General features: G+C 45.2%; 1 protein-coding gene and 1 long non-coding RNA gene across 2 annotated transcripts; both read right to left on the reverse strand.

Annotated features, from left to right (window-relative positions):
* Positions 1-32,148: 32,148 nt before the first annotated feature.
* On the reverse strand, positions 32,149-75,557 carry LOC138280786 (uncharacterized). Its single transcript, XR_011200882.1, has 3 exons — positions 75,424-75,557; positions 66,864-66,968; positions 32,149-32,689 (listed from the first exon to the last, which is right to left on the reverse strand). It is a non-coding gene; the product is annotated as an uncharacterized lncRNA (long non-coding RNA).
* Positions 75,558-106,204: 30,647 nt separating this feature from the next.
* On the reverse strand, positions 106,205-672,473 carry LOC138280770 (molybdenum cofactor sulfurase-like). Its single transcript, XM_069219519.1, has 12 exons — positions 672,284-672,473; positions 500,458-500,547; positions 497,720-497,786; positions 460,511-461,149; positions 450,408-450,484; positions 346,194-346,393; positions 327,991-328,107; positions 299,791-300,249; positions 293,884-294,046; positions 179,316-179,397; positions 175,160-175,284; positions 106,205-108,043 (listed from the first exon to the last, which is right to left on the reverse strand). The coding sequence occupies exons 1-12, from the start codon at positions 672,435-672,437 to the stop codon at positions 108,015-108,017; spliced, it is 2,202 nt and encodes a 733-aa protein (XP_069075620.1). The 5' UTR covers positions 672,438-672,473; the 3' UTR covers positions 106,205-108,014.
* Between the last annotated feature and the right edge of the window lie 180,496 nt (positions 672,474-852,969).

The raw sequence follows: 852,969 nt of genomic DNA on the forward strand, positions 1-852,969 counted from the left end.
AATTGTCACACACCATGACCTTTCAGTCATGAATAACCAAACCTTTTAGTAAAAGTTTGAATATTTATTTCCCTATACTTACAATGCTAGGGTCATGTGGATCAATCTCAAATTCAAATGAAACACACACAGAATCAATACTGGCTGTCCAAAGCGGCGGAAGAAACGTAATCTAATCAAAGATTGAACTACAACACATTATAAGCTTATGGTGCAAATCAATAACAAAGTCAACTGCATCAATGTAATTACATACATTCGAGTTCAGTAAAGAAACTTTATCAAGCATTACTCCCTATTAGCACAATTTCATTAGAGAGGATCCTTAACTAACATCAGATTACAATCAGCATGTTGGGCTTCATGCAAAACAATTTAGTAACAAAAATTTTGAAAAACAGATAATCTAACTATGGCTGTAACAAAACAGTGCAGGTAGTACCTAGAAGGAAAAAGCAAATATACATAATAATCAACAGTCTAATTCATAATACCTACCCTCAGTGTGGATCAGCAAGCTGAGTCAGTCTTCTGCCTCAGGACATCAGTCGATCAGCAAGGCATCAGGATTCAGCATCAAAGTTCAGAAAATGCAAAGTCTTTAAGCATTAAAGTTAAGCAGGTCTCTTGTCAGGACGCACAAGAAAATATTGACCTTTCGGCCAGCAAGAAAATGGGCAATGACGGTGTCTTCTCTCAGTGCAGTGTAATTAAATCAAAACCAGTAAACCTATTTCCCAAATCCCTATTGGTCAATTAATTGCATGTTCACACTTTGTCCACTAAAACTAAAATTCCAAATCTATGAATTCTACTATTACTCAGTTCACATGTCATTGATAGGTTGTCCTGCAATGCCATCATCCGGCTCATCAGGTAACAATATTGTTGCAGCTTCTTCTCCAGTCAGTATCTCCATTGTTCTTCTCCTGAGAAAGTCAGTCTTACACACATTACACACGAAGGCCCATATTTATACTTTTTTAGCGCTGCATTTGTGTCATTTTTTGACGCAGAAACGGCGCAAACTTGCAAAATACAATTGTATTTTGTAAGTTTGCGTTGTTTTTGCGTCAAAAAGCAGCGCAACTGCGGCGCTAAAAAAGTATAAATATGGGCCAAAATGTTAGCAAGAATAGCATCTTCTAGCAGTCAGTTCTCATGAGAAACTTTCAGTTATGAGCACATTTAAACAATGCAAATGGAAAATCACAGTTTAACTTTCTAGGACAGCTATTCATTTAACGTTAAGAAATACAGCTTTGACATGAGGCCTGGCAAGTAGGCCAAGAAATTTGCTAAGTTAAGGCCTAGAATTAATAAAGCTAGGACGTAATGCATAACCTTTAATATGACATATTACTACATTAGTCAAACATATATTCAACTTTTCACAGTATTAGACTATTAATATGTACACTTCATGAAAATTGGCGGCCACTCATCGTAATCACATTTTCAAAAGCGTGCATACATTTTCTACATTATTATTTTCTACACAAACCCATTATTCAGAATACATGAACACTCATTAATAATTTTTATTAATGTACCTGCGCTAGCATTAGCAAGGCACCCTGAGGAGGAATACTTTTATTCCTCCTCGTTTTTTTTATTTTTCTATGCATGCTGCATTCTGCAGCATGCATAGAAAGAGCAAAATGAGAGAAATGATTATTTATGTGCGGGAAGGTATCTCTTCCAGCACATAAACAATCACTAATGGCGCTTTGGCACTTCTGAAGTGCCAAAACACCATTAGTGATTGTTTATGTGCGGGAAGGGACAACTTCCTGCACATAAACAATCACACCCTTCAACGCAGACACTCTTGCATGATGGTGCAAGGCTGCCTGCGTTGGTGCTGGCAGCTAAATTTAACTCCAGCACAGGGGACAACAAAGGGGTGTGTCATTTTCACTTTAAAACAGTGCATCCCTGCATTGTGAAAATGACAGCGCGCCACTTCCAATTTTGGCGCAGTGTTGTATTCTGTCATTTTCCCATAAATATGGGCCTCAGTGTGTAAAAAATACAAAACAACCTTGGGTGTTTCCAACATTTTTTTTGACAAAATGTAGCGCATGAAAGTCGGGACCTGAGTGCCTTCTCATTTGGCTCACAAAAATGGTTTAACTGTTTGCCCTAGGGCTATAAGAACAGCCCAGGGTTGTTTTCTGCCTGTGTAACATCAATATTGCATTATATTGACTTCAAGACGTTGTCTAATGTGGTTGACATCGATCTCACAAAAGATGACCTCAATATTTATCTTGCCAGGGTTGATCAGATCATTCTAAGGTTCACAGTCCTTGGCTACAAATTCAATTTTATGAAAATTAGAATAGCCCTTCTCAGTGTACTGTCCCTGGAATGCGAGCTATCAAATAATGGTAATAGCCTGGCCCCACACTTTTTAGAAAAATGTGCTCAACTCCAACCACGAAACACTATCAAGAAATGTCAGTCTTTACTTTACCAAATTATGCACAACGCATCAAACCACTCAATGTTATAATCCACCCAAATTTCTCAAGCAGACACTGGACAGTTAAACACAGGCGTATCCTTAGAGGATTGCAGGAAGACATGCTAAAAGCAAAACACTCACACACATGTGACAATAAAATAAATTTGGTCAATAGAATAATTGCTGGTGCCATTGGATTCACCTATGTCTTCTTTAATGTGGGTGACACAGTGCCCATAGCATATACACAACGCTTTGCACCCACAGAAACAATTCTGACTGCCTTACAGATGGCTGTCATTAAGGAGAGGCCACTTGCCCAAGGGAAATGCATTATTGTCATTATCCCGTGCCGGCTTTAGAGGCCGTCACCAAAGCAAGCGTTCCAGACCCTCAAGCATTACATCAATGCTGGATTCAATGGGCAACTTCTGTGACTGCTGCTGATGTTGACTACATCTTTGACCCAAAACTTCAAATACAAGAATTTCTCCAATACAAACAGGAATACCCAGCACCTCCTAACATCTTGCCACTTGACAGACTCCACTCCGTCATTTACACTGATGGTTTAGCACAACCAGCTGTAGGTACCAAACATCAATACTCAGCTGCTTGTGAAGCTGTGAGTGGAGTGATGAAGGATGGTGTATTCCACCCTCCAAATACCTACAAGCAGACCCTAGGGGATTGCACAGCACAGTTAGCTGAGCTCAAAGCTCTCATCCTGGTACTGGAACATACAGGTCCAAGACACCTCACATTGATTGTGTGTCATTTGTACTACCGTGTCCAGTCCCACAATGATTATCTCAATCATTGATGGTTCAATGGGTTTAGAGGCTGAAAGGGGAACACCATAAAATACCGAACCCTGTGGGGGAGTGTGGCTGATCTTAAGGATAAGCTACCAGATGCTCATGTAATACATACATTGGGCCACCAACGTGGAGGAGTATACGTTATTGGAAACACTTTGGTTGATGAAGTAGCCAAATCCGCAGTAGCTACGGCTTCTGTTTCTGCAGTGGCTCATTCTCACACTAGATTGGATAATGAAATTGAACTGCAGCTGAGGGCAAGTCTCTTCCAAAAGCATACCCTACTAAATATTCCTACCATATCAGAGGACAGAATGTTGCCAATTCGACAACTCCTGGGGTGGGAGATTGAATGATACCAAATCAGAGATTAGATCTCATCAAAGCAGTGCATGAGGGTGTTGCATCTGCTCATGCTGGTGTCCCAGCCACAATATCACTATTACAGAAATGTCAATACAGGCAGACCAAGCAATATGTCCACTGCTGTGACATATGCCAGCAAAATAAGGGCCCAAACATTAAACTTACTGCAGACATCCCTCTCAGTGTGCAACAGGACACTACAATTCATGCACTCGGACCATTGTGGTCCATTACAACCTGATGGGGCATACAAATACATCTTAATTGCTGTTGATTCCTGCTCTAGATTCCTGTGGGTAATGCCAAAGTGGTTGGCTGATGCTCGAACTGTTATAAAAGACTTGCTGGTCTTTCTCGCTACATATGCAGTTGCAGCATTCCACTAAGACCATTCAGGGCCACCATGAGGACAATAGGTGTTGAGCTCCTTTACTCTTCTCTGTATCTTTCATAGGATAATTCTGCTGTAGAGAGGTGTAATCGTGAACTTAAACAGTCCTTAACAGCTAGAGTATAAGGTGCAGGCCGCAGTTGGCTTCATCACCAAATGGGTCCAGAGAGCACTGAATATTCTGCCAAGGTGGTCCATGGGAGGAGGAACTACTTACAAGGTCCTCTGTGGGATAACTATGTATGTCCCAGATCTAGATGGCCCTGGAATGGTGCCAGCATGCACACCTTTTGACATAAATGAACATCTCACTGTCTTACAGGAGCTTCAGCAATTTTGTGATGGTAACTCATCTGCCAATGCTGCCACCTTAGGAATAAGGAATTTTCCAACAACTTCTGCAGGTTGGATTCCTACAGTTGGAGATCTGGTTTGTGAGAAGATTGCTGTGAAGGTCCATCTTACAGAGCACTGATTCCAGTCCTGAGAAAATAAGGCACCAGAACTGCCATCCTACCACCACTGCCAGGTTCAAAAGCTAACAAATTTGTTTCTACAGTATTGACAACATCAAATTGCACCATTTGGCCGATCCTGCACAGTAGACCCATATGTCCCTTAGTAGTCCATGGTCCTCTCTCACTACTCAACAGAATATACCTCTTCAAAGTAGAAACAACAACATTTCTGCATATACCAGCATGTACAACAATGCTACAAATGCCTCCTCGATCATGGAGAGGGTGGAGAATGAGATTCTGATAATTCCTGTTACCAATTCACTTACAAGAACTGTCCAAGATGTGACTGTCTTTTACTCCAATGCAACAGAAACTGACAACACCGTCTACTATGAACATCCACACAAAGTGAATCCATCCATCAGTGATGCACCGCTCCTGTGTTTGCAGAGACGGCTTCTGGTTATTTCATTGACATTGATGACTTTTCTTCAGCTCATCTGCACCTGCAAACGAAACTGTTTCAAAGACACAAAAGGTCTATATATGACTTAAAAATAACTATTTGCTTTTTGAATGGAATTATCTGTGGATATTTCTAACATTGCTCACCTTTCTGTTTTGGATTGGTTTTGTGACTGTTTTTTTCTCTTGATAAATTGTCATTATCTTCCTGAAAACTCCTCTGTCGAGCCAGTGGATAAAGTTTTAACACTCTACCTTTCCTCACATAAGTTCAGAAGAGACTTTTCCCTTGTGAACATTTCAGCAGTATGAATTCCAGATGGGATTGTTTGGGATAAAGTTCCTTTTGATATATATGAGGATACTGAGGTTATTCAAATTCCATATGTATTCAACATTTCAATGGCTGATGTAATTACACCTGGTGTTGTTTCTGGGAATTAGGGTGTTAAAACAGTTGATTCTTTGCTTGCTGAGCTGCAGGATTACACTGTATTTGAAAATGATGATGCATATATCAACACAGCAAATTATGGGGATTATATTTTAATAATCATTGGGTATATTATTATCAGCACCAAGCAACTAGACATATATCATTATTTAATTTCTCACAGTGAGAACACTGTTCCACTCCATCGGTGGGGAGCCCTAAGAAATACATAGACACATTTTTATACTTTTCAGGACATGACACTACAAATGCACAGCCATTTTATTTAAAATTAGCACCTTCCAAAATTTGAAAGCTTTTGCTAACTGACATCAAATTGATCTATTCAGATTCCTTTGTTTCCCAATTTGCTGTTGAAGGGTAGGATAAATGGAAGAGCAGTATTGATGTGAAAAGTGTACGGGGAACACAAGATTGGCAAATCCAGGGTAGGGAAGTTTTGTTTAGAGCTTGCCTTCTTCCTGTCCAAATTATATTTTTGAATGACATGGTTCAACAAACATCCTACATGGGGTCAGCAAAAACAAAGGAAATGAATGCACCCAGTATCCCTACATCAGCTAAATTCACCAATTGGCAATCATTCCTTAATGTCAACACTCGGGTATAGTTACCACATACAGGGTGGGAAAACTGTGACAACAATGGTTACCCACTAACACCTTAGCAGCAGTAAAGGAACATCTAAGTCTCCTATTGGAGGAAGTAGACTTGCAAGATGTCCTGCTAGGTCCAAGAAAGCCCAGCTGAAAACGATTCTCATATGCCATATAGCATGAAATTTGGAAGCTTTCTCAAACAGAAGTAGCTGCATATTAAAGATAGATAAAGAAAATCTGGTAGGCTTTAGCTGTTGTCAATAATGGCATGAATACTCTGTCCAACAGAATATACACCCTTAATAACATAGTGGTCATTTTGATGTTGGTGGTAATGACTTCACCACCGGCGGTGGTGGTAATTACCACTGACTGCATGGCGGTGGAGCCCAGATCCCATTTCCACCAGGGATGTCCTGGCAGGATACCCGCCAGGTAAAGCATACTGGTGACAAGAATACTCATTCCTGTCACCAGTATGTGACATGCTAGCCCACCCCACTGCCACAACCTCCATTTAACCTCCAAGCCCCTGGACATCCCCCACCACCCACCCCAAACCCTGAAATACTCTACCTTACCCATCCTCCCCCTGATCACCCTGTAGGCCCATCCCCCAGCCCTCACCTCCCTTTAGGCCCCTCAACCCCAAATACACATGCATGCATACATAGACATACACACATGCATTCATACACGCTGACACACATCCCCCTTCACATACATGCACGCACACCCCCATGCACACACTCACTCACTCAGCACACACCCGCCTCCCCCTTCCCCCTCGGGCAGCACTTACCTGTTCCGTGGCGCTGCTCTGGGGGGGAACAGGCTCCTAGGATGCTGCTCTGCCGGCATCGCTGCACCTCCATATACTGCCACACCTCTGATTGCATCATTATAAGCTTGGCAGTGTCTGGAATGACATGGAGGTGAGGGTGGAGCAGCATCCACCCCGCCACTGACCACCAGCATGGCGCATGCCGGCCCTCACCACCATCAATGGCAGTGAGGCACCAGGTGACATCATATGGCGGGGTGTCTACTGCCGCCACTGGCAGTCTTACGTCAACTGTCAGCATGGTTGTCAGCTGGGCATCCTGCCGTTATCGTAATGACCGCCATAGTGTAATCTGTGATTGATACCTTTCAGAATGAAATGTCCCTCTTACAACACAAGCAAAATCAGCTGCGTTTCATCATGCAGTTGGGTTGGACTTTACAGATCCCGAAAAATGGCAATGTCCCATGGAAATACATTATCAGTGGTGTCTTGTTTACTGCTTTTAACTTGTCCAGGGAACAACAGATAATGGCTAAAAATGCAGCGAGTTACACCATGCTTAACATAGAAAAGTTAGAAAAGCTGCCTTTTAATGTAGCAGAGACGCCATCAACAGTATGGCTCGTACATGGTGTTATAAATCTGACAATTTCCAACTTGAATTTTACAAAATGTTTGAAACATTTTGCTGTGGGCAGATACGAGTGGCTAGGAGACAGCTATATTAAGGAAGAGTGGGAGTTGGCTTTCGAGTTCAATTGTCTGAATGGCAAAACAAAGGTATTTCTGAACAAAGCTTCGCCATGCACATCTAATTACTCCATTGATTACATCTTCTATCCCATCTTTCATATTATCGCTGCAACTTTTGCAATAAAATTATTGATGTGACAACTGTGCATTGTGAAGGCGCAGGTGATAGTAACTTAGGGCGCAAGTTATAGTTACTTGAAAGAACACTATGACTAATTTCTGAATTTCTATGGTTTTGTAAGTGTAAACTCAGAACATAACTATAATGTCCCTGTAACCTTTGGCTTTCTTAAGTGAATTGCTACATTTTTTTTATTCTTTTGCCTAACTATAACATCTGTGTAACCTTTGTTTTTTTCAGTGAATTTCCACTGTTTTGTTTTAACATAAATCAATTTTCATTACAGAATTTCCGAATGTTTCTTCTTATACTATGTATAACACCTTATAGGGAACCATGTATTCTGTAAAGGAGCCTTGAGAGTCACTTCTCACAACAGAGTATTGTTCCACAGGCAACATTTTTTTTAATCAGTATATAAAAATTGCATATATCAAACATAATTGCATATCACAAACAAGCATTTGCAATGCAATAGGTCTCACATTTGCGAGAGTTAGAGCTATTGGCATAGTAAATGACAGTCTTTTATTTAAGTGTGTGCAGAGGGTAAGAGGGCAGAACTAAGAGTGTCAGAGCCAGGTGTGCACTGACTGCAGAGCCGGGTTGCACACGGAGGTAAAGGTAAAGGTTAGGCGTACCAAGAATATAATGGGTTAGATCTATAGGCAGCAGAGCTTAGTGCCCACTTGGAGGTGAGGGATTAAGGCTTCATGCAGCAGAGGGCAGGAACGATCTAGGGCATGCTCAGGGACTGGCAGTTAGTGGCTCAGAATCAATGGTTGCAGAGCCTGGTGTGTGCAAGGCGGTAAGGGGGTACAAGTAAGGGTGGCATAGCTGGGTGTGCACAGGGCGGTAAGGGGGTATAACTAAGCCAGGTGTGCACAGACTGCAGAGTCGTTAGGTATAGGCGAGGAGCCTCGTTTGCCGAGAAGCCCTTACCTGCTTTTCTCAGCTCTGTCTGCTGTTGTTGCCCTGCTGCTGGGGCTGGTTGTGGAAGTTGTTTTTCATGTCATGGGACGAGTAGAGGGAGTAGGGTGCCAGGAAGAGATGCACTCTGTGTGTAGCAGAATGCCAGCACATACCAGGGGAGAAATGCGCACAAGGCATGCTGGGAAAGGGAGCACATCAGCAAACAGAAAGTGATGGACGGACGACCAGGAGGAACCCCGAGTGAAAAGCAAAAGCTTTCACAAAACAATAAATTGGCGGCAGTAAAAGTGGGTCAGAGGTGAGAGCATGGTGGTGGTGAGCAGTTTCTGTTAGTGGCAACCAAGGCCGTCGGGCCTGCCATTGATCGGTAAAATCATTGATCAATAAAATCAGCACGACTCAAAAAGAACACTACATGCTACCTCCTCCAAAATAAATAAATCGATGAAACATGAAGCGCGGCGCTGTGCTCATTAAACAAAAGCTGCATGTGCTGCGCAATGCAAAAAAAAATAAAAAATATGAAGCATGCCGCCCATGTAGCCAGGCACCGTGCTGATCAAACAAAAGACACGCGTGCTGAACAAACCAAAGTCGGTTGGGCTACAGAAGCATATTAGAAACATTTTCTTTCCACACGCAACTCGACCTGGATAATAAAACGTAACTGATACTCATGCAAAGCACTGCATTACCTCTGATCTAGTTTGCACTATTTGAAACTTCAAAGCGCCATCGAGCACGAAGGGGAGAGACTAAAGAAAACAAGCATTTAGAATGCAATAGTCTCGAGTTTGCTCGAGTTAGAGCTCATAGCGTTGTAAATTACTGACTGGACTTTTATTTCCACACAGACTGAAAACAAAACAAACATTTGAACTGCAATAGCTCTCCTGTTCGCTCGAGTTTCAGCTATTAGCGTTTTCTTGCCACAAACTGAAAATAAAAAGTAAAACAGTTGACATAAGCAGCCGGTTCAAAGCGCTCCTAAGGTCGCAAAAACAGACAAAAGGAAAAAGCATTTTTAATGCAAGAACAGAAAATATGCCAGGGAGAGTAATGAATGGAATAAACAAAGTCACACATCACTGCAGATGAAAAGTAAGTAATAGACTAGAGCCCTGTTAACAGAAACAGACTGGGGCCAATGAAGCATCCAGCGCTCTGGTCAAATGCTATTAGCCTTTGAACAAAGTAATCCCTAAGCACATGCTTCATAGGCACAAGTGGAAGGGTACAAGTACCACGGCCATGCTCCAGGGGAGTGTACAACTGTGGAAAAGGTGGGACAAAGAGCAAGGATTGACCACTAGCAAGCAAGGATTTTTTAAGGACACTGAAACAAACCAGTGAAAAAGCAGAGACCCCACAAAGAAGTATAGAAGTATATACTAAAGTATATACAAGAGGCCTTGAATGCTCGACCTAAAAAGGAATAAATCCAAATAAGATAAAGTAGTTTGAGATGCATTACATAATTATATAAATGCATTTCATATTTATATATATATCTGTTCAAAAATCTTAAGTAGCAATGAAGATGAAGCCACAACCATGTAAAAACCATAAATCACAATGCACAGTACATGCAAATTCAAAAACAACACATACATAAAATGTCATGCCGGTTGGACTGCAGGACATACAATCAAATTAAAAGCAATTTAAATTGAAATAGTTTAAGGCAAGTCAAGTTTCAGTCCACTTCTAGTATTGGACCATCCTCAGGACAAAAAGTGTTCTATTAACCTCTTGGGTGCCCGGGAAGTAATGGTTACGTCCTCGGCCTTGGTACTCAGGTGCCAAGGACGTAACCATTACGTCCTGCACCTGGCCCGTGGGGGGGCGCTAATGCTCTCCCCATGGGCCTCGCACCCCCTCCCCTGGGCAGCGATGGAAGGGGAATTGTTTCCCCTTCCACCCTGACCCCTCCCCATTAACAACTGATTTGTTTCTCCTCAGACAGGGGAAGGGGGCAGGTCAGAAAGCCATCAAAGGAAATGAAATGCTTTTCCTTTCCTTTGATGTCTTTCTGAGAATTCCTGCAGCATGATTGCATAGCGATCATGCTGCAGGAATGCCCACCAGACACCAGGGTTTTTTATTTACTTTTGTAAGCAAATAAAGGGAGCGGCCCTGTGGGCAAGGGTCGATCCCCAAAGGGGGACATTCTTTTTTAAGGCCTTTTCTGACCCCCTAGGGGGCAGATCAGACATTGATAATTAGGCCCATTTGTACCCAATGGGTGCAGAAACCTCTAGGCACCAGGGATATATATTTTTTTTTTTTCCAGGGGGGAGTGGCCTCTTAGGCTCGAGTCGCTCCCCTGGGGGCCAAATTTATTTTAGGCCATTTCTGTCCCCCTTGGGGGCAGATCAGCCTATTTTAATTGGCCGATCTGCCCCCAAGGGGGGCAGAAATCACTCGGCACCAGGGATCTTTTATTTTAATTTTTTACAGCTGTGGAGTGACCCCTTAGACAAGGGTTGCTCCTCTGGGGGGCAATTTTATTTTAGGCCATTTCTGCCCACCTTGGGGGCAGATCAGCCTATATTTATTAGGCCAAGGAGGGCAGAAACCAATAGACACAAGGGATTTTTTTTGCACCAATTTCAGGCAAGGGTCGCTCCCCTGAGGGAAATTTTATTTTAGACCATTTCTGCCTCCCTTGATGGCAGATCAGCCTACTTTTATTAGGCCTATATGTCCCCAAGGGGGGCACAAACCACTTAGGCACCAGGGATTAATGTGTGTTTGTGTGTGTGTTTTCTTTCAGAGGGGCAGCCCATTGGGCAAGGGTAGCTCTCCATAGGGGCACATTACTGTTGGGCATTTCTGTCCCCCCCAGGGGGCAGATTGGCCTATTTATGTAAGGCCTATCTGCCCCCAAGGGAGGCAGAATGCCCAGCAGACACCAGGGAAGAATTTGTTTAATAAAAAGAGGTTGGGGGAATGGCCATGCCCCCACTCTAAATAAATGGGGGCAAAGTTGTTCTGCCCACCGATGGGCAGATGAGGCAATTACCCCTGATTCACTCTCCAGGGAGGCAGAAAGCCTACTAGATGCCAGGGAATTAAAAAATATTGATATATTGGGGTGGTGGCTACCAACTAGTATGGGCATGGTTATACCCCCACCCCAATTGAAGGGGTGAACAGTCTTTCAGCTCACCCCCGCACACTAAAAGATATTATCCCATCGGCAAGCTAGAGGACATTTGATTAGTTTGGGTTTTGATTTTACATTTGGGCAATAAGAGCTTTGCTAACTCACAAAATCGTCCCACTTGGAATGGTGAGTGCTGCATTTTTTGGACTTTGGGACGCTGTGATCTAGAAACATCCAGAAGACCTAGACACATCTGAAAACTAAACATCTGGCTGAGTCCAGGGTGGTGTGCTTCACATGCACCTGCACCGTTTTCTTACCCACAATGCCCTGCAAACCTCCATTTTTGCTTGAAATCACACATTTTCCCCACATTTTTGTGATGGAACCTTCCAGAATCTGCAGGAATCCACAAAATTCCTACCATCCAGCATTGTTGCATCTATACCAATAAAGATTCTGCCCCACTTGTCAGCCTAAAAATGTTGTTTTTCAAATTGCCATCTTAGACCCGTGTTGGTTCCTCCTCAATTTCAACATGTTTTTGGCTCTTCCCTATCACTGCCACTTGGCCCAAAGCGGTATCATTTTTATCAGGAGACTGAGGTGAACATTGGGTGGTAGGAAATTTGTGCCGGTGTTGTGATCCTACACAGAGATGTGGGGAAAATGTGTTTTTTTAGCTATATTTGAGATTTGCTGAGGATTCTGGGTAAGAAAACACTGGGGGATTCATGCAAGTCAAAATTCCCTGGACTCCCTTGCGAGTCTAGTTTTCAGAAATGTCTGGGTTTGGTAGGTTTCCCTAGATGGCTGTTGATCAGAGGACCAAAAACGCAGGTGCCTCACCCAAGCAAAAACAGGTAGTTTTCTAATTGATAATTTAGATGAGTCCATGTATTGTTTTGGGGCATTTTCTGTTGCGGGCTCTAGGCCTACTCATACAAGTGAGGTACCATTTTGATCAGGAGATGTGGGGGAATGCTGAGTAGAAGGAAGTTTGTGGGTCCCCTCAGATTCAAGAACTTTGCATCACCAAAATTTGAAGAAAAAGTGTTTTTTTTGGCCAAATTGTGAGGTTTGCAAAGAATTCTTGGTAACTGAACCTGGTGAGAGCCCCACAAGTCACCCCATTCTGGATTCCCTAAGTGTCTAGTTTTAAAAAATAAATAGGTGTGCTAAGTTTCCCTACGTGCTGGCTGAGCTAGAGGCCAAAATCCACAGCTAGGCACTTTGCAAAAAACAGGTCAGTTTTCTTTGGGAAAATGTGATGTGTCCACATTGTGTTTGGGGCATTTCCTGTCATAGGCATTAGGCCTACCCATACAAGTGAAGTACCACTTTTATTGGTAGGCTTGAGGGATTGCTGGGTGGGAGGAAGTTTGTGGTCCCTCTCAGATTCCAGAACTTTGCAGCACCGAAATGCGAGGGAAGAGTGTTTTTTGCCAAATGTTGAGGTTTGCAAAGGACTCTGGGTAACAGAACCTGGTGAGAGCCCCACATGTCACCCCATCCTGGATTCCCCTAAGTGTCTAATTTAAAAAAATGCACAGGTTTTGTAGGTTTCCCTGGTGCCGGGTGAGTTAGAGGCCAAAATCCACAACTAGGCACTTTCCAAAAAACACGTCCCAAATGTATTTTTCACTACTGTGAGCCCTCCCCCTCCCTCATAAGATAACACTGAGGATTCTTTATTACATTTAATACGCTGTAATTCCAATGAGAGGAGGTAGATGGGTCATGTTTGGTACTTATGGAATCGTAATGATAAACCCTCTTCAATGGTAAAATCGGATTTGTCATTGATATTTTGAAAATGGCGCTTTTAGAAAGTTGTCATTTTCCTGCCTAGAGCCCTTCGTGCCTAAATTATTACTATATGCCGTTGTATTCATGTAAGTCTTAAAAATATATCTGGTTCTTCCTCCCTGCTATGCCTCACCAGATGTTGACATGTTGATGTCAAGACAAATGTGAACTGAGACCTCAAGATCAGTTTATCTTACTCTTTAGAGAACTATCAAGTTCCACATATACATTTTATAATGAAATCTATAATCTGGTTCACCTGGCGACCCCATCCCTATTGAAATGTTGCAGAGGAATATTCCAGAATTGAATAGGTGAATTTTTCAAATTGTTTCCTTATCTCTTAATGTTGGTATTATACTGAATGACATATATCAGGGAGTTGTTAAGCCTTTGTTAAGAAAGCCAACTTCGATCCAGCAGGTGTTGTCATTTATTGTCTTATCACTCTCTGGCTGGCTCAAGCCATTGTCGCCAAACAACTCTCCTCATATATGGAAGACTGTTGGGTATTAAATGATAACCGTTATTCAGAAACTGTTAAGTTAGCAGTTTTAAAAGACCTTCAAATGACAACGGACAAATCATCTTGTCTGCTCTGATTCTATTAGTTCTGTGTACTGACTTTAACTCTATAGATCATACCATCTTAAATGTTAAATTGAAAGTTTACAGTGTCAAAAGCTTCCCTTTAAAGTGATTTGCTTTATTTTTCAATGGAAGATCCCAAAACTGTTTTTATCATATTTTCCTCACCAGTTGTTGCTACTAACACTGGAGTCCAACAGGGTTCATCTTATCACCCCAGATTTTTAGTGTCTATGTTCTTCTGGCAAGGTTAACAAGAACATTTGGGTGCTCTATTTACACCCATGCTGACAAGAAACAGATGATTTTTAACTTAGTGAGGCTGGTTCTCATATTGACACTCATAAACTGCCTTTGTAATCTCAAATAATGGATAAATCAGAATTTGTTAGATATCAACCTTGACGAAACAGAAGTTAGTAACAAACCCCTGGTCTGGTCACCATCCCTTGGCCCTTTTTTCCAATCACAAGACAGTGGTCAAAACATTAGGAGTAAAATTGGTAGTCATCTCAAATTATGTGGTCAAATTTCTGTTGTAGTTTTTGCCTGCACAATATTTTTCATAAGAAATGGTCAACTTTCTGACAGGAAAAGGTAGACATGTCATAGTCATGGCCCTGATAGGGTTGAGGCGGGACTAATCCAATTCTTTATCATGGGATCTTCAAGTTTCAAATCCATATTTAATCTTTGGAGAAAGACTCAAACTCATCTTTTCACATAGTAATGTCATCTATCACTCTTAACTGCTTACACCAAGAGACGTGCAGGTGGTTGTCACACTCTACAAATTCAATCTAACATAACACAGCATAACATAACATACCATAATATAACATGATGTTATAATGGCATAAACATTAATATCATTGGTAACATCACATATCACCTCATGATTAATATCATAAGTATCATAAGTATCAGGAGCTTTGTATTGTGACAGCATAAAAAGGATGACACCGTAAAAGAGGTATTTCCATGGAGTAATCAGTAGATATTCTATCCAGCATGGTGTTGGAATTTCTGGTGAAAGATTTGATCACTGAAGCTATGGCCATGCCTGAACCCAATGCATGTGCCAAAATGTATTTGTAATTGCATTTATATAGCACTTGGTATCTCTGACAAGGTGTTGAAGTGTTTTTCAGTGAGTAGCACACTACTCTGGAACCCAAATGATTAGTGGTGGATTAGTATATGGAAATATAAGGTGGTAATTTGAGCGGTGAACCTGTGAGTCTATTGGTATGATTGAATGGGATAAAGGAGGGATAGAGATGAGTAGAGTCTAGAAAGTGTTGCTTTGGAGATTATAGTAGTAAGGTTTGGGTTGAGTCAAATGAGGGATACGAGGAGGGAAGAGTCTAGGAAGTTTTAAATATATTTATATGTCTATATATTTGATAGATAGATAGATAGCTAGATAGGTAGATAGATAGATAGATAGATAGATAGATAGATAGATAGATAGATAGATAGATAGATAGATAGATAGATAGATAGATAGATAGATAGATAGATAGATAGATAGATAGATAGATAGATAGATAGATAGATAGATAGATCTGTCGGTACACTGATTTGGGGTGTTTGGTAAATCTGTTTGGAAGTTACTGAAATATTAAAGGGAAAATAATTTTGTATGTCTGAGGTTGCGAATAATTCCTGAATATTCACAATTTTTTTTTTAATGCACACATGAATATAATTGGCTGGCCACAACCTGAACAGAAAGTTGTGCCCGACAATTTAAGGTCTTGGGACATGGTCCCTGGAGCTGAAAAACAAAATGAAAGGTAGCATAAGGAGCCAGGGCGGAGGTACCCTGGCCCCCAAGAGTGTGACATAGGAGTGTTTGAGGTTCAAATTATGGGTTTAAAAGGATTTTTCTTCACCATGTGCAATATTAACAAGTAATCGATATTTATCAAGATTAATCACAAATAAGTAAATAAAAAATGTTTTAATTCACACTTACTTATACAATAATTCAATCACTCATACCGGCACTCAGAGGCTCATGCTCCCACTCACAGACCCACCACTCAGACCTTCATGCACCAACTCACAGACCCACACAGACACTCATGCACCCATTCACAAACCCACTCACAATCTCATTCACCCACTCACAGACCCACTCAGACACTGACACAGCCAATCACAGACCCACTAAGACACTGTCGTACCCATTTACATACCCGCTCAGGCCCTCATGCACCCACTAACAGACCCATTCAGGTACACATGCACCCACTCACAAACCCATTCAGACCCTCATGCACCCACTCACTGACCCCCCTCAGACAATGATGCACCCACTCACAGACCTAATCAGATACTCATGCACCAATTCACAGACCTAATCAGAGACCCACAAACCCTCTCACAGACCCACTCAGAGACCCATGCACCAACTCACATGCCCAATCAGAGACTCATGCACCCACTCACAGACCCACTCAGACTTTCACACACAGACTCACAGACTCATTCAGAGACTCACGCACTGACTCACAGACCCACTCATGGAGCCACGGATGGCCCTGGGGACCGCCACCTCCCCAGGGCCAGCTCTGGCTCTGTCCCGTTGGGTCCAAACCCAGGACATAGGTGTTTACTATGACTTGGCGGCAGCTTTGAAACTACCTCCAAGTCCAGCAGGAGAAGTTGGCCAGCGTGGGTGTCAAAGCCACGGAGGGCACTCTTGGTGTTTTTCAGAGGTCAAGGGCGGACAGAGAAATCACCAAAGGAAAGCAACCCAGAATTGGGGTGGGACACTGCAAGTAGATGGGTGACGGTGGCAGATTGCCTAAAGGTACGAAGGAATGGTGGTATGTATGGAACAAAGGGAAAATTGCAGCCACCAAAAAGGTTTGCATATCAGTCAGTGTGGGTGAAGGGGTGATCGACAATACGGAGCGCAGGGAACAGGGACACAGTCAGAATGGCTGTCAGCACAAGAGCAAGGGAAGCAATAAGAGTACAGGATACAGTGACAGATGAATACAACTCAGTGACGGACCAGGAGGGGTAAGAAGGCAAGGATGGAGCACAGCTCTAGAAGAAGCTCAAATACATAAGTTGTCAAAGCCCTTGGACTCCCATATTTGTCAGAAAAGACAAAAAACAGGAATTGGTACCACAAATGTGTTGATGTATTTACTACATAGGGATATTCAGTCTAAGGAGGGCTCTAAAGAGGAGAAATGAAAACTGGCTTGATGGCCCAGGGTGCCCATCAATATGGAAAACTGAACATCTGCACACTTAATATATACCAGTATCTAGTGTGAGAAGCACTTGGAAAGGACAATAGCCCTCTATAAGTACATGGTTTTTATCCGTAAAGCACAGATGTATTTGGGGGGGGGGGAAGGGTGCATGGCTCAGCTATGATGAGGTATTCAGGGACTGAGTCAGCCTAAATACTGATAAGCTATGACGGGGTGTGGATTCAGAACTGGGTTTGCACCCAACTGCCGGCTACTACGCACACAGTAAGCGACCTTCCAGTCACTTACCAGTCTTTTCAGCACCATCCTGCTCAACCAGGGGCAGGGTACTGTTAGAAAAGTACAGAACCCAATGTGGGAGCATTCTGGAATGTTCATAAATGTTTCTTCTCAATACAGTTGTTAGAAATTAAGGCCCTCATTATGACATTGGCAGTAAATTCCACTTACCATCATGCTGACGGCCGCCAACTTACCGCGGCGGCGGCTGATATCCGTTTACCATATTATGACACACACACACTGATCCATCAGTATACAGCCACATACACAAATCCGCCAGCCCAAAGGTCAGTGATAAACTGGCGGTATGAAAACCCAAACCGTTACGCCAACAGAACAATGCCCACCACATTATGACCAACGAATCACCATGGCGGACATTCAACGGCGGTAAACCATTGGTGGTACATACCACCGTGCTCACAATGGACACCCACATACAAAACAACACCAGATTGGACAATTCAATTAACACACACGTGACACCCATACACACACCACACCCACACACTCACACCACTAAAAAACACACACCCATATTACCCACAACCTTTTACTATTACAAACCATTGCCAGCAGAGAGACACCAAGACCACTGACACAAGTAGAGCCACACACTATTCACACCTATACACCACTCACGCACCCCACATCACACACCTCAACACATTACCCAACACACCCTCACCAACACACCTCACACAACACCCATGGCATCACAGAGGAGGAGCTAAGGGTCATGGTGGAGGAAATTATCACGGTAGAGCCACCGTTTTTTGGAGAACAGGTGCAGCAGATATCAATAGCTAGGAAGATGGAGCTATGGTGGAGATTCAAGGACAGGGTCAATGCCATGGGACAGCACCCAAGAACTAGGGATGACATCAGGAAGAAGTGGAATGACCTACGGGGGAAGGTACGTTCCATTGCAGCAAGGTTCCAGCTCGCTGTACAGAGGACTGGCGGTGGACCCCCAACTCCTCCCCCACAACTAACAGCATAGGAGGAGCAAGTCTTGGCAATCCTGCATCCTGAGGGACTGGCCAGAGTAGGAGGACTGGACTTTGGTAAGTCAACTCTCTACTACTACTACCCCCGTACCCGCATGCCATCACATACCCCCACCCTCACTCCCATCCCTCCACCACTTCCCACGCACCCCACCATCACATCTTACTCATCCCAATGCCAAGCCCTGCATGCTGTACCAATGCATGGACAACCCTCACAGCCCTGCATGGGCACTCATCACTAAAACATGCACACTATAGAGAACTAACTATCTAACCATACACCAACGTACACAAATCCAGGGCAAATCCAACCAAAGAGGGCAAGACAGGGATGTACAATATGTCAGACACAGAAACCATAACACATCATTTACATCCCCACAGGTACCCCAGACAATGTCCCCCAACTGAAGAAGCCCACAGTGATGACAGCAACTCTGTTCTTCAGGATCTGGATCTGGCCCATCAGGGACCACTGGATAGCCGATTACCCAGACCTAGTCACACACCACCCATCAGGAAACACCACCACAGAACCCACTCATTGTACCCATACCTATGTCCCCAGGACACGTCAATCAGCAGTGTGTCCACCTCTACAGGTACCCCAGGGGACACCTCAAATCCCAAGACACTCAGGGACCTGGGGGTCAGTGGCAATGGGCACGTGGTTCAGGGGACAGAGGCACAGGCCAACAGGGAAACTGGGAGGAGTGTTGTGCGCCAGGGGGAGGACAGGCCCAGGGAACCAACTCTCCATGAGGCACTTGCAGAGATCCTGGGAGCCTATCAACATTCCCAGGACATCCCAGGAGATCAGGGAGGACTTGCAGGCCATCAACAAAATCCTGATCTCCACAGCTGGGGTGCTGGCAGACATGGCCAACATTATGAGGGAGGCAGTCTCACACCAGCGGACCCCTGCCACTAGTCAGACATCTGAACAGCCTTCCACTTCCTCTTTAGCTAGTGGCAAGGAGGCCACACCACAGGACTCACAGGCCACCAGCACCCCTCCCCCTGCAGAAGGTGAACCATCACGCAAACATCCCTGCGATCCAGACAGAAGCCAGAGACACTTGCCAAGACCACTGCCAGGAAATGAGACTCTCCTTATTGTCACCCTTGTGTCCCACACTGCCACCCTGTCCACCTTGAACTGCCATTGCTCCCCTTGTTATGTCCCTATGGACAATGCACCTGTCCTACCAACAGACTGGAACAATACCCTGGAGTTTCCTCCATCATCACCCCATCCCATTGCACTTACCCGTCCATATTTTAGCACTTCAATAAACACCCTTGGAAAAAAATAGTTTGGGAGTATGTCATGTATATCAAATATGTATTCATTGAAACAGGTAGAAACATTGCAAATCAACTTTACAGAAAATGAGCATAGATTAATGACCTGTAGCTGGCTGCAGTGAACACACCAGGAGTATATGTCAGGTCACCAACATTTGCAAAATGAATTGCCAGAGGGAACAGTAAGTGGGTATAGAAGTGGGAAATATCAGCATGTCATTGCCAGACAAATTCAAACAAATGTCATTGAAATGTGAAGTAACATTGTCCTACCTGTGTGTCATTGGAAGTATTGTCGGATCACAAATGTTTTGTTGTCCTCATTCTCATCCTCTGCCTCATCATTCTCACTGTCCACAGAGTCTACTGCTGCCACATGGGCATCTCCAGCCTCCTCATCCTCCTGCAGAAATGGGACATGGTGTCTGAGGGCCAGGTTATGCAACATGCAGCATGCCACCACTTTCTGGTAGACCTTCTTTGGTGAGTAGCACAGGGATCCACCTGTTAGATGGAGGCACCAGAACCTGGCCTTTAGGAGGCCAAAGGTCCTTTCAATGATACTTCTGGTTCTCCCATGGGCATCATTATAACGTTCTTTTGCCCTTGTCCTGGCATTCCTCACTAGGGTCAGCAGCCATGATAGGTTTGGGTAACCAGAGTCACCTGCAAATATTGAGGGACAACATTTAGCCACAAACTATCCCAAATGGCCCACACCATACCTATACACCAACATATACTGGGTGGGAACCAGGGCTTACCTATTAGCCACACCCTGTACCTCTGTAGTTGGTCCATCACATTTGGGATGCTGCTATTCCTCAGGACAAAGGCATTATGCACCGAACCAGGATACTTAGCATTGACGTGGGAGATATACTGGTCTGCAAGGCACACCATCTGTACATTCATAGAGTGGAAACTCTTATGATTCCTGAATACCTGTTCATTCTGGGTGGGGGGGGGAGGAGAATGCAATATGTGTTCCATCAATCGCCCTAATTATGTTGGCGATATGCACCATTGTATAGAACTCGACCTTCACTGTGGCCAAATCTTCAAACTGGTGGAAAACAATGTAGCTGCACATGAGTTTAATCAGGGCAGACAACACACTTGTCAGCACTATTGAGAACATTGGCTGTGACATTCCTGCTGCCAAGCCAATTGTCACTTGGAAAGAACCAGTTGCCAGGAAATGGAGTAGAGATAGCACTTGCACAAGAGGGGGGATCCCAGTGGGGTGACGGATAGCAGATATCAGGTCAGGCTCCAATTGGCCACACTGCTCTGTGATTGTGGCCCTGTCAAGTCTGTAGGTGAGGAAAATGTGCCTGTCCTCCAGTGTTGCAAAGTCCACAAGTGGTCTGTACATGGGAGTATGTCTCCATCTCCTATTCATCCGCAGCGGTAGCAATATAAGGGACACAAGAGTGAGGAGACTGTCACTAACTGAACAATGGAGCTACAACAGAACTTTGCACCCTGTAAACATGTAATGGGTCATTGTGATTTGTCCAGTATGTCCTAATATATCATGTGATGCAGCATTTTTCCAGGGCCTGCCCCCCCCCGAAATAGTGTCCGCCTGTTCTGTGTGGAGGGACAGGTGTAAGTGAGGTAATTCCGCTTACATTGTGCGCCCTTGGGGGAGGCGGTCGGGAACTGCCATGCAATTCCTCATTAGTTAACACTGGGCCCTATGGGGTACAGTGGCCAATGGTGATCTACGCCGGTGGTGACGTAATGCACCGCCGCACATGTGACTGCGATTTTCTTTCATATTCCTCACTTGCTAACTAACCTTCCATAGAAGAGGACCTACACTGCATGTGCCGCTGTGACCTGTGTCTGGAACCTACCATGGCCTGTGTGACCAGGGAAAGGGCCCCAGCCTTCACTTCAGAGGAGTTGGAGAGACTGTTGGATGGGGTCTTACCCCAGTACGGACTGCTGCATGGGCTTCCAGACCAACAGGTGAGTACACCGTGAGCACGATGCATGTGGCATGAATGCATGGAGTTGTGTGTGGCCTTGTGTAAGGGGGGGTGAGTGGATGTCCTCTGGGTGGCGTACAGGTTGTGTGCTGGGCCATGTGTGTGTAAATGGTGATGGAAACGGGTATGGTGGGCCTTATGTGTAACAGGCAGGACTATTTGTCTAAATCTATTTTCTTGTGTCTATTGCCTCTGCAGGTCAGCGCCCATCAAAAGAAGGATATATGGCGTGCCATCGCCAACGAGGTGCGGACCCTGGGGGTCTATGACAGATGGAGCACCCACTGTTGGAAACGGTGGGAGGACCTGAGATGATGGGCACGGAAGACTGCGGAGGCCCAGCTGGCGATGGCCTCCCAACGAGGAAGGGGTGCCGCGAACCCTGACCCCCCCTGATGGCCCGCATACTGGCGGTGGCCTATCCTGAGCTGGATGGGTGCTTGAGGTCATCACAGCAGCCATAAGGCCCATCATTACAACTTACACATGGTAGGGTGGTATCTGGGTGGGAGATGTATGTCAGTGGGTGCCCTTAGGCAAGGCCTGACATTGCAGCGTAGGTCCCCTGGTGGCTATGGTTCAGAAGGGAAAATCTTGCAACCTAGATCGTAGGTTCTGGTCAGGGCCACATGGGTCCCAGGTGTGCTGCATTTGGCAGTGTGTGACCCTCCCCATGCCCTGGCCGCTAACAATTTCTCTGGTAGTACAATGCATATTACATAGGCCTGTTCCCTGTGTGAGGGTGGTGTGTATGCCAACTGTGGTGTTGGTGCAGCCATTGACCAAGTGTATCCTTTGTCTCTTCCCCCCATTTTTGTTTTGTCATCCTGTCCTTATGTGCATTAGCATCATCTGGTGGAGAAGAAGAGGCACCTGCAACGGAGGGAGCTGCATCCCACAGGATCCAGGAGACAGGGTCCACTGATGGTGAGGGCACCAGTGGGATGGAGGGTGAGGGGAGCACCATGGCAGAGACTGGAGGGGACAGTTCGGACATGGATACCTCCTCCAATGGAAGCTCCCTGGTGGTGGCGGACAACACTGTGACCACCCCTGCTACAGGTATAGCCACCACCCCATACCAGCAGTTCCCTCCCAGCAGCCCCTCATCGAGTTGCCCGTGCCCACTCACCCAGGATGGTGGGCATCTTCTTCGCCCCAAGCACCTCAGGCCTTGCCCCGGTTAGCCCTGCTGCCCTGAGTGAGGAGGCTGTTGACCTCCTAAGATCCATCTCTGTAGGGCAGTCAGCCATTGTGAATGCCATCCAGTGGCTGGCAGCCCAGATGCAATAATCTAATGCATTCCTGGAGGCCATTCACACTGGCTTGGCGGCCCAACAGAGATTGATTCCTCTCTGATGGCAGCCATTGTCCCTGTTTCTACTGTCCCCCTCCAACCTCCACTGCCCAGTCCCATTCCTCTAAACCCCAACCTATCCCAAAAACACATACAGACAAGTGTGCACACAAGACAACACCCAAACGTATCACAGGCAAACACAAGCACCACACTCCATCCCACAGGCACTCACACAAACACCATCCAGTTGCATACACAACAACATCTACTATTTCCACTGTCTCCCCCTCCTCCTCCTTCTCCACCTGAAACCCAGCTACGTCCACACTCACACCTGCATGCACTACATCATCATCCACTACCAGCATCACCACACCAAGCAGAACAGACACCTCCACCACAGCCATACACACATCCCCTGTGTCCTCTCCCACTGTGTCTGTCCCCCCAAAGTACAGAAACGCAAGCACTCAGACACCCAATAGCCATCCACCTCACAACAGTGTACAGCCCATGCACCTGCACCCAAAAGCAGCAGAAAGACACCTCCAACAACCACTCCCTCATCCTCCACTCCCATTCCTTCTCCCTCTTCCTGCCCCAATATCCCTAAAAAAAGTTTCCTATCCACCATTGACCTCTTCCCTACCCCTCTCCCCCATCCTCCACATACGGCCAGTGTAGGAAGAGCCCAGCCAAGCACCTCAGCCACACAGTCCACAGGCCCAGTACTCACCGCACCCACTCATGGTGGAAAGAGATCAAGGGCTCATGTTGTGAAGGGGAAGGAGCCTTCACCAGCCAGCCTAAATGGGGAGGAGACTGCTCATCAGGCAAGTAGGGAAAGGGGCCTGCACCCCGAAAGGCCAAGGAGCCTTCACCAGCAGGCAGGAAGAGAAAGTAGGCTACACCAGCAGGCAGGAAGAGCAAGGGGCACGGACCAGGAACTGTGATGGAGCCCCCACCACCAACCATGGTTGTGCAGCCATCCGAGGTTGCAATGGATGTGCAGGAGCCTCCCCCACCAGCAGCACCACCACTATGCATCCATCTGAGGTTGCAGGAGCATGAGCAGGAGCCTCCCACTACCAGCAGCACCACCACTGTGCAGCCATCACCTCCGGCAGACGGTATGTAATCCTACCTCCATGGGCTGCTGTGTGGCCTGCCCCATCAAGCACAGGGCATGTTGCCCCCTCCAGAACCAGTGGGTATGACACCCACCTGAGAGACTGTGGCCCATCTCTCCCCAGGATCAAGCACAGGGCATGTTGCCCCCTCCAGAACCAGTGGGTATGACACCCACCTGAGAGACTGTGAGCCATCACTCACCAGAATCAAGCACAGGGCATGTTTCCCCCTTCAGAACCAGTAGGTATGACACCCACCTGAGAGACTGTGGCCCATCACTCCACAGGATAAAGCACAGGGCAGGTTGCCCCTCCAGAACCAGTGGTCTTGTTACATTTCCCGGCTGAGGTGCCCTCCTGTTCCCCCATCGCGCTGAGGTGTCTACCTATTGACCAACTGATGCCCCTGCAGTGTTCTCTCCATGTTGAAGCAGGCAACATGTGTGGCCTTGGACTTTGGCCTGTGGCCATGTGGCCTATGCGAATTGAGGACTGGATGTGTCCCTTTTTCTGAACATATGTGTATACCTATTATCTTGCCTAACTTATTTTTCATACTGTGTTGATCTCATGGCATTCACTTTTACAAAATCGTTTTGTCCTTGCATTATTCAGCCCGAGTTACGGGGTAAAATTATTTTTGTAATGCATGTGGTTGTATGTATGGGGTGCGTGTTGTGCGTGTGTGTGTCACTGTCATTTTCCTCTCCCCTTTCCTTGTGTGCTAGGCGGCTATACTCATGTTGTCGTCTTCGCCGGCGTTGGTGTTCGTGGTGGAGCAGAATGAAGAATATGATCGGGAAGACATGCAGTTCAGGTTCCCTGGCGGCGTGGTTCTTCTCTGTGTCTCCATTGGTGAGTCATTTCCCTTCTGAGCTCAGTTTCCGCCAGGCTTTTGCTGTTCATTGACTTTCACCTGGCTGTAGGTGGCTACCGCCGTGGTTGCTGTTTTTCCTGCCCTGGCCGTCGGTGTGGTACATTGGCTGTCTATCGGAGATCTTTCCGCCAGGGTTGTAATGAGGGCCTAAGGGGGTCATTCTGAGCTTGGTGGGCGGCGGGAGCCGCCCGCCAAGCGGGAACCGTCAGAATACCACTGCGCGGTCAAAAGACCGCCGCGGTTATTCTGAGTTTCCCGCTGGGCGGGCGGGCGACCGCCAGAAGGCCACCCGCCCGCCCAGCGGGAAACCCCTTCCCACGAGGATGCAGGCTCCGAATTGAGCCGGCGGAGTGGGAAGGGTGCGACGGGTGCAGTTGCACCCGTCGCGATTTTCAGTGTCTGCTATGCAGACACTGAAAATCTTAGTGGGGCCCTGTTAGGGGGCCCCTGCAGTGCCCATGCCATTGGCATGGGCACTGCAGGGGCCCCCAGGGGCCCCACGACACCCGTTACCGCCATCCTGTTCCTGGCGGTGAAAACCGCAAGGAACAGGATGGCGGTAAGGGGGTCGGAATCCCCATGGCGGCGCTGCTTGCAGCGCCGCCGTGGAGGATTCCCTAGGGCAGCGGGAAACCGGCGGGACACCGCCGGTTTCCCGTTTCTGACCGCGGCTGTACCGCCGCGGTCAGAATGCCCATGGGAGCACCGCCAGCCTGTTGGCGGTGCTCCCGTCATTTTAGCCCTGGCGGTCGTCGACCGCCAGGGTTAGAATGACCCCCTAAGTCTCTAATTGACAGAGGTATGCACCCTGTCAAAGTAATGACAGCAATACTAGTCAGGACAAGTCAGTTACACACCATAAGTCAACCTGTGGTCACTCTCTGGAAGTTTGGAAAAGAGCAGGCAGGTGTAACTTAGAAATCAATGAGTAAAGTATTGTTGTGCAGTAAATCAGTGAAAAAAACACACACAGAAATAATCCACACCAGTTTATAAAGATAGAGCTTGATTTAATGGTAAAAACAAGACCAAACAACAAAAATCCAATAAGTAGAAGTCGAGGTATGATTTTTTTCAAATATAGTGCTTAAAAGCATAAATCAGGAACTGGGGCTATCTGGTTGCACTAGACTGAGTGAAACCTGAAAAGTCAAGCCAACCATTCAGGAGTGTGGGTCAGATACAGAGATCATCCCCGTCCTGCTGAAAAAGTACCTTGTGTTGAGGGTTGTGTCAACATCAAAGCCCCAATGTGAGGAGCAGAGGAGGTGATGCGTTGATCCCCTCTGATGCAGGCAATGTGTCAGTTCTTATCTATGCAGTTGGAGATGGAGCATCATCATGCCACGCAACTGTTGACGCAATGTACTCGAACAGTGTTGTATCGACGAATCCTTAGCGATGAAGGAAATGAATAGCCATCTAGCCATGCTGCCAATGATGCAATGTCTTTGTCTTCAGCTGTGGTGGCAATGCATCAGAGTTGAGAGGAGATGAATCAGTTTTGACTGGTGCAACAAGGGTGATGCATAGATTTGACAGTTGCAGCACTTTATACCCAGTTCAATAGGCCCAGGACTAGAGTGGCACAAATTAACGGAGCGAGACTTGAAGCAAGCAAAGGTAATGCGCTGTTGGATGGAGTGAAGTCTTTGATGTCCCCAAGACCTCAGAACAGGAGGCAAGCCAGCAAGCCCTTGTAGTCACTTTGGTGCTGGGGATGAAGGGAGGTACAGGTCCATTCTTTCCCACTCCCAGACAAGGAGGGCAGCAGGCAGCAGGGCAGCCACAACAGAGCAGGAGTCCAACAAAATCCAGCAGAGTGGCAGTTCCTTCAGCAGCATAGCAGTCCTTCATCCTGAAAGAATGTCCTCAAGTCCAGAAGTGTACTGATTTGGTGGGGTCACAAGTCCAGTTCTTATATGCAGTGGGGGAGACTTCAAAGAGAATTATTTGAAGTGCACAGATTCCCTGCCCTTCCTTCCCTGACTCAAGGTACATAACAGGTAGTTATACAGCCCGTTGTCTGGGCTCAAGACACAGCTCATTCAGGTGTGTTAGCTTCTCCCTCCCAGCCTGCCCAGGATGTCCTATCAACATGTAGATGGCTACTCAGTCCCACAAAGCCCCCTTTGTGTGTGGCTGTCTGGAGAGAATGCACAAGAACCTAACTGTCACCCACGTTATATGCACTTTAGCACTGGTCAGCAGGGGTAAAGTGCCCAGAGTCCTAAAGGCAGCAAAAACAAGGTCAGTAAAACAGGAGGTCAGAGGGCAGAGAGTTAGGGAAAACACTCCTAGGATACTGGGTCTAACAACAGCTTTGTAAGTTGAAGCATGAATGCTGTAAGTGTGGTGGGAGGCATCCCATCACATAGTGTTTCACTTTTGCGACCCCCACAGAACAATGACGGGGCCAAGAAGGAGGGACATGAGGCTGCGGCTCCTAAACCATTTAGGATGAAGAAGCTGGCCCCATATCTGCAGTCCTACCCAGGCAGGGAGACTGCATTGAGAGTAGAGTGGGATTTCACAGATGGTTTATGTTTCGATACCAAGGACCACGGGGACACAGATGGGCAGATAATTTACAATCAGCAAAGACTTTGCCACAAGTGGTGCTAGCTAGGCCAAAAAAAGAAATTGAAAAGGAGAGGATAGGATAGTGAGTGCCTTTCATGACTGGCCTACGCCAGATTTAATTATATCCCCTCTGTGCGGGGTTCACAAGAAAGCAACGGGTGAGTTCAGGATGATACCTCACTTGCCCTGGACTGACGGGAGAAATGTATTTCCCATTGGGTACACAAGGGTGGTGTATGCCTCTGTGGACGATGCTGTGTGGCTGGTGCGCTAGGATGGGCATGGGGTGGATTTAGCAAAATGTGACATTAAATCTCCTTTTTGACTCCTGCCAATTCATTCAGTGAAATTCTCTTTTTTGGGCAGGCAATTTGATAGGGCTAGCTATGTGGATAGGGTTCTGCACATAGGTTGCACAATATTCTGTGCACTGTTTTAGGTGTTGATTACTTTCTTGCAGCGTTTTTTTTCAAGGAGAAGTGGTCACAAAGCGGTGTCTGAGAGCAGTTTGAGGACTTCACAAGGGAAGTCAATGTTCCTTTTGCACCAGAGAAGACTGAGGAACTGAGTATGGTTTTGACATTTCTGGGCATTGAGCAGGATACACAGGAATTGTTGGCAAATTGTGGGAAATGCAGTAATTTTTGGATGACGTGACTGGTGTGGGACGTTTTGAGTTGCGGAACATACAGAAGCTACTGCTTTTCTTGAACTTCACATGCAGAGTGGCCATAGATGGTAGAATGTTTTGCAGAAGGCTGGGCATGGCTATGCCTGGGAGGGTGTTTGCCCCATATGTGGTGCAGATTCAGATTTCACTCAGTCTAGTGCAACCAGATAGCCCCGGAATTTCATAGGCAGTACGAGCCAATCTATGTATTTGGAGGACATTTTTGGAGGATTTCAGTGGTGTGTCCTTGTTGTTTCTGGAAGACAACACAATTTGGAGGTGCAAAGTGTTAGGAATGTTACTGAAGTGCATGGTTTGGGTCTCTTGGGACTGGAGATGGTGTGTAGAGAAATAGCCCAAGCATTGACTGAGGCAGAGGAGAAGCATTTCCTTTTTGGATTTCTTCTTCTTGGTAGTGGTGCTGGTGGTGTAAGGTGGGGAGTTGGCCAAAAGAACAGTGATGTTTAAAGTGGACAACCTGACTGTGGAACTGGTGCACTTATTGCAATAGTTTATTTGAAATGCTTACATCTGAACATTGTTTTTCGGGTGAGGCATGTGACAGGGGTGCACAATGATGTAGCAGACTCATTATCTTGTTCACAGTGGCAAAGAGTTTGACAGCTGGCTCTGAAAGCAGAGGACTGGAGGACACAAATCCTACATGAAATTGGTGTGTGGGGGGAGTGAGAGTGTTGGACTGTTGACAAACTCACTAGCAGATTCAACAAGGAGGAGTTATCAGCTGACATGGAGGGGGTTTAGAAGTTTTGTGAAGAATTTGCCGAAGACAATGGCTCAGGAACAAGGAAGCATGGAAGGGAGAATATTCAGTTTCATTCTGTATTTGATTGTTTATCTCCCAGGACCATAAGAGGAAAATTGGCTGGTATTTATTTTTATGGGAAGCTGTACTGGTGAGTTGACACAGCTCAGGGCAAGATTCTGAATGGGTGGGGGAAAGAGGGGCCATAGGGACTACAATGAGGGAGGCCATAATGTTTGATTTGTTGCAGCCATATTGGCAGTATTGCCAGTTTGTTGTTATGACCGTATTGAAGTTAATATTTTCAGGTTTCTGTGGATGTTCTTTGTTGCCCTTAGGGTTTCTGAGTTGCTTAGATCGGCACAGAATGCATGAGTCTTGCAGTGAGATTTGTCTAGAGCAGATATAGTTGAGGATTTGGTTATTTGGTTGCAAAGTTCAAAGACGGATCATGCAGGGAAGGGTAGATGGGTATAGCTCTGGAAGGGGGCTAGGCAAGTCTCATACCCAGTGAGGGAGTGGTGACAATGAGTTTTGGCCAGGGCACAGGCAGGATTACAATTTCTGCTATGAAGTGGGAGGAGGGTTACAGCTTTCCATCTGTTGGCAGTATTGTGCATGGTGCTGCGCAAAGTGGGTGTGGACCCTGCCAAGTATTCATTTAGGATTGGTGCAGCCACAGATGCAGCACAGTTGTGGTGGGATTGGGACCAAATCAGGAGGATAGGCCATTGGAGAGCTAGGTGCTGTGAGTGCTATGTGCAGAAATAAGGGTTTTTTGTGGGTCTATGGGGTGGTCATGGGGCTCAGCACTCTAATAATGATTTGTTTCTTTAATGTAGCATGTGTAAGCAATCCAGGGATGAGTAAATTGGTGATATGGTTAGTAAGGCACTCTTTTGTGCAGGGGGCAGCTAAGTACAAGATCAGCAAATTTGTGGACAAAGCCTTGGACTACCTGGTAACAGGCATGAGGTGATATGGTGAGGGTAGGAGCGGGTTGAGATGTGCAACCTTCGGCCTTTCTTTGCAAGCCTGGTTCACTAAAGGGGGCATATGGACATGCTACTTATACACCTGGGGGAGAATTATTTGGTTAAGTTGTCTGGCTTGTGCAGGACATGAAGTAGGGTTTGCAACTAATTAAGAGGAAATTTGCATGCCTGCTATGGATGGAGTTTGTGCCTAGGAGACAATGGAAAGGGGCTTTGAAACACTCTGCCACTGACAATGCCAAGATGAAGTTCAAAAGAGAAATGATGGTTTCTGTATGGCAATGGACATTAAGGTACTATCTCATTGTGGCATTGAGGAAAATTATCATTTTTTGTTTTGTAATGATGGGATGCATTTGTCTCAGTTTGGGAATGCTTATTACCTGATGGAACTGCAGGACATGGTGGGGAAACTTTGGAATAAGAACATTTGGTGCAAAGGTGTCTACGAGTAAGGAGGCAAATGATGTGTGATTGGGGGAGGAGGTTGGGGCAAGAAAACATCCAAAGCATTTTTTCCTTGCTGGAGTCACTTTGGGGGACGGAGAGTCAGATACAGTGGCATCTACATCTCATGGGGGGGAAGAGGAGCACATGAGAGGGAAAGATGGTGTGGAGGGCTTTGGAATAGGAAAAGGGGGCTGCATTGGAGGATGTTTGGTAGAGTAAGTGAGCGAGAGACCGGTTTGAATGCAAGGAAGATGGTGAATAACGAGTGAAAGAATGATTGGGGTATGGAGACTTAGGGTTGTGAACGGTTGGTACACATTCAGAACTTTGATGTATTGAAGAGGTTGACATTATGTTAAAGGTGCATTGAAGTTGACATGAATATTGCAAAACCTGGCCTAATAAAGTGGACTTTGACATCCGTCTTGGGATGGTGTGTGATTATTTCACAATTATCTGCAGCCTCTGTGCTTGCTTATCGTTAACGGTGTGAAATGGAGTTACTTTTCTGTAAAAACAAAGATTATTTGTAGAATATATGTTAAGAATGTTCTTGCTGTTTTTGGTAGCTCTATCTTCTATGCATGAAAAAATAATATTGAATGAGATTCTGTTTTTTTTGTGGTGCTGGTGGGATAGGGAACGTTGTGCCGATAAACCCACCCACCCTTCATGTTCCTTTTGTCCACTTATACCACAGAAGAATATGGTTTGGAAACAGTACATTGAGGTAGTTTGGAGGGATGGAGAGTCTGACGTCGGTGTATCCACTCCTTATGGAGAATATAGGTTCGCAGGGGAGGGGAAGACGGTTTGTGGGGCTTTGTAACAGAGCAAGGAGGATGCACTAGAGGATGTTTGGTAGAGTAAGTGAGAGAGAGAGACTGGGGGAATGCAAGGAAGATAGTGAATGACACGAGAGAAAGAATGAGGGCAGGGTATGGAGACTTAGTGGTGTGAATGTTTGGTACACATTGAAATTTTTGATGTACTGAAGCAGTTGACGTTCTGTTAAAGTTGTATTGAAGTTAACAAGGATACTGCAAAACCTAGCCTAATAAAGTGGCCTTTGACACGCCATCAGGGATGGTGTGTGATTATTTTACAATCATCTGAGGCCTCTATGCTTGCATATCATTAAATGCGTGACCTGGCGATACTTTTATGTTTAGCAAAGATTACTTGTAGAATACATGTTCAAATGTTTTTTGCTGTTTTTAGTAGCTCTATCTTCTATGCATGAAAAGAGAATGTTGAATGTGATTCTGTTTGCTCTTGGACCCGGTGTAGGCTTTGTAAATGAGCTGCATGGGGTTCATATTTCTTCAGGATAAAAATCAGTCTCCCAGTCGTAGTTTGCACATTCTTGAGTCATTTATTTTGATGAGCTCATAACTGTGGTATAACGCATTCCAAAAGTCTATTCTTGAGTAGTTCAATACCCAAACATTAATAGGCTGATAATTAGGAGAAGTATTCTTCTAAAACACAATTGTTTATAGATATTTGTACCTCTTTGCACCAATGTAATGGCCTGATTTAGAATTTAGGGCACAGGTACTCCATCTAAAAAATGTTGGATATACTGTCCTCCTTGTAGAGCATACAATGCACTTGTAATAAGGTGCATAGGCTACCCTTCATGTGTTTTGATGGAATACTGCATCTGCCAAACTCTAAATCAGACTCTAATCCTATTTAACTCTAGTCTCTCAATGTATAAATATATAATTATGATAACAAATTATCATCCGGCTATTTTCTGGATTTTGAGTCAAAACCAATGTCTCACTAACAGGAAACTATACAGGCTTGTTCAGATGATTGATAGATGCATATTGTATTTTGTTATCCATCTTCTTTGCAGGAATTACTTTGGATCCCACAGATAGCACTGCAGACTGGGAAGAGTCGATAGCCTGGTTCTGTAGGTACATTCCGAAACTATCCTGTGAAAGAAAAAATACATATTACTCCATTGGCTGATATAGAGTTGGGGAACAATGGGTATTGCTTTGATATGTGGAAGACGTTGTACATCCTCTTTTCAAATGCATGCATTCTCCCAAGGTCAGTAGATTGCCATCTTGCAAGGGTCAGTAGATCACAATCTTTGTGACTGCATGTAAAAAAATAAATGTTCTTTTTAGAGCAACCCAATTTCCTTTCATTTTGGATTGGAGTTATGATCCCAACTTGGCAGACGGTAACTGTTCAATGGTTTGTAGCCTGAATTAGTGTCACGAAACATTGATACATTGACAGATTCAGGATTTAGAAGGTTCACCTAAAACATATCCCTTCCAAATACCAAATCAGTATCCAGTCTCAGTCATACTTCACCAGTCAGCAAAATATTACTGACTTGTAAAAAGGGATTCATACTCAGGAAAACCCTTTTTTTATAGTCACAAACACTACCATCAATGTTTCTGATTTCCCACACACATAAAAAACTATTTAGATTATCTGTCAAAGGACAAGACATAAATGTACCAGTGTCTATATTTATAGAAATTTCTAAAAAAGCAAACCTAGCTGGACTACAGGAGAAAAGTACACAGCGATAGGGTAATTAATGATTATGTCAAAAGTGTAAGAATACTACAGGAGGGTTCTTGTTGGTGTGCTGTGGTCAGAGGACCAATGGGAATCCTCATGAATAGCATGGCCGCTGAGATGTTACTCTCAGAGTTTAGTTGCTGCTTTGTGTGTGTGTGTGTGTGTGTGTTGTTGTTGTTTGTGTTACTATCCTTGTAGGGACCAAGACGTGATAGCATATTCATGCTGTGGGGCTTGGTTGTACTGTTTGGACTTGGACCCATGTCTCCACAAAGCAAAGTCCTTGAAACAATAAAAATTGACTTTAAGATCATCAGTTTTTTCAACTTCTTTAAAAAACTTGACCTCGTGGGGGATCGTGTTTCATAATGTGTGTGCATGTTTCTGCTTAGCTCTGCCGCAACAGACCAAAGGTAAAACTGCAGTCTTTTCACACCGTAGAATGTAAACACGCTTCAGCAATTTAATTCCCAGTTCAGTAGCAGACATAAAAAACACAAAAACAATAGCACATCTGTCATCTGATAGTTTTAAATAATTCAACCACTTTCTCTTTTAATGATTTTTTTTTTAAAACTGATTAAGTGACGTGCCTGGAAGTCTGAAAGGGACTACATATCCCAGACTACTTTGTGGCCCCTGGAGGCCTGGATCTTACCAGCACGTGCATCTACTTGACCAGACCAACGAGCGCTATATAGCACATGGGGGCACTTTGCGGCACAGGACGCGCCTGGAACTCTGAAAGGGAATACATATCCCAGACTGCTTTGTGGCCCCAGGAGGCGGCCATCTTACCAGCACCTGCATCCACTTGACCAGACCAACGAGCGCTATATAGCACGTAGGGGCACTTCACGGCGCGGGATGCACCTGGAACTCTGAAAGGGACTACATATCCCAGTCTGCTTCATGGCTCCAGGAGGCGGCCATTTTACCAGCACCTGCATCTACTTGACCAGACCAACGAGCGTTATATAGCGCATGGGGGCACTTTGCAGCATGGGACACGCCTGGAACTCTGAAAGGGACTACATACCCCAGACTGCTTTGTGACCCCAGGAGGCGGCCATCTTACCCGCACCTGCATTAACTTGACCAGACCAACGAGCGCTATATAGTGCGTGGGGGCACGCCCGTCGTAGCCCGGAGGAGCTTGGGCTGGGCCACCTCCCTAACATTTTTTCTAAGCAGGCACCATTGACTCTAGCCCCTATTGTATCTTCTTGTAGGTTATCATTGAACTAACACTTATCCATCAATTATAGCTTTAATTGGTAAAAGGAAAGCAATAGAGGGTGGGGCAGGGGCAGTGTTAAAAACCAAGCGGAAAAGACATAAGCATGCAGCTAACAACTGTGTTATGGACAGAATTGACAACCTTCTTGATGAATGCGAAGGAATTTTAACTTCCTCCCCGGACAGCGGCCCCAACAGAACTGGGGGCGAGTGCTACCCAGTCAGGAAAGGGGCTGGTCACAAGAAAATGGCTGACATATTTGTAAAACGTGGCCAACAGGTTATAGCCTCCACAGGGAAGAGGGAGGGTAGGAATGTCATCACCCATGCTCCCCAAAAATCAGCAGACAAGCCTCCAACTGATCCCAGCGATCCTATTCAGTGTATCAACCGCTTCATCCCTTTAATAAACATCTCAGACTCACATGACAACCCCGACCCAGGCATTAGGGTGGGAGGGTCAGTAGACGTAAATGAGCACTCAGCCCAGTCAAATGCACAGCACATGTTATGCATACAAGATTTAAAGAGGGAGGTGTCAGAACTCAAGTCTATGGTTAATTCATTAATTTCAATAGTCAAGTAGCTAATTTCTCCAGACATCATGACCTCCATAAATCATAACCGCAGCCGAACGCCAAACCAATCAGGTACCATGATGAAATTGCCCACAACGTGAGCAAACAGTTGTGCTGACCAACCTCTAGCTGGTGCTAAGATAAGATTTCCGACCAACCCCCCCTCACACAATAGCTTAGGCGTAGGGAAGGCATTCGATGACTGCTATCAAATCACAAAATCACAAGCAACACAGTCCCTACATACACTGCACAACCCGTCATTTACCGATTCCAATCTAAAAGCACTGTTCTAATGGTCAATGTTCCCAAGCTACACCAACTGGCACAAAGAGAAGGGGGAGATTCTATTAGAAATAAGGCAATTCATTGGATTTGCCACGTAAGAGGCTGTTACTCTGTAATACGTGAGGATATAATCTATGCAGTCAGAAGGCCTGACCTAGTCACACACTTTGACATTCTACAGTTGACATTTAGGGATAGGAGTATGGTGGACAACCTGGTGGCCCTAGACGCAAGGACAAGTGTTCCAGGGCAATCCTGTATCCAGTTCAAATACCCTAGTCAACCGGTACACTATAGGGTTAGTTCCATCCACTGCGCAACAGGTATTCCATCTGCTCTCAGTAAGAATGATTGACTTGAAGTTCCTTCTGAAATACATGTTGAACTTCCCCCTGACTTACATGAAACAACTGTCCCTGGTCTGGCTGTGGTCCCCAATATTGCCACTATAATCACTCACGCTTCTTCTCCTTACAGATTCCACCAGACCGCCTGTGACCCAATGCTTAGCCGTGATAACATTGTACATTTCCTCCCCGTGAACCTCACTTACAAATCCAGGAACAGATAGCAAAGCATGAGAATACCTTACCTAGGACCAGGTCAGGTCCCTCAGATGGTTATCATCACTCGATACAGGGTTTGCGGGCAATAGTGATAAAGACCCCTCCCCTCTCAAGCAACCCCACCTGTGTAACCAACCTCTGGTAACTAAACTTTCAAATATGTCAGTGGATAGGGCGGTCCATCCAACCACCGGGGTACGAATTGTCTCATGGAATGTGGCAGGTCTGAGATCTATCCTCCCCATCCTGTCCTTTACCTCATTTATTGAGGAACACAACATATGTCTTTTTCAAGAGACATGGTCGACCGACCCACTCTTTCAAACTGGCTATTCAAACTTTTATATCCCTGCTCTGCACAGTACCAGGGGCAGGCCCTCCGGGGGTCTAGCCATATGGACTAGAACATCACTAAACTGCCATATATCACAGCTATCCATTGATTCCCCTGACCTGCTAGGTCTTCGTCTGTCATTCGGGGTTGATGCAGTTGTGATTATTTTTAACATCTACACCAGAGGGGTTGGGGGTCGAGTTTCCAAAACCGTATGCATGATGGAGGCATTTTTGCAAAACTGTCCCCGGCATCACAAAATCATTGTGGCAAGTGACTTCAATGTCACATTTGAACCTCTTGACTGGGATGATCTTGGGTCCACCCACAAGGAGGATCAGGTATGGTCTATCCCTGCCCTGGATATCCCACCCATTAAAAGGTGGTCACAGGCTGCTGTCCAAGTAAAATCATTGACTGTGGAATTTGGACTTAGGGCACTTAATGGCAGGACCAAATCAGACACAAAGGGTTGTCACACATATAACAAAGTCAAACATACTAGTAGAATTGATTATTGTTTAGTCGACATAAGATTATAGTCTCTAGTCATTGACATGATGGTTATTGAGGGAACTGAAAGTGACCATAATCCTCTCTCAGTTCATATGTCAGTTTTGTGCAACCACCTGTCCATGATCAACACCTCAGTAAAAGCACCAAAGGGAATTAGTCTGGTTAATGACAAATGCCATCTAAAGTGGAACAAGGTTCTGGCTCGACCTACACTTATCGACGCCGCTAACAACACCTTGAGGACCACATTGATGGGCTTAGAGGTGGGCTTTGCAATCTCCGACGAGGAAACAAGCTTAACTCACACCTCATGTTTCAAGAGTATTGCAGCCCTCTTCTCGGCTGACATAGCCTCTCATAGTAAGAGGCTCAAGGGTAGGCATTGCTGGTTTAACAAAGAGTGCCGTTCCTCAAGCAAGCGTTTAATCAAATCTAAGGATGTTATGCAATTCACTCAGCCAGAAATTCTTACAAACCAGCTATCGACATAATCATTAAAAACCAGCCATCGACAAAGCTAAGCGTGAATAAGACGACAAGTGGTGGGCAGCACTTAGTGACGCCGCACAAGAGAGGAACTGCAGTACATTTTGGTCCCTGGCAGCGCGTGGCCCAGCAAACAGCGAATTGAACATTACAACTAATATTGCACCAAAGGACTGGGTAGACCACTTTAGTGGCTTGTACTCTTACGACCATGATAGCTCAACCTCTGGACATAAGGACATTTGCTCAAATATTACCCTAACACCCACCCCTCCAGCGCTGCAACTATTTTGCCAAGTGGACATAGCATATTCTTTAGGTGCTCTAAAGCGCGCTAGAGAACCTGGTTCAGATAGTGTTCCATCAGACCTATTCTTAACGGATATAGCAATCTGGTCAAGATATATTACCATCATAGTGAATGCAATAGCATCTGGGGCACCAATCCCTGAGTCCTGGAAGGGGCCCATTGTTGTCCCGATCTTTCAAAAAGGGCGACAGAAGCATCCCCAGGAACTATAGGCCAATTAGCATAATAGATTTTGTGCAGAAAGTGCTCTGTCACTGCCTTCTAGGCAAGATTCAAGACTGGATAACGGAACACAACATCCTTAGTTCCCACCAGGCAGGTTTTCGCAAAAAAAATCTGCCATCGAGCAAGCCCTCAGGTTCCTGCTTTTGTATTGGAAAACCATTTTTATTGGCAAAGGGAACCTGTATGTTGTTTTTGTGTAACAAGTTGTTGGAAGTTCTTTCCCTAATGGGAATCCCCAAGCAAATTCTTGTATTACTAACTCGGCTCCATGAGGGTAACTATGCACGTGTCAGGTGGGACGACAAGGGGCATCTAACTGACAGAATTAATGTGTCAAGGGGTGTGCGGCAAGGGTGTGTCCTTGCCCCCAACCTGTTATCCCTGTACATTAATGATATCGTCCCCTCTTTACTCAGACTGGAGGCTGACACACCATCGCTAGGCACACAGAAAATTTGGTCTTGCACTTTGCAGACACACTCCTGATATTCAAGACCCCAAGTGGATTACGTAAACTCCTTGTGTGTTTTGAGGAATTTTGCTCCACAAGGGGACTTGAAATCAATGCTTCTAAAATGAAATTGATGAAGCTTAATCCACACAGATCCTTTAGAGGAATGTTCATTCTCAAGGGAACCCCACTTGAAAAGGTTGGCACTTTTAGTTACCTGGGCATAATGTTAACTGAAAAAATGTCTTGGAAATCACATATTGCAAAGCAAGCACTAGAGTTAAAGCAAACAACGAGGGTCTTAATAAAGGACTTTAACCTCTCACATACTAAACCAATACTCCCTGAAAACAGGTTCACCCGAAAATACATTTGTAGTATAAACTATAAATAAAAGGTTAATTGTGTAATATAATTATGTATTGCTATCTCAGTGTTTTGGTGACATTTACCAACCATTCAGCCTTCGGGTCTGTGGTTTGTAATATCCAGAGATGGACAGGGACAGAAATAGGCCTGGGCACCAAATTAAAAGTGGCCCCAATTAGTGAATCAGATAGATAAAAATGAGGTTCACATTTGCACCACAGGATGGTATTAAACATCTAAAGACAGGCTGCATGGGTGTTTTACAGTATATTGTAGAAATAATGCATTTGTGCTTTCTGCAGGCAATGTGTGTGGCAATATCAGAACACCCCAAAACAAATTACGGGCTGTGCAGTGGTGCTGTAGAGCATGGGCTAACCCTCCTCTGACACAGAACTCCACACAATCTATAGAAGCAACTGCATTGGATCAATCTAAGAACCCTCCTATCAACCTAACTAGAAAAAAACCTTTTGCTTTAAAGAATGCTCACCCACCGGGGGTCCCCCTTGGTGGTGTGCATCATCATAGAGTTTCTTACAGTTCAATTGTCTATTAAAGCATGCTACAACCTGAGAGATGCACTCAAACCCTTTGTTGGAAAAGGACGAGGGTAGTGAGTGGGGGAAGGATTACTCTTTAAAACTATCTGTGTTGTAGCCTTAACATTTTAATCTGGGTGTCAGCCAGTATGATTAAAAATGGAAAAAGTTTGGAAGTGTTGGTGCTCTAGTTACCCCTACTTCCTCTTATTGTTAACATGTTTCTGCCACTTATGTTCCCAAATGCTCGTGGCTTTCGTCAGGACCGATTATACTCCCACATCCCACATCTATTCCATACTGTTGCTGTGAATGTGCAATACATGCATCAAGTACACATGAGCCACCTACTTGGTGTCTATAAATGGGTATCTGAAAAAAGAGAGAATAAACAGCATTGTTCAAGGATTATGCACACATGTGGAAGACTGTGTTCTGACCTTGACACAATTCCTTTTCTTAAAAAAAAAACACTTCCGGGTGTTGGACCTGACAGCCTTAAGGTGGATTTCCCTCAAACTTTTTAACTTCTATCTCCATTTTTTCTCATCTTGTTTTTTTGCTCTTTGGACTCTGCACACTTTACTTCCGTTAAGCAGTGTTAAATGCTCTCTCTTTAAAACATGGTAAGATTAGTTCATACCCATTTGGCAAATTTAATTTACTTGTAAGTCCCTAGTAAATTGGCACTATCTTTGTCCAGGACCTGTAAATTGAATGCTACTGGTGTGCATGCAGCACTGATTGTGCCACCCACGTAAGTAACACTTTAAACATATCTCAGGCCTGCCATTGCAGTCTCTGTATGCAGTTTTAAACTGCCATGTCGACTTGGCAAAATAAACAATTTTGCAGGCTCAATCCTTCCCTTTTTAATACCTATAGGACTCCCTTGGGTCAGCCCTTGGCAGTCCACAGGGCAGGGTGCAATGTATTTTAAAAAGCTGGACATGTCATTTTAGGTTTTTAATATCTTGATAGTGAAAAATCCATAAAGTCATTTCTCACTACTGCAATGCCCCCCTCTCTTGTTGGATAATATTGGAGCTATCTTATTACATTTTTTAAGTGTACGTTCCAAATGGGAACAGGTAATATGTTTATGTTTGTGTCTTAGGAATTGTAAACAAAAAATCTAATTTATGGTGAAGTCAACGTTTTTATTACAATTTTGAAAATGCCACTTTTAAAAAGTTGGAATTTTCCTGACCTAGCCATTTAGTGCTGCAGTCTCACCTGGCCTGGGTCACATGATTGGGTGTAGTTAACAGTGGGCCTTTCTGAATTCCTCCTAGACAGCCACACACAGGGAGCTTAGATGTGCCACCACTGGCAGAATGGGAGGGAGGAGGTGGCCCAGCGTCTCTTACACTTGTATAGGCCATGTCCTGACTTCACATAAAGGCCTGCATACTCCCTGCAGTTAGTATGCAGCCAGGGTCAGGAAGCAGGGAACTTGTACACTTCAAAGGCATGGCTCTAGAGGCTTGCCTCTAGAAGCTTCTCCTCACTTCAAAGGCACAACTGGGTACAAATCCTGAATCTCAGATACCACCACTTCAGTACACATTTGGACTTGTTTATACTCTGCCTGGAAAAAAGACTGCTATGCTGTTGAACGGACTATCACTCTGTTGGACTTCTGATCTAAAGGACTGCTGCCATGCTGTGCTGACCTGCTGTCTGCTGCCCTCTTGCCTTGTTAAGAAGGAATGAAACTCCATCTCTTGAACCCAGAGTAACTCCAAGGGCTCCTTGGCGGGCCTCCTGATCTGATGCCTCAGGGGTACAACAGGCTTCCAACAACCTTGCATGTGCACTAGGACTCTGCCGTCTGGGAGTTTACTCGCTCCAGGGATGCCACCCCAGTCCTGGACCCTTGGAGGTTGGCTTAAGACGCTCTGCCAGCCTCTGTGGATTCACCTGAATTGACGCATATCCTCAGCTGCGCAGCACAAAACCAAGCAGAACTGATGCCTCTCTTCTGCTGTATGAATTGGACCCTTCACAAGGACCCTCACTGCCTCCACAGCCCACAACGCCACAGGAACCACTACTGTGTGTCATATCCTTAGCACAGACACTCCATTCCTCGTTGATGGCAACCTTGACGGCAACTTCAGACTCTGCATCACATCTCCACTGTTTCTTGGAACCAACACATTTCCTTGACTGCAAAACGTATCCTTGAATATGATTCAGGAGCTCAAACGTCACCCTCATGGCATCTCAAAACTAATGCATTGCTTCAGCTGCATGACACATCTTTGCAATGCTTCCCAAACCAGAATTTGAAGTAATTTGCTCAGGAAGCCTACATGAGTCCCTGTAGCTGGCTTGCGCTCCACTGTGGTTGGCTTGAACTTGTGACTTCTTCCTTGTCCTGTGCAACCACATACCCAGAGTTGACTCTTCGTGCTTTTTTATGCTATTTTCTCTACTATTTAAAAATACATCTCTCCAGTTCTGCTGATTGGATGTCTGTTGTTTTGGTCCTGTTTTACTTATTAAAGAAAGTTTTAATTTTCTAACTTGGTGTGGGATCCTTTATGTGTGCTGTTCTGACAAATACTTTACATGTTGTCTCTACGTTAAGCCTGCTTGCTCTTTGCCAAGCAATCACAGGGTTGACCACATGTTAATTTAGGGTTGGCTTGTACCTCACCTTGACATGATTGTGGTTGGTGCTTGACCAGAGCTCACACTCCAGTTAATCAGCACCGCAATTTCTTACAGTGTGCAATAGACTTACTCCACAGCTGGGCTAGAGTGTATTTAATAATGTGCAGTTACTTTCTTTTAGTATAGTAGTAACTTTTAAAGTCCTGTTTCTGAATAGCAATGTTCTTACTCTTTTGTGGGAGGGTGGACCATTGTAGTAGCCTGTCCCTACTCAAATTTCCATTAACCCCTTTCCTTTAATAGTAAGTATTTCCAATAACCAGATACTACCCTGTGTTCCTTAGAGATATATTACTAAATTGTAGGCTTATTCTCATGGAGACTTTTGGCACTGGGGCAGAGATCTCCACACACAAAATATACAAGAGGCAGAAATAGAGATCTCCCCACAGGTTATCAAATTGCATTTTGCAGTACATAAGTAGTACTTCTGTAGTACTACTTACCTGCTACACAATGCAGTTTGTGAATAGGGTCCTGAGATTTCACACCATTCATGAAGAAAAAATAAGGTTTAGTGACTAAAATGAAACTAAATAATCTTTCTCTGGCTTTCAAATTGACATTATATGATCCTTGGCACATTGTTTGTTTTCTTATGTGGCAGTTCCTTTAGCACCACACCTTTTGACCACTTAGTAAGTTAAATATTGGTATCAAGTACCTTCCTGTGAGGAAGACATAACATACTTTTTAATTTGAAAATAGCTCAGTAACAAAATTTAAGTTAAAGAAAATTGTCATAGATATTGGTAATCTATTTATGCATAAATTGGGGGATGATTTTTAGTGATGGTCATCCATAAAGATGTCATTATGGTGGTGAGTTCAAATTTCAAATATGAACACAAAACTCAGCATTAATTATGTATTAGAGAAGGTGACCATGGACAGCAAAATTTGAGGGACATAGATAACATTTAAGAAACATTTTCAGGGACATAGATGCTATTTTAAAAATAAAAATGATGTAGAACTATAAGTAACTAAAGCTCAAAATATCCATTGTCCATTATGCCCTCCCTGAAATTTGCAGGATTAAGAATGCCACATATGTATTCATACTACCTAACATAGGGTTTTTGCCCTTGCTCATGAATTCCAACAACAGGAAGTAGTACATGCATTGGTTTCAATACTAACAAACCTAAAATCTGTACAACAACAATATGCATACACAAAACACATCCTTGACTGTTAACCCAATATTCAATTCTACCAGACAAAGGTATTGAGCAATAAACTACTTAAGATATGTTTAAATTAATACATTCATTGCACTGTACTCCAAGGTAATTGCATTGGTTTAATCTGTTCCCTAATATTAAATGTTGGAGGTGTAAACAGGAAGAAAAAGATAGCGTAAATAGTTGATGACATTTCCATAATTGGCAAGAATTTGTAATGAAGTCCACACAGAAATGGATTTCCTGAAGGAACATCATCCATGATTATGCTGCATGATCTTTCGGGAGTCCAGGAATTAACTACCTAGTTGTGTAGATGTTTTACCAGGGCACTGGTATGGCAAAGATGTACTTATTTAGGAAATGGAAAAATGATAATCTTCCTAAAAGAGGTGAAAGGTATAAAAAATGGTTTTGATGACAGGTCATTAAAGATGTATATATTACAAACATTTAGGATTTTTTTTTGAGTAGGGTCACAAGGAAAGGGATGTGAGAAGTTACTGAAGTAGAACAGTTACATCAGACTGTTATCTAAAGATTACAGTGGTATGAGAGAGGCAACAGTAATAGATACTCATAAGGAGAATAAGTGGAATTGGTACCTGCAACAATTTATACAATTTATAATTAAACCTAGGTTGAGATCCTCCATTCCAGCCAAAGTAATACTCAAGATAGAAATGTTGTATAATGACGAGAGCTAGCTCATAGTGTCAGAAGTAAACTTTAGTAAACTATGACAAGATGGAAACTTTATGTGTTTCACTGATTAGCCTAAATATGTTATAGGTACTTAAGGAAATATGATCAGTAAAGTGAATTCTTTGACTTCACTGAATTTTATTGGAGCGCCTTGCTGAAAGACTGATTGTCTATGCCTGATGTATGAATTGCTCCAAGGTTTACCTAGGATAGATTTAAGCACGTTCAGTCAGTAACACTATTTGAGTAGATGTGGGTGTAACTTTGGTGAATAGCAAGTAATTAACACCTTTGTGGGTGTGTTTTTCTAACTGCAAAAACCTTCCTATTCCCAGCCTTAATTGTACCTTAACTACACAAATTTATATCCAGATACTCCCCATTTTCAAAACACTTCTCCTTACCCCTAGCACATAAACCAAAAATAAATAGCAACCACATGAAGTTCTCCACACTTTGGCAGAGGTCTCTGCACCTTAAAGATAGGGTAGACATATGTGAAAAATAGTGAATAGTAACTGTTGGTATGTAAAGTAAGATTATAGGAGTACTATTTTATGTACTCAAAACGTATATATAGGCCCTCATTACAACCGTGGCGGTTGGTGTTAAAGTGGCGGTAATACCTCTCAGTCTCTCAAGTGGGTGCTTTGCCCACTGGTTGCTCCTGGGGAGTGCAAAGCTACAGTCTCTCATATGGGTGCTTTGCCCACTGCTTGGTCCTGGGGAGTGCAAAGCCACAGTCTCTCTAGTAGATGGCTTCTCCACTGGTTCTGGAGAGGGCCTTGTGCCCAGTGTGCTTCATCCTGGGAAGGAGGGGGTGAGTGGATGCATATCTCCACTGGTTCTGGAGGGGGCATTGTGCCCAGTGTGCTTCATCCTGCCAAGGAGGGGGTGAGTGGATGCATATCTCCACTGGTTCTGGAGGGGGCCTTGTGTCCAGTGTGCTTTACCCTGCCAAGGAGGGGATGAGTGGATGCATATCTCCACTGGTTTTGGAGGAGGCCTTGTGCCCAGTGTGCTTCATCCTGCCAAGGAGGGGGTGAGTGGATGCATATCTCCATGGGGTCTGGAGGGGGTCTTGTGCCTAGTGTGCTTCACCCTGCCAAGGAGGGGGTGAGTGGATGCATATCTCCACTGTTTCTGGAGGGGGCCTTGTGTCCAGTGTGCTTTACCCTGTCAAGGAGGGGGTGAGTGGATGCATATCTCCACTGGTTCTGGAGGGGGCCTTGTGCCCAGTGATGCAGCACTTGGGGTGTGGCCATTCACATTAACTCACCTGGGTGTTTGAGGCACGAGATTTGCAGGGACCCGGTTGCATGATAGTTCATGGAGGCAGAGCTACACCTCATCCTGCCGTGGCTAAGGCTGCAAACTGGTGGTAGTGCCGGTGCTGGTGAAGGTGCTGCCAGTGGTGGTGGGAGGCTCCAGTCCATCTCCTGCAGCCTCGGACGGCTGCCCACTGAGGCTGCTGCTGCTGGTAGTGGTCCTACTGTCAGCGGTGCAGGTGGCGGTGCTTGCTGCTGGGGGTGCTGGCCGTGGTGCAGGTGCCGGTGCTGCCATTGGTGGAGGGAGGCTCCAACCCTTCTCCTTCAGCCTCTGACGGCTGCCCCCTGTGGATGCCGCTGCTGACAGTAGTGATGCTAGAGGCGGTGCAGGTGGTGGTGCTTGCAGCGGTGCTGCGGAGGGGCTGCTGGCAGTTCTGCCCGTGGTGCAGGTGGTGGGGCTGGCAGTTGTGCTGGTGGGCACCCAGCCTTCACCTGCAGCTTCCAACGGCTGACGTGCCTTGCCTGGTGTTTTCTGCCCCTTCCTCACCTTGGCAGATGCTGTTGTGACCTTGGCTCTGGCAGCTGGAGTTTTGGAGGAGGCCTAGCTGGGTGGTTCGTGCTTGTAGTGCTTTCCTCTTAGCTAGTTTCTAAGCACTAACATAACACACCAGAAATGCACTTCTGGGGTCAAAGAAGACTTTTATTGTTGTTAATTCTTCCCCAACCACAATTTTTATGTTGACGAATTAGTAGCTTTCAAGCCCGCGTTAATCAAACAAAATATATCAGTTTGCAATATACACAGCAGGTTATATTTATAAGATATTGAATGCAAAGCAAAACAAATACTTCACCGTGTGGGAAACTATTTACAGCTTCATCTTTCTAAGGTCTGCAAGCTGATGACCCCCTGTCAGCCGCGAGAAAGAGATTCATCTACCCACACGGGATTGCTGGCAGCTGGCGCCAAGCTCCAGCACGAGGTCCGGCAGATTCGAATCTGAATCTCTGCAGCCTGTGTCATTCGTTACAAAGGTGTGCCCCCTCCTCTCAGACCTGGGAAACTGAGCAAGCCTTTTGGAGACTGGCCAGGTCTCCAAGACTACTCCTGTTCCCAAGCTCAAGCGAAGAAAAACAACACCCATGTACTCTCTCTTATCATGTCTAGTCTACTGTGAGAAAAACATCTTGTGCAAAAACACAGCTTGGAAAAATACAGCTTGGATTCTCAACTGCAATGTCTAACTCCACGTTAAAGGCAATGGGCAGCTAACCTAAATATCAAATGCAATGTCTAGTGTCATGTCAAAGCCAATAAGCATCTAAGCTGAATACAAAATGCAATGTCTTATATCATGTCAAAGCCCATAGGCAGCTGAGCTGAATACAAAATGCAATGTATAATATCATGTCAAAGCCAATAGGCAGCTGAGCTGAATATAAAATGCAATGTATAATATCATGTCAAAGCCAATAGGCAGCGGAGCTGAATACAAAATGCAATATATAATATCATGTCAAAGCCCATAGGCAGAATATCTAATAGCATGTCAAAGTCAATAGGCAGCTAAATTGAATACATTATGTCAAAGCCAATAGGAATGCAATGTCAAAGCCAATAGGCGGCTAGACTGGATACAGCATGTCAAAGCCAATAGGCAGAATACAGAATGTAATGGCTAATGCAATGTCAAAGCCCATAGGCGGCTAAACTGAACAAAACATACCATGTGCTACTGGTGAACATTGAGCAACTAATATGTGCAGTGGTGAAACACAAAGTCATTGGTCAAAACAAACTTCATCAAATGGCAGTACAGTGCTCCGTGCCCTTGCTGCGTGCTGTCCCTTTCTTCACCTTGGCAGGTGGCAGAATGGTTTTGTCCTTTTCAGGGGTTGGTGGCACACTGGCTGGGCTGACAGTTGTCCCCTTTGAGCCTCTGTGAGTTGCAGGTACCACAGCGGACACCGACTTGGTGGCTGACGTGCTGGCCTGGGTTCTGGACACCCTGGCCCGAGGGGAAGGACGGGGAGGGGTGGGTATATGTGTCAGGTGTATGTAGTTTGACTTGTCCAATGTGGTGGTGTTTTGTAAATGTGTGTGTATTATGAGTGCAGCGGTATGTACCGCAAATGGTTTACTGCAGTTGAAAGACCGCCGCGGTGATTCGTGGGTCGAGATACTGTGGGCATATTCCTGTTGGCGTAACGGTGTGGATTCTGCTATCGCCAGCTTATCACTGACCTTTGGTGTGGCGGACTTGTTTGGGTGTCTGTATAGTGGCGGTATTCTCAGTGTGGGTCATAATACCCGTAGCGGAATACTTCTGCGGTCATGGTATGTTGGTGGCCATCAGCACGGCGGTAAGCGGCATTTACCGCCAGGGTTGTAATGAGGGCCATAGTGATTAGGCCCCTAAGTATTTAACTCTGTATTGAATCTGTGGTTGTTTGCTGGGATTCTGAGTGTTTGTTCAGCTCGCACTATCATTGATAGATTCACAGGGTTCTTCAACTATGTTTTATAGAGCCCATTGTTTGTTGGGTTATTGTGGGACACCTGCTAGAACATAAGGCCTGGCCAAAAAAGGCCTTTTGCAGACTCATCTTACAAGCAGTTGCCTTGCCAGTTACCTGAGAAAATAGATTCACAATAGTCGCCTTTCTAAATTTATAAGGTGGAATTTGGTTAGCTTTCTAAGGGCCTGAGTTGGAGTTTTGTGGAAAGATTACTCCATCAAAAAAGCTAATGATATCCCGCCCACCATATGTCAAGTGGCATTTATAATAAGGTGGACAGAATTTGTGATAGATTACCCATCTGCCAAACTCTAAATCAGGCCTTTACACATTTATAATGCTTTTATACATGATGCTGCAATCTATGTATATTGAGGGTAGCACGGGTATGCAGCTTAAAGCTAACAGTCCATGTGTCAGCCCATAGTCTTTAAGGTTTGAAAGTGATAACCTTGTGTTTGTCAAGCAAATACCGAATTCTTGTTGATATAGCTTACTGCTCACTAGCACATCATTGTGATTAGACAATATGTCCTTATTTCATGCAACTGACTCTGTGCACACGCCTTCTGACACCAATGCACCCAGCTATCAACCCACGTTGATTTGTCTATACATCCTGTGAATCCCACTTATTCGCCAATGCCCTCATATGTTTGTCATTTTATCCACAGCTATACTACCCCCTAGCATCCGTCATTCACACTCACTCAAGCACATATCCACCCAACCACTGCCATCGATCTAAATGTATGTGCCTGCAGCCATCCGATCATCCCCTTATTCTCTTATCCAATCATACAGCCATTCTATCCATGTATGCAATCAACATTCACCTGTGTCGGCATGTGCTGGTACATGTTTTTTTCTAAATTCAAGTATTTAGGTACACGTTTATGCATATGTGCATCTAGTTACTGTCTGTATGATTATAGGAAATGGTGTGGCTTCTGAATATCGAGTCCAGGATATTGTTGGACACTAATATCATGGGCAAAATATCGAGGTTCAAAATATTAAAAAGTTAGTACATGTAAATGTCTATACCTAACTCCACATATATGTTGCTTGACCCCCTCTGTAAACATTATAGTTTGAAAATAAAATTAAAAAACCTCAGAAATTCACTGAAAAAAACAAAGGTTACAAGGATGATTTAGTTAGGCACACATTTCACTGATCCAAAACCAGTGGAATTCAGCAGTTATGCTCACCTGAGCTAACTATAACTTACACACTGCTTATGACCTCACATATTAGCTCACTCGTGACATGGTCATCACTGATGATATCATCAAGTGAGTGTGACACTTTTTTAAACAGTTTATGAGTGTTAAGCATATGTACCAAGGTATTACAACAGATAAAATAGTATACATTCTGTACTACTAATTTGTGATACTATTTCTAACATAAATTATGTGAGTGGTTGTTTGTGTGTGAGTGTGTGACTGAGTGCCTTTATGGGTGAGTGAGTAGGTGTGTGAGAGCCTGTATGGGTGTATAAGTAGGTATGAAAGTATCTGTGTTGTTGAGTCAGTGGCTATGTGAACGACTATATAGGTGAGTGGGTGTCAGTGGTTGTATGGGTGAGTAAGTGGCTGTGTGAGTGACTGTATGGGTAGGTGTGTGGGTGTGTGAGTGGCTGCATGGGTGAGTGAGTCTGAACGGCTGTATGCGTGAATAACTGGCTGTGTAAGTGGCTGTATGGGTGAGTGAGTTGCTGTTGAGTGGCTGTTTGGTTAAGTGAGTTGCTATGTGTGTGGCATCTTTGTAGAGTATATTTCTGTGTGAATGATGTGTGGGTGAGTGAGCAAACGTGTGAGTGATTGTATGGATGTGTGAATGGGTATATAAGTGGTTGTGTGAATGAGTTTGTGAGTGCTTGTATGAGTGAGTGAGTCTGTGTTGAGAGGCTGTATAGGTGAGTGTGTGGGTGTGCAAGTGGCTGTTTAGGAGAGTAAGTCGGTGTGTAAGTTGCAGTAGGGGTGAGTGTGTGGCTCTTAGTGGCTGTATGGATAAGTTACTGGTTGTATGAGTAGCTATAAGGGTGAGTGAGTAGTTGTCTGATTGCCTGAATGAGTCTCTGAGTGGGTCTGTGAGTGGCTGTGTGAGCCTGGGTGGGTCTGTGAGTGGGTGGGTGCATGAATGTCTGAGAGGGTCTGTGAGTGGGTGTGTGAGTGTATAAGTGGGTATGTGAATGGGTGTGTGAGTGAGTGGGTCTGTGTTTGAATACATGATTCTCTGAGTGGGTCTGTGAGTGGGTGCATGAGAGACTGAGTAAGTGTCTGAGTGTATCTGTGAGTGGGTGTATGAGTGTCTGTGTGGGTGTATCAGTAGCTGCCTGAGTGACTCGGCCACAAAGGATCCGCACCTGCCCATTTATCCAACAAGAGTCCACAGTTTTGCACAAAATGCCTACCCAACTGAAATACTTCCTACCGGTTAGTTACCAAGTGCTACCTCCTTGAGTAACTGCCCCATGTAAATTCTGCACTACAGCTTCATAATGGACCACAAGGAAATGTCTGCACTTACCTTGTGTGCATTTGGTAATGTGATTGTTCCTAGTCCGTCTTTCTACAGAATTCTGTGATAACATAAATCCTCTGATAGAGAGGTCAATAAGACTACAAAGACGTAAATCTCCACCAAGCTAGGGTCCTTCCTCTTAGCTATATGACATAAGTGCTTCTTTGTTTGGTGGGGATATCCTCATATTCCTTGTCATCAAGAATGCACCACCAAAATCAGCGGGAAACTCACTGGGGGGCCCTTAGGTAAGCTGTCCATCATTCCAGCAAAAGTCGGGAAGACCTTTCGATAATACTAAGGTGATGGGGTGGGAAAAGCAGATGGAGGTTCCAGGTGATTTTCACATTTGCATACTTGTTACAATTTAGAGGGAGAACCATGGACTCCGCTCTCACCAGGAGAGGACAAGAAAGAACCCACTTGTCACAGTCACATACAGATTGCCCTCCAATAGATGAAAGATGCATCCACCTCCACAAAAGAGTTCAGATATGTTTTCCGTAAAGAATCACTGAAGAAAACACTCTCGCTAAGTCCTGGAGTTAGGATCATATGTCCTGGGGCACCAGCTACATGTATATTTGTAAGTGCTTCCTGTTGGCGTTTAATTTCTGTGAAATGAGCATCATGGTCACAGCAGAAGCTCATCTGCTCCTTTATACAACAAGAGTCCACAGTTTAGCACAAAATATCTACCCAACTAGCGTACTTTCAACTGATTAGCTAGTTTAAGTGCTACCTCTTTGAGTTAATGCCAGTGACCAGGAAGGAGGGGTGATTTTCACCCTGGGCACCCCATCCACAGGGGCACACTACAAGCCAATTTCAGCCCCAGAAGCCCCATATCCTGGGACCCACCACTATTCAATGGGGGAGGTGGGCATGCAGCCCCCATCCTGGGCTGACCATATCCCTAGGGCACGCAGTGTGCAGTGGGACCACAGGGTGTGCCTCAAGGCACCCATGGTCCCAGCCAGCTCCCAACCTCCTGCGGAGTCGACACTGCTGTTGCACACAGAGAGCTGCTAAACAAGCAGCGCCCTGTTTGCAAGAATAATTCTTTCTTCTTTTTCCCTGATCGCATTGCTGCAGTCAGGGAAAGAGATGAAACCTCTGCTTCCAGCAGATGAGAGCATTTTGACAGTTCTTGCTCACTAGAAGCAGAGTTTGCTGTGACTTAACGGGACCTGTCAACGCTCCCAGCAAGTCAGAGCAAACAGGTATGTCCTGGGGTTGGGCACCCCAGGGCATAGCAGGAGCCGACCCTGGGAGGTGTCAGTTCCTAGGGCCCATATTGGCTCCACAAGGGGGGGTGGGCTGCATGGCCACCCCCACTCCAATGTTCAATTGAAACCCTGGGGAGGTGATGGTCCCTGGAACTGAGGTTCCGTGACAAACCCCCTTCATTATTTTATTTTGTAGCCTCAGGGAGGTGGCAGTCTCTTAGGCCCAGGGGTCCACAGGACCCTCCTTTATAGCTTTATAGTTCTACTATTTTGTCCCAGGGAGATTGTGGTACCAGGTGTGTGAGGGGTCAACCAGCTCCCTTCATACTTTTATCTTTAAGCCCTAGCGAGGTGGTGGTCTCTGGGCATTGGGGGGGGGGGGAGGGTAGCAGCCACCCATTATAACTAATGTTTTCTATCACTAGGAGGTGGTAGACCCCAGGCTGCGGGAAGCCATGTGGCTGCCCAGCCTAATATTTACACTAACCCCAAGGGAGATGGCCCTCCCTTGGGCATAAATAAGCCCTTGGAGGGGGGCCCGTGAACCCCCTCTCTGTTTTTGAAAAAAGCACAGCATGCGCCCAGGAGCTGACCTAATTAAAACAAGCGAGGGAGATCGAGCTTGCATTTTATTTTGTCACCAAAAATGCTTTTTTACACTACCGGGGTTCCTCTGGGACCCCAAGAACAAGGCTTGAGGGTCAGTGTATTCCTACCCTGCTTCCTTTTCTTTTGTCTTTACATTTTTTTGGGGGACTCGGTTTCAGCCAAGTCCCAAGATGGCTGCCAATACTTCCTGACTGAAGTTACATTCCATAATGACCAGTTCCGAGTGTGCTTTTGTTGAGGACAACTGTTTTATATATATATATATATATATATTTATATATTTATATGGTTAGACTTTTCATCCTTGGCGTGGTCTCCCTTAAATCTTTGCCTCTGTTTTCCAGGTTGTTGATGTGTGCTGGACTCTGTTTTTACTGTTTTTGTTACTCTGGGCACTTTACCACTGCTAACCGGTGCTCAAGTGTTCCTTTACAAAATGTGTATGTATTTGGTTTATCCATGATTGGTGTTAGAAATGGGGTTTTTGGTTGGCAGTCAGGTTACCCCCTGTCCAAGCAAAAGCCCTCACTCTAGTCAGGGTAAGTCACAGACAATCCAAGATTATCCTGTGCCCACCCTCTGGTAGCTTGGCACGAGCAGTCAGGCTTAACTTAGAAGGCAATGTGTAAAGTATTTGTGCAATAAATCATACAATACCACCATATAGCACCACAAAAATGCACCACACAGTGTTTAGAAAAATATATAATATTTATCAGGATAATTGTAGGTCAAAAGTAATAAAGATGCAATGTGAAATTGTAGAAATATCAATGAAAAGTGATATAAAGGCCCTCATTCTGATTCTGGCGGGCGGCGGAGGCCGCCCGCCAGAATTCCGCCCTCCAAAATACCGCGCCGCGGTCAAAAGACCGCGGCGGGTATTTCAAGTTTTCCCCTGGGCTGGCGGGCGGCCGCCAAAAGGCCGCCCGCCAGCCCAGGGGAAAACGACCTTCCCACGAGGATGCCGGCTCGTAATCGAGCCGGCGGAGTGGGAAGGTGCGACGGGTGCATTTGCACCCGTCGCGTATTTCACTGTCTGCCAAGCAGACAGTGAAATACTTGTAGGGGCCCTCTTACGGGGGCCCCTGCAGTGCCCATGCCATTGGCATGGGCACTGCAGGGGCCCCCAGGGGCCCCGAGACTCCCCCTCCCGCCATCCGGTTCCCGGCGGGAGAACCGCCAGGAACTGGATGGCGGGAGGGGGAGTCGGAATCCCCAAGCCGGCGCAGCAAGCTGCGCCGGCTTGGAGGATTCCTGGGGGCAGCGGGAAACCGGCGGGAGACCGCCGGTTTCCCTTTACTGACCGCGGCTAAGCCGCCGCGGTCAGAATGCCCCGCGGGGCACCGCCGGCCTGTCGGCGGTGCCACCGCGTCCCGCGGCCCTGGCGGTTCTATACCGCCAGGGTCGTAATGAGGGCCAAAGTGTCTTAAGTCTTTAAAAAGCAAACAAAGGGGGTCATTCTGACCCTGGCGGTCATGGACCGCCAGGGCCAACGACCGCGGGAGCACCGCCAACAGGCTGGCGGTGCTCCCATGGCATTCTGACCGCGGCGGTACAGCCGCGGTCAGATACGGGAAACCGGCGGTGTACGGCCGGTTTCCCGCTGCCCAAGGGAATCCTCCATGGCGGCGCTGCAAGCAGCGCCGCCATGGAGATTCCGACCCCCTTACCGCCAGCCTTGTTCTGGCGGTTTTGACCGCCAGAACCTGGCTGGCGGTAACGGGTGTCGTGGGGCCCCTGGGGGCCCCTGCAGTGCCCATGCCAATGGCATGGGCACTGCAGGGGCCCCCTAACAGGGCCCCACCAAGATTTTCAGTGTCTGCCATGCAGACACTGAAAATCGCGACGGGTGCAACTGCACCCGTCGCACCCCTTCCACTCCGCCGGCTCCATTCAGAGCCGGCATCCTCATGGAAGGGGGTTTCCCGCTGGGCTGGCGGGTGGCCTTCTGGCGGTCGCCCGCCAGCCCAGCGGGAAACTCAGAATTACCGCAGCGGTCTTTTGACCGCGCAGCGGTATTCTGCCGGCGGGACTTTGGCGGGCGGCCTCCGCCGCCCGCCAAAGTCAGAATGACCCCCAAAGTCTCTTTCAAGCACAAAGTACCTGGTTTGGAGTGGAAAATCTCCTCAGAGGGCCACAGAAGAAGAGATACGTGGAAAAAGGGTGTGTGCGTCGATTTCTCCCCAGTACACATGGACTTGCGTTGTTATTTTTCACGCGGGGATGTCGTGCGTCGTTTTCCAGCGCGCGGACAGTCTCTTTCTGTGGATCGCGGGGATTACCAGATGTCCCGGGTCTGTGCGTGGATTCTCCTGCTTGTTTACCGGCTGCGCGTCGTTCTGCGGGACTGTGCGTCGAAGTTTCGCTCTCATGGCAGGCATTGCGTCGATTTCTCCTCTGGAGGTCGGGCGGCGTTGTCCTTGCGAGGCCATGCGTCGAAGTTCCGGTCGTCCCGAAGGCGTCGCGTCAATCAGCGTCGGTGTGCGGCATTTTTCTCGCCACGGAACAAGCTGTGCGTCGAAAATTTCGGCGCACGAAGCGTCCAAGTGAAAAAGAGAAGTCTTTTTGGTCCTGAGACTTCAGGGAACAGGAGGCAAGCTCTTTCCAAGCCCTTGGAGAGCACTTTTACAGCCAGACAAGAGTTCAGCAAGGCAGCAGGGCAACAGCAAAGCAGCAGTCCTTTGTAGAAAGCAGTCAGGTGAGTCCTTTAGGCAGCCAGGCAGTTCTTCTTGGCAGGATGCAGGTTCTGGTTCAGGTTTCTTCTCCAGCAAGTGTCTGATGAGGTAGGGCAGAGGGCCTGTTTTATACCCAAATGTGCCTTTGAAGTGGGGGAGACTTCAAAGAGTGGCTAAGAAGTGCACCAGGTCCCCTTTCAGTTCAATCCTGTCTGCCAGGGTCCCAGTAGGGGGTGTGGCAGTCCTTTGTGTGAGAGCAGGCCCTCCACCCTCCCAGCCCAGGAAGACCCATTCAAAATGCAGATGTATGCAAGTGAGGCTGAGTACCCTGTGTTTGGGATGTGTCTGAGTGAATGCACAAGGAGATGTCAACTAAGCCCAGCCAGACGTGGATTGTAAGGCACAGAAAGATTTAAGTGCAAAGAAATGCTCACTTTCTAAAAGTGGCATTTCTAGAATAGTAATATCAAATCCAACTTCACCAGTCAGCAGGATTTTATATTACCATTCTGGCCATACTAAATATGACCTTCCTACTCCTTTCAGATCAGCAGCTACCACTTCAATACTGTATGAGGGCAGCCCCAATGTTAGCCTATGAAGGGAGCAGGCCTCACAGTAGTGCAAAAACGAATTTAGGAGTTTTACACTACAAAGACATGTAAACTACACAGGTACATGTCCTGCCTTTCACCCACACAGCACCCTGCTCTAGGGGTTACCTAGGGCACACATTAGAGGTGACTTATATGTGGAGAAAGGAGAGGTTTAGGCTTGGCAAGTACTTTTAAATGCCAAGTCGAGGTGACAGTGAAACTGCACACACAGGCCTTGCAATGGCAGGCCTGAGACAAGGAAAAGGGGCTACTTAAGTGGGTGGCACAACCAGTGCTGCAGGCCCACTAGTAGCATTTAATCTACAGGCCCTAGGCACATAGAGTGCACATTACTAGGGACTTATAAGTAAATTAAATAGTCCAATCAGGTATGATTCAAGGTAACCATGTTTTAAGGGAGAGAGCATATGCACTTTAGCACTGGTTAGCAGTGTTAAAGTGCGCAGAGTCTAAAAACCAGCAAAAACAGTGTCCAAAAAGTGGAGGGAGGCAGGCAAAAAGTTAGGGGTGACCACCCTAAGCCTGTCCGGTCTAACATGTGTCCCCCCCAGCTGAAAGTGGGGAGAGCTACCCGACCTCCTGGGAGCTCTCATCGCTAAGGCGGAAGTATCTGGAGAGACCATCAGCATTGGCGTGGTCAACCCGGGGCGATGTTCCACCATAAAGTCCATCCCCTGTAAGGAAATGGACCACCTCAAGAGTTTTGGATTCTCACCCCTCATCTGCATGAGCCATCTGAGGGGCCTGTGGTCTGTCTGAACCCGGAAGTGAGTCCCAAACAGGTAGGGTCTTAGCTTCTTCAGTGCCCAGACCACAGCAAAAGCTTCTCTTTCAATAGCACTCCACCTCTGTTCCCGTGGTAATAGCCTTCTGCTAATAAAGACTACTGGTTGGTCTAGGCCCTCCTCATTTAGCTGTGCTAGGACCGCCCCTATGCCATGCTCTGAAGCGTCTGTCTGCACGATAAATTCCTGGGAGTAGTCAGGGGCCTTGAGCACAGGGGCCGTGCACATGGCTTCCTTCAGGGAGTCAAAGGCTTTCTGACAAGCCTCTGTCCAATTCACCAACCTAGCTTGTTTCTTGGAAGTGAGTTCTGTCAAGGGTGACACAATGGTACCATAGCCCTTGACAAATTTGCGGTAGTATCCTGTGAGGCCTAAAAAGGCTCTCACCTCAGTCTGAGTTCTAGGTGGTTGCCAGACCTTGATAGTTTCAATCGTGGCCTGGAGTGGCTGCACCTTGCCACCACCCACTAGGTGTCCCAAGTACACCACGGAACCCTGCCCAATCTGGCACTTACTAGCCTTGATGGTCAGGCCTGCCTGTTGCATGGCCTGAAGCACCTCTTCGAGGTGGAGCAGGTGTTCCTCCCAGCTGGGACTGTAGACAGCTATGTCATCTAGGTAGGCTGCACAGAAGGCGTCCTTGCCAGCTAAGACCCCGTTAACCAACCGTTGGAAGGTAGCGGGGCATTTTTCAATCCAAATGGCATCACCCGGAACTGGTAATGGCCATCAGGGGTTGAAAATGCGGATCTCTCTTTAGCCCCCTCAGTCAGGGCGATCTGCCAGTACCCTGAAGTAAGATCAAACGTACTCAGGAACTTGGCAGCGCCCAGCGTGTCAACTAGCTCATCAGCTCAGGGGATGGGGTGAGCATCAGTCCGTGTGACTGAGTTTAGACCCCGGTAGTCCACACAGAACCGGAGTTCTGGCTTCGCACCTGGGGCAGTAGCCTTAGGGACCAACACCACTGGGCTGGCCCAGGGACTACTGGATTTCTCAATAACCCTTAAAGCTAACATCTTGGAGACCTCCTCCTTGACGCTGGCTTTCACCTTATCCGATAACCTGTAAATTTTGATCTTCACAGGGAGACTGTCACCGGTGTCAATGTCATGAACACAGAGGTGGGTCAGTCCAGGAGTAAGGGAGAACAGGGGGGAAAACTGCTCCAAAAGCACATAGCAGTCTCCTTTCTGGTTTAGAGTCAGGGAGTCAGAGAGAATGTCCCCTTTCACTGACCCATCACCTTCTTGGGCAGAGAGGAGGTCGGGGAGAGGTTCACTCTCTTCTTCCATTCCTTCATCTGTGACCAGAAGCATGTTGACCTCAGACCTCTCAAAATGAGCTTTTAGTCTGTTGACATGGAGCACCCTTAGGGGGTTCCTAGGGGTTTGGAGGTCCACTAGGTAAGTGGCCTCCCCTTTTCGCTCCTTTACTTCAAATGGGCCAGACCAGCGGTCCTGGAGAGCTCTAGGCTCTACTGGCTCCATTACCCACACTTTGTCTCCAGGTTGAAACTCTACCAGGGTGGCCTTCTGGTCATACCAGCGTTTCATTACCTCTTGACTGGCCTCAAGGTTACTTTGGGCCTCTTTCCAGAAGCGGGTCATCTGGTTGCGGAGGGCCAACATGTAGCTGACCACATCCTGAGGGGGTGCCTTTGGAGCTTTCTCCAACCCCTCCTTGACAATGCTTAAGGGTCCCCTGACAGGGTACCCATAGAGAAGCTCAAAGGGACTGAACCCCACCCCCCTCTGGGGGACCTCTCTGTAAGCAAAGAGAAGGCATGGTAAGAGGACGTCCCACTTACACCTCATGGCCTCAGGGTGGCCACCAATTATGCCTTTCAAGGTCTTGTTGAATCTCTCCACAAGACCATTAGATTGGGGGTGATAGGGTGTGGTGAACTTGTAGGTTACACCACACGCATCCCACAGAGACTTCATATATGCAGACATGACGTTAGTGCCTCTGTCAGACACTATCTCCTTCGGGAATCCCACACGGGTAAATATCCCCATCAAAGTTCTGGTCACCACCGGTGCAGTTACGGTCCTCAGAGGGATTGCCTCTGGGTAACGGGTGGCATGGTCCACCAAAACCAGGATGAACCTGTTGCCTGAGGCAGTTTTGGGGTCCAATGGACCAACAATTTCTATGCCCACCATTTCAAAGGGGGTGTCAATGACAGGAAGTGGGATCAGGGGGGTTTTAACCCTTTTTCCTACTTTACCACTGGCCTGGCAGGTAGGACAAGATCTACAGAACTTATCTGAGTTTGTCCTCATTCTGGGCCAATAAAAGTGGGTGACAAGCCTGTCAAAGGTCTTGCCTTGCCCCAAATGTCCTGCCAGGGGAATGTCGTGAGCCAGACCCAGTAGGAAGGTTCGGTAACACTGGTGGACCACCAGCGCATGCGCTGCCCCAAAGGCCGGAACCTTAGGCTCACAGTAGAGGAGATCATTCTCCCAATATATGTGGTGATCGCCAGAGGCTTCACCTGCTGCCTGGTTTGAGGCTTGCTTCCTCAGACCCTCTAGAGTGGGACATTCTTTAAGCGCCTTGCAGAATACCTCCCTGGTGGGTCCACCCTCAACTTGCCAACCAGCAAGCTCAGGTAGGTCACCTAGGGTGGCAATGTCTTCCCCTGTTGGTTCGGGAGCTTCCTCCTCAGGAGCCCCGTCAACCACTGTGGGAATTTCTGGGACCAGTTTCCCTTGCACCTTGCCTCTCCTCTTGGCAGTTCTCTGGGCCATTGTTCCAGGCTCCAGACGCCCTTGACTTCCCTGTCGGTCAGCCATGGACCACGTGCTCATGCAGACCCACTCAGGTAACCCTAACATCTCCAGGTGAGATCTGAGCTCCACTTCTTTCCAAGCAGTATGCTCAAGATCATTGCCTAACAGACAATCTACAGACATGGCAGGACTCACAGCTACTTTCAGAGTACCAGAGACCCCCCCACTCAAAGGGAACCAGAGCCACCGGTAGGGTACTCTCACGATTGTCAGCGACTATGACCTGGTGGAATGTATTAGGGACTATCTGCTCTGTTGACACCAGCTGACTCTTGATAGTAGTCATACTGGCTCCTGTGTCACGCAGAGCCTCCACCTTCTGCCCATCAATGGTGACCCACTGCCTGTACTTGGAAGTATTTTGGGGCATGTGGGCTTTGGGCACCATTTCTCCTTCTCCCAGGGACACTAGGGAAATCTCTACCTGTTCCCCAAAGCTATCTGGGTCCATCTCCCCCCCGAGCGCTACACTAGTCAACCCAGGTGTCTGTCCGGTAGTGGACGGTGCTCTCTTGGAGCACTGGGGGTCGCCTTTATAGTGACCATACTGGTAACACTCCATGCATTTGGGGTTGGACTTCCCTGACCTATCATATGTCCCTGGCTTTTTACCAAATCTGGAAAAGGAATTGTTGCCACCCCCTCCCTGGGAATTCTTTTGGGGGCCTTTGGAGAGTTCCTTATCTGTAAGTTTATCTCCCCCCTCTTTATTCTGTTGGGAACCCTGACCACCTTTGTGGGTGTCCCCCCTCAGGTACCTTCTTGGACACTCTGGTGCTAACCCAGAGGTCCGCATCTTCAGCAAGCTTCCTGGGATCAGTCAGCTTACTATCCACTAAGTGCTGGCGCAACTCTGTAAAAGTAGTATTAAGCATATGTTCTCTCAGAATCAAGTCATATAACCCTTTATAATCATCTACTTTGTTGCCCCGCACCCATCCATTCAGTGCCTTACTGGAAAAGTCAAAGAAATCTACCCATGTTTGTGTGGTTTGTTTGGTGCTGTCCCTGAACCTCTGACGGTATCCCTCAGGGGTCAGCCCAAACTTGGCAAGTAAAGTGGCTTTCTGAAGTGGGTATGTGTTTTGATCAGGTTGATCCAATGTGAGAAGTGTGTCCCTCCCCAATGGCGGCACATAGCCCCACATAGCTACCCCCCATAGTCCTTCAGGAACCTCATGAGCCCTTAGTGCAACTTCATAAGCAGCTAACCATTTATCTATGTCATCTCCCATCACAAAACTGGGCACCACATTTTTGGGTATACGAACCTTCTTTTCTCCAGCAGGTCCTGTGAGTATGCTGCCACCATTATTGCCGGATTCAGACAGCTTTGCCTTGAGATCCAGCTCCTTGAGACTCAGTTCATGAGCCAATAACAGTTTCTTTTCAGCCAAGGCTCTCTCAGCTGCAGTTTCAGCTCTTTCAGCTTCAATTTGTTTGGCTGCTTTTTCAGCCTCAGCTTGCTTGGCTTCTCTCTCTGCCCTTCTTTCCTCCTGTTGAGCCTCAATTTTCAGTTTTGCCATTTGCAATTGGAACTCCCTTTCCTCTCTCCTTTCCTCTGTGGTCAGGCTTTGCACAAAGACACTGTTCCCTGGTCTGGAAGGGGGCACAATTGCAGTGGTAACACCATCCACAGATAGCAACAAATCCTCTGAGGGGCCATTTTCTGGCTCCTCTTCCTCATCATCCTCTTCTAAATGGGCTTCTGCCCAGGCCCTCAGCGCCACTTGAAAGTCCTCCTTTTTGGAGGCCCCTTGGGTGGGTACCCTCATTGCCCTGCAGAATCCTTTTAGTTATTTGACCGTATATGTATCCAACAGGACTAGGTCAAAGTCTCCTATCTGAGACCCAGTCAGAGACATGTTGAGTGAGGATTTAGTTTTTGAAAATTGTCAGGAAAAAACGAATTTGCAAAAAGAGATAGAAATCAAGTTGACCTTCAACTGTGGGTAGGTAGTGAAATACTTAGCTATTGTATGTCACTGCACAAATACAAGTCCTATCCTCACCGCTGATCAACAATGTTAGAAATGGGGTTTTTGGTTGGCAGTCAGGTTACCCCCTGTCCAAGCAAAAGCCCTCACTCTAGTCAGGGTAAATCACACACAATCCAAGATTATCCTGTGCCCACCTCTGGTAGCTTGGCACGAGCAGTCAGGCTTAACTTAGAAGGCAATGTGTAAAGTATTTGTGCAATAAATCATACAATACCACCATATAGCACCACAAAAATGCACCACACAGTGTTTAGAAAAATATATAATATTTATCAGGATAATTGTAGGTCAAAACGAATAAAGATGCAGTGTGAAATTGTAGAAATATCAATGAAAAGTGATATAAAGTGTCTTAAGTCTTTAAAAAGCAAAGAAAGTCTCTTTCAAGCACAAAGTACCTGGTTTGGAGTGGAAAATCTCCTCAGAGGGCCACAGAAGAAGAGATATGTGGAAAAAGGGTGTGTGTGTCGATTTCAACCCAGGACACACGGACTTGCGTCGTTATTTTTCATGCGGGGAAGTCGTGCGTCGTTTTCCGGCGCGCGGACAGTCTCTTTCTGTGGATCGCAGGGATTACCAGATGTCCTGGGTCTGTGCGTGGATTCTCCTGCTTGTTTACCGGCTGCGCGTCGTTCTGCGGGGCAGTGCATCGAAGTTTTGCTCTCACAGCAGGCGTCGCGTCGATTTCTCCTCTGGAGGTCGGGCGGCGTTGTCCTTGCGAGGCCGTGCGTCAAAGTTCCGGTCGTCCCGAAGGCATCGCGTCGATCAGTTTCGGTGTGCGGCATTTTTCTCGCCGCGGAACAAGCTGTGCGTCGAAAATGTCGGCGCACGAAGCGTTCAAGTGAAAAAGATAAGTCTTTTGGGTCCTGAGACTTCAGGGAACAGGAGGCAAGCTCTATCCAAGCCCTTGGAGAGCACTTTTACAGCCAGACAAGAGTTCAGCAAGGCAGCAGGGCAACAGCAAGGCAGCAGTCCTTTGTAGAAAGCAGTCAGGTGAGTCCTTTAGGCAGCCAGGCAGTTCTTCTTGGCAGGATGCAGGTTCTGGTTCAGGTTTCTTCTCCAGCAAGTATCTGATGAGGTAGGGCAGAGGCCCTGTTTTATACCCAAATGTGCCTTTGAAGTGGGGGAGACTTCAAAGAGTGGCTAAGAAGTGCACCAGGTCCCCTTTCAGTTCAATCTTGTCTGCCAGCGTCCCAGTAGGGGGTGTGGCAGTCCTTTGTGTGAGAGCAGGCCCTCCACCCTCCCAGCCCAGGAAGACCCATTCAAAATGCAGATGTATGCAAGTGAGGCTGAGGACCCTGTGTTTGGGGTGTGTCTGAGTGAATGCACAAGGAGCTGTCAACTAAGCCCAGCCAGACGTGGATTGTAAGGCACAGAAAGATTTAAGTGCAAAGAAATGCTCACTTTCTAAAAGTGGCATTTCTAGAATAGTAATATCAAATCCAACTTCACCAGTCAGCAGGATTTTATATTACCATTCTGGCCATACTAAATATGACCTTCCTACTCCTTTCAGATCAGCAGCTACTACTTCAATACTGTATGAGGGCAGCCCCAATGTTAGCCTGTGAAGGGAGCAGGCCTCACAGTAGTGCAAAAACGAATGTAGGAGTTTTATACTACCAGGACATGTAAATCACACAGGTACATGTCCTGCCTTTCACCCACACAGCACCCTGCTCTAGGGGTTACCTAGGGCACACATTAGAGGTGACTTATATGTGGAGAAAGGAGAGGTTTAGGCTTGGCAAGAACTTTTAAATGCCAAGTCGAGGTGACAGTGAAACTGCACACACAGGCCTTGCAATGGCAAGCCTGAGACAAGGAAAAGAGGCTACTTAAGTGGGTGGCACAACCAGTGCTGCAGGCCCACTAGTAGCATTTAATCTACAGGCCCTGTGCACATAGAGTGCACATTACTAGGGACTTATAAGTAAATTAAATAGTCCAATCAGGTATGATTCAAGGTTACCATGTTTTAAGGGAGAGAGCATATGCACTTTAGCACTGGTTAGCAGTGGTAAAGTGCGCAGAGTCTAAAAACCAGCAAAAACAGTGTCCAAAAAGTGGAGGGAGGCAGGCAAAAAGTTAGGGGTGACCACCCTAAGGCTGTCTGGTCTAACAATTGGCATATTTGATTTACTATTAAGTCCTTAGTAAAGTGCACTGGAGGTGCCCAGGGCCTGTAAACCAAATGCTGCTAGTGGGCATGCAGCACTGGTTGGCCACCCACATAAGTAGCTCTGTAAACATGTGTGTGCAGTTTTTAACTGTGTAAGTTCGACTTGGCAAGTGTACCCACTTGCCAGGCCTACACCTTCACTTTTCTTACATGTAGGACACACCTAAGGTAGGCACTGGGTAGCCCTAAGGGCAGGGTGCAGTGTATGGTTAACGTAGGCCATATAGTAATGTGTTTTATATGTCCTGACAGTGAAATACTGCTAAATTCGTTTTTCACTGTTGCAAGGCCTGTCCCTCTCAGAGGTTAACATGGGGGCTACCTTTAAATATGATAAAAGTGTAGATTCCCTTTTGGAGTGGGAGGACATGTGAAGTTTGGGGTCTCTGAGCTCACAATTTAAAAATACATCTTTTAGTAATGTTGATTTTAAGATTGTGTCTTTGAAAATGCCACTTTTAGAAAGTGAGCATTTTCTTGCTTATACCATTTCTGTGACTCTGCCTGTTTGTGGATTCCCTCTCTGGGTCAGTTTGACAGTTGGGCTGGTTGCACCTCACACTAGACAGTGACACAAAGGGAGCTGGGGTGTAGTCTGCATTTCCTGATGAGCCATCTGTGCTAGGAGGGAGGGGAGGAGTGGTCACTCACACCTGAAAGGGATGTGCCTGCCCTCATACACTGCAGTCTCCAATCCGCTATTGAGCGTCTGGGGCCTGGCCTGGGCAAGGCAGGATTTCATAATCAAGAGACACTTTGCTTTGAAGTAGGCCTACTTCAAAGGAGAAAATGGGTATAAGAAGGGCACCCAAACGCACAGACTATAGAACACTTCTGGAAACCAAGAGGAACCTCTGCCTGGAGAAGAGCTGAAGAGCTGAGGAAGAAGACCTGCCCTGCCTGTGACTGTGTTTTGTGGAGCTATCCTGCAGTTGCTACTTCTGCCAGAGTAAGAGGGCAAAGACTGGACTTTCTGTGCCTTCCATCTTGTGAAGGTCTCCAAGGGCCTGATTTAGAGCTTGCCTCCTGTTGTTTGAAGTCTCAGGGACAGCAAAGGCTTCTCTTTGCTAGCACCTGGAGTCTCTGGAGCGACTCCTACTTTGCCTAGTGGTGCCCATCCAGTTCCTGAGACCCTGAAAAGAGAAGATTGCAGCCCAAGAGTGAGAAATCCATGCACAGAATGCTGTGTGGGGAAAAGATTGACGCGACTCCGATCTGCAGCTGAAAAATCGACACACCGCCGACTTTGCGGCTGAAAACCGAGGCTCGCCTGCAACGCAACCCAAAGATCGACACCCGGGGCTGGAGAAACAACGCTCAGCATCACTGACGGAGGCTGGTGAGATCGCAACCCGCGGTGTGTGGTTTTTGGATCATCGTGCGTCTGGATTTCCAACGCACACACCGCTGGACGTGTAAAAACAATGCAGGGCCTGCCCGGACCCGCGAGTGCTCACCGGATCAACGCATTGCTCTCCTGTTGAGCGAAGAAACGACGCATGCCGACCCGACTAATAGAGAAACGATGCAAGGTCTCGCTAGTGAGTGCAATTGACGCATCACAAGCCCTTTTTGACGCACACTCACCCGTGTGGGGTTATTTTTGATGCACCCAAGGTACATTTTCATGCTAACAGTGTTAGTGTGTGTTTAAAATTACATGAAGACTTTTTACATTTTTAGTGATAACTTGACTTGCGTATTGTGGATTTTTGTCGTTTTGGTCTTGTTCAGTTTAGATAAATATTCTTTATTTTTCTTAATTTGTGTTGTGTCATTTTGTAGTGTTTTCATTAAGTGACTGTGTGTGTTGTTAAAAATACTTTACACCTAGCACTCTGAAGTTAAGCCTACTGCTCGTGCCAAGCTACCAAGGGGGTTAGCTGAGGGTGATTCTCCTTTACCCTGACTAGAGTGAGTGTCCTAGCTTGGACAGGGGGTAACCTGGCTGCCAACCAAAGACCCCATTTCTAATATATATATATATATATATATATATATATATATATATATATATATATATATATATATATATATATTACCCAGTGGCAGTAGCCACTAGGTAGTTATAGTTCGGACCATGTTCACATAGGAAAAGTATTTTTTTACTTGCCTAAATCTTTGCACCATTTGACAAATCTTCACAAAATTATCCAAAAAAGTGCCCTTATGATTCCTGTTGCATTTCGAAAATATTGGGGTGATCCCTCAAGCAGGGGCCGAGGAAAGTGGGTGAAAAAAGGTGTGTTGTGTTTCCCATGTTAATTATCATAGGACCTTTAGACATGACTATAGCCCAAAGCACTGGACTGAAATACACCACATTTGGCAGAAAGATAACTTCCAGTATGCAGATTATGCTTTCACTTATTTCGTGTAAGTCCATATAGTAGTTTATGAGAAATTAAACAAAATCCAAATTTGCGTATCTGGGCTCGCGAATAATTCGTGAAAATTCATAAATGTTCACAAATGCGCATGCGAAAAGAAGAGTTGGAATTGGATGACCGCAACCTGACTAGAAAGTTGCAGCTGCAATTTTATTTCATGGGACACTGTCCCCAGGGGTGAAAATCCAAATTGAAAGTGACATACAGGGTCAGGGTAAAGGTACCCTGACCCCAGGGTTGGGATATAGATGTGCAAATTATATTTTGTCATCTTGCGTGGTAATTTCTGAATTTTCATCATTTTCACAAATTATTTGCAAAATATTCATAAGTATGGAAATCTTTGAAAGAAAAAACAGACTCATTCATATGCTAATTCATTCATTCATACCTGCACTCAAGCGCCTACTCACACACACACTCATGCACCCACTCAGACACACTCATAGACTCACACACCCACTTTAAGACCCATTCAGACACTCACGCACCAACTCACAGAGACAGGTCCTGTGGCCAACCTGCGCTGTGCATGGCCAAAGGCCATGCGTGGCATAGGGTATCGTTGTTATACGTGCTGGCCAGGCATTGCACCTTCGGCGGTGGGGGCGGGGTTGGAATAATGTATAGTAATTTAAATTACTTTACGTTAATAAAAGATAGAAATTCTCTGAAAAAAAGAAAGGTTACAGGGGCGTCATGGGCATGTTCTGAATTTACTCATACAAAACCATTGAAATTCAACAGTTATAGTTAGAGTTCTTTCAAATAATTATAAGTTGTGCCCTATGATAACTATAACTCACGCCTTCAACATGCACAGCTAATTACTCCACATATTATATAATTGATGAGATCTTGTATGGCATCTTTAATATTATCACATCAACATTTCCAATCAAATTATTAATACAAAAACTGTGCATGGCAAGGGTGTGAGTTATAGTTACTAGGAAGAATTCTAACTATAACTGCTGAATTTCGATGTTTTTGTATGAGAAAATTCAGAACCTGACTATAACGTCCCTGTATCATTTTTTTTAAGTGAATATATAAATACATATATTTTGCCCATGATATTATGTCCACGATATTTGTGTGCCAGAATACTCTTGCATTCGATATTCAATAGCACAGTCTTGTAGAATGTATTTGTGTTTTCTGGTTGTGTAGCCAAATATACCACAATAGAACACGGACAATGATTACAAAGAACAAATGTAACAATGTCAAGTTTTAATAAATTATCTCTAAATCTTTGATTTAAAGATTAAAAATGGGTGTGTCCGTTTAACCACAAGCTTGTGTTCAACCATAATTACTGTAAGGGAATAAATAATAAGTATGCTCTGATTAATGACTCTTTCAGGGCCATATGGATAGGTGAACTGAAAATGGCGCACCTGTATCACTGCACTCTGTAAGACATATTTTAGGGATTTGCAAAACTCCTAACAACAAGCATCTATACTGACCTTTACATCTTTACAAGAATCCAGCACCTGCAAAAATGTACTGTTTTGCTCCCCAGTCTGTTGAGCAGTACACATTATTTGACGTCGGGTATGCTTACTTAGAACCTGAAAAGTATAAAAGTGAGAGAATGATTCTAACAATTTTAAATCTGACCATTTAAAACCAATAGCAAACTTCTCTGCAAAATATACATTGATTTCAAAACTATATAACATGAAGCTTACGGATGCTTTATATCATTTAGAAAATGAAAACTGCTGTATCCCAAACTTCAGAACTATCCACTGCTGTTCTGTTTTTGCTGATGTGACTCCTCTACAAATGGGATTTCTCTGATGCTTCCTATTTGCACGGGATAGGTAGTGGTCTGCGAACTCAAGTGCATACTGAACACCAGCAATTAGCATTTACAGCATAAAACATTACAGAAACGATATGATCGGAGCAAATTGCCTTTGCTATCAATAATACTTTTGTTCAACTTTCCAGCTGGCTCTGAGGTGCTATTTTGGAAATATCAAGCAGCCTGTACTACGCATGCGCACTTTACTTCGCTAGTCTCTTCAGGAAAGCAGGCAAACACCATTTGGTTACAGGGCCCAGAAGAGCCTCTATTCACCTAGACTCTAAATACTGGAGCCTCAAAGCAGACCGCATTCAGACGAAGAATTTCAAAGTCAGTATTTTAATATATAACCCCGCAGGTCAGCAATATCTATTTCCAAACGATTTGTGAATTAATGAATAATATACAGCTACCTGGAGAGTTAAAGAACCTGGTCCAAGGAGGGGAACGGAAATCCTTCTCTGCTGATATTTGTTTTAAATTCTAGGCATTTCCTTACCGCTTTTGATATTGAGGGTACCGTGGGGGAAGACCTCAACCTTCATAATTACCCGAATTTTGTATCTTGGAAAAACAGGTAATGCTTAGTGAATGATTTTCAAGTGATGATCTACACTTTGCCTATGTATCAGCAATGCAAACATGGCAATGTCAAACACATACAATCTGCCCTGGCCTTTTAAGACAACAGAACTTTGCAAGCTGCGACCAAAATTCTGAGTGGCAGATTGCAAAGCACTATAACTTAAGAAGTCATGGCTAGCTTATAGGACCACATTTGGAGGGGCCAATGTGTCAGCTATGTGCTTATATACGTCTCCATTGTTTGGTCCTTCCCTGATTAACTATGCATCCATTACATCAAAGCACTTCCGTTTTACTTCCTCCTTTCAAATTTTGGCCATTGAATTAATACATTTGATCAATCAGTGGCATCCTGATGTTAAAAAGCTTGATGAAAATATTTATAATTTACCTCAAAAGCAGCTTTGAAGCAATGCTGTATTACAAAGAGAATTGGCCGAAATACTGGAATTCTTTCATTCTTGTGAAATTTAACTGACAGCAATAATTCCCTGGAGATTTCAGTAACCTGGCAAGTGATTTGATGTAAACATTAAAAAGGATTCAATATAATAGTGCTTTACAAAATTATAAAACAAGAAAAGCTAACATCTGGTTTGTCCAAGAGGGCATTAGTACCTAAGTTGCATAATTGCAAGTTGTTTTAAATATTCCAGATTGATGATTGGAGGTGTGAGTTGCGACTAGTAATTGTTTTTACAAGAAAATAGGAAAGAGTGGATCAGGTATTGGAATGAGTTTGAAGTCAGTCACTCAATTAGGGGACATTATTCGCTATTAGCATTTAAAAAACTACATTCAGCCATATGAGAGGATAAGAGTGTCAGGCTCTTCCATGGTATGGACCCAGATCATCACCCAAAAACTGGATATTAGTGCAATGGCACTCAGGCCCTCATTACAACCATGGTGGTCAAAGACTGCCAGGGCTGTTTTGAAGGTTGCACCACCAACAGGATGGCGGTGCAAAGTCGGGTATTATGACCGCGGCGCACCACCGAGACCGGTGGTTTTCCGTTTTCCGCCACAGTGGTCCCGGCGGATTTAATCCGCCAGGGCAGCACTGCTTGCAGTGCTGCCTAGGGTATTACGAGTCCCCTTTCCGCCAGCCTGTTCATGGCGGTAGGAACCGCCATGGAAAGGCTGGCGGAAAGGGGAGTTATGGGGCCCCCTGGCACAGCCCCACACAGCTTTTCACTGTCTGCACAACAGACAGTGAAAAGCGCGCCGGGTGCAACTGCACCCGTCGCATGGCCGTAACACCGCCGGCTCCATTTGGAGCCGGCTCCCATGTTGCGGCCGACATCCCCGCTGGGCCGACGGGCGGAAACTTGGTCTCATAATGGCCACTGTGGGAGTGCGGCCGCATGGCGGTTACAACTTGGCGGGTGGCGGTTGCCGCCTGCCAAAGTTGTAATGAGGACCTCAGTCTTTTATTTTGTCTAAGGCTGTGCTAACAATAAAGGCATAGACATACAACAAGTAACGTTTTGACTTGGGTGCTAGGACATGTGGGCAAAAAGTTCACAATACCGCAGCTTAGTTTTTGATTCTTACCTGGCAACTGTTCTACCCCTAGTGCTCACTGTTAATTAGGAGTGTAAGCAGGGTGGAGACTACTTGACTTTCAGTAGAATACAGTTTTATGTTTCAACCTGTAATAACTGTTTAAAGCCCATTAATATGGAAAACAGCCCTCAGAAGAGCAAAAATATAAATACCGATAAACTTCTGAACAACCACAAACTAAAAAGCCATTTAAAAAAGGGGAGGTGAGAATGAGTCTTTTTTATTTATTTTTGAAGGAGACAAAACATTGCAACTTTGTTATACAAGGTAGCAGCAAGGAAGACTGGTCTAAGATTATTCTCATCAAGTTTTGTTGTTTAGGGATGTCACTAAAACACAGTTTCTTGTTCATTTTATTTCCTTCAGTTTTATGTTCTTGGATTACAGGTGCAGGGCTTAGAAGCACGGTTTAGGTCTGATCTAATTATTTTATAGACTGTAGTGAACCTGGAAATATTATAACCATAATTGATCTCTCAGCAGTGTTTAATTTGTTGACTGATTGGTAAAAGCTTGACATATAACAATCTTGGCCAATATACATTTATGCACAGGCATGGATTGGTAAAACCCGTTGATACATTAGGCCCCTTTTTAACAACACTGAGGGCCTTATTAAGAGTTTGGCTGGCGGTGGAGGCTTTCCACCTGGTGGCCCTATTATGAGTTTCCCGCTGGCCCAGCGAGAAAGTGCCCACAACATTGTTGCTGGCTCATAATCGTGCCGGCGGCAATGTTGCAGTACGCTGGGTGCGACAACACCCGTCACGCTTTTCACTGCCTGTAATTCAAGCAGTGGAAAGCGTAACAGGGCTGTCCATGGAGACCCCTGCACTGCCCATGCCAAGTGCATGGGCAGTGCAGGGGACCCCATTGGGTCTCGGCACCCTGTCTCTGCCAGCCTTTGCATGGCGGTGGAACTGCCAGGCAAAAGACAGCAGAGAGGGGACTTGTAGTCCCCAGAGCAGCGCTGCTTGCAGTGCTGCCCTGGTGGATTAAGACTGCTGCCACCACCAGGCTGTCGACTGGAGGCAACCTGGTGGTGCTGGTGGTCCGACCATGGCGGCTTCGCTACGGTTATAATATGGCAGTTGGACCTCCAACTTGGCTGTTGTCCGACCGCCATCGCGAGTGTGGAGGTCTCAAGACTGCCGCACTCATAGTAAGGGCCTGAATGTTGTTATCAGGTCACCTACCCAACACACCAAGCATTAAACATTTAATGCAAGGTGTAGTAAAATGTACTTATGAAAATGGTGATGTCACCATGCACATGGGGTAGTGGCGAAAGCATGACAAAAGACTTTCCACATACCAACAAAATTCATAGTTGCCAGGTGCCCCATTTTTTTGTGAGATAGCTTCAGTTAATCCTAATTTTTTATCCAACTGCACTTTGCTACTTGGGTTTTTGAGCCCATAGTTACAATATTAAAAGAAAAAAAATCAAGTCCCAGAATATAATGTGATGTCTGTTGAAAGGTCAGGGCTGATTTAAAGTGACACTTTTGCCATGGGGACATTTGACAGCTACGACCGACCACACAAAAGCAGCATTACCATAATGTGGTGCAGAAAAGCATTGGGGTCATGCTTAAGGTATTACATTTCAGGTGTCTTATTATGCAGGGCTGCAGATTAATTTTGATATAATTCAATTTTTTGAAGGTTTTTAAATGTGAGGCAGGGTAATGAAATATGATTGTTAGTAATAGTGCAACGGAATGGCTTTCTGTTCATATTACAGTCTAACATAATAATTGGACATACCTTCAACAGAAAGGCACTACATGCCCTGCATTGCTTCTCTTTTGAATTAAATATGTGCTTTATAACACTCACTGTAAAAATATCATGTTGACTGGAGAAACACAGTTTGTGTCTATTTTGGGGGAGAGGCACCGAAACAACCACTTATAAGCACTGATTTCACAAGGTTTGGCAAACACTGAGAAAATGGCACTAAAAGCACAAAAAATAAACAGTGAAAAGAAGACAGTTTAACTTTATCTAAAAGCTTCAAAATATATGCGCCCAGTATTCTTTCACGGTCTTAGCCTGTTAATGATGCTCAAGGTTATTGGAGTTTGAGTATGTTAGTGAGGAAGCACAATATCTGTCCCCATGCATGGTACTACGTTATTTAGTTTTAAATATACAAAATACTTTCCTGTGTTTCCCTTTCTGTGTAGCTGAAGTTTTAGATAAAGTGGTGACTTAACAAAGTCTTGAACTCAGGAGCATTTCCCACTACACAGCACAAACTTACATGTACGTGCCTCACGTAAACAAACCTGACTCATACTCCTCGGCTCTCACCTGCCGTTCAGCACTGTGTTTCTTCCCAGCAAGATTTACATCACATACTTACTGTTCGATGCACCAACGTAGTGCTTTGTTTGCAGTGGTCCAATGTTTTTCTTAGGCACATGTAACCAGTGCTGCTGATTGCTGGAGTTGCCAAATACTAAGGCTACCTAGTTTTGTTTGCAGTTCATATCTCTTTCTTCCACCACCCTACACTACCTGTCTCTTTATCTCACTTGTTCAGGTTCTCTTTCATCCCTATTGTCTTCCTGTCACTGTTTTTTGTCTTTCTCTTTCTTTCTCCCTTTGTTACTTTTCTCTCTCATGCTCAAGCTCAAAGTCCTTTGAAGCAAATTAAGGGGGTAATTTTGACCCCGGCGGTCAGTGGCAATGTGGCAGTGGTACCACCAACAGGATGGCAGTACATACCGCCACATTATGATATTGGCAGGTTGGCTGAAGCCAACCCGACAATGTACCACTCCAACCGCTACGGCGGTAGCAGCCACCGGGCTAGAGATAAGAATCTCCAGCCCGGTGGCCGCTATTGTACCACCTCAGGCATTTTGACCCTGCCTACCGCCATGGTTTTCATGCGTTCATAATGCCACAAAAACCATGTCGTTAGGCCCTATCAGTGACAGGGAATTCCTTCCCTGTCACTGATAGGAGGCCCCCTCCTCCCCAGACACCCCTCCATCCATGCTCCCCTTTGCAACCCTCCACCCCCCTAAACACACACACACAGACACGCACCACGCAGACACACACTCACTCACACAGGCCTACACACATTCACACACTCATTCATCCATTCTTCCATGCACACATCCGTGCCACATTCACACTGACACGCAGACATGCATTCACATATCCATTCATACACGCATTCTCCCACATGCATACACGCACTCAAACAACACTACACATACATTTGCATTCACCACACACTCACACACTCATGCACACACTCCCATACACACACACACAACACCCTCCATCCCACTCCCCTGTCTGAAAACCAACTTCCCTGGATCTAGGGGGTATTCCGGCAGAATACGGTACGGGCGCTGCTACCGGCAGCATTGCCCGCCTGCAGAACACCGCCAGGCCATAATATTTTTCATAATCAGGCTGGCAGTGGTCTACTGCCGTGGTGCTGCTGGTTGTAGCAGCGCCACCTTAACGCCATCCACCAGCATGGCTACATCCATATATCTGCCCTTCTTGTGGCAGAAATCTGGCTGTGGTCATTATATGGTGGATGGATGTTAGCCGCAGTGACGGTCTTTTGGGGGCCATTGCCACGGTGGTAGGCGGTAATTACTGGCAAAGTCATAATGTAGACCTAAGTCTTTTTCCCCACAATTGAGTGCCAGTGCTCACTACCTGCAACCACCTAAAACCACATGCCCAAAATTGGCAATGCATAAATGCATTCACCACCAGAACCCTATATTATCTCTCTAGACTTATCTCCACGTCTCAATAGTGTTAAGAGGGAAGCTGGCTTTCTGCCAAAAAGAGGATACTTTACAAATTTGCCAGAAACGTCTAACCTCACCCCAGCCACCGTACATGGCATCTACATTCTGGTCCTCTAAACTATTAGCATCCCTCCGCCTGGAACTCATTTCCTCTTACTATCAGGACCAGAACCTCTCTATAGCAGTTGAAAACCGATCAAAATAATCTCCTGATATTATTATATACAATACCTTTTTCAAAAGAGTGTTTGCAACAGACAGTTCAAATATGCTAATATGTAGATAAACTAATATGCTTTACTTGTAAATGTGTTATAACAACAATTACCATCACCACCATCATAATTATGGACCCCGATGGGATCAAATTTCAAATATCTGTGTGAAAGTCCAGTACACAGCCAAGCATTACCAGGTAAAATGCATCCACCATAACTGATTCTCCAAATAACTACTAATTTCTTAGTGGACCCTCAATGGCTAACTTGTAATCGGCCAGATTCTCCCCACCACCCTGAATTATCACTACTGATGACGCAGAAAAGAGGGTCCAACGTATATTCATACATATCACGTAATCAAAAGCGTATAATGTAGCGTGATTTTAGTAAAGAAAATAATGTACAAGGGAAATTGTGCCCTTGGGGTAGTTCGCCATCATTATAAACGAGCTTTATTAATCATGAAGAATTGAAAATGTAGTAATCCGTCATAATTGCAAATGTAGGCCATGATTTCTTATTTGAAACTGTTTTGCTTAGCTTAAATTTAGTAGAGGCTTTGGCCTAGTTGCCTGGTCTCAAATTCTAACTGCGTGGCTTTTCCTTGAACTAATGAAACATATATTCTTGCTTGAAGTTGTATTTTTCCAGCAGAGATGACTAATACACTTATCTCCAAGGTTTCGTACTAGGCCGGTTTCATCCCCTTTGATACAAGTTCAGTCTGCAGGTGCGGACAATGAAGGTACAGATAGTAAAATAATTGGCAAACCATGTTACAACTTGTGTTCCAAGGCTCCAAGGACAATGTATGCATAAATGAGAGCTAGTAAAAAGACAATTTTCATTGGACAAATTTGAAGCCAACCTATGAACCCTCCAATGGAAGACCCTGCAGAATTTGGAATGTTTCTTACTTAAACCCACTGGACAAAGAGAAGTCAACCATTTTCCTTGATGCCAATTTGAAGCCAGGCGCCAGACTCCATTTTGAACGACACCCTGATGCCCTTCTCTCTAGCGGAGAGAAAGAGACTTTAAGAATTCTCACCCTAGAGACTTTAACTTTGATTTGCCCCGTCTTGCCCATGAAGTAACTTTGCCCCATTCTTCTTGCCGCTGCAAGGAAGCTTGCCCTTAATTTTGCCCCTTTGAAATCTGCCCCATGCTGATCGAACCGGTACCTGAGGGACGAAGTCTTTTCTTGAATGCTGTTTGTATTTGGTAAATATGAAAGGATAAATGTATTATGCATTGTGTTTTTCCTTTTAGGTACCAACGGCTATTTTGATAGGGCCCAAGTTAGAAGTTTCCAAATTTGTGTTGACTAAATTCGTTTTGCATGAAATCCCACATGCCAATGCTAATTAGAGGTTAGTTGAGGTATTCATTCGATGCACCATGTTAATTTGAAATCTTGTTATGCTGACCAATGTATGAAATTAGTCAAATACAGTTAGTCATATTAGTGATTTGCATTGCCATAACTGAGTGTATCATTATTCGGATTTTGCGTAGATTACGTTTCTTCCGCCGCTATGGACAGCTAGCAATGTTCATCTACATATATCATTTGGTTTTGAGACTTATATACATTGTGTTAGCTTTGTTAATATAGGGAAATAAATTCACTAACTTTTAATAAACTGGTGTGATTATTCATGACTGAAAGGTCATGGTGCGCCGAAATACCAACTGTTATTGATTTCTGATGTGCTATAATGATCTATTAATTGAGTATTGATTACCGATTGCAATAGTTATTGATTATTGATCTGAGTGACCCGACTATTCTAGGATGAGGAGAGCCCGACTTGGTTAAAAGATTCACCGACCTCCAACGTGTCCAGGTACAGGTAATTTATAAGGGCTGGACGCGTTATCACTACCTTTGGCATCTATAGGTCCAAGGTAGGAAAACACACACACATATCCCAGGCCACATGTAAGGAGAACCTCATTATCTTTGTATGTAATGGGCAGAGAACGAGTTTTGGGACTATTACATTAATTTGTGAAAAATACTTTGTGGTGAAGTCCATACCTGGAAATGTAGTGCCCCAATGGAAATATCAGACCATCCCTCCTCTTCAAAAGGTCTGCTACTGCTTATTACTAGGTTTGCCCGGAAAAGCGGAACCAATGCTTTCAGCGGAAACCGGTCTTCCAGTCCAGTCATATTAATGCTGAAATTGTTCATAATTCAGAAAAAAAGTACATTTTTGATAATAGCAAGGTAAAGAAAGACACAGACTTTAAATATCAATCAATGTTAGGGTTGCAGAGGTCAGACTTGTCAACAACTTGTTGTTAATGATTGTTACATTTTAATGTGCTTGTTTTCTGGTTACTTTGTATTGTTTATGTTAAGCTTCAAAGGCGTGTCAATATATTATATTGATCATGCACGCAGTATTAATATATCACTTACAATCTACTGACTTCTGGGTGAGTGGAATTACTTTCTTTCAGAATATTGACCAATGATTTTCATTAGTTAAAATAATTCACAATTCTGGTGGATTCAATATCAGCTTCATAAATAAAAATCTACAGGCTATCGTAAAGAAATTAAAGGACGTTGTGCCATCACAACGGAACAAATTAAGTTAAATAAAGTGTTCCACAATCTTAATCAAACTATCTATTTTGCAAAACAATTTCTCTTCCATTTAAACAAATCAAGCCCCAGAAAATGACAATAAGAGCACCCTCGAAAGAGATCTCTCATCCTCTGTCGTACTTTTTTTGTAAGTATGGCAGCGAGGCAGAGAGAGAGAGAAGTGCGCGGCAGAAAGAGGGGGGAATAAATTAGAGTGAAGGGAGACAATGAAGCAGAGAGAGCATTACGGAGATAAGTGGGAGAGACAGGAGGAAGCAGTGTGAGGTAGGTGGGAGAGCATTGTAAAGCCAAGAGAAAGGAGACTGAAGCTCAGATAAATAAGGATGAGGCACAGACCATAAGTGATAAAGTACATATGAACAAACCCTCAGAAATACAGTTATAGTTAGTAGGCACGACATCAGCGGTAGGTAGAGTAGGAAGCTCATCCCCCTACAAGCCCATCCAGCATGCCCTGACCCAGGTCTCTGCCACCTAAGAGACACTGGGAAACGCCATTATTCTTTTTGGCCCATCCATGCTTCTTCATGGCTCTCCTAGATTCTCAATCCTGGAGCGGGCCAGACTTATGTGCCGAATGTCTTGCCTCTGGGTAAGAATTCCGCTAAGAATATTTGCTTTTGGATATTTGGGATTTCAATTTTACCTTGTAGAGGGTCCGATGCCTACAATAACCACGTATCAATCACTGTTTGCTCTTTAAAAGGATGCTCCACTCACTCCCAGTGCCGCTCTCGTCCTCATTCAAATGGCTTATCACTTCAGGGGGTTGCCATGCGGACACTCTAAAGCGACACCTAAGAAGGGTCTGAAATGTATTTTGTCTAGTCCTTTAGCTAATTTCTCTGGGCTAGTGGCAGCCAAAGAACAGGACTATAAATATTGCACCATATATAATCATTTTTTAATCAAATGTAAGTTCTCTATGTAGTGGTAAACTATGAGAGGTATGCATTTTGTAATTTTATCCACCTAGTGAATAATTCAACCCCTTGGCAGGAGAGGTATTCCAATCAGGAAATTCAGTTGAGTTACCAAGGAATCATCCGTTCTCCTTTGTTTTAAAGTAATTCCACAAAGTACAAAGTACAGGGAATTACTACAAGGGCTCTGCCAGGACTATTCCAAGTAAGTGAAACTCGCTCTCTTATTTATCCCTTTGTTCTCTGGGAAAATCTTTGGACACTGTGGCAATATTAGTGCCTGGGGTATTCGTTTTGTTGTTTCTCTGAGAGGGGCCTTTTTATTCTTTGTTATCCGCGGAGTGTGAATTTACTGCGCAAGGCTCAGAATTAAGGAGCACTAGCATCACATTAGTGTCATTTATTTGACGCTAATGTGGCATTAGGCTTAAAAAATCGCCACACGTTTTCAAAGTGGCGCAATGCATGCATTGAGCCACTTTGTCTCCATTTGCAGCACATTATGCATGCACCATGCTTAATGTCTGCAATGGGGGTGTTCCCCCATTAAGAAGTCCACAAAAATGGCGCAGTGGAATCTAAGAGATTCCATTGCATAATTTTTTCTGGCTTCTTTTAACACCTGCTCAGAGCGAAGTCACACCAAAAATTAAGGATTAGGAAAGGAAACAGGTCTAGCTTTGAAGTGGTAATGTCCACAAAATGTAATTCAGAAATGCAGTTTGCTGCAGTTTACTACATTAAAGACAGACTTATTTGATTTTCAATATATTTAGTAATCCTCATCGCACGCACACACACACACACACAATGGCTCTCACGAACGTGCCCACATCTCCTTTTCTTACATGCTTTAAAAACACTCGGATAATCAATGCTTGCACACACAAAAATGCATGCAAATATTGGCAAGGTGGTAGTGGTAGTACTATTGTGGTGATGAAAGAGGTGGCAACAATAACGATGTTGATAGTTCTGGTAACATTGGTGGTTATAGTAGTGATGGTAGGACGGGTGATGATAAAGGTGATAGCAGTAATAGTGGTGTTTACAATAGTGGTGGTAATAATGGGGATAATGGTGGTAGTGGTAATGTAACCAAAATATTTTCTATATTCAATGCATGAATGAAAAAAATAATTCAATGAGTGACAATAGAGTTTACTTTTCAGATGTAATCTGGGGCCAGATGTATCATTCTTCACAATAGCGATTGTCTAATTGAGATTTTTGGCGAATTGCAATTAAGTAATCGCTATTGGAATCTCTGAAACTCCAGGGGTTTCATACTGTGATTCACAAGGGCTCGCAAATAGACCTCCCTAATGAATATTTATGAGGTAGGTCGCAATTTGTGAGCCATTGCGAAATGCTACAATCACAGGGATGGTGGCCTGCTGGGCTCAGCAGACCACCATGTCTGTGATTGCTTTTCCACAAAGCAATCTTTTTTTTTTTTAAATGACAGGATGCGTTTAATAATGAAAAATTAAATGTTTTCTTTACATTTTTTAAGAGTAGTCAGTAGTCCGTGGGACCACTGCATGCTCTTAAAAAAAGGTTTTTGCATACATTCACAAAGGGGAAGGGGTCCATTGGGGACCCCTTCCTCTTTGCGAATGGGTTACCACCAATTTGAAATTGGTACTAACTGTGATTGTTTTGCGACCGCATTCACAATTACAAAACAATCATACATACCTCTGTGATTCGGTATTAGGAAGGGACGCCCTCGACACACCCCTTCCTAATACCGAATCGGTATGGAGTCACAAATCCAATTTGCGATTCGGTAACAAGTTATTGAATCATAAATTGGACTTGTTACATACCAAAATGCATTTTTGCGATTGCTAAAATGTTTGATACATCTTGCCCATAGTCTGTTAGAAATGGGGTCACTACTTGGCAGTTTGCATTCAAGTAGGGACCCTCACTCTAGTTAGGGTAAGAGAGTCACACTCCTGTGTTAACTCCTGCTCACCCCCTTGGTAGCTTGGTAGCTTGGCAAAAACAGTCAGGCTTATCTCAGAGGCAATGTGTTAAGTATTTATACCCACACACAGTAGCACAGTAAAACACTACAAATGAACACCACACCAGTTTAGAAGCAAGAAAAAAAAGAAAAAAAATCCAACATACACAGACAAAGATATGAATTTTTTAAGATTAATTCCCAATAAAGCACTTAGAAACACAGTAGATCCAACTATTGCTATGACTGCATTGTGACAGAGTAATTCCCAACAATCTGATGCCACTTGAGAGGGAGTGCAGTGCCAGTCATGGAGTTGCACTGACCCAAGGTGCAGTACCTTAGAAACGAGGCAGAGTCAAAGACGTGGCGTGGAGTCAGGGAGGTGAGGCGTTGCTGGAGCTGGTGTGGCATTGGTTCCGTACTGCTGCTTAGAAGGTGAAGTGTGGGCTCCTTATGCTACGCAAGGGAGGCGAGGCATTGGTTCCTAATGGGGGCAGTGAAGATTTGGCAGTGTGAGCATCGGTTCCTTATGATCCAGCAGGGTCTATGAGTCCAGCGGGTCAAGCAAGATGAGGTGACTTTGCATTGTTGCAGTCATACCGTAAGGCCCCAGATGCTGCAGCGGAGTCAGGTGTCACAGACTTTGATGACACAGCACTCAGGACCCATGACGTTGTAGGACTTCAGAGGCACTGCAGCAGCATTGGGCCTGCGGTATTGGTCGTGGTCGTCGCATTTTAGCACGGTCCACAGCCTTGGGTGCAGGCAGCGGAGTGGAGTCAGGCAGCGGCACCGGTTCTGCAGTCGTCCGAAGTCGATGTACCTGTTTCTTCTTGTTTTATGCCAGATTTCACTCCCAAGGGCTCAGGAACTGGAGTGTGTACCTCTCGGCAAGTTAGAGTCCTCAGCAAGAGAGCCCAGGGCTTGGCAGGTGAAGTCTTTGATATCCCTGAGACTTCTTAACAGGAGGCAAGCTCAGTCCAAACCCTTGGAAAAACTTTACATGCAGGATAAACAGAAAAGTCTAGTTTTTGTCTACTCCAAAGCAGAAGCAGCAACTGCACACCAACCCAGCAAAGCAAACACAGCAAAGGGGCACTGCTTCTCCGCACATCTCTTCAGCTCTTCTCCATGGCCGAGCCTCCTCTTGATCCAGAAGTGTTCTAAAAGTCTGGGGTTTTGAGTCTAATACTAATATTCATTTCTGCCTTTGAAGTAGGAAAACTTCAAAGGAAAGTTGTTGTAATGCACAAGACTCTGCCTTTCCTTACCTGGTCCCATACAAACTCTAGGTTGGAGACTGCATTGTGTAAGGACAGGCACAGCACTATTCAGGTGCAAGTGACAGCTCTTCCCACCACTCTAGCCCAAGGAAGACTCATTAGGATATGCAGGGGGGTCACCTCATCTCCCTTTGGGTGACTGTCTAGAGTGAATTCACAAGCAGCCCAACTGTCCTCCTGACTTAGACGTGTAATCCACAGCCAGGCGGAGGCACAGAATGGTTAAGGAAGAAAATACCCACTTTCTAAAAGTGGCATTTCCAAACATGCAATTTAAAAACCACCTCCTTTAAGAGATGTATTTTTATATTGTGAGTTCAGAGACCCCAAACTCCAAATCTCTATCTGCTCCCAATGGGAAATTATACTTAACAGACAGTTCAAGGCAATCCCCATGTTAACCCATGAGAGAGATAGCCCATGTAATAGTGAAAACTGAATTCTGTAGTATTTCAGTATCAGAAAATGTAAATCACACCAGTACATGTTCTACCTTTTGAATACACTGCACCATGCCAAAGGGGCTACCTTCGGTCTACCTTGGGGGGAGACTTACATGTACTAAAAGAGAAGGTTTGGGCCTGTCAAGTGGGTGCACTTGCCAGGTTGACATGGCAGCTTAAAGCTGCACACGCAGACACTGCAATGGAAGGTCTAAGACATGTTTACAGGATTACTAATGTGGTTAGTGTTAGAAATGGGGTCTTTGGTTGGCAGTCAGTTTACTCCAAGCAAGGACCCTCACTCTAGTCAGGGTAAGTCACACACAATCCAAATTATCCTGTGCCCACCATCTGGTAGCTTGGCACTGAGCAGCCAGGCTTAGCTTAGAAGGCAATGTGTAAAGTATTTTTGCAATAAATCATGAAATAACACAGTATAAATACCACAAAAATACACCAGACAGGTTTAGTAAAATATAGAATATATATCTAATTAAATGCAGGTCAAAACAATCAAGATTTGATAAGTACACGTTGAAATATCACTTTAGAAAATGATAAAAAGAGTCTTCAGTTCTTAAAAAGCAATGAGTGTCTCTTGCAAGAACAAAGAACCTGGTTTTCATATAAAATATCCACAAGGGGCCGTGAAGTAGGAGATGTGGTGAAAACGGGGAGGTATGCGCCGGTTTCTCCGGGAACACACAGACAATGCGTTCATATTTTTCATGCAGCCAGGGCCATGTGTTGATTTCCGGTGCGCTGACTTGGATCCTCTTGCTGGGTATTTGGATGCCCCAGGGATGATGTGGAGAAATCCTAGGCGTGTAGGAGCTGCGTCAATCCAGTGGGCAATGCGGGTAAATTTCTGTAGCACAGCAGGCGCTGCATCGATTCTTCTCACAGGAAGTCGGGCTGTGTTGTTCCAGCTCGGCTATGCATCGATCCAGTGGGCCGTACGTCATAGTTCTGGTCACAGCACTGGCACTGCATCGATCTCCTCTCTGGGAACTGGGCTGCTTCGTTCCGGTTCGGCATGCCGTGATTTTCTCACGGCGATGCAGGCTGTGCATCGATTCTGGTAGGCTGTGCATCAAAATTTTGCCACACTAGAGTTCTTTGCAGAGATTATGGCCCTCATTCCAACCCTGGCGGTCGCACCCCTGCAACTCCGCCGGCTCCATTCGGAGCCGGCTTCCTCGTTGCAGGGGCTTTCCGGCTGGGCCGGCGGGCGGCCTTTTGGCGGTCGCCCGCCGGCCCAGCGGGAAAGCCAGAATGGCATCCGCGGTCTCCTGACCGCGGAGCGGCCATTCGGCGGTAACCGCATGTCGGGCGGCGACCGCCGCCCGCCGCGGTCAGAATGACCGCCTATGTCTTTTTAATCCTGAGACTTCAGAAACAGGAGGCAAGCTCAATCCAAGCCCTTAGAGAGCACTTCTCAACAGGCCCAGAGGCCAGCAAGGCAGCCGGGCAACAGCAAGGCAGCAGTCCTTTTCAGCAAAGCAGTCAGGTGAGTCCTTTCGGCAGCCAGGCAGCTTCTCTTGGCAGATTGCAGTTTCTGGTTCAGAGTTTCTTCACCAGTGGTATCTTGTCTAGAAGTGTCTGAGTTGGTAGGGGATGAGGCCCTGTTTACATACCCAAATGTGCCTTTGATGGGGGGAGACTTCAAAGAGTGGCGTAAAAGTGCACAAGATCCCCTTTCAGTTCCATCCTGTCAGCCAGGGTTCCAGTAGGGAATGTGGTAATCCACTGTGTAGGGGGAAGGCCACTGTCCTTTGACATGAGAGTGTCAGGCCCTCCACCGTCCCAGCCCAGGAAGATCCATTCAGTATGCAGATGTGTGCAGGTGTGACTGAGCATCCTGTGCTTGGGGTTGTCTGAGTGAAATGGACAAGGGAGCTGTCAACTAACCCAGCCAAACATGGATTGTAAGGCACAGAAGGACTTAAGTGCAGAGGAATGCTCACTTTCTAAAAGTGGCATTTCTAAAATAGTAATATTAAATCCAACTTCATCAGTCAGAAGGAATTTGTATTACCATTCTGGCCATACTAAAGGCTACCATCATATACTCAAACAGTATATGAGGGTAGCCCTAATGTTAGCCTATGAAAGGAGCAGGCCACACAGAAGGGTAAAATGAATTTAGGAGTTTTACTAGGGTGACCACCTGGCAATGATGCAAATTCTGGGCAGGACTGTAAAAAATTCAGGACAAAAGGGTAAAATTCAGGACAAAAATTCAGGACAAAGGGTCAAAATTCAGGACAAAAATTCCAGAACAAATGTCAGTTTTATAGACACATGCAAGAGAGGCCATGCCTCACTATGTTGTCAGTAAATTTTATTTACTCTTTTCTAACAGAGCACTATTTATTCACTGTAGTCTTTTTGTGATTCCTCCTGGTATGCTACATTCAGGTGTCACATTACATCCTTGTTCAGTAGTAAATTAATGCCCTTCAGCACTGTGTCAAGGCCATCACCCCAACCCATATCTACCGAATCTTTCTTGAAGAGAAAGTAACAGCAACATTTTGATTATGTTTCAGAACATTTTAAAACCCCTGGCAAACAGTTTGGGAAACATTAAGGTAATTAACCTTATGCTAGTTTACACATATTGAACAAAAACATCTGGCTTACCTTAACCGTCCATTGACTTTCAACCGAAAACATTTTTAATGAGGCAGGGCAGATGGTGTGGGCGACAGTCTCACACCTAATGTCAGGATGTGAGGTACCCACAACTTGCCTACAGTCTCACTGCACTAGAGTGTATGTCTGGGACTCTACATTTATCTCACATGAGTCTACTCTGCACTCTGAATGGCACCACTCTGCATTACTGCACTCTCTGCCACTCTACTGTATGTCACTTAACTCCACTGCACTCTATGCTATTCTACCCCATGCCAATCTATGCCACTGCACTCTGCGCCAATGCACTCTAAAAATTGCACTGTACGCCACTGCCCTCTACTCTGCACCACTGAACTCTACGCCACTGCTCTCTGTGCCACTCTACATCACTGCACTGACACTCTACTCTGCAACATTGCACTCTCCGCCACTGTACTGTACACCAATCTACTCTGTACCACTGCATTCTAGCCAATGCACTCTATGCCACTCTACTCTGCATCACTCCACTCTACGTGACTGCACTCTACAGCATTATACTCTACTCTGCACTGCACCATTCTACACTATGCCACTGCACTCTCTGCCACACAAGTCTACTCCGCACTCTATGCCACTGCACCACTCTACACTACTGCACTCTCTGCCATTCTAATGCATGCCACTCTACTCCACTGCACTTTATACCACTCTACTCTGTCCAACGCCACTCCATGCCACTGCTCTCTAAACCACTGGACTTTACGCCTATGTACTCTAAACAACTGCACTGTACCCTGCACCACTGGGCTCTCTGCCACTGCTCCTAGGCCTCTGTACTCCACTCCACACCACTATGCCACTAACTTTCAGCCATGAACAGCAGCCACTCTGGTGTATTACATGGCTAAAACATATTGGCAAAGCCAATAACTCTTGCGTTGACTAGACCTATTGGCTTTGCCAGTGTTTGTTAGTACTATGAGGTACCGAGGCCCTTGAAAGAACTGTCAATGTGTAAGTCCTTATTTTAAACATGCATTTGATGCCTAGTCAGGGATAGTGAGTGCTATATAAATACAATTACATCATATATAGGCTGCTACAAAATGCACGAATACATTTGTGTTAAATTAAAAACGTGGTTCTCAAATACAGATTTGAATAATAAACAATGTATACCTAGTACTAACATTTTTTATAACACTCCATTAAAACCACACACTCCACAGCTCACCTTGGAACACAATTACAGTACCTCTCTAAAAGAAAATATCTTTGCCATTAGAAAACTTCAAGTGACTCCTTTGGTTAAAGTGGATGCAGATTTTCAAGCCCCTTTACATTTGCAGATTTACCAGTTGCCCACATTTGTATTTCTTTAGGGGACGGAGACAACCTGGCAAGAAGGTCTGTTTCTGTTCTGTCTGCCCCTTCCTCCCTCCCTCTGAGCACAGGAGACTCCCTGCCTTCCACTCCCGCTGGCAAAACTAATCTGCCTATAATTTCGCCCTGCACTCCTTTGTCCTTTTGGTGAAAGGCTAAAATTACGGACAAATGCCGTCTGTTAAGCCTTCCATCACAGACAACGGACGGCAGGGTGAAATTACAGGCAGTTCGTGAAATTTACGGACGGGTGGTCACCCTAAGTTTTACACTACCAGGACATATAAACTGCACAGGTATATGTCCTGCCTTTTCCCTACATAGCACCCTGCTCTATAGGTTACCTACGGCCTACCTTAGGGGTGACTGTGTAAGGAAAAGGGAGTATAAGGCTTGGCAAGTACTTTTAAATGCCAAGTCGAATTGGCAGTGAAACTGCACACACAGGCCTTGCAATGGCAGGCCTGAGATATGGTTAAGGGGCTACTTATGTAGGTGGCACAACAAGTGATGCTGGTCCTCTAGTAGCATTTAATCTACAAGCCCTGGGCACGTGTAGTCCACTTTACTATGGACTTATAAGTAAATTAAATAAGCCAATTGGGTATGAGCCAATGTCACCATGTTTTAAGGTGGTGAGCATATGCACTTTTGCACTGGTTAGCAGTGGTAAAGTGCGGAGAGTCCTAAAAACAGCAAAAACAGTGTCCAAAAAGTGGAGGGAGGCAGGCAAAAAGTTAGGGGTGACCACCCTAAGGCTGTCTGGTCTAACATGTGGCACAATCAGTGCTGCAGGCCCACTAGTAGCATTTGATTTCCAGGCCCTCGGCACACATGGTGCACTAAGCCAGAGTCTTAATAGTAAATTAAATATGCCAATCATGGATAACCAATCATGATCACAATTTACACAGGGAGCACTTGAATTTTATCACTGATCCGCAGTGGTAAAGTGCCCAGGGTACTAAAACCATCAAATATGAAATCCAGCACACAGCCAAAAATACCAGAGGCAGGGGCAAAAAAACAGGAGAAAGCACACCAAGGATGGCAAGTCTAACATAGTCCATCCTATTTTGCAATCGAAGCACTCACTAAAAAAGTGAAAACAATACACTAAACACCCGTTAAGCATGAAGTGAGAGATGCATACTCCATTGAGCAGATCCAAGATGTGATTGACAACGTTTCTAAGCAATGGTTGAAGGGTGCTTGCTAAACCAAAGCCCACTCTCTACATATTTAAGCAATATGTCATTCAGATAACTGCACTATCAAGCCAGACTTAAGTAGGTGGTTCAGAATTGATATGGTAAACATGTTTATCACGGGGACAGTATGTGAAGACTAAGCTGAAATACTCAAATGTTTACCTCCCAGGTACATATATTTAATTTATATAATTAATCAGAAAAATCCTCGAAAACCTCACACATCCTCACTCTCCATTCCGACGTCTTTCAGATAACATGTCATCTTACCTTTGTGATATCTGCTGTCGAAGCTGCAAAATGCTTGCTGTGTTTATTAGGAGACACTGCCCTTTATTCGCCACCGAACGTGCTGCTGTAGTGCGTCCTAAAGACAAAAAAATGACCACTGATAAGAATGTTTTTGAGGATTTTAAAATTATTGGAAAATATTTGCATTTTTAAGGCAGCAAGGATGTTTTTTTATTCCATTGATCTCAAACATCAATAACGAACTGAGAAACATTCTGCTTTTTGCATGCCAGTATATTACAGATCCTGTTCCTGGTAGCTTTGCCAATTCAAAAGCAAGAGTCATCAGTTTGTTATTATAACCTCTTTGTAAATTATATAACAACAAACATTACATCATGCAATGAAAACGTACCTCTAATAATGCATTTAGGGAATCATTGAAGAATAGACAGGCATTGCAAAGTTCAAATGTCTAAGACCATGAGGAATGCATTCGAAAAGAGGAAGATTAGGAGCCCAGTTTACAAAGGTATATTGTCATGTGTACATCTCCTGCAACACCAACGTGTAAATCTCCTCTTTTTAGCTATTCACCATTTCTGATTTGAGATTGAACTCTAGATGTAGATTTAAGAATTTCCATCCCCTAAAATTAAAAGAGGGAGAATCCTCCGGCTGAATGTACAAGTATAAAGTTACAATAAATAAATGTCTACCTTTTGGGGAGATCTACTAAGCCACAGCAGGGATCTCCCTATAGGAAAATATAGGGAAATGTAATAAAGTTGATTATTTATTTATTTAATAATTAATATTAATTTAATGTATAATACAAACGTAAACTAGTTAAAAAAAAAAAATATGAACCTATCATATCCAACAGTGCTAGGATAACACAATCCAAAGCAATGGCCTTATAAGTGCCACTTTTGCAATGTCACGTGGGTTACAAGAGTGTAATGAAAGAGGCAAGTTAGACAGCCCAAGTAAGCCAACGTTTAAAAAAGAACCCTGGATGTGATATTTAAGATATGGTAATTTTGGAGATGCCAGCGAGTTATTAGGAGCCCCTAATAATTACAGTCCAAGGTGAATGGTTCAGAAAACCTATGACTGATCATACAGTCGGTTGAGAAAGGAGGTTAGTCAATGAATGAACTGAATACGGGGCTGAATTTTGTAAAATGCTCTTGAAATGCAAGGAGATCGGGAAGACGAAGAGTGTGCTTTAATTGAGTCCTGCTAGGGAAGTTTAATAAGGTAATGGTCCGACCAAATCTGAGGGATGGAATCTTCTGTTTGCAGACTAATATTGGAAAACACTTGCTCCAACATATGACCGCTTGGTAAGTTGGTTTAAAAATGTATTGGCCAAGTTCAAAAGACGACATAATTTCTCTTAGTTGGCTATTTTGAAAGTAGCACTATTACAAGCTATAAATCATGATATTGTACCACTTTTAGAAGTAATAATGGATTGTCTACAAGGCAAAACGTCCCTAGTAGATATCCATGCTTAAGTGTTTACTGTATTTGCCAAGTAGTTTCCGAAAATATGTGCATAGAAAATGAGTAATAAACCTACACTGGCAGGAAGGAAAGAGCTAAATCATGTAGGCAATATAAAAAATGAATAAAGGAATAAAGATCAGGAGGTCCAGGGTCAATGTTTATCATGGCTTAGTGCCTTGAAGACTAAAAATTCTCGACCATTCTAGTAGCTATGTTGCATGGCTCTATCCACCATTCTATTAAGACTGAAATACACATAACGCGTCCATTACGTCAAGTATTGGCATTACTCCTAGTCCTACTCCCTCGCCTTCCTTTCCTAAATAATGAGGCTCCCTGCCTCCCCCTAGACCCCTCCCTTCCCCTTTGAAACCCCCCCACCCCCACCACCTCCTGTACAGAAACAAGCTCAAACAGCAACTCAGGCAATCCATACCAGGAGGGCGGGAGGGAACGGAAAGGAAGGCGAGGGAGTAGGACTAGGAGTAATGCCATTACCTGAAGTAATGGATGCATTACCTCCCGTCCCTCCCTCGCCTTCCTTTCCTAACCAATGAGACATAGAAAGAGAAAAAGTTGCAACATGTTTAATCACAACCAAAAAGGACACCGGACAACAACCCACCTATTACACCTTAGAGGACAAGACACGGTGACCCAATACCGACTCCAAACCCCCCAAGTCCGCCAGCCTGTAATGACGGACAAACGTAGAAGGAGAGGCCCAAGTAGATGCCCTGCAAATTTCCACCACAGAAGCGCCCTGCAGCTCAGCCACCATAGCAGCCATACCCCTGATAGAACGGCCCTGTATCCCCTGAGGAGGCACAACCCCTTGCAAAGAATAAGCCATCAAAATTAGAGAGTGGACCCAACGACTCAAGGAAGCAGTGGACGGCTTCTCCCCCTTCCGAGCCGGACCAAAATGAACAAACAGGGAATCACCCTTCCGGAAAGGAGCAACCACCCGTAGATATTCCAACAAAGCCCTACGTACATCCAAAGAATGCAACCGAACTTCCTCAGCCAGGGTAGGATCGGGACAAAAAGCAGGCAGGATAACCTCCTGCCGAGCATGGAAAGCCAAATTCACTTTGGGAACAGACGAGGGAACCTGTACAAGCACAACCCGATCAGGAAAAACCTTACAAAAAGGAAAAGAGCAGGCCAAAGCCCCCAACTCCCCCAAACGACGGGCTGAAGTAATGACCACCAGAAAAAACGTTTTCAAAGTTATATGACGCAAGTCACATGATTCCAGAGGTTCAAAGAGAGGAACAGTCAAGGCTTCCAACACCAAAGAAAGATCCCAGGCAGGAAAGGACTGCACTGGACGAGGAAACAAGTTAAGAAGGCCCTGAAAAAATCGAGGCATCAAATGACTTCATCAGACAGATTATGCCACGGACCCCTAAAAGCCTGAATCGCAGCCCACTGCACATGCAGCGAAGCCACAGACAAACCCAACTGGGCCCCATCTTGCAGAAACTGCATCACCTCAAACAGAGAAGCTGCCGTAGGATCCAACCGATGCCGCAAACACCAGGTAGAAAAAACTTTCCACTGCTGACCATAAGACAGCAACGTGGAATGATGCCGTGAAGCCAGCAAAGTGGAACACAAAGTGACCGGAACCCCTAAGCTCGTTAATCCCCTCCGTTCAACTTCCAAGCCATCAAGTGTAACCGCCGCAACGACCCCAGAGGGAGGCAAGGAAACTCCAGAGGTGAGGGACAGAGAGGGAGAGTCCACATGTGACCGGATGCCATCAACCGAAGCAACGGAAACCAATTCGCCCCTGGCCAATGGGGTGCGATCAAGAGAACCCTGGCCTTCAGAAGACGTACCCTCACCAGAAACACACAGAGCAACTGGAAGGGCGGGAATGCGTACAGAAGATCCTCAGGCCAAGGACACGACATCCCGTCCACCGCCCAAGCCTGATGACAACGAAACTGGGAGTAAAAGCGCCTCACTTTTGCATTCTCTGGGGAGGCAAACACATCCAACACCAGAAGACCCCACAGGCGAACCAGTCGACGGAACAGAGACAACAGGAGGGAGAAAATCTGGGACGAATGAATGACCCAGCTCAGAAGATCCACCCGAACATTGACCACCCCCTGAATGTAGGTGGCTCGCAGAGACAGAACCCACTCCTGAGCCCAAACAAAAATGTCCTTTGCAATGCGAAACAGTGACCGTGACCTGGTCCCCCCCTACCTGTTCATGTAAGACTTGGTCACCAAGTTGTCTGTCCGGATAAGAACATCCAATCCCTTCAGGGATTCCTGAAAATGAACCAGAGCAAGAAGAACCGTCTTCAACTCCCACCAATTCGAGGAGCGTCTGGCCTCCAGGGGCGACCAAAACCCCTGGACCTGAGCCGACCCCAGCCAAGCCCCCCAACCAGAGAAGCTGGCATCGGTTGTCACTACCACCGGCCGAAGAGGAGATAAAGACACCGCCAATCGAAGATGAGCTGGCACCAGCCACCAACCCAACTCCCTGCTAACAAACCCCGACACAGGAATCTTTGTCCGAAGAGAATCCGACACCGGAGACCAACGAACGAGAAACCAGTTAATTAGGCAAAGAAGATGAAACCGTGCCCAAGGTACCAGAAAAACCACCGACGCCAAATGACCCTGCAGACGCAACCACTGAAGGGCTCTGGGAGCAGTCTGTGACAAGATTGACAACACCTGTGCCTGGAGGCACAACAACTGTTTCTCCGACACAGTCACCAATCCTTGAAGAGTCAGAAATCGGGCCCCGAGAAAAACCAGATGTTGGGAAGGGACCAAATCTGACTTCGCCCAGTTGACCAAAAAAACGTGATTTTGCAGTACCAACAGTACTCAGGCCACATGACTCCTTAACAGAACCTGAGTGGGAGCTTGAATCAGAATATCATCCAAATAAGGATGGACAAACACACCCTCAGAATGTAGAAGAGCTACCAGAGGAGCCAGCACCTTGGTGAAAATCCGGGGAGAGGATTTGAGGCCAAACGGCAGAACACAAAACTGAAAATGGTCCTGGCCTACAGCAAAGCTGAGGTACCTTTGAGAAGACAGAGCCACTGGAACATGCAGGTAAGCATCCTGCAGATCCAGTGACCCCAGGAAATCCCCTGGACCGACCAGAGGAAAAATTTACTGAATGGAAAGCATACGGAAGTGTACCGTCTTGATCCAGGAATTCACACCCTTGAGATTGAGGACAGGACGAAAGCCCCCTGACACCTTTGGAACCAGGAACAAGATGGAATAAGTGCCCAGACCTCTCTCCCCCACAGGAACATGGGAGATGGCCCCCTTGATGAGCAAGTCCGAGACCCCCTCCAACAATGCCCGCCTCTGGGCACCGTTCGCAGGTAGTGGAGTAGGACGAACCCCTGTATCTGGACGAACCACGTCGAAGTCTATGGCGTAGCCATTGTTCACAATGTCCAGCACCCAGCGATCGTTGACATCCTCCTGCCAAACGTGAAGAAAGTGCCTCAGCCAACCCCCAACCGGCCTGCTGCCAGGCCCACAGTGATTGTCAGGAACCATTCTTGAGGCCTCCCCGACCCGAAAGAGCAGACTTTTTAGGAGAAAAACAGGGCTGAAAACGACGCTTCCTGGAAGAAAAAGACTTAAAATCAAACTTGGGAGAAGAACGAGAATGCTTCCGCCAACCCTTGCCAGAAGAAGAACCACCTTTGTAAGGCAAGGCGTGCTTCCTCTCCTTAAAAGCTTTCACAAGCATGGAAGGCAACTGATCCCCTGGATCCACCTTCCACATCCTTAACCAGAGGGACCTACGAGCCCCAATCAAAGCCCCCGAAGCCAGAGCCCGAGTGCGGACAACATCAGACGACATGTCAGCCAGCAACCTGGCCTGTTGTTCCATAACCGCCAGCAGCTTCGAACACTCCGAACCCTCCTGAACAGCCACCGCCAGTTTGTCAAAATCCTGCACCAAGGATTGGGCAGAATAAGCAGAAAAAATACCAGCTCTGAGGGCTACATTTTCAGCTGCAAATGCCCTCTTCAGACCTGAATCCACCTTCCTGTCAGTGGCATCATCAGGAACGCAGTCCTCCGGATTGTCCGCCATCTTGCCAATCAAAGTTGCCAAAATGGAATCAAGTTTAACAGAAGGGGGCAACACCTCCTCCCCCTCCAGTAAGTACAGTTTCTGAAGGAAGCGCTGAACCTGAGACTTGTCCACATCCTTCCACTCCCGGAACACCCTATCCTTAACAGGGCCCTGGAAAGGCATAGCAAACCGCGAAGGCGTTTGATATTGAGGGAACAAGTGGGAATCAGTCCCCGAAGGCTGAAAAACAGGAAACCCCAAATTGTCCTGAACATGCGTCAGAACCTCCCACATCTCCTCCCTGGAGACATACTTTCCACCAGAAGAAGTAGAAGGGGCGTCATCATCCAATGAAGAGGACCCCTCTGCAGCCCCCAAAGGACGGGAGGCAGGAGAACGTCCAGGTCTAGGCGCTCCAGCCTGAAGAGCACGAGACACAGCCTCCTCAATCATGTCCTGAACCTCCTCCCTGGACATGAGAGGCGCAGGAACCCCTAGCGCAACCTGGTGTCCACCAGGAGTGGGAAGGGGAACCGCAACATCCTCCCCCGAAGAAGAAGAAGAGACAATCCTGCACCGCTTGGAAGGAACCTGCTTCGACATAATCCCAACAAGAAATGTACCCAAGAGGCCAACAGCATCCAGTAAAATAAAGAAGCAAGCCCCCCCCATCCACAGCAGCAAATGAGAAAAGCGCAGTAATTAACCCCCAAATAATAAAAAACGCCTGTCCTATCGCCAATATGCAAATTGCCACAACCGGCACATCAGCCCAGCATACACGAGGCTAAGATCCGGAAGCACAGCCCCAGCCACAAGAGAGCCGACCGACTCCGTCAGCTGACTCCAAAGACACATCTCTAAGGCAGCGCCGCCCACCACAGGAAGAAGCGACCACCAGGGAACTCACCGCGAGGAGCACTGCGCTCGCCGAGAGTCAACACGAGGCCCCCCCAGGCCCCACCGTGGAGGAGAAGAAAAAGGTAAGTCTAGCGGGCTAGACAAAAAGAACAGGAGGTGGTGGGGGGGCTTTTCAAAGAGAGGGGTCTAGCGGGAGGCAGGGAGCGTCATTGGTTAGGAAAGAAAGGCGAGGGAGGGACGGGAGGTAATGCCAAGATTGTTGACTGAATCCTTATCAACACTCTATGTGATGGTTGACAAGGGGAAAGCCCTTCTTTATCTAGTTGTATGACTAAAAGTGACAATGATACTGAATTCAGTATTCATGTTGTCAACACCACACTGAGCAGTTTAAAAAGTGGTAAAGCCCAGATAAAATCCTGGGATAGTTGTATGAATCATGATCCAGATATGTGAAGGCCATACATTCTGGCCACAAATCCCAACAGCAGACTATTCACAGTCATGTGACCCCAGGACACTTGCAATAAGGCACAAATGGTTAGGACAAGAAAATTGCAACTTTCTAAAAGTGGCATTTTCAGAACTGTGACTTAAATTTCAGCTTTACCATTAATGAGGATTTTAAATGACAATCCATTTGAGTCTAAACAGCCTAATCTGCTCCCATCCCAAAGCTAGCACTTATTAGTTGTATTTAATTTACAGGATCTGGATACATATAGTACCATTCACTAGGGACTTACAAGTAAATTAAATGTGCCAATCAGGTGTAGACCAATTCTACCATGCTTTAGGGAAGAGAGCCCAAGCACTTTAGTACTGCTTAGCAGTTGTGAAGTGTGCAGAGTCATACAGCCAACAAAAACAACTTCAGCAAAACAGGAGTGGTGAAAGCAAAATGTTTGGGGGAATACCACACCAAGGATGTCAGGTCTAACACCTGCCGTTCAACAGAAATAATGCCTATCTGAAAAAATGTTCTTGATTAGACCCATTAAATTATCACCATATTAGTTTAGTAGATATTTCCCAAAAGACTTTTTGTAAAATTATTATAATAAAATTAAAATGACAGTCAACTGAGTTTGACACAGTTTCATCCTTGTGCTCTTGGTAAATAATATGGGTATTTGCAATTAAAAAGTTGCTTAGCACAAATTAATATCGAATTGCACCAGAAAGAACGTTTTTGCTGTTTCTTGTAATTTGCTAATGACCACCGAAATATGATCTACTTTTTAAGGCCTATACTAACCATATGCCCACATTTTGTGTTTGTTGCATTCTGACAATATACTTTTTTAGAATGCCTAAAAAGAGAACATTTCAAAAGTCAAGCCCATACTATTGAGACTAGTACTTTTTTAGAAATCAAGTTGTTTACTTTCCTTAGACATACTTTTTTTGTTGGTATTACATAAAGATCGAGTCATCGACAACACATAAGCCCTGATTTATACTTTTTGGTGCAAAACTGCATTAACGCAGTTTTGCACCAAAAAGTTTAGCACTGGCTTGCACCACTTCTGTGCACCAGCTGGGCACCATATTTATGGAATGGTGCTAGCCGGTGCAATGGGTGGGCTAGCGTAAAAAAAAAAAATGCTGTTAGTCGGGTGGGGCTGATGGTATGGAAGAAGGGTGTTTTGCACCGAAAAATGACGTTAAGCAGGTTAGAGTAAAAAAATGACTCTAACCTGCTTAGAGTCATTTTCTGATGCAAAACCATCCATACCACGACTGCTGTCTTAGAAAAGACAGGACTCATGCCCACCACCCCAGTGCCCAGCAGAGGGGACCAGGGTCGCCTGGGCATGGCCATTTCAACCAGTGCCATGTAGGGGGGACCCACTTCAGGGCCCTCTATGGCACTTTAACAAATACAATAAAATACTTACCTGTACTTACTTGGGATGGGGTCCCGCATCCTCTGCTGTCCCTCTGGTGTGGGTGGGGGTGTCTCTGGGGCCTAGGGAATACACCTGTGGGCTTATTCTATGGTGCTCCACCATGGAAATAGGCCTACAGGTCCCCTAACACCTGCCCTGACCCAGCCATTAAAACATTTTTTGACCCCTCCTCCATCCCATGTACCATTTTTGCACGAGAGTATAAATATGGCGTTAAGGCCATAGAGTCATTTTTTGCATGGGAACGCCTACCTTGCATCTCATTAAGGCAAGGTAGGTTTCCACGTCCAAAAAATGACTTTAACTCCATAAATTTGGCGCTAGGCGGGTCTAGTGCCAAAGTATAAATATGGAGTTCGTTTTGCACCGAATTAGAGTTAAAAAAATGATGCTAATTCAGTCCAAACAGAGTATAAATATGCCCCTCAGAGATTTTATTCAGGATTTAGAAGCCACCTAAAGATTTAGGATGTAAATGGGATGGCATGTGTTTGCGATTCAAACAAAGTGATTGTAGCCCTAGTATGTATTTAAATGGACACAGTTTACCCCATTAATCTAAACCTAGAATTAACTCATCCATAGTCTTCATGCACGCCTGACATAAATCATGATTTGAGGATGCTCCATCCTTTCTCACCTCAGTGTCATCAGGGAAGGGCTGAAAGAAGAGTTGATGATTCTCAACAATATCTACCAGGGATCTAATGAAAAGGTTTAAGAGAACTATAGACATCAGGACCCTTGTGAAATTCCACAAGCATCCTTTGAATAGGGTGACACATAGGAAGGCATCTTGAGGTCTTGGTTTTTCCTTGATAAAAACGTTTAATCCACTTCAGGGGAATGGTAGCTACCTCAGGTGCTACATGTGCATTGAAAAAGAGTTCTGTGATCCTCTGTATCAAGCACAGTGGAAATATCTAATAAGATGAGCATATTAATACACACTTGAACAGAAGTTCGGAGAATAGTGGTGGCCACATCCAGCAATGATGATATTGCCTTATGGCTAATAAATATTTTGTACATATAAAACAAACCTGGAGTTCCTGTGATGCTAATTTCTCTATAACATTACAGGTGATGAGCAGCTCTACAGTGGAGATATATGCCTGAGGGCTGAAGCCATCCATACAAGGAATTATTCATAATTTGACAATCAATAGTGGCTTCTAGGGTGGTGGTGCGTTACAATTCATAAATAATACATTAGCAAAACAAAGATCAATAGGCCAAATTATTACAGAAATGGCAAAGCTGGCACACTGATGTGCATTCAGGCCCTAATTCAGTATTATGTTAGTTTCCAAACAATTACACAGATTTCGCCATGGTGGAACATGACAAGCTGAGCAACTGTTCTATCCTCAATTAGGATGGGTAGAGTGGCTTCAATCAGCCACTTTAAATGGATGCCTATTGGGGACTGTATTACTGAGGCTGGAGACATAGAGCCAGATGTACGAAGCATTTTTCTAGTCACAAAGGGGCGAATTGACAGAATCGGCCCGCATGCAACGAGAAAAATGCCTTTTGGGATGTACAAAGCCCAAACTGCGATTCAGTAACTTGTTACCGATTCGCAGTTTGGGTTTTGCGATACGGTATTAGGAAGGGGCGTGTCAAGGGCATCCCTTCCTAATACCGAATCTACATTGTATGTATGACTGTTGTGTGACCGCGAATGGGGTCGCAAAACAATCCCAGTTAGCACCAATTTCAAATTGGTGCTAACCCATTCGCAAAAGAGAAGGGGTCCCTATGGGACCTCTTTCCCTTTGTGAATGCATGACCACTGCCTCATCTGAAAAAATGAAAAGAAAACTTTTCATTTTTGTTTTTGAAATGCATTCCGTTTTCCTTTAAGGAAAACGGCCTACAATTAAAAAAACAAATACTCCTTTATTTAAAAGCAGTCACAGACATGGTGGTCTGCTGACCCCAGCAGGCCACCATCCCTGTGAGTGTCGCCATTCCCAATGGGGTCACAAATTGTGATCTACCTCATGAATATATTTATGAGGTAGGTCATTTGCATCCCCATTGCGAATTGCAGACAGTGTCATTGACACTGTTGTACATTCGGTTTTGCGACTCGCAAATTAGTTTGAGAGTCGCAAAACTGGATCTTCGTACATGTGGCCCCTTAGTGCTCTATTTACAAGCTCCTTGCGCCGCCAGTGCATCACTTTTTATATGGGAGAAATTGAAGCACTGGTGGTGCAAGGGACTTGTAAATAAGCCCCTAAGAGACAAGTTGAGAGTTAGCCATCACCTTAAACCAGGGCCACTGGAAATATGCAGTGGGGAAGAACCAAATAAAGTGGGGCGCTTGACTAAATGATGTGGCAAGAAAAGGCAAATCATGAGGCAAACTGCAGCACATATTTTTCTTGTATTCTTTTGTCATTTATACACATGTTAACACTGTCTTGTTAAAAAGATTCAACTCATTACTCCCAGGCTAACAACTAAAAACAGCAATAAGCAACTGAAAGGTGCTTTTCATTGTGTGGCAAGATTATACATCTGATGATGTATTATGAGGCAGATCCATAATTATGTAGAAAATACAGAAGCTGCAGAATCACATAAATCCAGTGCCTCTTCCTTAAGCTTATCTAAGTATTTTTGTTTTGTTTAAAAGAAGGAGGCAATTGTTTTCTAGTTCTTCTAAGAGCATTTAAAAATTAAAACTGAGTTATCTGGGAGCCACACGTTGGAACACCTTGAAATAATTCATGGGGTTTACCTGGATTGGGATGATTGTGCTATGGCAATATGTCTCATACTTTTCACCTGTCTTTGATGGGTTGTGTGATCTTTATAGACCTCTCGAGCATGAAAAACTGTTTCAAACTCTTTTACTTCCTTCAACATTTCTTTGAGCTTGAAATATCTGATTTCCACTTGCTGAAGCTCTAAAGAAGTGCTGATGTTATATCACCCTCTCAGTCAGTTTGAAATGGATTTGGGACCGATTCTGCTTACAAGGGCAAGTTTTTGGAAATATGAATTACAAAGATTTGGCCTTTGCCCAGATCATAGGCCAGATCTCGAGAGATTGAAATCGTAGATTGTTGACAAATATGAAATTGTGAATGTGCCTAGATACTAAGTGAGAGCATGTATGATCTGGGAGAGCTGTATTAAAGTCCTTATTACAAATTCAGATCTCAGTTCTGATCTCCGTTTAAACAGGAGTTTGCACATCGATCAAAATCATGAATTGTATGCTCATTATAACACCCTTACAGCTTTCCAGATAGATTCCAGGTGAAAACTGCCAAAATGTAACAGGGGGGATGGTGAAGAAGAAAGGCAAAATATGAGGAGCCAAGTTAATTACTTTTTCATGCAGTGCACAGACCAGATTTGTAGAGCTGCGTTGCTCAAGGTGGAACTTAGATCATAGAGCCATTTCTAGTAAGATTGGACTGCTGCTGATGTCAGTCTCACCTCTGGTGCTCGAAATAGGCTGCTTTGCACAACACACAGCCTCACACAATGGCGCAGAAGGGAGTGTGTGCTGTCTACCATTGCACTTGTATTGGAAGCATACCCTTCTAATGGAAATTGCTATCACTAGACACACTCACAAATATCCTACGCATTGGATATGTGAAGCACACAAGCAATGCGTGAGTGTGTTTGAGAAATAAAGACTCTTGTTAGCAGCTGCAACAAGGAGGTGTTAGTTTACTGTTCAGTCTATCATAGTAGATCAGGCTCCTCATCATCATCTATAAACATTTGTGCTGATCTGCCCAAGTAATGCTCCAGTAGCTAACCCTGAACACAAAGCAACACGAGGTAGCACAAAGCAGCTCAAAATGCTTTTTGTGCCTCGAAAATGTCAGCTTTCCAGTGCAAAATACCTTCTGAGCAGAAAAGTGCATACTTTGTGTCACTTTGCAAATGGCACAAACCGACAGTGTGCTAGAAAGGCTTCTGCACGTTATGTCTCATTTCCATGTTAAAAACAAGGAATAGAAGATATTTATCACATGCGGCAAATACCTCATGCTGGTGTTATGGTGTTTACCAATTACGGTTAATACCCCACAATATTCTGCCCAAGACACACCTTGTGGACTTCATTTTGTGAACTCTTTGGGCCATATTTATACTTTTTGACGCACAACTGCACCAACGCAGTTGTGCGTAAAATTTTTTAACGCCGGCTAACGCCATTCCAAAGCGCCATGCGGGCGCCTTATTTATTGAATGACGTTAGCCGGCGCAGCTGACTGGTGTGCGTAAAAAAAAATTACTCACACCAGGCAGCGCCGGCGTAGTGGAAAATGGAGCTTGGGGGTCAAAAAATGGGGCAAGTCAGGTCTGAGGCAAAATATTGGCCTCAACCCGATTTGCGCCATTTTTTTTTACTCCCAACCCCCATTGAAATGACTCCTGTCTTAGCACAGACAGGAGTCATGCCCCCTTGCCCAATGGCCATGCCCAGGGGACTTATGTCCCCTGGGCATGGTCATTGGGCATAGTGGCATGTAGGGGGGCACAAATCAGGCCCCCCTATGCCACAAAAAAAAAAAAAATAATACTTACCTGAACTTACCTTAAGTTCCCTGGGATGGGTCCCTCCATCCTTGGGCGTCCTCCTGGGGTGGGCAAGGGTGGCAGGGGGTGTCCCTGGGGGCATGGGAGGGCACCTCTGGGCTCCTTCCGAGCCCACAGGTCCCTTAACGCCTGCCCTGACCAGGCGTTAAAAAATGCTGCAAAAGCGGCTGGACGTCATTTTTTAAGGCCCGCCCACTCCCGTGCGTCATTTTTGCACGGGAGTTTAAATAAGGCGCACATGCCTTAGAGTCATTTTTTAGAAGGGAACGCCTACCTTGCATATCATTAACGCAAGGTAGGTGTCCACGCTAAAAAATGACGCAAACTCCAAGATCTTTGGCGCTAGACGGGTCTAACGCCAAAGTATAAATATGGAGTTAGCTTTGCGTCGGATTTGCGTAAAAAAAAACAACGCAAATCCGGCGCAAACAGAGTATAAATATGCCCCTTTGTTTGAGTATATGGCTGTGGCCTCTTTCTGAGGCTGTCCCCTGTTGCGGCACTGCTCCCTGCTAAAGGGCGTGTCCTGTCCATAGCTCCCTAGAGGAGTGAGCCGTGGAGGAAAAAAAACTAAGGCCCATATTTATACTTTTTTAGTGCCGTATTTGCGTCATTTTTTGATGAAAAAGCGGCGCAAACTTTATACAATTGTATTTTGTAAGTTTGCGCCACGTTTGCGTCAAAATGAGGTGCAAATGCGGCGCCAAAAAAAGTATAAATATGGGCCTAAACCTCCAGTCACTTCAGTTTTCCCATGAGTCAGCTTAAAGGAGATCCCCAAATCTGAAGAGCCCTAAGTGAGCATGCATGCTGGGAGGCAACCAGTCAATCCACAGAGTGAAGTTCAGCAGCAGTGGTAAACTACATACTTTAGTCCATCTTTGAGATCATTGTTGAGTTGGTGGAGGGATCTGAATGGCCATTAGAAGCAGCAATAGGTCTTCAGGGAACAGAAAACGGCAGCATGGACTATAGTAGATATTCCCCTAGTTGAATTAAAAGCAATAATGATTTTTGGCTTGGCACACTCTTGGAGTACAACGAGATGCTCTAAATCAGTGGTTCCCAACCTTTTGACTCCTGAGGACCCCCAATGAATCATTACTGGAAGCCGGGGACCCCCAGCAATTTGTACAATTTAATTTTCAAACATTAAAACAGTAATTCGCAAAAAATATAACAAGTACACATCAAACAAGTACTCAAATTACTAAAGATAAAATTCTTTTATATTAAAAAAATATGCAAAATATACTGGAAAGGTTGACGCTGCATCTCGGCAACTACCTTTTCAATGTTTGGTTTTTATTTAGGAAAGGTGAATCCTCAGGTCAGATTCTACATTTCCGGAGCGATTTGTTTTTATTTTTTAGGTATGCAAGATCTGAGAAAGCTTTTTCACATAAACTAGTGAAGGGGAAAAGGAAGTAAACCATAAGGGCCTCTCATCTCTCCCTAACCTCTCTGTCACATATATTTCATTTGTTTTATAGCACCTCTCATACCACTGTAGGGTGTCAGGGCACTGTACAGGGGACTTACAAGGTGTAGGATTCACATGTCATCCACTCTGGTAGGCATTTTCTAAAAGTGCTTGGTCCCTAGAAGTACAAATTTAGGATTCAGAACACAGCACAGTGATTATCAATGACTTTGGCAAGAAGAACGTATTTCTACACAAGCAAACCTTTTTTAGCAGCATAAGGAAAATGAAAGACTAGGAAAAAAAAAAATCTAATTTGTGTCATGCTTTTTGTCGTTAATGGCAGTTCGCAGCTCATTGTGCTAGATTAAGATTATGAACTGCACTGTAACAAAAGAATCTCTGTGACAAAAGCAGTAACCCACTGTGCCATGCTCATAAAATACTGTTTTTTCCAATATACACATTCTTTGCAGCAGGCATATTAACCACCTGTGCTATCTTTGAGTCACAACTGCAACTAGACAAAGCTCCCATCTCTCTTCAGCAGATACATTAATCACTTGAGTTAGCTTGACGTTTTAATTGTTGCTGTACAAGGAGCTTTGCAGTGGGTTTAAAACTGCTCAGCAAATGAAGTAATAAAAATGAAAACACGCACGCAGAGAAGTGCCTTTCTCCTAGCCCAGGCCTGCGGACCCCCTGGGAATGTGTCACGGACCCCTTGGGGTCCGCGGAACACAGGTTGGGAACCACTGCTCTAAATGTTCCATAAATTGGACTCTAGACTACAGGTGCCTGGCTTGGCTTAGCCAAAAAATGCATAGGCTGTATGTCATTGAACCACTGTCTGCAGAGTTTTGATCATATTGGTATATGATTATATTTATCTTTGTTTGTAATTTAGGTATTCATTTTGCATTTTTTCTGAAAGCATTTGGGTGATACGACACAATCACTTTAATTGGGTTCCTTGATTGGCTTTCTATTTTGGTACTGTCCTTTAATCTGGCATGGATTTGTCCACCGAAAATTGTGATGAGCTTCAAACCTGGTCATAGGTGAAATGCTTTTGAGCATGCGGTCAGTGATCGTTGGGGTTTACTTACTGGATTTCACTCTCTTATCCACTGTAGGTTGGCTATTGATCGTCCCTACAGCTGGTTTACTGTTTTCGACCGCTGGTTGTGCAATTCGGGTATTGTTTATTATCAATTTCTACTTTTGAATTGATGACTCATTTATATAAAGAGCAAGCTATTTTCTGCTTTACCTTTACATTTCCGGTGGAGCATTACTCTGAGAAAGGCTTCTGCAGGGCTCAGTATGAAATGCATTATTGTCTGAACTGCCTTTTCTAAATTCATAGTATTTAGGAAAATGTGTCCACACTAGTCACCCCAAAGTGCTGCTATCTTTCCATGCATGCTTGTGTGGATTGAAAACGTGCTGATTGTTGAACCTTACCAGTGGACTGTTGTTGGTCAACGATTCAGAACATGAGTTTCAGTTGTATTTTAGGAGGAACAAGTGGGGGAGAACCTATACATGTTCACAACATAGTGGTGTTACTGTAGGGATTCGGCCACTAATTGGTGTGTGAATGCACTAGTAGGGTAGGGTGTGTGTTGGTGTGTGTGTGTGAGAGAGGGAACTGTGACATGCAGCAGTCCAGTTTGTTACTTCGAATGTTCTTGCTGTGGACTGGTGAGAACAGAACTGGACCTGAATCTTCTGTTTCCTGTGGTCCACATCATAACATAACTCACACAGTGCCTATGGTCTTGGTTATTAGGATTGTAGCACCACATTACACAGATGCACAAGAAATACATATTTTCAGGGCCTTTTTAAATGAAGGCAAGTTGCTTGTGGATACCTCTTTTCGAACAGACATCAAGTTATAGAGGCCAGTCTGGCATCTGGCACAGGGGAGATTTCTTTTTAATTAGTATACCACTTCAGATGGGTTCTGTTCATCCAGTTGAATATAAGACAGGGGCAAGATCGGAGTGCAGAACAGTCATAGTAGGTTCCATTAGCTGAACATGAGTGTCATCTGCTTAGTTGTAGCAGGTAAGGCCTAAACATCTAATGAAATGCATTGTACTGGGTTAAATGCTTTACAAACTGAGAGCAATCATTCAGCTTTGTGTATTCCATGTTTTTTTGAGCAAGGAGATTAAGTGAAAGGTAGTATTATGCTCATTTATTTGCATTTTTTGAGGAAGGGGAGATCTGTCTAAGGCCTTTTCCCAATTTCAAGGGTGCGTTCAATCAGAATGGTCTGTTGAACTGTGGTAAATGTGGCAGAGAGGTTTAGAAATATGAGAGGATCACACCATTCTTGGCTAGCTGTGGCTTGGGAAGATAACTTGCTGCTATGTTAGAGGATCTTGCCCAAGGGCAAGGACTCAAGCCCACTCAAGCACAGGTCACTCATGCTCCTGAATGCTTTGGCTGAATAGAGTGAAAGCTGTATTCTTCCAGAAATAAATCATATGTTGTTGCTCTAGAGCTGCCTCTGTTGTCTGGACTAAATGTGGGGTTCTTCAAGAGTGGTTCATTTTTAAATCTTCATACTGTAGCCTCCAGAGAAAATAGAAGTTCAGAAAGATATTTAGCACAGAGTTGACACAATAGTAACTGAGAGGATATTCTGGGTTATGACTGATATTTTGTTTTGCCTAGTGTCCAAGTGTGCTTCTGATTTGTGGCTGTACTTGACAACTTCTCAAGAAGTTAGTGTCTAATATTTTGGAAAAAAGAGCTAAACACAGAAACTGTGGACTGGGACAGAGAGCTAAAGTGTAAGGTTGGAAGTTGTGGAGTCTGATCAAAGTTTCAGCAAGTTTGGATTCAAGATCAGCAGTTTTTTGTTGAATTGGTCCGTCAACCTATTGTAGAATTGATATAATATGATGGAATAATCAGTGTTTAATTCTGTAATTCTGTCATGATTGTAAATAACTGCTTGAAGGTACAGTTGAACTTTGCACAATGTGTGGTATTTCATTTACTTTTCACCTTCTTTATAAAGTTATGTCTAGTTTTAGTTTTCTCAGACTTCGAAGCTCTTCTACTTTCTACTTCCCTTAGTATTTTTTTAAAGTTTTGAGCAGATTGGTTTTTGGTAAACTTTTTCACAATTTGACAATGGAAACCGTTTCTGTAATACTTGAGTGGTACCAAAGAGTCAAGAGTGTTTACTTTCCAGTGGCTGAAGAAAGTTATTGAGTGACCAAACAAAGATATTTATAGTAATGGTGCTGGGGACACCAGGATGGCTTCTCATCTGGAGTAGTCTAATATGCTCCAACTGCTGTTCAGGCTTATTGTGTGAATGTGCATGTTTTAAGGCTTTATGGAAAATGTATTGATGGCTTAGTAATCAGTCTACATGAGTAGGTATGGTGGTGGAGTTTACGACGTCCATCTTGAAAAACACAGGTTCTCATTTGTGTTACGCAGTGTATACAGGATGAAAAGCTATTGGGGCGGTCAAGGGATTTCAACAAAAAGGAAAAACTGTATTGTGCAGCTACAGTAAGGAAAGTCACAGCAGATACTGAAGACTTTGGAAAGGACTCAGGTAAGCTCTATTGATACAATTATGCTGTGTACAATTTGGAAGGTGGAGTAGGCATATTAGTAGGAAAGAAAGTGTGCACTGAGGTGAGAAGTTGCTCCGTTTAAGGAGGTATTCACATTCAGGGAGGCTAATCATTGACAGTGTGAATTAGTGGATGTTGACAGCTTTTCTCCATGGTTGAATTGAGGGAATACATTTGCAGCCTTGTAAGACTGCTGTATAAATAATGGGTCAAGGACTGTCCTGAAGTCAGGTCTTCATAATGAAAAACAGTTTGAGATTGTAATCAGTGGGGCGATTGGGGCGATTGTGTGTGTTTTTTTGTTTCCAAAACATAGGTCCAGCATTGATCAAAATGTAGATGTTTGAAGTAATGGTAAAGGTAGATGTTTGAGAGAGGTAGACCAGACTTTAGTGATCAGATCAGAATAAAGTAGAGATGGAACTGTAGAAGGAGAGGGTAATAAGAAGAATGGGTGAAAGGATGAGAAGGGATAGTTATGTCAAGTTTCAAGAGATTTGAAATGGTGAGATGATGGTAAGGTGTGTGGGGGCGGGGAGACAGAGTGAGAGCGAGTTTAGGAGCTTCCATTGTTTTCATCAGTGTGTGAGGATGTATCAGGGTGGTAGCGCACCAAAGTCTGAAGTCATGAAGTGACAGTAGGTGAAAAGGAAGATCAGGTTGGAGGAGATGTCAGGCCTAGTGATTGATACTAGCAGTCAGGTAAAAGCATTTAGTAATGGTTATTAAGAGGGAAGAGGTTAGATGAGAGCACTACTAGGGGATTAAAGAAGGAGAATGAACACACTGATTACTGGCATCAAAAGCCAAAACAGATAACAGACAAATTAATTCCAGTCACTGACTTACCCAGTCAGTTATGTAAGGACTGAAGACAGAGAGCATATTTTCTTATTTCCTGCCTATCTGCCTGGAAGATTGCACTCCACATAGAATTATGATCATAAAGTGGCTAGAAAGCCTCAATACCAATATATATTTTACCACACCAAGAGGAGAAGGAAGAGCCTATTTCTGAAGCAGAGACACCTTATAAAAACTTAAGAGTAGTGAAGCCATGAGCCCAGATGGCCTACACCTGGAGATTGCTAAGGCTATTATCTATGAAGTGTGTGCCTTTTATTGCTGATCTCTGTAATAATATACTTGTTGGTGCAATGACCAAGAATCTGGAATCCCTTACCTCTGGGCATACACAACGCTAGCCCACTGAAAATCTTTCAGTCCAAACTAAAATCAACTAAACAGTCACTTTCTGAAATGATATGGGGCCCACACAGGCAGACAATGGCACTCTCCATTCTAAAGTGACCGCTGACCAAAGGGGGCCTGGGAGCCCCAGCTATGAATTATACTAAGCTGTGGTGAAGCTACAATGGCTGAGTGATACCGACTGTCCTGAAAAGAGGACAGTGCTCAAGGTGTTGGGACTACCCCGATATACACTTCGCTATCAAACCTTTGGAACCAACCTTGAACTCAGACACACCAGATGAGGGTGGCGCACCTTAGTTGGCAGAGGTTTGGATATACACAGAGGTCCCATCCAATGGACTCTCTACTGATGCATGTGTGTGTGTGTGCACCCAGCATTCCAAGAGGTGCACATCGATTTGATCTGGCACCCTGGAAAGAGGTGGGTGTAAACTGCATGGGAGACTTTTATGACATGGCACCCTTATGTCCTTACAAGACACAATGGACACATATGGGCTAACAGCAAGGCAATTCCTGCTATATCATGCAATACATAAAAAGATACATACCGTTTGGAGACCAGACGTGACTGAACATCCCCAATCTCTTGTCCTACATACAATCCTGACACCCAGAAGAGCACACCTTGCTATCACTGTGTTTTACCCCACTCTAAACTCCACTCTGACTGGACCCCAAGAAAAGGTTAGGACCAAATGGACTGTAGTCCTCCAAGAAGCACTGTCGGACAAAGTGTGGGTGAGGGCCCTTCAACAGGTCAAAGCTGCATCTCGAAACCCCCGATTCTACTTTACTAATTTAACTACCTCCACCAAACATGCCTGACACCGCACTGACTTCACTGTACGTTCCCTGGTGTAGTGCTTTCCTCTTATCTAGTTTCTAAGCACTAACATAACACAACAGAAATGCACTTGTGAGGTCAAAGAAGACTTTTATTGTTGTTAATTCTTCCCCAACCACAATATTTTATGTATGACGAATTAGTAGCTTTCAAGTCCGCGTTAATCAAACAAAATATATCAGTTTGCAATATACACAGCAGGTTATATTTATAAGATATTGAATGCAAAGCAAAACAAATACTTCACCGTGTGACAACTATTTACAGCTACATCTTTCTAAGGTCTGCAAGCTGATGACCCCTGTCAGCCGCGAGAAAGAGTTTCATCTACCCGCACGGGATTGCTGGCAGCTGGCGCCAAGCTCCAGCACGAGGTCCGGCAGATTCGAATCTAACTCTCTGCAGCCTGTTACATTCGTTACAAAGGTGTGCCCCCTCCTCTCAGACCTGGGAAACTGAGCAAGCCTTTTGGAGACTGGCCAGGTCTCCAAGACTACTCCTGTTCCCAAGCTCAAGCGAAGAGAAAAACAACACCCATGTACTCTCTCTTATCATGTCTAGTCTACTGTGAGAAAAACATCTTGGTTCTCTGGTGCAAAAACACAGCTTGGAAAAATACAGCTTGGATTCTCAACTGCAATGTCTAACTCCACGTTAAAGGCAATGGGCAGCTAACCTAAATATCCAATGCAATGTCATGTTAAAGGCAATAGGCAGCTAACCTAAATATCAAATGCAATGTCTAGTGTCATGTCAAAGCCAATAAGCATCTAAGCTGAATACAAAATGCAATGTCTTATATCATGTCAAAGCCCATAGGCAGCTGAGCTGAATACAAAATGCAATGTATAATATCATGTCAAAGCCAATAGGCAGTTAAGCTGAATACAAAATGCAATATATAATATCATGTCAAAGCCAATAGGCAGAATATCTAATAGCATGTCAAAGTCAATAGGCAGCTAAACTGAATACATCATGTCAAAGTCAATAGGCATGCAATGTCAAAGCCAATAGGCGGCTAGACTGGATACAGCATGTCAAAGCCAATAGGTAGAATACAGAATGTAATGGCTAATGCAATGTCAAAGCCCATAGGCGGCTCAACTGAATACAGAAAGTAATGGCTAATGCCATGTCAAAGCCAATAGGCAGAATACAGAATGTAATGACTAATGCAATGTCAAAGCCCATAGGCGGCTAAACTGAATACAGAAAGTAATGGCTAATGCCATGTCAAAGCCCATAGGCGGCTCAACTGAACAAAACATACCATGTGCTACTGGTGAACATTGAGCAACTAATATGCGCAGTGGTGAAACACAAAGTCATTGGTCAAAACAAAACTTATCAAATGGCAGTACATTCCGCCCTTTGACCAATGAATTTTTGTTTCACATATCTCTTGTTTCAAACAAAAACAAAAAACATCAGCACAAACAAAAAAACATTATGATCAAAGCAATCCCTGTAAAGCAATAGAAGTGAATTAACACATTGATTTCATAACCTTTCACATCAGATACATCTACATAGAGAAGACTGGGCAATTTTTATACTCTGAATGAGTCTCTAATTCAACAGTGTTAGCAATTTGATGTGGCATGAGTTCTGCTCATGTAAAGGGGCACGGTCCACCTGAAAGGTTTGCTGGAAGATAAGCAAAAGTCAGAGTTCCATACGAGAAGGGAAAAAAAAAAACACAACTTAATTCCAGTGGAAGAATGCAATCAAACAAGTTGAACTTGAACTGAAGGTGCAGTTTGCGCAAAATGGATCCATGGTGCTGGCACTTTACTCAGCCAGGTTCAGGTTGGGGATTCGGTCCCTTCCCCGACCCCACACGCACACACCGGAAGGGGGACCACACAGCACACTCAGGGACAGTGGCGAAACGTGGTAGGATCTGCAAAAGAAACAAGTATGACTTTTCTTGCAAATAACATTTTTCATTTAAACTGCACCCTTCCTCTTTCTTTCCCTGTTTTATAATCAGCAGGACGTTTTTGGGGCCCTTTGTTATATTCACTGCAGGTTCTGGAGGATCACTTGGGGCTTCTGCCCACACATCAGCACTGAGGTTTTTATCTGCTGCACCACAACTTCCCTTTTCTTGCACTGTCAGAAGGGCTGGGGCAGACTCCTTCTTTAACAAACCTCCATTCACTGCATTTTTGTCAATTTGGGCCATTCTGTCTCCAATTTGTATGAATGAATCAGATTATTTTCTAGGTATCAGCATAATTTCGATTTTTCCTTGGTAATTTGCAGCAATCACTCTCCCTAAAACCTGATCACTTTGCCATTTCTGTCCTGGTAACTTTCCTCTCCCCAACTGCTCTGTGACTGCTTGCATGACAGATTGCTTTTGTGCGTGCTGCACAGTTTTTATCAAATCTAGGGGAATGTGCATCTCTCTCATCTCTGCCCACCTGTAAGTGGCTTTTTCTCTCAGCTGTTCACATTTCTGGGGCACCCACTTAGCCATCCCCACTAAGGCATTGTTCTGGGTGTACACTTCTCTCTCTGAATTTTTCTCATTAACATCTGCAAGGTAATTGAACCAGTTAGGTACAAGCCATGTGGCTAAAACATTATCAAAGAACCAAAAATCTGCGTAAAAATGACACATCTCACGTAGCTCTTGCTTTAAAATCTGACACACATTATACAACGCTGTTCCTTCTACTGTGCCAGAAAACAACATTTCAGTCAATGAATCATTAGTAAAACAAACATGCTTTTTATCTTCAGTAGACACGAATTCAAATGGTGCACACAATTTCACCGGTAATTCTTTTACCTGTGGTACTCTAGCCCTGTCTTGCAAGTACCAGATCCAGTGTATGATTCTAGCTAGGGGCACTATTTTCTTTCCTTGTTCATCATTTAAATGTACATAAGTATTTCCTTCTTGCACTGCGCAGAAACCTAAAGTCTGCATTATTTCATTTGCCAAATCACAAGCGCGCAACTGCATATAATTTTTCACAGTGACCATATACAAAAGTGTTAAGATTTCACTCAAAGGAGGGCTATTCTTTTTCCAAAAATCAAACAAGCTAATGAAACTCGGGGTGTCTTGCTCTAAAATCTTTCGTTTTACTTGTGCATTTTGCAACGGTAACTCGTAAATCACATTCTGGTCTCTCTCGTCCGTGTTATCAGTTAAGGAATGCATTTTGTCTGCCAAAAACCCTGGCTCACACGAAAACTCAGTGCAGCTCGGAGCTGTCTTAACCCCCTCATTACTGGAATGGGACAAGAAAGATTCTTCAAAAACAGCCCTTTTATAACTTTCAGTCTTATTTTGAATTATTGTATCCTGGCTAATTTGCTCACGTAAATTCCTATTTTCATGTTCCAACTTCCTACATTTCTCCTGCATTTCTCTGTAAGCAGATAAAGGTATCCAGACCTTTCTGTCATCATTACTTCCAAAACACACGTTTTCTACACATGCATTTTCTTCTGTAATTCCCCAAACAGAAAACAATTCACAGTTTTTCTTAGCACCATCAGGCAGTTTAACAACACATGACATGGTCTGCCGTGCTACTGTGATTCTCCAAACAACAAACAATTCACAGTTTTTCGTAGCACCATCAGGCAGTTTAACAACACATGACATGGTCTGCCGTGCTACTGTGATTCTCCAAACAACAAAAAACAATTTCTGTAACTCTCCAAACAACAAAAAAAACAATTACACTTTTAAAGTGTGCACTTAGAAATCTACTAACTCGTCAAACCCCTTCTTAATCACCTCTTAATGACCGACACCCCACGACCTCTGGTCCCAATTGTAGTGCTTTCCTCTTATCTATTTTCTAAGCACTAACATAACACAACAGAAATGCACTTGTGAGGTCAAAGAAGACTTTTATTGTTGTTAATTCTTCCCCAACCACAATATTTTATGTATGACGAATTAGTAGCTTTCAAGTCCGCGTTAATCAAACAAAATATATCAGTTTGCAATATACACAGCAGGTTATATTTATAAGATATTGAATGCAAAGCAAAACAAATACTTCACCGTGTGGGAACTATTTACAGCTACATCTTTCTAAGGTCTGCAAGCTGATGACCCCTGTCAGCCGCGAGAAAGAGTTTCATCTACCCGCACGGGATTGCTGGCAGCTGGCGCCAAGCTCCAGCACGAGGTCCGGCAGATTCGAATCTAACTCTCTGCAGCCTGTTACATTTGTTACAAAGGTGTGCCCCCTCCTCTCAGACCTGGGAAACTGAGCAAGCCTTTTGGAGACTGGCCAGGTCTCCAAGACTACTCCTGTTCCCAAGCTCAAGCGAAGAGAAAAACAACACCCATGTACTCTCTCTTATCATGTCTAGTCTACTGTGAGAAAAACATCTTGGTTCTCTGGTGCAAAAACACAGCTTGGAAAAATATAGCTTGGATTCTCAACTGCAATGTCTAACTCCACGTTAAAGGCAATGGGCAGCTAACCTAAATATCAAATGCAATGTCATGTTAAAGGCAATAGGCAGCTAACCTAAATATCAAATGCAATGTCTAGTGTCATGTCAAAGCCAATAAGCATCTAAGCTGAATACAAAATGCAATGTCTTATATCATGTCAAAGCACATAGGCAGCTGAGCTGAATACAAAATGCAATGTATAATATCATGTCAAAGCCAATAGGCAGTTAAGCTGAATACAAAATGCAATATATAATATCATGTCAAAGCCAATAGGCAGAATATCTAATAGCATGTCAAAGTCAATAGGCAGCTAAACTGAATACATCATGTCAAAGTCAATAGGCAAGCAATGTCAAAGCCAATAGGCGGCTAGACTGGATACAGCATGTCAAAGCCAATAGGTAGAATACAGAATGTAATGGCTAATGCAATGTCAAAGCCCATAGGCGGCTCAACTGAATACAGAAAGTAATGGCTAATGCCATGTCAAAGCCAATAGGCAGAATACAGAATGTAATGACTAATGCAATGTCAAAGCCCATAGGCGGCTAAACTGAATACAGAAAGTAATGGCTAATGCCATGTCAAAGCCCATAGGCGGCTCAACTGAACAAAACATACCATGTGCTACTGGTGAACATTGAGCAACTAATATGCGCAGTGGTGAAACACAAAGTCATTGGTCAAAACAAAACTTATCAAATGGCAGTACACCTGGTGTACCCCATACCTGTCTTAGGTGCAACACAACCGAAGCTAGACTCTACCACATGGGATGGGATTGCACAGCGATCCACAGTGTGTGGGAGAAAGTCATGTGGGTGTAAAGGTGATCACAGATCACACGCTCCCCAGAATCATGGCTGCTTGTTCTTCGCTCTCGGGCCATGGGAGACAAATAACTACACAAGTTTATAGATCAGGATTTTGTATTATTTAAATGCAATGTAGCAATAGCCGTGAAAGTGCCTACTGCTCCCAATATTAAGAGCTGGCTGGCTATGCTGATGAAATGGGTAAGAGCAGAGTCCGAAACCATGGGGCTATCAAGGGCACAAGGGAGGGGCCCTGTGAACAGAGGGAATTGGAAGATGTACAGCTTGAATCTCAAGGCCAAAAACATCAACAGACCAGCCTGAAAGTGTCTGAGGAACCCCTTGCACTCACGGGGTTGACCTTCTCCCAACCTACTGTCATGCTTCTGGGGACGAGTTGCTCTATGTCCGGGGAAGTGAATATTGTGTTGCATATTGTAGGCCTGGCACGCCAGTACCCATCGGGCGCTAGCCTACATGTTGCAAGGGAAATTTTCCCCCGACTCCTCCCCGTGCTGTTTACCTGTGTACGACATTATACTGATATGATTGATATCTCCAATGTTGAAGTTTTGCTTTGCTGCTTTTTTCTTGCCATTGACTATATGACTGGATTGATGTGTATATTACTGTGTGCACTCAACCATGTACACTGTGCACATGACTGATCTCTTACAGTACTTGATGATGAGAATGTTTCTAGCCGACTAGGCGATTTGTTACTACTGATAAAAAATTAATTAAAAAAAATCTAAACTGAAAAACGTCTATTAGGAAGGCATTTAAGTTAATTCCTTATCTCCCCACAACCCTCTTCGATTTAGATTTTGCATTGAGCCATGCCATGCATTGTAACTTATCCCACTACCTCAAAGCTGTATAATACTTCATCTCATCTTGTACCTGCTTACATCTTGTTACTCAATATTTATTACTGGTGTAATTTGTGATTTGTATGTAATGTTCTATTTCTAATGTAAAATGCTCCAGTGTATTTTTGAGTAATGTTTGCACTGTGCCTGTTGTCTATGAGCAGAAAGCGGGGAGTGGTGAAGGAAGCTGTAATATTAAGGGCCCATTGAAGCATACATCTATGAATTCCCTCACATAAACACTAGAAGTTCACTGTCTTCCCCCAGCCTACTCCCATAAGTTAGGGTTCTTAGTTACTCCTCTGGTTATGCTGTTTAATTGCAAATTGACCATTTTGTCCTGTTACAAATACTGTGCAATGTACTTGGTTGTCAAAAAAATGTTAAGAGATTACAAGGCATGTGCTAGAAAAGAGCTTTGAGCCTGATTTAGAACTTGGTGGTTAGGTTACTCCATCACAATGGTAATAGATATACCGTCCTCTGAAATCTAGATCCCATTGAATATAATGGGTTTTAGAGTTCGGCGGACGGGATATCCATCACCGTTGTGACAGAGAAACCCATCCGCTGACTTCTAAATCAGGCTCTCTGGGTCTGATTCAGGTCTAGACAGAGGGGAATACTCCATCACAAATTTGATGGATATCTCGTCTGCTGTATTACAATCCCATTACCTCCTGTGGAGTTCATAATACGGCGGATGGGATATCCGTCACATTTGTGATGGAGTACCTTCTCCTTCAAGACCTAAACTTGGCACAGGGAAATACTCCGCCAAAAGTGTGATGGATATCCTGTCCACCGTATTGCGATCCCATTTTATTCTGTGTAGTTCGTGATATGGCTGACGGGATATCCATTATGTTTGTGACGGAGTATTCCATCTGCCAAGTTCTAAATCAGACCCTCATTCTCTATCAATCTGCTCTGCTATTGACATGCATACCAACCCTCCTGATACAGACGTGAGACTACAATTTCAAGGCTAGTCTCCCGCCACCCGATTTTTGCATGCAATCTGATTCCTCTGCAGGCTTCAGCTGACAGAGTTTGGGCTATATTCGTCATAGCAGGCACTGCCAGAAACCAGCTCCTGCAGGCCAATGCACAAAAGTTTTATCACGCTTTCTTTGGCTGCCATTGTGCTTTTTCTGTGCTCCCGGCAGCTAGAAAAAAAAAGATGCTTTTTTATTTCTAATATCGGATCCTGCAGCAGCATACTTGCAAGTCCCATACATGACACAATGAGAAATGAGTGCGGGCACCTGCTTCAAGTAGTTATGGAAAAATACTCTGGGAGAAACCTGTGTATATCAGGGATGTGACACTCTCCCATGTACAGCCTACCAAGTACCACCATCTCGCATTAGAATAGTGAAGTTTTGGTCATTTTCCTGCATTACCACAATGCCTGAGATTGTCACACAAAAGAACCGTGTCCTGAGGGGTGGTAAATCCAGCTAATTCTTTCTAGTTTCTCACTTTGCTAGGTAAGCTCCGAGTAGTGTTCATCAAAGGCCACAAGGTGGCACTGGTGTACAATGGGATTCAAGTACAATAGGATTCTCGATATATTATGATAGTTAGAGGGTTCCCTCATCTGCAAGTGTTATCCACAGTCTTTGAAATGTCACTCATAACCATTGAAATTATGAAAATATCACACATAGCATTATGAAACCGTGGCAGCTGTGCCTGTACTATCCAAGGAGTCCTCAGACAGCCCAAAGCCTACGAATATCTGTGAGATGTGGATGACTGAGCGGCCTACACCACATTCTGCAGGGATGCATTCTGTATCCCAGGGTTTTCACATTTTATTTGAACTATCTTGGTTTATCTGTTGTCATTTTGTGTTATACGAATGCGAATTGAAGTCTAATAAACGAAAACTGTTGAAAAAGACTAGAGACGCAGCATTTTTAAAGCAACGCTGCCATCTTGTGACAGTTAAGAAAAATTAAACCTTGACGAAATGGCAGTAATGTACAGTTTTGAAAAGGGCATGGCAAAGCAATTGGCACAATTCGGTGCATTTAAAAATATCTGGCAATTTAGAGGCGATAGCAATAAAGTCCACAGAGGCGATAGCAATAAAATCCACACGAGACTTTCTGTGTACGACCTGGAACAACCGTTCCTAGTGATCACAGCCAGGAACCGACAAGGATTACTTGTTACATTGCCTGGTATGATGGCCTCATAGCGAATCTATCTACCAAGACTTACACACTTGTCTGCTCATTTAAAAAGAATATTATGGGTGCAACTTTCCACAACTTTGTAGTGATAAATTTGTCACAAAAACCAACCTCCTGCCTGACATTATTTTGTGCACCAAAGACACAAAAACACACATCCTTAACATGTTTAAATAATAAGGGGCATATTTAGAAGCCACTAGCATCACCTTGCGTCACATTAGCATTGTTTTTTTTACTCTAATGTAGCCCAATAAGGCAAAGTCATTGTGCCACATTTACAAAGTGGCACAATGCATTAATTGCGCCACTTTGTAATCCTTTGCGCTACATTATGCCTGCGCCAGGCATAATGCACCTATATTCTTTAGGTGTTTTTTTTTTATCCATTCAAATTCAAAAATAGCATATTTGGAATTTAAATCTTACAAATAATGTTAATAATTATTATTTAAGGTAAAGGTACAGTAGCCCTTATGTTAATGTATTCTAAATAGAATTAAATATATAAAAATATGTAACATTACCTTTTAAAATATTTATACTTTTTAAATTAACTTTAATAAACGTTAAAGCTTTTCCATTTACTTTACGATGAGTGTGTGATTCAAAGCATGTGGAACATCAAATATGGTAATAAATTCACTACTAGTAGTACAGTTACAGTCATAGATGATGTTTTTTACTGAGGAATGGGGATGAGTAAATGTACACCCTTTAAGTAATTTTACACTGATATTCTGTGAATAGCCCAAATTAGTAAATTTACCTTAAAGTGTAAGAGTAAATTAACTGCTAGTAAACCTCAACATGTAGAATTACCTTTGTGAATAGACTCTCTGTGCCTTTCTCTCAAGCATCTTAATGCCACACTTTATCCAGTAGTCTTGCATTAGTCTTCATTATCTCTAGAAGGCCTTGGTGGGCAACTTTAATCACCTAATTTCTCATGGATATGGGAATCACAGTTTTGTTCCCTTTAGGAACTAGCCCATCAGTATGGGACTCAATTCATTTCAGATCCTCCACAGAGCTACTGGTTTATGTTGGCTTGCCACGACTTAAGCCCATATTTATACTTTCTGACGCAAACCTGCGTTAGCACAGGTTTGCATCAAAAAGTATAGTGCCGGCTAGCACTTTTCCAGGACGCCAGCCGGGCACCATATTTAAGGAATGGTGCAAGCCAGCGCTAAGGACCGGTTAGCGTCAAAATACGTGATGCTAACCGGGTAAGGGAGGCATAGGGAAAACTGGAGGTTGTGCGGGAAAGAATGGCGCTAGTCAGGTTAGAGTAAAACAAATGACTCTAAACTGACTAGCGTCATTTTTTTGGCGCCCAACCCCCATCAGCAGAACTCCTGTATAAGTAAAGACAGGAGTCATGCCCCCCAGCCCTATGGCAATGCCCAGGGGACTTATGACCCCAAATCTTGTGAGATTTTGGGTCAGCAATTACTGTAAATTTCTGAAGGTACAGGTACAAGTGAAAATGAATGCAGGCCTAATAGATGACAAGAGCTTCTTTGTTTTGAAAGAAGACAGTCTCTGTGTCTGACAGAGTCCTGTTGCAGTTTTTATGCCTTCAAACCAATGAGTCCAAAGGTCAGCTTTGAGCTGGTGGAAAATACTTCAAAGCATTTTACTATTGTGTAAAAGGTCTCTTTGATTTTCACGAACTGCTGCTGATGATCTTCTCTCCATGCTCCCTGCCCCAAGCTGTCGTCAGCTGCGTCAGTAGCTCTCTGAAGATGGCCAAATTCGGTATATACTTTCCACTGTAACTGAAAATCCCGAGGAGCTTCTGACATTTGAGGCTTTCTGTCAGGTCTTAATGCTCTTGGGGGCGGATTTATGGAAAGTGGCGCTACACTGAGCGCATCGTCATTTTCCCTGCACCACTTAGCACCCCCTACCGCCACCATGTGTGCGCCTATTTAAAATACGGCGCACCATGGCGCAGGGTAGGGGGCAATAGTGTCATTTCACATGACGTATTGATGTAGTCTGCAGGAGTAGCGCCCAAATATTGGTGCTCCTCCTGCAGAGTACATAAGGCACTATTTTAAAGAATGGAAGCCCCCTTTTAAGGAATATTAAGGAAAAGCACCATACAAAATGGCACAAGGAAATCTCATAGATTTCCTTACGCCATTTTTCCAGCTCCCCTAATGCGGGAATGCCTCCTTTGCACACATTATGGCTGGAGCAGGCATAATGTAGCGCAAAGGGTTACAGGTTGGTGAAATGCATGCATTACACCTTCCTGTAAATACAGCTGCGAGATTTCAGCCTCATTGGGCCACATTAACGACAAAAATGATGACGTTAATGTGGCATAAGGTGGCACTGGGGCATTATAAATATGACCCTTGATATCTTAGGTGTTCTTCAGATTCGGAGTAACCTCAGGTTGTGAAAAGACATGTCCATAAAAGTTGTTTCCATTGGGCAGAGTTACTAATTTTTCACAAAACACAGCAACCAAATTTGTTGTGCTGCACTGCTCAACAGATTAAACAGCAAAGAGTCAAATTTCTTGTAATTGACCTGCTGCTGTTGACACCCTCTATGCTATCATTCTAGGTAAGTTGTTTTGTGGGTGCACCAATGTACAGAGGTGAATGTACACTGTCTAGCATATGATTTGAACTGGAAGCATACTTTTTCAGTACAATTCCTATTGCTAAATATCTTTTAGAAGGGCCCCACTTATTAGATGGGTACTGTGCACTTCAGCACCCATGCATGGGTTTTCCTGAGAATTACAAATATTCCCTTTTGTTACCACCTGCTTCAAGGAAGAGTTAGTTTTTGATCCAAAGCCTGGTCTGGATAGCTGAATGGGCATTGAGTCAAAACCTATAGGGCAAATTTAAGAAAAGTGCCACTGCATCAAATGCAGCGCCACTTTTCTTGTGCCCCTTAGCGCCCCCGCTAACGTCACCGTGTGTGCGTCGTAATTAAGATACAGCACACCATGGCGTTAGTTAGGGAACTAGTGTAAACATTTTGATGCTAGCTTGGTGCTTTGCAGGGTTAGCATCAAATCCTTCAAATCACATTGAGACCTATTATAAATGATTGATTGCTCCTTTTAATGCCTGCCCCCAGATTTACAAGAATTTGTACATCTGTAGCAGTGCCAAAAACTCACACCACCCCAGAGGTGGCATCAGCATGTTTTTGCTATATCGATGTGTGTTGCATTCTGCAGCACACATAGAAAGAGCAAAATGCTATGAATGATATGTGCAGGAAGGTATTGAATAAAGAATAATGACAATGTGCTACTTCTATGTGTGCTGCATTCGGCAGCACACATAGAAGTAAAACATCACCACTGTAGATTGTTTATGAGCAGGAGGGGACACCTTCCTGCACATAAACAATCATTTCTTCGTAGCAGACACCCTTGCACTATGGTGTAAGGTTGCTTGCGTTGGTGCTGGCAGCTAAATTTAGCGTCAGCGCTAGGTGAAACACAGTGGTGCACCATATTTATGTAATATGGTGCACCCTGCGTTTCAGAAGTGACGTATCTCAGCACTGCCAAATTTGGCACAGCACCGCACTGTGCTACTTCTGTGTAAATCAGCTCCATAGTCCCTCACATTTAGTACACTCTCTAGTCATGTTACGCTATATTAAATGTTTTGTAAACCACATGATCACGAAAAGGCATCCTGCCACTAAGACTGCCGTTCTAAAATTTGTATTTGATTTAACCAGAGAATTTGTGCTTTTTTTAATGCATTTTCTTAAAAACACTATAATCATCTATGAGGTGTAAACAAGAAGGTAAGGCATGCCACATTAAAGAGGCTACATAAAAGAATCGTTATCCTCTTAATTTTGCTTTATGAATCCTTCGGGATTTTTCAATAAACGAGCTGCAGTTCAAGATTAATGACAGCATATGGAGCACCACTAAAGGGCATATTTACAAGGAAGTGGAGCATCGGTCCCTATGCGTTACTTTTCTTGCATCGCCCCTGCCCCCCTAATGACACAATTTTTGCACCATATTTACAATACAGTACATCATGGTGGTTGTTAGGACAATAGCGTCAACATTTTTTACTCTATTGTGGCACTTTGCTGCACTAGCATCAAAAATGTTGACGCAAGTGCAGCAAAGCACAGGGAGGCCCATTGATTAAAATGAGTGCTTCATTTTGACGCTTGCTCTGAGCAGGCGTTAGAAATGATGGAACAAATGGTGCAGTGAAATGTTGTAAATTTCACTGTCCAATTTTTTCAGGTCTCCTTGCTTCGGAACGCCCCCTTTCATACATTATGCGTGACACAGGCATAATGTGGCGCAAGGGTTTACGTAGTGGCACAATGCAAGCATTTCGCCCATTCATAAATACAGTGCAGAAGAAAGACCTCCTTAGCACTGCCTTAGCTTAAAAAGAAAAATATGCTATGGTGGTGCAAGGTGGCGCTAGGGGCTCGTAAATATGCCCCTAAATCCTTTATAAGCAAAGGGGTTCTCCCACTAACAGCTTTGTGACATATACAAAGTCCATTAAATTTGATCTGTCTCTTATGTGTTGAAATTCACTAAGATGACTGTAAACCAAAACTCTACGCGGTAAATTCAGCATTACTCTGATTGTAATGTTTTGGATAGTTTGACATTTTTTTCAGTGAATATTTAGGGAGTGCCACTGTGAATTGCAATAGTTGAAGCTGAGCCTAAAATGTCTCAAATCACTTCGAATTTATGAGCTACAGACTGAAGGGGGCACATCTTGTAAAATGTAAAAAAACGGGATGATATAAACTGATATGTGCTGAACAGTTCAATACAGTGTCGAAAATGAATCCTAAACTGAGGAATGAATTAACTGGAATTCGATGGCCCAAAGCACTTAAGGAAACCATGCTTGTATCCAAATAGACTTGCGTCCCCCTAAAATGAGGACCTCTGTTTTTTTCTGAATTGATTTTCAAGTAGTTCTTCTCACATCCATGCAGCTATGTCCTTCATACAATCCAGAAAGTTAGACTGTGCTAGGGAGGTGTCCCCATTCATGTATTATTTGAGCGTCATCTGCTTAAGTCATAAGGGACGATCCATAAGATCTAATTAAGCGGTCCATGTAAATAATAAACAGGGTTGGACACAAAGATGACCCCTGTGGGACACCACACTGCTCTAGAATATTATGAAATATAGGGAAAAAGCATTGCTGCCTGATCATAGTTCTCCCAAAAAGATACAAGCCAGCCAATATCTGCTTCTTTTATCTCTGTTTCAACAAGGTGGGAAACAGGTATATGACGTGAGATACTGTTTCGAAGGCTGCCAATAAATCCCACAGGATGAGAGCCTCCACTCTATCCCCGTCTTTGGTCACTCTTTCTATCCATCATGGTTGTAAGTGCTGATTATGGACCATGACGACCCCAACAATCCTAACTGAAAATCATCCAAAAGGGCATTCCCACTTATTAATCTAGAAAGATGTTTTTTCACCAGCTTTTCTGCCACTTCGGATATAAAGGGCAACAAGGAGTTTGGCCTGTGAATGCCGTGCTCCCTGGAATCAGTTAACCAGATTTACAAGGCCCTAGCGCCTCCTTGTGCCACATTAGCATCATTTTGTTTTACGCTAATGTGGGTCAACGAGGCAAAAATCGCAGTGTCATATTGACAAAGTGGCGCAATGCGTGCATTGCGCCATTTGCGACCATGCACACGCATATGGAGGCCCAAACAAAATGGTGCTATGAAATCTACAAGATTTCATTGCATCATTTTTAACGCCTCAATCAGGCATTAAAAGGATGTATCCATTTAAATTAATGGGTCTCTTTGTACTTTGCTGCACTAGCGTCAACATTTTTTTATTCTAGTGCAGCAAAACACCACAATAGCACCAAGAAATTCGATGCTATTGGCCTAAAGTGTGCCATGGTGCACCATATTGTATATATGGCACACCCATTGTGTTGCTTGGTGGCGATGGAGGGTGGGGTACAAGAAATGTGGTGCATCAGTACTGATGCTCCAGATTCTAGTAAATCTGGGCCAGTGGTGTTCTTTAATAAGGGCCTATAAATTGTATTTTTCAGTTTTCTGGCAAAACTGCCATGTTGACAGGCACATTTAGTACATTTTGTAGCATCGAAGCTATTGAGTCCATTGCTAAATGAATAATTTTAGCTGGGCGCTGATGTAGTGGTGAGGCAGACTTTATCGTTAAGGCTAACTGTTCCATCTTATTTCACGAAACTGTAACAAAGAGTGCCAAGAAAGCCTTCGGCTGGTGTGATTTTGAATGTGATTTATAATCGAATGCCTGATTGTAGTTGAGTGGCAGTTTATAAAATGTTTTGATCTTATTAGAAAAATGATGAGCTAGTGACTATCATAGCTCTGGCGTGACCGGGGTTGTTGTAGCTAGGGTTAGATAATTCCTTGACAATATTTAAAAAACCTCTTTCACTCTACAGTATTGTTCACTGCGGTGATTTGCATAAAATGATGCTTCTGTTTCCTTTAGCGATTTTCTTTACATTTCTTGAGGCCCTTGGCATAGTTAGCCATACATTCTGCATGATAATCCTGTTGACAAACTCCCTCCTAACCCTTTCCAGCCCTAAGAGCATCTCTAATTGTGGGTACTGAAAAGATTCCAGTTTGAGCAGTGCTTAATTTGTAAATAAAAAGGTGCCGGTGTCCAAAGCCCTCCTCTTAAACACGCGGCTGCTGCGATTAAGGGGCATATTTATACTCCGTTTGCGCCGAATTTGCGTCGTTTTTTTCGATGCAAATTCGGCGCAAAACTAACGCCATATTTATACTTTGGCGTTAGACGCGTCTAGCGCCAAAGTATGGGCAAATAGCGTAATTTTTTAGCGTGAACGCCTTCCTTGCGTTAATGAGATGCAAGGAAGGCGTTCCCGTCTAAAAACAGACGCACATAGCGGTGCGTGGTATTTATGCTCCAGGGCAAAAATCACTCCCGCGCGGCAGGCGGCGCAAAAAAATGGCGCAAAGCACGAATAGCGTGAAATTTTAACGCCTGGGTCAGGGCAGGCGTTAAAATGGGGCAAACACACCTGTACTTAATCAGAACACACAGAACAAACAACAGAGCAGCAGAGCAGCAGAGCAGCAACAGGGAGACATGGAGGTGCTTTTTCTTCAACGTGCACGTAGACGCAGAGCCCTGCAGCAACAACAGCAGCCACAACAACAACAGCAGGGACCCCAAAGACAGCGCAGAAGGCAGGAGAGGATATTCCGCCCACGAACAACCCTGCATGGCCTCAGGGAACGAGACATCATCCAGAGGTACCGGTTGAACTGGCAGGCCATTCAGCAGCTGCTGACAAATATTGAACAGCAATTGGCCCCCAGTGACTCCACGCACTATCCCAACCGAAACAAAGCTGCTTGCCGTACTTCACCTGCTGGCAAGTGGCTCGTTTCAGACAACTGGTGCCCTGGTTGGTGGAATCTCACAACCATCTTTCTCCGCATTCCTGCCTAAAGTACTGGATGCCATCATTGGACTGACACCCCGCCACATCTGCTTCCCTAACACAGTGCAGAAGCAGCAGGAAACAAAACAGGGGTTCTACGCCATCAGTGGCTTTCCGCACGTCCTTGGTGCAATCGACTGCACACACGTACGCCTTGTGCCACCTGCTGCGAGTGAACACCTCTACCGCAACAGGAAGCACACACATTCCATCAACGTGCAGGCCATAGTCGATCACCAAGGACTGATCAGCAACATTGTGGCTAAATATCCTGGGAGTGTACATGACGCATTCATCTTCCGTCACTGCACCATCAACCAACACTTCCAGGATGGACGGTATGGCAATGGACTACTTGTTGGTAAGGACAAAAATCTACTTATATACTCACTGCACAGAAACCCTCTAGGATAAACAACACATACACCACAATAGCAACACCTAGACAGGAACACACTGAGGTACTCACATCACTAGCCATGTGTCACAAGTCACCATTGAACCTCTCACACATTTGAATTTACTCCACAGCTTAGTGTGAAGACATTCATGACTGTGGTTGCCTAAATGTCACCTTGCAAATTGGAAGTCTCACAATAACCTGTACACTAATACAATGCATAACTTTTAAGGGATGGGATGGCCTGGCTATGTTCATATGAACGTTTCTAATACCCTTTCATGTTTCAACTCTGCATGGAACTATCATCACACCCCCAGTGAGGACACACGGACACCTGTGTCACAAGTCACAATGCAAGGGAGGGCACACTGTACTTGAGAAACCAATTCATCCTGCTGACAAACAGTTAGACAACAAACACTTGCTCAGCCAAGGAAAAAAAACAATGCCAAAGTTTCCACCAACAACCATAGGTTGTCACATTAGTACACAAAATAGTCACAGACAACACAACACAACTACTGCCATCAAAGATACGTACAACAGTGCCTCCTACATCTAATTGATACCATTCTGTGTTTCTCTTTCAGCTGATCAGGGGTATGGCATCCAGCCTTGAATAATGACACCATATGGGTACCCAAATACTGCTGCTGAGCGGGCATACAATGACGCCCACAAGAGGACCTGCAGCATTGTGGAGAGGACCTTTGGGATCCTAAAGTCAAGGTTCCGCTGCCTTGACATCACTGGCGGAAGCCTACTATACTCCCCAGAGATGGTATGCAAAATCATACTCACTTGTGCCATATTACACAATATTTGTGTACAAAGGAACATTCCCCTCCTTGAACCGGACCCAGACATGCCTGAGGATGATGATGAGGAGGATGCTGGCCTGCAACAGGAGGGGGAACAACCTAACACCGCAGCAGGAGTGCGTAGGCGCCAACAGCTTGTGAACAATTTTTTTACTTAACTTATTATAATCACTTGTATTCCACACTTGTAAATAAACACAGATCACAAACACCACATCATGCTTTGGCCTATTCATTTCTGACCACCTTTAGTTTGAAATAGCTGAAGATGAATGTCGTCTCATTGATCAAGAATGCCATTAAAATTCATCACACCAAAAATAAACATCACAACTGTATGCAGAGAGGGTAGGATGTGACATGTTACATTACCATACACAGAGCCCAACAAGAGTACAAATGTGACAATTACACATGCCGGATCCAAACAACTGAAACAGTCTCTCATCCAGCCCAAAATTGGAGATCATTTGAAAGTCACATCACACGTGTTCAGAGACAGGGTGGGACCATCCATGTGTACGTGAACATGTCATCAATGGCTTCTCTCAAGTGTATGATGTGAGAAATACACAATTGCAACAACATCAGCTGCCACTAACTCAGGAGGAGACCTTGAAGTTACAGTGACAACATACACACAGACAGGTCATACTGGATCCACATTCCCACACACATGTACACATATGTCATACAACCAACCTAATATTTGAAAGTAGACCATCACAGTTGTGTCCCAGTTTGAACCTAGCAGGAAGATTGTAACATGACACTAAACCAGTTTATGCAGAAAGGGACACAGACAAGCAAAACAATCTTCGCATTATCACATCGTGAACGCTGAGAGTCTTGCAAACTTAGGGGGTCATTCTGACCCTGGCGGTAATTACCGCCATGGCGGAGGTCGGCGGTAGCACCGCCAACAGGCTGGCGGTGCACCGATGGGCATTCTGACCGCGGCGGTTCAGCCGCGGCCAGAAACGGGAAGTCGGCGGTGTACCGCCGACTTCCCGCTGCCCTTGAGAATCCGCCATGGCGGCGGAGCGCGCTCCGCCGCCATGGGGATTCTGACACCCCCTACCGCCATCCTGTTCCTGGCGGGTCTCCCGCCAGGAACAGGATGGCGGTAGGGGGTGCCGCGGGGCCCCCGTAAGAGGGCCCCACAAAGAATTTCAGTGTCTGCTTTGCAGACACTGAAATTCGCGACGGGTGCAACTGCACCCGTCGCACCTCCCCACTCCGCCGGCTCCATTCTGAGCCGGCGTCCTCGTGGGAAGGGTGTTTCCCGCTGGGCTGGCGGGCGGACTTTTGGCGGTCGCCCGCCAGCCCAGTGGGAAAGCCAGAATGACCGCCGCGGTCTTTCGGCGGGAACCGCTTGGCGGGCGGCGACCGCCGACCGCCGCGGTCAGAATGACCCCCTTAGTCATATGAAAATGGTATGCAACTTAGCTCCAAATCATCATTACTGCAAACGTCAAATGGGCTAATGAGATTAATGAATGGTCAACAGTCATTCATACCATATGGCCTTACATTCGCCCGCTGCTGCAGGTTTGCCAGGATATGATAAAAATACTCCATGGATACAGTAGCTATTCTGGATGGTCAAATCCTAGGGTGCTGGGGGCCTAACTCCACCTCTACCACCCCCAAAACATACAAGAATCATGTACTTGTGAACTAAACACATGCATAAGGCACATGTGTGGCCTCCATGTCACAAGTCCTACACAAATATGAAACACAAAATCATAATGGGACATGGTCAGCCTCATAAAAACTGAAAGTGACTCTCCCACTCCCTGTTAGGACTACAGATAAAAGCATCCCCATCATAAAGGTGGGGACATTTTGGAGACGGAATACATAATGGTATCAAAAACATAATTTCAAAATAGCCATCAGCAATTACACCAAATATGTTGTCAAATATGGTCAATACATTAGTTAACGTATCCCAAACATCACAGTGTGAAGGCCGTCTATACATAAAAGTACAGACATTTGTCATATAGAAACACAAATGTGTCTCACATCGCACCGTTTTACCATGACAAATCACCTTTCCAAAGCTAAACACATGAAGACATTTGGATAAATTTGCTCCATATTCTACGCATACAGCATGGCCGTCATAATTTGTTCACGTACATGAGTGCACACAATGCAGAGTCAGATACAAATGTATCCAAAAGTGTCTTGATATTTCACCTTCAAATTATTATTTACATCCACAATATTTTTGACTCTGCATCATGTGCACTACTGTACGTGTAAAAAAAAACACGCCCATGATGTATGCGTCGTGAAATTGACGCTACATGCACAATATATTGGTCATTTCATGTACAGTATTAATTATTAATATTCATATCATATTTTTTCACTCCGCATCATGTGCACCACTGTACGTGTAAAGAAAATGACGCCCATGATGTATGCGTGCTAAAAATGACGCTACATGGACAATATGTTGGTCATTTCATGTACAGTATTAATTATTAATATTCATATCATATTTTTTCACTCAGCATCATGTGCACCACTGTACGTGTAAAAAAAATGACGCCCATGATGTATGCGTGCTAAAAATGACGCTACATGGACAATATGTTGGTCATTTCATGTACAGTATTAATTATTAATATTCATATCATATTTTTTCACTCCGCATCATGTGCACCACTGTACGTGTAAAAAAAACGACGCCCATGATGTATGCGTGGTGAAATTGACGCTACATGCACAATATATTGGTCATTTCATGTACAATTTGAAATATTAATATTCATATCATTTTTTTTCACTCCGCATCATGTGCACTACTGTACGTGTAAAAAAAATGACGCCCATGATGTATGCGTGGTAAAAATGACGCTACATGGACAATATGTTGGTCATCTCATGTACAATTTGAAATATTGATATTCATATCATATTTTTACACTCCGCATCATGTGCACTGTAATGCGTCAAAAAAATATGACGCACATCTGTGTATGCGTGAAAATATGACGCATTACGCGAAAATAAAAACGGCGGCCATTTTATGCAGGAAGTGATGTAATAGGATATCCTGTTTACAAAATCTGTACTGGGAGTTGACTTTCACTTTCACTTTGCAGTCTCAGAGTTATCTAGACTGTGTGGTTGTGTGAAAGGTGTTGTCCTGTGTTTTACTGCTTTAGTGTCCTGTGTGCCTTGTATTTTGTCTTTGTGTCAATCTTTTATTGTTGTCTAACATTGTCTCAGTCTGTTTAGTGTTATTTTGTCTATACCTGTGATAGTTTGTATTGTCTGTGGGAGTCTGTTGTGGGTAGCATAGTTTGGTGGGTTAGTTGGGCTATTTTTCTCCTTCTTCTTTTTCTTTCACACCTTACCTTTCCCCATTTCCCACTTTTTCTTTCATTTTTCTTTTGTACTTTTTTACACCTCTCATCATGTCAGGTAGGCCTCGCCTGTCCAGGATGGGTGAGGACGAATTGGGGGGCTTCATATGGCTCGTAAGCCATTTCCTCCCACTGATGCTGGAGGCTGGGGGCCGTGTGATACAGGGGTATCACACGGAGGCGAGGAAAATCCGTTGGGAGAAGGTGCGCCATCACCTGGTCCGGGTCTACGGGAGTCTGAGGAATATCCATCAACTCAAGCACCGCTGGGCAGATCTGATCAGCAGGGAACAGGACCTGCTGGACCACCTGGGACTCCGGATTGGTGGCTATGTTGGTGAGTACTAATCAATTACATGGGAATAATAGGAATGTGTGCGTGAACATGTGATGATTGGTAGCCAATCTGCAAAATAAGTAGCTGACTGCGTGTTATGCTAGGGAAACCTAGGCCCATGGGTATACACATAAATGCCCATTTTTGCTACACATGTACACCCAATAACAGCAGTAAAATGCAACATCTATTTGTATTTTGCTAAGTAGCCCCCTCTCTGCGTCACAAAATGATGCAAATGCTGCGCTACAAAGGTATACATATGTGTCCAAATGTGTATTTGTTGCAGGATGTGTATGAAGACCTATGCTACCAGGCCGATGCCTCATTTTTGCAACACATACCAGATGGCTGTAGCTGCATGGAATGTACTGTTGCATTTGTGTCTGAAAAGCAACACGTGAACTGCTCTATTTGTACTCTACTGGTCATAATGGCCAGTGAGTACGTCATGTAGAAACAACATACCTACATATGTAGACGCCATAGCTAGACCGAAAATTGCAAACACATGATGATGCTACACATGTGTGTTGCCTTCACGTCACATGAAGTTAGTCATGTTGTCCACACATATGTCACATGTGTGTCTGGTTGCTGTGTGTTGAACCTGTCCACATAGCCTGTTTGATTGTGAGTGGTCATGCAGTTCTCATGGAACCAGTTGTGGAATGTTTCTCTCTGGGATGCACATGCTGAGATGTATGGATCACATGATTGTTGGGGCCTACTAATGGAGGATTAACTTGGACGACACATGACTGTCCTGGCCACTGCATGAGTGTAGTAGGGTGTGTCACTGGAGCAGGAGACTCATCCAATGATAATCTAGAATACAAAGTCAGCCAGGCAGGATGAGCATGTGTGAAAGTGTATCATTACCATGTAATATTCACACACTGTCATTGTAACAGAAATTATTTGTCTGTTCACCCAGTCTGAGTATAATCTTCCTTTCATGCTTTACAGGTGGACCAGCCCCGTACACCGTTGGTGAGGTGGCCCATTTTGACGACCCCGATACCTACAGTGAGTGTTGCCTAAGTGCTATTTACATTGTTTGGAAATGAAGCATGATGAATTACTGTGTGTTCAGGATAATTCATGATTTGATGTGCTAGCCGTTCATTGGCTTTGTTGTTTTGGTGTGATATCAAATTGGAATAATGTTTCTGTAAAGCAATACCTAGTCATCTCTCAGATTGAGGGGCAGTAGGTCATTCAATTAGTGCGACAATTGGGAATGGCATGACTCATTTTGAATACACTGGTCAATGTTAGACTTGGTCAGGAACTTGCCATTAACTGAGTCAGCATATCAGACTGACAGTCTCCCAGATAGCTTAGGCACATGGCTTCGATGACAAGTGCTTCTTCCTAGTTGAGGATGGACTGTGTACACTGTAGGTCGGATCTTCCGGGGGCATGTACTTCCACAAGGTGACCTCGAAGTGTGTGTGACTTGAGTGCAATGGCCTAGGTGTTCTGTTGAATCATGTGAATGGGTGTTCTACCTCCTCTGTGTGTGTTGTAAAACATGCCTCACTAATAGTATGTTATGTTGGGCTAAGTCATATCATTTTGACATGTGTGGACCTGGGATGTGACAAGGTTGGGCTGACTCCAACGTGTTGCTAGCCCTTCATAGGTGTTGTGTGTGAAGGCACATGCTTGTTGAACTTTCTGTACACTCCTGGTTGTGCATTGATCATGGGATTGTTGTTTGTTCTTCCCACACCACCCACAAAGACTGGGATGTTACTGTGAAACAGGGTACCTAGGACTGTAGCAACCAGTATGTTACACGTACTTAACACCTTTTGTGACTTGAGTTTGTACCTAGGTCCAGATGTAGCAAAATGTCTACACATTGCAAACAGCATAATTTGATGTTAGTGAGTTGCAAACGTCTGTTTCCTAATCCGAAATGTTTTTGATGGTCATGTACATATTCGCAAAATGCTTTTCTAAATGAAAAAAATAAAGGAGTTTACCAGCCCTACTTGCAAATCACAGTGGTAGGCAATCCCATTTGCTAACGAGTACGTGGTTGCAAAGTGAGTAGCTGTTATCATCCACTTGAAGTGGATGCTAACCAACTTGCTGACTGGAAGGGGTCCTCATTGTGAACCTTCACCTTTGTGAGTGGACCAAAATACTCCTGCACAAAACAGCCAGTGGTCTAGGGGAGCAATAATTATTGTGTAAATTACGAAAAATCTATTGTTGTGAATTTAAACAAATCGCAGCTCATTTTCCTTTCAGATAAAGGGCCTACACTTGGTGAAAAATAACTTGCTTCATTTATAAGCAGTCACGTCTATGGAGTTCTGCTGTTCCCAGCAGGCCTCCATCCCCGTGAGTGCCCATAGTTGCTAAGGTGGTGCAAGTTGGAACCCACATCATTGATGTTCATGAGGTGGGATTTAGGGATCCCATAGTGACTCGCAGACGGTGTCAGAGACACCGTTCAGCTTTGCAATTTGCTAGTTGATTTCCCATCAATTCCTACATCTGGCCCATAGTGTCGATATATGATTCATGGCCAGGGGTTCAATCTTAGCACACAACTATTTCGAAATGCCATTGAGTGAGGAGTGTGATTCTTATCACATAGAATGACATATGTAGTGAAGTCAGTATGCGGACGAGCTGGTGCCATAATGTATAATGCCTTAGGTATGAATTGTATGAGTAGTTTAGGGTGATGTCATCCATCATGTAGAGACATGGATATGCTATATGTGATATGCCCTTCAGTATGCATGATTCACATGTACTTCCTCTGAGCCTTCCCGTGAACTATGTTGTAACAATTGCTGCAACCAATACATTGCTAGTAATGGACAAATTACCCATTGTGGTATTCAACCCACTGTAAATTCTATGCTCAATATTTGCCTTTTCTCTTCACAGCTGCAAACCTGAGTGCCGCAGCTCGCAACCAGTTTGAGCTCCGGGCAATGAGGTACAGCCACATCCTGCAGGTGCAGTGTGGGTATCGGAGGATGGCCCGCAGATACAATTCGGAACGGGCCTCCGGGGCGTGGTATGCCACACCACAGGCTCCCCCAACGGTGCCCCCAACAACCCCCGCCACTACATCCACCAGGTCTGGCCAAGTGGACCCAGCAACGGACCAGGCATCCTCATCCAGACCTGGACCCAGCCGTGTGGTGGGAGCAGGGCAGTCCCGTGCCCACACCACTCCACCAACACAATCCACCTCCACCGGCACCCAGACCTGCACTGACCCTCCGATCAACCCAGCGGACTTCCACGCATTGTCAAGGAAATTGGACAGGTTGATTGCAAAAGTTGACACCCTGACGGAGGACATGGCTGAGGTGAAGAGGAAGGTGCGCTCCATCCGGCGAACACTACGGAGGCCAAATCAGTAGACATTTTGCCCTCCAGAACTTTTACCCCTCCCCTCTCACCTCTTTCCTATTTCATACTGTTAGTTGGGTTTGGGGGGTTAGTTATAGGATAAGTGTAGGAAATTAGCTTAGTTAGTGTTAGGTAAGAGGGTGGGGGGTCCTTCTTCTTTATATCTTATCTTTTTGTGTGGGTGGGTGGGTGGGGGGCGTATGTTGGGATTCCTGTTTTAAAAAAAAAAAAAAAAAAAAAAAAAGAAATCTATAAAAAAAAAATATATATATATATATGTTTGTTTAGGATAGTGTAGTATGTGTGTAGGTTAGTAAGTGTTGTCCTGCATGTGTCTTGTCTCATAATGGTGGGTGGGGGGTTGATGTTTAGATCGTTTCGTTACATGTGTAGAGTAAGTTTAGCTTAGGTTAGTTAGGGACAGTTGTGGGTTAGTAGTAGTCAGGTTAGATTAGTGTAGGTTTATCTTTCCCTTAGTTGCCTCTTTTATTACTTATTGGAAATAAAAATTTTGTTAACCCTTTACCTGATGCGTTAGGTGCTACCTTTTCATGGCCTTGACATCAGTGTAGCAGAAAGTTTTAGTATGACATTTGTGTCCTATGCTCGCTATCCCCAGGCTATTGAGGTTTAACATGCCAGCTACCCGTGTGCTAACTTGGTAAGTATCCACCATGTGGGAGAGCCACCATTGGTAGTGTGCATAGATCATCAAGATTTGGGGTTGGTATGTATCCTACTTCACAAAGAGTGCTTCCAGAGTTGATTTTGTAGGTAAATAGATAGGTCGGACAGCATTGTGAAGTTCAGGGAGAGCTTTGTAGATGAGTATTTGTTCACACTCTTGTCTTGTTGCTGTCATTGCTGACCTACATCATGTGTGTACTGCTTGAGCATGACTTTCCTTCATGGTAGAATACGCTGTAAGGGTGATTGATGCAGTGTAATTTGGTTATCATTCCTTTCATTTTACAGCATAATTTCTTGTTTTAGTATTGCAAGGTGCCTACATTTCTCAGCCACCATTAGTTGTCTAGAATAGCTATGGATGGGGCCTCATTCTGTCCAACACAGCATGATTGTGTGTGCTTAGTCCCTACATCAGTTATTTTCCTCAGTCTAGTAAAGCTATGATGCAATCCTGGCCACTGCACAGATGTTTCAGTATACATGAAATCAGGACAGTAGTATAGAGAATCGACATGGTTGCCACACAGCCACTTTGGAGTTATGTACTGCACAGTTGAAGTGTGAAATGACACAGAGACACAATAGGTGTGCAAGTGATATTTATTTTTAGGTGGAGTAGTGCAAAAAGTCCATTAACAATGTTAGGTGAGTCCGTTCTGGTGCATTCTTAAATGGTGATCCTATTTACAGGGTGTGGATGATGCTCCTGACATGCTGGGGTGATGTCACAGACGGTGCAGAGGAACAGGAATTGCCAGATGGTAGGAGAGAAACATTTACAGCCAATGTGGACAAGTTAAACAGTGGATTGCCGAACAGTCATTGAGGGTAGTTGGAGTGAGGCTGGCATGTGTCAAAACGTAGGACCTTGGTCAGAGTAGGGCATGGTGCAGGGACTAGGGCTTCCGGGTACTCTTGCGAGTGAATTTTAATCTGTTCCATGTCTTCTTCTTCTGAGGTGTGTTGCCTGGTGTGTCCTTGTTGTTGTTGGTTGTGAAGGGGCAACACACACCTCAGTGTCAGAAGACATGGAGGCAGACATCCCGGGGGCTGATCCCTGTCCAGTTATGAAGGGCAGTACTGCAGCAAGGAGGGCGTGCTGGTTTTTCAGAATGGCAGCCACATCCCGATGGTAGGCAGCCAGGTCGGCTCTGAGGGGTTCGATGTTGCATTCGTGCACACGCTGACTGGCTTGCTGTTGGAGTTGTTTGGTCAACTGGATGACAGCTGTGCAGATTGCCTTCTGTGTTACTAAAAGTTCCTCCAACAGCGATGTTCTGGCTTGCATTGCAGCTGCCTGATCAGCAGTTGACAGCATGCACGAACGCACCCCCTCAAGGCTGGCTGCCATAGTTTGCATCCCCACCCGCACCTCCTTGGCCAGCTCCCGCTGGACCCCAACGACTGTTCTTTCGAAGCTGGTGCCAGTGTCGTCAGAGTCCTCAGCTGTGTTGGAGCTGGCAGGTCTTACAATTGGGGTGGCGGGTGGTTCTACTGTGGTGGCTGCTTCTTCTTGGCTCCTCATTGTTACTGAAGGGGGGGTTTGGAGGCTTTCGAGGACCATGTCAATGGTCTCTTGTGTGAGGTTGATAGTCTCGTCATCCATGTCATCAGGGAACTCATGGACAGGGATATCGGCAGGAGATCCGTGTTCCTCTGCAAAGAAACAGGGTACAATTAGTGTGTCTGTGTTGAGATCATTTTGCACTAAGATACAAGCCTTTGGATGCCTTAACTTTGTACTCTGATTTTGTCTTGGTATCTGCTGTCCGTCATAGGGCATTGTTGTAGGCCTATGGCCCACCTGTGTGTCACATGTATGATATGGAGCTATCAGACATGCCTGCCAGGTCATCTCTAGGTGTTGATTTGTAATTATTTCAGAATATGCATTTTTTTGTCCTACTCCTCCCTCGGTGTTTCACTATTGTTATGGAGGGACATTTGTTTGGGTGGGCTCTCATTATCCTACATGTGATTCTTGGCTTTCTAGGCAGCAGGATAGCTAATGGTGTGGGGGACTAAGTTTGACCCACGTGTAAATAACTCTGTCACCCAGATATTCTATTTAGCTCAGACAGACTAGCAGTGCCTCTGGTCTCCCACAACAGAGGAATGTTTAGAAGTCCAAGCCCATGACATCTTTGGGACTTCTCAGGGGAGTGGTGGTCACTCAGGTCCTACACATTTCTATCTTTTCCGGTATGTTCCCATACACAAATGACACAGACAGTATTTGTTTGATATGAAGTTTCATTGTACAACTGACTTGTAGGAATTTAGGTGTGAGCCCCAATAACCAAAACAATACACACAGTTAGAACTGAAATAGTCCGCAGGAGAGTAATACATTGGTACACAGCTATCATGGTGCCTAACAGTTTCTACTCTCCCTCTGCTTGTTCTATATATAGCACAGCATGTTAAGTTTGGAGCTTGGCTGTCTGAATCACAGGGGAGACATCATCCCTCATATCAGAGGAATGGGCTGGGATCTGGTTGTGCATCAGCAGCAAGGCAGGCAGCATCTAGATGTGATTTTCTGTTTGTAAACTCCCCCATGCGTGTCTTGGGACGAGGAAGTGAATTTAAAAGACATATGTCATTGTGATGACAAAGTTTCCCTACGCAGGAATGGCAAACCTTAACCCCTAACACATCTATCATCAACGAACCAGACGGTATCCTTGACTGGGGCACAGAGTGAATATGTTCTGGCAAACTCCAGTGCAGAAGTAGGCAAAACAGGGTGATTTGACTAATTGCCAACACCTTAGGACTGACTATTTGCTACATTAACTGATAGGAAGGGCAATGAGATTCATTTAGTGCAAAGTGCTCTGAGGCACTTAGATGTCAGCAAATGAGTATAAGTACATTCAGGGTAAGATGCACAAAGGCCTCCAGCCTGAGGCTATTGCGCAAAGTATACGTTTCACTTGCCACGCTACACTTTGACTGACTGTGGGTGTTGTGACTGCCCTGCCAGCACACTTGCCTCACAGGCCCTGCACCATACACTTTTTATTCACATTGCATGATCTGTACATGTTAGGTGGCATGACCTATGTATGTCAATGTTAGGATGTGGTATGGATGTAAACATTGTTGATGTTTGTATCTGATGGGGTCTCATGTGTGTCTTACTGGATTGGCCTGTTTATCGTATGAATGTCCTATTTTTTGGTTAGACTGTGCAGATGTGTTTCATTGACCAGTTGCCTGTGTCCCCTCGTCAATGTTGTTGTCTGAGCAGTATGACATTTGTGATGTAGCATTGTTAGGCAGGCACGTGAGGGACCCTGACGTATGCAGCATGTGTGTGTCATTAGTGCTGTGTGGCTCCTATTGCTGTTTACTTAGGCTTATGTATGTGTCAGTTATGGACATTCGGCATTTAAGTGTACTGGTACATTTGTCTTATTTCTAGGAGTAGTTGCAGATGTCATCCTCACCCCCTAATTTAGGTATGTATGTTCCAGGGTGGGGTTCCTGCCATTTGGTACTATAGCTGCCCAGAGATGAGAGGTGTTATTGTCAACTGTGGTGGCAGTTAAGTTGCAGTTGTTGTATTTGCTACTGCATTACAGGTAGGGACCTAGTTGATGGGGAATAGTTTGTGCAAAACAAGTGCCTGGATGTGGATTCAGGGTAGTGTCCTTCCCACCTGTCACTGGTTTCCCTTGGCTCTCTTGTTGTAATTACAGGATGTCCCCGTGGGACTGTAGTGGTGGCAGTATTTTGTCGTGCCCCGGCTATGGTCAGTACTGGCCATTCCCCCCTGCCGTGCCCCTTTCCCCATGCCACTTCATATATGTGCTAAGTTACATGCATTGTGCAGTAGGTATCCCCCCCCCTGCTTACAGTCCCCATTATTGCATTGTAATTCCCCATGCGACTTACCCTGCATGTGCGTAGTGTCGTGGTAGTCTGCGCTGTCCAGTCCTTGTATCCCTGTGACGATCTCCTCCGGGATGACGGCTGCGACCATCTCCTCCATGTGGTCCAGGGCCTCCTGTTGTGCTGGACTCCCCCCTCCAGTCTGCATTGCTGCCTTCCTGTTCCTGGCCATTTTCTCTTTGGTCCTACGTTTACAGTCATGCCAGCATTTCTTACACTCGGTGACTGTCCGGCGTTCTTCAGCCACACTGTTTATCTTGTCCACAATTTGTTTCCATATGGCCTCTCTCCTACTGAGTGGCAATTTTGAGGATATGAAAAGTTGGTGCTGGTGTTCCGTCACCTCTTTCACCAGGATTTCCTGCTCCTCTGCACTGAAGCGACACTTTCTTTTTTTCTTTAACATGTCCTGGTTCCTGTATGCTTCCTCCTGGCTGGTTCCTGGTCTGCTCTCATCCTCCTGGGGTCTGTTGGGGCATCTAGGATCCATTTTGGGTCTCCTCTCCTGTAAGTGCAGTTTTCGCGCAAAAATGTCACGCAATAGCGTGAAAAAAAACGGCGTTTTCACGATTGCGCTGTCGTAAATCGACCCACAGTGATTTGCGTCACTTTTACGTGGGTTTCCCTTACGACAGACTGACGCTGTGTGCGTCACGAAATAATGACTCCCACCTGTTGGTTGCGCCGCCGTACGTCAAAGTATAAATTTGACGCCCGAATGGCGCATCCAAATGGCGTTAGACAGCGCAAATTCTTTTGACGCAAAACTGCGATAGCGCAGTTTTGCGTCAAAAAGTATAAATATGGCCCTGAATGTGGTAACAGAATACTGAGGCGGCGTAATCCTGAAGCCATCTCGGGCCTCTTCAATCCATAAAAGCCACTCTCTGCCCCTTCAACTCACTCTATAACAGCTTTCTACTTTCTCCCTTTGGGACGTTTTTTCATTTTTCCCTTCCTCTGTCTTTCCCGTATTGACGCAGAAGAATACGCCCGGCCCTCAAAAATAAGTGCCGGTGTTCAGCACTGGAAACAACAAGCACAAATTAAGCGCTGAGCTTGAGGCTCCTGTACCTTCACAGCCCGGCACATGGTGAAGTGTCAGCTTTCCTTATCTAGTTGTAGCTAGTAGTGGCACGGATTTAAGTTCAGCATTGAGAACCGCTTCACTCTGTTTAAGACTGTCTAATTGTCATTGATGGTGTAGGTAAGATCGCTTTCTCTTCAGATGGCCTTGCTGGGAAGGCTCATGCTGATATGCACTACCTCGAGCTGCATGGGTTTTGTAATGACAATTAACTATGCTAAAGAGGGGAGGTAAAAAGGTATACAGTGGTGCATCAGATTTACTGGTAGGATTGTTTCATCAGCACAGACAGATAGGTTTTGCTCTTGAACAAGATTAATTTCACTGCTTCGACTGTGAAAAGCTTATGAGTGGCCGATTACCTGTTTCAGTGACTAAGAATTTCACCTTGTTGATGATGCATATATGTGATATGTCTGTAGTAAAGGTACCAGGCAAGAACTTGGGTGCCTCACTGTCAAAGGTGTGAAAACACAATTTTTCTGTGACAATTTGGGTGAGGATTTAGATCCTCGTATATTTTAGTCAATTCCTCTCATTGAGGGCCCCATGATGACAAGGGCACTTATGGTGAACCTGTGCACTTGTATTAGGCATGTTGGCTTCAAAGATTTCTCCATGCAGGGGTGGTCTGTAAATGAAATGGTAAGTAATTTAAGCTTGTCAGAGTCATATTGTGTTATGTAATTTGGTTGGTGCGCTTCTATTTTTCAATCTAAAGATACTCTGTGTGGTGCTTGAGGTCTCAACATTGTACATTGTGAATTTTTACTTCTGTGGTCTCTACAGCATAAACTCGAAAAATGGGTTCGCTTGCCACAGTTAGAGCAGGTCTTGTCCTTGGCAGGGTGTTGGGCAGCTACATGTTAGTAGTCTCCACAGTTCACAGAGTTCCTATGGTGAGTCTCCTTTTAGCTCTGAGGCTGGACATTTCCTCTGCCTTCCTGGTTTTAGTCTTGCTAATTCTTCAGGTTCCTCTTTGGCAGATACGTTGGCCTGAGCACATTCTTTTTATTTGGCTCTGGTGTTGGACAGTTCATGCCATTTTCTAAGCATGATCATGGCATCTAGTGTTATGCCCAGCTGTTTTAGAATTAGCCTGTACAGCATATGTGACTGGCACCATTGTTTATTACGTGTGCACTCACTTCTTTAATCTGGTCATCTTCGGTAGGAGCTATTGATGGTTTCTCCTTGCTGCATGGCTTGTTGCAGCTTGTTACAGCTTGAATCCCTCAAGGTCTGAGCTCAGTTGTGGGTTGAAAATTGTAATCACCTCTTCACCCACATAGGGCCATATTTATACTTTTTGACGCAAAACTGCGCTAACGCAGTTTTGCGTCAAAAAAATTAGCGCCGGCTAACGCCATTCTGAAGCGCCATGCGGGCGCCGTATTTAATCAATGACGTTAGCCGGCGTTAGCCGCCGGCGCTGCCTTGTGTGCGTGGAAAAAAACGACATACACCAGGCAGCGCCGGCGTAGGGGGATATGGAGCTTGGGCGCCAAAAAATGGGGCAAGTCAGGCTGAGGCAAATTTTTCGCCTCAACCCGATTTGCGCCATTTTTTCCGACTCCCAACCCCCTTAGAAATGACTCCTGTCTTAGCAAAGACAGGAGTCATGCCCCCTTGCCCAATGGCCATGCCCAGGGGACTTCTGTCCCCTGGGCATGGTCATTGGGCATAGTGGCATGTAGGGGGGCACAAATCAGGCCCCCCTATGCCACAAAAAAAAATATATATATACTTACCGGAACTTACCTTAATGTCCCTGGGATGGGTCCCTCCAGCCTTGGGTGTCCTCCTGGGGTGGGCAAGGGTGACAGGGGGTGTCCCTGGGGGCATGGGAGGGCACCTCTGGGCTCCTTCCGAGCCCACAGGTCCCTTAACGCCTGCCTTGTCCAGGCACTAAAAAATGGCGCAAAAGCGGCCGTACGTCACTTTTTTTGACCCGCCCACTCCCGGGCGTGAATTTTGCCCGGGAGTGTAAATACAGCGCACATGCCTCGGAGTCAATTTTTTAGACGGGAACGCCTACCTTGCATATCATTAACGCAAAGTAGGTGTCCACGCAAAAAAATTACGCAAACTCCATGGACTTTGGCGCTAGACGCGTCTAACGCCAAGTATAAATATGGAGTTAGTTTTGCGTCGGAATTGCGTAAAAAAAAACAAAGCAATTCCGGCGCAAACAGAGTATAAATATGCCCCATAGTGCATCAGGAATTTCTCCATGTCAGTATGAGTTTATTTTGTTACTTTAAAGTAGTTGTCGAGTCATGCCATCCAGACATGCCACCGTGGTGAAGATGTCTAAGATACAGCTAGACAACTGAAAGGCAAAAGGGGTTGACACAGTCGTGTCTCGCAGGGCTTACAGGGGGAGGGGCTGCGCAGGGGGAAGATGAATAAAATTAAATAAATAATTTTTTTAAGAAACTTACCACCGCTCCACGCAGCCGATCCTCGTTGTCTCAGCAGCAGGCAGGTACAGGCTCCCAGCCAGGCCTGCGGCCAATCCTGACGCTGCTCAAAGCTTCATTAGGATTGGCTAGGAGTGCCCAGCCAAGGTGCTCCCAGACAGACTGGGAGCCTGTGCCTGCTCTTACCAGGCCAACAACACAGTCCCAGGCTGGAGAGAGCATAGTGTGCATGTGTGTTTGGACGGCCAGAGATGGCCGGCCAAACAGACATGCACACTGAGGGTAGTACACAGAGCACTCCCCTCAGTGCTTGTCATCCCCAATGCCCTGCCACTTTAACAATGAAATGTGCTCTCCAGTTCGGTCCCACTGTGGGGGCTTTGCCTGTGATTAAACTTACTTATTTTATTTGTACATATCATTTTACAATTTTCCTAGTAGTTCTACTGGTATTCAGTGGCTTACTTGGTATTTAGTAGGTTTCTTTCCTGTATTTCTTCCTCAGTTCCTCTGTTGTTTGTGCTGATGCTGTTACTGCTTTTTACATGCCCATTTTCCCCACTTCCCACCCTTCCGCCTCCCTGCCAGCCCCTCCTACCTTCCAGGACCACATAATGAAACCACTGTGCTTCTCCTGCGAGCAGGCCTTGACCTCCTGGTCTATTTCTCCACTCCCCTGCTGCTGCTGCTTAGCTGCCAGGCTCCCCTGGTCGGGTGACTGCTCCGCTGTCCCCAAGCCCTCCAGTTTGGTTCCACTGCAGGTACATTGCCTGTGATTGTATTTCCTTTATTTAGTTTGTACTTTTAATTTCACAGTTTCGCTAATAGTTCTACTGGTATGAAGTGGCTTAGCAGTTATTTTGTGGGTATGCTTTTAGTATTAGTTCCTCCTTTTGTGCTGACGCCTTTGCTTCTGTTTTTCCTGCCTGTTCTCCCCACTTTCCACTCCCCGCCCTCCCACCTCCCTGCCGGTCCCTCCCACCTCCTAGGTCTACTTATGGAGGCTGCTGTGTGGCCACGCCATGGGCACACCAAAGTCAAGACAAAGGCAAGCCCATGTGCACCCGCTGCACTTGGACCTCACCCAATTCCAGGCACCCTGTTTCTCTTGTCATCCACTGCTGCTCCAGAGCTGCACTCCAGACCCTGTAGCAAGAACTGCTGCTATACCTCTCTTCACTCCCCAGCAGGACCATTCACTTGGTGTCACTGCAGTTTCACCTGCAACACCAACACAGCAGCGCACCCTACCTCCACCAACCCTCCGGCTACGACTTTCCCCCACCTACTCCACTGCCTCCTGCTCAACGTTCAATCCCTCTGCAAGTATACAACTGAGATATGGGACACAATGCCCCCCTCACCCTGAAATCGTCTTCCCTCATGGAAAACTGGCCCAATGTCGCCTCCGCATCCGACATCCACCAGACAAAAGATCATTCACCAAAACCACATCCACAAATACAGAGGTGGAATCGCCATCATCTACAAAGAATGCATCCACTGCTCTACCATAGTGGACGAATAAACAGTTATCATGGAATGGCAAAAACACCATCAAAGGCACCCTTGTTTACAGACTCCCAGGACCCCATCCCAATTTCTGCAATGCCATCCCTTACTTTGTCGACCCCCCCCACCCATCGAGCCTGAACCCTACATCTTCCTTGCAGACCTCAATTTACACCTTAATCACACCAAAACCGCCAGCCTGATCGAAAGCATAAACAACATCAGCATAACACAGATAGTCACAGACCTAATGCACATCGCAGTTCACACACTAGACCCCATTTTCACAGCCAGCACAGAATCAAATACAGCCACCCGACTGAGCTCACCTGGTCAGACCACACCACCGTCCACTTCACCCAGACACTAGCCCCTAGATGAACCACCAGGCCAACCAGCACTACTCACTAAATCTGGAACAGTAGATCTGAAAGCCAATATACCAGCCCCTTAACTCCTCCCCACCCAATACCTTCTCGGACATCCATCAAGCTGTCAAAAACTTCACCTCCTGGATCTCTGACAGCCCTGTCAGGGTCTCCCCCAGCAGAACCTACACACCCAATAGACCCACTAAAAAAAAGCTAGCTGATACACCCCGGAACTAAGGACCTTGAAACACAACTGCAAACAAACAGAAAAAAGATGGCACACCACCAAGGAGCCCAATGACTGAATTGCTTTCAAGAATTCACTCAACCAGTACCACAGACTCCTGAAAGACACCAAAAGGAATACTTTAGACAACTGCATCCAGGCCAGCTCCAACCACAGCAAGGAATTCGTCAGCATCGTTAAAGAATTCTCCAATCCATCAGCTTCATAAAACAGCATCAGCCACTCCAAAGTCATCTGCAAAGCCCTTGCCGGCTACTTCCATGACAAGATATCTACCATCTACAGGAACTTCGCACCCCGACCTGCCACTGCTGACACCCTCAGCCTCCTAGACTCCACAGGCACCCCTGGCAGCCACAAGATCACCAGATGGAATCAGCTCAGCACCCAAAACACCACAAACATCTTTGTCACACTCAGGATCTTCCGTGGACACATGCCGTCACTACCTGTTCAACCTCAGAATCAACACCATCAGCAGCAAACTTACCAACATCTTCAACACATCTGTCACTTTAGCCACCTACACAAATCATTGTAAACATGTCAGAATCAAACTCCCCCTCAAGAAACTTTCTGCTGACCCCAACAAGTTTAAAATCTACAAACCAAACCACAGCACAGAAATTGCCCCCATAGCAAACACAGACAACATCAGAACCCTCCTGGACCAAGGAGAGTCAGCTGCCCTCATCCTCCTCGACCTCTTAGGAGCTTTTGACACCGTCTCCCACCACACCCTAATCAAGAGGCTCCACAAGATCGGCATCCAAGAAGATGGCCTCAAATGGATCACATCCTTCTTATCCAACAGAACACAAAGAGTCTTCCTTCCTCCCTTCTCATCAAAACCCAAGAACTTCATCTGTAGTGTCCCAAATGTCTCATTCCTCAGCCCTGTGAGCGTGTACATTTTGTACTAATATTTTCCTCATATGTAGTTATACTTAAATTTTGATATATTGGTCATTATATATTAATTTTATATTAACTTGTAAATTGTGACATACTTAGTGGCCGTCATCGAGTAAAAGGCCTGCATATAGTTTCTAATACTAGGTTAACACTATGATGAAAACATTTTGTCTCTTTAAGAGCATGTTCTCTGCTAAAATAAATGCTGAAATAAAATGTGTATTTTGTGGTCTCTGCTGAGTCTGAAGCAGAAGCAAGACCACGGTGTAATGTTATCTGTATGCAATGTTTCTAGTGTATTACCATATCTCCGCTGCCTAACAGACGTCATTCATTGAGCTTGCATAATTGTCTGTAGTTATGTTTCTAATCCATGTGTTTTCCCTCGAAGAAATGGTACATCAAGAAATGTTTGCATATTTTGTAATCATTGTCCTGTAACAGCGTTTTCCGAAGGTGCCAGACAATGGGTCTACAGATGCAGCTGGAGAAGAGGATGTTTGAGACACAAATTGTACTAGTTTGAGTTTTGTCAGTGAAGCAATCACCAATTTCAAGTTTTAGAACTAAAACTTTATATAATTTTTATATCTGTTAACTTCCTTATGGGGTAATATTTTTTCACCTCATGTTTAAGCCAATCACAAGTGTTCAGTCACCATTCGATAGGGGCAGACTTTCTTCTGTCATTATTTGATCCGTGTTCCAGGTTCATGGGTTCCAGAGACTATGTGATCTGTCACTTTTACATTTCATGCTTTACCAGGCAGTCTACTAACATTCTGTTGAAATGTAAGAACGGGGTGTGATACGAGGAAATATGGCGCTCATGGTACCAGTAAGACAAAGTAAATGCCGGGGAACCACACAAGGGAAACACCCAACCCCACAGAGGTCAGAAACCTCAAATTACAAAAAAATGCACAATGGGGTAACCCCAAAGAGAAATATAAAGAACACCAGGTGTATAATTCACATACAATGGTTGTACAATTCAGTCCATGATGCAACCAGTATTTCTTCAGATTAATGAACTCAGTACAATTTGACTGGTCCAAAGTTTATTGCGCATGAGTAATCAGCAATCCACAGAATAATGAATTCCAGGTTTCAAGCCAATTTCTGATTCAAGCCAACACGTGTTTCGTCTTTGGGAATAATTTACATCCCTACACGACTTCTTCAGGGCTAGAAATCACAAACAACACACATGAGTAATGACCAATATGCTCAATCGTCATATTTACACCAAATTTGTGTCCACAAACCCAAAGGAAGGTAGATATTTGAAAGTGCACCCCAAGCATAGTAAGATAAAATTGAATAGAATAAGGCTACCCTCACAAAGAATCCACATGCCTATGTCCACAATCTTTAAACAGATAGAGGGAACTTATGTGTAACAGATACAAAACCACACATTAAGCCCATTGCTTAGATCAACAAACATACAAACCACATTGCTACCCCAAAAGGGAGGAAAAAGAAAAAAGCACAAAAAACAAACAACAAACTATACACATTATAAAACACAATACCTTACCAATCCAATATTGTTCAACACACTAAATAGTAGTGTCAGGATAATCCAAGACCAACATATTATAATATGGGATTTCTCCGAATAAAAAATCCAATACACTGTCAATAAGAAAAAGGTAAATATCACTAATAAGTAGGGGTACCACATGTTCACCCCCAAGTTAAAGCAACTTATCCTCATATATGTCTTCACCACATTCGAAGTAGCCTTGTACACATAAGTACCATAACCAAATAAATGTAAGAACATTCATGCCTTTCAAAGTGATTATTGATCCTAACTCTGTCCCCCACAATAGTATTCGTTGGAATATAAAAAGTTACAAACAAACAGGGTAACATGCCTGCACCCACAAAGCCTCACTCACCGGTTATTATTATGTTTTAGTCCCAGAAAACAGTCTGTTGTTTTATTATTTTCTGAGTTTATTATGTCTGTTCAATACTGAACTAATGATTTGATGGTTTAGTAATTGTATAGTCCAAACTCTAAACCATTACCCCTACCCTTGTTCCTGGTGCTGATATGGCTGTCCCCCTGACGAAGTAGACGTTGTTGCTGATTACCATAGAGATTGGGTAAATGTATGAGCTGTGTATTGTTATTTGTCTTTTGTTCTTCAGGTCCCAACTGCCTATTTTTGATAGCGCCTTAGCTAGATGTTTTCTAAATTTATGTTACTAAGGGCCACATGTAGCAAGTTCCGAATCGCAAATTTGGATGCAGAACGGTGTCTCAGACACCGTCTGCAATTCGCTATGGGGTCGCAAAGATCCACCTCAATAATATTAATGAGGTGGGTCACATTTTGCTACCCCATAACGAGTCCCTACAGTCACAGGGATGGTGGCCTGCTGAAGCCCTCCATGTCTGTGACTGCTTTTTAAATAAAGCAGTAATTTATTTATTTATTTTGCAGCCCGTTTTCCTTAAAGGAAAATAAGTTGCAAAACAAAAAAAATAACGAAACCATTTGGTTTCGTTTTTTAGAGTAGGCAGTGGTCCATTGGACCACTGCCTGGTCTGAAAAAACCTTTTTGGCAACATTCACAAAGGGGAAGGGGTCCAATGGGGACCCCTTCCCTTTTGCGAATGGGTTTGCGTTCGCGGTCACAAAGCAATTTGGCATCACGGTGCGAGTCGCAAATAGGAAGGGGACACCCCTTCCTATTTGCGAGTCGCATTCACATTTTGCGAGTCGGTACCGACTCGCAAAATCTGAATGAGCATCACGATGAGCATTTTGCATGGCGCAAACTGCGATTTTAGCAGTTTGCAACATGCAAAATGCTTCCTACATCTGGCCCGAAATCTTTTACATAAAGTCCAACATGTTAATGCTAATTAAAGGTTAGTGAGATGATACTCTCATACACATTGATGGTTATTGACTCTTTTCTTTGTTAGCTCAATGTATTCAATCTCTGTTGCTCAGATCTTATTACTATGGTTCTGTGTATTATCCATTGAGGCATTGTTTCTAATTTCAATGATTAAGCTTAGGTACATTCATCATTTTAATCAGCCTTTATTGTTTCTTTACATGTATCACTTGTGTTTGAGAATAATATTTGTGACTTTAGCATTGTTAATATGGGGCAATACACCTTTTAACTTTTAATAAACTGGTGTGGTTATTGATGATCAAATTGGTCATAGTGTGCTTAATCTGATGTTTTATGGCATATTACCTATGACATTTTCTTTAAAGCAGATCGGGTTCGGTTCATCAATCTAAAGTATGAAATCCGCTATCTAGTCAGTTGTGATTAAAATATAGCCAAGATTTCTGCTTTAACAACCCCACCTTCTTCAAACCGTACACGACCTCCTTGGCCAATATTATCAGGAACCATGGACTCAACATCATCTCATGCGTCGACAACACCCAGCTCATCTTCTTGCTATCTGAATACCTCTCCACTGCAAAGACGAACTTCCACCTCAACATGACCAGAATAACCAACTGGATGCAAGACAGCTACCTCAGACTCAACGCAGACAAAACTGAAGTCATGATCTTTGAAAGCTCCACATCACCATGAGACGACTCCTTGTGGCCTTCCATCCTGCCCCCTCCACCCCGACTGCCATGGTCCAAGCACAAAACCTCATAATTGTTCTGGACAACAACCTCATAATGAAGAGCCAGATCAACTCTATGTCCTCTGCCTGCTTCCTCACACACCACATGCTACGCAAGATCTTCAAGTTACTCCCCAGTTTCCACCAGATGAACCTTCAAACAAGTCCTTGTTACCAGTCACCTGGATTAGAGCAATGCTCTGTATGGAGGAATCACATCAAACCTCACAAACAGACCACAAATCATACAGACCTCAGTGGCTAGACTCATCATGAACCCCCCAGCTGAAGAAACTCCACTGACTTCCAGTTCACAAGAGGTGCCAAATCAAAATGCTGACCCACACCTATAAAGCCCTTTACAACCAAGGACCAGCATACCTCAACCACAGCCTCTGCTTCTACCTCCCCTCTAAACCCCTGCGCTCCGCCTCTCTCACCCAAACCCTCCATGTCCATTGCTGCAATAATGGAGGGCATTCCTTCTCCTTCCTCACAGCGAAAACAGGGAACAGCCTCCCTACCAACCTCAGAGCAGCACCCTCCCACCAGGATTTCAGAAGGGGGCTCAAGACTTGGCTCTTTGACTAAATCACCAAGCAGCTAAACCCAGCACTTGGATACCCTCACAGTTGATTAGAGTGTTATACAAATCCTGATTGATTGATTGATTGAAACAGCTCCAAGTATGTTCAGACTGTTAGATATGACTTACTTTCCAATGGCTGATTTGGAAAGGGTTGGTACTCATTATTTGCCAAAAGGGGATACATTGCCTCTCATTTGCTCACAGGGGCTGTGAGTTGGACCAGCAGCTGGGACCGTTGGTTTATGGCTGGTGTAGATGCACACAGTGCTCACATAAGCAGCAAGTAATTCAGGGGCATTGCATAATGCCTGCCACCTCATCAACAATGTGTTCACCAACGTAGTGAGGGAGATTTTAGGCCCTAACATGACCTTGGCACAATCTGAGTGCTCCATAGAAGGACTCCACACAGATCCAAGACTTACACTGGGACTGATGCAGGAGCACTCCAGCCCCCTTTCGTTGTATCCGCTGGCCACTCCCGGAGTGGCAAACTACAGAAACTACACCCTTAGCTGTAACATTATTTCATGTCTTCAACCTCCTCATATTTCCTGTGATGTTTCTTATGGTGTGGCAACAATATGAGGCACTATATGAAGTGACTCCAATAGGGTGGGTCTTTTCTTCTGACACTGAGTTTAATATTAGCAAATAAAAAATTGAAAATTATACTTTTTATTTAAAAAAAATATTTGTCCATTTAGTTTTTTTTTTTCTATGTGTTGTTAGTGTTGTTCTTTGCCACCATGATTTTTATAAGAATGTGTTAGGTAAAAAGTGATTGGCCTTGGGTAGTACTTGACTGACTCCAAGCTTTGGTTGGAATAAACGTGTGCCTGTTTTGTCCATACTACTACTGAAGTAGACTTAAGTTTAACTTTTGTGAGTGCCAATTGTTTCACTCTTTTGCAGATTTGTTTTATTATTTAAATGTTCCACCCTAAACCCTTCTTTAAATTTTCCTAAACTCTTCCCACTTAGTAAAAAACGTTCTGCATTTTAAAGCCACTTTGCGTTGTCCTAGAAAAACATATATAGTTAAGCTCTCCACACTCGTGCCAGAGATATTCAAAAATAAGAGATAGGAGAGTTGGAGACGTGGATATTCAGCCAAAGATTAGTGAGAGTACAGGTAGTAGTATTAATGGAGTATTACTCCTGACTATATTTGTGGCATAATAGTCCTATTCTGGCTATGCCTGACTTAATCATAGTTTGTCTTCGAAGTAGTAAGGGCACCCTCAGTGCATTAACGCAGTTCCTGATATAATAATGGCCTAGTCTTAATATATTGTATATATTGTGGGAGCTCTAGCAACATTTTGGCCATTCATGGCATAAACAGTTTGAGTCCTTGAAATATTATGGAGAATCCTATTGACATTTTGGTTATCCCCTGCACATCATTGTTATTCTGGTTATATGTAACATTATAGTGGCTGACTCAGACATATTGTGAACACTCTTGACAATATGTTGGCCATTGTAAGCATAGTAGTCACAGTAGTTGCCTCATTATGGACATTCCTGCTGATGTTTAGGCTATTTCATGACTTATTACCCATTTTTGACATACTGTGTGCATTATTGAAATAGTCGAGGCTTATTTATTGCATAATGGTGGCCATTGCACAGCGGTGCCCAACATTCTTTTATTGTGGCAAAATATGTCAGAATTCTGGCATAATGTTGTTAAAAACCCCTGCATTTCAATGGACACAATGCTATTTGATAATGGTGACAAAGGGGCAGAAAAAGCTAAATCTATTCATGTGTCACATATAATACTTGTAACTGTTTGGTGAAAGTGACAAGTAGGTCTGGACCTAAATATGGTTCCTTGAAATTAAAATGACAAGCTTCATTTTGATGAGATTAAACGTATATCAACATACTGATATTTTTTTATATTATGGAAAAGTGTCAGTATTTTCAGAAACTGACTAGATAAGGTTTCCTGCAAGATCGATGCATTTCAGATTTGTATTTACAACTCGCATTTAAGGGATTTGAAGGAGTCATGCTACACTTGAGAGGGTTATTGGTGATTTTGGCTTCTTGGTACAGGGGCCTGCTATTTCTGTAACCACACTGATTGTGTGAATGCATATTTCCCTTTCCCTTTTCCTCAGCCTAGATTGGTGTAGACTTTCTGCTGTCTGATACTGAAAGGTCTGTGTAATAGAGCATAAGTACTGTATGAGTACGTGGGCTTAAATTTTCTCTGCTGGCTACAGCCTGTGATTGTGAGATTCATAGAACCAGGGGCCTTATTTAGAAGCCCCTTGCGCTGCTGATGCATAATTTCTTTTTGACGTAGTGGTAGCGCTAGCAGTGCACTACACTGCTCCATATTTACAAACCGACGTATTGTGCCCAATGTGTCACATTACACCTGCACCAGGTATACTGTATGCAGACTAGGCGTTCCCACAGAAAAAGGCATGTAGAACTGATGAAGTGAAATTTACAACTTTTCACTGTGTCACTCTGCAACTTCACTGTGTCAAAATGTTACTGCCTGCTAAGACCAGGCGTAAAATTGACGCATGGCCTTTTCTGATGGGACTGTCCTCGCATTGGTGGAGTTGGTTAGTTTAACAATGCAACTCCAGCAATCCATCACTTTAGTGCAAACAGATGCATCAGAATTTCTGATGCATCTGTGAAAACATGCACCATGGAGCTCTGCATTGTAAAAGGAGTGCATCCATGGCGTCATTAGGAGATGTGCGCAGGCGTAAGAAATCTGACACAGTGATGATGATATGTCAGTTTCTTGTAAATGTGGCCCTAGATTTTTACACCAATTCCCTTCCAAAAGGATTGTTAGCACAAGGTGTAAGTAGGAATCTTCCTGGAAGAGGTTGGGTGAAGAATAATGTAAAGAAAAATGCTATATACATTCTGAAAAATGATAAGCCTGGGAATTTGTATTTAGCTACCTTTGATATGTATATCTCTTTTGCCACTATTTACAGACTTTGTAGTAATGTATATGAAAATTGAAAGTGCACTATGCAGCCCTATTTCATTCAGAAATTGCTCAGGTGGAATAAATTCCCTTAAAGGAGATCGTACTGCTTGCTAGGTTTGACGTGAGTCAGTGGTTCTTTAATGTTAACCAGCCACCAATTGTGACATCCGGCACACACACACAATTTATGTTGTACAAGCAGACTGTTAGAAATGGGGTCTTTGGTTAACAGTCAGGTTACCCCCTGTTCAAGCAAAGACACTCACTCTAGTCAGGGTAAAAGAGAATCACCCTCAGGCAACCCCTGCTTATCCCCTTGGTAGCTTGACACAAGCAGTAGGCTTAACTTTAGAGTGCTAGGTGTGAAGTATTTGTACCAACACACACAGTAACTTAATGAAAACACTACAAAATGACACAACACAGGTTTAGAAAAATAGGAAATATTTAACAAAACAAGACCAAAATGACAAAAATCCACAATACACAAGTCAAGTTATCAATTAAAAACCAAAAAGAGTCTTCATGTAGTTTTAAACCCACACTATCACTAACAATGTGAACATGTACCTTGGGTGCGTTAAAAATAACCCTGCACAACGGGTGGGTGTGTGTCAAAAAGGGCTTACGATGCATCGATTTCCCTCACAAGCAAGACCTTGCGTCATTTCTCCTTTCGTCTGGTCAGTGCGTGTAGCATTTGATTTACAGGCCCTGGGCACCTCTAGTGCACTGTACTAGGGACTTACTAATAAATCAAATATGCCAATCATGGATAAACCAATTACATACATATTTTGTAAAGGAGCACTTGCACTTTAGCACTGGCTAGCTGTGGTAAAGTGCCCAGAGTCACAAAAACTGAGTCCAGCACACATCAACAACCTGGGAAACAGGCAAAAAGTTAAGGGAGACCACGCCAAGGATGAAAATCTAACACAGACCCTTTTATTACTGTGCATTCAGAGTTTTCAAAAGAAGGGTTATGTGACAAAATGTATCATTATGGTGCAACTCCACATGTGGTTTGATATTTGTTTACATAGCTATCTAATATTACAAAACAGACTGAGACATGGGTCTGATTTATCAAAATGCAGTGCAACACATCTCAGCCAGGCAACTTGCTGCGCTTCACTACTCTGCATGACAGACGGAGAGCTCTGTTTCAAAACAAAAATGTATCAAACATGGAGTTGCAAGGGTCACATTATGAATCCCAAAATACACTGACATTGACATTGTGTAATTATGATACAATTAAAATCTTCTCCACCATATGTCAAGGTATTTCCATGTTCGAAACCTTTTTGTTTAGAAATACAAGTTTGACTATCCTACACCTGCTTGTCCTTGCTTGACTTATTTTTCTTGAGTTAGGTAATTACTGAATTCAGTCCGTATGTGACTTTTGAACATCTTAAATATTAAATGAATTGATCTAAAAATGCATGTTTGAAAAATCCCTTCTTGTCACTTTTACGTCCTTTAGATTAGGTATCCAAGCCTACAAGGGTATATTGGGTTGTCCTTTTACATGTTTTAACATTCTAAAGTGGCATTTACAGAATTCTGACATAAAACCCATTTTCACCTTAAAAAAGAGTTTTCAAGTACAATTCCTTAGACACCAAACATTACATTTCTTCCTGCTACCAAAACACATTTATCACTTATTAAATGCAATAACTTAGCCCAATGTTATCCTAAGGAAGATATATGCCTTCCAGTGGCAAAAAAAAACAATTTGTGAGTTTTTCACTACCAGGACATGGAAAACTTAAAACTACATATTGAACTTTTGAAATAAGATGCACTCTGACTTATGGACTGTTTTATGGTGGATCTTAGATGTAACATATATATTAGAAAAGGAGTTTTAGGCTTGCAAGGTTATTTCCCTAAGTTGTACTGGCAGTTTAAAACTGCACACAGTGTGCTATGGCAGGCCTGAATCCTATTTTGAGGGTAAGTAGGGGGAACAATAAATGCTACATGCAAATTAGTGACATTTAATTCACCAGCCCTGGCTATATGGTGTACCACGTTTCTGGGAAATTACAGTATATTAGATATGCCAACCATGTGTAAGCCAATTTTGCCATCTTTTAGGGAGTGAGCACACGCATTATAGCACTGGTTAGCAGTGGTAAAGTGCACAGAGTCCTTAGGCCTAAGCATTAATTCTGCCAACTGTGAGGGGAGAATGCAAGAAGTTTGAGGGAAGACCACCCTAGGGCTGACACACAGAGATGAAAGAAGCCTATATTTACAGAAAGAATTTAATCTAACAATCTAATAGATGTAGAGATGTAAAGGGGAGTGGGGGTCGGTCAGTGAGATAAGAACCAAGAAATATTTTGGACTGTTGTTCTTGTGTCAATACTTATTCAAGCTCCAGAACTGAAATTTGGCATTGCTCAAACTGTGAATGTTTTTTAATGTATCAGTTTGAAGACATGCAACACCCAAGACCATTGTTGCGCATCACTCTATCAAAGCATGTTTTCCTGGCAGAGGCATTTCTTTCTATCAGACATATGCCTGGGAGGACATGCACACATCATTAAGGAACATTTCTCTGCAGCAGACCCAGTGATCATTGCAGCTTCTCTTTGGATGACATGAATAATCATCCAAGATGTATACACCACTCACCCACTACCTCTCTGCTGCCCAACCATGTTCCCAGAGCTGGTCTCCTAATTCCATACTGCATTATTTTCAGTCACCACTATGAAGATAAGTAAGATGGGTACACAGGTGAAAACCAGTCAGACTCGTTACAGGATATGACACAGTTGCATCTAGATGTGGGTGTGCATTGTGCAACAAAAGGATCTATTTTCGTTGACCCAGATAAATTCAAAAATTGCTAAATGTAATAATTACAAATAAAGGTGTTGAAACCTGTAAGAAATATTACCACTTAACCTTTAGCTAGGTGAAAAAAACAGCTGAGATTGCTGTTTAAACATTTATGCTCAGAAAAATTGAGAAAAGTGATTATCATATTTTTTTTTAGGAATGCAAGTTAATGAAACGAGGAGCAATGGGGCCAAGCAAGCATGGATGGAGAACAGGGTGTTGGGAAAGCCTTTGGAAGACTCTTTAGATAGTCCCGTTTTTATTCAATAAGAGATAGTGAGTAAAATAAGGAACATTTACTGATGAGAAAAATGTGTTTGGTCCATCTGAAGAGATGGATTTGGGGAATGCTAGTTCGTTGTGAACTTGCAAATGATTTATGTAATGAAAGTTGCCTCCCTGTGGAGCTTAAAATGATACATCCTTTATAATCCACCTACTTGTTGGCGTGACTCAAAATCCCATGAAGGGTCAGGTATAAAAATTGTCTCGGGTGTTTCTTTGACTGTTTTAATTCAAATTCTAAAAAAGAGGAGCAGGGTATTTTTCTTGCCTAGCAACCTTACATTTATATTAAAAGATTAAGGGCTGATCTAGATCTTGGAAGTGTTCCCACCAAGCCGCGTCGACGGCGGACCCAAAAAGACCATCAAGCCAACTGTTTTCTGCCTGCCTAGATGTTACAGTTCTGCAAGCAAATTGACTGGTGACGGAGTGCTGACGAAGGGAGACAGCAGCAGATCCCAATGGATTTTGCAGAATGGCAGGGGATCTGGAATAGAGATAAGTGACACACGCACACTGTCCCTTAGCCACATGTGTACCTCTGCCTACACAACACCTCAAATGCAGAAAATAACCCATTGGGATTCCAAAACAACACAGCCCGTAAATGCAGAAAACATACATTGACATACATCCATGACACAACATACATACACTCACCATTGACACTGCACCCACAGACGACACAACTACACACTCAGCTACACAAATACACTCTCACACAAGGACAACTACGCACAGCACGACAACGCCCACCACAGAACAACAACACTCACCTGTATATGCCACATGGCAACACAACATACACAACATTGGCCTCAAATACAAGTGACATGCATACAGACACAACCACACCACCAACTCTGAAGCGGTCCACTTCAAACAGCCAATCCACACACACAATGCATACAGACACATTTACACAACAGATAGCACAAACCCACCTGTACATGTCCCCTTGCAATGTGCATGCATGGACACCGTTGTTCAGTGTCAGTGTACTGTCATTGTGGTGTTAGCATTCATTTTGCAATTCATAATGACACCACAATGACAGTTGTGTGCGTGTGTGATATGTGTGTTGTCCCAGTGTGTCCCCATACATGTATGACACCATCATGTACCCCACATATGCGTCACCATGATTAAAATAATCATTACTGTGAAATATGTATGCCTGCAGTGGCCCGACCTCCTGTCCAGTGCCCATTCAACGTACCCTGGCAATGCGCCATCCCTACCTTGGAGTCCAGCAAGGGGGGCCATGTTTTCTCTGTGGGTCGGTGGCTGTAGTGACAGTAGGTATTGCCCAGTCATGTCCAGTCAAAGATGGGGTTGAATGGGGGGAAAAGATGATATTTCACTCCTCTCCCCCCACAGTCTGCCAACTCAAACATGGAGATGGGACTCCCACTTTTTTCTTGGCGGTAAGGCACATCCAAATCTGCATGGCAGGAAAGGTGTCTGGGGTGCATCTGTGAGATACTTTTCCGTCTCCTGCTGTCGACACAGGCAGTGTTTCTTGGCAGAGATGGTGGTTCGAATGCTGGATTTCATTTATGGGACCACCAGCATCTAAATACGGTGGGCAGACATCACATGGGTGGACAGGTTTTCCCCTAAAGGTCTGAGGATGTGGACAACTACACCTATTAATGGAATCAAAGTAAGCATTACCACTTTAAATGCTCCCTATATTAATGAATGTCACTGTTTCACCAATTTTTGAATATTTACAATCCAATTACCTGAAAGGAAATCATATTGTGTGGCACCATAAACTTGATCTTGAATAGCTGATTAGATAGATCTTCTGCAATTAGCTTGTCAGCCTGCAAGGCTTCAGGGGAGGAATTAATTTCCTTGAGCATACAGGATCACTGGGTCTTCTTAAACAGTAAAAGGTGATACATGGTTTTCTTCACACACATAAATATATCACCTATCAGATAAGGTTACGACTTTATATGTTTGTCTTAGAAAGAGTTCTTGCATCCTTCTAGAATATTCAAAGCCTCATTTAAATGAAAGCAGTCAGTTGTTTTGTGAAGTCTATCAAACAGTCTATTAGACAGAAACTTGCAGAACATTTCCATAATCACTATTTTAAAAAATGTAAACTCTAAATTAATATTAGGTGAACACAAATGTTAATTAGGATGCTTCAAAACTTATGTGGTATGCATATGAAGTATATTTGTAGGATTAAGTATCATAGCCATTATCTATAGCAACATCAAGTGAGATGCTCAACAACATCCCGTGCCAACCTGCCTGAAGAATGAAAAAACAAGTTCTAAAAATATTTCCTTTAAGTTGATTTAGGTGGCAACTACTTGCCAAATGCTTGTGGATATTGTAAAAAAGGTTTCCACTTACTTCAAAGCAACCAGTTTTTGTTTTTAAATGGGACCAGAACAAACTTGAATTCAACCTAAAGATTAAAAGTAAAGTAGAACCATTCTGTGCTCTCCCAGTTAAATGTGGAAATCTAGGGCCTCATTTACGAGGTCCTATCCGCATACTGCGCCATCTGAGCGTCATTTTTTTATGCTCTGCTGGGTCAGTGAGCCATCCCATATTTACAAGGCCATGCAAAGCCACCTTGCGTGGCTTTTCATGGCCTTGTAAATATGGGCCCCTTTCACGCATAAAACTGCATGGAAGGAGTGTTCCATGGGCGTTGCTGTGGGTGTTCCCATGCAACACCCATGGAATGCTAAGGAATCGCATTCCCAGATTTACAAGTCTGGGAATGAGTCAGATTCCTACGCCATCTCAGGGGAGGTGTAGACGTGATGCAACAGGAGGAAATATATTTATTTCTCCCCATTTCTTCCTCTTTCTACATATGCTGCATTCTGCAGCACACATAGAAAAGGAAAAACACCTTGTGATTGCTTTTGTGCAAGAAGGGGTCCCTTCTAGCACAAAAACAATTATCCCCACAATGCAGGCATCTTTGCAGCATGTTGACAGAAATGTGTTGTATCTTGTATATACGGTGCATTTCTGACATTTCCCGGTAGCACAGGGCAGCGAAGCAAGTCACCTGCTGCACCGCCCTGGGCCACGGGGCTTGTAAATAAATACCCTAGTCTCTACAGGGGGTGAATATGTTTGATTTTATAACAACCTCCACTCACGCAACATAGTATTCCTGGCAAAAGAAAATATGTATGCTTATTTGCTAAACACACCAAGTTACCTTTCGTATAAACAGAAAAGATGAAGGATCCCATTAGCAAAAAGTAAATTCTATAAAGATTTGGACTTCTATACGTTTGCATTCCCTAGTCCTACTGTAAGAACACGTGTCACACAACAGAGCCATTAGCATGAATATGTATTTATTTTTTGATATTTACTTGCTGATATATGTATAGCACAATATACACTATGAGGTACCTTGGTGCTAGCGGAAACCTCTATATTGAACCTTTCAAGGCTACGGAGTTAATGTATGAAAGGTCTTCGGCAATTTGAGTTCGTGCCAGAAAACTATTTTGGATAAAGGGTTGGATTTTTTATCAAAGATAACTTTATGTACCAAACAAAGAAAGTTAAACTGGACATTTTTTCACAGGAAAACCAATGAAGTTCCAACAGCCCTTATTACGTTAAATCATATTTTAATGTTCAACAACACTCTCACTGCAACATTTTGAAAATGCTGGAGTTTGTTTAAAGATCAGACTGGTAGATGATCTGGTCTGGATGAAACACATGCACTCACAATCTGCATTGTTTGATTATTGGAAGATGAATCGTATGGTTTATCAGCTGTAGTTGAAAGAAACAAGATTGCACCACTAAGTTCATTTATTTGGTTAATATAAGCTTAATATCCAACTTAATGCCAAGATTCTTTACTAATCTCACAGAGGTGGACTTTTGCCCTTACACAGATGGCCAAAAGAATATCCTGCAAACTGAAGTCTCTTGAAAAGGCAAGAGAATCTCAATTTACGGCCATTTAGCACAAAATGGTTTGCTGTCATCCACTGTGGAAACTGACATATACGAGCTGAAATGTATTGCTTTAGTATAGGAGTCCACATCAATGGTAAAAAGGAGGTGTGTCATCCGCATACATCAAAGCTGTGAGACCACATGATTCTATTAGATGTGCTAGTGGGATTATGTATGGACTAACCAGTAGCAGTGATAGAAGAGACCCTTGGGGGACAGCACAGGGTATAGTTTTCCTCTCTAAGACAATTGGTTCCATGTCAATCTGAATCTTTTTATCTTTGACAAAACTCTGAAACCAATGACGGTCTGCTCCTTCTACACCCAATTCATCTAGTCAGTTCAACAGCATCTGATGGTTCATGATGTCGAGCACAGCCCAGTATGGCTGGGATATCCTTATCGGCTAGCTGTTGAAGGTCATCCAGGATAGCTGTCTCCACATGGTTAATGCTGCATCCGGCCCAAAACCTGCTTGCATCTGGTGTAAAAGGTTATTATATTCAATTAAGCTTAACAGTTAGTTAAAAACTAAGGGCCCAATTTACACGGCCCTTGCACTGCCGCAGCGTCATTCTCTTTTATGCTGCAGCAGTTCTAAAACATCTCCAAATCTACAAAGTGATGATAGAGGCCTCTAGCCTCACTTTTCACTCCTGGAAACCAACTGATATGCAAGGTAGGCGTTCACAGGCAAAAAGCTGCTGATTTACATTTCACTGCTTCATTCTGCACCTTCACTGCATCAGACTTTTACCACCGGCTCACAGCAGATGTTACAAGTGACACAGGGTTTTCGTCTATGGAGGTCTCCTCACATTTCTGAGTATCGTCATTTTTTTTACACTTGTCCAAAAATGCTTGACTTTCGGGCCACGGATGGGTCAGAATTTCTGAAGCATCTGTGAAAACCTGTGCTAGGGAGCTCTATGTTGTTAATGCATCACATCCATGGTTAGGGGGTCCCAGGGCAGTGCAAGGAATCTAAAGCATCAGATTATTTTAAATGAGGCCTTAGATTTTCAAACAATTTTGCTAGTTAAGGTAGTTGTGAGACCGACTGAAATTTTCTAGAACATTGTTGGCTAATATAAGTTTCTTAATTAGGGGTCTGATTCGTGCCTTTTTCAACTGTCTTGGACTTTTTCCGAGCTCAAAGAAGCATTAATAATGCTTAAAACAGTCAAGTGATTGACCACCAACACTTCATTGTGCAATCTCGCAGGTTGAAAGGCATTTCCAGAGCCTGACCCTTTACTCCTACTTATTAATTGTTTGCATTGCCCATCATCTATCAATCTCAGGTAAGCAAGTTTTGAGGGATAATTTTGACCCCGTTTTGTAGTCTCTAGTATTTGTTAAAGTACCTGATGCTAAATGAGCTTTAACCTTATTAATTCTATCGATAAAAAATTAAAAAATGATTGCATCTTGTCATTCCCCAAAATTCTGTTCCTGGATGTCACTGAGTTCACTTACTGCCTGAAATTGCAGTGTCTGTGTACTGGTCCCTCGAGCGCCACAACGAACCCACACTAGCAAGAAGGCCCTTCTTTCCCGACTGAAGAGTCCAGGGGAAGAGGGCAGCACGGGTAGTTGGGACGGGTGCTGGCTCCAGGGGAAGTGCTGGTATGGGGGACGGGGGTTTGTGTGCCTGGGGCCAGGCATCACATGGGGAAACAGAGGCTAGTGACTTAAACAACAATAAGCCAAGCCATAGAGCTCCCTTTCCTTTCAGGCTCCCTGCCCTACCTCGCCTCACTGCAGAGAACGCATCCGTCACAGGATTAGTGCTTAATTACTTTCAAAATCTATAAACAAATCCTTCACAAAAGTATACAATACAGTCTTCAGAAAAGCATTTACCAAACTTTAACTGCTTGACCGTTTATCTACATACACTGCATAAATATTAACCAAAGTATTCCGATTATTGGCGTGCAAAAACAATCAACAAATACCTAAAATACTTATATAACTACACGACCAGAAGAAGCATACACTTAATGGGTTTGAAAAATGTTTTCTAAAAATACAGGGTTAAAAAAAGTGTATCGAATAGGAAACCAAGCTCACAGATCTATTAGCAACGAGACCCCCACACCAGTACTACTAGTCACAGACACCTTCACAGCCTCAGCTCCAATAAAAATAGAATAAGTGGGGAACAATTCACCTCAGAAAAGTACGTGGTGGAGATACCCTTCAAATTCCTACAAACCATTGAAATCGTCCCTTCTGACTATACCATCTCCCACTATGTGTCCCTAGGGACCTACAGATCAAGACCAAAAAGAGGACAGACAAGAAAAAAATCATGCAACCAACTGGGCCAAAGTAAACCAACTTGCTTCCAAAACTACAGTTATAAAAAAAAATAAGCTTAGGAAACTTAACAAGAAATTGGTCAAAGATGAGAAACTTGAGCAATAAAAAATGGAATGTAGCTATTTTTTACCGATATTCAGCCAAGAAGTGAAATTTGGAAGGGAACAGGAATTAGTTAAAGATGGTGCAGGACCTAACTTGGATCAAGGGTCCCCAGAAGTAACAAATACAGATCAGCAAACCACTCTTATTTCTACCAACAATAATTCTGGCAAACTGTCACACGACCTGAGATGTGCAACTACTAAAGTTCAGTAACAAATAATACAAACACAAGAGCCAATAGTAATAAGCGACCAAAGACATTCAATCTAAATATTAGGGGAAATCATCACTGATTGGCATTCCAGTATCAGAACTCTCTGATTTCTTCACAAAGTGAAATAACATTAAAAGTCTTTGAGCTTTCAAGGGGGTGTGGCTTGGCAGCCAGAGATGGCGGTTGCAGGTTAAAAGAGCTCTGTACCACTGACTTAAATCCTTCATCTATCCTGCCCGTCCTGCTTTATTTTGCCTCTACAGATAGCTAGCCCCCTTCTCTGAAACTGGGGGACAGTTGGTGACACAGAGGAGGCTGTGAGAACAGTGCGGGCTCCGTCAGGCGAGGACCGATGGAGTAGTTGCTTTAACCTGCAAAACTGCAGCACAAAGTCGAGGCTCAGATCACCTTGGGCCCCGTGGCAAAAATCCAAGGGGGGCTAGCGGAGTTGCTGGCCCAATAATGGCCCCCAAGGGAGGACTATTGAGAGGTGGTAGTGGTGGTCAGAGAGCTGCTTGGGCCTGCTGGTGATGGTGTTCCCAAATGCATGAATTAAGAAGCTGCATAGACGGGGATGCTCCTTGAGGGCAGGTGGCCTGCTTGCTCCAATGCAACTCCGTGGTGAAACTGAACTGCTTGCTCAGATCAGGGACAGATTCGATGGCTGTTGGATGGGTATTTGGGGGGATCACATGCTCACCCTCAGGACTCTAAGATGCAAGACCTTCTCCCAGATCCGCACACACACATATCCTTTGAAATCTGAGAGAGGACAACATGCTAGGATAAATGCTCAGGCCGTCGCCTGGCAGAAGGGTGTGAGGGATGCATGCACCATAGTACTCCCGGCTGGTGGGCACACCTCTTGAACAAACTAAATAGACAACTGTGCCTGCAGCAATATTGACTTGCGAGGGACGTGTGTTTCATCATAACTCTGTGATAAGTGTGCTGGAGCTGCTGGGGTTAAGTGGGCTCACCCAGCGCTGGATACAAACAAGAAGTGTCTGTAAGGTGAAAGAAATTCCTGGACACTCTCTTGCTCAGTCTGACTCTTCGATATGATGAAGGACAAGGTGAGAGTCAGCGACTGGATAGGCAAAAATGGACAGATTGACTAAGTGTGTCCCGGCTGCAGCCAGTTCTGGTAGGGTAGCAGAGCCAGTGGACCCAGCCCATCCTGGAGATACCATCATTCAGACCCTGATCCTGCCAGCCATTGCAGACTCCCACAAATACTTAAATGAAGAGATTGGGGGAATGGGTACCGAGCTCTCACTACCTAGGTAAGACCTGAAGCACCTTTCTACATGCAAAGCAGAGGCAGAGCACCGCATCTCTATTCTCATCGGCAAAGCCTGCGCTTAAGGAATTTGGCCTCATAGATCAGCAACTTGCTTTGAAGGTGACTTTTTGAAAGTATTGCTGAGCAATAAAAGGATCAGAATGCCAAATAGAGATGTCTTATTTCTGAACTTACTGCAGAATAAGACACTTACATTAACCCTGAGAACAGCCACTTCCACTCTGCAAAGAAAACTTTACATGCAGAAGATGTGTGGGACAAAGAACTTGCACATCCAGTTCAGCAGTTATAAATAAAACCACGAACCATCTCACGATGCTAAATGATAAAATGGCCTTGGCTCATTATGAATGTCTAAAAATACTTAGGTGAGACCCAGCCAGCATTCAATAAGCTTTAGTTAAGGCAGTTGCATTTTGGGCATATTCAATATTAGATCTTCTCTTATCTTAAATCGAAACCAAGCACAAACAAACACAGGCTCTGCAGCAGCAAAATGCAGTCATTGAAGCATATAGGGGCATATTTATAATGCCCAGGCGCCACCTTGCACCACATTGACATAATTATTTTTTACATTACTGTGGCCCAACAAGGCCGAAATCCCAGCGCCGTTTTTATCGAGTGGCGCAATGCATGCATTGCGCCACTCTGTAACCCATTCCGCTACATTGTGCTGGTGCCAGGCATAATATATGCAGAGGGGGCATTTCGCCATTAGAGGAGCTGGAAAAATGGAATAAGGAAATCTACGGTACTTTTATCGCCTGCTCAAGAGCAAGCATTAAAATGGGGCTTCCATTCTTTAGAATGGGGCCCTATGTACTCTGCAGGAGTAGCTCCAATATTTGGTTTAACTCCTGCAGAGTACATCAATAGCTTCATGAGAAATTACACTATTGCACTCTATCCCGCACCATGGTGCGCCGTATTTTAAGAGGTGCAGGGAAAGTGGTGCTACACTCCACTTTCCATAAATATGCCCCATAGTCTGTACTTGCCCAGAGCTGTAAGGAAAATGCAGATTTTGGCTACGACCTCTGTTCAATCTGCATGATGTACGTACATGCTGCCACACAGTCATTTTAAGGTTTTGCCTGCACAGTGCTTACACTGTGGTTGTGAATCCTTAAGTATTCAAAATACATTTTATAAGGGGCTTACATCCCACGCTTTGTTTTCATTGGTCCCTGTGCTTGCATTACTTTTCCTTTGTTTCGTTTGGCTATAGCATACTATTTCCTGCCTTTACCACTGCTTCTTCCTTGTTTCCTCTTATCAGTGTCCCGAGGCTCAAGTACTCTTCTCATCTGCTTTTGGGGAACTTTTTGTATTTTATGTTTTTGCACTTACGCTGTGTTACGGACTTTTAACGCATGCACGGTATCAGTTCCTTATCTGAAACTCTCCCACTTTCCCCTCTAATGATGCAGTGTGTTGATACTCCACACACTGGTGGACAAGCTTCTCCTTCTTCCAGCAGACCAAAAAAGAGGTAATCTCTCTCTCTCTCCACAACAATAATACATTTATTATGACCATTTCATTTTGCAAGTCTCTAATTGCGGCTTTATGCGATTCGCAATTAGAGACTCGCAAAATGAAATGTACAAATGTGTCTCAGACTAATTTAGTGATTCCCAATGGGGTCATAAAGCCCTAACTCATCAATATTTATGAGGTAGGTTGCAATTTGCGATCTCGTTGGGAATGGCTGCACTCACAGGGATGATGGGCTGCTGGGGACAGAGGACCACCATACCTGGGACTGCTTTTTAAATAAAGCAGTTTTTTTTTTTTATGCAGACGGTTTTCCTTAAAGGAAAATAGGATGCATTGCAAACAAAAAAACAAAAAGTTTTCTTTTCATTTTTTCAGAGTAGGCAATGGACTGTGGGACCACTACCTGCTCGGAAAAAATATTTTCAATTCCATTCAAAAACGAGAAGGGGTCCTGTAGTATTTGCTATTGTTTTGCGGTCACATTCAAGGTCACATGACAATCTTACATCCCCCTGTGGCTCTCTATGAGAAAGGGACACCCTTGGCATGCCCCATTCTAAGAGCGACTTGCAAAACTATTCTGCAAGTCGTGAAAAGGTTACTGACTTACAGAATAGGTTTGTTTCATGGGGGAAAGTATTTTCCCGGTCACAAATGGCCGGATGGGCTTTCAAACATCTGGCCCCAAGTGAACCCGAGGCATGCCTGAGTTAATTAGGTGACCTGTCAGCTGTACGACAGGTAAGTAGTCAGTAATCCATTTTTAACCAAGGTGAGTGAAAAGTACACCTCCTCCCACCCCTTTTACCAGCATAAACATTCCTGCTCATTTGGGGAAAAGGCTGCTTTGCCCTTTTTCCACCCCGTGTCTTTTGCCACCGTTATATAAAGAACACCACTGTTAGAAATGGGGATTCTGATTGGCTAGGGTATGCAGCTAAGCTAGGCAGAACCCACCCAGTCTAGTCAGGGAAAGGGAGTTACACGTCCAAGATAACCCCTGCTCACCCCCTTGGTAGCTTGGCACGGGGAGTCAGGCCTAACCCGGATGCAATGTGTAAAGCGTTTGCTCAACACACACAACACACATGACGCAAGATGTACACCACAAAGTAAACACAACACTGAGCTATGTAAAAATAAACTGTATTGCACAAGACATAATTAGATCAAACATTACACGTGTAATACCCTGCTACCTTAGCAGTTGTCAGAATGTTACCCAAGTTATTAATACTCTGCAAGAATAAGCAGTTGTCACAATGGAACACGTACGTACTCAGGATTCTGCAACATAAGCAGTAGTCAGGAATCACAGTAAATAAATGCACTTGTCATAGAAAATATCATAAAGGCCTACATCAGGACCATTATAAAATTATATGGCAAGTCATGAGAAAGTAGACATTCAACAGCCTAGCATGCCCATAACAGGAACATATAGCCAATATATATCATTAGAACCTAAACCTGGAACCTACCACCCTCCCAGTGTCCCAGAAACAACCTTAATCTGTAGAACAAGGCACTCCTAGTGCCTGAAAGATTGATGTAGGGGCCCCCGGTGCTCCAATGCGCTCAACGGGGGCTACGCTTGGCTCCTAGGACAGAGGGGCGGTCAGCACCCTCTCTGATGCACTGAATGGGCCCCACCTGGGGCCCGCAATCTCTGGGGGCCCCACTGCTTCCACTGACCCTACCACCAAGGAGGGGGGCACCAGAAATACCCCAAGTGAAGTTCCTCCGCGGCCCGGGGAGCCTCCAATGAGGCTTCCACCCCGCACGCTCTTCCTACTTAAGTGTTTGTACTTTCGGGCCGCGTCCTCTGGGTAGGCCTCCCCCTGGGCCTTGAACAGCTCTTCCTCGAGAGTGGGGGGGGGCAACAGGGCCCCAAATGATACGGAGGACCGGGTGGGGTGGGGGGAGCCTCTGATGAGGCTTCCGTCCTCTCGCCTGGCTTGGAATTTTCACAGTGAGCCGGTCCAGCACACTGCAGCGTGCAGGCACCCAAAGCAGGTGCCTGCTTGTGCCCCAGGGACGCTCCTGAGAGAGAGCTCACCCCGGGGGCACGATAGGAGTGCTCTCACTCCTATTCCTTTGCTTTGAGGTGACCCGGGGGCACTGAGGACAGCGCAGCTCCGGCACGCTGAAGCACACCAAAAGCTGGGGCACGGGGGTGATTTAGGAGCCTAGGTCACATCAGTGAGGTCGTTCAGAAGAGCACATAGGAGCACTCCAGGGCCCCACAGACAGCGTGCTTCACAGCGCTATGCCCGGGCTGCGGCAGTGAATTGGGCCCTCACTACAACAAAAAGGATTTTCCAGCACCAGGGGCTCGTCCACACAGCGCTGTTTTTGTGCTTTGGAGGAAAAAGGAGCGCGTCTCCCAGCCCTTGAGTAGGAAAGGGGTCAGGGGAACAGGGGCAACAGCCCCCAGCCCCTGGGGACAATAAAGGGAGGTACAGGCGGCAGGGCGCAGCAACAGGCCAGCACAAGAAAAATGCAGTTAGTGGCAAGTCCTCCTGGTGACCCAGCAGGTCACAGGTCACCCCGACAGTAGCAGTCCATGGCGGTCCCTGGTGAGTCCTCTCAGCAGCCTTTTGTCCAGTTCTAAGAATGTCTCAAGAATGTCCAAACTGTGGGGAAAATTCCCATGTACTTATACTAAGTTTGCAGTGTCTCTTACAATAAGGAGGAGAGGGGGTTCCAACCAGTTACAACTGGTTCTGGAAGTGCCCCTTCTCTCTTCCAGCACAGGCTCCAAACATCAGTGGGGGTTAACAACCCTATTGTGCGAGGCCAGGGCACAGCCTTTACAAATGCAGGTGTGCCCAGCCTCTCCCTTCTCTCAACCCAGGAAGACCAAACAATATGTAGATGCACCTCTGTGACACCTCCACCCACCCTGTGTACAGGCTGTCTGAAAAGTATGCACAAATCCGCAACTGTCAGTCTGCCAAGACATGGATTGGAGGCAAGCTGCAAAACCACCAGTGTCATAATCACAGATAAATGCGCACTTTCTAGAAGTGGCATTTCTGTAATAGTAATAAAAAATACACCTACACCAGTAAGCAGCATTTCTTATCATTATCACAACCATACCAAACATGCCTACTCTACCCCTCATAAATCATACAATACCCCTCACACATAAGGCAGAGCATTTCTAATGCAATCCTATGAGAAGGCAGCACTCACAGCAGTGAGACACCTAGTTAGGTTGTTTGTCACTACCATGACAGGCCACGCAACCTGGCACCCTGCCCATAGGGCTAGCTAGGGCGTACCTTAGGGGTGCCTTAAATGTAGTAAAAGGTAAGTTCTGGGCCTAGCAAGTAAATTTAGATGCCAGGTCCCTGTGGCTGAAAACTGTGCACAAAGGCCTGCCCTAACAGGCCTGAGATACGTTTGAAAGGCTAATTCAGTGGGAGGCGCAAGCAGCGCTGCAGGCCCACTAGTAGCATTTAATTTACAGGCCCTGGATATAGGGATACCACTTTACAAGGGACTTATAGGTAAATTAAATATTAGGTATAAGCCAATCATACCTATTTTACAAGGGAGAGCACATGCACTTTAGCACTGGTTAGCAGTGAAAAAGTGCTCAGAGTCATACTGTCAGCCAACAAAGGTCAGAAAAATAAGGAGGCAAAAGGCAAAAAAAGTCTGGGGAATGACCCTGTAAAAGGGCCAGGTCCACCAACCACTAAGTATGTTTTCTATTCACAAGTCACTCGGATTCCTTCTTTTAAAACAGTCTCATAACATAAAGATTTTCCCACACTTTATTTCATGATTATATGAAATATGCTACAAACTGCACTGAAAAACAAATCTAAAGCAGAAATATAGTTTTAGACTGCTTTAACTTCTCATGGAAAAAAAACCCATAGAAATGGTGTGTGAACGTTATGTATTTTTCTCATGCACCATCTTTTTATCTCTGTTCTCTGTTCTCAGTCCATAAAGTAATCAAACAGACTAATTGAAAGGCTATTTGTGTGTGAAAGGGTATCCAGTATTTTTGACTTGCATTGCATGTTTTATTCACAGAAACTAATTAATTTTCCAGTATGAGAAAACATCACAGGTCCTAAGGTTAAGGCCTTAGCACAGTTGACGTATGATGCAATTAAATTAGAATCAGCAACTCAGAAGTAAACATTTCTGGATCCTGGAGGAGTGTGCTCATATACATGAGGGAACTTTCAGAATGAGTCCCTATTGCCTTTTACACTGCTTCTGAAATGCGATCTGTGAATATTTTATAGATTATATTCTCACATCGGTGCATTGCATACAAACACACTGTTTCACATATTTTTTGCCTTATTACGTACTAGGTCCAGGTGAATTTTACACTGAGCAGAACTAGCAAAGCACAAATGAAGCACATTTTTTGTTAATTCTGAGATGTTAATTCTGAGATCAAAACAAATCAGTACATTAGGTGATGGCATTTCCACACCTTAACATGTGTGAGCTGTATAGTTTTATTAGTAAAGCTGTATGACTGTGCAAATTCAATAGTCATTTCAATTGAAAATGTGATGTCTGTAATGGCAGTGTCCTACCACACCATGCATACTCCACTCTATGCCACTCCACTCTGAACCACTCCACTTTACACCATGCCATTGCACTCTACACCACTTCTCTCTACTCCACTCTGCAACACTCCAATCTATGACACTTCACCATGACATTTCACTCTGTGCCTTTCTACTCTACACTGCACCACTCTACTCTGAAACGATCAACTATACGCCACTGCACTATATGCCTGTGTACTCTACCCCACTCTATGTCACTGCACTCTATGCCACTGCACTACACCACTACATTCTATGCCTATGCACGCCACACTACCTTACACTATTGCACTCTGCAACACTGCGCTCCCTGCCACTGAACTCTATACCACTCTACTCTGCACCACTACACTCTCTGCCACTGAACTCTATGTCACCGTATCTTCACTACTGAACTCTATGCCATCAATCCCCATGCATTAGGGCACTTTCACCCTGCACTCACACACTTATTAAACTTCATTCATGCACCACTCACCCTGCCCAGAGCGCACTCACACCATCCTCCCTACACCCATTCACTACTCCAAACATAATGCATTTACTAATGTTTGTTTTCTTAGTGGTGAGCGCACTCCAATTGTTCCAGGTTCATCAAATATTTGTCTGGTGTGGAACGGCTTTTTTTTTTTTTTCTTTCTTTTTTTTTGTCCTCATTCAGCCCTGCTTACTGAGACCCCTCTTCGTTTCTATAACCTTTTCGCCCTCTTGTCTACGAAGAGAGACTCAAGTCAGGGGGTGCACCTTTGTAGCTCCTGGTCCGCCTGAACAGACCCGCCGAGGCGTCAAACGGTGCTTAATCATTGGACTAAAGCAGAGAGAAGTTCATTAGGACATTTTCACATAAGTACCCCGCAGTAAACTTTAGCAGGGGGGGCAAATTTAGTCAATTCCCTGCCAATTTAATAATGGTGACCATATTTCTACGCTTTTCTTTGAGCCCTGCGTATTTAAGTCCATATTTGCCGCACGGCGAGCCGCGTTCAACCAGTCTGTATAGCTCGGCGAGTGCTCCTTCAACCATTTTTTGCAGATTTCATTTCGTCCCAACACAATTACATAGAACAAAAATGAACGATTAGTTTTGTTCACCCTTTTCCATATCCCCTCGTCCTGGAGCTGCCCGAATATAATTAATGGGAGTGGTACATTAATTTTCCAACCTAACATCGATGATACTACCCTAAAAACCTCCTCCCAGAACAACCGAACAGAGGGGCAGTCCCAGAACATGTGTACATCCGTTGCTCCCAGCCCACCACATTTCGGACACTTGATCATCTCCCCCTTCTTAAATTTGGACAATTTTGCCGGAGATATGTATGCTCTATGTAGAGTATAAAGATGATTTTTCCTTAATGGCGCCGGTTTCACTACTTCATACAATGTCATGCACGACTTCCTCCACCATAACCCAATCTTGTCGCCTAACATCGCCTTGCCCCATAGCTTGCTTGGTAGGTCAAAGTTCTCATCCAGGGTTTCTAATATTTCCCAATACCAAACCGCCACCCTCTTCCCCGAAGCCGAGACCGCCAGGTCTAAAAAAGAGTCCTCCAGGCCATTTACCACTCCTAATCCCCCCTTAGTTTCTTTTTCCCACTGTCTTATCTGTAAATATTTTAACCTGGACAGAGAACCGTCCGTTATTCTTACCAGTTCCTCCCAAGAAAGTAAGGTGCCATCTCGCGCAATCTCCCCCCACCTTTCCACACCTGCTCTTAAGTGGTAATGCGAGAATATCCTGGCAACATTCTGGGGTGCCCGGGGAATCCCAGATAGGGGCCTGATAGCTGTAATAATGTGCACCTAACCGCCTCCTCAACTGATACCAGCTCCTTGCCATTCCTTGCAGCACTTTTAGTTTAATTTTTTTGAAGAATTTAGGGTCGCCAAATTTAAATAGAAAAGACTGTCAGCCCCCTTTTTCCGACAAAACCATAGCCTTGTACATTCTGCCTACTGCTGAGCCGTCTGGAGATATAAACAGCATCCTAGAGTTTTTAAACAAAAAAGCCCACGCATAATATGTCAAATCAGGGAGAGTCAGTCTACCTTTTTCCCTCCTTCTGCGTAGCTTTTTCCATGATATCCTCGGCCCCTTTGAGTTCCAAATGAAACTACTTATAGCTTGTTGCATTTTATCTAGATGCCCCTTGTGCATTGCCAAGGGTATAGCTGAAAACACAAAGTTCCATTTGGGCAAGATAAACATCTTAATTAAATTTATCCTCCCAAGAATCGTCAAGGGGAGACATGCCCATTTTTGTAGCATAATTTTGCATTCCACTAATAACTTTCGAGCATTCCTCTCTGCTAAGTCCTTCAAATTTTGAGTCACTAAAATGCCCAAGTACCGTATTTCCTGCTTATTTGTTATCGACCCTCCTTCCATATTCCACTGCATAATATCTGTTTTCCCCACATTAATCCGGTACCCTGATATCCTTCCAAATTGATCAGCCAAATCTTTGACTGTGTTAAAGGCCAGGGACAGGTTATTTGTATATATTAGTACGTCGTCTGCATATAAGGACATTTTCTTCTCCCAACCATTACAGCAGAAGGGTGCGATAAGAGGGTTTTGTCTGATTTTTCTAGCAAATGGCTCAATATATAGATTGAACAATACCGGCGACAGGGGGCAGCCCTGCCTCGTACCTCTTGAAATAGTAATAGGACCCGTAAGTTTACCGTTCACCAGAATCTTCGCAGAAGGGGATGTATAAATCCGGTCAATTACACCACAAAACTTGAAGCCTAAATTGGCCCGCCTCAAAACCGATTTAAAAAAATTCCAATTAACTTGGTCGAAAGCCTTCATTGCGTCTAACATAATAACTGCCAAAGGCGAACCAAACGTTGTGGCCATATCTATTGCCCCGATCAGTTTGAAGGTTAATTCCTGCAAATATCTGCCTTTAGAAAAGCCTTTCTGGTCGGGGTGCACTAGATTATTCGCTATCCTAGTCAGCCTATCCGCTAGAAGCTTAGCTAGCAGTTTATAATCACTGTTCAGCAACGATATCGGCCTATATGAGGCACAATTCGCTGGGTTTTTATCCGGTTTCAAAATTAAGGAGATCACCGCTTCATTCCATGAAAGAGGAATATCATTGCCAAACTCCAGGATCCCTCCAAACAATTCTGTCAATACTGGGATAACTGAATCTCCTAATACCTTATAAACTTCCACTGGAATACCATCCGGGCCAGGCGCAGTTCCTGACTTACTACTAGTCAGAGTTCTCCTAATTTCCTCAGCCGTTATTGGGGCGTTCAATGCTTCCTTCTCCTGCAATGATAAACCTAAAAGTCTATCAGCCCCTATCCAGTCCGTTACCATACCTTCATCCACCACTAACCTTTCCGAATACAATTGCGTAAAAAAGCTTCGGAAGGCCGATTCTATTGCCGCCTCATCTGATCTTTTTTCACCTGTATACTCCACTTCAACCTCCTTAATGTAGTTCCTAACCCGGTCAGCTTTACCTTTCCAGGCTAACAACTTCCCCGCATTTTCCCCATATTCGAAATGGGCCAGTTTACTTGCTTCCCATTTACTTTGAATTCTTCCCTGTAGTATATTTTCCAACTGACTTCTCAACCCATCCCAGCTAGACCTCAAAGCCTCCGTCTCACCTGCTTCAATTATTTTGGCTTTATATTTTCGCATTTCCTGCTCCAACGCAGAAATCTCTTCTTTCTGACGTTTATGTTTCTGAATGGCACAACTCCTTAACTCCCCGCGGATGACTGCTTTAAACGTGTCCCATACTACAGATAAATGAGCGGAGCCCAACTTTACACTAAAAAAGAATTCGGCTTCCTTGCGCAGCTTTAACAACACCTCTTGATCTAATAATAATGTCCGATCAATCGTCCACCGGGCACTACAACTTATCTGACGAAAGCACATATATAATACCACCGCAGAATGATCTGATAAATGCGAGGGCAGATACACAATATTCTTCACCTCATCTCTCAAACGCATATCTAATAGAAAATAATCAATTCGCGACGCATGTCTGTATTTCTTATTAAAAAAAGAAAAATCCCTGCTCTTCCCTGCCCTTTGCCTCCAAATATCACCCAAACCAAATTCCTTCATCATTCTCCTTAATAACTGTTGTGACTTAGGTGTACCTCGTGATTTACAGTTCTGCCTATCCAACTCGTTGTCTAATACCACATTAAAGTCGCCCATCACAATGACCAGGTCCGAGAATTCCAGAAGCTGAGAAAAAAGCTGTTTTAAGGGTTCTATATCGTCGCAGTTGGGCCCATAGTAGCCTGCTAAAACCAGATTACGACCCCCAAATTGTATTTTAGCTATCACCCATCGCCCTGCTAAGTCTGATCTAGACTCCAGGATTCCCACACCCCCCAACTGTGCATGCTTAACTAAAATAGCCACCCCTTTATTATGATAGTTGTGTTCTGTACATGTAAATGTTCGCACCCATCTTAGTTTTTGTATTATGTTAGTACACTCCACCTTTGTGAGGTGCGTTTCCTGCAAGACTAAAATTTGTGCCGTAGAATCCTGCAGATACTGTAATATTCGTTCCCTCCTTCCTCGCACCATTAAGCCATTAACATTCCATGAAAGAATTTGTAGAGGTATATTCTGCACCCTCTGGCTTCCCTCCCTACTAGCCATCTATTAATCTTGAATAACCAATAGTTGGGCTGAACAAGGCACTGCTTTTTACTTCCTTCCAACTCCCCCTTCCCCACCCTAAACCTCTCTCCCCCTCCCCACCCCCTTCACCCCCACCCCCACCTGTGGAGAACCCCCCCCAACTAAGGACCATAATGATCCAAATATTAGAGCGCCCCCCGGTTCCTGGGAGAATTTCACCATTACCCATTGCACGCAGCCTTACTCAGTAGCCTGCCCATTTTTGACCGCCACCAATAACTCATCCGCTTCACTAATATCTCTGATATTATACATTTTGTTGTTATACATGACCCTAAGGAAGGCTGGAAATTTCAACTGGGCTGAGACCCCCAAAGATTAGAAAATCTCCAACCGTTTTCCCAGTTCCCACTGCCTATCCATAGTCTCCCTGGATAGGTCCGATCTAATCTCAAACACAATATCCTTCACTCTTAAGGACTTCAGTTTCAATGCTCTAGATAAAATCTTTTCCTTCATCTGGTACGACAGAAAGTTTATCAAAATTTTCCGAGGTCTACTACTGTTTGTTCGTAGCTTAAAGGGGTCTCGATGAATTCTCTGAATATCCTTCCCAATTTCATCCTCGGTCTCCTCTAGATCCACCGCTGATTTAATTAATGATACTACGAAGGCTTTAAGATCGCTCCCTTCCGTGCCTTCCGGCACTTTCAGCAGTTTTAGATTATTTCTTCTGGAATAGTTTTCCATCTGCTTCACCCTATTTTTTAGAGCCTGTTCACTCCTCTTCAATGTATCGATCTCACCCTTATGCTGAATCAGCTCCTCCTTCATACCCCCCATCGCTTCTTCCAGGGCCTGCGTTCTTACCATTACGCCATCAATTTTCTTTTCTAAATTAGCACAAACCTTGATTTACTTCTGAATTCGCAAAGCCCTTTTTTACATCCTCAGAAATGGACAAGATTAACGCCTCCAACGAGGAATTCAGTAAGGGGGGGATCACCGAGGCAGCCTGAGGAGTCTCCAGCACTACCGAGTTAAATGCGAAGTCCTGAACCTCTGCTGGGTTATCGTTTGGGGACTGAACTAGCACTGGGGCCGTCAGATCTTCTCCTGGCCGTGGCGGGGGGGACCTCGACCCCTCTCTGCCCTCATCCGTACCATTTTCCACCTGCCTGGTGGTAACCTCCATTGCAACTCTAGGCTGCCCAAGGGTAAGTGTAACTACCTCAGGTCTCACTTTAAAAAAAGACCTTAGAGAGGGCGTCAATTTGTCTCTACCCTTCAGCTTGCTCTCCCCCGCTTTCCTCCCCGCACTCCTGCCTCCTTCCCCCGGTTTAGGTCTCAGGATTTTTTTTTTTGCTGATCCTCCCTTGTCCCCCTTTTCCTCTGTAGTCACAGCCGAGTTGTCCTGGGGCGACTGAGCCGTCCCCTCCACACTTGTTAAGCGGAACGGGGGGGGCAGGAAAAACGCCCCCCACCCCACGCTGCCTCACCGTCTTCTTCCTGGCGTCCTTCTCTGGATTCTCTTTGGGTTGCTCACCCGGCCGCCACTTTTCGGGAGCGGCTCCGCCCGTTCTGCTGCTGCAGCTACCGCTGCCGCTATTCCCCCGGAGGGGAATTCGCGCCACACTTTTACGGGTCCGGCGCAGCTCCAGCACGGCCCGGTGCCACCAGACAGCCCCCGCTGTCCTCCAGATTGCCTCAGGTCTCAATAGCTGCGGCGTGCACATCCGTGTGCTCGAAGCTGCCGCCCGCTCGGCCGCCGCGACCTGCCACGCCCCCAGGAACCGGAACCGGAAAGCGCCCTAGCGCGCTACGTGACCTCCGTAGCCCGCCATGTTCTCCCCGAGTAGTGTTTCAGGAATGTGGAACGGCTTTTAACTAACTCAGACCAGCAGCCATTTTGCCATTGACTGGTGCAGATGTTTTACAGTATTGAAGAATTAAGCAGCCTCCCGTTGACTATACAAATCCTGACTGAATAGGTGCATGGGTTGGAATTCGGATTCCAGTATGATCCATCTAATACGTAGGAAAAGAAAAACATTCAGCCCCTAAACTTTCACTCTTAACATCAATGGACTGAAATTGAGCTGGGGTGGCAGATCTAGTACCGTAACCCCTCTTTGCACATGATGTTCTTCGGGGCACGGTTTCAGATACTTATGTTGACAGAAGAATGTTTTTGAACTTGAAGAGATTGTGAATGTTAGGTGTAAGATTTTAAGTGATAGTCAGGATCAAATGTGATTTTTAATTGAAGCCTGGATATTTAGGGGCATATTTATACTCTGTTTGCACTGAATTAGCGTCATTTTATTTTACTCTAATTCGGGGCAAAACTAACTCCATATTTATACTTTGACGCTAGACCCGTCTTGTGTCAAATTTATGGAGTTAAAGTCATTTTTTGGACGTGGAAACCTACCTTGCCTTAATGAGATGCAAGGTAGGCGTTCCTGTGCAAAAGTGACTCTATAGCCTCAATGCCATATTTATACTCCCGTGCAAAAATGGTGCACGGAAGGGAGGAGGAGTCAAAAAATGGTGCAAAGCTTGCTTTGCCCCATTTTTTAATGCCTGGGTCAGGGCAGGCGTTAGGGGACCTGTGGGCCTATTTCCATGGTGGAACACCCTGGAATAAGCCCACAGGTGCCCTCCCAGGCCCCAGGGACACCCTCACCCACACCAGACGGACAGCGGAGGATGGGGACCCTATCCCAGGTAAGTGTAGGTAAGTACAGGTAAGTATTTTTTTTTAAGTGCCATTGGGGGCCCTGAAATGCCCCCCCCACATGGCACTGGGTGCCATGACAGGAGTCATGTGGTATGGATGGTTTTGCGTCAGAAAATGACTCTCGGCAGGTTAGAGTCTTTTTTTTTTTTTTACTCTAACCTGCCTAACGTCATATTTTGATGCAAAACCCCCTTCTTCCATACAGCCAGCCCCAGTCGACTAATGTCATTTTTTTTTACTCTACCCTTTGCACTGGCTTGCACCATTCCATAAATATGGTGCACGGCTGCTGCAAAGAAATGGTGCAAGCCGGTGCTAAACTTTTTGATGCCTTGTTCCAGTCACTGCTGAAGCCTCATATTGGTTGATCGTTACAGATGGTTGCTGTTGTCTTGCAAGTCTTGCATTTCCGGTTCACTGTTGGAATGAAGAGCAGGTCTTATTGGAGCTTAGCATTGGTGGTCATCACGGGCAGCAGAGATTTGGGACGAATGGGCTCAAACATCAGAGTTTCACCTTTTTCTTCAGGAGGGCCTCTCGTTAATGCAAAACACATCAAGGACCGAGGGAGACACCTCTTGGGGATCAAAACTCACTCCAACAGAGGCCAGCAGCAAGGTGCAGGCAGGTCCTTCCACGTCTAGTTGCAGCTGGTCAGCTGGCAGTTGTAGGGAGGCTTCTGGAAGCTTGGTTTGTCACTGTTACTAACACAGGAAGTCAGCCATCTGACCCTTGGAGTCAATATGTGTAGCCTGGGATCAAGGCAAGTATGTCCAATCTTCCAAGCATGTCTTTAAGCAGTACACAGCCCACAACAGGAGAACCATTCACAGTCATGTTACTCAGGACACTGGCAGGAAGGCATGTTTGGTTTGGGCAGGAAAATGCTAACTTTCTAAGAGGGGCATTTTCAAAATTGTACCCTAAAATCTGACTTTTCTTTTAAAGAAGATTTTAAATTACAACCAATTTGATATAAACAACATTTGTCTATTGACTCCAATCTGAATTTAGCATTTATTAAGTGTAATAAGGTAACCCAGTGTTAGTCTATGGAAGAGATATGTTTTACAACAGTGGAAAACTACTTTAGAATGTTTTCACTGTTAGGATATATAAAACTTAAATCCACATGTCGCACTTTTTAAATACCACGCACCCTACCCTATGAGCCTTTAGGGTCTCCCCTACGTGTGACTTGTAAGTATTAAAAAGGAATGTTTATGTCTGGCAAAAGGTTTAGTTTCCATTCCAAATCAAATTAGTATGGCTTTACTATGTGTTTGTTCAGCTTTGTCTTAGTCATACAAGGACATGAATACAAAGTGGTGTCATCTTGAGCCTTTAGAAGAGTACTTCGCTAACCTCCAACAACTGCAAATGACATCCGCCCATATTCACTTCCATTAATCTGTTTTTTTCTGCAGCCACAGATGCATTCTGGACTCTTCACTGTCTGTGTGAGAGTGTAGTTCAGTCAAAAGAACCAGATGATCTTTACCTGGCAGGATGGTCATGATGCTGTATGAGCATACATTGGTGGTGTAGATTTGTTGAAGTGTAACACACATATGAGTGTGCCTTCGGCTAACAGCACTCTTCATAAATTGCATTATCAGTCAATCAACAGGCTGAAAAACAGAATTGGCAAGGATATTTGGCAGTGTAGAGAACTGTGCATGTGAACTTTTGAGACACTTTGCCAAGCTGATGAGGCTTCAATGGGTGCCAAGAATAAGAGACATAATGCAGGTGAGCTGTGTATGTGCAAGATTTAGTAGGTGCAGAAGGAAAGGATGCATTTCAGTAAGTGACCATGATTTAGACCAACAAACATTCCATTCTATCAACATGTTCATTACCTTTGAAATAACAAATGAATCAATCACTGGGGATTTTCTTTATCCATTTAAAAAAAAATCCATTGTTAAGTACCTTTTTTCTCCTTGGTTATGAAATTTCTTTGGCAGTTTGATGTCTGCCTGATTAACCTACACGGACGGTCAAGGAACAGAGACATCCAGTCTCCAATTCTATCCCCACAATCATGGGTTTGAGTCCTATGAAAAAGAGAAGCACTGTAAGACACTGTTAGACAATGTAGGACAACATAAGACAATGTCACAAAATGATCAGCACGAGGAAAAGGTGGTATTGGAAATGTATCTGAATTTTCTGCTGATTAGTAATGGGCAACACAACTTATTTTTAAACTATTTGGCTTGGACCACAATTCTGCTAAAATGTATGTTCTTATGCAAGCTTTAAACTCCATCTCCCACAAAAACAAAATAGAAAATGTTTCTTATTGTTTTTCCACAGTCAAACATCCGGACTGTCAGCAGGGATGAGGCAATCCTTTTTTTCGAAATTGCCACACCTATCACAAGATTCCATTGGAAAATAAAATGGTTTAAACTTCAGTTATCCTTTGATACTGTCAACTGAAGTGGAGAGTGGTCTGCTTAAGGAGTTGTTGTTGAGATTTTACTAAGGTCACATTACGGGTCCTGAATGCCACATTTCTCATTAATTATGGTCATAAACGCAAAGAAAACACTCTATTTGTCATGGACCCTATTTAGGCATTTGTGTTTTGTATAACACTGCACATATCACAAAGGAAAGGTCAGAGTGCATTGAAATGAAGTCAAGGAGCATAGCAAGTCAGTAGGCGTTGGTGAAGTTGTGATTTTTTCCCTCAGTTTCTGAAAGGTCATATGTTCGGAGATAGAGAAATGGATAACTAAGAGATTGTTCCAGTGGTGGGAATAAGTCATGAAAGGGGAAGAGACACTATTTTAGTAGGTCCAAAAATGTTGTGGGTTCATGAGAGTTTGTAATGGGGACGTTAGCTCTTGACTGGAGTGATAAAAGTTTGTTTTTGAGATATGTTTGGCAATCTCTTTGCATGGGTAGAGTATGAGACAGAGGATGTTAATTTGAGATCTATCTTGCAACAAATGTAGGAATATCAGACTAGTACCACTGTCATCTTGATGGTCCAAATAAAATAGTGTGTGGCACATGGATTTTGACACTCTCCTGTTTGTTGATGACTGGTTTAAAAACAAGTAAGAGCTTTTGTTGTAGTGGGTGAGTATGACACTGTTAGTTCACATTTTTGGGAGGCTAAATGAAGACTTTTAATGTCTCATGTGGCCCGAAACGGCAAAAGAGGCAGCTTTGGCAACAATATTGGAGATGCCTCCTAGGTGTTTGACATTGCTACTTGCAACAGGTAAGTCTAAAGTGGCAACAGGAGGTTGTTTTCAGTGAATAGAAATATTTTAGATTTTTGTCCACTTCGTCAGAATCAGTTGTTTTATACAATTGGGCTTTTGGTATGGCTGCATTCTGTGACAATATAGGGACCCACTTTTGTGCCATTGATTTGTAAGTGGAGTTGAGTGTCAACAGTATAAATTTGAAGGCTAAGTTGATATTTTCTAAAAGTTAGTCCAAGGTTGTCAGGTACAAAATAATGAGACTCCCGAAATCGATCTATTTAACTCAGAGGGAAACAGGTGATATCAACATTAAAATATAGTACACTGCCTTCACTTACATAAACTTTTTTTTTTGAAGTCTTATTTCAGCTTGATTTAACATGCTATACGAGTATTTATTTAATCAAGATGTAGTGCCTCAAAGAATTAAAGATGCAAAATACGTGCTCACACAATTGATGTTCCTATAAGGAGTGGAACCAGAGAGTCATTCTTGGTCCTGAAGAAGAGACTAGGGATAAGGCTCTGAATTATGGGGCGCAGGAAGATAGGTCCATTCCACATGAGCCCCCTTTTTAGGGTCGAGCCTGCGTCGCATGCGCTTGTGCATGCGTTTTGCTAAGCGAGACGCTTTAGTTACTAAAAAGGGCTCGGATCCCTGTCCACCTCACGTAATTGGTTCATGGGCTTGCCTGTTAGAATCTGCTTGATTTCATTAGTGAAAGGCATGCATACGTCATGCCTTTTTCGGTGGAAAGCCCTCCTAGAGCACATCGACCAAGTACAGAAAACATGCGAGGCTCGCTGTTTTCCGTCCGGCCCGTGGACTCCTTTTTCTCTCTTTTACCAGCGCCATCTCGCTTGGCAGAAGTTGAGCGCTTTCCATAATATCAACCCTGTGACACAGTTAATTGCACTTTTCCGTTTAGTACATAAATGCACTTTTGCTGATAGGTTTCATTACCAGTGAAAAGTCGGGTTAGGAGTTTACAACGCTGTCAGCTCTAACACGAGCAAGCGCGAGACCCGTTGCATTGCAAATGCTTGTTTAATCATGCCACCACCAGGAGATCGAATAAATATTGGAACCGCTAGGAGGCAGGTATTTTTAATTTTTACGAGACCCCACCACTCCTATCCCTTACCTGAATCACATTGACATGACAACATCAGTGCTCTCACGTATTACGTAGGTCGCAGCACACCTCGTTCCATAGAGGAACGGGAGGGACCCAATGGTGAAGCATGCCATCAAGAGATAACCCCGGTGGGCGAAGGTTTTTCAAAAGGAAAATCCATTTTTCTCGTCCATCCTGTGGGGACTCCCATCCTGTTGGGTCTTTATCTAATGCTACATGGTTCATAAGGGAGGTAGACCCAGCAAGGCATCTTCCTACTCCCATCTTTGTTTTTGATTGCTCTTTGTGGCCCCTGGCCTCAGAAGAGGCAAAATCAGTGGCAGGGACACAAGGGAAGCTCCAATTTACTTGTTTTCAGTCAATATTTTTATTACGCAAATAGTTAATTATATTGTATTAATTACTATTAATTTAATAACAAAAAAATTACATTTTGCAGGAATATGACCGTCGCTAGAAGCTGAGGTAAGTAAAAAATGATTTTAAATGTATTTTGTTGCATGCTAGTGTGTGAGAGTGTTTAAGTGAGAGCGAGTATGAGTATGTGTAAATGTGTGTGTATGTGTGAGCATGCATGTGTGAGTGAAATAAAAGGATAAATGGCATGTGAGGTAATTTCCACTAACCCTGGCATATTGGTGCCTTGACGTTCACATATGTACTTAGCGGCTGATTTAAGAGCCCCTAGCACCTTCTTACTCCTCATTAGCGTTATTTTTTTTCTCGCTAATGTGGCCCAACAAGGTCAAAATTGCTGTGCCAAATTTACAGTGGTGCAAGGCATGCATTGTGCCACTTTGTAACCTTTTGCGCTACATCATACCTGCACCAGGCATAATGTATGAAAAGTGGGCATGCCCCTGTTAGAGCGGCCAAAGAAATGGCACAAAGAAATCTAAGAGATTTCTTTGCATCATTTTTTTCAGCACTTTTAACGCCTTCTCAGAGCAGGCATCAAAAGGAAGCACACCATTGTTTTCAATAGACCTCAATGGGCTTATTGCAGGATTAGCGTAAAAAATTGTTCACGCTAATCCTGTAAAATTCTGAACTAGCCTCAAAACCTTTGAGGCTAGTTCCCTAACTACCGCCATGGTGCGCCATGTCTTGGATATGGTGCACACATAGTGGCTTTAGGGGGTGCTAAGGGGTGCAAGAAAAGTGGCGCTGGACTGGGTGCAGATCCTCTTTCCATAGATATGGCCCTTAGAATTATTTTTATATAATGTTTGTTGCACCATTTATATCCTAAATACGTTGATGGCACGGTTCATGTTATGACGATTAGAGTCGAGCCAGATCGTTCGTTCAGGCATGCTCTATCCATTAATTTTCCAGCACACTCACCTCTTTTTTTAGTGTATAAAAATATGATTGGGGCTCCCAGTACTTGTTTGCTTATTTTTACAGCTTTAGGGAGCACTCCTTCTATTCACAATGGTCCATAAGTTTGTTTATTTTTTTTAATGCAATGGGTGCCTTCATTACAGAAAACGCAGCACAACCATAACCTATTGTTGTCCTATTTTGCAGTTTATATAGAGCATTTCTAAGCGCGGGGAGATTCAGTGAATTGCCCAGAATCACAAGATGTTGAGCCGATGCCGAGAGTCGAACTAGATTTGCCATTTCCAAAGTCAGCTGCTCTGTCTGTAGCGCGACATCCTTAATATAATCAATTAACATGTTAACATTAATATCTCTTCTGATTTATTAACTCACGTGTCTTCACAAACTCTGCTTGGAGAGAGTTTATTCTGTGTCCCTCTTGCTTCATGTAAAGGTATTTCAACGGCGTCCATCCCTACAAGGAAAATTAAAATCGACATAATTACTATAAAATACAGTTTATAGTTAATTTACTATGACCAAAAACGTTTTTCGGAAGTGAAAAAAGAACTTAATTTGTCAGAATTTGTTTGTAAATGCCCATGTTCTACCATCCATATACTGTGAAAATCCATATTTGAAATCATTTTTATTAACCAAATGGTGATTTTGCAGTTTTCTCCTCTCAATTTATTGCTGTCATGGAATGTGGTCCTAATAGTATATATGAGTTTAGCTTTTACCTTTGAAAGTCTGCAAAACAGTGCAATAGAAGCGGTTACCATGGATGTCGGATACATATAATCTGCAATAGCAGCCCTCACCCTGGGTGTATTCCTGGCTGCCATTTGGTTAAAAGGATAATGTTTACTTTGCGCGAAGTCCATTCATTACTCTTCTACTACCACCTTCAATAGAAAAATGGAGGCTATTGTTGGGATGATGGGTGGATTTGAGGTCAAGTTTGCGATGTCATCAAAGGTAAAATGGTATGTGACAACGCTTCTGTTATCCCTGCCATTTAATTGAATGAGAACTATGTGAGAAAGTAGCCTCTTTCTAGCCTTGTTACCCCCACTTTTGGCCTGTTTGTGAGTGTATGTCAGGGTGTTTTCACTGTCTCACTGGGATCCTGCTAGCCAGGGCCCAGTGCTCATAGTGAAAACCCCATGTTTTCAGTATGTTTGTTATGTGTCACTGGGACCCTGCTAGCCAGGAACCAGTGCTCATAAGTTTGTGGCCTATATGTATGTGTTCCCTGTGTGATGCCTAACTGTCTCACTGAGGCTCTGCTAACCAGAACCTCAGTGGTTATGCTCTCTCATTTCTTTCAAATTGTCACTAACAGGCTAGTGACCAATTTTACCAATTTACATTGGCTTACTGGAACACCCTTATAATTCCCTAGTATATGGTACTGAGGTACCCAGGGTATTGGGGTTCCAGGAGATCCCTATGGGCTGCAGCATTTCTTTTGCCACCCATAGGGAGCTCTGACAATTCCTACACAGGCCTGCAACTGCAGCCTGAGTGAAATAACGTCCACGTTATTTCACAGCCATTTTACACTGCACTTAAGTAACTTATAAGTCACCTATATGTCTAACCTTTACCTGGTAAAGGTTGGGTGCTAAGTTACTTAGTGTGTGGGCACCCTGGCACTAGCCAAGGTGCCCCCTCATTGTTCAGGGCCAATTCCCCGGACTTTGTGAGTGCGGGGACACCATTACACGCGTGCACTACATATAGGTCACTACCTATGTGTAGCTTCACAATGGTAACTTCGAATATGGCCATATAACATGTCTAAGATCATGGAATTGCCCCCTCTATGCCATCCTGGCATTGTTGGTGCAATCCCATAATCCCACGGGTCTCTAGCACAGACCCTGGCACTGCCAAACTGCCTTTCCCAGGGTTTCACTGCAGCTGCTGCTGCTGCCAACCCCTCAGACAGGTTTCTGCCCTCCTGGGGTCCAGCCAGGCTTGGCCCAGGATGGCAGAACAAAGGACTTCCTCTGAGAGAGGGTGTTACACCCTCTCCCTTTGGAAAATGGTGTGAAGGCAAGGGAGGAGTAGCCTCCCCCAGCCTCTGGAAATGCTTTCATGGGCACACATGGTGCCCATTTCTGCATAAGCCAGTCTACACCGGTTCAGGGACCCCTCAGCCCTGCTCTGGCGCGAAACTGGACAAAGGGAAGGGGAGTGACCACTCCCCTGACCTGCACCTCCCCTGGGAGGTGCCCAGAGCTCCTCCAGTGTGCTCCAGACCTCTGCCATCTTGGAAACAGAGGTGCTGCTGGCACACTGGACTGCTCTGAGTGGCCAGGGCCAGCAGGTGACGTCAGAGACTCCTTCTGATAGGCTCCTTCAGGTTTTGCTAGCCCATCTTCTCTCCTAAGTAGCCAAACCCTCTTTTCTGGCTATTTAGGGTCTCTGCTTTGGGGATTTCCTTAGATAACGAATGCAAGAGCTCATCCGAGTTCCTCTGCATCTCTCTCTTCACCTTCTGCCAAGGAATCGACTGCTGACCGCGCTGGAAGCCTGCAAAACTGCAACAAAGTAGCGAAGACGACTACTGCAACTCTGTAACGCTGATCCTGCCGCCTTCTCGACTGCTTTCCTGGTGGTGCATGCTGTGGGGGTAGTCTGCCTCCTCTCTGCACTAGAAGCTCCGAAGAAATCTCCTGTGGGTCGACGGAATCGTCCCCCTGCTACCGCAGGCACCAAAGAACTGCATCACCGGTACCCTGGGTCTCCTCTCAGCACGACGAGCGAGGTCCCTTGAATCCAGCAACTCTGTCCAAGTGACTCCCACAGTCCAGTGACTCTTCAGTCCAAGTTTGTGGAGGTAAGTCCTTGCCTCCCCACGCCAGACTGCATTGCTGGGAACCACAACTTTTGCAGCTACTCCGGCCTCTGTGCACTTCCGGCAGAAATCCTTTGTGCACAGCCAAGCCTGGGTCCACATCACTCTAACCTGCATTGCACAACTTTCTAAGTTGTCCTCCGGTGACGTGGGACTCCTTTGAGCGACTTCAGGTGAGCACCATTTCACTCCTCTTTGTAGTGCCTGTTCTGGCACTTCTGCGGGTGCTGCCTGCTTCTGAGAGGGCTCCTTGTCTTGCTCGACGCCCCCTCTATCCCCAGACGCAATTGGCGACATCCTGGTCCCTCCTGGGCCACAGCAGCATCCAAAAACGCTAACCGCATGACTTGCAGCTAGCAAGGCTTGTTGGCAGTCTTTCTTCAGGAAAACACTTCTGCACGACTCTCCACGGCGTGGAGGATTCGTCCTCTAAAGGGGAAGTTCCTAGCCCTTGTCGTTCCTGCAGAAACCTCAGCTTCTACTGTCCAGTAGCAGCTTCTTTGCACCCACAGCTGGCATTTCCTGGGCATCTGCCCATCTCTGACTTGCTTGTGACTTCTGGACTTGGTCCCCTTGTTCCACAGGTACCCTCGACTGGAAATCCATTGTTATTGCATTGCTGGTTTGTGTCTTTCCTGCAGAATTCCCCTATCACGACTTCTATGTCCTTTGGGGAACTTTAGTGCACTTTGCACTCACTTTTCAGGGCCTTGGGGTGGGCTATTTTTCTAACCCTCACTGTTTTCTTACAGTCCCAGCGACCCTCTACAAGTTCACATAGGTTTGGGGTCCATTCGTGGTTCGCATTCCACTTTTGGAGTATATGGTTTGTGTTGCCCCTATCCCTATTTGTCCCCATTGCATCCTATTGTAACTATACATTGTTTGCACTGTTTTCTAATACTATACTGCATATTTTTGGCATTGTATACATATATCTTGTGTATATTTGCTATCCTCATACTGAGGGTACTCACTGAGATACTTTTGGCATATTGTCATAAAACTAAAGTACCTTTATTTTTAGTATATCTGTGTATTGTGTTTTCTTATGATATTGTGCATATGACACTAGTGTTACTGTATGAGCTTCACACATCTCCTAGTTCAGCCTAAGCTGCTCTGCTAAGCTACCATTATCTATCAGCCTAAGCTGCTAGACACCCTATACACTAATAAGGGATAACTGGGCCTGGTGCAAGGTGTAAGTACCCCTAGGTACTCACTACAAGCCAGTCCAGCCTCCTACATTGGTTGTGCAGTGGTGAGGATAAGTGCTTGCAACTACTTACCACTTTTGTCATGGTACTTTTCATAAGAAAAAAATATACAAAACAAGTTCAGTGTATGTACACCTAACCAAAGAGTTTTGCATTTCTTTTCTCACTTTTTTTCTAAAGTGCTGAAAAGTACTTCTTAACTTTCAAAAAGTTCTTAAAAAGTTTTAAAAGTTTTTTTTTCTGTCTTTCTAAAAGTTCTGACAAAGTTTTTGTTCCTTTTTCTATCACTTTAACTCTTTCTAAAATGGCTGGCACAGGCCAAACTGTTGATCTGTCCAAACTTGCTTATGATCACCTTAGCTGGAAAGGAGCAAGGAGTCTCTGCATAGAAAGAAGTATAAGTGTAGGGAAGAATCCCCCCAGAGAACTGTTCGTTAACATGCTTATAGAACAGGATAAGGCCAGAGGTGTCCCTTCTGTTGAAAAAGTAGCTAATGGTTCCCAATCTGATCCAGGGACTCCCCTAGAAAAAGATTCAGGAAAGAAACTTCCTAGCCTGCCCATTACAAGACAGCCTAGCATAGTTGGTACTGATGTAGAGTCACACCATACTGATAGTGTTGTCTCACATCATAGCAAGAGTATTCCTTCACATCATAGTAGAAGTGATGTTTCTATTAACCAAGCTGTTAGGATGCCCTCTGTAAGGGATGGCTCTCCTTCTGTACATTCTCACCATACTTCTGTTTCAAGGAATGTCCCACCCACCCACCCTGATGACAGAGGGTTAGAAAGGGAGCTCAATAGATTGAGAGTGGAACAAACCAGACTGAAGCTCAAGAAGCAACAGCTGGATTTGGATAGACAGTCCTTAGAAGTGGAAAGGGAAAGACAGAAATTGGGTTTAGAAACCCATGGTGGCAGCAGCAGTATTCCCCATAGTCATCCTGCATAAGATAGTTCCCCCTTATAAGGAGGGGGATGACATTAACAAGTGGTTTGCTGCACTTGAGAGGGCCTGTGTTGTACAGGATGTCCCTCAAAGGCAGTGGGCTGCTATCCTATGGCTATCATTTAGTGGAAAGGGTAGGGATAGGCTCCTTACTGTGAAAGAAAGTGATGCCAATAATTTTACAGTTCTTAAGAATGCACTTCTGGATGGTTATGGCTTAACCACTGAACAGTACAGGATGAAGTTCAGAGAGACCAAAAAGGAGTCTTCACAAGACTGGGTTGATTTTGTTGACCATTCAGTGAAGGCCTTGGAGGGGTGGTTACATGGCAGTAAAGTGACTGACTATGAAAGCCTATATAACATAATCCTGAGAGAGCATATACTTAATAATTGTGTGTCTGATTTGTTGCACCAGCACCTGGTGGACTCTGATCTGACCTCTCCCCAAGAATTGGCAAAGAAGGCAGACAAATGGGTCAGAACAAGGGTGAACAGAAAAGTTCATACAGGTGGTGACAAGGATGGCAAGAAGAAAGATGGTGAAAAATCTCAAGATAAGCATGGGGATAAGGGTAAAACCAAAGATCCCACTTCAAATCTTAAACACTCTTCAGAGGGTGGGGATAAAACAAATTCTTCCTCTTCTTCTCAACCTGCACACATTAAAAAGCCTTGGTGCTTTGTGTGTAAAAACAGAGGCCATAGGCCAGGGGATAAGTCCTGTCCAGGTAAACCCCCTGAGCCTACCACCACTAATACATCAAACTCTAGTGCCCCTAGCAGTAGTGGTACTAGTGGTGGGACTGCTGGCAACAGTCAAGTTAAGGGTGTAGTTGGGTTCACTTATGGGTCCATAATAGAAACTGGGGTAGTCAGTCCCAAGACAGTTTTTGTCACACCTAGTGGCATTGGCCTTGCCACACTGGCTGCTTGTCCCCTTACAATGGATATGTACAGACAGTTAAGGCAGACAGTTTCAATAAATGGTGTTGAGGCCTTGGCCTACAGGGACACAGGTGCCAGTATCACTTTGGTGACTGAAAACCTAGTGCATCCTGAACAACACATCATTGGACAACAGTATAAGATTATTGATGTCCATAACTCCACTAAGTTTCTCCCCTTAGCTATAATTCAGTTTAGTTGGGGTGGAGTTACTGGCCCTAAGCAGGTAGTAGTATCACCTAGCTTACCTGTAGACTGTCTCTGAGGTAATGACCTAGAGGCCTCAGGTTGGGCTGATGTAGAGTTTTATGCCCATGCAGCCATGCTGGGCATCCCAGAGGAATTGTTCCCTCTCATTTCTACTGAGATGAAAAAGCAAAGGAGAGAAGGCCTGCAAACTCAGGATCCCTCTCCATCAACAGGTAAAAAGGGTATCACAGTATCCCCTAACCACCCTGCCATTCAGGATACCATTCCTGTGGTGGGAGAAACCTCTCCTAGGGTGGCACCTGTTCCAAGGGAAGCATCAGCTGGCAAAGCTGTACTCCCTGAGGTAGAAGTACCTCTCTGTGGGATAACTAACAATGGTGAGAAAAAGAGCACCATTTTAGTTAACATGGAGCATCCCTCCAACCCTCCCAGAGAAACTTTAGTGCAGAAACTCTGCACTGCCTCACAACACTTAGGACAGCATCCCTGCCCTAGTGTGGAGCTCATAGGACAGCATCCCTGCCCTGCTCCAACTCAAGAGAAACAGCATCCCTGTTTTCTCTTCCAGCCATATGGACAAAGCTTTTGCCCAGCTATGGCTTTTCTGAGACAGCATCCCTGTCTGGTATTTCCATCACTACAAATAGGTTCAGTGGACAATTCCCACTGCTCTAAACTAAAACTTACTGATAGAAACTCTGAAAATATATCTTCACATTGTTGCTTTGCTAAAAAACTTCAAACAGGGTGGTTTACATCCCCACAGGGAAGTAACCATATAGTGGATGATAAACGGAGTAACCAGTCTATTGCAGAGCTACTCTCTACTTATCACCACTTAGACAATAAAGTCTCAACTGGCCAAGGTTAGCCTTATTGTCCTTCGTTTGGGGGGGGGTTGTGTTAGAAAGTAGCCTCTTTCTAGCCTTGTTACCCCCACTTTTGGCCTGTTTGTGAGTGTATGTCAGGGTGTTTTCACTGTCTCACTGGGATCCTGCTAGCCAGGGCCCAGTGCTCATAGTGAAAATCCCATGTTTTCAGTATGTTTGTTATGTGTCACTGGGACCCTGCTAGCCAGGACCCCAGTGCTCATAAGTTTGTGGCCTATATGTATGTGTTCCCTGTGTGATGCCTAACTGTCTCACTGAGGCTCTGCTAACCAGAAACTCAGTGGTTATGCTCTCTCATTTCTTTCAAATTTCTTTCATTTCTTTCAAATTGTCACTAACAGGCTAGTGACCAATTTTACCAATTTACATTGGCTTACTGGAACACCATTATAATTCCCTAGTATATGGTACTGAGGTACCCAGGGTATTGGGGTTCCAGGAGATCCCTATGGGCTGCAGCATTTCTTTTGCCACCCATAGGGAGCTCTGACAATTCTTACACAGGCCTGCCACTGCAGCCTGAGTGAAATAACGTCCACGTTATTTCACAGCCATTTTACACTGCACTTAAGTAACTTATAAGTCACCTATATCTCTAACCTTTACGTAGTAAAGGTTGGGTGCTAAGTTACTTAGTGTGTGGGCACCCTGGCACTAGGCAAGGTGCCCCCACATTGTTCAGGGCCAATTCCCCGGACTTTGTGAGTGCGGGGACACCATTACACGCGTGCACTACATATAGGTCACTACCTATGTGTAGCTTCACAATGGTAACTCCGAATATGGCCATGTAGCATGTCTAAGATCATGGAATTGCCCCCTCTATGCCATCCTGGCATTGTTGGTGCAATCCCATAATCCCACGGGTCTCTAGCACAGACCCTGGCACTGCCAAACTGCCTTTCCCGGGGTTTCACTGCAGCTGCTGCCAACCCCTCAGACAGGTTTCTGCCCTCCTGGGGTCCAGCCAGGCTTGGCCCATGATGGCAGAACAAAGGACTTCCTCTGAGAGAGGGTGTTACACCCTCTCCCTTTGGAAAATGGTGTGAAGGCAAGGGAGGAGTAGCCTCCCCCAGCCTCTGGAAATGCTTTCATGGGCACACATGGTACCCATTTCTGCATAAGCCAGTCTACACCGGTTCAGGGACCCCTCAGCCCTGCTCTGGCGCGAAACTGGACAAAGGGAAGGGGAGTGACCCCTCCCCTGACCTGCACCTCCCCTGGGAGGTGCCCAGAGCTCCTCCAGTGTGCTCCAGACCTCTGCCATCTTGGAAACAGAGGTGCTGCTGGCACACTGGACTGCTCTGAGTGGCCAGGGCCAGCAGGTGACGTCAGAGACTCCTTCTGATAGGCTCCTTCAGGTGTTGCTAGCCTATCTTCTCTCCTAAGTAGCCAAACCCTCTTTTCTGGCTATTTAGGGTCTCTGCTTTGGGGATTCCCTTAGATAACGAATGCAAGAGCTCATCCGAGTTCCTCTGCATCTCTCTCTTCACCTTCTGCCAAGGAATCGACTGCTGACCGCGCTTGAAGCCTGCAAAACTGCAACAAAGTAGCGAAGACGACTACTGCAACTCTGTAACGCTGATCCTGCCGCCTTCTCGACTGCTTTCCTGGTGGTGCATGCTGTGGGGGTAGTTTGCCTCCTCTCTGCACTAGAAGCTCTGAAGAAATCTCCAGTGGGTCGACGGAATCGTCCCCCTGCTACCGCAGGCACCAAAGAACTGCATCACCGGTACCCTGGGTCTCCTCTCAGCATGACGAGCGAGGTCCCTTGAATCCAGCAACTCTGTCCAAGTGACTCCCACAGTCCAGTGACTCTTCAGTCCAAGTTTGGTGGAGGTAAGTCCTTGCCTCCCCACGCCAGACTGCATTGCTGGGAACCGTGACTTTTGCAGCTACTCCGGCCTCTGTGCACTTCCGGCAGAAATCCTTTGATCACAGCCAAGCCTGGGTCCACGGCACTCTAACCTGCATTGCACGACATTCTAAGTTGTCCTCCGGCCACGTGGGACTCCTTTGTGCGACTTCAGGTGAGCACCGTTTCACTCCTCTTTGTAGTGCCTGTTCTGGCACTTCTGCGGGTGCTGCCTGCTTCTGAGAGGGCTCCTTGTCTTGCTCGACGCCCCCTCTGTCCCCAGACGCAATTGGCGACATCCTGGTCCCTCCTGGGCCACAGCAGCATCCAAAAACGCTAACCGCACGACTTGCAGCTAGCAAGGCTTGTTGGCGGTCTTTCTTCAAGAAAACACTTCTGCACGACTCTCCACGGCGTGAGGGATCCGTCCTCCAAAGGGGAAGTCCCTAGCCCTTGTTGTTCCTGCAGAAACCTCAGCTTCTACTGTCCAGTAGCAGCTTCTTTGCACCCACAGCTGGCATTTCCTGGGCATCTGCCCGTCTCCGACTTGCTTGTGACTTTTGGACTTAGTCCCCTTGTTCCACAGGTACCCTCGACTGGAAATCCATTGTTATTGCATTGCTGGTTTGTGTCTTTCCTGCAGAATTCCCCTATCACGACTTCTATGTCCTTTGGGGAACTTTAGTGCACTTTGCACTCACTTTTCAGGGTCTTGGGGTGGGCTATTTTTCTAACCCTCACTGTTTTCTTACAGTCCCAGCGACCCTCTACAAGGTCACATAGGTTTGGGGTCCATTTGTGGTTCGCATTCCACTTTTGGAGTATATGGTTTGTGTTGCCCCTATCCCTATGTGTCCCCATTGCATCCTATTGTAACCATACATTGTTTGCACTGTTTTCTAATACTATACTGCATATTTTTGGTATTGTGTACATATATCTTGTGTATATTTGCTATCCTCATACTGAGGGTACTCACTGAGATACTTTTGGCATATTGTCATAAAAATAAAGTACCTTTATTTTTAGTATATCTGTGTATTGTGTTTTCTTATGATATTGTGCATATGACACTAGTGGTACTGTATGAGCTTCACACGTCTCCTAGTTCAGCCTAAGCATCTCTGCTAAGCTACCATTATCTATCAGCCTAAGCTGCTAGACACCCTATACACTAATAAGGGATAACTGGGCCTGGTGCAAGGTGTAAGTACCCCTAGGTACTCACAACAAGCCAGTCCAGCCTCCTACAAACTGTCACCAGGGAGGGCCCTATTACAGGCTCGGTGCGAGGATGCCGAAAATAAGTTAGGGGAAGCCAACTCAAGCATCCTGTCCTGACCTATGACCAGAAAGACCAGAGGTGAAGGGTGACCTTTTGACAACAGTGATCCTGCATTGGCCAGCTGAAATTAAATCTCCCTAAAAAACAGACATACACATCTGCATACAATACACGCACAGCTACAGTCTTAAACAATGGTATTAGAACTTAAGGTCTCATATACAGCAGGTGGGAGCCTAACATTCTCTAATTTTACAAGGAAACTCTTCACGGGTTAAATTCCCTCCACAATCAAGGGTGTAGCATGGGGGGGGGGGGGTGACGGGGCCAGGGGGTGTTTGAGGTGTTACACCCCCCAATAAATGTATTTTCTAAAGAATAATTGGGTGCAGTTGCTTTCAGTTGGATATAGTGAGGTGTCAGATGGATTTCACCTGGCATTTTCACTGACAAAAACCACACACTCTCTCTCATCTCTGTTTTGAAAGCTATAAAAATGTTCATTATTATACAGAATATTATGTTTCTCCCACTTAATACTCCTACCCTGTCATGCACCCTGCTTGCCATATAATGCATTTTAACATTGTGTGCCAGCGTTATTGTCGGAAAATCTGAAGCTCACCCCCCAATCTTATTTACTAAGCTACGCCCCTGTCAACAATACTGTCCCTGGGAAATTAGAGGAATTTAACTTCCCTGCAAACTCTAAATTCTAAACTCTAAAATCAAATAAAGTATAATTTAGTTTTAGAGGCAAGCCACCAGGGCCAGCTCCTCCACAATGGTGGAAAAGCGTCGCCCCACTGGCTAAGAGCCAGCAGCAGAAAAATAAAACAATATTTCAGCCAGGATGTGAAGAGAGAGGCAGGGCTGGGCCATGGGAGGAGGGAGGGGGAGGAGGAGGGGAGTACACTAGTTGTGCAAGTGTGTTTGGCCTGCTGTCTTAAGCTGGCCAAACAGACTTTTTCCAACCCAGCTGTGTTGCACAGCCGGGCTGGAGAAACTGCACAGACCCCAGTGCATTGTCTGCGCGGCATACCAAGCTGCTCAGACCAATCCTGATGCTGCTCTCATAGTAGGCACAGCATGAGAGCAACACTAAAATTGCTGGGGAGCCTGTGCTCCAGTGAATGATGGGAAATCAGAGAGAAGAGGAGCGAGGCAGCAGGAGGGGGGTGGTAAGTGTTTTTTTTTTCTTATTTGTTATGCCCCGTCCCTGACGTCCCCTCTTCCCATCTTTGACATTTGTGGCTGCCACCTTTGCAAGTCACTATCTTAAATTGGTATGTAATGTACTCTTAAGAAATTGCTCAACAACAAGTTAGTGTGCCTGCCCCTCCTTTTTAATCCCACAAGCCCCCTTGGGCGTATTCCAGTGGACCTTGTAATTTAACAGAATGTTAAAAATAATTTTGTCTGTTATAACTATTTGTCATCTATGCCTGTACCCGGTGTATTTATGTCTGATATATTTTGAATCATAGTTCCTTTTTAGAAATAAGACACTAAAGGGGTCATTACAACATTGGCGGTAAAAGCCGCTTACCGCCGTGCAGAAGACCGCCAATACACCGCTGCAGCCACGGAATTCCGCCACAGCTATTATGACACACATCTCGGAATCCGCCGTAATACAGACACCCACACAACTCCGCCACACCAAAGGTCAGTGTAAAACTGGCGAAAACAAAAACTCCACCTCCACGCCAACATAAACACGCCCATGCTATTACGACCCGCGCTCAAAATACACACACATCTCCAAAACACCGCCACATTGGACAATTCGAAATACACACACCTGATACACATACACACACCACTCCCACACACCCAACACAATATAAAACACACACCCACATTACCCACAAACCCCTACAACCACAAGTCACGACCGAAGACCACAGAGACAGAGAGCACAGCAACTGAGAACCCCACCACACAGAGGCACACAACACCATCACCCATACACCATTACACGCACAATACACCACACACCACTACACATCACCACACACATCAACACTGACACCACCCCACACATCACCCACACCACCCCATGTCACGCCAAGACACCCCCGGTTGTCCGAGGAGGAGCTCCGGGTCATGGTGGAGGAAATCCTACGGGTAGAGCCACAGCTATTTGGCTCACAGGTGCAGCACACATCCATAGCCAGGAAGATGGAGCTATGGCGCAGAATAGTGGACAGGGTCAACGCTGTGGGACAGCATCCAAGAAATCGGGAGGACATCAGGAAGACCTGCCCTGCATGACACAACTAAGCATGGTCACCCCTCACTAAAGCATGCTCACTGCACATACCCCTAACCATCATCAAACCAACTCACACACAGGAATGCTTGCACTGGGGTACACAAACACCCACCCATTGCACACCATTACAAACACAGATGCAATAATCATGCTCTTATGTTCCTGCAGGACCACGAAGGAACGTCACCACACCGGAGGGTCCAGACAACTCCATCCACCCACAGAAGAGGCCCACAGTGACGATAGCAGCTCTGCCCTACTGGATCCTGATGACCAGCCCGGACCATTGTGGGCCTCAGGACAGTTGGTTCCCCTTGCACAGGCACAGCCCAACACTGACCTTCCACCCTCTGGTAACACCAGCACAGCACCCACCCAGCGGGCCCATACCTCCGTACCCAGGAAACGTCAATCAGCGTTGTGTCCACCACTACAGGGAACCCAGGAGAACCCACCACCCCACGAAAATCAGGGACCTGGGGGCAGTGGTAGTGAGCACACGGTCCAGGGGACGGAGGCACAGGAACACAGGGGAACTGGGAGGGCTGCTGTGTGACAGGGGGCGGACAGGCCAAGGGAACCCACTCTCCACGAGGCCCTATCCTCCATCATGGGAGCATACCACCACTCCCAGGAGACGATGGCGTTGGTCCTGGCCAAGTTTCAGGAGACCCAGCGCCTGCAGGAGGAGCAGTATTTGGGGTTCAGGGAGGAGCTCAGGACCATCAGCTCCGCCCTGGGCACCATCGTAGGGGTGCTGAAGGACATACAGCAGACCTTGAGGGACACCGTGGCACTCCAAGGGGCCCCTGACACTAGCCTGGACGATGAACTGCCGACCACCTCCACCGGCGCTAGTGGACAGGACGCACCGCCACAGGACCACCACACCAGCACCCCACCCCCTGCAGACGGACAACCACCACGCAAGCGGTCCCTGAGATCTAGGAACAGGACAGAGCAAGATGGCAAGACCCCCGCCAGGAAATGAGACCACCCTGAATGTCCTCCCACTGTCCCACTTTGTTACCCTGTCCATACTTTAACTGCCCCAGCTCCACTTCCTTTGCCCATATGGGCAGTGCACCTGTGTGACCAATGGACTGGACTCTGCCATGGACATTCCTCCACCGTCCCCCATCACCATATTACAACCCCCCTCCATTTTTTAGCAGTTCAATAAACACCCTTGAACCACAAAACAATCTGGAGTCAGTCTGTGATTTGGTAAATATGTATTATCAATGACAGTGTCATAATGCGTTTCCAATAGTAAAGCCAACATACCTATGTCACACATCACAAGTCCTTGAAGGATGCAAGCAGATGACACACTTTGGTAACCACACCTGTGAAACCGTAATGGAAAGGTACAACTCAGTGACCAAATACTGCTATGAAATGACACACAGGATAGAGGAAGACGTGTGAAAGTGAATGTAATGGTAAAAATGAAAATGTTCTCACCTGTGTGTCACTGGAAATATTGCTGTATGACTGACTCCCTGTTGTCTATGTCTTCTTCCTCAGCTTCCTCCTCATCACTGTCCACAGAGTCCACAGGCTCCACAGCTGCCACAACACCATCATCTGGACCATCCTCCTGCAGAAAAGGCAACTGAGGTCGCAAAGCAAGATTGTGAAGCATTGAGCAGGCGATGATGATCTGGCACACCTTCTTCGGTGAGTAGAATAGGGAACCACCTGTCATATGGAGGCACCTGAACCTGGCCTTCAGGAGGCCAAAGGTGCGTTCGATCACCCTCCTAGTCCGCCCATGGGACTCATTGTAGCGTTCCTCTGCCCTGGTCCTGGGATTCCTCACTGGGGTCAATAGCCAGGACAGGTTGGGGTAACCAGAGTCCCCTAATAGCCACACACAGTGCCTCTGGAGTTGACCCATCATATAAGGGATGCTGCTATTCCGCAGGATTTAGGCGTCATGCACTGAACCAGGAAACATAGCATTTACCTGAGAGATGTACTGGTCTGCCAAACATACCATCTGTACATTCATAGAATGATAACTCTTCTGGTTCCTGTACACCTGTTCACTCCTGTGGGGGGGGGGACCAGAGCTGCATGGGTCCTATCAATAGCACCTATGATGTTGGGGATATGTTCAAGGGCATAGAAGTCACCTTTAACTGTAGCCAAATCATCCACCTCAGGGAAAATGATGTATCTCCTTATGTGTTTCAGCAGGGCAGCCAACACTCTGGAAAACACGTTGGAAAACATAGGCTGGGACATCCCTGATGCCAAGGCCACTGTTGTCTGAAAGACCCACTTGCAAGGAAATGGAGCACTGACAGCACCTGCACGTCAGGGGGGATTCCAGTGGGATGGCGGATTGGTGACATCAGGTCTGGCTCCAACTGGGTACATAGTTCCTGAATAGTGGCACGGTCAAACCTGTAGGTGACGATTAAATGTTGCTCCTCCATTGTCAACAGGTCCACCAGTGGTCGGTACACTGGAGGATTCCACCATCTTCTCAATTGTCCCATCTGACGGTGCCTAAGAAGGACAACAGCGACCACAGAGTCAACAATTTTCCAGGTATGTACCCACAGATACACAGAACACGACACCAAACACAAAACCCTTCCTGTATGTGTGTTGAGTGTAGGCCTAGCTATGTGTGACGCAGTAGTAAATGAAGCCATGTGGGCCCCTGAAATGGCGGCTGCCTGACCTCTAAACTGGGACAATGGGAATGTGAGATCACTGCGCTGGCGTTGTACCCCGTCGCAGTAGGCGGTTGTAGACCGCAGCGCAATGCTGCATTGGTTAACATTGGACCCTATGGGTCCCAGGAGCCAATGAAGAGGTGCGCCGGCGGTGATGATACGCACCGCCACGGACGTCACCGCCCCGGATGTCACCGCCATTTTCTATCTGTTCAATCACTCGATACATGATCTTCGACAGGAGAGGACCTACACTGCAAGTGCTGCTGTGACCTCAGTCTGGAAGCGACGATGGCTGCTGCGTCTGGGGAAAGGGTCCCTGCCTTCACTGCGCAGGAGTTGGAGAAACTAGTAGACGGGGTCCTCCCCCAGTACACGCTACTCTACGGTCCTCCAGACCAACAGGTAAGTACACAGGGAGCACGTTGTATGGGCTATGCCTGGGTGGAGAGGACTGGTTGTAAGAGGGAAGGGGGCAGAGTTCAGGGAACATGAATGCATGTGAATGCATGTGCCATATGGCAAGGGTAGGGATGGGGGCCACTCACATCCATGGTGCAGTTGGTAATGACTTCTCTTCTTCTCTTGTGCATGTCATGTAGGTCAGCGCCCACCAGAAGAAGGACATTTGGCTTGCCATCGCCAAGGAAGTCCGGAACCTGGGGGTCCACCAGAGACGGGGCACCCACTGCTGGAAAAGATGGGAGGACATTCGCCGCTGGAGCAAGAAGACGTCGGAGGCTCAGCTGGGGATGGCCTCCCAACGTGGGAGGGGTGCCCGTCGCACCATGACCCACCTGATGTTCCGGATCCTGGCGGTGGCCTACCCGGAGCTGGATGGGCGCTTGAGGGCATCACAGCAGACACAAGGGGGTGAGTACAACCTCATTCTGGGTACTTGGCGCGCAGTTGAGGGGTCTGGCTGGGGAGGAGGGCTGTGGGTGTACCTTGGCAAGGCAGAAATACGTAGGCTAGGCCCCTCCGTAATGCAGGGAATGTGGCACTCCACCCCACCTCAGTAGTGGGCCACGTACAGGTATAGAGGCCCCTGTGGCATCCATGTGTGCAGATGTCCACCATAGGCATGTAGACCATATCCCAGCGATTGCATCTGTAGAGGCCAAGAGCACGGCGTAGTGCAGGGGGCTGCTGTGTCTGTATTGTCCGCCAACGGTAGCGGTAAGCCATGCACTCAACCTGTCTTTCTTCTGTCGTCCCCTCCCCCTTTTTCTGCTCTCCCTGTTCTTTTGTGCATCAGCATCATCAGGCGGAGGTACAGTGGCACCGGGGCATGAGGGAGCTGCATCCCACATGGCCATGGAGGGCCACACCACGGACTCAGAATGCACCAGTGGGACGGAGGGCGAGGGGAGCTACACGTCGGTCACCGGATCACCAACCAGCGACACGGACTCGTCCGCCGATGGGAGCTCCATTGTGGTGGCGGCACCATCTGTGCCCCCCACTTCTACAGGTACAGCCGCCACCTCCCCTACCAGCACAGCCCTCCCAGCAGCTCCTCAGCATTCGCCACGTGCCCGCTCACCCAGGAGGGTGGGCATCACCTTCGCCCCAGGCACCTCAGGCCCTGCCCCAGTCACCCCTGCTGCCCTCAGTGAGGAGGCCATTGACCTCCTCAGATCACTCACTGTTGGGCAGTCTACCATTGTGAATGCCATCCAGGGTGTAGAAAGGGAGTTGCAACACACTAATGCATTCCTGGAGGGCATTCATTCTGGTCAGGCTGCCCATCATCGAACCCTGCAATCTCTGGCCTCAGCACTGATGGCAGCCATTGTCCCTGTCTCTAGCCTCCCTCTTCCAACTTCCTCCACCCAGACCCAATCCCCTGTACCCCACCCTGTCCCAAGCACACCATCAGACAAGCATGCATACACCTCAACACCCAAAAGTAGCTCAGGCGAACATAGGCACCACACAACCCACAGGCACTCACACAAGCATCACCCACATGCAGACACAGCAACATCCACTGCCTCCACTGTGTCCCCCTCCTCGTCGTCTCTCTCCTCCCTCCCAGTCTCATCTACACTCTCACCTGCATGCACTACATCTACAGGCACCAGGACTCACACCAGAACACCCAGCACCACACCCTGCTCACCTGCACTCACCACCCCCACTCCCATTTACACGTCCCCTGTGTCCTCTCTCAGTGTGTCTGTGACGCCCCCTCCCAAAGTACACAAACGTGGGCACCCACACACCCAACATCCATCCTCCTTACGACAGCCTCCAGTACCTGCACCTGCACCTGCACCCAAAACACCTAAAGTGACACCTCCTACAACCACCTCCTCTTCCTCCACTCCCAGACCCCCTCCAGCTACCCATCCCAGTGTTCGTCAGAAACTGTCCCTCTGCAATGTTGACCTCTTTGCCCCCACCCCTCCAATTCATCAGTCCCGTCGTAGCGCCTCAGCCAAAAAGACTCCAGTACCAGTGGTGCGTGTTACAGGTGTGTGGAGTGCACCGGCCACCAGGGCAGGCAGTGTGACACGGAGCCAAGGCACTGCCAGTCCACCCCCTGTAAAGCATCTGAAGTTGGAAAGTGGCCGACGGGACCGGGTGAAGACTCCTGGAGGCAAAACAACTCACAGGGGTCCCAGGGGGATTGCAGAGTCAGCTGTGACTCCTTCAGAGGTGGTGAAGGGCCAGAAGAAGTCTGCACAGCCTGGTGTGAGCAGCACGGCGGAGAAGGGCGGCATCCTTCCCGGCGGCCGGGACGCCACCGCCAGCACCGTCGTCACTGGTCAGGAGACCACCGCCACCGCCGGAGTCTTTGCCCAGGAGGGCACAAGTATCGTCACTGGTCAGGAGACCACCGCCTGAGTCATTGCCCAGGAGGGCACAAGTATCGTCACTGGTCAGGAGACCACCGCCACCGCCGGAGTCATTGCCCAGGAGGGCACGAGTATCGTCACTGGTCAGGAGACCACCGCATCCGCCGGAGTCATTGCCCAGGAGGGCACGAGTATCGTCACTGGTCAGGAGACCAGAGGGCACGAGTATCGTCACTGGTCAGGAGGCCACCGCCGGAGTCATTGCCCAGGAGGGCACGAGTATCGTCACTGGTCAGGAGACCACTGCCACCGCCGGAGTCATTGCCCAGGAGGGCACAAGTATCTTCACTGGTCAGGAGACCACCGCCAGAGTCAGTGCCCAGGAGGGCATCACTGGTCAGGAGACCACCGCCAGAGTCAGTGCCCAGGAGGGCACAAGTATCGTCACTGGTCAGGAGACCACCGCCAGAGTCAGTTCCCAGGAGGGCCCCGGCAGCCACAGCCCTGCTGGGCAATGAGGGATCGTCATGCCACACACCAATGCACAGGTCAGAGACCCCCATGGCAAAGCACCGCTGAACAGTCCAGAGACCGCCATGGCAAAGCACCACTGAACAGTCCAGAGACCGCCATGGCATAGCACCGCTGAACAGGGCATGCACCGCTGAACAGGGCAAGCACCGCTGAACAGTCCAGAGACCTCCATGGCAAAGCACCGCTGAACAGTCCAGAGACCGCCATGGCAAAGCACCGCTGAACAGGGCATGCACCGCTGAACAGGGCAAGCACCGCTGAGCAGGCCTGAGACCGCCATGGCAAAGCACCACTGAACAGGGCATGCACCGCTGAACAGGGCAAGCACCGCTGAACAGGCCTGAGACCGCCATGGCAAAGCACCGCTGAACAGAGCATCCACCGCTGAACAGGGCACGCACCGCTGAACAGGCCTGAGACCGCCATGGCCAAGCACCGCTGAACAGGGCAAGCACCGCTGAACAGTCCAGAGACCGCCATGGCAAAGCACTGCTGAACTGGGCAAGCACCGCTGAACAGGGAAAGCACCGCTGAACAGGCCAGAGGCCGCCATGGCAAAGCACCGCTAAACAGGGCAAGCACCGCTGAACAGGCCTGAGACCGCCATGGCAAAGCCCCGCTGAACAGGGCATGCACCGCTGAACATGGCAAAGCACTGCTGAACAGGGCAGAACACTGCTGCAGAAGGAAAAGACCGCCACATCAAGCATCGTTATCCCATGTGCAGCTGGGACAGTGACGGTACAGGAACTGTCACGGGGAGCCTAATCCAGTCTAGGCACCATTCCCCCTCCAGAACCAGTGGAGAGATCCATCCACTACCTCTGTCCTTCACAGGATGAAGCACTCTGGGCACCAGTCCCCCTCCAGAACCAGTGGAGGCTGTTATCTACTTGAGAGACTGTGGCTTTGCACTCCCCAGGATTGAACAGTGGGCAACCCACCCACTGTAGAGACTTGAGAGACTGTGGCTTTGCACTCCCCAGGATTGAACAGTGGGCAACCCACCCACTGTAGAGACTTGTGAGACTGTGGCTTTGCACTCCCCAGAATATGGCAGTGGGCAACCCACCCACTGTAGAGACTTGTGAGATTGTGGCTTTGCACTCCCCAGGATTGAACAGTGGGCAACCCACCCACTGTAGAGACTTGAGAGACTGTGGCTTTGCGCTCCCCAGGATTGAACAGTGGGCAACCCACCCACTGTAGAGACTTGTGAGACTGCGGCTTTGCACTCCCCAGGGTATGGCAGTGGGCAACCCACCCACTGTAGAGACTTGTGAGACTGTGGATTCGCACTCCCCAGGATATGGCAGTGGGCAACCCACCCACTGTAGAGACTTGTGAGACTGTGGCTTTGCTCTCCCCAGGATACATCAATGGGCATGGAGCCCCGTCGTGGATGTGGCGTGGTGCTGTAATCCGGCTGAGGCCCCCCCCCTTCCCTTCCCCCTGAGGTGCCTGTTGTATTTCTCTCTGATGCCCCGGCAGTGTTCTCTCGGTTTGTGGACAGGTATCTTGTGTGGGCCTCGCTCATGCATTTTTGGCCCAGTGGTGCACGGACATTGAGATGTGCATATCTGCACTACTTCTCGTAATGTATATACTTTTGAATGAGTTTATATATATCTGTATATATTAGCTTACTGTATTTTGATACATTACAATGTTTGAACTGATTTCGTTTTGTCTTTGCATTCTTCCGGGGGGGGGGTGTGGCTTGTTACTGTGATGTTTGGAAATGCATTGGTGTGTGTGTTGTAATGTGTGATGGTGGGGGTGGTGCGTGTGTGTCCCCCTGACTTTTGCCTCCCCTATGTCGTAGGTGCAGTACTCACCATTGTCTTCGCCGCCGCCGCCGCCGCTGGTCTTGGTAGATGAGTAGGAAGACAAGGGCAGGTAGGATTTGTAATTCCGGCTCCATGGTGTCCTCCTTCCTCGTGGGATGTGTTCAGGTGAGCGTTTTCCCATTGCAAAAGCTGTTTCCGCCGTGTTCTTATCCACGGTGAATCCGCCCCGGAAAAGGTGGCGGATTGGCGGGTTGTGATACTGTGGGCGGTACATTGTCTTCCGCCTGTCTGTTGGCGGTGCCCGCCGCGCTGCATGTCTGTACCACCGTGGCGGTCGGAGTGTTAAAGTGGCTGTCTTTGTTGGCGGTTTCCGCCACGGTCATAATTCCCTTTTTTTGTCCGCCGGCCTGTTTGCGGTATTACCGCACCTTTACCACGGTCCGCCAGTGTTGTAATGACCCCCTAAATAGTTTTTCTTACTTAAAGATTTTGTTTTTGAGATGCATCAATCTACTTTTTGAATTTCTGTGTTCTACTTATGACTCTTTGTCAGTTCTGAATGGAAGACGTGCTCATCCTACTGATAGCTATTTGAGCCCTGGCAACTTTAGAAAAATTACACTGATCTAGGTTCAGTGATGAGGGTTTTCATCAGATGGCTTCCATACGTTCCTTCCATTACTGCTGATCACAGGCGAAGATAAACAAGCACTGACAAAACCAATAGGTCTTGCAATTTCATAGGTGGAATTGCTTCTTCATTGGTTGGAACATTTGTGTGTCCTTGTGTGGATGCAAGTGGGAGAATGTGAAAATGAGTTAGTGGTTGTAAGAATGTATGCATGTATTTCGATGATATTCATATAGTGCAAACCTAGCCAAAAGGCAGCAGGATATGGTACAGGGCCAAACACAAGGATATTTTCCGTTAGAGACTAGAGGGGAAACTGAGTCTAGGAGTGATTTAGTACATTGCCTAATTGTGATGTAGTGTTCTTCAAAGGAGTGTGTCTACACTTCTTCCCTAAATTAGACTATGGTTTGGGTGGCTCTGCTGTGTACATGGTTATTGTTCCTGATCTTTGCTGCATTAATTAACGTCCGTTTCTTTCTTTCCTTCCCTTCTTTGTCTCCAGTCCCATGGACTCCCTGTTGCAAGTGTGAACAAAGCTATCAGGCCACCAGAGTTGGCGACTGTCACAGCTGGGAAGGCGGAGATGCTAAATCTGGTTCGACGATAGTGCTGGATGGCCAGTGAAATTTAATCAGAGTGGGGGCCATGTGCCCATCTGTATGAGTCAGTGCATAGATGGATGAAGGAGTATATGACTGAGAACATAGATAATTAATGGGTATGTGAAATCCTGGTTAGATGGATGAATCCGCAAGTGTATGGATTAAAGGTTTAATAGTTGAGTACATGGATTAATGGATTGACAAATAGTTTAGCGTGCAGATGGGTGTATGGGGAAATGAGTGCATGGATGGGAGCACAGGGACTACACATTAGTGATGGTATCGACAATGCCAATGTATTACAGCAAGGCTGGGAACCATCTTCCAAAAATAGCCCAGAATATATAAGCAACAATATACCTTGGTAATTATTACATGAGAAGTAGGCACTACTGTGACAAAAATTCCTTCAAAATGTCAAGAAACACTACCATTGTAAACATTCAGATTTGCAACGTCTTGATTAGACAATAACTCATTACCCCTAATTGCATGCTTACATTTTCCTTATCTTTCAGTTAACCATATTGTAAACTCAGATTTGACGTGAAAATGTTCCGTAGTGGATTAGATGTACACCATTATTTACAGGTTGTGGATTAATGGCCATATTTACACCATCACTCATTTATCCTAGCTAATGTTCAGATTTGCCTCATCACTTATTAAGTATTGCATGCTCAGATGTGCATCATTATTCACTGACCCTCGCTACATGCCAGATGTGCCACGTTACACAATAACCAGAACATGCTGGTATTTGCATAAACGCTCACAAAGAAGCATTGAACACCTTCCTAGATTTGTACAATTATTTAGCAATCAGCACTACTTGATCTTTAATGCTTTTTTCCAGATTTGCAACGTTGCTCAGTAATCCCTAGTGCATGTTCATCTACTCCATAACTCTGTGAACATTATGGCATTTTGCCATGTTTTATAATTCTATAATCAGACTAAACTTAATGATGTTTAGTTTCATTGCTTGCTGCCTCGGCAACATAGCAACTGGCTAAACCTAAAGTGATGAATGATGCTGGTTGTTTCACCACTCTTAGAAAGGTAATGACCTCAGTACTTCTTATCACTTTTCCTATAATGACAATTCATTAAAGTTCCTGTGTACACTTTAGCAGTATTGTATATGTCATAACGTTTATGTACAAATTGACAGTTCCAAGAAGGTTATCGCCACCACAGGACTAGTCAACATCCTTGGCATTTGCTATGACAACCACTAATGTCTCAGCAAGCGAGATGTGTGAGAAATCAGTACTTGGATGTTGTGTCCTCTCTGACAGTGATGGTTCCCTCAGAAAGATGTGTTAAACCAGGGCAGCTTGGTTTGGTTCTTATCATAGCCATACACCCCTTGAGCTGCAACAAGCATTGACTGAGAGTGCTGGTAAACTGTATTTCTCACTATTTATAACTGTACGTGATTGATTATGATCTCACAGACCTAGAAACACTTCCTAGGAAGTGATCTAATCAGTAAAGTAAAGCACTGATTATTTCAACTAATAGAGAAGTTAAATCATGTAGGAGGCTTATTGAAAGACAAGACTGAATATTTTTTACAATTTTATTTACGTTTTTTCTTTGCACCCTAGGCAGAGGTACATGAGATTTACACGTAAAATCTGCAGTTACATTACTGAATAGTACACACTTGACATTCATTATAAAGGAGGCGTGGCCAGGGAGGAGATCTGCCAAGATGTGTCACCCCTGAGCTCCAGTCTCAAACCCTGCTCCCCTATGTCTAAGCCTCTAAATTGGGCTGTTTGTTGAAGGCTGTGAGTCTGGCTACCCTCGTAGGGTGGATGATGGATCTAGAAAGAGTTTTGAAGTGGCACTTTGGCAAAATTTGCTGTTTTATCGCTGACCCAGTGGCATAGACAAGATGGCAGCCACCCATATCTTAAGGGTGCTGAGGCTCTTGAGGAGTGACTGGAACTGTTCGTAGGTTCCCATGCAGCACTCGAGGGGGGCACAGGGAACACGACAAAGCTGAAGGTGCATAAGGACAGCTTGGAGAGGTGGTCTCGAGCGAAGAGGGCAGAACGTCCAGTGGCCACAAAAGATCGACCTGCAGTGAGGCCCTGCAACAGAGGCCTTGAGCCCTCGTGAGACTGTTAGCTTAGCAGAAGACTTTGGGGCCCCACTTGAAAAGATGCCTGAGGCAGCTGACCAATTGCAGAACAGCCAGACTTCATCTCTCCCCACCTCCACACACCACCCCACCATCAGCAGCAGGTGAGGAGGGGTGCCCCTATTAGGTTTCTAGCCCTCATGAGGCTTCCAGGGGAGAGAGAGAGAGGTCTTGAGAGATACAGGGGTGGGCCATGGCAACCCAGGTACCCCAGCAGCAGCCCCCACACACCTTTGCAACATGCAATACACCCGCAGCATGAGGCCCAATGTGAGGTCCAGCTGAGGTAATACTTGATTTTACGAGTCTGGAGGTGGTCTGGCAGGCCACGTGGGAGGACCTGATCAAACAAGCTGGACACCCCAGACCTGGACTTTTATCATACAACTCACAACTCCCCCCTTTCACTGCACTTTATTGTCAGCAGGGAGTGAGGAGGGAGGCATCTAGTGTGCTATCTACCCAGGAGACCTGTACTGGAGAGTAGGAGGGCCAGGAATTTCCAGGAATAGAGCTCCAGTGAAGCATGTTGAACCTGTGGCCATTCTGCTTGCTAGACACTTCTTGAGTCCCCAATTTGGTGGGCTCTGGGGTGTCTGTGGGTTGGTTTCTGCCCTGCAGGCTGCTTGTAGTTGGTGCCAGTCCTAGATGCCCCTGTGATTATTCCTGGGTCATGAGGCCTGGGTGTGCGTTGAGGGACCTTTATCATAGCAGATACTCTGCATGGACTGTCTGAGGGGCTACAACAGTCTTTGCAGTGCCATACACAGCTGGTTCTGTGCTTTCTGATTCGCTTTGATGGCGTGTTTGGGAACCATGGTGGCAGTAAAATCCAAGACTCCTCCATCAAGGACATGTTGCAGTGTCCTGAAGTGTCCCAGTCCCAGGGAGTGGGCTCGACCTCCTCATCCTCAGCCTTAGGTGGAACGATTGATCTCCAAGCCCGGTGACAAAAGAAGATATCCAGACCCTCCTTCAGGAGTTTCCCAAAGATATGTTTTCCCTGCAGCAGGTTGTTATCACAGTGCTCAGTGATCTTGACCAGTCATTGAGACAGACTGTATCTCGTCTCGAGCAAGTGGAAACTAGAGTTTCAGAGCAGGGCCAGGAGAATGTAGATCCTACAGGAAGAATTGAACAACTATAATGTGACCAGGCTGAATTGCTAGAAAATATTGGCAACCTTAAAAATCAGTCAGGAGGGGGGTGTGGCCGGGACACCAAAGAAGATGGCCGCCTAACCCAGGAGCTCCACTCTGCGTCGGACTCGAGGGGGCGGCGGGGGCCGCGTGGCCGCCGTAAACAAGAAAATAAAATCTCCAGAGGCTCTTTAAACATAAGGAGCACTGATCCCTGTCGAGGGGGATCAAAAACAGCAGTGGGGAATACTGCTGTGCACCTCGACAGGCAAGGCCCTCTCCAGGGGCGGAGTCATGTCCTCCGAGGCCGGAGCGGATCGGCCCATCGGGACGGAGACAACAACCCGCGAGCCCCATCACCTGCGGTCAGTAGCGTTGCGCTGCTCATCAGGGTGTTGTGCCGCCCCCCCTTGACTCCCTTCCCCATCTCCAGGGAATAGAGGCCGGTGTCGAACCCGGAGGGGCGGCAGGGGCCCCGTGGCTATCTCAAATGGGACCACAATACCCCCAGAGGCTCTCCACAACATATGGAGCCATCACAAGCTTTCAATCTCGGGTGACAGGATTGGAACACTGCATGGGGTCCCTAGAAACTCATGTGAACACAATCCAGGACAGAGACCAGGACCTTCTCTATGTCCGGAGCAAAATAACGGACCAAGAAGATAGAAGTCAAAGAGATAACATCTGCCTTTTCGGAATCACGGAAAATGAAGAGGGGCCAGATGTACAGGCCTTCCTTAGCTCTGTCCTACCCAAGCTGACCTCGCTGACTTTTGACCCGCCACTGGAATTCCAGCGAGCACACAGAGTGGGCCTGAAACACCCCGACAGGGCCGCCAGACCTCACTCGATCATTGCATGCCTGCTACGTCATACCCAGACCCACCAACTTCTTCAAGTAGCACGAAACCACAGACCCTTCCGGATAGACAAATATGAAATTCTCATAGCGGCCGACTATTCCAAGGACACCAATGAACGTAGGAAGGCCTTCCTGGCTTTAATACCCCGACTCTGCCAGTTGGAGATTAAATATGGCCTCTTCAACCCAGCGAGAATGTGGGTCACCAAAAATAGGGTATCCAAAGACTTCTACAACCCCGAGGACCTGAGACTTTATTTGGACTCCTTCAAGCATCAACCTAAGGATTCCACCACTCCGACCCGACCACAAGCCACTTCGGGAGATAACAGCTACATTCCTCCCTTGGGACTGGAAAGGGGAGTCACAGAACGGTATGACCCTGATAACGGCCCTGGAGGCAGGGACCTGGGCACATGACGACAGAGGCCAGGTCTTACGCGCCGTGGCACTCCAAACTCAGCTCTCGAAAAGGGACAAATCCTGTTCACCCCTGAAACCGGCTCCCATACCCCCCTGAGACAATGAGCTACCACAGTGACTGTGGGACTATTTGAGACAACGACAAGAGCCTCGGAGCGCGACTGTCGTCAACCCGATGGACAGATGAGTATTTGCCCGGACTCTGCATTTACACTTTCTTTACAGTTGCTGATAATGTCATTACTGAACAGCTAATAAGCCTTAATCCCTACAATGCGAGGTTATACAATGCATTGATACAATGCAAGTTATCTATAGCTCAATTCTGTGCACACATCACCTGCATTTAGGCCAGACCTTGTTGGTGTCCACGGTTTACGCATAGGACAGGTTTATACCCCATGCCGATGTTACGAATGTGTTGTTCATTTGTTCCTACTCTTTTAATACAAAGTAGTACGATGTGATAACGCAATAGAAGTTACCTCTGGCCCATCACTGAGTTTCTATTGCCTATATTAAGATTAAGAATTTGTTTATCACTACTGCTTACACATCTATGCCTTAGTCCCTACAATGCGAGGTTATACAATGCAATGATACAATGCAAGTTATCTCTAGCTCAATTCTGCACACACATTACCTGCATTTAGGCCAGACCTTGTTGGTATCTACTGTTTACGCATAGGACTGGTTTATACCCCATGCCGATGTTGTGAATGTGTTGTTCATTTGTTCCTACTCTTTTAACACAAAGTAGTACGATGTGATAATGCAATAGAAGTCACCTCTGGCCCATCGCCGAGTTTATATTGCCTATATTAAGATTAAGAATTTGATTATCCCTACTGCTTACACATAGGCCATGGATATGCCTCAGAACTCAATACCCTGCATGCAATATTGTGATACTAAGCCATAGAGATGTTATCTATGAAGGATGAGACGTATGCACATATATATGCATGTATACCTTAAAAGCCTTTCCCCGGCCTATCGCTGACCTGCTCTTCCCGCTCTGCTCTCCCTCCCTCCCGTTCCACCCCTGCCCCCTCCCTTCAAACCTTCAAACTGTCCATATAGCATAAGACCCTGCATTGCAGCAACGACTAGACACAGCGGTCTCCTTTTCCATCGCTAGGGGTACATAAACAATATCTGCTTTCACAAGTTAACAGAATGGCTCCCCCTCAATACCTACGTCTGACCGCCCCCCACCCCCTATCATCAACACAACAAGATTCTACTCTGTCAATAACCACAGATACTCAATACCCCCCCTTCCCCGTTCCTACTCTCTTCCCCTCCCCTCACCCCCACATAGGATAATCCACCCCTTTATTGCCACTCCTCCCCCATAGGCTCCCCCGTGACAAACCCAAGACACTCCTCCTCCCTCCGGAGTCAGGCAGAAAGATTCTCAATAAACAGCGACGGCGGCCGCCCCTCTTTCCTCCCCCGCCCCCCCAACATGGACCTGACTGTCAGCACTGACCCGCAGTCTACAGACCTACCCCTCCAGGGGTTATTGTTCCCCTAGCTTTCCCAACCTAGCTCCTCTACTCTCACCCTTCCCTGTCCCTTCTCCCCCTCCTCCCCCTCTCTTCCTGACTGCATCTCCCCCTCTCACCTTTCTACCCAACATTTTTACGCTAACCACCTCCTCCTCCTTCCCCCCACCTTCTTTCCAACTCCCTCCCCTTCCCTCCCTCTCTCAATCTTATCTACCCCCTTCTCCCCCCCTTCTGAAGGACCATTCGACATCCACCAGCTATTCCTACCCCATAACCATTATGCTGCCAAGACACTCTCCCTGCTCCAATGATATAGGCAGCCCTTTACACTACCCTCCGAATCGCTGAGACCCTATCCCGACACCCAGCATGCCAAGAGCTGCCCTCTGTGCTACACACCCACTACGAATCGTCTCCTGGAATGTACATGGCATGCCGAATTACATCAAATGTAAAAAGGTGTTGTCCTACCTCCAATCTAAAAGAGCGGATATATGCCCGATCCAGGAGACCCAACTGGACAGCACAGAGACTAGTAAGCTCCGTCGGGACTGGGTAGGAAGGGTTTCCTTTAGTTGCTGTCCAGCAGGCCAGGGACCAGGAAGGCACTCCCCGCAAATGCGGATTAGCGATATTGCTAAGTAAAACCCTTCCGGTTACAATCATCAAAACATGGAACGACCCGGAGGGTAGATACGTATTCGTAAAACTGAAGGTAGGAGACACTTTCCTATGCATGGGCTCAGTCTATGCGCCGATCGGTACTAAGCGATCTTTCTTCCTACAATTAAACCGCCTCCTGACTGAAATAGGAACCACCCGCTATATTATAGGGGGAGACTGGAACCTTGCCCGGGACGCCATATTAGACAGAACGGGCCCTATTGACACAGGCAAAACCCATGACAAGGCACTGCTATTGGACATAATCACCGATGCAGGCTTGGCTGATTATTGGAGACTGCTACACCCACAGGACAAGGAATACACATTCCTGTCGCGAGTCCACGGAACCCAATCCCGCCTGGACTATTTCCTAGTGTCGCACACCGTACTTCCCCAACTCCAAGATACTAGTATACTTGAAAGCAGACTTTCAGACCACTCCCCTATCTTGCTCCAGATCCAAACGGGCCTCGCTTCCCCAGGTCGCAAACCATGGCGCTTTGCAGTGCATAGATACCGCTCCCCCCAAGGGAAAGAACAACTGAGGACCCGTGTATCCACATACATGGCCGACAACACCGGCACTGTGGCCTCCAAATGAGTTTTCTGTGCGGCGGCTAAGGCAACCCTGAGAGGTAACATGATGCGCGACGCAGCACTGGCTAACATGGATAGGATGACACGCCAACAAACACTAGAAGACAACATCCGGAGTCTCACCAGACAATATACCGCTCATCCGTCCCTCGCATTACGCCTCTCTCTCGAACAAGCCCGAATGGCACACAACGAGCTCTACACTTCGCAAGTGGAATACGCACTGCAAAGATTACACAGCCGTCACTATGAACAAGGCGAGACAATGGGACGACTCTTGGCGGCACAACTCTGGCAGAGAGAAGCTGCCTCCGCCATCCCGGCCATAACGTCCCCCTTAGGAGCAGTACTAACCCGACCACAAGACATCATAAATGAATTTGCGGCTTTTTACTACCATCTCTATACCCCTGAAACAGCAGGCAATAATGCACAAACTGAGGCTTTTCTCATCTCGGACAACTTACCCCGCCTCTCGGAGGCGGGCCAGGCTCTCCTAGAAGGCGACATAAGTAGGGAAGAAATAGTACAAGCCATTAAAAATCTCCCCTATCACAAATCCCCGGGTGAGGACGGCTTCCCTGCTGAATTCTACAGATGGGCAGGGGAAGAGGCAGTCACTGCTGTACATGAGGCACTCGCAGAGGCACGCCAAGAGGGCTCCCTAGGCACATTGTCCAACAAAGCCACGATTGTCGTCCTACCCAAACCAGGCAGAGACCCCCTACTCTGCAGCAGCTATTGCCCTATTTCCCTCCTGAACGGGGATGTCAAACACTTGGCCAGTGTCTTGGAGGCTCGCCTACGTAAAGTGATACCGTCCTTGATCCACAACACCCAAGGGGGGTTTGTACCGGGCCGCACCTCCAGAAACCATATGCGCACTCTCTGTCATACCCTATATAAATCCCTAAACATGCCGGAGGAAGCCCTGGCCCTGTCCCTCGACACGGAGAAGGCGTTTGACCGCATCGACTGGCCCTACCTATTCGCTACTATGAAACACTTCGGTCTCAGAGAACAATTTATCTCCAAAGTTCGATTACTGTCTGACCACCCTACGGCACAAGTCAACTGTGGGGGCTTCCTATCGGATCCGTTCCCCATTGGAAGAGGCACGAAACAGGGTTGCCCCTTGTCACCGCTCCTGTTCCTACTAGCAATGGAACCTCTGGCAGCTACCATACGAAACTCCCAACAGATACAAGGCATCCCTTTAACAGGCAGCACCTCCAAAATCTACCTCTATGCTGATAATATCTTGCTCACCCTGTCTGATCTAGAAAGGTCCTTGCCATTGTTGCTCTCAATCATAGAGGACTTCGCATCCCTATCTAGATACCGGGTGAACTGGGACAAGAGCGAATCACAACCCCTCTCACGAGCAATGACGAGAGCTGCAATCCACGGTCTCCCATTCAAATGGACCCCGACACGTCTCAAATATCTGGGAACACTTGTCAACTGGGGCCTGGAGCACATGATTAGGGATAACCTAGACCCTCTCGGATCCCGGATGAAACAGGACTTCGCTAAATGGTTGTTATTGGGCCTTTCTATGTGGGGCAGGACGCAGGCGGTCAGGATGGTCACCCTCCCGTATATACTAGGCATGCTTCCCCTGCATGTACCCCTTACCCTGCTTCGGATGATAGACGCCTCAATAAGAACTTTTGTTTGGGGCTCAATGCGCCCGAGGCTGACGACAGCAAAAATATTGGCACGACGACCCTACGGAGGTTTAGGTCTCCCTCAGTGGAACATTACTCGTGAGCCCTACAGCTGTCACAACTGGCATATTTACTTCCTCGAAACCCAGACCCCCCCACCATGGGTAGCCACAGAGAAACTCCTACGGGACCAGCGCGAAGGGCTAGGAGGGAAATACACTGACCGCCCCCAACTACCTAATCCTGTCCTCATGGCAACAAATGCAGCGTGGCGCAGGGCTCATCGCCTCCTAGGAGTACACCCCTTTTAACACACCCAAGCTCCTATAGAGGGTAACAAAAGCATTAAAATAGGGGGAAGTAAACTAAAATGGCCCCAATGGAATAATGCCGGCATCAGCTGCATAGCCCAAATCATAGACATCGATCGGCTCCGACCCTTCGCCAACTTAAGGGAAGAGTTCGATATACATAATAGCCAAGAATGGCGATACCAACAGCTTAAGCATTGTCTACATAAAGTACTGGGAACCCTCTGGTGGGAAGTCAAGGCCTCGCCAATTATCGCCTACCTACAGACAGGGGGTCGCCAGAAAGGCGTGATGGCAGGTTTATATGGAGTGCTTGTTAATCAACTTTATTCGGAACCCCTTCTTGAAAGTTTACGCCTCAAGTGGCAAGACCGGCTCGGGACGACATATACCGAGGAGGACTGGTCGGACATCCTGGAGGCACTCCATAGAGGCACTCGCGAGGCCCGACTGAAGTTTTGCCTATTTAAAGTTCTCCAGGACTGGTATTGGACCCCTACGAGGCTCTTCAGGGCGGGTCTAATGCCACATGCAAATTGCTGGTGATGTGCAGATTCTCACTGCGACCTACCACACATCCTGTGCCGCTGCCCTTCGATACAACCTCTATGGGACGCTGTGCGTCACACCCTGGCGGACTCTCTTCAGATACCGCACCCGATCATGCCGTCACTCATCTTTCTCCACGATATGCGGCCGTATGCCCCCGCCACGATCTCGACAGAGATTGCTACATACGGCAATTGCCACAGCCCAAATTTGCATACTCCGCCACTGGAGATCCAGCTCCGCCCCTACACCAGCAGAATGGATGATTGCTATGATACAAACTGCCACTCACAAACGGGTAATGTACAACTTACAAGATCAGGCGGCCATGTTCACAGAAGTCTGGAGCCCCTTTCTAACAGGACCGTAATTGACAAACTCCCCCCCTACACCCCACACTTAGTACCTTTTCCACTTACACCACCCCCTCCCCCCACCTCATATCAGCTGGTGGATAGTCGATAGATGCCAACTAAGTTCTTCTTCCCCCTCTCTCCTTTTCTTCCTTCTCTCCCCTTCTTCTTATAGCTCATATCGCAGGCTACGCTTTTTCGCTTTAACTCATCTCCACTCTTATTTACCATGTCAACCTCTTCATCTCCCTTTCTCCCTGACTCCTGGATCACCCACCCGGACGGAATTCCCCAACACCACAATGCTTAAAACTTTAATCAACAACCCTGTCCCCCCTATCTTCCTTCACCAGGCTGCAATGCCTACCCCCTCTCGCCCCCCACTCCCCCTCTCTCTATCCAACTAATATTAGATCGGCCAGTTTCAAACTGTTAACGGACACCCATACAGGCTCCCCTCGACGCCTCCACCCCCACCCCACCCTTTACATCCTGGATTCTGTACCTCACTTCACTTCAAAAGTAAATATATACATATCCATACAAAATCCCACATGATAGTTTCTACAATAAAGGAAATCATCAATATACTCTTCGAGCCATCCTGGTACGTTGACCTAACCCTACCCCTCCTTTCTGTTCTTCTCCCTCTTCTCCTCTTCTCTTCCCCCCACCCATCCCCCTCCCCAATACTCCCCTCCACCCCTCCCTTCCTACCTATCCCTTCTCTATTCCTGACTTCACATCCCAATGTTCATATTATCTTTCTGTTAAACTCATGTGTACGCTAACCGAGCAATCAGCCTTTGTCAAAAAACATATGGGCGACGCCCCATACTGTATTCTGTATGATTCTGTATGATCCCTTAATTTTCAATAAAAAGATTAAAACTAAAAAAAAAAAAAAAACAGTCAGGAGAAATAGTATCAGAATCAGGATCATTGCGACAACAGTCCTTCTAGCTGATCTCAAAACACACTATCAGGCTCTCTTCGCTCACTTGCTGCGTGTGCCCATGGATACTCCACTTTTAATGGACCACACTCATTGAGTTTATTGCACATATCAGCAACAAAAAAAAATTCCCCCTGACGTCCTCACACAAGTTCATTACTATTATGTCAAGGAAATGGTTCTGCAAGCCACACATCAACAGGATCCAATAGTTTTTTGAGGAGACTCAATTGCTTCTTTTCAAGATTTATCAGCTCAAATGCTTCAAGCATCTAGGGAGATGTCCCAAAATCTTCAGAGTGAAAAATTGCCATACTGCTGGGCTTTCACATTTCTCCCACTCTTCACCCAAAAAGGCAAGTAATGCATGATGCATACACCTCAGGAGTCTTGCAAGACTGTAAGCCTGGTGCCACCTTCAAACATCAATCTCCAGCAGAATATAGATTGCCTATGCGTAATGGACCAAGAAAGAGGCTGGCACTTCCAGTTGACATGCTTGTCCCGGGGAAGAGCCTGCAAGCAGGAACATCAAATGGACAGGGACTGTCGACCATCTACATCAGAGGAAGATCTCCTCCTATAGTTGTCCTTCCATAGCTCCAAGTCCTATTCACACTGATCATACGTTCCCAGTGGACTGCACAGGTTGCATTATGCCAAAATGTTGATCTCATTTCCTCTTTTGCTTCATGGGGAACAGGGGCCCACCTGTGTGTACACATAAAAGAGGGGGCTTGGCTCATTCACTGAGAGAACTCTGAAATTTACAGGGGGAATTAAAACAACTTCACATGAAGAGGCCACTAAAAAATGATTAAACATAAATCAAACCTACCACAAGAAGAGAGATAAGGCTGATCTGCTTTTGGCGTATGAACTTAGAAATTTAGCCTCACGCAACTATATTCAAAAGATAGTAGAGGAGTATTAGAAATGGGGTTTCTATTGGCAGAGGTATTCACCTTTGTCCAAATAGAGACCACAATCCTAGTCAGGGTAAGTCACACACAATCCAAATTATCCTGTGCCCACCCTCTGGTAGCTTGGCACTGAGCAGTCAGGTTTAACTTAGAAGGCAATGCGTAAACTATTTGTGCAATAAATCATACAGTTACACAGTGAAAACACCACACAAATACATCACACAGGTTTAGAAAAATATATTAAATTTATCTGGTTAAATTAAGGTAAAAACAACAAAGATTCAATAAGCACAGGTTGAGATATCACTTTTTAAAGGTTAAGAAGAGTCTTAAATCTTAGAAATCAACAGTTGTCTCTTGTTTGCACAAAGTACTTTGTTTGCGTCAAAATAACCACAAACAGAGACTGCAGAGTAGGAGATGCGTGGAAAAATAAGGTGTTCGTCAGATTTTCCGATGTGGCACAGATGATGCACCGTTTCTTTCCATGCTGCATGGGGATTTAGGTTGATTTCCAGCGTGCAGTCTTGGTTCTTCACTGCGATTTGGGGATCTTTGGACGTCCAGGGGCGATGCGGGGAAATCCCTGGGCATATGGAGAGAAGTCACAGGCTTAATCTCTGCCAAGAAACCCCTTGTGCAGCGAAAATCAACGTACAGCCTGCCAGAACCGTTGCACAGCCTGTACAGCAGTGAGAAAATCACTGCATTGCCAAACTGGAACAATGCAGCCCGGCTCCCTGAGTGGAGATCGACTCAGCACCAACATTGCAACTGGAACTTTGGCGCACAGCTTACCGGATCAACGCATCGACAAGCCAGAATGATGCAGCCCAACTTCCTGCCAGAGGAATCGACACAGTGCCAGCCGTGCAGCAGAAATTCCGCCACACTACCAACCGAATCAATGCAACAGCTGTGACTTCGCCCCGCACACCCAGAATTTATATGCATCATCCCTGGGCATTAAAAGACCTACCTTTTGCCATGCATCTCCTCTGCAGTCCTCATGCATGTAATTTTCACACAAGCCAGGTACTTTGGGGCATATTTATACTCCGTTTGCGCCGAATTTGCGTCGTTTTTTTTGACACAAATTTGATGCAAAACTAACTCCATATTTATAATTTGGCGTTAGACGCGTCTAGCGCCAAAGTTCATGGAGTTAGCGTAATTTTTTTGCGTGAACACCTTCCTTGCGTTAATGATATGCAAGGTAGGCGTTCCCGTCTAAAAAAATGACTGCGATGCTATTGCGTCGGATTTATACTCCCGGGCAAAAATGACGCCCGGGAGTGGGCGGGACTAAAAAACCCGCATTTGCGCCGGATTTTAGCACCTGGGTCAGGGCAGGCGTTAAGGGACCTGTGGGCTCAGAATGAGCCCAGAGGTGCCCTCCCAAGCCCCCAGGGACACCCCCTGCCACCCTTGCCCACCCCAGGAGGACACCCAAGGATGGAGGGACCCACCCCAGGGAAGAGAAGGTAAGTTGTGGTAAGTATTTAAAAAAAAAAAAAAATTGGCATAGGGGGGCCTGATTTGTGCCCCCCTATATGCCACTATGCCCAATGGCCATGCCCAGGGGACAGAAGTCCCCTGGGCATGGCCATTGGGCAAGGGGGCATGAGTCATGTTAATGGCGTCTGGGCGCCCAAAAAAAATGGCGCAAATCGGGTTAAGAAGTTTTTTTTGCCTCAGCCTGACTTGCCCCATTTTTGGACGCCCAAACGCCATTTTTCCCTACGCCGGCGCTGCCTGGTGTACGTGTTTTTTTTTCACGCACACCAGGCAGCGCCGGTCGGCTAACGCCGGCTAACGCCATTCAATAAATACGGCGCCCGCATGGCGCTTCAGAATGGCGTTAGCCGGCGCTAATTTTTTTGGCGCTAAACTGCGTTGCGTCAAAAAGTATAAATATGGCCCTTTGTGCTTGCAATAGACAATTATTGCTTTTAAGAACTAAAGACTCTTCTTAAAATATCAAAAGTAATATTTCAACTTGTGATTATTGAACCTTGATCGTTTTTACCTTAATTATCCTATATTTTTCTAAACCTGTGTGGTGTCTTTTTGTGGTCTTCTCACTGTGCTATTGAATGATTTATTGCACACATACTTTACACATTGCCTTCTCAGTTAAGCCTGACTGCTCAGTGCCAGGCTACCAGAGGGTGGGATAATTTGGATTGTGTATGATTTACCCAGACTAGGATTGTGGTCCCTACTTGGACAAGGGTGTAAACCTCTGCCAACTAGAGACCCCATTTCTAATATTGGTGATCAGCGGTGAGGATAGTACTTGTATTTGTGCAGTAACATACAATGGCTATGTGTGCATTACCTACCCACAGTTGAAGGTCAACTTGATTTTTTCTCTTTTTCTGCAATTTCGTTTTTGTGCTTGCCAGTTTAATCAAATCTTCATACGACATGTCTCTGCTGGGTCTCAAGCAGGAGCTGGAGAGTTTAACCTAGCCAAGCTGGAGACATACACTGTCAGCCAGCTGAAAGGGTTCTGTAAGGGGATAGGAGTACCTACCCGGAGTGCTTTCAGGAAGGAGGAGTACCAAAAAGCAATGAGGGCCCGGGCAGAAGTCAGTTCACAAGAGAATGCTAAGATAGAGGAGCCAGAGGATGGCCCCTCAGAAGATTTGCCACCAGCAGTGGGGGATATTACCCCTGGAATTGCACCTCTTGGTAAACCAGGAAGAAGTGTCTCTAGCCATGATCTGACCGCAGAGGAAAGGAGGGAGGACAGAGAATTCCAACTGTAATTGGCAAGATTACGGCTGGAGGAACAGAAAGCAGTGAGAGAAGGTTAAGCCAAACAAGCAGAGGCTGAATTGGCTTTGGCTGAGAAGAAACTTCTGTTAGCTCATGAACTGAGTCTCAAAGAGTTGGATATCAAGGCTAGGCAGTCTTAGTCCAGCAGTGATGGTGGCAGCATACATGCAGGAGCTGCTGGGGACATAAGGTTCGTATATCCAAAAATGTGGTGCCAAGTTATGTGGTGGGAGATGATATTGATAAGTGGTTGGCTGCTTAAAAGGTTACACTAAGGGCTCATGGGATTACTGAAGAGCAATAAGGGGAGGCTTATGGGGATATGTACCAGTTATTGGGAGGGACACACTTCTCACATTAGATCCAAAGGATCAGAACACATACTCACTGTCAGAAGATTACCCATTAAATCAAACTTCCCCAGAAGCAGATGCAGATGCCTTTTATCCAACTCCCTCCAACAGATGTGTGCTCAGACTTTAACTGATTATCTGAATCCTGCATCGGCTAGGGGGAAAGGGGAATGGAAACAGAAAAAAAGAGACCACCTCCAGATCCATTTCCAGCCTGTGTTTCCCACTTGAAGATAGGATATCCAGGGCCATATTTATACTTTTTGATGCAAAACTGCGCCGGCGCAGTTTTGCGGCAAAAATATTACCGCCGGCTAACGCCATTTTGGTGTGCTGTGCGGGCGTCAAATTTATACTTTGACGCACGGCAGCGCAAACCACAGGTGGGAGTCATTATTTTTGGTACACACCGCAGCGTAAAGTAAAACGACATTAACGCGGCGTAAATGACTGTGGGTCGATTTACGACACCGCAAACCGGATATGCATTAGCGTAAAAAAAAAACGTAAACACTGCCATTTCACCAGAGGAGAGCCAAAATGGATCCCAGATGCCACTACAGACCCCAGGAAGATGACAACAGACCAGGAACCAGCCAGGAGGACCCACACAAGAACCAGGACACTTATAAGAAGAAAATAAAGTGTTGCTTCAGTGCAGAAGAGCAGGAAATTCTGGTGAAAGAGGTGACGGAACACCAGCACCAACTGTTTGTCACCTCAAGGTTGCCAATCAGTAGGAGAGAGGCAATATGGCAACAAATTGTCGACAAGATTAACAGTGTGGCTGAAGTACGCAGAACAGTCATCGAGTGCAAGAAATGCTGGCATGACCTCCGCTCTGTGTGCAGCTCAAGTAGCCAATGGCAGTCACCTCCCCATGGATCATGCACACCTAAATTAGGGGGTGAGGATGACAACTTCAACAATCCCCAGAAACAAGACAAAGACCCCAGTACTGTCAAATGTCAATGCCCATAGTTGTCGCAAACATCAGCCAATGTAAACAACAATAGGAGCTACACAGCACTAAGGACACACCCATGCTGCATATGCTGCATATGTCATGGTCCATCCTGTGCCTGGGTAACAATGCAACATCCCAAATGTCATACTGCTCACACAACAGCATTGAGGGGGGGGCATGTAACTGGTCACTGAAATACGCCTGCACAGTCAGAGGAGGAAATAGGACACTGATACGATTATCAGGGCAATCCAATGTAACACACATTCCCCAACATCAGCACTACACATTACCAATGCCAACATCCATATCGTATAATAACATTGCTATGCATAGGATATGCCACATGTCAAATACATTTAAGTGGATGTGAAAGATCAGAGATTGGGGCAGGTCCAGATTGTTAAGTGTGCTGCCAGGGCCATCAGGACACCCACAGCCAGTGAAAGGTCTCACCATGAGAATGGATGTAGACGGAGGCTTGAGTAGGACAAGAAGGTGGCAATTCTCTATTTGGCCTAAACCAACACCTAGAAGAGATGATGCCGACAAGTATAATAACTCAATAACATACATGTGACATGCAGGTGGGGCATAGGCCTGGAAGAATGCCCATCGGAAGGACTGGAGCAATTAACACGAAACAAGATCACAAAGTGAATTCATCAAAAGGCAGGCATGTCACATCAAAAGTGCCACAACACAGACACACTAATTGTACCCTGTTTCATTGCAGAGGAAGATGGATCTCCGCGGATATGCCTGTCCCAGATTACCCTGATGACATGGATGACGAGCCGATAAACATTCCCCAGGAGACTATCGAAAAGGTCCTTGAAACCCTCCAGACCCCACCTTCAGTCACAAGGATGAGCACAGAACAAGCAGCCATCGCAGAGGATCCACCCACCACCCCAATTGTAAGACCTGCCAGCTCCAATACAGCTGAGGACTCAGACGACACTGGCACCAGCTTTGAGAGAACTGTAGTTGGAGTACAGCAGGAGCTGGCCAAAGAGGTGCGGGTGGGGATGCAAAATATGGCAGCCAGCCTAGAGGGAGTGTGTTCGTGCATGATGTTATCTGCAGATCAGGCAGCAGCTATGCAAGCCCTAACATCTATCTTGCAGGAACTGCAGAAAACGCAGAAGGAAATCAGCACAGCTGTAATACAGTTGACCCAACACCTACAACAGCAATCCTGTCAACAAGTGCACGAATGCAACATTGAACCCCTCAGGGCCGACCTGGCTCCCTACCATCGTGATGTGGCTGCTATTCTCAAGAACCAGCAGATACTCCTTGCTGCAGTACTGCCCTTAAGACCTTCACAGGGAGCAGCGACCGGGATGTCTGACTCCACGTCTTCTAACACTGAGGTGTGTGTTGCCCCTTCACAATCAACAAGGACAGAGGAGGCAACACACACATCAGAAGAAGACATGGAACAGATCACATTCACAAGGAAAATGACCCGGAAGCACTAGTCCCTGCCACATGGCCAACTATTACCAAGGTCCTGCGCTTTGTAACTTGCCAGTCTTACAACAACTGTACTCAAGCACTGTTCTGCAAACCACTGTATATCTTGTCACCCAGCCCAGTGATTGTCTCTCTCCTACTCATTGGCAAATTCTGTCCCTTTGCACTGTCTGAAACATCAACCCCAGCATGTCAAAAGCATTTTGGTAAACCTTTGTGTTGGATCACAATGTAAGATGTCACTATAATGGACTCACAATCATGGACAATGTACAGATAGCACTACAGCACTTTTCAATAAATGGCACTTACACAACAAATCTGTCTCTGGGTAATGTGACATATCAACTGTGCAGTAGATAACTGAAATGTGCCTACTGTCAAATTATGTAGCTTGTCAATACAACTGTCCTGATATCATGTAGACAGATAAATCTGCACAGTGCTCATGATTGCATCATACTCTGCCCATCCTGAGGGACATATCTGATGAAGTGAGAAACCATACACCATCATGCTGTGTTGGACAGAATAATGCTTCCTCAGGGGATCTCTAAGTCATCAAATAGTGGCCGCAAAATGTTGTCAACGTGCAATAATAACACATATAACAGTGCACACTAATCTAAGCAAACACTACACAAACTGCATAAATGAAGGTGTCTGAGTTTACATACAAATAGGTAATCATGCTGAACTGTGTCGCAAATGACGTATGAGAGTCATGAAGACAAGAATACAAGAGTGCCAATGAGAACTCATCTTATAAGGGTGTCCTTGATCATCACACTTCAGTCAGACCTAAAACTGTTTCCCCAATACTAAGGGGGTTATTACAACTTTGGAGGAGGTGTTAATCCGTCCCAAAAGTGACAGTAAAGTGACGGATATACCACCAGCCGTATTACGAGTCCATTATATCCTATGGAACTCGTAATACGGCTGGTGGTATATCCGTCACTTTACCGTCACTTTTGGGACGGATTAACAACTCCTCCAAAGTTGTAATAACCCCCTAAGTCTGGAAGCACTGTTTGTGACTTTGAAAACACACTTATCAACAGAAACACATTGTCATCCATATTAACTGTGATTGGTGGTTGCAACGAAGGGTGGACACTTTGCAAGGTAGCTCTGGGCTAGCTGCCAATCGTACAGCTCAGTTGGGATTTGTTTGTAGCATAGGACACAAATGTAATAGTACAAAATGTATGTACACTGAATCCAAACCCAGGATCAAGTACCATTCAACACATACTATTAAGGGTTAACCAAATATTTATTAAATGCTAATCACAGAAGAGGAAACTGAGGGAAAAATCTTACCTACCCTAATCTACCGTGACTACTCATTACCCACAACTGTCCCTAACTAACCGAAGATGCACTTACTTATCACATGCAATGAAACGTTCTAAACATCTACCCCCCACCCCCCTTATGAGACGGGACGCATGGAGGACAACACATACTAACCTAAACACATACTATACTATCCTAAACAAATATATATTTTTTTGTATTATTTTTTTTATACACACAAGAACCCCAACATATCCCCCACCCACCCACCCACACACTTAATAAGTAAAAATAGAAAGAATCTGGACCCCCACCCACCAACTAAACTAACAGCCTAAACTAACCTAACACTAAGCCCCCTAAGCCCACTAACTATAAGAACAAGGAAAGAGGAGGAAGGGGAGGGAATCATGTCCATCAAAAAATGTCTAGAGGTTGGCCCTCCGGAGGTTCCTCTTGATAGACTTAACACGCCGATTAATGTGGCGCACATCCCGGCTCAGGTGGCTCAACTTGCGCAGCACACGGTCCATCTTCCATTCCATGTTGTGGAAGGCTGCAGGGTTAACAGATGGAGCAGTGGTAGTCTGGGTACCGGTGGAGGAGGTCTGTGTGTGTGTGTGTGGTGCCAGGCCCAGTGGGCTGTCCTGCACCTGTAGCAATGCTGGGGCCTGGAAGTCCAGCAGATGTAGGCACAACAGTCCCAGCTTTGGGTGGGGCCACCTGGCTTGAATTGGTGGTTGTGATGGTGGTGGCTGTGGTGGGCAAAGTAGGGCCACCCTGTGGGGAGGCTCTCAATGCCCCGGAGGCCCATTCATGGCGATATCGCTGGGCAATCCTCCTGAACCCCAACTCCACCAGCAGGATGAGCTGGTATCTCATGGCCCAGCACTGGAATTTACAGTCCTGGTCTGGAGTCATGTTTGCAGCTGTGAAAACAAATGCAATTATTCTACATTAGTAACTGCATTGTGTGAAATGGCACAAGAAGTTAATCAGACAATACATCTACTGTACTTGTAACAGCTCATATCATAATACAGATCATTGAATGTCCCTGAGGAAGTACATGGCAGGCCAGCCTACAAAGGTCACATCACACATAGCACATCCATAACCTACAAGATGGGTAACAACTGGCTTTGACTTGCAATCTGAGTTCTGCCAGTTATCAGCTAAGAATCATGCTGCATATCCTCCGCCAAGACCTGGGCTACAAATTTCAGTGTACGGGAAGCAAAACTAAAGCTACATGGTCTGTAAGTTGTAACTGGACTTGCCAGTATAGTACCAAGTGCCAAACCTGAGTGTGTATACTAGGTTCCAACCAAACAGTCACTTATTCACAGGTATGTGTAACATACTGGTAGCATCAGTACTAGGTACCCCATTCACAAACCCATTCCTGTGTTTGAGGGTGGGGGGGTGGATAAACAACTATCAATTTCCAACAACATGTACACCGAGGAGTGTATAGAAAACTCCACACGTGTTTGGCTCTACACACACACCACAGGTAAGGTCTATCAACAATTAGGAGTCAGCAAACCCTAGAGCAATCATAGGGCCACACATGTCAGGAAATGCAGAACTTGGTACACAATATATACTTCCAGTAAGGCCTGACTTACATCAGACACAGAGTTGCAAGAACACCCATGATCATGAATTGCATGCACACCTAAGCCATTGCACTCAAGTTCCACATAGTTGTAGCACTACATGTGGAAGTACATGCTGCTAGGAGGTTCTACCTACAGTTTCATAATTACGTTGGTAAATAGGGAAGCAGAAGTCTATTGGAAAGCAATTTGCTGTACCAATCTTGGAGAATGTGGGTCTGACAGGCTGACTAAATCGGAGCTGACTTCCAGTGCCACTCTTGTTGATACAAGTGTCATCCACATGACTAACCCCAGTACTCACAGTGGGGCCTACAGGAATGGCCTACAATCCCTACATAATACCATTGGATACGCATTGGCCAACTCAAAACATGTGAGAAACTGAAATCCCACTCATGGAACAAGAGAAATGATTGCCCAACGCATCACACCTTGCTATGCGTTCAACACACACAAGTCCATAAACAGCAAACACAACACATAACAGACATATCAACACTTACTGGAGTGGTCGGGGTCCTCAAATGTCGCCACCTCTCCCACAGTGTAGGGTGCCGGTCCACCTGTAAGGTATGGAAGGAAGAAATGTGTTCAAAATCTGTGCACAGCGCAACAATTTTATAAACATATACAATGTGTAGGCTGAATAAGGAAATGGCAGCCATTCAGACATGATGGTACTGCATCTGATATATCACGGCCAACTTGTACATAGCATGGGTCTCCTGTGACAGGTACACACATATCCGCACACATACATTGGCCCTAACTATCACGTGGTTGCAAACAAGCCCCGTAATCGGTGACCAGAAAAAAATATGGAGTGTAATCGTCTCATCATGTGCACCCAAGAGAGACATCCAAAGCCTGGTTACTTGAGAACTGCATTACCAGTCAAACATGCCTTGTAGCCATGACACATTAATGACACATAGGTGCAATGTACAGAGGGAGGGGCAGGGACTTTTGTAAGCCCTCCTGTTGTTACATTTGATTCAATTGATGTGGCCCAGCTATGGTGATTTGCACCAACCATGGAGATGTGAAGCCATGTGCATACCTTTGGACTGCCATCCATATTTGGAATGTGGCACAACTAACTCCAACAAACATTCTAAGATGTTATCTGAGGGCACCTTACACCTTTTCACGATGTTTTCAAATCCAGATCTGACATGTATCCAAACAGATCAAGGAACACAATAATCCCAAACATTCATAGTACTTCCGTGAACGCTTTCCTTCCACACTCACCAGACTCACATGAGACATATGTCTGAGCCACTTTGCTATTATCAATTGACGTGAAGGCAGCACTCATTTTCTGAATCATGTAGTGATTCTAAAGTCAGTCTAGCTATTGCGTCAACAAAGTTAGCCAATGGGGGTCATTATGACCCTGGCGGAAGGCGGAGAACCGGCGGTAAGACCGCCAACAGGCCAGCGGTCTTACTTTGTGGTATTATGACCTTGGCGGTTACCGCCATGGTCATCCGCCGGTTCTGGAGACCTGGAGAAATCCATGGCGGTAAGCACTATCAGTGCCAGGGAATTCCTTCCCTGGCACTGATAGGGGTCCCTCCACCGCCCACCCCCACCCTGACTCCCTCCCCTACCCCCCCACCACCCCTGCCACCCCCCAAAAGTGGCAGGGCCCCCCTCCCCACCCCTGCCCCCAACATCACATCACCCATACCCACACGACACGCACGCAGGCACCACCTACACACTTACACGCACACACGGCGACATACATGCCTACATCCACACACACAGTCAGACACGCACACCCACATTCAAACATACACGCACACATCCATACAGACATACCCACAGACATACACGCACTCATTCCCATACACACAACACCCCCGCAATCATACACGCCCTCACATCCCCCCTCTACATACACAGACGCACACCCCCATGCACCCACACAACACACAACACCCCGCACCCCCCTCCCCTAACGGATGATCGACTTACCTGTTCCGTCGATCCTCCGGGAGGGGACGGGAGCAATGGAGGCTGCTCCGCCGACACCACACCGCCAACAGAACACCGCCACAGCGAATCACAGGACGTGATTCGCTGGGCGGTGTTCTGTTGGCGTGGCGGTGGAGGTGGAGCAACCTCCACTTCCCCGCCTCCCGCCAGTATGGCTGTTGGCGGCTCTCTGTCCGAAAAAGGACGGAGAGCTGCCAACGGTCATAATAGGCCGAGCGGCAAACCGCCACCACTGGCGGTCTTCCGCATGGCAGTCCCTCGGCGGTCTTGGAAAAAGACCGCTGAGGTCAAAATGACTCCAATATGTTGGTACATCTTTACTTCTCTGTCAATAGAACCCTATATAGACATGATTGGCTCCTATTTTGTTTGGTTGTCTGACACAAAGGCAGCACCAATTTACTTAATGGAAAAGTATCCTGTAAGTTTGCTGAGCACGTGCTACCTGGCAGCTAGCAATTGTGATCCTTACCATAGTGCATCAATTATCCCTGTATGTTTCCCCAGCATTACACACAGTCAGCAAGTTAGCTGGCAGACATAGTACAAATCATCTGATGTCACTACAGAGCATTTAATCGTGCACATTTACATGATTAGTACTCACCAACAGTGCCACCAATCACGATTCCCAGGTGGTCCAAGAGATCCTGCTCCCTGGTGATGAGGTCAGCCCACCGGTGCTTCAGCTGGTGGTCACTCCTCTGGCTGGCATACACACGCTGCAGGTGATGCAGCACCTTTCCTCACCGGATTTTGCGTGCCTCTGTTCGATACACCTGTATCACCCTGCCTCGATCATGAGTGGCAAGAAATAGCACACAAGCCATATGAACCCCCCCAACTCCTCTTCACCCATCCTGCCAAGACGTGGCCTACCAGACATAGTGGAAAAGTGAAAGGGAATAGGGGTTAAAGAAATAGAAAGGGGAAAAGAGGGAAAGTAGGAGTACAAATACAGATTGAATGTAAACTTAACCACTAAAAGAGCCCAACTATCCCCAAACTAACACTACCCACAACAGACTCCCACAAACAACAAAAACACAAGATAAATGGACAAATGTAGACAAAACACAGTAGTACAGTATACACCAACAATATTTATTTCACAAATGGAAAATACAGATAGCACACAGAACAAAAAAGGACAAAATCTCAGGACACCACTCTCTACACAGCCACACAGTCTAGAAGGATCATAGACTGCAAAGTGAAAGTGAAAGTACACCCACTGTATATGATCTGTAAACAGGATATCCTATTACATCACTTCCTGTATGAAATGTCCACCCTTTTTCACGTTATGCGTCATTTTTTGTCTACCAAAACTGTATTTGCGTCATTTTTTTTGACGCACAGGAGTGAAAATTAGCCCTCATCCACATAATAGTACATGGCCTGTACAAATATCTGGATGGGGGCTAATTTTCACTCCTGTGCGTTAAAAAAAAATGACACAAATACAGTTTTGGTAGCCAAAAAATGTCGCATAACGCTAGGAACGTCAAAATGTCAGTGCATTAACTGGTTTTGGGCAATCTTTCTGTTTTTTTGTTATGTTACATTTGGGACACATCAGAGATAGGCTGATTGAACACACTATGGTGTTGATGGTGTATGTTCACATGTGTGACATCATACTGCAGCGGCCCATGATCCGCTTCTCCCTTCACAATATTTTTACGGTTGGCCGATGCAATAGTTGGTCATAAGTGTGGCCTACATATATGTGTTGCACAAATTGTGCATGTTTGGCATCCGTAGAGAATAGCAATGTGACGCACATATGTACAATACCTAAATGCCTTTGGCTCAAAGTGTGTGCTTTGGCAACTAATGTATTTGTTGACCAAGTGTGTGTGTATCACATGAAGCATTATTGCACATATGCTTGTATGAATGTGACGTCCATGTGTCCAATCCTTAGATGCAAGTCATTGTGGAAATGATAGAGGGCATGTGTTAGTCATACATTTAGCAACATCCGTAATGTGGACTTCCAAGATTTAGGGTAACGTAGACACCACATGTGACAAAGCATGCACCAGATAGATAGCAGACGCTTGTTCATGTCAATGGTCCACATTTTCAACATCCTATGTCCTAGAGTATTGGTAACAGCTTCCTAGGCACTAGTTGGTGAAACCTACAGTATGTCATACACATGCATTGAGGAAGTGGGTACCATGTTGTTTGCACAGACAGACAAGGGTGAATCTCAAATGTATGATGACACCACAGCTGAGGCCATAGAAGTGAGCCCCAACTATCAAGTGGCTGTGGTGGACCAGCATACAAGACAGCATGTGTCCACATATTTCCAGTGATCAATTGCACATAGGTGTCTTGTTCATGTGTGTGGTCCAATGATGATCCTGTATATTGTTTGGGGTGTAATTTGTCACAGTTCGGTCCATGACTCATCATGAGTCAGTGGCAGCTATTCCTGTATCTACTGAGTATCCTTGATTGATCAATGTGAGTAAAGTGGATGAGGACATGTGAACCTACATGGGGATGGTCCCACCCTGTCACTAAAGACGTGTAATGAGATACTCAACAGGGCAACCTTGGTATGCTGAGTGAGATAATGTCTCAGGTGTCATGTTCCGACAGGTGTCATTACAACATTTGTACACAGGTTAGCCTCTGCAATTCCCACTGCATCTGGGAACATCATAGCCTCTGTGCTGATTATTATCGCAGCTATTCACCACACACGGCCCATCAATATGTTGTGAGCACTGTGATTCTGTGTGTGAACTGTCATGGTCCTGACGTGTGTATTTCTCATGGACATTCTAAGGGGTTGCTGGTTCTGATGAAAGCCCCGTACCCAATCGCTGCATACGGCCCTGGGACACTGTCACACTTTGTCATTCATGCATAAATGAGACCCAGACAAGGGATGGGCCATGAATTTTGCTTTTCCCAGATGATGTTACTCAAATGGTACAGTTAAAAGGCAGATGATGCTATACAATGTATTTGTGTATGCATTGAAGAAGCCCATGCCCAATACCCCCTGATGAATGAGAGGTTTGCTAACGCAAGTGTGGTACATATGTAGACACAGGGATACTTTAGTGTGACGCACAGACAGATGCCAGTCAGGCTGACAGAATGCAGGTTGAATTAGGATACAGCAATTTGACAAGTTATATAATCAGTGGTCTGACTCAGACTGTTTGAAGGACAAACTAGACAGCTGACATGTCAAACTGTGTGTGTCCTGTGTTTTTGAAGGTGACAAATGAACCCAAGGGTTGTGTTACACAGCTTAATTAGTATCAATGCTTAATGATGTAATTGACTAAATGGCAAGTCATATGCTGTTCCAGGCATCAGCAGGGGCAGTGCTTGTTGAAATGGGTGGTGTGCATGGAGGTGATCACAGGTGTGGGCTGCATCTGTTTCTCACCAGTCCTGTAGGTGAGATTTGCATTCTAAGGGCCAACAGACATTTTCACACGGGAAGCAATCTACAGGTGCTAACAGGACTTTGAAACTAGAAGACAGTGTATAAATTAACCTGACGTCCATGCAGTCAGATGTTCTATGGCATACCATAGGAAAGGGTGTAGCATACTGGATTGCTAATGTTGGTCTGTGTGTGTAGAGGAGGGAATATCAGGGTACACATCTTAGTATTCCAGGGACCTCTTCCGACAGGTGGGTTGTGACCAGGTGCATGGGTGTGTCAGGAGTTAGGAAATGGGCTGACATGTACATGGAATGTAATGTGTGCAATGCTGCTCATATGTGTGGCACTTGCACTGTCTATGTTCTGCTTCTATGGAACTCTGGTCACAGATAGTCCTTGCAAATATTGGATGCAGTTGGACTTACTGCTGTCAAGGGTCTGGTCGGACATTCCTGTTACTGATGCAAAAGCACATTAACTGCCTCATGTATGAGGCTTGTTTTCCCCTTATTGAGTGATGGTGTCTTCGTTGTGTGCCATATGCTGCGTTGGACCTTGATTTCAACATGTATGTGTTAAATAGGTGTGGCCCTCTGCTATTGGCCTTCAAAGGAGAAATGTACATGATAGATGTCATTTACAGTGTGTGTGTATGTGACCATTGTATGTTAGGCATCACATTAGCTCTGGGATTTTCAGTGTCCTAATCAGTATCTCTGCAATGCTCCATGAGGCAACACTCTTATTCTGATAAGTAGAGATGAAGGTGTGCAAAAATGAATAGCCAGACCATGATATTGTGATTATTATAGGTGTTTATTTAAATTAGTTAACTAAAGTGGTGAAGGTGATTATATTTAAAAGAAAATGTTGACCACATGTTGCCGCCTGCATATACCAGCGGCCGTGTTCTGTAGTTCCCCCTCATGTTGCAGGCCACCATCCTCCTTTTCCTCCTCTTCAGGCATGTGTGGCTCTGGTTCCAGGAGGGGAATGTTCCTTTTGATGTAAATGTTGTGCAATATTGCAAATGTTAGGATGATCTTACAGACTATCTCCGGGGAATATAGGAGGCTACCACCAGTGATGTCGAGGCACCGGAACCTTGACTTGAGGATGCTGAAGGTCCTCTCGACTATGCTGCGTGTCCTCCTATGTGCGTCGTTCAAGGCACGCTCTGCAGCAGTACTCGGGTTGCCAATAGGTGTCATAATCCATGGCTGGATGCCATACCCCTGATCAGCTGCAAGAGAAAATGAATGGGATCATGTTGATGTAGCTGGCCCTATTGAAATGACCTTTCATGGCAGTAGTTGTCTTGTGTTGTCTGTGACTCTTTTGTGTTATAATGTAGCATCCTAGGCTTGTAGGATGTACCATCTGCATTGTGTTGTTTCCTTGGCTGAACAAGTGTATGTCTGCTAACCGGTTGTCAGCAGTATGTTTTGGGATTTGCAGTACAGTATGCCCTCCTTAGCATTGTGACTTGTGATACAGGTGTCCGTGTGTCTTCACTGGGGGTGAGATAATAGTTCCATACACTGGTTAAAATGGACAATGGTAGTAACACGTTCATATAAATGTACCCTCGACATCCCATACCTTTAGACTTATGCAATGGATTAATGTAAACGTAATTGGAACACTTAAATTTTGCAAGGTGACAAGGCGACGTTGTGATCTTTGACATCTTAACTTTAGGCTGTACAGTAATTTCAGATGTGTGACAGGTTCACTGCAGACCTAAGAAACATGGCTAGTGATGTCACGACCTCAGTGTGTTCCTGTTCACATGTTGCTGATGTGGTGTATGTGTTGTGTGTCCTAGAGGGTTGCTGTGCAGTCTGTATATAAGTAGGTTTTTGTACTTACCAAAAAGTAGTCCATTGCCATACCGTCCATCCTGGAAGTGTTCATTGATGGTGCAGTGACGGAAGATGAAGGAGTCATGGACACTCCCAGGATATTTAGCCAGGATGTTGGTAATCAATCCTTGGTGATCGACTATGGCCTGCACGTTGATGGAATGTGTGTGCTTCCTGTTGTGGTAGAGGTGTTCAGTTGCAGCAGGTGGCACAAGGCGTACATGTGTGCAGTTGATTGCACCAAGGACATGTGGGAAGCCACTGATGAGGTAGAACCCCTGTTTTGTTTCCTGCTGCTTCTGCAGTGTGTTAGGGAAGCAGATGTGGCGGGGTGTAAGTCCAATGATGTCATCCAGTACTTTGGGCAAAAAGGCGGAGAATGATGGTTGTGATATTCCGGCAATCAGGGCACCAGTTGTTTGAAAAGAGCCACTTGCCAGCATATGAAGTACGGCAAGCAGCTTGGTTTCTGTTGGGATGGTGCGGGTGTCAGCGAAGTGGGGGCCAACTGCAGTTCAATGTTGCGCAGCAGCTGCTGAATGGCCTGCCAGTTCAACCTGTACCTCTGGATGATATTGTGTTCCATGAGGCCCTGAATGGTTGTTCTGGGGTGGAATATCCTCTCCTGCCATCTGCGCTGCCTTTGGGGTCCCTGCTGGTGTTGTTGTAGCTTCTGTTGTTGCTGCTGGGCTCTGCGTCTGCGTGCACGCTGGAATAGAATCACCTCCATGTCTCCCTGTTGCTGCTCTGCTGCTCTGCTGTTGCTTCTGTGTGTTCTGATTAAATACAGGTGTGTTTGCCCCATTTTAACGCCTGCCCTGACCCAGGCGTTAATTTTTTACGCAAATCGGGCTGTGCGTCATTTTCCGGCTCCGCCCCCCGGCCGTGCGTCATTTTTGCCCGAAAGCATAAATACGACGCACGGCGTTTAAGTCATCACACAGTGGAATTTTGACGTCCGCGGGCGTCAAAGTTTAAATACGGGGCAACTTGTGCGCTGAATGTGCGTCAAAAATTTTGACGCACATTCGGCGCAGACAGAGTATAAATATGCCCCTCAGTGTGTGTCTCTGAAAACTGCACCTTTCTTCTTATTGGGATTTCTTTAAAGGAAGGACGTGCAGTCGGGTAAAAAGAGCATAGATAAGTACATTCCTACTGTGTATTCAACTGTTCAGCCATTCATATTCACCCAATTCTATAGTTCTCCTAACCTGGATCTTTTGAGAGACTAGCCTCTCTCTAAGACAACAGTGTTAACTTAATATCTTCTGCAGGAGTCAGAGGTTTCCAAGGTTCTCTGGAGAACAGTTCAAAGTTCAAAAATATACAAACTACTAATGTCTTTTACAGGAAAGAAAAATGTGGTAGTACTTCCCAGTACTAGAAATAAAGATGATCTTGGAGATTAGGTAGAGATGTCTAAGTATCCTTTATTAGTACATCTCAGGAAAAGAAACTCCATCCACACCTGGCACAGCTCTCTCCTCACCAACTGACTTCGTGTGGAACACATCCACATTCTAGATTGTAACACTATGTGCCAGGACAGGGGGAGACAGAATATACCATACAGTACATAAAATTCCAACTCTAAAATAATAGAGGAACACAACTAATAAAACTAACACTAAATAATACTACACTATCCTCCCTCTGAAAAGAGACAAAAGAAAACATATAAACAAATCAATGGAAATAAATTCATGTGAGTTTAACAACTCTGTTTAAATTCCAAATACGACCATCATCAACTTTAACAGCACCTTTGAGTACCTTAATGGCCTTGAAAATCCCACTGAAATGAGATTGCCCACTTCTAGTCTTTCCAGGCAACTTAATTTTAACAGTATCACCCACACACACCTCAAGTTCTTTTACAGACTTCTGGGTATCATACACATGTTTTCTTTTACTTTGATGATGCAAGTCTTTTTAAGAGCAATTCTCTTCTGATCTTCATAACAGAACTGCTTCATAACATATTCTTTCATCCATGGAGGATTACTTTTGGTGTGAGGATCACGTTTCTTGAACATTACAAACGGAGATAAACCAGTGCTTGAATGAGGAGTGAACCTATAATCTTCAACTTTTGACAAAATCAACTTCTCCCAATTCACACCCATTTGCTTTGCAATTGAATTGTTTCCTTTAAGGTTCTGTTAAAGCGTTCTACCATTCAATTAGTTTCGGGATGGCACAAGGCACATTTTTTATGAATGATTCCCCTTGAGGTTAAAAAATCACTCATCACCTTAGAAGTGAATTGAACCCCGTTATCTGTCAAAGTGAATTTTGGGATTCCTTCTCTTCCAAACACATCTGAAAGAAATGTAATCACAATCACAGACGTAATTTCAGAAGTTATTAAAATCTCAGGCCAAATGTGACAACACATCCATAAGAACAATAACATATTTAGAAAGAGCCCCACAACAAATAGGACCCACAATGTCGACACAAACGTCTTCCCACACCTCCATCCACACCTGGCACAGCTCTCGCGTCACCAACTGACTTTGTGTGGAACACGTCCACATTCTAGATTGTATCACTGTGTGCCAGGATAGGGGGAAACAGAATATACTATACAATACATAAAATTACAGCTCTAAAATAATAGAGAAACACAACTAATACAATTAACACTACATAATACTACAAAAACTCCTTCTCAGGGTTCAGTTTTTTCAATCACAGTCTCTAGGAATTAGTTTGAGCACTGAGGTTCGTTTCTAAGACTGACAAGTCTGCAAAGCAAAGAGTTCTTGAATATATATGTACATATATATATTGGCAAGTCTGGAAATCATACAAAAGGATTCCTTACTGCAGTTGCTTGAAGTTCTGTTAAGCCAAAACGAATTCTCCTCAGAAAGCAGTTAGCCAGGTGTCGGAAGAAGGAAAAAAATCAGCTTCTTCAAAAGAGAAATAATTTCTGGTGTGCACAATTAATTACTCAAACCCGGAAGAATTCTCTATGAAACAAAGCTCTTCAGGAACACTGCTCATTCTCCTCAGGATGACAGATAAAGTGCAGGGCTCCCAGAGAGAAACAGCTGGTGGGGAGCTTCAGCACAAGACTAAGGTAGAAACACTACAGCGCTGACCTCACAAGGATTTGCGGCCACCATCTTGAGTGGCAGTTAAACCTGAGGAAGCTAGTTCTAAGAACAGCCTCCGCAAGAGCCACCGGAAGTGAGGACGCCGCTGCAACCAACATGGGTACAAGGAAAAGGGGAATAGTTTTTGCTGAGGGAAGAACTTAACAATGCTGGCAATAGTTTTCCTGGCACTCTCCCATGAAAGCCGCTTTACTTCCCAAGTTTGAGCTGACCCCTGAGAAGTACCGTCAGAGATTCAGGGACAGCACCAAGCTCTCCTCACAAACTTGAGTCGACTTTTTTGATTTGTCCAGTAAGGCACTGAATGGATGGGTGCGGGGCAGTAAAGTAGATGACTGTGTAGGGCTGTATAATTTGATCCTGAGAGAGCATATGCTCAGTGTTTGCTTTACAAAGTTGTGCCAGCACCAAGAAATGGGTGGAATGGGTCAGATGGAGGGGTTTTCATCATTTTTATCTGTAACAACATATGAGAATTGTACTTTGTCTTAGGATGAAATGTCATTGTGTGTTTTAATAACTGTTACAAACTATAAAATGGTTACAAAAATAAATTATAAACATTATAACCAGTCATTCAAACCTAGTCATTGAAACATGCTGCTCATACTTCCTTTCCCTCGGGCAATCGTACTGTGGTCCGCTTTAATGCAGAGCTAGGTGTGATCCTTCTTCAGCTGGATCAGAGTTAAATTTTGCAGTTACATGCAATGGCTCCGGAGGTCTGAGAACTCGTCTATCTCACTTGACAAAGGTAAGCAAGGGAGTCGACATATTATCATACTGGGGCCTAATATCCTGTATCAGAGTTGTGAGACTTTACATCTGTGTGAATGTTCAATACTTTGGTCCACCACATACCCACACACCCAACTTGGTTGCGGCCAAGAGAAAGTGCACACCACCTCGTCCCTGATTAAGCCCATTGATGCTATCATCAGATGCACTGGTAAAGCTACATTGTTGATAGTCTTTATTACCTCCAAGGCCGGAACTAGAAGTATCTTATTAGTGGCCCATCCCACCACATGTAAATAGGATCCCTCTCCTTGCAACCCCCCAATGGGTGTCTGAACCACAAGCGATTATCTTAAGCAAACCTCCATTATGCACCATCAGAATATAATTTTAAATGCATTGGCTCCATGTTGAAGGTATATGGATAACCAAGCTGCCTGTTTCAATATCAGAATCCAATCTGATTCTGTCAATTCACAATTTAAGTCCTCTGCCCATTTTGTTGTATATAGTAATTGCATCGTAGGGATAGGTTTGACTAATGCTTTATATATATAAGTGGGATAGCATTCTAGTGGTGTCACCTTCAGAAAATATGTCTTCAACTTTTTTGGTGTCCCTAGCTCCATGTGGTTACACTGTCAGTTGCTGTGCCCAGTGTAAAAGGTGGACAAAATACATTATAAAGTTTTAGGGTCTACTAATAAGTCATTGGCACATGGGCTTAGAGTTTTGGGGACACGTGCTGCCTAAAGTTGACCTGGACATATTGTATCACCCAGCCCCATTTAAGGTAGGATTTGTGCATCTGTTCAGGTGGGAAATCTGGGTAACCTGTCACAGGATCAGGGGAGAAGATTAGTATTTGTACCTTTTGTATTCTTAGCTCTCCATCAGTAGTGTAAAGTCACTTGTGTCGACCACGGAAGGCTGCATAAGGGGTGATAAGGCTACTGAGGCAACCATAGAATGTGGTGCAGAGGAATGCAGCTAAATTCCTGCTCAAGAAGATACAAGGGTTTACCTGTGTTCAGGGAACACCAGACCAAGGGTGGTGCTAAGTGAGTGCAAAAAGATAGTGTTCAGTATCAGGGACCCTCATATCTCCCTCATCATAGCCTCTCATCAGAGAGGACCATGCTATCTCTGGTGGATCCCGGGTCTAAATTAAGGCCCACAATTTCTATGTTAGGCTTTTGATGACCACCATGGGAATATGCAGAGGGATGGAGTGGACCAGATATAGCCGTTTGGTCAAGAGATTCATCTTCACCCAACTTATCTGCCCACCAAGGAGCGATCCAACCCTCCCCATCCATAGAGATCTTTAAAGAGAGCGTACAGAAGCGGGAGGTACATTACTCTGAAAGTCTGGGTTCATGGTTAAAGGGGATGGTCACACCCAGATATTTAATCCCATTTGAAACCAGTCTCCCATTCTTCTAAGTCCTCCTGTGTCTCTAGATTGAGTTCCAGGAAGGAAATTCCCACCATGTATTCATCCTTTAAATCTGTGAAACAATATTCTCAAGGACAGTGTGATAATATGGGAAAGAATGCAAAATGTAACTGTCTAATGTTTGTAATACACCTTGGTGACTGACTATTGAGCACATGTGGTTCGGAAGTCTGTGAGCTCGTAGGTGATCTGCTTGGTCTCCCTTCTGATAGTACAGTTGTTTGGTTTCAAGCAATTTATGGGCAGTGTATTTAGTTAAGACACCTTCTACCACTCCTGGTGCATGATGCAGAGCCCTTTAGGTTCTAGGACTCGGTCTAGTCTTAAGTCTGTCTTGAGTTTTTTACTTTCTACCTCAAGTCCTAGCCAGTTAAATCAAGCCACTCTCAAAATAACAATTGTGTGATTAACACTTTTAGGGCGTCCCATGTAGTCTCTCCAACTCCACATCGGTGAAGGCAAGAGCCCTTTCCCTAGTGACACGAGCCATGGTCGGTTCCAGACACAGGTCACAGGAGCACTTGCAGTGTAGGTACTCTCCTGTTGAAGATCAGGTAACAACTGAGTGAACAAATAGAAAATGGCGGTCACGTCTGCAGCAGTGCATACCGTCACCGCTGGCGTTCAAGGTGGACAGGGTGACAGGGTGGGACACAAGGGTGACAATCAGGAGAGTCTTTTTTCCTGGTGGGGGTCTTGGCAATGGTCTCTGGCTTCTGCCTGGATCACAGGGAATGTTTGCGGGGTGGCTCTACTTCTGCAGGGGGAGAGGTGCTGGTAGCCTGTTGGTCCTGTGGCGGGTCTCCTGTCCACTAGCGGCAGTGCCTCCCTCATGGTGTTGGCCATGTCTGCCAGCACTCCTGCAATGGAAACCAGGGTGGTGTTGATGTTTTTCAGGTACCCCCTGAACCCCAGGTACTTTCCCTCCTGCAGCCACTGGTTCTCCTGCATCTTGAACAGTAGCTGGCCCATCGTCTCCTGGGAATGGTGGTATGCTCCCAGGATCTTGGTGAGTGCGTCCTGGAGGGTCGGTTCCCTGGACCTGTCCTCCCCCTATCGCACAGTAGTCCTCCCAGCTTCCGTGTTGTCCTGTGCCTCTGTCCCCTGAACCGTGTGCCCACTGCCACTGACCCCCAGTCCCTGATCGTCCTGTGTTTGTGGGGTGTCCTGGGGTACCTGTAGTGGTGGACACACTGCTGATTGATGTGTCCTGGGGACAGAGGTATGGGCCCGCTGGGTGGGTGCTGTGCTGGTGTTTCCTGAGGGGGGAGTCTCTGTGGTGGTATGGGACTGTGCCTGGGTAACCGACTGTCAGGAGGTCCCTGATGGGCCAAGTTGGTCCTCTTGATCCAGGCGAGCAGAGCTGCTGTCATCACTGTGGGCCTCGTCTGGGGGGGGCTGGATGTTGCTAGCACCTCTTCTCCGGTGACGTGAACTGGGGGACCTGTGGGAATGTAAATGCAGTGTTATTGTTTCTGCATGTGACATCTTGTGCATGGGTGCGAAGCTTTCTATGGTTGTTATTGCCCTGGCAGATTGGCCTTTGTGTGAGTTGTTATCTGGTGGGCTAGGTGATTGTCTCTAGTGTGCATGCAGTGCTGATAGTTTCCCATGCAGGTCTGTGGGGATGTCAATGCATCGGTGGTGCATGCAGGGCTTGGCACTGGGATGAGTGATGTGTGTGGAAGATGGTGGAGTGATGGGAGTGAGGGTGGGGGTATGTGATGACATGCAGGTAGGGGGGGGTGAAAGTAGTAAAGAGTTGACTTACCAGAATCCAGTCCTCTTCCTACTCCTGCCAGGCCCTCAGGAGGCATGATCACCAAGACTTGCCCCTCCCATGTTGTTAGTTGTGGGCGAGGAGGTAGGGGTCCACCGCCAGTACTTTGTACAGCTATTTGGTGTCTTGCTGCCACGGAACACACCTTCCTCAGAAGGTCATTCCACCTCTGCCTGATGTCATCGCTGGTTCATGGATGCTGTCCCACTGCATTGACCCTGTCCACGATTCTCTGCCATAGCTCCAACTTCCTAGTGATGGATGTCTGCTGCACCTGTGATCCGAATAGCTGTGGCTCTACCTGGATGATTACCTCCACCATGACCCTTAGCACCTCCTCAGAGAACCTGGGGTGTTGTTGTGGTGCCATGGGTGTAGTGTGAGTGGTGTGGGTGAGGGTGTGTGGGGTGATGGGTTGGGGTGTGTCCTGTAAGGTGCATGGATGGTGTGTGGCTGATGGTGTTATGTGGCTCTGGTTATGTGTGTGCTCTTGGTCTATCTCTCTCTGTTGCCAATTCTTTCTAGTCGTAAAGGGGTTGTGGGTAATGTGGGTGTGTGTTTTATAGTGGTGTGGGTGTGGTGTGTGTATGGGTGTCAGGTGTGAGACGTTTGAATTGTCCAAGGTGGTGTTGTTTTTGTATGTGTATGTGTATTTTGAGCGCAGTGGTGTATACCGCCAATGGTTTAGCACCATTGAATGCCCGCCGTGGTGATTCGTGGGTCATAATATTGTGGGCGTAGTTCTATTGACATAATGGGGTGGGTTTTGATACCACCAGTTTATCACTGACCTTTGGGCTGGCGGAGTTGTGAGTGTGTCTGTATAGTGACAGATTCCTATGTGTGTGTCATAATATGGGTAGCGGTAATCCGCCGCCGACGCGGTATGTTGGCGGAAGTCTGCATGGCAGGAAGCGGAACTTACCGCCAATGTCGTAATGAGGGCCATAATGTTTTGTGGAGCGCCCCAGTTGTCCTAGAGTTGTTTCTCTAGAGGGGCTATATATTTTGGCCATTTCTGCCCCCCTTGTTGGCAGATTGGCTATATTTTTAGGCCCATCTGCCACAAAACACAAGGCACCAGGGAAAGTTTCTGTGTGTGTGAGCTGGAGTTCAGCTGTCAGTCTGCATGTACTTGGTGTGTATGGGCTAGCGATTGGTTGGTGGTGTGGGTGAACTGGCCCTTGGCTGGGGTGTGTATGAAGTAACGCTTGGTGGACAGTGTGTGTTGACTGGCGTTTGACTGACTCTGTGTGTGGCTGGCATTTCAATGGTTATTGGCAGACTTCATAGTGTTTTATAATGTTAATTGTTTTTGTTTGTCATCATTTGTGATTTTAATGTTTTGTTTCTCCTTTTTATTCTAGTGCACAGCTTTTGTTTTCCTTTGGTGTGACTCATGCTTGCGGTTTCAGCACTGGCAGATCAGCAGTGTGTGTAGTTTCAAGTGTTTGGTAAAAAAACATTTTTTTACTGTTTACTCTAAATGAGTATCAGTGACCTGAATGAAGGAGTTTTTTGGAAATGTAATAATACCAGCATATTTGGCCTCTGTTTGAATGTGTGTGAAATTTTCCATATATTTGTACACAACGTGTTTTGTGCTGTCTTATGTGTAATTTTATTTTGTTTTTCCTTTTTAGTGGGATATTGTTCGTGCTTGCTATGTGCCAAGTAGGTGTTGGTGAGTCTAGCTGTCTCTGGAAAGTTGGCGGTATTTACAGTGCACAGGTCTTTGGGTGCTTTGATTTGATTGATTTTACCTTGCAATTCCTACATGCCAGTAGTCGTACTTTTAGTTTAAACAAGCCACACTTTGTTGATTGCTTATTTTACACAGTGTTGGGTATTGTTGACTTGTTTGTCAAGTCACATGTTCTAGTAAGGATTATGGCTAGCCACAGAATGGCTTCTCAGCAGGTTGTTGGTATGCTTTTCAAGTCTTCCTCTGACCTTGATTATGAGACTGACTCTGCATCAGAGGCAGAGGAGGAAGGCCAGTATTCTGGCAGTGAATTTTCTGAATGAAAGGAATCATCTGATGATGAAGCAACTCTCAGTTTGGATGAAATGTTGCTTTTTGAGGGAGACACTGATGTTCCAATAGTGCAGCAAGAGGCATCTGGATTGCAGCATGTGGCTGAAAGGCTTCTTAATGGAAGTGCTGGACTCTGGGCTGCCCCAATCATGGTGTTGTAGGGTGTAGAGTGAATACAAAATAAATTTTTGCCTTCAAATTTCTTTGAGTTGTTTGTGGACAATGTATTTTTGGATGAGATTGTTGAGCGAACTAATTTGTTTGTGGAAGAGTATATAAGGGACAGCAGTGCCAGACTTAGGCCACACTCTAGATCTACCCAGTGGATTATCACAAATCTGGAAGAGTTGAAGAAGTTCTTGGGTCAACTTTTTTTATGAGGCTGATAAGGAAGCCGTCACTATCTCCGTATTGGTCTACTAGTCTCCTGATGGCAACGGCTATATTTCCTGCAATCATGAGTAAAAATCAGTATTTGCTTCTTCTTTGGTTGCTGCATTTTGTTGATAATGCTTTAGCATAGTCACAAGATCACCCTGATTGTGAATGTATTTTTAAGATTCTCCCTGTCCTTGATCACTTTGTAGATCAGTTTTAAGAGATCTATGTACCAGGGAAAGAAATGAATTAGTCTTTTGGTCCTGTTCAAGTGCTGTTTGTTTTTTTAGGCAGTACATTCCTAGCAAGAGGACACATTATGAAATGAAGATGTATATGCTGTCTGAGAGTAGCACAGCATATGCCTATTATTTCCAGGTCTACACTGGTAGGGATTCCAGTTTTGACCCCCATGGTTTCCCATCTACTTTTCTAGTTAGTGAAAAAATTGTGCGGAATATCAGAGGTTGAAACCTTACACTGCTGTACATAAGGCTTACATCAGGTATAAGAAGTTGGCTATACATCTCTTCCATTTAGCAACTTTTAATGCTTTTGTTGTGTTCAGGGATTGTTCTCCTGAGTCAAAGATGACATTCGTTAAGTTTCAGGAGTCTGTGATAGAGTGCCTTGTTGTTGTGGAACAGGCAAGAGCTCCTAGAGAAGCAGTGGTTGAGGATGGCTAGATTGAAAGATCACCACTTTCCGGATCACATTTCTCCCAGGCCCAAAAAAGACTTTCCTGCTAAAAAGAGTCTGTGCCCCAAGGTGTGTCCAGGGGACACTCATATACTGCCGATTGTCCTTCTTATCCTGGGTTGTGTGTGGCTGGCTGTTTCAAAAGTTACCAAAACCAGAAGAATTATTGGGAAATACCATAAAAGTGAATTGCCTGTTCTGTTTTGTTTTATATTTTGTTGGTATTACTATCATGTATTTAGTTAGAGCTTTTGTGTTTGTAGTTTTGTACTTACTTATAATTATTTTGTGTTTTCTTTTTTGTTAAAAAAAGTGACAGAGGTGTGCGTGGAGTGGCCTTGGCTAATGGAATACATGGAATGGGGTTTGACTGGTGGTGTGTGTGGAGCAGCGCTTGGCTGGCAGTTTCTGTGAAGTGGCACTTGGGTGGCATTGTGCATTGAGTGGCACTTGGATGGTGGTGTGTGTGGAGTGGCGATTGGCTGGTAGTGTGTGTGAGCTGGCGGTGTAAATACTTACTTGCTGTTAGTCACTACAACATACTGCTATCCAAACACCAGTCCACAGACTCGGTCAGCTGGTGGGATTGCATGAAAGTGATGGGCCCCTGAATGGCACTGTCTGTTGATCTGAGTGTTGTAGTGTGCTGGTCCCGCAGCTGGTGGTGTGAATGGTCTTGTACATGTCACGTATGAAAGGTGTGTGAATGGACTGTAAAGCGGTTGGTGCCTTGATGTGGCTTTACAGCTCACGAGTTGTGAGTCATTGGTTCCTGTGTCTAGCCTTTCAGTTATTAACAGTGCATTTCATTTTTGTGAAATCTCTTGTTAATAAAATGTGATCTATTGAACCATTACTCACTCATATGCCCAATCAAACCAGTATGTGTGCAAGTTTCCTAGCCACCATGCCCTGCAAACTTCAAAATGTGAGTAAATTCATTCATTTTTCTTGCATTTCTGTGCCTTAATCTTCTATAAGCAAAAATAAACCAGAAACTTTCTTCCACCCACTGTTCCCCCGGTCTCCTTATAAAAATGCTGCCTCACTTGTATGAGTGGGCCAAGTTCCTTGACAGGTAAGGGGTCAAAACACAACATGGACACATGAAAATTAGGTCTCATTTTTATCAGGAGATCGAGGGGAACACTGAGTGGTAGGAAATGTGTGCCGGCACAGTGATCCTACACAGAAATGTGAAGAAAATGTAAGGAAAATGTGCTTTTTAGCTAAATGTAAGGTTTGCAGGGGATTCTGGGTAAGAAAATGTTAGGTGATCCACGCAAGCCACACTTCCCTCAACTAAAAAAAGGTAGTTTTGTAATAGGTAATTTTGATGTGTCCAGATTGCATTTTGGGGGCATTTTCTATTGCGGGCACTAGGCCAGCCCACACAAGTGAGGTACTATTTTTATCAGGAGACTAGGGGAATGCTGGGAGAAAGGAAGTTTGTGGCTCCCCTCAGATTCCAGAACTTTGCAGCACTGAAATATGAGGAAAAAAGTGTTTTCTGTCCTCATTGTGAGATCTGCAAAGGATTATGGGTGACAGAACTCATTGCAAGCCCCACACGTTACCCCATCCTGGACTATCCTAGGTCTCTAATTTCCAAAAATGTACAGGTTTGGTAGGTTTCCCTAGATGTCAGCTGAGCTACGGGCCAACAGCTAGGCACTTTGCAAAAACATGTCTGTTTCATTGGAAAAATGCGATGTGTCCACGTTGTGTTTTGGGGCATTTCCTGTCACTGACACTAGGCCTACCCACACAAGCAAGGTACCATTTTTATCAGGAGACTGGTTGAATGCTGGTTGGAAGGAAGTTTGTGGCTCCCCTCAGATTTCAGAACTTTTCACACTGAAATGTGAGGAAAAGGTGTTTGTTTTTTAGCTACATTTTGAGAGGCTTGAAAAGGATTCTGGTTGACAGAAACCAGTGAGAGCCCCATAAGTCATCCCATCCGGATTCCCCTAGGTATCTAGTTTAAAAAAAAATAAAGCCTTGGTATATTTTTCTAGGTGCCGGCTGAACTAGAGTCCAAAATCAACAACTAGGCACTTTGCAAAAAACACGTCTGTTTCCACTGGAAAAATATGATATGTCCATGTTGTGTTTTGAGGCATTTCCTGTCAAAGGCACTAGGCCTACCCACACAAGTGAGGTACCATTTGTATCAGGAGACTTGGGGGAATGCTGGGTGGAATTAAGTTTGTGGTTCCCTTAGGATTCCTGATTTTTGCAGCACCGAAATGTAAGGAAAAAGTGTTTTTTAAGCCAATATTTGAGGTTTGCAAATGATTCTGGGTGTCAGGACCCAGTGAGAGCCCCACAAGTCACCCCCCATGGTGGATTGCCCAAGGTGTCTAATTTGGAAAAATGTACAGGTTCATTGGGTTTTCCTGATGGCGGCTGAGCTACAAGCTAAAATTCACACTTTGGGGCTTTACAAAAAATACATCTGTTTTCATTGGAAAAATGTGATCTGCCCACATTGTGTTTTGGGGCATTTCCTGTCGTGGGTGCTAGACCATCGCACACAAGTAAGGTGCCATTTTTATCAGGAGACTTGGTGGAATGCTGGTTGGAAGGAATTTTGTGGCTCCCCTGAGATTCCAGAACTTTGCACACTGAGGAAGAGAGTTTTTTCAACCAGTTTTGATGTTTGCAAAGGATTCTGGGTGACAGAACCAAGAGAGAGCCCCTTAAGTCACCACATCATGGATTCCCCTAGGTGTCTAGTTTCCAAAAATAAAAGGTTAGGTAGGTTTCCCTAGGTGCTGGCTGAGCTATAGGCCAAAATCCCCAGCTAGGCACTTTGCAAAAAACATGTCTGCATTAGAAATATGTGATGTATCCATGTTGTTTTTTAGATATTTCCTGTCGCGGGCACTTGGCCTACCCACACAAGCGAGGTATAATTGTTATTGGGAGACTTGGGGGAATGCTGGGTGGAAGGACGTTTGTAGCCCCCTTTGGATTGCAGAACTTTGCAGCACCAACATTTGAGGAAAAGGTGTTTGTTTAGCCAAAACGTAAGGTTTGCAAAGGATTCTGGGTGACAGAACCAAGTGAGAGCCCAACAATTCACCCCAACCTGGATTCCCCTAGGTGACTAAGTTCTAAAAATGTGCAGGTTCAGTAGGTTTCTGTAGGTGCCATATGCTCTAGACGTCAAACTTCAGTGTTAGGCACTGACAAATACGTCAGTTTTCAATGGAAAACTGTGATGTGTCCATATTGGGTTTTGGGGTATTTCCTGTTGCGTACACTAGGCCTACCCACACAAGTCAGGTACCATTTTTATTGGGAGACTTGGGGAAATGCGGGAGGGAAGGAATTTGTGGCTATCCTCAGATTTCAGACCTTTGCAGCACCAGAATTTGAGGAAAAAACATTTTGTAGCCAAATTTGAGGTTTCCAATGAATTCTGAGTGACAGAACCCAGTGAGAGTCTCACAAGTCACCCCATCCTGGATTCCCGTAGGTGCCTAATTTTTTAAAACGTACAGGTTCAGTAGGTTTTCATAGGTGCCGGCTGTGCTAGAGGCCAAACTTGCCAGCAAGGCACTTTGCTAAAAAATACTTCAGTTTTCATTGGAAAAATTTGATGTATCGGTGTTGTGTTTTGGGGCATTTCCTGTTGTGGACACTAGGCTAACCCACACAAGTGAGGTACCATTTTTATTGGGAGACTTAGGGAAATGCTGGGTGGAAGGAAGTTTATGACTTCCCTCAGATTCCAGAACTTTGCAGCATGGAAATATTAGGGGAAAATGTTTTTAGCCAAATTTGAGGTTTACATTGGATTCTGGCTAACATAACCCAGTGAGAGCCCCACAAGTCACTGCATCCTGGATTCCCCTAGACATTTAGTTTAAAAAAATGTAAAGGTTTGGTAGGTTTCCCTAGGTGCCGACTGAGCTAGAGGCCAAAATCCACAGCTAGGCACTTGGCAAAAAACAAGTCAGTTTTCAATGGAAAAATGTGATGTGTTATGTTGAGTTTTGGAGCGTTTCTTGACGCAGCACTAGGCCTACCCGCACAAGTGAGGTACCATTTTTATCAGGTGACTTGAGGGAATACAGAATAGAAGAACAAGTGTCATTGCCAATTGACTTTCTCTATATTGTTTCCTTACAAATGTAAGACAGTGTGCAAGAAAGAAGTCATTTTGAGAAATGCCCCATAATTCACATGCTTGAGTGGGAATTCCCAATTTCAGAGATGTGGAAATAACCCACTGCTTCTAAACTCCTTATCTTGTGCCCATTTCAGAAATACATAGGTTTCCTTGATATCTATTTTTCATTCTTTATATGTTACCAAATTAATTGCTGTATACCTGGTAGGCAATGAAAACCAACTACAAGGTGCAGCTCATTTATTGGCTCTGGGTGCTTCGGGTTCTTGATGAACCTACAAGCCCTGTGTATCCCTGCAACTGGAAGGGTCCAGCAGGCATAACAGTATATTGCTTTAAAAAATCTGCCATAGTTGGAAAGAATTACAGACGAAAACGCAGACAAAAGTGGCTGTTACTTTCAATATGAAAACCTTGAAGGAGCAATAGAAATGACCTCTTGCTGAATTAGAATTTAGCTGTTCGGGATCCACCATTGGTTTCACACCAATTTCTGTCACTAACTGGAAGGAGGCTGAAAGCACACAAAATAGTAAAAAAGGGGTATGTCCCGGTAAAATGATAAAAATGTGTTGAAAAATGTGTTTTTCTGATTCCAGTCTGCCTGCTCCTGAAAGCTGAGAAGATGGTGAATTTAGGCTTGGAAACGATTTTTGGATGCAATTTACAGCACTGTAGCACTTTTTTCCCATTTTTTCCAAAAAACCCAAATTGTAGCTGTATTTTGGCCAATTTCTTGGTCTCCTCCAGGGGAACCCACAAACTCTGGGTACCTTTAGAATCCCCAGAAGGTTGGAAAAAGGAAACACACTGGTGTGGATAGCTTATGAGGACAACAACTTATGAGGGCCTAAGCATGAACTACCCCAAATAGCCAAAAAAAAGGATCACAGGAGGTGGAAAAGGCCTGACAGTGATGGGGTTAGTATACTTTGTTAGTGCGTTTTTGATATTATCTAAAGAGACTGGATCCCGAAAAGCTATCTTGTTCATCTTCCATGGCCCAAAGAGCTGATGGTTTTTTAGAGATCAAATTTTACTAATACATTAGTGGCACAGACGTTAGCATATGGCAACTTAACAAGCTTCATTTAAAATCATAACTGAGAAATTAACATGAGATTATAAATTTACACGTTTGAATTATGGTGGACATTTTGATCTCCACCTGTTTTCGACATCACGTTTTGCCAAGGAAATGCTGCACATTTATATTCTAGTTAAATATTGACATGAATTAATTTTAAAAGGGTTATTTTTAGAGAAACAGTAGAGATGAAAAGTATATCATAAATATTAAATTAACATGAATTAATCATACTTATATTGAAGTATAATGAAGTTAATAATGTAAGTTACATGTGTGCAGAAAAGTAAATGCTTGTTTAAACTGTTTAAACTGAAATGCATAGCAATGACTGCAATTAAATAATTTGCTTTGCATATTTAATTTAAGTTGTATGGTGCGCAATAGGTTTATAGGCACTGATTTTCATTTTTATGTATTTAGGCTTTCTTAGCCAGACTAGGCCTGGAGGGAAACACTGGAAGAACAAGTTCAGAACCACAAGGTTGTAAAAAACTAAATCGAAACAACGCTTTTGTTTTCAACGACTCCCTGGATTTGGTACCTTAACCACGCATGCCTGAACAACGTGCATGCGTGGTTAAGGTACAGAAGGGAGTCGGAGTGGACGCGGTGAAGGAGGAGGTAAGTTGGGCTGGGACAGTGGCTGTTTTGGGGGGGGGCTGAGGGTATGAGGGTTTTGAGGGGCAGGGTTTAGGTTTTAGGGGCAGGGTAGGGACTCAGGGTATTTTTTGTTTTTGGGGTGGGGTGGGGGGCTGGGGTGATTAGGGTTTGGGGGGAGGGGTTAAGGTTTAAGGGGTGGGGTGGGGGGCTGGGGTGGAAGCATGCTGGGTAGTGCATGCTGATTGGTAATGCATGTACCAGGACTGCATTTACAACGGTAAAATTGTTGTAAACGATTCGTGGTAAAGGCATTAGTGTTTAGAACAAGGTCGTTGTTCCGACCTCGTTGTTGTGCCACAGGGGGTTTAGGCACCCATGGTTCCGACACATAACCAGGCCTGGAAATTCATTTCACTGTACTAATGGAGATTGCTAAATTATTCTGTTTACTTTGACCTGAATATTTTTCCTAGGTTGCTTTGTGTTAGTGAAAGTTCTATTGTGTTGAAGAGTGGAGAATCTTTTAGTCGAAACAAATTTAACAGTATTTGTTTTGGCTGTTGAATAAGGCAGGAAGCATTATTTTAGTAACATAAGAATGTAAGAGTCATCCTGTAGAAGCTTGGGAGAATTGTTCCACAACTCAAATTGTTATAGTTGTTATGATTTGACGGAACTGCATGAACTCATCAAGACAACATTGCAGCATCTCTGAGAAAATCCGGAATCGTTGCACACCTGAGGAATGTCCACAACTGCAGTTGGATATCTATCTATCTGTGCAAGAGGAGTCCACTCGTCCACTCTGAGGTCCAATCAGGATTCTTTGTACATATCTAGTTAGTGAGAGACTTTTGGAATAGTTCATCAGTCTTTTGTGAGTCTGCCTCCTGACACCTTGGAAAAGAGTCTGTTAATGACTATCCTAAGATCCAGTCCTACCCTTTGCCTCCTTCTCTGAACCATACTCTATGTTAAGCCTTTGACATCTATCTTAGTTGTATCTGTGCTCACACTGTTCCGTACATTATGCCTTTTTACTCTGAGTTGTTGACCTATTCTAAGTGCAGCCTTTGCTCTGCACTGCCTCTGATGCTGCTGTCGTCTGATACTGTGGCACTCTGAGTGCTTTGATTGATAAATCCTTCCTGTCTGCTGTACCATGAGGAGCGGTATAACATGCAATGTTGTTTTCCTTGCTTCCTTTTCAGCTTAAATAATTGCACCAGTGAATTTTTACAGCTATTTGCCCTAGTTAGAGAATTTTCCAAATTATTTTTGTCTCTTCTTTTGTTTTTGCCCGCATGTGCAAGTCCATTCCCTTACATGCATGTCCACATTTGTACCAGGGATAAGGATAACCCAGCCCCGATTGCTGATTGGTATTAAAAGACTTTGATGATTGCTGATGTCACCATCATCTCCTTTGAGAAATGATCTTGATGGGCATATTATTGTTTTGTTGGTTTGTGTTATTCTTTTGGAGTGTTTAATAGTATTGATGTATGGTAGGCTTATTTTCTTAGATGTTTTGGTCAGCCTATGATTTTCAGTATGTTTATAATTTAGTTCTGTGTATCGTTTACATTATTTTGGCTTTGTGTTTGTAATAAAACTCTGAAACTTTCTTCAGTTTAGAGTTTTGTTTCTGTGGCTAAATTGGTAATGGTGTATAACAATATTTGTCTTTTCATGTTATTGGTTTATGTTGATTGAATCTTACTACCACACTGTTCACTGAATCCAAAGATGTTGTCGGCCTCTATGTGGGGACATGTTGTGGTGTCTCACCTGAGTGCACCCGGTTTCTGAACCTGAGACAGGAAGAAGGCTTCCACCTTCACGCTACAGCAGCTTTGGTAGCAGAGTTATGGTTTTGCCTCATGAGGAGGGGAGTCAGATGTTGCCCACTTTGTGAGTTGTTCTTGATGAAGTGTAGGAGTTGATAAAATTCCAGCATTATGATATAGGTGTACCATATGTGTTTTGAGTAGGGTTTGCACTTGCAATGCTTTTGGCTAAATTGGGGTTAAGTGTAACGCGGGGGATGTTTGGGGAGTCGTCGTACTCAAAGTGAATGTTGCGCTTCATGCTCAAAATTGCCCATGTGGTTGTTGTTGTTTACGGGTCCTGCCTGGCCTAAGATTCCAGAGTACTGCACAAGTGTATGGAGACACTTGTTTAATTTATTGTCTGCAGTAAGGTGTTGGTCGATTGAGGAGTGTTAACTGTTGACAATAACAGTAGATCCCTTGAGTGTGTGGGTTGTTGGTAGGTATTAGGTGAATCCTGAGTGCACAAGGAGGATCCAGATCAACCGAAGATTTATGGATCAAATCTTAATTGCATATGTGCGAAAGCCAAGGTTGGAAGTGTAACCGTACAGCGTTCAAAGCGTTTGAGTCCTACCTGTAGTGAGCAGACAGGTTTGGTTTTGTTCTCACAATATTTGCATTTGAGTAGGGTGTTGTAGGAACCAAAACCCCTTGCTAGACATGCACATTTTGAAGCACTTGTCATTTGGGAATTAGTCGCAAGAAATTTGAGTTGAGAGTGAGAAAAGCAGAAAAGACATTGCAGAAGCTAGATGGGATGAGGTGCAGAAAATGTGGAGAGCAGAAACATTTATCCTGAGCAACAACACAGGACAGTGATGGAAGTGTTAGACCTTGAGCCAAAAAGAAGCCTGCAGGAGATTTAGAACAAAAGTCAAATAAACATAAAAGGATGACAGCTACAGAAAGAGATTCAGATGATGAATTTATAACTCAGCTCCTGCAGAATTGCCCCCACCATATAATGCAGTTGAATCAGTAAGTCAGAATTTCGCCCCAAGTATAGCCACAGCCCCAGTTGCACAAAACCAGGTTCAAGCAGCACCTAATGTACCTGCCGCTACTGTAACACAGGTGCCAGGGGCTTATCTGACAATTCCAGATGTTAATGCCACAGCCAATTTGGAATTCAGGAGTGACTCAAATAGAGTCTGCACCTAATGTAATGACACCTGCACAAATGGTGAATTAGAGACAGACAATGATATTTGAATTTCCCAAAGGAGACGCCACAAAATGTAGCCCCAAATCAGTTGAGTCAGACCTTTGGGACAGTTTCAACAGTTCAGGATACAGGACTGTGCCAAATCAAGGGAATGTGCCAGGAACAGATGCATTTTCAGTTTATGTGACTATAGGTCCAGTTGTCCCGTTGTATGCCCAGGGTAGAAATGGAAACGGTCAACAGACTTCAAATTATGCATCAGCAGCGCATTCACCCTTTGGAACAAATGCAGAGATGGAAAGACTGAGCACTACTGTGCCAGCGATGACCCCTATAACTTCTTCCTGGTTTAAGCAGAGATGTGATAAAGTAGGTCCATTGATTAGTATGACATGTTGACCATGCTCTACAAGTTTATATGTGTTGACTCTGGAACAGGCCATGAGAGCTCCATGTAATACTCTACAGACTATGTCCAGAGGTAATAATGTTAGCTTACAAGGATTATCAGCACAACAACTAACTAAAGGGTTAGACAGTCTAAGTGAGAGGTCAGCAATGAGAAACACACCACATGAAGAAAAGAATTGAACATGGTTAGACTAAAATTGAAATTGAATGAAATAATCGAGGGAACACTTGAATTAGAGAGATTGGATTCTTAGAGTGAAAATTAGTTGCCCTTTATGTGCAAGAATTTCACCCATCGAGCAGGACTGATCTATGAGATGAGAAATTAGCTGATTCGGCAGAGAAATATAAAATTGAGATGAATAAATCAAAACAGTTGAAAAGGAGCTACAGATTAGAATTCGATTCTAGAGACATTGCGAACATGAAATCACCTGGCATGAAAATTCACATCAGAAGATTCATTCAGAGGATCCAAACATGGGGAGCATTAGATAAATGGTAAGGCAGATAGGCAAAGAAAAGATATCAGAGGAAAAACCCGTCAGCACCATAAAATGGTGTACACTAAGCAGAGGGAGCTGTAAAAATTATACTATAAGAGAAATTTTGGGAAGGAAGTTTGTTCATGTCCCATGGAGAAGAAGTGACATCTTGTCATTTACAAATAATTAACTAAAGTTAAGGGAGAAGTTAGTGGAATGGTACCAGCAAACAAAGATGTTTGTTAAACTTGCAAAGTGTTTGTGTGAAGATTTGAACACTTTATTCGAAATTGTGGCTCCAGCAGACTTGTAGGTCGAGGGCAAATGGAGTGCTGATTGGCCAATTTGTGAGCCGCCAATGGATACAGTGACAGCTGCGCCATCAGAAGAGGTGATCAAAAGTTATTACAAGGTGATTGAATTTCTAAAAAACAGAGTTTCCCTCAAATATGTTGATTGACAGAGAATTGACAGAACAGCTTAGGAATCAAAGAAGTCCGTTCTTGCTTATCATAAGAGATTGCAACAAGCATTTAAACAATACAGTTGCTCAGAAATATTGAACTAAGAGATATGATTCATTTTGTGTTCAGATTTGTTCAAGAATTGAGGCCTGAAATTAGCAATATGATTCAGAATCATTTGATTTGCCAGCATGGAAAACCGATTGATAAAGTACTGCAGTAGCCAGAATACTGTAGTGACAAAAAATTGAATTGAAGCAGAAGAGATTAAAAGAGACTGTGACGGTGATGCAGATTAAGTCTGCACAAGCAGCAGGTATGAAGGGATCACAAGGAAGGAGGAACACAGGAGGAATGCAGGGTGTACAGCAGCAAGGCATTGTTATGCCTTAGTCTTGGGATAGAAGTCATGGAGTTGGAGTAGATCAGGATGCCAAAGTGGCTGACATTAGGAACATAAAGAGAATGCTTCTTTGTCATGCATGCGGCAACGTCATACACTGGAAACAGGAGTGTCCATACAGGCAAGTAAAGAATTTGGTGCAAGGTGGTGGTGTTATGTGGATGGTTGATAACAGTCAATTTCAAAATCAAAGAGTTCAAAGGCCCCAAGATCAAAACATGGATGTTTCCACAGGTACAGAACAAATGCAAGTTTCCCAACCACACGCACCATTTTTCCAACAGCAAATTCAGGTCCACAGCAAATGAAGATTCCACAAACTCCTGTGACACAGCCACAGGTAATGGTTCCTCAGCAGATCACAAACCAGAGAACAAACGCAGGTGTAAGTCAGTTAATCACACAATACCCAATGATAGATTTAAATGATGATGAAGTTAGTGAAGAATACTTGAGTGAGAGTTCAGAAGAGGAAGAATGTGTGTTGGCTGTCTCACTGGAGGTAGATCAGCGTGGTCCTTATGTCAACTCAAATGTTATGGGTTAGGATGTCTCATTTCTAGTTGACGCTGGAGCAACTCGTTCCACTGTCAGATTTGTAGAAGTCCCTAATGTGCCCCTATCTGGTATGATGGTTCAGATAGTAGGTGTAGCAAACCAGCATCTGGTAAACCCCATTACAGAGTACATCCTAGTTAAGAAAGCAACCTTTGAGGATTTACACCAATTTGTGGTCTGTGATTAAAGTCCTGTGAGTCTTTTAGGATGAGACTTATTATGTAGATTAAATTGCTCCATTACTTGTACTCATGAAGGGATTGAAAAACAAACAAATAGCAATGATGATTAAACGTCCAGCCAAATTGATAAGATGTATCCTCTCATTTCATTGTATCCTGCCATGACAGTCAAAGACTTGCCTGATGAATTGCAAGTCATGATAATGTTGGTAGCTTGGGATCTCTCTGGAAAAGATATTGGGCTCATACAAGGTGCTGACCCACTCAAAGTGACTATTAAGCCAAATGCATTCTTCCTCAGAACGCCACAGTATAACATGACCCTAGAAGTAACTGAGAGAATGACTCCCATAATTGCAGATTTTGTTGAGCAGGGAGTTCTAAAAGAAGTGATGGGCAGCCCATGCACTTCTTATATTATGGGGCTATGAAAGCCCAGTGGAAAATACCACATAGTTCAGGATTTAAGAAAGGTGAATGAAATTGTGGTATCATGTTGTCCCGAAGTGCCAAACCCAGCTGCAATATTCCAGATTCATGTGAATCCATATGGTTCTCTGTTATTGATTCATCCCAAGCTTTCCACTCAGTGCCTTTGCATGAGGAAAGCCAGTTTTTATTTTCAATGAAATTTGGCAACAACTTGTATTTGTGGTGCCGTACTGCACAGGGATTCTGAGACTAACTGTCTATTTTGAACCAGATCCTGAAAGAGAACTTGGAGTCCTTAAATATGCTGTTTCAGTCTGCTTTGGTGCAATACATTGATGATTTGGCCGCTGGGAAGCTTACAGACAGGATACTATATCATTGTTGAATCACTTGGGTGAAAACGGATATAAGGTTTTCCCTACTAAATTACAGTATTGCCAGAAGGAAGTAAAGTATTTGGGTCACCAGACTCAGAAAGGTGCAAGGTCCGAGGGAGAGAGTTGCGACTAATATGCAGATGAATCCCCCAGTCACACAGAGAGAAGAAAGACTGTTCTTAGGCATGGTGAGCCTCTGTCGCCAATAGATCCCAAATTTTTCAATAAATCTCTGAACCTCTGCAGAGATTAACATGCAAAGACATTACCGACCCAGTCCAGTTTGATGAAGAATGCATGAAAGCTTTCACTGCATTGAGAAAGAGTTTGTGCAGAGCTCAGGCTTTGAGAATGCCTGAATATACAAAACGTTTCTCATGTTTTTTTTTCATGAATGTGATGGTTGTGCTCTTTCTGTTTTGACACAGTTGCATGGACAACATATAGACCTGTGGCATATTTTTTTGCCACACTTAATCTTGTTGCTGTAGCTTTTGCCGGCTGCTTAAAAAAACTTGACTGCCACTGGTATAAGCATCAGTCAATTCAAAAGCATTGTGATGAGACATCCTTTAACTGTCTTCGCCCCACATTCAGTTGAGGTTCTTTTAACTCAAATGAAAACCCAATACCTGATAAATGCCCGTCTTACCCATTATGAGTCATTATGTCTTGGATCCCCCAATGTGACTATCAGAAGGTGCTTGATTCTTAATTCTGCCATGTTTTTACCTGTTAATGTTGATGATTCGAAGGATGTTAATGAAATACAATATGACTGCCTTGATGTCACCGAACTATGCTCCAAACCCAGACCTGATAGTCAGGATACTCCTTAAGAGCAGAATTATCAAGTTATATTTGTGGATGATGGCTCCTGTTTAAGAGACAATGAGAGAACCCTAAGAGCTGGTTATGCAGTTTGCACCATCTCAGAAGTAGTTGAAGCTTTATGGCTTCAGGGAGTCATTTCTGCCCAAGTAATTGCATTAGTTGCCTTACAAGAGCATGCTGCATATCTGAGCAGCTTAAAGTGATAATATTCACAGAGTATTCATAGATAGTCAATATGGATTTGGTGTGGTGCATGACTTTGGGCAGTTATGGCACCAGCGAGGTTTTGTGACCTCTTCAGGATCACCCATTAGAAATCGTGAAAAAATGAATAGTCTGTTGAATGCATTGCAGCTACCTGAGAAAATTGAGGTTGTAAAGTGCACTGCACATCAAAAATCAAACGATTATATCTCAATAGGCAATGCCTATGCTGTTCAAATTGCCAGATATTGTGCACTCCATCGTGGTACCTTCAATAAAGAGTGAGGTTGTGGAAGTTACGCCGCTGAGACAAATCAAAGTTTTCTGTCAGTGGTTGATACCTGGGATGAGATTAAAAGATTGCAGGGAGGAGCAACAGAGGAAGAACAAAGAAGATGGAGTAGAGCAGGTTGTGTGCATAGAGAGGAATATGGTGTCTGGATTTCAAATGAAGGGAAAATAGTGCTGCCAAATAGTTTGTTGACCTCTATGGATAGAAATCACCATGGTCAAGTTCATCTTGGTAGAGATGCAATCATAGGCACATTTAAAGAGGTATGGTACAACCCCAGATTTAGGTTGATCACAGAAAATGTATGCCACAGATGTGTTACATGCCAATAAATGAATGTGGGAAACGTATTGTGGTTAATTTGAACCACATAGGCAGATTGAGAGGTCCATTTAACAGAATGCTACTTGATTTTATTGAAACACCTGCCTGTAATGGATTGAAGTATGTGCTGGTAATTGGGTGCATATTTTCGAGGTGGATAGAAGTTTAGCCAACACGCAGGAATGACAAACTTACTGTAGTCAAGCTGCTGCTCAGGGAAGTAATACCCAGGTTTGGCTTCCCGACTTCTTTGGAATCAGATCAAGGAACTCATTTTAATAATGAGATCATAAAATTGTTGTGTGCAGCACTGATCATTGAGCAAACATTGCGCTGCAGTTACAGACCAGAGGCATTTGGATTAGTGGAGCAAATTACTGGAACACTAAAAGCTTGATTGGCAAAGTCTGTGTCTCTACAATGTTGAAATGGCCTGATGGGTTACCACTTGTCCTGAGGAGCATGTATAGCACCCCTGACAGAAAGACAGGATTGTCACCACATGAAATCCTCCTCGGGAGTGCAATGAGGTTACCAGCAGTACCTGCCAATGGACCTGTGAACATAACAGATGATTTAGTGTTGGACTATTGCAAAGGACTGGCTGATGTGGTTCGTTCTTTATCTCATCAGGTTGGAGCAGCAACAGTTCAAACGCCTCAAGAGCAGTGTCACAGCTTGAAGGCTGGAGAGTGGGTATTAGTCAGAAAGTATGTAAGGAAGATTTGCCTAGAACCATGGTGGAAAGGACCAAGTCATTTTTGTGACAACAACAGTTGTGAAATGCGTTGGTTCTCTGAATTGGATTCCTGCAAGCCACACATGCAAAGTTCCATGTCTTCTTGAAAACACAGAGGCCGATCCCTTAAGAGTGAATGCAGAAAGTGAAGGGGTTCAGATTAGCTGAACTGTGAGGACCGAACAAGCGGCAGAACTTGTGCAAGATGGTGAAAATGCTAGTATTCTAAATACAGATAAGGATGCAGGAGAGCCAAGTCAAAGCCACCTGATTTCCGCTACCACAGCAAACATTGAAAGTCCATTTGAACCTGAAAAGAGAACTGTGAAAGGAGACAGGGGGCCTGTATGTACACCTGGTCCAGCTGCTGACAAACTCCCAACTCTATCAGAAGTTTTTGATGAATCAAAGTAAAGGCAAAATTTGTGTTATGGGAAGAACGAAAAGGAAAAAGAGTGCCAAATCACAAATACTCTTCACCTGAGTTGATCTATCTTGTTGCAAATGAATGGGTGAACATGTTTATGGTCTTTTGCTTTGATCATGAGAATTAAGAACTTTTGAAATAACCTTCCCAATTGATCGAAAAATACATTACATACTGAAGTCATGATAAGTGATCATCACACTGTGATGTGTTGAAGATTAACTCTTTTTGAACTTGTCAGAGAACCTTTAGTTTAAACCTGATGACTTTTGTAGAAGATCAAGAACTGTGTAAATAAGTGCAAAATAATTTTTAAAGCTGCTTTGAGTTTTTGAATTTTAAATTTGTGTTTGACTTTGGTTTCAAATGTTTCTTTTTTTTCTTTTCCCTTTCCGATTCTATAGAAGTCATGAATCCAGAAAAGGACACACTTTGCAAACATAAATATGTGTGCATTGGTTTATGATTGTGTGTATTTTATTGATTGCAGGATTGAGTGTTTCAGTGGATGAGAGTGTGCAAAACATAGCAACACCAGTGCATTAAACCACACCATCTAAGCTGGATATGTTTTATAAGAGTGAGACTGCTTCATGCAAATGATGCAAAGGGAAATTTGTCTTCCAATGTATATTATAGTCTGCTGTATGAATATATGGACACAATGGATGTGCGTCACTGTTAAGTGTGCACACAGATTCCTTCACCAGTACAAGTGGGTATCACATATAATAGCTTACCATTAACTCATGGTATTAGTTGTGGTCTATTGTTAACACATTCATGTAATCAATAGTAAATTCAGTATTTTTACTCTATTTATGATCTTGTTTTCTCTTTTATTCCCATTAATCAGCATTCAAGCAGCTTTGCAAAGGGTAAGGGCATAGATATGGTACAAGGATTCTTTGAACCTACGTTAACTTTTGGCACAGGATGCACACACAGAAACAGAAAGGAGTTTTTTAACCAAGTTGATGACAGAAGAAAAGCAATGAAGAAAAGTTAGAAAAGGGCATAGTTTCACATGATTACAAAAATAATTCTGTTCACAAAATACCTGACACACAAGGACACTTAGCATTAGATTGGCAACATGTAGGGAAGCATTTTATACATAGGCCACTATCGAAAATTGACAATAAGTTTGTAGGGACTAGTGAATGCACACATGTGTTTTTGTTAAGAGAATGTGTGATTTTGTGTCAAATGCACAAGACCCCACTGTGCCTGGTGCATATCACATATGTGGGAAGAACGTGTATTACAGATTACCAAAAGGCTGGTACGGCACTTGGTATTTAGGGGTGTTTTTTCTGTAAAACGTATCAAGGGGATGATTTTGACAAAACAGCAAGAAATAAGAAACTATGTTCAGAAATTACCGAAGATATTGTTAGAGCTATTATTCTATCAGTGGATATGATCTTCATGACATTAAGATCAGGAAGTTAGCAACAATAGTAGATACAGTGTCAACTGATTTTGCAGGTGAAATGCTCCTAATGGACACGGAAATGTGTGAGGTAAGATGAATGGTTTTGCAAAATCGCATTGCGTTAGACATTCTGTTAGGCAAAAGCAGTCGGTGTTTGCAGAATTTTAGAGGTGAATCATTGCTGCACATACATACGAGATAAGAGTAAGAAGATAAGAAAATACATTTCTAACCTGACATGTCTGAAAAGTGATTTGAAAGGCTGTATGTTTGTAATAAAGCTTTGAAACTTTCTTCAGTTTGGAGTTTTGCTTCCATGGCTCAATTGGTCATGGTGTATAACATTATTTATGTTTTCATGTTATTGGGTAATGTCGATTAAATCTGACTACCACACTGTTCACTGAGTCCAAAGATCTGGTTGGCCTCTATGTGGGTGGGACGTGTTGTGGTGTCTCACCTGAGGGCACGCAGTTCTGAACCTGAGGCGGGAAGAGGACTTCAGCGTTTGCACTCTAGCAGGGTTATGTCACGCAGTGCCATTACTGGCACATCGTCCAAAAGGACCCATGTGCAAATGTCAGTGAAGCTAACTCCTTAGTGGACTGCAGGGGAGGACAAAAGTGTAGTCAGTCTGTGAGTGCAACCAGTGTATGTGAGAGTAAAAAGTATAGTCTCTTTCCCTGCAATTTTCATTTTGGACAAACCTTGCAGAAGGGAACTTGGGGGACTCAAGATTTGCCAAGAAGTGTGGTACTTTTCTATATTCTGTTCCAATGCTACACTGAAATCCCCTCCCATCGCTAGGTTATTGTAAGAGTCTTGTGTCTGAAAGGAAAAGAGCCTGGCAAAGGATTGGTCTTTTCTGTTCATTAAGGCCATAAATTTAGGCAATTGACAGTGTTTCTCCTCCCATGCATCCAAACATCGTTACAATCCTTCCCCCTTCCACCCGGGTCCTTACATATAGAGTCTAATCTAAAAGGAACTGCTGCTCCCACCAAAATTGATACACCTTTAGTTTTGGTCATAGCCATAGAGTGAAATTAATTTGGGAAGGATTGTGAGAAATAGCATTTAACATCACCGGCCAAAAGATTTGTCTCTTGTAGAAGTTCAATGTCTGCTCTTTTTGTGTGGAGCAAGTGAAGTAGGGACTATCGCTTAACCGGGAAGTTCAGACCATGAACATGTAGAGTGAGTGTATTCAATGAACACGGTGTAGTCTGCACAAGTCAGTCAGTATTGGACTCTGACCCCGTATGCAATCAGATATCCCACTATGATGAGGGCATTGCGAGAGGTGGTTAGGGATACCTTGGGTGTAACCATATCATCAAATCGGCCTGGGGGAATATAAAATATAACATCAAAAAGAAAACTCTACCACAGAATGTACAGAAGTGGGGTGTCCCCTCCCAGACGTACCCAAGTAACAGTCTGAGGGGCCAATGATAGTTAGAGGTTGTAAAGAACATGCCTGGGAGAAATAACAAGCATTCTACCTCTCTTAATGTTAGGGGGCTAACTCTGTGATGCCATAGGGAAAAACAAATTCTCGATCGGGTGTCTTGGTGGGCCCCCTCAGGCTAAGTTTAAATGTGGCTTCTATTGTCATTCCTGGCAAAGAGAAGAGGCGGCAACAGGGCAGTGCACATTGAGGGAGGTGGACAAGTGCCATGTTGTAACATAGGACGTCAAGTCAGACAGTCTGGGAGTGTGGCTCCTCATCATTACAGGATGAATGACTCTCAACAACTTAGGCAGGCCTCATGGTGTTTTGCTTTGCATGACTAGTGCCTTTGCCATTCCGGGAGATGTCAATCCAATTGTTCTTCCATGGGAGGATGGTTGTCTTCCAGGTGGAATAGGTTGAGCGCCTCTTCGAATGGTTATTAGGCAGGTTTTCTATTGTAGAAAAATGGGACTTGAGTTGGAAAGCCTCAGCGGTATGGTATTTTTTGAGCCTTGATGTCGTCTGTTGCTATTTTAAGGGATTTCTGTGTGGTTAGCTTCAAGGAAGAAATGTCTTGATATAGTGCCAAAAGTTCATCCCCTGAACACTAATGAGTCTGACTGGCTAGCCACATTTGTAATCTCATCCTTCTGCCGCTAATAATGGACTCTCATAAGGAAATCGAGGTTCAGACTTTTTTTGCTTTGTTAGGAATTGAAAACCCTGTGTGTACAGCTGAGTTCAATCGTTATGTTTTAGAGTTTCACAGAAGAGACTTAAAAAGATCTTGAACTTATTGGGGAAGGTCATGATCAGGTACAGTGACCGAGATGCCCCTGATACAAACGTTATTTCAACGAGAACAGTTTTCCCCATCTTCCTCTTTGTCAGTGAGCTATTGGCACAGTTTTTCAAGTTTATCCATACACACTTTCAATTTGCCTCCTTCATGTGCTTCTTCCCCAACAGACACCTCCTGGTGGTCTATGCATGTGTCCAGGTTTTGGACTGCATGGTCTAAGTTGGTAAGTGATTTGACAAAGCCCTATGTTAGTAAACTCATCTCTGCCTTAAAAGTGGATATTAACTGTTGGATGACTCCCTTTGTGGATGAGTCATTTGCAACAGATTCCTCCCGCTGGAAGGAGTGATCTTGAGACAGCGAATCAATCTTGGTGTCATGGGGAGTTGTCTCAATCCTGTGTTTCTGTGCTTGCAAAAGGTGCTAATAGGGGAACCCCCACAGGGTTCAGTCTGGGATTTTGCCATTGAACAGTCAGGTCAATGGGGGCCTGGGTGGGAGTGTCAATGTTTATCAATGCCTCCAGAGAGTATCAGCCTGCAAAGTCAATCCTCAGGGTAACAGTGTGGCATGTGTGTAAGATCTATCACCTAATGACCTAAAGGGTGTACGGTTTGTGCTTGACATTCTCCCCAAGTCAGGAGATATATTTCAGTGCTTAAAAGGTCTATCTTTGAGCCTGAGGAAGTTGAATTGCAGCTCTGGCTGCAGGCACTGGTCTTAGTTCATAGGGAGAGCCTGCATCTATTAACTCTCAGGGCTGCCTTCATTTGCTGTCCAGACTCAGGGTCTCATTGAGGACCATCGGTAGCTCTGGGCTGTGGAGGCAGCCATCTTGGTTGGTGCGGGTCAGGAGGGAGCCTCCCCTTGAACATTTCAGGTGTATTGGGGGTAGTTGGCCCAGTCAGACAGCTTTCCTAGATACTAGGTTGTCCCCCCCTTTTCCACAGCTAAATCGGGAGATCAGATGCCAGGGCCGGGGTATTGGATTCAGAAGGACCCTCAGATTCTGTAGCTCGACAAGGACACATCTACATGGGTCTTCTTCAAAGCCACACCCCAAAATGACTATTTTGATGTTTTATGTGCACATTTTTGATGATTCCCCTTGTATGTAAGAATGGGCAGAATTATAAATTCCGCTAATGGAGGAATTACCAAAAATTTACACTGCTGTGCTGGCGGAATTATTCTGCATTGTTTGATTTAGAAAAAAGGCCTGGACAAGGAAGCAGTCTGCAGTGATTTTTAAACACAGAAGGTCAGTTGCCTGTTGTTAGACCTGACAGCCTTCGGGTGGTCATCCATAACTTTTTGTCTGCCTCCCTCCACTTTTGAGATACTGTGTTTGCTGGTTTTTAGACCTAACCAGTGCTAAAGTGCATATGCTCTCTCCCTTTCAACATGGTAACATTGGATCACCCCCAACTGGGCTATTTAATTTACTTATAAGTCCCTAGTAGAGTGCACTATATGTGCCCAGGGCATGTAGATTAAAAGCTACTAGTGGGCCTGCAGCACTGATTGTGCCACCCACTTAAGTAGCCTCTTAACCTTGTCTCAAGCCTGCCATTGCAAGGCCTGTGTGTGCAGTACTTGCAAAGCCTAAAACTCCCCTGCGTCGCATGCGCTCGCGCATGCGTATCGCTAGCGAGACGCTTTAGGTATTAGAAAAGGGCTCAGAGCCCCGTCGACGTCACGTCAGTGTCTTTCATTGGCAAGTTGACTTGCCTGTTAGAATCCGCTTCTTTTGATTAGTAGAAGGCACGCATATGTCATGCCTTTTCCGGTGGTTAGCCCTCCTCGAGTGCAGCGACCAAGTACAGAAAACATGCGAGGCTCGCTGGGTTTGTGGACTACTTTTTCTCTATTTTCGCAGCGCGATTTCGCTGGGCAGAAGTCGAGCGATTTGCATACTATCGACCTTGTTACACAGTTAATTGCACTTTTGCCAGTTATGTTGATAATTGCACTTTTGCCGATAGGTATTATTACGTGTGAACTGTAGCAGCGCTGTTTTTTTCTTTTCATGCAAAAAAAATCCGGTTGAGAGTTTACAACTGTGAACAGCTGTAACTCCGACAAATGCGAGACCATAGTGCATTGCAAATGCTTGTTCTACATATGCCAACCCTAAGGTGTGCCCTAGGTAACCCCTAGGGCAGGGTGCTGTGTATGTAAAAGGCAGGACATGTACCTGTGTAGTTTACATGTCCTGGTAGTGTAAAAGTCCTAAATTAGTTTTTACATTACCATGAGGCCTGCTCCCTTCATAGGCTAACATTGGGGCTGCCCTCATACATTGTTTGAGTGGCAGCTGCTGATCTGAAAGGAGTAGTAAGGTCATATTTAGTATGGCCAGAATGGTGATAAAAAATCATGCTGACTGGTGAAGTTGGATTTAATATTACTATTTTAGAAATGCCACTTTAAGAAAGTGAGCATTTCTCTGCACTGAAATCTTTCTGTGCCTTACAATCCATGTCTGGCTGGGTTTAGTTTACAGCTCCTTGTTCATTCACTCAGATACCCCAAACATAGGATACTCAGCCTCACTTGCATACATCTGCATTTTGAATGGGTCTTCCTGGGCTGGGAGTGTGGAGGGCCTGCTCTCACACAATGGACTGCCACATCCCCTACTGGGACCCTGGCAGACAGGATTGAACTGAAAGGGGACCTGGTGCACTTGTAAGCCACTCTTTGAAGTCTCCCCCACTTCAAAGGCACCTTTTGGTATAAAAACACGGCCTCTGCCCTACCAACTCAGACACTTCCTGGAGAAGAAACATGAGCCAGAACCTGCACCCTGACAAGAAGAACTGCCTGGCTGCCCAAAGGACTCACCTGACTGCTTTCTGAAAAGGACTGCTGTCTTGCTGTTGCCCTGCAGTCTTTCTGCTCTCTTGCTGTGCTGCAGAAGTGCTCTCCAAGGGCTTGGATAGAGCTTGCCTCCTGTTCCCTGAAGACTCAGGACCAAAAAGACCTCTCTCCTGCAGCTGAAATCCACGTGCAGCGAAAATTCAATGCACCGCCTGCCAAGAACAACACACACCCTGCTCGCGGTGAAAAATTCACCGCACGCCAAGACCGTAATGACGCGGCCCGACTTCGCGCCAGAAGATCGACGCAGCATCAGCAACGTGACCAGAACTTTGACAAACGGCCCTACTAGATTGACTCAAGCTGACTCTGGGCGACGACGCCTGACTTCCTGAGAGGAATTAACGCAGCGCCTGCTGTGCAGAAGAAAATTCCACGCATCACCTAATGGAATCGATGCAGCTCCTGTGACTTCACTCCGCAAGCCCAGGATGCCACGCATCATCCCCGGGACATCTGAAAAACCCACAATCTGAAGAGGATCCGAGTCCGCGTGTCGGAAATCAACGCAACGCCTTCCCCACGTGGATAATAACAACGCAAGTCCATGTACGAAGGGGCGAAACCGACACACACCCACTGTTTTCCACGCACCTCCTCCCCTGCGGTCCCTTGCCAGGATTTTTCTACGCAAACCAGGTACTTTGCCCTGCAAAAGATACTTGTTGTTTCTAGGAGAACTTAAGACACTTTTTTATTGCTTTTATAGTAATATTTCAACTCTAAGACACTTGATATCACTTTCAGTGATAGCCCTACATTTGCTTATTTCATCTTTAATCATTTTGACCTGCATTTATCCAGATAAATATTATATATTTTTCTAAACACTGTGTGGTGTATTTTTGTGGTGTTATATTGTGACATTGTATGATTTATTGCACAAATACTTTATACATTGCCTTCTAAGTGAAGCCTGACTACTCAGTGCCAAGCTACCAGAGGGTGGGCACAGGATAATTTGGATTGTGTGTGACTTACCCTGACTAGAGTGAGGGTCTTTGCGTGGACAGGGGGTACCCTGACTGCCAACCAAAGACCCCATTTCTAACACCTATTCTGGCCCTGTTTAAAAAACACTGACTGCACAGCTGTGCATACCCCTTGGTGCCCTAATATACTAAGAGGATATAAGGTTTATATAATCTGAGTGTGTAATGGCACCTAGGAGTACACACAGCAGAACATATCGCTCAGTCCATTACCAACTCTGCAGTAATCACTGCAGAGTATGTGAGCAGTGAGTGAATACCCCTCGGCCCCCTTTATACTCTGCAGTGACTAATGGCGCTGAGGGTTATGCACAGCAGTGACAAATACAAAAGAACCTTCTCAGATGGCCTCCAAGGTTTCATCATGTGTGTTTGATCCTTTCTGCATTGACCTGAATGACTGAGAATGCGTATGACATAGACAGAAACATGTGAGGGATTACATATTGTGTGTCTAAGTACCTCAACTCCCAACTGTGTAAGACAAATGTTACCCCATATTAATGCAGCTTTGTAAATTTAGCATGATGGTTATCTGTAAAATATAGTGTGTTTTAATTTAAAATGCTTGCATAATGAATGCATGCATAGTTATTCAATGGACTGTTTAACAAAAATATCAGTTTCAGAAGCTTGCTTTGCTTTAAGCATTTAAGTGAAATGAAATGATCATGCTAAAACACAAAAATATCTCTATTGAGGAAAACAGCTTACTAATGTCCAAGAGTAGTAGAAAGAATATCTGAAAATAAATGCCATAGGATCTAGAGCAGAAAAAAAGCCGGGTACATGATCAAGACAAGTGGCAGGCTGGCAGCCATGTTACAACCTAGCATGTTTGTGTGTATGTGCAAGTAGTTGCTCATTTATAAGTGGAGTCAGTGTGCTGATGTATCACTTTGCTGGGCAGCCTGAGTGGCACATTGTGTCAGAAGCTGCACAGATGGTGCTCCAGTTGCCCTTTGTGTGCAGCATGTCTCTGTCATTGTGACCCTTCCTGAAGCACTATGCACTGACCTCCTAGCCCCCCTGGGAGACTACTGTGTTGTAGAGAATATTCTGGACATAACCTGTTGACAGGCTGCTAATGTCCAGCTCTCCTGCAGCACCAAAAGAGCAGTATGAGGAACTCCCTGCAGTGTGATTCTTGAAGTCCTGTCTTGCCACCCACTTCCCTGCAGAGCATGACCATCGGCATGGGTGGGTGCCCACCATCTACTGATCAAAGCTCTTTCTCATTGGCTCCCACTTTCACAGGTTTGTCTTTTGACCTGCAGTGGTAGAATGTTCACATCTAAGTGCAGGAAGCGTCTTGTGACTTAGAGCAGGGATAGGACTTGGGGGGAACTGGTCCCTGTACTCTCTGTCATTTGGTGCATGGGAAACCAATGTGTGGTGGCTGCACTTGACAGGTAAGCATATCCTGCTAATGGTCCATATGCCTGCAATATCTGATCCGTGGTGTACAGAGCTCCCCGAACCATATTGCCTAGAATTGCCTCTGATGATTCCAGCTTAGAAATTCATTGGGTTCTACCTTAGGGGAACACTTACTAGCAGCCCACCAACTACAAGGCTATTGGCGTCATTGCATTGGATGATCCCCCATATCTGCGTTTTGCTCTACCATAAATATTCTCCCACCATGATGTGGCGATTGGATTTTATTACAGTTTTGCCAAAAGTAGTCCCCCTAACATGGTGGGAGACTTTGCAACATAATAAATGCTATCTTCCAAGTGACAACACTCAAACTACTGCACAAGACAGTGTTTGTGTAGAAGCTAGATAAGCAATGTGCTTCAGTATTTTAGCCTATCACTGGAATAAGCCATATTTGTAATAGAAACAGTGAATGTAAGTGTTTTACAAACTCAGATCTCTTGTGGTTTTCCCACAGTAAGAGCAAGGCAGCAAACATGCAAGGATGGATGGTGAAGTCAGTACCTGCCACTGGTGATAATCTCATTAACTGAGTTCTGCAATGGCACACTTTAAGGTCCATCCTGAGGTACTGCTGGGTCTCTGCCATCATACTGAGCCTGCAAAATATGCACTGTTGCTTCTGCCTTCTTGGGTAAGGTGATTGTGGTGGATTCACCACAGGACCATGCTCATAGGCCAGATGCAGTTCATTAGGTTAGCATATTGGGACTCTTGCTTCCAGATGTTTCATACATCCCTGAACTTTTGGTGTTTTTATTTAAAGTGACAGGAGTGGCATCACATCAACACTCTGGGCACAATGAGTGTATTTTGTAAAAGTGATTAATGTTTCTCTCAGAGACTGGCTCAGATTATCTGACTGTCATTTTTGAATGGCGGATGGGATGATGGAGTTTCTACTGGGTAATCTTTATTTTAAGGCTGGTTTCCTTCCACCTCTCATCTGCTGAAGGGCATCTTAAAGGTCCATGGCTTTCCCTTCAGCTGAAAAGACACCAACACTGCTTTCCCATCTTGTCTGAATCTTTGTTACCTCCTGAGCTGTTTCTTGAGCTGAGATTCAATTCCAAGTCCAGATTGGTTTGTTTGGATGCTTACACACTGGATTGTTTTATGTGGGTTCCATAGATACATGATGATCTCTGTCTAGACAGAGCCAAAATATTGTTGTACTTCTGTCTAGGTCATTGAACCATATTTCATATAGTTGTCCCTGTTTTCATGCTCTTGAGAAATTTAACAGCTCAAAAGGAAAATGTTGCTTATCCAGTATGCATTTGTTGGTGGCACATAGGCCATCATTATGACATTGGTGGTAAGTGCTGCTTACCACCATGCTGACTGCCGCCAACATACCGCAACTGCGGCGGTATACCACTACGCGTATTATGACACACACATAGAAATCTGCCACTATGCAGACACATAGAAGTCTGCCAGCCCAAAGGTCAGTAATAAACTGGTGGTACCAAAACCCACACCGTCACGCCAACAGAAATACGCCCACAGAATTATGACCCACAAATCACTGAGACGGACATTCAACCGTGGTAAACCATTGGCGGTACATACCACCGTGCTCAAAATACACACACACATACAAAACACCACCACATTGGACAATTCAAACTACACACACCTGACACACATACACACACCACACCCACAAACCACTACAAAACACACACCCACATTACCCACAACCCTTTACCACTACAAACAATTTACAACAGAGAGAGAGACATGCCAGGAGCACACACAGAACCAGAGCTGCAGAACACCATCACCCATACACCATCCACGCACCTCACAGCACACATCCCAAAACATCACCCCACACACCACTCACACTACACCCATGTCACCACAAAGACACCCCAGGTTCTCAGAGGTGGAGCTAAGGGTCATGGTGGAGAAATCATCCGGGTAGAGCCACAGCTATTTGGATCACAGGTGCAGCAGACGTCCATTGCTAGGAAGATGGAGCTATGGCGGAGAGCCGTAGACAGGGTCAACGCCGTGGGACGGCACACCAGAAGAAGGGATGAAATCAGGAAGAGGTGGAACAACCTACGGGGGAAGGTGCGTTCCTTGTTTGCAAGACACTAGATAGCTGTACAGAGGACTGGCGTTGGACCCCCACCTCCTCCCCAACAACTAACAACATATGAGGAGCAATTCTTGGCAATACTGCATCCTGAGTGCCTGGCAGGAGTACATACCCATACATCACATACCCTTACCCCTACCCTCACCCCCATCACCCCACCACCTCACGTATACCCCACCATCACAACCCACCCATCCCAGTAACCAGCACTGCATTCACCACCAATGCATGGACACCACTCACAGCCCTGCATGGACGCCCATCACTACAGCATGCACACTAGTGACAATCACTTAGGTAACCAAATCACAACTCACACAAGCCAAAGCTGCCTTGGTAAGAACAACCATAGGGGGAAACATACCCATGCACAAGATGTCACACGCAGTAACAATAACACTGCTTTCACATACCCACAGGACCCCACACAATGTCACTGGAGAGGAGGTGCTAGCAACATCCAGTCCCCCCCGAAGAGGCCCACAGTGATGACAGCAGCTCTGCACACCTTGATCAGGATAACCAACCTGGCGCATCAGGGGTCTCTGGACAGTCGGTGACCCAGGCACAGTTCCTACCACAACAGAGCCTCCCCCTTCAGGAAACACCACCACAGCACCCACCCAGCGGGCCCATCCCTCTGACCCCAGGACACATCAATCAGCAGTGTGACCACCACTACAGGACCCCAGGCAACCCCTCAAACACAGGACGATCAGGGACAGTGGGGTCAGTGGCAGTGGGCACACGGTTCAGGGGACAGAGGCACAGGACAACCGGGAAGCTAGGAGGACTGCTGTGCAACAGGGAACTGACTCTCCATGAGGCACTGACCAACATCCTGGGAGCATACCACCATTCCCAGGAGACCATGGGACAGATACTGTAGAAGTTGTAGGAGACCCAGCGGCAGCAGGAGGGACAGTACCTGGGGATCAGGGAGGACCTGAGGGACATCCACACCACCCTGGTCACCATTGCAGGGGTGCTGGCAGACATGGCCAACACCATGAGGGAGGCAACGGTACACCAATGGGCCCCTGACACTAGCCGCACCAATGAACAGCATTTCCACCTCCACTGACACCAGTGGACAGGAGGCCTTGCCACAGGAGCAACAGGCCACCAGCACCCCTCCCCGTGCAAAAGGAGAACGACCACGCAAAAGGTCCCTGCGATCCAGGCAGAAGCCAGAGAACATTGCCAAGACCCCCACCAGGAAATAAGACTCCCCTGAATGTCACTCTTACGTCCCACTATGTCACCCTGTCCACCATGAACTTCCTTGCTCCCCTTCCTATGCCCCCTTGGACAATGCACCTGTGAGACAAATAGACTGGACTCTATCCTGGACTTTCCTCCATCAGCAACCCAGCCCATTGCAATACCCCCTCCACTTATTAGCACATAAATAAACACCCTTGGAACAAATACAAGTATGGAGTCTGTCAATTGATTGAAATATGTATTCGTTTAACAAGCTGTAAACATTGCAGTTCAACTGTACAGCTATGTATACATAGGTATGACCTATAGTGGGCAGCAGTAAACACACCAGGAGCCAGAGTGGGGCACAGATATCTGAAAATAGAGATGCCAAAGGGTACAATAAGTGCCCATAGAATTTGGAAAATCAGGCTGCCATGTACAATGTCCAACACAAAACTGCAATGGAAGGTGAAGTTACTTGTGTGTCACTGGAAGTACTGTTGAATTATAGTTGTTCTGTTGTCCACATCTTCTTCCTCTGCCTCCTCTTCGTCACTGTCCACAGGCTCCACCAGTGCCACATGACTATCTCCAGCCTCATCCTCCTGCAGAAAAGGCACCTGGCGTCTCAAGGCCAGGTTGTGCAACATGCAACGACGATCTGGCATACCTTCTTGGGTGAGTAGCACAGGGATCCACCTGTCAGATGGAGGCACCGGAATTTGGGCTTCAGGAGGCCAAAGGTTCACTCAATGATCCTCCTTGTTCGCCCAAGTGCCTCATTGTAACGTTCCGCTGCCCTTGTCCTGGCATTCCTCACTGGGGTCACTAGCCATGACAGGTTGGGGTAACCAGAGTCATCTGCAAATATAGAGGGATACCTGTTAGCCAGACACTCACCCTTAGGGCCAACCCCACACCCATTCACCAACAGACACTGGGTGGGGACCATGGGCTCACCGATTAGCCACACCCTGTGCCCCTGGAGTTGAGACATAACATATGGAATGCTGCTATTCCTCAAGATAAAGGCATCATGCGCAGACCCAGGATACCTCCATTGACATGGGAAATGTACTGGTCCGCCAGGCACACCATCTGCACATTCAGAGAGTGAAAGCTCTTTCGGTTTCTGAATACCTATTCATTACTCCGTGGGGGGAACAAAGGCAATATGTGCACCATCAATAGCACCAATGAGGTTGGGGATATGTCTCAGTGCATAGAAGTCAGCCTTCACTGTGGCCAAATCCTCCACCTGGGGGAAAACTATGTAGATGCGCATGTGTTTCATCAGGGCTGACAACTCTTTGGCCAGCACGTTTGAGAACATAGGGGGTCATTCTGACAGGCTGGCGGTGCTTCAGAGCCCATTCCGACCGCGGCGGTAAAGCTGCGGTCGGAAAACCGGGTCCGGCGGTTTCCTGCCGGATTTCCCCCGGCTGGGCAAATCCGCCAGGGCAGCGCTGCAAGCAGAGCTGCCCAGGGGATTCTGACGCCCTTCCCACCAGCCTGTTTCTGGCGGTTTTTACTGCCAGGAACAGGATGGCGGGAACGGGTGACCTGGGGCCCCCTAACAGGGCCCCAGCCTGCTTTTCACTGTCCGCTTAGCAGACAGTGAAAAGCGCGACGGGTGCAACTGCACCCGTCGCACACCTGCAACACCGCCGGCTCCATTCGGAGCCAGCTTCAATGTTGCAGGCCGCCTTCCCGCTGGGCCGGCGGGCGCTAACAATGTTAGTGCCCGCCGGCCCAGCAGGAAGGTCGGAATGGCCCCAGCGGTCTATCGACCGCGGAGCGGCCATATGGCGGCGACCGCCACCCGCCGGGGTCGGAATGACCCCCATAGTCTGTTACATCCCTGCTGCCATGGCAACTGTCGCTTGGAAGGACCCACTTGCCAAGAGATGGATCACTGACAGGACCTTCAGAAGAGAGGGGATACCCGTGGGGTGGCGGATAGCTGAGATCAGGTCTGGCTCCAATTGGGCACACAGCTCTTGGATTGTGGCCCTATCAAGTCTGTAGGTTAGGATAATGTGTCTGTCCTCCCTTGTCGCCATGTCCACCAGGGGTCTGTACACGGGGGTATGTCTCCATCTCCTATGCATCCTCAGCAGTTGAACTCTAGGGTGAAAAACGGTGAGCAGATGGTTATATTCAAAGGTATCCTCAGAGTAAAATGCTTTGCATTTTGTTACAGAAACAGTATGTGAATGTGTAGGTCCGTTGATGTGCCTATGTCTGCTGTGACGCAGTTAGGTGCCATGGCCTGTTCCCCACCTGAAATGGCAGCTGCCTGACCTGTGAGGAGGGACAAGTGGAAATGAGGTAATTCAACTGATGTTGTGCGCCGTTGGGGGAGGCAGTCGACGACCGCCGTGCAACACCTCATTGGTTATCATTGGGGCCATTTTCTATCTGTTTTCTCACTTGCTACCTGACCTTCAACAGGAGAGGACCTACACTGCAAGTGCTGCTGTGACCTTTGTCTGGAAGCGACCATGGCTCGAGAGTCTGGGGAAAGGGCCCCTGCCTTCACTTCTGAGGAGTTGAAAAGACTAGTGGATGGGGTCCTACTCCAGTACAGTTTACTTTATGGTCCTCCAGACCATCAGGTGTGTACACTGTGAGCACAATGCATACGGCATGACTGTATGGAGTGCTGTGTGTGTAAGCCTTGTGTGGGGTGGGTGGCTGAGAGGTCCTGGGCAGAGGGCTGCATGTATGGTGGGCAATGTCTGTGCCTAAAGGGATGGGAGGGATATGGTGGGCCAGGAGTGTAACAGGACGGACTGTATGACTAACACCTTTTCTTATGTATCTTTTTCTGCAGGTCAGTGCTCATCGCCAAGGAGATGTGGACACTGAGGGTCTACGGCTGGCCGCAAACGGTGGGAGGACCTGCGCCGCTGGGCAAGGAAGACGGCGGAGGCCCAGCTGGGGATGGCCTCCCAATGAGGAAGGGGTGCCCGTCGTACCCTGACCCCCCTGATGTTTTGCATCCTGGCGGTGGCCTATTCTGAGTTAGATGGGTGCTTGAAGGCATCACAGCAGCCACAAGGGGGTGAGTACAGTTTCAGAATCATGAAGTTGCACACGTTGAGTTGTTATCTGAGTGGGGGATGTGGGTCTGTGGGTGCCCCTAGGCCAGGACCAACATGGCAGGGAAGGTTCCATGATGGGCAGGCTCAGAAGCACTCCAACCCCAAAATAGCTGGTGGGCATCTACTAATGGGCAGGGTCCTGTGGGTTCCAGGTGTGCTGCTATGGGCGTTAGGCATTGTACCCAATAGCCTGGTGAATAGTATTGTAACTGGTATTGCATGGCCTAGTGCATAGGGCTGTTCCCTGTGCGTTGTGTACGCCAACGGTGGTGTCGTTTCTGCCATTGACCAAGTGTATCCTCTGTCTCTTCCCCCCCTTTTTGTTTTGTCACCCTGTCCTTGTGTGCATTAGCATCATCTAGCGGGGAGCAGAGTCACCGGCGACGGAGGGAGCTGCATCCCACATGGCCCATGAGGCTGAATCCACTGACGGTGAGGGCAGCAGTGGGACGTTGGGCGAGGGGAGCACCACAGTGGAGACTGGAGGGGACAGTTCGGACAGCGACACCTCCTCTGACGGAAGCTCCCTGACAGTGGCGGACACCTCTGTGGCCACCCAAACTACAGGTACAGCCGTAAACCCGTACCAGAACCGCCCTACCAGCAGCCCCTCAGTGTGTTTCCTGTGCCCGATCACCCAGGAGGGTGGGCATCTCCTTCACCACAGGCCCCTCAGGGCCTGCCCCAGTCAGCCCTGCTGCCCTCAGTGACCTCCTGAGATCCATCTCTGTTGGGCAATCAACCATACTGAATGCTATCCAGGGTCTAGCAGGGAATTTGCAACTAACAAATACATTACTGGAGGGCATTCATTCTGGCGTGGCGGCCCAACATAGATCATTCCTGTCTCTAGCCTCCCCCCTCCAACTTCCTCTACCCAGTCCCAATCCCCTCAACCCCAGCCTATCCCAAGCACACCTTCAGACCAGCATGCACCCAAATCAACACACAGAAGTGGCTCAGGCAAACAAAAGCACCACACTTCATCCCACAGACACTAACACAAGCACCATCCAGATGCAGACATACCAACATCCACTGTGTCCACTGTGTCCACCTCCCCCTCCTCGTCCACCTCCCTTCCAGTAGCATCTCCACTCACACCTGCATGCACAACATCCTCATCCACTACCTCCAGAACCATCACGCCTATCACTACATGCCCCTCATTGGCAGTCACCACCCCCATCCCTGCACACGTCCCCTGTGGCCTCTCCCACTGTGTCTGTGCCCCCTCTTCCCAAAGTACACAAACGCAAGCACTCAGACACCCAACAGCCATCCACCTCACGACAGCATCCAGCCCATGCACCTGCACCCAAACACAGCAGACAGACACCTCCTACAACCACTCCCTCCACTCCCAAACCTTCAGCCTCTTCCAACCCCAGTGTCCCTAAAAGGCTTTTCCTCTCCACCCTTGACCTATTCCCTGCCCCTCCCCCATCCTTCACTTCAGGCTAGGGTGGGAGGAACTCAGGCCAGCACCTCAGCCACCCAGTCCACAGCCACTGTCGTTTCTGCAGCTACTGCAGGTGTGAGAGGCTCCAAGGAGACTAGCTAGCAAGGGCAAGGAGGCAGCACCAGCTTGCAAGGGAAGGAGTCACCACCAGCTAGCAAGGGCAAGGATGCACCACCAGCTAGCAAAGGAAAGGAGGCACCACCCGCTAGCAAGGGCAAAAAGGGACCACCAGCTACCAAGGGCAGGAAGGGAACACCAGCTGGCAGAAGCAGGAAGGGAACGCCAGCTACCAAGGGCAATGAAAATGGCACAGATGCCGCAGGCAGGATCGTTCTGGTGCCTGGTGCTGGAGCAGCATCTGGGCAAACAACACCAGCGATGGCACTTCAGCTGTCCGAGGCTGCGGTGGAAGGGCTGGAGCCTTCCCCCCCACTGGAAGCACTGCCACCTGCACCACTGCCAGCAGCAGCAGCCCCAGTGGGCAGCTGCCCGAGGCTGCAGGGGAAGGGCTAGAGCCCCCCCGCACCCCTGGCTGCACTGCCACCTGCACCACTGCCAGCAGCAGCAGCCCCAGTGGGCAGCCATCCGAGGCTGCAGTGGAAGGGCTGGAGCCTTCCCCCTTTCTGTGGCAGCACTGCCACCTGCACTGCCGCCAGCACCGCCACCTGCACCACTGCAAGCAGCAGCAGCTCCAGTGGGCAGCCGTCTGAAGCTACAGGGGAAGGGCTGGAGCCTCCCCCCACCACTGGCAGCACCGCCGCCAGCCCCGCAACTGCCACCACTGAGCAGCCGTCACCGCCGACAGGCATTGTGTAGTCATGCCTACATGGGCTGTAGTGCGTCCTGGCCCCTGCAACAAATGTAGGTGTGACACCCAGGTGAGAGTCTGTGACCTTGCACCATCCAGGATCTACATCGCTGGGCTCAAAGCCCCCTCCAGAACCAGTGGAAGAAGCCATCCACTCACCCCCTACTTCCAAGGATGAAGCACACTGGGGACAAAGCCCCCTCCAAAACAAGTCGAAGAAGGCATCCACACACCCCCTCCTTCCAAGGATGAAGCACACTGGGCACAAAGCCCCCTCTAGAACCAGGGGAAGAAGGCATCCACTCACCCCCTCCTTGCCAGGATGAAGCACAATGGGCACAAAGCCCACTCCAGAACCAGTGGAGAAGTCACCCACTAGAGATTCTGTGGCTTTGCACTTCCTAGGACCAGGCAGTGTGCAGAACACCCACTAGTGAGACTGTGGCTTTGCACTCCCCAGGACATCACAGAGGGCATGTAGCCCCCTGCAAGAGCAGTGGCATTTTCCCATCTTCCGGCTGAGGTGCCCTCCCTTCCTCTTCCCCCTGAGGTGCCTGTGTATCTTCGACCTGATGCCTCAGCAGTGTTCTCTCCACATTGAGGCAGGAGTCAAGTGTGGCCTTTGCCTATGTGTTATGTCCCTGTGGGCCACAGACATGTTGGACTGGGCAATGTCCCTCCATTTGTATATATTATAGATGCTGGTTTGTGCTTTAAGGATGTATTTCTCGAAATTTATATTATCACACTGGCTTTACTCACTTCCTTTTGTCCTTGCGTTATTCCTGAGGGGCATGGGGTGGATATGTAATGTTGTTACATCTGTTTTTGTGTATGGTGTTGGGGGTGGGGGTGTTGCGTGTGTGTGTCACTCTCTTTTTCCTCCCCACTCCCTTGTGTGCTAGGTGCGGTACTCACTGTGGTCGTCTTTGCCGCCGTTCATGTTCCTGGTGTAGGAGGAGCTATACCAGCATAGGGAAGATCTGCAGTTCGGGCTCCATGGCGTCCTGGTTGTTCTTCGAGTGTCAAGAGGTGAGTTGTTTCCCTTCTGTGTACTGTTTCTGCTTTTCTTTTGATGGCATTGGTACCGCCCCGGAAAATCTGGCAGATTGGCCTTTCCATAATAGGGTGGGCGGTACATTGTCTTCCGCCTGGCTGTTGGCGGTTACCGCCACAGTGCTTGTTGCTACCGCCGTGGCAGTCAGTGTGTTAAAGTGGCTCTTTGTGTTGGCCGTTTCCGCTGTGGTAAAAATTCCATGTTTTTTACCGCCGGCCTGTTGGCGGTATTACCGCCGCTTTATCACCGACTGCCAGGGTTGTAATGAGGGCCATAGTGCTTTAGATTCACATGCTCTGCATGCTCCTGCCACCAAGTGCTGGGCTCTGAGTGTTGCAAGTTATTTTTCATCGGAGAAGCATTTTCAAATCATGTGATCAAGTGACTCCTTCTCGGTGATACTGCACATGGGCATCAACTCCTTTGTTAGATTATTTTCGGTCAGGCTGGTGAGAAAAGGAATGTAGAGGAAGTATAGAGAAAGAGATGCCCATGCAAATGTTATATACAAACATTCAACTATATAAAAATATAAAGCAACTGAAATACCCAGAGGCGTCCTGGGAGGAGGGAGGGCACGTGTAATTCTACTGCACTATATGCCACAAACAGATGCTTACTGAGTAAGTAACATTTTCCCTTCAATGGCATGTGTAGCTGTAGATACACATTCTCTGCACAGGCTGTAAAGCAATCCCTCCATGAAAGCTGTGGCTAGCCTGTGGGAGTTGCAGATGATTGGAAAAGTGTTCTCAGTACACTTTTGTTACACTGGCTTACTGACATGCAAATACATCTACTCAATAATGTTTTGTAAATGTGTGTGGCGTAGACCATATAGCTGCTTTACAAATGTCAACTTTGGGTATATGTCCAAGAAAAACCACGGTCGCTCCCTTCTTCCTTTTGCTTAAGCATAACATGTTTGAATACACTTAACTATCCAGCTAGATATGCTGCTTTTGGATATTGGATTGCCTTTATGAGGTAATGAAAAAGCTATAAAAAGCTGTTTGGTCTTTCTGAAATATTTTATTCTATCAAGGTAGAACATTTATGCATGTTTAACATCTAAAGTATTACAAGATCTTTCAGCAACTGAGTCAGGCTGCGGAAAGAAGACCGGTACTCATTGGGTTGATTAATATGGAATTGAGAGGCCACTTTTAGAAAGAAACTTCGGATTGGTGCAAAGAACAACACTGTCTTTATGAATTTGAAAGAATGGTTCTTCCATGGTTAGTGCCTGGAGCTCACTAACACACCTGAGAGATGTGATAGCAACTAAAAAGGCCACCTTCCATGAGAGGTATTGAGGAGGACATGAGTGAAGTAGCTCGAAAGGAGGACCAATGAGCCTAGTACAGACAATATTAAGGTTACATGACGGAGCAGGGAGCGCTCTTTGTGGAATTACCATTTTAAGATCTTCCATGAATGCTTTGATTATGGGAATCCTAAAGAGGGATTTATGTAGTTTGTTTTGTAAGTATGCAGCTGTAGGAGGGAGACGTAAGCAACTGGAGGTATAAGCTAAATTAGCTTTTGTAAATGAAGCAAGTAACAGACAATATCTTGGACAATAGCTTTAATGGGATTAATATATTTGTGTTGACAATAGCGAACAAACTATTTCCACTTTGCAGCATAACATGCTCTGGTAGTGGGTTTACAAGCTTCTCTAAGGAAATCCATGCGCTCTGCAGGCAGATGTAGACAACCAAACTCCATGACCTCAGGATCCATAACGCAAGTTTGAGAGATCTGAGGTATGGGTGTCTGATCTGACCTTGGATTTGAGTGAGAAGATCTGGCCTGTTAGGAAGCTTCCTGTGTGGGACCACTGAGAGATCCAATAGCGCGGTGAATAAGGGCTGACGTGCCCATGTTGGAGCTACAAAGATCATTTTGGGAGATGTGTGCCTGATCTGTCGAACTAGAAATGGAATGAGTGGGAGAAGAGGAAAAGGTTAAGCAAATATCCCTGACCAGTTCATCCACAGAGCATTGCCTTTGGATTGAGGGGGTGGGTACCTGGAGGTGAAGTTTAGATATTTTGGCCCTCATTACAACCCTGGTGGTCAGTGTTAAAGCTGCGGTAACACCGCCAACAGGCCGGCGGTGAAAAAAAATGGAATCATGACCACAGCGGAAACCGCCAACAAATACAGCCACTTTAACACTCTGACCACCATGGTGGTAGCAACAAACACTGCGGCGGTAACTGTCCACAGCATTACAACCCACCCATCCGCCAGCTTTTCCGGGGTGGTACCAACACCTTCAAAAGGACAGCAGAAACAGTGCTCTGAAGGCAATCGACTCACCTCTCGACACTCAAGGAAGAAACAGGACACCATGGAGGCTGAGCTGCAGGTTTTCCCCAAAGTGGTGTATCTTCTCATACACCAGGAGCACCAATGCCGGTGACGACGACCACAGTGAGTACCACACCTAGCACACAAGGGTGGGGGGAAGGAAAAAGAGAGTGACACACACATGCAACACGCAACACCCCCATCCCCACCCTCAACCCCAACACCATACACACAAATACATGCAACAACATTACATATACACCCCGTAACCCTCAGGAATAATAAAAGGACATAAGGATTTGAGTCAAATGAGTTTAATATTAGAAATACGTTCATAAATCAAAAACAGTATTTACAATATATACAAAAGGCGGGACAATGCCCACTTAAAAATGTCCGTGGCCCACTGGGCCAAAACACATAGGCCAAGCTCACACTTGACTCCTCCCTCAATACAGAGAGAACACTGCAGGGGCATCAGGTCAAAAACACACAGGCACCTCAGGGAGACGGGTAATGGGGGGGCACATAAGCTGGAAGATGGTACAACACCACTGCTCCTGGAGGGGGCTCCATGCCCACTGCTTGGTCCTGGGACGTGCAAGGCCACAGTCTCTCAAGTGGGTGCGTTGCCCACTGCTTGGTCCTGGGGAGTGGAAGGCCACAGTCTCTCAAGTGGGTGGTTTGCCGACTGTTTGGTCCTGGGGAGTGCAAGGCCACAGTCTTTCAAGTGGGTGTTTTGCCCACTGCTTGGTCCTGGCGAGTCCAAGGCCACAGTCTCTCTAGAGGATGCCTTCTTCCACTGGTTCTGGAGGGGGCTTTGTGCCCAGTGTGCTTCATCCTGGCAAGGAGGGAGTGAGTGGATGCCTTCTTTCATTGGTTCTGGAGGGGGTTTTGTACCCAGTGTGCATCATCCTGGCAAGGAGGGGCTGAGTGGATGCCTTCTTCCACTGGTTCTGAAGGGGGCTTTGTGCCCAGTGTGCTTCATCCTGGCAAGGAGGGGCTGAGTGGACGCATTCTTCCACTGGTTCTGGAGGGGGCATTGCATTCTGTGATGCAGATGTTTTGGAGTGCAAGGTCACAGTCTCTCACTTGGGTGTCACAACGACAGCTTTTGCAGGGGCCAGGACTCACTGCAGACCATGTAGCCACCACTACACACTGCCCTCCAACGGTGACGGCTGCTCATTGAATCTCAGTTGCACTGCAGGTGGCGGTGCTGGCAGTGGTGGCAGCCTCCAGGCCTTCACCTGCAGCCTCGGAGGGCTGCCCACTGGGGCTGCTGCTTCTGGCATTGGTGCTGCTTGCGGCGGTGCAGGTGGTGGTGCTTGCAGCGGTGCAGATGGCGGTGCTGGCCGCGGTGCATGTGGCAGTGCTGGTGGTTGTTGTGGTAGCCTCCAGGCCTTCACCTGTAGCCTCGGATGTCTGACCACTGGGGCTGCTGCTACTGGCAGTCATGCTGTTTGTGGCGGTGCAGGTGGCGGTGCTTGCGGCGGCGCAGATGGTGGTGCTGGCCACGGTGGAGGTGGCGGTGCTGGCGGTTGTGGTGGTAGCCTCCAGGCCTTCACCTGCAGCCTCGGATGGCTGAAGTGCTATGGCTGGTGTTCTGTGCCCCTTCCTTGCCCATGGCAGATATTGGTGCCTCCTTGCTTCTGCCAGCTGGAGACTTTGACTTGGCCTTGCTGGCTGGTTGTACCTCCTTCCCCTTGCTGGATGCTGTCCCCTTCTTGCCCTTGCCAGGTGGCGGAACCTTCTTGGCCTTGGCAGGTATTGGTGGCACACTGGTTGGGCTGAGGGGTGCCTCCTTGGAGCCTCTCACAGCTGCAGAAACCACAGCAGACGTGGACTTGGTTGCTGAGGTGCTGGGCTGGGCTCTGGCCACCCTGGCCCGAGGTGAAGGATGGGGGCGAGGGGTAGGGAAGAGGTCACTGTTGGTGAGGAAAAGCTTCTTTGGGACATTGGGGCAGGAAGAGGGTGAAGCCTTGGGAGTGGAGGAAGAGGGAGTGCTTGTAGGAGGTGTCAGTCTGCTGTGCTTTGGTGCAGGTGCATGAGCTGGATGCTGTTGGAAAGTGGATGGCTGTTGGGTGGGTGTGTGCTTGCATTTGTGTACTTTGGGAGGATGGGTCACAGACACAGTGGGAGAGGACACAGGGGATGTGTGCATGGATGTGGGGGTGGTGACTGCCAGTGAGGGGCGTGTAGTGATAGGCGTGTTGGTGATGGAGGTAGTGCATGAGGATGTAGTGCATGCAGGTGTGAGTGGAGACGCTTCTGGGAGTGAGGTGGACAATGAGGAGGAGGGGGACACAGTGGAGGCAGTGGATGTTGGTGTGTCTGCATGGGGATGGTGCTTGTGTGAGTGCCTGTGAGATGAAGTGTGGTGCTTGTGTTTGCCTGAACCATTTCTGTATGTTCATTTGGGTGAATGCTGGTCTGAAGGTGTGCTTGGGATAGGTTGGGGTTGAGGGGATTGGGACTGGGTAGAGGAAGTTGGAGGGGGGATGTTGGAGACAGGGACAATGGCTGCCATTAGTGCAGAGGCCAGAGCCTGAAATGCTCTTTGTTGGGCTGCCACGCCAGAGTGAATGCCCTCTAGGTATGCATTTGTTTGCTGCAAATGCCTCTCGACACCCTGGATGGCATTAAGTATGGTTGACTGCCCAACAGTGAGGGATCTCAGGAGGTCAATAACCTCCTCACTGAGGGCAGCAGGGCTGACTGGGGCAGGGCCTGAGGTGCCTGGGGCAAAGGAGATGCCCACCCTCCTGGGTGAGCAGGCATGAGAAACACACTGAGGGGCTGCTGGGAGGTCAGTGCTGGTATGGGGGGGTGGCAGCTATACATGTAGTTGGGGTGGGCACAGAGGTGTCTCCCAACGCCAGGGAGCTTCTATCGGAGGAGGAGTCGCGGTTGATAGTGTCCCCTCCTGTCTCCGTTGTGGCGCTCCCCTCGCCCTCCATCCCACTGGTGCCCTCACCGTCTGTGGATTCGGCCTCCAGGCCCATGCGAGATGCAGCTCCCTCCGTTGCCGGTGCCTCTGCTCCTCCGCCAGATGATTCTAATGCACACAAGGACAGGGTGACAAAACAAGAAGGAGGGGAGGGACAGAGGATACACTTGGTCAATGCCAGCAACAACACTACCGTTGGTGTACACAACACACAGGAATCAGCCATATGCACTAGGCCATGCACTACCATTCACAAAGCTAGTCACCAGCCCATGGGGTACATTGCCTAACGCCATTAGCTGCACACCTGAAACCAACAGGACCCTGCCCATTAGTAGATGCCCACTAACACTGTTGGGGTAGGAGTGGTTCAGAACCTGCCCAACAAGGGACCTACCCTGTCAGTTCGCCCAGGCCTACGGGCACCCACAGCCCACATCCCCCACCCAGGTAAAACCTTAACACGCACAAAGTCATGATTCAGAATATGTACTTACCCCCTTGTGGCTGCAGTGATGCTTTCAAGCACCCATCCAACTCGGGATAGGCCACCGCCAGTTCCCGGGACATCAGAGGGGGCAGGGTACGACGTGCACCCCTTCCACTTTGGGAGGCCACCCCAGCTGGGCCTCTGCTGTCTTCCCTGCCCAGCAGCGCAGGTCCTCCTATCTTTTAAAGCAGTGGGTGCTCCGTCTGTGGTAGACCCCAAGGGTCTGGACGTCCTTGGCAATGGCACGCCAAATACCCTTTTTCTGATGGGTGCTGACCTAGAGGAATGGTACAGGGGGAAAGGAAATTACTCACCCGTCCGGACCGTCATACTCATTGCCCACCAGTTCCTTTCCATGCCCTGACGCACATACACTCACCATCCGCACATGCAGGCCTCAGACCCCCCATGTATCTTCCATCCACAACACTCAAAGCAGGCATTGCCCACGCAGCATGCTCACAGTGTACTCACCTGTTTGTCTGGAGGACCGTACAGTTGCGTGCACTGGGGGAGGACCCCATCCACTAGTTTCTCCAACTCCTCCGAAGTGAAACCAGGGGCCCTTTCCCCAGACACTGTAGCCATTGTCGCTTCCAGACACAGGTCACAGCAGCACTTGCAGTGTGGGTCCTCTCCTGTTGAAGGTCAGGTATCAAGTGAGTGAACAGACAAAAAATGGCGGTCACGTCCACAGCGGTGCGTACCATCACCGCCGGCATACATCGTCATTGGCTCCTGGGACCCATAGTTAACCAATGCAGAATTGCGATGCGGCCTTCGACCGCAACGGTGTACAACGCCAGCGCAGTTAACTCATATCCCCTTGTCCCTCCTTGCAGGTCAGGCAGCCGCCATTTCAGGGGGCCACATGGGATGGATAAAAACTGCGTCAGACCTATCTAGGCCGGGAATACAGACAGATACCGGCACATTGCGGATTACTAACGTTTCTGCAAATAACACATTGTGATACCTCAGTGTTGGATGACCCTCTGCTCGCTGTTCTCCTCCGTAGGGCACGTCTGCTGGGGCAGGTGATGAGGTGGCGGCATCCTCCGGTGTACAGACCCCTGGTGGACCTGTTGACAGTGGAAGAGAGACACATCATAATCTCATACAGACTTGATCGTGCAACAATCCTGGAACTGTGCGCCCAGTTGGAGCCAGAGCTGATGTCAGCTATCCGCCATCCCACAGGGATACCCCCTCTAGTGCAGGTCCTGTCTGTACTCCATTTCCTGGCCAGTGGGTCTTTTAAAAAAACAGTGGCCATGGCATCTGGGATGTCCCAGCCAATGTTCTCTAACGTGTTGTCCAGAGTGTTGTCTGCCCTGCTGAAACACTTGCGCAGCTACATCGTTTTCCCTCAAGTGGAGGATTTGCCCACAGTGAAAGGTGACTTTTATGCCCTGGGACATATCCACAAAATCATTGGTGCCACTGATGGTACACATGTGGCATTTGTCCCCCCCCTGCAGGAATGAACAGGTGTACAGAAACCGCAAAAGCTACCATTCGATTAATGTGCAGATGGTGTGTTTGGCAGACCAGTACATCTCCCATGTGAATGCCCAGTATCCTGGCTCTGTGCATGACGCTTACATTTGAGAAATAGCAGCATCCCTTATGTGATGGGGCAACTCCTGAAGCACTGTGTGTGGATAATAGGTGAGGCCAAGGTCCCAATACAGTTGACATAGGTGTCTGGGTATGGGGTTGTCTCTAAGGGTTAGTGTGTGGCTAACAGTTGTCCCTCAACATTTGCAGGTGACTCTGGTTACCCCAACCTGTCATGGCTACTGACCCCAGTGAGGAATCCCAGGACAAGGGCAGAGGAATGCTACAATGAGGCACATGGGAGAACTAGAAGGATAATAGAACGCACCTTCGGCCTCCTGAAAGCCAGATTCCGGTGCCTCCATCTGACTGGTGGTTCCCTATACTACTCACCGAAGAAGGTGTGCCAGATAATCATGGCCTGCTGTATGCTGCATAACCTGGCTTTGCGACACCAGGTGCCTTTTCTGCAGGAGGATGGGCCAGATGGTGGTCTTGTGGCAGCTGTGGAGCCTGTGGACAATGAAGAAGAGGAGGCAGAAGAAGAGGATATCGACAACCGAAACAAAATCATCATGCAATACTTCCAGTGAGACACAGGTAAGAAGATGTCACTGCTTCCCACATCTCATACTATTGTTGGAGCTAGCATAAATCTGTCATTTTCACTCAGTGTATGGACCCTGACTTGTCACTTTGACTTTCCATTTCACAGATCTGGGTCCCACTTTGTGCCCTCTGCTATGTTTACTCCTGGCCTACAGCTGTGTTACATTGGTCTGTCAACAAGTAAATTGACAGACATCGCTATATTCCATAGATATTGCAATTACACATTTGTGAAAGCACAGACTGACTCCAGATTGTTTTATGAATGAAGTGTGTTTATTCCTTTGCAAATAAGTGGAGGGGGTTGTAAAATGGGCTGGGGTGGAGGTATGTCCATGGCAGAGTCCAGTCTATTTGTTTCACAGGTGTATTGTTCAAAGAGGCATAGGAAGTGGAGCAATGGCAGTTTAAGGATGGACAGGGTGACAGAGTGATACACAAGGGTGACATTCAGGGGCGTCTTATTTCCTGGCGGGGTCTCGGCAATGTTCTCTAGCTTCTGCCTGGATCGCAGGGACCGTTTGCGGGGTGGTTCTCCTTCTGCAGATGGTGGGGTACTGGTGGCCTGTTGGTCCTGTAGCAGAGCCTCCTGTCCACTATCGCCAGCGGAGCTGGAGGGCTGTTCATCGGTGTGGCTAGTGTCAGGCGCCCGTTGGTGTGCCACTGCCTCCCTCATGGTGTTGGCCATGTCTGCCAGCACCCCTGCAATGGTGACCAGGGTGGTGTGGATGTCTTTCAGGTCCTCCCTGATCCCCAGGTACTGTCCCTCCTGCAGCCGCTGGGTCTCCTGCAACTTCTACAGTATCTTGCCCATGGTCTCCTGGGAATGGTGGTATGCTCCCAGGATCCCTGCAAGTGCCTCATGGAGAGTGGGTTCCCTGGGCCTGTCCTTACCCTGTCACACAGCAGTCCTCCCAGCTTTCCTGTTGTCCTGTGCCTCTTTCCCCTGAACCGTGTGCCCACTGCCACTGACCCCAGGTCTCTGATTGTCTTGGGTTTGTGGTGTGCACTGGGGTGCTTGTAGTGGTGGACACACTGCTGATTGACATGTCCTGGGGACAGAGGTATGGGCACACGTGCTGGTGTTTCCTGAGGGGAGAGGCTCTGTGGTAGGTTGGGACTGTGGCAGGGTAACCGACTGTCCAGAGGTCCCTGATGGGCCAGGTTGGTCATCGTGATCCAGGCGTGCAGAGCTGCTGTCATCACTGTGGGCCTCTTCTGGGGGGACTGGATGTTGTTGGCACCACCTCTCTGGTGACGTTGAGTGGGGGTCCTGTGGGGATGTAAATGCAGTGTTATTGTATCGGCGTGTGCCATCTTTGCATGGATATGTTTCCCTCCATGGTTGTTATTAGCAAGGCACCTATGGGTTGTGTGAGTTGTTATTGGTTTGGCTAAGTGATTGTCACTAGTGTGCATGCTGTGGTGATGGGTGTCCATGCAGGTCTGTGATGGGGGTCCATGTATTGATGTTGCATGCAGGGCTTGGTATTGGGATGAGTGGGTTGTGATAGTGGGGTATATGTGAGGTGGTGGAGTGATGGGGTGAGGGTAGGGGTAGGAGTTTGTGATGGCATGCAGGTAGGGTGGAGAATAAAGTAGTAAAGATTTGACTTACCAGAGTCCAGTCCTCCTGCGTGGCCCTCAGGATGCATGATCGCCATGACTTGCTCCTCCCATGTTGTTAGTTGTAGGGGAGGAGGTGTTGGGGGGTCCACCCCCAGTCCTCTGTACGGCTACCTAGTGTCTTGCTACCACGAAACGCATCTTACCCGTAGGTCACTCCACCTCTTCCTGATGTCATCCCTTGTTCTGGGGTGCTGTTTCACGGCATTGACCCTGTCCACGACTCTCCGCCATAGTTCCATCTTCCTAGCAATGGACATCTGCTGTACCTGTGATCCGAATAGCTGTGGCTCTACCCGGATGATTTCCTCCACAATGACCCTTAGCTCCTCATCTGAGAACCTGGGGTGTCTTTGTGGTGCCATGGGTGTAGTGTGAGTGGTATGTGTGAGGGTGTGTGGGGTGATGTGTTGGGGTGTGTGCTGTGAGGTGCGTGGATGGTGTTTGGGTGATGGTGTTATGTGGCTCAGAATCAGTGGGTGCCTCTGGCATGTCTGTCTCTCAGTTGCCAAAAATGTTTTCATTGTAAGGGGTTCTGGGTATTGTGGGTGTGTGTTTTATGTTGGATTGGTGTGATTGGGTGTGGTGTGTGTATATGTGTCAGGTGTGTGTAGTTTGAATTGTCCAATGTGTAGTTTTGTTAGTGTGTGTGTATTTTGAGTGCAGCGGTGTGTACCGCCAATGGTTTACCGCAGTTGAATGACCACCGCAGTGATTTGTGGATCATGATGCTGTGGGCGTATTTCTGTTGGCGTAACAGTGTGGGTTTTGCTACCACCATTTTATCACTGACCTTTGGGGTGGCAGACTGTGTGGGTGTCTGTATAGTGGCAGATTTCTCTGTGTGGGTCATAATACCGCCGTGGTCACGGTGAGTTGGCGGCTGTCAGCACGGCGGTCAGCGACATTTACCGCCAGGGTTGTATTGAGGTCCTTTGTGTTTTCTGCTGTGGCAAAAAAGATCTATTTGAGGTGTTCCCGACTTTTGAAAGTAGCTTTGAAGGACTTGTGGGTGGAATTCCCATTTGTGGACTTGTTGCTGCATCTTGCTGAGCAGGTCTGACAAATCATTGTCCGTTCCTGGGAGATATTCTGGCACTATGTGAATGTGATGGTGGAGACCCTATTTCCATATTGTCAGAGAGAGTTGTGACAAGTGAAGTGACCTTGTCCCTCTCTGTTTCTGAAGCTAATACATTACTGTCATATTGTCTGTGCGCTCTAGAACAACTTTGTGAGAGGTGGTGAATAAATGCTTTCAGGGCTAGAAATACCATCTGATGCTCTAGGACGTTTATGTGTAGACTGAAGTGGAGAATCCCAATAGCACTTCAATGAGAGGTCCTGAAGATGAGAGTCCCAGCCTGTGTGTAAGACGCCTGTTGTGAGAGTGACCTGAGGCACAGGGTGCAGAAAAGGTCACCCTTTTAAGAGATGAGTTGTGTTCCACCATTGCAGAGAGTGGTGAGTCTGACAGTCTAAGAACACTAGATCTTTCCACTGACCCTTTGATTGAGCCCACTGACAAGAAAAAGATTGCTATAGAGGTTGCATGTGGAGTCAGGCATGGGGAAAGATGGCAATGCAGGAAGCCATCATCCCTAGCAGTAGCATAATGGTCCAGACCATGTATGACCAATTCTCTCAAAACTTGGGGAGGAAAGACTGAGAGATATGAACACAAGCCGGATTGGGGTATGCAATTCCTAATTCTGCATTGAGTATAACTCCTATACATTGCTGTATCTGGAGAGGTTGAAGGTAGGATTTGGAGAAGTTGAGTGTGAAACCCAGGTTGTGCAGAAGGTCCACTTTCATATGAGTGCGGTGTTAGATTGTGACAACATGCTGACTTTGATGAGGCAGTCTTCTAGATAATGGAATACGTGTAAATTATTTCTTCTGAGGAGTGCTGCTACTACTGCTAAGCACTATGTGAAGACCCTGTGAGCTGTGGTGACTCCGAAAGGTAGAACCTTGAATTGATAGTGTTTTCCTGCAGTCACAAATCTGAGGTATTTGCACATGCAGGGTGAATGGAGATATGGAAGTTGGAGTCCTTGAGATCTAGGGCGGTCATAAAGCTGCCCTTTTGTAAAAGTGGGATAAAGTCTTGAGGTGTGACCATGTGAAAGCGTTTGGATAGAATATAATGGTTTAAGGGCCTTAGAGCACCGTCTTTTTTGGGAATGAGGAAGTATGGAGAGTATGTCCCTGTTCCTTGATAATGTATTCGATAATAATGTAATTCGATGACAATGTAACTGGCTTGATGGCTCATTTGATAAGAAAGGATTGTGCCTCTTGTTTGAGAAGAAGAAGGGCCTTTTGCAGCAGCTTGTGAGACCGAGCGGGAATATTTGGAGGAGTAGTAGTGAGCTCCAGACAGTAACCATGTTGGGAAATGGATAGGACCCATTGGTCCAAAGTGATGTTGACCCATTGTGTATAGAAATCTTGAAGTCACCCTTGACAGGTGTGAATTGGGGGTGGGAAGGCATAGATAGTCACTGTTTAGCTGTTGAGAGGAGTGGGTGGTAGTTTTACCTCTACCTCTTTTGTTGTTACCTCTATAGGTGCTTCTATAGAATCCCCATGAGTAGGAGCTGGAAGGCTGTCTGGCCTGAGATGTGGAGGCCTCTGAGATTGCTGGTTTGTAACCACCTCTAAATGTGGGGCAATGAAAAGTACCTCTTTGTAAGGGAGATTGTAAAGCACCCATGGCCTTCGCAGCATCTGTATCTTTCTTCAACTTCTCAAGGGTGGAGTCTGCTTTAATTCCAAAAGATGTACCCTATCAAAGGTAATATTTAATACTGATTGTTATACCTCAGGTTTAATACCTGAGTACCTAAGTCAGGCGTGTCTCCTAGCTAAAATGGCAGTGTTGATACCGCATACAGAAGTCTCTGTTGCATCTAGGGCGCATCTGATGGCATTATTACTGATTGCCTGCTCTTCAGTGACAATCTGTTGTCCCCTTCTATGATGGTCATCTGGGAGATTGGAGGAGCTCCTCCATTTCAACTCAGTGAGCCCCATCATATCTTGCAAGTAAAGCTTATGAGTTGGTGATACACCAGTGATTGGCTACTTGTGTAGCCATTCGCTTACCTGCAGCATCAATCATTTTACTCTCCTTATCTGGTAGGAGAGTCCCCTGCGGTTTGACTATTAGCCTGTTTACATGTGGTAGTTGCCACAATAGAATCTGATGGGAGCTGTGATTTTATAGATATAGGATCTGAGGGTGCCGCCTTGTATTTTATATCAGCTCTAGGGGTGATAACCCTAGAGTTAACTGGTTCCTTAAATATGTTGTCAGCATGAAGAAGCATGCCAGGGAGCATGGGGAGGAACTGAATATCCCTATGTGTTGACGTTAGGATGTCAAAAAGAAAGTGTTTTTTTAAATGTGGTCCCTTTGAAGGACCTTGTGGAATGCAGCTGCTCTAGCAATCACCTGTTGGTGTGATGTAGCATCCTCTGGTGGTGAAGATTGTGGGGGTATAGATCTGGATCCATAAAGAGGCTAGAATCAGGGCCATATGTATCCCAGGGATCTGGGTCCTGGTGTGTGTTACCTAAATAACCCCAAATTAATGACAGGGGAACCCTGTGGTGTTACGTCTGCTGCAGTAGAAGGGGTGGGTGATTGAGGAGTGAATGAGGGTGGAGGAGAAGTGGGTGGTGGAGGTGTTGGAGGAGGTAGTGGTGGCAGAGGAGGAGAACGAGGAAAACGCTTGTGAATTGTGATAGCCATTTCCTTGATCTTCTTTAGAGGTTATGATGTGTCCAGATCCTCCTGAAAAGATCATTTTCTCTTGACGATAACATGGGGGGCAGATGATGCACCCTGTTCCATCTTGGATGTGGAGGTAGCGCTGTCCATAGTCTCCAAAATAGGTTCAGCTGAAGATGGAGTGACCGAAGATTGACTAGAGTCTTTGGGTTCTGAAGAAGATGAATCCCTTGCTTTTGGCATTGATCGTGCCCTTTTGTCTGTACAGAAGCTGAGGTGGTGCTTGTTCAGCTCAGTGCTGAAATGGTCGGTACCAAGGAGGAATTGGACTGGTGTTTTGGACCGAAGATGTTGAGGTCAACGCTGAAGACGTTGACTTGATCTTACAGATTTTTGGTGCCAAGCCGTAAGACATGGCATCTGCAACAGTTTTTTAGAGCCGGCCATAGCCCGAAGGCAGTGGTGGTCCAGAAACCTCTGTAAAGGGACTTTTGGTCTTAGAGGAGGTAGGGGGAGCAATGATACTCACAGATTGTGCTGGTATGGCTTCTGGTGTGACTTCTTGGCTTTAGATGTCCGACTGGGCGTTGGAGTTGGAGTCCTCAGTGGAGAAGGTCTACTCCTGTTCTAGCTCCTACTGAGTGTGCTTCTCCCCAAAAGATGTCCAGAGTGTCTTTGGGATCTTGTGTATCTAGTCAACGAGCCCTCAGGTCGTGAAGGGTCTTTTTTGACCAGAAGGGTCTGTAGGCATCGCAGGTGGCTTTGTATTTTATTGAGAACATGGTAACAGAAACAGCATACTGTTTGAGGTGCATATAATAATAACAAATTGTACATCAACACTTTATATACAGCTGGAATGAAGAAGATAACATTACGGTTCCAATGGGGTACTCCCAAAGACCGTGTTGAGAGATGATATCCCCGTGGGAGGCACGGTAAACAGAATAGTTCTTGTGTTTTTATTCTATAATGCAACCAGTACCCGAATATGTCAGGATATTTACTAACATTTGGAGGTGAAAGTAATTGTAAAGTGGGCTTGTGCAAGATGATAGCCCTGTAAGATCCCTACCGACATCTCACTATGCAGAGGTGGGTGACTGAGTTAAATGAGTGTTTGAGTTGTCCAGGGTGGAAAGAATGGAGCGGAATAGGCCACAAATGTACTTGGGACGTGAACTGGGTGGTAGCAGCTCCCAGTATTCCTCAAATTACTCTTGGCAATATGTAACATCTTGTAGCCAGGCGGTTAATTTGGGGGAGGGGCATTGGCCCCAGTGTATGTCAGCTCTCCTCTTGGCCAACAATAGAAGCATGACTGTTAAACGGCGACTCTCGATTGGTATCTGAGAGATGTATCCTAATAATGCCACCAACGGCATTCTTGCAGGGGTATGGCCTGTTATAGACAGCATAGTATTGAAGATCTTCTCCCAGATGGCTAATATCGGCATGCAGGGCCACGCTAAGTGTAGGAAGGAAGCCTGGGCCTCGCCGCATCTTACGCATGACGCCTTAGGAATTAGACCAAGTTTAAAGAACTGGAGAGGATAGCAATAAAGACTGTGCAGGTATTTAAAATGTATGAGATGTAGTCTGTGATTAGGTGAGAGATGGTCAATTTGACTGCAACAGTAGTCCCATTGTTCATCTGAAAGACCTGTGTCCCACTTTTCTCGGGCACTTAAAGTAAGTGGTGGTGCAGAGACTTCGGTGGAGGCATAGAGACGGGTAATTAGGGGATGGAGACGTGAGGATAACTTCTAGTGGTGGAAGTGTGGATCGTGCTATGGGGATGGAAGGATGTACGCTACGACAAGACGTTCAAACAATATATCAAGTGCAGTATGGCCTACTCCTTCTGACTGAGATAATTGATTAAGAAATTGTCCATCAGGATATATATCTGTGAATTCAGCAATGTTAAGTTTGAGTGCTTGTGATCTTATTCCAGTTTTCTGTAGGGGCGGGACCTCTGGATTTTCAAATAGTGAAATGGATAGAGCATATAACAGGGGTAGTCCCACTTTTATGCGTAGCCCCTCCCATGCCCAGCGTGTGCAGGCCACCGGGTTGACCCAGCCTTAGGCAATCCATAGGGGGTGAATAGTGCCGTCATGAGGGGGCACGGTGCTGCTCTGTCTGCCTCTACAGTGGTGCGAATCACCTCTTGTATCATTGGGGTTAGGTTAGTGTATGGGTCATGGGTTTATAGGACAATATCGTCTGCGTACATGGAGACCTCCAGGGCCCTACAAGTAAGGCCGATACCTCTGTCTGCGTGTGTTGGCGGAGTCGCGCAGCTAATAGCTCCATGGCAATGGCAAACAGCAGGGGCGAGAGTGGGCAGCCCTTTTGAGTCCCCCGGGTGAGTCGAAAAGGCTCCGAGAGAGACCCATTAATATGCACTCTTGCCGTTGGGAGGGTTTATGGAAGGCAAATTAGTTTGATAAAGGTAGAGCTGAGGCCAATTCTAGTCAGTACTGGAAAGAGGTAGGACCATTCTAGTGTGTCAAACCCTTTTGTAGCATCCAACAAAGCCACTGTTCCCTGAATGTGTGGGTCGAGGTGATGCATTATGGCAAAAATATTGCACAGATTATGAGATGTGGACCTTCCTGGTATAAATTATTTTGGGTAGGAGTGGTAGTAGGCAATTGGCTTAGCACCTTAGCGAATATTTTGTTGGAAAATTGATGAGGGAAAGCGGTCTGTAGGGGTTGCAACGTTATGCAGGTTTATCCAGTTTATCCAGAGTAAAGTAATGATCAAAACCTCTCGCAGGAAGTCAGGGAGACTCCCCATATCTACTGAGTCTTGGTACATGGTAAGGAGGGGAGGAGCCAGCAAGCAGTATAATGTGGTAAGCCCGTCTGTGCCCGGGCCATTATTCCCCGGAAGTTCCAATATCACCTTTATTACTTCTTCTGTTGTGATAGTGAGATCAAGGTAGGCTCGATGAGCCCAATCCAGCCATATCAACTGTATTATGTCAAAGTACTCGGTAAGCTCCGAGTCTATTGTCTCTGATGTTGTATGATATAACCTTTCAAAGTATGAGGAAAATACATGTGCTATCTATGGTGTAGATGTGACTAGATTATCAGTGAGGTTGATGATTTCAGCTATATGGGATCTAGAGGGGGTTGTGGCGTATCAGTCTTGCTAGGGTACTCCCTGGTCTATCCCCCCTCCATATCTGCATGCCTGTGTTTCTTTATGTAGGTACCTGACTTTGCGTAGGGCTTCTTTATTGAAATCTGACAATTTGGAGTTGATGTCCGCTAGCAGGCCAGATTCCTTTGAGTGAAAAACCGGGACTCAAGGGTTTGAATCTCCTCCTCCAGGCCAGTTAATGTAGTTTGGATAGATTTTAAAACCCCAGCCTGCTTTGCAATACATGCCCCCTGATAACTGCCTTGAAGCTTCCTATAGTATTGAAGGCGAATGGACTGAATTAGTATTAAGTGCAAAAAATTAACAATTTCTTTAAGTATCTTGTCATGAAACACAGAGTGCATTGGGAGATAGGCACCAGGAGAAGAAACGCAGAGTAGTGTGAGGAATCTGTAGTTTCAGTAGGACTGGTACATGGTCTGGTAAGGTGTGGGGTAGATCAGTAATGGCTTGTAGCCAGGATCTTACTTCTGATGAGGTTAATCAGAAGTCGATGCGGGACCAAGACCCATGATATGTCGATATACAAGTACCAGTGAGGCTGTGTGGGTGTGAGAGTCTCCAGGTGTCCTGCAATGTGTTGTCGGCCATTAAAGTACGCAATGTTTTAGAAGCATTTGGGTGGAGTACACAGGGCCCCCCGATCTATCCAGTTTATCATCCAGCACTGCATTAAAATTGCCTCCCCAGACAATGACCCGTGGGTTTAGGCTCTGTATCTTTGCCCACAGTGTGGAAAAGAAGTGTGGGTCATCAGCGTTGGGGCTGTAGACAGCCACCAGTGGTAATGAATGTCTTTCAAATGAACCCGACAGGAAAATATATCTACCATCTGAGTCGCAGATTGTTTGAGTGGTTTGCCAGACTAGGCCTCTGTGCAGAACTATTGAGACCCCCCTGGCATAATTAGAATATACTGATGAGTGGGCTACATTGCAACTTCTTGCTTTAAGGTGGGGAGAGTTGGAATCTGTGATGTGTCTTTCTTGTAGAAAGCAAATGTCAATATTGTGTCTGTTCAGGTATGAAAATACCAGTCAGGCTTTCCTAGCATCGTTCAAGCCCTGCACATTCCAGGTCAGGCAGTTTAAAGTGACCATGACGCCACTACGTCTATTGTCAGGTGGGCCCTGGGCACCCCCAATGGGTCTTGAGGTAAAGTGTTGAAACTCAAGTGTAGAATGTGTACTCGCATGCATCACTGAAATGTTTGTGTAAACAAACAGGTAAATGACTTAACAAGACTGCAACTTACCCATCCCACCCCCACCAACACCAACCCCCCAATTAGATTGAGCAATAGTACCCTGAACCCTCTCCGATATAACCAACTGAGATGAAGGAGAACAAATTTGGGAAACATCCCACGGGACGAGGTGACTCAGGGGGTAGCCAAGCCTACTGACTTGGTGGCCAGCTGCCGTGTTCAAGGACCCTACCTGGCACAATGATTCATTGATCCAACTCTGTAGTGATCGGTAGGTTGCCATGGGGGGGGCAACGGCCCATCCTATTCAACGTCACTTAGGTCCTAAGTCTGTACGGCCCCGACCTGGTTGTGTTTTCTGGCGGCACCTTTGGCAAATTTTTAAAGCAGCTTTAGTGCCTGTAAAGAAATGTGCTTTGCCATCAACTGAGATTCTGAGTTTAGAAGGGTATGTTAGTGCATATGGTATTTCGGCTTTCAGAAGTAGTTTCTTTGCAGGGAGAAATTCTCGGTGAGTGGCCTGAAAGAGGGGCGTAAAGTCCGGTTAAAGTGAGATTGCATTACCATGGTATTGCAGAGGACTTTTATCAGAAGCGAGGTGTAGAATAGTGTCTCTGTCAAGATAGTTAAGAAGTTTGGCAATGATCAGTCTGGCATCCCCCCCCAGGAGGGGAAGAGGACCCAGCGATCTGTGGGCACGCTATACACTGAATACTGAGGAGAGATTCTCACTGAATATGCTGCACAGCAGAGTTTCAACTTAATCTTCCATTTTGGATATTGCGGTAGATTCAGGTACACCCGCTATATGGAGATTACTGCGGCGGGACTTAGCTTCTAAGTCTTCGTTTTTCGCCTTTATGATGTCCAGGATTTTATACATTTTAAGGAGTTGATCTTTCGAGTCAGTTTTCTGGTCATCGATAACGGAGATTCAGGATTCCAGATCATCCAGCCTAGTTTCATGCGCATCCACATGTTGTTTAACTTGGAGGAGGCGGGCAGTAAGTAAATCCTGCTTGCCATCAATGGTTTTAAGACTGGTTTTCACATCAACCAGTATTCCTTTGAGGTCAAGCTCTTCGGAATTCTCATCGGGTGAGGGGTTGGAAACTGCAACTTGGTTTCGATTGCTGTCACCATGACGTATTGCGTTTTTCCCCATCGAAGGATAATTTTGCTTGTTTGATGTCTGTTTTCCCCATATTTGTAGCTGGGCCAAAGTGAACAAGAAAATAAGGGGAAGTTTTGCAGGTTCTGGACACGTGCATGGCGCTGAGAAAGGCCAGACTTAGAAGTTATGGTTGTTGCCCCCCAAAAGACCCCCGCCAATGAGTGAGTCACAGAAGGGGGCACAAGCAGACTGCAAGGGTAATTGCTGGAAAATTTTATTTCCCTGGGGACATCCACCCCTTCCGAGGGCATGTGGCGTCTGGAGGGCAGGCACTTTGCAGATTCTTCACAGTGGGGCGGTATCAATGCAGTTGCTCTCGGGCTTCACCATCTCTGATCTGAGGGACCCCCTCCACTTACCGGGCACACGTCTGTATCTCCCCAGGGCTGCCTAGCAGCGCAGCATCCACCCACCTGCCGTGCCATGAAAAGAGGGCCTCAGGCCAAGGAGCATGCCTCCGGCCCAGCCCAATCCACGCCCGCATGCGCTGATCTCTTCTGGCACTGCCGGCTCACACACACCACTCCCGGTCTCTCTGAGTATTCAATGGTTCACTGCCGCGCCGCTCCTGGTAGGTACACTGGAAGAAGCACAGTTTTTACAGCCCAGGGATTGTGCCAAATGAACACTCCACGAGGATAGGTCCGCTCAGTCTAAGCCTTGCGGCCATTCGGTGTTCCCTCCGATTAAAACTCACTGGTTCCCGAGCTGCACGCGCTTAAGGCGACTGTCATCTGTAGGACAGAGCCATCGGAGCCTCGGTTATGTTGGATTGTGAAGGATTAATTAAAGCCAAGCCGTCTTGTGAGCGGCCATCTTGCTGCTCGGCGAAACCATGCCCCCGCAAGTGGCTTTTTGATGGTTGGCAGAGAGGCGCAGGTTACACACCAGATGTTAGTTAGTGTACGGGAATTTGGAGTGGCACCGTAGGCAGAATCGAAACGGCATTCATTCCATCAGCACAACATGCTGGTGAGGTAGGCTTGGAGGGCAAAGATGCCCCGAAGGGCATTGGATCGGTTTGGAACTGATGAAGTGAGACAAGCGTGATAATAGAGAAACGCAATCAAAAACAATACTCTTGATTTAAGGAAAGATGGAACAAAGATTTCAAAATCGTGAAGGGAGAATGGAGCGAAGAGACACACACTCGAACCTGACGGCAGAGAGAAAACTATCTCACAAAGGAGTCGATGCCCATTCACTGTATCACAGAGAAGGAGGAGTCGCTCGATCCTGTGACTCAAAAATATCTTTTTAAAGAAAAACAACTTGCAACACTCTGAACTCAACACTATATGGCAGGAGCATGAACAGCATGTGTATCTACAGCCACACATACCAATGAACATGTAGTTTTGCTACAAACACTATTTCTCTCATGGGCATGCAAAGTAATTACCCAGCAATAGTGCAGCTATATTTATCCAAACACTGATTAAAAAAAGGCAGTGCAACACTACATCTACTTTATTTAGACTACTCCAATCTCAGCCACATCTCCACACAAGTGAGTGGGCATGATGCTCATTTTTGTTGCTTCTATCAAAGAATTGGACATGGCTGTCCTAATTACTCTAACAGTGAACAGACCCATTTATTGGCCATGTCCTGTGTCATGCAGCAATTTATATCCTCACATCAGAGTACCTTCTGCATCCCTTCTCTTTAGTGTGCCGCTGCGGCTATTTCATCTTCGTCACCAGGCCTCAACATTTTCTGAATTCACTGTATGGGTGGCTACTTTAAAAGATAGTGAATGTTGGAAAAATACTTGAATGATGCCATATGCACACTGTTAGAAAGTGCGCTTCTGGTTAACAGATGTTTATTGTATGATACTGCAGTGCTGTTCTTATGTTAGTCATGCAGACTGTGTGTTGTCTTATCATTTACAAATCTCATGTCTAGGGGTCTGCCAAACAGACTTGACCCATCAATAGCTGAATGACCTCTAGGCAGCTACTCTCTGAGACACACTTATTTAGTTATACACACAATAAGGTAGGGGTTTCACTAGATTCCTCTGCAGTCTACACAACAGGTGATGTATCATGATGACATTTTCTGTGCTGCACCAACACAGAAAGAGTCTGTGTGCTTTTTTGGCATCTTAAAGACATCCATTAACTCAAAATATCTAGATTAAATGCATATTTTGCTCATAGCAGAGCTCGAGAACAAGGGCAATAGTTACATCTTTCGGTTTCCAGAAAAATGAAACTTTGGAGATATTTTAAGTTAATGTAGGCACTCACAGAACCACAAAGAAGCACACAGGCTAGTGGGGTAACAAAAAATGGTGCGCCCTCGCAGAATGTAGTGAGTGCCCCCCTGAGTCGCCCCTATGTTACATATAAAAATTGGTTTAGGACTCAAAGGGGGCAGCCTCAACTGTTGGGCCCACCTGCACTGGAGGGGCGGCAAGGCCTTGCATTACACACCTACGACAGGCCCTTTCTGCTCTGGTATAACGCAGAAAACATCATCAGGATATAGTCCCTGGATAGTTCATCTGCTCTGGGGCTTCATTCTCAAAAAGTAAGACATACACCGTTCAATGCAGGTAGTTTTCTCCTTACAATTATTTAATACAAAGAATACAAAATTAAAAAAACAAAAACAAAAAAAAACAAAGTGGTTGCTAACTAACCTTCTGCCTTGATCACCATAATTCCACGTGCCAGGTCAATTGATGGGGATATCAGACTCAGTCTAGGTTCCTGCTTCTGAGTAAGGCTAACACCAAACGGGTTCACGATCATCCAATTACGGTCATACAATAACCCCTGACTTCCAACGGGCCACTCCGAAACCTGATGAGGTATAAAGAAAGAGACAAAAACAACCAGAAAGTGAAAATGAATCCATAATTATCATTACAATTAATAAAAGACATTCTCACAAAAAAGAAGGAAATGGTTGACTCTTTAATGATGCAACAATTTTCTTGATACTTTGCGGGTTCATGTAGGGAAACACCCATTCCGTGAAATGGCTTGCCGTACAGCATTTCATGTGAAAGTTTTGTAGGCAAGACGGACCTCTGTTATGGGAAACATCCCCAACCACGACCCCCGAACAACGAAGTCGTGGACAACGAAAGTGGAACAACGCTTTTGTTAACCACGACTTCCTTGTTCGGTGCCTTAACCGTGCATGTGCTGAACAACGCACATGCTTGGTTAAGGCACAGAAGACGGGAGTAACCAGGTAAGTGGGGCTGGGGCCATTTTAGGGGCAGGGGTGGAGGGGTCGCGGCCTTTTTAGTTTTAGGGGTAGGGGCTAGGGGTCAGGGTATTTTTAGTTTTTGGGGGTGTGGGCTCGGGGTAGTTTAAGTTTAGGGGCAGGGTGGGGGTCGGGGTATTTTTTGTTTTAAGGGGCAGGAGTGGGGGGTCAGGGTAGTTTAAGTTTAGGGGAAGGGTGGGGGGGTCAGGGTATATTTAGTTTTTAGGGGCAGGGTTGGGGGGGTCTGGGTAATTTAGGTTTTAGGGGGTAGGTGGGGGGTTAGGCTATTTTTAGGTTTTAGGGGCAGGGGTGGGGGTAGGGGTAGTTTAGGGTTTATGGGGGTGGGGGTTTTAGGGGCGGGTAGGGGGTCGCTGTATTTTTAGGGGTGGTGGGTCGGGGTATTTGTTGTTTTTAGGGGTGAGGTGGGGGGTTGGGGTATTTTAAATTTTTAGGGGGTGGAGAGTCGCAGTAGTTTTAGGGGCAGGGGTAGTTTAAGTTTTAGGGGTAGGGTAGTGGTAGAATTGTTTTTAGGGGTGGGGTGGGTGGTTGGGGTACAATTGTCTTAGGGGTCGGGGGAGTCATATGCTGGAACTACGTATGCCATTCATGCATGCCTTTACCAGGAATGCCTTTACAACAAAAAATCATTGTTAAGGCATTCGTGGTAAAGGCATCGGTGGAAACAATGCGGTTGTTGTTCTGAACACGTAGTTCAGGCATGCGCAGTTCCATCATGTGTTGTTCCGACTCCTATTCCTCTGTTATAGATCTCAAAATGTAAGTGAATGCCTGCAAAGTCTTGTCGGTAATTAAAGCTTGATAAATAAATACCAAACTTCTGGATTAAATCGGATTAAATCGGAAAAGAAATGTAAGTAATTCATAACCAAGAATAAGACATGGGCGACTGCCAAACATTGCAAACATCTGATTTGCAATCAATGAATTCATAGGGGATACCCAGTTAGATCACGTGCCTAAACATTGCTTGCCTCTTTCTCAAATTAACTTGCTCAGTGGTGAAGTATCTTTTAAAACGTTCTCAATGTTCACCTTTTGAAAGCGTGGAAGGAAATTTGAGTCACTGTTGACAAAGTTAGACCAGAAGTGAGTCTGTGTTTGCCCCGTGGTGAAATCTCCAGAAATCACTAAGAAGTTAACACGTTTCTCAATATTTTTCCCTGCTTCTCTGACTCCTTCAGGCTCTGGATTGTGTGTAAGCTTATTGGAAGTGGTCAGATTGATGCACTGCCTGACAGATGAGGCACAGAGATGCCCCATTATTGAAGGAGTCAATATTAGATTGGCCTTTTACAACACAAGTGTAATTACCATAAGGTAAAGGAAACTGCTATTCTTCTAAAACTCAATGACTGATGTTTTGTCTTGCATGATTTAGTATGGAACCTTTCTGACACCCAGTGGATTCCGTATCGGTGCGACTAATCGCTAGAATACAATGTAACGAAAGCTTGGTTTAGAAGAATGGAGTTCACAGATACACGCAGAGGAATAAAGAAGTGTGATTTACAGCTCCGTGCGGCCTAGTCATTGGCAGGTACCCAGGCTGGGGAAAGGACTACAACTAGTGACGCGATAGGAGATAAGTAACTTAAAGAAGAAAATGCTTTCCTGTACAGTTTTCCGTGGTCCAAACAAACTGCTTGTGTGTGCCATGTTTCCCTTTATTGAAGTGCTGAGTCGGCCAGTGGGATAACAAAAAATGGACCCTTCCTGCACAATGTGATGTGTGCCCCCCTGGGTCGCCCATATGTTACATATAATCATAGGTTCAGGGCTCAAAGGGAGCACATTTTAGTTACACTATAAATCACTTGGTGCAGAGGTGATATTATCCTGTGAAAAAGATGTTTGATGGGATTTCATGAATCATGCTTGAGAGAAAACAGTTTTCTCATGATTTTCTCCCAGAGGTTATGGAAGGTGCTCCAGAAGTTAAAATAAGAGCATATTTTCTGTAAATTCACATTTTCTTTCTCATTCTGATATTCTCAGTAAAACATACACTTCCAACAGGAGCAGCCTGTCAGTTAATTCCCTTCTGTTTTAGTGCAGCCTCACAGATTGTTCTAAAGAACAACTAGAGCACTAACAGGCTTACTTATGTGAAAAGTATGGCACACCTGAAACTATTTTGAATGTATCAAAACGGTTAAATATAAAACATTTAATTTAATTTAGAAATTAGAGGTTCCATTTTGTCATAGAAACTATGATTAGTGCTCTAGAAAGAAAAAGTAGGACACTTTTAAGCGAGTTCTCAAATATCTTCCTCTTCTATGTCATTAAAATATTCTTACATGTAGGCTGACAAATGCACATTCTGAATTTATGCTAAAAGTATGACACATCTGACCGCCCTGTTAATGGAATCAAGGTGGAAAACTGAAAGCTGGAAAGGATACTGCAGTAAATGAGGAGATTAGGGAGCTTCATAACAAAGAAAACTCCTGAGTTGGCTACCAGAGAAAAAAGAGCCCAAATTTAGCACAAATATCACCCAAAAGTATAGCCCAGTGACAGAAATGTGCAAAACACATACTTTTGTTTGCAGTTTTATATAGCACAGACTTGACCTAAAGATATTGGTCTGCTTTACATGGGCATAAGTTACATTACACAAGACTATGGCCCTCATTATGACCCTGGCAGTCAGCAGTACTATGGTGAAAAGTACTGTCAACAGGCTGGCGTACATTACACCATAATATGACATTGGCAGTTTGGCTGAAGCCAAACCTCCAATACCACACCGACCGCCACGATGGTAACGGCCGCCAGGCTGGAGATATCAATCTCCAGCCCGGTGGCTGTCACTGTACCGCATGCGGGATAATGACCGCGCCTACCGCCATGGTTTCCGTGGCTCCCTTACCGCCACGAAAACCATGGCGGTAGGCACTATCAGTGACAACCCTGTCACTGATAGAGGACTTCCCCACCCCCACGCCCTCCCCAGATTCCCCCCACCCCCCTTCCTCTCCAAACCCCCCTTCATTCACACCCCTCCATTCACACACACACACATGCATACACACACCCATTCCCACATTCATCCATGCATGCGTACATCCATTCACACACACATCCGCACACACTTTCATACGTACACGCAGACATGCATTCAAAGAACACAACATACACACACTCACACATCCATACATGCACACACATTCAACACGGAACAAACACCCGCATACAATCACGCACATTCACACACACACACAACACCCCCCAAACCCCTCCCCTGTCAGAGCACCCACTTACCTGTGTGCAGGGGGTCCTCTGGCAGGAGACAGAACGGGGAGCTGCTGCCACCCGCAGCATCTGCAAGCAGAACACCGCCAGACCGTATTAAGGGTCATAATATGGCTGGCAGCAGTCTTTTGGCATGGCACCATCCACCGGCATGGCCACAGCAGGATTTCTGCCAATCCTTCTGGCGGAAATCCGGCTGTGGTCATAATACGGCAGACAGCTGATAGCCGTGGCAGAATGCAGCACACATAGAGAGAGGAAAAAATGGGAAGAAATAAAGACATATTTCCCCGTTGCATCACTCTTATGCCAACTCTGAGCTGGTGTAGGAATCTGACGCATTCCCAGACTTGTAAATGTGGGAATGCATCTGATTTCTTTGGGTTTCACGGGTGTTGTGCATGAAAGTGGTCCATAGTTACAAGGTCATGAAAAGCCATGCAAGATGGCTTTGCATGGCTTTGTAAATACGGGCTGGTACACTGCGCCTCCAGAGCATCATAAAATTAAGCTCTGGTGGCACAGTGTGCTGCTAGGTCCCTGAAAATGAGGCCCTAAGTCTGCTTCCAGTTGGCGGGAGCAATCAAAATGCTCCGCCCACTGGAAGAGGACTTTTCATCTGTTTCCCTGCCCCTTCTGAAGTGGGTAGAGAAACAGCCGAAAAATGGCTCCCATCTGCAGGACCAGCATTTTTACCTTCTTCCTTTGGGCTGGAGCAATACTGGCTACTGCGGCAAGCGGGAAGCCAGCTGTTGTTTGAGGCATTGGGGCTCTCCCACAGACCCCCAACAATCATGTAGTGGGTGTCCTGAGTGGCTCCATGGCACCCAACGTTTTCCTGGAGTATGGGATCCCAAGGACTAATATTTTTCCGAGGAGGGTTGCTGCCTGCCTCCTTCATAATAATATCGGCCCCAATAGCTGGGGTTCTAGAGTCTGAAATCAGCCCAGGGAGGGAGGGAGTGCGGCCTTTCTCCCCAATTATTAATTGAACAGGTCCCAGGGGCTGGGGGACCCTAGACCTATATTGTCCTGGGGAGGGGGAGGAGGTGCCCCTCCCCTTTCCTAATATGGCCGAGCCCTGGAAGATGGTGTCCCCAGCACCACATATCGTCCGAGAAAGGGGGGCTGCATGCCCCTCTCCTCATTTATGTGGGTGTAGGTTGCAGGGCCTGTTCACGGACTGTGCATGGAGTGGGGTTGACCTCATGTGGGTGTTAGCTGTAGGGTCTTGCCAGAGGCCACGCCCTATGCCTAATCCCCTGCTACATTAAAAAAAACATAGAAATTCACTGCAAAAACCAAAGGTTACAGAGATGTTATAGTTAGGAAACAGAATTAAAACTTGAGAATTTAGAGACACAAAACCATAGAACTTCAGCAGTTATTGTCATACTTATGTCAACAATCTATAACTCGTGCCATAGGGTAGTTATAACTCTGGTCAGGAGCAAGGCGCTGGCACACAGAAAATGTGGGAATACACATGAAGGTAAATCCCACCTCCCATAAAATATTCTTCTAAGCTCTCCACAATAACCCAGAAAGCAAGACTCAAGTTTGAAAATTCAGAATTAGTTTAATGGAATATGTATAGCAATTCTTGTATACATACTCATGATCAACTTGTGATCCAACAACTGCATCTTCCTATATATTCATGATGTAAAGACCTCAGATATAATTATGAATATAAAACACATTTTATGTTTGAAAAATGCAGGTATTTGTAGTGTTTAATATTTTGTTCTCATTGTTTTAATTATCGTTCATGTGCAAAATGCTTGGATGAACTCACCACCACTGTTTAAGTTGATTGATACATGCATTCTGTTTTGTACGGCATGGCACAGATTTACAAGTTACTTACACAAAATTAATATATAAATGGACATTAAAATATAATTGAACATTTTTGTTTGGCAGGGGGGAAATCTTGTGAAAGGGCTTCCATCGCATTAGTGAAGAGATAGCTGGACTTCAATATGAAAAGAAAACATGACAAGACATGAAAAGAAAAGAAAACACAACAAAATACATCATAAGGCCTTACCTCCTGTGCTGCACAGGATGTGATTGGGTAGATGTAAATATGAGTAAGCTTGATGGGTGTGGCAAGTTCTTTTTTTGACGTTGTTGCTGGTATATCAGACACAACCTGCTTGCTAGGCTGCAAGTTTGAGTTGTTGTTCTGATCCACAATGGATTTTTTCCAGGAACCATTATGTGAGGAAACGGGATCACCACAAAGTTTTGTATGTTTGAGTATTTTCCCGTAAGATTTGTCAGTGACTGTGAGGCAGTGCAACAAACCTGTTACGGCATGCTCTGTAGTTGTTGGATGGCCAGCATGTGGGTCCATCTGGGAGGAATGTTTGATAAAAGTGTCTACTATGAATTTGAGAAATCTCTGAGCATCTTCAAAAGTGGACATGTAGCCAAATGACATTCTAACAGAGCCAGTAGGATTTCCATCTATCACATCCATGTCGTCTCCACAAATGTGCCCAGCCTGTTGGGAGAGAAAAAAAGTACTGTTAGCCTTTAGGTATGAGGACGCAACTCCTGTGTCTTTATTTTCAAGTTGTTTTGATAGAGCACAACTTGGCTGCGCCATTGTGCTTTGTTGGAAGAAGAGTAAGGAACCATTCAACTTCATATATTAGGAGTAAAACTATTTCCATGTAAAGGGGGTGCTATAAAAGACCACAATACTATAGTGCATATATGCCTGACAAAGCAAAAAAACAAAATGGCCACTGTGATATTTTTTTAAATCATATATATATATATATATATATATATATATATATATATATATATATATATATATATATATCTCCTTTGACTCATCCCAAGCCCCATTGTACTACTATGATCTCCCTAATCCCTTTCTACAGACTCTTCCCTCCTCTATCTCTCATTTACTCATCTCAAATCTAATCTTACTACTATGATCTCCCAATTAACACTTCTGAATTCTTCCCTCTTCTATCCCTCCATTATTCTGTTCAATCCAGCTAACAGACTCACATGTCCTCCACTCAAATTAACTCATACTTCCCTATACTAATACTATACTTATATTTCCCTATACTAACCCACCACTAATCTTTTGGGTTCTGGTGTAGTGTGCCATTCACTGAAAATCGCTTCAACACCTCATCAGGAATAGTAAGTGCTATATGAATACAACTACAATTACAATCACAACTGTTAATAAAACACATGTATACCTTAGTATTTTAACAAATGATATATTTTATAATCACTCATCATTTAATGTGCTTAAGAGAATGTAATTTATAAAAGGATAACTAAAATGTAATTCATTTCTGTTGTTCAGGCTGGAGTTAAGTTTTACAGGATTTTTATGTTTACCTTCACATGAAACTTGCTTTGTTGTGCATTGTTTTTCTTTCCTCTGCAGGTATTAGATAAGGAAGCGAGAATTGGGTTGACAAACTAAAATCGGTAACATGGACCTACCAGAATGACTTTCTTATTAAATTCCTGGGCATGGATGTAATCCAAGGTTGAGCAGATGAGTTCAGAAGAGGATAAAGATAATTGAACATAATTCACAATGGTATCTTGATAGTGGAAATGTCCATGGAGGTGATGTCAGCTACTGAAAGGTTCTGGAATTGATTAAGGTGTTGTTTAGTAAGTCAGTGCTTCAGATTTCCTTTGTCCCTTCACTAGAGGGGTCCCTTAGGGAAAGATAGATCTTCTTTCTTTATCAAGTTAAGCAGCAACTCACATCTTTCAAAAGGACTTCTACCAAAGTTTCCTGTGATGCTGATGCTGACGCTTTCGTCTGGATTCATCTTTAGAATATTAGAATGGTTAGGAATTTAGATTCAATGGTTAGGCAGGAAAATCTGAGTCTGAATTCAAAGCACCATATGCTTTTTCTTATCTTCTACCTTGTTGCTATTAAATTGTCAGTTTTTTACCTTTGGTAATCATATACATTTATACTATGTTTTTGAGACTCATTTAGGTAAGTTTGGCTTTGAGTCTTTAATAAATTCCTTTCTAAACTTCAAGTTCATCTCTGAAATTGAATGTGTAACCAAATGTGTTGTATTGTCATTAATGTGTTGTGAGTTAAGGTGTTTCTCCTTGACCCTCAGGACTCCTAGAAAGATTCATCAACCTAGAAGGAGGAGGAAAGGACGACGCTAGATCAGATGGTAGCAGAGTGATGATGGTTAGGTTCCTGAAGTAAGGAGAACTAGAGCCCTGTTTTCTACATCAGCTAGTATTTAGAGCCTGGCCCCTAGAGTCCATGTCCAAATCGCAGAAGATTGCCAAAGTTATGCAGATGTGGAGTAGTCTCATATTGAAGAAGGAGGTGTGAGTATTAATAGGATTATGGATTCTAGTGGCTTGTACTTAGCTTGCGGTGTTTGTAAGACTGGATGATGCCATGCAGAGATGCTTGCTTGTTGTATGAGTGTGATTTGTAAAAGAAGATGAAGAGGTTATTGGGCTGACGTGATCTAAGATCCCGGGGTAGTACTAAAAGGTATAGAAGATACCATATTAAATTGTCTGCTAAGAAGTTGTGCTCATTGTAAGACGTAGCCAACAGCGCAGTTAAGATAGAGACTTGCTTTGTGTGAATATGCAACAATTGTTATAGTGGATCTTAATGTGCAAAGAGAGACTGTACTGATTTGAATGATAAACTGCAGGTCGAGATTGGGTTTGAAGAATTTGAGAAATGTCTTTTGAGTTTGCAAATATTCATCCCTTAGTGAGCAGCCAAAAGATATTTGTTTTGTAGTTCCTGCATGTTTGTGAGATTGCGGAGAGAGTGTTTGTGCAGATTGTAAAAGAAGGGAGCTGCTGCGAAGAGCGAGGTCTACATCACAGTGCACCACACTGGTATGGGATGTTTGGTGTGGTGCCGCACTGTTATTGGTTCACAACAGCATAAGGGACGACGCTGTGATTGGTAGTTTTTGCGGAGCAAAGGTTTTTGACTACAACGCAGTTGAAGTTTTATTTTAATTATTTACATTTATTTGTAGAAAATGAAATGTTTTAAGATTATGCACAATTTATTTAGAGATAATGCTCATATTCCTAGTAGAGAGGGCAAAGAAGTGCCTCCACAAGATATCCTAGGTCACTCTATGACAATTAATGTAGGGTTCCTTAGATGTGTATGGGTCAATTGCATAAGATTGCAGAAAATAAAGGTGCATTGAGGTTTCCACGGTATGGCACATTTAACTTGAGAATTATTGAAATCTTGAGGGTGGTATTGTATGAGATGAAACTACCTCCTAGACCTGCACAATATGAAGCACGTAATGCTTTGGAACGTGCCACTCATGCCAGAGAAAAACAGAAATACCAGGGTAGTTCAAAGAAGGCCATACATACTTATGCAGATGCTAGGTGGGATGTTGAGCAGAAAATATGGAGAATAGATATAGCAGAAGGAGTCAGGCTGTGTCTGGCTTTGCGTACCAATGTGGAAGGAGAAGAGGAAAGGAAAATGAACAGGATACAGAGAGAGAAGAAACAAAAAGAGCCCGATGACATAAGTGTAGGCAGTGATGATGACTCTGGAGATAGCCTTTTGGACGTGTTATAGTTTGAACGTGCACCTCCATACAAAGAGATTAGAACTGAGGGTGGAAATCAGAGTACTGCTGGCAGAAGCTCAATCTCCCTTGCCACTTCCCTAGTCAAATTGACTCTTATTACCACGGGAACCATCCCAGTTAACATGCCTTGTGAGCCAAGAAGTGAGGGTTTCAAGAGTATGTCCCAGTTGATTCTACTGTGAGTACTGTTGTTGCTCTTAAAGTTCTACTCACTATTGGCCCTGTAATTCCTATGAAGCAATCAGAAGGCTGTGTGAAAAATACTAACAACCTGATGCTGCCCAATGCTGTTGGAAGACAGGGTAGAGTTCCAAATAGACAGATGTTAGGGGGGGCACAGGCCTGTGGTTCCAAAACATAAAAGTCCTGCATGTGGAGCAAGTGCAGATACAACTTTGAATCTTCTCAGGATGTCCATCGATAGGTACTTATCAGAAAATGCCTACCCGTACAACTCCCAACTGGGAACCGCCTTTAAATTTGGGAAATAGTCCTCAAGGAAGTGATTCCATACCTAAGTTTCCTGTGGTGTGCGAAGGAGATGGGTGACTTGATGCAGTTTTTTAATGGAGGTACTCCACCTAGAGAGAGTACGAGTACACAGGCGAGTCATGGAACAAGTCTGTCAACACTGAAAGTTAGAAATCTGGATGTAGCAAAACTTACAATAGAATTTGAAGCAATTATTGTTGGGAATCTTGAAGATGAGACTGCATTTATGTGTAGGGATGTCACTACGGGAGTGGGCCAAGTTCACTTATAAATTGGCAGAATAGGCTCAAAATTATGAAGTAGATCTAAATAAAATTAAAGCTTTGCAGAGGAGCTACTGAGTGTGTTTCAGTGAAAACGACATTGTTGACATGAGAACTGCATGATTGAAAATTCCGATTAAGGAACTAATTTATAATATGAGGAAATGGAATAAACTAGAAAAGTGGGAGACTTGATGAGAGAAAAAGAAGGCAGTATAAAACATTTAGGTGAACTGCCTCCAGGTGAAGCAGAGGAGTGTTACAACCTTTCCCTTGAGAGAAGTGCCTGTTAGGGATTATATACATATGCCATGGAGCAGAAGTGATCTTGAATCATTTACTAATGATTTCCCAAACTTGCGAGAGAAGCCAGTGGTATGGTACAGTCAAGTTGAACGATTTGTGAAAATATCACAGGTGTTGTGGGTTTATTTGAATATATTGTGTGATGTTGTTCCAAGGGATTTTTGGACGCAGTGTAAGGTAGCTGTCCAGTGGCCTAAGATGGAAGTGATTTAGAATCCAATAACCAAGGGTCCTTCACCAATAGTGATTGAAAGGTCTCAACTTGTTATGTCATTTTTGAAGGGGAAGGTGCTACCCCATGATGTTGACTGGGTTAAAATTGACAGAACTACTCAAGAGTCAAAGGAGTCAATTCATGCTTTTTATGAGAGGTTGTTACAGGCATTCAAGTAGTAAAGTGGTGTGGAAATGTTAGAAGCTATGGATATAGGACATTTTGTATCAAGGTTTGTAGCAGGATTGAGGCCAAAAATCAGTCTGATGATCCAGCAACATTTGATTTGTTGAAAGAATGAAACGAATGACAAACTTTTGTGTTACACCAAGAACTGCTATGATGAGATTAAGATGAAGCAGAAGAAACTACAAGAAAAACACAAGGTTGTACAGACCAAAGCAGCTCAAAGAAGTATTCAGATTCAGCTGATAGCCAACAATGTTGGTACCAGGCCTGGTATATATCAGCAAGGACCAATTCCTATGCAGGGTAGAGGTCAAGGAACACCTGATCCAAATACTGGAATGGGTATCAATAGCTTGAAAAAAACTACCCTTTGTCACATCTGTAACAGGACGGGGCATTGGAAGCAAGAATGTTGTTTTAATCCAGCTAACCAAACTCAAAGTTCAGGATTTGTACCATCATAAAGTCTTAACTCAACACTCATGCAAAATGCATCAAGGCTGATAAATCAGAATTTTCACATTCTCCAACCCCCAATGTTGCAGGTTCCCCAACCCCAATGCCACACCAAAATGTGATGAGTCCTAGACCAAATGCTAATCAAAATACAAACATGAATATGAATGTGATTCAGGGAGGGAATGCTTTCTGACAATTCCTGTATTTGAACCGAAAAAAAGCTATAGCTCAAGTCAGTCAGGCTGAAGGTGCTTGAGAGTGGAGGAAGACTGTGTGCTTGGTGCAGCCTTGGAGATGGACCAGAGTGGAATTTATAAACAGCGAAGTGCATGGCTGCAGTGTGTCGGGTTTGGTTGATCCTAGTGCTACCTGCTCTACTCTGAGATTGGTAAAGGTTCCAAACCTACCCGTGTCAGATAAATTAGCCCAAGTTGTAGAAGTATCAAACAAAAGGATGACAACTCAGGAAATAGAACCAGTTTTTGTGAGAATAGGGTCTTTTGAAGATAGACACAGATTTGAGGTGTGCGATTCCAGCCCACTGAATCTCTTGCAGAGGGACATACTCTGCAAACTCAACTGCACCATGTATTGTAATTGAGCAGGTAAAGAGATGCAAAGGCATGATAAAGATGCTACCTTTAAGCTGACAAATGACGGGCCATATTCACCTTGACTATTGATGATTTACCCACAGATGTGAGAGGCACAGTAAAAACTGAAGTGTGGGATTTTCCAGGAAAATATATCGGACTGATTAAAGGAGATGAGCCCATCTAAATAACAATCAAACCTAATGCTGAATTCACAAGAACACCACAATACAATCTGACATGTAAGAGGACTGCAGGGAGTTGCCCCATAATTGAGTTTATTATTCAGCAGGGAATGTTGAAGGAAATTCTGGGCAGTCCTTGTAATTCCCCTGTTGAAGGCTTGCAGAAAGGATGTGAGAAGTGCAGGATTGTACAAGATTTGCATACAGTCAACAATATAGCCATTCCATGTTGTCCCATGGTACAGATTCCAGCTGTGATATTGCTTCAGACTTCATGGGAGGATGAATTGTTCACCATCATTGATTTAGGTCAGGCCTTCTTCTCATTTCTGTTGCATGAGGACAATCATCTCCTTTTCACATTTGAGTTTTCGGAATAGGGTTTTGGCATGGCACTGAATTCCTCCAGGGTATACTGAGAGTCCATCCACTTTTAACCAGATTCTCAGGAAAAATCTAGAATCTTTAGTTATGCCTTATAACCCATTCTTAATGCAATACATCAACAACCTTTTGCTATTGTCAAATACTCTGGAAGCATGTAAGCAGGGTACCATTGCTTTATTTAACCACCTGGCTGAAAAGGGACATAAAGTGCCCTCATGAAAGTTGCAATACTGTTAGAAAGTGGTGCAATATCTTGGTCATCACATTGATAAAGGACAGAGGAAAGTGTCGCAAGAGAGAATTTCATCAGTCTTTAAAATGAGTCCACTGACAACACAAAAGTAATTCAGGATGTTTTTGGGAATGTGTTTTTGGGAATGGAGTCTACTGTAGACAGTGGATGCCAAATCTTCCCTAGTGTCTAAGCCTTTACAGAGCCTGACACACAATTAAGTGTCCAATCTGGCACCATGGGATAATGATTGCTTGATTTCTTTTCTAGAGCTGAGAGAAAGTCTCTGTTGTGTCTTTTCTTCAGTGAGAGGGAGGGCTGTGCTCTCCTAGTGGTTACCCAAACCCTTGGAAATGCCAGAATGCCGATGGCATATTTTACAGCTACTCTAGATCCAGTAGCCCCCTCTTTGCCTGGCTGTCTTGAGGCCATGGCACGAGCATTGAGAGATGTGAAACTAATGTAATGAGACACCCTTTAGGGGCGAAAGTGCCTCACTCTGTTGAATTATTGTTGACAAAAACCCTACACATGACTAGCAGCATCTGACTAAATATGAACCAGTATTATTGGTAGCAGAGAATGTAACTGTCAAACTCTGTGGTGTTTTGAACCCCTCTACTTTGTTTCCTGTACCTGATGTTGAATGTGATGTAGAATGTGAAGTGGGCTATGATTTTCTCAATGTCACTGAACTCTGCACCAAACCAAGACCGGATATCCGAGATGAACCATTGTCTGATTCTAATTTTGCACTTTTTGTAGATGGTTCATATTTATGAAACAATGGAGGGAGTCTGAGTGAAGTTTACGTTGTTTGCACTCTTTCAAGAGTTGTTGAAGTTTCCTGGCTTCAAGGAATATATTTCCTCCTGAGTGGCTGAAATGAGTGCTCTTATTAGGATGTGTTGTTCATGACTTCAGACAAATATGGTCTTATAGGGGATTCACAACATCTTATGGTCTCCAATTCAGAATGGCGAACAAGTGAGAAAACTCCTTGACAAATTACACATGCCTGAGCAAGTCGCAGTGGTCAAGTGTCCTGCACATCGCTCTGGAGATGATCATGTAACATTGGGCAATATTTCTGCTGAAAAGGTAGCAAACTATTGTGCACATAATATTTGCACCTTCAATGGGGATATGCAAAAGAGGGAATGGATGAGACTGACTTCAATTGTTTGTTGACTACTGCTGATACCTGGGAGGAAGTCAAGAGGCTACAAAAGGAAGTGTCTGAGGAGGAGCTGCAAGCCTGGGTCAGAACAGGTTGTGTCAAAAGAGAGGATGATATTTGGGTTTGAATGGATAGAAGACCAGTGTTGCCAAACAGTTTGTTACCTCCAAAGGCTAGACATTTCCATGGTCCTGCTCAGGTTGGTAGGGATGCTATGGTGAAGCTATTTAGACAAATTCAAATTGATGTCAGAAGCTTTGTATCACAGGGGTGATGTGTGCCAACAGAAAAATGCTGGGAGGAGAACTGCAGTTACACTGAGTTACAGAGGAAGCTCAGGAGGCCCTTTCAATAGGATGCACTTGGACTGTTGCTAAGAGAGCTCATTCCTAGACTTGGCTTCCCGACTTCTTTGGAATCAGATGAAGGTGCTCATTTCAATAATACGTTTTTGAGGTAATTATGCACAGTACTACAGTCTAAACAGAAGCTACACTGTAGCTATAGACCTGAAGCTTCAGGTCTGGTGGAACAGGTGAATGGCATGCTGAAATTCGGATTGGCAAAAGTGTTTCGTTGAAATGGCCTGATGTGTTGTCCCTTGTCTTGATGAGTCTTTGGAGAGTACCTGATGGAAAGACTGGACTGTCCTTCTATGAATTCAACTGCAACTCCATGATCTGAACAATTTCCTTGGACTGTACCGGGAATTCTTATTTCCATTGAAGAGTTTGAGCTCTATAATCCTTAGATTTATTCATATTGACTGGGATAGGGAAATCAGAAGAATATTTAGGCTCCCTTAGAAGAAGAAACGGTTTGATCTTTAGCAGAACACAGAATAGAGTTAGGGAAGTCTCATGAAGATTTGTGTATATATTCCAAAATCTTTGAACATTGTTTGCTGTTTGCACAGGTGGAATTAACTGAGAGATATTCTGTTGCTGCTCAATACTACCCAATAGTAGTTATAATATTGCTTATTCTGCTCACTGTATTAGTAGGAATGTTTTCCTCTACACCATCTGTCAAACTCTAGGACTGGCAAATTGCATGATTTAGATGGGAAAGCTCCACACTTAAATGCATCTAGAAGCTACTGTTCTGCAAATGTGTATTTGCACCCACATTGATGAATATGCTGACACAATAAAGGCAAGGAACTGCTATACATGTAAACAACTACCTGAATCTGTGTCAGAAGTTGCCACTTATCATCACATTTCGTTTACTTAGGGGTTTCATGTAGTCTTTTGTTGAGTCTGTTTTATGGGACAGGACATTATCAATATTATTTCTCAACTTACGATTTGATTCTTTGAGAGTTCCCCTTTAGTGATCATTTGAAATGGCATCCAGCTCCCTTAGAGACAAAAATAATTGCAAGAATCTTTAAACCTGTGTTGGGCTTGGCCCTTCTTAGGGGTCTCTCTGAATTTTATTTAGCTTTTTCTTCCGATCCTTTGATGACTCTCTTTTCGTGCTCTTAGGACTCTGGGTATTTGTCCCACTGTACTGCAGTGGGAAAGTGCATGCACCCTTCCTACACAAGCTAAGATGCTAAGAGGAGGCTCTTACATGATTAGTTGAGGTGCTGTACCCCTGAGTGTGCTGTAAAAAAGGTACACCATATACCCCAGATTGGTACAGCCCTGGTGACTAGTGAGACATTGCATTGAGCATGCCACCGAATAGAGTAGCCTGTTAAGCATGTAACTGGCCTGCCATGCAGGCTTATGGATATGCAGTTGAGCTTCGGCTCAGGTTGGCACTACTAACTTTGTAGCCAATTCTGAGGGGACCATCCTCTACACTTGGCGCACCCCCCAGAAGGGTGGAGCAGGTGGTAGATGGATGGCTGGGCAGGTACACATGGACGTCCCATGCCTGGTAGTGAAGAATCCCCACATGTGTTTTCCCTACCTAGGGGGTCATCTCGTCCCATGGGTTTGTACTGATTCCCTACTCAGAGGCCTTAGGGCCCTTGGTACTCTCCCACTGTCAATATAGTGTGAAAGTGGGAGCGCCTTCCTACAAATATGAGGAAGCACAACTGGCCAGTGTGTGTGCGCTTACCCACTGGTGCATGTAACATGGGCGAGCCTGTATTCAAAGGCCTGTGTGTGGTCACTAGCACCTTTGTTGTTTTTAAATATGTATCCAGCCAGTCATAACAGGCGTGTGTGCGCACCAGCACCACAGGTGTTTTAAACATAGGGGCATATTTATACTCCGTTTGCGCCGGAATTGCGTTGTTTTTTTTTACGCAATTCGGACGCAAAACTAACTCCATATTTATACTTTGGCGTTAGACGCGTCTGGCGCCAAAGTCCATGGAGTTTGCGTCATTTTTTAGAGTGGACACCTACTTTGCGTTAATGAGATGCAAGGTAGGCGTTCACGTCTAAAAAATCGACTCCGAGGCATGTGCGTCGTATTTATACTCCCGGGCAAAATTTACGCCCGGGAGTGGGCGGGTCAAAAAAAATGACGTACGGACGCTTTTGCGCCGTTTTTTAGCGCCTGCAAAAGGCAGGCGTTAAGGGACCTGTGGGCTCTGAAGGAGCCCAGAGGTGCCCTCCCATGCCCCCAGGGACACCCCCTGTCACCCTTGCCCACCCCAGGAGGACACCCAAGGCTGGAGGGACCCATCCCAGGGACATTAAGGTAAGTTCAGGTAAGTGTTTTTTTTTTTTTTGTGGCATAGGGGGGCCTGATTTGTGCCCCCCTACATGCCACTATGCCCAATGACCATGCCCAGGGGACAGAAGTCCCCTGGGCATGGCCATTGGGCAAGGGGGCATGACTCCTGTCTTTGCTAAGACAGGAGTCATTTCTATGGGGGTTGGGAGTCAAAAAAAATGGCGCAAATCGGGTTGAGGCGAAAAAATTGCCTCAACCTGACTTGCCCCATTTCTTGACGCCCAAGCCCCATATCCCCCTACGCCGGCGCTGCCTGGTGTACGTCGTTTTTTTCCACGCACACCAGGCAGCGCCGGCGGCTAACGCCGGCTAACGTCATTGATTAAATACGGCGCCCGCATGGTGCTTCAGAATGGCGTTAGCCGGCGCTAATTTTTTTTACGCAAAACTGCGTTAGCGCAGTTTTGCGTCAAAAAGTATAAATATGGCCCATAGATCCTTCCAGTCTTAGCAGGCCTGTGTGTGCACTTGCACCTATTGTGCTTTTACACACGTGCCGAGCCCTCCAAGGCAGGCTTGTGTGTGCTCAAAGGCAAGTATGCCCAGAGATTGAAGAATACACATGTGTTTTAACCACAAATGAGAGCTGCTCTGCCTGTAGGTTAGCACAGGGGAAGTGTTACAATTACTATTAGCTGCAACAGTGGATTGCAGCAGAGCAGCCTTGTAATGTTTACTTATTATTTGATTGGTCCTGACAAACAACTTTCTTTGGTAAATGTGGTTTTTCAATAATCATGGAGAAATGCCACATCTAGAAAGATGACATTTCTCTGCCCTAAAATGCTTTGTGTGTCTTTTAAGTTGACTCGGGTCCACACTGGGGGATGGAGGAGCACCTCTGTGCATTCCCCATTGACAGCTATAAAACGTATGCATCACAAGTGGAATGAAGACCCCTGCCATTTGTGGCCCTGGCTGGATAGATTGCAGGAAGCGGTTTTGACACCTGGCCTCACGGAGCCAGTTCATGGCCCCACTAAAGTTTAAAATCTGTATTCCACAGGCCAATGGCAAACAGGATAGAAATTTGTGGGAGACATATGTGGTTCAAAGCGGAACCCTCTGAACCTCCCCCAACTTCAAAGGCACACTACAGTATATATACTGGTGCCACACTGCAGAAAAGAAGAGATACACTTGCAGGAGGAACATGGGACAGAGACCCTGGGCCATGTGCTGCACACTGCCAGATGAATCTGTTGTGCACCAGGAGTAATTACTGCCCTAGGAAGGGACCCCGCACCCTTCCTACATCGTGGGTGACCTGGACAAACTGGTTGCTGCTCTGTGATACTCTGAAGTGTGCTCCCCAAGGGCTTGTTGGCTTGCCTCCTGTTCTCTTGTGGACATTCTCAGGGACATAAAAGGCCCCCAGCGAGTGAGGGACATACTCATCCTACATGTGTCCTCTGGAGAGGGGAGCCTTCTTAACTGCCTACATCTTCTGCTGGACGTCACCTGGTAGCAGTGGAGCCTTCAAAGTACTGCCTACATTGAAGGAGTATGGCCCTTCATTGTGAGGCCACAACGCATACAATCGTCTTGCTGGTAGTGAGTGGATTCACTGGTTGCGTGACCCCTTGTGGCGAGCGTGCCACATTTCTCACATGCAACACCTATCTCCATGCTCATTGTGTGAGCTGTCCGATTCACTGGTTGCAATCTTGGGAGGTAGGGGACATACCTGGACTGTGTTGCATTCTACCTTGTGGTGCACTGTGACCTTGTGTTTCTTTGTGTATGACCGAATTAGTCTGATGTGCCTTAAGTCATCACACACCACACATTGTGCCTCATTCCAGAGAGGTACAGGATTGTAACTCTTTGTGTGTGTCTGGATTTGTCTAGTGCAGCTCAAGTCATTGTGCACCAGAAGTTGTGCCTCATTCCAGGAAGGGAAACAGGATTAGAACTCTTCATCTGTGACAAGATTTGTGTGGTGCATCTCAAGGTATCGTGTACCAGATGCTGTGCCTCAGTCCAGGGAAGTACAGGACTGGAACACTTCATGAGTGTCCAAAATTGTCTGGTGCTTACCAGATGTTGTTCCGCACTCCAGGGAAGTACGGCATTTTAACTCTTTGCGTGTGTCCAGAATTGTCTGGTGCAACTCAAATCATCACGCACCAGATGTTGTGGCTCATTCCAGGAAGGAACAGGATTGGAATTCTTCATGGGTGTCCAGAAGTGTCAGATGTGACTGAAGTCGCCGTGCGCCAGATGTTGTGCCTCATTCCAGGTAGGTGCAACATTGGTCACCTTGTTTGTGTGATCGTAATTGTTTGGTGCGACCCAAGTCATCACGCATCAGACATTAGGCCTCATTCCAGGGAGGTACAGCATTAAAACTCTTTGTGTCCGGATTTGTCTGGTGCTGCTGAAGTCATTGTGCACCAGATGTTGTGCCTCTTTCCAGGAAGGGAAACAGGATTGGAACTATTCATCTGTGTCCACATTTGTCTGGTGCATCTCAAGTCATTGTACACCAGATGCTGTGCATCATTCCAGAGAGGTGCAGGACTGGACTTCTTCATGTGTATCCAGAATTGTCTGGTGTGACTCAAGTCATCGCGTGCCATTCGTTGTGCCTCATTCCAGGGAAGTACAGGATTTGAACTCTTTATGTGTGTCCAGAATTGTCTAGTGCAACTCAAGTCATCACGCAGAAGATGTTGTGCCTCATTCCAGGAAGGAACGGGATTTGAACTCTTCATGTGTGTCGGGAAGTGTCAGATGCGACTCAAGTCATTGTGCACCAGATGCTGTGCCTCATTCCAGGGAGATGGAGCATTGGTCACCTTGTGTGTGCGATCGCAATTGTTTGGTGCTACCCAAGTCATCATGCACCAGACATTGTGCCTCATTCCAGAAAGACATGGAAGTTGGTAACTCTTTGTGCATGATCAGAATCGCCTGGTGCTACTCAATTCATCACACACCAGATGTTGTGCCTTGTTCTAGGGAGGTGCAGATTTGGTAACTCTTCATGCACAACCGGGACTGTCTGGGGCGACTCAACTCATCGTGCCCCAGATGTCGTACCCCCGACCAGGGAGGTGCAGAATTGGTAAGTATTTGTGTATTGAAGTATCTGGCTTGGCTGGATGCCACTGTGAACAATGTGTGTTCCGGGGACTGAAAGTGCTTCTAGGTGAAACCAACAGTCGTGGTTCCACTCCAAACTATAATGGAGTTCTAAGCCTGATTCTTCCCTGATGGGGCCCACCAGTAATACTTGGAGGGTTTTTTGACTTCCCTAGTAGGGAACTCGGATTATCATTTTTTCATAAGGATTAGGTACGTACTAAGGTCCTGAAGAATCGCATGAGATCATTTTTGACGAGAAAAGCGAGAAACATGTTGACCCTTTGATAGAGTGGCACAGGGATTCTGTGTTCTCTCCCTTTGTACCTTTCTCACTACGAGATTTATTTAACTGTATATTTTTCAAGGGAGGGTAGACATTACTTTACCATATCCCTTTACATTGTTTTTAATCATGTCAGGGGTTTTTAATATCCAAAATAAATAGTTGATTTTTAACCCCTAGTCATTTTTACTGTTACTTTTTCTATACCAATCCTTCCTCACGTCTTGACCGGTTTTGCAACAATTTTCAAAAGACCTCTGGCAAAGAGCCCCCTTGAGGGGCCCATCAGGCATTGCAGTGCCGGCCTGACGAGGAGCATGGCCCTATGATGAAGCATGTTACCGTAAGGTGAGTGAGGGCTCTTGCTTGAAGCATATTGCTTGCCCGTTTTTGTGGAAACCTTTGGTCTAGAGAACCCCCCCTTTTTTCCTGTCGTTTTGGAACTGTGTGTACACTTTTTGGATCCACTATTGGGAGACTTACACACTGGACCAGGAGCTGTCTTCTCCGAACCTCCCATTTTTCCCCTTCATTTTTGCTATTGTTGTCCTAAAGTGACCCTACCCCATGCTTTGCACACTGGTGTCCATGCCAGAAGTCACAGAGTAGAGACCCCTGACTGGACTTCCAGAGTGATGGTCAAATCTCCATTTGTTGACTGTTGCCTGTTCAGCCGTTATCTCTTTCTCCCCCACCCACCTTTGCCCTTGGATCCTGAATTAATGTAGCTGCTCCAGCCTAGTATCTTGGGAAAGGGTGTTATCATCTCCAGCTTGTGGGTGAGCCGGGAGGTAGGGACAGGTTGGAGGGGGAAGTAGGATTAGGATTCCAGGAGGGTCTGCAAGCGCAGTGACCACTAGCCTGCCAGATATCAGTGCACCGCATTAGGGTGCTGGGAACAAAAGAGTGCTAGTGAGTGTTATAGTAGCCTACCTGATATCCATGGCACCCTGTACCGGTGCGGAGCGAGAGAATGGGAGTGATTGCCAGTGATTGACTCCACTGCATGGGGGTGTTGCCGTATACGTTGTTTCCTTGTCAGAGGATTATAGCAGTTTACACTGGGTTTTACCTGTGTGGCCTAGGCTGCAAGGCTATTTAAAAGTGCTGCTCTTCTCTGTATGTGCACAATGCTGCTATTGCTGTGAAGTGGGGCACACCCTATAACTGTGTGATATTGAATTGGGATAACCGCTAGGGTGGTTCTCGTGCTGACAACATTTTGCCACCTCATGAGGGTGCCAGGAGGGAAAGTACTATTTTTTGTCACATGTACATACTGCTAATGTTGTTTTAACACAATTGGGCCTAGTGCTGCTAGTGATATTTCTAAATGTAATTTATGCCCTGATTTACATGATGCTCATACTGTATTACTTAATGTGTGTGTTGAATACAAACTTTATTTACATACACCTTGTGTGAAGTATGTTTTGTGATTTTCAGTGTATTCGTTGTGTGGAAGTGCTGTGCCAATGCATTACACATTGCTCCTGTGATAAGCCTGACTGTTCTGTGTCAAGCTACAGTAAGGGTAATCACCCACTTCTGACAGGAGTGGTAGGACCTGCCTGGTTGGCGCCTCACCTCAGCCATCCAGAACATGCCTCCTCCAGCAACCTGTTACAACATTAGACACAGTTTATGCACATAGACACAATTTCACATGTATGTTGTCAGAAGCTGAGAAGAAGTTTCAAAATTTGGTTGAGGACCGAAGAAGGGAATTAGAAGCTAGCTCAAAACTGGGTGAGAGCTTTCAAAGTCAGAATAAATGGACTAAGAAAGAGATTGAACATCAATTGTTTGGAAATGTAGCTGCATTAGCCTTAAATTGGATGGAGAGATCTGATACTGACTGTGTTTGTGGGGAAGAGTGAGTGTGAATATACCTTCGAAGTTTGAAGGATATATTAGTTATATCTGGATAGAGAAGACACTTATTCTGGGAGTTTATTTTATTTGTGGAGAATGTTATTATTTTAAAGTACCCAAGGGATGGGATGGTATGTGATACTTTGATGTAGTTTTTCACAAGAGTTATCATGTAGAACAGGACCCTGTTTGGACTAACGGTTCAATACCCAAATGTAGTGTTAGTGCTGGAGAAGGGGCAGGTGACATATTTGCTGCTTTGATTCCATCTATGGGAGTGATGTTGAATGATTTGAAGATTAAAAGGCTATGCACTGTTGTGGATAAACTGGTCTCTAGCTCAGCAGGAGCTTTATTGATTGTAAATTCTGAGATGATAGCCATCAGATCTATGGCTTTGCAAAATAGACTTGTGTTAGACATGCTACTTGCAAATGAAGGCAGAGTTTGTTGGATGCTGAAGGTCATGTAAAGCTGCACTTACATCCCGGACAACAGTAAGGATTTGGAGAAGTGCATTCAGAATATTTCAAGCCTGACAAATGATTTGAAAGAACTGTAAGTGACAGGTGCACAGGAAACAATTGGAGATGGATTTTCTGCTATAGGCAGATGGTCTGGGAAACTAGGGAGTGAAGTTGTGGGTTTACTTTTGAAGGCTTTGTTGGTTATTGCTATATATACAATAGTTTTGGAGGTGGGATATAAAGTTTTCCAAGGAGTGAAAATTCAGCAGGGAACGAAAAGGAACAGAGCTAAAGTTGAGTTGAAGGACAATCAGTGTCGGTATTAAGATAAGATGAAGTGTTTGGAATGAGCTAGGCGAAAGTTGGTCAAAACCACAATGTTTTAGATAGTCTAATTTCAGAGAGAAAGTAGTTTGTGATGACCTAATAGTTCATCAGAGGGGAGGTTGATAGGGCATAACTTGACTGCTCCATTATGCTTTCTCAGAAGAAGAGTAAGGAAGCATTTAACTTCAAATATTATGAGTAATTGTGGCTCATTAAAAGACAACAAATTTAGAGTGCCTAGATGTAATGTTCATCAAATACATTTATACCTTAGTATTTTATCAAATTATATTTTTTATAATCACCCTTCATTTACTATGCTTAAGAGAATTTCATTTGTAAGAGTATAACTAACATTTACTTCCTTTCTGTTGTTCAGACAGGAGTTAAGGGCTACGCAATTCTTTTGCATAACTTCAACATGAAATTAACTTTCTTTGTGTATTACTTTTCTATCCTCTGCAGGTGTTAGATAGGGAAGCGAGAGTTCGGTTGCAAAGGACGACAATAGGTAACAAGGAGCTACAAGAACGACTCCCTTATTAAATTCTTAGGCACGGATGTAATCTAAGGTAAAGCAGATCTGTTCATAAGAGGATTAAGTTAATTCTACATAGTTCACAATGGTGTCTTGTTAGTGGAAATTTCCTTTGATGTGATATCTGCTACTGGAAGGTTCTATGGTTGATTAAAGTGTTGTTTAGTTAGTCAGTGCTTCAGATTTCTTTTGCCCCTTGATTAGGGTGAACCCTTAGGGAAAAATAGATATTCTTTCTTATTAGGTTAAATGGCCGTATGCTACTCACATCCCTCAACATGACTTCTACTGAAGTTTCCTGTGATGCTTATATTTTCCTCTGCATTCGTCTTTAGATTATTACAATAGCTAGGAATTTAGATTCAATGGTTAGGAAGGTAAATCCTAGTCTGATTTAATATGTAACCAATTGGGTTGCACTGTCATTAACAGTTTGTGACTGAAAGTGTTTCTACTTGCCCCTTGGGACTCCTAGAAGGATTCATCAACCCTGAAAGGGAAAAAAAAGGATGACACAGGGTCAGTTTGTATGCTCATCTCTTTACTCTGCAACACGTCAAGTGTGCAAAACTATGCACAATGACAAAAATACTTGCCAGTAAATGTAATTTGTGGTTTCATAAATGAAACAATAAACATGATAATTATAAATGTACTTTTTATAAATTACCGTTGTGGAAGTTAAAAGCAGTCAATCAAAGGATCTTTTACATTTCCCTTTCATCTACATGCCGGGGCATATATGTGAAGATATACCTGACTTCTTTTTCTCTTTGTATACTCGCAGATTCCTCATTTTCCATTATTCTAATCTCTCTTTTATCACCTATTTTTTTACTTTGGTGTTATATATTTATTATGTATAGATCTTGATTTTACTGTTGTAAATTATTGCTTTGATGGTTATTTAGACCGAATAAAGCTTGTTTTGATGATGATGAAACATGATAATTACATTTACATAGCAGGAAGAACATACAGAAAACATTCTCCTGATAATACCGATGCAGTTTTTGCCAAAGAACCAATGATGGTGGCTTAAGCACTTCCTTTAATATGCTGTTATTGTTTGCTTTGTGGAAACTCCGATTTTATGCATAAATCACTGTATTTGGACTTTTTATTTTTAATGTGCAGAATGCTTATGCATTTTTGAATTATTTGGACAAGGGGTCATTTGTACCGCAAAAACAGGAAAAAAAAGAATTGACTGTAAATGACAGGACAGAGTGTTTGATTATGCAGAGGATTTTTATTCAAGGGTAGTAACTTCTTCTGATAGTTCTGTCAGTCACTGCAGACCCATAGGTAATTGTTGTAATACATTGACCCTGGAGTATTTTTGCATAATTCCCAAATACAGGGCTTTGTGTATTTTGGCTATTTCTTTTTTAAATTATTACTTATTTTATTCCTTTGGAGACTGGTTACAAGTAGATCACAGAAACTTTCAAAATGAGGTATGCCATGGCTAGGGCACACTTTCCGCTTCCACAACTTTCCCACATTATCTTGGGTGACATTTGCTTGCAAAGTATGCCCATGCATTCAGTTGTTATGCGAGATACAGACCAAGGGGCCTATTAACAAAGGTAAACTTACATATGTGTAAATCTACACATGTGAATTTACTCTTAGCTGCTGGCTAAATAGCAGAGATTCTGCATTCTTTGGCCAGTGGCCAAGCAAATAGCAGAAAAATATTCATTATTTACTTGTGGGCCGGCTAAATAGTAGACATTCTGCACTATTTAGCCAGCAACCGTGTAAATAGGAGAAAATCATAACTATTTACCTGGCTGATGGCTAAATTGTAGAGATCCTGCACTGTTCGACCAACATCTGTGTAAATAGAGGAACATCTCCGCTATTTTCCGGGCTGCTGAGTAAATGACAAAGATTCTGCGCAGTTTGGCTGGCATCCATGCAAATAACACAGACACTTAACTATTTATTTGGACACTGGCTAAATAGCTCAGGTTCTGTACTATTTGGCCAGCAGTCAAGCATACAAAAATGCCTCACTCCTTACCCTGTTGCTGGCAAAAAAACAGACATGTAAGGTTATGCCTTCAACCATGCAAATAGCAAATAAACCAAATTACTTATATGGCTAGTGGTTTAGTAGAAGACATTTTATAATATTTGACATGCAGCCTGGCAAGTAGCAGAGGAATTTCAATATTTAACCCACAGTTAGCTCAATAGCACAAATGATGTACTGTATTACTTGTGGATTACAAATAACTTGAAAAGAAACTTCCTTATACTTTTGGTTGGCTAAATAGTAGACACTGAGCTAAATTGGTCAGTAGCCATGCAAATAGCAGAGGAAGTTCACTATTTATCTGGCTGCTGTTGAATCAGCTTCAACTTTCTTTAATTATGCCTTATGCAGATTTCATCAGGTACTTTTACCAGGTAGAACTGCACACTAGGAGTGTACACAGTTGGCATCTATCTCCTTATGAATCTTAGATTCCTGAAGTATTATTGTTTCATTCACAAAAAATGGTTGCAGCTTCCAAACATACATTTTACAAAAGGAATAGTATTTTGCAAAATACATATGTACAATTCAGTCAGGTAACAAAATCATAAATCATAGAGGGTTGCAGAACAACCAGCTCAAATAATATTCACTATGCAGGTGCCAATCACAACCCTGATTCATTCTAATGCAGAGATTGTGGCCTGCAAGGGACAGCACAAAATTATCCCTTTGACTGTATTCAAAAAGGAAAAATGTTTTTTTTTTCTTAGCAGCCCGTGTTTCATAAAGAAGCAGTGCTGTGAGACCCCTTCTTCTTTACAAACAAGTTGCCACCCCAACTCTGGAGTTGTTAGCTCACTCATCAATGGTTTGCAACAGGAATTGCAGTCACAAATAAATTCCCTTCTGAGTTGGATCGCGGAGGGAGGAAACCCCTTTTATGAACCCTCTTATTTGCATTCAGAAACAATTGCAAAAGTCCTTTTACTAGTTGAAATAATTTTCCACATCATAAATGGGTTTGTACAAAATGATAAGCACAATAATGGTCCCAAATCCTGTGATGTTGCAACTTGAAGCCCTTAGGGCTACAAGTGACTTAGATGCAGGCATTAACTTATAGGTCAAAAGGTCCCATATATATGAATATTTCCAAGTTATTTTGACAGACATGGCACAGAATGCCACTCACTTACACAATGGGCCAACACATAGTGAGTTGGAAGGTCCTTTATGGAGCTTGGGCTCCACAAATGCTCTTATTCCTTCATGTTTTTCTGCAGAGCTAACATGATAAAGATGATTAGTACTTTTTCATGTTCTCTTTCTTACTCACAAAGCCATGGGAATGTGCCAGAGTGAAATGTAGTATTTTCAAAAGGCACAGTTATCAGAAGATCTCCTTTTCTTCAGCAAAACAATGTATTCTGGAATTGTCAAATCAGATTCAGTCCATTTAAACAAATTACAATAAAACACATGAAAACAATGATTTGTAAAAGTGAAAAAAACTGCAAACATCGTATCCCAGTGACAAAGACCTCTAATATTTAGAGTCATTTTATCAAAATAAAAACAGCTGCATAGGGCCCATTATGAAGTGACCAGCATAGTAGTATTAAGAGGCTTCATTCCAATCTAACGACAGAAGTAAGCAAAACTACAGGCCTGATTTAGAGTTTCAGGTTAGGCTTAACTCTGTCAGAATGGCAGAGAAATATACTTCCACCATACTCACAGAACTCTGCCCTTCAAACTTAGTGTTTTCCGCTAGTCCTATGGAGAACTCCCTACATTGACAGGAACTGCGGTCAAAGCAATTCATATCCATGTAAGAAACTTTGTAGACAGTATTGTTAGACTTGATGGCTGAACAGCAAACTTTTAAATATGTTTTTTTGTTTTTCAGAACACAAACTCCCAAAGCAGTAGTTTGTTTATGAAAGCAATAAATAACTAATGGTACCACGTGCTGTTAGTGTGCTCCCACGGTAAATGGGTCATTATGGCGGTCATTCTGACCGCGGCGGGCGGCGGTCGCCGCCCGCCATGCGGTCACCGCCGAATGACCACCCCGCGGTCAAAAGACCGCGGCGGCCATTCCAACTTTCCCGCTGGGCCGGCGGGCGACCGCGAAAAGGCCGCCCGCCGGCCCGCCGGCCCAGCGGGAAAGCCCCTGCAACGAGAAAGCCGGCTCCGCATGGAGCCGGCGAAGTTGCAGGGGTGCGACGGGTGCAGTGGCACCCGTCGCGGTTTTCACTGTCTGCTAAGCAGACAGTGAAAATCTTTGTGGGGCCCTGTTAGGGGGCCCCTGCACTGCCCATGCCACTGGCATGGGCAGTGCAGGGGCCCTCAGGGGCCCCACGACACCCGTTCCCGCCATCCTGGTTCTGGCGGTGAAAACCGCCAGAAACAGGGTGGCGGGAAGGGGGTCGGAATCCCCATGGCGGCGCTGCAAGCAGCGCCACCATGGAGGATTCCCTGGGCCAGGGGAAAACCGGCGGGAAACCGCCGGTTCCCCTTTTCTGACCGCGGCTTTACCGCCGCGGTCAGAATAGCCCTGGAAGCACCGCCAGCCTGTTGGCGGTGCTTCCGCGGTCCCCGGCCCTGGCGGTCATGGACCGCCAGGGTCGGAATGACCCCCTATATTTTTTGTGGCTTACTGCTAAGTTTTACTCTCAATAGTGTGACAGTATAAGGTCTGCCATTAGACTGCCTATACTCTTTTGGGACCTTAAAGGAAGTATGCTGTCATGGACCCACATGCAATAGAATGGGACTATAAGTAATTGCGCTGAATGTCATTAGGATATGAACAAATCTTCCCAGTAAATCAGAGAAAGGCATATAGGCATCAAAGCCATGGAAGAAAGAAGAAAAGAAAGTCACATAAATTTTTATTCATTAACCTTATTACAAATATTCTAAGGAAAAATATATGAAAGTATCCTACAGCTTAATCAATTCACAGCTCCACTTTAATACTCATTTTTTGGACTGGTGATGGGGATCCACTATTGAGGTTCAGAACTGATTTGGGGTGATTCTTTTTCATTTGTCATTTTCTGGCTGTATCTCAGACACAGCATTTGTGCTTGGTGATATCTCTCACAGCAGTAACAATAGTGCTGGCTCCAAGTAGAAGAATCCAGAAAAACAATACATGAAGTATGAATTTTCTACTGGCTCCCATCAGGCTTCCTGCACAGTCATCAAGCAGAGACAAAATGGCAGTCATGCTTAGAAACTTTTGACCTGATTCAAAAAGGTCAACGGAAAGTGTATGATTGTTCGCTGTTCATGAAGGTATTTTACTAATAGTATCTTTACCACTGTGTAGCTCCACATATAAAAAGATAGAACAGTAATATTTTTTTTCTGTACACCAAATTTGATGCAGAGCATGGTCAGTGGTTCTGTTGCCCTAGACTTTACATTTCCACTGTGCATGTTATATAGGGCCCGTGGCCTGCAGGGTTGGGGTCACAAGTTGAAGGCTGATTAGTGTGGCACTGAGTGCAGAGAACTCATCTAAGCAATTCCCATGGCTGCCCCCCATGCCCTTCGATGAATGTGTAAATGGGCAAGGAGGCTTTGGCCTGATGGGGCAGCCTGCAGTGCGGCCTAGAGTGGTGCTCTCTGCCCAAAGAAGGCATGGTGGATGCTGACTGGCACAGGGAGGAGACCAAGTAATGGGGCCGTACCGGATAGTGATCTAATTGCTCCAGAAGAATAAGCCAGCAAAACCAGAGAAATGACAGGAGTGGTGGTAGATGGGAGTCGGGGGAATCTGTGGCCACTGAATAACTCAACCATAGCGCTAACAGCAGGAGTGCAATCCCAAAGTCAAGATGGCCAGATCAGAAGAAGTCATGCCCAAGTAAATTCTCTGACTTTGAACTGACTATGTAATCCTCATCTGATGGAGCTCACATGAAGCTGTTAGCTGGACCATTGTAACATTAGTTACCTGTAAAACAATTCTACTAGATTCTCATTCTTGATGCACTGTGTGGGAGGGCATCGTCTGCACTCCAGACATCTGAACCTCATGTAAAATTGCTGAAATGTCTGGGAGATTCATGTAAGTACACATTACAATTATTTTGCAAATATAACACATGGGAGAAAAATATAGACATGCTGCACAGGCAATAACATTGGTCAGAATCTAGGCTGCAAGCTCAATGTAGTAACAGCTGAATTAAGAAGTGAGAATAGAACAATGAATGCTTCTAAGGTGGAAGTGTGGGGAAAGGAAGTTGGAGGAATTTGGGGGTTCATCGGTTTTATTGCACTTTAAAGACAGCATGCACAAAAGTAATTGAACAATACAGCAGAGTCCCATTTGGCAGATACAAATTCTGTCTGGAACTGCTTTCTCCAACCCCGCCCCACCTCTAATCCCAATACTCACATCATTGTTCAGAGTCCAGATCCCAGTTCAAAATCATATAGTTCCCTTCTCTGGACCGACAAAATCTCACCCAACTCTTTACATGGCACAGGTAGGACCCTCACATACACAATTAAATCCAAGAATGCCAATAGCCTTAATGACAAAATAAAACTCGAACAGTATTTCAATTCGAAAAACATTATCTATAGATGTTTCACTATTACAAGAATCATCTTTGCTAGGTAACAAATGTGAATTCTTCTGCAAATGTGATTCATCTGAAGTTTGCAGGGATGGGAATTCTTCTGCCCAAAATATTTCTATTAGCAGAATCCTAAATTCAAACCGAGAAGTTGGGTAGATTTGCCCCAACTTTGTCCCAGATTTTTCATAATATAAGGTATCCCTGAGGGTCGTCCATGGTCACTGATTAGGGTCCACACCTTTTTTCCCCTTACTCAAAGTATATTAGACAAATGTACTGTGCTATGGGTTGATTCTCCTAATGGAACAACAGTGATCTAGGGAATTTTAATGCTACCAGGAATGAGCAAAAAGATATTGAGCACAGCCTGCTCCAGCACCTTAAAGCCCAATATTTGTGAACTGGTCAGAAGCTACGGGACTCTGTGATGTATGGAGGAAGTGTCATTTCAGGAAAGCATACACCTTTTCTTTTGCATCACACCAGGCACTTTCGCACATTAACTCCTACTTTCTTCCAACATCAGACTTGCAATAGGCCAAAGGAACACACAACCTTCCAAGTGGTATCTCTAACCACTCCCCAGTGCAACTTGTCCCCAGAACATACATACAGTATAGCAAATGGGCTTTGGCACCTAATTGCGGATTGCCTCATAAATAATAAGTTTTCCAGTTTCATTAGAGACGAGACACAGTCCTACATTAAATCTAACACTGCTTCAGTCACTCAACACTGTACCATATGTGAGGCCTACAAAACAGTGATTGTGAGAGGGACAGGATATTATTTGAAACGAAAGAATGTAACAAGAAAATGGACAGGGTCAACTTGAGTAAAAGTCACTTGATTTTTAGGAAGCGTTTGTAGAAACCACAGGCCCTCAACTTGAGGTCGACTTGAGGCCACCACCAAAAAATTAAAAGCACTTGCACAAAAAGCAGCAGGTAGCCGAGGTTGTGCCTCACAAGTATAAATATACAAAACAGGAGATATGTGAGATAAACACCTGTACTGAATAAGTGAATCAGGAACAGACAACCAGAACATTAAGTACTCATTCACAGATACACCCACTACAGCAGAGAATTTTACAGATTTCTATTAGTTAGTTAGTCAGTAGTCAATTATACACCACACAAACTGCCCCTTAGAACAGGAATCAACCTCTTTCAGAGGAGCTGTCAGTCTTGTCCTTGACCCAAGAAGATCAAGACATGATTGAGGCCACCCTGACTGTGGAAACGTTGGGCAAACCCCTTATCACCACGAATGAAGTGAAAACTCCTAATCCATATGGCCTTCCAGCTGAATTTCAAGAGGTAGAGGGGAAACCACTGGAGAACCAATCAATGTCAATGCCCTCAGATGCATCACAACAGCCAAGAAAGTGACAGTTCCTGGAAGACATTGAAGATGTGAATATCCCTCCAGAGAGTACATGTCGAACAATACCCTGTATTTAATAATATGATTGGGCTAGCTGTCTGTAGGACAAAAAGTGCAACACACAGATGCTCATCTGCTAAGTTTACCAGCAGGAGATTTTCATAGAGAAAGATTATCATAAATATTACATTAGGGCAAATATGCTGATTTGCAGTTTAAAAGCACATCACCAGCAGCAGTATAAAGAAATGATTGAAAAGCACACGAATACCTGAGCAAAGGAACATGCTGATGTAGTACCACGTACTGGAGTGTCAGGCAGAGTGATCACTTTCTGTTTTTCCCTGTTTAGGAAGGCTTCCTTGAGCCAACGAGCTCTGGTTGAAGCACCTGTGTGCCAGTGAGTGGTACATAGACCTGAGAGGACTTTTGGCAGCACTTCCATCAACCCCACAGACAAAGCTGCTCTCTGCTGATGAAGGGCTGAACCCAGAAACATGTGACAAGAGAGTTACAGCACTTGCTGCACCTACTAAGGTGAATAACTTTAGATTACTATATGGATACAAAAAAACTTGTACTGCATTTACCATGATGCATTGGGGCTGACTACGTGCTGGAGTGTCATGCAAAGTGCTCCCTTTCTATTTTTGCTGTGGTACAACAAGTATCCACGTCAAGGGCAACTAAAGGTGTCACCTGCCAACCAATGTCACTAGTACTGAAAGCGAAGCTTAAGGAGAAGTGCTATCTGAAACTATGGAAGTACTTTGTCTAACCTTTGCCACATAATCAGCGACCAAGGAGACAGTCCTGCACAAGTGTCACACACCCCTCATGGCGCAGGATGAAAAGTGCCTCAAGCAGTGGTGGAGCATCACCACCGCCCCTGCCCGCCATCAGCAGCTGCAAATTGAAAAATAAAGATGATTATAAATAACGTTTATTGTCGCTTTTTTTTTTTCAAGTGGCGTAGCTTAGGGCATGACAGGGATGGAGGGGGAGTGGTTTGCACTCCCCTCAGTGCGCAAGTGTGTTTTGCCAGCCATCTCTGAGCAGGCACAGGCTTCCAGTCTGGCAGCAGCATGACAGCAGCGTTATGATTGGCTGCAGGGCAGGCTGGGAGCCTTGCCTGCAGTGAGTGCAGGCAGAAGAGTGGCGCGGCGGCAGCAATGCGCCGGGTCAGGTAGGGTTTTGTAAAACAGTTTTTTATTTGTAATATTGTTGCTCTTTTGATTTTGTGCCCCCGCCTCTTTACCCCGACCAGGAGTCACCCCTCGCCTCAATCAATCCTTTTTTTGCCAAAAGATTAGTTTTGTTTGCCCCATCTTAAACTTTAAACTCCAAATGTAACACTTTGCATCCTAGTGTGTTAGAATAAAATATAATTCAAGAAACAATCATGAAAACATAGTGTTAAAAAAAATTACAATTCAAGAGACAATAATAACAAGATTGTTCCTCCTAAATGTTTTAGCGACGCAAATACTGGTAGGCTGTCACATTCTTCTTTTTTTATTCTTATACTGTATTTTCTGACTTTGCTTTACACACAGTGGACGCCACGTAAAAACTCAATGTGTATACCCTCCTGATGAATGTCATGTGCAAACAGGTTCTAAAAAGAAATAAACTGCAGGCATAGCCAAATGTAACACCCAGTGCCTAGACCTTGGTGCACATGACTCGAGGCTGAGCACAGTGAGTTCAGGAGGTATTGATCTTGGACCTTGGTATAATACGTAGACTGAGGCCACACATGTAGCTCAGAAATTGCTGCATAAGAAAATGGCTGTCAATAACGTATTTGGGGTTACAATGTTTGGAAGCATGACATGGCCACGGGCCATACCATGCTCCCAAAGAATGCTGTACATGGCTGAAGACCGTGTACAGTAGCATTTAGGGAAATGGGGAGAGGCCAAACTCATTGGTTTCAGTCTGTCCCCACACATCTGAAAGCTGTGCACAGTGAGATCTGGGTCAGGAGGAAAATTGAAGACATTACCATAGGCATCTCTGTAGTCACTCAAGGGTACTGCTACTTGCTGCCCTGCTGGACTAAATCTTTGGATATCAGTGAACACAGTAACTAGAACTCAAACAGACAATATGCTGAAAGGGGAAATGGTGCTGAAATTACAGCATTGAGTGGGATGGGATGCGGAGGTGAGGGTCTATTTCCGTTGTACTGAGTGTGCTCTGACTGCAGAATATGGCTAATGGCTATGTCCCCCTGCAGCCATGCAAACCAAGCCTTCTGTGTAAGGCTCAGCCTCCGTCTAAAGCTCTGGTTGGACCCTAAGAGCCTATGGCTATGCTAAAAAAGGTTGTACGCAAGGCCCAGCAGTGGATCTTTGAGTGGTAGCTCAGATGAAGTAATCTGGTAACTCACCCCTAACATTGGAACATTAACAGACTGGCACCTCCTCACAGCGCAATGCTACTAAATTACTTGTGCTACTTCGATATTTTATCACCAATTGGTATCAAATATAAAAAGGCCGATAGAATACATGTGATTGCAGACAGCTTGCATAGCAGAGTGAGAAACACACGGTGGGGGTAACAAGAGTGTGAGAGCAAGAGAAATAGTAATGACGGCAAAGAAGACAGAGAGTGAGCGAGAGAGTGAAAGAAAGCGAAAGTGGAGGAGGAAGAAAAATACATAGGTCGTTAAATATGAAGAGAGATGAAACAAGGGCAGTGGCGATGGGATAACATAGGAGTAAATAAAGAAATATGAGGACTACAGAAAGAGAAAAAACAATCATGTTTGTAAGTAGTAATTTTCTGGATGTGTTAAGCATGCACGCTTACATTTGACCATGTATCTATTTCACACTTTGTTACTAACCTGGTAGTTCCTTGTCACATCCTCATAGCTCAATTTCATATGCAGCTGGCAACATCCTGCGTTACAGAAACAACCAGTCCGCACGTGAATACGGTTGAGGCTAGCCAGCTTGTCAAACTGATGAAACAAAACAGAAAGAATGAGCCTTACAACCACGTTTGCACACCTGCTTCAACCACTCTGCATTTAAAGAAGTTATATCTTTATGTAATTAAATTGTGCAGTTCCTTGATCGGTTACCAGCAGTTTAAATTACATTACATTGATCCCATGCCTTTTATTGCAGCCCTCAAAAATCACAATGCAACACCACACTTCTTAAGAAAGGTACACCACTGACTTAAAAGAGGCATTTTTATACTCCAGAAAAACTCTCCCTTCTCTCGGACCACCTAATCCTTAACTCAACAAGCCTCCGCTTTTTACCAATACTGAGACAAACGAAGTCAGGACAATTACTCAGGTAATAGGGTGCAGTATAAGAATTGAGAAGCGGAAAACTTATCTGAAGTAATGCGGAGCACCGATTCGTGTCAATAAAAATATTTATTTTGCAAACAGCCCATAAAACAAACAGTTAATATATGCATTAATTCACGATAAGCATATGAATAAAGAGTGACACTATGGAATTTATAAATCCTGCCCACACTCATATACAGTGACCATAGTCAATGGTCTGTAGCCTAATTAATAAGATTAGCATGACTTAAAAATAGTGACTGTTACACGTATTAACATATATACAGTATTAAAGACAGGTAAATAATTAATGGCTGGTAGTTACAGCTGTTACTCCTCGATTTCCAATAAGCATTAAAATACACTACAACTGTTGGCTATAGCTAATAAATTATTTTAATAAAGTAGATAAACTCCATAGCACCAACCACAGATGGAAATGGTCTAAGGGTCTAAAATTGAGAAGGTTATGTATTGACATCTAGATAATCTTCCCGATATGAAGTGGAGAATCTTTTAATGAACCATATCAAAAAGACAGCATTCTACGCTAATCATTTTTTCATGTGGTTTGACAGTGCAGTTACCAGAAAGGCATATTGTTACATTCATTTGACATAAACATAAAGAGGGCTTTGGCACCCCCAGAAGAGTATGACTCTCTCACCTCATGCTATTTATTTACTGTTTAGTGTATCATTCTACCTTCTAGGAAGTTTTTAAATGGAATTGCATGACGGACTATTTTACAGATGAAAGTATGTTCAGGGCCGGATTACAACCTTGGCGGACGGGATACTCCGTCACGAACGTGACACATATCTCGCCCGCCGTATTTCAAGTTCCATTAGATCCTATGGAACTTGTAAAATGGCAGGAGGGATAGCCCTTACGTTTGTGATGGAGTTTTATCTGCCAAGGTCGTAATCAGGCCCTCAGTCATCTAACCGATGGTCATGCTCAGTTATAATATCCAAATTCAATCTATCCAGACAGCAATTTGTGCTTACTACTTTGATCCAGCATTGACTAGGTCAGTATTCCAGGCTTTGTTGTGATAAGCAGCATTTGTGCATTCAATCAATGTAAATTCAATTTGTGAAAGCCTGTGTTGACATGTATTGGCAGAAAAAACCCAGATCTGTTGGCTTTACAAAAGCATGTTTTTGTTTTGGGTCTCCTCATTGTACAATTCTGTCTACTCTCTGAATTAGGTTGGACATAAATGGAGTCAAATGTGTGCTTTATATTACAAGTACTCATATATAATCCTTTTGCTGACCCTCTCACTTATTTGTCGAGAGAGACAAAAACATAAAATGAGTAATTGCTATTGCGCAAGAAATCTGACACGTGCATTGTGGTAGACAGGACAAACTGGGTGGAGAAAAGATAAAGTAGTTGACCAAAGAGAGTGTTTCTAGCTAAAATTTTACATACGTAGAGACTGACTCATGAAGATATTGCTGGGATTTACTCTTGCAGTTCTCCTAAATTATACCAGGAATTCATTTATTCATGGCACAGCTTTGTGAATTAGGCCCTATGTTTGTACTTTAAATGGAAAACGTTGGTACTTATTCACAAAGATTTTGCATTGGGTATATATGCCTTATGCTTGTACTACTGTATGCCCTAAGAGGCTATGGTATGCCCAGATGTAGGTCCCTCGCTTGCTGCACCACTGGATTCAAGCTAGTCTTGTTGGTGAGGAGTGACACTCCGAAACCTATCCTAGGATGCTTGTTTCCAGTCCAGGGAGGTGTTGGCTTGGCAGTTCGGGCTGGACTGTTCCAATGGAGGGCAGGGCCAAAGCTGATTTGCATATAGTTGGGTCCAAACTGGGGTTACGTGGCGAGCAAAATAACAATGGATTAAACCCAGATCTTTGACTGGGGTTGAGTGTTTGAAAAGTTTCAACACTTCCTCCATCATTTTATTTTGTGGTGTTGCTTTATGCTTGTAATACTCCCTGCCTACTTTTGAATTCCAGGAGCAAACTAGAATTACACTAGGCTTACTCTTGGAATTCAGAATTAACCCTGAAGTTAACCCTGAAGTACTACAAAAGTAAGTCGCAGGACAAATCTTTGTGAATCAGGTATGTTAAATCTTGTTATGGTTATGATTATAGCTGGACTATTGATGGCATATCAAGTTCAGTCCTTACATTCTACAGGGATATGGAAAAATGAGTGCAAAAGATTATTTTAGTGGGGATGACAGTGTTGGTAGATTAATGACCCTAAAACACTGCTCTTTGCTCTGAAAAGTGCTGGTTACCTCCTTCTCCTGACAATAAGAGAGGATGAAATAGAGTAGCCACCAAATGATTTGTTGGACTTACCTATCACAGTACATTTTTCATTGGAAAGCTGATGGATTTGTGCATTTGTGAGGTCCAAATATAGAATCTGGAAGATCGGATGCCTGAATAAGTGATTTAGAAATCAATTTAAGATGGTTTATATTAATTATTATGGAGCTATTTTCCCTGGTATTATCCATTAGTTTTCAGAATTCCCTGTTAATGTTAGATTTCTTGGTGGTGCACTGTCAAATAAGACCAGAACTTGTTCTAATGAAAATCACCGTTTGGGTCGCAAGAATTGTGTCATCCATGTATAACACAGGAAATTGCAGAATTACTCAATAAAGGGACATCTGCAGCATCTCTACATAGAAAGGTGTCAGACATGAGAAAAAATATCAGTAAGCAAAATCTAAGGAATCACTCTTTATGTGGCATAATACCCCTCAAAATCGATAGGCTGTTATTAATTAAAGAGAAAACATTCCATCATGATACAAGCCAGACCCAATCATAGAACAGCATGGTGGTGATAAAGTTATACTGCAGTGCGCTAATACAAACTTTGAATAAGGTTTCTATCAATAAATATCTGAAAGAGGCTGGGCGTAAATTGACGTGATTGACAGAAAAAGCAGTTTACAGGCTAGTCCTAGAGCTATAATAAAATGTCACAAAATATTAAGACATTTAGGGCCATATTTATACTTTTCGACGCACAACTGCGGCAAAGCAGTTGTGCGTAAAAAAATTTAACGCCGGCTAACGCCATTCTGAAGCGCCATGCGGGCGCCGTATTTATTCAATGACGTTAGCCAGCGTTAGCCGGCGCTGCGGAGTGGTGTGCGTCCAAAAAAATGACACACACCAGGCAGCGCCGGCATAGGGGAAAATGGAGCTTGGCCGTCAAAAAATGGGGCAAGTCAGGCTGAGGCAAAATTATCGCCTCAACCCGATTTGCGCCATTTTTTTTTACTCCCAACCCCCATTGAAATGACTCCTGTCTTAGCAAAGACAGGAGTCATGCCCCCTTGCCCAATGGCCATGCCCAGGGGACTTTTGTCCCCTGGGCATGGTCATTGGGCATAGTGGCATGTAGGGGGGCACAAATCAGGCCCCCCTATGCCAAAAAAAAAATACTTACCTGAACTTACCTTAATGTCCCAGGGGTGGGTCCCTCCATCCTTGGGCGTCCTCCTGGGGTGGGCAAGGGTGGCAGGGGGTGTCCCTGGGGGCATGGGAGGGCACCTCTGGGCTCCTTCCGAGCCCACAGGTCCCTTAACGCCTGCCCTGAGCAGGCGTTAAAAAATGACGCTAACGCGGCTAGACGTCATTTTTTTGGACCCGCCCACTCCCGGGTGTCATTTTTGCCCGGGAGTGTAAATACATCGCACAGACCTGGGATTAATTTTTTAGACGGGAACGCCTAACTTGCATATCATTAACGCAAGGTAGGTGTCCACGCTAAAAAATGACGCAAACTCCAAGATCTTTGGCGCTAGACGGGTCTAACGCCAAAGTATAAATATGGGGTTAGTTTTGCGTCGGAACTGCGTAAAAAAAACGACGCAATTCCGGCGCAAACAGAGTAGAAATATGCCCCTTAGGATTAGACAACAGCATTCTTAAAAATTGTTAAAATGCATCACTAATGAGCCAGAGCTCAAAATACGAGCAATAAAGAATCAGAATGAATTTAACTGTACAGTAATGTACTTCTTACGCAAAATGTAAAGAGCAGAGTGTCATCCTTTGTTAACCCCAGAATGCAACCCTTTACAGAATAATACGGGAAATAAATGCTTGTAATAAAATGGACAGCAGCAATAGGAATGCAGCAGGATGGGGAAGAGATGTTTGATTCAACATTGTTTAATTACTGGACAAAGATAAATTCCAAACTGCATTAGTTGCATAAACAAACCAATATATGCAACAATTTTCATTCAGTACATGATGGGGTCTATCTAAAAAAGTAAACTTAGTTCAGTCTTAGACTTGTGAGCAACTTTACTACTTTTTGCTATTCGACATTTACAACTGTAAAGTTAATTTAAAGTGTACACTCACAATACCCACATAAATAGAGGGTGATGCCACTAGAAATGCCAAATATGACGGTGAATTTACAACCATTTTTGACATCCTACATTCTTAGTGGAGACCTCCGCAATCACGATGGTCCCTCTGTGGTAAACTATTCAGAAAATTATTAAAGTGTATTAAAGATAAACAAATGAGAAAATATGATTATGTTAAATATTTACTTTAATTCATTATATCTATTTATTTTTAATCTAAAAAAAGTCAGCACGATTAACTCAACATAAAGTTAAATTAAATAAAAGAAAACATATTTTATCATTCATTAAACATTATTAAAATAGTTTATAACATTAGTAAAATGCATTTTAATTGTATTAGTTAATATTAATGTTCTATTATTTTTTACATTTAAACAAGCTTAATAAAATATTTTAAGATAATATTCTGAGGAATCCAATCTATAAAAATCTGACACACACTTCAGCCAAGGAAAATGCAGGGAAGGATTTAACTACAAACTGGAGTTGACTGCCCTGAGCCTTAACTAGCAAAATGGATGGTTGACATCTGTGTTCACAAGGCCCTCATATTGATCCTACTGAATATCCCACCGTCTTGCAAATTTGCTCTAGGAATGTGGGCAGGCTAAAAGCCACTCTGGAATTTCCGGGTGTCACTGTTTCTGGAGGGCGCAGCATTCCATCCTATTGCAAGAGACGTGGGTGCAGGAAAATGCACCCTTGATTCGTTAAAGAAAATTTGACAACTAGGCAGTTAGGCAAACAGTTAAGGAATGTCCAAAAGGAGGCATGTCAATGTATATTTCATCTGACCTAAAAGTCAAGGCAACTCGGCTGGAAAGATCACACCCCTGGCTTCTAGCAATCAAACTGGAGTGCTGGTCCAAGAAAGCATTCCACACCTTAATAATCGTGAACATATAAATCAACTTGACTGCATCAGAAAAACATAAGGTCGAACAAAACCTGGAATCAATGCTCTTAGGACAGAAACAGGAATACAGTTTTGAAGGATTTATTTTATCAGGAGACTTCAATGAATACCTGCTGAATCCCATAGACATGGAACAGCTTATCCAAGAACAAGATCTCATCTGGCAGATTGCGGAGCATAGGCCACAGACAAACAAAAGTAGCAGCAAGATTGGAGCTTCCATTATTACGGCATGCACCAGCATGGGTCTAAAAGTCTGAAACAAAGGTTTTCATGAAGATCAACCCAGGCAAAAACATGAATGGGGGCTTGGGGAGAGTAAGAGCTTGCCCGGTCTCCCCCTGAGCATATTGGGCATGGATGGTGCAATCCACCTCGCGGACAAAGGGGATTGGCCATGGGTTGAGTTAGAGCAGGGTTTTGCTCTGACATATGTAGACTTGGCGGGGTTGGGGCAGCCTCTTTGGCCATGTCACACCCCAAGGAGTAAGGGCGTGGTTGTTTTTGTGCAAGGAGGTAGGCCCTAGTTTCAGTTTCAATTTTCTAGTCTCATTTTAAGTTTTGTAGTCTCAGTTTAAATTTCCCTAGTTTCGGTTTCAAAGTATTTGGGTTTCAGAACGATGGGAAAAGAAAACAAAGTGGTTGAGACTTTAAAAACGTTGATGGGGGAAGAGAGGGAGGATTTATTACAGGAGGGTGTTCTTGAACAGGTGTGGGCAGGCCTTAAAAGGCCTAGACGAGCATCTGCAGATGGGGTGGCTGCAGCAATAATGGCTTGTGCTTCGCCATCACGCAGCGGAAATAAATAAAAAAATGAAAGTGTGTCCCGCCGGCAGGCACGTGGCTCACCTATTTCTGAAGGGGGTCCAGTTACTCGCTTCAGCGAGGTTTATGTGCCGTCCTTGGAGTGTGGTGCTTGATTCAGCCATCGGCTGTTGTGCTGCACCGGTATGTCCGGGAGACAGCGTGTAGGAGGCAGGGGTCAGTCAGGACGGAGTGTGGTGCGCCCGGTGAGCCGCTTGGGGGCTTGTATTGCCGACACGCGTGCGTGCTATGATGTCTGCATTGTGATAGAGGAAGGACTTCTTCCTGGAGATGGTCAGGCAGGGATTTTGTCTGACCTGTTAGAGGAAAGTACCTAGGGCGTGCATACTAAGATGGCCGCCCGTGTTATCGGCTGAGCTGATTCTCATTTCGGACTCGGATAAAGGAAGTAAATTTACCTGCGCAGACAGACATGTCGGGAGTGGCATTTGCTATGCAGTTTCAGCAAAGACAAATGGTGGTTCATCCTGAAATGCAAGTTATACAGTACACCGTTTGGTTAGTCCTATGATGAATAAAACACAGAGATGGCATGTATAGCAGGAGAGAATGGTTCCATCTGATGTTTCAAGGCATTTTTGTTCAGTTCAGCATGCATTTGGGGTGATGTGAATAAAACTGATTGCCGGCAGGTACAGGTTGAGGAGGTTATTGTGCAGAATGAAGGTTTAGAGTCACAGCACAGGGCGGCTGAGTTAGCATAGAAGGGGTGTGACATTGCTATGAGGATTTGTGCCCGTGGGGTTTCAGCCCAGTAGATGTCAGCAGCGGAGAAGAGGTCCAGTTTTGTGGTACTGGTGAAGAATCTGTGGATTCAGGACACAGGCGAAGTATTGAGATGCCCCCGACCAGCCAGGGCGCTGATTTACAATTTGTTACACTTATTCCTATTCATGAAGAAAGTTTGGATTATGAGTATGAACAGGAGCTAGAAGAAGGTGAAATTTGGGAGGATAGGGAAACACAAAAAGGGAAGGGAGGTGCTAATTCTAGCAGGGAGAGAAGTGTTGGTGTTTTACTGGTTCCCGCACCCATGTAGTTCCAGTGCGATCGGACACGTGAAATGGATAGTCAAATTAATGCTGGTGGATCTCTTCAGAAAGGTGAGAACAAGAAGATTCTATTTTGTGGGCAGGGGAGTGGTAATACAAAAGTGGTTCACTTGGTTCCAGTAGGGGTGGGGAGAACTCTGGTGGTGGTGCCAGAAAAAGGTAAGGGGAGCTTGTTTGCTTGGGTTGTTGGAGAGGATCAGCAGTTAAAAGATATAAATGTTGCCACTGTCAAAAAGATGATGGTAAAGATGGTAAAGTGGACGTGAAAGAGGTGGATTCTCATATGGTAAGTGAAGGTAAGGATGTTGTGGTTGGGTTTAGTGTGAAAACTAAGAAATTACCATACATGGGTGCGTCGATACCTTTGAGGGCGCATCTTACCCAAGCTATGAAGGATAAAATATGCAAAGTTTAATTTGTGGATGTTTTTAAGTGATTGCATAGAGAGGTACAAGCGAATGAATGTTCTGAGGAGGAGGAATGGCAATTATCTAGGAGACAGAGAGTTCCCACTACAATTGAGAATTGGACATCAGCATTTAAAATTTTTGCTAGTGTTTATTGTGAGAAGCATCCTGAGCGATGTGATTCTCTTTTTAAGTACACGTATGTTGTGCCGCCGGCCCAAATGGATTATGGAGGTTATGGTTGGTTTAGATATGAGGAAGAATTTAGGGCTTGGATGGCAATATTTCCAGATAAGGAGTGGGGCGATATTGACAACGAGCTTTGGATGTAATGGTTAAGCACTTCAAAAACAGCCCCGGCAACTCATACAGCTAGTGGTCTTCTGGTCCTTATAAGCCCTTTCACGGTCACCCCACCCAAAGGGGGTCGGTAATTCATTTAGAGGGTCATTCCCCCAGAATGGTTTGTGCTGGTCATTTAACAGAGGATCATGCAAAAGATTACAGTACAAATTTAGACACGACTGCTCCCATTGTGGAGGTAAGCATCCCCTAGTTCGGTGCTTCAGGGGAATGCAGTGGGGTTGGCAGCTAAATGGAGGTAGGGGGGCGATAGAGGAAGGGGACAATTTCCACAATTTCCACAAGCGGTGGGAAAAGGGCTCTACTCCTATTAGATTGGAGATTTTGTTTTATTGCTACAGTTTTATCTGAAGAGAGAAGAGGTGAAGCTGTTATACCGGGGCTTTGCAGAATGTTTCAGGCTGTGTTATCAAGGTCCAAGAGTGCGCAGATGGGCAAAAAATTAGAAGTCAGCATGTGAAAGGCCTGATATTGTGAAGGGGAAATTGGTGAAGGAACTGAAGGCAGGCAGAATAGTGGGGCCTTTTGATTTTTGGCCTTTTTCTAATCTGACTATTTCACAATTAGGAGTGGTTGAGAAGAAACACCTGGGTGAGTTTCGATTGATTCATCACCTATCATGGCCTCTGGGGGAATAAGTCAATGTCTTAATTGCACATTAGGCTTCTATGGTCCATTATTTGTCAGTTGACGAAGTAATTCTCCTAGTTAAAAGGTGTGGTAGGAATGCGTTGATAGGTAAGCTGGATATTCAGGCTGCTTTTAGATTGTTGCCAGTCAATCCTGAGGATTTTTCATTGTTGAGTATGCAATTTGATAACATGATGTTTGTTGATAGAATATTAGCAATGGGTTGTTTGGTGTCTCAGTTGTTTTTTGCAGTGTTTTTTCAGCAGAAGACAGGTTTCAGAAATGTTACTCACTACTTAGATGATTTCTTTTTGGTGGGCAACACAGGTTCCAATGTATGTGCAACTGGTCTGGTGGGTTTTCATGACTGTATGAAGGAGATAGGGGTGCCTTTGACTTTTGAAAAGACAGAAGGTCCAGCTCCTACCATTACTCTTCTTGGGATTGAATTGGATTCAGAGAAGTTGGAAGTTCATTTACCGGTGGAAAAAGTGCAAAGATTGATTGCTTTGTTGGAGGAAGCAGTCTCCAAGGATAAGTTGGAGCTGCGCCACGTGCAGGCTTTGTTGGGCCATTTGAATTTCGCTTGCCGGGTTGTAAGAGCTGGGAGAGCCTTACGTGGATGACACAGTGTTGCAGTGAGAGCGGCAATTTTGCTGCATCATAGAATTCATCTTAAGGCTGCTATTAAAGGAGACTCAAGGATGTGGATCTGTTTTTTGAAGAGTTTCAATTGAGTGAGCATGCTGTCGGTGGATGAGGACTTATTGTATTGGAATGTTCACATTTTGTATGATGCTGCAGGTGCGCATGGTTTTGGTGTTTTTTGGGATGGACAGTGGCTCGAAGGCTGGAGGGCAGCACACCATAGCATTGCCTTTTTGGAGTTTTATCCTCTAGTAGTTGCTCTCGTTTTGTGGGGGAAATTCCTGAGGAACCGGCAAGTTGTTTTTAATGTTGATAACCAGACTGTGGTGTATCTGGTCAATTCTCAAAAAGCGAAGGATTGGAAAATTTTGAGGTTATTACAGGTGTTCCTGCTTTATTGTTTGAAATTTAATATTTTGCTCACGGCTTGTTATGTGCCTGGAGTGAATAATGACATGATGCGCTATCTTGTTTGCAGTGGCAGAGATTCCGTGGACTAGCGCCGGGAGCGGATTTGATGAAGACGCCAATGCCAGTGGAGCTTTGCGATCTAGGAATGTGAGAATATTACATTTGGTTCGTCAATCTATTGCTCCTTCAACCTTGAGGTCTTATGACAGGGCTTGTACTGAGTTTATTAAGTCAGGGTCAGTAAGAAGAATAGAGGTTTCCTATGTGTTTTGGTTTAGAAGGGATGATGCAATTCGTTTCATAACAACTCAAATAGATAAGGGCCTCACAGCAGTAACCATATCAGGTAAACTTGCGGGTGTGCCACTTTTTGGTACGTATTTTCGGGGCTATGGTCCTATGGAAGGGGAAACTTGTAGGAGGTTGGTGGCTGGTTGGGGAGGGAAGGGGGTGTGCGGTTGGCTTGTAGGCTTCCCATTTCTAGGTTTATGCTGCAAGACATTTTTTGTGTACTGGATCAGGTTTGTTACTCTGATTGTGAGGTAGCTTTGTTATCTTTGTGTATGTCATGGTTATACCATGGGGATTTTTGAGTTTCTGAGCCACTAGGCAATAGGGGTTTTAGCAGTATATGGGGTTCACAGGTAAGTTGGGTCCACAGGGGTTTGATTCTGTGGTTGTTTTCATCTATAACAGATCAAATTTCTAAGGGTAAGGAAGCATTGTTGAAATCTACAGCCAAGCCAGTTTGTCCATTGCATTGTTTTTTCATCAGCATTTCTGCCTCCAGAAAGTGACTATATTTTTGTTCATAAGGATGGTTAATTTCTAAATTCTTTTCAGTTGTTCACAGAATGTATATGGTACGCATTATTTTTGTATTGGAGTGGCTAACAGATGCTATTAGAGAAGGTAGGAGTGACCAGTGTATAATAGAGGCGGGGCGTTGGAAGTCCCAATGTTTTAAGACATACATTAGGGTGGGGTATCCTGAAGTGTGATATTTTGTTTGTCATCATATTTCTTTGGGTAATTTTGTTTTTTCGTTTCAGGTTGTGTTGCCCGTCGGCAGTCCGAAGGCTTCTCGGTGTGGATCGTTGGGCATTTATTAATCCGTTGAGCGGCTAAACAAGCGGATTCACGGCCTTTTGGGAGACAATTGGGTTTCAATGGTGCAAAGGTTAAGGTTTCTTAGGTAGGAAAGAGCGGAATGAGGAGGGGTGAGCTGACAGCTATTCTTTCAGCAAGTTTAGCAAATGGGTTTTGTCCAGATTTGTTAGTTTTGCATTTGGGCGAAAATGACTTGATGTAGTTGTCAGGGATAGGTCTTTTGAAAGCTATGAAATTGGATTTGGTTAGGTTGAATACTAGTTGGTCAGGCACCCATATCTTATGGACGGAACTTGTTCCAAGGAGATTTTGGAGAGGTGCTCAGAATTTTGAGGGGATTGAGAAGCAGCGGAAAAAGATCAATAAAGAAATGAGCAATTTCTGTAGGCAACGGGGGTATTTCTGTGTTGCAACATTCTGAAATTCTGCATACAGATGCATCATTTTACAGGCAGGATGGTGTGCATCTTTCGTTTTTGGGGAATGAGTTTTACATCTTAGAATTGAGGATTAAGGTTGCAGAGTTGCTAGGTGAAAGTTTGTGAGATCAATGATTCTTTAGGTGTTGTGGATGGGGCAGGTAAACACCTTTGGGTTTCCCTGGGTGGCGAGAGGAGAGATATTTCAGTGGTTGGGAGGGGGTATGGAAACACCATGATGAGAGGGCAAGGATATTGAGAAGGTCCAAAGGAATGGAGGGGCACGGGGAACAACATGAAGAGGACATTAGGGCACACGGGTACTGGTTTTGGGTCAAGATGATATGGGAAAGGACAATTGATTTTATTAGGGGGTGAGGGTGGGGTTAGGTGGTTTGTTATGTATTAGTGAGGTCATGAATTAGTTTTGTTGGCTTTATGCCAAGGTTGTTTTTAGTGTTACCAGACCTGTTCTATTAAAGAGGCCTTTTACTCCTTATTTACTTGTAGTATTTTTATTGTGCCGTCTTCGCCCGATCACCAACAAGGGAATCTCTATAATCGCACCATGGCTTCATTCAGCCTATTTGACCGGATTATCTCCTTCAAAATAGAACTAAGACTTGAAAGCGGTCACTGCCAACAGTTAGCTGAATTAAGCACAATGATATGGTTTCATCCTGAAGCAAACCTGCTATTTTTCCCACCAACCTCTGAAACAGTAAGAAAGCTAAATGGAAAGGGTACATGCAAGATAAAATAGTTATGGGCTGTGTTATCTTTTCCATGAAACCTACACGAGGCCGTAATCCCATTCAAAGATGGGATCACATAATTGGCACGTTGCTACATATTTATTCAAACTTGCAGTGGTAAAAAGGTAATTAATCTAGTCCAATGAAAATAAAGTCATAATAATATACCTGGGCCTTGATAATTGCTAACAACAAATTGATCCCCCTAAAATGAACATTAAAGAAGTCTTCTGCCAATCACTTGCAGACAGCAAAATTAAGACAAGCAAGGTCGTCCCATAAAAAGGAGCTAAGAGGAGGTACAATGAAAAACTGCGGGTGAAAGTTCTGAACGATTCCGAGTACAAATAATTAAGCCTATTCTGATAAAACTATAATCTATCTGGAAAGGGGCCCCTACACAGCCAACAATTCCATCTTTTACAGAGCAAAGCTGGGCCAAGCAGCTCTCATCCCACTACACCACTCGCACAAGAGAACTGGAGGAATTAAACACATTGCCAGTGCTAGATCAGGGTGACAGCTACCAGCTAACCATCTCTACAAACAGCTTAGAGAGGTTAATACTAAAAAGTAAAATGGAAGGGTCCCGGCAAGCTGGTCAAACTTTTTTACACCTCTCTTAAGTATAAGCTTGTCAACAGACAGATTCTCAACTCTTGGCATGGTGCAATTTTACATCCTATAGCAAGCTGGTACCAAAAATGACCCAGAAAATTACCACCTGATTGCCCTACTTGAAAATGAGGCAAAAAACTATGCTGGCTTTTTGCTGCAGGAATTGAATAACTAGGCAGAAGCGCATCAGCTAATTCCATACAACAAGCCTGTCTTTCGGCCTGGAATGGCACAGTCACAAATCAAACCACACTAGCCCTCCTAGGCCCAGAACCAAAAAGATTATTACACAGCTGTTTTGTGAACCTGAAGATTGCCTTTGATCATATAGACAGGACAAAGCTTTGGTCCACAGTTGCCAACTGGGGGATCCTAGGGAAGCTACTGAAGACCATTCAACTTCTCCACACAGAACATATGTAACATATGGAACAAGGCTCTCCCTCAAGAGTTCAAAAACAAGTCTCAAGCAGGAACGTGTGCATGCCCCTACATTTTTCAACCTTTTCTTGGCAGACCTTTCCCCAGAAATGAATCAGCTAAACACCAATGTGCCCAAAATAGGTGGACAACAACTGCCAGCATGTTTTGCACTGATGACATTGTTCTTTCTCAGTCGAACAAAGGTGGGATTACAGAAGGTGCTACACAAGTTACTCTTATACAATCAGGGCAATAACTTGCAAATATACTTTATCAAAACAAAAGTACTAACCTTTAGTGAAAATTTTAAACCAGTGGCACCCTAAGGTCTAAATAATAATAATCTGACCAAAGACAGTGATTATATATACCTATAGATTACGTTTGACACGAAAAGCACTTACTAGCAGCACAGAGAGCAAATCGAACTCAAAGCTGGTTCCCTTCTTGTTGCCTTCTCTTCTCGACAGAAAAGGGTAGAAGGCTTCATTTCCTGCCAATAATTAAGGTATTCAAAGCAAAATGTATGCCAACCATTGCATACAGCAGTGAAGCACTCCATGGCCGTGATTACAAACACTGTAATTCCACCTGTATAGCAGGTTGCTTTTGTGACTTCCTCGTAATGCCTCTCCTCCCCAAATAAGGTTGGACTTTGGACTTGTAAAACAAAACTATGCACGACAAGCAGCCTTTTTCAAACTCTGCCACAGAATGAGAGTGGTTCTATGACAGAACCACGCATGGCAAAATCATGCATGGCTTAACATCGTAGTCGGAACCACAAACTCTTCTTTACCACGGACACCCTCTACCACGCATGCCTTTACAACAAATTTCATTGTAAAAGCATGTTTATTTAAGGTACATGTGTTAACGTCATGCATGGTTGTGTTATACAACTCCCTGACCCCCACACCCCTGCCCTAGATCCTAAAACCCACCCTGTCCAAAAAACTACCCTTACTCCCTGACCTGCCCTAAACCCTAAAAGCTACCCTGCCCTGTCCTAATACCTACCCCCGCCTGACCTAAGAACTACCCGACCCTCCCCACCTTCGCCTTAAACCCTAATACCTACCTGGTCCTAAAAACTACCCCACCCTGTCTGAAAAACTACCCTGCTCCACCACCCCTGCCCTAAAACCCACACCACCCTGTCCTAAAAATGACCACAACCCTGACCCCCAACCCCCACCCAAAACCATAAAACCTAACCTGTCCTAAAAATCTCCCAACCCACCCCAGCCCCACTTATCCAGCTGCCGCGTTCCTCTCCCAGCTGCTCCTGCTGTGTGCCTGAACTACGCATATGCATGGTGCCTTAACCACGCATTTGCGTGGTTCAGGCACATGCGTGGTTCAGTCAAGCATGGTAACGCTATGCGTTGCTTAGTCTGCATAGAAAAAGCCGTTTCCTACTGAAAGTGGCCAAAGAGAACACTCTTGACCACAGACTATGAATCAAACTCTCAAACAACACATGTCAGTGACCTCCACTGGGATAAACTACACTCCTCTTTATCCAAGCTATTGGCCCAGAAATTCCAGAGCAAGTGCTGGTTCCAACTGAAACACTGTTTCAATACTTTGGGAGTATGCTCTTGTTGGCATGTTTTAATCGGTCAAAACCAAGTGTAAATGCACAGACAATAGAATGTCTTTCTCAAGTTGCAAAAAATCTGTCTGCAAAAAACATAGGGGGTCATTCTAACCCTGGCGGTCGGCGAACGCCAGGGCTAAAATGACGGAAGCACCGCCAACAGGCTGGCGGTGCTTCCTGGCCAATTCTGACCGCGGCGGTAAAGCCGCGGTCAGAAAACCGGGTCCGCGGTTTTCTGCCGGAATTCCCCCGGTTGGCCAAATCCTCCATGGCGGCGCTGCAAGCAGCGCCGCCATGGGGATTCCGACCCCCTTCCCGCCAGCCTGTTCCTGGTGGTTTTTACCGCCAGGAACAGGATGGCGGGAACGGGTGTCGTGGGGTGTCGTGGGGTGTCGTGGGGCCCCAGCATGATTTTCACTGTCTGCACCCGTCGCACCCCTCCATTCGGAGCCGGCTTCTGTGGTGCAGGGCCTTTAACGCTGGGCCGGCGGGCGCTCCCTTGGCGGGCGCCCGCCGGCCCAGCGGGAAAGTCTGAATGGCCTTTGCGGTCAATTGGCGGTTTCCGCTTGGCGGGCGGCGCCCGCCGCCCGCCAATATTGGAATGACCCCCATAGTCATAGGAATCAACTCATCCAGATGATCTCAACTGCACTATTCTCCTTGAATGAATTTTATAAACAATCATGCACTTTATGTACACTGTGTCCGACCAGCCTTTGACATTGAGACTGTATATTCATATGATTGACTCAATTTAATAGTCTATCATATTTAATAACTTTTATCAGTGTATTTTATGCAATGGATTTTATTAGCTAAGCATATCAGAAAATTTGAAATTTGAAGATAATAATTATATTTGATTTATATACTTTTGTTTTACAATTAAAGACAATTTATTTATATTTTGAATAGATATAATTACATTTATTTTAACTTTACTTCCTATGGTGCAAGTGTTTGGCAATGTGTGGTGCTGGAGATACTCCAGCTCTGAGCTGGAGTACATTTATAACAGTTTTTAGCCCTTTTTAGCTGTAACAGCTATTGAATGGCAGTTTGTGAAATACAATGGGCTTACTCTTTTGTGTGTGGATATTTGCCCCTCTCTCCCTAAACCGTACTTTATTCCTCCCTTAAGCCCTCCCAGATAGTAGTAACTGCTCCCCATTTTCCAGCCACTGCCCTCTGTCCCTTTCTCATTTACTACTAAAATGTATACTTATGTGCACAGAGACTTCCACAGACAAGGCGGGGATCTGGACACATAAAAAACAAGAGAGGTAAAGTTAGTTCCCCCATGTTACCATGTACTTTGAGGAAGAAACACCTGAACAAATAACTTTGCTCAAGAGTAGGACCACAGTCTAACTCTTTAGCAACTCTCTTTAGCAAAACTCTTTAGCAACAGAGATGGGCAGCCCACCAGTGCCCAGAAACCAGTGTCTTGCTTTGGGTAAGAAAATAGAGTACAAGAACATTTCCTAACTGGTTATAATTTGTCTAGTCCTGATACAAACATACAGTAGACATAATGTGATCCTAACACCCCTAAGGAAATCAGGGAGGCTGCAACTCTTTTTGGAGCCTGCTTTCCTTAAAGCTGAAGAATATCTACTGTGATATTCACTGGTATTAAGCAGATAACCCCTAGATTTGAGTGCACATTTACATCTCAATCATTCATTCTGTGAACTAGTACTATTGTTTCTGAATATAGCCTTCCCCTTTAAGCCAAATATTCAAGTTTGCCTTCCTACTCCAAGGAACACTGTGTAAAAGTAGAGATGAAGGGACCTGTGAACAATTCCCTAGTGCTTACATAGCCTTTTTCCGATGAACTGGTTAACACATTGATAACATTTTGAGTAAGTCAATGTCTTATCACTAGGGTGGGTGTAGATATATTTTCTGCTAGCTATTTCACATCTACAGGCTTAGTATATTTAAGTAAATATAACATATTTTATTTTTACTAATGAACCAACTAATGAGCAATCGACTAAACAATCTAATTGATTGTACACTATTTACATTTTACTGGATCTAAGTTTCTACCCTCATGTCTAACTTTGAACAGTAAGTCTTGACTATTTGACCTTTCGGTCCCATTAGAGTGAAATTCCTAAAAGGACGTAATCAGAAATTTTGAGAGGTCGTAGTTGTTTTGTGTACTTCAAGGAACAACATGCAAAACTTGCTGGAGGAATTTCCCAAATTGGACCTTACCTCGATAGACCAAGATGAACTGGCCTGACAACAAGGGTCAGCAATGTTAATCTAAGAGAGATTTAAAGTGATATTTTCATCAACCTAAGCTACATAGGCTAAACATTCTGAGCTCAAGAATCTAGGGTAAGATGAACCATTGATTCAAAGGACAACATACAGTGTTCCTCAACAGTTCTCCTTCTCTACTCTGCTAGTCAATATTTATATGCTCCTGTTTCCAGGTATACTTTAATGTCATCAGTTCTGTTACACTTACGTCAATGAAACACCAATTCACATCCAATGAGGAGACCAATATTATTGGATACTTAGACCACACACATCACTGGATGAAAAAAACGGAACATAATGTAAACAGAAATCACTATTGTAGAATGGCCTTTCTTCGCCTCACTTCCCTTCACATGGTCCTACAAACAGTGAGCTCCCCACTTATATAGTATGGCATCTAAATGCCTTTTTTTTTTTTTTACAGAAGTGCTATTGCACTCCAAATTAACATAATTGTCATGGATGTCAATCTCTGCTTGCCATTTCTTAGGGGAATTCTCCCTTTTTGCAAACCAGACACTAGAGTCTCAATTGCAAGCCATATGCAAAATACCATCCCTTTCCCACATACCAACTGTGCAGGGAGAAACTTCATGATTATGGGTTTACTTCACACAATTGTTATTTAGCGCATGAACGACAGCTAGGTAATGGTATAAAACTCATATAACTAGCGGGTCAAATATAAAATAAATACAAAGTAATTGCTATGCATAGGAATCACAGTGATTTTGCTATGGCTTATTAAGATGAGTTGATTGCAGGAGTAAGAAAGGAGTACTACAAGAGTAAGTCACATTTACTTTCAGCAATCTTTTCGTGAGTCAGATTTTAAACATGTTCAGAAGAGTGACCTTAAGATGGGTATGGCAGTGAAGTGTACCTGAGTATAGCCAATTATGTCTCCGTTTTCATCCTGTAGATTAAAATTAATTACTGGTCCTTGAACATCAACACTCTTGAACTGTTGACTGCCGTAAATCCGAAGTACTGGTGTTCCATTGGCATACTGTAAAGCAGACAGAACTTTGTAGGCATAGCAACCCAAAGAAAATGTGTGCTCCTGGATCTTCCTCATTCCACCTGTGGGAGAAAAACAAAGTTTTACTAAGTAAGTATCATGCAGGATAACCATTCCACACCCAGCGACTCACATCTAACAACACCTGCAGCAATAAGATAAAACAGTATACATATAGCCATGAGCATATACACACACTTAAACATAGAGTACAAACCCTTCCGGATTAAGAATTAAAACAGGCTAGCTCCTCCAGGTGTAGTGTTAGGCCAGGACAATGCCAAGTGGACAAATAGTATGCCACCTGTAGGGGGAAGTACATCCCTTACAAAACAGAAAACATGTTCAATTGCCTGTGTGAGAAGTGAAAAATATCACTTCAACCATGGCAGCAGATCTCTGTTCACTAAAGCTCAGAGTTACTCTCTATTATACATATGCTTTTTGGGTATTATTTCACCATATGTCATAGCATAACACTCAGTCATGTCAAGTGTAGGCCTTACTCCACTACAACGTGTTGGAAGAAGGAACAGACACTTTGCACAACCGCAACATGACATGCAGCAGTAATAATCTTAGTAGCAGTTCAGAAATAGTCCTCAAATTCAGTAAAATGAATTGCTTCTCAGTATTTATGCAGATTAATTTTCATAGTTGTCCAAATGTATTCCTCCAAAACTTCCAGCTCATTTTCCTGTGATTTACCTAGTCAGTATTATTCGGTGTGCGATAACTGAGCTCAATGCACATTATACAGACTATCTCTGTACGTTATGTATTCTTCATTTCTTCTTTCTTTCTTTCATTATTTGTTGTTTTGATCTTTCTGTCATTTTGTGTCACTTTTTTGGCCCTGAAGAAGCAGAGATTCCGCAAAACATGTGTTGGCTACTTTAGGGCTAAGATTGTGCATCATCACATTATCAAGGCATCACTTCATTGGGATGTTCATGGAAATATATTTGCACAGAGACTGTGATCGTTTTTGAGTCTTAGCAATGTTTTGGAGGAATACATTTGGACAACTATGAAAATTTGTCTGCATAGAAACTGGGATTTATTTTGAGTCTTAGTAATTCTTTAGAGTACTTTTGTGAATATTGTTGACTACATATATACTTCAATTGGTGATGTATTATTGACTATTATTAATGGATGTACTTATTTTGTTATTGGCAATATACAAATACTTAATTAAGTTATTTCTTAGTGGTGGAGTCTGTTATGCATGTTTGCCTCATTTCTTGACTTCTACTCCTCACAACGTTTTCATGTTATTTATTTAATTTGTGTCAGTAGGGTAAAACTGACTTGGTGGGTGAGTGCAATGGACCATTTCTCAGTTTACACACATTTCTATGTTAAATGAATTGTTTCTCTCCTTGTGCCTCAAACCCTAAAATGTAAATGCTTTTATTGGACTGTCTGGAAATGTACGAACTTTGGGGAAATATTTAAACATATACTGAGGTTTGGATTACAGGGTGGAATTATGGTTTTGTGGTTAACCGACGGTGATGGGATCAGTGGACATGTAGTAGGATGTTGTCGGGTGGTAATGTGGTTCAGATAGCTTGGAACAAGCATGTCTCATTCCGTGAGGATCACCTTGACTCACACCAAGGGAGCACCCAGACCCAAACTTCGGGAGGTGCTAATTGGTCAACCAACTGAGTCCGGACTAGCACTTTACCCATTTGGGTGGAGCCTCTACTGTAGCCAATACAAGAAAAAAGAGTAATGTATTGTGCTTTTTTAAAACAATTGTTCAAACCCAGTGCTATTATACCAAACATGTTTACTGGATTAGACAATCTTTATAAAGATTATGGACAGAGATCCTTAGCAAGGGGAATGATGGATCTGACAACTAAAGAACAGCTTCTACAGATTTCAGTGCAAAACACTTTAGAAACAGTTTTTGCAAAGTTATTTTAAGACAATAAGCATTTTTACCAAATTCTATGAAAACTCTCCTGTAAATTGACAATGAACTCATACACTAATTTTAATTCCATCTTCAGAAAGATGACTTCAGTTTGACTGTTGGCCTATGTTACATTTTCAAGTCTGCTAATTGGGACGTTGCAATATATCATTTGAGTCTGCCCACATGGACAGGTTGCAGAATATTGAGCTCAGTGAATCAACTCCCCTAATTTCAGGATGTGTAACTGGTAAATCTCGGGTTGTATTGCTAATGCATCTTCCATTCCTCTTGAGGTTGTATAAGTGAATGCAAACCAGTAGCAATGTTACAACTTGTTAATTACTCTGCCAGAAATCTGCACTACTCTAAATCATTCATTAGCACCTCTAATGGAGCAGTTGTCCTATGATACAAATTAGCTAAATCGATGCACTAAACCACCGGAACTAAAGAACTGGCAAAAAGGGTAGTCGAATTGAAATAACAGTGCAACAAATGATGCTCTACAAGGCTTAAGATACAAGTATTCCTTGAAGCTCCGAACCATGTGTGGCTGGTGGGCATTATCCCGTAAAGATGTCACTCCAACAGAATCAGAAAGAGCGCTCCTTAATAGCATTTGTTATAATAATAAAAACTATACATTTATTTCTATCTTGAAGCCCTCAGCATATAAACTGTCAAATCTACTAAAAGTATCATTGTTCTTTTTAAATCGAATACACGTGAAATTTCCCTTATAAAATGCAAAATGTGGTAGGAATTTCTCCAAAATTCCATTAAGAAGAATGGCCATATTCTCTATAATGGTTGTTCCTAAATTTCTATACTGATTATAACAGTTAGCCTGGCCTGTGTAGCAAATTTAGCAAACTTGACTGGAAAACAAGTTAGACACCAGGAAGACATCATGGTTACAAGTTAATCATTGTAACACTGAAACACATAGGGGCAGATTTAGGGAAAGTGGCACAGCTCAAGTGCAGCTCCATTTTCCATGCGCCCCTTAGCACCCCCCTACTGCCACCATGTGTGCGCTGCATTTAAATACGGTGCACCATGGCGCAAGGTAGATGGCAATAGCATCATGTCTCATGACGCTATTGATGCACCCTGCAAGAGTAGTGCCAAAATATTGGTGCTACACATGCCAAATACATAGGGCCCCATTCTAAAGAATGGAAGCCCCCATTTAACGCCTGCTCTTCAGCAGGAATTAAAAGTGCCATAAAAAATTGTGCAAGGAAATCTCAAATTGATGCATTCTAACAATCACCCCGCCTCCACATCTGTTTCTCTGTTTACAATATCCAATTGAATTGTCAGGGCAAAGACAAAGATAGAGATTTATTAGAGGCTAATAAGTGACTCAGGTAGATAAATAGGCAAACTATGTGAGCTTGGTGACCACAAACTGAGACAAAGATATTGTAGTCATTGTACCTCTACGGATATTATCATGATTGAAGCACAAAAACAGAGTTTGAGAAAGTGCTGCATGTGAAGGGGCTGAATTTACAAGGAGGATTTAAGCCACAAAAAGTGGCTTAACACCAACTTGTGAATGCGGTGGAGGGCGTAGCGGCAAACGGGTGTCACAAAAAGTGATGCTCCGGTGGCGCTAGGGGCTCTTAAATATGCCCCTGAAATTGTTGCCTTGACAGAACCTCTTCTTCTTATTGCCGAGGTGGGCATTGCTTAGGGATTTCTGCATTAATTTATGACATACTTTTTTCTGCTCTTGGCTCTGCAAAAGGATGTCATGGAAGTAGGACTGAGGTTAGGCAAGATCTAGAATTGGCACATCTCAAATTGGTATTGTATTTTTATCAGCTCCTTATCATTAGGTTCAAACTGGTTCAATCAAGCTAAGCTAAACTGTCTGCATTCTCTTTGATTTGATAGCTTGCTGATATGTGGCCAATGTACGTGTAGTTTAGTCTAGTAGACCTTGAGTTTTTAGGGTTGAGCGCAAAGCGCTTCATCCCTCCTGTAATCTCTCTATGGGCTTGTACCCGCGCCCACCACATGCTCATGAGTTTGGTTGGTTTGTGGGCTGGCTTTTTAAAAATTGCTTGCTTTCATTAGTTGAAGGCATGCATACGTCATGCCTTTTCTGGTGTTTAGCCCTCCTTGAACGCACTGGCCAACTACTGAAAACAGACAATGGTCTATGTTTTCCGTATGTTTTTTTACTACTTTTTTCTATTTATTACCTACGCAGCTCAACGTTGCTGGGCAGTAGTCGAGCGCTTTGCATCACATCAGCCCTGTTACATGGATAATTGCATTTTTGCCGATAGTTTGACTGCGAGACAACTTCTGTTTCACTTTTTATTTTCAATTTATATGGCAAGAAATGTCCAGTTTGGAATTTACAAGGCAAAAAGTTCTTACTCAAGCAAACGCAAGACCCATTGCATTGCAAATACTTGCTTAAGTTTAAAGCTCAATACAGAGGTTCGGTGATCCCTTTCAGCTCTTTACAGCTAGTGATTGTCTCCTGGTGTCCTTGAGGCTCCCCTAGGGATTGATATAATCTTTGGCAAGAGCTCCAATTTTTAGATTCATATCTCCAGCTGTGATGTACGGGATGGAAGCTTTTTGTGTCAGTAACTATTTTTAGCACTGGATTCTGCTAAGTTTCTGTCTGATAAATCTACTAGTGCATATGGCATAAACCAGCACTATTTCCTGGCTTGGATAAACACAATATTCGAATCACATTCTTCTTACAGAGTTGCATTGTTGCTCTTTTTGTAGTCTTTTCCAGAAGTGTCACGATACCAGGGCAAGTGCAGAAACACAAGATCTCAGTCCAGTTGGCTTCTACCTCATACTGTAACTTGAATTGCACCAAGAGAAGAGTAGTTTGGGCTCACATTTGAAACTGAAGTACAGAATACCTTTGGCAATCACCCTCACCTTGGAAGGCATTTTTAAAACATGGGGTGCCCATGAATTATTCCTGTAAAGTGTGCAGCAGGATATTTAGGGGCATATTTATACTCCGTTTGCACCGAATGTGCGTCAACATTTTTAACGCACAATCAGCGCAAACGTTGCCCCATATTTAAACCCTGACGCCCGAGCCCGCGGACGATAAAAATCCGCAATGTGCGTCATTTTCTGGATGCGGCAACCCGCCCTGCGTTAATGATATGCAGGGTAGGCGTTCCCGTCCAAAAAACGACGCACACAGCCGTGCGTCGTATTTATGCTTCTGGGCAAAAATGACTCTCGGCCGGGAGGCGGAGCAAAAAAATGACACAAAGCCCGATGTGCGTCAAAATTTAATCAGAGCACACAGAACAAACAACAGAGCAGCAGAGCAGCAACAGGGAGACATGGAGGTGATTTTTATACAGCGTGCACGTAGACGCAGAGCCCTGCAGCAACAACAGCAGCTACAACAACAACAGCAGGGACCCCAAAGGCAGCGCAGAAGGCAGGAGAGGATATTCCGCCCAAGAACAACCCTGCATGGCCTCAGGGAACACGACATCATACAGAGGTACCGGTTGAACTTGCAGGCCATTCAGCACCTGCTGAGAAATATTGAACAGCAGTTGGCCCCAACTTTGGTGACACCCCACACCATCCCAACAGAAACAAAGCTGCTTGCCGTACTTCACCTGCTGGCAAGTGGCTCGTTTCAAACAACTGGTGCCCTGGTTGGTGGAATATCACAACCATCATTCTCCGCATTTCTGCCAAAAGTACTGGATGCCATCATTCGCCTGACACCCCTCCACATCTGCTTCCCTAACACACTGCAGAAGCAGCAGGAAACAAAACAGGGATTCTACGTCATCAGTGGCTTCCCACACGTCCTTGGTGCAATCGACTGCAAACATGTATGCCTTGTGCCACCTTCTGCAACTGAACACCTCTACCGCAACAGGAAGCACACACATTCAATCAACGTGCAGGCCATAGTCGATCACCAAGGATTGATCAGCAACATTGTGGCTAAATATCCTGGGAGTGTACATGACGCATTCATCTTCCGTCACTCTACCATCAACCAACACTTCCAGGATGGACGGTATGGCAATTGACTACTTGTTGGTAAGTACAAAAATCCAACTTATATACACACTGCACAGCAACCCTCTAGGACACACAACACATACACCACAATAGCAACACCTAGCCAGGAACACACTGAGGTCCTCACATCACTAGCCATGTTTCTGAAGTCACCATTGAACCTGTCACACATTGGAATTTACTGTACAGCTTAATGTGAAGACATTAATGAGTGTGGTTGCCTAAATGTCACCTTGCAAATTGTAAGTGTCACAATAACCTGTACATTAATACATTGCATAAGTCTTAAGGTATGGGATGTCCAGGGTACTTTCATATGAACGTGTTAACTACACTTTCATTTTTAACTCTGCATGGAACTATCATCTCACCCCCAGTGAAGACACACGGACACCTGTATCACAAGTCACAATGCTAGGGAGGGCACACTGTACTGAAAATCCCAAAACATGCTGCTGACAAACACTTGCTCAGCCAAGGAAAAAACTCAATGCAAATGTTTTAGCCTACAAGTATAGGTTGTCACATTAGTACACAAAAGACTCACAGACAACACAAGACAACTACTGCCATCAAAGGTCTGTACAAGAGTGCCTCCTACATCTACATGATCCCATTCTGTGTTTTTCTTTCAGCTGATCAGGGGTATGGCATCCAGCCTTGGCTAATGACACCATTTGGGAACCTGACTACTGCTGCAGAGCGGGCATACAACGACGCCCATAAGAGGACACGGAGCATTGTTGAGCGGACCTTTGGGATCCTCAAGTCAAGGTTCCGCTGCCTTGACATCACTGGCGGTAGCCTACTATATTCCCCAGAGATGGTCTGTAGGATCATACTCACTTGTGCCATATTGCACAATATTTGTGTAAAAAGGAACATTCCCCTCCTTGAACCAGACCCAGACATGCCTGAAGACGACGAAGAGGAGGATGCTGGCCTGCAACAGGAGGGGGAACAACCAAACATGGCTGCTGGAGTGCGTAGGCGCCAACAGATTGTAAATAATGTATTTTCATAATTTCTTATATCACCACTTATTGCACAATTGTAAATAAACACAGATAACAAACACCACATCATGGTTTGGCCTATTCATTTCTGCCCACCTTTAGTTTGAAATTGCTGAAGAAGAATGTCATCTCATTGAGCAATAATGACATAACACTCATCACACAAAAAATATACACCACAAATGTCTGCACAGAGGCTATGATGTTTCATGATACATTACCATCCACAGAGGCCAACAGGAGTACAAATGTGGCAATGACACATGCCTCATCCAGACACCTGAGACATTCTCTCACTCAGCACAAAAATGTAGCTCATTTGAAAGTCTCATTACACATGTTCAGTGACAGGGTGGGACCATCCATGTGTACGTGACCATGTCCTTAATGGCTTCTCTCAATTTTTGCTACAAACAATGCCCAATTGGAACAAGATTAGCTGCCACTAACTCATGAGGAGACCTTGAAGTTACAGTGACAACATACACCCAGACAGTTGATAGTGGATCTACATTGGACCACACATATAAACATATGCCATCCAATCAACCAAATATTTGCAAGCAGCCGATCACAGTAGTGTCCCAGTTCGAACCTAGCAGGAAGAATGAAACATGCCACTAAACCAGGTAATGCATAAAGGGCCACATACATCAACAACCAATTTGTCATCAGCACATGAGGAACGCCGAGATTTAGCAAAAAATTTCAGTGCAAAATGGTATGTCAGATTGCTCCAAATAATCAATAGGGCAAACGTCAAATGGGCAAATGGGATTATTGAATGGCTAACAGTGAATCATACCCTATGGCCTTCCATGAGCCTGCTGCTGCAGGTTTAGCATAACAGAATAAATGAAAGCCGTGGATAAATTAGCAAATCTGGAAGGGCAAACCCTAGGGTGCTGGGGGCCTAAGTCCACCTCTACCGCCCCCCAAATATACAAGAATTATGTACATGTGAAGTAAACACATGCATAAGGCGCACGTGTGGCCTACATGTCAAATGTTAAACACATATAAGATACACAAAACAATTATTAGGACATGGTTAGCCCCATAAAAAGTGTAAGTGACAATTGCACTACCTGTTTTGACTATAGATAAATGGATTACCGTGATAAATGTGGACACATTGTTGCTAAGGAATACATCCTGGTATCCCATTCATCATTTGAAATTAGCCATCAGCAATTACCCAAAATATGTGTACAAATATGGGTAATAACCATTTTGAGCAATCATTAATATTACACTGTGAATGCCTTCTATACATCCAATAAGGGACATGTGTCATAGCTAACCACAAATGTGTATCACTTAGCACCGTTTGGTCATGACAAAATTCCTTTCACAATTTGACAAAATTAAGACATTTTTGTTAAAATGCGTCATATTTCCACGCATACAGCTTGGGCGTCATAATTTTTTGACGTACAGGAGTGCACAGAATGCAGAGTCAAAAAATATCATATTAAAAATAATTGATTAATAAGCTGCATTACATGGCCACCATATTTTCTATGATGCGTCATATTTCCATGCATACAGCATGGGCGTCATAATTTTTTGACGTACAGGAGTGCACAGAATGCAGAGTCAAAAAATATCATATTAAAAACAATAGATTAATAAGCTGCATTACATGGCCACCATATTTTCTATGATGCGTCATATTTCCACGCATACAGCATGGGCGTCATAATTTTTTTACGTACAGGAGTGCACAGAATGCAGAGTCAAAAAATATCATATTAAAAATAATAGATTAATAAGCTGCATTACATGGCAACCATATTTTCTATGATGCGTCATATTTCCACGCATACAGCATGGGCGTACAGGAGTGCACAGAATGCAGAGTCAAATATAATTTTCATATTTGGTTCTCATATTTGCCAGCGAATTACATTTCAACTTTAGAACTGTAAACTCAGCCTCACACAAATGTAAGGGAACAATGTAGAAATAATTTTTGACTCTGCATTATGTGCACTGTTATGCGTCAAAAAATATGACGCACAATCTGTATGCGTGAAAATATGACGCATAACGGAAAAATAAAAACGGCGGCCATTTTATGCAGGATGTGATGTAATAGGATATCCTGTTTACAGAATCTGTACTCTGAGTGTACTTTCACTTTCACTTTGCAGTCTCAGATTATTCTAGACTGTGTGGCTGTGTGAAAAGTGTTGTCCTGTGTTTTAGTGCTTTTGTGTCCAGTGTACCTTCTCTATTGCACTTTTGTAATCATTGTTTTGTTGTCTAATATTGTCTGAGTCTGTTTTGTATACTTTTGTCAAATCCAGTGTTTCTTTTTTTTGTCTGTGGGAGTCTGTTCTGGGTAGTTTAAATTTGGGGTTAGTTGGGCTATTTTTCTTAAGTTTTATTTTTCCTTCACTACTCTACCTTTCCCCATTTCCCCCTTTTCCTTTTTGTTCAAATTTTTTCACCTTTGTAATTGTAAAGATGTCAGGTAGGCCACGGCTTGCCAGGATGGGTGAGGAGGAATTGGGGGGGATTTATTTGGCTTGTTTGCCATTTCCTCCCACTCATGCTGGAGGCTGGGGGCCGTGTGATACAGGGGTATCACACGGAGGCACGTAAAGTCCGGTGGGGGAAGGTGCGCCATCACTTGGTCCGGGTCTACGGTAGCATGAGGAATGACCATCAACTCAAGCACCGCTGGGCTGATCTGATATCCAGGGAGCAGGATCTACTGGACCACCTGGGAATCAGGATTGGTGGCCATGTTGGTGAGTACAAATCAATTACATGTGAATAATTGAAAGCTGTGTGGGGACATGTGATGATTGTTACCCAATCTGCTAGATATGTAGCTGACTGTGTGTAATGCTAGGGAAACCTACTGGGTAATTGTTGCACAATGTGTAGGAAGACAAATGCTAGCAGTCAGATAGCTCATGTTTTCAACACATACCGGATGCCTGTAGCTGTATGTAATGTAGTGTTGCCTTTGTGTCAGACAAGCGACACGTTAATGCCTCTATTTGAACTCTACAGGTCATAATTGCCAGTTAAAAAGGGATGTTGAAACATCATACCTACATATGTAGACGCCATAGCTAGACAGAAATTTGTAAAACCATTATGATGCTATAAATGAGTGGTGCCTTCACGTCAATTGAAGTTAGCTATGTTGTCCACACATATGTCACATGTGTGTCTGGTTGGTGTTTGTTCAAAATGACCACATAGCCTGTTTGAGTTTGAGGGGTCATGCAGTCTTCAAGTAACCAGCTTTTGGATGTCTCTCTGGGATGCACATGATGAGATGAATGCACCCCGATATTGTTGGGGATACTAATGGAGGTGTATCTTTGACACCACATGACTGTCCTGGCCCTGCATGTGTGTAGTATGGTGTGTAACTGTAGCAGGAGACTCATCCACTGTAAATGTTGATTAAGAAATCTTCCATGCAGTATGAGCATGTGTCAAAGTGTTTCATTACGCATGTCATATTCTCACATTGTCATTGTAACTGCAATTGTTTGTCAGTGCACGGAGTCTGAGTATATTCTTCCTTCCATGCTTTACAGGTGGACCTGCACTGTACACCGTGGGAGAGGTGGCTCATTTTGAGGACCCTGAAACCTACAGTGAGTGTGGCATGAGTGCTATTTTTATTGTTTGCTAGTGATGCATGATGGACTACTGTGTGTTCAACAGAATTCAAGGTTTGATGCACTGCCCGTTCATTGGTATTGTTGCATTAGTGGGATTTCAAATATCACTTCAGTTTCTGTAGACCAATGCTTATCCATCTCTCAGATTTAGGGGCTGTAGGTCATTCCAGTCGGCCCCGCTATGGGGAGTGGGATGAGTCATGTGGAATACACTGGTTAATGTAAGAGTTGCTCTGGGACTTGGCTTGGACTGAGTCTGCATTTCAGACTGACATTCTCCCAGATAGCTTCTGCAAAAGGCTTGTCTTAAATATGCAGCTTCCTAGTTGAGGATGGACTGAGTACACTGTAGGTTGGATCTTCCGGGGGCATGTACTTCCACAAGTTGAACTAGAAGTGTGTGGGACTAGAGTGCAATGGCCTAGGTGTTCATCCTACTCATGATCATGGGTGTTCTTGCTCCTCTGTGTGTGTGTTTAAATATGCCTCACTGGTAGTATGTGATGTTGGCCTAAGTCAGTGCATTTTGACATGTGTGGACCTTGGATAGGGCAATGTTTGGCTGACTCCAAATTGTTGCTAGCCCTTCATTGGTGTTGTGTGTGGAGGCAAATACTTGTTGACCTTTCTATACACTCCTGGGTGTGCATTGAATCTGGGATTGTTGGTTGTTCTTCCCACCCCACCCTCAAAGACTGCCATGTGATTGGAAATAGGGTACCTAGGACTGTAGCAACCAGTATGTTACACATACTTGTGACCTTTTGCAACTTTGTTTAGAACCTAGTGTACACATTCGGTTATGGCACATGAGTTCAATATTTGCAAACAACAATTCACAAATGGCATTGAGTGAGGGTTGTGATAGTTATCACATAGAGTGACATATGTAGTGAAGTCAGTATGCGGAAGAGGTTCAGCCATAATGTCAGCTGCATTAGGCATTATTTGGATGAGAAGTTTAGGCAGATGTCACCCATCATGTAGAGACATGGATATGGTAGGTGTGGGATGGCCTTTTGTATGCAGGCTTCACATGTACTTCCTCTGAGACTTTCAATGAACTATGTTGTGACAATCGCTGTAACAAATACAGTACAAGTAATGTGCAATTGACCCATTGTGCTATTCCACCCAATGCATTTCCTATGGTAAATAGTTGCCATATCTCTTCACAGCTGCAAACATGAGTGCCGCAGAGAGACACCAGTTTGAACGGCGTGCAATGCGATACCGGCACATCCTGCAGGTGCAGTCGGGGTTCAGGAGGATGGCCTGCAAATACCAAGCCGATCGGGCCTCCGGGGCATGGTGGGTCTCACCACAGGGTGGCCCTACATTGCCCATAACAGCCACCACCACCACATCCACCAGGTCTCCCCAAGTGGCCCCAGCAACGGCGGGGACAGTTGACCCTGCCTCGTCAGCACGACCTGGACCCAGCCATTTCCAACACGCCGGACAGTTCAGTGGGCATACAACTACTGCCACACCGTCCACCTCGGCCAGCCCACAGACTGCAGCAGCCCCTCCTGTAGACCCAGCGGCATTCCTGGCATTAAGCCGTAAAATGGACAAAGTTATTTCAAAGGTGGACAAGATAAGCCAGGATGTGGCATAAATTAAGAAAAGGGTTCTGTCCATCAGGCGGACCCTACGGAGGGCCAACCTCTAGGACTTGTTTTACATTTACCCCTCCCCTCTCTCCTCTTTCCTTTTTGTACTGATAGTTGGGTTTTGGCGATTAGTGTTAGGTTAGTGTAGGTTGTTAGCTTAGTTAGTGTTAGGGAGGAGGGTGGGGAGTCCTTATTCTTTCTATTTTTCTTTTTTGTGTGGGTGGGTGGGGGTCAATGTTGGGATTCCTGTTTGTTATTAAAAAAAAAAAAAAATATGATTGTTTAGGATAGTATAGTATGTGTGTAGGTTAGTATGTGTTGTCCTGCATGTGTCCTGTCTCATAATGGTGGGTGGGGGGTTGATGTTTAGATCGATTCGTTATTTGTGTAGAGTAAGTTTAGCTTAGGTTAGTTAGGGACAGTTGTGGGTTAGGAGTAGTCAGGTTAGATTAGTGTAGGTATGACTTTTCCCTTAGTTGCCTCTGGTGTGAATACATAGGAATAAACATATAGTTAACCCTTTGCATTATGCGTTAACTGCTACTTTATCATGGCCTTGACATCAGTGTAGGTGAATGTTTTTCTATGACATTTGTGTCCTATGCTACCCACCACAGAAAATGGAGGTTTAACATGGCAGCTACCCCTGTGCTAACTTGGTAAGTATCCACCATTTGGGAGACCCACCATTGGTAGCTTACATCGATCACCAAGGATTTGTGTTGATGAGTAGGTATTCTACATCACAAAGTGTGCTTCCAGACTTGGTATTGTGGGTAATTTATTAGGTCGGACTGCAGTGTGATGTTCAGGGAGATCTTTGTAGATGAGGTGTTGTTAACACTCTTGTCTTGTTGCCTTCATTGCTGACATAGATCATGTGTGTAATAATTCAGCATGACTTCCCTTCATGGAAGTATACTCAGAAAGGGTGATTGATGCAGTGTTTATTTGTGTTTGCTTAGATTATGCTGCATAATTTCATGTTTTAGTATTGCATGGTGCCTACATTTATCAGCCACCATTAGTTGACTTGAATTGCTATAGATGGAGCATTATTCTGTCCAACACAGCATGCTTGTGTGTGGTTTGTCCCTTCATCAGTTATTCTCCTCAGGAGGGTAAGGCTATGATGCAATCCTGGCCACTGCACAGATGTATCAGACTACATGATGTCAGGACAGTTGTATTGACAAGCTACATGGTTGTCACACAGGCACTTTAGAGTTATCTACTGCACAGTTGATGTGTCAAATAACACAGAGACATATTAGGTGTGCAAGTGCTATTTGTTGATAGGTGCTGTAGTGCAAAATGTCCATTGTCCATGTTTGCTGAGTCCGTTCTGGTGCATTCTCACATGGTGATCCTACAGAAGGGGTGTGGATGATGCTCCTGACATGCTGGGGTGATGTCACAGACAGTGCAGAGGGACAGGATTTGCCGAATAGTAGGAGAGAGACATTCACTGGCAATGGTGACAAGTCATACAGTGGTTAGCAGAACAGTCATTGAGTGTAGTTGTAGTGAGACTGGCATTTGACAAAACGTAGGACCTTGGTCAAAGTAGGCCATGGTGCAGGGACTAGTGCTTCTGGGTACTCTTCTGTGAGAATGTGATCTGTTCCATGTCTTCTTCTTCTGATGTATGTGTTGCCTGGTTTGTCCTTGTTGTTGTTGGTTGTGAAGGGGCAACACACACCTCAGTGTTAGAAGACGTGGAGTCAGACATCCCGGGGGCTGCTCCCTGTGAAGTTCTTAAGGGCCGTACTGCGGCAAGGAGGGCCTGCTGGTTTTTGAGAATAGCAGCCACATCACGATGGTAGGCAGCCAGGTCGGCCCTGAGGGGTTCAATGTTGCATTCGTGCATGCGTTGACTGGATTGCAGTTGTAGGTGTTGTGTCAACTGTATTACAGCTGTGCTGATTTCCTTCTGTGTTTTCGCAAGTTCCTGCAAGAAAGATGTTAGGGCTTGCATAGCAGCTGCCTGATCTGCAAATGACGTCATGCACGAATGCACCCCCTCAAGGCTGGCTGCCATATTTTGCATCCCCACCCGCACCTCCTTGGCCAGCTCCCGCTGTACACCAACTACAGTTCTTTCAAAGCTGGTGCCAGTGTCGTCAGAGTCCTCAGCTGTGTTGGAGCTGGCAGGTCTTACAATTGGGGTGGTGGGTGGGTCTTCTGTGATGGCTGCTTGTTCTGTGCTCCTCCTTGTGACTGAAGGTGGGGTCTGGAGGGTTTCAAGGACCTTTTGGATGGTCTCCTGGGAAATGTTTATGGGCTCGTCATCCATGTCATCAGGGAAATCAGGGACAGGCATATCGGCAGGAGATCCATGTTCCTCTGCAATGAAACAGGGTACAATTAGTGTGTCTGTGTTGTGACAATTTTGCCGTAACATACAAGCCTTTTGATGACTTTACTTTGTGCTCTGGTTTGGTATTGGTATCTGCTGTCCTTCATATGGGCATTGTTATAGGCCTATGGCCCACCTGTGTGTCACATGTATGATATAGAGTTATCAGACTTGTCTGCTTAATCGCCTCTAGGTGTTGCTTTGTACCAATTAGGGAATAGCCATCTTTTTGTCCTACTCGTCCCTCCGTGTATATCTATTCTTATGGTGAGACCTTTCACTGGCTGTGGGTGTTGTGATTGCCCTGGCAGCACACTTGCCTCTCAGGACCTGCCCCAAAATCTTTTTATTCACATTGACCTAATTGTAATTGTTATGTGGCATATCCTATGCATGGCAATGTTAGATGTGATATGGATGTAGACATTGTTGATGTTTCCAGCTGATGTTGGGTAATGTGTGTTTAATTGGGTTGCCCTGTTTATCGTATCAATGTCCTATTTGGTTCTCAGACTGTGCAGGTGTGTTTCAGTGACCAGTTGCATGTGTCCCCTCCTCAATGTTGTTGCCTGAGCAGTATGACATTAGTGATGTTGCCTTGTTAGCCAGGCACGTGAGGGACCCTGACGTATGCAGCATGTGTGTGTCCTTAGTGCTGTGTGGCTCCTATTGCTGTTTACTTTGGCTGATGTATGTGTCAACTATGGGCATTGACATTTGAGTGTACTGGTGCCTTTGTCTTATTTCTGGAAATAGTTGCAGATGTCATCCTCACCCCCTAATTTAGGTATGTATGTTCCATGGGGAGGTTCCTGCCATTAGCTACTATAGCTGCACAGAGATCAGAGGTGTTAGTGTCAACTGTTGTCGCAGTTACATTGCAGTTGTTGTTTTGGCTACTGGATTACTGATAGGGACCTAGTTGATGTAGGATACATTTTGACTGACGAGTGCCTGGGTGTAAGTTTGACGTAGTGGCCTTCCCACCTGTCGCGGCTTTCCCTTAGCTCCATTGTTGTCATGACAGGATGCCCCAATGGGACTGTTGTTGGTGCTGTGTTTTGTCGTGCCCCAGCTTCTGTCTGTGCTGGGCATGCCCCCCTGCCGTGCCCCTTTACACATGCCACTTCATATATATGCTGACTTACATGCATTGTGTAGTAGGTATTCCCCACCCCGGTTGCAGTTATCATTATTGCATTATAATTCCCCATGCGACTTACCCTGCATGTGCGTTGTCTCGTGGTAGTCTGCGCTGTCCTGTCCTTGAATCCCTGTGACGATCTCCTCAGGGATGACGGCTGCGACCATCTCCTCCATGTGGTCCAGGACCTCCTGGTGTGCTGGACTCCCACCTCCAGTCTGCAGTGCTGCCTTCCTGTTCCTGGCCATTTTTTCCTTTGTCCTACGTTTGCAGTCATGCCAGCGTTTCTTACACTCAGTGACTGTTCTGCGTTCTTCAGCCACACTGTTGATCTTGTCCACAATTTGTTGCCATATGGCCTCTCTCCTGCTGATTGGCAACTTAGAGGTGATGAACAGTTGGTGCTGGTGTTCCGTCACCTCTTTAACCAGGAAGTCCTGCTCCTCTGCACTGAAGCGACACTTTCTTTTTTTTCTATATATGTCTTGGTTCCTGTATGGATCATCCTGGCTGGTTCCTGGTCTGGTGGCATCTTCCTGGGGTCTGTTGTGGAATCTGGGATCCATTTTGGCTCTCCTCTGCTGAAAGGGCAGTGTTTGCGGGTAAATTTGACGCTATTGCGTCAAAAAAAACGGCGCTTTCCAGGTTGCGCTGTCGTAAATCGACCCACAGTCATTTGCGTCGCGTTAACGTTGGTTTCCTTTACAACTTGACGCCGCTGTGTGCGTCACGAAATAATGACTCCCACCTGTTGGTTGCGCCGCCGTGCGTCAAAGTATAAATCTAACGCCCGCATGGCGCATCGAAATGGCGTTAGCCGGCGGTAATTTTTTTGACGCAAAACTGCGCCGGCGCAGCTTTGCGTCAAAAGTATAAATATGCCCTTAATCCGTGTTTGCTCTCTGTATCAGGATGTTCTCTACAGAGAAATTATTTTTCTTACATGTTAGTTTTTGCTGGTCCCATGGAAAGAATTTCGATTTCTGTTGTTGATCTCAACATAGATGTTAATTTATCAAAATGCCCGGGGAAGCAGAAGTAACACGCAATGTGATCTTAGTGAAATCACAGGAAGCAACATCATATGGCCCCATATCTTCACAGAAAGTGGTCACATGGCAAGACATCCCAAACCTTGCTGAAGTTCCACAAGAACTGCATAATAAATAAATATAACAGCACTAAGGTCTATTTTAGATTGTATATTAGCGTTTTTAAATGACATTTGAAAGCAGTGGGATGAAATATCTGCCCTTATTTGTAGTGAACAAACAAATTCACTGAGCCAAACCTCTTCTAAAGAGGTTCAACGAGGTTTCTCTATGCAATAATTAAACCCAAATTGGGTCATACATTTTAAAGCACAGTGTTTTGTCATGGGTGCCACCTTATATGAAATGGGTTCTCCTTGTGCTAAAACCTAAATGCAATATGCAAGTGCCAAACTTAATTTTGTATTTAAGCCATCTTTAGGCCATGGGTGGTCCTTTTGTCCAAAATTACCTATAACATGCAAGGGCCAGCATTTGATCTTTGTTCCCTCTCTCAACCGCCATCATTGTAATCTTTTATAACAAGAATTACTTCCAATGTGCCAGCACCAGCATTTTTCTACATGGGACCGATATGGGACCGATATGGTAAGAATTACCTCTAGTATATCAGTTTGTTACCATAGGTAGTGCCCATTATGCTAAGTATTTCCTTTAGTATGGCAGTGCCAGTATTATGTCACAGCTGACTGTCATGTTAAGAAATGTCTCCAGTATGCCAGTGACAGAATTTTGAAGTGGCTTCGTCTATAAGCCAAGAATGACCTTAAGCATGCCAGATCAACAGCAGACTTGCAAGCATAACACCACATACTTACTCACACTCACTTTCATTAACTCACTCACATTCATTCTCATTCACTCTTGTTCCTTTACACTAACTTACACTCATTTGTTGTAACTCTCATGTGCTCTCTCTTACATTGATTTACTCATTTGCACTCGTTCTGACTCTCTCATACTTACACAGTCATACTATAATTCCTTCTGTATCGGTCTCTTCCTTATTTTCACTCTGATTTTTTCCCCTTCTTTTATTTACACTCACTCACATTCACTCTCCTTTTATTCACTCATACCTTCCCTAACTCACTCTCCAACACTCCCTCACATTCATAATTACTCATTACAATTCACTTACTTGCAGTCACAATCAATCTCACTCACTCTGTCTCAATCTTCTCTCTAAATTATATTCAATCTCACTCATTCTGACTCATTATCTGTCACTGACACACACCAACTCACTTTTGCTCACGCACGTGCTCACACATACACACCCTGTCACTTTCACACCAACTCACCCATAAGCATGTACAGAACATCCATTTAAAAGTATTTTTACATGTACCTCAGCTGCCAGTGAAGATCTTGATGCCAAGTGTCTCGAAGAACAACCATAGGAGCCCCTAAGTGACATCCCGGGAATCTCAATGTCACTTGCAAGAGGCTGTAAACACATTCAGAAGCTTTATAAAACACTGGATGCCCTACCTAAAAACAATGACACAAACACACTGCAGATCACCTTGTGGTTTGTGTCTTGGACAGAACTAGGATCTTCTGAGATTGAGTTGGCAAATATTTTTGGAACTCTCTTTTAGTTTGCTGATGCTTGAAGTACATGGAAATCCAGAGACCAGCTAAAAGTGGCTGTAGTTGCAAGGTCTTGAAATCCATGGAAACCTAGATGCCAACAAATTGTGGCTGTGCTGTATGTATTCCAGTATTTCAGGATGTGGACAACTTAACCATTTGATCTGTTAACTGAAGAGTCTCCTTGATGTCCATAAAGGTCTCCAATTTGTCATATTTGCCATATTTGCTTCACAAGGGCCTTAGAGGTATGGACCCTAAACCTCTCTTAATATTTCATTGTACCTAGAATAACAAAGACAGAGTACATTGGCTCTGGTTACCATTTCTTTAGGTCGTTTTACAGGCTCTGTGTAGTTAGGTGACTTCAGAACGAAGCAAAATGATGAGCATCACCAGTTTTTAATCATGTTGTCCCACTGGGCCCCTCTGCAGATTTCCTTCCACAACTTAGGTCTCTGGATGAGCAAAGACATGATGAATGCAGGCTTGTTCTGGATTTATATTGCTCAAAATGAAAACAGTCACCAGTATCATCCAATCTGGAGCCAGACCTTAGTATATTGTAAAAGGTTGCAGATAGACATAACGTCTTTCCTTTTTACGTCTAGATTGACAGCTTGGCTGTCCATAGACCTATTGTTTTCAATATGCACACAGGGGCGTTTGGGTCACCACTTTTAACAATTGCCTTGTTTGGGTCAGCTTCCCCATAGAGAGCATGCCTCTCTCACTTCATGCTATGCCTTTTTGACGCGTCATTCCGCCCCATTAGGAGTAGTTCTATTTCAGTGCATAAGGACTATTTTAAATTTGCAGATTACACTTTATCATCACACTGTGACATCACACAATTCTTTATCTCAGACATCCATTACATTATTGTAGTAACATTATTCCACTGGGATTCTGATAAGACTCAATGTGCCCAACTGCTCCCATGGTCCTGTTGAAAGCCTGTGACTCAAATAGAAATACTGCATGCTAATATGTCTGGCGTATAACTGAAAATGCAGGCTGACCAATTGTCCTTTTAATGTGTGTGTTTTCAATACTATTTTACCCTCTTCTAAGATTGGAACACATCACTATTGTTTCCCTTTTTGTTGGGAATGTCGCTTTCCCTCATGACACTCCCACTTGTTGGAGTTTACTATTACTAACACCTTCAGTTGGGAGTACGGTTAGCTGTACAATACACTCCTTTCCAAGCTGACAGACAAGTTGATATGTCAAAATGTACTCTCTCTATTGGCTACACCTCTGGACATATTTCCTGCCCAAGGCAGTCTCTACCTTAACAAAGCTTAGTTTTAAGGGTAACTGTTACATCAGAACTCATTTTCTTTCTTGGTGAAAGTGTTCCCTTTATGTGTTTTTTGTCACATTACCACCAACCACCAGCTGAGATTGCCCCACAGTTATTTCTCCTTTCTTTATTTCAGAGCAAAGCATTCTCATTTACAACATGGTGGACACACTGGTTAGAAAGGGCTGCACCTATTTCATCATGCTGATTTGTCACCGCATCTGGACTTTGTGCACTGTCCTAAAATTACAGTCTTGCTGTTATCTGTCACATCGGTCCTTAAATATTGATATGAAATATCAAAGTTTTTGGTTATGCTCAGTCACCCAATGCAGCCTCTAAATACAGAAGACATTTCTGCCTGACTGTACTCTTTCTATTTCAGCCCCAATACCTTAATTGGTGAGGCACTAGCTCATAAGACAGGATTTGTGGGTTCAAATCCATGATGGGGTTTGGTTTCTTCAACCATACATTTATATTAGTTGGCTTTTTTAAACTGTGGTGGGGCATTTCTATACTACAACATGGTAGTACATAGGTAAATTTGAGGAGGTTTTTAACTGTTCTTTATGCTCATAAAAATGCAGCGAATTGTAAATGTGATAAAAATTTAGGTGAGACATATGTAGTAGTTCCAAGAAGCCAAATAATTGGCAAATCCTGCCATATACATACATGAAACTGCCCAGTATAGATTGTTTCATGTTAAACATCGTAAGTATGTTACTCATGTAGAAATTAGATTATTGGTATTAACAGCTTCGGAATTAATGTCGCCTTCAACCTATGTATCCTAAAAAATATTAATTGCAATTCCTTATAATTATAAGCATCATTGAATTATTAACCAAATTCAAGTTCTGATATTTGCCATCAACCTGGGTGATTTCCATTCCAATTCTTCCTCTTTTTATTGTTACAGACAGGGAGTAGCCGCACGGTTCCATCATTAGTGTAGGGCACGTCCGCCACTTAAATGGCATCACTGAGTGGTTAGTGAGAAAAATAAAATGTGTTTTATCTAGTCATTCATGGGAAGTCTGGGGAGTGCTGTACCTGCATGGGTGGCTCCTCTGTAATGGTTAAGGAGTGTCACCCCACTGGCTCAGAGCCAGCAGCTGAAAAATATAACAATATTGCGGGGAAGTGCAGGGATGGGCCATGGGAGGGGAAGGACGAATGGAGTGAGTGCTCCTAATTGCCCATGTCAGTTTGGCTGGCTGTCTTAGACCTGCCAAACTGACATGGGCACTTAGGATTCTCCACCTCCACTGTGTTGCACAGCTGGGTTGGAAAAACAGCACAGACTCCAGTGTACTGTCTGAGCGGCACACTAAGCCGCTCAGACCAATCCCGACGCTGCTGTTGTGCTAGATATAGCATGAGAGCAGCACCAGGATTGCATGGGGAGCCTGTGTTGGTGTCCCGGAGCCTGCTGGTCAACACCTTCAGGAGAGGAGCGAGGCGGCCGGCTACAGCGGACAGGTATGTTTTTAAAAATGTTTTATTTTATTATTTCTTACCTCTCCCTGTCTCCCGTCTACCAGAGCTGTTCAGATAGGAGACAGATGGGTGTGTTGACTGTTGGACAAGGTCAGGAGCTGTAGTGAGGCTCAGAAGGATAGAATGGAGGAATGTTTCTTTGTGCTTGGCTACTGTGCGTAAGATAAAAAGGAATTGGGAGCCCCTTTGGAGTACAGTTTTGGAAAGGACAATCATTAGGAGATTTAGAAGGTAGAAAGGTAATCCGTTTAAGAAGTCTGGCTACAGGACCTGAAGACAGTGCAGTAAAAATGATGGTAAATATTGAACTTGATTCCACCTCTATTTAGCAAGCTGAGTTTGTTGTGGCTGAACATACTGTATGCAGAGTTTTTTAAAAACATCCACAAACATACAGGGCCGTATTTATACTCTGGTTGCGCCGAATTTGCGTCGTTTTTTTCGACGCAAATTCGACGCTAAACTAACGCAAACTAACGCCATATTTATACTATGGCGTTAGACGCTTCGGGCGCCAAAGTGCCCGGAGTGGGCGTCATTTTTTAGCGTGAACCCCTTCCTTGCGTTAATGATATGCAAGGGAGGCGTTCCCGTCTTAAAAAATGACTCCCAGGCCTTTACGTGGTATTTATACTCCCGGGCAAAAATGACGCCCGGGAGTGGGCGTGGCCAAAAACGGCGCATTTGCGCCGCTTTTTAACGCCTGGGTCAGGCATGGCGTTAAGGGACAAGTGGGCTCAAAATGAGCCCAGAGTGCCCTCCCCTGCCCCCAGGGACCCCCCCTGCCACCCTTGCCCACCCCAGGAGGACACCCAAGGACGGAGGGACCCATCCCATGGACATTAAGGTAAGTTCAGGTAAGTATTTTTTTATTTTTTTTTGTGGCATAGGGGGGCCTGATTTGTGCCCCCCTACATGCCACTATGCCCAATGACCATGCCCAGGGGACAGAAGTCCCCTGGGCATGGCCATTGGGCAAGGGGGCATGACTCCTATCTTTACAATGATAGGAGTCATGTTGATGGGGGATGGGCGTCGTTAAAAAATGGCGCAAGTCGGGTTAAGACGATTTTTTTGCCTCAACCTGACTTGCCCCATTTTAAGACGCCCATACGCCATTTTCCCCCTACGCCGGCGCTGTCTGGTGTAAGTGTTTTTTTTCCACGCACACCAGGCAGCGCCGGTCTGGTAGCGCCGGCTAACGCCATTCAATAAATACGGCGCCCGCATGGCGCTTCAGAATGGCGTTAGACGGCGCTAAATTTTTTGACGCTAAACTGCGTTAGCGCAGTTTTGCGTCAAAAAGTATAAATATGGCCCACAATTTCTAGAGTAGACATCAGTGAGCAGCTCTTTCAAGAATAGCCCAAACCGCGCTTAGGCCCAGATTTATGAAGCTATAGCACCACATTAGCATCTTGTTTATGGTAATATGGCATTAGGCTTCAAAAATCACCATGCCATATTTACAAAGTGGAACAATGCACGCATTTTGCCACTTTGTAATCCCTTGCGCCACTTTATGCCTGCGCTAGGCATAATGTATGCAAGGGGGGTGTTGCCCCATTAGGGGGGGGGGGGCAAAAAAATGATGCAATGAAATCTAAAAGATTTCTTTGCTCCATTTTTAGTGCAATTTTTTAATGCCTGCTCTGAGCGGACGTTAAAAGGAGGCACATCATTTATTAAAATGGGTCTCTATGTACTTTGCAGGACTAGCGCCAACATTTTTGGCACTAGTCCTGTAAAGTACATCAATAGCGCCAAAAATGTTGCTGCTATTGCCCTTACCCTGCGCCATGGTGCACTGTATATTAAATATGGCGCACACATGGTGGCGATTGGTGGGGGTCACAAGGGGTGCTAGAAAAGTGGCGCTGCATTGGATGCAGCACCACTTTTCTTAAATATGCCCCTTAGTTTGCTGTTGGGCTCAGTCGTCATTGAAGGACAACATATTAATTGTTAAATCTAATTTACCAGATCTGATGCATGTGTACATCACGTTCTCCATCTCTTGGTCTGACACGCTGCCTGAATCCTTGGTACAGGATATCAGGTACTATTGCAGGTTAATGGATTTTATATAATTAGCGCTCTGTAGAAATACATCATAATTGGGTGATAACTAGCATTACAGTTACCGATTCGCCTAATTAAATGCCTCATTTATAACATAGAACATTTCCTCTATTTGTCAGGAGCAAAACAAATGTGCCTAATTGTTGAATATTAAATATAATATCTTTGTTCGTTTAGTACAACACCTATCTGGCAACAGAGGATGTTTTCTTGGCATTTTAGGGCCCAACAACAGGTTTCAGACAAGAGACTTCCAATCATGTAAGCTTTCAAAGCATAGTCGGGTTGGGCCTTAAATAACTGGCATAAAGGACAAAAGCAGACATGGCATATTTTGTCAGACCAGCCCCCATTACTGCATGCAACGAGTGAGCACAGCAAGTGAGGCTGACCATTGCAAGAGGAGTTTGAGGTGACTCCCACCAAGAAATGTTTGGAAAAAATGCAAATATGGTGCATTTTACAAAACATTTTTCACTGTTATAACTTGTCTAATTAATAATAGATAGTTGGATGGAGATTGGAGGTAGGACTGCATGGGTCAATGAAGAAATAGTTCAATGTTGAAGTGTGGGAGGATTAAATCATTCAAGAACCACTGAGAGTCAATAAATATTTTTAGGTATATGGAGCAAATAGTCTCAATACACAATTTTCATTTTAGGTTCGCTTTAAAACATCACCTTCCTCAAACACTACCACCAATCCCTAAGAAACATGCAAAGCCTGGCTGTATTTACCAGATTCCACTGTTTTAACATCTTAATTAAACACAAAGCATTGAGCAGATAACCATGTAGTGGCTATATATCTCCCTTTATGCGATCACAGGCCATTACTTGTTTCACATTGCCTCCTTTTCCTTTATCATCACATGGGAGCACCTTGAAAAACATCAGGGGTCGTATTATAGAAGTTCCCCATGCGCATAACAGGCATTTGTGCCTGCCTTGCTTGATACTGGGTCACTTTGGCATTACAGAAGGGGCCACAGACAATTGTGCAGCCCCGTCTGTAATACCGATTGTGCTGGTGCACATATAGTGCCAGTGCTATCACCAGTGGGGGGGTGGCCCCATGAAAATGAAGAAATCCCATAGCCTCTGCGCCCATGCCATATTACAGACAGGGGAGCAGAGGCAAATAAGCTTTCAGGAGGTGCACTGACTGACCTAATAGGTGGCGCACTGTCAGTGCACTCCTGATGGCAGCCCTATGGAGGGGGCAAAGAGGGTCGTAAGGACCCCCAGACATCCCCTTGCAAGCAGGTGCAGTCACTCACTGCACCCGCCTGTAAGGGGGTCTCTAATTTCCTTTAAAATTGCAGGCGGGTTGCCGTCTGCACAGAGAAGCACAGCTTTAAAGGAGTCGCTCCATTTTTCATTTGAAAGCACTGCCCCCAGGCAGTGCAAGTATGTGGCTGCCCCGGGGGCAGTGCATTTAACATAATTGGAGGATCCTTCTTGGTTTGCTCACAGCGCACCTCGTTGAATGTACACAGTAGTGCAATCAGAGAAAGTGCACCCTATGCATAATAGGTCTCCAGTTCAGGATGCATACTGTTCAACAGCAAAAACAATTGCCCAATAATTTATTTTGTTCCGATCTGTGGGTCTGTGCACGGAACGTTTTGGGGTGATATGTCAGGCAGGGTCCGAGAAAAAGGGGGGGTTAGAAAAAGTTGTGTTTCCCATGTTAATTCCCATAGGACTTTTAGACACGACTACAGCTGTTGGACCTGCCCTTTTTTCAGGGTCATCCCCAATCTTTTTGCCTCCTTCCTACTATTTGTTCTCAACTGTTTTTGTTGACTTTAGGACTCTGGGCACTTTACCACTACTAACCAGTGCTAAAGTGCATATGCTTTCTGTGTAAACTGTATTGTTGATTAGCTTTTCATGATTGGCATATTTGATTTACTATTAAGTCCCTAGTAAAGAGCAATAGAGGTGCCAGGGCCTGTAAATCAAATGCTACTAGTGGGCCTGCAGCACTGGTTGTGCCACCCACATAAGTAGCCCTGTAAACATGGCTCAGACCTGCCACTGCAGTGCCTGTGAATGCAGTTTTAAACTGCCAATTCGACTTGGAAAGTGTACCCACTTGCCAGGCCAAAACCTTCCCTTTTTATACATGTAGGGTACCCCTAAGGTAGGACCTAGGTAGCCCCATGGGTAGGGTGCAGTGTATGTTAAAGATGTGGCATACACTTATGTGTTCTACATGTCCTGACAGTGAAATACTGCCAAATTTGTTTTTCACTTTTGCAAGGCCTATCTCTCTCATAGGTTAAGGAGAAGTGTGGCGCAATGGTTAGAGCAGCAGACCCTGATGCAGAGATCTGGCCCGGCACCAGGGCTCAATTCCTGCCTTGGCGGGTCTTGGGCTCAATTCCCTTGGACCAGATAATTCTCACCTCAGTGCCTAGTCTGATTAATGGGTCCCACTCTGTAACTCTGGGCAATAGCTTGCTTAATTTCCCTGACAGCGCTTGGATGCCTGGTTTCACCCTGGGGGTGCCCAAGAGTGGGTGTCTCACAGGGCAAAGCCAGGAGGGGTGCCACAGCAGCAGTGCCTTGAGACCCTAACAGGTGAATAGTGTGCTATACAAGTGTTACAATTAACAAGTTTACAGTTAACATTGGGTCTGCCTTTAAATGTTATTAACCCCTTCGCTGCCAGGCCTTTTCCCCCTCCTGTGCCAGGCCTTTTTTTTGGCTATTTGGGGCAGTTCGCGCTTAGGCCCTCATAACTTTTTTTTTCCACATAAGCTAGCCAAGCCAAGTTTGCGTCCTTTTTTTTCCAACATCCTAGGGATTCTAGAGGTACCCAGACTTTGTGGGTTCCCGTGAAGGAGGCCAAGAAATTAGCCAAAATACTGTGAAAATTTCGTTTTTTTTTAAAAAATGGGAAAAAGTGGCTGCAGAAGAAGGCTTGTGGTTTTTTCCCTGAAAATGGCATCAACAAAGGGTTTGCGGTGCTAAAAGCATCAGCTTCACAGCTTTCAGGAACAGGCAGACTTGAATCAGAAAACCAAAATTTTCAACACAAATTTGGCATTTTACTGGGACATACCCCATTTTTTAAAAATGTTGTACTTTCAGCCTCCTTTCAGTCAGTGACAGAAATGGGCGTGAAACCAATGCTGGATCCCAGACACCTAAACATTTCTGAAAGGTAGAGAAAATTCTGAATTCAGCAAGGGGTCATTTGTGTAGATCCTACAACGGTTTCCTACAGAAAATAACAACTGATAAAGAAAAATATTGAAATTGAGGTGAAAAAAAACAGCAATTTTTCTCTACGTTTTACTCTGTAACTTTTTCCTGCAATGTCAGATTTGCAAAAGCAATATACCGTTACGTCGTCTGGACTCCTTTGGTTGTGGGGATATATAGGGCTTGTAGGTTCATCAAGAACCCTAGGCGCCCAGACCCAATAAATGAGCTGCACCCTGCAGTGCGTTTTCATTCTATACCTGGTATACAGCAATTCATTTGCTGAAATATAAAGAGTGAAAAATAGCTATCAAGAAAACCTTCGTATTTCCAAAATGGGCACAAGATAAGGTGTTGAGGACCAGTGGTTATTTGCACATCTCTGAATTCCGGGGTGACCATACTAGCATGTGAATTACAGGGCATTTCTCAAATAGACGTCTTTTTTACACACTCTCTTATATTTTGAATGAAAAAATGTAGGGAAAGACCAGGGGCAATAACACTTGTTTTGCTATTCTATGTTCCCCTAAGTCTCCCGATAAAAATGATACCCCACTTGTATGGGTAGGCCTAGCGCCCACGACAGGAAATGCCCCAAAACACAACGTGGACACATCACATTTTTTTAAACAAAACAAAGGTGTTTTTTGCAAAGTGCCTACCTGTAGATTTTGGCCTCTAGCTCATCCGGCACCTAGGGAAACCTACCAAAACTGTGCATTGTTTAAAACTAGAGACCTAGGGGAATCCAGGATGGGGTGACTTGTGGGGCTCTGACTAGGTTCTGTTACCCAGAATCCTTTGCAAACCTCAACATTTGGCTAGAAAAACACATTTTCCTCACATTTTGGTGACAGAAAGTTCTAGAATCTGAGAGGAGACACAACGTTCCTTCCACCCAGCGTTCCCCCAAGTCTCCCGATAAAAATTATACCTCACTTGTGTGGGTAGGCCTAGCGCCCGCGACAGGAAATGCCCCTAAACACAACGTGGACACATCACAATTTTTGACAGAAAACAGAGGTGTTTTTTGCAAAGTGCCTACCTGTAGATTTTGGCCTCTAGCTCAGCCGGCACCTAGGGAAACTTACCAAACCTGTGAATTTTTTAAAACTAGAGACCTAGGGGAATCCAAGATGGGTTGACTTGTGGGGCTCTGACCAGGTTCTGTTACCCCGAATCCTTTGCAAACCTCAAAATTTGGCTAAAAAAACACATTTTCCTCACATTTCGGTGACAGAAAGTTCTGGAATCTGAGAGGAGACACAAATTTCCTTTCACCCAGCGTTCCCCCAAGTCTCCCGATAACAATGATACCTCACTTGTGTGGGTAGGCCTAGCGCCCGCGATAGGAAATGCCCCAAAACACAACGTGGACACATCACTTTTTTTTAAAGAAAACAGAGGTGTTTTTTGCAAAGTGCCTACCTGTAGATTTTGGCCTCTAGCTCAGCTGGCACCTAAGCAAACCTACCAAACCTGTGCATTTTTTAAAACTAAAGACCTAGGGGAATCCAAGATGGGGTGACTTGTGGGGCTCTGACCAGGTTCTGTTACCCAGAATCCTTTGCAAACCTCAAAATTTGGCTAAAAAAACACATTTTCCTCAAATTTCGGTGACAGAAAGTTCTGGAATCTGAGAGGAGCCACAAATTTCCTTCCACCCAGTGTTCCCCCAAGTCTCCCGATAAAAATGATACCTCACTTGTGTGGGTAGGCCTAGCGCCCGCGACAGGAAATGCCCCTAAACACAACGTGGACACATCACAATTTTTGACAGAAAACAGAGGTGTTTTTTGCAAAGTGCCTACCTGTAGATTTTGGCCTCTAGCTCAGCCGGCACCTAGGGAAACTTACCAAACCTGTGAATTTTTGAAAACTAGAGACCTAGGGGAATCCAAGATGGGGTGACTTGTGGGGCTCTGACCAGGTTCTGTTACCCCGAATCCTTTGCAAACCTCAAAATTTGGCTAAAAAAACACGTTTTCCTCACATTTCGGTGACAGAAAGTTCTGGAATCTGAGAGGAGACACAAATTTCCTTTCACCCAGCGTTCCCCCAAGTCTCCCGATAACAATGATACCTCACTTGTGTGGGTAGGCCTAGCGCCCGCGATAGGAAATGCCCCAAAACACAACGTGGACACATCACATTTTTTTTAAAGAAAACAGAGGTGTTTTTTGCAAAGTGCCTACCTGTAGATTTTGGCCTCTAGCTCAGCCGGCACCTAAGCAAACCTACCAAACCTGTGCATTTTTTAAAACTAAAGACCTAGGGGAATCCAAGATGGGGTGACTTGTGGGGCTCTGACCAGGTTCTGTTACCCAGAATCCTTTGCAAACCTCAAAATTTGGCTAAAAAAACACATTTTCCTCAAATTTCGGTGATAGAAAGTTCTGGAATCTGAGAGGAGCCACAAATTTCCTTCCACCCAGTGTTCCCCCAAGTCTCCCGATAACAATGATACCTCACTTGTGTGGGTAGGCCTATCGCCCGCGACAGGAAATGCCCCTAAACACAACGTGGACACATCCCATTTTTTCATCGAAAACAGTGCCTACCTGTGGATTTTGGCCTCTAGCTCAGCCGGCACCGGGGGGAAACCTAGCAAACCAGCACATATTTGAAAACTAGAAACCCAGGGGAATCAAGATGGGGTGACTTGTGGGGCTCTGACCAGGTTCTGTTACCCAGAATCCTTTGCAAACATCCAAATTTGGCCAAAAAAACACTTTTTCCTCTCATTTCGGTGACAGAAAGTTCTGGAATCTGAGAGGAGCCACAACTTTCCTTCCACCCAGCGTTCCCCCAAGTCTCCCGATAGAAATGGTACTTCACTTGTGTGGGTAGGCCTAGCACCCACGAAAGGAAATGGTCCAAAACACAACGTGGACACATCACATTTTTTCACAGAAAACAGAGGTGTTTTTTGCAAAGTGCCTACCTGTGGATTTTGGCCTCTAGCTCATTCGGCCCGGGGGGGGGGCAGAAATGTCCTAAAATAAATTTGCCCCCCCACCCCTCCAACCCCTCTCAAGGGGAGCGACCCTTGCCTACGGGGTAGCTCCCCTTGCGTGACATTGGTGCAAAAAAGAAATCTCCGGTGCCTAGTGGTTTCTACCTCCTTGGGGGCAGATTGACCGAAAATCGGCCAATCTGCCCCCAAGGGGGGCAGAAATGGTCTTAATACAATTTGCCCCCCAGGGGAGCGACCCTTGCCTAATGGGTCGCTCCCCATCTCAAAAAAAAAAAAAAAAAAAAAAAAAAAAACACAAAAATTACATTTGCCGTGGTGCCTAGATGTTTCTGCCTCCCCCAGGGAGCAGATGGGCCTAATAACAATAGGCTGATCTGCCCCCAGGGGGGCAGAAATTGCCTAAAATAAATTTGCACCCCCAACCTTCGCCCCACCCGGGAGCTACATTTGCCTACGGGGTTGCTCCCCCTGCGTGACATTTGGCGCAAAACAAAAATCCCCGGTGCCTAGTGGTTTCTGCCCACTTTGGGGGCAGAAATTCGTAGCAAAATTCGGCCAATCTGCCCCCAAAGGGGGCAGAAATGGCCTAAATACAATTTTCCCCTCCAGGGGAGTGACCATTGTCTAAGGGGTCGCTCCCCATCTGTAAAAGAAAAAAAAAAAAACCTGGGTGCCTAGTGGTTTCTGCCGCCCTTGGGGGCAGATCGGCCTAATCAAAATAGGCTGATCTGCCGCCCCAGGGAGGCAGAAATGGCCTAAAATACATTTTCCCCCCAGGGGAGCGACCCTTGCCTAAGGGGTCGCTCCCCTTGCGTGAAATTCACAAAAAAAAAAGAAAAAAAAAAAGATCCCTGGTGCCTAGAGGTTGGCCTAATAATAGGCCGATCTGCCCCCGGGGGGGCAGAAAAGGCCTTCCAAAAAAATGCCCCCCCCCGGGTCGCTCCCTTATGTCCATTTCATAAAAATAAAAAAAATCCCTGGTGTCTAGTGGGCGTTTCAAAAGCCGGATTGCAAGCAATCCGGCTTTTGAAACGCTCAGAGAGACTTCAAAGGGAAGGAAATTCCTTTCCTTCCCTTTGAAGCCTCTCTGGGCCTCCCCCACGTGATCGAAAGAGAAATGCTTTGCATTTCTCTTTCGATCGCGCTGGAAGCTGAGCTTCCAGCGCGATGGGAGGAGGCCCTCTGTGATTGTCAGCGTGCGATGGGTGCTGGCGACACAGGGGGGTGGAGGGGGGGTCGGGGTGGAAGGGGAAGGGCTTCCCCTTCCATCCCTGCCTTTGGGGGGTGGGTGGGGAGCACCCCCCAGTTCCCGGGTGCATGGACGAGGTGATCTCGTCCAAGGCACCCGGGAACCGGTGCCCTGGATGAGATCACCTCGTCCAGGGCACCGTAGGGGTTAAAGCTCAGATTCCCTTTGAGAGCAAATAGACATGTAGAGTTTGGGGTCTCTGAACATCCTTTAGTGAAGTTGGTTTTTAGATTATGTGTTTGAAAATGCCACTTTTAGAAAGGAGGCATTTTCTTGCTTAAGCCATTGTGTGACTCTGCTTGTTTGTGGATTGCCTGTCTGGGTCAGTTTGACAGTTGGGTTCTTTGCACCTCTCTTCTAGACAGTTACTCTAAGGGAGCTGGGGTGTAGCCTGCATATCCTGATGGGCCATCTGGGCTGAGGGGCAGAGTGGACACTTACTCCTGAAAGGGGTTTGCCTGCCCTCACACAATGCAGTCTCCAACCCCCTGGTGTGCATCTGGGCAAGGCAGGATCCTGGAAACAACAGAGACTTATCTTTGAAATAGGCCTACTTCAAAGGCAGAAAGGGGTATAAGAAGAGCACCCAAAACCCCTGAAAATCAGAATACTTCTTGGACCAAGAGGAACCTCTGCCCAGGGAAGAGCTGGAGATGCTTGAGCAGGGGTACTTCCCCTTTGCCTGTGACTGTGCTTTGCTGGTTTGGCCTGCAGTGGATGCTTCTGCCTGAGAGAGGACAAAGACTGAGTTTTGTGTGACTTCCCACTGGTGAAGAATCTCCAAGGGCTTGGTGCACTAACCTGTCTCTAGGCCCCTAAAAGGTGCAGCTCGTGGAAAAGGACAGAAATCCACGCAAAGACCGATGTGAAGGGAAACATTTGACTCACCACCCGCCTCGCGGCTGCTAAACGATGCACTGCTAGCCTTGCGGCTAAAATCGATGCTCTGCCTGCATCGCGGCTGGGAGATCGACGCAATGCGGCTGAAGAATTGATACGCAACACCCACAGTGGCTGCTGTTAACGGTGCAAACACCGGACTTCAATGAAAACATCGCTGAGCGTGGAAAATCAACGCAAAGCCTGTCCGGACCCGAGGTGCCAGTCCAGAGTCGACACATCGCTCTTTTGCGGGAGAGAAGAAACAATGCACACAGACCCGACCGGAGGAGGAACGATGCACGGTCTTGCTTTCGAGTGAGAAATCGACACATCGCTGGCCTTTTCCTACGCACACTCACCTGTGCGGCTTTATTTTGAGGCTAGTCAGGTACTTTTGTGCAATAACAGCATCCCACTGTTTTCTAAAGGTTTTAAGACTCTTTTCCTTTTTAAATTCATAGCTTGACTTGTGCATGTCGGATTTTTATCGTTTTGATATTGTTGTGTTTCAAATAAATATTACCTATTTTTCTAAACCTGTGTTGTGTCATTTTGTAGTGGGTTCACTGGGTTACTGTGTGTGTTGGTGCAAATACTTAACACATTGCTTCTAAAGTTAAGGCTGCCAGCTCATGCCAGGCTGTCAAGGGGGTTAGCGGGTATTACCTGAGGGTGATTCTCCTTTACCCTGACTAGAGTGAGGGTCCTTGCTTCAACAGGGGGTAACTCGACTGCCAACCAAAGACCCCATTTCTAACAACAGCCAAAACCACTGTACAGGATTACACCAAATTTGGCAAAAATCTAGCTTTTGGTACGAGGATTATGCTTTCGCTTATTTGGTGTAAATCTGTTAAGTAATTTTGGAGATATTAAATGGAAAACAATTGTATATCTCTGACGGCGATGACTTTGCAAAAAAAGACGAGCTCATGCAGGGAAATGCACAGCTCTGATTGGCTGCCAACACTTCAAACCAACAAGTGTGGACAGCCATCTTGGGACTCTGCTTCAGCCAAGTCTCACAAAAAATGTTTTTAAAAAAATCACAAGAGGCCAGGTAGACCCCCCGAGAGCTGAAAAGCAGATCTGGAATCTGGTGACAATTTAAAAAAACAAGTGCGGGCTCCCATGCTTGTTCTCTATAGAGCCCCCTGGTGGGTCAGTTCCAGGGAGCATTGATATCTACATCCCCCACTCCTGGCATCCCCGGGGACCATCACCTCCCCAAGGCTTTGGTCAAAATGAATGCGAAGTGATGCTCAGCCCCCCACAGTCCCAGGGACCACCACCTCCTCAGGGCACTAAAGAAATATAGTGCGGTAGTCCCTGCCCGCCACTCCGCAGCCCTGGGGACCACCACCTGCATGGGGCACTGAACTAACATAGTGCAGGGAAGGGCGTGCCCCGCTGCAGTCCTGGGGACCTTCACCTCTTCTGGGCTTTTACAAATATAACAGGGGGTAGCCTGTCCCCCCCCGAAAGCCGAAGGGCCAGCCACCCACCAGGGCTTCAATAAAAAAAAGTGAGGGGGGTCCATTTAGGACCCCTGAGCCCTGGGGACCACCATCTCCCAGGGGCTACGGTAGGGTGAGGGGTCCACACGGCGCCCCTTGAGGAGCCACTGATGGCCCTAGGGACTGCCACCCCCAGGGCTGACTCCTGCTATGTCCCAGGGTGCTTGGTTTTACTTGGTGAGAGCTGAATGCACCCACCAAGCAAAAGCAACTCAAGTAACTATAACTTGTGCCCTAAGACTCGTGCCCTCGCCATGCACTGCTAATTACCCCACAAATTACAGCACAAATTACATCTTTGATAACATAATTGATAATATCAGTGTAATATTTACAACATTTTTGATGAAAAAACAGTGCATGAATAGGGCACCTTATGGCTACTTGAGTTAACTCTAACTATAACAAGCAAATTACTATGGTTTTGTCAGTTTAAAATGTGAGCCTAGCTGTAAAGTCCATGTGACCTTTGGTTTTTTTAACTGAAATTACACACATAGTGGTGGTTGGTCTGGTTTCTATAGAAAGAGTTTATTGTTTTGTAATAGCTTTGGCGCTGTTTCGTGAATCTTCACAAACTTTTCCCAAAAAATATGATGCTCATTTCAGCTTATGTCTGGAAACTTGTGGGGTGACCTATTAAGCAGGGGCAGAGAAAAAGAGGGCACCCAAAAATGCTTTTTCCCCATGCATTTTTCCAAAGGGATTTTGAACAGGAATAGCACCCGAACCACTAACAGAAGTACACCAAATTAGGCAGAAAACTAGCTCTTGGTCCAGAAAGCAAACCCTTCCAAACTTGTGCTTATATCTGATTGGCTGCCAACCCTTCAACAAGGAAGTGTTGGCAGCCATCTTTGGACTCAGATTAGTCCCAGAAAAAAGGTAACAATATAAAAAAAGGTGCCAGGGTAGGGACACCTTGACCCCTTAGCTCTGGTGCTGGGGTCCCAGTGCAACCATGTCAGGGTTAAAAAACACTTTATAAAAACATTTTTGCCACGGGTTTACAACAACGTTGCAAATTCCCAGCAAAAATGGAAAACGAAAACAAATGCAGGCACGCATTTGTTTTTATAAAGCCTCCAGGTGGTTCAGGTCCCCGAGGGCATATTGAAATAAAGGAGGGGTGCAGGGGCCCCTCCTCCTAGGGCATTTTTATGCCCCAGGGACCGGCACCTCCCCGGGGCTTAAATCACATAGAATGTTGGAGTGCCATGCGTCTCTCCCAGCCCCATAGACAACTATCTCACTGGGGCTTAATTCACTCTGTATGTGGAGGCTCCTGGCCCCTCCACAGCCCTAGGGACTGCCACCTCCCCGGTCTGAATTTAAAGGAGGAAGGGGGTACGTCATGGAGTCTAGCCCCGGGGACCACCACCTCCTCTGTGCTATTTCGCATTGCAGGGGGGCCTTGCGGGTCCCTCGAGGAACCAATGATGGACCTGGATACCAACACACTACAGGGGTGGCTCCTGCTATGTCCCGAGGTGCCCAGCCTCAGGACATAACTGTTTGCTTTTGCTTGGTGGGAGCTGACAGTTCTCAGCAAGCAAAAACAAACCAACTCCGCTTTCTGCAAGCAGGAGCTGCCAAACAGCTCCTGATTGTATAAAGCAGAGTTTTCATCTGTTTCCCTGCATGCAAATATGTGTGCAGGGAAACAGATGAACACATTGCTCCTGCAAGCAGGGACCTGCTATTTCAAGCAGCTCTCTGCTTGCGGGTGCAAGGCCGGTTCCAGCAGGATTTGGGGAGATGGCTAGGATTGCGGGGACTTTCAGGCCCCCGCGGTCCTGTCACTCTCTCTCTTTCTCTTCCATCCCATAGTGGGTTGGAAGAGAGAGAGAGAGATTGTTATTTCAATGGTCTCTCCATATAATGACTTCAAAGAGTTGGACTAACAAGATGTTTGGTACAAATGTTATAGTTATGTTTGGATACCAATCTCAATAGAGTCACTTCTGGCCTAATGGGCACAGTCTTGTGCTATCACTCAGTAGGCTGAAGGTTCAATTCTTAGTATCGCTTGGCTGTGTGTGTTTATTTACTAGTGTTTTGACTGTTAAACCTTCCATGTGATGCAACATTCATATTTCTTTCCAATCTTATGGTGAGTTGACTGTCATCGGTATGTCTGGAAGCGGCACACGCATGAGTCACCTATGGCTTAAAGGTAAAGATCCCAGGCACTCGCATTGAAAGCTTTAGGTTCTACTCTGGGTGAGGTTGTGGTGAATTTACTTCTTTAATTGCTTTTAAACTTCAAAAGTGTACGGTTCATACTGAAAGGTGATTTCACTTGTTTTAAATGACAAATAAACTTTTCTTTTTAATTTGTCCAACATGTCTCATTTTATGTACTTCATTCATCACAGCCTAAATAAATGCTCTCCCCCTCTCTCTCTCTCTCTCTCTCTCTCTCTCTCTCTCTCTCTCTCTCTCTCTCTCTCTCTCTCTCTCTCAATTGCTCTCTGTTAATCTCTTTCTCTTAATTTCTCTCCCTCTCTCAATCTCTCTCATTCTGGGTCTCTTTGTCTCTCTCTTCCATCCCATAATGGGATGCAAGAGAGAGAGAGAGATTGCAATTGGAATGGGTTCTCCATGCAATGACTTCAAAGTTTCACACCAGCAAGATGTTTGGTCCAAATGTTATATTTATGTTTTGCTGCACAGCATAATAGAGTCACCTGTGTTGGCACTAGCATTCCTAGTGATGGAACATTTACGTATTTTTCCCATAAAAATCTTTGGTTTGAATGTCATAGTTATGTCTCGAAAATGTGGAAGTAAGGTGTCAACTGTGGCCTGGTGGTTTAGGTGTGAGACCTTCACAGTGAAGGTTTCATGTTTGAGTCTAGATGTGTCACTTGTTATTTACCTGCATACACAACAATCACATTTTTCTTTTCAATTTAAAAAAAAAAATATCATTCTAACTATGTCATTAATTAAAGTTTAGTAAAACTCTCTGGGTGGTTACAGGGAGTACCGTGCATGGCTGTGTGGTTATAAGGGCTTGGCCAGGCCCTGCAGCCAACCCTGGTGCACATGGCCGAAGGCCAGGATGGAGTGGTTATAGGGGTTGGCCACTTGCCATGCACGACACATGGTTGGGTGGTTATAGGCACTTGGCCGTGCACAACGTGGTTGAATTAAAGTATGGTAATTAAAATTATTTTACGCTAAAAAAACATTGAAATTCAATGAAAAAACAAAGGTTACACAGACATTATAGTTAGGAAATAAAATTGGGGCGCGAGATATAGTTACCAGAAATAACTCTATATGTATATATACCCAAATGGTTTGCCTCCAGGGAATAAAACACATTTCTAAAACTATATACATATATGCTGCATATGCCACATGTCTACCATCTGCAGACTATGCAGTGGTAGATTTATGTGGCACATGCAGTATACACTAATGGATGTGGCAACATGTTAGCATGCAGTGGCGGGGCCTGCACAGATGGTTATTAGTTGTTTCAGGTGCTCATTTCTGCATTTGATGGATAACTTAGTAATAATGAGGGAGAATGTTCCCCTGACAGTTTACCATGGTTCCAAGTCATAATATAATGAAGTAATACTATAAAAGCAAGCACTGCATTATGCCTCATAATTTGCCTTTTCATGAGGGATAATTTTGTCACCCTGTTGAATATTTTAGTGTTCTCATGCTGCAGAATTCCACTGACCCCAGTGGTAGCACTACAAGTTTCACAAGGAGCACGTCTGCATATGAAGTTACAAGGGCTACTATGTGATAGTGTGATCTTGAGATCAAAGGTCGATTTGTAGTTTTGGGGAATTACTTTTATAATGGTAAGTGCTCAGCAGCTCCACCAACAATAATGTTTTATGTAAGCAACGTAAAAATAATGCTGTGATGATGGGCATGTGGTAAGGTGAAGTAATACTGTCCCTGTATCTGTCATTTTAGTGCATTTAGTTTGTTTGGAGTACCTGCAGATCCAGGGAAAAAAAAGGTGAGGTGACTTCATGTTTCTTACTGTTGCACACATCTCTCATGCACACATCCACCAACTGGTTTAGAATAACAATTTTGTCTTCTAATTAGGACAGTGTTTTAGAAGGACCGTTTTAACCAGTAGCAGAGATGATGTCTAGGTGGATGAATGCTGCCCAAGCCCTAACTTGAGTTCTGGAGGACAGCTCTGAGGCAGGATCAGAGACATACACAGCAGACACTGAGGCAGCATCTGAGGGAGAGGAAAATAGAGCAAAATGTGGAAGGGATATTTTAGTCAGCGGAGTCCCCTTTTGACGACTTGTCTTCCAGCGATTCTGAAGGACACAATGATGCAGCCATGCTGTCCCTTTGCAAGCACAGTCTGTGCAGCAGGGGGACCATAGCAGGTAGACTAACCCAGAGAGCAGACACAGGCATCAGCAAGCACAGACAGAGTGCTCTCTTGGCAGCCCCCCAATTTAGTTCACCCCCAAATTCCACCTTTGAGTAATGTAAAGTTGATACAACCAACATTTTTCCAATTGACTACATCCATCTCTTTTTGAATGTTGACTTCCTCGAGCGAATTGTGCAGCAAACACATCTGGTGCCACACAATTTCTGAGGGAGCATGGAGGCACTCTAGGGCCTCGTTCAGGGGCACACAAGTGGACTCCCATTTCCTTTGAGGAGTTGAACATATTTTTGGGCTTTACTCCCGGAATGGTTAAAGTAACCCCCATCTTTGCACCGTATGTGAGCAGAGATTGTTTTTTGCTTTTGCAGTGTATGCTACATTTCATTGAAAATTCTGCTGCATTGCCCTGGTAACATCCAGGCCATGACAAGTTGTTGAAAATTCGGCCGGTTGTGGAACACTTTTCTGTCAGGATTCCAGAGAATTAAACTCTTGGAAAGAATATAGCCATTGATGAGTTCTTGATCCTGTACAACGGTGCCTGCTGTTCAGGCAGTACATTGCAAGCAAAAGTGCTCGCTACTTCACCAAGCTGTGCTTGCTACGCTCTGTGTACAGCTTGATTGTGTATACAAGGAAGGACTCAACTCGAAACCCTGTAGGTTGCCCTCCAAGGCTAGGATTCACAGAAAAGATTGTATGGGAGCTTGTCCAGCCACTCCTTCACAAAGGTTATAACCTTTATGTGGACAATTTCTGTACAGGAGTAGAGCTGGCCTGCAGTACAGTTCATTGTCTCCGCTAAGGATTCCCACAGGAGCTTGTCTGCAAGAAGCTCGAGAAATCCCAGAGCACTGCATTGCATTCCAACAAACTGCTCGCAGTCAAGTTCTCAGATAGACGTGATGTGTGCATGCTCACTACAATTTATGATGAGAGCACTTTCCCCATTATGGTTTGGTGTCAAATGGCCAAATTTCACAAGCTCACCTGTATACTTGATTACAAAAAGTACATGGGTGGAGAGGATAAGAATGACCAGGTTCTTCAGCCATACAGTGTGAGTTGTAAAACTCACTCTTGGTACAAAAAAATATTTACCCACCTGATTCAGATGGCAACTTACAATGCGTATGTTGTTTGTCGTCAGACAACCACAGGAGGATGCATGGCTTCTTTTCATGACTTTCAGTTGTCTGTCATTGAAAGTCTTACTGCTACAGAAGCAGCAGCCTCCACTTGACGAAGTATGTTGGGGGTTGTCAAGGCACTGGGTGGCTATAGCTCAAGGTGGTTTGCTCATTTGTGCTAAGCACCACAGTGCTTGCTGGAATACCTTATCGGACTAACAACTATTTTTCATGGTATTCCCTACAGAGTGTGACTATAGGTACCACCTTCTCACTGGGTCCATGTTCCCCGACTTGGTAGCAACACCAGTAGGTTGTATACATAGGGTACCCTCTCAACATATTGGAGCACTGAATGTTGACTCATGGCACTGGGTATGTGAGGACTTCCTTGGCACTTGAATGATTAAGAATGTGATAATTTCTTCTGTAAAACTGTAGAAAGCCATGCAGTGGTGATTTTTTGCCTGATTGTTTTCTGTTTAAAATGGGCATACGAGTCAGGAATGGCTACCTGCCATCATTAGTGAAGGATGAGCAATGGAAAACAGAATACTCTACTCTGCTGCAGAATTTTGGCACTCTTTGGAAAGCCAAAGAATGGTTTGTGATGCACTGATCACAGGTGGATGCATGCGTCTTAGACCTGCACTGAGGTTGAGGTCTAGGACTTACCTGGCCAGTGTTATATGGCACACAGTGTATGACACATTTTCAATATGTCCTCTCTGCATTTGAACTAATGCTTTGTACATCTTTCAGATAGAACAAGAATCTTGGGAAAAATTGTAAGTTACGAAAAAACACCAAACACGCACGCATTAGTGTGTGTGCATTCACAATTGGGGGTGTTGTTGGTCCTTTACACTACAGCCTTGAAGAAAGCCACAGTGACTTCATGAGCACGTTTCATTGGCTGAAACATGTCGACGGAACACTAGGATGTGAGAGATCAATTAAGTTCTCATGTTACATCCACATTTGTTTTTAACCCTTCCCCAATGGTCTGGCATGAAATTTTCCCTCTTTAGGTGGATACCCTGGAGGTATTTTTAGATTTTTCACTCACATATTACCTGCACCAACATGCAACAAACATCTCCTCCGTAGCACACTTGTAGCACACCTTGAATGCATTTGGCAACCCAGGTGGGAACCTGATGATGAAGGATGCCACCAACTAGGTTGGTGGGTGAGCGATCTTCTTAAAAATAATGATTGGTTTTGTAGAGAAGCAACAGGTGTTCCTCCAAGAATATAGTAAACAGACATGAATGGCACATAAATGATGTAGGAAGGCAGCAGGAGCACCACTTTGCTGATCACATTCCTGAAATACCTAAAGGCTTGACCATGTCATCCTTTTAAAGTCTATTCTAAGCAGGGAAATAGGTGAGAGAGTCTGGGTTACTGTCCCAAGGGCCCGTCTCAGCCAGCCCTTTGTGTTCTTACTTACTTTATGTTGTATTATACAAAAGTGAATTACTGGAAAATTGAAGTGGGGATGCCGTTAGGTAAATATTTTAAGGGCTGTGCATGAATACCTACCCTTCATGAGCCACTACCTTGCTAGGCAAGCAGCCGCTTAAGTTTAGTTTCTATAATTTGAGGAAATCATGGACTTCCTTAGGGCCTGCTCGATATCTTTATCCACTGTCAGAATGTGGTGCGTTATAGTCTCCACACTGCACATAATGGTGGGCAGATCACATGACTCATTGTCATGAAGTACCTGTGTGGCAAAATGTTAAAGGCTTGAATAGGTTTTAAAGTGCTTTTTAGGGAACTTATGTATACTACACAAGGACCACCCTGATTGCCCATAAGAACCACAGTAAGTGTAATAAGTCAAGCAAATGTCCCAAATGACTTATTCAATAACATTTCTATTCACTCTGAAAGTGTGGGAACTCAATTAGTAACTTGCATCATAACCAATGTTTTAAAAAAAAAAATTTAATAATTTTTATTTGAGCAGATGCAAATCTTGAAGTAAGTACAGAGATTGAGACATATTATTACACTTTGTCTTTCAAAACTTCATTGATACTCGGTTAGCTACAGACGATGATTATGATTTCGCTTTTCATAACTCCTCAAATCCTAGATAGAACCTCTACCTCGAGAGTTGGTCCCCAAATATCCTTAAACTTGCAACCTGCACCTATTCTATGTGCATAGAGCTTTTTCTTAGACCGTACCACCTGCATCTTTGCCTCCCAAGCTTCAAATGTAGGAGGAAGGGGTGATTTCGCTTATAAAATCAGAGATTTTGCGATCAATGAGGCTATAAAAAACAACTCTTTTGCCTGCCAGCTTAAGTTTGGATGATCCGTAATTCCAAAGAGAGCCCCCAAAGTATCTCGACTAAGTACACAACGTAGTTTCCTGCTAATCCACTAAAAGATTTTAACCCAAAAATCCATAAGCTTGGGACAGGTAAAACACATGTGCAGCCAGTCTCCTGGATGATTATTACATTGCGGACAAGAGCCTGAACAAGTCGGGAATGCTTTTTTAATTTGAGCTGGAGTGAGATGTAGCATCCGTTTTGTGAAAAAAAACATTCTTTTAAAATTTGCCCCCCTAATTATGGGACATACTATTGAAACACCTCCACTTTTCAACTCGATTTTACACCTGGTGAATCTTTTGATATTTGATGGAAAACAGGAAAGTACTTGTGGCTTTCCCTGGGGGTTAAGGATCTGATACCAATTGGCCAGTCTCTTCTGATTCCCATAGAATGCCTGAGAGATAACTGAGGCAGGTTGATCTACTAGAGCAGCATAAGGAAGCAAAAAATGCTGAATCTGAAGATAAGAAACATTTTTAAAGTCAGGGATAGGTGCTCCAGCCTGACATTGATCCCAGGTCTTGACTTGGTTGCCTACAAAAAAAATCAGAAATGCTGGAAAATCCCGACATTAATCATTGAGTGTGCAACGATCATCTTTAGACCCACTATCCCTGACTGGGTCAAAGACATTTTAGGATAAAACCCAAGAATTTGATATTTTTCTCGCAATTGTAAAAGCCTAGCATAAATTGCGGTAGGGACTTTGTATCTAGTGCGCTTGTGTTGCCGTGGAAACTTGAGAAAAGCAACTATCTGGTAACCATTCTCCGCTAGCATCATATTGAAATAGAAGCTAGAGTTAGGGGATGTGGTTGCTTTAGAGACCCAATCCATAAATGCAGAGTCATAATATTTCCGAAAGTTTGGAAGGGCCAGTCCTCCATCTTCAGCTGCAAGGGATAGAGGTGGTCATTCTGACCCTGGCGGTCTTTGACCGCCAGGGTGGAGGACCGCGGGAGCACCGCCGACAGGCCGGCGGTGCTCCAATGGGGATTCCGACCGCGGCGGTAAAGCCGCGGTCGGACCGGCACCACTGGCGGGGTCCCGCCAGTGTACCGCGGCCCCATTGAATCCTCCGCGGCGGCGCAGCTTGCTGCACCGCCGCGGGGATTCCGACCCCCCCTACCGCCATCCAGATCCCGGCGGTCGGACCGCCGAGATCCGGATGGCGGTAGGGGGGGTCGCGGGGCCCCTGGGGGCCCCTGCTGTGCCCATGCCACTGGCATGGGCATTGCAGGGGCCCCCGTAAGAGGGCCCCTACATGTATTTCACTGTCTGCTGCGCAGACAGTGAAATACGCGACGGGTGCAACTGCACCCGTCGCACAGCTTCCACTCCGCCGGCTCGATTCCGAGCCGGCTTCATCGTGGAAGCCTCTTTCCCGCTGGGCTGGCTGGCGGTCTGAAGGCGACCGCCCGCCAGCCCAGCGGGAAAGTCAGAATTACCGCTGCGGTCTTTCGACCGCGGAACGGTAACCTGACGGCGGGACTTTGGCGGGCGGCCTCCGCCGCCCGCCAAGGTCAGAATGAGGGCCAGAGTCTCCAACTGAGTCCTTGTTTTTTCATTGGCCCATACAAACTTTCGTAATAACACATCAAGGCCCATATTTATACTTTTTTAGCGCCGCATTTGCATTCTTTTTTTATGCAAAAGAGGCACAAACATACAAAATACAATTATATTTTGTAAGTTTGCGCTGCTTTTGCGTAAAAAAATGACGCAAATGCAGCGCTAAAAAAGTCAATCTCCGTGCCAATATTTTAGCAAAAAGCTTGTAATCAAAATCTTTTTTTTTTAAACTGATCATCGTGGCTCTTGAAAAAGATGCGGTTACGTCTGCCCCCTGAAGAATACTATTAAACAGAGCAGCGAGACCCCCGGCTATCTGATCTACAGCGATTTTATAGACTTCTCCCCAAATGCCGTCCTCCCCACAGGCTTTCCCATTTGTTGAGGCCATTATTGCCTCTTTTACCTCAGTGAGTGTGATAGAAGATATAAGGTTTGCCCTTGCAGATGTGTCTAAACTGGGTAAAGTGATTGACTCCAAATACTGGTTAACCAGCTGGACGTTGGTTGGAATGGAGTAGGCATATATTTTTGAACAGTGGGATACAAAAACCCTTTCAATGTCTTCCGGGTGACTCACCCTTCATCAAAAATAGATTTAATGGTGTCTTTTTGGGCATTTATTTTATTCACTTATCTTGCCAGAAATTTGCCTACGTGCTCACTTTCCTTGTACCACCTCTGCAAGCTTGTATGTTCATTGACTATTTCACGAGATAAAAAACATTTGCTTAGCTTAGCCTGTGCCTTTCTTAATTTTAGCAGCACATCTGGGTTTTGGGAAGACAGACGGGCCCATTGTGCTTGGTCAAGCTCTAGTTGAAGCTCATTGACCTTTTGCTTGTTAAATTTTACAGTGAAAGCCTTGTAAGATTTAGTTTCTCCTTTTATATGTGCTTTAAGTGCTTTCCAGATAAAAAATGGAGATGGTGAATCTTCGTTGACTTCCAGGAATGTGGTAATGGAAGTTTTAAGAGTCTGGACCCACCCTTCGTCTACCAACAAAGATTTATCAAAGCTCCAACGTGGACGAGCTGCCAATTCACCAGAAACTTCAAGATTGACCTGAGGTGCTGAATGGTCCGAAAAAGGATTGGCATTTATATAAAAATTGTGTAGTGGGAGAAGAAACGAGGTTAGAATAAAGTCTATTCTAGATGACGTATTATATTTTTTGAAAAATACGAATAGTCATAGTTCTGTGGATGGTCAGTCCTCCAGGCATCAACTAACGCCAGGTCCAAGTTAATTTTAGCCAACCACTGAAAGACTTTAGATTTATTCTGCTTCTTATTTTTACAAGAAGAATCCATCTGTACATCTGGAATTACATTAAAATCTCCATCAATGATTAAAAGGCCGGGGAGTAAACTGAGCATGTTATGAAGTCTCTGAAGAGCGGTAGGATCGTCCTCTAATGGGCAATAAAAGTTTGAAAAATGAATGTGATTATTTGAAATTAGAGCACTGATTACAACCCAGCGTGTCTGCGGTTCACGATAAACCTGATATACCTTCCCCGGGAATTCTTGAGACACTAGAACAGTGACCCCCTCGCACGGCAGCGTTAGCCGAAGCATAATAGGCCTGAGCAATAAAACTGGGGAGCTTTGGGGGCTTATTCTGGCACTTAAGGAAAAAGGGAATACATGGCAGAGCAATACATGCAGAAAAGAAAAAAAAAGGGTATTTTCCTTCCTACTCCTTTTACCCCTCTTCTCCCGTATATCGCCCTTGTCTTATCGCCTCTTTGCACCCTCCCCCCCTAACTTCATCCTTACTTCATTCTCTCCTATTCTCCTGTGAAAATCACTTTAAGGCAGCTAGAAAGTCCTTTGCATCCTGTAAACGCTGGAAGACCTGCGTTTGTCACTTAAAAAGTACTTTCAGCTTGGTAAGTTGGACAATACCAGCTGGAGCACCCAGCCTTTTAAAGTCATCAGTCCAACAAATTCATGTCGGCGATGTGCCGCTGTAACCGACATGTCCGAAAATACCAGAAAACTGAACGCGTCCCCAGACTTATAGGTCCTCATTTTGACTGCCTGCGAAAGAATTTGCTCTTTAATCCTAAAGTCTCCAAAGTTGACTAATATAGTACGAGGATATTTTAAGTTTTCTAGGCGCATAAAAGGTACCCTATGTGCTCTCATTATTGAAAGATCCGCTTCGGTTTTTGCCTTGTCTGGAAGAATGCAATTGCAGATGAGATCTGAGACTACCTTGGTTACAGATGAAGCTGTCGCGATGTCTTCCGGGACCCCTACGAACCTGAGATTCGAGTGCTGAGATCTATTTCCCATCTTGTCAAGCTTAATCTGGAGTTCCTCAAGTTCTGATTGGATTCGAGGTATTGTCGTCTCTGTTTGATTATCTACATCTTCTAGATCCGAGACTCTCTGCTCCACCTGGGTTAATCTAATAGAAAGATGGGTAAAGTGCATGTTCATCTGGCTTAGCTGATCCTTGGTCGTGTGGGCCACCTCCTGAGATAACTTGATTGCTCGCAGCCCCTCTAGAATCTGACCCATCCATTCATCCTTTAAAAATGTGCACGGTATCTTGTGTATTAGACTGTGGTTGCTAGGGCTGGGGGTGCTGGGAAATGCAACTGTACATGCACTGACATTCGGTAATACTAGGTCGGATATACCCAACCCAGAGTTCTCTAGTACGGAATTAGTGGTCGTACCAGAGGCAGTACCGCTGTCAAGGTCCCCTTTTTTGCTTGATGGTATTACTCCTTCTTCTTCTTCTTCTTTGACATTCTCATTATCCAGTGCCTTCGGTGTTATCTTTGCATAGTTGTTGATAGATGAGAACAAGGGATACGTGATCCTCTCTTTATATTGCAAATTTAAGCTAGGCGCCACAGGGGGAGGACTATGAGGGGTGACAGAGATAGATGTAGCGGCTGTTATGGTAGGGTGGGTTGGTATTACAGGAAGTTGCATTGGCCATATCGGTGACTGCTCATGGCCTTCTCCTGAGCTAAACGGCAATGGCCCGAAAAAAGCAGGTGCGGGAGGTGGTAGCACCTGCGATATGTCCTGTACTCCTGTGGAATCCCTCAACACCCCCCCTGAGGACTGTTGTCCTGAACTAGACCTTTGTCTACTTGAGGCAGGAGTTAGAGTCTTTGTCTTAGGGTCCTTAACATTTTTGGCCATTATCCGTGGCCTACAGCTTGCGTCACGAGTCATCCATTTCATTATGCGTATAGTCATATGATATTGGGCTCGGGAGAGAAAGAATGAAAAAAGCCCAGAGAAGCCTTAATCAGGCTGGAGACCAGAACTCTTGAAATGGAACAAAAGAAAAGGACCCGGGAGGTGGCGAGTCTCATTCAAATCTGAGTCTGGTTCGTCGTAGTATCCTTGTCCATGCTGGTAAATGAGCAACCAACGTCTAAATCTTTGATGCTGGTTTAGTTGGATGACCCATCTCCCCTTGCGCTGAGGATCCCTCAAATGCTAAAATTGCGCTCTCCCTTTTTTTCTCCAGACTCTTTTTATTCCCCTTCAAGTTTTGCAAGTTATATTGAGCTTATTGGATCGCAATCACCCCACCACTTACTAGCTCCAGCCCACCAGCTGCTGGCCTATGTCCATATGTCTATATGTCCTTCTGGTTCTGTTTTTGGCATTTTTCTTGTTGTTTTTTACCCTTCTGCTCTCTCTCTCTATATATTTTTGTTTCTTAAAGAATACCAGTTCTGCGCTGTTCGCAATATTTTTCAGTGTGAAGCAGGGTTAGTGTGAAGCTTGTAGCGCTCCCCCCACTGGCCTCAGCGTCTTAATAGCTGCCTTTCTTACTTATCTTTAGATCTTTAGCTCCTTAGCTGTCTCTGTGTCTTAGAGTCATAGCTTTTGGGGCCTCCGGGGGAGGAGGGGGTGTGCCGTAGTCTCCGTTGAGTGAAGAAAGAGCGCGTCCGGATGCTGCCACGCCATGCGCGCTCCAGCGCTGTCTCAGCTGCTCTAGCTACCGCCGAGAAGTCGTGTTGCCCAACCTCCACCGCATTCCATAAAACTGCTGTTGATGGGGTCGATGGGGTCTGTGGGGTCTGCGGGGCTGGGTCCGATCTTGCTGGGCTTGTCGCGGGGAAACGCTAAAGCCGTTCATTGAGTAATGCGGAAGCGACACCGTGGTCGTTAGCATGCTCCGCTCCTCCTGCCATCTTGCCGATCCATCAGGCCCTCAGTCGCCGAGCATGACAGGAGCTCCTGCGGCCATTTCAATCCATAATAACCAATGTTATTGAAAAAGGGTACAGGACACAATATCTTGTAAGATGATTGTTTTCACATCTTTAGTATAAGTATATATTATGTCCTGTACCCTTTTTCAACAACATTGAGTATATGTTAGTAATTGAGTTTTCACTGTTTCAAAGCAAAAGTAAAAGTGTCTGTGAATGAGTTCCACAGGACGTTTACCTTAGTTTCAACAGTAATATGCACGCTCAGTTCAAGGAATGAGGCCTTGGAAGGCATACTCAGACAACTCCAACTTGCATTCACAAATTGGATGGAATTGGATTTAGCACAAGTGGGCTGAAGGTGCATAAAAGACACGTTTTAATGAGATCCAAATAACTAGGGACTGAAGGCATTAGTATAGGTTCATTTGGCAACTATACATGTTTAAGGGGAACTCTGATGAGAACAGAGCACATGAATGTCTAAGAAAAGCTTAGGGTAGGTGTGTTTTCACAGGGATATTGCATCGATAGAAGCCGGTTAGTAAGGTAGTATAGATACACATACTATGGTTTCATTTTCAGCTGGGGATTCAAACCCATTGGTGCCAAATTCACCCTCATCTTGAAGAAATACTATGGCACGTATGGGTAAATGCTTGACCTGCTTGCCATGTTCATCTCCCTATCAGAACTTAGTAGATGTCCAGTTTGATGTATGATAACTGCATTACAGTCACAGCACTGCATATAATGGTGGATGGGACATATGCTACATTCTCACAGACTACCCAGTGTGTGAAAAATTACAATTTTTCAGAGTTTATGATGTTCTCTTTAGTGAACTTCTGTAATACTCCCCAACAAGTTTGCCTTAGTTTCACCCAGTTCGACAAATGAGGCCTCTGAGGTATACTCAGACACTTCCAACTTGCATCCACAACCTAGAAGGAGTTGGATTTTCCACAGTGAGGGCACTAAAAACACATGTAAGACATGTTTCACTGAGCCCCATGTGGCTGTCCTGGGAGCCAGTAGTAAAGGTTCAGTAGGCATGCATTTGGTACTGTTCAGAAAGAAGGAGGCGGTTACTTGAAGGTGGTAAAATGTAGTCAAACTGATTCCGTCCTCTGGCATATGAATGTGATGGGCCCTTGCATGATGGCAATATGTTCCCCTGAACGGTTGGGTTTGGCCCATGGTCAGTAATATGAAAATCTTGTGTGTGGTGCATGAATAGCATGTGAATAGACCATAAAGTGGTTGGTGCCTTGACTTGGCTGTATGGCTCACCCTCAGAAGTCTTGGTTTCAATATCCAGATGCTTTAATACGTATTTGTGCTTTGAAGCCATCATTTATGGAGGTGCTCAAACCAACTAGTGTAAATGGTGGATCACCTTTAAAAAATTAGAACCAGATTTATATCTGTGCCGGTAAGGTGGCTCCTAATAAGGGCATTTTTTCCCCAGTACGGGTAGCTGTAGTTTTTGGGCATGTAGGCAAACATGCACATTCTTTAAGAATTAGACAACCAGGGTAGTCCAGCAGTGGATGACTTGTGTGGCCCTCACCAGGTAATTTTATGCAGGAGCCCTTGCAAATGTCAAACTTTCGTAAGAAACATACATTTTCATCACATTTCTGTGATGGAAAGAGATGGAAACCGTGTGGAGCCACATATTTCCTACCGCCCTAAGTTCCCACACATATCTTGTCTGAGTGGCCCAGGAGAAAAAGGACACAATGACCCTAATTTGAGAGATAAGCAATAGGGGTAGATGAAGTATTTGGGGCAATGTTGTGGTGCCAGCTATGCAAACCATAAGGTTTACTTAAACACAATGCTCTACAAACCTAAAACTCTGACTGAAATGCAAACCTATGAACGAGACAAAAGGGAGCCCAGGGTGGTGTGCCTTGCGTGGACACCATAAGGCCTATTTATCCACAATGCTCTACAAACCTCAAACCCTGACAATTTTCAGGGAAAAATGTGATGCATCTGTGTTGCATTTTGGGCAGGTTCTTGTTGCTGCCTCTAGTCCTACACACAGAAGTGAGGTACCATTTTCATCAGGAGACCTGGCTGAATGCTGGGTGGATGTTAGTCTGTGGCTCCTCACAGATTCCAGAACTTTCTAGTCAAAGATTGAGATTTGCAAGGAATTCTGGGTAAAGAAAACATGGTAAGATGCACACAAGTCAATCTACCCTGGATACACCTAGGTGTCTAGTTGTCAAAAATGTACAAGTAGGCCAGGTTTCCTTAGCTGATGGCTGAACTAAAGTCCAAAATCTAGAGCTACCCACATTGGAAAAAAAGGGTCCGTCAGTTTTCGGTGAATAAATATGATGTGTCAATGTTGCATTTTGGGCCGTTTCTTGTCATGGCCACTAGGTTACCCCGACAGATGATGTACCATTTGTATTGGGAGACTTGAGGGATTGCTAGGTGGATGGAAGTTTGTGGTTTGCTGCAGATTCCAGAACTTTTCATCACAGAAATGTGAGGAAAATTTGTTTTTAGTCATAGTTTGAGGTTTGTAGGGGATTCTGGGCACAAAACATGGTGGGAATCCTGCAAGCAGCCCACCATTAATACCCCTAGGTCTCTAGTTTTCAAGAATGTATATGTTGGCTAGGTTTCCCTAGATGCTGGTTGAGCTAAAGTCCAAAAACTAGAGCTACCCACAGTGGAAAAAATGGGTCCGTTTTCAGTGGAAAAATGTGATGCGTCCATATTGCATTTTGGGCTGTTTCTTGTCATATGGTCACTATGTCTACCCACACAAGTGAGGTACTATTGTTATCAGGACACCAGGGGGAAGTGGAGTGGATGGAAATTTCCATGACAGAAATGTGAGAAAAATGTTTTTTTTAGTCAAAGTTTGAGGTTTGCAAGGGATTCTGGGTAAAAATGCTCACCCTAGATACCCCTAGGTCTCTAGATTTCAAAATTATATAGGTTAGCAAAGATTGCCTAGGTGTCGGCTCAGCTAGGGTCCAAAAACTAGAGCTATCCACATTGTAATTAAAGGGTCCTTTTTCAGGGAAAAAAATTATGCAGCCATGTTGTGTTTTGGGCCATTTCCTGTTGCAGCCAGTAGGCCTACCCACAGAAGTGAGGTACCACTTTTATCAGAAGATGTGGAGGAACAGAGGGTAGGTGTTAGTGTTGTGGTTCCTCGCAGATTCCAGAACTTTCCATCACAGAAATGTGAGGAAAATGTGTTATTGTAGTCGAAGTTTGAGGTTTGCAAGGAATTCTGGGCATAAAAACATGGTGAGGCAGATGCAAGTCAGTCTACACTAGACACCCTTAGATGTCTAGTTTTCAAAAATGTACAAGTTGGCCAGGTTTCCCTAGGTGTTGGTTGAACTAGGATCCAAAATCTAAAGCTACTTACATTGGAAAGAATGGGTCAGTTTTTGGGGGGAAAATGTGATGCACTTATGTTGCGTTTTGAGCCATTTCCAGTTGCATGCACTAAGTGAGGTACCATTTTTATCAGACGAGGTGGGGAAATAATTGGTGGATAGAAGTCTGTGGCTCACCACAGATTCCAGACCTTTACATAACAATGTGATAAAATGTGTTTTTAGGCAAAGTTTGAAGTTTGCAAGGGATTCTGAGTAGAAAAATATAGCAAGACCCACGCAAGTCTCGCCCTAGATACCCCTAGGTCTCTAGATTTGAAAAATGTACAAGTTGGCTAGGCTTTCCTAGTGCTGGCTGAGCTAGGGTCAAAAATCTAGAGCGACCCACATTGAAAAAAAAAAGGGTCAGTTTTTGGTAAACAAACGTAACGCATTCATGTTGCATTTTGGGCCTTTTCCAGGAACGGGCACTAGGTCTACCCAAAAAGCGAGGTGCAATTTTTATTGAGAAACTTGGGGGAATGGTAGGTGGGAGGAGGTTTGTCCCTTCCTGCAGATTTCACAACTTTCCATCACAGAAATCTGAGGAAAATATTTTTTTAGTCAAGGTTTGAGGTTTGCAAAGGATTCTGGGTTGAAAAACATGGTGAGACACACGCAAGTCTGCACACCCCAGATACCCCTAGTTGTCTAGTTTTCAAAAATATACAGGTTGGCTAGGTTTCCCTAGGTGCCGGCTGAGGTAGAGTTGAAAATCTAGAGGTACCCACTTTGGAATTAAAGGGTCACTTTTTGGTGGAAAAATGTGATGGGTCCACGTCACGTTTTGGGCTGTTTCCTGTCATAGGCACTAGTTCTACCCACACAAGTGAAGTACCATTTTTATTGGGAGACATGAGGAAATGCTGGGTGGAAGGGAGTTTGTAGTTCCTAGCAGATTCCAGAACTTTCCATCACAGAAATGTGAGGAAAATATATTTTTTCAGTGAAAGTTTGAGGTTTGCAAGGGATTCTGGGTAGAAAAACATGTTTAGACCCATGAAAGTCAGCCCACCCTGGATACCTCTAGATGTCTAGTTTTGAAAAAAGTACAGGTTGGCTAGGATTTCCTAGATGGGACTGAACTAGGGTCCAAAATCTAGAGCTATCCATGTTAGAAGAAAAGTGACAGTTTTCAGTGGAAAAATGTGGTGCGTACATGTTACATTTTGAGCCTTTTCCTGTCAAGGCCACTAGGCCTTCCCACACAAGTGAGGCACCAGTTCTATCAGGAGAGTTGGGGGAATGCCAGATGGATGTTAGTCTGTGACTCCCCATAGATTCCAGATCTTTCCACCACAGAAATATGAGGAAAATATGTTTTTTTAGTCAAAGTTTGAGGTTTGCAAGGTATTCTGGGTTCCAAATGTCAGTGAGACCCATGCAAATGGGCCACCCTGGATACCCCTAGGTGTTTAGTTTTTAAAATTGCAAAGGTTGGCTAAGTTTTTTCTAGGTGCCCACTTAGCTAGGGTCTAAAATCTAGAGATACTCACAATGAAAAAAGGGTCAGCTTTGAGTCCAAAAATGTGATGCATCCATGTTGCGTTTTGAGACATTTCTGTTGTGGCCACAGGGCCTACCAATACAAGTGAGTTACCATTTTTATTGGGAGACTTGGGGGAATGCTGGGTGGAGAGACGTATGTGGCTCCCCACAGATTCCAGAACTTTCTGTCCAAGGGTGGCTCCTTAGTTTACTATTGTTTTATTTTTCACCTACTGGCACAGTCAGCAGTTCAGGGAAGGGCAGGGCTGGGCAACAAGAGGTGGGAGGGAGGAGGAGCAGAGCGTGCACCTAAATGCACATCTGTGTTTGGCTGGCTGTCTGAGGCTGGCCAAACACACATGCGCATTTAGGTTTCTCTAGCCAGGCTGGGGAGAAATGCACAGACCCCAGGGCTTTGTCTGAGCGGCAGTCTGAGCGGCTCGGACCAATTCTGGCACTGCTTCCATGCTACATTTAACATGAAAGCATCACCAGGGTTGCTGGGGAGCCTGTGTTGGTGTCCCAGTAGTGAATGCTGGGACAACACAAGAGGAGCGACAAGCGAGGCGGCAGGAGGTGCCAGGGGCAAAGGCAATGTAAGTGCATTTTATTTTATTTTTTATTTTCAGCAGATCTCCATCCCCCCACCCTCTCCCTGAGTTATGCGGTGGCCGTCACTGTTTCCATCACAGACATGAGGAAAATATGGCCCGTATTTATACTTTTGTAGCGCCGCATTTGCGCCGCTTTTTAACACAAAATCGCCGCGAACTTACAAAATGCAATTGTTTGTAGGTTTGTGACGCTTTTGCGTCAAAAAAATTACGCAAATACGCAACTAAAAAAGTATAAATATGGGCCTATGTTTTTTTAGTCAAAGTCTGAGATTTGCAAGAGATTCTGGGTAAACGAAGTTTGGTCAGACCCATGCAAGTCAGCTCACCTTGGATATCCCAAGGTGTCAAGTTTTCAAGAATATACAGGTTGCCTAGGTTTCTCTAGGTGCCCGCCAGCTACCCACATTGGATAAACAGGGCCAATTTTTGGTGGAAAGATGTGTTGAGCCCATGTTGCGTTTTGGGCCATTTGCTGTCGCAGGTACCAATCTTACCCACACATTGTTATTATAAATTGGATTTTGCGTTTCGCTGCGTTTGTGCTTTTCAAAAGTAAGTCAGTTCATAAGAACTATTTGAAAAATACCCTCTAAATCATAAACCAGTATGGGTACCCACAAATTCAGAGATGTACAAATAATCACCGCTCATAAGCTCCATATTTTGTGCCCATTTAAGATGTACATAAGTTTCCTCGATGTACATTTTTGACTCTGCCTATTTTGCTATGGGAATTGGTCTATACTCTAAACTCAATGAAAAATCATTGTATCGTGCAGCTCAGTTGTTGACCCTAGGTACCTTGAGTTCTTGGAGATCTCACTAACCCTATATATCACCACAACCAGAAAGATTTAGTAAACGTAAAGGTATATTGCTTTTGTAAATCAGCCATTGTGACCTAAAGTTACAAATGAAAATGTTGTCACAAATGCCTGCTTTTCCCTACTAATTTTCATTATTTCTTCATTTCAACAGCTATTTTTCTTGTAAAGACCCTCAGGTAATTACACATTTGACCCCTTGCCGAATTCAGAATTTGTCTGCTTTTCAGAAATCTATAGCTTTTCTGGATTACCTACCGGTTTCACAATCACTTCCACCACAAACTGGGAGTAGGTTGAGAGCACAAAAAAATAGGAAAAATGGTCTACCCCTTAGAAAAATGCAAAACTGTGCTCCAGATAAAAGTGTCTGTTTTTTCCTTCTAAAAATGGCATCCATGAACAGTTTGCTGCAACATCTTTTCAGCTTTCAGGCACATGCAGAGCTGAATCCACATGCTCCATCATCGTCAGCATTAAATTTGTGTCTAGGCTGTGTTCTACTGTAACCACTGACTATCATTGTGCATTTTGGTGTCATTTTGTTTTTTGAAATGTTATTCTATTTTTTCTAAATAGTTTTTGTATTGTGTTTTTTGCATTTTGACTTTATTACTGTTTTAGTACTGCAAAAATTCTTTACACATCCCCCCTAAGTTAACCAAGCCTGGTTTGTGGCATAGCTACCAGGGGGTTACATTCAGGTTCATTTACTGACTTTAGGGGTTCACCCTGACAAGGATTATGTTTATTAGCTAAGGTGCGTACCTACCCCCTCAACTAATTCCCCAATTTCCTAAAGTCATGTCCTCCAGTCATGTCAAGTCATCTCTGGATACAGGACATGTCGAAAGATCTGGTCCTGCATGTAAAATGTCTCTCTCAAGTACTGTTGGTCTTGAATGAACTTTGGTTAGAGGTCATACCCTAGGGCCCATTGTTCAGCAAACCATCACCCACTCTTCACTGTAGTTGTTGTATGACTAAGCATAGTGCATTATTGGTGGAGGGAGTGTTTAAATTTGTAATGATGTACTTGGCCAGAAACCATTGCTCCCCGCCTACAGCCATGAAAAGTGGCACCTGAACGTAGGGAATGTGCTGTGCCTCATCACCATGCCCCATAACATGGTAGCCTCTGCAGCAGGCTGTTAGCAAAGGACAACGGCTTTGGCCAAGTCTTGCACCCAACACCCATCGCATTAGGGATGCCTGGCATGGGAGCAAAATTGAGTACTACAAAATCTGGACAGCCAACATATTATCTCAATGACATCTCACACATTTTGCTGGATTGGAGGCCATGTTAAAACTCATTTTCATGAGGCAATGTGTCTCTGCATTAAGGCACCTCCAAAAACACCAAAAATCAAAAATACAATTTATGAATTAAGTTAAAGGGGTTAAATGGGCCCACTCAATAATTGAGTTCTAGCTCAATGAAACGTTAACATGTTTTATTATAGATTTCAAAATAAAGTGGTACAAAGTCAATGCCATGAAGACTCTCAAATGCAGAGCTATCCAGAGTATGCAAAAATTAGAAACTATTCTTAGTCGCAAGTGGACAGCAAAATCAAAAGAAAAATGGACAGCATGCCAAGCAGCATCTAGGTCATCGGGAAGATTCCCTAGCTCATCCTCAAAATCAATGGGATTTTATACATTATTCTTGCAAATTAAATTAAAGAAAACATGGCTCACTGTGGTGTGAGCAAATGTAGCATTTCATCAGCAAATCAGAGCACATGAAAAATAAACTTCACATTGCCAGAACACTTAGGCCCTCATTACAAGTTTGGCGGGTGGCGGAGGCTGCCCACAAAACTCATGCCACCATCAGGCCACCTGTGCTGCCAGAACACTGCCGGCCCTATTAGGAGTTCATCGCAGGGCCTTAACATTGACGCAGGCTCAACACTGAGCCGGGGCCAATGTGGAGGTGTGGCGGGTGCAGCAGCACCCGTCGTTCTTTCCACTGCCCGTAATTTGGGCAGTGGAAAGCGTGACGGGGCTGTCCATGGAGGGCCCCTGCACTGCCCATGCCAAGTGCATGGGCAGTGCAGGGCCCCCCATGGGGCCCCCGGCACCCCCTTTGCCCCAGACCATGGCCCTTGCGGTCTGGTGACCGCCAGGGTCATAATGAAGCCCTTAATCACTAATTCACCACATAAAAGATAATTCCTCACTCTTTATGCTAATTTCATCTGGAGATGCTAGAACAGAACAAGATGCAGTAATATTAGCAAGTTAAGTGAATAATAAAACACAGTGAAGTAACTGAAGGATCTTGTAAATGTTGCAAGTTGTTGTGGAACAGGGGGCATTTCACTGAAAGCCAAATATCATTAATAGTGGAAATAAACGAATATAGGTCAGCTTGAATGTGTGCTGCAAAGTTTAGAAGAAGAGAAGGTGGTCAGTGGGGAGAAAAAGGATGAGTGACGTCCATTTTAACAAGATGGTGTTTGCAGTAAAATGTAGACTATTCACTATACATCAGAAAAAACCATCAGAAAAATTGAGCGCCAAAAGCAATAACACTACATAAGGATATACATGTGAAATCAAGCATGAAAATGTACTCTGCCCATTGTTAATGGTTCACAAAATTATAAACATACAAAAATCTCTTACATTGATAGATAAGTAGTTAGCCAAATGAAACCTTCGTTGCTTCTTATTAAGTGTCATTTTCTTCAACAATATCCTGGGCTTCTTGTTGAGAGCAATAGGAATAGATTTAAAAAATGCAAAACTGAGTGTCATATGCACCTAAGAAGCAATATAGTTTACCACCTGTGATATTATCACTTTTACTGTCGCAATCCAAACCCACCAGGTCTGACTTGTTGAACACGGAGGTCATGCAGCTCGTCAACAATTATGCTTCATTACATAACTAATGATCAACATTCAAAATTCTAGCCTAAATAATTTAAGCTGTTAAGCGTTTAGCGTTTCTGTAAAAAACAAAATACACATAAAGGCTTGATTTTGAATTTACTCTTCTTTCATGTGTCGCCAGATACGACAACATAGGCGGTGATTCTAACCGCGGCGGGCGGCGGTCGCCGCCCGCCATGCGGTTACCGCCAAATGACCGCGGCGGCCATTCTGGCTTTCCCGCTGTGCTGGCGGGAGACCGCCAAAAGGCCGCCCACTAGCACAGCGGGAAAGACCCAGCAACGATGAAGCCGGCTCCGAATGGAGCCGGCGGAGTTGCTGGAGTGCAGTAGCACCCGTCGCGAATTTCAGTGTCTGCTAGGCAGACACTGAAATTCTTTTCGGGGCCCTCTTACGGGGGCCCCTGCAGTGCCCATGCCACTGGCATGGGCACTGCAGGGGCCCCCAGGGGCCCCGCGGCACCCCCTACCGCCATCCTGTTCCTGGCGGGAGACCCGGCAGGAACAGGATGGCGGTAGGGGGTGTCAGAATCCCCATGGCGGCGGAGCGCGCTCCGCCGCCATGGAGGATTCTCAAGGGCAGCGGAAAGTCGGCGGTACACCGCCGACTTTCCGTTTCTGGCCGCGGCTGAACCGCCGCGGTCAGAATGCCCAGCGGTGCACCGCCAGCCTGTTGGCGGTGCTACCGCGGTCATTCGCCCTGGCGGTTTTTACCGCCAGGGTTAGAATGACCCCCATAGTCTTCTAGTACAGTATGAAATTCAAAGAACTGAAAATTCGTTTGGGTGTAAAAACACATTATCTGCATACTATACCGAATGGAATTCTTTATTACTTGCTGGTATCCCTTGAAACTGTGTGTAAGTTTGGACTACATGCAACATGATTTCCTAAGCAAAACAGAAACAGGAGTTGCTTTAAGAATGGCCCTTTTGGATACTGGGAACTAAGGGAAACCTATCTGAACATTCTGGCAGACTTTCACATATGCATAAGGGAAGCTGAACTTAGCCATCATTCTCCAAAGGTTTCCCCAGTAGGTATTTCCTCATAAGAGCTCTGATAAAATTCCATGAAATCTTGTCAAATGTGTGGGTTGGCCACAGTGAGTGTTTCCAATAAATGAGCACTGACAATCATGTGACAAAGGAGTGTCACATTATCACGTGGTTGGCACCCTTCCGCAAGGGGTTAGGAGAAATATACTTTGGATATTGTACCCAAAATGAATTGTTTATAATGGAGCAGGACCAAGGCTGATTTGCATACTGCAAGTATCAGTCTAGAGAGGCACAGTGGGCAAACGGCAATTGACTAGAATGTGGCCCAAGCAATCGCCAATGGTTGATATTAATTTGGGCATTCCTTCTATCGCCTTTTTGTTTTTTGCTGTGGACACCTAAAGTATGACAAAAGTGGCCAAGTGTTGGTCCTATGCCGACTGTGCCACAGAACTCAACCTATACCTCACTGATAAGGCCGAAGAAGGCAGACTTCTGTCTAGGGTTGCTTGTGTTCTCGTCTGGAGTGAATCCAGTTCTACAGGTTGGACTGGACTATTCTAACTGGAGAAAGAACAAGACTTATTTTGGCAGCTCTCCATGTAAAGTGACATAGCTGGGGAAAAGAAAAATGGACTAGAATGTAGCCCCCAGAGATCACTAGTGGCTGAGATTCATTAAAGTCTTCCTTCAATTATGTTGTTGTTTGTTTTGCCAAATTATACAGAGGCACAAGACCACAAGCTGAGCGATGTTAAGTTCAGGATGGGGGCATCTATGTCTCATATGGCTAAACTAAGGGAAGGGGGGCTTCTGGTACCTAATTTTGGCTTTACTGGTATGCTTCATCATGCCATTGCTTCACATTTTGAATCTTTTGCTGATCCTTCTGAGGTAGAGTGCACAGTTGGCGAAATCTCCTTGGACATTAGGTATAATTGCTATGCTAAGAACAGGAGCAAAAGTTTAAGCAGTGGAGGACATTTTTGTGAGCAGTAGCCAAACTGACGGCATAGGACAATACCCTGTTTGATGGCATAATGCTTCAACAGTGTCAATGGTTATATTGAGCAGAAACATTTGAGGAAGTAATAGTGTTCGGAGAATCAATAAATGCCCTTGACAAACATCTAAAGTTCACTGTGACAGTGGGACAACGGGATTTGGCTTTTCTGGATCCAAGAATTTAAATAGAAAATGGAACGTTGGAGATAGAAGTTTTTTTACAAGGTCTCCAATAGGAACAGCCTATTTGGATTCAGTAGGTTCCCTTCTCATTATCTAAGAGAAATCTTCCAGTAGGCCTGTTCCTATGCTTGAGACAGAATTGAACACAATAGGTAACATTTGAAAAACATGCTGATAAACTTACTAAGAAACCGATTGAAACAAACTATTCAGAGTCAATCATCAAAAAAACTTAAAAACAGGCAGCAAACAATAACAGGGAAGTTACTTACCCCTCTAGTCTAAAGGATCGGAGGAGCAAGTGTGAGGAGGGCAGCGGAGTACGGTGTCCCAGGGCGCGGTGTGGAGCTGAGAGCCGGGAGCCAGGAATGCGGCTAGGGAAGCAGCCCATACTAGTGCCCTTGCTCATGAGAGAGTGGTGTAGTGAAGAGGGGCTGCACCAGTGATGTGCACGGCGGCAGCAGTGGCAATGGTGAGTGCGTCGGTTGCCCCGGCGCTGCAGTAACCGTGGTAGGCTCAGGGTTTCCGGCACTGCCAGTGTTTCTGGGACCCTTGACTACCCGCACTCAAAAAATCGCTGTACTCACAGTTTTATCCGTCTGCTTTGAAGGAGTCCTTCCTTGTGTTGCTGTAGCCAACGTGCGTCGGCGTTCACGACCGTGGTGACAGAAGGAGCTACCTCAGCGCACATGCTCTCTCCCAGTCTCTGTGCTATCCCTGGCCCCGGCCCCGGTACAGCGCCGCTCCCAGTGGACAGGGGCCAAAGTGGACAAGAGAGGCGGGATACCTACCCCGAATCCCCTGAAGCACCAAAAATATAATCCTGCACTGTACCAGAACGCGCGGTGCTGGCAACACTGCTGAGAAGAGGTGGACGGAGGACCATGGGCTGTGGTACAACAGCGAAGCACCCAGGAGGCACCTAGGAGGCGGCTGGAAGCAGAGTCACCAGGGATCAAGGAGCCAGGAAAAAGAGGTACGAGTCTAGTAAGCAGGTGCAGTGTTTCTCGAAGGCTAAAAAATAAATATAAAAACTTTTTAGTGGCTCACGCACGAGGCGACCCACCTGGGCAACACAAACTAATAAGGCACCAATGCTGCTGCCTTTACTCTACACTGCTGTCTTACTGTACTCCTGTCCTGTCATCGGCAACCTGTACCTTACATCAAATCTGGGTATGGACACTACCATTTAGCAAAAAACGCACTGCCACCAGAGGTCCTTCTGAGCCATTGTTTCAGGAATTCCCACTAGTTTAAACCCTCACTACAGTAGTCCTCCTTCAAAAACAACTGGTACTGCCTCAGACCCTCCCTCTTCCTAGTTCTCTGCCATAAAGCTTTCTGACTCATCGCCCTACTGCCTCATTATTTACCATACAGCCTACCTGAACTTCTACACCACCATACTTTGCATGCGGCAGGGCTGTGAATGTGAAGGAAAGGTCGGGTGAATCCTACCACCACAGAAGCGACCCAGCTTGTAGCGGCAAACCTGTTTACCAATAGTCAAGGGTTCTGGGATTTCCAGAGGAAACTCTAGCTGCCCCAGCAGGCCCTGACCTTCAGTGACCTCAACAAGAACCAGCAGTAATTTTGGGCAGCATTCAAGGAAATCATGCATGCTCGTGCCCCTCAATCCGAGGTGTGGCGGCGCATGCATCATGTGAGAAAGAAGTAGACAAGAAAATCCCAAGGGAAACTTATAGACGGCAAAGATGCTATCAGGAAAAGAAAGGGCTATTCAGCCACAAGCAAAAAAAAGTAAGAAGCTTAACAAACCCTCCTCTCCTCCCTCAACGTCAAAATGGGAATCAAATATGAGGTTAAAACATCAACCCTTGATTTCCCCGATAACCCCCTTTCATCAAAGATTTAAAAAATCAGTGAACATTCCCCGCAAAATAGACTTCCTGAAAGATCCTGTGGATGCGATTTTTTCCTTACCTAATGGCTCCATGATCTTCCTCATCCAATCTCCACTATAAAAAGTGAAAGCAGCCTGCTTTTTGAGCAAGGCGACAAAAGTGAGATGAAGGAGGAGTGGTATACTGGAAAAACTGCCCTTGATAACACCGATATATCAATGGACGACATTCATAAAGAAAATGTGTGGGGGTCAATCAGTGGCCTAGAATTACTGACCCTCCGGTCGTCTTCGCCATCCCCAGATACATCCAACTTTCCATCCTTGGAAAATGTAACTGACTTCTCACAAACAGGTATTCAACCTCCCCTTGAGGTAAACATAATTTTTAAAGGAGCCAAGGACTCCAAAATAAGTCTACCTGCCCTGAGGCCACAAGAGGCCGTTAAAGGGGGGAAGGGAATCACCCTCCAAAAACTATTCTCACGTGGGAGAACCCTAAAAACCACTATCACCAGGGCTAAATCTTTCTCGACCACAAATAGATCTGAGTTCCGCCACCCACACCTCTAACGGGCCCTTCTTCCATGATATGGGGGAAATCCAAATAAATTGTCAGTTCTGAGCTCGCTTTATCACATTGTTTAAGTTTGCTAGCTTCTTGATCGATCCCTGATACTGATTTAGCCATGGCATTCAATAGGTCCACCTGGACATCCATTTTAGAGGACTGATAGGACTGGGCATCCAGTGTTAGTTGCAAAGTTTTACAGAAAATAACCCAAACAGCGTTTTGATACAGTTGTTTTTATATATTTTGTGAAGGTGATACAGTCTCATAATTTACATCCTTAGTTCCGGAGCAGTTACGGTAAACCAATATAGATACCTGGGCGTACTGTTTGATGAACAGGGGTCTTTTCTACCTCAGAAGCAGGAACTATATCGTAAGGGAAACGCTCTACTGCTTGCTTTTCGCACCTTGAAGAAGCAGCTTAATGGCCCTAGCTACCGTCCTTTGCTGCAAGTTGTTGCAGCCAAACTAAATTCAACTTTAGGATACGGTAGTGAAGCACTGCGTGGACAAGATGCTACCATCCTCAACAGAATCACTGGGAAAATATTTAGGTGTCTATTCAAGTTCCCAGGGTATAACTCCCAAGCACAAATTAGGCTGGAGTTTGGTCATTTAAACCAGTGCCTAGCTAGGCAATCCAGTTATATCAAAACCACATAGGGCAATATTTATACTTTTTGACGCAAAACTGAGCAAACGCAGTTTTGCTTCAAAAACTTTTACGTGGGCTAATGCCATTTTTTTTCGCCACCCGGGTGTCAAATTTATACTTTGATGCACGGTGGTGCAAAGCACGGGTTAGAGTCTTTTTTTTTTACTCTAACCATTGCGCCTCGTCGTAAAGCAAAACGGCGCTAACGCGGAGAAAATGAGTTGCAAACCGGATACGCGCCATTTTCCACCGCATTAGTGTCAAAAAGCAGCGCAAGCGCAGCAAACAGTGTTAAGGAGCCCCAAAAATGGATCCCAGAAGCCAGGAGAAACCCCAGGAGAAACCCCAGGGAGACCCCGATAGACCAGGAACCAGCCACGAGGACACAGACACGACCCAGGAGAGGGAGAAGAAGAAAAGGAAGTGTTGTTTCAGTGCAGAGGAGCATGAAATACTGGTCAGAGAGGTGACGGAACACCAGCATCAACTTTTTGTCACCTCCAAATTGCCAATTAGGAGGAGAGAGGCAATTTGGCAACAAATTGTCGACAAGATCAACAGTGTGGCAGAGGTCCATAGAACAGTCACGGAGTGCAAGAAACGCTGGCATGACTGCAAGCGCAGGACGAAGGAAAAAATGGCAAGGAACAGGAAGGCAGCACTGTAGACTGGAGGTGGGAGTCCAGCAGCGCAGAAGGCCCATGACAAGATGGAGGAGATGGTGGCAGCCGTCATCCCAGAGGAGATCGTCACAGGAATTCAAGGACAGGACAGCGCAGACTACCAGGAAACAACACACATGCAAGGTAAGTTGCCTGGGGCCAAAAATGCCTACATGTTAACTGCGAGAAGGGGGAGGTACATACCTACTACACAATGCATGTCAGCCAAGGAAATCAGGCAGTGGAAAGGGCAAAGGGGCACAGGACAAGTGCATGGGCTGTGCAGGTGAAATCAGGGGCACAACACTACACCAACAACCCTTGCATGGGGGTACTCTGCCATGACAATGCTGTTGGAAAGGCAAAGTCAGTCCAGGAGGGTAGGCTAGAATATAAAACCGGGCTGCTGTCACAGGACAGCTGGTATTGTCACAACATGAACTAGGGGACAATTCACAATCTCAGGCCATTTTTGCAAGTAGCATTTACCATTGACAACAGTTGACGATACCACCTGTGCTGTGTGTGCTGGTCAAGTAGTAAATGGCAGTTAGGTGCCCATGGAACAAACACACCCAAAATAGAGGGTTCAGGATGACAACATGATCAATCTCCTTTAATTCCTAACAAAGTTTAAATCCTGTCAAATGCTTATGTCTTTAGGCGCAATAAACATCATGTATTGGTACTTACATTATGAAGTACACAGCAGTAATGTCATACCCATGGTGCCCATTCCAGGGTCTACCCCATGCATATGTTACAATAGCAGCAATGCCACCTTGCAACATCTCAACCGTCATACTGCTAAGATAACAGCATTGACGGGGAGGACATATGTGTCTAGCTAGTGAAACACACCGCACAGTCATAAGAGGAAATTGAACACTGCTAGGCCCAACACCAATGTAGCACACATTGGCAAACATCAGTAGGACACACTACCAATGTTGACACCTGTATCGTGCCATGCCAATGCTATACATAGTATGTGCTAGGTCTCAGCAACGTATAGGTGTATGTGAAAAATCAGAGACTGGGTCAGTCCTATATTGTTAAGTGTGGTGCAAGTGGCATCAGAACACCCACAGCCATTGCAAGGCCTCACCATGCTAATGGAAGTAGAGGGAGGTTTGAGTAGGACAAGAAGGTGGCAACACACAATTTGGACAGAACCTACACCTAGAGGATGTGACGCAGACAATTCCCCAAACTGCCCACACTACATGTGACATGCACGTGGGGCATAGGCCTGTGAGAATGCTAATATTAATGACAGGAACAATGAACAGGAACCAAGATTACAATGTCCTACTAATAGGAAGTCAGTGCCGTCACATTACAACTGCCACAACACAGACACACTAATTGTACAATATTTCATTGCAGAGGATGATGGCTCTCCTGTGGATATGCCTGTCCTGGACTTCCCTGAAGACATGGATGACGAGCAATTAGCCAGTAAACCCTCCAAGATGTCCTTGAACAGGAACCAAGATTACAATGTCCCACTAATAGGAAGTCAGTGCTGTCACATTAGAACTGCCACAACACAGACACACTAATTGTACAATATCTCATTGCAGAGGATGATGGCTCTCCTCTAGATATGCCTTTCCTGGACTTCCCTGATGACATGGATGACGAGTAATTAGCCAGCAAACCCTCCAAGATGTCCTTGGAACCCTTCAGACCCCACCTTTACTCGCAAGGAGGAGCACAGATGTAGCAGCCATCACAGAGGAACCACCCCAATAGTACGACCTGCCAGCTCAAACCCAGCTGAGGACTCTGATGACACTGGGATCACCCTTGAGAGGATAGTAGTAGGAGTACAGCAGGAGCTGGCCAAGGAGGTGCGGGTGGGTATGCAAATTATGGCAGCCAGCCTTGAGGGGATGCGCATGTGCATGTTGTCATCCGCAGAACAGTCAGCAGCTATGCAAGTCCAACAATCCCTACTTCAAGGAATACAACAGTGTGTGAGGAATTTCACCACAGCAGTTAGGGAGTTGCCACAACACCTGGCATCCCAAACATTTCACTGCGTGCACAACTGAAATCATGACCCCCTCAGGGCCGACCTGGCTGCCTACCACTGCGATGTAGCTGCTATACTCAATAACCAGCAGCTCCTCATTGCTGCAGTAATGCCCTTAATAGCCCACAGTTGGCAGCTACCGGGAATTCTGAGTCCACTTCTTCAAACACTGAAGTGTGTGTTGCCCCTTCAAACCCACCACCACCAAGGGCAGAGGAGACGACACACACATCAGAAGATGAAGACGAGGAACAGATCGCCTTCAGCCGTAGGAGTACCCGGCAGCACCAGTCCATTCCACATGGGCACTGATTTCTTATGTCCTGTGCCTGTTAACATGCCAGTCTTGCTACAGTTGGTAACATGCACTTTTCTCCAGCACACTGTTTACCTTACCACTATGCACTGCAATTGTCTGTCACTACCTAATTGGCAATTCATGTTCCTCTGCACTGAATGGCACTCCATCACAGCATGTCCAATGACATGTCCCTCACCATTGCACTTGTGTTGCGTCACAATAGAAGGCATCACACCAATGGACTTACAATCCTGGACTATGTCAATATTGCACTACAGCACTTTAAAATAAATAGCACTTACACAACCACTTTGTCTCTGTGTAATGTGACACATCAACTGTGTAGGAGATTTGTGATGCATGTAACATGTCAATGGCCACAGAATGTCAATACAATAGTGTTGAAAGAATGTGGGCTAATAACTATGCACAAGTGTCTGGATTTTATCACCATCTGTGCTTCCTTTGGCTTATTTCTTAAGCTAAAGGATCACAAACAGTATAATGCTGTGTAGAAATGAATATGTCAGGCCCAAAGTATGTACAAGATGAAACTCAATGTGGCCCACATTTCCTTCAAGACAATAATTATGTATGTGCAAATCTGATTCTAAACTTTAATCCCACACCCACACCATACAGCATGTATGGACAATAACGTCACCTGGGAGTATAATGTAAGAAATCCTAAGTGTGATTTATGTGTACTGAACTTCATAAGATTATGACACCGCTCAGTTTCTCGGAGTTCACATGAACATCAGGCAGATCTCCCACAGTGCCCAAAATTCCAATACAGGACTTAAACGATGACAATGTGAAAATCACACCAACCTTTACAACACATTGCAAACCATAGTTACCTTGATTGGTGGGTGCAATGGATGGCAGATGCATAGAGAAGTAGCTTTGTTGTAGCAGCCAATGTGACAGCTAATTTGGAAGTGGGAATAACCATGTCAAGAATGGGATGTGGATGCAGGATGGGACACACATGCAAATACAAAATTGACACTGTACACTCATGCAAAGGCCCTGATCCCCAAGCATAGGACACATACTGTAAAGGAGTACACCAAACTTTATTTTATCTGTATGAAAGGAAACTTAAACTATGGGAAACACTTAAACTAATCTAACCTACCCTAACTATACATTAACCAAACTGGCCCTAACTACTCTAAGCCAAATTTACTTACCACATGTAACCAAACACTCTAAACATCAACCCCTCAACCCCCTTATATGGCAGGACACGTGTAGGACAACCTATACTAACCTAAACCCATACTAACTTATCCTAAACAAATATATATTTTTTTGTATTTTTTTAAAATAAAATTAATACACATAAACCCCAACATCATCCTCCACTCCCCACCCACAAACAAACATGTAAAACTATAACTCTCCCACCCGCAACCCACTTATCCTAACTAAACTAACAGCCTACTCTACCTTGCATTAAGCCCTATAAACCCACTAAAGAAAAGTACGAGGAAAGAAGAGGGAGGGGACGGAATTAGGGGGGAGGATCAATAAGTCACAGATTGGCCCTCCTCAGGATTTTCTTAATACCTCACAGTCTCCTGCTATTGCGGGCCACCTACTGCTGCAGAGTGTCCATGCGGCACAACATACGTTTCATGTTACGTTTAGGGTTCAGAACTCGGTCATGTCCATTATGACAGCTGGGGCCGTCTGGGTAGCACTTGTTGTAGCTGGTGCTGGTGCTGTGGTTGGAGGTGGAGGTGCAGAAGGTAATGCTTGTGGGCCTTGGGCAGACGAGGTCGAGGGACCAGCTGAAGTGGCTGTCATCCCAGTGTCCACTGTGGTCTGAGCTGTTGTGATGGTGGTAGTAGTAGCCAATGCTGGCACCCCTTGGCTAAATGCCCTCCATGCCCCTGTGGTTATCTCATGACGATATCACCTAGTCATACTACGGAACCCAGCCTCCACATCGAGGATGTGGCAGTACCGCACTGCCCACCTCTGAAATTCACGTATCTCCAGGGCATTCATGTTGGCAGCTGTTAAAACAGAGACAGGCAAACATTAGTGACAACATTGTGTGAAACATGTACAGATGATATTCTAACACTTCCTCAAAAATAGCACATGCAGTCCAAATCACAGTCCAGATGATAGAATGTCCCTGAGGAATGACATGCCAATGCAGCCTACCCATCAACTATCTAACAGCACAGCAATGCACAACAAGGTGTGTACTTAATCAAATGATTTGTGCATATTTGTAGTGCTATTTGTCACATAACAAATGCTGCAAGTACTCAACATGTGCCAGGCCGACTAATCCCTATCTTCTGGATCAAATTCAAGGCACACAAGACCTGTGATTTGTATATGGAACTGCCAGGATGGTATGCAGTTGGTAATCATAAGGGGGCATTGTAGTGTGGCACACATAAATGCTTGAATTACATGTCTGTCATCTACACTGTGACCATCACACCTAGCTACACATATTTCCTACCCCTAACCCTGTGCCTCAGGGGGGATGGACATGCAGCACATCTTTTCAAACATCAAGGAAGGACAACCACAAAGCTTTCTCCAGCTGTACATGGGTTTAGTCAGTCCACCACAGGTAAGGAGGCCTGCCAACTAGGACTGAGTAAACCATTGTACAATCACATCTACATTCATGTTTCTATTTGCAGACAACCGTCAACATTAGATCTCACTGACACATTTCCAAAATCAACCACGTTGATGCAAGCACTCATCTGGCCTTGACCTGATGCAAGCCTATGACATTTCACTCAATTGCCACGTAAATGGAGTACAACATGTGGAGCTAGATGCTGCGGGACAGTCACCCATACAGTCCTACATGTTCATTACTTAACAGGGATGTGCAAGTTGGTGTGTAAAACTGATGCATCACTGTTCTGTGTGAATTAGGGTATGACTTGCTGACTAAATGATGACACTGGTCACCTCCAAATGTATTTTTGGCATACATGTAGCAACAAATCACCTTGTTCACCTGCCCATGCCTGTTGCGCAACACTTGACTCCCAATATATGACTCTCTGCCAGTGAATGTCTAACTCTTCCATGGCACACTATGTCAACCTCCAGTCAAGTCACATGCCAGATCACGTGCCAGCTCATCATATCTTGCAATGAGTCCAACACACAGGAGTCAATCACACAACAACTGCAAACACAACACAGGGCAAACATATTAACACTTACTGGATACGTCTGGGTCCGTGAATCAAGCCAATTCACCTATTGTGTAGGGGGCTGGTCCACCTGTAAAACATGGAAGGGTGATATGTGCTCAATGTCTGCTCACTGTACAAAAGTTGGAACTAACAAAACACTGTGTGTGACATTTTATGTGATAGAGCTGGACATCAGGCATGTAGCCACCCCAACAGACATACCACTGCACACATGCATTGACACTGTCACTCCAGTGAGTGATAGACACACATATGCACACATGCACTGGCCCTAACAATCATGTGGTGCCAAACATGATTACTCAATTTTGTGCTTAATTAATTCCAGAGGGTACTCCATTTCATCTTTTTTAATTGGGAGACACATGCAATGCCACATCCCTGGAGCACTGCAATACCAGTGACTCAAGTATTGTGGTTTGTGCATCAATGGACAATGAGTAACTGTGTGATGCTCATGTGGGTTGATTTGTGTTCAGGAATTATTGTGCTTTCAGTGGTCCATAATAGGTGTGCCAGTGTTGTCTGTAGGTTACATATGCCACATTGGCAGTGTACCCTGAGCCGTATATGCCCCCTATGACAGCATGATGGCAGAGATCCTGTGTGCTACTTGATGACAATGTTACACTAAACATGGATTGGCCACTTTTCTGATTCAAAACAGCAAAAAGGTGTATGCTGACAGTGTCTCACATGATCATCCTTGACAGACTGCATGGGCACAGGTGTAGTCATTGCACCTGAAATGTGTTACTCTGGGCCCTGTGTACCTATATCAGCTATTGTAAATCACACATTGCCAGAATCAGCAAATTAGAACTGCCAAGTTGGGTGATCAGTGGTAGTACAATCGAACTGACACTGTCCGCTAATAACAAATGGGGCAGCAAATGCCCTACTTCTGCAATCATGATGAGGTAGGTCTCTATTTGAAAGCACCTTGAGAATGGCGGCACTCACAGGAATGCTGGCCTGCTGATCTTAGCAGACCACCATGTCTGCCTTCATACTGAGAAGTTAACATTTGTAGACACGCTGCAATATATCAGCTGGTGTGTACCAAAAGTGAAATAACAACCTACTCCTTCACTAAAATAGTATCATGGAAGCAGTCACTGGTCCCTTGCACATCATGCTCAGAAATAGTTTGTGGCCATGCATTCACAGAGAGCAGGGATCCCATGATGACCCTTTCACTTTAGAAAATGGGTTGGCACCAAAGTGACACAGATGGTAACTGCACTAACTCAGTCCCAGCAATTGTGCCCAAGCCAAAAATGTTGTTGGGCCCTGCTACTCAATGATAGGATTTCAACACCTACTCCAAAAAGCCACGAGATGAACCTGTTTTGTGCTAATGCAATCTGGTAGCATCATGGCCCATTTGGGTTCGGCAATGTGAATGATTCTCTGCCCAGACGTAAACACACAGAAACAGTGAACTTAGGGCCAGATGTGTAATTTATTTTGTGTTGCATTTGCTTCATTTGTTGACGCTACAGCTATGGAAATTAGCAAAATATATTTGAATGTAGCAAGTGTGCAATACTTTTGCGTCCAGAAATAACACAAATGCAGCACAAACAAAGTAGAAATGTGGGCCTAAAGTAATAGTGAAGGTTATGAAGAGCTTGGTACGTATGGCCCTGAATACTGCTCGGACATGGTTCCACCAAACTGGGGACTGCATTGTTCCCATGTATTACCATGTGAAATACATCCCATTCCTGAACACTCACAGGCCCTGATTTATACTTTCTTTGTACCGCATTACCGTCATCTATTGACGCAAAAGCTGCACTAAATTACAAAATACAATTCATCATCACACATAAGCTTTATTCAGTCAAATTTAACCATCAAAGCAATACAATTGCAGCTAAAATAACAGTAAATGCATAGTAAATACAAGAAAAATAAAACATGTATACTAAAAATCCTAAGCGTACATTCCCAATATACTATCTAATGGTCTATATAATGAGAAGAAACTATCATTGTCATCCGATATGTATCAAACAATGGCTCACTATAATCATACAATTGTTGTATAAAATCAATGTATAAATAAATTTAAGAACTATAAACACTTGAAGACAGATAATCTTGGCTTTTTAAGAGGTGTATACGTATGTGCCATGCGGCCGCAAGGAACTTACTGACCGCACAGATTAAAAAAGTGGGGGTATCTCTCATCATCAGTCTTAATGCATCTTTACAATGTCTCATGCCCATATTCCTACAAGCTGGGCGAATCCACTTTGGCCAAGCTATCCCATAGGCAGGACAAATGAACATGAAATGTACTAGAGTTTCCGAAGTACAGTTACAGCTAGGGCATGGATCAGTTGTCAATGCAGGTCGCCACATACTAGTAAAAGACCTCAAAGGTAAGCACCCATACCTGAAACGGACATAAAAGCTTTTGCTTAATATATTGGGGATTAAATCCAGGAAGGGTTCAAAGTGAGGGTGCCACTTGAATTCAAGAAATTGGCATGTCAGTCGACCGTGTGACGTACATATCGAGTACCTGTTCCTGACGTGAGACCAATAGACTGATTTCAGATGATGTTTCTGAGCCCTCCTTAGATTGTGGGGTTGACTCCAAAAGTCTCTAAGTCCCAGAATATGAAACAATCTCACAATATGATTGAGCCAGGGAATAGAAAGTGCATTAGGTCTCTCTAAGATGTCTTGTAGAGACTCCTTATAAATGGCTAATTCCGGGGTAGTCCAAATTCGTACTCAAAAAAGTAAGGGGATCATTACAACCCTGGTGGACGGTGTTAAAGCGGCGGTAAAACCGCCAACAGGCCGGCGGTAAAAAAATTGGAATTATGACCATGGACGAAACCGCCAACAAAGACAGCCACTTTAACACTCCCACTGCCACGGCGGTACAAACAGCTTGGCAGTCACCGCCAACAGACAGGCGGAGGACAATGTACCGCCCACAGTATCACAACCCATCAATCCACCACCTTTTTCGGGGCCGATTCACCATGGATAAAAACACGGCGGAAACAGGAATTTCAAAGGGAAAACGCTCACCTCTACACACCCCACGAGGAACGACAACACCATGGAACCGGAACTCCAAATTCTCCCTGCGATAGTCTTCCTGCTCCTATACGACCATCATCAACATCGGCGGCGAAGACAACAGTGAGTACAGCACCTACGACATAGGGGAGGGGAGGCAAAAGTCAGGGACACACATACGCAACACCCCCACCCGACCCTCACCCACTACAACACACACACCAATGCATATCCAAACATTACAGTAACAACACCCAACTCCCCGAAGAATGCAAAGACAAAAGGAAATGAGTTCAACCATTGTATATATCAAAATACAGTAACCAAATATATACAGATAGATATACACATTCAACAAAATATACATCACGATTAGTAGTGCAGGTAATGCACCATTCATTGTCCGTGGACCACTGGGCCCAAAATGCATGGGCGAGGCCCACACCAGATACCTGATCAAAACAGAGAGAACACTGCCGGGGCATCAGATAGAAATACAACAGGCACCTCAGGGGGAAGGGAAGGGGGGGCACCTCAGCCGGATGAGTGCACCACGCAAGATTCACGAGGGGGCTCCATGCCCATTGATGTATCCTGGGGAGTGCAAAGGGGGACTGGTGCCCAGAGTGCTTCATCCTGCCAGGACTGAGGTAGTGGATGCATGTCTCCACTGGTTCTGAAGGGGGCATTGTGCCCCGAGTGCTTCATCCTGCTGAGGACTGAGGTAGTGGATGCATGTCTCCACTGGTTCTGGAGGGGGCTTTGTGCCCAGAGTGCTTCATCCTGCCAAGGACTGAGGTAGTGGATGCCTGTCTCCAGTGGTTCTGGAGGTGGACTGGTGCCCAGAGTGCTTCATCCTGCCACGGACTGAGTTAGTGGATGCATGTCCCCACTGGTTCTGGAGGGGGACTGGTGCCCAGAGTGCTTCATCCTGCTAGGGACTGAGTTAGTGGATGCATGTCTCCACTGGTTCTGGAGGGGGCTTTGTGCCCAGAGTGCTTCATCCTGCCAAAGAATGAGGTAGTGGATGCTTGTCTCCACTGGTTCTGGAGGGGGACTGGTGCCCAGAGTGCTTCATCCTGCCAAGGACTGAGGTAGTAGATGCATGTCTCCACTGGTTCTGGAGGGGGACTGGTGCCCAGAGTGCTTCATCCTGCCAAGGACTGAGGTAGTGGATGCATGTCTACACTGGTTCTGGAGGGGGACTGGTGCCCAGAGTGCATCACTCTCCCCGTGACGGTCCCGGTTGCGTCACTGCCCCTGCCGCTCATGGGCTAGCGGTGCTTGAGTTGGCGGTCCTTGCCCTGTTCAGCGGTGCTTGCCCTGTTCAGCTGTGCTTGCCATGGCGGTCTTTGCCTCGTTCAGCGGTGCTTGAGTTTCCAGTTTCTGACCTGTTCAGCGGAGCTTGCCCTGTTCAGCTGTGCTTGCCATGGCGGTCTTTGCCCTGTTCAGCGGTGCTTGAGTTTGCAGTTTCTGACCTGTTCAGCGGTGCTTGCCCTGTTCAGCTGTGCTTGCCATGGCAGTCTCTGCCCTGTTCAGCGGTGCTTGCCCTGTTCAGCGGTGCTTGCCATGGCGGTCTTTGCCCTGTTCAGCTGTGCTTGAGTTTGCAGTTTCTGACCTGTTCAGCGGTGCTTGCCCTGTTCAGCGGTGCTTGCCATGGCGGTCTCTGCCCTGTTCAGCGGTGCTTGCCCTGTTAAGCAGTGCTTGAGTTTGCAGTTTCTGGCCTGTTCAGCGGTGCTTGCCCTGTTCAGCGGTGCTTGCCATGGCGGTCTCTGCCCTGTTCAGAGGTGCTTGCCCTGTTCAGCGGTGCTTGAGTTTGCAGTTTCTGACCTGTTCAGCGGTGCTTGCCCTGTTCAGCGGTGCTTGCCATGGCGGTCCTTCATTGCCCAGCTGGGCTGGGGCTGGCGGTCCTTCATTGGGCAGCTGGACTGTGGCTGCCGGGGCCCTCCTGGGCAGCTGGGCTGTGGCTGCCGGTGGCCTCCTGGCCAATGACGATGGGGCTTCCCTCCTGGGCACTGACTCTGGCTGTGGCCTCCTGGCCACTGACGATGGGGCTGGCCTCCTGGTCAGTGACGATCGGGCTGCCCTCCTGGGTGGCAGCGGGGATGATGGCGGTCTTCTCCGCCGTGCTGCTCCTCCCAGACTTTGGCGATTTCTTCTGCCCCATCCCCACCTTGGGAGGAGTCACAGCTGAGTGGACACTCCCCCCGGGACCCTTGTGAGCGGCTTTGCTGGCTGGAGTCTTCCCCCACTGCCGCCGGGCACTGTCCAACTTCTGGTGCTTCACAGGGGGGGGACTGGCTGTGCTGTGGCTCCGTGTCACACTGGCTGCCCTGGTGCCCGGTGCACTCCACATACCTCTAACAACAGGCACCACTGGTCCCGGAGATTTTATGGCTGAGGTGCTAGTATGGGACCTATGAATTTGAGGGGCTGGGGGTGTGGTAAAGAGGTCAAGCTTGGTCAGGAAAAGTTTCTTAGGAACACTGGGATGGGTAGCTGGAGGGGGTCTGGGTGTGGAGGAAGAGGAGGTGGTTGTAGGAGGTGTAACTTTTGTGGCTTTGGGTGCAGGTGCATGCGCTGTAGACTGTGTGCCTGCGTTTGTGTACTTTGGGAGGGGGCATCACAGACACACTGGGAGAGGACACAGGGGACGTGTAAATGGTAGTGGGGTGGTGAGCGCAGGTGAGCGGGGTGTGCTGGTGGGTGTGCTGGTACGGGACCTAGTGGCTGTAGTGGTAGTGCATGCAGATGAGAGTGTGGACGAGACTGGGAGGGAGGAGAGAGACGAGGAGGAGGGGGACACAGTGGAGGCAGTGGATGTTGGTGTGTCTGTATGTGTGTGATGCTTGCGTGAGTGCCTGTGGGATGTGTGGTGCTTATGATTGCCAGAGCTTCCCTTGGGTGTTGACGTGTGTGGTTGCTGGTCTGATGGTGTGCTTGGAATAGGCTGGGGTACAGGGTATTGGGTCTGGGTGGAGGAAGTTGGAGGGGGGAGGCTAGAGACAGGGACAATGGCTGCCATAAGTGCTGAGGCCAGAGTCTGCAGGGTTCGATGAAGGGCAGCCTGACCAGAAGGAATGCCCTCCAGGAATGCATTTGTGTGTTGCAATTCCCTTTCTACACCCTGGATGGCATTCAAAATGGTAGACTGCCCTACAGTGAGTGACCTGATGAGGACAATGGCCTGCTCACTGAGGGCAGCAGAGGTGACAGGGGCAGGGGCTGAGGTGCCTGGGGCGAAGGTGATGCCTACCCTCCTGGGCGAGCGGGCACGGGGCGAAGGCTGAGGGGCTGCTGAGAGGGCAGTGCTGGTAGCGGGGGTGGCGGCTGTACCTGTAGAAGTGGGGGGCACAGATTTTGCCACCACCACAAGGGAACTCCCATCGGAGGATGAGTCTGTGTCGCTCGTTGCAGATCCTGTGACCGCCGTAAAGCTCCCCTCACCCTCCGTCCCACTGGTGTATTCAGAGTCCGTGGTGTGGCCCTCCATGGCCATGTGGGATGCAGCTCCCTCGTGCTCCAGTGCCACTGTACCTCCGCTTGATGATGCTGATGCACACAAGAACAGGGAGACCACAAAAAGGGGGGGGGGCGACAGAAGAAAGACAGGTTGAGTGCATGGCTTACCGCTACCGTTGGCGGACAATACAGACACAGCAGCCCCCTGCACTACGCCGCGCTGTTGGCCTCAACATATGCAGTTCCTGGGATATGGCCTACATGGCTGTGGTGGACATCTGCACACCTAGATGACACAGGGGCATGTTTACCTGTACTTGGCACTCTACAGAGGTGGGGTGGAGTGCCACATGGCCTGCATTACGGAGGGGCCTAGCCTACGGAACTCGCCCTGGCCTAGGGAAACCCACAGCCCTCCACCCCAAACCCAGACACCTTCACTGCGCGCAAAGTCCGCAGAATGATGTTGTACTCACCCCCTTGTGTCTGCTGTGATGTCCTCAAACGCCCATCCAACTCAGGGTAGGCCACTGCCAGGATCCGTAACATCAGGGGGGTCATGGTTCGACGGGCACCCCTCCCACGTTGGGAGGCCATCCCCAGCTGAGCCTCCGCCGTCTTCTTGCTCCAGTGGCGAATGTCCTCCCATCTCTTCCGGCAGTGGGTGCTCCGTCTGTGGTGGACCCCCAGGGTCCGGACGTCCTTGGCACGCCAAATATCCTTCTTCTGGTGGGCGCTGACCTAGATGAAATGTACAGGGGAAGAAGAAAAGTCATTAGCAACTGCACCGTCGAAGTGAGTGGCCCACATCCCTAGCCTTGCCATGTGGCACATGCATTCACAGTCCTTCATGCATGCAGTACTGTGGCCCCTTCCTTCTTACAACCAGCCCTCTACACTCAGGCATAGCCCATACAACGTGCTCCCTGTGTACTTACCTGTTGGTCTGGAGGACTGTAGAGTAGCGTGTACTGGGGGAGGACCCCGTCCACAAGCTTCTCCAACTCCTGTGCAGTGAAGGCAGGGGCCCTTTCCACAGACGCACAAGCCATTGTCTCTTCCAGACCGAGGTTACAGCAGCACTTGCAATGTAGGTCCTCTCCTGTCGAAGATCAGGTATTGAGTGATTGAACAGATAGAAAATGGCGGTCACGTCCGTGGTGGTGACATACGCGCTGGTGCGTATCATCACCGCCGGCGCACTTCGTCATTGGCTCTTGGGACCCATAGGGTCCAATGTTAACCAATGTAGCATTGCGCTGCGGTCTTCGACCGCCTACCGCGACGGTGTACAACGCCAGCGCAGTTACCTCACATCCCATTGTCCCAGTTTAGAGGTCAGGCAGACGCCATTTCAGTTGCCCACATGGCTTCAATTTCAACTGAGTCACACATACCTAGGCCTAGACTCAACACACATACAGGCAACTTTTTGGATTATGTTTCTTGTTATGTGTAGACTGTGGGTACATACCTCTGAGTTGTTTGACTCTGTGGTCGCTGTTGTCCTTCCTAGGCACTGTCCGCTGGGACATGTGAGGAGATGGCGGAATCCTCCGGTGTACCAACCGCTGGTGGACCTGTTGACAATGGGGGAGCGACATTTAATCATCACCTACAGGTTTGACCGTGCCACAATCCAGGAACTAAGTACCCAGTTGGAGCCTGACCTGATGTCAGCAATCCGCCATCCCACAGGGATCCCCCCTCAAGTGCAGGTGCTATCAGTGCTCCATTTCCTTGCAAGTGGGTCATTTCAAACAACAGTGGCCATAGCATTAGGGTTGTCCACGCCTATGTTTTCCAACGTGTTGTCCAGAGTGTTGTCTGCCCTGCTGAAACACATGCAGAGCTACATCGTTTTCCCTCAGGTGGAGGATTTGGCTACAGTTAAAGGTGACTTCTATGCCCTTGGACATATCCCTAACATCATAGGTGCCATTGATGGGACCCATGTAGCTCTGGTCCCCCCCCCCACAGGAGTGAAAAGGTGTACAGGAACCGGAAGAGTTATCATTCAATGAATGTACAGATGGTAATTTTGGCAGACCAGTACATCTCCCAGGTAAATGCTATGTTCCCTGGCTCTGTGCATGACTCCTACATCCTGCGGAATAGCAGCATCCCTTATGTGATGGGTCAACTCCAGAGGCACCGGGTGTGGCTATTAGGGGACTCTGGTTACCCCAACCTGTCATGGCTACTGACCCAAGTGAGGAATCCCAGGACCAGGGCAGAGGAACGCTACAATAAGGCCCATGGGCGGACTAGGAGGGTGATCGAACGCACCTTCGACCTCCTGAAGTCCAGGTTCAGGTGCTTCCATATGATAGGTGGTTCCCTATTCTACTCACCAAGGAAGGTGTGCCAGATCATCGTGGCCTGCTGTATGCTTCACAATCTGGCTTTGGGACGACAGGTGCCTTTTCTGCAGGAGGATGGTCCAGATGACGGTGTTGTAGCAGCTGTGGAGCCTGTGGACAGTGATGAGGAGGAAGCAGAGGAAGAAGACATTGACAACAGGGACTCAGTCATCCAGCAATATTTCCAGTGACACACAAGTGAGTACACATTCCTGCCTACTACAAGTACTTTCACACTTCTACCTCTATCCTGTCTGTCGATTTCAACCAGTATATGGTAACTGAGTTGTACATTTCCATTACGGTTTCACAGGTGTGGTTACCAACGTGTGTCATTTGCTTAGATTCCTCATGGACTTGAGATGTGTGACATAGGTATATTGACATTACATTTGAGAACGGATTTTGTCACTGTCATTGCTAATACACATTTTCAAAATCACAGACTGATTCCAGATTGTTTTGTGCTTCAAGGGTGTTTATTGAAGTGATAAATATTGAAGGGGGTGGTAAAATGGCCAGGGGTGATGGTGGAGGAATGTCCAGTCTATTAGTCTCACAGGTGCACTGCCCATATGGGCATAGGAAGTGGAGCTGGGGCAGTTCCAATATGGACAGGGTTACAAAGTGAAACAGTGGGATGACAATCAGGGTGGTCTCATTTCTTGGCGGGGGTCTTGGCATCATCCTCTGTCCTGTTCCTGGATCTCAGGGACCGCTTGCGGGGTGGTTCTCCGTCTGCAGGGGGTGGGGTGCTGGTGGTCCTGTGGCCGTGCCTCCTGTCCACTAGCGCCGGCGGAGGTAGTGGGCAGTTCTTCGTCCATGCTAGTGTCAGGGGCCCCTTGGAGAGCCACGGTGTCCCTCATGGTGTTAAGTATCTCCTTCAGCACCCCTACGATGGTGCCCAGGGCGGAGCTGATGGTTTTGAGTTCCTCCCTGAAGCCCAAATACTGTTCCTCCTGCAGGCGCTGGGTCTCCTGAAACTTGGCCAGTACCGTTGCCATCGTCTCCTGGGAGTGATGGTATGCTCCCATGATGGAGGAGAGGGCCTCGTGGAGAATGTGTTCCCTAGGCCTGTCCGCCCCCTGTCGCACAGCAGCCCTCCCAGTTCCCCTGTGTTCCTGTGCCTCCGTCCCCTGGACCGTGTGCCCACTACCACTGCCCCCAGTTCCCTGTTGTTGTTGGGGTGGTGGGTTATCCTGGGTTCCCTGTAGTAGTGGACACACAGCTGATTGACGTGTCCTGGGTACGGAGGTATGGGCCCGCTGGGTGGGTGCTGTGCTGGTGTTACCAGAGGGTGGAAGGTCTGTGGTGGCCTGTGACTGGGTGTGGGGAACCGACTGTCCCGAGGCCCACAATGGTCCGGGCTGGTCATCTGGATCCAGTAGGACAGAGCTGCTGTCATCACTGTGGGCCTCTTCTGTGGGTGGGGTAGAGATGTCTGGACCCTCCTGTCTGGTGACGTTGGGTAGTGGTCCTACAGGGGTATAAAAGCATGATTATTGCATCTGTGTGTCACATGGTGTGCAATGGGTGGGTGACCATGTACCCCAGTGCTAGCACTCCTGTGTGGGGGCTTGTGTGAGGATGGTTTAGGGGGGTGTTATGGGTATGTGCAGTGGGCATGCTTTAGTGAGGGGTGTCCATGCTTTGTTGTGTCATGCAGGGCTTGGGGTTGGGATGTGTGGTTTGTGTTAGTAATACATTAGTGAGGAGTTGGAGTGATAGGGGAGGGGGTGAGGGTGGGGGTCTGTAATAGCATGCAGGTAGGGTGGGGGATATGATAGTTAAGATTTGACTTACCAGAGTCCATTCCTCCACCGACTCCTTCGAGGCCCTCATGATGCATAATAGTCAAGACCTGCTCCTCCCATGTTGTTAGTTGTGGGGGAGGAGGTGGGGGTCCGCTGCCAGTCCGCTGTACCGTGATGTTATGCCTGGAGACCACGGAACGCACCTTCCCCCGTAGGTCGTTTCACCTCTTCCTGATGTCGTCCCAATTTCTGCGTTGACCCTGTCGACTATTCTTCGCCATAGCTCCATCTTCCTAGCTATGGAGGTGTGCTGCACCTGTGATCCAAATAGCTGTGGCTCTACCCGTACGAATTCCTCCACCATGACCCTGAGCTCCTCCTCCGAGAACCTGGGGTTTCTTTGCCGTGCCACTGTGTGGTGTAGGTGATGTGTGGGGTGGTGTATGTGGTGATGAGTGTGGTGATATGTATTGGTGTGTGGTGTTTTGTGCGTGGAAGTAGTGTGGGTGATGGTGTTGTGTGCCTCTGTATGGTGGGGTTGTCTATGCTGTGCTGTCTCTCTGGCCTTCGTCTAAATTTTTGGTCGTAAGGGTTTTTGGGTGATGTGGGTGTGTGTTTTATCTAGTATTGATTGTGTGGGAGTGGTGTGTGTATGTGTATCAGGTGTGTGTATTTCAAATTGTCCAATGTGGCGGTGTTTTGGAGATATGTGTGTATTTTGAGTGCGGCGCTGTGTACCGCCAATGGAATACCGCGGTTGAAAGACCGCCCCATGGATTCGTGGGTCGTGATAGCATGGCCGTGTTTCTGTTGGCGTGACAGTGGAGGTTTTGTTTTCGCCAGTTTATCACTGACCTTTGGTGTGGCGGACTTGTGTGGGTGTCTGAATTTGGGCGGATTCGGTGCTGTGGGTCATAATAGCTGTGGCGGAATTTCGCGGCCACGGCGGTGTGTTGGCGGTCTTCTGCACGGCGGTAAGCAGCTTTTCCCGCCAATGTTGTAATGACCCCCTAAGTGTCTTAGGGCTATTACGTCAGAAATACAGGAGAATCTAAGGTCCAGAAAAATGGGGATCAATGGGGTATTGGAAGGGCATGCCAAAAGGGATCTTATAAAACTATTATCCCCCAAAGATAATTTGCTAACATTTGAGAATCCCCAAATCTCTGCACCATAAGACGCTGCACCCTGGGCCTTCACTAGAAAGATTTGGATAGCTGGAGAGACAGCTTTCACAGTAGTAGATTTATAAAACCGCAAAATAGCCCCAGATCTATGTGCTAAAAGTGCTGTGCTCTTGTCAACCTGGGCCTCCCATTGCATGTTGTTACTTATGCTTACCCCCAGGTAATCAATAGAGCTTACCTTGCATAAGGGAGCCCCACTGAGTAAAATAGTGCATCTTTTGATGGGGCCACAGCCAAAGGTCATAAGTTTGGTTTTGCTAGAGTTAAGTTCCAATCCATAATCTGCGCAGAAAGCGCTGAATCTATCCACTAGAACCTGCAGGCCCATAGGAGTTTTGGAGATTAAAAGTGAATCATCAGCAAATAACAGGATCTGAATTTTTTGGTTATTCAGGGATGGAGCATCGTTTTTACAGTCAGTTACAATTTCAACCACCTCATTGATAAACAAAGAAAAGGGAATGGGAGCTAGGACACAGCCCTGGTGTACCCCCCTCCTAATATCTATTCGATCCGTGAGTTCCCCCTGGCTACCCAATCTCACTCTTGCATAGGTATTCTCATGTAACCTTTGAATTAAATACACTAAATTCCCCAGGGCACCAATTCTATTCAGGACTTCCCATAGCTTCCCTCTAGGGACAAGGTCAAAAGCAGATCTTAAGTCCATAAAGGGGATTATTTCCGCCCCATGCCACATGTCTGGTATAGGGCAACCTGCTGCTATGGCGTTCAATAGTGTATTTACATACCACATCCAGATAACAGGTTCAGATTTGAACAAGTTCCCCCAGTATCTTATCAGGACAGGGAGATTAAGCTGGTCTCAAGAATTAATGGCTGCTGTAGTTTCAGTCAACGTGACAACAATATCCTTCGCAGAGCCTTCAACAGATAGTCTAAATTTGTCGCCCCCATTACACATAAAGCCATGTTGTACAGGGGCAGCGGAAATCTCAGAAAAATGGGCCACCCATCTTTCTGGCTGAATGTGCATGGTGATTGAGTCATTGCCCCCTCTATACCTACTAGCCAGCAACCTCCAGAAGGAGCCATCATCTCGATTCTTGACTGCATCCAGCATCCTTTGCCAAATCTCATGTTCCCAAGTTTTTTTGCTAGTTCCAGGGGCCTTGGTATACCTGAATCTGGCTTTTCTAATCTCCCCCTGTGAATGCGTTTGGAGGGCTAATTTTAAATTGGACCTTGCATGGGTACAATCCCTATTGAACCATTCCCTAGATTGAGTTTGATCAGGGGTATGCCTAGAGGAGGTATTCCTGTTAAAAATGCTGTGTATGGTACTTGCCATTTCTACATGGATACTCAGAATTGGGATGTTGTCGACCTCTTGCTCACAGTAACTAGAGAAGAGTTTTAGAAAGGATAAATAGATTGCCTTGATCGTATATGGATTTGATATTACTTTTGGCGAGCTAACACGGGTTTGTCTATGATTCAAAAGAGGAATGGGGACGTCAGTAGTCTCTAAGTTCTAAACTCTTCAAAATACATGGTTGGATTAGGTAAGGCACAAAGGATAGTGGTCACTAATGTGACGAATTTCAACCTTCATGTCTAAGGTGCTAGTCCAAAGCCTCGCACCCACCAGAAAATAGTCAATGGTGCTTGAGGAAGGCCCACGCTTAAAGGTCGGGGCACAATTTGAATCTGATCTAGTGCGACCATTACATTCTCTTAAACCATATCTAAGGCAAAAAGAAGCCATCTGTGAGGCGACACAAGAGCCGATGCAGGAAACGTCGTCCTTCGATTGAGGAATACCCCAATATTCGTCTTCCTCAGCTGTCAAATTACTAATGAGGTTCTTAGATTCCAAAGTACAGTTCATATCACCCGCAACCACCAGGATCCCTGATGGATGTAGGTGCTCCATATATTCAGCCAAGTGGGCAAGCACCTTGGACTCTATGCCTCGTGGCACGGACCTTGCATACACATTAACCATATTCACTATAAGGCCAGGTTGGAATGTGAGTTGAACTCCCATTAAGTTGTGTGAATTGAGGCTTAGTACTAAGTGGTCACATTTTAATTATTTATTCAACAAAATCGCAAGACCACTTTTCGGTCTACCAAAACCCCCAGAAGGGGGTTGGGCCGGGGAAAAGTAGGTTATAAACCCATCTAGATAGAACGCCTCTTCTGCCCAAGTTTCCTGAAGTAGGCATATGTCTTGATTGTTAATAAAATTAACCCACTCAGGATCTCCCAACTTTTTCCCTATTCCTGCCACATTCCAAAACATAATGGTAAGTTCTGGGTATACGGTTTTAATCCTACAATTGTATTTTGTAAGTTTGCACGGCTTTTGCGTCAACAAATGACGGTAATGCATTTAAAAAACTGTATAAATCAGGACCACAGTTTGTTCAGCTTGCTTTCCACATGTCCACAAACATTGCATGCAGCATGTCACAACATCTGCTACTGTCACTCCAGAGCATTGTACTGTACACATTAGTCAACTTGGTACTCACCAACAGGGCCACCAATCACCACACCAGGTGGTCCAGCAGGTCCTGCTCTCGGGCCACCAGGTCAGCCCGGCGATTCTTCAGCTGGTGGTCGTTGTGCTGGCTGTTGAATATGCGCCTCAGGTAGAACAGCAACTTTGCCCACCTCAGCCTTCGTGCCTCCATGTGATACCCCTGTATCAAACGCCCCCCATCCTCAAACATCAGGGGCAGGAAGTGGCACACCAGCCATACAAATGCCCCTAGCTCCTCCTCACCCATTCACCCAAGCATTCCCAACATCACAACTTATCTAACTCACAGACAGCCCAGCACTACCCCAACTAATACTACCCACAAACAGACTCCCAATAGTACAAAGACAAATCTAAATACAACAAATGACAAAAATAAACTTACACATGATACCAAAGACACTTACAAACACCAAAAGACAATATAAAGAGCACACAGGAGACAAATTCACAATATTCACAGAGAGACAAGTCAAAACACAGCCAGACAGTCTAGAATAATAAAAGACTGCAAAGTGAAAGTGAAAGTACACCCACTGTACCATTTCTGCAAACAGGATATCCTATTACATCACTTCCTGTCTCAATTGCGGCCTGTTTTTTGTATTGCGTGTAAACAATTTATGATGCCTATGGAGTTTGCGTCAATATTTTTTGATGCATATACGTGAAAGTTCCCACGCATTCAAGGATCAATACATTTTCAATGGATAACCGCATGCCTGGGGTGCGTTGGTGGAATTAACGCTAGGGATCAATTGATGTATTATATGCGTGCGCGTAATTTTTAAATGCATCTGCGTCTTTTTTAACGCATATGCATCATTTTTAACGCATTAGCGTCTGTTTTTAGCGCATATGCGTCATTTTTTAAAAATTCTGTCTTAAACTGTGTTTGAATGATTTTTCAATTTTTAACATGTATGCAGCCTATAACTATACAAAGATAGGATGGTATGACCTGAAGTGTATGTTCTAGTGTTTGGGCACATGAGGCAGACCATACTACTGCGGCCCACAATACTCATGTTGTTGTGCAGGATTAGCTCTCTTAACTGATGCAACAGCAGCACAAACTTTGGAAATAAAAATGTTCACGTTTGAGCAGGTGTTGCATCAATAGAGGACAGCAAGGCTACGCTACTAAAAAAATAAAAAATAAAAAATAGACTTGTGGCCTGTGTGTTTATGTGTGTGAATTGTCTGTTCGAATTCTTGTTGTGGCCTCTGTGTGAACAGCATGCAAAACATTTGGCGTAATATGCATGTATGAATGTGTTACAAATGTGTATAACCATCAGATGCCATTCAATGAGGTACATCAGTCATGATATGTGTTTGTAATATCTGTTGCCTCTTATGCTGTGTGTACTTGCTTGGCATTGGGGACAAAACATTTCCCTTGGATAACTATACACAGGAAAGATTGAGGACGGCTGATAATGGCTATGTCAGATATGTTACCCCTCACATGTCATGAAATGTTGACTACCACTTCATGGTCACTTGTGTGTATACTACCCATGAGTCAGGCATTTGAACATGCTAGGTAGGTACAGTGTTTGTGACACAGAGTCTCAAATCCAATCCTAAAATTGTTATGTACACCACAGTTTGACTCATGTAAATGACCTAGGTTTCTCCTGTGGAGGCTGTGGAGGACCAGCAGACCATGCTCCATGTGTTCACATATTTCCAGTGGTTCATTGCACCAAGGTGTCCAGTTCAAGTGTGTGGCCATGTGTACCCTGTGTCAGCATTGGCCTCCATGGTGTCACAGTTATGTGCAGGTCTAGTCATGAGGCTGTGGAGCCAACCCTTGAATTAACAGAGTATCCTTCAAAGCAGATTTGACCAAAAGCCAAAGATCACCAAACGGCAAACATGGGGATAGGCCAGCTATGGCACAGCAGAAATTTCAGAAGGCTGACGACAGAACAACCTTGGTGTGCTCAAATACATTATGGATCCGTAATAGAAACACAGGCAGGTTTCATCACTACATTTGTACACAGGGTGGGCTCTAAAATTCCCACTGCCACAGGGAACATCCTTGCCTCTGTGCTGATTAATCTCACAGCTAGTCACCACGCAAGCCCCATCAAAAGGTGGCGGCAGAAGTGAATCTGTGTCTGGACCGTCAGGGCACTAACATGTGTTGTCCTTACATACACATTAGCAGCCCTTGTTTGTTGGGCTGGAGGCACAGTACCAAATCCATTCATACAGCCATAGCACACTGTCACTGTTTGGCACTAATGAATACATGCAAAACCAGACAAGGGATGGGGGCTAGATTAGCCCATCTGAATACATTTCCCAGAACAAAATGCGATAAGTAAACAAATTAAACTATACTATATATTTGAGGATTCATTGTAGACCTACCAGAAACAATACCCCAAGAGGAAACAGAGCGCATGGAAACCAACTATGAGGCAAATGTAGCCACGGGGAACGTCTCTGGTTAACGCAAAGACTGGAAGCAGTCTGGTTAACAGGATGCAGGACCTGTCAGGAACAAACATGAACAAGGCAAATACACAGTGAGCAGAGTCTGACTGGGGCAAGCAGGAACAACACTGTGGGAACAAAGTTCAGTTTCTGCTGTACTCTGCACTGTTACACAATCCCCCAAGGGCTCTGGTACACAAATGATTTGTATGCCAATGCACAACAAGGAGATTCAGGAAATGGCAGCTTCTAAGCAGTTTTAGGCAGCAGCAAGGGCAGGGCCCAGTCAAATGGCTGGGCTGCATGAGAGTGCCCACAGGTGTGTGAAGCTTCAGTCTCTCACAAATCTAGGAGTTGAGAATCAAGTTCAAAGGGCCAACCGGACCTTTCACATGGGAAGCAATGGACAGTAGATTACAGGTATTACCGACTACCAGGCAGTGCATTATCGGACCTGAAGTCCATGCAGACTGATCAACTAGAACTATGGCATGCCATACTGAAGAGGGAAGCACACAGGAGTCAGAATGGGAGTCTGGGTGAGTGTAGATGATGATTCTCAGGGTAAAGATAGTCCATTTACAGCTCCCCCTAAAGAAGGGTGGGCAGAGACTTAAAACATGGCAGTGGCAGGACTTATTACCTGGGATGGTCTGTGCAGGGCATGTCTTGTAAGCAATGCTTATCATACCTGGGGCACTTGTTCTATCCATTTTCAAGTTTGATGCACTTTTTGTCACACATGCTCCTTGCAGAGATAGCTGATGTCACACTTACTGCTGTCAAGGGTCTGTTCATACATTCCTTTTACCAATGCAATTGCACATCCACTGCCTCATGTATGATGCACTTTTTTACCTTATGATTGATGGTGTCTTAGTTGTGTGTCATATGCTGCAATGGACCATGTTGGCAACATGGATGTGTCTCATAGCTGTGGTCCTATGATATTGCCCTTCAAATGTGAAATAGACAGGATGTATTTCATTAAAACTATGTGTGATGTTTGCTTAACATTCATAGCCATCAAATGTGGTGTGGCATCTGAAGTATGGCAATTTGTATTTCTGCAATGCTATATGAGGCAATACTCTGATTATGATTCCTAGAGATCATGTGATGCATATATAATTACCCAGAGCATGATTGAGTGATGAAGTGAGGTGTTTAATTCCATATAATAACAAAGTGGTGATAGTGACTATTGTTAGAAAAAGTGGTGTATGATCTGTTGTCTGCGACGCATTCCTGCAGCTGTGTTAGGATGTTCCCCCTCATTTTCCCAGACAGCATCCTCCTCCTCCTCCTCTTCAGGCATTTTTTGTTCCGGTTCATAGAGGGGAATGTTCCTCCTCACACAAATGTTGTGCAGGATGGCACAGGTCAAAATTAGCTTGCAGACCTTTTCAGGGGAATATAGGAGGCTGCCTCCGGTGATGTCCAGACACGTGACTCTGGACTTCAAGATGCCAAAAGTCCGCTCAACTATGGTGCGTGTCCTTTGATGTGCCTCATTATTGGCACACTCTGCTGCTGTGCTTGGGTTGGAAAATGGGGTCATGATCCATGGCTGGATAGCGTAACCCTGATCAGCTGAAAGAGAAAATGTGGGTAAGTATTTTGTTGTCGGTTGCACCGTGATTGTCACTTTGCATGGCAGTTGTTATCTTGTGTCGTCTGTGACTCATATGTTTGTGGTATTGTGTGGGATCTTACGCTTCTGTGATGTTCTTTCTGCATTGGGTTGTTTGACTAGCAAAACTGGTGTTTGGCTGATTGACCTGATATCTGTGGTATATTTAGAAACTTGCAGTTTAGTGTTTATCTCCCATGCGTTATGTAGTGAGAAAGATGTGTCCATGTACATTCACTGGAGGTGACATGATACTTCCACACAAACAATAGATTCCACTGTGGTGGTAACATGGTTACACTATATGGCCTGGACATCCCATCCTATTAGACATATGTAATTGCAGGTGAAATGCAACAGTGAGGCCCTTTGATTTGGCTAGGTGACAATGCACAACACATCTCCATACGTTGGCAGCACTGAAGTGTTTACTATTGACAATGCACAAATATCCCATGTGTGACAAGTTCTATGCAAACCTATTTTTGTTCCATCACTCAGTTGGCTCATGTGTAACCGTGTACCTACACTACTGAACTTGCTTCAGGTGAGCTGGCTAACTTGGTTGTGGGGGTGAAGGTTTTAGTTTAGGAAGGTCCATTTCCCTGTACATCTGTTATGTATATGGGGAATTGTCTCAGTCAGTATGTGTAGCATTGTGCACTTTGCATTAGTGTCACATCCACATGTTTTCATAGCACAGTCCACTTCCTTATTGCTAGCTGGCAATGTCACCCCAGGAGTGACGTGAGATGTTGGTACTGCCTCAATAATTCCATGTCACCTTCATTTGAGTCAGCGTCATCATGCTATGTGTCTCATGGTGTTTGACCTGCAGCAACGGTGCTGTGGTGGAAGATGAATGATTCATGTACACTGTCAGGATACTTTGCCATGATGTTGGTGAACAATCCCTGGTGGTCCACAATGGCCTGCACATTGATGGAGTGTGTGTGCTTTCTGTTGCGGTATAGGTGCTTGGTTGCAGTAGGTGGCACAGTCCGGACATGTGTGCAGTCAATGGCACCAAGCACGTGCGGGAAGCCATTAATTTTATAAATCCCCTGTTTGGTCTCCTGCTGCTTCTGCTGTGTTTTGGGGAATCTGATGTGGCGGGGTGTGAGGGAGATGATGGCATCAAGTACCTTGGAAGAAGGTGGAGAATGAGGGCTGTGACATCCTGGCAACCAGGGCACCAGTAGTTTGAAAGGAGCCACTTGCCAACATGTGCAGGACAGCTAGCAGCTTGGTCTCCAGTAGAATGATGTGGGGTGTCTGCAAGCTGGCTGCTAACTGTGGCTCAATGTGGCGCAGTAGCTGCTGTATAGCTTGCCAGTTTAGTCTGTACCTCTGGATGATATCATGTTCCCTGAGGCCCTGATGGGTTTTCCTGGTACTGGATAGCCTCTCCTGCCTTCTGTGTTGCCTGTTGGTGTGGTGGTAGCTGCTACTGTTGGTCCTGTGCTCTGCGTCTTCTAGCATGCTGGATGAGTAGCACCTCAATGTCGTCCTTCTTGAGCAATGATGTTGATTGTGTGAGTTTGACTTAAGCAGTGGTGTGTTTGCTCCATTTTACCACCTGCCCTGACCCAGGTGTTAAAATTTGTCGCTAATCTGGATTTGCGTAATTTTCCAGCTCCGCCTCCCAGCCATGAGACATTTTTACCCGGTTGGATAAATATGGCACACGGGTGTTTAAGTCATTTTTTGGATGGGAATGCCTACCTTGCATCTCATTGATGCAAAGCAGTTTCACGCATCCAGAAAATGATGCACACTCGGATATTTTGACATCAGACGGGTCTACCATCAAAATATAAATATGGTGTTAAATTTGCACCGGATTAGCGTCAAAATAAATGATGCTAATCCGGCGCAAAGGGAGTATAAATATTGGCCTTAGAGCTAACTAAATAAAATCAGCTTTGCCAAGCACTCTGGAAGGAGATTAGTTATAATCCTAAAGCCAAGCAAAGACGGTATTTAGATGAGCCATTAGAAGGCCTGTAAATATGGGATCTATGGGAATCAAATCTCTCCTATAACACATTAAAATAAATATTAAACCGAACAGTGAAGAAAAGATCGGTAATTATGGATAAGAGCCTATTAGCTACCAGATCACACTCTTGGATGATAATAAACAAATATAAACTTCTGAAATATCAGCCTTACCTGGAGGCTGGGCGGTCAAAAGCTGACAAGGATCTTTTCATCAGACATCGATTTGGCATTATTCCTGGTGATGCCCAATCCCCATGGGATGCTGTTTGCAGGTTGGAATAAGGAAGTAGACTGTGCTTTGAACTCAGATGATTGTACCACCAATGCATGCTGCATACTGCTGCACACACATAAAAAGCCAATTGGCCATCAAAACAGCATATGTATAGGGCGGTGTCCCTTCCTGCACAGATATATCCACCTCCACAAGGCAGCCAGCCAAGTATCCTGGTGCAAGGTAGGTAGTGTAGGTGCACCGTTGCATAAGAGCAATTGGCACAGGGGACAACAAAGGGTTGCCTAGTAACAAGTCACACATGGGGCATTCTTGCATAGTCTAAATGTTGCAGGACAGTGCAGCCAATTTTGGAGATGTGTTGTGCATTGTCACTTACCAATTTCAAAGGCCCTAAGAGTCACACATTATCTGCAATGACACAGGTCAAAATGGATGAGATGTCCAGGCTCTGTAGTGCTACCATGTTGCCACCACATCTAACCCCATTGTGTTGTGTGATTGTGTCATGTCCTCTCTAGTGATAGCACACTGATACAAAAGTGCACTACACAAAGCATGGTACATACATACTGACCATCAGTTTGGAATCCAAATCATATGTCCCAGGTCCTTGTGCCAAACACAAGATTGTCATGTCCAACATCGCAGCGCTTAGGAGACCTTACACAAGGATAGGAACTCACAGCATACCACAAACACATATGAGTCACAACCAACTGAAAATATCAACTGCCACGCTACATGACAAACCTGTTCCAAGCCTTAACAACAACTTACTCCTTTAATCTTTTGCAGCAGATCAGGGTTATGGCATACAGCCATGGATAATGACCCCATTTCCCAACCCAAGCAGAACAGCAGATCGTGCATATAATGAGGGACGTCGGAGGACATGGACTATTGTGGGGAGGACATTTGGCATCCTGAAGTCCAGATTGAGGTACCTGGACATCACAGGAGGCAGCCTCCTATATCCACCACACATTGTCTGCAAGATCATAATGACATTTGCTATCCTGCACAACATATTTGTGGGGATGAACATCCCCTTTTATGAGCAGGTTAATGACCTCCCTGAGGAGGAGGATGGTGGTGAATATAATGAGGGGGAAAAGCACAACACAGCTGCTGGGATACGCTGCAGACTGCACATCGTTGAGAACTTCTTCACTTAATAATCACGTAACTCACCTTTTATATTTTGTCAGTAAACACCTCACTTATTCATACAATCCGGCTTTAGTCTCTTCAATCTCCACAACATATACCTCAGGATTGTGAGTCTACCCTCAGGGAGCATGCTACAAACAATAATTTGAAAAGTATTGTAGCTACATCACATGTGATGCGTAAGATTGTAGTGCTATCATTACACATATCACAAATACCCTTGTCACTTGAATGTGACAACTGAAGGACGCAATCTATGGACCACAACATATGAATTACACCCCCGTTGCCTACTTGTACAATAGCTCATCACGCACAACTACGACATGTCCAAATAGGAGGTAAACATGGGCCCCACACATAAGGCAGTGGAAGTCAAAATCTGGTGAGACTGTAATGTTTGAACAGACCACTGTCACAACTCAGTGTGAGAGTTGCAATGGCTGCATGGAGCATGTGTGATAAGGGGGGGACATCATTGGTAACAATGGTCATCATGATTAGCCCAGATATGACAAGCAATGGAAGAAGTTGGGCCTGCGAAGTACATCCATGGAAGTCAGTCCTGCCACTGCCATGGGGCCCAATCCTGACACAGGACACACATGACCTCACACTTTGCACAGACACGTCTGTGGAATGCACATCAGAATGGATGAGAACCTATGCAGTTAGGGCTGCAGGTCTACTACACAAAATCAACAACCATTGCTAACTGTAATGAGTTTAATCAAACATTTGTAGTCAAAACATGATATGGGTGAAATGTAGGCAGAGTGTGTCAACCACAGTATGTACCAAATATGTACATATGTCAGATATATGTGTAGTTCACACACAAGTCACTATAAAGTCAAGATCTACATATGAAGGCAGTTGTCAGGTAACATTTCCTAGATAACATTCATCAGCCATCATCAACAATACCCGAGCTGTGTATGTCATCTTAAATATTATGCTTTGTAAGACAACTACAAACATCACATCAGTAAACACAATTCACAATCACATACCAGAACTGCTGCATAGTACTGACTGCCATACACATGTGGATACACTGTTGTTACACATGCATACATATGCACGACGTGCAAATATTTGCAGGCTGTTGACTCTGTAACACACACATCGGTGTAACAGACCAATCACACCCAGATCATATTGTTGCATGGACTACCACATGTGGTCATACACAATATGCCACACTGCAGGACATCTCATTCCATTTGTATGTTGATACAGGGTGCATTCATAGACAATGGAACAAAATCACGCATTCAGGAATAGAGTCAGAAGATTTGACGCAAATGTGTTGAAAACAAGCACAAATGCAAAGTATATAACCCATGGGCCTTTAGCATGAATTCCACCTTTGCACTCATCTCAATGCTGATTTTCTGTTAATTTGACGCATAAAGGTAATGTGTCTAAAAAAAAAACGCACGTGGGTCAAGTGTCTGAAATACTCATGCAAATATCACATGCATCAAATAAATACATGCATAACAGAAAACATGACACCCGGGGACAGGAAGTGATGTAATAGGAAATCCCGTTTACAGGCATGGTACAGTAGGTGTACTTTCACTTTCTCTTTACAGTCTGTGCCTCTTTTGACTGTGTGGTTGTGTCCTGGAGCTGGTGTGTTTTTGCTCAGTATTGTATCTTGTGGTGTCCCTCCTGTTGTGTTTTTTTGATTTTTGACAGTACTTTGTTCCAGTGTCACTATGTTTGTGTGTTTTTTGTGTCAGTCAGTCAAAAAAACTTTATTTAGACCACAGGGACCATGAAACCACATAGCAGCAATAAATAAATACACAAGGTTATATAAAATATGTACAGTACATATAACTATATCAAAATAATAAAATTAAGTGCACTCCCAGAGTGACTTGATACATTCTTACCAAAACTATTATACAGATAAAAGTTTTCCTCTAACAATCCAACTAGCCCTAAGGAACTTGGCAACAGCAATCACTAACGTCGAGCGAGTGTCTAATCTGAGAATTCAAAGAGCTATGTCAGACCTGCGGACTCCCAGCAGTCTACAAGCCGGGGCCAAGCATTTCCTATGAGAGTCAGCATATGCAGTGCAGACAAATAAAACATCAGGGAGGTTTTCAATAGGTGCTTTGCAAGCTGGGCAGATGGTTGTTTTTTCATAGGACCAGCGACTGGTAAGGGATCCTAGTGGCAAGGTGCCTATGCGGAACTGGAAGTACAATTTCCTTTCTCTAGGCACCGTGATTATGTCCCAGAAGGCCTCATATTTGCACGTCTCTTTTAGGTTGGCAAATTCATATGATAGTGTGGAGTGAAGTGCAACCCCCAGAGCTTCAGAGTCTACCGTTTGCCAATACAATTTTTTAAGGTCGATTTTTGATGGAAAAGAGGCAGTAGTTGGGGAGTCCCAGAGTTCTCTAAGCCCCCCTTGCTGTGTCTGAGCAAGGGGATCCTATGAAAATGGTCAGCTTCTAAAATGACCTGCAGGGCTACAGTAAAGGAAGCAAGCTCTGGGGTAGTCCAAAGACGCCACCAGTACAAGAGGGGATGTAGGTGGGCCTTGTGGCCAATACGTTTCATGCCTGGGTCCTTAAAAAAGGATTTTCAGACATCGTTATTTCATGGGCTTTGGCATAGCCCCATAGTTCAGTCCCGTAAAGAGCCGAGGTCACAGCCTTGGCTTCATATATCTGGATTGCAGGGCATATTGGTTTGGTGTGCGAGAGATTAAAATCTTTAGAATATGTGATTTCCAAGACATTTTTTCAGTTAACAATAGGTCCAGGTAACTTAATGTGCCCACCTTTTCAAGGGGGGTACCCTCGAGGATAAACTTCCCGCTGAAGGATCTGTGGGGATTGAGCATCATTAATTTGGTTTTGGAGGCATTGATTTCAAGTCCCCTCGTGGAACAAATTCCTCAAAGCATGTGAGGAGTTTCCATATTCCGCTTAGGGTCTTGGATATCAGGAGTGTATCATCTGTAAAGAGCAAGACTGGAATTTTATGTGTGCCTAACAATGAGTCATCAGCCTCCACTCTGAGTCGAGAGGGGACAATATCATTAATGTACAAAGAGAACAAGGTGGGTACAAGGACACAGTCTTGCCGTACACCCCTTGACACCTAGATATTGTCAGTTAGCTGCCCCTTGTCATCCCACCTGGCACGTGCATAAGTACCCTCATGAAACTGAATTAATAGTACAAGAATGTGCTCAGGGATTCCCATTAGGGAAATAACTCCCCACAGCTTGTTATGGGGTACTTGAACAAATGCAGATTTTAGATCCACAAAGGCAACATACAAATTCCCTTTGCCAATAAAAACTGTCTTCCAGTATAAAAGAAAAAACCTGAGAACTTGCTTTAAGGTGGATATTTTTTTTGCGAAAACCTGCCTGAAGAGGACTACGAATGCTGTGTTCAGCCATCCATTCTTGAATCTTGCCCAAAAGACAGTGACAAAACACTTTCTGCACACAGTCTATTAAACTAATTGGCCTATAATTACAGCAGAGGGCTCTGTCACCCTTTTAAAAAATCAGGACTACAATGGCACCCTTCCAGGACTCAGGGATTGGCGCCCCAGATGCCATTGAATTTGATAGGATGGTGATATATATTGACCAAATTTCAATGTCAGTTAGAATAGGTCTGCTGGAACACCACCCGAGCCAAGTGCCCTACCACACTTTAGAATACCTAAGGAATATTCTATATCCACATGGGAGAACAGTTGCTGCATTGGAGGGGTGGGTGTTAGAATGATATTTGAGCAAGAGTCCTTATGTTTAGAAGTTATACTATCATAGTCATAGGAGTACAACCCACTAAAATGGTCTACCCAGTCCTTTGGAGCAATATTAGTTGTAGTGTTCAGTGTGCTATTTCTTGGGCTCCGTGCTGCCAGGGACCAGAACTCAGTATAGATCCTCTCTCTGTTTTTTGTGTCTATTATTGCAGTTGTACTGTGGGGTGTCTGTCCAGGATAGTTGATAAATTGGGTTAGTTGGGATTAATGTTTGGGCCTTAAGTCTTCAACCAGTATCTGATAGATATGTCTGGTAGAGGGAGGTTGGCAAGGATGAGGGAGGAGGAGCTGGGAGGCTTCGTGAGGCTGGTAGCCCACTACCTGCCATTAATGTTGGAGATGGAAGGGCCATGTAATCCAAGGTTACCGGACAGAGGCGAGGCGACTGCAGTGGGGCAAGGTGCTCCACCACCTGAAGAGGGTGTTTCACAGCAGCCGCAACTAGTAACAGCTCAAGCATCACTGGGCAGATCTGGTGGCCAGGGAGCAGGATCTGCTTGACCATCTCAGTGTGGTGATCGGTGGCCCTGTTGGTGAGTCTCCCACTGGCATACTATTTACTGTTCACCGCTCTTGAATGACAGTAGCAGATATGTTGGAGTGCTGCATGGAGTGCTTGTGGACAGGTTGCATGCAACCAGAATGAAGTCTAACTGTGCCAGTCTAGAAATGGAGTTCACATGTCCTACCATTTTAACAATGCAGGTCAGATAATTGGTGAGTCTTGCACAACCATCACTATGTCACACATTTCAGGGGACATGGCAACACCTGTGCCCCAGCATAGTATCATGTATGATACACCAAGACACCGCCAGCATACCATATTTAACTGGTTTGTGTCAACAAAGTAGGGCAATCCATGTATAGTGCTACATTGTCATCATTTCACTCACATTATCCCTGCCATTATGTTAGCAAAGGGGGCACTGGCAATGGGGCATTTGATACCATCAGAAAACTTTGCCACATCAGTCATGGATTACTCAACCCATGATCATTGCAGACTATTAATTGAGCTGCATGTCGATCACAAAGTGCCTTTGGGTGCCTTGCAGGACAAGCCAGTACACCTGGGTCAGTTGTCTTGCAGAGCACCAGGGTAGTGTCATGTATTTGTCACCCAACTCCCCTCATACCATGGAGTTCCATCTCCTATAGATTGGCCACATATGGTTGTTGCAGGGTGTAGCACTACATGAGTCTCAGGCCCAGTGTAAGTATGCAGTGTGGCTCTCACTCACCTCAGTGTCAGAGTCATTGTGAGTTTGCAGTGGTATGTCTGTTGCACTGTCTTACACCAGAATAACTAGCTCAGTCTAAAGTAGTACACACTGTAATATGTTGTCCACTAATAGTGACAGTGATGTGACACTAAGCATTGTTTTCCATCCATATCTTACAGGTGGACCTGCCCCCTACACCATCGATGAAGTGGCAAGATTTGAGGACCCAGATGAATCCAGTAAGTGTGATAATGACTGTCCTGTGTACTGATTGGGGGTTTTGTGTGAGTGAGTCATGTGTGTTGCACACAATGCTAGAAGTGATTATCTGTCAAATGATCAGATATCAAAGTAGGCTGAACGGTGTTCCATATAAAGGTTCCCCAGGCACAAGCAGAGAGTCATATCCTGTGAGGCTTGTGGTGCTCAATGGGCCGCATTGTGTAAAGAAGGTGATGACAAGCCACATGTAGGCCAATGTGTGACTAAGAAGTGCACCGCTGTGAGAATATTGGCACTGGGACACACCGTCATTCTCACAACACAGTGTGCACCATTTTGAACACAAATTGGTGCATCCCTGTATTGTAATGTATATGTAGGACTGGGTCAGCAATTCTCCCCCAGCATGGTTCTCCATATATTTTTTACTCCAATTACGTGACACTTATGTGGAATGTAAGAGGCGTGCATGCAGGTCAATGCCAGATGTGTGCTGGCATGGATAAGGGTGTGTAAGGAATAGTATTGGCAGATCAGGTATTGATGAAGTGCAAGTGCAATTAGATGTAGAGTGTAAGCTAATAATCTGTACCTACTTCACACAGTGCTGACACTGAAAAGCTGTCAACATGAACAATGAGGAACTGTGGGCATTTCAGAAGAGGGCAGTCCACTAGAGGCACATCCTGGCAGTGGAATCTGGGTTCCAGAGGATGGCACGCTGCTATCTCAGGGAGTGATTCACCAGGGAATGGTGGGCATTTACCCAAGGGGGGCCCATACTGGCCACACAGAGAGGACCAGGCTCCACAGGTGTGCAGGGGAGAACACAGCTGCCACTATCACTACAGCCCCAGCTGCTACACCCCCAACATGTGTGCCACAGACCACCCCACCTGCTGCCATGGACATGAATGTTATAAAGGAGCTACAGAGGGATGTGGCACTGGTCCTTAAAAAGTTGGACAGTCTGGAGACAGATGTAGAGAAGAACACTAAGAGACTGAAGTTCAATAAAAAGAACTAAAGAGGACCAATCTGTAGTTGGCTTAATGGCTGTCACCCCCAACATCTGTGCCACAGCCCACCCCTCCTGCTGCCATGGACATGAATGTTATAAAGGAGCTACGGAGGGATGTGACACTGGTCCTTAAAAAGTTGGACAGTCTGGAGAATGAGGTAGAGAAGAACACTAAGAGACTGAAGTTCAATAAAAAGAACTAAAGAGGGCCAATCTGTAGTTGGCTAAATGGCTGTCACCCACAGTTCTGTTCCCTCCCTCCTCAATTGTTTTAATGTTTTATAGTGGTTTTTAGGGGGTTAGTGTCAGGTTAGATTCGGTTAGTAGTTTAGTTAGGTTAAGTAGGTTTTGGGGGGTGGGTTTTCTACATTTTACATGTTACTTTGTGGGTGGGTGGGGGGTAATGTTGGGGCATTTATGTGTTGTAAATAAAGAAAGATATATAAAAATTCCAAAAAGATACCGAAAAATATATATTTGTTTAGATATAGGTAGTTTATGTGTAGTTTAGTGTATGTTGTCCTGTATGTTTTTTGTGATATACGAGAGGTGGGGGGCAATGATTAGAGTGTGTTGTTAAATGTGTTAGGTAATTTTAGCATAGGGTAGTTAGGGTCAGTTGTTGGTTATGTATAGTTAGGATAGGTTTGATTAGGTTAGGTTAGGATAGGTGTTCTTCACTCCTTTTAGTTTAGTTGAATTCTTATTAAACATCTTTGGGTACTCCCTTACTTCATGTGTCATGTGCTTGGGTTTCAGGGTATTCCCATAAGTATACAATGAAAATAGTGTGTTGGCCTAGGGATTCCATCCTGCCTCCAGATCCCTCCCTTGACATGTTCATCACCTTCTTACAACTGAGCTGTCACATTGACAGCTACACCACATCTACTTGTCTATGCATCTGCCATCCAGTGTACCTACCACTCAAGGTGACAATGTTAACCATGTTTTGGACAGGTAGGTGTGGTAATTCAGCTGTCATTGTTTAGGTCCTGTGTCGGAATGTTGGGCACTGTGGGACATCTGACAACAGCCTACATTTCATATCTATACTGCTAAACTGACCAGTGCCAATTACAGATGAGGTTAAGTACCTCTGGTTCACACCAATGTGTCCTACTGGTACTCCCAGCTGAAGATATTACCTGACAACTGTTTCACAGCCATTCCTGCCATGTGTAGTGGGTGAAGCATACATGTGTTCAACATTTTTGACATACTCAGTAAATTGCTTGTATGGGATGAGACCAGCATTGAGGTTCATCATGTACCTTGTGCGTAGATATGTGCCCCCATATTCCTGCACTCTTGTACTCACACTCTCTGACTAAAGACATGTTACACACATCACAATTCTTAAGCACAGTAGATGTGCCACAATACACAAAGACTGATTGTGTAATAGGGTTTACTTACAAGTGTCGTAGTGCAATATTTACAATGTCCAGGTCTGCGACCCCATTAGTGAAATCCATACAATTGTGACACAACACAAGTCCAGGGTTGATGGACATGTCATGGTCATTCAGTGCAGGGGAACATGAATTGCCAATTGAAAAGTGAGAGACAATTGCAGTACATAGCCGATAGGTCAACAGTGTGTCGGTGAAGGGTGCATACCTCCAACTGTGCTAACACTGGCATGATGTCAAGCACAGGACAAAGGAAAACATTGCCCATGTGGCATGGGCTGGTTCTACGGAGAACTCCTATGGGTGAAGATGATCTGTTCCACATCTTCATCCTCCGATGTGTGTGGTGTCTCTTCTGCCCTTGATGGTGGTAGTGGGGAGGTACAGGGGGCCACACACACTTCAGTGGGTGGAAATGTGGACTCCCTCTTCCTGGCAGCTGCCATCTGTGGAACAACTTATGGCATCACTGCAGCAAGGAGGAACTGCTGATTTTTTAGTATAGCAGCAACCTCTCTGTGGTAGGCAGCCATGTCTGCCCTGAGGGAGACCATTTCCCGGTGCATGGAGTCCATCTTGTTCTCAAACACGCTGATGCTAGTTTGGGAGGGCAGTTGGTGTGGCCTCTCCCTCATGCCAGCAGCTATGTCCCTCAGACACTGTTGGACTCCATGCATTGGGGAGTGTGTGCCAAGGTTGCCTGCAGTCTGTTCAGTAGCCGTAACGATGCACGTGCGCATACCCTCTAGGCTGGCTGCCATCCCCACCCGCACCTCCTTGGCCAGCTCCCGCTGGACTCCTACCACTGTCCTCTCAAAGCTTGTCCCTGGGTCCTCGGAGTCCTCAGCTGTGTCGGTGCTGACAGGTCGTACTATTGGGGTGTTAGGTGGGCCTGTGGGATGGCTGCTACATTAATACTCCTCCTTGCAACTGGAGGTGGTGTCTGGAGGTTTACAAGGACTTCCTGGAGGGCCTCTTGACTGATGGTTGTCAGCTGGTCATCCAGGTCATTGGGGTACTCCAGGATAGGCAGATCCACAGGAGAGCCATCATCCTCTGCAATGAGATGGTATAAAATCAGTCTATCTGTGTTGGGCAGTTGGTATGTCACGTCACTGACTTGCTATTTGAGGCTCATTGTCATCTTAGTTCCAAAACATTGCTCCTGTACATCATGGATGCTGTCTATCAGCCCTATGCCCCGCCTATGTGTCACATGAAGGGAAGCATAGTTAGCACAATTGACCACCTTTTGTGGTTTGACACCATTTTGTCATTGTCAACCCTCCCTATGCATCCAATGCATGGTGAGGCCTTGCCACAGCATCACACTTGGCAATGTTCCCCTATCCCAGTCTTACATGTTTCAAATACACCCATGCAGTGCTGAGGCCTTGCACCCCCCAGGGATGACATTGCCAGGACACTATGCTCTTGTTACCATTGATGGCTCCTCATGTTGATGTTTGTGTATGTGTGCTACATTGTATAGCACTCATGGACCTAGCAGAGTTCAATTTCATCTTCTGTCAGTGCAGGTGTGTTTGCCTTCCTACACACCTATGTCCTCCCCCTCAATGCAGCCCTCCTTGCACAATGATACATGAATGCAGCAAGGTGGCAGTGCAGCTACTTTGACACAGGCACAGGGTTAGACCCAGGGGTAGACAGCATGGGTATGACATTTCTGCTGTGTACATCATTATTTATGTGACAGTGCCTGATGGTAAATGAGTCTATGGACATAGCCAGTTAACAGGAGTTGTACTTAGGTTAGGGCCTGAAGCTGGTTTGAGGTGATTCTGCATGTAGTCATACTGGTCCCTTATTTCAAGTGTGTCAGTTCTATGAGCACCTCACTGCCATTGTCTATTTGATCACCCCCAACAGCACAGGTGGTAGTGGCAACCCCCATGGGCCATTGGCCTTGCACTAGCAGGTCTCCAGCAGCTTACAGACTGGCAATGCCAGCTGTCCTGTGACACAAGCCCAGTATTAAGTTCAAGGCTACCCTCCAGGTCTGTTTCTGCATTTCCACCAGTCTTTGCATGGCGGTGAAACCCCTATGCAAAGGTTGTTGGTGATGTGGTGTGGTGTGCCTCTGGGTGACCCTGCACAGCCCATGCACTTGGCATGGGCAGTTCAGGGGGTCCCATGCCCTGGCCCTTTGCCCATTCCACTGCCTGATTTGCAGAGCTGAATGCAGCGTGTCCTGTCACATCCAATGCACCCCTAAACTGGCACTGAGTCTGTTTGATCCAGCAAGAATGTTGTACTAAGTGCACCACAGAGCTACCATGAGCAGACAAATTTCCAGCCACCATCCCAAAGTGTGACTCATACTGCCAACCGCAAAGCGTACACTGCACTGGCAGTCTTACCAACACCGGACTTGCCCATGCACTATCCCCTGCACGCTGATGTGGAATTATACGCCATTATGTTCACAGTCATATCCCATGTGTTGTATGTGTGTGTTTATTTCCCCATTCATTTGTGTCCCAAATGGTTGTGTCAGAATAGTTGTGGGCCCAGCCTGTGACTGTTGTGACATACTGTTTGCTATCTGTGGTACATATGTTCTGTAGTGGCACATTTCAGTTCAGCATCAAGATGTGTGGTTCAGCACTACTGCGGTTTAGTTGGTCTGGGAAGTGGTGTGTTACCAATGACACAGGACCAGCCTGCTATTCCCCCAGTGCCTGTTCAGTTCATTGTTCCCTGCACCCAGAGGGTACCCTGACTGCATGATGGAGTGGTGGCTGCCTCATGTGGATGTGTTGTCGATGTGCAGTGTGGTGGTGCTCCCGGCACATGTCTGGGCACTGTTGGGATAGTTGCAATGACTTGTGTGATGTGAGATGCAGCACACATGCGTTTGGGCAATGAGGCAAGGCAGTTGCAAGGTGTTACTGCAAGGGACACCACCATGACATTACCTCAGGAATGGTATTGACTGACTACCTAGTCTCAGAGGTCTTGGTTGTGTTGGTAGTGTTGATATGACGAGGGATGTTGTGAGGACACAACCACTGGCACAGTGACTATAGATGCCATCTATCCCATGTGCTGCAAATGTACATGTAGGTATTTAGACCTGGTGTTCAACATATGTCCAGGTTTTGAATGTGTTATGGTGCATGGCACTACCAAGACATAGGTACATATGTAGCTTATGCCAGCATCGTGCAACTTGCTTAATGTGCTTTGTGTCCCTCTGCACTCCTTTGACATGCATTGTGAGAGTCCTATATGCCTCCCCCTTTTTGCACGTGAAATGTTAGCATACATTTCCCCCATGCAACTTACCCTGCATTTGTGGTGTTTCCTGGTAGTCTGTGCTGTCCTGTCCTGCGATTCCTGTGACAATTTCCTCCAGGATGAACGCTGCAACCATCTCCGCCATCTCACCCAAGTCCTGTTGGGGTGCTGGACTCCCAACTCCAGTTTACAGTGCTGCCTTCCTGTTCTCTGCCATTTTTTCCTTTGTCCTTCGCTTGCAGTCATGCCAGCGTGCCTTACACTCAGTTACGGTTCTCCTGACGTCTGCCACACTGTGAATCTTGTCCACTATCTGCTGCCAGTTTCCCTCTCCTTCCAATTGGAAATTTTGAGATGACGAAGAGTTGATTTTGATGCTCCATCACCTCTCTCACCAGTATTTTGTGCTCCTCTGCACTGAAACAACACTTTTCTTTTTCTTTTCCCTCCCCTGGGTCTTGTCTGTGTCCTCCTGGGTGCTTCCTGGTTGGTTGGGGGTCTCCCTTGGGTCTCTCCTGGCTTCCTGAGTCCATTTGACATCTCATTTGCACTGTTTACTCCATTAGCATCTGTATTTGACGCTATTGGGGGTAAAAATGGTGTATTTTCGTTTTGCAACGTGTTACATGTCGTAAAACGGATTAGAGTCATTTTTCCTCGTTAACATCATTTTGACTTACAACAAGGCACAATGGTTAAAGTTGGGAAAAATTACTCTAATCTATTTTTAGCGCCACCCAGCTTCATAGTATATATAAATATGACACCCGGGTGGCGTTAAAAAATGGAACTAGTCAGCGTTAAACTTTTTGACGCAAAACTGCATTAGAGCAGTTTTGCATCAAAAGGTATAAATTGAGGCCTGAGTGTTTGAATTGTTTGCAAAATAGTGAACAGATGTCTGGCCCTTTTGAGCATATCAACTTGAAAAATACAGGTGATGACAACTGCATTTGTTTGATTGAAAGTGACAACTGCAAATCAAATTTCACTCCTAGATTTGTGATACAAGTCACCAGAAAAGGCTTCTTGCTAAGGAAAGTTGGCCAGAAAGGGAATTCCCAGACCAATATGGAGCTAAACGGCAGAAGGATCTTGTGTTATTGATATTTAGCTTCAATTGGTGCCTGCAAATCCAAGAGTCAACAGACTCCAAGCAATCAGATAAAACATCAGCATTTTGAGCTGGATCCCCAAAGATCTTGAAAATAATCTGCATTATTTTCAGTGCACACAAATAATGAAACGCCAAATGACTGATTGAGGTGTATATAGGTTGAAAAGAATTGGAGCTAGCACTCATCCTTTTGAGACTACACAAATTAAAAATCATGGCTCTCATTGAAACAGAGACAATGACACAAGACCAACCTAGTGAATAAACAACACTGAAATCCATATGTCCATAATACCAGACCCTCAAGCACCTTAACAGCAGTTGATGGTCCATGTTGTTGAAATCTGCAGAAAGATCTAACAGCTCGCACTCTAGAGACCCCATAGAGCTCCTCCAATAAATACAGTTGCATTGACTGTCTCAGTAATGCAGAAGCCTCAAATGCATGTCTTCATAGGATGCAATAAATATGCTGCTAAGCAAAATTGGAAAGTTGATTAAAGGCAGTGCATAAAACAAGTTTACCCATATAAGATAGTTGAGTAATTAATCTGTTATTATGCAATATTTTCAGAATCTACATGTCTTTTTCAAAAGCAGAACAATACATGCACATTATAGTTCATCAGAGTACTTTAATGAGCCATTAATAATGGCCTCTGCGAATCTAATGTTCGTTGATGAAAGATCTTTATGGTACTTAGCTGGTAGAACATTCACTCACTGAGGAGCCAGAAGGCATACGCCTTTTAACCTACGTGTGACAATCATCATCATTCAGTGGAATAAAACAGGTTTTTGGATGAATGGAAGGTGCAAACGCAAAGTGTACCTCCTCCTCATCTGAGGATGGGCTGACATGAACATAGGTTTATTACCAGAAGATGTTTTAGTTTGTTGGTAGCAGCAAAGATAGTAGCTGCCGTATTTTGAGTCAAATACATTTTCTTCCCAAAAGGGTAGTTTTGCGATTTCTCGGTGCTTTCTTGTAATTCGAATTGTACCTTTTCTACTGACACTTGGCTTCGGCAGAGTACTTGCAAATCCAAGGCATGAATAGAATTTGAGTGAAGAGTGATACACTAAACTTTTTACTGATGTAATTGTGAGCCAGGTTTTATGCCTATCGTTATACCGGGAAAATCCGATTGTGGGATTTTGCCCAGGCAAATAACTTTCAGTATCTGTTCACAGGATAATTCCACCAATATGATACAATCTGATTGTGAGAGAATGTATGGATAAGAAAAGGCGTCTTGATGTTCCTGTGTAGGTCCAACCATAAAGATGAGTACGCATTCATAGTCCCTCAATTTTCTGATCACTCAATAATACTTTCTAATAGCTTCTCTGTCTAAATACGATCCTATTAAAAGCAAACGCAACTATATTTTGAGAGTGGAGATGGGGAAGGAATAAAATTGGTGAAGGCAGCGGTGAAGGAGTTTCTTAGTGGGGACAAATATTTTCCAAAATGAGAAAAAAATTACAAAAGATAGCAGGTTAATTCTTGCATTTGTAAATAAGCACTGCTTACATTTCCAATAGTTACACATATAAGTATTTGTGGTAAGTTGCAGCAGCCTCCAATCCCTAGAGTGCATCAGCAGGAGGATGGACACTTCTGCTTTTGAAGCTAAGGACCTGATGTGTAAAATGTCTGTTCACAAAATGTGGTCACAAATTGGGCACTTTTTGTAAATGGGAAAGAATTTTGCAAACACGCCTATATGCTAATAGGTTGGTTCACAAAATTCTGAAACATAGTGGGTCACAACCTAACCTACCTCATTAATGTTCATGAGATAAGTTGCAAATTGAGACTGACTACAATTGGATGCCATCACATGGATGGTGGCCTGCTGCGGTAATATATAAATAAAGCAAACATTTTTTAAATGCACCTAGTTTTCCTTTAAGGAAACAGGGCTGATAAGAAAAAATGTATTTTTTAAGTTTGTTTGAGAATTTCTGATGGTTCGCTATGCACAGGCTACTCCCAACAGCCTTTCTTCTATATTCACAAAGAGGAAGGTGTACCAACAGAACTACATTTCTCATTCATAAATTCATGGCAAAATAATTTAAGGAGAAGCATTTTTGGGGAGCGGTAGAAAAGATCAATCAGAATTCTCACCTGTGAAATTTACCCTGTAACATATTAACCCAGGAACATGCCAGCTTTCCATTATATTAATCTGTATACTGTTGCAGTAGTTTTACATAACCGAAAGCTTTAATATTGTTAAATTTTACAAAAGTTTGATACTGCCATGTACACTTACATACATATGAACCTGGCCCAAGGACATTGGAGCACTTTGCAACAGTCCCAGACTATGTTACACATTTGTAGTCCAGGATTTGAACCTCATTGCCCATGTTCCAAAGTCAGCATCTCTAGTCACTTGGCCACATCCCCTCCCCTCCCCCTCCACAACTACCCACATTAAATGACAGGCTAATCATCTTGGACAAAACATTCAGAGTATTATTTTTCTAACCGAGTAGATGCATGTATATAAGAGAGAATTACTAAGCAGTGGCCCAACATGTATTGCATCTTTGCAGTCTTTTCAGTTTTTTCACACTGACCTGTTAACCTTTTCAGTACATCAAATCCATGTCCCAGGGCTATTATGTCTAAGAAGGAAACCGTTCCATCTTCAAACCTAGCAAACAAATTACAATTAAATGTATATTTCAAATGGCATGAAAAATAAATGGTTGAAGTGTAAGCGCAAACTATCCTGGGACAATCATTTTCCAGTCAGAGCCCCTATTTCTTATGTTTACTATAATACGTTGCTCAATGACTAATCCTTTGCTTTGAAGAAAACCCTTCATGAGTCATGGATAAGTGAAAACGCAAGCTATCATTTTGCTCAGGCCCATAACGTTTCATGTCCTCGTGTAAAACTGTACAATTTACTCATTGCCCGCTTTTAGCCTTGCCATAAGGTCCTGCGTTTCTATATACTTCTATCTGCTTACCCCATGATCTACTTTAATTTACTGGCACTGAAGGGTGATGACTGATCCTTCTCTCTTTCTGAGTAATGTTGGAAAGGGTGCAAACGCTAAACGCTGCAGGGTCGCGCCAGGTTTTAAGTGAAAATGTCATTAGGGTTTCTCAGCCCATACATTTCTCAGTGTGCAGCAAGCAATTTTCTTCACAGATACCTGTAAAGGCTCCCGAATATTAAAATATTTAAAGAGTTTCTATTCAAGATGGTTTATGAAACGCATAGCTTTGCACCAAAAGTTATTTGAACAATTTTGTCATATATCATTGATTTGACTCCAATTTTTTAAAACATTTCTTACTGCGATCCCCCAACTCTCTTGGAAACATTTGGAAAGTTCGATATGCACGCTACATTTGGTCGATGCAATATATCGGCTAAATTATTTTTCTAGGGATATGTTTAGTTCCATGATATGTCCTCACATAGAGGATGGAGGTGACTCCATTTTTGCACTGTGTAGGAAATGATTCTCGAAATATTTTTGCAGATCTATATTAATCAGGAGTGGTGAGATAACTTTGTTATGAACGGTGGAATTTCTGTACTTGGAAAGTTACAATAAAATAAGGGGCAACATGGTATTCCTGATGTTGGACCTAACATCCTTGGCGTGGTTTTCCTCCAAAACTTTGTTCCTTTGATCCTCTTGTTTTTCCTGACTTGGCTTTTTGCTGGCTTTAGGCATCTGCAAATGCTACAACTTCCAACCAGTGCTAAATTCCATGTGGTCTCTCCCTAAAACATAGTAACATTTGGCTTCCACTCAATTAGAACATTTAATTTACTTTGACGTTCCTAGTACAGTGGTACTATATGTAACCATGTAACTAGGGCCTGTAAATTAAGAGCTATTAGTGGGCCTGCAGCACTTATTGTGCCATCCACTTAGTAGCCTATTAAGCCTATCTCAGGCCTGGCACTGCAGCCTGTGTGTGCAGTTTTAAACTGCTATTTCGACCTGACAAACATTTGCCGGGCCTAAATCTTTATTTTTAATACATGTAAGTCACCACTAGGTCCAGTCCAGAGGGTAGGATGCAGCATTAAAATGTTGGAAATGTACTTTTCACTTTTACATGACCAGGAAGTGTTTTCACTACTCCAAGGCCTGCCTCTCCCCTAGTATTACATTGGGTTAATTTCTTATATTTAATAAGTAATAACTTTTATTTGGGAGCAAGTAGGAATGACAACTCTGTTGTCCAAAAAATTGTAATCTAAAACCTTTTTTCATGGTTAAGGCAGATTCTATGTCACAATTCTGAAAATGCCTTTTTTAGAAATTTGGCCTTTTCTTGTGCTAACCATTTGGTGCCTGCAGCCTATGGCCTGAGTCACATGACTAGGTGTGGCTAGCAGTTGGTCTTTGTGTATTACTCCTAGAGCGTGGGACAAAGGAGAAATAGGTTGGGTCATTTCAGACTTCAAAGGGGGAGTAAAACTGTCTTCTACCACATTTGCACATTACAAAGACTCTTTTCACTATTCAATTTATTTCAGTTGTAAACAACTATAAAACAACAGTCGGGACAACTTCAGTCTACCACCTGTGTTGCGGGATCCATTCCCTTCATCAGGAGAGGGGACCCACGCCACCGTTCGTCAATGAAGAGGGGTGCCTGCTGAAGCAGGGAAGTGACTCCTTCACTTCAAGGGAGATTCCTTCAATCTACTGGTGCAGGCTGAAGACAGGCAGTCCTCTGAGGATGCATTACCTCGAATCAGTTACAGTTGCTGGCAGGAGCTGAAGATACAATGTTGCAGAAGTCATCTTTGCTTCTTTGTTGCAGTTTGTAGAGTTCCTGTAGGGTTCAAATGTAGTTTCGTTGGTGGAAGGTGAAGTAAATGATGCAGAGGATTCCTGCTGGAGTCTTGCAATCAGAATCTGAGGAAACACCTAGATAGCCCTGAAAGAGGGATTGGTCAGCTACACAGGTAAGTACCTATCAGGGGTGGGCTCTGACGTCATCTGCTGGCACTGGCCACTCAGATGCAGAGTGCCCACCACCTTGGAATCCAAGATGGCAAAACCTATGAACACTCTGGGGAGGCTCTGGGCACCACCCCTTCGGTGGTGATGGACAGGGGAGTGGTCAACCCCTTTCCTTTGTCCAGTTTCTTTCCAGAGCAGGGACAGGGCGTCCCTGAACCACTGTAGACTTGAGTATGCAAGGAGGGCATCATCTGTGCCCTTCAAAAGATTTCCAGAGGCTCTGGAAGTCTATCCCTCCCATGCCTATACCAACTATTTCCAAAGGGAGAGGGTGTAACACCCCTCTCCCAAAGGAAATGCTTTTTTCTACCTTCATGGGCTTGAGCTGCTCAAGCAACAGGAGGGCATAAACCTGTCTGTGAGGTGGCAGCAGCTGGGCTGCCTGGAAACCCTCAGAAGGATGGTATGCAAGTACTGGGGGTCCACTGTGGAGCCCACCGAGTGCATGGAATTGTAAAACCAATACTATAATCCGTATTCGGGTACAGTTTCCAGATGTTAGACACCTTACATGGCCATATTCCGAGTTACCATTGTGAAGCTGGACATAGGTATTGACTTATTTCCAGTGCACGTATAAAATGGTGTCCCTGCGCTCACGAAGTCTGGGAAAATGGTTCTGGACGACGTGGGGGTACCCCTGCTAGTGCAGGGGTGCCCTCACTCACAGGTACTTGGCACCCATCCTTCAGGGTTGGAAGGCATGACATATAGGTAACTTATAAGTGACCTGATGCAGTATAAATGGCAGTCCTGTAGAAGCCTTTGCATGGGCTCCCTATGGGCAGCAAAAGTAATGCTACAGCCCATAATGATTCCCTGGAAACCCCATGCCATGGGTACCTAAGTACCATTTACTACGGACTTATAAAGGGGCACCAGTATGCCAATTTGCAATGAAATACTGGGTTATCAGTATGTAGTGACAAATTTGAAAGGAGAGAGAGAGAGCATAGTGACACAGTGAAACACACTGCCATCAGGCAGAAATTGGGGGTAACATGCCAAAAAGAGGGTACTTTCCTACAGGTTGCGTATAAATGGTGGCACTCTCCACCGCCCATCTTGAAACCCTGCACAGGTTGTGAGAGAAAATAGAGGGCGAAGAAAGGTAGGAGGAAGAAAAGAGCCACTGCCAACCCCTGTCAGGATGGGATAGTCATTGCCAAAACCAAATCCTTACAGGGACTTCACACTATGAAGCTGTAGTCCTTTGACATGGCCACACCAATATTGTCCTTTGCACAATTGTGCACCACCTTTTTATGTCCATGGGGCCCTCTGCTAGAATATTGTTGTTCCTTGACAAGGTGAGAAGCCAAATGGCAGAAGCCAGGACTCCGCAAATAGCCCCTTCGGTTGAGAGATTCCTTCTGACAATGGGAGAGCTGTCTGCTTCCCCCGACTGGTAACAATAAAAATAAATGATCAGAACAGCCAGCATGACTGCACGGCTTAAGGAGCCTACCCAACTGTTTTTATGTAAGTGCATGCCAGGGAAGTGTGTGGGGTGCAAACACATTGTGGGGCATGCACAGTATGAAGTCTGTCAAAGAAGTTGTGACAGTACCTTAAGAGAAAGAAAAAAGAAAAAGCTTGAGAATAAAGCTTGCAACTGAATCAAAGCAATGAGATGCACATATTGTTTTCTTTGCCCGAAAAAGCAAACTGCTTGCTTGGCAGTCAAAGACATAGCCTTGAAATCACAAGCTGGAGGTCAAACTCTCCATCCTTAAACATTATGGTGGTCATTATGAGTTTGGCTGTCCTGCTCTGCCATGCCGGTGGTGGCAGTAACACCACCAACAGCGTGAAGGAGCAGGACCGGCAAATTATGACCACGGTGGTGAATGGGCTGCATAGCAGCCCGTTCACCGCCTGTACCGCCAGGGCGGTGGGACCACCGGACCGAATGTGTACCACTTTCGGCCTTGCGGTATACCTTATACTGAAGATGGTATTATGAGTATCCTTTCCACCAGGGATTACCTGGCGGCAACCCTGCCAGGAAATCCCCAGCGGAAAGGATACTGGCGACAGGAATTAACATTCCTGTCACCAGTATGTGACCCCCCCACCCCCTGAAAGAGCCACGCCCCCCTCCCACCCTCCCAAACCCTGTAGACACCACACTACCCGGCCCCCTGAACCCCATACATACCCCCACCCCCCATCCACGCATGCACACACACCACACACACACACACATATCCATGCACACACATTCACACACATACATGCATCCAGGACACCCCTCAACCCAGCTGACACGCATTCACACAGATACATGCACACACACGCAAACAAACACCCTCTCCTCCATTCACACACACTCACACAACACTCAACACTCTGTCTACCGCCCCTCCTCCCTTCCTCCCCTGTCATACGATCACCTTACCTGCTCGAGTAAGTCGCAATACGACGGGATGTGTTGTGATGATGTTTCAGTGGCAATGGCAGCGGAGCAACCTCCACTAGACTGCCGACCGCCAGTATGGCTGCTGGTGGCTCTCTGCCCAATTTAGGGCGGAGAGCTGCCAGGAACTGGCGGTCTCCTGGCCGGCATGACTTCAGCGGTCAACTGTTTTGACTGCCAAAGTCATAATGAGGGCATATGTTTAAACAAATTAACAAGCATTTGCAATGCAATGGGTTTCGCATTTGGTCCAGTTAGAGCTATTAGCATTGTAAAACCCTAACTGGAATTTTCTTGCCACCGAAATTGAAAAGGAAAAGTAAAACAGTTGACATAAGCGAGCCGATTCAAAGTGCCATGCCGCCATGAGCGTGAAGGAGAGATACAAAAGGAAAAAGGAGTTCACTCACGGTCAAACGTATTGGCAATTGTGCAATCACCCATGTAAGAGGGGCAGTCTGCAAGGCGGTAACAAAACCACCCACAAGGAGGGGCAAACATAAAGCATTTACCCATGATAATAAAGGATTTTTGAAAGGCAAGCCCACAAACGAGTGAACTTGATGGGCGTGCGGTGAGCATGGTTAAAAGGCCCCAAGACTTAGCACAGGTCAACTCGCTTGCATGCTCGACCTAAAAATGAGCAGGAATTTGTCAAAAACAACCTGACAAGTGGCCTCTGTCTTTGAACTCACAGCAAATGATGAAAACAATATTTAACAGGATCTTTTTTGTTCACTTGTGTGAACTCCAGGATAGTTATTTTGTGGGTGCTGCAGCAATGTTGCACACTTACCCCACACCCTGACTTCCAGTGCCTCTGATCAGAAGGTAACATGGCCCCTATTGTGTTTCTTGTTGATTCCCTTATCAGCGTCGGAGAGAATCGAATTTGTGCAGTAGGGATGAGTAACAAATTTGAACTGTGTTGCCACAGGATAAACCCTCTTACAACATTTTCATATGACATTAGGCGATAACAGGGTCTGTGCTAGTAATCCAAAGCCACGTAACTGTGGAAATGTGGGAAGCTCCTGTGACAAAAGCTATATTTTTCCTCCACCTGTCCGACAAGGTTGTGTGTATGAGTCATGACACTGAAACTGCTTTGTTTTGTGTCTTCAAAAGACCATTGTATCTTTGCCAAGACCTGTATGTGTCAGCCTTGTGAATGTGGAAGTCAACTGTTCTGTAACACCAAGAACGTATGTTCTCTCCTTGCCTTTCAAGGTTTTATCCAAATCAGGACATGGAAGAAATGTGCAATGCGTGGTCCCTTGTGACAGCTACCATTGATTGATGTCCAATCAGTTTGTGGGTGACAATTACACATCAATGACATGTCTGCTTCTAAAGGCTTTTAAATCATCGTTGAAGTTACAGGCAAAGGAAACGCTGTGGAATGTCAGAATCTCTACAAGGTTGCAAAGCATATCAATAACCAGCCAGTCATTCACATTCTACTACTTGCAACAGATAACTATGACAGTTCATTATCCATAACACAACCTTTGAGCAATATAAAGTTATATTCACAAGAAGTTCGAACGTCAGGAGTAAACAAAATGTCCCAACCTGCCTGCCTGCATTAGAATAGCTAACAAGGTAATTTTTGCTCTGCAGGATTGTGGGGTATGTGGCTAGGGGAAGGGAATGAGCCACTATAAGCAAACACTACTCGGGCCAAATTGTCTTCTCAGCAGGCTGGCCACATTAAAACGTGAACCAGCAAAGTCAGAACAGCACGCTTGGAGCAGGTAAGACAATCCAGCAAGCACATATTTCAATCGAAAACATTTCTTGCAACTCAGAGACACACAAAGAAAGGGGCGGACATTGCGTATGAGTTTTATTTTTGTAAAATTTGTAAGGATGCCGTACAATGCTAGGAAACATTGCAGTCAGCTAAGAGATTTCAGCTCATGAAACAAAATACCATTATAGGCAAAGGAGAATTCTGCCAAGCGAGATCACGCTGCGAAAAAGAAAAAAAGTAGTCCACAAACCGGACAGACAACAGCGAGCCTCGTTTGTTTTCAGTACTTGGTCGCTGCGCTCAAGGAGGGCTAACCACCGGAAAAGGCATGACGTATGCATGTCTTCCACTAATTAAAGCAAGCAGATTTTAAAAGTCAAGCCCACGAACCAATAAAAGACACTGACGTGACATGGACAGGGCTCCGAGCCCTTTTCTAACTACTAAGGCATCCCGCAAGCGCATGCAACGCAGGCTCGACCCTAAAAATAGCCCCTCCTGGGAATGTCCTCATATAAACAATTTTCATGCATTAATAGGTCTCATCATTATTAATGGTTTGGGTCTATGACATTATAATTAATTTTGTGATCAGGTCTGCCTAAGTGTATGTGATACTTCCATGTAGAGATCCTACATGTATTACTATTCAAGCCTGTAACCTTGTTATAATGCTTATGAAAAACTATTACCAAATGTAGTAGGTCTTATATGATTGATTGTGGAAAGTATTACAGAAATGGTAGGCATGCCATTTTTGATTGACAGAGTTCATATCAAGGCAACAGATTCATCCCAGAATCATATCAATACTGAACAGTTTTACTGTGGAAGGCAAACAATAAAGTTGCTCATAATGTAACCAGAGCTGCTCAAATTTAAAAATAAATAACAATGATGGCCTGAAAATGCCAAGCCTTCACTTCTTTGTGCCTCATGATATAAATTGATTACCCACATAAATAAACAAGTGTCTACAAATCCAATAGTTTTGATTGAATGAAGGACCCATGTTTGAGTACATGCAAACACACAATGCCGGCTCACTTATGTCTCACTTTTTTGCACAAAAATGCTTACAAATGAGACAGTGCTCACATGGAGTTCAGATAAAGAACTAGAAGCAATATTCAATGGGTTGGTTAAGTGAATAAATGCACAGAAGTTGTCACAGCAGATTTTGTGGGGAAGCTAAATGCCTGGTAGCTTTCTTCCTGGGGCTAGTGTAAAGGAGCTTCCTCCAGTTATTGCCATTGTATTGAGAAATTGGATGCAAGCATACCATCCATTTCCATGTGGCTGGTAAAAACAACCAGTCATCTCCCAGTGCCTGATAAGGTAAATACGGCTTACCTGCCATCTCTAAAAGCTGGGGAAAAAGGTGGAGACCTATCAAATCTCTTCACAATTAAGGATGTCATTCCATGAATGTCCAAAAACTGTTTGTAAGGTATCTGGAAGCAGAATTGCAGTATGAGAGAACAGGGTCAGAATAAGCAAGACTGTAATTTACTCTACGAAGGCTTGGAAAAGCAGTTCGGGATATACCAACCAAGTCAAGGAAGCAGGCAAGAACTATGCAGTTCACACAACTGGTCTCACAGTCATTACTGAAAACATTAAGACCTTAATAACATTTCCAAACAGTTGGCAAAGTGAATGTCTTTAGGGGCTGTCTACAAGTAAAATGGAAAAGATGGAAAACTACCAGTCTTCTTCAAGTAGTTAGTTACATAGATGAAGACTCAATAGCCTTTGCAGAATCAATGCTGACTTTGAATGGCCTCCTAGACCCTTCCATGGGTTGACAAGGTGTAGAGGTTGATCAACCATAAATGTAATGGGTTTTCAAGAGGGAAGTGACCTTAAAGATGTGAGTGAAAACATTCAAAAATCTATTCAGTATTCCTACAATAGGTGATGCTCATCAACAGCATACATATATTGCCGGAACAATCAAATGAGAGCCAGCAATCCTAAAAAGAAGAACAGAGAACTATTTACTCTACCCAAGGAATAGGCTATGTGAATTAAGTTTGGAAACGGCACCTAATGTGTTTGAAATGTGTATTGAAGCCTCAGCCACTCCAAACTGTTGTTGGATGTTAAATGCCCACTAGGCATGCGCCCATTTAGACAAGAAGGGTGTCAGCTTGTAAATCATTCATGTGGAATTAAGAAAGTGGATGGAAATTGACCCTTCCTTTGCCTAAAGAGGAATGATATTCTTCTGATGAATCTTCTGGTGGGATTAGCTCTAAGACACTGATGTGTTATTGTAAGAATGTAGAAACACTGTAACTTCACACATGATGGTCATCGGCCTGTCAAACTTATAGCTGTGCCATCCTCCAAACCAAACTCAATATGCAAAAGCATGAAAGCTTATTAATTATCAAATAATGTGAAGAAGTATATGCAGAACGTCATGACATAATGAAGATCATGCACTTGACCACAAATATCCTTTATACACTATTTTAATTCCTCAGCTGATGCAAAATGGAAGGGGTACCAGACAGAGTGGCCTCCTCCATAAATCTTTAACCTGCTTGAGACATCATTTAGCTATAGTGGGATTCAGAATCAGTGGGTCTTTTTGTTCCTTTCTTTTTAAGTCCCCCCCCCAATGAATTGTATTCATTTTCCCTTTCTCTTGAACTGTTACTGTTTCTCTACTCATCTTTATCTTAATATTGTATAACAGCCACAATTAGGACACAAGCAGCTAAGCCTTGACAGACCACTAGCAGTAGAAAGTTTATACTATCTTTGTTTTTATAGATATATCAACTGACTACTTACCCTACTTTCACATTTGCAGACTTAAGGTCTGAAGAAGGATTCAAAAGAATTAAATTATACACCCTAAAGCAGTCCAGTACAATATTCCGAACATTCAGCGGTCAAGACAGTGTTAGCTTTACACACTGATTATATTATTCATTGCATACTGTTGTTTAGGCATACCTGATAGACACCAAATAATAACACAGCTTTCGGACTCAATGGATTGATATTGTTTTAATATGTGTTTAACAATTTAATATTATGTGGTTGGTAATGGTCTTAGCTAACAACAGGCCCTCATAAGCAATGCACATTTGGATCGCTACACCATTTTGGCAGAATGTCATGCAGAGGGCCGCTTAAATTCTATCATTATGCATCTTGGACCCTCCTCTGCTTTTGCATAGTTTACACCTGGACTGTAAGTTGTCTGCAGTGACCCAACGACAAAGAATAATAGTCTAAGTGAAAATGTGGCTGGTGCCACTGGCCACAACATTCCAAACCTGCAGGAGATTTTGAAATGAGTTTGAATGTCATTTCCAGGATTGTGGAAGCAGGAGGGTGGATGAAAGAAGCCTGGCAGAATGAAAAAAAACATATTATTTTGAACTTATTTATGGGTTTCCACTGTCTACTTATTTGAGACCTGTTTACCATATTCGTGCAACTTTAATTCACACATTTATAACTACAAAAACAAGTCTTTACCTGTCAGAGATGGAATCTTTCAGGAAGCACAATCCTGAATCTGCAAGGTATGCGGCAACAGTTCCACCTCCAAAGTAGGTTTTCTGCAAGAACGGTGCAATTTTGTTTGAAACCAGTAGTGCTCCTAGGCCAGTTGGAAAGCCAAAAATTTTGTAAAAGGAAACAGGAACAAAGTCTGCCTGGTAGACTGATAAATCCAAAGGAGACGTGCTCACATACGATGCTGCATCCAGTAGCACATACCAACTCCCGGACATGCTGGGCCTCAGATTCCCTGTCTTTATCTTCTCTATCCAAGTAAGGGGGTATTTTGTACCTGTATAGTTGCTCTGTGCTGGGTAGCAGAAAAGATGTGAAGTTAGGCTTAATGCTTGTTCAGCTGGTGTCTGTGATGTCTCCAACAACTGCATCTCCTCTGGCCTCACAGCAAATATTGACACATTTTTGACAGCTGCGAGCATCCTCATGCCCACAACAGAAGTGTGATTATCAGTGAGGTAGCTAAAGCAACTGCCAGGTTGACTGGAGTCTGGAGATGTCCAGGGGAAAGATTCTGCGACCAGCTTAATGGCAGCTGTGCTTCCAGATGTGAAGATTACGGTGTAGTCGTCAGCAGTGGTATTAAAAAACTGCAGGATCCTAAGGGAATTCAATATTGACTGTTTAGATATTGCTGAAATCCGACTTTTCTCAACAACATCATTAGAAAAAATTGGTTGTATCTCTTCATTCTACATACTGTATGCAGCAGCACACTCATAATCAAGTTCAGGTAATATAAAGTTAGACACGAGTAGGAATTTGAGTAGGATGTAAAAATATAGCTTTCATGTACACTTTCCCTTCAAAACAAAACCAAAATTCTCAATATTAAAACTATGCAAATAATTAACATTTTCAGATCACCAAACTCAATGACAACGCATAACAACAAACTCAAAGAATTTGGGTGCAGTGGGCCAGTCGGACCTATGAGCCACAGTGCCCACATGGGATAATTATAAAAGTATTTGTCATGAATTAAACATGGAAAGCAATATAGCTTGGCTTACAAGAGTGAATCTTTTCTTCCCTTAGATATATGGGTTGATGGCACTGGATTTTGACTCAATGTATGGCACCCTAAAGTTTCATACATGAAAATTAAACTTACTTATGGTCTCCTTTCTTCAATTTTTGATTGGATATTTGTAATCAGGAAATAATAAATAAAAATCTTTTAAATTAGAAAGACACATGAAAATATTTTAGGGTCAGTAGACAGAGTAATAGGGTCTCAGATGTTGCAGCCTTATCTAAATGTGATTACTGAACACCACTAGCCTCATTAAGAAGTAAAAGCCTACAAGGCATCTGCATATAATCAACTAATAACACATCCACCAACCTCTCAGTTTACCCCACCTCATAGAGAGGAATGGGGTTGCTGTGTTTCCTACAGCAAAGCCTCAGCCAGCTCTGCCATCAGAAACACCACCATGAATGGCCCACTGCCACAGAACAACAGGCTTCAGAAGGCCAGTTATAAAGGACTTCATTTTGGGGTTCAACCTGTGACCCCTGTCTTGTTCTTTTAGACCCCGGCACTGCTTTTGCGACCGATGGCCTCAAAATCAGTGCCAAGGACATAGGGTTGGCTTGTTTTACGGGTTTGAGTCCCCACTCCCCCTGCTTTTTGCTCATTTTTTGTAAATTACAATAATCAACAATAGTAGTCTGTTGTTCACTATTCCTGTAATAAAAAATGGAGCACCAGGAGATAGAACAAAACTCTTACAGGAGTAGGAGGCTGGCCCTCTATGTAGTGTGCAACGCTAGGCACACTGTGCAGGGCATCCAGGCAACCACACATTATATTACAGAGGTGAAAACTGGACCACCTAATGCTCTAATTTTTAACTTTGTCGAAGAGTTAGGCCAGTTTGGGTGGAAGCAACTGCAGAAAGTCAATGGAGCTGGTGTCAGGCCACTGCAGGGGACTACTCGGAAAAGCACTGCACAGTTGGTCTTAAAGGTAAGTCCCATGGGTCCCCTTAGGGTGTTGAGGTTGCAGGGGGTGTGAGACCTTTAGGGCACAGCTGGATCTTTGTTGCATGGCACAGGGCAGCCGGTTGCAGAGCGAATCGGTAAGCCAGGAGCTATGTTCAAAGGTACCCTTGGAAACAGGAGGTAGGTCACTTTGAGGGTCCCAATGCCCTGGGTACCTAAGTACCATGTACTAGGAACTTATAGTGGCAGCTTAAGGTGTCTCCAATGGTACCAATTTATCACAACAGTTTTGGGGAAAGAGGTCTGGCCAATAAAACCTGGTTAGCAGGGGCCCTAGGCACTAACACCTTTGAGCCTACATCATTTACCAGGCAAAAAGTGGGGGGCTAACCATGCCAAGAGAGGCCTTTTCTCACAACAGGCAGCTGAGGTAAGTAAAAAAAAAACTTTAAATATATGTTGTGTTTGCTTGTGAGTTTGTGTGAGACAGTGTGTTTGTGAGAGCATGTGTGTGTGAGTGACAGTGAGGGGGCAAGAGCAGTATCAGGTAATGATTGTGAATGAGTATGATTAAATGTCTGTAAGTCTGAAAAAGTGCATGAAGGTGAATGAGAGTCAGAGTGACTGCAATTGAGTGAAAGTGGATGAGGTAGAAATAATAACTAAGAATAATTGTGAGGGATTAATGAAAGTGAGTGACAGTGAGTGAGACAAAGTATGCAAGAATAAGAGTGACTACAAGTGAGTGTAAGACAGAAAGTATGCATGAGTGAGAGCAAGAGTGAATGTAAGTTTAAATGAATGAGGGAGAGTGAATTGGATTGAGAATACGTTTTTGAAAATGAAGGAATGAGGGTATGTGTGAATGTGAGTAAGTATGAGTGATTTAGACTAAGAATGACCGAGAGTGCAAATGAGTGAGTGAGATTAAGAATGAGCACAAAAGAGTGAGTCACAATGAATGAGTGCATGTGATTGTAAATGAACAAGAGTAAGAATGAATATGAGTGATTGAATGTAAGTGAGCATAAGCAAGAATGTAGTGTTATGATCGCAAGTCTGCTGCTGGCCCTGGCATATTGAGGGTTACTCTTGGCTTAAAGAGAAATATAGGACAAAATACTGCCACTGGCATAATAGAGGAGACTATTAGCCTGAGAGGCATATCAGTGACAAAATATGGGTGCTAGTATACTAGAGTTAATACTGGGCATAATCGGCACCCATAGTAAAATGATAATTCTTGCAATAAGAGGATCCTGTGGAAAAAGCTGGTGCTGATACTTTGGAAGTATTTCTTGTCATAAGGGATGACAACTATGACATGTGGGAAGGGGCAACCAAGACAAAATGCTGGTCCTGGCATACTAAAAGTAATTATTAAGGAATGGGTCACACATGGCTTATGGGAGGCATTAAGTGCAATTTCTGGTACTGTCATTTGTATGCCACATTTGGCATAAGGTGCACCCATGGAATGTGAGGGATACGTATACCATAATGCTGGCATTGGTACAGTGGAGTTACTTTGGACATATGGGACACCAAGAGCATATTTTCAAATATAATTTTGATAACTCCTGGGCCACCATGACTGAACCTGAATATTTAATGAGTTGAATTTCAGTGCCTATGCCTATGCCTATGGCTCTTTAGCAAATTTGTGTGAAAAAAATGCTTTAAAATGTATGGCCCCATTTTTTAAATGTTATATGGGGAAACATTGAGCCTCTCCAGAATATACCTGACTCACTTGCTTGATTTGTTCACTACAAATCAAGGTATATAACATACCCCACTATTTTCAAAGAACTTGTTACCATGCTAATATAGGTGATATTTAAAACAGACCATTGTCTGTGTTTTGTATTAATCATTTATTTATTATGAAACTTCAGCAATGCCAATTATTGTGATGTCAAGGGTTGTGACACTTTCTATGAAGATCTGGGATAATTTGACGTAACTTCCTGTGATGTCATTAAAGTCAATCCATGTGTGATGTCACTTATTGAAACCCTTGCATTTTGATAAATCAACAAACATGCCAGGCCTTTTGTTTCTTATCCTGGAATACCATGCCCAACATGGCATTCCTTTGGAGGAAAAAACAACTGATGCCCCCTTCTCAGTGTAACATTTCAAACATTTTCAAAGCAGCAGTTATATCTCTGAACAGGCCTCTCTTATCTTGTCAAACTAGTTAATATTCATGCACAAGGCACTTTGTTGATATTCCCACTATTCTGGTTGTCTGTCTTTGGGAGGTTATCTATGCCTGCATGCAGGGAATAATGAAAAACTGGAGCCTTATTGCTGATGTTTAAATTCTGATGTATTTAGATATTTTAATCTTTTGTTCGCTGTACTTCGAAGAAATTTGCACTTTATCTTTAGGGGTCCTGGCTGATTGGATTGGGAGGTTATTGGTTGACATCAGAGTTTGCATCTAAGGGTCTGGGTATATCAAGAGTTGAATTGCCATACGCGAATTGGGAGCCTATTGCTTCAGTTTGCTGCTACATTTGGTAACTATTGGAGGATGAAGTTGAAGAGGTTTGACCTTAAGTAACTAAAGCCTTTTAGAAATTTGCACTTTATCAATGTGTATCAATGTTTTAGATATCCAATGTAAAATTAGGATGAGTTTTTGTTAATATGAAGCATGGGGCATTGAACAAGTTGAATTAATGATTATATTGTGTTTTACTGGCATTCTTTCTTTATTATACTGTTATGGTTTTAACTAACTAAACAATAAACTTTTACCTGCCTACCTTTTCAGTGTGTCATCAATATTCATTTATTAGTTTTTCAAATACAAACTCTACTTTGGTTGTTTGTCTTAGACACCCCCCACAAATGTTGTCTGTTCCAGCAGGTGACAACAGATTGTTCTATTTAGAATTAATTTCTAAAACACCTGAATTGTGTGATCAATGTGTAGTAACTGATTTTGCAAATACCATCATAATGACGGTCACCCATTTGTGGGAATAATAATGAATACACTTAATCATGATCAAGTGATCATAAGAAAATCCTGAATATAATTATAAAGTTATCTGCACTTGTGACATCACACAGTGGTCAAAATATGGTATACAATGTGTGTAACATTCAAAACGTATAACAAAAAGCAAATGGTGGTTGATATAATATGAATTAACACAATTATTTTTGATGTTCAAACATGAATTAACCTGGTTCAATTGTATACAAGTCAATGTTGTTTTGACCCATAGACAGTTTAAGGAGACATCACCAGGACAGAATAATAAAGAAAGCTAGAGAGACTGCAATAAAAAATGGCAAATATGGATATGAGCATATGTTGTGTTGAGCATTTCCACCAATGTGTTCCTGCTATGTCAGTTACTTAGTTCTCAGTACTGCCCCTTTCCGAGTCACGGAACCATCAACCTTTCTCATATTTGGTGCAGCAAGCTTCCCAGACTATTATCAGCCTATTGCAAGGACCACAGTTCCAGTTCTGTTACCGCAGATACTGTATAGGTCCTTGATGCTTACCAAAGAGTAAATCCTTTGATACCAGCAGCTAAACCCCGCTGCCTACAGACAAAGGTTATGCTTAGTGGCACACAGCTAAAGTGCTAGCACATTATGAGGAGGATACTGGTCCACGCATTTCTCCCCACCCTCTATGGTGCATGAGCAAAGCCTGCATGCAGTAGTAGTTGTATGCTTGTGGAAGGAGGGTTTAGAGTCTGATATGACGGCTGGCCCTGCACCCACCCCCTGCAGTGGACAGCCAAAGGCCAAAGTCCTGGTGGCTGGCTAGTCCACTGGGAGTGGAACACCCTGCATCACTCTCTCTGCAGTGTACAGCTATTGACCATGTGCAGCAGTAGTTGGATGTCTGCACAGGTTGATGCTCGGATGCTGGCTGGAGCAAGGTCATGTGTCCAATTCCCATGACACATAGCTGGAGGCTGTGCACAGAGGGGGTTCGATTCCTGTGGAAAGTGCAGTGAAGGGCCTGGCTGGATCTTCTTGCTGCATTCAATCAATCAATCAAACGGGATTTGTAAATCACAACTAATCACCCGTGAGGGTATTAAGATGCTTGCAGGTCTCAGCAGCTGATTGGAATAGCAAGATCTTGAGGGCTCTATGGAATTCCGGAAGAGAGGTGATGGTCTGGAGATGCATGGGGAGGCTGTTCCAGGTTTTTTCTGATATGTGGAAGAATGACCGTCCTCTACTTCTGCTTCAGCGGATACGTGGTGTGTGGGCAAGTGATAGGTAGGCAAAGCATAGTGTTCTTGACGGTTGGTGGAAATTCATGCGGTGGTCAACGTAGGCGGGTCCTTGGTTCTATAGTTTTGTGTGCGTGGGCCAGGAGCTTGAGGCTGGGTGCTCCCGTATGGTTGGATTTCATACTGGAAGTGGTGTCCTCAGTGGAGAGTAGGTTCAAGGTGCTTAGTCAGTGGTTGGTGTTGGTTGTGGTGGTGACTCTGTTGATGAAGTCTGTAGGTGTAGGTTGGAATTTGAAGTTCCTGTATGTGGTTGCAATCTTACTGTGAAATAAGTCAGCAAGGTTGACATACACCTCCTGTGAGGGTGTGATGTTTTTTCTCTAGCTGCCAGGTTGGAGCAATATTTAACAATGTTAAAGAATCCCTTGGTGTTATTGCTGCTGGTTTCGATAGGTGTGGCTAGTGCTGCCTTCTTTGTTGCTCTCAGCAGGCGGTGGTAGTGGTTGAGGAAGGTCTTGAAAGCTGCCCTGTGGGAGGTGTCTTTGTTGGCATGCTACTTCTTCTCAACCTGTTTGCTGTCTCGTTTAGCAGTTCAGGGGTATACTAGCTGGCTTTTTTAAAGGATTTTCTCTGGATGCTACTTTTGACATCAATGATGTTGTCAGCTCAGTTGGTGATCCAGGCGATAAAATTATTTACTCCTTGTTTGAGGTCGCTGGTGGTAGTGGGGCTGGAGCTGTTGAGGATATCAGTCCAGCTGGCCTCTGAAACTTTGTTCCACACCCGGAGGCGGGGGCACTGGATATGTTGGGATGTTGTTGCAGGGCTGGAGATGTTGAAGTGGATGATGGAATGATCAGTCCATTATGAGTTCAGTGTTGTGGTTGTATGTGACACAGCTGCTGTAGGTGAAGCTGAGGTCCAGTGTGTGTCCCGCAGTGTGCATTGGGTCATGGATGACCTTGGTTAGTCAGAGGCAGGTCACACTGTCGAGGAGGTGTGCAATGCTGTTGTTGATGTGGAACTTAAGGTCGCAAAGGAAGATATAGACTTTTGATTCTAAGGCTAGGGCTGAGATAAAGTCTGCAATGGTGTTGCAGAAGCTGGTGCACGGGGCTGAGGGTGACCATGCTAGGGTATCTCTGATGGTAGTCTTGTCATCCGTGTGGAGCTGAAAGTTGGGGTGCACCTATGGTATGGCAGTGTTGCCAGCAGAGGTGGTGCAGTGTAGGGTTTCTTTGTGGGCTATTGCGGTTACTCCTCCTTGCTTTTTGGTGCAGCTTTTGTGAGTGATTTTATATCCATCAGGGATTGCTGCAGCAATGTCTGGGGTGCGCATGGGTTTGAGTCAGGTTTCAGTGGAGAAAAAGATGTCAAGTCTGAGGGTACTGATGAGGTCCATAGTTTGCGGGGGGTGCTAGCACATTGAGTGTGTGTGTTGAGAAGCAGGCAGTGGAATTGGTGTATTGCGTCTGGCGTGTGAAAGTTTGCCATGGTGGCATGCTGTGTAATAGTGGTCGTGCAGGATGAGTAACATCTGGCACAGGAGAGCAGTCCTACTGTTGAGTATGGTGGGGCATGGCAGCAGCATTCTCTGGGTTATTAAGTACTTAGGGCATTGAGGGTGGTGGCATAGTAACTGTGGGTGGACAGGGGACCAGGGATCCTGACGATTGGGCACAGTCCAGGCGCGTACAGCTGTAGATAGGCTTGTCGTTGGCATGCCTTTGGTGCACCAGCAGCACACCAGCTGCATTGCTGCACCACAGCCTCCAGTAAGTAGGACCTGGAACGAGAAAGGGGGTCTGGGTGGCAGTGGGCTGGGCTCGCTGGAGACCTGATGTGAGAGAGAAATGGTGGAAAAAAATGGGTGGGAAAAGTGAGCGAGCGACAACACACTAAACAGTCCAAAGAAAATACAAAATGATAAATACTAATAGTGGGCACAACAATGCACGGCAAAACAAGCAGTACAGTAAAGGGGACAGAAAGATATAAATGGCACATGCAGAAGAGTTGCTATTCAGGCAGCAAAGAGGAGCTGGAGCGAAGGACCTGCTGCACTTCACCAAAATGGTAGATGGCTGAAGTCCATGGGCAGCAGGAGCTGCAGGCTTCTGGAGAGTGAGGTGCAGGGGCAGGCAGGGCATTACCCACAATGCACAGCCATTGGCCATAAGAATCAAAGATTGTGAATCTGTGGTGGGTTGGATGCAGGGCCTTGTTTGGACTCAATAACATGCAATGTAAACAATGTACATATTTATCTTTTCTAAAGAGAACCATTTATATTTTAGAAAAAGATTTGAATTCTTTGAGATAAAAAATAAAATGACAGGAATAAAAAAGAAAAAACATTATTTTAACATATGTTGGCGTAAAACAATGTAACTTATTTAATGATTGTGCTCTCTGCTTTCTAACTGATATCACCATCTTGAAAGCAAGGCAGTGCAAGCCAATAGGGGTGAAACATGTATCATTCTCATCCTGCTGAAGGATGTCCTGTGGCAGCCTGTTACCAGGAGGGGTGATGTGTTGTAATGCCATGGCAAATGTATATGCCTCCTCTTCGGAATCACACTTCCTTTTTGCTGCATTAGTTTTGGGTTGATGGCAAGCATTACAATGCTTGTGCGTTTGAGATGTTCCAGAGGGATAAATCCCATAACTGTTCCAGCTCCGCTTTCTGGATGAGAGTTTGTTTTTCTCAAGCATAAATTGTGAAGAACGTCCTTGCAATAAACTCAGGTTGAAACCTAGAATCTTCAGTCTGATCTCCATTGCAATCCTGAGCAGTTTTCTCTGGATTTCCCCTGTGTTTGTCATATTGACCAGAAGCCACAGTTGAAAATGAAATAAGTTCTCTACCCCCAAAAAAGGGAAAACAACAAAAAAACAAGCTATCTTCCTTTGCTGTACATCTCTCCTACAGCAAGGGCAGTAGCGTTATGTTAAAAAAGGACAAAAACTGCTTAAAAGTGGGAAAGTACAGTTACAGAAACCAATGAAATACTTTCAGTGGTATCCAAGGATTCATGAATACTCTGCACTATCAAGGGAATGACCTGGATTTGTGTCAGCAGTTTTGAGTACAGTGGGTCCAAAATGTTTACAACGTGGATATATTGAAATGTACCTCTACAGTACTGTGTCTAAAGTTGCCCTTAGCAAACCCTGAATTTCAAATGATACATATGAATTTGTTTTCTTTTCATACTCAACTTTGTCACAAGTTCCGGATTCATTGCACTGGTTGTGGAAGTGCAGTACTAAGAAAGAAGACTGGCCTTTCTTATCTTGTGAGAGTGCTTCTGTACTGTAGCATTCTTCCTACTGATGCTACTGAGGATCTGCATTCCTCAAACACCCCTACAAAAACATTAACAGAGATGTCATATTGCTTAAACATTCCAGACTATCTGAAAGAAACCCACGGGCTCCATTAACCAGGAGTCCACCTTTTGGAGTACAACATTTTGTTTTTTGTCTCTTGAGAGGGAGAAAAATAAATTTAGTCTGTCAGCATCATGGCATCACAGCATGCCAGAGAAAGACAGGAAGCAGCTGACACCGTAGAAGGACACGTGTTTGCCAAACCAGGATGATGATGTGGTTCAGATGTCTTCACCATTAAGGGCTCCTCCTGTACCTCAGTCTGAAAAGGGAGTCTTTGGTGTGGCAAATTTTTACCCAGCTGCAGGACAGAATGAGGGAATTCCTGCATAGTTACATGTATATCATATGACCAAGTGCTGCAGAAGGGGCACCCGGGGATGTACCCATTTAGTATGAGTGACATGAGAAAACATCTCTGGGCATGGATTCAAATTAATACTCCTGAGAAAAGATGCAGGGGTATCAATGAGAAGAAGAAGCAGAAGCATCCATGTACCAGATGTCCAGCAAAAAGTAAAGAAGATAGCTGCCTGCCTTTTTTCTCCACTTACTGCTACAAAGTCATCTGTTCATTGGAGATGAATACATTTATCTCAATAAATGCCCAACTGAAAAAAGTCAGAAAGAGTTAATAGATAAAAAAAAGTTAGAAAAAAGCTTATCAAAACTCAAACATTTTTGTAAAAGTTTACAAAAATATGAAAATGCTCCAAAATATGAACATATCAAAAAGAAAATCATAGTTTTGAAAATGGCTAGCTGTAGTGCATGGAAAACATGCCTTAGTATAAGGTTTGGACCTGTAACCTATCCCTACTGCACACTGCCAAAGCTTTTCTACACCAGTGGCTGGATTGTAGGAACTGGCTGGTGGACTAATGCTAGGGCAGTGTGCATTTCCTCACAAGCAGAGGGTGCACTGCAGGACCTGACCCACCTCTTTTGTGCACAGCCAAAGGCTCTGTACAGTGGGTGTCAGATGCCGATCTGTGGTGGAATACAACCCGCCGCTTCTGCACATGGCCAAATGTTATAGGGTGAAGGGCCTGACTAGAGACCAGATTTTGTGCTCTAGCTTCTGCTGCTCATGGCTGAACTGAAATCTGTGAGCAGATTCAGATATCTGCAGGGAATATAGTGCAGAGTCGGGGCAGACGCCAGGAGCTGTGAATGATAGCACCCTTTTGGATTCTGAAGGACTCCCTAGAGCTGTGATGTAAGTTTTAGAATGTGCTGAAATTAATGGAGGTGTACAATGTTTAGTTTGCCGGTACACTTAGATGAATAAAGACATGTAATACATAGCTCTGTGTGTGGCATAATCATTGGGGGGTACACAGGCTGGAGAGGATGCTATAACTGGTGACGAGATAGGAGGTAAGTAATCCGAAGAGAGACAGTGCTCTCCCAGAGAGTTTGCCATCGTCCAAGCAAACTGCTTGTGCTTGCTATGAGTGCCTTTGTCAAAAGTGCAGAATCGATGTTTGGTCTATGTGGAGTAAGAGTGTAACTCCAGAAAGTGTGAAGCATTTGAGGATAAAGAAAGCTTCACTGAGAAGGCGACACATCATTGGTCAAGAACCTACTGGAAAGTACGTACAGAGAGGTACTGCACTATTATGAACTACAAGGCTATACAGTACACAGTGCTCTACTACTGTAGGCAGATATAACCAGGTTTTGAAAGTGCAGAAAGTTAAACAATGACAATGTGTTCAGCAGCTCTGAGAGGCAGAGATCACCCAGGTGTGAAAAAGCACCAAAGAACACCTGATAACACAACAAGTCAGATACAAGGAACGGTCATCTGCTTACTAGAATCAATTAAAGGGAGTCATCCTACTGCGGCACTGGGAAGTGGCCCAAGCACAAGGGACCAGGGTTGTGCCTATGGAGCCGTCCATACCTGAAGCAGCAAGAGGCATCATAGAAGGCTGTTCTTCCAATGGAGACCAAGAAAGAGGCCACATTCCCTGCTTTTCTAAAATATGGCCCTGGGGCCAGCACTTCACAGAGCCTGGCTGAATGGTATGAATGGAACAGGTCCTGATAGACAGCAGATGAAGCTGGAGAGACCTCCGATATCAATGTCAGTAAATCCCACAAATGATTATAATTCTGCCGCCTTCCTGAAACCACCACCACCACCATTCGATACCACCAAAAAGCAAAATATTGACAGTAGATGGTCTGCTTGGATAGAGACATTTGTTGATTTCATTGATGCGTTAAAAGGAACAGAAAACAAAAGGTTTATCTAGTACCTGCAGAATCTTGCTGGTGAAAGTGTAAAATAAGTCATATAAAAAATGTTGCGAGCTGACGAAATTACGTACTATTGAATTAAAGAAGCTTTGACTCTCAAGTTCAATCCAATAACAAAGGTAGATTGTGAAAGATACATTTCCAGTCAAGAACAACAAAGAGTTGGTGAAAACAAAGACAATGATACGCTTTTCAAACACTTTAGATTCAATGAATTTAATGATGAAGAAGCAATACGTGCCAGAGTTATTGACAGATGCCTGTCAGGTTCATTCAGATGGCAAATGCTGAGAGAAATTCTTAGTTGGGAGCGGGTTCTCATGGTTTCCAGAGCTGAAGAGAGTGCTGATTGACAAGCTGCTGACACGGAGACCAGAAATACCCAAAGTTAGACTGTCATGAACATGATAAGCAAGCAGAAACACAAAGCTAAAGAACACAAGGTGATGTCTCCAAAGAAAAATAAATTGTGTTTTAGGTGCGGATCATCGTTTCCGCACAAAAGTAAATGTTCCGCCATTGGACAGATATGCAAAGGCTGTGGTAAGGAGAACTATTTTGTAACTGTTTACAAAGTGAAGGAAAAAGTAAGTGTGTCACGGCGAGATGACAAAATGGGCGACCAAATGTTCCAGAAGTGACTTTCAACACACGCCTACAAGGCCAAGCGACATAAATTGAGACAAATTGACACCAAATGAAGTCAATCGTTATCTACATCATCGTCAAAATGTTAATCAGTATCAAGTGAAAGTGAAGAAGATGTCTGTGCAATGTTGATGTTTACCTTAGGGAAAGGCACATGAAAATACCTTTTATCCTCAACAGTGGTGCGCTGATTAATATTATGCTTGAGGAGAAATATAATGAACTATCTTCATTGCCACACCTGATGCCATAAAAATCTAAAGTGTATACATGGGCTGAATTGACACCCCTGAAAAGAAAATGTTCATTTGTAGCGACTATGAAATACAAGAACACAAAAGTGCAAGTGGCCATCCACATACCTCAAGTTATAGAGGCAAGTCCTTGTTTACTAAGTTTCAGCACAGCTACTGATATGGGACTGACTCTCAATGAACTACAGCATAAATGTGGATCACAAAATAGTAAGCCAGTTCCCCTCATTGTTTCATGGATTAGGAAAACTTAAGAATATGAAAGTAAATTGCATATTAATGAGGATGTCCATCCTGTTGCTTAAAGACACAAAATAAGTGCATTTCATTTAAAAGAAACCGTTGAAAAACAACTTGAATCATTACTTAACCATGATATCATAGACTGTTCTACTGGTCTGATGCCATGGGTTTCTCCAATTGTAGTAGTGCCCAAAAAAGGACAATAAAGGAACTGTACACATCTGTGTAGATATGCGCCAAGCAAACAAAACATTCAGGTCCACACATTGCTGACATTATAACAAAATTGAATGATGCAAAAGTTTTCTCTTGTTTTGTTATAAAAAAGGGATATCGTCAGTTGGAACTCAAGGAGAATTGCAGGCACCTTTTCCACACATATATTGGCCTGTTTCAGTACAAAAGACTGAGTTTCGGTGTATCATCAGCTGCAGAGATTTTTCAAGATGTACTTAAACGCATCATAAGGCCTGTCATGAATGCTTTCAAGTATAGTGATAACATATTAGTTGTCAGAGCTGTATAGAGGAACGCAATAATGCTCTGAGGCAAGTGTGTTGTTTACTTGTTGATGCAGGTTTAGCATTGAATGATGAGAAATGTAAATTCAATAAGACAATGCTAAAGGTATTTGGCCATATCTTTTCTGATGGGGGCATGAACGGGATCCAGCTAAAGTGCAAGCTCTGTCAACTGCCAGTCCACCACAAGATGTTTCCATGTTAAGCTCATTTCTTGACATCATCAGTTACTAGTCCAGATACATACAATACTTTGCCACTGTGAGTGCTTCACTGAGAGAGTCCGATGAAGAAAATGTTTTCATTTCACTAGTCACATGAGCAAAGTAAGGTTTTAAGAGAATCAAACAAACTATTGAAAATGCTACTGAAACAGCATATTTTGACCCAATGCTACAGAAGTTGTTGTTGAAGCTAGCCTACTCGGGTTAGATACAATCCATGCACAGCACAATGGACACCCAAATGCTTGAAGATTTATTGTGGCATATGAAAGCAAGAGCTTTACCCAAACTGAATGTGGTTATTCACAACCTGAAAAAGAGAGCTTTGCAGTAATGTGGGCTTGTGAACATTTCCATGTGTTCCTATATGGAAAACATTTTATGCTTGTGAGAGATCATCAAGCATTGCTGATCATCGTTAGCAATCTAAAGGCAAAGATACCTCTACACATTGAGTGTTGGGTGTTACTACTACAAGAGTACAAATACACAATTGTGAAGCATTCTGGAAAGATCAAAAGCCTGCTGATTATCTCGCCAGAGTGCCTATACAGTGTCAAGGTAACCCTTCTAAGACAGCTGAAGCCTACATTGTGAAATCAAACACACCTGCTGCCTTTTCCTTGGAACACATTGGGGGTCATTACAACATTGGTGGTAAAAGCCACTTACCGCCGCGCAGAAGACCGCCAACACACCGCCGCAGAATTCCGCCACAATCATTATGACCCACAGCTCAGAAACCGCCAAAATCCAGACACCCGCACAAGTCCGCCACACCAAAGGTCAGTGATAAGCTTGTGATACCAAAACTTCCACCGTCACGTCAACAGGAATACACCCACACTATTATGACCCACAAATCCACGCGTCGGTCTTTCAACCGCGGTATTCCATTGGCGGTACTCACCGCCGCGCTCAAAATACACACACTCTTACAAAACACAACCACATTGGACAAATCAAAATACACACACCTGATACACATACACACACCACTCCCACACATCCAATACAATATAAAACACACACCCACGTCCCCCACAAACCCTTACGTCAACAATTGCGACAGAAGGCCAGAGAGAGACACCACCAGAAAGAACAATAGCATCCACAGGCACCCTACACCATCACTCACACAACATCCAAGCACCTCACACAACACACCTCTAAATATCACCCCACACATCACAACACACACCAACCCACACATCACCCACACCACCCCATGGCCCCGCAAAGACACCCCAGGTTCTCTGAGGAGGAGCTCAGGGTCATAGTGGAGGAAATCATCCGGGTGAAGCCACAGATATTCGGATCACAGGTGCAGCACACCACCATACCTAGGAAGATGGAGCTACGGCGAAGAATCGTGAACAGGGTCAACCCAGTGGGACATCACCCAAGAACTAGGGATGACATCAGGAAGAGGTGGAATGACCTACGGGGGAAGGTGCGTTCCGTGGTCTCAAGACACCACCTTGCAGTTCAGAGGACTGGCGGCGGACCCCCACCTCCTCCCCCAGAACTCACTACATGGGCGGAGCAAGTCTTGGCTATACTGCATCCTGAGGGCCCCACAGGAGTAGCTGGAGGAATGGACTCTGATAAGGCAAAGCTTTCACTACTTCTTCCCCCAACCACCTGCATGCTATCACATACCCCCACCCTCGCCCTTGCCACCATCACTCCAACTCCTCATGTATGTCCCAACTGCACAAACCACACATCCAAAACCCAAGCCCTGCATGTAACACCAAAGCATGGACACCCATCACCAAAGCATGTCCACGACACATACCCATATACCCCCCTAAACCATTATCACACAAGGTCCTACACAGGAATGCAAGCACTTGGGGTACAGGGTCACCCTCCATTGCACACCATGGCACACACAGATGCAATAATCAAACCTTTACACCCCTGCAGGACCCCTACCCAACGTCACCGGACAGGAGGGTCCAGACATGTCCACTCCACCCACAGAAGAGGCCCAAAGTGATGACAGCAGCTCTGTCCAACTGGTTCTAGATGACAAGCCCGGCCCATCTGTGGCCTCGGGAAAGTCGGTTCCCCTCACACTGGCACAGGCCACTACAGAGCTTCCCCCCTCTGGAAACACCAGCACAGCACCCACCCAGCAGGCCCATACCTCTGTCCCCAAGACACGTCAATCAGCAGTGTGTCCACCACTACAGGGAACCCAGGCTAACCCACCACCCCAACAACACCAGGGACCTGGGGGCAGTGGTAGTGGGCACACGTTTCAGGGGACAGAGGCCCAGGAACACAGGGGAACTGGGAGGGCTGCTGTGCGACAGGGGGAGGACAGGCCCAGGGAACCCACTCTCCACGAGGCCCTCTCCAACATTATGGGAGCCAATCACCATTCCCAGGAGACAATGGCAACGGTACTGGCCAAGTTTCAGGAGACCCAGCGGCTGCAGAAGGAACAGTATTTGGGCTTCAGGGAGGAACTCAAATCCATCAATTCCACCCAGGGCACCATTGTAGGGGTGCTAAAGGAACTCATCAACACCAGGAGGGACACTGTGGCACAACAAGGGTCCCCTGACACTAGCCTGGACGATGAACTGCCCACCACCTCCGCCGGCGCTAGTGGACAGGAGGCACTGCCACAGGACCACCACACCAGCACCCTACCCCTGAAGAGGGAGAACCACCCCGCAAGCGGTCCCTGAGAACAATGCCAAGACCCCAGCCAAGAAATGAGACCACCCTGAATGTCATCCTTCTGTCCCACTTTGTCACCCTGTCCATCCTTAAACTGCCCCAGCTTCACTTCCTATGCCCCTTTGGACAATGCACCTGTGAGACTAATAGACTGGACTCTGTCACGGACATTCCTCCACCATCATCCCTGACCATTTTACAACACCCTCCACTATTTAGCACTTAAATAAACACCCTTATATCACAAAACAATCTGGAGTCAGTCTGTGCTTTCGAAAATGTGTATTAGCAATAACAGTGGCAAAATGCTATATCCAATGTAATGTCATCATACCTATGTCACACAGCTCAAGTCCATGCGGAAACAAAGCAGATGTCACACAGTGGGACCCACATCTGTGAAATCGTAAGAGAAAGTGACAACTCAGTGACCATACACTGGGTGAAAATGACAAACAGATGAGAGATAGTAGAATTAAATCAGATGTAGCAGGCAGTATTGTCTTCTTACCTGTGTCTCACTGGAAGTATTGGTGGATCACTGTGTTCCTGTTGTCTATGTCCTCTTCTTCTGCTTCCTCGTCTTCACTGTCCACAGGCTCCACAGCTGCCACAACACCTCCATCTGGACCATCCTCCTGCAGAAAAGGCACCTGTCATCGCAAATCCAAGTTGTGAACCATACAGCAGGCCACGATGATCTGGCATACCTTCTTTGGTGAGTAGAATAGGGAACCACCTGTCATATGGAGGCACCGGAACCTGGCCTTCAGAAGGCTGAAGGTCCACTCTATAATCCTCCTAGTTCGCCCATGGGCCTCATTGTAGCGTTCCTCTGCCCTTGTCCTGGGATTCCTCACAGGGGTCAGTAGCCATGACAGGCTGGGGTAGCCAGAGTCACCTGCAAATGGCGAGAGACAACTGTTAGTCACACAGTAACTCATAGGGACATCCCCAGACCCAGACACCAAGTCACACTGTATTGGGTCCATGTCCTCACCTAATAGCCACACACGGTGCCTCTGGAGTTGCACCATCACATAAGGGATGCTGCTACTCTGCAGAATATAAGCATCATGCACTGAGCCAGGAAATTTGGCATTCACATGGGGAGATGTACTGGTCGGCCAAACACACCATCTGCACATTCATAGAATGGTAACTCTTCCGGTTTCTGTACACCTGTTCACTCCTGCGGGGGGGGTACCAAGGCCACATGTGTCCAATCAATGGCACCTATGATGCTGGGGATATGTCCCACGGCATAGAAGTCACCTTTCACTGTAGGCAAATCCTCCACCTGAGGGAAAATGATGTAGCTCCGCATGTGTTTCAGCAGGGCAGACAACACTCTGGACAACACGTTGGAAAACATAGGCTGGGACATCCCTGATGCTATGGCCACTGTTGTTTGAAAAGACCCACTTGCGAGGAAATGGAGTACTGACAGCACCTGCACTTGAGGGGGGATTCCTGTGGGATGGCAGATAGCTGACATCAGGTCTGGCTCCAACTGGGCACACAGTTACAGGATTGTGGTACGATCAAGTCTGTAGGTGATGATCACATGTTGCTCCTCCATTGTTGACAGGTCCACCAGCGGTCTGTACACAGGAGGATGCCGCCATCTCATCACCTGCCCCAGCGGACGATGCCTATGGAGGAGAGCAGGGAGCAGGGAGTCAACCAACTCTGAGGTACGTAAACACAACTTAATCTGAAAATGGTTGCAAATCGACATATGGCTGTATTAGTGTTTAAGCAAGGCCTAGATATGTGTGACGCACTCCAAAATAATGCCATGTGGGCCCCTGAAATGGCAGCTACCTGACCTGCAAAGTGGGACAAGGGGATATGAGGTAACTGCGCTGGCGTTGTACACCGTTGAGGTAGGCTGTCGAAGACTGCGGCACAATCCTGCATTGGTTAACATTGGACCCTGTGGGTCCCAGGAGCCAATGACGATGAACGCCGGCAGTGACGCTACGCACCGGCGCGGACGTGACCGCCATTTTCTCTCTGTTCAATCACTTGATACCTGATCTTTGACAGGAGAGGACCTACACTAAAAGTGCTGCTGTGAACTCAGTCTGGAAGAGACAATGGCTCGTATGTCTGGGGAAAGGGCCCCTGCCTTCAGCATGGAGTTGGAGAAACTAGTGGATGGGGTCCTCCCCCAGTACACGCTACTCTACGGTCCTCCAGACCAACAGGTGAGTACACTGTGAGCATGCTGTATAGGCAATGGCTGTTTGGAGTGGTGTGGATGAAAGATAGGGGGGGTGAGAATGAGGCATGCATGGAACGACGGTGAGTGCATGTGCGTCATGGCAAGGGCAGGGATGCGGGCCAATGACTGTGACTGTGCGAACGGTTATATCTTCTCCTTTTCCCCTGTACTATTCCTGTCAGCACCCACCAGAAGAAGGGAATTTGGCGTGCCATCGCCAAGGAAGTCTGGACCCTGGGAGTCTACCACAGACGGAGCACCCACTGCCAGAAGAGATGGGAGGACATTTTCCACTGGAGCAAGAAGACAGCGGAGGCCCAGTTGGGGATGGCCTTCCAACATGGGAGGGGTGCCTGTCGCACCATGACCTCCCTCATGTTCAGGATCCTGGCTGTGGCATACACAGAGTTGGATGGGCGCTTGAGGGCATCACAGCAGCCACAAGGGGGTGAGTACACTCTCATTCTGCTGATTCAGCGCACATTGTAGGTGTCTGGGTGGGGGGGTGATCTGTGGGTTCCCTTAGGCCAGGGCGAGTTTAGTAGGCAAGGCCCCTTCTTAAGGCAGGCCCTGTGGCACCCCACCCCACCTGTGTACAGAGCCAACTACAACTAGTCAGGCTCCTGTGACATCCATGTGTGCAGCAATCGAGCATAGCCTTGTAACCCATGTCCCTGTGATAGATTAGGGAACTCCAAGTGCACGGCATAGTGCAGGGGGATTCTGTGTCTGTAGTGTCCGCCAACGGTAGCGGTATTGCATGCACTCAACATGTCTTTCTTCTGTCTCCCCCCCCTTTTTGTGGTCTCCCAGTTCTTGTGTGCATTAGCATCATCAGGCGGAAGAGCAGTGGCACCGGAGCAGGAGGGAGCTGCATCCCACATGGCCCTGGAGGGCGACCCAACAAAGTCTGAATTCACCAGTGGGGCGGAGGGCGAGGGGAGCTGAGACCAGCGATACGGACTCCTCCTCTGATGGGAGCTCCCTTGCGGTGGCAGCCCCATCTGTGCCCCCTGCATCTACAGGTACAGCCGCCACCCCCCTATCAGCACCGCCCTCCCAGCATCCCCTCAGCATTTGCCCTGTGGCCGCTCAACCAGGAGGATTGGCATCTCCTTCGCCCCAGGCACCTCAGGCCCTGCCCCTGTCACCCCTGCTGCCCTCAGTGAGGAGGCCATTGACCTCCTCAGGGCCCTCCCTGTTGGGCAGTCTACCATTTTGAATGCCATCCAGGGTGTAGAGAGGCAGTTGCAACAAACCAATGCATACCTGGAGGGCATTTATTCTGGTCAGGCAGCCTAACAGCGAGCTTTTCAAACTCTGGCCTCAGCACTGATGGCAGCCATTGTCCCTGTCTCTAGCCTCCCCCCCTCCAACTTCCTCCACCCAGACCCAAACCCCTGTACCTCAGCCTATCCCAAGCACACCATCAGACCAGCATGCACACACGTCAACACACAATGGAAGCTCAGGCAAACATAAGCACCACACATCCCACAGGCACTCATGCAAGCATCATACCCATGCAGACATACCAACAGCCACTGCCTCCACTGTGTCCCCCTCCTCCTCGTCTCCCTCCTCGCTCCCTGTCTCGTCTCCACTCACACCTGCATGCACTACATCGTCAGCCACTACCTCCATCACCAGCACACCCACCACCACACCCCGCTCACGTGCACTCACCACCCCCAATACCATTCACACATCCCCTGTGTCGTCTACCAGTGTGTCTGTGAGCCCACCTCCCAAGGTACACAAACGCAGCCACACACCCACCCAACAGCCATCCACCTCACTACAGCCTCCAGTCCATGCACCTTCACCCAAAGTCACCAAATGTACACCTCCTGCAACCACTACCTCTTCCTCCACTCCCAAACCCCCTCCATCTACCCGTCCCTGTGTGCCCAAAAAACTTTTCCTGTCCAACCTTGACCTCTTTCCCTCACCTCCCCCACCCCTTCAGTCTCCTAGGGCCCACCTCTCGGGGTCACAACCAAGCGCCTCAGCCACAACATGGGCACAAAGCCCCCTCCAGAACCAGTGGAGCGATCCATCCACTACATCAGTCCTTGGCAGTATGAAGCACTCAGGGCACAAAGCCCCCTCCAGAACCAGTGGAGAATAACATCCACGACCTCAGTCCTTGGCAGGATGAAGCACTCTGGGCACAAAGCCCCCTCCAGTACCAGTGGAGACTGTTATCCAATTGAGAGACTGTGGCTTTGCACTCCCCAGGATGCAGCAGTGGGCAAACCACCCACAGGAGAGACTTGAGAGACTGTGGCTTGGCACTCCCCAGGATACAGCAGAGGGCAAACCACCCACTGGAGAGACTTGAGAGACTGGCTTTGCACTCCCCAGGATACAGCAGTGGGCAAACCACCCACTGGAGAGACTTGAGAGACTGTGGCTTTGCACTCCCCAGTATACAGCAGTGGGCATGGAACCCCCTCGTGGATCTGTCGTCGGCTGAGGTGCCCCCCCATCCCCCTGAGGTGCTTGTTTTATTTCTATCTGATGCCCCAGCAGTTTTCTCTCCATCTTGTTCGGGTATTGAGTGTGGGCCTCGCCCATGCATTTTGGGCCCAGTGGTCCACGGACTATGATGGTGGAATCCCTTGGACTTGTATTCTTGGTGTATATATTTGTTTATAGTGTGAATATCTTTATATATGTATATATGTTTGATTCATGTATTTGAATATATTACAATCATTCAACTCATTTCCTTTTGTCCTTGCATTCTTCCAGGGAGAGTTGGGGGGTGTAACTGTAATGTATCATGATGTATTAGTGTGTGTGTTGTCATGGGTGCGGGTGGGGATGTTGCGTGTGTGTGTCACTCTCTTTTTTCCCTCCCCCCTCCCCTGTGTCATAGGTGCAGTACTCACTGTGGTCTTCGCCGCCGGCCTTCGTGCTCTTGGTAGAGGAGCAGGAAGATAAAGGCTGGAAGAATCTAGAGCTCGGGTTCCATGGCATCCTGATTCCTCGTGGGGTGTGTAAAGGTGAGCGTTTTCCCTTCCAAGTCCTGTTTCCGCCGTGTTTTTGTTCGCGGTGAATCCGCCCCGGAAAAGGTGGCGGATTGGACTGTTGTAATTCTGTGGGCGGTACATTGTCCTCCGCCTGTCTGTTGGCCGTTACCGCTGCGTTGTTTTTTTGTACCGCCTTGGCAGTCGGAGTGTTAAAGTGGCTGTCTATGTTGCCGGTTTCCGCTACGGTCGTGATTCCAATTTTTTTCCGCCAGCCTGTTGGCGGTTTTACTGCCGCTTTATCACCGACCGCCAGGGTTGTAATGACCACCATTGTCATTGCTACGAGTCAAGATAGTGACATGTTAAAACTGAAAGACATTATAAGACATCAGTCATGGAACCAACATACTCACCTTCTTACCAGTGACAGCGAATACCAGAAGTTTAAAAATGTAAAAGATGAGCTGCCCATGACACAAGAAGGTTTTATCCTGAGGGGCTCAAGAATTGTCATTCACGGGAGTCTGCGACAACAGACAATTAAAGTGGCCAATGAAGGACATCATAGAATTGTTGCCACAAAGCACGCTCTGCAGACATCAAGTTTTGTTTTTCTATCTCTATTAAAGGGTTGAAAAGGAATTAAAAGCCTGTCATCTATACAATTGCATGTCATTGAAAACCACTCAAATCCCCTAAAGCATGTCAGAGTTGCCAAGGCATTCATGGGAAAGAATTGCTGTTGACGTTTTTGGTCCACTTAGCAACGAACATCACTTGATGGTGTTTGTGGATGAATACTTTCATTTTCCACTGACAGAAGATCTCTCATCTATCACGCAGAAAAGAGTAATTGAGAGATTAGATGGCATCTTTGCGACATGGGGCATTCCTGTGATTTTGAAATCTGACAATGGCCCACCTTTCAATAGTGAAGAATTCAGAGACTTTCTCAATCTGCTTGATGTAAAGCATCAGAAGATCATGCCTCTTCGGCCACAGGCTAATGGAGTTGTGAATGTTCCATGAGCAAATTAAAGAAAGCTGTTCAGCATGCTGCATTAAAAAACCTCAACCTCAAGACTGCATTGAACTCTACCCTACAAGCTCACTGTTCGAATCCTCACTCAACCACAGGTGAAAGTCCTGCAACGTTGATGTTTGGTAGAGCTATGATGACCAAGTTACCTCCATGGACCAACACAAGATCAAGAACTGAGGAAGAAACCTGTACAAATGACTTGGCTCGTAAAATGAAAATAAAGGCCTATGCAGACAAGAGATGACATGCAAAAGATATTACCTTCACAAGAGGAGATCAAGTGCTCGTGTGTCCGCTGAGAACCCTTAAGTCTGATGCTCCATTTGATGCCGAGCTATTCCATGTCATAACCAGCAAAGGGCAAATGGTGACTTCCCAGCATCCTGGGAAATCCATCACTCCAGATTCCTTGAATATCAGACATATGGCTCATCACTCATCAGATACTGATGTTAACGTAGAGACTGGTTGAGAAAGGACAATTATAAATCCCCAGACAGCTGTTGGTCCTACATCGCCAACGCAGATAATGGGCACTCCTGTTGCTGATTCCCAGTTTCCGAAGGCATGATGGGGACAAATAATCAAAGGGCCAAGGAGGTTTAGTAAAAGAGCTATGATTGTTTAGATACTTGTAAAAAATAATATTTTTTTATTTAACAGTGGGTGAGATATAATGTTGTATGAGTATGAAAGAAAGAACCCTTTTGGATCCTGGAGAAATCCTTAGCGCTGTGATGTAACTGTTAGAATGTGGTGAAGTGAATGCAGGTTTAAAATGTTGAGTTAGCGGTTACACCCAGATGACTAAAGATGTGTAATACATTGCTCTGTATGTGGCGTATTCATTGGTGGGTACCCATGCTGGGGAGGATGCTACACAGGCGTCAATTATCCTTGCAGGTTCATGAAAGAGAGTTTGCTTGACAGTTGCAAAGGTGTATTTTTAATTTGCCTGAAATTTGGCAGATGGTTACCTTAGCTTGCTATCTTCTTTTCAAGTATCATACATATTCATTAAATAGTGCCAAACCTATTAGCAAATTAACTATTCCACCCTATTAACTGTGTCTCTTCTAGATTGATTTTCTTAAAACACAAAGGGGGTTATTCCAACTTTGGAGGAGGTGGTAATCCGTCCCAAATGTGACGGATTTACCACCAGCCGTATTACGAGTTCCATAGGATATAATGGACTCGTAATACAGCTGGTGGTATATCCGTCACTTTACCGTCACTTTTGGGACGGATTACCACTTCCTCCAAAGTTGGAATAACCCCCAAAATATTAGGAGTAATCAAAACTAGCTCTGGGTCAAATAAAATTTGCGCAGACCTGTGATAAGGCACCAAAGATTTGCAAAACAAATAATTTTCTTCATGCCCTTTAACTTGCCCACTCATCTTTGATCTTTGTCAGAGTTGCCTGGAAGCCAAAATCCCCACACTGAGCTGAACTTGCTAATAGCCGTGAAACATCATGCAGATTCATTAATCATCACCAAAGTTATTAGCGGATTAACACTTTTATGACCCCCTATTTCACTTTGCTATTCCTTGATGGATTTGCAAAAAATCAATACATCAAGCGTAAACTTAACATGACAAGAGTCTGCCATATTTCATGCAGATCTGAGAGAAAGTACCAAAGTTATTTTAAAGTCAAAAATGTTTAGTCCCACCCACTCTATACTTATTTGCCTTGAATTGTCAGGATAAAATTTAACATGCTAAAGGTTTATCGTCTTTCATGTGGATTGATGCAAAAGCAATGTTATTAGGAAATCACCACGTTTTTGACTCCTCCTATTAACACTGCTACCTTAAAAGAAACAGCACAAACCTATATGTAAATAAATAATTATTACACTCTAACTATAGTCAGATGTAGTTATAGTTAGGTCAAAGTTTTCATTGACAAGTCATGTTTTGATTTTTTGTCTTCTTAATAATATTTGCACCATTTGATGCATCTGCATTACATTTTCCGATAAAAAAAGTTTATCTGATTAAAGTTTGGAATGCAAAGTTGGTGCAATTTGGTCAAGTAAAGTACAAAAAAGGCGGTGACAAATGAAACATTTCCAATTTTTTCTTCCCAGAGAATTCTTTGTTTCATGACAGTAGAATTGAACCCAAGAAAGTGTCTCTGTTTGGTTTGGGATATATATGTTTTTCACTTGTCATTAATCCACAAGGATTCTCTAATATAGCCTTAGATCCCGCCGTAGCAGGGCTCTACCGGCTATTAAAGCTGAAGGCTCGGGCCTTTAATGCGGGAGAGGCCTTTAATAGCCGGTAGAGCCCGCTACGGCAGGTTCTAAGGCTATTAGAACATTATGCCATTAGAGGGTAGAATGTTCTCATAAATAAAACAAAAGCTTCACGGAACCGGAGGGGATTAAAATCCCCTCAGGCTCCGTGAGGCTTTGTTCACAGCTGTTGCTGTGAACAAACAAGATTGGAATGTTGGCGCTCCGGGTTTTTACTGGCTAGTAAAAGCCCGAAGCACTCCATTGTCTCCAATGGAGTGCAAACATTCCAATGTTCTAATGTCAAATTAACAACACTCCATAGGTATGGTAATGATGCTAATTTGGACATTTGACTAGTAAGCACTCCGAAAATCTTCTGCATTGTAAAAGGATGAAAGAAAGCTACTTTTAAAATAATTTTGAAACTGGTTGACAATAGCTAATTTCTCAATTTCAGAGAAGGGTGGCTAAGTGATAAGTTAGATATTTGTTATGTATGTAATTATATTGGTGGGTCCACGTTGGTGCTAAGATCATCAGAACCACAGCACTGGTGATGACTTTTAGTACTGCAGCATGCTATTGTGATTTGCATACAATGTGTTCAGTTGTCATAAAAATATTAAAATATGGTTTACGCGCAACCTTTTAAACCCACTGGCCATTTAATGAACCTAAAGCCAGGTCCCTGACTTTAAGCTCTCTGACTGGCATGCAGCAACGGAGAAAATCTATTCGGGCCCTGGGGTCTTGGGAACTTGATTCCTGAGTCCTTAAAAATAATTTGAAGAGTAGAATCCCTTCACCTCTTCATCAAAAACATTTTTTTTAATGAAAAATTGTTTGCTGTGGCACGTTAGGAACTCTAGGCAAGGAACCAAAAACCCATGGCAATCATGTTGGATCTTGGCTAGACCTTCCTCAAAGTCTGCAGATTCAAAACAAGACCATGAACACAGTGGATGGCTCAGCATTGGCCTAAGGGTAATTGAAGGTTCGAGAACCTACAGCATGGTCCCACAACATATAACAAATTAAAACAAAAGACATGCCCTGTCCTGGACCAAGCTGTGCAGCCAGCCACCCAGCTATGCATAGATGAACAGCCTCAATGGCAGGTTGGATGCCTTTTCTTCATCAGGCACTGTTACCATAGCTGTGCAAAGCTAAAGGCCCTGCCAGTGAGGTTGTCGGTTTGCTTAATTTGGGTGTGGGGCCTGTCCATAGGCCAGACCTGGCCCGTGTACATAGCTAAAAATCATAAGCAGCAGGAATTGGTCTAATTTGGTGGATTGGGCATGGGGCACGACCCTACAGCCAATGTTAGCTGAGCACAGCCAAAGGCATGTGCAGTGTGGATTGTCTGCCAAAGGTTGACTGGACATTGGTGTGGCAGTAGACCAGACCTTGCCCAGTGCCCATAGATTGGTGCACGGTGTAGACCAAGCCCTGCAACTAACTCAGCTGAATATATCCAAAGGGCTTGTGCAGAGGGGATTGGTCTCCTGGCAGGTTGGGTGCAAAAGCCAGAGCTGCAGGTTTTGGAACTGGGGAAATCTTATTGTAGGCCCAACATCCTGTGATTCTGGGCAAATCACTTAATCTCCCTGTGCCTACCTAAAAAAATGAACCTGAACTTGTATAATGTAACTGGTGCTCATGTAAAGCACTCCAATACCATTTAGTCGAGTATGAGCTATATAAAACTGCAAAGGAAAAGCCGCCTATCTGAAGGACGTGGGCCAGGCTTATGGCCATCTCCTGCTCCACACAACTGAAGGCCATGCACTTAAGAGGATTGGTGATATGATCATAAAAACATAAAACAACCTGAAGAATACACAGTTTAAAATGAATGAATGATTATCTTTGGTTGTAAGAACCTAATCATCAGTTTTAAAATACCTCAAAATGTCAGTGAAAGCCCCACAGTTAAAGTGAATTTATGTTACAAAACAAAAACTAGAAACCACAGAATGTTTCCAATTATTGTTAAGTAAAATAATTATGAACTGCATCCCTGTCATGAACTTCTAATGACCTCAGATATGGCATTATTCATGACATATTAAATGACGATGATGGTATCAGTGGTGACATCATTTGTGGCATCATTGATGGCATAATTGACAACATTTGCATTTGGTACTAATACTCTGCTCATTTCCCTTAAAAAATATGTAAAGTACATTAATATTTACTGTGTCTGGCTTAAACTACTGTTATAACGAGCAATATATTAATGCAGAAATATGAATCCCCTTCATTTTCATATGAGTGCACCACATAATGGCATAGCCACAATTATGTAAGTTTAATGGTACTAAACAAGTGTAAACACATGAAAACATCTTTGTTTAAAAAAATGCAATATTGAGACAGACAAACTTTCATAAAACATTATGAAAGAAAAAGTCACCCACTAATATGAAACAACCACCAACACATAGTATACAACTACTTTAAAAAGTAAAATATTTAGGGGTTATTTACAAGCCCCTTGTGCCCCCGCAGCATCACTTTTTATTGATGCTGCAGGGGCGCAAGCAGTCCCCTACTCTGCCTCACATTTACAAAGTGGCCAATGTGACCATTGCACCGGTTTGTAAAGCCCTGCCCCACATTATACCTTCACCAGGTATAATGTATGCAGGGTGGGTGTACCCACGTTGACACAATGAAATTTACTACATTTCACCGTGTCAAAAATGTAACAACTGGTCAGAGTAGGCGTTAAACTGACAAGTGTTTTTTTTAACATGGGAGTCTCTCACACACTGCTGGAGTAACGTCATTTTTGTTATGCTAGTCCAGCAATGTTTCAGTTTAGTGCAACAGATGCATCAGAATTTCTGACACATCTGTGGAAACGTGGGCCATTGAGTGCTGTATCATAAATACAGTGCTACCATGGCATTGTTAAGGGCTCCATGGCTGGTGCATGAAAAATGGTGCATCAGTTTCATGTAAATGAGGCCCTAAATATCTTAATGCAACACATCTTACCACACCTTGCACAATTTACAAACACTTCTAAGTATTTTAAAAATTACACCAGAAGCACACATTCCGTGATAAATATGAATGCAAAGAAAAACATACAGTCAGACTGGCTACAATAATGAACAGATATTGGCCCTCATTAGGACCTTGGCGGTCGGTGCAATATTGGCTGTAGTACCACCAACAGGCTGGCGGTACATAGCGCCATATTATGATATTGCCGGTTTGGCAAAAGCCAAACTGCCAATGTTACACACCGACCGCCACAGTGGTAACATCTGCCAGCCTGGAGACTACAGTCTCCAACCCGGCGGCCGTCACTATGCCGCCTACGACAATATGACCCCGCCCACCACCATGGTTTCCGTGGCTTTTGTACTGTCACGAAAACCATGGCAGGTAGGCACTATCAGTGCCAGGGAATTCCTCTGCATCAAATAGCATTATCAGGGGTCGAGAGAGACGGGATGCGACTGGGATGATCTTTATTATCATGTTCCCTACCACGTCCAAATAAGTTTAGATAGAGGCACAGTTGCATAGGATATGAATTAGGTCGCAGTGGGTATAAGGACAATGCCAACAGTTTGAATGTCAGTAGTCCTGCCTCCTGCAGTTTCATAGGTGTCCTGTTCCAATCATGAACGGTTTTAAAGAGACAGAATTTCACCCAGGCCTCCCGTGTTCCATGATCACGTGCCTCTAGTAGGTCGGCTCGTTCCTTGATTTCATAGTACATCTGTAGCTTTACCTGCCCCTTTGTGCGGAGAGTGTTTAAAAGGGGCAGGGAGAATAAACAGCGGTTCAACAGGCTGTAGAGGCCCAGCATCACTCCTCGAAAGGTGCCCCATGTCCTGAGGTAGGAGATCATGGGAGAGGACTGGGGGGGGGGGATCCAGGGGCGTGCTCCCATGTGGTGGATAAGGTGGTGTTGTAGCTGTAGATATCTTCATGTTTGTTGCAGTGGAAGAGGCCAAACTCTTCACGGAAGTCAGTAAAGGGCTTAAGCCCACCGTTATCCAAGACCTTTCCTAGGTGGGTAATGCGCTCCAATTGCCAACTGTCCCATTTTGGTACCTTTGCGCCAATTAGCAGACTGGCATTGCCCAAATTGGTGCGTGGTCATGAAGGCGGGGATCCACCCCAAATAGGTGGTGAGTATGTCACCAGGATTTCATCATGGCCTCTATCATTGGATTAGCAGGATTTATGGTTAGCCCCCCCATCACCATAGAGCAGGTTAGGTCCTTGACTGTAGCGTAGTAGCTCGCTTTTCATCCTTACCCACAGCGGTGGGTCTTGTGTCATGGGGAACATGAAGGGAAGCTGGGAGAGGTGAAGAGCTAATGCATAGTGGTCCACTGAGGGTAAGCCCAGTCTGCCACACATGCGTTGGGCTATGAATTTGGCACTGGATAGATGTTACTGTGAAGATTCCCAAATGAAGGAATGTATTCATTTGTCCACTGATTGTAACATGGAGATAGGGACAAACAGGGGCAGCATGCCAAGGATGTAGGTATACCGTGGTAGTGTTACCCTGCGTACTGCCTGTACTCTCCCCCCAAGGGAGAGGCCCAGATGCAACCACTTCTTGACATCTTGCTTTGTGCAGGTAGGCAAGGAGTCAAGATTGTCTGTCAGCATACAGTCATACAGTCAAGGCCTCTCTTGATACAGATCCCCAGACATTTGAGACAGGACGGCTTCTAGAGGATCGGGAAGTCAACTATAGCCGCACACGTGATCATGTGGGACAGAGGTAGTGCCTCACTCTTATCCCAGCTAACCTTGTAGCCCGTCAATGTTTTGAAGTCAGTAAGGATGTTTCGCAATGCCGGGAGTGAGTGGGTAAGGTTTGTGAGGGTGAGTAGGTCACCAGCATATAGCTAGATTGCGGACATACCAGCTGGTATGGGTACACCGAACATGAGCGGCGAATATTGGATGGAAGCTACCAGCCGTATTCAAAAGTAATAACAGCGGTGACAATGGGCAGCCATGTTGGGTCCCACATTTTATGAGGTGTGTCTAATAGGAATCCCCCAGAGTTTACCTTGGGCGTAGGTGAGTCGTAAAGCCAATGGACTTTGTCTATGAAGTCTTATCCCAGACCAAAGTGTCATAGGGTCTTGAAGAGGTACCACCACTCAATCTTGTTGAACACTTTTACAGCATCTAGGGAGAGGGCTAGGGCTTCGTCCTGCAGGTCTTTAGCTGACTATAGGTTGTGCTCTAGGGTACGGAGATGATTCCTGGATGATTAACATGGTACAAATTCCACCTGTGTCAGAACCTTAATATCCCCATTGAGTTGGGAGATGGGCCTGTAGCTCCCACCGATTAGAGGTTCCATCCCAGCTTTGGCAGGACCGCTATTGATGCTCTGTTAGAAATGGGACCTAGGGTGCCCAAGCGTTCTGACTCATTGAAGGCCTTGTATAGAGAATTCACTGCTACTTTGCCCATCCATTTATAGAATTCTGCTGGAAATCTATCTTCCCTAGGGGCCTTATGGTATGGGAGTTTGGAAATTGCCTGAATTATCTCTACTTATTTCTCCCTCCAGTAAATTTCTGACATCAGCAGTGAGGTTACGGATGTGTATGCTATCAAACAATGCAACAAGCCAGGTAGGATCTTCCTCTGTCTGCGGTGTAGAGTGTCTAGTAAAAGTTCCCGAATTCATAGGAGATGTCTTGGGGGTAGGTGAGAATAGTGCTGTCCTTAGTCTGGATGGCCGGAATGGCTAGTGTTGCCTCTTTTTGGTGCAGTTGGGCTACCAGGAGGCAGGCCACATTTTCCCCTTGCTTCTAGTGGCGTCCATGTAGCCGTTGAAGGGCATATTCCATCTGAGAGGTGTACAGGACACTGAGTTCCATTTTAGTCTGCTCAAGATGATGCTTCACGGGGAGAGAAGGGTCTGCATTATAACTACAGGTGTGGGGTGCTATCTCGGCCTCAAGGTCTATTTATCGGGATCGTATTGGGCACTGGTGAGGGCTGTGTCCCTCATGAGCTGTCCCCCATATGGTCACTTTTGCAGCTTCCCAAAGTACATGTGAAGAGGAGACTGACTCCTTATCGTTGTCTAGGTAGGTGCAGATGTGGGAGCGTAACTGGGCTTTGCTTTGGGGTTTGTGGTACCACAAGATGTTCAGGCACCACAGCCTAAGCCCTGGGGTGGCAAGTCCCAGGTCCAGAGAAAGTAGGACAGGGGAGTGGTCTGAAACGCAGCTTCCAGGACCGGCAACATGAAGGTATATGCCTGGTCATCCGGGTGCGGGAGACGCCAGTGGTCTACCAAGCCATGATCTGATACTACGTCCCCCAGTAGGGCCCTGTCAGCATTGTTTCTGAGATGTAAAGGGCCAGTTCGGTCGAGTACAGTTCATGGGACAGGTTCCAGCCCCCTATGAGAATGTAATGGAAGGCTCCTATCTTCATCAGTAGATGGTTGAGTTGGAGGATGAAGAGGCGTTTAGAGCCCATAGGGGCATACATGGAGTTGGCACATAGTATGCAGTCACCAAGTTTGAGTTTGGCGAGAAGGGACTTTCTGAGATGGACCAGGTCTTAAGGACCCTGAATGGTAACGACCTACTTAGATGAATTGGAACTCTGCATTTTCTAGACATACCAGGTCCTGTAGGTTATGGCGGGGGGAGCTACTATGGAGCCCCCACTCACCCAATCGTGATGATGTTTCTCAGATTCTTGGTGAGAGAGATGGATTTCCTGCAGGAGGGCCACATCTATGGGTTTCGATTGTAGACAGGACAGTACCTTCTTCACTTAATGTAATGCATGAGAACGTTGACATTCCATGAGACGGTCGGCAGAGGGGAGAGGCTTGTGGGACCTGGAGCAGCCATCTGTGCAGTGGAGGCGCGAAGCAGTTGGGGTGTGTGTTGTGGACCTCAGAGGAAAAATTAAAACAACAGGGATCAATAGGGTGGGAAATCATTTTGAAAGGGGAAGGAGAGGGAGGTGGGAGGGAAGTCCTTGAAGGGAGGTGGTGTGGTGGGGACCCATTGGTCATGTAGGAGAGGGGGGTGGTAGATCAGGAAGGGAGGAGGGGGAAGAAGAGAAAAGTATAAAAGAGTGAGGGGTGGGACTGTAGGGTGGGCTCTAAATCGAGGGGGACCTCGGGAAGAGCAGAAAGCTGCTGACCGCAGCTCTAAACTTGTGCGGTTGGCATTCGGGATGCTCCCCAGATGGAGCAGGCGGAGGGAGTATTTGGTATTGAACCAGGTCATTAGAGGGGCCTGGGGGGGGAGGGAAGAGTGGGGAGGGGCGGTTGCTGGGTTCCGGGGTTCATTCCTTTGCAGTGGAGGAAGAGACATAGGGAGTCAGAGTGCTTACTAGGGCTCTGAGGTCTGGTTCGGGATGAGTGGGTGGTGAATCTGCAGTGATCATGCAAATATCATTCTTCGCTGTTATGCATGTTGTGTTGTGTGTTGTTGTGCTGTTGTGGTGCTCAACTGCCACCACGCGGTGGTGTTAAGGGATCAGGGATGGGTTGTAGGACAGCCCTGGTGCGGACCAGTCTCGTCCCAAATAAATTGTACGATGAGCAGCATGGGGTGTCATGGCAGTGAGTTAGAAGTCCACTGTATGGGATACGCGTGTAGTGATATAGTTGTGGTCATTGTGGGGAAACAGGCCCCATGGTAGAATGAGAACATTTTGCACAAGACTACTTAAGCTAACACTGTCATGGAGTGTGAAAGCAAACTAAAGATAAAAAACATTCAGCATCCCATCCTGGATCATTATGAGCAAACGGTTCTATGCTTGGCATGGAGAACAGGAGTGGGACATAACCATATATAGCTATATGGGGTGCAAGCCCTCGCATCAGCCTAAGGTCACATAGAAATGCGGAAATACAAACATGCTTTACATCATTGTCCAGACGTTATTCAAAGGCAGGGTAGACAATAGCAGTCTACAAGCAAGAGACAAAAAAGAACTGGGTGATTAAACAGTTTCAAAATTAGTAGTGTAGGTGAGAAGAATATACTTATCTGTCTGTCGCGTGGGTGCCATAGAGTTCTACAGGTAGATGCTGAGACGTCCATTGTTAGAAGATTGGTCTGATCCCTCTGGGGGAGAGAGTTTCAGTGGGGATCTGGCTTTGTCTCTGCCCTGGTCCTGAGTAAGGGCTGCTACTGCCTGGAGGACTGTGTCCCTACCATCTTGAGATCTGGGAAAACATTAAGTGGTCCTGCACCATTTCTGGTTCCTAGAGGGGCTCCAGTGGTGGCTTGAGGTGGCACGAGGATAGGATGTGCTCAGGGAGGAGGGGGCTTTTGGTGTTTCCTTGGGTGTTTGTTCCATTAATTGGTTGAGAAGGCTTTCCAGATAGAGGCTCAGTTTGTTCGGGTCAAAGAAGTCCTTGGACCTGCCATCCTTTATTATCCACATTCTGAACAGTCCAAATATGATATCCAGTTTCCATAGCTGGGGTCGAAGGGCCAGGAATGCTTTCTTTTATCATTGGTTTCTTTGGGAGAAGTCCGCCACTATGCCGATTTCATGCCCCTCAAAATGGTATGGACTATGGGTGTGGGCAGCAGTTAGCAGTTGACACACTTTTTCACATCAAAGGAAGCATGCTATTATGAGGCGTGCTCTCCCTGAAGCGACTTTGCGAAGGGGACCCATCCTGTGGGCTTGTTGGACCTCCAGTGGGGTGGAGAATGTGAGGCTGGTGAGAGTAGGGAGGATTTCCCTGAGGAAGGCCCTGGTGTTAGTGCCCTCCACTACTTCCGGGAATCCGAAAAAGCAAACACTGACTTTTCGGCTTCTGCCCTGCAGGTCCGTGAATTTGTTCTGGAGGGATAGCAGTTCTTGGTCCCTATCCGGTGTGGTGTTGAGCCTGCCTTCTACGTGTGCGTGGCAGTTGTCTAACTCCATCGCCTTGTCCTGGAATCCGGCTATGTCTGTCTGGATAGATTTGGACTCTGTTACCAGCTCCAAGATTTTGAGGTCTATGTTGTCTAGCCAGTGACCCACTGCAGTGATTCCCTGTTGCATTTGCTCCATTGTGATGTCTTGGCGCAAGCTTTCCGGAGCTTCAGTTGAACCAGAGTCAGTGGGCCCTTGCGAAGAGGTCATGGTGTGTTATTGGCGGCGGGTGGGTTTTCCGGAGGACTTGCTGGCAGGCATTGCAGTGTCAGGACCTTGTAGAAGACAGAGGTCTGGCTCCCCCAGAGTGGAGGTTGGGGTTATGAGACTAGCATGCTCGTTCGCACTAGAATGTAGGTAGGAGGGGAGCCTCTCCCAAAGTAGTGGTCCTTGAGAGAGAGCAGACTGTCCTGGTACTGACATGTGCTTTGATGGTGTAGTTTCAGTCTCTGGCGCAGGTTCTGTGTCCCCAGTGCAATCACTGTGTTGCCTTCTCTATCGGGGTGTGGGTGCTCCCCCCCCAACTGTGTTAATGGTTTGAAGGAAGGCAGGGCTGAGCCACTTAGTCTCAGAGAACAATGTAGTGGATCAACATTTGAACAAACGGCCGGGGTGGGGGGGGCAGAATTTCAGCTAGGCATGTGGGCACAGTGTGTGTCCCAACAGTGGTCATGACCTCTCAGAGAGTGAGTGGATTTGCCGGCATGTAGAGCTGGGGGCTGGGCAGTGTGTCGCAGTCTTCTTGCTGGTCTCCGGATGTCACCAATAAGGAGTGTAGGTGGGGATCTGTAGGCCTCCTGTTGGCTCCTGTGTCTGGCTCACTCTGGATGGAGTCAAGGGTGCAGCTAGGCTGTAGTTGTGGTTGTCCCGTTCTGAAGGGGGTGATGACGGGTGAGCTGAACTGGTGGGGGGGTGGCAATAGAGACTTGGGCTATACTCCTGGCAGGATGAGAAGGCCACCGGTTTTATGGTGTGGAGCTGAGGTCCCTGTCACAGCAAGTGACAGCTTGCCTCCAAACGGGCGTAGCTGTGGGTCCAGGCTGGTTGCTAAGGGGTCTGCAATATGCGACCTCTATCATGGCATTGGGCTGTTTCAGAAGTGCTGCTTCAGAGGGTGCCACTGTCTGGTGGGGGGGGGGGTGAATATGGAAAGTAGCTCAGGGGCTCTCTTCATTGTTCAGCGTATTAGGGCTGCTCACCTAAAGGCTGCTGCATAGGCGGAGGTCAGTGAAGTATTCCTGTGGTTTGGGGTTAGACGAGCCCTATGGGTTCTTGTTGCGGGCTCTGCGGCTTCAGTGAAGAAAATTGAGGCTGCGGCTTTCCACGTTGCTGCAGGACCAGTGATGTTGTAGGATGAGGAGTGCACAGTGAGTGCCACGTCTCTTTAGTGGGTCGGCTCCAAACATCAGAGTATTGCTGCAGCGTCAGGGAGCATGGGGGACGAAGTTATGGGTGCCCCCGGCACTTGGTTGGCACCACCGCCGCCCGGAGGTGCACAACGGCGGTCACAGCCTGTCTAGCAGGGAGCCATTTCTCTCCATAGCCAGAACACAGACCCCCTCAGTTTGTATTTTTTATTTATTATTTATCACATTGTCACCTTCACAAAACATGTACAGTGTACGAGCAAATGACAGTGATAAATGTGTAGTTAAATGTGTAGTTACATGAGGAAGTAAAAATCCACAATGAAATATACAAATAAAAATACATCTAAGATCAAGAATAAACAGTGGAAAGTTACAGCTCAGTAAATGGTGCAGTCTAATAGCTGTAAAAATCAGTAACTAAGGGTTGGTCTATGCCGGAACTGGCTAGGTGATCATCAAGACAGGATAGATATTGCAGCCATCAATCAAAAGGCATTTATCAAAGTAGGTTGTATCCTCGTAGATCCATGACTGCTGAATACATTTGATGGGCTGATCCGTTTTTCCTTACAATTTATAAATATCATGTCAGAATATTTGATTCAGAAAATATAGGGGGTCATTACAACCCTGGCAGTCAAAGACCGCCAGGGCTGTTTCGGCGATTGCACTGCCAACAGGCTGGCGGTGCAATCTTGTGTATTTTGACCGCGGTGGAAGCGCCACATTTGCCCCGGTGGTGATAATCTGCCTGGGCAGCGCTGCTTGCAGCGCTGCCCAGGGGATTACAAGTCCCCGACCGCCAGCTTTTTCCTGGCGGTTTGAACCGCCAGGAAAAGGCTGGCGGTACGGGGAGTCGTGGGGCCCCTGGAGGCCCCTGCAATGCCCATGCCACTGGCATGGGCAGTGCAGGGGCCCCCTGACAGGGCCCCATGCAGCTTTTCACTGTCTGCTATGCAGACAGTGAAGAGCGCAACAGGTGCAACTGCACCTGTCGCACGGCTGCAACACCACCGGCTCTATTTGGAGCCGGCTCCTGTGTTGGGGCCGAGATCCCCGCTGGGCTGGCGGGGATCTCAAAATGACCGCAGCGGGAGTGCGGCTGCATTGGCGGCCGCCCGGCAGTCAGATCTTCGCCAATGTCATAACGAGGGCCATAGTCTGATATAAATGTTGTTTAGTTACGTGTTTAGCTTTCTATTAACTTCAATTGGGCAAATATTTAACATTTAGGATACAATAGTTATAGTAGAAGATACCCCGACTGCTGTATTTTGTGCCACACTGTTGAGTCTAGCTATTGCTGCCATTTTACACACCCATTCATCTAGATATCCAAGCATTCACTCTCAGATTATACACCCGTGCTGTCCATTATCAATTTAATTATACATCCAATGACTCATAATTGCATTCATCCACTGAGCCCAGCTACAAAACCACACACACAAGCTTGTCAATTAATGAAGGATTACATTCAAGAGCCAAACCAATTAGCTTTGTGAAAGTGTAATTTGAGTTAGGATGCAATTGAGCAACAAATATGCTGATGAACTGCTTCTCAACCTATGTATTCTTCACGAGTGGCTGATAATTATTCACTCCACCCAGCAGGCAAATTGCCAATCATATATTACATTTTGGCCTACACACCCTAAAGCTGTCACGCAAAATTTATATCAACATATGCTTCATTTTCGGCAGAATGTCTCTCTGCTTTTTCAGGTATTCATCTCGTACTTAATACACATCGATAACACAACATAAAATGTATTTCAGGCATTACATAAATAAGTATGGAGGGCCAATTTGGCCGTCTCGATCATGCCACCAAGCACTGCCGGGTTTAATTGAACTTTGCACTTGTATTAACTAGCACTGATTTGGAATTAAATTAAACAATCTGATTATATAACAAATCCAGGTAAATTAGAACTGAAAGGTGAAAAGTACAGTACCTATTCCGGACACGCTCAACGGCGTCATGCGTCAGCATGCTGCTAGCATTCTGGCTGTGGGGATTGCCTAGGAGACAGGAGAGGCGTTTCAATCGATATGTTAACACAATCTGAAAAGACAACCTCATAACACAGACTTACTTTAAACAAATGTCGAAGTGTTCAAGTTGTAGAAGTGTGTTGGAGGTATGAGAGACACAGCAGTGGCCAATTCTGCAATGGCGATATTCTGTACAACTAAGCCTAATATTGAAATAAAATCATGGCCTTAAGCTAACGTTCATTTATCTATTTCCTAGTCCAGCTTGTTGCAGTACTTACATTTATGAGGTCTCCCACCATTCATTCACCAGAGCACCTGCAGTTTCCCACTCATTGCGGGAAGCCCCTCTCCCTGCTACTGCTAAAATGGGCGAGCAGAGCGCTGAGCTCCAAAACAGCACTCAATCTCCAATCCGTGATAAGGCCATGTCAATCTACTCAAGAGTGACAGGCGGTCAACAAGACTGTGATGGGAACAGTAACATTCACAGAGATGGAAATTAATAGGCTATTAATTCTCCTTTTACCTTCTTTGCCCCAATGTTTACATTACTAGGTACAACACAAAGAATCTCGAGAAACTCTCCGCTTTGCACATCAAAACAAAATCACAGACACTAGTGCTTCTAATGTACCAAAAGTAAAACATATCACACTCAGAATCAGAGTAGCTTTCCAAATTAAACCCCTAAAGCAAATGTAGGAACAGAATCCTTTAACACCTGTAGCTGATAATGTGTAACAAAGGTGCCTGGTGCATTCGCATTGCTATTGCAGATATGGACTGGTAAAAATCGTGGCTTATGAACAACATGCCACCACCCCTTTAACAAGTTTTGTGCCAAAGGACAGCATGGGCAGGCACCTGTGGTCTAGGAAAACGCGATCTGATGATTCTACCAAAGGTAGGAGATGCTGGCTTTTCCCCTTGTTTTGATCTCCTTTAAGGGTTTAATCAAATCACTCCTTCTATTCACTGGACAAGTTTTGCAGAGGGAAATCTTGTCTGCTATCTTGACATTGAGGGAATTTTGGAGAACTTCTTCTGGAGATAAAGAAATCAAAACAATATCCACACGGAAAGTCTTCTGATTTAGAACTAATGGGGTAGACTTCAGTACAAAAATACGACTATGCACATTTGGTTAGTATAACTTGAAAAATCTTCAGGGAGGGTAGCAACTTTAATGGAGTGGGTTCACTTATTCCAAATGTTTAGAGAAAGTATTGATAATAAAGAACAGCACTGTAAAGCACAATACACTTAATGGCGCCTCCATCGGTTCAAATAGGACTGATTTCATGGCTCACTAGATCAGCCCTAAGTCCCATGTATAAAGAACCTATACACCTGACAAACCATTCAGGGAATGACCCAAATTCAAGACACATTACCTAGCATCAATTGTTGCCACTTGCATCCTTTGCCAGTACAGCTGGATGAGTTTGAACCAGAGGATGCTCTCTCAGGAAATTAATTTGAGACAGCCTACAGTAGAAGGCTGATTTGATGGGCGGGATACAACAATCCTGTCCTCATAGTCTAGTGGAGTAGCTTGCTTTTGCTAAAAACAAGCCTCTATTGGCGTTAGGTTTAGCTGTCCTATTTTCTCACTGCTAGGTATTATACTATGTCCTTTTAGGGCTATGGTCTCTACCTATGAAAAGCCAAAACCAACATGTACCCAGGAGTGACATATCGCAGCCTTATTTCCCATGCCTCTGGTATGTCTACAAGAACAAGGTCTGTTCTGACCTAGGAACATCTAAAGATGAGATCAAAGACAGAAGTCATCTGAAACTTGGCAAAGATCAGAGGCAGGATATGATCTTGAAGGACCATGCAAACCAATTACATGTGCCTCAATCCCTCGTCAAAAAAATTAGCCTGAAATGCCCCAAAATAAAGATATTGAAAATAACAAATACATTGTCCATGGAGAATGCTTACAAGAAGTGCTATGATCTTTGTAAATACTTCAAGACGAATTTTAATTTAAAAACAACACACAGTTCGGTGCAGAGAGGGGCAATAGAGTGTGCCAAAAAAGATGATTGCACAGTAATATGTCTCTCGAGGTCCCAGCAATAATCCAACTCATGTGACTTATAACTACTGCCATCGTATTGTGAGGCCTGAATCTGAAATGCTAGTGAGAGCAGGATAAGCTGACCTCATTCGCTGGAGGAGCCTGAGCACACGGCCACCTTTAGCAATTTCAAATTTGTGTTAACCTATTCACAAATGGGAAGGGGTCCCCAAGGACCTATTCCCCTTTGTGAATGGAAGCAAAACAATTTGTTCAGAGCAGGCAGTGGTCCCACGGACCAGTGCCTACTCTGAAAAAATGAAAAGAAATCTTTTAAGGAAACAGGATGCAATTAAAAAAACTGCCTTATTTAAATTAAAAAAGAAGTCACAGATATGGTGGTCTGCTGTCCCCAGCAGGCTACCATCCCTGTGAGTGCAGCCATTTCAATGGGGTCACAAATTGGGACCTACCTCATGCATATTGATGAGGTAATTCATTTGCGACCCCTTTGGGAATCGCAAACAGTGTAATTGACACTGTTGTGCATTTGGTTTTGTGACTCGCAAATGAGTGGCAAATTGTGAGTCGCAAAGAATACGGTCGCACATCTGGCCCCCTATTACTTGAAAGAGAAGAACAAGAAGGCAACCATGCAGCACTTACCATAAACATTTTCAGTTAAATCCTTCATAAAGTTTTCAACCAGGCTTTTGGGAAAGAGTGTTGTTCCAACATTATCAAGGTATGTAACATCTAAAAAAGAGAACAAACAAGAGAAATATTAATATTCTCACCTTCAGTCAGAGATCCAAATTCTGCTATGGTAGCTGAAGCTAAGGATATACCATCAAGTTCATAAAACAGTTTTAAAATTATGACCACCTACTGACGAAAGCTGATACATACAGTAGCAACTTTTTCAAACAAAATATGTGTGAACTGCAACCGTTCTTTTTTACTGGATTTGTAACTCTATTGGCGTTTAACCAGTCTAATCTGATAATTGTAAAGTTTCAGAGTCAATCACACTGTAGTATTGTAGAGAAAGATTCCCCCTAAAGGTTTTCTTTTGTACATCAAACTGTACGTTTGGAATACAAAAGAAATAAAACATTGAACAAAGACAAAACAATGCCTATAAACTAAAACAAGACTCTTCCTTATTTTCAATGCACCATTGCTGCAAAACTCACTCCTCTGGCATGGTCATTGAGTTGAAACTTTGATGGAGAGATGTCCCAGTGAAATCTCAAGCTGTATCAGTTACCAAATGGCTACAATATGACCAACAAAAGTTGGTACTCAAAATGCACCTAAAAAGTCAGGATACATTTTCAATATCTTGAAATCTAGGTTCCTTAACATCTGGGTGGTTGAGTACCACAGTATGTTAGGGACATTATACATTACTTTATCTGGCAGTCTTTCATGGCATGGACAATTTCATGGAAGTAAGTCCACCAGATATGGTGGTGGGCCACCTACTGTAGATCAAATGGTTACCCTATTCAAATTGGTGGAAGCAAGAAGAGTGTCTGCATGACTGACACCTGTAATTTACCTCACTCAAAAAAGGGTGATAAACGGCTTGAGGCAAGAAAGCTAAATAAAAAATAAATTTCCTTATTATCCCTTATCACCTCATTGTAAATCAGGCTGTGCATCTCTATGGAAAGGGTAACCAGTGTAGCTTCACTAGTGCTGGAGCAAAGCCAGACTCTGTGGGTATATACAAGATGCATAAACATGAAAAGAATGGTGCTAGACATGACAGCCTTAGGGTGGTTTTTCCCTCCACTTTTTGCCTACGTCCTCCACTTTTTTTACCTCGTTTTTGTTGCCTTAGGACACAGTGTACTTCACCTGCTGACCAGTGCTAACATACTTGTGCTCGCTCCCCTAAACATGGTAACATTTGCTTATCCCTCATTGACATATTTAATTTATGTATAGGTCCCTAATAAAGTGCACTACATGTGCACTGTGCCTGTAAATTAAATGGTACTTGTGGGCCTGCTGCACTGGTTGCCCCACCCACTTAAGTAGCCCCTTAACCATGTTGCAGGCCTGCCAAGCTAGAGCCTATATGTGTCTTTTTACACTGGCATGTCAACAAAGCAACATAACCCTTTTGCCAGGCCCAAACCTTCCCTTTTTATGCTTATAGGTCACCCCTATTGTAAGCCCTGGCCAAGCCAGAGGGCAGGGTGCAATGTATTCAAAAGGTAGGACATGTACCTTTCAGTTTTACATTTTCTGGTAGTGAAAAATTCCCAAAGTCGTTTTTGACTACTGCAAGGCCTATCTCTCCCACAGGATAACATTGAAATTACCTTATTGCATCATATAACTATAATTTGCAATCTGGAAAATATAAACTTTTCGAGTTGGTGTCTCTGGAATACAAATTTAAAATCACAACTTATGGTAAGGTTGGAGTTTAATTTGTAATTCTGAAAAAGCAACTATTAGAAAATTTAGGACATATTTACGATGCCTCTAGCACCATTTTGCACCACATTTGTGTCATTTATTTACACAAATATGGTGCTAAGGTAGCATTTCCCACACACCATATTTACGAAGTGGTGCAATCCAAGCATTGCACCACTTTGTAAACCTTTGGGTCACATTATGCAAGCACATGATGTCAATAAAGGGACTCAAGGGGGCGCCAGAAAAGTGGCACATCATGAATGATGCACCACTTTTCCATAAATATGCCCTTTGGTATTTTCTGACTTTAGCTATTTGGTGCCTGCTGCCTGTCTCTGATCATTTGTCTGGGGTGGGTGACAGATGAGCTTTGTGTATTCCTCCTAGAGAGCCAGACACAATGGCAGCTTAGGCGTGACTTGATATGCCTTAATGGACCATCCTGGCAGGATGGGAGAGAGGAGCTGGCCATATTCTCATTTACACCTGAATAGGCTGTGTTCTGTCCCCACACAAAGGGCTGTATAACCCCCCGTAGTGAGTCTGGAGCCAGGGCAGGAAAGGTAGGAAGGGCAGAAACTCTGTGCACTTCAAAGGCCTGTCTTTTAAGTCTCTTCCACTTCAAAGGCCCACCTGGGTATAAGTACTGGACCTTTGATACCACCAACTCAGTACACTTCTGGACTTGTGAATACACCTCAAGGAAGAAGGACTGTTGTGCTGCTGAATGACTTCCACTCTGATGGGCTGCTGCTTTGATGGACTCCTGTCTTGCTGTGCTGCCCTGCTGACTGCTGTTCCCCTGCCTATTTGATAAGGACTGGGCTTGCATCATTTGAAAAACCCAGAGTGACTCCAAGAGCTAGCGGGCTGACCTCCTAATCTGAAGTCTCAGGGACATAAAAAACTTCTAACCACCCAGCTCCTGCTCCTGGACTCTGCCATCGATGAGTCTACCCTGCCAAGTGGTGACTGGCACCCTTGTCCTGGTTTTCTGTTTGGAATTGGGCTTAAGGTGTTTGCTCCAACAGAACTGATTCATACTCTGCTGTGGGAGCAGACTTGACAGCTCACCGCTGCCACATGGAACAGAACTGGTGCATCGCCTTCGGAACTGCCACTGCAACGCTTCTCCTGGCACAAATATCTTGCATCCCCATCAAAAGCAGCATCGATGGTGAGGCTGAATCTTCTCACTTCGCATCACAAGTCCTGGTGCCTGAGTCCTAGACATCCATGCAGCAGGAACTCGCACCCTAACTTTATTGCATCTCAGAATGACACGTTGCTGCTCTTGCATTGAGAAAACTGCTGCATCTCCTCTACTGCGTGGTTCAGAAATGCCACAATGCTTAAGATACTTTGGTTAAGCAGGCCCAACTGGATCCCTATACCCGGCCTATGCTCCATCACGGTCATCATGAACTTTTGACCTTGTTCCTGTCCGACGCAACCAGATATCCCCTGTTGGAGCTTATTGCTTCTAAACACTATTTTACTGTTTATTTAAAAAAAAATCATAACTCAAGTTCTACTTATTGGATTCTTGTCATGTTGGTCTTGTTTTATTTATTCAATTCAGGTCTGTTTTACTAACCTAGTGTGGAATCCTTTTGTGTGTTGTTTTAACTGTTTTACTGTTTGAAGTGTTGCACAAAATACTTTATTGTCTCTAAGTTAAGCCTGACAACTCTGTGCCAAGTTACCAGATGATGAGGTTAATTTAGGGTTTGCCTGACACTTACCCTGACTAAGATTGTGGTTGCTGTTGGACTACGGTTTACATCCCAGTCAACCAACAACCCAATTTCTAACAAATGGCAATGGAAATCATTTATAATGCTATTGGTTATCCTAGTAGCCTATATCCTCCAATACTTGTTTAGCCACTCCGATCTAAAGGTTGAAATGTGCTGGAATATATCAGGAAAAGTAACACAGAATTTCTGGATTTGTGCTACAATCAGTGCAACACAACGCACACTATGGCTATATTTTCAGTCAGAACTTAATAAGTTCTCGGAGATTGCAGCATACTTCTTTCTGGACATATGTTTTCTCTTTTAAGAAACTAAACATTGGGACATCACAAATTGGCCTCAAAAGAACAGATAATCTGTTCATGGTTGATCTGTAGCAACCCTCTACTATTACCAATCGTTGAGACAATTATTACGTACTCAGGGTGTAAACTGTTCCAAATTAATTGATGCATATAATAACGCCTGTGAGCATTAATACTACCATTCTTACTTATTTCACTGACTTTGACCATGCATGACAGAGGGTTAGCTGCAGGGCTTTGAAAGATTCCAAGGCCGGTATGACCCACACATACAGCCAACCCTCATAGGTGGCCATTTCCCTGGGACAGCATTAGTGCTCTAAATACTTTTCTTTATGTTTACAGGGTTTCCAAACCCTACTGGAATTGTGAATCCCAGGAGGGTATGCCAGACCCAGCAAAAATCAAGGATTAACATCCAGGACTTCAGCATTAGATTTGTGAATCTTGTGATAAAATAAATGTTTGGATTTGAATATACCAGAGGCACCTTCTACATGAGCCTTGGGGTCAAAGTAGGATCACCCTGCCTATTTCTGTCCTTTTTAGTTATGTTTTTCCTAACAGTGTCCTCAGTGCAAAGTGTCTGGTAAGGGTGACTGCAACAGAAAAAAAAATTTGACAGGCAATCAATCAGAATGCAGCAGAGTCACAAATCAATGAAGGATTTGCTAATCCCTAATCTACAAAGGGAGGAAAAGCTATGTAGCCGAAGTCATGCTTTTATTTGGCTTTTTAAAGAATTGGCAAATAGTTTGTGGAGTTGCAACTTAATTGTAGACTTCCCAATTAACAGTCCAGATATATCTAAAATTCAACCTCCTTATATCCCATTCAAGCTCTGTTTTAATGATTATTTCTCAACAAATGTACTCAAAACCAACAAAAGCATAATTCGTGAGTAAGGTTCTAGCTCTATGTCAAATGTGGTGTAATTCCCTTCTGCTGTTTTTTCTATTTAGCAGAGAAAATAATCATACGGGAAATTTGATTGGGAAAGGGCACTTATAGACCTCCCCTCCATTTCTTGGCCCCCAAGTAATGGATTGGCATGGACTTCGTATGAACAACCTGAAAAGGATGAACTTTTCTTTTAGAAAGTTTGGTGCAGATTCATTGAAGGTATTAAGAAAACAAAACATGCTTTTACTATGGAAACTCTGTCCTGACCATATATGTTCACTGAAAAAAACAAAGGTTAAAGTAACTTGATAGTTTTGTAAACATGTCATTGGAAACATGACATTTTAAATGAAAATAAACACAGAAAACAGCAGTTATAGTTATCTCAAGTAACTATAACTCATGGCCTAAGGTATTTATAACTCACGTGGCCGCCAGGCACAGTTTTCTCATCAATAATTTCATTGCAAATGTTGCAGTGATATGATCAATGATGTCAAAGAAGTTGTCATGAGTGATGGAACATGTGGAGAAATTAGCAGTCCATGGCGAGGGAGTTAGTTTTAGTTATCTTAGGGCACCAGTTCTGAGTTACATGAGTTCTGAGTCCTCTGAGTACTAGTTAGATCAGCCGTGCTCCCACCTCCCCCTATTAACGGCATTCTACCCAGCACAATGGAGTCCCCGTGGCCCATTAAGGCTCAGGGAGAAAGGCGTGAGCACCCCCACTTATCTTACACATGTCCCTGGGGTCACCTGGGGCTTCTGAGAGGCTAGGAAAAGGGGCCATGTACCCCTCTCCTCGAAAGGAAGATTTTTGTGGCACCTCCTTGGCTCTGGCCCACCTCAATAGGGGTGTTTATTAATAGAACATGATTCCGCACTTTAAAGAGAAGTCTTGCAGTAACTCATGGATCATCTGTGAATTCATGGCAATTTGTTTTTATTAAAAAAACATTTTTGGGCCCAGGTGGGATCCCACCAGGCCTAGGGGTTCAGGGTAGCACCACTTTGCCCCTTATGTCTTTAACCTTTATAAAGATTTGGGACTGAATCCCAATTCCTACGAAGCGGGCTGCCAAATACTTACTGATGTGGTGGCAGCCAATCAGATGTCACCATGAGATATGTTCACCAGTGTTTCCTTTGCATTGTAATTGCTCAAAAACTACTGAACGTACATCACATAACAAAAAGCAATCTTTCAAGACCAAGATTTGATGTTCAGCTGTTTGGACTGGTGCAGGTTCTAAAGTTCCTAAAGTTCCTAGGGAAAAAGGAATATGAATAATGTGTTTGGGACCTTTTCAGGCTTGGAGTACTGCATATGTTACGCAAAAAAATGAAGGAGAGAACCCTGGGTACTTCCAAAGCTTTAAGTAGAGGGCTGATGCTTTACAAGGAACCCATTATGACACTATCAACAGTCATCTCTAATTCTTGTTTTTCTACCAGGATTTTAAGAATAGAAATAGCACAAAGCCATCTACACTGAGCTTGATAGTGAAACAGCTTTTTGAAATGTTTTCAATTGCAATAAGCATAGTATTAGCTAGTGCCAAATCACACTCACTCAAATTGTGTTGTTGGTTGAATGGTCAAACAGCAGCCACAATCCTTTGCAGGGTGAACCACAAAAAGGTACTAAATCAACCAGAGCCTAACCCTAGGTAGCATGGCACAAACAGCAGCCAGGTTTAACTTTGAGGCAATGTATATTGTTTTTATTCAAAAAACAAACAGTACTAAAGTGAAAACACAACATAAGAGAAATTCCAAACCAATTAAAAATAGAGTAAATTGTAATAACTTATTTGACACCAGAACAACAATCAGTAGAACCAGAGCTGTGAAGTTTTAAAGTTAAGATTCAAAACATTACCTAAAAGATACCGGAGCTAACCACTTAAATTTGGACACCTTTAGCACCACAACCAAGGGTCCAAGAGTATATGGATATCTCTTCGGGGTTCCAGACTCACTCAGGTTGGGTCCATATGCGGGTTCAATATGGTGGAAGCCTGTTATGTCCCTGTGGCTCTGAACAGGAAGCCAGCAAACTAGCCCTTGCAGTCATTTCTGTTAGTCCTTGGTCCAGGTGTAGAAGCAGGGCTCAGCAGTAGGTCTGGCCTCTGAGGCTTCAAGGCAGGCTCCAGGCAGCACAGCAGTCTTTCCAGGTACAGCAGCAGTCTGGCAGAGTGCATAGTAGGTGACATCAGCAGACAGCCTTTAGAGTACTTCCGTAGGTCCAGTGGTGAACTGAAGAATGGGTCTGAAGTTCCTATTTTTATACCCTGAGCCCTTCTCCTAGAAGATGGGAGCATTTTCTGTAAAAGTTCTATGAAGTTCTTGGAATTCCCTGGCTTCCCTGCCCTAACTCCAAGGTGGCTACAGAGACAATGCAGGGTTGTTAGGACTCTTGTGAGGAGACACAGCATAGCCTATGTTTAGGTGCAAGTGGGCTGTGCACAGTTCAACCTACCACCCCTCCCCTAACAAGCAATGGTCCATTGAGCCACACCTAATCCCATTATTGAGTGACTCTCTGGGAGGAATTCACAAAGTCTGTGAGATACAGCCAGTCATTTGACCCAAGACAAGTTCCAGGCACAAACGGCTAATGGCAAGAAAATGCCAGCTTTCTAAAAGTGGCATTCTCAAAATTGTAATGAGAACTCTGACTTTACCATTAAAGAGGGTTTATCATTACAGTTCCATTGTTACTAAACATGACATACCTGCCTCCTCTCATTTAGGAATTACAGCTTATTAAATAAGTAATAAGGTATCCCCAATTTTATCATAGTAGATTGTAGGCCTCACAGTATTGAAAGATGTATTTTTCACTACCAGGAAATGTAAAGCTTAAAAGTGCATGTCCAACATTTAATTTACACACTACCCTGCACTATGGGCTACATAGGGCCTAGCTTAGGGGTGACCTATACGTAATAACAGGGAAGGTAAATGCTTTGCAAGGGGGTTTAAATGCCAAGTTGACATGGATGCGTGACACTGCATTCAGGCTGCAATGGCAGGCCTGGGACAGGTTTTAGGGTACTATGCAGGTGAGTGGCACATTAAGTCCTGTTGTCCCACTGACAGCATTTAACGTACAGCCCTTGGGTATATAGTATAACACTCTTCAAGGGACTTACAAGTAAACTAAATATGCCAATTAGGCATATGCCAATCAAACCATGTTTCAGAGAGAAACCACAGGCAATTTGGCACTGGTTATCAGAACACAGAGCCTAAGGTCAACAAAAAAAATCAGCAAAAAAAAGAAGAATGAAGGCAAAAGGTTTTGGGATGACCGTGCAGAAAGGTGTTGCAGGGTACCTTAATAATAAAGAAAAAGACAAACTCCTCCTGCAATGTAAAAGCAGCCCTTTACTGTTGCGACAGGGAGAGTGGCAAGTCCACACAAGTAAACAGCCTGTCGCAATCTGCTGCTTCAGAGGCAGCTTCTTTTACGCAGACAATACTTTATGACAAAACACCAAACAATGAGTCATTACATAGTGCCATCGGAGCAGGAGGGAGCTGCATCCCACATGGCCCTGGAGGGCGACACAATGGAGTCAGAAACCACCAGTGGGACGGAGGGCGAGGGGAGCTCCACAACGGGGACAGGAGCTGAGACCAGCGACACCGACTCCTCCTCTGATGGGAGCTCCCTTGCGGTGGCCGGCCTCTCTGTGACCCCCTCATCTACAGGTACAGCTGCCAACCCCCCTTACCAGCACCACCCTCCCAGCAGCCCTTCAGCATGTGCCCCGTGGCCCCTAACCCAGGAGGGTGGGCAACTCCTTCACCCCAGGCACCTCAGCCCCTGCCCCAGTCAGCCCTGCTGCCCTCAGTGAGGAGGTCATTGACCTCCTCAAGTCCCTCACTGTTGGGCAGTCTACCATTTTGAATGCCATCCAGGGTGTAGAGAGGCAGTTGCAACAGGCCAATGCATACCTGGAGGGCATTCATTCAGGTCAGGCAGCCCAACAGCGAGCTTTTCAGACTCTGGCCTCAGCACTGATGGTAGTCATTGTCCCTTTCTCTAGCCTCCCCCTCCAACTTCCTCCACCCAGACCCGAACCCCTGTACCTCAGCCTATCCCAAGCACACCATCAGACCAGCATGCACACACCTCAACACACAAGGGAAGCTCAGGCAAACATAAGCACCCCACATCCCACAGGCACTCACGCAAGCATCATACACATGCAGACATACCAACAGCCACTGCCTCCACTGTGTCCCCCTTCTCCTCGTCTCCCTCCTCCCTCCCAATCTCGTCTCCACTCACACCTGCATGCACTACATCATCAGCCACTACCTCCATCACGAGCACACCCACCACCACACCCCGCTCACGTGCACTGACCACCCCCACTACCATTCACACATCCCCTGTGTCCTCTCCCAGTGTGTCTGTGAGCACACCTCCCAAGGTACACAAATGCAGCCACACACTCACCCAACAGCCATCCACATCACGACAGCCTCCAGCCCATGCACCTTCACCCAAAGTCACCAAACGTACACCTCCTACAACCACTATCTCTTCCTCCACTCCCAAACCCCCTCCATCTACCCGTCCCAGTGTGTCCAAAAAACGTTTCCTGTCCAACCTTGACCTCTTCCCTCACCTCCCCACCCCTTCAGTCTCCTAGGGCCCACCTTTCCAGGTCCCAACCCAGCGCCTCAGCCACAACATCTGCGGGAACAGTGGTGCCAGTATTAACCAGCTTCTGGAGTGCAGCAGGGCAGCCAGTGTGCCAAAGAGCCAGACCACAGACAGTCCCCCACCTCAAAAGCACAAAAAGTTGGCCAGTGCCCGGCGGGAGAGAGGCAAAACATCTTCCACCAAAGCCTCTCTCAGGGGTACAGTTGGGAGTGTGAAGTCAGCTGCGCCACCATCCAAAGTGGGGAAGGGGCACAGTAAAACAGGCAAGTCTTGAGAAAACCTGCACGGCGGACAAGACCGCCACCAGCACCGCTGAACAGGACACCGCCGCCACAAGCACCGCTGCCAAGGACGCCACCGGCACCGCTGAACAGGACACCACCGCCACAAGCACCGCTGCCAAGGACACCGCCGCCACTGGCACCGCTGAACAGGACACCGCCGCCACAAGAACCGCTGCCAAGGACACCGCTGGCACTGCTGAACAGGACACCACCGCCACAAGCACCGCTACCAAGGACACCGCGGCGGCACCGCTGAACAGGACACCGCTGCAACAAGCACCACTGCCAAGGACACCGCCGCCACCGGCACTGCTGAACAAGCAACACCGCCGCAACAAGCACCGCTGCCAAGTACACCGCCGCCACCGGCACCGTTGAACAGGACACCGCCGCAACAAGCGCCGCAGGCCAGTGAGCGCCAAAGCTTCTGACGCTACTGAGGCCACCACAAGCAGGATGAAGCACTCTGGGCACAAGGCCCCCTCCAGAACCAGTGGAGATTTACTTCCACTACCTCTGTCCTTGGCAGGATGAAGCACTCTGGGCACAAAGCCCCCTCCAGAACCAGTGGAGATTGACATCCACTTGAGAGACTGTGGCTTTGCACTCCCCAGGATAAAGCAGTGGGCAACCCCTCCACTGGAGAGACTTGAGAGACTGTGGCTTTGCACTCCCCAGGATAAAGCAGTGGGCAAACCACTCACTAGAGAGACTTGAGAGACTGTGGCTTTGCACTCCCCAGGATAAAGCAATGGGCAAAACACCCACTGGAGAGACTTGAGAGACTGTGGCTTTGCACTCCCCATGATAAAGCAGTGGGCAAACCACCCACTGGAGAGACTTGAGAGACTGTGGCTTTGCATTCCTCAGGATAAAGCAGTGGGCAACCCACCCACTGGAGATACTTGAGAGACTGTGGCAACCCACCCACTGGAGAGACTTGAGAGACTGTGGCTTTGCACTCCCAGGATAAAGCAGTGGGCATGGAGCCCCCTCGTGGATCTGGCGTCGTGCACTCATCTGGCTGAGGTGCCCCCCCTTCCCTTTCCCCTGAGGTGCCTGTTGTATTTCTATCTGATGCCCCAGCAGTGTTCTCTCCTTTTTGATCAGGTATTGAGTGTGGGCCTCGCCCATGCATTTTGGGCCCAGTGGTCCACCGACTATGATGGTCGAATACCTTGAACTTGTATTCTTGGTGTATATATTTGTTTCTAGTGTAAATATATATATATATGTATATATTTTTGATTACTGTATTTGAATAGATTACAAACGTTCAACTCATTTCCTTTTGTCCTTGCATTCTTCCAGGGGGGGTTGGGGTTTGTTAATGTAATGTATCAACATGTACTTGTGTGTGTGTTGTAGTGGGTGAGGGTGGGGGTGGGAGTGTTGCGTGTGTGTGTCACTCTTCCCCCCGTGTCGTACGTGCAGTACTCACCGTGGTCTTCGCCGCCGTCTTTGTTGTTCCTGGTAGAGAAGCAGGAAGATAAATGCTGGGAGTATCTGGAGCTCGGGTTCCATGGCGTCCTGATTCCTCGTGGGGAGTGTAGAGGTGAGCGTTTTCCCTTCCAAGTCCTGTTTCCGCTGTGTTTTTGTTCGTGGTGAATCTGCCCCGGAAAAGGTGGCGGATTGGACTGTTATAATACAGTGGGCGGAACCTTGTCTTCCGCCTGTCTGTTGGCGGTTACCGCCGCAGTGTTTGTTTGTACCGCTTTGGCGGTCGGAGTGTTATAGTGGCTGTCTATGTTGCCAGTTTCTGCCACGGTCGTGATTCAAATTTTTTTACCGCCGGCAGGTTGGCGGTTTTACTGCTGCTTTAACACCGACCGCCAGGGTTGTAATGACCACCATAATGTGTAATAGAAGAATTATTCCTCAGTAGGTAACAATGTTTGGGGAGCAGAGTGATAGTTTTGATCTTGCTCAAGATTTTATTACGATCAATTTGGGCGAAATGTTTTTTAGTATGTTACAATCTAGAAGGACTATATCCATGTTTAAGAAGATGTTCCAAGATTTCCCAGGAAACTGTCTCATAATCCTGTATATCACTACAGTTCAGTCTCGCCCATCTAAATTTTCCTATTGGTTTATTGTGTATTGTACTATGAGGGTGGCAGCTTGATGCATGTAAGATATAAATTGCTGCTGTAGTCTTTCTATGAAAACGGGTATGTAGTTTATTGTTGTCAATATAGTTTGTGAGATCCAAATATTCTCGTGAGCTCCTTGAAGTTTGATAGGTGATCTCAATATTCCACTTGTTAGGTGTGAGTGGATGTAGAAAATGCTGTAAAAGGCACTCCTGACCCTGCCAGATCAGGAGAATATGATCAATGTACCTGCCTCAGAAGATGATGTGTTGTGAGAGGTGTTCATGGTCTTCATTCCAGAGCCAATGTCATTCGGCTTTGCCCATCAAGATGCATAAGGAGGAGCAAACGAGCTCCCATCCCCGTCCCTTGTTGTTGGAGAAAGCATTCTCCCCTGAAGAGGAAGAAGTTGTTGGTAAGGCAGAAGGATAGCATTGCTACGATCATTTTGTTTCTTTCCAAGAAATATGCTGAGCATTTTTGAACTGCCTCAATTCCATCTTGGTGTTTGATAGAAGTGTAAAGGCTGACCACGTCTATGGTTGCAAGTATGCAGTCAGGTTGCCAGTCAATATTTTGTAATTTCTGCAAGACATCCTTGGAATCTTTAGTAAAAGAGGGTACATTTTTCATGAAGAGCTGTAATTCAGAGTCAAAGAAAATCCCCAAATTGGAACAGATCAAGATAATCGAGTTAATACTAGAGATAATAGGTCTCCCCTTCGGTGAACTATCCTCCTTATGTATTTTAGCGATTAGGTTGATGGTCGGAGTAGTTAGATGTTCAATGAGTAGAAAGTTTCTCTCCTCAGTTCCTGACGTTTAGTTTTAATTTCCTGTGTTAAGTTACTTAAGAGCCTTTTATAGCATGTGGTGTTATTGATTTGTCTATAGGATTTCTGTAGATAGTCCTTTTTACTGAGAACAACTGTGTTTCCCCCTTTATCTACTTCTTTGATCAGAATAGAATTATCTTGTTGTAATTCACAATTTGCCTGTCTCTGTTTGGAATAAGTGTTGAAGGGAAGCTATTTCTGTTTTTTAACATATTTTTGATATTCCTGATCTAGGTCCTCAATCATGGCTGTACAAAATAGGTCAAGTTACCAGCTGGGAGTACAGGTGTAAAGGTAAACTGTGTGGGTAGACTTGATTGTTTATAGAATGATGTAACAATGTTAAGCTCATTAGTTATCACCATGAGTGATTGTTCTTGCGCCACAGTTACGGAGAGGTTGCTAAGTATTTGTATTGTCTCTAAGTCCTGGACTTAAAATTCACTCATAGTGTGTTGAGTGTATATGATTCTCTCTTGGTTTTGTACTGAGAAAAATGATTTAAGTTTTAATTTGCATGCAAATTTGAACAAATCAACTTTGGTTAGCACTGGGTAGGGCAGAAAGAGAGACCCTCTGCCAAAATTTCCAGTTGTGGTTCTGTTAATATTTTGTCAGAAAGATTAAGAATCAGATCTCTATTTGAGATTTGGCTGGCTTCCCTGCTGTGGGCACGTGTCTGTATTGATTTATCATATAATTAAGATTCCTTTCATCACAGTATTGTAAATCTATGAATTGGCCAAGAATGTGCCTAAGAATACTGTTTGCTGGATTTTTGAATATTCTCTCTATGGTTAAAGTGCTTGACTTTTGCTATTGCTCAACATTGTTTCACTTAGCTCACTGAGGTGCATCTGGAAAACTTTCTTGGCTATAATCTAGTACCTTGCTAGATCCACACTACTAATAAGACAACTTAGAATCCCAGCTTCAATTGACACTTTTACTTCTACTTGTACCATTTTGTATCATTTTCAGCCTTGAAAAAGACCCAGGTGTATCCACCCTTAGGGAGCAAAACACGTGTTGGCTGTTCTTTTTTTAACACGTGCAAGTTTTCTTTAAATTATTTCTACAATGATGTTTGGATCTTCAGGACAAAAATAAAAGGACTTGGATCTACCAATTCGACTTGAAGCATTAATTTCAAATAATCTTCAGTAAGTCCACTAATTATATATGGAGGTGGATTTGCCCCTTGTGTTGATGAGTTTTCACAGTGTACCTGATTGTAGGACAGACTGTCTCCCCATGAAATCACCATGATCAGAGCTATAAGATTGCCAGCAACTTCTGTGAATGCACTTGTAAATAATACAGATGATATGATCCTTGAGTACTGCAAAGTGCTAGCTGAAGTGGCGCGTACTGTGTCTCATCAGGTATCTATGTATATACATATATCTATGTATTTTGAATGTGCATTGAACTGCTTGTTAAGTTGACTCAAGTGAAGGCCTGAAATGTTTTTTTATGCTTAAACTTCAACATGGAGTTTTGTCATGTGGTATTTCTTTTATTTGCAGGTGCATATGCACAAGTCTACAGTTAATGAGAGGCATGTTGTGTATTTGAGGTAAAGTGGTATAGGAGGATATGTTGGCAAGGACACAGAGAAGTAAGGAACGGAAGAAAGAAGAACTCCTTTGTGAGCTCCTGGACCAAGGAAGAACCCGGGGTTATACTGATGTTTTGTTTGTGCGATGAAGTCTAATGGGAGTTACAAATTCCAAACTATGCATGGAAGATGGAAAATTACTGGTGGTGATGACGTGGATTCTCGAAGATGCTACAAGGTCTAAAGTAGTGTTCAGTTAGTTAGGTGAAGCAGACTCTTTGTACTCTTTGTCTAGAGTGGATTTCCTTAAGGTAGAGATCTCTCTATTCTCTTTTTGTCTGAGCGGCTCCATGCTATGCACATCTGTCTCACAGAACGTCTACTGAGGCTTCTATTATGCTTACACTTTTTGACTATTATTCAAATCCTTGCACTTCCAGAGAAATAATTAGGTTTCCTTATAGCTCAGTTAGAATATGTATTAGGTTAACTTTCAAATGATTAGACAGGAGGATCACCATTTGGATTGTAACCACCAAGTATTGTTTCTTATCTTTTGCAATGCTGCAACAGAAATACTCATATGCTTGTATGATTTAATCTGTTATGATGCTTTACTTCGCCTTTGGAAATGCTGTATTTATATAGTATGTTACTGAGACTCATTTACATAACTCTGGCCTTAAGTTTGTAAAAAATCTCTGAATTAGATTTTCCGTGTCCAAGATTTAGTGTGTGGCTACACCGTTAATTGATTTGAAAGTATTGATTTGATTCTCCTTACCCTTCAGAACTCGTAAAAAGGTCCGTCAGAACTAGAGTAGAAAATATGTCAGGAGCATTCTCAAAAAACTAAAAAGTTGTTCCTGCAATATAATTCAAGTACATTATTGAAGTAGAAAATGTTATAAACGCGTAGTGCTCACAATATTTCTAGATACCATGAGGCAGCCAGTGAAAAGAGCACCCACGGAGCAGATCAGCACAGTGAGCTCTGCTTGTATGGTTGAACAACAATGGTACCTCTCAGAAACAACTGTAAGAGTATGTCCGCACTATACATATTACAAAAACTCTCAAAAACATAAAATGGAACTTTGCATTGTTATATATCAAGTGGAAAACAGTGTAGTGAAAAAGTACTGTACAAAAATAATTTATATAAAAGTCAGAGAAGCATCACATTTGTGCTCAACATACAATGCTCTGTTCATGGGTGCCAAACTACTGGCCAATGTGTTATGTATTAAGGAACAATGTACTTCTTACTGTGGATTGGTAAAACATTCTCTAACTTTGAAATCCATGACAAAGGTTTCACCAGTTACTGCTAATATTCTTGGGACCGTAGAAAACTACAAAGTGATTCTTTTTTTCAAGTAAAGAGAAGCAATGTGTTTTATCTTTAAACAACATTACTGCTGTTGTTGTTTTTAGAGCTAACCACATTCTACACAAGCGCAGCACTATTTCAGGCCATCTGGCAGTTAGTGGTAATAATTTTGAATGATAGGTGAGCTTGTGCTTATGCAGCCTGAAATTAATGTATTTTGTAGGCTGACAGGAAACTTGTGTGTCCAAAGAGGACTATCATTCAAATACTCCTTGAAAAAAACATCAATCATACATTTGGACCATATTTACAAGCCTCCCGAGCCACCTATGTGTCCCATTTTGTGCGGTGCAGGCTGCTGACCGATATCTACCAACCTACGCAAAACAACTTCCCGTGGCTTTTCATGGCATGGTAGATATGGAGCAGACAATGCAGCAGATCACTGCATTGCCTTGCTTTGCATCAGGGAAATGTTTCTATGGATATTGCGTGGGTGTTCCCATGCAACATCTATGGATTTTGACGCATTCCCAGATTTACAAGGTTTTGCAAACCTGGGAATGCGTCAAAAGCCTAAGCCACCCCAGGGGTGGTATGACAGAGATACAACGGAGAGAAATATTTTTATTTCTCTCTGTTTTTTCCTCTGCAGCACACATAAAAGGAGGAAATTGCCTCTGTGGTTGTTTTTGTGCAGGAAGGTGTCTCTTCCTGCACAAAAACAATCATCCACAAATGGTGCAAGGGTACCTGTGTTGGTGCCTAATAGTAATTAGTGCACCAGGTACAGCACATTTCAGGCCTTTCCAGGTGGGCAGCAAGGCACTTGCGGCACCAACACACACCATGGGCCTTGTAAATATGGCCCTTCGTTTCCAATATAATGTCATTTTGTGGAATTTTATTAAGTTCTGCTTGCAGCTGTGAAATTCTGAACACTGAGGATCCTGCAGAATGCTAAAAAAGCCTTGCAGGATTGACAATATGGTCTGACTTCCCACAGCCTGAGCCCAAATGAATTGAGTATGTTCTATCCAGTCTTGAAGATTTGTTTAATACATTGTGGATAGTATGCTGCTGTCATACGACCACTGTTGAGTGATAAATGTACAAAAATAAAAACTTTCACTCTCATGTGGTCACACATGCCAATGAAATCCTCCTCATGACTTCTTTGTGTTACGAAGACCAGTTAATTTCCAATGGAGGATTGTAACTGTTTCTGTCATAAATAGACCCACTCTCCAACTTGAGGCAAAATTGTTCTTCTGGTCTCAACACATGGACCAGGTTCCCTTCAGAGAACAGTAGCCTCAGTCTATAGGTAAAGGTGGTATTTACAAATGGAAACCACACGGTCCTCTACCTCTTGAAACTTAAAATGAAAACACACATTCTTGTAAACCTTATTTTAAAAATGCCAAAAATTTCACTATGGAAGACAATATGAATTGGTGGATTAGGGTATAATGTCTGACATCTACAAAATTTTATAAGACTCAGAATTCACACTGGCTGTAACTGGACCTTTCTTGGAAAGCTCCTAACACCACATTAATGGAGGATATTAAGTAAATATTTTCACAGAAATGTGCTGCCATCACTCTCTGTGATTTGTACAGAGTCAGTGTAGCAAAGGGTGGACCTAGAAGTGATGGGATCCAAGGACTAGAAACTCAACCTACTGTTGTCTATGTTAGGCAGAAGGATCATACTAGTCACCTTGAGTCTGAAAAGATTATGGCGGTCATTCTGACCGCGGCGGTCGGCGGTCGCCGCCCGCCAAGCGGTTCCCGCCGAAAGACCGCTCCGCGGTTAAAAGACTGCAGCGGCCATTGCGGCTTTCCCGCTGGGCCGGTGGGCGACCGCCAGAAGACCGCCGGCCGGCCAAGCGGGACAGCCCCTTCAACAATGAAGACGGCTCGGAATGGAGCCGGCGGAGTTGAAAGGGTGCGACGGGTGCAGTGGCACCCGTCGCGATTTTCACTGTCTGCACAGCAGACAGTGAAAATCTTTGTGGGGCCCTGTTAGGGGGCCCCTACACTGCCCATGCCAGTGGCATGGGCAGTGCAGGGGCCCCCAGGGGCCCCACGGCACCCGTTCCCGCCATCCTGGTTCTGGCGGTGGACACCGCCAGAAACAGGCTGGCGGGAAGGCGCTCGGAATCCCCATGGCGGTGCTGCAAGCAGCGCCGCCATGGCGGATTCCCTGGGCCAGCGGGAAACCGGCGGGAAACTGCCGGCTCCCCTTTTCTGACCACGCCTTTACCGCCGCAGTCAGAATCGCCCAGGAAGCACCGCCAGCCTGTTGGCGGTGCTTCCGCCGCCCTCCGCCATGGCGGTCATGGACCGCCAAGGTCAGAATGACACTCTATGTGATGGAACAACTAGGTCCTAAACAACTACTTACCTAAACCACTACTGCTAAACAACGATTGCCTGAACAATTAATTTTGAGGTAAGTTTTTCTTTTTTTTTTATGGTTTATTAGTTGTCTAGAATTTATATATATGTATATCTATATATATATATATATATAAATATATATATATATATCTGTAGAAAAAAGTTTTTCTGCACTATTTCAAAGAAAGCAGAAAGGCATCTAACTCAACAATTTTTTTTCAATTTGGCCATGATGAAGACACTTGAACCGTGTTGCCTTTGAATCAGTTTGCTTCCTTATGGATAACATATATTTTTGCAAATAAAAATTTATTTTTGAGGAGTGGACATGTTGAGTGCGATTCCTTTCTGCTTTCTTTGAAATAGTGCAGAAAAACTTTTTTCTACATTTAAAAAATGGGTACCACTATTCTTCTTGGAGGGACTCAATTTGCCGTTGGGCCCTAGGATTTGGTGTGTTTGTATTCACAGCTTCCTCTGTCAAAAGGTGGCGTCCAAGTTCCTCTAGTCCCCTCACTACTTTTCTCTTTTTTTATGCAGTAGTATTTTGTACTTTATCCTTTTTCACTACTTTGTATGCCTCCAATAAAACTACCACCGATTCCTCACAATCTTCATTTACTGAAAAGTATAGTTCAGAATCTACTGGGATCTCTCTCAGGGTCTCCTTGTCTCGTGACTCCCAGGCGTTCAGCCGCCATTCCCTGCCAATTCCACAGGGCTTTTGTCCCCTGGAAATACACAATAGGGTGTGGTCAGACAGTGCCCTAGGAGGATAGTCCGCCCAGTGAATCACTCCCACTTCACCAGCAGGGGTGAATACATAATCCAACATTGAAAATACTTTCTGTGTCCTGACATAGTAAAAGCAGTTTCTCTCGCCTGGGTGTTGACAGTGCCATCGGTCCGTGAGACCAAGTGTGTCCATGAATCAGGCTAATGGCGCGGTTCTAGCAATCACAGTGGAGATTCTGGATCTATCTACCACTGGGGACACTACGTTATTAAAGACTTGAAGGGAGAGATTAGCCTCTAGGAAGATTTCAATGACTTTATTGAGAGTAGTCTGTTGGAGAGGTGGGACGGCATAAAGGCAAAGAATGGACACAATCTGTCTGACCCAAAGGTCCTGGACTACCACATATGTCCCCTGTGGATCCATCCATGTTTTTTGTGTCTGAAAAGGGGGTGACTTCCCTATCAGGATTGCTACTTCTCTAGATTCATATGTGAACCCTGCATGCAAGTATATGCTCCACGGTCCAGAAAAGGCAGTTGTTCCCCTGTAAATGGGTCTCTTGTAAAAGAACTACATTGGGCTTTAGGTGACAGATGTAGGTTGCCACCAGTCCCCTCTTAATTTTACTACCTTGGCAATTTACCTTCCACATAAGGATTGAGCAGTTGCTGGGAGCTAGGTCAGTGCCATGCATCATGTCTGCTAGATTGTACATTGAATTCTATCTTTGCTATGAAGTGAACACTCTGTGCACCCAAGTGTCCCCCCTATTGTTCCAACCAACTGTATACATAAGAAAATTTGATCAACAAAACTGGAACTATTCGATCCCTCACCCACACCCCACTCCCTGCCCCCCACACGCATTCGTTCTCATAACTGAGGTGATAACTGTGTCACAAGACCAGGCCTGAGAGGTCTGTAGCTAACCCTATCCTGAACTGACAAATAAAATTTCTAAGGGATTGTTTCCCTGTGCAGGTCACTCTTCATTCTCTTTCATACTATATCATGGAATAATGATGGAGGGACATAGATTGGTATCAATTCAATCACCCCATCAATTGGTCTCCCTTTCTTCCAAGAAGATCTGTTCACTCACAAACTCACTCTGGAAGCCCCTCGCATCTTCAGCCAAACAGCACTGCACAACCAACTTCAAGAAAACAGCAGCTTCAGACCTTTCCCCTATATCCACACTCATCAAACAACATTCTCTGTCTTGTTTACAAACCCTAATCCCCTATTTCTCCTCTTAAGCAATAGGGTAGGAGTAGGGGTACCTTTTAGGTATTACAGTCAAACCTTTGGGAGCTGACATCCTGAGGAGTCAGCCGTTACTTTCCCCAGATCCTCATCCATCCCCCTTTTGTTCATGAGTCCTCTGGGTCACCACTGTCTCCCTGCTCGACCTTTGGAGCTGAGATTTGTTCAATGCAGTCATGATTTACCATAGTTTCTGTTGGTTGCTGGGATTTCTCACGCTGTCCTCTAATTGGAGGAGATTTGCTGCCTCTTGCCCCATATCGCTGCCTGTCTCAGATGGGGGCTCTCTCTCAATAACTGGTCCATCTGTTTTTTTCCAGAGCAGGTTGCAGGTTTATCTCTTCGTTCCCTCCATTTCTTCATGGAGGACCATACTTTTGCTCTGGCCCCTAGAATGTCCTCCACTTTATCTGCCACCCCGGTAATGAACAGAGCTGTGGTCTTTCTAGTCTCTATTCCCAACCCTCCTCTAGTGTGCTAAAAAAAAAAAAAAATCATTAAACAAGACTTTCAGCTTAGCTTGAAAAAGCAGCATATATTTCAATTGCATGGCTGGGAGCTGGATTTTTACTGCATCAAATATCCTGTGGTGCTTCTGTACTTCACTGGAAAAACCTGTATATAACATTGTGGATGAATCAAATTTGACTACGCCCATCTGCCTGGCTTCTCTAAGCAACGTATCCAAGTCTTGAAAATAGAGTAATTTTGCTATTATCAATCATGGAGGAGCGCTTGGTGGGGTCATAGCCGTCAGCGCTCTATGGGCTCTTTCTATGACAAAGCAGTTTGAGATCATGGTCTCTGGGAAAGTTGTTTGAAACAAGTTACAAGGAATTCCAAGATCGTGGGCCCTTCTACTCCCTCTGGGATGTCTACTAATTGTAGGATGTTTCGACATGCTTGATTTTCACCATCATAGACTCTCCACAGTAATTCCTTAGTGACAGCCTTTACCTTTATCAGGTCTTGTGCCATTGTATGTGAAACATCCCCAAGTTCTGATATTCATTCTTCCGCTGTCGTCACACGTTCTACAAAATTTCAGATATTTTGCCGCAGTATTGTGACCTCTGAGCTGACCTCTTCTAATGAGGTCATACTGGGTTGAGAGAGGGGTTATGACTTACTCCGCTCTTCACATTCTCTTCGGCAGAAGTAGCAAAGCTGATAGTACGCCAGGAAGTCAGCAAAGTCACCACCGTGGAGGAGGGTTCACCTATTTGCCCAGTTGGTCAGCTCACCACAGACATATCGCAGTACTAGACAAGTCACCCGTATATGATTTGCATGGGTTCAGGATGAAGCTAGTACATAGCAGGGGGAGGGGCGCATGTCCATACATGGATGGTTCCCATTTTTCTTAGTCTGCGAGGAGAGCTACAACATTCTTCTCTTCGGTCCATTCAGTTCACAGTGTTTGCACTATGGGGTATAGATTGACAGTTACGTATTACTAAAGCACACTGATTCTCAGCATCTCTTTTCACTGAAAGGCTCTCCCTGGAACCAAGCACTCCTTTGTATCACCCCCAAGGCCCTAATGGCTAATGCTTGTATGGGGGAGAGGTCTCACTCTGTTCCCATAGGTATGATGTTGCTCTGCTCCTCCTGTCACCAGGCTCCTCCAGCTCAGCAGCCCAATGCGAACTGCAGCTTATTACTCACTTGGGGCAAAGCAGTGCCCACCAGGGGCCCCCAATCTTTCCCCTACTCCGTTTTTAGGTTGGATCCCAGCCTTTCACCAAGCAGGCCTAGCAATGACCAAATGTGTCACTGCTCCCCTAGGGGCCCAGGTTTGCACTCTTCTCTTCGTTCACCACATCTCAGGTTGCTTTAGCTTCTACCCACCAGGGTCATCACTGCTCCTCAGGCATGAGTTATTCAGTTAGGGAGGGGGCAGGTGTGACCTCCAGGGACTCTTAAATGCCGCTCTGCAGTCAAGGCAGTCACCAGTTTCTGTATACCGTGGCCATCGAGCTGCACCCCTGCTGGCCCCCTCACTCCAGCAGAGAAAGGGTGATTCTGTTCTGATCAGGGCTGCACTCATCAGCCATGGATTGCTGAGGTCAGGCTCACCGGTGCGTCACTGAAGGGATTACTGATGTGAGGCTGCACTTCTTGCTCCTCGCTCACGCGACTGCCATCATGGGTGCTCAGCATGATTTGCCGACAGAGTTGCTATATACTCAGACAGGAAACTGCATGGTCCGGCACAGCAATTGATCTGTCCACTGGGTGCAGGGGGCAGAATTTAGGGCTTGCGGGTGTAAATGGTGTCTGGGGACACAGGATTGCTGCAGGATAAGATTGGGCCTGGTCAGACCTTCACTAAGGCACATCTAGCAGGCCATCTTGTCGACCACACACTTAAACTAGAAATGTTGATCAAAATATGACAAAGGAATATTGAGAGCATGTAATAAATTCATATACCTTACTGGCTTATCTGTGATGTTGTCACTACTTATTATACAGATCAATGTTCTCTAAAGGGACCCAGGAAAGTAACTTTTACCTGCAGATGTCTCACAAAAGTTGATAGATTTGATACAAAAACATAAGGGCTTGGGTTGATTTCCCAGGTGTATGCACAGCCCACATAAATGAAATACCATTGTGAGATTAATTTCTGTTAGAAATGGAAAAGCTGATGAATAAACTGCTGCAAAAATATGGCACAAAATGTGTGATTTGGTGGCCAGGTCCTCAATATGAGAACACCTTTAAAAATAATTACCTCTTTTTGTACTAGATACCAGAATGGTTGTCTATTATGTATGTGACAGTGACTATTAGCTGGTCAAATTGTGAGGGATGTTAAGATATTTCAACATCTGGTAGTCTTGAGGAAAGCTCCTGACTTACTGGGCATAGGTATTTAGATGATATGAATGAAATTGGATTCTGCTTGACTTGTTGAATTTTACCAGGAAATTGTTTTGTCTAACAATTGAAACCTTGAGGCAATAGTAAAAATAGTCCACTTTTTTCTCACAGTAGACAGAATCAGTCTAGTTGAAAAATGTAAGTCCAACAGGTTCATTGAAATATGTTTTCTGCCTCCTTCAGTGTGAGCAGAGAAAAGCTGTGCTGTCTACCCCGTAATAGGACATGATTAGGGTCTCCAGCACTTGGCTGAAGCCTTGCCAGGGATGTATACATAATATATCAATATGAAAAAAAGAGAAGTGATCTATATATTGACTGCTAAAATATCTTGAAGGTAAATATGAATAATTAAGTATAGATTGAACATGTTTATAAAATATGTACTTATCTACATATACCTACTGTTACAATACTGTGACCTACATATGATGTGTAGGTCACAATATTTTTGCACACTGATATTTTTTTATATTCTGAAAGTATAACCAGACCACTATTCTTCATAAAAATCAACATTCTAAAGAAGACACAAGTGATGTGGAAAATCATGGGAAAATTATTGCCAGTCTTAGGCCCTCATTTCAACCTTGAAACCGCCGGGCGGCTGCCAATGCAGCCGCACTCCCGTGGGGCCTATTTGGAGATCCCCGCTGGGCCGGCGGGAGGAAACCTGGTTTCTGCTCGCCGGCCCAGCAGGGATCTCGGCCACAACACAGGAGCCGGCTCCAAATGGAGCCGGCGGTGTTGCGGCTGTGCGACGGGTGCAGTTGCACCCGTCATGCTTTTCACTGTCTGCTATGCTGACAGTGAAAAGCTGCATGGGGCCGTGGCAGGGGGCCCCTGCACTGCCCATGCCACTGGTTAAAACCGCTATGAAAAGGCTGGTGGGAGGGGGACTCGTAAGCCCCTGGGCAGCGCTGCCCTGGGGGATTTAAAGTGCTGGGACAAAAGTGGCGCTATGGTCGTAATTCCCAAGGAAGCACTGCCAGCCTGTTGGCGGTGCTTCTGACAAAACAGCCATGGCGGTCAAAGACCGCCAGGATTGTAATGACCCCCTTAATGTTTTGCACGTGACCTGCCATGATGTCAGCCCAGTAGAGGCACTGGCAGGAATACTTGCCATAGTTAGATATCCCATCTGCCTGATGGTGTTCTCTATGCCTTCACTACATCAGCCAGTGTGACAGATGCACTGGTAGCATAGATGAATGCAAAGTAGGTTGTACCAGGTTGTTTCTCTGCCATGGCTTCATCACAGGGCTAACACACAATTAGCTCAAGATGTGTGTGTGTATGGGGGAGGCAGTGGGGTCTCATCATCTTCTTGACTAGCCATGGTAGAATAACTATAGGGATGTAGTCAGTAGGTTTTAAACCACTTATAACCCATAGATACATTAGAAGGAGAACAAATTCTAACTGGTGTGATATGCTTCCTTACAAGAGAGAAGCTTTTTGTGGCATGCATGGACTTGGGCATGGAAGTTCATAAATTACTAGCACTAACCTTACATCACTCCTCCCTCCATATTTCAACCTAACTTTAGGAACATTAATCAAAAACATTCCCATTAAACAGACACATGACCAATATACACAGCCAAGTTTACATTATCACCAACAATGTAGCAGAGCACCTTGTGCTTCCAAATAAATTGTACATCCTATCTGGCCCAGAACCTGTGCGCTCTAGCAACAATACTCCAAATAGCACAGGGCAATGAAAAGGGATTAATCTAGCAACTTAACCCGTGCATCTCATCATTTGAACGAAAAAACAGGGACAGGGGAAGAGAGGAGAGTGGGTGGGGAGGGAGCAGAAGTCCTGCATCGCTAGCAACATCAGTCAAGAGTTGTACCGCTAGCTCATGACTCAAGGAAGATCCAGCATGGGGGGGCTGTACATCTCTGCACTGACAGAGTCATAAGATATATCTGGGGGGGTGCCCACACATTAACTGGACAACAGCCTGGCGGCATCATCTCCCAATAGGCCATCATTTGCTCCTGACAGTACGCCACATCTCTCAACCAATACATCCAGCAAGGCGCCTGCCTCCTTCCCCAGCACATAGCCACTCTGCGCTTCGCCAGCACCGATAGCAACCTCACTAACTTCCTAAACTCAGGCTGGATCTCCTTTACATACCCAAGAAGAGCGAATCTGGGGTGCATGGTGCCTTTGTGCCGGTCATTTCTTCAATTGAGCTCAGCACCTCATTCCAACAGCCCGTCAAGCCACCGCAGCTCCATGCCGAGTGCAGGAAATCCACATCCAGCGCCGAATATCTAATGCAACTTGCATCCGCTTTAACACCCATCCTCCAAAGGCGCTTTGGCAAATAGTATATGCGGTTCAGAAACTTAAAATTAACTAAGCCCAGTCTGTAATTGGGGAAAGATCTTGCATATGCGTACAGCAATATTGCCAGACATCATCTGGGAGTGCCTCGCCCAGGTCCGTCTCCATTGCGAACTAGCCTTGCGGATCGCCAAGGGTGCAGATGCCTGCATATTAGCATACAGACCGGTGATGAGCCCATGTGGCATCAGAGCCCTGTACAATAGTTCAAGCGCCTGCAATGTCGGTGGCCCAGCAGGGAAATCCGGGTAGTGCTCATTCATGCTTTAATCTGCAGGTATGTTAGGTAATGCAGTGCGGTATTATGGGGTGTGCAAAGCGCGGCCTTCGTGAGATAAACAAGCCCTCTGGGTACCATGACACCAGGGTTGTCAGTTGCATGTTGCGGAGCTGGGGGGAATCTCTCCCCTCTCTGACAACTGCAGTCTCGGAAGCTCTATCACCGGCATTGAAGACACATACATCGCCGACGTCCCAGTTCAGTGAAGGAGCGTTCGTCCAGCCCGCACCATGCATGTGACCGTATCAACACTCGCTCTATGCAACTTTGGCGGGCAATAAATAGCGCCTGTGAGTCTGTGCTGCCATATGGAGTCATGTTCCGGACCCAGGTGCGGTAAATATCTGAAGGGATGAATCCAAAAATGCACAAAATGTTCCTGGGCACAATTATAGTACAACTCCATGCCTTGGGCCACGAGACCACCCATCTCGAAGGGTTGAGTGAGCATTTCCCATTCCAGCCACACAATGACCCTTCCATAGTTTGCAGTCCAAATCACATCCACCCCCTACTGAGCCAGATACTGAAGTAACAAACCAGTTCAGACACCCAGTTTAGGGGGTAGTCCGGTTGGTTTGGGACTGTAACATCAGACAGAGGATAAACCACTGACTTAGCCCAGTATATTGTAATACCCAAAAGATTACTAAAGTGCACAAGCTCCTCCACAATAGGGTCTAAATGGACCTGTCGATCTCGTAAATACAGGGCAACATCATCTGCATACATTGACACCAAAATTGGACCAAAATCTGATGTTGCCTCAGATGCGGCCCAGAGGCTCCATCACCACTGCAAACGGCAATGGCGAGAGAGGGCATCCTTGTCTAGTGCCTCTGGCCACCAGGAAGAAGCCAGTGATGGTGCCTTTAATTCTCACTCTGGCTGTGGGGTTCGTGTAGAGTAAGCAAATTAATTGAATAAACCTGGGACTCATACCAAACCTGGCCAGTAGGCCGAACATGTAATGCCTTTGTGGCATCAAGGAGTACTGCTGCAGCTCAGTATTCCTGATCCACCATCCGGGCAGGCGCAAAGAATGGAGGGAGGTTGTATAGGGTTGAATGACCAGGCACACAGTAAGATTGGTCCGGGAGAACCAAGGTCGAGAGCAGGGGCTATAGCCGGGATGCAATCATCTTTGCTAGGATCCTATTGTCAACATTTATGATTGACAGTGGTCTGTATGAATCGCGTAGACAAGGGTCTTTGCTGGGTTTCAATATAGTGACAATAAGGGCTTCACGGAGCGAGGGCGGGAGAATCCCTTCCTCCAGTGCCTCTGCATACATTTCCAACATGTATGGCGCTAACAAATCTGCATATTCTTTATAAAAGGCCACTGTAAACCCATCCAATCCTGGTGCTTTGTTGCCAGGTAAGCCACGTACAACCTGAGTGAGATCTTCAAATGAGAATGGAGATCCTAGATATTGTCTATGCGAGCTCTCCAACCAAAGCAGATTAATGTCTTCAAAGTACTCCGTGTAGGTCGCCTGGTCCAGCGTTGCCGGCTCAGTATATAAAGAGGTATAAAAGTCTGTCATCACTCTCTGTACCTCCACCATTCCAACGCAGCGCATACCGCATGTATCAGTCAACAATGTAATCACCTTCCCATGGTTTGCGCAGCATTGCAGCAAGTGTCTTACCAGCTCTCTCGCCCTCCCTGTACCTCCATGCTTTAGCCTCTCCCAAAAAGCAAACCTTGTGCAGCGCTGCTTCCTCATACTGCAATAGCTTTTTCCTTGCCTCACCCAGAAAAGCACCCCCATACCTTCGCAAATGCACTTTTCCAGTGATGTCAACTGTGTCTCCAAGTCTGCCAACTCACAGTGAGTCTACTGGAGCACACCATGCTGCTTGGCAAGGCAGACCCCCATAATCACCGCCTTGAAGGCCTCACAGAGAGCACTAGCAGAGGATACAGAGCCCTCATTAATAGTGAAATACTCCACTATAGCCACCCGCACCTCCTCACTAAAGGCCTGATCTTTCAAAGGCACCATGTAAACACCTGGTGAGTCCCCCTAGAGACCCACAACACCAGCAGCACTGGAGAATGATCTTATAGAGTTCGGAGAAGTTGCTCAATCACCTCAGTCCAGAGTTCTACATCTCTGGTCCCAAGCCACCTATCTATGCGTGACCAGCTATTATGTACTGTGTTGGTGCAAGTGCCTTCCCTGCGCATGCCATGTTTCGCCCTCCATAAATGTACAATAGCATGTTCTGTCATAATAGCAGACAAGGTCCTCACAGCTGCCTGGTGCTGAGGGTGCACTCAACTATCTCGATCCGTGGTGGGATCTAACACTACATTAAAATCGCCGCCCCATAGAAGGGTCCCAGCACCTGATGAACTTGCCATACGCCAGGCCTCCACAAGGAACTCCAGGTCATCCACGTTTTGAGCATACATCGATGCCAAGCTAAAGGGCCTGTCCTGGAGAGTGCCCTGCAGCATTACAAAATTACTGTTTGGTGCGCCACTGCAGCCTCTTTGCATAAAATAATGGCCACTCCCCGCGCATACCTCAAGTATGTGGTCACGTGGCACTCCCCAATCAAGCCTGCTCTCAACCTGTGTTTGGTATCGGTAGCCAGGTGAGTTTCTGGCAGCATACATATGTCTATCCCATTGGGCTGTAAATATGCTGACAACTCCCTCATTTTCCGAGCATTGTTCAGCCCCCTTACATTCCATGACAAATATCTCACTGTGGCAGACCTACCCTGTGCCATAGTATGACAACCTCCAACTCAACCATGCACTGGTTACCACTAACGTGGCGCCTAGCAACGGTAGATGCGGGTGCAGGAAAGGAAATGAAAGAAAATACAATGGAGGATCAGCAAACTTACTAACCAACATTGCACAAACAACACACTCTGGCCCCCTAAATGGGCCAGATAGCCCATTCCCACCCTAAACAATGACATGTGCCAACCCTAACCCCAAAAGCACAACAATTTACTTGGACTCACCCAAAGGGGCGTTGGTATGGGCGCAAGTCCCACCCCAATTTGGGTGGGTGGCAGGAGCTGCAACAACAGAATATAACATTTGGGCTGGAAGTCGCCGAACTTCGATCTAAGAGCAGCACCATTCAACTCCAAGGATCCAGCCCGCTGTGGGGTGCAATCAACAATAATTGGATATCTTAGTCATTGTCGCTGAGGTGGTCCCCACTGTCTCCATTCTCCTGCGCTCAGGTCGGGTCCAATTTCTTAGGAAAAGTCTTCACAAACTTAGCTGCCTGTTTCGGGTCTGTGAAGAAGTACAGATTACCTTTGTGCTGGATTCTCAACTTGGCAAGGTATATGAGGGAGTATTTTGCCTCCGTTAGACACAGGGTGCGCTTGACCGGGAGAAACGCCCGGCGACCTGCCTGTACACTAGGGGTGTAGTCTGGTAAGATACTGAGCGTGTTATTGTTGTAAACAATGGGTTTGGGGTCATGGGCAAGATGCAACACAGTGTGTCTGTTTCTGTAATGGAGCGAGCGCATGATGATGGGGCGCGCCAGCGCACCAGGCGGCAGCCTCGGGCCACATGATCTATGCACCTGCTCCACCACCAACAATGGGGAGAGCTCGCCCGGTAAGAGTGCACTTATCATCATTATCACATAATGCTCCATGCGGCCCATATCTGTTGATTCGGGGACCCCTGGGATGCCGAGGTTGTTCTGAGTGAGCGGGCTTCGAGATCTTCATTCTTGTTGCGGATCAATTCCAGCACCCGCTCCAATCAGAGAAGGTGTTCACCCTCCCCGCACCACCTGTCCTCCAAGTCTGAGGTGCGGGATTCCACCTAATCTAGGCAGGTGTTGTGATCACCCTGTCCTTCAATCAATCTATACGGTCTGTGAGGTGGTCTAGTTTGGCATCTATGCCTGCCAGGCTTTGCTTGAGATCCATAAACATGTTTTTTATGGCGGTCGACTGGGGCTCATCATCCTGGGGCTGATCTGTGTCAACCACCTCTTCAGGCTGTCTGCTAGTATGGCTGAATTTTCTCTTACCCTTGAAGGACAGTTTGGCTTGCTTATGGTCCCCCTTCCCCATGTCGCTTATTCGTCTTCCCTTTGTCGTAGGCCTGGTCCACTACTCAGCTGTTATCTGGCCTTGTGGTGCAGCTGCTTTTGCCTATTCCCAACTCGGCCCCCTCCAGTCACCTGTGGCCCCAGATCTCACCTCCTTTCTCTCACGCTGCCCATCCTAGGGCATGCAGCCCTGAATGTCACAGCACACCATGCGTTTCACCGATGGTTCGCCACCAACACACCGGTCACCACAGGTCAGCCTGTTCACTCCTCACCTCTCCATCCTTTTGGGCTTAGAATCCACTGCCCTCCGCATCACCTGTTCGGGTAATATCATAGTCTCTCCGGGGGCACCCCAGTGCCCCCCGACCACCGTTAATGCCCCCTCCGGGTGTCAACAGATGTGACCAGGCCCAACACCCTCAAGCAGGGCACCACAATCCTTCTTCCTCTCCAGTGCCAGCCAAGTCCTTCCTATTCTGCCACAGGGGCCAGCTAGTCATCAATCCTGTGCCACAGAGTCCGCCCACAGGCCGCAGGGCCTAGCAGTTCCCTCAGCAACCCCCAGCCCGACAGGAGAGGGTAACACCACCAACCCGAGCCAACACCCAACTGCCTCCCTCGCCAGCAGTGCAGGGTAGCCTCCCCACCGGGTGCAGGCCTCCTCGTTGTTCTGGTGCAGACACCGAGCCCCACGTGCGTCTGCCCCTGAGCTCCGGTTCCGGGCACCTGGGTGCTCCAGGCTGCAACACTTACCTGCTGGCCCTGCCTGCGGCAGGCCCACCGCTGGGGTCGTTACCACCACTCCGTGTATCTGTCCGCAACCCGGGGCCCAACCCATCAGGCTCTCCGGGCTCGATCCCGCCAGCCACCACCGAGCTGGCGTCGATACCCAGCACTTTCATCTCCATCAGGTCGTCAGCCAATTTCCCTTCAGGATGGCATGCCAGGTGGCCCCCATGCCCGGATATTGGCAGGGTTAATGCTCCTGCCCCGCGGAGCCTCACAGAGTGTCAGTATTCTTGCAGGCTGGCCAAACCAAACACTAGAATGAAGACTTCTTGGGCCTCATATAATAATGGTTTTAGCATTCACAAACCCTTTGATGGGCTAAATCAGAAGGTGTGTGAATACTAAAAAAACTTTTTTGAAATGTACAAAGCTTGTTTACATTTGAAAAAAAGTTTTCCAAATCAGTATTTAGAAGGGTCATGGTAAGGGCGCCTCTTCCAAATACAGATTCCTCATACTATATATTAATGTTCGATCAAAATTCAGTCAAAAAACTTTAATATTTTACCTCCTCCTCAAAGGATGTGGTAACTTATCCACAAATGGAATGAGGTCTGAAGGGACCCCTTCCCCTCTGTGAATGTTTAAAAAAACATGTTTTAGGAGTAGGCAGCGGTCTACAGGACAACTGCTTCCTATTAAAACATGTTTGTAAAACATTTCCTTTTTCTTTTTAAACTAATCCCATTTTCCATTTAGGAAAACGGGCTTTATTTAAAAATACTTTATTCAAAAGCAATCAAAGACAAGGTGAAAAGTATGGGTGGCTGAAGAATTCCGCTCCACCGGTGGAGTTCCCAGAGTTTTGCCCACTCAAAACTGCCTGGAGCGTGGAGTTCCAAAACTCTCCGCAAAGGGACGTGAAGTGGAGTTTTTTTATCTTACAATGTTAACTTGGTGAGCGCAAGCAAGCAAAATTGTAGTGTTGGCGAGCAAGATATCTGAATGCAGGCAGTCGCAGCAGGTCACACTCGCCTGCATTGCGAAAGCTTCTGTGTGGGTTTAGGAAGCTGCTGCTTGAGCAACAAATCTATTTGAGCGGCAGAAAGAAGTTAGCGCCCTCTGGCACACCGTGTGATATTGTTTGCACTGATTTTACAACATGGAAGAAACTCCTGGCTTTGAAAATCAGCACGAACAGGGCCACTTACCCAAACTCTGCAATTCCCAGAACTCTGCGTAATGTGGCGGTGTTTTTTCAGCACTTTGCGGAGTTCCGTGTAGCAGAACCTTGCGAACTCCACCCAGGGCTAGTGGTAAGCTGACCCCAGCAGGCCAGCTTGGATGATTTTAGAAAATCATACTGGGTGGCACTTTGTGACCTACCTCATTACTATAGATGAGTTAGATCAAATCACAACCCACTACTATTCTGTATGTTGTGAACCAACCTATTTATAAGTCAGTTCGCAAAACACAAATGCAATCTGTAAAGTTTGGTGTGCAAAATGCAACCCCTTTACAGAATGCAATTTATTACATGAGACTCCCTATTCAGTTAAATATTTAAATCAGGCCTTTAAATATCTGTGAATGTTGCCATACATCATCTTATGAATCAAAGGTGATGCTGAGCACAACTGGCAGCTAAGTCAATCTCCTTAATGTAGGAAAGACATGGTCTATTTTTTCAGACCTTTGATCCTGCAGTTTCTCAGAGCTTTGTTATGTGAGCTGTTGCTATAAGTTATCAATCAATCAATAGGTATTTGTATAGCGTGGCCTGTCACAAGAGTGGGCATCCAAGTGCGTGCTGCTGGTGTTAATCCATAAGCCAGGTCTTAAGTCTCTTTCTGAAATGGGTCAGCAAGGGTGAGGTGCAGAGGTGGAGGGCATTCCAGGCTTTGGGGCGAGATGGGAGAAGGAGTGTCTTGTGGAGCGACAGCGGCATTTGCACAGTATCTTTGCGAGGACATGGTGTGAGGAGCATAGATTACAGCGGGTTTGGCAGAAGTGCATTGGGTGCTTCAGATAGGTGGGTTCTTGGTCGTGGAGGGCTTTGTAGGTGTGGGTTAGGAGTTTGAAATGGCATCTCTTCTGGACTGGGAGCCAGTGGAGGTCCTTCAGGTGCTGGGTGATGCAAGTACTCTTGGGCAGGTTGAGGATAAGTCTGCTGGCTGTGCTCTGGATAGTCTGTAGTTTTTGCATGAGTTTTGTGGTGGTGCCTGAATAGACTGCAGTGGTGTAGTTCAGTCGACTAGTGATGAGGGCCTGTGACACTGTCTACCTTGTACAGGTCAGAGGCCACTTGAATACTTTGCAGGGCATGCCAAGCATGTGGAAGCAGGCTAAGGAGATGGCATTGACCTGCCATTTTATGGAGAGTTCACTTTGAGGATGATGTTGAGGTTGCAGCCATAATCTTTCAGCTTGGGGAGGTCCAAGTTCTCATGGCCACTAGGAGTCATTCCAGAGAGCTGCATGTCTGCCAATGATCAGAACTTCCGTTTTGTCCTTGTTGAGCTTTAGGTAGTTGTCTCTTATCCAGGCAAGTACGCTCTTCATACATTTGTGGAAGATGTCAGTGACATAGCAGATGATGTTGATGTTCTGTGATCTGAGTATGTCTGCAAGTGGTGTCATGTAGATGTTGAAGAGGGTTGGGAAGAGGGATGATCCTTGGGGAACACCGCAGATGGTGTGTTCAGCTTGAGAAGTGAACGGGAGGCAGACTCTCTGGGTGCGTCCTGTAAGAAAGGATGTCATCCATCTGAGTGCATCATCTGGGATCCCGATCTGGCGTAGTTAACTGATGAGTGTGTGGTGGGAAACAATGTTGAAGGCTGTAAAGAGGTCAAGTAGGATAAAGGTGGCAGTTTCCCCTCTGTCAAAAAGGGTACAGATGTTGTCTGTGGCAGCGATCAGAACTGTTTCAGTGATGTGGATGGCTCTGAAGCCTGATTGGGATGGGTCTAGTAGGTGGTTTCCCTAAAGGTGCTGAGTGAGTTGGAGGTTGATGACCTTCTCCAGGACCTTGGAAGGGAATGGGAGCAGAGAGATAGGGGCGTAGTTCTGGAGCTCACTGTGGTCTGCAGAGGGTTTCATGAGGAGAGGTCTGATCTCTACGTGTCTCCAGCTTTCAGGAAAGGTGGCCTTGGCTATGGAGGCATGGAGGATGGTGGTGAGCTGGTGGCTGATCTAATTTCTTCCAAAGCTGAAAAGCCTGTGGGGCACAGGTTAGTGAGTGCCCCAGAGTGGATGAAGTTCATAAGTGAGGTTGTGTTCAGTGTGCTGAGTTGTTCCCAGTGGGTGATCTGTGGAGGTGCTTGATGGGATGCAGAGGAGGTTGGAGGGTTAGGGATGGAAGTTTCTGTGGATGTTTTCTATCTTGTTGTGGAAGTGTTCAGCGAGGGCATTGCAGTGTTCCTGTGAGAAGGGGATGGAGTTTTTGGTGGCTGACGGGCAGGTAAACTATCTTATTATGGTGAAGAGTTTCTTGGTTTGGTTGACATTTGTCTTGATCCGGTGGGTCAGGACCTCTTTTTTTGTGGTTTTGATCCGGTGGTGATAGTCATTAAAGGCCAATTTGAAGGAGGTTTGGTTGGTGTGGTTCCCGCTAGTGTGCCATCCTTTTTCCAGTTGTATCCATCTGTGTTTTGATAGGCTGGGTTTCCGGGTGTACCAGTTAACTTGTTTGAAGGATCTGTAGGTTTTGGCTGGTTTTGTTGCAGCGAGTATGTTGGTGGCATTGGTGACCCAGATATTAAAGTTCTGTACTGCTTGATCCACGTTTGTGGTGATGTTGAGCTGTGCGGTGTTGAGGGTGTCGGTCCCTAGTTGCTGGGTGACCTTGGTCGAGCTAAAGAAAGGGGCACTATGGCAAATGGGGGCAAAGTGTGGGTGGTCCGGTCCAAAAATTTAATTTTGAACAAGTACTTGTTCTAGCAACTGTGGTTCTGTGGCTTTTAAAGATAAGTGGACACATCTTTCTCAGCAGTTTCTAAAGGAGTTTGAAGATTACATTACCTTGTTTATATGGACACTTTTGTGTCTACAGTTTTACTTTAAAATAATGAGATAAAACTCTTAGGGGAAAGGTATATTTGTTACCTAACTCTCAGATGCCTCTATGGGCTATAGGTTTAATGATTTATTGGTTTATTGATTTATTGATTTATTATTATATAAAGAACGGAGAGCCATCTACATGCTCTATGTGATGCAGCCCAACCATCTTCGTGATCCTGAAAGAAGGGACCGGTGGTCAAGGGTTTCGAAAGCCACAGAAGGGTCTAAGAACACAAGAAGCAATGTCTTCTTTTTCAGTGTCCAGGAGAGTAGACTATGTTGTGAACAGGTCTATTTCAATATGTCTTCTGGTTCGAAAAAACTGCTTCCAGCACCCTGGGCAATTATTATCATCCTTTCAAGTACTTTCATAAAAAAGGAGAAGTTAGGGAAAGATGCGAATTTCTGACAGTTATTGGATCTAGAAGCTTATTTTTAACACCGGAATGACCCATGCCTTTTTCAAAGAGATAAGAAAAGAACCTATACTGGGTGATTTCAGCCAAACCTTCGATAAGAAACTCTAAAGGACGAGAACTAAGAACAGTGGGTGAGAATAATTATATTGACATGTGTTCATAAACTGGAGAGTTAAAGTTGAAAAATGTCCTCTTTTGACCGAATAAGAGTGTACTTTTATAGAGAAAGTACTAAAATGAAATGCCAGTTATAGATATTTTAACATATTCTAACATATATTTTTCTACCTTTCCACAGAAGGTAACCTGAATTTGATTGCACCAGTCATGAGATACAGGCACAGATGATGTCTTTCCTCCACAGCAAGAGCACATAGATACACAGAATTTTACCCAACTAAGGGGCTCATTTACTAAGAAATGACGTAAGCCTTGCCAGAGCTTGGAAACCTTTTTTGGTATCTGTGTGCTTTATAAATCATTCAGAATAAGAATAAGAATAAGAATAAGAATAAGAATAAGAATAAGAATAAGAATAAGAATAAGAATAAGAATAAGAATAAGAATAAGAATAAGAATAAGAATAAGAATAAGAATAAGAATAAGAATAGGAATTAATAAACAACATCCCTGCTAGGTTAAAGAACTTGAAATTCAGCACTATTATCAGATCGTATTTTAACCTTTAAAACTCCTTGTTACAGGCACTGTCCCAAGCATAAATACCACCCTTCTTAAACAGTCCTGCAAAGGCACCCAACTTAACAGATAAAATGTGAATGAAACAGCTAAAAAAAAAAAAAAACTTAAGAGGGATAATACCAGATCCCTACTTTTGGGAAGCTTTGAATTGTATTTCTTTGGGTTTACCATTGTTTTCAGACACTGAATGAACTAGAAAAAAACTCTGCACTTTTCAACCTTCAGCATTAACCCAGTTCTCCTTAGTCTACTGAGTAATCATGAACCTTCCTGTTCTACTCCGATCTACAAGTCACTTAAATAACAATAACAAATTCAAAACATGATACAAAATCCATAATGCTTACCAGTGAATCCATAACACTCTGGAACACAGACAATGCAGATATCAATGTGAATGTCATCTTTTTGAAGTTGAATGCATTTATTGGTAATATGGAAGACTTAAGGAGAATGCTCGTGCAATTTAATATGATGATATGTAGATGCTGAATTCAGCATCGTAAAAAAACTTTGGGTCTCCTATACAAGGTAATTTTGTGGTTGCAAAGCGTGCAATTCACAAAATGGCTGGGTTTCTAACACTAAAACACTTTTTACTATTTACAAAAGCCATTTTATGTGTTGAAATACTCTTTCCCCAAACTCCAAGAACTTGGTATAGTTATATAAAGTGAGGATGCTGTAATGTTGAAGGTGCTATTTAAAAGTAGGCTTACATTTGATTCAACCATTGAGGAAGTGGAGAAAGTGACTGAAGCTTTTTCTTCATCATAATTGACTGCCAGGCACAAACAACAGGAGATGTGAAAGGCATTCAAGCTTCAGAGGCACAAAGGGTTGTAAAATCCCTAGCATCTCCTCTGTAGTTATTTTGTTCTTTACTGAAAATATTCTGCACTAGTTGGGTGGAATGTTCTAATGGCCTTATAGCCCACCATACAGGCTACATCGGCCATTGAAGCCCTGTTCCTTTGTCATAAGTCTCTACCTTTGGCTTCAGCTAATAATCCAGTATTGGCCTTTAATGGCCAGTATAGTCTGGTGGGCAATAAGGCTGTATTAATCAACTTTTAATGAGAAATGTTCTGAGTAAAGTGGAAGCTGTTTGGTCATACTTTATGTAATGCTAAAGTTAAAATGGTTTGATAGCATCTGGAAGTAACATATGATGATACTGTATGGGGATTGTGATAGTTTTTATATATACACTATGTAATTTAACAGGATGTGAGTAATGTAATTAATTGTTATGTGTTTATATGTTTTCAAAATATAGATGGCGGTCAAATGTAACCTACAGAACTAATTATGTAGTTGAATAGTGAAAGTTGCTAATGAAAAAAAATTAAGCTGCAGGAACAAAAGTGTTGCACGGTATAAACATGTCCCAGTAAGTGAGCACACCTACCTTCAAGAGAGTACTATGTCATGCGGCTCAAATCAGAAAGGAAATGGGGAATAAACAGAACATCAGACTTTTGGAGTGGTTACTTCTGGCAGCCATGATTGAAACACCATAACTGAGTATTGCCTTGTCTTAAACGTGTTTAATGCAACAGATTAGAAAAACCCATTAATTAAAATCTAAAAACCAGTGCAGCCTGATTCCATACAAAGTTTAAAAACGTATTAAAACAATTACCTGACTACACTACTGCATTCTAAAGTAGATTAAAATACAGTTTTGAAAACGTAAAACGGAACAAGCTTTATGATAGTCTAATTAAAATGTTATGTTTAATGAAAAATTGTCAAACGTTTAACTTAATTCCAATGGTCTTCACTAAGCTATTTATAATTATAATTATCAACCTTAAGTACAGATGTACAGAAAGTAGAAATTGTGATTTCCAACTTGCGATTCTTACTGAATCACAATAAGAAAATCTCAATTCATGTAAGAAAACTTCTAATTAGCAATTCCTAATGGGTCACAAATCAATCTACCTCATTAATATGAATGAGGTAGGTCCCAATTTTCAAGCCATTAAGGATTGCAGCCATCACAGGTATGGTGCTCTGCTGAGGTCAGCAGATGGTCTGCTGCGGTCAGCAGACCACCATGTCTGTGATTGCTTTTTAATAAAGAATTTTTAATGCAGATCGTTTTCCTTAAAGGAAAGTTAAAAATAAAAATGAAACTTTGCAGTTTAATTTTTTAAGAGTAGGCAGTGTTCCATGAGACCACTGGCTGCTCTTTAAATATTATGTTTACTATTATCAAAGGGGAAGGGGTTACTACCTGTTTTAAACTGGTGGTAAAATATTACTGTTTTGCAACCGTAAAAAGACTTATAGACGGTCCTTCCAAATATCAGATCACAAAAACAAAATGCGATTAGTGCAAAATGTGATTGGGTAACAAGTTACCAAATCGCATTTTCTATTTTGTACGTTAGATGAAGAATTTTCCCGGTTGTAAACAGACCATTTCTGCGAATCAGGCCGTTTGCGACCAGAAACATGCTTTGCACATCTGACCCTAAATGTAAAGGTGGTAAATATTGCATTTGAAGTTAAAAATCAGGGTTTCTTAATTATGCAGTGTATCTGATGCTTAAGGTCTATTTTAGACATCATCACTTCAAAACACACTTTGTTCCCAGTTAAAAAGCCGACAGGTCTGACATGACTAATATTTTTTGGTTGATAGTGTTCCCTCTCATAAAAAGCTTATGCTCCTACTGGTAATACAACTTGGCATTGTCCTTTATTTTATAATGGACAACCCGTTTAAACATGTAAGTTCATGTAAGTTCATCAACAAATTGTTTGATAATTCATTTTTTGTTTAAATCGGGAAATCATCTGATGCTAATGAGTTTACATTCCACTTGAAATGTTAAAAGAATTACATACATGGCTCTCTTTTTTTTATTTGATAGTATTTTGGTCTATGTGGGGGAAAACAACTGTGTGGTAGAGTTATGCCTTATGAGAAAGCCACATTTCAGATTCTCACAAAAGGATAAATCATTACTGATCCTTTAAATGTAAATGTTTAATGAGATCCCCCTGTGTTTGAGAAAAGAGAAGGAGCAGCTGCTAAGACAAACACATTTGAGGGGAAGGAGAGTGAGATGACTGAAAGAGGATGAGTGTTAAAAGCAGCTGGACTGATAGTATTCCTGAAGTAGATATGGCTGGTGATGTGAAGGGCCTGATGACAGAGGTAGTTGGCTTTGAAGGCAGACAGTTTTATCCACATGTAACCAATGAAGATTTTTCAAGTAATCTGAATAGTTAAAGTACAGAGGCAGCCTTAGAATGAGGAACACTGCAGCTTTCTGAACTAGCTGCAGACGATGGGCTAGATTCAGAGGTGGAGCGAGTCATTCTGGGAAAGAATGAGAGCTTGAACTAACATTTTCTATGTATATGTGAGGAGCGTAAGGATGATCTTTTAAAGCATGAACAGGGAGTAGAGGCATATAGAAGCTACCAAGTCAACTGGCTGTAAATAAAGGGGAGAAATCAGCAATGTCACCCAGATACTTAGCAAAAGTAACTAAGACTGGGGGAAGTCTTGAGGGAAAGCACGCCTGTGTGTCAGAGATTGCCACTGTGGCAGATTGTCAGCTGAAACAGTAGCAGCAACAATGGACAGATTTGTTTCAAACGTTTGGAGCTGACTGTATCTAGGGTTAAAATGAGAACATGCAAAAGGCATGGATCAAGAGGGGTGCCCCATTGGATCAAAATAAATGAGGTCTGGATGGTTTCCATTCATGAATCTTGGAAAAAGGGAGAAATAATGTTTCCGGTCTCCAAAGAGAGGCACAAGAGAGAGAAGTGCAATAGATGCAGAGTGACTACTATATCAAAGGAGGAGTAGAATTTGGAATTTTTCATTTGAAAGATATCAGTCAAGAAACTGGCAATATTGGAGAGGATATTTGCTTTCACTAAACACAGGTAGATCTCAGAGCTCCTTGCTGATAGAGAATATTTAATGTGATGAATTATTAGCTGAATCAATCTTGAATTCACAGAAAGTGGAACAGGCACTTTTGAGATGGTTATATTTGTAATAACAAAAGCAAAGTGACATTTGGAGCCAGAATTGTAGTCTTTCCGCCAGATTTCTGTTGGGAGATTTGCAGTAACATTTAGAACTCCTAAGCTCTTTGGTAAACCATGGTGCTGAAGGAGATCTGCTGTGGTAGCAAACATTCTTCAAGGTGCAATCCTCCACAGGGCAGATGTGACCCATGAACACTGTAAGTGTATAAAAGGTTCTGTCTGAATGAAAGGACAAAATATTCAACTGTAAGGAGATAGTTAGATGGTCTGACAAGACAAGGGGAGAGCAGTGCATATAAAAGGGCACTTAGCAATAATAGGGTTAAGAATGGCAATCTAAATGGGTAGCATGGGAAATTATTTTATTAAATCTAAGCACGGAGAAGGCATTCAAAAAAGCAAGTCTATCTGATCTAGAGACAATGTGCAGATGAATGCTGAGAAAGGAAGGAGCTGCAGAATTGCATACTGTGGAACCAAAGTTGGAAGCAGGGGCAGGGGCAGCAATATCAAAGTACGTCATAGAAGGATGTAGTCAGATTAAGTTTTGAACAGAAAAAAGAGTTTCACCAAAGCAAAATGGTTCTATTTTGATTAAGTAAAATAAAGATTGGAGTGGTGGAGAATTGCAAAGGTGACTCCCACTGTGAAGGGGCTCAAGAGCCCCTAAGTCAGGTCTGCTTAAAAAGCCCTCCTCCAAACAACTTTTCAGAGAATTTGTTTACGATTCTTTCTACCAGACAAGAATCAAAGACAAGGAACAGTTACTCACATCAGGAAACTGACTTTAAACATGGTATTGTAACAACTACATAATTTTTGCAAAATACATACAATTATATGGTCAATATGTGTTTTTACTATGTTTAAAGGTGAGACCATATGATGATGATAAAATACACACTCATCTCCTCAGCTACGTGGAGCTGCTATTATTTCAACTGTACGTTGATCTGCTATTCAACTTCACTGCCTCTCTTCCCAAACCATACCTTTTAAGCTAATTTACCCTCATGCCAGATAGAGTTGGTAGAAGCCTAAAACAGAAGGTGAAACGCCAGCACATTTGGAGTATCTTTTATTTCCTCCATTATCAGGACCAGGTCATCTTAGATTTAGGCCCTCATTATGACATTGGCGGTAAGTACCGCTTACCACCATGCTGACTGCCACCAACATGCTGCGGTGGATCACCCCTACCCATATTATGACACACAGATAGCAATCCGTCACTATACAGTCACACACACAAGTCCGCCAGCCCAAAGGTCAGTGATAAACTGACGGTAGCAAAACCCACACCGTTACACCAACAGAACTACACCCACAACATTATGGCCCACGAATCACCACGGTGGACATTCAATGGCGGTAAACCATTGGCGGTACATACCTCTGCACTCAAAGTACACACGCACATACAAAACAACACCACATTGGACAATTCAAACTACACACACCTGACACCCATTCACACACCACACCCACACACCCACACTACTATAAAACACACACCCACATTACCCACAACCCTTTACGAATACAAACAAGTGCAACAAGAGAGATAGTAAGACCACAGATAAGACCCCAGCCACACACCACCATCACCTATACACCATCCACACACCTTACAACACACACCCCAACACATCACCCTACACACCATCACCCACACGACTCACACTACACCCAAGGCACCACAATGACACCCCAGATTCTCTGAGGAGGAGCTAAGGGTCATGATGGAGGAAATCATCCAGGTAGAGCCACAACTATTTGGATCACAGGTGCAACAGACATCCATTGTTAGGAAGATGGGGCTATGGCGCAGAATCGTGGACAGGGTCAACGCCATGAGACAGCACCCCAGAACAAGGGATGACATCAGGAAGAGGTAGAATGACCTACAGGTGAAGGTGCGTTCCGTGGCAGCAAGACACCAACCAGCTGTACAGAGGACTGGGGGTGGACCCCCAAATCCTCCCACACAACTAACAACATGGGAGGAGTAAGTCTTGGCAATCATGCATCCTGAGGGCCTGGCAGGAGTAGGAGGAGGCCTGGACTCTAGTAAGTCAAATCTCTATTACCCCGAAACTTGACGTCTTTAAACTAAGGATTGAACTAGCAGAGTTCTTTCGTAAAATCAGGCTGAGAACCTTTTTTCTCCAGAACCCCGAACCCAACATTGAACGAGAAAAGAACACTGGGCTACGTCCCAAATCCAAATTCACCCCCACCTCCCACCTAATGCCACCCGAAGTATTGGCATTTGAAAAATCAGTGAGTAGGAAAATCGACGATCTACAGAACACACCAAGGGAGATCTTCCATAACATCAGCACTGAAGAACTCACAGCCCTCCATAATCTTAGCAATGACTCCTCCATCATGATCAAACCGCCGATAAAGGCGGGGCCATAGTGATATTGCCTACGGCAATGTACAATGCTGAATGCTTACGTCTACTAAACAATGACCAGCACTATAAGAGACTATCAAGGGACCCAACGGAAGAGATCAGGGAAGAGATCACTTTCCTGATCGATAAAGGCATGAATAGCGGTTGGATCACCAAGCATGAGGCCTCCTTCCTCACTCAACCCGACCCAAAAACTCCGTATTTTTATATCCTGCCCAAAATCCATAAGAATAAGCATCCACCCCCGGGGAGACCAATAGTCTCCGGGATCAGCTCTATCCTGGAACCATTGCCCCAATTCTGCGACTGGTTCCTCCAACCATTCGTGAAACAGATCCCCACATACCTTAAAGACACGACAGATGTGCTCGCGCTACTAAACACTCTTGAATTCGACAAAGAAAAAGAACATCTCATGACCTTGGATGTGGAATCACTATATACCAATATTCCACAGGAGCCCACTTTGGAAGTGGTCAACGACCTACTAAACAGGGGTGTCTGGAACTAAATCACCCGGCCAGAATTCATCCTCGACCTAGCCCATCTGGCCCTTACCAGAAATGTCTTTGAATTTGATAAAAACTTCTTCCTACAGATCCAGGGCACCTCGATGGGGAGTACCTTCGCCCCGAGCCTAGCTTGCCTGTATGTGGACCACTTCGAGAAAGAAATGGTCCTCACCGAAGAAAACCCATATGTCAATCATATCAGGTTATGGAAAAGATACATCGATGATATCCTGATCATCTGGAGAGGCACAAAGGAAGAAGCAACCACCTTTATCACCTGGCTAAACACCCTTAATCCCTTCTTGAGATTCACGGCCACACTTGGTGACCCTGCGGTCTCCTTTCTCGACTTACTAATTACTGAAAGAAACGGCTTACTCACAACAGAGGTATACTACAAACCCACTGACCGAAACACTCTCCTTTAGTTTCAGAGTTTCCATCCACGCTCTCTCAGGGAAAACCTCCCAGTGGGTCAGTTCCTCCGCCTCCGGCGGAACTGTACCGAATTGACGGACTACAAGAAACATGCACAGCAACTCACCGACAAACTTCGAGCAAGAGGATACCCTGACCACCTATTGAGGAGAGCTGACAAGCGTGCCCGTGTGAGTCCTAGGGAGACGCTCCTGCAGTCTAGGAGCAGAACCAATAAGGGAGACCCACTGATATGTGTGACCACTTTCAACCCAGCGTCCAACATGATAAAAAAATAATAAACGATGACTGGAAAATCCTCACCTCTGGGGGTCTTCCCTTTCAGGTTCCTATGAATGCCTACAGAAAGGCAACAAGTATCCGGGATATGATCGTACATATCCACCCACGGGTAAGCCCCACCACAAACAGACAAAAGACCCTCTGGGATCTTCCTCCCCCAAAAGGACACTTCCAATGCGGCAACTGCAGTGTGTGCGCCTTTACCAAAAAGACCCTTACATTAGGCTTGGGATTACGAACACCCTGGGAACTCAGACAATTAACGAAGTGTAACAGTAAAAATGTGGTGTACATGATCACATGCCCCTGTGACAAAAAGTACATTGGGATGACGACAAGAAGAGTGGGCACACGCATCTGCGAGCATAGGAGCACCATCCGGTGCAAAAGAGATGCCACAAGACTTACAGAGCATTACATCTCTAACAATCACCATCCCGATCACATGCAGTGGGTGATACTGGACCAATTGAAACCGATGACAACCAATGCCAAACAGAAACTCCTACTATACGAACAGAGATGGATATGGAGGCTGCGAACGGACACTATAGGATTGAATGATAACATTCAATGGCCAGCCTTAGGTTGACTACCAGATACCAATATGGTCTTCTCTCTATATTGAAAGACCCCGCACAATCCCCCCCTAGCACCCATCCTGCCTTAGATAACTTCATTGACGATCCCTTTTTCCATGCGTCCTGATATACATCCTTGATAGTAATCACGACCTGTTATCCTTCCTGTCCTTCTCTCAGAAAAGCATCCCTGTCCTCCTGAGAAGTCCCCTCTTCCCCTGATACTATTGTTACATTCCCCTTCTTCACACTTTCCTTCTCTCCTCCCTTTTTTTTTTCTTTTTTTTCCCCGCCCCTCCCCCCCTTCTTACTCTTTTTCTGTTCTCTCCCCGTTTGCACCTACCATTCCAGTCTCCTCCAGTTTTTCTATCACGCCTCTCCCGGTACCCTTATGGCCTAATACCCCTTTTTTGTCTCCCCTCTCCCTTCCCCTTCATGCTTGCCTCCTTTTTTTGTGTTTCCTTTATTCTTCTCCTCTTTATTCCTCGACTCTCCTTCTCTTACTCTCCCTCCCTCCCTCTTTATTTCTTTTTCTTTTCCCTTCTTTTCTCTCTTGCTCTGTTTCTTTTGTTCCCTCCGTCCTTCTTTTTGGCTCTCCCCCCTTTTTTCCTTCTTTCGGTTTTGTTCTCTCCTTCCCCTGCTCTCCGGCTTTCCTTCTTTCCCTTTTTTTCGTTCCCTTCCCCCTCTTCCCCCCTCCCCCCCCCACCCCTCCACCCCTTCTTTTTCCGCCCTTTTTTCCGTCCCTCCCGGTCATCCCCGTCGGATGACCGGGCGCCCTCTTCGGGACTCCATTTCCCAGAGTCCCTGGGCGTGTGGTGAGGCTGCGCTAACCGCGCCGCATCATCACAGGACGTTCCACTACGCGATCCTGCTTTCGCATGGAGGAAGCACGTCGCTCCTCCACGCCACGTCCGGGCGCGGCCTACCCCATGGGACTCCATCCCCCAGGGGTCCCACGTCCGGGCGCGTCACACCGGGCCATGGAGGGCCACCCCTAGTCCTCATCCCGGCACAAACCCTACAGAGGGTGCGGCCGGCCTATGGGCGGGCCGGGAAAACAAAAGACGAATCAGTATGCCTACCTTTAACGACCCCAGGCACACCTGATCCACCTTGCAATTGGGGTTCGACTCCACTCCCAGCCTCACACCGATTGGCTATCGGCCACCATAAGTACCAGGCCAGCCATTTAGTCAGTACCAGAGCAGCCTGGCTCCGGCATGTAGGTCCCCCTCCATGGTATTCCCTTTGGAGTGGTAAGTTTGGGCCCTCTGGCCCTTTTTGATTTTCAATCTTCCTCCCCTTTTTCCCACCTTGATCCCTCCACCCCCTTCTCTCCCCCTTCTCTCCCCTTTCTCATTGCATATCTTTTTCCTTTCCTTTCCTTTTCCTCCTTTTTTTTCTCTTTTTCTCTCTCTTTTTTTCTCTCTTTTTCTTTTTCCTTCTTTCTGCACTTTTCTCAAACTTGGCTTCTCCTTTCTCTTCTCCTGCCTCCCTCCGCCTCCCCTGTTCCCCTATATATATATATTTTTTCCCCCGTGTGCTGGTTTCTTCTTTTTTTGTTTCCTCTCTCCTACCAGGTTCTACCTCTTTCTGTTGCTTTACTTTCTTGTCCTCTACGTTCCACCCTTAATCTCCTTAGAGTGTTACTACAAGGGAAACCCCCCCCCCGGCACTAGCCAGACTAGAGGCAAATCGCCCCCAGCTACGGGGTAAGTCACGTTTGCATGTGTGTGTGAATTTCCTCCATACACTATCACTTGTGCTGTGTTGTGTGCAGTGGTTTGCCACTTTTTCACTTGTAATAATCTGTGGTTTATTTATTAGCTATTTTAGACCTACCCCACCGAGAACTACCTGTTCAGGTAGGCCATATGTTTTTCACTCTGAGCACCTCACTTATTGCGTGTGCTCCGACCCTGACGAATGCCCCTGACCCACCAGCACTTAGTGAGGGCAGAAACATGTTGGTCATACGTATTCCTTTTTAGACTCTAAGAGACATTATCCTCTAACGAGCCTTCTGTTCCCCCATGTTCTTAACCTTACCAGCATACACCCTCATTAAAACTAGCAGTAGCAATTGGTGACTTGCTTGGTAATTTTATTTTTCACCCCATCTGGATCTCTGTAATTATCCAGTAAGTCTAATTTCAGCACTCCCTCTGGTTCTTTTAACCAAGAGGTTGAGTCCGCCCAAGTAGTATCATCTTAGTTGGGTGGGGCTAGGTGGTCAAATGATGAAGCAAGACACTATTATGTGTGTGAGACCACCTAGTCCGTAAGGGAACTCCCCCTTCCACTTGTAGAACTACATAGCACCCCCTTACTTGGACATTTTCACACCACGACTTCCCCACTTCAGAATCTAGAGCGATTCTAACACGGTGCACTGAGGGAATCGACCCAGGCCCACCCTCAGTTCCTACTACCCCACACCTTTAGTGATGATACAGTTTCCTTTGGGAGGTGGTGTGGGTTAGCAACACTCCCAGTGCTCTCCTTTTGTGTGTTATTAGTTAGCGCAGCAGGCAGCTGTGAGAGTCTTGTTATATATGCCTTAACCCTGTGACACACGTACAGGAGTTTTAGAAGCCCCTTGTTACACTTCCTGAGTATGGCAGAAGGGCTAGCCTTTAGCGAGGAGGAGCTGCAGGCCATCCTCGCCGCACCCTCACTCCTAGGAGATTGTTCACTTTCTAAGACAATAGCTCAATTAGGGGATTGGGACACATTGATTGAATTAAAAAGGACACAAGTCAAAACTATATTACACGGGGCCGTCCTAACGGAGTACCTGAGAAAAAATGCAGCTCCGAACGGTCTGATCATTACCACTGAACCATGCATCTTCCTAGAAGATAAAGAATTTAGGAAAGACTGGTCACTGATAGCCTGGAAGTGCACACGTGATTGGTTAATCTTAATCATTAAGACAGCCTCCAGACTATCGGATGCCCTGGTGATCCAAATAAAAGCAGCAGAAGGTAACCTAAAAACTGGTCTTACAGCCGCGGCATTCAAAAAGAAACTAGAGGAAACAAACAAAACAATAGGTGAGTTCAAAGATTACTTCACTCACGGAAAAATTTCAAAATTCCAGAAAGACCTGGATAGGTTCTCCTTAGAGAGAGTACATCCCTACTTGAGGGAAGACTTTGCAGCTCAATCCTCTTTGCCATCCAATACATCCTCTGGGGGCTATTCCAGCTTGGACTCCGACACCAGTGGGACCCAACCAACACGGCCAAGGTGGAGCAGGAGGGGGAATATCCGGAATAATTGGCCTGCACTATTTACAGGCCAATATACGGTATTAGCACACATGCAAAAAGTATAATGATCAGTAAATTATCATACTTGTTAAGTATAAAAATTATATACACTCTCAAATGAAAAAACAAAGTTTAGTATAACAAGAGTTACAGTTGCATAAGTTAAATCCAAAAAAGTTCATCAAATTCCAGGTTAAATCTAGTCCGATTCAAAAAATGTTCAAAAGTTTAGTATAACAAGAGTTACAGTTGCATAAATTAAATCCAAAAAAGTTCATCAAATTCCAGGTTAAATCTAGTCCGATTCAAAGAATGTTCATAGGTGAGTGTCTATCACAAAGTCCCGCTGTCGCGATTGCATGAATTAAATCCCAAAAGTTCATCAAATTCCAAAATGAGGATAATCAAATTCAAAACATTAACATTAACATACGGATTTCATCAGGACCTCCTCCTTTAATTAATTGTTCCACTTGCGTGATTGGTAAAATATTCCTTGTCGTCTGTATGGTAATATACGGACCTCGCTATTTCATGTAATGCCACCGTCGCGCGAGTACGCTGCCCAAGTGAATTTCCAATAACTAGCAGGTCCTGATGAAATCCGTGGGTACTCCCAGGATGAAACACATGTTGACAGCAGTACGATGGGATGGATACATACTCAGGAATAATTTTTGAATTGGATTACGCTTATCTTGGAATTTGATGAAATTTTGGGATTGTATGGACATTTACTCAGGAATAATGTTTTGAATTTGATTATCCTCATTTTGGAATTTGATGAACTTTTGGGATTTAATTCATGCAATCGCGACAGCGGGACTTTGTGATAGACACTCACCTATGAACATTCTTTGAATCGGACTAGATTTAACCTGGAATTTGATGAACTTTTTTGGATTTAATTTATGCAACTGTAACTCTTGTTATACTAAACTTTTGAACATTTTTTGAATCGGACTAGATTTAACCTGGAATTTGATGAACTTTTTTGGATTTAACTTATGCAACTGTAACTCTTGTTATACTAAACTTTGTTTTTTCATTTGAGAGTGTATATAATTTTTATACTTAACAAGTATGATAATTTACTGATCATTATACTTTTTGCATGTGTGCTAATACCGTATATTAGACTACAGGTAACATTGGGTTACTTCTTTAGGGGAATTTGGAGGGTGTAACCTCAGTATTTGGCACCGTGCATCATGATAATAGTGTTATTTTATATATAGAGGTAGGAGCGCCGTATCACTCATAATTCACCCCCATTTCTTGATCCACTATTTACAGGCCCTCCGCCCCCGCTGCTCAATATGCCTCCTTGGGCCTGGTCCTCACCCTATGGGCCACCTAACCAATTCCAAACCCCCCTGTATCCCCAACCACAAACGACCTGGTCTTATCCCAATGTTCCTTTTTTTGGGAGAGGCCCCGGACGGGGAAGGGGCAGGAAAAAGGGAGTCAGTTGGAACCTAAAGGAAGGACCAACAAACGACGAATCCCCCAGTACAAGCAGAACATAAAGAATGGGTCCACCACCGTTGTTAACTTAAGCTCAAAAGTATTAAATAATAGTGAGCTTCAAGCCCTAGAGAAAGGTCTGGGCTTCGTCCCTACCCCGAAACTTGACGTCTTTAAACTAAGGATTGAACTAGCAGAGTTCTTTCGTAAAATCAGGCTGAGAACCTTTTTTCTCCAGAACCCCGACCCCAACATTGAACGAGAAAAGAACACTGGGCTACGTCCCAAATCCAAATTCACCCCCACCTCCCACCTAATGCCACCCGAAGTATTGGCATTTGAAAAATCAGTGAGTAGGAAAATCGACGATCTACAGAACACACCAAGGGAGATCTTCCATAACATCAGCACTGAAGAACTCACAGCCCTCCATAATTTTAGCAATGACTCCTCCATCACGATCAAACCCGCCGATAAAGGCGGGGCCATAGTGATATTGCCTACGGCAATGTACAATGCTGAATGCTTACGTCTACTAAACAATGACCAGCACTATAACAGACTATCAAGGGACCCAACGGAAGAGATCAGGGAAGAGATCACTTTCCTGATCGATAAAGGCATGAATAGTGGTTGGATCACCAAGCATGAGGCCTCCTTCCTCACTCAGCCCGACCCAAAAACTCCGTATTTTTATATCCTGCCCAAAATCCATAAGAATAAGCATCCACCCCCGGGGAGACCAATAGTCTCCGGGATCGACTCTATCCTGGAACCATTGTCCCAATTCTGCGACTGGTTCCTCCAACCATTCGTGAAACAGATCCCCACATACCTTAAAGACACGACAGATGTGCTGGCGCTACTAAACACTCTTGAATTCGACAAAGAAAAAGAACATCTCATGACCTTGGATGTGGAATCACTATATACCAATATTCCACAGGAGCCCACTTTGGAAGTGGTCAACGACCTACTAAACAGGGGTGTCTGGAACTAAATCACCCGGCCAGAATTCATCCTCGACCTAGCCCATCTGGCCCTTACCAGAAATTTCTTTGAATTTGATAAAAACTTCTTCCTACAGATCCAGGGCACCTCGATGGGGAGTACCTTCGCCCCGAGCCTAGCTTGCCTGTATGTGGACCACTTCGAGAAAGAAATGGTCCTCACCGAAGAAAACCCATATGTCAATCATATCAGGTTATGGAAAAGATACATCGATGATATCCTGATCATCTGGAGAGGCACAAAGGAAGAAGCAACCACCTTTATCACCTGGCTAAACACCCTTAATCCCTTCTTGAGATTCACGGCCACACTTGGTGACCCTGCGGTCTCCTTTCTCGACTTACTAATTACTGAAAGAAACGGCTTACTCACAACAGAGGTATACTACAAACCCACTGACCGAAACACTCTCCTTCAGTTTCAGAGTTTCCATCCACGCTCTCTCAGGGAAAACCTCCCAGTGGGTCAGTTCCTCCGCCTCCGGCGGAACTGTACCGAATTGACGGACTACAAGAAACATGCACAGCAACTCACCGACAAACTTCGAGCAAGAGGATACCCTGACCACCTATTGAGGAGAGCTGACAAGCGTGCCCGTGTGAGTCCTAGGGAGACGCTCCTGCAGTCTAGGAGCAGAACCAATAAGGGAGACCCACTGATATGTGTGACCACTTTCAACCCAGCGTCCAACATGATCAAAAAATAATAAACGATGACTGGAAAATCCTCACCTCTGGGGGTCTTCCCTTTCAGGTTCCTATGAATGCCTACAGAAAGGCAACAAGTATCCGGGATATGATCGTACATACCCGCCCACGGGTAAGCCCCACCACAAACAGACAAAAGACCCTCTGGGATCTTCCTCCCCCAAAAGGACACTTCCCATGCGGCAACTGCAGTGTGTGCGCCTTTACCAAAAAGACCCTTACATTAGACTTGGGATTACGAACACCCTGGGAACTCAGACAATTAACGAACTGTAACAGTAAAAATGTGGTGTACATGATCACATGCCCCTGTGACAAAAAGTACATTGGGATGACGACAAGAAGAGTGGGCACACGCATCTGCGAGCATAGGAGCACCATCCGGTGCAAAAGAGATGCCACAAGACTTACAGAGCATTACATCTCTAACAATCACCATCCCGATCACATGCAGTGGGTGATACTGGACCAATCGAAACTGACGACAACCAATGCCAAACAGAAACTCCTACTATACGAACAGAGATGGATACGGAGGCTGCGAACGGACACTATAGGATTGAATGATAACATTTAATGGTCAGCCTTAGGTTGACTACCAGATACCAATATGGTCTTCTCTCTATATTGAGAGACCCCGCATAATCCCCCCTAGCACCCATCCTGCCTTAGATAACTTAATTGACGATCCCTTTTTCCATGCATCCTGATATACATCCTTGATGGTAATCACGACCTGTTATCCTTCCTGTCCTTCTGTCAGAAAAGCATCCCTGTCCTACTGAGAAGTCCCCTCCTCCCGTGATACTATTGCTACATTCCCCTTCTTCACACTTTCCTTCTCTCCTCCCTTTTTTTTTTTTCCGCCCCTCCCCCCCTTCTTACTCTTTTTCTGTTCTCAGCCCGTTTGCACCTACCATTCCAGTCTCCTCCAGTTTTTCTATCACGCCTCTCCCCGTACCCTTATGGCCTAATACCCCTTTTTTGTCTCCCCTCTCCCTTCCCCTTCATGCTTGCCTCCCTTTTTTGTGTTTCCTTTATTCTTCTCCTCTTTATTCCTCGACTCTCCTTCTCTTACTCTCCCTCCCTCTTTCGTTCTTTTTCTTTTCCCTTCTTTTCTCTCTTGCTCTGTTTCTTTTGTTCCCTCCGTCCTTCTTTTTGTCTCTCCCCCCTTTTTTCCTTCTTTCGATTTTGTTCTCTCCTTCCCCCGCTCTCCGGCTTACCTTCTTTCTCTTTTTTCGTTCCCTTCTCCCCTTCCCCCGCCACCCCTCCGCCCCTTCTTTTTCCGCCCTTTTTTCCGTCCCTCCCGGTCATCCCCGTCGGATGACCGGGCGCCCTCTTCGGGACTCCATTTCCCAGAGTCCCTGGGCGTGTGGTGACGCGCTGCGCTAACCGCGTCGCGTCATCACAGGACGTTCCACTAAGCGATCCTGCTTTCGCATGGAGGAAGCACGTCGCTCCTCCACGCCACGTCTGGGCGCGGCCTACCCCGCGGGACTCCATCCCCCAGGGGTCCCGCGTCCGGGCGCGTCACACCGGGCCATGGAGGGCCGCCCTTAGTCCTCATCCCGGCACAAACCCTACAGAGGGTGCGGCCGGCCTATGGGCGGGCCGGGAAAACAAAAGACGAATCAGTATGCCTACCTTTAACGACGACAGGCACACCTGATCCACCTTGCAATTGGAGTTCGACTCCGCCCCCAGCCTCACACCGATTGGCTATCGGCCACCAAAAGTACCAGGCCAGCCATTTAGTCAGTACCAGAGCAGCCTGGCTCCGGCATGTAGGTACCCCCCATGGTATTCCCTTTGGAGTGGTAAGTTTGGGCCCTCGGGCCCTTTTTGATTTTCTATCTTCCTCCCCTTTTTCCCACCTTGATCCCTCCACCCCCTTCTCTCCCCCTTCTCTCCCCTTTCTCATTGCATATCTTTTTCCTTTCCTTTCCTTTTCCTCCTTTTTTTTCTCTTATTTTCTCTCTTTTTTTCTCTCTTTTTCTCTTTCCTTCTTTCTGCACTTTTCTCAAACTTGGCTTCTCCTTTCTCTTCTCCTGCCTCCCTCCGCCTCCCCTGTTCCCCTATATATATGTTTTTTTTCCCCCGTGTGCTGGTTTCTTCTTTTTTTGTTTCCTCTCTGCTACCAGGTTCTACCTCTTTCTGTTGCTTTACTTTCTTGTCCTCTACGTTCCACCCTTAATCTCCTTAGAGTGTGACTACAAGGGAAACACCCCCCCCGGCACTAGCCAGACTAGAGGCAAATCGCCCCCAGCTACGGGGTAAGTCACGTTTGCATGTGTGTGTGAATTTCCTCCATACACTATCACTTGTGCTGTGTTGTGTGCAGTGGTTTGCCACTTTTTCACTTGTAATAATCTGTGGTTCATTTATTAGCTATTTTAGACCTACCCCACCGAGAACTACCTGTTCAGGAAGGCCATATATTTTTCACTCTGAGCACCTGACTTATTGCGTGTGCTCCGACCCTGACGAATGCCCCTGACCCACCAGCACTTAGTGAGGGCAGAAACATGTTGGTCATACGTATTCCTTTTTAGACTCTAAGAGACATTATCCTCTAACGAGCCTTCTGTTCCCCCATGTTCTTAACCTTACCAGCATACACCCTCATTAAAACTAGCAGTAGCAATTGGTGACTTGCTTGGTAATTTTATTTTTCACCCCATCTGGATCTCTGTAATTATCCAGAAAGTCTAATTTCAGCACTCCCTCTGGTTCTTTTAACCAAGAGGTTGAGTCCGCCCAAGTAGTATCATCTTACTTGGGTGGGGCTAGGTGGTCAAATGATGAAGCAAGACACTATTATGTGTGTGAGACCACCTAGTCCATAAGGGAACTCCCCCTTCCACTTGTAGAACTACATAGCACCCCCTTACTTGGACATTTTCACACCACGACTTCCCCCCTTCAGAATCTAGAGCGATTCTAACACGGTGCACTGAGGGAATCGACCCAGGCCCACCCTCAGTTCCTACTACCCCACACCTTTAGTGATGATAAAATCTCTATTACTATCACCCCCCCTACCTGCATGCCATCACATACCCCTACCCTTACCCTCACTCCCATCACTCCCCCACCTCCCACACACCCCACCATCACAACTCACCCATCCCAATACCAAGTCCTGCATGCAACACCAATGCATGGACACCCATCACAGACCTGCATGGACACCCATCACTAAAGCATGCACACTAGAGGGAAACAGCTAGCCCACCAAAAAACAACTCACACAAGGCGAAGCTTCCAGGGCAAAAACAACCTTAGAGGGCAACACACCCGTGCAGAAGATGTCACACGCAGAAACAATAACACTGCATTTACATCCCCACAGGTCCCCCAGCCATCGTTACCGGAGAGGTGCCAGCAACATCCAGCCCCCCAAGAAGAGGCCCACAGTGATGACAGCAGCTCTGGACGCCTGGATCTGGATGACCAACCTGGCCCATCAGGGATCTCCAGATAGTCGATTACGCAGGCACAGTCCCATACCACCACAGAACCTCCCCCCTCAGGAAACACCAGCACAGTACCCACCCAGCGGGCCCATACCTCTGTCCCCAGGACACATCAATCAGCAGTGTGTCCACCACTACAAGGACACCAGGCCACACCACAAACACAGGACGATCAAGCACCTGGGGTCAGTGGCAGTGGGCACACGGTTCAGGGGACAGAGGCATAGGACAACAGGGATGCTGGGAGGACTGCTGTGCGACGGGGGAGGACAGGCCCAGGGAACCGACTCTCCAGGAGGCACTCACCAAGACCCTGGGAGCATACCACTATCCCCAGGAGACGATGGGCTAGATACTGGACAAAATGCAGGAGAACTAGGGGCTGCAGGAGGGACAGTACCTGGGGATCAGGGAGGACTTGAAGGACATAAACACCACCCTGGTCACCATTGCAGGGGTGCTGGCAGACAAGGCCAACACTATGAGAGAGGCAATGGCACACCACCGGGCCCCTACCACTAGACAAACCGATGAACAGCCCTCCACTGTTCAGGAGACCCCACCACAAGACCAACAGGCCACCAGCTCCCCTCACCCTGCAGAAGGAGAACCACCCCGCAAACGTTCCCTGCGATCCAAGCAAAAGCCAGAGACTATTGCCAAGTCCCCCACCAGGAAATTAGACTCTACTGAATGTCACCCTTGTGTCCCACCCCTGTCACCCTGTCCACCTTGAACTGCCATTGCTCCCCTTCCTATGCCCCCTTGGACAATGCACCTGTGATCCACTTAGACTGGACTCTATCCTGTACTTCCCTCCACCATCAACCCAGCCCACTGCACACCCCCCTTTACTTATTAGCACTCAAATAAACACCTATGGAGTATGTGAAATGATTTAACTATGTATTCATTCAACAAGGTATAAACACTGCAATACAACTGTACAGTAATGTATACATAGGGCCCACACCATACCCATACACCAACATCCACTGGCTGGGAACCAGGGCTCACCTATTCACCACACCTGGTGCCTCTGGAGTTGAACCATAACATATGGGATGCTGCTATTCCTCAGGATAAAGGCATCATGCACAGACTCACGATACATTGCAATGACATGGGAGATGTACTGGTCCGCCAGGCACACACATTCATTGAATGAAAGCTCTTTCGATTTCTGAACACCTGTTCATTTCTCCGGGGGAGGGACAAAAGTAATAATTGTACCATAAATTGCCTCAATAATGTTGGGGATATGTCCCATTGCATAGAAATCAGATTTCACTGTGGCCATGTTCTCCACTGGGGGAAAATGATATAACTGCGCATGTGTTTAATAAGGGCAGACAACACTCTGGTCAGCACTATTGAGAACACTGGCTGTGACATTCTTGCTGCCAAGCTCACTGTCACTTGGAAGGAGCCAGTTGCCAGGAAATGGAGCACAGATAGGACTTGCACAGGAGGGGGGATCCTGGTGGGGTGACAGATAGCAGATATCAGGTCAGGCTCCAGCGGGGCACACAGCTCGGTGATTGTGGCCCTGTCCAGTCTATAGGTGAGGATAATGTGCCTGTCCTCCAATGTTGCCAAGTCCACCAGGGGACTGTACATGGGGGATGTCTCCATCTCCTATTCATCCGCAGTGGTTGCAATCTATGGGGCAAAACGGTGAGCAGCTGATCAGTATCTCATATTTCCAAACACTACACTTCCATGCATGTTGTGATTGTAACAGTATATTGTTGGATAGGTCCAAATGGTGCTTATGTGCACTGTGACACAGCTAGGTGCCATGGCCTGCCCCCCCCACCTGAATAGTTCAACAGGCAGGAAGGTTAGACTAATATCTTTCCCTGTGTCCATTTCCCTGCAGGTAAGCGCCCTTCAGAAAAAGGGTATATGGCGTGCCATCGCCAAGGACGTGTGGGCCCTGGGGCTCTATGGCAGGCAGAGCACCCACTGTCAGAAACGGTGGGAGGACCTGAGACGCTGGGAACAGAAGATGGCTGAGGCCCAGCTGGGGATGGCCTCCCAATGAGGAAGGGTTGCCCATAGAACCCTGATGCCTTGCATACTGGCGGTAGCCTATCTGGAGCTGGATGGGCACTTAAGAGCATCACAGCAGCCACAAGGTGGTAAGTACAGTGCCCCAATATACTACTTGGGCGTGGTGGGGTGGTATCTGGGTGGGGAATGTGGGCCTGTGGGTGCCCCTCGGCCAGGGCGGACATTGCAGTGTAGGTCCCATGTTGGGCAGGGTCTGATGTAAACTTTCTCCAACCAAGCTAGTAGGCATACACTAATGGCAGGGGTCTGTGGGTCTCAGGTATGCTGCAATTGGCGTTAGGTGTCCATGTCCAAGGGCTGGTGACTAGCATTGTGACTGGTAGTGCATTGCCTAGTGCGTAGGACTGTAGCCTGTGTGTGTGTGTGTCATGTACACCAATGGTGGTGTTGTTGTCGCCATTGACCAAGTGTACCCTTTGTCTCTTCCCCTCTTTTTGTTTTGTCACCCTGTCCTTCTATGCATTAGCATCATCTGGCAGAGGAGCAGAGGCACCGGCCACGGAGGGAACTGCTTCCCACAGGGCCCAGGAGGCCAAATCCACCGACAGTGAGGGTACCAGTGGGATGGAGGGCGAGGTGAGCACCACTGCGGAGACTGGAGTGGACAGTTCAGACAGTGATACCTGCTCCAATGGAAGCTCCCTGGTGGTGGCAGACATCTCTGTGCCCACCTCAACTACAGGTACAGCCACCACCCCATACCAACACCGCCCTCCCAGCAGCCCCTCAGCAAGTTTCCTGTGCCCCTTCACCCAGGAGGGTGGGCATCTCCTTCCCCCCAGGCACCTCAGGCCCTGCCCCAGTTAGCCCTGCTGCCCTGAGTGAGGAGGCTATTGACTTCCTGCGATCTATCTCTGTTAGGCAGTCAACCATTGTGAATGCCATCCAGGGGCTGGCAACCCAAATGCATAGATCAATGCATTCCTGGAGGGCATTCACTCTGTCATGGCGGCCCAACAGAGATCAATCCAGGCTCTGGCCTCCTCTCTGATGGCAGCCATTGTCCCTGTTTCTAGCCTCCCCCCTCAAACATCCTCTACCCAATCCCATTCCCCTCAACCCCAACCTATCCCAAGCACACAGGCAGACCAGCATGCACACAAGACAACACACAGGAGTGGTTCAGGCAAACACAAGCACTACACATCATCCCACAGGCACTCACACAAATGCCATCCAGGTGCAGACATACCAACATCCACTGCCTCCACTGTGTCCCCCTCCTCCACCTCGTCCACCTCCCTCCCAGTTGCATCTACACTCACACCTGCATGCACTACATCCTCATCCACTCCCACCATCACCATCATGCCTATCACTACATGCCCCTCACTGGCAGTCATCACCCCCACATCCACAAACACATCCCCTGTGTCCTCTCCCACTGTGTCTCTGCCCCCTCCTCCCAAAGAACACAAACGCAAGCACTCAGACACCCAACAGCCATCCACCTCACAACAGCATCCAGCCCATGTACCTGCACCCAAAATCAGCAGACACCTCCTACAACCACTTCCTCTTCCTCCACTCCCAAACCTTCACCCTCTTCCTGCCCCAATGTCCCTAAGAAGCTTTTCCTCTCCACCGTTGACCTCTTCCCAACCACCCCCCATCCTTTGCGTCAGGCCAGGGTGGTCAGAACCCAGCCGAGCACCTCAGCCACCCAGTCAACGGCCACAGTAGTGTCGACAGCTACTCCAGGTGGGAAAGGATACCGGGCACCAGGCAGCCACACTGAAAGGGTGCCTGCACCAGTTGCTGCAAGGAAGGCTAAGGAGGCACCACCAGCTGCGTCAAGGAAGGGCAAGGAGGCACCCCCAGCTGCTTCAAGGAAGGGCACAGAGGCACCCCCAGCTGCTTCAAGGAAGGACAAGAAGGCACCCCCAGCTGCTACAGGGAAGGGCAAGGAGGCACCCCCAGCTGCTACAAGGAAGGGCAAGGAGCAATCCCTGGCTGCTGACAGGAAGAGCAAGGGGCCTGCACCAGCAGGCAGGAAGGACAGGAGGCCTGGTGCTGGGACTCATTCAGAGCCCCCTCCACCAATCATGGTGGTTGAGCCATCTGAGGCTCCAGGGGAAGGGCTGGAGCCTCTCCCCACCACTGCCAGCACCACCACCAGCACCACTGCCAGCAGCAGCAGCCCCAGTGGGCAGCCGTCCAAGGCTGCAGGGGAAGTGCTGGAGCCTCCCCCCACCTCTGCCAGCACCGCCACCAGCATGACTGCCAGCAGCAGCAGCCCCAGTGGGCAGCTGTCCGAGGCTGCAGGGGAACGGCTGGAGCCTCCCCCCACCACTGCCAGCACTGCCACCAGCACCACTGCCACCACTGAGCAGCCATCACCACCAGCGGACAGTGTGTTGTCCTGCATCCATGGGCTGTTGTGTGGCCTGGCCCCTGCAAATCCTGTGGGTATGACACCCAGATGAGAGACTGTGACCTTTCACTCCTGAAGATCTGCATCACAGGGCACAATGCCCCCTCCAGAACCAGTGGAAGAAGCCATCCACTCAACCCATCCTCCACAGGATGAAGCTCACTGGGCACAATGCCTCTTCCACAACAAGTGGAAGAAGCCATCCACTAGAGAGACTGTGGCCTTGCACACCCCAGGACCAAGCAGTGGGCAAACCACCCACTTGAGAGACTGTGGCCTTGCACTCCCCAGGACCAAGCAGTGGGCAAACCACTCACTTGAGAGACTGTGGCCTTGCACTCCCCAGGACCAAGCAGTGGGCAAACCACCCACTTGAGAGACTGTGGCCTTGCACTCCCCAGGACAGCGCACAGGGCATGTTGCCCCCTCCAGGACCAGTGGTGTTGTACCATCTTCCTGCTGAGGTGCCCCCCCATTCCCCGCCCCTCGGAGATGCCTGTCTATTTTCGACCTGATGCCCCTGCAGTGTTCTCTCCGTGTTTTTGCAGGAGGGCAGTGGGGCCTTGGCCTATATGTTGTGGCCCTGTGGCCACGGACATTGAGGACTGGGAAGTGTCCCTACATTTGTAAATATGTATATATGTTTGGATTTTGATGCACTTATTCATAGTATTTTATCGTATTACACTCACTTTCTTCAAATCATTTTGTCCTTGCATTATTCCTGAGGGGTACTGGGTAGAAATGTTATGTTGCTGCTTCTGGTTGTGTGCATGGTGTTGGGGGTGTGCGGGTGTGTGTTGCGTGTGTGTGTCACTCTCTTTTTCCTCCCCCTTCCCTTGAGTGCTAGGCGGCAGTACTCACCATGGTCGTCTTCGCCAGCATTGGTGTTCAAAATGAAGCAAAAGGTAAACGAGCATGGGGAAAACTTGCTACTCGGGCACCATGGCATTGTGGATGTTCCGTGAGTCTCCACAGGTGAGTCCTTTGGCTTCTGAGATCCTTTTCTGCCAGGTTTTGATGTCATTGGTACCACCCCAGAAAAGGTGGAGGAAAGACCGGTCATAATAGAGTGGCCAGTACATTCTCTTCCGCCTGGCTGTTGGTGGTTACCGCTGTGGTGCTTGTTGATTCCGCCCTGGCGGTCGGTGTGTTAAAGTGGCAGTCTGTCTGAGTGGTTTTCGTCGTGGTCATGATTACATTTTTGCTACCGCCGGCCTGTTGGCAGTATTACCGCCACTTTATCACTGACCGCCAAAGTTGTAATGAGGACCTTGGTGACTTATGCAGACATCTAACTGCTGCAACAAGCATGATCACACAGGCTGACATGCCCTAATTTACAAAGCAGAGTGTGATCATTGTAGCTAACAAGCCCTTGTTGCAGCATGACAATTGGTAATTAAAATAGTGTGAGCATACAGACTGATTACAAATTGTTACGGACATGTTGCAGAAAACCAAGAGTCTGCGAATTTAAATGCAATAAATGGAGTGATGACCCAGACCAATTACAAAGACTGAAACGCCAATCACAGAAGTGATAGTACCAACATATCACAACAAAACTAAAGATGTGACCATGACATCTGGTTAACGCTTTTGGCATACTTATTGCACTTGTAACATGGCTCACTAAATAAATATGTGAGCATAACCTTTTATAAATAACCAAGTGTAAGATCTCACGATGTGATCGTGATTAAAGATATCCTTGATGTAAAATAATGCACTTATTTCTCTAACATATTCTACAATGCATTTCAACACACTTTATGCGCTTTTAAGGGAGGTAGTGCATACATAAATAAATGCAATGACAAAGGTGAAAAATGAAGCCTCAAAAGTCAAAGTTCACAACAGTACTTTGCTTGGAGCTGGGGGTTGGTCAATGGGTATTGTGAGCCTAATTATGAACAAACCCCTCACTGATCAGATGTATGCAGAAGGGACTATACGAGGCACAGAAAGACCACGTTCAATATATTCTTGCGTTGTTGTGCCCCATGCGGATTACAGGGGTTTAATAACCAAGGTCCTTTACCAACTCTTATTTATGGCTTGGAAAGGAAACCATTCTTTTCAGATTGGGGTCCTTCCGCAGTGATACACCAGCATCAGTGTAGGGTATCCTGCTAACAAAGGTAGTCTCCTCGCCCTTCCCCTATATGTGTGATGGGAGTTAAAAGATGGCTGTTATAGCTATTCCCGTAATTGCGGAGGCGGCTATGGATCTCACTATAAATTCCATTGATGCGCTGGCTTCGTGGCCCTCTAACAATCAGGTATATTGCATTCGGGACAGCTGGGAAGGAAAGTATGAGACTCAGTTTGGCATATCATTTTCCTTTCCTTTGTCTCAGAATAAGTCTTGGCTTAGGCAAAATTGAAATACGTTTCTAGTGGAGTGCATCAGTTGCACTACTTTTGGAGAAACAGAATGGACGCGTTTCCTCTGTAAGCATTCTCAGAGTGCTGAGGTACCATACGGATTTGTGTCACGTATGAAAGGAGTAAAAGTACTTATCGACGCTAATAGTACGGAAGAAAAAGTTTGGGCCCCAAGTTAATTTCTCATAAATTTATATGTACAGAGCTTCAAGCGGCAGACTTACTTGAAGGCTTGGATTGTTTTTCCACCCTACTTTTACTTTGTTTTTCGTTTTTGTAACTAGGCTTTCACTACTCAGTTGCTGGTTATAACAACATCTTTTAAAGAGTGTACAACCCGCAGTTTTGTAATTTTACAGCACTGTAAGTAACAGCTGGTAGTATTACCATATTAAAAACTGCTGCAAATATGTAATAGACTTTTAACTATGATTTGCTTCCTTTCTAACTATAAAAAAAATTGAAATATGTATACTTAATATTTGAGGTTAGTAGGGACGACTAATAACCGGCCCCACAAAAGACTTAGAAAAACCACATGATGAACGCGAGATCTTGAAAGACTGGGACCTGGAACAATAAACCACTATGGCAACGCATTGAAAACTATGGCTATATAAAGGCAATTCCCCATGTTGTAGATCTGAAACAAACGCTCGTGTAATAATATAAAGGGATGTAATATGTTACCTTTGGGAGTTATGAGCTTCTATCAACTTTAGATTGTAGTTTTAGGACTACTGAAGACACATCTGGAGTTAAATGTATTTTTTGTTTTGTTTAACAATTTGTATTGAAAATTGTAGCAAAAACGATGTACATATCCTCATCAGTATCATATACCTAGAAAAAAACATTTTAAAAAGTATATAGTTATTAAAGATATTACAAAGTAATATGGATATATAATTATAATAATAGTAATCTATATAAATAAAAAAAGTAGATTTTAAGAACATCCTATAATCTAGTTTTGAATGTTAAAGATAAAGCCATCCCTGCTGTGCCTGCAATGACTAGAGGGGACTACAACCCCCAGCATCTATTAGTCAGCTGGGGAGGAGGGGCTTGGTCATGAGGAAAGCACTTTTAAGCATGCGCAGAGACCGCGGGGAGACATACCTCCATTTTCGGCCATGACGAGGGGGGACTACAACCCTGATCATCGATTGATCAGCTCAGGCTGAAGGGCTTGGACATGAGGAAAGTGCTTTTAAGCCTTCACAGCTACTGTGGGCACAGGACGTGCCCGGGCAAAGACTGGAACAAGAATGGGTCCATCTTTCCATCTTTGCCTGTAATTGGCCAGAAGAGGCTGGGCTTGGCCATGTCACTTGGCCCGTGGCTGTAGGATATACCTAGGTGAGTATTTACTCTCTGATCTTTCTCACTTATACTTGTTTTTTGCTGGATGACTGGATGACTGATGTGAGAGTGATTTCTCTTCTTCAATAGACTACTTCGTGGGTTCCTACAGTAATCACATACAGCAATCCTAGCAGATAGTGGAGATTATTTGAGCCCTAAAATGGGGAAGAGAAAGGCAATGGGGACCAATGACTATGTCAGCTCCCATTGGTAACTCCACTGTAGTACTTTGGATTCCTTTCTGGCTAGAGCAGAAGAGGTGGTCACTAAGGAGATTCCTTGAGCTCTATGATCAACAGGTCACCCTGGGTTTACTCCTCCATGGAAGCCACATTTCTGGGGAGCCTCTGTTATTTTGTAGTAAGTCCCGACCCACTTTGGAGAGCTCAGAATGTTTGTTGCCATGAGCAAATTTAAACGGTATAACCACCTCACCAATGAGTGAAGAAAGACCCCCAAACTAAAAGGAAGCATCAGTCTAAAAGGGTCTGTAATACAAGGAGGAAAGGGGCATTGTGCCCTGATAATGATGCCCTAGCTCAATACATCATGAGGCCACTGGGGATATCACTAATGACTGTATTAAAAGCATTTTGATCCATCTCTGACAGCAACTTAAATATATTATTGAAGCCAGTATAGTTCCTTTGAAGGGAAAGCTGAGCTCTCTAGAGACAATGGTTGTAGGCCTGATTAGATTACACAAATCTGATTCTAGGTTGATAAGCACTGCCCCAACCATTGACACATCAAATGAAGCAGCTATCCACTCAGAGGTGAGGTCGATTCCATTACCTGGTCCAAACAAGGCTAAACCTTTTGTATCCCGAGAGGGTGGTCCCAAAGTTACATCAGTGCCTCAAGAGAGGAAAGGCAATGTAATTGGGATTGCAGTCAGCCCACATGTTAATCCAGAGAAAGAAGGATTAGGCTTTGATTCACACATGGGGAAACATTCACGCCTAAAACTCCAGACGTAATGCAGCCCATATGTTGCTGTATTGACAAATGAACCACTAGGTTGCTACCATTTACTGAGGAGTTCAAGGTCAATCAAGGTTTGACTATGGATAGTCTGCTTGTAGATAATCCCTACCCATCTGAAATCCTATCAACCACTGAGAAAACTGAATAGCTCAGTGAGGGATCTGATCAATGATAGCCGTAGACCTGTAAGTAGTCCCTATCCAGTATAGTTTGACAACTCATTTAGAGCTGCAAACAAGAAGCTGCTCATGGCTCTAAGTTAAAAACTTTGACATAAAATATTGATGGAGGCAGCCAGGCTGGAGTATAAGCAGTCTGTTAAAATAAGGAAAATTGTAATCAAGGTGGAATTATGTGCAGGCATATACACTGAAAGATTCCAGGAGATTCTTGAATATTTTAAATAAAGGGAGTTATAGCACTGCAACCTCTGAAGGATTAGGGTCCAATATTCTTCCTGAAAGCTGGCAGGATCACGTCAGCCAGATTTACTGCTACCAAGATAAACTGGGAGAGGTTGACAGGGTTATTGACAACCATTTTCCTTTAAAGATTAGATTTTATCTGGAAGGCGTTGTTGAGGCTGTTGAGAAGAGTCCGTCCAATAAGGCATCTGGCTCAATGGGGTGCTGATGGATCTTTATAAAGAGAATATCCCCTTGTGAACACTAATCATGACCAATGTTTTAAATGCCGCTGTCTCACAAAAAATACTTGACTCATGGCAAACAACATGTATAGTATCCGTTTCAAAGAAAGGGAACAGAAAAGATCCCAGGTGTTATCAACCAGTATACTTGTTGGATTTGAGAGAGTGTTCCTTATATAATCAATATTAACATGAAATGTTTATGAACAAATGTATAATAATGCTGCATAGAAAATGTACTAAAGTATTTTGCAAAACGCGTGCTTGAAATGTGCCCACGGGTAGTGGCCCCCAATATATACGGGAACTAATGAAAATGACTAATTATGATAACATTTTATATTAAGGTATAGTTCTAAACTAATAATTAAATGTTATGTGCTAGAGTTCTGCTAATAAATCATTAGGCCTTAGTTAGCATGGGTCGAGGCCTAGCTGCCTGGCTCTCATATTAAATGTGTTTTTCTAACGTGCAGTGTGCTGACTTGCTGAAAGACATGAACTCTTGTTTTTCCAGAGCTAGAAGCTGAATGTAACTGTAGTAGATCCGTTCTCATGAAATTCGACTTGCTTGTAGAAACATTTTTAACTGAATGCAACAGTGTAGATTTATACCTGGTACAAGGTCGCCTGAACCGATGCAGACAATGGAGCCACTGACTAAAGATGTGCAAAAGACCACGAGAGGATGAAATCATACCGGACATACTACTCGCTGAAGACGTCAATCATAAGGACCAATAAACTACGTGAGAACTGTTATGGGGCGACAAATTTGATGAGATAATTGAAACTCTATTGGAGGAAGAAAGTGGGGTATCAACCCCAGCCAATTAGATTTTAGGGGAATGTACAACGAAAAATGGATAAAAACCTGTGACACGGGGAGCCATGCAGATAGAGGAGGGGGAGATGCTGATGCGATTTACTATGCCCCAGACACTTTGTCACTTTGCATAGAGACTATTACTGTTTGGTTCTTAAAACCAATCTTACCCTATATTGCCTGTTTATATTTTACCTCCTTACGAGGGAAGTAACCTTTTGCCCTTCCTGCCCAAGCTGAGTTCCTGACTGATGGCAAATCAACTGATGTCCTGAGGACGAAGACAGAATCCGAGTGCTGACCCAATACGGAGGGTAACTATATGACAAGGAAATTGTGATTGTCTCTTTGCTTTTCCTTTCTAGGTACCAACTGCTTCCTTTTGACAGAGACCTTAGTTAGAGGTTTTTCAAATCAATGTTACTAAATTGTTTTGCATGAAGCCCAACATGCCAAAGCTAATTCGAGGATAGTTAAGGGGTTCAACGATCAGACGCAAATAGGCAAATGACTGAATATATACTTTGTTGAACAATGCGCTAACGTTACTCTGCTGAGATTGATCTATGTTGACTTCTTGTTATGTTCTAATATTCGTGATTCTTGCTTTAATGAAGTCTTATCAGAGTTGCCATATTGTGACTATGTTATTGTGCTTCTTGGTCTTGAGATTAATAAACTTGCTAGTAGAATTGTAGTCAATAGGGAATAAATATCACAAAACGTACTAAACTTGTGTGGTTATTCATGACTGAAAGGTCATGGTAGTGTCCTGAGTCTTATTAAATGTCTTTGACTAAAGTGAATTGCCTTTTTATAATAAATATTGATGATGTTATTGACATATTGATTGACATGTTGATTAGTTATCTCGTCCTAAGGTGTCTTCAATCAGGGTCAAAAGATTAAGGGGCATATTTATACTCCGTTTGCGCCGAATGTGCGTCAAAAATTTTGACGCACTTTCAGCGCAAACGTTGCCCCATATTTAAACCCTGACGCCCGATCCGGCGCACCAGGAAAATGGCGCTATGTGCGCCAGTTTTTGGAAGCGGCACCCCACCCTGCGTTAATGACATGCAGGGTAGGCGTTCCCGTCCAAAAACAGACGCACATAGCGGTGCGTGGTATTTATGCTCCAGGGCAAAAATCACTCCCGCGCGGCAGGCGGCGCAAAAAAATGGCGCAAAGCACAAATAGCGTGAAATTTTAATGCCTGGGTCAGGGCAGGCGTTAAAATGGGGCAAACACACCTGTATTTAATCAGAACACACAGAACAAACAACAGAGCAGCAGAGCAGCAGAGCAGCAGAGCAGCAACAGGGAGACATGGAGGTGCTTTTTCTTCAACGTGCACGTAGACGCAGAGCCCTGCAGCAACAACAGCAGCCACAACAACAACAGCAGGGACCCCAAAGACAGCGCAGAAGGCAGGAGAGGATATTCCGCCCACGAACAACCCTGCATGGCCTCAGGGAACGAGACATCATCCAGAGGTACTGGTTGAACTGGCAGGCCATTCAGCAGCTGCTGACAAATATTGAACAGCAATTGGCCCCCACTTTAGTGACTCCACGCACTATCCCAACCGAAACAAAGCTGCTTGCCGTACTTCACCTGCTGGCAAGTGGCTCGTTTCAGACAACTGGGGCCCTGGTTGGTGGAATCTCACAACCATCTTTTTCCGCATTCCTGCCTAAAGTACTGGATGCCATCATTGGACTGACACCCCGCCACATCTGCTTCCCTAACACAGTGCGGAAGCAGCAGGAAACAAAACAGGGGTTCTACGCCATCAGTGGCTTTCCGCACGTCCTTGGTGCAATTGACTGCACACACGTACGCCTTGTGCCACCTGCTGCGAGTGAACACCTCTACCGCAACAGGAAGCACACACATTCCATCAACGTGCAGGCCATAGTCGATCACCAAGGACTGATCAGCAACATTGTGGCTAAATATCCTGGGAGTGTACATGACGCATTCATCTTCCGTCACTCCACCATCAACCAACACTTCCAGGATGGACGGTATGGCAATGGACTACTTGTTGGTAAGGACAAAAATCTACTTATATACTCACTGCACAGAAACCCTCTAGGATAAACAACACATACACCACAATAGCAACACCTAGACAGGAACACACTGAGGTACTCACATCACTAGCCATGTTTCACAAGTCACCATTGAACCTCTCACACATTTGAATTTACTCCACAGCTTAGTGTGAAGACATTCATGACTGTGGTTGCCTAAATGTCACCTTGCAAATTGGAAGTCTCACAATAACCTGTACACTAATACAATGCATAACTTTTAAGGGATGGGATGGCCTGGCTATGTTCATATGAACGTTTCTAATACCCTTTCATGTTTCAACTCTGCATGGAACTATCATCACGCCCCCAGTGAGGACACACGGACACCTGTGTCACAAGTTACAATGCAAGGGAGGGCACACTGTACTTGAGAAACCAATACATCCTGCTGACAAACAGTTAGACAACAAACACTTGCTCAGCCAAGGAAAAAAAACAATGCCAAAGTTTCCACCAACAACCATAGGTTGTCACATTAGTACACAAAATAGTCACAGACAACACAACACAACTACTGCCATCAAAGATACGTACAACAGTGCCTCCTACATCTAATTGATACCATTCTGTGTTTCTCTTTCAGGTGATCAGGGGCATGGCATCCAGCCTTGGCTAATGACACCATATGGGAACCCAAATACTGCTGCTGAGCGGGCATACAATGACGCCCACAAGAGGACACGCAGCATTGTGGAGAGGACCTTTGGGATCCTAAAGTCAAGGTTCCGCTGCCTTGACATCACTGGCGGAAGCCTACTATGCTCCCCAGAGATGGTCTGCAAAATCATACTCACTTGTGCCATATTACACAATATTTGTGTACAAAGGAACATTCCCCTCCTTGAACCGGACCCAGACATGCCTGAGGATGATGATGAGGAGGATGCTGGCCTGCAACAGGAGGGGGAACAACCTAACACCGCAGCAGGAGTGCGTAGGCGCCAACAGCTTGTGAACAATTTTTTTACTTAAGTTATTATAATCACTTGTATTCCACACTTGTAAATAAACACAGATAACAAACATCACATCATGCTTTGGCCTATTCATTTCTGACCACCTTTAGTTTGAAATAGCTGAAGATGAATGTCGTCTCATTGATCAAGAATGCCATTAAAATTCATCACACCAAAAATAAACATCACAACTGTATGCACAGAGGGTAGGATGTGACATGTTACATTACCATACACAGAGCCCAACAAGAGTACAAATGTGACAATTACACATGCCGGATCCAAACAACTGAAACAGTCTCTCATCCAGCCCAAAATTGGAGATCATTTGAAAGTCACATCACACGTGTTCAGAGACAGGGTGGGACCATCCATGTATACGTGAACATGTCATCAATGGCTTCTCTCAAGTGTATGATGTGAGCAATACACAATTGCAACAACATCAGCTGCCACTAACTCAGGAGGAGACCTTGAAGTTACAGTGACAACATACACACAGACAGGTCATACTGGATCCACATTCCCACACACATGTACCCATATGTCATACAACCAACCTAATATTTGAAAGTAGACCATCACAGTTGTGTCCCAGTTTGAACCTAGCAGGAAGATTGTAACATGACACTAAACCAGTTTATGCAGAAAGGGACACAGACAAGCAAAACAATCTTCGCATTATCACATCGTGAACGCTGAGAGTCTTGCAAACTTAGGGGGTCATTCTGACCCTGGCGGTAATTACCGCCATGGCGGAGGTCGGCGGTAGCACCGCCAACAGGCTGGCGGTGCACCGATGGGCATTCTGACCGCGGCGGTTCAGCCGCGGCCAGAAACGGGAAGTCGGCGGTGTACCGCCGACTTCCCGCTGCCCTTGAGAATCCGCCATGGCGGCGGAGCGCGCTCCGCCGCCATGGGGATTCTGACACCCCCTACCGCCATCCTGTTCCTGGCGGGTCTCCCACCAGGAACAGGATGGCGGTAGGGGGTGCCGCCGGGCCCCTGGGGGCCCCTGCAGTGCCCATGCCAATGGCATGGGCACTGCAGGGGCCCCCGTAAGAGGGCCCCACAAAGAATTTCAGTGTCTGCTTTGCAGACACTGAAATTCGCGACGGGTGCAACTGCACCCGTCGCACCTTCCCACTCCGCCGGCTCCATTCTGAGCCGGCGTCCTCGTGGGAAGGGTTTTTCCCGCTGGGCTGGCGGGCGGACTTTCGGCGGTCGCCCGCCAGCCCAGTGGGAAAGCCAGAATGACCGCCGCGGTCTTTTGTCTGCGGAGCGGTCTTTCGGCGGGAACCGCTTGGCGGGCGGCGACCGCCGACCGCCGCGGTCAGAATGACCCCCTTAGTCATATGAAAATGGTATGCAACTTAGCTCCAAATCATCATTACTGCAAACGTCAAATGGGCTAATGAGATGAATGAATGGTCAACAGTCATTCATACCATATGGCCTTACATTCGCCCGCTGCTGCAGGTTTGCCAGGATATGATAAAAATACTCCATGGATACAGTAGCTATTCTGGATGGTCAAATCCTAGGGTGCTGGGGGCCTAACTCCACCTCTACCACCCCCAAAACATACAAGAATCATGTACTTGTGAACTAAACACATGCATAAGGCACATGTGTGGCCTCCATGTCACAAGTCCTACACAAATATGAAACACAAAATCATAATGGGACATGGTCAGCCCCATAAAAACTGAAAGTGACTCTCCCACTCACTGTTAGGACTACAGATAAAAGCATCCCCATCATAAAGGTGGGGACATTTTGGAGACGGAATACATAATGGTATCAAAAACATCATTTCAAAATAGCCATCAGCAATTACACCAAATATGTTGTCAAATATGGTCAATACATTAGTTAACGTATCCCAAACATCACAGTGTGAAGGCCGTCTATACATAAAAGTACGGACATTTGTCATATACAAACACAAATGTGTCTCACATCGCACCGTTTGACCATGACAAATCACCTTTCCAAAGCTAAACACATGAAGACATTTGGATAAATTTGCTCCATATTCTACGCATACAGCATGGCCGTCATAATTTGTTCACGTACATGAGTGCACACAATGCAGAGTCAGATACAAATGTATCCAAAAGTGTCTTGATATTTCACCTTCAAATTATTATTTACATCCACAATATTTTTGACTCTGCATCATGTGCACTACTGTACGTGTAAAAAAAAACACGCCCATGATGTATGCGTGGTGAAATTGACGCTACATGGACAATATGTTGGTCATTTCATGTACAGTATTAATTATTAATATTCATATCATATTTTTTCACTCCGCATCATGTGCACCACTGTACGTGTAAAAAAAACGACGCCCATGATGTATGCGTGGTGAAATTGACGCTACATGCACAATATGTTGGTCATTTCATGTACAGTATTAATTATTAATATTCATATCATATTTTTTCACTCCGCATCATGTGCACTACTGTACGTGTAAAAAAAACGACGCCCATGATGTATGCGTGGTGAAATTGACGCTACATGCACAATATATTGGTCATTTCATGTACAGTATTAATTATTAATATTCATATGATATTTTTTCACTCCGCATCATGTGCACCACTGTACGTGTAAAAAAAAACGACGCCCATGATGTATGCGTGGTGAAATTGACGCTACATGCACAATATGTTGGTCATTTCATGTACAGTATTAATTATGAATATTCATAACATATTTTTTCACTCCGCATCATGTGCACCACTGTACGTGTAAAAAAAACGACGCCCATGATGTATGCGTGGTGAAATTGACGCTACATGCACAATATATTGGTCATTTCATGTACAGTATTAATTATTAATATTCATATTTTTTCACTCCGCATCATGTGCACTGTAATGCGTCATAAAAAATTGACGCACAACTGTGTATGCGTGAAAATATGACGCATAACGGGAAAATAAAAACGGCGGCCAGTTTATGCAGGAAGTGATGTAATAGGATATCCTGTTTACAAAATCTGTACTGGGAGGTAACTTTCACTTTCACTTTGCAGTCTCAGATTTCTCTAGACTGTGTGGTTGTGTGAAAGGTGTTGTCGTGTGTTTTACTGCTCTAGTGTCCTGTGTGCCTTGTATTTTGTCTTAGTGTCAATCTATTATTGTTGTATCACATTGTCTCAGTCTGTTTAGTGTTATTTTGTCTATACCTGTGATAGTTTGTATTGTCTGTGGGAGTCTGTTGTGGGTAGCATAGTTTGGGGGGTTAGTTGGGCTATTTTTCTACTTCTCCTTTTTCTTTCACACCTCTACCTTTCCCCATTTCCCCCTTTATATTTTATATTTTGTTGGTACATTCTTATCCCTCTCAATATGTCAGGTAGGCCTCGCCTGTCCAGGATGGGGGAAGACGAATTGGGGGGGTTCATATGGCTCGTAAGCCATTTCCTCCCACTAATGCTGGAAGCTGGGGGCCGTGTGATACAGGGGTATCACACGGAGGCCAGGAAAATCCGGTGGGAGAAGGTGCGCCATCACCTGGTCCGGGTCTATGGGAGTCTCAGGAATGTACACCAACTCAAGCACCGCTGGGCAGATCTGATCACCAGGGAACAGGACCTGCTGGACCACCTGGGACTCCAGATTGGTGGCCATGTTGGTGAGTAAAAAACAATTACATGGGAATGACAGAAATCGGTGTGTGAACATGTGATGATTGTTAGCGAATCTGCAAAATAAGTAGCTGAGTGTGTGTAATGCCAGGGAAACCTAGGCCCATGGTTATACACATTAATCCCCATTCTTGCAACACATGTACACGCAATGACAGCTTTATAAATTCAACATCTATTTGTATTATGCTAAGTCGCCCCCTCTCTGCGTCCCAAAATGTTTCAAATGCTGCGCTACAAAGGTATACATATGTGTCCTAATGTGTATTTGTTGCAGAATGTGTATGAAGACCTATGCTACCAGTCCGATGGATCATTTTTGCAACACATACCAGATGCCTGTAGCTGCATGTAATGTAGTGTTGCCTTTGTGTCAGAAAAGCAACACGTGAACGGCTCCATTTGTACTCCACTGGTCATAATGGCCAGTGAGTACGTCATGTAGAAACAACATACCTACAGATGCAGACGCCATAGCTAGACAGAAAATTGGAAACACATGATGATGCTATACATGTGTGTTGCCGTCACGTCACATGAAGTTAGTCATGTTGTTCACACATATGTCACATGTGTGTCTGGTTGCTGTCTGTTGACCCTGTCCAAATAGCCTGTTTAATTGTGAGTGGTCATGCAGTCCTCATGGAACCAGTTTTGGAATGTCTCTCGGGGATGCACATGCTGAGATGTATGGATAACATTATTGTTGGGGCATACTAATGGAGGATTAACTTGGACGACACCTGACTGTCCTGACCACTGCATGAGTGTAGTAGGGTGTGACACTGGAGCAGGAGACTCATCCAATGTTAATGTTGAATACAAAGTGATCCATGCAGGATGAACATGTGTGAAAGTCTATCATTACCATGTCATTTTCACACAGTGTCATTGTAACAGAAATCTTTTGTCCGTTCACCCAGTCTGAGTATAATCTTTGTTTCATGCTTTACAGGTGGACCAGCCCCGTACACCGTGGGAGAGGTGGCCCATTTTGACGACCCCGATACCTACAGTGAGTGTCGCCTGAGTGCTATTTACATTGTTTGGTAATGACGCATGATGGATTACTGTGTGTTCAAGAGAATTCATGATTTGATGTGCTGCCCGTTCATTGGCTTTGTTCTTTTAGTGTGATATCAAATTAGAATTATGTTTCTGCAAAGCAATACGTAGTCATCTCTCAGATTGAGGGGCTGTAGCCCATTCAATTATGGCGGCAATTGGGAATGGTATGACTCATTTCGAATAGACTGGTCAATGTTAGATTTGGTCAGGGACTTGCCATGAACTGAGTCTGCATATCAGACTGACAGTCTCCCAGATAGCTTAGGCACATGGCATTGATGACAAGTGCTTCTTCCTAGTTGAGGATGGACTGTGTACACTGTAGGTTGGATCTTCCATGGGCATGTACTTCCACAAGGTGAACTCGAAGTGTGTGTGACTTGAGTGCAATGCCCTAGGTGTTCAGTTGAATCATGTGAATGGGTGTACTACCTCCCCTGTGTGTGTTGTTAAACATGCCTCACTAATAGTATGTTATGTTGGGCTAAGTCATAACATTTTGACATGTGTGGACCTGGGATGTGACAAGGTTGGGCTGACTACAACGTGTTGCTAGCCCTTCATAGGTGTTGTGTGTGAAGGCACATAATTGTTTTACTTTCTGTACACTCCTGGGTGTGCATTGAACATGGGATTGTTGGTTGTTCTTCCCACACCACCCACAAAGACTGGGATGTTACTGTGAAACAGGGTACCTAGGACTGTAGCAACCAGTATGTTACACGTACTTAACACCTTTTGTTACTTGAGTTAGTACCTTGGGCCAGAGTGAGAAAAATGTCTACACGTTGCAAATGGCATAAATATCTGTGTGGGATTTGCAAACGTCTGTTTCCTAATCCAAAATGTCTTTGGTGGTCATGTACATATGAGTAAAATGCTTTTCAAAATTGATATAATGAAGGGTTTTACCAGACCTACTTGCAAATCACAGTGGTAGGCAATCCCATTTGCAACCGAGTACGTGGTTGCAAAGTGAGTAGCTGTTATCATCCACTTGAAGTGGATGGTAACCACCTTGCTGACTGGAAGGGGTCCTCATTGTAAAGCTTCAGCCTTTGTGAGTGGACTAAAAGAATCCTGCGCAAAAAAGCCAGTGGTCTAAGGGACCAATAATTACCGTGAAAATTTCCAAGTACTATTGTTGTGATTTAAAAATAATTGCAGCTCATTTTTCTTTCCGGTAAACGGCCTACACTTGGGGAGAAATAACTTGCTTAATTTAAAAACAGTCACGTCTATGGAGTTCTGCTGGTCCCAGCAGGCCACCATCCCCGTGAGTGCCCATGTTGCTAAGGTGGGGCAACTTGGAACCCACATCATTGATGTTCATGAGGTGGGTTTTAGGGACCCCATAGCGACTCGCAGACGGTGTCAGAGACACCGTTCTGCTTTGCAATTTGCTAGTTGATTTTCCTAAATTCCTACATCTGACACCTAGTGTGGACACATGATTCTGGGCCAGGGGTTCAATCTTAGCACACAACTAATTAAAAATGCTATTGAGTGAGGAGTGTGAGTGTAATCACATAGAATGACATATGTACTGAAGTCAGTATGCGGAAGAGCTGGTGCAATAATGTCAAATGCCTTAGGTATGATTTGGATGAGTAGTTTAGGGTGATGTCATCCATCATGTAGAGACATGGATATGCTAGGTGTGATATGACCTTAGGGATGCATGATTCACATGTACTTCCTCTGAGCATTTCCGTGAACTATGTTGTAACAATTGCTGCATACAATATATTTCTAGTAATGGACAAATGAGCCATTGTGGGATTCAACCCACTGTAAATTCAATGCTCAATATTTCCCTTTTCTCTTCACAGCTGCAAACCTGAGTGCCGCAGAGCGCAACCATTTTGAGCACAGGGCAATGAGGTACAGGCACATCCTGCAGGTGCAGTGTGGGTATCGGAGGATGGCCCGCAGATACAATTCCGATCGGGCCTCCGGGGCGTGGTATGCCACACCACAGGCTCCACCAACGGTGCCACCTACAACCACCAGGTCTGCCTAAGGGGACCCAGCGACGGACCAGCCATCTTCCTCAAGACCTGGACCCAGCCGTGTGTTGGGAGCAGGGCTGTCCCGTGGCCACTCCACTCCAGCGACAATCTCCACCTCCACCGGCACGCAGACCAGCAGTGACCCTCCAATTGACCCTGCAGCCTTCCAGGCATTGTCTAGGAAACTGGACAGGTTAATTCAAAAGGTGGACAACCTGACGGAGGACATGGCGGAGGTTAAAAAGAAGGTGCGCTCCATCCGGCGCACACTTCAGAGGGCAAATCTTTAGTTATTTTGCCCTCCTGAACTTTTACCCCTCCCCTCTCCCCTCTTTCCTCTTTTCATACTGTTAGTTGGGTTTGGGGGGTTAGTTATAGGATAAGTATAGGTAATTAGCTTAGTTAGTGTTAGGTAAGAGGGTGGGGGGTCCTTATACGTTCTATCTAATATTTTTGTGTGGGTGGGTGGGTGGGGGGCAATGTTGGGATTCCTGTTTAATAAAAAAATTAAAAAATAAAAAATATAAATATTTAAAAAAAAAAATACAAAAAAATATATGTTTGTTTAGGATAGTATAGTATGTGTGTAGGTTAGTAAGTGTTGTCCTGCATGTGTCTTGTCTGTTAATGGTGGGTGGGGGGTTGATGTTTAGATCGTTTCGTTACATGTGTAGAGTAAGTTTAGCTTAGGTTAGTTAAGGACAGTTGTGGGTTAGTAGTAATCAGGTTAGATTAGTGTAGGTTTACCTTTCCCTTAGTTGCCTCTTTTATTACTACTTTTAAATAAACATTTTGTTAACCCTTTACCTGATGCGTTAGGTGCTACCTTTTCATGGCCTTGACATCAGTGTAGCAGAAATGTTAAGTATGACATTTGTGTTCCATGCTCCCTATCCCCAGGCTTATGAGGTTTAACATGCCAGCTACCTGTGTGCTAACTTGGTAAGTATCCACCATGTTGGAGAGCCACCATTGGTAGTGTGCATTGATCATCAAGGTTTGGGGTTGGTATGTATCCTACTTCACAAAGAGTGCTTCCAGACTTGTTATTGTAGGTAAATAGATAGGTCGGACACCATTGTGAAGTTCAGGGAGAGCTTTATAGATGATGATTTGTTCACACTCTTGTCTTGTTGCTATCATTGCTGACCTACATCATGTGTGTACTGATTCAGCATGACTTTCCTTCATGGAAGTATATGCCGTAAGGGTGATTGATGCAGTGTAATTTGTTTATCATTCCTTTCATTCTACAGCATAATTTCAAATTTTAGTATTGCATGGTGCCTACATTTCTCAGCCACCATTAGTTGTGTAGAATAGCTAAAGATGGTGCATCATTCTGTCCAACACAGCATGATTGTGTGTGCTTAGTCCCTTCATCAGTTATTTTCCTCAGTATAGTAAAGCTATGATGCAATCCTGGCCACTGCACAGATGATTCAGTATACATGAAATCAGGACAGTAGTATAGAGAATGGACATGGTTTCCACACAGCCACTTTGGAGTTATCTACTGCACAGTTGAATTTTGAAATGACACAGAGACACAATAGGTGTGCAAGTGATATTTATTTATAAGTGGTGTTGTGCAAAATGTCCATTCACCATGTTTGCTGACTCCTTTCTGGTGCATTATTACATGGTGATCCTACAGAAGGGGTGTGGATGATGCTCCTGACATGCTGGGGTGATGTCACAGACAGTGCAGAGGAACATGAAATGCCAAATGGTAGGAGAGAAACATTCACTGGCAAGGTGGACAAGTCATACAGTGGATTGCCGAACAGTCATTGAGGTTAGTTGTAGTGAGACTGGCATGTGTCAAAACGTAGGACCTTGGTCAGAGTAGGGCATGGTGCAGGGACTAGGGCTTCCGGGTACTCTTGCGTGTGAATGTTATCTGTTCCATGTCTTCTTCTTCTGATGTGTGTGTTGCCTGGTGTGTCCTTGTTGTTGTTGGTTGTGAAGGGGCAACACACACCTCAGTGTTAGAAGACATGGAGGCAGACATCCCGGGGGCTGATCCCTGTTGAGTAAGGAAGGGCAGTACCGCAGCAAGGAGGGCCTGCTGGTTTTTCAGAATGGCAGCCACATCCCGATGGTAGGCAGCCAGGTCGGCCCTGAGGGGTTCTATGTTGCATTCGTGCACACGTTGAGTGGCTTGCAGTTTGAGTTGTTGTGTCAACTGGATGACAGCTGTGCCAATTTCCTTCAGTGTTTTTGAAATGTCCTCCAAGGGAAAATTTCTGGCTTGCATTGCAGCTGCCTGATCAGCAGTTGACAACATGCACGAACGCACCCCCTCAAGGCTGGCTGCCATATTTTGCATCCCCACCCGCACCTCCTTAGCCAGCTCCCGCTGGACCCCAACGACAGTTCTTTCGAAGCTGGTGCCATTGTCGTCAGAGTCCTCAGCTGTGTTGGAGCTGGCAGGTCTTACAATTGGGGTGGCGGGTGGTTCTCCTGTGGTGGCTGCTTCTTCTGTGCTCCTCCTTGTGACTGAAGGTGGGGTTTGGAGGCTTTCAAGGACCATGTCAATGGTCTCTTGTGGGAGGTTGATGGTGTCGTCATCCATGTCATCAGGGAACTCATGGACAGGCAGATCAGCAGGAGATCCGTGTTCCTCTGCAATGAAACAGGGTACAATTAGTGTGTCTGTGTTGTGACAATTTTGCAGTAAGATACAAGCCTTTGGATGCCTTAACATTGTACTCTGTGTTTGTCTAGGTATCTGCTGTCCTTCATAGGGCATTGTTGTAGGCCTATGGCCCACCTGTGTGTCACATGTTTGATATGGATCTTTCAGACATGTCTGCCAGGTCGCCTCTAGGTGTTGTTTTGTAATTATTTAGGAATAGGTGTTTTTTTCTCCTACTCCTCACTCGGTGTTTTACTATTGTTATGGAGGGACATTTTGTAGGGTGGGCTCTCATTATCCAACATGTGATTCTTGGCTTTCTAGGCAGCAGGATAGCTAATGGTGTGGGGGACTAAGTTTGACCCACTTGAAAATAACTCTGTCACCCAGATATTCAATTTAGCTAAGACTAACTAGCAGTGCCTCTGGTCTCCCACATCAAAGGAATGTTTAGACATCCGAGCGCATGACATCTTTGGAACTTCTCAGGGAAGTGGTGGTCACTCAGGTCCTACACATTTGTATCTTTTCCGGTAGGTTCCCATACACAAATGACATAGACAGTATTAGTTTGATATGAAGTTTCATTGTACAACTGACTTGTAGGAATTTAGGTGTGAGCCCCATTTACACAAACAATACACACTGTTAGAATTGAAATAGTCCGCAGGAGAGTAATACATTAGTACACAGCTTTCATGGTGCCTAACTGTTTCTACTCTCCCCCTGCATGTTCTATGTATAGCACAGCTTGTTAAGTTTGGAGGTTGCCTGTCAGAATCACAGGGGAGACATCATCCCTCATATCAGAGGAATGGGCTAGGATCTGGTTGTGCATCAGCAGCAAGGCAGGCAGCATCTAGTTGTTATTTTCTGTTTGGAAACTCCCCCATGCGTGTCTTGGGACAAGGGAGTGAATGTAAAAGACATATGTCATGGTGATGACAAAGGGGGTTATTCTAACTTTGGAGGAGGTGTTAATCCGTCCCAAAAGTGACGGAAAAGTGACGGATTTACCACCAGCCGTATTACGAGTCCATTATATCCTATGGAACTCGTAATACGGCTGGTGGTATATCCGTCACTTTACCGTCACTTTTGGGACGGATTAACACTCCTCCAAAGTTAGAATAACCCCCAAAGTTTCCCTAAGCAGGAATGCCAAACCTTGACCCCTACCACATCTATCAGCAACGTACCAGACGGTATCCTTGACTGGGGCACAGAGTGAATATGTTCTGGCAAACTCCAGTGCAGAAGTAGGCAAAACAGTGTGATTTGACTAATTGACAACACCTTAGGACTGACTATTTGCTACATTAACTGATAGGAAGGGCAATGAGAATCATTTAGTGCAAATTGCTCTGAGGCACTTAGATGTGAGCAAATGAGTATAAGTACATTCAGGGTAAGATGCACAAAGGCCTCCAGCCTGAAGCTAATGCGCAAAGTATACGTTTCACTTGCCACACTACACTTTGACTGACTGTGGGTGTTGTGACTGCCCTGCCAGCACACTTGCCTCTCAGGCCCTGCCCCATACACTTTTTATTCACATTGCATGATCTGTACATGTAACGTGGCATTACCTATGCATGTCAATGTTAGGATGTGGTATGGATGTAAACATTCTTGATGTTTTGAGATGATGTTGGGTGATGTGTTTTGAATTGGATTGGCCTGTTTATCGTATGAAGGTCCTATTTGTTTGTCCGACTTTGCAGGTGTGTTTCAGTGACCAGTTGCCTGTGTCCCCTCCTCAATGTTGTTGTCTGAGCAGTATGACATTAGTGATGTAGCCTTGTTAGCCAGGTACGTGAGGGACCCTGACGTATGCAGCATGTGTATATCGTTAGTGCTGTGTGTCTCCTATTGCTGTTTACTTAGGCTTATGTATGTGTCAGTTATGGACATTCGGCATTTGAGTGTACTGGTACCTTTGTCTTATTTCTAGGAGTAATTGCAGATGTCACCCTCACCCCCTAATTTAGGTATGTATGTTCCAGGGTGGGGTTTCTGCCATTTGGTACTATAGCTGCACAGAGATGAGAGGTGTTATTGTCAACTGTGTTTGCAGTTAAGTTACAGTTGTTGTATTTGCTACTGCATTACAGATAGGGACCTAGTTGATGTAGAATAGATTTTGCAATACAAGTGCCTGGATGTGGATTTGAGGTAGTGTCCTTCCCACCTGTCACTGCTTTCCCTTGGCTCTCTTGTTGTAATTACAGGATGTCCCCGTGGGACTGTTGTGGTTGCTGTATTTTGTCGTGCCCCAGCTTCGGTCAGTACTGGGCATGCCCCCCTGCCGTGCCCCTTTCCCCATGCCACTTCATATATGTGCTGACTTACATGCATTGTGTAGTAGGTATCCCCCCCCTGCTTACAGTCCCCATTATTGTATTATGATTCCCCATGCGACTTACCCTGCATGTGCGTAGTGTCGTGGTAGTCTGCGCTGTCCAGTCCTTGAATCCCTGTGACGATCTCCTCCGGGATGACGGCTGCGACCATCTCCTCCATGTGGTCCAGGGCCTCCTGTTGTGCTGGACTCCCCCCTCCAGTCTGCATTGCTGCCTTCCTGTTCCTGGCCATTTTCTCTTTGGTCCTACGTTTGCAGTCATGCCAGCGTTTCTTACACTCGGTGACTGTCCGGCGTTCTTCAGCCACACTGTTAATCTTGTCCACAATTTGTTTCCAGATGGCCTCTCTCCTACTGAGTGGCAATTTGGAGGTGATGAAAAGTTGGTGCTGGTGTTCCGTCACCTCTTTCACCAGGATTTCCTGCTCCTCTGCACTGAAGCGACACTTTTTTTTTTTTTTTTAAATGTCCTGGGTCCTGTATGCTTCCTCCTGGCTGGTTCCTGGTCTGCTCTCATCCTCCTGGGGTCTGTTGGGGCATCTAGGATCCATTTTGGGTCTCCTCTCCTGAAAGGGCAGTTTTCGCGCAAAAATGTGACGCAATTGCGTGAAAAAAAACGGCGTTTTCACGATTGCGCTGTCGTAAATCGACCCACAGTGATGTGCATCGCATTTACGTTGGTTTCCTTTACGACAGACCGACGCTGTGTGCGTCACGAAATAATGACTCCCACCTGTTGGTTGCGCAGCCGTACGTCAAAGTATAAATTTGACGCCCGCATGGCGCATCCAAATGGCGTTAGACGGCGCAAATTTTTTTGACGCAAAATTGCGTTAGCGCAATTTTGCGTCAAAAAGTATAAATATGGCCCTAATTGCCCTAAAACGAGTCCCAGAGTGTATAAATTAGGCATAAAGGGACGCGTTAGCAGTTCTGGTAGCAGAGCGCCGGTTAGGCCCTTTGGGGGCCCTAGGATGGAGAATCATTGTTTAGACTTGTTTTTCGAGATAATGCAAATTGGAGGTATGACGTGTTTCTAAATTCACCATGACTTTCCTGGAATCTCGGAGCCTGCTTAAGTGAGTTAGGTATGTTCTCGGCGTTTTAGCATGTGTGGTGTAAAATTTGCGCTTGATCAGCTTATGCATATTTCAGGTGATTTGTGAGGTTTTTGTGAATTTAGGCCAGGTAATGTTGTTTTAGTAGGAGTGGGCGTACTCCGCAGTATGAGAGTAGGGAATTCAGCGAACCTCATGTGAGTGTGGCGCTTTGTGCCAAAACATTATCCACGTGGTTGTTGGTGATGTACGGATCCGTTGTGGTCTAAGACTCCGGAGTATATTGAGAAGTGTAGGAGACACTTGGGTTTATGTTGTAATTTGTGCGGTTTAATAGGTCAATCGGGCATGGTTGACAAGTCGAGTTGGAGTCTAAGGGGCATATTTATACTCTGTTTGCGCCGGAATTGCGTCGTTTTTTTTTACGCAATTCCGACGCAAAACTAACTCCATATTTATACTTTGGCGTTAGACGCGTCTAGCGCCAAAGTCCATGGAGTTTGCGTCATTTTTTTGCGTGGACACCTACTTTGCGTTAATGAGATGCAAGGTAGGCGTTCCCGTCTAAAAAATTGACTCCGAGGCATGTGCGCCGTATTTACACTCCCGGGCAAAATTCACGCCCGGGAGTGGGCGGGTCAAAAAAAATGACGTACGGACGCTTTTGCGCCGTTTTTTAGCACCTGGAAAAGGCAGGCGTTAAGGGACCTGTGGGCTCTGAAGGAGCCCAGAGGTGCCCTCCCATGCCCCCAGGGACACCCCCTGTCACCCTTGCCCACCCCAGGAGGACACCCAAGTCTGGAGGGACCCATCCCAGGGACATTAAGGTAAGTTCAGGTAGGTTTTTTTTTTTTTTTTTTTTTGTGTCATAGGGGGGCCTGATTTGTGCCCCCCTACATGCCACTATGCCCAATGACCATGCCCAGGGGACAGGAGTCCCCTGGGCATGGCCATTGGGCAAGGGGGCATGACTCCTGTCTTTTCTAAGACAGGAGTCATTTCTATGGGGTTTGGGAGTCGAACAAAATGGCGCAAATCGGGTTGAGGCGAAAAATTTGCCTCAGCCTGACTTGCCCCATTTTTTGACGCCCAAGCTCCATATCCCCCTACGCCGGCGCTGCCTGGTGTACGTCGTTTTTTTCCACGCACACCAGGCAGCGCCGCCGGCTAACGCCAGCTAACGTCATTGATTAAATACGGCGCCCGCATGGCGCTTCAGAATGGCGTTAGCCGGCGCTAATTTTTTTGACGCAAAACTGCGTTAGCGCAGTTTTGCATCAAAAAGTATAAATATGGCCCTAAGTGTGTGAGTGAAACCTTCGATGGAGATTTGGCAAGTTCTAAAGTGCACTAGGACGAACCAGTGACAAGTCGAGAGTAGGATTTTCTGGTCGAATTCTGCTTGCGTATGCGGGAGCTGAGAAGGAGAGAGTAGCGGCCGAGGCTTCAAGTGAAATCTCTGTAAAGTTCTGAAGCAATTGTGTTACCCTTCCTGTAGTAAACCTGCAAATTTGAGTTTTGTTGTCAAAGGTGCTCGCAATAATTTGCATTAGTTTCTGTGTGAGGAGGACAAGCCGCAAGACTTTGTCAGCCGCAGTGTGTGTGAGTGTGATGCCAGTTGAGCCGCACTGGGATAGGTCAGTTGCCGAGAGGGGTCGCGCACGGATTAGCAGCCGTCCGTGAGAGGCAATTGGGTGAGAAAAGTGGGTGAAGAGTGTCCTGTGAATTAAAGTCAATTTCTGATTAGATTCTTAAGCAAAATAAAAGACACAAAGATGACGTTTTTCAAGGCTTTAAAGTGTGCCTTGAGGGGAGAAACATTTATTACAGTGAGTGTGGGAGAGCCTACACCGCCTGAGGGTACTCCAGCTTATATCGTAATGGAGGAAAAGGGAGCCGTGCCATGTCTTTGGTTAAAACAGTGGTGCAAATTGACAGAGAACGAGGGATGTTTGGTGTTTCCAGAACATGGAACGTTTAATACAAGAATTTTAGAGAATTTGTGGTGGATGTTAAGTCTGCAAAAACCGCCTCCGAGGCCAGGTCAGTATGAGGCATTAGCAATCTGGGATTTAATGGCCATACGACAGAGACAACAAAAATTTGAAAGGAGAATAAAAAGAGCAGAAAAGACTTTAGCTGAGGCTAGATGGGATAATGAGACCAGGATGTGGAGAAGGGGAGTAGTTGACAGACTTAAAATGCTTCCGGCAATAACACAAGAAGACGAGATGCAGGGAAAGAAAGCCACCTGTAAGACAGACAAGGGCTCTAGTAAGCCAAAGGAGACTCAGAGGTCTTGGGTAGACGCAGACGATTCAGACGATGAAGAGTTTCTTAATCAATTGTTACATGATCGCCCACCACCATATGCAATAAATGACAATGCACAGAGCACTAGTGTGGGTCCAGAAGGTCCGGCACAGAATAAGGGAATTACAAATGCAGTGCAGACAAGTGATACAGTTTTGATACAAAATGGTGTCAGTGTATCCACTGCGCCAGACACACAGATACAGTTGCAACCTCCGCTGATTCAGAGGCTCTATCCAGATGTCCCAGTACTAGAGACAACTACGAGACTGATGGTGCCGTTTGATCCAGTATATACGAGATCAAAGCTAGTGCAGATTGAGCCAACTCCACAATTGCTGCCCCAGCCGCAGCCACAAATGGTTCTGAGTTACAGTACTAGGAATTAGTGAGATCCCACTTGAACAATATCAAAATACAAGTTCATCAAGTAGTTAATTTGTGAAATGAAAAGCTGTAGAGTAAACACACGAATCGTCGTATAGTCTTGGATTCAGAGTTCATAGAAATATCAGCCTTAATCAACGAAATCAAAGGCTGTAGAATTTTTTTACAAGTTCATCAAGTAGTTTATTTGTGAAATGAAGAGCTGTAAAGTAAACACACGAATCGTCGTGTAGTCTTGGATTCAGAGTTCATAAAAGTATCAGCCTTAATCAACGAAACCCAAGGCTGTAGAATAATCATACGAATCGTGATATAGTCTTAGTTTCAAAGTTCATTGAAGAGTCAGCCGAAACGTGTTTCGCCCTTTGTTGCATGTACGCCAGGGCTTTTTCAAGGCAATTCTTATGAGGTGGAAAAATCCTCTGTTACAAATATCACATGTATTGAAGGTAATCGAACCATAAACTCGGAAATTCCTAACAGCGCGTCCCACAGTAAATCGCCAAATTTACCGATTTACTGCGGTAAATCGCCAAAATCGCGATTTACCGCGGGACGCGCTATTAGGAATTTCCGAGTTTATGGTTCGATTACCTTCAATACATGTGATATTTGTAACAGAGGATTTTTCCACCTCATAAGAATTGCCTTGAAAAAGCCCTGGCGTACATGCAACAAAGGGCGAAACACGTTTCGGCTGACTCTTCAATGAACTTTGAAACTAAGACTATATCACGATTCGTATGATTATTCTACAGCCTTTGGTTTCGTTGATTAAGGCTGATACTTTTATGAACTCTGAATCCAAGACTACACGACGATTCGTGTGTTTACTTTACAGCTCTTCATTTCACAAATAAACTACTTGATGAACTTGTAAAAAAAATCTACAGCCTTTGATTTCGTTGATTAAGGCTGATATTTCTATGAACTCTGAATCCAAGACTATACGACGATTCGTGTGTTTACTCTACAGCTTTTCATTTCACAAATTAACTACTTGATGAACTTGTATTTTGATATTGTTCAAGTGGGATCTCACTAATACCTAGTACAGTATCTTTACTTTAGGAGGGCTGGGGCCCAGGCCCTCCGGTGAAAAGTTCCCACAGTTTTATAAAACGGCATTCTTTACAGGAAGTCTTCCGTCTGGACCTTTGAGCCTCTCAATAACTTAGGTTCTGAGTTACACTTCTGTTGTAGGATCACAGTCAGTAGCTACAGCACCTATGATGAATCAAGCTATGGGAGTTAATGCTCCTCAGGGTTTGGGACTTGGACAGTCACCAGCTGCTATATCATTGCCAATTACTGCTGGTCCACCAGTACCGCTGTATGCACAAGACAAGCCTGGCGTATGGGATCAGGGAGTAATGACCCAAGAGGCAATAAGAGGAGGGTCTACCGGAAACCTACAGGGAATAACGCAGGGAAGTCAGTCAGCTGAAAGGTCCAGATCCTTGTTAGACTTTAGTCCAATTGGGGTTCCTTTGGAGACAATGAGGCAAGCAGGGTTAGGTACGCTAACCCCACAGATAATGAGTATGAATATGACACAGACACCTATGGTACAGTCTGGAAATATTTCGTTGCAAGGCTTAACAGCGCAACAACTGAATCAGTGGTTAGACAAGCTCAACACTTTGCAGACTACTACAGTGTCCGCGGAGAAGTCAGAAAGAGACGAGTACCTACATTTTGTGAGACTGGATGTAGAAGCCACAGAACTAGTAGAAGGGACAATAGGAGTGAACAGATTAGAGTCATACACAGAAGCAAAGTTGAGGTACCTATGCCCTAAGATAACCAGAGAAGTGAGCAAGGTGCATCAGAGGTTGGCGAACCTGATAGATAAATATGGCATAGACATAGAAAGTTCTAAACATTTAAAGAGGAGACTTTGAGCCTAAAGATTTCGAACACATGAGATCTACCGGGATGAAAGTACATCTTAAAGAGATACTGCAGAGTGCTCAGATTTGGGGAGCATTAGAAAAGTGGGAAGGCAGATGGGCAAAGAAGAGAGACAAAGAGAAAAGTGATGGTCCGGGACCAAAGCAGGCTAAAGCCACACCGGACACGGGGACAATAAAGATGTTACGAATGAGAGAAACAGCTGGAGGAGTTTTAGTCCATGTACCGTGGTCTAGAGGTGACATCCTCTCATTCACAAATGACTATACCAGGTTGAGGGAGAAGACGATAGAGTGGTATCAGCAGACGGAGAGGTTTGTGAAGCTTGCGTGCGAAATGTCTCTGGGAGGACTTGAATACTCTGTTTGAGATTATAGTTCCACCCGATTTATGGCTTAAGTGCAAGAGAGGCATGGACTGGCCGACAGAGGAGCCGGCAAGGGATAAGTTTACTGGAACACCATCGCAAGAGGTGATCAGGTACTATCACAAAGTGATTGAGTTTCTGAAGCAGAAAGTGTTGCCAAAAGTTACAGATTGGCAGAAAATGTATCAAACATCACAGGAGGCCAAAGAGTCAATTCATGCTTACTATGAGAGGTTGTTAAAGGCGTTCAAACACTATAGTGGCACTGAAGTCATAGAACCGAAAGACATGAATCACCTTTTGTTCAGATTTGTTGAAGGGCTGAGACCAGAGATTAGCCAGATGATTAAGAATCATTTGATCTGTTGGCAAGCGAAGCCGGTTGATGAGGTGTTGCAGTATGCGAAATACTGTAGTGATGAGATTGAAACAGAGAAAGTTGAAGGAGAAAGTGATGGTGATGCAGATTAAGGCAGGCAGGAATGCAGGGAAGTGGAATCCAGCAGATGGTACAGACTGTTGTGATTCAAAATGATGTGCAGGGGATGAAAAATGTGTCGCATTGTCACACGTGCGGGGGTGTGGGGCACTGGAAGCTGGAATGTCCAATGGTGGTGCAGGATGGTGTTGTTCAACAAAGCAATGATATCGGTACATTTCAAAATGTGAGGGGTCCAAAAGTGAGAGGACAAAATCAGAACTTCCAGAATAACATGGTTTAGATGCAGGGGTTACAGCCCATGCAGCAGATACAAATGCCACGTGTCCAACCAGCACAGGTGCAACAAGTACAACAGCAGATTCCCATGGTACCTAGACAGCAAATGCAGATACCATTAGATCCAATGGGACAGCAACAGGTGATGCTTCCTCAACAGGTCACAGGTCAAACAATGAGTCAAAATAATACAGTACAACAGTTCCCATTGCGTGGTGAGGATGGAATAAACGATGAATGGTCAATCGGATGATTGTTCAGACAGTGAGGAGTGCAGGCTTGCAGCATCCCTAGAGGTAGATCAGAGGGGTCCCTGTGTAGAGGGAAAGGTGATGGGATATAAGTTTTTGTTCCTAGTTGATACAGGAGATACACGCTCTACAGCCAGAAGTTCCGAAATTACCACTTTCGGGGCGTGCTATAAGGGTGGTAGGAGTAGCAAATCAGTTCCTGACAAACCCGATTACAGATCCAGTTCAAATTGAGATTGGTAACTTCCAGGGATTACACAAATTTGTAGTCTGTGATTCGAGTCCTGTATCCCTACTGGGAAGAGACTTACTGTGCAAGACAAGGTGTTCAATTACCTGTTCCAATGAAGCGATTGAGGTGCAGACAAACAGTGATGATGAAGGGGACAATGTTCAGATCTCTGAGATAGAGACGGAAATGGTAAATGAGGAATACCCTTTGATAACCTTATTCCCAATGCTCACAGTGAACGATTTACCAGCTGATTTGCAGGCAACAGTGACAGAGAAAGTGTGGGACCTGACAGAAAAAGAAGTGGGACTAATAAAAGGAGTAGAACCAGTCAAAGTAGAGGTAAAGCCAAATGCGGTGTTTCCCCAGGTACCGCAATACCACATGGCACAAGATGTCCATATACAAGTGACGCAGATAATTGCGAACTTTGTGAAGCAAGGAGTTCTGAAAGAAGTATTGAGCAGTCCGTGTAATTCACCAATAATGGGTCTGAAAAAGCCTTGTGGGAAAGTTCCAATTGTTCAAGGCCTGAGGAAAATAAATGAGATTGTGGTAAAATGTTGCCCCATTGTGCCAAATCCAGCAGTGATCATGTTTCAGGTTCCGTGTGATGCAGAGTGGTTCACATTTGTGGACCTGTCACAGGCATTCTTTTCGGTGCCTCTACATTAGGACAGCCAGTTTCTATTCAGTTTCAAATTCCTGGATAAGGTCTACAGTTGGTGCAGAATTCCTCAAAGGTTTTCTGAATCACCTTCCATCTTCAATCAGATATTGAAGAAGGATTTGGAGTCACTAGAATTGCCTTTCAGTTCAACTCTAGCGCAGTACATTGATGATTTGTTAATTGCGTCCAGAACAAAAGATGACTGCAGGTACGACACAATTGCATTGTTAAACCATTTGGGAAAGAATGGACATAAAGTGTCCCCAAAGAATCTGCAATACTGTCAAAAAGAGGTGAAATACTTAGGTCACCTGATTGAAAAGGGGTCAAGGAGAATTTCCAAAGAGAGGGTGACAGCCATATTGCAGATGAATCCCCCAACAACAAAGAGAAATGTCAGGATGTTCCTGGGAATGGTGGGCTACTGTCGTCAGTGGATTCCCAACTTCTCGATTATCTCTAAACCTTTAGTGAGGTTGATGGTTAAAGAAGTTCAGGATGGCCCGGGTACTATAACCATGTCCGAGAAAGAGATGAAGGCATTCATGGAACTGAGGGAAAGTATGTGCAGGGCACCAGCTTTAGGTAGGCCTGATTACACAAAGCCATTTGTACTGTTTTGTCATGAACGTGATGCTTGTTCTTTGTCTATCCTGACACAGGTCCATGGAGGTGCAAACCGCCTAATAGCATATTTTTCAGCTACTTTGGACCCAGTCGCAGCAGCCTTACCAGGTTGTTTGCGCGCAGTTGCAGCAGTTGGTCTAAGCCTCACTCAGTGTGAAGGTATAGTGATGGGACATCCCTTAACAGTAATGGTCCCTCACTCAGTTGAAATCCTGTTGACCCGAACCAAGACGCAGCATATGACGAATGCACGCCTTACAGGATACGAGACAATTATACTGGGGTCTCCAAATGTTTCCTTGAAACGATGTACTGTATTGAACCCGGCAACTTTGCTTCCTATTGAAAATGTAAACATTGATGATGCTGAGGAAGTCGAACATGATTGTCTTGAGGTAACAGATCTGTGCACCAAACCAAGATTTGACATTAAAGATACACAATTAGAAGAAAATGATTACATTATGTTTGTTGATGGTTCATGCTTGAGAGACACAGTAGGAGTACTGAGAGCTGGATATGCTGTGTGTACAAGCACCAGTATTTTAGAAGCTTCCTGACTCGAAAGAGTATACTCTGCACAAGTGGCTGAATGAGTTGCTCTTACTAGGGCATGCCACGCAGCTGAAAATCTGAAAGTCACTATCTATACTGACAGCAGATACGGATTTGGAATTGTACATGATTTTGGTCAACTGTGGTCCCAGAGGGGTTTCATGACCTCTTCTGGTTCTCCAGAGAAAAATGATGAGAAAATTAAGGATTTGTTGCACGCGATTCAGTTACCTCTTGAAATTGCCGTAGTGAAATGCAATGCCCATGTTAAATCACAAGACTTCGTGTCGATGGGAAATGGATATGCAGATCAAGTCGCAAGGTTTTATGCATTGAACTGTATATCGTTTCGAGATCAGTGGGAATTGTTATCTGAAACTGAGAATGAAACATGCACAGGGTATGCATTGAGAGTAGTTGACACTTTAGACGAGTTAAAATCCTTGCAGGGGCGTGCCAGTAAAGAGGAAAAACGTTCCTGGCAAAGAATGCAATGTGTACAAAGATCCGATGACTTATGGTTCTCAGGGGAGGGGAAAATGGTTTTGCCAAACAGTCTTTTGTCACAATTTGCAAGGTTTTACCATGGTCAAGCACTTGTTGGGAGAGACTCAATGATCAGGTTGTTCAAAATTGATTGGTTCAATCCGAAATTCAGACAAGCTGCAGAAGTTATCTGTCACAGGTGCATCATCTGTCAGCAGATGAATACAGGGAAAGGGACCGTGGTGAATTTGAGCTGCATAGGGAGAGCTGGAGGTCCGTTCAGCAGGATGCAGATGGATTTTATTGAGATGCCTGTGTGTGGAGGTTTGAGGTATGTGTTGGTGATTGTGTGTGTTTTCAGTCACTGGATTGAAGCTTACCCTACACGTAGGAATGACAGACTCACAGTAGCGAAACTGCTGCTTAGAGAATTGATACCACGTTTCGGGTTTCCAATCTCTTTAGAATCAGATAGGGGCAGACACTTCGACAATGAGGTGAATAAGCTCTGGTGTGCCGCATTGAACATTGAACAGAAGTTGCATTGTAGCTATTGCCCTGAAGCATCAGGACTAGTGGAACAGATGAATGGTACCTTGAAATCGAGAATGTCAAAGATGTGCGCAGCTATCAATTTGAAATGGCCAGATGCATTGCCTTTAGTGCTGATGTCAATAGGAAACACACCTGACAAGAAAACAGGACTGTCTCCTCACGAAATTCTACTGGATCGATCTATGAGATTGCTCGCAGTGCTTGCAAATGCTCTTGTGAATATCACGGATGATATGGTGTTGGACTACTGCAAGGGTCTGGCTAAAGTGGTCCGCTCTTTCTCTCACGAGGTGGAGGCAACCACATTGCCACCAATAAGTGATCCAGCACAAACCCTGAAAGCCAGTTACTGGGTTGCTGTCAAGAAACACGTGAGGAAGTCGTGTTTGGAGCCACATTGGAAGGGGCCATATCAAGTAATACTGACAACTACCACAGCTGTGAAATGTGCAGGTCTTCTGAATTGGATACATGCCAGTCACACAAAGAAGGTGATGTGTCCAATTGATGAGTAACTTGAATTATCCAAAACAACAGCTGCAGAGAAGGAAGTCTCAGGGCCGGAGAGTTCTCAAAGGGGAACTGAGACTGAAGGAGAGCCTGCTGAGTCCCTCAAACAGTAAACGAGTTCCAGAGAGGTGACAGTGAGCCTATCTCAGCCGAGGCAGCAGGAGAACTGAGACAAGGAGAGGTTCTCCCAGAAACAGATGGATACAGGTTTGAAGTTGAGCCCATAACAGACCCTGAAGGCGAAGGAAGTGAGGCAGAAGGAGGTCAAGGTGTTCTGACTCTTCCTGAGCTGCTTGCAGGTCCATCAAGAGAAATCACCATTCCACAAGAGGAGGGTGCTGGTCAACGTCCTGAAAGGCCAAGGAGAAGGAAAACACTTAAAGGAGATGTTAGAAATGGGGTCTTTGGTTGGCAGTCAGGTTACCCCCTGTCAAAGCAAGGACCCTCACTCTAGTCAGTGTAAGTCACAAACAATCCAAATTATCCTGTGCCCACCCTCTGGTAGCTTGGCACTGAGCAGTCAGGCTTAACTTAGAAGGCAATGTGTAAAGCATTTGGGCAATAAATCATACAACAACACAATATAGCACCACAAAAATACACCACATAGGGGGTCATTCTAACATTGGCGGGCGGCGGAGGCCGCCCGCCAATGTTCCCCCACCAAAATACCGCTCTGCGGTCACAAGACCGCGGAGGGTATTTTGGGATTTGCCCTGGGCTGGCGGGCGGCCGCCAAAAGGCCGCCCGCCAGCCCAGGGCAAATCACCTTCCCACGATGATGCCGGCTCAGAATTGAGCCGGCGGAGTGGGAAGGTGCGACGGGTGCTGTTGCACCCGTCGCGTATTTCAGTGTCTGCATTGCAGACACTGAAATACTTTGTGGGGCCCTCTTACGGGGGCCCCTGCAGTGCCCATGCCGTTGGCATGGGCACTGCAGGGGCACCCAGGGGCCCCACGGGACCCCCTCCCGCCATCCTGTTCCTGGCGGGAGACCCACCAGGAACAGGATGGCGGGAGGGGGTGTCAGAATCCCCATGGCGGCGGAGCGCGCTCTGCCGCCATGGAGGATTCTGAAGGGCAGCGGGAAACCGGCGGGAGACCGCCGGTTTCCCGCATCTGACCGCGGCGGAACCGCCGCGGTCAGAATGCCCTTGGGAGCACCGCCAGCCTGTTGGCGGTGCTCCCATGGTCGGTGACCCTGGCGGTCACCGACCGCCAGGGTCAGAATGACCCCCATAGTGTTTAGAAAAATATATAATATTTATCTGGATATTTGCAGGTCAAAACGATAAAAGATGCAATAAGAAATTGTAAAGATATCACTGGAAAGTTATATAAAGGCCCTCATTACAACATTGGTGGTAAAAGCTGCTTACCGCCGTGCAGAAGACCGCCAACACACCGCTGCGGCAGCGGAATTCCGCCAAGGTCATTATGACCAACTGCTCGAAATCTGCCAAAATTGAGACACTCACAGAAGTCCGCCACACCAAAGGTCAGTGATAAACTGGCAAAAACAAAACCTCCCCCGTCACGCCAACAGAGATACGCCCACACTATCACGACCCACGAATCCACACGGCGGTCTTTCAACTGCGCTATTCCATTGGCGGTACACGCCGTCGCGCTCAAAATACACAGACATTTACAAAACACTACCACATTGGACAATTACAAATACACACACCTGATACACATACACACACCACTCCCACACACCCATTACAATGTAAAACACACACCCACATCCCCCACAAACCCCTATGACAAAATTACAGAGAGAAGGTAAGAGAGAAAGACTACAAACAACTACCAAGCATCCACAGGCACACAATACCATCACCCACATAACTTCCACGCACCTCACACAACACACCACTAAATATCACCCCACTTATCACTACACACACCACCCCACACATCACCCACACCACCCCATGGCACGGCAAAGACACCCCAGGTTCTCTGAGGAGGAGCTCAGGGTCATGGTGGAGGAAATCGTGCGGGTAGAGCCACAGCTATCCGGATCACAGGTGCAACACAACTCCATAGCTAGGAAGATGGAGCTATGACGCAGAATAGTGGACAGGGTCAACGCAGTGGGACAGCACCCAAGAAATAGGGATGACATCAGGAAGAGGTGGAACGACCTACGGGGGAAGGTGCGTTCCGTGGTCTCAAGACACCACCTTGTGGTTCAGCGGACTGGCGGCGGACCCCCACCTCCTCCCCCACAACTAACAACATGGGAGGAGCAGGTCTTGGCGATTCTGCATCCTGAGGGCCTCGCAGGAGTAGATGGAGGAATGGACTCTGGTAAGTCAAATCTTATCTATTACATCCCCCACCCTACTTGCATGCAATCACACACCCTCACCCCCATCACTCCAACTCCTCACAAATGACCCAACATCACAAACCACACATCCTAACACCAAGCCCTGCATGCAACAACAAAGCATAGACACCCATCTCCAAAGCATGGCCACTGCACATACCCATACACCCCCTAAACCACCATCACACAAGGACCCACAGAGGAATGCAGGCACTGGGGTACACGGTAACCCACCCATTGCACACCATGGCACACACAGATGTAATAAACATCCTTTTATACCCCTGCAGGACCCCTACCCAACGTCAACGGACAGGAGGGTCCACACATGTCCACACCACCAACAGAAGAGGCCCACAGTGATAACAGCAGCTCTGTCCAACTGGATCTAGATGACCAGCCCGGCCCATCGGGGACCTCTGGACAGTTGGTTCTCCTGACACAGTCACAGGCCACCACAGAGCTTCCCCCCTCTGGAAACACCAGCACAGCACCTACCCAGCGGGCCCATACCTCTGTCCCCAGGACACGTCAATCAGCAGTGTGTCCACCACTACAGGGAACCCAGGCTAACACACCACCCCAACAACAACAGGGACCTAGGGGCAGTGGCAGTGGGCACACGGTCCAGGGGACGGAGGCCCAGGAACACATGGGAATTGGGAGGGCTGCTGTGCAACAGGGGGAGGACAGGCCAAGGGAACCCACTCTCCACGAGGCCCTCTCCAACATCATGGGAGCCTACCACCATTCCCAGGAGACGATGGCAATGGTACTGGCCAAGGTTCAGGAGACCCAGCAGATGCAGGAGGAATGTATTTGGGCTTCAGGGAGGAACGCAGATCCATCAATTCCACCCTGGGCACTATCGTAGGGGTGCTGAAGGAAGTCCTCAACACCAGGAGGGACACTGTGGCACAACAAGGGGCCCCTCACACTAGCCTGGATGATGAACTGCCCACCACCTCTGCCGGCGCTAGTGGGCAGGAGGCACCACCACAGGACCACCACACAAGCACCCCACCCCTTGCAGAGGGTGAACCACCCCGCAAACGGTCCCTGAGATCTGACAAAGACAGAGAAAAATGCCAAGACCCCCGCCAAGAAATGAGACCACCCTGAATGTCATCATTCTGTCCCACTTAATCACCCTGTCCATCCTCAAAATGCCCCAGCTCCACTTCCTACGCCCATTTGGGCAATGCACCTCTGAGACTAATAGACTGGACTCTGCCATGGACATTCCTCCACCATTACCTCTTCACCATTTTACAACCCCATTCCACTATTGAGCACTTAAATAAACACCCTTGAAGCACAAAACAATCTGGAGTCAGTCTGTGATTTTGAAATAGTGTATTAGCAATTACAGTGTCAAAATGCTCTTTCAAATGTAATGTCAACATACCTATGTCACACAGCTCTTGTCCATGAGGAAAAAAAGCAGATGTCACACAGTGGGACCCACATCTGTGAAATCGTAAGGGAAAGTGACAACTCAGTGACCATACACTGGGTGAAAAAAACAGACAGTTGAGAGGTAGTAGTGTTAAAGTACATGTAGTAGGTAGGTTTGCATTCTTACCTGTGTCTCACTGGAAATATTGCAGGATCACCGAGTTCCGGTTGTCGATATCCTCTTCTTCTGCTTCCTCGTCTTCACTGTCCACAGGCTCCACAGCTCCCACAACACCTCCATCTGCACCATCCTCCTGCAGAAAAGGCACCTGTCATCGCAAAGCTAGGTTGTGAAGCATACAGCAGGCCACGATGATCTGGCACACCTTCTTTGGTGAGTAGAATAGGGATCCGCCTGTCATATAGAGGCACCTGAACCTGGCCTTCAGGAGGCCGAAGGTCCACTCTATAATCCGCCGAGTTCACCCATGGGCCTCATTGTAACGTTCCTCTGCCCTTGTCCTGGGATTCCTCACTGGGGTCAGTAGCCATGACAGGTTGGGGTAACCAGAGTCACCTGCAAATGGCGAGGGCAACTGTTAGACACACACTACTCTGTAGGGATATCCCCAGACCCAGACAACCATTCAGTGGCGGCCCGTCCTTTAGGCCGGAGGGGCCACGCCCCCCCACCTTTTGCCCCCCATGAAGAGTGTCTGTCAGGCTGAACAAAGGTCAGCCTGACAGACACTCTTCATGTTCAGATCAGGCAGACATGCACGATTTGCACAGACTCCTGGCTGCCTGAGCTGAACTTTGCAGGGCTGAGGAGATCACAGCTCCTATGGGCATGACCTCCTCAGCCCAGCAAAGGTGCCTCGAGGCCCTCCCCTGGATGACGAGGAAAGCGTCACCCATTGACACTCTCCCTGGGCACTTCAGTTTAAGCCCTGAAGTGCCCAGGGCGAGTGTCAATCAGTGACACTTTGTCACAGAGTGGGGTGGGGTCAGCAGTCTCACTGACCCCATCGCACTCTGTGACGAGGCTGCGACTGCTGCCTTCCCTCACTGGCTGAGGGAAGGCAGCAGTCCCAACCCTCCTGGGACCTGGAGGCCGAAGGTAAGTGTGTGTGTGTATGTGTGTGATGTTTCTAATTGAATGTTTGGTGCATGCGTGCATGTTTGAATGGTATGAATGTTGTTAATGGATGTGCGTGTGTGCGTGTGTGAAAGAATGAGTGTGTGTGATGTTTTAAAATTAATGTTTGGTGCGTGTGTGCACGTTTGAATGGTATGAGTGTTGTTAATGGATGTGCGTGCGTGCGTGTGTCTGTGTGTGAAAAAATGAGTGTGTGTGTGCCCCTCCCACCCCCCTCCCTCCTAAAGCTGCCGGCCACCACTTCAACCATTCCCACTGACTAGCTTCCAGGTGCTCACCTAATAGCCACACACAGTGCCTCTGGAGTTACCCCATCACATAAGGGATACTTCTATTCCGCAGGATGTAAGCGTCATGCACTGAGCCAGGGAATTTGGCATTAACATGGGAGATGTACTGGTCGGCCAAACACACCATCTGCACATTCATGGAATGATAACTCTTCCGGTTTCTGTACACCTGTTCACTCCTGCGGGGGGTACCAAAGCCACATGTGTCCCATCAATGGCACCTATAATTTTGGGGATATGTCCCAGGGCATAGAAGTCACCTTTCACTGTAGGCAAATCCTCCACCTGAGTGAAAACGATGTAGTTCCGCATGTGTTTCAGCAGGGCAGACAACACTCTGGACAACACGTTGGAAAACATAGGCTTGGACATCCCTGATGCTATGGCCACTGTTGTTTGAAATGACCCACTTGCAAGGAAATGGAGTACTGACAGCAGCTGCACTACAGGGGGGAATCCTGTGGGATGGCGGATAGCTGACATCAGGTCTGGCTCCAGCTGGGAACACAGTTCCAGGATTGTGGCACGATCAAGCCTGTAGGTGATGATCACATGTCTTTCCTTCATTGTCGACAGGTCCACCAGCGGTCCGTACACCGGAGGATGCCGCCATCTCCTCACATGTCCCAGCGGACTGTGCCTATGAAGGACAACAGCGAGCACAGAGTCAACCAACTCAGCGGTACGTACCCACAGCTTACACAGAACACGAATCATAATCCGAAATTTGGCCTGTATGAGTGTTGAGGCAAGGCCTAGGTATGTGTGACGCAGTTAGAAATTAAGCCATGTGGGCCCCTGAAATGGCGGCTGCCTGACCTGTAAAGTGGGACAGTGGGATGTGAGGTAACTGCGCTGGCGTTGTACACTGTCGCGGTAGGCGGTCGAAGACCGCGGTGCAATTCTGCATTGGTTAACAGGAGCCAATGACGATGTACGCTGGCGGTGACGGTACGCACCTCCGCGGACATGACCGCCATTTTCTATCTGTTCAATCACTCGATACCTGATCTTCGACAGGAGAGAACCTACACTGCAAGTGCTGCTGTGACCTCAGTCTGGAAGAGACAATGGCTTGTGCGTCTGGGGAAAGGGCCCCTGCCTTCACATCGGAGGAGTTGGAGAAACTCGTGGATGGGGTCCTCCCCCAGTACACGCTACTCTACGATCCTCCAGACAAACAGGTAATTACACCGGGAGCATGCTGTATGGGCTATGCCTGTGTGGAGTGAGGTGGATGAAAGATTGGGGGTGGGGGAGATTGAGGCGTGCATGAAACGACAGTGAGTGTATGTGCCACATGGCAAGGGTAGGGAAGGGGGCCAATGACTGTGACGGTGCGGACGGTTATATCTTCTCCTTTTCCCCTGTACTATTCCTGTAGGTCAGGCCCACCAGAAGAAGGATATTTGGCGGGAAACATCCTTTTTTACGACTTTTTTATTACGAAAGTCGTGGTTAACGAAAGCGCAACAACGGTTTTTTGAACCACGACTTCGTTTTTTTGTGCCTTAACCACGTATGTTCTGAACAACGAACATGCGTGGTTAAGGTACAAAGAAGGAAGTTGGCGAAGGAGGACGACACAGGTGACAAGGGGTTGACTAAGCTAAGTGGTGGGTTTAGGTTTTGGGGAGGGGGTGGGGGTGGGGGGTTTTAGGTTTTGGGGTGGGGTTGGGGGGTTAGGTGTTTTTGGTTTTGGGGAGGGGGTGGGGGGTTAGGGGGTTTTAGGGTGGGGTTGGGGGGGTGGGGCGTTTTTGGTTTTGGGGAGGGAGTGGGGGGTTCGGGGGTTTTAGGTTTTGGGGTGGGGTTGGGGTTGGGGGGATGGGGTGTTTTTGGTTTTGGGGAGGGGTGGGGGTTAGGGGGTTTTAGGTTTTGGGGTGGGGTTGGTGGGGTGAGCCGTTTTTGGTTTTGGGGAGGGGGTGGGGGGTTAGGGGGTTTTAGGTTTTGGGGTGGGGTTGGGGGATGGGGCATTTTTGGTTTTGGGGAGGGGGTGGGGGGTCAGGGGGTTTTAGGTTTTGGGGTGGGGTTGGGGGATGGGGCATTTTTGGTTTTGGGGAGGGGGTGGGGGGTCAGGGGGTTTTAGGTTTTGGGGTGGGGTTGGGGGGTGGGGCGTTTTTGGTTTTGGGGAGGGGGTGGGGGATCAGGGAGTTTTAGGTTTTGGGGTGGGGTTGGGGGGGCGGAGTGAGGGATGTATGGTGAATGGTGCCTATTGGAAATGGTTTTAACAGGAATGCCTTTACAACTAAATATTGTTGTTAAGGCATTCGTGGTAAAATCATTAGTAGTAAGGACGAGGTCGGTGTTCCGACCTTGTTGTTAAGGTTAGTAGTTGTTTTTAATTCGGTGTTCCGTCGTATAATCATATTTGGCGTGCCATCGCCAAGGAAGTCCGGGCCCTGGGGGTCTACCACAGACGGAGCACCCACTGCCGGAAAAGGTAGGAGGACATCCGCCGCTGGAGCAAGAAGACGGCGGAGGCCCATCTGGGGATGGCCTCCCAATGTGGGAGGGGTGCCCGTCGCACCATGACCCCCTGATGTTCAGGATCCTGTTTGTGGCGCACCTGGAGTTGGATGGGCGCTTGAGGGCATCACAGCAGCCACAAGGGGTTGCGTACACTCTCATTCTGCAGATTTTTCATGCAGTGGAGGTGTCTGGGTGGGGAAGATGGGCTGTGGGTTTCCCTAGGCCAGGGCGAGTGTGCTAGTTAGGTCCACTTGTTCTGGCAGACCCTGTGGCACCCCACCCCACCTGTGTACAGTGCCAAGTACACCTAGTCAGGCTCCTGTGACATCCATGTGTGCAGATGTCGGCCATAGCCTTGTATGCCATGTTCCAGGGATATAACTGTGGAGCCCAAGTGCGCGGCGTAGTGCAGGGGGCTTCTGTGTCTGTCGTGTCCGCCAACGGTAGCGGTAATGCATGCACTCAACATGTCTTTCTTCTGTCATCCCCCCCTTTTTGTGGTCTCCCTGTTCTTGTGTGCATTAGCATCATCAGGCGGAGGAGCAGTGGCACCGGAGCAGGAGGGAGCTGCATCCCACATGGCCCTGGAGGGCGACACTACGGACTCAGAATTCACAAGTGGGACGGAGGGCGAGGGGAGCTCCACGGCGGGGACCGGAGCTGACACCAGTAATACGGACTCATCCTCTGATGGGAGCTCCCTTGTGGTGGTGGCCACATCTGTGCCCCCCGCATCTACAGGTACAGCCGCCACCCCCCTATCAGCACCGCCCTCCCAGCAGCCCCTCAGCCTTTGCCCTGTGCCCACTCACCCAGGAGGGTGGGCATCACCTCCGCCCCAGGCACCTCAGGCCCAGCCCCAGCCCCAGTCACCCCTGCTGCCTTCAGTGAGGAGGCCATTGACCTCCTCAGGTCCCTCACTGTTGGGCAGTCTACCATTTTGAATGCCATCCAGGGTGTAGAAAGGCAGTTGCAACAAACAAGTGCATTCCTGGAGGGCATTCATTCTGGTCAGGCGGCCCTTCAGAGAGCTTTTCAGACTCTGGCCTCAGCACTGATGGCAGCTATTGTCCCTGTCTCTAGCCTTCCCCCTCCAACTTCCTCCACCCAGACTCAATCCCCCCTACCTCAGCCTATCCCAAGCACACCTTCAGACCAGCCTGCATACAAGTCAACACATAAGGGAAGCTCTGGCAAACATAAGCACCACACATCCCACAGGCACTCACGCAAGCATCACACACATGCAGACACACCAACATCCACTGCTTCCACTGTGTCCCCCTCCTCGTCTCCCTCCTCCCAGTCTCGTATCCACTCACACCTGCATGCACTACATCTACAGCCACTACTTCCATCACCAGCACACACACCACCACACCCCGCTCACGTGCACTCACCACCCCCACTACCATTCACACGTCCCCTGTGTCCTCTCCCAGTGTGTCTGTGACGCCACCTCACAAGATACACAAAGGCAGCCAAACACCCACACAACAGCCATCCACCTCACGACAGCCTACAGCGCATGCACCTTCACCCAAAGTCACTAAACGAACACCTCCTACAACCACAACCTCTTCCTCCACTCCCAACCCCCCTCCAGCTACCCATCCTAGTGTTCTCAAAGAACTTTTCCTGTCCACCCTTGACCTCTTTACCTCACCTCTCCCACCCTGTCAGTCTCCTAGGGCCTGACTCTCCAGGTCCCAACCTAGCACCTCAGCCACAACATCTCCGGGACCAGTGGTGCCTGTAGTCACCGGAATCTGGAGTGCACCGGCCACCAGGGCAGCCAGTGTGGCACGGAGCCACAGCACGGACAGTCCTCCACCTCTCAAGCATCAAAAGTTGGCCAGTGCCCGTCGGGAGAGGGGGAAGACTCCAGCCACCAAAGGCGCTCCCAGGGGTAAAGGTGGGAGTGTGGATTCAGCTGCAACACCTTCCAAGGTGGGGAAGGGGCACAAGAAACTCAACAAGTCTGGGAACAGCAGCACGGCGGAGAAGACCGCCATCATCCCCGCTGCCCAGGAGGCCACAGCCACCATCCCCGCTGCCCAGGAGGCCAGCACCAGCCCAGCTGCCCAGAAGGCCACCTCCATCATCCCCGCTGCCCAGGAGGCCACCGCCATCATTCCCGCTGCCCAGGGGGCCACCGCCAGCACCAGCCCAGCTGCCCAGGACAGGACCGCCAGCACCAGCCCTGCTGCCCAGGACAGGACCGCCAGCACCACCCCAGCTGCCCAGGACAGGACCGCCAGCACCAGCCCTGCTGCCCAAGACAGGACCGCCAGCACCAGCCCTGCTGCCCAGGACAGGACCGCCAGCACCAGCCCTGCTGCCCAGGACAGGACCGCCAGCACCAGCCCTGCTGCCCAGGATAGGACTGCCAGCACCAGCCCCGCTGGGGCAGACAGGACCGCCAGCACCAGCCCCGCTGGCCATAAGGGACCGCCAGCACCAGCCCCGCTGGGCCATAAAGGACCGCCAGCACCATCCCCACTGGGCCATAAGGGACCGCCAGCAGCTGAGTCACTGCCAAAGGCCCCGCCGCCACAAGTACCGCTGTACAGGACACCTGCCGCCACAAGCACTGCTGCCAAGGACACCGCCACCACAAGCACCGCTGAACAGGACACTGCCGCCACAAGCACCACTGCCACGGACACCGCCGCAACAAGCACTGCTGGCCCATGAGCGCTGAGGGCAGTGACACTACTGAGTCCGTCACGAGCAGGATGAAGCACTCTGGGCACGAGGCCCCCTCCAGAACCAGTGGAGAGATACATCCACTACCTCTGTCCTTGGCAGGATGAAGCACTCTGGGCACAAGGCCCCCTCCAGAACCAGTGGAGAGATACATCCACTACCTCTGTCCTTGGCAGGAAGAAGCACTCTGGGCACAAGGCCCCCTCCAGAACCAGTGGAGAGATCCATCCACTACCTCTGTCCTTGGCAGGATGAAGCACTCTGGGCACAAGGCCCCCTCCAGAACCAGTGGAGAGATCCATCCACTACCTCTGTCCTTGGCAGGATGAAGCACTCTGGGCACAAGGCCCCCTCTAGAACCAGTGGAGAAAGGCATCCACCTGAGAGACCGTGGCTTTGCATTCCCTAGGATGAAGCAGTGGGCAACCCACCCACTGTAGAGACTTGAGAGACTGTGGCTTTGCACTCCCCAGGATGGAACAGTGGGCAACCCACCCACTGTAGAGACTTGAGAGACTGTGGCTTTGCACTTCCCAGGATTGAACAGTGGGCAAACCACCCACTGTAGAGACATGAGAGACTGTGGCTTTGCACTCCCCAGGATTGAACAGTGGGCAAACCACCCACTGTAGAGACTTGAGAGACTGTGGCTTTGCACTCCCCAGGATTGAACAGTGGGCAAACAACCCACTGTAGAGACTTGAGAGACTGTTGCTTTGCACTCCCCAGGATTGAACAGTGGGCAACCCACCCACTGTAGAGACTTGAGAGACTGTGGCTTTGCACTCCCCAGGATTGAACAGTGGGCATGTGGCCCCCTCATGGATTTAGCGTTGTGCACTCAACCGGCTGAGGTTCCCCCCCTTCCCCTTCCCCCTGAGGTGCCTGTTTTATTGCTACCTGATGCCACTGCAGTGTTCTCCCCATCATGTTGGGTATTGAGTGTGAGCCTCGCCCATGCCGTGTGGGCCCAGTGTTCCACGGACTTCAATGGAGCATTAACTGGACTACTATTCTTGGTGTATATATTTGTTAATAGTGTATATATATTTTTGCGTCCTGGATTTTAATATATTACAATGGTTACACTCATTTCCTTTTGTCTTTGCATTCTTCCGGTGGGGATTGGGGGGTGTAACTGTAATGTATCATGCTGTATTAGTGTGTGTGTTGTAGTGGGTGAGGGTGTTGCGTGTGTGTGTCCCTGTTTCTTCCCTCCCCCTCCCCTGTGTTGTAGGTGCAGTACTCACTGTTGTCTTCGCCGCCGGCGTTCGTGCTCCTGGTAGAGGAGCAAGAAGATAAGGGCTGGCAGGATCTGGAGCTCAGGTTCCATGGAGTCCGGATTCCTCGTGGGGTGTGTAGAGGTGAGCGTTTTCCCTTCGAAGTCCTGTTTCCGCCGTGTTTTTGTTCACGGTGAATCGGCCCTGGAAAATGTGGCGGATTGGTAGGTTGTGATACTGTGGGCGGTACACTGTCCTCCGCCTGTCTGTTGGCGGTGACCGCCAAGCTGTTTGTTTGTACCACCGTGGCGGTCGGAGTATTAAAGTGGCTGTCTTTGTTGGCGGTTTCCATCACGGTCGTAATTCCAATTTTTTTACTGCCGCTTTGACACCGACCGCCAGGGTTGTAATGACCACCAAAGTGTCTTAAGTCTTTAAAAAGCAAACAAAGTCTCTTTCAAGCACAAAGTACCTGGTTTGGAGTGAAAAATCTCCACAAAGGGCTGCAGAGGAGGAGATGCGTGGAAAATGGTGTGTGCGTCGTTATTTTTCACACGGGGAAGACGTTGCGTAGTTTTCCGGCGCGCGGACAGGTCTCGTCTGTGGGTCGCGGGGTTCTCAGATGCCCCGGGGTCTGTGCGTGGAATCCTGGGCTTGTAGTCCGGCTGCGCGTCGTTCCGGTGGGCTGTGCGTGGAGTTTTCTCCCTCACGGCAGGCGCTGCATTGATTTCCTCTCTGGAAGTCGAGTGGTGTTGTCCAGGTGGGCCGTGTGCTGAAGTTCCGGTCGCACCGCAGGCGCTGCATCGATCTTTTCCTCGCGAAGTCCAGCGGTGTCTTTCCGGGTCGGCGTGCGGTGAATTTTTCACCACGGAGCAAGCTGTGCGTCAAATTTTCCGCCGCACAAGGAGTCCAGTTGAAAGAAAGAACTCTTTTTGGTCCTGAGACTTCAGGGAACAGGAGGCAAGCTCTATCCAAGCCCTTGGAGAGCACTTCTGCAGCAAAACGAGAGTTCAGCAAGGCAGCAGGGCAACAGCAAGGCAGCAGTCCTCTGTAGAAAGTAGTCAGGTGAGTCCTTTAGGCAGCCAGGCAGCTCTTTTTGTCAGGGTGCAGGTTCTGGTTCAGGTTTCTTCTCCAGCAAGTGTCTGAGGTGTTAGGGCAGAGGCCCTGTTTAATACCCACATGTGCCTTTGAAGTGGGTGAGACTTCAAAGAGTGGCTAAGAAGTGCACCAGGTCCCCTTTCAGTTCAATTCTGTCTGCCAGGGTCCCTGTAGGGGGTGTGGAAGTCCTTTGTGTGAGAGCAGGCCCTCCATCCTCCCAGCCCAGGAAGACCCATTCAAAATGCAGATGTATGCAAGTGAGGCTGAGTACCCTGTGTTTGGGGTGTGTCTGAGTGAATGCACACGGAGCTGTCAACTAAACCCAGCCAGACGTGGATTGTAAGGCACAGAAAGATTTAAGTGCAAAGAAATGCTCACTTTCTAAAAGTGGCATTTCTAGAATTGTAATATTAAATCCAACTTCACCAATCAGCAGGATTTTGTATTACCATTCTGGCCATACTAAATATGACCTTCCTACTCCTTTCAGATCAGCAGCTACCACTTCAATAATGTATGAGGGCAGCCCCAATGTTAGCCTATGAAGGGAGCAGGCCTCACAGTAGTTTAAAATCAAATTTAGGAGTTTTACAATGCCAGGACATGTAAACTACACAGGTACATGTCCTGCCTTTCACCCACACAGCACCCTGCTCTAGGGGTTTCCTAGGGTACACATTAGCGGTGACTTATATGTAGAGAAAGGGGAGGTTTAGGCTTGGCAAGTACTTTTAAATGCCAAGTCGAGGTGACAGTGAAACTGCACACACAGGCCTTGCAATGGCAGGCCGGAGACAAGGTTAAGGGGCTACTTAAGTGGGTGGCACAACCAGTGCTGCAGGCCCACTAGTAGCATTTAATCTGCAGGCCCTAGGCACATATAGTGCACATTACTAGGGACTTATAAGTAAATTAAATAGTCCAATTGGGTATGATCCAAGATTACCATGTTTAAAGGGAGAGAGCATATGCACTTTAGCACTGGTTAGCAGTGGTAAAGTGCGCAGAGTCTAAACGCCAGCAAAAACAGTGTCCAAAAAGTGGAGGGAGGCAGGCAAAAAGTTAGGGGTGACCACCCTAAGGCTGTCAGGTCTAACAGGAGATAACTGGCCGGAATCACAAGCTGCAGGGGAAAAAGTGATGCCTAATGACACAATAGAGGAAGAAGTTAATACAACCAGGAAAGAAGATCTCAGTGAAGGAGAGTTGGAGGGTGACCGCAAACTAAAAAGAAAAAGATTCGCAAACAGATGGTACGCAGGTCCTGAATGGGCGTATGCAACATCAGCTGAATGGCAACAAGAATTCTTGGCATTCTGTTTTGATCGAGAGGTTCCAGGTCAATACTACAGCACCTGAATTCAACTTTAGAAAGAGACTGTGTTAAAATTTAAATTAAAATTGAAAGCTGAAAAGCTGAGAAAAAGAGACTGATAAATGTGACACTGATAATCTGAATTTGACTCTGAAAAACCGATTATGACAAGCTGCTAAACCTGATTTGACAGAAGGGCCCTAGAGTGAGTGAAATGCTGTAAATACTTGCTGAAAAAGAGAGACTTTGCATTAGAGAGAAAAAAATAAAAGAGAGTTTTATGTCATCCTCAAGTTGATTGTTTGCTTTGTATTATTCTGTCTTCTGATTCTTTACAGATCATGAGTTACACTAGGGATAATAGTAGTAAGGGTAGGACTCGTGAATGTTTGATTGCTGGTGTGGGAATTAGGTGTGCAATAATAATTATAAGTGTGATTGTGGGAATGCCATTGGTGGATAAGAAAGTGACTAACAATGCTTCAACTCCTGAAACTGCTACACTAACACCGTGGGAAAAGTTTGAGCGGGATACTATATACTTACATGAGGGAACAAATTCAAAAGGGGAACTATCTACTAACGTCTTCTATCGTTTGCTGAATGAGTATGTTGACACAATGGATGCAAGAAATTGCTATGTGTGCACAAAGATTCCTTCGTCAGTACAAGAAGGGGTTACTTGTCATAGTCTGCCACTAACCTACGGGATAAGCTGTAGTTTATTATTAACGAGATTCTATAATCAAGAGCATGTACAATACTTCTATTCTAATTTAGATGTAGTGTTTTCTTTTGTGCCCGTGATTGAGTTTCTAAACAAATTAGCTAAAGAACACAGCATAAAATTAGTTAGAGGTTTCTTTGAGCCGACACTGACATTTGGAACAGCTTATGTGCACCGCAACAATCTAACCTGCTTACTAACACCTGTAGAGAAAAGCTTCTTAGATCACACTGATGATAGACGCAAAGCACTGAAAGAAAGGCTAGAAAAGGGATTAGAAAAATGCACATTTGCAAATGATTATGCTTACACCGTAATAAAGACACAGGGTAAATTAGCTATAGACACACTGCATGTAGGTAGACTCTGCATATATAGGCCAACATCTGAGCTTGATATTTTGTTTGTGGGAACGAGTGAGTGCAGGTGTGTGTTTTTGTTTCAGAGTAAGTGGACATTCATTAAATGGACAGGATACAGCGATCCCTGGGATGTATTATGTATGTGGACTTAATGCTTATTACCGTCTTCCTAAAGGATGGTATGGGACATGTTATTTGGGAATAGTTTTCCCAAAGATCTACCAGATTGATGACTTAAAGCAAATTCCTAAAATGTCTGAATTACATCATGCTAGACAAAAGAGAGAGACAGCGACTGCTGTCGTAGGTGACATACTTGGAGCCATAATTCCTAGAGTAGGGGTTATCTTAAACGCCATAAAGATTCGAAAGTTGTCTACTATTGTGGATAACATGCTGACAAACTTCACAGGGGCTATACTCCTGATGGATACTGAACTTGCTGCAGAGAGGGCTATGACTTTTCAAAACCGGCTTGCTTTAGACATTCTTTAGCAAAGAGTGGCGAAGTCTGTAAGATGCTTAATGAGCGCCATTGTTGTGCGTTCATACCTGATAACAGCAAAAATATTAGAGGTATGCTTACTAACTTAACAAGAGACAGTGCAGATTTGAAAGAACTGAAAGAACCTGGAGTGTGGGAAAAGGTTGGGAAAGGAATTGCAAAGTAGGGAACTGGTAATATTTGGAATGGGGTATTTGCAAAAATAATAGGGGGTATACTGATTGTTCTAATTTGTCTATTGGGACTGTGGTTATCATGCAAAATTAATAAAAGAATCAAAATAAATTTGGTAAAACGAAATAAGAGAAAAGAAGAAAAAGAAAAGGAGAAAATGTTCAAAGCAATTTGGAGAGATCACATAGAGAGGAAGAAATTAAAATGCGTACTTTGAAGAAAATGAAAGGTTGTGAAGGGAAAGGTTTTGTGTGATGACAAGTGTCATCAGAGGAGGGACTGAGAGAGCATAGCTTATATAATCAATATTAACATCAAATGTTTATGAACTAATGTATAATAATGCTACATAGAAAATATACTAATGTATTTTGCAAAACGCGTGCTTGAAATGTGCCCACGGGGAGTGGCCGTCAATATATACGGGAACTAATGAAAATGACTAATTATGATAAAATGTTATATTAAGGTATAGTTCTACACTAATAATTAAATGTTATATGCTAGAGTTCTGCTAATAAATCATTAGGCCTTAGTTAGCATGAGTCGAGGCCTAGCTGCCTGGCTCTCATATTAAATGTGTTTTTCTAACGTGCAGTGTGCTGACTTGCTGAAAGACATGAACTCTTGTTTTTCCAGAGCTGGAAGCTGAATGTAACTGTAGTAGATCCATTCTCATGAAATTCGACTTGCTTGTAGAAACATTTTTAACAGAATGCAACAGTGTAGATTAATACCAGGTACAAGGTCGCCTGAACCGATGCAGACAATGGAGCCACTGACTAAAGATGTGCAAAAGACCACGAGAGGATGAAATCATACCGGACATACTACTTGCTGAAGACGTCAATCATAAGGACCAATAAACTACGTGAGAACTGTTATGGGGCGACAAATTTGATGAGATAATTGAAACTCAATTGGAGGAAGAAAGTGGGGTATCAACCCCAGCCAATTAGATTTTAGGGGAATGTACAATGAAAAAGGGATAAAAACCTATGACACGGGGAGCCATGCAGATAAAGGAGGGGGAGATGCTGATGCGATTTACTATGACCCAGACACTTTGTCACTTTGCATAGAGACTATTACTGTTTGGTTCTTAAAACCAATCTTACTCTATATTGCCCATTTATACTTTACCTCCTTATGAGGGAAGTCACCCTTTGGCCTTCCTGCCCAAGCTGAGTTCCTGACTGATGGCAAATCAACTGATGTCCTGAGGACGAAGACAGAATCTGAGTGCTGACCCAATACAGAGTGTAACTATATGACAATGAAATTGTGATTGTCTGTTTGCTTTTCCTTTCTAGGTACCAACTGCTTCCTCTTGACAGAGACCTTAGTTAGAGGTTTTTCAAATCAATGTTACTAAATTGTTTTGCATGAAGCCCAACATGCCAATGCTAATTTGAAGATAGTCAAGGGGTTCATCGATCAGACGTAAATAGGCAAATGACTGAATCTATACTTTGTTGAACAATGCGCTAACGTTACTCTGCTGAGATTGATCTATATTGATGTTGTGTTATGTTCTAATATTCGTGATTCTTGCTTTAATGAAGTCTTATCAGAGTTGCCATATTGTGACTATGTTATTGTGCTTCTTGGTCTTGAGATTAATAAACTTGCTAGTAGAATTGTAGTCAATAGGGAATAAATATCACAAAACGTACTAAACTTGTGTGGTTATTCATGACTGAAAGGTCATGGTAGTGTCCTGAGTCTTATTAAATGTCTTTGACTAAAGTGAATTGCCTTGTTATAATAAATATTGATGACGTTATTGACATATTGATTGACATGTTGATTAGTTATCTCATCCTAAGGTGTCTTCAATCAGGGTCAAAAGATTCATTGGCCTAAAACGAGTCCCAGAGTGTATAAATTAGGCATAAAGGAACGCGTTAGCTGATCCAATGATCAAGATAGTGAGGCGCATAATTTCACATAGAATTGAGGAATGGGCCCAAGAAAGTGATATTCTGAGTTTTGTACGGTGTGGGATTCGCAAAGGATTTGGGACTCAAGAACACTGCCTGAACTTACATTTGATTATGGGGAAATATACTATTGCCAAAGAAGAAACTTTATATCCTGCTCTTGTGGATCTTAGCAGTGTCTTTGAATAGGCAAATCGCTCCAAGCTTTGGGGAATATTAATTAAGTTGGGCTTGACCTACATGATAGTTGAATTTTGACTGGCGTTGCATGAGGGAGTTAGTGTGTCAGTTAGGTACAGTGGGAAGGTGAGTACACTGAATCTACTAATCTTTTTAGGGGAGTTAGTCAAGGGTGTCTTCTAGCCCCTATTTTATCTCCTTTACATATTGATAGTTTGCAGCCCATTTTAGTTTCTCATGGTAAGGATCTCCTGACAGTGAAAGGTAAGCATGTGCCAGCTATACTTTACACCAATTAAGTGATTCTGCTTTCATAAACACCTATTGGTTTACTGAGCATTATTGGTGCCTTTGTGAAATACAAGTATGACCTAGATTTAGAAGTTAATATATCCCAAACTCATTATTTGACTTGTGGTAAGGCCCATGCAAACCTGGGCCCATGCCGATAAAGGGGCAAGTGATTACCTGGCTTAATGAGTTTTCTTATCTGGGGGTAACTTTTGACTCTAGGGCTTGTACATCGAAATGCTGTTCATGCTTCAGTACTTCAGTAAGGGTTATTTTTGTGCTGCCTTCAAGAGCAGGCAATAAACCAATTCTGCCCCTATTGGAGGTGTAAAAATTAAAGTGTCTACCTATTTTAGCTTATATGGGGTTATTGGGACTTTCGCAGGTTACAACAAGAAGAGAATCACTTTTGTAGGTGTCTGCTTGGTGTAGGGCCCAGTATACCCCAATTTCTTCTACATTAAGAATTAGGCCACGACTTTGTGGAAGAACGTGTTAAACTTGCACCTTTCTCCTCTAGATTTCAGTCTATGGAATATGAACCACAAATTCAATAGGGAGATCATTTTTGACTGGCGTATGATTTGGGCTGTAATATCCCTTGGTTAAATTATATTAGGAACATTACCAACAGTTTAGGAAGGCCTCAGTTTCTTTCATCCCCACATCTGTTGAATAAAAGGGAGGCCACTTGGGCCAACAAAAAGATTCTGAGATTTGCATCTGCTGCTGGAGAGGCTAAGGAACTTGAGAAACCATCCTTGAGAATTTTTAGTAGGTATATGACATGTCAGGGTACTCAACCCTATCTCTCCCTGGTTAATAATGTTGGGAAAGATCACTCCTGACCATATTCCATCTGGATTCTAGCAGGTGTATTTTCCGTTTCCCTGTGGGACACTATGATTCTAAATGTATACGTATTTGCCTCCATGCAGTCACTGATGCTCTTTAACCTCTTTTGCAAATATTATCTCAAGGAGGCCCCCCTTGAACCAGTTATAGCCAGGCAAATTCTTTCTTGTGGTGAAGTCCAGGTGTGCAGCTGGTGCAGTCCTCCAGAGTGCAGTGTCCAGGTGCAGGCCAGGGGTCCAGCAGGGCAGTCCTTATTCTCCTGTAGTTCTTCCTAATAGGGATTTGAGGTGTGGGTGCAGGTCTGCCAGTTTTATCCTTGCTCCTGGGTGAAAAACAGGGGGGTCTTGGTTCTCCAATCAAGTGCAGGGTCTTCCTCCTGTGATGACCACTTCCTGGGAAGTGTGGCAAAAATCAATCCCAGGGAGCAACTTTCCTCAAAAATCCATCATGGCTGAGAATGATTTTTGGAGGTTACATATGGCTGAGCCTACCCATTGGTGTGGCTAAAAATCCTAAACACCCCCCTGTCCTGCCCTCTTCTAATCTAATCAAGGGGGCACCTGATTGGGTTTGCTGGATGTGAAAGAGGTGCTGGGTTGCTCCAAATGCACTTCCATGCCTTTGAAGACCGCTGCTTCTCCATCTGCTGAGGGAAGATCTCCTCCCCAAGGCACATCTATTTTTGTTGAGCCCAGGCTACTTTACACCTCATCAAGGCACACTGGGCAGGCTGCCAGAGGCTGGCCAATCAGAGAAAAGCACTACAGGGCTTAAGTTGGCAACTTTTTAGGTAAAGTTTAAAACTCTTTACCTGGACAAGCTATATTAAATCCAACAATTGTAAGTTGTGGTATTTATTATAACAATTAACTTGATACCAAACTTGAGTCATCTATCACTTAAGGGGACTTTACAAATTAAAAATAAAGTTTCCCCATTCCAGTCTATGGAGGCCATTCACTACAATGAGGGGAAAACGAATTTGGCTGTTTTAGCTCACCAGGGCGTTTAAAATTATTTTTAGAAGGTCCCTGTTTATAGTTACATGGCACCCAACCCTAGGGGCACATAAGGTACACCTCAGGGGTGACTTATATGTAAGAATAAGGTAGTTTAAGACTTTGGAAGTACTTTTCATTCAAAAGTCGAATTTGCATGTAACTTTAATTTAAAAGCAGCCAGTGAGGTAGGCCTGCCTTTAAAATGACACTGGGCACCTCACCTCAGCAGTGCACCTATGGGTGCACTACCTATGTTGGGGTTCTTAAACCTACATACCCTACCATATACTAGGGACTTATAGTTAATATTGCTAATTATAATTAGCCTAATTTGCATATCCACTTTACACAGAGCACTGGCCGTGGGACTGGCAAGCAGTACCGAGGGCACAGCCTAGAGGCAGTAACCACCAGTATCTGTCCAAAAAGATTGGGTGTGACCAGGGCAAAAAGGAGGACTTTCCTGCACCTATTTTTTTAAAACCTCTGGATTTTCAACTATGTAGTCCCGTATTTCCTTACCTTTGTATGGTAGGTGATCCTGCTGTGTGTTCTTCTGTAGGAGATTTTTTTTAATGCATTACGGTGGCATAACTCTGTGTGAAATTTTAATACTATCATGTGTAAATCTGTATTTATTCGTCTGATGTTGATTGTTTATTTTATGTGTTGATTGGTCTTTTGTTATTTATTTTTATAATTAAATAAAGAGGGAATTGATTGACTGAATTTTAAAATGTGTAATAAAATTCACAGAATAAACCTATTGTATAAAGAAATTGGAGGTCAGTCAAAAATTGAAGAACAAAGTATGTAAAGACAAAAATGAAGAAGAAGAATATACAGAAACAAGAGGAGGAATGACATGACATTAATATGATTTTTAGAAATTAGAAAGGTACAGAGAAATAATTGCCAGTTAAAAGCAGAGATAAAAAATAGCCTGTTTGAGAAGTAAATAAAAGAAATATGTACATTTTGGGGATTATAGACATCATTTGCATCAAGTAATTTATCATACATATTCATTAACATATTAGTTAATATAAGCCACAATAACACATCTCTTTTGACTTTATCATGAACAAAATGTGTATGAGATATATATCTATATAAATTCAATGGAAAAAACAATGGTTAAAGCTAAGTTATAGTTAGGAAAACTTTATTTATTCTTTCGATACAAACCCACCTTAAACTACACAAGCATAAAACATTCTAGAGTTATAGCTACAACTTAAATGTATGGTTTGGGTAACATCACCAATTTCTATGTTGTGCACCTTCATACACAGTTTTGTCGCCTCAGTTGCCACGCTTCATTACATTATAACTCACTATTCTACCAAGCACTGTAATCTCAGAAATGTCATTTGAGATGTCATAAGTGGTGTTATGAATGATATGATTTCACATGGTACAAGTGATGTAATATAAGCAGGTGAATAATTAGTGCATGGAGAAGGGGCGATGTATAGTTAAGGTAGTGTTCAGAGTGAGGTGATAGTGAAGTGGCATAGAGTACAGTTGGTACAGTATAATAGCATACAGTGGAGTCTAGGTATAGTGATGTAGCATTGAGTGGAGTAGCATACAGTGAAGTAGCATACAGTGGAGTGCCATCCAGTGGAGTGCCATACACTAGAATAGAGTTTAGTGGTGTGGCGTAGACTGGAGTGGTGTAGACTGGAGTAGCATAGACTGGAGTGGCACACAGTGAAGTGACATACAGTGGAAGAGCATAGTGTGTAGTGGTTTAGAGTGTGTGTAGTGGTTTAGAGTGTAGTAGCATACAGTGGAATAGCATAGAGTGGTGTGGGGTACATTGGAATGGCATAGAATGGAACAGCACAGAGTGAAGAAGATTGCAGTGCAGTGGTGTATAGTGGAGTGGCATACAGTGGAATGAGGTAGAGTAGAATAGCATACATTGGAGTGTCAAAGTATGGAGTAGCATACAGTGGAGTAGCTTATAATGCCATAGCATAAAGTGGAGTGGCATAGAGTGGAGTGCCATAGAGTGGAATAGAGTAGAGTGGAGTGGTGTACAGTTGAGTGCATAGAGTGGAATAGCATGGAGTTACTTGAGTACCGTACAGTGGAGTGGCATACACTGGAGTGGCATACACTGCAGTGGGGTAGAGTAGAATAGCATAAAGAGAAGAGGTATGGAGTGGAATTGTATTAATTGGACTAGTATAGAGTAGATTGGCATAGAGCAGTGGTTCCCAACCTGTGGTCTGGAGACCCCTCAGTGTCTGCAAAGCCTTCTCAGGGGGTCCGCGACTGCTAAGAAAATCAAATAATATTAATAGATTAGTTCCCCAGATTTCAGTTACGACTTATTGGGGGTCCCCAGATTCCAATAATGATGCAGTGGGGGCCCCGAATTCCAGTTATTATAAAGTGGGGGTCCACAGAAGTCAAAAGGTTGGGAACCGCTGACATAGAGTGTATTAGTGTACAGTAGAGGGGCATACAGTGGAATAGCGTAGAGTGAAGTGGTGTAGAGTGTACTGACATATGGTGGAGTGGTCAAGAGTTTAGTGATGGAGAGTGGAGTGGCATACATTGGATAGTGTAAAGTGAAGTACCATAGTGTGTAGTTGTGTACCATTGAGTGGCATAGAGTGGAAAAGCATGGAGTGGAATAACATGGAGTATTATGAGTGCCGTACAGTGGATTGGCGTACACTGGAGTGACATACACTGCAAAGGGGTAGAGTAGAATAGCATAGAGAGAAGAGGCAATGAGTGGAATTTCATTCATTGGACTAGTGAGAGTAAATTGGCATAGCGTGTATTAGTATACAGTAGAGTGGCATTCAGTGGAATAGCATAGAGTGAAGTGGTGTAGAGTGTAGTGACATACAGTGGAGTGGTCAAGAGTTTAGTAGTGGAGGGTGGAGTGGCTTACAGTGGATAGTGTAATGTGGGGTAGTGTAGTGTGGAGAGTGGAATAATGGAATGGGGGTACAGTCGAATAGCATTCAGTGGAGTAACATACAGTGTGCTTTCGTACAGCCAAATAGCATAGAGTGGAGTGGCATACACTGGATTTTCATAGAGTGGAGTTGCATAGAGTAAAGCAGTGTGCATTGGAATAGCGTAGAGTGGTGTGCCGTACCGATGTACATTAAATACACCTGGAATGTACAATGTGGTATGCAGATTAACACTACCTTGCGTTCTTTTGGACTTGGAAAACAAAGCAGGCCCAAGTAAGGTGGCCTTGTGTTGATTTGTGAATGTGACTCAAGTATTGCGTTGTCCATGCGAGATTATGCATGAAGCAAGGGTATACAAAAGTACATGCCAATGACAAAGGCAGTATATAATTAAAAGACAGGTATATTTTTTTCAATAAACATTACCTCTGTTCTGAGTTAGCACCTTAATTATGTGAAAAGCAGTAGGCTTTATTATTATACCATGCCTATAACCACTTCTTTAAAGTATTAATAGGTAGGAAAATTAGTTTATATTTTTCTACATATTCTCTAAAATGTTACAGAGTACCATGCTAGTACCTAGAAACTACCATTGTTTTTTTAATAAAGTTTTCATAAAGTTATTTTTTTTAGTTTGTTTTAAGTTGAACATTAATTTCTCAGTATTTTCACGATAGGTACTCCATAAATTTTTTTTATAAAGTATTACATTTGTAAACAAAACACTATTTTACACTATATTTGTGAAACATAGTATACTACAGTGTTTTTACATTTTTCACATATATATATATATTTTTTTTAAGTACCATGGTATCTCCTTGGAGATGCCACAGTACTCTGTGACATGATTCTAAATTATATAAAAACTTTATATCTTTTCCCTACCTACTCTTGCACCTAATAAATGTTAATAGGTAGGGGAAAATGATTAAAACTGTTGCTTACCTATATCTAAGCCCCTAACCCATATCACAGGGAAAGTGGCCTTAACACAACATGGCTGCCTTTACCTTTGTAAAGACAATCATTCCCCAATCACATAATGCCTTGTCATCACTATGTACTGCCATGCTTTTGTGAAATTACCGGAATAACTGATATCACAAAGTTAAAAATACATACCCTATTCACCATCAGTTTGTAAAAGAATCATCTACACACCATCATCTATATTCCTGCTGAATTTCCTGCAAATCCACTCAGCTGTTTTAGAGATACGTGTGAGTTAAAAGTCTATGGGAAATGCAAAGGTTTCAAAACGCATTTTGGGATTCCCTTATTTTTTTTGCATTCCTTGAAAAATCTCAGCGAAACTTTGCATCATCTGCTAATGCAGAAAAAGGAATAGGTGTGCAAGGTTTTGAGGTCTTTCATCAAACGAGCACAAAGTTAAAGGAATCCTAACTACAGAGTGGCTAATGCTGCTCTGTACAGTATATATATATATATATATATATATATATATATATATATATATATATATATATATATATTTTTTTACATATATATATATATATATGTTTTCAACCTCAACGCAGTCTTCGAAGCAAAGCACTCTGGCTGCTGGTGCTGGTGTAAGGGTCAAGACCACGACCCTTAATATAGAATCACACAAGAGAAAAACACTGCACTCCCGGGGAATTCTTTAGCAAGTTGATTTAATGACAGGCAGAATTTCTTAAGCAGCATAAATCAAGCTCCATGACGCGTTTTGACATCTCGTCTTTATCAAATGGTTTAAAGTCTTTTTCAATGCTGTTTTAAAACGTCTGTCTTCAGTGCGCAGAGGCATTGTGGGATTTATACCTTCATATCCCACACCTGTGAACTTCATTATTCTGTGAGCAGTTGAAAAGACAAGGCAGTTGGCACGAATAATGTTGGTGCAGTGACAAGTAAGTAGTTTGTACCATTAATCTTCCCAAAATCTGTTCACATTTTCATTATTTCAATAATTCAACTCTCCGCACTTCAACATTAAAACAGCATTGAAAAAGACTTTAAACCATTTGATAAAGACGAGATGTCGAAACGCGTCATGGAGCTTGATTTATGCTGCTTAAGAAGTTCTGCCTGTCATTAAATCAACTTGCTAAAGAATTCCCCGGGAGTACAGTGTTTTTCTCTTGTATGATATATATACATATATATATATATATATATAAATATATACATAAAGAGTATACGTATTTCACTGGAACCAGGTTACAGGTACGCTATAGTTAGGAAATACAATTTAAAAAAAAAATGAAATTCTGTTTAAACACAAAAGGTTACAGCGATGGTATAGTTAGGCTCACATTTTAAACGTACAACACCATAAAAATTTAAATTAGTTAGAGTTATCTCAAGTAACTATAACTCATGCCCTATGGTAACTATAACTCGCACCCCCACCATGCAATTTTTTGGTTAAAAAGGTTTACTGCAAATATTACATTGATGTTATCAAAGATGTCCTTAGTGCCGTAATTTTGGGGGTAATTAGCAGTGAATGGCAAGGACGCAGCGGTGGCTGTATTAACATACTATACATTAATCCAACAACCACAGTGCAGGGCCTGTCCTGTTGCCAGGCCGTGAGGCCATCCCTCTACAAGCACCCAACCTCGTGCCATGCCCGCCTTTGTCCATTCGCAGAATAGGTTGCCCCCAAGGCCTGGTCTGCAGCCAGACCCTGTAACCAACCCCCTCTAACCAACCACCCCCATGCTGCTCACTGCCCTTTGGCCATGCGTGGTGGGAGTTGGCCACAGTCTGTCTCTCTGTATGTGAGAATAGGTTTGAGAGGGTGTATCTGGGGTTGGGAGTGGCCGTGATAGTCTCTGTCTGGGAGTGAGAGTGTGTGCATCAGTGTCTTATTGGGTGCATCACTGTGTGCAGAGATCTGTGAGTTTGTGCATGAGGGTTTAAGTGGGTCTGTGAGTGGGTGTCTGAGAGTTGGGTTGGTCTGTGGGTAGGTGTGTGAGTGTCTGAGTGGGTCTGTGAGTGGATGCGTGAGGGTCTGAGTGGGGCTGTGAGTGTATGCACTATGGTCTGAGTGGGTCTGTGAGTGGGTGTGTGAATGTCTGACTGGCTGTGCGAGTGGATGCGTGAGTGGGGGTAAGAGATTGAAACAGAGAGAAAAGGAGAGGGAGAGGGAGAGAGATAGAGTTTTTAGGCTCTTATGGATGATATACTTAAAATGAGATATTTCTGTACAAAAATGTATTTGTCAATTAAAAAGACTGTGATGCTTCCATACATACCTGACAGTCAAACCCATGAATGTGATTGGAAAGAAATGTGGATTTTTGAAGCAAACAGCTATGTCCTGGGGTGGGCACCCAGCGAGATAGCAGGAGCCAGCCCTGGGGGGATGGTCCCGGGGCAATCATTGGCTCCACAAAGAGGGGCAACATCCCTCCAACAAGCATTGCACTGGGCAGGTAGTGGTCCCCAGGGCTCAGAGCTCCACAAAGGACCCACTTCACTTTTGTTATTGTAGCCCTGGAGTGGTGGTGGTCCCTGGGGCTGCGTGGGGACCCGCAGCCCCCCTTGCATTCAGTTTTTAAAAGTGCCCCAGGGAGGTGGCGGTCCAAGGGCTGCAGGGGGGCCATGCAGTCTCCTGCATTCAATTTTCAAAAGTGCCTGGGAAGGTGGTGGTCCCCGGGGATGTGCGGGCCACAAGGCCCCCACAAAATTTAATTTCCAAAAGCATCCCAGGGAAGTGGTGGTCCCGGGGGCTGCAAGTGGGCCTTGTGGTCCCCCATATCAGTTTTCTGTTGAGCCCCGAGAGGGTAGTGGTTCTCAGGGTGTGGGGAGCCACGCAGCCCCCCTGCATGTTATATGAACAAAACCCCTGGGAGGTGGTGGTCCCCAAGGCTGTGGCGGGGGCTGCATGCCCCCTGCATGATTTTACTGTTTTGCCCCAGGGAGGTGGCAGTCCCTGAGGCTGCAGGGGGGCCTCGCTGCCCCCTACCTGATTTTACTGTTTACCCCCTGGGAGGTGGTGGTGTAATTCTATCTTGCGGTTTGGGCTGCAGTTGTGCCTAAAAGCCCTATGGGATTTAACATGACTCCCCCATCTTTTTCTTGGCCCCAGCTTGACAGATCACCCCAAAACTTTCTGTGTAAAGGAAGAAAGACTGAGGCACTTTTTGGATAATTTCGTGAAGATTCGCCAAACAGTGCCAAAGATTTAGGCAAGTAAAAAAAAATGCTTTTTCACAAAAACAACATGGCGGAGGTGAGACCAACAAACTCGTAATGACGCCCAAGGAGTGAATAACTGAAATGTGGCATGCAAGATGAAGTTTAATCACATCAACTACTAACAATTTTTAAACTGCATGGGGCTGATTCTTAAAGGTGAATACGCGCTACTTACACTCTCATGTGTATCTCGTACTTAAACTTAAATATAACTTTCCACTTTTTTGCATTTTTTGCAATTCACCTTTTTAGAGTGGAGGTTTTAACCTAGTTGGAGACTTATGTGTGCCCATCCACTCAAGTGGGGGGGGGGGTGGAGTATCCTACAACTGAGTGTAAAGCTACGTTAGTAACTTTTCATCTCTTGGTGGAGATATTCCTATTGGAAATTATATGGACATTTAATACACTTTTACATTATTATTTTTTAAAACATGTTATTATGTATTGTAAAATACATTTACAAATGTATTACTAACCTGGAACTAATGAATGAAAGTGTTACTTCATATTATCTCAATAAATTAAATGTGAGCTGAATACTGTAATTTAAATATATTAATTCCATTAATACATGATAATATTTACATAATAATTGAGAATAAATACCTGCCCTAGCTAACATTTTCATTTATATTTAATCAAACATGTTTAAAAGTTATGTATCTAATTAATTTAAATATGTTTATATAACTTAGAAAGATTAAGGGGGTCATTCTGACCCCGGCGGCCCAGGGTCGGCGGGAGCACCGCCAACAGGCTGGCGGTGCCCCGCAGGGCATTCTGACCGCGGCGGTTTGGCCGCGGTCAGAACAGGAAAACCGGCGGTCTCCCGCCGGTTTTCCGCTGCCCTGCTGAATCCTCCATGGCGGCGCAGCTTGCTGCGCCGCCATGGGGATTCAGACACCCCATACCGCCATCCTGTTCCTGGCGGTTCCCCCGCCAGGAACAGGATGGCGGTATGGGGTGTCGTGGGGCCCCTGGGGGCCCCTGCAGTGCCCATGCCAATGGCATGGGCACTGCAGGGGCCCCCATAAGAGGGCCCCACAAAGTATTTCAGTGTCTGCTCAGCAGACACTGAAATACGCGACGGGTGCAACTGCACCCGTCGCACCTTCCCACTCCGCCGGCTCCATTCGGAGCCGGCTTCCTCGTGGGAAGGGGGTTTCCCGCTGGGCTGGCGGGCGGCCTTCTGGCGGTCGCCCGCCAGCCCAGCGGGAAACACAGAATAACCGCAGCGGTCTCCTGACCGCGGTGCAGTATTCTGGAGGGGGGAACTCTGGCGGGCGGCCTCCGCCGCCCGCCAGAGTTAGAATGACCCCCTAAATGTTTAATTTATTTTTTGATAATTTGTTTGGTGTTAAAGTTTAAAAAGTATCAATACATATACATACTTTTTATACATACATTTAAGCCTGTTTTGACACTCTGTGCTTAGAAATTTCAACTATCTATTTTGTGAATTGCAATGGCCTTATTATTTTGTGAGTGTGTTGTTAATATTAACATGTACCTCCCAAACCCCTCCTTAACTTTCCATTAACTCCACCCACACACAGTCATTATTCCCCATTTTTCCACTGCTGCTTGGTCCTTCCAACATTTACCACAAGGTAGAAAGAGATGTCTGGCTGCTAGTTTTATAAACTTTATTTTGTGGTATGGCTAGTGTACCAATAGTAGTACTTATGTACTACAAAATACAGTTAGTGAACAGGCCCTAAGGACACAATTCACAAAGCCACTTGTATTTGTAACTTATATGTATGATATAAATCACAAATGTAAAACTGCATACATAAAAGATTATCTAGAATTGTGAATCCATGGGCTTTTAGAAAATGTTATCCTAACTCTTAAGCAAGGTGTGGGGATGGACAGTTAAAAAATGTTTTGAAAGATTGAAACCACCCTCTAACATGTTAGTTTGTGGCCATTTGCAAACACCTCTCTGACCCTTTCTCATCCTTGATGTGATCAGAGATTTACTTCAGGGAATTTATGGTGAAATCCCTTCCCAGGATAGCAAGTAAAATATAATACCCCAAGCATTTTGGGCAGTTGTAGTGGAAGGTTTCCTTATAAGGAAATGTACCTGTCTGGGGTAAAAGTGTAAAAGCACAAAGCTACTAGAGTCTCTGAATGACAGAAATATACTGTGCATACCAAAGCATACTGGTGAAATTCTAACACAACAAGCACTGGTAAAGGCAACAAAGTTGGCCAGTTTTATTACCAGTAGAAGGTACACTAAGGACCTGATTTAGAGTTTTGCGGATGGGATTACTCCATCACCGCACTAGTAAATAGAAACACAGAATTTAGGGCACGGTGCTCCTGGCCAGAGGATCTTCCCTCTCCTCCAGCACAGTCTCAAAGAGACAAAAGAAAGCTCAACAGCGGTAAAGGCACACGTGAAATGATGATATGAGATCAGTGGTCCGTAAGAGCTGTATTAGACAAATCAATATTTCAATCCGAATAGATCATGCATGTTGACAGAAACTCTAATTGAATCTTTGGGTTGAGAAGTTCATCTTTTAATGGAACAAAAAACAGCCAACACGTGATTTAATGCGTTCCTGGCAGTATAAACAAAACGCCCACCTTGTGTTGCTGAAAGGCACAAATTGACGTGTCTCAGAGTTTTTGCTTACGGCGGTGTTTATGATCAACTTTAAAATATGTTTTCTTTTGCCTACAGTCAAGGTGGTGTTTATTTACACAACAATTGGGAGCATTGTTACGGATTCACCCAGAGCTACATTAACTGGTAGGTGTCTGTGTGTCTCAGTTTCATTAATACATGAGGAACACCACTTGGGGGATGTTTCCTCCTCAAATTTCTTTGTAGTAATGGGTTATCCGTCATGTTGTGATGGAGTAACCCGTTTGCCAAACTCTAAATCAGACCCTAAGTCTCTCAAACACATGCTCAACTTTTTGAATGCATGTAAATATAACAATTTCAATCAAACAATGCTCTCACAGAAACACATAAGATTATTGTGGTGAAAGTAGTGATGATACGATTGGTCCTATAGGTGGTGTTGGTCATCATATGGTGATGGCTGTGGAAATGATGATAGTGGCGATAGTACTAGTGGTAGTGACGGTTTCTGTATGAAATTGCATTATTATTTGGGGTGGGTAAGTGCCCACCTCGAGGAACAATTAGAACCCTTTGTGAACCCTCAAAGTCACTAAATTAACCTGTGCTGAAAGTATATATGGTGTAGGGAGACAGGCTTAACCTAGGGCAATTTACAAAGTATTTATACAGTACCAAAACAGTAATAAAGTCAAAATGCAAATCCCAAATTAATTTGAAAAAGTAGAGCAACGTTCAATAAACAAAAGGATACCAAAATGACAAAAATATAATAAGGAAAAAGGGACATATTAATTTCTAAATCTTTGAATATGAATAGCCTTGAAAAGTATAAAGTGCAAATGATAGTCAATGGTTGAGGTAGACAGGAACTGAGGTGCAATTTGGCCATTCTGGATCGTGGGTTGGATACAACAAAAAGGTTTGTCCTGGTCAAAGATTTTACCTTCTGACTTTAGTCCTTTAGGTCTCAATCCACCACAGGACTAAACTTCTGAAGACCCCCCACGGACCACTGACATCAGGGTCCAGTCCAGGACCAAATGCCAATGATCAGCTGGGCGGTTGCAGGAAAACTCTCTTGTAGGTTGTTGCATCTTTGTATCTTCAACAAGACGTCAGCTTAATGTCCTTTGGAGTCCACTTCTTTATCCTCGGTTCAAGAGAGAGCAGGTCCATTTCCCCAGGGCTGTTCTTAAGACACAGACAGTAGGCTCAGTTTGCTTCTGAGTCCACAGGCCCAACAGTATTCTGAAGTGAGTGCCTGGAAAAGCTAAAACGATGCCTGGCAAGAGTTAATGGGTGGAAATGTCTCCCAGGCATACCCTAGAAAATGGGGTAGAAATTGGAGTGGGTGAGAAATTCTCATAAATTCTGCAGTGCCTACGGAGTTGGCGGAATTTCGGCCACTTCTTGTTATACTTGTAATGTAGAGTTCTGGCCAATCTCCGTCAACCGCCACATTGCAGAGTTTTTTCACACATACTGCTTGCCAACAGTAAGTTTGCAACCCTGAGCGACAATTGGTGTCCTTTAGCACAAATATTGGCTGCTAGAAGTGCACCCAGTGAGATTTTCTCACTGCAGCAGGTTGCGACCATTCGGGGTGCGAAAGCTGCTGCTCGAGTAGAAAATCTACTCGAACAGCAGCAAAATCAACTCAAGTAGCTGGGCCCTCTAGTGCATCGCGTGATGTTGTTCCTCCTGATTTTTTCAATGTGGAATGAGCTCCCAGCACTAAAAGTCAGAGAAAGCAGTGTGAAGTGCCGATTTCTGCTCATTCTCACAACTCTGTGGAACCCGTATAGTTTCCTTATCACTCTGCATGGTTCGGCAGAGTGAAGCTCTGGGAGTTACGCCCACCCCTAGATAAAAGTTCCTGGGCCTACTCTGCCCATTTTTATTATTTTCAAGATAGCGTACATCTTTACCCACACTAAACTTCAACTCTGATGGCTGGGGTGTGTATGGGATCCATACTGTAGTAACACTAGTGTTATTCCACATCTAACATTACATACAGTTTGGGGAAGCCCCTGTACCCACGATAAACCCAGGACAGAAGCCTGATAGACCAAAGCCAGGTTTTACAGCAATCAGACAGTGGATACACACATTTTTTTGGAATCCTGTTTCCTTTAAAGTGCACCCCCAGTGCTATATGTAAAACAAAGTAGTATCTCTTAAGAAGGATTTGGCATTCAAGCAGGATTTGGCACTATAATATCAAATAGGATGCTCACAGCCCCATCCTTCATTTCTTGTCAGGTTCAGAGGAATCGTTTCTGCCCATTCAAGTCAGCCTACTGTTTGCCCCAGGGAGGCACTTCTTACTTTTACCACATCTTTGCAAATGCTACTTACTGGCTGGCAGATGTGTGAGAGCCAATGCAAATATAGCCTCCAGGAGCTCCATTTAGAGAAATAACTCTCTAAAAGTTACTTTTCCATAATATTTATAAAAAATCCGACTTCACCATGGAGTTGAATTTTAACAACTATTAAAAAAATGTTATTTGATAGTTTCTAGCTAGTCTCGTATGAGGATTTTGATCTCTAGTCTGTTTTTGTGAAACAGGACAGCTAGGTCTGACACAATAAAAATAGTTTTTGGGTGCTAGTCACAGTAAACACATGTTAACGTTAAGATGTTAACATGTTCTACTTTTAAGTTCCTTGCATCCTGCCTTGTGGACGACGAGGCCTACTTAGGGATGATTCTAAAAGGGAGGTTGTGAAATTACACATAGGGTTTATATAGGCAAGTCCAATTGCAAAGCTTAAGCTTTCACAATTAAGCTACAATGGTAGGACTAAATTATGTTTTACATGGACAGCTTCGAGAATAGCACAATAGGTGCTACAGTCAACTAGTAGCAATTAACTTACAGACCAGGAGTACATTTTGTATTATTTACTGGGGACATATAGGTAAATTAAATATACCAATTGGACTATACCAATTTCATCATGTTGAAAGAGGAGAAAAGGTAGTTTACCTTTGATTAGTAGGGGTAAAGTGCACCAAATTCTACAGCTAGCAAAAATATGGGGTCCAACAAAAGGTGAAAAAACCTGTGTTGTGATGCAGGAAAGGCAAATTTCCTACATTTTTAAAATTGGTAAGGATGGTGGTAGCAGTGAAGGTGTTCGTGATGATAATGGTGCTGTTAGTGACAGCATTGATGATAGCTGTGGACTCTGTGGTTCTTATGGTGGTGGTAGAAGGTATTGAAGTGGTGGCAATGGTAATGTTGGTAATGGTGTCACTATTGGTGGTAGTAATACCTAGATAAGTTAACAGAAAATTTCAATACTTCAAATCTGGGCTATCCTTTGCACAGTCCTTACTTCAGGAGGAAATACCCTACCCTCAAGACATGCTTCAATAATAATGTAGTAAACTGGTGCAACAAAATATGTCTAAACTCTGGTTGTAACTTTTTCGTTCATGTATATTACTCTGTCTGAGAATTTCAACAATTCTATTTATACCAAGCCCATTGTGGTAAATATGCTTCGGAGACATGGGAGACGGGATTTTAGGACAGTGATGAGGATATCCCAGTTTCAGAGTAATGAAGATTAAAAATACATAATCTAAGGATTACCTCTTTGTCTATTCATAATCGTTATTGTCCTCTCCTCAGGAGGACATATCAAGACCTCTTGAGATTAGATGTACATGAGCCACTCACAAAATTCTTACATAATTTATCTACCAATAAATTTGTTAGCAGAAAATATATGTGAACGGAGTTCATGTGGACTGCTTTGGCCTAAAACGCCCTCACTAATTAAGGGCAAGATTCAAACAAAAGTGCTTAGTGTAAGCTAGATAATGGCAGACATGACCCAAAGACTAATAGTATACTTAGTGGGTATGTGACCCATTCCATTTTATCCAAAGTTCTTCAAGAAATATCTCTATGACCTGCAAGCTTCTATATGCTCCAAGTCAATTAGGACTGCCCTTCTCACATATAAAATATGTTAGATAATTTGTTCATGACTTAAGTGGTTTGAAGAAAAAAAACTGGAACAAATTCCTGCTCAGGCTATAATTTAAAACAAATCTTAGGTCGGGTGGCAGGACCAGGCCTAAATACGCTTTTGACTGAAAATACCTTTGTGTACTGCTCATCTAAGATCAAGGACCCTGTCCCCCCATTCTATTACTTGACATTGCAAGTAGGCGCACTACCACACCAGATAAAAAAGAGAAAGGGGCCAAGAGTAATGGCTCAAATGAGCATCTTGCAAACCCCTAACATTAATGGAAGATCTCAAGATGGAACCAGGGAATGAACCATAGGTATGCAATTCTAAAACCTCATTAGCAATCTACCATCTATTGTCTGAATTTTAGACATATAATTGCCATTTTGGCCTGTCAACTCAATAGCTGCTCACTGAACCTTTAGCAAGAAAACAGCAACTCCAAGCTTAACCTCATCGGTTAGGAAAGTGAAAATCCTAGAAGGGGCAGATGAATTGGTATTCAAAGATTTCTCACAATACCATTTGGAAAAAAAGACTTCAAATGTCTTTCATAAAACACTAATGTGGTTCACTTTCTACTTTGGGGAATGAACTCTGAAAACATCTAGAGGGCGATGTAACTTTTGAAGACTTACCATCTCAGAGTCCAGGCCGTCAGATGTAGAAGTTTGAGAGTAAAATGCAAAAACTAGCAATTCCAGCCAATGCAGAGATGAGGGATCTATTGGCAGGTGAATCATTTCCATTGCAGCCAACTTCTTGAAAAATTGGTCACTTGTGTGCTTTTGGCCAAAAATGACCAACAAGCTTTTGATTCTTTGTGAGAACTCTCTCTAGGAGAGGAATGGCGAAAATGCAAATAGGTATTTTGTTAATTTGAAGGACAGGGCATCCATCTAAAGCTTTCTGTGGCCATACCTTGGTGCAGAATTGAACAGAAGAGTGTCCTCCTCCGACGCAACAACTGATGCAACAAGTCCCTCCAATGATTTTCCATTTGATGAACTAAAGTCTGAAATACTCCCCTTAAAAGATGGATAATCATGGAGTACAAACACTTGCTCTCTGCTCAGCTGACATGTCTGAATATTTTCTGTCCTCCAGAATGAAGCATGCTGAAAGGCAAATTAGATTCTTCTCTGCCCAAGTCATCACTGACTGAACTAACTTGACAAAATAAGGGTATCAGGTGCCTCTTTGATAGCTGAATAGTCTATTCAAATATTCATTACTTGGCCTTGAATACAAGGAGGAACCTTGCAGACCCAGAAACACAGCTTAAATATACCTCTAGTTCAAACTGTTCTGGGCCAGTTTCTATGACCAATGTTCCTGTGCTGGAGTGTTCCCCAGTAGTGACCTCAACACTGAGCACTGGTATTCATCATCCTCACTTTTGGAATGAGAGGAAATAACAGAACATCCTTCAATAGATTGTGATCCACAAGCCACCAAGAAATGGACTGCTTGATCTCTGGTAAAATCTCAAACTCTACCTCAAATCCCTAGATGTTGTATTCCAGAACCTAAAAATGTAATTACAATTGCTTCAAATGCAGGTGAACCATTGAGCTCCTGCCCTTGTGAATGACAAAAAATCCCTGTATTCAAAGCAAATCCTCCGCTTGAGCCAGTTCTTTAACAAACAAAGACTTGTTTGGAGGACAGTCACGGAATTCAGCAACAAGAACACCCACCCCAAATCTGTCCTGAATCCTGTTCCAACAAAGAGACATTCTTGAGTAGTTATCAAACTTAATTTGTTTTGATTTAGTAGAATTCCAAACTCTTGCAACATTTGAGACACAGTTTGTGTGTCTCTACTTCTGATCCTTAAAGAAAGAGGAAGCAGATATTGCAATATCATCCAGGTTTAGAAAAAATGGAATGCCTCTAATTTCCAACACCTCTATTAAGGGCACCAATACTTTTGTGAAGGTTTTGCAAGTTGACAGCAGCTTAAATTGGATGAATGTGACTTGGAAAAAACTCTCTTCTACGACACGCCTCCGAAATTGCTGAAACTCTTAATGAGCAGGAACATGCATGTGCTGGTGGTAATGATGGTAGTGATAATTGTGGCAGTGGAAATACTGTTGGTAGTGACAATGATGGTCAGGTAATGAATGAAATGTTGACGGTGTTGGTGGTTAATCTGGTAGTGGTAAAAGTGTGGTGGTAATGCCACTGGTGGTAATTGCTGATGCCTAGCTGATGAAGGGTGATACACTAAAACCGGTCCCAGGATGCTTGTTTTCGGTCCAGGGAGGACCTGCCATGGCATTTCGAGTCAACACTGATTTTAATATGTCTGGGTCCAAACTGGGGTGGCATGGTGAGCAATAATTAAACCCAGATCTGTGACTGGGGTGAGTGGTTGAAAAGTTTCAGCACTCCGTCCATCATCCTTTTGTGTTGCTAAAGTTGCCCTAAGTGGGAAGGGTATGCCCAGACGTGGGTCTCTTGCTCACTGTGCAACTGGATTCAAGATATCCTGGCTGATGAATGGTGATACCCTGAAACTGATCCCAGGATGCTCGTTTCCATTCCAGGGAGGACCTGGCCTGGCAGTTCGTGCTGGACTGTTCTCATTGGGAACCGGGTCCAGACTGATTTGCATATGGCTGGGTCCAAACTGGGGTGGCATGGTGAGCAAAAGAATGATGGATTAAACCATGATCTGTGACTGGGGTTAAATGGTTAAAAAGTTCCAGCACTCTGTCCATCATCCTTTTGTGTTGCTAAAGTTGCCCTAAGTGGGAAGGGTATGCCCAAACATGGGTCCCATGCTCCCTGTGTCACAGGATTCAAGCTAGCCTGGCTGGTGAAGGGTGATGCCGTGAAACTGGTCCCAGGATGCTTGTTTCCGGTCCAGGGAAGACTTGAACTGGCCGTTCGGGCTGGACTGTTCCCATTGGGAACAGTGTCAAGACTGATTTGCATATGGCTGGGTCCAAATTGGGGTGGCATGGGGAGCAAAAGAAGGATGGATTAAACCCAGATGTGTGACTGCGGGTGAATGGTTGAAAAGTTTCAGCCCTCTGTCCATCATCCTTTTGTGGTAATAATGCCATTGGTGCAAGTGGATGTGGGGGTGGTGGTGATGGTAGCATTGGTAAATGTTATGGTAATGATAGAGGTGGTAATTATGATTATACTGCTGGTGGTAATGGTGGTAGTACCAGTGGAATTGCTGGTGTTGGGGTGGTAATGGTGGTGTTAATGTGATGGGTGTCAAGAAGGTAGAAATGATGGTGATAAAGGAGGTGGGGTAATGCTAATTATTAAAATGGTAGAAGTAATGATGTTATGGCAATGGTGATAGCAATGGTGGCAGGATAATGGTAGAGCATGATGGCAATAGTAATGGTATTGGGACTGATTATGTTGTGAATGGTATTGTTAAAGCTGATGGCATTAATGTTGGTGCTGGTAATGGTATTTGCGATTATGGTAATTGTTGACGATGGTAATGATTTGATGGTAAAGGTGGTAATGGAACTGGTTGTGGCAATGAAAGTGATGGTGGAGTAGCACACATGGAAACAGTGGCAATGTTGGTTATGGCTTCGGAGTTACTAGGGTTACTGGTGGTGATGTTGTAGTGATAATTGCAGCTGTGGTAATGTTGGCAGTAGTGGTGATGATCTGTGATGATGGTATGTTAGTGGTGATAATGGTGACTGTGGTAATAGTGCCAGCAGTAAATGTGGAAGTGGGTGGAGGTAGTGGTTGTAATTATAGCTATGGTAATGAGGGCGATTGGGATGCTAGTGGTAATGGTGATGATACCACTGGTATTGGAGGAATTGGTAATGGTGGTGTAATGGCGGTGACTCTAATAGTTATTGCGATAATCGTAATTGTGGCATGAAGGGTGATGTGGTAATGATGATGCTAATGGTGGTGGTAATCTTAGTGTTTGTGGAAAAAGTGGTGTTGATTATGTTGTAAATGACAGTGTTAGTGCAGGTGGCAATAATACCAGCTTAATGCAGGTACTGGTAATGGCAATTGTGGTGGTGGTAATTGTTTGTGATGGTAATGGTGTAGTGGTAATGGTGGTGACAGTGGAAATAGTAGTGAGGTAGCAGTGGTCAAATAGTGACAATGATGTTGGTAATGGTGATCTAGTGGTTTTGATTGTGTTATGACTGGTGATGGTAATGGTGGTAAAGGTGGTATTTGTAATGATGGAGGTGTTATGCATGGGGTTTATGGTGCTAACTGTAGTATTGATGATTATGGTGCTAACAGTTGTTTTTGGACTAATGATAGTGGAGGTTGATGGTGGTTGTGTTTATAATAATAATGCTGGTTTGGTAATCATAATGATGTCTACACTACACAACACTGTTGCAGTCTCAAAAGGTTTATGCGTGTGGACCATATAACAGTTTGATAAAGGTTACCAGGCTGGGGACTGCCAAGAACTAGCAACAAAATTAAATTAGCAGTCATGCTTAACATGAATGGCAGAGGAGATGAGGAAATTGTTGTGAGACGCAGTAACAAGAAGGCCTAGCTAGCCCTGGAGTGTTGTAAGACACAGTAAAACCAAGGTCGGGGAAGAGCACCAGCAGTGATCACAAGTGTTCATAGATTGATGTGAACTATTTTGCTCAAATGTGTCTCTCCCTTTTTAATGTGTACGCCAATAGTAAACAGGTGAAATGCCGTCACACGCAGTTGCTGACGAGAAAAAACTAAATGTCCCGGCTGATACATAATGTGGCTGGCATTGTCTGCAGTCCAAATGGCCGAAGGGGACTGAGCTAGTCTTTCACTCAGTTTTCTGTGTCTTCTTCCGGCTCCAGCAGCTCTAGGTGTGGAAGGATCCTGTGTCTGTCCGGAGACTTTCATCTTCTGAGGCCGGAGACCCCCTCAGGCCTCGGATTGTCATCTTCATCGTCCCTAAAGGACCTGTCTGTGGAGGTAGGAGTCTGACTGCCTCTCCTCTCCCGGTTCCTCCTCTCCCCTCCATGCCCCACTCCTCGACCCAGAGAGACCCTCCCGCTCACTCTCAGCTTGGACTCACTGAGGAGGTTCCTGGGGGCAGAGAGTGAGGCCATCAGCTCCCCTCCTGCTGGAGGGAAGGGGCTACTGTGGTCTGAAGAGCAGCCTGGGCCTCAGTCCTGCTTCAGTACCTGCTGTCTCTTCCCTCCCCTGACCCTGGCACGCATCAAGGGTTCATACAAACTGAAAACTTGGCAGCTTATGTCTGACATTTCAGTGCTCTTGTGCACAGCTGCCAAGTTTTCCAGCACATGTATGTGTGGTGTTCTGCTTGGGTCCAGCCTTTTTCCTTTGGGTTCTGGGACTTGTAGTCCTGTTTTATAATGGAATATATGGGGCTACAGGTCTCAGAATTCAGAGGAGGGACCTGTACTGGTGCGGCATATCAGTTAGGAACCTGGGAAGCTTGGCAGGGCTGTATGTGTGACATTTCAACATCTTAAGTATGGTACCTTTTATTGTGTGGTGAAGAAAACAATTATTGCCATGTAATAAGATTAATTATAACAAGCAAAGGCAATACGTTTCGGCTATGTGAGAACTATCATTTTTGTCCATGTTTTTTAGACACATTGCAGAGCAGCATGGACTAATATACGACAGAACAATGCATGCTGGAACCACGCATGCCTGAACATCGTGGGCGGAACAGCGACTGCATTGATACCACTAATGCCTTTGCTGCGAATGCCTTGGCAATGATTTTTCGTTGTGGAGGCATGCCTGGTGAAGGCATGCGTGGAATGGCATGCATGGTTCCAGCATGCGACCCCTGCCCCTAAAACAGTCCTGCCCCAATCCCCCCACCCCACCCTCTAAAAACGAAAACTACACGACCCCCCAACCTGCCCTTAAAAATTAAAACTACCCCACTCCTAAACCTACCCCCCAATCCTACCCCAGCCCCACTTAACTGAGCGTGCCCTCTCCATATCCCTGGTCTGTTTTTCTCTGCCTTAATCATGCATGTTCATTGTTCAGGACATGCGTGGTTAAGGCACAGAAAAACAGTTGTTCATGAAAGAGTTGTTCCTTTTCGTGGACAAAGCACCTCATTGCTTTGGAGTTGTGGTTTAGGCTGTTTTCCAGCATGGGCTACTGTGCAGCATGGCTTAAACGAAAAAAATAATAGCGCTACAATGTGACCAGGGATAAGCTTCAGGTTTCAAAGGGTTTTGTCTGCCATGTGCACTTCATTGATTAATAGAAGTTATCAAAGAATGCCTCCTTGTGAGAGGAAACAAACAGCACTGTCATGTAAGCAAGAACCTCAGAAAAGCCCACATCAGTGGATATTTGCAAACTATTGCTGTTGTCATAATTTATTTAATAAAAAGGCGATACAAAGTACATTAAAATAACAAAGAACTCAAATTAAGTCAAGTTGGTTGACCTTCAATTATTTCAATTGCAGAACTAATGAGACAAGTTCTTCTCAACTGATCGTTCAGTAAAAGGGGGATTGAGCCTGTGTATCACTTAAGCACTTTAAATACATGAAAGCAAGAGGCTTCTCTATGTGAGGCTTTACTTGTTTTATGCTTTCGCCCGTCTCTGCTCACTCAGGCTTTAAGTCCAATTCAAAGACCCATCAACATCTGGACAGCCAAATACTGGTAACAGTTCACAACCTCGACATTAACTTTATTTATCTTCCAGCAGAGTTTGTAATTTTATTTATATAGCGCTTACAACCTCTGACGAGGCATTGAAGCTGACATTTATTGCTTGTTTGAAAATAGCAGCTAGTCCACCTTCTTTTTGCCTATACGGTTCTGTGTGATAGTTTGATGGCCTGGAGGAAAGGCTTCATGCAACACTGGGGTCGCTCCCCCTGCCGCTGCAGCTCCTCCAAGTTCCCGAGTTCCTGTGTTCCTGAGACCCACCTAACTGTAAGTACCCCCCTCCTCCCAGCCCCTCGCCCTGCCCCGCGCCACTCACCTTCTCTCCTGCTCCTGCTTCTTTTCCTCCTCTCTGTCTCTTCCTCCTCGCTCCCCCTCTGCAATCTTCTTCTGTGTTCTTCTGTTCTTCTCTTCTGTTCTTCTGTTCTTCCCTTCTGTTCTTCTGTGTTCTTCCGGTCTTCTGTGTTCTTCTTCTCTATTCTTCTCGGTGCTTCTGTGTTCTTCTTCTCGGTTCTTCTGTGTTCTTCTGTGTTCTTCTCTGTTCTTCTCTGTTCTTCTGCTCTTCCGATCTTCTGTGCTTCTGTCTTCTGTTCTTCTGCTCTTCCGGTCTTCTGCTCTTCCGGTCTTCTGTTCTTCTGTCTTCTGTTCTCCTGTCTTCTGTTCTCCTGTCTTCGGCTCTTCTACCTCCTCCGTCTTCTTCCCCCGAGCCTGCCCTCCTGCTCCTTCCTCATCCCCCTCCCTCACTCGCCTCCCCCTCTCTCACCCCTCTCTCACCCCTAGCTAACCCGTTCGCTATCTACCTCCCTCACTCCTCCTATCTTCCTATCTCTCTAGCTCCCTATCTCACTATCTAACTCCCCCACTCTCCACCTCCTCCTACCTACCTATCTGTCTATCTATCTATTTCCCTATCTATCGACTTCTCTATCTATTTTCTCTATCTATTTCTCTATCTCTCCCCCCCTCCCGCCACCCCCTCTACTACCTATCTCCCTATCCTCTCACTCTACCTCTCTCCCTCACCCACCTCTACAACCCCCCCTCCCCTATCTTCACAACCCTACTCCTATCTCTCTCCCTAATCTCCAAACCTCCTAACACTCACCCTCCTCCACCCTAAACCCCCTCCCCCAGCTCCTCTCACTCTACCTGTCCCCCCCCCTCCCTCGCGCTTTCCCGCCGCGACCTCCTGCACGCCCCCGCCCCCCAGCTCTCATTCGCCCCCAGCTGACCCCTCCCCCCCCTCCTACCTCTTATGGCGGCCGCTGCGCGACAGTGGTAGCGACCCTTGACCCAAGGGTAGGTCGCTCCCCCTGCCGCTGCAGCTCCTCCAAGTTCCCGAGTTCCTGTGTTCCTGAGACCCACCTAACTGTAAGTACCCCCCTCCTCCCAGCCCCTCGCCCTGCCCCGCGCCACTCACCTTCTCTCCTGCTCCTGCTTCTTTTCCTCCTCTCTGTCTCTTCCTCCTCGCTCCCCCTCTGCAATCTTCTTCTGTGTTCTTCTGTTCTTCTCTTCTGTTCTTCTGTTCTTCCCTTCTGTTCTTCTGTGTTCTTCCGGTCTTCTGTGTTCTTCTTCTCTGTTCTTCTCGGTGCTTCTGTGTTCTTCTTCTCGGTTCTTCTGTGTTCTTCTGTGTTCTTCTCTGTTCTTCTGCTCTTCCGATCTTCTGTGCTTCTGTCCTTCCGGTCTTCTGCTCTTCCGGTCTTCTGCTCTTCCGGTCTTCTGTTCTTCTGTCTTCTGTTCTTCTGTCTTCTGTTCTCCTGTCTTCGGCTCTTCTACCTCCTCCGTCTTCTTCCCCCGAGCCTGCCCTCCTGCTCCTTCCTCATCCCCCTCCCTCACTCGCCTCCCCCTCTCTCACCCCTAGCTAACCCGTTCGCTATCTACCTCCCTCACTCCTCCTATCTTCCTATCTCTCTAGCTCCCTATCTCACTATCTAACTCCCCCACTCTCCACCTCCTCCTACCTACCTATCTGTCTATCTATCTATTTCCCTATCTATCGACTTCTCTATCTATTTTCTCTATCTATTTCTCTATCTCTCCCCCCCTCCCGCCACCCCCCTCTACTACCTATCTCCCTATCCTCTCACTCTACCTCTCTCCCTCACCCACCTCTACAACCCCCCCTCCCCTATCTTCACAACCCTACTCCTATCTCTCTCCCTAATCTCCAAACCTCCTAACACTCACCCTCCTCCACCCTAAACCCCCTCCCCCAGCTCCTCTCACTCTACCTGTCCCCCCCCTCCCTCGCGCTTTCCCGCCGCGACCTCCTGCACGCCCCCGCCCCCCAGCTCCCATTCGCCCCAGCTGACCCCTCCCCCCCCTCCTACCTCTTATGGCGGCCGCTGCGCGACAGTGGTAGCGACCCTTGACCCAAGGGTAGGTCGCTCCCCCTGCCGCTGCAGCTCCTCCAAGTTCCTGTGTTCCTGAGACCCACCTAACTGTAAGTACCCCCCTCCTCCCAGCCCCTCGCCCTGCCCCGCGCCACTCACCTTCTCTCCTGCTCCTGCTTCTTTTCCTCCTCTCTGTCTCTTCCTCCTCGCTCCCCCTCTGCAATCTTCTTCTGTGTTCTTCTGTTCTTCTCTTCTGTTCTTCTGTTCTTCCCTTCTGTTCTTCTGTGTTCTTCCGGTCTTCTGTGTTCTTCTTCTCTGTTCTTCTCGGTGCTTCTGTGTTCTTCTTCTCGGTTCTTCTGTGTTCTTCTGTGTTCTTCTCTGTTCTTCTCTGTTCTTCTGCTCTTCCGATCTTCTGTGCTTCTGTCCTTCCGGTCTTCTGCTCTTCCGGTCTTCTGCTCTTCCGGTCTTCTGTTCTTCTGTCTTCTGTTCTTCTGTCTTCTGTTCTCCTGTCTTCGGCTCTTCTACCTCCTCCGTCTTCTTCCCCCGAGCCTGCCCTCCTGCTCCTTCCTCATCCCCCTCCCTCACTCGCCTCCCCCTCTCTCACCCCTAGCTAACCCGTTCGCTATCTACCTCCCTCACTCCTCCTATCTTCCTATCTCTCTAGCTCCCTATCTCACTATCTAACTCCCCCACTCTCCACCTCCTCCTACCTACCTATCTGTCTATCTATCTATTTCCCTATCTATCGACTTCTCTATCTATTTTCTCTATCTATTTCTCTATCTCTCCCCCCCTCCCGCCACCCCCTCTACTACCTATCTCCCTATCCTCTCACTCTACCTCTCTCCCTCACCCACCTCTACAACCCCCCCTCCCCTATCTTCACAACCCTACTCCTATCTCTCTCCCTAATCTCCAAACCTCCTAACACTCACCCTCCTCCACCCTAAACCCCCTCCCCCAGCTCCTCTCACTCTACCTGTCCCCCCCCTCCCTCGCGCTTTCCCGCCGCGACCTCCTGCACGCCCCCGCCCCCCAGCTCCCATTCGCCCCAGCTGACCCCTCCCCCCCCCTCCTACCTCTTATGGCGGCCGCTGCGCGACTGCGCAGCGGGCGCGCGCAGCGGGCACGCAGCTGGCGCGCCAGAGGCGCACCAGAGGCAAGCCCGTCTGCGCCCGTCCGCACCTGGCCCGCGCCCAGCGCCACGACCCCTGGTCCCCAGCTCCCCCAAGCCCCGCTGATCCGCTACGACCCCACCACCCTCCACGCCCTCAACCCAGGGCGCTCCAAAACCTGCTTCCTAGCTCACCCCAAACGCACCCATGGACCCTTCGCCTGCAACTCCTGCAAACGCATCTTCCACCACGCAACTACCACGACCACAAGCCCACGCGCCATCAACCACCTCAAGTGCATCCTGGTCAACGCTCGTTCCATCCACAAGCACGCAGTTGAACTTTGGGACCTCCTGGACTCCACAGCCCCGGACGTCGCCTTCATCACGGAGACATGGATGAACGCCTCCTCTGCTCCAGACATCGCTACCCGCCATCCCCGAAGGCTACAAGATCTCCAGAAAAGACCGCACCAACCAAGTAGGAGGAGGTGTCGCCATCATCTTCAAAGACTCCATCAGCGTCACCACCTCCACCGAAGACCCCCCCCTCGCCGCTGAACACCTGCATTTTCAGATTCGCACCGACCCAAGGACCACCCTCAGAGGATCCCTCGTCTACCGTCCTCCCGGACCTCGCGCCTCTTTCAGCGACGCCATCGCCGACTTCATCTCCCCGCACGCCCTCGCCTCACCGGACTACATCCTCCTAGGCGACCTCAACTTCCATCTGGAACAAAACAACGACCCCAACACCACCACCCTGCTCGACAACCTCGCCAACCTCGGCCTCAAACAACTGGTGAACACCGCCACCCACATCGCCGGACACACGCTCGACCCTATCTTCTCCGCCAGCAAACACGTCTTCTTCAGCCACACCTCTGCCCTACACTGGACCGACCACAGCTGCGTCCACTTCACATTCCGACGCGAGACCTCCCACCTCCGCACTCAACCCATCCCTCGTCGACAGTGGAACAAGATCCCTGAAGAGCAACTCTTCTCCGCTCTCGCCGCCAACCAACCCACCCTCACCACCGACCCCAACGACGCAGCTCTCAACCTCACAAACTGGATCTCCAACTGCGCTGACAACCTTGCTCCCCTCAAACGCACGCATCGACAGACCAACACCAAAAAACCTCTCTGGTTCTCTGACACCCTCAAAGAATCAAAGAAAACTTGTCGTGCCCTTGAGAAGGCCTGGCGCAAGGACCACACCGCTGACAACATGACCGCCCTCAAGAACGCTACACGCGAACACCACCACCTGATCCGCACTGCCAAAAGGAACTTTTTCACCGACAGACTAGACAAAAACAGCCACAACAGCAGAGAACTCTTCAGCATCGTCAAAGAGTTCTCCAACCCCAGCGCCAGCGCCAACGCCGTCACGCCCTCACAGGATTTGTGCGAATCCCTCGCCACTTTCTTCCATCGCAAGATCAGCGACCTCCACGACAGCTTCGGACACCAGACCCAACCATACACCACTGAACCCGCTTCCCTGGACATCACCCTCAACAACTGGACCCACATCAACACGGAAGAAACCAAATCCATCATGAACTCTATCCACTCCGGCGCCCCTTCGGACCCCTGCCCGCACTTCATCTTTAACAAAGCCGACGACATCATCGCCCCGCACCTCCAGACCGTCATCAACTCTTCTTTTTCTTCTGCTACCTTCCCCGAATGCTGGAAGCACGCTGAAGTCAACGCCCTACTAAAGAAACCTACGGCTGACCCAAGCGACCTGAAAAACTTCCGCCCCATCTCTCTTCTACCTTTCCCAGCCAAGGTAATAGAAAAGACCGTCAACAAACAGCTGACCACCTTCCTGGAAGACAACAACCTGCTCGACCCTTCACAAACCGGATTCCGAACCAACCACAGCACGGAAACCGCCCTCATCTCAGTCACAGACGACATCAGAACCCTGATGGACAACGGTGAAACAGTCGCCCTCATTCTCCTCGACCTCTCGGCTGCCTTTGACACCGTCTGTCACCGCACCCTAATCACCCGCCTACGCTCCACCGGGATCCAAGGCCAGGCCCTGGACTGGATCGCCTCCTTCCTCGCTAACCGCTCCCAAAGAGTTTACCTCCCTCCGTTTCGCTCAGAACCCACCAAGATCATCTGCGGCGTACCTCAAGGCTCATCGCTCAGCCCGACACTCTTCAATGTCTACATGAGCCCCCTCGCCGACATCGTACGCAAGCACGACATCATCATCACCTCCTACGCCGACGACACCCAACTTGTACTCTCCCTCACCAAGGACCCCGCCAGCGCCAAGACCAACCTACAAGAGGGTATGAAGGACGTCGCAGATTGGATGAGACTCAGCCGCCTAAAGCTGAACTCTGAAAAAACGGAAGTCCTCATCCTCGGCAACACCCCGTCCGCCTGGGACGACTCCTGGTGGCCCACGGCCCTCGGCACCGCACCGACCCCCGCAGACCACGCCCGCAACCTCGGCTTCATCTTGGACCCTCTTCTCACCATGACCAAGCAAGTCAACGTCGTGTCCTCCACCTGCTTCCTCACTCTCCGCATGCTCCGCAAGATCTTCCGCTGGATCCCCGCCGACACCAGAAAAACCGTGACCCACGCCCTTGTCACGAGTCGCCTGGACTACGGCAACACCCTCTACGCCGGGACCACCGCCAAACTCCAAAACCGCCTGCAACGCATCCAAAACGCCTCGGCCCGCCTCATCCTCGACGTACCCCGCAACAGCCACATCTCCGCACACCTGAGACACCTGCATTGGCTCCCAGTCAGCAAAAGGATCACCTTCCGTCTTCTCACCCACGCACACAAAGCCCTCCACAACAAGGGACCGGAATACCTCAACAGACGCCTCAGCTTCTACGTCCCTACCCGCCCCCTCCGCTCCGCTGGCCTCGCACTTGCTGCCGTCCCTCGCACCCGCCGCTCCACGGCGGGTGGGAGATCTTTCTCCTTCCTGGCGGCCAAGACCTGGAACTCCCTCCCCACCAGCCTCAGGACCACCCAGGACCACTCCGCTTTCCGGAGACTCCTAAAGACTTGGCTGTTCGAGCAGCGATAACCCCCCCTTTCCCCCCTAGCGCCTTGAGACCCGCACGGGTGAGTAGCGCGCTTTATAAATGTTAATGATTTGATTTGATTTGATTTGGGGTCGTGTCATCTCCCAACCATGATTTGTTTTGAAGGGTAAGTCAGGTTGTGTGTCAGAGAGTAGATCATAGATGTAGTACTTGTTTTTAGAGACCAATCAAGCATTTATGAGTAGGCAGTTTAGAGACTGTGTCGGTGGTGGTGTGATTTTGTTTTATTTTCGTTTCATTTTTTTCTTTATCGATCTTTGATCTTTAGTTTGCAGATTTTTATTTTCAGATGGTTCTTTCTGCTGTCATCCTTAAGGACAGTTGAAATATGCCTCATCTGTGCTGTTGTTCTGACCCATAGGATAAGATTTTCCACATGGGTGTTTGTATTTATGTAGTGCCGACTAGCAGGGATGAGGTGCTAAGTGCACATATGTTTTTCTTTGCTATAGGTACCCAGGGCAGTACAGTATGAGTATCACTTTTTGATATGTTGTTAACGACGCATGCCTATATGTGTGACACACTGTCACATGTGGCACTGGATCAGTTTGGCTGAGAGTGGCTCGGAGGAGCCTTTAAATACACAAACAGCAAGTACTGGGTCTGGCGTCTTGTGGATCCCGGCACCTTTTATTGTTTTCCAGCTCCCTGAAACTAGTGATGCAGGCATAAACAGTGAGCGGCTATTAGACATAGGATCCCCCACTCCCTCCTGTGCCCCTTGAACCTGGATCCAGGGGATTCATTACATTCTTGCAGTCCAGGTAAGGTCATCTGCACTACTGAATTTGCGCCGTTGGCTGCCAGTGGGCGCCACTGTGCCACTTATTCTTGGGGACTGGAACTCTCTCGATACAAGCAGCAATCCAGATTTTAATTTTGCTCATTTTTAATAATTTATTTTTAGAATGTTTTTTCTGACGCCCCAGACATCATACTTATCTACCCATCATCATATGTCATGTCTCTATCAATCTATCCTCCATTCCCACTCTGGCTCATCCCAAATCCATTCTACTACTTTCATCTCCTAAATAACTCTGCCTAAGCTCTTCCCTCCGCTTCCACATCTAACTCACCAAACCTCACTTTACTACCATGACCTCCCAAACAGCCCTACTAAATTTGCCCTAATTTATCTCACCCTGCTACTATGATCTCCCTAACCCCTTCCACAGACTCTTCCTTCCTCCATCCCCCTTTACTCATCCCAAGCCTAAATCCTATTACCATATACTCCCAATTAACACTTGTGGATTCTTTCCTCCTCCACCCCTCCATTACTCCAGTCAATCTAACTAACAAACTCTCATGTCCACGGCTCAAATTAACTCATGATAATACTAAAACTGTACTCATATTTCCCAATACTAATCCATCACTAATTCTTGTTGGGTTCCGAAGTAGCGTGCTACTTGCCGAAAAGTGCTTTGACGCTTCGTCAGGGGTAGTAAGCGCTATATAAATATTATTACAATACAATACAATACAATGTGTTGAGCTAGAGTGTAAATTACTCTTCAAAAGGAGCAGAGACAAAAGTTGCTTCATCAAGGCCTATTTCTGCATGTAGTATACCTCAAAATATAACATTTTGAAAAACACATATTTCAGATAGGTTGGTTAGACAAACAGCGTAGTATTTCTAGGTCACACCTAGAAAAGGTAATCAAGTGAGTTTGTCAGGAAAATACTTGGAATGATGCAACGGATGCAGCGTTCCACTTTTAGAATATTGTTTGAATGGGTGAAAGCTGTAAATCTGCACCTAAGAGCAATTCTACAGATGCCTGTTTATGGTTATTTTTGTGAATGTAGCCCTATTGGTATGGCGTCCATATGCATAACTAACCTGATTTCTGGTGTACAATGGTCTATTTGGCTTTCTTTTAATATGGTGATGGAAAAAAACTGCAAATTGATAATGGGTTTGGGTGACTCATTTTGGTGTAGAAGTGTGTTACATTGCCTAGGGACATGTTGCCTAGGAAAACATAATGTTGCCTCTGAATATAACTTTAACACTTTACTTATAATTATATTCACACTCCTCAACTTTAACAAAGGCGGCATAACAGAAAACACATGATAACTGTCTCAGTCATTGATTGTGACAACATAATTTAGAGAACAATTTAATTAAATGAATGCACAATTACCTACAAGACATTGGAAGAAATCGGTTTACTTGTTTATGGGGTGTGAAACGAAACTCAATCAGCAACTACAATCCTTGTAAGGATGAAGTCACAAGCAAACCTTAAAATAGCCTGTGCTCAGCCCTCTGGTAGATAGCAAGAAAAGCAGTCAGGCTCAACGTAGAGGCAATGTGTAAGGAAGTTATGCAGCCCTTCAAACAGTAATAAAGTGAATCACAGGGCCAATTTAGAATAAAAAGAGTAGCATTTAATAAATATTTCAAGAGCAAAACAACAACAATACAATCAACAGAGGCGAATATATGCAATTTTCAAAGTTTTGGGTACAAATAGTGCTAAAAAAAGTCACAAGTCTAGGCCAACTGCAATGGAGCAGCGGCCGGCAACAGTGACCCAGTTAAAAAGTGTGCCTTAAATCCTGGGTTGTGGAACAATACAGAGTTCCACATCAAGGATGAGTTGCACAGCAGTGATTCCTAAGAGCTGCATATCTGCAATGCGAGGTCATCATCAAGGGTGCCAACAACGAGGGGCTTGCAAGGCGAAGTCATGCATCGAGATGTGTTGTATACTGGCTGGTTCCAAAGAATCTGCAGGGCATGCGATGTAGAGTCCTGCGTCATCAAAGAGGATGCTGTCGATGACGGCTTGCGATGCAAAGGCCTGCATCGAGGATGTATTGTGCAGCAGCATGTTCCTGGAAGGTCATGGGCAGCAAAAGAAGTCCTGTGCTTGAGACTAACCGCACAGTGGTGAATCAATGTGTCATGCAGCAGCTCTGATGTAGAGTTTCTGGTTGGCGATGCATCGAGGTGCGTCTTTGATATGATGGTCCTTCTTCAACCATAGTTGGTAGTAGAACAGCACCTTAGGGTCCACTTATAAGGGTCCAGGACTTGGGTTGCACCACTTTGGAGGGTAGGACTCACAGCTCGCAGAGTCCAGGTGCTGGGTAGAAGATGGAGGAGGCCTTTTCTGTCCCTAAGACTTCTGATTAAAAAAACAGCCAATTGGCCCTTGGAGTCGCTCTGGGGCTCCTGAGTTCAAGAAGCAGGTGTGGCCCTTCATTCAGACAGCAGGGCAGCACAGTAGAAGTCCTTCCCTTTTTGCAGATCATCTGAGTCTTCTACAGGTTCAGGTATGTACTGAAAAGTTGGAGTCTGAGGTCCAATGCCCACTTTGAAGCAGGAAAAGCTTTTAGAAGTTTTCACCCCCAGAGTTGCTTGTAATGTCCTGTCAACCTGACTAGGCCCCTACCTTGCCTGGGGTCACAATAGAGTAGTGTCAAACCTCTTTGTGAGAGTGATCAGTCAGGGTCTTTGGGATGTGAAAGTATGGTAGGAGACAGCTTCTCCCCGTTCGTTAACTCAAAGTGGCCCATCCTGCCAACACCTAGCTTAGCTCTGTGACTCGCAGTTTGGGGGCGTACACAAAGTCCAACTGCCCAACTATATCTAGTCATGTGACTCAGGACATAGGCAGTGGACACAAAAGGGTTGGGACAAGAAAAAAGCACCTTTCTAAAAGTTCCATTTTCAGAATTGCGACACAAAATCCAACTTTACCATTAAAAAGGTCTTTTAAATACAACTCTTTAGACACCAATCTCAACTTGTCAACCTGCTCCCAATTCCAACGTAACTTTCATTAAATGTAAAAAGGTAGCCCAATGTTATTTTGTGGAAGAGGTATGACTTGAAGTAGTGAAAAACAACTTTAGGACTTTCTCACTACTAGGACATGTAAAACATAACAGTACATGCCTCACTTTTTAAATACACTGAACCCTGCCCTGTATGTATTAAAAAAGAAGGTTTGGGTCTCAGAAGACATTTATCTTGCTAAGTCGAAATGACAGCTTACACCTGCACACATAGGCTGCAATAGCAGACCTGAGGCATGTTTAGAAAGGCTACTTAAGTGGGTGGGGCAATCAGTGATGCCGGCCCACTAGTAGCATATGACTTACAGGCCCTGGGTATACGTGGTGCCAATTCACTAGGGACTTACAAGTAAATGAAATATATTATCAGGGTATAAGCCAATTCTACATTGTTTGGGGAGAGAGCACAAGCACTTTAGTATTGATTGGCAGTGGTAAAGTGTGCAGAGTCATAAGGCCAGCAAAAACGAGATGAGCAAAATACGAGGGGTGAAGGCAAAAAAAGGTTTAGGAGAAGACCACCTTAAGGATGACAGTTCTAACAGATATGAAATATTGTTTTGTAAAGTCACATTAGCTTTATATAACTACCTTTTTGCTCAATGATGTGCTACTTCATATTAGAAAATGTGTCATACTTTTAAGATTCTCCACTTGCTGATAAGAAGGTGTGGCAATTCTAGCAAATAAATTGATAGATGTACCTGGTAAACAGCTTAACTTTTCTGGAAGTGTGCTAACTACAGTCAACTATTGCCTGTTCCATCATTAAGCAGAGACAAAGGGCCTTATTATGATCTCGGCAGACGGAAAAGCCCGTCCGCCGAAGTCCCAATGGGTAGGTTGACGTCAGTATGGAAACCTCGCCACCAGGCCCATTACGAGTTTCCTGCTGGTTCAGCGGGCAGAAACTCAGTTTCTGCCGGCCGGCCCTGTAGGATACGGCCTACAGCATTGTCACTGAATCGTAATAGAGCCAATGGCAATGCTGTAGAGCGTAGGGTGCACCAGTACCCATCGCAATGTTCACTGTCTACAAAGTAGACAGTGGTGACTGTGACAGGACTGGCCAGGGTGCCCCCTGCACCCAGTCTCTGCCAGCCTTTTCATGGTGGTGTTACCGCCATGAAATCACTGACGGAGAAGGGGGTTGTATTCCCCTGGGCAGCACCTCCACGCCGACATTAAGTCGCAATCTGGCAGTACTGGCGGTCCAACCATGGTACTACTGCCCCGGTTGTAATATGGCACTCGGACCACCACTTTGGCAGTGGTCTGACCGCCACCATGACCCTAACAGTTATTAGACCACCACGGTCATAATGAGGCCCTGAATAATTCCTGAGTAAGTGCCTGATTATGAATTTAGAGGTCTACCCACCCGAGCGCCAAAGCCACAGGATGAGGCCTCCGTCAATCCGCTGGTGTCAACCCCATCGTACTGCAATGTTTCCACCTGGCTGGCTGGCGGAAACATCATATTTTGATGTTTTTGCCAGTCAGTCTGGTGAAACAGTGCAGTGATATTGGCTTTGGCGCCCATAGCAGAGCAGACGGTGCGCATTCCAAGGGTGCTGGCAGGGGTTCCCTGCATTGCTCATGACAGGGTCATGGGCAGTGCAGTGGCCCCCTTGTAGCCCCTAGCATTAGTCCCAGGCTTTCCAAGGCAGTGCAACCACAATGGAAAGGCTGGTGGAAAGGGGAGTCCTGACCAACACACAGTGGTCCTCACCACGGCTCCGACATCTGCCAATCCGTTGGGATCCATGATCCTGCCGGTGATGGCAGTCTCCTGGTGGTTCAACTGCCAGGATTGTAACCTGATTTGGGCATTTGAATAACAGTACAGGCTAAATGTTTTGGTAATGGAAACTAAATTCTCTTTATATCATTTTATGTTCAAATGCATGTATGGCTATGTCACTCTTCAGAAAACTGGTGGCAGGACTCTACAGTACACACATCTTGAAGAACAGGCTAAGCAACAGTTCCACTAGATGAACAAAAGTCCAGGGCACACCAAAGAAAGTTCTGTGTGGTTGATCCAAGTGGTCATTCAATCAGAATCAAAGTCCAAAGCACAAATGAAACTAGACATTTATTAACGGATGGAAAGGTGAGGTCAATATTCAGGTCAAAGACCACATGTGCCACAATCAATCCAAAATACTGCCAGCAGCCGACACGTGCTTTGTCTCCTAGATTTTGTCAAGGCTTTATATAAGCGAAGATGGACAAAAGTAGGTATAGAAAAAAGGAGTTCCGTAAAAGGCGTGCCTGGTTGTCAGTCTCAAAGGTGGCCAATGACATCCAAAATTGGAAGTAATGACTGGCCCCTATAAGCCAGAAACTGGAAGATAATCCTGTGCCTCAGGCATTGTGAGAAACATGAATAGCAACAGTTTGACATGACCTTTGAAAACCTTTTTTCTCACGGACCACTAGACGTTTTTCAATTGAGGGGTGTGCGAAATGGCATGATTCTTTTCATAACATTTCTAGAAATTCAATGATATTACAAGTTTAGAGTGAAGAGTGATTTTTTTTTTTTTTCTATGCACATCCATCAGTCATTGGAATTCCATAAGACTTTTCTATATTGGGTGCTCACTCACTTAAAAAAAAAGGCTAAGCAAAATTGACTAATACAAATTTGAGGAATATTGCATTACCCAACATTCAGTAAATTCTTGAATTTTGTCGGCATAATAAAAATTTCACTCAGACCACTTTTTGATATTTTTAATGCAGTTAAAATTTAGCAATAAAAAGGAGACCCAATCATATATTTCCTCGTAGTGTACAGATATGATTTCTTTGTAGGTTATGCAAAAAATGAAATAATTTTGAAAGACAAATATTTAATATAAGACATATCTGCAAGTAATCAAGTACTTCGACTTGTCTAAAAGAAAGAGAACTATAATATAGACAAAAAGGGAAAATTGTGAATAAGATATCTGTAAAGTGAATGACAGTAGTGTGATTTTGTATACATGTTGATATGGCCTATGTAACACCATGAGATGTCTCTGTTTCCCTTGTGCCTCCTTTTATAACTTGTTTGGATTCAGCTGCTTTTCCTGAAAAGGCTAAGCTCTTAACTAATCTACACATTTTCTTCAGGAATACACTGATTAGCTTTACATTTTCTGGCAAACCATCTTAAAATGTGGCCCACAGTGGGAGGTGAGGTCCCTGGAGCACATCAATCCCTTCTGTAGTTGTGCCATTTTCTCAGATGTGATAATATTTATTGCAAGGATTACCCACTGTTGTCTGTTATATGCCATCAGCTACACAAATGAAGTCACATAATGTTGCTGTAAGGAGACAAGCTTTTTGTAGATTTCTCCCCACTTTTTGCCCCATTTGGGCTACTAGCTGCTTTTGGCTCTAAGGTCTGCTGTCCATACCTCAGTGACAGTGTTCAATCCCTTTTACAAAAGTTATGTTGAATTGGGTGTCCCCAATTGGCAAGTGCTGACTTACTTATAAGTCCCAACTAGATGGTACCTGGGTACCCGGAGCATGTAAGACAGATGTCCTGATTTATACTTTTTGGTTCAAAACTGCACTAACGCTGTTTTTCACCAAAAGGTTTAGCACCGGCTTGCACCATTTCTTTGCACTAGCTGGGCACCATATTGCCAGTGCAAAGGGTAGGCTAACATTAAAAAAATGAAATTAATAAGGTGGGGCTGGCGGTATGGAAAAAGGAGGTTTTGCACCAAAAAATGACATTAGGCAGGTTACATTTTAAAAAAATGACTCTAACCTCCCTAGCATCGTTTTCTGACGCAAAACCATCCATACCACATGACTCCTAACAGGGGTCATGCCCACCACCCCAATGGCCAGCACTGGGGACCAAGATCCTCTGGGCATGGCCATTGCACCCAGTGCCATGTAGGGACTCCATTTCAGGCCCTGGCACTTTAAAAAAATAAAAATACTTGCAAGCACTTACCTATAGATGGGGTATAGGAGGGTCCCCATCCTCCGCTGTCCCTCTGGTGTGGGTGGGGGTGTCTCTAGGGCTTGGTGAGGGTACTTGTGGGCTTATTCCATGGAAATAGGCCCAGAGGTACCCTAATTCTTGCCCTGACCCAGGCATTGAAAGCGAGCAAGCTTTGCACCATTTTTTGACCCCTTCTTTCCCCTGTGTGAGATTTTTGCACAGGAGGATAAATAAGGCGCTAGGGCCTCAGAGTCATTTTTTGCACAGGAACACCTACTTTGTATCTCATTGACACAAAGGCCCATATCTATAGTTTTTGACGCAAAACTGCGCCGGTGCAGTTTTCCGTCAAAAATATTACCACCGGCTAACGCCATTTTGGTGCGCCGTGCGGGCATCAAATTTATACTTTGACGCTCGGCGGCGCACACCACAGGTGTAAGTCATTTTTTTTTACGCATACCGCAGCGTCACGTCGTAAAGCAAAACAACGTTAACGCGGCAGAATTTACTGTGGGTCGATTTACGACACCGCACACCGGATATGCAGTGTTTTGTGAAGCAATAGCATCAAAATTCCACGCGAACACAGCCATTTCAGCAGAGGAGAGCCAAAATGAATCCCAGATGCCTGTACAGACCCCAGGAAGATGACAACAGACCAGGAACCAGCCAGGAGGACCCACACAAGAACCAGGACACTTTTAAGAAGAAAAGAAAGTGTTGCTTCAGTGCAGAGGAACAGGAAATCCTGGTTAAAGAGGTGACGGAACACCAGCACCAACTGTTTGTCACCTCAAAGTTGTCAATCAGTAGGAGAGAGGCAATATGGCAACAAATTGTTGACAAGATCAAAAGTGTGGCAGACGTACGCAGAACAGTCATCGAGTGCAAGAAACGCTGGCATGACTGCAAGCGCAGGACCAAGGAAAAGATGGCCAGGAACAGGAAGGCAGCACTGCAGACTGGAGGTGGGAGTCCAGCACACCAGGAGGCCCTGGACCACATGGAGGAGATGATCGCAGCCGTCATCCCTGAGGAGATCGTCACAGGGATTCAAGGACAGTACAGCGCAGACTACCAGGAGACAACGCACATGCAGGGTAAGTCTCATGGGGAATTATAATGCACTAATGTCAACTGTAAGCAGGGGGGGATACGGACCACAAAATGCATGGAAGTCATCATATACATGGAGTGGCATGGGTAAAGGGGTATGACGTGGTGGCATGGCCTGCACAGAGAGAAGCTGGGGCACACCATAACACTACACCAACAGCAGTCCCATGGGGGCATGCTGCCATGCCAATGATGGAGCAAAGGTAAAGCCATGCCAGGAGGGAAGGGCACAACGTCAAACTGCCATCCTGGCACACGAAAGCCACTATACCCCCTACATTAACTAGGGCCCAATTAACAACCTCTAGTCATACCGATACCTGGAATGTAACAGTGACACCAGTTGCCACTACCACCTCTGCTCTGTGTGCAGCTCAAGGGGCCAATGGCAGTAACTTCCCCATGGATCATACAAACCTAAATTAGAGGGTTGAGGATGACAACTCGAATAATACCCTGAAACAAGACAAAGGCTCCAGTCTTGTCAAATGTCAATGCCCATAGTTGTCGCAAACATCAGCCAATGTCATCAACATTAGGAGCTACAAAGCACTAAGGTCACACCCATGATGCATATGTCAGGGTCCATCCTGTGCCTGGGTCACAATGTAACATCCCAAATGGCATACTGCTCAGACAACAGCATTGAGGGGCAGGACACATGTAACTGGTCACTGAAATGCACCTGCACAGTCAGAGGAGGAAATAGGACACTGCTACGACTATCAGGGCAATCCAATGTACGACACATTCCTTAACATCAGCTGTACACATTACCAATGGCAACATCCATATCGTGCCATAACAATGCTATGCATAGGGTACGCTACATGTCAACTACATATAAGTGGATGTGGAAGATCAGAGACTGGGGCAGGTCCAGATTGTTAAGTGTGCTGCTAGTGCCATCGGAGCACCCACAGCCAGTGAAAGGTCTCACCATGAGAATGGATGTAGACAGAGGGTTGAGTAGGACAAGAAGGTGGCAATTCACTATTTGGCCAGAACCAACACCTAGAGGAGATATTGCCGACAAGTCTAATAACTTACCACAATACATGTGACATGCAGGTGGGGCATAGGCCTGGGGGAATGCCCATCTGAAAGACTGGAGCAATGAACAGGAAACAAGATCACAATGAGAAATCATCACAAGGCAGGCATGTCACATCACAAAAGCCACAACACACACACACTAATTGTACCCCATTTCATTTCAGAGGACAATGGATCTCCTGCGGATATGCCTGTCCCAGAATACCCTGATGACATGGATGACGAGCTGACAAACATTCCCCAGCATACCATCCAAGATGTCCTTGGAACCCTCCAGACCCCACCTTCAGTCACAAGGTGGAGCACAAAACAAGCAGCCATCGCAGAGGATCCACCCACCACCCCAGTTGGAAGACCTGCCAGCTCCAATACAGCTGAGGACTCAGACGACACAGGCACCAGCTTTGAGAGAACTGTAGTTGGGGTACAGCAGGAGCTGGCCAATGAGGTGCGGGTGGGGATGCAAACTATGGCAGCCAGCCTAGAGGGGGTGCGTTCGTGCATGATGTCATCTGCAGATCAGGCAGCAGCCATGCAAGCCCTAACATCCATCCTGCAAGGACTACAAGAAACTGTCAAGGAATTCACCACTGCAGTAAGGGAGTTGCCACAACACCTCGCACGCCAAACCTTCCACTGCATACACAAATGCAATCATGACCCCCTCAGGGCCGACCTGGCTGCCTACCATCGTAATGTGGCTGCTATTCTTAAGAATCAGCAGATCCTCCTTGTTGCAGTACTGCCCTTAAGACCTTCACAGGTAGCAGTGACTGGGATGTCTGACTCCACGTCTAACACTGAGGTTGCCCCTTCACAACCACCACCACCAAGGACAGAGGAGGCAACACACACATCAGAAGAAGAAGACATGGAACAGATCACATTCACACGGAAAAGTACCCGGAAGCACTAGTCCCTGCCACATGGCCAACTATTACCAAGGTCCTGTGTTTTGTAACATGCCAGTCTTACAACAACTGTACTCAATGACTGTTCTGCTAACCACTGTATATCTTGTCAGGCTGCCCAGTGCTTGTCTCTCTCTTACTCATTGGCAAATCCTGTCCCTCTGCACTGTCTGAAACATCACCCCAGCCTGTCAAAAGCATTTTCCTTTACCCCTTGTGTAGGATCACAATGGAAGATGTCACTATAATGGACTCACAATCATGGACAATGTACATATAGCACTACAGCACTTTTCAATAAATAGCACTTACACAACAAATCTGTCTCTGGGTAATGTGACACATCAACTGTGCAGTATATAACTGAAATGTGCCTCCTGTCAAATAACGTAGCTTGTCAATACAGCTGTCCTGAAATTATGTAGTCATATAAATCTGCACAGTGGCCAGGATTGCATCATACTCTGCCCTTCCTTAGGGTAACATCTGATGAAGTGAGAAACCATACACCATCATTCTGTGTTGGACTGAATAATGCTTCCTCAAAGGATATCTAAGTCATCAAATAGTGGCAGCAAAATGTTGTCAATACTAACACATATAACAGTGCACACAAATCTAAGCAAACACTCCAAAAACTGCATGAATTAAGGTATCTTAGTTTACATCCAAATAGGTAATCATGCTGAACAGTGTCACAAATTATCTATGTAAGTCATGAAGACGATACTACAAGAGTGCTTACGACAACTAATCTTATAAGGGTGTCCTTGAACCTCACACTGCAGTCAGACCTAAAACTGTTCCCCCAATACCAAATCTGGAAGCACTGTTTGTGACTTAGAAAACTTACTTATTGACAAAAACACGTTGGGATCCATATTAACTGTGATTGCTAGTTGCAACGAATGGTGGAATCTTTGCAAGGTAGCTCTGGGGTAGCTGCCGATCTTACAGCTCAGTTGGGATTTGTTCGTAGCATAGGACACAAATGTAATAGTACAAAATTCATGTACACTAATGTCAAGGCCATGATCAGCAAGCATTTAACACATACTGTGTAGGGTTCACTATATATTTATTAAATGGTAATCACAGAAGAGGAATCTGAGGGAAAAGTCTTACCTACCCTAATCTACCCTGAGTACTCATTACCCACAACTGTCCCTAACTAACCTAACCTAAACTTACTTATCACATGTAACGAAATGTTCTAAACATCAACGCCCCACCCCCCTTATGGTATGGGACACATGGAGGACAACAGATATTAACCTAAACACATACTATACTATCCTAAACAAATATATATTTTTTTGTATTTTTTGATATTTTTGAATTTTTTTTGTTTTGTTTTTAAACAAACAAGAACCCGAACATAGACACACTCACTTAATAACCCAACACACTTAATAAGTAAAAATAGAAAGATTCAGGACCCCCCCACCCACTAACACTAACTAAACTAACAGCCTATACTAACCTAACACTAAGCCCCCTAAGCCCACTAAGTATGAGAACAAGGAAAGAGGAGGGAGGGGAGGGAATCATGTCCATATACAAAAGTCTAGAGGTTGGCCCTCCGGAGGGTCCGCTTTATGGACCGCACACGCCTGTTCATATGACGAACATCCCAGCTCAGATGACTAATTTTCAGTAGCACACGCTCCATTTTACGTTCCATTGCCTGGAAAGCTGCAGGGTCAACTGTAGCAGCTGGGGCAGTCTGGGTACCGGCGGAGGAGGTTTGTGGGCGTGTAGAGCCAATACCTGTGGGCTGCCCTGAAGGTGTTGCACTGCTGGGGCCTGGAACAACTGCAGACGTTGGGACAACAGTCCCAGCTGTGGGTGGTGCCACCTGGGTGGAACTGGTGGTTGTGCTGGTGGTGGCTGTGGTGGGCAAAGTAGGGCCACCCTGTGGGAAAGCCCTCCATGCTCCGGAGGCCTGTTCATTCCGGTATCTACTGGCCATCCTCCTGAACCCCGACTCTACCAGCAGGATATGTTGGTATCTCATGGCCCGCCTCTGGAACTCACGGACCTGGATGGGTGTCATGTTCGCAGCTGTGAAGACAAAGGCAAACAATTTACATTAGGAACTGCATTGTGTGAAATGGCACAAGAAGTAAATCAGACAATACATATACTGTACTTGTAACAGCTCATATCACCATACAGATCATTGAATGACCCTGAGGAAGTACATGGCAGGCCAGCCTACAAAGGTCATATCACACATAGCACATCCAAAACCTACAAGATGGGTAACAACTGGCATTAACTTGCCATCTGAGTTCTGCCAGTTGTCAGCTAACAATCATGATGCACATCCCCTGCCAATGCCTGGGCTACAGATGTCAGTGTACGGGATGGAAATCTAAAGCCACATGGTCTGCAAGTTGTAATTGGACTTGCTAGTATAGTACTCATGTGCCATACCTGAGTGTGTATACTAGGTTCCGACCAAACATTCACTTAATCACATGTATGTGTAACATACTGGTAGCATCAGTCCTAGGTACCCTATTCACAAACCCATGCCTGTGTTTGGGGGGGGTGGAGAAACAACGAACAATTACAAACAAAATGGACACCCAGGAGTGTATAGAAAGCTCAACATGTGTTTGGCTCTATACACACACCACAAGTAAGGTCTATCGACAATTAGGAGTCAGCAAACCCTTGACCAATCCTAGCGCCACACATGTCAGGAAATGCAGACCTTGGTCCACATCATATACTTCCAGTAAGGCATGACTTACAACAGGCACAGAGTTGCAAGAACACCCATGATTATGATTTGCATGCACACCTAGGCCATTGCACTCAAGTTCCACATACTTGTAGCACTACATGTGGAAGTACATGCTGCTAGGAAGTTCGACCTACAGTTTAATAAGTATTTTGGTGAATAGGGAAGCAGAAGTCTGTTGTAAAGTGATTTGCAGTACCAATCTGGGAGAATGTGGGTCTGACAGGCAGACTAAATCTGAGATGAGTTCTAGTGCGACTCTTGTTGATACAAGTGTTATCCACATGACTCACCCCAGTGGGGCCTACAGGAATGGCCTACAATCCCTAGATAATACAATAGGATAAGCATTGGCCAACTCAAAAATTTTGAGAAACTGAAATCCCACTCATGGAACAAGACAAATGATTGGCCAGCGCATCACACCTTGATATGTGTGAAACACACAGGAGTCCATCACACATCACCAGCAAACACAACACATAACAGACATATCAACACTCACTGGAGTGGTCGGGGTCCTCAAATGTAGCCACCTCTCCCACAGTGTAGGGTGCTGGTCCACCTGTAAGGCATGGAAGGAAGAAACGTGCTCAGAATCTGTGCACTGACCAACAATTTAAAAGCCAAAAACAATGTGTAAGCTGACATAAGTAATGAAAGTCATTCAGACACATGCTTCCTGACAGCTAGCAATTGTGATCCTTCACATAGTGCTTCAATTACCCTGTATGTTTCCACAGCATTACACACAGTCAGCAACTTAGCTGGCAGATAGTGTACAAATCATCTGATATCACTACAGAGCTTTTAAATGTGCACATTTACATGATTTGTATTCACCAACAGGGCCACCAATCACTATTCCCAGGTGGTCCAGCAGATCTTGCTTCCTGGTGATGAGGTCAGCCCAGCAGTGCTTCAGATGGTGGTCATTCCTCTGGCTCCCATACACGCGCTGCAAGTGATGCAGCACCTTTCCCCACCGGATTCTTCGCGTCTCACTGTGATACCCCTGTATCACCCTGCCCCCTGCCTTGATTATGAGTGTGAGGAAATGGCACACCAGCCATATAAACCCCCCAACTCCTCCTCACCCATCCTGCCAAGACTTGGCCTACCCAACATCTCAGCACTGAAAAGGGGAATAGGGGAGAAATAAGAAGAAAGGACAAACGGGGGAAAGTAAGAGTACGAAAAAAAAAGTAAACTTTACAACTAAAAGAGCCCAACTATCCCCAAACTAGCACTATCCACAACAGACTCCCACAAACAACAAATACACTACAATACTGGACAATTGTAAACAAAACACACTCCGACAGTATACAACAATGATATTTATTTCACAAAGTAACAAGTAAGATAGCACACAGGACACCAAAGCACAAAATCACTGGACAACACTCTGAACACAGCCACACAGTCTAGAAGATTCACAGACTGCAAAGTGAAAGTGAAAGTGAAAGTACACCCACTGTACATAATCTGTAAACAGGATATCCTATTACATCACATCCTGCATAAAATAGCCACTGTTTTTATCGTTATGCGTCATATTTTATCATGCATACAGAATGTGCGTCATATTTTTCGACGCACAGGAGTGAAAATTAGGCCGCATCCAAAACATAGTAAATTGCCTTTACAATTATTTGGATGGGGCCTAATTTTCACTCCTGTGCGTCGAAAAATATGACGCACAATCTGTATTGGTTGAAAAAAATTACGCATAACGCTAAAAACGTCAAAATTTCAGTGCATGAACTGGTTTTGGGGATTTATTCAATTTATGTTATGTTACATTTGGGAAACAACTGAGATAGGCTGATTGCACCCACTTTGGTGTTGATGGTGTATGTTCATATGTGAGACATCATACTGCAGCAGACCATGACCCGGTACTTCCTTAACAGGATTTTGACGGTTGGCTTACGCACTAGATGGCCATATGTGTGGCCTACATATATGTATTGCACAATTTGGGCATGTTTGGCATCAGGAGAGGATAGCAAGGTGACGTACATAACTAAAATACCTCAATGCCTATGGTTCAATGTGTGTGCAGTGGCAACTAATGTAGTTGTTGACCCAGTGTGTGTGCATCACAAGATGCATTATTGAAAATATGCTTGTATGAATGTGAAGTCAATGTGTCCAAACCTTAGGTGCAAGTCATTGTGGAAATGAGAGAGGACATGTGTTAGTCATACATGTAGCAACATCCGTTGTGTGCACTTACAAGATTTTGGGTAACGTAGACACCACAAATGACAAAGCATGCACCAGATAGATGGCAGACGCTTGTTCATGTCAATGGTCCACAATTTCACCATCCCATGTCCTAGATTTTTGGTAACTGCTTCCTAGGCACTTGTTGGTGAATCCCACAGTGAGTCAGGCACATGCATTGATGAAGTGGGTACCATGTAATTGGCCCAGACAGCCAAAGGTGAACCACAAATGTATTATGGCGCCACAGTTGAGGTCATATAACTGAGCCACAACTCTCCAGTGGCTGTGGTGGACCAGCATACGAGGCAGCACGTGTCCACATATTTCCAGTGATCAATTGCACAGAGGTGTCTTGTTCATGTGTGTGGTCCAATGTTGATCCTGTATTTTTTTAGGGGTGTATGTTGTCACAGTTACGTCCAGGTCTCATCATGAGTCAGTGGCAGCTATTCCTGTATCTACTGAGTATCCTTCGGAGATCAATGTGAGTAAAGTCAATGAGGACATGAGAACCTACATGGGGATGGTCCCACCCTGTCACTGAAGACGTGTAATGAGACTGTCAACAGAGCAACCTTGGTGTGCTGAGTGAGATCATGTCCCAGGTGTCATGTTCCGGCAGGTGTCATTACAACATTTGTATACAGGTTGGCCTCTGAAATTCCCACTGCATCTGGGAACATCATAGCCTCTGTGCTGATTATTTTTGCAGCTATTCACAAAACACGGCCCATCAATATGTTGTGAGCAATGTAATTCAGCGTGTGAACTGTCAGGGTCCTAACATCTGTGGACTTTTCATGGACATTATCAGAGGTTGCTGGTTCTGCTGGAGGCACCGTAGCCAATCCCTGCATATGGCCCTGGGACACTGTCACACTTTGTCGTTCATGCATAAATGAGACCCAGACAAGGGATGGGCCATGATTTTGGTATTCAAAAACAATTTAACAAATATGGTACAATTAAAAGGCAGATGATGCTATACAATGTATTTGGGTATGCATTGATAAAGCACATGACAAAAAACCCTTTGAGGAATGAGAGGTTTGGTAAAGCAAGTGTAGTACATATGTAGCCACAGGGAATCTTTAGGGTGACGCACAGACAGGTGCCAGTCAGACTGACAGGATGCAGGGTCAATGAGGATCCAGCAATTTCACAAGTCACATAATCAGTGGTCTGACTAAGACTGGTCGGAGGAAGAACTAGACAGCTGACATGTAAAACTGTGTATGTCCTGTGTTTTTGAAGGTGACACCTGAACCCAAGGGCTGTGTTACACGGCTTCATTACTAGCAATGCATAACAGTGTATTTGACAAAATGGCAACTTCTATGCTGTTCCAGGCATCAGCAGGGGCGGTGCATGTTGAAATGGGTGGTGTGCATGGAGGCGATCACAGGTGTGGGCTGCATCAGTTTCTCACAAGTCCTGTAGGTGAGATTTGCATTCAAATGGCCAACAGTACCTTTCACACTGGAAGCAATCTTCAGGTGATAACAGGGCTTAGAAACTACAAGCCAGTGTATTAATTGACCTGACATCCATGCAGTCAGATGTGCTATGACAATGGTATACCATAGGAGAGGGTGTAGCACACTGGATTACTTTTGTTGGTCTGTGTGTGTAGCGGAGGGAATATCGGGGTACACATATTACTATTCCAGGGACATCTTCAGACAGGTGGGTTGTGACCAGGTGTATGGGTGTGTCAGGAGTTAGGAAATGGGCTGACATGTACATGGAATGTCATGTGTGCAATGCTTGTCATATGTGTGGCACTTGTGCTGTCTATGTTCTGCTTATATGGAACTCTAGTCACAGATAGTTCTTGCAAAGATTGGATGCAATTGGACTTACTGCTGTCAAGGGTCTGGTCATACATTCCTGTTACTGATGCAAAAGCACATCAACTGCCTCATGTATGAGGCTTGTTTTCCCCTTATTGAGTGATGGCGTCTTAGTTGTGTGCCATATGCTGCGATGAACCATGTTTCCAACATGTATGTGTGAAATAGGTGTGGTCCTCTGCTATTGCCCTTCAAAGGTGAAATGTACAAGATCTATTTCATTTACAGCGTGTGTGTCTGTGACCGTTGTATGATATGCATCACAATTGCTCTGGGATTTTCTGTGTCATGATCGGTATATCAGCAATGCTCCATGAGGCAAAACTCTTATTCTGATAGTTAGAGATAAAGGTGAGCACAAATTATTAGCCAGACCATGATATGGTGATTATTATTGGTGTTTATTTACAATAGTTCATAAAGTGGTGATGTGGATTATATTTGAAAAAGAAATTGTTCATGATATGTTTGCGCCTACGCAATCCAGCGGCCGTGTTTTGTTGTTCCCCCTCATGTTGCAGGCCAACATCCTCCTCTTCCTCCTCTTCAGGCATGTATGGCTCTGGTTCCAGGAAGGGAATGTTCCTTCTTATGCAAATGTTGTGCAGGATGGCACCTGTTAGAATGATCTTACAGACCATTTCAGGGGAATATAGGAGGCTACCACCAGTGATGTCGAGGTACCTGAACCTTGACTTGAGGATGCTGAAGGTCCTCTCAACTATGCTGCGTGTCCTCCTATGTGCGTCATTGTAGGCACGCTCTGCTGCAGTAGTTGCCAATAGGTGTCATAATCCATGGCTGGATCCCATACCCCTGATCAGCTGAAAGAGAAAATGAATGGGATCATGTTGATGTAGCTTGCCCCATTTATATCAGCTTGCATGGCAGTACTTGTCTTGTGTTGTCTGTGACTCTTTTGTGTTATTGTGTTGCATCCTAGGCTTGTAGGATGTACCATCTGCAGTGTGTTGTTTCCTTGGCTGAATGAGTGTTTGGCTGCTGACCGGTTGTCAGCAGTATGTTTTGCCATTTGCAATACAGTGTGCCCTCCCTAGCATTGTGACTTGTGATACAGATGTCCCTGTGTCTTCACTGGGGGTGAGATGATAGGTCCATACACAGGTTAAAATTGACAGTGTTGTTAACACGTTCACATCAATGTACCCTGGACATCACATACCTTTAGACTTATGCAATGGATTAATGTCAACATAATTGAGTCGCTTACAATTTGCAAGGTGACATTTAGGCAACACACTCCAAACGTTGTGATCATTGACGTCTTAACATTAGGCTGTACACTAATTTGAGATGTGTGACAGGTTCAATGGTGACCTATGAAACATGGCTTGCGATGTCACAACCTCAGTGTGTTCCTGTCAACATGTTGCTGTTGTGGTGTATGTGTTGTGTGTCCTAGAGTGTTGCTGTGCAGTGTGTATATAAGTAGGTTTTTGTACTTACCAACAAATAGTCCATTGCCATACTGTCCATTCTGGAAGTGTTGATTGATGGTGCTGTGACGGAAGATGAATGAGTCATGTATACACCCAGGATATTTTGCCACAATGTTGGTGATCAATCCTTGGTGATCGACAACGGCCTGCACATCGATGGAATGTGTGTGCTTCCTGTTGCGGTAGAGGTGTTCAGTTGCAGCAGGTGGCACAAGGCGTACACGTGTGCAGTCGGTTGCCCCAAGGAGGTGAGGGAAGCCACTAATGAGGTAGAACCCCTGTTTTGTTTCCTGCTGCTTCTGCAGTGTGTTAGGGAAGCAGATGTGGTGAGGTGTGAGTCCAATGATGGCATCCAGTACTTTGGGCAAAAAGGCAGAGAATGATGGCTGTGATATTCCGGCAACCAGGGCACAAGTTGTTTGAAAAGAGCCACTTGCCAGCATGTGAAGTACGGCAAGCAGCTTGGTTTCTGTTGGGATGGTGCGGGGTGTCAGCAAGGTGGGTGCCAACTGTGGCTCAATGTTTCGCAGCAGCTGCTGAATGGCCTGCCAGTTCAACCTGTATCTCTGGATGATGTCATGTTCCCTAGGGCCATAAAGGGTTGTTCTGGTGCGGAATATTCTTTCCTGCCTTCTGCGCTGCCTTTGGGGTCCCTGCTGGTGTTGTGTTAGCTGCTGTTGTTGCTGCTGAACTCTGCGTCTGCGTGCACGCTGGATGAGAAGCACCTCCATGTCTCCCTTTTGCTGCTCTGCTGCTCTGCTGTTGCTTCTGTGTGTTCCGATTAAATACAGGTGTGTTTGCCCCATTTTAACGCCTGCCCTGACCCAGGGGTTAAATTTTGGCGCAAATCGGGCTGTGCGTCATTTTCCGGCTCCACCTCCCAGCCATGCGTCATTTTTGCCCAAAAGCATAAATACGACGCACGGCTGTTTAAGTCATTTTTTGGATGGGAACGCCTACCTTGCATATGATTAACGCAAGGCGGGTTGCCGCATCCAAAAAATTATGCACACAGTGGAATTTTGACATCCGCGGGCTCGGGCGCCAAAGTTTAAATATGGGGCAAGGTTTGCGCTGAATGTGCGTCAAAATTCGGCGCAGACGGAGTATAAATATGCCCCAAAGTAGGTGTCCACATCCAAAATATGACTTTAACTCCATAACTTTGGTGCTAGGCAGGTCTAGCGTCAAAGTAAAAATATGGAGTTAGTTTTTCACCAAACGTGCGTAAAAACAAATTACGCAAATTCGGGCCAAAACAAGTATAAATATGTCCCAGAGTGTCTACACAAGGCTGCAGCACTGGTTGCACCACCCTATGTGGGACAAAGTCAAAACATGACTCCTGGCCTGCCAATGCAGACTGGAAAGGCAGTATCACGTTGTCAGTTCGACTCTGCCATTGCCACAGTCTCCTCTAAGGAAGGCCTAGTGCACCTTATGGCAAGAACCTGTATATTATTAAACAAGGCATATAGTTTCATATATGTCTAAGCGAAACCCTAAAAGGTATTGATTTACTGAGGAGTTAGTAGCCCCATTGGCTAACACAGAGTTACCGACTGGCATCCCAGCCTGGCTAACCTCGGAATGGGACTACCTTACTGAGTATTGAAAAGTATCTGATTAATTATGGGATTAAATGTAACTTGATGGTCAAGTCGACATATATGTCACTTTAAAAGTTAATCAACTTTTAGAAAGTTACCACTCTGTGCCCACCTAGTTCTGTGGCCTCACAAAGGGCCTGGCATACAGACAGCTTTCTGCCCACCTGGGGAGATGTGTGAATGACTCCCAGACTCAGGAACAGAGGCAATTGCTGCAGCGTGAGGTGTGACCTCCTCCCCCAGGATGGCCACTCAGGGTGTTAGAACAAAAGGCGAGTTTCAAAGGGGAAGCTGCCTTTGAAGAGTAATTGGTGAAAACACTCATGAGCAGACTGTCTTTTGTTCCTATAGCCAAGTTGGAGGCAGGGACAAAGAGAGAAACCCAGTGCCAGAGACAGTTTTTCCATGGGCGTATAGCCCTTAGGTAGGGCTATTAACCTTCTGATGACCAAGGAAGGGAATCTTGGAAGGGGCTTGAATACTTCGCTCTGAGATAACCAGATGCCACACCAGACACAGGACCTACTAGTCCATTGGCTAGTGACCGCATGGTCCCCGTGGGGCACTTTCCTGGAAATAAATACAGCACCCCTGTCTCCCTAGACTTCAAAACACTGTAGATTTGGATAACGGACCAATTGAGAACTTTTGGAAATGGCCCTTTTTGCAGGGTCATCCCCAGTCTTTTTGCCTCCTGCAGCCTATTTTTTCTGACCAGCTGATGTTGGCTTTTGAACTCTGAGCACTTTACCACTGCTAACCAGTGTTAAAGTGCATATGCTTTCTGTGTAAATTGTATGTAATTGGTTTATCCATGATTGGCGTATTTGGTTTACTGGTGAGTCCCTAGTAAAGTGCAGTAGAGGTGCCAGGGCCTGTAAATCAAATGCTACTAGTGAGCCTGCAGCACTGGTTGTGCCACCCACATAAGTAGCTCTGTAATCATGTCTCAGACCTGCCATTGCAATGTCTGTGTGTGCAGTTTTAACTGTAAATTCGACTTGGCAAGTGTACCCACTTGCCAGGACTAAACCTTCCCTTTTCTTACATGTAAGGCACCCCTAAGGTAGGCCCTAGGTAGCCCCAAGGGCAGGGTGAAGTGTATCTTTAAGGTAGGACATATAGTATGTGTTTTATATGTCCTGACAGTAAAATATTGCTAAATTCGTTTTTCACTGTTGCAAGGCCTGTCCCTCTCATAGGTTAACATGGGGGCTACCTTTAAATCTGATTAAAGAGTAGATTCCCTTTGGGAGCGGATGGACATGTGGAGTTTGGGGTCTCTGAGCTCACAATTAAAAAATACATCTTTTAGTAAAGTTGATTTTAAGATTCTTCGTTTGAAAATGCCACTTTTAGAAAGTGAGCATTTTCTTGCTTATACCATTTCTGTGACTCTGCCTGTTTGTGGATTCCCTGTCTGGGTCAGTTTGACAGTTGAGCTGGTTGTACCTCACACTAGACAGTTACACAAAAGGAGCTGGGGTGTAGTCTGCATTTCCTGATGAGCCATCTGTGCTAGGAGGGAGGGGAGGAGTAGTCACTTAACCTGAAAGGGCTGTGCCTGTCCTCACACAATGCCATCACTGACCCGCTGGTGAGTGTCTGGGTCCTGGCCTGGGAAAGGCAGGATTTCACATTCAAAAGAGACTTTACTTTGAAGTAGGCCTACTTCAAAGGAGAAATTGGGTACAAGAAGGGGCACCCAAAACCACAGACTTTAGAACACTTCTGGAAACAAGAGGAACCGCTGCCTGGAGAAGAGCTGAAGAGCTGAGGAGAAGTGCTGCCCTGCCTGTGACTGTGCTTTGTGGAGCTATCCTGCAGTTGCTGCTTCTGCCAGAGTAAGAGGGCAAAGACTGGACTTTGTGTGCATTCCATCTTGTGAAGAAATCTCCAAGGTCTTGATTTAGAGCTTGCCTCCTGTTGTTTGAAGTCTCAGGGACAGCAAAGACTTCTCTCTGACAGCACCTGGAGTTTCTGGAGAGACTCCTACTCTGACAAGTGGTGCCCTATCCAGTCCCTGGGCCCTTGAAAGGAAAGCTGGTGGAAATCCAAGGAAATCGACTTCGGGTGACTTCGGACCAACGCCGCTGCTGAATCCGGTGACGCCGCCTGCACCCGACTCCGTGACCTTCGCTGGAACGTGACGATCTTCACAGGCCCGACGTCGGTGCAGCCCCGCTGAAGTCCGTGACTCCGTGGAAGTCTCTGCACCACGTCGTGACCGACGCCGCTCAAAGTGCGCGGATTCAACGTTTCACACTGACGCCGCAATCCCCGACTTCGTCGCCTCGACTTGTTTTCACTCTTCACCAAAGGTACTGTACTTGGGGGTCTACGAGACTCCGTGTCCGGCGCCGCTGGTGTCGGCTTGTTGGGAACGACTCCGTCACGACGCCATGTTAACACCTCATCAAAGCATTTTGTGTTTCTAAGCGCTATTTTTTAGTTTAATATTTAAAAATTCATAACTTGACTTGTGTATGTCGGATTTTTGTCGTTTTGGTCTTGTTTTGTTTAGATAAATATTTCCTATTTTTCTAAACTGGTGTTGTGTCATTTTGTATTGTTTTCATTAAGTTACTGTGTGTGTTGGTACAAATACTTTACACCTAGCACTCTGAAGTTGAGCCTACTGCTCTGCCAAGCTACCAAGGGGGTAAGCAGGGGTTAGCTGAGGGTGATTCTCTTTTACCCTGACTAGAGTGAGGGTCCTTGCTTGAACAGGGGGTAACCTTACTGTCAACCAAAGACCCCATTTCTAACAAGAACCATCTTGCTGGTGTTCAAAGCACACAAAGATAGTCTGCTCCATTGGACGGACTGAACCTGTTGAAGCTTGGGCTAGTAAAGTACAGGTTGTGTCCATGGTTCTGGCTTGGGGAAACTTGATTCCCAGCCCCAGGTCAAAGCAATGACTCCAACAGTCAGTTGGTTAACCCCCTGGAACAGCACGAGGGACATCAAAGCTAGAAGAGCCAAAATAGCGAAGTCAGGAGCTTACACAGAAGTGTTGCCACTACTGGACACCGGACATTTCAAGATATTAATTGAAGATAGCCAAAAGTTGCTGAAACCATGGCTGTTATATGTTATTGCATTCGTCGGTGAGGAGGGACACCAGCCCACACCAAAGATTTGCAGCATGACTGCTGTGTAGCAATAACAGACGGTCTGCTGCAGCTGCCATTATACCATCACAAAGAGGACTTTGTGGGATCCTACGTTCAGTGACCAAAGTCACCCCACCTCACCTGTGGACCGAGGGCTCACCCTGAAATATACACACGTCAACCGCACAGCTTCAGGAGCATCTTTCCATCCTTCATTCCCAGCATCAGGACCACTCCATTGTCGCCTACGGCGGACGTCTCCTAAAGGTTGGAACTGGACTGGAAAAGGCTCTGGTGGGCAGGTAACTGTCCAAATTATCTTTACTAGCCTCCTAGAGCTATGCCCTGTCATATTTGGTCACCCAAATTCGGTGGGAGGTTGCAAAAAAACTATTTTTCAGATTTTTGAAAAGTTTACAAATTATGTTTTGCCTAATACTTGTTTGAAGTTACTAAATGCTTTAAAATGTCATATCTCCTGCAACCCTCTTGTGGATTTTGATGATCAAGGTCTCCAAAAATCCATAAAAATATACTCTATTTTTTATAAATTGGTGTTGTGTCTCTTACTTGTTTTGTGACTTTCTTATTCTGGTGTTTGGTGCTGTTAAATGATTTACACATAGGGGGTCATTCTGACCCTGGCGGTCGGTGACCGCCAGGGTCACCGACCACGGGAGCACCGCCAACAGGCTGGCGGTGCTCCTAAGGGCATTCTGACCGCGGCGGTTCAGCCGCGGCCAGAAAGGGAAAACCGGCGGTCTCCCGCCGGTTTTCCGCTGCCCTACGGAATCCTCCATGGCGGCGGAGCGCGCTCCGCCGCCATGGGGATTCTGACACCCCCTACCGCCATCCTGTTCCTGGCGGGTCTCCCGCCAGGAACAGTATGGCGGTAGGGGGTGCTGTGGGGCCTCTGGGGGCCCCTGCAGTGCCCATGCCAATGGCATGGGCACTGCAGGGGCCCCCGTAAGAGGGCCCCACGTAGTATTTCAGCGTCTGCAAAGCAGACACTGAAATACGCGACGGGTGCAACAGCACCCGTCGCACCTTCCCACTACGCTGGCTCAATTCTGAGCCGGCGTCCTCGTGGGAAGGTAGATTTGCCCTGGGCTGGCGGGCGGTCTTTTGGCGGCCGCCCGCCAGCCCAGGGCAAATCTCAAAATACCCTCAGCGGTCTTGCGACCGTGGAGCGGTATTTTGTCGGGGGAAAACTGGCGGGCGGCGCGGGCCCATAGTTCCTTACTTCTCACAGCCACAGCTACCCAAGGTTATGCTTAAGGTTAAGTAAACAAGCCTGACTTGACCCAAGATGGTATGTGTAAGTGTACTGCACAATAAGGCCCCACAGCCTTATCATATAGTACACCCAAATCCTCATAGCAGCCATACACTTAAAATTGTTGGGTCAGACTCCATCTACGCTTGCGACTGATACCCTTTGTGAAAACAGGAAATTGAAGACATTTATTACATTGTTTCAAATTTAGAGACAAATGTGGAGTCTTCCAACTGTGGGGGAGAGCTACCATTACCTGCCTGTTACAAGCTTGGGAGAAAGTGTGTCCTAATGGTCAGAGCTGCCAACTTTGGAGTTGGGGAATCAGGTTTGAGTCCTGGCCACAATTCAAGATCCCATCATCTAGGCACATCACTTAACCTCCTCATGCCTAAAAATTAAGAAAATGTATAATGTAATCTGATCCTCAAGTAAAGCGCTCTAATGCCTTTGGGCCAAGCTTGTGAAACAAGAAGGAGTTACACCGACTTTGTATATAGGGCAGTAGTAGCCTTAATGGTTGCAAAATTCCCTGGGGCTCGGTTTTAAGGATTTTGAGGGACCACATGTAAAAAATATATTGGGGTCACCGCTTGGAACAATTTGTGTATTATTGCCTAGTTTTTTGCTAATTCAATACTGATGTTTTGTAATCATATTGAATTATTATAGTTAATAGTTAAGATACAAACACATACAGAAGAGAATTAGAGAGATGGTATTATTTCTACGGGGCCCCTTAGAGGGTTGTGGTTCTGGACAAATTTCCACTTTGCCTATGTCTTAAAACGTCCTTCTGAGGCTCGAATCCTTATCCCATTATCAAAACTGGTGGAAACTGGCTAAATAATACTCAAGCAGGGATGGTTTAATTCAGTATCTGGAAGTAGCCAGCGGTGGGCCCAAAGAGTACTTTTGAAACAGGAGTTTACATCAGATTTTACATGACTGGATGATATAGTCTGAAGTATTGCCAAAATCAGTGTCATTGTATAACTTCATGCCCAAAGTATCAGTTTACAATTTTGATATCTAACTGATTATACATTGTATTTTCTAAATATTGAATATGCTTTGTTGCAAAGAAACAAGAAACAATGTTTGTGTATCTCTATTGTTTCAAAGATATGGGACCGTATTTATACTTTTTGACGCTAAACTGCGCTAACGCAGTTTAGCGTCAAAAAGTTTAGCGCCGGCTAACACCATTCTGAAGCACCATGCGGGCGCCGTATTTATTGAATGGTGTTAGCCGGCGCTAGCAGACCGGCGCTGCCTGGTGTGCGTGGAAAAAAACCACGTACACAAGGCAGCGCCGGCGTAGGGAATAATGGCGTTAGGGCGTCTTAAAATGGGGCAAGTCAGGTTGAGGCAAATAAATCGCCTCCACCCGATTTGCGCCATTTTTTACGACGCCCAGACACCATTTACATGACTCCTGTCTTAGTAAAGACAGGAGTCATGCCCCCTTGCCCAATGGCCATGCCCAGGGGACTTCTGTCCCCTGGGCATGGTCATTGGGCATTGTGGCATGTAGGGGGGCACAAATCAGGCCCCCCTATGCCAAAAAAAAATATAAAAAAAAATAAAAAATTATACTTACCTGAACTTACCTGAATGTCCCTGGGATGGGTCCCTGGGGGCAGGGGAGGGCACCTCTGGGCTCATTCTGAGCCCACAGGTCCCTTAACGCCTGCCCTGACCCAGGCATTAAAAAGAGGCGCAAATGCGGGGTTTTTTGCCCCGCCCACTCCCGGGCGTGATTTTTGCCCGGGAGTATAAATACGACGCATTTGCGTCGCAGTCATTTTTTTAGACGGGAACGCCTACCTTGCATCTCATTAACGCAAGGAAGGCGTTCACGCAAAAAAATGACGCTCATTCATCATACTTTGGCGCTAGACGCGTCTAACGCCAAAGTATAAATATGGCGTTAGTTTTGCGCCGAATTTGCGTCGAAAAAAACCGATGCAAATTTGGCGCAAACGGAGTATAAATATGCCCCATGGTGTTTTATTTTTCCTTCAGATCTCAAGTCAAAGTGTGACTAACAAAGGATGTAAAAGACGAGAAAAGAGGCGAAAATAAAACAACAAAATGAAAAACACTCATGTTGTGTAAGAGTGTGTGCTATTACATTTATTCCTGTGAAAATTATCTGAAATTCACAAATCGACTGCTGCCAGACTATACAGCAAAAAATGTTTGGCAAGAAAGGTTCTAAGCCAAAACTTGTAGTAAAATAATGTATCTCCATAAGTAGATTCTGCTACCATTTTCTTCTGCAAAGGCAACATTTTGCAATATTTTCACCCACACTTTTTAATACCATGCATACTCTGCGAATTTTGAGTTTTATAAAAGATAATTAAGGGGCAGACTACGTACACCTGAGACGATACCCATCGCCCACAGTTTCACCCTGGCTGCTTCTTCCAGTTATGAAAAGAAAATATCCAAAGACAATTACCTGATACAAATGACAGGGCGGGACATCAAAGTTCCTGCACAACCCATCCTGTGTATTACAACATGCCCTAATCTACCTGACGGATGTCACGTGGCTCGTTCACATTTACATTGTGTTTGAGAAAATCTGTGTTTAATTTCTAAATAAAAACGTGCTGGTGCCCATTGCCCTCCTCTTAAACACGCGGCTGTTACAATTAAATGTGCGAACACGGAATTTTGGCTCTTAAATTTTGCACAATCTCATTCTACAAGCGGGGTGGGCTTCACTGGTAATCTGCCTGTTGTGCACGCATTAGCTCCATTGGTGTAACTAAGCAGTGGTATAAGTGACCTATTACTGTTTAATTTCTGCAATCCTGATTGGCAGTATGTGGATTATAAAAATGACTCACTTAACAACAGTTTCATGCGAAATATGTCATGTTCAAAATATTCCAGTGCATAAAACGGCCCACCTTCCAAATTAAATTATTCCACTTATTTACCTCTTTAACATATCAGGTGCCTATAATGCAGCTGTTCAACAGCCTAATGTCTTCTAACTGATAAAAGGCAAGCACCTTGAGAAATATAAAACAACAAAACACAATGCCACACAATCTATAAACTATCACTAAGTAAAAAGGTGCATTGCATCCTCACACTCTTTCTAGTCGTCCTTACTCTACAAGGACAATGGACCACCTCCTCAGGCCACGCACCACTTGCATATCTCTCTAAATACTTAGAAGAAAAAATATTTATTCTCAACTCCTCCACGGGGCACACCGTACTCTTTGCCCAAATAAAAGTTGGGCCTGCTCAACTTGTCCTTTGCATACTATGTGTACTGTTGACGGCTTTGCATACACTTGTTTTCCACATGCATGCATACGATGTGTACTGTTGACAGCTTTGCATACACTTCTCTTCCACATGCATGCCCGCTATGTCCTACACCCTTCAGGATGATCATCTTTGGTTTTCACTTTCATTTGGAATTTGCACGGTGTTAGATATTGGGTCTCTAGGAGGACCCCCTCAAATTTCGTTATGCCACTGTGATGGTGATGCATCAGTTCTGAAAACAAGTGCTGGAGCTGAGATACGTTGGTCCCTAAGTGGGATGCGCCGGGTTTCTCCACTCAGTTGAGGGATGTGTCCATCTCTGTAGACTGCTGCGACGGCAAAGAGCGGTTCCAATGCATTAGGTGCACAAGGCAAGGCATTGGTTCCAAGAGCAATGTGCCGATTCTACTCCTTTAACTGGGTCGATGCGCCAGTTTTGTTACAACCAGACAGGAGATGTGTTGATTTCCATGAAGCAAGTATCTGGGTCCACTTCAAGTGAACCAGAAGCAGGAGTAGAGACTTTGATATCCCTGAGTCTTAAGCAACAGGGAGAAAGCCAACAAGCCCTCGGAGATCACTTGTGGTGCAAGGCAGAGTCCAACCCTCCATTCGCAGGGTCAGAGGGCAACAGGAAGCAGGGCTACACAGTAATAAAGCAGTCCTTCCAGGTCAGCAGTCCAGGAGAGTAACAGTCCTTGTTGCAGCACAGCCGTTCTTCTGACAGATTCCAGCTGTAGGCCCAGAAGTGTTTGATTTGGTGGGGCCAGAGACCCAGTACATATACCCAATTGTGCCTTTTAAGTGGGAGAAACATCAAAGAAGGGTGTTTGAAGTGCACAAGCATCTTTTCTTCCTCAGTCCTGGCTCCAGACTATCAGTAAGGGATAATCTGCCATTTGTGTGGGGACAGGCACTGCCTAATCATGTTTGTCACCTCCACCTCCTGCCCAGGAAAAGCAATGCAATCAAAATGCAGATGAATGTAGATGAGTACTCTGTCACACCCACCCTTCCTATGTCTGTGGCTGTCTTGGGAGAATGCACAAAGTGTAGCTGTCATCCACCCCAGACGTGTATTGAAGACAAGTTGCAAGGCACACAGAGTGGTAAGAGCAGAGAAATGCCCACTTTCTAGATCTGGCATTTCTGAAATAGTAGTGGTAAATCTGATTTTATCAGTAAAGAGGATTTATCATTACTATTCCACTGAAAGGAAACACAATACAGATGCTCCTTTCAAATCAGCAATTACAGCTTAAAAGTGTATTAAGGAATTTCCAATGCTATCCTATGAGAGGAGTAGGCCTCACAGTAGTTAGAAATGACTTTGGGAGTTTTTCACTACCAGGACATGCAAAACGTAAACATACATGTCCCACCTTTTAAATACATAGCACCCTGCCCAATTAGCTACCTGGGGTTTACCTTAGGGTGACTTATATAAAATAAAAGGGGAGTTTAAAGCTTGGCAAGGAGTTTTAAATGGCAAGTTGAAGTGGCAGTAAACTGCACACACAGACCTTGCAGTGGCAGGCCTGAGACAGGTTTGAAAGGCTATGTATATGAGCGGCACACTTAGTGCTGCAGGCCCACAATTAGCATTTAATTTACAGGCCGTCAGTATATGGTACACCACTTTACATAGGACTTACAAGTAAATCAAATAAGCCAAATGAGATGAGCCAATATTACCATGTTTAGGGTAAAGAGCCCTGGTCAGCAGTGGTAGAGTACACAGAGTCCTAAAACCAGTAAAAACTATGGGGGTCATTCTGAGTTTGGCGGGCGGCGGTCGCCGCCCGCCAAACTTACTCCGCGGTCATAAGACCGCGGGGACCGTTCAGACTTTCCCGCTGGGCTGGCGGGCGCCCGCCAAGGGAGCGACCGCCGGCCCAGCAGGAAAGGCCCTGCAACACAGAAGCCGGCTCCGAATGGAGCTGGCGGTGTTGCAGGGGTGCGACGGGTGCAGTTGCACCCGTTGCGATTTTCACTGTCTGCTATGCAGACAGTGAAAATCATGCTGGGGCCCTGTGAGGGAGCCCCTGCACTGCCCATGCCAGTGGCATGGGCAGTGCAGGGGCCCCCAGGGGCCCCACGACACCCGTTCCCGCCATCCTGTTCCTGGCGGTAAAAACCACCAGAAACAGGGTGGCGGGAAGGGGGTCGGAATCTCCATGGCGGCGCTGCTTGCAGCGCCGCCATGGAGATTCAGCCCAGACAGGGGAAATCTGGCGGGAAACCGCCGGATCCCCTTTTCTGACCGCGGCTTTACCGCCGCGGTCAGAATGGGCAGGAAAGCACCGCCAGCCTGTTGGCGGTGCTTTCCGTCGTTCACGGCCCTGGCGGGTTTTACCGCCAGGGTCGGAATGACCCCCTATGTCAGAAAAGTGGAGGGAGGCTGGCAAAAAGTTAGGACAAGGCCACCCTAAGGCTGTCAGGTCTAACACATAGGGCCCTGTGTTCCTCTGGGTGTTCTGCTGCTAGTTTAGTATGAAGGATTCTTTGAATATTTTAGATTATACTGTAACACTTGCTGGCTGGATTTCTTGTCCTCTTCTCCCTCTCCAAGCGTCTTTCTGTGTCTATCCATTAACTATAGCTGTTTGGCATCCTTGTGTGTTTGGTTGTTGAATGGGTTCTGGCTACTGTGCATCTCTCCACAGAAATATCTTCTACTGATGTTGAGGCTTTTTGATGTAGCTACCCTGCTGTGTTGTGAGCCTGCCTATGCTGTGAGCCACTTTCCGGGGCTTCAGGGACCTGGAATTCTTCTGGCTTTGATGTGGTTCTGTCTTCTTCCTGAACCCATTGTGGTGGCAATGGTGTTTTTCCTTCTCCTAGGTAAGGGGTCTGCCTAACCACCTCTGCTGTTTCTGTGCTGCTCAGTCACTATTTCTGTTTTAAGCTATCTTTTACAGGCAATAGCAATTGACAGTTTAAGTTAAAACACTATGATTACAAGATACTCACAATTAGCTCTTGGGGTCACATAAAAAAAACCTCCCCGAGTGATTAATGGCCCTAGGGATCCTATCCCCCATGACTGGCTCAATAGTTATATCTTGGGGAGCACACTCCTGGAAAAAAGCATTTTCACCACCCATGGAGGAAAATGTTGGCTCTCGCTTGGCAGGAGCATTTTTTAATTAGCCACCAAGGAGGAGCAAACTCCAAGTATGTTCCTAGCAGGCAGGAGTTTGAAAATGCTCCCAGCAGCTGGGAGTGGACTTTTGATCTGTTTCTCTGCCCATATAAGATCAAAATGCCTGCAGGAGTAGTAGTAGTAGCCTCTCCCGTGGGCCGGGGTGCAAACGCAGCTCCCGCTGCATGTGGGAAGCTGGCTGGGGGCACCGGGGCATTGCGGCTATCCTGTGGCCACAAAAAAGTATATGGTGGGCGGGCACCCACCCTAAGAAACGTACAGGGCTCTTGGGGTGGGGTCCCCAGAGCTTTTTTAAGGCTCAGGGAAGGGAAACTCACAGACATCTACTCCTTAGTTTTTAGGAATGGCCCTGGGGGATGGGATCCCCAGGACCTTACAAGGCTGGGGAAGGGGAGGGGACACGGCCCCTCCCCTTTATTGAAATGGGTGGCCTTGGGGGATGGGGACCTCAGGTCGTATCAAGGCTCAAAGAGGGGCCTGCGTAGGCCCCCTCCCATTTATTGAAATGAGTCGCTCTGGGGGGTTGGGGTCCCCAGGGCCTAACAAGGATAGGGGAGGGGACCACATGGACCCCTCTCATTTAAAATAAATAAGGCTCTGGGGTGATGGGTTCCCCAGGGCCATAATAGGCTCTGGGCCACACTGCCATGCAGGGGTTGGTCGCAGGGTCTGGCCACATGCCAAGCCCTGCAGCCAACTGCCCATTGCACATGGCCAAAGGTCGTGTGCAGCAGAGGGTTGGATTAAGGTATGGTAATTATATATTGCTTCACATTAAAAAAAGTCCTGGAAATTCAAGGAAAAGAAACAAAGGTTAAAGTAATGTTATAATTAGATGAATTTGTCAGTGACAACATTAACGGTTTGAACTTTAAAAAGAAATCACAGAAATTCCCCAGTTAAAGTAAGCAGAGCTAACTATATCTTGCGCCACCACCATGCACTGCTTATGACCTCACATATGACATCACCGGTTACATCTCAAATCACATCATTGATGATATCAATCATGACATCACTGAAGACAACTTCCAAGCTTTTTTGTACACATTCCTGTATAATGGGTGAACCATTACAGCTATCAAAGTAAGTGCAAAATAGATCAGAATAACATGAAGCATCTTTACAGCTATCATATATACAGCTTACATAGGTAAAGCAAGTTTGTGATATTGGCAACATTGACCCTTTACCATATACCTCATGTGTAGCCAAGTTCATGTTGACTATAAACCACAGATGAAAGTGTAACTTATCCTGCTCATGGTGCTCAACCTGTATTCAAATATTCAGGAACAATCAAGTTCCAGCAGATTCCAAAGCCCTGTTACATAGCTAATACCCTACTGTGGGCAGACTTTACATATATCAAACCACGGACAGTCACTGAAAGTACATTGAGAAATGTAGTGGGTATGAGCAGAAAAGTGGGTACTGTTAACAGTGTTTACTCTATGAGGAGAGTTTACTTTGTATTACACTGTTTGCAGACAGCAAAACTCTCATGAAAAATACACCACAGAGTATTAAAAAGTATCTATAAGCACAGTGCAGACTCTATGATAAACTTGTCTAAAGAGCGACTATTCACTTTAAATAACCAGGGTCTGAAGGTGCTGAAGATCATACATCCTGCAGCCTTTAAACAGTGATGCCGCACCCTTGCCATGTACTGCTAATTACCCCAGATATTACACCACTCATGGCATCTTTTATAACATCATTGATAAGATCACTGCAACATTTGCAGCACAATTATTGATGAGGAAACTGTGCATGGCGGGGGTGCGAGTTATAGTTACTTTAGGGAATGAGTTATAGTTACTTGAAATAACTAACCATAACACGTGAATTTGTGTGGTTTTGTACATTTAAAATTTGAGCCTAATTATAACATCCCTATAGCATTTGTATTTCAAGACAATACATATATGTGTGTGTTGTGTGTGGGTGTGTGTGTGTTTATTTTTGGGAGGGCTCCACCAGAATTAGGATAGCTGAATTAAATTTAAGTGGTTAGTTTAATAAAAGTGGCGTTGAAGAACGATATGTGCATTTAACAATGGCATACCACATTTACTCTACAGGGTAGCATAGAAGAAGTTTTGCTGAGAAAGCTTGTTATGAAGATGGTGTATAGTCATATAATGTACTGAAAGTAGGGGAAATTTTGTTTACATTTGAGAGATGTTATTATGACCAATGATGTGGTGGAAACTGTACTTTGGTGGTTGATATATGTCGTCAGCCAAAGCTGGAATCCATCTTGATGTAAAAAACTAAAAACTGTGTCTTCTAAAAAAAACAGTAGTCCACACACCACCATATCTGACCACAAAATAAGAGGAATCAGCAATTGTTTTGTAGACACAAAGAAAATATTCGCCGTCCAAAGTGCACCAAAAGTCACGTGTGAGAACCTTGAGGATACGCTTCAAAATAAAGTGAAAGTTTTACTACCATATGTCCCAAATCATCAATACTTTGAAGGAAGATATTGATAACAGTCACTTTTGAAAGAGGTTAAATTGGGCTCTAAAGCAAGAGAACGCGCAAAAAAATCCTAGGGATGCTCTCTCATTTTGGAAGGACCGCTCTTGATTTCTAGATATATTTGAAAAGTTACATACACGCATCCCATTTAGATCAGACATTTTGTACTTTCTTTACAAAGGGTCCTCATTTTCTCCAAATTGTCACTTCATTAAAAAAAAAAAAATTACACCTTGGTAATTAGCACATTGGTTCGAACAACTTAAATAACATAACACAAAATAGCTATTAGGTCCAGGTAAAAAAAATTTAAAAATTATATTATGTCATTACGTCATGTCGGTAATTACGCCGCCATTCGCAACAAAATTATAATACAGATGGGCAGAAACAAAATGAGCAGCCAGAATGCGAGCAGCTGTTGTTTGCGATAATTGTGTTTTTCGTGCTATATTTATTAGCAAGAAAAATGCCATGGCGCGAACAGTAAATAGGACAAATTTCAGAGAAAAATACACCTCTAAATGATGGATGTGAATTTTGCGTCACTACGTGCAATTCCAAAAAGTATTTCTGAAATTTCACGAAATTAAGCAAAAACAAATTAAGCACAACTCAAATATTAATGTTTGTATCTCAAAATGCTTCGGCTGTCTTTCTTTTAAGAAATGTTGATGCTCTAACAATGAACGCCTTAATGATACCTGAACAAAACGTCTTTACAAGTGGTAGGAGTAGCAACGACAAAATGCTACTGGGCCGCAAACACTTTTTGCATTTGCATTTCGAGTTTTTTTTTTTTTTTAAGCCGTCGGAACAACAACTAAAATGAGACCAGAAAAAGTAAATGCAACACATGAATCATTCTTTTGAGCTAAGCTCTCCTGGAATTACACATTTTCAAAACGCTTTGACAAGTCAAATGTCTGTTTGGTTACCTCGGATCCTGCTGAACTCCTTCTCTCGAATGTCTTTAATTTTGCCTCCATAACCATAGCCTCGTGTCGTTGGCAGCCCCTGGAAGTATCTGAAAGAGAGCAGCTCGTCCCAGGTCTTGGAGTCATTTCTGTGTTGGTGTTGTGGACTTTCCATTGTGCTCTCTTCAGCGCACCAGGTACCAGTGACAGAAATCTCCGTCGGTCACTCGCAGCGCCTAGAGGCTACTTTTATAAACAAGATGATGACGTGGGTGGGGACAGCGAAACACACACCCAATCTCAGATGACTGTGTGTTAAATTTGCATTGCGCTACTGGCTGACAGGAGGTATGTAGATTACGCATTTAAAAATTATTAACGCCCATGTTCTTAACCTAGAGACAAAGGTATAAGAGCAACTGTGTACTGGCTCGTAGCCGTAGTCCCCACCCATAATTCATATTTACGAGCTCGCAGGTCAATCAAAGATTAAGTAGGTGGTGACCGACCTTTCACTGAATCAGTCTTGGCATAAACTGCTTTCAGCACAGAGGGTTTAAGAGTGCAGTGCGATGGATTTGCAGCCCCGTGTGTGAAGTTGTCTGGAGATAATCAGATCCAAGTTGTGCTGTCAAGGTTAAGATCCAGATAACAGCCACTATGCCAATCATCGTATACTGATGCCTGACAATTTAACAAGTGCCTTTGGCAAAAATGTAACTTTTGCACGAGTCAGTTAGTGAAATGGTTTTGCACTGGTCACCAGTGCAAATGTGCCCCGCACAAAGGCAAAATGTCTGGATTTGTACAAACGTTTATGGCAGCAGGGCAATTTGCATTATCTGGGCAAAATGTCTCCCAGGGCACTTTCATGTGGCCAAAGATAGAGTGGCACAATCTAGTTTAAAGTCGCTTTTAGTACGTAGATATGTTACTCCTAATCCTGCCTTTTACGTATTTTCTACTATTGTTGGTGAGAAGTTACTTGAAGAACACAGCAAAACTGCTTCAACAGCTTTCCAACGGAACTATGCCTATTGATACAATGCACATAGGTGGCCCACCACAGTCCCTGAGTGAAGGCTTACCAGCTCCGTTTTTAGGGTGGAGCGTGCAAAGCTCTCTGTCCCTGTTGTTATCTCTCTATGGGCTTGTAACCACGCCCATCAGTTTGGTTGATTCGTGGGCTTGCCTTTTAAACTTTCCTTGATTTGATTAGTGAAAGGCATGCATGCATCGTGCCTTTTCCTGTGTTTGGCCCTCCTCGAGCGTACCAGGCAACTTCTTAAAACATACCAGGCTCCGTGTTTTCCAAATGGCTTCTGGACAACTTTTTCTCTCTATTTCGTAGGTAGGTCAATCTCGATGGGCAGTAGTTGTGCGCTTTGCATGACATCAATCCTGTTATATAGATAATTGCACTTTTGCTGGTTACATGGATAATTGCACTTTTGCCGATACGTTTTGCTGCGAGCGACCTTCTGGTTCCTTTTGTGTGTTTGCTTTGCGGCCGTCGGCTCGCTTATGTGAAACTGTTTATCTTTTCATTTTATGTGGCAAGAAAAGTTTGGTTAGGGGTTTAATACCTCTAACTCCAGCAAACGCGAGGCCCATTTCATCGTAAATGCTTGTTTTAATTGTGTGGATGAGAATCTACTTACTAATGCTGTGACTTGCCCGGATAACCTTTGATCAGTTTTAGATTTTTGTGTCTGCTGTTTTTCCTTTTGCCCTCTTCTAAAAGCTCGGGACGTTTATGTCACAATATGACCCACATAACGTCTGAATTTACCATCAGTTACATGCATACACTTTGTGTTATATCATTGATGCAAGTCCCCTCAAGAAGCCGTGGAATCTGAATTAAAGAAACACAGACAATTGTAAAGTCTTATAAAGAGTGCTTATACGTGTATCACGGGGACTTTAGAAAATTAGCAGCATGTCCGAATCGTGAAATTTTCACAAGTTCTTTTAAACATGGAAGCCACAAAAGGCATGCAGGTACATATCCAATCATGCTACAGAAAACGAATATTTGAATAAATACATGGTCTGTTGCTGGCCACATGAGGCAAGAATTACACATGCCTTCATACAAGCAATCATAATGGAATACAATTTCGTTATTGTTAGACCTGGCAGGTTTTTAGCATGTCACCCCTGTCTTTTTGCCTTCTGACCTCCTATTTTTATGGTGTATTGGACTGACTTTTTACTCGTTTGTTGTTTCTGTACATGTTACCACTGCTAATCAGTGCTAAAGTGAAAGTGCTCCCTATAGAAATTGTACTGTTGATTGGTTTATCCATGATTCGCATATTTGATTTACTGGTAAGTCCCTAGTAAAGTGCACTTGAAGTGCCCAGGGCCTGTAAATCAAATGCAACTAGTGGGCTTGCAGCAATGGTTGTGCCACCCACATTAGTAGCTCTGTAAACATGACTCAAACCCGCCACTGCAGTGTTTGTGTGCAGTTTTAAACTGCCCATTCGACTTGGCATTTGCACACATTTGTCGGGCCTAAACCTTCCCTTTTATGACATGTAAGGCATCCCTAAGGTAGGCCTTAGGTAGCCCATGGGCAGGGTGCAGTGTATGTTACAGGTGGGACATGTACAGATGTGTGTTACATGTCCTAACAGTGAAATACTGGCAAATTCGTGTTTTACCTTTGCAAGGTCTATCTCTCTCATAGGTTAACATGGGAGGTGCCTTTAAATAATTTAAAGTGCAACTTCCCTTTAAGAGCAGATAGAAATGTGGAGTTTAGGGTCTCTGAACTCACAATTTTAAAATACAACTTTTAGTGAAGTTGGTTTTTAGATTGTTAGTTTGAAAATGCCACTTTCAGAAAGAAGGCATTTTTTTGCTTAAACCATTCTGTGACTCTACCTGTTTGTGGATTCCCTGATGGGCCATCTGCGCTAGGGATGAGGGAGAAGTAGCCACTTCCACCTGAAAGGGCTGTGCCTGTCCTCAGGCAATGCAGACTCCAAGCCCCTGGCGTGTATCTGGGGCCTGGCCTGGACAAGGAAGGATCTTGCAAACACTTGAGACTTTGCTTTGAAGTCGGCCAGCTTCAAAGGCAGAAAGGGGTATAAGTATTGGACCCAAAACCCCAGACTTTTAGAATCTTTTTGGAATCAAGAGGAACCACTGCCAAGGAGAAGAGCTGGAGGAGTAGTACTGTCCCTTTGCTGTGTTGCTTTGCTGGATTGGCCTGAAGTTGCTGCTTCTGCCGTAAAAGAGAGCAAGGGGTGAACTTTGCTGTGTATTTTGCTTGAGAATGTTCTCCGAGGGCTTGGAGTAGAGCTTGCCTCCTTTTGGAAGTCTCAGGGATATAAAAGACTTCGGCTTTAACTTCCTATAGCACTGGGAACTGTGTGTTTTATGCTGTTCAAGGAGAAAAATTACTGCTACGCCGTCAACAAAGCCTGCACCATGACCTGCCGATTCCACACAGAGCCACACTGCCTTCATCGGATGACTTCACCAAGCTGCTGCTGATACCGCGACCTGTGGGCCCCGCACTCCGGCATGGCCTGCTCACACCTCAGCCTGGGCATCCCCGATGCTGCCGTTCCTGCTGACACCAGAGGCTGCTGCCTGCAACGTGACCTGTGGACACTGCTCGTGAGGAGCACAAAGCATGTCCCGTCCTGCACCGCAGTTCCGGTCCACTGACGCCATCACCATCAACTCCAGTGTCGTCAACAGACGTCCCTGTCTGCACCGCAACCTGTGGACACCGCACAGAGCCTGTCTCGATCAGCACTGCTGACTTGGGCCTACTGATGACAGTGCTTCAGCAACGACGACGCTGCCTCCACTGTGACCTGGTGACACTTCACAATGTCCTGCTCCACACCACAGCCCTGGTCTCAATGATGCCGCTTGATGCCATCACCAAGCTGCTGCCTGTACCGTGACCTGTGGGCACCACACGTCACATCATCCTATTTCACACTGCAGCCCAGGTCTCACCAATGCAGCTGGACACCAACACTGAGCTGCTGCCTGCACTGTCACCTGTGGGCAAACACACACATTGCATCATCCCGCTTCGCACCACAGCCCTGACGCCATCTACTCCAGTGCTCCAGGTTTCATCAGCCCGGAGTTCAATCTGCAACGCATGTGACTACAAGGGCCCAACGACTCCCACACTACTCCAGAACCACAATGCCAGCCACGCCGATCTCCGGAGCTCACCGTGAGGATCACAATGCCTAGCAAATCCAAAGGTACTGTTTCCGGGTCTTCCTGACACCGTAGCTGGCCCACGATGCTGCGGCCGGCCTGAACTGTTGGTTTTGTTGATCACGACGCCGTGATAGCCCCAGGTGGAGCTATTGACTTCAAGTAACTGTATTTTTAAGTAAAATCTTCTAAAATTCATATCTTTAGCACTGTATGTCAGATTTTTATTGTTTTGGTCTGGTTTTACACAGATACATATTGGCTATTTTTCTAAAACTAGTGTGGTGTCCTTTTGTAGTGTTTTCATTGTGTTACTGTGTGTTATGTGCAAATGCTTTATGCATTGCTTCTGAGATAAGCCTGACTGCTCATGCCAAGCTACTATGGGGTGACCAGGGGTTATCTGAGCGTGTTTCTCCCTTACCCTGACTAGAGTGAGGGTGCCTACTTGAACAGGGTGCAAACCGACTGCCAACTAAAGACCACATTTCTAACATTGGTTGTCAGAGGTGAGGATAGGACTTGCACTTGACCCACTGTGATTGGTGTACACTACTACTATATTGTACACCACTACATGGTACATACAGATTTTTGTTTTAGATCTTTTTTCTCTTTGTCCTATTTTTTGATCTTGAGTTCAAGTGAACTCCAACTACATTATGTGTCAGTCACGAGCATCTATAGTTGCATCCCTGGATTTGGTTTTTGAAGACCTTAGGTTGGAAACTGAAGGCAATTTGTAAAAACCTCAGAGTCCAAGTCAGAGATCTCACCAAAAAGGAGGCGCTACAAAAGGCGCTGAGGGCCTGGGTAACAGACAGAACTGACTGCCAATGGGCAGCATGTGGATCCAATGGGGGAGTCTCTGGACCCAAATCCAGGAGAAGATGTGCTGAGGGTGCAGGAGGTGCTGTTGGGAGGTACCTGCCAGGTCGGGCAGCAGTGGTGGTTATAAGATCCTGACTCCAGAGGAGCTGGAGCAAAGGAGAGAAGTCAGGAGGCACGAGATTGAGTTGGAGAGATTGAAAATGGAGGAGAAGAAAACGCTCTTGGAGCATGAGCTTAAAGTAAAGGAGCTAGATGTGAGGAGCAGGTCCAGCAATGATGATGTCAGCAATACCTCAGTGCAGTCAGAGAGAATTGTGCACATTCATCATAATGTAGGGAAAGAGTACAGGAAGGGAGACGACATACAGAGGTGGTTTCAGGGATAGGAGGCATCCTGCCACATGAATGGGGTCCCTGAGAAGAATTGGGGAGCAGGATTGTGGAACCACTTCACTGAGGAGGGGAGGGACACTTTGTTATCTTTGGGTAAGGGGTACAACTTCACCTATGCTGACATGAAGGAGGCCCTTCTACCTAGGTATGGTCTCACTCCTGACAAATACAGGGATCAGTTTAGGCAGAGTAAGAAAACTGATTCCCAGACCTGGTTAGAATGTGTAGATTATTTTTACAGAGCACTGGATGGTTGGGTGAAGGGCAGTAATGTGACAGATTTTAGGGGTTGTACTACTTAATTGTGTGGGAACACTTGTCTAGTATGTGTTTTGCAGAGATGCGCCAGCACTTGACTGATATTAAGCTGACTGACGCCAGGAAGCTTGCTATGGAGGCGGACCGCTGCATGAGTACCAGATAACACAAAAAGGTATATGGGGGAGATTCTGCCAAAGGTGGGCAAGGTTCCTAGCAACAGAGTGGGGGGGACAAGGGTAAACAAGAAGAGTCTTCCAGAGGGCCCCAATCTAGTAACCCGGGCAAGAAATCCTACCCCCCAGGAGATAAGAAACCATGGGCCTCTTCAGGAAAGCCTGCAGAGGCAGGGCACTGTAAGTCCTTTGCTTGTGACCAGGAGGGTCACATGAAGGGGGATCCCAAATGTCCCAGGTGCACCTATTCCCACCCTGCAGTGGGCAGACCAAGGGGTTGGCCAGTGTAGCGCTTGGGGAGGAGGTGGTTCCAGGTGGGTGTGGGGATCCCACAGAGATGACCCTTATCTCACTAGGGGATGGTGAGATGGTCCAGAGAAACCTAATGCCTGATAACACTAAGAAATACAGGCAGTGGGTAACCATCAATGGAAAGAGAATAGAAGCTCGCAGAGATCCTGGAGCCAGTGTGACCACAGTCTGGTGTCACCTGGTGTCTGAAGAGCAAATAGTCCCTGGTGTATTCCACAAAGTATTTGCAGTGGACAACTCGGAGACCCAATGTAAGGAGGTGCAGGTTCCTTTTGAGTGGGGGGTATCATGTTCCTTCAGGGTAGCTGTGAGTACCACCATGCTAGCTGAATGTCTGCTGGACAAAGACCTGGAGACTTCCGCCTGGACAGGTGTAGCTCAGGTCACACTTGGGGATGTTGGGGATGCCAGAGTGGGCATGCGTGACCACTCCGTCCATGGCAGCAAGACAGGTGATTGGACAGAACCTGAAGCCTGAAAGTTTCCCAGGTGACTTCCAAAAGAAAGGGCAAAGGGGCGTGAAACTCACCCAGAAGTTCCCACGGTCCGGGAGGTGGCTGAACCTCAAGGAGAACACACCGGCACCTACAGGGGAACAAGTGGACGAACTGGGAGACCTACCTGAGCTGACCCATTGGCAGCAAGAAGGTTGTCTACCAGGGAGGAGCTCTGCACAGAGCAGAAGGTGTGCCCTATTCTCATGAGGCTTAAGCAGCAGGCTGAGGACTAGGCAGCTGGCCCTGAGCCCAAGGATCCCCTGATATATTGGAAGAATGATACCCTGTATAGTGAGCCTAAGGCTACTAAGCCTGGGGCAGCCCGTGTGCTGGTGGTACCCCAGCGCTTTAGAGCCTTCCTACTGGGTTTGGCTCATGATATGCCTCTGGCAGGACATTTGGGGCAGGGCAAGTCCTTTCACAGGCTTGTCACCCACTACTATTGGCCCCAAAAAGCGAAAGAATTCAGATGCATTCTTTAGATCCTGTCAGACTTGCCAAGCAAGTAGCAAAAGTGGAGGGAAATGTAAAGCCCCCTTCCAACCCTTTCCTGTCATTAGCACCCCTTTTGAGTGGGTGGGCATTAACACAGTAGGACCTCTGGACCCCAAGACAGCCCTAGGCAAAAGGTTCATCCTGGTCTTGGCGGACCATGCCACCCGGTACCTGGAAGTTATCCCTCTGAGGACAGTGATGGTGCACGTTGTGGCCCAAGCACTGATGAAGATCTTTACTCGAGTGGGTGTTCCAAAGAAGGTGGTAACAGACAGGGGTACCAACTTTATGTCCATGTACATAAAAGCCACTGGAAGGAATGTGGAGTGGACTACAAATTCACCACTCCTAACCACCCCTAAAGTAACGGGTCGGTTGAGAGAATCAACTGAACTCTGAAAGGAATGATTGGGGGTCTGTCAGACACCATGAGGCGTAAGTGGGATGTCCTCTTAGCTGGCCTTCTCTTTGCCTACCGGGAGGTAGCACAGAAGGGGGTTGGCTTTAGCCCCTTTGAACTGTTGTATGGGCACCCGGTCAGAGGACCTCTTAATCTGGTAAAAGAGGGCTGGGAGCAAGCTCCTAGGAAGCCACTTCAAGATGTACTTAGCTATACCCTGGCCTTCAGAAACCAGACTGCATGCTTCAGGAAGCTCGCAAAAGAGAACCTAGAGGTAAGCCAGAAGGACATGAAACGCTGGTGCGGCCAAAATACCACACTGGTTGAGTTTCAGTCTGGCCAGAAAGTGCGGGTCATGGCCCCTGTAGAGCCTTGTGCTCTGCAGGACAGGAGGTCAGGGCCATTTGAGATGAAGGAGCGCAAGAGTGATGTCACCTACTTGGTGGACTTGCAGACTCCAAGGAAACCCTTGAGGTTTATACATGTGAATCGCCTCAAACCCCACTTTGAGAGGACTGAGTTAACCATGCTCCTGGCTACAGATGATGGAGAAAGTGAACCTCTCCCTCACCTCCTGTTTGCCAGAGCAGAATGGGTCAGTAGAAGGTATGGTCCTCTCCCCTTTTCTGACTCTAGAGCAGCATAGTGAGTGTCGCCTGTTACTGGGACACTTTGCCACTCTGTTCTCACTCACTCCAAGTGTCACCCATTTATGCATGCATGATGTGGACACTGGGGACAGCTTGCCTGTGAAATACAAGGTTTATAGGTTGGCTGACAAAGTGAAGACCAGCATCAAGGAGGAAGTCCCCAAGATGTTGGCTTTAGGGGTGCTTGAGCGCTCCAGCAGTCCTTGGTCCAGACCAGTGGTTTTGGTACCCAAGGCTGCTGCACCTGGTGCCACATCAGAACTTTGGTTCTGTGTGGACTACCGGGCCTCAATGCATTCACCAAGACAGACACCCACCCCATCCCAGAGCTGATGAGCTCATAGATGGGTTAGGGGCAGCCAAGTTCCTCAGCACGTTTTGATTTAACCTCTGGGTACTGGCAGATTGCCTTGACTGATGGGGTCAAGGAGATGTCAGCGTTCTCAACAACAGGGAGGCACTTCCAGTTCTGGGTCATGCCCTTCAGGTTGAGGAACGCCCCTGCCAACCTTTGAGAGGTTGGTCAATCAGGTCCTGGCTGGACCTAAAAACATCAGTGCCACCTACTTTGATGACATTGCTGTGTTCAGCTCCAGTTGGGAGGACCACTTTCTCCACCTCTGGGAAGTGTTGAAGGCACTGCACGCCGTAGGACTCCCTATCAAGGCCAGTAAGTGCCAGATAGGGCAGGGGTCAGTTATGTACTTGGGGCACCAGGTAGGGAGCAGCCGGGTGGTGCCCCTACGACCCAAAATTGATGACATTTGGGCTTGGGCACACCCCCCAAGGACCCAGACAGAGGTGAGAGCCTTCTTAGGTCACACTGACTACTGCATGAGATTTGCCAAGGGGTATGGTACCTTGTTGCCCCCTTGACAGAGCCGACTTCAAAGAAGAAGCCTGGACATGTGATTTTGGCTGAGGCCTGCCAGACTGCGTTTGACAGCCTGAAGGAGGCCATGTGCATGCCACCTGTGCTGCTGGCCCCTGACTTCTCCATGGAGTTTGTGGTACAGACATATGCTCCAGACCATGATGTGGGAGCAGTACTTTCACAGCTGAACAAAGAGGGCCTAGACCAGCCTGTAGTCTTCCTTAGCAGGATACTACTCCCAGGGAACAGAGGTGGAGTGCAATTGAAAGGGAAGCTTTTGGTGTGGCCTGGGTGCTGAAGAAGCTAAGACCCTACTTGTTTGGGTCTCACTTCCGGGTTCAGGCCGGCCACAGGCCCCTCAGTGTGTGTGTTGCAGATGGGGGGTGAGAACCCAAAACCGTTGAGGTGGTCCATTTCCCTACAGGGGATGGACTTTACGGTGGAACACCCCCAGCACAGAACACGCCAGCGCTGCTGGTCTGTTCAGGCTTTTCTGCCTTAGTGAGGATGACTCCCCAGGGGTTGGGTAGTTCCCCCTACTCTCAGCTAGAGGGGACATGTGTTAGCCCTGGCAGCTTTTTGGTGTGTCTCCCCTGTCTCTTTGCGTTCTGACCTCCTGTTTTTATGGTGTACTGGACTCTCTTTTTGCTGGTTTATCATCTCTGTGCACTTTACCATTGCTAATCAGTGCTAACGTGCAAGTGCTCGCTATATAAATTGTACTGTTGATTGGTTTATCCATGATTGGCATATTTTATTTACTGTTAAGTACCTAGTAAAGTGCACTTGAGGTGCCCAGGACCTGTAACTCAAGGTCTACTAAGGGGCCTGCAGCAATGGTTGTGCATCCCACATTAGTAGCCCTGTAAACATGGCTCAGACTTGCCACTGCAGTGTCTGTGTGGGTAGTTTTAAACTGCCAATTCAACTTGGTAAGTGTACACACTTGCCGGGCCTAAACCTTCCCTTTTAATACATGTAAGGCACCCCTAAGTTAGGCCCTAGGTAGCCCATGGGCAGGGAGCAGTGTATGTTAAAAGTGGGACATGTACTGATATGTGTGACATGTCCTAACAGTGAAATACTGCCAATTGTTTTTGCCACTATTGCAAGGCCTATCTCTCTCATAGGTTAACATGAGGGCTGCCTTTAAATAACTTTAAAGTGCAACTTCCCTTTGAGAGCAGATAGAAATATGGAGTTTAGGGTCTCTGAACTCACAATTTAAAAATACATCTTTTAGTGATGTTGTTTTTTAGATTGTTAATTTGAAAATGCCACTTTTAGAAAGTAGGCATTTTCTAGCTTAAACATTTCTGTGACTCTGCCTGTTTGTGGATTCCACGTCTGGGTCAGTTTGACTGTTGGGCTGTTGTGAATTCCGTCTAGAAAGTGACACAAAGAGGGCTGGTGTGTATCCTGTATATCCTGATGGGCCATCTGAGCTAGGGAGGAGTGGTCACTCACACCTGAGAGGGCTGTGCCTGCCCTCAGATAATGCAGACTCCAAGCCCTGGGTTTGTGTCTGGGGACTGGGCTGGACAAGGAAGGATCTTACAAACAGTTGAGACTTTGCTTTGAAGTTGGCCAACTTCAAAGGCAGAAAGGGGTGTAAGTATTGGACCCAAAACCCCAGACTTTAGAATCTTTCTGGAATCAAGAGGAACCTCTTCCAAGGAGAAGAGCATAAGAGTTGGAGGAGGAGTACCGTCCCTGTTGCTTTACTGGATTGGTCTGCAGTTGCTGCTTCTGCCTTAAAAGTGAGCAAAAGATGAATTTTGCTTTCTACCCTGCTTAATAAAGTTCTCCAAGGGCTTGGAGTAGAGATTACCTCCTGTTGAAAGTCTTAGGGATATCAAAGATTTTGGTTTCTACTTCCTGCAGGACTGGAACTGTGTGTTTTGTGCTCTTCAAGGAGAAAAACCACTGCAACACTGTCAACAAAGTCACTGGCCTGTACCGGGACCTGTGATGCCGCCCGGAGTTGCACTGCCCCTTTTCGCATCGCAATCCCGGCCTCACCGATGCCGTAATCGGCGACCGACTTCAAGGATCCTCTACTCATACCGCAACCTGTGGGCCCGCACTCCACCATCGCCTGCTCACACCGCAGCTTGGGTATCCCCGAAGATGCTGCTCCTTCTGACACCAGTGCTGCTGCCTGTACTGTGGCCTGTGGACACCGCCCGTGAGGAGTGCGAAGCACTGTCTCATCCTGCACCACAGCTACGGTCTACCGACGCCTGCACCATTGGCTCCAGAGTCGTCAACAGACTTCCCTATCTGCACCGCATCCCATGGATGCCGCACAGAGCCGGTCCCGATCCGCATCGCCGACTTGGGCTCACCGATGACAGTGCTTCAGCAACGACGCTGCTGCTGCTGCCTGCACCGTGACACGTCGCACTGCCCCACTTCACACCACACCCCTGGTCTCGCTGGTGCTGCTTGATGCCATCACCAAGCCGCTGCCTCTACCGTGACCTGTGGGCACCACACATCACATCATCCCACTTCATACTGTAGCCCTGACGCCATCCACTCCAGCGCTCAAAGTTTCATTAGCCTGGAGTTCGATCCACAATGCGTGTGACATCAAGGGCCCGGTGACTCCTGCACTGACTCCAGAACCACCACCGCTATGCCAGTAACGCCGCACTCCAGAGATCACCGCGAGGATCACGATGCCCTGCAAATCCAAAGGTAGTGTTTGTTGGTCTTCCCAACACCATAGCTGGCCCGCAATGCTGTGGCTTGCCTGAACTATTGGTTTTGTTGATCAAGATGCTGTGATAACTCCAGGTGGAGCTATCAACTTGAAAGAACTGTAATTTTAAGTTAAATCTTCTAAAATTCATATCTTTAGCACTGTATGTCATATTTTTATCATTTTGGTCTGGTTTTACACAGATAAATATTGGCTATGTTTCTAAAACTAGTGTGGTGTCCTTTTGTAGTGTTTTCATTGTGTTACTGTGTGTTATGTGCAAATGCTTTACACATTGCTTCTGAGATAAGCCTGACTGCTCATGCCAAGCTGTCAAGGGGGTGAGCAGGGGTTATTTGAGCAGGTATCTCACTGGTCCTGACTAGAGTGAGGGTCCCTCCTTGGACAGGGTGCAAACCGACTACCAACTAGTGACCCCATTTAGTGACCCCATTTCTAACAGGTTATACAAGTGTGATAGAAAATGGCGACAGGTAAGGTATATACATATACTGATGGCTGGGATCATCAAATGTGTCAATAGAGGGGTTTACACAATACCTGTACAATCAACTTCCTGCTTTTGGCCTTTGGGACATATGGGTATAGATTGACACATTTCTTGCTCGGAAAGTATGGCAGCAACTTGTTACAGGAATTGTGCATCTTGTGACATGTTATTGAGTAAGCTAGGAAGACATAAGTTCAACCTTAGGGCATATTAATTGTTCTGCACATTCCATAGCCCAGGCCTGATGGGTATTGAATGCCACATAAAATGAGCTTCTACAGCTATCAATATGCCTGGCTGCTGCTGAGTGAGTAAAGTAATGCATGTCATGTGGGGCATCTGTGAGCAAACCTTATATTACAAGATGGTTAGAAGGGTATGTTAGTATATCTGACGTCATTCGACTTCTGCACACATTTTGCAGGCCTTGTCATTATTGAATATCTCAAAATGGGGAAATGACTCCCCACAAAAATAAAAATGTCTTCCACAAAGCGCTTCACTTGCAAGTGGCCTAAGTGTGTACCAATCCCCCAGGATACATTAGATTTCATAATTAGGAAAAGGCGTGAGGACGAAAGTACAGGGCTGCAGACACCAAAGACTTTTACTGAGGAGTTGAAACCAACTCCTCCTGTGGGGACCTCAAATGAACTCTCAACTGATTAGGTTAGCTCCTCCTTAGCTCCTCCTTCATTCACACAGTTGTGCCCATCTCAGTACGCTTCAAGTTGCCAAAGAGAGTACGAACAAGTCTTCAAGCTTAGAGCCTTGCTGCAAGAAGAAGTACAGGATGTTGGTTTCCCCTTGTGTTTGGGCATACAATTAGTCTCCCCCAAGCAGAGGAGACACAAGAAAAGAAGCACTGTTAGACCTGTCAGCCTTGGGGTAGTCTTCCCCCAAACGTTCTGCCTGTTTTCCACACATTTTTGTGGTATCTTTTGTTGGCTTTATAACTCTGAGCACTTTATCATTGCTAACCAGTGCTAAAGTGCATATGCTTCTCCCCTAAACATGGTGACATTGGTGTATGCATAATTGACTTATTTAATTTACTTGTAAGTCCCTTGTAAAGTGGTATTCCATATACCCACTGTAAATTAAGTACTACTAGTGGGCCTCCAACACTGATTGTGCAACCCACTTAAGTAGCCCTTTAACATGTCTCAGACCTGCTACTGCAGAGCCTGTGTGTGCAGTTTCTCTGCCACTTTGACTTGGTGTTTACATTCACCTTCCAAGCCTTAGACTTCTTTTTTTCATGTAAGTCATCCCTAAGGTAGGCCCTAGTTAGCCCATAGGGCAGGGTGCTATGTAAGTAAGAGGCAAGACATGCATTATTTTTAATTTTACATGACCAGGTACTGAAAACCACCAAAGTCATTTTTCACTACTGAGAGGCCTACTCCTTTCATAGGCCACCAGTGGGAATTTGTTAATATACTTTTAAACTGTAATTCCTGATCACAAAAGAGTAGTCACATCATGTTTCATATCATTGGAATGGCAATGATAAGCCCTCCTTACTGCTAAAGTCAGATTTAATATTACAATTTTAGAAATGCCAGTTTTAGAAAGTGGACATTTCTCTGCACTCACTTCTCTGTGTGCCTTGTAGCCTGTCTCCAATACACGTCTGGCATGGGTGACAGCTACACTTTGTGCATTCCGTTTAGACACCCACAAGCACAGGAAGGTTAGATGTGTTTGAGCCCTTGTTTGCATTCACCTACATTCTGATGGGCCTTTCTGGACAGGAAGCGTGGTAGGGAGCTCCCAAACGTGAATAGGGAAATGCCTGCCTCTATACAAAGGCCTACTGGTAGTCTGGATCTGGGGCTAGGAAGAAAGGACCTCTGCACACTTCAAAGACCCTTCTTTGAAGTCACCCCCATTTCAAAGGCACTTTTGGGTATAAGAACTGGGTCTCTGACCCTTACCAAAGTAGTACACTACTGGACCTGGGAAGACCTCTGCCTGGAGTAAGGGCTGCTGTACTACAAGGAGTTCCACATTTTCTACCCTGATGAGGTGCCCTGCTGCCTGCTTATCTTTGCCTAGTTGAGGAAGGACTGGAACCTCTCAGTTGGTTTCACTCCTGTTCTCATGGACATCAAGGAGTGCTTGCAAAACTGCTTTTGCTGCTGGACTTTGTCATCTGTGAGTACTACCCTTGTCTGAGGAGCCAATCCAGTCCTAGTGCCTTGGAAGTGGGTTTGCAGTGGTCTTTTCTGCAAAAACTGACATACTGGAGCCTTTGCCCTGCTCAGAACCGATATAGTATCCTCAGACGCACTGCTGATTCAATGGCAACATGGCTCCCGACTGCGAGGTTCAATGGCGATGTATTGCATTCATCTCAATGGAGTTTGATGTTGTTGCGGGACCTGATGGCATGGACCAGAACCAACACATTGCTCCTCAACGTTGACGCTTCCTCTATCCAACGTACTCTTTCAGCAGGCTCTACGAAAACCTTGTAGCTGGCCTGTCCCCTTTGCGACCAGTCTGAACTTTGGGTTTACCCTGGTCTAGCACGACCTCAAGTAACCTTTTAGTGCTATTGACTTCCAAGCACTCTTTTTGGTATATTCTTTAAAAATTCATATTTTGACTTCCGATTTAATTTTTGTAATTTTGAACTGTTGTTTCTCAAATATTCTCTATTTTTCCAAACCTGTGTGGAGTCTTTTTTTGGTTATTTTATTGTGTGACTGTGTGTGTTGTACAAATACATTTCACAACACTGCCTCTTTAGATAAGCCTGCCTGCTCTGTGCCAAGCTACCAGAGGATGAGCACAGGTTATTTTCAAGTGTGTATCTAGGTTATCTTGACTAGAAGTGGTGGTTCCTGCTTGTACAGGGTGAGTACTTTGACAACCAGAAACCCAGGTTGTAAAAAGCACTGAGAGACACTATCCCCACTCTACTATACCCTCTAGAATTCCAAATGCAACAGTCCTGTTGGGAGGTGCCCAGACAAAGGTAGTGCACCACACCAAGGATAATGTGATCCCTTCAACCTCTCTACCAATGAATCTTCTGGAGGAGCAATAGTTGGGATCTCACCAGCACATGCCCTTACATTACTGGCAGTACATCTCCCCAGGGCTCTGTCCACCTCACACTAATGGCATCTAAATATTGTTGCAAACCCCACCAACCCAGACCTGGTCAATGAGCCACAGGTTCTAAGCCAGGCCTCGGAGGTTTGGAGGAAAACTTTATCCAAGCGCTACAATCTCTTCTAAGTTCTTAAGAACTCTTTGCCCCATCAAAATGCCATTTTTTTTTACACTAACATCCTTCAAAAGCAACAAGTAACTGCAGGATTGCAAATAAAGTCATTTTTTATCTCCTGAAATCCCCCAGGTCAGTAGAAGTTGATAATAGCAGCTCCTTAGAAGGGTAAGGCAATGTCATCTCACATGGTCAAGCAGGCAATGTTTCTTGAAACATATGGCAGGAAACTGTTTCCATCTGCTCTGATGGTCTCTCCTTCAGAGAAGTCAACACCAATGCTATCAGGACCAGCTACATACACCCTCTGTGATAGACATTATTACTAGAGGTAATAATTCATGTCAATATCCTCATGCAGCTGCTGTAGTTTCATGTGGTTGAACACACAGACAAGATGCTGGAGGGTCAGTTAAAACACATCCCAATCAAGCCATTTCTTTTTGACCTTACAATCTAGGGCACATTTTCCAAACCTCTTGGAAGGATGCCCTTTGAGCCTACCCCATTCACAGCTTACAGTCAACACAAATCCCTCAGGTATAATTGGAGTGCAGGAAACCCACCATCAGTGCATTGTGCGATAATTTAGATACCTACATGCCCATAAATGTGTTAATGTTGAAGGCAACATTTGTAACCCTTGAACTCTTCCAACAATGAATCATAGAGACATCACCATTGCCATCTTCTGGGTGAGGAACAAAGAAGGACTACCTTTAACTGTACCTTCAGCACCACCAGCTGATAGTGGATCAGTGAGAATGAGGTTGGCAGGAGAATATAGTGCCAGAGTCAGCAGCTTGAGTGAACATTTCCACTCACCATAGAATCTATGTTTGAGGTTTATCCACCCATAGATGTGTTTTTGACTCAGTGAAAAAACAAGGTGCCATCAGGTTGCATCACATTTCACCAGGGATGTTGAATTGAACTGGTGTGTTTCTATATTACTTCACTTCATCTGCTGTGGTTTTGAGCATATTCCTTAATATCTTAGGCCCATATTTATATATATTTTGCACCGAATCTGTCATCCCAATAACTCTGTCTTAGTCTATCTAAATGTCACTTTTGAACCTTGTGAATTTTTGTCATTAGAACGACTTCAATTCTCCACAGACAGGAAACCTTTGGTCTTAGAAAAACAGGTGTTACATCCTTGCCTACTCTGATCAACCTCAGTACAAGATTCTTGAGGACCTAACCTTTGCAGATCTATATCTCCCCCAGATAATTTTGATGTATTTGTGACAGAGATGAAATCCTTTGCCAGAACTCCAAATAGAATCAAGAGATTGAGTTTCAATCATTAGGTACAGAAGTCCACATGTCCAATGAGGCTGTCATGAGACAACCTTTGTGCCTGTTGAGGTTTTCCTTAACTCATGCCACTCTGCCTCGTGGGATCTGAAGCAAGTAGTGGCTAGCTTGGCACAAATATTTCATTGCAGACTTAGGTGGTCATTTTGATATTGCTGCGGTGACGGTGGCCAAAATACCACCACCGCGGCTACCATCCGTCTGCCATATTATGAGCACTGCAGGACTTCCGCCACAAGAAGGGCAGAAATCTGGCAGTTTTCATGGTGGCGGATGGTGGTAAGATGGCGCTGCTACTCCAGCACCGCCACGCCAGTAGCACTCCACCAACCTAATCATGACCTGTGATACGGCCTGGCCGTGTTCTGCTGGCGGGGCGCTGCTGGCAGTAGCAGCGCCCCTTTCCGTTCCCAATTCTCCACAGACAGGAAACCTTTGGTCTTAGAAAAACAGGTGTTACATCCTTGCCTACTCTGATCAACCTCAGTACAAGATTCTTGAGGACCTAACCTTTGCAGATCTATATCTCCCCCAGATAATTTTGATGTATTTGTGACAGAGATGAAATCCTTTGCCAGAACTCCAAATAGAATCAAGAGATTGAGTTTCAATCATTAGGTACAGAAGTCCACATGTCCAATGAGGCTGTCATGAGACAACCTTTGTGCCTGTTGAGGTTTTCCTTAACTCATGCCACTCTGCCTCGTGGGATCTGAAGCAAGTAGTGGCTAGCTTGGCACAAATATTTCATTGCAGACTTAGGTGGTCATTTTGATATTGCTGCGGTGACGGTGGCCAAAATACCACCACCGCGGCTACCATCTGTCTGCCATATTATGAGCACTGCAGGACTTCCGCCACAAGAAGGGCAGAAATCTGGCAGTTTTCATGGTGGCGGATGGTGGTAAGATGGCGCTGCTACTCCAGCACCGCCACGCCAGTAGCACTCCACCAACCTAATCATGACCTGTGATACGGCCTGGCCGTGTTCTGCTGGCGGGGCGCTGCTGGCAGTAGCAGCGCCCCTTTCCGTTCCCTGCCGGAAGACCTCCTCAACAAAGATAAGTCAGGCTTCCGACAGGGTAGGGCGGTGTGAGGGTAGGGGGTGTTTTGTGTGTGTGTGTGTGTGTGTCTGAGTGTGTGCATGAATGACTGAGTGAGTGTGTGAATGTGTCTGTGTGTTGTGTTGTTTGTGTGGTTGTATGCGTGTGAGTGAATGTGTGTAAGAATGGTGAAAGGATTGCATGTCTGCATGTCAGTGTGATTGTGTGTAAGAATGTTTGTGAGCATGTCTGGAAGTATGCATGTATGAATGCGTGTATGCCAGTGTAAGTGAGTGGGTGTATGCGTGGTGCGTGTCTGCTGGTGTGTGTGTTTGAATCAGGGTTGGGGGGTGTAATTGAATGTCAGGGGTGGAGGGGTTAGTGCATGTTTGGGGGTGGGGTTTTTTGGATGGGGGGCATCAGTTGTGTGTTGGGGGGTGAGGGAGCCACATACCGGTGACAGGGAAGGAATTCCCTGTAATCGGTAGGGCCTACCGACTTGGTTTCCATGGCATTGTTAATGCCATGCTAACCATGGTGGTAGGCAGGCTCGGAACGTCGCCGGTGGTACTGGACCGGCCGCCGGGCTGGAGATTGATATCTCCAGCCTGGGGGCTGATACCACCATGGCAGTATGAGTGAAGAAGTTGCAGATTGGCTGCAGCCAACCTGCTATTCTCATAATGTGGCAGTACTACCGCCACATTAACTCTCACCGCCGGGGTCATAATGACCTCCTTAGTTCTTTGTGGCCATAACATTGGTCAGGCACATAAGCAAGATACACATCAGATGTCTGAACCCGTCACAGTTTTACATAGAAACTGTATTTCGTAGGAGGCTTCCTTCTTTCATCACATAAGTTCTATTGAAGCTCCATCTGAATTAAGAGATTATTCTCCTGATATTTTTTTCCTTGTCCATGAGTTTCATGGGCTAACAAAACATCGCACAATATAGGAAGGACATACATCTTGCACTCCTCTTTGTGATGCACTTGGTAACTCCATTCTTTGCTTCAATCATTTGTGGCCTTTTGAGGCAATGGAGCCAGGTGATTGGGTTTAAAGGCCACTTACATAGCGTTGTGCATCATTTTTTCCATGGGGACCAACCTCTATCCATTTTTGCGTACAATTCACCATAGAAAAAAGGTGTCTGTGGAATTCTCCAGGCATGTATGTAACATATGGCTGTAAACTACATAGACTATCCACCATTTGTTTTGCTGATACTACACTCCTGAGGATACTTCCCCCTGTGATGTACTTTTTGTTCAGGAAATTCCTAACAGACTGATTGCATAAGCTTAGATTTGTTCAAATTGCTATCTCTTCCTCTTATTCTCATTCTCAAATACTCTGGAATCTACACACAAGGATGGAAATGGGAAAAAAAGACAGAATGTAATGGTAGGATAAAGTTAACCTTATTAGGACTGCCTATTTCTACTGCCTAACCACAGTCTTTTCAATTAGCAATGCCTTATACTGACCAGCCATCAGTGAAAACACAATTGAATAGTCTCCATTTTTAAAGAAGGAACTGATAAGGATGATCAAATTCACAGCAATGTTAACAGGCCATGCGTTAGCGCAGTTTGCGTGTAAAAGTATAGAGCTGGCTAGTGCCATTCCTGGATGCCGGCTGGGTGCCATATCTATGGAATGGCGCTAGCCAGCGGTAATGCCCGGTTTGCGTCTTTGTAGATGATGCTAACCGGGTGGGGGAGGCGTAGGGGGAACCGGAGGTTGTGCACCGGATTATGGAGCTACACTGTTTAGAGGCAAAAAAATGCCTTAAAGCAGAGTAACACCATTTCCTGGCGCACAACCCCCATGGACATGGCTCCTGTCTTGGTAAAGACAGGAGTCATGTCATGCCCACTACCATAACGGCCATGCCCAGGGGATGAATGCCCCCTGGGCATGGGCATTGGGGCCAGCGCCCTGCAGGGGGCCCCAAGTCAGGAGGCCCGAGTTGGAAAAAAATGAAAAAATACTTACCAGGACTTACCTGGGTTGGATCCCCCATCCTGTGGTGTCGCTCTGGTGTGGGTGGGGGTGTCCCTGGGACCAGGGAAGGGCACCTGTGGGCTCTTTCCATGGTCTCTGACCATGGAAATATGCCTACAGGTGCCTAAACGCCTGCCCGACCCAGGTGTTAAATAATGGTGCTAAGCAAGTTTAGTGCCATTATTTAAGGCCCCTATCCCCCGTGGTAGGTTTTAGCACGGGGGATAAATATGGTGCTAAGTCCATATCATCGTCTTCTGGAAAGGAATGCCTACCTTGCATCTCAGTGGCGCAAGGTAGGTTTTCACGTCCGGAAAATGATGTAAATTCCATAACTTTGGCGCTAGACATGTCTAGCACCAAAGTAAAAATATGTATTTAGGTTTGTGCTGAATTAGCATAAAAAAATGACGCTAATTCGGCGCAAACCTTGTATAAATATGGGCTTTAGTACTTTAGCGTTAGAATCAAGTAAACAGTCTGCGTAATGCTAGGCTACCAGACCACCACTTTAGCAAGGACAACTGATCAAATCAAAGGTTGGAAGCTTAAAAAACATGGCTGAGTGCAAACATTGAAGGAAGATTATCTGTTTAAGATGCATATCTATCTCTGTTTCTACATAAACAACTGGCCGCATTGATTGCATTCTTTGCCTGTTCAATGTAGGTCAAGGAGTGTGCCTGTTGCAAGATTTGGAACAGGCTCCAGGAAATCGCGGCCAAGATGTTTTAAATGCGCCTTTACCGTCATTGCTTGAGACATCAGATACATTTGTTCAAGCTTGCCTCCTCTTCATTTCCACGAAAAACTGCAAAAGGTTTTGGTCCAACCAATAATTATGTGACTCACACTGAAAAACCTGATGTTGAGCGGAAAGGCCTATATTTTACTCCACGGGGCATTGTAGCAAAACACAGGAGTAACATGATTCCTCCTGCTCCCGAAAAACACGTAAAGCAGGATTTTTCATTTCTCTAGTGGTTCCATCATTACAGATACGTTTTCTAAACCTGTGTACCCATCTTACAATGGCCGGGAGAAACGCAAGATCACGCAGTAATCTACTAATATACTAATAAGGCTGCTTCCTAGTTTACTGCATTATGAATGTACAAGGACTGCAATTTCTGAATTGCAAGTAATAAAAGGACCTCTCTGTTAAAAGAAGTGACCCACATCCCCATCTTCATAAAATAGAAATCTGTCATCTGTATGTTACTGATGTGCTTTGCAGGAGATACACTACCTCTCTGTGGTACTTTATGTGCCAATACCATGAATAGACACGGATCACTGCAGCAAGTGCATTAACCTCCAGAGTATCTTACCTTTATTATAATTCCTCTTGACCTACTGGGCACACAAAGCTCTCTGTAGCAGGAGCATTGACCACAAAAGATGTTGTAAAGTGCAGTCTCTGCAATCAATTAAGCCAAACAGATTTACTTTCACGTTCCTCCCTGTTACTAATTTCTGTGGCAGAGTTTAAAAAAATTAAATGCATACATTTCTTGTCAAACTGTTTTTCATGACTCCACCACTCGTGACTTCTCCCCTTTTTGTGTTGCCACACCTTGACCTTCAAATTATGGGCTCCTGGAGTAAAGATTTCTAGTTCCAGAACTGGTGAGACATCAATATTTACTTGACAAAATTACTCTGGAAGCTTTTTAAAGTGTTTGTATGGCAAGATTACAGAAATAGACCTGCAACTTTGTGAGAATGTAACGGTTTTTAGAGTTGATATAATTTTGCTGTTTTCCTAATGCAAATCAACATATGTGGTTGTTATATACGCAGGGGCGTAGCTTCAGGGGTTTTGTTTTGGGTGTTAGACCCTCTAAAATGTATTATTTGGTAAATTGTTGGGTACATATGCTTTCAGTCGGGTATGGTGAGGTGTCTGTCCTATTTCACCTGGAAGTTTTACATGCCCACACTGAGATACACACATACGCACACACACTATCTTCCCTCTGTTTTGAAGACCTACAAAATGTTCGTTTGTTTGAAAAATACTACGTTTTAAGTATCCCTCACAATCTGCACACCTCTCTCATTCCACTGCCCCTTACGATCCCTTATTTCCTACTTCTCATATATTCATTTTAACAAGATATGTCCGTTTGACTGTAGTAAAATCTAAAGCTTCCAGACCGCCCGCCCTCCCAAATCAGACTGACCAAGCTACACCCCTGTGTATAAATGATTATGTTAGCAAGTGAAGCGACTGCATGACGGACATAGGCATACCTCTGTCCTGACCCAGTATCTCTTCCTGGCACTTGCAATAACTCGTCTACATACAATCTTTAATTGCTTCTCTACAAAAGTTGTTCTTTCCAATTGTTTTTAATTCTCATGCCAAATTATTGAAAACAAATGCGAAGAATGGAACTCGATTCACAAACTGTTTTGTATTGAAAAGCTGGCGAAAGGCTGAAAAAAGTTCACTTATTATTGCGTCCAGAAAAAAAGCAGTTAAATCGCCTCCCCTTGCCGTGTGGCCTGGATCTGAGCAAGAACAAGTGGCAGGTAAACTCCGCACTGCTAGCTGATGTCTGTAATAGCTGGAGGCCCACATTTTCCTTGGCCTGGTGGCTATGCACAGTACCTTTCCCTCGGCATGAAAGGGTGTTAGCACGTCCTCCCTGATGTGACCAAGGGGAGTAAAAAGCAAATCTTTCAACCTATTCACAGTCTAGGATAGCAGAGCCCACCAGCTCTCCAGTGCTTCCACTGGGTCCACTGCTTTCCTTCCAGATGAACCAGGAGATTATGGAACAGATAGTACAGCACAGCGGTGCAGTTACGGTGTATGAAGAGGTGCTATGCAAGTCCCATGTAGGCCCTAGGATTCCAGGTAAGTTGTACTCAACAGCATCAAATGTTATTACTATTACAAGTGCACATAACTCCAGAACAGGCCAGTCTACAATATATATTCCATAGACAATTGGTTTTGGATATTCTGCTCCGTGGCGAGGAGCCACAGTTAATTGGGCTTTCTGTGCCTGGGCAGGACAGAGACTCATCAAGGTAGATGCCACATTTGTGTATTTATGTGCCTCGCAGCCTAAGCCACAGCTGATTAGGGCCTCTAAAGAGCTCTGGTGAGCTTAGTTTGCTTTCAGAGAAAGGCAGACTGCACAGCCCACCAGGGTATTCTCTATGGTGGGCGACTCAATTAATTTAGTCCCTGTCTCAAAAGTAGCTAGCTTGACCAAGGCAAAGGCCGCATATAAGGTAATGGTGATGGAGAGAGGACGGCTCTTGACCACCCCTTATTTTCCTAACACAGTGGTTGCTGAACTCACACGAAGGAATGGGGACTGTCAGATTGTCCATTGGCTGTACCTCACCTCTATGCCTCTCAAATTCAAAGACTGGCTGGGTAGACTAGACAATCAAAGCAACGAAGGGAAAGTACACATGATCCTCCTGACAGGGCACTGCTGCTTTCTGAGGGGGGCTGCAAAGAAGCATCTTGCCTCTAGCTCTTCCTATTCAAATGGGAGCTCATCTCCAGAATTGCAATGTAGTGTATTGGAAGGATCAGATCCATCCATTCGGCAGTCAGGAGCATGCCCCTTCAAATGTGAAGTAACTGCCTAGTCTTCCTACCATCAAGCTTCGATTTGAGTACTATGTGACACACGGATCATCCAGCTTAGCTACAGCTGCTGCTCATACACAATCCTTGCTTGTTAAATCTGTAATCATTTCAATTTGGAAGACAGTGAGGACCTGAATGACCAAGGAATTAAAAACTCTTAACCAGGAGAATTAAGTGCTTAACATTTGTGCATTGGTTAGGTTTTATGATCCAGCTTCAATAGCTAATGACATACTTTGATGAGAATTTCACCTGTAATCCTCATTGTTGAATGAAAGTTTCATTTATTAAAGATATAAACTAATGTTAATACGTTTCAAGCAGCTCCGTGCCTTGAAGACTATTTTGATTTGCTCTTATACGGCATAGCCAACTCCAACTCCCAACTTCTGACATTATTGCTCAGGTAGGTGATCAATTGCCTGAGACTGTCTCTCTGTCATCACACTTGCCAACTAGCCTCAACCCCGTTTTAGGCATCTTTCACCATTCATTTTGTTGGTGGGATTTGGGACAGTATTACTGTGGCTGTGTTTTGAGACAGGGTCCTTATATTGCTTCATACACTTACCCATGTTCATTTGTATACATTTGCTGCACCCATTTGACCTTCAGTAACAAAATATTGTTGTCTGTATTTTTTTTAAACAAATTTTATTGGGTTAAAAAAAAAGCTGTCTAGGCACATTGGCTGCAAACTACATACAGGATATTGAATGAGTATACCCAAAAAGAAAAAGAACATAACATGCACAGTGATACCCACCCACCCCACCCAAATACCATATGACATCATGCATGTCTTGCAGCATAGTAAATATTAGTCGCATAAATCATTCCCTTGTTTTGCGGCTCCGTAAGGAGGGAATCATCAGAGTGGTTATGTTCTAAAACAATTTCCCTGTAATCTGCCTACCTCTGCAGGAATTTGGACTGTTTTTGGGGAGAAATCCATTCACTTGATACACTGCAATATATAGGCCTGTACAGTAATACATCCCCTTTTTCCACACCACAAGAGCTGGGGGCACATCAGCTTTCCATGTCCTGGCTATATCCCTTTTCTCCAGGATAAGAACTAGGAGCAAAAGCAAATGTTTGTATCTGTTACCTCCTGTGCCACCTGTGCTATGAAGAAATCCCAATTGTGGGTCTAGTGGAATTTTCCAAGAGAGGATCTCCCTCAGGCACAATGTCACCCCTTGCCAAAAACCATCCAGCACCACAAAGCTCCACACTGTCTGTATAAAAGTACCCTCATCCACCCTACAGCAGAGTCACAGTGGGGAGTCTATCAACCCCACATGCCACAAGCAATGCCTCGTGTAGTAAGAGTTATGAAGGTATTTCAATTGGATCAGCCGGAGGCGAGCTGAAATCGCTGCCTCTTGAGGCACTCCCAAGGCCTCAGTCCAGTCATCGTCATCAAGTCTTTCAATATCAGCCTCCAAAGCTGCTCTGAGCACAGGCAGTATGTTTGAACTGTTCATGACCAGGGACTGTTAAATCTTCACTGTTTTGTGATCATCCAGGTCCCCCATAAGGAGCTTTTTTCCAGTGGATTAAGTTCTGGAATGGCCAAGGGGTCCTTAATAAATGGAGTAAGAGCATGACAGAGCTGCAGATAGCAATGGAAATGGTGCGGTGCAGTTGGTGTTCATTCATTAGCTCCTGAAATGATTTCAGGACTGTGCCATGCATCACATCTCCAAGGGTGGAGACTCCAATATTATCCCACATCCAAAAGCCCTCAAGGTCAGCGACCTGTTTGAGCATTTTGCCCTAACACAGCGGCATCCCTCAGTCAGTTTCCCCCACCATCCCATCCATCGCAGGGAGCCCCTTCAGACAATTAGGACCGTCTGTGTTGCAGGTGAAGGGAACCCCAACCCTTCCCCCATATAAGTAGTCTTGCAGGGAGGTGTCACCCATCACCCATTTCTCAATTGCATATGCTGGATCACACTGGTGGCCATAGCACCAAAGTTCATGATTAGGCGATGAGAAGTGGAATAATCTGAAAATCCATCAGCAGTGGTAATGCCTGCTCAATATGTGGACTGGAAGCATATTCTAAGGGAAACATGGGTAGCCCCTCCCAACCACAAAAATCCCATGAGAAAGGCATTAATTTGTTAGAAGCATGCCTGAGGGAAAGCATATGGGTAATTCTTCAGTTGGTACAACAAGCGGGGTAGGCAGACCATCTTGAAGATTGCCAACATACTCGTCAGTGCAGTGGCAGGACTGACCAGACCAACACCTCCTCATTTACTTGCACTAGGGCCGCCGCCAGGTTATGAGACCACAACAGTGCCGCATCCGGAGAGATATACACTCCTAAATAGTTGAAGCCACCATCTACTAACATCAGCCCCGACACCCACCCTGCCATCCTTGCATGGCCGGCCACCAAAAACAGTACAGATTTTGAGGCATTCATATAAGGGCTAGACATTTCACAAAACATACACATAATTTGTAAAATGCATGGCCTGAGGTCTCTGGGTCAATAAGGAAGAACAGGACATTGTCTGCCTAGAGGGTGATTCTCTCTGACAAGTCGGCAGTCCACTCAAAGCCCCGCACCTGGGCATCCATCTGGACCCAGGCAGCCAAAGGCCCCATGCCAGTGCAAAGAACAATGGGGAAAGTGGACATCCTTGTTTTGTGCCCCTACAGATTGGGAATGACTCAGATACCGAGCCTGCAGTACCTACCATCGCTAACAGGTCAGTATATAGCAGCCGAACATAGGAAAGAAATCTGAGGCCCAGATTTAATCTCTGAAGAAGGACAAAAAGATAATCTCAGATGATGGAGCTGAACGCTTTGCCTATATCTGCCAGGAGCACCGCTGCAGGCCTCCCCAAGTGCTGTTCAAGAACCAAAGCATTGTAGAATTGTTTAATATTATGGTGTGTAGCCCGATTTGGCATGAGGCCCGTCTGTTCAGGGTGAATGAAACCTGGAATACATTTCACAAGCCTGTTAGACAAGGTCTTAGCGAGGAATTTTACCTCGATGTTCAGAAAGGAAAAAAGGCAATATGAAGAGTGCTCCGTTGGCAACCCAGCTTAGGAAGGACCACAAGCTCCGCATGTTACCAAACTGGTGGGAGCGACGCTCCCTCAAAAGCAGAATGGATCATGCCTAGGAGGTGTTTCCACAGGCAAGGAATGTACGCCTTAAAGAACTTGCATGGGAATCCGCTCGTTCCAGGAGCCTACCTCGTCTGCAACCCTACCAGGGCCAAGGAGAGCTGCTTCTCCATTGAGCTCGGGCAGAGTCCAAAAGGGTCCATGGAGGCAGATTGTCTAAAAAATTGACAATTTGGGCAAGAGTCAAAGACTCCTTCTGGGTGTATACTTCCCTAAAGTATTCAGCAAAACTCAGAGCCACCTCACAGGGTTCTAACAACAAACAACCCTGCGTGTCACAAAGTACCAGTATAGAGACATTATGGCGGGTGGTTTGACACAACAGATGGAGCTTTTTGGTCGATTTGTCACTCCATTGGTATATCCAGCTCTGCAGTGCTCACCAGGTCAGCCTAGCATCCTCTAGCAGTAACTAGTGGTACTGTCATTGTACCAGCGCCAACTGACGCCTTGCAGTGCCCCCATCTGACAGACGACCACGCATCCATGTTGAAGGCAAAGTACACCTCAATGAACCTTGAGATATGTGCTCTGTAGGTAGGGTTCTGTAACTGCCACAGTGACAGGTGCCAGTTAAACATAGGCCTTCTGGGCCCCATATGGAGTCTGAGGGCTATCAGGGATTGGTTAGATAAGCCTCTGGCTAAAATGTCAACATTAGACACCCTTTGAATGAGTGTATTGGGGACCAGGAAATAGTCAATCTGAGAGAATGAGCTGTGGACCGCAGAGTAATAAATGTAACCACTATTGGTAGTATGATATGCTCGCCATTCATCCACCAGCCATAATGCTGATGTCAACAAACTAAGCTTGGACCTGCCCACCTCCACTGTGCTGCCCTGGTGCACCACTGATTTATCATTCTATTGCCCCCAAATATGGAGAGGCAGACGGGTATGTCCTCCCACAATCGTATCGCAGGATTTGCAAAGGACTTTCCCAGAGTACGGGAGGCGTAAATGCCACCAAGTGAAAAGGATTCACCATAAATGATGCCTTTAACCTGTGTGTACCTGCCATGATTGTCTATCCATTTTTTGGTGAGTTGAAGGGAATACCTCGTTGGAGCAAAATGCAAGTGCCTTTGAACCCCCATGTGAACTCCGAATTGAATATCTTAGCATAGCCATATATCACAAGACAAGGAGCCCTAGTGCCGAGAAAGTGTGTCTCCTGCAATTGTAAGATATCCATGTCCAGCCTCTTGGCAAGTTTCAGGGCTGCTCCTCTTTTACCCTTATTAAGAATCCCCCTCACACATTCCACAACACAACACTGATATGCCCCATGGGGCCGACAGATCTTGTGTCACTCATCAAGGACCATGGGGATGGTCCTGTGCATTGGCATATACTTCCAGGAATGGATGTGGAGGGGTACTGTGCATTATAACACTAAAAAATATACAACAACCCCAACCCCTCCATCTCCACACCCATACTTCAACGAACAGGAAGTATCTATTGCTGGAAGTGGCCGTTCAATGCCCCAACAGGGAGTGCCAAGCAAGCACTCCCAATGGGTCCCCATTCCCCTCTAAAATATATCCCTAGAGTTAATTAGACTTTTACTCCACATTTCGCAGTCAAGCATACTGCATATCACAATACTGAACAAACAACAGGGATCGGACACTTGATTATCGTCAAAGATACAGTATAATGCAAACAGTTGTAAATGAGTGATGGCCACGCAAGGTAGCTGGGGTTAGGTTAGGATTCCTCATTTCAGTGGGGACTCCACCATGAGGATCTGGATCTGTTCCACTTTTTCACTGTGGACTTTTTGGGGCGGTTCCCTCAATCACCCTGAGATGAGTCTGAATCCATGCGAGGGGGAGTGTGAGGCTTTAGTGCTACTGACTTATCCATCCAGTTGAAAACCTTCTCTGTAGAATCAAGGAACAATGTTTTTGAGTTGTAGACCACTCTCAGGCATGTCGGGTATGGCAGAATATATTGTAGTTTGAGGTCTCGCAGGAGCCGTTTAGCAGTCATGAAAAGTTGACGCTGATGCTGCACCATTCTTCTATAGTCAGGGAATATCATGATGTGGTGAGGCTGGTAGGTGGTTTTATCTTGACTCTGTGCATGCTTAAGGATTGCATCTCTATCCATGTACTTCAGGATCTTCGTGATCACTAATCAGGTCTTGCCCCAGGGGGAGGTTTTTTGGCCAGTGCCATGTGGGCTCTCTCCACCACAAAACACAAAGAGAGGGGTTCCGTGGACACTACTGATCGGATCCAGGTTGTGAGGAACAGGTCCATGGAGGAGCCTTCACATTTCTTTGGGAAGCCAACAAATCATAGATTATTGTGCTGGGCATGACCCTCCTCCTCTTCGACCTGCACCACCAGCTCTTTTGTCACCACTGTGAGGGCATTCACTTTTTGTTGAAGTGTTGAAACTATGTCATCCACACTAGACACTCTTTTTTTATGCCTCAGTAATCCTCTCCACCGCATTCCGAAGATCCCAGTGGAGCAGAGTGACATTTTAGCCAACTGACCAATCTTGGCATCAAGCATGTTGTATGACTGCGTCATGGCCACCAGCAGTGCAGAATTGTTCAAAACCCCTGTCGCTGCTCCACCCACCGGCAGGACCTCACTCCCAGTCTGGGCGTTTGCAGAGTCAATTGTAATGTTTACTTCAGAATCTTGATACATCCTTTGTATCAGCCCGGCGATCTGTGGGGGGGTACCCAGTATTTAAGTGGAATCTCGAACAGTGTGTCCCAAACCACTAAATCAAAAGCTTTTTCTGCATCCAATAGGACAATAACAACAAGGAGTTTATTGACAGCAAGATAATCTAATGCCTCATCCAAATAATGAGTATTAGTTGCAAGTTGCCTTCCGGCAATAAACCCATTTTGGTCCTGATGGACTGAAGTGGTAATGGCCACATTAAAGCAATTAGCTAGAAGTTTCATAGTAATTTTATAATCAGTTTTTAATAGCGTAATTGGGCAATATGAATTTGGATCTTCTTTATCTTTTTAAGGAACACTGACCACGTTCCCTGCATGAAAAGTATTAGGGATTGCCCCGCCCTTTAACATACCATTAATCAGAAGCAAAAAATAATCTGCCAGAACATCAATAACATCTTGAAAAATTCTGCCAGGAAGCCATCAGGGCCACAGGCCTTCCCGTTTGAGAGGTTTTTAACTACCTCCAGAAGTACCAGTTTGGTGAATGGCCGGGAAAGGGCGGCCCATCTTCCTTTGATAAAGTGGGAATCTTTAAATTTCCTAAAGAATCGCTAATAGCCTCTAAGTTGATAAAGTGATTTGGGCTATATATTCCTCTTTAATGCTCTAACATCACATCTACCACTGCCCTAGGCTAAATGTGGCTCTTCCCTGTAAATGGACATCTTAAAGCATGAATCCTATTAGTTGCCACTTGGTCCCGGACTTGCATAGCTTGAAATCTGCAGTAAAGTTGCTCTCTCCAAACACTTTCTGTCGATGGGCCTGGAATGCTCTCTCAGCCCTGCTGAGATACTGGTTGGAAAGTGCCTGCTTTGCCTGATCGAATAATATTTTATTGCTTTCCGTAGGGAACCTAAGATATTTATCAAATTTCCTCTGTGCTTCTTCTTCCAGCGCCCTACTCTGCTGTTTATCATGGTGCCTGTTTGCTGCATCTTTTGCAATTACAATGCCCCTGACATAGGCTTTTAATGTATACCAGAATATGCTTGGAGCACCAGAGTCCCAGTTCCTATTAGGAAAATCTCTGACTTCATCATTAAAGACCTGTACCCATCCATCCTCCTGCAGATACTGCTGGTTGAATATCCACCTTTTGGATTGCGAAGTATCTTGTTCTGGCTCCAGCAGTATATCCATGATAAGCAGAGCATGATCTGAGAGGCCGGAATGCAGTGTGCGCTAACCCTTAAAATGGTGTGATTTATTTACCAGAAAGAAATCAATACAGGAGGCACTTTTAAATTGGCTGGAAAGACATGTATAATCTCTTTTATTTGGCGTATTGGACCTCCAAGGATCACATAACACCAATATTCTTAATAGTCCCTAAAGATCTTTTCTACCTTTGGTTTAGGTTGCCTTTTCCCTTTGACTGAAGAATCAATATGAGGGTTGTGAAGACAGTTAAAATCCCTGCCAATAATGACTTTGCCTGGAATTTGTAAGAGAGATCAAAAATGTTCCTCGTACACCCCAGGATCATCTTCCAGTGGTGCATAGAAGCTCACAAAAGTAAATCTCTCCATTGACACTTTACTGCTTACTCAGCACCAGCGTCCATTTGTATCACTATGAAAATCTAGCACTCAGGAGCCCAGTTTTTTGGTTAAAAAGACTGCGATAACCCTATAGGCAGCTTGCGCTGCAGCTACTCCCTTATACTCTACCCAATCTTTGAACATAACAAAGTCCATTGTTTTTTTTTACCAGAATGTGGGTTTCTTGTAGTAGAATTACAGAGGGATTTACTGTTTTAACCCACTCTTTAATTGCACCCTTCTTTTTCCTATTTTTTAACCCATTAACACTCCAAGAAACAATTTTAAGTATGGGAGCTAGCCCCGCCATTTGGTCATTTGAAGATGCTGGGACAAAATGTGCCCAATGGCTCCCCTCCCAGAGCCCCTATGATCTGTGTTTTCATAATCGTCTGAGGACTGCAACAACAATTCAGCCTACCCCTGCTACCATTTATCATATACCAAATACCTATCATGCCTCGCCTCCCTCTCCAAAGCTGAGTTCTTCTGATCTGTGTTAGGATCTAATTTTTCTCCTTGCCCCAGCAACCCCCACTTCCCTTTACCACCTTGCCACCCCGTGTTACTAAGAACCCCTCCCTCTCCCTTAGTGGCCTACACCTGGAGCCCTCCCGTCTGGGCAAACCGTGACCACCGCCCGCCCCAACTCTGCTTGCCAGTCCATGATCCTGTCCGAGCCCCCGATTGCCCAGATCTCTCTACCTCCAAAGCGGCGCCATGACATGACACCAATGTCGCCAGAAGCAGCAGAGGAGAACTGGAAATTGATTACATTTAAATACGCTGTACACTGTGCAGAAGAGTGTAATAAAAGCAAAGCTCGTCGCCATTGTTACTAATGGTTATGAATTCCCCCTTTTTCCTCATCACCATCTAGATTTTGTATAGAGTACAGAAAAGTGTTAGCTGTATCAACTGTTTGTAATATATTAGACCAACCATTGAAAAATACTTTAAGCTTTGATTGCTGAATAAGGCCTGCTGGGGCTCCTGCTTTGTGAAATTCAGATATAATTTCCTTCAGCTCCCTCCTCCTCTGTGCGGCAGCAGGCATATCTGAAAAATTCTTAAAGGTGAAGCCTCCTGGGACCTGATATGCTTTGTTTTTAGTCGCCTGCTGAAGAATCCATTCTTTAAAATGAAAGTCACCAAAGTTCACCAATATTGCTTGAGGATATTTTGCATTAGGAGGTTGCAGTACAGGCACTCGATGAGCATGCATGATAGAAAGATCTTGATTTCTGTCAACCGACTCTGGGAGAAGATGTTGCACAAGGAAATTAGTAATTACGTTTGTCACTGTTCACCCATCTTCACGACCTTCCGGAATCCCTGTGAATCTTAGACTGAATTTGCGCGAGCGATTTTCCATATCATCTATCTGAATCTGCAAATCCACCAGATCTGCTTGACATTTGGATATCAATGGTTCCAGGTGGGTCCTTCTTCCAAATCTGAAACTCGCTGCTCCACCTCTTTGATACGAGTATTATATTGCTGCATATTATTACTTATTACATTTGTTGTATCTCAGTCCCCTGGTTTGCCTCTTCTTGTGAAACTGTTAAGGATTTTAATTCGCATATTTTTTGAACAAGCACACTCTTTGTGGGTGTGTTAGCCCGATCCTTGACTCTTTCATCCTGAGTTTGAGGATCTGCCTGCGCTCTATCATGCTCCAGCTGTGGGGTCCCATTCTCTGAGCTACTAGTGAGGGAGCCAATCGCTGTTTCCCCCTCAATGGTGCAAGTACCTAAACACCGTTGATCTATCAAAAGGAGGTTAGCTTCAGAGGATATTCAATTATGGGCATTTATCTGGGACCCCGTGGGGACTTCCTTTGGCCCTCTGCCCCTGCCACTTAATAATGGATACAATTGCCTGAGGCCTGTACCAGTCTCCTGGCTATCATTGGTAGCAGATGCTGACCCAATACTTCGTTCTCGATCACAGAATTCTTGTCTGGCATTATCCAGGGGTCCAAGGTCACTTGCTCTTTGCTTCCCAGATACCAACCAAGCCTCTTCTCCATCTAGTGTAGCACTATTGCCCGAAATTTGTGATGTCAATATCGGAGGGGTCAGGCTAAAGACGGGGGAGGACCCTAAAGCTGAACTGTTGGCCGTCTGTTGGGGGCCTTTTAAAGCTGGCTCAATGTTCATCATCTCATCAGGGAGCGTGGGATGCTTAACCCTACAGTCAGGGCTGTTTTAGAAGTTTTCAATATAGAGCCCCCCTAGCTCTGTAAGTCTCTGGAAGACCTTCACATTGTTGAATAGGAGTTGTGCCCTGCGCCCCCTACTATAAAGCTGCAGCAACTGGGGGCCCACAAGCCGCACCTGTGTATGCACAGGCCGCTTCCGTGACCACCCTGGGCTTCTAATAGCCTGACGATAAAAACCTGGTGGCACTACTGCTGGATGGGGGCCTTCAGTTGAAATACTTTTTTTTACAATTAAAAGTAGGCAATAGTGACTACAACAATTCCTCTTCTTCTGTTCTTGTTCTTCTCCTTGTTGTATCATTGCTAATATGGCAGCCAAGGGAGAACAACTATTATTATAATTTCCAATACAAAACAGAGCCACCCTCAGTTCAGGGTCCAACAGCCCCCCTTGTTCCTTTATAAAACAGAGCTGCCTTTGTGCTCAGTCCCCCCTCCACACAGTCCATTGGTCTCCATTTGAAGGGCTCTAGTAACTCCACCCCATACTGAATCAATGCCTCCTACCGCGCTTCCATGATGGGGCCTCTCTCTCCTCTCCACTGTTGAGCCTGAAACTTGTGAGCCAATTATAAGTTCACAAAAATACCCCTCAGATCGGCTGCGTCCTTCTCCTTCTCCGCTTCCTTCTTTGAAAAGGGAAAGTTCATAAGCCTGATGGGGTTATGTGTGCTACCAGCCTCATCAATTCAGATCTCTCGCCTGTCTAGGTACAGCATGTCTGCCCCTCTGCAGCATCCAACGAGTCACCCGCTGAGCATGACGGGAGCTCCTAAGCGGTCGCTGTCGTCCCCGACCAGGGGAAATGCAAAGTGAAGTAAGGTGTTGTAGTACTTAGGGATGGGTACTATATAGGGGTAGCAAATATTCTTTACAGGTCAGCAGTGGGTAGTGTATAGAGGTAGTAATGGGTTTCTAGGGCTCAGGGATGGGTAGTGTGTAGGAGAACTACTGAGGTTTTAGGGATCTGCAAAGGCTAGTGTATATGGATAGCATTGATGTGTAAGAGCGTAGAGCTTTGCTGTGTACTGGTGTAGGAACAGGCTTTTAAGGTTCTGAGTTGGGAGATTAATGGATAGTAAGGGTTTTTTGGGGCTCAGGGATGGCTGAGGGCTGATGGCTGTATAGGCATAGCAAGGTATTTTCAGGGCTTAAGGATGGGTCATCTAAAGGGTGCAGGCATGTTTTTGAGGCTCAGACATACGTATTGCATGGGAAAAGAAAAGAGTTTTAGGGTTCAGGGATGGGTAGTGATAGAGATAGTAGGGATTTTTAGTGCTCAGTGCCAGATAGTATATGGGGTAGTAGGGGTCTTTAGGTCTCAGGGGCTGGTAGTGTGCAGGGATAGGTTTTAGGGAATGGTAAGATAGAGAGTAATACGTTGTTTTTCAGGCTCTGTGATGGGTAGTGTATAGGAGTAGTAAGGAGTGTATAGGATTCAGGAAAGAGTAGTGCATATGGGTGGAGTATGGGAGTATTAATACACTTCTAGGGCTCTGAATCATATACTGGTTGTAAGGAGGTTTTAGGACTTGTGTATGAGTTGTGTATATGGGTAGTGAGGAGTTTTTAGGGCTCATGGATCTTTAGCATTTGGTGGTAGTAAGGTGTTTTTAGGAATTTGGAATTGGTAGTTTATAGGGGAAGTATGTTACTATAATCAGAGAATGAAGTATAGATTTCTTACCACATATTAATCCTTCTTTACCTTTGGGATTACCTTTCCATTATGGAATGTGCCCATTGCTTTACCCTTTCCTTTTCACTTGGTATGTTCTGTGGACAGTTTAGAAAGCTGAGCAAAATGTTTTTCTTGTCAGTGTTTGGAGAGCTGGAGACGTGGATAAAGCCTACATTTATAATTCTATTACACTATAATTTTTAAGACAACACAAACCAGCTCATTGTGTTCATTTCTAAAGTAAATGCTTAGAGTTTTGCAACTTTAATTCCATAAGGATGGTTTCAGGTGTGCGACAGTTGTATTATAAATACAGAATATTAGCGTTTAAGTTATTCAGAAAAACACTTTGGGAGGCTGTATTAGATAACTGTGAATCAACTGACAGACTGCTATTGTTGTTGAAAGTATATATTTCACTCACAACGCAGACGTTATTCTCACGTGGCTGAGGAAACTAGTGTGATCTTATTGCAAATGTGCTCCCATTTTAACTTCTGGGCACCTTCCATAACCTCTACGAGAAAATCATGAGAGAAAACAGTTTCCTCTTTAAAATGGTTCATCCATTCCCCATCAGGAAATTAGCATTTGACAGATGGTGAAATTGCCTTATATTAAACCACAAAGTATATGTTTAGTATGATACCAACTAACAAATTATTTATATTGTAACTAAAATCTGTTATCACCCTTTATATGTGCTCTCTTTTGTGACTCTCAAAAACCGGCTTTTGCTACAATACAACCCATTGGGAATCATGTCATGTGATGGCTGCCGCCACACCTCTATGCTGTGTGTTGTAGAAAATCAATAAGGGGACCCTTTGGTACCCCCACATGCCTCTTTGGGTCAGGGCTTGCTCATCCTATGCCCTCATATAGTTTTCTAATTTTTTTTCATGATGCAGGCACCATGTGCCTAAGGCCCTGAAGCCAACCCCACGCACATGGCTGAAGAACATGCACAGTGGGGCGACTGTTGCCCTTGACTGCAGGTTTTTTTTATGGCTGGTGTATCATGCTGCATAGGGCTATAATGGTATTTAAGGAAATTCTTTCATCCCTTATGTGGTCAAATCCCTAGAGCCCAGGGCCTTCAATCCATACCAAACCCTTCTTGGACAGTCAACATCTCATAGTGCTACCAACCACACAATGGTTATCAAGCCCCTGGTGTGCCTGGTGTTTGCCCTGCACAAAACATTTCACAAACTCAACACTCCCTTCAGACACCCAAGCATTCATTAATTGGTAAACCCCAGGGAGTCATGGCCTTCAGCCTGTACTGAACCAATCATGGACAGCTACCTTCCAGTGGTTACACCAATACAAATGGGTGGACGACAAACCCACTTTTCCCTATGTGCGATCCCTCAGGGAGAGCCGACTCCATCCAGACACCTAAGCCACTTTTAGGTGGCCAAACCCCCAAAGCATATGGCCTTTGCCCAGTACCAAACCCTTTGCAGACAGATGCCCATCTTTGGGCAACCATCTACACTCAGGTGGGCAAGCCCCTGCTGCATACAGTCTTTGCCCTATGCATAACCTCTGACAGATAGCCCATTCCCTTCAGACACACAAGCCCCTCTTATGTGGTCAAAACCCCAATGCATACAACCTTTGCCTTGTGCTAAAACATTTGCGGAGAATCATCCTCCCATGGACAACCAGCCACACTCAGGTGGGCAAGCCTAGCTGCACACATCTTCACATGCTAAGCCCTCACAGACAACCTACTACCTCCAAACACCCTATTGTTTTGGGCCACAGGGGCCCTGTAATGAGTAATACATGTAGAGATGTTGTCCATGGACCCTTTCTCTACAAATGTCCACAATTGCCACCCAGCTTATTCGGCCCTTACTCCACAATTTCCCTAGTTGAGAATGCTTGAAAAGTAGTAGGAAAATATCCCTATGCTGCTTGATAAGATAAAGAGATCAAATTCTTAATCCAAGAATCTAAAGACAGTATGAATATTTACAGCTTCTATTGGTGGGGCCAACTTTGAAAAACAGGATGTCACATTATTACTTCTAAAATATGCCATTCGGAATTTGAAGGTGGATTTAGATACAAAACTGACAAAATCAGTTCCTGTTCTCTCTGGGATATAAAATTGGCCTTGGGTTCTAACCTCAAAATAATTCTGTCATCAAAAATCCTCAACTGTGGGTGATGGCAGAGAAAAAATGCCAACTCTGAAATTCTCCTTGTGGTTGGAATTGCCACTAAAAAATGGGAGAGATAGATCTGAACTCCCCTCCTCTCAACCACTAGGCCAACAGCCATAGGTGTCTCAAAGTGGACAGAGGCAGGTAATGAATGAGAGATGTTTGACTTGGCTTCCTTGGCGTGGTCTCCCCTAACTTTTTGCCTCTGTTTCCCAGGTTGTTAATGTGTGTTGGACTCTGTTTTTGTTATCCTGGGCCTGTAAATCAAATGCTACTAGTAGGCCTACAGCCCTGGTTGTGCCACCCACAATAGTAGCTCCGTAAACATGGCTCAGACTTGCCACTGCAGTGTCCGTGTGTGCGGTTTTAAACTGCCAATTCGACTGGGCAAGTGTACCCACTTGCCAGGACTAAACCTTCCCTTTTCTTACGTGTGAGACACCCCTAAGGTAGGCCCTAGGTAAACCCATGGCCGGGTGCAGTGTATGGTTAAGATAGGACAAATACTAATGTGTTTTATATGTCCTAACAGTGAAATACTGCCAAATGTGGTTTTAATTGTTGCAAGGCCCATCCCTCTCATAGGTTAACATGGGGGCTGTCTTTAAATATGATTAAAGCATATATTCCCTTTGGGAGCAGATGGACATGTGGAGTTTGGGGTCTCTGAGCTCACAATTTAAAAATACATCTTTTAGTAAAGTTGATTTTAAGATTGTTTGTTTGAAAATGCCACTTTTAGAAATTGAGCATTTTCTTGCTTAAACCATTCTGTGACTCTGCCTGTTTGTGGTTTCCCTGTATGGGTCAGTTTCACAGTTGGGCTGTTTGCACCTCTCTCTAGTCAGTGACACAAAGGGAGCTGGGGTTTAGCCTGCATATCCTGATGAGCCATCTGTGCTAGGAGGGAGGGGAGGAATGGTCACTCACAACTGAAAGGGCTGTGCCTGCCCTCACACAATGCAGTCTCCAACCCCATGGTGTGTGTCCAGGGCCTGGCAAGGCAGGATTTCACAAACAAGAGGGACTTTCCTTTCAAATAAGCCTACTTCAAAGGCCAAAATGGGTATCAGAAGAGCACACAAAACCACAGACTTTGGAGCCGAAGAGAAGTGCTGCCCTGCCTGTGACAGCTTTGTGGAGCTATCCTGCAGTTGCTGCTTCTGCCTGGTGAAAGGGGACAAAGAATGGGCTTTGTTATGCATTCCTGCATGTGACGAAATCTCCAAGGGCTTGTCTTGAGCTTGCCTCCTGTTGTTGAAGTCTCAGGGCCATCAAAGACCTCCCCTTCCAGCACCTGGACTCTCCGCTGAGACTCCTGCCCTGCCAAGTGGTGCCCTATCCAGTTCCTTGGGCCTTGACAGGTGAAGCTGGCAGACCAAGATTGAAAATCCATGCACAGACCGCAGTGCAGGGAAATATGAGACGCGGCTGAAAAAACAATGCCCCGCCATCTTCGTGGCTGAAATCGACACTCCACCTGCAGCACAGCTGTAGAATCAACACGCGGCTGGAGAAACGACATGCAACACCGCTGACGGAGGCTGGTAACATCACAACCCACACAGCGCAGTTTTGCTGACACTGTGCGGCAGGATTTTCTACACAAACCTTGCTGGGCACAGAAAAATTACACAACACCTGCCCAGACCTGAGTATTTGCCCGTATTGACGTACCCCTCTCTCCTGCGGAAAGGAAAAACAACACATGCGGACCCGACCAGAGGAGGAGAAATGATGCAGAGTCTTGCTTGCGGGCGAGAACTCGACGCATCTCTAACCTTTTTTGGCACACACTCGCCCGTGCGTGTTATTTTGACGCTACTCAGGTACTTTTCAACGTTAACAGTGTTTTTACTGTTTACAAAAGAATTTAAGACTTTTTTGCTTTTAAAAATAATAACTTGACTTGTGTATGTTGGATCTTTCTCATTTTGGTCTTGTTTTGTTTAGATAAATATTTCCTATTTTTCTAAACCTGTGCTGTGTCATTTTGTAGTGTTTTCACTAAGTTACTGTGTGTGTTGGTATAAATACTTTACACCTAGACTCTGATGTTAAGCCTGCCTGGTCGTGCCAGGCTACGAAGGAGGTAAGCAGGGGTTAGCGGAGGGTGATTCTCCTTTACCCTGACTAGAGTGAGGGTCCTTGCTTGTACAGAGAGTAACCTGACTGCCAATCAAAGACCCCATTTCTAACAATAGAGATCAAAATTTGACTAAGACATTAATGGCATAGAAGTTAGCATATGGTGACTTACAAGTTTCATTTAAAAGCCTAACAGAGAAATTAACATGAAATGTAAAAATATGCACACTTGAAATGTGACGGACATTGTGACCTACATTTGTTTTGGACATTGCATTTTGCCATGGAAAGATTTGTGCATTTATATAATAGTGAACTAGTGGCATGAATTAATATTAAAAGTATTATTTTTAGAGTTACAGTAGAGACAAAGAATGTAATATGAGTAGTAAATGAACATGAATTAATCATGCATATTTATTTAAATGAATTTATTAATGTGAGTTACATGTGCAGAAAAATAAATGCACATTTAAATTGTTCTGTTATGCATACATAATGAATGCAATTAAATATTTTGCTTTGCATATTTGATTTAAATTGTAAGGCGCGCAATAGGATTTATATGTATTAATTTCATTAAGATATGTATTTAGGCTTTTTAGCTAGACTAGCCCTGAAGATTCATTTCTGCAGCAGTAGCACAAAAGTGCCAATTAATTCTGTTTCCTTTGACCTGATTTATTTCCTAGGTTGCCGATGTGTTACAGAATGTCCTATTGCATTGAAGACAGAGAATGTTCTAACTAAATAACAACTGTAACAGTATTTGTTCTAGCCGTCAAACAAGGCAGGAAGCATTAATGTATTCACATGAGAACTGTTAGAATCATCTTGTATAAGCCTGGGAAAAGGATCCTATGTTTCAAAATCTTTTAAAAGTTATATTTTGGCAAAACTGTATGAATTCATCAAAATGACTTCGCATTCAACCTTGAGAAAATCCAGAATAGTTTCAAACCTGATGGATGTCTATAATTTTAATTGGATATTGGTCCATTTGTGCAAAGATGATTCCACTCCGTGGACCAATCAGAATTCTACAGACATTTCTAGTTAGGGAGAGACTTTTGAAACTTTTACTCTGTAATGTTTTGCTATGACCCCTTGCTATGATGCTACTCTCTCTTCTCCTGAATCCCTATTTAGATGTCTTTTGAAGAATGAAAGTCATCCTTTCTATTTGCCCCTTTCACTTATGTTGCTCAGTACTAATATCCCCAATAATTTCTGAACTGCTGACCTGCCCTATGTGCAGCTTGTGTTCTGCACTGCCCCTGATGCTGCTGTCTACTGATGCTATGAAGCTGAGAGCCCTGGACTGACAAATCCTTCCAGAGGAGAGGTATATAATCTGCAAATGTGATTATTCTTGTTTCCTTTTCAACTTAGATGATTACATCAGAGCATTTTATAGTGCGTTAACCTAGTTAGAAGATTTTCCAAATTATTTATATCTCTTCTTTTGTTTTTGCCTGCATGTGTTCGCCCACCCCCACACCTGCAAGTCCAAATTCGTATTAGGAATAAGGATGGCCCAGCCCAATTATTGATTGCTACTAATTGAGTTTAATGATTTACTGATGTCACCATCATCTGTTTTGAAATCTGATTTTGATGTTTACATGTTAGTTCTGATGATCTGTGGTATTCTCTTTGAGTGTTTAATCATATTGATGTTTAGTAAGCTTAATCTCTTTAGACATTTTGGTCAACCTATGATTTTTATATACATTTAAAACTTAGTTTTGCAGCCTTTATGTTACATTGGCCTTGTGGTTGTAATAACGTTTTGAAACTTTAGTCAGTTTGGAGTCTTGTTTCCATGGCCATATTGGTCTCAGGGTGTTTAACGTTGTTTGTGTTTTCCATGTTATTGGTTTATGTTGAATGTATCTGAATACCACACTCCTCACTGAGTCCAAAGATCTAGCTGACCTCTAGTGTAGGTGGGATGATTTGTGGTGTTTCACCAGAGCGTGTGCGGTTTCTGTACCTGTGGAGGGAAGAAGACCTCCGTGTGCACTCCATCACAAAGACAGACAAATCTATTCATGAGAAACTGCCATTTGACATAAAAGAGTAAGAAATTGTCTAGTTGACCAATGAATAACTATTACACCTCCTGCCTTGTGACTCTGGATTTTTGATAATCTCAAGGAATAGGAGAAATTAAGGGGAAAGGCAGACAACAGGATTTTATTAACTTACCTTCAAGAAATCATGTGTCCCATTTGCTAGGGGCGCGTGGAATCTCTAAAGATAATGCAGTCACTGGGCTTTGTCAAAAATGGAAAACATATGTATTCTGAAGAGCCTATATCAATTACAAATCTCTTGAATTGTGTGGTGACTCAGAGGAAACTCTTCTGAAGATAGAAACACCCTACTCATCTGGTCTGAGCTAACAATATCCACCCTGGAATGTCATCTGCCTTGATGGAAAGTATGATCTGGAATGTTAGGATGTTTAATGAATGGAAACGAGTCCTATATTGATTATTTAGAGAGGCATTCATTGCAGTATTGTGTGTACATGTGATTACAATAGAACCCTCAGTCCTTCCTGAACAAACTGAACTAGTGCCAGCCATACCACCATAATTTCTCTACATCTCACCATCTCTGAGTCCTCCCCACCCAAGACCAAAGACTCTGACTTACTTCCTTCATCACTGTTGCCAAAAACCTAAATGGCTGGCATTTGTAGTCACTATTACAAGGTCTACATGAGATGAGGGTAATGACCATTGTAGATCACTCTGCTGCACCTGATGGAATAATGGAATGGGCGTCTTATTCTTCTGTAATGGTGGAACCCAGTGTTGAATGTGAAGAATTCTCTGGCCCAGGTGCATGTGAGCCTAAGGAATGTCAAACAGAGTTACAACCTAGGAGAAAGAGTACAAAGCAATCATGAAAAACCAATCACTTTCTCAATTTCTCACAGGAAAGTCATATAAAAGTGTTTTTTGTTGTAAACGATTCACCCATATTTCCTAGCAATCAGAGTAAATTAGTGGCTGAGGCCCTTTCCTTCGACAGAAAATGAAGAAGATTTTGTAACAATCTGATTCTTCATAACACCAAACAAAAAACCTTTCTCAAGTCTGTCCCGAACCATGCTTCTTTGTATTTATGATGGCTGGAGAAGCATTTTGGAATGAATGGTCAAAATCCACTGCCCTTCTGCGGTTGAGTGTCAGGTTTCAGTCTGGATTCAGGTTTCTATCTTGATCTCAGTGGTCTCTGAGATTAGCACAACTCTTTCCTGTAGCCATGGTACCCTCTATTCAAATCAAACAACGGGTGATAAGCAGGAGCCTGCAGAAAAGGTTGCAAGGGGATAACACTATGAAGGGAAATAAACTCCTAGGGCAGATAAAGAAGTTATTTAAAGATGAGTATATAGGACACAGTTATCTAAGACTGAGTTGATTGATAACCTAGACCCCCTCGTAGCCAAAACTAACACTGAGTTCTGGAAATGGGTCGACCTTAACCTATCTGTCTTGGGAAGAACACAAATTGTCAAGATAGTTATAGTTATCTCCTTTACCTATGCTCTAGGCATGTTGCCTCTTCTTGTTCAAACCTCCTCATTAAGGGCCTTTGCCAAAAGTATCAAATCCCTCATATGGGGCAATATGAGGCCCGTCTGCGCTTCCCCAAATTGATGGTGCCCAGTACAGAGCACTACTACCAGGCTTTACACTTGACACAAATGTCATACATTAACTCGAAGTCCCATGACCACCCCATTCTAGATCAGATTGGAATGTGCCTTGACCTACAGCGGCCCTGGACTAGACATCCTCTATCGACATAAAACACCAACGTCACTGACCTCTAACTCAATAGATCAAACAATGGTAAAATCTGGAACCACTACCACAAACTACTACGCAGCTCTTCCCGGATACAAATGGCAGTTTTCCCCTGGTACAACAGAGACATCTGGTTCGGTGGCCAGCCAACATCATAGGCAAGTTGGGAAGCAGAAGGAATTCTGACACTAATCAATATCATTCACAAAATATAACTAAAACCATTTTCAACCTTGCAGGAGGTATTTGGCTTCCCCTATCACAGATGTAGCACTGCACCCAATTGCAATACTACCTGAACAGCACCCTAGGGCCCAGACCATTAGTTGTTCCCGTTTCTCCCATACAATAATACCTGACAATCTGGAGTGCATGCCCCTCACACGTTGGCAAAACAATTTACATGTACAGCACAAAGAAGATTACTTGAAGGAGGCGAGCCTTTGAAAAGCTGGAGGAACAGGGGTTCATTATCCTGCTGGAGGCTGGAGGAACAGGGGTTCATTATCCAGAGGGCGGCGCTGCTTGCAGCGCTGCCCTGTCGGATAAGGATATCCACCATAGTCAGGCTGCCTGTCGGCGGTAGCGGAGGGCCGCCTGTGGCAGCCGTCCCTTGTACATTATATGGCAGTTCAGACTGCCATGCCAGTATTTTCCGTCGCCGCGGGCATGCCGGTCTGAAGCGCCATGTTCATTATGAGGCCCTAATTCTTGTACTTGACATCACCTCCCCACTGGTGAAAGCTCTGATCATGTTACATGACTATGCTGACCTATCCGACCTTTCGTCCTATGACAGGTGGCTGCTATCATCAGCGTTAACCAGAGCAAAGCTCAGCATACTATGCACGTGGTGCACACCTCACCTAGATGTACAGGGTAGAGTCCTATGAGAAAACTGTCTATCAACTCCAAGACAAAGAAGACGTGTGAAACCATCTGGTCTCCTTTCCTGCACATAGAGATAAGCGCACAATAACACCACTTGTCAAAATACAGGCCCCACTGTGCCCACCCCTTAGATTGGACATAAGGGCCTCCCTACATAAAATGATGAGCCTTTTATCCCTGTATCCCCCACTTTTCTTTCATCCCTTCCCATATCCCACCATTAGCGTCCCATCTTCCCCCTCACTAGGACCTCTGACGGGAAGCGTGGGCTCACCATTACTAGCCCTCACTTCATCCATGTATTCCTATGTACCCCCATTGCGTGAGGGGCACTAATGAAAGAAACAAGCTTCCTGGGGATCCACCCATGACACCCCCATTTTTCAAACTATCATGTTGCATAGATGTAGTTTCGGATCTACATTGCTTCGTTTCATTTTGCTTTGCTTCGTTTCTTTCATAATGATTGAAATCTGTTTTACTTTTTACTTGTATGCCTTATAACCACCGCGTGCAAGTTCAGACAAGATTACGAAAATTGATTTCTACCTCTTGTATTCCGTACAGTATATCATTTTGAATTGGTGGAATGTAAAACATGTCTTTGTTTCTTTACCTATGCATTGTCCTACTGGCATACTTTCCAAAAACACAATGGCCCTCATTACAACATTGGCGGTAAATGCCGCCTACCGCCGTGCTGACGGCCACCAACATACCGGGACCGTGGCAGTATTCTGCTACGGGTATTATGCACCACACTGAGAAATCCGCCACAATACAGACACCGGCACAAGACCGCCAGACCAAAGGTCAGTGATAAATTGGCGGTACCAAAACCCACACTGTTCCGCCAACAGGAATACGCCCACAGTAGCAGGACCCACGAATCAACTCATCGGTATTTCAACTGCAGTAAACCATTGGCGGTACACACCGCCGCGCTCAAAATACACACACACTTACAAAACTACACCACATTGGACAATTCAAACTACACACACCTGACACACATACACACATCACACCCACACACCCAATCCAATATAAAAAACACATCCACATTACTCACAACTCTTTCAATGAAAAAAAGATAGCTAACAGAGAGAGACAAGCCAGGAGCCACAGAACACCATCACCCATACACCATCCACGCACCTCACAGCACACACCCCACACATCACCCCACACATCCTCACACATATCAGTCACATCACATCCATGGCACCACAAAGACACCCCAGGTTTTCAGAGAAGGAGCTAAGGGTCATGGTAGAGGAAATCATCTGGGTAGAGCCACAGCTATTCGGATCACAGGTGCAGCAGACGTCCATTTCTAGGAAGATGGAGCTATGGCGGAGAATCGTGGGCAGGGTCAACACCGTGGGACAGCACCCAAGAACAAGGGATGACATCAGGAAGATGTGGAACAACCTAAGGGGGAAGGTGCATCCCGTGGTTGCAAGACACCAGGTAGCTGTACAGAGGACTGGTGGTGGACCCCCACCTCCTCCTCCACAACTAACAACATGGGAGGAGCAAGTCTTGGCAATAATGCATCCTGAGGGCCTTGCAGGAGTAGCAGGAGGACTGGACTCTGGTAAGTAAAATCTTTACTACTATATCCCCCACCCTACCTGCATGCCATCATAAACTCCTACCTCTACCCTCACCCCATCACTCCACCACCTCACATATACCCCACCATCACAACCCACCCATCCCAAAACTAAGCCCTGCATGTAACACCAATCCATGAACCACCATCACAGACCTGCATGGACACCCATCACCACAGCATGCCCATTAGAGAGAATCACCTAGCCCACAAAATCACCACGCACACAAGGCAAAGCTGACAGGGCAATCACAACCATACAGGGAAACACACCCATGCACAAGATGGCACACGCGGATACAATAACACTGCATTTTCATCCCCACAGGACCCCTACTCAAAGTCACTGGAGAGGAGTTGCCAGCAACATCCAGCCCCCCCGAGGAGGTCCACAGTGATGACAGCAGCTCTGCATGCCTGGATCACGATGACCAACCTGGCCCATCAGTGACCTCTGGACAGCCAGGTACCCAGGCACAGTCCCAACCCACCACAGACCCTCCCCCCTCATGAAACACCAGCACAGCACCCACCCAGCGGGCCCATGCCACTGTCCCCAGGACACATCAAGTCAGCAGTGTGTCCACCACTACAGGGAACCCAGGCACCCCCCCAAACACAAGACGATCAGGGACCTAGGGTCAGTGGCAGTGGGCACACGGTTCAGGGGACAGAGGCACAGGATAACAGGGAAACTGGGAGGACTGCTGTGCGACAGGGGGAGGACAGGCCCAGGGAACCCACTCTCCAGAAGGCACTCACCAACATCCTGGGAGCATGCCACCATTCCCAGGAGACCATGGGCCAGATACTGTACAAGTTGCAGGATACCCAGTGGCTGCAGAAGAGACAGTACCTGGGGATCAGCGAGGACATCAAAAACATCTACACCATCCTGGTCACCATTGCAGGGGTGCTGGCTGACATGGGCAAGACCATGAGGGAGGCAGTGGCACAACAACGGGCTCCTGACACTAGCCACACCGAAGAACAGCCCTCCACCTCCGCCGGCACTAGTGGACAGGAGGCCCCGCCACAGGACCAACAGGCCACCAGCACCCCACCCCCTGCAAAAGGAGAACCACCCCGCCAACGGTCCCTGTGATCCAGGCAGAAGCCAGAGAACATTGCCAAGACCCCCGCCAGGAAATAGAACTCTCCTGATTGTCACCCTTCTGTCCCACTCAGACACCCTGTCCACCTTGAACTGCAATTACTCCCCTTGCTATGCCCCATTGGACAATGCACCTGTGATACCAAGAGACTGGACTCTAACTGGACATTCCTGAACCATCTCCCCAGTCCATTGCACATCCCCCTCTACGTATGAGCACTTAAATAAACACCCTTGGAACAAATACAAATCTTGAGTCTGTCAAATGATTTAAATATGTATTAGTACAACAGTCTGAAAACATTGCAAGTCATATGTACAGTCATATATACATTGGTATGACCTTTAGTGGGCAGCAGTAAACATACCAGGAGCCAGAGTGGGGCACGGATATCTGAAAATAGAGATGCTAAAGGGTACAGTAAGTGGCCATAGACATAGGGAAATCAGGCTGCCATGTACAATGTCCAACAGAAAACTGAAATGTAAAGAGAAATTACAGTGTCTTACCTGTGTCTCACTGGAAGTACTGCTGTATTATATTATTTCTGTTGTCCACATCTTCTTCCTCTGCCTCCTCTTCCTCACTGTCCACATGCTCCACTGCTGCCACAAGACCATTTCCAGGCTCATCCTCCTGCAGAAAAGGCACCTGGAGTCTCAATGCCAGGTTGTGCAACATGCAACATGCAACGATGATCTGGCACACCTTCTTGGGTGAGTAGTACAGGGATCCACCTTTCAGATGGAGGCACCAAAACCTGGCCTTCAGGAGGCCAAAGGTTCTTTCAATTATCCTCCTTGTTCGCCCATGTGCCTCATTGTAACATTCCTCTGCCCTTGTCCTGGCATTCCTCACTGGGGTCTGTAGCCATGAGAGTTTGAGGTAACCATTGTCACCTGCAAATATTGAGGGATACCCGTTAGACACACACTAAACCTTAGGGACAACCCCATACCCAGACACCAACTTATACAGGGTGGAGACATTGGGCTCACCTATTAGCCACACCTGGTGCCTCTGGAGTTGGCCCATCACATATAGGATGCTGCTATTCCTCAAGATGAAGGTGTCACGCACAGAGCCAGGATACTTGGCATTCACATGGGAGATGTACTGGTCCACCAAACACACCATCTGCACATTCATAGAGTGATAGCTTTTTCTATTCCTGATCACTTGTCCGTTTCTCCAGGGGAGAGGACAAATGCCACATGTGTACCATCAATGGCACCAATGATGTTGGGGATATGTCCCAGGGCAAAAAAAGTCAGCTTTTACTGTGGCCAAATCCTCCACCTGGGAGTGGCCCAGCCGGGGGAAGGGTTAATCGGGAAGGTACAGCAAGGAGGGAGATCTGAAAAGGAATGGGTTAATTTAAAATATACAAATTGACATTAACTAGAAAATTCTACTAACTGACAAAGATCTCTCTAATTCCTAAGAGAGTATTTGTTTTTAGAAATAAAATCAGCAGCACACCTTGTACCAAGAATTAAACATGTAAACATTTAGCGGGATTATTTCCTCCAAAATAAGTTCTTGTAAAGACTTGAAACTCAGCACCAAGAATTCCTCAATTATTCTCAACTACACAAATATTAATCTTTTTCCTTTAGCAGACCAGTCTTTGTATTTCTCTTAAACAAAAACACGATGTCACCTTTAAAACATGGCACAATGAAAACCAACACTTTTTAGAATACTTTGAACCTTTTTTTTAAAAAGGAAAAACAATTATAGCCTTTAGCTTTTTCTTTCAAAGAAATCCCCCACAGAGAATGTTGGCTGCCTTAGATTTCCCAGAGAGATCGATCTTCTAATGACACACTGTTGCAAAAACTCAGTCGCGTAGCATTTCTGTTTTAAAACAAGGAATAAACACGGAATTTCAAAAGTGCAACTGAGTTAAAGGAAACTATTCTCCACCGCGAGCCGACCGCTCGCTAAATAAACAAACAGAACTCTGAAGATTATATCAGCTGTTATTCTGGAAGCTAAAAAGGAAATTCCTTACCGCTGCGAGCCGTCCGCTCGCTAAACAAACAAAACGGATCTCTGGTAATTAGGTTCAGAAATCTGTACTGAAATTCCTCACCGCTGCGAGCCGGCCGCTCGCATTTCACAGAACTCTGTCAGCTGCTCACCAGAATGATGTTCATTAGACGCTCAGAATAGAAAGCGTCGGATGAACGGGTGTGGCAGGTATTTATAGCCTGGCCACGCCCAAACATAATTGAATTAAAGCGAAGTCTGGGATTTAGAGTTTTCTCTATATTCTGGATTCTTCCATGATGGTGATGTTCAATGCTTTTTCCCTGTTTGAGCATAATGATACCACCAATGACCTGATCTATGAAATAAATGTCTTGTGCCACATATAATACGTGGTTTCTCTATTACATTAGCACAACTGCGCCCACGTGCTATCGTGGTTCTGACAGTACACCCCCTCCCCGAACGTGGGCGCGGACCTGGTTTATTGGGGTAACGGAGATGAAATTGCCGTATTAGTCGTGGAGCATGAATATTTGAAGCAGGTTCCCAAGAGTCCTCCTCAGAACCATATCCTTTCCAGGATATCAAATACCACAAGGAATTACCCCGAAATCTAGAATCTCTAATGGTTTGTACCTCATATTCCCACTGATCTTGAACAAGAAGTGGAGGTGAATGTGTTCTATGCTTGGTAGTGGCAGGTTTAAGCAAAGAGGTGTGAAATACAGGATGAATTCGCAAGGATGGGGGTAATTTTAGTTTGTATGTCACTGGGTTAACACGTTGAAGAATTTCGTATGGCCCAATGAATTTTGGATGAAATGCATTCTTGTCTTTAAAAGTTAAATTCTTTGTAGATAACCAGACCATATCTTTTATCTTGTATTCAGGACCAGATTGATGTCTCTTGTCATATTGTTGTTTGTATTTTACTTTGGCTTGTTGAAGATTTTGTTGAAGTTGTAAATGAATCTTTTTTAACTGGGATAACATTCCTTGTACTGCCGGCATTATGCCAATAGAACTAGGAAAATCAACTGGTAGAATACGAGGATGTTGACCATAAAGACCATAGAATGGAGTTTTTTTTGTTGAAGAATGATAAGAATTATTATATGCTAATTCTGCGAGCCACAGAAGCGAAGGCCACGAAGAGGGATCTTCTTCTGCGTAACATCGCAGATATTGTTTTAATGTTTGATTTAACCTTTCAGTTTGGCCGTCAGTTTGTGGATGATAACTTGTAGATAGATTGGAATCAATAGTAAAGCCTGACACCATTTCTGCCAGAAATGAGCTGAAAACTGCGAGCCTCTGTCAGATAGAATAACCTTTGGGAGACCATGGAGCCGCACAATATTTTGTAGAATAAGATTAACCAGGATACTTGATGTGGGAAGTCCTTTGCACGCAATAAAATGTGCATATTTAGTTAAACTGTCTATAACTACTAATATTGTGCTTACCTGGTTGACTTTGGGGAGACCTGTAATAAAGTCCATTGAAATATGTTCCCATGGCGCATTAGGAGTTGGCAAAGGTATTAATAATCCCTTAGGTTTTACATGAGAACTTTTACAACGGGCACAAATATCACATGATTCTATCATTTGTTTGACATCTTTAATCAAAGTGGCCCACCAAAAATATATTTTCAGAAGTTCAAGCGTTTTTTGGGGTCCTGGATGGCCTGCTACTGGATGAGTATGCAACCATTGAAAAGCTGTGTCTTGTAACTCCTTTGTGGGTAAATAAATGGTTGACTTATAGAATGGTAAACCTTGTCGTATTGAATAATCAGTGCCTTTTCCCAACCAGATTGACCATTCCGTACTGTTGAAATGTGCACGAACAGAATCCAGAAATTCATCAGCAGCTATTAAGCATATAACCTTAGAGGGATTAATGATTGACATTGGTTGAGGTTTCTCATGTACTAGAGATGAATCTTGTCTAGTTAAAGCATCCACTTTTCTATTATCACTACCTGGTCTGAAGGTAACAATAAAGTCGAATTCAGCAAAAAATAACATCCACCGTAATTGTCTAGGGGTCAGTACTCGAGCTGAACTCATGAATTGTAAATTCCGATGATCGGTATAGACTGTGATTCAATGGATTGTTCCAGAAAGATAGTGTCTCCATTCTTTGAATGCTGCACGTATTGCCAATAGTTCTTTTTCTGCAATAGTATAGTTTTGTTCCGCAGGGTTAAGTTTTTTAGACATGTAGGCTACAGGATGTAATTGTCCTGTATTAGGATGCCTTTGTGAAAGAATGGCTCCAATGGCTACGTCAGAAGCATCTGCTTCCACTATAAACGGATCTGAACTTCGTGGATGAGCTAGAATAGGGGCCGTGGTAAAAGCTTGTTTTAACATCTGGAATGCTTCTTCCGTTTGTGATGACCAATGAAAGGAGGTATTTTTGCGAAGTAATCTTGTAATGGGAGCCACTTTCTGGGAAAAATGGTCAATAAAACGCCGATAAAAATTGGCAAACCCCTTAAAACATTGAACATCTCGGACAGACTTAGGTGTGGGCCAATCTCTAACAGCTTGAATCTTTCGATCGGTCATTTGCATACCTTTAGGTGTTAAGGTAACACCCAAAAATTCTACTTCTTCCGTATGAAACTCACATTTGCTAAGTTTACAGTAGAGATGATGTTTTCGCAAAGTTTGTAGTACCTTCCGCACATGTTCTTCATGGTCTTCTTTTGCACTGGAGTAGATTAGAATGTCGTCTATGTAAACAATGACAAATAAATCTAGATATTCTCTTAAAACATCATTAAGAAAATATTGAAATGCAGCAGGAGCATTGCAAAGGCCAAAGGGCATAACTTGATATTCAAATAAGCCATAGCGAGTTTTGAATGCTGTCTTCCATTCATCTCCTTCTCGTATGCGGACCAAATGATAAGCCCCTCGAAGGTCAAGTTTCGTATATATGACAGCTTCTTTGACTTGATCCAATAACACGGGAATTAGAGGCAAAGGATATTTATTTTTGATAGTAATCTTGTTCAAAGCTCTATAATCGATGCACGGTCTTAAATCTCCATTGGCTTTGGGAACGAAGAATAGAGGAGAAGCTGCTGGAGAACGTGAGGGTCGGATTAAATTATTTGCTAAACATTGATCAAGGTATTTCCGTAAATGTTGATTTTCTTTTTCGGAAAGAGCATAAATTCTACAATTTGGGATTGCAGATCCTGGCACCAAATAAATTTGGCAATCATACGGTCGATGGGGTGGTAACAAACTGGCTGCTTGTTCACTGAAAACATCTGCGAATGTGGCATATCGAGATGGTAAATCTATACTTGTTTCTGCTGCAGTAGCAATTTGTTGAATAAAAGGTTGAGTAGAAATACAAACTCTTGAACAGAGAGATGATGAGAATGTCATAGTGTTTTGTTTCCAATCTATAAGAGGGTTATGTAACCTTAGCCAAGGCATACCTAAAATAAAACCATATTGTGGAGCTTTGATGACATCGAACTGTATTTGTTCAAAATGGTGCTTACCATTAGAATTGCAACATCTCATTTGAATTGGAGAGGTATGAGTAGTGATTGGACCCCCAGCGAGTTCACTGCCATCCACAGCTTGTACACTTTCAGGTATTATTTTCCTTTGACATGCAAGAAGTAAACGATTTGCAGTTTGGGAGTCCACAAAATTTCCAGTAGCTCCTGAGTCTATCAATGCAAAAGTTTCTTGCCATTTATCCTTTATCAAAAGCTGTATTGAAATATGGAAATGTTTATTCTGTTGACTTGAACGAGAATGTACAGAAGGGACTGTGAGAATACCCAAGGGATTCCCTTCTCCATCTCTTGGGTTTCTTAGTTTTCCTTAATATTTTCTATAGAGGCAACTTGACTCTTGAAGTTAGCAAAGGAATCGATTTTGTTTTTAGGTTTTGCCAAACAATCTCTTACGAAATGTCCCTTCGTTCCACAATATAAACACAAACCTCGACGTCGACTTTGTTCTTTTTCTTCTTTCGTTAAAGGTTGTCTTAATGTTCCAATTTCCATTGGTTCATTAGTAACATCTGAGGAAATAGAGGAAGTAACACGACGATATTTGTCTTGACGCCAAGTACTGCGATCTGGTCTTTTTCTACCTCCCTTTCTTTCAGAAAGTCTATGATCAAGTCTTAAAGTTAGATTGATTAAATCTGTACATGTTTTAGGTTGAGGATCGATTTGAGCAAGCACATCCTTTAATTCTTCCTTAAGACCTTGATAATAAAGTGCAGCTCTCTTTTCTTCGGGCCAAGCTGTTTCAACTACCAAACGATTAAATTGTGAGAGATAGGAAATAAGATCCTTGTTTCCTTGTTTTAGTTCCAATAGCTCCTTATCAGCAGACATAGTAACTGCCCGTCGATCGAACACCTTTTCAAATTCGTCCACAAATCGACGCCAATTGTACAATAGAGGACTATCCTGTCGTACCAGGGGAACTGCCCAATTAGCTGCATCTCCTGACAAGTAAGAGATCAAAAAGGCAATCCTAGACTGTGGATCTGGGAACGCAGCTGGACGACAAGTGAAATGTAACCCCACTTGAGTAAGAAATATTTGAACCTTGTTAACATCCCCAGAAAATCTTTCAGGAGCAGCCAACGGTATTTGCGTCGGGACATTCACAGATACATTGGTGGGAGCTGGAGGTAACCGTGGTAAAGGGGTCCCCCCAGGACCATCTATATTAGGCTGTAATTGAGTGACTTTATTAAGTAAAGCTGCAGTGTCATTCCGAGATTCCAGCAACTCTTTCTGTAATTGTGTTAATGCCTGCATTATTGAATCTAAATTAGCCATCTCTTCAGCAATCGTGCAGATCAAGAGAAAAGAAAACTCGTAGGCTTTCTATTCTGTCAGGGGGGTCCAAATTCTCGGGATCTGCACGATGCTGAACAGGGTCCCACTTCCAGGCAACACCAAAGTCAGATGCTGTAATAGCGCTGAACTTTCGAGTGGCCCAGCCGGGGAAGGGTTAATCGGGAAGGTACAGCAAGGAGGGAGATCTGAAAAGGAATGGGTTAATTTAAAATATACAAATTGACATTAACTAGAAAATTTTACTAACTGACAAAGATCTCGCTAATTCCTAAGAGAGTATTTGTTTTTAGAAATAAAATCAGCAGCACACCTTGTACCAAGAATTAAACATGTAAACATTTAGCGGGATTATTTCCTCCAAAATAAGTTCTTGTAAAGACTTGAAACTCAGCACCAAGAATTCCTCAATTATTCTCAACTACACAAATATTAATCTTTTTCCTTTAGCAGACCAGTCTTTGTCTTTCTCTTAAACAAAAACACGATGTCACCTTTAAAACATGGCACAATGAAAACCAACACTATTTAGAATACTTTGAACCTTTTTTTAAAAAAGGAAAAACAATTATAGCCTTTAGCTTTTCTTTCAAAGAAATCCCCCACAGAGAATGTTGGCTGCCTTAGATTTCCCAGAGAGATCGATCTTCTAATGACACACTGTTGCAAAAACTCAGTCGCGTAGCATTTCTGTTTTAAAACAAGGAGTAAACACGGAATTTCAAAAGTGCAACTGAGTTAAAGGAAACTATTCTCCACCGCGAGCCGACCGCTCGCTAAATAAACAAACAGAACTCTGAAGATTATATCAGCTGTTATTCTGGAAGCTAAAAATGAAATTCCTTACCGCTGCGAGCCGTCCGCTTGCTAAACAAACAAAACGGATCTCTGGTAATTAGGTTCAGAAATCTGAACTGAAATTCCTCACCGCTGCAAGCCGGCCGCTCGCATTTCACAGAACTCTGTCAGCTGCTCACCAGAATGATGTTCATTAGACGCTCGGAATAGAAAGCGTCGGATGAACGGGTGTGACAGGTATTTATAGCCTGGCCACGCCCAAACATAATTGAATTAAAGGGAAGTCTGGGATTTAGAGTTTTCTCTATATTCTGGATTCTTCCTTGATGGTGATGTTCAATGCTTTTTCCCTGTTTGAGCATAATGATACCACCAATGACTTGATCTATGAAATAAATATCTTGTGCCACATCTAATACGTGGTTTCTCTATTACATTAGCACAACTGCGCCCACGTGCTCTCGTGGTTCTGACAGACAACACTCTGGTCAACACGTTAGAGAACATTGGCTGAGACATCCCTGAAGCCATGGCCACTGTTGTTTGGAAGGAACCACTTGCCAGGAAATGGAGTACAGACAGGACCTGCACTATAGGGGGGTGAGGTAATGAAGTACACCATTCCTTTCCTTGTCACAACAAGTTTATTGAAGAATAGGTTCAGAGTAAAGAAGCCTCATCCTGTCAGCAAGACGTTCCTAGTCAACTGCCCCACCAGGAACCTAACTACAAGCTCCCCATTCCACATTCTAAGTTCTTAGAACTGTCTTGCTCCCAAGAATGAGTGTTTCAAAAACAACAAGAGAATATACATAGTGCTTAACAAGAATTATCTAAAATAACAATAAGTGTACAGTAACAATAAGTTTACAATACTACATCACCTCCCTTACATTACCAACTCAAAACATACAAAAGAGAAAGTGATGAACATAATTACACATAATCTCGTAGTCTCTCAGGTCTCCTAATTAATCTCACAGGTCTGGAACTCATCTTTTTTGTGGAATCAAAAACAATATCAGAACCATTATCAAGTGTATCAGATACACTAGACTTTGAAGTGACAGACTCCTCACTAGACTTTGAAGTGCCAGACTCCTTAAACTCATCTGGCTTACAGATGTCACATTTTGCTACTCTGTTTAAGTTCCATATTTTATGATCATTTGTCTTTATATCATTTTTAAAGAGTTTCACAACTTTAAACGGACCTAAGTATTTACTAATTGTTTTTCCACCCCTCGGAGACTTTATTTTTATCCAATCACCAACTTTTATACTGGTTTCCTTTACACTTTTTCGTGTATCATACCATTTTTTTCTTTGAATTTTTTTCTCACGTTCTTTATTTCTCCAACCTTTCACATCACCAATCAAGGGATCAACACACAAACGTTTCTCTTGCACCCATCCAGGAGCTACCTCATGACACGGTAACCTTCCCTTAAATAGGCGAAAAGGAGTCACCCCTGTAGAGGAATGTGGAGTCAAACGATATTCACGCACCTTTTTCCTTATTTCACTCTCCCACTCATTACCTTGCCTTTGTGCCAATTGAATACTTTCTTTAAGAACCTTGATAAATCGTTCTACCACCCCATTGGATTCAGGATGATATAAAGCAGCTTTTTTGTGATTAATCCCTCTGTCTTTCAAAAAGGATTCTGTAGCTTTCGAAGTAAATTGAACTCCATTATCAGTAAGGACAGAGGAAGGAAACCCTTCCCTTTCAAAAAGTTCCTCAAGAAAGGCAATTATGTCTTTAGATTCTACAGAACTCACAATCTTTATTTCTGGCCATCTTGAATACATATCAATAGAGACCAACACATACCTGTCCATTGAGCCTAACCTCACTGGTCCTAGAATATCTAAGGCTACATCCATCCAAGGTCCTAAGGAGTCCTCCCTTAACACCATGGGTTGTATCCTGCATTTTAAGACTTTATCCGATTGGGCACACAAAAGACAATCCCTTACTTCTCTCTCCACCATAGTATCCATGGCAGGCCACCAATAAGTACACCTCAATCTCTCTTTAGTTTTGGAGATACCCATATGGCTAGAGTGAGCATGCGCAACTAACTTTTTCCTCAAAGAAAGGGGAGGAACCAACTTACTACTTCTAAGTAACAGATCATCTATAATCGTTAACTCATTCCTTACTTGCCAAAACGGCACAACACCTTCTTCACAATGTTTTTTAACACCCCATCCATTTTTCGTTTGTTCAATTACTTTTTGTAAGGTGACGTCTTTCAGTAATTCATCTCTCCATTCCGATTCTTGAATAATCGAGTTCGTAACAAGACAAACTTTAACATCCTGGTCAAATTCATCACTCGTAAAGTAGTCATCATCATCACTGCCACACTCCCTGTCAGTTTCATCCAAAGAATAGGATTTGCAAAGCCTAGAGAGACAATCAGCTTGCAAATTGAGAGTGCCAGGCATATAGACCACTGCATAATCAAACTCTTGCAAAGCTACTACCCATTTGCGAATACGGTGTGACACCAAGTCAATACCTTTGTTCTTGAAAACTTCTTTCAGAGGTTTATGGTCTGTGATAAGTTCAAAGTTACAACCCCATAAAAATTTTCTTAATTTTCTTATTGCCCAATAAACACTTAGTGCTTCTTTTTCGATCACAGAATAATTGTATTCAGCCCCTCTCAAGCTTCTAGACAAAAATAAAATTGTCCTATTGACACCATCTGCTCTCTGTGTTAGTACTGCTCCAATGCCTTTTGAGCTGGCATCACACATTAATTTGATCTCATCATTAGGGTCATAACTACCTAAATTACCTGCCTTGCGTAGGGAACCTTTAATATCTTGAAATTCATTATCACATTGAGCACACCAGGAAAATTCACTCCCTTTCTTCAAAAGATCTCTCATGTTCCTTGTTCTCTCAGCAAACTTAGGTACAAATTTATTATAAAATTCTGCCATTCCAAGAAATTTTACCAGTTCCTGCTTGTTTTCTGGAGATGGAATATTTATGATTGTGTCAACCAAAGCAGATTTAGGACGGATGCCTTTTCCTGAGATTTCATGACCTAAATATTCTATGGAGGACATGTTAAACTTACATTTTTCAGATTTCAGGGTAAGACCTGAGTTTCTCAATCTGTGTAAGACTATTCTCAAACTCTCGTCATGTTTAGTTAAATCATTTCCATATATTAAAATATCATCTAGGTAAATCTTAACACCTTTCACACCACTTAATACCTTTTCAAGTGCCCTTTGAAATACAGAAGCTGCTGAGATTAAGCCAAAAGGCATCCTGAGAAACTTAAAGGTACCGAAAGGGGTAATGAAGGTTGTGAGATCTTGTGAAGATGGATGCAGTTTTATCTGATGGTATGCAGAGGAAAGATCAAGAGTTGAAAAGTGTTTTGCACCATTAAGAGAGCATAACATTTCATTAATGTTAGGAAGTGGATGATGGTCTACTACTACTGCCTTGTTTAACTCTCTGAGGTCTACACAAAGTCTAACTTCGCCATTAGCTTTCTTAATCATAACAACAGGAGCAACCCACTCAGATGCCTCTACCTCTTGAATTATACCACTATTCAATAATCTGTCTATTTCTTCTTTCATTTTAAGTTTGACAGTGAAAGGAACCGATCTCAACTTTGCTATTTTGGGTTGAGCTCCAGGCTTTAAACTAATTGCAAGTTGGTAATTATTGAGACAGCCAATTTCTTTTTTGAAAACATCAGGAAATTTGTTAATCCATGTTTGTCCCTGTTCATCCACTTGAATAACAGAAGAAACATCCTTAAGAAGTACCGATGGGACCTCATTAGGGTCAAGGTAAACACGCAAATCACGTTGATGAAACCAACTTATCAAAGAATCCCCTTTTAGTGACACATACACTTTTGCCGGAATTATACGTTCTTTGAACTCAATAGTACCCCAAAAGTATCCAAGAAGTTTGATAGGTACTCCACCATAACCTTTGGGAGAGATATCAGGCTTCTGTAAGATAAGTTTACCTTTCAAGTATAAATCATAAAAACTTTTAGGAACTAAAGTTATTTTAGCTCCAGAATCAAATAAAACTTTCACACTTGCACCATTCACCAAAATTGTTTCTAGGGGACCATCCAAGTGTCCACCAGTATTCTGCAAGATGTCAATTACGTTTATCACATCAACATCATCATTCGTGTCTTCAAAAACTACTTCACTAACTTTCCTAGAGCCTGTTTTTGTTTTGCAACATTTTGCCAAGTGACCTCTCTTTCCACAATTTCTACATAATACTTTCCAAGCAGGACAATCTTTATTATTAGCCATGTGACCTACATTGCCACATCTAAAACATTTCCCCGTAAAAGACTTTAAGCTCTTAATATCATTCTTTTCTTTGAAATGCTTGACTTCAATTTTACTACTTTGAACAGTTTTAACAGAACCCCCTTTTTCTATATCATATTCACAAGTTGTAGTTTTTTGGTTCTTCAAAATCTGAATACAGTTCTTAGAATGTTCACATGCTTTGGCCATAGAAACTACTTCATCTAACGATGGGTTGTCTTTTTGACACATATTTTCTCTAGCCTTTTCCAATGAGCAACCCAACATGAATTGATCTCTTAAGCGCTCTTCATAAGAAGCCCCAAATGAACAGTTAGTGGCAAGACCACGTAGTGCTGTAATATATTGTTCAATTGATTCTTCTTGTCGTTGTAACCTCTTTCCAAATTGGTAACGTTCCAAAACTGTACAGACTTTAGATAAAAAATGTAAATCAAGTTTTTTGATACAAATCTCATATTCGTTGAGACCAGTCGAATCATTATCCAATAAATCAGGCAGGTTTTCAAAAATTTCCTGTCCCTCAGTGCCTAAACAGTGCATTAACAAGGAAGTCTTTCTCTCCGCACTAAGAGACGTGCCGCAGACTTTTGCATAATTTGTAAACACTTTTTTCCACTTTTGCCATTTAATGGGAGGTTCTCCTGGAGATACCAAGAAGAAGGGTGCTGCAGGTACATTTTGCATGCTGTCAATATTATTTAAATTCTACAGATGAACACAATTATACACCAGATTAAATTGTTATTATTATTATTGTGTAGAATTATGAGGAATCATGTACATTTGAATTAGTTATTATTAATAAAGTCTCCGGAAACAAATATGTACTACACAGTACACTTAGAAGTCTCAAAAACAAATGTATGCCACGTTGTAAAGCAAAGAAACAGCTTAAGGTCAGCTTCACGTTGTTGTTGTCAAATGTATCCCGCGATGTTAAACCGAAATGCAACACAAAGTCAGCTTCACTTTATAGTTAAGACAGAAACATCGGAGTGCGCGTCTCTCGTTGCTTGGGAGACGCGTATTTACATTGTGTAAACAGGCCTCGAATCACGCACTGTATTTTTGCAGAAAGCGTCTCTGTTGCCTTGGAGACGTATAATGACGTTGTATGAGAGCACCTTAATTGAAGGAGGCATCTCCACGTTGTCTAGGTAGCATGCGTTGGCATTGCACGCGTCAGGAATCCGAAACGCCGAAACACAGTGCGCGTGCAGAAATTTAAAGCAATATACTTTGCGTAAGATATAAAACCAGTGAGACCGAACCGTCAGGCTATTTCCTGCTCGTTGACTCGTAAACCTCCAACTCACCCGTAGGAGGAGAAAGCACAGTTGTCCTCAGACTGGTCCCGTAGCCGACATTACTTTGAAGTGCAGATCGTCCAGTTGAGGCTTCAAGGCTGTGAAGTTTTCACCACGCTCGTCGCCAAAATGAGGTAATGAAGTACACCATTCCTTTCCTTGTCACAACAAGTTTATTGAAGAATAGGTTCAGAGTAAAGAAGCCTCATCCTGTCAGCAAGACGTTCCTAGTCAACTGCCCCACCAGGAACCTAACTACAAGCTCCCCATTCCACATTCTAAGTTCTTAGAACTGTCTTGCTCCCAAGAATGAGTGTTTCAAAAACAACAAGAGAATATACATAGTGCTTAACAAGAATTATCTAAAATAACAATAAGTGTACAGTAACAATAAGTTTACAATACTACAGGGGGATACCAGTGGGGTGGCGGATAGCTGAAATCAGGTCTGGCTCCAATAGGGCACACAGTTCTTGGATTGTGGCCCAATCAAGTCTGTATGTTAGTATAATGTGTCTGACCTCCACTGACGCAAGGTCCTCCAGGGGTCTGTACACCAGAGGATATTGGCATTTCATATTCATCCTCAGCGGTTGAAGCCTAGGGAGGAAAACGGTGAGCAGAGGGTCATATTCACACATCAATTGAAATAATAGTCAGTTGCTGTGCCAATGTCTGCTGTGACGCAGTTAGGTGCCATGGCCTGTGCCCCTCTGAAATGGTGGCTGCCTGACCTGTGAGGAGGGACAAGTGGAAATGAGGTAATTCCGCTGGCGCAGACGGTACGCACTACCGCAGACGTGACCGCCATTTCCTAGCTATTCACTCACTTCCTACCTGACCTTCAACAGGAGAGCACCTACACTGCAAGTGCTGCTGTGACCTGTGTCTGGAAGAGACAATGGCTCATGTGTCTGGGGAAAGGGCTCCTGCCTTCACTGCAGAGGAGTTGCAAAAACTGGTGGATGGGGTACTGCCCCAGTACACGTTACTCTACGGTCCTCCAGACAAACAGGTGAGTACACTGTGAGCATGATGCGTGAGCCATGAATGTATGGGTTGCTGTGAGTGCAAGCCACATGTGCGGGGGGCTGAGGCGTCATGGCCAGAGTGCTGCATGTATAGTGGTCAATGTATGTGTGTCAGGGGATGGGAGGGATCTGGTGGGCCATGAGTGTGATAGTCTGGACTGTCAACTAATTCCTTTTTCTGCTGTCTTTTCCATGCAGGTCAGTGCCCATCAGAAAAAGGGTATTTGGCGTGCCATCGCCAAGAAGGTGCGGACCCTGGGGGTCTTTGACAGGCGGAGCACTTACTGCTGCAAACAGTGGGAGGACCTGCGCCGCTGGGCAAGGAAGAAGGCGGAGGCCCAGCTGGGGCAAGCCTCCCAACGAGGAAGGGGTGCCCGTCGTACCCTAACCCCCACTTGATGTTCTGCATCCTGGCAGTGGCCTATCCGGAGTTGGATGGGCGCTTGAAGGCATCACAGCAGCCACAAGAGGGTGAGTACAGATTCTGAATCATGATTATGCGCGCATTAAGATGTTACCTGGGTGGGGGATGTGGGCTGTGGGTGCCCCTAGGCCAGGGCGAACATGGCAGGGTAGGTCCCTTGTTGGGCAGGCTCTGAAGCACTCCAACCCCAATAGTGTTAGTGGGAATCTACTACTGGGCAGGGTCTTGTGGGTTTCAGTTGTGCAGCTTATGGCGTTAGGCATTGTACCCCATGGGCTGGTGACTATCTCAGTAACTGGTAGTGCATGGCCTAGTTCATAGGGCTGCTCCCTGTGTGTTGTGTATGCCAACGGTAGTGGTGTTGCTGGCATTGACCAAGTGCATCCTCTGTCTCTCCTCCCCTTTTGTTTTGTCACCCTGTGTGCATTGGCATAATCTGGCAGAGGACCAGAGGTACCGTCAATGGAGGGAGCTGCATTCCACATGGGCCTGGATGCCAAATCCACCGAGGTTGAGGGCACCAGTGGGATGGAGGGCGAGGGGAGCACCACGACAGGGACAGGAGGGGAGACCACAGACAGCGACTCCTCCTCCGATGGAAGCTCCCTGGCGGTGGCGGACTCCTCTGTGCCCATCCCAACAACAGGTACAGCTGCCACCCCCCCCCCCCACCAGCACTGCCCTTCCAGCAGCCCCTCATCGAGTTTCCCGTGCCCACTCACCCAGAAGGGTGGGCATCTCCTTTGCCCCAGGCACCTCAGGAGCTGCCCCAGTCAGCCCTGCTGCCCTCAGTGAGGAGGCTATTGACCTCCTGAGATACCTCACTCTTGGGCAGTCTACCATTCGGAATGCCATCCAGGGTGTCGAGAGGCATTTGCAGCAAACAAATGCATACCTGGAAGGCATTCACTCTGGCATGGAGGCCCAACAGAGAGTATTTCAAGCTCTGGCCTCCACACTGATAGCAGCCATTGTCCCTGTTTCCAGCCTCCCCCCTCCAACTTCCTCTACCCAGTCCCAATCCCCTCAACCCCAGCCTATTCCAAGCACATCCTCAGACCAGCATTCACACAAATCAACACACAAAAGTGGCTCAGGCAAACACAAGCACCACACTTCATCTCACAGGCACTCAAACAAGCACCATCCCATTGCAGACACACCAACATCCACTGCCTCCACTGTCCATCCCTCCTTCTCGTCGTCCACCTCCCTCCCAGTAGCTTCTCCACTCACACCTGCATGCACTACATCCTTATCCACTACCTCCATCACCAGCACGCCCATCACAACACACTCCTCACTGGCAGTCACCACCCCCTCATCCATGCACACGTCCCCTGTGTCCTCCCCCAGTGTGTCTGTGACCCCCTCCTCCCAAAGTACAAAGATGCAAGCACCCACCCACCCAACAGCCATTCACCTCCCAACAGCATCCAGCCCATGCACCTGCACCCTGACACCTCTTACAACCACTCCCTCTTCCTCCACTCTCAGACCCTCTCCCTCTTCCTGCCCCAGTGTGTCTAAGAAGCATTTCCTGGAAAGCGTTGGCCTCTTCCCTAACCCTCCCCGTCCTTCCCCTCGGGCCAGGGTGACCTGAACCCAGCCCAGCACCTCAGCCATCAAGTCGACGTCTGCTGTGGTTCCTGCAGCTATCGGAGGCTCAAAGGGGGCTCCGGTCAGCCCAGCCAGTGTGCCACCAACCCCTGCCAAGGCCAAATCCATCCGCCACCTGGCAAGGTGAAGATGTGGACAGCATCCAGCAAGGAAAAGGAGCCACAACCACCCAGCAAGGCCACCTCAAAGACTCCAGCTGCCAGACTGAAGGTCACACCACCATCTGCAAAGGTGAGGAAGGGGCAGAAAACACCAGGCAAGGCACTTCAGCCGTCCGAGGCTGCAGGTGAAGGCCTGGTGGCTACCAGCACAACCGCCAGCACCGCCACCTGCACCGCGGCCAGCACCACCAGCAACTCCGCCACTAGCACTGCCGCAAGCACCGCCACCTGCACTGCTGCAAGCACCACTACTGTCAGCAGCAGCCCCAGTGGGCAGCCGTCCAAGGCTGCAGGAGAAGGACTGGAGCCTCCCGCCACCACTGGCAGCACTGGCACCTGCACCACGGCCAGCACCGCCACCTGCAATGCCATTAGCACCACCGCAGGCACCGCCACAAGCACCACCACCTGCACCGCTGACAGTAGCACCACTACCAGCAGCAGCAGCCCCAGTGGGCAGCTGTCCGAGGCTGCAGGACAAGGGCTGAAGCCTCCCTCCACCACTGGCAGCACCCCTACCAGCACCGGCACTACCACCAGTTTAAAGCTGTAGCAGCCGCGGATGGAGTCTAGCCCTGCCTTCATGGACTATCATGCAACCTGGTCCCCGCAAATCTCGTGCCTCAGACACCCAGGTGAGGTACTGTGAACAGCCATGCCCCAAGTGTTGCCTCACTGGACACAAAGCCCCATGCAGAACCAGTGGAGAAAGGCATCCACTCACCCTATCCTTGGCAGGATGAAGCACACTGGGCACAAAGCCACCTCCAGAACCAGTGGAGAAAGGCATCCACTCACCCTATCCTTGGCAGGATAAAGCACACTGGGCACAAAGCCCCCTCCAAAACCAGTGGAGAATAGCATCCACTCACCCTATCCTTGGCAGGATGAAGCACACTGGGCACAAAGCCTCCAGCAGAACTAGTGGAAGAAGCCACCCACTTGAGAGACTGTGGCTTTGCACTCCCCAGGACCAAGTAGTGGGAAAGCCACCCACTTGAGAGGATGTGGCCTTGCACTCCTCAGGACCAAGCAGTGGGCAAATCACCCACTAGAGAGACTGTGGCCTTGCACTCCCCAGGACATCACTGTGGGCAAGGAGCCTCCTCCAGGAGCAGTGCCGTTATTCCATCTTCCGGCTGAGGTGCCCCCCCTTCCCCGTCCCCCTGAGGTGCCTGTGTGTTTTCGACCTGATGCCCCTGCAGTGTTCTCTCCGTATTGAGGCAGGAATCCAATGTGGGCTTGGCCTATTAGTTTGGGCCTAGTGGCCCATGGACATTTTTAGTGGACAATGTCCCACATTATGTACGTATTGTATATTTTAGTAAATACTGTTTTTTAAGTTATTTCTTATGTCTGAATTTAACTAAAATATCACTGATTTGACTCTATTCCTTTTGTCCTTGCGTTCTTCCAGGGGGTTCTGGGGTGTAAATGTAATGTTGTTGCATGTGTTTGTGTGTATGGTGTTGTGGGTGGGGGTTGGGGAGTTGCGTGTTGCGTGTGTGTGTCATTCTCTTTTTCCTCCCCCCTCCCCTGTGTACTAGGTGCAGTACTCACCATGGTCATCGTCGCTGCCGTTTGTACTCCTGGTAGATGAGGTGGTAGACCAGCATGGGGAGGACCTGCAGCTCGGGCTCCATGGTGTCCAGGTTCTTTGTTGAGTGTCGAAAGGTGAGTAGTTCCCCTTCTGGGTACTGTTTCTGCTGTGCTTTTGATGGCATTGGTACCACCCCGGAAAAGCTGGCAGATGGGTGGGTTGTGATGGGGTGGACGGTACATTGCCTTCTGCCTGTCTGTCGGCGGTTACCGCCGCAGTCTTTGTTGCTACTGCCGTGGCTTTCAGAGTGTTAAAGTGGCTGTATGTGTTGGCGCTTTCCTCCGTGGTCGTGATTCCATTTTTTTACCGACTGCCTGTTGGCGGTACTACTGCTGCTTTAACACCGACCGCCAGGGTTGTAATGAGGGCCAATATATTTTTTTAACTGAGTTCAGGGATCTGGGATCAGAAGACTTGCAGATGATTCATAAATGAAAGGAACGTTCTTCAGGAAAAGTAAGCAAACTGCAAATACCACAATGAAAAAAAGTATTGAAAAGATTCCTGGAAAACAGGTAGTGACATTACAGGATGTACATGGATTGGGAAGCAGTAATAGAAATCTGCTGCATAGAAATCCACTGCACCCGCCATCAGCGATGGGGAACGATGAAATAACTAATATATATTCTTCCTAGGAGTCTACAGGATAGACAAGGAGAAGTGGGGAATTTCGGAAGGTTTGTAAATGGCTTCCTGGAATAAATAAACTTTCTCAAGCTCCTTCTCCTCCTAGGACGTTGCCTACAGAGGTACAGGCTTTTAGAGAAAAAAAGGCAACAGGATTTGTGAACCCACAATCAAATTGCATTCTCTGCATCAATGGGGCACAAAACTCACCAATTAATGGAAATTGAGTCAGGAAATCAGATATGGCTGAATCCTGCACCCCTGTTGTGGTGCTCAATAACCAGAGCCAGTACTAATATGCATACTCTTGGAGCCATTCTTGACCAAAGGTTTGAACTCAGCATTGGCTAAGGTTCCATACCCCTGCAAACCTGGGGTACTTCTGATGGCAGTCTCTGATTGTAATGTGGGATAATCATCCTGGATTTTTATCTTTGTCAAGTAATATCACTTCATGATCAAAGGAATTACTTATTAAGGAGAGTTCTCTTGAAATAAATTGATGACACAAACATGTTTACTGATTACAAATATAATACCTTTCTTTACTCCATTAAAGATTTATATTACCTGTAATACTATTGAGTACCACCATAGCTCAATTTTCTGCTGAGTTACAAGAAGAATTGTATTTTTCTAAATCAGCAAATTAAAGCTCTGCTTTAAGCTACTTCTCTTTTTCCTTCTCCTCCAAAAGCCAAATAATCTGAACAATGTATTAATCTGGAGAAACTTTACAAGAGGCTATCATGTGTCCTTCCAATGCCCATTTGCCTGAAATGGATGTATTTCATGAAAAAGCGATAAACATATGGCCACTGGTTCCTTGGCATTAGTTAGGAATGCTGACGGAATTTGCCCTTCGGGTCGGGTAAGAACAAGAGACATTTCACTGGGAGTGATCGGGAACATGGCGGCCAGCTAGGAAGCTGAGCCGCGAGTCCTCCGCACCTAACCGGGGGTTACCAACGTAACGCGACGCAGCGCGAGGGGAGGAGGAGGGAGCTGCTGGACGTGCGGCAGCGCTAGTGTCGGCGTTTTTTGAGCACGGAGGAGAGTTACCGACGAAGCGCCGAAATTGTATTCTATCTACCTCCTCTCTCGGAGGTTTGTGTTTGTAAGGAACCCAGCCCCCCGATATCCCTGGAGAGTTTATTCGAGGGGCTGAACCGGCTTGAGAATACTGGAGCTTTACAGAAGGGCCATTGCTGGAAGTATTGAAATATCCAGAAGGTAAGACTCCTTTTTAGGAGTCATAGACTGGGAGTATCTCCCCCCCAAGGTTAAATGGAGGATTTAAGGTGAGCTGGGGGCTGGAGGGAGGCAGAGTTTTGGAAAAATTATTTCTTCTTTTATTTTTTTTCTCTCCCTCTCAGCCCCCCTCCCTGTTTACTAGATAACAGTGGGAGAGGGCTTCTCACCATAATCAGACCTGGCACACACCTCAACTCAGGCCGCAGATGCGGCAGGAAACAGCGCAAATAGTAGTTTATATGGAGAGAGGCGCAGGAGGTTTTGTTCAACCTCAGGAGTATGGAGTGAGGCGATAAGGGGTGTGCGCCAGGGGAGACGCTACACTGCTAGGTGCAGTCTTCGAGGCCCAGGATCACTCTTGGGAGCAGACCTTACAGAAATAAAGAGCCAAGGGGGGAGATAACTACTTCAGCATTGATGTCACCGGTTAAGCACTTTGTAAAAGGTCCTCACGGGGGCATCGGTAAGTCGGGAGTAATACGGAAAGGAAAAGCGGGATCTCGAGGGTCGGAGTGCAATATAACTACTGACAACATATGTTCGACAAAAAGGAGAGGACAATTTAGAGCAAAAGAGAGTCGGGGCGAGGTGGAGATTAATACGAAAGGGGGCCCAGGAGGAAAAAGGGATACCCCAGGGTCAATAACTAAATACTTCCAGTCAGGCATGGAGGAAATAAGCGAGACTTCTCCGGCATCTATGGAATCACACTTGGCCCCAGAGGGTCCAGCTGTATTAGAGCAGGGTTCCCCGCTGCAGTGGGAGGCGCAGATGATTCAGTTAACTGCAGTAGGGGGCAGCTCTTTAAGGGGCAAAGAAGATTTTCCGGAGCCTAACGCTTTAGCCCTACTGGAGCCTAGGGATGGGGGAGTAGACGAGCTCTTGCTCTCCCTCAAGAAAGAGATTCGAGAGAGGTTGGAGATTTCTGAAAATAACCAGGCTAAGATACAAGAAGCGTGTGTGATTTTAGAGACTAAGATCAATCAGCTAACGGATCGGGTTGGCAAGGTGGAAGAGGCTATGGAGCAGCAGAAAAATCAGGTGCTAACCAACTCTCAAGACATTGCGTTTCTGAAGCGGGGGGAGAGGGCTATGCAGGATAAACTGGAGTTTCTGGAAAACAATATGAGAAGAAACAACATTAGAGTTCTTGGAGTACCGGAGGCGGCGGAAGGAGCAGACCTCAAGGGTTATCTGATATCGTTGATAAAAGAGGCAATGCCAGGCCTAGCGCATCTGAAACTGGAGGATGATATTCAAAGGATACATCGTGATCCATTCAAAAACAATCCAGGAAGGAAATCCCCTAGAAGAATTTTAGTGAACTTCGCCACCTACTCTATAAAAGAGAAAATTCTGAATGAGGCTCTGAAGGTGGGAAATTTCACTAAGGATCATTGGTCTTTTAGAATTCGATCAGATGTCTCCAGAGTGACTTTGGATAGACAGTGGGAGCAGGGGAAATTAATGCAAGAACTCCGCTCTTTGGGAGCAACGGTACAGTTAAGGTTTCCGGCGGCCCTGCGGATCATGTGGCAGAATAAAACGCATAACATAAGAGACCCTGAGGAGGTTAAGGCCTTTATAGAACAGATAAAGTCGCCGCAATAATGCAATGGTATTGACGTGATTGAAGAATTCCCGGTGTGCGGAGAGCTCAAAGGGACAAGCAATGGCTGTCCTATTAAAAGCAGGGAGGGTTCCCATGGGTGGAGGAGTTAGGGGTATAAGGGGTATAGAGGGTTTTGGAGGGGTTTGGAGAATTGGTTGGTTTGGGTGTGGGAGCATAAGGGGAAAAAAGGTTAAAAATAAAATAAAAGTCCTCAAAACGGGTTCTTTACATGGTAAGAAAGGGGGGATCCAGGTATTTTTTTTTCCTATTATAGGATGGGTAAGCAGTTGGGCTTATCACTAAAAATAATCTCATGGAATATCAACGGGCTTAGGGTTAAGTGTAGAAGAAGGAAAATCTTGGAATTTCTTAGGCAGGCGGAGGTGGAGGTGATTATATTACAGGAGACGCATCTTTCACAAGATGAATGGGAAAATGTGTTCAAGAATACAAGGTGGATATCGAGGGGGATAGTGACTAAGCAGTCGTGCCCAGTCAAGGGCATTGCTATTCTTTTTAAAGAGAGAATAGCGAAGGGATTAGGTATAGGTGAGGTACATGTTGATTTAAAGGGTAGATGGGTGGTGGCGGAGGTTGTTTTTTTTGGAGAATGGCTCACGATCGCAGGTTATTATGGACCCAATATAGATGATGCCACTTCATTTATAGAACTATATAATCTCCTTCTGAAAACCAAATACCCGATTGTATTAGGTGGGGATTTTAACATATTACTGAACTTGGCCTTGGACAAGTCCACTCCCCGGGGAACGGCTAATTCCCCTAGATGTAGGTTACTGGTTAAGCAGGCTATGACTGTTCTGGAGTTGGTTGATGTGTGGCAGGTTAAGGGGGGTGTAGGACCTAGATTTACCTTCCACAATAAGAAATATGGGCATAAATCCAGAATAGATTTCTTTTTAGTACAGAATAGCTTGATGGGAAATGTTGATTCAATAGTACATGCCCCGCTACATTTATCAGATCATGCGGCTGTTAAGCTGTATCTTTCCTTCACGGCGCAAGTTCCTAGGTTCCGAGGTACAATAAGTCGTTTATTATTACTGGATGACCTGATTATTGAGACACTAAGAAAGGACACAATAGACTTTTTTGAAGTGAATCAGGGATCTGCTAGTTTGCAAATAGTCTGGGATGCATATAAAGCCTATATAAGGGGGAGGCTGATCAATTTGGCCATATTTAAGCGCAGGGAGGAGAGAGAGAAAATACATAGTGTCGAGACCAGTATAGCGATGCTGCACGACTCTATACAAGCCGCACAGGGAATGGGGAATGGGGATCAATTAAGGTCACTTGAACGACAGCATGAGGAAGCCCATTCGAAACTAGAGTATTTATTGGAAGTCCGAGAAAGAAAGAAATGGGAAGCTAGTCAGTATGCGCATTATGAGTATGGGGAAGGGTGCAGTAAGTTACTGGCTTGGAAGGTAAAATCTGACCATTCAAAGAAACATATTGCGTCAATTAGGTCTAACATTACTGGCCAGATTTGTGTAGAAGGCACAGAAATAGAAGCTGCTTTTGTTTCCTTCTTTCAAGATCTGTATTCAGATGAGCTGCGGAACTCTGAGGAGCAGGTTAGAGATTTCTTGGCTACGGTCAGCTTGCCTCGCCTGGAGAGCTCAGCGTTGCACATTTTAGAAGGAGAGGTAACTGGGTCTGAATTAATGGACATTTTTAAGGGTTTGAAGAGAAGTAAAGCCTCGGGCCCAGATGATCTCCCGAATGAGCTATATTTGGTACTGAGGGAAGAATTAATTCCGGTTCTATTGAAATTATTTAATCATATGGTCTTATAGGGGGGCCAAGCACCAAGCTCCTGGAGGGAAGCAGTAATTTGTCTGATCTTGAAGCCCCGTAAGGACCCAACACAGTGTTCTTCTTCTCGACCTATCTCATTACTCAATTCTGACTATAAAATTGATACAAGTCTGCTATCTAAAAGGTTGGGGAAGGTTTTACCGGGACTGGTCCACCCAGATCAGAAAGGGTTTATTAAGGATAGACAGCTACAGGAATTAGTGCATGATTTATTGGCGGCAATGGATCTGGCTTTGGCAGAGAAGCTTCCTCTTGCAATAATAACTTTTGATGCAGCCAAGGCATTTGATCAAGTAAACTGGCTATTTTTGCAGGTGGTTATGGAAAGGTTTGGACTAGGTCACCAACAGCGAGAATTCTGATCAATGATGTGCTTTCACAAGAAGTAGCTATTTTCAGAGGGACGCAGCAGGGCTGTCCTCTGTCTCCTTTGTTATTTGATCCATATATTGAGCCACTCGCGACACTGCTTAGAAATAATAGGGAAATCCTCTCCTTTCAGAGTAGGAGTTGGGAAAAGAAGGTCGCACTATATGCGGATGATCTTATGATCTACACCAGGGATCTCTCTTTGTCACTTCCTCCAATAAAATTGGCGATAGAAGGTTTTGGCAGAATGTCGGGATATAAAGTTAATGCTGAGAAAACAGAGGTTATGTGTTGGAATATGGCATATGAATCTCCGCTAATTAAACAGGAAATTAGATATTTAGGAGTCCTGATCACAAAAGAATTGGGGGACTTGGCAAGGATAAATTTTGAGAAAACACATCTAGAGGCCAAGAAACTCCTAAGATCATGGGCGGCTCTCCCGCTGTCCTTAATAGGTAGATCCAATATTTTGAAAATGATTATTTTTCCAAAATTCACTTTTTTATTTAATACTATCCCGTTGGAATTTAAGAGCAAGTGGTTTACAAAACTACAGGGAGATATGTCTTCGTTTGTTTGGGCACAAAAGCGAATAAGAATTTTGTGGAAAAAGTTATGCAAGAGAAAGGAACGGGGGGGCTAGCAACACCTGATTTCTACAAGTACTATTTGGCTTTTCAATTTAAGAATAGTAGAATTCTCTTAAATAAAAAATCAGATTACACTCCAATGTGGGCAGCATTGACTGCATATGTGGGGGAAGGAGCGGAGTTTTTTCTATACAAATTTGGCCACCCAAAATATTTCAAAAAAGTTAGACTTAAGATTCTGCGTCAGGCATGTAAAATTTGGCTACAGATCCGCAATTTACTGCGGATAGCTTATTACTCCTGCCCAGCTCCAATATGGGATTCACCAGGCACTCCGGTATGTTTGTGTGATAAACTATCAAATCCACTAAAAGTTAGTGGGATAATACAATGGGGACAGATTATAGAGGGTGTGAATTTGGTACCATGGGCCACATTTCTGGAGAGAGTGGGAGGAGACATTTCTAAATTTAAGTACTACCAGTTGGTCAGTTGGATCAAATCTTTACAAGAAGGAGAAATTGGTAGATCCAGCTAGGAGGAGAACCTAACACAAAGATCTATACCGAAGGAAATTGCGGTTTGGTATAAAGCATTGATGGAGGCAGTGGAGGAGGACCATCCTCTCCCACGCCAGAAATGGGGAGAGATGTTCCCAAATATAGACATAACTGTGACGTGGCAAAAATCATGCTCTATTCTCTGGAATACTGTGAAATCTGCTACAATTTAGGAAGAATCATTTGTTTACATTGCACAGAGTGTATTGGACCCCAGCGAGATTATCTCGGATAAGTGGAACCCAGAGGAAATGCCCACGATGTGAAGGCATTGAGGCGGACGATTTGCACATGTTTTGGGACTGTCCAGGATTAGTTCAATATTGGATAGATGTGCAGAGTGTCTTAAATAGGATATTTGGGGAAGAAATAATATTGAATCTTGTTTTAGTGTTATTTGGCGTTTGTGAGATGAGAGACCAATCTCAGCAACGTTTATTGTTCCTTTTGATGCTTATTGCTCGGCGACAAATCTGTTATAAATGGATATGTTCACAACCTCCTACAGTACAGGAGTGGCTGAACTCAATAGATAGATTGCATAAACTGGATAGAGCCGGGCCGATCAGTAAAAGAGATGTTTTGTGGGTGGGATGGGAAAATGAATGGTAAAATATTATTCAAGTGGTTAACGAGGTCCGATGATTATACCTGACCCCCTCTTTGATATACCGGGCCCTACTGGTCAATCGGGATTTTGGGCGAAGGAGGGAACGACTTGCCAAGGAGATAAGGAGATCCACAGAAAAGTGCGTCAGGTGGCATGGCCCGTTGATACTAAGGGGCTGGATACCCGGAGCAAACATGGATCCTCTTGCTATTGGCACGGGCTGGTGAGATGAGGACAATAAAAAAGAAAGAAAAAAAAAAAAAAGAGACATTTCACTAAAAGCCCTTATGATGGAAACAGGAGTTATTAAATGACAACTGTTGGAAATGGCCCTTTTTGCAGGGTCATCCCTAAACGTTTTGCCTTCTTCCTCCTATTTTTCCTGACCTGTTTTTGTTGGCTTTAGGACTCTGGGCACTTTACCATTTCTAACCGGTCCTAAAGTACATATGCTCTTTATGTAAATTGTATTGGGGGTTGGTTTATCCATGATTGGCATTTTTAATTTACTAGTAAGTCCATAGTAAAGTGCACTAGAGGTGCCTAGGGCATATAAATCAAATGCTACTAGTGGGACTGCAGCACTGGTTGTACCACCCACGTGAGTCGCCCAGTAAACATTTCTCAGACCTGTCATTGTAGTGTCTGTAGATGCAGTTTTAAACTGCCAATTCGACTTGGCAAGTGCACCTACTTGCCAGACCTAAACCTTCCCTTTTTTATATGTAAGGCACGACTAGGGTGGCCCTACGTAGGTCCATGGGCAGGGTGCAGTATATGTTAAAGGTAAGGCATGTACTTATGTGGTTTTACATTACCTAACAGTGAAATATTGCTAAATTCAGTTTTCACTTTTGCAAGGCCTATCCCTCTCATAGTTTAACATGAGGGATGCCTTTAATATTCTTTAAAGTCAGATTCCCTTTGGGAGCAGATAGAAATGTGGAGTTTGGGGCCTCTGAACTCATAATTTAAAAATACATCTTTTAGTGAAGTAGGTTTTTAGATTGACAGTTTGAAAATGGCACTGTTTAGAAAGTAGGCATTTACTTGCTTAAATCATTCTGTGACTTTGCCTGTTTGTGGATTCCCTGTCTGGGTCATTTTGACAGTTGGGCTATTTGTGAATCCCCTCTAGACAGTGAGACAAAGGGAGCTGGGGTGTAGCCTGCATATCCTGATGAGCCATATGTGCTAGAGTGGAGGAAGGAGTGGCCACTTACACCTGAATGCCCTGTCTGCCCTCTCACAATGCAATCTCCGACCCCCTGGTGTGTGTCTGGGGCCTGGCCTGGGCAAGGCAGGATCCTATAAACAACAGAGACTTTCCTTTGAAGTTTTCCTACTTCAAAGGCAGAAAGGTGTATAATTTGTGGACCCAAAACCCCAAACTTGAGATTTTCTTCAAGATCACTTCTGGAACCAAGAGGAACCTCTGCCAAGAAGAAGAGCTGAAGGGCTGATGAGGAGTGCTGCCCCTGCCTGTGACTGTGCTTTGTTGGGCTATCCTGCAGTTGCTGCTACTGCCAATGAAAGGGGACAAAGACTGGACTTTGTGGTATATTCCTGCGTGTGAAGAATCGTCGAAGGCTTGAACTGAGCTTGCCTCCTATTTTAAAGTCTCAGGGCCATCAAAGACTTCCTCTGCCAGCAACTGGACTCTATGCTGAGACTCCTGCCCTGCCAAGTGGTGCCCTATCAAGTCTGTGGGCCCTTCAAAGGTGAAGTTGGCAGAAAAAGAGCTGAAAAATCAATGCACAGAAGGCTGTGCATGAAAATTTGTGACGCACCATCTGCAACACGGCTGATAAACGATGCGCCAGCAGCTTCGCGGCTAAAATTAACACCCCACCTGCATCGCGGCTGGGAGATTGACACATTGTGGCTGGAGAAACGATGCGCAACACCTACTTGCGGCTGCTGATAATGATGCAAACCCCATGCAGTGTGGTTTTCTAACACCGTGCAACCGGATTTTCCATGCATCATCCCTGGGCAGGAAATCGCTGCATTGCTCTCTTACGATGGAGAAAAACAATGCATCACCGATCCGACCAGAGAAGAAAGGACACACGGCCTCCCTTACGAGGAATGAATTGACACATTGCTGCCTTTTTCGACGCATGCTCGCCAGTGTGGCTTTATTTTTGACGCTAACAGTACTTTGTGCAAAATCATAGCTTCCATTGTTTTCTATGGAGTAAGACTCTTATTCCTTTGAAACTTCATATTTTAACTTTGTATGTTGGATTTTTGTCGTTTTGATCTTGTTTGATTTAGACAAATATTGCCTATTTTTCTAAGCTGTTGTGTCTATTTTGTAGTGTTTCACTGTATTACTGTGTGTGTTGGTATGACTACTTTACACAGTGCTTCTGAGATAAGCCTGACTGCTTCTGCCAAGCTACCAAGTGGATAAGCAGGGGTTATCTAAGTGTGTTTCTCCATTGTCCCGACTAGAGCGAGGGTCCTTGCTTGGACAGGGTGTAACCTGACTGCCAACCAAAGACCCCATTTCTAGCAACAGCTCATACCACTTAAAATTATGGGGCATATTTATACTCCGTTTGCGCCGGAATTGCGTCATTTTTTTTGACACAATTTCAACGCAAAACTAACTCCATATTTATACTTTGGCGTTAGACGCGTCTAGCGCCAAAGTCCATGGAGTTAGCGTCATTTTTTAGCGTGGACACCTACTTTGCGTTAATTATATGCAAGGTAGGCGTTCCCGTCTAAAAAATCGACTCCGAGGCATGTGCGTCGGATTTATACTCCCGGGCAAAAATCACGCCCGGGAGTGGGCGGGTCAAAAAAAATGACGTACGGCCGCTTTTTCGCCGTTTTTTAGTGCCTGCAAAAGGCAGGCGTTAAGGGACCTGTGGGCTCTGAAGGAGCCCAGAGGTGCCCTCCCATGCCCCCAGGGACACCCCCTGTCACCCTTGCCCACCCCAGGAGGACACCCAAGGCTGGAGGGACCCATCCCAGGGACATTAAGGTAAGTTCAGGTAAGTGTTTTTTTTTTTTGTGGCATAGGGGGGCCTGATTTGTGCCCCCCTACATGCCACTATGCCCAATGACCAAGCCCAGGGGACAGAAGTCCCCTGGGCATGGCCATTGGGCAAGGGGGCATGACTCCTGTCTTTGCTAAGACAGGAGTCATTTATATGGGGGTTGGGAGTCGTAAAAAATGGCGCAAATCGGGTTGAGGCGAAAAAATTGCCTCAACCTGACTTGCCCCATTTCTTGACACCCAAGCCCCATATCCCCCTACGCCGACGCTGCCTGGTGTACGTCGTTTTTTTTAACGCACACCAGACGGCGCTGGCGGCTAACGCCGGCTAACGTCATTCAATAAATACGGCGCCCTCATGGCGCTTCAGAATGGCGTTAGCCGGCGCTAATTATTTTGACGCAAAACTGCGTTGGCGCAGTTTTGCGTCAAAAAGTATAAATATGGGCCTATGTTTGCAGAGTTATTCCTGATTCTCTCACAGGAGCTGTACTATTGATAGAGGGGAAATGCATGTTTTTGATTCTTGGCAATTTTATCTGGTAGTTTCCATCACTTCACTAACCAATTTATCACCAGAGAACAGCATTTTCAACAGAAAGGACTTTTCAACTGGGATATCCTGTGTTCCTCCAAGATGTAAATGGAAATGAGCTACCACTACACCTCCAGATGCTGTTGCTGAAGAGTTCAAGTTATCAAAGTCAACGTCAGATAAGAATTTGGCTTGTACCTAAACATGTGGTAGTAGATGATAACAGTCTTCTTCCCTCTGATGTATGAACTCAAAATCTGAAAATCCTTTACTAGCGACTGCAAAATAATAATTGCATAAACATATACTTTGATAGAAAGGCTCAAAACCTGCATAGGCGGCTTTCAAGGTGTTCTCTGTCTTTTTGTCTACCAGATCTGGTTTCTCCACATCCTTTGAAACATTGCTGTAAACCTACCAAATATACCAATAAAGGATCAATTAATAAGGCTTACAAAACCATTTACAACTTATGTAAGGTTATTCATCAGGTGGTAACTGAGGATGGAGTGAAAGGTAAGAAATCACTGACTCAATTTCTTCCTTTTAAATATATTTTCTACTAGGAGCAGAAGAATCTCTAATAAAACCAAACGTTTCTTCATCATGCCCAGGGGATTCCTGCAAAGAGGAAGTAGAACATGGTGAAAACACTGAGAATTGTGAGTCGTAGGACTCATCAGGAGTGTCTTAGGGAGAAAATGGCATTTCCTTTTGTCTGTTGAGGGTTAAAGCTGGGAAGAATTAAAAACTTCTGTGATGTGCTCTATTAGCCACATGATGCTAATTACGTATTTGAAGAAGAAGGAAATAAATTATGCTTTTCTGCATATACTTTCCCAACTATGCTGCAATCAGGAACCAACAAAAAAGATACTAAGCTAAACCAAAATAATTTGTAAGGTGTGAGCTTACTCTTTTAGGCCAGGGTTCTGCAAAGTCGGTCCTGGAGAGCAGGGTCTATGCCAAAATTTTTAGTATATGCACATTAAGAAACAAGGGGCCATATGTATGAAAAATGGAGCTTGTGAATCGCAAATAGCGATTATTAAGAAATCGCTATTTCTGAGTCGCAATTGGCCATGTAACAATATTGCGATTCAGAAATAGCGATTTCTTAAAAATCGCTATTTGTGATTTGCGAGGCCCATTTACCGAATCGCAATTTGCGTTTTCGCAAATTGCAATTTTTTTTGCGATTCGGTAAAAAAATCGCAAATTGCGAGAAAGTTCGAGAATGCACACCTGGAGGAGCCTGATGACATCACCAGCAGGAAATGAGTCATCCCAGGCAGTTTCAGGTGCCACACCCAAACCAGCATCCTGAGAGAGAGCAGCCCAGCCACACAGAGCAGCACTCAGAAGGAGCAAGAACACCTGAGCCAGGATGGATACCCCAGGCCAAGCACAGGAGAAGGGGGAAAGGAAGTGCAAGCTGAAATTCAGCGAGCAGGAGCTTGATGTACTAACTGAGGAGGTGGTGAGGAGCCATGACCACCTGTTTGGAAAAAGCTCACTCCAGGTGCCTGAGAGTGAAAAGAGGAGACCATGGCTGGACATACAGTCCAAAATCTGCACCATTGGAGTGGCACAGCGCTCCATTGAAGAGATTAAAAAAATGTGGTACGACCTGCGGTCCCATGCAAAGGAGAGGGTGGCATGGAGACTTGTGGAGGCCAGGAGTACAGGAGGCGGTCCACCAACAGAGGCACCATCAACACCATTGGAGGACCTAGTGGAGTCCACACTCCTCCCTGAAGCTGTGACTGGGGTCACAGAGATCGACACCTCCGGCACACTGAGTACCAGCCAAGGTAGGTGCAATATTGTTTTGTAACCCTATATGTGTATGTACAAAAGCCCCTTAGGAATTAGCATGTAATGTGAAACAGTGTGAGAAGTCGTCCAGTCCACATCTTAGAAGCAGCACTACAATGCATTATGGGAGTGGCAGTCCACAACCTAGAACTGAAAGTAGCACAACAATATAATTAAGTATAGTGACACCCAGAGTAACACAACACACACAACACCCTGTAGAGACTTTATTGCCATTGTCTGACAGAAAATGTAACATACAGAACTGACATGCTGCATATTGTTGTTGCAGATGGGCCAGGCCCAGCAGCCACAGCATCTGCATGTGTAGGAGAGACAGACACCCATCTGCCCTCAGATTCGAATACCAGTGGGTCCCTCCACATGTCAACTGGACGACGCAGGCCCAGGGCACTGCCACTGTCAGAGCCCAGCAACGACTCTGATGAGCAGCAGGAAGGGCCAAGCACACCATCAGCACCAGACAGGCGCAGCCAGATTCCAGAGGGCAGGTGTCAGCCAACCACAGCACCACGCAGGATTGCGACGGAGTCCTGGGCACAGCAGAATGAGTCAGGCGAGGGTCCCTCCTTATTCGGTGGCCTGGAAGCTGCTATGTTGCAGCAGCAGCGTCTGCAAAATAAGCGGATCCTTGCATTAGACCGAAACCTGTGCAAACACAACCGCAACATGATGGGCCTGCATCGCCAACTTGACTCACTCAATAGTAATATTGTACAGCTGCGTGAGGGACAGGTGCAGGCTTCACAGGACACCAGGGACCTTACAAGTGCTGTCTGTGAACTCTGCACCGCAACATGATGGGCTTGCATCGCCAACTTGACTCGCTCAATAGTAATATTGTACAGCTGCGTGAGGAACAGGTATAGGCTTCACAGGACACCAGGGACCTTACAAGTGCTGTCAGCAAAATCTGCCAGGAGCTGCACCATGAGAGGGTAAGCCAGCGCAGACAGGAGCGCAGATTCTGTACAATGTTTGGCAGCTTCTGCCGGTCCTCTAACAGGATGGCAAATTCAACAGCATTGATTGCCCATTGCGCAGTGGCTGCGCAAGTGGAGGCTGCACGCAGCAGAAGGGACGTTGTCAATGGACTTGTTCAGATCACAAATGTGATTGAACACATCATGGGACCATGATCAGCCACTCCAAGTGAGTTAGCACTGGGGGACACTGAGGACAGTTCCAGCCTCAGCAGTGCTGCCGCACCAGCAGCAGACACCAGACGGCGCAGTGCCAGGCACAGCACTGCCACTGAGGGTGACAATAGAGGTGCCAGTGACGTAACTGGGCACCCGAGTGGTGTGCGTGGTAGAAAAAAATTACTCTTGCTGCCAGTAGACTGCTGTTGCCACTAAAAGAAATAGTGCATAACTCTGGTTATTCGTTGGTTTGCGTTTGTCACATCACCTGTTTTATTTCTTTCTCACACGTACATTACCTGACGTAAGGTAATACATTTATTTCACTACAGGTACAGTTGTCAGAGGATTTGTGTCATTATTACTCACGTCTGAAATGGTTGTGTGTGATGTCAGCACGCCTTTGCCTTCCCTCTGCTGCACTGGTCCTGTCTGCTGGCTGTAGAGGTGGTATGGGATTGTCATCCTCATCTGATTCAGTATCACTGATTTCTACAGGTATGCCCCTGGTTGTAGCTATATTGTGCAGGATTGCCCAAGTAGCCACTATTCTACATGTTGTCTCTGGGCTGTACTGTAGTGCCCCTCCACTTTTGTGGAGGCACCGGAAGCAACTCTTCAGCAGTCCAAATGTGCGCTCCACCACGTTGCGGGTTGCCCTGTGTGCTGCATTGTATCTCAGTTCAGCTGGTGTTGTAGGATTGAGGTAGAGCGTCATCATGTAGGGGCGCACTGCGTAAGCACTGTCTCCTGGAAGGGACAGAGGGTGTGATGAGTAACTGAGCCATCTGACATGGGTACGCCATCTATGCACCAGTGTACAGAGGGACATTACCTAGTAGATATCCTTCAACAAACTCCCCAGCTAGCAGTCTTGTGTGTATGCGCTATGGCGAAAGATGTACGAATCATGTGTGCTTCCTGGGTATCTGGCCACGAGATCAGTAATGATGAAGGAGGCATTGCATATCACCTGTATATTCATGGAATGTTGGTATTTCCTGTTGCGGTACACATACTCTGTGGTTGAGGGTGGACAGATTGCCACATGTGTGCCATGCTATGGCACCTAGGACGTGGGGGATCTGTGCTATCTGGTAAAACTCTATTTTTGTCTGCTGTAATTCCTGTGGAGTGTGGGGGAATCTGATGTACTGGTGTAGTTTGCTCAGCATGGCGTTGATGAATGCATTGAAAAATCTGGAGAGGGTGCTCTGTGTGACACCTCCAGCTGCTGCTATAACCCCTTGATAGCTCCCTGAGGCGAGTAGGTGGAGGGAGCATAATACCTGCACATGGGTGGGTATGCTGTGAGTCCTTAGTGTTCTGCGCTGCAGTATGGGTTGTAGCTCAGCTATCAGGTCAAGTATCATGGCTGAGTTCAACCTATACCTCTCATATATTTCCTCCTCTGTCAGGTCAAAAAGTGTAATGCGTACTCTGAAAATGCGCTCCTGTCTCCTCCTCCCTCTCCTCAAACCTGCCAAGATCCTCATCCTCCTCACCATGACGTAGAGTGCAGCCATTGTGGAAAAGAGTCTGAGGCATCCTGGACCTCTTTATATAGTTTGCACCTGGTTACCACCTGGTTTCAGTTCATGGTATTTTGCATGTGCAAAATGCCATTCTGTAAAAAATCGCAATTTGCGATTTCTTGATGCATCTCTTTGCGACTTGGATTTTGCGTATCGCTATTTGCGCCTCGCAATTTCCTACTGGAAATACCGAATCGCAAAATGCGACTCGCAAAACCAGGTCGCAACGCTAAAAATCGAAATTTTTGCGATTTCTTATTTTTTGTCTGTGAATGCCTCTCATGCATTGCAGACCACGTTTTTGTACTCGCAAACAGCCAATTTTTGCGATTCGCACCGTTTGGGTGCAAAAATGTTTCATACATCTGGCCCAAGATGTCTCAGAAATCTACATTTTTCTAAATGAGGATATGCTAAAAATCTGGCGTGGACCCATCTCTCCAGGACTGACTTTGCAGAACCCTATTTTAGGCAATTGTATCTACTCTTGAAAGATTTTTCTTTTTAATTTTGGAAAGGAATTATTTTCAAAACAAGCATTGCCAAAGCCAATAGGTCTTGCTTTAATTGAATGGTGTATGGTATGAGTAGCATTACAAGTAAACAGAATGGGAAAGGATGTGTATTTGTTTGTAAGCAAAGTTAAACAAAATGATCACAGCAATGTGAGTAAAAGCACTTTATTTGGAAGCACACAACTTCTGCAAGAGCCAAACACTATGGCAGACAACTGAAAGGGAAATGGAGGAATAGCAAATCAACTGAAGACTGCATAGCTTACAAGAACGCAGTCACCATGCCTCACCAAAACATCAGAGCTGCCAAAAAAGCCGCCATTCAAGAATGCGTCAGCACCAACACTCACAACAGCAAAGAGCTCTTCGTCATCATCAAAGAATTCTCGAACCCCGAGGCAAACACATCATCCATCCCTCCCTCCCAAAACCTCTGCGATGACTTTCCCCCCTTATTCCACCAAAAAATCCAGGCCATTTACGAAGGCTTCAAGAACTAAAACCCTTCCCCACCGTTCACAAATACCACCACAGACCAAGCAGCACTGAACTCCTGGACCCCAATCACCAAAGAAGACACCAAAAGACTCATGAACTCCATCCACTTGGGAGCACCCACAAATCCGTGCCCTCATCACATCTTCATCTTGGCCAGCACCACCACAGCGCCTGAGCTGTGCCGAACTATCAACCAATCCTTCCAGACCGCCACCTTCCTATCAGATTGCAAGCATGCTGAGATCAGCCTGCTACTCAAGAAACCCACTGCCAAACAAAAGGAGATGAAGAACTACATGGCCATCTCTTTGCTCACTTTCTCAGCCAAAGTAATGGAAAAAGGGCGCTAACCAGAAACTCACTGAATTCCTTGAGACACACAAAATCCTAGACCCTTCCCAATCTGGATTCGGGAGACACAACAGCACCAAAACAGCACTGTTAGCAGCCACCTCTGACATATGCGCCATACTAGACCACAGAGATACGGTGGTACTCATCCTCCTCTAACTCTCTGCTGCATTCGAAACCATTTCACACCCCACCCTCTGCACCTGACTCCATGACGCCGGCATCTGAGAGAAAGCACTGGAATGGATCAGGTCCTTCCTCACCGGAAGAACACAGAGCATCAGACTACCGTCTTTGACATCAGAACCCAAAGACACATGCTGCCAAGTACCCCAAGGTCGTAAAAATGCTTTACAACATCTACATGGCCCCGCTAGCCAAGATCACCAAACAACATGGGCTAAAAATTGTCTCCTACGTTGACGATACCCAACTGACCCTCTTCCTGTCCGACGACCCTATGAAGGTCACGAGAAGTTTCCACAATGGGATGAGGGCAGTCGCCACCTGGATGGAAGCCAGCTGCCTCAAACTCAACTCAGACAAAACAGAGATCCTCGTAATCGGCTCCACCTCTTCTGCCTGGAATGACTCTTGGTGGCCCACTGCACTGGGAAACTTCCCGACCCCCACGTACCAAACATGCAATCTAGGCATTATCCTGGATTCCTCGCTATATATGACCCGCCAAGTCAACACCATCTCTATGTCATGCTTCGACACCCTCCGAATCCTTCAAAAGGTCTTCAATCAATCAATCAATCAAAAACATTTGTAGAGCGTGCTACTCACCTGTGAGGGTCTCAAGGCACTGGGGGGGGGAATCAAGGGCGGGGCAAGTGGATCCCCTCCGACACAAGGAATACAGTCACCCACGCACTCTTCACTAGCAAAATGGACTACGGCAATGCACTCTATGCCTGCATCACCAAGAAACTGCAATCAAGACAACAAACAATCCAGAATGCAGCAGCCAGACTCATCCTGGACATCCTCTGACATAGCCACATCTCCTCCCACCTCAGAGACCTACACTGGCACCCAGTCAACAAGTGCTTCACATACAAATTCCTGAGCCACACCTACAAGGCACTACACAATCAAACGGCCGGCATACCTCAACCACCTCCTCACCTTCTAAGTGCCCAACAGACAACTCTGTTCATCCCAGCTCACCCTTGCAGCCGATCCCAAGATGTAGAAAAGCACAGCAGGAGGAAGATCCTTCTCCTACTTCGCAACCCGGAAATGGAATACGCTAACTCTCAAACTCAGGCAGACAGCATCACTCAAGCAATTCAGGAAGGACCTCAAGACCTAGCTCTTCGATTGAGCAGCACACCCACAAACAGTGCCTTGAGACCCTAAGGGTGATTAGGCACGCTTTGGAAATTATTGACTGACTCCTGCCCAATGAAAACCTGACCTCCTGACTCCCAACAGGTGGGCAGAGCCAAAGTCCATATCTAGTGATGCTCACATTTTTGTCTGGGGACAGATGTACTGTCAAGCCAGAGCATAAAATTAGAGGGCTAGCAAACTTTTATCTTTCATACTGAGCAGGAAAAAAAGGGGAATAATTAAACATGTGAGAGGCATTCTGGTTATTGGTGGGAGAGATGTTGTTTTGGAGTTGGGCTCAATCATGAGACAATCAGCTTTTTTTATTATTGTGGTTTTATTTGTTAAAACATAATGGAAATAGAAAATGTTGACTTTGTTTGGCTGAGCATGAAGATTAATAAAGAAATAAGCATAAGACTCACATCTGGTATGAGAGGGAAAAGGCAAATACATCAGAGAGGAAAGAGACAAAAGAGAGTTATTAGATAGCCAGGGCGTGGAAGAACAGAAAAGAGGAGGGTATTGCAAATAGATAGATCAGAGGCAGAGAGACAAAGACGTGTGTTGTGTGAGAGATTGAGAGAGAAAGTGAAAAGGACATAGGGCCAAATGTACAAAAATTCAATTTTTCATTTCTTAAACAGCGACTTCATAGAAATTGTTATTGAAGAAATGCAAAATGCTATATACAAAGATACCGATTTCCTAATAGCGATTCCTACAAGGTAGGAATCGCTACTAGGAAATACATATTTAGAAATCCCATTCCATTTTAGTCAATGAGACTGTTTTGCATTTCCTAAATAGCGATTTCTTATTAAGAAATTGCGATTTAGGAAATGCAAAACTAGGGATGGCAAAGGCCCCCCTTTGGTGCACCCCAAAAATAAGGATGCATCTTTAGAGCACACATATGACTAAGGGGCATGTGTGTGCTCTATTGTAATTTAAAAAAATCAAAAAAGCACTTTGGGGTGCTTTTATTAAATTGCACCTGGTTACTACAAACTTCAAGTCAGTGGCAATTGCATCTCTTAAATGCCTAAGTCTCATTTAGGAAATGCTTTATACATCAGAATAGGAATCACAAATAGGGATTTCTATTTGCGAGTTCCTATTCTATGAATCACATATTGCGATTTCTACGTTGTAGAAATCGCAAGTTGTGATTCCTTAAGGGCCTTTGTACATTAAATAATCTGTTTTCCATTTCTTAATGGCCTGAAATACCGATTTGGACCATTAAGGAATTCAGAAAGGCCTTGTACATCTGGTCCTTAGTAAAGTGACAGCTGAGAGCAAAAGACAAGGGGACAGATGCTGGAGAAGCAGAGATAGACAGGCTTGACATGGAGAGACAGATGAGAAAGGTGATGAGGACAGAGACCATAGAGAAAGAGACAGCAGAGTGAAAAAACTGATTAGAGAGGTGACGTGTGAAAGAAATGAAGATAAGAAAGAGCTATAACTGACAGATATAGGGTAGCAAACAGGCATGGGAAACCTGATAAGGAGACAAGGTTGAAAGATATAACAAAGAGACGGACAGGTGAAAAAACCCATCAGTAAGGGGTGAAATGGGCTGTTCAGAAAGGGAATGTAGAGTACAGGAATAGGAAAGATTTAATAAAAAGAGGATGGTATGAGGGAGCACAGAGAGTGGGACAACAGATTAGAAATAAACAGCTAAAGATGGAGAGGGTGAGCAGTTGTCATATAGGTGATAAAGAGACAGATGAGAGACAGATGCTAAGGAGACTGTTGAGTGAGAAGTGAGGAAAGGAGACAAGTAGGAGATATGTTATGTAGAGACAGGTGAGAAAGAGACAGGTGCACAAATGAGACAGAGATGGAAGGCGTGAGATAGAGGTGGAAAGGGATCAGGCGTAAGACAGATGAAATAAATACAGGTGAGGAAACAACAAGATAGATGAGAAAAAGTCAGTTCAAACACATAGAAAAAGGAGTAAGAGAGGTGATAGAAAAACAGTGAGAAAGAGAGGTGATAAAGAGACTATCAGGTTATAAAGAAACCTCTGAGGAAGGGAGGGTGGACAGACGAGAAGACAGAGACTGTGAGAAACAGTTGATAGAGAGATGGGTCTAGGGAGGCCAATGTCACAGGTTTAAGTTTAAAAAGGGAGAGGTGACAGTTGGAGTATGCAAACAGGAAAGGAGAGTAAGATGGCAAGAGAAAGGAAGCAAAGGAGCAGGATTGAAATTGTGAGAAATTGGGTTGCTGGATGAAGAGAGAGTGAGCCCTTCTCAAGCAACAGCTTTAGGCCATGTCAGGGTGAACCACTAAAAGTCACTAAATTGACCTGTGCTTAAACTTATAGTAGCTTGGCACAAAAGCAGCCAGGCTTAACTTAGAGGCAATATGTAAAGTATGTATGAAACACTCAGACAATAATAAAGCAACAACACAACACAACACAAGAAAAATCCCACAGCAATTCCGAAAAATAGAGTACATTTCTTAAATTATTTGACACCAAACTGACAAAAATCCAATCAGTAGAACCAGAGATATTAAATTTTAAAGATTTAAGGTAAGTAAAGTGCCTAAAAGCACAAAGTGAAACTCGGGTCATCTGGTCGTGAGATACCAGGAGAAAGTCATAAGTTCAAGCCAACAACAATGGAGTATGGGCTGGATACAGAGACCAGGTTAGTCTCGCTGAAAGAATTACCTTCTGAAGTCCAGTAGGAAGAATTCAGTTCACAGTGAAGGAGGCCACAAGGAGTAGGGAGAGTTTTGTGCATATTAATTGAGGTAGCATGAAGAGCAGGCCAGGATGTGCAGATGGTCATCACTGTAGCGCAAAGATCCCGAGTCACCTCCTTCTTCTAAATGACTGAGCGGTTAGACTGTAAGTGAAGAACACCTACTTACGGTCTCCATTTTTGATCCACATTATCATTTCATTCAGTTAGGCTGACAGTGCCAGATTTATAAATTCAAAGTGCTGCTCTTTGGGTTGTACTTGGTGCTTTGATGTTTAATCAAGCTGGTGACAGAAGTCCTTAATTCTAGACATATCAGGTTGATAATATATCCAGACTGTATTCTGATAAATGAGTCTCACAACATCTTCAGGAGAATCATGTGCTGATCATGAACTTCTACAGCACAAAGGTTTTGTCAGGTTTGGCAAAAATCAGATTTGAAGCCCAATTAGTCCAATACCTATGTAGGAACTGTGATACACTCCATTTTAGTGACACTTCACCTCCCAAGAAAAAAAGGTGTCAGTCTCAGAAAGGAAATGCAGAGGGGCTTTCTGTTGGATACTGTTAGACCTGGCATCCTTGGCCTGGTCTCCCCTGCCTTTGTTGCCTCTGCTTCCCATGTTTTGACTGTGTGCTGGACTCTGTTCTTGCTGTATTTAGCACTCTGGGCACTTTACCACTGCTGACCAGTGCTAAAGTGCAAGTGCTCCCAGTGTAAAATGTATGTGTAATTGGTTTTTCCCTGATTGGCACATTTGATTTACTAGTAAGTCCCTAGTAAGGTGCACTAGGAGTGCCCAGGGCCTGTAAATCAAATGCTACTAGTGGGCCTGCAGCACTGGTTGTGCCATCCACTTGAGTAGCCCTGTAAACATGGCTCAGACCTGTCACTGCAGTGTCTATCTGTGCAGTTTTAAACTGTCAATTCGACCTGCCAAGTGTACCCACTTGCCAGGCCTAAACCTTCACTTTTTATACATTCAAGGCAACACATAGGTAGGCCCTAGGGAGCCCACTGAGCAGGGTGCAGGGTATGTTAAAGGTGGGACATGAACTGTTGTGTTTTACATGTACTAACAGTGAAATACTGTCACATTCAGTTTTCACTGTTGAAAGGCCTTTTTCTCTCATAGATTAACATGTGGACTGCCTTTAAATATCTTTTAAGTGCAGTTTCCCTTTGAGAGCAGATAGAAATTTGGAGTTTGGTGTGTCTGAACTCACAATTTAAAAATATATCTTTTGGTAGAGTTTGTTTTTAGGCTGTCAGTCTGAAAATGCCACTCTATAGGAAGTGGGCATTTTCTTGGTCAAACCATTCGGTGATGCTGCCTGATTATGTATTCCCGTGCAGAATACAGCACACATAGAAAGAGGAATCAACGAAGAGAAAGTAAAATATTTCTCCTCGTTACACCTCCCCTGAGGATGTGTACAGTTTTGACGCATTCCCAGGTTTACAGATTCTTAAAAATCTTGGAATGTGTCAAAACCCGTGGGTGTTGCTTGGAAACACCAACCGCAATGCCCATGGTAAGCCTCCCTGACACGGTGTAAGGCAACGCCGCAACTTGCACTGCATTGCCTACAACGTATCTACAACGCCATGAAAAACCATGCAAAGTGGCTTTGCTTAGCCTTGTAGATATGGGTCCACACTACCCACCACCGGTTCATCACAAAAAAATACTCGCAAGCGGCGCAAATGGCTTGTAAATATGCACCATGACTGCAAAGCACATTTTAAAATATTCATTACATCTGTTTACTAACCAATGGTGCTCTCTGCTGGACATAGTTTGTACAAAGCAAATAAATTAATGTTTCACTAGTTCATAATCGTAATCAATGACCAACAAAGAACTTTCCTATCGGAGAAAGAGAAGTTGGACTTCTTGGGAGTAGTCAAGACTATGACATCTCTCTCTTTTTCACGTTCAAGGGATTTTTTTCTTGCTGTGTTTTTTTTTTTTTATTCTGACAAATGCCAAGAGTATAATCAGGGTAAAGCTTATCATGGACTGTTTGCCAGCAGCGTTGAAAAAGGTTTCATAGGCCTTAATGAAAACAAGAAAAATGGGCCCTCCTAACCCACCTGTAAAGTTAAACTTATCTATAATAGGGGTACTCAAGACCCTACGTGCGACTGTTTGCTGGTATCACTGCACCTGATGCATGATACCTAACCCCTGTAGCTTTATCTGCAGCAGGGCATGCTGAAAAGAGTAGTTAATAGTCAAAATTCTGAAGCAGGTAAGGTTAAACTTGAAATTAGAGTTTATTTCATCAAGCAAGGAGCCCACAGCGTAGCGACCTCTTCATGTGCCTTGCAAGCGAAACTGTAATTTCTCATTTCGAACGCACAGGGAGCCAGTCCACATTCAAACAAATACATTAACAAAAGGTAATACATGGACGTTCTCAACATGCACATGCCTGGGTAAATGACATCATATTAAACCTGTCCGTACATATGATTACATCTTCTTTACCTTTTGCAAACAAAATATTCTATTTTAAAGCACATTAATAAAGAAAGAAATCTTTATACTTTGAAGATACAGAAACATTATATGATATCCTGCAATCTTTATCATGAGAGTGAAGACTTTCATTGGCAACCTTTGATGTGTCTGCAACAGACCGATTGTTTTCTGAAGCACCAAAACTTGAATCTAAAATTTGATCACCATGTTCTAATGAATGAAAAACTTCTGAACCATTGTCTACATCAATATTTTGCTTATGATTAAAAAACAAATGAGATGTATCCTGTAAATCATCTTCTTGGATGTTTTTATTAACCAAAATCTTTCTTGCCTGTTCATTAGGCAGTCTAACTGCACACCTTCTACTCCTCCACTCCTTTTTATCCAATAACAAAGAACCTTTAGATACCTTCAATATGCGAACTGGTGAAGAATAAGTAGCTGATCCTTTTTTAACTCTGACAGGACTTTTGATTAAAACCCAATCAACTACTGAAAAATTCTGTTCTTTTACACGATGCGTAGCATCAAAATGAGTTTTCTGCAAACGTCGTTTGATCATTGAATTAATTCATATTCTATTTGAGTCTAAACATGAATAACATTTTGGTTGGCCTGCTAAGTTTTAAATCCAACTGTAACAACCGAAACGCAGAAACTCCTGTACTTGAATGAGGGGTGATCATATAAGACCAAACTTTTTTATTCAGAAACTTTTCCACTGAAGTATTAACAGCAAGCGCAGTTTGTATTCCCTCCTTCAAAAATCTGTTCATACTTTCTACCAGACCATTGGAAGAAGGGGAATACAGTGCAACCCTGAGATGTTTTTTGTGATGTGAATCTAAAAAGTTTTTCATTTGAGTTGAGGTGAAAGGTGATCCATTATCAGTAACCAATTCTTTTGGTGCCCCTTCAATATTAAAAATCCTGTTTAAAACTGTATCACAGATGCTGTGTTGGGCGTATTTGTGAACTCAAAGTAAACCCATTTTGAATAGTAGCCAACCATTACCATTAGAAATCTTTGTTCAGGGGGTAACAAATCAAAAGGACCAGCAATACCCAATGCAATTTTGTTCCAAGACTCAACAATGTAATGGTGTCTGTGAAGTTTTCCAATGTTTATCAGATAACTAGAATGTTTCAAATTTGTCAGTCCATTGAGACACGTTCTCATCCATTGAAGGCCACCAAAAATATTCTTTTAAGATTCTAGCAGTACCTCCAATACCTATGTGCCCTTGATGAGCAGACTCAGTTAATTTCTTGCGTAACAATACAGGTGGAATACAATGATCTGCCTGCATCAAAACTCCTTCTAATAACGAAAGTTATGATGAAATTTGGGTTAAGTGTTTTAAAGACTCAGGCAAAGACCGTTCTTTTGGCCACCCTTCTCTTACATAAATTATTGCTTTCTGCAAAACTGCATCGTTTGAGATGCATCCATCCAATCTTTATATTGAATACTTCCCACTGAGTCCAGAACATCCTCAGTGATTGCCACAACACATTCTGTATCATTCTTTTCATCATCTAGACCGACACTTTGTAGAGGCATTCTGGACAGGCAGTCTGCCCTGACATTTCGGCCTCCAGAAATATATTTAATTTCAAAATTGAACTCTTGTAGGTGAGAAAGCAACCTAACCAGTCTAGAAGACGCTTTGCCTGTTCCGTTTCCATTCAACAAATGGAATAATGGTTTATGATCGGTAAAAGTTTCAAATTGAGTACCCCATATAAAAGTTTTGAACTTTTCAACAGCCCAAGAATCCGCAAGAGATTCTTTTTCGATTGTACTATAATGAGACTCTGCCAACTTCACGCTCCTGGAAGCGAATGCAATAGTACATTCCTGCCTTGAACCCTACTGACAAAGGACAGCACCCAACCCTTTTTGGCTAGCATCAACCGTGATGCTGCATTTATGACCTGAAATATAAGGTGATAAAAGTGGTGCTTTTATAATCATTTGTTTGACATCATTGAAAGCTTCATCGCAAGAAGTGACCCAAACAAACGATATGCCCTATTTGACCATAGACCGTAGAGGTTGTACTACTTGAGCATAACCTGGAACAAATCGAGAATAATAATCTGTCATGCCCAGAAATGACCTAAGTGTATCCTTATCCGTATCCAACATCAGTAATGGCTTGAGTAAGTGACAACTTAGGTTTAATGCCTTCAGAAGAAATGGAATGACCTAGATAATCCAACTCACTAGTTAGAAATTTACACTTTTTAAATCCTAAAGTGATGCCAACTTTTATGAGCACATTCAAGACTTTTCTTAGAATAACAAAATGTTCAGAGACAGACATTTATTGAATCAGAACCTTGAATGGAATTAACCACGCAGTTACTAGAAGACACAGAAGAAATACATTTAGATGACACCATTGCCCTTTCAATGCTTTTCACAATATCAATTATTTCAGAAAGAAGAGGATCCCTACAGCCTGAAATATTTTTCTTAGAGATGCAACTGTACCCAAACTGATCTCTGATGTAGGTATCCAGTGCCGGACCAAAATTACAATTTCCAGCTAAATTTCTCAGAGCTGAAATGTACTCCTCCACAGTCTCGTCCACTTCTTGTTTCCTTTTCATGAAATTAAAATGCTCCAGCATCACGTTTGGCTCTTCCAAAAAAAAATTATTTGACCTTTCTACTGCTTCTGTCTACACAGTCCAATTATCTCCATCACCAGATGTGGGTGTCACAGCAGGTAAGTTATCAAAAATGTGTTGACCTTCAATGTCAAGATAACCAAACAGTAGTGCAAGTTTTCTTTTAGGAGTATACTTTTCAGCCTCAATAGCGATTAAATCATTTTCAAAGGAGCGATACCAAATTTTCCATGGTATTTTAGGTTTCCCAGGTAGTGGTAAAAGTGAAGGAAGTTGAATTACTTGTTGAGGAGAAGCCATGAAAACAAATATATATAAATATTTATAACAAATGAATTACCACTTTCCAAGAAAGTAATGAAAGCAAGATGGCCATAAAGATACGTGTTGAAAAGGCAGAGGCTTAAAAGCGGAACACCATCAAAGTTATTGCAGATTTCCTGAAGTGAGGAATCGGTCTAAACTGCTTCACCAAATGAACTCTCCCTCATCTAATATGGCCCCCACACTTGCTTCACGACGTAGCTCACGTCTAAACAATAAGCGTGCCGCAGCCCTAGGCAGAAATCCTTCTAATCCAGTCAAATATTTTGAAATTCACCTCATCCGAGTCTGCAGCAACTAAGACGAATCATGGGCTCCAGCGATGATGGACAAGGTCCTGTGGTGAACAAATGCAGTTGAGGAAAGAAAAGCTGGTGGGCTCCTGGGAGATACCTCCCGGAAGATGCCTAGTACCCTGCTCAGCTCATCGCCAGATGAGAAGAGTAGTTAAAAGTCAAAATTCTCAAGCAGGTAAGGTTAAACTTTAAATTAAAGTTTATTTCATCAAGCATGGAGCCCACAGCGTAGCGACCTCTTCCTGTGCCTTCCGAGCGAAACTGTCATTTATCGTTCCAAACGCCCAGGGAGTTCATTGCCATGAGCCAGTCCACATTCAAACAAATACATTAACAAAAGATAATACATGGACATTCTCAACATGCACATGTCTGAGGTAATGACATCATATTAAACCTGTCTGTACATATCATTACAGGTGCACACAGGAGCGGTTTCATTATTGGGGCTCAGGGGCATTGCCCTCCTGTTGCTTTTTTGCCCCCCAGGGAGGTCATACATGCTTCAGAAATATCAGAATACATTTAATTAATTTTAGCCGTGCATGACTCGCAGAGTTCAAAGAATTTGCCTTGCTTAATACCTTTGCAAGTGAGTGAGGGGGTGGAGATTAATCATGATTGACACAGCTGGGCCTTGAATGAAGTGCGTATATCGGGTTGGTCGGGTGCCATACTGTGGCCAGCCCCACATGAGCTCTTGGACCTTCACTAAGCTGTTCAGTGTTAGGAGCCTAGGGGTTTACAGCCACGGCCCCCAAGTCTCCTAAAGGAGCGCTGGTGGCTCCTGATAAAGTCAGTCCTTGCACTGCTCTCATGGTGTTTATTCAGAAGAGGAGCAATGTCTAGATTGGCTCATGAAACATGCAGGGGTGGAACTGGAGGGCCGAGCAGGTGGCCATTCAACTCAACTTTCTCCATGCTCGTCCGGGGACAAGAGGCAGCAAGTCAGAATTCACAGTGACAGTGGGAGTGTTCACTCTTCTCTGACTGCGAGGCACTCATCACTGGTAATTGTACTTACTTAAATTGAGAACCAGGGGCTTCCTTTGTGACCCCACAAATGCGAGATTGAACTTGATAATGTTTGGGCAGGCCAGAGGGCTACCTGTTAAGTGTCAATGTGCCTGCACTGCGACTACTCAGCGTGTGTGTGAATTTGGGGAGACTGGGCTGCTGCTGCCGGGTGTTCTTTCTGCATGGTCAGAGTTGCCTAAGCTTCTAGCCAGAGCTCTCGGTCTGGTAAGGGCAGGCCAGGCCAGGCCGAGTTGAAAGCGTCAGTGTGTCCCCGACGGCCGTGACTACTTCTTAGAGCGTGCAACAGCGAGTGTCTGACTTTGGGAGACTGGGCCTGCTGCTGGGTCTTCTGCACAGGCCTGTTTTCTGTCCCACTCCGAGTAAAATTCTAACCAAATGTTGTGGTTATTTTCCATAATTTAATGCTTACATAAAAGTGTATTCAATGCTCTAATAGATGTGTTCACAGCTACCCCTAGTGGGTTGCTGCATTATGTCTTACAAGGCCATGTTTGGCTGAGTTCTAGCATAGGTTGAATATTTTATTGTTTGAGAATGTTACTAATACATGGTTTCTGCCTCGAGGATGGAAGTGGAACATTAACTTAGAATGCTCATGATTTACATTGACATCTTTTGAGTGTTGTACTAATGTATACTTTGCCATTATTACCAGTTCTGGTATTATTAATAAGTGTAATTCTTTTGGAGATTATTTGTCTGGTTGTTTTGATTAAACTTAGATATATAAGACGTTCTAATCAACCACTATTAATTCTATATGCTTACCATTTGTGTTTGAGAGTTATTTTCATAACATTAGCATTGTTAATCTAGGGAAATACATTTTATAATTCTTCTTAATAAACTGGTGTGGTTATTGTTTGAGGGTTAATATCCTTGATTGTTCTGATTATTGTTGATGCTTCCATTTCACATTGATGACATCCCCTCAAACCTATGTTGTTGTATACAGTATAAATAATAATTAGGATTCTGTGGCGCTGCAGCAGTTTTTGGTAGCAGATTACGGTTATGTAGTTGTTTGATGATGTCATAATGAGGTTAATGTAAGATTTTCTTCTTTTCTGAAATTAAAGTTTGTTGGGTTTTCTTTTTCCAAAATGTTATACGGATTTAACAAGATGAGTTGCTAGTTGCCTTAAGTGACTTTCCCCGGTTCTTGGAAACCCTTTAGGTTGAAGGGTATGTTCTTAGCGGTGTTTGGATTAATTGAGTGAAGTGATTTGCGCTTGCATAACTTGAGCTAATTTGCAGATGATTGAGGTGAGTATGAGTTTAAAGGAATGGAGATACTCAAGTAGATTTTAGATGGAGTGGGCGTACTCCTATAGGCATGAGAGTAGGGAAGCGGCGTTCGTCATTTGAGTGTGGTGCTTAATGCAGGATAAAGTATCCACATGGTTGTTGATGACAGACCTAAGGAGAGAGGTCTGGGACTCCGGAGTACATTGACAAGTGTAGTGAGACACTTGATATATGTTGTAATTCATTCATTTAATAGACCGATCAGGCACGATTGGTAAGTCAAGTTTGTGAGATAATTGGTGTGATTGGAACTATACTGAAGACTTGGTGAGTACTAAGTGCACTAGGACGACAGTCCAAAGATCAGTTGAAAAGTGAAGTTCGCAAGTCAAATTTTATTCATGATTGTGGGAACTGTGAAAAAGAGCAGGAGAAAGCTGACGGTTACTTTGGAAGGTTCTGAAGCGATTGTATTACCCTGCCTGTAGTAAATGAGTGAATTTGTTTCCTTATTTTTTTGGTTTAAGTTAGCACGCAAATTAACACTGCGTTGACTTTATGTGTGGGTTGTGAAAGGAATTGGTATGATAAGCTTTATCAGTGTCTCAGCGAGTGCACTGAGGAGGGGTGTATGTGTTAGTGTGACATATGTGGTGCGGCTCTGGGATTGATTGATTGATTAGCGAGAAGGGTTGTGCACGGATTCATCAATCAGTCCGACAATAGAGTAACGCGATTGGAAGGTGAGAGGGTGGAAGAGAATTGTGGGATCATAGTCACTTTTCTTGATTGGTTGTTCTTTTTTCATTCGATTTAATATTTGTTTTTGCTTAGTTTAATTAAATTCATAAATAATTTTTGTTGTGGACATCAGGTTTAAATACATTTCTGTAAAAAATGAAGTTTTTCAAGGCTTTGAGAAGCGCACTGAGAGGTGATGAGTATATTCCGGCACTCGAAGGAGAGGTTTGTCCATGAGAGAATACTCCAGCATATATTGTATTTGAGGAAAAGGAAATAGGAGCGTGTCTTTGGTTGAAACATTGGGTCAAAATTACAAGAAAAGAAGGTTGTTTGGCTTTTCCAGAAAATGGAATGTTCAATTTGAGAATTTTGAATAATTTGAGGTAAAAAATGTACAGTTCAAAACCTCCACTGAGGCCAGCATAATACAAAGCTTTAGCTATTTGGGAGCTGGTAGCCAGACAGCAACAGGCATTAACATTTGAAAAGAAAATGAGAAGAGTGGAAAAGACATTAGCGGAAGCTAGATGGGATGAAGAGCAGAAAAGGTGGAGAGTAGAAACATTGCAGGGGATTAGATTATTTCCTGCAAGAACAAAAGAGGATGAGAATGAAACAAAAGATGGGAAGAAAAAGAAAAAGGGTTTAACAGAGACTAAAGAAAAAAAATTTAAAGACTTGAAACAAGTCATGTTTAATGATAACGATGAGATGAGTGAAGATGAGATAGTTTCTCAGATTTTAGAGACTTATCCTCCACCAAATGCGAATCAGAGAAGTGATAACGGATCAAATGGGAGTGGAATTAGTAATACAATTCCTACTGCACCATCCACATCAGAAATATCAAGGGGTATCCTGAACAATGAAAGAGTTCGGATGCAGAGTAGTTTAAATTATTCATTGAACAGCAGACAGCAGTTCAAAATAAACATTCCTGAAATACAACCAGAGTCTCTGATTGTAAGAACGACTACTAATTTAGTGTTGTTTCATGGTCAGCAAGAAATGAACATAAGCGATCCTGTTCAAATACAGATTCCACACACGCAGAGGATGGGTGCAGGACAGATACAGAGGGTTGGATCTTTAGCTAATCCAGATGTGATTACTGTACCTATTACAATGGGTCCGGTAACTCCATTATATGCACTTGTAGACCATAGTGGAGTGAGTTCATTGATTTGTATTCAGAATGGAGTTTTCGAAAAATCAGTTCCTAGAAAAAGACAAAGATTGAATGAGACTAATTCTTTAATAGATTAGTCTCCTGTGCAGAATTCAGGGATGATATTCTATAATAGTCAGGGACAGAGAGTAATGGTTCCACACAAATGCGCAAGTTCAGGACAAGAGTGAGATTTAGGTGCACAAGCGAATGGAGTTTCTTTGAAAGGTTTGCCTGTCACAAGAAATAACAAAATGGTTGGAAGATTTAAGTAATTCAAAAATGCAAGAGAGAAAAGATAGAGAGGAAGAAACAATAAACAGAGTGAGATTGAACATGGAAGGACATTAACTCTTGGTAGGGACCATGGGTGTGAACAGACTTGAGTCCTATACTGAAGCTCAATTGAAATATCTATATAAAATAATTACTAGAGGAGCAGAGAGAGTTTGCCAGCAGTTACAAGAAATAGCAGACGATTATGACATTGATTGTCAAAAATGAAAACTTTGGAAAGAAGTTACAGATTAAACATGGAGGAGGAAGATTTTATACATATGAGCTCTGCAGGGATGAGAACACATCTTCGAGAATTACTTGAGAAAGGCTTGGAGAGCATTAGATAAATGGGAAGGCAGATGGGTCAAGAAAAGAGAAAAAAGAAAGATGATGTGACACAGGCAGGAGAGTCAGTGAAAATGCTGCCAATGAGAGAAACACCAGGAGGGAATTTTGAACATGTGCCTTGGAATAGGAGTGATATTTTAAGTTTTACAAATGATTACCTGAGGTTGAGAGAGAAGCCAATGGAATGGTATCAGCAAACAGACAGGTTTGTGACACATGCGAAGTGTTTATGGGAAGATCTGAATACACATTTCAATATTGTTGTTCCAGCAGATTTGTGGATTGAATGCAAAAGGAGTGTTGATTGGCCAAAGACCGAACCGCAAAGAGATTTTAAAACAGGTGCGCAATCTCCTGAAGTAATGAAATATTACTATAAAGTCATTGTGTTTTGGAAAACAACAGTTTTGCCAAAAAATTTTGCTTGGCAACATATAGACAGAACATCACTGAAAGGAAAGGAATCAGTTCATGCATACTATGAAAGGTTGTTGAAGGTGTTCAAACAATTCAGTCATGTGGAAACAATTGAGAAAGAGAGCATGAATCATTTGGTGTGCAGGTTTGTTGAAGGGTTAAAACAGAAATAAATCAGATGATTAAGAATCATTTAATTTGCTGGCAAGCAAAGCCAATCGATGAGGTGTTTCAATATGCAGAATACTGTAGTGATGAAACTGAGATGAAACAGAAAAAGCTGAAAGAGAAAGCAATGGTGTTGCAGATCAAGGTTTCACAGACAGGATTACAGGGTAATTTTCAACAGCTGCCACCGGGAAATGGTTGTTTCCGATTCAAGGTCGAGGTATAAGTCAAGGTGGAATGATGCTTTTGGTAGTTAATAAAAATGTGGGGGAAGCGCTGAGAAGAGTCCAGGGGGCAGGAGCCCTTTAATTGTGAAATCGCGCTCCCGCCGTCGCGGGAAGCGCTGAGAAGAGACCAGGGGGCAGGAGCCCTTTAAATCCACATCGCGCTCCCGCCGTCGCGGGAAGCACTGAGAAGAGTCCAGGGGGCAGGAGCCCTTTAATTGTGAAATTGCGCTCCCGCCGTCGCGGGAAGCGCTGAGAAGAAACCAGGGGGCAGGAGCCCTTTAAATCCACATCGCGCTCCCGCCATCGCGGGAAGCGCTGAGAAGAGTCCAGGGGGCAGGAGCCCTTTAATTGTGAAATCGCGCTCCCGCCGTCGCGGGAAGCGCTGAGAAGAGACCAGGGAGCAGGAGCCCTTTAAATCCACATCGCGCTCCCGCCGTCGCGGGAAGCGCTGAGAAGAGACCAGGGGGCAGGAGCCCTTTAAATCCACATCGCGCTCCCGCCGTCGTGGGAAGCGCTGAGAAGAGTCCAGGGGGCAGGAGCCCTTTAATTGTGAAATTGCGCTCCCGCTGTCGCGGGAAGCGCTGAGAAGAGACCAGGGGGCAGGAGCCCTTTAAATCCACATCGCGCTCCCGCCGTCGCGGGAAGCACTGAGAAGAGTCCAGGGGGCAGGAGCCCTTTAATTGTGAAATCGCGCTCCCGCCGTCGCGGGAAGCGCTGAGAAGAAACCAGGGGGCAGGAGCCCTTTAAATCCACATCGCGCTCCCGCCATCGCGGGAAGCGCTGAGAAGAGACCAGGGGGCAGGAGCCCTTTAAATCCACATCGCGCTCCCCCCGTCACAGGAAGTGCTGAGAAGAGTCCAGGGGGCAGGAGCCCTTTAATTGTGAAATCGCGCTCCCGCTGTCGCGGGAAGCGCTGAGAAAAGTCCAGGGGGCAGGAGCCCTTTAAATCCACATTGCGCTCCCGCCGTCGCGGGAAGCGCTGAGAAGAGTCCAGGGGGCAGGAGCCCTTTAATTGTGAAATCGCGCTCCCGCCGTCGCGGGAAGCGCTGAGAAGAGACCAGGGGGCAGGAGCCCTTTAAATCCACATCGCGCTCCCGCCGTCGCGGGAAGCGCTGAGAAGAGTCCAGGGGGCAGGAGCCCTTTAATTGTGAAATCGTACTGGCCCCCCCCTCTTTTCTCTGTGACCTAACCTGGTCCCCTAGTGATTTAAGGGAAATTGCTTTAGACATACGAACACAGCTCTCCGAGTTACCGACCACTACGTAAAATATGGGCAAAAGAAAGCACTCAAAATTAAACACCTCAACAAATTTAAAAGACAGTTCATCTATATTAAAATATATCTCTGGGGCAATGGGAATGATAGATAAGCAAATTGCCACTGTTGAAGGGAAAATGTCATTATTTAAAGAGCAATCTCGTGATTCATTAGGGTCTGTACTACTGCAACATAACTCCCCACCTAATGAACTTGGGGACGGTAACTCTAAAGTAAGGGTTACAAACGGCTGTATTAAAGACTCTTCGAACATAATCTACTCCATGGATGAAATATCCCCTGTTGCTAAGCGACCAAGGAAACCGGAGACGGGCCTGGTGGACAAGACCTAAAAAAAACCACCAGTGATAGACTTAATAACTACTCCAATTAAAAAACATTCAAAAAAACTAACCCGGAAGAAACCCTCAACCTTAGCAGGAGACACTATTCGATCACTCCTCATAAACCTCCACGAGATAGTAAACTCATTGAAATTATCTATCAGAGCCACTCTGGACTCAATGTCGGAGCGCTTAAAGGGGGTGGAGTCTAGCCTTGAGGCAGGCCTCGAAACAATAAAGTCCTTACAACGGGAAGACACGCATTCTACAAGCAAGGACCCCAGAAATACATTGCGGTCCTCAGAATACGAGAACAACACACAATCTATTCCGTTCAACAGGCCAATTAGTATACATCGGAACGTTAACTTCCAGAAAGAGCCCCAATCTCATCCATTAGCTCCTTCTTTGAACCAATATAACCAACCCCCATTTTCACCACATAATCTTTCCTCAGATAAAAAAGCTCTAAATCCCACTCCATGTAAGACAGCGAGTAGTGATAGGTGCAGGGCAGCGAATACCCATCCCTATTTAAATCCAGGGAGAAATACAACTAGCAGGCCTAGACCCCCGAATCTCGCTTACCTCCCTAGTGACCTGTTACATCTTCCCCCAGAGGCTACACCATATGTTGTGGTCTTGGCTAATGTCCCACCGATAGATGGCCGACAACGAGAAACTTGGACGGCCCTGAGAAACAAGGCCCTCAATTGGATCGGGGCCCGAATGGGCCCTGGAATGGTGAGGACTCTTTTTGATGATATAAAAATGGTCAGAAGAATTAAATGGATAGGAATCAGCAGAAAAGAGCTGACGGGAGATTGCGTGGTCCTTTCTTTTGGCTCACCAAATTTAGTGAATAGGATTATTCATGACTTAGGAGCCAGACAAGCTGCTTTACAAGGAATCTCGCTATTACCCCTGGGATACTTTTATCAGAGACCAGAGGGGAATAACTCCACCTGCTCACAGCGAGCTGCAGCACCTTCATCCAGCCCAGACTTGTCTATAATGCGCAACAGATTCTATCCTCTTTCAACGCTGGAAAATATAGATTGACTCGATATGAAACAGTTAGCTCTCCGTGATAGAGAAGCACAGATAATACATAGATCAGGGACGGAACTACAAAAGGAAGGTACATTACATACAACGTTTTTTATAAGGAATGAGATATTATCTCATCTAAGCCAGCGCGATGATGAATCTAGAAATATACCAGATACCACTATGGGCGTTATCCCCCCTCCTTCCCCAAAGAACCAGCCCTGTAATTTTAAACAGAATCCTAACCAGAAACCTGAAATAGTCCTACTATTTTGGAATATTGCAGGTCTAGCAAATAAGTTAGGCAATGAGATCTGGGTTAACTTTTTAAAAGATTATTCATGTGTTTGTCTACAAAAGACATGGCTTTTAACCCCTGCCCATTTAAACGGCTACAAAACATTCCACACTCCTGCCGAGCAGTCCAGGTATGGTAGACCTAAAGGGTGACTGTGTACATATATCTCCAATAAGTTGTCCTTACAGAATTTAGTGATGCAATTTATGAGTCCATACTACCAAATGATAGAGTGTGGCTTAGATCACAAGACCCACCTAGTCATTATTAATTTTTACAATAATGTTGCTCCAGGAGAATTTTCCAACATTCTCGTGGATATGGGAAATTACTTAAAAAAAATATGTGGAAAAAATAATCGCGAGATCTTATTGATATGGGGTGGTGATTTTAACGTCCATCCGTGCAAAGAAATTTCAGATAAGATATGTGGCTGGGACTCGGAAGGTATAGGTGCAAGTCTACATTTCTCTCACACCACACAAGGAGATGAAATGAATTTATTGGCACTAACCTATAACCTATCCTTTGTAAATGAATTATTTTTGGACGAACCACAGTTTAAACCAACGTATAACGGAAGGGGCGTAAATACAGTGATCGATTACGTCCTAATGTCTACTCACTTTGCACACTATCTTACAAATTATACCTTGCACAACATCGCAATTAGTGATCACTACCCCCAGAACATGAATCTCCTACTATCCCCCCTTTTAGCAGCTAGGGAAGATAGTATTATACTGGTAGATGATATTGAACTGGTGCCGCGCAATGGATACACTATGAAGTGGTCCCAGACAGACCCCAAGTCCTTATTGAAACAGGTTATATGCCAATGTAAACATGCTTTCGCAGACTGTTTAAGAGAGAACCCACACCCAGGGCAATGTCTAAGTGCGTTTACGATGATTACTCAAACCATAAAAGAAGCCCTCACCATTAGAAGTAGTAAGGCTGGGAAAAAAAGGACGTGCGGATGGTTTGATCATAACTGCACTCAAGCACATAAGAGACTGAAAAAGGCCCTAAATGCCCCAAAAAGGTGCTTGAGTGACATACGTAAACGCAGACAGGAATATAAGACAGCAATAAAGGAAAGGAAATTAACTATAAAAACAAACTTGTGGGAAACCCTCCATATAGCAAGCCGTAAGAAAGATAATATTCTCTTCTGGCAGACAATAACTTCCCCGGTGTTAGGGGACAAAGACACTCCTAGGATGGAAATTGCCATCTCCGAAGAAGACTGGGTGGCACATTTTTCTAATATATACTCACTGACGAGTGACATATTAGACCATACACATGACCACGATTCACAGGAAGGTCCGCGCCTAGTTATAACCCCCCAATTTAGCCTTCAGGAGGTAGAGGAATCTATAATAGAAAGCAAATCAGGGAAAGCGCCAGGCCCTGATGGCGTTCCAATCTATATATTTAAGGCCAATATTGAGCTGTGGGGGCCTGAACTGACGCAGACATTGAGGGCTATCTGCACATGCGGACCCCTACCATCTTGGAGAGTCTCTAACATAATTCCAATATATAAAAAGGGTGACCGCCTTAATCCAGCCTGCTACAGGCCAATCTCCCTGCTGGACACTACAGCTAAACTAGCAGGGAGAATAATTTTGAATAGGCTGCAATCATGGGCAGAGGAAAAGAACGTTTTATCCCCGGTCCAGTATGGATTCCAGAAAGGACTCGGAACAGTGGAACAAAGCTTAAATCTAAGTCTCATTATTGGAAAGTATACGAAGATCAAAGCAGGCAATCTGTACCTGGCCTTTATTGACTTATCATCAGCTTTCGACTGTGTAATCCATGATAAAATGTGGGACATTTTAAATAGCATGGGGGTGGAACCGGCCTTAATTCAATTTATTCGTGAAATGTACACAGGGTGCAGAGCAAGAGTGAGGTACGGCCTAAAAGGGGAATGTACTCGCCCCTTTGGTTTACACAGAGGAGTGCGCCAAGGCTGCGTTCTCGCTCCGTTCCTGTTTTCAATGTATATAAATAACCTAGATAAAGAATTGGCCACTAGGTGTAAAGATCTAGCCCAAATAGATAAGCGACCCGTTCCGGCATTACTTTACGCAGACGACGCAGTACTAATGGCCAGGACCCCAATAGCTCTCCAGAATCTCCTGACAACCTGCATTACATACATGACACAGCTGGGACTTACTGTCAACCGCTCCAAATCTTTTATTATGAACTTCGGAGGGAAGCGCGGTAAGACTTATAACACCACTATTGCAGATAGCAAGGTCGAAATCGCACAAACCTTTTCATATTTGGGCATAACATTTGATAAGCTGGGTTCCTGGGCCAACTGCAGGAAGACGAAGAGAGTGCACCTGATCAAAACAACGATGGCACTACGACTCTTCTCCAAAAGGCTTGGGGGGATTACACCACCTGACATGATAAAGATCTATAAAGCCAAGTGTATTCCGGCAGTTACGTACGGGGCAGGAATCTGGGGACATACAAACTGTGATCTAGTGCAGACAGTGGAAAACGATTTCTTACGACATCTGTTGAGGGTACCAAAAGGCACTTCATCGTACGTCACACACTTGGAACTCGGGGTTCCCTTCATTGCAGACTTGATAAAGATCCAGCTACTGCTACTATGGCATAAGGTCTGGACCTCGGAACACACCAGTTTTAACAAGGCCATCCTGACAGACTGTATGAAGTCATTATATACATCAAGGGTGCCATGGTTAAAATATATTATGACCTTCTTCGAAAAAATGAGCAATAAAGACTACTATACAAACCCAGTCTCGTTGCGGAAGATATCCAGGATGGACCTAAGCATCTTGGCATTAAACTATCTAGAAGACATACGTTGGGGGGCCAAATCAAATAAAACCTCAGTCATTCACAACCAAATAATTTTGACGACAGAGGGTATGCAGCCGTTCTTGGCAAACGTGGTACTCCCTCGCCACTGTTACGTTCTTACTAGATTTAGGCTAGACACTTTTCACCGCCTAGTTTCATTTCCAATTATGAACGACTGGTCCACTTTGTTAAAACCATGCCCCTGTGATGCAAAAACACTTCAATCCACAATCCATGTGGTTTTATTCTGTAATTTTTACTCCCATCAGAGGAAGCGCCTAGTTGTCCCGCTTTTAAGGTCAATCAATCTCCCCCAGTGTCGCACAGCCTATGCCTGCCTCCAGTCACTATCTTTGTTAGAGATGTGCTGAATTTTAGCTAACTTTTTATGTTCTGTATTAAAGATAAGGAAATCTATGGGGGAGGTGATTGAATTATAACTTATTGTGATAGGGTATTTATTTATTGATACACTAGACTGTTTTATTGTTGTGAGTTTTTTACATTTTTTACATTTTCTATTATTTTACTTACTCGACCTTTTATTACATATTGAAATGTATGTATCATAATTGGAGATCTGATATGACTGTTATGTCTTTTATGACTTGTTGAAAGTCAAATAAAGATTTGTACTACTACTAATAAAAATGTGGATTTGAGTTCAGTGGTGATACAGGATGAGCGGCAAAGGCAGAAGGTGTTACCTTGTCATATTTGCAAAGTAATTGGACATTAGAACAGACAGTGCCCGATGTTAAATCAAAGAGGAATTGTACAATAGACAAACAGTGTCAATTCATATCAGAGCATGAGAGAACCCAAGATGGGGGGTCAAAACCAAAATTTACAGCACAATGTGAATAATATGCAAGGTTTTCAGCCTTTACAGCCAATGTAGCAGGCACAGAATGCACAACATCAGTTACACCAGGTACAAATGCCACAAATGCTACAAATGCAGCCACAGGTGCAGATGGTGCCTGTACAGCAAATGCACATGCCGAGACAGGTTCAAATGATACAGAGCCCTGTGGATCAACAACAGGTAATGCTTTCGCAAGTGGTCACAAATCAGAGTAGGAACAAAAGTGTAAGAGCAGCTGAACAGTTTCCTTTACATAGTGAGGATGAAATAAAAGCTGAATGGCCGTTGGATAGTTCAGATGAGGAGGAGTATATGATGGCTGCATCATTAGAAGTGGATCAGAGATGTCCTTATGTAAAAGGTGAAGTACATGGTCATGAGGTTAATTTTCTGGTTGATACAGGAGCAACATGCTCGACAGTAAGAACTGTAGAGGTTCCAGACATACCAATTTCAGAAAAGACAGTGCACATTTTTTAGGAGTTGCAAATTAATATTTGGTTAATACTCTTACGGAACCAGTTCTTGTGAAAACTGGAAATTTTAGAGATTACCATAGCTTTGTTGTTGGTGACTCTAGTCCAGTGTCATTATTGGGAAGAGACCTGCTGTGCAAAATAAATTGTTCAATTTTGTGTTCAACGAAAGGGATTGAAATTGAGGCAAACAGTGAGGGGGAAGAAGATTTGTCAGCTGATGTTGAAAGAAGGATGGTGTCTCGAGAATTTGCTTTGATAGATCTCGATGACCAGACAGATGAAAATGAGCAGGCAAATGAGGATAACAATTCGGTAAATTTAATTCATTTCTTTCCAGTTTTTGAAAAAAAAGATCTGCCGATTGATTTACAGGAAATAGTTAATTCAAAAGTTTGGGACTTATCAGGAAAAGACATTGGTTTGATTAAAGGAGTCAAATGAGTCAAAGTAACAGTGAAAGAGAATGTAGTGTTTCCACAGACTGCACAATATCCAATGACAAATGAGGCAATTGAAGGGATAAGACATTTGACAGAACAATTTTTGGAACAGGGAGTTTTGAAAGAAGTGATGAGCTCTCCATGTAATTCACCAATAATGGATTTGAAAAAGCTGGATGGTAAAATTAATCTTTTCCAGGATTTGAGGAACATAAATGGCATTGTGGTGAAATGTTGTCCAGTTGAGCCAAATCCAGCAGTGATAATGTTTCAGATTCCATGTGATGCAGAATGGTTCACAGTAATTGATTTGTGCCAAGCTTTCTTTTCAGTACCTCTACACGAGGACAGTAGATATCTCTTTTGTTTCAAGTTCTTGGCCAGAGTCTATTGCTGGTATGGAATTCCTCAAGAGTTTTCAGAATCACCATCAATTTTCAATCAGATTTTGAAAAAGAACCTGGAGTCATTGGTGATGCCTTACCAATTGACATTAGGGCAGTACACTGATGGTCTGTTGATTGCATCAAAGACAAAGGAAGGTTGTAGAGAGGATTCAATTGCATTGTTGAACATTTTGAGAGACAATGGCCATAAGGTATCTCCCACTAAGCTGCGGTATTGTCAACAAGAGATGAAATATTTGGGACATTTGATCGAGAAAGGATCAAAGAAAATTTAAAGAGAAAGAGTTGCGGCAATAATGAAAATGAAAATACCGAGTTTGCAGAAAGAGTTGAGGATATTTTGGGGAATGGTAGGATATTGTCGCCAGTGGATTCCACATTTTTCAGCTATTTCTAAACCACTGCAAAGATTGACACATAAGGATGTTTGTGATCCCATAATGATGGATGAGGAATGCATGAGGGCATTTACTGAACTGAGAGAGAGTTTGTGTCAAGCTCCACCTTTAAGTATGCCTGATTACAAAAAACCTTTCTTGTTGTTTTGTCATGAGCGAGATGGATGTTCTTTGTCTGTCTTGACACAAACACATGGTGGTGTCAATTGTCCAGTAGCATATTTTTCAGCTACTTTGGAAAATGTTGCAGCAGCCTTACCAGATTGTTTATGAGAAGTTGCAGCAATGAGCAGAGTATAACTCAAAGTGAAAACATTGTGATGGGTTATCCTCTGACAGTGATGGTATCTCATTCAACAGAAATTCTATTGACAAGGTCAAAAACGCAATACCTGACAAATGCAAGATTGACACAATATGAGACAGTGATTCTTGGAGCACCAAATGTAACGATCAAAAGGTGCATAGTGCTTAGCCCAGCAACATTGTTTCCAAATGCGGGAGAAGATCCAAATAAAATAGATGACATTGAACATGATTGTTTGGAGGTGACAGAACTGTGCACCAAACCAAGAGATGACATTAAAAACACTTATTTGGAAGACAATGATCAAATTGTCTTTGTCGATGGTTCTTGCTTAAGAGGCAAGGGTGCCCTAAAAGCAGGATATTCAGTGTGTACAGGTACTAGCATACTAGAAGCTTCTTGGCTTAAAGGAGTAATTTCTGCACAAGTTGCAGAATTGGTGGGTCTCACTAGAGCATGCCTGTTGTCAGACCGGATGAAAGTAATGATTTACACTGATAGTCTGTATGGAATTGGTATTGTACATGATTTTGGGCAAATTTGGTCACTAAGGGGGTTCCTAACTTCATCAAGTTCACCTGTGAGAAATGAAGAAAGAATACATGATTAGTTACAAGCTGTACAGAAACCAGAGAAAATTGCAGTGGTTAAATGCAGTGCACACCAGAGAGGACAAGCTTATGTAACATTGGGAAATGCTTCTGCAGATCAGGTTGCAAAATGTTGTCCTCTGAATGGAATTTCATTCAAAGTAAATTGGGAATTAATGTCTGAAAATGATGAAGTGTACGCACATTTAACAATGCAGATTGTTGAGACATTGGAAGAGTTAAAGGCTATACAGAACAAGGTTCCAGAAGAAGAGCATAGGGATTGGATAAAACACCATTGCATTAAAAGAGAAGACGAAAGTTGGATGACAGTAGAGGGAAAAGTAGTCTTACCAAAAAGTTTGTTGACACAAATGGCTGGATACTATCATGGTCAGACACACATAGGGAGAGATGATCAGAAGTTTTAAACAATTTTGGTACAATCCAAAATTCAGGCAAGTGGCTGAACTAGGTTGCCATAGGTGTGTAATTTGTCAGCAGATGAATGTCGGCAAAGGAACAATTGTCAACATGAGACATATAGGTATGGTGGGAGGTCCATTCAGTAGAATGCAAATAGATTTTATTGAGTTGCCTGCGTGTGCTGGTTTGAAATACGTGTTGGAGATTGTGTGCATTTTCAGTCACTGGATTGAGGCATATCCAACAAGGAGAAATTACAGCCTTACAGTCAAGTAGCTAAGTCACTTTTGCGAGAACTACTTCCACACTATGGTTTTCTGGTTTCTATAGAATCAGATAGGGAAACCCGCTTCAATAATGAAGAGATAAAATTACTTTTTCCAGCATTAAACATTCAGCAGAGATTACACTGCAGTTCTCGCCCAGAAGCTTCAGGACTCATAGAACAAATTAATGGAACATTGAAATCACTATTCCCAAAAGTATGTGCAACCTGATGAGAAACTGGATTGTCTCCACACGAGATTTTGATGGGGAGAGCAATGAGATTGGAAGGGATACCTGCAAATGCACTTGTGAATATTACAGATGATATGGTGCTAGATTATTGTAAAAGCCTAGCTGATGTAGTTCGGTCTTTTTCTCATCAGGTGGAAGCAACAACAGTACAACAAACACAAGGTCAAGTCCACCGCTTGAGAACTGGTGACTGGGTGCTAATACGGAAGCACGTGAGCAAGTCTTGCCTGGAACCTCGGTGGAAGGGTCCTTATCAAATCATGCTCACTACAACAACAGCTGTAAAGTGTGCTGGTTAGCCGAATTGGGTGCATTCAAGCCACACTAGGTGCAGTTGACAACATTGGGAGCAAAGAGAAAGAAAGTGAACTGATCATCGAAAATCACAGAGATGTGCCTACTCCTATAAATGACGAAAGAGAACAAAATACAGAAGAAGTTGAACAATCTGTAAAAGGAGTAGAAGAGTCAGTTCATGAAGAGAGTGAAAAGACTGATTCTGACCCGAGGAGAGTGTCCACAAATGAAAGTGATCAGAAAGAATCGACTGAGAAAAGATCTGCTCAGAGGAGGGTGTCCTCAGAAGTAGGTGGTTTGACATACCAAACTGAAGAAAGAACAGACCCCATTGGGAAAGGAAGTGAGGGTAGTCCCGCCCAAGTGGATTTTACTCTTCCTGAACCAGTTGCGGGTACGTCAGAGGAAAAAGGTTCAAAGGCAAGTGAATACTCAGGCAGTCATTATGAACATGGCGGTAAAGACCGCCGACCGCCATGGCGGCGGTGAACAGAATCCCGCTGGCGGCGGCGAATGGAAACCCGCCATATAATTAACAAAAAAAACAATCCTGCTAAACATTCCAACACCACCACTCCCCGCCAGGACCCTGTTGGTGGGAATCACGGACCACCCCACCCCGTCACCGCCAAGCACACCCACAACCCGCCCTCCAAATAAATATGCACAAATCACCTCGGCGGACAGTGGAGGCCGGATGACCATTGGTGGCTGCGACTGCCACGGGCGACAAGTGGGCCCAACAGCAACCACTGCACACATTGGCTAGGCATAGCACCCACACACCTGACACACATCCAGAACACCATAAAACACCCCCAGCCACACCCCACAATCCCTTGCAAGGAAACCAGGACCAGAAGATGGAGAGCACCAGAGCCAGACAGAGAACGCCAGCAGACAGGACACGCATAGCGACCCACACAGGAGCACCAAAACACCGTCCCCAGCCCCAATGCCATCCACCACCCTCACCATGCCCCCCCAAAAAAAATCCACACTTCGCCGAAAGGGAGCTGTGGACCATGGTAGAAGAGATCCTAAAAGTGGAGCCACAAATCTTCGGCTCCGAGGTGCAGCACACACCCACCGCCCGGAAAATTGAGCTGTGGCAGACCATCGTCAACAGGGTGAATGCATTGGGACACCATCCACGCACCAGGGATGACATCCGCAAGAGATGGAACGACCTGCGGGGGAAGGTCCGGGACATGGCATCAAGGCACCACATCGCAGTGCAGAAGACTGGGGGAGGGCCGCTACCAACACCACCCGACTACACTGACTGGGAGGAGAAGGTACTCGCCATCCTGCACCCAGAGGGATTCACTGGAAGAATGAACTCGGGTAATTTGTCTACATTTACCCCATATACACCATACCTGTAATGCATACACCACCCCACCCACCCCACCCACACCCACCTAGACCCACACCCCTCCCAGCCATTACCCACCAGATCCACCACCCTGCATCACCCACAACTCACTACCAGGCCCACATCACTCCCGCTGTGCACAACCACCCACCCCTGCACGTTCCCACAATGGAATAATAGCCCCCACCACAAGGTAACGCCACCACTGCCACTAGATGCTAGGTCCACCTCAGAAAGGCACCCCTGAAGGCCACTGAAAGGCACACCAGCAATATATTGTACAGTACTGCCACCTCAGACCCTCCTGCATATGTAACAAACACTTCTATGTCCCCCAACAGGCACCACCACCCATGCAACCCTAATGGAGGGGACAAGGAGTGCCACAGCATTCCAGGGAGACAGAGGCACATCACAGGACACTGGTGAAGGATCCCTGGACACTGATGAGCAGGCAGGCCCCTCACACATTCCTGGATGCTCACCATGCAGCAGCCCCATCCAGGAAAACACTGTCACCCCTAACACCCAGTCAAAACCAGCATGCCAGGGGAGGCATGCCCACACCAGTGGACCCAGGGCACAAATAGGTGGACCACAGCAACAGAGGCCACTGTCTCCCACCCCCAACATGCAGGAAGACGAGGGCCCCAGTACTAGTGGCACGTCCAGACCTGCGCAGGGGACACAGGCACAGGGGGCCAGGGCAAGGTCAAGTGCCCCAGTGGGTCAGGGGGTAGGTCACTGGATAGATGCAGCAGCCCAGGATGTCATTGCAGAGGTATTGGGGGCATACCAACATACCCAAGACAGGTTGGCACAGATTGTAACCACCCTGGAGCAAAGTCAGAGGATGCAGCTGGAACACCACCAAAAGGCCATGGAGCAATGGAAAGAACACAATGCCACAATGGCCACCATTGCTGGAGCACTGCTGCAGTTGGTAAATAAACCCTCAGACATCCACACCGGACAAGAGGCCCCCACAACAGCCCTGGACAAACAGCAATAGTTGTCCCAAGCAGCTGAAACAGCACAGGAAAAACCCTCCCAGGAATCACAAGGGCTGACCATGTCACCCTAAGTAGCTTTACAGCAGGCGCCCAAACGTAGTCTCCGGCCAAAATATGGCACTGGAAACCCAGCTAAGAACAAGCCCCCTACCAACAATTGACACTGCTGCTACTGTAAGCAACCAACCCACGCATTCACAAACTGCACTTAGCTGAGGGCTAAATGATGTACAGCACTATAAATAGGACCCACCTATGAAATCAAACAGACCTGCCACCAAGTTGGTTGTGAGGACAACCAACCATAACGACTTCCATCACTGTACATAGCACATTTCACTGGATTCCACCAATAAACAACATATCTCACCTGTAACACTGTCCCCTGTCTTCAATGTTGAACAAAGTGGAGTAATGATGCAACAGGCAGGGATAAACCTTATTGTCAAATTGTGCATGCTGCTGGCACAGTGTGTTTCTAAAAAGTCAATAAGGGAATGCTTATGTTGTCTGTCTGTACCATGCAGAAGAGGTCCATGACTCGCATATCATGACCAAATCCCCCTAGTTGAGATGGCACACTTACAGTATCAGTCACTAACCACATATACAGGCTGAAGTCCCAGACAGTTATTGGAAGTAGAGTTGTATCAGTTGGCTTCTGGAATTTACATCTTCCCCTTCCTCATCCTCGCCATCACTCTCCTCACCTCTCTGAGATAACATATCAGGACCTATAGCACCCTCCACCTCCAAAAGGGGGATTGAATGTCTCACTGCCACATTGTGCAGCATGCAGCAAGCCACCACTATCCTACACACCTTATCAGGCCCATAGGCCAGGGAACCCCCAGAGATATGTAGGCACCAGAATCTAGCCTTCAGGATACCTATAATACGCTCTATCACCCTCCTAGTACGTCCATGGGCCTCATTGTATTTCCTCTCTGCATCCATCCATCACTGGTGTCAGGAGCCAACACAAGTTTGGATAGCCAGGATCACCTAGAGAAATGGTCAGTATAGAGTCGTTATTGGAATGTCCTTAGTCTGACAGGCTGGTTTTCTGCAATGTGTCAGTTAGTGACAGGCACTATGATCCACCATCTGTCTTCTTGGAGTTGTTCCATCTTTTGTGGCACACTACTGTTCCTCAAAACAAATGAATCATGGACTGAACCAGGAAACATGGCATTCACATGGGATATGTGCTGGTCTGCTGTACATACCAATTGGATGTTCATGGAGTGAAAGTTCTTCCTGTTTTTGTACACCTGTTCACTCACTCTTGGGGGGATGATAGGTATGTGGGTTCCATCGATGGCACCAATAACATGGGGAATGTTTGCAAAGGCATAGAAGTCTGACTCAATGGCAGGGAGCTCAGCACTTTGGGGGAATCGCACACAGGATTGCAGATGTTGTACAAATGCATTTAGAGTATGTACCTGGCTAAACATTGGCTGTGAGAAACCAGCACCCATGCCCACTGTCACTTGAAATGAGCCTGTGGCCAGGAAATGGAGTGTGGAGAGCACCTGCACCTCAGTTGGAATGGCATGTTGATTACGATTTCCAGGAGTCAGTGCAGGATCCAGTAATGCACATAGGTCCTGAATAGTTGCACGTGTGAGTCTCTAAGTGATAATGATCTGACGCTCCACCAGGGTCCCCATATCCACAACTAGTCTGTACACAGAAGGTGCCCTTCCTCGCCACAAGGGTCTGTACTTGTGAGGGGTAAGAACAAGGAGTCATGTGCACACATACACAGGCATATTTGCTAAACACATTCACTGCATTCTTCATAGTAGTGACTGTACAATAAGTGCAACCTGACAGATGTACATTGTCATCACTAAGGTGGAACGGAGTAAATCATGTGTGATAATATACTCTATGGATAGAGACTTATGTGATTCATATGGCTAATAGGCCCAGCATTGTGACTAAATTGAATTTCTAGATGCGTAGGTGATGCCAAAATGTCTGCCCACTGTAGTTCTGCCCCTTCATTGTGGAAGTGTCCTAAGACCGCTAGCGGTTGACGTCACAGCATTTGGCGGTGTTTACCGCTGTTCACACCCTCATTGGATATCATGGATGCCAATGGGGAATCTTGGCATATCATGATCGCCGCCGGCTGTGACGGTGCATTCCGCTGCTGAACGTACGCATGTTTGTCATCGTGTGGTCACTTGACTCCCTGATCTTGTGCAAAATAGTACTCCACTCCGTGTACTGCTGTGGCCTGCCTCTGGCTATGGATGTTCCACGTGGTGCAGGGGAAAGGGCCCCGGCCTTCACCCAGGAAGAACTGGAGAAATGGTGGAAGGGGTCCTGCCCCTCTATGGCAGACTCTACGGCCGGCCAGAGATACAGGTGAGTCCGGGTTTGGGGGGCACTGTGTGTGTAATGGATGGAGTGGATTGCTCAGATGTGCGTTCCTGTGAGCCAGGATGGGGCTTGGTGCATGGAATGCTGCGTGCCACTGTCCTGCATGTCTGGAAGTACTGTCTGTCCTATGTCTAACAATCAGCCAGCTATTGCCATCGTGCAGGTGCCTGACCTCTGTGTTTCTTCTCTATGTCTCCCTACTAGGTCAGCGCCCACCAGAAGAGGGCACATTGGCATTCCATCGCCAAGGAGGTACGGACCCTGGGGGTCTACAACTGGCGGAGCACCCACTGTCGGAAGAGGTGGGAGGACCTGTGGCGCTGGGCGCGGAAGATCAGTGAGGCCCAGCTGCGGAAGTCCTCCCAACGTGGTAGGGGTGCCCCTCGGGCACTGACCCCCTTAATGCAAAGGATCCTGCCGGTGGCGTACACAGACCTGGATGGGCGCTTGAAGGCTGCACAGCAGTCACAAGGGGGTGAGTACTCACAGCCCATACTTCAGCCTGGAAGGATGAGTGTGTGTGCGATAGGGCTCATGGGGCTTAGAGCAGGGTTTTGACTGGTGTCCAGCTACTGTCTGCTCCCCAAAGGGTGTAGGGGTGTCCCTGTCAGGTTTCACCTACCTCAGCTTCAATGCAATGACAGGATCTTGGTGTAGGTCAGTATACTGCTCAGTAGTCAGGGCCATGGTCATGGGCCTAGTGCATGGTGCTGCCTGTTGGGTGTGTCTGCTGGGTAGGTGTATGTCTGGCCATTGTGTATCAGTATTCAGCTACTTACAAGTGTCTCTCCTGTTTTGTCTCCCCATCCCTGTTCACTTAGGTGTGTCTGGTACAGCATCAACATCAGGCGAGAGAGCACCGGCTAGTATGGAGACAGCGGCCCGCGGATCCTCGGAGGCAGAGACAACGGATGCTCAGGGGATCATTGGGTGGGAGGGCAAGGGGACTTCCACGGAGGAGGCTACTACCACCGGTGGTAGTGACTCTGAAACCTCCTCCGATGGGGGTCCTCCGGCAGTGGGGGACACTAGTGGACAAATCACGACCGTGACAACTTCCGCCACCACCCATACCATCAATGCCCTCCCTTCTGCTCCCCACCGAGTTGGCCGTGCCCGCCTACCCAGAAAGGTGGGCGTCTCCTTAGCCCCAGGCACCTCCTCCCCTGCCCCAGTCAGCCCTGCTGCCCTCACATCTCTGTAGGGCAGACAACCATTGTCAATGCCATCCAGGGGCTAGCATCAGAGGTGCAGCAGACTAATGCCTATCTGGATGGCATTCACGGTGCCGTGTCTGCCCTACAGAGATCTTTTCAGGCTCTGGCCTCCTCTTGGACGGCAGCCAGTTACCCTGGCCATTCCGTCCCCCCTCCAACCTCCTCTACCCCTTCCAGCACCCCACTCCTTTCACCCGTCCAAGGCACACATTCAGACACGCAGTCAAGCACTTCAACACACAAAAAACACACTTCCAAACACAAGCACTACACCTCCCACTTCAAGCATTCACACAGCCAACAAACACCTGCACACACAACGTCCACTTCCCCAAGTGTTCCCGCCTCTTCCGCCTCCCTGTCTGTCCCCTCTACATGCACACCCTCATGCACTACACCGTCACTCCGTTACTGCTCCTCTTCCTGCACTCACCACAATAGCAGACAGCCATACATGCACCCCATACACCACACCTGCACTCACCACCTCACTGTAGTTGACACATGCAGCACACTCACCCGACTTCCAGACACCCACCCAACATACATCCACACTAACTGTCTGTCTTCTCCCACTGTGTCCACCCCCCCACCTCCCAAAACACTCAAACACAGCAAGACAACCACCCATCAGACATCCACCATACCACAGCATACTGAGCCGTCACGGGCACCCACTACACGCACACCTACACCCCATACATCAACTACCTCTGCCTCCACTCCCACGCCCACCCCAATTGCTCCCAAGAAACTTTTCCTCTCCTTTGTAGACTTGTTCGAACCCACTGGCCCACCCCGTCTTGTCCCGAAACGTGCCCACCTCCTTGCCCTTTCCGCTCCTTCTACATCGCAGCTCACCCTGGTCCAGCCTTCCCATTCCGGTGCCCCTTCTCCACTTAAGAAGAAGGCCCACTCTGAGCCTAAGGCATCCAGCTCAGCCTGTGCCAAACAGCCCCCACCCCCTTCTAAGGAGAAGCCCACCCCCCCTCCAACCTCCTCATGCAAGTCAAAGTCCCACCCCGTCGTAAATCCCCCCCACCCCCATTCCGTGAGGTGCCCGGATCCCCCTTTGGTGCCCTGTTGAGTGGAGTACCCAGCCCTTGTGGGAGTCAGGTGTGGCCAATTGTGGCCAAGGAAGATGGACTTTTTATGGACTGGCCATTGGCCCTGTTTTCATCATTTAGCTCAGTGAGCATCATAATAAAGTTTCGGTGCGGTCTGTGTTTGGGCTGCACGCAGTTCCACCCTGATGTTTGTTTAAATAATTTTGCTTGTGGTGCTATTGTATGTCCTATGGCCAAGTTGCAGTGGCCTTTGGTCGGGTACGTCCCTCTTAGTGTGGGGTGTCTGACTATTGCTGCCGGGTAGGGTTGGGGGGGCTTTGCGGGGTGGGTGGAGTGGGTGGGTATGTAAGTTTGCCCTTTCCTCCTTTGTTTTGTAGTTTGCGGTACTTACCGTTGTCGTCTTCGTCGGCGGTCTCGGTCATGTAGATATATGGCAAGGAGCAAAGCTGGCATGATCTGCAGCTCTCTGTCCGTGGCTGCCGCTGCACGTTTTGTTGAGCTCCGGTGAGTGTTTCCTTCTATTTGTTTCATTTCCACCTGGCTTTGTGTGACGGTGGTTCTCGCCCCGGAACTGGTGGCGGAATGGTGGTTCATAATTTGATGGGTGGGTTGGGCCTTTCCGAAAGCCTATGGGCGGCCTCTGCCATCGTCAGTGGGAATCCTTTCCTGGCGGTGGGTGGTGCTCGGGATGCGTGAGTTTCGTTTGGTTCATTATTTGGCGGTCCGGACCGCTCCTCTGTTGGCGGTTTCTGCCGCCACCGCCGGCGGTGCGGAACAGACCGCCATGTTCATAATGAGGGCCTCAATCTTGAGAAAACTGTTGATGAAAAAGACATTGAAAAGAGACAATTGGCAAGAGAAAAGCTCAAAGAGTGGAAGGAATTATGTAGTTCCACCAATTCAAGAGGAAAAACGAATTTCACGAAGGAGAAAATTCTAGTGGAGAAGAAGGTAAAAGTAGCAGAAGACCAAAAAGAAAAAGAGTTGCAAGCAAGCGATATGCAGGGCCAGAATGGGTGTATCTAATTACGAATGACTGGCAAGAAGAAGTTTTGAGCTATTGTTTTGACAGAGACATTGAAAGTTTTTACTTTGGCACATGAACATTGCGAGAAAAGACATTTGGAAAAGATATTGGAAAATTATATGAAAGTTGTGCTTAAGAGAGACGTTAATACGTACTGGAGATGACAAATGAATAATTGGACTTGACAAGCTGCTATACTAATATTGACAAGGAGACTGTCCAGAGTGAATGATTTATTGAAAGAAAAAAACATTTTAGAAGGGATTTTTGATTGTTTAGAATTTTGAAAAGTTTAGATTTTATTTTTAAGACTATGGAAAATATAAGAAACATACATAACTAAAATAGCAGAATTAGTTGTTGTAAAGTTTTAAGTATTGGATTGGCGGTAGTGAGAGTTTTAATGTGTTTATTGTTGTTCGTAGTGGTGACTGTTTATGAGATGAATGGAGCAAACTAGAGTACGAAGATTGAGAGTTCTTTAGATATAACCGATGCATCACTAACAGGAGATAAATTTAGAATAGATGATGGAGAAAAAGCTTTCTTCTAATGTTTTTGATCGCTTATTGCATGAGTATGTTGAGGTGATGGATGTGAAAGATTGTTATGTATGTACACAGATTCTGACTTCAGTGGAAGAAGGAACAACTTACCATCGTTTGCCTGTTACTTACACTGTAAGTTGCAGTCTTTTATGAAAGCATTTCTATAATCAAGAATATATCCAGTATTTCTATTCAAATTATGACATGGTATTTTCATTTGTACCTGTCATAGGTTATTAGAATAGAATAGCCAAAGATAATGACATAGTTATTTTGAGAGATTTCTTTGAGCCTACTTTAACCTTCGGTACTGCATTCGCTCACCGGAATAATTTGACATGTTTACTAACTCCTGTAGAAAATACATTTTTAGATAACAAAGAAGATAGAAGAAGAGAAATAAAGACAAAGATAGATAAGGGAATAATAAGTAGAAAACCTGGAGTTGATTATGCTTATACTGATATTACTAAACAAGGAAATCTAACAATAGATGCTGAACACATGGGAAGGCTTTGTATATACAGACCTTGGAGTTAGAATGAATGAGTGTTTGCAGGAAAGAGTGAGTGTAGACATGTTTTTATGTTCAGGAGTAAGTGGGATTTTAAGATGAATGAACAGGACCCACCAGTACCCGGAATATACTATATTTGTGGGAGATATGCATATTACCGTCTTCCTAGAGGATGGTACGAAACATGTTACTCGGGAATAGCCTTTCCTAAAATCTATCAGTTGGAAGACTTAAGTAAGATTCCTGAAACAATGAAATTTCAAATGAGACACAAGCGAGAATCAATTTCTAGCATTGTGGGAGACATTTTTTGGGCTATGATTCCTTCAGTGGGAGTAGTCTTGAATTCAATCAAAATACAGAAGTTGTCTACAATAGTGGATAACATGTTGACAAGATCTTCTGGAGCTATTATTCTTCTAGATACAGAATTGGCTGCTACACGAGCTATGACACTTCAGAACCGCCTTGCGTTAGACATTCTTTTAGCAAAAGAAGGCCGATTTTGTAAATTACTTGGTTCAAATCATTGTTGTTCATTTCTACCTGATAATTCAGGAAGAGTTGATTAAAAATGTACCAATTAACAAAGAAGATTAAAAATAACTAACAGACACTACAGTTTGGGAAAAAGCTGGCAAGGGAATTAAAGCTGTGGGAAATTAGTTTAGTAATGTGGGAAGAAGTAATATCTTGACAATGGCAAAATGGGTGTTAATAGTTGCATTTTGTCTAATTGGAATTTGGGGAGCATATAAAATGATAAAATGTTTAAAAGGAAGAAATTTGGAAAAGAATAGAAGGAGATTTGACATACAAATGGCTAAATTCTACAGAGAAAATAAAAGAAGAAAGATAAATAATGTGAAAATAAATAAGACCAAATTTTGAAAATTGATGATAATAAATACATTTATTATGGATTGATTTGATGACATAAATAGTCACCAGAGGAGGGATTGTGAGAGTATGAATTTTATAACATGTTTATTAATGATTTTGGGATATTAAATGTATAATGAATTAAAGTATAAAACGGGTGACTTTTGAAAATGATCGCCACAGTTCATTTTCCGTTCCTAACTGAGTAAACTTCTAACTAAATGTAGTGGTTATTTTCCATAATTCAATGCTTACATAAAAGTGTATTCGATTCTCTAAAAGATGTGTTCACAGCTACCCCGAGTGGGTTGCTGCATTATGTCTTACAAGGCCATGTTTGGCTGAATTCTTCCATAGGTTGAATGTTCTATTGTTTGAGAATGTTACTAATACATGGTTTCTTCCTCAAGGATGGAAGTGAATGTAACAGGTGGAAAAGTTTCTTTCTAAGAAGAGAAGTTTAGACGAGATGGAACAATGGAGATACAGACGAGACCGAAGAGGAAAAGTTACTGTTGAGAAAATATTTTAGTTAATGTATTGCCGTTGTATTTTAGGTTATCAATTAAAATTTCTATTGGCTGAAACCTAACCACCCTATGAACTGACCAATCATAAGCTTATTGAAGATTAGTATAACAACCTGGGCAGGAGATTCTAGAAGGCAGAGATTGCAGATTTTAGCGGGAGAGATTTAAGTCGCTAGATTCCACTGTTCGTGCTGATAGTTCGAGTCATATTGGTAGTGTGGGTTTAGCTATTGTTAGGCCTGATTCTTCTGATGACATATCTGATAGTGTCCCCTTGCTGAAGTAGACTGCTTGTTGCTATTAATTTGGTAATGTATGTCATTGTAATGTTATATGTGTCTCTTTTGCTTTTCAGGTACCAGCCGCAACTAATAATTTGATTGCTGCATATTAATAATATTCTTTATTTATAATAACCCTAGTCAAAGAGATATTTTGTTGAAAATTTGTGTTTCGATTTTTTTTTTACATGAAGCCCAACATGTTAATGCTAATTTGTGGTTAGTGAGGGTATTAACTTAGAATGCTCATGATTTACATTGACATCTTTTGAGTGTTGTACTAATGCATACTTTGCCTTTATTACCAGTTCTGGTATTATCAGTAAGTGTAATTATTTTAGAGATTATTTGTCTGGTTGTTTTGATTAAAATTAAATATATAAGACGTTCTAATCAACCATTATTAATTCTATATGCTTACCATTTGCGTTTGAGAGTTATTTTCGTAACATTAGTGTTGTTAATCTAGAGAAATCAATTGTATAATTCTTCTTAATAAACTGGTGTGGTTATTGTTTGAGGGTTTATATCTTTGATTATGCTGATTATTGTTGATGCTTACATTTTACATTGATGACATCCCCTCAAACCTATGTTGCTTCGATCCATTGACCTGTAGCACAGAATCCACTATATAGTATAAATAATAGCTAGTATTCTGTGGTGCTGCAACAGGTACAAAAGCACTAGACAGCTGTAAAGCTGCTACTCCTGATGACTTCCCCCAGTTCATTAACGTCTGTATGATGGACAGGGTGTAGCAGGATTGTAACTTATATAAGGGGGTTGTAATGCATTTAAATCAGCAATGACAACGTATACAAAAACAGAAAACGTAAGCAAAATAAATTGAATTAAAGTTCGGGAGAGAAGCACCAGGTGAATGTAACATGGACAACGGCTTGGAAATGTACTCAAGCTGAGATGGCACAGCCCAAGGCTGGAGCTTGCCCTCGTTTTGGCAAGCCATTTCTAAAAAAACAAGTCACCAAGAGGTTGTTTTCCTATTATACAAGGGACAGTTTTCTCTGGGCTGTTGTGGCAAAGTGGTGACAGTGGATCTTGGTGGGAGGGGTGCGAGAATCTAGAGCAAAAACGAATTTAGGAGTTTTACACTACCAGTACATGTAAACTACACAGGTACATGTCCTGCCTTTCACTCACACAGCACCCTGCTCTAGGGGTTACATAGGGCACACACTAGAGGTGACTTATGTGTGGAGAAAGGGGAGGTTTAGGCTTGGCAAGTACTTTTAAATGCCAAGTCGAGGTGACAGTGAAACTGCACACACAGGCCTTGCAATGACAGGCCTGAGACAAGGTAAAGAGGCTACTTCAGTGGGTGGCACAACCAGTGCTGCAGGCCCACTAGTAGCATTTAATCTACAGGCCCTAGGCACATATAGTGCACATTACAAGGGACTTATAAGTAAACTAAATAGTCCAATCAGGTATGATCCAAGGTTACCATGTTTAAAGGGAGAGAGCATATGCACTTTAGCACTGGTTAGCAGTAGTAAAGTGCGCAGAATCTAAAAGACAGCAAAACAGAGTCCAAAAAGTGGAGGAAGGCAGGCAAAAAGTTAGGGGTGACCACCCTAAGGCATGTCAGGTCTAACATTACCTGTATAAAATAAGAGCTGCATTTGTTTCTTTTGTCCACTGCCTCAGAGTTCTTTAAACAATGTATGCAGTTGCCTTGACCTTTTACTGCTGCAGGTGCTTTAGACAGCACTTAAAATTACTGCTCACCAAATATGTAGGCACACCACACATGCTCAGATAAGAAAACTGTGACTTAGAATAGCCATTCTTTTCCACAATCACATTAACTGTTGATGCTGGGATTAAAATTGGTATTGTTTGGTCCAAAAAATTATCATTTTCTCCAGCAGTGCATATATCCGCGTCACCGGAGAGAAAGGTGAGATGTCATATGCCTCTTAGCTGGGAGAAATCCATTAAACATTAGAAGGATAGTCTAACCTTGTAAAATTATAGCCATCACGTCACTATGTGTGTCTCCTAGTTACAACTTCAAACTTTCTCCACTTTCCAAAACATTGTCATCAATCATGTGGGCTGTTTTTCTAGCTATCTCAGCCCAGGGCCACCTTTATTTTGGTGTCCAACGTGCTCACGTCGTGGAGTGGAGCTTGTTTATTTTCTGTTCGCCGGTCTAAGCCAGTGACCCTGATGTTGTGCGTGTATCTGTGTTTCCCACATTAATGTTTGGTTGTCTTAATACTTGACAGTACTGGCCCTGTAAAAGTATAGATACTCTGTGTTAGACCTGACAGCCTTAGGGTAGTCACCCCTAACTTTTTGCCTGCCTCCCTCCATTTTTTTGGACACTATTTTGCTGGTTTATAGACTCTGCGCACTTTACCACTGCTAACCAGTGCTAAAGTGCATATGCTCTCTCCCTTAAAACATGGTAACCTGGAATCCTACCTCATCAGACACTTGCTGGAGAAGAAACCTGAACCAGAAACTACATCCTGCCAAAAAGAACTGCCTGGCTGCTCAAAGGACTCACCTGTCTGCTTTCTACAAAGGACTGCTGTCTTGCTGTTGCCCTGCTGCCTTGCTGAACTCTTGTCTGGCTGTGAAAGTGCTCTCCAAGGGCTTGGATAGAGCTTGCCTCCTGTTCCTTGAAGTCTCAGGACCAAAAAGACTTCTTCCTTTCACTTGGACGCTCCGTGCGCCGAAAATTTCGACGCACAGCTTGTTTCGCGGCGAGAAAAACGCCGCACACCGACGCTGATCAACGCGACGCTCTTGGGACGATCGAGACTTCGACGCACAACCTCGCAAGGACAACGCCGCCCGACTTTCCAGGAGAAATCGACGCGACGCCTACCGTGAACGCGAAACTTTGACGCACGGCCTCGCAAGGACAACGCCGCCCGACTTCCGAGGAGAAATCGACGCGACGCCTGCCGTGAGACCAAAATTTCGACGCACGGCCTCGCAAGGACAACGCCGCCCGACTTCCAAGGAGAAATCGACGCGACGCCTACCGTGAGATCGAAACTTCAACGCGCAGTCCCGCAGAACGACGCGCAGCCGGAAAACAAGTAGGAGAATCCACGCACAGACCCGGGACATCTAGTAATCCCCGCGATCCTCGAAAAGAGACTGTCTGCGCGCCGGAAAACGACGCCCGACTTCCCCGCGTGGAAAAGAACGACGCAAGTCTTTGTGTGCTGAGGAGAAATCGACGCACACACCCTTTTTCCACGCATCTCTTTTCCTGTGGCCCTCTGAGGAGATTTCCCACCAGAAACCAGGTACTTTGTGCTTGAAAGACACTTTATTGCATTCTAAAGACTTAAGACACTTTATATCACTTCCCTGTGATATTTCTACAATTTTCCATTTGCAACTTTATTCTTTTTGACCTACAATTATCCTGATAAATATTATATATTTTTCTAAACACTGTGTGGTGTATTTTTGTGGTGCTATATGGTGGTATTGTATGATTTATTGCACAAATACTTTACACATTGCCTTCTGAGTTAAGCCTGACTGCTCGTGCCAAGCTACCAGAGGGTGGGCACAGGATAATCTTGGATAGTGTGTGACTTACCCTGACTAGAGTGAGGGATTTTGCTTGGACAGAGGGTAACCTGACTGCCAACCAAAAACCCCATTTCTAACATTGGTGATCAGCGGTGAGGATAGGACTTGTATTTGTGCAGTGACATACAGTAGCTAAGTATCTCACTACCTACCCACAGTTGAAGGTCAACTTGGTTTTTATCTCTTTTTGAAAATCCGTTTTTTCCTGACAATTTTCAAAAACTAAATCCTCACTCAACATGTCTCTGACTGGGTCTCAGACAGGGGACTTTGACCTAGTCCAGTTGGATACATACACGGTCAAACAACTAAGAGGATTCTGCAGGGCATTAAGGGTACCCACCCAAGGGGCCTCCAGAAAGGAGGACTTTCAAGTGGCGCTGAGGGCCTGGGCAGAAGCCCATTTAGAGGATGATGAGGAAGGGGAGCCAGAAAATGGCCCCTCAGAAGGATTTTCACTATCTATGGATGGTGTTACCACTGCAATTGTGCACCCTTCCAGACCAGGGAGCAGTGTCTCCATGCAAAGCCTGACCGCAGAGGAAAGGAGAGAGGAAAGGGAGTTCCAATTGCAAATGGCAAAACTGAAAATTGAGGCGCAACAGGAGGAGAGGAGGGCAGAAAGAGAAGCCAAACAAGCTGAGGCTGAAAGAGCAGCCAAACAGATTGAAGCTGAAAGGACAGCCAAACAGATTCAAGCAGAAGCTGAAAGGGCAGCCAAACAAGCAGAAGCTGAAAGAGCAGCCAAACAAGTGGAAGCTGAAAGAGCTTTGGCTGAAAAGAAACTATTGTTGGCTCATGAACTGAGTCTCAAGGAGCTGGAGATCAAGGCAAGACAGTCTGAATCCAGCAATAATGGTGGCAGCATACAGACAGGACCTGCTGGAGAAAAGAAGGTTCGTATACCCAAAAATGTGGTGCCCAGTTTTGTGGTGGGAGATGACATAGATAAATGGTTAGCTGCTTATGAAGTTGCACTAAGGGCTCATGAGGTTCCTGAAGGGCAATGGGGGGTAGCTATGTGGGGTTATGTGCCGCCATTGGGGAGGGACACACTTCTCACATTGGATCCACCGGATCAAAACACATACCCACTCCAGAAAGCCACTTTACTTGCCAAGTTTGGGCTGACCCCTGAGGGATACCGTCAGAGGTTCAGGGACAGCACCAAACAAACCACACAGACATGGGTAGATTTCTTTGATTTCTCTAGTAAGGCCCTGAATGGATGGGTGCGGGGCAACAAAGTAGCAGATTATAAAGGTTTATATGACTTGATCCTGAGAGAGCATATGCTTAATGTTACTTATACCGATTTGCGCCAGCACCTAGTGGATAGTAAGCTGACTGATCCCAGGAAGCTTGCTGAGGAGGCGGACCTCTGGGTTAGCACCAGAGTGTCCAAAAAGGTACCTGGGGGGGACTCCCACAAAGGTGGTCAGGGTTCCCAACAGAAGAAAGAGGGGGGAGATAAACTTACAGATAAGGAACTCTCTAAAGGCCCCCAAAAGAATTCCCAGGGAGGGGGTGGCAACCCTTCCTTTTCCAAATTTGGGAAAAAGCCAGGGACATTTGACAGGTCAGGAAAATCTAGCCCCAAATGCATGGAGTGTTACCAATATGGTCACTACAAAGGCGATCCACAGTGCCCCAAGAGGGCACCGTCCACTACCGGACAGGCACCTGGGTTGACTAGTGTAGCACTCGGGGGGGAGATGGACCCAACTAGCTTTGGGGAGCAGGTAGAGATTTCCCTAGTGTCCCTGGGAGAAGGAGAAATGGTGCCCAAGGCCCACATGCCCAGAAATACTTCCAAGTACCGGCAGTGGGTCACCATTGATGGGCAGAGGGTGGAGGCTCTGCGTGACACAGGAGCCAGTATGACTACTATCAAGAGTCAGCTGGTGTCAGCAGAGCAGATAGTACCTAATACATTCCACCAGGTCAGAGTCGCTGACAATCGCGAGAGTCACCTACCGGTGGCTCTGGTTCCCTTTGAGTGGGGGGGGGGTCTCTGGTACTCTGAAAGTAGCTGTGAGTCCTGCCATGCCTGTAGATTGTCTGTTAGGCAATGACCTTGAGCACACTGCTTGGAAAGAAGTGGAGCTCAGGTCTCACCTGGAGATGTTAGGGTTACCTGAGTGGGTCTGCATGACCACACGGTCCATGGCTGACCGAGAGGGAAGTCAAGGGCATCTGGAGCCTGGAACGATGGCCCAGAGAGCTGCCAGGAGGAGGGACCAGGGGTGCGGGAAACCGGCCCCCGCTGTTCCCACAGTGGCTGACGGGGCTCCTGAGGAGGCGGCTTCCGAGCCAACTGGGGAAGACATCGCCGCCCTAGGTGACTTACCTGAGCTTGCTGGCTGGCAAGTTGAGGGTGGACCCACCAGGGAGGAATTCTGCAAGGCGCAGAAAGAATGTCCCACTCTAGAAGGTTTGAGGAAACAAGCCTCAAACCAGGCAGCTGGCGACGCCTCTGGCGATCACCACCTATATTGGGAGAATGATCTCCTCTACAGTGAGCCTAAGGTTCCGGGCTTTGGGGCAGCACGTATGCTGGTGGTCCCCCAATGTTACCGAACCTTCCTACTGGGTCTGGCTCACGACATTCCCCTGGCAGGACATTTGGGGCAGGGCAAGACCTTTAACAGGCTTGTCACCCACTTTTATTGGCCCAAAATGAGGACACACTCAGACAAATTCTGCAGATCCTGTCCTACCTGCCAGGCCAGTGGTAAAGCAGGAAAAAGGGTTAAAACCCCCCTGATTCCACTTCCTGTCGTTGGCACCCCCTTTGAAAGGGTGGGCATCGACATTGTTGGTCCCTTGGACCCCAAAACTGCCTTAGGCAACAGGTTCATCCTGGTTTTGGTGGACCATGCCACCCGTTACCCAGAGGCAATCCCTCTAAGGACAGTAACTGCACCGGTGGTGGCCAGAACCCTGATGGGGATATTTACCCGTGTGGGATTCCCCAAGGAAATAGTGTCTGACAGAGGCACTAACTTCATGTCTGCATACATGAAGTCTCTGTGGGATGCGTGTGGTGTAACTTACAAGTTCACCACACCCTATCACCCCCAGACGAACGGTCTTGTGGAGAGATTCAACAAGACCCTGAAAGGCATGATTGGTGGCCTTCCTGAGGCCATGAGGCGTAAGTGGGACGTCCTCTTACCATGCCTTCTCTTTGCTTACAGAGAGGTCCCCCAGAGAGGGGTAGGGTTCAGTCCCTTTGAACTTCTCTATGGGTACCCTGTCAGGGGACCCTTAAGCATTGTCCAGGAGGGATTGGAGAAAGCTCCAAAGACACCCCCTCAGGATGTGGTCAGCTATATGTAGGCCCTCCGCAACCAGATGACCCGCTTCTGGAAAGAAGCCCAAGATAACCTTGAGGCCAGTCAAGAGGTGATGAAACAATGGTATGACCAGAAGGCCACCCTGGTAGAGTTTCAACCTGGAGACAAAGTGTGGGTAATGGAGCCAGTAGAGCCCAGAGCTCTCCAGGACCGCTGGTCTGGCCCATTTGAAATAAAGGAGCGGAAAGGGGAGGCCACTTACCTAGTGGACCTCAAAACCCCTAGGAATCCCCTAAGGGTGCTCCATGTGAACCGACTAAAAGCTCATTTTGAGAGGTCAGAGATCAACATGCTTCTGGTCACAGATGAAGGAACGGAAGAGGAGAGTGAACCTCTCCCCGACCTCCTCTCTGCCCAAGAAGGTGATGGGTCAGTAAGCGGGGTCATTCTGTCTGACTCCCTGACTCTAAATCAGAAAGGAGACTGTTATGAGCTGTTGGAGCAGTTCTCCCCCCTGTTCTCCCTTACTCCTGGGCTGACCCACCTCTGTGTTCATAATATTGACACCGGTGACAGTCTCCCTGTGAAAAACAAAATTTACAGGTTGTCGGATAAGGTGAAGGCCAGCATCAAGGAGGAGGTCTCCAAGATGTTGACTCTAGGGGTCATTGAGAAATCCAGTAGTCCCTGGGCCAGCCCAGTGGTATTGGTCCCTAAGGCTACTGCCCCAGGTGCGAAGCCAGAACTCCGGTTCTGTGTGGACTACCGGGGTCTCAACTCAGTCACACGGACTGATGCTCACCCCATCCCCCGAGCTGATGAGCTCGTGGACAGGCTAGGCGCTGCCAAGTTCCTGAGTACGTTTGATCTTACTTCAGGGTACTGGCAGATCGGCCTAACTGAGGGGGCCAAGGAAAGATCCGCATTTTCAACCCCGGATGGCCATTACCAGTTCCGGGTGATGCCGTTTGGGTTGAAAAATGCCCCCGCTACCTTCCAACGGTTGGTTAACGGGGTCCTAGCTGGCAAGGATGCCTTCTGTGCAGCCTACCTGGATGACATAGCTGTCTACAGTTCCAGCTGGGAGGAACACCTGCTTCACCTCAAGGAGGTGCTTCAGGCCCTGCAACAGGCAGGCCTGACCATCAAGGCCAGTAAGTGCCAGATTGGGCAGGGTTCCGTGGTGTACTTAGGACACCTAGTGGGTGGTGGCAAGGTGCAGCCACTCCAGGCCAAGATTGAAACTATAAAGGCCTGGCAACCACCCCGAACACAGACGGAGGTGAGAGCCTTTCTAGGCCTCACAGGATACTACCGCCGATTTGTCAAGGGCTATGGTACCATTGCAACACCCTTGACAGAACTCACTTCCAAGAAGCAACCTAAGTTGGAGAATTGGACAGAGGCTTGTCAGAAAGCCTTTGACGCCCTGAAGGAAGCCATGTGCACGGCCCCCGTACTCATGGCCCCTGACTACTCCCAGGAATTTATCGTGCAGACAGACGCTTCAGAGCATGGCATAGGGGCAGTCCTAGCACAGCTGAATGAGGAGGGCAGAGATCAACCGGTAGTCTTTATTAGCAGAAGGCTATTACCACGGGAACAGAGGTGGAGTGCTATTGAACGAGAAGCTTTTGCTGTTGTCTGGGCACTGAAGAAGCTAAGACCCTACCTGTTTGGGACTCACTTCCTGGTTCAGACAGACCACAGGCCCCTCAGATGGCTCATGCAGATGAGGGGTGAGAATCCAAAACTCTTGAGGTGGTCCATTTCCCTACAGGGGATGGACTTTACGGTGGAACATCGCCCAGGGGTTGACCACGCCAATGCTGATGGTCTCTCCAGGTACTTCCGCCTTAGCGATGAGAGCTCCCAGGAGGTCGGGTAGCTCTCCCCACTTTCAGCTGGGGGGGACACATGTTAGACCTGACAGCCTTAGGGTAGTCACCCCTAACTTTTTGCCTGCCTCCCTACCATTTTTTTGGACACTATTTTGCTGGTTTATAGACTCTGCGCACTTTACCACTGCTAACCAGTGCTAAAGTGCATATGCTCTCTCCCTTAAAACATGGTAACCTGGAATCCTACCTCATCAGACACTTGCTGGAGAAGAAACCTGAACCAGAAACTACATCCTGCCAAGAAGAACTGCCTGGCTGCTCAAAGGACTCACCTGTCTGCTTTCTACAAAGGACTGCTGTCTTGCTGTTGCCCTGCTGCCTTGCTGAACTCTTGTCTGGCTGTGAAAGTGCTCTCCAAGGGCTTGGATAGAGCTTGCCTCCTGTTCCTTGAAGTCTCAGGACCAAAAAGACTTCTTCCTTTCACTTGGACGCTCCGTGCGCCGAAAATTTCGACGCACAGCTTGTTTCGCGGCGAGAAAAACGCCGCACACCGACGCTGATCAACGCGACGCTCTCGGGACGATCGAGACTTCGACGCACAACCTCGCAAGGACAACGCCGCCCGACTTTCCAGGAGAAATCGACGCGACGCCTACCGTGAACGCGAAACTTTGACGCACGGCCTCGCAAGGACAACGCCGCCCGACTTCCGAGGAGAAATCGACGCGACGCCTGCCGTGAGACCAAAATTTCGACGCACGGCCTCGCAAGGACAACGCCGCCCGACTTCCAAGGAGAAATCGACGCGACGCCTACCGTGAGATCGAAACTTCAACGCGCAGTCCCGCAGAACGACGCGCAGCCGGAAAACAAGTAGGAGAATCCACGCACAGACCCGGGACATCTGGTAATCCCCGCGATCCTCGAAAAGAGACTGTCTGCGCGCCGGAAAACGACGCCCGACTTCCCCGCGTGGAAAAGAACGACGCAAGTCTTTGTGTGCTGAGGAGAAATCGACGCACACACCCTTTTTCCACGCATCTCTTTTCCTGTGGCCCTCTGAGGAGATTTCCCACCAGAAACCAGGTACTTTGTGCTTGAAAGACACTTTATTGCATTCTAAAGACTTAAGACACTTTATATCACTTCCCTGTGATATTTCTACAATTTTCCATTTGCAACTTTATTCTTTTTGACCCACAATTATCCTGATAAATATTATATATTTTTCTAAACACTGTGTGGTGTATTTTTGTGGTGCTATATGGTGGTATTGTATGATTTATTGCACAAATACTTTACACATTGCCTTCTGAGTTAAGCCTGACTGCTCGTGCCAAGCTACCAGAGGGTGGGCACAGGATAATCTTGGATAGTGTGTGACTTACCCTGACTAGAGTGAGGGATTTTGCTTGGACAGAGGGTAACCTGACTGCCAACCAAAAACCCCATTTCTAACACTCTGTTACTGTGTCTACTCTTTATAAGTTCAGATTTGCACACAATTATGTGGGCAAGTTGTTCGCTATCTCTTGGGCGGGGCCACTGTTATTTTGGTGCCTGGCGTGCTGCAGTGCTGCAATGCTGCTGGCGCTCATTTAGTGTGTGTTCTCTAGTCTGACCCTGATGTTGATCATGTTGTATGGTGCATGCATCTGTTTTTCTCACAATAACTTTTGGTTGTCGGAATGTGTAATAGTAGTGAAACTGCCTAATAATGGTCATAAAAGTTTCTGCATCTACAGTGGTGTTTACTGATATGCAGTTGTTCTCTGATATTACCTTAAACAGTGACTACAAAAGACAAATGTATGCAGTCTACCCTTGTAAAGTTATAGCTACACTGTCCCATCACAGCGTGTCTACTTCTTACAAGTTCAGACCCTGCTTTTCACGTCATTGTCATCAATCATGTGACCTGTTTTTAAGCTATCCCTGCTCGGGACCACCTTTATTTTGGTGCCCGACTTGCTCATGTGCTGGAGTGGAGCTTATTTATTTTCTGTTTGTCAGTCTGACTTGTTGTGTTGCTGGCTACATATTATAAACAACACACGAAGGATCATCTAGATAGACAGTCTAATAATAATCACTCGGACCACAGGTAATGGTTAATAATGGTGGGCAGCATACGCAGCATACGCTATCTTCGCTTTGGCGCGTGCAGCCTCACACCCTTTTATTTGTTACCATCACGTCACCCAGGTTACTCCACGGGCACCTTGAAATGGAAGGAGGAAAGGCAGCATTCCCCTCAGTTACATTGCGCCTTTGGGAGAGTCTGCGCCACAGTTATGTCACTGCGGCCGCGACTCTACATTCCTCCTAAAATTTACAAAACAAACGAAATGAAGAAAACTTCAGTTTTTTTTTTCTTTAGAGTCAGAAAGACATCACCTGAGGGCAAGAAAGGAATCTCCTGGATAAAGGAGACGTCAGTGACCAGAGAGTTCATACCTCATAGTCTCGCAACCGAGGCACTGGGTTTTGGTGAAGGTTTTACCGTGTGCTGTAGGTTCGGTCGCCAGGAGGTGGGAATGGACTTGCAGTCATTTCGTCGGTGGTGTTGCCCTCTGAAGACATTCTTCGGTCGTTAGTTATCTGATCATCTGCTAGAGTGGAGCATGGTAGCGGGCGGTATTCAGAAGATGTCGGTTCACTCTGACAGGCCTCTGCAGTGGGTGGTGATCACAGCGAATAGACGGGAGGGTAGTACCTCTTAAAAGCCAATATGTTTCTGGTGACTTCTTCGGAGCTGCGGCGGGCGACAATCAACGTTCCTTGCCTCTTCACCACAGTCCATGGCGGGGATCAAAAGGCAGCCTAAACTTACTCACGGGCTTTCGATCTTTCAGGAGTACTTAATCCCCTACTTGGACATCCGAGACCTGAGCCCTTTGGTGCATACTTGCTTTGTCATTTGCTAATTTACGGCGCTCAAAAGTTCGTTCTTCATCCATGTGTGGGGGACACAACTCGGGTGGTGAGGGATGGAGTCCCTAACAACGCTTCCCATCAGAAGATGTCCGGGCGAACATCCATTGGTGGGGTGTGGAGCGAGCAGATAATTTCTTAAGAACGAGTATATGGCAATTGCAAAATGATTTGACAGGTGGCAACAATCTGAATGGTTTTGTTCAAGGTTCGCATAAATCTCTCGACTTCTCCATTCGCTTGAGGCCATCGGGGCGTTATCCTTTGGTGTAATATCCCCATTGAGGTCAGATAGGAGGCAATCTCTTGGCTTAAAAATGGCAGGCCTTTGTCAGTCTTGATCTCCTTCATGATGCTATGACTGCTACAATTTTTTCAATTTTGGGAATTACTTCGCGAAAGGCCAGTGCTTTAAAGAATTTGACTTCTGCGTACTTGGAATAGTCATCAATCAGCAGTAACATGTGTCGACCTAATATTGATAAACTGGGCCACCGCAGATGCACTGGTGAAAAAAGCTGGCGCTGCACCTGGCTGCACAGCTGGATACAGTAATATTTGTTTCCAGGAATAACTTGTGACAAAATCTCTGCATTGGTTGGGTGCATGTGCTGTTAGGGTTCAGAGGATTAGGCTATAGGGGAGGGGCTTAGAGTCAAACACTTTTTCTGTAACTACCAAAAGGCACCGACCAGCATTTTAGCCCACTGCAAGTTGCAATTTAGCAGGGCTCAGTGTTATGATGTACGCACCATAGAGCCGTGTTTTAAATGTCTTAAATTCCATGGGGCATATTTATGAGCTCATAGCGCCACCAGAGTGTCACTTTTTGTGACCCTCCGGTGGCGCTATGCACTGCACTGTATTTACAAGATGGCATTAAGCGACTTTTTGGGGCTTAGAGCCACCTTGTAAATACAGCCCCTTCACATGCAGCCCTTTGTGTGGAAGTGGCGTGCAATGGGTGTTGCTGTGAGCCTGCCACAGCAACACCAATTGAATTTTGACGCTGTCACAGATTTATGAGTTTTAATAAACCTGAGGCAGTACCAAAATCTAATGCCACCTCAGGGGTGGTGTTAGCAAGGCACAATGAGGAGGAATGCTTTTATTCCTCCTCATTGTTTGCTTTTTCTATGTGTGCTGCTTTTGCAGCACACATAGAAAGAGCAGGATGTCAGAAATCATTGTTTTTGTGCGGAAGATGTCCCTTACTGCACATAAATAATCATTTGAAAATGACGCTTTGGCATTTCTGTGTGTGCTGCATTTTGCGACACACACACGTGCCAAATTGCCATTAGTGATTGTTTATGTACAGGAAGGGACACCTTCCTGCACATAAACAATCACACTTCTCAACACAGACATCCTTGCGCGATGGTGCAAGGATGCCTGCCTTGGCGCTGGCAGCTAAATTTAGCACCAGCGCAGGGGACAACACAGGGGTGCACCATATTCAGTTAGATATGGTGCATCCCTTCATTGTGAAAATGAGAGCGCGGCGCTTCCAATTTTAGTGCAGCGTCGAGCTCCATCATTTTCCTATAAATATGGGCCTATATTCTCCAGAGAAACCCATGTTCCAGGGTTGAAGGCTGTTTCAAAGGAAAACCAGCGCTAATCTGAAGACATAAAATAGGAGTGGACAACTGAATTATATAATGAGCAACCAGGAGACAGGTTGAGTTTAGTTCACAGGCATGTAAATTCAGTTTCAGTGCAGGTTGGCTCCAGAGGCAGTCTGAGTACAGGGCTTAATGCACTTTGTCTGCACACATCACAAGTCCCAGTACGAAACAGATACAACTTAACTATGCACAACATTTTTTTGGCCTCTACATCGAGACTCAGATGACAAATAATGCCCCAAAAAGTCTCAAATATATGCAACATCAAGGGCAAAGATTTTGCCTCGTCCCAGCATTGTGTGTTTGGGGATTGTGATTTGTGAAGTGACGAAGAGGAAAGGGAGTGTATTCAGGAGTCAGTAAAAGGAAGCTGAAGATAAGATATGCAAATGGACGAGATGTGGAGAGAAAATGGTGCATGTGTCCAAAGTAGAATAAGCATAACAAGCATGATTGAGAGACATTGAATACCACTACCCTTTCCACAAGCCTCAATAAAGGAAAACATAGATTATCACAATTTCAGAATTTAAACATTTGCAATATTATTTACAGCAAAACCATTTGTGACATTCCACATGCTAGTTTTTATTGTTAAATTGTTATATATGCTCTGTCTGCCTTTTTCTGTGTATTTTGGTCCTTGTATATTATTGTGGGAGAATGTACGTTCTGGCCCCCCCTGCTCCAGCTCTTTGCATTATCTAGAACACTCCAGGTGTTCTATTCTGTTGGGAGCTGGATGAGCTGTGTACAGGTGTGGCTGGAGTTTCCTTCTACTACTCAACTTAGAAGAATAAAAGAAGATTTGTCTTCAAAAGGATCTCCTCTTCTTTCTTTCCCATCACATCAAACACAACAATTTTGGTGACGAGGATGGGATCCCTGACTATCTGAAGGAAACTTCAACACTCTGCATTTGGACCTTTACTTTTGAAAGGTGCTGTTAATGGAATGAGGATTTACTGAGACTTTATATTTTGTTGTTTGACGACGCTACGATTCGAGCGCGTCACACTGAGTGCACTCGAGCGCTTCGCTTCCAGCACTGCAGCTCTTGCGCCTTTGTTGTTTGTGCCGCCCGAGGCTACTTTGTTTGTTCTAACACAGCTTGACCGCGTCCCGCTGGATGCATCATCACGTTGTTGGCAGCATGGGAGGTAACTTCTGAGGTGATAAATATTTCAGGCCACCATGACAATCCATCCATCAATACCACAACATACTTTGAAAGTGACCCACTGCTTATAGGACCCATGATGTCCACAAAAACATCCTCCCACACTTCTTTGGGAATCTCTCTCAACACCATAGGCTGAGTTCTAAGCTTAAGAGTTTTATCAGCAACTTTACATTCTACAAAATCACGCACTTTTCTTTCAACCGCTAAATCCATACCAGGCCACCAATAAACACTACACATACGCTCTTTAGCCTTACATATGCCATGATGACCACGGTTTGCCATGTCAATTAGTCGCTCTCTTAACTTACATGGTGGAACCAACCTACATCCTCTAGCAATGATACCATTTTGTATGGAAAGTTCATGCCAAATTTTCCTGAAATGTTCATTAAATTTCACACCATTGCCAGGATGTACTCCAGTTGACAGCAAGTTCTTGATTTCTAGTAATTCTTCATCATCATTCAACTCTTGTTTCCATTCTTCTTCAGATACACAACCATCAGTGTTACTACAAACTCTAACATCCTCATCAACCCACCATGAAGTATCACAGTCATTCTCCTGTAAGACACATATCTTCATTCTGGATAAACAATCCGCAGGTCTGTTCTCACATCCTGGGACATACCTTACACAAAATTGAAAATCTTGGAGCCCCACAATCCACTTACAAATGCGAGTAGAGACATTATCCAAACCCTTCTTCTCAAATATTTCATGCAGGGGTTTGTGGTCTGATTGCACTTCAAAGACTGTACCACAAAGAAACTGTCTAAAGTTTTTGATAGTTCAGAATGTAGCTAAAGCTTCCTTTTCAATCGTGGAGTACTTGCACTCTGCAATACGCAAAGCACGCGAGGCAAAAGCAATGATAATATCTCTACCATCATTAAACTGCTTTAAGATACAGCCTAAACCTTTCTCGAAGGCATCTGTAGTGATTACGCAGGACAGTCCAGGTTGAAAACTGGCAAGGGATTGATTTGACGACAAAGCCCTTTTTAGATCATCAAATTCCTTTTGGCATTTAGTATCCCAAATAAACTCAGCACCTTTATTGAGTAAACTTCTAATCGATCAACTCCTTTTGGCTAAGTTTGGTATGAACCTGGCGTAAAATTCTACCATTCCAAAAAAAACTTGAACTTCATTCTTATTTTCAGGAGGAGACAGATTAAGAATTGATTTTACCAGCTCATCTTTAGGTTTGACTCCATCACCAGATATCACATGACCTAAATAGGAAATTTCTGTTTTGAAAAACTTGCATTTTGGCCCTTTCAAAGTAATACCATTCGATTCAAATATACTGAGTACTTTCTTCACCAGTTCCTTATGTTGTTCAATCGTACTAGAAAAAATAAGAACATCATCTTGAAAGTATTTCACCCCAGCAATATCCCCTAGAATTTCTTCCATTAATCTTTGAAACACAGATGCCGCTGAACAGAGTCCAAAGGGCATCCTATTGAACTTGTAAGCTCCAAAAGGTGTGATGAATGACGTGAGTAATTTGGACTCATCGCATAACTGCACCTGATGATATGCTGAACTCAGATCAAGGATGGTAAAATATTTAGCCTTACCCAAGGAACTGACCATCTCGGTTATATTGGGTAAGGAAAACCTATCTTCTACAACCATCTTGTTGAGATTGCATAAGTCCACACACAATCTAATGTCTCCATTGCTTTTAGTTGTGACTACAATGGGAGCGACCCATTCTGCTGCCTCAACCTTCTCAATAATGCCCTCAGCTAGTAACCTATCAAGTTCTTCTTTTACTTTTCCGCAAATGCTAAAGGGAATATTCCTTACTTTACATGCAACTGGTAAAGCATCCTTTTTGAGTACTATCCAATGTTTGTATCCCTTAATGCAACCAATTTTACTCCTAAATACCACCGGAAACTCACTCATCAATTCTTCACCCCAATTACAGATATTCTGTACCTGTAGTTGTGGGACCATGTTGGGATTTTGTATAATTCCCAATAACTTTTGATGTGGCCAACTTAGTATAGTATCACCCACCACAGGAACATACACTTTTCCTTCAACGGTGTTTCCCTTGAAAAACAATTTTAGCATTAAAGTACCCCTTTATCTCAATAGGTTTACCGCCATAACTGAACGGTGTTACATCAGGGGCATGAAGTATCACTTTGTTCTGAAAATACTTTGTAAAATCAGAGTCCGAAACCAAAGTCAACGTTGCCCCTGAGTCCATCATCATAGCAACTGTAACACCATCCACCTCCACAAAATCAGTGGGGTACTCACACTGGGCATTGCTAACATAGTTCACATCATTAACAATTTGTAAAATGAAACTTTTCCTCTCATCCTCCTCTCCTGCGCGATCGACTTTGTGAACTTTTACAAACTTCTTTTCAAGAGATTTGCAACACCTAGTAAAATGACCTTTCTTTCCACACTTATTACATACTACATTAAAGGCAGGACAATCTTTGATATTGGTGAGATGTGACGAAGCATTGCATCTGAAACGCAACAATGTTTGCTTTATGGCAGTAATTCCCCTAGGTTTCGGCTTAGTATCTATTGACTGAATGGTGTGAGAAGCCATTTTCGATTTCCTCAGGTCATCAATACAACTTTCTGAATGTTCAATTTGTTTAGCCACTACCAATACATCCTCCAGAGTGGGATCACCTTTCGACCATAAAGCTTCTCTTATTTTATCACTTCTGCATTCCAGCATGAACTGATCTTGTATGCGTTCATCCAGGTTGTCTCCAAACTTGCACTGAGCAGCTAACTTGCGTAGATTCGTTACAAAATCTTCAACAGATTCCGTGTCAGTCTGTTTGCATTTCCCAAAATAGTACCTTTGTAGAATTATATATATTTTAGGTAGATAGTGTCTATCCAATTTAAGTAAAGTAAGATCAAATTCATTTAAAGCAGTGTCTCCATCTGCGCCATCCGAAATATTGATAGAAGGTAAAGTCTCCAAAATCTTCTGGCCCTCTACCCCCAGACAATGTAGAAGAACAGAGGTCTTCCCGTCTGCCGATAAATTGCTGCCACAAACACGAATATAGGTAAGAAAAACTTTTTTTCCATTTGTTCCATGGAATAGGTGGATCACCTGGTAAGGACAGGAAAAATGGTGGCAGCGTAATGTTTTGCATCATCAAAAAACACTGTTGAGAAAAGAAAAAAAAACAACAAAAAACACTTTCAGTACTGCTTTACCTCCTATTAAAAGGAGAAAATGCTCTGTGTAATATAGAAATCAATGGCTGTAATAGAGTGGAAATGATTGCCAAGCAGGATATTTGATCGATTATATATATTTATCTTAAACAGCTAAAATCATTGACAAAGCCAAAAGCTTTGAAAATGAGTTTTGAAGTTGCTCAGTGGTTTTCATGACTAATGTTTCTTTCTGTTGTTTGTCTTCCCTCCCTTGTTCTCCTCTCCTTTTTGTCTCATTATTTTTTCACAATGCAATGAATAGTTATACCCCTGACGAAGGGACATCCGGTCCCGAAATGCATTAGATTTTAGGAACTATCAGCTATGATGTTTGGTTGAAGGAGTTATGAACACTGTGTATTGAAACACAAGTTGTGTTGAACTATCCATGAAGACGATATGGACATATGATGAAATGAATATAACTTGCATTGTCAATAAATTATTGGTGCAACTTTGATATTTTGTCATATTATGTTAAATTGGTGAACATTTCAATGTTTAAAGCTGTGCACAGTACGTCCTCACAACATGAGTGATTTGGAAGTCAATTATAGTTCTTACGTGCTCTAGGCAGAGCATGTCCTTCTGTAGCACACAATACTTGAATACAGCTAGGTTGAATATTTGGCTGAATCTGTTTCAGTTGTTGGTTGTGCAAGGCATACCTAATTGCAGTCGATAGGACTAGACACATACTGTAAATATAATTGATTATATGTGTTTCTGTTGTGCTTTTGAACTGGCATTATGAGGGCATGATGAATCTGAGATTTCCTCAAATCCTGGTATATTCCAAGGTTTTGTGAATTCAATAGCCAGCATGGACAGTTAAATGAAAGCACTTTTAGCAACTGCTACAGTATTTAAGGGCACCTCTAAAACAATACAAAATGAATTTCCTGATTGTATGCTAAAGATTATAAAAAGCTATATTGTCCAACAGTTGAGAACTACAGATTTTGGCTGATGACACCAACAATGTGGGCACTAAAACACAGTCCATATTAGTCTTTTGGTACCTTGACAATGACAGTAAAGTTATGAAGAGGTTCTATGGTGTCACACATTTAAGAGACTCAGTGCAAAAACTACTGCTTCAGCTGTACTCCGTGAACTGAATGTGATTTATCCGGAGCTCCCTCAAAACAAAGACTTATTGCACAAAGCTATGATGGTGCTTCAGTAATGAGTGTAATCTTTGGTGGAGTCCAAAAAAACTAATTGAGATGTATGTATGTATGTATTGAGTATTTGTAAAGCGCATTCCAACCCGTGGGCATCGAAGCGCTGACTGAGGTGGGGCAGAATCCATGTACCAAGGGACTCCCCAGTTATTGCGGGAAGAGCCACGTTTTAACCAATCTCCTAAATCTTAAATGGTTATGTTCTTGCCTAAGATTCAACAGGAGTGAATTCCAGATTTTGGCGGCCGCAATGGTAAACGCTTTATCTCCCCATTTCGCCTTCTTAGTACGGGAGGTTTGAATTCGATAGGCAGAAGCAGACCGCAACGGCCTATTAGGCCTATAGAATTGTAGCTTGGAGGTCAAAACATTGGGCCCAATCCCATGGACAGCTTTATGAGTGATGCAGAGTGCCTTGAAAGAAAGCCGCTGGGCTACCGGAAGCCAATGAAGGCTTCTGAGGGAGCTCTTAGCAGAGGCCCCACGAGGTAACTTCAATACAAGCCTAGCCGCGGTGTTCTGCATCACCTGTAGCTTGTTGAGGGATGCTTTATCCAGGTTAAGCAGCAGCGCATTTCCATAGTCCAATCTAGAAATGACTAGAGCCAGAGTAGCGGCAATTCTACAGGAGGGTGGAATAAAAGGGAAAACTTTCTTTAATTTCTTCAGCATCCACATACAGGACTTAACTATCAGATTAACCTGCGGTTTAAATGACAGTTGGTCATCAAACAATAACCCTAAGTTTTTCGAGGTGGATCCTGGCTCCGGGAGGGTGCCGCATTCTTTCGGCCACCACATGGAAGACCAGAGATCCCTCTTCACCCCGAAACACAGGATTTCCGTTTTTTCACAATTGAGTTTTAGCCAATTGGCTCTCATCCAATTGTTCACTGCTATCATTCAAGCATTAAAGCGGATAGCCACTTTCTCCAAATCATTATCGATAGGGATGATGATCTGAGTGTCATCAGCATACAAGGTGGGAATGAAGCCGAAAGTACGAATTAATTCTGCCAGCGGTGCCACGTACACATTAAACAGCGTAGGGCTGAGTGACGAGCCCTGAGGGACCCCACACGGCAGCAGATAAGCTGGGGATCTAAAATCACCACTACTAACCGTAGCCCACCTGTCAGACAGAAAGGATTCAATCAGCTTGAGAGCTTGATCTCTTACACCAGCCTGGTGCAGACGATCTAATAGAATATGGGGGGCGATGGTATCAAATGCTGCAGACAAATCTAGCAAAACCAAAAAGACCCCTTGGCCCTCATCAACCAATCTGCGTATGGTGTCGAAAGATGCAATGAGAGCCGATTCCGTGCTATGCAATTTCCGAAAACCATGTTGCGCACTGTCTAAGCCCTTAGTGGCTGACAGGAAATCAACTAATCCTTTATTGAGATGTTTTTCTAATATTTTAGCCGCAAAGGGAAGAAGGGCTATAGGGCGTAGATTAGTCAAATCGTCAGGTTTACCAGTTTCCTTCTTTTTTAAAGGAATGATCGTAGTTTCTTTCCATGCCTTGGGGTACACACCTGTTATAAGAACTTCCTGAAAAATAGGGGTCAACATAGGTACCACTAAGTCGGGTACAAGTCGCAGGATAGCAGGAGGACAAGGATCCATAGGGGAGCCAGATTTGCATTCAAGTAAAAGCTTGTGCATGTCCTCTTTAGATGGCAATTTAAACCTAGATAATAAATGTGGCTCATCCAGCGACCCATGGGGTGTCAATCCCTGGCATGGGGGCACAATTGACCGTAAGGATAGGTTAACATATTCATCGTCCGACTCAAAACTAGAGTAGATGTTATGAATTTTACGTTTGAAAAAATTGGCCACTTTGTTGCAAAAGTCTTGGGAATTTTCACCTTTAGAAGTACCTAGGGGGGTGGTGAGGGCATTGATGGTTTTAAATAGTTCCTTAGAGGAATTGGCCGCCTCGCTAATTTTAAGTGTGAAATAATCCGATTTAGCTGTCAAACAAGCTTCTTTGTAAATTTTTAGAGCTGATTTAAGTTTCGCTCTCTCCTCATCCCGAGGGTTAAGTTTCCAGCAGCGCTCTTTCTGCCGGATGTGTACCCTAATGCCCATTTTGACCACTGCTATGCCAACCAACTTAATCTTATTTTGCAACAAGCAGTAGCAAAGATCTCCGAGCCACAAATTTTCTTTTTGAATATAGCAGGCATGACAGCACTCTTCTCACGTTCACCCAAAAGAATGGGAAGACTTCAGGACATTGTGGCCAAAAGGCTTCCAAAGGAATCCCCTATTATTTGGAACTTTTCACATATGCACATTCAACCTACTATACCAATATTGGGTTGATCATGAGAATTGTTTGAACACCATGCAAGCGAGTGCTGACTTTGAATCCTAACATCAGAATGGGGCGTGTGGCTTTGCTAGAACCCTACAGGACAGAGAGATTTAGTTCATTCTGTTTTTGTTTCATGAAATAATGCCACAACATATTTTACAACTAGCTACAAAAACACAAAATAGATACTGTCTACGCAAAAAGCAACCATTCATGTCACCAGCATCAACATAACTGGGAGAAGGGATTGACTATTTTGACAGCAGACTGCAAAACAATTCTAGCTTCTAAAACTACAGAAAAACCCATCAGCATTCTGGTCCTAATTGCAAAGGAAATGTGTGGCACTATAGCTGTGCATACAAAGGAACGTTTTTCTTTTACAAAGCATTTGCTGAGTGCCACATTACAGCCTAGTGATCAGTTTGCAAATTATGATATTGCCTTCTTTGAACATGCACTGAATGAGGCTCTGGATGCTTGTTCTATGCTCAACAAAGAGGATCTGAGATCTGAGGTAACTGTACTGGATGGAATGCATGTAGAACAGCAGCCCACTGGTGCCATTTCTATGCTCGTTTTAATTTAGAAACTTACTATAGACAAATCATTTACAGAGATTGTGGCTTTACTGAAAACAGTCATTACCATTCCTATGACAACAGCTGAGTCGGAATGATGTTTTTCGACTTTGAACAGAATCAAGAAATTCCTGAGGAACACCATGATTAAGGAGAGACTAGATGCTTTAGCAATGCTCTCCGTAGAGAGAGACCTTGTTAAGGGAATCCCAAACCTCAATATTCAACTCATTGAGATGTTTGCAGGTACTAAAGACAGATGAGCTGATTTTGTATACAAAAAGTGAACAATATTTGTTAATCCTAACATTCTTTTGAATGATATAAGTTTGTGACCTGATCAGTTGTTCCCCATCTGCTGTACAGATATTGGAGTCACTGAAATCACTGGTGTATGCCTGAATTTAGTCTGTCTAACATTTACCATATAGCTGCTCTGAGATTCAATACTGAGCATTTGAGACATTACAGCAGTCCTTCATTTTATGTTTTAGCACCACCTCTCTCATTAGGTTTTGTGGGTTCATATAGCCTTCTTTTTAATTGATATCTGATCCAAAATGCCTAATTAGGTTTTGATAACATTGTTCTGCCTGTCAACTGCAAGGTAAGAGGGGTGCTGCAGCAGGACATTTTGGCTTTGCTGGGCCACCATCACTACTTTATTAACAACAGCTGCATCCTCTGCAATGTTTGTAAATGATGCAGCTGTTTTGATGATATAGTGGACCAGCAAGGGGAGCTAATGGAGTTCTATCATCAGGATGGGGTTGATGTGATCGTATTTGTTCATCCCCTGAATGAGACGTACAGTGCCTTGTACGGTGCCCTACTGGTGTTTAACTGTCATCCCCTCCTGTCTCATTGTGGCCAGTCTGACAAATCACAATAACTTGGATTTTCTCAGTAGATTTCATTTGTAAAGGTATATCAATAAATCTGTGAGATACTCAGCATTGTTATCTCAAAGTCTGTTATGTGGTTCTGTGGTTATACAGAATAACAAGCTACCTAAATCATTATCATATGAAATATTTTATAGGTGTCATAACTACACTCCACAATTGCCTTATTAACCTTCTTGCTTTCTCAAATTTACTGAAAAATGCACTGTTTACCCATTCTTTTTTAAAAGTTTTCTTGGAGGGAGAACCCCCCTGAAACCATATATTACAGTCGAGTTTGCTTTTTCTGAACTTTTATGCCCTACCACTTTCAAATGTCACCAACCCCCAATGCGTGCACATTTGTATTACAGAAAAAGGCTCAAGTACATTCCAGAAAAGAAAATGCGTGGTGCCTGTTCACTCTGGTACCACACATTGAAGGTGAAAGTTCTCTCATTTACCCTTGCACATCCTTATAGTATTGAAGTATGCGCTTGTGCAAAGGAGAGCAGGGGGACTAACTGGAACATGGTGTACTGTACATTTGGTTCTTCTCCGGTAAGCACTCTGAGAGCCTTGTGGGGTGCACACATCTACCGTTAGCAAATCCCTGGTCCCAGGATGCCTTTTATAATTCTAGCCCTGCTCACCTTAAACTCTAGCCCTCCCAATCCCCTTACTATGTTTGGCAACTGCCACCAACAGCAGCATACCATGCAGCTGATAGTTATGACATGCATACTTTGCTTGAAATGTAATTCGGACCATCATATTGCTTCAGGAGAGAACTATTTACTTCTTTTTTATGTGAAAAACACAACAGCTTGACTTGAGCAAGTGCACAAAACTAAGGGCCATATATTCATAGATAATCCATCATTGTGGCTTTGTTTCGGCCATGGGCCATAAAAGTACAATCATCCAACATATAAACATAAAAATTATGTTAAAACCTCTCATAAATATCTAAAAGGGCACACAGAATAATTAGTACATCACCATTCATAATATGAATATATAGCAATGAACAATATAAATACATATACACTTAATACAAATAATCCAATGTTATAATAGATCCATTACTCCTAAAACAGGAAGAAGATTAAAAAAAATAATAAAGGAAAACCAGATCCCTACCCATCTAAACAGCAGCCAACAGCAAGGTGCCAAAATAATACCCTAGCCCCGGTCCATGAGCAGACGAGCAACCCCTTTCGATCTGTGTCTCCACATATATGCTAGGAACCGGGCGACAGCAAATAAAATTGGATATGCCGGATTTGTTTTAAGTATTCTATGAGCAGTTCTAATATCCCTGGCACCAAAATGTCAACATAACAGGAGAATCAAGGCCCTTCTGTGAGCCAGATAATGGGGACAAAAAAACAAAATATGCTCTAAGGATTCCTTAGTAACAGGGCAAAATGGACATCTTATCTCTGATGAGGCGGCAGAGCACTGCCACTTCGCCGTAAATGGCCGGACTGGCAATGTCCCAACCCAGAACTTGATATACAGTGCTCCAGCAGCCAGAGACTCAAAAGCATCCATATGTTCCTACAATGAATGGGAGTCCCGGAATTCTAAAAAGGCCTAGGTCAGGGAACTCACTCTCATGTCTATATAACTGTTCATCTACATGTCTCCACTACATTTCCTTTAGCATACCCTTAGAAAACCTACACACAGATTCTGGGTTTGCCTATGAGCTTTCACATCCAATCTCAATAAGTCATTGTATTATGTATCCGAGACAAGGAATCCTTGCAGTCCCGGGGAACCTTAAGATGTAATGTAAGCCCAGCAGAAAAGGCACCAAATCGGGGGAGGACCAAATCCTCCTCCAAAACAATAAAAGTCAAAGTCTAGCCTTATGGGCAAGAGATTGGATGCCCAAATCTAACCAGACCGGGACTATAGGGGTACTTGCTGGCATATTAGTAAGGAGGCGCAACAAGAGATTCTCCAACAGCTCCAAATAGTTTACATTACCATACCACCATAGCTGTCCACCACGCAGCTTGAAAATTATAAATTTGTAACATAGAGGTCACTGGACAAAAACTGGAATCTTGGGCAGCGCTCAACATGCCACCAGTGTAATGCCCCAGTCTCTTCCACTATTGAATCTGTGAGGACCAATCAAAGAACTCATTGAGGGTGAACCATAAATATTCAAAGGTACGAACCCTCTCTCGTCGGACACCATGTAACGCTGGGATAGACTGAGTGGTGTGGTAGGGATTTAAAACCATATACTTGGTTTTGCTTAAGTTGATCTCCAGCCCTCTCCATCCATAGACTACACCAAACTGATCAAGCACATTTTGAATGCCCATGGGGGACTTCGATATCAGTAAGGTGTTGTCCGCAAACAGGAGGGCCAGGATTCTCTTGTCAGCCACACATGGGGCATCATGTTTACATTGTTCCAGAAAGGACAACAGGTCATTAATAAATAACAAAAATAGGGTAAGGGCTAACATGCCCCCCTGCCTCAAACCCCGGGACACTGGAATTGAATCAGTCAATTTACCATGTGTACCAAACCTAACCTAGGGATGATTGTTTGTATGGAGCCTTCTAAAGATATCAACAAGAAAATTGGGCACACCCATTTTAGTCAAGACTTCCCACAAGGCCTCCCTATGGACATGGTCAAATGCTGACCGAGGGTTGATAAAAATTATATACAACCGCCTACCACCCAGCTCAACATGTTTCCAGTATATTAATTGAAAATGGAAAATCTGGTCAGTGGTACTAATCCCCGCTCCAAACCCAACGTGGAGCAGAGTGAGTACATCTCCTTCCTCATCCACCCTTGCAGTCAGCTCAGTAAAATATGACTAAAAAGCTTCTGTGAGCTATCTATTAAGCTAATGGTCCGGTAGTTAGATGGGAGGTACTTTATGCCATTTTTATTACCTGGAATAACTTCGGCCACAGCCCATGTCATTGGCATAGGTAACCCATTCAAAATACTATGAAAAACCTGGCGAAAATAACAGGCCTCAAATCTCTTTCTATGCCTTAAATAGGTTCCTTGGGACCTAATCCAGGCTGGGCACTTTCGCTGGAAGAACTCTCATCGTTTGTGATTCCCAAATAGAAAATTTTGGCAATTCGCTATTTGATAATCACAAACACCAGTTTGGAAGGATAATGATTATGGATATTAGACTGGATAACTTTTGTGTGCTTTTTTCCCTCCTAAACTGTTGCCTTCAACCCTCCTTTTTTCTTGACTTTGTTTTTGCTGGCTTTAGGACTCTGTGCACTTTACCATTGCTAGTCAGTGATAAAGTGAGTGCAGTCTCTCCTTAAAACATGGTAGAACTGGTTCTACCAAATTTTCATAATTAATTTATTTGTAAGTGCCTAGCAAAGTGGCAATACCTGTGTCTAGGGCCTCTAAATGTATTAACTACCAGTGGATGTTCAGCACTGACTGTGCCAGCCACTTAAGTAGACCTTTAAACATGTCTCAGGCCTGCCATTGCAGTGTGCATGTTAAGTTTTAAGACTGCCATGTCGACCTGGCAAAAAAAACTTTTGCCGGACCTAAAACCTTCTTTTTAATATATGTAAGTCAACTCCTAGGGTAGGCCCAGTACAGTCCAGATGACAGGGTGAAATGTATTTAAAAGGTAGGACATGCACTCTTAAGTATTGCATGTCCTGGTAGTAAAAATCGTTAAATTCGTTTTTTACTACCACACGGTCTACCTCTCCAATAGGCTAACCCTGGAGTTACCTTATTTAATGATACTTGCCAAATGGGAGCAGGTAATTGGATCATGGTGAAGTCAGATTTTAAATTACAATTTTGAAAATGCCTCTTTTAGAAATTTGGCATTTTCCTACATTAGCCATTTAGTCACCTGCAGCCTTTCTCTGGGTCACATGACAGGGTACATCTGACAGTTGAGCTTTGTGTATTCCTTCTAGACAGCTGTACACAATAGAGAGCTTAGGCGTGCCTGGATAGGCCATCACTGGCAGAACAGTTGGGCAGAGATGGGCATATCTCTACCTACACTTAAATAGACTGTGTCCTGCCTCTACACAAAGGGCTGCATACCTCTGTAGTTAGTTTGGAGCCAGGAAAGGGAAGTTAGAATGCCTGGGGACTTTAAAGGCAAACCTTTAGGGCCTCCTACCACTTCAAAGAAAGCCCCACGTAAAAATACTGCACTCCAGGCACCAACTCTTCAGTGCACTTCTGGACTTGTGGATACCCACAGGAAAGAAGGACTGCAGTGCTGCTGAAAGGGCTGCTGCTCTGAGGGACTGCTGCTCTGCTGTGTTTGTCTGCTATCTGCTGCCCTCTTGCCTGAGTGATTAGGACTGGACCTGCATTGTAACCTCCAGGACCTCAGGGTGATTGCAAGGGGTATTTGGCTGGCTTCCTGACTTGAGCCTGAGGGACAGAAGGCTCCAAAAGCCTTATCCCCACACTTGGACTCAGCCATCCATGAGTCTACTCTGCCAAGTTGTGACACCCCAGTCCTAGACACCTTGAAGTGGACTTAAGGTGCTCTGCCAACCTCTTTGGACCCAGCAGAACCGATGCATCTCCTCTGCTTTGTGGTACAACCCCACCAGAATCAAAGCATTGCCACTACTGCATGGATCTTCCCCATCACAAAGAGCTTCATGGCCTTTGCAGGCCCCAACTTCCTTTGAACCGCCAATGTGTGATGCATCCTCGGCATAGGCCCTCACATCTCTCACCGATGGCCACAATAACGTCAGACTTCGCATCCCAGCCTTGCAGCTCCTCGGAACTACCACATTGCTCCAACTGTCAAGGCATCCTCTACATTGCACTTCGCATCACAAGCCCTCAATGACGCCGGTCTCTGCAACGCAGCCTCAGCCCACCTCGAAACTGACACATCGCTTCGGCTGCATGAGTTTCTTCAACGCAGAAGCCCACAACACTCCGCAAACCAGCTTTTAAGGTACTTTGTTCAGCAGTCCTAATTGCATCCTTGTAGCTGTCCTGCACTACATCATAGTCAGCCTAAACTTGTGACTTTGTCCTGGTCATGAGCGACCAGAAAGCCACAGTTGGTGCTTTGTGCTTTTTGGCACTATTTTTACTGAAATCTTCAAACATGCACATCTCCAGTTCTACTGATTGTTTTTTTTCCTTTTTGTTGTTGTTTAATTTATGAAAAAAATTCTCTATTTGTCTACTCTTGTGTGGTATCCTTTTTGTGTGGTGTTTCCATTTCATTACTGTTTGAAGTGTTGCACAAGTACTTTACACATTGCCCCTTAACTAAGCCTGACTGCTCTGTGCAACACTACCAGGGAGTTGAGCACGGGTTAATTTAGGGTTGCCTTGTGCCTCGCCTTGACAAGGATTGTGGTTGCTGCTTGACCAGTGTCCATACCCCACAACTAAAAACACATTTCATACAATACAGTGTGTCTGTGGATGAGTGGCTCTGACCATTTGAAGTTGGTTGTTTTGAGGTGCTAATATGCTTTCAGGTCTTCTATAGGTTTTTCGGCAAAGAAAGGGTTATGGCAGCGTACCTGTCTATGAATTCTGGGTTTGGATGGACAGGTAGGGGATTGATGCAAGGCTTTATTGTTCTGAAGATACACCTGACCACTTGCTTCTGACAGCTACTTCATTGATGATGCTGGAACAGTAATTGCTTTCAATTAGCATTATTATTTGTCTGCTTGTTTATCTTGTGTCTTAACAATTGTTCTCTTATATTGGGCTTCCTGACTACCTGATTAATTTAAGCCAAGCCATCCAAAATGCTTGCATCTCCCTTCTTATTTTTCTCCTCCAACATACTTAAAAGTCCTCATATCAGGCTCAGCTTGGCTGGATCCCATTATATGTACAATGTAAATTGCGTTTCTTGAACTTTTGTGTTTTTACTATCTTACTTCCCTAGCCTCACCCTATCGCTGTTCTCTCTCTTCATTCCTCATCTCATTCCCTCCTATCTGTCTCACTACCATGCTTACTGCATCACATCCTCCCTGTGCTTCATCACAGTTTTGCTGCTTTGTATTAATAGCTCCTAAACTAGGGAATTAACTGTCAGTACAATTTATATCCGCCTCTTCACTGGCTAATTAGAAAAGGCTGTTAAGGCAACACCTGTTATCGTGATTCCAAGATTCACCTTCTATTGTACTGCTTATGGTAAAGCACTTTGGAAAATGCACTATAATGAAAAATAAACAATTAATACGTAAATAAATAAATGAATGATGGATGAGAAAGATCAGTAGTTAACGCATTTTCTAATAAACCAGTAACATACTTCAGCAAAGAGACAAGCATCAACTAATTTTGGTTTGAATATCATTGATTAAGTTAAACCTCATGAAACAGTGCTTAAATTAACTAATCATTCCCAGTACGCACCATGCCCGAATCGAGGCTCCCACAAGGCCGTGGGACTGGATGCTTACCATAAGAAGTACTATATAAACTCTGGAAATAAAGAGGCGTTTGTTAAAACTTACACACATATCACCCTGCTCCTGAACTTCTGTGGCACAGTCGTTGCCTGATATGGATTAGCTTTAAAATATACTTTTATGAGCTGTCCTCATAGATGAAGATTACAGAGGAGACAGAGATGTATAGATTTTACAAATTTGGGAAGGGAACAATTAAAATGAATCATAGACATAGGACGGACACAATCGCTTGACCTATTTACTCAGAAGCTGAATACGTGATGCTCTTGGATGACAGACAAATGAGGTAAAGAATCTGGATCTTTGAAAAGGGGCCATATTATTTATAGGGTGCAGTGTCCCACTCTGCGCAACAGCGTACCCTTAGCTGGGTTTGCCAGGCTCAGACTGGGTCAGTGTGCACAATTATGGTTAATGGACTGTACAGGTGTGAACAAGCCACTGCAAAGAGAGCATTACTGAAAGGTGGACCAAATGTTTGATGCTCCTGGTCCACCTTTCATTGTAGACCGTAACATCGCTTGTATTTCAAAGGCGGTCAGAGATCCATGTGGGTGAAGAGATTGACTGCGCCTGTTTTCAGGGGAATGCCTGGAGGGTCCCAGTGACCCATATGAGCCTTATCCAAAGGAAACACTTGTAGGTCACCATGACCATGCACCACCTCCTTGTGGCACCCAGTTAGGGTGTCTCGGGATGGCCAATTTGCTTTTGTGACTGTATCTGTAATATTACGTGGGTATTAAGGCAAAGTGCTTCCCTACTTGCATGGGGCCACACCCCATGCACATAAGCAAACACCCCTACCTGAGGATAGTCATAAGGATATTGTAGAAAAGGATGCACACGTATCTATAACCCTTTACTATAATAATATCAAAGTGTCCCAGGAGCAGTAAGCAGGTACGCATGCCTGTAGTGCCCTTGGGACACTTGTTGTAATATCCCTCAAGGTGTCTTCAGGGGTTAAGCCAAACACACTGCATTCCATTAATAATGCTCTTTCTGGGGAATACTGTATTGACCTGCAGATTCCTTACCCTACGAGTCTTTCCAAGCACCAGGATGAATTCAGAAATGTTTCACGTAAAAGCTCCCTTGTACCAATAGCTGAACTCTTTGGTTGATCTGTCCCACATCCGGAAGCGACGGCACAGTGATGCACATAGGCAGCACCACTGTGAAGTGCAAACAATTACTTCAATGCTCTCAGAAGCAACGAGCTTGACAAATGTGAAATGTTGACAATGTGCATTCTCCACTTGAAACCTACTACCCTATTGGAATGGGGAGTGGGGCAGGTTTTTAGGTGTCTGAGATTAGATAGAGAACCTAACAGAAGCAGCATTATCCAGGGTAAATGATTTTTTTAAATGGTACACTTAACAGAAGATTCCTCACCCTTTGAGCCAAAACTAGTACAACTTCATACCATGAAAGCCTGCAGGACTAAGTCGGTGAAACGACCCTCCTTGCAAACCATACAGTAATTCCTGATGAGGGTATGGATGAATCCCCATGTAGCGCTTGGCAAATCCAAAACACTGGAGCGCTCTAGCCAGGGCAGTAGTTGCATTTTTTGACCCTGTAGAATGCACAGCAAGGTCCTTAGAAGGCTCCTTTTTGACCAGCACATGGAGCAGCTTAGAACAAAAGGCAATTGCCTATATAAGGACTGTTTTTGGACAACCTTCAGCAAATCGGCATGACTAGTGTGTATATTTCTAGATTTTAACCTTTTTTAGAAGGAAGAATCCAGTTCATAGGAAGCAGAGGTGTCAAGGTCAGTGAGGAATCTGTTGTTAGCTTTAGATTCCACCAGAAAGAGCATTACTGAAGGTAAGCAACTTGTTCTCCTGACGTACATGTCTAACTGCATAATTCACACCTTATGAGTAGGTACCATATACGTATTTCCCTAGGTGGTGGGTCTGTGAACTGGCTCAAACTTCAAACCAAAAACTTCTGCAGCACTGAACAGGCAATATTTCTCTCAATGTATCTGACTGTCCAGGCAACATAAACATGTGCACTGATTCTCGTGTAGCTGCCTGGCAAATGTCTAGGATGGGCACTCTATCTGCCAAAGCAGTGGTAACATCCTTTCCTCTGATGGAATGAACCCATATTCCTTCTGGAGACTGTTTCTTAGCCAATGCAGAGATTTTAATCCAGAGAACAGTCCACTGGGAGAGGGTCTTTATCGGCACTGTCCTGCCCTTCTTCGCCAATTCACTAATGGGATCCGAAGGATCCTCCCTTGATGCCAACACATCACTTCTGCCGTGGAGAACAAGAACTTTGCATTGCTACTGCATGGCTCAGGATCAACGCATCACCACCAGCACCGACGCATCGCTTTTGCATCACTGGTTGCAAGGCTTAGGATCAACAGATCACTACCAACCCTGGCTCATTGCCTTTGCATCGCCAGCTATGCAGCTCAACGACAACTCATCACCTTCACTGCACAGGCTTAGACACCTCACCCGTAGGACATTGTAATGATGACTGCGTGGTTCCATGATGATGCATTCCCTGACTGCGTGGGTTGGAACCAATACAATGCCTTTGCATCGCCTCATCACCGTCAATGGTACTTTTTCAGCAGGCTCCATGTGGTTCCAGAGCCAGCCTGCCCTCCATCGCGGTCAGCCTGAACTCTAGATTTACCCTTGTCCAGCGGGACCTCACGTAAACCTTTAGGTGCTATTGATTTCTAAGCACTCTCTTTGCTTTGTTATTTAAAAATTCATATCTCAAGTTCTTCTCATTGGATTTTTGTTGTTCTGATCTGGTTTTATTCGTAATAATATACTTTATTTTTCTAAACTGGCGTGGAGTCTTTTTGAGGTGTTTTTATTGTGTTACTGTTATTTAATTGCTGCACAAATACTTTACACAGTGCTTCTTAAATTAAGCTTGATTGCTCTATGCCAAGCTACCAGGGGATGAGCACAGGCTAATTTAGCATGTGTATCTGACTTATCCTGACTACGACTGTGGTCCCTACTTGGACAGTGTGCATACCTCTGCCAACTAGAGACCCAAGTTCAAACAACTAGCCACACCTCTGGGTAGGTACAGAACATCTACACATGGAAGAAAGGCTCAGCCATTTGAGTTTTAGGTAGAGAGGGGCACAGTGAGATTTCATGTGGTAGGGGAGTCAGGAAGTGCTGAAAAAGTGGTTACGGAGGCCACTAGAAACTTTCACACTATTGTACTAATCTGAAGGATACCCCGCAGGTCGAGGTTTCATTCAAAGTGCTTGATTATTTTGATTCTTGTGTAGACAAATACTATCAATTCTTTAGTGGAGCAGACAAAGGTTATTATAATCTGTTTTGTGATATCTGGCTGAGCTGAGTAGAATGTGTTTGCAGATTGTAAAGGAGGGTGAGCAACTACATGGATCGAGATTGACATCACAGTGAGCCATGCAGGTATTGGTTGGTTTGTGTGGTTGCGGCTAGAGTTCTTTCCAGCCTGGAACAAAATTCTACATTTGATTCATGATATTTGGTTGAAAAAATTAATTGTTTTAAGGTCATATAAGGTTTGTTGAGAGGAGATGTGCCTATACTTAGAAGAGAGAGAAAAGAGGCACCTTCCAAGGATACTCCAGGAGATTATGGCCCTCATTACAACCCTGGCGGTCGCTGATAAAGTGGCGGTAATACCGCCAAAAGGCTGGTGGTAAATACCGCCAAATTTTTACCATGGCGGAAAGAGCTCAGACAGACAGACACTAAACCACACTGACTGCCTGGGTGGCAACAACAGGCACCACAGCGGTAGACATCTACAGCCAGGCAGAAGTCAAAGTTCCGCCCACCATAGTAAGACCCTGGAAACTGCCACCTTTTCCAGGGCGGTACCAACGACATCAAAAGCCTGGTGGAAACAGACCTCAGAAGGGAAACAACTCACCTGTGGAGACTCAGGAAAGAACCACGCCGCCATGGAGCCTGAACTGCATATATTTCCAAAGCTGTTCCATGTCCTGCTCCACCACGAACACCAATGGCGGCGAAGACGACCACGGTGAGTACAGCCACCTAGCACACAGAGGAGGTGGGGTAGGAAAAAGAGAGTCACACGCACAACACACACTCCACATACACACACATGCACACAAGAGATGCAGTAATAAAACATATACACCCTGTACCCCTCTGGAAAAATGCAAGGACAACACGAATAGATAAAAGTGAGTGTAATAAGATAAATAAAGTAGTAATACGTGCATCCAGTCTAAAAGTATATACATATCTACAAATCAAGGGACACTGCCCAGTCCTCAATGTTTGTGGGCCATAGGGCCACATCACAAAGTCCAAGGTACCACTTGACTCCTGCAACAACACGGAGAGAACACTGCAGGGGCATCAGTTCAAAAATAGGCAGGCACCTCAGCGGGACGGAGAACGGGTGGGGGGCACCTCAGCCAGCAGATGGAACAACACCACTGGTCCTGGAGGGGGCAACATGCCCTGTGCTTTGTCCTGGGGAGCGCAAGGCCACAGTCTCTCAAGTGGGTGACTTGCCCACATGCTCTGGAGGGGGCAACATTCCCTGTGCTGTGCTTGGTCCTGATGAGTGCAAGGCCACAGTCTCTCCGGTGGGTGACTTGCCCACTGGTTCTGGAGGGGGCAACATGCCCTGTGCTTGGTCCTGGGGAGTGCAAGGTCACAGTCTCTCCGTTGGGTGACTTGCCCACTGGATCTGGAGGGGGCAACATGCCCTGTGCTCTTCAACCTGGGGAGGATGGGGTGAGTGGGTGGCTTCTCCACTGGTTCTGGTGGGGGCATCGTGCCCTGTGAATTTTATCCTGTGGGGGATGGGGTGAGTGGATGGCTTCTCCACTGGTTCTGGAGGGGGCATTGTGCCCTGTGATCTTCATCCTGGAGAGGATGGGGTGAGAGGATAGCTTACCCATTGGATCTGGAGGGGGCATTGTGCCCTGTGATCTTCATCCTGGGGAGGATGGGGTGAGCAGGTGGCTTACCCAATGGTTCTGGAAGGGGCATCATGCCCTGTGATGCCGGTCTTGGGGAGTGCAAGGTCACAGTCTCTCAGCTGGGTGTCAATCCCACAGGATTCGCAGGGGCATCCCACACAACAGCCCATGGACGCAGGACTACACACTGTCCACCGGCGGTGACAGCAGCTCAGTGGTGGTGATGGTGATGTTGCCGCTGGTGGTGGGGGGAAGCTCCAGCTTATCCCCTGCAGCCTCTGATGGCTGCCCACTGCTGGTAGTGTTGCTGGTGCTGCTGGTGGTTGAGGGGGGAAGCTCCTGTCCATCCCCTGCAGCCTCGGACAGCTGCCCACTGCTGGTGGTAGTGCTGGAGCTGCTGGTGATTGTGGGGGGAAGCTCCTGCCCATCCCCTGCAGCCTCGGATGGCTGCACCACCATGGTTGGTGGTAGGGGCTCCGACTGAGTCCCAGCACCAGGCCCCTTGTCCTTTCTGCCTGCGGGTGCAGGCCCCTTGCCCTTCCAGGCAGCAGCTGGTAATAGCTCCTTGCTCCTCTTGGCAGCAGCTAGGGATGGCTCCTTGCTCCTCTTGGCAGCAGCTGGAGGTGGCACCGTGACCTTCACGGTAGCAGCTGGGGGTGGCACCTTGACCTTCCTGGCAGCACTTGTGGCAGTCACTCTTTCCGTGTGGCTGCCTGGTGCCCGGGATCCCTTCCCACCACGAGTTGCTGGGGACACTACTGGGCCTGTGGACTGGGTGGCTGAGGTGCTTGCCTGGGTTTTACAGACCCTGGCCAGACGTGAATGATGGGGGGAAGGGCAGGGAAGAGGTCAATGGTGGAGAGAAAAAGCTGCTTAGGGACATTGGGGCAGGAAGAGGGAGAAGGTCTGGGAGTGGAGGAAGAGGGAGAGGTTGTAGGAGGTGTATGTCTGCTGTGTTTGGGTGCATTATTTGGCCTGGATGCTGTTGTGAGGTGGATGACTGTTGGGTGTCTGAGTGTTTGTGTTTGTGTACATTGGGAGGTGGGGACACAGACACAGTGGGAGAGGACACACAGGATGTGTGCATGGCTGTTGGGGTGGTGACTGCCAGTGAGTTATATGTTCTGATAGGTGTGCTGGTGATGGAGGTAGTGGATAAGGATGTAGTGCATGCAGGTGTGAGTGTAGATGCAACTGGGAGGGAGGCGGCGGACGAGCTGGAGGGGGTCACAGTGGAGGCAGTGGATGTTGGTATGTCTGCATCTGGATGGTGTTTGTGTGAGTGCCTGTGGGATGGTGTGTGGTGCCTGTGTTTGCCTGTGTCACTCTTGTGCGTTGTCTTGTGTGCATGCTTGTCTGCCTGTGTGCTTGGGATAGGTTGGGGTTGAGGGGAATGGGATTGGGTAGAGGAAGTTGGAGGGGGAGGGTGGAAACAGGGACAATGGCTGCCATCAGAGAGGAGGCCAGAGCCTGGATTGATCTCTGTTGGGCTGCCAAGCCAGTGTGAATGCCCTCCAGAAATGCATTAGACTGTTGCATTTGGGCTGCCAGCCCCTGGATGGCATTCACAATGGTTGACTGCCCAACAGAGATAGATTGCTGGAGGTCAATAGCCTCCTCACTCACAGCAGAAGAGCTAACTGGGACAGGGCCTGAGGTGCCTGGGGTGAAGGAGATGACCACCCTCCAGGGTTAGCAGGCTCAGGCAACTTGCTGAGGGGTTGCCGGGAGGGGATGGCGGCTTTACCTGTAGCTGGGGTGGGCATAGGGGTGTCCTCCACCACCAGGAGGCTTCCATCGGAGGAGATATCTGTGTCCGAACGTCCCCTCCGTTGCCGGTGCCTCTGCTCCTCCGACATATGATGCTAATGCACATAAGTACAGGATGACAAAACAAAATGGGGGGGGAGAGACCAAGGATACACTTGGTCAATGGCTGCACCAACACCACCGTTGGTGTACACAGCACCCTCACACACAGGGAACAGCCCTACGCACTATGCAATGCACTACCAGTAACAATGCTAGTCACCAGGGCATGGGGAGGGACACATATTGCCCACTGCAGCATACTTGGGACCCACACACCCCTGCCCAGTACTGAATGCCTACTAGCTAGGTTGGAGGAATATCACATCAGAACCCTTCCCAACATGAGAACTACATTGCAATGTCAGCCCTGGCCTAGGAGCACCCACAGGCACACTTCCTCCACCCGGATACCACCCCGCCAGGCAATAGTAGTAACGATGGGCACTGTACTCAACCCCTAGTTGCTGCTGTGATGCCCCAAGCGCCCATCCAGCTCTGGATAGGCCACCGCCAGTATGAAGGCCATCAGGGGGGTCAGGGTTTCACGGGCAGCCCTTCCTCCTTGGAAGGCCATCCCCATTTGGGCCTCCGCCATCTTCCATGCCAGGCATCTCAGGGCCTCCCACCATTTCCGACAGTGGGTGCTCTGCCTGCCCTAGACACCCAGGGTGCGCACGTCCTTGGCGATGGCACGCCATATAACCTTCTTTTGATGGGTGCTGACCTGCAGAGGAAACATACACAGGAAAAGGTATTATTTAGACCATCCTGCCTGTTACACTCAGGGCCCACCATAGCCCTCCCATCCCCTTACGTACAGACATGGCCCAGCATACATGCTGCACACTACCCAGGGCCCATCTACCAACCCCGCCTACACGAGGCCTTCACACACACCACTCCATGCATTCATGCCCCATGCATCGCGCTCACAGTGTACTCACCTGTTGGTCTGGAGGCCCATACAGCAGTCCGTAGAGGGGTAGGACTCCATCCATTAGTCTCTCCAACTCCATCCACTAGTCTTTGACAAGCAGTGTAGGTCCTCTCCTGTTGAAGGTCAGGTAGCAAGTGAGTGAACAGATAGAAAATGGCGGTGACATCCACTGCAGTGCATACCGTCACCACTGGCGTACATCACCATTGGCCACTGTACCCCATAGGGTCCAATAATAACTAATGAGGAGTTGCACGGCGGTTCCTGACCGCCTCAGGCAACGGCGCGCAACATCAGCAGAATTACCTCACTTCCACCTGTCTCTCCATACAGGGCAGGTGGATGCCATTTCGGGGGGGGGGAGACCATGGATCATAACTGCATCACAGATCACAATTGTACATTCAAGATATATGCCACTAATACATTAAAAAATCACAACATGCATTGAACTGTAGTGGCTACAATGTACAGATTATGACCAGCTCCTCCCTCTTTTGCCCCATTGATTGCAACCGCTGCAGATGCATAGGAGATGGAGACATCCCCCGTTTACAGACCCCTGGTGGATTTGGCAACAATGGAGGGCAGGCACATTATCCTCACCTACAGACTTGAAAGGGCCACAATCACAGAACTGTATGCCAACCTGGAGCCTGATCTGATATCTGCTCTCCGTCACCTCACTGGGATCCCCCCTCTTGTGCAAGTGCTATCCATTTCTGGGCAACTGGTACTTTCCAAGTGACAGTGGGCTTGGCAGCAGCAATGCCACAGCCAACGTTCTCAATAGTGCTGACCAGAGTGATGTCGGCCCTGATTAAACACATGCGCAGGTACTTCGTTTTCCCCCAAGTGGAGAATTTGGCCACAGTGAAGGCTGACTTCTATGAAATGGGACATATCCACAACATCACTGGGGCGACTGATGGAACACATGTTGCATTTGCCCCCCCCCCCCGGCAAAACGAACAGGTCTTCAGAAATCGAAAAAGTTTTCACTCGATGAATGTGCAGATGTTGTGTTTGGCGGACCAGTATATCTCCCATGTCAGTGCTAAGTATCCAGGCTTGGTGCATGATGCTTTTATCCCGAGGAATAGCAGCATCCCAAATATGATGGCCCAACTACAGAGGCACAGGGTGTGGCTAATAGGTGAGCCCTGGTTCCCACCCAGTGGATGTTGGTGTGTGGGTATAGTGTGGGCCATGTGCCTTAGTGTGTGGCTAACAGTTGTCCCTCGATATTTGCAGGTGACTCTGGTTACCCCAACCTCTCATGGCTACTGACCCCTGTGAGGAATGCCAGGACAAGGGCAGAGGAACGTTATAATGAGGCACATGGGCGAATAAGATGGATAATAGAACATACCTTCGGCCTCGTGAACACCAGGTTTCGGTGCCTCCATCTAACAGGTGGATCCCTATGCTACTCACCCAAGAATGGCTGCCAGATAATCATGGCATGCTGCATGTTGCACAACCTTGCCTTGAGACGCCATGTGCCTTTTCTGCAGGAGGAGGAGGCTGGAGATGGCCGTGTGGCAGCTGTCGACCCTGTGGACAGTGAAGATGAGAAGGCAGAGGTTGAGGATGAGGACAACAGAACTGCAGTGAAACGTCAATACTTCCAATGACACACAGGTAAGACAGTGTAACCTCACATTTCTTTGACAGTTTTGTGTTTGACATTGTCACTGGCAGGCTGTGAATTCCCACTTCTATGCCAACTCACTGTATCCTTTGGCAACTCTTTTTGCAGATGTTGGTGCCCTGCTATCTCTCCTGGTGTGTTCACTGCAGCCAACTACAGGTCTTTCCTATGTATACATTACTGTACAGTTGAATTGCAATGTTTCAACCTTGTTAAACAAACACATACTTTAATCATTTGACATACTCCATACTTGTATTTCTTCAAAGTGTGTTTATTACAGTGCTCTGAAGAAAAGTGGGAAGTGCAATGGGCTGGGGTGATGATGGAGGAAAGTTCAGGGTAGAGTCCAGACTGTTGGTAGCACAGGTGCATTGTCCAAGGGGGCATAGGAAGGGGAGCAATGGCAGTTCAAGGTGGACAGGGTGACAGAGTTGGACACAAGGGTGACAATCAGGAGAGTCTTATTTTCTGGTGGGGGTCTTGGCAATAGTCTCTGGATTCTGCCTGGATTGCAGGGAATGTTTGCATGGTGGTTCTCCTTCTGCAGGAGGAGGGGTGCTGGTAGCAGCAGAGGTGGAGGGCTGTTCAGTAGTCTGGCTAGTGGGAGGGGTCCACTGGTGTGACACTGCCTCCCCCATAATGTTGGCCATGTCTGCTAGCACCCCTGCAATGGAGACCAAGGTGGTGTTAATGGACTTCAAGTCCTCCCTGATCCCCTGGTACTGTACCTCCTGCAGCCACATGTTCTCCTGCAACTTGTCTAGGATCTAGCCCAGTGTATCCTGAAAATGTTGGTATGCTTCCAGGATCGCGATGAGTGCCTCCTGGAGAGTCAATTCCCTGGGCCCATCCTCCCCCTGGCGCACAGCAGTCCTCTCAGCTTCCCTGTTGTCCTGTGCCTCTGTCCCCTGAAGCGTGTGCCCACTGCCACTGACCCCAGGTCCCTGATTGTCTTGGGTTTGTGGTGTACCCTAGGGTCCCTGTAGAGATGGACACACAGCTGGTTGACTTGTCCTAGGGACAGAGGTATGGCCATGCGGGGTTGGTGCTCTGGTGGTGTTTCCTAAGGGGGGAGGCTCTGTGGTGTTGTGTGACCGTGCCTGGGTAACCGACTGTCCGGAGGTCCCTGATGGGCCAGGTTGGTCATCCAGATCCAGGCAAGCAGAGTCGCTATCATCACTGTGGGCCTCTTCTGTGGGGGGACTGGATGTTGCTGGCACCTCTTCTCCGTTGACATTGGCTGGGATGCCTGTTAGGATGTATATGCAGTGATATTATTTCTGTGTGTGACATATTGTGCATGGGTGGGTTGCCCTTTATGGATGTTATTGCCCTGGCAGCTTTTCCTTGTGTGAGTTGTTATTTGTTGGGCTAGGTGGTTCTCTAGTGTGCATGCTTTGGTGATAGGTGTCCATTCAGGACTGAGTGGTTTCCATGCATTTGTGGTGCATGCTGGGCTTGGCATTGGGATGAGTGGGTTGTGATGGTGGGGTGTGTGGGAGGTGGTGGAGTGATGGGAGTGAGTGTGAGTGTCATCACTGTGGCCCTCTTCAGTTGGGGGACTGGATATTGCTGGCACCTCCTCTCCGCTGACATTGGCTGGGGCACCTGTGGGGATGTAAATGATGTGTTATGGTTTCTGTGTCTGACATATTGTGCATCCGTGGCTTGCCCTCGTTGTTTGGATTTGCCCTGGCGACTGAATGTTGGTGTATGGTGGGATAGTTAATTCTCTACAGCGTGCATGCTTTAGTGATGAGTGTCCATGCAGGGCTGTGAGTGGTTTCCATGCACTGGTAAAGCATGCAGGGCTTGGCATTGGGTTGAGTGAGATGTGATGGTGGGGTGTGTGGGAAGTGGTGGAGTGATGGGAGTGAGGGTGAGGGCACGGGTATGTGATGGCATGCAGGTAGGGGGGTGATAGTAATAGAGAGTTGACTTACCAGAGTCCAGTCCTCCTGCTATTCCTGCCAGGCCCTCAGGATGCATGATTACCAAGACTTGCTCCTCCCATGTTGTTAGTTGTGGGGGAGGAGGTGAGGGTCCACTGCCAGTCCTCTGTACTGCGAGCTGGTGTCTTGCTGCAATGGAACACACCTTCCCCGTAGGTCGTTCCAACTCTTCCTGAAGTCATTCCTTGTTCTGGGGTGCTGTCCCACGGCGTTGACCCTGTCCACGATCCTCCGCCATAGCTCCATCTTCCTAGCAATGGATATCTGCTGCACCTGTGATCCAAATAGCTGTGGCTCTACCCGGATGATTTCCTCCACCATGCCCCTTATCTCCTCCTCAGAGAATCTGGGGTGTCATTGTGGTGCCATGGGTGTAGTGTGAGTGAGGGTGTGTAGGGTGATGTGATGGGGTATGTGATGTAAGGTGCGTGGGTGGTGTATAGATGATGATGGTATGTGGCTAAGGTTGTGTGAGTGCTCTTGCTGTCTCTCTCTGTTGGCAATGGTTTGTAGTCGTAAAGGGTTGTGGATACCGTGGGTGTGTTTTATAGTAGTGTGAGTGTGTGGGTGTGGTGTGTGCATGGTGTCAGGTGTGTGTAGTTTGAATTTTCCAATGTGGTTGTTTTGTATGTGTGTGTGTATTTTGAGTGTGGCGGTATGTACTGCCAATGATTTAACACCATTGAATGTCCGCCGTGGTGATTTGTGGGTCATAATGTTGTGGGTGTTGTTCTGTTGGCATAACGGTGTGGGTTTGGATACCACCAGTTTATCAGTGACCTTTGGTGTGGCGGTCTTGTGTGTGTGGCTGAATAGTGACGGATTGGTGTGTGTGTGTGTGTCATAATTTGGTGAACGGATATCCGCTGTGGCAGCAGTATGTTGGCGGCAGTCAGCATGGCGGTAAGTGGGATATACCACCAATGTCATAATAAGGGCCTATATGTCAATAAATGTACGCCTCCATACATGCATCTGGCTTAGTCAATGGCACAAGATCACAGAAAAAGAAGGTGCATTGAGGTTTCCACATTATGGCACATTTGAGAATTATTGAAAACTTGAAGAAAGTATTGAATGGGATAAAACCATCTCCCTGACCTGACCAATATGAGGCATTTAATGCTTGGGAACATGCTGCTCATGCTGGATAGAACGAAAAGTGTCAGAGAAGAGCTCAAAAAGCAGTGAGCACATATGCTGATGCTAGATGGGATGCCGAACAGAAGAGATGGACAACTCATAGGATGGAAGGAGTTAGATTGCACCCAGCCTTAAGAAGTGACTCATTTGAGAGAGACAAAGAAAAGAAAAAGGACAAAAAAGCAAAGAATGGAAAGGAAAGGAAAAGAAAAGGAGGCAGATGATATGAGTGAAGTTAGTGACAGTGATTCTGGTGATAGCTTGTTGGAACTATTATTGTCAGAATGTGCACCTCCGTATAATGAGAACCAAGTGGGGAGAAGGAGATAACACTAATGGTGGTGGAAATAGTGGATTAGCTACTACCCCAATAAATGTGAACTCTGGTTTAGTTGGGGGTATTCAAGTAAATTTACATGAACCAACAGGAACAGGTTCAGGAAGTCATGTTCCTGCTAACCCTACTACCCAAGCACTTCTGATGCTCTTACAGTTCCAGCTATTATTGGTCCAGTGGTCACCATGTATGAACCTGATCTTCCGGGAAAGACAACTTATAATTTGTCTGTCCCCGGTGCAGCAGGTGGTTTAAGCAGTGCTGTCTGAAGTTCTGACATGAAAGGATTTGTTCCTCCATTGCTGACACACACAAGTTCTCAATATGTGGCGAGTGCTGATTCAACTTTAAATCTTTCAGTGTGCAGTCTCGTAAGCACTTATCAGAGAATGCCAACTTCTGGTACACTTGTACGGGAGCCACCCTTAAACTCTGTTGGCAGTGCCCATGAAGGTGGTAATATCTCTAAGGTCACCGTAGTGTCACAGAGTCTTAGCGCTAAGGAAATAGACACATGGGTGAAGTCTTTTAATTAACTTTGCAGGGAGTTATGGAGCAATTCAGTTGTGAGAGAGATAGAACTTGGTTGATGTTGCTAAATTTAAATTAGAACTGGAAGAGATGATTACGGGAACCTTGAAATGGTTTGTTTAGACACTTATCATGAAAATGAGCATGTGTTCTTGTGTGAGACATGCATTACAAGTTTATAGCAAATTATCTAAGCTGTCTCAAAGATATGAGACTTGAACAACACCAAAGCTTTGCAGAAGAGTTACTGTGTATGTTTTAATGTGGAAGACATAGCCTGAAGGAGAACTTTGGGATGGAAATACAAATTGAAGAGTTGATTCAGCACTTTTGGAAATAGAAAATGCTAGATAAGTGAGAAAATTGATGGGCAAGAAAGAAACAACCAAAGAAACAGACAGAAGAACCACCTGTGCCTGGAGGGGCAGAGGATAGTGAATCAGATTTCCTTTCAAGGGAAGAGCCAGGTGGAAGTTATGTGCATGTGCCTTGGAGTAGTAATGGTCTTGCATCATTCACTAATGAATTTCCAAAGGTGAGGGAAAAAACTGTGGAATGGTACAAATAAATTGAGAGATTTGTGAAGATTTCACAGGTGTTGTGGGTCGATTTGAACACTGTTTGACATTGTGGTTCCAAGTGACTTGTGGGGGGAATGTAAAATAGCTTCTCAATGGCCTGAGCCAGAACCACCAAGGAGCCTAGTGACAAAACACCCTTCACCTTTGATGATCAAAAAGTATGGTGATGGCATTTGTTAGATCTGGCATCCTCAGTCTGGTTTCTAATGTCTTTTTGCCTCTGTTTCTGTATTTTTGACTGTGAGCTGGATTTCGTTTTTGATGGTTTTGGTACTCTGGGCACTTTACCACTGCTTGTAGGAGGACGGCCTGGTTTATAGTCGGTACCTTAGGTACTTAAACCTTATACCAGGTCCAGTTATCCCTTATTATTGAAATGTAGTAGTGTTCTAGCAGCTTAGGCTGATAGATGTAGATGAGCGTCTTAGGCTGAACTAGGAGACATGCAAAGCTCCTGCAACGCCACTATAGTTACACAGTACGTATACACAATAAAAGACAGTACTCAGTGTTACCAAAAATATAGGTACTTTATTTTAGTGACACAATGCCAAAAATATCTTAGAGGCAATACTCCTTCTGGAGGTAAGTATTATACACAGTGTATACACTAGACACCAAAATAAGGTAAGTAAATAGCCATAGGATGGTGCAAACAATAGAAAATACCATAGAATGCAATAGGAACAAATAGGTCTAGGTGCAACACAAACCATATACTAAGAAAGTGGAATGCGAATCACAAATTCTCCCCTAGACAAGTGTAGTGTGATGAGAATCACTGGGAGAGTAAGAAAACCACAAAGGTGAGTAAAATACCCCACCCCAGAGCCCAGGAAAGTAGGAGTAAAATACTGCAAGTTTCCTTAGGAAACACTACAAGTCGTGATTAGCGTTATTGAAAGAACCAAGCAAGACTGGAAGCAAGAAATGGTGGATTTCTGGACCTGAAGACCTGTAAAGAGAGGAGACCAAGCCCAGAAGTCGCAGAAGATTCCAGCAAGAACAGGAGCCCCTGCCAACCTAGAAGATAGTGCAAAAGAGGATTCTCCATTTGAAAGAAGTCTGCAGAACAGCACCAAAGAAGATGGCTGGGGGTTCCTGCATGATGCAAAGGATGTCCCACGTGGGGATGTTGGATGCAGGGGAGTTGCAGCGCTAGATCCATCCAACAATCCTTGGTTCAAGCAATGTCGTGGATTGTGTCAAAATAGTGCTACCTGGAACCAGGAGGGACCTTGAGGCCTCAACTCAGACTGAGGAGGCAGAGGGGGCTCCCAACACTGGAAGGAACCCACAGATGACCAGGCAGCACCCACGGAGGTCCCAAGACACTGAGACAAAGAAGGTACAAATTGCGGTTACTGCAGCCCTACAAAGGAAGGTCCAGCACTGCTGGAGAACAACTCAACGAGTTGAGCGTCGCAGAATAGAGTGCTGGGGACCTGGACCAGGCTTTGCACGAAAGATTCTTACAAATAGTGCACTGAGGCCTCGGGAGGTGAAGATGACACAGTGCACAGGAGTATTGTTACAAACAGGGAAGACAAGCTCTTACCGCCTCCAAAATCGGATAACAGGACCTTAGGACAGTGTGTGTCAAAGGGGTCCACCACCTGTGTTCCAAGGAGCACGCTTGTCGCCAGGAGAGGAGTCCAAGAGAACCGGTCGTCGACTTTGAAGGTGCCTGCTGGAGCAGGGAAGTGACTCCGTCACTCCACAGGAGATTTCTTCAGTCCCTCTGGTGCAGGGTGAAGACAGGGAGTCCCCAGAGCGTGCACACGTAGAACCTGTTGCAGTTGCTGGCTGGAGCTGAAGTTGCAGAGTCAAAGTAGCCCTTCATGATACTTTGTTGTAGTTACAGCGGTTCCTGGAGCAGTGTGCGGTTGATCCGAGGTCAGAGGATGAAGCAGTAGTTGCAGAGGATTCCTGATGAAACTTGCAAGCAGAATCTGAAGAGGAACCCAGCGGAGAGACCAAAAATAGCCCTGAGATGGGTATTGGCTACCTAACCAGGTATGCACCTATCAGGTGGGGTCTTTGATGTCACCTGCTGGCACTGGCCACTCAGAGGCCTCCAGTGTGACCCCACACCTTGGTAAACAAGATGACTAATGTCAAGGACAGACTGGAGGAGCTCTGGGCACCACCCCTGGGGTGGAGATGGACAGGGGAGTGGTCATTCCCCTTTCCTTTGTCCATTTTTGCCACAGAGCAGGGACTAGGGGTCCCTAAACCCGTGTAGACTGGCTTATGCAAGGAGGGCACCATCTGTGTCCTTCAAAGCATTTCCAGAGGCTCTGAAGGCTACCCTTCCCAAGCATATAACACCTATTTCCAAAGGAAGAGGGTGTAACACCCTCCTCCCAAAGGAAATGCTTTGTTCTCCCTTCCTGGGACTGAGCTGCTCAGACCCCAGGAGGGCAGAGCCCTGTCTGTAAGGTGGCAGCAGCTGTAGCTGCAGTGTAAGCTTCAGAGAGCTGGTTTGGCAGTACTGGGGGTCATGGTGGAGCCCCCAAGATGCATGGAATTGGCTCCCCAGTACCAGATTTGAAATGGGAGGACAATTCCATGATCTTAGACACCTTACATGGCCATATTCGGAGTTACCATTGTGAAGCTACATATAGGTATTGACCCATATGTAGTGCACACATGTAATGGCGCCCACGCATTCACAAAGTCCAGGGAATTGGCCCTGTACTGCGTGGGGGCACCTTTGCTAGTGCAAGGGTGCCCTCACACTTAGTACCTTTGCAACTGGCATTCAGTAAATGAAGGTTAGACATATAGGTGGCGTATAAGTTACTTAAGTGCAGTGAAAATGGCTGTGAAATAGTGTGTGCCCTATTTCACGATGGCTGCAGTGGCAGTCCTGTGAAAGGGTTTGTCTGAGCTTCTTATGGGTGGCAAAAGAAATGCTGCAGCCCACAATGATCTCAAGGAACCCCAATGCCCTGGGTACCTAGGTACCATATACTAGGGACTTATAAGGGGGTGTCCAGGGTGCCAATTGGAATTGGTAAATGAAGTCACTAAACTATAGTGACTAATTGGGAAGCAGAGAGAGCATAAGCATGGAGGATCCTGGTTAGCAGAGCCTCAGTGACACAGTTAAGCACCACTGACAACACACACATTAGGCCACAAACTATGAGCACTGGAGTCTTGGCTAGCAGGATCTCAGTGAGACAGGCAAATCACACTGACACACACTCACAAATAGGCCAAAGGGTGGGGTAACCATGCTAGAAAGAGGCTACTTTCTCACACTGCTGACCAGCGGTAAAGTGCTGTCTAGTGTAGACTGTATTTGTAATTGGCATTTCCATGATTGGCATATGTGATTTACTTGATAGTCCCTAGTAAAGTGCACTAGAGGTGCCCAGGGGGTGTAAATCAAATGCTACTAGTGGACCTGCAGCACTGACTGTGCCACCCACAAGAGTAGCCCTGTAAACGTGTCTCTGAACTGCCACTGAAGTGTCTTTGTGTACAGTTTTAAACTGCCAATTCGACCTAGCAAGTGTACCCACTTGCTAGGCCCAAACCTTCCCTTTTTCTACATGTAGGGAACTCCTACGTTAGGCCCTACATAGCCCCATGGGCAGTGTGCAGTGTACTTAAACGGTAGGGCATGCACTGGTGTGTTTTACACGTCCTAATAGTGAAATACTGCCAAGTTTGGTTTTCACTATTGGAAGGCCTACCTCGCCCATAGGTTAAAATGGGGATTGGCCTTAAATATCTTTTAATGCAGATTCCCATTGGGAGCAGATTGAGATGTTGAGTTTGGGGTTACTGAACTCAAAATTTGTTTTTTTAGATTGTCGATTTGAAAATGCCTCTTTTAGAAAGTGGGTATTTTCTTGCTTAATTATTCCATGTCTCTGCCTGCCTGTAGAATCCACACCTGGATCACACTGACAGTTGGGCTGTTTGTGAATTCCCTCTAGTCAGTGACACAAAGGGAGCTGAGGAATGTCCTGCATATCCTGAATATTCCCCAGGGTTAGAGTGGGGAGGGAGGAGCTGACACTTATACATGAAAGGGCTGTGCCTGTCCTCGCAAAATGCATTCTCCAACCCCCTGGTGTGTGTCTGGAGTCAGGCCTGGCAAGGCAGGGTCTTGTCAACAACAGAGACTTTCCTTTGAAGTTTGCCTACACCACAGTGAACCTTCAAGGACCCGAGGCTGCCAGTACAGAAATCAACACATCGCTCTTCTGCAGAAGAGAAAAACAATGCATCACCTACCCAATCGGAGAAGAATCGAAGTGCAGCCTCACTTGTGAGTTAGGAATCGACTCATTGCTTGCTTTTCTGATGCACACTCACCTGTGCAGCTTTATTTTTGATGCATCCCATGTACTTTGTATTAAAACAACACATCCATTGATTTCTAGGGATTAAGACTCTTTTTAATTTAAAAATCCATATCTTTGCTTGTGTATGTTGGTTTTTTGTTGTTTTGGTGTCATTTAATTAAGAGAAATATTGGCTATTTTTCAGAATACATGTAGAGTGCTTTTGTGGTGCTTTCACTGTGTTACTGTGTGTACCGTTACAGATACTTTACACATTGCCTTTGAGATAAGCCTGACTGCTTGTGCCAAGCTACCAAGGGGATGAGAAGGGGTTATCTGAGCTGGGTATCTCCTTTACTCTGAATAGTGAGGGTCCTTGCTTGGACAAACTGACTACTAACCAGAGACCCCATTTCTAACAACATTCTTAAAGTTAAAGGGGTCACCCTAAGATATTGATTGGATCAGAGTTGACAGAACCACTCAGAAATGTAAGGAGCTTATTCATGCCTGTTACGAGAGACTTTTGCAGGTGTTCAAGCAGTACAGTGGGATGGAGACCCTTGAGCCCAAGGATATGGGAATTTTGTGTTGAGGTTTGTGACAGGATTGAGACATGAAATTAGCATGATGATTCAACAACATTTGATTTGTTGGCAGAATAATTCAGTGGATGAGATCTTGAGGTATGCAAAGTCTTGTAGAGATAAAATTGGGATGTAAGACAAATTTGAAGGAGAAGTTAATGTTTGTCTCAGATGAAGGCTGCTCTGAGAAGTAGTCAGCTCCAGCCATTTGCAGGAAATGTTGGTGTTTTGCAAGGTGTGGATCACCAGGGTACTACTGTGATAAACCCTAGTACAGGAATGGATGTGGGTAGTCTGAAGAGGACATACCGTTGTCATTTTACAACAAGTTTGGGCTTTGAAAGAGGAAAAATTGTCTTAACCCAGCTATCCTGCTCCAGAATTCAAGATATTAACAATGCCAGAATAAAAACCATGTATAGATGCAAAATGTGCAGTGACAGGGAGGGTAGAATTACAATGTACCACAAGCGGCAGTAATACAAATTCCACAACCCCTGATGCCACAGCAAAACATGAGTGGCCCCAGATTGAATTCCAGTCAAGTTCAAAACATGAATTCAAATGCATTTCAGGACAATAATCCCTTTCAACAGTTCCCCATGTTTGAAACCCCTGAGAAATATGGCTTCAATCAGACAGTCTGACAGTGCCTGAGGGGGGGAGGAAGATAACATACTTGGTGCAGTCTTGGAGGTAGACCAGAGTGGTCCATTTGTAGATGTTGAAGTTAATGTCATTGCTGGTTGACACTGGTGCTACCAGTTCGACTTTGAGAACAGTAGAAGCCCCAAACCTACCCCTCACAGGAAAAATGATCCAAGTTATAGGAGTTCTGAATAAACAAATGACAACCCAAGAAACGACAGAATTTCCGGTGAGGATAGGGTCCATTGAAGAGAATGACTGATTTGTGGTGTGTTGATTCTAGTTCAGTGAGTCTCTTGGGGAGAGAATTACTTTGCAAGTTGAATTGCATCATCTATTGTATGCTGAAAGGCATAGAGATGCAAACTCATGATGAGAATGTCGCCTTTAAATTGGTGAAAGATGAATCTTACACTACATTGTTCACCATGCGAACCATTGATAAATTGCCTCCAGACCTTAAAGACATAGGTGGTCATTACAACCCTGGCGGTCGGTGTTAAAGCGGCGGAAACAGCCATTTCAAAGGGAAAACGCTCACCTCTACACACCCTACAAGGAACGACGACACCATGGAGCCTCAACTCCATATTCTCCCTGCGATAGTCTTCCTGCTCCTATACGAGGATCAACAATGCAGGCGGCGAAGACCACAGTGAGTACTGCACCTACGACATAGGGGAGGGGGAGGGGGAGGGAAAAACACTGGGGCACACACAACCAACATCACAACCCCCACCCCAACCCTCACCCACTACAACACACACACCAATGCATATCCAAACATTACAGTAACAACCCTCAACCCCCCCGGAAGAATACAAAGACAAAAGGAAATGAGTTGAACCATTGTAATATATCAAAATACAGTAACCAAATATATACATATATATACACATTAAACAAAATATACACCACGATTTGTAGTGCAGGTAATGCACCATTCATTGTCCGTGGACCACTGGGCCCAAAATGCATGGGTCGAGGCCCACACTAGATACCTGATCAAAACAGAGAGAACACTGCAGGGGCATCAGGGGGAAGGGAATGGGGGGCACCTCAGCCGGATGAGTGCACCACGCCAGATCCACGAGTGGGCTCCATGCCCATTGATGTATCCTGGGGAGTGCAAAGCCACAGTTTCTCAAGTCTCTACAGTGGGTAGTTTGCCCACTGTACCATCCTGGGGAGTGCAAAGCCACAGTTTCTCAAATCTATACAGTGGGTGGGCTGCCCACTGTACCATCCTGGGGAGTGCAAAGCCACAGTCACTCAAGTCTCTACAGTGGGTGGTTTGCCCACTGTACCATCCTGGGGAGTGCAAAGCCACAGTCTCTCAAGTCTCTACAGTGGGTGGTTTGCCGACTGTACCATCCTGGGGAGTGCAAAGCCACAGTCTCTCAATTGGATAACAGTCTCCACTGATTCTGGAGGGGGACTGGTGCCCAGAGTGCTTCATCCTGTGCAGGACAGACGGAGTGGATGCATGTCTCCACTGGTTCTGGAGGGGGACTGGTGCCCAGAGTGCAGCACTCACCCAGTGACGGTCCCAGTTGCGTCACTGCCCCAGCCGCTAATGGGCTGGCGGTGCTCGCCTTGGCGGTCTTTGCCCTGTTCAGCGGTGCTTGAGTTGGCAGTTTCTGACCTGTTCGACGGTACTTGCCCTGTTCAGCGGTGCATTCCATGGCGGTCTTTGCCCTGTTCAGCGGTGCTTGAGTTGGCAGTTTCTGACCTGTTCAGCTGTGCTTGCCCTGTTCAGCGGTGCATTCCATGGTGGTCTTTGCCCTGTTCAGCGGTGCTTGAGTTGGCAGTTTCTGACCTGTTCAGCAGTCTTTGCCCTGTTCAGCGGTGCTTGCCAAGACGGTCCTTCATTACCCAGCAGGCCTGTGGCTGGCGGTCCTTAATGGGTCAGCTGGGCTGTGGCTTGCGGGGCCCTCCTGGCCAGTGACGATTGGGCTGGCCTCCTGGGCAGTGACTCTGGCGGTGGCCTCCTGGCCAGTGACGATTGGGCTGGCCTCCTGGGCAGTGACTCTGGTGGTGGCCTCCTGGCCAGTGACGATTGGGCTGGCCTCCTGGGCAGTGACTCTGGCGGTGGCCTCCGGGCCAGTGGCGATTGGGCTGGCGGTGGCCTATTGGGCAGCGGGAATTATGGCGGTCTTCTCCGCCGTGCTGCTACTCGCAGACTTTGGAGATTTCTTCTGCCCCTTCCCCACCTTGGGAGGAGTCACAGCTGAGTCGACACTATCCCCGGGACCCTTGTGAGCGGCTTTGCTGGCTGGAGTCTTCCCCCTCTCCCGCCGGATACTGTCCAACTTCTGGTGCTTCACAGGGGGGGACTGGCTGTGCTGTGGCTCCGTGCCATACTGGCTGGCCTGGTGGCCAGTGCACTCCACACACCTGTAATAGGCACCACTGGTCCCAGCGATTTTTTGGCTGAGGTGCTAGTACAGGACCTATGAGTTGGGGGGAGGGGGTTGGAAAGAGGTCAAGGCTGGCCAGGAAACGTTTCTTAGGAACACTGGGACAGGTAGCTGGAGGGGGTTTGAGAGTGGAGGAAGAGGTAGTGGTTGTAGGCGGTGTACGTTTGGTGACTTTGGGTGAAGGTGCATGGGCTGGAGGCTGTCGTGAGGTGGATGGCTGTTGGGTGGGTGTGTGGCTGCGTTTGTGTACCTTGGGAGGTGGCCTCACAGACACATTGGGAGAGGACACAGGGGATGTGTGAATAATTGTGGGGGTGGTGAGTGCACGTGAGCGAGGTGTGATGGTCGGTGTGCTGGTCGGTGTGCTGGTGATGGACATAGTGGCTGAGGATGTAGTGCATGCAGTCGTGAGTGGAGACGAGACAGGGAGGGAGGATGGAGACGAGGAAGAGGGGGACACAGTGGAGGCAGTGGATGTTGGTGTGTCTGCATCTGTGTGATGCTTGCGTGAGTGCCTGTGGAATGTGTGGTGCTTATGTTTGCCAGAGCTTCCCTTGTGTGTTAAGGTGTGTGCATGCTGGGCTGATGGTGTGCTTCGGATAGGCTGAGGTACAGGGGTGTGGGTCTGGGTGGAGGAAGTTGGAGGGGGGAGGCTAGAGACAGGGATAATGGCTGCCATCAGTGCTGAGGCCAGAGTCTGAAAAGCTCACTGAAGGGCTGCCTGACCAGAGTGAATGCCCTCCAGGAATGCATTGGTTTGTTGCAATTGCCTCTCTACACCCTGGATGGCATTCAAAATGGTAGACTGCCCAACAGTGAGGGACCTGAGGAGGTCAATGGCCTCTTCACTGAGGGCAGTAGGGGTGACAGGGGCAGGGCCTGAGGTGCCTGGGGCAAAGGTAATGCCCACCCTCCTAGGTGAGCGGGCATGGGGCAAAGGCTGAGGGGCTGCTGGGAGGGCGGTGCTGGTGGGGGGGTGGCGGCTGTACCTGTAGATATGAGGGGCACAGATGGGGCCGCCACTGCAAGGGAGCTCCCGTCAGAGGAGGAGGCCGTCTCGCTGGTGTCAGCTCCTGTCCCCGCGGTGGAGCTCCCCTCACCCTCCGTCCCACTGGTGAATTCGGAGTCCGTAGTCTCGCCCTCCAGGGCCGTGTGGGATGCAGCTCCCTCCTGCTCCGGTGCCACTGCTCCTCCGCCTGATGATGTTAATGCACACAAGTACAGGGAGACCACAAAAAGGGGGAGTAGAAGACAGAAGAAAGACATGTTCAGTGCATGCAATACCACTACCGTTGGCGGACACAACAGACACAGAAGCCCCCTACACTACGCCGCGCACTTGGGGTCCACTATTCAATCCCTGGGACATGGCTTACAAGGCTATGGCCGATTTCTGCACACATGAATGTCACAGGAGCCTGACTAGGTGTATTTGGCACTGTACACAGGTGGGGTGGGGTGCCACAGGGCCTGCTTGAAGTAGGGAACTTAACTAGCAAACTCGCCCTGGCCTAGGGGAACCAACAGCCCACCTTCCCCACCCAGACACCTAAAATGCGCGCTGAATCAGCAGAATGAGAGTGTACACACCCCCTTGTGTCTGCTGTGATGCCCTCAAGCGTCCATCCAAGTCCGGATATGCCACCACCAGGATCCTGAACATCAGAGGGGTCATGGTGCAACGGGCACCCCTCCCACGTTGGGAGGCAATCCCCAGCTGGGCCTCTGCCGTCTTCTTGCTCCAGCGGCGAATGTCCTCCCATCTTTTCCGGCAGAGGGTGCTCCGTCTGTGGTAGACCCCCAGGGTCCGGAATTACTTGGCGATGGCATGCCAGATGTCCTTCTTCTGGTGGGCGCTGACCTACAGGAATTGAACAAGGGAAAAGAGAAGTAACCAAGAAGAGAAGTAAGAGAAGGTAACCAACTGCACCGTCACAGTCATTGGCCCACATCCCTAGCCTTGCCATGAAGCACATGCACTCACCGTCGTTTCATGCACGCCTCATTCTCACCCCCCCCTATCTTTCATCCACCACACTTCACACAGGCATTGCCCATCCAGCATGCTCACAGTGTACTTACCTGTTTGTCTGGAGGACCGTAGAGTAGTGTGTACTGGGGGAGGACCCCATCCACGAGTTTCTCCAACTCCTCTGTCCTGAAGGCAGGGGCCCTTTCCCCAGACACACAAGCCATTGTCTCTTCCCGACTGAGGTCACAGCAGCACTTGCAGTGTAGGTCCTCTCCTGTCAAAGATCAGGTATCGAGTAATTGAACAGATAGAAAATGGCAGTCTCGTCCGCAGCAGTGCGTACCGTCGCCACTGGCGTACATCTTCATTGGCTCCTGGGACCCATAGTGCCCAATGTTAACCAATGCAGAACTGCGCCACTGTCTTCGACCGCCTACCACTATGGTGTAGAATGCCAGCGCAGTTACCTCATATCTCCCTGTCCCACTTTACAGGTCAGGCAACCGCCATTTCAGGGGCCCACATGGCATTATTTTTGACTGCGTCACACATACCTAGGCCTTGCCTAACCACTCATACAGGCAAATTTAGATTTATGAATATTTTCAGAGTAAGCTGTGTTTACGGACCTCAGAGTTGGTTGATTCTCTGCTCGCTGTTCTCCTCCATAGGTACCGTCTGCTGGGGCATGTGAGGAGATGGCAGCATCCTCCGGTGTACAGACTGCTGGTGGACCTATCGACAATGGAGGAAAGACATGTGATCATCACCTGTAGGCTTGATCGTGCCACAATCCAGGAACTGTGTGCCCCGTTGGAGCCAGACCTGATGTCAGCTATCTGCCATCTCACAGGAATAGCCCCTCAAGTGCAGGTGCTTTCAGTACTCCATTTCCTAGCAAATGGGTCATTTCAAGCAACAGTGACCATAGCATCAGGGATGTCCCAACCTATGTTTTCAAACGTGTTGTCCAGAGTGTTGTCTGCCCTGCTGAAACACATGCGGAGCTACACCGTTTTCCCTCAGGTGGAGGATTTGCCTACAGTGAAAGGTGACTTCTATGCCCTGGGACATATTCCCAACATCACAGGTGCCGTTGATGGGACACATGTGGCCTCAGTCCCCCCACGCAGGAGTGAACAGGTGTACCGAAACCGGAAGAGTTACCATTCGATGAATGTGCAGATGGTGTGTTTGGCAGACCAGTACATCTCCCATGTTATGTTAATGCCAAATTTCCTGGCTCAGTGCATGACGCTTACATCCTGCGGAATAGCAGCATCCCTTATGTGATGGGGCAACTCCAGAGGCACCGGGTGTGGCTATTAGGTGAGCACCAGGACCCAAATCAGTGGGAATAGTTGTCTGGGTCTGTGGATGTCCCTATGAGTCAGTGTGTGTCTAACAGTTGTCCCTCGCCATTTGCAGGTGACTCTGGTTACCCCAACCCGTCATGGCTACTGACCCCAGTGAGGAATCCCAGGACAAGGGCAGAGGAATGCTACAATGAGGCGCATGGGCGAACAAGGAGGATTATAGAGCGGACCTTCGGCCTCCTGAAGGCCAGGTTCCGGTGCCTCCATATGACAGGTGGTTCCCTATTCTACTCACCAAAGAAGGTGTGCCAGATCATCGTGGCCTGCTGTATGCTTCACAACTTGGCTTTGCAACGGCAGGTGCCTTTTCTGCAGGAGGATGGTCCATATGGAGGTGTTGTGGCAGCTGTGGACTCTGTGGACAGTGAAGACAAGAAGCAGAAGAAGAGGACATCGACAACAGGAACACGATGATCATGCAATACTTCCAGTGAGACACAGGTAAGAAGACAAACCTGCCTGCTACATCTGATTTTAATCCACTACCTCTCTACTGTCTGTCATTTTCACCCAGTGTATGGACCCTGATTTGTCACTTTCCCTTACGATTTCACAGATGTGGGTCCAACAGTGTGACATCTGCTTTGTTTCCTCATGGACTAGAGCTGTGTGACATAGGTATGTTGACATTACATTTAAAAGAGCATTTTGTCACTGTAATTGCTAATACACTATTTCAAAATCACAGACAGACTCCTGATTGTTTTGTGCTTCCAGGGTGTTTATTTAAGTGCTCAATATTGGAGGGGGTTGTAAAATGGTGAGGGGTGATGGTGGAGGAATGTCCATGGCAGAGTCCAGTCTATTAGTCTCACAGGTGCATTGCCCAAAGGGGCATAGGAAGTGGAGCTGGGGCAGTTTAAGGATGGACAGGGTGACAAGGTTGGACAAAAGGATGACAATCAGGGTGGTCTCATTTCTTGGCGGGTGTCTTGGCATTGTTCTCTGTCTTTGTCCTGGATCTCAGGGACCGCTTGCGGGTGGCTCTCCATCTGGAGGGGGTGGGGTGCTGGTGTCATGGTTCTGTGGTGGTGCCTCCTGTCCACTAGCGCCGGCGGAGGTGGTGGGCAGTTCATCATCCAGGCTAGTGTCAGGGGCCCCTTGATGTGCCACAGTGTCCCTCCAGGTGTTGAGGAGTTCCTTCAGCACCCCTACAATGGTGCCCAGGGTGGAATTGATGGATCTGAGTTCCTCCCTGAAGACCAAATACTGTTCCTCCTGCAGCCGCTGGGTGCCCTGAAACTAGGCCAGCACCTTTGCCATCGTCTCCTGGGAATGGTGGTAGGCTCTCATGATGTTGGAGAGGGCCTCGTGGAGAGTGGGTTCCCTAGGCCTGTCCTCCCCCTTTCGCACAGCAGCCCTTCCAGGTCCCCTGTGTTCCTGGGTCTCTGTCCCCTGAACCGTGTGCCCACTACCACTGCCCCCAGATCCCTGGTGTTGTTGGGGTGGTGGGTTATCCTGGGTTCCTTGTAGTGGTGGACACACTGCTGCTTGACGTGTCCTGGGGACAGAGGTATGGGCCCGCTGGGTGAGTGCTGTGCTGGTGTTTCCAGAGGGGGCAAGCTCTGAAGTGGCCTGTGCCAGTGTGAGGGGAACCGACTGTCCCGAGGTCCCAGATGGGCCGGGCTGGTCATCTAGATCCAGTTGGACAGAGCTGCTGACATCACTGTGGGCCTCTTCTGTGGGTGGAGTGGACATGTCTGGACCCTCCTGTCCGGTGACGTTGGGTAGGGGTCCTGCAGCGGTGTAAAGGCATGATTATTGCATCTGTATGTGCCATGGTGTGCAATGTGTGGGTGACCCTGTACCCCAGTGCTTGCATTCCTGTGTAGGACCTTGTGTGATGATTTAGGGGGGTGTATGGGTATGTGCAGTGGCCATGCATTGGTGATGGGTGTCCATGCTTTGGTGTTGCATGCAGGGCTTGGTGTTGGGATGGGTGATTTGTGATATTGGGACATGTGTGAGGAGTAGGAGTGATGGGGTGAGGGCGAGGGTGGGGGTATGTGATGGCATGCAGGTAGGGTGGGGGATGTAATAGTAAAGAATTGACTTACCAGAGTCCATTCCTCCAACTACTCCTGCGCGGCCCTCAGGATGCAGAATAGCAAGACCTCCTCCTCCCATGTTGTTAGTTGTGGGGGAGGAGGTGGGAGTCCGCTGCCAGTCCTCTGTACCGCGATGTGGTGTCTTGAGACTACGGAACGCACTTTCCCCGTAGGTCGTTCCACCTCTTCCTGATGTCATCCTTATTTCTTGGGTGCTGTCCCACTGCGTTCACCCTGTCCACTATTCTACACCATAGCTCCATCTTCCTAGCTATGTTGGTGTGCTGCACCTGTGATCCGAATAGCTGTGGCTCTACCCAGATGATTTCCTCCACCATGACCCTGAGCCCCTCCTCAGAGAACCTGGGGTGTCTTTGCTGCGCCATGGGGTGGTGTGGGTGATGTGTGGGTGATGTGTGGGGTGGGCTGTGTTGTGATGTGTGGGGTGATTTTAGAGGTGTGTTGTGTGAGGTGTGTGGATGCTATGTGGGTGATGATGTTGAGTGCCTGTGGATGCTATTGTTCTTTCTGATGGTGTCTCTCTCTGGCCTTCAGTCGCAATTGTTGTCGTAAGGGTTTGTGGGTGATGTGGGTGTGTGTTTTATATTGTATTGGGTGTGTGGGAGTGGTGTGTGTATGTGTATCAGGTGTGTGTATTTCGAATTTTGTCCAATGTGGTTGTGTTTTGTAAATGTGTGTGTATTTTGAGCGCGGCGGTGTGTACCGCCAATGGAATACCGCGGTTGAAAGACCGCCGCGTGGATTCGTGGGTCGTGATAGTGTGGGTGTATTCCTGTTGGCGTGACGGTGGAGGTTTTGTTATCGCCAGTTTATCACCGACCTTTGGTGTGGCGGACTTGTGTGGGTGTCTGAATTTTGGCGGATTCCGGGCTTTGGGTCATAATGACCGTGGCGGAATTCCACAGCCGCAGCGGTGTGTTGGCGGTCTTCTGCACTGCGGTAAGCAGCTTTTACCGCCAATGTTGTAATGACCCCCTATATCTATTTCAAGTTGCATAAAGGATGGCATGGTATATGTAATTTTGGTAGAGTTTTCCTTAAGATTTACCATGTGGAACATTTCAATGATCCTGTATGGGAGATGAAACCCAGAACTAGAAAAAGGTGTTAGTGTTGAAGAGATAGAAGGAAATATTTTTGGTGCGTTGATCCCACCTGTAGGAGTGATTCTAAATGATTGAAAGATTAGGAAGCGGTCCACCACAGCGGATAAATTGGCAACTAGTACAGCAAATCCCATTACAGAAATGGGGGTGATAAGATCTGTGGTTTTGTAGAACTGACTTGCGTTAGACCTTCTGCTCACAAAAGAGGGTGGAGTCTGCTGGATGGTAAAAGTTCAGCAATGCTGTTCTTACATACAACTAAGGGTCTGGAGAAGTACATTCAGAGCATTTCTGGTTTGACGAAGGATTTGAAGGACTTGGAAGCAACATGTGTATGGAAGGCTATTGGAGATGGATTTGCTGCTGCAGGCAGATGGTTTAGAAATGTAGGACGTGGAGTTGTGGGTTTTCTTTCAAAGCCGTTGTTTGTGATTGCCATATGTGCAATAGTTCTGATTGTGTGGTTCAAAATCTATCAGAGGAAGAAGGTTGAACAGCAAGGAAGAGAAAGAGGGCAGATGCTGAGCTGGAGGAGAATTAGTGTTAATATTATAATGATATGAAGCATCTGGAAGGGTTGTCACAGAAAATGATTTGTGCTTTACTGTTGATTTTAAGATGTAGAACTCTGATACTTATATGCATTTATATTCATGTACTTTGAATGAGATATTATGGCAAACTTGCATACTATTATGTTTTATTCATAATCATGTTGCAATAATAATTGAAGCTGCAAATATAATCCTGTTTTTTGAAAGCGCATTGAAATGCCATATTAAGTTAGCTTAGTTAAAACCCTTAAATGTTGATGTTCTGTGTTTCATCTTCGACATGGGAGTTTTGCCTGTGTTGTAATATTCTTTATTTGTATGTGCACCATCTAAGTCTACATTTAATGAAAGGCACAGTGTGTATCTGAGATAATGGGATATGGGAGGATGCTCTGGAAGGTACAAAAGGAGCACTAATGAACTGAGAAGGAAAACTCCTGTTTGTGTACCGGGATCCACAAGACACTCAAGGTGACCATGATGTTCAATACATGGGATGAGAACTTGAAGGGAGTTGCCAATTTCAACTGTGTAAGGAAGATGGAAAGTTGGTGTTGGTGATGTTGATTTCTCTAAGGTTCTGTAAGGTTAAATGAGGAGTTTCCCATAACTTAGCTAGAATACTTAGAATAAATCGTTTTCAAATGATTAGGCAAGAGGACTGCAACTTATATACTGACCCAAATTTTATTTCTTATCTTTTGTATTGCTGCAACTGAGATACATGTATGCCTTACGCTTGTAATATTTAATCTGATTCAATGCTTCACTTCACTTAAGCTGATTCTGTATTTATATAGCATGTTCTTGAGACTCATTTACATACTTTTGACTTTAAATCTGTAATATATCTTTAATCTTTACTCTCCGTCTCAAGGATTCAATGTGTGACCAAATAGGCTACACTGATAATTGATTTGACGTGTAGATTGTAACTCCCTTTACCCCTTGAGACTCCTAAAAAGGTCTGTCTGAAGAAGAGAAGCGAGAATATGGGCCCGAGCATCATCATTAGTGACTTTACTTCTTCACCTTGCCAAGGGTTGTGGTTATTACTTGAGGTGGGACCTTACCACCGTCAACTAATATCCCACTTTCTAACAAGTACAAATAAATTCTTGAAGAAATTAGCAGGCTGGAACAAAATTTGTATTTACTAAAAATAAACAGCTGTAATCTGTGGCAAAATGTGTTGTAGATTGTGCATGAAAATTACAACTTTGTGTTCTCTTTGGGAATTCTTCTTTATTTGTCCACAAAAAAAAGCTTGTGATAATAGCTACAATTGTGATATTAAGAAACTAGCAGGTGAACGTGAATGGGATCTCGGTAGTTTGAGGCTGCAACATATGTCATGCATTGTAACATACAATATGAGCTTGAGTGTTCTCTGTAATGCTCCATTTCCATGACACATGAGCGTAAATATACCTCGAAGAAGAACGATAGAAAAATGAAAATAAGTGGAAGTTAAAAGTGAAGAAAGCTCATGAAAACATGCTGTTAGGTAATAAGGCGTGTTAATTATTTTTTTAACTGTCAGAAGCAGAAAGGTTTTTTTAGTAATTTTCATGGATGCTTTGCTTAAATGCACTTGTGTAAAACGGTTTACTTAGTAACTGTGAAATCAAAACTGCTGTACACATTCCGGTTTGCTTGGCGCACCTTGAAAGTCTTGGAATATTTCATGATTGTCCATTTAGCCTCCAGGCTTTTTAGTCAATGTATGTGCAAATTCTGGTTCAGAATATGTCTTGTCAATGTATTTTTAAAAAAAATAACCCTAGGGAAGAAATGCTCCCAACATTTTTAGTGAAATGTGAGTTATCTTACTTGGCTGGTTCCAAACGATTTCTGCTAAGTAGTTACATTCCATTCATTTCAAAGCTCACCATTCAGACCGGTTTTTAATTGCTCACACCTAAAGCATACTGGACAGCAAGTCCATCTTAAAAAAATGCAAATGTCCTTTTAACACTGAAGATTACAAAATGATGAAAAATTGTAACTAATTGTTTAAGGTTCATGTGATAAAATAAATGGCAGAAAAGAGGACATTCCAGCTGGAGTGGCAGCATTCTTAGTATTTACACCAGTCATTACATTTCTACTTTATGCTCCGGTCTAGTGTTACTTCAACAGTGTTTTATAAACTGTTTATATTTTTTGTAGTCATTTTGCAGAGGTAGCCAGAGAAATTACACGAACCAGCTTTCTCACATCTGCAGAACCACCATTCAAGCACACACAAACACAGACACACACACCCGTACAAAAAAAAACAAATCAATACGACCGCACAGCTAATAATTTCACCTAGTTTTAAAACATACAAGCAAGTCTCTCTCTCATCAGAGAATCATGTGCAAGTTTTTAAAACGTCTCACATTCCCATCAGGTCCCGTATTATTTCACCTTGACACCACTCAGTGCCATCATAAAGGTGAAAATTGATTTCTCAGAGTACCATCTAAACCAAAAAGAAGCAACTACGTCAATAGATTTTTTTGTTATGTCAATACTATGGTGAGCTGCTTCAAAAAAAATCCTGACGGTACTGATTTCATTACATCTGTCGTTATAGTCTCACAATACATTTTATGTATGCTTGTATGTATATGTACCAAGTTTGAACACAGAAAGCTATATAGTAAGAAAACACCACACACAGGGCACGGTAAGGCTGCACAACGTGTAAGGCCAATGCAACTTAATTACTAGCTAGTAGGAGGGTTGCTCTACGTGATATTTTAGGATATTGCAGGAGGTCCCATCACTGCTGGATCAGATGTTCCTTTAACATGTGTCTCTGGCTCCTCTCTGAACCTGAGTAGTGGGGAAGCTTTTAATATCTGTGTTGTGATGGAGTTGCAGATCCTGGCTTTGTCACATGTGAAGACCTTCCCCTTCCTGACATTTTTTGTTGCTAGTCAGATGGCTTTGTGTAGGCCACGGGATATGCTAATCTTGCTTGGTTGATAGTGTAGCAGTTTCTGAGTCACATATTTAAATACGATGGAGCAGAGCTTGAAAATGAGGTGGATGTGTCGTTCTTTACATTAAGTAGGCGAAGTGTCTATTTCACTCACTGACTAATACTTTTCTTACAGTTTTAACTCATTTTCTTTTAGTGTTCCAGTTCCACCTTGTGGGAAATTATATTCATAATTTGGGTACAAAAATGAAACCGAAGATCTATTTTCCAGTCTTGTTTTCCATACATTTATACAGTGGCGTGATAATTTCTTATGATTTTTAACTAAGACAAGACAATACTATACCAATACTATGGAAAAAGAAAACACCTAATTGAAATGTTTGCAAATGTTCATGTGCTCATGTAGCAACTGTTGGAACAGCTAAGGCTAAATATATAATGATGAGAATGACAAAGAGTTGTGTCTTTGCATCATAATGGACTCAGCTGCACTGGCACCCACACTGAAACCACAGTGGCTCACATTTATAGCTAAAACTAAACAACATACGTTTGTGTGGGCTGTTCTAATATGTTACTGGCCTGACTTAAAAAATCCTTGTTGAGATTGGGTGAGGTTTGTTGAGGGCTCCAAGGAATACAAATCAAATGTAGGTGTGCAAATATTCTTTTTGTTACCATCGTGAACTCTTCTTCTAAAAATGTGATTTTATACTCGTAAATGGAATTGCAGATGTTGTTACACCACAAAGGGTACATTTTAAGTGTATGCAAATCTGCCCACTGGAGTGGGATGTGGGAATTCGAGGGCAGATATAACTGCCTAAAAAGGCAAACAACAAAACACTTGCAAGATCATGGACGTTCTCAAACATTCCCTTCTGCCATTTTTTGGAGGTTTAGCCAGTAAGTCCCATTCCAGGATGGAAATTGGAAGTGAACAACCCCAAAATCGTTGGGGCCCTAGAGAAAAACATTTTGCTGGAGGACAAAAAAGTGTAAATAACGTGTGCATTATATCAATTCATACGTATTGTACACTTGTTACATTTATGTATATGAAACTTCATATACACTGGATCACGATGTGAAAAAAACAATAGTTGCAGCTTCAAAGGAGTTCTCATAAAATGATATAGGAGAAAGAAA

Source organism: Pleurodeles waltl, chromosome 2_2 (assembly GCF_031143425.1).
Source record: "Pleurodeles waltl isolate 20211129_DDA chromosome 2_2, aPleWal1.hap1.20221129, whole genome shotgun sequence".
NCBI classification, from domain to species: Eukaryota; Metazoa; Chordata; class Amphibia; order Caudata; family Salamandridae; genus Pleurodeles; species Pleurodeles waltl.

Bases quoted from the DNA above. Each gene is read 5' to 3' on its own strand.
- LOC138280770 (XM_069219519.1), bottom strand. From the start codon at position 672,437: ATGGAAAGTCCACAACACCAACACAGAAATGACTCCAAGACCTGGGAC. The intron at 497,787-500,457 runs GTAAGTGCTGCA...CCTGTCTCCTAG, and splicing joins TTTAACTGAAAATGTTTATG to GCAATCCCCACAGCCAGAAT. The intron at 175,285-179,315 runs GTGAGTTAATAA...TCTTTTTCATAG, and splicing joins AGCAGAGTTTGTGAAGACAC to GACTCAAACCCATGATTGTG.